At 53.7% G+C, this 1,109,392-nt stretch overlaps 5 protein-coding genes across 51 annotated transcripts; 1 reads left to right on the forward strand and 4 right to left on the reverse strand.

Moving 5' to 3' along the window:
• Window positions 1-5,557: 5,557 nt before the first annotated feature.
• On the reverse strand, window positions 5,558-141,272 carry LOC141732250 (uncharacterized). 7 transcript variants are annotated; one of them, XR_012584021.1, is made up of 12 exons: window positions 140,596-141,272; window positions 112,913-113,085; window positions 101,596-101,688; window positions 99,217-99,437; window positions 98,075-98,165; window positions 29,784-29,943; window positions 23,607-23,665; window positions 14,038-14,133; window positions 13,008-13,176; window positions 10,186-12,169; window positions 7,177-10,043; window positions 5,693-6,648 (listed from the first exon to the last, which is right to left on the reverse strand). XR_012584021.1 is itself a non-coding variant. In XM_074560911.1 (4 exons), the coding sequence occupies exons 1-4, from the start codon at window positions 115,619-115,621 to the stop codon at window positions 107,657-107,659; spliced, it is 321 nt and encodes a 106-aa protein (XP_074417012.1). In that variant the 5' UTR covers window positions 115,622-115,737; the 3' UTR covers window positions 107,365-107,656. The 7 variants fall into 7 exon arrangements, 1 of the variants encoding a protein (XP_074417012.1); XR_012584024.1 differs by lacking the exons at window positions 7,177-10,043; window positions 112,913-113,085 and having other exon boundaries at window positions 5,558-6,648; window positions 12,000-12,169; XR_012584022.1 differs by lacking the exons at window positions 98,075-98,165; window positions 99,217-99,437; window positions 101,596-101,688; window positions 112,913-113,085; window positions 140,596-141,272 and adding an exon at window positions 67,633-67,757.
• On the reverse strand, window positions 113,438-140,648 carry SNX19 (sorting nexin 19). 2 transcript variants are annotated; one of them, XM_074560909.1, is made up of 11 exons: window positions 138,205-140,642; window positions 137,643-137,781; window positions 136,794-136,894; window positions 136,511-136,630; window positions 136,086-136,216; window positions 134,993-135,089; window positions 134,516-134,702; window positions 132,099-132,228; window positions 119,008-119,192; window positions 118,083-118,170; window positions 113,438-117,407 (listed from the first exon to the last, which is right to left on the reverse strand). In XM_074560909.1, exons 1-11 carry the CDS (start codon window positions 139,738-139,740, stop codon window positions 117,272-117,274), a joined length of 2,850 nt encoding a protein of 949 aa, XP_074417010.1. In that variant the 5' UTR covers window positions 139,741-140,642; the 3' UTR covers window positions 113,438-117,271. The 2 variants fall into 2 exon arrangements, with proteins under 2 accessions (XP_074417010.1, XP_074417011.1); XM_074560910.1 differs by lacking the exons at window positions 113,438-117,407; window positions 118,083-118,170; window positions 119,008-119,192 and adding an exon at window positions 119,923-120,800 and having other exon boundaries at window positions 138,205-140,648.
• Window positions 141,273-141,413: 141 nt separating the features above from the next.
• On the forward strand, window positions 141,414-621,075 carry LOC141732448 (protein CEPU-1). Of its 18 annotated transcripts, XM_074561455.1 has the most exons (10): window positions 141,414-141,537; window positions 246,051-246,127; window positions 475,943-476,027; window positions 569,043-569,275; window positions 591,745-591,870; window positions 612,269-612,403; window positions 613,088-613,208; window positions 614,732-614,883; window positions 619,062-619,094; window positions 620,678-621,075. In XM_074561455.1, exons 1-10 carry the CDS (start codon window positions 141,449-141,451, stop codon window positions 620,776-620,778), a joined length of 1,152 nt encoding a protein of 383 aa, XP_074417556.1. In that variant the 5' UTR covers window positions 141,414-141,448; the 3' UTR covers window positions 620,779-621,075. The 18 variants fall into 18 exon arrangements, with proteins under 18 accessions (XP_074417556.1, XP_074417557.1, XP_074417558.1 ...); XM_074561456.1 differs by lacking the exon at window positions 619,062-619,094; XM_074561457.1 differs by lacking the exons at window positions 141,414-141,537; window positions 246,051-246,127 and adding an exon at window positions 255,400-255,975.
• A 4,686-nt stretch (window positions 621,076-625,761) lies between these two features.
• On the reverse strand, window positions 625,762-943,790 carry LOC141732449 (opioid-binding protein/cell adhesion molecule homolog). 5 transcript variants are annotated; one of them, XM_074561476.1, is made up of 9 exons: window positions 943,678-943,790; window positions 942,909-943,100; window positions 744,349-744,433; window positions 659,466-659,698; window positions 648,151-648,276; window positions 647,819-647,953; window positions 647,621-647,741; window positions 647,103-647,254; window positions 625,762-628,829 (listed from the first exon to the last, which is right to left on the reverse strand). In XM_074561476.1, exons 2-9 carry the CDS (start codon window positions 942,967-942,969, stop codon window positions 628,729-628,731), a joined length of 1,014 nt encoding a protein of 337 aa, XP_074417577.1. In that variant the 5' UTR covers window positions 942,970-943,100; window positions 943,678-943,790; the 3' UTR covers window positions 625,762-628,728. The 5 variants fall into 5 exon arrangements, with proteins under 5 accessions (XP_074417577.1, XP_074417578.1, XP_074417576.1 ...); XM_074561477.1 differs by lacking the exon at window positions 943,678-943,790 and adding an exon at window positions 943,248-943,306; XM_074561475.1 differs by lacking the exon at window positions 943,678-943,790 and having other exon boundaries at window positions 942,909-943,223.
• An 86,508-nt stretch (window positions 943,791-1,030,298) lies between these two features.
• IGSF9B (immunoglobulin superfamily member 9B) lies at window positions 1,030,299-1,073,415 on the reverse strand. Of its 19 annotated transcripts, none has more exons than XR_012584041.1 (24): window positions 1,073,160-1,073,415; window positions 1,065,356-1,065,553; window positions 1,064,232-1,064,378; window positions 1,062,612-1,062,763; window positions 1,061,373-1,061,490; window positions 1,060,416-1,060,557; window positions 1,060,157-1,060,302; window positions 1,057,645-1,057,787; window positions 1,056,103-1,056,243; window positions 1,054,699-1,054,815; window positions 1,052,985-1,053,077; window positions 1,052,733-1,052,883; window positions 1,052,284-1,052,407; window positions 1,049,268-1,049,443; window positions 1,048,396-1,048,622; window positions 1,048,149-1,048,233; window positions 1,046,701-1,046,862; window positions 1,045,949-1,045,994; window positions 1,042,964-1,044,589; window positions 1,034,342-1,034,463; window positions 1,033,688-1,033,931; window positions 1,033,241-1,033,344; window positions 1,030,828-1,033,148; window positions 1,030,299-1,030,616 (listed from the first exon to the last, which is right to left on the reverse strand). XR_012584041.1 is itself a non-coding variant. In XM_074560931.1 (22 exons), exons 1-21 carry the CDS (start codon window positions 1,073,221-1,073,223, stop codon window positions 1,033,708-1,033,710), a joined length of 4,404 nt encoding a protein of 1,467 aa, XP_074417032.1. In that variant the 5' UTR covers window positions 1,073,224-1,073,415; the 3' UTR covers window positions 1,030,299-1,033,148; window positions 1,033,688-1,033,707. The 19 variants fall into 19 exon arrangements, 2 of the variants coding, with proteins under 2 accessions (XP_074417032.1, XP_074417031.1); XR_012584039.1 differs by having other exon boundaries at window positions 1,033,619-1,033,931; XR_012584040.1 differs by having other exon boundaries at window positions 1,030,828-1,030,947; window positions 1,031,128-1,033,344; window positions 1,033,619-1,033,931.
• Window positions 1,073,416-1,109,392: the final 35,977 nt, after the last annotated feature.

A 1,109,392-nucleotide genomic window follows, 5' to 3' on the forward strand; every position in this document is an offset into this window, starting at 1 on the left:
ACCACGAGAAGGAGGAGGCAACGTCGGTACGGAGCGACTCTGCTCTCAAATTCCTGCCTCATCCACAGGGTATGATTTTCCCCGGCTTGAATTCCTCATGTCTGTTCAGAACACATCTGACTTCCATCCCCAGCACGTCTGGGTGACTGGTTGGAGAAAACAAAAGTTGGGAGGATGGAGATAAGGTTTCTGATGTTGGAAATCTGTTTATCCCCTCAGTCCTGGGGGGCCACCTGCAGCACGTAAGAAATTCTCTATGAAAAATCACAGGTTTCTCCGAGACTCCCAGGAAACCCCTGCTTTCCTGCCTATCTCACAAGGCATCTGCAAGACGAAATCTCCCTCCGTTGCCCAGCACGGATGATTTTTGTGTGTGTGTGTGTGTCTCGGCCCCACCAAAGGGCCGTGAAACCCCGCCATAAACAATGAGTCAGCTAATCCAAACCATGCGGCAGTAAAACGCCGGAGGTCAACCCAGGGCATGGGCCCGATCTTGAAAAGCAGAAAACTGCATCTCGAGCAAAAGCAATAATAACCAGCCATCGGGGGAGAAACACCCTCCCGCTTCGCGTGGCGGCAGAGCTGAGGCCCCGGGAGCGAGTGGGGACAGTGCCCCGTGTCCCCGAGGACGGGTGCCAGGTCTGGTGGCACCCACCTGGGAGACGGTCCCTGGGGAGGTGTTGGCTTCCCCCATCCCCTGGACTGCCTTGTTTTGTGGACGCGTCCCACTCTGCGGTCTCTGGACCAATTTCTCCACTCCCTTGCGGCCTCATCCCTCTTCCTTTGGGGGTTATTTCCACCCCCCATCTCCCTGGGCTCCCCTTTCTTTTGTTTCCCCCTTTTTCTCTTCCAAAAGCCTGGCTCGGACACGCTTGCACAGATTAAAACCCAACCTCCAGCCAGCTGCCAGCTCTGCCTTTGGCCTATTGCTCCGGTTTCATGTTTGACTCTAATCCCACAATTTATACAGCGAAAAAACTCCGGGCCAAACCGAACGCCTCAGGAACCTGCCAGAAACCTCAGCTTTTCCTAAGCCCTATAAACCATTTCCTGCCTCCATCCCTGCACCTGCTGCCGGGGGATGCTCGTCCATCCCAGGGGGGAGACGGGATGTCCCCAGGGTGCCCCACGCTGCCCTATCCCACCATCTTCCCCGGACACTTTCCTTGCATGGAAACCGGCTTCTCCCCGCGCCGATGGGAATGAGCTAACGATGCTGCTCCCTCGGGACCACGCCGCTGTTCCTGGCAGTCCAGGCACCAGCCCTGTCCAAAAAAAACGTGAGTTTCTACTCTAAGTTGTTTGTACAAATGTTTTCATCACGTGGCGCTTCGCAGGCTGGAGCGTCCTTTGAGGGCTGGGTGTCACACGGCTGGTACCCGGAGCCCAGAGGAGGTTTGGGTCTAAAGGAGGAGGATTTGTTATCACCAGCCTCTTGTGAAATCCCTTGTGAAACGCTCATTCGAAGAAATTCAATGTCACAGGTGGCTTCTGCGTGACACTGGGGCAATCCAGACACGCAATGGGTGGGTTATGGGGGCACACGGAGGGAGCAGGGACAGGGAACCCAGGCAAAGGGACATCCAAGAAAGTGCCAGCAGGTAAGCCATGGAACTGGGAGAAAGAAAAACACTCAACTCCTGCCTCCGAGGCCATTTGCTCCTCCGAACCACTGCGTTTCACACTTTTCCATCTGCACATGGGAAAAACCAAAGCAACGGCTGCACTGGTTTAGCGATGGAAGCGGAACATCCGAGGGAGATAGAGGGAACGATATGATTAGGAGTTTTATCTCCCCGGGGCACCGAGAGATTCTTTTGAAACTGAATTGCAATGTCTTTTTTTTTTTTTTTTTTCCCCATGTTATTTTTCCCCCCCCCGTCTGTTTTCTGAACAAACAAAAGGCCGGGGATGCAAACAAGCAGCGGGACGAGGGGCCAAGGCACTTGTCTTCTTGCGTTCCCGCGCAATAAAAAGGTGTTTTCCTTCTTAATGCCGCGACGCGCTTGAAATGAAGTCAGCGCGATGCAATGAACTGTGCCTCGGCTTCCTCCATTTGCGGCGCTACAGACGCTTTTTAATCCTCTTTCTCAACGGCCTTTTTGGACCACCTCGTCCCAGCCAGGAGGATGCAAATTATTGAGCACCATCTGCTGGCACCTTATTCATTAACTCACTATTTACTCCTAGGCGACACGGGACGTCTTTTTCCTAATGGATGCGGCTCCGCTTCGCCGAAGAACCCAACAGCCCCTCTCTCCGTCTGGTCTCGCGGAGGCATCGCGGAGGCTTTCTGGGGGTGTTATACACGGGCAGTAGCTAAAATAGATATAAAAAAGGCGGGATAGGGAAAAGGGATGGGCAGCCTGCGCTGGGTAAACTGCGGCTCGGCTGAAGACTAAGGCAAAATCCCCCACTGAGACGAGGACTTCGCCCATAAACCTGATCGTAACGGTGAGCGCGGAGCTTAAGTTCATTAAACTGCCGGCGTCCTTCCCGCGCGCGAGATTAAAGGCAGGAGATTTTGCAGGTCTTTATCGGCAGGATTGAGGACCCCAGTCGAAAAGGACATAAAGCCGTTTCCCCCTGTATAAATCACCCGAGTATTTTAGCCGGCTCCAAGGCCTGCACCACTGATTTCAGACCCAAGTTTGCCGCTTGGTAATTCCTGCTGGCAGCTGGCTCCATCAATCTCCGGCGCAGGCACGTAACTCAAGCCTCTGACAAGCGCTGATTTACGGCCTCGGCGAGGAAATCAGCAGAAAAATCATCGCGGTGCTGGCTAATATTTTTCCACGTGTAAGGCGAAAGGTCCTGGGACCCAGCGCGACAGCCCTCGCACTCATTTTGGGTGACAACCTGCTGTTCTCACCCGCGTCCCGGGGCCTTGTAGGACAAGGCAAGGCTCCTGGTGTCACCGCAAAGGGGGTGTCCCCAGCAAATCCCAGCGATACGGGGGACGGAGGCGCCGGGAAATGAATCCAAGGGTGTTTTCTGCTGCGGAGGCAATTTGTGCGTGTGTTAAGCTGGCTCTGGGAATACAGGGTGGACTTAGAGGGAGCCTCAGTGGCCCAGATGCAATATTATTTTAGGGATTTAAGCACGGGGTCTATGGTAATAGCAGTCCCGAGGGCTCCCTCAAAGGCCAGGAGCACGTCCTCCAGTGGAAATCCATGCGAGATCCAACTCTCTCCCCCTTATTGCAGAGGAAGCGGAGGGTAACGATGCCCTTTAGGTGAATTAAATGAGTGTGTAATGTTACACGGGATGACGCCGGAGCAGCGTAAATGAGCCAGGGGCCGTGTTTCCCAGCATGTACGTCTCTCCTGTGCGCTGTTCTGCCGGCAGGACAGGAATGTGAAATTTTCACGACTTCAAAGCCCCTCTTCCAGTCTGGGCTGTGTGATCCAAGCCAAAGTGCAGCCCCAATCCATCATCCAAAACCGGGATGTTTGTATATTTGTGTAAAATGACAGATTGGGGAGACCCGGAGCTGGAAACCAGATGCTTTCCCAAGAAACTAAAAGGGCTAAGGATTTAGAAACGCAGGAATGCAGAAAGAGCCTGTGAAGAAAACATCCTTGCGGCTACTGTCTTTAAAAACGCTGATCCTTGGCTTTCCACGGGGCTGGGAATGGCGGCATCTCCGTGAGCATCACAGGCCATCTTTTATGGAGGAGACAAGGGAGATGAGGCGACATGGCCAAGGTCAGAGAGTAAATCAGTGCTGGAGAGGAACGCAGCAGCCACTGGCCCTCTGGCCTAGAGGGGGTTCTTCTTTTTCAGTTCCCAACTTTTTCACCATAAACGAGTAAGTCCGTAACGGGGCCAGTTAAACCAGCAGAGTTCAAAGAAACTGCAGAAGCCAACATCCGCCACCATCGAGAGCTCGCTCCCTTCCCAAACAAATATCCATCAGGAAGGGCAGATGTGGGACCAAAACGGTTGTTCCTGTAAACACTCTCTTCATCACGGTCCCACTAATTCCCCCCCAGTCGAAAGTAAAAGGCAAAGGACAGAAGAGCCAAAATCCATCCCAAAGCCCTACCAAGCTAGGAAAGCACGTGGTGATTGCATTCCTGGCTTGGATTCCTTTCTTTCCTTCTTTTTTTTTTTATTTTTATTTTTATTTAATTGCTTGGATTTGGTCACAAGCAGGAAAAGCTGAGCTCACGACAGCCGAAAATCCCAAAGGGGGATGTCCACACCGCAAAGGGGGTGTCCACAGCAAATCCCGGTGATAATAGGGGACGGAGACGCTGGGAATGAGATGCCAGGCTCGGGTTGTGCAGGTGGAAAGGAAACCTCCGGCGTGAGCCCAAAAGGGTGGGCATTCCCTGCTGCCCTCCGGCATCTCACGGGCACGAGCCAAAGTCCTCCATACCCTCTGTTAAAAGCTACCCGAAGCGGATTCAAATCCATCCGTGCATTCCCACAGGGACTTACGAGACCTCAAAAAGCCCCTGGGAGGAGAGATGTCTCCCCGCTCCAGTCCCAACTTTATGGGGTACCCGAGGAAAAAGCATTTCCATCACCGATTCGGCAAAGGACGCGGCTCCGGCCACCGCTGGGGACACGTCCCCGCTGGGGTGGCGACCGAGAGCCGGGCAGGGTGTTAATAGTTTGACAAAGCTGCTGAAAATGCGCACGGGAGGCTGGCACGCAAGCCGAGTCCGTAAAAATACAAGATCGGTCCCCAGGCGCTAGCCGGGAATTTGGGGGGAAATTGCTTTTTTCAGGGTGTTTCGGAAGCGTTTCTCAGCCTTGAGGCAGGATCGCTCACCGGCTCCTGGGTCCGGCTGGTCCACGGGGGCTGGAAAACCGGCAGGATTCGTTGCGCTGCGTTGTGCCGCCCGTGTAAAAAGGGGTTCGTGACGTGCCCTGTACAGTCCAGGCTCTGGCTGCTGTTCCCAAAATCCCGTGCAAAGACTCCTGTTTCGTTTCATACGCTGCAATTAGCCACGTGGACGCTGGGGTTGACCACCGGTATGCGTGGCAACGCCAGAAGTAAATGAAACTCCTCCCCGGGGGGAAAAGGGTCAGTGGCTTTTGGCCGCAAAATTTGCGACATTTTTCATTGTTTTTATTCCAAAATGCCTCCTTGGAAAACGCCTCGGCGTTTTGATTCAAAGAAAAATAAGCCCACGCTTTTGATTGTGCAAGGGAGGGGAGGGGGGAAATAAATAAAAAAATCACTTATGTTTTTGAAAGCTGGATAATTTTAGCCAAAGATGGGGAACGGAATTTGAATGGGATCCACGGCCATTGGAAAGGCTTAAGAGAGCTTCGAAGAGTCTGCTGACGAGGGAGTACGAGCCTGCTGACACCTTTCAGATGCAGTGAGTCGAGCTCACGGCTAAAAGAGAAATAAGCGGGAGGGAGGACGACAGAAAAGCCCTCGCAGCGACGGGTGACGCGAAAGCACGGATCCGGAAGACCATCCCCGCATGAAACTGCTCGTGCGTTGGGATCTGGGATGCTTCTGCCTTGTCCAGAGCTTGGAAGAAAGGGATGGTGGGGAAAAAGAGCAGAAAAGATAAAAGGACAGAGAGAAACACCGGTTTTTAGAATTTAATTTCCTTCTTTGAGTGGGAGCTGCTTTAATAATATGCACAAGGAGCGCATAATACTTTAAAATATTCCCAGAGAATGAATAATATGCAATAATATTCACAGAGCATTTATTTGACTAATTTCCCCCAGTGTTTTTGGACCAAGATCTAACAGCCCTGGCTCTTAAAGGGGAGGATCGGCGTTTGACTTCCTTGGGTCTGGATCAGGCCCCAGACACCTAACGAACCCGGGTTCAAGCAACCATCCCCGAAGGGTCCACCAATACACCTCCAGTAAACGGTTGGGTCGCTTTTCCCTGCCGACCCGCAAATAAATTATCTGCCAATAAATGGAAGCAGAAGTGGCTTGGCCAGATGTTCCTCCCGGGCCCCAGGGAGTCGTGGTGCGGAAAGGGGAAAATAGGAGGGGGGCGGCGGGGGGGAAGCGGGGGGGGGAAAGAAAAAAAAAAAAAGCTAATAAAAAATAAAATATTAACATGCCAACCTCGTTTGCCGCCGGGTGCCTGCGCAGTTACAGCTGGGCCCGTGTTACGGAGCGAGGTGCGATGCCCCAGCTGGGAGGACGGGCCAAAAGCGGGATACGGGGGGAAAAAAAAGACTGTTTTCGAACGCGGAGGGATTAAAGCTTTATTCCTTTTTAAATTACGTTTTGATGCGCTGGCTACTCGGGAAATGTCAGCGGGGACGTGCTGGGCTCGGAGAGGTTTAGGGTGAGTGTCCCCAGGGCATTTTGCCAACCCTGTCCAGAGCGACTCGCGTGGCCCTGGTGTCCTCCCGTTATCTCTAAATGCCTTTGGGTGGCCATCGCAGCACCCAGTCCTTGTCCCCAGAGTCACCTCTCACTCCTCCAGGTTCAGCTCCATCCCGATTTCGGTGCTGTGGGGGTCACCAAAGCAGGTCCCCTTCCAGGAGGCCGGGGTTTGTCCATGCTCAGGTCCCGTCTCCCACGGGAGAAGCACGTGGGTTCAACGTCTCTGCACATCCCGCAGAGCCGGGTTTGCTCCTCTTCCAAACCACGGAGCCGCCTCCTGGAGCGTCTGGTGTCCTCAGCAGAGCTTCTTGAAGCGAAGAATCGCTGCGAATTAACCACAAATTAAAAAGCTTGGTTACTCTGACAGCATAAATCAGGGCTAAACGCGTGCGATGCCTGCCCCGAGCCCCCTCCGCCCGGCTGCGGGTACCACTCGGCAGCCCCAGCCCCAGCTGGTGACACCTCGGAGCATGACGCCACCCTGCGAATACAAAGAGACCCCAAACGTGTCTCGCATGAGACGCACGTGCCGCGTGGGTGGAAAGGGGCCTCGGCACATCCCCAGCCTGACACTTCTTGGGTTTTTCGGTGGGTGTTTTGGCCGAGAAGAGGTGATAGAGGGGCCCTTTGGGTCCCTCGGTGGGCATTTATGGAGGGGCGGCAGAGGGACTTTGCCCCCACCTGCAAACCTCGGCGTGTGTCTCGGGGGACAAGGGGTCCCAGTGCTCTGTAACCCACCAGAAAGCGGAGATTTACAGATAAAGCAGAAGGACCTTTTATTTTGTTTGGTTTTTTACCAGCTGGAAAGAGAAAGAAAAGGGAACGTTCCCACAGAGGAAACACCGTATTTACTTTTTTTTGGTTGTTGTTGCTTTTTTCTCGTGGTTGAGCTGAACCGTACCGAGTCACTTCAGCTCTCTCGAACGCAGGGTTTTCTCACTTTCCGGTAAACTGCAGTTACCATGGAGAGGGTTGAGACAGGCCAAATGCAAAACATTGGAAACTACACCCAAACTCACCGCAGCCATATCAAACAGTTAATTAGAAAGACCGTCCATGTGTTTCCCATTCCCTGGAATGGTTTGAATCAATCGCCCCGTGATTTATCACCTGTTTTCTGTGCGAACGGTTCAGCTCTGCCCTCGCGCATGTGTTGGAAAGGGGATTTGTGCTGTACAGTGAAGGAGGGAAGGGAGATATTAAGGACTTTTTTTTAAAAAAAAAAAACCAAAACAAAAAACCCAACCCAACCATCAAATAGCCGATTTTGCCCCTTCCCCCAGTATAAATCTCCCATTGGAACGATACGCTTTGGATCTTGTTGGGATTTCTAGCCCTTGGCAAGCGTGAAAAAGGAGAGACAGCTTTTGCCTTGCTTTGATTTTTGGAGAGTGGAAGATCATAGCATGCCTGGCCATTCCCGGGGCGGTGTTAGACCGTGCCCAGATGGAAACTCAGCCCAGCGTCTTTTCCCGCGGCTGTTTCCTTTTTTCCCCCGCTGCACATGAAGCTGGGCGGGTGGGTGGGAAGCAGGGAGGGGGTGGCTGGAGGGGAGAGGAGAGAGGGAGAAGAAGAAATAATCCCCACTTTCCACAAGATCTCCTCTCGCTGCGTGAGGTTGTCCACCCGCTAAGCAATAACACCTCGTTGCACATCGCGATGAGGCTTTGGTGGCTTCGGTGACACGTCTTGTGGCTGGAAAGTCATTTGGAGATGGTCCTTGCGCTGACAGGTGGGAAGCAGAGTCCATCTGTCCGTCTGTCCAGAGACGTGGCTCTTCTCCAGCCTGCCCATGGCTGCGAATCCTCCTTCCCTGGGTGCCATCTCCTTTTGGTGGCCCTTTTGCCACCCAGGCATCCCACGGCCACCAAGGAAAGCAGGTGGCCGGCCAAGCGGTTGATGGGGAAGCACCCAGAAAGTTTAATTCATAGAACCATAGGATGGTTGGGGTTGGAAGGGACCTTAAAGACCACCCAGTTCAACCCCCCCTGCCCTGGGCAGGGACACCTCCCACCAGCCCAGGTTGCTCCAAGCCCCGTCCAACCTGGCCTTGAACCCCTCCAGGGATGGGGCAGCCACAGCTTCTCTGGGCAACCTGTTCCAGCATCTCATCACCCTGGAGCCATCACCATTCCTGAGCCTGCCGCGTCCTCCCCGCGCGAGCGGGGGCTGCAGCCCTGCCGTCCCTCCGCTCCCCCTTCGCTAGGCAAAGAGGGGGGGAAAAACACACCTCGGTCTCCCCTTGCGTGCAAACGCTTCAAAGCTGGGTTGGTTCCTCCCTCGGGGACAGCCAAAGAAGCAGCAAAAGACGTCTTGGAGGAGATCCCTCTGCTCTTTCCAAAGCAAGCTGACCTGGTTTTATCTCTGCCGTCTCCTCTCGCATCCAAAGCTGCCAAGCGGCACCTTCGCGGTGGATTCGCCAGCCGGGATCACCCGAGACGAATGCGGTGGTATCAAGAGTCAGCCGTTCCCCCGCATCCGTGCTCCGGTGAAGTCTTCTGGCCGGGATGATTGGGAATCCTGCACATTTATCTAACCCATCCCCCAAACCAGCTGTTGGCCTGAAAGGTGGCTGCTCCTCTCGCGATCCACATTCCACCTTTCCTGCCAAGACCGGGGGAGAGAAGGAATAAAAGTTGCTTTCCTATCATTAGCAGATGATGGAAAAACCTTGCGGCTCCCCCAGCCAAGCGTGAGAGATACCAGCCCCTGTAAGCGAGACCCAAAAGGGTTTGACTGGGGGGTTCGGGGGTGACACCTAAGAGGGCTGGAAACGGAGATTTGTGTAGGATTTCCCAGCGGAGGAGGAGACAGAGAAAATTCAGGGGGAAACTGAGGCAGCGACAAGTGGAGCAAAAGCGCGTCAAAACTGTCATTTATCCGCACTCCTCCATTCCCACAGTCAACACATAACGCACGGGCTGGTCTAGTTTGAACTAAATTTGCTCTGTTTGCAGCCAGCCTTCTTTCTGGCCGCGTAAACGCAGCAAAAATCCCCGTCTGCCTCCACCTCTTTGGGTGGCGCAGGGGTCTGGAGAAGTTCTTCAAAAGAAAAGGGCAGGTCTGTGCCTCAGTTTCCCCTCTCCCTGCAGAGGAAACAGCTGGTGGCAGGGGACGCACGGTGCTGCCTTGGGAAGGTGTGAAGCGGGGACCCCCCCTCCTCCCCAGTTTGTTCCTGCTGGTATTGCCTGGGAGCCCGCCATCTGCGAGGAAGGAAACCGGCCTCAAGCGGCGGGGCCGGGGGGAAGATAAATTTCCCAGGAATTTCCAAAGGTTTTTCCCACCCCGGGGAACAAACAGAAATGGTGGATGTGTGCCCCGAGATCGCTGCGATCCTGGCACTCCCCCTAACACACAGAACCCCAGCTCCGGCGTGGCAGCCCCGGACGGGGGTTGAGATGCCGTAGGCAGCCGGGATGCTTGTGGTACAACCCTGCCGTACGGAGCCGGAGGCACTTCTCCGCGCCCCCTCCTAGATTTACCGGAGCTGCCCTGGAAGCTTCCGCGCCGAATTTCATCTCCGCCTTGCAGCGTTGACCCCGCGAAACCGCGAAGAAAGCCCCGACGCCTCATTTGGGGGCCGCGGGATGCTCCCCCCAGCCTCCGGCTGTCAGCAAGAGCCAGCTCCGCTCCTCGCTTCGGGCCCCTCCGATGAAAATGGACCTGTTTTATACGGCCGCCGACGGGCAGAGCTGCTCGTGGGAAGTTTCCCAGCAAAACTGAGGGAAGAACAGGAGGGTTATTTTTCAGGGAAAAGGAGAAGGGCTTTGCTGAAGGGCCCAAAACCTCCCAGCAGGAGGGAAGGAAAGGGCAGAGAGATTTGCAAGGCAAGAGGGAACGGGGCTCGCGAAGGGGAATGACCTCTGCAAAGCGCTCTGAGGAGAAGCAGCTTGGAAAGGCGGATCACAGCTACAGATGTGTGAGCGACGGATCCAAGCTAATTCAGCTGGGATCCCGCTCCGATGGGCGGCTTTTCATCAGCGCACACGCTCCCTTCCACGACAGCCCCCTCCTTCAAACGCTCTGCTCGGACAGATTAAAACCCATTTCTCCCGTCTTTGTTTTCCAAATCCGGAGTCAAGCCACTGTTTGGTCGCCTTCCTTTCGAAAGCGTGGCCGTGAAGCATTTCAGCATTTGGGGGGACTCTTTCCCCAGTGAAGCTTTTGCATCGGGTTGCATTAAATTCCTTCTGCCTTACCCGTTTCGGGGAGCAGGTTCTCTTAGGAGCCTGCCAGCGCCGCACGAATCGCGAGGAAATCAGAGCCGCCAAAACCAGAACGAAACACGGGCCGGAGGCTCACGGGGGTTGGCAACGGGGTGTTTGTCACCCCTGCAACCTGCAAGAAGTCACGAGTGGGGAGGAGCAGAGCCAGAATTTGCTTTGCCTTACACGAGGCGGGGGGAAAAAAAAAAACAAACAAACCCCAATCTGCTTAAAAACACGAAGAGCTAAACCTGCGCGATCTGCAGGCCCCGGTGGGACGCGCGAAGGCTCTGCCCAGGTGGGAGTGATGGTAGCGGGCGTTGTCAGCCAAAATTGCGTGCGCTGTGAGACGCTGGACCCGAGCCTCGCGATCTCGGATGGCGAAATAGCTTCTATTAAGGATAATCGTCCAGGTAAGCGCAGGGCAGGCTCCATCCCTGCTCGGGGTGACGTGGCCCTGGGCGAGGGGCAGGAGGCGACTTTCTGTGTCGGGAGTCTGGTTTACGCTGCCTTTTCATTTATCAGGGAGACGCCGCGGTTTTTTGCCTTTTAATTATATTTAATGGGGTATTTTTTTTTTTTTTTTTGTTTTTTTTCTCCTCGCTGGCTGTTTGTTTGAGAAATTTCTCCCAGGGGAGCTTCTTTTGATGGCTCGCTTGCCAGACAGAATGACATCAGACAGACGCTCGGAGGAATGATAAAAAGGCAGAGCCTTATTTCTTAATAACAGTCTCTGGCAAAACACGGAGCGAAGTTAAACACGCTGGAGAGCACCAGGCCCTGATGCTGCCTGGGGTACAGGCCAGGGGGGAGAGGAGGAGCCTGCTTTCCCCCGCCTCGTGCACCAAGACCCCCACGTCAGCCAGGGGTGCCCCCCCAGACCCCTCGGGTTTAGCCGGGGTATCATATTCCTCCTTAAAGCGAAGGAGAAGGGGCAGCAGGGGATGCTAAGTCAAGTAGGTACCGATGTCTTGCCCCGTCCTAATTATCCCTTATCATTTCACAGGGAAGTCACACGAGTTTCTGCCCTGGTTTAGCCTAGATTTTCCATTTGCTCCTTGCACCCCACTGTAGCGTTGTTACCGATTTCTCCAGCAGCCGCTGGGACCAGTTTAAGAAGATCCGAGCCCTTACTTGCAAAGGGGAAAATCCTCTGCCTTGAGCATCTCTCAGCCTCATCCCTGACCCCCGTTTCTGCTTGACAGAGGTTTAGCCAAGGATGTCCTGCCCCAGGAGCGCCTGACGGCTTGCTTGTGCTGCAGGAGCTCGCTCCAGTTCCTACTGGGTGGGTTTCTGCTTTGCCCTCCTCCTCAAAACCCCCTTGCCCCCGCTGGGAGCAGCGCACCTTTCCTCCCGTAGCTATCTCGACGTTCCCCTCCCTGCCACAGCAAACTTTTCCTTGCGTTTCCAGTTCGGTTCACGCCAGAGCGTGAGTAAGTACTGAAGTACAACACGCGGGGCACGGCTTACCTGTTTATTTCGAATAGATTTATTTTTTTTTTTTCGCTGGAGCCAAGCCCCCAGGATGCACCTTCGAGAGGAGCAGGTCTCTGCGCTGCTTGGGGCGTTTCACAGCTCCCGAGTTCAGGATCTGACAGGATTTCTGCCGGTTCCCACTGCTCTCTTCTTCACACCAGCATCTGAAAGCAAGAGTTTAATGAGATGGTCAGATACTCCCTTTCGGAGACGGGCAGAAGACCAGGAAATAAGTGATATCAAAAGTTCACGGTTGCCTCAATACCCGACTATAGACACTGCAGGAATCCAGAGGTTCCCAGTTTGAGCCCCTGCAAAATTTGAAACTAAACTAAAAGCCATCGAAAGCTGTAGTTGCATCTGGCTTTCGGTTTCTTCTCCCTGCCTTCTCCTTTTAAATTGCTCATAAATTCTTTGGATAAGATTCCTTTTGGGCTAAAGTTTTCTATGTTTGGACATTCCTCAAATGTGCTTTTAAAAAACAAAAAAAGTAGAAAAATTGAGAAAAGGGGTCTGGTAATTCACGTATTTTGTCACGCGAAAATGCTGTCTTTCCGCCACTTTCCCCCCAAACCCCCTCTGCCCCCTGATCCAGACCACACCGGTGTGCAAACTGGAATAACACGGCCAGAGAGGTTTGGGAGACCGCGGAGGGGCCGGGCGGGAGAGGACTCGGATCTCCTTCATCCCAGCCCCTTCCCTCCTGGCACTTCTGCAGAGAAACAGCCCAGATTATTTTCTTTACAGCTCCTCTCCCACGGTTGTTCCCTGCTCTGCGCCACCACGGGAAGCAATGCAGAGGCAGGCAGATACGGGGTTTGCAGGCTGGGCGAGGAGGGGACAGAGTCTACAACAATTTTTGGGATGGCATCAGCTAGGAAAAAAACCTCGTCCTGACCTCCCCTAATCATAGAGAGCCCCCAACACACGTGTATTCCCCAACTAACACCCTGCTTCTTGTCAACATGCGAAAGGTGGCATGTGAAAACGCTAAAAACTCACCGTGTCCTACACATTTAGGGTGCGTTTGTGCCCTCGCCACTCTAAGAGGTGGCCGAGAGGGTTTTCAGGTCTTGGTACGAGCATCCTCCAACGACGTGGGTATACCAGAGGGCTCTCCCTCCTCTCTCTTTCCTTGCTGTGCTCTATAAGCAGGTTTTGCAGAGAACTCCTAAAGAGAAACCAGTAAATAAGGCTGTGAATGAACATTTTCCCTCTCCCCTATTTTTTTTTCGTGTACTGAATGACTTTAGGAGCAGTAAGAAAAAGCAAGGCAGCCAGCAGGAAGATCAAAGTGGGGTTCGTCTGGGGTGGGAGCGTTTCCCTTCGCCCAGGGTCCGAGAACTTGCCCAGGGAACAGAGAGCCGGTTGTCAGCCTAACACAGGAGATCATTTTCCATTCATGCTCCATGACCATTGTCTGGACCACAAAGGCCATCCCCGGCCTCTGGCAAGGCGGTGGTACCACGCTCCGGTGGGTGTCCTGCCCCGGGGAGGATGGACGTGGAGACAAGAGGTGCAGTGTGGTCGCTCCCGGGTTGGGGAGGAAGGGGACGCACGCGTTAATTCAGGCATACAGAGCGGGGTTTGGAGGATTCTTGCATTATCTGCTTTTATTTGCTCTGATGCTTTCCTCCAGGCTGAATTCCCACTTTTCTCCTCAAGTCTGCAGAATGTGGACACCCCAGTTTAACGCGTTACACACAAATACAGAATTTGAATAAGCAAATCCGCCAAAATCTAGTCCTTATAGAGTTATTGGATCAAATTTCTCTTCCAGTTTCTTCAAGGGCGCCTGTAGGATTCAAGACCAGTGCTATGAATCAGGATTTCTCCAACTGAGGGCCTTTGCGTAATTTAGATGGTTTTGCTTCACTTAGATGACTTCGCCTCATCTGCAGGTGTCTTATAGAAGCTTAAAAATCGTTTGCCTCCAAGCTTTTGGAGACAGAGCAGGAATGGCTTTACCCCCTCGAGGATACACTCAGAACTGTCTTGGTAGTTAAATTAAGGTAATTAATACAGCACTTACCTTCCTTGGCCCCTTTCATGCCCTTCAACTTGAATGCAAATGCAGCTTTCCTGCCGCCCATGAGGCTTGACCCTTTTGGGGTTAATAAATCTGGATCTGAGAAGGAAAAAAAAAAAAAACAACTAAAGAGGGGGGAAAAAAAAACCTCAACCAGACCCCAGTCCTAATGCCCAGTATCGCATCCCCTGGCTGCTAAAAACTGCCTGGCTCCAGGCGGGATGGACGCTGGGCTGCAGGCAACCGGCCTCATGTGAAACAGATGATCTTGAGAGGTCTTGGAAGAGCTGGAAGCGTCCCTGGAAGAAGCCCTGCGGGGTGGGGAAGGCCAGCGGGAGGGTGGGACGGCAAAAGGCTTCTTCCAGGAAAGAGCCAGCTGAGATTATTACACGTAGCTCATCGTAATTTCCAACGAAAAGGGGACTGGGAAGGCTGGGGCGAGAGACAGGCTTTCCTGGAAAGTGTGTGTGTGGGGGGGCTGGATGGCTGTAATATGGACAACCCCTTGCCCACGTGAAGCCCCTCTGCTTTCTTCCCCACTACTGATTTTCCAAAAAGGTGGAAAGCTTCTATCTGCGCCTGCGGGCTTATGCTGTCCTCCAGCTCGACACCCCGCGGGAAGGGAGTTGAAATGCCCAAAAAACCTGGAAGAAACCCCAGGTTTCTCACCATCAGCAGGGAGAGCCCCCCGAAAGCAGACCCTTCCCACCCCCAAAAGAGCCGGGCGAGCAAACACGTGCTCCTCAAATCCGCGATTCCTGGATGCAGAAGCGTTGCCCGAGAGTTCGGCTATTAATAACTGCAGCAATAACGCTTAACACGTGGAGCGCGCCTTTTGCCGTCCAACTGCCTTTCCCGCATTAACCACCTAATTAACCGATAAGGGAAGGAAGCGGGGAACGGCTTTTTCCAGCCGGAGCCACAATGCGAGATGAAGGACGCAGGATACATTTTACCCGAGCTTAAATTTGGCCCTTTTTCCTCTTGCCAAGACAAAGCAAACAAACAAATAGCCGAAAGCTCGGCGTGGCTTATTTGCGGGACGCCGGGCGACGGGGACAACGCTGATTTTATAACCCATCTGCAAGATCGCTTTGCTGGCCAGCCGGGAATCTGCGGGGATGGAGACGGGAGAGTTGGCTCGGATGAAGGACCACTCGCCGATCCACGTACAGGGGCTGCCCTCGTCCCGGGGACAAGGCGGGTGACAGGACACAGAACAATGGCCTGGGCCGGAGCCGAAAGGTCTCGACAGGGGCTGAAACGGGGAATCAGCAACGCTCTTTCCCCTGGAGGTTACTGTGGCATGGATTAAAGGAGGACTAAAGTTCACGGAAAAACGCGAGCCAGCATTGCACAATGCTGGCAAAAGGTCTCCTTTCCGTGAAGAACACTTTGAGGATGTGGGGGAGAAGAAATGCAACCCCTTTTCTTAGCTTTTTTTTTTTTTTTTTTTAACCCCCCTACAACCCTGCCACCTGGATGGCCTCCAGCAGGCCCAGATGGATCTGCCGACCTTTCCAACAGCGGCCCTGCCGTTTTTCCCTGCGAAGGGACGAGGGGAGGCGACGGAGGGGTGTCTGTCTTGGACAGCCCTGGCTGACACACGACCTGCCCCGGGGACACGCAGCTCAGGGAAACTGAGGCAAGAGGCTGTCCCCCACATGTCAGACCACTTGGGATGCAGGTATAGTTTGGGGGTTCCTTGGCTTTAGATACTAAAAAGGGGCTCATTTGCAGAGCAATGTAACACTCAGCCAGAAACAGAGGTCCAGTTCTCTTTGCAAATAGAAAAGAGAATATCTACCTGCACCTTTGGGACCTGCCCTGCATCCCTGTCCCCATCTCGTTCCACCTAACTTTCCTTCGGAAACCACGATATGAGTTTTCTGAGCCAAAGCCATCTCAAACCCATCCTGCTGTTGCCAAGGGGGATTTGGCTTTCGGCTGCCAGAGATTCCTGCCCACGCGTCCTCTGAGCTGCGGGTGCTTTACTGGCCCTCGTGGTGGGATGTGAAGCCCATGGCCCCGTTCCTTGAACCTCCTGGTTTGTGCTGGGTCACTTGATCCAGCAAAAGGGTTTGCAGCCCCGAGAGGACAGCGTGTCCTGGGTGGTTTAGGGGAAGAAGGACCCGGATTCACACTAACCTCCCTGCATCCATCACAAGGAAACCTCGCAGGAGAGGGACTTTCTCATGGGGGTTTTACAGTCTCTTCTCCATTCTGCAGGCACGAGGAGATGCCACGGATGAGGCCTCAGGTCTCAGCTCTTCCCTTCTCCCCGCTGCTGGAATCTGCAAGCTCAGCAGCTGCCGCCGCAGAGCTGCTGGCTCCGGGTGAGACGTGGAGCAGCCCCAGCCTGGCTGGACGGATCCGGGGACGCTCACGTCCGGGCACTGCGTGTGATTCCAGCTGCAACGCCGAAGCGCCCCGTCCCATTTCCCTGCAGCAGCGCGGTGGCCCCGACCCAAAGCATGTCCAGCCATCGCAGCAAGGCTCTCCACCCCATGAAAAAAATCATCCCTGGCAAGGCAGGCAAGGAGGGAAGTAACATGCCCAGCGTAGCTGGAATTAAGAAATTCCCTTCTCTCCCTGCAGACAGAGAGACGCGCCTCTTGCGCCTAAGACCGCCCGCTTGTGCCGGCCGTTTCACCACGTCCAGCTGAAATCTAGGAGATAGGCTAGGAAATCAAGCCCAGCTTTGATGTGCAACCACCGCCCGTCTCCTCTCTGTTATTCCTTCTCCCCTGTGCCAAACCGCTATAATAGATGCTTCCCCTCTGCCCCCGCGATTCGGGGGTCCCCGGGCAGATGAATTCATCACTCAGATAACTATCCGGCAGCCGCGAGGCGGGGAAGGCCAAGGTAAACACGCATCCATCCATCAGCAGATACACGACAAAGCTCTCCTCCTCCTCTTTGAGGGATTCACCCCGGGAGTTCAATACCAAAGTGATGGCTGTAGAGAGGCGAGGTGGGAGAGAAGCCAGCGCTCGCCAAGCTGGATCCTCCTGAGCCACAGAGGATGCTGCCAGCGTCCCTGCCAACGTGATTCATGGTGGAGGAGAGCACAGCCTACCTCCAAGGTGGTCCCAGCTTTTGCCGGCCAAACCATCTTCTCCTGCAAAAGCCGCCGAGGGGAAGGTGTTGATGCTGCTTGTGCTGGTGGCTTCGGCAAGGCGGCAGCAAGGACAGGGCAGATGCCATCAGCTCACAGCCACTGACCTTTCTGAACCGTAGCAACCCAAAAACGGCATCCTTGTGGTTTAAAATATCCACCCCAAAAAGGCAAAAAAAAAAAAAAAAAAAAAAGGAAAGGGAAAGCGAGACAAATTCCCATGAAGACAGCAAAGCCCTGAGCGTGCCTTCACCGTGTCTTCCCATCTCGCCTTCCCACGGAGGCCCAGACGGACCCTGGCTGGTCTCCAGACCCCAGCTGGGCGAGCAGCAAAAAATATTCCAACGCGACGAAGTGGCTGATCCGTGCGACACGGGGAGCCGCCTCCTGAGCAGGGGGGCACCGAGCAAGACGCTCTCTCCCTCGCCCACCCCCAGGCGCAAAGGAGCAGGAATTTGTGGCCTGCTGGGCCAAGCGAGATAAAAGATGTACCGGCACCGAGGGGCTTCTCTGGGGGATGCTGGGACTGAAGGGATGGGGGTTTTTTTTGGCTAAGCTGGGAGGATGAGTCAGGCTGGGGGTTCACAGCCAGCCCAGAGACAGGTCGGGGTGGAAGGGGCTGGGCTGCCCCGGACCAGGTGTTAGCAGAGGCTGGTAACCACAACCCCACACACGTCTCGTGGCTCCTGACTGGAGCTATGCGCTCATCAGGACTACTTTTAATCTTGATAAATCCATTCTTTCCATAGGCTGTTAGCACACGATGTGCCTCAGGGAGGACTCCTCCACCTGCCACCTCATACCAGTAAAGGAAACTGGGTGCAAACCCGCCCGAGAGTTGCTCTACCCAGAGCTCTGTTGGTGCTAAGGGTGACCTATGCTGTGTGCTACATGTGTCTTTGCAGGGTTAATCCTACAGGAACACAACTTTGAGACCTCTGTCTCCACGGCATGTGATGGGAGCCGGTCTGAGCTCTGAGGAGGAGGAGGGTTGAGCAGACACGACTCCCCATAGAAGGTGGCCAAAGTCAACAGTGATATCAGGAGAGGAGCTCGGTCACTGGCTGGGAGAACAAGCATCAGACCGTGATGGATCTGAAACCGTACCACGTTTGCCTGGAGCTGTCGAGGAAAAGTAATTTATGTGCTGACAGGGTGGTGGTGAAGAAGAAGAGGAGAAAGAAACAAGAGGGTGTAGCAGGTTCTCTCTGCACTTTGGTCCACCCTTCAGTCCCACCCTTGGGTCTCTTTGGACCGAGGATGGTGCCAGAGTAGAAATTTGGAGCGAAGCCAGGATCAAAGCCTTAAGAAGTTGTTTCCACTGATACAGCGTAAGAAATAGGCGCACACTGCCGCATTTTCCTGCCATCGGTGTGCATCTTCCCCTAACCCTTTGCACATAACTCAGAGCTCTGCCCTGCAATTCTGTTGAGTTGGCTCCGATGATAAACCTAATTTATATCTGGTGGGAGCCCTGACTCTTCCCTCCCACCGACTCCGCCAGATACAAGTGCTCTGCCTGTAAATGCTGATACGAGGGAAACGCGCTGCTCGCAGCGAGCGCTCGATGCTGCTCCTATTGGCATGTGATATGTCCTGATGAACAGTCTCTCCTTCGTGATATTACTGGCCCCAACCCGTGATCTTGGGAAGAATTCAAAGTCTGGCTTATCAGCAAAAAAATAAGCTAGTTAAACTTAAAAACAGCAAGACTCAGCTCGGGCTAGAGGATGATTTATTAAGAATCATGGACTTTGGAGACGGAGGGAGGGAAAGGAAGCCACAAACCCCACATACAGCCTGTAAAAGTTCCAGTTTATAATCTAACACGAGTGACTGTACAGCTCAGGCCGAGAAATCATCTGGGATTCATCACAAGGTAGAGACAAGCAGCTGCAGCGAGTTCACAGACAGGAGCGTCGCTCCCGCGGGCACGACGCAGAGTCCCGCTCCTCCTTTGGAGCCGCTCCTGCGCCCTCCCCGGGTACCCCCATCTCCTGCACTTCCCAGGCATCGGGAGCCGGGGGGGACACTGCAAATCGCTGCCTGATTTGGGCACAGCCTGGGTCTAATGGGACGTCGCAGCATCCTCTGTCTCACTTACAAGCAGCCGCGGTTCCCCGTTTGGGCAGCATCCCGTTGTGCCCTGTTAATTAGGGAGAAATATCTCCTTTTGGTGTCTATTCATTTGTTAAAAATAGGCAACTCCACTATGAATATGTATCTGAATATAAAAATCTCACCTAAAGCCAGGCAAATGACCTGCAAAAATACTTTACGCTGGGCAGGTTTGTTTTTTTTTTTTTTTTTTTACAAGAGCAAAACAAAGCGCTGGAAATAAAGCGAAAAGAAAATATCAGAACCAGGGTGCCATTTTTGCAAAGTCTTTTGATTTGGAGGAAACTCGCTTTTCCCACTAGGAAGCCGTTACATCCCAAACCTTTGGCTCGTCCTTACAGAAAGCACTGCAGGCGTTATTAACGACCACTAAAATCTGAGGATCAAAGCATCCGAGCTGACACCTCCCTTTCTGCAAAGGGATTACATTCATTCATAAAACAAAACAAAACAAAAAAAACAAACAAAAATCCCACCTGATACCATTGGCTGGGATGAAAATCATTCAGGAAACAAAGCAGCGAGGCTGGATTTCTTAGCTTTGGCCATATCATTCTCATTAAGGCCTTACATTTTAACGCAGTCCCTGGAAACAGCCAAAAAGCTGAGGTTCTGGTCAAGGGCAAAAATCACAGCTTGGCTTTCAGACGGGTCCCGATGAGAAGGGGGACAGGTAAAAAGCTATTAATCAAGCCAGAAATTATTATGGGAGCATTGATCAGGGGAAACCTTCCCTTCCCTGCTGCCTGCCCAAAAGGTGTATTTTGCTATAAAGCGGGTTATAGGGATCCGTGAGCGGTTATGTGGGGGGGGAACGCGCTCGGTAGAGCTGTTAAAGGCTGGGCTGTAATTCCTCCCAGGGCCAAAGCCTGGGAGAACAGCTGAGCGCGGCTGCTGGCATTTAATATCCAACATCTGCCTCCTTCCCGCTCTGCCGCACGAGGACCACCGCCGTGGGACGGAGACAGATGCGGGTGGCAGCGGGTCCCATCGAGAAACCCCCCGGGCGCTGCTCTTGGAGGAGGCGGCTGCCCTTTGAAAGGGCTCCTGAGACTCGTTTCACCATTTTTTGGCAGCCAAGTGCCAATCTGCAGGAGGTAACCTGAGAGTCACCTTTGCCGGTGCTTCCTCCCCAAGCTGCGAGAGCAGATTCTGCTCGGCTCATCGGAGACATCCTACCTGTGGGATACCCCAAACCTCAAGTCAACGGGGATGGGGAGCACCTTTGGAAGAGGGGGGAGAGGATAGCTGGGGGGCGGGGGGGGGGGCTGTCCTCCAGGAAGCAAAATCCTTCCTGCTGCTTTTCAAGCTGGAAACACCGGCAGAGGCTTGGTTTGCTATCTGCTTCCCAGGAGAGTGGTGACAGCTCAGCCCTTTGGCTTCCTCCTGTTTGATCTGGAGCTGGCAGCGGGGGAACCAGCCGGGGCTGGGAGATAAGAGTCGAGTCCTGCTCTCCCGAGCCGTCGTCATCTCCGACCAGGAAGGCAGAGCGTCATGGACAAGCAGGAAGGGCTCAGGGACCATTCAGGGCATAGGATAAACTCTTCTCTCCTCCTCCTTAAGGGACAGCGGGGGCATTCCTTCTCTGCCCCACGCCTCCTCTCCCCAGGGAAAGGGCAGGGAGAGGTTTGCTCTCTGCAGCAGAGGCGGCAAAGCCCCCCTGCGAGGGTCACTCCCCCCCCCCGGCCCCCTAACCCGCTCCCTGGGGTTGTGCATTTTTGTTTTATAGGGAGGAAAAAGCCAGCAAATATAAGCGGAGCAGGCAGGGAAGCTAACGAGCTGCTCTCGGGCCTCGCCGCCTGTGAAAATGGAGCTGCAAGAGGCGGGGGATCAGCCTGGGGCGAGGGACCGGTGCCTGCACAGCCCCGGCACCATGAGGCTCTGCTAACCAGGGCTACCAGCTCGCGGGACGCCAGACGCACAGAGCATTTTTACACCTCAAAAAAAGGGTCTACCTGGTCCCAATTTGGGGCTGGTCGGGTGCTTTCAGGCTCGGGGTTTGTACTGTGCCCCCCCCCCCCCTTCCATCCCAACCATCACCTCAGGCAGCACACGCACGTACAAACCAAGCGAGACCTTGCGCTTTGAAGCGTCGCTCGCCGCACCTGTATTTCCCGTCCTCCCCCTCCGGATCAGCCTGTGCAGGACCTTGGAGCAGACAGTTTCCTCCAGGCTTTTCATTTCTACCGCCGGGAATCAGCGGGGCGCCACGGATGCCAGACCCCAGGGAGATCTTCGCTCCCTTGAAGTCGCAGCGCAGCCAGAGGGGTCGAAGCGTCCTGGTCCCTCGCTTTCTGCTGGGGTAACTCCAGTTATTTCCATACGGCGTTTCTACGACGCTGACTGGGGGTCGCGGGTTTGGCTTTTTGAGCCCTGAGCATCAGGGATGGTGTCTCCCAGGACCTGCCCCCAAAAGCAGCAAGGACCGAGCTGGGACATTGAGGCCATTTTCCCCGCAGTGTGTCCCCAGCATCCTCCCCAATTGTCACCTCCAGCCCCAAACACTTCTCCCCCAAGCCAGTCAAATGCTTTTAGCTAACGCACCAAAACCGCACGAAATGGGCTGTCTCACAAAAAATATCAAGCCAGCTGCGCGGAAAGCAGCCTGGCACCGCGGCGACGCGTGTTCTACATACCCGAAATCCTCTCCCTCCCAACGCATTGTGTTGCAACGAGCTACGCTCGTTCTCGGCTTCGCGATTCGGTCTGCCTCTGGTTTTGGGTGCCCTGCGTTCAAACACCAAAGCCCCGCTCTTCCTAGCAGCTGAGCACCGATGACTTTCGTCACATTAATAGGCGCCGACGGCATTTCGCTTCTGAGACAGTCCGGTCCCTAAAAGCAACGGTCCGAGTCGACCCCCGGCCGGCTGCCAGCCCGCCCGACCGTTTCATTTCCAAGTTACCCCCACCGGCCCCCACGGTTTATGCAACTTCACTTCAGGCAAAGTGGATCCACTTCCTTCCCCCCGGAGGAAGAAATAAACAGCGAGGGGGCAGCCGCCGAGCAACGCCTGGCCAAACCCAGCCTGAACCCCAGCTGCACCCCAGGACCCTCTTTGGACATTTGGGCTTTATTCCGAGTCCTCATTTACCTTAAAAAAAACCCCCACACTTGCATCGCTCCGATCCAGCCAGCACTCCAGCGGAGACAAGTAAATAAATGACCAACGCTAAGTAAACCTGCTGAATGGGACTTAAGCAAGTGCAGACTGAAAGACACTCTTTCTTTTTTATTTTTTTTGCTTTCTGTTTTAAAACTGGTCGGAGGATGTCGGCAAACTCTCTCCCCGCGGCCTGAGAGCCGGATGAGGTTTCTCCGGGACTTTCCTAAGAGGAAGCAGAGAACAGGCTTCGCCCCCTGTCACCACGCGCTTTCACTCAAGTGGTCTGCGCGAGAAATCGCTTACGCCTTCGAGAAATGTTCAAACACGATCCTGACGTGACAACCCCGTCTGAGGACGTTCGTCCCCTTCTCTTGGGAAGACCCAGATCTGAAAGAGACCGGCATCGCCATGGGAAACGGGAACCCACTGCATATTAATTCCCATTGATCCCAGCTGACTTTTTTCTCTTCTTGTTCTTATCGGGTCAGGAAACCCAAGCTGAGTCTTGATAAACTTCTGGATAAATTAAAACCAGTTTCCCTGGGTTTAATCCTTATGACCCAGTGGTGAGAGAAATACATTCTCCTCCCTTACAGCCTGGCCTTTTACATCCCAAAACAGTGATTTGGGATCCCTCAATGCCCCTTCAATATTAATTTTTGCTTATTTTTGCGGCTATTAATTCGCATTCATAAAACACCCACCGCCTGGGCTCACGCAGGATTTGCGTTTGGGGGGAGGGATTCAGGTCAGCTGAATCCACTGATGGGAACAAAAAAAAAAAAAAAAAGCCCCCCCAGCCCCCCTCCAAAAAATCTATTTTTTTTTCTCCTGCATTTCCAAATCGGTGCCGGTGGGAAGCATGAGGCCTCGGCACGACCGACCCTAGGGGCTCGGCGCCCGCAGGAGAGGGCAGGGGCATCGGTCCCCGCATCCTGCGTGGAGCTGACATCAGTTCCTCCCGCTTTTATTGACGTGGTCCCAGCTCTGGATGGACAGTTTGTTTTTGTTTTTTTTTTAATTGCCCTGTAATCCCTGCAGCACTTAAGGAGTTTTTATAAGCCTCCTGGCTTCCCCCAAGGTCAAGAATGAGTGCCCCCAGCTCCCCCGTTTTCTTAATCACCAAATAGCGAGTGAGCAGTAAAAGAGGAACGCGGATGCCATTTCCTTGCGGCGATGGGGTGTGCGCGCTGTGCAGGGCGCTGCGGTTTAAAGGAGGAAAAATTACTCACCATTTAAGAAGCTTTGCGGCCGTTCTTGGCCCCCTCCATCTCTTGGTGCCAGGAGGTACCTAGAAAGGTGGAGAAGCTGTTAGAAAATGCGATGTCCTTCATGCCCTGAGCACTCAAGGCTCCCACTTCGGGGAGGTTTTGGAAGGTTTTTTGGTCATACGCTTTGGAAATGTCTTAGGGGAGACGGCAGCAATAGGAGGGGAGTTTAAACCTGCGCAGGTCACCGGGAGAAACTGGTGGGTGGTAGGAAGCAGGTGGGCTTTGGCGTGTTTTACGGCAATTAGGAATAGATTGAAGCTCTAGGAGACTCTCCGCAGCAGGGTGGAAGGGCTGGTTTGAGCCGCAGCCGGGGCGGGAGGCAGTTCCAGGGAAGGTTTCTCATTAAAACAGCCACCATCAAACCAAACCCAAGGGCGGCTGAGCACAGCCAGGACCGACGGAGACAACCCCGTCTCACGCTGGTGACGTTCGCGTCGCACACAAAGGAGTAAAACCCGCCGCCCTGTTATCTGACCGAGAGAGAAGGTTATTTTCCTCCCCAAAAAACCAGGCAGATCCCGCGGGGCCGGAGCCGCCCCCTGCTCAGGGCAGAGAAATTCCTCAGCAGCAGCCCCCCAGCAGGCAGCAGCCCCAGGGCCCGCATTTGCGAGCAGGAGATATAATATAATGTATTGTACGTTACTGGGTGACTCGGGTCCCGTTTAAATTGGCCGGGGGACGCGGAGTCCGCACATCTGCCGCGATCGCCCGGCACGCAGAACGGTCACGCTCTGGGGAAACCCCCGTCCTCCCTGCGCAGGCTGCGGTGGGGGAAACATGGGGGTTTTCTCCTTCCAGTGGCACAAGTTATTTTAGCAGATGATTTTGCAACGCAGCTGCTTAAAGGTGACCCGTACCGTATCGCATCCCCCCCACCCGAGGCTATACAGAATAGGTCCCATAGGCAGGACGTGAGCTGGTTTTCGGCGACACATAAAAAAGGGCCAAAAGTGACAGTGTTTGGAGGTATACGTCAGGGATTATTACCTGGTGTGAGCTCAGCAGGGTGTTGCTGGCTCTGCAAGATACCATCCGTCAGCAGCTCACCGCCGGGACAGCCAGCAGCCAACACGTGAGCCCGCACGGAGACAGACACTGATTAATCTGGTACGAAGCCAACACAGCAAACTGCCGCAAACGGGTCTAAAAGGCAAAGCCTGTGCTGGTTGCGGCATTTTAACTCCTGTGCTTTGAGCTGCGGTTCTCCTATCACCAGAGCAAGTGCAACCACATCTGCAGGGACCTTCCCCGTACCGGAGGCGCGCGGTGGTCCCGGGGCAATGCTGCAGGGTGCCTGCACCCACCCAACCCCATCGCCTGGAGCTGGAGGGAGGACGAGCAACGCAACGTCCCCTGAAAACGTCCCCTAGAGAGAGACAAGTCCTGACCAGCCAGTTACCCGGCCGGGGGAGAACAGCCATGAATCCCCTCTGTTTCCAGCTGAGCTCTCAGCTGGCCTTGGGGGCTGCTGGCTTCCCTGGGCTGCGGATTGAACGCGCATCCCCAGCCTTGAAAGGGCGATGGGAAATCACACAGCCCCCCTTCCCCTTCCTAACAACCCACCTTGGAGTCCTCACACCCCATCACTGCGGTACCCGAGGCCACGGGGATGGACAGCAGGGGCTCGGCCAGGGCCAGCGTTTGCCACGGGGTCAGGGAGATCGCACATGCCCAAACACCCACGGGTGGGGGATAGTTTGGGTGCCTGGGCCTATTTGGAGAGGCCAAGTCCGCTCTTCCCGTGAGAAAGTGAAACTGGAGCTTCCAACGATCCCAGTTCAGTTCAGAAATACCTCTTTATCCCTCGGCAAGCTCTCTGGCAACGCTGGAAAGGGACACGGCTTCTCCTGACCCCTGCTTTCCCTGGATGAACAGAAATAGCACGGGAGACAGGGACTGAAGCAGAAAGGTCCCAAATGACCGTCCCCGTGTCCCGGGACAGGAGGCAGGGAGCCGCTTTCCTCCACAGCCTCTCACACTAGATGGTTTTGGGGTAACACCATCTTCTCGCTCCTGTCCTGTAACCCTAACCACGGACAATCCTATCGCAGTGCCGATAAATTCAAGGATACCTAATAGTTTCTTGATTTCATCTGCTAGGGCCGAATAATTTAATTAGCATCCTAAATTCCAAAGAAAAAAACCCCACGTTTCTTGCTCCGAGACTCACCAAGAAGCTCAGAGACCTCCAAGAGTGAATCAAACTGCGCAAGGGAGAGGAGCAACAAAAATGAAATTAAAAAAGAAAGTCCCTCATGGTTTTTCAGCGAGTCCCTGATGCCGGAGAGGGAAACCGTGATTTGTGGATGTCTCAAGACGGAGAAGTGGAGACCATCTGAAAAGGGAGCGAATAAATAAGACTTTGTATGAGGTCTAGAGAGATAACTCGAAGGGAGAGCGAGCTAGACAGTGTTTTTCCAGCTGAATAGAGTTTTGCCAGACAGCATTTTGCAGGCGTGTTTCAATTTGATGAAAACACCTGAAAAAATTCAGGATTATGAATGTGTTGCATTTCAGGAGGGCTGGTGCCTTGCTTTGTGTCCTTCTTCCTCTCTCCTATTCCCTCTTATTCCTAAAGACAAAAGGAAATACTTCTTCTTGCCAATATTTCTTTTTAGGTGAAATTCCAAATTTAAAGACGATCCCGACAGTCAGAAATTTTTTGACTTGCTGACAGGATGGAAATTCTTGATTTCTTTAAAAGCCTCGGCTTTCTGCCGGCGGGCAGTCCTCGGGGGAGACCGGAGCCTCACGGTGCGCCAGCTCTGGGACCGTCCTGCCTCAGTTTCCCCACACACAAAGCGAGGACCAGGCTACGCCTTGGGAAGGGACAAACTTGTCTGGCACCCGCTTTGCATCGGGGCTGCCATTTCCCCTTCCAGGCGGCCACGGAGACCCAGACGGAGCCTCGGGCTGCTCGCTCCTGGCTGTGCGAATACCTGCGAGAAGCTAGAGCGAGCAGAGAGGGTCGGCGGAGAGCTTCCTCCCTCTTGGCGCTCGCAGACAGGCTCTTCCTCCTCACCAGACGTCTCGGCCGATGTCTCGCCGCTTCGCCGGCGGGGAGAAGCGCCAGCTTCGTCTCCTGGCACACGCCGGCGGCGGTGATGGAGGGCGAGACGCCGGGCAATGGAAGGGAAAAGCCGGGTCGAGCCGGCAGCTCAGCCTTCCCCCCAAGTGCATCCCCAGCACGGCGGCCGCCTGGACCGCGCCGCTGCCTCTGCCGACAGCTTTATTGCTGCTGCGGGCTCAGAAAGGTCCGTGGGGCGACCTGGCCCTGCACCCTCCCTGCTCGACAGCTGCTTGGACGGGGAGAAGAGTTGGGACGAGATGGCGGGGGGGGCGGCGGGGGAAAGTCTCCCAGAAAGCAGCTATGGAAAGTCGGCCACCCTGGAGGAGGTTTCTGCTTGGCCTTCCTGCAGCGCAGAGGAAGGCTGGCAGGAAAAACTCCCCAGATGAGCTTATTCTAACAGGAACGAAGGAAAAAAGTAAAAAAACCTAAAAACCAGAGGTTTGCACATCAGCTGCTTTCGGCCCTTCCTGAACATCGCCTCCCAGCTGTGACCCAAATCCTCCCACAGCCTCACCCTCTCCCCAGCACTAGCCCAACACAGTCTTTGATAGCCCCAGGCGACCGGGGTGGGGGGCATTAAAACATTAACCACCCCCAGCCTGGAGCTACCAGCACAGCTCCGCTCCGCTCCCCGCTTCCCCCAGACTTTGTTCCTTCTGGGATTCTAGCTGCACAAAACGCACATTTTAATTTTTTTAAAAAGTAAAGATAGCATTTCATGGAGGAAAAGATCTGCACGGATGGAGAGGACCACCATCCGTGACTGGGCTTAGCCAAAACCCTGATTTTTTTTCCCCCTCTTTTCTTTCCGCATTGCCCATAGCATCTCTTGGGCATCCTCGCTCGCTCCTGCATCCTCCCGAGGCTGCTGGTACCCAGCTAGCTCCGTGCCGTCACCACTGTGGAGCATTTCAGACGGAGCCCATCATCTCGCAGAAGACGCGTGAAGCAACGTGGGGAAATATCTCCCAGAAAGGGAGAATCAGGGCTGAAAAAAGCCACGTTGGATGGGATCACGGGGAGACGGGATGGGGATGGCAGGTTTCTCTGGCCCTGCAAGCATCCCACCCACACACCAACATCTGCCGCCGCGGGGAGGTCGGGCACGGAAATAGCACCTGGTGATGAAAATATTTGGATATTCGGCCGTGCCGGCAGCCCAGGTAACTGCCGGGTACAGGGAGCTCCGAGGCTGGGAAAGTTTATAAGGTGGGCTGCGGAAAACTGGCCGGCGGCTCCGCAGACAAAGCCTGTCTCCTTCCAAAACAAACAGTACCCGCTTCCAAGCGCCGGCACACGGGGCTGGGGGGCTCCCAGCCGCCACCCAGGCATGGTGAGGTGCGGGGGGGACACGGCAAAGGGAGCTGGGAAGAATCCTGTCCCTTAACCCTCGCTGCTCTGGCTCCTTCTAGGCATCCCGCTGGAGAAGGGTCCCAGCCCAGAGCATCCCTGCCCCGTCCCCCTATAGGAAGGTGCAAACGAACCATTTTTTTGGAAAAAAATGTTAAAAATCCCACATCCGACACTGGCTGCACTCCAGCGTTGAACCCAGGACCCCTCTGCAAACACAGAAAACACCTCCCCGCCGTCCCCGAGCGCTGACCCTGTCTTGCCACCCTCCCTCTGTGCGCAATTCGCTGGTGGTGCCCGACGGCAGCCCTGTCCCGATAAATGCCAGCGCCCAGACGTGACCGAGGTGTGGAGGACGGTGGTGGGCGATGGCCGAGGGCCAACCGCCCCGTTATGAGATCCCCCACTGTTCTCCGCAAAGAATAGCCCCTTGTCCTGCCCCGACGGCTCCCCCTCGGCCAAAGGGGTCGGGGGTAGCGGGGCAGCATGGCATCGGGGACAAAAAGCATTAGTTTGGAGAACCAGAGACAAAAGAGCTGCGAAAGGGGGTCAGACAGGGCTGCCCCAGTCCTTGGCCTGTACCCAGGGGTACCAGAGCGCTGGCTTCACGCCAGGGTGCTGGCACTCCCAAAGGCAAAGGGCTGCCACCCCTTCCCCGTGAAATTTGGTTATTCATCACCGAGGAACACATGGCACGAGTGGCACACGCTGGGGGACGGTGCCGAGGGGATAGCGGGGATATCACACATCTGCTTTTCCTTGGCTCGCCATGGGGCAGCTTGGATGGGAGCAAGTCCTCCCGCTACACAGCGGCGTCTCCCGCTAAGCAGGGGAGGCACCAGCTCCAAGCTGTGGCGAGGGTTTATTTTTCCAGCTACAATAATTTAATTTAGCGGCAATTTTTCCCCTTCTCAACCTGTCTTCTCCCGTAACCAGCCCATCCTTGGGAACGGCCGGTCGGCTGGATGGCACGCCAAATCAGAAGGCGCGTGAAAAGCCAGCCCAGGTTATGTCATTTATTTTCCAACCGAGCATAGCTGAGGAAGGGGGGGGTGCGTGTTTTCTTCTCACCACCAGAAACGTAAGGCCCAAAAAGTCGTCGCTAACGGAATGTACTATTCCTGATGTCAGTACAGATGCACAGGAGGGGGTATGCACCGTGCTATGAGCTATGATACACGCACAGGAGTTTTGTGCCTTTCAAGGCCAGGTTGGACGGGGCTTGGAGCAGCCTGGGCTGGTGGGAGGTGTCCCTGCCCAGGGCAGGGGGGTTGGAACTAGATGATCTTTAAGGTCCCTTCCAACCCGAACCATTCTGTGACTCTGCAAAGCTCCCGGTCTGCAGATGGAAAAATCGCTTTTGTTGCTGCACTGAATGCAAGCACCAGAATAAACCAGAATGGGTTGATTTTAGCAGAGCTCACCCAGCTACTGAAGTCCTAAGCACTGATGTTGCTTTGTACCTGTCATAGACCGTGTTGGGTTGGAAGGGACCTCTCAAGGCCATCTAGTCCAACCCCCCTGCAGTGAGCAGGGACGTCTTCAACTAGATCAGGTCGCTCAGAGCCTCATCCAGCCCGGCCTTGAATGTCTCCAGGGATGGGGCCTCCACCACCTCTCTGGGCAACCTGTTCATCTCACCGCTCTTACAACCTGAATGGCCGAGGCGGAGCAAGATGCAGTGAGGAACGCTAAAAATAAGCAGAAAAGACACTCACCTGGAGGGTCTCAGCAAAGCCCCCTCCTGGGGAAGGTCCTCGTATGGTAAGTGCAAACACCAGCCGGGATCCTCGTGGGATGGGGAAATCTTGGATATCTGAGCTGAGCCGTCCGCTTGTGGGTTTGGTAATATCTCCTGAGCAGCAGAAGTTAATGAGCCTGTAAGAAAAAAAAATAAAATAAAATAGCTTGCGATTCTTTATAACAAGGCTGCCAGCTATACATTACTTTTAATAGGACAGTTATCATATGTTAAATACTGGCATGATTAAAAACATATTTATAAAGGATTAACAGCTCTGTAATGGCTACATGTCTGATCCGAGGCCGTTAAATCTCCCAGAATATGTTTCTAATCATCTATACAATAACCATCTTAATAAATCAGAATTAAAGGCATATTTGGGTGAGCGCGGATTCCAGACTGCACCTGGTGGGTTTTTGTAGAGGGGAAACGGAGCGGGGGGGGAAACCAACCGGATTAAGAGGTTTGAAGAAAAAACAACCGCTGTTTGTGGAAACGCGGCGGTGCGTGAACACGGAGAGCACTCGGATGGAGACACACGGGTTGGATCCGCCCGCGTCACCGCCGACCCCAGGTTTGCGGGACGGAAGCGAGGAGCGGCATCCTGCCTCCGAAAGTTTTCTTGCGCTTTTCTCTTTGGCGCTTATTTCTCCCGGCCTCAGAAGCTGGCGCTGCCGGGCCTGGGTTTGGGGCAGCGCTACCCCGCTGCTTGCAGAACGCCTGGGCCCGGCGAAGGCATTTAGCAAAAATAAACGCCGAGGCAGAGCTTGAAATGTTTATTTTCCAACTCCAGGCCATTCATCCAGTGACACTGCTCTGTTCCAGTGAGTCTCCCTCTGTTTACATCAGAAGATTAATGAGACACAGATTGTCTTCAGCCCTGACGGATGCTGCAGACAGCGGGGGTAAGTACGAATTTGGGCTTGATCTCCCCTTTTCTCCTCCCACCTCCGTCTGCAGCCACCACACCATCCTGATTGGCCTGGAGAGCAGATTTTCTTCCCTTTTCACGCAATCAAAACCATGATTTTATTAACTTTTTTTAATTTTTTTTTTTTAATGGCCTCTTCGCCTGCCCTCTGCAATCAGCCCTCTTTTAGCAGGCGCCTCTGACGACACAGGGTTTGAGCTTAAATTCACCCAGAGAAAGCGAAGGCACAGATCAAACAAGAAATAAAGGAGGGAACCAGCGAGGTAAGGCAGAAGACAACTTGGGTTGTTGTCTCCTTCTGTTCAACCCTGCCCAAAGCACGCTACTTGAATTAGAAGAGAGACACCTGCCAGGACGCGTTCAGCGATGCTCGAGAGCGCAGCAACCACCGGGCGCTATCACCAGTAATAACAAACCAGCCCGAAACCAGTGTGATGCACAGATGCCGTTTCCAGAGGACGCAGGGCCGGTCCCTGCTCCAGAAAATGCTATTTATGACTTCAGCATCACCCAGAAACTTTTTCCTGCTCAACCAACCCTTTTCCTATGCATCATCCATCGGTGCATCTTCCGTTTTCCTACGGATGCATCATCCATCGGTGCATCTTCCGTTTTCCTACGGATGGAAGATTTGCAAAGCAGCTCAGCTTTGTCCCCTTGAAGAAACTACTGTAAACCACTTCCAACAGTTTATTTCTCACGGGGCAACGGAGAGGGACTGGTGAGCTACGGCTGAAACCAGAGGCACAGGGTCTAAAGCACAGGGTTAATTAGCCCCACTAATCAAACATCACTAGGGAATCACGCTGCATAGAGATGGGGAAGCTGTAAGAAAGCACAGAACACATTATTAATGAGCTCAATTAATAACAATAATAGCAAAGACATCTTCACGATGGCTAAATGGGGCTGGATTGAAACCAGCTTGAACATGTCACTGCAACGATGCCTTCGCATCCCCTCAACGCATGGCCCGGGGCAGGAGCAGTTGACACATTTCTCCAGCACTCAAAGCTCAAATTGAAAAGCTGCCATTAACATTAAAAGGAAAAAAATAGCTTTTTAAAAACTCCATACGTTTCTATTTCCCACCCCCCCCGCCTTCCTTTCCTTTCCTTCTTTCTGATTCACCCTTCTGATATTTTGCTTGGACTCCAATCCTAATGCATTCGTCCTTCTTAGCACATTTTTGGGCTGCTTCCACCATTGTTCTTGAAAACCTTTTTTTTTTTTTTTTTAAGGACATATATTTAGATATGCAACCTGGTCTCCCACGTTAAAAAAAAATCCTACCTCAGGCTGGAAAGGGAAGAGCGTATAGAAAAAGGGAATCGGGTCCCAGGCCAAGGTTGTGCCTGAAGCACGTGTCGGGCGTGTGGCAGGAGGCGTGTGCCATCGGTGTGCACCCAGTGGGGCGTCTATTTGTGCCTCCAAAGGCTTTGCTGGCACAAAGGGAGGGCTGCTGGCTGTGGCGGTCCCCACGTCCTCCCCATAGACCCCACCGGGGCTGCATCACAGCACCGCATCTCCTGAGCATGCCTCCGCGCCTCGCTCCATCAGCACACCCTTAAATCCCACGACACGCTCCAATATACTTGCGGAAGGTTTTAGGGGATGGCTAGGGGTTGTGCCGGCCGCAGTCACCCCACACCAGTCCCCAGTAAGAGGAGACTGGGACCACGCAGGCTGCGGCAGCTCTCGCGCTTCGCCAGTGGAGCGGGTGGGTTTGGACAGGCTGGTTTTAATAACCCACGAGCGCTCCCAGCCCGCACCCAAACATCTCATTTTGAGAAGGCAGGTTGGAGTCCAAGAAGCACTCGCAGGCTTTTCATAAACACACTTTAATAATCTTCATCAAGAATTTTAATACAGAGCGAGCTGCCTGCCAGGAAATGCATTTACACTGTCAGCTGCCGAGAGAAATAGCACCGCGGCGCTGCTCAATACCAGAAACACCCTCTCTCCCGCCCTCCGAGCTTTTACTCTCTTCCCCTTTGGATGAAATGTGGTGCTTGGGATATCTCGGAGGGGCTAAAAGCCCTGGCGGGGAGCCAGGCAGCTCCCTGCAGCATCCCTTCAACCGGGAGGCAGGCCCTTCGCCTTGCCCCGCCGTCATCCCGCTCCCATCTCTTGCGGAGCTAGACCTCATGCTCTTTTAAAATTATTTTTAGTTTTTGTTTGTTTGTTTGTTTTTTATATTTTAGGGGGTTTAAAGGCTGCAGCCAGCGTCTCGCCTTCTCTCCCCGTGAACCTGCTGAAGGTGCTGTTGCAGGCTCTGCGCGGAGCCGCGGCTCGAGAACGGCTGGCATTTAGACTATGGGAATAACAGGGGTTTTTGCTAGCCACGGATACAGTTACAAAAGCTTTTCTTTCACAGCAGAGATTAACGGGGTCAGAAAACATTTCCTTGCTGGCTATGGTATTAAACAATTACAGGGATTAGCCCAGGGTTTTACCATCCTCTGGCACATCAGGTTTTGGTTTCTGCCAGCGACAAAATACCCAATTTGATGTACTGCGAACCCAGAGGGCTGCTTATGGTGGGAATCGTGTTTTACAGCCTTTTTCCCAACAGCTGAAAATGCTCCGGCTGTAACCACCCTCCATATGCTGTTCCACACCCTGCTCCCCCCCAGGTAGGGATGGATGTCACCCCTCCGTGTCCCTGCACAACTGTCCCAAAGCCAAGCGCCACCTGCATGGAAGGGCTCAGAGACGGGAGCGGGGACAGGGGGAGGCCGGAGAAATACCCTGGGGTGACTTCAGCATCAGCAGCGCCTTCCACACGCTTCTTATCAAATCTCCTATTACTTGCGGGGAGGATTTTTGCACACCAACTCCCGGCACATCAGACAGTTTGTCTATTTGCAAGTCGGTCCCCAAGTGACCGACAAAAAGAAAGAATAAAAAAACCCCCACGCTCCAGTGGAATAAAATGATGAGATTAGAAATACACGTACCAGATGGCCTCTCTGAACCTCATTTAGCAGAGGTGGGGAACGCCAGCTTTCCAACGGGAACGGCACCATCACCTCCGCCTTCTTCCCCGTCCTTCTGAAGTTCTTGCCTTATTTATTTGCTTGAGATCAGAAAAGCAGGGGGAAGCCGCCTGGGCAGAAACACCAACGTTTTGCCAAGCATTTTGAAGTTGCAGGACAAATTGCCTTTTACAGGCAGGGGAGCGTGTGTGGGGGCGAAAGAGGTAGAGAGAAGGTCATTTCTGCTTGAGGAAACCCCCGAAATGCTTGGCAGAGCTGAAGGGGCTTTTTCATCACGCAGGTAGCGCCAAGGTGCTGGACGGGTTTGGAGAAATGATGGTGGGAAGGCTGGATGGGAGGTGGCTGGATGGTTACGGCATGCACGGGCTCCAGCTCTGTTAGTGCCAGGGCACCACAGGCTGCAAGATACCTTAATAATAAACCTTAAAATAAATAAGAAGTTAAAAGACGCTATCCCCAAAAACCTCTCCAGAGCAGACAGGAATCTCCCACGGACTTTCTGAGCAGCGTGCCTCAACTTGCAGATGCTCCTTACTCTCGTTAATGCCTTTCTTCAGCTCTTTAAGGCATCTACAAAATTGCTTCCAGCTCCCCCAGAGCCCGCTCCCTTCCCCTGCCCGAGGGATGCTGCGGCTTTGGGGGGGTGTCCGTCTGTCTGCGGGCGCTCGCACACCGCTGGGAGCAAACCCAAGGCCACGGCACAGAGGCAGCAAGGTCCCGCAGCAGCTCAGGCTCGTGGGGAATGATAACCCCAGCCCCTAGGAAGAAAAGGAATCTATAGGAATCTATAAGAACCTTCGGACTACCCGTGCAACCAAACTGCAACCGGGATCTGTGCCTACAGGCACGGCATTTGTCCTGGTGCATCCTTGCAGTGGTTTCCCCCTGCACCAGGAGCATCCTGAAAAACCCCGGAGCGACGCACGAGCCACAGTCATGAACTGAGCAGAGAAAATCCAGGTATCCCAGTGCCTCGCGGCAAGCTGGAAGGAGCCGCCGCTCCCCGGGGGCTCAGCTTTCCACCAGCCCGTAGAGCGAGATGTTGTACCTTGTTTGTGTTTCTATGGTATTACCCTGCCTGCTGGCTCCCATCCTGCAGCCCCCACCGGCTAAATCTCCGCGAGGTTAATTTCTAACATGAAAAACGGCCTCCCAAGAGCAACTGCGGTTGATTTAAAATAATAAAAATGGAAATCTCAGATTTGATGACTAATCTCAGGAGACCGGCTTAAATTAGTGCTAACCAATCGGCCGCAAAAGACCAGAGGAAAATTCCTGCTGGACTTCTCTCCTCAGTCCACTCCCTGGCTTCATTTTCCATCCCCAGATCCTTCCAGCCTGCAAACATATACAGTGTTGCCTCGGCAACTCAGAGACGAGATATATGTACACGAAAATAAAAAAATAAAAAATGAGACAATCTCTTTCCTCCGTGATTGCCTGGAGAAGGTGGAAAATGTAAACCTATTCTAGTCTTAAAGCAGCATCAGCTTGTACCAGACGCACTCACGCCCCGACGCGTCCCTCCAGCTCCCACGTGAACATCAGTAACCATCCTCTCAGGGGCATTGGTCCCCAGATGTACCTGCTCTCCCTTCCCCAAGGGAGGATGCTCAAGACATGCAGGCTCACCAAAACGCGCACCTTGCCCAAAGGTGGATTCTATCTTGTGCGCGCAAACCAGCTTATTCTTCTGTCTTCCAGGAGCCCGGGTTCATTTGCAGATCCCAGTTTAGGACTGAGCAACCTTTCAGTCTGCCCCTGGACCAGAGGGACTCTGCTCAGCTGGGCTGTCGCACAGACACCAGCCATCGGTGCCCCATCCGTGCCACGCTTGGTCTTTGAAAAGCTCCTGCACCTCAGGGCTTGTGTGTACGTGAAAAATCAGCAGGCACTCGGAGTACACTCGGAGTTCAGAGCAGAGATCTATGCCATATGGTATCTCATACCATCCTTACATCCTGCTCCGAGTCCCCGCTGCTCTGGGCATCATCACCCTTTGCAGCCCGCGGTCCCCTTGGAAGGGACCAGCCGGGACGAGGGTGTCCCGCACCAACGCAGGAGCACAGGGATGTGCACATAGATCTCTGCTGGGCTGCCGCAGCCACCGCCACCATCCCCATCTCCCTGTGCAGCTCCTCTTTGGAGCAGCATCCGCACTCACCCCAGTTATTCCCCCTTAGCCTTGTGCCAAATGAACGCCGATACTGGAAGTTTCATCTGCATTATCAGCATTTTTTCCTCTCCAATCACGTACCCTAAGGACCTGTCCGACCCGCAAGCAATTAAAACGCTGGGTCTCATGAACTCCCCGCAATGTCTTGGCTGCAAAAGGACACGATGAAAAGCCCCAATTCCCCCAACTCCACCTTGGCACCAGCCTCCGCTTCCCTCCGAGCTTTGTTGTGAACTGCGGCTATCGCAAACTCAGACGTTTCCCATCTGGAGTCAATCGCTTCATCGGTCCCCTCCACCGGCAGGAATCCTGCCGCATGGGCCTGATTGATTAAAGCAGGAACAACTTATTACAAATAACAGGAGGGCTCCAAACCAAGGAAAACAGCTGGGTGAAGAGGGACAGTAAGGTGGATAGAGAACTGGTTGAAAGACAGAGCTCAGAGGGTCGTGGTTAGGGGCACAGAGTCTAGTTGGAGGTCAGTGAGGAGTGGTGTTCCCCAGGGTCAGTACTGGGTCCAGCCCTCTTCAATCTATTCATCAGTGACCTGGATGAGGGGACAGAGGGCACCCGCAGCAAGTTTGCCAATGACACAAAGCTGGGGGGGGCGCGGCTGATGCACTGGAAGGCTGTGCCACCATCCAGAGAGACCTGGACAGGCTGGAAAGTTGGGCAGAGAGGAACCTTATGGAATTCAACAAGGGCAAGTGCGGGGTGCTGCACCTGGGGAGGAATAACCCCTGCACCAGGAGAGGTTGGGGGTGACCTGCTGGAGAGCAGCTCGGTGGGGAGAGACCTGGGAGTCCTGGGGGACAACAGGATGGCCATGAGCCAGCAATGGGACCTTGTGGCCAAAAAGGCCAATGGCATCCCAGGGTGCATCAAGAAGAGTGTGGCCAGCAGGTGGAGGGAGGTCATCCTCCTCAACTACTCTGCCCTGGGGAGGCCACATCTGGAGTGCTGGGTCCAGTTCTGGGCTCCCCCGTCCAAGAAGGACAGGGAACTGCTGGAGAGAGGACAGCAAAGGGCTACCAAGATGCTGAGGGGACTGGAACACCTCTCTCATGAAGAAAGGCTGAGGGATTTGGGTCTCTTCAGTCTGGAAAAAAGACGACTGAGGGGGGACCTCATCAACACTTATAAATACTTCAAGGGTGGGTGTCAGGAGGATGGGGTCAGGCTCTTTCCAGTGGCGCCCAGCGACAGGACAAGGGGTAACAGGCACAAACTTGACCATGGGAAGTTCCACCTAAACATGAGGAGGAACTTCTTCGCTTTGAGGGTGGCAGAGCCCTGGCACAGGCTGCCCAGAGAGGTGGGGGAGTCTCCGTCTCTGGAGACATTCCAACCCCGCCTGGAGGCGTTCCTGTGCCACCTGCTCTGGGTGACCCTGCTCTGGCAGGGGGTTGGACGGGATGATCTCCAGAGGTCCCTTCCAACCCCTATAATTCTGTGATTCTATGACTGGTGTAATTGGGTGGTAGCGGTGTTTTGGGAAAGCCTGGGCAGGCTCCGCTCACTACCTGGTGATGCCCCACCTGCAAAATGGTTCATGAGTTGGTACCCAGGAGATATCCTTCTGCAGGGGTATCAGGAGGATGGGAAACATCTTCATACTGCAAGTGGGAAGTAGGATGGACTGGCCAGGGACACAGACTCAGGGGCTGCTGTCACGGTGGAGCAATAGAGATAAAACCCCCTTCACTACCCTACTACAGCTGAGCACGAGTCGAGCTGGAGGCTCCTGGGGAGCCATTCCTTTTGCTCAGACGCTAATTCCTGTGCCCAGGATGCTGTGGAAAGGTTAAAGTCAAATTCCGGCTTGCACAAAAGCAGCGCAGGCTCAGCAGAACCAAGAAACCACCCCTCGCTTCCAGTCCCACCACCGTCTTTATCCACAAAGTTCCTCTCCTGCCATTTGCCACATCAAAGGATGCGCCTCTTAAAACCCACACCAGGGGCAGAACCAGATCCGTTCCCCGTCTGCTCCATCACCTGATATTAAATAACCTCATCTCACATCCACATTGGCATTTGCCAAACGGGGACGGCAGCGTTACCACCCGCTGACGAGATGTCCGGGAAACTTCCTTCAGGGGTGCCTTTGAAATGCAAAACTGGGATAGCGGAGGACGGCACATCCATTACTCATAAAGACAAGGCGAAACGTGCTTCGCCAAAGTGCGAAAAATATTTGTATCCCAAAGAGAAAGCGCCTCTCAGAATTTGCAGTTCTCTGCACGCTCGGGAACCTGAGCCTTATTTCTGGAAACGGCTGCGAAGGTAAGCTGACGTCTGCCATTAAAATGTGCCGGTGCTGGGGTGCAGAGAAGATGAAGTGGAAAAAAAGAAAAAAAAAAAAAAAAAAAGGGTGGGAAGCTGTGATTCGATCTGCCTTTTCAGCAATAACAGTTTCACTGAAAAGCCTCACAGCCTATAACGTGTAGGGTGGAGCGGGACTGAGATCATAAATAACTCCCAGAGAAGAAAAATGATGCCCTTTCACACGCTGGTAGCGTGTTATCTTTAAAGCCAAAGGAAGATAAAAGAACTGTCTTTAAACATCACCACCTTTCACGCAGAAGGATTGTTTTTAACTGGTTTTACAGGGATCCCTTTTTCTACAGCTGCAGCGCGGCCACCTTTGGGCTGGAATGCAGCAGCGGCTTCGCCACGCAGGAGGGGAGGGATATTTATCCCGTTAAAACGATGAGCTGGCGTTGCGGCCGTTACTGATAACAACCTCTCCGGAAGGGTAAATAAACACCGTATTGAAACCGTGAGGCCAGTCATTAAATAGTAGAGACGAGGGTGAAGGCTGCTCAAGGGGCAGAGCATCTTCTACGTCAGCAACCAGCCTGGGATATGACTGGAATGGGGATGCCGGACCAGGCACATGCTGGATCCACCCCCCAAGCCCTGCTAATCCTTTTTCCCTTCTGTATTTTTGATACCTGAGCATCCTGGGTTTCCACCACAAGACCCATCCCACGCCTGAACAAGCTTTTTCCCTTCAAAGATAAAGGCTTGAGATCCAAACTGTACACCCTACCCCAAAAGCGAGGGTTTTGCTTCCCCCGAAAGGGGATGAACGCCACACTCCCAGCTGAATGATCAGCCCCAAATGCCAGGTTCCCAGCCTGAATTCGCCCCGAATGCCAGGTTTCCGCCTGAAGTCGCCCCATCGCTAAAGCAGAAGCTATTTTCTCACCGGTCGCACTGACGAAGGGCTACTCTTCGGACCTATTGATCCATGGCTGGGAATACAGACCCGGCACCGAGTTAAAATGCAGGTGGAATTTTAGATAGTTGGGACGCATTTCCTTAAACTGGAATTTAGGCTGAAGTCCAAGACTAACACCCCATCCCCCCCCTCCCCTCTTGCAAATAGTACCGAGGGCTCTTTAACGACCACGAGTGGTCTAGGCCTGGGTTAATGTCTTATCCATAAGTTATTCAGTATTTCCTTTTAAAGACAAAATAGTTGGAATACCTCTCTTTCTCTCTTTAAATTGCGGTTGTGGCTGCTACAAAAAAAAAACAAAACCAAACCCACAGCCCCCGCACTATTTCCATATGCGGCATCGGAGTGTCCATTTCATGGGAGTCCCACCTCTTGAATTTTTATGGGAACTCCAGCGTTATCAAGTTTATAGCGGCGCAAATACCCACAGAGATAAAAGCAGCCTCTCCTTGTTACCATCAGAGCTTGGCAGGGCTGGGAAAAGAGGCTCCGTGAAATGCCGGTCACGTCTCAGCACATCCCAGGAAGGTTTTTGGGGTAGGAGGATCTCCTGGTCCTTCCAACCGAGGTGACATCAGGGGGGATGATGGCCAGGGGCCTGAAAATCGACCTCCAGGCAGCTGGATTAATTGGATTTTACACTGAAATTGTCCCATATATGATCAGTGACCTGACTATATCCTGGTCCCAAAGGCCTCGGAAAACTGGGAAAGACTAACCGCAGGTCTGGATGCATCCAACATCTCCAGCCTGCTCAGGAAATCACGTCTTCTTCCCATGGCAAAGTTTGATTAACGTTTTTTCCCCCTCCCCTTCCTTCAAGTTTTTCAGACCTTTGTTGAAAAAAAAAAAGAAAAAAGTACAACCCACAACTGAACAGAGAAAAGCCAAAACCGTTTTGTTTTCTGGCATCAGAACTCCTCCTGGGAGGCTAATTCCCACGTAATGGAGCTCATTGCTGGGGAGATACGGCTTAGATACAGACACATTGACCCGGCAGACCCAGCCCTTCCTGTCACGGAGCAGACGGCATTTGGCCGGGACAATCACGAAGGGAATCCTTTGCTAAGGCTGGAGGACGCAGCCTAAAATCGTGGCTCTTTTTGGCTCCCAAAGGGTGACGCTTTCCCAAGTGCCAAAGAGCCTTTAATCCTAACGGGATTTAGGGCTCAGTTTCTTAAGCAATTTGGAAAAGCGTCCCAGGAATGATTCTCACATATCACTGCAAGGCTTTGTGCGTGGACTGGGGTGGATTTAGGGAACACCACCATCCACCATCTCCTTATCTCTTACGAGAATCATTTCACTTGTATTCTTGCAGGTAAAACAGGGTTTGGGTCTTGGCTTAGATGGTCCCGGGGCTACAGAGCCCCCCCCCTCTTTGATACGAGCTGCTAATGGCTACTGTAATGGTAAAGCCGCTGCTGAAGAGCTGGAAAGGCCATTGACAGGAAAAGCTTTCCATCCATCCAGAGCACAGACATCAACGACATTTTTGGAATAGCTGAAGCAATCGGGATTCCAGAGATCTATCATTAGGAGGGGAAACAAATGACATGGGGTTTGACGTCCTGCGCTGCACTCAAGGCTATAAAACCTATAAATATATATAATCTCCACACGTGTGCATACGTATATCTACGCACACGTAAACCAAACGAGATTCCATACTCCTGGAAAAAGTGCTCAGTAAGCCCAGCTCCCCTTTAAGCACTTGGTAAAAACCAGCAGGAACAAGGTTACGCAAATCATAGCAAATAAGATTTCACACAAATTCCCGACAGCGGCTTTCCCCCCCCTCAAACCGCTAAAAAGGAGACCCATTTTCTGGTCCTTCTAACCTCATTGTGTGAAGAGGAAAAAAAAGAAAAATAACAAGCAGGGGAAAAAAAAAAAAAAAAAGGATACTCTGCAATGTCATTCTCCACGATCTGCAGAGACAACATCTGCCCGATCCCTGCCTGCGCTGCCAGACGCGGCTGGACGTGCAAGAGACACACAGCAAAGGGACTTCGGCAGGAGCTTCCCACCATGGAGCTCAGCTTGGAAGGGGACCAACATGGCCAAGATTGAGCCGTTGCAGAAGACAACCCCTGGTAAGGTAACGGGGATGTTTGAATGCTGATGGTTTCTCTACAGAGGTGCTGAGAGGGGTTTTTTTGCAGGCTGCAGACCTATGAGTGCACACCTTAAGGCGTCCCAAGGAGCACAAACGTAAACCTCAGCCTTCCTCATTTACAGACTAAAACGCGAGGGAGATGCTCGCTGCACTCCCTGGAGGAACCCCCAGTTCTAAATGCCGGGCTTTGTATTTCTGTTGCACCCAGCATCAGCCATAAACCCTCCCAGTTACGGCTTCAGGTGCCGTATAAATAAAATAAATATACAAATATAAACAAAGCCACGTAGTGTGCTTTAAAACTCGTCTCTGCTTATGTACAAATCACTGCATCCCTCCCACAAATGATGGGGGGATCCCACACACAGGCCAAGGGTTAAGAGGAAAAAATTGTCGGAGAGCATACTATTTTCATGAAGTTGATGAAAAAAGAGGAACAAATACTCAACGTTGCTGCCCGTTTCTTTCTCGCCTGCCCTTGCAATACGTGAGGATGGCACGTGGCAGCCTGGGTGGGTCTTCTCCATCTCTCCCCTCCTACGTGTCGTTCCTGCAGACACCCCCGGACAGCTGGGCTGCTGTCACCTCCCCAGGACATATTGGTGTCATTTCACTTGTCCCTCCCCATCCTGCTGTGGTTTTTTGAGACCTGGGAGTCCTGGGGGACAACAGGATGACCATGAGCCAGCAATGGGACCTTGTGGCCAAGAAGGCCAATGGCATCCCAGGGTGCATCAAGAAAAGCGTGGCCAGCAGGTGGAGGGAGGTCATCCTCCCCCTCTACTCTGCCCTGGGGAGGCCACATCTGGAGTGCTGGGTCCAGTTCTGGGCTCCCCCGTCCAAGAAGGACAGGGAACTGCTGGAGAGGGGACAGCAAAGGGCTACCAAGATGCTGAGGGGACTGGAACACCTCTCTCATGAAGAAAGGCTGAGGGATTTGGGTCTCTTCAGTCTGGAAAAAAGACGACTGAGGGGGGACCTCATCAACACTTATAAATACTTCAAGGGTGGGTGTCAGGAGGATGGGGCCAGGCTCTTTCCAGTGGTGCCCGGTGACAGGACAAGGGGTAATGGGCACAAACTTGACCATGGGAAGTTCCACCTAAACACGAGGAGGAACTTCTTCACCCTGAGGGTGGCAGAGCCCTGGCACAGGCTGCCCAGAGAGGTGGGGGAGTCTCTGTCTCTGGAGACATCCCAACCCCACCTGGAGGCGTTCCTGTGCCACCTGCTCTGGGTGACCCTGCTCTGGCAGGGGGTTGGACGGGATGATCTCCAGAGGGCCCTGCCAACCCCTGCCATTCTGTGATTCTGTGCCATGTTTGCCTGTGATGGGGGCAAGGCTGCCAGTGGTACAATGGAAACCTGCCAGGGATCGGCACAATGCAAACGTATTTTCCCCCTTCCGTGACGCTTTCTGGGTGGGGATCAGCAAGGCTTTCACGCACCCCTGTGCTTCCCGCTTATTAGATGGAGGATTATTGAGGACAACGTGGGGAAAAAAGCCTCAAGCCTCAGGGAGGGAAAGGCCTCACCCCAGAAGACGCCTGGGGCAGAGGGCTCCTATGCAAAAGCCACATCCAGTCCATGAAATCCCACTTCTTCCCCAGCTTCATCTCTTCTCAGGTTTTGCCACTGATCGCAGCCACCCCATCCTTCTACGCCACCCTCAAAGAGAATTTTTCAAAGGCGCCTCAAAGAAACAACACTCAAGTCATGGCCAAAAATCTTTGCCATCGCGAGCCCTGCCGTTTCAGCCAGCAAATACCCTCAGGGTGGGGGACGTAGAACAGCTCTTCCAAGGCATTAGGACCAAAAAACACGCACAAGGAGGCGTTTTCCCTACCCTCTTTTCACGTTTTTTGACAGGAATGGCAGCAGCTGCAGTGAAAGTGGAAAGGAAAAGCCTGGCCTCGAGCTCTTTGATATGTTGGTAAACTCTCCTAAATGCCCGCCCGCATTTGGATCGAGGATCTGGGTCACTTCGGAGCCTGTCAAGAAATATATTTGGGTTTGGTGAAAAATGTCAGTGAAAGAAAAAGCGTTTCCTTTGATATTTCTCTTTAAAAGGTTTCAGGCTTCCTTTGAAAAGAATACGCCAGAACCTTGCAAGAGGAGAAACATCCAGTCTGGGCATTTCTAACAGAAAACTTATTTGAAAATAATTTCCCCCCCCCCCAGCCCCCCAGGAACCCTCTCATCTTGTCTTCCCCCTCCCTCTGCTTGAACAGCAAATTGTTTCCATCTCCAGATTAGCACGCACTCACTCCAGATTAGAAACCGGTGGATCTAGAAGAAGATCCCACAGTCCACTGAAGACATTTCACCGCTCTCATTATCAGTGCTGAAACGCACCTGTTGCTTTGCCAAAACAATTCTCTCTTTTCTAGGCTGGTAAAGAGACAGGGAATGATAAACTGGTGATGGCACATCCTAGGGTAGGGTCAGGATCCCTGCTAGGGCGATGCTCTGAGGGAGGGTTAGCGCGGGGCTGGCTGGGATGCTGATCTGATGGCATCTGGCAGGGAAATGCTAATTCACAACCCTCTAAATCCAGCTAAAACGAAGCAGTTGCTCAAGTCAGGAGGTTGGGTGGGAAATACCTGGTCCAGCTACCCCCCTGGTTTGACTCCAGCTGATGTTTTGAGCATTCAGATGGTCTTACCTCGGACATTCGAGGCAGATAACCTGACCTGGAGCCTGTTCTGTGCAGGACCTCTCTCCAGGTGGCTGTTTGAGCTTTTCCACTTTGTGAAACCAATCGTTAAGTATTCCTGAGTCTCTACTGTCCTACGGAGCCCATGTTCAAGTCTTAGCTTTACTATCACACTGCCTGCAGGAGCTTAAAATCCAAGGAGACAGGTCTGGGGGGGTGTAATACCTTCTCTGGTTCACAGAGTCAGTCCAGGTGTGAGCTCACATTGCTTTGCTTCTGGCCCAAGGACTCCTTTGCCCCAACCCCGGGCACCTCACAGACCCCCAGCCACCTGAGGCTCCAAACCCTGCAACCTCAGTGGGCTTTGCTGAGGTTTCTGCAGCCACCATGGCACTAAATCACAGAATGGTTGGGGTTGGAAGGGACCCTAAAGACCATCTCGTTCCATCCCCCTGCCCTGGGCAGGGACACCTCCCACCAGCCCAGGTTGCTCCAAGCCCCGTCCAACCTGGCCTTGAACCCCTCCAGGGATGGGGCAGCCACAGCTTCTCTGGGCACTAAAATACCTAAAAGTCACTGTCCTGCCTTATTTTAGCAATTACAATCAATAATCATTGCTGTTAATGGTATATAACAACAATACAGTGGTGTATAATGGATTTTATAACCATCGTTATGCCTCGGCAGAGCTTGGATACTGTAGACCAAAGCAAGACCTGGCCCAATTTACCCGCAGCCAGGCAGCTCCAGCAGCCGAGCGGAGGGGACAGAGGTAAAGCAGGGGGACAGTGAGAGCAGGGGACAGTGGCTGTGGGCTCCTCCTGGGCCGTGTCACCTCTGCTTCCCGCCGGGGAAACGAGGAGCCCTCCCCTGCAAAGGGCTTTGGGCTCCCAGCTGAATGCCACTATTGAGAAGCCCGTTCCTAAACATATCTCCGAACCGCTATACAAATGATTTTTTTTGGATGCCTCAAGTCACCAGTAAAAGTTTCCCTTGTTTTCATCTTCCCAGCAGCTCCCCGGCCACAGCAGAACCCTCTTCTCCTGCCAGCCTGGCCAGAAAAAAAAAAAAAAAAAAAAAAACAGGAAAGAAAAATAAAATAAAAAAAAAATCACCCCAAAAAATAGGTGGCACGACGCTCACAGCCACCCTCTGCCAGCAGACGCGGGGTTTGCTGCACCCACCGGCTTATCCTGCAGCAAATCCCTGATACCAGGAGACTGAAAAGGAGGAATAAAGGCAGGGGGAAGGCTGGACTCAGCATCTTGGGTACACCTCTACGCCTTTTTTTTTTTTCCCCCCCCAAAAAAACATTGTCAGAGCTCCGCAAATAGCACAACGCACCGCTGGTTTTGCAAATTGTTCCAAAAGGAAGCAATTTTGAGGGAGTAAAAATAGTCCCCTGGGACATTTTCAGGCACAGATCTGGTCTCTCCCACGCCTATGATTTTCTGATTCCAAGTAGATTGCCATTTCTAAATTTTCACCCTTTAAATTTAGTTGAAAGAATCAGCGTGGAAATGGGGGAAAACAAATAATTCCCTACAGACGAAAGCAAGTCTTGATTCGAAAAGAAACCCTTCTTTTTTTTTTTTTTACTGGCTGAGAAAAATCAACAGAATTATTTGGACGGAGCCACAAGCACTTTCTTAATTATTAAGCTTTTAGGAACTGCCCGTAAACCGCAGAAACCATTATTCACACAGGTCAGGCTTTGTATTCCTGACCTGGGAAACCTGGCAGAAGGCAAAATTTAAGATTTCCTGAAAATTCTGTCCAGCCAAGATTTGCAGATGGGTCCTCGCAGTCACCAAGCACTTGGGTGGGGGGGGAAGCTTTAACCTCAACCTAAAGAGCCGGAGATGCCACGAGGGCGTTTGGTTTGGGAGAACCAAACGAGAACGTGATGGTTAACGAGATGATGGTATTAGCTCAAGTTTATAAGGCAGTTTTTAAGCTGTTTTCACGTCAAACGTGGGAAGAACAGATGGTCCGGGAGGTTCGGTCATCCCCGCTGCTACGCGTGATTTGGAAGCCGTCGCTCGCCCTTCGCATCCCAGCCCCGGGGTGTGGGAATTGGCAGAGGAGGAGAGGGGAAATTTGGGTGGAAAAGGTGGACGGGCAGCCACGGCGGGGCTGACATCACCCCCACTTACGTGGGTCGGGGATGATTTAAAGCAGGCGTGGGGCTGGGTGGGCCCGGGCGCTAATTCGGTGGGTTGCTGCCGAGAGGAAAACCCACCCGAAACGACGCCCCGGGGGTTCGGGGCTGAAATACCGCAGCAGCCTCCAAAACAGCCTCGGTAAATAAAGCAGAGGGCTACTTACTGCAGCCATCGATCTCCAGCTATTCCCCAAAATATTGGGGAAAAAATATCCGACACTCCAAGAATTTAAGGTAGCGCCCGCAATCTGGAGTTATTTTTATACATATTAAAAAAATTTTATCTTTTTTTTTTTTAAAAACCATTACTGCCCTCAAAGTGGGTTTGCCCGACCAGCAAAGAAGGTAAAACACGTAGGTGTGAGCAAGCTGACTTCCCCTGGAGAAATAAAAGAGAAAATGTAGAGCTCACACCTATAATTTGACGGTTTTTTCCCCGACCATAATAGGTTTGTGGCCTCGGTGGTTAAAATAGAAGGAAAAACAGAAGAACAGCAGGAGGAACTTGCCGTTTGGGTCAAAAGTAACTGACTCTTTGGAGAGCTTTTAGGAAAAAAAAAAACCAAATATAAACAAAACAACCCACTTTGGGTCAACTTAATATTTTTGCTGATTGAAAACAGCGTTCTGTTTCACTTTGATTCATTCTTTTCATTTGGTAGCTTATTCTTTCAGTTCAGCAGAACATTTTATTCTCTTAGTTTGGTCATTTTTTTGAAAATCCCCTATACAGAAAGAAAGGTCAAAAGGGTTTATTTTGAAAAACGTCAAAGCAAAACATTTCTCCATCAAAAAAAAAAAATATTACTCCTTTCTGGCCAAAACATACTTGCCAAATTAGACTGGTATTTGCGAGTCAGTTCTCCGCCACATTTTTTAGTGAATTTACTATTTGTCAAAATAAAAAAAAAAAGTTAACCTGACTCTAATGAGAGCACATACACGTTGGGGTCACATAAATATACTTTGTGAAGAAAAGGTATTGGAAAGAACTTTTTATTTCGCTTTTGTTTCAGCGTCTGTCCCTGCACAAATTGCATTTAAAATAGAGGCGCCTGGAGAAACACAGACACCCCCCCCCTTCCCTTGCTGCAGTCATTTTTCCAGCGAGAACCGGGGAACCACACGCCAGCCCCACGGAGCGAAGCGATTTGGGGAACGTGTTTCAGCAGATAAAGCTTCGAAGGTTTATTTAAACTTCAAAGCGGGACGTGGTGAAGGGGGTTGCCCAAGAACTTCACTGGTAGGGCTGGATTCTCCCTTCCGAAGGGAAGACAGTCCAGCCGTGAGAAGGACCTTAATGCACATTTTTCCCTCCCTTCCTTCCACTTCAGGGAGACTTTTGCCTCCCGCAGATGATGTGCAAAACACCAATTTAAATAAAACCTTCCGATAGCCTGAATTAGAAGAAGAAATGACGAGTCCTTAGACACGAGCTGCCCCATACCTTAGTCCCTGCCATGGGGTGAAAGTTTTTTTTTTTTTTTTCCCTTCTGCTTCTCCCAAAGGAAAAAAAATAACGGTGACAAGAAGAAGTAGGGTCCACCTAACAGAGCTGAAAATTTAAGCATCTCCAGCCTCTATATTTAATAAACCACTTAGCTCTGAATAACCCCGGGCAGCTGCGGAGGATGAGATCGGCGTGTGGTCCCTCGCACGGGAGAGCTGCAGACCCATGCTCCGGTGTATAAAATGGCCCTTTCTGGATCATTCCCCGTACATCCATCCAACTGAACAGCATTTTTAGGGAGACTCTGCGAGCGTTCACGGCCCAGGAATAGCCCACCTCTTCAAATCAAGCCAGAGGGGATGCGCACGGCAAAGCTTCCGCGTCCCCAGGTTAGGATTTGCCCCGGGGATTTATACGTACCCACCTGAATGGTCCAGCAAACACAACACTGGGACAATTTAACACCCACTGAAGGCGTTAAATTCAAGTTTCTTGCATAAATTACAGTCTCTGATAATGCTCCGCTGTCCTGGAGTCCCCAGGCTCTGCTTTTGCTCTATGTTTTTTCTACTGAGCTTCCTCCCTTCAGGCTAAACGACAAAAATCCCTGCTCGGACAGCTTGAAAAAATGCCCATTCAAATCGTTTTTCCAAGGGAAGATTGTGCTTTCATTTAAATGGAGAAAGTTCACAGAAACACCATCTGATTTCCTTGAAAGTCTCATTGAAAGTTCCTTGAATGCTTGTTTGATTGGAAAACAAAAAGGCCAAGACCTGAACATTGAGAAATTCCATTCTGAGCAGAGAATGATCAAGTTTGGGTCACTAACATCTTTTTTTTTTTTTCCCTTTTCCAGCAAAACTCAATGTGTTCTTTTTTCTGGACGCATCACAAGTGAACATTTTTCCTGGGCACGTGGACGCTGATTTTGCATTCAGGCATCTACAGAAGACCAGAGACACAGAGGACTATGGCTTGGGCAAGGATCCAAAGGCAATGCTTGAGCAGGACTATGTTTCCAAGCCCATTGGAGCACATGACAAGGACAGTTTGTCCCCACAGAGGTGCGACCTGCCCCAGAAGAACATTTGGGCCCAGTTGTGCCATTTGCAGGCAGTAACGAGAGGGACCGCTGCGACCACGTAGGCTGACACCAACGTCTACCCCCAAAACGGGCAGCTGTTGAAAGGTTTCTTGGCTTCATTTCACACCTTCTGCCTGATCAGACAGAAAACAGCCCAGCCCCTTGCAGAGGAGGAAGGACGAGACCTCTGTGAGTACAGAGATGCTGTGGGCACCAAGAGACCCCGTACTGCTCTCCAACTCCCCGGCTTTTGCACGGACTAACCCACCACGTAATATAAACACACGGCCTTTCTCTAAACCCTTCTTCCTAGCGCTCTGTTATTACGGGACAGGAGGCTATCTTCACCAAGATTGATTAAAACCCCCCCCCGTTTGCAGGGTTAATGGCATAAAAAGCTTTAGATTCTGCTGTTCCAAAAACAAATTTCCATCTCCACCACTGCCTGAAGCTCCCCTCAGCTCAAGCAGCGCTTTGGGCTCCCTGAATAATTCATGCCATTTCCCAAGGTTGTTGTTTTTCCTTCTTGCCGTGAAGGCAGCCCATGAATACACCTGTTTGTTCTCGATTTTGTTAATGAATAATCCTGAATTATCCACGAAATGCTAAATGGCACCATGATCTCATCAAGCATTAACCATGCATGAGACAAGCTTAGCAACCGGGCAAAACACAGCAGCCCCGGCTGGAGACCACTTTAGACAAAGATGGACTTTCTGAGCATTTCGCAAGGCAGGAAACAAGAAAAATATCTTTCCTGGCGATAAGGACATCAGCACCAGGAGATATCAAAGAGGCTCGGATGGGGCTGGAGCTGTGTGTGGATTTCACTCCCACCCTGACCAGCTTCAGATTTGGTTAAATCCCATTTTTCTCTTCCATTCTTATTTCCCTTCTCCTTCCTGCTGCTTGTCCCATCTTCCCATTTCTGGGCTTTCTGCTGCATGTGAGGGATGGGACCAGCTTTCAGTCAACACTTTAAGGGCATCATGGGCAGAAACAATCCCAACTTGGGGGATTTTTTTTTTTTTTTTTTTTTTTTTTTTTTTTTTTTTTTTTACTTAATTTAGAGCCAAACAGCAGAAAAATCCTGATCACTGGTTTGGGTATGGAGAAAAAAAATAAGTAATAAAACACTTAAACATCTTTCTTGTCCCTTTTCCTCCCCTATTCCCAGTCTCAGTCTCCCATGTTTTCACTGCAGGTCTGTCCCAGTTCTTTCGGGCAAAGTGGCTGCAGCTTGTTTTTAAGTTTGTCCTTGCAGGGGTGCAGAAGCTCCCAGTTGTGTCCTCAAAGGAGCATCAGCGAGGGTCAGATCTGGCTGGGAACAGCCCCCAGCAAACAACCCGGGTGCTCAGGCACCAGCAAACCCTGCAGTTTATCCCCACTGGAGACAGGATAGAGATATCTGACCTACCCAGGTCTTTCCTTCTCACCGAACTCCCGATCCAAAGGGAAAACAGCACAGGAGAAGTCCGGGGAGGAGCGGGGTGGCAGCACCCGACATCTTTGCCCGAGTAAAGGGGCAGCCGTGCTGGGGAAGGAGGGCTGGAGCAGGGACCTGTGGGCACAGGACCATTGTATTTCACCAGCAAGGAACCCATCAGCTCCTGGTGGCATCCTGGAGAGGTGGGTAGGTGTTTGCAGATGGGGAAACTGAGACACATGGTTATGGAGCGAGTCGGTACCAGAGCCAGGATTAGGGTTTAGGAGGCACCCATGGCCGGGTTCAGCCCACCCGGCCTCCTGCGGCAGCCTTGGCTTTCCTCTCCAAAGGCTCTGGGGTCCAAAAGGGCCACCCCACCTCCAGCCCTCCATGCAAGGAGGTCCAACAACATGCAACATAAACCGCTGCAGCCCTGGGCGCCATCAGCCAAGAGATGGCAGGTTACGAGCTCTCTAAAACCCTTACAGACACCAAATTTAATTGAAATTGTAGGAGTGCTGGAGGTTCCCACTGCCCACTGACCCCGTTCAGAGCAAGGTGCACCCGAGAGGCTCTTCACATTACTCTCTGCACCACAGCTGGGGAAACTGAGGCACTGAGGGAGTCAGAGACTTGCCCAAGACCAGAAGCAAACCCTGCGGCAGGGTTGGGCGCTTCAGCTGCAATAATCCCAGACTTTGTTTAATCACAAAACCGTTTCTCCTCTCCGCCCCAGGAGCCTGGTGTGCTTCATTCCCATTCTGATCAAAGCCAGCACGAGCTGTAAAATAAGGATGGTTTACAGTTATCTAATCATCAGCTTTTCAGTCCCTAGACACGCTGGAGCCAAAGGTTTGAGTCCCACCAGGATTCACAACGTTGTTTTTGCTTTAGGAGGTTCCCTTCTGTTGAGGGCTTTAAACTCCAGCTCTGCACGGGGGAGATGTTTAAGGGACAGGCAGGTAGGTAATTACAGCCCAGCCCCCAATTGTCTCTCCTCCTGCTCTGTTTTGAGGTCCACGATCTCCATCCTCTGCTCAGACATCCTTACACTATGGGTCCAGCTTCTGCAAAGCGCTTCAGCACGTTTACATGGGAAGAAGCTGCTAGTTTCATGTTTAAATACGATATCCCTGATACCCCGTGCCCCGCGGGCTGACCCGATGGCTTGCACAACACTTCTTGCTCTGGAGGGAACGGAGTGATTAGTGCTAAGTGAAACCCTATTGCAAGCTGTCATGAGAAAGCGATTGTGTGAAGGAGAAGGGCTTCTAAAGCTCAGCCTTGCTCAAGTTCACCCCAACTCCAGCATCAAACCCTTAAACACAACCTGCTCTTTCTGGGCTGGGCATTTTACAGCTGCGCTAGCAAAACCCAAGCGAAATCCAGAAGGCTGGAGCAGCTCTTCCTACTTTGAGGATGCCCCTAAAGACACCCCTAAAGCACGTGCATGGATGCGCAAAGAGAGACACCCTCACAAACCAGTTATCCTCCCCTGTTACGTTATTTTGGTGCCTGGCCTTACTGAGATACCTGGAGACAGGCTGCGGGAGCGTTTTCACGCTCCAGGACGTTGCCACTCAGCGTCTCTGCCCAGGGCTGGTGACGCGGAAGCCAGCCCCTGCCCTGGCATCCTTCGAACCAGCAGGCAGCAACTCTTTGCACAGGCTCGGTCACCTCCTACGACTAAAACGGGATTTCCAGGCTTGGGGTGGGATGAGAAAGCGGCTGAAAAACTCCCTTTTTCCTCTTCCCTTTTCCCTCTTCAGTGCAGGGAGAAGGATTTTATGGTATGTGCACAGCACCCAGCACAGGGGGCTTTGATCTCTTTGAAGCCTCCAGCTGATACTTTAGAGCCTCACTAAACTCCCATTGATCAGGAATACAATCCAAAGCGGGGGGGAAACCCCCAGCCATCAGGATGCTTTCACGTAAAAATATTTATTTTGTTATCTCCTTGCTTTTCTAGGTGGCTCAGAAGAGCAGGAGCGAGACCAGTCTAACACCACGTCTACTTAACAAAACCCTTGTGCTCGCTATTTTAGGGATGCCATTCCACAGCTCCGGCTTTTCTGCCCGACCCAAATATTTATCATGTCTGGAGTAAGTAGCCTGTAAAACGCAGAGGTGGGAAGTTTGTTTTGCCTGTTGAATAGGCTTTGAAGAAAAGAGCCTTTTTGCCTGCTTCGTATACAGAAGTCTAAACATCCACAAGACACCAGCGGTGTTGGGGGCTACAGCAGTACCTAAAAACATCCCTATTTTTAGCCGGCACTAAAGTGGTAAACACGGAGACACAGCGCATCTTAGACACAGCAGCAAAACTCAGCCCAGTTTCAAGCCCGGAACTCGCGCAAATAAACTCCACCTCACTCTAACACTAGGAATATCCCCAAAGTCCAGCCCCAAAAAACAATACAAATAGCTTCAGCAAAAAATGGTTTTCTTTTCTGCTGTTTTCACCACCTCAAAAAAAAAAAAAAAAGGAATCACAGCTTGCTTCCCCCCCCCCCCCCCCCCCCATCGAACACTGAAATATTCAGCAGAAACATCTCCCATCGTAAAGCGGAATATTCAGGGAGCCAACTCCGCGGCAAAATCCTTATTTGCTGGATCCTGCTCATCCCTGGCAAGGAGCTGACAAATTCGGGGTGGAATCTGGTTCATTTTGTCCAGTTCTAAGACAGAGACGTCCGAAGGCAGAGCCACAGCCGGCTCCGCAGCCCGGTTCTCATCCCACAGCATCATTTCACTGATTTCAGAGCATCCCTGAAGAAATCAGACCTGTGCTCGTACGTGCTTGTGCGCAACGCGTGCTCTTAAGAGTTATAGTAAGTACAACCTGTATTTAAAACACCCCGAGATGGCCATCCACTTAGAGGGGGAATAGGGAGAACTGGGAATGATGCCAATTCTCAAAAATAAATTGAAAGAGAAAGAGCCAGAGAGTGAATGAAGCAAGGAGAGAGAGGCAGGACAGCCCGGCTGGTAAGGGAAGCGGGAAGAGGGCGGCAAGGGCTGGCTGGGGACGCAGCTGGGGCTCGGAGGATTCCAAGGCAGCGGGAGAGGAGCAGAGGGAGTTCAAGGGGTTCAGGTCAGCGGGACACGTTAAGCCGATTTAAGGGAACAGAGCTGATGCAAGTCCCACGCTTTGGGCTGAGCGGAAGGTCTGATTCACACCGACGCCGAGGCATTTTTCCAGCAATCCTGTCGTGCCTTTCACCGACTGCCCTTCGGTGCAGGGACACCGGGTACGATCCGGCTACAGGCGAGGTCTGAGCTTACCTGCACTGGACCGTCTCCAAAACCAGGTCCATCAAAGCAAACAGAGCGCTCGGAGACGCAACTCATTGCATTTATGAGCTGGATGTTCCCGGGAAGGAGCGGAGCTGGTGGTTACAGGCTTGAAAACCAGTTTGCAAGAGCAAGCTGTGTCAGGAAGATAATGCAAAAGAAAGCCGTTTACCCATTTAAGTAACCCAGTTAAGACAGCAAATTGCAGAGCTCAGCAGTCACCGGGCGGCCAGGAGAATGTAGGGGTGGCAAAACAGCGGTGGGAAAGGCTACGGTAATGGCTTTCCAATGGCTTGGGATTTTGTTGTAGGTTGTCCTGAGATTTTTCCAGCCAAACCCCTGCACTTAATGTAATTCGGATATTTGTGCCCAGGCGTTATTGTTATTTTACCATGGTTTTGTCATCATCTAACAAAGAGTGGGATTCCTTTTTGGCACCCTTCGTCCCTGCCTGCTCCCCACAGCCACAAAGCCATGCACGGGCTTGCTTTCCATCCCCACCGCTTACTAAACGTGAGGACAACCGAGAGGATGCAGGAGGCAAAAAAACTCCTGCAAAGACACACGCACGAGTCACCCCCAGGATTTCGGTAGGCAGGGGTTAAGCAGCAGTAGAAAGTCTTCAGTGCTATGGCCCTTACGGGGCTATTCAAGGAGTCGCGGCCCCCAGAAGGAATTAGAGCGGCGTGGAAAAGGCCGGCTGCGTGCGATGCCCACCCACGGAGCCGCGACTGCGAAGTGGGGACCTGACATGGCATTGCGGCACGCGGCAGCGGGGGGAGACGGAGCCTCCCTCCCTCGGATGCCACAGGGGGAACAGAGGGGAAGAGGCTGTTTCACTCCGTGGGCAGGACAGAGGGGCTAAAGCCGCCTCTCCCTCCTCCCAAATTCCTATCGCAAGCAAGTCTTACACAATATTGCAGCAACCTCGGTCAGTTTTCCTTCTGACCCTCGCCATGAAACAGGGGCTGTTTCCACTGCATCCCTCCTCCAAAGGATGCTCCACTCAAACGTAGGAAGATCCCAGGGTAGGATCAGGATCAGGGAATGCATCTTATTCCCCGCTCCAGCTTGCAAATACTTCCTTGCAAGAAGCCTTAAAAAAAAGAAAAAAAGCCGAATTCCAGTATATTCCATTACACCATATAGTCTCAGATTAAGGTTCCCAAGCATGTCTTTAATTTAAGCTTAATAAAGCTGTTATTGTCCGGTCATTAATGACTGCTTATTAAAAACATATTTATTGCGTAGGGTGCTGAGAGATCTCACAGAGAGAGCCCAAGGCAACGATCCCTACCTCCACCCCGTAGCGTTTAACGAGAGATACATGTGTATGGGGCCGTTAATTCACGGCCAGTGTGTTTCTAATAAGCACTTGTGCCGCAGCTGAGGCAGCGCACACATACCTGCGTGCGCACCGACGCAGGATGCAAATGAAACGCAGATTTAGAAACGGGTTGTTTTTGGGACAGGATGAAAACACGTTACGGCGCGACACCTCGCAAAAAAAAAAAAATTAAAAAAAATCAGGTTTTGCCCTGTATTAACAAGTTTCGAAGATGTTCGGTACAGGTGATGGTCAGGGCAGCAGCCGGGGAGGGTCCAAACCCCACCGCACCCTCCCTGCTTCCCCCCAGTTAGCCACTGGGACAACAGGCCTGAAAGTGAACTTTATCCTAAGAGGCTGACAGGCTCGCCGAGATCCACAGAGAGTATCAATATTAGGGATAAAGTCCTGCGCGAACCCCAGGCCTTTCGCTTCCCATAGCCCGAGGATAGGAAATAGTCTGGTATTAACGCGAGGCAAGCTGGCATCGCTGGATTTTATGAGTAGGGCTTGCAGAAAGCAAAAGCCTTCCGCATCCCAGAAATTGAATTTTCCATTCCACGTCTGTAAAAACCACCGAGAGATTGCCGATTTTGGTACCGTAATCCCTGTTACTCAACTATCAAGATCCTTAGCCACACCACAGATAAGAAAAGTACAGGGAGACGAAGAGGGAGGTGGGGTTAGAAGCAATCCGCCGGGAATGGCATCTTCTTGCCTTGGCACCCACCCTCTGCTCTGTGTGCCCAAAACACCGCCTAAAACCCCTGTCCCGAGGCACCAAAGGCGATGGATGGGTCCACCAGAGGAGAACTGTTGGGGATGGGGATTTACCGTGAATTTTATGGGTGCTCAGTGCTCAGTGCCCAGTTGAACACCTCCGCATCCACCAACCGGCTCATTTTCCGAGGAGGACATTTCTCCCTCTTTGGGACCATTTACCCTACAAAATCATGACGTCTCGGGATGCAGAAGACCCCAAAACCGGCCCCGCTTTGCCCACATCCCAGAGCCCCCCAGCCCACTCGCCCTGGGTTATTTGCTCAGCTCAGTGAGCCTTGCTGCGTCTGTCAGGGAGTTTTAGGAGGGGGCGGATTTTTTTTCTTTTTTGAGGTCTGATTTTTGGAGCATTCAACAATGCTCCCCCCCCCTTTCCCTTCCTCTGTTTTCCCTCAAAACAGCTTAGCCAGAGGTTGGGGGTAGGAGGGGAAAACGCTGCCAGAAAAGCTCCTAACGACCCTCTTTGGAGACAGAGTTTATACGCTCAGCTGTCCCTTGTAAACTAAGCCCTGTGTGAGATTTTTTCCCCAAACCTTTCGATCCCACCCCCCTATCTCCTTCCTTGCCCTCACCCCTCCTTGCTTTGCTCACGCTAGAAATATGCGGAAAAAAATACTTTGGTACAAGAATGTCCTTTTGTGCTGCGGGAAAGAGGGGGCAAGAGGAAAAATAAAACAACCCGAGCTGCAAAAAAGGCAGGGGGGAGAGCATCAACATCGCCTCGGCCGTCCTTTCCCGGAGGGCTCCAGGGGGCTTTGCCAGACAGGGAAAGGTCCCTCTTGCAGACCCACGTCTACCCCAGGTGGCAACATGGCCAAAAACTTGTTGTTCACCATCACAGCAACATCCCCACCGTGATCTGTAAGTGGAAGTGACAGCACAGAGGGTTTCTGCCGGGATCATCTTCCTGCAGCCCAGGCACTGGGGGGCTCAAATAGCGCCCGAGCATGGACAAAATTGGTCAAGGTTTACAGGAGAAGCAGTCCTTGGTGGGCACTCCTGACCCCGAGATGGAGCAGGAAAGGGGAGTCCCATGCTGGGTGGGGAGATATTTCTCCTCCGAGGAAGCAGGGACGCTTCACTGGCGTTAACTGGGTGGGATCTCACTTGTTTTAGCTGGAGAGGGGACCTGTCCCACTTGCATCCCTCTCCAAGGCTCTTGGTGCGCATGGGGAGGACAGAAGACAACGGCCACCATGCCCACAGGATCTGACGTGGCCCAAACTCTTTGGAAGAGGGAAACGCTAAAAGCTTTCTGGCTTGAAGCTGGATTAAAAAAAAAAATAAAAAAATAAAGGCGGCAGAATTTGCTCTGTTGTGGCCAGAGCGGATGTGTCAGCACAGCAAGTCTCCAGGGCGAAGGATTTCTGGCTCCGGTTGGGACGGACTCACAGAGCAGAGAAGAGGGTCCTGGAAACGCGTGTCCCTGCTGGCCAGATGTGCCTTCTCCGCACACCCAAGAGAAGGGGCTCTAGCTAATTCCACCGAGCCGGGGAGCTGCTGCCACCTCCCTGCTGTGCCAGCCCCAGAAGGGGTGGCAGCAGGTGCCCCGCGGTGGCAGGGCCGTGCAGGGAAGCTGGCAGCACTTGGAGCGCCCTTAGCAAAGCCCACATCCCCCTGCCCCACGCTGAGCTCAGGAAAAGCTCAGGCTGATGCCGCCCCACCACACCTTGCGAAGGCATCGCCACTACCAAAGCGGGCGTGAGCCTCCAACGCTGGGGTCTCCCCGTCCTCCCGCTGACATCTGGGTGATAGACAAGCACCGTCACTCCAGCTCCGCCGCCTCTCCAGCACGGCCTGGGCCCCGAGCCCGAGGGTTTCGCTCCCTGAGTTAATGGAAATATTATACACATGGAGCTGGCCCCTTCCCAAAGACACTCCTGCCTCGCAGAGGGAAACGCTCCTCGCAGTGCTCTGCTCCGCAGATGGATGCATTGGAGGGGGTGGAGGGAAGAAGGAGCCAAGAGCCATTCGACAGGCCGCGGGACATGGCAAGGAGCACTTGTCCATCCTCCTCTGTGCAGGCTGTGTCTCCAAGGTAGGGGCAAGAAGATGACTGGCCACCTCCTGCATCCCAGAAAGGTTCTTTCCAAGGTGGTTGGGCAAGGAGGACTCCAGGGCCCACCCATCACTTCAGGCACGAGGTGCAAAAGCAGCAGGACTCCTCCATTCCCCGACTGTCCTGCACTGAGGTGCCAACCAAGAGAGATAAACCCCTTTAACATCCCACGGGTCCAAGCTTCACATGGTGCAACGAGCCAAAATTCAAGACAGAAGAGGTCAGAGAGGGGTTTCTGCCATCCGAGCATCCCTGACAGCTCCACCTTGCCTACGGCTGGTTTTAAGCCATGCGCAAGGCACTGGCCTTCCATCCCAGCTCCAGAGTCCAAACCCGAGGAGGGTCTTGTTTTTATTAAAATGTTTTACATCTTTTATAACCTCTCCGCCAGCTGGACAGCTGCGCTCTCAGGGCAATTATATGCATCATCTAAACATCATCTAAAATGAAAGGACTTCATTTAATTAGGTTATTTAAATGACACGTTTGTTGGAAAAAGCCAAGCAGACTTAACAGGATATTTAACGCTCACGTTAGTTTGCACGCATACAGAACATTATCTGAAAGCCTCGGAAATTAATGGCAAGACTTCTGTTGACTTGGGAGGCTGCGGACCAGATGTCGGCAAAGAAAGGATCAGAGGGATGGATCCAGGGAGCTGCCACCTGGAGAGCGCGGGCACCGTTGCCGCGCGGGAGGTTGCCAAAAGGGAATTTTCACTTTGGTCAAACGTCTGTGGTTTGTTTTTTGTTTTTTTTTTTCTTCCCCTACAGAAATAGTTTCACCAGAATTGGTTTTTCCTCCTACTTTTCTCCCCATTTCCTCCAAGTGGAAAAAAAAACCAAAACCAAACAAACAAAAACCAAAACCACCCCACAAACAAAACGGAAAGACACTTTGAAAAGGGAAAATTCCTTCCCTTCAGCAAAACCAAACCTGAAAGCTCATCTGTTGTCAAAAAAGAAAAAAAAACTGGCATTTCGTACCAAAACAAACAGCGGTGTCATTCCGATTCTTTCAACTCCTTACTCCCAAATTTGCACAGCCTAAACCAAAGCGCAGATTTTAAGCTTATTTTTGAAGTGACACAAAAAATACTTCTGATTTTATTACCCTCTGAAAACCCCCACGTTCTGCAGGTGCACGAGGCAGAAGATGCACAGGTACTATCTCAGGTGTCTCGCCAGAGAGCACAGCGTTAAAAACCTCTTTGCACAGACAAGCTGCATTTAAGCTTTTCAGACGGTATTATTAAGTCCGTTCCGCTGGAATACAGCGAGCGGAAACAGCTTCTCTTTCTGCATACGCAGATGTGATCAGTGGCGAGTGCCGAGAGCCAATTCCTTTATGCCATGTGCAATATTCTCCCTCTGAAACACAGAGCAGCAACAGGGGAACGAAGAGAAAAGGCAGAGTCGTCCTATATGGCATCTTGAGGACTAGATAGGGAAAGACAGGTCCAAAATACCTAAAAGGAAAATTATCGTAAAGTTTGCAGATTTCGTGACCTGCGTCAAGTGTTTTTGAAACATCTTTTTCCTTTTTCCTAGCGGACGCGGCTTCCACCAATTCCCAGTTTCTCATGGAGAACAAGAAATTAAGCTTTCAACCTTTTTCCTAGACGCAACCCGGACTTAGTCCCACCAGTAACGCAGCACCGCGAAGTCCTAATGCTGGACCAAGACCCTTCCCTACCACGCAACTGGCATCCCCCCGTGATGCCCCTTCTCCTGCAGCACCCTTTGCCCAGGGCGCTGAGCTCTACACCGTCGGCAGCTCCTTCGCTCTTCCCTTGGCCCCTTCCAGCCCAGGAGGGCAGCCAAAAAAGAGTCAGCAAGTGAGTCACCAGCAATGGAAAGACTTGTGCCGCTAAGCCCAGCTCCCGGCCCCGGCTCTTCCAAGTGACACAACCATTTTGGCACTTGGCCCTCGCTCTCTCTTTAATCTATAGATCTACAACCCTCGCGGCTTTGCTCCGGAGGTATCTCAATGTCACATATACTCCTTGGTCCCCTTCTCTCCCCCCACCGCTGCGGGACAAAATAGTCTGTGGGGCTGAAGGAAGAAAAACAGAGGTGCCTCTTGAAGCTGCAGGAGCCCGTCTTAAATCCTGACACTTTTGTGACATGAAAAGCTTCGGGGGGTGGGGGGAAGCGGCGAGCTAAGGAAAGCAGCAAGAGCCTCGTGCTTGTCAGGAAGGTAGCGGGGAGTTAACGCCAGCCCCGGCAGCTCCCCGGCCACGGGCAGCCTGCAGCTGTGGGACTGCCCTTTAGAGTAGGTACCAAAGGCAGCGCGTGCTGGGGGCAGCCGAGAGCAAATGAAATGGGAAATGCTACACGCTCATCGTTAGTAGGGAATCACGGAGAGGGAGGGAAGAGGTCGGAGCTGAGACTGGTGGGGGGCAAATGCCCCCAGGAACAGCCTAGAGCAGGGTGCATTTGGCTCCTGATGGCTGACTTTGGACTGGAAGCACAGCTCAACGCCAATGGCCAAGACGTTAAGACTCCCAGAACGCCACCCACTCTGTATGGAGACGTTTCGACCCAGATCCTTACCCTAATCTTATTTATAAAAGACAATTTTCATTATCTTTTAGCACGCAGCCCTGCTTTGATGCACTGCCCCACCTCACGCTGTCGACTCTCCCGCAGTCCATACCCCCCTCCCTGCCCAGACGGCTATTCCCCAATTCCAGTTGCTTTTGCTCCCAGCGCTGGCTCTTCCGAAGTCCATCTGTGAAAGCTCAGCATAATCCGTAAGGCCTGGGAATTTACACGCAGCAGAGGCTTAAGCATGGAGAAAGTGTTCCCAGCAGATTGAGGAGAGTTCAACACGCCATTTCCAAACCCAGCAGAATCCTGGGGAAACCTGTCCGTGGAGCTTCGGGAAGTCTGTGGAGAGGAAAACAGCCCCGGGCAAAAAAAAAAAAAAAGTCTGAGAAATTTACTGAGGTTGGCTTGGTACGTGGTTGTGCAGCAGAGCTGGGTAAATGAAGATCTCAGGAAAAGGTTGGTTTGGTTCAAGCCAAAACAAACTCTTTCCAAAAAATGAATAAAGAAACTGAAAAGCAGATCCACAAATAGCCTCAGCCCCTTCCCTGCTGTTTCCAAAACTGCACTTCTTTTGGTGAGTTAAGTTTTTGGACCTCCTACAATGAAACAGCCACCGCCGAACACGAACAGAGGAACCGAGAGCACGTTCAAATAAACACTCTCCTTGTGTATATTTGAATCTTTCATCATGTACTAAGTTTCTGTGTAGGACTTATTTGTATTTGTAAACTCGGAGATAAAGGTACTCGGAGAGTTTACTTCTTTCTAACATCACACATCCAAGTAACCGTGGAGCACAAATCCCCTACAGACCTGTTTACCTTTTCCCCCCGTATTTCTCTTACTTCAACATCCTCCTGCCCAAAACCAACAATAACAAAGCAAGCGAAGGAAACTGAATACAAACAACCTCGTTAGCGCGGTGCCGGTCTGCAAAAGAGTTCAAGGATCCAGTCTACAAATCCAGCCGTAAGATTCCAGAAATGATTGCGGGACTGGCAGCAGCAAGAGATTAATCATGTTTAATGATACTTTGCTTCCCCCCCCCCGCCCCCAAATTAATTCAGGTCTTCACGAACCGTTTGATTTCAAAAATGGGTGAAGAAAACTGGCAGCGACACAGAAATGGGGCTGCTGGGTTCAGTGTGAGCCCACGGCCGTCGAGCGTTAGACCCCTGCTTCCCCACGTGGTGCCGAACAGACCAGCAGCCTGGTGGGACGCCGCTTCGAGACGGAAGAATTCCCAAGAAACCAGCAAATAAAGAGGACAGAATGCAAAGCGAGTCCATCTATCTTTGCACCATAGAACACAAACTTGGGAAAGACGGGCTGGAGACGTGCATCAGCGTCTCCAAATTTTCCAGCCCGGCCTCCTCCGAAATAAAGACGTTACCAAAAGCATCCCACGAATTCTATCCCGCTATCGTTTTACCTATCGGCAGTGAAATAGGGCATTTGTATTTTTTTTGTCCTGACAAATGCTCGCTGCAGAGGACAAAGTCTGACAACTGGCCCAAAACACAGACCTATTTCAAGCACTTTTCACCATCTACACCCCACCCGGGCACCCACCAGATGGTTTTTAGGGGAAAGCCATGGGGTGCAGGGAATGCACAGCCTGCCTGAGCAAAGGGGATGCCAAAGCTCCTCCTGCGATCGACTCCTTTTCTGCTTAATAATGGGACAAGCAAAAAGAACACAGGGAAAAATAACCACATTCCTTCAAAAAAACGCCTCAAAATGTTCCTTGTGAATTATATGCACAGAAAATCATTTGTGTGGGCTCTCATTTTATCAAAACCATCCCGCTTCCTATGTCAATAAAGGGCCATTACCGGTTACATGATATTTCTGGCTTGTAACTTGATGTCTTGCCCATATTTCTTTGCACTGGAATCAAAAATGTCTTGTCTGTGAAGTGCAGGTCAAATAATCTGGGTTTTACAGTTTTTGGCAGCTCAGGGATTGTTGTTTTTTCTTTCCCTTCACAATTGCTCGCTTTCTTAAAGCGGTCAACATCTCTGCCCTTGGTTATCTCTTCTCTCCCCTCACGAAACCCGTGATATTACACACCACGCATCCAGGACAAGCCTCCGGACAAGGACGAGGGCTGTGCCACCATTCAGCGAGACCTGGACAGGCTGGAGAGTTGGGCAGAGAGGAATCCAATGAAGTTCAACAAGGTCCTACACCCCGGGAGGAATAACCCCATAGACCAGTACAGGTTAGGGGTTGACCTGCTGGAAAGCAGCTCTGCAGAGAGAGTCCTGGTGGACAACAAGTCGCCCATGAGCCAACAACATGCCCTTGTGGCCAAGAAGGCCAATGGTCTCCTGGGGTGCATCAAAAATAAAACAAAAAAATATGGCCAGCAAGTCGAGGGAGGTCATCCTCCCCCTCTGCTCTGCCCTGGTGAGGCCACATCTGGAGCACTGGGTCCAGTGCTGGGCTGCCCAGTTCAAGATGGACAAAGAACTACTGGAAAGAGTCCAGCAGAGGGCTACAAAGATGACCAAGGGCTGAGACCTGGGGCTGTTCAGCCTGGAGAAGAGCAGACTGAGAGGGGATCCCATCAATGCTTATCAATATCTGAAGGGCAGGTGGCAAGAGGATGGGGCCAGACTCTTCTCAGTGGTGCCCAGCGACAGGACAAGGAGCAACGGGCACAAACTGGAACACAGGAAATTCCATCCCAACATGAGGAAAAGCTTCACTTTGAGGGTGCCAAAGCACTGGAAGAGGCTGCCCAGAGAGGCTGTGGAGTCTCCTCTAGAGATTCCAAACCTGTCTGGATGCGTTCCTGTCCAACCCGCCCTGGATGACCCTGCTTTGGCAGGGGCTTGGACCGGGTGATCTCTGAAGGTCCCTTCCAACACCCGCCAGCCTGGGATTCTGTGAAGTCTCCATTATTGCAGCAGGAGCCATGGGTACGGAAACCCACACAGCCCTAGGCAGGTCTTCTGGGGGACTGTCAGCAAGGAATATAACCAGGGACTTAAATCCCCCGAGTGGTTTGCACACACCTTGAGTAAGGCCGAATGCAGGGTCTGATCCTGCCTCAAGAGGCCACTTCCCTCCTCTTGGATACAGAAATCAAGAGTAATTTCCCCCAAACTGATGGGGTTACACAAGCGGAGGACCACATGAGAAGGGGAAGAGACACCCTGCTGCATCCCTGCTCCGGGATTAGTTTCCTGACCGCTTTACCTTCACGATAACTTCAGCTCCTAGATGGCAGCTCCGCGATAGCGGAGTTTTGCCGGCTCGCCTCAACAAATGGGGCTTTATCAGGTTTTATTAATTACACTGTAACTACCTCCGCATTGATGTTCCTCTTTCTAGTGATTTCTTGGTCTCTGGGAGCTGCTGATATCACGTGTCTCCTCTCGGGCTATTTGATATCATGATACATCTGATTCTTTCTGTGCTTTTCCTGCTGATTGCGGTCCCTCCCATCGCCTTTGTAATTCTTTACCTCTGTGCATCAGCAGCGCAGAGGCTTCCCTCCGCCTTTCAACCGAAGCCAAAATTGTCCTTGTCCAGCTGGGTCTGCCATTAGTTTTATTTTAGTTTCACGTCCATCTCGGTCCGGCGGATGGGGAGGAGGCAGATGCTTTGCCGTGGGGCTGCAGTCAGGCTCCCCGCTCCTCTCCTTAGTTTAGGAACACCATAAGCAGGACCAGATTATGAATTTCTCCGGATTGTTTTGAATCTGGAAGGAGGAAATAAAGCGCAGAGTACCTGGGATCCTGGCTTTACCGCCTCAGTTTACAGCTTAAGGGAGAAATAAGGGCCCTTGTGTTTATTTCCCAGCTCTCCAGGGGCTCTTCCAGCGCTACATTAAGTGAAAACAGATGAGCTGAGGAGTACACTAACCTCAATGTCTCCTTGGGACACCGTCTCCAACCCTCTTGGAAGTCAATATCCTTGAAGGAGCATCCAATTCCCTGAAAGGTGAGGTTATTCCTAATGAATCTCTCCCGGGGAGCAAGAGAAGGGAGGTGGAATTTTTGCACATGCAACTGAAAATCCTGGAGATGGCTTTTGGCTGAGCTGCGCTAATAAATAAGGACTAATTTTTGAGAGCATAACTCATGCTGGTGGGAGATAAGAAAGGAATGCAAGTTCCCTCCGAGACCAGCCTAGGAGAGAGTTATCCTCTGAGATCAGAGCAGAAATCATCGAGTCAACAGCAGAGGCCAGTCCCCAATAATAAATCCAAGCTCCGCAGAGCAGACCCCGAATCGGCGGAGCGAGGCACCGACCCACCCGGCAGGCAGCAGGAAAGCAGGAGACATGCCAAACTCTTGTCCCGCAGCAAGAGTTTGGTGTTTGCAACACAAACTCCATTTAAACAGCAGGCCGTTTATCTCGGCTATGAAGCGAACACATTCCTCCAAGGTGAGGCAACGGGCCCCGCGGACGGGAAACGCTGCGAGTCCTTCCAATAATGGTTTCAGTGGCACTCTCCTGTTTGGGGAACTTGTCAGGGAGTCAGGTCCAAGTGGTTTAAAGCTCCCAAGAAGCCCAGCGTTTCTCTGCACCCATGAGAAGAGAAGCGAGCCTCCTGCTTACCCTGCTCTTGCACAACTTCTCCGCCTGCTCCTCATTTACCAAGTGATGGAGGTTCAACCAGCATTTTGAGAAAGCGCCTCACTGCTTAGAGAACCTCATATTTCTCCCTGAACAGCTACATCTTCCTTTGTTCTCTTAGTTAAGCTTTTGGATTTATTCAAGTTATTGTCCACCTTGGAAATATCAGGCAACAACCTTTATCCCACCACCTCCAGGTTTGCCTACCTCATGCTGCTGATGTACAATCTCCATCCCTGATCACTCAGTCATCCTGAAACCATGGAAAGTGTAAATTAACCTTCTTGCCCTGTCCTTCACACTCTGGCTGCCTGTATCTCCCCCTCTCCCGCCAGCGGAAGGTTTTCCACCATTGTCTTAAATGATACTGCACTTCTGGCCTCGACAACGGTGGGAAATCCTCGGTGATTCTCAAATATGCGGCTAAATCACTCCTCAACTCGTACGCATGTCCCCAGTATTCATTTTGTAATGCTGAAATTAACTTTCAGTTGGGAATCCCGACCCAAATTCTACAATCTGAACAGGGGATTCTGTTCAGGAATCTGATTCTGAATCAGAATCCCGGAATCAGAAAGGGATTCTACAATCCCTAAAACCTGGGAAATTCTTAGCACTGGTCCTGACCCTTCCAAACCCAAATCTGGGCTTTAAAGGATTTTAGGTCTTCTGATCCTAGGTACACACTCAAAACCCTGACGAATACAAAACTGCATCCCATCCACGGGTGTAACTAAAAGCCATTCCACAGAATGTTTCCCATTCCCTGTGCTTTTCCACAGAAACCCCGTTCCCAGTCTCCGGGGGCTGTGTACGCGTCTCCCTCTCCTCATCTGTTGCGACATTTTTTTGGCAGCCGAGCCTTCGCCGGAGCAGGACAAATGGGCTGACAAAAACCCCTAGTGCAGCCTGGTCCCTTCCTGCTGCTTCGGGACACTCACTGGTTTCGCTCTTGCTGCTCTGTGCCTCCTCATGTCACTGCAGCCAGGTGACATCATGGCCAGGGATTATGAAATACCCTTCCCTGCTGGCCAGGCGGGGCACGACAGCGAAGAAACACATGTTACATGGACAGAAATAAGTGACAAATACACAACACAGCAGCAATCCTACTGCTGGTACCACCGCAAGTCCCACCAGCTGTGGCAGAGCCTCCTCACTCAACCCATCAATACATCCAGCCTCCAAGAATGCCATTTTGGTACCGTATCGTAGAAAGCAGCTGGTTCTTGTCTTTGCTCTAATGTGTGGCACGGACTGAAGGATGCTGCAGCAAAGCAGAGGCTTGGCAACACTGGGGGGGCCAGGGGCTTGTCTTGCTGGACGCCTCTTTCTTGCTCTACATGGAATATGCTCATCAACTGCTTCTAGGATCCTGCCCAACACCTAATAAGGGCTTGTTGACACAGGACGCTAAAGAATAGTCATCTGAATCCTTCTGGATTGTATTAGCTTAGTGGTATCAGGCTCCTGCGCAGGGTTATGTTCAAATCTTCATTTGCTTTGGGACGCCTGGGGTTTACACAGTCCTCTCGTGCGCTCTGACTGTCCCTCTTGGATTAACACCTTCACTCAACTCAGAAAAACCTTTTTGAAGGTTTTGGCACAGGCAGGCCAAGGTCTTTGCTTCCTTCACATGGTGTCAGAGACAGCAGGACACGCGAGGACGGTGTTAATTGAGCATTAGACCTCGTGCCAGGTCAGACTCCATCCCCAGCAGCCTCTTCTCTCTGATGGGAGCAGGACCGAGCTGCAGCAAGGTCAGAGAGTCGAGAATTCCCAGTTTAAAATTCGACACCTCCTATCAGGGAAGGCGGCAGAAAGACAGCGCTGCTCCAGAGGACTCAAGGATGTGCAGGGAAAGAAGGGAGGGGGGGATGAGTTTTCCTCCTGCTCCCCCCTAACCTGCCTGTACTGGGAGAGGGGGAAAGGGACACCACAGGCCTCTGGATAGGGGGAGCTGAAACCCAGCTCTTCCCCACGGATCAGCCCGTGATGATCCTGGAGCGCTCGCTGCACCTGCTCTGTATTTATAGATCACTCGAGTGGGAAAAAGTCAAGGCAACGGGATCGAGGAGAGAACAGGGTGGGAAAATCAGACCTCAGCTATGCAACACTGCATTTTTCTACAAGCGTATTAAATAAAAATCTTCTATATTAAAACCATAGCCACATTGTTGAAATCCTAAGGGGCTAATCCAGTTTCCTATCTAATCCCGCATCTCCCCAGCGCGTCTTCCAACAGGCTCTCAGAGATGCGCTCTAAGTGAATGGAAAGACGTGAAAAGATTCCACAGCAACCCCTTAGCCCACGCATCTTAAAAATTATAAAGGAAAGCTTCCTTGAAAGTGAGATATCTAGGGCTTTGCTGGAGGTGTTTTTTTTTTGTTTGGTTGGGTTTTTTTGTGTGGTTTTTTTTTTGTTTTTTGTTTCTTACACATCAGAAAACATGCTGTTGTGAGACAGTTACTCAGTGCATTGTCAAATCGGCAGAGACAGGCAATTCTGCCTCAGCGGGCCCTGTGAAATCTGTTTCTGGAATCGGGATGCGTACGTTAATGAAACTCACGGCACCTAAGCAGCTAAACAAGTTGAGTTTCAGCATCAGCTTTCCCATTTATTGGCAACCATACCCTCTGCTCAACACACAGTAATTGCTATGGGCTCAGGAACACGCTTGCAGGAGCGGCTCATTTCAGTAGAAACTCCAGTTTCAGAGCAATGGGCTGTTTCGGGGAGCTCAGCTCCCAGCAGTGACTCTCGGTGGCCAGATGTTGCAAGCCATCCGTCAGCACATCCCGACTGATTGGAAAATCACCTCCGTCTTTTACTGTGAGAGCCACGTCTCTCCATAAGACTGAATAAGAGGAGTAACCTCATTCAAGAAGGGAAGGAGGACTTCTTGGGACACGCGTCACCTCAAGCATACCTTGGGCGCAAGGAACCGTCTTCCCAGTTTCAAACCCACCTTGTTAATTCCAGCGGGACGGTGCCAAGGTGACTGAGGACCCAATTCAGCCCGTTACCTGGACTCCAGTGCCTCCAAAGTCACTTTTTCCAAAGCCCGTTTTCCCCCCTTCACCACCTTGCCATAAAAACCTGCAAACACCCAACATTAAAAACCTGCTGGGAATGCACTGGGATTTGTAGCAGCAAACACCGGCCAACGTGACAGAGACATCACCAAATTGCTATGCAAAGAGCTCTATTTTTAAACCTTCGCCTTGGCTACCTATTAACTCCTTTCCTCCTGGGATGCGGCGCAGAGATGCCTTTCAGTTTGCAGAAAGCAACGGCCCCGATTCCTGCCTTTTAACCTTTACGATTTGTTTTCATCTCCAGGAGGGAGAACTGCACCCCCTGGACTCCATTTCAAGGCCCGGCTGTGTTGGTTTTGGACAGTTTGGAGCCGTTTCATACTTTGCACTGGCACGGACTTGTTATACCAGCTGCTTAACAACAACACACCTGTACGCAAGCTGGGGCTGGGGGCTGCAAAGTAACCGAGCAGCCCTCTTAATTATTGCAGGGTGACGCAGTGATGTCAGCATGACCTCATGGTTTACTTTAGCCCCATGATGTGATGCGATGAAGAGCCCGTGTTTTCTCAGCTGTCCACGGGCCCTCCAGGAGACCCAACTGACCCGTGGGCAAAAGCTCCTACGTACAGGTGTCCACCTCTGGACCAGAACCGGAGCCCTTCACCCATCCCTTAATGAAGTTGCATCTCTTCCCCGTTGACGTATAATCAGTTTTCCCCTCTCGGAAAGATTTATTGGAAGTGGTTTGGGGTTTGGTTTGGCTTTCAGAACTGATGAAAAGACTCTTAATTCTCTCTTTTGGAAATCTGTGCCTTGCTACGGCTGCCTCCAACGGGCCAGGAAGCTACAAACCCAATGGCATCCATATAAAGGCTGGGAAAACATCTCTGCGGCAAGCTGAGGGCTCGTGCAGGAAAATATGAGACACGTTTACGTAATAATTATAACTCACACTCGCACAGAACCTTTCAGCAGGGGATTAAAAAGCACTTTGCGAACATTATCAACCACAACTCTTCGATGAGGTAGGTACGATTCCCCCTGCCTCGGCAGGAGAAGCCAAGGCAGAGAGAGAGGGGCGTTTTTCCAGCCCACACTTTCAGAAGGCAGCCTGCACCTTTGGAGGCCTCGGGGTTTGGATGCCAAAACCAAAAATCGCTAAAAATGAAGTCACAGGAGGCCTGACTTCCCCCCTGGATTTCATAGAGGTGATAGCTCAGGTTGTGATGACCAGTATCCTCCACGAACCAGCCCTGAAGTGTTTTGAGAAAGGCAACTAAGGAGCTCACGCACCAAATAGCGGCGGCCGCTTTTGCAATTAACACATAAGACGCTTTAACATTAGGACTAGAGTTGTAATTACCAAAGCCTGGGTATAAACGCATTATTTCAGCATTATTGTTGTGCTAGCTAGGAGAAAACCAACATGCTTTAGAAACAGTCACATGCACAGTTCACCCCATCTTCATTAATGTTTGAGTTTGTCAGCGAGATAAATACGTTTTCGCTCTTCCCCCAAAACCTAACTACTGCACTGGAAGGTACCAAGCCATGCCGGAGGCAAAAAAGAGTTTGGAATCAACCCACTTACGACGCTCTAGAAAACCGTCTCCTTCCTCTTCCCTTGCAAATAGGATTTAGCCAGGACAACGCAGAAACCCGGCGCTGTGACCGGGCTCCTCAGCCATCTCCTAGAGCCAGGGTCACCTCACGGCACAGGGGTTTTGCGAAGGTCCGATACAGGCCCTGGAGAAGGAGTATTTATTTACAGACCGCTCTTGGAAACCTGGAAAGGCCATGGGAAATCTGACATTTAACCACCTTACTGTCAAGAGGAAAGGCGGCCCAGAGCTTGCCGCAAGGGTTAATTCACTAGCCCTGCTCCTAACAAACATCGACAGACCTCAATTATGCTGCCCACGTTTTAAGAGGGCCATAAAACATATATTGCGTTGGCAAGATAGTCAAAAGCACCCCCGGGACTTGTGCTCTGAACTCCTTAAAGAAGTTTTACTTGATTTGATTTTCATTTTTTGGTTGGGTTTGTTTGGGGTTTTTTTTTTTTTTTTTTTTTTTTTTTTTTTTTTTTTTTACTTATCCCATACATCTGCATTATTGTGAGGTATGTGTATAAACTCTGGGAGATGAAAGAGCTTCTATCTGCAAATACCCTACCGATATAAATAGATCACACTGGACCAGAGGCATCACTTTCAAAATACCTGAGTATTCCTTACCGATCTCCCCCCACTGTTGGCACAGAACACGCTCCCAAGTCCCTAAAGCTGGGCTGAAATTAAAATTAAAGCGTGGGCTCCCAACTCACCGGGTGCTTTCAAAAGCTTTGCTCTGGACCCCTCCAGTCTCAGCTTCCCCCCCCAGCCCCCACTTTCGGCACAACCGCTCCTCAGGCATGCAAAGTAGCCTGAAAATGTGGCTGCTTTCAGAAAAGTAACTGTATAAAAATGACACCTCATTACCACAAACATCTGCCCCGCATGTTTTGGGTGAGTCATACGCGCTCCGTTTACAGAGCAGGAACACAAACACATGTTTTTTACTCCTCTGACCAACGCGGTGCCAGCGCAACTCGGGGAAAAGCCCAAGAGGGTCCCCTGTGCCTCACACGGTCATCCCAAAACCGTCCGCATGGCAACAAAACAGCCACCTCCTTCCCCACACAACACCCTTCGCGCTAACAGCTGCTCTTATTTCTTTTACAGGTAGGGAGGTAGAGGCACCGGGGTCCAAAAGGATTTTAAGATCAAGAACAGGCTGAGGAAAGAGCTTTTTGTAATATTCAAATGCCGATGTCTGCAGCACTAGGGGTTGCAAAGCCTCAGGTGCTCTTGATAGGAACATCCCTTTCATAAATTCACAGCCTCTAGGTATCACCGCTCTAAGCTTAATACCGCATTAGGCTAAGCGTGACTAATATGCAGAGAGGCCTGCTGATTAGCTTTGGGAGCAGCTACTCTTATTGCCATTTGATGAGTGGGGAAACTGAGGCACAAAGCCACGATGAGCAGACGCCCGCTGTAATTCATGACAAGTTCAGAGCTCAATACACGGAAGTATTGAGTGATGTCAAAGTACAGACTTGACCCTACACACGGGCACTTCTGCTTGAGCAGAAGATGCAGCCGTTTCATTTCAGGTGAAATAAGAACGCAAGGAGTCTCAGAACCCAAGCTGCCGTGTTTTCCTGCAACTGAACAAGCTCTACCGCTTCCCCAACCTGGGGAATGAATGATTCACGGTATCAGAGACCAACCCGAGTTCCCCACCCACACCCCCAGCACCTCAGTGACTTCAGAAGGACTCTTGGGATAAAACATAGTAGTAGGACACAGTTTTCCTAACAAAACACCTACTCCGACCTCAACCTACACCACGGAGAGACCAAGGAGAACAGACTCGGCGGCACACGTGGCCTTTGGTGAAGCTGGGAGATCGGCAAGGGAAACGGACGCTCAAATTATGATTAATCCAAGCTATCCCTAAACCTCTGCACAACTCAGACCTGGGGCTGGACCCAGCCCAGCAGCAGTTTAAGTATTACACCTTGCAACCATGTTGGAATTGCTTTCCGACAGCGTTCGCGCTGCAGGGCTGCAGCCAAGCAGACGAGATATCCTCTGCTGGAGCTGAGCAACGTGAGATTATCCATCACTAAAAATGCATCCAAAGCATCTCCTTCACTCCTACGATGGTTTTTATCTTATGGTGCCAGGAGCTACAACATCCTGGAAGCTTTGAGAAATAAGCTTGGTTTCAACAAAATATTTGGGACTTGCAATACAAGCCCCATCCAGCGATTAGTGCATCTTCAAACGCTCTGCTGAAAACAAGCCTTAAAGTCACTTACTAGAGCACCAGCACTGCAGCATCTTCACACCTCAGGTCAGTTATTAGTTATTTAAGAGAAAACACACCCCTGGACCCCCCAGACGCTATGCAAAGGCTCCAGTGCAGTCCTGCCTTCCAGTCGCAACCGGGCACAGCACCGCCAAAGGGCAAGTTCGAGCAGTTTTTCAGGCTGAAAAGGACAATAATTGAAACTCACAGGTTCTTCTGACCTGCACTTCATCACGTCATTTCGACCCTAATTTTGTACCCCCCTCCAGTTGCCATGGAGGGTGGTCACACAACCACTGAGCTTTGATGGTATCCAGAGCCCATCCGAGATCACGCTTTGGCATCTACAAATGGTTTATTCCGGCCAAAAAAGGCACCCGGGGCACAAGCTCTGATTAGGAAAAGCTGTTTCACAACGTGATGCAATTACAGGACAACTGGTGGACTCTGCCAGGAAGAGTTTATTTTGAGTGTTTTGTTTTTTTTTTTCAAAACAAAACTAAAGCAGAAAAATGTGTGATTTTTATTGCTGGTGAAAGGTGCTGGATTTGCACTCAAAGGAAGCACAGAATTGTGAAATGAGCTGGGGAGAACCGATTTCCCTATCTGATGAAGTTTTGCAGTATCCTGAATTTCTTCACATCCACATCACAGCAGCAAGAACTCAGAATTACCTTTTTTTCCCCCCCCTCCTTTAGGGATGTTACATTAGCTTTGATAACCAAGTTATCAGCTCCTGACTGTAAATCAGAATATCCAACTTAGGAATTGTCCAAAATTAAAGCGTCCATATTCTTCCCTTAAGTTTTTCAGTAGAAAAACCTCAAGTTTCCTACAAGAATTCTCATTTAACCAAAACCCCTCTAGAAAAGGCTAGTTACCAGCATGGTAAGCAAACCTCAGAAGGGGCTGGATCCTAATTTTACATCTGTGGATGAGTACCCCACGAAGAACAACTCCCCCTTGGCTTAGATTGTCTTCCCACCTCTGATGGTGTAATGGTTTGTGCTGTTATCCCCATAAGCTCTTAAATGGGTTGAAACACCCACCACCCTACTAGTAAAAGGGCATCAGCTAACACATAATTTTGGAGAAATGGGAAAAAGGAAGCCAATTTCTGCACTGGTAGCAGGAGAGAAGATGATGACAGAGGGAGGTGGGGTAAAGACCACCTCTAAATCCAACTCCCCTTTAGCTAAAGCATCTCTGACTTCAACCTAAAAGTCTGCAGCAGCAGCTTCAGCTGGCAGCTCCAACAAATCATAGAATCATGGAATGGTTTGGGTTGGAAGGGACCTCAAAGATCCTCCGGTGCCACCCCCTGCCCTGGGCAGGGACCCACCAGCCCAGGTCGCTCCAAGCCCCGTCCAACCTGGCCTTGAACCCCTCCAGGGATGGGGCAGCCACAGCTTCTCTGGGCAACCTGGGCCAGGGGCTCACCGCCCTCACAGCCAAGAATTTCTTCCCAATATCCCATCTATATATCCCCTCTTCCAGTTTAAAACCATTACTCCTTGTCCTGTTGCCACTAAATCACAGTATACACTGGCATTTTACTTGCCCTTCCACTGCAGAGGCGAAAGAGCACATAAGGCAAGAAGAATCCCATTCTACGGGAGAGAAAACAAAAATGTTCTGCTGCTTTCAACACGAATTCAGCAAGTCAGGGAAATGTCCCCATCGATGGTCCCTTCTCCAACACCCATTGTGTTAGTCAACACAGAAGCACGGACCAAGCGCAGGGATCTATGGTTTCAAAGCAAACACACAAAGCTGGGGTTGCTTTACACCAGCAGACAATGTTCTCTCCATCATTTATCTTGGCCAGCCAAGAACTCGCACTCTTGATTAACTCTGTGTTTAGGGGAGAGGCAGCGAATTCCAGGCCACAGCGCTCTGGTGGGACATACGGATGGAAACCATCACTGCTGAGCACGCAAGTGCTGCTAGGAAGTCTTCAGAGGAGTCCCCAGAACTGCTGAACCCTTCCCAGGGCACAGCCGGTCACACCAAAGCTTTAGCGTCGCCGGACAAAAGCCGTGCTGCAAAGAATAGGGCCGGGAAAGAGTTTAGGCGGTGCCAGGATGCAATCGTTCCAAAGAACTCAGAAACCACAAAATAACTTCCCCAGTCATGTACAAAAACAATCATTTTGGAAGAGCCTCCTGTGAGTACATATACTCATTTACACTCTGTTGTTATTATTATACATGTTATTCTCCATTGGTGATGAAATCCATATGTCTGCTTTTCCCTTCGTTCTTTCTACATTACTATCTGAGGCTTTGATTTATTCCCTGGCTTTCTAAATTGATTATTCAGAGCCATATAGGAGGGAAAACATGATACTAGAGACCCAGAGACAAAGTCATAAGCAAAAACAAAGGGCAAAAAAAAAAAAGAGATATCACAGTGCCAAGTATCACACATCTGTAGTGTCTCTCGACAGACGTGGGGGAAAATATCGAGCTGTTCTCCGAAATGAAGCAGACAGGGATTTATTGCAAAAACTACGGTAAACTAAACTTATTGGGCAAGGGTTAAGAAACTAAGGACGCGATCTTATAAACACTGAAGCACATACTTAACTTGATTTCAACATCAAAGACTCCTCACGTGAGTAACGTTATTGAGCATGTGTTTGCAGGGCACGAGGGGTTAGCGTTACAGTCATAAAAGTCTGAAAAGGCTGGGACAAAGAGCGCAAATAAGCAAGGATTAAAAATAACCAAAATAGAGAAAGCTGGCAAGGAACTCTTGGCAGCTAAAATAATAATAGTAAAAACCCCACATAAATTAAAACATTGTTAACATTATATATGCGAGGGATCCTCAATCTGCTTGTTTGCCAGACTGAGCAATGAGATGGTCTTGCTGTTGGGACCTTTGTTCTTTATCACCCCTCTCACTGCACGTCTAAAATTGGAGCCCCGTATATGAGAAAACAGCTTTATTTGCTTAAATCTTCTCACCCAAATGTGACAGCCTGCAGAGCAGGATGACCGCAGGATGAGCGCTGCTGGTTAAGTCTTCCCAGTAGGACCTTCTCTTCCTCGATGTGTTGAGTTTCTGCTGCAGCAGAGCCCGATGCCAGCATGCAGATGGAGCACAAGGTTCTTTATAGCTAAGAGGACATATCTACATAGCAAAAGCCAAGCTGCCCACCAGTCCTATTACTTTCACATCACTGGTAGAGCACCTGCAAGTTCCCCATCATAGATGAGGACCACACATCAACCCATCCCTAGTAACCTCAGCCTTGCTGCAATAACAGTGGTACAGAGTAGATCCAACCAAGCGAGCCTTAAACGTCCACACAGGTACCACAACACAACCACCGTAGACCATCTCCCGCTTTGAGGGGCCAGTTGTCATCTTCTGGAAAACCTCAGAAAGAGAATACGTTGCAGGAAGTTTATTACGGTTCAAAAGAGCACTTTGAAACGGTGGACTTCTGCCTACTTCTAGATGGCTCTCTGCAGCAGAGAGGAAAAGCCTCACCTGTTACTGCCCTTGTCCAACTTCTGCCAGCTCAGAGCAAGAGTAACGCTTTGAAACATCAAGCTCAAGCTGGAAAAAGTTAGAGATAGCAAGAAAGTGAGGAAAAACCCACTTACCCACAACTCGCAAGTTTCCTGTGGGAAAATTAGAATATTTTTTTTTTTTGGTGGAAGGCTGTCAAAAAAGGGATTTTTCCCATAACTTACTTTCTTTCAGGGGAAATGCTGGAGTCGCAGCCAGCTCTATTCTAAAGCTCCTAGGTTTCCAGTATTAGGCTGGGAATATAATAAAAATACGCTTATTTGGAAGAGTGCTGGTATTTCTAACTCCTAATAGAGCTGATTTTAGGACCAGCATGAACAGCTATTAGTAGTTTTTAGAAAACTGTCAATAGGAGATACAGCAGCACAGATGAAAAGTGTCAGTAGGAGCTTTAGAGAACAGTTTAGCTCCCGTTCCCTTCTCCAAGCTATTTCTTTTGCCATATTTCTCAGAGACAAATTATTAATTAGTCTCAGAGAGATGAGGAAGCTTTCGTGGCTGTCTCTGCTGTTCAACATCCACTTAAAGCGTGGTCTACCAAAACTTGGCCAAGGAGCTTGACAGCTTTGCTTCTTCAGCTACCCATTCATCAACACCGCTCCCTTTGCTCAGCTATAAACACCCACCCCAAACCACTCGGAGTCCTCTTGGCCAAAAATCGACCCTGATAAACAAGTCCCTTCTTAAGGGAAGTGGTGAGAGCTGCTCACTGGTGACCCCTTGGAAGGGGATTTGCAGAAGAGGCAGCTTCTGCTGGTTATCACACATTGGCATTTGTGGCTTCTGGGCCCTGCTCCTCCACCAACTCCTTAAATACTTCAAGTGAGACTTGCTGCCTTGCTCTGGAGTCCTCAACACGAGAAGGACATGGACCTGTTGGAACGGGTCCAGCAGAAGGCCACGAAGATGATCAGAGGGCTGGAGCCCCTCTGCTGTGAGGACAGGCTGAGAGATTTGGGGTTGTTCAGCCTGGCAAAGAGAAGGCTCCGGGGAGACCTTATAGCAGCCTTCCAGTTCCTCACGGGGGCTACAGGAAGGACGGGGAGGGACTCTGGATCAGGGAGCGTAATGATAGGACACGGGGTAACGGCCTCAAACTGAAAGAGGCTAGATTTAGATTGGATACCAGGAAAAATTTCTTTACTGTAAGGGTGGTGAGATACTGGAACAGGCTGCCCAGGGAAGCTGTGGCTGCCCCATCCCTGGAGGGGTTCAAGGCCAGGCTGGATGAGGCTTTGAGCAGCCTGGTCTAGCGGGAGGTGTCCCTGCCCAGGGCAGGGGGGTTGGAACTAGGTGATCTTTGAGATCCCTTCCGACCCGAACCATTCTGTAATTCTGTTAAGGCAGTTGAGGGTTGAAACCTTCACAGCTCAGGTAGCAGAGGACAGTCCTTTCCATTGCTCCCGCTGAAAATGCAGAGAGGGGGTTGACAAGAGATCCCCATTTCCTATAATTTAAGCAAAGTCACATCACTGCGCTTGGAATTTCATCAAGTAACTCGTTTAGAGCTTCCTCCTCTCACTTGCTCAGTGGAAAGGGCTAACAGAAGTGGAAGAAAGCAAAGCTGGGCACAAAAAGAAATTAGGGGTTTGTTCAAGTCAAACCCGTGCTTTCCTGGAATAGCTGAAGTGACAGCGCCATAGCACTGCGCTCCAGTAAACCCCAAGGCACGTTTGCTAGAGCAGTCCATATCAGACAGTCAATATCTAGGGCCTAGATCAGCACAAACTACATGCAACAAGGAATGCGGTGTATTTTTACCCCCAACTTCTTCCAGCAACCGTTAACTTCCTTCCTCTACTCTTGAGCTGTCTGGTTTTTCAGCATTTGGTACCATATCCCATGCTCGGAATTGGCAGGAAGATTAAAGAAGTCTGTAGCTCTTGTCTTCACGAAGCATTGCAAAGGGATCATGTCATGGCTAATCCCTCCCCCACCACCTATCACTTATTATTACAAGAAAACTAAATCGCCTTGGAACCAGGAAAGTCTTTTTTTTCATCTTAAGATTGTCTCCACTTTCAATCTACAGCGTAACGTTAAACCTCTCTCTCCAGTAACGCTAGCCCCGCTGGGCATCTGATCTCACCAGCCAAGAACCGTCCCACCAGAGCCGCGGAAGCGCCGGCAGACAGAAATACAGGATCCAGACTTCGGCTCCGTGGGACAGGGAGACTACCTCGCGCTCTGATAAGACGCAGCAGAAGGAAGAAAGAGCCTCAGGGATTTTCAAGACCCTGTGAAGCCTTACAGCTGGAGGAGACAGAGCAAACGCAAGGCTCGGTAGTTCCAGCTGAAGAGGTATTGCAAGAGAACACATCTCTTCCCTTGGAGGTACCATCTGGGCCAACAAACAGTAACGCGAGAGGGGCTGTGGTTCCTGAACTATGCTAGATAACACCCTTACACTGTCACCGCGGCCCAGACCCACCCTCCTCCAACCCCTTTCCCAGAAGTCTAACCTTTTTTCCGGGCATTGCTTTATTTTTTGCAGAAGAGTTTGCCTGCCTTTGCCCCGCGGACAGTGTGTTGCGAGACACTTTTGTACCCGCACCCATGATGGCATCCTCTCTGCTGCTTCATTAGTCATGGCCACTTGCAGACACCCCAAAAGAAACCCTGGAGCATCCCTTTATTTTTTTTTAAACCACTATGAGTATAAAGCAGTTGGTACCAGCCGCATTGGAGTTTACCAACACTTAACAAGGGAAGAACCATGACTAGATACAAGCTTGGGATAAGCAGAAGGAACCTCTTCACCCCCCTGTTGCAATGAAGACACCAGGAGACTCCAACTTCCAGCCCTGTGGTCTGTCCAGCCTGGGAGCACCAGGAATTTTGCCTGCTCCATGGCTTCTTGCCACAAATAAAAGCGATCACGCTTCAGGGGCTGCGCTCTCTTCCCATAGACGAGCTGCCTCTGCACATTCCCAAACAAAGCATTACACTATGTGAAAAGAAGGCACGAGCCCTGCAAAGCCCATCCCGCTGGCTAAGACAGGAAATATCTCCCATCATCTCGGCTAATCCTCCACCGATACAATGAGAAATGATGTCCAACGGCCGCCAAAAGATTATTAAGGGGAGAACAAAAATACTGCACCGCCCATTGCAACAGAGCCAAAGGCAATAAAAGGGGAAATACAAAGTGCGGCCAATGGCTGGAAGGAGGAGGGGGTGAGAAGAACAGCCGGCAATGCCTTCAGCAAAGCCCCAGCCTTGGAGTACAGGTGGTTCGAGGACACAACGGCTTAAGCCCAGCTCCCCGGGAGCCAGTATCATCCTTTTTGCTGCACCAATGCATCTGTTTCACTGGAAAACAGGCTTTCATTCCTGACAACTCGACTAATACACAGGAGAGGGCAAGAGGGCCACAGTAAGGCCCATGCACTGACGTTAAAATAGGAGCTGACTTCAGCATACAAAGCTCAAGGGTAACCAAAAGGGTCTTCCCGGCCACTCAACCTCAAGTAACACCGCATTTCACAGCGGTGTGCCAGCTCAACTTCGCATTTTCTGTACGCTCAACAGCTTCTCCCCTTCGGTTTGGCCATAATGAAAGGACGCGCGGGCCATGGCTTGAGTTTACGGTACATCCTGAGACCTGCCTCCAGCTAACACACAGCTTCCAGCAACAGCAGACATCCCTAGCAGGGTCCTACCAGCGCATCCTACCCCAGAAACACTGTTTTTCCTCCTTTTATCAGCACCCTTGACTAACAGATTGGCTTTAGCTGCCAAGATACAACTAGAACAGCCATTTGCAAATATTTTGCTAGCTACATGTTCCGGGATATTAAGGGCTCTGGGTTACCTGGGATAATCATGCATATCCCATCATCGCCAAGCCAGCTGTTTTGGGGAATATGGCATTTGGATGCCATACCAAAAACTCTCGCAGCATCTCCCTACTGCTCCGCTCCCCGCTGCTCGAGAAGGTCTGTGAAATTAAACAAGGCATTTGGACGGACAGCACTGAGGGAAACTTGGCGTCTGCTTCAATACCAGCCTCCAAAAAGCATTTCCCAGGTTGAATAACTTGTTTTTAAAGGCAGCATTCCTTGACATCTTTTTTTTCCCCTGTTGTTTTCTAACAAGTGCATTTAAGGCAAATAGATTTAACTCTTGCAGAAGCAGCACAGATAAGCCCCCTTCCCTTCGCTCCCTTCTTGGGGAAGATCTTCCACTTCTAGTGTTTTTACAGAGTTCACATACACAGTCCCATCGTCCTGCTGCCACGGGAAATATTGCTTTGGGGAAATTATCAGGGAAAAAATTATTCCACCAAGCAGGTTTAGACTGGATTTCTTTTTTTTTTTCTTCCCATGTGACAAGAAAAATGAAAAAAAACCAAAACCCCTCTCATTTTGTGCCCGAATTGACATTTTCGGTTTCATCTTTTATCTCAGGAAAACACAGCCATATTGTAAAGCCCACCCTTACCGTGCAGACCTTCCCTTTGACCTTCTCAACGTACCAAAATGCTGCGCTCGCCCTGCATAGCAAACCTCGTGCCATCCTCCCAGCCAAGGCGACTCCTTAGTGACAGCACAAAGTGATGCCAGATGAGATGCTTTAGCTTTCGATCTCCTGCATAGCAATTAGTGATGGAGAATATGAAAAAAAAAAACCAAACAACTTTGTTTTTCAGCCTACAGCTCGCAGACACCCCCACACACCCTGGCACACCTCACATTTCACCAGCTCTTCTGTATCTACGCTGGTTTACACTCGCCTTCCTTTAGCCAGCAATTTTTCCACTGCCACAGAGCAGGGGGGGCGGTTTGCGGTGACAGAGCAGTGCCGCTTGCCAATCCCCAACAGCTGAAGCCAGACTTAATCCTCTCTACAGACAAAGGCCTGGGAAACAAACATAATAGGTTTTAATTTGATGTTTGCTTACATTTTTGATAACGAACACAGAGATCTTGGCACCCTGCAGAGCACAGTCTCTCCTTGGTGAGCTTTTCATTGCTGTCCCTCATTTTCATGCAGGAATATCCCTCACTTTGGGGAAACATTTCTTTTGTGTGCTGGGGAGACGCTGACTCAGATCCTGCTTCACACCACCAAGGCATTCACCTTCCTCCAAAATATTTGGGAACGCCTATGGAGAAGTTTGGGCTCAGAGATGCAGGGCAAGATAGAGTGGAAAAATTAAGATCAAAGGAGTTTGCATAAATCACAGAATGGTTTGGGTTGGAAGGGACCTTAAAGACCATCCAGTGCCACCCCCTGCCCTGGGCAGGGACACCTCCCACCAGCCCAGGTTGCTCCAAGCCCCGGCCAACCTGGCCTTGAACCCCTCCAGGGATGGGGCAGCCACAGCTTCTCTGGGCAACCTGGGCCAGGGGCTCACCGCCCTCACAGCAAAGAATTTCTTCCCAATATCCCATCTAAATCTCCCCTCTTTCACTGTAAAACCCTTCCCCCTCGTCCCATGGCTCCCCTCCCTGCTCCAGAGTCCCTCCCCAGCTTTCCTGGAGCCCCTTGAGGGACTGGAAGGGACTGGAAGGTCTCCCCGGAGCCTTCTCCTCTCCAGGCTGAACCCCCCCAGCTCTCTCAGCCTGTCCTCCCAGCAGAGGGGCTCCAGCCCTCCCAGCATCTTTGTGGCCCTAAAGATGCCAAACTGGTCTAAATCCCACACACCAGCCCTTGAAGTACTGCCTAAATCTCAGTTTGCTCCCCAGGCAACTTTCACCCGTCCAGATTTGAAGGCAAACAAGCGTATTTCATTTAATTTTGCAGTCACAGAAGCATTTGGGGAGAGCCAGGGACCGATTGTCTTTGAGCACAATAAATGCCCGAGTTGTTTCCAGCGAGGCCGAGCTCCCACGGATTCTGGTTCAAGTTGCACATTAACTGAAAATTGGGCCATTTCATTACAGTTCAGCAAAACACATGAATATGTGATAAAGTCTGTGTCTGGGCCCCCTCAGTGGCACCACAATTATGCTAATAACGATAATAAAAAGAGGATGTTCCCTCCCGGAAAGTTTATAGTCTGAAGAGAGAGCCAGACAAGGAGTTCTTGAACTCCAGAAGGAGTTCAGCATCCCAGTTCCCACACCCGTACCTCCCACGTGCCGTACTTCGGCAGCCCTTCTCCCTACACCTTCCCCGCTGGCGGGACCATCCAGCTTTGGAGACCATATTTTAGAGGGAAGAGTCCTGCTGCTACTCAAGTTATTATCAAATCCTCCGGTTTCATAAATACTTGAGACGCTCGACATCAAAGTCCGGCTTATGACAACTCCCAGCTCAAACATTTTAATTTCTGCGCAGAGGACACTGCAAATTGTTCTACAACACATCAAAATCCCACGGGGGCACTCAAGTGATTATACAAAAACTGAAACACCCAACACCTTCCAGGAAATCCTAAAGGTGTTTTCCTTAAACATACTCAACAAATCCTTTGCAACAGAGTGACCTATTCCAGTGTCTGGGTGTTAGAGTCCCACTGTGGACCTGTTGCCAGATTTTCCACATGAGTAATACTGAGTAGGAGGCACAAAGGGAACGCACATCCTCGCTCCTCGTCAGGCTCCAGATCTGCCACGGGGTCCCAGCTGGCAGAGTGAGGAAGGGAGACCCAATTCCCACCTCCGCCGTGCCACTGGAAGTCATCTGCCCACCAACGAGGTACCCAGCTAACCGGAGCGTGTGCTACTCCTGATGCTTTGGGTGCTACTGGGTAACTGCATTGCTTGGGACTGGTCCGAGTTCAAATCCCACATAACTGCATCCTTACCTAAAAGCTGCCGTTACTGTTAAGCAGAATCATTTTCTCCTGGCGGTCTTATAAAGAGGGTGGTTTCCAGTAGAGGTTGCTCCTATTAAACTGTCAGAGTTGTTCCAGGGCTGGCAGCCGTGAAATCAAATTTGCTACGTGGGGATGGCTTTTATTCAAAAGCCTGACGACTGGACTCCTCATGCAGAAGCTTCCCCAGTTCAAAGCTCCCAGAGGAGTCCATGGAGAGGGGTAAGGTGCCACCAGGCAGCGTAACACCTTCGTTATTCCCCACCTCTCCCTGAAGGCGCTTGTAAGTCTACGGAGAGCCCAAGATGTACGTATGTTCCTGCCCTTGACACCTACGTGTGTATGTACGTGCAGCACGGAGACAAGCCCCCACTGGCAGCTCCTCCGAGTGACAGCTGAGTTTGAAGGCTCGCAAGAGCCCTGTTTATACATCCCAGCACGATACTTGTCTTTTTTTATTTGCAATAGGAAACCACACGCGACCCAGGCCTAGGTCCACTCCAAACCCTCCCAGGCAGAGCTGTTGGCTGGCCCGTCTCTCTTCCTCCTCTATTCATGCACCTGGTGATTTATGCGCAAACCTCCTCCATGACAAATTATATCCAGGGCTTGTTCCCCACCCAGAAGGGAGGGTGTTTCTCCGCTGCGACAGTCGCCTCAAACGCTAATCTCATCCCCCGGCAAGCTCGCAGCGCTGACACACGTATTCCCCCTTCTATCATCCAGAACCTCAGGGATTATGAAACACTTTGGGTTTGAGTGGGTTGCCTTTTTTTTTTTTCAGGCCTGGCAAAAATCTCACTTAATAAAGCTTGCTGTTTTGGCAGCAAACCATTAACAACTGTTCTGTGTCTGGTTTTCTCCTGCTTACATCTACCTTTTAGCAGCAGGCTCCAGACCGTGTTTCCCAAGTTAGAGAAAGGTCCACGACAGAGTGCCAACAACCTTCAAGTTGAAGATATACAAGTTTACTCTTCCCTGTCCTCATATCTGGTTACCCAGCAGAAAAGGCAATTAAATTACCTGGTTGGGAATAAATCACCAGTCATAGCCATTATTCCTTGACATTGACTTGTTTTCTTCTATGTCACAGCACTTAAGTGAGTAAATATCAGGCAAACAACTGCATAAGTCAAACATTCAATTTCAAAATAGTTTCTGGAGCCATCACAAGTAACACAGGTCACAGGGGTAGAGTTTCCTTGCATGGATACCACCACGTGTTTATTTGCAAGATGCTCCCAGGGCAGATTTATGCGAACGGGGCTCTATTTATGTTGCACTTGCCCCAGATTTCTAACTCGGGATCCATTAAACGGGTTAAATCCTGGGGCAGCAGGTATTTTAATTAATGTGGAATCAGAAAAGACAACAAAAGCATCCATGGAAGTTCTGGGTGGTTTTAATTCCCAAACTAAGAGCTCACCCGTTTCACTATAAAGGTTATAATCTCCGCGTACGTCTGCGGGAACATGCAATTGGCGCACAGGCTATTTTTCAGCTGTCTGAAGCAGCGAGAAAAGCATCATTATAGGAACCTGGAAGCCACCTCTCTTTATTGAGCAGTTATTGAGCTCCCATTCTCCACATAATTGCTTTTCACCTACCGAGACTGGCAGAAAAAGGTCTCTCACACACAATACAGAACTCTATTTCAAGAGATTCAGAAAATAACTGCGATAAAGCACAAGAAGCAGCAACAGAAGTGATCCAGCAGATGTGCCTCCATGATACTTTTTCCAAAAAAAGTGATGCTCGTCTTTAAACAACCACCTAACAGACATACGGAGCAGTCACCCCACTCACCAGTTTGGCCAGACAGTATCAGACACCAGTTAATAGCCCACTTCCGATTTCGTGCAGGAATCACCAGGTTTTCCATTACTAGAGACCTAAACACCCACATCGAACCATTTTGCCCGCTCGCTCCCACTCCCTGCCTGTGGCCAATGGTTTTCTCCAAGTCTTCCCAGGATGTTGCAGTAACAATTAGGTCAAGCTCATACTCCGATGTGCAATGCCAGTTCCTCCCCTGCTTAGCCAAGCTCTCCACATCCATGTGGTAGCAATTAAAGGGTGACTTCCATTCTTACCTCTGTTTTGCTCTTGCTTCCCTGGCTTACTCCTAAATCACTGTTCCTTTGCTCCTCTTCTCATCCTTTTATTCCCACCTTATAGCATCTCCCCAAGGAGACTCTCCATGAGATCACCTCTCTGGAGTCCCCAACAGCAGAAGGACACGGAGCTGTTGGAGCGGGGCCAGAGGAGGCCCCGGAGATGCTGGGAGGGCTGGAGCCCCTCTGCTGGGAGGACAGGCTGAGGGAGCTGGGGGGGTTCAGCCTGGAGAAGAGAAGGCTCCGGGGAGACCTTCCAGCCCCTCAAGGGGCTCCAGGAAAGCTGGGGAGGGACTCTGGAGCAGGGAGGGGGGCCATGGGACGAGGGGGAATAGCTTTACACTGAAAGAGGGGAGATTTAGGTTGGATATTGGGAAGAAATTGTTTGGTGTGAGGGTGGTGAGCCCCTGGCCCAGGTTGCCCAGAGAAGCTGTGGCTGCCCCATCCCTGGAGGGGTTCAAGGCCAGGTTGGACGGGGCTTGGAGCAACCTGGGCTGGTGGGAGGTGCCCCTGCCCAGGGCAGGGGGTGGGACAAGATGATCTTTAAGGTCCCTTCCAACCCAAACCATTCTAGGATTCTATACCTAGAATGCTCTGGGTTAGACTGGTCTTCTCTTTGGCTACCCCTCCTATATAGAATCATTTAGGTTGGAAAATACCCTTAAAATCATCAACCTTTCTCTTGGGCCACTAACACACACAGATCTCACCTCAGTGCCATCCCAGCTAGCCTTTTTACACCTGCCTCCACCCGATCATCACCTTGCCACGATCCAAGAGCCCTTTTCCCTGGAGCCTGCATCCCATCCTAACATCTCACAGAGGTTTCCTGAGCCTGGGGATGAAGGTACCCTCCATCCTCCCACTATGCCATATTCTTCACTGAAAAAAGCTTCCTCTTTCTTTTCTTTTTGCCCCTGGACCTCTGTGCTACAGACAACGCTTCACCGCACAACACTGATGATTTTCCTGCCTGGAAACGGGGACAATTTCTGCATCGTTCTCTTTGGGATAGACACCTCGAGTAACTCTAAAGGAACAAACACACACACACCCCCACACCCCCAACAACAGTATTGGCTCAAAGCAATAAGTACAACCGCAATTCGCCAAGTGGAAGAGGGGTATATCCACAGCTCCAAGGCATTGCAACCATACGAGCAGCCATTCTACATTTGAGAGGAAGCCATGGGATTTATTTGTACCATGCGATGATGAAATAGCTTCTAATCCAACAGTAACTAAGAAGGACGTTAAGCCACAGCTAGTAAATGAGGTATTTTGAAATCAGCAAGCTCAGAGAACTTGTATTCGCGATTTAAAAGGGACTTGGCCAAAGAGTGCTAGGGATCATTAATGTTGACTTTTAATAAGTCTTTGGAACACTGAGGGCTGCAAGAAAGCTTATGTTGTGCCAGAGTTTTAAGAGGATAGAAACAGGATGACCCACATAATTATCCACCTGTGACCCTGACTCCTACCCCAGGTGAAATAATGGAACAGCTGTAAAAGAACTTCATTAATAAAGCATTAAAGGAGGGTAACAGCAAATGCCAACAGCTTGGGTTTATAGGAAGCAGATTTGTCACTAAGTTGAGAAATTTTTTTGGAATTGAATATGTTCCTTAAGCTTGCAGGCTGGATGTAAAAAGAGTACAAAGTTTATACAATTTAAAGCCAACTGAGGCCTTACAAAAACCTCAGCCTCCCTATCCCTGTAGAAGGGCTACCAAAGCAGTTACAGAAACCCTGATGCAAGCCAGGAAATTGTGGGGTAAGACCGGCAAGCAATCCTTGAGTCACCGCCTTCTGCGGAAAGGTGCAGTCGCATGAGCAAAGGGAACGGAGCAGCCATCCCGGGAATTTCCCCGGTGTGAAGCGTGGAACATCGGCACTCCCTGCTCTTGATTTCCTTGGCTCAACACTTCCACTACTGAGAAGCCCATTGGCTTCCAATTAGTTTTGTCTTCAGTGCAACACCAACGTGACGTTCATAAAAACTTCATTTAGTTGAAACCAAATCCAACGACTGAAGCGCAGGCACGAATACCAGAGATGCTTCCAGGTACACACCAAAAGATGTGCCTCTGACGCTCAGAAATGGCAGCGAGAGCCAGAACAGAACAATATCCTACTGGTGAGGGACCAGTAAATTCATTACACATCGTGAAGGTTTTGGGCCCTTGCCCAAGGGTAAGAAGAGAGATGTGGGGAAAAAAGTAAAGTTCATGTCATCTTCCGGTATGAAGCAATGAGTGATGAACAGCCAAACTGCCTAATGCTTTTGGGTCTGATATTCCACAAAGGATGCGCTTCATCTCCACCAACATCTCTGCCCTGCCTGAGGCTTAGCAGCATCCCTCCTCCCTCACCCCTTCCTGGGAGGTCAGTTATGGTGCGACCTTTACAAAAAGGCCAGTTTTCCAACCCTGAAGCCAAAAAAAAAAAATAATAAAAAAGTCTTCAGCCACAACCCTGTGATCTTCCCCTTGGTTTATCCCTGCCAGCTCCAGGTGGAGCAGTGGCACATTGGGGAGAAGAGTCATTCTTCACTCTGAAATCATTTGCACACAGCAACGCACATCAGATATCGCTCCCACTCTGCCAAACAGCTGGGCTAACCCTGGGCATCTCAGGGACAGATAGAGGGTCTGTGAACAATTTCAAAATCCCCCTGATGGTCATTGCTGAGCCTATATGACTTCATCTCAGTTACTGTTATGTTTTTGAGAGTCAAGAATAACATTAGCTTTCCGTATCTTGTGGTTTTTGGAGGGTGTGAATAAATTCTCTTGCTGTGAGTTATTTAGGTATCAGTAAACCCAACCCAGCAGCGGTGAAGCCATTGAGCAATACAGAAGGCCCACGGTGGAGATGTGGCAGGCAAAGACTCAGCAGTATGACACATCATGAGGTCCTAAGTGTCCAGTCAGAACCACCAAGAAGAATTGCAGATACTTCTTATGGTCACGATAGGTCTACTCAGAGAAGTTGCCAAAAATCAAAACTTGTGATAAATTAGTTTCCCTTCCTTTTCTACATTTGGTTTCATACCTTACACACGTGCACGGATACAAAATGCCCAAGGACACCAGACTCGTGTCTTTCAGACCACCAGGAATCAAGTAATCGCCCCCCCAATCCTTGTAAAACTAGCCTGTGGGCATTCCAACAAGAAAAGCCATGCCCTGTGAGGTCCCACCACCACGCTGTCTCTTCTTAAGGATGTGTCTCAGCAGAGGCTTTGAACTGAAGGGTCATTCAGTCCAACGGCCACTGAAATTTAAGCCCAGCTCAGGACTTCAGCTAGTCTCTCACAGCCTTGTTTGCTGCCTTGAGCTACAGAGCAGCTAAAAGCTAGTAGTACCATGGCTAGTAGGCCACGTCAATCAGAGGACTACAAAACATAGTCTGGAGAGCCAAAAAATCAAAGTTAGTTTTGGTCTTGGGTTTCATTCAGCTCATCCCCATGTTCGGGACTCCAGTTGCACGTATTTCCACCAACTGTGAATTCCCAGGGTTGGAAGAAGCAGGGAGAGCGCAACGAATGGTGTGGCCCATGAAGGCAAACTTGTACCCATGGTGGTTAGGGCTATTTCCTCCTTCGCCCCCGAGTTTCCCTTCCTTCCTCCAAAAACATCTCTGTGTTGGTTTGTTTTTTTTTTTTTTTAAGTGTGTTCCTCAGCTAAAGCCCACAAAAACACACAGAACGCCTCCATTTTACTCAATGAATTTTTGAATCCAGCTCAAGAGGAACGAGCCTCCTACACGAACAAGTGCAGGAAGAACAAGGGGAGGAGAAGGAGAGACCTCATTTAAGACTATACAAGGGGAAATTGCAAAAAATTACCTAAACCTTTAGGAACATATTTATATTTTGATTTCATGTAATATTACTTCCTGGTTTCCAGCACATATTCCCTGGGCGTCCCCTATCAAATATCAGGCAGTATTAAATCACTGATCCCTGATCCCCGTAGCTCTCAGAAAAACATCTGTACTAATTTGTTGGTTTTCCTTAACACGAGGGCCAGATGAACTCCTCCAGGGCTCAGCCAAGTGAGATCGCTGACAGATGCAGAATAGAAGTGCAAAGATTTTTCCTTTATTAAAAATAAGGTTCCACACTCCAAGCCCTGAGCCTGTCGTTTGCCAGAGTGATGAAATGACACGCGGCAACCTTGATCCAACACTGTTGTGGATACAAAAACAGGGTTCTTACCTAATGCTGCTCCACCAGCAAATGGTTTCTGACAGCGCAGCCAAATTGGCACGGGCCAACAAGGTGAGGGGTCTGGCAACTGGATACAGCCCTTTTTCACTAGGGGTCTCCGAACCGTCTCAAAGGCATGTAGTTATTCGAGTTCACTGACCTGTGAAGGCAGAAAATCTGGCACCCTGCTCAGCACTTTCAGGACTTTCCAGGACTCCGTTTCTGATAAACCTCGCTGCAGCAGCCCAACGTGAAGCTGCCTTCTTAAGAGGGGCAGCAGAGGTGAAGGTAAGCCAGCTCTTTGTCCTTGCTCTTCGCGATAAGGTCCATCGATCCAAACCGCCACCCAGGGCGGCTGCTGGAGCAAACCACAGAGCCCAGAGGGATGAGCCAGCACCACCTTTGGTGGGCGATCCCTGGCGCCTTCCAACTCTTTCTTCCCACACACGTACAGCAAGTTAAACTCAGGCTACATGTCTACAAGACAGTTTGTCTGCAAGCAGGAACTAAAAGCAGCAAGCCTCAGTTTGCTCCTGTCACATTAGCCATCATGTTTTGCCCCACGGGAGGTTTAGACTGGACATTCGGAAAAATTTTTACACTGAAAGGGTTATTAACCATTGGAACAGGCTGCCCAGGGAAGGGGTTGAGGCACCATCCCTGGAGGGATTTAAAAGATGTGTAGACACAGTGCTTAGAGATACGGTTTAGTGATGGTTTTTGTCAGAGTTCGGTTGATGGTTGGACTTGGTGATCTGAAAGGTCCCTTCCAACCTGGGCGATTCTATGCACCCCAGCAAGGTGTTCACGCAGGCATTTATTAACAATCACGCAGATGAACACCTCAGCTACTCCAATTCCCAGCCACCACAATAAGCACATCTAGCCATATTCCTATTTTGCCGATGAAGCTGTAATCCTCTTCTGCTTTTGCCCTGGCTTGGGAAAGGCACCGTACTCCAAAACTTAATGGCAATTCAGTGAAATAACGAGCCTTCCCTTGAAACAAAGAGTCATTTTCATAGGAAAAGCTCCCTTCCAATTTCAGGGGAATCCCAAGGGATGGTGCTGCCTGCACACAAGTACAAGACCTTGTTTTTTCTCCCCGTCTGGTAGGCTTTGCGATATGGATGCTTCTCTTTTGCAGAAGAGCTTGTGCACTTCATACAGGACAACTAAAGGGGGATCCTTGCACTCGTAGGAATATTAATCCAAGTGCTAGGTAGCTGCCAGGGAAAGACCTACACGCACACTGAACCTCAGACACGTGTTTAACCCCAAAAGACTCGTCACAAAACTCATCAGCCCCAGGAATGGCTCACACCCCTTTGCCAGTGCTGGTGGTTGCCGGTGGCATTCCCCCGGCAGGGAATTCTCCCCGGCGATGATGACCCAGTCAAAACGCAGAAAAAAAAAACCCACCACAAAACAAAACACAAAAACAGATCCCTCCACCAGAAGCCTGGGGATACATCCCAGCCAGGGACATTGGTCAGCCCATTGACAGGCTGTATCTGCTTTCAATAAACTTTTATAGCCTGTCAATGCGCTGAGTCCTACGCAATAAAATTTGTGTCATAAAAAAAAAAAAAAGCCTTGCAGTGCCAGTGTCTCTTTCCCGCCCGCCCCCCTTTTTTAATTTGAGGACAGCTGGGAGGGACTGATTCAGGGGCCAAGCTCATCAGATGTTTTTTTGGAGGAGAGAAAAAAAACACAAAACTCCGCACAACAAAACTTTAAATTACAATGGGAATTTTCAGAGCCCCCTTCTGGGGAGAGCAGCCATTTTCAAAAGTGACTTCATTTCCAGAGCTGGCTTACCTCCCGGTATTTGAACAAGGAAGGAAAGAAAAGTTCAGAAAGTAGACAGGTTTTCAAGTTTGGCTTAACTGGTTTCAAGTTTAAGAGAAATAAACCGGCCTTTAAGGTCGCAGGGAAATTCTAGGATGGCAGATTCAGCCCCGCAAGGCTTTTGCGTGGACTTTTACAAAGGGCCAAGGTCTGAAACCCTTGGTTTGCATCCCTTCCCTGGGATGCCAGTCGTTAAGGGCCATGTTTAGCCAAGCTTAAATCCCTTTCCAGTCCCTGCACCTAATGAAATGGAGAGCAAGGGACATTTAAAAGCAATCCGGAGAGCCCAGTACGGCACCAACTGGAGACACAGGGACCAAGGAGGCTTTAGGGCAGCTAACAGGCTCTCTATCCCCTACCTTTAAGATGCAGATAACATTGTTTTCTTAACGAGCATGTTAGGAAGATAAATGCGCTGCCGGTGGTTAGCAGGCTCCGTAGCTCTCGGGACAGGCAGCCCAATTCCCAGTCCCGCTGACGGTTATTTGTAACGCCCCGTTATCAGGCAGAGTTTTCCCTGGGAGGAGCAGGGCTTCGATAAAGCTCCTTGCAAGAAACCTATGAGTAAGCAAGAGGAATTTTCCCTGCTCGCATTGTTTGGGCTGTCAGTCACCCCTGGCTTTGCTGGGAGTAATCCCTGAGCCTAGGAGCGAGCTGTAAATACCACGGCCCAGCGTGTGTCTAAGGGAGGGGGATTCAGGCACGGAGGGTGCAAACAGCTGGATCTATAGACAGCTGTTCTCCACCACAGCACGGTGACTGATGGGGTCTCTCGCCGAGATGTCAGCTTTCGCTAGTGTTTTAGGAAAGATAAGTCGCTAATGACCGCTGTTTAAATGATTCTTGGCAGGGAGAAAAACACAGAGGTCCTTCATGAAGAGTTGCTCTTTATCTGTCAAAATAGCAGCGCCAGTTAAATTTTTTTTTTTTTGTTTCCACGCTGTACGTTGTCTCTGGGGTAGGTTGGGGGATGCACATGGACAGCTTCCCAAATCTTCTAGACTAGAAGTTAATGTCTAAGACATGATGGACTGCCTGCTGGAGTCCCACGGCTCTATCTCCTAATATCACCTCTTCCATTTTTAAGCACTTTTCTTTCTGGTGACAGGTGGGGGATTGACAGCAATCAGTTTGAGCAGCCACGGGAGAGGCGAGGAAAGCTGCTCCGACACAGAGGGACCAGCTCAGACCCCACAACATATCCCAGAAGGGTGAGTCACACTGATGGGTGGCCTCTGGTCAGCCTGGTTTCAAGCAGGATCCCAAAGAGCAGCTCTTTGGAGCGTTCTGCTAGCAGTCTGGCAGGCGGGAGAGCAAATTAAATAACATAACCAATACCTATTCCCCAGGTGGCATCACAAGAAGAAAAAGAAAATACAACAAGCCATATCCTGGTGAGAGAAAGCTTATTCCAAACTTGCATGACCTCAGAAGTCACTCGGTCTTGCTTTCCTATTTACCCGGCGTGTCTCGTACTGCTTTGGACTTCAGCCTCCACAGTGCACAAGCTTTTGCACGGCAGCAAACCCAAGCTGAATGATTCTTGATCCAAAATGAGTACATAGATGTTAGTAGATAGAAGTTACCATTCGCCAGATGCCTTCATAAGGAGCACGGGAGGTTCCTATGAGGCCGTTGGCATAGTCAGAGCAAAAGGACACTGCGTAACTGCAATGGGAAGGGCAGGTTCTGGAGAACCCGGCTCTGATCCCCTCCTGTGTGACCTCAAAAAGGTCACACTTTTCCTCCTCAGCCTCCCCATCTGCAGGGAGATGGATAGCGAGACTGCCCTACCAAGCGGTGAGAATTAACTAGTGCCTGTAAAGCACGCCGAGAGACTGAGATGACAGGTACTATATAACTGCAAACTCTATTATATCATTCCACCATCCCTTTTGCCAAAAATCTGCCTTTGCAGAAGAGATCCAGACACCAAATACATTATTAAGTGAGGATGTCTGACAGTAGTTCAGCTATGGAGAGATGTTAAATAGTAATAATAATGAAACAATACTCAGCATTTGAGGATGCTGGACATCTTCAAAGCACTTCACCAAAACATTAACTGATCCTACACAAAATAAATTGCTCACAGCTGTTAGAGATCCATGAAGTGTTCAAAAGAAATGGATGGAACACCATCCATCCCAGACCATACAGGGGTTGCACGTGCTATAGCGTAATCAAGAGCTCAAAGGAAATAACTTGCAGGGAGTTCAGCTTTTAGTGCTCTCCTGTACACCTCAAAGCATGGTTTATTGTTAAAAAAAGCAGCACAGAGGCCTGAGCTCCCTCCTCCTGACTGCAAAGAAAGTTGTGACAGAGCCAGAGCCTTATCCAAAGTTCAATGTCATACCATTAGAACTCCTATTTCCACTTCATCTCAGCAGAAATAGCTGCGTGCCAGACATCTTAAGGCACCTAGGGTGTTTCTAGCCACAACCAAGAGAACATCAATCTGGCCCTCTCGCAGCAAACACCGCCAGCCCATCCAACAGCCCCTTGTGCACTCACCTGTCTGAACTTAAGCACGGACCCCACTACTGCAATCCCACACTACACCGAAGAACTAAGGCTGCCTCCACCCAGCCAGTTCAGACCCAGGGTTCATAAAAGCGTCACATCCCTCTCCTCTGCCCACATCTCCCACCCCCAAAGCAGGCAGCTGGGAAAAAAAAAAAAGTCATTTCAGGTGCATAGCAAAAAGCTTGTTGCTGTAGCTCCCTGGCAGCACACAAGGCACTCAAAAGAGCACCAGGACACTCGCATCTCAATAAACCCAGGAGTATTATTTCCCCATACAATTATTGGCTAGCTTTCCAACACCGGAGCTAGTTCCTGGCCTGTTCCCTGCCAGAGCACAGCACCTGCCCAGGCAGATGCCTGGAAAGACACGAGTGGGGACCCGGCACCTGCAATAACCATTAAGGTATAAAAGGGTGTTTGTTCACAGAGCCACAGGCTTTGCTCATTTACAGCGCAGGGCTGAGCACTGCCACGGCCCCATGCTTGCCACTGACCCACTTTGTGGTTTGCCTACATTCCCACAAGGTCCCAAAGAGCGGAGCTCAGAGGAAAATAAGCCCCGAGAAGCCCAAAAAACAACCACCAATTTAACACCACTTTGCCACAGCATTAGGCGGGGGCTGTTTAGTCTGTCCCTTCCAAAAGCGAGGCATCCCAGAGCAGCAGGAACACCTGATCTCATCTCAGGGCAGATGTGCTGGAGCACAGCAGTTGGGTGGAGGTCCAACGGGTGGAGCCCGCGGAGAGCATCATCCCCAATAAAACCTGCAGCAACCAGCACAAACCCAAACTGAGAGGTCCAGCAGAACTTCCTTTTGGGGGACGAGGCTGGCAAAGGAGAGGAGTGTCACCGTGGGAAGAGCGGGGAAGAGGCAGGGTCAGGAATAACACACAGTTCCCGGTGCCACACGGGGCCAGGCCAGGAGCTTTCCAGATGCCAATGGTGAAGACGAAGGCAGAGCAGGCAACCTCACATCCGCACAGCATTGCGGCAGGACCTCGTACCAGAAACCAGGGAAGCCAAGGCTTGCTAGGAAAGGGGAACAGCAGAGCCGGAGTGAAGATACATTGACACAACCCACATCTAGAGGAAAGAAAAGTGGCTCCTCATTTTCTTGAGTATTAAAGCTCACGGCACGCAGTCCACCGTCTCCAGTCTCACAGGAGGTTTGGTTTCAGCCTTTCGTACCATTCGCACGCCGTGTACTGGAGATCATCCTGCCACACGTCATCAACAACTCCAAAGAATCCCAAGGTGGCTGCATTTAAAACGAAGCCTCCAGTACCCTCCAGGAAAGCCGACATGCCCTCGGTAACGCAGGCAGCGCCCTGTTTAAAGACGAGCTATTTAAAAGCAGTAGCCTGTGGTACTTCGCCAAATCCTTTGCACTTGAGGAGAACACCGTGACACATTTCTCTGGTGCGCCCCCAGTTCGCAACACAGCTCAGAAGCAGCAGAGGGGGGGGTTTGCTTTGCAAACCACATTCCAGTGGGGGGGCCACTATGTCTACTGAGGGCTTTAGGCTCTACGAGACAGGAATCACACCCTTACATTTTGCTAACTGGGTCTATGTAGATTATTTTAAGGAAACTCTTTAAACACATCCCTTCCGCACACCAGATCAGCTTGAGATATATGCTGGACGACGCGAGCATGGAACAGGGGCTGAAAAGCTCATCCCTGCCTTGCGCATGGTAGAAAATATCCTCACATCACCACACAGCACACCAGCTCGAGATATTAGGTACGGCCTGATATCAAGGAACAGACGGAAGGATGTCGCGGACTCTGTCAAAAGAAACACCTTTAGATGCAGCTCTGTCATTTCGGATCTGCAGCATAACACACAAGGCAGGCTGTCGGCCGGTCACATCGCTGAAGACTGAAAGTACAGCTTAAAAAAAAAATATATATTTCTGTGTGGGGCATCAGAGTGTAAAGAGCCAAGACCTGCTGCAAACCAGCGCTAGAGTATGTTGGCAGAGCTACATGTGAGTTCCCAGGGCAGCGTGAGCCATGCCCGGAGCCAAGTGCTGCAGCAATGGGTCAGATTGCCACCATCCCTCACCCCAAATACTGCACCCGCATGGTCAAGGGAGGAGAAACGTGGAAGAGCAAAGCGCACACAGCACCTGCTCGGGCTGTGCCTGGATCCAGTCAACGCTGTCAGCCTCTCACTTAAAAAAAAAAAAAGAAAAAGCCACCACAAGTACAGTTTCTCTCATCCAAGCCTTTCTCCTTCCCCCTCTGAGCTCATTCATGGCTCGGGCTCCAGGACAGCTGCCGGGTTGCCAAGTCCCCCCCAGCTCACTGAAGCACAGAGCAACACGATCAGGATGATAGCCGGGCCAGCTGTGAGAAATCACTGCAGGACTCAAAACAACTCAAGACCAAGCAAAGAGAGGAAAAAAAAATAAAAATAAACCAGCAGAAAGCCCCTCACTCCTCCTCCTCTGCCTGGACATCGTGGTCTCATTGTTACCACCATCCTTAAATCGCCAAGTGAGCCCTGGCCAAAATGACAGCTCATTAAGAATATTTAAGATACACTGGGTGGGGACTAGGGAGCCCAGGCAACAGGCAGTGGATTTTTTCACACCTAAGTGATCATTTTGAATGCAGCTCAGGTCAACAGAAGGGACCGTGATCCCGACTGGGACCAGTGCCAGCGGACTCCAGCGTGAAGTCCCCCGGCTCCAGGCATCAGCAGAGCCACGCTGAAGGTCAGGGTACCGCAGGAAGGTGAGCTGTGTGCCTGCAGGGCCTGCTGGGACAGGAGGGCTCATCACATTTCTGTATAGGCTCTGCTTGAAAAGAGTCACCCAACTCAGCAACCCACAAGCTGAACTCAAAGGCAGAACCCCCTCCCTACAAAAAAAGCCCTTTCTAACTCCAGGGAGTTCCTGCCTCCTGCAACAGAATCCAAACTCATTTGAAAACACCATTTTGTTTAAATTAGAGCACATTAAAGCAGGCAACAATGCCCCTGTCTGTGTTTATGGGAAGCATGTTGTCTTCTCATGGTGACTTGCACAGTGGGCTCCCAAATGTCCTCAACTGACACTAAACATCGGCAAAGGGACATGGAGAGGACGGAGAAGGGCAGGATGTCCGCTCCCTGAACACGTAGGGTCCAGAAACAACAGAAACTCAACGGCTCAGCAAGGAAGATGGGATTTTTAGATATAAATATCCACAGGACCCCCGCTGACTGCAGTTGGGCTGCAACTCTGGCTTGTTCTCCCCAAGAGAACAAGGGCAGGGTGGCAGCTGACCAAAAATGCTCACGCTGGTACCCAGGTAGCAGGCCATGCTTGGGATACCCCTCGCCAAGGTGGGTGGGCAGAGGTAGGTCCCTGCGCTTCAGGTTGGGATGGGGCTTGGATGCCATAAACACCGGTGAGGGAAGAGCAGCAGCACTCAGGCAGTTAAAAACATCATGTTTTCTCAGCGTATCACCTTGCTGCTGCTCCACAGCCTTCAAGGCAGGTCTTCCCAGGCCCTCTCTTTTCAGCAGGCAGGATGGGGACTTGTGGCTGGCTGATTTCCATGTAGAAGCCATCACTGGGGGATAATGTCATTGTTCCACTGTCTCGGTGGCAGTGCCAGGCCACTCTCCCTCTACACCCTGCTGCTGCCACAGGACCCAAGCCAAGACACAGAAGCCTGGGAATTTCCCCTCAAGATTTTAGATGCCTCTCTGCCTCTGGGGTGGAAAGGGGGCCAGGCTAAAATGCCACCCTGTTGGCACCACCATCACTAGCCCCACAGGTGCCCAGATATATCCCGAGCACCAGGACTCTTAAGAAATGTCTCCAGACCTCCTTCACGCTGTGCTAACTCCACAGAAATAGCAGAGCCCAAATCTGTCAGCTCTATTTAGCCTTGCTACAAGCACATCTGATGAAGCAAAGCCAGAGGTTATGCTCCCCATTACAAAGCTGGAAATAAAGTTGCAAGAGAAAAAAAACACCGCAACCCAAGAGCGAACACAGTTCTAGGCTGTGCCTGTCATCAAGATGCCTCCTGAGCTGTTTCCACCATCATGTCCCTAATGCACAGTAGTGTTTCTGTCCAGAGTGTTTCTCCAGCACTGAACCCTCCCTGTCTTTAGTCCCCTCTTCAGGGCAGCACATTAACCTGGGTGTGTGGCCATCCAAAACACCCAGCCCCTCCCGGCTGTACGTTAAGCACCGTGGCTCGTGGGGGAGAGGAAAGGGACTGGACCTCCGCTGTTCAAGAGGCTCTTGGCTCTTTGGAAGGAGCGATCATTGCACATGCATTTCAGCAAACCCATGGGCTCCCACATCCTCTCAGCACATTAAGAAACAGCTGACTAGTTAGTTATTAGAGAGTCGGGTCCAGATGAACTCCTCCCTTCCTGTCCTCTGCCTTCCAGAAAGCTGGTCTCTCCCTTTGGAGAAGTCTCCCACCTACAGCAAAGGCTCCTGCAAGAGAGCCCAAGGCTTTGTCATTTTTGGTGAGAACAGGAGCCTCTACAGCCTCTCTCCTGCGATTCTTTTTCCTCACCAAGCCCCCAGCAGAAGCATCCTGACAGCTTGCTCCCCTCATTTCAGCCCCAGCTCCCTGCACCGCGTCTTCCCACACCACAAGCTCACCCCCACTGCCTCCAGGTGCATAATACGAGCGTGTTTCTGCCTAAGCACTACTCCCGGGCAACTGGCTTCTTTCTCTTCCATTCCTTTATCCTCAGAGGCTTTGCTGCATGCACAGAAGACAGGACAGATGTACAGGCTGCTGCAGCCCAGGGTGCCCTGTGGGACGGTAATTGCGGGATGAGGTAAGGCAGAAGGAAGTGGGTGCTCGAGGCTGAAGGGAAGGACAGCTGTGGCTGTTCCCAGGGTCTGGAGCAAGTTAATTGATAAATACCAGAGTTGGACCTGAAGGAAAGCCGGGCATTCACAGCCAAGAAAGCCGAATTGCTTTGGAAGAAGCCTTTGGCCCTGGCCTTTGTTGCACAATCTCTACGCGAGGCACTCGCTGTACTCAGAGAGTAAGAGGCAAATGGGGATAAAGCAAATGCACACCCCCTCACTCAGACTCACGCAGCTCAGCACAGGCCTCCAGCTTCCCACCTAGCAAAAATGCCTCCAAAAGCCAGCGCTGCAGCTTATCCTGTGCAGCTGCCTCTAGGGAACACACTGTAAGAAACAGCAAGATTTCAGCCTCCCGCGGGACTCGGAGAAGTCAAAGGCGCGCACCATCCTGTACAGCCAGTTTCTGTAACACTCAGTGCTTGACAGCCTCAGAAGCCTCAGGGGAGAGTCAGCAGCAAGGAGGACCTCAAGCATTCTTTCCAAAACAACATTAAGCGTACAAACAACTGCTAGGTAAATAGAAACTGCAAGCCCTTTAGTTTGAAGCTTCACAACATTCAGCAACACAACCTTGAGCTTCTTCAGCCACTTGCAATTGGCAATTAATTAAAAGAAAATTCCAATTGGTGCCTGCCATCCCATAAGTTCAAGCAAATCCTACCTTATCATGCAAGCAGCAACTCAGATCCAGCCAGGACTTTCTTTGCTGCCATAGAGGTAGCTCAGGACACTCCGACTGTTACAGAAAGGGCCTGGCAACAGGGGGAAAAAAAGAAAGGTATAAGTCTTCAGAATAAGCAGGGTAAAACACGCTCACATCATCCTTGCTGCTTCTCAAGTCTTTAATCTCCTAGGTCACTGCTAGCTTCTTACCGCAAAGAGGACATCAAACGCCCCAAGAGAGCTGCCTCTCTCATCCCTGCCCTGAAAAGCCCAGCCTCACCTGAGCCTGGTTTATAGAAACTCCTGGCCCTCACACCCCTGCCAGGCCGGGTTAATTGGAGCCACAAGGTTGCCCTCCTTCTCTTCTGCAGGTGGGACAGCTTACTTTGTTAGCCCTCTTCCTCCTCCTTGTTTCCCCAACAGTCCCAGACGGCCCAGGGAACTGCCTTTTAGATGCGCTTCAAAGCCTCTATGGCTGACTGATACTGGAAGGCGTGGGCAGCCCTGTATTTTTCCACTTTATCTCAAAAACTTCACAAGGCGTCGAGAACGCACAGGGAATTACTGTGCGAGAGATGTTCTCTGAGTCACAGCCGCGCACCTGGAAGCGCGCGCGCCTAAACCACCTGCGCAACACACACACGTTGGGCTTCCCTTCGTCTGCCCACCAAACTACGCGTTCGTTTCAAACAGAAACCACGGACGCGCACTCCCAGCCGCAGCAGCGGGATATAAACGAAGCCTGCGTGGATACATGCACACACACGCAAAGCACACGTGCGCACCCTTTTGTGTGCAAATTATCTGTCTTCCGTTTGTGTTTGGCTTGGCTGCACGGCCTGCTCTCCCTGGGCTCGGCCAGTAGATATCCAGGCTAAGATAAACACCAGACAGCTGCTGGGAGCCAGAGATATTTTGGTGATTAACAGCTGTGTGGGGCTACACAACCGACCCCCCGCTCCCCGACCCCCACCATCCCTCCAGAACAGGCTGTTTCATTTCAGATTTCTGTTTGTCAGGCGAAGGCTGGAAGCCATCAGAGGAGATGCTCTGTGAAAGGCGCAGGTGGGAAACCGGGCGAGGAGAAGCCGTTGCCCAAAATCCCACCCTTTCCCGGGCACGCCGGCCATGGCAACCTGCCTTGGCTTTGCCCAGCAGGGACACGCGACTGCAAAACTTCAAGGTCTCTTGAATCCATGAAGGAATAGCCAAAAGCCGACAGTGAAGCCCGTTCTCGCAGCATTCATGGTTTAACGTAACCAAATGCTTCAGAGGGTGTTCTTGCAAGCGTTTCACCTTGGGCCCTTTGCAAATGGGCTCTTCTCTTCTAGTTCAGGCATGCACCACGTGCTGGTTTTGTCCTGGAAGAGGAAAAGTTGGGAAATGGAGACAGACCTGGGCTTTGGAATAAGAATGGGGCTGATACACAAGGAAGACAAAGGGAATATTATTACCCCTTCATACAAAGAGGGAATGGTATATGTAACGGGCTTTTCATCCTGGAGAAGGCTCCGCGGAGACCTTCCAGCCCCTTCCAGTCCCTCAAGGGGCTCCAGGAAAGCTGGGGAGGGACTCCGGAGCAGGGAGGGGAGCCATGGGACGAGGGGGAAGGGTTTTACACTGAAAGAGGGGAGATTTAGATGGGATATCGGGAAGAAATTGTTGGCTGTGAGGGCGGTGAGCCCCTGGCCCAGGGTGCCCAGAGAAGCTGTGGCTGCCCCATCCCTGGAGGGGTGCAAGGCCAGGTTGGACGGGGCTTGGAGCAACCTGGGCTGGTGGGAGGTGTCCCTGCCCAGGGCAGGGGGCGGCACTGGATGATCTTTAAGGTCCCTTCCAACCCAAACCAGTCTATGATTCTATGATAATGACTGTAGCTGAACATTTCCAAAGAGCATGAGGAAACTCCCAGTCTGGTGCTCTGAATTTCCCAGTTAGAAAGCGGAGCCGCAGCTGTGGCAGAACTGCTGAATGGAAAGCCAGCCCGCGCAGCAGCAGTCTAGGACGCCTTACACATAACTGCGGAGCCGAAGACGTTTTGACGGAGGAAAGGGGCGAAAAGTGGGAAGTTGCTCACAATGCGACTATAAAAACAAAGTCTAGGGATTAGTTAATAATGTGTGGTCTGAGAAAACAAACACATCTCCCCATAAAGACCCCAGTTCAAATAAACTGGTGCTGTTGTCATTAAAACCCACCATCTGCATGTCTGTTTTCCACTGGGTCTAGTGTGAAATTTAAAGGGACCACTGCGTGGAGAAACAGTCCCCCAACGTCATCCTTTGGGACACTTCAAAATCCAGATGTGGCTGAAAGACACCGTGACTTGGACTCATCCCGGCGCAGCGTTTGTATTGAAACTAAACGTATAGAGCTGCAGGTCCTAAGGCTTTTAAGCAGGAAGCCGAAGTTGGAGGCGCTGAGTTACAGCAACGGCTTCTTGTCTTCCAAACGATGAAGCCTGAAAACCCTAAAAAGCCAGCAAATGTAGGTGTGTGGAAAGATGGCTGGTTGTGCCTAAGGTGATTGCCCCATGGGGCTCTCCTCCTCTTCCTCCTTCCCCATCCTGCTCCCAGCTCCCTCCTTGCAGTGCAATAGGTAAAACCCCGGACCTGAGAAACCAGGTCTAGCACGAAAGCCCCCCGAGCTCGACGGGGGAGTGGAGACCTCCCTGGCTCTGCTCAGGTCGCACTTTCATGCCTGATTGCAGTTCATCAAGGCCCAAAGTCTAATAATGCAACAACCGGGGCCGAGAGCTCCCTCTGACAGCTTAACTGATGGTTGTAATTAGGGACTAGCCCACACAGCTTTTCATTAGCGTGCTGCGCAGCACAAGACTTATTATGACTCTTGCGGAGAGACTGCGCTTCACGTCCAGGAAAAAGGCATCAGGCCCCCAGCCTTCAGGGAAAAGGGGAGCAGAAAGGCTTGGTGCAAGCAGGGAGCTCTCTGTGCTCTTATGGATTCCTAAATGGCCATCAGCGGGCATTTGTCAGGGAGGCTAATGATAGGACAAGGGGTCATGGTTTCAAACGGAAAGAGGGTAGATTTAGATTGGATAAGGAAGAAATTCTTTACTGTAAGGGTGGTGAGGCACTGGAACAGGTTGCCCAGAGAAGCTGTGGCTGCCCCATCCCTGGAGGGGTTCAAGGCCAGGTTGGACGGGGCTTGGAGCAACCTGGGCTGGTGGGAGGTGTCCCTGCCCAGGGCAGGGGGGTTGGAACGAGATGATCTTTAAGGTCCCTGCCAACCCCAACCATCCTATGATTCTATGATTCTATTTTCAGTGCAGAGCAAAGTTTCATTTACATGGAGTTTGCATTCTGGGTACATCCCCGCATGTTTTTATTTCGTTGCATGTGGCATATTCATCCCCCTGATTACTCCCCAGAGGTTGGTGACTGCAGGCAGGTTCCTGAGTCTCCGCTCCTTTCTCTCTAGACAATCTACGTATCCCTAGGTGAGCCTGACCACCTCCTTCCTCAGTCCGTGGGTCACTGCTTTTGGCTATGATTTGCTTACCAGCCTTCTCTGAGTACTGGCGGAGATCTCCCGCCGCAGTTGCGGTGATGCTGGGTAGCTGGGGTGTCTCTATCACTTCCTCTGTTTGGCTTCCTGAAAAATTAAAAATATTTTCTTACATAGCAAAAGACTAACCATGCTAAGAAATAGGCTCATTTTCTAGGTGACAGGTAGAACAGTGTCCTCTGGGGTCCCTACTTTCTTCCTCCCTTCTGTATTTCCAAGCAGAACCTGCTTCTTTCTCCTACGCTGCAAACAAGAGTTTGGTTTCTGTCAGCTTGATTCTGCAGCTCTGAGTTTTCTTACTCCTGGGCAATGTCTGCTCTTCTCATAGCTGTTTTATAGAAGAACTTGTGATTGTAAATGGCAAAGTGAAGGAAAAGGAAGTAAACTGGTTATTGTGCCAGAATCACTCCTGGCACTCCTCCCATTTCTGTTTTCTCTTATGTTATAAAGCTGGAATAAATCAGAAGTCAGCAGTACACCGGTAAAGCGATGAAAGGGGAGCAGAATCGGCACTCTGGTCCCTTGCATTGGTATAAAAAGGTGTTGTCCCACGCAGGCAACAGTTAGCCTGAATTACAAGTGGTGGGGAAGGAGAATGGACTCGGAGTGTTTATTAGCAGTCATAACCTTAATCAAATAACACTCAAGGATATGTAAAGAAATCTGTTCCACTGCAGCCTCCCAAGCCAAATAAAGGAGTAAATGGGACTTCTATCAAAAATCCCTTTTAAAACTTAGGCATGTTGGGTTCTAAAAAAAAATACCCCAATTTCTTGGGGAGCAGCCAAAGCTCCAGAGGAGCCACCCAAGATCAAACCAGTGGCCCGTCGCACCAAGCTTCCAGCCTCCTGCTGTAACCATCTCCAACGTACCGGCGAAAGGTGATGCCCCAGGATGAACCTGGCTGCTTGGGACAGGGTGTCCATGCGTGGGAGGAAGAGGTGTCCGTGTGTGGGAGGAAGAGGTGTCCGCGTGTGGAAGGAAGAGGATGCTCTCACCAAAGCATGGGCCCTAAAGGCATCTCCCAGCTCAGAGATCTCAATCTACCCATTCCACTTCTCACAGCAGGAGCCTCGTTCGCCCCCTCTCCCCCATCTACGGGACTGCTTTCATCAGCCTTTACATATTATGGAGAATTACATGGCGGGGGGAAAAAAAAGAAGAAAAGAAAAGAAACAGACTCTGTGTAATAGAGGTGCATGTAAATAATCACTGGCCTAATCCCCTTTGACAATGAAAGATATCCAACCAGAAAATGTTCTAGTCTGTAACTCAACCTGAAATTTAAGCACAAGGAAGTCGTGTCAAAAGGGGACTTGGGTTCCCATAAAAGCCTCTCTACTTCCAGACCCTGGGCCCCCTCGCCAAAAAAACAGAGCAAACTTCCAGACATAACATCTGAGAAGCGCAGGCCTCACAAAGGGACTTGCTAACCTCCGTCGGAGAGACAACCACCAGGAGAACAAGCGGAGCGAAGGAAGCCTTCAAGCCCAGATGAAGTACCTGCCACGGAAGAGGCACGCTTTCCATCAGAGCTCCAGCAGGCTGTGGTACATTATCCCACCAGGGCTGGTGAAAGCCCTCTCAGGGGAGCCATTCGAAACCAAACTGGACAAAGCCCTGGAGGAGTTTTGTGGCTGGAGTCTGTTCTCCTCTGCTCTTGTCCAGTAACCCCGAAATCGATGCCTGACAGAAGAATCTAGCTTGATGCACGAAGAGGAGCCTCTGGGCAACAAGAGGTGGATTTAATAACCTAATTGTGCTTTCAAGTTTCTTGCTCGATTACTTCCATCCCACTAGGGATAGTGGGTGAGGTCCACCAGCATTGCACGGGCAGGACCGAAAATATTCCTGAAAGCAGCACCCATCGGCTGGGGATGGAGGGCAACTCCAATGGAGGAGTACTCATCCCTGTGGGAGCTTAATGCCTCCTTTGCAGTCAACGATATTAAAGAAGAGAAGCAAGAAGAGCCAAATTTTGAGCTTCTTTTAAGAGTAGAGGGCCAGGTCAGGAGCTGCCCTCTGGTTTTTCACGAAGGAAGAGAACCTCTAAGATGGCATCGTCTTTTCCAGGGCTAGCAGCTAGTTTGCTGTATTCCCTGTCTCCACAAACCCTGCCTTGCTCGTCCACACCTCGGCAGCTCCTCCTGGACTGCCAGAAACCCAGAGCATATTCCTCCAGCCACGAAGCACCGAGGCGGGCACCTGCCAAGCGTTGGTCAGAGTCCACCCGCGCTGCAATGTCCCATGGTCCATCAGAAAGAGCCCTTGGAGGGGCAGGAGCCTGTTACTGCTCTAGAGGAATCCTGAACTTCAAAAAAGAAGAGCTGTCTCCATAGCACACGCAGAAATTTCCTCCAGCCTGGTTAAGCCACGGGACTAGGGACTGGATGGGGATACGCGAACACCATAACTCAACCATCAGGCCTGTTCGAGAGCAGGTAACTTGCTCATCTCGGTTTCTCCCGTTACCTCGAATTGCATTGTCGCCCTTTAGCTCGAGACCCCCACCAAAAGCAGATCGAACCACTGGAGCACCAGCTTGTGCTCCGGTTGCCTCCATGCCCCTAACAGGTCCTGCCTGTGCTGCCGCTGGTCCGTAACGCTTGCACGCTGCACCCTCTGCCTGCACGGAAAGCAGCAACACCCCGATGAGAGAGAAATATTAAGAGGAAAACCTTGGGAAAACGAGCAGCAGGCTGCAGAGAGCGAAGCTGCTCGATTGCAGGACTTCACGGTTTCCCCTCTTGCCGTGAGTGGTGCTGGCTGCATTTCATCTTTCTTTACCCAGAGCCTCCAGACGCAAGACTCCACCGGTATTAAATTCCCACCGCGTGCGACAGTATCCCCCCGCTCCGATACACTGGGGAGTTTCTCTTTGCTGGTTGGGAATTTTCCGATGAGATGGTTTCTCATAGGAAAATGCCGATACACTGAAATCAAAGCCCTTTGTGGGAACGTACCAGTTTCGGGGAATCTTTCATGGGAAAATTTTCTTCAAACCCAGGCTGGAGCTTTCCGTGTGGGAAGGGTGAGCAAGGGCGCTCCGGATCCAGCACCCCCATCACCTGGCAGAGCCGGGATGGGGACACCAACACCCCTCTCTGTATTTTCTTCTCCTCGCCCCTAGGATCTCTCACCGTGAGGTTCGTGCCTCTGCGGAGCAGTCATGAGACTTATTTTACCTCTTATAAATGCTGTAACCCCTCAGGGACACCTGAGGACAGGCCACGAGGAAGGGCAGATCTGGATGTGAAGCCACGCTCGCCGGCACGTGTCTTTTCTAGATCACTTGTCCACCAGCTTTTCCTCAGCAAAACCTTGAGGTCGCCCTGAAGCAGGGCTGGAAATGGGCTCAAATTTGGGAGAAGTTCCCATCCGCCCCTATCCTGCACAGAGCTCTGGCTTGTGGTGTGGTGCGGTGGGGTTCACCACTGTCCCCCTCTCCACGGTGGCTTTCCCTTGTCCCTCGCAGGCTCTGCGATGGCTGGGACAACAGCACCATCTTGTGCCTCAGCTTGGCCTGGGGAAAAAAATTGAAGGGACAGCCCCAAAGCTCCCTCTCGTGGCTCCTGCAGCCAGCAGGTCACACCAGCCAGGAGCAGAGCAAGTCATAGAATCGCCCAGGTTGGAAGGGACCTTTCAGATCACCTGGTCCAACCATCAACATAACTCTGACAAAAACCATCGCTAAACCATATCTCTAAGCACCGCGTCTTCCCGTCTTTTAAATCCCTCCAGGGATGGTGCCTCAACGCCTTCCCTGGGCAGCCTGTTCCAATGGTTAATAACCCTTTCAGCGTAAAAATTTTTCCGAATGTCCAGTCGAAACATCCCCTGGGGCAAGTTGAGGCCGTGTTCTCTTGAGAAGGGATATACAGATGTTTCTCTGTACATCCCTTGATGTGCAGGGTTGAGAGTAGCTGTGAAACCAGACCCTGCAGCTCCCCTGCTTCCCAAACCTAAGCATTTTGGAGAAACCAATCCCGGCCATGGCAGGACATGGCATGCTCGTGCCCCGTCTGCCCCCAACTCCATCCACAGCAGCCTGGGTCCACGTGAGGACATCGTGCAGGTAAAGGTTTATCCTCTGGGCAGGCAAGCCTGGATTTGATAACCCAGACCTGCTGCCACAAAACATGGCGCATTATTTCAGGAGCTACCAGGGTTCACTAAATTTACTCCCCCCAAAACATCTGAAGGGCTGCGGTCCTTCAAAAGAAGTTCAAAGCCAAGGGAGGTGTCTCCACCTGTGACCTGCTGCTGCAGTGCTGGGACCCGTAAGCGTTACCCTTACAGGCAGTTTAACTTAAATCGCCAACTTTGGCATTTTAAGGTTGTATCAGGAGGATGCTCACTGCAAACACGCTGTCGCAACATTGACAGCGGCCGCAAGGCTTTCAACACCTGTGGTTTCAAAGCTTGGCGCAGAGCTGGGGGGGATTTGCTCATATGGGGTTGTCCCTATTCTTTCCCAAGTGATTTCTTCCCCTATTGCAACCGTTTTCTAATTTCACATCCTGATGAAATCGGCTCCTTCTGAAGTTTTCCCCTGGAACGATGCAGAGGGCTGACAGATTGCAAAACCTCTGAGTGCCGTCTTATCTGCCAGTGCTTGTGCCGCACTCCAGGCTAAACACAGCTGCTGCCAAGCAGAAAAGATGAACTTTTTCTTAAGGACAATATGATCTGCAGACCAAGTGTAAGGAGCTTTTTAAAGGGTATTAGTAGCTTTAGATGTAGCTTGAGCTCCGTCTTTGCGACCCGAAAAAGGGAATGACAGCACTCCTCTTCCCTCATGCTCATCTGGATGTTTCAGCGTACCTGATCCATGTTCCTCTCTCTTGCCCATACAATTTTCCTCTTGAGCCACAATAAAGAAGTGCAGTTTTCGGCCCCGTTCCCCTCTTTCTCTCCATGCAGCCTCTCTTTTTCATTCCTAGCCGCTGCGCTGTGCAACCATCCTCAGCCCTTCCACGTCCTCCACCTCCCAGAAGGATGGGGCCCTTGCCTAAACTCTCCAACGTCAAGTTGGAGAGACTTCGCTGCGGCTTCCAGCCACAATCTCATCACGATGGACCAGAGCGAGCTTAGCGTTACAAGTTAAGCCTGCCTTCCCCCATCCCTCAGCCCCACACGCTGAACTTTCCAGGGAATATTGCGCCTGACGGCGTGCCAGCCTTGTTGTTCACTATCAATGAGATAATGTCTCTTAAATCTGGATCCCTGACACCAGGGCGTTCAACCCCCTTTTGCCTGTGGCTGCGTTCCAATTTCAGGACAGAAATGACCAGGAGAAATATGAGAGGTTAGTGACATTCTTGGCTTGGAAATCATCAGCCTGTCGTGGAAAGGAATGTGATCAAAAAGAGACATCGCTGGTGTTTACTTTCAAGCCTTTGATGTGTGATGCACTTTAATACACGCTGTTCTAATGCGGCTTTTGGGCTTCAGGTGAACCTCGCCGAAGGGGGCGGAACAGGTTATTTTTGTTGGTGGAGCATATTGGGTCAAGAACAGCCCTTAAAAAGGATGGCAGCGCACCGTGCCTATTTTTACCCTGGACACTGTTTTCCGGAAGGCAGGAGAGCCAAGGGATGGACAGCCCCTGCATCCTGCTTTTCCAGGCAGGTGGTGACAGGAACGGTGCCAAATGCCTCGGGGACAAGGGGATTTTCAGATGGTCCATAAGGGCTGCTTTAGGGATGCACATCAATCTGGGAAAAGGCTTTCCAAATGTACAAAGGTGTGTTTGTGCTGAAGTGTGTTGAAAAGGACAGCCATAAGCTAGTTTATTAGAATTCGCCTGCACAGACAAAAGCAAAAACTTAATACAGCTTGATGGAGTGTACAGAGCCCACAGCAGGCTCGGTTCAATAAAAGCACATCGCCTTTTGAGATAGTGATGAAGTACGGCGCTGGGAGGGCTCTTTACCAGTCAGTCATGCTGGGAAAGCTCTGGTCACTTTGTCTTCATCCTTTTGTCACAAAAATGAGCAACAAGAAGCAATCTCCATCCCTTCAGAGTTATTGACTTGTTCCAACAGCCCTTCTTCTAGAGGAGCAGCTTCCTCTCCCAGGGCCACGTCCAGAGGGGCACGGGAGGCAATCTGGGTGAGAAATAAAGCGTGCTGGTGTGGGCAGCACGTGCATGCCAGAGACGAGGGAGGAATCCAAGAATTTTTATTGGCCTAATCAGACAAAAATGTTGACGAGAGCCTTACCGGCACAGGAGCATGCTCCCGTCACACAAACGAACTCCTCCAGTGGCCTCGACTGTACGGGCGGCAGATAGCATCAGAGCATCTGTCGAGAAGAGGAGATTACGGAGTGCTAATGCTTTAAAAGGCCACAGTTCCGCCAGCAGCTGCAGAGATGAGCAAACTAGAGAATATGTTGCGGACAGACCATCCAAGAGCGTTTTCGCAATAAACGAGTCACAAGCGCTGTCAGCCATCGGACGGAGGGCGCGAGCTGTCAGGGGGAAGAAATCTCAGCTCGGTTCGTTCTGTGGCAAGCATGGACCCTGTGCCAGCCGGCCACAGAAAGGACGAGCCACCAACCCGACGGCTTCATCTTAAGCAATACAAGCTCAGCCGCACGTGGCTCTTTCTCCCCACCCCATATCGCGATAGGGCCCGAGGTTCCCAGAAATGGCACCGATTCTCCAGGGGACGTGGCTCACAGCTGCCCTTACAGCGTTGTGCATGTCACCGCTGCCTTGCGGCAATCGAGTGAAGCTATTAAATATCAAGTACTTCCCATGAAGCTGACATTTTTAATCCCCGCGCTGCGTTCCCTTTTCACACACCGGTGGCTGGGGCCTTTCTTCCCCCCTCTACCATCATTTCTCCAGCCTTATTGCTCCCTCCCACTCTCAGCTGAGAATTAAAAGACATAATAAAGAGGCCTTGAACTGGAGGGGGGGGGGTCAGGGGGGGAAACCCCCCAGAAAAGCAGGTCCCTTGTTTGAGCCTGGGATTCATCTGCCTCTCCCCGCGGAGATAAAGAGGCCCTTTCACCCCAGCAACCAGAAGGTTGAAGCTGGATATGTGCTTACCAGCGCGGCCGTGGCTGGGAGCTGCCAGCCTGGGGTCTGACGGCGGTGACATTTCTACCTCAGATTAGACGGCACCGGTGCAAAAACGCATTAGAGTTGCTGGGGAGACTGCCCCTTCATAAGGCTGCACGCTTGGGAGCGAGCCGCTGTAGCTATGAAACCGGGCCGCGGCCTGGTTTCAGCTCCTTTTCTGCAGATTAAGGTTAATAAGAGCCTCCCCAGCCCGCCGTGCCCACCGCGCTCTCCCAGCGGAGAGCAGACCGGACGGAGGTGGGAGCCCAGCGCCTCTAATATCCCCACCAGCGAGCGCGCTGTGCCCCCGCTTTTGTTCTCCGCTTCTGCCCAGTGATTTTCATTAGAAATATCCTCTTATAATGCGCGCACGGAGGGGGAGGAAGGGGGGCACCAGGCCCACACAAAGAGAAAGAAAAGGCTGCTTGCTGGAAAGCCAGTAATTACAGGGCTGGGGCTTTCCTTGCGGAGGATTCATACGGATTCGACATGGCAGAGTTTCACACGTACGGCCCCTCCGGGGGCGAGCTCCTGTTTCGATTTCATTATGGGCAAAAGCTGGGCTGCCAGGGGAACTTTTGCCCCGAAGTGAGTTCCCAAAAGGGGACAGTTGCACTTCTATTATTTGCTTTGCAAGCAATTCCGCCGCTGTCCCCAGAAGCCTCCGCGTTGGCTCGGGCATGCGATAGGAGAGCACAAGTGCCATGAGTTGGCTTGTCATCGCAGCGCTGCTGCTGCCCTGAAGTACGGGAAATCTTCTTATATGCGGTCACCACCTATTTTAGAAAAACCTGGAGGCGTTTAATCAACCCTTCAAATGTCTCCCAAGCCCACAGCGTGCTCTCAAGGTGCTTATAAAGATAAGCAAATTCTCTGTTTGTCCGTTTGCAAGGGAGGTAAAACATAACCCACGTCTAAATGGATGCAAGTAAAGCCTGGCAGGACCCAAACTTGACCTTTTGTACTTGCTCGCCGTAGGTATTGCGTGATTTTCTTCACTTCAAGCTGACGGGGGTCACACAGCACCCAGAGCTTTGCAGTTGGGTGAAACACTGGCTCAGAACAACCCGGCCAGGTTCACGCTGGAGGTCCAAAAGAAGAAGAAACCAAACTACCTCCTCCCTGCTCAAAGAGCGTGTCAGCGGCAGACACCCCTCCTATTCACCAACGCATCCTCGTATGTTGTACACGAACCTGAAATGGGGCCTGAATGGGGTAATTTTACACCATTCCTCTGGGGAATTCATCTTGGGGCTTTTCACCTTCCTTGGTGCCTCGCCAAGAACTCTGGGACATTTGCAGGACACCTCGCAGTGGCAGGACTGGTGACGAGAGCCAGAAAACTCTGTAGGCAAGATGTTTCTGCCATTAGTGCACGCGCTTTTAGGCAAGCTACCCCCGTCCTTTGCGCTTTTATGATGTGTACAAGACAAGGACCAGCACATCGATCCGCCCTGCAATCTCAGAGGTGAGGTACCGTCATTTGATGACAAATACTGAGAAATCCGCTGTCGTGGACTCAGTCCCATAGTACGAGCAGTCCCCCCTGTCCCTGAAAGCTCACAAAGTCAATGTCTACCTGTGTACTACAGGTGCCTGGATCCATTGCTTTTTGGGTCAAATACGAAGCGGGGAGTTGGACTGTAGCCTAGGTTTCAGGTAACCCTGATCTGCTACTAAAAATGAGTCCCGAGTTTACAGTTTGGCTCCTCGTAAAGACAGAACCGTTTGCAAAACTCAGCCCCAAACCCTGCATTTGGTTTCCAAGCAGGCTGAATTTTGCTCGGGTTCCGTCTCTTAATTCCCACATCGTCTTTTCTTTCTCCCCTTATTTACTTGTTAATTTCCATGGGTCTTAATTTCCTGCACACCGAGCCCCGCTGAGACCAGCCTCTGCTGACATGGGATTGCTCGCCACAGCCCTTCCCTCTTCAGGGAAAGGTCAGGAACGGAGGTTTAGTGTGGCGAGAAGAAAGGCAGCAGCAGACAGACAGAGAGCACTCATAAAGATCTGGCTGTGAGCCTCTCTGAGAAAACGTCAGGTTGGGGAGGCTATAATAGCTTTAATCTGCAGTACAAGGGGATTAAAAGACTCGTTCTCACAGGACAAAAAAGAAAGGAGCAGAGCGGAAGGAGCGGAACAAGGGGAGAATGAAGCCTGCAAGGGGAGGAATGGAGAAAGTTAAAGAGCTCAACTATAAAGAGCATCGGGATTTAAAGAGCTCCGTCTTTCCCGTGTAATAAATGTGAAGTGGCCTGCATGGAAAAAGGGGCTTTAGCCAATGGCTTTGCTTTTGCTTTTTCACACTAAGCACACACACTTCAGCCTTCTTCAATCAGGGCAACTTGTTATGTTTGGCTTTGTTGATTTTCAGGGGCAAAGGAGTAGGAGGGGGAAACAGAAGGTTAATGAGGCTCTGCCAGATGCGACACTCGAGAGAAGCGGTGGGCATTATATTTTTTTAAACAGTGGTTTACGGTCTTTGATCCTCACCCCTGCTGTCCCCTCCTCCAGCACGTCCCTCAAACTCTCCTTGTCCTCGAGGGCCGTGGAAGAGCGAAGGGGCCTGGGAACAGGAAGGAAGTACGCGGAATTACGGGACGCTCTCCTCAAGTACCTCTCCTCAAGCAGCCTTTTCAGCCGCGCAGCGAGGCCAGGAGATGAAGAGAGCGTAATTGAAAGGGTAAGGAAAGAAGGCGACTTTAAATACTTTTCAAAAGGTAAAAAAAAAACAAACCCAAAAACCAACCAACTAAACCAATGCATCAATCGCAGGAGACGTAAAGGCCAGCGAGCCACCAACGTGGACAAGAAAGGGAAAGGTCCAAAAGGGAAAGCGGGTACTCGAAGCCAGCTTTAAGCATTAGCACTGCAGGAAACAGGCTTTTTAGGGCTGGATGGTAACCTCGAATCAAGGCAGGGCCGCTCCACTAGATTAATCAGGGACATTGGGACATATTTACATTAGGACACACTCGATATTCTCCTCGAAGACAAGAGGACTCCTCCCTCGCCTGGAAGTAAGGACATACTTCAGCCTTCAAAAATCTTTGAAGAAATGGCAACACAGGAAGGTAAGACAACCAGCCAGGAGGCCTGGGCTTCCTCCCATTAACACGCTGGCCAGCCTAAGGCATTCGGAGAAGAGAGAAGCGCGTTTCTAACAGTCCACTGGGTTAAACAGGACCGCAACTCTTGCTCTGATCTTTTATGTTATCCACCTTCCCAACTCAGCAGGCTTACAAGTCAGGAAAGATGCTCCAGGACATCGCCAGGCAAAAATCAAACGTCTGAGGCAGGTTCTCTCGACTATTTTAGCAGCTCAGCATAGCGCCGGGGGCCGGCTAACGCTCTGTGCGCCAGTTGTACTCAGAGGGGGAAAAAAATACAAAGACTTTGTAACATAAGCAAGTTCCAGACAGGAATTAGAATATAGCATATCCAGTGGAGACAGGGGGCTGGAGTGGCATTAAGGTAGGAAGAATATAATTACCTGAACTGGACTGCGGCCAGGATAATGGTATTAATTTATTTCAAGAAAGCCAGAATTGCCAAAACCTGGATTTTACATTTAAATCCAGAAGATGGCAGATCACGGCATCCTGATTCCATTCTTCCAGCGTTCGGCTGGAAGGAAAGGTCTGCTGATGGGTTTACACCCCTAATGCCTGTGGCCATGACTGGAAAGCCCAATGTCGTCCCAGCTCAAAGCCCTGCAGCTCCTGATGCTCTGCTACAAGGCACATATCACAGAGGCAATGTCCGCCCCGTGTGCTACAGAGAAAACCTCAACCCACTCCCCACAACTCGCCCGCAGGCAATAAAGCCACACTCGGTCACAAATCTAGTCACAAGCAAGCTCTCATGAGCGTAGTCCCTAGTTCGATCTGGTATTAATTATCCACTGTTCTGCAGAGATAAATGCTTAATCCTCTGGCTGTTGACACTGGAAATGGACCAACCTACCCTGGGGTGGATATTATACAGGGGAACTTGGCTTCAGCTCTGATCCCCACATCATGTGCTCTACAAATGTTCACTGGCTTGTAGGTAATGGATTTCATAGGGTGTACGGGATCTTTCCGTGGCAGAGCTAATCCAGAATAATACATGACTCAAGCATTCATTGTATCAGGTTTTTCTTCCCTCCCTCTATTTTTTTTTTTCTGTGACATAATATTTCAAATTTCACGTGGAATTTCTCATTTTCAGACATTCTCTATTTCCTTACAGCTTACCAGCTTTCCTCCTCCAGGACCGATATCGAGGAGAACTTCCTAAGCAGCAGTGCCCAAGGGATGTGGAGATGGGTCTGCACAGCCCCTGCTTCTCAGGGTGTCTTTCACTTTCTTCCAGGAGAAAGGCCAAAGATCTCCACATGGCTTCTCTGGTTTCACACTCCCTGGAAAGCCTAAATCAAGAAGTTCGCTTGTCAGGGAGAAAGAAGCAACGCTGATGCCACCAGGGATGGGAAAACCGTTCTTATTTCTGACCAAGATTCTAAGGACTTTGGTCTTTCCCATGCCTGAGTGGTCCCACTACGGCCACTGTGTGCCAAGGTGGCAAGCCACTGCCCCAGACCCGTTGCCACCAGCCCTGCTGCCCCAACCATGTGTTTTGGGACACCTGAGGAGATGCCTGTCCCCCACCTTCCCACTCCCACCTGGGCTTTCTTGCCTCTCCCCTCCTTGCTCTTCTCTTCCCAAGGGCTGTCTTACAAGCAGTTTCTTGGCAAAGGCGAATTTTAAACCCAAACGCAGAAACAAGTTTGAAATAGGAGTATTATTGTACACAGAGCCAGAACAAAAGTCACAAGTACTTGGGAGCACCAGTTTGCTCCCCATTTAACAAGAAAGCAGGTCTTCAGGAGAGCGCTCTTCTACACAGACTTGAACAACAGTGCCCACAAAGAGCGATACAAGGGTTTGAATACACAAAATACAACACGGAGTCAGTGCCCCGGTGGCACTTTTTCCCCCCCTGAAAACACAATCAAAAAACAAGCTCTGGCTCAACACAGCTACTACTTAGCTTACGGTGAGGCCTCGAAGCTCTGTGAGCTTGCAATCTAACTAGCCAGCGCTGGGGGAAACTAAGGCAGGGGGAAACGCAATGCTTTCCTCAACGCCACGTAATCAGCAAACAGGGGGCTGGAAGCAGATCACGTACATCCAGTAGGACCTAGCGAGCTGAGCACCCGCCTGAAGCGTGCGCTGCTCTACTCCTAACATGACAGAAGCCCACAACTTCTTCTTGAGATCAAATCTGGCTGCTCTCACCACCCACCCTTTAACAAGAGGTGGCTGGAGCCTTCTGCACAAATTCCTGAAAAAAAAAAAAAAAGGAGCTTGCTGGGAGTATTGACACACACAGAGCAAGTTAAAGGTGTTTTTTTTTTTTGTTGGCCTTGTTTGTTTTACCAAAGCAGTATTTCTAGTCTTAGTCCAATGGAAATAAACTTTCAGCCCACCTGAACGCAGAAGTTTGCCTTTGCCACCGTCGTGCTCAATTTAATCCGAAAATTACAGTGAGGCAATAAACTGGCATTAGAAAAAAGCTGAACTTTTTACTGGATTTTGTCCTCCTTAACAACAAGATACAGAGAGGGGCTACTGGTTCCTACGCTGTTCCTGGGCAGCTTCACCTCCGCTGGGAGAATGGACTAAGATCTACGAAGCAGAGAATGGGAGCTTGAAGCCTTGCCAGTAAGAGCATGAGAAAGGGCTCCGGCAACCCTGGTTTCTGTTTTCCTTGCTCTAAGAAAAGAAAGGGGGTTCTGGAGATTAAAACAAAGATCTTGTAATCCAAACTCTTGGGGTCTGTTTCCGACTCTGATTTCTGAGCAAGTAAACCAACTTCAGCTCTCTCTGCCCCAGCTCCTGCCACGTGAACACGGAGGTGTTGCTACTTTGCCGCATGAGGGATTCTGCAAAGTGCAGGCTTCAAGGCATGAAAGGTGCAGAGGATGCACGCCCCAGGCAGTTGTTTGGTGCACCCACAAATCACTGTCACACATCCCAGTGAAGCGCCAGCTCCCAACCTATGCTCCCTCAGAGCCCACCAACAGAAACGGCAAATCATTTCCTTCAAGAGAAATGAATATTGAGTCATTCACACAATGTCAGAGGGATGTTAAAGGCAGGGATGCTAGGGCTTCCCAGCAAAGGAGAGATGTGAGCTCAGCCTTCCGACGCCACATCCAGCGTCCGTAAGGACTGTGCTAGACCTTTGCACTCACATGGAGCTGACACTGCATAGTTTGCAGTCCATCTCTGAATGATCCTTTTCAGCAAACAGTCTCTTAATCATATCCCTAATCAATGACAGACTACAAGCTTGGCGCTCCAAACCCACAAAATTAATAAGGAAGCAACAGCAAGCAACTACACCAAGAGCATCTGGGAAGCCACCAAGCACAACAGGGCTACGCTACACCATCCCGGGCTGATGGCTCCTTCTCCTACTGCTTTCTCCCACTCCTCAAGACAAGGTGATGTAGTAAATGGAAGCAGTGGGAAATAGAAGGGAAACAGAAGTGTGGCAGTGAAGGAGAGGGTGAAGCGGCTGCTCCAATCAGATATTGTGCTTAAGGATATATGCGAGTCCTCCTTCCCAACCCGCTGCTTGGCCACGTGGGATTATCCCAGATGGAGCGTGCTCCAACGCTTTGCCTAATCTACTCTTAAGCTACTTAACACACATGCTCCCTCCTTTTCCAAGCAGCTGGCAAATCTACCATCTCAAAAGTGTTGCTCCTGAGAAATGGCTCTGATAGGCAATGAAAAACTGCTTTGCTTCATTACATTGGATTCTGGCTAGTTTTGGGATGTCCTTAGAGCTCCCTCAAAATAAACTTGCTGGCAGCAAGCTAATACTTCCCTGTGTTGTCACACAACACACACACACACAACAGAAACACAAAGAAGCACACATCACCATGTGTCCATTATTAAGCAGCTGCCTCTGGAAAGGGCAGAATACGCTCCCAGTGGTACATATGTTGGAGTTCCAACACCTTCCCTCCAAACATGCCACAGAGCATCCAGCTCCAAGAAACAGCAGGCTCTATGAAATGCACCCTTTGGTCCCGTAATATGGAAGCCAGCTGTGATCCTGCACGCCTCCCTCGTGAGGTTTCCTCTTCTAAGCACTTGAATCCATAGACAACACCAGGAGCGGTGTCCCCTTGATCAGCAGAGTCCAGCACCGGTCAGTTCATATTTCTCCCAGGATATACACCAAAAAGGTCACTGAACTGGTCTGTTGGTGCATATTCTCCGTGTCCATAGTCTCTGTGTCCATTTTCCCTGTCACAAACCTGACAGCTGGGCAGCACAAGCCTGCAAAACCACTCAAGTCTTGGATGACCCGGAAAAGCAGCTGCCAAATTGACATGCCATTCTGTGCTGGGTGGCACAGGACATCGTGACCTGACAAGCTTTCTAGAGCCCTCTGCACACAGCTGTTCTCATAGCAGGCATAGTAAACCAAAGCACGGTGAAATAGCAATCATCAACAGAGCTACGGTGGTGCTCGCAAGCCTGTTGTTGTGGTCTAACACATTGGCTGCCCATGACACGCGTCTGGTATTCCTCCCGGGCTCAGAGATGCTCACTCCTCTTCCAGAGGAGTCTTACTGTGACAAGCACTCTTGCGCCGGAGCTGATTTACTTGCTGTGCATCACGCTCCAGTGCCTTTTCTCCTGTGCCTTCCAGGTGACAGCCTCTGGGACTAAGATGTGACTCAGCAGGCAAAGTACAAGGTAATCCTAAAGGCCAGCTCAGCTACCATTCCTCTTTAGCCTGGTGACAGTTCTCTTTTCCAGGAACACAGTCTACCCTACTTGCCTCCCACTGTTCAGGCAGCAGGAGATGCCAGAACAAGAGTCTGAGCAGTGGCAGTCAGCTTATCTTTGTCCCTAAGGACTAACAGCTTGGTCCCTAAGGATTTCTGCATTGTTTTTGACCTCCCCGTTGTTTGGGCAGTGGGGATGGGTCCCTGCTGCTGATTTCAGGGCTGCCACCACATCTCCATGCTCCATTCTTTCCCCATCTTCCTTCCGGTAAAATGGATGGGGCGGCGTAGGCACAGGGCAGGCTGCTTCGAGAGCAGGGACAGCATTTGGTCCTCCCTTCACCTGTCCTGGAGAGATGTCTGTCAGCAAGATACTGTGACATCAAGTCTGTGTGCCAGTGCCAGCTGGAGCCTGAGCCCACAAAGGCAAATCTTGTGCGCTGTCTGCCTTTAGATGTTAGAGATGTTCAGAAACGTGGGGCAAGACAAGCGGGTTTGTGGGCAGCCTGCTATCCCTCTCAGGCTGTCTGGCTCAGCAGAGGTCAGGCATCTTCATTCCAGGCTCTCCATCAGGTCTGCAGTGGAACAGATGCTGCATGGCAGAAAAGCATCTTCAGCCCCTGACACTGGGTTTAATCCATCACCCAGCCAAAACAGAGAAGCCTGGAAGCAGCCTCATTTAGCACTGGCTGGAAAAATTCTTTACGAGAAGCTCCCAGACATGTCCAGTAAATACTGAAAATCAAATCATCCCATGCCTGTGGCTGTTTCTCTCCTCCATTGCTGGCTACACCAGCCCTGGTTAATGTGCTGAAACGCCTGCTTTGTCCAGGCCACTAGAGGCAGACGGCGCGACAGCTGCGGTCTCGAGCTCATCGCCGGAGCCCTTCAGAACCAAGAACTCCAGCAGAATGTCCAAGAGGCAGAAAACCAGGTGCCTGAAATGGAGAGAAGACAAAGCTTAGGCTGGTCGGGGCACGGCGGAGCTGGGAGATCAGCTCCAGACACGCAGAAGCCAAAGCTCACGCAAGGGAGAAGCATTCTGACTGCCATCAGGGGGGAAAAAAAAAAAAATAAGAGATCTCATGCGCTATAAGAAATATTTCAAGGAATGATTCAGGTTTTTTCCACCCCCCAAACTAGCGGGTGTTTGAAGCTGCTGAGCAGCACAGAAAACACAAATGCAGCTCCCGGAGTGAGGTGGCACGCTCATTTCTCTGCAGTTTATCACAAAAAATGGTGCCTTCCAAATGCACAGGGATGGGTATGCAGAAAAGCACTACCTACACATCTCTGCAGCTCCCTAAGCTCTTCTAAAAACAACACACTAAACCAGGATTCAGTCTCATTTCCTCTGACAGTCCCCTGACATCCACAAACTAAGCAGGCCCAACAACATAATTAACAAGCCTGGCTCAATAATCTCCATCCAGACCTAGGTCTTAGACATGCACCTTCGCAATAAGCAAACCAGATGCCCTTTGATATGAGCCTGGGAAAATTAGCCAGATATGTGCTGTGCCCAGAAGCTGGCAGCGTGAATTTAATGGCGAAGCCCTGAGCGTAGCTTACAGGCCCCATCGCAAAGGGTAGAGAGACTGTAATCCACCTACCTGTTTATCACAGGCTGGCCCAGGGACTCCAGTACCAGGTTCCAGCTCATCCGACATTTACTGGTTCCGAGGATTTCTTGGATCGCATCTGTCAACGTTCGAGACAAAGCTTTAGGAACTGCTCATTTCCACAGTAGTGCCACAGGGTCAGTCTTCTGCTGGTGGGTGCTAAATCCAAGTTTGTGATGGTGTTCTGAGCCTAAGGCATCTCCTGCCCAACATTACCACGACCGAAAACAGCCAGGGATGGGACTGAATGCCAGAAGAGCGTTCCAGCCTGCAAGGGCATATACTGGTAGCACTTCTTCCTCCCCAAAGGACAGCAAGGGCCCCTTACGCAAGGAGTTAAGAGTTCAGACTGCACTCAGGGATTAGGCAGCAGCCGCTTTAATGCCAAAGGTCCCTGTGTCAAACTTCAAGGGAGGGAAATCCAGTGCAGCTGGGCTCATGATTTCAGCTCAGTGGAAAAGCCACTTTCTAGAGCAAGAGGCCAAAGGCTTTGCCTCATGACTCTTCTCAGCCATGGTCCCCTCTGGCAGCAGGTGGGGGCACAGCGTGGCACCGGCTTTCCTGAGCCCTATCTCATCTGAGGTGGCTCAGCGGGAACTGCACCACCAGCACTAAGCACAGAGCATGCGGCCACTCCGCATCTGGAAATCACCAAGACATGAATCCTTCCTCTCTGAGCTATGCTGCTCCCCAAACGCTTATGCAAACTATCCAGAACTGGGAAACTGTGGTTTTTGCTTGCAGGAAACCATTCAAACCTCAAAGGTCACAAACATTTCCCACCGCCTTGGCACGAGCAGGCTCCATCGCTGTTCGTAACCACAATTCCAGAGATGCCAATGCAGTGGAGGGTTCCCCAGCCTCCCCCACTGCTCCTTTCCCAGGGGCAGCTGACGCATCTCTGGGGCACACTTACTAGGCAAGATGCCCATCAGGCTCTGCAGGGCCTGCTCTGCTGCCGCTTTCTTCTGTTCCTCTGTCCTGGCCGGTTTGGGCACTGCTGGTAAAACTCCTCCAGGCCAGATGGATTCCTGCAGCAACTGGAGGTACTGGACCCAACGCTGGGTGCAGGTCAGGTTAACCATTTGGACTTCCAGCCACCTGTGGGCACAGGGGGAGAGAGAGAAAGGTCAGGAAAAGTCAGGCTTGGTACCAACTCATGAGCTTTCCGCCGATACGAAGCCCTGGAGGGAAAAAATCAGCTTGCTGGGTAAGTTAACATGCAGTTTCCAAGTCCATACATTAAACACTTTCACAAGTATTAATTAGCTGAGTTTCCCCCTGCACCACAAGTATGTAAATGTTCCCCATCTTAGAGATAGAAACACTAATGCAAAGTCACAGAGGAAAGGCAAAAGCCATGAAAAGCTCCATCGCCCTGCTGCCCGCAGGAAACCAAATGAGTAACTGGTTCCTAAAGGGAGCACGGCTAAGGGATATGACTGGTCTTGACCTCCAAAGTTAATGTCCATGCCCGAGCAGATGAGAGCGCCGATACAGAGCTGGAAGAATCACCAAAATTGGTGTTTTAACTCTAAAACAACCCCTGCGACTGACTGAAAGGACACGAGCACGGTCTGGCAACCTTATCAGTCCTTCTGCTACCTAAAGAGTCAAGGGTGTCTCGCCTGGAGACCAAAACGCACACTCCCAGGGTGGCAAGGCACAAATACCCTGCTGCTTTGTGCTCCTCTCACCCCCCTGCTTCCCTGCTGTCCAGCCCTGCTCCATCCACCAGCGGCAAGCAACGAGATCCTCGCCGCTCCCATCCAAAACCCCGCGCTGTACATCTATTAAAAGCAAAAGTTAGGTACCTGCCAACAAAACTGCTGGTCGGCCCTCCTGCTGGGCCAAGACTGTGCCCTTTATACGGTAACAACCTGCAAATCCCGAGGCCGCGGGAATGCTGCTCCACATAAGGGCTCCGAGGCGTTAGCAGCCTGCGCAGGGGAGAGGTGTCCACACCACCCAAGCGCTGGCCAGGGAAAGTTCCTAAATCAATCACGCGGACCCTCTTTCCCAGACGTGAAATCACTTCCCTGGGTAACAGGAAAAGCCACAGCCGTCAGTCAAGACGCACCAGTGCCTGAAAATCTTTCCCCCTAGAATAAGGGGAGGCCAGTGGACGAATCCCCGACGCCACCGAGGCCAACAGGAGGGTCCCCATCAATTTAGCAACACCGGGGCTCGGCGGCGCAGCACCGACGGCCCGCTGACGCCCTCCTCATCAGCAGGAGGCTCCGGAGCAAAGAGGGGAGCGTCGGCGCGGGGTTGGGGTAGGGAGAAGGCTTGCGATTTTGCCAGTACTTCAAGAGTCCCAGAGGAGAGGAGTCCGCAAGCAGGGCCAGGAGACCCGTTCCTCTTGGCAGCTAGTGTTCGTGCTTGCAATTCCGTCACCACTACGCCCCGGCAGCTCATAGTACGTCCAAGAGCATGGGCCCTGCCAAGGCAAACTTTATTTAACCTGCGCTCTGCCAGACTGTCTGCATTCTTCTCAGGCGAGGCATTTGGGCCAAGGGCGTCTTTCCCCACGCAACTGGGACAACACAAGCGGAGAGTCTGGAATAGCAACACCTAAAGGTAACCAGGAGCAAAGGAACGGCAGGTAGCCATCATCGGGGCCCGGATGCAACGTGATGCTCCCTTCTTCAGCACGAAATGAGGTGCCTAGCTTCAGGTCTTAAAGGATGCACACCCAGGAAATGCCAGCTGCAAAAGGAAAGACCATTAAAAAAAAAACCTGAAAACAAGCCTTGGTGCAGCTGTAAGGCCTGTTATGTCTCAGGGCAAGGTCTTAGTAGAGTGCAGGCAATCCTCCTGGTGATCCCAGTATAAGCACTGGAAATGGGGGGACATGGTCTTTACACCCAACCTTGCCAGGGACCCTGAGTACTGATGCTGCTACAAGATAGGGCCAGAGACCCAAAGCATAGCATCTGCCTGACTTAAAGGACAAAATGTCACAGCACAGCCTGGCCTGGGAAAAGCCCTTGTTTGAAATACAATTGCTTAAAAGGGTTTTTATCTCCAGCCATCAGTAGAGTTTAACACCCCGGATCAAGTTAAACCCTCCAGCCATCCTCAACCAAATTAAAGTGTTAGAGTATGGCTCCTCTAGGGGCAAGAGCTTTCATTAACATGGTTTTTCATTAACATGTTTTTCTTACGCAACCTGCTTTCCTAATTGAGAAAACGTTTGATGAGCAACAGAAGTTCAGAGACTTGGGGACAGCACTGCAAACGGTACAAGCGTGCACCTAAGGAGATCTGATTGAACGTTGACTTAAAATTCATCTCAGCAATAGTCACTTTGCCATCATTTATAAGGTTCCAGAAAGCAAAGAACAACGTTTCTTTTTCTTAGGAATGTGCCTAAAATAGCAACAAATCAAGCAAATAGTGGGCAGAGTGAAAGCTGATCTTAGAGAAGACAGCACATGTTTCCAGACAGCTCAAGAGCAGACCGAGAGCTGACAAATGCTGGAAGGCCCCGTACCATCAACCCACCATTTCGAGCTCATTTATTTCCGTAAAGTCACCAGAAGTAGGCAACGAGGCCTAGACGTAACACCTATAAATCCGATCACATGTGCATGCACTGCGATCAGGCAAGTGCTTACAGGTCTTAATTCCCACAGTTGCAAAACACCGTTGATGGATTTTTTTTTTTTTTACACTTAGTTTGGCAGATCACTGCTTTCCACTTTGGGAAGCAAAGGGTAGGATCTGAGAACGGCTCCATGGGTTTTGTCCCACCTGTGCTGACGCCTGCTACAGCTCCATGCAAGCTCCCGAGAAGAGGCCAACTTGCTCCATCGCATGGTGCTCAGACAGCAGGATTCTCACTGCTGGGAAAGGGGGAAGAGGCACCAAAAGCCACAGAGAATATAAAAATAAAAAAGAAGAAACTGGACAGGAAAGAGGACAAGAAAGAAGAAAGTGAAACCAAAGCTGGGTGCGAATGGAAGGAAGACTAAAGTCACTGTGCTCTGTGTTCCCTTTTGCCAGTCTACCAGTGTGGGGTCCCATCGCAAAAGCACTGGGAAGCGAGGAACTGTCAAGACTGGCCCATCTGGCTCAGCATCCTGCATGGGAGAGCAGCCAATGCTCTTGGATACTCTGAAGGAAAACACCACAGAGTAACCTGCCTTCTCCTCCCTACTCTCAACCTGCACCTGTTGAAGTCACCACCAACACCCACTTTGGGGGATGCACATTGCATTTGCACAGCACATACAGGGACGTGTCCAAGCAACATTTATTAAACAGGGTGGAGCACAGTAACCCCTCAGCTCTCACAACTCACTGAGGGTCACACCAAACTTCACTGAAAAAAATCTCACTGGAGTAAAACCCCATATTTCTATGGCAAATTGACCTCTCCATCAGGCAGACTGGCTGCACCAGGATCGGGATTAACAGCTCACACGTCTCACGTGGGAACTCCAAATATGTGCTGGTCCAAAGCTGACCTTCGCCAGCAGATCACAGATGATTTTTTTTTTGTACTATTAAAGGACTAAGCATTTGAGATCCATGTGCCACACAAAAGCACGTACACGCCTTCTCCCAGGTAGAAATAAATCCAGTAAGAAACGCAAATAGACCTATCTTTCTTTTTTGGATGGCTGATGAGTTACTATTTCCATTCTGCTATTTCATGAAGAAAGAGCCTTAATAAGAAAGAAAAACAAACCCATCACTGAACCATCTCCCTACACTTCAGCTGAGACCAGAAATAGATAGAAAGTGACCTCCTGGGCTCAGACGTTCAAATGCTTTGATAACGCCCAAGGCAAAGAGACAGACTGCAAAGGCTACAAAGTTTTGGATGTTAGTCTGGAGGTGCATAACTTGCCCATGCTGTAAGGGTCCTCTGTTTGAAATAGCTGCTGATGGAGGAATGAAATGGCTGCTAAAAAAGAGCTGATTTCATGCCATGGCTTAAGCTGGAACTCCAAGGTCAGCTGAAGGGGCCCATTAAGACAGGAACAGCAGAAATGCCCTCAGAATGAGAAACAAGGCCTGGGGGGTACATACCTTGGCCCTCCTCTGGCACCTAGAAGCAACAAGGGCTGCTAAGATGGAGCAGCCTATGGTGAAGACAGGCTAAGAGTCGGGAACAGGCAAAACACAGTGTATGGGCTTGGTTTTACCTGGCTCCCGCGCGCTGGATGCGCTCGCTGAAGTGGACTACCCAGAGGGTTCATCTGCAGATAGAGAGAGCTCAAGTCAGCAGGTAAAGGTCGGACAGGTTGGATTTGCTTAGTCTGGAAAAATAAAGATGGAGCAGGAATGGACAAAAAGATTCAGTACTCTCCAAATTTACAAACAGCTGCTGGAAGCCGGTAAACCTCAGCTTTTCTCATCCAGCAAGGTGAGGATAAGAACTGCTAAGGTCACTGGAGCCAAGGAACGGTTGAGTTAAACACGCTGATTGTAATTAAAATCTGAAGGCACAGCAATTGTGATTCCCCCAAAATTGGGGATTTTAAGGCTTTAGACAAACACGAGTTGGAGGCCACATTAGGAAGACTACAAAAGACAAGAAAGCCGCTACTGGTCTCTTTAGCTGTATAAATACAAATAGCTCTAGAAATACACACGAGCTGTGCATAACAGTAGCAGGTCCAGCTCAACATCATCTATTTTCCACCCCAGAACAAGGCCTCCATTTCCCTGAGGTCAGTTAACACCGCGTGGCTAACCAGAAGCTCAAAAAAGGCCCCTGAGACCAAGGTAGTGAAAAGGATGTAAGAAAAAGGCAACATCTGGAAACGCACAAGGCATTCAAGCATTTGACTCGTGTGAAATCAAGAAAGGCTGGTACTCAAATCATGAGACCATCCCTCCCTTCGCAGTACTTGCCCCCCAAATTCCTCCCCAAATTGTGCCTCAAACCACAAGAATATCTTAAACTCAAGGGTTCAGAAAGAGCAACATTTCAACGGTTTGACCGTAAAACATTTCTGAGCAAAGCCTGTAAAACTGAAGAAACAGCTGCAGCGGGCACAGTTAGAAGAATGGAATAAACACCAACGGAGAGTTTTCGCCGCTGGGCTTGGCTTTTAGCACCTGCTACTTGAGCCCACGTCCACCTTCTCCGCACAGCCGCCAGCAGGAACACGTGCAGCCGACTGCTGGCACGCTCGACTCAAACACCTTCAAAGCAAACCCACACTTGTCCAAGGCCGTCGGTAAACCCTTCGCAGAGGAAGGAAACAAAAAAAGAAAAGAAAAAAAAAGTCCTCCATAAATCAAAGAATACGAAGCATCCCGAGTCCTTTTAAACATCTGGCCAAAGACCCACACGCAAAAAGTAAACTATCCTTCTCGCCTTACTGGAAATGTTCCTCTCCTGCTGCCCTATAAAAAGTTTACAGTTGTATATGCTATGAACAATACGTCCTGTACCCCTGCCCGAGCACATGGTAAATGAAGTGTTTGACCAGCGAGGCAGCGGCCCCGTGGCCGAGTGCCGTCCCCTCGAACAGAGTGTCTTGCCAGCCTCGCACCTCCCAAACTCCGAGGGCAGCTGCACCGAAAGAAGTAATTAAAAAAAAAAAGAAATCAAGTTGCAAAGAGTTTAAGCCAGGAGCGTTTGCATCCGATGTGTTTTGATCAGACTTACCCAGGCCCAAACCTTGCCAGCGTAGGGCTGGGGGATTTTTTGACCTGCTTGACACAGGCAGCGAGATGTGGAGCTGGCAGAAGCCCTGTGAGAAGTGGGTACCCAGGAGTTTTCACGGTGGGGCAGAGAGGAGGAGGAACAGATCCTCTCCTGCTACCTGTAGGCACGAAACCGCACCTCGGTGTTGAGATTTGGGGCACCGCTCTGCGCTGCTCCCTCCAAAACACACCTGCTGCAAGAAGAAATCATGTAAACGCAAAGGGTTCCGACTCCCACATCTCTTCCCCTCTGCGAATTAACCGAGCTGCTCTGCTTTTTGCTTTTCTCGAGTTGGATCTCCCTGCGACGTCGTGGGGCTCAGAAAAGGGGGGAAGAAAGCTACGCGATTAAAAAAAAACCACCACCCCCAAACCCCCTTGATTTTTACCAAAGCATCCCGGCTTTTGATAACATCTTCATCAAGTATTTAGTGAGCCAATTAAGCTCTCAGCAGTGCCCCAGGGAGAGACCAGGCTGTCTCGGCCAGGTCCTGCTCAGAGCAGATTGCTTCATTAGCCCACTTCAGAATCAAAATACATAAAAACACCATTAACCATTCCCAAGCCAGGGAAAACTAAAACCAGCAAGGAGACATTTTCTCTCCATCCTTTTCTACTTTGTCTCTACTTGAAATAGGAAGTTGTTGGGTTTTTTGGTTTGTTTGCCTTTTTTTTTTTTTTCTCAAATCTGGGGAAAAAAAAGCTGGCACGTATCTAATTGCTGAAACGGAGTCAAAAGAAAGAGAGATGCAGTTAAAATAATGTTGCAATTGTTATCAAGGCACAGAGTGCTTGCTTCATTCTAGCGGCTGTTTTTGGAAGAATGCTGCTTCTAGAAGAGGGGAAAAAAAAAATTTTTGTTTGGGACAGAGATTCAAAGCCGGGTCCAAAATTTCCAGGTGCTTGGAGACAACTGAATCGAGGCCTGTTTCCAAGTTGATTTTTATTTACTTTACATACGCACACGAAGACACACACAGTCCTGAAGATCGCTTTTGCTGACATACCACAGGCCCGCGATTTCCCCTGCGCCTTGCAGCTACAATACAAATAGCCAAATCCAGAGACGAGGAGGAAGATGCTGTAGGGTTGGTCCCCCGTATACAACCTCTGGCGCTGGTTTTTAGGCTGGGTTACACGCTTGCACCACCGCAGGAGACACAGGACCTTTGCTGCCACGTACCTGAGCCTGCCAGCACAGCCCCTCGATGCGCAGTTGCAAAGGTCCTTTAGCTAAACGTGCCCCAAATCGATTCCCCCAGGTAAGAAGCCAGAACAGTGAATGGCTTTAGTTGCTCCAGCTGCACTGACACTGCAGCATTGGCAGCTCATTTCTGCCAGCAAAACTCAGCAGCACTGCCCAAGCCCAGAGTGGTAAGGTACCTGCCAGCTACGAAGCCAAAGGAAAAGTAGGAGCAGCCACACTGGGAACAGCTTTAGCATAAACCTTCCCAGCTTCTCCTGGCAGCCGAAGAGCAGGAGCCAACCCTCGGCTTTAATGTCTTTTTCAGAGATAATGCAGGGAGGCAACGGGGAGCCTCCGCACACAACGCTTGCCCACGTCCCACCCCAAGATAACCCCTACGCTGGGTGACACACACACAGCCCAGCTTTGTGCTGACCCCAGGTGCAACCCCGGCACCGAGGTGAGGTCTGGCTCACCACGTCGGCTGGCGGACACGGCCCCTGCGAGGCTCCAGACGGCCAGGGCTGGGCAGAATTGCTTACCCATGGGCAGCGCGTTCCCAGCACACCCGGGGCCGCAGGTGCTTGGCTGCCCAAGCAGGCAGGTTTACTCAGGGACATTGAAGAGGGTCAGGCAACACTACATGCCGGTGGCACTTTCAAGTCAAGAGGATCAAAGAGGCTGCCAAGGGTCTTAGTTTTTGGCAGTCCCGTTGGCACAGAGATCAAGGAAGAAAGAGAAAAACCAGGGAAGAAAAAAACACCCAGCAAGCAGCTCCCTGAAGCTATGAGCTCCTTGACTCACACCAGCAGTTGCACAAGTGCCCACGACACCTGGCCTGACATGGACAGGCTCCGGCACAGAGCCACAAAGCCAAGAGGACAGCAAGAAGGCAAGGCCAGCCTGGGGTTGCACGCAGGAGTAACCCCCAGCTGCAGCCCACCCAAACCCATCTTGTGCGATGGTCAGGCACTGTACCACATCCCTGCCGGAGCAGGGATGGGAGACGTGCCACAAGAGCAAGCTGCTGCACCCTTTGGGCCGGCACAGATGTCTGGGGCCCCAGGCTTGGCTGCAAGGACCCTTTGCTGCCCCGTTAAATTGACAACCCAGGACCTTTGCCAATCACAGGCCATGGATATTGGTCTGAGAAGTTCTCACTGGTGGCGCTGGACGCTGTGTAAGCCCTTGGCAGGAGGGCTAATGAAACCAGCCACACTGCGGAATTGTTACCCCTCAGCACACAGAATGAGGCAGGGATGAGGGGTACACAAAACCTGATGGCTCAGAGAGCCAGCAAAGGACAGAGTGGAGGTCACAGCAATGTGACAGTCACCCTGGAGACCAGAGGCCCCATTGCTGATGGTGGTTTTTACCTCAGCAGGGAGGAACCTCCGTAGCAGCCAGGTCTGAAACAGCTTCAGGGGCCAGGGAGAGACATCCTGCTCCCCCAGCCTTGCATGTCCCACCAAAGGAGCACTGAATGTGCAGGAAAATGCTGAAAAGCACAAATTCTGGAAGAACACACAGCCCCGCAGGCTCTAGCTGCCTGCACAGGCTGCAGCATTGTTACTGCTGACAGGCTGAAGAACATCATGCCTCTGTGGCCTTACCCAGCTCTTGACCCCCAGCAACACTTGGAAAGATCTAACACCTCAAATCAAAGACAACCCCTTGCTGCTACAGCCTTCCTAGGACCACTCCGCCCCATTTTAGTGTACATATTCAAATCCTGTCCTGTGCACGGCCCAAGTGACCCTTCTCTCCTCTGCTCCCACCCCAGGGCTCAGTGTCCCTCACCGCAGCACCCAAAAGCCAGGCTCTCTGCAAGACTACAGCCCAAGACACAGCTCAGGGTTGGATCTGAGCTCAGATGGACTTTCCTTTCCCATGCTAGTTCAGCAGTATCTGAAACCTTGGAAGAACCAGCTCAAGAGAGAAAACCCTACAAGGAAAATAAGCCAAAGCTAGTCGGACCCCTGGGTCTCCTCACAAAGGGAGCCAGAGGTGGAAGAACTTACAAAAAACTGCTCTCATAAAAGCCTGACAGGCATCCGTAATCAGCCTCAAAGCATCTCTGGCTCTCCATCCTTTTGGGGAGAAACATCGTTTCCCTAAATCCACCTGCTTTGCTGAGGAATCACGGAACACAGGACAAAGCCTAGAGGAGCACCAGAGTGACCCAAAGCGAACAGCAAGCCAAGCCCTGCTGAGCTCCCGGGTAAGGCAGGGATGCTTTGCATTTATTTTAACTCGTGCTCGGTGGAACATGACACCATCAAAGCTGCCTGCGTAGGTCCACACACTCCCTTATATACACACAGGCGCTTCCGAGCCCCGGCACGGACTCTGCGCCCCAGCCCCGCTCAGGTTACAGGGCGCAGACAGCTGGGGTGTGCCGAGACACCTTCCCTCCGCTCCGTGGTTGGCACTGCCGCAGCTTTCTCTTGTGAGGCACAGGAAGGAGTTAAGAAAAAAAAAAAAAACAAACACAGACCTGGATCTGCATCTAAAACCCTCCCAGGTCTGTCCCTGGGATCCTGGCACTCTGCTGCAGCTGCCCTCCAGAAGGGGAAGCAGATGTGGCCCTGGGAGAACCTCAGCAGCAGCTGAAGGGCATGTCGAGCTGGTACCCAGCTCCAGGCCTGCCCCAAGCTCATCGTGGCACCGACCAAGTGGCCATCGTGCCATCACGGACAAACCGATGGCAGGGCGTGGGGTCACAGCCACAGCGCTATTTGCATGCTTGCCATGTATTTTTACCACCACTTTGACTCACAGGGCTCTAAAAAGCACACAGATTCTCCAAATGTCTTTTAGCTCTTCTACCAAACCCCCCCCCCGGGAGCCCAGAATAGCCTCATCTGCTCCCCTTTGCAAACAGGTCCCTGTTGCAGCGTCCCCAGGGAAGAGAGGAGATCTGCGCTTCCAGCCTGTGGGAGGGAAGCGAGATCCAGGCAGAGGAGGGGTGCAGAGCTGGAGCTGGGCAGCAGGTTTGTTTACAGGCACGGACCCAGTGTGCCGGGAGGCTGCTGGAAGCAACGCTCGACCCCGGGGTCGTCCCCGCTCCCAGCAAGCCTCCCGGCCCCTCCGCCTCTCCTTTCGGCTCCAAAAAAGGATCACTCCCTCTTACATAATGGGACGAGGGCCGCATGGATGCGGTCTTGCACACACGGCCTCCCCTTTTACTTAACAATACCTTTTTCGGTCATATAGCCTCCCTCTCCCTGGTTGCCATTAAACTGACAGTCAGGGGAGACAGATAGTGCCTGGCTCCAGCTATTTCAGCTACAGAGAGAGGAAAGAGGAGTGTGGTGGGATGCTCCATGCAGAGAACGGCAAACAGAGCAGGGTAAGGAGGTCCCATAATCAGCAACAGTGCAGTCACAGCAATCGCTCGATGTCACCCCAGGGGATTCTGTGGGCACCAAGGGAGAAGGTCACAAAGGAGAGGGGGACTGGCTCTCTGGAGAAGCTGGACCTTGTTCCTGGTGTTTTTCCTGTTTGATCCTTCTGCTCTAGCATGAGGCAAACTCAGTGCAGAGCGGCAGCAATGCCCATAAAGGCAGTTCCAAGAAGGCTGCAGGAGCAGCACGCTCCTCACCAAATACAGGCTGGCAGAGGAGTACGTATCCACGGCAACCTCCTTCCTAACACCCAAAACACCACTAGGACATCTCCTTTCCACCACCTAACCCAGCCAGGAACAGGAACAGAGAAGGACCTCGTGTCATGGAGGGATGATTCCTACTCATACTTTGTGACCAGCAACAGTTAGAGACAGGATGGGTGCCCACCTGCTGCCCCTTGTTTGTCCACCTGTTCTCAGAGGCAGGAGCAATGATCCCCCGAATAGCACATGCTCCCAGAACAGCTTCTGGTATTTTCTCCACCTGTAAGTGGTACCCAGAGGCAGTGCCAGCCAGAATGGCAGTGCCAGGGCTGTGCCAGGTCTGGCTGAGCAGTGATCAAGTTGCAAATACTTAAATGGAAGACAAACGCCACCAAGTCCCTGGATAGGTAGCCGGCAGCAGAGCTAGAGACTTCTTGATCTGCTCAGGACAACAGTGGCCACCTGGGCCAGCTTTAAGTACAAGTCTCAGCCACCCTTTTGCATGGCTTAGGGATAGGGTGCAACGGCAAGCCAGCATGAAGCCCCCCCATTCCCAATTCTCTTCCACTATGGAGGCAACTACATCTTGAATGTCCACCTCAGGCATTGTCTGAACTCTGCTCTCTTGCCAGATCACAGATTTCAGGACAGGCGGACACTGACTGCTCTCAGGGCGGTTCCTGCTCCCACTGCAGTATCCTGCTGAGCCCCAGGCCTCCACATGGGCTTCCAGCATCACTAAAAACCTGCTACCCTTGATTCAAGGTATAAGAACCTCCACCCTAACGCTCCGCCCTTTCAGGAGACCAAAGTGCTGTCCCAGGCTTGACCTTCTGGGTTGGGGTGGGGACTACAGCAGCAGAAATAGGGGAGGAAAATGTTTCCTGCAGCAATCCATGAGCAACACCATCCTCCTGGCAACAGTTCACACTGTGCAACTCCTTCCCTTGTCCCCTTCACACCAGACCCGCCGACCCCTGACTGTCCCAGAACAAGAGAGTGGATTTCAGCACGGACACGTACAGAACGAGGGACGCAGGGTTAGCTCCGAAGGTTGTATTTGCACCCTGTCCTGATCACGACACCAAGGAGTCACAGGAATTCCCAACAGCACCTCCAGCCAAAGGTTTGCCCTCAGCACGCCTTGGTTCACCCAGACTCATTGAAGCGGAGCAGCTACAAACACGTTCACCCTCATGTTGCTCCACTAGCACTACTTGTGGAGCTCCTCCACCTTCCAGAGCAAGGCATGTGCTGTGTGTATGACAGCTTCTCTAGTGGAAAATACCAATGCCACGTGTCGGTGCTGCAGGCTCCCCGGGTGACCGGGACACTGCTTATTAGGAGGTGATGACGTGCCTATACAAGCTCTCATACCTCTGTGCTTACACACAAGGATTGAGTTCCAGCTCATTCCCCAAGAGACCAGAACCCATTTTGGAGAAATGGGAGCAACACCCACCTCCTCCCACCCAAGGAAACAGACTCCAGAGCGATGGCCAGCAGCCCCTGACCTCAAAGCGCTTCAGCAACCTCTGCTGAGGGCAGCTTAAATTACCAGTTGGGTTATAATGTGCTGCCCTGCACATTCTGACACCGTTCTGACACTGGCTTTGAATGCCTGCAGCAGAAGAAAGGGCACAGGAGTGGGAAAAGCGGTGCTCCGAGGCTCCCCCTAGCCAAAGTCATAGGATCATAGAGATGGTTTGTGTTGGAAGGTACCTTAAAGATCATCTCATTCCAACCCCGCTGCCATGGGCAGGGACACCTCCCACTAGACCAGGTTGCTCAAAGTCCCTCCAACCTGGCCTTGAACACTTCAAGGGACGAGGCAAGTCCTTCCAGGACGGCTTGCTTTTTACTCCAAAGGACCACATCCTCATCTAGTGACAGTCACTGACCTATACAAGAAAACAGACATGCTTTCTGTTTGTGTTTCTTGGTCGGGTGCCTTACCACACAGAGGCACTGGCCTCAGAAAAGCTTGGCGAGTACATACCAGCTGGAAAGGAAGTCTTTCCCTAATACATCTGTAGGTCACCGCTGAAGGCACAGGCAGGCCCACCGCAAATCAGCGAGGGGTGCAGCAGTGAGAGCAAAGGCCCTGGGAAGTCGCGCTTCGAGCTATTACTTGACAAGTGGCTGTTCCCTCTGCCTGTTTATTCTCCTTTTGCAGAAAGAAAAAGCTGAGCCCCTGGGCAGCGAGAGACCAGTTTCTCCCCGGAGAGCCAAGGAGCTGGGCACTCTCATCTGTTCGTGAGGCAGGACGCCACCCATTCCCAGGGCTGGATCCTTCCTTTCGCCTGTTGTTAAAGGGCAGAATGCTGCCAGCTAGAGTTACATTGCTGCTCACAGGAAAACAGCTGCTAGTGCAAATCTCTGAGATGTTTACATACATGCGACATCTTCTTTACACAAACTTGTTGTTTGATGCAACAGAAAGCATTTATCTGCAACCAGGTAAGAGCTCCATTTTAGACTGTAACTCCAAAGGCAATGCCACCTCCCAGAGCTGTGAGGTTGGTCACTGAGACCTTACCTTTGAATGAGGGTCCCAAAGAGCAGGTGGAAGACCTTCTGGATGTTCTCTGTGCACAGCCAGCTCCAGTGATCCATCAGCAGCAGACGAAGCACGTCCAGGGCCAGGTCAGCCAAAGCTGTCTCAGAGTCTGGCAGGAGGAAGAGAAAGGTCACATGAAGAAGCCAACTCGGTGCCTAAGCAAACCTGGTGGAAAGCATCACGCGAAACTCACTCAAACAGCTTGCCTGAGGCTCTTCTCCCCAGCCTAGCACCTTGTGCCACGTGCAGATGACCTGCTACGGCAGAGTCAGCCTGGGGAGCCTGCCCTCCCATGCTGCTGCCCCGATCACTCTCTCATTTCCACTTTCATCCAAGCAGCCCCAACATCCCTACCAAGGGGCGCACCAGACCAGAACGTGGCTGCTCCGAGCGCTCAGTTCCTTCTCAGTTAAACCAAGTGATTATCAAACCCCAGTCCACACATGGGGATGGCAGTGTGCACAAAACAAGTGAGAAAGGCGGCAGTGACTGTAACCAGGAGAAAGGTACATTGCTGTGGACCATTTTCCTAGACATCACCAACACTTTCCCCTCTTCCAAGGTGCGGTTTTCCAGATGCAAGGCTCTGGTCGGCGTCTGCAGGCTGCCATCGTGTGGCAGGTCCAAGTCTCAGCAGGAAGATGGATGAACCACATCCGGATAAACCAGACACATCGGTTAAAACAAAAATCCCCACTCATGCCCACATATCCCTGGTGACACAGACCTGGGACAGAAAAACCTCTCTCTGATCCTCTGGAGGATGTCAAAGCCTACAGCATAAACACGTTCTACTTGCTGGAGAATTCCTTGTATTCTGCTCGCCTCCAAACACCATCGTAGGTGTTACACAGAACAAGCTTCTTAATATACCACAAACCTGCCTGAGACAACCACTCCTAGGCCAGCGCAACAACCTGAGGCTACTGCGTTGGCTCTGTTGGCAGAGAGCGCCCCTGTACAGCAGCTTCCCCTACTCTGACCTTCCCCAGTGCCTGGTCTTTCAACCGCTCTCTGCCTACAGAGAGCCAACGAGAGTGTTCACCCACAATTTACTGCTGGAGATGAAGAGGAGAGGGATTCTGGACTTCAGCACGTCTCCTTCCCTCCTCTTCATCTCCCTGCTGCATACAAGCTGGATTAATTAACTCCAGGCCATTTCACTTGGAAAAGACAGGGCATGACTGCATTTGGCGCCTCTTGCTCTGGGCCATGCACAAGTTACTCCTCACTTGCTTTGCCCTTCGAGACTTGACTTCCCTTTGCAAAAAGCTGGAGCAGGCTGTTTAGCTTCACCACAACCCCATACAAGCAGCATCATCGGCAAGCTCTGCTAGTTCCTTAGCATCCAAGTCCCCTTCCTCAGAGAGCTGCTGGCCAACCTCTTCCGAGAAGTCACCCAGTGAGCAGATACAGACACCGATTGCCTTTATAGCCAGCCACTCCCCAGACATTCATTCCCCTTAGCCTGCCAGACCAGCCTGCCCTGTCTCAGCTCTGAAGCATCACAGACCGGCAGGCATTTGACATCATTTACGTAAAGTTTCTTTAGGGGTTCAGCTAACTTGGCCTGCCTGTATCTCTTGTGCTCTATGCAGAGCACTGGCCTCCAATTCCTGTCCTGCTCCCCAGCAGCCCCAAAACAACTGCGGGCGCGTGTTCAAAGATTACAGGCAAAGCTGGTAGCACGGGCTCGGTTTCAGAATACCAGATCCATCCTGTCACAAGCACATGCTTTCACTCAGAGCTTGCCAAACTTGAACCACTGGAGTGAAATCTTTGGAAAGTTCCAGCTGATACTGCTCAACTATTCCAAGAAAAAGATTAGAGAACATATTTTTGCTCACATTCGGGATAATCATGTAACCGCTCTGAGAGGCCGTAGCACCCCTGCGCTTCAGAGGAGGGATCTATGGTCAGAAAGGGAACATCATTCCTTGAACTGGCATCACACATTTGCTATTCCCACCAAATCTATCCAGACTTCACTGAATCTCAGAAGATCCTTTTATAGTGCATGGACATATAAAGGCTAACTTGAGACTACCACAAAACTGTAATTTGGCCACTTTTAGGTTTAAGAGCTTGATCTTATAACATGGGCAGTTTAGGCAGCGTGTCCTTAAGAAACTTATTTCTGCAGTAACTACTGAGCACACCAGGGTGAAGCTCTACAGTGACACAATTGAGCTAAGACCCAATTTGCTTCCAATAGCAATACAGACCAGAGCAATCACCTAACAGAACTGGAAAAACTCAGTCTGCGTTCCCTTTCATCAACAGGCAGGAGACCACGTCCTCATACTGAAGACCTTGCAAGCTAAGCCTGCAGATGTCGGAGCTGTTGCAGTACCAAGGGAGATACGGTGAAGCACTAACAGAGGGGCTGAGCTCACCAGGGTCTGCATCCAGATGTGCCCCCTGCTCCGACGTGCCCAGCCTGTCCATATCCTCCTGCACAGAGCTTTCCTTAGCTTCTCTGCCTCCCTCGCCTTCGGGAGCTTTGCTGGGGACTGCCTCCAACAGCTTCTCCTGCTTCTGGATGAAGGACTCCATAGCAGCCAGCGACAGGGTGCCAGGGACCTACAAAAGCACCAGCGTATTAGTACCACAGCGATGAGCTGCGCACAGCCCAAGTTGAACAGATATATATGAGATGTCCACTACCCACACAGCCTCCCACCACCCAGTTTGCACCTTGCTGTACCCCACAGCACAAGCAGGGCTGCTTATCGCCTTTCTGCAGAGACATGGCACGCAGGAACAAGGCTGCAGCAGCCACAGTCCCTGTGCACCTGGAGTACTCTAAGCCAGCACCCAAACAAGGCAGTGATTAGGATCATGAAAGGACTTCAAGAGGGATCTGAACTTACAGCAGTGCCCTCCCTGACGGAGTACACAATCCTGTCGTGCGCTTCGCTCACACTTAGCACTGGAGCAATTTTACTGGACGAGAACCTCAGCCTGGACCTGAAGAGAAAAGATATGGCACAGTCAGGGTTTTCTCTGCGAGCTGCGAGTGATGAGTTTCCCAGTCTCAGCCATGAACCTGGACCAGCCTCAACCAAGAATCAGGACCAGATACCTTTGTCCAGCATTACGTCCAAGCTAAGCAGTCTTATTACACCTGAAGTGGTTCAAAAAAGCATCTCCCTCCAGGAAAACTGAAAGGTGGCAGTAAAACCATGCAACAAAATCATTAAAGTGCTTGTCCTCAACTATACATGGGCCTAGCCAAGGCTTTCCAACATCCACCACGTATACACATCTTCTTTGGCAGGTATGTCACATATAAGCTTACGTGCAGATGCAAGGATTTCTGTTCAGTGAAGCGGGAGCAGCGTATACAGGAAAGCGTTGAGAAAAGCCTCTGAGATGAAACATACTCAGCAGGATTGTGAAATCCAATTATAAACACGCACACACAGAAAGGAGGGTATGAAAGGGCGTTTGGGATTGTGGGACAAATTGTAAAATAGCCTGTTTATCATTAAGGAATGTCCTTTTCAGCCAAGATGCTTCAAAACTTGTACTTTTTTGGTTTGCCTTTTTGTCCAAAGCAGCTTTTCTAGCAAAACATCGCTTTTCCACAAAAAAAAAAAGCGCCATACTCGTGCAGAAACTTTTATTCTGTAAACGAAGACTCACTGATGACCACAATGGGTCTCATCACTGCCAGCAACACCAAATAAACACTTGGTGAGCAACATACGTGCAATGACCTTAAATACTACTCCTAAATAAATATGCAAACATTTGCTGGGCAAGGTGACATATCACTGTGTTAAAGACCTGGGAGACAGAGTAAACCTTTAGGCAGACAAATCATAGCTGTATTTTGCAGTGACTCACCACATATATGGACCATGCACATGTTTAAGGTTAAAAAGCAATCCTCCAGGAGGATGGGGTCAGCTTAAGTCCATGTTCTGCATAAAGCACAGGGGAAGGAGAAGGAGCCCTTACTTGTTGGCCTTCTTCCCATCTGTCTGAGATTTCCCATCCACTTCAGACTCACTAAGATCCTCCGTGGGGCTCTGGGGCTCCGACCTGGGGAATGCCGTCTTCAAGGTGTCCACAATGGCATTGACAACAATCTGCAAAAGCCAGCAGTGCCATCAATTATTGACTATATTCCTACTCCTTGCATAGGAATTAAGAGTTTTCAGACTTGTGCTCTATTTTCTATTAAAAATTCGCAGGTTCTTTGAGATGCACTCTGACCCTCCCTAGCTTTACGACTTTCTGAGCAAACTAAGCTCATCTACACAGATAGCATTTAAGTTTTTTGGCTACTACTGCAGCAGCCATACACATAGACATTGAAGCCCAAAAGGCACATCTAGATGCAGCTGTAAGTGGTTCAGATAACCAGTTTCCCCCTTGTCTACCTTGTCTATCCTGGAGACAACAAAGGGCTTCTTGACGAACGCGATCCTGGCATCGGTGTTCAGGGCGAGGAACTCCTGCACCTCCTCACTGTTTGCAATCTCAGGGACTGCACACAATTGCTGCATGGAAAGATGTAACGTTAGGTCTTCTTTGAGTCAACTTCGCAGCTTGATCACGTAAAGTGCAGGTGGAAAAGAACCAATACGTTCCATTGTCTGTCAGTATAGAGCTGCCCTAAGCGCCGCTTTCTAGCTCACAGGGGCACACAAGCAAATACCTCACCTTCAAGAAAGATTCCAGCAGACTTTTTCTGGCTTCCACTTTATCGCTGTCCATGTTTCCAAATGGGAGATCCGGGAACAGTTTCTTTGGGCCTTTGATATCTACAAAGGAAACAAACCCATTAGCAAGCTCAAGAAAACTGGAACTGTTCTAAAAATCTTAATGCTCTCGTGGTTTAGACTACCACTACACACTGTCCAGCATCAGCCCAAGATAATGCGCCCCTCAAACCACGGTGGTTGAATCAGATCTTAAACCCACACAGAACTTGCATCCTGCTGATATTGTATCATCTTTAAAGTGTGTCTTTAAAGTTAAAAGCAATAAGAACACCAGTTTAGCACAAGGACTCTACATCACTCAAAGAGCCTAAAAATTCCCAACAAAGCAGCTTTCCAGTCAAACCCACAGACCTGTCAAAAGCAAAGATTCATGTAGGAATGTGCTACATTCAATGAAGTTTTGTAACTAAGTAGCATTAAAAGAAACAATGTTTTCTTTTTAGAAAAAGCTTACATTCAATGCATATCATTCTACTTTCTTATATGCAAACATGACCCTTGCAGACACCAGTGCTTCTATTCATTGCTGAGGTGTGAAACTACAAAAGCAAGTGTTGCGATCTGAATGGCAACAAGGATGTTTTGAAACACTGGAATTTGCTGCAAAAAGAAATAAATGTCTCCTCTAGCCAGCTTTGCACAGAACACGGACATGGGTATCACAAACAGCCCAGCATCCAGAGCTGCACAGGCTCCCTGTGAGGGACAGGATACCCTCAGAGCAGAGGAGCACAGACTGGGGTGAGAAGGAGAAGGATTTTCTTAGGAGTTTAATGCAGGCACTGACTTTTCAGGAACTTGCGGAGCTCCGGTTTCTCCTCCAGTCTGGTCTGGAGGTTGAGGAACTCCCGGTAACGGCGGTTCACAGTGTGGTAAGCCATTTGCTGAAGGCTACCCGCGCTCTCACCCTCCAGGGCTGTCTCATACTGAGGAAGAAGGCAACAATCAATAATCCTTACAGACTCCAAAACAGTCCCGATGTGCCGTGATCCCTGTTGGTCCCACAGTCCCCAGACCCCACGGTGGTCCCATCCAGCAATTCCTCACATTGACCCTTCCCGAGGAACAGGGGCTGTACAGCACGCAAATCCCCCACAATGAAGGGAATGGTGAAAACAGGATACAAAAGACTCAACAACCCAACGCGACCCTTAGCCATGAGCAGGAACCCCTATCCTGTACCCTAATGGCCACTGGAAAAAGCCCCTGTGCCCGATATTCCCCCGCTGCCAGACTAAATTGGTTGTCGAGCCACACACAGCACAAATTGTCATCTCCAAACACCAGCCCATGCTCCCTTGCCAGGGCAAGGATCCTGGAAAAGGGGTGACCCCCGGGGCAGCCTTTACCTTGACGGTGTACAGGGTGTAGGGGTGGAAGCCAGTCCCGCTGTGCTCTCGGGCAGTGATGGTCCCAGTTATCCGCAGGTTCTGGATGACAACTGGCCCGTCGGGGCTGCTGAGCGGCTCAAAGCTGAAGGTGCTGATGGAAGCCGTTGGGGAGGACGAGAGCAGGGGCAGAGTCTGGCCTGGATCTAGGGGGCTTTGCGGTGGGCCCTCTGCTGCTCCCAGATCTTTCCCCAAGCTGGAAGGCCTCTGTGAAGAAGACTTTTTGGGAACGGCTGGGCTTTCCTCCTCCTTCTCAATTGCTGGGTCGATCTGAATGTCAGGGCAGGAGCTCAGAGTAAGAGCAGAGGTGGGAAGCAGGCCAGCATCCGAGCTGGTGGCGACACCCTCCTCCAGGTCCCCTACACCATCCTCCGAAGTGGACGGTCCCTCTAGCACTGTGGAGGTGTCCTGGAGGGGTTCATCAAGGCACTCCCCCACAGGTGATGGTACCAGCAGGTCCGTGTCCTGGCCCACATCATGCATGGGGGACTCCAGCTCCAAACCCTCACAGGGGAAGAGGGAGCCCAGGGCTCGTGGGCAGAGGAAAGGCTCCTCTGTGTGGCACAGCCCGCTCGCTGAGTCCTCTCCCTCCTCACCAGCAGGCCCTGCCTCTCGCCTGGGCACCTCCATGGCCCTCGGGGAAGGAGGCAGCCCAGCAGGGGCAGCATCCGTCTGCACCACAAAGGGCAAGAAGTCAGGCACTGGGGGTGCAGGGGGGGGCTCTTCAGCCCGGGGCTTCTTGGAGAAAGCCCCGATGAGCAGCAGATTGATCCAGTCAGGATCGGCTATCTTCTTGATGGCTGGCAGCAGCACATTACAGGCAACCAGCTCCACCACCACAAAGCGTCCTGTTCGTGTCTCCAGGTGGGGCCAGGGCACCAGCGCCCGCAGCAGCGTCTCCACAGCAGCCCGGGTATAGCCCACCTCAGCTGCTGGGCTCCGGAGGGCAGGATGCGGCCCTGCCAACCGGCTGTACTCCTCCCACAGGGTCCGGCTGCCGCCAGGGTCACCTCTCACGGCCTCACGGGCCTGCAGGTAGCTCTGCAAGTGATGGCCACAAAGGAGGAGGAGGCGACGAGCCAGGGCTTGGCGGTCCACTCGCCCCATCCGCCGCCTCAGCTCAGTGGCCAGGCCTGTCATAGCCTTCTCCACCTCGGCTTCAAAGGCTGGCTCGCTGCTGACAGTGCGGTACCAGGAAGCGACAAAATCCCGCACCACTTTGTGGACAGTGCTGGAGATCTCCCTCTCCAGCCGCTCCTCAGCCACCGGGCAGCTAGGCAGGGGCCGCAGGGAGCTGACAAAGCGCTCCAGCCGCAGACGCCGGCCAGGAGGGCTAAAGGCACGGGGGCCCAGCCAGCCACCCAGTGCCACCAGCACACCACAGAGCAGCCCCAGTGCCCGCAGGTCAAGCAGCAACTGCAGGGCCAGCAGCCAGCCTAGCGTGGCCACCAGCACCACCAACGCTTGATGGCCCTTTGATGGCCCCTGGCCTGGCATGGCGGGGCTGGACAGGGAGAACCACCCTGGGGCTCTACTGGCTGCTGCCTCAACGGCTGCCACAAGACAACGGGGTTTGTCAAGGCGCAACCAGCCAAGCTCTAGAGCAGGCACTGGGGATTGTCAGGGCACAACCAGCCAACACCATTACCAGGCACTGGGGCCCAACCCACCAAGCTCCTCAGTATGCACAAGGGCTCACCAGGGCCAGCTGACCAGGAGCCTTTACCAGGCCCCAGGGCCTGACCAACCAGGCTCCTCACAGGGCCTAGAGCTCGTCAGAGCCCAACCAGCAAGGCCATTTAGCTGGCACTTGGGCAAAACCAACGAAGCTCCTCACTGAGCACCGGGGCTCAGCAGGGCACAACCGACCAGGGGCCTTCACCAGGCCCTAGGGCTCAAGCAACCAGGCCCTTCACCGCACACAGGAACTCACCAGGACCCAACAAACAGGGCTCCTTTACCAGGCACCAGCACTTGTCCAGGCCCCTCATCTAACACTGGGGCTCCCCGGGACCAACAAACTAGGGGCCTTCACCAGACACCAGGCTCCAACTGATCAGGCCCCTCACTGGGCACTAGGGCCCACCAGCGCCCAACCGACCGGGGGCCCTCACCGGGCACCAGGTGGGCTCCTCAGTGGGTCTGAAGACCATCACAGCCCAGCCGACCGGGGCCTTCACCGAGCACTCGGGCCCCGAGACTCTCCAGGGCCCAACCGACCAGGGGACCTTTACCAGGGCCTAACCAACCGTCCGCCCCACCAGAACCGCCCTTCAGTCGCTCCTCCGCCGCGGGACAACAGGCCGTACCCAGCCGGCGCCGACACAGCGAAACCCAAAGGACCAGACTCACCGCCGCGGGGTTGATAACACCCAGCACCGGACGCCACTTCCGCCCCCACTTCCGGTACCGCTCCGGGCCGAGGAGAGCGGCGTCGCGGCCTCCCACCCCCCCGCCTCCCCACAGCGCCCCCTTGCGGCCGGGAGGGCTGGCGGCAAAATTTTGCTGTCCCACGTGGAAAAAAGTTTTCCCCTTCCACCCCACTCCCCCCCTTTTTTTTTTTCTTTTTTTGGCTTTTATTGGAAAAATCGTGCAGTCCCGTGCTGGGTTTGGCTCGCAGGTGGTGAGAGCAGCAAGAGTTTATAGCAATGCACCATTTTTTTAAACTTCTACTATTATTTTTTGCATGCTTTAAAAAAAAAAAGTTCGCTATGCGTGCATTAAAAAGAGAAAAATAGGTTTTTCCGCTGCTTTAAAACGATAAAGAGCCTAACGGGGGGTGCAAGCAAGCTGCATTCGAGGTGCTGAGCGCCCTGGAAAACACCTGAGCTGCGTTAGCCTCATCAAGCACAACAAAAAAAAAAAAAAAGAAAAAGCAAGGGAAAAAAAGGGCATGGGGTCAAATAAGAATGGGGGTGGGTGACCCCAGGCCGTAGGCAGTAATTAACTGGTGATGATGCTCACCTGTGGTGGGGTGTGGGCACAAAACGGGCTGGGGGAGCAGCAGCTCCTCGTTGTTCCTCTGTAAGTGAGGAGGGTCCTGCTCGCAGCTTCGGGGTCGTGCTTGGAGGAGTTTGGACTGAAACGTTTCACGGCTGTAAAAAATACACTTGGACTTTTATATTTTGCAACCGAGGAGGTGCAGACCCCTTGGGGATCCCATCTGTCTACAAGGGGTTCCCCTGAAGCACTCACGGAGCTGCTCATGGAAGTGTCTTATGGAGCATCTCGTGGAGCATCTCCAAGAAGAGGAGGCGCAGGATGGCACGAGGGACGAGGCCTCGCTGCAAAAAGGTGAGAAAAAATTTAAAAATTTTCTGGAAGCTGTGTTCGGAGAAGGGTCCCTGCTTTGCCATCCCTGGCCCGCGTGCATCCCGGTTTATGGCGCTGCGGGAAGGTGCTGCAGGGTTGGTTTGTCCCACGGGACGATGCTTGCGTTGCGGAAGATGGAAGCGCTGTCTGGGACCGCAAACCTCCCTGGCTGCAATTCGCAAAACCAGTCAAGGGTTTGTTTTGGTTTTTCCTGTTTCTCCTTGGCGTGTGGTTGCAGCTTTTGTGTGTGTAAGGGTAAAAAAAAAACAAACCAATAATAAGCAGGAGGAAGGGGCGCTCCTGTGCGTGGGAGCCGGGGCTGGGGGGGATTTGGGTGCTGCGGGTGGCCGAGGTGGGGACCACGGGGCGAAATTCCTCCTTTTGGCTGGAGAGCTTTGTCATATCGTAAAAATTACCCAAAATACGTCAGTTTTGAGAACGTTTCATAGCTGTGTGGGTACTACAGGAAGGCAGAGCAGCAAGAAAAAAATGTGTTTAATCAAAATCTGTCGGGTTAAAAGAAGTATCCTTTTTGGAAAAGGCTTTTAAAGGGTCTTTTTGTAGCCTGGATCCGCTGGGAAGCAGAGGCCTGATGCCAGTCCGTATGTTGCCTTGGTGTATCCCTGTGTGTCCAGGGGTAAATGCGGGTGCCGGAGCCGCTTCCATGCGGGATTGTGCTGTTCCCCTCATTCCTTGGATGCTTTTATCCCCTCTTCCATGTGGTATGGTGTAAATACTCCTGTTAGCCAAGCACCAAGTGTTAGATGAGTATAAATAGATGATGAAACAGGGCTGATTTTTTTTTTCTTTTTTGCACAAAATATGAGTTTTGCAAACCGTTGCATGCTCTAAAATACACGTGTGCAAGGGAGACCTTGAGTTTTTGGGCTTCACAAAGCTTCTTCAGCCTGACTTCTGCCCCAGCGTTGAACCTCCAAGAGGTTTATAACCTTCTCCTCCTCCGTGGGAGCACCCCACGCTCGCCACGTTGCTGTTAAAACCTTGTGCCTCAGTTTCCCCCCTCGCCTTGGTTTCCCCCTTGTCTCCAGCCCCTCCCTATCTGCTCTGGTTCCCCTTCCCTTTTCCAGAGAGGTTTTTTGGGGGGAGAGGAGTTTCTGCAAGCTGTTGGCGTGGGCTGAGCAGCCTTGCCCTTGTATTAGGGTACCGCAACCGGAGGACCCTGAGCCGCCGGAGCGATGCCAATTTTAATTGTGGTGCCGGTGGTGACAACCTGGGTTTTTTACCCAAACTGGGTAAAAAAAAAAACTTTTTCAACCCAAACTGGGTTTTTTATTGCGGGTGGGAGTGGGTGGCGGGGTCTTTCTGCGGGTCCAAACTCTTCGGTGCCGTAGAACCGCATGGCTGTTGTTCCCGAGTCGGGTTGGGGAGCAGGGCCAATTAAAAAAAACATTAGTTTATAATGGGTGTGAACCAGGAAATCTTTTTATTAATGGGTAAATGCAGACCAGAGCGTGTGGTCCGGGATCTGAGGAGGCGGGATGCTGGGTGCAAGCCAGCTCCCGCCTGCCCTCGGGGATGGGCTCCTCCCAAAGGGCTGGTGTTTGGGGTTAAATTCGCCTCCCTGGGACGCTTTGCCTTTCGCAAGCCCCCGGCTTCGCTCTCATCATGAATTGTCCCGCTTGCAAGCATACAGGGGTGGGACGGGGAAGAATTTCTGGGCCACTGAAATATTTTAAGCTTCCTGGAGCACCTTCCAGGAGGAAAAATACCTGCAGTTCCCCGTTTTGACAAGAGTTCCCCACGCGGGAAGTAACTTCAGGTGCGATTCCTCTTCTTGCAATCGGCATGCGAAAAACGTGACGCCGTGGCAAGGGGCCGCCAGAGCAGGCGGCTTCGCCCCAGGGCTGCTATCCAACCTCTTTTCCCTCCCCTCCCCAAAAAAAAAAAGCAGCTTGATGAGATGGATGGGGAAGGCGAGTCGTGTAAATGCCACCCTCGGTCATTCCCCGTAGTGGAATCGGGGCCGTTGCCTGTGTTGCTGTGCTGTTTGGGGGGTGGGTGTCTTACGAGGGCAGCATCGTAAGGCTTCACCAGCCGAATCTGCCTGAATATCTGCAGGTGAATGGACTTGTTCTTTAACGGAGGAACTTGGAGATCAAGTTCGGAAGACTTAGACCCCCGAGTCTTTTTTCTGTGAGCTTGGAAGGGGGGGCAGTAGGAAGCTGTTGGGATGATTTTCACCACCTGAGCTCTGAGATGAGCTGCAGAGCATCCCCAGCACAGCCCCGGCAGGCTGCATATAAGGTTTTTTCAGGTGCCTACACTAAGTACTAGTGTTTTACAAGCTATTTTGCAGAGCCTTCCCCTAGCTGCATCCCTCCTTGCCTAGGTATTAGAGCAGACTGGCTCCTTACATTTGATCTTGTGGGTGTTTTGTTTCCCGCCTCTTTGGGAAGCGGGGTTATTAATATGGAGACAGTCTGTACAGCGTCTGGAACAAAAAGACCATGGTGGGACCCTAGTTGCTATAGAAATGGTGTAAGTCGGAAGGTCCTTTGCCTCCTGCGTGAGCCTTTAAGTGAACAAACAAGCGTGGTGTTGCTTTTCTGCGATGCTCCGCCGGCTTTGAGCTTGGCTTTGCTCTCGCTGTCTTGTGATGCTGTTTTTAAAGGGCTCTCGGGCGCTGGAAGCTGTTCCTCACATAAATATCCTGAAGCTGGGAGTCTTTCTGCTGGGGATGGTAGCTCCGATGTACCGGGTTGATTTAGCGGTGCAGCTCTCCACCTGCCAGGAGATGAAAGAGCTGTTGTCATGCCGAGGTGCTAGAGAGTTGGCCAACCCTTCCCGGTGCCACTTCTGGACTGTACAGGCTGAAGATGTCGCTCCCGCCTCCTGGTAGGAGATGAGTTTGTGGGAGTCCATCAGGGAAAGAGTCTCTCCGTAGCCAGTCCCGACCCTGGGGGGATCTTGAGGTGCGCTCAAGTGGCCTGGGTTTGAGACGACAGCCGTGTTGGAGAGCTGGGATGGAGCAGGACGAGTGGGTCCTGATGCCGTCCAGGTATAAAAGCCCCCCCTTAGAGGGTTTCTGGTGCCCCGTGGTTTGACGAGCACGGATCACCATCGCACCCGAGCTCGTCAGCGGGACGGTGGCTCGGAGACCTTGCAGATACGGGCCGCGCTTTATCATATCTTATAGATATATCCTTATTTAAACCCTCCACCCAGGCTGTGCCCTGCCGGGAGGCAACATCCCGGCTGAATCCCGCGCTCGGGTTGATTAACATACTCCTAGCTCATAAATCTAAGAAAGTGGATTTGGGGAAGAACTTTCCTGCCTCCAGTAAAACTTGCCTTTAAATTATTTAACAAGCTTCTTAAGCAACTCAGCCATTTTGCATGGAATTTGTCAAGGCTCCATCAGCTATCCACAGCGCAATGTGACAGCCATCCTTTTATTGCCAGCCGTGTATTAATCTTGGAATAGCGCTATTTGTTTTCCTCTCTTGCTTTTATGGTGCTTAAAAGCATGTATCTTCTCCTGAAAATCAATAACTAAAGCTATGAATAATAAAAAACACTGCAGCGCAGGGCTCGTAGAGATCCTATGGATGTAAGTTGCGGCAGTAATGACTCTGTTTGCCATCCATTAAGTATGTGAACTCGGAAGAATTATGCAGATTATAATAGCTGTATCAACATAAGTATGTTTTGCTGATAGACTTTCCTGATTGGATCCACGGGATATAAGCCTGCTAATCCCCTGTGCAGAGGACCTGATTATATTAGAGTGCTTTGCAGAGCTGCAGATAGAAAGTTAAGAAACAATTAAAAAAAAAAAAAAAAAGAAATGTTGGCTGGCGTGTGGGGTTTCTCAAAAGCACTCGGGTTGCTGCTGTATTTGGGGTGCTTTTCTTGACGCAAACATGCATTTCTCTCCGGGTCTTCATTGGAAGCCCGGCTCCGAGCCCCGGTAAAAAGGCGGAGGTGGATGGTTTTATGTACAATAAGTGAAATTTGCCCGGCGCTGAGCCTGAAATGGCACGGCGGCTTGGCGCTGCGGCCGCTCAGCCCTGGGGTTTGAGTGACGGTTTTTGGTGCCGGGAGGGGACCTCAATCAGTGCGCGCCTGGCGTCGCCTCGGTAATTGCTCATCTAAGCGGCCAGCTACCCTCACGCGCGCCGCCGGCGTTGGCAGCTGCTGATTCCACAGGGATGCTACCTGCATGCCTACGGACACGCGCTGCTCCCCTCCTCGCCCGCAGCCTCCCAGCGATGAGTTGGCTGATGCCCATCATGGACTGGCAATGGGGGGAACAAAAAACAAAACAAAACCAACAAACAACCCCAACCCACCACCTTGTAATTAAAAAAAAAATAATCACCTTGACACAAGGCTAAACATCGTGCGGTTTTGTGCGTAGGGTTTTGAGCGTAAGATGCACTTATTAATATTATCTCGGTAATATATTGTGTCACCTCAGTAGGTGACAGGATGCTCTACAAAGTCTGTTCTGCTTTATTTTTTTATTTTTTTATTTTTTTATTTTTTTATTTTTTTATTTTTTTATTTTTTTATTTTTTTATTTTTTTATTTTTTTATTTTTTATTTTTTATTTTTTATTTTTTATTTTTTATTTTTTATTTTTTATTTTTTTATTTTTTATTTTTTTATTTTTTTATTTTTTATTTTTTTATTTTTTATTTTTTATTTTTTATTTTTTATTTTTTATTTTTTATTTTTTATTTTTTATTTTTTATTTTTTATTTTTTATTTTTTATTTTTTATTTTTTATTTTTTTATATTATTTTTTATTTTTTTATTTTTTTATATTATTTTTTATTTTTTTATTTTTTTATATTATTTTTTATTTTTTTATTTTTTTATATTATTTTTTATTTTTTTATTTTTTTATATTATTTTTTATTTTTTTATTTTTTTATATTATTTTTTATTTTTTTATTTTTTTATATTATTTTTTATTTTTTATTTTTTATATTATTTTTTATTTTTTATTTTTTATATTATTTTTATTTTTTATTTTTTATATTATTTTTATTTTTTATTTTTTATATTATTTTTTATTTATTTTTTATATTATTTTTTATTTATTTTTTATATTATTTTTTATTTATTTTTTTATATTATTTTTTATTTATTTTTTTATATTATTTTTTATTTATTTTTTTATATTATTTTTTATTTATTTTTTTATATTATTTTTTATTTATTTTTTTATATTATTTTTTATTTTTTTATTTTATTTATATTATTTTTTATTTTTTTATTTTATTTATATTATTTTTTATTTTTTTATTTTATTTATATTATTTTTTATTTTTTTATTTTATTTATATTATTTTTTATTTTTTTTATTTTTACTTTCTTAAAGTTGGGCAAACTGAGGCTGTGCCACCGGGAAGCGATATATCCTGCTCGCACGGCTTGTCTTTCCAAGCTATACTGCTTCCCTGTATAATGACCTAAACCAGCTGAAGCGTTTCCATGGTGTGTAACGCTTCCAGCTGGGTGTAACGTGCCGAAATCCCCCATCCGTGTGTCCGCTAAGTCTCCTCGGTCCCGTATTTCTTGTCCCGCTGTGGGTTATTTGGTCACAGGCTCCTGGTGCCTGACAAACGCCTTGGCTCCCCTCTGCCTTTTCGCATCCATGTCTGGGGAGACTCTGAAACGAGCGGAAAGCAGGTCGTCGCGTGTTAGGACTCAGCAGAAAAATATCCCCCCCAGTCAGCAGAGATGCATACAAAATTTAAAAAGTGCTTATTCTTTTTTTTTTTTTTGGAGGAAAAGATGAAAGCACCTTTCCGCCAGAATATTTTCCAGCGTCGTGCTGAGCGATTGCCTGCGAGGGGAGGGGAGAGCAGCATCGCAGGGCTGAGCTGCACGAGTCCGGGACAACGTTTGCGGCAAAATTCCTTCGGTTCTTGGGAGAAATCAGACCAGGGATGGACGGCTTCAGCCCTCCCTCGGCGTGGCTGAGGCTTGCAGCCAGCACAAGTCGTACCTGGAGTGGGATTTTTGACCTCGTATCTATCTCCTGGCCAACACTCGGCTTGAACTTTTTCCGAAAAAATGGCCAAAAAATAACGTTTAGGGCTTGACGGTGCCCCAGGTTCCGTAGGACGAACATTTATAGCTTGAATCCCATCTGGGATGTGAATGCATTTAATCTTGGTTTCCAGACTGTTGGGGGAACTGTAGTGAAGGGTGCGGCGTCTCTGTTATAACAGCAGCTGTAGGGTTGGCCTCGACTTACCCACGCAGAGAAATGGGAAGAGCAATGGTGTGGTTTGAGTTAGGGCCAGGAATTTATTATCAAGGCTGGATATTCTGCGGCTGGGGAACCCATTCTGCTTTATGCCATCCAGCCCGGGAAGCCATTGCCTGGTGCGGCAGCCCACCCACCACCGGCTAGCGTCTCATTAGCAAATAAAATTGTTATTTTCGGGATAACGCTGCGAGTTAATGTGATGCGCGCATCGCAAAAACCCCAAACGTGCCGCATGCAGAATCGGGCGAGTTGCAGTGATGAATGTCATGCAAAACTCGGAGGCACTAATTGAAGGTGGTTTCAACAGAATATTCAATTAATGCTCTCTGCGTCGCAGACAGTCTGGAAAAGGCGCTGTTTTCTCCCGAGGATCTGTGTTACTGTGCAACAAACAGATGAAAATGAACCGTTTTACGGCCTTCTAATTGAAAGTCGATGCACTGGTTTTATTAAAATTTTCATGGTGGGGGGAACTGGATGCCTCTAGGGCCCAGTAATGGGATGAATAAGCTCCCTCTTCTCTGCTGCCTCGCATCCAGCCCCGGGCAGAAGCCGCTGAAAATAAATGCCTGAGATACCCCTGGTGGCATCCGTGGCCTCGGCGTCTCTTCTTGTGCGCACGGATCCGTTTTATTCATGTCCGCCGCACCTTCGGCGCGCCCTCGAGAGGAGCCAGCATCCCTGGGAAAAACTGCTTTTATGGAACAAAGTAGGGGACTGTTGGGTGAGGAGAGAGGAAATTTTTATTTTTTTTTTTTTCCCCTATCTCTCTTTACGGGCAGGATGCTGAGTTTCTTCTGGCTTTGAGTTTTTTGGCCTCTTTCGTGGTGCCGTTGTGCCACGCGCCGGGGAGCTGAAGCTTATGAGTAGGAGGATGGAGGAGAAGGAGCTTCTCGGCTCTGCCTTCTCATCCCTCCGGGGCAGGCTGTCCCGTAGCGTGGGGAATGAAAGAATTAAATGAACTTTTTATTTTCCTCACCTGGCCTCCTGTTGTCGCGCAGCAAACCCCGTTTCCCAGCCCGTGTTGGCTGCTTGGGTATCTGCGGCTCTTCAGGGCATGGCTGGGCGCGATTTATTCCCTCCCTGCTTCGTTCTAGCAGCTCCTCTCTTGCCCGACCTATCAATTCCTAAAGGTTATTGGCGTAAAGTTGATAATATGTGAAGCAAAATGCCCAGACCAACGTGGCTGTCGTTTGTGGGCGTTGGGAAGCGGCGAGAGGAGGATGCTCTCCATGCGACTCCCAGAAATCTGTGCGTTTGCTGGAGGATGCGTGGAATCTGTTAGCCGGTGCCTTCCCTGGCGTTGGGGATGGGTACTAACTTACGCTCTGGCATCCGATGATGATTTAGCTATTTTAAAGCCTTATTTACGATGAGTTCCTCTACCCGCTTTGCCGTGGTGATAGTGTTGTGATAATGGGAATTTACAGTCCCCTCCGACAAGAGACAGTAAACCAACCGGCTGGATATTTTTTTGTATTCCTACAGGCCTAATTTGTAACATAAAGCACTTAATAATTGTTATTAATGAACCTGCTGCGGTCGGTCTATAGACCCAGCTGGAAATCACATCTGCTATCAGATTTGCCGCAAACTCTTGCGAGTGGAGGGAGGCGCGAGCAGCCGGCGTGGCCGGGAGGAGGTGGCTACAGCTGGCCAAAAGAAGTGCCCGCGGGTCAAGGGGAGACGTACGGTTTTGGGGAGAATCCCGGAAATCTTCAAATCTGAATGGGCGAGGCAGGAGGATCACAATAAAGAGGCGGAGGGCGGGGGGAGGAAAACAAAACTGCCGGTTTCTTAGGGAGAAGGTGTTTGGGGAGATTAAATGCGTGTTGATAAACAATTGCCAGGGACTTTAGTAAACATCCTTCGGGATTTTCATACCCGTTCCTCACTTGAACGGAAAGCAGCCAAGATTTTTACAGCCAGCCAGTGATTTCTGACTGGTTCCAGTTTCGCCTCTCCGGCCTGGGATGGGAAGATAACGGATGCTTCTCATTTTTTCCCCTCCGGGTTGCGTGTGACCTTGAGAAAAGGTGTTTTCATCTTCGTGTGCCTCGGTCCCTGGCTGAAATAAGGCTGCGTTGTAGTCCTCTGGGCTGCGGCCAAAATGGTGTAAAGACAGAGGCAGCGCCAGCTTTATTGGCAATATCTTTTATTAAACCTTACAAATCTAGTCCCTTCTGTTTATTTAGATTTCGGGATATTCACTGACTTGGGATAACGGGCTTGGATCTGGGTGGAGGCATCTTCATTACCGGTGTAGAAAGGACAAATTAGAATTTTATTTTTTTTTTTGGAAGGCGTACAGATGCTTTCAAGCGATGATGTCAGTAAATGAGATGACTTCAGAGGGTTTAATCATCCGAGCATCCCCCAGCTCAGCCCTGATTCACAGCCCCGCGCCTTGTCCAGGGGTGGTTGAAATGAGGTAATGCTTTGAAGTATCACCGGCGGATCTTCGCGAGGAGGATATTTTGCATAATTGGTTTCTGACAAGGCCTAAAACACTATTTAGAGTTACGTGGCGGAGTGTTAATTTATGCCTGTACTCCTAAGCGTAACTTCGTTACATGAAAGTGTTATTTATGACGCGAGCTCGGATTTATTGTGTGTTGGCGATAGCGCCGTGATAATGGAGATATATAGCTCGTTGTGGCAAGAAGCTATAAAAGAAATGGGTAGATGTTTCTCTGTGGTTATGGACTTAATTTTTTAATGTGAGATACGGTAGCGATTGTAAGTGATGTGATCTGATAGTCAATAGGAAGCGGGACGGTAGGGGGAATTTCTTTTTGACATATAACTTTCTTCTGGAAGATGCTTTTTAGCTCCTGCTGAGTCTGATCGCACCCACCAGCATTTTAAGTGACTTGAAACCAAAATAGTGGGTATCAACTTGTCGCTTCTCTTTTGTTTCTCTTAAATATAATTCTCACATTTAATTAAAGCTTAAATCATATAAAAAATTAATCCTGTATATTTAAGATGATAAAACTTAGCCTAGAAGTGAAACAAACTGTGGTTTTGCTGTAGTCGTTTCGATGCGTCTTGAATATTTCAAGCGGTGGTGGAAAGGGCGACTCCTCTATCCTCATCCAAGGCGTGAATTTTGAACCATGTAGATATTTTTATGCCCTTCCACCGGCAAAATTCTGACTTCGGCTGTGAATTTTGGTGATGGGGGGCTTTGTTTTCAATGGGAGCGAAACGTTGGGTTTCCAACCCCCTCCCGAGCATAACAGGCAGAAACACATCTTGTTTGTGCGTGAGCTTATTTATGTCTTACTTGACAAAGCACAACAGGGAAACAATTGAGGGGAAAACAAGGCTGAGGTTAAAGTTGTTTTGAAACAAAGAATGCAAATGCTGGGTTTTGAGGAGTATCAAATCAGGATGAGCCAAACTCATTGGGTGTTATGGTTTGGTTGGTTCCCCCCCCCCCTCTTCTGTGAAATGAAATTCCTGCAGAAAAAGACCTGACTCTGCAGAGCGTTTCACTTCCAACTTCTTCTCTGACGGAAAGCGGTTCCATCCCAGCTTTTTCCAGTCAGACCTGCAACTTACCCTTTTTCCTGGGCCAGATTTATTCCTTCGCTCAACGTGTTTCCCTGTGACCGAGACGGCCCCGAAGCTCTGGGAAAGGAATCAAAACAGCGCCGGGGACTTCAAAGGGTGGGAGTCACTCGAGCATGTCCTGTTAGATGTCCTGCCACAACCAATCCAGCGTGTGATGTGACCCCTTCCCAGGTGTCCCTGTCTCTCTCAAAGCCCTTGAAAAGAGCCCTGGTAGACTGAACTCGACTTCTGCTTAAATCACCCGCCTATGATGGCTTTCCCTGTGAAAATGCAGGGGACTGGGGGATATAAAAGAGGCGCCAGCCGGATGAAATGAGAAACAAGGGGAAAGCAAGCAACGCGCCCGGGCAGGCAAGGTGTTAGCAAGATGGAAAGAGTAAAGGCTTTACTGCAAACAGTAAAAGCCGATATGAAGCTATGATGCTGGATGTAAAGCTAACGCTTTACCGACAGCCCCGCCGCAGTAAATCGTGGTTGAGCCCCATCTGAATATAAGGAGCGCTGATGTGTGGACTGCGCAGGATGGGGGAGAGGAGGTGTTTGTATGAGGAAGATGGAGACGGTGCCAGGAGGGAAAACTGTGGCTAGTTCTCACGCTCCCTGGGAACCCCTTTCCTCGCCCCACGAGCCTTGGGGTGCCGGGCTTTCCTAGCCATGTTAGCCTCAAACCCAACTCCTCCGCTCGCCGCAGCGCCGGGCACGAGAATGGCAAACGTCCGGGCATTGCTCTGTTATGATTTGAGAAAACCCATAATAACTTATTGTCGTTTAGACAATTATTCTATCACCCGATGACCCCTCCCCACCTGGAAAGGGGAATGGGGCAAAGCAAGGAAACAGAAGGGTTGAAATATAAAGAGATTTAATAGGGCAAGGCTAAATAATTAACAACAATACTAAAGAACTTTTACTAATCCTGATACTAATATAAGATATACAATAATTTTACTCAGCCAATTCTACCAGCAGGAAGCCGTGCGCTCACGGCAGTGGACAGTAAATGCTGGACACTGTGAGTGCAATGGCTTTGGGAGGAAGGGAAGCGCTCAGGGCTCCGGCACCGGGGCAAGGAGTTTCTCTGGACCACCGACATCAAGGGAGCGAGACACTACGCAGCAAACTTTCCAGTTTGTATAGAATGTGCCGTTCATGGTATGAAATAATCCTGTTGGCCAGCCTGGGTCAAGTGCCCGGGTCTTGCTCCTCATCCCCGCACTTGGTAAGGCTTGAAAACACTGAGACCTTGAATCCCACATAGCCTAGCTGCCTATAAAGTAAGTATTTTCCCAAATTTGGACACTAGAGTCTTCCAAAAGTGGAGTTTTCCCCAGCATTAGGAGATAAATTAGTCCTGTGTCGCTCAACCCAAGACAGCTCCAGAATCGCAAACGCCCGGGGATTGCTCCCACGGCGTTAGAGTTGGGCGTTTGGGCTAAATTTGTGCGAAACTGAGGTTCATCTCCGTTGGGTGCGTAAAAGGCAAATCATCGACTTCACGGGACAGCCTGGGGAATGCAGGGAAACTGCTTGTTCTTGGCTTCCCCACAGGCTTTCCTGCGTATTCCTCGTTTCCCGGGAGCTACTTGGGGGAGTAAAACTGCACCTCTGCTTCGGTGTGTTGAGGATTAGAGTCGTGCCCGTAAGAAATGGAGGGAAATCTATTGTTTAGTCTCGAAACCTCATCCCTAAGTGATACGGAGGATGCTTGTTAATATTCTCTCTGCAGGCTGTGCGTGATGATTCTTCACTTTTCACATCGCATTTAAAAAATTTTCTTTAAACTGCTATCACTTAAAATCTTCTTAGCAATTATGGTTGTTTAAAAAAAAAAAAAAAACTTAAAGAAAATCCCCAAGGTCAAAGCAGTCTCATCTTTATATGGATTGCAATAAATTACTTCAAGTCTATTCATAGCATAGGGAAGACCTTTTTATGTAGAAAGGATCATTATAGAGTTGCCAGGTCGTTAATTACATTGGGTTCTTCTACTTGCTATGTGAGTCATTTCCACGAAGCAGCTAAGATCATGGTGAGAGATAACGCAGTAAAAAGTGCATTAAAATGCTTCAAATGTCCTTTTGCTCATATCTGTACATCAGTCAGAGCGACAACCGATTCAAAAAGGGCACTGCCAATTTAAATCAATAAATTTTTACTGGTGTGGCTGTGGCCTGTGTCGATATTTCGAGTCAAGGCAGGGGGCCGGTGGCACGCGCGTTGTTGATGCTCAGAAGTATTAAAGTTTAATAGACTCTCCAGCCCCATTCTGGCTGTCTGTCACGTTGGTGCAAATCCAGAGTCGCTCCATCGCCGTCAACGGAGGGATGCAGGTGCGGGAGCAGAATCTGGCCCTCTGTGCCTTATTTACCACTCCAACCACCTGCTTTAGCAGATAAAGCAGCTGCTATCTTTCGAGCTTTAAATGTGACATTCAGCCAGTTATGTGCCTGGTCCCCTCGTCACTTTTAGATGCTTGTTGATTTTTCTTAAATGTCAGAAGAGTTTTTTAAACTTCATTGGAATGCGGCTGCCAAGCGTCGGTGGCAGCGCTGTCACCTCCCGCGCGGCTCTCCCACGAGGTCTGTCTGAGTCCTGGTGGTTGTCTGTTATAAACGCTGAGGTTGGGGGGAAATTAGCCCTCTCCTTTACCTGCAGGGAGAGATTTCTGCTCCGATTTGCCTCCCTTAACGCTACCTCCGCTCTTAGGCGTTGGCGTGTGGCTGGGGACGGGCTGTTTTCACCCTGTTTTCCTTCCATCCCGTGATGGCCGGAGAGGGAACCAGCAGAAAATCTCAGCTTAGTGTTTTTGTTTGGGTTTTTTTGTTGTTTGTTTGTTTGGGTTTTTTAAGGTGCTTGTTCTTAATGTGGTTGCCCACATAATTATTTTGCAAGGGAAAACTCAGCCCCTTCTGTCTACGTTTTTCTCCTCGAGCTCCATCAGAGCAATTAAGTGGTGGGGAACGGCCTTCGCTTCCGAATTGAGGCATGGTGGTTCTCCTCCGCTCACCTCGGTGGTGATGGCATCAGGAGGAAGAGGAGGCTTCATCTTCCAATCCTGCTTTCCAGAGGGATCCCTCACAGTGTGTATGGATCCCTCACGGTGCGTATGGAGGGGAAAGAGTCAAGGGACAGCGCTGTGGAGGTCTTGGCTCGGTCTCTGTCCCCACTCTGTTCAGGGTAGGTGTCTCTTGGGGAGGCTGTGCAGACACACAGGCTGTCAGAAGGACCATAAAGGATTTAATTTTGGCTGGTATGAGAAAGAGATAGTCTTGTCCAAGCAGATCCAAAAGGCAGTGTCGGACCGTGGGTCCCCAAGGCCAATCCATTCTGGATTTGGCTCCCATGGGATGGATGGTGAAGGCAGCTTCAGGTGAGCCCAGGCAGATCTCCTCCTGCTCCCATCAGCCCTGAGCAAGGTGGGTGGTGGCTGGGAAGGCAATCCATCCTCAGCCATGCTCTCCCAAGCTCTCCAAGCTCCAGTGGCTTGCCGAACCCTCATTGATGGGTCTATGAACCTAGAGGAGTCTCCTGGGCACGGAAAAGACAGTTCTCATCCATAACACGGCTATCCAGAAGAGTCGATGTTTAAGATTGAGGTCTTCAAAGCACGTTAAGCATGGAGCTGATGAGTAGCTGCTCTAAGTCAGCATTGCTCTGTAGGCTTAAAGCTTTGTATCAGCTGGAGATCTTCTCGGAGCTGGAAAACTGTGGTTTTTCTAGGGCTGTGAAGACAGAAGTGGGGGTTGTGAGTGTGGGGAGGAGGAAGCAGTGGGGAGCATGGCCGCGGCGTACCGAGCACTGCTCCTGTGCGGGTCGAGCAGCATTTGCAGCAGCACCCAAGCGCCTGACCTGAGCTCCGCTCTTCCCCCTTGAAGGGGGCCGGGTGGCCATGGGGCAGGCACAAAATGTGCTGTGTCTAATCGGGATCTCAAAGCCTTCGCTGTCAAACCTTCAGCTCTTCACAGTCTAATTACAAGTTGCCTGGTGCATTGGTTACGATGAGCAATGAAGATATAATCACTGCTGTTATTTGTCCTTCCCGGCTCCAGCTGTTAAAACAATTCCTCCTTCATAGCCCAGCCAATTTCATGGCTTTAATGTGTCCCCACCGCTCCCAGCCCGCTCCCGAATCCCGCGCGTGAGGCGCGATGCACCAGAATCTCCATGAAAGCAGCCTATTTCCTGCATGAAGCCCGTGAAATTGGGGAAGATAATATTTTCAGAGCCGCTGGTACCCTGATTGCATGTTTGTTTGAAATGACAGTTTATGTTGTCTCTCTCTTTCATTAGGGAGGTTCAGCGATCGCGATGTTATTAACTAACAACAGCACTCACTGCATATAAACATGATTCCGCAGAGACACTCCAAGGAGCACTTGAAGGCAGAGGGGAGGGAGATGGAGAAGGAAGAGAGATGCGATGTTTCTTGCCTTTTTTTTTTCTTTTTCTTTTTTCTTTTTCCAGCGGAGGGAAGGTTTGGAAGAGATTTTAAACTAGATTAGAAGCTCAGAAGAGTTTCATTTTATACTGAATCCCCCTGACAGCGGAGGGCAAGTGTAGCACTGACTCTCCAGTGTAAGATGTCCGGGCTCTGCCAGGGCTTGAGGACTTCAGTGCACAGGGATGTCTCATTCCGCATAGATTTGTGTGTTAGGGATTTATTTCAGACCCATCTTCACCCCTCTGAGCCCTTGCTGCTGGCAGGGCGAGGGTTCGGTTAGCTGCTCGTACCCTCAAGGTGGGGAGATGATGGTCTTGATGTTCCCCTAGCAGATATTTTCCTGTCTAAACCACCCTACAAGGGGGGCTGAGCTGCAGCTAGTGAGATCCAACATGCCTTGCTGCAGCTGTGTCTACTTTCCAGCGTCCGTAGCATCTCCCGAAGCAGGTCCTGGTTCCACCTCATACCCCTCACAGCTCCACCTCCACACCAGGCAAATCCCGTCCCTTCATTAACAGATGGTGACTGGAGCACTGGGTCCAGTTCTGGGCTCCCCGGTTCCAGAAGGACAGGGAACTGCTGGAGAGGGGACAGCAAAGGGCCACCAAGATGCCGAGGGGACTGGAACACCTCTCTCATGAAGAAAGGCTGAGGGATTTGGGTCTCTTCAGTCTGGAAAAAAGACGGCTGAGGGGGGACCTCATCGACACTTATAAATACTTCAAGGGTGGGTGTCAGGAGGATGGGACCAGGCTCTTTTCAGTGGTGCCCAGCGACAGGACAAGGGGTAATGGGCACAAACTTGACCATGGGAAGTTCCATCTCAACACGAGGAGGAACTTCTTTACCCTGAGGGTGGCAGAGCCCTGGCACAGGCTGCCCAGAGAGGTGGGGGAGTCTCTGTCTCTGGAGACATTCAAACCCAGTTGGAGGCGTTCCTGTGCCACCTGCTGTGGGTGACCCTGCTCTGGCCGGCGGTTGGATGGGATGATCTCCAGAGGTCCCTGCCAACCCCTACCATTCTGTGGCTCTGTGACTACATGCCAGGCAGTCCCTAGCTGAAGCCTCATCACCAGCCCTGTGAGATCCCCTGTGACAGGGCTGCTTCGCGTGGCATCCGTGAGGAAAGCCAGGGCTAAAGGTTCGTCTTGTCTTGGTGCAACTTAGAGATGGGAGAATCAGTGTGGACTAATGAAACTATGGCTGGGGAGCCATGGGAAGAGGACGAGAGACCTTTCAGATCTTGTAAGTTAAGGATATTGAGTTTTCATGGACGTAGGCTTCTGCATCTAAAATACCCCACTCAAAACCCCAAGTAAATGTAGAAGCTGTGGCTTCCCAGGGGTGCCTCAAAAGCTCCCCGAGTCTTGCTGTGCAACCCAGGGGCAACTGGGCTGCAAGAAGAGCATCCTCCCCTGGGGTCTGCTGGCACCGTGGGTTCCGTGATCAAAAAATAACCGTGTCTGGGGCCTGGATGCTGTTAGTGAGGATGAAATGAAGGTGTGAGGATGAAACGAAGGTGTTCAACTATGGCAATTGCCTGGAGAAATACCCGAGAGGCAGCCCTAGCCGTGGTGGGGTAGCAGTGGGAGCTGTGGCTTTTGCGTCCCTTGCTGGGGTTGCTGAGAAAACAGAGGAGATGGTTATAGTGCCAGGACTGGGGCTTGTTTGGAGGGTTTTGCCCTTCTATCTCTCTCCTGTCTGTGTGATGGAGGAATAAGATGAATCGGTTTGGCGTGTGCATGGGCACCCAGCCTGCATCGCGGACATGCTGCTGATTTCCCATGCTGCCGGTGCTGCCTCTTATTAAACATAAATAGCTGTGAAACGGACTGCGGGGGAGTTGGGGGTAGTGTTATCTCTCCCGAGGTATGGAGCTTGCTTCAAATGGAGCCAGCAAAGTTGCTTATAGCCGCGGCTGCCCGTTACGAGATCCCGTTTGCAGCGAGTTAACTCTCTGCCAAGCGATAATTGTTCAGGCTAAAAATTTCCATGCTGTAAGCCTGCCTCGGGCTATATGAAATTGGGGGAGAAGGGGATGGATTTTGTCTGTTATTTTTAAAAAAAAAAAAAAAAGAAAAAAAAAAGTTAGTAACTTCGCAAGGGAGCTGAAGAGATCAAGTCTCTCCATGAGATGGAGGCAGAGACTTGGAGTTTGGCAGGGGGATGCGGAGGCTGTGCAGAAGCTGAGATTCAGCGGTGGGGAAGAGCAGGGAGAGGCGTGATGGGTCTGGCGGGAGATAACTGTCTGTTTTCATCACTACCGGCTCATAAACAGGAGACTCTGCTGTGGCTCTAATAGCTGCCGTCTTGTTCATCCCCGTATGGGCCGGTTGGTTAATGCGGTTCTCCTGGCTGCGTGGAGAAAACGTTCACGAGAGATTGTTAAAGGAGCTTGATTAAAGGTGTAGCAATTTAGGAAATAGCAGAAGGCTTCTCATTCAGCCTTAATTTGGCCATTTGCATGGGTTTGTTCCCTGTGATTGTTTTGAAAGATGTAATTGGGTGTTATTTTCTCTATGGGAGCGCTTTATCTATTGCGAGGAAGTGCTAGCTACGGTGCAAACATCCCTCCCCGGGTTCTGGTTTGTCTCCGTCCTGCCTGCAGGAATAACCATCAACAACAAACAGGCAGGAGAAGCTGGAGACATCCTTGGATGCTGGTTTTTCAGCAGCCTGAGGGTTAGGGACTTCCTGAGCTAGATGTGAGATTCAGCCCCTGTTCCAAACCCTTTTTCTCCCTGAATTTGGTGTCTTGGCGACCTTGCCGGCACTTCTGCCTTTCACAGCGCCCTGTGGCAACAGGTTTGAGGAGCTAATTGTGTGTGTGTGTGCACGCGTGTGTGCACGGAGAGGGAAAACTTGCTTGGGTTTTGCTCTGAAGCCTGCAAAAATCGGTGTCCCGCTCGTCAGACCCGCTCGTCCCCCGTGATGGGTGCCAGTGGGAGAGAGCCGGGGAGCTGCACCCTCTGCGCCGGGAGGGATGCCGGGCTGCGGTGGTACCCCAGGCCCCCTCCCCGAAGGCTGGCACTGCCGCGGTGGAGCTGGGCGGTGTGAATGCCTCCCCGCCTGTGCCAGCTGATTAGAAAGCAGAAGAATGGCAAGAGAAAATGAAAATGGGAAGGAGCTTGACAGCCCATGGAGAGGTATTTCAGCTGCAACACAAAACATTTGGTGGTAATTATAGAATAACCTTCATTTAAATGCAAATAAGCCTGTAATTAAGATAAGGGCTCTGTCATTTGCCAGTATTCCTCCTTCCCTCCCTTGCCAGCCATGGGTTTCGAGATGTTCCCCATCTTGCTCTGGTGCTGCCTGTTTGCCTGAGGGCTCCTATGGCGAGGGCCGGTGAGATGAGCGATACAGTGAACAACTTCTGCTGCGCTTCGAGCCCATCCCAGCCAAGCAGCGGAGCCCGAGACGGGACTGCGTGTCCTACTTGGGGCCCTGCAGCTGACAGCTTCAGCTAAAACCCTCGCTCCAAACGCTTCTCAACTCTCTGAGGCTTGAAAGCTGGGTTTGGGCTGTGCTTGGGTATTGCTGAGATGGAGGTCGTCTCCCCGGGTCGTGCTGGGGTTGTGATGCTCGGCGGAGGCCCTGCGTGTCTTGCTGCATCTGGGAAGAGCTTGAGGGATGAGCTTGGAGCCCAGTCCAAATCAAAGCCAGGGCAGTCCACAGTTCCCATTGCAGAGGTGAGGTTGCGAGCAGGGTCGTGGAGAGGACTTCCAGCCTTTCTCGTAGACTTTGAATGGACTGGACTGGTCTTCACTGGGAGAAAAAGATGTTATCGTTGGCTTCAGCACAGAAACTAAAAACTGGATAAAGGCAAGTTGGTAGGTTGAGTTGGAGCGAACTGCACCAACACTCCACCCTGGAAGCGTCGGTGTCACAGCACTTGGGGGAAAAAAAACGTAGGTGCTGACTCGTAATGCTTGGAAATAGCAGTTTATGGGGAGGCAGCATCCTCCCATTGCTTGCTGGGAGCGCTTGCGTGGGCAGCGGCTGGGCTTACACCAGGTCTCCTTGCTGGGGAGGGAAACCGGAGCGCTGGAAACAGCCATTGCTGGAAAGGTTAGCCAGCAACCTTTGCTTAAACTGTCTCAATCTGTATGAAATGTTATCTCTCTGCCTGACTAAAGATATGTGAGCCGAGGGAGCAGAGATGCTCCCAGATTGTATTTATCTAGCCCTTTGAAAGGGCGTTTGAGGAATTAACTCGGCAGCTCAGGAGAACTTTAATGTTTCGATAAGTGGCTGGTGCCGCATCTCCGCCTGCCACAGCGTGACACCCGTGGTGGAGCATCTCCGTAGGAGACGTGGCCCTGTTAAGAAGAGGCAAACTCCTTGTCCCGGTTGTGCAAAAGCTGCCAAACTCACCGGTGCCCTCTCCTTCTCCGCCTCTTCCCCTCCCGTCCCGCTGGGAGCAGGCATTGCTGTCTGGATCCATCCCTCGGAGCCAGGAGCGGGCGATGCTCCGGCTGAACCGGCTTCCCCGAGCCCATCTGCATCGCAGATTCCCATGGAAATGATGCTTGGTGTATTCATGTATTCCCTTTTCCTTCTCCCTCCTTCTCCGGAGGCTTCTGCAGGTGCTGGGGGAGGAAGAAAGGCAGGCGCAGACCCTGTTGGGGTGGAAGCGGAGGTGACTCCAGCCAGCTCCGTGAGCAGGATCTGGGGTGCTTTCTTGGGATGACGGTGGGATTTTGGGAATTACAGAGCTGAGATCTCGCAGCAGCGAAGTCCTGGGGGGCGGCGGCACAAGGGCAACCAGAAGCAGCTGGAATAGGTGATGGTGTAGATGCTTTCCTCTGGACTTCTCCGGTAGGGGAGAGCAGAAGACCTTGTCATCTCTAAGGTGCAGTGCTTAAGAGACCACATTTCCCTTAAATCCTGGCAGCGGGATTTGCTCCTGAGAGCGCTGAGGCTGAGCGAGGGAGGCGGGAGAGGCTGGAGTGCAGGCTCTCCTGGCTGGAGAGGACCAGAAATTTACAGCCTGGATGATTTCTGTGCTCCCAGCGAGGTCCAACCGATCCCCGCCCAGAGACAGAGCGCGGGGGAGTGTAAAAGGTGCAATTAAACAGCAAGACATCATCAGCAGGCCCTCGGGCGGCTGAGGAAACAGCCCAAAGGAGGAAAAAAAAGGAAAGAGCAATTTACTGGTGAAAGTGCTCTTGGATATACAAAGAATATGTCAATATAACTCTGCTTTTAATATTTGATACTGACCTATGAATAATTCACTTAAATGTACAGCCAGCTTGGTGACCTCCGAAGCGATGCTGCCTGCATCAGGGGAGCAGGGAGTGCGTGGATGGGGGGATAAAGGCTTTGTAATGGTAACGGGGACAAAAAAGCCCCTGGGGAAGAGTCCCCATGCTCTCTTCCCTCTGCCCAGGAGATGGCAGACGGTGCCCACGCAGGCACCCGCAGCTCAGCATCCACCGTCCGGGCAGGAGGGAGCCTGGTTGGGTGGTGGTGGCACCTCGCCTTGATCCAAACTTGCCCAAAACTCAGCGCTTGGGCTCTTTGAGCACACCTGAAGTCTGGCGTTGCTTGTTGCATCCCAAAAAAGTCGTGAGGAGCCGAAGCGGCTCAGCGCTTCGGTCCCCTGTAGGTGGGAAGGAGGGTTAGGATTACTTCTGGAAGCTAGACTTGCTGCTTGGGGAGGCCAGGCTCCTCCGAGGTGGCTCCTCAGGTGAAATGCCTGCGCTCGGGATCCTCCCGGAGACAGAAAGGACCCTCCATCGACTTATTTTCCGCAAGACGGAGCTAATGCTCTTTCCCTCTTGTGGGCTGGTGGATGGACCCGCTCACAAACACTGGCAAGGAGCCTTTAACCTGGTGTGATGGACATGGGAGGGGGGCCCGTTCCCCTGGGGACGTTTCCCATCATTAGCTGTCTAATTGCACTCCCAAGGCTGAGCGGAGGTCTCGGTGTTGGGCTCCTGATGCTTTATTGATTACTGCCACTTGTAACACTTCATTTTCTCCATTTCCTCCAAATCCGAGCAGCTGACGGATTTCTTTTCTCCCTCCTCCCGTCCTCCCCCCTGCCACCGCAATCACTTTGAAGGTTTATTTGTGATTTCCTATGCGTTAAATCTGTATTGAAGTTGGAGAAAAAAAAAAAAAGAAAAAAAGAAAGGCGTGAAGGGACTCAACCCAGTAGCTGCCTGCGGAGGGGGATGCGGGGGGTCTGCAGGTATCTGGGATGGAAGGGGGGGTATTTGGGTCTGTAGGGCTTGCAGACGGAGGGGTGGGGGTTAATTCTCCATATTATTGGTGTGTTGGGGGTGCAGCCCCGTCCCCACCACCCTCACCCCTGCCAAAGCTCGCAGAGGAGGCCACGTTCCCCCGCGCTGCCGCAGCACGGCAGAGGGCAGCAAGCCCCCGCTAAGCCATCCTGGTGTCCCCCACCTCTTCCTCGCATTGCCCCCTCTTGCTACAATAGTTCATGTGCTACAAACAGGCCCAATTACAGTATTGATCTCCTACACGCCGGGAGCGGATGGTAGGTCCCTCCCCAGCTGGCTTGGTAAACAGAGCTCTCCATCAGCAGGCACTTCATGAATGTCACAGAGCAACTTTCTCATCGTCCCCCCCACCTCTGCCGCTGCCGTAGCAGGCAGAGTGCTGGAAGGAAAAGGCAAAACCCATCTTGTGAAGGGTAGGAAGAAATGGGGTCACCCCTTCCCCGGCCGCCAGGCGTTTTCTGTGGTGCTAAAACTTGGATTTGTTTGCCATAAAAAATGCATTATGGGGGCTGCAAGCAGCAGGCGGGTGGTAATGTCCCGTTTATGCTACCGGTTGGTGACTTGTTGATGGTACTTTATAGGGCTTCCCCTTTTCCATGGGTTACTTAAATGCGTTGCTAAGAAAAAGGAGAGATGCCTACAAGAGAAACCCCTCCTGGAGAGGTGGGAGAGCTGGTCCTTGCTCTGGTTTAGGAGGAAACGTGCTGGGGTTTTCCTGTAGTGCGTTGCTGGAGGCGCGGAAAGGGGATGTGGTCCGTGGCCCGAGTTGGGGGATCCAGCTTTTTGCCTTCCATTGTGTACCCCAAAATGAAATGACTTGCTCTTGCCTGAAGTAGTTTCACCACCACGAAAACTCATGTTGGCTTTTGTTTTGGTGAGGAAAGGGGGAATGCTGAAAGTCACTTTGGTTTACACCAGCCTTCAATGCTTCCATGGCTGAGCCAAAATAATCCAGGACTTGCGAAGCCCTGGCTGCAGGGCAGGTCCTGGAGGATGGGGGAGCTGAATATCCTTCCTGGAGCGCTTGAAGTTCAGGGTAGATACGACTAGACAAGCGTGATGTCTAGTGATGGGTCACCAGTGGATGACACCTGCGTGTTTTTTTTTCTGGCTGCTCATGCAACGTACTCTATGGAAGGCCTTTAGCGTGCAAAACCCCTGCAGCATATGGGGCATATTAATTTGCCAAGCCTCTAACTGGAAAGTCCCCCATGCGCTTGGGAGCTGGACCACAGCTCAGGAGGGTGCTGCTGTCACTGTAAGCCCAGGACAAGTGATTCTTCTCATTTTACCAATCTGATCGTCCCTGTGCTGCCGGTACAGGTAAAAATTATGTGTGCAGTGTTTGCTTTAAAGCAGTTTCCTTCTCCAGGTAGTCCTGTGGGAAAGCTGCCTCCCTGCTCTGTCCCCATGCAAGGGACACTGTGAAGCTTTCAGAGGTAGTGTCCAAGCTCTGGTGGAGCTCATCGCATGGCATTGACTAGGCATCACAGCCAAGGAAAGCCATGTCCATTAAGAAATAGAGTCCAGAGCGTTGTTTTCACTGACTCTAATTAGAAATATTCTGGAAGGACCTGGAGGTGTCCTCCTCTCCTTGGGGTGAGGTGCTTGAGGAGCAGAGAGCCATGCTGCTGCCATCCCTTGGTGGCAATGGGATGACTCGGCACCTGCTGCTGGAAGCAACCTCATGTCCCTGAGCTCTTTACACCCCTTCTCTGAGTGTTTGCGCACAAATTGATAAGGACAAATGGGGAAAGGGACAGGAAGGCCCTTGGTTTTGGCTTCTGGATGTGTTCTTGCATCAGCTGAGTTAAGTGGTCCCCAGCTGGGCTGTGCAGTCCTGTCTGAACGTGGCATCCCCATCTGCAATAGGTTGAGTTGACCTTGGCTTGGCTCCCGGTACGTCTGGCTGAAGTTTTTACTGAGCAACTGTGGGAAAACTGTCACAGGAGGTGCAAGATGAAGTGGGTGACGCTGTATATTCGTATCTGGTTGGTAACGAGGTCCCGCTCAAGCTCCTTTGAGAGTGCTGGTGGTCTTACTTGGAGCATGTAGTTTCCTACGTACCTTGGGGTGCAGAAGACCCTGCAGATTCCTTGAGTCAAAAGAGTAAGAGCAAGCCAACAAGGCACATGTTTTTTTTGGGGGGAGGATTTACCGTGAAGGCTAGCAAGCAAGAAGGATTTAAAACCCTATTTGTATTCGTCCAGTGTTGCAATTTGCAGCCAAATCGTGAGATTTGGATGCCGAGAGAAATCCATAGTTGCCATAACAACCAACAAACTATAATTAGGCCAAGAGTTGACGAGAGGGGTCCAAAGAACAAATGGAAAAAGGAGCCGCTCTTCGAGGGGTGCTGATAGAGATCAGAAAGCCTGGTCACAAGCGTGTTACGGGAGAACTAATCTCTCCAGAAGCCGCTTGGTCTTTAGGCCCCCAGTGGAGTTGTTTGAAGCCGTATAAACTCTGGATTTTCTGATGTTTTCACTTCTTGAGGACGGAAGGATTAGAAACATCCCATGCATGGAGGCTGTTGCTTTTGAGGCCTGATTGGGTTGCAATGGCGGAGCCATGTAGGCTGATAAAGGGGTTTGCAGAGGTTTTTCTTGACCTAGAGAGGTGGGGGTGTGGGGAAGAGCTTGAGGAACCAGGCTGAGCTGAGGAAAGGTCTCCTTTAGCTTGGCAGACAGATCGAGAGGGGAAGTTTGATGCTGCTGAGTAGCCAAAAAGCATGTTCCCGCACTGTGAGACAGACAAAACTCACCTTAGCGCAAGCAGCGGAGCTTCATCCACATTATTTTGAGCAGTTCCAAGAGGGATGTGGTTGTGTCTCCTTTCTCTTGGCTTCCCCTGGGCACAGTGCTTGTCCGTTGGCTTGCCTGGGGAGGCTGGACGTCTTGTGGTGGTTGGCGCTGGTGTTTGGTGTTACCTGCCCTGAGACTCGGCGCGGTTCTCGTGTGATCAGGGCAATGGGGAACACATCTCGCTGCCTCCTGCAGTTATCCTAGAATGATAGAACCACAGAATGGTTTGGGTTGGAAAAGACCTTGAAGATCATCTCGTTCCACCCCCTGCCCTGGGCAGGGACGCCTCCCACCAGCCCAGGTTGCTCCAAGCCCCGTCCAACCTGGCCTTGGACACCTCCAGGGATGGGGCAGCCACAGCTTCTGCACAAGCCTCTTGCCAAAATCGGTTTTAGTATCGCGGGTTATCTGGAGGGGAGGGGGACTGGGGTCTGGCAGGGCTGGTGGGCTTCCTGGGCTCTGCAAAGTTCTCCCACCTCACGCTCCTGGAGCCTAAAACCAGCTTTTTTTCCTTTTTTTTTTTTTTTTTTTTTCCCTGAAAAAACACTGCTCCTCTTTGGTCTTGCTCAGTTGGGACTTTGCTATTGTTAAAACTGAAAATTGTTCCCAAAATTACAAGAAGAAGGGGGCAGAAATTGCTCTTGGCAGCCAAAAAAAAAAAAAAAAAAGAATCCCCGTGGCAATTTAGGTCAGGATTAGCAGAAAAGTCCTTTCAGGGGCCCTGGGACAGAAATCTCCGGTTGTTTTATGTTTGTTGTTTTTTTTTTTAATTTTTATTTTATTTTTTGCAAGCCTGGCCTGGTACGAGCCGTTCTGCTGTTGGGTGTCCCAGTTCTGCACAGGGAACGCCGTCAATAAAACCCAGGTGTGACGTGGGGAAAGATAATGAGTTCAATCCCAGCTCCCTGCCCTCCTACCCCTTTGCTTCCCCCTTTTCCGAGGAGGCCCTTCGCATGCAGGCGGCATCCATGTGGAAAAAGTCATGTTACCGTGAAAAAAAAAAAAAGAAAGAAAGAAACAAAAAAAAAAACCACCCCATGGAACACCTCGCAGACAATACGGAACACACACAAAAAAGTAAAAAAAATATATATTATAATATGTCGGGAATACAATAGAAGCAAAATCTCCTGGCAGCAAACATTCATGCACTTGACTGCCAAGAAAAAAAGGGCCTTACAGAAGATGAGACATGAAAGGGATCCCTGCACAAAAACTAAAAGTCGGAACACAATAGTATATATTTCAGGCATATGAAAAGGAAGTGCGACAGTAATACTAAGGAGACAAGATACTGTAACAGAACCGGGAGCTTGAGGAGAGAAGAAACTCAATCAGCGGTGACACAGGAGGCTTGGAAAAGACAGCTCTTTGAATGGTTTGGGGTCCTTTTAAAAAAAAAAAAAAAAAAAAGGGGGCAATCCTGCTTATTAATTTATTTATTTTCCCCTGGGAATTAATCTTTCTGCGTTGTTCTCAGCTTGTAAAGAAACAAGGGGGCGCGTGAATAATACGTCGCCAAGAGCAGAAAGATGCGCGGGGAATTTGCAGTATCGGTGAAAATATGACGCCGCACAAGGAGGATGATGACGCCGCTGGTTTTCGGCGGCGGCGAGGGGTATGCGGGGGGGAAACGGGAGCCGGTCCCAGGGGATGCGAAGGAGGAGAAGAGCAGGATGGAGCTCACGCTTCCTTCTCACCTGGGCTGGCGCCTGTCAAAAACCAGGCTTATTCCTGCCGGCAAAGATTTGTGGCAACTCTTAACGGCGGTCGCAAGGATTTTGGCGTGCGCGTTGTGGGGCTTGCGGTGAGGTCTGCAGGAGCCTTTCGGATGCGAAAGGGCTCGGCGTTGCTTATGTAGGTGCTGGGGGTACTGCTGCCGGTGCTGCGGGGGAGGGAGGGAGGGATGCTCGGAGAAATCCCCAGAGCTGCTTCCTCGCTGTCATCCCAGTGACAAGGAGGGAACTCCCAGCCCGGGCGTCTTGCACATCTCTTCCCCTGTCAAACCCCAGCAAGATTTCCTGCCTAGCCTTAGAAATCTTTTTTTTTTTTTTGTGTGCGTGCGTATATTTAACAAAAGAGGTTCTTCTTGTCCCGCTTAGAGTGACTTGAGCTGGTGCTTCAAGGTGGGGGGAAGAAGCTATCGCTGAGCTCAAAGTGCAGGAGTTGGCAGTGCCTCGACTCTCCTGGTCGAATGAGTTGGTGGCGAAGCGGCACAAGAGCGGGTTTTTATTTTTTTTATTTTATTTTTTTTTAAATTAAATATTCAAATTCAATTGAAGGGCCTGAAGCCTGGAGTTTTTCTGTCCTTGAAAGGTACGAGAGCCTGGAGGCAGAGACCAGGGTTTTCCAGCGGTTTGATGGCTCTGTGGAGAGGCTAAATTCCTTTTTAATAGGTTGTTCTCTCTATCCAAGATCAGAGAGCTCGCCTTTCCCCTCGCTCATCCCTGGCAAGGTCCTGCTGACTGCAGTTCAAGCACGTACGTTATTTTTAATGATGTCCTGTAACAAGAAGCCTCCCGCAATTATCCCGTTTAGATCTGGAGCCTCTAAAGGACGGCTCGGAAAAATCTGAAGTGCTGAAAGCACTTTGGGAAGAAACAAAATCCTCTGCCAAGCGTTTCCAGTGCCCGTCCCACGGGTGGGAATTGTAGCCCCGATGCCACACCCGAAGGCTGGAAGGGGGCATGGATTCGATTACCTGCGATTTCCCCAATCCGGCATCATTTTGGAGCCCAGGGGGCGGCAAGGGGGATTTTTGGTCTGGCCCAGCACGCCTCTGCTGACGCGGCTTGCCCTAAAGCAGGCGTTTGGCTGCACTCTTGTACTGATACGCTCAGTTTAGGGTAGCCTTGTAGTAGTATTTTTTGCTTGTTTTGCGAGGAGTGAGTTTGCAAAAAGAAAAGGCCGGTGCCGTTTAAGTTGAATTTACCCCGCGGGGCAGAAAGGGGGGTAGGTAAGGATGAAAGGGTGCCATTCCCAGGGCAGAATTTCCCGATATCTAGGGTAAAATCAGCTTGCGTCTCTGGCGAGGGGCTGGCTGGGGGGGTATAATCTGAGGCAGCTCGCGCTGAAGATGAGTCTGCAGAAACGTGAGAGGCCGGCGGAGGCTTGTACGAGCGCCTCATCCCCGGGGACACGCAGGGAATATCCCATCTGCCAGCTGGTAGCGGGCTCTTCCCATGCTGGAGGGGCCTGGGGAGGACGAGGGGCTCGGGGGGGGGGGGACACCTTGTTGATTCTCCGGGGCTGTTATTTTGTTTACCTGTCTTAATGCTTTTTTTTTTTTTAATGGGGCTGCCATAAAAAACACTCATTAAGACAGTGTTGTTTTTCATTAATGTTGATTCACCAAAAGCTTAATCAATCTTCTGTGACCGACGACCCCGTTCCCGAGGGAGAACAAAGCTGTTGAACAAATTAGCCTTACAGATTGGAGGCAGAGCTCGCAGATGCGACAGCCTTGGGTACCAAAGCGGGCGGCGCGTGGATTTGTGTAACATGCCCGGGAACAATGGCACTCAGCTGCCTTTTTTTTTTTTTTTAATTCTTCTTTCTTTTTTTTTATTTTTTTTCTTTTTCTTCCCAATTTACATCTCGACTGAAGCGTGCTGGCGAGGCGGCTCAGCCCTTCTCTTGTCTCACCTTTTCCCTGCCGTCCCGGGGAGACAGAGCAAGGAAGAGAGTTGTTAATGGGCTCGGCTGAGATTGAGACGCCCTCCCTTGGCTACCTGGTCCTGGTGTGGCCGTCAAGTCCCTTGTCGCCTTGCCCTTGGCGAGGAGTGCAATGCTTTTCCACCTCCTGGGGGTATAACCGCATCGATTGGAGAAGGGCTGGGGTTTTTTTGCAGGAAGAGGTTGTTTAAAAACAGCCGGCATCTAAGTGTGCTCTCCGTCTCCGCTAGACCAAGCTGCTTGCAGCGTGCTCGCTGGGAGAGGAGCGCGAATGCTTTGAGTGTTTTCCGTAAATGGGAGGGGATATCCTCAAGCTGTACCCAAGGGATGCTGCTAAAAACATCCAGGGGGATGGATCCGGACCCCACGCTCTGGGAGCGATGGGCTGCGGCATCCCTCCTGGCGGATGGCGATGGGATTCGGTTGCGGGGAGCTGGGGAGGATGCTCTGTCCCGCTCCCGCTGGCTTTGTGTCACCAAACGGGTGTCGCTCGGAGGCTCTGCAGCCTGTCTCTGGGGCGGCGGGGAGCTGGGGAGGATGCTCTGTCCCGCTCCCGCTGGCTTTGTGTCACCAAACTGGTGTCGCTTGGAAGCTCTGCAGCACCTTCCTCCTCCTCCTCGGGGCTCGCAGACCCACTGACTCCTTTCACACCGGCTGCCGCCTGGCCGGCACATTGGTAATGACTTTTCCTTCTCCCTCCCGGGCTGGATTTGAATGGCTGGTCCGGAGGTGAAAGGCCCCCGTTCCCATTACCGATCCAATTTCCTGGACTTTTACCGGGTAGATAGGAATTGCCAGAGCGGAACAGCCTGATGGGCCATCGAGCCCGGTGTCTTCTCTCTGACAGCAGCTTGTGTTTGGCGTGTAATTAAAAGCCTTTGTACTATTTGACTTGTAATTTAATATCAGGCTGCCACATACATATCTCATTCAAGAAAGAATGGGCCCTGACATTTGCAAAGGCGGAGGCAAACCGCGTTCCGCACGTGCTGCGTCCGCGGGGTTGGCTCTGCGCATCCCTCGGTGTGCGCGGGCAGGGACTCCGTGCCCTGAGCATCCTTGTTTCACACGATGTTCAGGATGAGGGAGGATGCTTCTCTCCGGCACGGGGGAGGCAGGGAAGAATTTGGGGAGAGCGGAGTTTGCCGGGAGCAGCGTTGTGGCTGCCGGCGGGGGAGTTGCTCTGTGATTTATGGGGTCCTGCCGCGAGCGCGGAGATTAAGGAAAATGCCTTAAATGGTCCTTAAAAGCTGGCTTTGGTAGAAGAGATGAGCCGGTGTGATTAAACCCTGTCTGCCTCAGCGCGGGCTGGCTTGAGCCCCTCTTCGGCTGACGTTGCTGCCCGACTTTGCGCTGGAGCAGATAAGGAGGGTGAAGAGCCCCATCCATCAGCTCTGCCCAAGGGCAGGACGGGGCAGCGGGCGGCAGCACCGCATGGAGGGTTGGCTGGCGGACGCGTCCCTGCTCCCGTAGCCTTACGGAGGGGTTGGGTGGCTCTGCCTCACAGCGATAGTGGCGGGGACATGGCAATCTGCTTTCTGTCCCGGGCAGGCATCAGCGCGGGGGGATGCTGCTCCGTATCTATGGGCTCCGTGCGGTGCTTTCCCTATAGCTTGCCACTTGTTTGGCTGCCGGGCTGGTGGCCACCCTCCCCGGAGGGGCTCGTGGTCATAGGCGATGCACATCCGAAAATGCCTGGGGGTTACAGGGCAGAGGAGGGACTGCTTGTCTCAAGGCGGGTGGATAACAAAAGCCTTGCCGGTCTTTCATCCCTCCGCTTTTTGATGAGAAGCAGAGAAGAACCTCTGAAACTCAAATTTTAATGGGATTGAGATGATGCTCAAAACCTGGCGCTGGCCATTTTGCAGGGATAAAGCTCACCTCGGCGGGGGGCAGAGGGGGGTGGCTTGAGGATGGTTTGCATCAGCACCAGGACTTGTGTAGAGCCGAGTCCCTCTCCGTAGGGGGGCTCTACTTAAGGCTGATTAATTTGCCCACCTGAGCGCTCTTCCCTCTAATTGACTGAGCCTTGCAAGAAAACAAACCTGGGCTGATCAATAGAGAAAATAATTTTGCAAATTGTGGGCATAAATCATTCCTGATCGGCGGGTGCTCACGTTTGTTAATGAATAAACCAAACGGGAATCAACTTTCTTGATGAAAGCGCAATTGTTTCACTTATCATTACTTTAGGCAGGCGGCGTGAGGAGGGGGACAGGGGCTGCTCACCTACCGCACGCTTGTGTCATGGGGTGTTAATTAGAGTCGTTAGTGCATTTTTTCTATCTGCAAGGATAGATGGCGATGATAGAGGATAGACGGCGACGATATGGGATAGACGACGATGATACAGGCACCAGGAGCCTGTGTCACTGCTGTTGTCACCCATCGCTCAGGCTGTTGTCATCCATCCCCTGGGATGGGAGCCTAGTGGGATTTTCCAGCCCTAATCTCGAGTGTTGGGAACTTTCCCTCCAGGATATGTCCCTTCTTGGTCTGTGTGTTTTGTTGGTGTCGGAGCTGGAATGGGCCAGCCAGGCAATCGCCGCCTTGCTCTGTCCTTGGGCTTTTCCCATCCACAGTCATGAATTTTTCACCCCCGTAAAGCGCGTTCCGATCCAAAGGGGCTCCGATCTGCATCTGGGCATCCAAAACTGCATCCAAACTGCTGCCTTCCTCGGAGGTGAAAATCAATTTTCCCTCCCCTCAACAGTAGGAGAAGGATCAGGGCTGCTTTGTGGCCTGATTTACAGCCTTTCTGGCCAAGAGGAGAGTTGCTCCGGGTCGTCTGCCTCTCGCTATATGTGATAACTGCCTTGGAGAGCCTTGCGGGTGCCCTAAGTGTCTGTTTAGGGAGCCCCATCTTTTTATTGATTTTTGAATAGTACAAATGAACAAATAACGGCGCAACAATAGAAACAGGGGGATAAATAATCTGGTGCTTGGCACGCTCGGCTGGATGGGGCCGAGTGAAATGCAACGCAGGCGCGTGCCCGGAGAAGGTCAAGTTTTTAAATCTAAGTAAAATATTGGCTAACTAACTGGATTCCAAAGCTCATAAAATGTTGATAGCGCTGGATGTCGGCTGGAATATATCTCCTCATCTTTTAGACAAGGGAGCCTGGTGCTTTCCTTGATCCTCCCTCCCCGGGGAAATGCTTCTCGGGAGCAGAAGGGAGCCTGTCAAGTGGCTTGTTTTCCTCCGTGTTGGCAGGGCAGAGCCGGAAAGGTCGCTCGGGTTAAGAGCAGCAGCAAAAGCTAAGCTACAAGCGGTGCTTCAAGTGGCCGTGCTTTGATTTCTTAAGCTGAGCCGCAGGCTGTGGGATGGTTGCGGAGGGTGGTTGGGTAGAGGAGCTCTCTGCTCAGAGCCTGGCTGAGCATTTCCCTGCTGGTGTTGAGGGTGAGGAGCGAGGGTTTGGGTGCAGGCGGTGGGGAAGGTGTGGGGGTGTCTCCTTAGCTGTGCCCCGGTGTCCTCCTGCCACGCCTGAGACACCGCCCTTGTAGCTCACGTCTTGGATTTTGGCATGGATCTACCGTGAGGATGGATGTTGCTCTAGAAGAGAACTGCCACCTGTAACAGCTAGGTCAATCTGAGGGTTCGGGCTGACGAAGAACTGCCCCTTCGCCACCCCGGCGGAGCCCACCAGCTCCCAGGGAAGGGCGGGTTGGTACCCAGGGGACCCACGGCTCGCTGGGCTGCTGAAGCAGGGTTGGATGCCCCAGCTTCAAACCGCCGAGCCTGCAAAGCTTCGGGCTGGGGCCTGAACCAAGCTGCTCCCACGGCAGAGAAAATAATAGCGCCTACCACAAAGAGGTGTTGGGGAGACGAGTCAGTTAATGTTCGCGCAGTGCTTTGAAACGGGGAGGCTTTTGAAGTCGGGATTCGGTTCTTTGCTTTTCTTTCTTCTTTGTTCCCGTCAATGCTCTGTAAGGAGTGTGGCTCAGTGGTGTGCCGGTATCAAGGTTTGATGGCCTCTTGCTCCCCGGGAGAATTACGTTCTCCCTCGATGGCTTCACTTCAAGGCGGCGTGTTCAATTGGTATTCTCCGTATGGCATTTGCTCTGGTACATAGTGCATTTTTATTCAAATAGCGGTATTGATCGTGGGAAAAGTAATGGAGAAAATAAATGAAAACAAATAAACACAGAAGATTTGCACTAAACTTTTTCAAGGTCTGGTTCTGAAAGTCAAGGAACCGTCTGTGTCCTCCGTAGGAGCAGTGAATGGTGATGCAGCTGGTACCTCCTGTAATTAGCGTGTTAGTCGCAAGACGCCAATGGCAGCAAGAGGGGGGGTGTAAATATGCGAATGGTGGGGCAGGCACCTGCTTGTAAATGCCGATCACAACCATGTGTGGTCCGCCCCAGTTAGGAAGATATCCTGGCGAAATATACCTAGCAAATGGGGTGTTGCACCAGCTCAGCTCATGGGAGAGGAGATGGACCACGGCATCTCCTCGCCAGGGTACTTTGTATGGTCTGCTTGGCGTGGTTTGGCCAGGCTCTTAACTTGCAAAAGCCTTGAAAGATTGTAGGCTTGTGTTTTGGGTCATGGTCCATCTTCTCTCATTTATTGGCTTGAAAGCGGGCCTAACAGCCCTGCTTTTGCATTTGATGCCAGGAATGTCGTCAACAGTTTGAAGCATCGGAAGTGTCGCACCCATCTCGCACCAGCTGGTGGTGGCGGCTTCAGCGTAGAGCAGAACTACAGCTTCAAAAAACGTTCATTCCTCCCTAGAACAGACGTTTCACTGATATTTCTTGCTCCTTTGAGAGTTTTGTGGTGGGGAGAGACTCTCTTTTCTTTTTTTTTTTTGTTAGAAATATTTCCAGGCCTTGTGTTTGATATGAAGGCAAAAGGCATTGTTTGAAACAGTTGGAAGGACTATAATTTTAAACTTGCAGGTTTTTTTTTAAAACTAGTCCATTGTTAGGAGTGTGTTTAAAGGCGAGTTGCTTCAGCAATACTATATTTTTGCACCCAAAGGATAGGAATTCCTTCCCTGTTCATCTTGGACCAAACATTTTTGGGTAAAAGAAACTGAAGTGCAGTCTCTGCTCGAAAACCCCGCCTGGGTTTAAGGCATGCACTTTCCCAACTTGGTGCAGAGATGGGACAGCCCAGCCAGCGAGGAGCAAAAGCCCCAAAATTGCATTCCAACCCTTCTTCCAACCTGTTCCTCAGTCACAGGAACCGTCCTCTCCCAGATCAGTCGTGGCCTTCAGGTGGTCCAGGTGGGCATTTTGCCTGGGTTTTTTGTGCGTGGCTCCCGCAAGGCTTTGCGTGGCAGCCTGCGAGTGATGGAGTGTGATGGGGGAGCCGGCCGGTTCCAGCTGACAAGATAATGAACTGCCAAATAAAGCAGGGGAGAAAGGGAAATCCATGATAAATCCACTTCTCACACGCCGTGGAGGAGATGAATAAACTCCCTCTCTCCTCCTGACAGCGGGATTTTTCTTTCCCGTGCTCGCCGCAAGAGGTGCGTTGAGGATGCTGCTCCCATCGCTGCCCCTCGATGTCCTCCTCGGACACACAGACACACACACGGGGGTGTGGGCATCTTCACACCATGCTGCATCCCGCCCTCCTGGAGCTTTCCCTGGCAGTGCTGTGTCACTTCGTAGGGCTGTGTCTCTCTTCAGTGTTCCCTGGAGGGGTTCGAGGCCAGGTTGGACGGGGCTTGGAGCAACCTGGGCTGGTGGGAGGTGTCCCTGCCCAGGGCGGGGGGTGGCACTGGATGATCTTCAAGGTCCCTTCCAACCCAAACCATTCCGTGATTCTATAAATCGTAGAGTCCATGACTCTATTCTGTTCTGTACATCATAGAATCCCAGGTTGGAAGGGACCTCAAGGATCATCTGGTCCAACCTTTCTGGGCAAAAGCATGGTCTAGACAAGTACTCTGTCCAGCTGAATCCTAAAAGTGTCCAATGATGGGGAATCCACCACTTCCCTGGGGAGATTATTCCAATGGCTGATTGTTCTTACTGTGAAAAACTTTCTTCTTGTGTCCATTGGAGTTTCCCCTGGAATAACGCGTACCCATGACCCCTCATGCTTTCCAATGACTGTTGAGCCCTTGCACTTAACCAGTGACAACTAATTTTGAGGCTGTCTGGTTCTTTTTCCCCTCCTTCGGGGTGGGGGGGTCCTTGCCCCTCTCTTCTTGGTGTGTGGTGGCTGAAGCTGCTTCCCCAGCCAGATGCCACAAGGTGCAAATTTAATCCCAGCTCCCAAATCCAGCCCCTGCTGCTCCCGTTTCTCCCACCGCTCTCTTCATGGGGACGTGATGTGGTCTTAAATTTTCCCTGAAATCAGTGAAACGCACGTGCCGGTGAGATAAATTGGGCTCGGTGGAGCGTTTGGAGGTGGAAAACGGGGGGATTTTGGGGGCTGGTCGCCGGCTGCATGGGCCGTGTGTTAGCGGAGGAGCGGGGCGGGAGATGAGATGCGTCAGAAAAGCCATTTAGCGCGTGGGCTGCGGACTGGAATAACGAGGGTGGCGGCGGGTCGGCGTTGGGGTGCGTCGCTGGAGCCGAGCAGCCCCCGACAGGTGCCATTCGGGGTGTCCTGCGAAGCCGGGCTGGGGTCAGGCTGGCTCTCAGCTTTGCCCAGCGGCTTGGAAGAGGTCGGCCTCTTATTTTCAGTGCGCTCACTCTCCCAACTCTTTTTTGCCACGTCTGATTAATAAATCATGAAGTTTGCCCAAGACTCTCTCCGTCCCCACCCAAATACAAACATTCCCCGTCACCGCCACCTTGCAACTAGCAAAGCTGCTCCCTCTGACAATCAATTACCCTCCGGAGATGAAATTATTGTTTAATGGCTTTTGGAACAGGCTCCTGCTCTGACATTCATCACAATCAATAATGCATCAGCGGGGACAAAAGAAATTACCTGCCTTCTGCTAAGTGAAAGAGTCCATTTGTATTCTGCACGGCCCCTTCACGCCCACTGAGCCGGCAGCCACGGGTGGATCGTGCCGACGGCGCGGAGGGCGGCTGGCACCCGGCTAAACTCCAGCAGTTGGCTAAAACTTCACGGTCGGCGCTTTTATTAGCGGGGCTGGCGGGGAGAGCCAGGATCAGGCGATGGGGGATGCTGAGGGATGGAGGGTGGAGGTGAAGGTGTGGCTTGGGACAGGATTTCCTAAGATTTTAGGCTGTGCCTTGCTGGAAATACAGCTGGGATGGCAAGCCTGGCTAATGAGGGCATCCATGGCGTGGAGTTAGTGTGTTGGGGATGGATGATGGGATGGCAGGGCTGTGGAGGCACTGGGAGGGCTGGAAAGGGATGCCTGGACCATGTCAGGGGAGTCGAGGAGGCAGCAGGTATCCCTGAACAAGCGTGAAGGAATATTAAGCCTGGCCCAGGTTGCCTCGCCGGCATCGTTTCCCTGTGGGAATTGCCGCTCGCCACTGCTCGCCCTTATCTCCGCTAAGGCAAGGAGCTGCTTTGCTCTTTGCTCAAAGCTGAGAGGGCAAAGCGTCCTCCGAGGGTTAGCTCTGATCTCTCTTAACTCATCTCCCGAGATGTGGTATGATATCAGCGTGTCCCCGCGAAGGGATCGGCGTGATCGATGCATCCGCAATGTGAGCAGCGTGTCTCTTAATGGGGCTGCAACGTGGCGTGTCTGCAGCCGGGGCTCTGGGTTATTCAAGGTCCTCGGTGGGGGCGGAGGGGGAGGACCGCCGGGTCCGGCGTGTGTTGCTGCAGCATTCGGGAGCAGCGCTGCATCCCGGCGATCCCAAAGAAACCAGTTGTTACGGCAGGCTGGGCATGTGCGGGGAAAGTTTGGGGTATTTTGCCTTTAAATCTTCAGATAAAAAGCCCAAATGCTCCATAGAACAGAGGATGGTCCTGATGCTGCCTCCCTTAACGTGACTTTGAAGGTTCCAGGTCTCCAGCAGCATCGCTCTCCCAGCGTATGCCGTGGCCCGTGCCTCGCGGGACCTCGGGGCGATTAGGTAGTATTATTTTCTTTGAAGCGGCCGTCCCAATTAGTGATGAAGTGGGGGAGCCTCATCAGCTCGAGAACCGCTTGCGTTAGAGCCACTTGATTGCTCTTGTTTGTTTTTCCCACCTCGGCCGCCGCTTTGCCCCGAGCGTGTCCGCGGGAGCCGGGATGAAGGCGGTGATGGATCAGGCAGGACCAAGCGTGCCGGGCGGGCTGCCGAGGGTCCCCCTGCCCGCAGCGCTCCAAGCGTCCCTGCTGTTGGACACTGCCGGGGGTGGAAAGAAAAAAAAAAACCCCAATCAAATTCCCTAATTGTTTCTTTTATTGCTTGAAAAAGAACATCTTTGACAGGGAGCTTCTTTCCACATAGAGTTCGGGAACTTGGCAGTCTCTAGGGCTTCCCAGGGCGTAAGTTGGCTCCCGCTGGGAGACAGCGTTTGACCAAAAGCACTCAATTTCTCAGTTTTCCTGCTTGCGTCTGCTCATGGTGGGGTTCTTCGCTGCTGGTTTCAGCATGGGGGCAGCTTTTCTTGCATTGGGAGTGTAAGTCCTCTAGAGCATCCCCTGCAGCATCGGTGCTGCGCGGGTCCTGAGTCTCACCACGCTCCTGCAAGGGATGACCGCACAGCAAATTTGGCTTAAAAGAAGCTTTTCTGTGTGTGGGTTTTTTTTTTTTTGGCACCCTGAATTGGCCCTTTGCTGGAGGTGTGTTGAGCGAAGGGGGTTCGCCTACCTATTTGGCTGCGAGTGCATCCGTTTTGGGGGGAATCTAACGGTTTTTGGGGCTTGCTTGGCGGGTGCTAGAGATCAGCCTTTGCTCTGTGATTCCCGAGAGGATGCTGAGCGAGGAGGGAGCAAACACCGGGGCTGGAGAAGGCGGCGGGGGGGTTGGAGAAGGCGATGAGAGAGGCAAACAGTGTTCACACCACCGCCGTGTTTAGCTGTAATCTAACATGACTTTCCCCTCTGTTGGCGAAGGGGCGCCCACGATGTTAACATTCATTATCATGTCATATTCGATCGACTGCCAGAACGCATTACGCTCTCTCCCGTAAGGCGCTGAGCCCTGACAAACCTCATTCGCTCCCTCTGGAGCCTCGCGGCGTGCCGGGGAGGTGGAAGGCCATGGATACAAACCTAACGAGTGTCGTTCCCGGGCGGACGGGTGTCCCCCCCACCGCCTTCCCTCGCAGAGCAGGGGAAATACCCCATAAAGGTTGGGTATTTGTGGTATTGGTTGGGATGCCGCTGCGCAGGACGCAAAAATAAATTATTAATAATAATAATAAAAAATAAGAAGGAAAAAAATAAGCTGGGTGCAGCAGGGGAGAGAACAGCCTGGGTATGAGCGTGCCGCCAGGCTGCGTGATGAGTGTGGAGCGAGGCAAGGAGGTTCCCGAGGCTCCGTCACTGGGGATGTCGGCGGGGAAAACGCCACCTGCAATCCCGGGGGCGATGCTGTGTTTCGGAGCGAGCTCCGCTCGGGGCTTTGCCCCATGTTATTGCCAGCGAGGAAAACAGGGAGCAAAAAAAAAAACCCCGTTTGCTCCCTGTGCCGTAGCCGCTGAGCAGTGAAACTCCTTTTTCTTCCTCAAATTCATGAGCCCCCGCTCAGAGCTTTGCCCCTTGTTATTGATGGAGAGGAAAAAACCCTGTTTGCTCCCTGTGCCATAGCCACTAAGCAGTGAAACTCCTTTTTCTTCCCCAAATTCACGAGCCCCGGCTCAGGGCTTTGCCCCGTGTTATTGCTGGAGAGGAAAACGGGGGGGGGGGGGTGGGAAAACCCATTTAATTCCTGTGCCCTGTAAAATAACCACTCTCTCTTTCTGCAACTCCCCAAACTTTGCCCAAACTCCCTATCGATTGACTCGGTGATGAAGCCGTTGGATCGGCGCTGCCATATGTGTATAGCGTCTAAAAGTCATTTTTTTTTTAAATTTTTTTTTTTCTCCCGAGATCTTAAAAGGATTTTTAACTGTCGGCCATATCCTGCATATTTGCTCCTAATAATCAATATTGATTTTCTCGTAATACCGTCCATCTAGATGCCATGCCTTATTTGTTGTAAGGTTAGAATCTCGATGAGCTGGTAAAATAAGGCGCGTATTTTCCTCGTGCGTCTGCACGCCCGCGTACGCAGAAATAACCCTGTTAAGATAATTAACTTGCTTCTGCTGGGGGCGGGGGGGAAATAAGAATTGAGCTTGTCAGGGATGCAAGTCCTGGCTGCTGTCGTTGGAAGTTTTTCTTGTGTGTGTGATCCTTTACTGGGGAAGATGTTGGCTGTTAGGCTGCGAGTCCAGGGTTTGTAAAGGCTCTTAAAACAAGGTTTTCCTTCCACGAAGTGAATTCTGTGCACAATGATCGTCTCTGACATTGAAGCCTGCTGGAATTTAGTGTTTCTAAGTGGTTTTTTTTCTTTTTTTTTTTTTGCACTGGTATGTTGTTGTTAGGATCCATGGCACTGGGTTTACTGGTCGTCTTTAATCCCCCCTTTAATCCCTTGGGGCTGGCCAAGGATCGAACTGTTCAGCTCAGCAATGAATACGAGAGGGGAACACTATCCCAAATAGGTGGCGAATATGTTCTGCATGCCATTACCTGCCAGAGCAATAAATGGTATTCTTACTCTGGGTGGTGGTTTTTCAGAGATTTTAAAGCTTATTTAGTATTTTTGGTCAGAGTACAGTAGGATCTGACTGGAGACAAGCCCCCGTTTCCTAAGCAGAAAAAGATTTTCTATAAGGAGGCGCAGCAGAGATAACACTAAAACAAAAGGTGACGGAATGTGACGAGAAGTGTGCCGGAGAAAATATAGGGGTTTATCCAAACTGGTGGAAGAAGAAGTCGATTTTCCCATTTTTGACAGAGGACTGCCAGATAAGATGCTTCAAATCGGCTTATTGAATTATAAAACGCCGACATTTCGAAGCAGAACGCTTTTGCTTTGAAGTGAAATGCTGAGATTTTTCATTCTGACATTTCCCAATTGATATTTTTTGGTAACTTTCTGCACACCTGGTAAAAGTGAGATTGGGGGAGAGAGGTGGGGAAAAAAAAAAAAGCAAGGCATTGAAATAACTGACTTGCTGAATCGGTAGAAAATGCCGTTCTCCAGATAATTCTCGTTAAAACCAAGCTGTTCTTTTTCTGCTTCATCTCTCCATCAGTATTCATAATCGTGGCCCAAAGTATCCATCAGCCTGATTTTAATTTTTTTTAACCAAGTGTGGCAAAGGTCCCATTCAGTTTTGCATCTCTGACCCATTGGAGGGGCTTTCTTGAATATGAAGTTTTTCCTCTTTCCGCCCCCCCCCCCCCCCCCCCCCCCCACTCCAAATTTCCTGATTATTGAAATTAACTCCCAAGGAAGGGTGGGAGGGGCAAAGCACTTGGGTTTTACGATGGTTTAATATTTCATTTTTGGTTGGTAGAAAAACATTGTCTCGCTTCAGGTTTGCTGCGAGGGGGATTTCTGGGAGAAAACTTGATAAATATTCTCTACTCCGCATAATTCAATTTGGAGTTACGCAGGATAATGAAGTTGCTGCTCTTGCCAGAAATAGCTGTTGCGGATGAGCCGGAGTTGAATTGCTTTGGCTCATTTTGGGGTTTTTCCAGTTCCTTGATGTTTGTTGTAGGATGGAGGGAGCGGAGGGCAGAATGGGGTAACCGCAGAGCTTGGGAAGTATTTTTGGGAGGGGGGGAACAGATTGGGGAGATACCTGATTGCTCCAAGTAATGTGTTTGTGTGTTGGTTTCCAAGTCTCTCCTGGCAGATTCCTATAGGGAATGTTTGGACTTGGTCTCTCCCTGATGCTCCTCATCACCTGTGGGTTGGGAGCTCCTATGGGCTCTTGGCCATGGGTTGGGATTTGTGTCCCCCCCACACCTTATTCAACAGCAGCAATGCAAAGAGGGGAATGTGCGTGTAGAGAAGGCTGGAGTGTTGGAATATGCGCCAAAAAGTGCCTTGAAAATATATATATATATATATATAAAAGAATCATAGAATCATAGAATAGAATCATAGAATTGTTGAGGTTGGAAGGGACCTTTAAGATCATCGAGTCCAACCTTTAGCCTACCCTGACAAGAGACACTTCTAAACCATGTCCCTCAGTGCCCCATCTACCCTTTTTTTAAACACCTCCAGGGATGGTGAATCCACCACCTCCCGGGGCAGCCTATTCCAATGTTTAATAACCCTTTCAGTGAAAAAATGTCTCCTAATATCTAATCTAAACCTCCCCTGATGTAACTTGAACCCGTTTCCCCTCGTCCTATCACTTGTCACCAGGGAGAAGAGGTCGGCCCCCATCTCTCTACAACCTCCTTTCAGGTAGTTGTAGAGGGTGATGAGGTCTCCCCTCAGCCTCCTCTTCTCCAGGCTAAACAACCCCAGCTCCCTCAGTCGTTCTTCATACGGTTTGTCCTCCAGACCCCTCACCAGCTTTGTAGCCCTTCTCTGGACACGCTCCAACACCTCAATGTCCCTCTTGTAGCGAGGGGCCCAAAACTGAACGCAGTACTCGAGGTGGGGCCTCACCAGTGCCGAGTACAGGGGGATGATCACTTCCCTAGTCCGGCTCACCACACTATTCCTGATACAGGCTAGGATGCTGTTGGCCTTCTTGGCCACCTGGGCACACTGCTGGCTCATATTCAGCCGGCAGTCGACCAACACTCCCAAGTCCTTTTCTGTCGAGCTGCTTTCAAGCCATTCTGCCCCAATCCTGTAGCGCTGCATGGGGTTGTTGTGACCCAAGTGCAGGACCCGGCACTTGGCCTTGTTGAACCTCATACCATTGGTCTCAGCCCATCGGTCCAGCCTGTCCAGATCCCTCTGCAGAGCCAACCTACCCTCAAGCAGATCAACACGCCTGCCCAGTTTAGTGTCATCTGCGAACTTACTGAGGGTGCATTCGATCCCTTCATCCAGATCATTGATAAAGATATTAAAGAGAACCGTCCCCAGCACCGAACCCTGGGGGACACCACTTGTGACTGGACACCAACTGGATTTAACTCCGTTTACCACCACTCTCTGGGCACGGCCATCCAGCCAGTTTTTTACCCAGCGAAGAGTACACCTGTCCGGGCCATGAGCAGCCAGTTTCTCCAGGAGAATGCTGTGGGAAACAGTGTCAAAAGCTTTGCAAAAATCCAAGTAGATAACATCCACAGCCTTTCCCTCATCCACTAAGTGGGTCACCTTATCATAGAAGGATATTAGGTTTGATAGGCATGACCTGCCCTTCACAAACCCATGCTGACTGGGCCTGATCACCCTGTTCTCCTGCATGTGCCGTGTAATGGCACTGAGGAGGATCTGTTCCATGACCTTCCCAGGCACCGAGGTCAGACTGACTGGCCTGTAGTTCCCCGGATCCTCCTTCCGGCCCTTCTTGTGGATGGGTGTCACATTTGCTAACCTCCAGTCAGCTGGGACCTCCCCGGTTGTCCAGGACTGCTCATAAATGATACCAAGTGGAAGAATAAATAAAACTAAGGAAAGAAGGAAAATTAAACATCAAAAGGAACAAAAAGGCAGGGAAAGACAAAGTGAAGTTCCGCTTCTCAAGCGTCTTCTGTGGCGCTCTCTGCGCATCCCGCTTGGATTTCCCGGCGGTTTGGGGGCTGGAGGAGGGGGCAGAAAGCTGCGGCTGAGCAAAGCTGAGCGGAGGATGCTTCGTATGGTAATAACCCCTCCTGAGAGTCCCCGAGCGCCGAGCACATGAAAGCCCTGCCCCTGGCACTGCTGATTATACAGCCTCTAATTGTCTCCCACGTCTGCTTGCAACATAAATACCAGAGAAGAGAGAAACCTAGAAACTGTTTGCTGAGCTGGCCAAGCCGGCCGAGTTCCTAAAATAACTCCTTGTAGCATTTGGGAAGGAAGAGTCGGGTATGAGGGAGCCACGTCCCCTTTCGCCGCGGGGATGGGAGGGGTGGGACGAGCTCAGCTCTGGACCAGGGATGGTGATGCTGAAGGTAGAATAATAGACTGGTTGGGGTTGGAAGAGACTTTGAAGATCATCTCGTTCCACCCCCTGCCCTGGGCAGGGACACCTCCCACCAGCCCAGGTTGCTCCAAGCCCCGTCCAACCTGGCCTTGAACCCCTCCAGGGATGTCCGTCCACAGCTTCTCTGGGCAGCCTGTTCCCAGCCCGGTGCCTGCGGGGAGAGGCGGCGTGTTTGGGTTAGTTTTGGGTAAAGCTCCAGCTCAGCCGCACGTGCTCAATAAAGCTTTTAGTTCGGTAGCTCTTAATGCTAAGCCTCAGTGTATTAACTGGAGACTTCCCCGCCATCGGGGCATAAACATACGCGAGCACTTACTGCTGAGAAAACATCAGGTGCTTCCCTGAATATAAGATAAAACCAGGAGGTACCTTCTCCTTTCCTTCTTCATATTGTTGTATGCTCTGATTCATGTCTGGCACCTTTTTTGGTCCTGAGGGGACCAGCACCATCCCATCCCCGTGGGGTGACGAGGAGAAGGGATATTCCAGTTGCCTCTTCTCTCTCGTGGTCCCTTTTGCAAATGCCTGGCCAGACGCTCAGCTCCGCATGACAAATATTTCAGGCAAGTGTTGCTCTCACGTCGTGCGCATTTGCAAAGGAGCAATTTATCAGAGCGATTTTTATCCTCATTAAGGCAAATTAAGCCCACAAAGCTGGCAAAGGGAAGGGGAGAGAGGAGGAGGGGGGAAAAAAAAAAATTAAAAAAAAAAAAATTGGTGTTCATGAAATATTTATTAAAAACAGCCATTGTAATAAATATTTGAAACCTGGTTATTAACGTTGAATCATATCAATGTCAAGTGCGTGTTTCACATCGTCTGTTCTGTTAATTGGGTGCAGGGGTCGGCAGACCCGTCGCGCTGCCGGTCAGCTGGCACTGGGCGCCCGGTGCCGACGGCGAGGCTTTGCCTTTGCAGGGTGGGGGCGAAACCTTATAAAAAAAAAAAAAAAAAAAAAAAAAAAAAAGGCAGTATAATGATGGAAACGAGCGGAAGGAGAGCAAGCCCGAGGGCTTGCCGCAAGTGGCGTGGCCCTTCTGCCCCCGCGGCGTGCGCCCTGTCGTAACCCAAATGCCTCCCTGTAAAAGCGGAGGATTATTTTGAGGATTATTTTCCAATATGGTCTAAGCAACCGTGGGTTTGCCAATGGGGCAAGGTAATTATCCCGAGGAGGCGTAAAATCAGGGCTGGTGCTATAAACCGCCCAAGGCAAAACAAGGAAATAAATCTCCAGACTGGGATAATAACGCAGGCAGTAAAATCAATATTGATTATTAGAAGAAGGGGGCAGGAGGCAGTAAAACTCGTAAGATGGTTGTGGGTAGCCGCCGTTTAAGCGCTCAGCTGCAATGGTGGGGGGGATGAGGGCTTTTCCCGGGGGGGAAAACGCGTGTGGTTTGGCTCTTTATCAGCACCTTGATGCGGGAGTCCGGGGAGGATGATGGGGTGGAGGAAGGGGCTTGTGGTTGCCGTAACCCTGGGAGGCTTCCGGGGGGTTTGGGGTGTGGGATGTGCCAGTGTCGACCCTCCGTGGGGCCGGGGAGACCTTTCAGAGGGGAAACCCCAAACATTTGGCCGTTTCACGTGGTTTTCCTCAAACTATTGATGTCTTGAGGGCGGGGTGGGGAATACTTAAAAAAAAAAAAAAAGCATAGAAGTGTCAGTTATTAAGAGAAGCAGCCTCTGCTTCAGCTGACCTTTTGTTTGGAACACCCTTTGTATTTAATAGAAAACCAAAAAGCAATAAAAGCTTGAAAAGGAAGCTAAAGACTTGGTTATATCCCGCACCTGCTTTCCCCTTTTTCCCCTCCTCTCTTGCAGTAGCTGCTGGAGATGGAGGTGCCCGTGGGCAGGTTGAGCCATGGGCATCCTTTTTCTTCTCTTACGCCTCCCGCTGCCTTATTGTATGGCCTTTGGCAAGCAATGCCTCCCCGTGCCTCAGTTTCCCTGCCTTGGAGGTGGTGAGTCAGTGCGTAATTATGCAGAGAGTGGTGGTAATTACTCAATGTGTAATTACGCGGAGGCTAGCGGGAGCGTAAAGCGTGATGGGCGCCCAGCCACGAAGCCCCTGGTCCCGCTCATCCCTCCCGGGCACCGGCTTGGGAAAGGGAGGATCCCACCGTGGGTGGACGCGCGGTGGCTCCGCTCCATCCCATCCCGCTTTGTGAAACGCATCTTGGCCATGCCGGCCCTCCAATCTGAGCGGGAGCCGGGTATTCTTCTTTTCTTAAATTATTTGAAGCGAGCAAATAAATAAATGGTAATTTAGTCGGGGACCCAACCCAGCCTCCCATAAAAGCTGATGTAGGCCAGATTTACAGCGCCGTGCTGAGATGCTTTTATGTGAAACAGAGCTTCAGAGGGGAAGCCATCTATCAGGAGAGGAGCTGGAGTGAGTGAGATTTAAAAGGCAGCTTCCTTTTGTTCCCTAATAGGTCGGACACTTCGGCGGCGTGGAATCGGGGGAGGCGGGAAGGGGGAAATCGGAAGGCGTTGGGAACGACCCTTGTAACGGCAACGCTGCGCGCCTATTTTGGAAATAGGCTTTAAACGCTTGAAGGAGGCGAATCCCCTTATTTCCCGTGTTTATTTTCTCCGGCGCTGTAAATTGATCAGCGGGGGGGCGACTCCGCCGCAAGCTGGGAGGGACCCGACGCGCAACCGGAGGCCCCGGGTCCTCGTTAATGCGGGGAAGCTGTAATTTCCCGCGATGCCAATCCCCTGTGTTAATTTGAGTTCGCTTTTTAAACTCGCTGTGTCTGGTGGCCACGGGCAGCTCTTTGCTCCAGCGTCCCTGCTCTCCTCTCCGTACTCGCCCGGGGCTGGGAGGAGGGGTCCCGTGGGTGATGGCACCTTTGCAGGACCACTGATGCTCTCTATCTGGAGGCAGGGGCTGGCCGGTGGCCACCTCCCTCACCTCCTGGGTAGCCAACCTTGGGCTGGCAAGCCAAGGTTGGGCTAGACATCCCCCCCAACCCCCAAATCTACCCGTTAAAGCTCCTTCTCCTGCCTTTAAGCTGGGAATTAGGGAGCTACAGCCTCATTTTTCTAATTTTCCCCTGGGAAAACCAGGCCATTGCCCTGGCTCGTTTTTGGACCGAGGATGGGGCAGCGCTTGTCCCTCCCCCTTCCTGAAGCCGTCGCTCCTCTCCACGCACGCAAAGGTGATTTGCAATGTCGTTTGTACTTGCTATGGGCTTTTTCCTCCGGGGGAGCACAGGCCAGTCATCCCAGTCTGCCAAAAAGAGGGGGGGAGGGGGGGATAAAATAAAATAAAGTCATTAGCTTTAATCTTTGTGAAGGGAAGAGCCAGGTGAGGGAACAAAGAAATGGGGAAAGTGGGGGAAAAAGTGGCGGGGAAGTCATTTTGTGGAGAGATCAGATGGGAGAGACGGCTGTCAAGGATGCGAGGAAGAGGATAAAGGGCTGAAGGCAGGGGGTGATGGTGTGTGGGGAGGCAGAGAATCGAGGGGGAGCCCCCTGGGACCTCTCGTTTTTGGGGGGGGTGGAGCTCAGTGCCACCCACAGGGGTCCAAACCTTTCTCCTTGTCGGCATGCACGGGTCCTCCCCTGGCGGTGGCACGGGGACGAGGATGCTGTCCTCGTCCTCGCTCCGCGCTGCCGCTGGCTCCTTCCCAGCGCCATCAGGATCGCGGGCATCGCTGGTGACTCAGACCCGTTATAAAGCTGTCCCCGGGCTGTAATTCTCAAAAAAGCCTGGGCTCAAGCTGGGGCGATTTATCTCCCATCCCCTGGTACAGCCAGAGGTTGGGGAGGAACAAAAAAAAAAAAACAAAAAAGGAGCGGGCATTGCAGGAAACCAGAATCCTGCAGGGAAACCGGGATTCTGCAGAAATCGGAGGCTGCGGCTGCGGCTGGTGAGGTTTTGCACTTCTCCGACGGCGATACGCTGCCATCGGAGCATCTTCCTTCGCCGTCAGCCCTCGGGATGGTCCTTGCAGAGCTACGTCCCTCCGGTCCCCCCGGGTCCCTCCCTCCACGCACCCTTCAACTTTTCAAGCGAAAGCCAAGTTTCCTCCAGCAGAAGCGGTCCTGCCCGTCCCGCTCTCCCCGGGGAAGGGATGGGGAAAGCAAGGTTTCTGTCGGCTGTCATGTAACATCCCAGGCACGGCTGGAAGGTGCTCGGCGGCTCCGGCGATAAGCACGTTACAAGGGGACTCTATTAAGGGGAAGGTGTTCAAGATCTGCCGGGGAAAATAAAGTTGTCCCTCCAAGGGCGATATGCGAGTGATTCAGATTGACACAAATCGGCCCCCCTGAATGAGAAAAAGGTTTCTAAAAAGACAAAGCGCATTGGCTTTTTAGTTTAGATTCAAAATGACTCAGTGGGTTTTTTTCCACGCCGGCTGATGGATAAAAAAAGAGAAAAGAAAAAGGGGTTGGAAACGCAATGTTGTGGGGTCAGCGGTGGGGAGACCCGGCCGCCCATGGGTTTCTATTTTCTCCCCACTGAAATATAGGTCAGAAAATAGTATTTTTGCTAGAGGAGAGGAAGAGCCATCTGCTTTGGGACGTCTCTGCCCTGGGATGGGGGGCTCTGATGGGGAAGCAATTCCCCATTCAGCTCGGGGGTCCAGGCTGGAGCGACGTCTGGAGCGTTTGTAGGATATGATTTCGACTATTATTGTAGCTATCCTGTACTGCATCGTCTAATAAAGACATCAATTCAAACCCCTTACAAGTGGCAATTACCTAATAAAATGCAGCAAGGATCTTCCAACTTGGCAGTAAAATTAGCATTACCGGGTTTTAATTAATAGCCCAAGCCTGAATGGCTCTTGTATGTCCTGTGCGAGAGGAAGGGCTGCGTGACCGTGCGTGCGGACGGGACAAGATTAGGAAAAAGAAGGCAATTAGCCCCAAAAGGGCTCCATGCCCGGGAGACAGATGGGTGCTGGAGGTGTCGAGCGGCGAAGGGGACATTTGGAGTCCAGCTTGTGGGACTGCCACGGGTCGTTTGCCCCTGGCGCTGTTGGCGTCGCGGCCCCATGCCACGAGAAACCCATCTCGGAGCCCGGCAGCTCCCTGGGGGCTCAGGGCTCTTTGCAAAACGCTTGGTTGAAGAGCCGGGCGGCTTTGCCATCACCCCTTCTCCCCGCTAAGGGTGATATTGTGCCCTTCCAATTATGGATTGCCAGCCGGGTCCCTTCCCCGCGACAATGCCGTCCCTGGGGAGCGGGGCGACATCTTCCCCCCGCCGTCACAGCAGGCGCGGCACCGACAATATTTGATCCCCCTGTAAAAACAGGCTGCTACCAACTCAACCTGTCAAAAAAAAAAAAAAAAAAAAAAAAAAAAAGAAACAAAGCAAACAACCCGCTGAACAAATCTGAAATGGCAGGGTGACTTTATACATACCTCGTACGGCGGAACCGCAGGGTTTTTGCGGCGGTAGAAGACCTAGAGCTGGGCTCTCCCTGCCCTTTTTTTTTTTTCTTTTTTTTTTTTTTTTTTCCCCCTTCCTCGCTCCCCATCCCATTTTTCCTCTTCAAATCGGGAGCCGGTGGCTAGCTGGCAAGCTGCCTGGGGCAAGCAAGTGGCCGGGGGGGGATGCTGCGTTGATGGAGGGAAGGGACCCCCCCCAGCGCGTTTCTCAGGAGGGTGGCTCCATCAAGAAATCGCAACGCTCGGGCAAGATTGCCTTTTTTTTTTTTTTAAAGGGGGAGAGGAGAGAGAGAGAGAGAGGGAGCGCGCAATCTGCCTGCAAATGTGCATGTTGGAGAAGCAGGGGGGGGAACAAAAATAAAGCAAGAAAAATAAAACCGAACTGCTGCATTTAGCAAAGCCAATTTCCTCTCGGACCGGGAGGCGGCGGGGCGAGGGAAAGCGGGAGCTCAGATTGGTGCTTCCCCAGCTAATTGTATTGACAAAATAATGGAAGTATTTGTATGCACTTGTGCTTGTTGTGTATAAACTATAGCAAATAGAAATCCACAGGATTTTTTTTTTTTTTTTTTTCCCTTGGTTATTTGCTATTCTCAGAGCTGGGAAATGACGGGAATTCCACTGCGCCGGTGGGGTCGGGACGGGGATGGGGTTTATTCCCACCGATGGGCCTCCCCCCAAAAAATCATACGCCATCTGTCGTCTTCCCCCGACGCTCCTTAATTTGGAGGGTGGCTTTTGATTAAGGAGCAAGGAGTTGATGGGTTAGTCCTGGGGCTTCCCCAGCCCCCGGGGGGCTGTGGGAGCGCGGGGCTGGTTTCTAACAGAGCCGAACCAAATGCCGTCCCCAAACACATGGCTCCCGTCTCCGTACCAGCTGTCAGAAACCTGGCCGCTCCTGCCGAGTGCCTGCTACAGCGTGGGGGATGTTTTTTTGGGTGGTTTTTCTTTTTTTTTTTTCTCTTTTAAGCAAATCGGCTGCTTTAGCCCGTTTCCAGCGCAGCGCGGGAATCCCTTCCCCTGTGGGAATCCCTTCCCCTGTGTTATGGGGCGGTTGATCACACGCTCATGTGTGCGGGTGGTGATGGAGAATGATGCTGCCCGAAGAGTAATTTTTTGCTTGCTGATCCCAAACCTGGGAGTTTGGAGGCGGGGATGGATCCTGCATCTCTTCGTGGTCACTTCGGGGGCTGAGCGTCGCTTGCAATGTGTTACCGGAGCTGCGGGCGCAGCTCAGTGGGGCAGAGCCTGGCGTCTTCTGGCTCGTTCAGGGTGGTGGAGCCCAAATCCTGAGAGTTCTGGGTGCTGTTGCAGGGTGGGACGAGGGATCTGCTCCGGGAAAGCCGTGCCGCCGCTTAAACAAGGGGGTCACCGTGAATATCTCCACTTTGTGGATAGAAGGATGGGGGAAGAGCAGCTAAATGACCCGCGCTGCTGCTTTCCAGGCGCTTTCACGGTCTTATTTCGCACGTCCTCAGCTCCCCCATCCTCTGCCAGCGCGATGCAGGAGGGAGCCCTGCTGCTGAACGGCCCTTTCGGCATTTCCAGCCGCTTATCCAGGGCAGCGCCGGCAGAGGAGGGACCGCTAACTTTGGAGACAGCCAAGAGAAGCCAGGAGCCCTTCATAAAGTGTCACTGATGTGGAAATACAGGATCAAATGAGTAGCAATTCGTGTGTCACCGCATGACAGAACAAAACCCTCTACCGAGGAATTAAAGCCATAAATATCCTACAGGGCCCCTTCCTGCTAACATGTTCCTGACATCTGGAGTGGCAGCCCACTGGAACCTATCTGCTGTCAAAGAGCTGTTGCAATTAAGCCGTGAATGCAGAGGGGAGAAGGGGGGAAAACAATTTTTTAAATGACTTGGCAGGTGATGGAAAACCAAAATACCCTTTTCCATTAACGTGAGCAAATTTACCTTAAAAGGAACTGGGTTAGAGACTAAGTAAGTTAATTGCCAGAGTCATTCAGTCAGTTTTTGGTCTCCGTGGGGCCGGCGCGGGAGTGATGGAGGGTCTATGGTTGGGTTCCCACCTAGGGCTGCGCTGCTGCAATATTTAACGCTTTGTTGGGCTTCTCCGCTCTGCCCTTGCTCGGCGGGCAGGCAATGGCGTGGGGATGCCACAGTGGGGAGGCAGGTGAGGGTTTTAGCGGGGCAATGATGGGGTTTGCGGCACCAGGCAGGGCTTCTTGGGGGTTTTGTTGGATGCGGGGTTACCGCCTGGTGCTCCCATCGTGGGGCAGAGGTTGGGGGGGGTGGGACGGGGACTAAGAAGACCTGCTGGGTCTGGATGTTGTTAGCTGGGACTGGAGGGAAAGAGGTATCGGGGCGGTGACTTGGGGTGCAATTAGCTTGAGTTGAGCGTTGAAGGAGCATGTCGGGGTCTCCAGGAGGCTGGTGGGTGCCAACAGCAAAGATCCGGGGTGAGCATTACCCTGGTCCGGGGGGGAGCTGGGGCTTGGCGACGGGAAGGGCCACGTGGGGATGTCCGTACTGTGGTCCCTGCTCCGACATCGCCGTTCTCCCCCAAATCAGCAGGGTTTGTTCCCTGCCAGCCTAAGGAGGTGCCACGCAGCCCCTTGTCCCCATCCTCGTGTCCCCTGCCGCATCGCAGGATGTCACACACCTCAACCGGGCATCAGCCGCAGCCTCCCTGCGAGCCTTTCCCACCCTGCAGAGCATCGCGGACGCGGTCCCAGGGCGCGCGGGGCTCTCCGGCCGCGGGCGAAGGCTGCAGCGACGGTGCCTGCAAAAAGCCTCATTGGAATTCCGCCTGGCTGCTGGGTGCCGTCCTCGCTCGCTCGCTCCCCTCTCGGCGCTCCTCGCAGAGGTGGGACTGCGCTCGATGCAATTTGCATTTCTGGAGTTTACAGGAGGTGTCACGAAGCAGATATACTGGCAAGCTGCGAGTCTGGCGGAGAATTTATTTTGTCGGGGTTTCGCTCCCTCCTTTCCAATCTGGCCGGCTTGATTTCGATTAAAAGCGTGTAGCCGCTCCGCGAGATTATAAGGCACCAAACCCAACGGCAGGCTTTGTGTTGGGCTTATTTCCTCCTCTTCTTTGGCCCCCAACGTTTGGCGCCTCTCCAAAGGGCCAGCCGTTGTGAGACTGCCACGTACGTGTCTGCACCGGCAATTTTTTTTTATTTTTTTTTATTTTTTTTCCTCCCCCGCCGTCTGAAAATCAGGAAGCAGAAGAGATGCCGCATGCCTCGGGTGACCAGGCTGAGCTCGGATATAATGAATCGCCGTTAATCGGAGGCTGAGAAGTTCCAAAGTGTTTCGGTGACTTCTCTTCATCTTGTTAAGATATTTTATTTTTTTTTCAGAAGGGGCGCGGCCGGCCCTGGCTGGAGATTGGCCCTTTTACTGTTTTCTGTAATTATTTTCCCCGCCTAATTTGCACGAACCAGGGAGGGGAAACGACATAAGCTGAATGACCTGCGGCAAGCGGTTGGGGCTGCTCTTGTGTTTGCTCCCTTTTGCGTTAAAAGCGAGGCTATTTTCTTCCCAGCCCCGTCGGATTCGGCACGTGCTCTCCAGGGCTGTTGGGGAGGGTGTCGGAAATCAGCCCAAGGGCTGTGGCATCGCCTGGAGAGGAGGGTGCTTCTTGCTGTCCTCCTGGGCTTGGGTCCATCCCAAAGGGTTGGAGGAAGCCCATCCTTCTTCCTTGACTCCTAAGACTCCTCGCCAGTCCTGCCCTGCCAAGGGCTGATGCGCTTTGGGCATTTCCATTCGCTTTAAACGGGCAAAATTGCGGCCTCGGAGAAGTTTCTCGATGGTTTTGGAGGAGGCAAAGGGCTAGAGCGGCTCTGACCACCTCCTGCCGTGGACGCGCATGGCGTGGAGGGGCTGAGCGGGGATGGGGGAGCGGAGAAGCAGCGTGATTTCTTGCCGGCTCTAACGAACGAGGCGGTTGCCGGCTGGCCGCGGCCGTTTCAAGGGCAATGCCTCCGTCACACACCATCCGAGCTGTTCCTCGCCGCGCGGGTCCATCTCTAAGCTCAAAACACCCACCAAAACCGGGCAGGGCTTCGCCTCCTCTTCAAACCTCCCCTCGCGGAGCCGGTGCTGGAGCATCCGCCAGGTTGCCTGGGCTACACGGCCATCCTCTTGTATTTTTTCCGGGTTAGTAATATATAGTTTTTCCACTCGGAGCGAACGGCCTCTGAGGCGGTGCGGTAATTTCCAGGCCAGCTTTGCAGAGTTTAACTCTCCAATTTGGCCTGCAGCGGCGCTGGGCAAATTGCTCGCAGCAACTAGTTTATTCACGCGCCTCCTCCCCGCCAAACGCTGTTTTGTGCTGACCCAAGCGCTCTGCTCAGCACACGGTTTTTTCAGCCAGGAAAACAGAAATTAAAAAAAAAAAAAAAAAAGAGGCAAATTGTTTCCAAATGGCGCGTGTTTTCTATAAAGCCAGCTCTACAGAATTATTATTTTTTTTTTTTTTTAAGGGATGGTGAAAGGGGGGAGAAAAAAAAGCCATCTGAAAGCAGTGTGTTTCGGCTGGTTCAACTGTTTGAAGGTCATGTTTTCAGCCCTAGAAACACAAGTACGTGTTTTTAATCGACCCCTTATGTTGGTGGCTTGTTCTTTTGAGTTTTATCAGGAGGCCAATCATCCTGTATGTCTTCCTTGTATGGGAAAAATGACAGAAAGCGCTAAAATAGGAATTATAAGCAGGAATTATCTTATTTTGCGCATGCTGCCGGAGAACCCTTTAAATGGATTTTGGATGTACACCTGGATGGTGCAGCGTCCCTAGGCATCATCCTGATGCTTTCTTTCAATGGGAAGAACATTAAGGAATAGTTTGACCCTTTTCCTCGGCCCCAAAGATTGAGGACCCATCCCTGCTCCAGCTGTTTTCCGGATGAGAACCCGCCTTGACTCTCTCAAGGTCACGGCAGCAATGATATTGAACGCTTTGCTTGCCCAAGAGCCAGCTTTGGATGGCTGTTTTGCTACGTAAAGCTGAAGGGCATCTCTGTCCCCCCACCAAAGTCCTTCTGGCTCCAATCGCGCACCCGTTAGGCTGCCCGGGAGGTTGGGAACCGGCAGCTCCCTAACGAGAACGGGCCTGGAAATGCGGAGCGTGGGGACCGCGGTGTCTTGGCAGAGTCGCCTGGGCACGTTTATCGCGCGGAGCCCGATTTTTATTTATAGGCAGCTTGGCGAGTCTCTCGCTAAGCGGAGATGATGTTTCCTGCGAGAAGGGATGCTCAGGGATGCTCAGACACGTGCGGGAGCCGGCCCTGCGCCGCTGCCCAGGCCACCTGCCTGCCAAATCCCACCTCTAGGCACGATGCTCTTGGTGCCGGGATGCCACCGCTCCGCCAGCGTGTCGCATCCCACCCTCAGGAAAAGGGGAGGGAGTAAGCGACTCAGATTCATAAATCCCCAACAGGGTGGACTCAAGGTGAGATAAATCTCAAGGTCCGCATACAAACATTTATTAGCTTCCCAAAATGATTAGCCTAGGTCTTAACAAGTCAACAGTGGAGTCACGTCCCACTCGCAGTGAAGGGGCGGGGGGGGGTAGGTGACTTCAGATTCGTAAATTCTCAATGGCACGCACTAAGGTGAGATAAATCTTAAGGTCCCTATAGAAACATCTATTAGCTGCCCAAAATGGTTTGGTAGGTCTTCACAAGTCCACAATAACTGGTTAGGTATATAACAACCTATGGCAAGTGGTGGGGTAGTCGTCCTGTTAGTTAACAACAGGTACAGGACAACTTATGGCAAGCGGTACTTAACGTCGTTACTTAACAATTCTAAGAGAAAAGAGAAACTGAGGGATAGAGAAAGGAAAAGGCAGAGAAGACGACAGAGACAAAGAGCTCACCGGTCCTGGTTCCAGCGTCTTTTTCAGGGAATCTTCCCAGGCATAATCATCTTCTTTCTTGGAAAAATCTTCCCAGGCACGGTCTTCTTTCTTGGGAAGAATCTTCCCAGGCACAGTCGTCTTTTGTTTCTTCTTTGTTCCCCCCTCGGGGCACTTATTTTCCCCTTTAATGTTTTCTGAATTAGCACGGCCCACCCCCCTTGCTGAGGACAGCCTCTGAGGTGTCTCCCTTCTCCCAGGCGACGTGTAGCGTGATTTGGGTGGAGAGACGAGTGCCATAGTCAGACGTCTTCAGCGTAATCTCTCTAATCTTCGTTAGCACATGCAGGGGTGTGTGCTTTCTTATGCCTTTTGCGGATAACGAAGCCAAGGTCACTCATCGGGCACAACGGCCTCGAGAACTGAGAACTAGCGAGCTCACCGCACGAGTGGCAGCAGTTCTTTCAGGCGCCAGAAGCGTTAGCCTTATCAGTTCCTTGAAAGCCAGGCCTGCATTATTTATTTCCATCCGTCTCTAACAGAGGGGCAGCCGACACGTCTGGTCACCCCCTAAAGCCATCCCATGGGCGCCGGCGCTGGGAAAACTGGTGGCCCTTCCCATGGAAAAGCATGACAAACGCGTGCCAAAGGCTGTGACACCCCGCCCCCAGCTCCTAGGCATCGCTCTCCATCCCGGGGGCCACGCTTCGGCATCAAACACCGCTCTGTGGATTTATCCGTGGGAGTCTGAGCTTTGGGGGCCGCACCTTAGCGTGGCGGTTGGGGGGGGGCGGGGGGGAACGTCTGAGCGGCGATGGCGTCTTCTCCCAAAAAGTTTATGGGTGTCCTACAGTCAACGGGCTCCCCGGGGAGATGAGGTGCTTCGTTTGAAGTGGGTGAAACACTGCGATGGTACCGGTGATTAAGAAAGGAGAGCGTGGTCGATGGTTTTGTCTTATTTAAAGCCGACATCCTCAGGTCGAGCCGTTCCTCTCCGAGGAAAGCACGGCAACATCCATCAAACACAGCAATCCCTAGCTTTGTAGTTTCGCTGCGTGATTTATAAGCCACGGGGGTAAAAAGAAGTTTTTCCTCTGAAAATGCCGGGGAATATTTCCATCCTCTAGTTGCCTCGGTGCGTTCCTTTCCTCGCTTCGACGTCAGGTTTTACGGCATCAAAGCGCTGGAGTTCGGCTCTCCTGGTGCCCGTTGGCGGGATTCGGTGTCCTACCACGCCTGGCTCATGGCTCTTGCCATCCGTACGTCACATAGGCACCATCCCGCGCTCCTCTAGGTTTCTTTAAACGAGCGCCTCCTGTCCCAAATCGATGGTAAAATACCAGTAATGTCTATAACGTGTTGCCTCATGGGGCACAGGAGCAAGAAATCCACCTTCGAGCCACTTGGCAATGAGCGGCATGAGCTTTGTCGGTGCTCAGAGCCACAGGGCAGCCGAAATCCAGGTCTCTGCCAGCATCGGGATGGAGAATTACTCTTCCAGCCTCGAGCCCCTCGGTGGTGGTAGGGAAATGTCGGGTCATCCCTCCCCGTGACCGTAAAATGCCTGTTCAAGGGAAATAGGTGGTTATTGCCGCTCTCAATTAGTCCTTGCATTTCGGCTCGGAGACCAAATGGCACGGCGTGAACTGCTGCTGAGGTCAAAAAAGTAAAAACTCCCTTTTAGCGAAGATTTCGAAATGAGGAGGGCTTTGTTTCGTTCTGCATTTGCAACTCTAATGTATTCTTCCCCTGCGCTCCCACCCACTCCTCGCACTCAGCCCCAGACTTTCTGCTCACATGGCTATCAGTGTCACTTCTGAAACATGTCTTTCCTTGAAAATCCAGCTTTTCATCAATTAAACATTTTTGACAGCTTTTCTGAAACAAATCCTCTTTTAAAAAATAATAAAAAAAAAAGTCTCATTACTTTACTGCAAAGTTTTGGAGGCTTGACCTTAAAAGACTCCAGCAGCCCTACTGCATTAGGGGGCTGGGTGATCCAGGCTTGGGCAGCAAGATTTTGGGGCAGTTTTGGGCTGTTCCCATGGGTGCTGTGGCTTGTAACTTGTCGCCGTTGCTGATAATTGGGTGCTGCTTGATGTTTGTGCAAGTCGGTGGCAGGATGGATTGGGAAGGGCTGGGATGGAGGTGCGTGCGCTGGGTGTTCCTTCCGTGCATCGCTGATACATCCTCGGGTCCCCCGCTGGCTCGTTCGCTGGATTTTTTCACAGGACCGTAGAATCGTTTTGGTTTGAAGAGAACTGTAAGATCATAGAATCACAGAATGATTTGGGTTGGAAGGGAATGTAAAGACCATCTCGTACCACCCCCTGCCCTGGGCAGGGACACCTCCCACCAGCCCAGGTTGCTCCAAGCCCCGGCCAACCTGGCCTTGAACCCCTCCAGGGATGGGGCAGCCACAGCTTCTCTGTTCCAGGGGCTCACCCCCCTCACAGCACAGAATTTCCTCCCAATATCCCACCTAAATCCCCCCTCTTTCAGTTCAAAACCCTTCCCCCTCGTCCCATGGCTCCCCTCCCTGCTCCGGAGTCCCTCCCCAGCTTTCCTGGAGCCCCTTGAGGGACTGGAAGGGGCTGGAAGGTCTCCCCGGAGCCTTCTCTTCTCCAGGATCATCAAGTCCAACTGTTAACCCAGCACTGCCAAGTCCACCGCTAACCCGTGTCCCTCAGCACCGCATCTACGCATCTTTTAAATCCCGCCGGGGATGGCGACTCCACCACTTCCCCGGGCAGCCCGTTCCGATGCTCGACACCCCTTTCAGTGAAGAAATTTTTCCTAATATCCATCCAAAACCTCCCCTGGCGCAACTTGAGGCCGTTTTCTCTTGTCCTATCGCCTGTTACTTGGGAGAAGAGACCAAACCCCCTCGCTACACCCTCCTTTCAGGGAGTTGTGGAGAGTTGTTTTCTTGCTCCTCCTCTTTCCTCCCCTAAAAGCCCCCTAGGTAAGAACTCCCCGTACCCAAACCCCTTCTCCCCGTCCCCTGCCAGGCATCTGCACCCCTGGGCTGCCTGGTTTGGGGTCTGGCTCTCTCCCAGTCCAGCCCAGCTTGCTGCTGGCCACTTCTCGCAGCAGCTTCCAAGCCCAGGCAGATAAAGGGTGACAGTGTTCGTTTCTAACGAGTGACACATTTCTGGAGCCCTGCTCCCAAGGCATGAACCTCGTGTGGTGCTGGCTGCAGGCAGGTGTCCCTTGCCGTGGCTCTAATCAGCTTTTGAGCCGTTTTTTCTTGGAAGAGCAGGTAAATCTCATGCTTATTTAATCACCTTTATCCTCTTCTGCTGCCTGGCTTGAGTCCTTTGGCGTGGCAGAAGAGTTTATGATCTGAAATCACTCTCTAGAGTACATTCCCTCCGCGGTTCTTCTTGCTCGGAATTGCAGCAGTCCTCTGTTTAGGGAGCAGGGGTCGAGCGGCACAACCCAAACGGGCCACAACCCCCTTATAAACCACAAATACGACAATCGCATCCTTTTGGTAAAAAGCAGCAAAAGTAGCAATAGATTTGCAAGCTTAACCCCTGCGGCCAACTTCACCCAGACCTTGCCCTTTTGCCTTTTTGCCGTATGTTCTACCTTCTATAAACGCTGTCTACGGCAGTCTGCTCCCTTTCCCTTTACTGAAAATACTTGTCTTTTTCATACGTCCTTCTCCTCCCGTCTGAATCGGATTTAATTTTCTTGCCTAGTGGCACTTTGAAGCCCCTAATGAACAGAAGGTCCCATCCCTTAGTGCCAGTCATACAAAATTGGTTTTGTGGGCGTACAGATGCTTAAATGAGAAGACGGAACTGGCAGGACATGATGGCTTTGCAATGACTTGCAGGCTCCTTTAATTAAGGTGAACATGTTTAGCTGGGGAAAAAAAAAAAAAGGCACAGTCCATGAAAGTATGCTAAGCATGTTGATTTAATTGGCAATTACTGAATTTAAAGTAAGCGTTCGTGTGTGGCCAAACCCCTTGTAAGACAAAGTCTTAGCCCAGAGTCCTCAGAGGCGAGCGCCAAGAAAAATGCAGTAGAGAAAAAATGAAATGCCTTGCCCAAGGTTGAGTGGAAAGATGTGCCGGAGCTGGGAACTGGGCTGGTTTTTGCTGGAGCGGGTGGTCCCGTGGCCGGCTGGCCTCTACAGCGACACAGAATGATAGAGGTTGGAAGGGCCTTCTGGAGACCATCCCGTCCAACCCCCTGCCGGAGCAGGGTCACCCAGAGCAGGTGGCACAGGAACGCCTCCAGGCGGGGTTGGAATGTCTCCAGAGACGGAGACTCCACCACCTCTCTGGGCAGCCTGTGCCGGGGCTCTGCCACCCTCAAAGCGAGGAAGTTCCTCCTTGTGTTGAGATGGAGCTTCCTATGGTCAAGTTTGTGCCCACCACTTCTTGTCCTGGCATCGCTCGTGTCTGTTTTCTCCCCTCTCCCCATCCAACCGTGCTGCTCCGTCAGCATCATAAAGCCCGAGGAGGCTTTTTTAACAGAATCTTGACGTGAATGACTCGGTGTTATTCCCTTCCCCTTCTCCAGTGGCGGTGGGAAAGTTGCCGAGCAGCCGGCGCAAGGCTTGGGGTGGGTCTGAATCTCTCTTTTGTGCCGCCGGCCCAAAATCGTCTCCTGCCATCTCTCCTCCCCTCCGAATGTGTCGGTGTTTTGGAGCCGGGGGGCTGTCTGCGATGGCCACAAACCAGCCCAACAAATCCTCACCCCCTTCACCTTGGAGCAGCTTGGTGGGAGTTTTTTTGGGGTTTTTTTTGTTTGTTTGTTTGTTTTAAAATAACAGTGGGTGCAGGATGATAATTACACTCATTAGGGGGTGTTTACACCCCGCGCAGTTTTCCGACCATCCTTCCGTGTTCGGCATCCCTTGCCCTGCGGGCGGGGAGAGCTGGCAGTCGCTTCCATTCCCTAGGACACGGTAACGTGCCCAGGCGCAGCTGCGATGCCGTGGCACCCAGAGGGACAACGGGTAAAGAGGGGGCCAAGCTGGGACAGCAAGTGCCAGCCAAGGACTGACAGATCTTGGTGGCACTGGCCAGAAAGCGGCATTTGTGCCTTTTAATCAAATATATGCGTTTTTGCTATAGAAAAAGACTGATTGTTGAGTTTTCTTCAGGTTTTGCCACAAGCTCCTCCCTTTGGGGAGGAAACATTGCAGTAGAAGTTTTCGGGGAGCCACCGAGCTGTTGTGCTGAACCCTTTATTTGCTGCAAAAGATGATGATAATTTAAATTATACTTTTCCGGTGGGGAAATGCGCACCTTGCGGCCAAGCATCCGAAACGGCCAGTGCCTCCCCGAGCTGTGCAAAGGAGGAAAACTCCCTCCTGCACCAGGTCCCCTTCGCTCCTGAGGGCAGGGAGGGTTTCTAGGGCTGTCTTAATACTTGCTAAAATAAATATAAAGCTTCGCCAACGTGCCGGGGCTTGGAAGCTTTGTATCCTGCCTCTGGACGGATGGATGGGAGTTGCAGATAGCAGCCAAGCGGTGATTATAGAGACGGACGGGCCTTGTGCGGGGACAAGGGTGATAGAAAAGGCTTCTACAATGTCATTACTGCAATTAGCTACTCGGCACCTACAGGAGCGAGGGATCTCGCAGCCCGGAAAGCCCCCTGGATCCTGGGCTGCACCCCCAGCAGAGCAAGGAGTGGGGGGGATTCTGCCCCTCTGCTCCGCTCTGTGAGACCCCCCCGCAGCGCTGCCTCCAGCTCTGGGGCACCAACAGCAGAAGGACACGGAGCTGTCGGAGCGGGGCCAGAGGAGGCCCCGGAGATGCTGGGAGGGCTGGAGCCCCTCTGCTGGGAGGACAGGCTGAGAGAGCTGGGGGGGTTCAGCCTGGAGAAGAGAAGGCTCCGGGGAGACCTTCCAGCCCCTTCCAGTCCCTAAAGGGGCTCCAGGAAAGCTGGGGAGGGACTCTGGAGCAGGGAGGGGAGCCACGGGACGAGGGGGAAGGGTTTTCCACTGGCAGAGGGGAGATTGAGATGGGATACTGGGAAGAAATCCTTTGCTGTGAGGGCGGTGAGCCCCTGGCCCAGGGTGCCCAGAGAAGCTGTGGCTGCCCCATCCCTGGAGGGGTTCAAGGCCAGGTTGGACGGGGCTTGGAGCAACCTGGGCTGGTGGGAGGTGTCCCTGCCCAGGGCAGGGGGGTGGGATGAGGTGATCTTTAAGGTTCCTTCCAACCCCAACCGTGCCATGATTCCCGTGCCAAGTGCTGACCCGTAGAGGCGATGGTGCCGTGCGAGTGAGCAGTGGCTGGAAGCCAGCCTGGCGCGCGAGGAGGGAGAAGGGGCTTCGGGAGCTCCAGCCCGGCCAGGAGGCGTGCCAGGGAAAGGGGCCAGAAATCCAGGGAACGGGGCCAGGGCAGGGTTATTATAATTCCTTGGAGGATTGATTTGCCAGCCACTAAAGCAAAAGAAAGCAGGGCCCTGAAATGGAGACTAGCTATTTTGCAGCAATTAGCTGCCGCTGCCGCCTGCTGCTTTTGGAGGGGAGCCGAGGGGCGGGGGAGGCGGGTGCCCGCCTTGGGTTGGGGTGGGATGCTCCATGCCCCTGATGTCACCTTGGGGATGTCCGTCAGACCCCCCGTGCCGTGAGACTGGATGCAGCAGCGTTTGGGGGGTTATTGGTGTCCTCTGAAGCGCCTCGTGGCCGGGAGCTGCTGGAGGGATGCTCCTCAAATTAATAAATCAGACCCCTAATAAATCCAAAGCCCCTAAGGAGAGGACCTCCAGCAAGCCAGGAGTTAAACGGACACGTGTGTTGCCCGTGCCAACTGCGTGGTGTATTTATATACGTGCCGCTTATGTTTTGACATGATGACTGTTCATATAGCGTGTGCTTTAGCTTTTCGTACACGCTCTTCAAGGATCCGCTGGGATGCCGGCGCTGCGGGAGAGGGATGCGCGGGACGAGTCGGCGGGCGGGGGCGGGAGGACGATGGCAGGAGTCTCTCCTTTTTACAGAAAGTGAAAAATCAATCCTTGACCTTTAAAGGAGTTTATGAATTCCTGGCTTAGGGATCGATGCGCATTGATTTCTGTGTGTCTGCGTGGGCTTGCCGTGTGCACTGTCAGGTGATGAAAGCCGAGTTTTGCTGAGTCTGGAGCGGGCAGAAGCAGGTGCTGTCTCCGCCGAGCTGCCAGGAGTGAAAACATTATTTTTCTTCTTTCCTCCCTGCCTTTTTTTTTCTTTTTTTTTGTTTTTTTTTTTTTTTTTTTTTTTGTTTCCTATGTTGCAGCCGGGGGTCGAGGTCACTTGGAGATACCGCGCTTGGTATTTCGGTGGCATCGCGCCTCCCTGCCTCCTGCCCCGCGGCGCGGTGGCTCCCCATCACCCTGCACAGCATCCCAGAAAACGCTCCTGCCGCCTCCTGTGCCCCCCAGACCCGCCATGGGACGCCGCAGGGTGTCTCGCCTCGTTATTTAAAGGGTCTGGAAGAGGGGGAAGCTGCTGGCTTGTCTTGGCGGGGGCGGGGGGGGCAGCACCACTGTGGGTAATTCAGGTTTGTTGGTTCGGGGGGTGAGTTTTGGCAGCGTTGTGGGGGGAGGAGAGGACAGAAAGCTGGCCCTGTGGGCACAGTGACGTTGTGGAGGCTCAGTGGCAGTCGGGGTTGTCACTCTTGTGTTAACCCTTGGATGAAGAAGGTGCTGGTGGGACCCCAAATTCTGGTGTCGACTGCCCGGGTAGCAGCAAGAAAAGCTTTCCCATTTCTCCCCCAGTAAAACAGCCGTTTTCTCCAAGACTTGCAGACTCAGCCAGCGCTCGAGTTCACTTAATGAATTAAAACTCCGCCGGGCTTGACCTCGGAGGTGTGACGTTCCTCCTTGTGAATGAGGATTGAAGGGAGGAGATGCGCCGGCAACCCGTTTCCCGACCTGCTCCCACGAGATGTGTGAGCAGAAGCCAGGCCCTCCTGTGCCCGTTTCTATATATATATTTGGTGTACGTTCATGTCCGCCCACTGATCTCCCGAGATGAAGCCGTGCGGGCTGACAGCTGGAGAGGAGCCGAGAGGTGCTGGCGGTGGGGGGTGGGGGGGGTGGGATGGGAACAGAAGGCTCTGAAGCCTGTTCAGCTGCTACGGGCAGGGGAGGGGGGCAAGGGAACAGAAAAGCTGACGCGTCTCAACTCACAAATGGTGAAGAAGGCACGGCACGGAATAGCGGCGGCCCGACAGTCGAGTCTCCGACGTAGCATAAGGATGATGGCTGTTATCTTCAGCGAGCTCCGGTTCCTTATGGGTCAAAAGCACCCGTTGGTGTTTAAGGGGGCTGTACTGGGGTTTGGCATAGAGGGGGTTGAAGGGGTATTTCTCCGTCCTGCGATGTGTGCGAGTATAAGGTGATGAGGCTTGATCTTGTAACGGGGGAAACTGAGGCACAGAGAGACAAGTAACCCAGGCAGTCTGCAGCAGAGCCAGGAAGCAACTCCAGGCCCATGGAATGGTTTGGGTTGGAAGGGACCTCAAACATCACCCAGTGCCACCCCCTGCCCTGGGCAGGGACACCTCCCACCAGCCCAGGTTGCTCCAAGCCCCGTCCAACCTGGCCTTGAACCCCTCCAGGGATGGGGCAGCCACAGCTTCTCTGGGCAACCTGGGCCAGGGGCTCACCACCCTCACAGCAAAGAATTTCTTCCTGATATACAGTCTAAATCTCCCCTCCTTCAGTTTAAAACCTTTCCCCCTTGTTTCAGAAGATCCATGTTTTCCCCTTGCATCATCTCCCCTGGGGGTACTTTCCACATCTTTGATCTACGGTGAAATTTGGTAGGAAGTGTACTCATCTATGCCGTCATAAAATCCACCTTTATTGTAACGGGGTGCCAAAAATGACCTTGAACTGTTGCAGCGTTGCTGGATTTTTAGCCATTTTTGCTAGCTGTGGTGGATCCGCAGTGACCTGCAGAGGCTCCCCAGCCTCGTCTCTCACCTTTTTCCCCTCTCCCATGGTATGTTTAACAAAAGGAAGATGCTTTCCTGTCTCCTGGTGGTTTTCTCACGCGGATCCTGGCTAGTGCACGCCCCAGGATTTGGTTTTGGCGGTGTCACGCCAGATCTTCTCTTGCAAACCGCTCCCCCCTCCACCGCCACCGACTCCCCTGAATCCTGGAGCTGCCGGCCCCGATGCGGTGGGGAAGGGCTGGAAGGAACAAGCGGGTCAGGAGATGGGAGGTGGGTCCCGCTGACGCTTTACTGGGGCTTTATATCCCCACCCCAGGCCCTCGCTGGTCTCTGCCGGGGCAGGGTTTTGGGGGGGCTGCGAGGGAAAACAACCCGCCTGGTGGAGGATTCTGGTGCCGCTTTATTTAAGTCGACAATTTCTCCAGCCTCTCCTACTGTCTCTTCTAATGTATTCGTATTTGTTTGATCTCCTACAAACTTCCCCTCTCTGATCTTCTGATGAAATAATAAATCTGGGGCCCTTGAAGACACTTCGCGGCAGGAGAGTCTAAACGAAAACCCTTTTAAGCATTTAGAGTTTTTTAATGTGACAATCCCCTCCTGCAAGGGTACCGTATATACTGGATTGCTCGTGGCTGCTCCCCGTGAAATCCAGGGCCATAAGACCTTGCTGTTTCCGCGGCTGGATCGGCTTCCCTGTCTCGGAAGCACAAGGATGTGGAATATCCTCTTGGCACATGGTTTAGCAGCTGACGAGCAGATGCGGAGGATGCTCGTACTTGTCGTCGGGAAGATGTGTGCCTGCATCCAGGCTGCGACGGGTATAGGGCAGCTGTGCCGTACGCACGGTGTGATGGGGAGAAAAGGGGAGTTGGAGGGACGGTATTGCTTATTTTCTCTCCTTAAAGATAAACAAACCCAACAAAATGGATAGGAATGGTTTTTTGGGCACTTGGCAGGTGAATGGAAGGAAGAGGGGTAACTATGGGTAGCTCTTCTTGTTGTCAATAGCGATAACAACCTTTGTACAAGCTGTGGTCTGGTCTGCTTGCAGTCCTCGCAGCTCCAGTTGAGGCAGGAATTGATTAAAACCAACAGCCTGGGAACTGCCGACCAGTTGGATCCAGGTCCTGGGTTTTACTGGGTGCTCCTTTAATGGTGTGAAAGCTCTCGGGGAACCCACAGAAGACACCAAAACCTCCTTGTATTCCACTTGAGACATTAGAAAGTGCCTGAGGATAAACCGACCAGGCTGCCACAAGCACGCTGAGTGCTCGGTGTCCTGCTGCGGAGCTCCGTGCCGGAGATAACCTCTGCCCTGCGCCGAAATGGAGTTTAAACGATGCTGGTAGAGATACGGCTCCGTGCTGCTCTGCCCAGGTTGCCGAGATCATTAGATCCGCCGAACAGTGACCCCAGCTGGAGCATTTTCCAGCACTCGGGCATGGGGGGCTCTGCAAAACCTCTCCTGGGCTGAGCCCGCGGAGATTTTGCGGCGTCTTTGCAACTTCCCTGCAAAACCTGAGCTTTTCCTTCCAGCCGGTCCTACAGGCACTGCCCGGGAACGGCTGCCTTTTGGTCGGATATTAATATTTCAGGAGTGTCGTGCCATGCTATCTTTGCGGTTTCCTCCTTCTACCAACCGTGAGAAGCAAAGCAGGCATCCCCCCTTTGCTGCTGCAAAGGTAAATGCTGCATTGTGTCTTGCACGGCCGCGGAAATCAGAGAGCTCTGGAAAACGCAGTGCCATCGTGTGGCTTTGCTCCAGGGATGGAGGCTTGGCGTCCCCACGCAGCTCCGCAGAGCCGGTCCCGGGATGCATTCCGCGGCTCTTATTTCTTTTACAGGGTATAATGGTGTTTTATTTTTCCATTTCGTGGTTTCGGCTGCTGCTGCTGCTCTCGCTTGCATTGGATCCCTCAACCTGCTGCCTCTGATTCCATCAGTGTCCGGCAGCCCCCTAATCGCGTTTGCTGGCGTTGGGGTTTTGCTGAGGAGGTTAGGGCAGGTTTGGGGAGCCCAGCAGCAAAAAAGCATCTAGTACTGGGCAATTAAGCAGCTCTGATCCGGGTTGTGGGTTTTTGCAGGGAAAAGTGGTGTTTAGGGAGGCTCTGGAGTACAAAGCTGCGCGGGATGGCAGCCAGCGGGGGGTCCTGGGTCTGCGATGCCCCAGTACTTTGTGGTTTTGAGCTGCTGGGTGCTGCTGGGTTGACGTTCAGGGCACGTCCGAGCTCCGAAATAGCGAGTTTGCTGTGCGTGGAGCTAGTGCTGCTGGGTAACTGCACCCAGAAGCCATAGTCCCAAATGTCTTAAATGAAATTAAATGATGTGATCGTAGAGTCATAGACTGGTTCAGGTTGGAAGGGACCTTAAAGACCATCTCGTCCCACCCCCTGCCCTGGGCAGGGACACCTCCCACCAGCCCAGGTTGCTCCAAGCCCCGTCCAACCTGGCCTTGAACCCCTCCAGGGATGGGGCAGCCACAGCTTCTCTGGGCAACCTGGGCCAGGGGCTCACCACCCTCACAGCAAAGAATTTCCTCCCAATATCCAACCTAAATCTCCCCTCTTTCAGTGTAAAACCCTTCCCCCTTGTCCCATGGCTCCCCTCCCTGCTCCAGAGTCCCTCCCCAGCTTTCCTGGAGCCCCTCTAGGGACTGGAAGGGGCTGGAAGGTCTCCCCAGAGCCTTCCCTTCTCCAGGCTGAACCCCCCCAGCTCTCTCAGCCTGTCCTCCCAGCAGAGGGGCTCCAGCCCTCCCAGCATCTCCGGGGCCTCCTCTGGACTCGCTGTGTGTTGCCTGGTGGAAGGATAACGTACTGCAAAGGCATCCGCAAAGCCCTCTGAGCTGTAGGGAGATGTCCTGCTGCCCTCTCCGCTCTAAAGCGGGGAGATCAGCTCCGTCAGTCCTGGTGGCATGGTCATACAGGTAGAAATGCCACCAAATGGCTTTAGGAAATCTGTCGTGTGCCAGCTCTAGACCGTGAGCCACACAGGGCTCATGCTAAGCTCAGTGAGTCCCTGCAAGGCGGCGTCCCCTTGCTGGAGGGTGGCAAAGCCCACCAGTGGTCTGTGCGGCAGGTGGGGAACTGGCTGCACCCAGAGGGCGGTGGTTCTCCACCATAGCTCCTTCTCAAACTGGCAACCTGTCACAGGTGGGGTCCCCCAGGGATCAATAGTGGGCTCAACACTACTTAGTATCTTCTTAAGCGATCGGGATGATGGGACCAAGCGTACCGTGATGAAGTTTGCTGCTAACCCCAAACTGAGTGGGGAAGAGGACACTCGGGAAGGGAGAGCCGGCCTGCAGGAAGACCTGGACAGGCTGGAAGAGCGGGCCAACAAGAACCTTATGAAGTTCAGCGAGTTCTTTCCCAGGTCTTTCACCTGGGAAAACAATCCAGGAGTGCAGCGCAGGCTTGGATCTACCCCCCTGGGGAGCTGGGATCAGGTTTGCACCTTGTGGCATGTGGCTGGGGAGGCAGCTCTAGCGCAGAGAAAGGAGAGGGGTGAGGACCCCCTCCCACCCCGAAGGAGGGGAACAAGAGCCCAACAGCCTCAAAATTAGTTGTCACCGTTTGAGCGCAAGGGCTCAATGGTTATTGGAAAGGCTGAGGGGTCATGGGTACGAGTTATTCCAGGGGAGATTCTGGTTGGCCACAAGAGGAAAACTTTTCCCAATGAGAACAATCAGCCATTGGAATAATCTCCCCAGGGAAGTGGTGGATTTCCCCATCATCGGACTTTTAGGATTCAGCTAGACAGGGTGCTGGGCCATCTTGTCTAGACCATGCTGTTGCCCAGAAAGGTTGGACCAGATGATCCTTGAGGTCACTTCCAACTTGGTATTCGATGAAAAGTGCATAAGAAACTTCAAATCCTTCATTTCCAGCCAAGGGGGGGAGGTACCTTCCCCTCCTCCCGCCTTGGGGTGGAGATGATAATTCCCTTTCTCGTGTGCTAATGGATGTCACTAAGTGCTTTAGGAAAGCATGCATGGCTGCAGAAGCGCCAAGCGCTGTCATTATTCGCATCCCAGCGGCTTTGGGAAGCTTCAGTCAAGAGCAAGACCAACACTTTTTGCTGGATTTTGCCCACGGGCTGGCCGCAGCTCTGCATAGAGAAACAGGGGGAGGCAACGGAGATGGAGAAAATGCCTTACTCAAGGTCACTGAAGGAGAGAACAGACCAGTTATTTTATTTCCAGGACCAATAGCCTTTCCTCCTGCTTCCTATCATCATAGTTCATTTTTTCCCTTTTCCAGTGTTGGCACCTTGCTGTTTCGATCCCATCCGTCGCGAGCGTTCAGGCAGTCAAACACCGGGATCGGCTAAACATCCTTAAGTGATTTTAAAACGAGGGCAAAAACACGAGCTAGGAAGAAAATAATGAAGTTTGTGGCTCTGAATCTTAAGCAGTCGCTTGGGTCGGGGCTGCGTGGTGCACAGGGATGAACTCACCCCTTTGCAAAGCTTGCCAGCCAATTGGCGGTTCCCTCAAGCCAAGCTGCTTTATAATTAAGTGATAATTGTTTTTGCTGGGGAGCACACAAGAAAGATAAACAGCTTGAGGAATCAATAAGCATCAAGGTCATAGGCTGAGTTATTTACTGAATCATCCGCAATTTATCTACCGACTTTTCTGTACAAAAGAAAACAGCGACTGTTTCGCAGAGGGTTTAGAAGTACTGGGGTGAGCGTCGTTACTTTAAAACAAAACGCTGCAAATTTGGCGGCTTTGTTTTGAAAAACCTTCGGGATTACCCGAGGAAGATTTTGGGGGGCAAACTGCCAAGGTGCAATAGAGTTATCCCTGCACATGCTCACACACGTCCACGCATGCACTCGCTCCCTTAGATTGGTTTAAGCAAATCGATGTAAAGCCCTGCCTGGACACTTACTTCTCATTAGCTTAAATTTGTCCTTAATTGCCGTAGACCAAACGGGGCTGAACTTGGTTCAAACTGAGCTGTGTGCAGGCCCGTACATCCATGGGTTGGAATTGCTTTGAAGCTGAACTCATGCTCGGGGGAGGCCAGTCGGCGGGGTCGGGCGGTCGATGAGCACGGTGGAGGGAGCAGGAGGATCGACAGCAAGGGGTCCTTTTATTGCTAACGTCGGCTGGAAGCGGCCTCTCTCTGCGATGGCTGTGTGGTGGTCCCAGCATCACCCTTGGCCTGGTCTGATTGGAAATAGGTGGTTATATTCGTGCTACCCTAGACCGAGAGACTTCTCCTGCAGGGTAGCTGATGCAGCGATGCCTGTAGGTGACAGGCTTGTTGTCTCCTCCTTTGTGGTACTTCATGCAGGCTTTGCTGGAGACCCTCTGTATGTTCTCCAATCCCTGAAATAACAACTACGGAGCCCCTTCTGCTGGGGGACCTCATAACTGTTGATTACCACTATTTTACTTAGGAGCAAGCAGAGAGGTCCCACGGGGGGATTTAACTTAGATTTAACTTAGACGCTGGCCCAGGTTGCCCAGAGAGGTGTTGGAGGCCCCATCCCTGGAGACATTCGAGGCCAGGCTGGATGAGGCTCTCAGCAACCTGATCTAGTTGAAGATGTCCCTGCTCACTGCAGGGGGTTGGGACTAGATGGCCCTTGAAGGTCCCTTCCAACCCAACGCGTTCTATGATTCTGTGAACTTGCTCTAGGTTATCTACCAAGCCCGCAGCAGAGCAGGGACCCTGGGTCCCAGCCTGGTTCATTATCCACCGGGCAGCACCATCCCCTTGTACTGTGCTTTAAAGGGTGTGTTCAATTCAGCCAGCCTCAAGCGCAGGAAAAGGCTTCTCCCTGGGTAGCGACGTGTATTATCCTCATTACCTTCCATGAAATCCAAATAACAGTGAGCTGCGGGACTGATAACTGAATTACTAGCCCAGATACAGGACCCTCTGGGTGCCTCGAGTGCTGCGGGTGGGAGAACATCTCTATTTAAAACGCTTCCCCTTTGCCGAGGGGTCGGAGGCAGGCATCGCACGCGGCTTCGCCCGCGGCAGCTGCCGGCTGGCCCCGAAACAGATTAATGAGATCAAAATCAATCTGGCAGCTCGTTTGCCGGCGCGGGAGGGCTTTTGCCAGAGCCGTGGCTGCGAGCGGCTCTCCTGCCGCGGTAATCTCTTCGTGCCGGATTCCGCCTCCCTGCGTCTCGCTGTATCGATTGAGTAATGTCACTGCTAGGCTTGTGGTAGATAAAGCAGCTTTGTGGATGGCGACGGGCCGGGTGGATGCAGGTGCTGTCGCTGTGGCAGGGGGGTTCTGGAAGAGCTTGAGCCCGACCTGCTCCTCTCCGCTCCCCGAGCTTTGGTTTGCTGCAGGGCTGTGCTCCGTGGCTGCTTCTTTGCCCGGGCTCCCTGCAGTGCCCTTGGAGACACTGCTGGACCCTCTAAACCCTACAGCTTTCAGCATCCCTCAGCTCTCGCTGGCTTTCCTAGCTCCTTCCCTCTGTTTTCCGTAAGAGCATCCCTCCCTCTTTTCAGCCTCCTGCTTTGTAATACCCTGATGATCTCCATCGCTTTCCTCCCCCTCCGACCTGCAGCATTCATTAGTCTCCCTTAGGTGGCTGCCAAAGCATCCTCCTGTTTCTCCGTCCTCTTTTTCTCTGAGCAAAAGTGCTGGAGCGGGTACTCAGAGCCTGCCGTGCTCATTTCCCTGCGGCATCGGAGCGGAATTTAAACGAAGGCTGGAGAGGGCCGGAGCTCAGCGAGCTACCGGGTCCCCAGTGCTTGCGGATGGAAGTGGCAGGAGCTGGCGCGTGAGCAGGGATTATACAGCCCGTGGCTGTGTCACTGTGGTCCTCTGCATCCAGCCTGGACAGCAGAGCAGATTTCTGGCATCGGTTTTTTACGTCTCTACTAGCTGCCTTGTCTAGTAGCGTTTCTAGAGCAGCCCCTCTGGACTTAGAGGAATGGTATTTCATTTTTTTCCCTTATTCTACCCAGCCAGTGTTTTCGAGATGCTTCCTGTGCTGTATGGAGTTCACGGGTTCGAGTAGCCATCAGAATGATATCGCGTGGTTATCTCTGATGGGGGCGGGGGGGGGGGGTGGTAAGTAGGGCTGCTTGACCCAAAGGTCCTTCACAGACCCCGCACAGCTCTCCATTGTTCAGCTCTTGACTCCAATGTAAACCCGGCGCGCCATCCGCCGCCCCCTTTCCTGCCCATCTGCGCTGCGTGCCACCAGATGCTTCCCAAGGGCTGCGCCTCTTATCTCGCCTCCCTTTATCTGATGAATTTATCATATCAAGGAAGCAATTCGCACACCTCCTTCGCTCTCGGCGCGGGCTGGAGCGCATTACCCGTCATGCTGGCGTCCCCAGTTGCAACTTGGCATAGATCAATCCCGGCTTTTGAGATCCATTTAAATGGATGTGGCCATCTCCAGCGAGTGAGGCTCGAGAGAAGAGATGCTGTGTTAATCCGTAATGAAACAAGAACTAACCCTGAAGGGAAAGACAAGCGAGGGTGAATGGGGCTCTTGTTCGAAGGAGCATTTCCCGTGATGTTCTCATTCTCTTTCCATTTTTGCTATATACCCTCTATTTTTCTCCATCCTTTCTTTCTGTGCGTCGCCTTTTTCCTTCGGAGATGCTCTATATAATGATCCCGTCACTTGAGTTTTCCCGAACAGAAACGAGCTCTTTCTTTTATTTCGTTTGCTCACGACCCCAAGAAATTTTAAATGGAGACGGTGTTAGTGAAAAGCAAGCTGTAAGCGTGAAGATGACAACCTTATATTATATTTATAAAGTCTGCCTTTAGATGAGTCTGAATATACTTTCTGTACTTCAGGAAAGAAACTTTTGAAATTACTCTCCCACATTACGATTAATTTAATTTCTTAAAGTTGAAGTGTTTGCAAAGTCAAAAAGTGCTTCCATTCGCTGTATCTCTGTGTCATAAACTTCTCTGCTTTACAAAAAAAAATTAAATTGTTTTGAAGCTCGAGACTGAAAGTTTCAAAAACGCCTAAAGCGCTTTGATTAGAGCTGGTTGAAAAAATTTTCTAATGAATCAGTTTTCGAAATGGAAACACGGATTCACCGAAGTTGAATCGTTTCGTGGGGCCATCACCATTTTCTCATTTAGAATTTCATCAGAACGTTTTATTTCAATGCAGCCAAATCCCCTTGGTTCCGTTGATCGTGTTGCGTGTCGGCTTGTCGCAATTTGTAGTGGGAAATGGTATTATAAGAGGAAAACAAAGCCTTTGATGAGACTGGTGTGATGTTCCTGAGGTCAACTTCTTTCTGTTTTTTTTTTTTTTAAATTGTTTTGGGGAGGTGGGAAACTTACTTTTTCTGGTTAATAAAGAAAATTATGCAGGTTGGGATTTCCCAAGGAGAAAAATGTGGGTTTTTGCTCCAGCTGCAGTCTGGATGCCTGTTTCTGTTGAGGTTTCTCTTAGAACTGGCCCCATCCACCCAACGCTTTCCCGCCTCTCCCGTATCAGAGGAGCTCAGCTGTCGCCACAACTCATAAATCAAAATTTTTTCTGCAGTGTAGCTGGGACAAGATTGCTTTGAAGATTAATTCCTTTAAAAGATTAGGCCCGAGGGCAAGATTAGGACCTTTCTCACCCCTTGAAATGGCAACGGCGATATGAAATGTCTCGAGGTCTGAAGGAAACGGCAGGGCTGGGTGGTTGCGGACGTGGTTGTTGGATGCGTCTGGGGAGGGCTCGTCTGGAGCAGTTGGGACAGAGGGTCTCCGAGGAGCAGAGGTTGTGTTGCGTGGTGGGTCACCATAAGCCACGCGTGCATCTCCAGCATCCCGGTCTCCGTCTGCTCTTGGGGAACATGCTTCCGTTGGAAATTTGGGAATTGCATCCTGGAGACGGTGCTCCCCCAAATCCTGTCGCAGTACTGAGCCCTGGGGACCTGCTCTTCTCAATGCGATCATGTCCATCCCTGTGGTTCTTCTCCCCGCCTCTCATGCTTTAGTTGAAGCCTGTAAATGTGGTGCCATCGATTGTGCACCACAGTCTCTCCATACGCAATGGCAATCTCTAATTCTCTTTAAAAATAAACTGTTATCTTTTGGGGTATGGTCTGCATGATAGCACTCCATCTGAGGTCAAACCCTCCTGTGCTAGTTGTTGAAAAAAAATGAAGGAATCACCCATGTCTTGAGGAGTTTCTTGTCTAGGAGGTGACCAAAGCATGGAAGGGAGGAGTGGCAGGTATTACAACCCTAAGTCGTATGCCCAAAACAGTGCTGAGCTGACTCAGACAGAAGCCACCATCCTAATAAAAGACTTTCCCAGTCTGTTTGGGGCTCGGCCTTGCTGCCAAGCTCCTGCTTTTTGCAAAACCAGCTCTGGTACATCCCTCATACCCGTCGTTTTCCCCATTTTTTTTGCGTGCTACGTATAGGCTTGGCAGAATCATAGAATCTTCATGGTTGTAATGGACCTTTGAGATCGTTGAGTCCAACCATACACACAAAACAAAACACAGAAAAACAAACAAAAAAACCCCACACCAACCTACAATCTCTGCCACTAGAGCATGCCCTGAAGTGCCAAATCTAGATGTTTCTTAAACACCTCTAGGGATGGTGACTCAACCACCTCCCTGGGCAGGCTGTTCCGGTGCCTGACCACTCTTTCAGTAAAGTAATTCTTCCTAATATCTAACCTAAACCTCCCCTGCCGAGGGTTGGGGCAGAGTTGGGATGAAAGCCCCACCACCGAGGTCTAACACCGCCTTCGCTGGTGCTGCTTCCAGTGGACCTTGACACCCTCGTGCTGCGAAATCCCGGGGGCTGGCCGGCCAGCAGGCTTTTCAATTTCCCGGTGCTGGCAGGTAAGAGCGCGAGGGTTGGGATTTAGGGCTTGGGCCAGCCATTTCTCCTGCCTGCTCGCCAATTAATCCCCCGCCGAGTAAATACATTCCCCGCGCTTTATCATCCCGCAAAGAGTCTTAAAGACAAACAGAGAAAAGCAAGAAGGAAACAAAACAAGCCACCCGCCAATAAATTAAACGCACCAAGGAAAACACAGAAAAGCCCGAGCAAACCCCAAGCAGCCCCTTCCTCTGAGTTAATTAATTGGAGCCCTGTTTGAGGACAAGCACCCTCTTAAATCCCCCACTGCTGAATGCAATTTTCTCGGTACAATCACTCAGTGTCCCTGACGGACAGGAGCCCAATCACTTCTCGACAGAAGGCGAGTGCTGCTGCAGCGCCGGAGTGAAAATAATAGATTTTTAACACTACTTGCAAGGCTAGTAAATACCCAAGGAGAAACAATCCCCCGCCCCCGCAACCACCTCTCTGTCCCTCCGAGGAGGCCACCGCTGCCAGGAGATGTTGCTGGGCTTCCGCTGGTGTTGTCTACAGAAGGGACAAGGTGGTGGTTGACTTCTCCCAACGGTGTTTGCAACAGATGAGGGAACCTGCCAACGGCTGGGATGCAGTAGAGTATTTTTCACGGAGGCTGAGACCATGCTGCTACCCTCTACCCATCCCTGGGCTGGGAGGACAAACATCTTGGGGTGTGCGACCACCATGAAAAAAAGTTGAGAAGGAGAAAGGCTGGATGGGAGTTGGGTATGAGGGAGCAAATGGCCGGAGCAGAGCTCGGGATGCGTTTCGCCCAGCTCCCAGTGGCTTTTTAGCCGTTAAATTGCCGGCTGCGTCCTTGACTATGAACCAGCCCTGCAGATTTTTGGTGGCTGTACACGCAGCACCGGCCAGCCGGCGTGGGTCGGGGAGGTCAGCGCTATTAAAGGCCTAATTCTCGGGCACAAGGCTAACGACTTAACTATGTTTATAATATCAGCGAGAACCCATGTCAAATCCATTGTTGCATGATGTGACCAAATCCATTACTGCACACATGGAAATCAATTACTGCACATTAGGGAACATTTAACACTTGAGCCTTTTCCGCCGCGTTGTTTGCACGGCGTGGCTGGAGGAATCGTTATCTGCCAGTCTGGAAATGGTTGGTGGTTTTTTTTCCTTATTATTTTTTTTTTTTAAACATCTGTAGCAAATGCACGCAGGTACGGGGCAAAACACGCCTGCGGGAGCCCTTGGTTAATGGTGAGGGGCTGAAGCAGAGCTGGTGCGGGATGGGGAGCGATGGGCGGCGGGGAAGCCGGTGTTATTACCGACAGCGTTTACCCCAAAACGAGTGGGAATAAATGTTTTCCTCTGCCGTCTTCACACATACTCCTCCATCTGACGTTTCTGTCTCTCGGAGCCACCTCTCCCACGCAGGCAGCAGCCGTCCCGGCGCTCGTTGGCCCACGCTTCTGCGTTTCTTTTATCCTTTCTGTGTATTTAACAAAAAAAAAAAACAAAAACAAAAAAAAAACCCCACAACACACCCAAACCCACGAAACCAGGCAACTCTGCGTGTTCATGCTGGCGATGCGGAGGATCACGCAAGGAAAGGGCGCGTTGGGTGGCAGGAGGTGGGGGAGAGCCCATCCCTGGTGGCATCTGGGGAGCTTTGGCTTCACCTTCATCTTCTAACACGCTCGTCTCCTGATGTTCGCACGGGCCGAGGAGGGATTTGAGGACACGGCTAGGTAAAAGCAGGAAAGAAGAATCCCTTTGCGGGGGAAAATGGGATTGATGGAGCTCTTTCCCACCCTGGAGCACCCCTTCCCATCTCATAGGGGGCCCTGGTGCGTCTTGCCTTGTACCTTCTCCCAGATTCCCAGCCCCACATCAGGTTTTTCCCCTCTCTACCTGCTTGCGTGTCCCACCTTTCCCCCGACGCTAATGCGCTCACTTAGCAGGCGCTCGCCACCTTTCTTCTCCCGCGCGCACGCAGGGAGATGAAGGAAATGGATGAAGGTTAATTTTTTTCGGTCCCTCTCATAATGACTCATCCATAACGATTTCTATTGGTTATATTTCCTTGTGTGACAGAAACAATTTACTGCATTCCTGCAAAGCCTATTTTCTCTGCATGATCTGCTTGTGCGGAGGTTTGGGGAAGTAATTTACAGATATTTTGCCTCAAAATAGCTTACAAAGACAAAAGAGTCCTGTTGACACCAAGGTGCGCTCCTCGTGAGCTAGGGAAACGGGGTAAAACAGCTTAAAAATAAAACCATTCTATCGTAGTCGCTCAAAAGTCAAATTCTACATCAGGCACCGCCATCAAAAGCTCCTTTTGCTGGTGGGGACTCGGGGAGGTGCAGAGCATCTCCGAGGGTCGCTTTTGGTTTTGGTGTGGGTTGTAGGAGTGATAATAAATCAGCCGCGGGGTTTTGGGATGCTCCTTATGGATCCGGGTCTGTATATCCTGCTATAGAGGACATCCAGCCCGGGTGCTGTCGTGAGAGTGGTCCCCAGCCTCCATGGGGGAGGATTTCGGTGTGTCTCGCTGTAGGATCGGGGCCAGAAGCCCAGGAAGAAGCAGGGGGTCGTGAAAGGATGCGTTTTTGGCAGAGCCCAGGTTTTCTTTCCGTGTTGGTGCCCACCAGCCCTGCCGTGACCCGGCTCTCTCCCTGCTGCGTGAGCAATAAACTCGGAGATAATGGCTATTGAAGGTAATTTGCTCAGGTAAACGCTTCTGCTAATGTGCTCGACGCTCTGTTGATGGATAGCTCGCTTATTTCTTGGGTGTCCACTACTCCAGGACCTAATCCCCCCCTGCTCCCTGCCTGTTTCCATTGCCCCACCAGCTCAGCATCTCCTGCGCTTGGCAGGGCACGGGAATCACCTGTGGCCGATGCCAATGGAAGCGGTGGGGGGGCATCTCACGTTCGCTTCTCCATCTGCTCGTGCTCTTGCCCTCGAATTTAGTTAGCGGGCGATGGTGGCAGGAAAGGTGAGCCTTGCCGTTGCCTTCTCCTGCAGTCACCAATGTAGGTAACGACCCCCCGGGCCGGGAGCAAAGGCCACTGTCACCGTCACGGCAGGAGCTGGAGAGGGGTTGGAGACAGGTCGATGTGCCAGGCGCTGGGGATAAATTCGAGGGCGAGAGGAGGGGGAAAGGTTTCTCGGCTGAAGAGCTGGGCCGCGCCGAGGGTCACCGCTGGAGTCAAAAGGATGCTGGGCGCGCAGTGCATCCGAAACCCGGGAGCCAGAGTCAGGAACATTTGGTGCGAGCCTGGGCTGGTTTAACTGGAGACGGGGGAAGCAGAAAAAGGCACCGACTGGCCGAAGCTTTGTGCCTTGCACCCAGACCGAATCTAGGCTGGGTACTGCGGTGGTACCTGCCTCCTGATAGCTCGGGATTTACTGGGAACTCTTAGTTTGCCTATTTGCGTTCCCTTATTTCCATGCTCTGTTGCTTTTTGGGGTAAAAAAAAATTGCTAGTTTTGTGGCTTATTTGGTGCTGTGAAACCTGAACTGACCAGAAATTTCTCGGCACAAGCTGCTTTAACGCATGGTGAGGTTGGATGGGGCTTTGAGGTTGGATGGTGAGGTCTAGCGGGAGGTGTCCCTGCCCATGTCAGGGGGGTGGAATGAGAAGGCCTTTAAGGTCCTTTCCAACCCAAACCATTCCATGATGCTCTTACAAGAATTGCAGGCGTCAAGGTCAGGAGAAGCGTTGGCTGTGTCTCTGCATTGTGCCGCTTACGGTGACCCACCACTCTTCATTTTGGAGGCAGAAGGATGAAGGGCCTGAGTGTCAGCAAGGTGGTAGGGGCTGGCACAACCCCTCTCAGTCCCACCACATCCTGTAAGGCTCCCCATCATATACGGTGTCTGGAAACCAGGGGTTCCATCCATTACGAGGAGCTCTTGCTTGGACCCTCCATATTTGAAGCTGTTGGTGTTGTGCTCTAAAGACTGAAGGTATATGGGAGCTGTGAGGTGCTCGTGATGCTCCAGGGCGGTGCTCGTGATGCTGGCACTGCTCTCCCTGCACCCTGGAGAGCCCGAGTCAGGGACTTGACTCCTTCCAGCGTCCGTGTGCCCCTTGCTGTCCCCTCGCAGGGCGGCAGCACGATGCTGGGGTGTCGGAGGGGGTCAGGGCAGTCGTGGATCTGGGCATGGGGAAAGGCAGGCGCTTGTTTGCAGGCATGGGTCAGCCGGTAACGCCGGCGGCAGCAAACACTGGCTCTTTATCCGCCGCCTCCTCTGCCAAACATAAGTCCCCTTGTTGCGAGGAGCGGGTTCGAGTGGTGCTGGAGGCTCGGGCCGAAGGCTATCGTTAACCCAGCTGTCAAGGGGCCCTTTGTGCGGGCAGCGTAGGCAGATGGCTGCGATGTGAAGCTGTGGTGCCCCTCTGCGTGCTGGGGGTGATGAGGCCTCATCGCGTCGGTCCGTTGTGCAGTGTAGGGTCTGGAGCCTTGGTTGTGTTCCATGCTGAGGAAAACCAAGAGCAAGAAGCAGCATCTTCATTCTCCATCTCCCACCAACGTCATGTTTCTCCTCCCTTTGCTCGCTTGCCCGGCTCCCTGGGTGGGCCTGGGGTGGTCCCTCGGAGAAGATTCTTTTGCAGCACCTCCGGATGTTGTCCCTCCTGTCCGAGGGCTGTAGAGCTGGGTTTGACCATCTCCTGGAGATGTGCAAAGGTGGTGCTTCCCCTCCTGAGGGCGACGGAGGAGACCGCGTCGTGCCTTTCACCAAGAAGGGGTTAGAAACCTGTTGATGGACAAGCACCAGTCGGTGTGAGTGGCAACAGGAGGGGAATGGGCTGCTGCAGACAGGGAGGAGGGCAGGTTCCTGCGTTGCTGTGGCTGTGCTGGTGTGCCCGATTCCAGCCCCCAGCGACTGCATGTCCTCATCTGTTCTTGTTGCTGTATCTCTCCTCGGTGCCCCAAGAGCACTGATGGGCACGTCTCTACCAGCGCGTGTAAATAAGCACTATCCCTTTGAAGGCAGGGAGATGTTGGCATTAGGGTACCATCAAGCGTGCACAGCGGTGGCAGCAGTTGCCACCAAGTCATAGAACGGTTAGAGTCGGAAGAGACCTTAAAGATCATCTACTGATGACCTTAAAGATCATCAAGGGTAATGGTTGTAAACCAAAAGAGGGGAGATTTAGGTTAGATATTAGGAAGAAATTCTTTATTCTGAGGTCACCGCCCTGGTTGGTTGCCCAGAGAAGCTGTGGCTGCCCCATCCCTGGAGGGGTTCAAGGCCAGGTTGGACGGGGCTTGGAGCAACCTGGGCTGGTGGGAGGTGTCCCTGCCCATGGCCCAAATATCTAATGCCAAGGTCTGGTAGCTGTGCTACGTTCTTATTTTTTGAGGGAAACTTATTTGAGGAGCTGCACATTGGCCCACCCCGATTAAATCCATTGTAGGCAATTAAGGAGCACAACTGGGTGATTGGATTTAGGAGGTGTTAAGGCCAGAAGTTGCCTTTCTGCTGGTGTACTCTGCATCCGATGGACCTGAGGGCAGGGCTCCTGGAGCAAAGCTACTGATTTGGGATCCGTTCCCAAATTCAAATGAACTGTCTGATGTCTGACTCTGGGCGCCTGATGTAAGCCCCCTCCCCAAAAGAAGTTATAAATTGTGAAAAGTCATTATTGGAGCTATTTGGACCCAACTTTCCTTATGAAATATGGAGGCGTTATTGACCATAATTTTGCTGATTTTTTTTTTTTTTTAATTTTTAGACCATCCATCCAGCATAGATGCAAAAATTCTCACCTGAAATTTTTAACAATTGAAAATTCCCCTCTTGAAAACATAAAATGAGTTCCTTGGCCGCTGAACGTGTTTGTTGCAAAGGTGGTTCGAGCACATTTTTATTCGGGGCCCTTGTAAAACATGGAACGCAAATCTGGAGGATCTCTTCTCCCTCCAACCATCCCGACCCACTGTGAATATTCAGGTCGGTCCCAAACGACACCGGATTTAGAGCCGGTATAAACTTTACCTCTACGCAGAACATCTCCTCTTGTGCTCGTTCCCTTGAAGCCTTCGGGGAAGGATTTCGGGGATGTAGACAGCTTTTATGGGTTTGTGGCCAAAGGCTGAATTTCTCCACAATTTAGGCAGCTGTAATCACGTTCAAGGGTCTGTGTTTAATCTCCTTTTTTTTTTTTTTTTTTGCCCTGTGCCTGTTGCAACAGGACAAACCCCCGAATTGCTGGCGTGCGGAGCAGGTAGCGGGGATTTTGCGTAACCGAGCCCCAAAAGAGCAGCCGCGGCCGGCGAGGCTTCGTTCCGTGCTAATTTGAAATGAGGTGAGCGATGGCAAATTGAGTTTCAAGGGCAGCAGAGACAACTTGTCAATTTAGCCTCGGCTCCTCTCCGTCGGTGCAATCCTTAGGAGCTGGATCTGAAGCTTGTTTACGGCAGTGGATATAATAGCTGCAATCCCCCAGGTAGATTAAGCAATTTCTTCATTTAGGACTCTCAAAACTCTATGACATTTTGAGGGATTTTTCTTGACCTTGCGAAGGGCGTGCGGCACCTTCGCCCGCCGCCCCTGTGGCTTTTTCTAGTGAGTCCAGAGGGGAAAAATAGAGCTTTTCAGGATGGAAATTGCCGCGGGATTGGGTTTGTCGGGGAGGGCTGGGTCTGAGCGGTGCCGGAGCGCGGAGACGTCTTCCCACCACCTTCTCCGTTGGGTTTTAGTGATTGTGGGGATGTGGCTCTTGGAGTGGTGGCTGAGCAGGTCTTATCCTCTTTGTGTGCCTCAGTTTCCCTGTCTTAAACCGCCCTTTCTTTAAAATAAACGAAATGAGGCCATTGAGAGATTTACTAGCGATGTGCGTTGGGCAAAAGGAAGGAAAGATGATTTACTCTCGCGGTAGTGTCCGAAATCAAGCAGGTGCTTTGTGAATAGAGGAGTAGCCCCAGTCTTGGCAGTGGAGCCCGTAAAATAAAACATCAGCTGATGAAGCACTGGGGCAGATGATGGGGAGAAAAAACTGCTTAAAACCATTCCCCCAGCCGCAGTTTCGGAAAGCCCTCAACCTGTGGCTTCAATTGAAAGCCTGAGTTTGTGCTTGTTGAGCAAAAGGGCTTTACCTGACCCCCCCTCCTGGTGTTAAAAGCTTGGTCCGCGGGGGTGGATAAGCAGCTAAAGCTGGCAGCAGATGCTCACGTATTAAATTCTTGCAAGGTCTATGTGCTGTCGAGGGCTGGGGGTGTAGTGTGAGCTCTGGATGGTGGTGTGTTAGCAGGGTGATGGGGGGGGATTCTGCCCCTCTGCTCCGCTCTGTGAGACCCCCCCGCAGTGCTGCCTCCAGCTCTGGGGCACCAACAGCAGAAGGACACGGAGCTGTTGGAGCGGGGCCAGAGGAGGCCCCGGAGATGCTGGGAGGGCTGGAGCCCCTCTGCTGGGAGGACAGGCTGAGAGAGCTGGGGGGGTTCAGCCTGGAGAAGAGAAGGCTCCGGGGAGACCTTCCAGCCCCTTCCAGTCCCTCAAGGGGCTCCAGGAAAGCTGGGGAGGGACTCTGGAGCAGGGAGGGGAGCCATGGGACGAGGGGGAAGGGTTTTCCACTGGCAGAGGGGAGATTTAGATGGGATATTGGGAGGAAATTGTTTGGTGTGAGGGCGGTGAGCCCCTGGCCCAGGTTGCCCAGAGAAGCTGTGGCTGCCCCATCCCTGGAGGGGTTCAAGGCCAGGTTGGACGGGGCTTGGAGCACCCTGGGCTGGTGGGAGGTGTCCCTGCCCAGGGCAGGGGCTGGAACAAGATGATCTTTAAGGTCCCTTCCAACCTGAAGCATTCTGTAATTGCATGAAGAGGCAGCTGAGAAGTGCTGTGGGGGTTTGCAAAGGGGCCAGCAGAGCCAGAGGCGTGCAGAAATCTCAGCTGTGCTGGAGCAGGCGATGCATTAACCTCCCGCGGGGTTCAGTGGGGAATAGGCACCTCTGCCTTGTGCCGTATGAGAATCACACCAGGCAGCGGATCTGCATCTTTAGGTACCTAAGTACCTTTGCAAATCTGTCTCTCAGTAGCTGCCAGATGGGATCAGAGGGATAGTGCATCCCACCCGGGACCTCGTCCCCAGCTGCAGGCACCCCTGGGCGCCCGGGGAGAGATGGAAGGAGAGTTTGCACCGGAGCGGGCAGACGATAAAGTCAGGGCGAGGGGTGAATTGCCATTAATGGGGTAAACACACAATGAGGAGTCTCTGCTTGGATGCAGAAACTCCTCGAGCAAAAAAAAAAAAAAAAAGGCAAATGGAACTTTTTAAATCTTAAAGAGAAAAAAGAAAATAAATAAATAAATAAAAAAAGGGAGACTAGCAACCTGAAAGCTTTCAAAGCAGGGGAGCGGTTGGTGACATCCCCGCTCCGCTTGCGGCTGATACGCCGTCTGATTAATTCTCAGCAGCCTGAATGTTCACAGCTGCATGTAGGACATGGGAAGTGCCTAATGACTGCTCGAGCTGGCGTAATTCCTAAGTAGGTATGGCATGCGGCTGCTCTGTAAAGGATTTCGGGACTGACAGTCTGTGAAAAGTGATAGAGGAGAGAAATGCCAGAGCGGGGAATTAAACACATGCACAGATTAAACGAACTCGGTACCGACAAAGCGGGACTGCTCTGGCGTGGCCGGGGAGCCAGCGAGCGTTTTGGGGTGCGATCACGGAAAACGGGTGAGAACGGTGCGCGGATGGGAGGGGGCGTGCAGGGGACGCCCCATCCTCATCTTCTGGCGATGCTTCCTGGGCTTTCTTGGATGCTCTGGACCGTTTCCACGCGGAGCGGGGACCCGTCGGCAGCAGCTTGCCTGCTAACAGCTTCCTGTGCCTTCTTGAGCCAATGTTTCGGGTGGAAAAGTGCAGGAACCATCCCCCTGGCCTTTGGGCCGGGGGCTGTCTTCCGTACAAACACTTCTTCGGGGGGAATTGTGGCTTTTCAATCCCTTTCCCTGCCCGTTTTCGCCTCTCCTGCTGTCCCACCGGCCCTCCCTCCCCTCCGCGCACGCATCCTCTTCCCCAGCTTTTCATTATGATAATTAGGGAATTAAAATAATTTTCAACATTTTTAAACCGAATGATGAACTCCGCGGGCTGCTTGCGCTCCTGCCATATTGCTAAGTGGCTTAATAGGCCTATTTCCTATTTAAATATACTTCGGGTGTCGTCACTCAGATGGTCAATGTGCAACAAGCCGCTATAACCATTCCTGGGTCTGCAGTGAGAGTAAGCGACCAGTTTGTGGAAGCCTAATAAAAGAAATGATCAGCGTTTTGGCACAGAAATAAATACCTGGCAAGGACGGCATGGCTTAGGAGGGGACGGTATTTGGATGCGGTGATATTGGAGCATCAGGATGCCGGTTGAAATGCAAACGAAAGTGGGGTCTTCCAGGCTGTGCGTGCCCTTTGGGCGGGGGGGACCGGCTGGGTCACTTGGTTTTTTATTCCTTATATCCACGTTGGCAACGCGTGTGCACGGGGAGAACCAGTAGCGTACAGGAGATTAGCAGGGGAGAAGTTTGCGTACTCCAAAAAAAAATGGGCTTTAAATTCGTATTTTGGGGCAGGACGCAGCTCCGGGCTCTTGGGCTTGATGCCCCAAGGTTGGAAAAAAGCTCTCGCTGGCTTCGAGGAGCTGCTGAAAAGCAGGAGGTTGGGTTGCTCCGTGACTTTGGGGGGCGCTCCGAAAGGCGAGCAGGAGCCCAGCCTGGCTCTTCAACCTGCACGGAAGGCGTGTTGGGTAGGTTTGCTGTCAGCTGGAGCAGGTTTTCTTCCATCCCTCCCTCCCTCCCTCCGGGGCTGACAGGGCAACGATGAAGTAAATGAAATCAATAGTCCGGGGGGGGTGGAAAAAAAACAAAAAACAACCCAGACCCCAAAAGAAGTCAAAAGGGTCACTATAACGTGTAAAGCGTTGGAATAAATATTATTAAAGCATCTTCAGCAGCAATAAAAAGATTAATTTGCTATTGCAGGAAAGAAAAAAAAAAAACACAACAAAACAACCTAACAATGTGTTTATGCTAAAAATTGCTGCCAAGAATTGCTTTTCATCTAGTGCATTCTATTTTATTGGGTTTTTTCTTGGCCTTTTCGCCCTCCCCTCCTTCCCCCGCCTCTCCGAGGTATCTGTATTGCTGTAGGTGATTGGGGAGTCCTGATCTATGGGTGGGATATCCCTCAAACATCTCCCCAGGGCTCTGCGACTTGGGATTTTACTTTTTTTTTTTCCTATTTATTTATTTTTATTCCACACCCCCCCACACACAACCCCCCAACCCTGAAGAAACTGATTTGCCACCGGGTGCTCTAAGAGGGTTAGGCACACGAGAGTGGCGACATCTGATGTATGGCCACATTCGCAGCCACAGACTCCACCGAGCCTTTAATAACATTCTTCTTTCCAAAGTGCTCCCTGTTAAATATTTATGAGGTGATGGAAGAACAACCGCTGCCGTCGTCCACGAGCGCGCGAGCATCCCTCCTCCTCCTCCCCGCGGTTTAATGGAAGTGTTTTGGAAGGCGGGTAGGCAGCCACCCCCCTCCTTTATTATTCCTGTACAGGGAGTGCCATGCCTTGACCTGCCCTCACCGACCGCGTTTGAATCTTGGGCATTACGGATTTACTTGGGGCAAGGGACCCTGTGTTGGAATCCGAGGGCGGTGTTTTTTAAGTCCTTTAACTGCTCCAGCCTGGCCGGGGTCCAGGGAAATATGGTTTTGGTTGATGCGTGGAGGATGGAGGCTCGTGGCGACGGAGCAAGGAAGAGTTGGGGTCCTGCTCCGAGATGCTTTTTGCCTCTTTTTTCCTGCCATTTTTTGCGATGTGTTCTCAATTTAGGGTGAAACTCTTGCTCTTACCTTAGCCCCCACCACCCCCTGGGAGGTCTCCGAGGCTTTTTGCACCTCCAGTTTGGCTCTCGTTTCACCCCAAAATCTTTTAAAGTCTCCGAGTGTCAGTTCAGTGCTGCTGAAGGGGACGGAGGTGGCTTTTTTCCCTGCCCACGGGGGAGGATAAAAGCGCTGCTGCCGCCAGCTAACGATGCCTTTCCTTTGGTTTGGGAGGGTTTATTTTGACAGTCGCCGCTCCTGGCTCTGTTCTCCGCGGTGGGAATGTATCACTGCTGGCAATTCTAGCGTTACTTACACGCGGCATCATTAAAGCGTATATTATGTCCCAAGGGGAGCTGGTCTAAACTCAACATTTCCAATTGTTTTAAAGTTATCTGATTTTTATCCGAGCGATAACGATCTACAAATTGCGCTAGTCATCTCCGAAAGCGGGCTTTCCTGTAATGTCCTCTTCGCGTCGGCTGCCGGGGAATTGCTTTAATAAGCATAACTAGCTCTGATTAGCATTTCCACCCGTAAGTTTGGAGCTTTTTTATGGAGAAGGTGGCTTCACCCATCGCCTTGTAGAGAGGGAAGGGAGGAGAAGCCGCTGCCCAGGATGCTGCTGGAGCACCCGGCTGCCTCCAGGCATCTTGGGTCCTGAAAACCTGCAGGAGCATGTGCATCCAGAGGGACCTGGACGGGCTGGAGAGGTGGGCCACCTCATGAAGTTCAACTAGGCCAAGTGCAAGGTCCTGCACCTGGGTCATGGCAGTCCCAGGCACAACTACAGGTTGGGCAGAGAATGGCTGGAGAGCAGCCCTGAGGACAAGGTCGTTGGGCGTGTTGGTGGATGAGAAGCTGAATGTGAGCTGGCAATGTGCATCTGCAGCCCGGAAAGCCAACCACAGCCTGGGCCATGTCAAAAAAAGTATGGCCAGCAGGGTAAGGGAGAAGATTCTGCCCCTCTGCTCCGCTCTGGGGAGATCCCACTTGAAGTACTGCGTCCAGCTTTGGAGTCCTCGGCACAAGAAGGACACGAAGCTGTTGGAGCGGGGCCAGAGGAGGCCCCGGAGATGCTGGGAGGGCTGGAGCCCCTCTGCTGGGAGGACAGGCTGAGAGAGCTGGGGGGGTTCAGCCTGGAGAAGAGAAGGCTCCGGGGAGACCTTCCAGTCCCTCAAGGGGCTCCAGGAAAGCTGGGGAGGGACTCTGGAGCAGGGAGGGGAGCCATGGGAGGAGGGGGAACGGTTTTACACTGAAAGAGGGGAGATATAGATGGGATATTGGGAGGAAATTCTTTGCTGTGAGGGTGGTGAGCCCCTGGCCCAGGTTGCCCAGAGAAGCTGTGGCTGCCCCATCCCTGGAGGGGTTCAAGGCCAGGTTGGACGGGGCTTGGAGCAACCTGGGCTGGTGGGAGGTGTCCCTTCTTGGAACGAGATGATTTTCAAGGTCCCTTCCAACCCAAACCATTCTGTGATTCTATGTGAAAATGCAACGAAGAGCGGCTTTAACTCCTTCAAATACTGCTGGTCTCATTTTTAACCTCAGGAAAGGGGGTTTTGGTTTGGCGCCAGGCTGAGTTTCCACTTGGCGGTCCCTTATTTTTATTTTATTATCTGTACGCTGAGGGGATGGCGAACGCGCTTGTAGCCTCCAATTCAGCATTGAAGTGATAACGCCGCGCGCCTGAAATGCTCTTTACTCCGGTACTTTCCACTTGACGACAGGGAAGGAGCTCTAAACCCGGTCACGGCGGCAGAGCAGTGTTTCTGCCAGCCGAGGCGCCTTTAATAAAGAAATGAGATCACGGCAAGGAGGCTTTTAGGGTAGACAAATTGGGGTGATTCTCTAGCTTGCTGCTTGCTACCTAATTATTTAGGCAATGGGCCGGATCGTAACAATTTATGGGGAACGCGGGGTGTGGGGTATGGCTGCCGCTCCGTTCTCTTTCCCTCATCCCTTAGGATTGCCCCGTGCTCAGGCGGGGGCTCACAAATACCCTCGGGGCTGTGCAGTCCCGGCTCCTGGGCTAGTTAGTGTGAAATCGGGGCTTTAATTTTCCCAGAGGAAGTTTTTAACCCTTAGGAGAAGAGAATAAGGCGACCGCTGTCGAAGGCCAACGAACAAGGGCTGTGTGTTTATGCACGCTCGTGATTTTTATGGTTACCTTGAGGACCTTTGGGGCATGGAAGACTTATTGCATATCTATATTTTTATATATATATATTTTTATATGTATATATATTTTTTTTATATATATATAAAATATTGATGAAGGTGATGCTTACTGCAGGGGTGTTGGACTAGATGACCTTTAAAGGTTGCTTCCAACCCAACACATTGTAAGATATATATATATATATATTTATATATATACATATATAGATATATTTTCTGGGTGTATCTCTATGGACGGTGTGTGATGTTTAGGCAGCTCGGTGCCGCGGGATTGACTGTGCGAGAAGCCGCCTTCGCCTCCCAACACTTCTATTTCTGAGCTGGGGGGCACAGCGAGTGACAACCGGGGGACGTCTGGGTGGGTGAAGAGGGGGAAAGGGATGAAGGACCGAGGCCTGAGATGGAGTTGGCAGGATGCTGGCGCTGGAAATGTCACCTGGGTTGACAGTCGCTGCTGTGGGGTTGAAACCGTCCCAGCCATTAGGTTGCTTGTGGCTGCCGGGTTGAGCCCCCAGGACGTGCGCGTTGAGCTGTAAATGGGACACCTAATATTATTAATAATTTCACAGACAGCTCCCTTCGCTTCTGAAGTGAGAGGAAACACTTGTGCTGTTCCGCCTGGCTCTCTTTATGGTATAATCTCCCATTGAGATTCAAGGCACAGCTCCGCTAATTAAAATGATGAATGCCGGAGGAAGGCTTTGGGTTTGGAATTCTTTTTTTTTTTTTTTTTTTTCTTCATTTTTCCTTCTTCTGGTAGGTCTAGCTGGTATCTGCACACACAGAGACTGCTTCAGGCAGAGGATATTTGCTCGCTGGATGAGTACCCAGCATAGATAGAAACGCTCCCGTACCCACGCACAAGCGCTGGCTGAGAGATACCCCAGCCCCGCCGAAAGCTCCGCGCGAGCCTGGGGTCTTTGTGTCAGCGCACGCAGCCGTCGCGGCGGCTTTGGAGCCAGCCTTGTGGGACACGAGACCCACCATCCTGCAGGAAGGATGGGGCTGAGCTGAGATTCCACGGGGCCGGGCGGCTTCGTGGGTTGAGCATCCTCCCCATGGCGAGATGCAGCTCTTCTTCATCCCACCAGCCTTGGGATACGGTGGGATTTAAAACGCTCCCCCAGGTGTTTTAAAGACCTGCCGTGCTGCTCCCTACCGGCAGCCACTAATGACGTGACATTTTTATTTTTGCAAACGAAGCTAGAGCTATATAAAGTGCCTCGTCCCGGCCCCGGGGGCAGAAAGCGAGGAGCAGGGGCCGCAGTTGCTCGCGCATCGCTTACCTTCCCAAAGCGCCGCCGGGGGCTTGGCTTTCAGTGGCCCACCAACACTTTTCTACTTTAAAACGCCTTGTGTTTTAAATTAATAAAAAGACAGGCTAAATTAAGAGATCTGATGGGCTCTCTTATCCAGTAATTAAAGCCTTTTTTTTTCCTTTTTTTTTTTTTTTTATTCTTTTGGAGTACAGCCTTGAAGTGCAGGCATGGAGGCACTCGAGAACCAGCGTTTCCACGCGGCGGGGGGACGGGGGAGCAGATGTGCGCTCCGGCGGGGGTGTGGAGCGGAGGGAATGAATGAGCAGAACCGCGTCAGGATGCTTCGCGTGGGGGATTGAAATGTCTGTGTCACGCGCCGTCACCGAGGGCAGGGCTTTAAATAGGAGCTCTCTATAAGGCGCTTGCGTGACCGCCGTGCTAACATGAGCTCCTGCGCGGGGCAGGGAGGCTGTGCGGGGAAAACGGGCTAATCGCGAGGAAGCAGGATGGTTTTTCTTGGGTTTGTTTTTTTTTTTTTTTTCCTTTTCTCCTTACGTCCTCCTTGCCCTCCCTGCGCTTGCCAGCCAGAGGATGGGAACGATGGGGGGGTGGGACGTGGCCCTGAGGGTGGTACATGCAAAGGGTGGCGGGGAGGCTGCCGCATCCCCTTGACGCCGGCCGAGCTCGTGAAGACACAGAATTGTAGGGTTGGAAGGGACCTCTGGAGATCACCCAGTCCAACCCCCTGCCAGAGCAGGGTCACCCAGAGCAGGTGGCACAGGAACGCCTCCAGGAGGGGTTGGAATGTCTCCAGAGATGGAGACTCCCCCACCTCTCTGGGCAGCCTGTGCCAGGGCTCTGCCACCCTCAGGGTGAAGAAGTTCCTCCTCGTGTTTAGGTGGAACTTCCTACGCTCAAGTTTGTGCCCGTTACCCCTTGTCCTGTCGCTGGGCACCACTGAAAAGAGCCTGGCCCCATCCTCCTGACACCCCCCCTTGAAGTATTTATAAGCGTTGATGAGATCCCCCTCAAGTCCTCTTTTTTCCAGACTGAAAAGACCCAAATCCCTCAGCCTTTCTTCATGAGAGACCTCCCCTTTGCGTGCGCGGGCAGGGAGCATCGGCTGCTGTTTCTCCTCCCGACGAAGTGGCTCTTGTCCAAGCGCTGGCTCTCAGCTGGAGCATCCCGTATCCCACCTCAGAGGCGCCCCAGGGCTGTGTCACTCTCCCCCCACCCCGGCCCCGAGGGATGGAGAGAGCTGCCTCTGCACCCCTGGCTGGCTTTGCCCTCCCTGGGAGAGGTTCGCGTTCAGCTCCTTGCATCCCCAGGGCGGCGAGGGCTGGAAGTGTTTGCTGATTTAAAAGTAAGGTGGAAAAAAAACACCCTTTACTTGGTGTACAAGAAGACCCCAAGTGACTCGGTGAGCGCCTGCTTACCAGGAAGGGGTGACAGGCATTGTCGTAGGGTCCCAGCCCGGGGAGCAGAGGGGGGGGGGTGAGTGTATTGCCCTGTCAAAGGTGGCTTTTCAGCTCTGGAGCTCCTCCTTTTAATATTCCGAATCCCATCGCAGCAGGTAGCAACCCCGCGTGGGCTTTTCCGCTCTCAGAATTCTGCAAAAACCTTGGAAATGGCGAAACTTGGGTCCTGCGTCCCAAATCTCCCCTTGGGACGCAGCTCGGCGCGGTGAGATCTCAGCCCGACGCTCAAGCAGATCATTCCCAGCTTAAATCTAATTTCCTTCATCAGTCTTTGGCTGGTGATTTTTTTTTTTTTAATATTTTTTTTTTTATTTTTTTGCCGCTATCTCCCCTGCTTCCGCTCCAAACAGCTGTGCTCCTGGGGGCGTGGGAAGGCATGGAAAAATCTTCAGGCAGATGCTCCGACTCGAGCTGCTCTTTAATTTGGGTGATTTAAATGGAAATCATGAGAGCCGACTGCGGGACGGGTCCAGCCGCTCCGCCGGCAGTCGAGCGAGCGCTGTGCGTTTTACGGTCGGAGCTTTCGCGGGCCCGGATTAGTTTGTTTTCGTTTCTCCTCTTGCCTGCTGATCGCCCAACTGTCTTCGGTGTTTGGGCGAGACGCGAAGATGCTTCGAAATACCAATAATAATTAAAAATAACAGGCAGCGGGAACCCAAACGGCAGCTTGGCCGGCGGCCACTGGAAACGGCTCAGTCCTGAGACACGGAGATAGGACCTGCGTGAAAACCCCGTGTCCTGGAGGCTTTGGAGGGGTGGCGGGGGGTTATCATCGATAGCAGCCCCCAACCCCTTCTCCAACTGCCCCTGGAGCGTGTGTTTTTGTTTTGGTGGGTTTTTTTGGTTTTTTTTGTTTTTTCTGTTTTTGTTAAGAGGTGTAAAGTGTATTTTCTATTTTCTATCCACATCGAGTCACTCGGCTCCGGCGTCCCACCCTCCGAATCCATCTGGCTTTCTGCCCGCGAGATGATGTTATATAAACCACCCCTAAATGCGGTGTCTGGGAAAAGCGCCTTTATGTTTTAATTTCCAAATAGGCAGGCAGAATTGAGTGCTCTGATTGGCATCTGCAATCAGAGCCCCATTCAGCGGGAGCTGTGAAGGGAGCTGATTGCGACGAGCGCTGCTCTGACCTTCTGGGGCCGCCGCCGCTGCCTCCGCTTCATTAACAGGATAAATATTTTTCCAGAAACAACATTTCGGAGCTGCCAGAAGTCATGGGCAGGGATGGGGGGGACTATTCTGTGGCACGGTCTGCGTCGAGGCAGCGCGCTCGTGTGCTCTCCGGCTTAAGATTTGGGGGATAACGAGGTATTTTTAGCTGGGGATGCTGCCTGGGACGTGGCGGGGGACACCTGGGCTTCGTTCCCGCAGTGCCACCGAGTGGCACAGTGCGATCCTCCCTCCTTCCACCCTTTGCCTGTGCTCGGCAGCTTTCCTCCCTCTTTTTCCATGGAGCGATGCAGAGCCGGGACCCTGGTTTTGGGATGTTTTGGCTAATGGAGCCTTGATGTGGTCCTAGTGCCTTGGGATAATGTCCCAACACAGAGTGGCGATGCTGGTAATGGGACAGGGAAGAGATCTGTGTCCCGGGAGCACTCCTGGAGCACGTCGGGGACGCGGGCACGGCTGATAACCCTCAGTCCTGTGCTGTCACCGTGCTGCTGTGCCCAGGAGTTGGTACTGAGTCAAATGCCGTGGAGTGCCAGAGCCTGGGACTGGGATAACAGCATCTGCGGCATCAGCTGAGCCCCTCCAGTGAGTTACAGCCTGCTCCCTGCTCCAGGGGCCTCTTAGCATCCTGTAGCCAGTAATAGATGTTTTTAATTCTTAGGGAATTATTGAACAAACATCAGGGAAATATGTTTTACGGTCCAGAGCCGCCTCTGAGCATCGTTAACATTGTTATTGGAGACGCGGCGGATGATTTAAGCAGGGACCTCTGACGAAGACGCACACCTGTCCATGAATAAAAGGCTGCAATTTAATACCCGCGCTGTTAATTAAGAAGAGGATGAGGGTCAAGTGCGGCGCCCGTTCCAAAGGTCTCCCGAGCCTGGCAGGCGAGGTGACAGCGCTAATGTCTCCTTCACCATTCCTTGGCATGCCGAGCGGGCGAGGAGGGGGCGGGGGGACGGTCTGGTAAGGGCACGCGAATGTCGGGCACCCCGTGTCAGCCGTGGTCCGATGCCACGTAATCTCAGCGCTGGGAACGAGCAGATGCTGCCGGTTTGAAGAGCGGGGAGCGCATCCGTCTCCTGTCGGAGCAGAGCAAACCGCCCTTCTGGCCAGGCGCTGACAGCATCCGCGGCTCCGGCTGGAGCGGGGAAAGGCTGGCGCATCCCTGCATCGCACGCCGGCGCCTCGGCGGTGACAGCTTCCCCCCCGCCCGCCCCAGTGGCGAGGTTTTGGGGTTTCATCGCCTTTGTTTTGCGTTGAGCAAAAGGCATCCCATCGCTCTGCAGCGGTGAGCTCCTGAGCTCGCTCCGGCGTGGCCAGGGATGGTTCAGGGCATCTCACCGCTGCCCTGGGGTCGAGTGGATTCAGTTTTGTCCAGGTGAGGGGCAAATGCGGCCAGCTCTGACTCCGGACCCGTGTCTCTGGGCAGAGATTCTAATCCCAAGCGGTTGCATCCGTACGGGGAACACAACACGGTGCTCAGGCTTAGCGGGTACTCTACGGCTCCTGGAAGGAGGTTGGAGCGAGGGGGTTCGGATAGGACAAGAGGAGATGGCCTCAAGTTGCGCCGGGGGAGGTTTTGGATGGACATTAGGAAAAATTTATTCACTGAAAGGGGTGTCGAGCGTCGGAACGGGCTGCCCAGGGAAGTGGTGGAGTCGCCATCCCTGGCGGGATTTAAAAGATGTTTAGATGTGGTGCTGAGGGACACGGGTTAGTGGTGGACTTGGCAGTGCTGGGTTGATGGCTGATGATCTTCAAGGTCCCTTCCAACCTAGACCGTTCTCTGATTCTGCTCTGGCTATTAAGATGACACTAATTGGGTTAAGGGTGGTATTGCACGGTTGTGTGTCACTGCTGCTTGCTCTGGAGCTGCTCAGGGCTTTGCTAGGCGTGATTGCCATGAGATGGTCACATCTCCCAAGTGACAGATCCCAGCTGGTCACGGCTGCTGTGGCAGATGCAGCAGCGCCAGCAGTGTCGCACTCGTATCGGTTTGGCATATTCGGTATAAATTGTCATAACCCACCTCATGCCGGGGCGCTCCACAGTCCCAAAGCCAAGCGATGCCAGAGCAGCATCCCTGGGAGCTGAATTCGGCGGGGGGAAAGGGAAAAACAAGGAATTGCGTCTTCGCGCCGCTGTGGGTTGGGAAGGTAAAGGGAGAATTGGCATGACACGAGTCAGACCGGCTGGGAAAAAGCCCCGTTTCTACCCCCTTTACGTCCTCCCTTGGTCTGCTGAGGTTGCTCCTGTTGTGTTAGGGCTTGCGAAGACTCAGCTGGGCTGCTTGAAGCCACCTCCCGTGGGCACGGCGGGCACACGCCAAGGTATGGCACTGCGTGGTCCCGCTCATCTCTAGGCTTCGCAGGTTCACGTCTTTGCTAGTGGCTGAAAAGGTTGATTAAAAAGCCAGCGCTAGAAACACGATAATCCTAGGAGGGCCTCGGAAGCAGAAATCTTGTATTTTGGCTGTCAGTAAGCTCTAGAAATGCTGGTAAACACTGATTTTTTTTGCTTCATTTGGATGCAGGGATGAGCCTATGGGAGACTTTGGGGAAGCAGAGCTTGTTTGCATGCATGTTTAAGCGCACAGGCGGTGTCGTACACATGTTGGCATACACTTTGGTTCACTTCACTTGCATCCCGCGTAGGCAGCCATGCAAGGAAATTACTTCTGCATGGGTTGTGTTCCTCTATTACAATAAAGGACCAGCAGCTGGTGAGCTCCTACCGCTCCTCGTCTGCCTCCCCTCGGACCAAACAACATCTCTTCTCCGGTGTAACTTATCTCTTCTCCACTCAACACATCTCAAAGTGGTTTTGGTGTCCTACTCTACTGCTTTCCTATTGCCCGTGGCTCCTTAGGAGAGAAGGGGGGGTGATGGAAATGCCGTCTGTGATGGCGAGATGCTGGGTTTTGATGATGATGAGGGCTCTGTCCTGCTGCCTGCGACATCTACGCCTTCTGGCGTGAATAGCTCAGGTGCCCATCTTGCGTGCAGCAGCGTAGGTTGGAAAGTCCCTGGTAAGCTCTTTCCAGCCGGATTTCTGGGGTGGCATCTCCTCTGGGAGGTTCTGCAGGAGTCTGGGATGCTTTTGAGTCTTTTCCACCAACTTGCGCCCAAAAGGGGAGAGGGTTTGGTGTAGGCTGCTTGGTGCGGGGAGGGGAGAAACCACCCAGCGACAGCTGCTGCGGGAGGAGAGGCGGCGGCGTGAGCTCAGCCGTTACCCGGGCCTTGGAGGATCCCCAGATGAGGGTATTGTTGTTAATTCCCCGATGGTGGTGGTGGTGGGGGAAACTTTGATCAGAGCTTGCGCCTCATTAGACATCGGAGAATTGAGCCGTGAGACACCGATCCATAGGCAGCCAGGCTTCATTAGTTCTGCTGCTCGTGGGACTGCTTGTTTAAGGAACACGTAGACGCTAAAAAATTGACTTTTTTTTTTAATTATTTTTATGAGGACTCGATTTCCACACCCCCACACCCCCCATGTATCTTTGCTCGGAGGGCTCTAGTGAGATCTTCGCAGCAGGCTTTGGGCAGCCAAAATGGGGATGTTTTCCTTCATCAAAGCAAGGCAAAAAGTTTTCTTTGAGCTGAATATTAATGTGCGTACCCGTCTGCTGCGCCCAAGGGACCGTATTTTGGCTCCTATCCCCCGGGGGCCAGGTTTCCAGCTCAGGCTCCCGCTCCCCCGCCGCATGTCCGTGTTCCTCCTGATGCCGCATTGCGGGACCTGAATCCCGACCCGGTGGTTTCGATTCAGCCCCCCCAAAAAAACAACCCCCCAAGTTAAACACTACGGTTGAAGAACGCCGGGCAGCAGAAACGTCAAAAAGAAACATTTTGCCATTTCCCAACCGCACCTTTTCAGAACTGTCTGAAAACAAATAGAGGGAAAAGGCAGAGGGACTTGTCAGCCGTGGTTTTTGGGGGCGGGCAAGCAGATTTTGGAGCAGCAGATGGATGGAAACCTGGGCTGGCTTTCACCGTTAAAGCAGAACAGGTTCGGGTCTGGGTTTTGGAGAGCTTGGCGTGATGGGGTTGCGTGAGCTGAGCTGTGGGGGTTTCCGTGCTCAGCTCTGCCCCTGGCTTCGGAGGAGCATCCCTCCCGGCAGCCTTCCCAACGTGGAGGGCACGGCGGCGCCTCGGTAAGCGTTAATTCCTCTTAAAAGGCCTCGCTTGAAAGACGCGGAGGCGGATAAACGGGGCCTCTGAAAAGCCCGATTTGTGCCATTCTCCTTCTCAGCTGCGCTCGGAGAAGAGAAGTGGCGGAAACACAGAAGCCCCACGTGCTACAGACGGACCCCACGGCTGAGGGGAAGGAGTGACAGGCTGGCGGAGCGCGTTCCAGTCGAGATCACAGCCCGGCGAGAAAATAGAAGCAGACAAGGTAGTCCTGCTATTGCCTCCAACCGACTTGATAGAGGAACGGAGAAGAAAAGCCGAGCGCGGAGCAGATGAGAGAGACATTTGCCTCCTTGTGTGCAGGCTGACAAGAACCGGGGATGGAGGAATTCATTGCGGGTTCTCTGTCGAGTGGAGAAGGGGGCGGGGGGTGGGGGGGGAATAGGAAGCCATCCAAGCTGATTAGTGAGAGGTCTCTCAAAGAGACAGGCTGGCTGGATTTAATTCCCTAGTCAGCATTCCCAGTACATTGATCTCCTCCTAAGTAGGAGGGAGGGGGAGCGGAGAGAAGGATGGTGGGGAGCGGGGGGGGGGGGCGGGGAGGAGAGAAAAATAGGTTAGGAGGTGGTGAGAGAATGAAGGCAGAGGGAGAAAAACGAGGAGTGGAGGAAGAGAGGAGGGAAGTGGAGAGGAAAAGGGCAGGGATGGAGAGGGGGCAGGGATGCAGAGGTGGCGGGGATGCAAAAACCAGCTTTAGTGATGTCCCGGCTGTGCCATCAGCCGGCACCAGAGCTGCCACCTGCCAGGGAGGCATTACTGGCGAATAACGAAGGACAACCCAGCTTGGTTGTCCTCTGCGAGGTCCTCCTTGCCCGGGGTAGGGATGGGAGCGGTTGTCCATCGCGCTCCCAGCCGTGACGGAGGAAGGGCGGGGGATGCAGGAGCAGCTGGACGTACCCCTGCCCCGTGCGGGTGAGGAAGGAGGATGGCCAGACGCTGAGAGACGTGCTCCAGAGCACGGGGCAAACGCAGGTAGCTTTAGCATCCCATACCTCCTGCAACACCGGGGCTGGCGATGGGAGAGATTAAGCCTCCGCAAGACAGGATCTCCCACTTGCAACAAGCGTGAGGCTTTAATTTCTAGCCCCAGCTGGTTGTGAGATATCGGGCATTAAAAGCACATTATTCTGATTACCGTCTTACTTCTTTTTCCACTTACATCCCTCACTTGGATTTCAGCTTGGTTTTTAGCGTGTACTCCCTCAAGATCCACCGGTGCCAGAAGTCAGTGCTGTATACCATTCGAAAGCTCAGCCTCCCAAGCTTTCAGATGGTATAATTAAAGCATTAATCTCTTACTCCAGCAGCCTGCAAGACAGCAGCTGCTAAAATAACATGGAAGGACTGCTACACACACACAAAAAAAAAAACAACCAAAAAAAAAAAAACCCAACAAAAAAAAAAGGTGCTTTGCTTCCAAGACAACTGCAACAACTTTTGGGGTCAGCAAACGTCCTCTTGCGCTGGGGAAGGCTGCAGGGGCAAGAACAGTTCTGGCCTTTGAAACTAGAGGCTGCTGTTGAGTCTCAAATCTGCTCCCCCCCCCTTAAAGAGTCGGGACCCGCCGGGAGGGCGAAAGGGGTTTGAATTTGTTCATGCTTTGTTGGGCCTGGGGCGGGCTCCTCGGCGTCCGAACCGGCTTCGTTCCCGTCGAAACACCTTTGGGGGAAACGCAGTCTGGAGCGCGGGCCTCGCTGGGAAGAGACGGCGGCGCCGTGCGAGACGAGGGTCCGTAGCGATGCTGTTGGATGCAGTCTCAAAAATTGTTTGTTTTTTTTCCCTTGACATGGGAACGTTGATTATTTCCTTTTTTTTTTTTTAATTTTATCATCTTTGTGGGAGCCCTGGTTTTTTTTTCTGGTTTGTTTTCTTTTTTTTTTTTTTTTTTTTTTTTTTTAAAAAAAAAGATGCTGTTGCAAGTAGCTGGACTTAATCTCTGTGAAGAATATTAAATTCTGGTGCAATATTGAGCCGTAGGAGACAGAGGGCTGGGATACCCTGTGTGGGAGCTCTGCAATAAGGGACGGCTCCCTGCTGTTTGGCTGCAGCAGGACTGAAGAGTAGGTACCGGAGCGTGACTTTATCGAGATTACCGCTCACCTGTAAGGCTGGGGAGGTCTGTTGCCACTTGACAGAAGGGTGACAACGAGTGTTTAGCCTTGATTAAACACCGAACGTTGGCTTCAGAAGTTCCCCGCCCCTGCAGGAGCCCCAAATCCCTTCTGTCCTGTGCTTTTGGCATCCAGCTTGCACAGGGCAAAACATCTGCAAGGAACAAGGCGGGGAGGTTTGGGATCTTGACTCACCCTTGCGAAGGTCCAGTCTGGGGCTTGCGTAGATATAGAAAGGAGAGTAACCTGGGGAGAAAAATGATACTCTGGAGCTTGTGGAGGTGCCCTGCTCGCTTGCAGGCTGGGATGGCACCATGCCCCGGGTAGCAGGACCCGTGACTCTCCGTAGCAGCCTTTGGAGAGGAGCGAAGCCTTCGTTCACCTCGAAACGCGAGCCATGAGCTCCGGTAGCGGGAGAACAGGCTCCTCCCGAGGCGCTGTGGCCTCTGAGCCCAAGCAGGGCTTCTCTTCCTCGAGGTGTGAGCTGCCAATGATTTTCATAGCTTGATTAACGCTCTTCAGACGGATGTCCACTGGCCGCTGTGGAGGAGCCAGGAGAAGATGGATGTCTTCCATTACTTGATGTAATGACTGTGAGGCAGCCTAATGAAACCTTTAGAACCAAAGTTTACCGAGAGCCCTGCAAACAGTGATCAATAGCCGGAGCTCCAGGGTATGGATTAGTGGGGGCCATGCTGCAGGAGACCGGCGGGGAGAGGGGATGGAGTCAGGAACGCTGGAGCAGGGAAAGGATGGAGGAGGAGGGATGTCTTGGGCGTGAGATGGGATATGCAAGGAGGAGAGGTGGGTTGTGGTGGGTTTTGTTGCTCCCACAACTCGTGCCTGCCTTTGTTCATCTCTCCAGTGCAGCATCACTGGCTTTTCCGTTCCCTCTGGGGGAAAAATCACTGCGTCTCCAGGCTCTAAATTGCCTGCAGAGCTCCCTCGCTGCCTTCCTTTGGCTGCAGTGCCCTCGAGGAAAGAAGGAAGGAGCACAAAATCCTTGGGAATCGGTAAAAATTTCTCCCGGAAGAATCAAGGTGGGTCTAGGCTGGAGGGGAAAGAAAAAAAAAAAAAAAAAAAAAGGGCAAAATAAACCTCTTGGCCACATCCAGGAGCTGCTTGAAGCTCCCCGCTGCCCATGCAACCCAGGGGGACCACGGCCAAAAGCAAGCCCTGACCCAGGCTGCTCTGTGGCTTCTGTGAGCCATTGCATCAGTCTCCCCTGTGTGCTGGTCGTGAAAAATTAGTGCAGCACAGCCGGTTTTAATTGACTGGCCTGTTGGTAGACGGACAACAACCCCGGGAAAGTGATCTAAGCGTACACTTAAGGCCATCTCTGCACGCCTGGCTGCAACGCGACGCTGGCAACCTGCTTTATGGACCTGGACTTTATTACGCTGGGAGCAGGAAAGCGCGTTCCCAGCCGAAGAGAGGTTAGTCTGCAGTTTTCAGCTGAGCGAACAGGTCGGGCAGGGTGTCGGTGTTAAGCAGGAGATGTCCCCTAGCTTTTGCTTGTGGCAGAAGACAACTCCTTCAGGCTCCTGTCCCTTGCAGCTGGCGGGTCCCACCTGCGGGAGCCGTGGTGTTGGGAGGGCAGGGACGTGGTGCTTTTAGCATCGCCAGGCGCCGGCGGTAATGGCATCCACCTGCTAGCACACAATACTGGAGGAATAAAAAATGCTCCATTGTGCCTCTGGAATAGCTGCAATTAACAAAAACTGAGCAGCCAAGGGCTGGATTCATCTCAGGGAGGCTGTGGGTGACGGCTTGAAATGTACCCACAAGCGCTGATTGGGGTCTCGAGCCTAATTAGCCCCCAAGAGGCACCCAGTTAGGATGCAAGACTGACGTGGTGCAGGCTCCGGGCAGGTCTGTCTTGCCCAGGAGTGTGTGAGGAAGGGCCGAACACCGTCCTCGAGATGCTGTCGACCCGCAGCCGTAGCAAAACGGGCACGTAGGCGGTATCGGAGCCTCTGCCGTGCTGGGCAAAGCCATCGCCCTGCTAATGGCCACTGAAACACTGCGAGAAGCCATCTCCAGCCTTGAAGATGGGCTTGAGCTCTCCAGACGAGACGCCTAAGGCGTGTGGAGCGTGGTTGTCTGTGGCAGAGGGGCTCACATCCACACCTCAGGACCAGGGGCCACTTTCGTCCCTCTTGGTTAACGGCAGCCAAGCCCGTGAATCCAGATGTGGCCCAGCTGTATCCAGGCAGGTCTCCAGCCTCCTGGGAAATGGTGCTGATGCCAGGCAGAGCCCTTGGGGTTGTACCGAGGAACGCTGCGGTATATATATATATATATATTTTTCATAGGCCAGAGCCATAGATTATGGCTCGAGACCTGTGTTTTATTCATGACTCAGCCATTTCCCCGTCTACAAAGTGAGGGTGAATGATACATTCTTCCTTTAGAAAGAGCTTGTCGTCTCCAAGTGGGTTAAAAACGCTGGCAACAATGCACGTTAATGGACCATTTTCACTTTTTCGAGTTCCAAGAGAAAGTTTTCAGAGAGGATAATTCTTATTTTATCTGTATTTTACTACTGCGAGGTGCGTGGCAGAGGGACGATAGCCGCATCCCAAGCGGGAAGAGGAGGGAAGGACCCTTTGAGTCCACTCTCTGACGTGGCGTGGGGACTCGGTGTGCTGAGCAAGCACTTGTAAATCAAGGCAGCAAAAATTAAAGGCCCCAGTAATGGCCTGGATTAATCTGCTCTGACTTCCATGGCTAAAAGTTGGATGTCAGCGTCGGGGTTGTTTTGCCTCGGGCTCCCTACTTGTTGGTGGAGAGAAATAGGCATCTCTAGAGGCCATTTATCTCCTCCCAGCCGGGCTGGTTGGATGAATTGCCCTCTGGAGGTGCTGGTCCCTCTCCCCATTGACAAAGGGAGCTCTGGATACTTTTCATACATTTCTATTAAAAACATAGAGGGAGGGGGATGAAGGCGGATCCTGCCTGTGGGATTGAAAGGAGGCAGGTCTGCAGCTGGAGGGGGGCTTTGGGCGCAGAGCTGCAGGGGTGCTCGTGGTAGCTATACCTAAAGTAAGGGGATAACCAGCATTTTCGGACCTACCCTCTCCCCTGTTTCGCACCCCAAGGAGTGTTTTCCCCACTGAGTCTCCCAGTGGAAGCTGGAGTTTCTCTTGCCGTTATAGTCGTGTATCCTTCATGGTTTGGCACGAAAACCAGGCACACGCATTTGCCGTGTGGCTGCGTCTCGCACGTACAGGCACGAGACCCTTAAACTACTGGTTTTCACGAATGCCAGCGGGCAAATAACACAGGTTCAACTAGCAAAGATTTGCATGTAGACGCTAGAGTGATGGGCAACATTATAAAATCATAAACCGGAGGAAATGGAAATGCCGGGCTCCTAACTACCAAACCCCTAAGCTCCGCGTGTTTTGTCTTCCCTAAAAACCATTCCAGAGATGTCAGAAACAAACTACACGCTTCCACAGTCTCTTGTGTCCTCCTTCTGTATTTCAAATGAATAATAGATAAAGGAATCATTTTATTTAAAGAGAATGAGTTGAATGGAGTTTGCTTTATAAAAAAAAAAAAAAAAATCCACACAAAAAGGCGCCGCGGCACTCGTCCCTGATTGCTATTATAAAAGAAAACTTCCTTTTTTTTCATTTATTATTGAAGTAAATTAGGTTGATTGTCAGAAACTTGTGTGTGGGGTAAAAACGTTGCCATTGTGAGCGGCGGTGAGATGAATGCATTTAATTTACCCCTTCGGTACGTTCAGCAGGCGGCCGGTGAGCGGCTCTGGCTCTCGGCTCCCCTGCCTCCTCCCCAAATTTCCCGTGGGATTTTCCATGGTGGGATTTTTATCTCTTCGCAGGGACATCTTTTCCCCTCGCTCTAGGGCTGGGGAGGGAAAAAGAGGACAAGGTGTTGGCTTCTTCCCTCCTGCCTCTTGACGGGGTGCCGTAGCAGCCAAGTCCTTGCCTGGCGGTTGTTTTCAGAGCCAGAAAATTGCCTGAAAGCTGCTCAAAACAGGCAGGAGTCAGGTGTCGCTTCCAGATTGCCTTGGCCTTGTGGTTTCCTCCGTCGGAGCCGCCGGGGAGCAAGGCTGTATCCTCGGGCAAAGGATGAATCGGCAGCCAAGGGGGGATGGCTGGTTTTTGGGAGGCTTGCTGGGGCTTTGCTGGGTACCAATGGATGCGTAGCAGAGTCGTTATCACAGAGACAAAAGTATTTTGGTGCCGCCGTGGGCATCCTGTGACTTTGTTGGAAGTCAAGCTGTGGATAAACAATTTTCGGCTCGGGACAAGGCATGACAGATCTCTTGGTAGCCCTCCAAAAGCACCGTTTCTGATCTTGCTTGGATCAGAGGGATGCTGCTGACTTCAGGCCCGCATCCAGCTCTTCCATGGGTAAACGCAGCCCCCTCCCAGCTTGCGACGGAGAAGACATCGCTCCTGTCTTCCTCCGGTGCTTCCAGGCGCCAGGAACAAGACGAGGGAGCATTTGCCTCTTGGAAATGAGTGGCAACGGTGGGGATCCTAACAAACGTGCTGTAGGGGTGCGGAGGGTGTGGGCAGAGCTCCCGGCCAGGGGCAGCGCGAGCAGGAGGGAAAGGCGTTCGTCAGCTGGGGTTAATTGGGAGCGATGGGGAGGGAAGACGTCGCCCTTGAGATTTCAGCCGTTGAATTCAAGGTTATTGCTCGTTCGCTGCTTGTTGGTAGGCCGGGCAGGCGGAGGCTAAATCTCTGCGTTTCCCCTCGCTGCACACCTTGAGTGCGTGCAAAACCCACGTCTGGGTCAACAGCGGTGGAGGCTGAGGTAAGGTGGAAAATTCCTGGGGGAAGCCCAGCTGGAGAGAAGACGTGGGCTGAGCCGTGCGCTTCGCTGCTAAACGCCGGCGGTGCAGGGAAATCCTTTGCTGGAAGAACAAATGAACCCAGAGCAAATGAAGGGCAACATCTTGAAGGGGAAAGGGGGAAAGGGGGGGGTCGCAACCAGCTCTGCGCTAGAAGTGGTTGCTGATATAAATCAGCAGTGAAGGGAAATCTTAAGAGGAGGGTGATGCTGAGCTGTACTCTCCGTGAGCATTAGCTTAACGTGCAGGTGAGAACGATGTTCCTGCGTATTTGCGTTTCATTTGAGTGTTTGAAACTCACCTTGCACAAGGCTGTGACCGTACAACGTGTCGTAGGCATCGTCCTCCACCCCATAGATGTGTGTTAACGCCGTGGAGGAGCCCTGGGTGTTTTTCGGGAGGCGCACGGCACAATAACCACGAGGTGAGCCACGTAAAGCTCCAGTGACTTCTGGTAATCACTGAGCGTAAGAGCTGAGGGCAAGAGCAAATGAAGGATGTCTTCTTGGAGAGGAAAGGCGGAGAGAAGGAGCCACAGCAGACCTTGGCACTCAAAATGTTTGCCGCTCTAATATTGCTGGCTGGAAGCGTGATTCCTCTCTCTGCCAGTAGGTCTATGCACACAAAACTTCCACCGCGGTTGCAATTAGACAGCTCTAAAGTGTTTTTTTCTGTCATTGCTTGTTCTGCCCAAGGAGCAGGACAACCTGTCGCGGTAACCTGTCCACACCGTATAGCACAGAGCCACTTGTATGCAAACGGAATCGGAATGCTTGGAAAAGCCAGGGCAGGTTCTCGGGTTGAGTTGTTTCTTGTTTGGATTGGCAAAATCAGTGCCAGCAGCAACTTCTTGAGAAGAATCTCTCCAGCCGCCCTTTTTTTTGGGCTTTATTCTCACCAGAAGTCCACTGCAAACGGGCAGGAGGAGAAGGCAAAGAGGGAGCAGGTTTAACTGAAACTTTCCCCCGTTTTTATCGTGGTTTGTTTTAGCTTGAATTTCAGGCGAGGCGCGGGCAGGAGGTGGTGATACTGTGATAGCAGAAACCCAGCGAGCAGTTTGCATGCCAGACTTTTGGGGTTTGACGGCAGGGTTGGCCGTGCAGGATGGCGCTTCCCAAGATCTATTGAGGATCAGCTGTAGCAGCGCAATGAATTTAGGGCCAGAAGGGACTTTTAGATCACATAAACAGGCCCCAGAAAGTCATTAGCTACCTCTTTCCTGAGCCTAGGATTTCGTGTTTGTCGAACATAAATCTTCCAAAAAGGTGTTCAGGGTTGATTTAAGGATCTCGGGAGATGCTGAATCCAGGACTGCCATTGGTAGTGGATTTTAAAGGTTAATCACCCTCGCTGCTAAACATTTGTGCAGTATTTAATTTGTCTGTCTTTAACTTCTGCTTGTTGGTTATTGCTGTGTCTTTCCCTGCCAGGAGAAATCACCTGGCATTTTCTCCTTTGATCAAAGTGGACCTCCCTCTTCTCTCCCCCACGAACTAAAGAGTTTCATAGAATAGTTTCTCCATGTCCTTCAGCTCAGCTGGTTTTTATCACCCGATCCGTCCTCACAGCTCTCTTCCCTTCCAGTTTTCTCCAACTTCCCTTTTTTGAGTTATTTTTTTAATATGAATATTAGAAGGAGGGGAAAAAAAAAAAAACCAACACTTCAGAAGGGCTCTGCAAAACCGAGGGGAGATTTTCAAAGCCGGAGCCGGCAGGATTCCAGGGGGATGGGAGAGGGTATGGTCCGTGTCGTGCTCCTCCTCCGCAGAAATAGCCCAGCTAAGCATAGGGGGGGCCTGGCTACTGCTGGGCTTGGGCCAGAAACAGGGCTGGGGGGGGTGGTGGTGGATAAAAAGCTTTTGTGTTTTTAAAAAGTGTAATAGATTTTAAATTGCGTTTCCTCTAATGAATGAGTCACCCAATTACCACAGCCTGAACACCTGTGCCCGAGATTTGAGGTCTCCAGAGAGGCTTTCACTTCTAACAATATTTATTACAATGAGTGTTACGGCATTAGATGGGCTCGGCGAGGAGGGAGGCGGCGGTCGTGGGCAGCCCTGGGTTATCTTCCCCGCAGATGCTCCAACGCCGCGGTGGTGCCACTGGCGTGCGTGGCATGAATTTCATAGAATCACAGAATGGTTGGGGTTGGAAGGGACCTTAAAGATCATCTCGATCCAACCCCCCTGCCCTGGGCAGGGATACAAGATCAGAAGGGGGATTCCCTACTGATAGGACTTGGAAACACCAATGTCGCTCCCAGCCCATGGTCTCCTCGCAAAACCCTGGCAAAGAGGTAGGTTTGTAGAATCACAGGATGGTGAGAGTTGGAAGGGACCTTTAAGATTTTCCAAGTGTGCATCCCCCGGTGATGTCCCTAAAGCACTTTGTCCCCTTCCATCCTGCTAACCCGTCGCTCTTGAAGGAGGACGTGCATCTGGAGACCAAGTCATACGAGGAGAGGCTGAGGGAACCTCATTGCCCTCTACAACTACCTGAAAGGAGGTTGGAGAGAGGTGGGTGTTGGCCTCTTCTCCCAGGTGAATAATGACAGGACCAGAGGAAAAGGTCTGAAGTTGTGGCAGGGGAGGTTTAGATTAGATATTAGGAAGAATTACTTTACTGAAAGAGTGGTCAGGCACTGGAACAGCCTGCCCAGGGAGGTGGTTGAGTCACCATCCCTAGAGGTGTTTAAGAAACATCTAGATTTGGCACTTCAGGGCATGCTCTAGTGGCACAGATTGTAGGGGTTTTTTGTGTGTGTGTGTGGTTGGACTCAATGATCTCAAAGGTCCTTTCCAACCATGAAGATTCTGTGATGCTGTGTTCATAGAATCACAGAATGGTTTGGGTTGGAAGGGACCTTAAAGACCATCCAGTGCCACCCCCTGCCCTGGGCAGGGACACCTCCCACCAGCCCAGGTTGCTCCAAGCCCCGGCCAACCTGGCCTTGAACCCCTCCAGGGATGGGGCAGCCACAGCTTCTCTGGGCAACCTGGGCCAGGGGCTCACCACCCTCACAGCAAACAATTTCTTCCCAATACCTCATCTAAACTTCCCCTCTTTCAGTTTAAAGCCATTCCCCCTTGTCCTATCGCTGTTGTGGTTGGGCTGATACCCCAGGTGGCCCAGGACCATCCAGATGGGGAGAACTTGCCCTGAGCTACTACCTGGAGACACACCAAGGGCGCTCTCTTGGGGTTGTTTTTTTGGGGGGGGAGTAAGTGAAGGAGCAACTGCCACACAGCTAGGTCTGGTTTAATGCCTGCAAAGTTGTGCAATCACCAGGGAAAGGAGCTGAAGAAACCCGTATCTGCAGCAGAAACTGGGTGAAACCAGGGGCTTGTCTGCTCAGCTGATGGAGCCGTGGCTCCCTCAGTGCTAAAAAAAACTGTGGAATTTATCAATAACCACAAACCACCTGAGCCTGAGCCGGCTCCTTGTGCTGTGAGCTGCGCTGCTGCTCAGAGGAATTGGGTTTTGCCCTGCCTGGGCCTGAGGAATTGCTTCCCGGGTGGTGGGTGTTGGGGGGGCCACCTCCTCCTGGGATAAAAGGCAGCCAGGAGGGAGGTTTGGGCAGCCACGCAGAGGAATGGGAGGAGAAATACCTTTATTTTTGGCGTCATGGGCTGTGCTGAGGAGCTCCATCGTGTTTGCTGCCTGGAGATCATCTTCTTGCAAAACGGGAGAGGGATTTTAGGCATCGATTCCCCCTCCTTCAAAATCCATGTTGCTTTTGGAGCCTTGGTGGTGTCGGCAGCGGGCGCCGCAGCGCTTTGTGGTGGGTTATTATCCGTCTGCTCTGCCTCTTCGGCTCAAGCCAGAGCTTAAAAGGTGTTTTTGAGCCTTGCTTCCGCATGGGATGCCAGATGGGAGATACCGGGATCCCCGGCTCGAGTTATCGGGTGTGTGGCTGCGGGGGGTTTGGGGTTAAGTGAGAAATGATGGGGAAGGTGGATGTGGTAGATGAAATAAGGGGAAAATGCTCTTTTGCTGCCCATCCCCTGCTCGTTTTGAAGGACGTCGGAGGCCGTGCTTTCTCCTGGGGCATCCCTGCAGGACGCCAGTGGCTTGGCCCTGTGTTTGCTGGGAGGAAATACCAGTAAAGCCAGTGCTTGGGGGGGACGACAAAATTGCCCTCCCGGTGTATGTGTGCTGCCAGGCGAGCCTTCCCCGGAGCAAATGAACACTGCGTCCCTTCGGATAGCAGGGAAAGGGCTGCGATGTGCCCCGCCACCCTCCCCTGTGTGACACCCCCCACACCTTGAGCAGCAAAAGAAGGCAAAGACCCATCCCAGCTGCAATATTGGCTGTTTCTTGCTCAGATGTAAAAACTTCTAGGGGGGGAAAAGATGTGTTTTTTCAGCAGCTGGGTGCCCGTCGGGGTGAGAAAACCCACACTTCGGAGGCATGGGGGGGCGGGGGTGGGCCGAGATGGCTCAGTTTTGACACACCCGCCCCAGCAAACCCAGGGGATGGTTGGAGAAGGGAATTAAGATAGCATCTCGCCCGGTAATTTCGCATCCCTCCCACTCCCGCGTGGGCAAGGGTCGGGGCCGCGAAGCCCCGGGTGGCGTTGGGGATGATGGGCGAGCTGTTTCGGCGCATCACCCCGGCAGCGGGCTGGGGCCGCGCCGGCTCCGCGGCGATCAGGGGTATAATTATCCCAGCTCCCGTCCTCTCCGTGCTCCGCCAACGCTTCCGCAGGCCAGAGGGCTGAACTGATGTATTTATGCACCTTCCCCTCTCTGTGTTTAAACAGCACCTTGGAAAACGCAGTAAAAGAAGCCACAACTCTTCTTCTCGGTGTCCTCTAGGGGTTTTAATTTATTTTTATTGGGTTGAATGCCAGCTTCATTGTGTTTTTTTTTAGGTGGTTTGTTGTTTGTTTGGTTTTTTTTTTTCCCCCCAATGCTGGAAGTTGGCTTTACTGCAGAGCTGAGGTGGTGTAAAGAAATAGAGGCCGCTGAATTGCAGGGCGTTAATAGGTACGATGAGTCAGGTTAGCATGGAGGGATGCGGTAGAGCTGTCAATAAGCCGTGGGGTTCCTTTAGCTCCACGTTTAATAGCGAGGCCGTATTTTTTTTCCCCGTGTGGTTTTATGGGTTCAGGCCCCTGTTTTCGCTGGGGCACAGCCTGAATTCCCCGCTGGGTTCCTTGGCGCAGTCAGGTGCTTCTCCCGCATCCCTGTGCGTGGATCCCAGGGCGGGCCGAGGATGCTCAGTGCTTGAGGACAGTCTTCTCCCTCCCCCAAAAACCCGATCCCGCATAATTGCTGTGAAATTTATTACCTTTTCCACCTCAGGTGGGGACTGTGCAATGGAGAAGGTTTCTATGCGTCTCCTTAGGCCATTTTATTATGCTCATTAAAAAAATAATGTTAGAAATTGGTTTGGTGGGGGTTTTTTTGTTTTGTTTTGTTTTTTTTTTCTCAAGAAACAGTTGAATTCTTTGCACTTTGCGTGAACGAGCATCCTCTTCTCCTTGCAGGCAGGGCTTGCAGCCACCTCCACCCTCCTTGGCCACGCTGGACCGTTGCATCTCCTCGAGGAGAAGACATCTCCAAGGTACCGTGCGCTGGTTGGTTTTGTTTTTTTTAATTGATTATAAGCTGACGTGTGCCTGAAGGGCGTAAATCTGTTTTCAAAGCGTTTGACGGTGGTTTATTCTGTGTCTGCGAGGCGCGAGGTTGCCCGTACGGTGAGTTTTCGGGAGCGTGGTTTGATCCGGTTGGCGTTGGGTAACCTTGCTTCATCCACAACGGGAAGCTTTCAGAAGTGATTTTTTGCAAACCTGGAGATGTTTCGAGCTTAGGAGGCTTTTGACCTGTCTCATTTCTGCTCGCCTCTTGCCTTGCTAAGGGAGAGGCTTAGAAACGGGAATTACGTGAAATACGGTGTGAAATCTTTTGAGATACCTTAAGTCGTGTGCATACACGCAGAGGCGCTTCCATCCCCCTCAAAACTCCATCTCTCCTTCCTCAGTCGATCCCAGCAGCAGAACGCGGTATATTGTGGGTGGAAGCAGCTGAAGGACGTGGATTTAACGCTCCCCATCTCCCTCCCCCAGTTGGCACCCTGCCCCTTTTTCCCCTTCCCTCTCCGCGCTCCACCAGCACCCAAAAGCAAATTCCACCTTCAGATCCCGGCTGGGACCTGGGGATGGTGGGAACAACCTCCAGCAGGCTGGGGGCTGTGTGTTTGAGGTTCACGTGGGGTTTTTTTTAATGATTTCCCCCCCCCCCCCCCGCCCTATTTTGCAAAGCTGAGAACCATGTTAGAAAATACCTATTAGGCTGAGAAATTAATATTTCTTCCTAAATATAAGTTTCCAGCATCTACCTGTTGTTCCTACGTGGGTTGTGTGCTCTCCCCGCGGCTTTCCGGTGCTTTGCTGTTGCAAGGCTCAAACCTTGTTGGTCCGTGCTCTGGATTTCTCCTGTGCTTCAGGGTCTTTTTCCACGGCCTTTTGGTCTTGAAGAAATAAGAAAGCTTATAATGGGTGGGGGTGGGCTGTGCGTCATCTTTCCGAGGATGTTGGTAAAAAAAAAAAAAAAAAAAAAAACACCCCGAAACTTCAAAACTCGGGAAAGTTGCAGGTGATAAAGGGGGACCTTCTAGTTGCCGTCCCAGTTGCATCCCACCTGGGAGTCTATAATCCCAGCTGGCTGCTCCGGTCCGGCGCCAGCATCCCGCAGCACCGATGGGATGGGAGGGCAGAGACCATCTTTCTTCCGTCTGTGGCATCAGAGCTGCGTGATATCCCCTTCCCCAGGCTGCTGCCGTTGGAAAGGAAGGGAAAAGAGGAAGGAAACAGCCGGGAAAGGCAGAAAGAGGGGGAGAAATGGAGGGGAAGGAGCAATGCAGCTCGAACAACCTTACTGATCCCAGGCTTTTCCAATCGCTCTGTGTTTGCCACCTGATTTCATCCCAAACATCCTAAACGGAAAACAAAGCGCTGTTTCATAAACAGCAGTCGGCATTTCATTTCCCTGAATGTTCTGGTGGCAACTGCTAATTATTCCAATGATTTTTCCCCCCCACACTGTAATTATTCGGAACCGACTATTCACAGATTCCTCCATTGACTCCTGTCTCTGTACACGCGCCCGCTGAAATCTGTATATATTTCGGTGTCCTATTGAAAATTCAATAGGATCCAATTCCAGTTGCTCTCGCCTCCCCCTGCCCCCCCCGGTGCCTCCCATCTCCAATTTGCCGATGCTACAGCTGCAGGATGCAGAAGAAAGGATGCAGCGTCTCGCGCGGACGTAAACAGCGACGTCCAACTGAAACGGGGAGAGAAAAATTACTTCCTTGTACTACCACGCTCCTGACAAGAGCTGGCTCTTTCTTTTTTCTTTTTTTCTTTTTTTTTTTTTTTCTCCTCCTTCTTTCCCTTCTTTTTCTACCATGTTCAATTTTCTGACTCTGCCGGGCAGGTTACAGAACTAATCTCGAACGTGCTTTGAGCCTCTCCCGGTGTAACACCACACGCCTTTTAAAGACTGGGGCGGGGGGAGAAATTAAAAAGGAGCGTGCGGGGAATGCAATTAGTTCAGGACGAGTGGGAGAAGGTAAAATTGCAAATGCGGGTTGTTGTGGGGGGGGGAGGAATTGATCTTTTTCCAGGGCTGACTTTACCTGGGCTTGGTTTTTGGCAGCGGGAGAACGAATTAGATGGGAAGAAATTCCCTAGACGTGAATTAGATGGGAAGAAGCCTCTAGATGCTCTGCAGGGTCTCAAATGGCACACGTTTATTTTTCCCTCTGTCGTCTTCTCTGACAAAGGCTCTGGTGTTTGAGGCCTGACGGGTAATTGGAGGCTGGATTCGGAGGTGTCACACCAGTTCTCCAAAGGTGCTGGCTGTGTTTGGGCACCCCCAGCAAAGGTGTCACCTCTTCTCTGCCTGGGGTGCCCCTTCCAGAATTGAGAATATTGGTCGATAAATGGTGTCTGGTGGCTTTCCGTGTGTCCCCAGGTGCTGGTGAGTTTGTCCAAGGTGAGATCACCTGGGACATCGAGGTGGCTGCAGGCTCCTTGATTTGCTCGCAAGCCGAACTGGTGTGGTGGGGCTCTGAGCTTTGGCCATCTCGTTGTGTCCTCTACCTTCAGAGGGGCTGGAGAATCATAGAATCTTCATGGTCGGAAAGGACCTTTGAGATCACCGAGTCCAACCATACACACACAAATAAAACCCCTACAATCTCTGCCACTAGAGCGTGCCCTGAAGTGCCAAATCTAGATGTTTCTTAAATACCTCTAGGGGTGGTGACTCAGCCACCTCCCTGGGCCGTGCGAGTGTTTTTCACCCCTTGAAACGAATATCCCGCTGTCGGTTTTGGAAAAGACGGTTGTAAATGTAAAAAAAAAAAAAAAAAAAAAAAAAAAATTAAAAATAAAATCTGAGAGGTTTTGAGGGCAAGGTATTTCAAAACCACTATGTCTTGCAGCATCTTCCAGGCAGCTGGGCTTGAGTCTTTGTCTTCACTCTCCAAGTCCCGGAGAGGGTGGGAGGGAGCTTGAGGAGGCGGGGGGAAAAATAAAATGCCAAGGAAGGTAGGGATGTGCCAGGGCTGTGTCACCCTCAAGCCCAGAGGCACGCACACGGTAGTAAACATCCTCTATCTCCTCCAGCCATCTGTTTGCAGAGTCTTCGCCCGTGCGACAGTGCCTCTTCCCCGGGTGGCGTTGTTGCCTCCTTGTAATCCGTAGGTAAATAGACTTCTAATCAACTTGGAAAGCAAGGAGCGGAGGCGGTGAGCCGCGATAAGAGTCCGGTTGGGACGGGGAGGGGGGGGACTAACGGCAGCACGTGGGATGCTGGAAAACGCCCCCCCAAGATCTTTGGAGTAAGGAGGAATCGGGTTTGGTTTGGGAATGAGGGAATAAATTAAGGGGATAGCGGGACCAAGGAAGCTGTGGCCGTCGAGCACCTCCCCGGAGGCATTTAGCACCTTGGCAGGTCAAACCCCATTGTTTCACTTCTGCGACACGCTTGAAATTTCAATGTCAATGAAAATTTTATTCCCCGGGGAATGCTGATCGCCGCTCCCTCCGATTTTGTGGCTTTGAGGAGGAATTCAAGGAATTTGGGGCTCTCAGAGAGCCCCATACTTGGGCAGGAATTTTTCCTGGCTGAGCCAACCCCTTCTCCATCCACCCTTTTTTTTTTTTTTTGTGTGTGTGTGTGCTTGTTCCGCAACGTTCATCTTATCCCTCGGCACGTAATTTGCCACCGGTTCAATTTTAATGGGAAACAAGGCGTGCTCAGCGCCAGAGCCGCTGGTTGCTGGGGTTTTTATCTCTGAAGGGTTCCTTGTAACGCTCTGGGCTGCTTGGGGAGAGCCTGCTGCCGAGGCTGGCGTGCCTTAGACGTCGCAGACCGGAGCTAAAAACGTGCCCGGCAAGAATTCCCCGTTTTTGTTTTTTTTTTTGGCCGGGGGGGGGAGGTGTTACGGGGCATTGGGAGCTGGGGTGGTGACCCGGTGCCCTTTGGTACATGGCATTACCGTGTTTAATGTACTCGGCGCTAATCTTTCTCCAAACAGAAGCGATCTTGCTGAGTTCAGCACGGGAGGAGCAATAACCGATGAAGGAGATGAGATTAAGAAAACTCACAAGAATCAAACGCGCTAGAAAGGGCTGGGGAAGTGCCAGGGGCGCTGCAGTCAATGACCTCCCTGGGAATTGAGGACAAATAAAATCCATGCCCCGTCTCCCTCCTCCCAGGCGCCTTCTGCTGATGCCGTAGCCCTCCCCTCCCTGCGGTGACCGTAGATGGGGCTTTCAGGGTTATTTTTTTTTTTTTTTTCCACACTCGGAGTACGGCAAATCCTCTGGGCCATGGGGCCGAGGCGAGGATCCGTGTCACTGCATTCGGAAAAACGAACCTCTCCAGCTCAAGGAGAGTGGCTTCAGTTGGCAGTAGCGTTAGGCGCTTTATTCTGTCTGGAACAGCCTGGAGAGGGCAAACAAAACCTCTGTGCTCTTGTTTCCAAAGGCTCTCTGCAAGGCAGGGCTGATGGTGATTTTGGGTTGGGTGTGTGTTTTTGGTGTTTGGTTTTGTTTTTTTTTTGCCCCCCGCAAGCCAAAAACGAAGCCTGAAATTTGCCCGAATGCCATCGGGCTGGGATGAAAATGGCGCGCAGGGAATCAGCGATCCCAATCCGAGCTCTGCTGGGCTTGGTGGTCTTCAAGACCACCTTCAAGGAAGGTCTTCAACACTTGGAGCTGTTTGTAAATGCTAAACGCGGACTGGGGTGCGGGGAGGCTTCCATCCGAAACGGGGTGGAAGAAGGGTTGGGCGATGGGGCTGGAGCAGCGTGGTCTGTCCCTGTCCCCCACCCCCGCCACCCCCCGGCGCCACGGCATGTCCTTCACGGAGCCTGAGCATCCCGAAACATCCCGAGAGCGGCCGCTGCCTCGGCTCCCTACCCCTCGCGCCGCGCAGGCTGCGAGGATGACTTGGCAGTGATATATTTACTACAATTACCATCTCTCTTCCCAGAGGAGGGGAAAAAAAAAAAAAATAGATGAATAATATGTTTTGAAGGTGTCATGGAGTGAAAGCAAGAGAAGGAGCTTGAGCCTGAACTTATGAATAACTTATAGGCTTCCTCCCTTCATGCAGTCACTCCATTTGGGCTTATCTTTCTCACCCGTAGGAGGTGTAATTAAAGGAGCAAAGCCGGGCATCCACGCACACGTCTGTCTGGCTCCGCGTGTCCTGCGCACGCAAGGGCACGGCGGTGCCGGGACCCCTCTGGATGCAGACGGGGGCTGGGATACGCCTGGAGTTAGGCTTTATGAATTCCTCCCCCCTCTCCCAGTCTCTGTTCCTCATGAAGAAAAAAAGGGGTTATTGTCGCACGCCTCTCTGATATTTTTGAGAAGGGTTGCCCGAACTCTCTCCCCTTGCCCTGGGGAAACCCGGGAGCAGAAGTAACCCAGGATGGGGAAAACGCCGCGGGAGGAATCAGGCGATTCCTGCAACCTCCTTTTTAAAATCCGGGAGACTTTTTTGTTCAGTTCTTGACGCGGCTGGAAATCCCGTTCCTGACCCCGTGCGGTGACTCTAGCCTTTCCAAGTCTTATTTTTTTTTTTTTCTAGCCATGAAATGAGAAGTAATTTTGCTCTTGTCTCAACACCTTTCTCTGCTTTCTCTATTTTGACTTGAAGAGCTCAAGGGAGGGACTGGTTTTTTTTTGTTTTTTTTTTTTTACCGGGTGTACATACAGAGTCTAAAAGAACGGAGCCAGGATCTTATCAAAGGCTTGTGAATGCTATTGTAATGCATATAGTAATTATAGGTACGTATACGGAGGGATGATGAAAAAGAAAAAGCCAATGAAACATGGCATTTCCCTCCGGAAAAATGTTAGCGGAATAAAACCACGCCTGGGAGTATGTCAGTTCCAAGCAAAAAATGTCTATTAAAAATTATGCAGTGCTGTTCAGCAAGGTCACAACGCTCCTTTTAAAGCCAGCTAGAGGTTTCGTTTCAAAGCAGCGTGTCGCTGCCTTTTTTTTTTTTTTCTCTCCTTCCCCCCCGCCCCCCCTGCAGAATTTTAGCTGAGGCGTTGTACTTTTGGCCTTCTATTCGGATTTTGAAGCGGGGTGGTGGTGGTTGGAACGTCATCTCAAATTTGGTGGCAATTTCAGCCCAAAGGGGCCTTCTTGCAGCTCGCTCTGCGTATGGTATCGCCGTTTAATGCCATGTATACGCGTGCGATTTCCAGTGAATAACTTTTTTCCCCCCACCCCCCGCCAAGTCCCCCTATCTCGGGAGCGCAGCCCTGCTATCTGGATGTTGGTATCAGCCCGGCGTGTAGATATGTATGAGCGTAATGGATATTAGGCATTTATTGCAAGGCATTCTGTTGAACATCACCTGCTGTTCGACATGAAAAGTTGATGTTCCACAAAAGCCACGAGCCGAAGGCTCCTTAAGAGCCGTTCTGGTGCAGCGGGTAAATAGACGTGCTCGGAACAAGCGCCGCCCGGATTAATAATGCATGGAGCAAATCCGTAGGAAGAGCAGCGACTGCGTAGGGCCTTCTTATAAACTGCGCTCGCTGCTTAGGCAAATAGACAGGGAAGTTGTGGGTTTTTTTGGTTTTCTTTTTTAAAGCGTAATGGGCAGGTAATAAAGGAAACTCACCTAATCAACCGCCTCCAGCTGCTCTAAGTAGGGTAGCTGGCTCGGCGGCCGCCGGGGTCAAATTTGGAAGGGTTTGGGAAAGGTGCTGGAAATTGCTAGGTGGCGTCACAGGTGTGTTGTAGGTGTTGATGGCGGAGTGGGGAAAGCGTGGGGAGGATGAGTTCGGGGGTTGGGACTAGATTGATCTTTAAGGTCCCTTCCGACCCGAACCGTTCTATGATGTGATGGTGGTGGGAATCCTTACCCCTTCCCAAGCGTCTCCCCATCCCAAATATACCAGCTGGGGCAGTAGGGTGGTTTGTGGATTGCTCCGTTGAGGTGGAGGAACGGCTCAAGCTGTAACATCACAGCGGGTAGGAAATACCCCAGAACCCGTGTTTGCTTCCCGAGAAATATCCTACATGAATGCGGCTGGGTCGTTAGTGGTACCGTTGTCGGTATCTCTGCCCATCCTAACGAGCTAGGAGGTTGTGCAGGCCGGAGGCTGCTCCTGGTGGTACCATAAAATGGTGGTGGAGGGCTCTGGGTCGATGGCACCTCCTGGAGGTCCGTGGTTTGAACCAAACCTTGGGAGAAGAAAAGGAAGGAGAGAGCTGAAAGCTCTCGGCAGCAGGCCGCAGCTTTATACCAGCTGCTGTTTTGGCAGAGACCCCCATGAAAACTGGTGGATGACAGCAGCGTGGAGGCCTTGGGGACAACCCAAGGATGGAGAAACACATCTCCACGGTTAGGGACAGCGTGACCCGCTGGCTGGCTGGTGGCGGGGACATGTCGGCACCAAATTAGGGCTGTTGGGGACATCCAACCAGAGCTGCTGATCCCTCCCCGGCTCCCAGCTTTTGACGCGTGGGTCTTTGTTGTCCGTGGGACATAAATAAAGGGGCTGGATCCTGTGGCTTGTCACCTTTCTTCAGCAGAAGGGCTGGCCCCGGTCTGACTCGGGGAGTCTCTCTGGGTGATGGAGAGGAGAGAGAGAAACGCAGCTGGATTTTCCAAGAGTTTGCAGCCAAATCTTCTTCTGAATTGCAAAGTGAACAGCTCAGATTTTGGAAGCCTCTGAGGAGGAATAAATACAAAAAGCCAAGATATCTCTTTTCTTTTCTCTCTTTTTTTTTTTTTTTTTGCTTTGTCATTTTTCTGCCTATAATGTTGTTTTAAGGGGCTGTGAGTCACCTCCAGCAACAAAATGAGAGACATCCTTACCACTAATGAAAATAATGAATATTTAACAAGATATTATTTATTTAGGTTGTGTCAAATAGCAGTCTCGGGGTTCAGGGCCTCTGATATGTTCCATGTTGGACAAAGGCTGAAAAAAAATTTGAGGTTTTGGTCTTGAGGAGCTTGTCTGCGTAGACGTGCTGGTGTCATGCTCTTGACGTTGGTGTGGATGGACAGGGGGGTGGTTTTGGGTATCTTGAGTTGGAGAAAGGTCTATCTTGTTTGCGTTTTTGGGCAATGGGCACCAGAAATTGGCACGTGGCAAGGAGTTTGAGGAGAGCGTGTCCAAACCAAAGCAGGGTGCAGGTGGCCCAGGTGCTGCTCGGAGCAGTTGAAGGTCTTGGTGCAAGGAATCGGATGTTGGTGGCCCCCGGAGCTGGAGGCAGCACTGCAGGGGGGGGTCTCCCCAGAGCGGAGCGGAGGGGCAGAATCCACTCCCCCCCCGGCCCCACCTTGACGCTGCTTTTGATGCAGCCCAGGATGCGGTTGGCCTTGGTCTGGGATGAAAGTAGATTTCCGCTACAAATTGAAGCGTTATTCCCCGTTAAATCTGGTTTTCGAGCAATTTCCATATGGGAGTTAGTCCTGTAGGAGGAAGAGGTTTCTTGGGACAGCGTAGACACCAGCTCCCCCCAAAAGCAGAGGCAGGCGCTGCGGGTGCCCCCCTTCGTTTCGGGCAAGGCACCGGGGGGGTGTGTGTGTGTGTCTCCCTTCCCCCTGCCCTTCCCCTCCTCATTTCTCCTGCCCAGAATTTGTGCTTTATCCTTTTATTTTTATTATTATTATTTTTTTAATGCTTGCGTTTGGCTCCTGTCTTGGCTGCTTCGTGGTTTTATTCCTTGCCTCTGCTTATGTCTCATGGCGTGGCCGGGGGGGAAGGAATGAGGTGTGTGTCTCCCTCCCGTCATCACGCAGGTGGGGAAACTGAGTCACGGCAGGGCTGGTGTCGCCTCGGGGGGGGGGTGTGTGTGTGAATGTCACCCCAGGGGGATATGACCCTTGGGGGGGGGGGGGGGGGATGTCACCCTTGGGGGGGATGTCACCCTTGGGGGGGGGATGTCATGCCAGAGGGGATGTCACCCTTGGGGGATGGCGACGAGGATGTCACCCTTGGAGGGGGAAGCTGTCACCCTTGGGGGAGAGGATGTCACCCCGGGGGGAGGTCACCCTTGGAGGGGGGAAAGGATGTCACCCCAGGGGGGATGTCACCCTTGGAGGGGGGGAAAGGATGTCACCCCAGGGGGGATGTCACCCCAGGGGGGATGTCACCCTTGGGGGAGCAAGAGCATGTCACCCTTGGGGGCAGGAGGATGTCACCCTTGGGGGAGAGGATGTCACCGCAGGGGGGATGTCACCCTTGGAGGGGGGGAAAGGATGTCACCCCAGGGGGATGTCACCCTGGGGGGGGTAAGGGGGGGGAGGATGTCACCCCGAGGCGGGGGGTGGTGGTGGAAACGTCACCCCAGGGGGCAATGTCACGCCGTTTCCCCAGCGGGGCCGGGCAGTGCGGGGCCGGGGGCGGCGGGGGACCCCCCCGGGGGGTGGGGGGGGGGATGCCGGTGCCGGGGAGGGGGGGTGCGGGCAGCCAATGAGCGCGGCGCGGGGGAGGGCGCGCTGCCTGCGCGGCCGGCGGCGGCTGGGAGCCGGGCGGCGTGTGCGGGGCCGGAGCGGCGGGCACGGCAGCGCCTGTCCCTCGTACCTTACAACCCCTTCCGACCCCCCTTTCCCCCCCCCCCCTTTTTTTTTTTTTTCCTTTTTGGGTTTTTTCCCTCCCCCACCCTTGCGGTGCTTTTTTTTTTTTTTTTTAAATTTTTTTTTTTTTTCCCCTCCTTTCATTTTTCTCCCTCTTTCCTGCGCTTTGCTCCGGGAAACGCTGGATTTTAAACCTCTCCCCGCCAGGCAGTGAGTGGGGAAGGAAAGCAAGGAAGGAAAGGAAAAGGGAGGGGGTGAAAACATGGCCCAGGCGAAAATGCACCACCCCGTCTCTTGGGTGATCTTCGCCGGGATGGCCGCTCTCCTCCTCTCCCAAGGTAGGGCCGGGCCGGGGGATGCTGCGGGGGATGCAGCCGAGGCGTGCGGAGGGTGCTCGGCCCCACGGCAGCACCCTAAAGCGGGGGGGTGGGGGGGTGGGGAATGGGATGCCCCCAGAGCGGGGGCAGAGCCTGGGAGAGGGTCCCCGACCCGCCGCTAAGTTGCGGGGGGTGCGGATGCGGGTACGGCATCTCCTAATTGATGCTCCCTCCCCCGGTGCGCTGGGCCGGGGCGGGGGGAACGTCTCCCATGGCGCAGCTTGTGGGTTGTTTGTGGTGTTTTTGTTTTTTTTTTTTTTTTTTTTTTTTTGGGGGGGGTGGGGGAAGCCGGTGCCGAGCGACTCAACTTAGTTTCCCGCAGGAGCAATGCGTCCAACAGGCTGGGGGCAGGGGAAAAAAAGGGGGTCGTGCCCGTTCCCCCCCCCCCACCCCCCCGCGCCGCTTCTCTTTGCAACACCGGACCCGCCTGCAAGGTCGTCCCAAAAACTCGGTGCAGCCCCGGAGGGGGGAGTTGGAAAGTCCTTGTCCAACCTGTCCCGGGCGAGCAGGGATGCTTCCCCCCCCGGGGGATGGTGGAGGGGATACTGTGCAAGGGGGAAAAAAAAAGGGGGGTGGGGGCAAAAAGGAAGGGGAGAAGGGGGGAAAAGGAGGAGGCAGGAGCCAGCCCCATCTGGCCGGGAGGACCGAGCCTGTCAGCTTGCGTTAGTCTCCTCGCAGCCATCTGGAGGGGCTGTGGGAGCGGGGTTACCTCCCTGGGAGGATGGAGGCGGGGGGGGGGGGGGGAACGGGGATGATGGGGCCGCATCCTGCACCGGGCCGCCTGCGGAGCTGGGGATGCGGCGGACCCGGTTGGGAAAAGGCGGGGGGGGGGGGGATGCGCCCGGGGGGCTGCATTGCACCGCGCCCGGGATGGATGCGCCCAGCCCCACGGCGGATGGTACCCGGGGCTGCGCGGGGGGATGCGGGCACTCTCTCGGGGAGGATGGAGGCACCCCCCCCGGGGGGGGGATGCAGCCACTCTGGGGGGACGGATGCCCCCCGCCCCGGGGGGATGGATACATCCTCCTTCTGCACGGGGAAAAGGAGAGCAGGCGGCAGCTGGAGGCAGCAAACCTCTGCCGTGCCCACCGAGGGTTGGGGACAGGGTTTGGGTACCCAAATCCCAAATCCAGCCCTGCCTGGTGTGTGTCCCCCCACACGCACCCCTTCAGGCTCTGCAGCAGGACTCCGGTGGGGTGTGAAACCCCTGTTTGCGTGGGGCAGGGGGCTGCTTGAGGCGGGCTGGGGGGCCGGTGTGCGCCGATGGAGCCGGGGGGAGATGGCCAGCCACCATCTCCGCTCAAAACTTCTCTCTGCTGGGCAGCCCGGGCCCGCTCTTGCGGAGAGCCACCCCTGCCATATCGACCGGCGCGGGCTGCTTAGCATGCACATCACACGCCAAGGCATTTCTCCTCTTCGCCTTCCTCCTTCTCTCCCTCCTCAAGCTCTCGCCTTCTCCCAGCCTTGCTGCTTCCCCACTGGCACCGCTCGGGATGCCAGCATCCCTGCGCCCCCCGGCTCCCCACGGGCTTTCCTGGGGATGGGAGCCCCGTTCCCCGCTTTGGTGCCATCTCTGTGGGGTGCTGGATGGCTGGGGCTCCCCAGGAAGGGGGGGGCAAAGCTGCCTTGCCTTTCTCGTTTCTCCTGCCTAGAATTTGTGCTTGTCTTTCCCCCCCTCCCCCTTTTTTATTTATTTATTTTTTAATGCTTGCATTTGGCTCCTGACTTGGCTTCCTTGCAGTCTCATTCCTTGCCTCTGGTCATCTCTCGCGCTTCCTCTCCCTGCTCCCATCAAAGCTTACGCATCAGAAAGTAGTTGGGGTTTTTTTATTATTATTATTAGTTATTATTATTATTTATTTAATTCATTGTTATTCTCCTTGGCAGCAGAGCGGTGAGGAGGAATGTGCTGCCTCCCCAAGCAAAAAATTCCCCGTGTCCCCTGGCAATTTGGGTGCCTGAAGTCCCTGAGTCGCCGCTGGGGTGGGGGGAAGCAAGGAGCCGTGCACCCTGGTCCTGGGAGGGGGGGGGCGGTAACGGGACCCCCCAGTGCAGAGCTGGGGGGTGCTGGGCAAAAAATCGGCAGCAAAAAGTTTGGGCCCTTTTTTGGGCTGGGAGATGCTGGGTTGGTGGAGGGAAGGAGTCCCCTCCAGGAGGTTTTCTTGCATAAATTGTATTTAAAAAGAGTTCTTAAAAAAAAAAAAAAATCCCCACAAACCAGAATCACCCAGCAAAAATAATTTGGCTTTTTAGCAAAAACTTTCTAAGGGAAAGTTTGAGAAATTGGGGGTTATTCAGCTCTCAAGGTAATATATAGGTACGTGTGCGTTGCCAAATATCGTCAGTACGGTGCTGCTGCTTTATCAGCTCATCCGATATTCAGTATTGTTTGTTTTTTTTTAATTTCTAACTTCTCTCTCTCGCTTGCTGTACAGAAGTGGGGCTGGCTTGTGTTTGAAAACGTGAAAATTATAGTCATGCAGGAAAACTGTGTTTTGCACAAACCTACTCCGAATAGCTCGAGAGATCTGTGCTGCCCTCTGCAGCAGTTTATCAATACTCCAGGTCATTTACCTATTTACAGCCAAACGAACAATAAGAGAAGTGGGTTGTGAGTGTGCTTGAGAGTGAAGTGGAGTGTGAAGTGGGATAACTCCCAAGTGCTTGACCATCTGCATTTGTGCAAACATCCGTAGGTCCTCCAACTTCTGCAGCTTCGCTGTTGTTGTTTTGGGAAAAAACAACCTAGAAAACTTATTTTTCGGGGTTTTTTTGGGGGGGAAAAAAAATGAAACGGGAGCTATTGAGTGTTGTGTCCGTGAGGAAGGGGCCCTCTGAGATGTCCAGTGTGGTTTTGGCCATGGCGATGCTGCCGGTCTCAAGGGAGATGTTGACTACTGAGTGCTTGGCAGTCGGGAACAAGGATGGGGAGCTTCCTTGGGTGCCGTATCTCCATGTAACAGGCGATAAGACGAGAGGAAACGGCCGCAAGTTGCGCCGGAGAGGTTAAGATTGGATATTAGGAAAAAAGTTTACACCGAAAGGGTTATTAAGCATTGGAACAGGCTGCCCGGGGAAGAGGTTGAGGCACCACACCAATTATTTAAAAGCCGGGTAGACGTAGTGCTTAGAGATATGGTTTAGTGATGGTTTTTGTCAGAGTTCAGTTGATGGTTGGACCAGATGATCTGAAAGGTCCCTTCCAACCTGGGCGATTCTGTGATTCCGTGGGGATGAGATGTAGGTGCCCGTCGCATCAGGACGTGGGAAGGGCAGAGCTGGCCAAAGGTCCACCCCTGGGGGCTTGGAGAGGGGAAGGAGTTGGGAAGGAGGAGGACGCAGAAGGCTGGGATAACCCCAGGGCGGTGGGAAATGAGTGGCTAATTCGGCAACACAAGCTCTCGTCGTGTTTGTTCTATTTTTCCCCCCTCCCCGGCGTGATTTTTAAATAGCGCCAATTAATATCTAGAGCCGACTAATATCTAGTATTTATCCCCAGAGGGGTTCAAGGCCAGGTTGGACGGGGCTTGGAGCAACCTGGGCTGGTGGGAGGTGTCTCTGCCCAGGGCAGGGGGGTGGAATGAGATGATCTTCGAGGTCCCTTCCAACTCCAGCCATTCTATGAATATAAGAATATCTTAGGACCCGGCAGCGGCAATTTCTTTTCCCGCTTTCCGTGTTTCAAAGCAGAGAGATGGTCTCACGTGTGCCCGGTGTCCCTGACTCGCACCCACCTGAGTTTCTTGAGGTTTGTGCGAAAATCCCACCCCGGCACGCGGGAGGGGAAGAGAGAAGAAAACTCTTCACTCAACCATGCGTAAAAGGATTAACCGGGCTAAAAGGTCATAGAAGATTTAGCTGGGCCTTTAACATCAGTAAGCCAAGAATTATGGGAATTTGATTTACAAATTAGCATAAAGACCTTATTCTAATAAGTGTACAAGCTGAAATAGGTATGTAAAAATAATAGCATATGTCAACATCAGAGGCGGAGCGTTCCTCATCCGAAAGAATTACTCGCTCCGTCGATGTGGCTGGGTTGCAGATAACTCCCAGAGCGGATGGAAAGGCTGGATTGGGCCCGAAAAAGCATCTCCAAGGAGGAGCATTGGGCTGTTTCCCCTCGGAAAGGGCAGGATTTGGGAGCACGTGTCGGGGCTGCGCGTCCCGGGAGGACTTTTCCTCAGCGGAGGCGGGAGGGAGGGAAACCTTCTGGCAGTTTGCGCAAGAAGGTAATTGCGCTAATGAATGTGTATAAGAAAAATTACGTCTATCGACATCTTTCTGTGAATGCCCGGATTTATTGTTCCCCGGGGAAAATATTAGACGTGGCTTCATGGTGGTTAATAGTTACTGTGCAGGTCAATAAAATGTGATATTCGCCCCAACAGCAGAAAATAGCTATTTAATAGGTAATAACAGTAATAATCAATACCTACATGATTAGATAACGCAGTTATATGTAGTACATAAAAGGAAGGGAATGCGCTCTGGTTACTCAATGGCCTGATTTGGAGCGTTGCTGAAAATCTGTCATTCTTGTTGATTTTAACCGAAGCCGTAAGCAGGTACCCGGCACCTCTGGAAATCAGGCCACTGCATGGGATTAATTGGCACATTTTTTAAGACTCAGCAGAGTAGAGAGGAACCTGAGCAGACCTTTGCCATTGGGAAGATGCTTTTGAAAGCAGGCTGCATTGCGGAAAAACGTGGGATGGCCCCTCAGATGCTGGGATGGCGCTTGGGATCTGGGTTTGGGCGGTGGGTTTGCCGGGGAGCGTTGGACGTGGGGGTTTTTCCCGTGCGTTGGGGTGTCGGCCGCTTCCCTGGGAGCATCCCTCCACTCGTCTGGTTGTGCAGTGGTGGGCTGAGTATAGCAAGGAGTGAACTGGGGGCTGCTCTACGTTGGGGGCTGCTCTACGTTGTGTATCTACATTGAGTCATCGCTTGTAGTGAGGTGCCTTAGAGCGCGGTGCGATGGGGAACACGTGCTGGAGTTGCTTCGTGCTGTATCTACGATAGCTTTAGGAGCCCCAGTGGCGGAATAGAGATGCGCGAGGTCCCACACGTGCTGCCACATGTTTTGGGACACGTGGTTGCTCGCTGTTCTTAAAATGCAGGCATGAAGAAGGTGGCTGTGGTTACCTGCAGCGGGATACACGAGGAGGGAATGGAGCAGACCTGGGCTTTCATGCCCAAGGAGGTATGGGACTGGTCAGCTGTCCTCACATCTGGGATGGGACTCACTGACCGGCCAAGAGGAGATGAATACGAGTTTGACAGGCAGAGAAGACCAGGTGGTAGCTGTGAGCTTGGAAAAAGCATCCTCTGGTAAAACTAAACTTCTGAAGCATCGTAGGGAGCATCCCTGTTCACAAGACTTGGAGGTGCTGGGTGCTCTGGAGGCTGCAACCAGTTTCGGGATGCCCTAGTGCTTAGCAAAAACTACTTTTTCTTTATCCACATGGGTGTTTTGACCATCGTAGTAACCCTGGCTTATGGTTTTCCTGTCTTTCCCTTGTGCGAAGCCTGACTTGTGCCTGAGCCGAGTGCACACAATATTATTGGAAGTGTCTGCTCCGTGTATTTTTCTTGCTTAAAAATATACATATTGTGACACCCCCCCCATTTTATTTTTTTTTTCCCCTATTGGCGGGGGGGGGGTGGAAATTGATCAGTTGACAGATCTAGGTCAAGCAGGGCTCGCTGTTTTGTGTGATGAAGCAGGCTGGAAGTGGAGGGGGAGAGCTCACCAGTTTGCTTCCCAGGCAACTGGCAATCAGAGGGTGGAGGTGGGCTCCAGCCTCCCTCGGCAGCAAAGCACCACGTGGAGAGCATCTTTCTGGCCGTGGGGATCAGGGAAAAAAAAAACAAACCTTCTTGCCTTCTCAAACTTCAAATAGTGGCAGGAAAGGGCAAAATTTTCTTCGCTTGTTCCCCAGTTGAAGGGGTGCCTTGCTGCAGGAAAGCTTTAAAGTGGGTAAATACGATTTTTTTTTTTTTTTGGTGTTACTGGTAGTAGTGCCGCTTTGATGCGCGGTGGCAAATCTCCCGTTAGACTCAGCGGGATCCAAACACGATCCATCTCAGATGTCGATGGCAAAGGCTTGCGGCTGCCTTGGAGCCGTGACTTGGACTTGGGCTTTTGGTTTCAAATAGGGCCCAAAACGAGCAAGGCGCCAGGTTTTTTGGAATCCTGTAGTGGAAGTCCGAGCCGTACTGCTGTCTCCCAGCTTCAGCCAGCACCCCGTACCCTCGGCACGTGGGTCTTTTTGTGCCTTTAGTAGCTTTTATGGGCAAAAAAAACCCCGAAAATTGCAGAGGATGAGCCCTTTGGCACTGCATCTCCTTGGGGGGGATGTCGCTCATCCCAGCTGGGGCACCCAAATTGCTGGGGCCCAGAGCCCTTTTTATTTTGTGGGTGCTGGTGCGTCCTCCAGGCATCACACACCACATTTGGAGCTGTGGCTGCTAGCCCGGAGGAGCTAGCTACCTCCCTCCTCCTTCCCCAGACACGCACCTTGCTCTTGGTTAATAATAAATCAGAGGTGCTGCCTTCGCCGGGCTCTGTTATCTCCCGCCAAGAAGGATATCATGGATTTTTGATGCGCTTACAGTTAATATGTCCAATGCCGAAAGCTGTTGTAAATTAATTGACCCTTTGGCCCCCTTGTCCCGTTGACTGTTCCCACTAAAGGCGCTGCTCGGTTCTTGGCATCTTCCCCCCTCCCTGCTTTCCCTTCCTCTGACTCCTCCACCTCCCGCATGCTTCGCTTACTAATTGGGGGAGCCGAAAAAGGCTCTCTGAGCTGGGCTTCGTGTAGCCCAGGAGCCCAAAACGCTTTGTAGCGGCCGTGCGGGGAAGCCGGCATCGTGGGAAGCCGGCATCCCAGGAAACCAGCATCCCGGGGACCCAACGTACATAAATTACTGGTGCTTGGAGTATTCCCTTGGAAGCAGTGGGGAGGCGGGGATGGAAGCTGGCACGGCATCCACAGGGATGGAGCGATGTGGCCGCTGCCGAGCTAACAAGTGGTGGTGCAGCACTGAGGACCTTCTGGAGGTGGGTGGACCTCAGCATCGGTGGGGTGGAAGGGTGCTCAGCGCCTTGCCGGGAGGGCACCTCTATCCATCTAACGAGCCACGGTCCGTGCCAAGGGCTTAATTTCGGAGCCACGGTGGGTCTGGCTTGCGGGGAGGGGGATGGGAATGGGTGTTCGGTTGGGGTTTGGTGGGAAGGAATGGAAAAAGATGCTGTGAGCATGGAGGTCCTGGGCTGGGACGTGGGTCCTGTGTTCGCATCCTTTGCTTGTCATCCACAATTCAGCCTCGTTGCGTGGTCCTTCCCCTTCCTCACTTGGCCGCACACTCCGTAAGCCACCCTTCCCCTCTTGTCTCGTCCGGCTAACCTGGATTTGCCTTGAAAATGGGATTTTTTTTTTTTGTTTTTTTTTCCCCCCACCCGATGTAATTGTACGTCACTGAGCACAGGGAAACCCTGATTTGGCTTGGGAAGGAGCTTGTAAAGACACCAATGCTCGGCCCCCGCGGCCGCTTCGCATCCTCCCGTGACTCACGATGGGAGACAGCAGTTGCAAAAAAGAAGGGAATGCCGCAGGAAATTGTATAATATTAGAAATAAAGGGTATTTTTTCATTTTATTCCAAAGCGGAATAAAAACAGAACAATCGCAAATTCCCAGTGCAAGTAAATGCTGGGAAATCCAGAGATTGATTCAGAAGTATTTTTTTTTGCGCTGATTCTGAGCTCGCGGAAGATTCACGTACAAAGTTGTGATTTCAAACAAAAAAAAAGGGAGCTCCGAAGGCCGCATTCGAGCGCTGCCAAAAGAGCCTGGAGTCTCGAGCCTTGTTACGTCTATTATTTTTTGCTTTTTATTGTTATTTCTTCCAAACGGATCCTCTGCTAATGTTTTGATTTTTGCTAGAAAACGGCATTCTTGATTTAAAGAACCGGTTTGAAAGCCAAACCTGACCCGCCTCGTTGGAAGCGTGACAAGCACTTGAAGCAAAGCAAAGTTCATTAATGCTGTAATATCATCTCGCCGTTTCAGTGGGTTTTGGTTTTGTTTTTTTTTTTTCTTTTTTAATTTTTTTTCCCCCCGCCTCTTGCAGGAGTTAGCTGGTGAACAACGCAAAGTTGGTTTGTTGGGTGGTTTTCTGGCTTTTATTCCCTTTCTGCAGGACAGATGGTATTTAGAGCTCGGAGGGTGCCTGCGTTAGGTGGAGTTGGGGGAGGGGGGGAGGTTTATTTTGTTGCGAAGTCAATCCCCAAAGCCAGCACCGGGGGTTTTTGATACGGGGCCAAGGAGACGGAGAGCGGCGGGGCTGGCTGGCGAGAGGTGAATTTGGATTTACCGTGATTGACATCTCTCTTAACGAAGCCCTTTCTGGAACAAGGCTGGCCAGGAGCGGGATCCATTAGAGGCCAGGGTAGCGACGAAGCCAAAACCGCCTTGTCATTGAAGACAACGGTTTTTAAAAAAAAAAAAAAAGTAATGTGTATTAGTTAGTGTTTACCTTTTTGTGCCGCTTTTTCGGCACATCAGCGCTTCCCCGTTGTACGTTTGGGGCTTCAAAACCTGACATCACATTAGCAGCTGGCTCCAAAGCCCCCAAATAATGCATAAACTATGATTATTCCTTCTGATCCACTTGTGTTTATGTAAATGGCTGGAAAAGCGGTTTTCAGCTTATTTCAGAAGCTTAAGGGATTCATACCCAAGCCTATTATTGAAAAATCAGAAAGTGAAAAGCAACTTCTGAGAGAGCAAGGAATTAGCGACTCGATGGCAGCGTGTTGGTACCGCTGGCTGTTCGGGATGCGGCTCCGTCGCAGGTGGGAATTTTCGCCCCCCCCTCCGCCCCCGGGGCTTCAGAAATCAAACACGTGGCAACAGGTTGTGGGGCTCCGTGGGGACGGGGACACACGCGCACACACGACTCCGTGGAGGTTTGCAGCTCATCCAGAGGGGCGAGAGGCCGGGGGAAGGAGCCGGGACGTGAACCGCGGTGCTGGCGGTGGGATTTGTGGTGGGCGCGAGGAGCATCGCCCCGGCTGCAAAAGCTGCTTTTTTGGCTGCTACCCCCATCTCCCTGCCACGGGAAAGGGGCTGGCGGTGCTGAGGAGCACCCAGGCGTCCCCAGCATCCCTGTCCCCGCTCCGTCCAAGCCATTTCCCTCCGTCCCAGGAGAGATGGGAACGGACGCCAACCCTCTTAGGGGCACCAGCCCCTTCCAGGCAGCCCCGCAGCGTCCCATCCCTCCTCTCCTGACGCTTTTATATTTTTTTATATTTTATTTTACCCACCTCACCCCCCACTCCCCGCCCCGGGTTCAGTCCCCTTTTTCCCCCCCTCCCTTCCTTATGTTAATTTCCCACCTGAGCACCAAGTACTTTATAAATAGCAAATCTGAAATGAATTTCCTAGCAGCAATCATTATCTCCCTCGACAGCCATTAAACATTCACACAAGCAGAGCAAAATGACAAAGGGGATTGATTTTTACAGTATGTTGGGGTTGGCGGGGGGGGGAGGTAGGAGAAAGGAAATATGTTGACAAGGCTTTTTTTTTTTTCCCCCCCTCCTTTTCCCTTCTCTCTGCTCTCCCCTCCCTTCCAGAATCTCTATCTCGAGGAATTTAAAATCACCCAGCAACTCTTTTTTTTTTTTTTTTTTTTTTTTTTTTTGTGGAGACGGGGTGGGAAAGCGCGAAGTTGGAAATAAATAAAAAATACATTTTAAAGAAAAGAAAAAAGCCCTATTCCCTCCTTCTTCAGCCCTTGGGAAGCCTTTCCCCGATCCGTCGGCTGCGTGCGACCGGCGAACGTGAAGTTCGTTTACGCGGCCCCGGCTGTTGAGATGAATATGTCGGAGTTAATGCCTCCGGAGATGGAGGGGTGGGATGGAGGGGGGGGGAGGGTGTGTGGAGGCCGGGGGGGGGGGTGGCCAATCTCCGCAGCCTTCTCGGCAGAAGAAATGTGTTGATGCAATAGTTGGGAGCCGGCGAGCTGCTGCCGTGCCGAGGCACTGTAGCTGAAAATTTAACTTTGATTTCAATTTTCATATTTGTCAGCAATAATTAGATTCAAGGAATGTTTTCGCCGCTGTTCTAAAATACTAATAAGTAGGAGCCTTTGTAGTATGGCTAATGGAGTCTTTTTTTTCCTAGTGGGCTAGAAAAATTCCATTAAAGGGAAAAGTCATACTATATTACCGTGCCTTCGACATGCATTGACTTGGCTGCCACGGGAATATCTGCGCCGGGAGATGACGGTCCTTGCTTGGAGCCGTGGGGACGATGCTCAGGGACGGGGCTGGTCGTGATCCCATGGGGGTGGGATGGAGGAGCCCCCCCTCCCATGCCTGTCTTGGGTGGGGGGGGGGGGTGCGTGTGTGACGCTTTTTGGGGCTGCCGGAGGCTTTTGAAGCGCTCCTGAGGTGACACTGCAGTGGTAGCCTGGCACTCGTCCAACCTGCTCGCTCTGCCCGTTGGGTTTTTTTGGTATTATCCGGTGGGATTTACAGGCTTAAATGAGTTGAGGGGTCTCTGCCAAAGCCCCTTCTCCCCCTCCCCACCCTGCCGTGGGGATTTCCGGGGCGCCACGGGCCAGGTTTTATCCCAGAGCAACGTCGTTAAAGGAAAGGGCTATTAAATTTGCTGGCGAGATGCACAGCAAATGGGGGAAGCGCAAAGTTGTGTCATTCTCAAGTTACTTCAGCCTATTAAGCAAACAAAAGCACTTGTGGAGTGAGAAATGGAAATGGCCAACGCGGCCCGATTAATCCTGGATGTACAATTCCATTAATAAGCCAGATTTTAATAGGTGGCTCTTTCCAGGAGCTGCTGGGACTAAGAATTGATGTATTCACTGTAATTGTATTGCGACTAATAGGATATGAAGAAAATTGTATGGAGAACCGGTTCCTTCGCCGCCGTTTTCCAATCAGTTGAAATAATGCTTCCCCCTGGAAGAGCCCAGCAAGGTAATGATACTTAAACCTAAATAGAAACAGGAATATTTTTAATTTCGTCGGAGGTGATATTGGCTCGTGCTTTTGCTTCCCCATAGAGTGGGTAGAAGCTGCTGAAATGGTAGGTAGCAAAAATGCCGGAGGAAATGGGGATCCCAGTCCCAATGGAAATGCCCCATGGCTGGATACCGGGGCTGCCGTCCCGCCATGGGATGAGGATGGCGATGCAGAGAGCGGTGCCGGGTCTGGGGAGCCTCCTGAGAGCAACGCGGGGGTATTTCTGGATACCCAAGGGCTGCCCCTCTGGCATCTCACCCCGGAGCCTTTTGTTGCCTTCCTCGGCAGCGAGAGGAGCCTTCACCCTCCGCAGTCCATGCGTTTCGCCGGGAGAGCTCATTAACGAGCCCGAGGTCCTCGCTCCGTTCATCCCCTTCTGTTTATCCAGTCCCAGGGCTCCGACACTTTCCTGACGCTCTCTTGGCGATGCTCTCCTGGTTTTCACACCCCTGGAAAAACTCGCCTCCTGCCTCGTGGCGGGGGTGGGGGGGTGTCAAATCGTACTTTTTGAGGCTGGGGCTCCGGGTCCCTGTGATATTCAGGGAGGGATTTGGGCTTTTTCTCCCCGAGCATCTCTCCAAGAGCATCGCGGCGATGCCGCGGGTGCAGCGCTGCAAATCCCAGGCGGGCTGGGTGGATCCGGCGCATCCGAGGTACCGCAGCGGTGCCCCGGGAGGCAGACCCTCCCTGGCATCTACGCCGTTGTGGAATAAGCCTCGTTAAAGAGAAGGAAACATTAACCGTTAAGAGGTGGTTCAAAACCCGGGCGGCCCCCGATGATGGCAGCCGTGGCTTTGCGAAGGGGCTGGGGAATTTGGAGAAGTTTGCAGGCACTTCCTTGCCCGTTGGTCGGCTGGTTCGGGGTTGTTTGGCTTTTTTTTTCAGTCCTCCTCCCTATTTGTATGCATGCTCTGACCCTTCTTTGGTAGCAGGCTAGAGAGTAAATATAAAGGGGAGGGAAGGAAAAAAAAAAAAAAGGGAGGAGAAAAAAAAAAAAGTGCCAAGGCAGAGTTTAGCTCAAATCCCCGAGGAAACAGATGTGATTGCCTTACAGAAATGGCTCCAATAAGGCCAGAAAGGGAATATTGCTTTTATAGCTTTTGGGATATAAAACATTTAGAAAATGTGATTGACTGGCGGGGCCTAATTTATCATTTGCCCATTTCTGGCTCTCTCGCCATCCTCTTATCCACCCAAACAGAAGCGTGCTCGGATGGAGACTCATTTCCACTGTGGTTTTTTTTTTTTTTTCCTCCTTTGCTTTCTGTCTCTCTCCCGCAGGTGACACAGGTGCAAACCCGTTATTTCCTTGCACGCCGAGCCGTGTGCGTGCACACGCGGGCACGTGTCCGTCCCCCCGCCCCACGCTCCTGACTCCTTGTCCCTCCACCTGTGTCATGGATTTATCATCATTCTGCTAAGCACTCGAACTCCTGTGGCTATTTATAATTAATGCTCAGAAACCTGCCAATCCATTTAATGACACTAGGAGGTCACGGCCTCCCTTATAGCTTCCCATTAATCATCATTAGAACAGTTCTGGGTTTTTTACATTCTTTTTAAATGTTAATTCACCTTTATAATGCTCCTTTCAGCTCTGACTGTAAAGGGAGACTCTGCAGTGACTCCAGACTGTCTTGCAAGTGTGTGCAGGTGAAAAGACGCGGTGGGACAATTGCACTTGATAAAGTCTCTTGGATGTCTCCCGCTGGAATGAATTACACTCACAAACTCTGCGAGATGGGATTTCTTCACTGCCCTCTGCTGCCTGCTCCTCGCAGCGATGCTGGCGCGGCTCCCTCCATCCCTCCCTCCCTCCGGGCTCCATCTCTCGGGTACCACGAAGCCCCTCGCGATCTCTCCCTCCCTGCAGACACCCATGTTCCGCTGGGAACCACGCAGCAGGCAGTTCCCGGAGGGGAATAAACTCATGGATGCTGGCACAGAGCTTTAGAAGGCCACGTGTGCTCTACCAGCTTGTGCTCGGGCATGTCTTTGCTCGGCAAACTTGCTTTGGCGTAAGGTGGGCTTGTGCGTAGCTTGGTTTTACGGGGTTGTGGTTGTTGTGTCCCCTTGGCATCTTTCGTAGAATGGTTGGGGTTGGAAGGGACCTTAAAGCCCATCCAGTGCCACCCCCTGCCCTGGGCAGGGACACCTCCCACCAGCCCAGGTTGCTCCAAGCCCCGTCCAACCTGGCCTTGGACACCTCCAGGGATGGGGCAGCCACAACGCATCTTGGTTTGGCTGGGGTGTCAAACATGCCTTGTAAAGGTCGACAAAAATCCCGGTTCCCGGAGAGCGGGGGCTGCTCACAGAGGTGAGTCCGTCTCCTTTTCTTCCCTGCCACCACCCTGCGCGGAGGAAACCCCCATCCCTTTCCCTGTGTCCCAAGGCACCCGCTGTCATCGTCGCAGCCCCAGGCCCTTTGGAGCCGATGTGACGGCGCAGCAGAGGGGGCTCAGCGGAGATGTCAGGCGGCAGCTTGGGGGGGAAGGAAAGCTCCGGGTGCAATCTGGTAGCCTTTGGCAAGCAACAGCTCTTCTTAAATAGCCCTCTCTTGGCTGGCTGTCGGAAGCAGTCGTCCCCTCTCTGAAGTCAACCTGTGCTCGACGTTAATGGGTCCGTTAATGCCCCATCCGGATTCTGCTTTTGATCCTTTCGGGAGGGCTCCCCGGTGTGGTGGTGCAGGAGTTTGCTGCAAGGCACGGAGCTGGGAGAGCTCCTTCTCTGACGGAGACTTTCCGTAGCCCTGAGGGGAACGAACCTGCAGCGAGCGCGTCCCGTGAGTCCTGCTCCGTCATCGTGCATCGCTCAGCAAGGTGGGGGGAGGCAGCCCCAGCACCCAGTGGGCACCCACGTGGGCTTGGGGTGGGCAAAGGTGCTTTTTGGATGAAACAAGTTCACCCCTGCTCCTTTGGGGAGTTCTGGTCTTGGTGAGAGGCGAGCCCAGCCCCTTTTCTCTGAGTAAATACGCCAGCAGCATTTGGCTTAATGAACTGTGGCTTTTAATAAATGGCTCTTATCTTGCTGAAGTGCTGCTAAATTGTCAGGATTTAAAATTAGCCTAATAGATTTGCGGGCGATGTTTTATTCACTGGTTAGTTGGAAGGAGTCGGAGAGAGAGGGGGAGAGATGGCTCCACCCAGTTCTCCCTGAATTATACAAGAGTTATTTATTTGTTTGGGCCGAAGGGGAAATGTTCTGGATTAATGTGCGATGCCTCAGCACCTGACTTAATGAGAATTTAGAGACCTATCCCAAACTGATAGTCTCCAATTAATCACTCGGTGGCCCCTCTGCTTTGCCATCCCCGGAATGTATTTCTCAAAGTGATGGTTGGGTCGTGGTACCCACCGCGGCTTGCCGGGAGAAGGGGGACAGGGATGGAGCCGGGGAGGTTTTTGGGCGCTGTGGTGGCTTACAGGACCGCTTCTTGCAGCTTCGCTCCATGTCGATGTTGAAGTGGAGCCCGTGTATCTCTGTCTATAGCCTCTGTGTGCCTGGGCAACTCGTATTCTTGAGCCTGGAGTCGAGCTGGTCCTCGCTCAGCTTCTGATACATCCCGTGAACTCGCACGAGCCGCTTTGTGCCTGTATTTCTTTTGGCAACGCGGAGCCAGTGACGATCCTGTTGACAGTTCGGAGACATATGGAGAATCAAGGCAGAAGAGTGTTTTATAATAGAGTAATACGGGATCTGGTTGGGATGAAAGATGCCAGGGAAATGTCAATCACTATCATTATCCTAACAAACTGCCGTACCTGCAGAGATAATAATAATATTTAGCAATTATATAGCACCTAACAGGCTCAAACAGCACAGCTAATTAAATCTCCCAAGACTTCCTTTGGGTGGGGTGTTTTCCTTCTGCCCAGCGTGTTTTGTGTGAAGCTCAATGCACTTCTCCCCCGTTTCATGGGTAGGGAAAGGTAGCGGGTCCTGCTGAAAATCCCGGGTAAGGGCAAGCCTGAGCTCGGGAGCGGGCTAGCAGCGAGGGCAGAGGGCAACCTTGTGCCGTTGGCTCCGTTGGCAAGAGTGTTGTGTGGCCTTGACCAAATGACTGAGAGGGCCGAAAGTGTTGAGAGGCTGAATGCCTCGGTGTGCTGGTTGCTTGTCCTTTCTGAAGTCGAGGAGAGTTTGGGTGCTGGACATCCGATTGAGGACATCACCAGCATTGCTGGGTGAAGCAGAGGTGGTGGTACAGATGATTTGCGGGGCTGGATGGTCAGTGGTGCGTTTTCTTCCGTGTCCTTCTGGCTTGCTGGGATGCTGCTGTTTCCCCCTTGGTTCATCTTTCCCTTCCCAACCCGCATCCCTCTTGAGAAGCCTTTCTGGAAGGTGATACTTCTCCACCAATGTCCCAGGTTTGGCGGGGGCATCCAAGATCACAGCGTTTGAAAGCAAGACTTTCAACTTTACCCGGTTTGTGTTCTTCTCACCTTGTTCTTTCTGGAAAGCAGCAGGTGAAACGATAATGTAGCTGCTGGGATCCAGGTGGGAACCTCGACCCTTGCCCAGCGCCGTGCTGCTCCAGCCCGGTGAGGCAGCGGTCTCCCCGTGACTTTGCGAAGGTCAACCTTCGCGTCTGAAGTGGGGCTGGTAGTAGCAATGCATGATGCACCACAGTGTCAGCCATAAAGGAAATATTGTATATAAAAGATAAGTTGTTTTTTTTTTTTTTTCTTCTTCTTTTCTGGTGGCAGAGGAACAAGGCGCCGGGTTCATTTAGCATTCATAAAGTCTTGCTTTGGAAACGCCTTTAAGTACTGCTGAGGGAGACTTGAAGGAGCGTGTTTGAGAGTCAAATGCACATCTCCTTGGGCTCTCCTTTCATCTGCTTTAAAAAACACAATCTTTTTTTTTTTTAATCTTTTTTTTTTTTTTCCCCCCCTTCTGTAAAAATACTAATCTTCTCCAACAGCAGCAGACACCCAGGGTGCAGGCGCTCAGCAATTAGTTCAGTGAACAGAATAAGCGAGGAGCAGAGGGAAGGGGAGACTCAGCCAAGTGCCGGGAGGACGGCGAAATGCAGCCTGCTAATGAGGAGGCAGCGCAGCGTGGCGCGGGGGGGGACGGCGCCTGGTTAATTCAGGGTGCAAAGCTGCTAAGTCCCGATGTGCGTCGTCTTGCCTGGGTGGCAACACTCTCGCTGGGACGCCAAAGTCCTCCTCGGGGATGCTGGGCTGACCTTCGGCAGAGAGGAGCCACCTACAAGGGAATCCATGTCTTGGTCTAGACCCGAAACCAAGTGGTGGAAGAGCCCTGGGAGGATGAGGCGAGGATGAAGCACGCAGCTTGGCTAGATTTACAACCTAGCAAGCGTATTCCCAACTCCAAGCTGGCCGTGAGTCTCCGTTGGGAGAAACACATGGAGTTTTTTGGCTCGAGTCCTCTCCAGACTCTTGGCCGACGTGGGGAGAGAAGTGGCCATCCTCCTGAGGCTGGGCTTTCCCGGCAAAGAGTCATCGTGTTGGACTCCGCGTCGGCGTGGAAATTCAACGGGCGATTCCTGTAACCAGCGGAGGAGCTGAGGCAGAAGGAGCAAGCGTGGAGAGAGAAGAAAGCAGCGAGCGCTGTCGACGTCCAGCCTTCTTCAGGTTGCGAAGAGCCAGCTTCACGAGGAGTGTCAGACGGGCAGAAGTTCAGCTCGGCCCCTTCTTTTGGCTGAAAGTTTTCTCGTCCTTGACATCCCTCTCCCCCGCTCTTCACTTGAGGGAAGGGAATCTATCGCAATGAAACGTGTTGTCTTGTGGCTTTTTATGAAAACAGCACATGTCACCGCCCCTGTTTCCTGGAGCCAAAGGATGTGGCTGGATTTCAAAAAGAAAAGGCCTGGATGATTTCATTATTGCTCACAACTGTTCCCACCAAGATAAGGACAGTCTAATCGCATTCCCTGTGCAGAAGTACCAAGGGAACCAAAAAGGGAACGTTTCCCATTTGATTTTCCGTGTTGTCTTCTGTGTTACGGTCGTCTTCGGTACCGTGCGGTGCCAGAAGCAGGCTGCGAGGCTCAATGGGCTTGTGGGGGGGGGGCGGGTTGTCAAGGCAGCGATACGTGGGGGGGAGCGTTACGGTTATCGGGGCCCCGGTGTCTCAGAGCGGCGATGCTCTGCCAGCAGCAGCCTTTCTCCAACCTGATGCGTGGATTTATTCCGCTGACTGCTTGCGTGAAGTCTGAACTGATGATGGAGGCTTAGCACTGAGGCAGGGGGGTAGTTTTTCAGCCTTTTTCTCTGGATTTGCGTGTCCCCCAGAAGACAAGTGCCACCCCCTGCATAAAAAAAAAATAAATCAGAGCTTGCTGCCAATAGGTTTGCTTTCATTAATTACGTTTTGCAGACTCCCTCTGCAGATACCCCTGAGAACCGATCCGTAGCTGAAAAATTACCTCCAGGCTCCATCTCGTAGTGCCAAGAGGTGATGCTCACCACGGTGCAACCCGGGTAGAGCCGTTTCGGCTCGTAACTGCCTGCCCAAGAGATGGTGGGGACTTCGGGGGGAGTAGAGCCAAGAGATGGAGGGGGGCAACTTTGGCCTGGACCCTCCAACACGCTCTTCTTCTGCCCGCACGGAGCCGAGTGGCCACGTGTCCCCGCTGAAAAGCTTCGTGTCGCGTGGAAGGAAATCTCTAGGCTTTGATTTGCCTTGTAGCAAGAGATAATAACATTATCGTCTTGTTCTCTAATGATTGGAGGACGGAATATTTTCCACATCGATTTATCTATCTCGGTGGCCTTGATTCTGCTCTGGCGGGTGATGTGAAAGTCGGCGCAAGTGGCGGGGATGAAGTAACTCAGTCTTCCTCTTCACCCTCTCCCTCTTCGCGTGCCCTCGGCACTTAGGAGCTCCGTAAAGGCGCTAATTGATGGGTCCCGTTAGGAGTTGTCATTTGGCGAGCAAAGTGGGGTGCTCTCTCCTGGAGCCGAGGGTCACCGATTCAGGTCCCAGCAGCGACCACCCAAAGAGAAAAGCTGACTTCTAATTACATTCATAATTGAAAGTGATTAATGGTAGCAAAAGAACTTCGAGCGATTTCTTGTAATTAAATACTAATTTTAATTCCTTTGCAGTGCTGAGCACCATATTTGCTTTACTGGTGATATTTATGGCTGCGCCTTAGCGCTGCTAATATCTTAAAAATACACGCTAAGTGATTAACGTGGGTGGTTTTTTTTTTTGTGACTGGGTAAACAAGTAAATATCAATTAATTTGTTTACTTTGTGTCAGTAATTAGCGATTATTATTTCATGTTTTTGAGGATCTGTGTTCTGGTGGATTTGTGGCTTGGAGCGGAAGCGGAGGAACCCTTGATTTGCTCCCAAGTCAAGGGGAGTCCCGGTCACCGCTCCGGGCTGTTGGAGCTGTAAAAAAAAAAAAATAGAGATAGGAGAAGGGATCAGCGATCACATCTGCAATGGTTTAAGCTTGGAGGACATCATGGCCAAGTTTTGAGCTTGCTGGCAGTGAAGCCTCTTGTGAGGGCTTGGAGCAAGGCGAAGGGAGTTGTCTGCGCGCGGCAGATGCTCGCTGGCTGCTGCTTGGTCTTGAAGAACAGAAGTGTCACGAAATCAGCTGCTCCTGCCAGGTTTTTGCTGTCTGGAAGTGGCACCTTTCAAACTCAGCTGCTGCTCGCGATGCTGCGTGTCGGGGGCGGCTCGGGGCTGCCCTCCCTCTCCCCTCGTTCCAGCTGCCAACATCCTCTCCTCCCCGCCGCTCGCTGGAGAAGGCTTTTCTCTGCCCATGCGTGTTGGCCCTTTGGGCATAGATTTGCATAAATTAATATTTCACCCTTGATACTATCATTGTATTGATTTGGGTTTGAATTTTGACATGGCAAACAGGGCGTGCCAATGGGGTTTGGCCATGGACAGGGAGCTGATGGGATGGTGCTTTGGGTGGCTGTACCAACATCATCTCCTCCCCGCCGCTCGTTGGAGAAGGCTTTTCTCCTGCCCATGTATGCTGGACCTTTGGGAATATATTTGCAGAAGTTAACATTTCATCCTTAATATTATCATTGTATTGATTTGGGTTTGAATTTTGATATGGTAAACCGGGCGTGTGCCAGCGGGGCTTGGCCATGGACAGGGAGCTGAAGGTTGGTGTTTTGGGTGGCTGCACCAACGCCCTCTCCTCCCCACTGCTCGTTGGAGAAGGCTTTTCTCTGCTCATGCGTGTTGGACCTTTGGGGATGTATTTGCAGAATTTAATGTTTCATCCTTTTATCATTGTATTGATTTGGGTTTGAATTTTGACATGGCAAACGGGGCGTGCCAGCGGGGTTTGGGGTTCAGCCATGGATGGGGAGCTGGTGGATGGTGTTTTGGGTGGCTGTACCTGGGTCCAAGCGCTGGGAGGGCGCTGAACTGGGCAGGATTCTCGTCCTGGGGAGCGTGGGGTACGGCAGAGACCTGCCAGTGCCTGGGGAGAGCCACAGTGATCTCTTCTAACCCAAAATATCATTAAGCCTGAGCGTGCTCATCGCCCGTACCAGCCGTATGGCTCTTTCTCAAGGACTACAGCATGAGTGTTTTATGCCTAGGTGTGCTCGTGTCCTTCCTGCCTGTTGACAAAGTTGTTTTCGGATGAGCCGGGCTGGGAATCTGTTTCCCGAAAACTTGGTCCTGCTCGCATAGCAACACACTGGGCCAGAAAGCACTTGATGGAAATCATGTCTCTTCCTCACCAGTTCCTTGATTCCTTGCTAATGCTTTTCATTCCCTCTTGCTGCTTGAGAGAGCTGATAGTCTGATTAAATTAAGACAGACACAAAAGCAGCTGGCCTGCCAAAGCCTAGGATTTTATTAAAAATAATATTGTTTACAGAGTTCTCTCCTTTTATGGCGCATATAAAACAGCGTGTTCCACCCGAGCAGCCGGCAGGCTCGCTGCAATTTACCCGGGAAGAGGGAAGAGATGGAAAGACATTAAACCTTGTCTTGATGGGGAGTAGGGAGGGCGTGGAGGAGAGGGAGGTTGGGGATAAGAGACGGAGCGTAGCTGTGACAGCAAATGAGAGGGAAGGAAATGCAGGAGGGGGGGGATAAAAAAAGCAGAGGAAAGGAAGGATGGTGCCCAGTTCCCCACCTCCCCTTCTCCCCTCGCACGCCTGTGCTGAAATAAAGCATTCAAAAAGGAGAAGAATGGTGGAAGAGATGAGATAAACTAGGCCAAAGAGCTTCAGCTGGGGACCCAGCCTGCACCGGAGCGCGGAGGAGAGCTGCTTGCCCTCCTTGCAATATTCAGGAGCCCTTTCCCGGGCTCTCTGTGCGGGTGGAAAGGTTCCTCAGCTCATTTGAGGTCTTGCAGATGCTTTTTCCAACCCTCTGGCAGTGGGGATGAGGCAGTGCTGGAAGGTGCTTGGGAGCACCGGCTCCTGTCCACCCAAGAGCCCATCAAAGAGCCTTCGGGGTTTGTAAATGATTTATTTGGAGTTTATTTGCACTTCAAGGGTCTGCCAGGGGGCAAAGGGAGGGCGTGCAGGGCACAGCACGCAGCAGTGGGTCATGGCAGGAGGGGCTGGCGGTAAAGCAAGGAGAGACGAAGAGGTTTTTCCAAGGTCACGGAAGCGGCTTGGGATAGCACCCAAACTTGAACCAGGGCCCCCACCTCCGACACAGCCTTGTGCTGGCTAAAATGGGTCCGTGGGTTGTGTTGGGAGGCACGGAGGAGCCTTGCTAGTGCCCCGCCGCAGCAGCGCCCTGCCTCGGCTTTGCTTTCTCTCTTCTCTCCGTGTCTCCTGTTTGTTTGTTTGATTTGGTTCCAAATAATTAATTGTAAAAACCCATGGCTAATGGTTTGAATGAAGGATGGATGGGTACTTTAATTAACTTGTGAAAGGATTATACACTTATGTTTTCAGTCTCCCTGACCCCAGCCGAAGTAACAAGGCTCGAACATCCCCGCGTTCCGAGGGAGCCGAACATGAAAGCGCTCTGGGGAGGGGGGGATCAGCTGGAGGCCCCCCTGGGGCAAAGCTGCTCAGGCTGAGCTGGGAAAATGTAGCTGGGATGTGATTTTTAGTTAGCACATGGGGGGCCACTCTTCTTCCCTTTGTGTCTGGGAGCCTGGGAGAAACGCCGTCCACCCCATTTCCTCGGACCACGGAGCCCCGATGTGCTCTGCATGGCGACGACCTTCCCATGGCTGTTCACAGGGTGCAGGGGAGGGAGGTGTCCCATGAGCCGTATAGAGATTTTAGGGATTGAATAGAGGTGAACCATGTTTTAGGCTTATACATGTGAAATTTGGACTGAACGTGAGCCACCTACCCCTTCTTTATACAGTGGTTATCTACCAGCTTCCAAGGGCTAGCATGAGACGAGATGACGTCTTACTTTCTGCCCTAAATCAGGCAAAATTCAGTCATTGAATTGGGTTGGGAATAAGCTCGTCCCGCCAGTTTTGGGGAGCTGAAACTGCCGAGCTCCCCTGCGCAGGAGGATTTCTGCAAAGCCAGGAGGCGAGGGGATTGCTAGACAGAAGAGGGGGATCTTGGCGGAGGTGGCCCCGGCTCACTCCTTGCTAGCCCGTAGGCACGCTGAAGCCTGATGGGCGTCAAAACCTGTCTCCGTCCCTCAGTCTGAAGACAGTGAAAGGTTTGGGGCTATAGCAACGGGCGCTTTAGCCTTTGCAGCTCGACATGCCGCTGCCTCGTTAATTATTTATGTCTCAAGAATCGCTGAGTAAGACACCAAGAAAATCTTTGTAGAGAAGCGCTGAGCTCCCACCGTCCTCCCAGCCCTTCTGCGTGGCATCCCTCCCAGCCCGTCCCCAAAGCCAGCTCCTCCCGATGACTTCCCTGCTTTGTAGGAGAGTGCCGAGAGGTGAAAAGTGTCTCCTGTACCGACGTTTTAATGAGCAAATAAAATCGAGCCCCGATTCCAGCAGGATTGGTGCGGGAGCAGGACTTCCGCAGCTCCTCTGCTGCATGGTTCAGAAAGCTGGGACCAGGCTGGGCGTCAAATAATTATCTGAATGAGTCAAAAGTGCTTTGAAATATCTGTGAGAGGGATGGGGGCCGTAGCTTGCATCATGCTACTGAGTCACCGGGCAATTTCCCATCCCTCCCGGTGCAGAACGCTCCAGGTGGGAGCTTCGGCATCGCTGCTTAAAACAAGGCTGATTGGGCTTGTTCTCTCATGGAAAATGCATGAGAAAAAAAAAAAAAAAAAGAATTTCCGTGCTGTATTTGGTATCAAAAGCCGTTTTTACTCTAAACAAGGCCTTTCTGGCCTTCTTTCAGTTGTGGTGTCTGCCCCTGGATTCCTCCTCACTTATCGGTCCCCCAGCAAGCCGCTCTGTTTGATTGCTAATCTGCCTTATTATGTTTTTAAATGCACTTTAATATTTTAGTTTTAGTGACTTTTATTTTAAGGCCAAATTCCAGCTTCTGAAGTGCGTACCTCTCTCTTACTTCAGTGGCAGCCTTTCACGTTTATCCCGAGGCATAACATGGTCCTTACGCTGTTTGAAATTAGATGCACTGATTAGAGCATCTCTCAGCCGCTGCTGCCGTTCTGCACCTCAAAGGACGGCTCAGAGTAGAGGCTGGAAGTCGGAGCTGGGAGTATTTATGCGCTCAGCGTGGGGTTGTTTGGGACTTCACGCTTGTTGCAGCTCTCTTTCAAGCGACCTGGAAAGAGATGGCTGCTTGTAGGTCATGAAATGCCGTCTTGGTGGTGGTGTGATGTGTTTGGTAGGAGGTCTATGATGTGCATGGGTCATGCACATGGTCGTGGCAGTGGAACAGGTTGCCCAGAGAAGCTGTGGCTGCCCCATCCCTGGAGGTGTTCAAGGCCATGAGGCTTTGAGCAACCTGGGCTGGTGGGAGGTGTCCCTGCCCATGGCAAGGGGTTGGAACGAGATGATCTTTAAGGTCCCTCCCAACCCGAACCATTCCATGATTCTATTCCTTCTATGATGCACATGGGTCACGCCTTCTGTGATGTGCATGGGTCACGCCTGTGAGGATCCGTGTGGTAAACCAGAGAGGAGAGATGAACACCCAAGGTCAGTTGGCGTCCTTCCTTTTGCCCTGTTTATTTCTTTAGCAGGAACGGTGAAATACCGAGGAAGTCACTAGAAATTGTTGCACGTGGTATTTTACGTTCGCAATAGGGTGCGAACTGGCAGAGTGCTGTGGGAGAGGCGACAGCCAGAAATGTGTGCCTGGAGTGCTGTCTGAAGCCTAGTTAGGCTGCTGCTCCGATGGTAATCGCTCCTTGGAGAAACCTCCCTTTGTTTAACAAGAGTTAAGCATTTTGTTAGGGGAATTCATTCGGTTGTTTTGATGTTGGTTTTTTTTTTTCATTCCTTCCAGCTCAGCGTGGTCTTGGGGAAATCATACGTGCCATAGGGAGGAGGGGTGATACATGCCATAGGGGAGAGGACAGATATTGCAGGGATCAAAGGGGTCAGGCTCTTTCTTCGATGGCCGGTGTCTGAGGAGGACTCTGTTCATCTGCCTTTGATCCCAATCTGTACATTATGGATTCCAGTTTGCGCAATCCAGTTCCCATCCATTGCTGAGTTTAGTCTGGGACTTTCCCAGTGACTGCTGGTGATGTGGTCCTCATCCTGGGAGCTTGATATGGGTTTTGTATGTGTTTGTGTGTGTATATAAACATATATATATACACACACACACAAAAAAACCAACCCAGTATTGAGCTCCCAGGGTGATTCCAGGATGTTCATTTAGTTCAGATGTCCTATTCCTCCTCCTTTGCTGACATTTACTGAGAAGGACCTTCTCCCTTACCTGATGTAGAAGGACCCTTTCCCAGATCTGCTTTAGAAGGACCTGGATCTTCACCAGAAGAGGTGTCTCCCGTGCTATCTGGCTTGATCTGGTCTTTGTCATAAGGGGTGAGGGAATAAACTGACCTCTTTTTTGGTTCCCGGTGACTGCGGCGACTTGTACCGGTACTGATGGGGTTGGAGTAGCAATGGTACTTGTCGGAGCAGCTGGAGTGGTGGTGGTGGTCGTTCTGGGAGCTGGAGCAGAGGCAGGGCATGTTGTGTTATTCCAAAGCGTAACATAAAACCACCCCTGCAACACGTGCAGGAGAACCAATTAAAAAAAATAATCATGAGTTTATAGTAACAATAATTTCCGACATCCAAAAAGCATCCATCCCCTACCTCTGGTGGTGTCAGTTTGGCATAAGCGTAGAAGGGTGAAGTAAACTTTCCCACGGTAAAATTGAAAGTGTAATTAGTAATAAAATAGATTATGTGGTGCCCAACGTACGCAGGTAAAGTCGTTACCCAGCTTATCGCAGTACGGATCGGAATTAAACACCGTGGCAGAACAGCACGTTTCACCCCCCGCATGCAAACACAAAGGGCAAGTAAATTATACCACACATACGGCAGGTTAAGCAGCGTTGTATCAACTAAACTTAAACAAAACCCTGTAAAGACGTGCTGCAATATTCTGCTGGAGAATGACATGATGTCAGCTGTCTGTTTTAATTTCCATCCCCTCCAGACTCTGAAAGGAAGAATCTCAACTGGGCAAGCTGGAATGAGAACTATTCGGGCAATCTGTAAGAGCCTCGGTTGAGCCCCATCTTGGGCGCTGTCGTGGTTTGGGCTGGTCTGGCCACCAAAATGAACGATAAATGCTCTTTTACCTCTTTCCCCTTTAGAGTAAGGAAAGCATCTCCCTTCAGATGAGAGGAGAGAAAAATGAGAGAGACCTGGGAGTTAAAGAAACTAAACTGCTTCAATGAAATATTAATAATGAAAAGGTAATAATATTCATAAGAAAATAATGAAATATATGCAAACCCATATCGAGCTCCCAGGATGACGATCGCATCACTGGCAGTAACTGGGAAAATCCCAGACTGGACTCAGATGGCAACTGGGTTCCAGAATTGGATTCCTGAACTCATGGATTGGGATCAAAGGCTGACAAACGGAGTCCTCCTGGACACCGGCCATTGAAGGAAGAGGCTGAGCCTTTGATCCCTCAGCTTTTATACATGACGCAGATGGGATGGAGTGCCCTATTGCTCAGTTTTGGGTCCCTTGTCCTGTCCCCTCCTCCCCACAGGTGCGACCCCTCTACACTCTTCTGCTTCCGACCAACGCACATACCAACGTTTGGTACGCAACAAAATTGGCTGCCCATGTTTTTTATAGCAATAAGTATAGGCAGGGGCCTCTCTGCGTTACCATTCCGTGTTATTCCCTATAAACATTTGGCTTTATCACTGCTAGAAGCGGACAGTTTGAAAAACACGCCCTTAATTTCAGGGCACGCAGTTAGTTAGGAGAGACTTCACTGAAAAGTAAAATTACTGAAAAGAAAATTGGTTCTTTTCCAGAACCAGGACATGGGCTTGGAAATGCTTTTCCTTCTCTAAATGCTTTCTCACAGGGGGTGAAACTTTAACATGCCAGAACTTCACACAGGGAAGCTGACCCCCCCGGGGGAAGGAGGACGTGTTTCATAGAGCTGGTGGCTTCAGGAGGCCCTGGTCCCGTCGAGGTGATGGGGCTTGTCTGGGAGGTAGGGCTGTGCCCGGAGGTCTGAGCCGGGGCCTCACTCGCCTCAGGGCAAATGGTGTGATCCGAGTCAGCTCGGAGACAGGTGCTGACCCCCCACCATAACCTTTCAGCCTTCAAATCTTTGCAAAAGGGATAAAAGTCCATCTGCACTCCCAGGGGCAGCCTTGAAATGCGGGTGATTAACACCCCGTGGTGCTGGGGGGTACGGAGCCGTGCTGGATGTCTCTGTTGAATTCAAGCCAGCAGCCACCCTGCTCTTAATGACCGGCCGTTGCTGTCTCTCCAGCTCGGAGCAATATTTGTCTGACTTGGTTTAGCTGCTTCAGTTTCTAAAGATGGCCAGAAACCCTGGTCCGATTGAGTCGCCTCGGGAAATTTTCAGAGCTGCTGTCAGTCACTGTCTGAGACGCGCTGTCATTTTTGGCTGAGCTTTTTCAATCCTCCCCTTGTCAGAACCCTTGAGTGGTGTGGGAGAAGAGGGGACAAGAGAGTACTGGGATGGTCACCCACGATGGGCTGAGGTGGATGGGATGCCTCTCTAGTCAAAGCCAACGTTGTTAGGTGAACAGTGGTAGGACCATGTCCAAACACCATGTAAAAGGAGACAAGAGCTGGGGGCGAGTAGAGAGGAGAGACTATGATAACTCTATCCAGCGGGTTGTCCCTGGAAATAGAATGTGAATAAGTAATCTGGATAAATAATGGAGCTGTCGGAACTGTAACAATAAAGAAGAAAAGCGCTGAGTGTGGCTTGCCGTGATTTGTGGGGTCACGCTGTCTGGACGGCGGAGCCCTTGATCCCACTGGTGAGCAGGTGCTCGCGGACGGATCTCATTGACGTTGCAGAGATGACTTGGACGGCGGTCGCTTGCCAGTGGGAGGAGATGGTTTTGTGGTCCAGTCCGCCGTTATGCTGCTGCAACACGTTTGTGACGGCAGAAAGCTTGCTGTGTCTTAGCCTGCTGCTGAATAACCTCAGGAGGATTTTGAAACCATAGGGCTAGGTGGGATCCCAGCTGATGTAGCCCTGGGGTGGAGTTGGACACACATGGGACATCCTGCAGGGGCAGCTGGGCTGCTCTTTGGTGATGGAGGTGATGTAGCTCCCCAGAGACCTTCTGCAAGGGTTTCACGAGCCTGAATGAAAGTTATTCCACGTACCCAACCAAAACCTTCTCTGCAGTAAATTAGGCTGTTTTCTTTTTCTGCCTCTTGGAATGGATATGGCAAATAATTATTCACCGCGTCCTTCATATGGTATTTATGTATGGGCAGAGCGCTGTCACGTCTTACTCAATCTTTTCTTTAGCAACGGAGCAAACCCCAGAGTCTTTCATCTTTCTTTAGAGTCGTCTGCCTATCTCCCCGATTTCATTGCTATTCCGTGGGCTCGCCCCGGCTCGTCGGTGGCTTGGCGGTGCGCTCCGTTGCGTCGCGTCGGTTAGAGATGCGTGTCTTGCAAGAGTGGCAAATGCCGTTTAGATTGATCTGAGAAGAAAGGGAACCTCCAGCTGTGGGTTCAGCGGAGCCGGGTGTGCTGCGGAGGAGGGTGACACGCTCAGTGTGGGTCAGCGGGGCGGGTGCTAACGTTTTAAGCCACGGCGACTTTAACCTTCAGCTTTGGGAAAGCGTGATGTCCACGTTGGGATGAAGTTGTGCAGCTGAGGCCTTGAGTGAAACCAAGCGGAGCAAAAGAATTCTCCTTTGTCCTTCTTACGACGCTCGCGTTAACATAAGATTTGCCGTCTTTTGTAGCCCGGTTGATTTCTTTGTAGTTTGTGCTCTGCTGCAACACCCTGGTCCTCTTCTGCGCATGGTTCCATAGCCGGTTTTCCTTGTTCTCGTCCGTGTCTTTGATTTCTCCTCCCAAAGTGTATCGCATCACACTTGTCCATGTCGGATTTCCTAGTCCTCATTCCGGGGGTGATTTGAGATTCTGGTCCTACCCCCAGAGCCCTTCCAGCCCCTCCCCTCCTGGCTTGGCATCATCTGCCAGTGTTAATAAGCGTGCTCCTGGATCCGTAATGCAAGCTGTTAAATGCAAACATCGGAGAGAGCGGGGCTCGGGACAGGCCCCCGAGGAATCCCGCTGTAGGTTGCCCTCCGAGCTTGGGCATAAATAATAGATAAGCGCTTTTTGAGAGCGCTTTGTCAACAGGCTGTTATCCCTCCTCCCCTCTGCCCCCAAGCCTCAGCGATTACATCCAGACCGTGTTGCTTCAACTTTCCTCGGAGGGTGCCGTGCGGGACAGGCATCAGAAGCCTTATTAAAGTCAAGGTATATCATGTCTACAGCTTTCGTCTTATCCACCAAGTCTAGTTATCCTGTCAAGGCGGAAATTAGGTTGGTTTGACATGATCTGTTCTTGACAAACTCATGTTTGGTGGTGGTTGTGGGATTTTTTTTTTTCCTTTTTTTTCTCTCACTTTATTAAATTCCCGGGACTTACAAGCTGTGATAGTTTCATCGTTTGTTTTAGTATCTTCCCGGTGATTGAAGCTGAGCTGATTGCCTGCAGCTCCTGGCTTTTTTTTTTCCTTAAAGATATGAAGATTTCTTGCCCTTTCTGCCGGCCTCCGCGAGTTCCCGAAGAGCAGCGCTGGTGGCTCGGGGATGATTTTTCAGCATTCTCAGGAGAGCTTCCTCAGGCTCCGCCAGCTTATTTATTTTTAACCCTCTTCTTTCCCTCCCTGCTCCGGCGTGAGTGCCCAGCTCCCTGTTAACATGTATTTTGGAGCTGTCTGCTTACTGTATACCTTCCTTTCTACAGATGGAATCAAACGCGGCAGTGAAGGTCTCTGCAGGATGCTTTCCTCTCCTGCTTGGTAATGGGCCTAACCTTCCTTTTCTTCTTCCTTTGAGCACATCCAAGAGCCTTTTTGTTCTCCTCTCGTGTCCCTCACTAATTGAAACTTGTTTTGCATGTCAGTGCTGCTGACTTTATCCCTGTGTGCCTATTGCGACGCTGTTATACCCATCCCTAATTACGAGCCCTTGTTTCCATATTTTATTTTATTTTTTTTTTTCTATGGTTCCTTCTTTATTTCTGGGTCATTAAATGGCTCCTGAATCAGCCATAGCAGGCTCTTGCTATGCTTCCTATCTTCCCTTTGCACGGGGATAGCCTGCTATTGTGCGTGTAATACAGTCTCTTTCAGTAACTGCCAGCTCGCCCCTTCTTTGTACCTTAGATTATTTTCCCAGGAGACCCCATCTCCCAGCTTCCTGAATTGGTTGAAATCTGGCTTTTGAAGTCCGTTATCCTTATTCTGCGGCTTGCTTTCCGGCGGGTTGTGAACTCTAGCGTTTCATCGTCGCTTTCACCCAAATTACTTTCCCCCTTAGAGCCTCCGGTCCATCTTCCCTAGGCGGACCCTGGTCTCAGGCTTTTCCTCGCACCTTCTCCAGAGCTGAGCTCCCTTAAAGAGGCAACAGGGGCTCGATGGACTCTGTCCTGCCGTGTTGTGTTTGTGTGTTGAGTCCCGTGTGTTCTTCTGTCCATCCCTCAATTCTTGGTTTGGCAAGGCATGGAGCACCCATGCCCTTGGTGCTCATCCTCTCTGTGCTCTCCCTGTCTCATGCTCGCACATTTTGGGTTGGGGGCTCTCCTGGTTGTGTCCTGCTCCAGCTTTGCTGTCATCCTGGTCACCTCAGCTGCTTGGACAAACCCTGTGGGATGTGCCTGCTTGTGTCCAGCTTCCTACAAAGGAAGGACTGGCTTACTGTGCTGTGTCAATGCCCCGTGTAAGGCTTTGGTGGCCATGGCAGACCCCGCGGGGCTGTGATGGGACCCCAGGCGTGCTTCTTGTCACCGAGCCGGTGACTGTCATAGCAGCCAAGGAGGGAAAAATAGCTTAGCATAAGGCTTGGGTGAAATGAATCTTGTCCTGTGCGGGGCTAGGTTGGCCAAGACCTTTAAATGTCAATACAGCGATTCTGCACAGCCCACAAATCTTGGTGGGGAGGTGACAAGGGACTGCAGTGCTGGGCAAACTGGCTGACTCCGGAGCAACGGGGATGTCTGGGAGCAGCCTCCGGCAGAGCCGAGACCTGTGAAGCAGACGTGGTTGCAAGCCGAGGGGTCGCAGCTAGAGCAGGTCCGTCTGCTTCGGTGGTTTCTGTGGCAATAGCGGGAGGGAGTCCCCTTTCCCATGGGCTTTGTGGGAGCTTTATTTAAAATTTTTTGGGAGCTTTATTTAAAGCGGGCAATGCCAGGCCTTGGGCAGGTCAAGAGTGGTTTGTGCTGGGCTTGGAGATGGGGCAGAGTGGCTGGACGGTGTCGAGAGACACCCTGCAAACCTCTGAGGTTGCGACAACAGGGCCAGCCTGAAAAATCTTGGGAAAGCAGTCCCGTTGCCTTCAAGTCTAAGAATAAGTCTGAGAATATGGATTCAAACGGGAAGAGGGGAGGTTTAGATTGCGATATTGGGAAGAAATTCTTTGTTGTGAGGGTAGTGAGCCCCTGGAACAGAGAAGCTGTGGCTGCCCCATCCCTGGAGGGGTTCAAGGCCAGGTTGGACGGGGCTTGGAGCAACCTGGGCTGGTGGGAGGTGTCCCTGCCCAGGGCAGGGGGTGGAACGAGATGGTCTTTACATTCCCTTCCAACCCCAACCATTCCATGATTCTAAGTGAGGTCTTCTATTGAGTTTGTTGGGAATCCATTGGGTTTGGTGTCATTTGGTGGCTGGCTCGTGCCTTGGGTTTGGTGTTAAACATGGGGATTTCGGGGCTGAGCCTCCCCCCGGCTGCCCTCTGGCTGGAGGGAGTGTGGGAGGCTAACGCCCTGTTAGCCGCACACAATGGGGTGCAATTTGGCATCTCCTTGGTGGTCGCGGTGCTGTTAGCGGTGTCCCAACCCGCCGACACGGTCGCAGGGATGCAGGCGGGCTCGTTGACAGACGCCTTCCTGAAACAGGCCGTTGTGTCTTCAGCCGGTGCTCAGGGACGTGTCCCCGGTGCCCGGCTGCTGATGGCTGGATGTGCTGCTGTAGGGGAGGCACGAACGCCTGGGCTTGGAGCTACGCCGCGGTGGGAAACACATCCCCTGCGTGCACAAAAACCCACGCGGACGTGCCATGGGGTGGGCTGGTGGTGGTTGGGTCCTGCAGAGCCATCCAGGAGCTCTACCCTCCCTGCCTGGGGTCAGAGAGATGCAGTCCTCAGCAGCCCATGAGGATATTAAATTTAATGTGTTGATGTCCAGAAATTATCATATTTGGGAAACGCTCATTAATCTCTGTCTGCCTCCCTGGGTTTTATTGTCTTCCCTTCTTGTGAGCTCTCCTCTGCCGTGACTCTCGCTCTCAATTCATGTCATCTTCTTTCCACCCAAGTTTTGTCCCCCCACCCTTTCTCCCCTCCTGCCGCATCTCTGCACCCAGGGAAGCTCTTTGCAAAGTCTGCGTCCCAGAGCCCATCAACTGCAAACTGAGAGGCAGGGGGAGAGCTTTTTAGGTATATCTATGTTTTATTGGTGTTTTTTTTTTTTTTACTGCTTTGCGAGGCTGCGGGAGCAGAAGGGGAGATGGTTGATGGCTTTTTGGTTCTGGCTACGGGCAGGGGGCTGGCGAGCATCTCTGTCTCTGCCCCTCGGCCTGACCTCGAGCATTGCCCACTGGTTTTGGCATAGGGATGCTCTTCATCGCTGGTTGTGCTTCAGCAATGGTACCTTGTCCCCAACCTGTGCCACAGGGACGGGTCCCTCCTTAGCTCAGTTGCTAAACCTGCAGCCCTCCACCATAGCTTCAACCCAATCATAGAATCATAGCGTGTGTTGGGTTGGAAGAGACCTTTAAAGGCCATCTAGTCCAAGCCCCCTGCAGTGAGCAGGGACGTCTTTAACTAGATCAGGTCGCTCAGAGCCTCATCCAGCCTGGCCTTGAATGTCTCCAGGGATGGGGCCTCCACCCCCTCTCTGGGCAACCTGGGCCAGTGTCTCACCACCCTTACGGTGAAGAACTTCTTCCTAATGTCTAATCTAACCGTACCCTGCTCTAGTTTAAACCATTGCCCCTCGTCCTATCGCTACATGCCCTTGCAAACAGTCCCTCCCCAGCTTTCCTGGAGCCCCTTTAGGGACTGGAAGGGGCTGGAAGGTCTCCCCGGAGCCTTCTCTTCTCCAGGCTGAACCCCCCCAGCTCTCTCAGCCTGTCCTCCCAGCAGAGGGGCTTCGGCCCTCTGATCTACTGTGAATAGACACCATCTCCTGTCCCTCCCCTATATCCAAGCCCTAAATGAGCCTGGATTTCTTAGTATTCCATGATTTATACAGTGAATTTCCCAGCTCTAACAGGCAGCATGGTGAAGGGGAGAAGGGTTGCACGGCGGTGGCAATAGCTGGGTCTCCAGCTGGCTTACAGCCGCGCCGGTCACATCCCTTCCCTGGAAGTTTCCCGACTGCTAAACGTGCTGAATTGTAGAAGTTGAGCAAAATAGGCTTCTTAACTTAATGAGTAAACTAATTTGTCAGGCGGGCGCTGTTCTGTTTCCCTCCGCAGTGCGGGTCCTCTCTGCCAGCATCGCACATCTTTGACGCGCCGGTTACTGCCCGGGTGGGAATAGCTCGGCCCCATCAGCAGGGCTGCAATTTGGCACCGAGGCTCTTGCCACACAAAGATTTTCTTTTTTTTTTTCCTTTTTTTTTTGTTTGTTTAATAAAGCATAAGACCGAACAGTTTGCTCTCACTCGTAGGTTCTGAAATATGCATTTAATTTAGGCTTAATGAGGAAATTACTGTATATAAAATGAAATGCCTGGCGATGGCTCTCCAGGACGGAGCTTCGGTGGGATGAGGGCCGGTGGGGGCGGGTTAAGCTTGGAAGATCTCGGGGATGCTGAGGGCTAAACCTGGAGCGATGAGGATGGACCTGCAAGGCAGGGAGGGAAGGATGCTTGTGATGAGACCCTAGGATGGGAACGGCTGCAGCAAGGGAGAGCAAAGAGCTGGATAGGGGAATGGCTTGAATATTCCAGGTATTTTTACACGTAGGCAAGTTTTCTCGTGTAAATGAGCCTCCCCAGCGTCCGCAGAACTATTGCAGGAGCGCTGGTGTCCCCAGCGTGTATGGTCTGTGGGTCGCAGCGCCGTGGGGTGCAGAATGCCTGTTTTCAGGTGTGCGTGGGAGGAAAAGCAGGCAAAGAGTTTGGAGACCTCTGGCAAAGAGAGAGTTTGGAGACCTCTGGCAAAGAGAGAGTTTGGAGACCTCTGGCAAAGAGAGAGTTTGGAGACCTCTGGCAAAGAGAGAGTTTGGAGATCTCTGGCAAAGAGAGAGTTTGGAGATCTCTGGCAAAGAGAGAGTTTGGAGATCTCTGGCAAAGAGAGAGTTTGGAGACCTCTGGCAAAGAGAGAGTTTGGAGATCTCTGGCAAAGAGAGAGTTTGGAGATCTCTGGCAAAGAGAGAGTTTGGAGATCTCTGGCAAAGAGAGAGTTTGGAGATCTCTGGCAAAGAGAGAGTTTGGAGACCTCTGGCAAAGAGAGAGTTTGGAGATCTTTGGCAGAAGGTAAGCGCTAATAGCCAGGCGTGCTGTTCCCCCGTATCTTGACTCGGAGCCCGTCGTACCTATGGAAAAGCACAAAAGATCTCAGTGGCTGCTTGTGTTTCTAACCAGGGCTGGTTTATTTCAGGGATTTAAGTATTTATTTTGATATTTCAGCGGATGGGCAGGGTTGCAGTGGTCTGTAAGGAAAGACTCTGGCTAACTTGAGGAATGGCTTTCAACGAGGGGGCCTAAAGATGTGGGCTCCATCCGTCCCCTCCAGTTATATGGTTGGAGCGGTGGGGACGAGTTCAAAGCCACTGCACAAATAAACTCTAATAGCTTTCCTCTTGCATTTATGTTATTAGGGGGTTCGTTTGACTGGCATTATGATGATAAATGAAAAATGCTTTGCACCATTACGTTGGGCGCTAATGCGTAGTGGGAAGAATTTCTACTCGTTTAATAAAAAAAAAAAAAAAAAAGAAAGAAAGAAAAGGCAGCGGCAGAGGGGGATGTGATGGGTTTGTGCGGCGGCACCGAGCTATTTACGTACAGCACGACCCTTGGACCCGTCCTCCCCTCGCCCCTCTGCCCTTGCTGGGTTGGGGCAGGGGGAAAGCGAGCCCCTGGAAGGTTGCCACCACCTTGTAGTGGATAAATCCACGCCCCAGGGCTCCGTGGGACTCCCCTCTGGTAGTTCGCACGCTCCCTTTCGCAGCGCATCCCTCCTGCCCTCATCCCTGCAGGGTTTGGGATGCCACCTCCCTCCCCGGGTAGGAACCAGGAGCCAAATAGCTTTAGGACGAAGCCCCCAAAAGCTGGTGCCGGAGTCTGCAGCCACCCTTGGGAGCCGGAGGAGGAGTTTGACAGTCCAAAGGCTTGCCTTCTTTTTAAAGCTGTGGAGCAAATTGAGTTCAGAGGGTCACTGTTACTCCCAGCTGCTGCGACAGAAATCCCTAATGCGCCGTATGCCGGCTTTCTCCAAAGCTTCGGCTGCTTTTTTATGAGGCACTGTCACTCTATTATCTGCCTCTGAGTTGGTCTTTAGCTCTTTAACCTCATGAGAAGGGAGGGAAAAGGAACCTTGAAAAGGGGTGGGAAAAAAAAAAAAGTAATAAAAGAAAACAGGATGCTGTGGAGAGCAGCGTTTCCTCCTCGGCCACGGAGCCGTAATTGGGCGCTTGGCGAGAGCCTGGCGTGAAAGGGGCGGGTTTGGAGGGTCCCGGGGTTGGGGGGAGCTGGGGGTGGCCATGCCCTTCAGGAGGGGAGATGGACGATGGTGGTTGGAGCCGATCAGAGGCACTGGCATCAAACAGGGACTGGCAACCCTCACCGTGGCTTTGGTCCACTCCCGGTGCGGCCATGGAGGAAGGCGGGGAAGGGACGAGGTGGGGATGAGCCCCAGCCTACAGCAGGAGAGGTCAAGGCTGGGCTGGGGGCTACGGCATGGGGTGGCCAGGATGCCTCACCCATGGGTGCTGGTGATGTTAGGGGTTGTGGGTCTCTGGTGCAAGCTGGCAGGGCCTGAAATGGGGTAGGAGAGGATGGAGCAAAGAGATGATGCTCCTGGAGCAGAGAGATGAGTTGCTCAGTGCTCCTGAAAAGAGGGGTGGGGGGATCCCAGCATCACCCCACTGCTCTGAGCTGTCGCTGCTGCTCTGCAGAGGGAAACTGAGGCAGAGGGGTTAAGCGCCAAACCCAAGCCCTCCCGTGCAACCATGGGCTGAAAGGAAAGAAGAGCGGGGCCAGAGGAGGCCCCGGAGATGCTGGGAGGGCTGGAGCCCCTCTGCTGGGAGGACAGGCTGAGAGAGCTGGGGGGGTTCAGCCTGGAGAAGAGAAGGCTCCGGGGAGACCTTCCAGCCCCTTCCAGTCCCTCAAGGGGCTCCAGGAAAGCTGGGGAGGGACTCTGGAGCAGGGAGTGGAGCCATGGGACGAGGGGGAAGGGTTTTGGACTGAAAGAGGGGAGACTGAGATGGGATATTGGGAAGAAATTCTTTGCTGTGAGGGCGGTGAGCCCCTGGAACAGAGCAGCTGTGGCTGCCCCATCCCTGGAGGGGTTCAAGGCCAGGTTGGACGGGGCTTGGAGCAACCTGGGCTGGTGGGAGGTGTCCCTGCCCAGGGCAGGGGGTGGGACGAGATGATCTTTAAGGTCCCTTCCAACCCAAACCACTCTACGACTCTGTAAGAGGGGGAGCAGCGGGGAGGGCTATGAATTCCCTGGCCACCCTGCTCCTTCCAGCAGGGTTTTGCTGCTCCTGGCCGGCTGCTCGGCGGGCCCTGTGCAGCGTGGCAGGAGACAGGGCTTTTGCTCGGCGCTCTCTCCTGCATGCTAAACACGCCGTCTCCCTGCAGGATCCTGCAGCCTTCTGCACTGCTCTGCTGCAGAGGGGGTGGGGAGGAGACGGCTTTCCTCTTCCAGCCCAGCAGCAGGCGGATGGCGGGGAGGTGGAAAACAGCGGGGATGGAGCCCCTCCTCCCTTGGACACAGTCCTGCAGGGATGCTCTCCCCCAAAACTATCCCGTTCCGTGCTCAGCGAGCGCTCGACCCGACTTGCCGCGTGCCCGTGTGCTGCTGCAGTATTTAAGAGCAGCTGCTACGTTCAACCTGCCGGGATGCGCGACCCCGAGGGATGCGCAACCCCAGGGATGCGCAACCTCGAGCGCCCAGTTGCTACCTGCCCCGGGGTGTTTCTGGCTGCCTTTATTTCTGCTCCCTCCCCACGGTCCGTGGGTGGTGATGTCCTGGATTGGGGTTTGCAGACACCAGTTCCTTGCTGGACGGCATCAGCCGGTGCTGCGGGGATAAGGTGGTGCTGGTGTTGCATCCTGACAGGGTGCTGAGGCCACCAATGGCTTCTTACCATGGGTGCGCTGGGCCTCCTCCACGTGTCCGAGTTGGAGTTGGTTCTGTATCAGCACAGAGACTTTGTAGGACAAGTTTTGAAGGAAACAAAGCAGCTCCTACCTTTCGTAGGGGGTACGTTGTCATTCGCTGGGTTTGTTCATTCCTACGAGGACAGGCTGAGAGAGCTGGGGGGGTTCAGCCTGGAGAAGAGAAGGCGCCAGGGAGACCTTCCAGCCCCTTCCAGTCCCTCAAGGGTCTCCAGGAAAGCTGGGGAGGGACTCTGGAGCAGGGAGGGGAGCCATGGGACGAGGGGGAAGGGTTTTGAACTGAAAGAGGGGAGATTTTGATGAGATATTGGGAAGAAATTGTTTGCTGTGAGGGTGGTGAGCCCCTGGCCCAGGTTGCCCAGAGAAGCTGTGGCTGCCCCATCCCTGGAGGGGTTCAAGGCCAGGTTGGCCGGGGCTTGGAGCAACCTGGGCTGGTGGGAGGTGCCCCTGCCCAGGGCAGAGGGAGGCACTGGATGGTCTTTAAGGTCCCATCCGACTCTAACCATTCTGTGATTGTAAGGGAGGTCTTCTGTTGAGCTTGTTGGGAATCCATTGTGTCATTTCTGGGAGCACATTCCCCTTTTCTTCCCTCGTGCTTGCGTCAATTTCTTTTCAAAATCTGAAAGCAGGCTCTTGGACTGGGCCTCGTTCCTCCGACACCTCCAAGCCAACTTGGATGTGGTTCTCACCAGCACTGGGCGCTGCTCGCTGGGATGGCTGGGACCATGCATGGTCCCGGGCTGAGCTTTGGGGCTGTGCTGCTCCTTGATCTCCAGAGACATGAGGTGGGGGAGGAAAAGCATGAAGGTTTTTATCTTGCAAGAAGACTTCGGGAGAGCAAGCTGTGGTGGGTGTGGGGAGAGCTGGGAGTGATGGGGTGGTGTGTTTGGGAGGAGATGAAGGCTCTTGGCTGGAAGAAATGGGCAGTGCATGAGGAATAGCTGGAGGAAGGTGCCTGGGAGAGGTCTGGAAGCCTGCGGGGACCCTTGAGCGGTGGGAGATGCTGGTGTCTGCTCAGGGTTGGATCTCCGCATCCCCAAATAAACTCCCACGCCACAGCCATTGCCTCTGCTCAGGTTACCAGCAAAGGCAGCATCGCACAGGGGTCTGCGGGGCAAGGGCACACCAGGCGGCTTGTGGTCTTCAGAAGCATGTCCCCCGGTACTCCCAAAACCCTCCATATTTTTTAAGCCAGATCCAGAAAACGTGCAGTTGAGCTTTTTTCCCTCCTTTCTAATAATTCCTTCTTTTCAGAGCTAAAATAAAGCACTGAAAGAGAAGGAGAGCACACCAAAAATGGATTTTTTTTTTTTTTTTTTAAAAAGTTTTCTATTTGTGCCTAACAAAGAAACCACCATGGAAATAGGTCTCTTTCTTTGGGGAAAAGCGACATTTTGAATGGGGTGAGGGTAGAGAAGGAAAGAGAGATCGCATTAAAAACTTCCACCAGCTCCAGTAATGAGATTAAGGGAGCTGCCAGATGAAACCATCTGCCTAATCTTTTACCCAGAGCCGCTCTGTTCCCAGCTCCCATCCAAGGATGGGACCAAAGCCACCTTCTGCCATGGCCTGGCCTGACAGAAGATGCTCCTGTTCCTGCATCCCCGCAGCCGGGGAAGGACCGCGCTCTCCAGCCGCCGAGCTCCTCGCTGCCAGCCAGCCGGAGGGGGAAAGAAAAAGGGGAAAAAAAGATAGAAAAAAGAGAAGAGAGAAGAAAAAAAAAAAAGGCACTCATAAAAAAGACAGTTTGACATTTTCTTGACTGTTTTGAAATTTTCCTAGCACAACAAGCTGTTTATCCGCCACTCCAGCTCTTATTGAATTAAAGTGTGGAGGGGGTGTTAGGAAGAAATCAATTCGTGCTCCATATGCTGCTCTGCCGAGGAACGTGGCGCTCGGCACGCTATGGAATATGTAGGGAAGGGTGGGGGAAGGAGAGATAAATCCATCAGCTAACAAGATAAGTGCCTTGTTCCTCCATCTGTTACTGCTGTGTCCTTATCTGGGATTGCAGCGTGGCAGCAGTGATACATCTTGTGTCAGGTATTATATTCCAAATTCATATGAATGAATTCTCATGCTCGCACCAATCCATGATCCAGCCGTGGGTGCGGGGCTTGCTGCGGAGCCGCCGGCTCGTTCAGGCTCGTCCTCGCCCGGCTCTTCTTTGACTTGTTGGAATTTAATGACTTTGAGAGGCATCAAGGAGGCCGGCTGGGCGAGGGTTTGGTACGGCTGGGAGAGGAGGACCTGGAGGCTGTCCGGCCTCGGGATGCCGGCGGCGCCGACACGTGCTTTAGCGATGGGGAAAATCAGCCTGGGAATTAAGCGCGTGGTTAGAGGTGGCAGGAGGAACGAGAACTTCTCAGGTCTTCACTTTTCTGCTGAGCGTCTTTAGGGGGAGTGTCGTGATCAGCTACGGCAGCTCTGGGGCCAGGGGGCTGCGGTCCAGCCCGTCTTAGGGTGGTTAGCGGGGAGGGAGGCAGAGCCGGAGCACAGTTCCTATCATCCTCAGCTCGGGGATTTTGAGAGGCATCAACCTCCGCTCCTGATGGAGGAGCCAGGTTTCTGCACGGAGCCAGAGAGCCGGGATTTTTGGGAGCAGAAGTTGGATGAGATGAGCAACCTTGGGGAGCTCATTTAGCTGTACATGCCCGAACTCCCGATGCTCTTCTCTGCCCAGCTGCAAACCAACTCCAAATTCATCTGGCTGCGAAAGCGCCGGCGTTTCTAGATGGTGCCTGTGTTTAAAATCAATTTAGCTCTGGACCGGCCTTAAGACCTGAACTGGATTCGGTGGCTCAATACGCGATGAGCCAGGCTCTTCGGAGCTGGGAGCTGCTCTCAAAGTCTAGTTTTAAGGCTAATCCCAAACCGTCCTCTCCGGATGGCTGCCGCGCTCCTAATTGACTGTACAAATGAAGGCTCCCGAGGAATTTTATGGGCGGTCTTCACTACCCTGGTCTCTGTATAACCAGATCGCTGCCTGAAATCTTGGTCGTTACAAGCGTCTAGTCAGCTCAGTGTCTGCAAAGCTTTCTGCAGCTTGAAGGGATAAATCAAAGTCTGGCCGGGATGCAAGGAGGCTTGTAAAAGCCACGGCAGCGGCGCAGAGCGATGCAGCTGGGGCGAACCAGCGGTATTAGTGTTTTGCTGCTTTGTCTTTTTCAAATGTGCTCGTGTTTGCTGTCGTGCCAGCTTTTCCTGGAGAGGACACTGTAGAGGTGCCGCAAGTTTAGACGGGGAATAGGAATGCATCTAAGTCATCTCTAACTGGCCATACTTGACTGCGTCTCTCTTGACCTGCAGCCCCTCGGGTTGCCCTGCAGGACCTGCCGCTGCTGAGCAGATGAATTAAGTCTGCACAGGCTCTCTCTGTCTCTTGGCTTGGGAAATGTTGATTTTTTTTTTTTTATTTTATTTTTATTTTTTCTCCTGGCTGGGCTTTTTACACAACTGGGCGATGGGCAGGGGAGGCTGGGGGTGGGGGAAGCCAAAGCGAGATGGGTGAAGGTCAACGCCAAACGCCGACCATTGCTGGGACCTACAGGAAAGCTGGGGAGGGACTCTGGATCAGGGAGGGGGGCCATGGGACGAGAGGGAAAGGTTTTAAACTGAAAGAGGGGAGATTTAGATGCGATATCGGGAAGAAATTGTTGGCTGTGAGGGCGGTGAGCCCCTGGCCCAGGTTGCCCAGAGAAGCTGTGGCTGCCCCATCCCTGGAGGGGTTCAAGGCCAGGTTGGACGGGGCTTGGAGCAACCTGGGCTGGTGGGAGGTGTCCCTGCCCAGGGCAGGGGGTGGCACTGGATGATCTTTAAGGTCCTTTCCAATCCAAACCATTCTGTGGTTTAATTTTAGGCTTGTTGTTAGTCTGGGTTCACATTCGCTAGCGGGAGGCGCAGGCTGTAGCAGCGTTCCCAAGCCAAGAATTTAGAAACCCGTTTTTAGAAGCAAAGTCTTAATTGGGAATTAAAGCGCAGAAATTGCTAATAGGCACGTGGGGGTGAAGTGTGGCTGGCTCCCACTTTCTGCTTCTCGCGTGTGCTAGACTCCTTTGAGTAACATCCACGGAGAGGGGTCGCTCCGGGTGATGCTGAGGGCTGGGTAAGGGGACTCAGTCCATCACCAAGGCCTTTGGAAAGAGAGAAAGTGAGACGCTGCCGTGAAGTACCTGGCTCCTAAGCATCCCTCTGGCCTGGGACTGGGATTTAGGAGGAATTCAGCCCCCTCAGAATAAGCGGCAGATGTTCAAACGTGCTCAGCTTGGGGGCTGCTTGTTGGGGTGAGTTGTCTTTCTGCTGTTTGGGGCATCAGTCCCAGCGGGATGTGGGATGGAAGCAGCAATAAAAGCAGGAGTCGTGCCGGTTTTCTCATGCTCCCACCTTTCATGCCCACACGCCTCAGCTGCAGAATAAAAGGAATAAAAGCCAGGGCACTTATCTTTGCTGGCACGAGCAGGGTTGAAGAGCAGGTTTCACTTGCGGAGTGGTAAAAAGTTTTGGGAATGGGTAGAGAGCAGGACCCCGAGCTCAGCTCGCCCTGGGTCTCTCCGGAGCGCGGGAGGGGCGGTTTGATCTTGAAATATCCTTTCTGAACCGCCGCTCGGGCGGAAAAGGCAGAGCGTGAGAAGCGGGAGCGCACGGTCCCTGCCCTGCCTGCGGGAATCGGTGGTGGGACAAAACCCAGGCTCGGAAGCGAGGGCTGCGGCGGCCAGGTGTGCCCAAGCCAGAGAGGATCTCTTTTCTTTTCTCATTGCCCACCTTCTTGTTCTCAAATAAAGATGCTATTTTTATTTTCCCTTCTGTTTAGCCCCGATGGGCTTAACCCATCTCTGCAGAGGCGCAGAAATCCCAGCTCTAATTTCAATTAAGAGCGCTCCTTTTGATTGCAGCCCAGGCTGGGGTTTGGGATCTATTCCTAATCCCTATATTAGCACTGATTCATCTCTTCCATGAGTATTATCATCAGCGGCCCTTAGGGAAGGGAGGGGAGGGATCTTTTGGGAGGATAAATACCATTTGTTTGTGTTTGTATTAGCTTCCACGCCGCATCCTGATTACATCCCGCGTTTTGACACAACAATTATTATTAATTTCCCGGCGTCTGCATTTGGATTCTCGCCGACACAAAGGGAAGATGACGGATAATGTCAGGCTCGGTAATTGGGTGGGGGAGGGATGGAGAAGGGGATGGAGGGAGTTGTGTGTGGGGGGGCAGATGGGATATTATTAGATTGCAGTTCTCCGTGTGGAGCAGGGAAGGTATTTCTCAGCAGATGTCGGCACGGGCTATTTATCCGCACGTTAGCGCCGGCGGAGCGATTGTCTGGGCTCCCCTCACCCCTGCCCCTCTCTGCCCCCTTCCAAGGAGAAATCCCATCAGCTCTTTATCGTGGGAATTGGCTTTTACAGAGAGCCCCTTCCTCTCGGGCGCTGCCGGCTTTGCAATTAACTTTGCAAAGGTGAGCCCCGGACGGCGAAGGAGCGAGCCGCGGTGATGCGGGAAGGCTTTTCCCCGCAGATGAGGGGTTTTGGAGAAGTTCCAGTGGGTCCAAGTCCCTTCGGGGATGGGTTGTAAAGAGTTGGTGGCCGTTGCGGGGAGCGCCTGTGGCCTGTCCGACATCATTATGGGCAGAGCCGAGGTGGGAACCTGCCGGTCCTGCCTCCTCGTTTCAAAGACGTGGTCCTTGACCCAAAGCGTCGGATGCTCGGCCGGGGCAAAGGCGGGCGCTAATGCGCGGCGAGGTTGGTGGAGAGACGTTGCCGGTGGAGAAATCGGAGCAGGACGCGTGCCCCGGTGCTCCTCCGTCCTTGCTGCTGGGGAGTTTTGCAAACTGCCTGCTTTTTTTCCTTTAACCGGTCATCATCGGAGAATTGCAGCAGGGCCAGTGCAGCGAGCACGGCCCGGGTGATGCAAAATCTGGAAAAATACTCAGGAAATCCCTTGTTCTCCCAGGTCTTGCGTCCATCACCTGACTCAGGCTGTGTTGTACCTTTTGGCACCCAAAGCAATGCGCTGGAAGGGAAGGTCTCCTGCCTTTCCCCGTCTTAGTGTTGTCTCACCCCTTCCCCGCAGTGTTTGTGCTTGCGAAGCGCCGGATGGTTCTTCCCCGCCTCTCCCCGGACGGAAGGAGGTTTGAGTTCAAGCTGGGAAAATAATAAATAAACCAAAGGAACTAACTGTGCTTCAGCGAGCATCGATTTCTGGCGTTGCTCGCGAAACACGGAGCGATGCTTGCAATAGATGAGGGGCTAGAGGAGAGGAGGAACATGTGGGTCTTTGAACCTTTGGGGAACCTTCCACCTCTTCATTATAAATCCGTGCAGGGCAAGTGATCTGCTGGAATATCTTTTCGTCCTCATCAAGGACACCGAAGGTGGGGATGGAGTTGGTCCAGTGGCTCGTGGGAGGGGAGGAGGAGGCCCGAAGTTGTGGGGCTTGAGATTTGAGATCCGCTGGCTCCAGGTGGAGCACGGCAGGGATTTGGGAGACGAGCAGAAACGCGGCGGGTGCCTTGACCCTTGCTGGGGTTGGAAAGTGCCTTCGCAGCCACGCTTAGAGCAGCAGCACAAGGTCAAGCTGTGTCTCTGCCCGAGAGAGGACCAGGCGCATTGACCTTGTAAACTCGTAAAATCATCCAGAAGAGGCGTGGGGGGTGTTTTTTGTTCTTTAACGCTGGAGCTTTGTCTGTGCCATGGTGTGAGTGTCCACCCTCAGCGCTGGGTCCCGTGGCACAAAGAAACTGTCCCCTTGTGCTGGCCCCTCGCGTCAGCATCTTGCAGTGATGGGGCAGGAGTGATGCTTTATTTCTTGGATTTGTGCCTCTTTTGCTAGCCATGCCCTCCTCTTAACGTAGCCAAATCCCTCTCCTTGTGCTCGCCCCCTTCTGCGTAGGGTCCTGCCCATCCCAAACCCTTCAGCGTGTCCCGGAGCTGAGCCCCAGCTCCCCTTCATGGAATCATAGGATGTGTTGGGTTGGAAGGGAGCTTTAAAGGCCATCTAGTCCCACCCCGCTGCAGTGAGCAGGGACATCTTTAACTAGATCAGGTTGCTCAGAGCCTCATCCAGCCTGGCCTTGAATGTCTCCATCCCGTCTCCATTCAAGCCAAGCCTTCAGTGTCTTCATCTCTCCCACCAGGCCGGCAGCCGTGCGGGTTTTCCCTATAGGGCAGGATGACAGGATCATGGCGTACCTCCAAGTGGGTCAGGATTTCTCATGCTGATGAGCTGGGCCGTCCCAGTCGTCATCCTGCCAAGTGTTTAACCCCTGAGGGCCCCGCTCCCTGGGCTGGCAGCTCCCACCGAGGGGCGGCTGGTCCATCCCAGCGGTGTCAAGGCAGTCGGATGCCGAGAGCTGTGTTGCTTGGAGCTTGCCCGTGACCACTGGAAGGGGTTGTACGTTTATGTCTATACGTCGAGGTGTCACGTTGCGAGTAGTGGCTCACACACAAGGCTCCTGGTCTTGGTGGGGACCGAGCTGGGATGGCAGGAGTTTGTGGTCCTGGCTCTGAGCTGGAGTCCTGCCCACGGACAGAAGCGGAGGGCGCTTTTGAAAGCTTTTTGTTGAAATAGAGCTGCTTTCCCCGCTGCGTGGCGGCTGCTCTGGCCGATGGACAAAGCTGGGCTTGCCGGAGCAGCCGGCTTTGTCTCCACCACCGATGCAGAAGGTGCTTTGCCATGAGCCAAGCAGCTGGGCTTGGCTTGCGGAGGCCAGTGCCGGGGAGGGGAGCCTGGTCTGGAGCAACTGGAAGAAGAATTGGGAGATTTTTGTCAGGTTTTGCCCCTTCTGGCAGCTTGTTGTGTGAGTAAGGGAGAGCGAACTGGGCTGGAAGCATCTCCTGGGGGTAGATCGTGAAGCATTTCCCCATGGATTGGAACGGGCACGGCTTGGTGCTGCCAGAGAAGGTGATCGATTTGATGCTTTGCTCTGAAATTGGGATAAATCGCGATCTCTGGAACTAGCTGTCGAAATTAAAGAACGTGTGTGCATCGTGATACGTAGCTTTTTTTGGAAGCGGGATAAGCTGGAAGGGCAAGAAAGGCTGAGTTTGGGCAGGGGTGATGGATGCGGCATGACCTGGGGAGGAGGAGCGGCTCGGTCCCTGCTGCAGAGCAGCCGGGTGATCCTGGCCAAAGCCCTTCTCCTTGTTTTCCTCCTCAAACTTTGATCTTTTCAGCCTTTAAGCACTTCCAGCCGTGGGTTTGTATGTTCAATATCCAGCGCGACTCCTGTGGTGTTGCTAGGGGTTAGCATAATGGCGATAGTAATGCGGGGAATTATCAGAGGCGTTATCAGCACAATCAAACCCAAACTTTGCCGCTTTTCCTATTCACCCCGAAAGCAGGACCGGCTTTCTGTGTGGCGTGACCTGTAGGTGCTGGAGCCAGGCCGTGGGGTCATCTCACCTAATAGGAAATCCTTTGTCCTTAGAACAATAAATCCGGCGCTTCGTTCCCTCTCTTGCATCTTTTTATGTCCATTTGCACATTGAAATCTCTTCAGCTGACTCCTGCCAGTCTGTACAAAAAGCTTTTGCTGCTTCAGATGTTTCAAAGATGGAAGGGTTGCCCATCAACCGGAGAGCTTTCCTTGTAAGCAGCAGAAGGCAGTGGGAGGGAGGTGAGCGTATGTGGAAGAAATGGGGAAGGGAGGCAAAAAGAGAAGGGGTTTTGTACCCTGTTCTCCTGGGGGAAGCATTTTTTTGTTTTGTTTTTATCTCTAAATCTGTGTAATTGATGCCCAGATACTCTGGTGATGAGTGTCTTAGAAATGCATCTGCAGTAATAATCTAATATCCGTTTGTTAGGGCTCCAAGGAAATCTAATAATACTGATGCTTTGCCTAATAGAGCTCCTTTCATCCCAGGATAAAATGCAAGGAGTTTGAGATGGAAAAGACCGATTTCAGGTCGTGTAGTTCGTCTTCCCTTCCAACGCGAAGTCTCGAGGTGTTTTGCAAACATTAAGGAATTAAAGAGCAGTTACGGTCAGGGAGGTGAAGAAAGCAGCAGCGGGCAAACGCGCAGCCCAGCTCCCCGGGTCACTCGGGATTGTGCCGCGATCCCCAGTGGGATGTGAGCCAGGAGCACTGAGTTTTACTGGGAACCTCGTCGGTTGTGTGCTGGTCTGGACTCCCGTGCTGGGAGGGGAGGTGATGCTCGGTTCATCCGATCCTGCCCCAGCCCAGCTTGGCCCCGCTGGTTGATGATGACGATGATGGTTCTGGGACATCATCCTGGCTAGATGGGGATTTATCAGTGGCAGCGGGATTGGAGTGGCAGCTTGGTGGCCGCAGGAGTGACCTCACCTCTTCCCTGACCCTCCACGTGAGCGGTGGAGGATGGTGGCCGTTGATGGAGCTCGCCCGAGCTGGAAGATGAGGTGTCCCTTCTGCAGGAGCAGCTCCGAAGGGGAGCCGTGACCAGAGTTCCCGGTTCACTGGCTGCCGGTGGCAGTTGTAGCAGAAGAACCTCCTTCACTTTCTGGTGGTTGCAATCGTGTCGGTTGGTTATTTTTTTGAAAGAAAGCGCGTAAAAGTCTGGGTTTGCTTCTCTAAGTGCTGCTCTTTGGCTCTGCTCCGCACGGGAGTGGGACCAGCCCCAGATTTGGGTCCCTCCATTGCCGGACCCAAAGCAGGGGTTGACCCCAGCTCAATGCCATGGAGGACCTTACTCCCTCCTCATGCAGCGCTTGCCCTAATTGCCCATGGATGGGGCAGGATCGGGCCCCAGGGCTCTCCTTGCCCAGGGCTTGTGGGGAGAGTGGCTCCTGCTCTGGCTGGAGGAGGCAGGGGGGGCGGTTGCGCCTCCCGTCAGTTTTAGCCCATTTATCTCCATCTTCCCCAGGACGAGGGGTGGCAGGAGAGTGGGATTTGGGGATTTGCAGAATTGATGGTATCTGCAGTGAGGTATGTGGCCCCTGCGGCTCCGCGCGGAGCCGAGCCGGTGGCGAGGGGAAATCACCTGTGACCGGTTCCTCGGATCTGCCCTCCTGTAAATAACCATAGATGAAAATGTCAAGCCCAGAGCTCCTAATGCCAGGCAAAAAGAGGGGATAAGCGGAGGGAAATGTGTTGCGTTGGCGTGAGAGATGGAGAGAGCGGTGGAGGGAGACGGTCAGCGTGTGATGGAGATGCAAACCCTGGGCAGGGAGGGCTGGAGCCGACCTTCTCTGCAGGCACCGGGCTGGGGGAGATTCCGGGAAGATGCTTGTGATCCAGCATGGGACTCATGGGGACAGGACGGCGTGTGCTGCGGGGTGGCCGGGTTGTGTGGTGCCTCCTCCTTTAGGATGCTCACCTCCTTCAGGTGGTCCCGGCTTCCCAGAGTTGGATTTTCGTAGTCAAAAGTGCAGATTTGGCCTCTCACCGGCGGGCAGAAACACACGGTGTAGAGGGATGGCTGCTCCTCTTCCCCCGGCCAAGGCTCTGCCGCCTCCTCTGAAAAGACAGCCTCCTCCCCGTCCTTCGCTTCTCTGCTGAGAGCGCTAATTAGAGGGCCAATTAGTGCTCAAGGTCAATTCGATTTGCACACTGGCTCGGCTAGGGATCGCAGGGAGCCCCTCTCCTCGTTCCGCACAGCGCCGGGGGTCAGGGCATGAATAGCCGGGCTGCGTCGGAGCAGGAGGCGAGAGGTCTGCTCCCTCCCCAGCGCACATCTGGGCAGCTGCTGCGCACATCTGGGCGGCTGCTGTGCACATCTGGGCGGCGCTGGCCGGGCTGACGGGAAGCAGCAGGTCCCGGCGTGCTGCGAGGGGCGCAAACCTCTGCCACCATCCATCAAGGGCTTGCTGGGGGGGAGCGGAGCTCAGAAGCACTCAAATAGTGGTGGGGGGGGGGGAAAAGGAAAGATTTGGGCAGCTCCAAGTGGTGATAGTGAAGTGAAAAGAGGAGTGGAGAAATTGAAGGGTTTGGAATTGTTTAACATGTATTTTTAAGCCCCGGAGCTGGTGGGTTTGCTGCAGAGGACGGCCGTAGGTCGAGGAGCGGGTAGACGCCGAACAGCCCAGTCTCAGCCGGGGTCATTATCCCTGTCCTCGGTTCCCTGTGCCCAATCCTGCTCCAGCCCCGCCAGCTCTCCGGGTGGGAGCACATCGCCTTGTCCGGGAGCTGGGACGGCGCTCAGGGGATGGAATATCCTCTCCAGGGATTTGGGTTGGGGGGGATAAGCCTGCTGCAGCTTGCACCGTCCCAGCTGGCCCGCGAATTCGGCTTATTTTGGGGTATGGGGCAGGTAGCAGAACCCGCTTTTTGCGGCTGCCACAGGTGCAAGGGCGCAGGAAAACACCTTTATGTGGTTCTCCGCCAGGTTCTGTGTGGGTTTGGTGGGGGGGGTGGGGGGTGAGGCGCACGGATTGCCCTGCGCTACCGATGCCAGTGCGTGGAAAAGATTGGTAGCCCCCCACCCTGGTCCCGCCATCGGGGTTTCTGGGCATAAAACAAGGAGAAGGAGGAGCGGGAACCTATTACTCACCCACCCATGGGGTGTGAGCACCCTGCTCGCCTGGCTTGCCCCATCAGGGCATTTCCCACCCCCCAAAAAACCTGGTTTTTGGGGCAGAAATGCCCATACGGCATGCAGGCACGTCCACCGTCTCCTCCGCCAGCGCCCGCAGCCTGAGCTGGCTGCGTGAAATCGGCGCTGGGGGCATCCGCCTGATACCAGCTCCAGTCCAAAGGCGAGGAGGAACGCGGAGACCGGCAGTGCCGGACTGCATACTAATGGCTCCGGAGCTCGCAGGGAGCAGGGAAGAGAAAGGGAAGGAGCCAGACTGCAGCTCCTGGCTACCCGCGATTGATTTATTACCGGGTTTGGCTGATGAATGTGTGAGAAAACGCTATTGGTGATAAAGCAGAGAGCCCGTAATTAAAGTCGCGGCTTTCGGTTTTTAAGCACCGCTTGCGTGTTTTCTTCTCTTCTGGCAGATTTTTGCGTCTCGGGGCCGCTCGGCAGCGTCCCCTCCTGCCAGCCCGTGCTGGGGTCGCGGGGTGGGAAGGGTCCCCAGCGGCTTTAAGGGTCCCAGTGGCTGCTTTGGAGAGGGAATATGGGATTTTTTTTTTTTTTTTTTTTTTTTTTTTTGAGAAATGGGTTCCTTGCTCTGCCACGGCAGCGAACACATCTGCGCTGTGCAGCGGGGAAATTCCCCCCCACATCCCTTGCACTTGGCAGAGCAGCGCAAAGGGATGGGCAGGATCCCGGGCGGGATCTGGGGCACTGATGCTCTTCCCCGGCACGGGGATGAGGGATTTACTTCAAACCCTTGCTGCACGCTGGCAGAGGGTGCTCAGCACCTTCGTTAGAAGCGGTTGCCTGTGTTTTACGTGCTGCTGAGGTTTGCTTCTGCCCAGACCAGGGGTTTGCTCCTTTCTCCTGCCTGTGTATCCGTGTGGCACGGCATGAGCGGGTCCAGCGCAGCCCGGTGGGCTCGGCAAGGGGAGCATTCCTCATCCCTCCTGCGATGAGGCTCTGTGGCTGTGGCTCAGAGCACCTTTCCCGGCGCCCTTCCCACTGGATCCCTTCTCCGTGGCCGCCAGGGCGTGGGAAAAGGGGACCCGCCGCTTGCTAGGCTACGGATCCGCTGATCCACAGCAAAATACCGGGTGCCCTGGGGTAGTAAATTGAGCAGAGAAGCATCCCGGCCCCTGGGAGCGAGCGGCCGTGATGGATGGGCCGGCGGATAGAAGGATACGTGCGGTGAGGGATGGGGAGGGGGGAGAGGTGGCGAGCACTCTGCCGATGAGGGATGGACAGCCGGGGAGGTGTGCGTGTAGGTGTGTATGGGTATAGAAGTGAAGGCAGGTAGGGAAAGGGTCCCTCCGATGCGAGATAGATTGGGAGAGATGGATGGATGGGATATTTATAGTGATGGCCGGGTAGATAGAGCTGGATGTGTGTTGATGAATAGGTGGATGATGGATAGAGGGCAAGGATTGTGAGAGCTGGTGAGCTAAAGGGTATATACGGCGCTAGATAGATTAGATAGAAGGATACATGTGATGATAGAGAGATAGTGTATGCGGCAGCCTCCGAGTCCCCAGCAGTGTTGATGCTTTTTAGCTACCCTGAGCTCCGGTGTAATCTCGTTTTGCCCTGGTAAATTCCTTATCAAGGCAGCTTTGTCTTAAATGAAATCCCCTTAAAAGAAATGGAAAAAAAAACAAAAACCCAACCCAAAAAAATCCAAACGGATCGCAACTGGCGGCTCCTCCGCCGACAACCGCTGACCCAGGCTGGCTGTTTCCGTGATTACAAATTAACTGATGCTCTGCAGCGGTTTTTCCCAAGTTTTTCCCAGCAGCTGCGGCACTGGTGGGGAGATGCCGTCCCTTGGCTGCCACCTCCCTCTTTGCTTTGGGGAAGCCTTTCCATCCTCGGGCAACCTCGCCGTGTCCCCAGGGTGTGACAGGCATCGGCGTGCGTGATGTCTCCGGTGCCGGCTCGCGGGGAATGTGGGCATCTCTCCGGGCTGGGCTCCGGCTCTCGCAAGTTTTGGCAAGCCCCGGCGCGATTCCCGGCGTTCACCAAGAGAAAAGGAGGGCTGGGAGACGAGCCTTGGCTCCTTTCCCTCTCCCTGCCGCCTCCTGCAAACAGCTGAGGAGCCCCAGGGACAGATTGTGCATGGAGGAGACCGAACTTCCAGCCTGCAGGATTTTCGGGGCTGCGTGCTGGTGGTTTTTCCTTATCCCCAAGCAGGCAGACAGACTCGGCAGACGGGCGAAAGTCTGTCGTTCCTCCGTGCCGATGGCAATTAAGATGTGCTAATGGGTTCAGACGAGCCCCTAAAAAAAAAAAAAAAAAAAAAAAAAAAGTGGATGTTTGGCTGAGCCTTCTGGAAGCTTTCGCTCATCTGCAAACATTTGCTGCTGGTGGGAAACGAAAGCTTTTCCGCGGCGAGTCCTAGCACAAATACGCCTTCTGGGGTAGCATCTGGAGCTGACCTTCTTCATCCCAGGCGTGGTACGGGAGGTCAGGGAGCCCTGGAGGTGTTTCCTGAGCATCCCCAGGGAGGTTTGACCTTGGCTTGCCCTTTGGCAGCTGCGGGATGGTATTTTACCCCTCACTCTGTGTCTGTGCTGGGTTTTCTGCCGGGCAAGGACACGGCAGAGAGACAGGAGACCTGGACCCGCCGCAGGCTTTTCCTCTGCTCTGCTGCAGTGAAGTGATTCCCACCGCAGCTGGGCACTATTTTAAAGGATTTGGTGGAAAATACGGCCCAGACCCGGTTGGCTTCTCTGTCTCGGGTTGCCAATGAAGGCAGAAAGCAATTAGGCTCTCCCTGGCTCTTAGCATCACCCAAGAGCTGGTTGAAGGGGTGGTTTTGTTGGGTGATGCTCAACGTTGTGGCCGGGGAGTTCTGGGCTGGTACTGCAGAACCTGGAGCCACAGGCGACCTGATGCTACGCAGGGAAAGGCTGTAGCTGATGTTTTCTGGCTTGGCGGCCACCGATGGTGGATGCAGGGTGTGTTTTTTCCTCTGTTTTCAGCCTGGGATGTGCTAGCAAAAGGACGTCTGCAATTTGTGCTTGGTTATCCCAGCGAGCGGCGTGGTTGGCTTCCCAAATTGGGAGCCGGCAAGGCGCCTCTGCTGCAAGTGGATCGTGTCCCGGCCTTTCTGGTGAACACCCCGCACCAAAAATAATGATAATAATAAGCTAGTGCACTGCTGCTTGTTTTATTTTACGTGGTGGAGGGGTGGGGGAAATGCTAAAGTGTTCCCCCTGGGATTTCCTCTGCTCTTCCTCCGCCTTGCGAGCTAAACCCGCGTGGCCCAGCGCCCGTGAACTGGAGCGTGAAGTCTTTGTGTAGCGTCGGCACCAACCCTCAGCCAGAAACTTGTGTTTTATTTCAGCGGAGGGGCTCGGCTCTGCAGCACCCAGAGCCGCACGTCTCTTTGTGGGGAACGCCCTGAGCCCCGGCCGGCCTCCCCTGCATCCCTCGGCATCACCGGGATGAGCCGAGCGAGCATCTCCAGTCCTTCCGGGAGCTCCCGCGGTCGATGCTGTGTGCGCGCATGACTTGACTGAGCAGCGGGACTGGACGTACTGGGGGGAGAAGGAGGAGAAACGAGACCTTGGTGTCACTGCTGGGTGCTGAGCTGCGGCGATGCTGCTCTATACGGGGGGCGTAGCGTCACCCGCAGCCCCTTGCCGGGCTGTTAAGTGGTTCTGGGGTGCCCCACGGGGGGGTTTGGGGCTGGCAGGGAGGTTTCTGCACGAGGACTTGCTGGTAGCCAAGGAAATGAATCAAAACTTGTGGGAGCGAGTGAGTGAGGTTAGCTCCGGTGGGGGGTGCGCGGGGCTCCTGGGACCCCCGTCCCGCGCGGGCTGTGCCCGGGGGTGTTAGCCCGAACGCGCAGGAATGATGCTCAAATAGGGGACGCCAGGAAGGTGGTATTGGGTGGGAAAGTGGATCCATCCAGCCCAGAGCCTTCCTTTGATGAATTCCATCAATTGGGAACATCAGGGGACACTTGAGGAACTCGATGGGAGGCAAATATCAGGTGGAAACGGAGGCAGGATTGTTTAGGAAGGGAGACTTTCCGTGCCGGCGAGCAGGTGGTATGACATCCTTTGTACTAAGTTTTCAGCCCTTGATGGTAAACACTTATTATTTTTATACGCCTATAGTTCGCTTCAATGATCTGAAACAAAGCCGTGCTTTTCAGCTACGCTTAATGGGAACTATTTGAATTTCTTGGAATTTTTCCCTTCCGCTTTGCAAAAAGTTCGTCTTCCTTTACGGAGGCGCGGGCTCTGGTCCAGGTAGCCCCCTCGGCAGAGTGCTGCATCCCTGCCTGCATCCCTGCCTGCATCCCTGCCCGCTGTGACATGTCCCCTTCCAGCCAGCTCCTCGCTGCCTTTTGATTGATTGATCGGCGTGGCAGTCTAATAAGCGATAACAGCACATATGACAAACTAAACAACCGTCTAATGAATTGATTGACATCCGAAGGATTTGACTTGATGCACAACCCCAGTCACAGATAAGGTTAATGAGGGAGAAATTAAAATGTAGCTCAATGGGTAATGAATACAGCATGTGCCTTGTTGTAACACATGCCAGATCCATCACTCTGCATCAAGTGATGGTAGCAATTTCTAAATTATTTATTGCGCCCCTCATCCTCCTGTCTCAAGGGAAGAGGCACTCGGACTGGCTTTTGTATTTTTTTTTGTGTGTGCGTATATATATATACATATATATAACTGTATCTGTCTGTGCATTGTGAGGTTTTAGAGCCAAAGAAAATTGCTTTGAATTTTGCAATTTTCATGTTGGGTTTTTTCTTTTTTTTTTTTTCCCCTGTAAACTCAATAGCAAAAAATACAACAATCCAGAACCTGTCATGCCATTTGAATCATAATAGCTACAAATTCACTCCCCTGAATAAATGGAGAGGCTTATTTATCAAATATATACAAGATGTCTGTCTAGTTGTTAACACACAGAGGTATGAGTAGGCAGAGGAAATCGAGAAAGTTTACATATTCACTGCTATCTCCAGGGACCTTTCCTTTCCTCCTACTTCTTATTCCCTCTCCCTTCCCCCAATCGCATCTCCAACTTGCTTTGACTTGCTCTGGTTTGCTTGCCTTTTTTTTTTTTTTTCTCCTTTTCTTTTCTTAAAAATGCGTCTGGCTGACAAAACTTGGGCTGTCAGAAATGATCAAGAGATGGAGTTGCCGAGGAAGGAAGAAGGGGGAGAGAGATTTTGGCACGGAGCTTGCGTCTCCCCGTGTCTTGCTGCCTACATGGAGAGGGTTTCTCCTCCGCTAGCCAGGAGGAGCTCCGGGGACTGTCAGGCTGCTTGAGATACTTACGTGCTCCTCCTCATCACACGCATTTATTTCCAGTTTTGGAAAGGGGAAGCCAGATTGAGTAGAAGTTGGTCTACATTGGTTTTCAAAGGTCATCCTTAAGGCTAGATGCGGAAGGAAGCAGCCAACAGGCGTCATGTGGGCTCCCGATATTACTTATTCCTGAGCTGGGAGGTTTGGAGCCAGGAGTTAGGTGATGTGTGGCCCCGAAGTGGGGTGAGGAGTGGATGGGGCAAATGTTTCTTTGGGTTTGTGCCTTCTTGTGAAGCTGCTGTGGGTAAGAAGGGGGTTTGCTGCCCGCGTTGGGACATCCCCGCCTGGGAAACCATCCCCGCCGTGCCTGTGAAGTCGAGCTCTTCCCACCCACGCCTGCCCCGCTCCGGGAGGCGGGAGGGGAAAAAAAACCAACCCACTTCTCATCCCGTTTTGTGTCCCGGTGACGGCTAATGAGTTCATTTTCGACCTTGGCATCCGTTCCTTAATAGCGAGGCAGGGACAGAAAGGACTCAGGTAGAGTGACTTCATCGCAGATGGAGCGAGTCTGGACGGCGAGAGGAGGCGAGGGGGGGGTGTGAAATATTCATCTCTTTGCTTATAAAGTGCAGCTGGGGCCGAAGCCATTCAGAGGAAACGGCTGTGGATCCCCCCCCTCCCGTGCCATTCTTCAAAAATAGAGCCATTCTCCTCCAAGCACTCTTCCAGCCTTCGTTTGAAACCCCCCATTGTACCTCGGCGGCTGTCGGGTTTGGAGCACAGGGGCCGGCGGCTAGTAAGAGGTCGGCTCCTGCCACGGGTGGCCTTTGCCGGGGCCGAGGGGGGGGAACGACACAGTGCCCATCTATGACGGGGGCAGCAGGTAGATGCCACCACCCGGCGTCGGGGAGGCCGGGAGAAGCAATCTTAGCAAGGCGCCGGCGTTTCAATTAACCGGCAAGACAGCCGACGTTTTCTGCACCTGTACATCTCTCTCTCCCCTAGCAGCCGGGATGTATTGTATTATAAATAACAATAAGCAGGCCTAGTCAAAGGCTGTAATTGAATCTCTTCGTTTTGCTGACTCGGGTGAAAAAGCCCCTTTGAGTGAATTACAACCTGTGTATATATAATTTGGGCGATGCGTAAAGGCAACACGCCGGGCGTAATTAAAGCCCGCGTCCCTCCTGGTCGGTGTCGCTGCCCTCGGGGCGCCCAGGAGCTGCTTTGATGGTCTCCCCGTCCCGCTGCCGGCGCCGGGAGCATCGCTCAGCTCTCCAAAACCTTCCCTTCTCCTCAAAGAGAGAAGTTCTTCAAAACTTGCCCTTCTCCTCCTCCGTGCTCGCCCCGTGGCAAGAGGCTGAGCGCTGGCTTTGACAGCACAGAGCGAGCGGGGACTCGCCGCTCCTCCGTCCCCGTACGGCTTTTCCTTGTAGTGTGAGTGCATCCTCCTTCCTGCGTCGCCCGGTTGTTCCCCAGTCTCCAAAAATCCTCGTTTTTGTGGTGACAGAGACCTGTCCGCTCCCGAGCTCCTGGGAGGTGCCCGTCACGTGCGCCCCAGCTGCGAGCCCGGCGTTGGGGAGGTTTTATGGATTTAGGCGAATACTGGACTCCTTTTTGCTCCTGAAATCGAGTCGTGCAGACGACGTTGCCGTACAGGAATGAGCAGCTCAGTCGTCCTGTGCTTTGAGTAGTAGCCAAGGGACAGTTTTTATTTTTTTTGGCTCGCGGAGAAGAGCCAAAAGCCTGATGCCTTCCAGATTCTCCGCTCCCTTCCGTTTCTTGAGCCCAGCTGCGATGCTTTCGCTCGGCACGCACCCTCCTCCTCCTCTGGCCCCTCCGCTCCAATCCAGACAGCTCCCGAAGGCCGGCGCGGTTTTTCAGCCCAAATTTTGCACTTGACAGATTATATTATATCTGCCTCGAGGCGGAATATTAAGTGAAGGGGAGCGTGGGGGGGGGACGGCGACGGGTAGTGCAGGGAAATGAGGTTTGCTCTGCTGCAGGAGCACAGGGTTAAATCGGCGGCTGCAGCCGGTGCTTCTCAGTCCCTGCTCGCTCCCCTTGTGCTTCTCCTGCTCTTCATGACCATGTCCTGTTGCAATTTGGGGTTTTCTTGGGGGTTGGGGTTGAGAACATGCTCCACTTTTTGCTGTTTTCCCCTCTCTCGGACCCGCTTTGTGTGTCGGGGTTTTTTTTTTATATTATTATTATCTTAAGCATCCATTATTTAGAAACTGCTGGAGCCTGGAAACCAATTTCCGTGCTTATTTCAAAGAGTTTGCAGCGTTTAGGCGGTTATGTACAGGCTATTACGTGAACTGACCATGGGAAAACAGAGCCTGGCAGGGTTGGACGCCCTGCGGGCGGGCATCAGGGAAAATACGGGATAACTCCTGCCTGGTGGACGGCTGTACCTCGGAATGACCGGGGGATGAAAATCAGTATTGCTTTTAGCACAGGGGGGAGGGATGGGACCCCAGAGCGCCCACTGAAAATGGAGTTTGCGGCGGGCAGCGATGGCTCCTGGGCATCCTGGCTCCTGGGATGCTGCGGTCCTGCCCCGGCGGGGACGTGGCTGCAGCGAGTGTCCTTTGTTGTTCTTGGCTTTGCAGGGCTCAGCATGTAAAGCAGCGGATCCCTGAGGATACTTTAAGCTCCTCAAGGGATTAGGCAGGGTTACGAGCAATCCCAGGACGCAGGAAATGTCGAGGCAGCTTGCAGCCCTCCTCCTCCTCCTCTTCCTCTCCTCCGGCCAAGGAAAGGAGCGGAGGGACCTTTTCATTTTGGTTTTACCGCTTGCGGGTGGGTGGATGGGATGGTTGAGGAAGCCCCAGGCGCAGAAGGAGTCCCTCTTCCCAACAAACCGTGCCGTGATCACATTTAAGGCCAGGGAGAGGTGGTGGGAGGGAAATCCAGGATTGAGGGATTGAGTTCATCCCTCTTGTAAGCCCGTCAAAGTCAGCGGAGTTGCGGCAAGAGCGGGGCTGGCCCCGGGGTGCGTTCGCGGACCAAGAGCAATCCCTCAATGCTATTGACTTGGCGTAACCCCCTGCTGAGCTCCTGTGTGGGAGTCCGAGTCACAAGGATCCCTCGGCGAATGCCACCGCAGCCGGGGGGGACCCCTGGGCCACTTGGGTGCCCTGGTTCAGAGGTCTCCGCAGGGGTCTCCGTCAGGAGGGCGTGCAGACAAAGGGAAGAGCTGCCCCAGTGGGACACGCTCCTTTTTCCCCCGGTGTTAAGCCCCGAGTCTTTCATCCTGAGACTTCAAAAGGGCTGAAAAAGATCAGTCAGTGGCATTACCGCTGCTTTTTGCACAAAGGGAAACCGAGGTAGCAGAGCAGAGCTGGGGGGAAACAGCCCCAGCCCTCCCTGGGTGCTCCCCACCCCCCTCACAACTTCTCCGGCACTTGCAACCCAAGGTGTGCAAGGGGAAGCTCTCCCGGTGTCCACCACGGTGGAATGATTGGCTTGGTGGGCAAATCTGGGTGGCGTCAATTCCTCCTCGTTGCCCAGGCTGGCATTCCTCCCCGCGGGATGCCAGTTGAGCATCCCTGCCCTAAATTTGAGGAGCAGCTTGAGCAGCCAGCTCCACCTCTGCTCTGCTCCAGTGAGACCCCACCAGGAGCACTGTGTCCAGCTTTGGAGTCCTCACAAGAGCACAAGAAGAATGTGGACCAGTTGGAGCGGGGCCAGAGGAGGCCCCGGAGATGCTGGGAGGGCTGGAGCCCCTCTGCTGGGAGGACAGGCTGAGAGAGCTGGGGGGGTTCAGCCTGGAGAAGAGAAGGCTCCGGGGAGACCTTCCAGCCCCTTCCAGTCCCTCAAGGGGCTCCAGGAAAGCTGGGGAGGGACTCTGGAGCAGGGAGTAGAGGGATAGAATGAGGGGTGATGGCTTCAAACTGGAAGAGGGGAGATTGAGATGGGATATCGGGAAGAAATCGTTTGGTGTGAGGGTGGTGAGCCCCTGGCCCAGGTTGCCCAGAGAAGCTGTGGCTGCCCCATCCCTGGAGGTGTCCAAGGCCAGGTTGCACAGGACTTGGAGCAATCTGGGCTGGTGGGAGGTGTCCCCTCTTGGAACGAGATGAGCTTTAAGGTCCCTTCCAACCCAAACCATTCTATGCGTGCGTTGGGTCAGCTTGGTTTTGCAGGGCTTGTGCTGCAGCCCAAACCCAGAGACTTTCCAAGCAGCAAATCCATCCACGGCGGAGCTCCCAGAGCCACGTCCTCTTTTACAGGCAGCAAGCCTGAGCCTTAGTAAGGCCCTTCTCCAACTTGCTGCCATCCTTATCCTCACAAAGCAAAGTTAAGGCTCAAATCCAAGCCGCGCTATCGATGGCGGGAGGCAGGCGGCAGTGGTGTTGGAATTTTCTCCGCGTCGCTGCGAGTTAATTCATTCCAGTAAATCATCCAAAATAATTTGCGGCGAATATCAATTTTCTGTGTGAACTTCTCGCTGGCTGCACAGAAGTATCTTCTGCCGACACGGCTCCCTAATTCTGCTGATCTGAGACAACAAAGCAGCTGGGGAATAAACAGGAGGCGAGCTGGAGTCCCCAGGGCTGCCGGCGCGAGGGAGGTGCCGGGGCTGAAATGCGCTCGCAGATAAAACCCAGCGAACGCGGGCGATGATTAAAGGCTAATTTGCTGTCTGTGTAGTGTTAAGTGCCCCCCTTTCCTAACGAGCACTGCCAACCACGCTCTCCTTCGCCACCTTTCTCTTATTTACCTTTTCAATTATTCTAATGTTTTTCCGGTCTTCGATAACGAATGCGTCTCCTGGGCTGGGACTGCCCAGCCCACCCCTGCACCGGGCCGGTGGCAGAGGATGTTTTTGAGGCTTGGAAAGATTTTTATGGGTAGGGAATGTCTCAAAAAATGCCCAGCTTGCTCCACCTGTCTCGCGATGGATTTCAGCCCGTAAGAGCCAGCGCTGGCTGTCACTTGGTTGACCTTTCCTCCCCACCAGCTGGTGGAGCAGAGCTGTCCCGCAGCCAAAGGCAGGGCTGTACGGGAGCCGCGTCGCCCCAGGATGATGGCAGCAGGGTGGGGGGAGACTACCCCTCAGCATCTGAACCACCGTCTGCCCCCCAAAAAAAATCTCAAGGAAGGGTTTTGAGTTCGCTTTGGTTGCTTTTAAGGATGGTTTGTCATGGTCCGTCCTTCCGAGGAGAAACGCGAGTGGTGTGGGATCACAGAGGGATGCTCTGAAGGAGTCACCCAAGGGACACGTGTTCTGCTGCTGCACCCTAATGCCAGCTTTTTGGAAGCACGGTTGGTTCTGCAGCTTCCCCATGCCTGGGTGCTACTGTCACTGGAGTAAGCTGGTGTTGGTGTCCAGGAATCGAGGGGACCCCAAAGGACCCCGTAATGCCGTGTCGCTGGTTTACCTCCAGTGGTGCACAGAGGTTTGCTGGAGCACGGCAGCGCTCGCGAGGCTGTGATGGATTAGTCCCTGGCTACACCATGGCTGAATCACACCAGGGGGGTGTGTGGAAAACCCATTTGGGTATTTTGGCTTTTGTTTCCATTGAGATGGGAGCTGGTTTGGGGGGAGTTGGGATGAAGGGAGCCCCTACTCCCACTCGTTATCATGGAGAGGATTTGCCAGGTAGGGTTTTGCCGAGAGGAGCTGTAAAAGGGAGAAAGGAGGAGTTGTTTCCCCAGTAGCAGGGTCTGATGCAACTTATCTCCATGGTACGTATTGCAAGTGTCTTCCGCATCGCTTCTCAGCAGCGCCGTGGCCCGGGTTTATCTGCTGAGGGTACGAGTGCCTTCGTCTCCAGCAGCATCGCAGTTTCCATCCCGGTGGGGGAAGGAAAACTGCTCCTCGTTACGCTCCCTGCGGATCAGGCAGCTCGAGCACCCTCTCCCACCCCAACCACAGCCCCCACAACCCATGGGCACCGAGGGTGGGGGCTTGTCGGAGGCGCAGCATCCCCCCCCCACCCCCAACCCCGGGGTCGGTGAGGGGGGAGCTCAGCCCAAAATAGATCTGGGGCACCCATTTGCAACCGGTGCTAGGATTGCGCATGGGCTCCCGGTGGGGGAAGCGGCTCTGATTAAAAGAACTATTTATAAAAGAGCCTGGATGCGGGAGAGGAAGAGAGGTGATAATTAGCTGGCGGCGGCTGCGCTGCAAGCCGGGGCTCGGGATGCGTACCTGCGCAAGCGGGCAGATCCCTATTCCCGGGCCAAACGCAGCCGGGATGGGGAAAGGAATAACTCCCTTCTCCTTTGCCTCTCGCCAAAGGGTCCTCCTGATTAATGCTATTTTATTATCGCCGCCTTATTTTCCTAGTTGTCGCATCCGCTCTTCCTTCCCGGCGGTGGGAGCAATAAGGGTGTCCGAGGGCTGGTTGGAAATTGTGTCTGTGTGCTGAAGAGGATTCATCAGCGATGGTTTGGGTGATGGTTTGGGTTTTTTTTGGTTTTTTTTTTTTTTTTTTTACACCAAGAAGGGTTTATTTGTTTGTTTGCTTATTTGCTTTTTAGACGGCCATGAGACGGGATGAATTTTTCATGCAGAAAAAAAAATTCAACGGGTGTTTTATTGTTTGAAAAATTGGCTTTAAGTACATGTGTGTATATGTGCATGTAGGAAAAAAAAAAACAAACAACAAACAAACCAAAAAATGGAGCTCTTCAGCCTTCTCCACTTATTTATTTGTTTGCTTGATGTATTGTGCGGATGTATTTAATTGGTGGCGGCACCTAGAGTGCGTTAGGCGCTTCCGAAGCTCTCCCAAAGGCTGGCGTTTGGGTTTGCTTCGGCGGCACGCAGCCTGAGGACAGACGGACGCGGCGGTAGAGGTCGGCAGAAGGGGAAGAGCCGTAGACAATTTATGTACGAGCTAAATCTCTTCCCTCTGAGCTGCCGAGAGCCAATACCTGCAGCCTCGCGGGGGGCTGGATTAGCTCCCTGTCACCTCCCCAGAGCGGATTCCGTTTATATATATATATATGTGTGTGTGTGTGTGTATTTCTCTCTCATTTGGCCGGTATAAAAATCGCTGAGTCAAAGATTCATTTTCTTCGCGAGCCCCTTGGAAGGCAGATAAAGGGGATGGCGGCGCTCGGCAGGGCTATAAATAATGCATAGAGCACAGGAGCAGCCCGAGCAGCCCTCTGCTTACAAATAGAAGGTTTCTCCGTAACATATCACCCTGTCTACCGTCCCCAATGCCGGCACTTCTTCGCTCACCTTAGGCTAACGCCTAATGCTCGCGGAAATAAATAAATAAAGGCGCCTAAAAAAGCCTCTCGTTGTCACCAGTCCCGCTTGATCCTATCGTCGCAGTCCTCGTAACGCCCCGCTCGGCGTAGTGTCCTGGGTTTAATGCTTCTGAAAGTCACCGCGCTCAAGGTGATGTGAGGACGGGGGTTGTTGGCGGGGGTGGGGGGGAAATGTGCCTGGCTATCCTTCTGCTGGTCCCCCCAACGCTTGAAACGCTGCCTTCCCACCATCTCCCTTCGTCTTTGGGATAAGCGGCTTGTCCACCTGAACACCAAACATCCCCCTGTGCGTGTGGCTGTGCCGAGCTGGAACGCCAAATCCAAGGCAGCCGAGGATGCGGAGGAGGAGGTTCAGATGTAGCTGAAGTTGGGTCTTCACCCGCAAGGGTGCTGTGATGCTCAGAAACGCGTCTTAAGATTCGCGCTCGCTTCGTTATCATTCATCAAATTGCTTCCGACCACTCGTTTCAGGGTCCAACCGCTGGTGGCCTGAGCTGCTGTGGTGTTGAAGATGACTTAGAAGGGCTCGTTGGTGGGGAGGGTTGAAAGCCCAAGGCTTGCCGGTGCCTTGGAAGCCGGGATGAAGCTGTAGTTCAGTCTTGGCTGCTCTGCAGGAGTCTGCTCGGGGTTGTAACTGGCTCCGGCAACCCTGTGGAGCACCGAGGACTTGTGCGGGCTCAGTCCTGAGCTCTCGGAGATGCTCTGCCGAGGCACAAGTGAGCCCCGGCACAAAGGGAACGAGGGTGTTCCCGAGCTGGCGAGGGCTCACGGAGCGGGGGGGTGCTTTTTCATGCAGTCCCAAGCCGCGGGGGGCTTCAAAGGCCCTTTCGCTTCCCTTTGAGCTGCTGGTTCAAAGGAGCCTCAGCCCTCAAAGCGAAACGCCGAGCAAAACCGTCGCATTTCATCCAGTTCCCATCGAGTCTCGATGCGGAGCTGTAAATCGGTCCCAGGTTGGCACGGGGGCTCCAGGCGAATAAACGGAGCCGCTGCCCCCCCGCTAAGTCTCGTGGTGTACGGACAGGAGATTCCTGCTGAGCGAAGCCAAAAAAAGCAGCAAATGTCAAACAGATTTTTTTTCTTACAAAACGCACTGCTAGTCCTGAAGTTTCTCACCCTTTTTCCCCTCCCCTTCCTTGGTCTCCAGCCTCAAATTCCTTGTCATGAGCCACCTTTGAAACCAAAAGCGTAACCGTGGGAGGGCGGGAGGGGAAGGACGGCGTTTCCCATCCAACCTGGACAACCTTGGAGAGTTTGGAGGAGCTCTGAATCATCCCGCTTCAGGGCACTGGGCAAAAACCTCTCCTTAGGGAGGGTCAGGAAGGGAGGGTTGGCTTGGGAAGGGTGGCCCATGAGTGCCATCTTCAGGATTGTCGATACCTTTTTTTTTTTTCTCCCCCCCGCCCCCTGCGAAGTTCTACGGAGCAGGTTGGGTGCCGCCGCCGCAGTTGGCTGCTGATTTGAAAATCCAGGCTGGCCAAGTTTTCTGTGTTGTTTGTTTTTTTGGTTTTTTTTGTTTTTTTTTTTTTTTTTTTTACCCCAGCCACCCTCCCCGGCTCTCCCCACGGCCACGGCGATGCCTCTTCGGCCAACGCTTCTTTGGGTACCGTCGCGCTGCACCGCGCTTAATTGCCTGATTCAACATTTTCAAGGGTATTTGGAGGAAATGTGGATGGTTCATTGACTGGTATTTGAAGGAAGCGGCGAATTTAATTAAAAAACATGAGGGAAAATTAGTAGTAAAGGAGACTGATTGCATGGCTTGATGCAGGGAGGATTTAGGTACGGCAGCCCTGCCAGGGACCGGGAAGCGCTGGCTCCCTGCTCCATCCCAGTCCTCTGCCCTTGGGGAAAATAATAACAAGGGGAAGCAGAGGGGGGAAAAAATATAGCTGGTTTTTATTGTTGTTTGTGATTTTTACATAAATTTTGCAGATTGCACAGCCTGGTGGTGGGTTTTTTTGGGGTTTTTTGGGTTTGTTTTTTTTTTTTTTTTCCTTCCTCCTGTCTGCTCTGTTTAATGCAAACGGCACCTTCCTGCTGATTGCAATCACAGGCTGATTGAGAGAGGATGGCTCTGCCTGGGCTGGGGAGGGAAGGAGGGGAGCCTTAACCCTTTCTCTCGCCTCCCCTCATCCCCTCCTCCTGTCTCACTCCTTCCTCGCTTCCTACCCCTTCCTCGGCGCCTCGAAACCCCGCTCCCAAAAAGCCTTCTGCTTATATATGCGCAAGACGGTCCACGGCTCTAATAGTGAATTTATTTTAATAAGCGAAGGCTTTGAAATAGATACAAACCTGCCCGCTTCAGGGCACGGGCCCAGCTCAAGCTTAATGTGATTAGGAAGAAACTTTTCGAGCTGAGGAACCATCGCCTATCTGCCTGCTGCAGACGGGTGCCCCGGGAGGCAGGGAGCAGAGGTGGGTGCCTCTGCTCAGCATGTCGTTGTCTCTTCCATCCCGGTTCTTGTATCCTCCTCATCCTTCTTGTGTCCTCCTCGTCAGCTCACATGGATGGGTGCCCTGGGAAGCCGCCTTGCAGCTGATGCTCGTGCTTTGTGTCGGCCGGTGGCTCTGCGCTCCCAGGGGAGCAGGGATGGATCCAGGAGCTGGGGTTATGCGTATCAAGAGCATCGTGGAGAGCCGTGGTTTCGGTGTTGGCTTTCCATAATGGGTGCTGGAGCCATGTGGGCTTTTGGCAAAGTCCCATACTGTAAAGGCTCTTAAACTTCCGTAATCCTTAAATGCAGAATTTAACGCAGGACACAGAGGCTGTGGGCGTGGGATACCCCCTGCAGTGCTGCCTCCAGCTCTGGGGCCACCAACAGCAGAAGGACACGGAGCTGTTGGAGCGGGGCCAGAGGAGGCCCCGGAGATGCTGGGAGGGCTGGAGCCCCTCTGCTGGGAGGACAGGCTGAGAGAGCTGGGGGGGTTCAGCCTGGAGAAGAGAAGGCTCCGGGGAGACCTTCCAGCCCCTTCCAGTCCCTAAAGGGGCTCCAGGAAAGCTGGGGAGGGACTCTGGAGCAGGGAGGGGAGCCATGGGACGAGGGGGAAGGGTTTTACACTGAAAGAGGGGAGATTTAGATGGGATATTGGGAAGAAATTCTTTGCTGTGAGGGTGGTGAGCCCCTGGCCCAGGTTGCCCAGAGAAGCTGTGGCTGCCCCATCCCTGGAGGGGTTCAAGGCCAGGTTGGACGGGGCTTGGAGCAACCTGGGCTGGTGGGAGGTGTCCCTGCCCAGGGCGGGGGGTGGAACGAGATGGTCTTTAAGTTCCCTTCCAACCCAAACCATTCCGTGATGATGATTCCATTGGGGAGTTCGATGAGTGCTGTTGCTGCTTGCTCGGGTTTAAGCCCGTCACTTGTGTGATCTCGGCTCTCGATCCCACGTGTTGCCCCAAGGCGACATGCTTCGATGTTGCCGTGCTTTCATGGCAGCATTCCGAGCTCTGGCCAGGCACCTGGTGTCATGCATCTCCTCCAAAAAAAACCCCTCCCTCCCCTGGCGAATGGGCGTGCGGTGATTGCTCCTGTTTTGCTGCAGATTGCCGGTGCTTCGGGTGGGGGAGCTGGGTAGCTGCGAGGACACGCTGCACCATGCTGATAACCGCACTTCTCAAGGGTTAACACCTTCATGCCAAGCCACATCACTTGGGTTTTGTGCATCACACAGAAATATGAGTGAAGGTGGTCCTCGTCCCCTCTTACAGGTGTCTGGGGCTGCGATGCTGCTCGGTGGGACCTCAGCAAGGCCAGGGATGTGCATCCCAAAATTCGGCTCTGCCGGTCCCCCCCCATTCCCTTGCTCTGTGGTAAAGGCGCCGTAAGAGAGAGGGAGCCGAGCGCTTTGCAGGCGCAGCGATGCCTGCGCCGAGGTCGGGAGCAAATGTGGTCCACGGGCTGATAAGTTACCTGTGAAGGCAATGACTTCGGGGATTGGATTGCGTTGCCCAACTCGGTTTGCGTCTAGATAACATCGTGCTTTAAGGCATCGATCATTTCAAAGGAACCTGCCGAGGGATTTTAATGCCTCGCAAATTGCTTTTCCTTCTATTCAATTTACATTCGCGATTGCACGGAGCATATTTAGGAGCTTTCCAAACCGCCACAAACAATGACAAATCTCCCCTGAAATGTTCTCCTGTTGCAGTAAATTGGACCTGACAAAAGAAGGGGAGAAACTTCAGTCCTCCTCCTTGCACCGTAAGGGCCTCTTAACCCCGGGGCTAGCGCTCGCCAGCTCCCTACCTGCCGCCCTCCGTAGCGAGCGCAGGGAAAGGCTTTGCCGCGATGCTACAGCATCCAAAGGGCTGTGTCGGGATGCGCTGCCGAGAGGCGCGCGTGAGACAAGCCGCCGATCCTGGAATCGCATCCCTGTGGAATGCCTTATTTGATGGAGCTGGAGCCTCTCAAATTAAAAGGCTGCTGGCTGGGATGCGTAGCAGAGGGGCTCTTCCATGTGGCATCGCGAGTTTTTAGGTGGGTTTTTCTGGGAATGTTGGCTACGGCGTGGGGCACGAAGAGGTGCCTCTGGAGTGAAATGTGGGGGTTTTTGAGCTGTTAAGCAGGCTCGATAGCGCTGCCAACCCTGTCGCTGCCGCTCCGGTCCTGCCCGGCCCACCGCCCGGATGGGATTCTCACTAATTGAAATGTAATCAATACGGCGGTGATTGGTTTGCTGGCGAGAGAGGAGCCCTTCCTGCCGCCGGGGGGACAGGTTGCCCTGATATCTGGGGAAACACAGGAGCCTATGGCCTCACCTGGACATCTCGGCCATGCCGCTTTGGGATTCCCAAGCTGTCCCAGCACGGATGGGTCAGATCCTCGTGGTTTAGGAGATACAGTGCACTTTAAATCTTTGGTCCTTATGTGTGTCCAGTGGCCTCTTTGCTCCCATACCCATGGGTTTAGTGTAGGTGTCTTTCCCGGGGCTCCTGATGGGATCGGTGATGGGTAGAGGGCTGGAAGAGGAGTGGAAAAGCCAGGAGGAGGAAAGGATGGTTTTGCCATGCAGTTTCCATGACTCGCTTCACCCCGGCAGGGCTTTTCCCCATGCTTCCCCAGCCATCAAGCTGTGGTTGGGCAAACAAGTCTCTCGGCTGTGTTATTATTTTATTTTCCTGCCCTGCCTCTGCATATTCATGAGCCCGTGGTCTCCTCCTGCTGCTGTGGACAGCCGGCATGGTCCCATGAACGGGAGCGTGCCGTGCTCGGATCTGCCTGATTCCCCTCCAGCTCTTATCTGTTGCTTACTGGGAGCTTTGGGAGCCGGCGCAGAGATGCAATGGGTTTGCTCCGAAACTCTTGTGGGGTTTCTCCAGGAGCATTTGTTGCTCCAAAGGACGTCCTGCAAGCCGACGTGGCTCCAGCTTGCCCAGATGCACCTGGGTGACCCCGCAGAGCGCCCCGAAGCTTCTGCAATTAGTTTCCCAAATGGAAATCTAAAGATCGCAAAGAGGCCAGCTGAGCTCCTTGTTTGTCACGGCCAAGACGCCCGGGTGAAGCCTCTCGCTGTGTCAAGGTCCTCCGATTTGCTATCTGGCGCCTGCCAGAGCATCGCTCTGATAGAGCCGGAGATTTCAGCTGGAAAATGTCAACTGGCCTTGGATGGATTAAGCCCAGGAGTTTTGGCGTTGTTCCTGGCACCTTTTTATCTCGTTCCTCCATGAGGCTATGATCCCAGGAATGACCGTGCTCGAGGGGAAAGCAGCAATCAAATGTGGCGAGGAGTAAAGCTCCTACAACGGAGCAAAACCTATTGCCAAGGCCCCGAGTGGGGACAGGCTTCCCATGTCCTTTCATTTAGCTGGGGCTTCTGTTTGGGGATGGTGTGCTCGGCTCTTTCTCTGATTTTCCTGTGCTTCGGGGGTCTGAGATGAAGCTTTTCGGTGTTACCCATCTGTCCCAGGAGTCTGGGAAGGGCTCTGAGGCAGTGGTGGGGTTTCTGCTTTCCAGCTAGAGGTGGATGTGGTGCTGCAGACAATCTACATGGGGCTTCCAAGCTGGGATCTAGCCTTGCTTTGTGTATCTGTGTCCCAGCTCTCCAGCTCATTTCCCCCTTTTTGGAGCCATGCAATAGCTGGGCACAAAGCTGGTCTGTCCCATGGGCCTTCTTGCCCTAAGACAGCTCCATAAGGGCCCCGGAGATGCTGGGAGGGCTGGAGCCCCTCTGCTGGGAGGACAGGCTGAGAGAGCTGGGGGGGTTCAGCCTGGAGAAGAGAAGGCTCCGGGGAGACCTTCCAGCCCCTTCCAGTCCCTCAGGGGTCTCCAGGAAAGCTGGGGAGGGACTCTGGAGCAGGGAGGGGAGCCACGGGACGAGGGGGAAGGGTTTTACACTGGAAGAGGGGAGATTGAGATGGGATATTGGGAAGAAATTCTTTGCTGTGAGGGTGGTGAGCCCCTGGAACAGAGAAGCTGTGGCTGCCCCATCCCTGGAGGGGTTCAAGGGCAGGTTGGACGGGGCTTGGAGCACCCTGGGCTGGTGGGAGGTGTCCCTGCCCAGGGCAGGGGGGTGGAACAAGGTGATCTTTAAGGTCCCTTCCAACCTAAACCAGTCGATGATTCTATAAGGCTGCCAGCCCCATGACTGTTCTTGTTTTAATCCTGGCTTTTGCGTCACAGTCTGAAAAATCCTCATGGCCATTAGGGGACATCACGTTAGGGATCTGGAGACGTGTGTTCAAGCCTTGCTCCAGGGCTCATGCTGAAATACTGCCATGGCTGTCACAACCACGGAGGTGTGCCGGGATGCTCAGGCAGCGGGAGAGGACTTGCTGCATCGCTTCCTCCTGCGCCACCAGCTGCAGAAGCTGATGTGCCTCCAGGGCTTTGACTGAGGAGCGAGAAGACGTGGCTTGGGGTGGCTGGGAGAGTTGCTGCTGTCAGCTGTATGTCCGCTGAGCCGCCCGGTGGGATGCTCTTGAAGGAGCCGCTGAAGTGCCTGAAGTCAGAGAGCTACACGTGAAAGGGAACACCAGTGAGCATCAGGTCGGGTGCGGGGCTTCAGGTTGTGGTGTTTCGGAAGCTGCTGCACGAGCAGCTCAGCAGTTTCCCAAAGCAGGAGCGTTGGGATGTCTGGGATGGAGGTGCAAAGGCAAGAACCAGCAGAAGTAGGGAGGTGATTGTCCCCTTGTACTCAGCACTGGTGAGGCCACACCTTGAGAATCATGTCCAGTTCTGGGCACCTCAATACAAGAGAGATATCGAGGTGCCGGAGCGAGCGCAGAGGAGGGCAACGAAGCCGGTGAAGGGCCTGGAGAATAAATCTTATGAGGAGCGGGTGAAGGAGCTGGGACTGTTTAGTTTGAGGAAGAGGGGGCTGCAGGGAGACCTCATCGCTCTCTACAACTACTTGAAAGGCCATTGTAGAGAGGTTGGTGCTGGTCTCTTCTCACAGGTAATCAGCGATAGAACAAGAGGGAATGGCTTCAAGCTGCAGCAGGGGAGGTTTAGACCGGACATTAGGAAAAAATTCTTCCCAGAAAGAGTGGTCAGACACTGGAATAGGCTGCCCGGGGAGGTGGTGGAGTCAGCATCCCTGAATGTGTTTGAGTCGTTTAGATGTGGTGTTGGAGGATGTGGTGTAGGGGAGAACTTTGTAGAGCGGGGTTGATGGTTGGACTCGATGATCCCAAGGGTCTTTTCCAACCTGAATGATTCTGTGATTCTATGAACCCACCTCCAGCAGCGCAATGTGCGTCTGCTTGTGTGTCGTGCTCCACCAGAATGACCTCTGAAGCTCATCTTTCCCCCATGGTTGGGATCCCCAGAGAAAATGAAATGGTTTCATGCTGGCGTCTTCTATCGGTTAGACTGGGAGGTAAATTTGAGGCTCTTTAGTCTGGAGGAACATGACCCATGGGCACGGGAGCACCAGGGCCTTCTCCTGGCCGGGTAGGCTGCTGCCACCGGCGCGTCTTTGATCTGCTTCTAGTGCTGTCAGCTTTTAGGGGCTCAACCCTTTGGGTGTAGCCCTAAAAGGCGCAGAGGAATTCTGATTTTTTTTTTTCTTCTTTTTTTTTTTTTTTTAATCTCTGCTGCCTTATTTCGATGCCTTGTCCCTCTGAATCCAAGTCGGCACCGTGGAAAATATCACTGTTGTATTGCCCTTCCCCTGCCTTGCCCCTTCGGAGCCAGCCCTCTCATGGAATGAGTGGATGCGGCACGGCCGATCGTTCATCTTCCGTGGCTCTCGAGCGCCGCTGATAAAAATCCTGCCGGGGTGAGGCTGCGGCGTCATCTCTGCAGAGGGCTCGAGAGGGTCCCCAAGGTGTCACCCAGCCAGGTGGTGGCAGTGACACGGTGTGGCTGTGCTGGCCGGCGGGGAGAGCGAGCGCCGGGCTCTCTCCGTCTCTCTTCTCCTCCTGCTTGGAGCTTGCCAGTTCGCATCGCAGAGGAGGCAATGGGAAAGTCATAAATCAATCTCGAGTGTTTCTCTTCTCTTTAGGGGAAAAATAATAACCCCAAACAAAACAAGCTTGCAGTCGGGAGAAAGGAATTCCTAATGACAAACTTACTTCAGCTAGGACACCAGGGGCTTCAGCAATATGAGATTAAACCTGCTGTGCTGAGACTCTATTACTCCATATATTACTGTGTGCTGCTGGACTGATGGTTCTCACAGGCGGAAATATAACCCTTTGAAATGTCAAGGCACATAATAAAGAGACCTAGCAGGGGAGGCTGCATGGCTCCGGGGATTGATAAAGCCTTTCCAGCGCCGGCTCTGCTGCGAGGAGGGGTTGGGTGCCCGCTGGAGCCTCGCAGGCTTTGCTGGCCCTTTTCTTAAATGGCTGGAAGGGAGAGGTGGCACTGGGAGAAATTCTCCTGGTAACCAACCCCGGCTGCCCAAGTTCGCTTCGGAAAATAAAGCAGGGGCCCTCAAGATGAAGGCCGGCATGAACAGGCGGCGACTCCTGCAGTCCCCTGTGTTTGTCCCCCGGGGTGGCTGTCGCGCTGATACCTCTTAATTAACTCTTAGTACCTCGCGCGTTGCAAATCTCCTGCAGACGGACGGTTTCCCTGGGAGCCCGGCCGGGTCTCCTGGGTTTGTGTAAGACCAGGCAGTAAATCTCTCGAGGAGGGTCTTTCCTCGTGGCGGGTGGATGCAGCCATTTCCAAATGAAGGCGGGCAGCAAGTGGGGCCGTCGTCAAGAACCTCTTAGCAAATCCTTAAGGGTTAGGAAAAACATTTCCTCGCCGCCTGGTGGGTCCGTAATTCCTATTTCTTGGTGGATGAGCCGATGCCGGCGGGTCTGTGCCTGCCGTTCCCGTGAATCCCGCCGCAGCACAGGGCTCCCGGTTCCCCCTGAAAAATGCCGGTTGGCGGCTGTAAACTCTGAACCTTCCCATCTCTCCATGGCTGCTGTGGGCTCGTTAAGGCGAGAAGAGGGGGAATAAATCTCCTGGAACTCATGAACTATTTACAGCTGTGCTGAGCAAGCAGTCCGCAATTATTTATTTATTCTCCCCAGCCGGGCTGCGCTTGCGAGCCCAGGGAGCGGGGAAGGCTGCCAGGGCTGCCCACATCCAGCCCCACGCCGTCTCCTCTGCCCTGGGATGCCATGGGGCTCCCCGGAGACCCTGAAAGGCAGCGCACGTGTCCTGGTAGCATCCGTGCCGCGTTAGCTCCTGTTCGTGGCTTGGGAAAGGCATAAAAGCCAACCCTTCCTTGTGCTGAGCATACATTCAGCCCGGCTCTGGCTGGGCGTCCTTGTGCCCCAAGGCCAGAAAAAGGAGGAAAATGGCATTGCAGAATTTTTCATGGGACGAGGAGATGTGTTGGAGGAGCCTGTTGCACGTGAAAGGGATCTGGCTGGTTTGGGGTGTAAGGGAGGGTGTTTTATGGAGCACATGTGAGCACACACAAGTAATTCTGCTCAGGCACATGGGTAAGGGCTGGAAGACAAATTATTTTGGCTTTCCTGAAAGTTGCTTCCCCTCTTTGGGCCTCCACTTGCCTGTCTGTAGAATGGGCGCGTGGGCTTTCGGCTCAGGAGAGTGCGCGGTGAGGGAAGGTGACGAAGGCTTGCCGCGTGTCCTCTCCATGAGCTTGCTCATGCAGACACTGGTGACTTGCAGCGTCTCTAGGGACGGGAGCCACTTCTTTAGCTCGAAAATCAAAGCCTGTCCTTGAGGGGCTGAAAGTTCGATGTTCGACCCCTGCTCTGAGCCTTTTGGGTGGGGATTTGCCCATTGGTGCTGCTCCGTCTCCTTACTTTCATTAAACAGACGTATTTCCCTGCAGCATCCCCAGACAATCAATAGGTATTTATGAGTGATCATTACAGTAATTATGTTGCTGCCCATGTTTGGGGTTTGTTTTGTTTTAGTTTGTTTGTTTGGGGTTTTTTTGTTTTTTTTTATTTTTGAAAACCAGTCTTTCAAGCAGCCGGGAGGCGAGACGGGGTTCGTTAGGTCGTACCCGCGGCACCCTTGCGTTGCACGTGGGTGGGTGGTGGGAGGCAGCCCCAGCTGAAGGACACCCTGTTTGTCCTTCCTGCCGTGTCTCTGCACCAGCCCTGCATCTTCCCCCACCCCACCCCCCCAAAAAAATAATTTGGGCTGGAGGAAAGGATGCTGCAAAGAAGCAGAAATGGCCCCATTTCACTCCCCGGGCAACGCTGGCGCCTGCTTACCGGCACTTGTGTTGCTTCAAAGACGGTGTTTTTTCTTTTTCCCATCGTGGGACTTATGGGCCAAGGACACTTCTCGCCTGCAGCTTTATATCTGTCAGTTTGATCAGCAAATGGGGGAGAGGGCCATAAAACTGCGGAGGCTGAGTCCTAGTCCCTTTAATCCCGCCAGGAGGGCCGGCGTTATTTCTCCGCCGGGAGCGCTAATAGGATTCTAATACGCTGGCAAATGGGATTTTTTACAACTGCCATTCTGCAGTTACTGAGACGGTGTGTCACCGGGACAGCCCTATAAATTCTCCCGGAGATGGAAGGGGAACGGTGCCCGCCGCCACCCGCGGCATCCCTCGCCAGGGATGCTGTGTGGGCATCTGCCGCGTCCCCCATTGCTGTTTTCCCTGTGCTCGGGGCACGGCCACGGCTCGGCCAGGTGGTATCGCCGGGCAATACCCGCTGGTGGCTGGGCTGATGGGGCAGGATTGGTTTGGCTAGTTCTTGTAGGGTTGATATCTGTCACCACGGACTTACTCCCTCTGTGTCCTCCTTGGACGTGTGTGTGCTGGGACTGAGCATCTCAAGCAAGCAACGCAATGAGTTGGGTGCCCGGTGGCCTCCATATGGCCTTGGAGCAATTAATAAGCTCTAATAAATCTGGGGAGGCTCTGGCAGGACCCGTTTGTTGGTGCCCTTCATTGCTATCCCTTGGATGGTTCTCCTGTGTCACCGTGGCTCTGCCTCGCTGCCGTCACCCTTGGCTGGGGCGGCTGGATGGGCTCCAGCGGGGAGGTCGCGTCCAGCTCCTGGCTGCCTTTCCCACCCAGCTCTGGGTCTGGGACCATCAAGTCTGTGGCATCTGGGGACTTCTTGGCAGTTGCCAGCACCTTGCGTGGTGGCCGCAGGGTGGCCATGGGGACAGCAGGGCTCGTCTTCAGGGCCCTGTTCCTTCCCTTGCTTTCCTGCCTATGGAAATGTTGATGAAGTTATAGGACTCCTTGGACGGGAGGGTGACGCGTTTACGGCCTTGCTATAAATCCCTCGGCTAGGCGCAGGGCCGGCGGAGCGGGCAGTGCCCAAATGAATCCGGCTCCACTTGAGCATCACTTAGGCACCCACGGGACACGCCAGCAACTGCACTTCATCCCCTCCTCAGCTCCTGACTCGAGTGCCAAAGCCATAAATATTGTATTACCGTATCCAATCACAGCTCCAGATTGATTTTTTTTTTTTTTTTTCCCTTTTTTCTTCTTCTCCACCCCCGATCACGGAAAGCCAGGACGATGGGATTATTTTCCAGGGCAATCAAAGGTTGATGGGTCCTTGCAGCTGCTTCCGCACTTTTTTGACATCAGTAAATAAGCAGCTCCCCACGTTCTTCTCCGAGTAGCACCTATTTTCCCGGGATGTCTGCTGGGGTTCTGTCGTGCATAGCTGCAAATTGGTACAGGAGACTGGCCCGAACCTTCTTGTTTTACAGCAGTACAGGCATGTAGGTTTTATCTTATCTATTATCACCTCTGCCCGATAGCTAACAAGGTCCCATCCACTTCTCTTGCAAATCCAATTTGTCATCACATTTCGGCAGCTGCCCGAAAGTCCCAACCCTGACGTCAGGCATCCCGAGCAGATAGCAAGAGACAGGCCTGCCCCGCCGATAATAAACCAGCTATCGTTATTCCCATTTTACAGACAAGGGGGGAAATGCAGGGTTCCCAGTTAATAAAAACTCGCGGAATAATCCCCCCGCGATTTATTCCAGGTCATAAAGGAAGGCTGAGGTTGGAAAAAGGGAGGTCTCAAGAGCGCTAAACAGAAATTTGCCTGTCTGTATCAACAGCTCGCTCTGGGTTCTTAAATTGCAGCTTTAGGGATGCAACCGAAGTAGCAGAGTTTCTTCCCCAGTTAAAAAAAAAAAAAAAAAAAAAAAGAAAAGAAAAAAAAAAAAGGAAGAAAAAAGTTCTGCATGTAAATCGCCAGCAGAGAATGAGCTCATGTTGTGCAATAAACAGGTGAAGGCAGGAAAATGTCACATTTTATTGAGGCAAAATTTGTGATGAGCGGGAATATCTTCTCTTAGGCTAACTGATACGGTTGGGAGGGAAAAAAATAGCATAACAGCAAAATTGGTACCATCTGCGGCACTTTGAGGATTTGCTTCCCCGCCCTGTTGGGTCCTGCCCGCGCACATCTGTGCGAGGCGGGGGCTGCTGGGGACACCAACCCTCGCGCTTACCAAGGCGCTGTTTTAGCTCAGGCTGCTCCGAATTCTCCCAAGTTCTGGATATCCCAAGCTTTTCTCTGCTCAGGGTGGCCGTGGCTCTCCGTGCTCCCAAAGCGTTGGAGCTGGGCTCAAATCGATGCAAAGTCTCGTAGGCTTTGATGGTGGGATGTCCTCTCCTGGACCAAGGGGCTCTTCAAAGCTACTTTCTGGGCTGCATCCCCCCCCGCTCCCTTCTTCCCAGCAAAGCCAGTGGAGATATGTCACTTGGACAAATTCATCCCATCCCGTCACCGTCTTATTTTAGCCTTCAGAGTGCGTCTTTCTAGGAAATCATCCGGTATCGTGGCTCTTGGCTTCCTGATTCTAACCACCACCCTTTCCCAAGGCACTGAATTGAAGCAAAAATAAAAAAAAATAAATAAAAAATTAATATAAATCAACACCTGAGCTGTGCCGGCAGCTCGGTGTAAACAACCCGGCGCCTGCTGCGTTAATAGCGTGGAGGAGAAGTGACGTTGGGGGCTTCAGGGGCTGCCGAGCCGTGGTTTGGAGAGCTTCGGCTGTGGGGTGTTGATGGAGGGCTCCCCAAGATGGTTCAAGCGTGATTCCCCCCCCTCCGAACCCCCCCCGCTGCGTCTTAGACCACGCCGACGTGGTGGGCGCAAGGCGTTGGGCTGCTCACGTTGAATTTTGGGCTCTTGGGGGTAATTCTGTCTGAGCCCGTTGCAAGCCTTGAAAGGATGCGCGTCTCTGGGGTGGCTATGTTTTGGTAGGTCCTACTCTCTGTGAGCTTTCAGGAGGAATATGCCACTCGGTGCTTTGGGGCCACAGGGTGGGCACAAGTCACTCTGTCTCCATGTGCTTTGGCTTCTCTCTCGGTAAAGCAGAAATACCAATATAAGGGTATTTGCCACTTCTCCGTGTCCGGCATCCTTTCCTAGTAGCCGGCTGGTTGTGTCTTGGACCAGCACCCAGCGTTGCCGGGTCCTGCCTGGGGAGAAAGATGGGGTTTCTGCCGTCTTGGAAAAGAAATAATAATATTGGTATCCCAGAAGCTGTTCCGTTGACTGAACTGATTTCTCTTCTCCTGCTTGTGACCAAGCGGAAGGTCTCCTGATGACAGATCTGGAGAAGGGGAGTTTTCTCTCTCATGGCCAAGACAAGACTGTGCCTCCCTGTTGGGGAGCCTGAATTTGTAAAGAGTACAGAATTTATCCTTAATATCTCATCTAAATCTCCCCTCTTTCAGTTTAAAACCATTACCCCTCGTCCTATCGCTACACGCCCTTGTAAGAAGTCCCTCCCCATCTTTCCTTTGGGCCCCCTTCAGATACTGGAAGGGGCCCTCATAACAACAACTAGCTCAGCGGTGGGGGCGAGCAAGGCAGAGAAAGATGACTATTGGCTTGGAGAGGACTATTTCATTCCTGTCCGTACCAAGACAGGATGTTCCTTTCCCCTCCAGAAGGAAAATTAAGTTGCAGCGATGATCTTTGGGTTTTACTTGTCGAAGAGTTCGTATGGGAGGAGGAGAAGCAAGGAGGAAAGGGGAAATATAGACCTGCCTGTTCTCTCTTTGAACCCTAACGTGATTTTTCATTAGGTAATTTGATATTAAATATTTCTTTATTGACAATTTTCGTGAATTATTTTGTGCATGCTGGATAGTTGAGCTTGGAAGAGCCTGAAGCTTTGTACCCCGTGCCGAGGGTACGGTGGGCAGGAACGTCGTGCATGGCCAAGCCTTGTTAGGAGCTGAAAACCGTCCGCTTGACGGGAAATGGAGAATAAGACAAATAGATCAATTTTCATTGCAGCAAAAGCTTAACAGTAGAGGGCCTCAAATTTCCTCTGGGGTCTCATGTTGTTTAACTTATTTCTTAATGGTCTGAAACACGGGGTGGCCGTGGCCGTGGCCTTTGACTACAAGAGAAATATAAAGTTGCCCTAATAATGGAGCGTTGGGAGTTATGAAAAGGAACTGGATAAATTAGTTTGCGGTCTTGTGTGTGGCCATGGACGGGTCCTCCTGGAGAGGCAAATATTATTATTAAATAAGGGGAAGGGGAAAAAACAGGGCGAAGTTGCTGTATGTGGAGGAGGATTTATTCTAAGGGAGAGAAATGCTGGGATGGGTGATGGTCTCTCCGTGTGTCCTTGCTGGAGCTGGTGGGATTTCACGGTGGGCTCGCAGAGGGGAACGCGCTGCCGGCAAAAGACGGGCAAAATTTCTGGGCTCAGCAGAGAGGCGAGGAGATTTAAAAAGCCGAGGAAGATGGGTTCTGCGTGCGATTTTTATGGGCGAGGCAAAGCTCTCGCTCAGGAGCTGGCAGGAAATAGCGGATATCTGCTAACAAATGGTGCTGATGTCCTTAGTCACGCTGGGTGGAAGTGACCCGATGCAAAATAGAGTTATGGATTTCTTGTGCTGCTGGACATATGGCTAGACGGGTGTTTAAGCGCTGCTTTTGCAGCCGGTGGGCTGCGGCCAGAAAAAATGGAAGGAAATGCTGATACAAAGCTGTTTCTGGAGGCTCCCGGCCACTTCCAAGAAAATAAAAAATTAAAAAAACAAAAAAAAAAAAAAACCAAACAAACAAACGAAAGAAAGAGTTTTGCAATGCAACAGAATTAAAAAAGAACCCTAAACCGAATTTAAGTATGTAACAATAATACTTTTTTTTTTTTTTTTTTGAGTTAAAGGTGCCTTTTTTTCTCCCTCCAACCATTTAATGGAGCCAGCAGAGGCTCAACCAGCCCCATTCGGGGCATTTCTTGGTGCCCCGAGGCTTGGCCAAAGCTGGTGCTGCTGTGGTTCAGGTCCCATCTGCTGTCCCCGAGGCTGGCACGAGTCCTTGGCACGTCACACGGGGCTCACTGGCCCTTTGGGAAGCAACAGCATCCCCGAACCTTGCAAAACCGCCTGTGTTGCTGCTTTACATTCTTCTTGCTCCGTGGAAAGAAAGGGAAATCACATAGGGAAAAGTGATTTATGTTCCCTGCAGGAAGTCTGGGTGATTTGTGACACTTCACCTGCCGTTTAAACTTCTGAAGTTGTTGCGCTTGGGCAGAGCAAACTTCACTCAGCGGTGAAGGGGAAAAAAAAAAAAAAAGTATATGTAAAAAAAAAATTAAATCCACTAGGTTGATGTTTTTCTTTGCCTGTCTGCAGCTTGTTGAATATTCTCCTTCCTCGTTGGGAAGCGGGAATAAAGTTCACGGCGTCGGGAGCATAATCGAGCAAATGGCCTTTGCGCTTATCAAGTGCCTCTGTTCTGCTTGGGCATTTAATCACCCGCAAAAGCCATTTATTGCCTCGTATACTCCTCTTCTATGAACATTAGCCCTTAAATACCTGGCATAATTAAAGGTGAAGCCGCGGCGCCGCGCTCCGTCTCCTGCCCGTGGAAGGGTAACAGATGAGGTGGGAGTTCTGGCGGAGTTCAAGGTGAGAGCCGTAAAGCCCATTTTCTGCATGTGTCAGGGACATTATTTTAGGAATGTCTAATTCTGCTGGCGAAAATTGAGGCTGGCTCAAATAATAATTCACGCTTAATGAACTTAGAGTTATAGCCCCGGCTCTGCGATTCCCTCTGTGCCTGGCGCGGTCGATTGGCCTTGTCAGATGTTTAAAGGATGGCGAAGAAATGACAAAAAGGATTTGATGGAATTAGGCGGAATTCCCCCCAAAACCTATTTCTTTGTGTTGAGATCCCTGTCTGGGAAGAAAGAGAGAAATTCGCCGCAGCTTTGGCTGTAATCCAGTCGGCTCCTTGATCGGGACTTTCCAGGGCTTTAACCTTGCGCGTTCTTCTTGCGGCTCAGCTCTTCAAAAGGCTTGTGCCCTTCCTTTATGGGAGGGAAAATAAACATAAAGTATCGATGAAGCATTAAGACCCGGCGCTGTGTGTAGGTAGCAGATTGAAGTACCTGTCTGTCACGTTTTCCTGACACGTCCTCGGCTGCCCAACAATCAGATGTTCAGAGACTTGATCATTAATGCAGTTATCCTTGTAACACCCCTTTGATAGTAAATTAATGGGCTGTGCTATGTAGAACATCAGACTGTTGCTACTGCCGGGTTTATACGCTAGCAAGCTCTATCGCAGGGAAATATTCGCGTTCTGATGAGGTCGGGGAATGGAGACAATCGACTCAAAGCCACGCGTCAAATTGTTGCAAGGAGGGAGCTAAATGTGAGTCTACCTCGTACTCAAACTCTCTGTTCTGGCTGCTGGTTGAGTTCCGAAAGGTGGCTTCATGCTCTGAGGGCGATGAGCCCCTGGCGCAGGTTGCCCAGAGAAGCTGTGGCTGCCCTGTCCCTGGAGGGGTTCAAGGCCAGGTTGGACGGGGCTTGGAGCAACCTGGGCTGGTGGGAGGTGTCCCTGCCCAAGGCAGGGGGTGGAATGAGATGGTCTTTAAGGTCCCTTCCAACCCCAACCATTCTGTGATTCTGTGCGGAAGGGGTTGAGTCATCACCTGCTGGTGGCAGAGGTGTGTGTCCATATGTGTTGTCCCATGATGGGTGAAACCTTGATGCTAAGATTTAAGATACCTGCAGATCTCCTTGCCAAGGTGCTGGAGCAGCTGGTGTGGCACTTCACATGAAGCAAAGAGCATACACTTATTTGGTTTTTTGGTGGTGCGTTGGGAGCTGAACCTCTGGTTGTTTGCTCAATGCTCATTCCTGCCCCTGAAAGCCCTCCCGTGGAGCCTAGTGACCTGCCGAGGAGAAATGGCTGGCGCTTCTCGGGCAGGCAGGTAGACCCGCCGCAGATTGCCCGTCGGGCTTGGCCAGCGATGCGGGCAAGCGTGGCTTGGGTGCGTCTGGCGGGAGGCGCTTCCCAAGGTCACTGCAGACCTTGGGTGAAGGAGGGGGTTCGCATTGGGCTGGGGTCATCAAGACACGGCCCCGCGCCCCCCCCCTCCCCAAGCTCATCTCTAGCGCAGGATTGCCGAGCCCTGCGTCGCTTCCTAGAAAGAGGGGGCTTTGTGTGGCTGTTGGAAACACGAGGCATCTGGATAAACAGTTGTATTAAGCCGCTGTTGTAGTAATTGTGTTTGTACAGTGAAGCAAAAAGGCTCAGTTTACCCCTCTGCTGTCTGGAAATGATTCCTCCAGGTTATGCGCGAAGCATTTTTTTTTTTTTTTTTTTCAGCGTACTGATTTCATTCAGGGAGGAGAAAAAGAAAAAAAAAAAGAAAAGATACTATTACAATGACATATTCTTCCCCAATGGTAACTTTATCCCTGCTTCTGGCTCAGTGCAGAATCATAATTCATTTTGTCACAAGGATAGCAAATAAATAATAAGAATAAATTGAGCAGATTATCTCATCTTTAAGCCATGCCCAGCATTCATCAAATCCGTGCCAAGAAGCAAGACTTATCTGCAGTCAAATTGATCCTACAAGAACACCTACCTTAAGCTCCATTAGTGTACCTGGGAGCTGCTCACCCATCTCCCCGGTCCTCGGTCGCTTAAAACGACGAGTCATTAAAGTGACACACATTCCCGAAGTGTCTTTTCTTATAAAAGGCCTAGTGAAAACGCATGTGTTGCTATTTCTCGCCATTGATTTTCACTGAAAGGACCAAACCGTATACAAAGGCTAAATTCGCCTCGGTAGAAGTTTGCTGCTCGCGCTGCAGATGCAAAAACATCCATTTCTTCTCTCACTTCAATGGAAGTTTTAGTAACGGATGCTGCAGGGAGTTTCTACAGGACTAAGGTCTCATTACTCTTAGAGCAGATGCTACTGTACATTTACCAGTGTACCGCAAAGCCTTATAAATAATTAACGTGGAACTACACCGAATAAACTTCCTGCAGTCCTCCTAATTGGTAAACAGACATGTATTTCGCTTGGAGTATAGGAGAAGTCGTACCGCTTTCAGGGGGATGATTCGCTCGTATAAATTTAAGCTTATGAATAATGGTTTAAAGGGTTGAGGCTTGCTTTTGTTCATTTGACAGCGCTCAAAAATTGGTAGGTGCGTCCAATGAATAAAGGTGAGGTTCGTTGCCCCGGGAAATATTGACTCTAAAGCCTCATCTAAACTAAAACTGGAAGTGAAGGAGCTAACTTGGTTAGCGAGTAACAATTATTTCACTGGAAGCCTTGCACGCGTTCAATTGAAATGATGTTCCCCGAACCTACTCTCGGCCCCCTCCCAAGTTACGGCGAAATAGCAAATAGGGAGTGCAACATAAGGTTGTTAATTTGCAGTTGTGCTCTTAAGGTGTGTCTAACGAAGGTCTTGCCGACAGCTTGAGACTTGTCTCCCCGTGCGGTTCAATACGAATTTAACCTCATATATTGAAGCTGGAGAACCTGCAGGGTGAGTTGCTCCACTTGGGCTCAACTTGAGCGGGAACATATTTGGAACATATCTAAGATTAAGCAGGAACAAGCCCATTTTAAGCCGAAATAGGTTCGTGCTCACAAGTGTTTGGGTGTGTTGGTTTAATAACTGGCTCAGGCTCTCGCTGCACTACGCACCCTCTAGGAGCAATGCCGGGAGGAATTTTCTGCCGCAGGTTTGAGCTGCCCTTGTGCAAAGGGAGCGGAAACTGGACGGGAAACCAACACCAGGTCAGGGGAGCAAGGGTTTCGTGCGGCAGAAGGGAGAAGGGAGGTGAAAGCCAACGTGGCGGCGGTGGCAAAGTGGGAAGCGATAGAAAGACTTGCGAAATACTCAGGTTTGCAGCAGGTACGGCAAAAAACGACGCTGTGACTCAAAAAGGCAAGCTGCCAGCATGGTGGCACGCAACATTTCAAGACTATATATAAATATCTGACCTATTTCTTATGGATAGCACAATAAGGACTCGATCAAAACCCCATTGAATTCTGCAGGAGCCTTTCCATTGACTTCAATGGCTTTTGGATTGGCCCCTATAAATGGCTCTTGAGGAGAAGATAGTGGTGCATTTGCCTGACTATTTTTATAATGTGTTTGATCACTCACTCGGTGATTTTTCAAACTTCAGCCATTCGCCATGGGGAGCTAGTGCAAATTACAATGCTCAATGTCCAAAGAAATGTCTCTTGAAATTGAACTGAGACTCATAAAACAGATAAATGTGTTGGCGTCCCATGGCCGCCGAAATGAAAGGAGAGCATTAACACTCATTAAAAGGGACAAGCCAGTGCCACGCTTCCAGTGACCCTGGCACAGAAATCACGAGGGTTTTGTCATTTTGTTCTTCCGTTCTCCCAGCTTTCGGACTAGCGTGGGGCTTGTAGGATCAATGGGCCACCTGGTCCCTTGTCCTCTTCCTGAAAAATGGGAGTCTGGGGAAGGTTCAAGAAGCTTCCCAGAGCGTGGCTGCAGGGTAACGTCCCGCTTGGAGAAGTTCCTTCCCGATCCTGAAGCCCAAGGGCTTGTTTTACTCTTGCCGTGGATCTATGCAAGTTCTCATCGCTCATATAAGTCCTCCATCCTTTTGGTTCCCTTTTAAGCTCTTCTTTTTAATGATAGCCGTTGTCAGGGAGGTTAATTATGCCTCACAGAAAGAGGGGTCTCATCTCGCACCTTTGCACGGTGTCGCCTGTGGGATTTGGTGGAGGGGCTCCTCTCTTTCTCCTCTTTGAGGACTCTCAAAGTCTCTACGAGGCAGCAGGTTGGTGGAAGTTTTTTCCATCACCAGTTACGGTGACATCAAAATACCTGGGAAGGTGACTTCTACTGGAGCTTTTGCAGAGTGTCACCAATAGGTAACGTTTTCATAGGCTGGAATATGATGTTCCAGCCTTATCTTTTTGTCTTACTTTATATAACAAAAAAGCCCAACCTTGGAATCAAAATGAGAGTGTTCTGCGAGGTCAAAAGACTGTTCCTGGGAATATTCTGTGATGTGAAGGAAATTCTCAGTTTCAGAGTTTTGCCCCGGGTTTCGCCCTAGATTTCGAAGTCTTAGAAATTCTTGTAAAAGAAAATTTACATGTTTTTTTGGTTTTTTTTGTTTTTTTTCCCCCAGGGGAATAAAGCCGTCTGCTTTTACTCCTGTTGTATCATGCTCATCTAGACAGTAATATTCAATCTTTGTCAAACCTAGAAATTTTCGACTGAAGGCACAGAGCGTTTGAGAAATATTATGTGCATAGATTGCTTTATGTGATAATAACGGAGTTGTTTTATTTTTTTTTATTTTTTTTTTTTCTAAAAGCCTTTTGTGGATGCCTTAGAAGCAGGCAGTGGATTAGGTATAGAAAACCGTCTGGAGGGTTACTCATCGTGTCTCAGCCAAATTGCTGGGTTTTGCAAGGACGCCTGTCATCCTTGCTTTTTTTTGGATAGATACGGCGTTGGCTGTTGGTCTCGGCGTTGGCTCCAGCACTTGGCTTCAGGGAAGAAATGATAAGGTTTTGTTGGAATGCGGGGATGTGAGTCTCCTCCCCAACCTGCGGCTGGAGGTCACCTTCTCAGTGTCATCACCCGTCCCAGGGCTTGTCGTTTAATTCTTTGCCTTCCCGCTCTGATCCTGCCAAGGATAATCCCCTTTCAATATGCAGGAGGAGAAAGTCTGGGACAGCCGTCTCCCCCGTGCCCGCTGTGGTGAAGATGACCAAGGCATATATTTAATTTCTCCTCCATGTCCTTACGTTCTAATTGCTCCCCGGCAGACCAGCTTCGTCGGAAAGCTTCCCGCTGGCGATACTCAGGGATTCAGCTCAGGAGCTGGGTCGTGGAGGTTGTGGGTTGGATGGGGAGATCCCAGGTTGTTCTCTCTGGTCTGACCTTGCTCAACCACCCAACAGGGAGACCTCCTGGAGACGGGAGCAGTCCTTGTCCTTGACCCCCCCATTTCCCTTCCAAATGCACTATTTTTCTTGAGTCGCGGTGTACTTTTCTGCTACGTACTGAGCTTTAAAGCCTTATTTTTTCTCATCAAACCCGGCCTTTTTGTTGCTTAAGACAAACAGGGGACACTTCTCCGTTAGACCTACATGAGTTTGGGTCTATCTTTGTCATCTTGTCAACACTGATGGACCCACAAAGCAGCCCCTGACCCAAAGAGCAGGTCTGGTTGAAGCCTCCCCCCCCCAGTTTTTAGGGTGCTTTAGGTTAAAAGCATTCAAATGCTGTTTCTGGATCTCGGGAGGGGCCAGGATTTGGTTTGACCATGAAGAATTCCAGTGAGCGTGCTTGTGTATTTTATGCGGCGGTTGGTTGCCCAGATGCTCTTTGGAGGGAGTTTTTTCCTTTTCAGTATTTGATATTGATGCGTTTTGCTACTCGGGGCTTTTAGAATGGACTTGACCATACTTTGGGTTTAAAAAAAAAAAAAAATAAAAATTTAAGGAATTAAGAAAGATATACTTAACTCAGTTTGGTGGATGGACAGCAATTTGTCAAAGATGGGGTCTGTAGAGCTGAATGGGGAATTATATTTTTATAATATAATTTTATATTATGTTGTTTTTATACCCTTTTTAAAGTGGATGGGGGAGTTATGTCCTACGCTTAACTTTTAAGTCCCTCTGACCTCCTCAAGCGCAGGATCTCGTATTTCTGCGTGATGGACTTGGCTGCCGCCGCTGTCCTGCAGGGCCATAAAGTGCTGCCGAGCCCGGTCCTTTGCGTGTCCTCAGGGAAGGTCCCCGTCTGTCCCCCGCTCCCTCCTGCTCGGGGCCCGCTCTGATGCGCCATCTCCTCCATTAACCACAGCAGGACTTTCTCACCATCAAAATGCGCCTTTTTTTTTTTTTTTTTTTTTTTTTTGCCTAAAGGAGAACTGAAAATTAAGCCGACTGATCTGTTTAAACCTTTTATAAATACGTGTTTAATATCTGCTTAATGCGAGATGGAATTTATGAGCCGTTAAGTGATGCGAGATGGTTTTTATAGGAATAGAGAAGTCTAGTGGGAAAACTTCCTCCTGGGACATAATCTCATATTATTATTTTTTTAAGAGAGAGATTTAGTATGTTATAGTTGACGTTTTTCAGTGACATTGGAATATTTCCTACGCGGGAGCTTTCACCAAGTGCTTTATAAATCTTTAACGATTTAAGTTAATGAAATCCTTATGCCAGTGGTGAGGATTATTCCTCCGCTGCAGATAAGTAAACTGAGGCACGGAGAAGCGCAGAGCCACAACGGGGACTTGCAGGTCCAGCTCTTGGTTTTGGTAGCCCAGCCACTTCATGGCTTTCCCCCAAACCGTGAGACAACGCCGTGCTTCGCGTCTCCCCAGGTTTTTTTGCTTTTAGCGTGGTTTTGCAGGCGTTGTTGTGAGCAGAGCACGTGCTGCATCTCCTTGGCAGCCGCCGGCTCCCTGTCCTCTGCCTTCACTTTCCTCCTATCAGTTTTTTCCTTTTATTTTCCCCCCTTTTTTCACTTTTTTCTTTTTTTGTTCTTTTTTTTTTCTATTTCCCCCCATCTCCCCCTTTTTTTTATTTCTCCTTTTTTTTAATTTCCCCCCCTTTTTTTCGTCGGTTTCCCCCCTTCTTTTTTTCGTCGGTTTCCCCCCTTCTTTTTTTCGTCGGTTTCCCCCCTTTTCATTTTCCATTTTATTTTTTGTCCTTTTCATTTTCCGTTTCCCTCCCTCTCCCCCCCTTTTTTTCATTTTTTTTTTTTTTTTCATTTTTCCCCCCCTTTTTCCCCTCCCCTTTTTTTGTCCACACCTAAAAGGAGCCATTGATCCGTCCGCTCCCATTTCCCCCTCTGTTTTTCTGGGGAGGTTCAGGGTTCGGACGCTCCTGTGCCCTTTCGGCTCTGCGGTACGGGATTGCCGTGGAGCTGTACATCGAGCCCCGCTGCTGCAAGGGCAGCGACTCGCCGTGTCACGGGGCTCAGGGGGTACACGAGGGGCGGTGGGGGACACCGGGGGAACGACTCAGATGGTGTATGTGACACAGAGATTTCAGTCTTGGCAACTTGGGGAATAGAGAGCTTTCTGCTTCCTGCAGCTGGTGCTAAAATGAGATTTTTATTTATTTATTTATTTATTTTTCTGCGTGAAAAACATTGGTGAAATCCCTCTGTTGCTGTTGCAGTTTGCTTCTGACATTTTTGGGTATTTCCGAAAGACCCTCGATCGTTGTTTTTTTTTTTTTTTTTTTTTTATATGAAACTTTCATATTTTCTCTTCTTTCCTAAACCTGCGTTTTGAGGAGAATACGGATTGATGGGTGGGGGATGGATGGATGGACGGACAGGGGAGATGCCCCAGTTCTCCTCTCACCGGGTACCTCCTTCCCACCAGAAGAGCGAACTGGATGCTGAGTTACTTTTTCCCAGTTCAGTCCCATTTTCTCCCATTCCGGGAATGCCTCGGAGACTGTTAGCTGGGTGACGCAGGGAGGTGAATCCTGGAGCAGGCGCAGCGTCCCCATCCCCAGCTGTATTTATCATTCAGACCCTGTTCTGGGTTCGTATCTGGTCCCTGGCCTGCAGCGGACGCGGGGCACGGAGCTTTGCATCCCAGCTCCCTCCTGCCTGCAGCTAATTAGGTCCAGTAGAGCCTCATTAGGATCTGCTCCAGTCCCCAGGGGGTTTGACCCTTTCCCTGGGGAAGGCGGGATGTGCCCCACGTGGATTGAGTTTTGCAGTTGTGAGGTCTCTTTTCCGCTTGCCCCCTGGTTTTGGGGGTGCCGGGGGATCCCAGCATCCCGCAGGATACTCACACCAGCGCCCGGCCGGGGTGGAACCGAGAATTCCTAATAATCCCGTGGCGGAGCAGGGCTATCTCGGACTATCGGCAACCGGTTGTCGGGTTTCTTATGAATAATTAAAAAAAAAAAAAAGAGGAAAAAAAAAGAAGGGAGAGAGGCAGAGAGAGCTGAAGAAATAATCTTTTTACATTTTAATCTGAGCGGTTTTCAAGCGGTTTGATAAGGCGGGTTGTAGAAATGTCAGCTTCCCCTTATCTCTAATTGACTTAAAGTAGAAGCAGGCTTTAATCCTTGCATGCAGAGGAGCTTCTGATGGGGAGATGAGGGCAATTGATTTCTGCCTTTTTAATTAACAGTCTGGCTGCTTTTAAAAACAATAGGGAGGAAGGGAAAGGGAAAAGGGAAGGGAAAAGGGAAGGGAAGGGGGGAAAAGCGCGTGGTGAGGTTGGGGCCGGGTGACGGGCTGTCGGGGATGCTGGAGGTGCTGCCCGGTTTCCAGAAGACTGGTCCCGGTTGAAGAGGGGAATTGGTTGCCGGTGTCTGGGTGAAGAGGAGGGGGGCTCTAGGCATTCCCGCGGGGCTGGTGGCATTAAGGAAACTGAGGATTTAGGGCTGTCGGCCCGGCTGTACCGCGCTTCCCGGAGCCGGGGGGCTGGGATCGGGATGCGGGAAACGCTCGATGGTGGCGCATCCTTCACCCACCACGTCGGGGCGAACCCAGAGGGGTCTCCTCTGTCCCCTCCACGCAAAGAAACTCCCCTCTGGGCAAAACCTACATCCTGGCGCTGCGGAGATGAGCAGGAGCCTGTTTTGGGGGGCAAAATGGACCTATTGGGTGCCGTTCCCCTCGGCTCCCGACCTTGCTGTAGCTCCGCTCACCTCCACAGAGCGCACACACACACGTGTGGGACACGCTTAATTACGGCATAGGGACATATGGAAAATACTTTCCCCGTGGGCAGGCGAGGAAATAGAGGTTTGCCTGGCGTCCTCGCACCTGCCGCGTTCCCCAGCATCCCACGGGGTCATCACCCTGCTGGAAAAACCCCCCGAATTTTGCTCGACCCCACCGGGCCGGGACATCAGGAGTGCGGAGGCGGGGGAGTTTTTCCCGCCGATTTGGCTTTTCCAGCCGATTTCTGGGTGGGCGAACGGCACAGATAATGGCTTTCGCGGCGGGGGGAGCTGGCTGCTGTGACTGTTATGGCTCCGTTTGCTGTCCTGCTGCAAGACGCTTACACTTGGCCGCTTAAGTGGCAGCCACGCAGCGGAGAGGGTTGTTTATGCGGCACTTAGGAACATCTACAGGGTAATGGGCTGTGCAGAAGACCCCGGGATAATTGGTAAAATGTCTGGAAGTGGGTTGGCTGCGGGGCTGGCTGGCGGATATTCGGAAAGATACACATACATTCGATCTTTAAATACATATTGGGCTGAACTCCTGGTTCTCCCAGGGATTGCGGGAGGTGGGGTTAATGTTGTGTGAATGCAGTGGGTTGAAAATCTTGTATTTTCAACAGTAGAGCTGGGAAACGAAGCGCTGGACCCGGGGGGGGCTGCGTGCCGATGGTGTGTCCCTGCGCGGTGGGATGGTGGGGCCAGGGTGGACCGGCCTCCTGCGGGATGTCCCTTCCTGTGCCACCCTGGCTAAAGAGCTGCTGAGAGAAGGTGATTTGGGGATTGTGGCCGCAAGAGAGCAGGGAGATGCGGGGAGCATCCCGGGAACAGGCAGCTCCGCGATGCCTCCAGCTTCTTTACGCCTCGCTCAGGCTCTCGGTGCAGAAGATCAGGCTGTTATCGGTCTGTAGCGCCCCGGCTCCCCTGGGCTTCATCCTCTTGCATTCCTCAGCCTTCTTTTTATCATGGCTTTCTTCCAACCAACCTGCTCTCTACCAGCAGGAGGGAGAGGAATAAGTGAACTTGCCCACCCAGGGATGCGAGCCGCTCCGTACCGCTGGGAGCAGGAGGTGGCCACTTCCAGTGGTGGGTTTTTGGGATGAGCATCCCAAGCTCTCCGCAGCCCCCTGGGATGCACGGCCCCGTCCGCCTGCTGGCTTCTCTCCACCAAACCCTCCTGCGGCTCATTATATTCCCGGCGCCTTCAATGAATTGTTTAACGAGCTTCCTGCGAGGCTGAGCAGATGAGAGGAGCGCGGAGTTTGGAGAGGAGATGGAGAAATGGCGGGGGGGGAAATGCCTTTGGTTTGCCAAGAGCCATCGTGAGCAGGAGGGGAATCGGAGCTGGAGCATCCCTCGTATGCCAGGGATAATCTGAGTGTAGTGATAGGACGAGGGGGAAGGGTTTTAAACTGAAAGAGGGGAGATTTAGAGATATTGGGAAGAAATTGTTTGCTGTGAGGGCGGTGAGGCCCTGGCCCAGGTTGCCCAGAGAAGCTGTGGCTGCCCCATCCCTGGAGGGGTTCAAGGCCAGGTTGGCCGGGGCTTGGAGCACCCTGGGCTGGTGGGAGGTGTCCCTTCTTGGAATGAGATGGTCTTTAAGGTTCCTTCCAACCCAAACCATTCTATGACTCTATGAGTCTTGCCGGTTTGGAGCGGAAGCAGGGCTTAAAAATGGAGACTCGTCCCATTCTTGCTGGTTTTTTAGCCCAGGACGCAGCATTGCGGGACCCGTGTTGTACCACGGTGCAAAGGCATCGCAGATCCCAAAGGGTCTGACGTCTAGTCCTGGCGATGTGTTTTCCCCGTGGTTTAGAGGTATCAATTTTTCCACTTCTTAAAGCGGCCTAATAATTCATAATTTCTTAATACCGTGTGCCGTCTCTCTCCTCCTGACAAATCCATTTGTTACGGGTTGTCTCTGCTGCTGAACCGTGATGGAGAGGAGAAGGAAGAGCAGCGTTTTCTGTCCCGCTTTTCGCGTTCCCTTTCATATCCTAAGGGTTATCAAGTCAGCCACCAAAATGCCACAACCTACCGTGACGGGTATTTAAAGAAAAAAAAAAAAAGGCAAGCCCTCAACAACAAAGTCATTTGGTAGCAGAAACTCTAAAACACATCAGAAGTGATGAAGCGAGGTGCAAGTCCTGCTTCCCCGTGTACAGATGTAATAGAAAAGCATTATCCTCGTGCGAGCCGCTAACGTGTCCTGATGGAAGGAGCCCGCAATTCAATTTATAGCGTGCGCTTCCAAATAAATGTGAAAATAGTGCCAAATCCGCCTGGATAAATCTTCGCTGACTCCAGCATATTCATCAGATGAATGGGAGGGGAACAAGCGTTGAGGGCAAAAGGTGTAGACACCCAGGGTACAGCCGGAGGATGGATGGGTTGGAGGCTTCACTCCAAATTTCCGAAGGGATTTGGCAGACCGCAGGGTTTTATTAAAAGTTAGTGGCGCTTAGACTCGGAATCGTAGGGAAAAATGGGAATTAGACCTCTAAAATCGTCCTAGGTCCTTTGGGAAACGTTGTCCCCGTGGTGCTGGAGATAGACACGTGGTTCCCCGAGCTCGGCGTGGGTGTCAAGGGATTTCCATTTACTCCATGGGTTTCATTGATTTCACGTCAGGATCCGGCCGGAGGGCTTTTTTTTTTTTTTTTTCTTCAGCCAGCCGGAGATTTTTGCAGCTCTGTGGTTCGCTATAATTAACATCTGGGAGGAATTCCAGGGGTCTTGGGGGAGAAAAGCGAGATCGGAAGTTTAAATAACAATTGCGTTTCGACACAATTAAAAATAAGCTGCTTGGTGATTACCGGGGCGGCTGCTTACGTGGAGAGGAGGAGGGAAAAGGTGGCTTGGGGTGCGTTTTCCTGGTGTAAACGGGAGATAAAGGTAGGGATGAGCAAGGAAAAGGGCAGGAGGCTGAGTAAGGACCAAACCCCATCCTTGAGCTCAAGAAATAAATCCCAAGCCTGAATTAAGGGGTGCATGAATAGGAAAATAGTTTCACGTAGAACTCAGCGATGCAAGTGCTTGCTCCTTCCGAGGATCTCTGGAGCATCCTTGTCGTCCTTTGTATGCAAATTGGGACAGATCCAGGCTCCAACTCCTTATAAAAGAAAAAAACCCCGCAAACCGACCTCAGAACCCACTCTAGAAAATCAAATATTGTGCAGGTTGGGTGCTGAGACCCTCTTGAAACTGATTGGTATCAATGGCCACCCGTGAATCCCATGCGATTTCTTTAATTGCTTTATTTTCGCTCCCTTGATTGCAGCTCGCCGTATAGAGTTTGAAGGCAGGGAAAACTTTGAAGCAAACAGAAATTGTTTCGCGCAAACGAAATGCTCCGGTTGCCCCCGCAGCGAAGCGTTCGGGGAGAACTTCGAACCACTTCGGGCCTGATTTGAAATAGAGCCAAAATTTTACAAACGTGCAGTAAATGAAAGGTTTTACTCCGTCTTCAGGCTTTGCTGCTATATATGCGCTAAGGAACAGCCCTGAAATAGCTTTAAATAATAAATTTGGGGGGGGGTTTGGCCGTCTCCACGCGGGCGGGAAGGAATGATGGAGTTCGTGGAGAAACGGCAAAGTGAGAAATGCGTGAGCCATTTTGATCGGAAACACCATTTTAACCAGGGTTTCACTGGCCTGGGGAAGCTATTGGCGGAAAACATCCCAACAGATGAACTGGGAGAGTGGAGTGAAGCTTGAGACCCACAAACTCGTGACAGGGGTGGGTTTGCGGAGGGTGAGGATGCTCCGCCGCATCCCCCAGTGCATCTCCTTCCTCCCTGCGTCAACGTCAGTGATGGGCCGGCAATAACACGAAACCCTTACGGGAATTCATCAAAGCACGGCGAAGGACTAAACCTCCTCATTTCCTTACCAAGCCGCGCTGGACTTTGTTGACGGGAGCCAGCGAAGTCCCTGTTTTCGCTGGCTTTACGGATTTCCGTATTTATTACTCGTTTTGTAACTGCCTGGGACGGGGAGGGGAAGAATGTTTCGCGCTCGGCAATTTCATCGGCGGGGGATGCGAGGGGTCGGGAGGTGCCTGTGCTGCTCCTGCGCCTTCCGGATGGCCGCGGCGTGTGGCGCTGGATGATGAAATAGAACCCGTTAAGGTGGTGTTTTGGGGTTGGGTTTTTATTTTTGGGGGTTGTCTGTGGTTTTATGTGATGGCTTTATTTCCTTGCTTGGGCATAAACCCCTGAAGCGCAAATGCAGCCTCCGCGTTGTTTTTGCACGTGGGAATGGGGTGGTTTGGAAATCTTCAGGTTCCGCGCATTTGAAGGGTGGGTGGTAAAGAGCCCTGGATGGAAAAGGCGTTACGGAGGAGAAGCAAAACTGACCCTAGACTTTCTTAGCTTAAATTCCCGAGAGTTTTCGTAAATCTGCCTAAATGCTTTTAGCCCCGTGCAGAAGGTCCGTGGCACACTCCCTGCCGCTGCTGGTCTGGTTCCTGCCTTGTTGGGGAACTTTGGCATGGTATAAATGTGCTGGATTTATGGGAAGCTTGGAAATTTAAGTTTTCAAGACCAGAAGGCGAGTGGCGAATGAGGCCGTTAGACATCACCAGGCCAGAGCTTCTCCAAACAAATATGAAAACTAGAAATCTGATTTTTATTTTTTTTTTTTTGTAAGGGGCAGTGTGCATTAACCACCACTCTGTCACATATATAATTATAATTATTTTTTATTTAGCAAGACATTGAGACTTGCTATAATTTCCCTGCTATCTTCTGCTGTTTTTTGACTGCGAGACGTAAATAAACAAAGAGCAGAGAGCAAACGGAGCCCCTGGAACTGCTTCAGGTAGAAATTACAAAGGATTTGATAATCCCTTTCTCTTCTAGATTTTTTTTGCTTCTTTTTTTTTTTAAGGATAATTTGATCCAAATAATCTCCGCAGAAGTAGTTATTTTGTACAGAAACCCCATTTGCGTTTCGAAAGTACACTCAGAAGAAATGTCACCAGCTTTTACCCGTTATCGCCGACTTGTATTTCATATGGGAACGAGTGTCTCATTTGTCTTTTAATTTCTCAGAGCTCACGTGGTGGTTAGTTTTGGACCCGAATTTATCGCGGTGATCCTTTCTACAGCGGTTTGTACCCGTTTCTACACAATATAGTTGGTTTTCTGTTATTGGGCAACGGTGGTAGTTCCGTTCCTTGCACAAAGCTTTGCATCTGAAGCTGAGTTTTCTGGGCATTGCACTTGCCCAAATAATAAATAATATTAGCAAAAACCGAGAGTGCTGGCTAATTGGTCAGTGACATACTTGGCGTTGGAAATTCTTGGACCGCTGCAATAGACTTGTTCCTTTCCTTTATTGACCCTTGATTAAATTTTTGTTAACAATTACCGACGAATAATAGGCAGCTATTGATTTCCGTGGAGGGCGAGTATCAAGATTTACCGAGGTGAGAGTGGAAGGTATCGACTCGGAGGAGAATAATAGCCGGTATTGAGTAGGGGGGGTTGCTGGTCGAGACAGGCTTATTTACATGCCTGATGGGGCTGGTTTAATGTCTCCGGATTAATAGACTACAGAAATACAGCGCCTTGGTGTGCGTCCCTGCCCGGTGACAGCAATTTCCTCCTGGAGTTGTCATCAAATATGTTTTGAGACCGGAAAACGAACGTGTATCTACACTAGAACCACTGTTGTAAGAATTGACCCTTTTATTGGCAAAATCCAGTTTTGATGAGTTCCCAAACTGACGGAGAAGTTGGGACCTGCCAAAAAAAAAAAATCCTTGAAATGATTCCTTTCAACTCCTCCGTTGAATTCAGCTCTTCTGTTTCGGGAAGTGGTTTATGCTTTTCTTCAAGATCTTTCGCTTTCCGTTGCGTTTGGGAGGGAAAAGTGCTTGTGAGCTCGCTTTTCATCTCAAAAACTCTCGTAAGATCCCACTCTTGTGCTTATCACCGTCTCAAATGGAGGCTGCGCGTGTCATCCCGGGCACTTGAAATTAAAAAGCTACTTTGAAATAGTGCCTTTAAACAGCCTCGTAAGGATAATAGGCAACTTGAAATCTTCTCCAAAATGACAAGAACCTGCCGATCTGGATCTGCAGGTGATGTTATCTCCCCCATCGCCCATGGACATGCCAATAGGTGGCAATCTCTCCATGGACGTGGCGTGTGGCACCTCTCCTCGCCCGTATAATCCCTGATTGGCAGGACCCGATGCGGGAATTGTATGTACGTTGATGCGATGGGTCTCAAGTAGAGGAAAAAAAGGGATTTCATCCTTTTTTATGTCCTTTTTTAGGACTCCCTGTAAAGTTTGGCGGCTTTGCCGGGAGGGTGGGATGGAGTAGAGGGGGACCAACCAACTTCCCTGTCCCTTTAAGAGCCTTCGTTGGCGTAATGGGATCCTTGATCTTGCAACTGCATAAATCACAGGCAGCCAGTTGAAGTCAATTCATATTTTTGCAGTTCGTTAGCAGCTCGGGAGGAAATTGCATTTATTATAATTGTCTCTAATTGCACCAGATTAGTGATTACAATTATTGATGGTGGCTGATTATTCATTAGGCTTCGAATCAATTCCCCTGCTTCGTCATTACCCAAAACGGTAACTCTGATGAAGGGAGAGAGAGGGGTCTGGGTGAGTCCGCGTCCAGGCTCCTGCCGGGGAGCCCGCTTGCCTCCAGAAGTCGTGTGAAATCAGCCCTCGGAGCTGATTAGTGCCTTGATGCCATGGGAGAGGTCGTTAGCCGGGGCTCGGGATGCTTTCGGTGGCCGGGACCTGAATTAAGTCAGATCCTCTCTGCGTGGCCGGTGCTTGTCCTCTCTTGGGTGGCTTCCTCTTTTGCACTGGGATTGATGTTCATGGGGAAAAAAGAGAGTCGCGATAAGTCGTGTGGGCTCTCAAAGCGGTTTGCTGTCCCCACGCCACCCTCGGGGGCAGGAGGGCGGTTGGAAAAAGTCAGGCATCCTCCGGTTTGCCGGGGCACGGTGTGCAGCCCCAGGTGCCGGCAGCAGCCACCTGCGCCACCTCCAAGAGATGCTTTAATTGTCACCGAAGCTGCCTGACTGGCATAACAACTCATCCCCGAGCAGCCCTGTGCCTGCTGGGATATTAGGCGAAGGTGCTGCGGGATGCAGAAAGTCTGGGTTGGCAATCCTCGCCGCGCTGTCCCCTTCCCACTGCCCACTCTTCAAGCATGTCCCCAGGCTCCAGATGGGGTGGCTGCTTATCTCGGGGGTGGTGGGGGTTATGCGGCCTTCCCACCCGGATAGACGGGTGGCTCGGAGAAGCTGAAGCCACTCAGGATAGGTCCAAGGAGCTCATTCTAGGTTGTGCTTGTGTGCGGTGTTGGCTCTGGCTGGAGAAGCTGCTGCTCGCAGGTCTTGGCCCATCAGACTCTACTCTCCATCCCGTCCCTCATCTGCAGCTGAAGGTCGCTTCAAAACCCCAAGCTCTCCTGGTTTGGGGGACTTATATTGTACTGAGTGGGTGGTTTCTAATACTGGGTAGGATATTGAAGAGCTTGAACGTGTTCCCGGAAGTGATGGATGGGTTGGGAGCCTTCCATGTTCTTGGGGGTCAGCTGCCAACCATCCCTCCTGCTGCCCGTGAAGAGATCTCGGATCCTTTCCTGATGATGGGGACCAAGGGATGGACTCAGTCCTTGAAGCAACGCTATTTGTTGGCCTCTCTCCAGTGACGGAGCTGCTTTGAGGGAGTCAAAGGGACTGTGTGCCAAAATTATGCCCGTCGGGCAGGATTGGAGTCTTAGTTGAGCAGGACACGCAGGTCCCGGGTGTCTTCTTAAAGGGCAGTTATTATCTGCGTCTTCCACCTATTGATCCTGGTTCTGCCGCTGTGCTCAAACACCGCTAGGAAAAAAGAATCATAAAAAAAAAAAAAGGGGGGGGGGAAGGAAGAAAAAGGTTGATTCTGTTCATTAATCTCCGAGGAGCGGGGCCTGAAGGCTCAATTAGCCTCGGCGGCTGCGGCTCGGTGACACATGACAGCTTCCATCGCTTTCGTCCCGGAGACTTTCCCTCCTCAACTCCGTCTCCAGCTGTTTCGTCCCCCACAACCGGGCACCTGTCAAGGCTTTGTGTGGGGAGAGGAGGTGGGGGCCACTGGGGCAACATGGCCATTGCCTCCTGCTCCCAGACGGGTGAGGAGGGGGACGTGGTGGGCAGGAGCTGGCTCTGCTGGGATAGATGTGGTCAAGTGGTGCCTCTCCTCTTCAAATGCAGGATTTGGGGCTGCTGCGAGGTCCGTAGGGATGTTTCTTTTCTGAAACCTGGGGGGGTTTGTCTGAAACTGGAAGGGTTGAGGACCCCTGGGACCTCATCCTGCCTTTGCAATGCGAGTGCTGTCACCGTCTGAAGCGCGTCTGTCACCCACCAAAGGCAGGGAACATTTTACACGGGGCGAGATGGACATCTCACCTCTCGCTGTAAACGTCCCGGTTGGAGAGCTGTAAATCTGGGTCCCCTGGACCTCCTGCGGCGCTAGCGATTGCCTTTATCTCCTGGGGGAGATGAAATTCAGATTGCAGCGCTAATGCAGCTAATATCTCCTGCTGGGCTTCAGGCGGAGCTTGCTATGTTTTATGCATGTCCCGGTAGCGTGGCGAAAATGTGCAGGCGTGCCAGAAATAATAGGAATTGGTTGTGCCGGTGCCTCCACCACAATCTCCCCTGCCACCCGCTGGTGGGACAGAGAGGGGCTGGATGTCCACCAGGAGCTTGTCATGGCTCGTGACTGCTTCCAAATGCCCCTTGATATTCCCACCTTCTTGGTTACCTTCTCCTGGGCTCAGTAGGGCCGAGCAGCATCTCTTCGTTTTGGAAGTTTCCACTTCTTCCGTTGTGTCTTAACACGGCTGGTCTTTTGGAGCATCTCTCTGGTTTCCCTTCTGATTTGCCTGAGCGCACGCTCGGGAACGATTTGGTTTTTTTGGTGATTGTTCGCAGCAAAGAGTTATTCTTTCCTCCTGCTATTTCAAATAGCTGTGAGCGCCTCGGGTCCCCAGTTATTGTGCAGTTTACATTCAGCAGGTATCGCCACAGCAAAGTTCAGACGCTCAAATTCCTCTCCCGGCGTCTCTAAGCGTCCAGCCCGTGCAGTGCCCTTCCGTAGTACTTTGTCATCGTCTGTAGGATTTTGGTAATGCCGTGGAGAGATCTCTACCACCAAAATAAGAAATAACTCAAAAGCACAGACCCAAAGCAGTTTTTACGGTTAGAAAGGTGTTCGCAAAGGGAAAAGTCACCCCGATGTTTTCAAATCTCCTGATTTTTGAGGGCTAGACTCCTGCAGAAGGTTTGGGATCAACCATCATAGAATTATAGAATCATAGAATGGTTCGGGTTAGAAGGGCCCTTGAAGATCATCTAGTTCCAACCACTCGTGAGCATCTTCCACAGGTTTGCACGGAATCGGCTGCCATTAATACGGATTTACAGAAAGCGAGTTTTGGGCACGTTTCTGAAAACTTTTGACTTGCAAAATCAAAAATAAGGTACCAGTAGGGAATAAAACTGGCATCATCAGAGCCTTTTGGTAGAGCAACCCAGCTTGAACTTGACTAATGAGCCTGAGAGTTTAAAAATAGATATAGAGATACAGAAAGATATATATCTATATATATCCTTTGTAACTTTGAAGTATTGGCAGTTGGATCTCTTTGGGTTTCGGATGGTCTGCAAACACAGCCGATTTGGCAGGATGTTTGATGTCCACTATTTAGTCCCGATTTTCTCCGTTTTGCTGCTTATAGCTTCGCTGCTAGAAGCTCCTCTCCGTCTTGTGGCACCGTCCAGTGCTCAGAAGTGACTTTAAGCAGGTGCCAAGTTTGTCCCCGGGGGTGTCTTGCGACCGCAGCGATGGGAGAGAGATTTCCCCCTCCTCGTAACGCAGTCAGTGCTATTTAGGAAGTTGAATGAGGAGATCTTCAGGCTTTTAGGGAAGGGGGATTCTCATTTTGGGGTGGAAAGATCTTTCCTGGCAGATAAAAGAAATTAGAAAGTGAACTAATAAGCTGAGATGGTTATATCCGAGAAGTGTGCCGGGTAATTAGCGTGCAGCGTCCTTGCAGGAGGCGAAGCCTCAGAGCGGAGCGCCGTTCCCTGCCTCCTTCCTCTCTCGCCTAAACGCGCCGAGGGAGTTTTCAGGCGATTTACAGCCGACTCGGGAGATCAATCTCTCCCGGCAGATGGGAGGGAACTCATTTTGGGGTTTTGAAGCAAACACAGTTAAATCTTCTTTTCCCCGGCTGAGCCGCTTGTCTTGGGAATTGACAAGAGGGCTCATGGCCGGGAGCTCTTCCCTGCTTCCGCCAAGGATCCCATGGGGTCACCTTTGGAGGTCTCCAAACTGTGTGTGGCTTCGCTGAGGAGGGCAGGGGGGGACAGGCTTTGTCGGGACTAGGTATGGAAACGGGGGCTCCTGCAGCCCTGTTGCCACGTGCATTTTTTTGGGGCAAAAGCACAAAATTAAGTGACTTATCTGGGCACAGCAGAGCCCAGAGGGGACTTGCTTATGGAGGTCCAAACCCAGTGGCTTGCTGGCTAAGCTGTTGCTTCTCCGTCTCTTTGGGACAGCTTTCCATCCCGTTTCTTTGATGGCTTGGGGTGAAGTTACCTGCAATTGTCATGGAAATGAGCTCCGATGCCTGGCCGGGTTGTAGCACAACAGGGCAGACCCATCTGACCCTCGCTTGTCCCTGATTTCCCCGGTTTCCCCCAGTATCCTCAGTCCAAAACCACCCCGGTGCCGCTGTTGGGCTCTCGCACGCCGGCTCTCCGAGGAAGGATGCTCAGCGTGGGGTGGAAGCGGTGGGTTGCTCGTAACCGCTGTGGGAGGGTCCGGCTTTCTGATGGCCTCCGTGCTGCCTGAATTCATAGGAGGCGATTCCCCCGCCCCAAATTCCCTCTCTCCCAGGCCCGTGAGAAATTCCTGAATAAGAAGAGGTTGCCGGAAGAATATCCGAAATCAGGAAGTATCCATATCAAATTGTAGAAATGCTCTGCTTTCACTAATGTTGCCGGTGGGAAATTGAAAGGAAACACTCGGAGTCTATTTGACGGGATGAGAATTGACAAGTTCGCCTTTTTATTTTCGGTGCGGTCCCTGGGGTTTTTGGCGAGCGCTGCCAGTTAACAGCACGAGCATTTTCCACGCGTCCTCGTGCCTTGAGTTTTGGGGCTGCGCTTTACGGTTTGGGGGCAATGAAGGGGGTCTTGGGGCTGCTTCTGCCTGGCAAAGGCAGGTTTCAAGTGAGCTGTGGGATCCTGGCCGTGCTGGGAGATGGTTATTGAAGCAGTGCTGGCTGCCCTTGGGATAAAATGGCAGGATATGTGGATATTTATTTAGTCCGAGCTCTGACAGCGACACAGTAAGACCTCATGGGAGTCAGAAAGATGCTCCGTGCCTCAGTTTCCCCTTTCAACATCACTTCTCCTTAGCATTAACACTGAGCCAGGCAGGATGTTGCTGCAGCGCAGCCCGAGAAGGAGAGGGGAGGGAAGGAAGAGTTCGGAAATGACTTTTGCTCGGTGCCCAAATCCCCGATAGAACCGAAAGCACTTCGGAAAGGTCCCAGATGCTCGCGGGGAAGCGGGGGCTGCTCAGCCAAGCGGGACGGAGAGGCGCATGATACAGCGCTGCGGTGCCGGAGAACGACAGCCCTTGTCAGGCTGACTTATGATGGATGAGGAAAAAACCTATTTCTCATCGGCGGCGGGAAGATGTGAAGTGTAAAGAAGGATGCGCCAGGAGTCTCTGGGCGATTCATCTTGTGTCGGGGCGGGCTCCTGGAGTCGGCGGAGTTGAGAGAGAGTGTGCGCCGGCAAAGCCAAAAGGCACTTAAAAAAAAAAAAAAAAAAAAAGGAGGGGCTGGGGAGAAAATTCATTATGTGAAGGATAATCTCACTGGGAAATATCAAAATGTCAGCAGCACCCCCCACCCCCCCAGATAAGGGTAGGGGAGGAAAATGAACCAGGGGCATTTGTCAGCTGTGAAAGCAGGCGTGGATGCCGAGGCGATGGCTGCCGGAGCGGTGTAGGATGGGAGGTGTTATGGAGGGCAGAGTGGGGCAAAAGGGGATTTTTTTTTTTTTTAATTTATTTTATTTTTTTTTCCCCCCCAGAACTGGGGGAATTTTAGCATCGGGGCCGGGCTCTGCCTTGCGGGGCGGTATCTGCCCTGTGCCGAGGGGTGCCGCTTTCAGCTTGGGTGTTTTGGGGAGAGAAAAAAAAAAAAAAATAAATAAAACGCCATTCCCCTGTGCCCCAAGAGCTACTTTTCACCCCTGGGGAATTATTCTGAGTTTCTTTTTTTTTTTTTTTATAATTTTTTTTTTATTCACAAAAGAGGGTGGCTCTACCTCGCAGAGCAAGGGCCGGCCGCCTCCGGCTCGGCCGCTGGTTCTGACCCCATTAAAGGCGGCGTGGAGCCCCGTTAGCCACGGGGGAGGGCCGAGGGGGGAGAGCGGGGCTGCCGGATCCCTGCCGTTATTTCCACAACTGGAACAAACCCGACCGCAGCCTGCCCAAGGGCCTTATGTCATCCCTGGCACAGAGGGTACCGATTTCCAGCGAAGGGGCTGGATCGCAATAGCTGTTTGAAAGAAAGTCCGAGATTGAGCCCTGCCAGAAGAGGGAAAACCTTTATATTCTTGCTAGCTGGGATATTTAGGAGGTTTTTAGCGTTTTGTCTCATTGCAGATTGAATTAGCGCGCTGCATGGCCGGGGAGCATCACCGAGCTGCCCTCGGCATCCCCGCGGGAGCCGGGGAAGCGTTCTGCGCTTAGGGAAGGCTCCCGGCGCCTCGTTTTCCATTTTGTAAATCTAAAAAAAAGAAAAGGGAGGAGAGGGGGGAAGGAAAAAAAAAAAAAAAAGGGAAAAAAAGCAGTTTTGCTTCGAGAAATCTCCTGGGTCAGGTGGCAGCAGTAAATAGCCGGGGCGTTTAGAAATGATTGAGCCATTATTTCAGAGTGTCAGCCAGCCTGCCTGCCCCAGCAGCGCGTCTGGCAGCGCTTTCTGCTCCGTATGCGCCGGGCACGGCGAGAAAAGTTTAATAGCCGGAGTCCCAGGGCACGGTATTTGGTGTAACAGTTGGGGGCTTGACACCAAATAAAAATCCCCTATTAAAGAAACCAGGTTAATTTACTGCGCGAAATGAACCGACTTTAAACGGCTCCCAAATAGATAATATATTGTACTTTTTCGGAGGGAGCGGAAAAAAATCACGGGAAGCCTCTGTGGCAGCCTGGGGGGTCTCCTGGCGGGGCTGTGGGGGGCTCCTCTCTGCCTTCGTGTGCCTCCCTGCCCGGCCACGGGGTAAAACCTTTCCTGGCGCAGGGGTGGGCGATGCAGAAACCCCTCTCGCGGGAGCACTCGGCAGCTCAGAGCGGCTCTGGAACGGGATCTGCGGCATCCAGGGACCTGCCGAGTCCTTCCCGGGAGCTTTTAGAGAGGAGCGTGTCTGTGCCTGAACCCAAATCCACGCTGAGGGTGGGGGAGAGGTCGCAGACCTCAATGTTGTTGTTGTATGTGTTATTTTTTGTGGTGCTCAGGAATATGCAAAGCTCGACCCTGGGAGGGGACACCCGAGCTGTTTGCCAGCTGTGCAGGGACGCGGGATGAAGCTGGGAGAGGTGCGGAAAGCTCCGGGTGGGAGGCATCGGCTGCCGTGCTCTAAAAACACCCGGGTACCACTTTAGGGCCCCCTTCAGCTCTCAAAAATGGACTTGCAATGGTGGTTGGGCTTCATCAGGGGAAGAGCTGCAGCTCCGAGAAAGCTGGAGGACCAGGGCCACTTGCCGTGACGGCTGAGGGACCCCTGGGGTGGCAGCTCTGGTGCCCTTTGTGGGGGCTGCATCCCTGAATATCCATCCACACCATGAGTGATGCGGGGAGCCGGCAGTGCGAGTGCCACCCTCTCCTCCGGTGCTCTGTTAAGTGAGACTTTTCGTACCAAATCCCAAAGAAGCCGGTCTCCTCCGCAACCAGAGACCCCCTTCTCCTTCCCGCCCCAGGAAACCCTGGTACAACTCGAAAGCGATTAATAATACACAAAGGGATGATGTGGTTGGGCAAAGTGCGGCGGTTTCCTGGGCTCGCTTGTGTTACGCTTTTATTAAGCCGCGATCTAAAGCGAAGGAGAGGGAGTGATTTTTATAGCCTGCAGCGTCTTGTTTGCAGATTATTTTCCAAAGATGCTCGGTAGAATATCAATTGCCTGCGATGAGAAATCCCGGCAGGTGCTTGCCTGGAACAGAGGAGGCTGCACAAGTCGGCGCGGTCCCTCCTGGCATCGCTGCCTAGGGCGCAGGCGGGACCGGAGATGCTGGTCCAGCCTGGGTGTAACGTGGGATGGAGGTGGACCCTGGGGCTGGGGAGGGGCTGTCAGGGTGGGCAAAGGGCTGGAAAAGCAAGGGACAGTGAGGCACTGCGACAAAGCCCGCCCCTCTGTGCTCTTCCCGTGCCTGCAGACCCTTAAATCCAGAGGTTTGAGTGGAAAGGACAGATGTTCAGCCCTGCAGGTCCAGGTTTCAATGGCACCGCTCATTAGCGCTTGCAGGGAGCGAGGCAGCAGCTGGGGTTTGGACGGGGGACAAGGCAACAGCCCGCGTGTCAGATGGCGGAGAAGGGCAAAAGGAAAGGGAAAAAAAAAAAACAAAAATCAAACAAACAGAAAGGGGAGACGGAGAAGCGGCGGTGGCTTGCCCAAAGTCACGCCGCAGAGCGTGGGGACGGAGCCAGGCGCCTGGCTGCTCCCTCAGCCCGGTGACCTGTCTGCTGGAGCGTGCTGCTGGAAGTCAAAAAGCATCTTTTCCCTCCCTCGCTGGGGATGTATTGAGGAGAAGTCGTGGTTTTTGGCGCGCTTCCGAGCCGCTGTGGCGAAGGCAGCTTGAATTCCTGAGTGTACGTCAGGAAAAAAGGGGTAAAAAAGAAGTTGGGCAGGGGCTGTGCTTTAAGAAAATGATACTCCCTGGTTCTTTGCGGTGCTCTGAATCCTCCGCCATCCCTTCGAGCCCCCTTGGAGCACGACGGAGGGTGCAGGCAGGCTCCTGCCATCAAGCAGAAGCTCTCGGAGAGCCACAAAGCCCAATCAGCAGGAGAGGAACAATCGAGGCGCCGACGGTCTCGCAGCTCTTCTGCTGATGAAGAAGAGCAGGGTCCGGACAAATTTGGAATAAGAAATCAGCCGCTGAGGAGGAACACCTAGTGACCTAGCTTGGTGGGGGCGGGGGGGGAAAGGGGGCGAAAAGTTCTCCTCTATTACTTCTGTGTCTTCTCAGAGCATCTTTAATCATCATCTTCATCAGAGTGAAGGTGGTAATCAAGGCAGCTGGCTGGGGATGATGCTGTTTCTCTGTGCCGCCGAGGCTCTTCTTTTTGGGGTAGTCATGAGAGGAGCTCTGGAGTGCGGGGAATGCATTTGGGATGTATTTGCCACCTTTTCCACCCCACCCCCCCCCGCCCTTATTCCTGTAGCCACATAGGAGTTGGCTCATATTGTGCTAAGGACGGGGATTGAGATGTTCTTGCAGGGGGAGCTAACGAAAGACAAATACAATGTAGTCTCTTATTTATTTTATTTTTTTTTTTTTCCTCCTGCCTTCTTTCTTTATAGCGGTAAAATGATAGAATTTCATGCAGTCAATTGAGGCTATTGAGTTGTTTTGCCACTAAAGTGCTGGAGCATTGACTGTATAGATTCCCAGCGTCCCCACGGAATAACCTCCCTTTTAACAGTGTGCCATCAAGGGAGAGCTGCGCCGGCTTTAAAAGGTTTTCCAGGGTTGTATTTCTGGCTCTCTCCCTCTTTCCCCTCTGTGCACTGAAATCAGACCTGAAGCGAGTTTCAAGGGAAGCGGGAGGCCCCGAGCCGCGGCCGGGAGGGAATAGGTTGTGCCTGTGCCCTGTTTTATGGCAAAACCCCAAATCCCAGATTTGCTTGGGACTGGGGCCGTGTGGGATGCTCGTCTCTTCCCTGTTGGGTCCGTCACACCAGCTCCTCCAGGAGTTACTGGGCGACAGCTGATGCTTGGTGCTTAGGATAAAATTAAGGGATAAAAGGAATGCAAACCTAAGGTTTGGAGGGAAAGTACGCAGCTGAAGAAACCTCATTTTCTCTGAATTCCCGTGATTTTTCCTGCCCCCTGTGTGTGCTTGCCCTCATTTTCTGTTAGCTCTTGTCTCTTGCCCCTCTAGAAGAAACTTTTGCTGGAGTTGGAGGCCTGTAACCAGTGGTGTCCCCCACGGGTCGATACTTGGACCGGTATTGTTTAACGTACTCATCAATGACCTGGACGAGGGGACAGAGTGTGTGCTCAGCAAGTTCACTGATGACACCAAACTGGGTGAGTGGCTGACACCCCAGAGGGCCGTGCTGCCATCCAGCATGACCTAGACAGGCTGGAGAGCCGGGCAGAGAAGAACCTCACGAGGTTCAACAAGGACAAGTGGAGGGTCCTGCACCTGGGGAGGAAGAATGTCAGGCACCAGGACAGGTTAGGGGCAGACCTGCTGGAAAGCAGCTCTGAAGAAGAGGATCTGGGGCTCTTGGTAGACAGTAAATTATCCATGAGCCAGCGACGTGCCCTTGTCGCCAAGAAGGCCAACGGAATTCTGGGCCTCACAGGGAAGAGAGTGGCCAGCAGGTCAAGGGAGGTCATTCTCCCCCTCTGCTCTGCCCTGCTGAGGCCACAACTGGAACACCATGTCCGGTTCTGGTTCAAGAGAGACAGGGAACTACTGGAGAGAGTCCAGCGTAGGGTAACAAAGATGACTGAGGGATTGGAGCATCTCCCTTATGAGGAAAGGCTGAGAGAGCTGGGACTCTTCACGAGTATCTAAAGGGTGGGTTTAAGGAGGATGGAGCCAGACTCTTTTCGGTGGTTCCCAGTAACAGGACAAGGGGTAACGGACACAAGCTGGAACATAGGAAGTTCCGCACAAATACGAGAAAAAACCTCTTTACGGCGAGGGTGCCTGAGCGCAGGAACAGGCTGCCCAGGGAGGTTGTGGAGTCCCCTTCTCTGGAGACTTTCAAGACCCGCCTGGATGCAGTCCTGAGTCATGTGCTGTAGGCAGTCCTGCTTTAGCAGGGGAGTTGGACTAGATGATCTCTAGAGGTCCCTTCCGACTCTGAAATTCCGTGATTCCGTCAATTGAGAAGCGAAGGGACGTGCCAGGCCCTCGGTTCATGGGCTGAAATCTCCTCGCAGTCTGTATCTGCTGTGGTTCAGCGGTGTGGCGTTGGTCTTTGCTCTCCGTAGGTGAATAAGATGAGATTTCCCCCAAAAGAGAAGAGTAGCACCGCTCTGGGTTGCAGGTGGGGCTGGTTTAACTGGGCAGAGCCCCGTTGGGTTCAATGCCGTGGTGTGCAATGAGTGCCCTTGTGGGAGATGAGTTGCAGCCCAAAACGGGCTCAGGCGGTGTCACCCAGGGTGAGCATCAACCTCCTGGGTTGGCTGCGTTATTCGATGGGGCAGGTCTCTGGGGAAGGCGCCGTGCCCATCGCTCCGCGCGTGTTACGGAAGCATCTCCCCGCGGCGCTTGCCTGCAGCCCATCCGTAATGCGGATCTCTCCCCGTGTCCTTGCCACATTAGATCAGGCTGCGGCGGCGATATTTATGAAACTCGGCTTTCCAAATTTCAGCTTGTTTTAACCTTCAGTCCTCGGTTTCCTGGCTCTTCGGTGTGTGCTCTTTTAATAACTGTAACCCATCTGATAATGTTGTTATAAATTAATGATCTGTTTACAACCTTAACTCTGTTTTAATGAAGACTTTTTTTGTTGAGGAAAATAAAAGCTGCTGTAATTATACCTTGTAACGGCAGGGTTTTATAGCCGGTGAACTCATCCAACAAGCAATTTCGATTAGTTTATCCAGGCAAATATTCTGGTGTTGATTTCATATATATAAAAAACACACAGCTACTTCCGTGAGCAGCAGAAATAATTATTCCTGGATCCCTGTGCGTCTGTGTCTGGAGAGCAAACTCGTGCTAGATTTTCTGATGTCTAAGAAAAGTTGAATTCACAGTCCTGCCTTTCTCTCGGTAAGAGCATTAATGGTATCTTTCATCTGACTAGCTTCCTATTTTCCCCAAACTTGTATCTTGGAGATAAATGTGTCCTTCTATCAGATTTTATTGAAATGGGTTATAAGGTTTAGAAATCGCTAGAGATGGGGAAAGGAAACAGCCGGGCAGGCACTGCCGGCGTGTAAGCCTCATTTCCTCAGGAAACCAGGCTGAAAATACTTTGGGTGCCATTAAAAAAGTTGGAGCCGCGGGTGACTGTCGTTTAAGGGTAAAGCTTCGGAGATACTTGCAAGCTGTTTTCCAAGTGCTTAGTTCAGTCTGCGTTTTCCAAAGCACTCGGCTTTTATAGTTGGACAAATCACTGCATTTTTGAGGCACTCAACAGCCAACTCGTTGAGCGCATTGGAAAATTTAGCTACTTGTTTTGGTACCTACATGGAGCTGGAGGCAGCAGATCCTTCTGAAGACGTTGGCCATCACCGACCTTGGTACCTTCGTTTTGTGTTGCCGGGGACTCCCAGTTGTCCTGAGGTTCACCAGTGCTTGCCACGAGCTGAGGTTGAACCCGATTGCTGGAACACGTGTGGCAAGGACAAAGATGGAGAGTGGGTTGGGATTTGGGAGACCTCAATTTTGAGTGGCCCTCGATGCTGTGCTTTTGGCAGAGTTGCAGGTGGGCTGCGGTTGAGTGCATGCGCTCGGGAGCATCTGGTGGTAGGGGTGCAGAAATACCTATGGGGCTGGGAAAATCAGGTTACTCTTCCATGCTGATGCTGCTACAGAGGGGTGCACAGGGATGGTGATCCCACCGTCTGAGGAGGCTTCCTTCTTCCATCTCTTGAGCCATTCCAGCTGCTTGGAAATCCTTCTCTAAGCAATCACTCCCTTCTCCCGACCCTGTGGAGGGTGGATGATGGGAGGCTGGAAGGTTCCTGGCTGCTTTGGGCAGCTCTGCCCATGAATTGGTACCAGGGCTTGAACTTGCCCTTGTTTACTGTCCTGCCCCAGCCCTCCCCGTGCCCCTGTCTCCTGTTGCTTGGAGATGCTGTTGACCGTGGACCTTGCTTTCTTCCCGCCCTGGCTGGAGCCGCTCGTTTTCTCAGCTTTCTGCTCATGTTAGATTTGTGAGTTTAAAAATAACCAGTGCTGGGCATGAAATAGGAGTTCTGCCTAATGAGGGCGTTGGGGAATGGGGGTCACTCTGCACCCACGGTCGCTCCATTCCATCAAATATGCCAGGTTTCTGCCTCAGCAGCAGCCTTTGCGGTCCCGTTGGTGGCATGTACCCGGGGTTTCTTTGTGGACCTTCCCCTCATCTGCAACGTATAGAAAGAAATGAGGTTCCCGGAGATTTTGCTTATTTTAGTTGGGTTTTTTTCCGCGGTAGGACCCTGGCTCTGCCTTGTGGGTTCTCTGTGTTACCATAATATCAGTACCAATAGTAGGAGAGTGATTTTTTTTTTTTTTTTTTTTTTTTCTTCCTGGGAGGCCCTCTAGCGAGGACCCTGGAGCGGGGACGGTCTCTCCCGCCTGCCGCGCTGGCCCGTGCACGTCGAGCCGCTTCCTTGTCCTGCAACCAATTCCTCCCATTCCAGCCCCCTGTTGCCACAACAAAAAGTTGTACAAAAGCACTTCCTGCCCCTGAAAATCCATTACTGTCCTTGTCACTGCCCTTTTCTCCCCGTCGCTTTTTTTTATACATATATTTTATTTGATCTTTTTGGCTGGTTTCGGTTGTGGCTGTTTTCCCGTACCGATCACAAGCTGTTATCGGAGAAATCCTTTGCCAAGTGTCAGCCCGTGGCCACCTGAAGCAGCAGGACTCAGAGTTATCAGTATTTGAACAGGTATGAAACAGGCTCCTGGCCACGACTGGGGCAATGTCCTTCCTTGTGTCCTTGCGACGGGCGGGAGAGATCATGGAATTAAAGATACGGAGCGTGGATGGAGGAATGGGGGGGTCGGATCTGAGTTTGGCCAGCCCGTAGTGGCTCACCCTGTGACCTTGACTTCTCTGTGCGTGGGGTATGGTCCCCCGATGCGGAACCGGGGCCACCCCTAGGAACGCTCTCGCTGCCGTCACCCGCTTTGAGCCGCGCTGCCAAAGCTGCTCTTAGATCCGTCATCACGTTTTAAAATTCCTTCTCCTTCTTTCTAAGTGCAGAGCTTCAGGCGCTGTTTTTTTCCCTGTCGTTTTATTTTCCTTATTTATTTATTTGTTTCGCTCCCAGGCGGTGCTGGTGGCTGAACCTTGGGGACGGGAGCGGGAACATCATGGGAAATCTATGCCTTAATTTTCCCATCTCTTTTTGTCTTTCTATCTCCGCCAAGAATCTGCATAAAGCGGCTCCTCCATGTATCATTTATTCATACGTATTTTAGCGCGAGAGACTCGGCCTTGTGATGGAGATGTCATTTGCAAAATAATAAGGTCCCGGTTGCTGTGAAAAGAGCACCCCCGCTCTTCCCCCAAGAGGTCATTCCCTCTAAATTATAAATCTTTTTAACCGTTTACCTTGTGGGTATACATGAGCACAGCACTTAGATTAATTCCAGGTCTTCTTCCTTGTCGTCTCCTTTGCTTTTTTTTTTTTTTTAATAACGTACACATAAACCATTCAGCTCTCTTGAATGTCGGATCTGTATTCCTAATTGGTTCGCATCAAAGGATCTCTTTGCCTTCAGCTGCCGAGGTCTCTGCATTGTGAGGAGACGTAAGTCACAGATATCATCAGATAATTAAGCCGGTATTAGGTGTCGGGAAGCGGTGCTTCCCTTTTTGATCCCCTCCTGTGCCGTACACGGCGTCGCCAACACCCGGCAAAGCCCCACCACACGATGGTGGAGGGAGGGAGGATGGAGATGGAGGCATCGATGCTACCTAGGAGGCAAGAAGAGGGCATAAATCATCTTTACGGGGTTTTTCCTCCAGTAAGTTGTGGCGCAAACACTGGGGGAGAGCTGGCACTGGTGTTTGGGTGTGCAAAAGGCTATTTTTTGCGCCACCCTACCCAACGGAACATGGTGCAGACCCTTGTGGAGGGCACCTGTGGGAAGCAGGGATGCAAAGCCGGCTTTACATCCCTCCTCCCAAATGCCAGACCGCAGATCCAACCCTTTAGCCCTTAATTTGGTTCATCCCTGCCAGAAACAGTGGAGCTGTGCTGGGATATATAAATATAGGGACTCTCCTCCCAGTATTTGCGGCGCATCAGGGAAGGATGCTTTGATAGGACATCTCCCTTGAGCCCACCCCATTACCCTCTTCCTACTCCTTAAACTTTGGACTTTTTGCCCCCCTTGCATCTGCCCCAAAAACCACCTGAGGCTGAGCCAGCTGCATCCCAGGAGCTGCTCACGTGGCCCCTCTCACAGAGGGGAAATTATTAATAACCCAAGGTGTAATTATATATGTCTTAAGCCTCGCTCAGGCACTGCCAACATCTTTCCAGGGGGAGGGAGGAGGGGTTTCAGGGAGACACCTTGCTGTTTAATAAATAAAAGAAGAGATTCATAAAGTGTCTGGCAAGCACATTCCTCACATAGAAATGTTACGGAATAACACAGGATGAATAATAGAAAAGGTTATTGAAAAATTCATAATTTCCAAGCGCCAGTGAAGGCCAGGCTTCCATGCCGTTTATTTGCCTGTAGAAAAGTGATTAAAATATATATTATTGTCCTGTCTATAGGAAAATGTATTATTAAGTGGATACTAGCATGACATTTGAAAAATCCATTTCATTCCATTTAGTGGCGGGCGGTGGGAGGGGAAGAGGGGGGTCCTTCTCCGGCTTTTGTGGAGGAAGGTTTTACAGGCGTTTTAGTCAGGCCTTCAGAAAAACAGTAAAAAAAAAAAATAAGAAGGGGGAGGGTTTAATTATGGCCCCTTGCCTCTCAGCGGTGCCATTCGTTCTCCATTTTCATGCCTTTTTGCATTAAAAGTGAAATGAGATTCCCCCCGTCTTTATTTATTACTTTAATTGCCAAGAAGGGGAAGCGAGGATGGATGGGAGGGGTTTGCTCTGGGTGGGGGGACGAGGACCTGGACCACATGAGGGACAGGTGGCTTTAAGTTTATGGGTGCTTTTTAGAGGTTGTTGTCATCAAACTGGACATCAGGTCAACCTCGGAGGCCGATGGGACATTCAGGTTGTCACACTGGGCTTGTCCCTCTTGTTTTTGGGTACTTTGCGATAGCTTTTGGAAAGAGAGGCCAGGCTCGCATAGCTGTCCTGAGCGTTGGCTTGGGAATTTGGAGGATTTAGGGTTTTTTGGGGGGTGGTGGGTGTGTTGTTTGGTCTCGGTTCTTCTCCCAACCCATCTAGACAGCCCAGTTGTGCAAGGCTTGGTGGGAAATCGCGCTTGACAGAAAAAGCACCTTTCCATAGATGAAAGGTACAGGTCATCCGGCAGATCCATTTTGGGATATTTGGGGTTTTTTTCCTCCAAGAGCATCCCCATGAGATGGGTGCTTTGGGCAGGAAGGTTGTGCCATGCATAGGCAGAAGACCCCCCAGGGCGTGCATTTTATATACTGCCTGCGTACATTGAATTTATCTGGGGATTAAAAGGGAAGAACCAGACCCTCTGCTCTGTTAATATCGGTGACGATGCGTCATTTCGCATCAGCCTGCATCCGTCCCTGAGAAGAGAGGTGGAAGCTTTTCTTCCCCCCCGCTCCTTGCCTTAGATCTTGAGCAGAGTCTATATTTGCTGCGTTAATGACTCGGAGCCTATCTCCAGCTCCTCTTTAGTTTTATTCATAGATCCCATCTGGGACTGTCGGAAATAGAAAGGCAAAACCTGCAAAGAAGCCATGTGGCAGGAGAGGACACGAGGCAAATAGCTGCTTCTAAAAAGAAAACGAGGGCTGGGATTGACTTAAACTATTCATCAATCTGGAAGGATTTGCTACGTATCTTCAATTAAAACAATTTAAAAGCCAGGACCCCCCCCTCCCCCTTTTTTTTTTTTTGGTGGTTTTTAATGAAGTGTTTTGATTTTGAAGGGAGTGTCCGACATTTAGGAAGGGCATCTCCAAAAAGCGGCTCACGAAGCGCTGACGTTGATGGGCTCTGGAAGCGCCTCCATCCCTCCTTCCCTGGCGTGGGGAAAAGACCCTGCCCCTCAAATGAAATACCCGAATCTACGTAAAAAAAACCCAGCCTGTGTCACGGCAGCGGTGTGTCTGAAACGTAGCGGCGTTCCTTGCGGTAGAGCTCTTTAAATCTGCATGGCAAATGAGGTTGGGAGGCCAGGAGTAGAGAGATCTCGCTGCGAAGGAGAACTTAATGTACCCAGAAGCCGTTGATAGACTGCCTGATACCCGGCAGTCGCAGCCGGATGGGCAACATCTTCCTCTCCTGCCTAGAAAATATATCTCGGAGCAGGAGAAGAGGCTGTGCCCGACAGAAAAATGGCAGTATTTGTTGGCTGGGGGGTGTGTGTGTGTGTGTGCTGCGGTTCGGCGTTCGCCCTGGAATTGTGAAGGATGTTGCGGGGGGGGATGAGGTGGGGAAGGAGGTGCGGGAAGGCAGGGGGGGACGACGGTGTGTGCCAGGCTCCGTGGTCAGCATGGCAAATTGCTGGACGCAACTTTTGCCATCAGCTATCTCCTTTTTTATTTATTTTCCCTTTCTTCGCACCCCCCCCCCCCCCTTCCCTCCTTCTTCTCACGATCTGGAGCTAAGCTAGCCTCTTTCTCTAGCTCTCCCTCCCCAGTACCCATCTCGGACGATCTAAATTAAAATCTGTTATCATTTCCCGGATAATCCCCTTTGATGCCCTGAATGCAGCAGAATCTGTCCTGCTTCAACCTTGCATGTAAGTGCTGATAGCTTTTGAACAGCTAAATGGCTTTGTATATCTCATACAAATGTCTGTCTCATCCAGGAGCTGGCAAGCACGGCGCAGTCGGCTGGGGAAGCTTTATGAGTTACAAGTGGAATCACTTCGGAGAGATGCTAAGGAGGCCAAACCTTTCAGTACACGTTCCCTTGGCATCTTCTGTCTGGCAGGGACGGGGCTTTGCGTTGTCTTAACCTCTCGGAGCAGCTAATTGGCGTCGCGGCGCTGATGCGGTTTTATCATCGGGGCGGGGGCGGGTTTTTCCCGCCGCGTGCCAGCCCAAATCTACAGCCCTGGGGCGGGGGGGGGGGGTACCAGTTTGCCCCAAACCGAGCCTGCTGGTGAGCTTTGCGTGGAGGAGAGCTGGCGGATGGGCTTTGTTCGTGGGCTTTGCGCGGAGATGGGGCTGAAAGGAGGGTCTGTGGAGCGTTTGTGCGTCTCTGCCCTACGTGGTGCAGTCGACGTCCCCGGCTCGGGCACCGGTGCTTGTTCTCCCGGTTCTCCCAGCAGAGCTGATGTTTGGTGCCGGGGCTCCTGAATTGCATCCCCGGTGCCGCTTCTCCCTTTCCGTGCTGGTTTTTCCCGTTTGAAATGGGGCTGTGGCCCCTCTGCCAGACCCTCGCTCCGTTCCCCAGCAGGGAGCTGGTTTGTGCTGAGGGACGAGGTGAGGGATGCCTTTAGCGGCAAACCTGCCCGTCTCCCCACACCTCTCGGGCTGGAGGAGATGGAGCCTTGCAGAGGGGAGCTTTTCCCAGTGGGGAGGGCATTGCTAATGGGAGGCGAGCGGGCTTACCGGCACATCCCGGGTCTGCGAGCATCCCTGTCGCCTGCTGCAAAATGCAAAGTGCAGCACAAGAGCTAATTACCTGTCTAAAATACACCCCTCTCCATCTAAGAGAGAGGTCGGAGGAGCAGCTGTAGCCGGTGATGCCTCCAGGCCCCCTCCGAGGACCCGGCGGGATCTGTCAGCATCTGGGGAAAGCCGGGGCCGGGGGGAGGGCGGGCGGAAAAATCTGTGAGAAGCTGGTAATAGTTTAGTAATGGCGCGGTGACTTGAGCTGATGTGGCAGGGTACAGCTGCGACCGAGAAGCATCTTTACAGCTCTTAGCCCCAGGTGAGGGGCTACGGAAATGCAGCCCCCCTGCTTGGGGAGCTGCGCGTGGCAGAAAGGCCAGAGGAGAGGTCATTAAGGGGGGAAGGAGCCAAAGGAAAAGCGGCAGGGCTTTATTTTTAAAAGGAAAAAACAAACAAACAAAAAACCAACACCAACCCCCCCCCTTTTTAGTTGCAGTCTCTTTTCTCCCTTCTCCGCCTTGCCTCCCCTCCTGTGACAGAGCTGGGCTGGGTAGCAAACGGGTCCGGTTAAACCGGGGGGAGCATCCGCGCGTTGGGGGGCAGCTGTGGGGAATGGGGATGGGGAAGCTGCGTTCGTGCGGATGGAGAGCCTTGTGTTTGGCTCGGGGAGGGGACGCCGGGGGGGCCCGCGAGCGCAGCCAGCGCCGGCCGCATTCATTTCTCAAAGCCGCCCGCTGCGCGGGAACTCATCTGCCGCCGCGGCCGGAGAGCCCGCCGAGAGCAGCGAAGTGGACTTAACCTTCCACCTCTGCTTGTGCTTCCTCAACACACACAAAAAAAACCCCACAACAACCCACCAAACAAAGTGATTTTGCTGAGCCCAGGGGCTTTGTCTGAAGTAAGGGCTAGGAGAAAGCAGGCAGCTGGGCTGCGGAGCGCTTCTGGCTCAGCGCAGGCAGCCCTGGCTCCTCCAAGCACCCCTGGAAAGGGGGATTCAGCCCTGGAAAGGGGGATTCACCCCTGCTTGCTCCTTCTTTCTCCCCAAAGGCTGTGAAATCTCCCAGCGGGAGCTTCCCCTGGGAGGGGAAACACGGAGCTGGGGGGTAGGAGAGGTGCCGGGGCCGGTGGGGAGCTCCCAAACCTGGGGCAGGAGCTGACCTTGCAGCGTCAGAGCGGAGCTATTCCCCGAGCCCGGATGGATCGTGGCGGGGGGCTGCCGCGGGATTTGGCTCGGGATGGCACCGCTCGGCATCCCTTCTAAGGGAAGATGGTTTTTTCCCCTTCGGACAGATGCTCACAGCTGGGGACAGCGGCTGCGGGAAGAGCGGGGCTGGATGCAGCCCAGCCCGCAGCATCCCTCTGCAGGGCAAGGCAACCCGGCCCTGCCACCGTGTCCTTGCGGCCGGGGACTCTGGCCCAACGGCGGCTTCTGCCGGTGATGCTCCGGCTGCCCCCTGGGCAAGGTCGGCGTTTCCCGGGGCTCTGCCTGGCTTCCTCCCCGCGGCGGAGCTGGGGTCTTGCTGGCAAACACCACGGCTGGTTGTTTTTCAGGCTGTAGGGACGAAAAGCCGGTCAGGGTGGTGGTGCTGAGCGGGATGAAGGAGGGGGCAGTTCCTTGCTCGGGGTGCAAGGTTGCTGGGGGCAGAGATTTGAAGCTTGAACCCCCAAACGGGCAGCATGCCGGTGCGGCTGCGTTTCAGGGACTGACGCCGTCGGGTTGGACACTGGTGTGCTGAGCTGCTCCTGTCCTCTGCATCCTCAGGGGTGGCAGCTCCTTCCCACCGATGGAGCAGATTTGCTCCCCGCCTTCACCCCCCACCCCCCCCCCCCGCCCCCTTTCCCTGTGCTGAAGCCAGATGAGAAGAAAAAGCACTCACCCCCCCCCCCCCCCCCCCTCCACTTAATGAACTCAGCATTAATCGCTTGTGTCAAATCCTTGTGCTAACAAGCTAACGAAATCAAACAGGCCTCCCCGGGGAGAGCCAAGGAGTCAACACTCATCCATTAAAATGGTAATTTTGCATTTTTCACCGAGGCAGTTGTCGCCTCTTGCCCTTGTGCACTCGTTAGTGCTTTGGCCTTTAAATTATAGGTTGTTTTTTTTAAAAAAAAAACAAACAAAAAACTAAAACCAAAAAAAAACCCCACCAAACCACAAAACCAACCCTCTTCAGCCTTTTTCCTCCTCCCTTGGGGAGATGCTGAGCGGCTGCAGGGGAGCGCGGCCGCTTGGGGGCCGTTATTTTGGCTTCAGTAATAGAAAGAAAGCGCCTGTTGCTTCACAGACGGCCGCTTTTCCCTTTTGGAGGCGGGGGGGGAGGGAGGGAGGGAGGGAGGGTGGGAAAACTGCTCTCACCCCCTCCAAAAAAAATAAAAATAAGCGACTCATGAGTGTTTTGCTCGAATCCAAGCGGTAATTTCGGGTCACCCGTTATTCATGGGCTTGTAATAGCTTCTTGCTCGCGAGGTTTCTGCGGGCCGCTGGGAGATCACGGAAATATTTGCCCATCCCAGGGGGTTTTTTTGGTGGTGTTTTGTGTTTTTTGTTTTGTTTTTTTTTTTCCCCCCCCCGCGGTGTGCGGAATGCAGGAGGACGGGGGTAACCGCTCTCTGCGGCCCCCCCTCTTTTCAAAAGTTACTTAGCGAAGTGCGCTGAAGGAGCGAGTTTTTCTTAGGCAGCCGGAGAAGGTGGACACATGCAGCATCCCTTTATCAGGGCTCAATCAGATCCATCACTTCGGCGTAAAATCTGGGTGGTTTTTGTTTTTTTTGTTTTGTTTTGTTTCCAACTGCCTCAGCTGCGCTAATCAAAGAAACCACCTTTCCCCGCAAACCTTTGCTGCTTCGTCACCGCGACGGGGCGGGAAGGCTGTTAAAATTACCACGCGTGCAGCCAAAAAAAACCCGTGGAATTATTGACACGCAGCATCTCCGGGAGAGGACGCGCTGCCCCAAGCGCCGCATTGGGGTGAGGGAAAAACCAGTTTGCTGCCCACGTTTGCCTCAGTTTCCCCATCCGTAAAATAAGAATATGGAAAAATTCTTCCCGGTGAGGTCTGCGTATGGGAGATGCCACGGGAGGGCTGCAGGCGGCTGTTGTGTCGGCGACGCTGAAAAGAGACGTGGTTTTAAAGCAAGTGTTCGCTGTCGAATAGGCAGGAGCACGAGGTGGGGTTTGCCACGGCGGGTGGATCTCGGTCGCCTTTTCCATCCTTGGATACCTCTTCCCGTGAAGTGACTGCTTCCCCGCGGCTGGAGTCGCTCGGTGCCCGGCCTCTGCCGGAGCGGGGAGGGTTTTGTGTGGAACTTGCAGCTCTTGGAGTGGGGGGGGTGTCTCTCTCTCCTCTCTCCATCCCGAGCCCAATTAAGCACGCCCTAACGAGGTGGCAGGCGGCGCGGGGCTGCGAGCGCCACGGCAGCGTCTCCCCGCGGAGCCCGCCGTGTAGAATACAATGAATAATCATGCCCGTCCTCCTCCTCTCCCCCGTATGGAAATATTCTGATAAATAAATAAAATCAACGGCGTTTTTTTCATTTCATTAAATTTTTTCCTCCTTTTTTTTTTTTTTTTTTCCCCCCCACCCCCTCCCCTTTCTATTTTTCATCAAAGCTCTCCCTCTGGTGAGCAATTTCCAGGCTTAGCGGCTCAGAGGAGAGGGATCTGCCGTAGCTGATGCGTTTCTCATCTTCTCGTTGTCCCATTTTTGGGGATGAAGGGGGACTGGTAGCTCCCAGACCGGTTTCTGCTTCCCATGGTACCCTCCCGGAGCTGGTACCACAGCATCCCTGGCTATTAGGGAGGGGAGGAAACCACACGTGGTGAGGAGGGCCTTGGTTTTACTCATTTGGCATTAAAATCGGCGCCGGGCAGTGGGTCTGGGTGCAGGGATGGCTGGAAAGGGCAGGAGCCAAGGAGGGTGGTGCGTGCGCCCAGCAGCGGGCTGCGGAATCAGGATTAATGGCTCCAGCATCCTCCAAGCAAACTGTATCTCAGGGCGCTTTCTAGAGTTAAATGACACAAGACGGTGGGTAATATATGGTGTAAATTGCAAGAAAACAGCAGCACAAAGATATGGCAGGGGGAATAAATTAAAGCCTTCCGTCACAAAGCCAATAACGGGGAAAAGGGGGAGTGGAGAGGTGGAAACAAGGGAGAGGATATTTATTTTCAGATGAGGTATGAAAGCAGCGGAGAATCAATGACTAGAACGTATAGCATCTCATGCGTATCACCAATATATACACAGCCCTTGCAGCCAACCCCGGCCAGATGCTGACGGGGGGGGAGCTGAGGGTGCCCGGTGCCTTCAGCCACCGTTAAAAGTGATGCAGCATCTGCCAGGCTCATGGCACCAGTCTGGATTGAGGTTTCCCCCCTATAAGGTTGGGTTTTTTTTCCCCCAGAGGTGCTGAGAGCTTTTGAAAATAGGTCTCCTTCAAGTGCTTCAAGCAGGGTCCATCTCCCCACCTCGTTGTTATTAAGCCCTTGTCGTGCTAAAGATGCTTTGAAGCCACACCTGGACCCGCTCGTGATCTAAGCCTGGACCACCAGAGAAGAGAGGGCAGGGCAGTGCCCAGGGATGGAGAATGAAAAAAGAAAAGCTTTTTTTTTTTTTTGGTGTATTGACCCTCTTTTGGTTGCTTGGGAAAAGCAGGTTGGACTCTCTTCTGTTCTGCCCGGAAAACTTTGGGCAACGCTCTGCCTCCTTTTGGAAGAGTCCTGTGACTTTTATCGGGGATAATAATGTCTGTTTAATGCCCGTAGTTGGTCCTTCCACCTCGTAGGTGGAAGGAGAAGGACCACCTCGTAGTCGGTCCTTCAAAGCCAGTCTTGCCCGGTCTTAGACCGTAGATGCTGTGAAGCTCATGCGGAAAACAGGATTTAGCTTCCCACCTTCCCCAAACCTCCCCAGAAAGGAAAGTATCACGCAGCAGGCTGGTAATAGGAGGCTAAAGGTGAATTTTTACCGCGTAGATCAGGTAGCGGCATAGTTGCGTCGCCTCTTTGGAGCCTAAATCGCTTGGGGAAAGCGAGGCGTGAGCACCCCACTCGCTCCCTGCAAGGATGTCGCCGCTTTTAATTTCTGTGATTTATTCAAGGTCCTACAGTAGCGGGACGAGTTCCCGGCGAGGCAGCAGCATCTTCTTCCAAACCTGCTTTTATCCGGGGAGGGAGCGAGAGGGAGAGGAAGGGGGAGGAGGGATAGGATCCCTCGTGTGCCTTGTTCGACAAGTTTGCAAACCCAGGGAAGGGGTTTGCCGGCGTCCTCACGTCCCTGGTTGTGGCGGGGAACGTGTCGGCTGCTCCCCGGGTCCCCGCTCGCCCCCTCCGATAAGGTAATGAGATGCAAGGCTTTGGTGTGTTTGACAAGCTGCTGTCCTACAGCGCGAGAGCCGAGAGCGCTCCGAGGCTGGGAGAGGAGATTAATTAATGCTAAAAGACACAGTTTGATGTGGCAATGAAATTTCGATTATAATAATCTCTAATTATCTTGTAGCACAAGTGCCTCGGCTCTCCCAGGTGTCTTCCCCCAGTTTGAAATTGTTGTTTGTCGGCATCAAAGGGAGAGAGAGGAGCCAGTACGGGGGGGGGTGCATGCGTGGCCCCTCGGGATGGAGAGCCCGTCTTCTGCCGGGGCTGTCCTTTAGTTGGGACATCTGTGTGTTTCCACGGCCCCTGTCCCCTGCCCGCTGTCCCAAACCAGGGCAGAACAGGGGAATTTGAGGTCTTCAGCGCACTTTCCGTAGGGTGTAATTTTCGGAGCGCGGGGAGCTGACGTGAGGTCTGTGCAGCTGTTCTGTGGCGCTTCCACTTTGCCTTTCCAAAGCGTGTCATTCAGACACCTGGGCCCTCGTGCTTTTTTTTTTTTTTCTTTTTTTCCTTTCTGACGGTTTTTACTCAAAACCAACTCGTTCTCAGGGAGAAGTTCGGTCTTGACAAAATGAGACTTCGCCCAGGAAAGCCATTTCCTTCAGCAGGCTTCTGGGGGCTTTATTGCCTATCCTCCAGGCTCAGGGAGCTTTAAAGTCCTCCTCCTTCTCCTCTCCCATCAGCCTGAGCCCTTCAAACCCAACGTCTTCACCGTGAAATTGTGACCTGGCCCTTCCCGGAGGGACCTGGTGGCCTTTTGCAGAGGGCCCCACGAGCAGGGCTGGGTGGTCGTGTGCTGAATAGCAGATGGGCATCTCTAGGAGCAGGAATAATTGGCTGCTCTGCTCCGTGAGGGTTGTAAGGGAGGGGGGTGGTGGTGTCTGTGCTGCTCCGAATCCTATTTATCCACTTAAAGCGGTCCCAGGGGAGGGAGCATCTTGGTTTTGAAGTCGCTGCCCCTGTGGCGTGCTCGCCGTACGGAGGTTGAATTCACCCGGTGCTTCTTGGGGCTGCGGAGGGAGGAGGCATCCTTTAGCCCCCATCCTCCTCCGGCCCCCCAAAGCCTTGGGGTGGGTTCCCCTTCTCCTCGGGGGGCCGCAGCAGGCCGGGGGAAGGCAGGGCGCATCGCCGAGCCGACGGCGGGGAAAAGGGGTACAGCGTGTTGCCGGCTGTTGGGTATCGTTGGTCGGAGCATCGTTGAGCTTGTCGAGGTCCAAAAGGGTGGTGGAGGGGAAGCAGCCGGCTTTCCCAAAGCCCTCCCCCTGCCATCACCCATGAGGGTGATGGAAAGTTCTCCCTCTTGTCCCCCGCCACCCTCCGATGCTTCTCTGCTGCGAGGGGGCACCTCCAAACCTCCCAGCGCCGCAGACATCAAACCCGCTGCATCCCACCCTCGCCCTTCTGCATCTGAGAGGGAAGAAAAGCAGCACAAACCACCAAAAAAAACCCCAAACCCCTGTGTGGGTTGTTTTGAGTCGCAGATCGGTTTGCAAATGAGCTCGGGGGCTCGCCGGGTAAAAAGGGGATGCTTGGTAAATCCTATTTCACTTCACCAATGAGCTGAGAAACTCTTGGATAATGGGTTATGAGTTGTAGATCTGTTTGATTGCATTGTTGCAAAGTGGGAATTGTTTTGCAACATAGATTCTTAATCACTGAGGCATCTATGATTGAATGCGTCGAAAATTGGTTGAAATTGAAAGTTAACTATACTGCAGACGGCTTATTCTTGTGTATAATTGAAAATAAATTCTAATAACTCTTCCTGAAAAGGGCTGCCAGGAGGAAATTTCACAACCTTGTCCTCTCCTCAGCCCCCTCCTCCGAACCCACAAATCCTCTCCCCTCCTTTTCTTCTCCTTCCTGGAGAGCTGGGGAAATAAAATCCAATCTCCGCACGTCACTCCCTGCGTCGTCAGCTGTGAAATGCAGAACTTGCAGATATTTCCTGTCGTGGGGGAAAAAAAAAAAAACCCAACAAACAAACTGGAGGAGGTGGTTGGTTGTGCCATGTGTAATTGCACTGTGGGGGAAGGTGTAAGAATAAAACATCAGCAAAGGGAGAATCAAACCTTCTGCTGTCTCTCGCATGGGCAGCCGCGAATTTTCAGGAGCTGAGGGCATGGCCACTCGTAGCCAAAAATGATTTCCTTTGGTCTGCAGGCATGCGCGGAGGTGCCCGGCCATTGCCGAGGCGTCTGCTCTGGGTGCAAATGAATTACTCCTCCGTTTGCCCACGGAGACGATGGAGAGGTCAGGGTCTTGTTTGCCAAATATTTCGGTTCCTCTCCGGAGCGTTTCGCAGCGTTCCTGGGATGGTTAATGACGCAGAGGAGGTCAGCTGCAACTCCTGCTCGCTCTCTCGTAATTCAAGATCCAAGGGGTGTCCTATGGAATTGAAAATTAACAAAATTAAGCCTGATACAGGGTTGTCTTTTTTTATATCCGTAATAAAATTTTAGCAGGGATGCCATCGCCCTGCGAGACCTCCTGCCCCAGGTCGTTATGGAGGCTGAGAGTTTAGCAGACCTCAGGAAGAATTGACTGCTGGGGAGAATAACGTCATCTGGCGCGGTACGGTGTGGGGCAGAAACCTTTGACGACGTGGTTCCTGCGATACTCGAGGGATGGCGATGAGTAGTTCAGGTCTCGGCGCCCTATATGGTCTTTTGGGATGTCTTTCTGCATTGACCAGACCTCTACTTGCCCCAATTCTAGGTGACTCCTCCATCCTCATCCCACCTGCCTTCGCCCTACTCCTCAGGACTGTAACGCAACCCTTTGGCTTGCCATTTCCACCCATGGAGGTGGCTGGGCTCCTCGTGCTCTGGGAATTTGGGGGTTTGAGAGAAGATGAGGCGCACAAAAGGTCCTGCCTCACCGTTTTATGCAGACCACAGAGAGGGGAAAATCAAATGGTACCCTGCTTTTTGCAAGCTTGCAGCAGTCTGCTGGGGGGTTATTCTTCGTGGGACGAGAGGTCAATTTTGCTTGACAAAGAGAAGGGGCTTTCTTTTTTATTTTCCTTGCGGTGCTCTGCGGTGTGCTGGAGCTATTTTTATTCCTTTCTCCACCCTCGTGATGGGATGAGGCAGTCAATGGGGTGCTTTCATGGCCTGGTTTCAGAAGAGGGCTTTGCAGAAGTTGAAGAGATGGGTTATTATTAAGCCCTTGTCGTGCTAAAGATGCTTTGAGGCCACACCTGGACCCGCTCATGATCTGAGCCTGGACCACCAGAGAAGAGAGGGCAGGGCAGTACCCAGGGGTGGAGAACAAAAAAAAAGAAAAGCTTTTTTTTTGGTGTATTGACTCTCTTTTGGTTGCTTGGGAAAAGCAGGTTGGACTTTCTTCTGTTCTGCCCAGAAAACTTCGGGTAATGCTACCTCCTTTCGGTAGAGTCCTGAGACTTTTATAGGGGATAATATCTGTTTAAAGCCGGGTTAACTATGGGGTCTTTCATCATTACTTAAAAGTTATCGTCCAAATTTGGCATTTGACATACTCTGGGACGGCGCCGGCAAGGAAATAGAGCAAGCAGTGGACCAAATCTCAACCTGGGCTTGGCGGCGTCTTTGCTTGTAATAGAAAAGTTGCTTAAAATCAAGTAAATTGATTTTAAATCAATTTATTTAAAATGCCGCAAACTCCTAATACAGACAGAACTGGTATAACCTTTGCTTAAATTGATTTTGCTTGCGACAGTAAATTACCGAGTGAGACTGAACTGATTTAATGGAGGGTTAAGCCTGTTTAACTGTGTCCATTTTCGGGGTTTTCATTGGTTTGGAGTGTGAGGATGGCCCAGGCAGTGATTTTTGACCTGATTTTTGTTTCTTGCTCTGCCCCAGATGTTGTTGAATTCCCTTCTCCGGGCATCAGTTTCCTAAGTGTGATGGGGGATTATAAAATTCTCCTGTTTTGTGGGAGCCTTGTTGCCTTGGTGGTGAGAAGTGGACACCTTCGGGGTTGTATGTCCTGAAAAAAAACATGGAATGGTTTGGGTTGGAAGGGACCTTAAAGGTCATCTTGTTCCACCCCCCTGCCCTGGGCAGGGACATCTCCCACTAGACCAGGTTGCCCAAAGCCCCATCCAGCTTGACCTTGAACACCTCCAGGGATGGGGCATCAAGTACCAAAATAGCTACTTTTTTATTAATTCAAGTTAAAATAATAGCAAAGCAGCTGCTAACAGTTTTAATTTGAGTTTGTCAAACTGAGACAGGGACATGTTTTGGGTTGCAGGATGGAAAACCACGTGTTTTTCTAACACGAGGTCTAAAACCCAACCCTTCCCACTGCCAGCATCCCTCCTCCAGCCGTCAAAAGTGCTAGTGGAGGACGCGTTGGAGCATCTCCTCCAGGACAGGGAGGGCCGCAGGCTCCGCAGTCGTACAAGCCTTTTGTTTTGACATTTGTCTTTCGGGGTTTGTTCGGAGCGATGGATGGAGGCTGCTGGGGATGCGCCAGCTTCGGCTGGCTCCTCCAAGGCTCACCAGTGCTGAGCCTTTAAGGCTAAGGTGGTTTTCCCGGTACTCCGGAGCAGCTCAGACCTGGATCTTTGGGAGCGGAGGAGCCTCCGTCCACAAGAACAAGTGTTTTTTCAGTGGATAGTAAATTCGCCGTGTTGCTCGTCTGGGAGTGACGTGATTTGAATTAATCAAAATGCTCAACTGCAGGAGGGAAAAAAAATAATAATAAATTAAATAGGGTCTAGATTGATGGAAGAAATGGAGTGGTGATAACCGTGTTTTAATCCAGTAGCTGAGGGCTTAGAGCAGCCTCCTGGGAATCAATCCTCCTTTTTTTTTGCCTGGGGAATTGGAACCCGCGGCTCGCCGGGAGGCGCTGAAGGACGTTGGCGGATGGGAGGTGCTGGGCTGCCCTCCTGCTTGGAGCCCTCCGCTTTGTATACCAATAGGTATTTATTAATTAGGAATCCGAGTGGCTCCCTCGTTCAGAGGTTAGGCTACTCGCTAGGGAAGCTCCGGTCCCTATTCTCATTAAGCTTTAATTATACAAAGTAAAATATCATCAACAGGAAGGGAGCGAGCCCCCCTGAATGCTACATGAGGGGGGTGGCTGGCCGTGTGCCGGCAAGCGGGAGATGGATGCGGCTCCGGGTCCCTATGGATGGGGGAAGCTCCCCTCTGGGATGGGGAGTCTTGGGCAAAGGTGGAAATTTGGGGGGCAGGAGAACCTCTGGTGCTGCCGAGCAGAACCAGGTATCGCTGTGGAATGGATGGCAGAGGATCCGAGGCTGTCGTTAACTTAAATACCCATCTGCCTGCGTCCCGGGAGCCTATAAATTTCAAGGGATAATTAGTAGCTGCCATACAGAAAGCAGCGGGGCACTAACCATTTTCACTTGAGTTTTCCGAGCGTCTTCTGCCCAGCGTTGTCCCTCCTCCTTGGACCTACCGGCGGGTCCGACACCAGCGTAGCCCCTTGCACGGGGGGCTCGTCCCGTGGCGGGTAGGGATTTAGAGGATGGGAGGATTCGGGGAATGGCGTGTGCCAAGGGTGGCTTCGTTTTGAATCGGGAGAAATGGTGCTCGGTGAATGAAAGCATCCCACCTCCCTCGCCGCGGTCACCCCAAGCTCTTCCTGCCCCACGGCCCTTCTCTCCCTGGGATCTCCAGGTCTTTTACCACGGCAAGGCATCTCGATCTGGGTTTTTGCGAGGTGGAAACCGAGGCGAGGAGCCAGACAGCGGTTTTCCTGCCGAGATAAAGACAAGTTTCTTAATTTTCCCGCTGCTCAGGGTCACCAGACGGCAGGTTTCGTGCCGGGGGTGGCTGGGGACAGAGCAGAGTCAGAGGGGCATCGCGGGCTCGGCCTCGCCGGAGGACGGGAGGTTTTAATGAGTTCACGTTTTGGAACTCTTCAGGTGAAAAGTTGCTCTCCAGGAGAAGTGCAAAGAGCGCTGATTTGCATTCTTATTGCCGGCAATATCCATAGGGAGAGAATGTCAGAACAGCTGTTATGTCAAATTACCTTCCTCCAGTAACAGGGGATTTTATCTGTCATCTCGTGGAGGGCAGAGGCACTTGCACCCCCTTGGGGGAAGCCTGGTTTTGCATATTTTTTGCGTCTAGCGCTTTGTGAAATGACTTAGCCTAGCCCGGCACGGCGCAGGGAGAGGCGCAGGGTGATGAGCCGAGCGAGATGGAGCAGGGCAAAGGGGACAGGACGAGGGCTGGGGACGGCCCCGATGCTGCTCTTCCCCCATCGCTCACCCGGGACGATGCCCAGGTCCTTCCCCATCCTGGGCTCTCATCGTGTGTCCCGCGTCATGAAGCCTTTATTACAGGCTTTTGATATAATCGCTCCTTAATTAACTCAAGCGATGGCTTTATTTCTTGGAGACCATTTCCAAGGGCTTAATTTTATTTCTACACAAAATTAATATTTTACGGGTTTTTTTGGTGGGTTTTTTTGGTGTTTTTTTTTTTTTTTTTCCTGCTGGGAAGAAGCGTCCACGTGAAAAAGGGGGGGAGAGGAGGAGGCCGAGCCGAAACGTTTCTGCTGCCGTCTGTGTTTTTCCCAAGCAGACATCAAGTTCCCGAGTGATCATTTGCAGGGAGGAAACAAATGAAAATAAACGCAAGCCTGGATCAAGATCATTAAAAGGCTCCATCTGGACCGAATTAAGGATGGGGGATGGCAGCGGGACTTGGCCCTGCCTGGCCTCTGCTGTGCCCGTGGCAGCCAGGGGACGCCCACCCAGGCTGTTGTTATATTGAGGGGAAGATTTGGGGGCTCGAAAGAGCCTGCAAATGGGGTTATTTTTTGTGCCTTTTGGCTATTTGGGCAGTAAAGCCCTGCAGCGGCGGGGAGATGCTGGGCATGGATTTGGTGTCTGGACTCTGTGCAGGCTTGGCTTTGGGGCAGGGATTGCCCTTGGAGAGGGCTGCTGAATAGCAAAATGCGCTGGCGACGCGCTCTCCCCGCTCCTTACCCTCCCATGAGCACTCCCCCCCCGGGATCTCAGGCTCTTTTTGTGCATGGGGACCCCATGGCGAAGCTCGGGGCTGGGAGCGGAGGTTCGGTCCCAACAGCGATGCGTTGCGCCTCAGTTTCCCCTGCCGCAAAGGCGTGCCGTTGCCTGTTCTTCGGGTGCTTCGAAACGTATCGGGAGAGCAAGGGGCGTCTGCTGTTGTCCACGTGAACGGCTCCAGCTCGTCCATGCCTTCTGCTCAGGCGGCAGCTCGGGGCAGGTCTAAGCCAAGTCGCATCCGAGGGGAACCTCTCCCTTCCCCTGCCGCTAATCCCGTGCGCAGGGTCCAGCCCTAAGCTGCTCAGCGGCATTAGGTTTCTAAATAAGCTTCAGATGGGACAGGCCACCCCAGGGAGGGTGCCACGAATAGAGCTGGGTGTCCCCAGCCAGGTGAGCCCCCAAAATAGCCACATGCCGGGTCAGACGGGCTGGATGTCCACCGCCTCCGTTTCGAGCATTTAGGGATTAAATCGCCTCCCCCAGGGTCCCCTCCTGTGGCCGAGCCTGGGAGCTGGGACTCGGCCCTGCAAGGGTCAGGTGGTACCCAGGGATGTGACTGCGTCCCCCCCCCCGGTCAGGCGGTGTTAAATGTTGTGCGTTATTAATTGTGACGGCTGGATCCCACTCGCAAGCTTTGACGCAGAGTTCCTTCGCGGTGCTATCGTTCCTGTCCTCCAAACATAAAGAGTCTGGAGCGAGTTAAGGGCTGGAAGGGAGGCAGAGGGACGCTGGGAGATATTAAATCTCTGTAGTCTTTCACAGGCTCCATAATTCATAATCCTGAAACGCACAGGCTGATAATTGCCCTAATCACTGGAGAAACATGGCCAAAATGTACTGAAATAAGCCATAAAACTCATTACAAGATAACAAGATTCTATCTATTCTCGGAGGTCGCGTTAAAGCTCGGCAGGTCAGGGAGTTAATCACCTCCTCCAGCAGAAGCAGCGCCGATAAGCGGCGGCGCGGGGGGCCTGCCCCTCGCCCCGTGGTACCCACCCTGCTTTGGAGAGGGATGCCGAAAGGATGCAAGGGGGAGGGCTGGCGTGTGGCTCGCCAGGGAAGAAGAACATTCCCCGGGGAGACCAGGGGCACGATAGTGGGGGCTGAATTATCCCATCCGGAGAACCAACACGCCTTTTCAGGGCGGCGATGCTTCCCTCGCCATCTGCCGCAGCCCCACGCTCCTCTGGGACCCGCCTTGTGTTTAGCGGTCCTTTGGGACCGCTTTGCGCAACCAACCCAGCCTCGGTAAAACCCAGTTTCGGGGAGGGATCCCTCTGCTACGTCATTTTTTGTAGGGTGTGATGCTGCGCGCCCTGTTTTTCAGGGGATTGGTAGCGAGGATGCTTTCCTCTCCTCCATCTCTCCTGGTGCCCAACAGCTTTGCTCCAGGCCAGGTCCGTGCTGCGTTATATTTTGGGGGGACACATTAAGCGTCTCGGTTTAGCGCTGCCGAAACATTCCTTGGGGGGGACCCATTTCAGCTCCTGTTTGGGAAGTATCCGTGTTGGGGATCTCTCTGAGCCAGGGGATGGACTCATGGCCCTCGGAAGCTCCCCATGCCGTGGGATGATGCTGGTACCGCCGGCAGCCGCCTCCCCGCTGGATTTGTGGTGATGGATACCGGGCACGCGGCTAATCCATAATCCTCGGTAAATGCTGCTGATGAGTCAGTGCTCATTTAACATGAAATAGCCCTCCTGTGAAATCCATCTCCTTGGATTTAGCAGAGCTGCTTGTTGACTAAATATTAATTGGTTATTAAAAGTATTGGTGAGGGGGAGGAAATTCTAAGTTTCCCCAGGGCTGTGGCTCGTTCTGCCTCCCCTGCACTTGCCCTTTCATGCCTCCTGTTACGGGGACCCCTATTCCTTCAACCCTCCTTGCTCAGATTTGTTATCCTCCTTTTATTTACTGCCCTCAACCTTGAAAAAACTGCAGGGAAGAGATCCAAGGGCCCCTGGTACTGACACGCAACACCTCCGCACATCCCTCCTTCCCTGCCCTAATCCTCCTTCCTGTTTCCTTCTTTTTCTCATGTACTTCTAAAAAATTATTAGTTTTTCCCTCTCCTCTGCCTTGGAGGAGATGAACGCAACAAGGGCCAAGGGTTGGTGCACGTGGTGTTGGGGAGCCGGAGGGGCTGGGAGGAGGGAAGAGAAGGTGAGGAGAACAGCAAAGTGTCTTCTCGTGTCTTCCAAATCCCAGCAAATCCTGCTTGTAGCTGCGGGCTGGGGCTGTGGGATCGATGGGAAGGTGCGAGCGTGGAGCTGAGGACACCTGTGATGCCTTCTCCATCGCGTTGGAACTGCAGGGCTGTGGGAGATTGCCAAGGCGAGAAGGGGCTGAGGACCAAAGCATCTCCTCTCCTGACGCAGAGTTGGGGGGTTGAAGTGAAGGAGACCCTGGGGTTTGTCTATAGATGTTGGGGAGGAGCGTTGCTGCTTGAATATTAACAATAATGCGCCCTAAGGGATGCAGCGTCCCTCGGCGTTGCTGCCTGGGGGGAGGATCCGTTGGCTTTGCCGTGGCTGGAATTGAGCATTTTAAGCAGAGAAATGGGTGCACCCCCCATGGATTTCAGTTGTTCATAGGGAGGGTGGTCAGTGGCAGTCCGGTTTTGCGCTTGGTGCCCGTCTGAGCCAGACCCACCGCAGCATCCCGGAGTGATTTGCAGTGATTTTTCTCATGGACAAGCTGTAGGGCAGGATTTTAAACAGGATAATCATTTCGGTTGGAAAAAGGCATCCTTTTCTATTTTTTTTTTTTTTTTTTTTCCAGTAAGAAACGAATAAAAGGGATGCTTTTTGTGTGCTCGCAGGGACCTGTGTCCTGCTGGGTGACAGGAGCAGCAGTTTAAAGCTGTCATGCATTTTTCTGTCCCCTAATCCTCCCTCCCCGTTTCAGGAGGGATGGCGGGGAGCCCCGTGGGTCCTGCAAATGAAGATCCCCACAGGTGCAGAACATGTTGCTCTGCCCAGTGTGAAAAATCAATAAATATGCTTGCTGCAAAGAAAAAAAAAAAAAAAAAAACAGCCAACACCACAATACACGGGAAAACTTGCTACAAAACGGGGAGGAGGGAGAGCAAGAGCTCCTCTCAAAGGAATAGCTGCTTGAGAGGGAGACCTTAGAAAACCCATAATAAAGCAAAGCACTTTGCTGGGGAAGTGGAATAGCGTCAGGCTGGGGATGCTGCGGGCAAGTGCCTGGTGAAGAGGTTTTAAACTCTCGCCCTGGCTTTTCCAGGAGGGTTTTTTTCTCGCATTCCCACTGGAGTTTTGCAGGCGGGAGTGGGAGCCGCTCGATGAGAAAAGGGGCGGTGGGTCCCTCTCTGAGCATCCCTGCGGGGATGCTGGGCACCTTCCCCGGCTGTGGCGGGGCTTTGTCCCCATCTAGCGATGGCTTCGCTGTGGCTGGCACTGCCGCAGCCTGGGCTAGCACAGGAGGGCTTCATGGTTTGGGGTTTTTTTTTCTGCTTGATTGCTCCCACGCAATGGGAAGAAGCTGAACTTGACCCCTGCCTGCGCAGGGATGCCTTCGCCTCCCTGGAGGAGAGTTAAACCCACCGCAGCGACTTTGAAAGCTAAAAGCGAGAAGAAACACCATGAGTTGAGGGCGATGAGGAGCAGCCGGGCTGTCACCCCTCCTGGTTTTATGGTGGAGTGAGAGGGAGCAAGCGGTAATTCATTAGAGTGGGTTTTGTTTGCCTTGCTCCGGGCTGGGGCTGCGGAGCAGCATCCTCCGAGCAGGTATCAACCTCAGATCGTCACAGGAAAGGAAAGGAGAGGGGTTTATGTCTCATTTACCCTCAAAAGAGAGGTGTGGGGGCAGCAGGCAGGGTTGGCTGTTGGGTGTCTGTGGGTCCGGTGCGGGGAGGAGGAGGAGGAAGGTGAGGATGGAGCGCCGGCGTCCGCCCGCCCGCAGGGGATGGAGGTGATGGAGCGCTCGGAGCTCCAGCCTCCCGTTACGAATGGGGACCGTCGCAGGCTGGCATTTGGCAATAAAACCCTCCTGCCCATCACAAGCCTGATGAATCGAGCCAGGAGGACTTTTTTTTGGGGGGGGGGGGGGGGGTGGGCATTGTGCTACCCTCGGTAGCGATGGGTAACTCTGCCCTGGACCAGGCAGGGACCAGGGATGCTGTGATCGCTGTCACCGCCGGCAGCCCGAGCCCCTGCCCCTTTGCAAAGGGACAAGGAGGGACGGGACCCAAATTTCTCCCCCTTCCTCGCTGGAAGAAGTGAGGCTGTACCTCGCGTTTCGACACGTTTTGAGCTTTCCAAGACGTAGCTCGTACGCCAGCAAGGAGCGCGTCGTAAAGGTGGGCAGGTAGATGGATGGAGGCGATAAAACTTCTCTTTAATAACAAAGATCTCTTTGGGTACGAAGCATTAGGGCCTGTTAGGCTGCAGACGGCGTTTAAAAGATGGGGTAGGAGCCTTTTGCCTAAATCTTATAGGAACAAGCCGGAGGAAGCCCTGCGTGGGTCGGTCCGGAGGAGCGGGAAGGTTTCCCGGGCTCCCTGCGTGCTTCCGTTTCCCATCCCTTAAATCTGGGCAAATTAATTGGGAAGTGCTGAGGCCTGCAAAGACGAGGCCGCTGAAATGCGCTGCTGAGGCGCATGGAGAACTCCTCCGTCTCCTCTTCCCGCCGTCGTTTCTTCCCCCCTCCCTTTTTTTTTTTTTTTTGTTTTATTTTGCTTTTCTCCAGCTCTTTTTTGCCCCCTTAGAGGGGCAGCAGCCATGTGTGTGGACACTGGCGCAGCCTGGAGCCAAAAAAAAAAAAAAAAGCCGTAACGGAGAGAAAACTGGACTCAAGGAAGACACTTTGAAAGTAGAGAGTCCTTTAAAAGAGTGGGGGGGAGAAAAAGAAAGAGGAAGGGAAGTGGGAGGAAAATATCTTTCAATTTTTGTCGTTTCAAAGCTTTAAGCTGACCTGATTTCAAAGAATGCGTGTGTAATACTTTCCCTCTTTCTTCTCTCTCTCTTTTTTTTTTTTTCCCCTAATAGGTAAGTGACATTTTATTCTGCTCATCCTGAAGGCAAAGTTGGATTTTTTTTTTATTTTTTTTTTTTTTTAAAGCTGGGGAGGTGGATAAGATGTGCGGTGAAAAGAGCTATAGAGGCACAGCGGCCGGTGGCACCGGGAGAGGGGGACCAGAAAGCTGTGCAGGTAGGTGGCCCCGAGGGGGACTGCCGCCGAGCCAGGGAATGGGAAAGGTTGGGCACGTTGGGAAGAGCCTCAGGGAGGGGCTTTTCCAGCAGCCCCGGGGAAGCAGAGGGAGACGCTGGGGGGTTTCCGCGTGGGTTTCGGTGGGCTGGATGCGCCGACGTGGTGGCTCGCTGGCATTTTGGCAACCTGATGCTTGTTCGGACCTTTTATTAACGACGTGGGGCGTAGCAGTGCTTTCGGTGCTGTGGTGTAAGGCGGGAAAATAGGATAGATATGGCAACGGATCCAGTTAGCACATGGAAATACTGCCTTAGCTCCTGGAGCGCGTGTTGCAATGACGTTGGACGTCTCCTGAGCATCCCTCTCGTCCCCCAGAGCTCCTAGGGCAGGGCTCGAGGGGGCAAACCTCCCTCTGGCGTTTCCCAGCTGCGGCGCAGCGGAGAAACCCCGTCGCGTGAACATCTGGGACGCTCTAACGGGAGCTGGGTTTTGCTTGGTGGGTTGGCGGTAGGAATGAGGTAAATTCTCGGGGTTGGGTTGGCGGCAGAGCGGGGCGGGGGGGAGCCCTTTCCAGAGCCATCATCTTGCGAGTCTGCTGACTTCTTCCCCAAATCGGGCAAGGCCAACCTAAATTACGGCAGCCAACGCCCTGGGCAGCGTCGGGGAACGGGCGGGCGAGAATTATTGTTTCCTGCCCTTTTTTGCTCTGCGGCAAGACGTCTTTATAACAGCACGTGTGCCAGCGGGACGGGGTATTGCCGGGCAGGTGCGCGGCTGCAGGGGCTTATCTGGAAGTCTAGCAAGAAGGAAGGAGAAAAAAAAAAAAAGGGCAGAAAAAAATAGCTGTAAAGAACAGCAAAAAAAAAAAAACCAAACCCTACCTAAGCAAACAGCAGCGCATCCTTTCTGTCCTGGCATCCCCGCGGAGCCCAGGCGCGCGCGGAGCAGCGTGCTGTAAGGCTTTGCTTGGGTGTTTTTTTCATCTCCTTTTTCCGCTCCTCGTCAGCCCCCGTTGACCGCGGCGTCGCAATCCCTCCCTGCGTCCGTGCGGATGCTCCGAGCAACCGGCTCCGCGGTGGGTTATTCCAGAGCCCGGCTCCGGCTGAGCTGCTGGTAGGGAAAACGTGGGGAAACCTGCATTTTTTTTTTGGCTTGAAATCGGAGGAAAAGAGGCCGGTAGAGAAAAAATACAGGCCGTGGAGACCTCGGGTCTATATGAAGGCGTTTTGTTGTCCATGCGATCCCACCCCTGGTCCGCATGGACGCGCGGCTCCCCGCATTTCTCTTCGTTAGCAGCTTGATGTGGGGGGGAAATGTTTTGTTTTGTTTATTTATTATTTTTTTAAGCCACATCCTTGTTTCCTCAGTTGTTTTCTTCACCAAAAAGTGGTGTCAAACCCTTCCTCGTCTGCGTTGTGCTGCTCCGGCGTGGGGTGTTGGGAGGAGCAGGGGTGGAGGCACGAGGAGACAAGGTGTGTACGTTGGGGGTGAAGCACGTTCCTGCAAAGAGATAATTAATTTGCATTAAAAAGCACAAATGGGACTTTCTTTTGGGGGCTGGGAGGAAAAGAAAGATGGGGAAAAAACTCTGCATTTGGATTTCCATTTTGAACTTCGGTGTTTTCTTTTTTTCCCTCGCCCGGATTTACGGAATAAAAGGGGAAAACAGCAAGTAAATGACTTAAAAACCCGTTTTGCTCCAAGAAGATAATTTTCCCTTGGCTTTGATGTTTTGTTGCGGGGAGGGGGAAGGAGCCGATGCGTAGGCTGGAGGTTCTCTTTATCGGGTGGTACTTGAGATCTCATCCCTGCATCCCCTCATCCTTGAGCATCACCGACAACAGCGGTACCCGGGCTGCGGCGGTGGCCTGGGGGGGACCCGAGATAGATGGAAAAATCGGAGCGAAACATTCCCCCCCCACCTCCTGAGGGGAGCCAAGCTGAGAGGCAAAACGCAAAGTGTGTTTGAGGCAAATATTTGGACAATCTCGAGGCTTTGTTTAAACGAAGCGTCAACTGTTAATAGCCGATCCCGCAGGGAAAAGCGGATCCTCCTGCCGTGCGCAGATTAGAGGGGGAGAGCATCGCCTATGGGGCTGGGGGGGGGGACACACACGCGCAAAGTCAAAGCCATCCCAAGCTCTTGAGTTTCGGCTCGTATCCTGCTTGGAAAAACGACAGACTGAGCAATTTCTTGCCCAAAAAGGGTGAGATTGTGCATCTTCTGGAAGTGGGTTGGCGTCGGGAACGTAAGCCCGGGGCCTGGGTTTGGGGCGGTGCTGGATGGAGCTTTTCTTGTAGGGTTTAACAAGCGAGATTAATGAGAGCTGGGGGGGGTATACGGGCTGGGAGAGAAAGGCAGCGCTGAGGCTGTTCCCTCGCCCCTCCAGCCCCCCTCCCCTCCCCTTATCAGGCTTCACGGGAATTAGGAAGCAGCACTATATAGATTTTAATAATTTTTTGGTTTTGCCTTTGATCTTGCTTGTCCTCCTGCCTCTCCCGTTCACACCCCCGGTTTTGATCTCGCCTGTAAAGTGTTTACATCCCACAATTATTGTAATTACCTGTAGGAAGCCCAGCAATGTGCTGCCAAAACCCGGGTAAATCGAAAGGCTTTTTAACCCTTTCAGTGCTGAGCAGGGCTGACAGCAGATGCTCCCCGTCACGTTGCCCTGCTGGTCCGGGCTTTGCTGTATTGAATGTGTCAAATTCTGCAGGTGTTAAACTCCTTGCTTGGGTTTTAGCGCACGTGTGGAGGTCTAAAATCGCTTTTTCTCCCTCTTTTCCCCTAATTCCCCCTGCCTGTCCCTGCACATCACCGCATCCACCCCAAGCGAAGGGTGAAAGCAGTTTCTCCTTGGCCGGGTGCTTGGGGCTGTAAAAATGTAAGGGGGGGAAAAAAAAAGCTGTGGGGCCTGCAGCTGGTAAAAGAAGGGCCTTGATCAAGAGGCAAGAGGAGAAAATAAATGGACCTGCTGCTTTTAAAACCTGCCCGTTCCACACACTGGTGCCGCCGAGTGTTTGCGGGTCTCGGCGGGTCGATGGGGGCAGCTCGGCCATGGTGGGACAGGGGGGTCCAGGCGCTGTTTATCGATCCCGTCGGTTTCCGTCAGCCCCAGTTGGCAACTGGGGCTCCGGTTTGATGCTTTCTCATTGGGGATCGATTTCCCCTCTTCCTTGACCATGTATTTATTTAGTTCTCTGCTGCTCCGGGCCAGCTCCTTGTGGCTTTTTGGGGCTGCCCGGCTGGAGATGCCACTGGGAGCGAAGACAGCGAGTGATAGCAGAAAGAGATAACCAAGAAACAGGGAGCTGTAACTCCATCACGCCGAGGTGGGTACAGCCCTCGGAGGGAAGTGTGTCGTTAGAGGTATTGGTGGAAAAGGGGATGGGGCTCCGCGGGACCCGGTGGAGGTTTGTTTTGCTCCAGCCCCATCAGGGGTAGCCGCTTCCCTGCCCCCCGCGTGAGCCCACCCAGTGCGAGAAAATCCCACTGCGACCCGCTGCAGGGAGCCTTGGGCTCACAAGCCAGCCTTGCCCGGGCTGGGAAAAAGCTTTAAGGCTACAAGCCCAAGCAGCTGAGCCATCCCTGATGCGTCTGTCGCTGCGATGGGCTCAGCGGTGCGCGATGCTTCCCCCTCCCCGAGCGAGACGGAAAGCGACAGGTCGCGTTTCCTCCCTCTCCTTCTAATCCCTGATTTCGGACAAACACCGACCCGGGAAGGGAGAGAAGAGGAATTAAATTAACCAACACAATTTCTCCCTGTCATTGAACTCTGACTAATGAGTCTATTTCTGGGTAATAAGAAGGAGCAGGAAGTGACAAGGCACTGTAATGAATTAGTGGCCCAGAACCTCGTTAGTCAGAATAATCTTTCCATGAAAGATAAACGATGCAAACATTAATTATGGAGCCGTGGCGGAAATGCATTTTGTTATTTGGCATCCCGAGACATCTCTCCCAAGTTATTACTGGAGCGAGGTGTTAGAGGTGGGGGGGAAAGAAGATAAATATGTAAAAAGAAGCGGTTGGTCTCCGAGCAGGTGATGAGGTGACGCGTAAGCTGAGCAGGAGGGTGGTTTCCAGGGGATAGCAGAGATTTTCCAGGGGGGTCCCTCCCTGCTTGTATTAATCATCAGTCGATGCCCGCGGGTACCAGCCCAGAGCCCACTGTGCAAACCCCTGGGCACCAGGACGTGCCGATCCTGGGAGGGTTTAAAAAAAAGGTAATATCGATACCAGAAAAGAGTTGAGAGGAGGATCTGGATTATTCGTCCGTGTCGTGGGGGTTGCAGAGTTTTGGCTGCGGGGCTTTTGGCCGTAGCTGGGTTTTTGCCGCTTTTTGAAAAAAGCGGATTAAAACTGGGGCAGGTGCGTCCCTGTGAGCCGCAGTCGTGCTTCGGATTGCCCGGGAGGTACTGGCACGGCAGCAGCTGAAACCAGGCTGGATTTTAAGTGGGGGGGAAAAAGAAGCAGGAACATCTTTAAAAAAAAAAAATAAAAAAAATTAAAAGAAATAATTATATAGATATATATATATACACGCCTCTATATCTCATGAGGGAATAAGGAAAATCATTCCACCCCCGCTCTCCTTTCCAGCGCCTGGCTGCTCCCACCTCTGCTGTATTAGCGCGGCTTGTCCCAATTTTCTTCTTTGTTGTTTGTATTCCCCACGTATCCCGGCGCTTGGTGCAAATTTCAAAGAGGCGGCGCCCGGTGTTTGGTCGCGGTGGCGGCTCTGCCTTCCAGGTGCAATTACTTTGCAACACAACTTTATTTTGCGCCGTGCCTTTGATATCCAGCGGCTGGGGAAAAAAACCCTTTGTGGGGTCCGGCGGGGTTGGGGAGAAGTCAAAGGAGCCGGTACCCGGGGGAGGAGGGATGGAAGACGTCTGCGCTATCAGTGTCTGCGTCGCCTTTCAATTCGGCAGCCCTAGCGCCGCCACCAGATGCCAGGGCCGGGTGGGATGGATGTGGTGGACACGGTGTTCTTCTGGGGCTCTGCTTCCCTCCGATGCTCTCCTTGGAGCTCCTTAAGACCTAAGGTTTAGTTTTAATGCCCCGGGCGGGTTTTAGCCAAGTAAGAAAAGAAGTCAGCTACTTTCGCAAATCCTGCGGAGCGTTTCGAGGATTATGCAAGTGTTATTTCGCAAACCCTTCTCTTCGCCTCCCTGGCCGGGCAATCGCTGCCTGTTAATGTTAGTGGCGCATTGCCTTGGCGGCGGGTTGCGAGGATACAGGCATCTGTAATTACAAGGTGCTCGGGAAGTGCTGTAATGGGGCCAGCTATGTATTGTGGCGACGCAAATACTTCATAATAATATCTGTGCTGCTGCTAAGTGTCTGTCTCCGAACGCATTCGTGCCGCTCTGAGATGGGTCTGGTTAAAGCAATACGGATCTAATCGCCCGTGCGTAGCTGTGCCGCCGAGAGGGTGTTTCTGGGTCTGGGTGAGAGTCAGTTCATAGAATCACAGGATGCGTTGGGTTGGAAGGGACCTTTAAAGGTCATCTGGTCTTTGTGCCGGTCCCCGTCCAACCTCGCGGGGGCTGGGCACGCAGTGGGGACGGAGGGGTGAAAGCCCTCGTGGGTTAACGAGCTCGCCGTCAGTCCTGCAGCAAATCCAAAAGCCGAGGAAGGGCGTTAATGCGCCCGTCTTTGCCCAGAGGCATAAGCAAACGCGCTCGGTTGCAGATTGTGAACGGTTAAGAGCAGTCGGTTATTACGACTCTGCCTTGTCCACGGGGACCCCCTGTCCGAGCCCTTAAGTCTCTTCTGAATCCCAACCTGGGATCCATCTTCTTCTCAAGGTGTTGTAGCAGCAGGCTTCCGCTGATGGCAGTGGGCGGTGGTTGCCCAAATGCTTCGAAAAGGCTTCTTTGGTGGGGTTTTTCCCTTGCCCATGAGGGCGTGAGAGGGGCCGGAGGGATGGGGATGCTGTGACATCAGCCCCCATGCTGAGCTGGGACCTGCTGGGTGCCCATATGGGGAGGGATATTTTATTCCCTTGGTCTCTGGGAGAGATGCTATCCCTGCCGGCTGACGCTGGCTCTCTGTTTCTACCCTGCTCTGGCGCCTCCTTGCCCCCAAGAGACCAAGGGAAAGGGGGGAAAAAGGATCAAGGAGTGATCCCGGCTCATAGTGAGCTCTCAATCACAGCGTGAAATTACCTTAGGCTCCCGGTAATCATCCCCGTCATCATCGCTATTGTCTCAAGAAGGGGAGAGAGAAAACAGAAATCACCCCGACCTTGTCTTTTAAAAATGTTATTATTGTTTTCCATCAATTGTGAGCTAGTGGTGCCAGTACTTGAGTTAAGGGAAGAGAGAAACAAGGTAGAAATAGGCTGAGAAATAGTGCTAAACCACTTCTAGCCGGAGCTAAAGGACTCTGCTTGGGTAATTAAGGAGCCCAGCAAGCCCCCTGCGCACCGGGTTATTGTGCTCCTGCCTCAGGTGCTCGTCTGCATTTTTCAAAGTGCGCCGGGATGGATCAAACAGGATTTACTCCTTTTCCGCAAGGGCTGGCTGACAAGCCGGGATTACGCTCGGTGAAAGCATCTGATGAGGAACGAAATGAGACATTGTAAAAAAGCAGGCTTTAGAAAATAGAGCGAAGGGAGGTGGGAGGGGAAGGGGAGCAGCAAACGGGGATGTCGACCCCGGCTCTGTGGCTCCTTGGGTGGCACAGGGGTGGGAATGGTGACCCCTGCTCCCACCCGTTAGGGCTGGCTGGGATCCTGCACGAAGGAACGTCGCGATTTTGGTCGTGCTCGGTTTTTGAGAAGGGGGGCTTGAATGTGAATTTTGCGGAAGGGGGGGGGGCCCTGTAATATTCCTGCCGTGACTTTCTGCTGCTTTGAGACCTTCTCCAAAGCCTGTTGAGTCAAAGAAAATAAGCAGCCCATGGAAAAAGGGGAGGCCTTATCCCAATAAAGTACGTCCCCATGGGGGATGCCACAACTGGAAGGGGCGTTTCTGCAAGGAGCATCGTTAGGGCCAAACGGTGTTGTCCTCGTCTAATGAAAAAGCATAAGCACAACACCCTGGGGTAAGCTGGCATCCCATTTCCCCTCCTACTGCCTACCGAAGGGTGACAGTTTAATCTCTGGATGGGGCTGGAGATGAGCTCCTTGCCCTGGGGGGGAGACCTGGAATGGAGCTGCGTCCCTCCCCACGGCTTTCCACGCCAGCGCAGGCTCTCGATGCACTCGTGTGTCTTTTGCAAGCGCTTGTCGTGTCGCAGGCTTGGCATTCCCATCAGGGGATTGCATTTTTCCCCCCACTCTCCCTTCTCTCCTTCATCCCCCACCCCTGTTTCTGGCCCCCGGCGCGGCGATGTCTGACGGCTGATGTGCCGCAAGGCAGAGCTGAGCGGGGAGCGCAGCCTCCGGGAGATAATTGACTTCAGAAGCGCTTCCTGTGAGATCTGGGAAGAAAACAAGTGAAAATATGTTATTTTACAACCTTGATACTCCTGACCTCATTGGAAATAAATATACACATAACAGCCCGGGAGAAATCAGATGCTGGGTTTAATGGGGAGGCAGGGATGGGAGCGCGGGGCTGTGGTGGCCTCGCACGGCTCCGACGAGTACTACAAGGCTCCGTTCCCGAGCGGAGATGCTGGGAGGATGCTGGGTTATCCCATGGCAGACGGGGAACAGCCCTGTTCTCCCCATCTTCCTCCCCAGCTGTTGCTGGGGGGACTCCGGGGCGATGCTGGTGGTACTGGTGCGGAGGTGGATGCGGTCCGCCGTGCTCAGGGATGGAGCTCAGCCCTGGGTGGGCTGCAGGACCTTAGAGAATAGAATCATAGTATCGTTCAGGTTGGAAAAGACCTTTAGGATGATGGAGTCCAACCATACGTCATTGGGTCCAACCTGAAGCAAAGCCCCCCCTCCCCGCCCCCGTTATGCCATGGTCCAGCCGCAGCTGCATCCCAGAACGCGAAGCTTTGGCGTTGACACCCTGGGGCACCCAAATCCCCTGGGTGCTGGGGGAGCAATTCTGTGCCCCCCACCATGAGCACAGCCTCCCGGGGGGGCCGGGGCACCTTGGCTGCCCCTGCCTTCCCGGGGTCCCTCTCCGCCATCTGTGCCAGGGTCGTTAAAGGTGTGAGTTAGTGCTTGTCGTGCGGCGCTACTTAAAGGTAATGAAGTTTACTTGGCTGGGTAAATTACCAGCTCTCTTTAAATGGCCTTTTTTTCCCTTCATTGCTATGCAGATGTATGCTAATGCGATGGTCTCCAAACACAACTTTGATGACCTTCTAATTTTTATTTATTTATTTACTTGACGAAGCAGTTTCGGCTGGCAGCGTAATTTAATTAGCATCTCCGATTCGGAGCAGGAGAGAGGACTGCGGAGGGGCTACGGCAAAGGAGATGGAGGGGGGGGGGAGTTGCTCCCCAAGCTGAGGGAGGGGGTCTGGCAGGTCTGGACCCCAGCTGGGGGTGTATTTGGGGATAAGCTGCGCACGGGTGGGGTTTATGGCATTGAGCTTCAGGAGGGCGCTGAAAATAGGCTTAATATATAGGGAAATCTTGGCATCTGGGCTGAAGGAGGGTGCTGGAGGGAGCATCTCCTGCTGTCCCCTGCCCGGGTGGCTGCTGCCAATTTGTCATCAGGGTGTGGGGAGCAGCTCGGGGCGGGGGGGAGGACAGGCCAGCCCCGGCCCTCGGGACAGGGACGGCGAATGAAGTGGCATCGCCCCCCGCCCGGCCCTTGTAAAGCGCCTGCCGTGCTGTAACGCATCGCAGCCCAGGAGGAGCGCGCTCCGACGTCTCCGGTGATATATCTGGGATTTCTGGCCTGCAAGGGAACGTGTGGCACAGCCCTAATCAGGGGCTGTCTTGGGAAATGAGGTGCTTGGACATGCAGGCAGCGCCCGAAGCGCCCGTCGATAGGCTTGAGAAGGAGCAGCTCGCACCCCCCAATTCCTCCCCTCCCACCGGACACCCCCCTCCTTTTCCCCCATCAGTCCTTTGCTCTTGCGATGCTTTGCCCCTTCCCATTCCCAACCCCCCCGCAGCCCTCTCCCGGCCGCAGAGCATCCCTCCTCCATCCCCGCGCCGGCGTTGTATCGGCAGCAGGCAGCGTGCCGCCGGTGCCCTGGGGTGCCCAGACACGCCAGCTCCAGCTGCTGCTGTTTAGGTATAAGTGTTTACATTTGTTTATCGCAAAGACGCCCTGGAGATTTCCCGGCTCATCCGCAAGCGGGGCCGGAGAGCCGAGCCAGGAAAACCGTGAAAGGCGTTTGTCTGCAAAACACCCCCCCGAAACCGGTACCCGTCCGCGTCCTCTGCTCCGTAGGTGCAGGGCTGGGTGCCTCGGTGGGGGCTGTGGGAGATGCTGGGGCCGGGGTGGGACCCGTCCCCTGTCTCCGCTTTTCGGGTGCCTTCGCTTTTTGGGGCGCTGCTGGCCATCCTCTCCCCCGCCCCAGCCCCGTACTTCGCTCGAGGTGCTCCTCATCGCACAACTATCGCTCCCTGGAGCATGGCGCGGGGAAAATAATGATAATAACAATACTAATAACCCTCGCTTGGGTGCAAAGCGCGATGGCCGTGGAGCATAGAGCCGCAGGGGTGAGGCTGGGGTCCGTCGATGGTCCCTATGAACCTCCTGAAGCCCTCCAGCTCCGAAGAGGATGAGCTACCCAAGCCCCTCTCGCTAGATGCTGTTGAAGCCCTCCATCCCCTGCCCAGTAAAGGCAAGCAGCCCTGTGCCAGGCGGGCAGAGGGGAGGCCGCACGCCTCTCCTCGGCCTCGCATCTCCCCGTTTTGTCCTCGGCCAGGAGCTGAGCAGCACAAAGCCATTTTGGTGACCGTCTGGTCCCCCTCCAGCCCTGGGCTGGGCCGGAGCCGGGATGCTGGCAGCAAGGAGGTAGTTCAAACTTTTATTGGCGTATTCATGTCCTCCGATTGACTGATAAACTGGCTCCTCATTATGTTTTTGTGTTCTACTCGTCTTTTTAATTAGCCTAAGGGCCTCATTAGCAGCAGCAGCAATGACTCTGTGATCAGCCTTGCCTGGCATCCAACCTGCATAATGTCGCACAGGCTCCGCGCAGAAGGGGTTACCTGCGAAGGGGGCAAGAGCCGCTGCCCAAAGTCATCCTGTACCCCTGTCCCCAAGGTGTGGGGGGCATGGGGGGCAGTCCTGGAGGTGGATGAGGAGGAGTGGTGTCGGCTTCATGGCAGGAAAAAGAAGAGGGTGCAAGCATTGAAAAGCTTTGCTTTGCTCTTCTCCCAGTTCGTATGGGGTGGGTGGTTCATTGCCTCAGTTTCCCTGCCCTTCCCCTCCTCCTGCCCTCGGGTGAGGGTCCCTCTGGCAGGATGGTGAAAGGCTGCAAACTTTCCCCGTCCCAGGGAATGGGGACCTCGACTTCTGCACCCGTCTTTGCTGGAGGAAGCCAAAGGCCCCGGTAGCAGGCAGGCAAGGCGCTGCTCCGGCAGCCAGCTGGTGCCCCCTTGCTCTGCCGGTGCCATCAGGCAGCCAATTAGCGAGAAATTAATATTGTGATTAGCAAATATTATGATTTTCTATCTGAATCTGTAATAAGCTGATTATTCACTCCGTAAGTAGCAGCCGCTGCCGGTAGATGCCGCTGCCTTTTCTTTCCCGCGCCATGCCGATACGGGGCAGCATCCCGGACCAGGGGCATCATCCTGCCCGGGATGCGGGAAACCGCTCCGTAGCTTGCTGGGCTCCATGGAGAGCCTTGGAAAGCAGGGTGCAGCCGTGCTCTCCATCCCTATCCAGGGAAGCAGGCAGCATTGCAGGCAGGGCTTTGCTGCAGCAGGATGCAGGGCCGCGGCTTGTCAGCAGATGGCAATCCCCTCCTTCAAAGCAAGCTGGTGGCACTTTGGGGGACTGTGGAGACCCCAAAGTGTCTGCCGGACACCACCCTCTCCACTTAGCAAATGTCCCAGCTGATGTGGGGCACGCTGGATCTCAGACTCTTTTTTTTTTTTTTTTTTTTTTTTTTTTTTTTCCCCACGCAAAGTCTGTCGGGGAGCTGGAATTTATGGGAGAGCATTATGCATTCAGGCATTTCATCCTTCACGAAGGCGCCTTGGCAAACTTTCCTCCCCTAAGATTCCCAGCATACTGATGAGCTTATGAAAATAGATCATTTTCGCTGCATTGTTGAAAGAGAGAAGTTTTCCTCCCTCCTGCCCGTTTCTGCTTGGGGGGGAAACGAGGCGCTGGCAGTGATTTCTCAAAGCCAAGGGAAAAAGGGGCAGCACCGCGGGCGTGGGAAGAGCAGGAGCAGAAAGCGAGGTTTCAGGTACCAAAACCAGCACGTTCTCCCTGTGCCCATCTGGGACCAGTCCTGTTTTCTGCATCCATGTGCAAAAAATTCTCCTTAAAAATGACTCAAACGTGTGAGCATTTATGACCATCCCCAGCTCTGGGGCTTCAGGGGCACAGGGCTCTGAGCCACCTCAGGGTCTGGTTTCCATCCTGGCAGTTCTGTACATGTGAAATAATCCGTATTTTTGCCTGTATCCCGGTGGAAGAGGGTGCGGGATGGCTTTAGCTGGCTTCTCGGTGGCGAGCTGAGCGCTAGATGGCGAAAACGAGCCGTGGAAAAGCCCCGTGGTCCTCACCCTGCCATCCTCACCCCCATCCACCTCTGCTGAAGTCTTGGGGAAAAAAAAAAAAAAGAAAAAAAAAAAAAAAAGAGATTAAGTTGGGGGAGCAAAATTTCTCTGGCTGCGACGTGGAGCTGCAGCGCTTCCCTGACCTTGAGCATCCTCAGTCCGGGATGCGATGCCCATGCAGGTGGTACAGCTTGGTCCTTCTGCTCTTCTCCTTCTTCCTTTGCTCTGTGATACCACCAGCCCGGTGGCTTGCAACAAAGCCACCCTGTGTGCTCCCCCCCCCCCCGTGCACAGCTTGCAGCGGATGGGTGCTGGCGTGGCATGGTGCAGGGCTCTGAGGCCGGACAGAACTCATTGCAGCAGTGGGGAGTGCTAAGGGAGGTGGGAATGGGGAGCAGTGAAGGGCTGGTTGGAGGAGGTGCGTGGGGGATGTTCTCCAGTGCTCAGAAGATGCAGGGCTCAAACTCTGTGAGAGAGGCAGAGGGGGGGACAGGGGGTGGTTGTGGAGCTGAGCACAGGCTTGGCCTGGGCTCCTGGGAGGACAGGCTGAGAGAGCTGGGGGGGTTCAGCCTGGAGAAGAGAAGGCTCCAGGGAGACCTTGGAGCTGCTTCCCATCCCAAAAGGGGCTCCAGCAAAGCTGGGGAGGGACTCTGGAGCAGGGAGGGGAGCCATGGGACGAGGGGGAAGGGTTTTACACTGGAAGAGGGGAGATTTAGAGGAGATATCAAGAAGAAATTTTTCACTCTGAGGGTGGTGAGCCCCTGGCCCAGGGTGCCCAGAGAAGCTGTGGCTGCCCCATCCCTGGAGGGGTTCAAGGCCAGGTTGGACGGGGCTTGGAGCAACCTGGGCTGGTGGGAGGTGTCCCTGCCCAGGGCAGGGGGTGGCACTGGATGGTCTCCAAGGTCCCTTCCAACCCAAACCAGTCTATCATTTCCCCTCTGGGTGTGGGTCACTTCTGCCAGCTCCGCATCCTCTCTGCCCCTGAGCATCCTTGTAGAAGAAGCAAGGCAGCATCCTCTCCTTCCCTCCCTCCTCCTCCTCTCCCACCCAGTGCTTGATTCGCAGCGTTTTGGGGCTCCTGAGCCCAGGCGGGTCCTTCGTTGCCCCTCTATTTTGGCTACCCAAGCTGGGCAGGGCCCTTCCTGGCTCCCGCTGGCCAGCCGTTTGTTTGCTTTCCCGTGCCGAGCTGAAACGAGTTCTCATCCGAGCAGCTCCGCCGCGCGCGTGCTTACGACCTGTGCCTAAGGCATGTTCCCTCCCGCCGAGAGTTGGCCGGGGCTCTTGCAGCTGCTTTTCCTCCCGGTGCCAAGCCTGTAAGGAGTTTGTTGCACGTTAAACCGCGGCAATCCATCCCAGCAGGGAGCAGAGGCAGAAGCGTCGGCTCGGGGAGGGCTGTGTGGCCGTCTGTTTGTCCGTCCGCACACGTAGCCGTCCTTCTCCGCAGTCTTTTCCTAATGCTGGTATTCCCGATGTTCCCATCTACCTGGGGGAGAGAAAGGGGTGAAGTCTTTGCACGCCCAGGAGCTAGAGGCATCTATGGCTTTTCTAGGTGGGCTCAGGAGAATCAACATCATCTCCAGAGCAAGGAATGGGGCAGTCGCATGAGTTTTGGGGGGGGGGGGGAAATGCGTGGGTGCAGGTTTGAGGGGTGCCGGGGTACCTGCAAGCGGGATGGGAGAGGCGCTGCAGAGCAAATGCGTCCTCTCTTTGAAGGATGCCCTTCTCCAGGGAATTTATTTTCTGCCGTGGATTTGCCATAATCTGGAGTTCAGAAGAATTTCAGCTTTCTTCCCCTATTTATTTTTTTTTTTTTTAATAAACTAAAATTTTCTTACCTGGAGGTTTGCGTGGAAAAAAAAATAATCTTGAAAGTAAGGATCTAAACTACGCCGAAGGCTCTGCAGTTTGTCAACGCGTTATACCCCCATCCCGGCCCGTAGCACGGCTGTGGGGTTGGGGATGCTGCGGGAACGCCATCGAGCGAACAAAAGGCCAACCCGGTGGGGACGTGGGCCTCTCGTCCGGGCTGAGTTAGAGACACCGGCTCTGTAATCACTGGCAAAAAAAGAGGAGATTAAGAAGGGGCTTCGTTGAGGGCTTACATGTTTCTGAAGGGAATTGAGTGGATTGATGCCACGCGGCTTTTTGAGCTGGTGTCAGATTAGAGGAACAAGTGGGCATCAATTTAAGCCAAGACGCCGCAAAGCAGGACGCTAAAGGAATTTAGGTGAATATACATATGTTTAAAATATCTTCCTATGCGCTGGGATTAGTTAATCTAAGTCATTGACTACCCAAGGCGGCAGTCGGAGTAATCAGCGCAAATGGCTTTAAAATGAAGCCAAGCTGGTAATTAGGGATAACAAATGTCATGGCAGGAAAGCGGTGACTTGGCTCAATGGCGCTGGAGCTTCGTAAAGGGTGTCCGGACCCTGTGTCCACCCGGTGAGCGGGGAGGAAGAGGAGGAGATAACGGCAGCCTGTTGCATGGCTGTAGGGAGCTGGTGACGGAAAGGACGTTGGGCCACGCTAATAATGTGCTACCCACCTCTCCGTGGCCGCTGCCTCAGGGTTGATGCTCTCTGACCACCCTTTTTTAGGCTGGTTTATGGGTGCTAAGGGACCTTTACTTGGAGAGGAAGGAGAAGGGTGAGGAAGGCTGCGCACGCAGCCAAAGAGGAGCTGAGCAAGTCGACCGAAACGCTAAGGTGACTTTTAACTCGTCATCAGTATGCTTCAGAGTTAACATCTGCTGGTGTGAATTGCGCGATAAGACATCCGCCACGGCTGCAATGCTTAGCGCCAGATCTCCGCTGTCTGTACGATAATTCAGAGCGAGCGCAGCCCTTTGCCGGAGGGAGGGACTTTTTTTTTGCATGTTTGTGAAGTGCACAGCGGGGCCCCAATTTCAGCTGTTATCTCTGGGGCTCGCTGGAACAATGACAATATCTGAAAGCGTGGGGTTTTGTAATGACTATTTTTACAAAGTCTCTTCTAGTTGCGTTTGAATTTTTTATTTTTTATTTTTTTTTTTCATTTTTTGAAGTTGCTCTGCGAATAAATTTAACGCAGAGGGCGGGGGGGGGGGGGGGGAAAACCACCAAACAAAAAAAACCCGCAGCCGGCCCCCCTGGAAAGTGTCACCTTCACAGTGACGCCGACCGTGGCACTGACAAAATCGCCTGTCGGGGTGAGGCGCTGGCAGATGGCAACCTCCGCTGGGACGGAGCAAACGAGCATCCAGAAATCCTGCAAAGAAAACAGGCGAAATAACGTGCCCCCCCCCCCACCCCCAGTCCACCCAGTAATGAGTGCGAGGGCTGTGTCTGCTGGGAGAAACGGGCAAGGGACCGCTGCTACAGGAGGGGTCTGGGCGTCACAGGCTGCCCTAAACCCTCCCAGCTCTTCCCAACCACTTTCCCAGCAAAGAGAAAGCTGGAAGTAGCCTGGGAATGTTTGTTTTTTTTTTTTTTTCTCCTTCCTTTTCTTCCCCTCCTTGTTCTTGTCCCCCCCACCCCTGCTCTTTCCTTGCCCGTGACTCCAGCAGACATCCGTCTAATGAATTTGAAGGCATTTATACCGGCCAAAGTGAAATGTATGAGGCTGATCGCCTTCATCTTATTACCGCTAATGGGAGCCCGCGTAGATAAATCCTCATGGATCCTGATGGAAACTTACCTTTAAATATCTGGCGTTCAGCGTGAAATATGGGAATGCCGAGGGTGGAGGAAGGGGGCGGGGGGCGGGAGACACACGTGTCACCTGCTGTAACCACGGGGCTTAATTTGGTCCTGGGGGGATTTTAAGAACCTTTTTTTTTTTTTTTTTTTTAAGATGCGATCGTGGGGAGAGGAGGCGGCAGCTTGGGGCTTGGTTTTTGAGAGATTGGGGGGGGTGTGGGGGGGTGTTTGGTGGCTTGGGCACCCCTTGGCCACGGTGTCCCCGGGGGTGGTGGCACGGGGCTCTCCCGCAGGCTCTGCAGCCCCCGGGACATCCTGCTGTCCTGGATCCAGGTGGGACAGCGGGGGCAAGTGATGGGACCGTCTCCTCCTCCCCCACATCTCCGATCCCTCCTCCAGCGAGTCCGTGCCCTCCGGTGACGGCAAAGTGGGGAAGGAGGTGCCGTTTCCCAGGGCTGTCAGAGCTACATCCCTGTTGGCATTTATTTTATTTTTTTTTTTCCCCACGAAGCCCTGAACTCGCTGGCTAATTAAATACCAAGTGACTATTAAGCGCGTGCTTAGGACTAAGGTTTAATAAGGCAGTAATAGGTACTGTGTGTTTTCACATGTGTACCCAGCCTTAGGTGGTAAACCTCAACCCAGGTGCTCTTTTAAATAATCAATAGTTATTTATTAGGCACGGAGCAGCTATCCAGCCAAACTGAAATTAAAGTCCTAGCTGGGAGATGAGCTTGGATTTAAAGAATTAAAGAGCGAGCGGTGGAGCGCAGCGTGCGCTGGAATCCTAAAACCTGCTTATCTTCACCCGACCCCCCCCTGTTCCCCGGAGGTGTCACGGGGCTGGAGGTGGCTGGGCGGACTGGGGCGCCCATCCCCGTGGCCTTGGGGCAGCTCTGGACCTGGGTCTCTGAGGCACCGAGCAGCTGCCGGGTGGGGGGGATAAGCAGAGGGAAGCAAAACATTGCCATTTAATTCGAGCGAGCTCCCTGTTTGCTGTGTAAATAGCATGGAAGGTTAATGTTTTTAGAAGTTTCGGGCTGGCTCCTTGCCCTCTGCCGGCAATTTGGGCGCGTAAAAGCCCAAATGAGAGCTCTCCCGGTGCTGCCGCTTCGCGCCAGGGTCCTCGTCTCCTCGGTTGCGGGGCTTGGGGGCGTGATGGGATGCGTGAGCCCTCTTATCTCTTTGGGCTTTGCCGAAAGGGGGATGCCCAACGACCCGCAGGAGCGGTGGGGCAAAATACCCCAATTAGGGCAATCCGTGGGGTTTTGTCATTTATTGACATCCGATAAATGTCAATCGTAAAGTTAACGCAACTCTCAGCATCGCCTTCCCGTGCTTTGCCTTCACTTCCCAGCCTTAGAGGTGTTCGCTGCTTTTTTTTTTTTTTTAAATTATATATTTATTTTTTTCCCCCTGAAGGGGGACGGGATGGCTCTGTCCTGCTGGCGCATGAACCAGACGCTTTCCGACATTTGGGGATTTGCAAATCTCCGCCGGGTTTTGTCTCGGCGAGCTGGTTCCCAGCAAGTTGCCTGCTCCTGGAAGCAGCTCCCTGGGTGTCAATAACTTTTCTGCAATTGGTTCAGCGTTCCTCTGGGGAGCGGGGGGGAAACAAAAAAAAAAGGAAAGGGGGAAAAAAAACAATAAAATAAGGGGCCTTAACTGCTTGCTGTTTATCCCTCTTATTTTTGGTTCATTTTATGCAGCTTCAAACGCAGCCGACGCTCACCCAGGTCCGTTAATGGAAAATAAAGGTCAGGGCTGGCGGCAGCGAGTGCTGCGGTCCCCGGCTGCCGCGCGGTGTGCGGGCGAGGAACCGCAATCTTTTCAATCTTCTCGCTCATACGGTGGAAGCAATCGGGGCTGAACCGGCCCCCGGTGCCGGCGTTCCCTCCCACCGCCGGCCCAGCCCGGGGATGGGGACGGGACCGGGCTCCCTGTCACTCCCCGGTGACGCCGATTGCGTTGCAGCCTTGTCTCCTGGGATGAATAGCGTGGCTAAATTTAAGAGGCGGTTCCAGGTTATGGCTCTGTTTCAGGGTTTTTTGGATGATTTGGGGCAAAGCTGCTGCCCCGAAGAACCTCACGTGTCCCGAAATGCTGCTGTTAACCTCCTGCTTAAGGGAGATTTGCTGACGTTAAGGGCTAAAACAAGCTGAAGGTTGTTTGCTGGTGGTCCCAAGGTGGGTCTCTCCGCTTCTCCAAAGCCCGCCAGGAGCCGAAATATTTGTTGGCCGAAATATTGCCGCTGAGCGGTGTGAGTTGCTGTACGACAAGGGCGTAGGGTCTGGGAGGCTCCGTCCCCTCCGTCTCGGTGGGAAACGCGGGTGCTTCTCTTTTGGGTGGCGGGCTCCGTGTCCCCGTTGGGTGTTTCCGAAGGAGTCTGAGAGGACGGAGGCGCTCATCCTTCAGGAATTAGCCCATAGCGACGAGTTTATTACGCAAGGACGGACTCGCGTCCTTGCACACTTTGCTTGGCGCTCTGGCGCGCGGATCCCATCTCTTCACCCGGAATTAGGGATTTGCCGTAGAGCTGTTAGTTCTACCGCCTCATTTCATTCTGGTTTTCCCCTCAAATGTGCTGCCGGGCGGGAGATGCATCCGAAATGGCTTCGTTTTCCTACCGGGTGGCTCAGGGCTGTGTGCGACCCCTCCACCGCCGCTCCTACACCTCCCTGCCCCTCTCCCACCTCACGGTAGCTCTTTGCTTTAGTGCCTTTGACGTATAAACCTGACCGAAGAGCTCAAAAAAAGTCAATAGCTAAAAACAGACTTAAAAAGTCTATAGCGACAGGTTGGCGGGACCCTTAGAGACCTGGGGGTTTTCCCTTCCAGCCCGCCACCGGGTAACTTAAAGCAGCCAAAAGCTGGTGGTTTTTTTTTTTTAAATATTGCTTTTGTTTGTGGCTTTTTCTCCTGATTTTAGCAATGTGCGAAGGCAGCTCTTTCCTCTCATGCGTGGTCGCCGGGTGATGTCTCTATCAGGTAGTGGCTTGCACCGAGCATCCGTCTCCAGCGTGGCAGCGTGTCCCTGACCACCGCTCCCCCCCTATTTCCCGGCTCTCTCAGCCGCTCCGCGATGTGGCTACGTGACAAAGTCCTCCTTGCCACTGGCCTTACAGCTGGAACAGAGGGATGGGGGACATGGAAGCTTCGTTTCGGGGCGGGATACAACCTCCATCGCGCTTTACGCCTTCCAAGGCACCCACCCATCAAGGCTTCCCTGCGGGCAGGTCTTGCATCTCCCCGTCTCCTGATGTCCCAGCCGCTCCTTGCCACGAGCTGGGGTGACCATCCCAGCTCCAAGGAGCATCTCCAGGACCTCCCCGCAGGCAGCGAGCCTCGGGGCGGTGGGAAACGTGCTTCTGGACCAAACCCTTGTTTGTATTTCAAAGCACCGGCGGAGCGGGACTGGGATTTTTGCCAGAGCCTTGCTAGAGGGAAGGTTTTCTCTGGCTCAGTTCACACAACGAAGGATTCTTTTTTTTTTTTTTTTTTTTATTTTTTATTTCTCCCCCCCACCCCCCGCTTTATTCTGATACCTTTTTAACAGGATCAGCCAAATAAGCAGATAGAATATACCAGTTCGCAGGCCCCTAGAGGTGAAAAGCCACCGCGGATTAAAGTATTTTTTTGTGATCTCCAAAGCAGCTGCGTTTTACGTGCTGGCCCTGTTTTGCTGATCCTATTAAGGGGTATCGTGAAGCACAGCACCTCATGGCTATATGGGTTTTTTGCCTTTCTGTGGGCAGGGTTTGGTTTTTTTCCCCCCCCGGTTGTGTTTCGTTGCGGTGGGTGTCGTGCCTTGCCTCAGTCCCGCACTAACCAGCCGCCCCCCGCCCTCCGCCGTAAGGTCTCTCCTTGGGCCGGGAGGGGATTTCCATTAACCCGGGATGGAATTCACGTAAGGTCCTTCGAGAAACATCGTCCCCCCACATCTCGGAGGTCACCCCTCTGTTCTTCTGGGGTGGCTGGTGGTCTGCGTGGCTGGGGGGAGCTGGGACAGCTCGGGGGCCAGGCTGTCGGCTTCTTAGTTCTGTTAATCCCTGGATGGGATGTAGATGCTGTTTCCAAGGGTAAGGGGATGTCACCTCCCTCCTTTACCCAACTCTCCCATTTCTGGGGAGGGTGTAGCTTCGTTACGCCCTCCCAGTGACCCCCCCGTGTGTTACTGCTCCTCCCAGCGCGTCTCCATCCCTCCCCAGTTTCCATTGCATCCCAGGGACTACGCAGTGATTTTTGGGAGTCGCCACGACCCGGCGATGAGAGTCCGTGGACTTCCCTCCTCCTTCCCTTTCTTGCGGTGCTGCAAAACCCGGCCGCCGAGCTGAATATTTAAAACCAGCCCCTCCCGCAAAGCCCTGGACCCCAGCGCCCCCCCCCGAGCTACCTGTCAGAGCCTGCCCAGGGACCCCCTCTCACCGCTAATGAATAAGGACAGTAATTAATGATCATCATTATTTGCGTGGAGGGCTGTGAGTGCTGTCACCGCTGACCGCGCTGGCAATTACAAAGGCTGCTCCTGCTTTGCGCTGGGCAGAGGAGGAGGAGGAAGAAGAGGAGGAGGAGGAGGAGTGACCACGATGCTCGGGGCTGATCAGCCCCAAAGTGCCCCTTGGCATCACCGTGCCGGGCACGGGAGCGAGCGGCAGCGGGTCCCCGAGGTGCTCCAGCCACCTCACCTTCTTCTTCCTCCTCCTCCTCCTCCTCCTCCTCCTGGTATCAGTCAGCCCGGCAGAGCCTGCTTCCCCAGATGGGTCTCGCTTTTCTGTTCCATCTCATTTGACACTTCATCAGCTGTAGACGGCAGAGAGACGTGTCAGCTCCCGAGATCCATCCCCTACCTGCCAAAAGCCTTGTGCTCCTTGGCAAGAAATGTGATTAGGCTGCTTCGCGGCGGCGATTTCTCTCGGCGTTATCACGGGGTGGGGGGAGGCAATCGCAGCCCCCCCCTCCCGTTTCCTTCTCCTTCCCCAGCCCAGGGAAGGCTCGTGGCTTATTCTGGCCCGATGTAGAGGTGACGCAGAGCTTCCCGTGCTTGCCACCGAGCCAATTTGTGCGTACGCGTCGGGACGCTGGTGCCGTTGCCATGCGAAGAGGCCGTGTGCCCGGTGCGGGATGCAGAGGCGGAGGGCTGCGCTCCTTATTCCCTGGGTTAAAGCGCAAGCTGCTACTCGCTGTGCGAAAATACCCGTGAGCTCACGGCCCAAAGAGGGGGGAAAAAACCTTTTTCTTCCTTGATGAAAGCGCCCCGAGCGTGGAGATCCCTCCTGGAAGCTTTGACACTCTGCGTGCGTGTCGGTGTCCCATAAAGGGTAACGATGGGCATTATGTTTTGAGGCCATTTGAAGGGAGAACGTAAAACCTAATAGGTAAAAAAAAAAAAAAAAATAATGCGCTTTTCCATCCCAGTTCCTTAAGAAATTAAACGCGGGGTTTTGCGAGTCCCCATTCCATGGGGCTGGTGGTGGCGGGGGCTCGGCTCTCCCCCACGGAGCTGGGCTGCGATTCCTGAGCCCTGTTGGATCCAGTTTAAACCAGGGGGGAAAGACGTTGCCTCTGGAGTCGTTGGCAGGTGGAGAAGCTAAAGGAGGTGAGGATTTAAGAGCCTGGATTCCTCCCGTTGCGCGCTGGGGCTGTGACTTGCGATAATGCCCCTCGGCACCGACTGTAATGCACGTAATAAATTAAAACCAAAAATGTGATTACTTTGTCGCTTGGAAGACAAATGCGTGTGCCTGGGGAGTAACAAAGCATGTTTGATTTGTTGTTGTTTTTACTATGTTTACTATTATTATAACTTATTCCAAATTATTCCGGTCTGAAAGGGAGAGGAGGCTGTAGCTTGCGGGAACTCGGAGAAGTGGGTTTGGGGAAGGGACTTGGAGGGGGCGAATCCTATAAAGTGTCGTGGCATGGAAGGGTCTTGATTATCTGGATGCCGGTGGGGGAACCGGGAAGGTCTGGCTGGCGACGGGTGTTGAATGGCGCTGGTAGACACGAGCTGGGTTATTTACGGGGCTGGGGCGGCGATCCGGACCTCGTAGCGCTGGGTGCGGGCGTGATAGGGGCGAATTTTTGGCGATCAAAATTGATCGGAGAGAGTTGTCACACACACACACACACACCCCCCACACACACTTTTTTGGGACAGAAAGCTGAGGTGTGGAGCCTTTCTGGAGGCTTGCTCACCTTCAGCTCGGAGAGGAGTCCTTGACTTTGGGTCCAGCTTGTTTCTCCATCCCTCCCAGCAAGCGGCATCGCCCGGGGAGCACCCGCGCGGCCGAGATCCGGCGAGGCACCCGCGGGGATGCCTAAAGGAGGATCCGCTGCTCTTTTCTGCTCCGTAGGAGCAGAAATCTCCAAAGAAAGCTCCCATCTCCCATCATTCCTGACTAGGGGAAAAAAGAAATGGAGCTTCTAATACCCGTCTCTGCAGGAGTCTCTAACGCTAAAGAGCTTAGAGGGAGCACTCATGACTTTGAGAAGAGTAAAAGCCTCCCTTGTCCCCTAAGCGGTGTCCGGCTCAGTGAGCCAATACGCTCTGATAACATGGCAGATGGGTATTTCTAGCATTTGTTTTGATGATGAAAGTGTACATTGTGCTCAAAGATGCCCCCAGGACACATTGTTCTCTCGATAAAGTGATGAAAATTAAAACTAAGTTTCCTAGGTCAAAAGGACGCTCATTAAACCGTTCAGGGGAAAAAAAAAAAGGGGTGTGTGTGTGTGGATAAAAAATCCCAGCTAACAAAACCCAGCCACTTAAAGGAAAGTGGCTCCGGAGGAGGCTTGTGGGGTGTGTTTGTTGTTTGCCTGCGATGAAAATGTGGGTTTGGATGATGGTACTGTGCATGCGGTCCTCTGTTAGGGAGCAAGGTTGGGGCTGGGGAGGGGGTGACAGAAAACTGGGGTAACTCTTGTTTGAGGGTTGCATCCAGCACACCCGTGCCAGGCAGGAAAATGCCAAGCCGTGGGGTTTAATCTAGGGAGAGTCGGTGGGGAACGCATCACCAGGCAGCGGGAAGTTGGGGATGCGCAGGTCGGTGGACCACGCTCCCCAGGAGGAATACGGACGTTACCAGGCTCAACCAGGGCGACGTGGCCCCAAGCCTGTGGTGCCACCCTAGAGCTAGCCCAGAGCAGACCGAGAACAATAATGGGCTCAATATACCTCCAACACTGTGTCCGGATTTGGGGCCATGGCTACAAGAAAGACCTTGAGGGGCTGGAGCGTGTCCAGAGAAGGGCAACGGAGCTGGTGAGGGGTCTGGAGCATGAGTCTGGTGAGGAGCGGCTGAGGGAGCTGGGGGTGTTCAGCCTGGAGAAAGGGGGGCTGAGGGGAGACCTTCTCGCTCTCTGCAGCTCCCTGAAAGGAGGGGGTAGCCAGGGGGGGTCGGTCTCTTCTCCCAAGGAACAGGCGACAGGACAAGGGGAAACGGCCTCAAGTTGCCCCAGGGGAGGTTTAGGATGGATATTGGGAAAAATTTCTTCACCAAAAGGGTTGTCAAGCATCGGAACAGGCTGCCCAGGGGAGTGGTGGAGTCGCCATCCCTGGAGGGATTTAAAAGACGGGTAGATGCAGTGCTGAGGGACACGGGTTAGTGGTGGGTTGGGCAGTGTCAGGTTAACGGTTGGACTCGATGATCGTAAAGGTCCCTTCCAACCTAGATGGTGCTGTGACTCTAAGTAAACTGGAAGAGGGGAGATTGAGATGAGATATTGGGAAGAAATTCTTCGCTGTGAGGGCGGTGAGCCCCTGGCCCAGGTTGCCCAGGGAAGCTGTGGCTGCCCCATCCCTGGAGGGGTCAAGGCCAGGTTGGCAGTTAGAGGGGGGAAAAAGTGGTCTTGGATTCCTTTTGATAACCACGTTATTGAGCCAGCACGGGCAAATTGTTTCCCGTCTCTGTTGCCCCGGTTTCTGCGGTGGTTTGGGAGCGGGGCTGCGTTTTACCTGCCGGCTGACGGAGGTGTGAGCGAAGGTTTGGTCTTGGGCACCCCCAGAGAAGCGACGCCGCGGAAAGGCAGGGCACTTTTTGGACTCGATAGCCGTGTACCAGACGCTTCAGCTATTGCATTTAGGCTCTACGCTGTTGTTAGACTATTTAAGAATATGCAAAAACCAGCCAGGCCACCCACCAAATAACCATATCTTGTTATTCGCAATTTTTAAGAGATCAATTAAGAAAAATCCGGTTTTTGAAGCCACCTTTCCCCTTCCTCCCTCCCAGAAACACCCCCAAACCAACGATCCCCGGTGCTTATTTTTTCTGTGTGTCTGTTTTTACGCGGTGTAAAGCGCGCTGGATCTCTCCGACTGCTTTTCCCCTTATTTGTTGTTTGATTTGCCCTCCAGAGATCAGCAAAGAGCATCAAACGTCATTTTAGCTCTACCCTCTAGATCAAGGGAGAAGATTGATAGACGAGGGCTTTTATTGTGTGGGTACACGCGTGTGCGTGCCGGGGTGCAGAGTTCTTTCTTCTCCTTCAACGTTTTTCCATCTGGAATCAAATTTGGGACGCTCTGCCCCGGGGTTGAACCCCAAATTCCTCCTCTTTCCGCCTCAAAACCCATCAGAAATAAGAAACGCCCTGGAGCCGCGGGGTTTTTCATCCTTTTCCCCGTCCTCCACCGACCCCTGTTTATTTCCTGTCATTAAAGGGTCTCTTTTTTTTTTTTTTTGATCTGGAAATTAATTTCCAGAGAAACGCGGACAGGAGGAAGCGCGCGTTGGCGTTTTTGGTGGCGCCGCCTGCAATTACGCCGCGGGTCCGGCCGACTTCCGCTGCATCCCCGCGCCACAGCGGGCACCGAATGCTACAGGTGTTTGTAGGATTGAGCAGTTCTGTGGAAAAATACATAAATACATACTTTATTTATATATATAATATATTTATATACTATAATATATAAATATATTATAATATATATTTTATTCCTATGTAAAAGTATATATAATAATGAATGCGTGCGTGTGTATATATATTTTTTTATTTTATTCCCCCCCCACCACCACCATTTTTTTACAAGCTTTTTCCTTTAGGGGGTGGGCAGGGCTTTCGTTCGGGAGCTGCGCGCTTTTCTCCGCCAGCAATATTTGCCCGCAGCTTGCCTCCTCCCCCCAGCTGCCGGGGTGTCCCGCTGGAAATCCCGACTTGCCTTTCCGCTTTGAAGGAAGGCTCTGTGCAGGGTGGTTGAGAGCAAAAGCTCCAAAAAGCAGACGCGGAGGGCTTAAAAACCAGGAGAAAAGCCGGGGGGGGGAATTAGGAAAAAGGCTGCGAGTGCGTCTTTTTTAATCCCTTCGTATTTTAAGGGCTGTGTCCACCTCATGAGAAATGCCTGCGGACCGGGCTGCCTTTTTTGTGGGACGCGCGTGATGGGAAGAGGTGGGAGCTGGAGTTTATTAACGGTTTTCCTGAATTTCGGTCGTGCCTCAGTTTCCCTTTCCCTGCTGTCACCTGAACTGGGGAAGGGTCCAGGGACGAAGCGCAGCCCTGGGTGATGCTGGGGGCACAAAGAAGCATCGGGATGGGGGGATGCAACCGGTTGTTTAAAAAAAAAAAAAAAAAAAAAAAAAAAAATCCTCTCCCTACTTGGGTTTATTCATAATTCGTTCTCCATGTATGTACTACCAAGAATTTGGGCTCCCAGATTATTATTTTTTTCTTAAGACATATTATTGTTATTTTTTCTAAAGGGAGCACATGGGGGGCGGGGAAGCAGCAAAGTTCACCTTTAAGGATTTATTATCGTTTCTCTAGGGCAGGTATTTACTGGGGGGTATTTCTCTGAGGAAATGACTGTCGATTATAAAAAATAAAATAATAAAAAAAAACCCAACCCAACCAAGCAAACCTCTCTCCTGAAGCCAGTAACCTTGTAGAGTGATGGATTGTCTCGCTGAAAGCGGAGTTAGGGAGAAACGGAGGAGGGAAGGAAGAAATGTAGATACCGGAGTATACTCTAGGGGGTCAGGAAAAGGGATATGAATTATTAAGTAAAATTAATAATTGAAATAATTAACAGCTGCGAGCGATTTTTGTCCATCCTCCGCATAATAGGGTAGCAATGTTTAGTATCAAGCTGGAGTAACCGCTAGTAATTTGATGTTAATTAATTCGTTGGCTCAGCATTCCAAGCGTTTATGGGTGTTTTCTTTCCTTATAAATATATTAATAAGTTTAAGTACTTCTACAAAGTAATTTCGAAAAAAAAAAAAAGTCCTAGTAAATGGCAAGTCATTTATTTTTGATCAGTAATTAAAATGGCTTCCCCCCCCCCCCCCCCCCCCGCCACAACCCCCCATGAATGTACATCAGAGGAAAATGGCTTTGTTCCGAGGAGCTTCTAATTTTTATTCTTCTTCCTGCGATATGAATCGATACCGTTTGCTGTTCAGGGGCCAGACGCCTTCGCCCTCGGCGTTGTGATTATTATTTTTTTTTTTTTTTCATGGTGGGCTTTCAGAGGTTGTTGCTGGGTCTCCTAAAGGCCAGAGGTTTTCCCTTCCCTCGGTCCCGTAGCTCTGACCCCCTCGGATAATTTAGGAGGGGCTGGAGAGCAGGCTCCAAAAGACGTTGCTCATTGATGGTGGCTTGTATTTGGGGCAGAGAAATTTGGGGGTGCTGGAGAGATGAGTGATGGCTCTGAAAGCCCTGCCAGGAGGAAGATCCATCTAGAGGTAGATCCATCTAGAAGTAGATCCAGAGGCAGATAAGTGGGGTGCAGCGTGGGGGTTTTTTGCAAACCCAAGTACTCCGCAACGGGGTCGGAGGTGCAGGATGCGCGTGGATGCAGGGATGCTTAAAGCATTGCGTGTACCTGGGAGGGTCCGCCACTGCTCCGCTGGCCTTCAGCTCCCTCTTCGGTGGGGAGAGGACCTCAGATGTCCCCGTTTTGAACAGGGAAGGCATCAGACACCTCTCCCTGGTTTCTGGTACCTTCTGGTCATGTGTATCTCGCAGCAAAACAAGCACCATGCGGCTGGTTTGGTGCGGTGGCGGTGTTCTGTCTCAAGAAAGGGTTGGTCTGGATGAAGTCTCCCTGGGTTCTTGCAGCTCAACGGCTTCTCAGGAGGACCAGGGAGCCCCTCCTGGGAGTAAAAGCAACCCCAGCAATGCTAAGCCCATGGTCCAAGTGATGGCAAGCGCTGGAGCTGGTTATCCCCGTGGGTGCGGCTCTGCTAGATCCGGGTTTTTGCAGGTTTTAAGGACCTTCCCATGGGAGCAAATCCTGACGTGCCTCACTGAGTGGAGAGGAAAAATTGGGGTGTGTGAGGGAAGGGGGGGAACAGGGAGAGCTTGGTAACAGGAGGTAGAAAAAGAGAAGTGATGTGAGGATTCTTCCCTGGGCTGGGATCAGAGGCATTGTTGCTTTTCCGAGTTTGTATGGGGCTATGGACTACAAAAGGCATTTCCCACATGACAGCAGAGAAGGGTTTTTTCGTGGGCTGACAGCCCCAAATTCAGCCCCAGGCCACGCTGCTGGAAGCAGATTCCCTTTCAGAGCCAAGGCAGCAGCGACGATGCCCTCTGTGCCGTGTTTGCTTTCCACCTGGGGAAACTGAGGCCACTCTGACACACGGGAAAACAAGGCTCGGGTCTCCGGGCAGTGTTATTTTGGCGACGGATTGGGATCTGGGACCCCAGTAAGATGGGATTGTTCGGCGGTTGGGGATGGCTCGGCAGTTGGGGATGCTCAGCATCGGGGATGTGTGGTGGTTGGGGACAGATCAGCATTTGGGGATGGCTTGGTGTTGGGTTGCCAGCGTTTGGGGACAGCTCGGTGTTTGGGGATGGCTCGGTGTTGGGTTGCCCGGCGTTTGGGGATGGCTTGGGGTTGGGTTGCTCAGCGTGTGGGGATGCTCAGCGTTTGGGGACGGCTTGGTGTTGGGTTGCCCCGTGTTTGGGGATGGCTTGGGGTTGGGTTGCCCGGCATTTGGGGACAGCTCGGCGTTTGGGGATGGCTTGGTGTTGGGTTGCCCAGCGTTTGGGGACAGCTCAGCGTTTGGGGATGGCTTGGTGTTGGGTTGCCCAGCGTTTGGGGACAGCTCGGCATTTGGGGATGGCTTGGTGTTGGGTGCTCAGCGTTTGGGGACAGCTCGGCATTTGGGGATGGCTTGGTGTTGGGTTGCTCAGCATTTGGGGACAGCTCGGCGTTTGGGGATGGCTTGGTGTTGGGATGCTCAGCGTTTGGGGACAGCTCGGCGTTTGGGGATGGCTTGGGGTTGGGATGCTCAGCGTTTGGGGACAGCTCGGCGTTTGGGGATGGCTTGGTGTTGGGATGCTCAGCGTTTGGGGACAGCTCGGCGTTTGGGGATGGCTTGGTGTTGGGATGCTCAGCAGTTAGGGACGGCTTGGCATTTGGGGACGCTCGCCATTGGGGATGCTTGGCGGTTGAGGATCTTCGGCGGTTAGGGACGACTCAGCATTGGGGACATCTTGGTGTTTGGGATGCTCTGCATTGGGGGTGGCTCGGCATCGTGGGGTGCTCAGCGTTTGGGGATGCTCAGCGTTTGGGGGTGGCTCGGCAGTGTGGGATGCTCGGCAGCTGGGGACGGCTCAGCGTTTGGGGATGCTCGCTGGGTGCAGCAGTAGACGGGGGCTTTCGGATAGGAAATGGCATCACTCTCCTCGGGGAGATCAGCGTCTCCTCTGCCGGCAGAGGCGGCAGTGCCTCCCTTTGCAACTCAGCACAAAATCACGGAGCAGGGAAGGGCCCGATTCCCATCCTCATCCGCAGGTGGGGGTGAGATGTATTCCTGGCCTGGCGGGTGGGAAACGACATTACAGGGCATTACAGATACCCAGGCTGCTTTTGCGTTGGGTAGCAGGGGCAATTTCGGTGCTGAGCTGGAGGGACGGAGGAGGGAGCCTCAGAAGACGGAGCAAAAAGTGGGAAAATACTGTTGGGTTTTTTTTCCCCTGGCTCCAAATGCTGTGGGAGCTGCGAGGTGCCCGGCAGCAGGGACGGACTCTGCTCCTGCCCCAGGCAGTGAAGGAGCCTTAAAAGTTTGAAGTTAAACTAATGGGGCTCCGTTTTAGAAGCAGAATTTTGCACATTTCTCCTGCTCGGGGATTTGCCTTATATTTAATTTTTTTCCTGACTGCTTTAGTGACTCTGTAAACGTTGCAGAGTTTTTGTGTATCTTTTTTTTTTTTTTTTTTCCCCTTTCCTGCTAGATGAAGTGGGTTTAGTTTTTATTGAATCAGTTTCCTCCGAGGATAGAGGTTGCGAGTGGATAAAACCTCTTTCAATCCCATAAAAATGCCGTCAGGGGATTCACTTAAATTTATTTAATCCTGTGCACTTTATCACGGTCACTTCATCATGGCAGGTAAGTGGATGCTAATGGATCCCCTTTTTTTTTTTTTTTTTTTAATGGCCCGTAGCCTCCTGGAATTAGATCCCCCAGCTGCAAATCTCTGGTTTGTGGTTGGCATTTTATCTTCTTTCTTTTATTTGATTATGGGGGCGGGGGTGGGGAGCGAGAAGCAGGGCGCTGGTTTCAGGGTATGAAGGCCAGGAGAGCGTGTGTGACCTTCTGGGTAGCCAAATTTCACCCGGAGGAGACGCTCCGCGATTGCCAGGACGTGAAATCCTCCCTCCGTCCCTCCCATCCCAGCCCGGCGAGCCGGGATTTCTCCATCTGAGGTCGTATTGCCCAAATAGAAGGGAAGCTTTTGCTCTCCTCCGCCTGGGCGATGAGTCAGGGTTGATGTGAATGTGCCTCTTCTGCCGGCCTGATTCACTGTCCTCCGAACCCGACAGGCCCTTTTCACTGAAACGTTGAACTTCATTGTCGCTAAACCATTTTCTTTTATAAAGTCGAAGTGTTTGGATGCTTTCAGGTGAAGGTTGTTGAATTGCCTGCTCCGCTAATGCTTTTAGAACTCAGAGATTATTTTTTTTTTTCCTTTGGTGTCACAATTCTGCTTCTTTTTCTTTTTTTTTTTTTTTTTCCCCCCCACCCGTGACCTGCCTCAGTATCTAGTTTCGGCTGCTAAATCTGAAGCATTTGTTCTGTCTGAGCTTCAGCCCGCGTTTGCCTGCTGGGGCTCAAGGCTGTGGGATGCTTCCCGCCGTAACCCTGTGGTCCAGGAGCTCCAGCCCCTTGGCTTAGAGAGGGAGAGCTGCGCGAGCTGCTCCTCCTGATGCTCCCCAATCCTTTCCCGTCAATAGATTCCCTCTTGAATCTATTTTTCGGGGGGGGGGGGGGGGCAGGGAAAAAACAAAGAGCTATCTGGGTTTTAGCCTAGTGCCAGCGATGACACGCGGAGCTGGGATGGAAATTCAGGCTTTGGGCCACCAAAGGGCTGCAGGTTTTGTGCGTTGGGCCACCCCCGTGTTGTCCCCAAGGGCAGCAGAAGGGACAAATCTGTCCCAGAGGGCTGAAAGGCAACGTCGGGCGGTAGCTGAGTGTGTTGCGACATCTTATCTCTAGCAAAGCTTTAGCTGGGGGCTATAAGGGAGAGTTCCCTGAGAGCAAAATGTCCTTTTAGAGTACCAGGCACCAAAATCCTAACTCCAGAATGGTCTGCAAGGGAAAAAGCAAAGGCCGGTGTGGGGAAAATGAATCTCGCAGGATGCTGGTCGTCGGTAAGGTGGGAGGAGCGGTGTGCGCCCGTTCCCGCGGGGATTTACTGCCTCTGGGAAGGGATCCCCCGCACGCCGGAGCATCCCTCGGCACACGCTGCCCTCCCTGCATCTCCCCGGGCGGGGGAAGGCTGGTGGCAGGGCGGTAATGAAAAAACTAAATGACTCTCGAAATGCAAAACCATCGCTTGGAAAAAAAAAAACAAAACAAAAAACACAGAGGCTGATTTTTTTTTTTTTGAATTATTAAGGAGCCCTATCGCCACTTGCTGCGGCGGGAGGGGGATATTGGTGTTTGGGAAGTCCAATTATTTCTGAACTGCAGACAGCCTTATTAACTTGGGCAGAAAATTAATTAGTCTAATTAGAAAACCTCATTGGATTTTTGGCGAGGAGTTACTGGGGGAGGTGATAGTGGTGGTGGTGGTGGGGGGAACTGGGGAGTGAGAAGAGCCGTGGGAGGGAGGGGACAGAGGGAAACGCGAGCGATGGGGGAGCTGGTCCGATTAATGGGAGCGAAGGAAGCCTGGGAAGAGGTGGGAGAAAGGCAGGAAGATTTTCTTTTTTAGCCATAACGGTCTAAATTTGGCATTTTTATTTATTTTTTAACACATGAGTATTCCTATATGCGCACACTCATATATATATATATATATACACACGTGTATGTGCGTATATATATATATGAATGTACGCATTCATATATATATATATAAAATATATACAGAATGTAATGCGGAGGAGATTTATCGGAAGGTTTCTGTGGGTGGTTGAATTTATTTCTGATACACCAGTCCATCAGCATGGGGTTTTGTTAGAAAGTGCTGGGTGGGTGGTTTTTTGGGTGGTTTTTTTTTTTTTTTTTTCTTTTCACGGATTTATGAAGTCCTTTAAAACATCTGTTCCGTCCTGATTCCGCAGTCCTTGAGCGGCTCAGGGAGAGAGAGAGAGAGAGAGAGAGAGAGAGATGTTCCTCGGTGGAAACGGCTGGCTGCGCAGGGTTTGGATGGAGATGCGTTTGATGAGCGTTAATAGCAGGGGTGGAGGAATGGGGAAGGGAGCAGAATCCCTTCTCGGAAAGGATGGGGAGAAGAAAATTCATCCCAGTGGTCCAGGCTTGATGCTGGTGGGGCACGAGATGCCGGCTTGAGAGACGCTGAAGCGCGGGAATGGAAGATCGGGATTTGGGATTGGGCTTTTTGAAGGATATCTCTAGGAGGTCAGGAAGAAATCAGCTTTTTACGCCTTTTCCTCCTATGAGCTGTTGGTTACAAAAGCGAGTGGGCTTTCAGCGTGCGCTGCGTAGGCTGGAGATAAACACTTTGATTCTTGACCTTTTTGACTCAAGAGTATTGAGGCCAGAGGTGGGCAAAGACCAGGATCTGGTATAGAGCCTCCCCAAGCCATCCCAAAAACCGGCGGCCAGCTTTCTAGTATTAAAAGAGCTCCAAAAAATAAGATAAAACACAGATTTGGACGAACCTGAGCACTACGGCGTTGGGGATCTTGGTCTGATTTTTGAGCCCTTGCTTTTCCGAGCTGAAGCGATGCGTAGGCGTAACTTCCATCCTATCAATAGGAGGGGCTGTGCCCATAAAAAATACGATAAAACACAGATTTGGAGGAACCTGAGCACTGCAGCGTTGGGGATCTTGGGCTGATTTTTCGAGTCCTTGCTTTTCCCAGCTGAAGCGATGCGTAGGCGTAACCCCCATCCTATCGATAGCGCCTGTATTAGCAGCTCGACTGCTTGCAAACGTACCCCTGCGCGGGCCACACGACACCGCCGTGGCACAAAGCAGGTGCCCGGAGGTGACATTGTGGGGGTTTCGCAGCGGCGGAGCCGCTTCTCCAACCTGACGCGGCCCCCGGGTTTTCCCCGGTGCCCCTGCTCTGATGGCTTTTCTGCCTGTTACTGAAATAACCTGTCAAGCTCAAGCTCATAATGAGCCATAAGTCAGATTCTCTCTGGTAGGTTGCCCTGGGTGTCTGTCACAATCTTTAGGGGTGACCCAATTATGATAATTGGCCAATCTTGCTAGTGGCGTTCGACAAGAATCGCCAAACAAAGGAGGAGGAATAAAAGCTCCTTGGAAATTCACAGAAAACCCAAATACAGTGCTTTTTTTAAGAAAAAAAAAAAAAAATCAGGGCCCCTCTTGGTATGAGGTGCCTTTAATATTAACCTTTCCAGTCTCCCTGCTCCGGTACCCGCAGAAAACAGCGAAATAAAACCCCAAATGCAGAGGATCACGTAGGTGGAGCATCAGTTACGCCGTCCCCTGGATCTCTAGCGACCCAGAGGTACAGCCGTTTGCTCAGCTTCATGCCCAAGACTGCGTTGAGAGCAATAGTTTCCCTCCCATCCAGTCAAAAGACCTTGATTTTGCAAGAATATCTCCGCTTATTCAGAGACGGACCCAAGCGGGGAGGGAAGAGGAGTGATTTCTTTTCCACCCAGCTGTGTACGACGTGTACCTTCGGTTAGTCAGGGCAAGATAAAGGGAATAAAGCCAATTTTAGCCCCGTCCTTGCTCCTTTCCGTCCCCCCACCACCCACCTCCTCTTTCCCCACGCACCGGCCTTGTGTAGTGCACTGGTATTATTTCTGCATCAGAATAATAATAATCCGGGGAGAACATACTGTTAGGGCTGCTGTGACCTCCTGCTCTGCTGGAACGCTGCTGGAATTGCAACTTGGCACCGATCTTTTTTAGTGAAGGATCGCTTCCGGCTAATCTATTATTTACAAAACACACTCAGATTCATTTTTTATGGGCTGTTTTGATAGGCTGCCATTTAAAAATTGGAAAGAAACGATGCACCTTTGGAAAGGTTGCTCTTGTTTCCTCTTGCTCTTTTTTTTTTTTTTTTTGAGGGGAGGGCATGTTTTGTTTTTTTTTTTTTCTCACCATTGCCATCCGACCAGTGAAAGGGAATTTCTTCGTATCGCAGATTGCCGGATTTTCCCCCGCGGTGCCGGGGACGGGGCCTCCTGTCGCGCCTCCGCCTTCCACGTCCCAACTGCCGGTGCTCGCTCCAACCCTCCGCGTATTCCTCTTGGCTTTTCCCCCCCTTGTGCTACACGGTTAGAAGCAGGAAAGTGGTGCATTTATTTTGCCTTTTGCACAGGAAGGCTGGGGAGGGAAGGGAGAGGAGGACCCCCCTGTTTCATACCCCCTGCCAAGTGATGCTCGGACTCTCCAGCTGTATCATCACCTGGTACCCGCTGCAGCCTCTTGGTTCCGGAGCGCTGGAAAGTCCTCACCGAGCAGGGGACACAAAACTCCCAAATATATCCAAGAATAAGAGAGTTTCTGCTGGCGGTGGGGTGGCGTGGGGGGGGCAGAGCCTTTTTGGGGGGGCCCGAGGCTTTTTTCTTGGGTGGCAGTGCTTCTCCCAGGTGTTTTATTGCCTTCACACTCCTCTACTCTTCCGTACGCCGTTTTATGGGGCCCCTTTCTGCCTAATGCGCATCCCATCCGGCATATATTAGCAGGAAGGGCATCGTTAGCAGGAAGAGCAGCGCCGAAAGAAACCAACCATGAATCTTCTCGGGCTCGGCGAATAGCACAGGAGGGATTAAATATGTTCGTCTTTACGGTCCGAAGGGAAGGGAAGAGGTTTCTCATCAGAGCCCGGCTGCCGCGTGTCCGCCGTGTGATGATGTAGCTATAATTAACCTCCTCCCCGACGGAGACTGAGCTGCTTTTCAATCACCCCGTGAGTTGCCCGGCGTGGGAAGGCAGCGTCTTGAGCAGGAAAAGCTTCATATCTGTTGATAAATAGAGGCCGTGATCTTCGGCAACCGGGTACTTGAATGCAGGGAGCGTCGGCAGACCTTGTGCTCATTTACATGAGCTGAAGTAGGTAGTGTTTTATGCCTGCCTTCATCCATGCGAATGGCAAGGAGATCCGTGTTTTTCCAGAGATAGATGGGAAATCGCTTAACTTTTCTGACATTTCCGAGCCGTCCCGAAGAGCTTTAGCTGTTGTTTTATTAAAAAACGGAGGATAGAGGTGGACAAACCACTTTCTGCCCACACCCATCCCCCCCACACCCCCCAAAAAAAGATCTGTTCATGCGGCTGTGTCGGGCTTTGGGTGGTGGATGATCTTCCATCAGGTGGGTTGGAGGGAGATGCGTGACGGGGAGCTGAGCAAGGCTTTGCAGCTCGGCGGAGGGTTCACGTGTAAAGCTGATCGATGACAGCTGGGTCCCCTGTGGGTGGGATAGGTGGATGCGGCGGGGTGTTGGTGCTGAAAAATGGGGTGAGGTGCCCCAAACCCCCTTGAGGAAGGTGGATTCTGTCCTCTGTTTTTTGGTTGAGGGAGGTGATTCTGCCCCTCTGCTCCGCTCTGGGGAGACCCCACCTGGAGTATTGTGTCCAGCTTTGGAGTCCCCAACAGCAGAAGGACACGGAGCTGTTGGAGCGGGGCCAGAGGAGGCCCCGGAGATGCTGGGAGGGCTGGAGCCCCTCTGCTGTGGGGACAGGCTGAGAGAGCTGGGGGGGTTCAGCCTGGAGAAGAGAAGGCTCCGGGGAGACCTTCCAGCCCCTTCCAGTCCCTCAAGGGGCTCCAGGAAAGCTGGGGAGGGACTCTGGAGCAGGGAGGGGAGCCATGGGACGAGGGGGAATGGCTTCAAACTGGAAGAGGGGAGATTTAGACTGTATATCAGGAAGAAATCCTTTGCTGTGAGGGTGGTGAGCCCCTGGCTCAGGTTGCCCAGAGAAGCTGTGGCTGCCCCATCCCTGGAGGGGTTCAAGGCCAGGTTGGATGGGGCTTGAGCAACCTGGGCTGGTGGGAGAAGTCCCTTCTTGGAACGAGATGATCTTTAAGGTCCCTTTAACCCCCAACCATTCCGTGATTCTATGGTTGTGGAGCGAGAAGGTGGTCGGGAAGGCAAGACGGAGTGACGTGCTGGTTGATGGGGGCTGGCAGGTCGGGCTGTTGGGCTCTATGTCCTTGGGGATGCTGCGATCCCAATTACCGGGTTAAGAGGCATCAAACTGAGCACGGTGGCTGAGGAGGAGTAAACCAGGCTCTGGGGAGGAGCACGTGAGTGAGGAGCATTAAACAGAACAAAACTGATAATGAATGCTGCTGTTATAGCACCTGTCACAACTGCTCAGGAGTTTAATACCGTGCAATTTCAGAAGAGAGAAACATCTTTCTGTGATGATTTCTTTCCTTTTTTTTTTTTTTTTTAAGAGGGAAAATATTTCGCGCCATCTTCTTCCATCTTTGCCTTTTTTTTTTATCCCTGTTGTAAAGGTGGGGAAGCTGAGGCAGCGTATTGCCCAGGCGGATGTGGGGGCGAGGGCTGGCCTAGGTCACTGCAGCTTCGCTCTGCGTCCTGCCCCGCACCTGTAAATCCTCGGGAAGGAGCTGTGCCATCGTATTTTGAGAAGTCCACGTTAGCCGCGACTTGCCGCGCAGTTAATATTTAGGTCAGCGGAATCTTAATTCCTTTTAAAATCATAATATTATCACTGTAATTGCGAATGTTTTCATTAAGCTCTCGCACTTGGGAGCCTGAAAGGGGTTTTGCTTCTCGCTCGGGTGTCCCGGCTGCTGAGCAATAGCAAGAAATATTTTGTCCCCCTTTGGGTCACCTCCAAAACCCGACCGTCCCTGTAGGAACCAGCTGTGCATCATCCTCCGGAGAGTCCTACAGCCCCGTACGGTGCCCAGGTGCCTTGGTAAATGCCTCCACAGCACTCAATCCCAATGCAATATGGATTATTTTCTTTTCCTTTAGCATCCGAACAGGGGCGAGGAGAGACGGGAGAGGTGTTGCCAGGCTGTCACTTCGCTGTCGCCTTTCTGCCGCGCTTTAAATTCACCGGCAGAGCGAATTAGCTTTCCTTAAGTGAGTTATTGTGTCTCAAAGTCAGGGCTCTGCTTCCCGAGAATAAAACAAAACTCTCCGGAGATCCGGTCTTAATACCACCCGCCTGGAAGTCCTGATAGGGGACTTAATGCCGAAATGAATATTCATCCTTTGCGGTGGGAATTGCGATCCCGCTCCCCATCCCTGGGGGGGAATTGCAGCCTTTTCCCGGAGGGGTGGCACGGTGACAGCTCGCTTTGGGCTGGGGAGCAGAGGAAGGGCCGTCTGTCCCCAGATATCCGTGTCCCAGGGCTGTTCATGCCAGCGGGATGTAGTCCTGATTTTCAGGCAGGGCTGGTGAGACGCCGATTTAGGTTGGGAGAGGGCAGACAAAGCGATGCCACCATCCCCGTAGACATCTTTAAAGTCTTAAAGAGCCAAGGCCGAAAGATAATGCCACGCTGCTGCTTCCATCCATCCATCCATCCATCCATCCATCCGTCCGTCCGTCCGTCTGCGGTACCTCTGTGAGCATCCTGGATGCGTCGCACCTTCGCACCAGGAGCGACCACCCCCCAAATCCCCGTGCTGCGCAGGAATTCGATCCTCCAACTGGAAAGACTTAAGGAGAGAACCGCGGGAACGAGAATCCCGGCTAGCAGAGCTCCTCGCAGCTTAGCTGTGTCCCTAGCTGGGGCTGGAGGAAGCTCTGCCAAGCCCCGCCGCAGCCCGCGGGAGATAGCTGGGCTTCGTTCTGCCTTATTTAAATAACATTTTTGTTTTCACAGCGGCTAATCTCTCCGATTCCCCTAACGTGTCGCCGCTCGGCGATATCCGCCGGGGATAATTGGGACGGTGCTGGGATGCGGGGGCATCTCCCACCCCTCGCCGGCGCCGGAGGATTTCAAGTGCAATTTTTTGGTGGGTTTTTTTTTTTGTTGTTGTTGTTGTCCTCGCCGCATCAACCCAGCAGTTTTTCCTCTCCAAAATCACAACCTGTGCATACTCTGCCCTAATCAAATGTATCAAGCCCCAATTTAGGAGCCTAGCTGCTGTCTGTTTATCGGGGAAATGGACTCAAAATTGGCCCCTTTAGTGGAAACCCGGCTCTCGCACAAGTGTTTGAATTAATGGCAGTGCCTGCTGCGAGCCGGCAAGTTGGGCATTTGATTCCAGTTACAGGAAATTGCCATAATTTCTGCTCCGCGCTCCTCTCAAGTGACACTAAGCATCTATCTTTTTTTTTTTTTTCCTCCTTTTTTTTTTTTCCCCCCCTCCCCTCCTTATTTATTTATTTTGGGAGAGGAGGACAGCATTGTACGTGGGGTACGCGAAGCAGCTGAGGAGTTGTCTTGTTAGCATGGCAACCCCCGCTTAGCAGCAGACCTTTTTTTGTGTGCTGCTGAAAAAAGGGGGAGAGAAGGGAGGTCTGGAGGAAGGAAAGGATGGTTCGGAGGAAGAAAAAAAGCCTGCAAAAATAAGATATTAAGGGCCGGTTTCGGAAACGGCACGGTTGGTGCGTGGCCGTTGGGTGCTGCCGTGCTTCTCAAGCTAGGAGAGCGAAGGGATAGGTAGCCCAGGAGGTGTCTGGTTGCTGGGGCTGGACCACTGAGGAGCAGCCGGGGTCCCTCGGGGGGCCATCCCCGCCGAGCATCCCCCCCCCGCTTCCCGGTCCCTCGGGAGCCCTCCTGCAAAGCAGCAAAGGGTGGCTTGAGCTCCTCGTCCCGCAGCCTTCTCCTTGGGTGACCTCCTGGAGAAGCAGCTCGCTGACGAGCATCTTTGCCGAGGGAGACCGGCTTCTTAATTTAGATGCCTGAATATGTAAATACCCCATAACACCCCCCGCCCCCCCCCGCGCTTCACGTGCTGTGGGTCTGAACTGTTTACTTCATCCATTCCTGAAGGTCATCATCCCCCTGGATGTTCAGTTGAGTTTTGGTGTTCTTTAATTATTTATTTTTTTTCCTCCTCCCCTTCCTCCTTTCCTGCTGGCAAAGTTTATTCGGGGAAACCGAGCAACCGGGGGCCCGGGGCTCCGCTCCTGCCTGTAAAACCGGGATAATACTGAAACCGAGGGATGCGAAGATGAATGCGGGGATGTTGGCGAAGCATTTGACGCTGTCAGGAGAAGCACCAGAGAAAGGCTGAGGGAGGAGGGTGAATAATTTTGTCTTTGGAGCAGGTTGCAACGGTGTAAAATAAATAAGGGCCGGAGCCAGCCGAGCGTTGCGGACCCGCGCGGAAGCGTTGGGAGGGGGATGCGCCAAGAGCTGTAATTAACGCCTGCCCTAACGGTCAAGCATCCGACCCCTCGTGCTTGGTCGCTCAGCGTGTCCTGGGGGTTTCCCCGTAATGCAGAGCGAAAGGATGAGCTGACATTTCTGGGCGCGGGATGGCTTTTTCGGGGTTGGACGAAAAGACGGAAGGGGGATCCCGCATCCCCCAGCGCGGTGGCAAAGGGGCTGCTGGCTTTGTCCTTTCTGGACGCCTCTCTCCGCAGGCCGGCTGCTCCCTCGAAGACCCAAACAAGAGAAGGGAGTTGCTTTCTCCATCCTTTTGCTGGAGAAAGCCGTGGTGCAGGATGGCTTACACCTGCTCAAGTTCGGATCCCTTTTATTTTTAAGCGGACCAGTCGTGCGTCGCTCCTTGGCAGAGCCGTAAATTTTCAGAGGCAGCCCGGCATGCGGCGGGCGGGAGGCGGATACGGGGAGAAGTGAGTGGTTTGGGTGTACAGAGGGGGACCAAGAGCTGTTGGCATCCTCTTCCAGGGAGAGAAGGGATGCAGGCGAGGTGGCCCGAAGCCCCCAGAGCGCTTTCTTGGGCCATTTGCGTAGGAAAATTGGACGAGGTGCTCCTCATTTCTCGCTGGAGGAATATTGTTTTAAGAAATGAGGGCGGTGTAGGACAAGCAAGTAAAACGCGGAGGAGTAGCGCCCACAGGTGCGTGCGGTGAAATCTGTAAATAAGGCTTCAAAAAAAAAAAAAAAAAAAAAGAAAGAAAGAAAAAGGCAGGATATGCAGCTGCAAAGACCCCGAATGGTACGTCGGTGTTAGTGTCTGCCAGCAGCATCGCGTCCCAGCGGCAGCGGCTCAGACCTGCCGAGGTGGCTCAGGAAGGAGGAAAGCGGGACCTGATCCTCTTTTCCCCACGGGAAAACAGGGAAAAAGCCAGCACTGTGGTGAATGAAGAGTTTGGCGGCTGTGGGGGAAGAGCTGGTTTGTGGGTTTTGGGGGGGTCTGCTTGGTTTTCCAGCTGGTACGCAAGTACCGGTTGAGCCCTTTTGAGACATGCGGACGCCCCTTTCTGCTGGGATGACGTGCCCCCTCTTTGCTCCGGGGTGGGGGGGTCTGCCACCCATTCCGCACCCTTGCGTGGGTGCGTGCGTCTGTACAGGTGTGCTGCCAGCGGTTTCGCACCGCTAAACCCCGCGTTTACGCAGCCAGCGGTGCCGGGGCTAAATGCTGCCGTGCTCTTGGGAGGAGAAACCCAAGGGTATCGTTAACGCCTCGGCATCCATCGCCGGCAGGATGCCTAATTCGGGCCGTGCCCCCCCCCCCCAGGAGGAAGGTCACAGCTATCTCTTTCTGCCCCCCGCCTCGGCCAGCCAGCACCGTCCTATGATCCCGTCTGACCTTCTTAAAAGGGATCAACTGGGGAAAATGAAGAGATGAAGAGTAAAGGGAGGAGCTGGCAAGAGGGGAGGGGGGGGAGAGGAGGGAATGAAATTAGGAGCAGATATTAATAACCATGTTAAATATTTATCTGACCTCCTTTCACATGATCCTTTTTAATGGTGACCCAAAAAGCTGAGGCGCTAATATTCTCTCCGGCTCGCCTTTCTCTGTCAAAGGCTTCAGGTTTTGAGCAGGGGGGGAAAAAAAAAAAACAAAACCAACTTGTTTCTCACCCACCCTGGGAGGAGATTTTGGGCTTTGGGAGAGAATCGAGGGCTGGAAGGAGCCTCTATTAAGAAGTGATGATAGAGCTTGTGAGGGGGGAAAATGTCCTTTGGGGAAAGACAAGTGAAATAAATAATAATAATAATAAAAAAAAAAAAAAAGGGTGATGGGTCAAAGGGGTGGGGGCAAAAAGTGCCGGTATCTGTGGGCATGGCAGTGGATTTGCCTGGAAGCCACCAGCACCGTCGCACATCTCCCCACGGAGACGATTCTGGCTTCAGAGGGGGACCCCTGAGCCAAACCAGCCGATATCCCAACGCTTCCGTGGGTCTGGGGCTTCTCCATCTCTCCGGCCGATGCTGCTGGGGCACTTTTGCGCTCCCAACCCTATCCTGCAGTTGGGAATTCCTCAGGTCTCTGCTATCCCACTTAAAAAGGCAAAACCAGCCAAATTTCTTTGGAAAGGCAGCCTCTAATGAGGCATTTGCTGCAGAAACGGGCTCGAATCCTGTCGCTCTGCCTTGCCTCCATCCTTAACATCGCCCATTCTGACTGAAGGATTTGGTTGGTTTTTTTTTTTAATTTAATCTATTTATATATATTTTTTTAAGCACTGTTCTGGATGGCTCCGGGCATTTTGAGCTATTGCTCGGGGAAACATCACCGCCTTTAAAAGCCGGGCTTGGACCTCAAGGGCCGGGAAGCATCATCGGCTGGGTGAATTACGGGTGATGTACAAGTCACGAGTGAAGGTTTGGGAATTCCTGACCGGTTTTCCTTCCCCGTACCCGAAAGCCGGACTGTGGCGGAGGGCAGAAATGCGTGCTGTGGTCTGAGCAGTGCCGCCGGAGACGGGCGCGGAGCGCCGGGGCTTCCCTGGTGCCTGTGGTTAAGTTCTCCAAGGCAGGTCTGGGCTGGGGTGCAGGGGAAAACCAGCAGCGAGTGAGCGTAATGTTAACGCAGGGAGCTTTTTCCTGTTTTTCTGATGGCGTTTTTGCCGCTTTTCCGATGCCGATGCAGGAGCATCGTCCGCGCATCCGGACTGGTCCGTGTTTTCCATCCACTCGTCAGCTTGCCTTTTGCTGCTGAAGTGCCTGCTGTGCTTTGTCTCTTCTTTTGGTGGCTCAAAGCCCGTAAAAAGCCCTTGAGAGGCGACGTGAAAAATATCCTCGCGTGTTATCGTATTTGTCCTTTTAAAGGAGACTGAATTTGTTAGAAGCGGGACTGAATACAGCGGCGGGATTAGGAAAAAAATCCCACCACCACCAGCCCCCTGGGATGACGCCCTTTCAGGTGGCTTGACTGGATCCTCTGAGATGTAATTTGTGTTTTTCAATTTAAGCATCAATTAAGCAGCAGCATCGCCTCCCTGGGCCTCAGTTTCCCCTGTGCTGACGGCACTTACCCAGCTCTGTAAAAGACATCTGAGATTTAAACCTGCTGAGTCTTTCTCTCGCTCCAACAGCCTGCCGCCTGGGGAAGCGACAAGCATTTTTAGTAGGACACCACTTTTTTTTTTTTGGGGGGGGGGGGTGTTAAATGAATGGATTTAGGGATAAAAAGTGGCATTGGAGTCCAGCGTAGCGCAGGACTGTATTTTTTCCAGCAGGATGGCTGTTTCCAGGAGCAGCAGTGTACCTTTTACAATTAATTGCATTTATTTTCAAGGGGGGGGGGGGTTGGGGGGTGGGGGGGTGGAAAAACCACCATGGTTTTTGCCTTCCTGAGCGTGTCCTGGATGGGGAGCGCTGCTGAGTGTCTTTTGCGAAGTCCCTATCGCCGCCGCCAGCAAAACAGAAACGCGTTTAATCTTACTAAATGTAATCTTGTTGTAGAACAGGAAATTCTCCGCTGGTCAGAGAGGATATTAAGATGTCTGCTCTGAAAAGTGCTTGAAATTATCATCATTAATCTGGAAATGATTATTGCTCTAGTTCAAGCTGAGTAACGTGAAAAATAAAGTTAACCTGAAGTGTATATGGTGAAAAGTAAATTGGATTTTTAAAAAGCCCTTGTTTTCCTAATGGAAGATAAGATTAATAGCATGGCTCAGGAATTTAAAAAAAAAAAAAAAAAAAACAAAAAACCCAACCAAAAAACAAGCGCAGATTTCCCAAATTTAAAAGCAACTGGTGTTTAAGATGTGCGGAAACCTCTCAGTCGGGGAGATGTGTGTCTGCTCCTCTCCCAGCACCCACTCTGGGAAGATCACGTCTCCGTAAATTGCCTTGAGAGCACCCCAAATCACTGATCACCCCGAAAATAACCGTGGTCACCCAGATACAACAGTTCTTGCCTTTCCTTAAAGTGGGTTTATTTTAGTGCGGGTAATAAGCCCGTTCTCCGGCTCAGGTAAATGTCGTGATGTTTTAACCCACGGGACCAGGGGAAGGGGCTGTTGCAAGGGGACGTGGGCAGTTACCCGCCGTCTTTTTTGCAACCCCCGAGCTCGTCGCGATGTGGAAGCATCAACGTTAAGAGTCTCTCCTCTTTTGCGTCTCGGGTTCGGCGTGTTGCAAGGCTGGACAGGAGGTGGCAGCTGGCGGTTGGGCTCAGGCCGAGGGGGTGGTGGGTGCAGATGTGTCAGAAATGGCCTGCAGGCGCTTGATTTTTATGTTAAATTAGCGTAAGAGGGGACCCGAGCCTCTCTGACCGGCAAAGCCACGTTGTCCAGGTCTGACCTCCAACAGAGGGGTGCAAATGCTGGGAATTCCCGTCTGTGGAGCTGGGGCTTCCCCCACAACCTCTCTCGGAAGGTTTCTGGCATTAATATAGCCTTCCTCGCTATGGTCTGTGACCGGTTTTGGGTTATGGATGTGTCCTCACGTTTGAGCTAGAGCTGCAGTGTTGTCCATGCAATGGGAGCCTTAGTTGACTCCTATTTCGGAGCTGAGCCAGCGCCGAGCAGATGGAGAAAGCCACATGCTGAAAAGGAGGGCTTTGGGAGGAAGGTTGGGGTTTTTTTGCCTTGTGTTTCGAACAGAGAGATTTGAGATAATCTCTGATGTTCCCCGCTCGCTGTCACTCCTGTCTCGAGTTTGTTGCTGTGAACTCTCCCTGGTTTATTTTTTCCCAGCTTTTGCTCCGATTTGGATCTGAGAGAGCCGTCTCCCTTACTGACACCCGCTGATCTCTGATAGCACCACAGTAATAAATCCTGGCTTTCTTTTGCCTCCTTGATCCCCGTTGATGCTCCTGTCTTGCATGGCCCTGATTCCCAGGTCCATGGGGCCGGCAGACTCTTGTCCCCACGCGTGCCCCAAAGCCTTTGTTTGCATTGACGGAAGGTTAATGCCGATGGGGTTTCACAACTTTTTGATTTATTGTCTTTCGGCATTCATCACTCTTTTCTTTAAATTAAAACTCCCTCCAGATGGGGTCTCTGACACAGATTTATTGATCTGCAATAAAACCTCCCTCATAACCTGTACGGCTGCCCATTCATCTTGCGGTGAAGGAGGGGTCGTTTCTCTGTGGATGTCCCAAGAATGAAAGCGAGCTGCTAACTTCTTCCCCCCGTCTTCTGCTTGTCTGTTTTCCCCCACCGTTTCCATGCCTCATCTCAGGTCGTTTACAAGGCACTAGATGGGAACAACATCATCTCTGAGCTAACCCTCGTGCCCCGTCTATCTTCAGGTGCCCAGAAGGTGACGTAGTGGCAGGAAGACCAGCTGGAAGGTCCCAAGTGATGGTACAAGCCATAGGCAGTCTATTTTAGATACTGCAAGTCCTAATGAGGCTTCTGTCTCCAACTGTCACGGGGATATGCAGAGGGGAGGGCGTAATGGCAATAAATTGTGGCTTCTCTGGTGCAAGAAACAGCAATAATAAGACGCTGCAAGAAATTCTAGCGACTTATCGTTGGCTGGAAGCTGTAACGATCTCTTTTTTTGTGACTTCGTGGATTGGCTTGTGGTTTTTTTCACGAACAGCTCAATTTCCGAACCTAGGAGGAACCCCTCTGAACGTGTTGTCTTTGGTGGTGATGTGATTTTCCCCAAGTTTGGTTTTTTTTTTTTTTTCAGTGATGTGATCACATCTTCCAGAACGGTTTCAATTTTGGGCCAGGGTTAGTAGCAAGATCAGTTGTTCTGTGAGAAGCGTCATTTTCCGATGACAAAAATCCAAGTGTGTGTACGTGATACAAAACGTGATGTGGAAATATTGAGTTTCTGCAGTTTGAGGCAGATTGATGAAAAATAAGTCCCCAGAACAGACACTAACGTCTAGACTTGCCCAACTAAATTCTTCTTCCTGGGTTTCACATCGTAGAAAGATGAAAATTAAGCAAGCCAAAATTTCAGCAGCCGGAAGCCAACGCCTCTAACTTGCATTTGTGGTTTGAAGCCTGGTCCCTGGCTTGATAGACCTGATATTTAACATCATCAGGAATCGCGCAGTGTCACTCGCTCTTCGGGAAGCAAATGGGATTAAGGAAGGATCAGTCGTTCTGACAATTGAGACAGGGGTTTTTTTTTTTAGGTGCCTCAAAGCACAATGCTGCGTGAAGCGGGATTATGGTATGTCTGACCAAAGTCACTTTGACACATTGAATGTACGTAAAGATGACTACTACATGTGTAAGTCTGTCAGACGTTGGCTGTTGTTACGCTTTGGGCTGGGCTGGCCACTAAAATGAACCAGGGCAACAGCTGTGCATGCAAAGGTTGACTTTGGGTAACCACGTTGATCCACCTACATCCATCCAGGTCACAGTCGTTCCCAAGAATGTCTCTTTCGATGCTTTACCTAAACTCCAGAGATGGTCCAAGCTGTGCCAACGGCTATTTTGAAGGACGTAGGGGCAGGTGGAGCTGCAGGAGGTACGCACATGCCGGCAGAGGTGTGAATGGATGGATGAGGTGGCCCAGAAATGGTAGATGAGAAAGACCCAAGAGCTGCATGGGGGGGTGAGAGCTGCCCATGGAGAACTCAGGAAGAGTTTGCCGGCCTGGGTGGGGGGGATCAGGGGAGAGTGGGCGAGTGTTGAGTCAGAAGGGGGGAAGGTATCCTCATTTATCACCATAATCAGGAAGCCAGGCTGAGAAGGTTTTAATCACCGTGCACGGAGCTGGAATGCAGAGCAAGTTTATGGTTTACAGTGAGCGGACTGACACAGCTGATTGATGTCAAATATGTCATGATGTATATTGTAAAGCCAGGAGATTTAATGGTGTAACTCCATGGTAGTCTTGGAAGTGAGGCGCTGCAGAGCAGGGAGTGATGGATGGGCTCATTTACATGTAAAATTGCCGATGGCATTGACAGCGCTGGTATGCGGAGGGAAGATAAGAGGCAGACAGTGAGATTCACTCTGACCCTGGTATTGAAATATTAAAATACAGCTGTAGGATCATCTGGACTTTGCAAACGGAATGTATGTCCGTGTGCATCTGAGCGTCTACATACGCTTGTGCTCATGGTTATAATTAAGTGCACGGTATGCGAAGTCGGCGGCTCCGTGGAGTATTATCAACTCTTGGCTCGAGCAAAACTAGTTTGCGTTGCTCCTCCATCCTCGGGGAGACGAGCTCCCAGTGAATCCAGTTATTCCTGAGCTTTGCTGCCCATGCTTTTTTGGGGGAGGGGGGGTGGCGTTGCAGAGCAGAGGCAGCTGGGTTCCTGCTGGCCACCAGGCTCGCAAGAGCTTGCTCCAGGAAAGCACAGGCTGGTAGCCTGGGGCCGGTAGCATGTCCCACGGCACAAGGCTGAGTTTCCAGCACCATTAACCCAGATTTCAGCATATTCCCAGAGCCGCCGCTACGTGTCGGGAGCAGGGCTGGCCTAGAAGCAGCTCAGGATCTCCCTTCTCCTTTTTGGTAGATTTAAAGGGAGGGCAGGGGAGGAAAAAAAAAAAAAAAAAAAGAGAGAGAAAAAAAGGAAAATTTTGGCTGCTGAGGTGATACAAACTGAATGTGGCAGAGCAGAGAGCCTGGCCTAAATAAACTGTCAAAGGATGTTTTGTTTTCATTATGCCTGCTTGCAAGCCCTTAAAATTCCCGGTTGCGCTCTGTAACGTGCTCCTTGACTTCTTCCTTACGGATAATGTCGCTAAGATTCGGCGAGCTGCTTGTAAGGAGCCCAGGGAGGGTCATTAGGAGAAGCTTCTGGGTGCGAATGCGTCGCTGCCGGAAAGCCTGGGAGGGGTTGCAGGAATCCGAGAGGTTGAAGACATGTGTTTAGGATGGTTTTAATAAGGATTTAACTCTCCTTCGAACCTCTCCGGCTAAAAGCCTATCTGCTGGCCCCCAGCTTGGGCAGCAGACCTGTCTCTGCAAATGACTCCACTGAAGCTGACGGACTCGCCCCTGGGATAAGTCATCCCGGTTATCTCCCGCAGAAATGTTGAGGGTTTAGAAGGGAAGAGGAAATCTTCCTCTGCGGCTGCTCAGGCTGGCTTGGGGAAGGAGCCGGGAGCAGCCCGGCCAGGGGACGGGTGGGAAAGAGGAGGTTATAAAAGGTCCTCGCTCCCTAATGAGGGTTACTTACACGGCATTTACCTTCATCCGCTCGGTCCCTGCTGCCTTTGATCCCCTCCCTCATCTCAGCCTGCTTGACAGTCAGCGGAAGGGCCTAAATTGGGATGTTTTTTCAGAGGCAGGTTGACTAAGCACCAACTGAGCTGACCCTGATATAAACGCTTAAGAGGCTTTGCAGGGGATTAAGTGACTGTATTTTAATCTTGCCGCCTTCGTCGGGGATGTGTCGCGGGTCCCAGCACGCTGCCCGGGGCTGCGGGTTCACTCTCCATCCCTGTCCCTGACCGCTGATGCTCCCGGGACAGATGGACCGAGCATTTCCAGGAATTAACTTGAATTGCTCTTTTCTTTAATGAAAAGCCTTATATTAAAACCATCCTTGCAAAGGACTTTTTTTTTTTTTTTTTTTTTTTTTAAATTTTCTTAAATTTATGAGCTGCTCTGTCGTCTTCGGAGACAATGTATAAATTATAGAATAGCCGTATATCTGAGCCAGAGTTGGAGGCGCAGGGTGCTCTGTCAGGGAGAGCAGTCGTGGGGGTGAGGGGAAAAAGGATTTAGAGACTTTTTGACTTCCTGAGCTCATTTTGGTTCTGATCCCAAATCCTTGGAAGATGGTGCGAAACCCATTTTCCCATTAACTCTCGCAGGCTCCGGCGGAGAGAGACCTTTTCTGAGCAGAAATAGGGATTGTAATGCCAGATCAGCGCAGTGTCCTATCTCTAAAAGCTGCCAGTGGCAGATGCTCCGGGGAAAAAAAGTAATAGAGAGTTACGCCGGAGTAATAAATTTTATCTGGGAAGCTGTGATGGGGGCTGTGGAAACAATTACGCCAAACCAGTCCTTGCCCAGATGGGCTCCTGAGATAAAACGGAGGGTCACCGGTGTTTGAAATGCTGTCGCCTGCGGGAGAACCGAAAGGGTCGTCTCTGTCCCCGTGTTAGCCCCAAGCATTAAGAAATGACAAGGGAATAGAGAAGCGTTGATGCTGGTTTGTTATTTTCTGGCAATTCCCCTGCGTGGCTCCTTGAGTCTGTCTCCAGGGAAGGAGCTTTGGTAAAATCGCTGGAAGTGATTCGTATACAGCATCAGGCCTGAAAAATAGAGATTTTTTGAGAATTTTAGGGTCTGCAGGGGGGGTGTCTCAAGCACGGTTGCTTGCAGGAGCTCTGTAGCATCTCCTCGCTCTCTCCTGTACGTTCCTCCAGGGTTTCGTGTGGTACAAAATACTGGGATGCACTCGGGGCTGCCCCAATCCCCATGGATGCGCTGGCATCGCGGCTGCAATTTGCTCGGTTTTAGAGAGTCTAATTGCGTCAAAGCCACTTTGGAGAGCCCCGTGTCCCCTCTCTGCAGCCGGCATCCCAGCTCATGGCTGGTAGAGGTCTTCCCAGCTGGCTCAGCCATTCTGCAACGCTCTCCTGGTGCCCACCAGGAATGGTTGTGTTTCTCTGTCTTGACCTCGGCTCGTGGCACGTTAGCTGCCAGAGCAGCCCTTGTTAGAAAAAGAGACTGATGGGTTTTTAATTGTCTTTTGGTGGAAGCCAGTAAGCCTGTCTCGATTTATCCCCATAGAAAATGGTGAGAGATGGAGTTTCTGAAGTTTTTCAGTGAATCAACCCAGCAGAGGTATTTAGGGGAGACCTGGTACCGCTGCTTGATGGCTATGTGTTTGCGAGGCTACCAGTCCAGCATCTCTGCTCCTGCAGGGCAAGGAGGATGCCCGGGGGCTGGAGCATTTCTGCCCCTCTGCTCTGGTCTGGTGAGACCCTACCAGGAGCACTGTGTCCAGATCTGGGGCCACCAACAGCAGAAGGACACAGAGCTGTTGGAGCGGGGCCAGAGGAGGCCCCGGAGATGCTGGGAGGGCTGGAGCCCCTCTGCTGGGAGGACAGGCTGAGAGAGCTGGGGGGGTTCAGCCTGGAGAAGAGAAGGCTCCGGGGAGACCTTCCAGCCCCTTCCAGTCCCTCAAGGGGCTCCAGGAAAGCTGGGGAGGGACTCTGGAGCAGGGAGGGGAGCCATGGGATGAGGGGGAATAGCTTTACACTGCAAGAGGGGGGATTTAGACTGTGTATCAGGAAGAAATTTTTCACTCTGAGCGTGGTGAGCCCCTGGCCCAGGTTGCCCAGAGAAGCTGTGGCTGCCCCATCCCTGGAGGGGTTCAAGGCCAGGTTGGACGGGGCTTGGAGTAACCTGGGCTGGTGGGAGGTGTCCCTGCTCATTGCAGGGTAGGTTGGACTAGAGGACCTTTAAAAGTCCTTTCCAACCCAAACTATTCTATGATCCTATGCTCACCCCTCGTTGGGGTTTGCTCCAGCCTTGTGCCATTGCGTTTCGGTAGGTTGCATTAAAGATGTCACCATTTAACCATCCTTTGGGTGCTGGTGCCCTTCGGCAGCATCTGGTGAGAGGGAAGGGTGGGTATCCCAAGCGTGCAGCAACCCCTCCACCTCTCCCCTAGGAAATCTCCCCCCAACAAGGGTCTCAGTCCCCGCCCAAGCTTCATCTCAGCTCCCCTTTTTCCCTTCGCCACGTCCTGGTGGCAGCCAGCGGCCCCGCCATCCCTTACCCGTGAAGTTAAGGCTACTTTTTGTTTGTTTATTTTAATTATCATCTTTCTCCCTGGCTCGGCGCTCCCGCAAGGGAGACGGCGTCTGTGTTAATGGGATTATGCGTGCTGTTTGCTGATGTGTACGTGTTTGCCACTTCCTCTCCCTTTGAATTTCACCCAGATAATTGATTTCTGTCTCTTCCTTGGCACTTGCTTTTGCGGCGCGGGGTGTTATTAGTCCCCTTTTGTTTCATTGCTGAGCGACAAAGCCTTTACAAGGCAGCCCGAGCAAAAACAATTGTTGAATCTCTCGTTTTCCTTATTAAATAACAGGGGATTGCGGGCGGCTTGAAGCCCACGGAGAGGTGTAATAACATCAGCGATGGCTTGGGAGCAAAGTGGCTCCTTCCCACAGCAAGAGGTTGGGTGGGTTATCCAGGTCTCCGTTGCTGGTCATCCACCCAGGTTGACTCTGGTCGTCTCCTGCCCATCCGTTTATCCCAAGATGCTGGGAGCTGAGGGACCAAATCCTTCCCCGTTTCGCACGTGGGGAGCCAAGGGTGGGCTGAAATTTGTGACATGGACCCTTTGGTGGCGTGGACCCCCTTTCTGCCATGGCTGGTTGGAGGTGATGATGGAAGGTGGTTGGTTCTTCTTAAGCTGGGACGTGCTGATTTAGGGAGACCAGCCTTTTCAGGAGAAAAGAGTGCTTGAGCAGAACTAACAAATACAGGGAAAATAAATGCATTTTGCAAAATATAGATTTTTTTTTTTTTTTTTTTTTTTTTAAGGAAAAAAGTGATTTATCTGGCTCAAAATAAAAAATTGAGGCGTAGCGGAATTTTTCGTTTAGTTAATAGACAAAAATGGTTGAAATGTAAAGATCGTGTTGACTTTGGTCTGATTTTCTCTTGAGTTTAAATCATTTGAGAACTTTGGCTTGTGAATTTTTAGGGCTTCTCCCCCTCCCCCCCCCCCCCGCCGCTTCCCTTCGCAGCAAAGGGCAAAATTTTTATAGAGCAGGAACAGTTATTTTCTGCCCGGCTTTTTTCAGACTGCGGAGATTTCCAGAAGAACATCCTGTCTAATGTCACACAAGCACTCTGCGCATCGGGGAGAAATTCAGTTGTTGAGCTAAAGAGTAGCTCGATTCCATGGAAAATCAATACAAATGAGTCTTAACTAGCTAGATTCCCCCTTGCTCCAGCGTCCGGGCAGGAGTAGGACGTGCTCCCCCAAACCACAGCAAACTGCCTCTGCCCTTCTGGCTCTTGGCTTTGTTTTCTTCTATTTGCATAGTTTCGCGGCTTATTTTCTCTTCCCGTTGTCTTTTCTCTTTTCCCTACTTTTCATTTAATTTCTCTTCTCTCGCTGCCTGTTTTCTGTTTGGTTTCTGCTTTTTGCTTCCCTCCCTCGCTAGCCTAGAATGTGGCATGAATGAGTGATTTCTAGAAGGAATAAAATTGTTTAAGGAGGAAAAAAATGCAACAACATTTTCTGTGCATCACTGTGTAAAATGTACAATAATAAAGCAGAACCACACTAAATGAATTACGGTAAAAAACCCAAATTACCAACATGTCAAATACTATTAGCGCTCAGATTTGTAGAAAGAATGTATGCACAGGGGAAGCTTTTCTTACTTTATTTTATTTTCCCTGCTCCCTTTGTAAAGCAAATGCCAGCCACTCATAACAGCTGGTTTTGGTGCCTTGAATGAATAACTGATAAAAAGAAGAAAAGCAAGACACGTTCCCCAGAACCATTTTTCATGATGTCAGGGTATCAAGGTAATGTGTTACTTTTTGCAGGAACTTCAGATGTGTTCCTATATGTGAGCGAAAGTCTCATTTCCGTTGACGGGATTAATGATCGCTTATTCCAGTGGAGAAGGGAGATGGAAGAGAATCAAAACTAAGAGGGCCGAGAAAGAGAAATTTTGTCTAGGCGTTGATTTGCTGGTGTGGGCTAGCAAATCAAAAAAAGGACTGCTTTAATAAGATGGCTTTCCAAGGGACCGGGTGTCTTGTAGCATCCTCAAGGACTGTGCTTGTTGCTGGTGGAGTTTGCAATTAGTTGGGTGGCCTTGGCTATCATTGGAGGAGGCCACCGTGGCCCGTTCACGTTTGATAGTCCCAACAGCTGAGTTAAGAGCACCTTAGATAAGGTGGCTATTGTCCTCGTCCAAAGCATTTTTTATTTTATTAAGACTATTACTGCTCTTGGAATTATTACCGTTATTTCTACTTGTATGGTTGAGTTTGGAAGGATGACAAGTTCAGCTGAGAGATGAGATTCGTTTGGGTTTGGCCAACGAAACCGCATGGCCGCGTTGTCAATGTTTGTGCCTGGGTGAGCTCTCTGAAGAACAAAAGGATGGAGCATGACTCGGTCCCTCTTTCGTCGAAGCTGCTCCCTTTTGCATGAATAAATATTTGTTGGGCCAGCAGAGATTTTATAGCCCATCAGCTAGGGCACTCAGCCGGGATGGAGGAGATGTGTGCTCAGGTCCCTGTTCCAATGCGTATTTAATTATTTATCCGCAGCAGAATGGCTCAGAGAAGAGATGGAGAGAAAGAGCCAGAGGCCAAGTCTGTAGCCTGATAGCTGAGATATTTAGTTGCCAAGAGAGGCTGTGATTTTTTTATTACTGCGGATAACTGGCTTTTTGAGGGTTCAAGTGGGTTTTCTGCTCTAGCTCTGAGCAGGAAGATTATAGTGGATTTTAGAGATTGCTCCTGATAAATTGGGCCGGTTTGGGGTGGGGTGGCAGGGGGTTGTTCGTATTTCTCTATATGGAAATTTTCCAAGGTCTAGGGAAGGTGGTAGTTCTTTGAAATGTCCAGCTTTTTCTAGGGTTATCCCAAGGGTTATCCCAACTCTTTCCCTTCACGTATTACCATTGAATCTCCATGCTCTCTTGCTCCTCAGATATCTTCCACCGGTTTTCCTTCTCAAAGGACAACTTGTCCAACCCATATTATGTCTGTCCAGGCTAACGTACACCCTGTCTCCCAACCAGCACTGCAGAAGAGGGCATGCTCGGTGCAGGGATACCGGGGCATTTCTTTGAAGACCTCTTCTCTTAGCTCAGCAGCTACAGCTGCCACAAAGTTCTGCTGAGGTAGCTGCCAAGCCATGTGTGTCCTGGACCAAAGGTCTGGGAAGAGGTCACTTTATTCTAGAGAGAGGCATTGAGTTTAAAGTGAGTTAATTAGCAGCTGAATTAAAATGAAAGGAGAAATTCTAGTCTAATAAACGCATGACTTGTAGAGGTTTCTTCCATCCGTGCTTTTCCAGAAGGGCTTCGGAGATGTTGTGTAGCTTATAATGAAGACACACTCTGAAGTCCGCGGGCGTCCAGCAGTCAGGCTCTCATCCTTTGCTATTAAGTGGGGAAAAAAAAAGGTCACCCTTTCTGACCTTCCACGGGGCAGAACTTGCACCAAAGGAAAGCTGAAGCTCCTTGACAGAAAGGCTGTGAAGCAAATTAAACAATACAAAGTATTTGCCGTTCCTTTGAGGCTCGTTCATTACCGATTTGCAAAATTACGCTGCTCCCCCTCCAAAAAAAAAAAAAAAAAAATCTGGGATACTTTTAAATAATTACCCAAATCAAAACAATTGACTGGACTAGAAAATGCTTTAGCAAACACATTAGTTAGGCATCTTCCTATTAGTCAGTGGTTAATAAGAAATAATGCATTAATTGTGCAGGTAGTAATGGTGGGTTCCAGCCTTCCCAAGTCTGTGAGTGGATTCAGTAAGGGAATGAAAATAGCTTTAAGGTGCAGGCTTTATCTAAATGTGGAGGAAGTTTAGGCTCAACTTTGGAACCTGCCCCTGCTTTGTGTGGGGGACTAAACCAGGTGATCTCCAGAGAGCTCTTCTGACCTAAATGATGCCCCTGTGGGAGACGTTCTTCGTGCCCTCGTCATGTTGCTTGGGGTTTTTTTCCTTCAGAGGCAGTGGAAGGAAGCCTGAGCAGCCGTGCAAAGTTCATCTTTATTATTAACGCACTGTGATTTCCTCTCTTTAAGTGCTGGACTCCTGAGGAGTGCCAGAATGAAAGCATTGAGATGGTCAATGAGAGCCAGAGCAGCGTCCTAGCCAAGGCATGGGCACCGCTTCCCAAGGACAATGTCCTTGATGGCTGGGCAGCCCAAGAGGTGACGGTGACTTTATCCAGTCACCTTTGTCTTGTTGTATCAGACGGCCCCAGTGTACGAACGCGTGTTCCTGCCGGGGTGCTCACAATGGAGGAAGCTTGAGGGAAGGCCATGTGTACAGTGCCGCATTTTATATTAAACAAAAATAAATTCCCTCTAACGTGAGTTTTTCAGACAGGTTGTCCTAATATATTAACTTCTGTCTGTGTTTTGAATAGTCAATTTCACGGTGAAATGAGTTCTTAATAATATATTTACCACCTGGGAGAAATCTCCCAGCCATCTGGAAAGGAGTGGGGATTTAGTGCCTCCAAATGGAGATTGGTTTTTTATTTATTTATTTCGCCCATGTTTCCCCCCGGCTCCCCGCCAGGCGGGACCCAGAGGATGCTTTGGGTCCTAGCTGACCGTTGCAGGAGGTTTGGGAGGTCTTTTGCCCCATCTCTTACTGATGTGGAGGTGTCAAGAAGCACATGGAGGTTCCCAGGGTGAGACTGGTGACGAGGACACGGGGACGTGTCTCCTTCATCAACCCCAGGCTAAGGACAGCTTCTGTCCTGGGCTCTGAGGGGGCTGCTTGGGAGGAAGAGAAGTTTTGCTTGTAGACGCTGGCAAAGCCTTACTCTTTCGATGGAGATGTCAGTGATACATGAGCTAAACCCAGGCTGGTTTGTGTAATACATCTTTGGAACTCCAGTAGAATGGAAGCCAGATGCAAACCAAGCTATCCCTTGATTACGTGGGGGAAATGGTAAATTCATCATCACTTGAAGTCTTTTAAGCAAGACTGATTGTCCGGCTAAAAGCTATCCGTTGCATCAGCAAGAAGTTATCAGGTTTGATAGTGTTTGCCTGAGCGCAAGGGACTAATCCTTCTGTTTGCTACAGGGTGAAATTGGGTGGCCTGGCATCTTCAGGCTGTCAGGTTTGATTGTCTCTTCTGGGCCTTTGGCATTGTGGATTGATGGAAACTCATCATGGCCTTTCTCTTTTGTCCTTACGTAGCTTCCCTATGTGCTAAAACCTCATCTTTTATATCGCTGGAGTATGAAATTCCCACATGCCTCCGTGTCCACCCGACGCGAGTTCCCTGCGGGGAAGGAGGAGTGTGGTGGCTCCAGGGCTTGAGAAGCGTTCGTTTTGTTTGCCAAAGGGACAGCATTAGCATATCCTCATCCTCTGCTTTAATACTCCGCACAGGTCGCTCGTGTGACATTAAAGGAGACTCCTTGCTGGGGGGGTTTTGCACATCCCACGCGTGGTGCTATCAGAATTTCTCAGGACGCGTTTGCTCGTGTCGTTGCCGGGGGTGGGGGGGAAAGCGTAGCAGCCCTCCTGTCTAAATAATCTCTTTGCTGTTTTAATAATCTGTGCCGCGGAAATGTGTGTAATCTGGTGAATTTGAACTGCCCAAAGTCCCGTTGGGAACGGTGGGAAAGCCCAGGATATAAGGGTCTAAAGGGGTGGGGGGCAGGAGGGTTAGCACAAACCCATCTCCCCATCGTACCTGCTCGCACGGTCTCTAACGCCGTTGTATATGCAAGCTAATGTCATGTGGGTTGCCCTCCCCAAATTTCGTACATCTCCTTTGCGTTTTTCCCTGGGCTAAATGAGGAAAGCAGGTCTCAACCTACCATTTTCCGCTGCTTCGCTCGCCCCTTTGCCGGCTGTAAAAGGCTGGGGGGGGGCGGGGGGAGAAGGGTTGAAGGTCCCCTTTGAGTGAGGTTGAAAGCAAGAAGGTTGTGTTTGTCCGAACCATTTATCCCATTTATTTCAGCCGTACGTGGCAGGGCGTCCACCCCTTTGAACTCCGCGGTCTCTAATTCGGTGCAGACACCTGGCTGCTCCCGAAACGATATATGGGAGGGAGTCGGGGGGGGGCAAAAAAAAAAAAAAAAAGAAGGGAGCCCTGTTAGGAGCTGCGTCGCACAACAGGTTGTGCCAAACCCCTTGGATTTAGCTCTCCTTGAACTTGAAGTTGGCAATAATTGAAGACCAGATTTTGCAGCTGCTGTTCTGACATGATATTGCTGCCGGGTGTTATGAAAACCACTAGAGCTGGAAACCAGCGCTATAGACTCTTCTTGGGGTTTTAGCTTTCAAACACGTGAAGCATCAATCTCTCGCTAGCGGCTCATGAGCTATCAGCTCCCACAATCAAGTGGAAAAGAGTATTTCAAAAGTGCTTAGTTACTGGAACAGTACAAATGCTTTCTGGACCAGTAAATGCTTCCGTGTAGCGGTGCCGGACCATGATTAGGAAGATAAAAATCTGGTCCCTGAGAGAGCACGCTGCCTGGCCGCTGCTATTGCGGAAATGTCAACACAAACAGGAGGATGAGGGAGGATGCAGGGCCTCCGGGGTCAGTTAACTCGCCCTGGGGGGCTGCTTCCAGCTGTGTCGGGGCATGTCTTGATTTTTATTCTCCCTAGGGGCAAAATTACTCTTTTTTTTTTTTTTTTTTCTGGATCTTTTAATACAGAATATTTGTTCTTGAATCTATGAATGGGCTGATTCCACGGCCGTCATCGTAAGGATTTATTGTCGAGGCTTGGGGTCCTTCAGGCTATACCTGACACTTCTAGGAGACGTTGATGATCTTTGGAGGCCTCGCCTCGAGACATACTCTTGCGTCTAGCTAGAAAGCGTGGAAACTTTAGTACTCCCTATTCGATGTTGCCATCATCGTCATCGCTGGGCTATGTTAATTGATAGAGTGAGCGTGAGCCACATACTTGAGCGTGAAGACGGCGTCGGTGTGGCTTGAGCTATGGCCCAGCTCTACCTGCCCGGCTTCCCAAAATCCGCTATACATCCCGACATTGAGTAAGCGTTGCTGCAAGCGTTGCCTTCCTATACTTCAGCGCGTCTCAGACGCTTGGCGGGCGATGTTGCCGTTGAAACGCCCAGTTCCGCCATGCAGCCGCCGTGATTTTTAGCCGTTAGAATGAGAATCGTGGGCTTGAACCCCCCAGGGTGATGTTTTGGGGAGTGAGGGTTGCTGCTGCTGCCATCTGTTTTGACGGGAGCTGGGTAGCGCCGGGGCCTTTTGAACGTCGCCTTCGGTACGTATGGGGAAGACCCACGATTTATTCCGTTGCTGGCTCTTTGGGGTCTGGGCTATTACCTTGCATACCTGCAGTGTTCAAATCAACTTGTAGCCTTTTGCTTTTAGAAGTTTGGGGGCTGCAGCTCGGGCAAAGAGAGCCTTTGCCGGCAGGCGAGCGATGGTGTAGGGCTGGATTCAGTGGAAGGAGCGAGCGAAACTCCTCTGGGGACCCATTTCCTCCCAGCAGTTTGGAATCCACGGCAAGATTGTCTCAACCTTGTCCCTAAAATGACACCACCCCCACCCCCCTGCCCCCGATCGCTGGGTTGAATTTCCACGTGTGACGTCACTGCGCGTTGACTTGATTTATCTTGAAACGATGTAAAAGGTCGGGATGCTTTAAATTGAAACCATCTCCATTCACAGTCCATTTTCCATAAGCTGTTTTACTGGTGATGTGACACGATATCAATAACAATGAGGTTTCTCGCTGCCTGCTATAGTTGTTTATGGAAAGGAGTTTCAGAAAACATATTATTATGGAGAATAATGGATGGGCTGTAGGGAGACAAGGAAATAATTGCATTGAGGGGGCTTGAAAACATCATAAAGCCAAGAATGGAGTTTGGTTGGACTCTCCTGTCACAAGGTCCCTAGGACTAAACTAATTCTCCATAAATCTGTGCAGCCCTTTTAGGCTTAACGCGTTTTGTTTTCTTCTCTTCTCGACTAGATTTTTTTTTTTTTTCTCCTTTTCCTCCCTCTTTTCTTTTGCAGAAACACCACAGAGGAGATTGAAATGAATAAGAGCCACCCAATCCACAATTATGGTGATTAATTATCCATTTGTATTTTGTTAGCACCTCTGGATTCTCTGTCAGGGGGCCAAGAATCGTCCAAGCACCGAATAGAAAAGCACAGGTCCTTTTTCTAAGGATCCTGAAGCTTTGCTCAAAAAGGAGAATAAATAAATACTTTGAAAAAAATAAAAACAACTATAGAATTTAAAAAAAAAAAAAAAAAGAAAGAAAGAACAGGAGCTGCTACAGAGTTGACATCCAGATCAGAAACGTTGCCAGCACTCTGGCTGCTAAAACCACCTGCCTTTTGCTCCGATTTGGATTTTTGCCGCTGTTGGGAAGAGCCGAGGCTGTTAAAGCAGTTAATTTATAAGCAGAGCCCGTTTGAAGCAGGTTGTAAGGAATAAGTGTCGTCTTCGCAGGTGCAGGAGGGTGATGAGGGGGAGGGAAGCGATCCTCGGCACTACCTTGGTTGGGGCGGGGGTTGGAGATCCAACCACGCGTGGAGTTGGAAGGAGTTTTGGGCATCTCGGTCCTTCCCCGGTGCCTGTTGATGCTGCCCGCGGGAGGGGGGCGGGGAACCACATTCCCATCCCCGAGAAACCCAGGGGAGGGCAAACATCTTCCCGAAGTTGGGCTGAATATTTCCCCTCCGGTGATTTCCACCCCTCCCTCGTTGGAAATTTCAGATTGTTGTATCACAAAAGACCCATTGACTGGCTGTTTCGCAGAGAAATTTTCCCCTCTATTTTCCAGTCAATCATTCCCTCCCAGCCCTGTAATTTTTATTCGCATTACATCAGCGCCGGGGTGGGAAATGGAGAGAAATCGGGACTTTGGACCAGTTCTTTCAGAGGCTGGATGAAAGGACCTTTTCTGCCTCGGGGAGGGGGGGTTGTTTGTTGAGATTTCCAGGGTCTGGGGAGATAAAAAAAAAAACAAACCACCTAACAATCCAGCCTGGAAGCGTGGTGTTAGAATTATCGTAGGATTAAATGTTGGCTACACTTCCGTGGGGCTTCCCAGGATCCGGGGTCAAAGTCAGGAGGGATGGGACAATTTATATCGGTGGTTGCGTCGTATTTTGTCGTGTTCGTGGGGTTTAGCATCCCCCATTAGTGCCATAAGGACTCACTCCTGCTGGTTTTGGTCCATTATAGCTGCTAAAACCTGCGATGACTTTTTTTTTTTTTTTTTTTTGGGGGGGGGGGGGGGGGCGGGTCTACATACCTCCGCCGCTCCAAAAGATTCCCTCCGGTGGGAATCTCTCCACGTGCTCACCTACTCCCAGCGGGTGCTCGGCGCTAATGCTGGCTGAATAATGGCATTTTTAATTATTTTTCGCAGCTTGGTTGGTGGCCAGAGCAAAGAAATAACGTTGGCTTGGTGTCACCTCGGAGAAAAGTTAGGGAGGGTTGTGTTGTTTGGTTTGGGGTTTTTTTTTTTTTTTTTTTAATGGCATAAAATCGCTGTTTCTGTCAAATCATAATGAAACAGTTTATGCAAACCTGAAAATAAACCCATATGCTTCACTTACATAGCCTTTTTTTTTTTAACCTTTATATAAATGTCAATTTTTTGGAATGACAATGACATTTCAAGTGAGAGATTGAAATGTAACACACAAGAAACATCACCGTGAGATGTTTTGACTTCTCCTTCAGCTCCCTCCTCTCCCCGTTCTATTTATTTTCTGCGAAAACTGTTCGCTAAACCTGACTGGAATCCACAGATAGTTTCAGGTTCCTGAATATGCCATTTTCTAGCAAACGCGGCTGAAAACAAACAAACAAAAAATATAAAAAATCGAAACCCTCCAGGCCTTGGTGCCCTGGGGTTTTCAGCACGTCTCGTTGCTCAAAAGCATTCGGGCTGGGGAAAATCCTGTCCGAGGGACGTGAGGGTCTTTCGACCCCTCTCTGGCCCGCCGACTCTTTGCTTTTCCCTCTTTCCAGCCCATAAATTTTGTATTTCTGAGCGAATCCCGCGCCTCGGTGACGCTCTAGAAGGTCGGAGGAGAGGATTTCGGGGCTCGGCGGCCGTCCTGGTTGATGCGATGCATCGCCCGGGCTCCGAAAGCGAGGTGCGAGGGCAGAGAGCGGAGCGTGTTGATGGCATCTGGACGGCGGCGAAGAGCCGTGCGTGCGCGAGCATCCTTCTGGCCGCTCTCCCCGCGGATGGAGGGAGGCGCGGGTCAGCCGAGCGACATCCCCAGCCTTGCCCGGGAGGTGAGTCGGCAGCAGGAGGAAGAGGCGGGCGGTGACTCGGGAGAGCGATGAAGTGCGAACCTCGACTACTTCATCCGTCAGGCTCTTGCTTCACCGCTGCCTTCCTCATCGGGCCGTGCCCACGTGTTTTTCTGAGTCACGGTCTAGGAGGGGGGGGAGAAGAAATGCTGCTCCGCAGCGTCTCCATCCAAAGTGTCCTCCTTCACCCCGCTTTTTTTTTTTCCCCTGCTGTGTTGTGAAATAAAAGCTTCACTCCGCTCTCAGTCGCTGGAAGGAGGAGGGGATAAATCAAGTCTTTGCAGTGCCACTTTTCTTCCGTTTCACCCCAAATAGTGCTTGCTTTTTTTTTTTTTTCTTTTCTTCCTATTTGTCTGGGGAACTCACTGCTGTGGGAATCCCCGCTGCCGCGCGGGATGGGGACACGGAGCGGGGGGAAACTCACCGTGGCCGGCGCGAGCGCTCAACCTTATTTACAGCGGGGGAAAATTAGTGGGAGTCAGCTTTCGAAGGTTAGGTTATTTCATTACCGTCGTAATTGGTACTTATAATTAGTTGTTACTCTGCCGTGTGATGTGCCCCGAGCACCGTGGCCGCAAAGTGCGGGAGGAAAAAGGAAAGGCCATTTATTTATTTATTTTATTTTATTAATTGTGACCGCTGTCGGATATTTATGCGCTCGCTATTTCAATCAGGTAACCTCTGCTCGTTTGGCTTTGTGGCAGGCAGAGGCCCTTCGGTCGCTCGTGCCTCCCGTCGCCCACGAGCGAATCGGGAATGCTCTTGCCTGCCTTGCTCCGTGCATCGCAGGGGAAAAAAACAAAAACTCATTCCTGTTGCTTTTTAAACTGCTGACAAGCCTTAGGTGGGGATTTGAGGATGCACCGCTGCTTTTCCCAGCAAGGATAGGTGCGGGGTGGGGGGGACGCTGGCACCGCCGTGAGCCCGGGCATCTCGCTTGGAGGACAGAAGCCTCTTGTCCAAGCCAAATGATCCTGGAAAACCCCCAGATATTTGCAGGCTGCCTGCTCCGAGTCAGGCAAAGGGCCTTCTTTGTGGTGCGTCAGCCTTTTCCACCACGCTTGAAACAATAAATGGCCTTATCCTCGTTAGCTGACGCAGCCTAACAAAGCGCCATTGATTTCGGGTAGGTGCTTCATCAGCGACCGGGAGGCGAGGGACGGGGTTTATGACCCCACCGGCTTTTCCCGGCGCCCGCGTACATGCGGTTGGGTTTTAATGAGCGCTTTGGGGCCGCGAAGTGGGTCAGCGCTTTCATCTGCTTCTCGGCTTGGCCCCCCCCTTTATCCACCACCACCCACCCCCCACCCCCCCCCGCAAGCCCCTGCAGCTGAGACCTGAGGAACTCGCCGCACGGTGGCACGAGCCGCCGCATCCCCGGGCTGGTCCTGGATGGAGGGGAGGTGGTGGGGGGGGGGGTGTCCTGCTGGGACACGGGGCTGGAACCTGCTGATGCGGCTCCCCACGGATCCCTGAGCTTTGTGCAAATGGCAGTCGCCGTGCGCTTTGAAGCCTGGAACCTTGAGCACTTCAAACAGGCAGAGGACAGGCAGATGATGTACGGGAAATTAATATCTAACAGGGCTAAAAATTGTTCTCAATGTCGCCCTAACTCCCCTGCCCAGCTGAGCTCTATTTACTTTCATCCCATCCAGAGCATTTAGCACAAAGAGACCCCTTACACCCTTAATTTTCTAAAACACAAAGCCTTCCGTTTCGCTGCATCCAGCTGAAACGTTCTCATTTTCCGGCTCTCTTTTGAAACCCTTCTCTCCCTCGCTGCAGCCTCTCAGGGGAGGGAGGGAAAAGCAGCAAAGTTTGGAAAGGAGAGCAGGTCGGTAACCCTTTTCTGGCCGGTTTTGGTGCAGGGAGAGGGCAGCAAGAGGCATCCTGCACCCCAGCTTGTGCATCAGCGTGTGCCTGAGCAAAGCCCTGCCAGCGCAACGGGCACGTTTAGCACCGGTCAGTGCACGGCAGAAGGATTTCTAACTGGAAATCGGGATGCTTGAAATCTCATTTCTGTCACAGCAAGGGGGAAAGCAAGCGAGAGATGTCTCTCTGCCATGGCACGAGAGCGGAGCATCCCGGCGGAGCATCCTCCGGAAGGCCGGGGAGGGAGGATGGTTTCAACATGAGTGCTCTCCCAAGCCCAGGGGTGGTGGGGGTTCAGCCCTGCCTTGCCCCATGGCACGTTGCTCGCCCCTCTCTGGGGTTCGCAGCCCCGTCGCCTCGCCCGTCTCTGGGGTTTGCGCCCTGTCTCCCCATCGGCGGGCAGGGGACGAGCTCGGGGAGGATTGCGGCAGGCCGGGTGGGAACGGTGTGGGCTGGAGCCAGGCTGGCATTCCATACCCCACCCCGGGGTGTGCCGGAGATTATCGGGGATGGGTAGGGGGGTGAAAACACTGAAGAGAAAACAAGTGGTGTTTCAAAACACCGCCAAGCAGATTTTCCCAGGCTGATTTGCCAGCCTTCGTTTCTGGGCTGGTGTAAAAACACCGAAGGAGAAATACTTCTTCAGCGCTGGGTGTTTCTGGCTGGTCTCCCGGGGGGAAGCCCTGTGCTGAGCGATGAGCAGGGCTGCGATAAACGGGCCGCGATAAACGGGCCGCCTTTGGCAGGGCTTCGAGAGGTGGCCGCGAAGTGGGGTGATGCCAGGAGGCAGAGCCCTTGCCGGGGCATCATGTCCCCGTATTTTGGTGTGATCCCTGGGAGAGCTGGGTCCCGTCAGGCACCTCCTCTGTAAACACACAAAACGCTCCGGGGGTTGGCGTGCCGGGCTTGCGAAACGGGGAAAGGGGTTGGGATGGTCTGTGCTTCACACGTGGCCTTTGATTGCTCCAACTTTATTCATGTAAATCTAAGAGGGACCTCCTCTCCGCAGCGCTGAGGAGCCAGGAGCTGGACCTGGGTCCTGCAAGGAGGGCTGCGTCCTGCACCCAGAGGATGGAAAGCGGTTCTAGACACCTCTTGGGTTTCCACGTGGGGCTGTTGGGTTGTTGGAGCCTCCGTGTGCCATATGGGGTAAAACCATATGGGTTTGGCTCCAAAGCATGCCCCGAGAGCGCAAGAGCAGAGTCGCAGGGGTGTGCAGGACATGGTTTTTGTCGGGTGGTGCCTACTTGCGGTGCTCTTCCTCTGCCCTGGAGTGAAATTCAGAGTCTTTCGCCTCTTGCTGCTTTTCAGCAGCCCCTATTAGCGATGCTGGAGGTCTGATGTCCTGCTGGGTACGAGCTGGGGTGTGTTGCTGACCATCCTCCCCCCCATGACTTGTGGTGGTGTTCCTCTGCTGCTTCTCACTCTGAACAGCCCCTGGGAGCGATGCCGGAGGTCTGATGTCCTCCTGGATAGGAGCCGGGATGTCTTGCTGACCTGCCTCCCCCAGCCTCCACAGGGACAGTTTATATCTGACCCCAAAGGGCGTCTTCGAGCCCAGGTGCAGATAGTGGGCTCGTGTCCCTGGCCCTGGCACCCGGAGCAAGGCAGTGCCGAGCCCGACATCTGTCAGCCGTTGCAGTATCCGTATTTCCTTAGGAGACAGCAGGAATCGGCGGCTCGCGAAGCCGTTTCCCTGCAAAGCTGGGATGTCTTCCATCACCGGAGGGCCTGATCCTCAGCTGGTGTAAGCTGGCACCGTGTCACCGAGCAAATGGGCCAGCTGCTCGGCTGGGGGATGTTGATGCTCGTCCCCGAGCAGCCAAGCCCGTACCGCCGCTCGGCAGCCGAGGGCCAGTTTGAACGGCTCTCCTCTCCCTCCCTCCTACTCTTTTCCTCCCTCCTCCCTTTTAATTCTCTTCCCGTCTGTTCGTCCCTCTCCCCTTCTGTTCATCCCTCTCTATTCTCGAGCCGTCCTCCTTTTTTTTCCTCCGTGAAGAAAGCTAAGGGGAGAAAGGAGGAGAGCGGGCCCAACTCGATAGGTTTTTCCAATAACCTTCCCTAAAATCTCACCAGGTTGTATCATGCTCTAATGGACTTTAAGCCAATCTGCCTAATGCCACTGCAAAGGTCAATTAAATTCACCCTAAAAAATTTACTCCTGGCTCATTATACGTTTGGAAAATGAATTAGAAGCACAAGCTGCCCCAGAGGTTTCTGATATTTTGCTAATGAACATGCCTCCTAATGTAAGAAAAAGAAAGAAAACCACCACCGCCGCAAAAAAAACCCCAACACCAAACCCCTTTAAAGGAATGTTTTGCGGGTCCCTTGGAGAGAGTAGCGTAGAGCTGAGCATCTCCTGACGGAGAAGAGGAGGAGGAAGGGTGGGTGACGCGAGGGCATTTACACCCAGCAGAGGAATGTGAGTCTGACTCTTGCCCAAGAATTTGGGCAAGATGTTCGACCTTGCATCCATGCCCGGCCCTGTTGGCAGGGCGCCGTGGGTGCTTTGGCTTCACGCTCCCGTTGAGGCGCCCGTTGACACTGATAACTCGCTCGGTGACTTCCCAGGACGGTGCCCGGCACCGGCAGCAAAAGGAGACAAAGTTAATCCAGTGAACGATAAACTGGGAATTGTCACCCAGGTTGCTCAAAGTGGCACGTTTTGGGGAATTTTCAAGCTGGAGATGCTCAATGTGAAACGCCTTTGCGGACCCCGAGGGGTTTCTAGTTTGGGTTTTTCTTGAGATGGCTCTTTAAAGCCTGGTCCCTTTGAGCACGCGGAGTCACCTACTGCTCATCAGATTTTCCTCCTCTTTTCTAATGCGTAGATCCAGCCGGGTGTGGGCCAGAAATAAATGCAAACCAGTCCTTTGAGCACCCAGCTGTGGTGACGTGAGAAACTGCTGTCAATAGCGCCCAGGATTGCGCCGATTTTGAATCCCTGTCGGTATTGCCTAGGGTTGCGTTGCTTTTGAACTGGGTTTCGGATTTTGAACTGGGTTTTGAATTTTGAATTCGGTTTCCTGCCCTGGAAATGAAGTTTCGCGGTGGGGAGAAGGAGGGGGGTCAACTTGGTCCCCTTTGCAGCGCGCCTCTGCGAAAGGCTTGCTAGATGAGAATATAAACCACTAAGAACCAGCAAAGGTGCCTGGAAATGAAAAAGAAGGGAATCACAGTCAGTAAAAGCACAAGTGTGATTTTGTCAGAATGGACATATTCCCACGGGAAGTTTAAATTTTGAGAAAACAGCATTTCTGACCAAATGTCCCACATCCCTTCCCTTCGCGCAGGGGTTAAGTGACCTGGGATGGTTAGCTGACCATCGCTTAGGTCTGAAGGTGTAACGTCCACTAGTGTAAAGATGCCATGACTGATAAATACATAGGCTGGGGTTCACCACACCCAGGCTCAGTCGCTTAAATTGTAGGTGTCAGGTCTAATCGAGTCATCCATGCTCCTCCCAAAGAGGACATTTCATAGAATCATGGAGTGGTTTGCGTTGGAAGGGAACTTAAAGATCATCTCGACCCACCTCCCCTGCCCTGGGCAGGGACACCTCCCACCAGCCCAGGTTGCTCCAAGCCCCGTCCAACCTGGCCTTGAACCCCTCCAGGGATGGGGCAGCCACAGCTGCTCTGTTCCAGGGGCTCACCACCCTCACACCAAAGAATTTCTTCTGCACATCTCATCTCAATCTCCCCTCTTCCAGTGTAAAACCCTTCCCCCTCATCCCATGGCTCCCCTCCCTGCTCCAGAGTCCCTCCCCAGCTTTCCTGGAGCCCCTTGAGGGACTGGAAGGGGTTGGAAGGTCTCCCCGGAGCCTTCTCTTCTCCAGGCTGAACCCCCCCAGCTCTCTCAGCCTGTCCTCCCAGCAGAGGGGCTCCAGCCCTCCCAGCATCTCCGGGGCCTCCTCTGGCCCCACTCCAACAGCTCCATGTCCTTCCTTCCTGAAGGATGTGGGATACCTGGACACCGTCTCTCTCCTCTTGGCTGGACGGGAAGCCTGGTCTAACCACCATAATCCAAAACAGGTTGCAACTCCAGTCTGAGCTGCTGCCTTTTTTTTTTTTTCTTTTTTTTTTTCTCCAAGAAGCTACTGGGAGTTTTCTCGCAGAGAGGTTTTTTTGGCACGGGGAAAAGCTTCAGGGAAAACTAAGAGACTGGGCATAACTCCCTTCAGTTTGTCTTTAATTACAGCTGGGGAAGAGGTGGGTAATTACAACACACCCTTCCCTCGCGAAGATCCTCAGGTGAAATCAGCGCTCGGAAATATGCATCCTAATCAGGAGGGGTTTGGGGTGGGTTTTTTGTGCCAGGGTTGCTGTTGTGTTGGTTGGGATTGAGCGGAGCGAGGCCGCCCAGATGGCAAACAGGATCGTGTCTGGCAGAGAAAAGGCTTTGCGGAGCGGCTGGGACAGGGAAAGCTGTTCTCTCCCTCTTGCTACGGGTATTAGGCGGGAGCTGGGGACAGCGGGATGGTGCTTGCAATGTCAATTATTAGCGTGTTTAGTAAATTACCTAGTAAATTGGCCCTTAAAATTTCCAACTGCGTGTCCTCTCTTGCACTCCAAGCCTGCAGCTGAGTTGTTTACGCTCTTTCAGCAGGGAAGATGGATCAGCTCTGTCTCAGCTTCTGGACGTCTTGCAGAGAGGAGCCTGAGCTGATCCCGCGCGCCGCTGCCGGGCTGGGAGATGGCGGGAGGGTCACGCCGGGAACGCAGGAGCCCCTCGCCTTGGCCCAAGTTAAAGGCGAAAGAGCCGTGACGGGGAAAGCTGGACCCCGGGAGCCCGTGTGTCCTTGCCGTACGTGCGTGGCCACGGGTCCCCAGCAGGTTCGCTGCTGTTTGTGTGCGCGCGAGAGCATCTCCCGCCGTTCTCCTGATTGCCTCCCCTCTGCGTGCTTCGCCTGCTGCGGCGAGGAACCACGGGCGTGTGTGCGTGGCGGGGGGATTTGCGCTTGTCCTCCTTTTCTCACAACAGCGGGCTGGTGAAATGACTGGTAAACCAGGAAGGCGGGCGTCCGTGTGATGGGGAGGGAGAAGGACGCTCTGCCCGCTGCGCGAGTGCTAGGGGAGACTTGGCCATGGTCTACTGGCCACCCTCTGCTCCATGAGCCAACCTGGGGGATTTACCTCCCTCAATACCTCTACCTGTGGCTGATTAAATCGCTGAGAGGTTGTGGCAAAAGGGAATTATGGCTGGGCCCCAGCAAGGGAAACCCGTCTGATGGGGCTTGGTGCTTTGCCCCTTGCTCCGCTCGCTTCAAAGCTCTGGGGGCGTGCGGTGAGGGTGATAGCAGCAGGTCTGCTCAGCAGAAAAGCTGGTCCCGTGGGCTTTTGGGGCAAAGCCACTCAGGGTCTGCCCTCGGGACTTAACCTTTGGGGTCAGGAGAGCATTGAGATGAAGATTTTGGTAGGGGGTGATCCTAGGCCGGAGACCCTTCCTCCCCCATCTGCCCCGCTCCGCGTGCTGGGATGCGCACGGTCTGTTTTCCATTGCAAGGCGTATTTTCCCTTCTGTGCCTTTCCAGCTCTCCTTTTGCCTTTTCATGTGTCCTCTAAAGGTCAGCCCATATCTGGAACATGCTTTAAATTTGCAGAGAGGGCAGGGGGAGAGGGGAGGGTAGCGCTGCGGCACCTCCAGCCCTTGCAGAGGGGGGAGGTTTGCTGCCTTTTTCGCGGCTTCTGTGGATGGATGGGGATACAGGACCACACGAAGGCCCCCAGACACACCCGGCACCTCAGGGAAATAGCTTTTTCTTAGCAGAAATCCCCTAAAGCGCGGAGTGATGGTGTTGTAACCCCGCCGGCTGTCGCGAGCCGCTGTCCCTTGGCCGGTCTCAGCTGTTGGGGCTACAGCGGCCTCGTCCTTCCCCTCTCCCCGGGGAAGGATGCTCACCTCCGCCAGCCCCCTGCTGTCAACCCAACCGTGTGCCCTCTCCTCCTCCGTACCCCGCTGCGCCGGGGCAGCACGGATCCGACCCGCTCCCCCTTCCCTCCCGCAGCATCCTGCATCCCTTGCACTTTTCCCGGCGGCGCGGTGGGGAGCGGGGGGTGACGGTGACGCCTGGGCGGGCGCAGGTTGGCAGTGCCCCCTCTTGTCTCCGCGTCAGGCCCTTACCTTGCCTGTCAGCCGCCGCCGCCGCCTCCTCTCGCCGGGGACCTAATGCTGCTTCGTTTCTGGTTTAATTTTGCTGCGGTTTCGCGACAGCCACCGCGGGGTCAGGAGTTAGAGAAAGGTTACTGGTGAGTGATGGGTATTGACAGCCTTAACAGTGCCCTGACCCCATCAGTCTCGCTCTGTTCTTCTTTTTCCTTACACTTGCCCTGTTTGTGTTTTTTTTTTTTTGGGGGGGGGAGGGTGTTGGTGTGGTGGTTTTTGGGGTTTTTTTGTTTTTTTTGTTTAAATTGGCCTTTTTCATGCATAAAGCTTGCTTCGTCAGATTTTTACCTAAAGCCAGCGAAGCACTGCTTTGCCCTGGCTGAGTATAGGCATTGAAGGAGTTATTTTGGTTATTTTGCTATCCCAGAAATCTCATGTGCTCCCTTTTTTCTCCCCTCGTTTCCCTGATCTGCCACTCCGTCTTTCCTAAATGGGATTGTCTTCCCCATGCCTGGGGCTGCCGTAGCGCTGGGGGCTCTCACGAACAACCGGCTCCCCTCGTGCAGGGACCAGGCTGGAGGCTCAGCATCAGGAATGAGCTCATCCCTGCTCCCATTCCGCCTTGCCTGCTGGGTCCCATCCGCAAACGCTTGCCCAGCTCGCCCGGTAACGTGCACTGGGCTGTAAAGCCCCAGCGCAGCGGTTCAGGTGCAGCCTGCGAGGCTCGGGAGGAGAGTTTGGGAGTCGGGGAGGCAGCATTTCTACCCGGTAATTAAATAATAATAATAATAAAAAATCCTTATTTAATAGGTGTTGATGATAAATCCCAGTGTCTTCCCCCAGTTGAGGCATGGTGCAGAGCCCACTTTGGGGGGGATCCCTTCCGTGGTACCTCCTTGTGAACCCCAAGCACGGCTGGGGCTGGGGTGAACAGCCGCTCCCCGACGGGCAGGTAAATCCAGGCCGGCGGCTCCCAGGCCTGGCAGCCCATCATTGCTTCATCTGGAAAGGATATAAACCTTCGCGCAGGCTATTTGGAAATACGGCGAAGCTCATTTTGAGCGTGTCTTATCTCTCCCCGTTGAGAAGCTTCCGCGGCTCAGCAAGGCTGGGTTCGCCTCCCTCCTGCAGCGTCTCCGCTCCCCATCCCAGCGCTCCCCATCCTTCCCTCGATCCTGCGATAAGCTTGGCGTGACGTTATCAGATGCTTCAAGCAGTAAAACTCTCGGCACGCAAACTTTTTTTTTTTTTTTTTTCCGGGGTGGGGGGGAGCTTTATTGTTGCATCCATAAAACCGGCTGGGAAAAACTGCTGAAGCAGTAACCCTGCTCGGTTTTAAAGGCAGCTGCAAATCAGCCCCACTCTCTGGTGCCGGTACCAAGCCGTTTTTACGAGCCCTAATTAAACAGGATCTGCCCTGTGGTCTGCCTTCCACCCAGCCTATCTGAGGGATGGGATTTAACTGCCGGGGTTATGGTTCTGCGTCCGTGGGCTTTGCTCCCCCTGGAAATGAATTGCAGGAGGACGGAGAACGGATTCAGGTGAAGGGAAACAGCCCATTGCAAAGCCGTGCGTCACACGCGCGCCGTTTTCTCGGCAAGGGTCTTAGCTGAAAAACGCAGGTTGGAGGGCGAGGCGACCAGCTCGGGGGCTGGAAGGGGAATGTCTGCCGCCGTTTCATGTTGCTGAAAAATAAGAACGGCCATTAAACGCAGGAAATAGTCATTTGGGAGCGAGCGCCTCTAGGATGTGGCTGGGCTATCGAGGCTCCTGGGTTCTGCTGCCTGTAACGTAGCAGGGCAGAGTGGGTTTTTTGGTAGCTTCAGGTTGCTTTGAGCCGAGGTACCGTTCAGGTATGGACACGGGCTGTCCTTTTCCTTGTTTTCCCAAGGGAGACTTTCCAAGGTCTGCTTCTCCTGACGTTCCTTCGTGGTGGCTGGAGGTGCAGCTCGGTCCCTCCGTGCATCCCTGTTCCCTGAGGCGGGGAAATACCGGCTACGAGAGAACCATCGCTGGCGACTGACACTTGAGGATTTATTCGAACCCTTGAGTCTTTCCAAGAAAGCAATTTCTTTGCTATTCCTCTTGGCATTTGGAGGGGCCGGGGGAGGGGGGGGGAAGGTAGTATTTCCCATGTGCGCTCACCGTTTTCGTCCTTCCCTTCCCCGAAGTCCCGTTGATTTCTCGCTCTGCAGAAGTCGGCTGCGTCTTGCGACCCATAAATAGGGGTGTGGAGGGAGGTGGGGAGGAGAAGTGGTGCTTGGGAGGGTGTAAATATCTGGTGTACGTGGGGACCCCGTCATCGTGTTTGCACGGGCAGGAGCATCTGTAGGATGTCCGTAAGGATGCTGAGGAGTTTGATGGCTACCTGGCGAGAGGCTCCTTCCACCCAACACTGGCTCCCACAGGCGTGACATCCACAAGCAACGGTGAAATATCAGCAGCATCATGGCTGGGCTTAAATCTTTACCGAGTCTCCATTTTTCTTTCTTTTAAACGCTTACAGAATAAATGGAATTTATAATCAGAAACCATAAAATCCCTGATTTATGGTTCATCTTGATGACAATATTTAATAACTCGTGTATATTTTATTACATCTTTTTAATGCCCTGTTGTGGAATTTTACTTAGGCATTTCGCCCTCTATATCAACCTGTCGCAGCACAGATGGGCTGACTTTTTTTTTTTTTTTGCTTTGGGCTGAGGACGGAGCCAAGCGCGCTCGGGGCTGGGCTCTGCCCAGGGCTGCCGTCAGCCTGTCCAAGCGGGCTCTGAAAGCGGGGCTGGACGTCCATCCGTGATCCGGCTTCTTCCAAGAGCGGCTCCCCAGATTGCGAATCCGATGCTTTTCCCTGCCCAGGCAGCTCCTTTCCAACATCCCCGGCCAAGTTTCGGTGCAGGTGCGGGAGAGGAATTTAACTGCAGGGCCTCTCTTCCCTCCTCGAGGACTTTTCGCTTGGAAACGCGTAGCTATTTAGGTTATTACTCAAGTGCGTTCTCCTCTGGAGAGCACTCCCCGCCTTTCTGGGACCATTAGTGCAAATTAGCTGATGCATCCCATCAGCCCCCAGCCCGCTGCACCCGGGGTACCAATCCTCTTCTCAGTGCTCGCGTGGGGAGGGGAAGCTCGTAAGCACCGTAGCCGCGTTCTGGCTCTGTCGAAAAGCAGCAGCTCCCTCCCTCCTTCCCTCCCAGCTGGCTTTTGTGACCAGCTGCTTCCCAGCCCTGTGCTGCTGGGTACGGAGAAAGGAGAGTGGGGCTGGAGGGGACAGGCAGCGGTTTGTGGTGGATGTGTTGTGAGAGTTCGGACGTGGTGGATGTGTTGTGAGAGTTCGGACGTGAGGACGCGCGCTGCTTTGGGCATCTGCAGCCTGGTTTGCGCATATAGTCCGTGTCGGCATGGGGACGGATCCCACAGAATCATAGAATGGTCTCTGTTGGAAGGGAACTTTCCGATCGTTGAGTCCAGCCATCAACCCTACGCTGCCAAAACCACCACTAGACCGTGTCCTTAAGCGCCATGTCTTTTAAATTCCTCCAGGGATGGCGACTCCACCACTCCCCTGGGCAGCCTGTTCCAATGTTCGATAACCCTTTCAGTGAAGAAATTTTTCCTAATATCCATCCTAAACTGCCCCTGGGGCAACTTGAGGCTGTTTCCTCTTGTCCCGTTGCCTGTTCCTTGGGAGAAGAGCCCGACCCCCACCGGCTACCCCCTCCTTTCAGGGAGCTGCAGAGAGCGAGAAGGTCTCCCCTCGGCCTCCTTTTCTCCAGGCTGAACACCCCCAGCTCCCTCAGCCACTCCTCACCAGACTCATGCTCCAGACCCCTCACCAGCTCCGTTGCCCTTCTCTGGACACGCTCCAGCCCCTCAAGGTCTTTCTTGTAGCCATGGCCCCAAATCCGAACACAGTGTTGGAGGTATATTGAGCCCATTATTGTTCTCGGTCTGCTCTGGGCTAGCTCTAGGGTGGCACCACAGGCTTTTGGGACCACGTCGCCCTGGTTGAGCCTGGTAAAGTCCGTATTCCTCCTGGGGAGCGTGGTCCAGCGGTTGGATTTTTCTCGCTCCTTGAGAAGAAGGGAAGGTTCCCCAGCCGTAGCACGCTGCCCAAGCCGGGTGAGGGGATGGGGTGGGGAGAACTAGCTGGGAGCACACCAGGTCAGGAGCTGGCAGACACCCCGAGGAACTTGTTCGGCGCGTCTGTGCGAGACCAGCTCTGCTGACAGTTGCTGCCCATCCATCCGGCGCTCCCCCCCGCATCTCCCCTCGCCTGGCTGCTCTTGGCAGGAGCCGGGGCTGGCGGAGCAGACAGGTGGAGAGGAGGAAACGGGGCGAGACGGCTCGGCCGTGCACGGGGAAGGGCTGCAGGGGCAGCCGGCGAAGCCTCCCCCGGGCTCTCGGCAGCCATCTGCGCTGCTGGGCCACGGCTGCGGGGCTCGGGCTGGCTGGGAGGGCTTGCCGGGGGTCAGGGGGACCTGGGGACAGCAGGGGAGGCTGCTGTCGTGAGCGTGGAGGGACAGGAGAGAGGATGGAAAGCAGCCAGGCAGGGAGGAGAAAGCAGGGTGGCATCACGCTCGTCGTAGTTGGGTTCAACAGGGTTCAGCTTTTTTTTGGCGTGCAATGGCATCAGGTGCTTTTTGGGTGCTGTGGGGTCAGGTGGTTCATGTTGGGGCTGTGGGTGAGGACAGGGGCTGTCCCCCCATTGAGTGCTGTCAGTCTCCCCTTGAGTGCCGTCGGTCCCCCCTTGAGTGCCATCATCCACCCTTGAATGCCATCCTTCCCCCTTGAGTGCCGTCATCCCCCCCTTGAGTGCCGTCATCCCCCCTTGAGTGCCATCCCTCCCCTTGAGGGCCGTTGTCCCCCATTGAGGGCCATCATCACCCCTTGAATGCCATCCTCCTTTCTGGAGCAATCTTAGGACAAGCCAAACCCAGGTGAGGGTAATTTCTTCCCGAGTCCCCAAGAAATGAATGACCGGAGAGAAGCTGACCATTAACCGAGTGATGCCGGCTGGACCGGACTGAGTTCCACCCGGCGCGACAGCGATGGGCTCGGTAGGGCTGGGACCACGGACCAAGTGAAGGTGTCCTTGCAGAGCGATGCCGCTGCTGGGGATGTTGTTCCCTACCCAAGACAGGTGACCATGCTGTCCCTTGAGCCAGCTGGGCAGCAGCAACCCCTTGGCTCTTGTGTGGAGAAGGCAGAAACACCAACTGCCTCATTTACCTGCACTTTTTTGCTATCCACCAGTCTGCTGGGCAAGCGGGTGCCGATGGCTTCTTTTTTCAACAACCAGAAAATTTCAACCTCTTTCCCCTATGTTTTGACAGTTTTTTGGGGTTTCTTTTTGATTTTTTTTTTCCTTTGTGGGGCTCAAACAGTTTTGCAGGGAACTCGCAGGGCTAGATGAAACGTTTGCGCTGGGAAATCAGCCACCTTCAAAAAGGGCTCCGGTTGCCTCGCAAAACATTTGCAGAGTTTTCATCTGCGCGTTTTGGCTCTTCTGATACGCGGCAGGAATCGTCCTGGGAATTGTCTTCCCGTTGGTTATTCTGCTGTCTCTGCGCCTGCTTTGCCTCTGCTAGGAAATAGGAAAAAAAAAAAAAAAGGCAGAAAGGAGAATAACTCTAACCGCCACCAAGAAAATATCGTTGGTTCTGCAGGTCTTGCTTGGCTTAGTTGGTTCTTGTCTTAAACGAGGTCATTGATCCCAATCAAAAACCTGCCTGATCCTAGTTGAATGGCTGAGCTCTCAGATCACAGGCGTTTGGGGGAATTTTTGCCATCCCTGACTGCCCCAAATTTCCCTTTCTGTGTGTGAAAAAAGAAAAAAACCTAATTTGCAGGATAAAACTCCTTCCTTGGTGGGTAAGAGAGAAGCCGGGGAGGTGGCTTTCCTGGGCATGCGTAGCGCAAGGCTGGGCTGCCCGGCTCCGATCCTAAATTATAGTCTAGCAAAGGAGAAGCCTCCTGAGGAGGTGGGAAGTGATCACAGCCTATAAATACCTTCCAGGTGACATTGGAAATGAAGGAAAGGGAATTATTCGTGGTCTCCGAAGATGGTAGGACAAGGAGCGGTGGCTTGGAGTTTTTCTCCTGGCCATTAAGAAAGTGCCCGGCAAATGGGCAGCGGGGGAAGAGTTCCCCAGGGAGGGAGCGCAGGCGCCGGCCGGCAGCGCTGGAGACGGGATGTTAATGGGGAGGATGAAGGGAATGGGTTGTTAATGGGGATGATGAAGGGAAGGATCTTTAGACAAAGTGGAAGGTCAGCCCGTTGACTCGAGCCGGCTCTCTCCTGGCCCTACGGTCTATCTGGTGCCATGATAAATTCCACTTACCCTACTTTGCTGCGGGCACTTGAGAGCTTGCCTCAATGGCTAAGAAATCTCTTCACTTGGCCGCCCCCCTTCAGGTGAGAAGATCCTCGGGTTTAAGCAACAAATCACCGTCTGCGAAGGGATGATGCCTTTTTATTAGCGCCCCTCTCAGAGCCTGGACCCTTGAGGTCTTACCTCCTCTTTGACACTGATTTTTTTTTTGTATTGTTTTTTTCCCCCCCCCCTTTCCTTTCTGACTTTTCTCCGGCCTCGCTGCCTTGTAAAATTGCCCAAAAGCGGGGTTGTGACCCCTTTTGATACCAGGCCGGAGGGCAGGAATCGTCCGCCGAAGGTGCAAGGATGTTGCTGGCAGCAGATGGGCGCAGTGCTGCCAGCCCTCCCGTTTTTACCATGGGTCTTGTAGGTCTCATCAGAGTTGATGGTGTTTTGTTTTGCTTTGGTTTGTTGGTTGGTTGGTTTTTTTTCCTTAACGTTGCGGTTGCGCGGGAAGCTGGGCTTTCGTTTAGCAGCAGCTTTGAGATGCTAGGGTGGCAGGAAAAAAGCACGGAAATACGACTGGAACCTGGAGGCTAATAAAACCAGCCCCTCTTCGTTTTCATTATAGATGTCCAAATGAAGGTTTTGGGGAGGGGGGGGTTAAGGTGGAGGTGCTCCGAGGGTGGGATTTTAAAGGGTTTGGGTTGCCGTGATGGAGGGATGACCCTGTTCTGCAGGGCTGGGAAGGTGCGAGGCGTGGGGAGCTTCACCCTGCTCATGCCTGGCGGGGAGCCGGCCATGCTGGTCGCTTTTAATTAAGAAAACCGGTGATAAGCAAGAGAGGGGATGGTATTTGAAGCGGTGTCGAGGCTGGCTGGCTGTGTCCGGGGGTGATGCCGCAGGGTGGGGGCGAGGGGGTGCTGGCAGCATCCTTCCAGCTTGCCTCCAGGCTGCGCTCCCCGCGGAGCCTCCACCTTTCCCCGGACCACGCAGTGCATAAACGCCAAAGGAACGCGCGTCCCCTTTCAGAGGCTGTTACAGTAAATTGTTAGCAGGCGGCGGCGCAGCAGAAGAACTGTCGCCGTCGGCGGCTTTTTGTTAATCTGATCTGAAGGGTCCCCTCGTGAATGCATCTGGAGCGGTCCCCGCGCTCCCAGCGAATGCAAATTGCAGCCGGCGAGCTCCTGGGGCTTTTGTCAGGTCGGAGGGAGGCGAGGGAGGCTGATGCAGCAGAGATTTTTTTTTTTTTCTAAATTTTTTTTGTTTTTTTTTTTTTTGTGCGTCTCCAACTGGGCGGCGCGCTCTCCGCTTTCGCAGCCGCATCTCTTCGCTTTGTCCCCGTTTTCCCCTTCCCAAATGCACGGCGAGTAAGGACGGAGAAAGCCACCTTTGAAAGTGGCCGGGGATCTTCCACCAAAGCACGTTTCCCCCCAGAAAGTGCCTTTACTGTACGCTTTTTTGGGACAATGTCCATTTTTCCAGATAAATTGATTTTCCATTGGGAAAATTGAAATCTCGGTGATGGCTGGTTGCTTGGAAGGAGCTCAGCAGGTTGGCTATCTGATGGCTAAGCCAGGAGGAGTTGTCCTTGCTGGCCAAGGAGACCTGCTGGGAGGCAGGGGGGAGCCCCCCACCGAGCCCAAGCCCCCCCTTTGAAGGCAACTTGCCATGTTGTGTCCCACCTAAAGGGAGTTTGTGCAACCCGTGTGAGGCTTCCAGGAGCGGGGAGCTAGCTGGAGCGCCCTTCTTGCGTTAGCTGAAATGGTATTTCCGGGGGGGGGGGGAGAAAAAGACATCTGTTCCATGGAAATTTAACTTTTTGGGAATTTCTGCTGAGATGGGGAAGCTGAGAGGTGGGGTTTTTTCATTAAAAAAAAATAATATATTTGAGTTTCAGTGGATTTCCATTTTCTAGCCAGCTCTCTGTGAGATACCATTTCTGCAGGCAGCGTATGACTTTTTTTTCCCCTCAGGAAATTTTGTAATATCAATTTAATTTTGACTCTCACAACTGCATCTATTCCGCGGGGAGCCTACTCTACGGCCTCGCCAAGAAAAGTGTTTCCTCTTAGCGGCGAGTTCATTTTCCAGTTTAAAAACATCATTCAGTCATTCCTAATGAAAGATATAATCAACTTTCAGGCTTCGTGGCTTAGCTGAGCCCCTAATGGGGATGGGGAAGCCATTCCTGCAATAGCTCAGCCCTTATTTCCCGCGGCTGGCGTTCGCGCCTCGCAAAGGACGGGTTTCACTGGGTGAAAACGGCACCCGGAGGGATTAGAGCAGGTCCACGCGGATGCAACTCCGGGAGTTGCTCCCCAGGGATGTGGTCTCGCATCCCGCCAGGATTCGCCCTCCTCCGTAATTGCGGTGATGCCGCGCTCTGCAAATTCTGCGGAAGCAGACGATAAAGAATTTGGCCCAGCTAGACTTAAAACCAAGAAAAAGAAAGGAGGGGGGTGGGAAAAAAAACCCCAACCAAACCCACAAAGCAGCAAAAGCGGAGTTTGTCTCCCAACTGATTGTATTTTCATGCCCACGCGTCTGCTCTGCATAAACGTTTTTGGTGCGCCGGGGGGAATAGTCTCTTGTTGCAGGGACGTGCTGTGCGACAGAAAGGGTTGGGGTTATTCGGAGACAGGAATTTACGCCGGGGACACGGCACCAGGCGTCCCCTCCTGTGCCCGCATCTTCCCCTCCGCCACCAAAATAGCAAATACAAATGCAAACAGCAGCGGGCAAATAAAATCAGGTGGGGATAAGGAAGAACAAGCAGGAGACCTGGAAGTCGCGCCAGGGTCTGCGTGGCCATCTGGGACCGGGCTGCGTTGGGTAGTTTGAAATAAGTTTGTGCAGGTCCAGATGGGACCTGATGGAGCCGGGTGGAAGTTAATCAGCTGAAAATTTACCCAGCCTTGTGGTGGAGGAGCTCCCTTGCTGGTGTGGGTGTAGGCAAGCCCTGGAAATGTCCCGGTTGGGCAAAAATCTCATCGACTTGAAAGGCAGAAAGCTCTGTCAGCATCCAGAAAATACTGATGGTTTCTGGAAAGGGTTGGGATGTTGGGGGGCTGCTCCTCCCGAGCATGTCCCCTGTTCGGGGTGGCCTTGTGTGCTTGGCAGATGGCTTGTCCCTCCATCAGGGTGTCGGAGGAGACCAGCTCGGTGCTCTTGAAGGACCGCGATGTGCCCAGATGTGCCAGGGGGAAGGGGCTGTAGGGGTGAACTCACCCCTTTGGCCAGGGCGGGAGGCTCTCTCTCTGCAATGGGCTTTTAGGTTTCCTTCCCCCACCCGCCCGACCCGAAGAATGAAAATTTGAGAAATTGAGAAATGAACAGGAGCTCCAAACCTTCTTCCCTTCCCCGCCCCCCCCAAAAAAAGATGAGCCAACGGAAAAATTTAATTTAAATGTTTGGGTGCAAATTACCTGACAATCCAAACGGAGAGGCCTTTTGAACCAGCTTTTCATTCCGAAAATGTTGAAGCGTCTCGACCTGACAGTTCCAGGACTCACCCATAAAGCTTCTGAAGTGAAAAATTAATCCGAAGTAACCTCTTTTTCTGCTTTTCAAAAGCAGATTGGCTTTTGATGAATGCTTCTGCCTCCTCAATAGATCCCAGCCAACCGAGCCCGGCTCTTCCCATTTGCCTGGTCTGAATCCTCTGGGGCCAATCCGGGCGTCAGCGATGTCTCCGGACGCCTGGAGCTTTTCCGTCCATTCCTACCTCCTCTCCTTTTGCTGCCCCCGTCGGTCCATCCGTCCTTCTTGCAACACTCAAGTGTCTTTTCCCGCTGCCTTTTTATCCCTCTGAATCTACCTTATGGGATTAGGCGTGAAATGGAGGGTTGCAGTATATAATAGCGGGGCTGTAATTACCTTACGAGCACAGTGTAATTATACCGTGGTAAGACTTTTGAATAACCTCCTCACCACCCACTAGTCCCTATAACTGGAATTCCTCTACGTTTCGGCTGTAAGGCTACCTGCGTCTCCACAATTGTGGCTTTGGCTTCCTGGTCACCGTGGCTGTGTGTTGTTGGCGCTCGGCGGCACCACTGATTTTTGCGCTTACGCTCTAATTAATTTGCAGCTATGGAGGGAGCGGTGGAGCTGTAGGAGCGTGGTGGAAATTACAGGTGTGCAAAGCGTAGCGACGGCGTAGTCAGCCCGCGGTTGCTGGGTAATTGCACCCCTCGTGCTGTGAGCATCTAACCACGTTCGAGTCGCCGTGGGACCTCCCCTGGGTCCGTTGGCACGGGTTCGGGTGGGCAGACGGAGCCAAGGCATAGCAGGTCCTAGAATCATAGAATGGTTTAGGGTTGGAAGGGAATGTAAAGACCATCTCGTTCCACCCCCTGCCCTGGGCAGGGACACCTCCCACCAGCCCAGGTTGCTCCAAGCCCCGTCCAACCTGGCCTTGAACCCCTCCAGGGATGGGGCAGCCACAGCTTCTCTGTTCCAGGGGCTCACCGCCCTCACAGCAAACAATTTCTTCCCGATATCCCATCTCAATCTCTCGTCTTGCAGTTTAAAACCCTTCCCCCTCGTCCCATGGCTCCCCTCCCTGCTCCAGAGTCCCTCCCCAGCTTTCCTGGAGCCCCTTGAGGGACTGGAAGGGGCTGGAAGGTCTCCCCGGAGCCTTCTCTTCTCCAGGCTGAACCCCCCCAGCTCTCTCAGCCTGTCCTCCCAGCAGAGGGGCTCCAGCCCTCCCAGCATCTCCGGGGCCTCCTCTGGCCCCGCTCCAACAGCTCCGTGTCCTTCTGCTGTTGGTGCCCCAGAGCTGGAGGCAGCACTGCAGGGGGGTCTCACAGAGCGGAGCAGAGGGCCAGAATCCCCCCCCTCGCCCTGCTGGGGATGCAGCCCAGGCTGCGGGGGGTTTCTGGGCTGCCAGTGCACGTTGCTGGCTTGTGTTGAGCTTCTCGTCCACCAACACCCCCAAGTCCTTCTCCTCAGGGCTGTTCTCAGTCCATTCTCCACTTGGGATTGCCATGACCCAGGTGCAGGACCTTGCCCTTGGCCTGGTTGAACTTCATGAGTTCGGCACGAGCCCACCTCTCCGGCCTGTCCGCGTCCCTCCGACCAGGCACAGAGGCTGCCACACACCAGCTTGCTCAATCCATCTTTGGGCCCATCAGCCCAGTCTGGGCACGGCTTGGTGGCACCACTCAGCAAACTTCAAGTCTGGCTTGATGAGCGACCTTGAAGCTAATTGCTGACCCCCCTCGTGCATCTCCGTCCCCGCCTCCTCTACTCCATTAAAATGAGCAGAGCCATTTCCCTGCCTTTTTGCAGCTAGTGGAGATACACAGATGACGAGCGCTGTAACATAATGGATTTTTATTATTATTAAGCTCCCAGTGACTCTTTCCCTGTCAGTGTAATAGGGCTAATGAAATGTCCCCACCGCTCATGGGACATGGGAGGACAATTTGGTCCGGTTTTCTGTAGCGTTTTGGAAGAGGCGAAAACGCTGGTTGTTGTTATTTATGGCGGATCTGGTTTTACTTAGTGCCGTGTTTATTGAGCCCGTCTCCCACTCGCAAATGCCGAATACAGTTCCCAGCGCCGTTCCCGGTGCCAGGGATCCCTCCTGCCGCCGCTGAGCCGCCTGTCAGTTGCCAGCTGGAATAGTGGTGGACTCCGGCTCAGGACAGTGGGCCAGGTTCCTCCCTGGTGTAACATCATTGACTTTAATTAAGCTACGCCAGGGAGAAATTTGGCCCGCTTCGTTTGCGAGCTGTGCGGCGATGCCAGTCAAAAGGCACGGCGGGTGCCAGCGAGGGCTTTGACAGCCCAATTTCAGCGTGGGACAAAAGTCCTTGGGTCTTTGTCTGGTGTGGGGCACCGGTGTCCGCTGATGGGGAGAGGAGGGAGAGTCCAACAACGTGCTCGTTGTAGGGCTTGGCATCCGTGGTTTTGTCTCCCTGTCCTCTTCCCAGACTGCCTGGAGGTGGACAGAAAAAGAACAAGAGGGGGGGGAAAAATGGGCGGTGGATCCTTAAATAATACGAGGGCTGTCTCTGGATTAAACCCAGTCTGCTTATTCTTGCAACTGGCATCAGAGATGTGTGCTTAGAAGCAAAGCCCGGTGGCAAAATTTACTCGGCGACAACACCGGGTTCGCCGCCGCATCCCCGTGCAGGGCGATTTCGGCAGAGCCCCCCTCTCTCCTTAACCCGTCCCTTGCATGGTCCGGAGTACGGCAGCCCCAGCATCCCCCCGGCTCGGTGGCAGTCACTCCCGCGGCATCACCTGGGCCACCACCCGCCGGGCAGGCGCTGGTCCCCTCCATCGTCCCCACCAGCGAGGGCCGGGCTGCGCATCCCCATCGCCTCCCCATCGCTGCCCGGCGGCGGCCGCTTCCCGGGGAGATAATTCGGTTGCCTGGTTCAAAGCGGAGTTAAATTTTCTGTGCTGGCAGATCTGGGGCAGAGTTTAAGAGTGTCTCTGTCTTCTCCCGCGCCATCTGAAGCGTAGGCACATCCAAGGCTTTGCAGCCCTTGGCTTTTATCCGCCTCACCGCAGGCGTTTGTGAACCGCTCTCCTCTGAATCGGCTCTCCCGTTTTAATATTTCCTGGGGTGGCTCTCGCTCTCTAAATGCAGGCTCGTTTTTTTTTTTTTCTTTAAAATACATATAAATAAGTCTAAATGCAACGAAGTTGAGGGTTTTAGCGCATACCCACCTTGGTCTGCTGGGAAGGGTGGTGCTGGGGTGGGATGGGGTTTGTGTCTGGATGGGATGGGGTTTGGTCCAGGCTGGGATGGGGCTTTGGTCCAGGGTGGGATGGGGTTTGTGCTGCAATGGGATGGGATTTGCTCTGGTTTGGGATGGGGTTTGCACTGAAGGGGGATGGGGTTTGTGCCAGGGTGGGATGGGGTTTGCTCCGGGCTGGGATTGGGGTTTGTGCTGAGGTGAGATGGGGTTTGTGCCAGAGTGGGATGCGGTTTATGCCACGGTGGGATGGGGTTTGCTCCGGGGTGGGATTGGGGTTTGCGCTGGGGTGGGATGGGGTTTGCGCCAGGGTGGGACGCAGTTTGTTCCAGGGGGTGACAGGGTTTGCTCCAGGCTGGGACTGGGGTTTGCGCTGGGGTGGGATGTGGTTTGCGCTGGGGTGGGATGGGGTTTGCTCCAGGGTGGGATTGGCGTTTGCACTGAGGTGGGACGCGGTTTGTTCCAGGGCGGGATGAGGTTTGTGCCAGGGTGGGATGGAGTTTGTTGCAGGGGGATTGGGGTTTGTGCCGGGGTGGGATGGGGTTGGTACTGTTGGGTGCAGAGGGATGTGTCGGAGGCTCAGACGCGACACAGGGAGGTCTGCGTCTCCCACCACCTCCTCTGCAGGGCTCAAAGAGCTGCCTGGGGTCTCCTCCCCGGAGGCTGTGAGGTCCTTTTGTGCCCGCGTCCGCACGTCTCGGGTTATCTGAGGACATGGGGCGCAGAGAGCGGCAGGTTTGGTGACAGCAGGGACGCGCATGGAAAAGCTGTGGTGCAAACAGTTGGAAACTGATAACTCGCGGTGCCAGTTTTGCCAGGAGGGAAAGAAAAGAAGGTTAAAAAAAAAAAAAAAAAAAAAGACCCAACCACAAAAAACCCCTGTAAATTCACTTTGGTTTGATATTCAAATAGTCCTTTCCGTGTGGCACGTGTGCTAATGTGTACGATGGTGTTATGGCATTATCAGAACAAAATATTCTGATGATTCCTAACAGAATTCTGTGTTTCACAAGCTACTTGGAAGTGTCGGCTTGGAAACAGAAGTGTGGCGTTAGGAGTCTGTTTCTCCCGGAGGGGAATAGCTGGCCCCGGGCTGGGTTTTGGAGATCTGGGTGACTTCTCCCAGCAGGCAGGGACTGGGATCGAAAAATCCCTACTGGAACAGGCCACAGTGCGAATCCCCCTCCCCAGGGCGGAAGGAGCTCCCTAAATAAGGATGAGGAGGAGCCCCCAGCTCCTTGGACCCCTTGGTCCCTCTTCCATATGCGCTGGGCGGCTGTGGAAAAGACGGAGAGGGATGTGCGAGGCTGTTTTGAGATGGCAGCTCTGCTTCTGCTCTGCCGATGGCACAGCTGGACCCGTGTCAGCATCCCAGGTTCCCAGCCCATCTCTCCCCTCCGCACCACCGGCTCCGTGCCTGGATTCCTCGGCTCAGACCCGGTTGAGGCTTCTTAGGCCTTCATTCCCACCAAAATGAGCAGCAAATCAATGCCGGGCCTAATAAAAGATGATTGGTAATTGCTAATAGGAGCGTGGGAGGGCAGCCCTGCCTCCCAGAGCCAAGATGAGTATGGATTTTCTCATGCCAGGGACTGTAAACTCTTCTGAATTCCCCAGGGAGCCCCGGATGCTTGTCCTCTCCCTTCACCCTCGTCGTTCTGCTCCAAAAAAGAGCCTGGTAAAGGTGATTAGTGAGATTAATTAGCTGGCAGTGGCAGGGAGGGGCGTGAAGGAGTGAGCCGGGGGCAGGCTGCGTGGTGGGGGCAAAAAGCCCGCAAGATCATCTCCTCTGCCCCTGCCCTGGCCGGAGTTTGGTCCCCGACATGTGGAGGGGATAAATTAGGTCGGAGAGTTGGGGGAGCACAGCCTGGAAAAGCTCTCCCTGCCTCGGTGCTGGGCTTCAATTTCGGCTCCCGATAGCTGGAACGCCTTATTTATGGACTCGCACCTCCCCCAGCCCCGGTCCCATCGCCCCGCAGCCCCCCGCTGGCGAATACGTCAGCGCCGATAAACGCCCTCCTCCGCTCGGCATTCGGCCGCCGAACCCCCCGCCTGCCCGTCGTCTTCGGCGGCGCTGGGGGGGATGATGTATGAAATCCGAGGTGGTTTGATTCATACCAGTTGCGTTCACCTTGCTAAGGACCAGCCCGTCACGGAAAAATCATAAACCTCCTTGTTCTGATGCCCGGCGAGGCTCTTGGACGGCTTTAGATCCTCTTCCAAGGAAAGCGGCGCTTTTGGGAGAGACTGGTTGCCAGCCCCGGCGTGGTAAATAACAATGAGAGCCGTGTCTGGAGGCTCCGAGGGTCCCGTCACGCTACGCGTGGCACTGATGCTCGGGAAGGGACAATCCCTGACCCGCGGTCCGTGAGGAGCAGGGGGTTGGCAGCCAGCGACCTGTCCCTTGTCACCCAGGAGAGGTGGCGCGGTCCTAGACGCCGCGGCTTGCCAGCTGCAGGGATGCTGAGCGGGATGGGCCGCCGTTTTATCATCGTTTATGTTCAAGGAGGCTTTACCAGGAGAGGCAAAAACCTGCTGGGCTGCTGCTCGCCCCTCCACGTCTGGAGTCCATCGCTTGGACTTTTGAATTTTTGTCGTGCCACAGCAGCATATCCTTGGGCCCAAGCCAGCTTTCAGGAGGTGTTTTCCTTGGAGTAAATGCATCCAGCATCAGTATCCAGGGATCAGTTTCTTGCCGGAGCCTTTTTGGGCAGCAGCTCAGGTGATGGCACCCGGCTCTGCTTGGCATCGCGCCTGCCCGGTGCCCCTCTCGCCCCCTTTGCCCCCCCTCCCTCGGGATGCTCTGCTTCCTCCCGCTCCGGGATGCTCTTCCCAAAGCCCCCTCCTCCTCCCCGCCATGCAGCAGCCCCCCCCACACAGCGCCCAGGCAAAAAGTCTTAAGGTGTGGGTGGTGGTGGTGGGGGAGTTAACCACATTTATTGAACTGCGAAAAAGGTTGTTTTTATATCCCTTTATTGGAATATAAAGACGGCTTTTATAACCTTTTAAAGGGGCATAAAAGCAGCTCGGAGACTAGGTAAGCTCGCTCCGGTTGAAGGCAGGCAAGAAGAGAGAAGGGAAGGGAGGGGAGCAAATATTTGCTGTGCTCCGAGGTCGGAAGTAACCGGGGCCGGGGGGGGGGGTGCGGTGGTGGATGGGACCCCCAGGTCCAAGCTGGTTGTGGTGTCGCCTGTCTGGGGAAGGTTTTGGAGCCCTCGCTGCCGGTAGCAGCCTTGGCTCTGGGCTGTGACACGTGTTCCTCCTCAAAGCCGGTTCCTCAGCCCTCTCTCGGGAGGGGTAGGTGTCGTGCTTAATGAGCTAACCTCTTTTATTTCATTTTTCTCCCCGGTCCTCTGTGAATAAATACTGCTTCGGCTTCGTTCCTCCCGCAACGAGGGAGGAGGGAGTCTGTAAAGGTCTGGCTTTGGGGCTGGAGGCAAAGTTTGCTCTGTAGAGTGCTCCAGCCTCTCCCGTGGCACCCAGCCTCTCCGCTGGGACTACGGGGCTCCGAGGTGGCCCGGCTCGCACACTCGGTGGCCCCGGCAGCGTCGGTTAATTTGGGATGCCTTAGCATCTGGGTTTGGCACACCGATGGACGGCACGTCCTCTCGTCCCCCCCTCCTCCCTGCGGCGTTTTGGGGCACGTACAGGGGTGTGCTGCAATCCCCCTCCTCCGTGGCACGGTGTTCCCTGCCTCCCTGCCCATCCCAGCGGGATGCGGTTGAAAAGCAGCATCTTCAAAGCCAGGAAGATGCTCCCTCCGCCTCTTCCAGGGCTCCCGGACGGTGGTCCAGAAGCATTTGGCGTTGCAGGTGGTTACACCTCGTGCCGGCACGCTCCTCCCAAGACGGAGATGGGTTTTCTCCATCTGGGGGGGGTGATGTGCCTTTTCCCTTTCCTCGTTCCCGCAGCGGTCGGTCTGACGCGACATTAAAAGAGGAAAGTGACCTTTACACCGGGCTGCAGCTCAGGGGAGGGCAGAGCTGAGCCCCCGTCTGCAGCAAGGCACACTTTGAATACGGATAGGTCACGAGCCTCCGTTATCCCCACGCCGTCTCCCAAATAATAAGCTTCCCAAGATAATGCGGTCGGGCCGTAAAAAAAGGATGGGAACTGGGAGCAGCTGCTTCTAATTTCGCTTCATGGGGAGGGAGGCGATGCTGAGAGCACCCCGCATCCTCTGCACATATTTTTCATCATTACAGGCAGAAATGCCAGAGTGGTGACAGATATTAATGCAGTTCACACCGGGAGAAAATCTTCTTTCCATCAGGCTCGATGTGCAGCAAGAGGGCAGTGCCATTTGCAACCCTAGGGAGGATATTGTTTGAAAGGTGATACGTTTGGTTTTGTTTTTTTTTTTGACCCAGGAAGTTTTATTCCGAGACAAAAGTTGGGTTTGGGAAAGGGCACCTGAAACCGTTCTGCTGGGGGGGGGTGTGTGCAGGATCGCTCCGTGCCGCGGACCTGGGTGTATTTGCAGCCGCGCTGGGAATTAATTGGGATTTTGGCGTAACTCCGGTTACCCGCCACCGGCTCTGCGGTGGCTGCGTGTCACCGCGGGGGTGTCGTCATCCTGGGTGGCAGGTTTCGAGACCTGGGGTCCGTCGGCGATGCTGCGAGGTTTGCAGAGTTACTCTGCAGAGGGCCGCGCTTCCTTGCGCCCCTCGGCCTCCTTTTATTTGCTTATCCCACTAAATATTCATCAGTAACATTTAAGACAAAGGAAAGAGATAATTACAAGGGGAGAGTTTTTTTGCAGTATTAAAGGTTAACAGAATTCTTGGCATTTGTGCCTTGTCGATCTCCATGTAATTATGCTCATTTCCCAGAATTCAGAGGCGACTGTGCCTGTTAACGCTCAAAGATGGTACCCCGGGAATTAAATTTATGAGATCATTTCTCAAAATCTTCAGATTCAGACCCAGCATCTCGCTTAATGGCAGGGCTATTATTAATATTATTCTTGGACGCGTAGCGCCGCGAGGGTCAGAGGACCAGTGGCAAAACTCAAATTGATCCAGGCAGACAGCAGCGCGCCCGGCTTTTCTTCCCGAGGAGCCATTTGGCGACCTCGGCACCTTGGGAAAATGAGCCTCAAAGTTGGCCAAAAAATGGGTCCAGCAAAGGTGTTTGTTTTTTTGAGGTACTTCTTGAAGAAAAGCCCCTTTTTTTTTGGCTGGGGTTGCTGGTGGGGGGTGGGAAAGCAAAGCTTTGCGTCTCCCCCCCGGCTCCACTCTGTGGTTTTGAAGGTGTGTGATCCAGGTCCAAAGGCAGCTGCGGGGAAAAGGCAAATCAGTGCCTCCAGGAGAGTGTGATTGTCAAAGATGCCGAACACCTGGCAGTGGGCTGGGGTTTCACCGAGAGCTGCTGAGCGTTGCTCGGTGGTTTCCAAAGAGGTGTTTTGCAGGGCCTCTGCTCCTCGATATCTGCTTTTTGTGTGAACGTCGTGGTCTAAATCAAGATATCTGCTCCTCTCCCGGCGCTTGCGCCGCCTGGTCTGCGTGGACCCAAGAGGCTTTCTGGTAGGAAAGGGCTTGGCTGGGGAAAATGAGGTGGAAGGGGGTGAATGTGGCGATGGGCCAGCATCAAGCAGGGACGTTTACCTTCTCCGTGGGGTTTGGGATGTGCGCGTTGGTATCCAGACGGGCCGGGGAAGGCTTGGCGCGTCCAATTTGGGGCCGTCCCAGGAGAAGGCAACTCTTGGAGCGGCTCCTCCAAAGGTTTGTCCAGCGCAGAGCTTGGCAGTTCCCCCAAACTGCGGGCAGAAGTTGTGGGGGGAGAAGCTCGTGTTTCCACATTTAATTTATCCGTTCTGGGGCCCCCAAATATTGGCGGTGGGGCCCGAGGCGTGGCTGCCTTCGTTTTTCAGCCTATTCAGCTTTTTCGCTCTTCCCGTGCGCACTTACTCCCGTTAAAAGGCAGAGCGGATTGAGTTGTGGAGCGCTGGGTTAATGTCATATGCTTATAAAACGCTATTAGATGGCTAATGGCACGGTTTTATCCGATGTCGTCAGCCGTCCCTGGCACCTGACTCAGGCTGATCAAACTCCGCTGTGCATGCGGAGCCCAGCGTATGGGATTGTCTTTTTTGTGGCGTTAATATAGCGGCGTGACCGCACAACAATGCAACGAGAACCGGATTCGTGTTGAAACCAATATTAATTTGTACCAAGAATCAATCCCAGTTCATAACTTTCCCTGTGCCAGCGTGGCTTGGTGTCTCCTCGGTAGGTTTTGTTTTGTTTTTTTAACTGCCTGTGTAGATGATTAATGTTAAGGCTGGACATAGGGAGGTGTCGCTTCATAAATAGGCATGTTGTGTTGGCTGGGGTGTTGGAAAAGGCTCAGACACTGAGAAGCGTGGGAGAAAGGAGTAATCCCAAAGGAGAAGACGGGCCTTGGGGACTACTCTGCATCCCTCCAAGCTCCAGTGCTGCCGGGACCCATGTTTTGGAGAAAAGAAGGCTCCGAGGAGACCTTATAGTGGCCTACCGGTATCTCAAGGGGGCCTGCAAGAAAGCTGGGGAGGGACTTTTTAGGATGGCGGGTAATGGTAGGACTAGAGGGAATGGATCAAAACTAGAGATGGGACAATTCAGACTGGACGTTAGGAAGAAGTTCTTCACCATGAGGGTGGTGAGACACTGGAACAGGTTGCCTAGAGAGGCGGTGGAAGCCCCATCCCTGGAAGTTTTTAAGGCCAGGCTGGACAGGGCTCTGAGCAACCTGGTCTAGTGGGAGATGTCCCTGTCCGGGGCAGGGGGGTTGGAACTAGATGATCTTTAAGGTCCCTTCCAACCCAAACCATTCTATGATTCTGTGATCTGCAAGGTACATCAGAGCATCCTCAAGGATGCTGGCGTGTATCTCTGCGTATATAAGGGATGGCAGCGCTATGTGGGGTATTTTGGCAGCTTGCGACGAGCCTTTCCTCTTCCTCAAGCGGTACCTTCTGGGTTACCTCTTGAGATGTTGCAGGGCGGTCAGTCCTTTGCTGGCTTTGGCTTGGGATAAGCTTTTGCAACCTCTTGCAACCTCCGGCCCCGGAGCTGCAGGAAGGACCAGGCAACTCCACCAGGGCTGCCCTGGTAGGAGTCAACTCGTGCTGGAAAATCCTCAGCCCAGAGTGACAAACCCAAACCCAGCAGTTTTTTTTAAAGGCCAAAGAAAATGTTCTTCCTTTTTTTTTTTTTATGGTGAAGCACCCGGTGCAAAGAGGAGGCAGCAGGGCAGCGGCTCCCGGCGTGGCTTTAGGGGAAGGCTCCCGAAAGGACACTTCATGTGAATTTAATAGGACGGTTACTGTAAGTTTTATATAAATGCCGGTTAAATATTAACGGCATCTTTAGCGGTGGGGATTAATGGGGTCTCCGGCGTTGTTTTTAAACACCATGAAGAAGGTGCCGGTGGTCGCTGCCTGCCTTCAGTATAAGGGCCGCGTGCCCACGAGGATGCTTCTCGCATTCAGAAAAGTGGCCTAGAAAAGTCCCCGATCGGGCAATTTCTCCAGCTCGGCCCAGGAATGCCTTTTGGGGCGAGAAGGGCTCAAAACAGCTCCAGCCAAGTAAGGCTCTCAATCATTGTTTTTTAATTGGGGCCACCATTAACGAGGGGATGAATGAGTCAGCGCCCGCGTCCTTTGTGTGCGCGGTGAATGGTTGTAGGCATTGAGGGCTCAGTAGTTAAAAAAGCTCCCCCGGCCTGGTGTGTCATTCACCTGACTAATGCCAAGAAAATTAAGCACTGGGGTTTTTTTTTGCAGCTCTGGGCTTATTGGAGAATAATGTGGCATGCGATAGCAGGAATGGGCTTACGAAACCGTGTTTTCGTTGGCAAGGAAGGAAAACGGCTCGAGCATAAATGATGTTTCTGATCATATTTGGCAATTTCAGATTAGAAAATTCAGATTTGCCGTCCATCAGCTTCGTGAAAAGGAAAAGAAAAGGAATTAAAAGAAAAAAATCTGTTTGTGCAAATTGCCTTGCTATGACCTACTTATTGAAAGTCGTGGGGGGTTTTTTGGGTTGTTTTGGTTTTGTTTTTTTTTTCCTCCAGAAGTGAAATCTTTCAGTGCGGGGAGGCGTAGTGTTGTATGTCTATAGGTTTGCAGGCAGGTACATAGGCACGGGTTGTATGGGAGGATCTGTCAACCGTCCCTGCAAGCAGCTACGAGCAAAGTAGATGCTAGAATAGTGCTAGGTATTTCTGAGAAAGGCAAAAAAAAAAAAAAAAAGCAGCAATCACGTTGTTTTACTTGATAAGAGGGACCTTAAGTGCAATTTTGCATCTGGTTATCAGCCAGTGGGACCACTCAAATCTGCCGATGAGGTGCTCGGGCTTGGGTTTGTTCAAAAAGCCTGAGTTTTGGGGCAGCGTTTGCTGGAAGGTTCCCAGGTGCCGCAGAAGGAGCCAGGGTCCCTCGCAGCAGGCGGTGGGAAACGCTGGCGTGGTTCCTCCCTGGGGCTATTTTTTGGGGACTGATTTGCTTAAAATCTTAAAATGAAAGCCCCAGCTGGCCGCGGGGATGGTTGATGGTGAAGGGTAGGAAGACGTTTAACGGGAGTTGCTGTGAACTGGGGCGGACGCCTTTCTCCCCGTCCGATCACTTTCTCGAAAATTGAGTAAATATCTGCTGAAAAGGGTTTTCCCTGGCCGACGAAGATTGCAGTCGCTGCCCCCAGCTCCGCCTGCAAGCCTCCCCCTCCCCAGCCATCGTCTCTCCCGTGGAGATGCTCCTCTGCAAAAGCAAAGCTGCGGCATCTTGCTCCTCCTCACCCTTTCCCCGTCCCTGGTTTTTCGGCATCCTCCAAACCAGTCGCCATCTCCCCAGGGGGAAATCCGTCCCCTTCCCAGTCCAGAGCGATGCCAGCTTGTGGATTCCCCTGCTTTTGCTGCCCTGTTTGTGGTCTCTGCCAGGAGAGGGGAGCCTTTAGCCTTGCTGGGAAGAAGGAGGTTGAGGAGATAGATGCAGAGATAAATATACACTTAAAAGTGTGGCTGGGCTTTGCTCGTTCTGTTTGTCTCCTGCCTGTTGCTCGCAACAGAAAAAAGAAAAAAAAAATATAAAAAATAATACTTTTATCTAAGTAGGAAGAAAGGGGAGAAGCTGAAAGCAAGAGGCTGCGTTGCATGCTGGGGTAGGTGCTGCTTCGCGAGCGGCGTAGCCCGTGTGCGGCAGGCTCTGCTGCTGCCGTGGTCAAAAAACCACCGAAGGAAAAAAGGACTCTCTCATCCCCAGAGGAGGCTACAAAGCTCTCTTTCTCTTGCTGCTGAACCTCCACAGCTGGACTCGGTTGCTGGCTCCTCCGCTGCTTGGAGCAACTGAATTATTTAAAGGAATCTTGATTTCGTTCTCTCTTTGCTGTTTTCACGCGCTGTGTTTATTGTCTGTGGATATTTTTATAGTGTGAGGCAATTACAGCTGTCAGAAGAGAGACGAGCTGTGACAGGCTGATTTATATGTACGTTGTATGGATACGAGAGAGGGAGAGATGGGGAGATAGACCCGGGGTTCTGCGGGGCTTTGGTATGCAGGAGCTGGCGATACCGGATTGAAATTCCTTGGGATTTTCCAACAAGGCTGATGGTCTCTTTAACAGTGGGCCAAATTCAGCCCTTGCAAGGGCTGAAGGTGCTCTGCGGGTCACGTTCTGCCCCAACCTCGCGTGCTTTGATGGTAGGCAGGTGCATTCTCTCGTGATTTAAGATGCTCCTGGCAATCTGGGCTGTGTTAAAAGGTTAACTGGCTGTGGTTATTGGAATCCCTTTGGTTTTGCTGACACAGGAGATGGTCTCTGCCCGTCCGAAGGAGCGGCCTCGCAAGAGAGAGGCAGCTCTTGCGTGATGAGCCTGGCGATGGCGTGTAGGTCCTGCACGGGAGGCTGTTCCTCGGCAGTGAATGGGTCGCACAGCGGGGTCCCCATCTCGCTGTGGGGGGGCGGGTTTGGATGCCACAGCGCTCAGCAAAAGCAGCCTCTTATATTCTTCGCTCATCGTGCACCCCGGCGCGATGCCGCGACTCTATACAAGGAGTTTCACCCTACCGCCGATGGGCTGGCTGGTTGCATTTAGGTTTCAGAGACCCCTCCCATGTAATTAGTGGGCCCAAAGAGTCTCTCGGAGGCAGGGGTTTACCCCTCCCCTGCCAGACGGGCCGGGAGCAGAGTGAGCTGCAGTGATTCAAGTCCTCCTGCCAAGAGCTGGGGAAAGCTGCCGTCTCCTCGGGGGAAAAGTAGGACTCGAGGCAGCACGTCCCACCAGCGCTAAATTCAAGGAGCAAGAGAGCCTTCAGAAGAGGAAGAAGCAGAGAGACTTGCAAAGCAATCCCCTTCTCATATGACCTATCAGCACGCACAATAATAATAAAGCTTTATTTGATTGAGTGTTTCCTCTGCCCGGCACAGCTCATAATGTTTTAGAGATTAAATAGCACAGTTAGTGAATTAAGCAGTAGTTTACAGGGGATTCGGAGACTCCAGGGATTAGTAACGGGCTATGGATCCTTTCACATCTAGGTCACCAGTTTGAATCCAGCTCAGGTTGGCAGCGATTTCGAGAAACAGAAAAAAAAAAAAAAAAAAAAAATTGGTGCCGTGTAATAGCTACAGAGCAGGCGGTGGGGAATGGAGGGAGGGAGGACTTTTGGATAAGGTCCCATGTCGCGGAGAAGTCATTGGGGACAGCAGGTGGGGGAGGCCTGGTTTCCCCTAATTCTGGGCTGCCACAGCTCTGGGGGGGCTGCCAGGGGCGCAGCCCCCTGCCCGAAAGCTGTGGTTTGGCTGCTCGCTCCGCACTTGTTCAGTGGCTCCAGGACTTTGTGCTCCAAGGATGGCTCCCCGGCACCTTTTACCAGCATGAAGCTGTGCCTGGAAATATTAATGTGTTTAGCCGCTAGCGGAGGGAAGGAGGAATTACTAGGCATAAGCAAATGCGATATTTGTTAAATTATGAGCTGATAAAAAGTACGCGGGGACTGTGCTTGTGGCTGGGGAGGAATTCGCCACTTAAGCTCATGCTGCGCGTCTGTGAGGTGCAGAGGATGCTGCTGCCTCTTCTTGTCACCTGTGTGTGTGTGGGGAGAATTGTCCCGTGCCTCAGTTTCCCCTCCGGCGTAGCGGCTTCACAGGATGGTGCGGGGGTAGAGGAGGGAAAATGTTAGAGGTAGTGCGGTGCTGGGCTCAGGTAAGCACGCCGGGGAAGCGAGGGGAAAGGCAGGGAGGGGCGGGGGGGGGTCCTGCCGTGCCGTCCCCCGAGGAGCGTGGTGCGGCGGGGGTTAAAGTGGGTGTCCTTCGCCCGGGCTGGCGTGTGAAGTGTGCGCCGCCGCCCCGCTCCCCGCCTGCTTCTCTCTCTCTCTGTCTCTGCGTGTGTGTGTGTGTTGCGGGTTGCTGGGGCAGGGAGAGGGGGGGTGTGGGGTGTTGTATGTGCGGGAAGGCGAAGTGCCGGTCAGTGATGGAGCCGCTGCCATGACAACCCCGGGAAGTCAGCCTGCGCGCCGCCCGGGGATGCTGCCGGCCAGCCGCGCCGGCGGGGCTGGGATGCTGCCGCCGCCTCCCCCGCTCCCCCGACACCCCTCCGCCCGCCGCTGAGGGCTGCTGGGGGGGCTCCGGCACCCCTCCATCCCGCCAACGGTCCTGCCTTCGGACAATCCCCCCCCATCCTGCATCCCGGCATCCTGGACCAGCCCGCCTTTGGGACCCGGCAGCGGGGCTGGCGGAGAGGAACTGCTGGGCACCTGGGAGGCCTTCGCCCGCCGTGCCTTTTTTGCTTCTAGCTCGCCTCGGGGGTGTTGTTGTTTTTTGTTTTTTTTGGTTTTTTTTTTTTGGGGGGGGGGTGTTTCACTGTTTTGGTGTTGTTTTTTGTTTTTTTTTTTTTTATTTTTTTTTTTGGACTGCCCCCGCTCCGCGCTGCGAACTCGGGCCAAGTGTGGGGGAGCGGGGCGCAGCCGGGCGGCTCCCCCCGGCGCCTCCTCGCCCAAGTGAGCCTCGGACTACTTCCCGGGAAGAGCCGGCTCGCCCAGCGTCCAGCACCTTTGCCACTTCTCCTCCTCCTCTTCCTCCTCCCCCCCGGCCCTCCCGTCCTCCTCCCTCACCCAAGGATACTGGGGACTCCCTCCGGATGCCGCTCGGCAGGCTCAGCGCTCGCAGGCTGCCTTGCCGGGGGCTCTCCTGATCTCCGTGGAGCTCCGCATCGCTCGCCCCGGTGGTTTTGCTCCCCACCATCCCCGCACACACGCACCCCTTCCCTCCTCTTCCCCCCCACCCCCACCCCCCTTTTCGCTCCTGGTGGCCTTGTCGGGTGTGTTTTTTGCCTGTTGGAAAAGTCCCTGCTGGCCAGGATGGGGGTCGGTGGGTGCTTAGCCCTGCCCTGGAGGTGCCTAGTCGTCCTCTGTCTCAGGCTGCTCTTCCTTGTGCCCGCAGGAGTGCCCGTGCGCAGCGGAGATGCCACCTTCCCCAAAGCTATGGACAACGTGACTGTGCGGCAAGGGGAGAGTGCCACGCTCAGGTAGGAACAGCTGGATTTCTGCTTTGCGGGGGGCACTGGGGGGGTCCCGCTGCACGGAGAGGGCGGCCGGTGTCTTTGGAGCCGTGACTCAGTTTCCCCGCGGGGGGATGCGATGGCGGTGCAGCAAGCCGAGAGGGAGATGCGGGTGCCAGGGGGACCGCGCTTTGGCTCAGCTCCCCCCCTAGTTGTCTCGGGGAAAGTTGCTGGGGGATGAAAAAGGGGGAGTGCGATTCCCTCTTGGCCCCCTGCCCTTACACCCCTGCGTGGGGTGGGGCGTCTCAGCTCCTGCTGTCAGTAGTCGTGGCTCGGGCACTTTGGCTGCGTTCGGTGGGGGTAAAAAACGCTCTGCTCCCTGGGGTGTAGCACCGGGGATGCCTTCATGTGTGTCAAACCTGGGGAGAGGGGGAGTTGTTGACCCCCCAGGTGGGGTTTTGTGCCTTTTTCCCATGTCCGGACCTGCTGGGATGAAAGGGGGTGCAGGATGGAGCTGGCTCCTGGCAGGGGGATGCTGCACTCTTTAAAAATCCTCTTTCTCCTTAAAAATTCCCTTGCTCTGGAGGTTGCTGCTCTCCGCCAGCGTTAACTCTTTTGGGTTGGGGGCGAGGGAGGGGGGAAATGTGGGGCTGGGCGTTGCATTGGGGTGCTGCCGCCTGCAGCAGCAGCAATCTGAGGGGTGCCGAGGAAACGGTAATTTTTTCGTCGGCGTAACTTCTGGGGCATCTTACGCCCAGATAGCCGTCCCTGTCCTCGCGGCAGATGGGCGCAGTCATCCCAGGGGATGTTTGATAGGGACGCGAAAAATTAGAAAAAGGCAGGTTTTTAATTGCAGCGCTGGGAAGCGGCGCTCGCAACTCCGACGTGCTCGGGAGTGACTTTCCTTGCGTAGGTGACACTTAACATCTGCGGGGGCCAGCTGGGCGTGTGCGCTGCGAGCCGCACTCCTGATTTACGCCAGCGAGTGGAGCAGGGCCAAGCCAGGGCCAAAAAAAAAAAACCACCTAAGGAGGAATTTTCAGCCAGGTTTCTTTTCAAACGGTGGGAGGATTTAACCCACGGGCTGGGTTTGGCCCCTGGAAATGTGAATCCCTTCCCTTATGTATTTCCTGCAACTCAGCTGATGGCTTCTTGTCGTCCCCCGCCACCAGCCCTTGCGTGTCCCCAGGAGCTGCGTTGTGGCCATTCCTTGGGATTTTCCTTGGAAATGGATGGCCGTGGGTGGAGGACGGGGTGTCTGGCTTAGGGATTTGCCCCGCTGAGTTGGCTAAAAAAATTATAAAAGTATCTCCTTTCCTCTCCTGAATCATTGCGCTCTCCCAAGCGCCCCGAGTCCTACAGATCTTGCCATGGGGGTATCAAAAAGGGAGGGATTTGGGTTACCGGAGGTCTGGGCAGTAAAATGCGTAGGAGGGTGGCAGCAGCAGGGTGGTACAGGCACGGGTGCTCTGCAAACTTACTGGAAGGAGGTGAATCGCTCACTGCCGTAGCGGGGGCCCGCAAAGGGTTTTTGGCACGGGGGTTTCTGGCAGGGATTGTGCCCGTGAACCAGCCCGGGTGTCGGTGGAGAACAAAGGAAGGCTGGGGTGAGTCAGCAGGAGGGATGCTTGTGACGCCTGGTGGGGAAGGGGGGGACAGATCCTCCCTGGGGAGGGAGGGCAGCGGCTCGTCATCACATCCCAGTTCAGCTGGGGAGCTGCTCTGGTGGCAAGGGGTGTCCTTGTCCCTTGGCAGGCACCTCGTCGATAGAAGGGTGTCCTGGGAGAGAAGCATGTGGGCTTTGGGGCGTGCGAACTGTGCGGATGATATTCCCGCTGTGCAGATGATATTCCCGCTGTGCGGATGATATTCCCGCTGTCCTGCCCCTAGAGTGGGCATTGCTCTTGGAAATCACGGCTTGTTGCTGCTGCCAGCTTGGCGCACTGGTTCGGTAGCCGGAGAGGTGGAGGATTGTGTTTTGCACTGGGATTTTGGGGCGTTTTCCTTCCGGTTTGGGGTGGGAGCGGTTAGTCCGGCAGGCAGCGGTGTACAATTACTGCGTCCCCCAGTAGGTCCCAGTCCCTGCAGCCATAAGGTCTTCCCTTTTCCCGCTTACTTCCATGCGAGGTGGGAGGACGGGGAGTTGCAGCTGAGGATTTGGAAGGGAGGAGATGTTTCTAGAGGTTCCCTCCTTGGTTTTTCACAGACGATGGAAGCTAAACGGGAGTTTAGCAGCAGAAGTTGCCGCTTCTCTGAAGCGCTCGGAAAGTCCTGTCTGCCCCCGAGGGATGGGGGCTTGGCTGGTGGAAATAGGTTATTTCGGTTGGAGTGATGGGGTGCTGAGGACCCCGAGCTGCTGTCGAGCCAAGGAGGCTCTTTTCAGCTCCGTCCCCGCGCAGATAATTCCGCGGCGGTTAAAGGAGCTGGATTGATGGCCATGAGGAGGCTCCCCCATTGTAAAATGGGGCTTTGCTCCGTGTAAACCTGGCTACCGTAAACGTACCATTAGGACCAGAGTCACCAGAGATGTTCAGGTATTTCCTTCGGTTTCCTGATGTCTGCTGGAGGGTCCAGTCACGTGTCTTGCTTCCGTACCAGCACTTCAGGTCACTGTATTAAATTTAAATCTAGGTTTAGAGCTTGGGATAGAGCTACCGTGTGGGACGGGAGGGGCAGGATTTACTCCTGGCAGCAGCAAAACCTGCAGGAATAGGAAAAGGGTTGGTGGGTGTTGGGTCCTGCAGCTTGGCGTTTTTATTGATGGTCCCCGAGCTGGGGCTGCTCCTGCTCTTGGGGCAGGGCTCGTGCGAAGGTCAGAGCTGGCTGTCTTTCTGGATCTCATAAGGCCACATGGTGAGGATGATGCTGGTTTCCATCCCCTCCCACCACGTCCTCACCAGAAGCAAGTGGTTCACCCTGGAGAAGACCCGTCCTGAGCTTCCATCCGGCCCTTGAACCCAGCCCAGGCGCTGCTGAGACCTTTGGAGCAGTTCTCTCAGCACCAAAACAAACGCCTTGATTATGATTTCGCTTTAATTGGCAGCAGTCAGCGCTTTCCGCGGCAAGGCTCTGCCGATCCCATCAGCGATACGCAGGCTCTTGCGTGGTACCCCCACCCCCCCCCACCCCCCGCCCCGAATTCCCGGGGGGCCCCGGGCAGATGGGGGGAGCAGGATCTGGCTGTGGGGTGAGGACCGTTTCTTCACGGGCTCCTCTGTACATCTCTGGTTTCCTTGTCAGGGTGATGCAATCCCTTAATTTTTTTCCCCTTTTGATTATAGCGCTAAAAGTCAAATCTGAGTTAAACATGAGTCAAAGCTTTTTTTGCTTTTTAACCCCGACGTTTCCCGCTGTTTCCACCCGGGCTTTGAGAAGGGCTGCGCACTTTGCCGCTGAGGTGGCAAAAGCCTGTTTGGCAAATTGATTTTTTTGGTTTTTTTTTTTTTTTTTTTTTTTTTTGCCCCTGTTGTGCTCTCGAAATAATTTTTGGAGAAGTGATAACTTGGCCGCGAAACAAAACAAAATCAAGCGTGTTTGTTTGGCGGATGCAAACAGAAAGCGCTTGTTTGCTAAGCAGAAGAGGGTGTTTCTCAGGAATGGGTTGGTTTTCTGTGACTCTTTGCTTCCCTGTCTTTCTCCCCTTTATCCGCGGGAATTTGCCTTTTTGCGTTCTTAGCGTGTAATATGAAAAATAGGGCCGGTCTCTGATGGTGGTGCGTTCCAGCCTGCTGTTTTCGCTCGGGTCCTGGGGGAGGCTGTGTGTGTCCCCCCTCCCTGTGCTGAGGCAGGGCTGCTCCTGCCGGGGCTTGAGTGATGACCGTTCTCCGCTGAGGTTTTGGGCGGCTGCCGTTGTGGTTTGCAGTCGATGAGCGCAGAGAGCCTGCCAAGGGGGCAGGGGAACCCGCTTCGGGCTCTCTGTCCCCAGAAAAGTGGCTTTCACCATCCCCGTGGCCTCAGGGCTGAGCGATGTGGGGCCCAGCGTGGGGCTCAGCTGCTGGTGCAACTAGGAAAGCAAGACAGGGCAGAGCTTGTTTGCGAAAGGGTCCAGCCGTGATTGCTACATCTCCTTTTGTAGCTGCGCAGTGTTTAGGAGCTGCCGTAACCCCAACCGGCTCGTCCAGCCCTTTCCCGCACGCCGGCAGCCCCGAGGACGCGCTGGGCGATGCGCCGCTCATCCCAGCGCTCCCATCTCCTGCCCAACTGCCCCCGTCCTTGCACAACCACCCAACTCCTCCTTACACCTCCTCTCCCTCCCCGGGGCCCGGCCCTGTGGCGCCCTGCTCCCGTGACATATTATAGAATCATAAAATATTTCGGGTTGGGAGGGACCTTAAAGACCATCTCGTTCCACCCCCTGCCCTGGGCAGGGACACCTCCCACCAGCCCAGGTTGCTCCAAGCCCCGGCCAACCTGGCCTTGAACCCCTCCAGGGATGGGGCAGCCACAGCTTCTCTGGGCACCCTGGGCCGGGGGCTCCCCACCCTCACACCAAACAATTTCTTCCCAATATCCCATCTCAATCTCCCCCCTTTCAGTTTGAAACCATTCACCCTCCTCCTATCATGACACTCTCCAAGCCCAGCACCCAGCGTTTTTCATCCTGCTATAATTATTTATTTCGGAGTCTCACCTGGCAGCGACTGAAGCTCCTGGTTGCTTCCCTGCCCGCTTCCCAAGCCTAAACCAGGGGGATATACCTTGGGTTTGCAGGACGGGGAGGCCAAGGTGTAATTATTTTCCTTTCCTTTGTTACTGTGCGGTGATGGACATCTGAGGGCTTGGGCTCGGGTGGGACGAGCCCTCAGTGGTCCTGTGGGCGAGGTTGGAGCTGAGCTGCCGACTCATATATTAACAACCCAAGTTTATTCTCTGGACTCCTTTCAGTATCCAGCACGCTCACCTTCCCCTTCAAACCTCTCTTTTTGTTCCGGAGGGTTAGGGAATAACTTCAGGGCTGTGGTGACCCCTCTTCTATTAAGGTGAAGAAGGGGGAGAGCATCTTCTCCTGCATCCGTGCCCTTACTCGGGAAATTGGTGCGAATGTGAGCCGTACTGAGGGTTAGGACTTGAGTTTCTATTCCCATCAGTGCACAGTTTCACTTCACCCCTGCCTCTCTCCTCCTCCCATCGTTGTTGGGTCTTCCTTTCTGGCCAGGGTTTTCTTTCCACATTCTCGGAGATGCTCCTCCATCAGAGGGGCTGCAGAAGCCCCGAGCGGTGCCCACGTGCGATGCTCGCGGCTGTTTGTAGCTTTGCGAGTCGATTGCTTTGCTTGCGACGGCATGTTTTTGAAAAGAGGAGTTTATTGCCGAAGTGACATGTCAGCAAATCTTCGCCACCTCTCTCCCATCTCGGAGATGGAATCAGCTTAAAGTGGGGAAAAAAATTGTCGTATGCATGGATTATTTTTTTTTTATATTTTTTTTTTTTTTCCCTGAGTGCAATTTCCATCTGAGATGAGACAAGCTCCTGATTGCTCTGCCAGAGGAGGGTTTCCCTTTATAGCTCTCCTGCTAGAGCTGCTGCTGCCTCTGGTTCACTGGAGCTGTCTGGGTTGGGGTCTCCTGGGGGGCAAACGTGCTTTTCTGGAGCTGTCACCTCCGTCGCAGGGTTAAGCATCTCCGGTCTAGCAGCTCTGGAAGGATTTAAGTCAAACAGACTTGTACTCAGCTCCTCTGGGCTGGGAAGGGCTGATGGGGAGGAAGAAAGGTGAAGAGGAAGGCAGGTGATAGAGCTGGCCAGTGGAGGGTGGCATTTCTAACAGTTAAGCCAGGGTTATGAAATGTTCTTAGCCCTGTTATCGATGACTCATGTGACGTTCGGCCCCCTCCTAGGTCCTATAAATGTGTACATTCGTCCGTGGCAATTGCGACGCTTCCTTTCTCTGGCTCCGTGAGTCATCTGCTTGCGTTGCAGTCTTTTTGTGGCAGGATGCATCCCTCTGTAAGGAAAACACTAAGAGCGTCCTACTGGCGGGCACCACAGATGTCCACCCGTGTCCTGCCCTTGCTTGGCGTCTGAGGAGGCTACTGCGAGCATTTTTCAGTTGGAGGTGGCAGGGAATTGTTGTCCCACGGGAATATGGTCCATGGTTGCGGTGCTGTAGAGCTGCTTGGTGGGTGGATGACCATTAAGTAGGAGCTGAAGCAAAATCAGGGATTGGGGCCAGCGACAGCAGTGCCCCCCCCTGCCAAACTGTGGGACCACCCATAGCCCTAAACTCTGCTGAGAATTTGTTTTCATCGTGACCATGAGCTAACCTAAGCCTCGGACCTAAGCCTGTGTGGGTGACAGTCCGAGGGATGGCAACTGGCTTCATCTTTAATTCTTGGCCATCTTGATGCACCATCCCCACGCTGCCCATCTCTGCCTTGGCAAAGTCCTTCGGGCAACCAGCACGCCGCTGCTTGGCGTTGCACCTTGTCAACTGGCAGTTCCATGCCTGTGTTGACGAGAGGTGGGTTGGGGACATGGGTCTTCTTCAGCTTGCCTAAAACCATTGTCTCTTCTGCTGGCTTCACTGGAGTTACTCCAATTTATGTGGTTGGAAAAATCCTCCTCTTGATCTAGCAGAGTTGCGTTTTCCTCCTCCCAGGCCCGCCTAAACCTGCCAGTTTGAGCTCAGACACCCATATGTTCCGTCAGGAGGAAAGGGGAACATCAGGAAGGAACTAATCTACGACCGCACCAGTGGGAGAAGGGGCTAATAGAAATTGTAATGAGAATACAGAGCCAAACAAACAAGCAAATGAGAAAATGCAATCCCACCAATGCGGTAGAGGGATTTATGGCGACAACGGGGCTGATCCAGTGCTCATTAATGTCACCACAAGTCTTTATCCTAACTGTAATGGACTGTGGATGGGGTTGGAAGACGGCGTTTTAGTCTTGCTACAATACGCGAAGTGTTTATGGGTTGTGCGTGGAATAGCAATGCAGAGAGCCCTCTCCCGACAGAGTTTGCTGGTCGTTGCGTGCGGCGCCTTTGCAAAGCGAGTGGAAATCCCTCCTGCTCTCCTGAGGTTTAGTTTTCCGAGGTGCGAGGCTGTGAAGGAGCCAAGTCTCGGAGACTTGGGCTTTCGCTGTCCGGATGCTGCAGCATCTGCTGAAATGCCAAACGCGTCTTAATCATTAGTGTATTAAAAATCTTACCTTAAATAAGGATGCTTCGGCTGGCGGTGAGCGGTGTTGGCTCTCACCACCGGCAGTCATGCTGGGAAGCCGTCGTTAGTTTATATGTGGAAGAGCAGATGGGCGGGTAGGGGAAGGCTGAAGGCAAACTTGACTTTGCAGCTGGATTCTCCTCCCCTGGAAAAAGCGGTGAGATGGAGACAAGAGCTGGAGAGCTGAGCCTGGTCTGGAGGTGGGGACACCTCTGGGAAGAGTGCTGGATGGGAAAGGACACCAAGGGTCAAACAGGAGACGTGCGAGCCCGGCTCTGCATGTCAATGAGGACAGAGTAAATAAGGAATAAAACCACCTTCCAACATGAGCAGCTGGTGAAATATCACAGTTTTTTTTTGTTTTGTTTTGTTTTTTACCCAGAGATGGGAGATTTTGACCGGCTCTGCGCCTGCAACCATAAATGGCTCTGACACCTGCGTCTGTTTTATCAGACACATGCAGAGCCCCGGACATGATCCAAACATTCATTACTTCAGATTTTTGAGTCTGTATTTTTTTTTTTTTGGGCTTTTTTTTTTTTTTTTCATGGTGGGATCATTACTTTCCCGGCTTCACGTCCTCCGTACAGCAAAACCGGGGTGTTTTTCAGGCTTAACGTTTCTTACACATCTCTAATAAGGAGCGTGACAGAAAGCTGTCGAGAAAAGCAAATTCTCAAAGGTACTAGCGCAGGGCAGGGCAGCTCGGGGTCCAGAGCCACTTCCAAGATGGTTTGGACCTACGGATAGGCACAGCGCGAATATTTGAAGCCATATTGGGGTTCTTACTCTTAAATCCTCCACATTCAGTAAATAAAAGGTGTGGGGCTTTATCCCAGGATAATCTTTATTATCTTGCGTCCCTCTTCCTCTCTTATAGTCCAGCACAAACACGAGTTCAAAGGAAGAAGTGACCTAAGTGAAAACTTCCGCAAGTATTTTCCAAGTCTCTAAAGGTTTGATGCTTATCTTGCACTGCAATTCAGTGGGAGCTAGGCAAGCATCTGCCTCTCATATTTAAAAAAATCCGATTTGTACAGTTCATTATGTAAGGAAACACAATTTTTTTTTTATTTCTGAAACAGATCTTTTTTTTTCTAAAAAAAAATCCATTTCTTTCTTGCGTACCTTGACTGGAAAATACTTAGTTTAGAATTGCCTTTTTGGGAAAAGGGCAGGTTTGGTTGGAAAAAGTGTATTTCTTCCTTTTAATCTCAGTTTATGAGTTCATTGAAGCATCTTGTCAAGTTTTACAGGAAACACTCCGATTAAGCTGAAGCGAGATTTTTGGGGTTTAAAGCGTCTTATAAGAAATAGTGCGATTTTGATGTCATTCGGTCTCAGAAGGGAAGGATTTCTGGATACACAGAGTTTCCCTTTAGCTGAAAAAAGTCCTTCCCTTCTCACCTCTGGACTCCTTTACGTTTTGGAGTCATTTTTTCCGTCAGACTTCATCCTTCTTGTTGCTTTCTTCTAGTTAGGAGGAGCTGTTTTGCTTTGAATTAGGCAAAGTCGATGGTGAATCTATGTTTTCCAAGGACGAATTTCAGGTTGGCCACTGCATGCCGTGCCCCTTTTTGCTGTGAGAGGCAGGGCAAAACGCGGGAAGCGTTGGGAAGGAGCAGTTTGGAAGTGCTCTGATTGGGGGGGCGTGTGTTAAGTGATGTGATTTAGTCCTCTACAAACACAAGGAGAAGAAGGTATCCATTAGCCTTGACTTCTGTAGTCATGAAATTCAAGGTTTCTCCCCTCGCTAGATGCTCGTGTTGTGTGGCAGGGTAGGACGCGGTCAGAAGGTCAAAATCCCATTTTGGGTTGTTATTGCTTTGTCATGGACGTGGTTGGTTGATGGAAATGCCTTCCAGGGTGCACGTCAGCTGGGTCTCCTAAATTTCTCTGGCTGTCCTTGGCTCGTGGAGGACAGGAGCTACAATTTCCTTGCTGGTTTAAAGCCAGCAGCGTGCAGACTGTTGACATTGTGTAGCGAGACATGGGGCCCTTCACCTCAGACACCTCTACAAGTCTAAAACCAGCCTGCTAGACATTTTTGGCCATTCGGAGGTCCAGTTGCTGACCTCCATCCATTCGAGGGGCACTGCCCTGCGTAGACTCAACAGACAGCCAAGGTCTGTCAACAGACAGCCAAGGTCTGAAGAGATCACAGGATGATAAATGTCGTCTTGGTCCTTACTTGATAGGACAAGGGGTAATGGCTTCAAACTGAAAGAGGGGAGATTTAGATATCAGGAAGAAATTTTATACTATGAGGGTGGTGAGATGCTGGAAAATGTCCAGAGAAGCTGTGGATGGACATCCCTGGAGGTGTTCAAGGCCAGGTTGGACAGGGCTTGGAGCAACCTGGTCTAGTGGGAGGTGTCCCTTTAAGGTCTTTAAGGTCCCTTCCAGCCCAAACCATCCCATGAGTCTAGAAGAGACCGAAGGCTCGATGGTTGGTGGGAGTCACAGCATGAACCCCTTGCGGAGAGGCGCCGCGGGGCTGCCGTATCAGTGCGATGGGGAGATGTCAGCTCTTCCTCTCAGCTTCCCTTTGCAGCACCAACTGTCAGTAATTTAACTAACGTTTTGTAAATAAATGTGGCATTCGGACAGCTGTCACCGCGCCTGTTATAAACACTCCTTTTGTCACTAAAAGCTGGCAGTACCGCTCCGTTTCCCCTGCAAATGCAGCTCCCACTGCCAGTTAGCTCCTGAAGCCAGGGCTGTCAAGGAATGGCATGCCGGCCGGTGGCCGGGAGACCGTGGCTTCGCACAGGGAGCCCAGCGAGGCATTGCCAGGGCCTGGTGCGAAGGCAGCTTTTGCATCTCGAAACTAAATAAATGGCCCAATCGGCGAGCGAGAAAACCCATCTGAATGCGGCTGTAGGGCTGGTAGGTTCCCAGCCAGCATCCCGGGCTGTCCAGCTGCGGCGCCGGCAGTGACACCGGTTCCTCTGCCATCTCCTCCCAGCCCCGCGGGAAGCCCAGGTAGGATGAGATGGGGAGCCCAGCCCGCCCTGGGCTTCCACGCGCCCAGTGAGCAATTTGGCATGGGCGCCGCCGATTCTTTCTGCTTTGGAGCATGGGCTCCTCGTGCATCAGGCTTCGGTTTCAGTAAATTCGGTCTCTCCGGGACGTGGTTGGCTTGGAGCAGAGAGATCCGTCCTTCGAGCCCATCAGTCTTGCTCAGCACGCTTGTCCTATTAGGAGCATGTTCAAAACCTTCCGGCAGTCTGGATGCTTCTCCTCCTAACGAACCTGACGGGAGAAGGGATGCTGTTGTCTTTCTCCTTGCTGGGGTGTCTCGATCCTCTGCTGCTTTTCTCCTCTCACCTCTCAGGGACCCTTGCGGCTCCAAACAACCCTCCCCTGGCCCACGGCATTTCTCTCCCTGGTCTCGGGTGGCGTAACTTCTCTGCAGTCAGCACCTACAGCCTCGCCGTGCTGCACTGATGTGTGATACAGGCACTATAGACATCAGCACATGACATCTCTCTCTCTAAGCCACTGTAAAATTAGCTTCATCTCAAGTGGCAGAAAATGATCATATCCTCGCTTGAGGGCGATGAAGAATATTCCTGAGTCACTGCTAGTGATGAAACAGGCAGAAAATCCAGAGTGATACACAACTGCCCACTCAGTTTTAATCGCCGAGGCCATTTGCTGCTGCAGAGCCCTGAGACGCAGCGTTCTCCTCCTCTCCCTCCCTTTCATCCATCACTGCCCTTAGTGGTCCGGGCTGCGCATCCCAGCAGGGGCAGGACAACGTCCCGTCCCACCGGCGAGGCTGTGAGCATCTCCTGCTGCTTCACCGTCCCCCTGGGAGGGCAGGAGGGGGCCAAAGCTTCCTTTACTTCCAGCAAGAGGAGGAAAAAGATGGAGCTTGTTCTCCTCCTTCCAGGGAAAAAATCTCTCCTCGGAGCTCACAAATTTTCCCGGCTGCCTCCGAAGCAGCTGCTGTGCCCACGAGGACGTTTCCTTTCGCGTTTCTTCCCGTCCCAGCCCCTTCCCTCCCCAGCAGCTTCAGTTCAAAGCCATCTCCCCGGATTTTTATGTCTTGGATAAGTGCTTGGGAAGCCTCTTGCCAAATTTGCCGGCGACCCAGGCCAAGAAAACCCTTCACAACACCGGTGATCAGAAGCAGAGCGCTGTAATGCTTCCCTGCCTTGCATATGCTCCCTGGCAGCCTGTTAGCGCTAAAGGACAACCTCGAAGGAGGCTTCTTGCAAGTCCTGCCCTGCCAGCTTTCCCCCCAAAATTCCCGTGGGAAGCCACCCCCCACTCTCCGGGTGCAGGTTGAAGGGTCTGTAAAACCCTGGCAAGGATCCTTCAGCTGGAGAATCGCCTCCTTCTTCTGGTCTTCCGTGTGGCTCAATTGCCCCCGACCTGGTAGAGCATCATTTTGGGGGGAAAAACCCGTAGCAATCCATCCGTGCGGGCGTTTGAATGAACGCTCTTCTTTTCTCCCGCCGGGGCTTGGCAGTATTTATCCCTTAACCTGATTTTTTTTTTTTTTTTTTTTAAGATGTTCTCTATCCTGCAGCTTTGCCGGGATATGCTATTCACACAAAACTCTCCTGGTGTCAGACTTCTGCTAGGATAGCTTAATAGCTCCCACCAGCCTGCCAGGGGAATAAGCAGGACTGGCAACAGCACAGGCATAAATGTGTCAAAGCAGGGATTTTGCCAGCGTTTAAAAAAAAAAAAAAAAAAGAAAATATCGCACAACCTCACTCCCTCCCGGCACCGATGGAGATTGCTGTAGCAGCGAAAGTTTTCCGCACCGGTCGGCCAAATCCGGGCAAGTTTCCCCGAATCCCGCTCTCCTCGCTGTAATCCCCCGGCGGCTTTGCACGCCGCCCGTTTATTCGGCAGCGCGAGCAGGTGCAGAGCTGCAGGACACGGGGCTGCGCGTCCTCGCTTTGCTGGCTACGCCGCTTTCTTCTCGCATCAGGCAGCGCACTCGGCGCTCCTCCTCGGCTTCGTTTCCTTCCCCCCCCCCATCTCTTCCCCCCCAAAAATGGGTGGTAATTTGGGGGGTTTTGAGCGTTATAACTAAACCCCCTCCTCACTGCCCCCAGCACACTTGTGTTCCGCACACACCAGCCGTCGTGGTGCGCAGAGAGAGTATATTTGTGTATTTGTGTATATATATATATTTATATAACTTGTGCGTGGCTAATGAATAACGATACGGCACGGGGGGGGAGAGCAATCCTTGCAGGTCCCTGTCGAGAGAGGCAGGAGACGGGGATGAAGCCGGCGCAGACGGCAAGCGCGGATACCACAGCTGTACCGGGGAAAAGTGGTCCCTTTCCCCCAAAAGGGGGACGTTTTGGGGTGATTTGTGGGGGGGCGGAACGAGCCCGTTAGTAAATGCTCTAATCTTTTCTCCGGGTGGTGCCAACTGCTGGTTGTTTCTCCTGCTGGGAGTCTGGAACAGCCCCGCTAACCTCTGGCAAAATCAGGCGGATAACAAGGGAGGAGGAAAGGCTGACTTTGTTTGCGGCAGGGTTTGTTTGGTTTTTGTTTGGGTTTTTTTTGTTTTTTTTTTCTCCCCCTGGCTCGAGAAGGAAGAAATAAAGTTGGATTTCAAGTGGGGTTGTTGCAGTAATGGAGGGAAATGAGAAATGCTCTTCAGCTGCCTTCTCCTTCCTCGCGTCCCCATAAATAACCCTGCTCGCTCGGAGACGGCTCGGCTCTTACTTAGCGGAGAGAGCTGGCTTTTGGCTGTTGGTTGGTTGTTTTTGTTTTTTTTTTTTTTTGCTGCAGCTGAAGGGCCCCTTCCCTTCCCTGCAGAGCATCTCCTCAGAGACTGTTCCCCCCAGGGTCGCTCTCTGGGAAAGCGGTTTCTCTTCTGAGGTGGGCTCCAGTTTGCGGGAAGCCCCTGCGGCGGGCAGGGCTGCTCCCCAGGAGCTGCGGCTCTTGGGCATGGGTATCGTTGCTGGCACTTTCCTGTCTCTACTGTCGTGTTGCCGATTAAAGACTATCTCGTCCCACCCCCTGCCCTGGGCAGGGACACCTCCCACCAGCCCAGGTTGCTCCAAGCCCCGTCCAACCTGGCCTTGAACCCCTCCAGGGATGGGGCAGCCACAGCTTCTCTGGGCAACCTGGGCCAGGGGCTCACCGCCCTCACAGCAAAGAATTTCTTCCCGATATCCCATCTCAATCTCCCCTCTTTCAGTTCAAAACCCTTCCCCCTTGTCCCATGGCTCCCCTCCCTGCTCCAGGGTCCCTCCCCAGCTTTCCTGGAGCCCCTTGAGGGACTGGAAGGGGCTGGAAGGTCTCCCCGGAGCCTTCTCTTCTCCAGGCTGAACCCCCCCAGCTCTCTCAGCCTGTCCTCCCAGCAGAGGGGCTCCAGCCCTCCCAGCATCTCCGGGGCCTCCTCTGGCCCCACTCCAACAGCTCCATGTCCTTCTGCTGTTGGTGCCCCAGAGCTGGAGGCAGCACTGCGGGGGGGTCTCACAGAGCAGAGCAGAGGGGCAGAATCCCACCCCTCGCCCTGCTGGGGGTGCAGCCCAGGCTGCGGGGGGTTTCTGGGCTGCCGGCCACATTGCTGGCTTGTGTTGAGCTTCTCATCCACCAACACCCCCAAGTCCTTCTCCTCAGGGCTGTTCTCAGTCCATTCTCCACTTGGGATTGCCATGACCCAGGTGCAGGACCTTGCCCTTGGCCTGGTTGAACTTCATGAGGTTGGCATGGGCCCACCTCTCCGGCCTGTCCAGGTCCCTCTGGATGGCATCCCTTCCCTCTGGCATGTCAACCGCGCTACACAGCGTGGCGTCGTCGGCAAACTTGCCGAGGGTGCACTCAATCCCACTGCCCGTGTCACCGGCAAAGATGCTAAACAGCACCAGTCCCAAAACGCCAATGAATGAAGTGTGAGCCTTTAGGGGGAGAGGGGGGGATGGACAGCAGCGATCCCAGGTGCCCGCTCCAGGGAAGACAGCCAAAAACTGCTGACGAAGCCCATGACAATCCACAATCCTTCCATGTCCACTCTCTTTTAATGAAACCAGGCCCAGCCATGAGATAGCTTTACCCAGCAGTGACGCGTCGTCCTTCTGTGGGTGAGGCACAGCTTGCAAACTGCGTCTGGGGACTGAGGGGCAGAAAGTGTCACTGTAGAGATGATTTTTTGATTTCTATGGGATTTTCTAAGGATTTTTGGCCAGGTTTTGCCTGCGGTTTAACCACGTTCTGTCTGGGTCACTTGCCTAGAAGTTGTTCCAAGCTTCTTTGTGAATTCATGGAAGCAAGGCGCAGGCGATCTCTCCTCCTCTACATGTGCCTTTTCCCCTTCACCGTTTCTGCTGACTTTTGTGAATCGGATGGCTGATTTTGGTCAGGTTTTACAGAGGATTGGGCGTTACATCTCTACTACTTCCGTGAAAATAGGCAGGTAGATGTCAGGAGACCTCAAAATAATGACAGAATGAGCTCAACTCTCATACGAGACACCCGAGAATCCGCATGGGCATTGGCCGTAGGCAAGACTCAAGGGAAGAGGGAGCTCCAGCCTGAGCTTGCGTCATTTTAAGCCTAAAACGTGTAGGAAACCACACATCCTCTGTGGTGTGTGTGGAGCTGCTCATTAAACGCAGTGAGGACTCCGGGGGGGGGGGAGGAGGGCTTGAGCGCTCCAGATTGCGTGTAAGGCAAACCGTGAAGACGATGTTGTGTCGATGGAAGACGGGCTGCCAATCCTGGTGTCAAGGAGAAGAGACGCAAGCTGAGGGTTGCCTTCCTAAGGCAGCTGATAGCGGATGAGGGAACGCTGCGCTTTGCTTGCCTGAATGGGGAGACTGCAACAGCTGGTCGCGGTGGCATTGCTGAAACCGGCTGGCTCGCCCTTCCCTTGGGTTAAAAAAAATAAAATAAATAAAGCAAAGAAAAAAAAAAAAAGGCAAAACAGCAATAACAAATTAAAAAAAAAAAAAAAAAGCCAGTAACTCGCTCTCCAGAAGTTCCTAATGCTGCAACAGGCAAAGCACTGGAGATAAAAGAAATAAAAAAGCGGGGGAAAGAGGGAGAAAATGCGTTTATGAGCTCTCAAACTAACAGCATGCAACTCTCATATTATTTTTCCTCCTTAGCCTTTGAAACAGAACAACGGCCCGGAGCCTTCTCGGCAGATGGACAATGTGCGTGCCTTAACCACTTAACAGCCATTAGCCTAATTTCACGTACTGGAGCCAAATTAAATAATAAGTAAGAGGCTATGAAAAGCTGGTTTGGAGGCTGCGTTACTGCCTTTCACTTGATAACCTTCTCATAAACAGATGCTCTCTCTCTACCCTATTAACCTTGTCGGGGAGCGAGGAAGGGGGGCTTTGGTGCAGCAAAGAAGCCAAACCGTGGTGGCGGGGAGGGACCAGATGTGGGGCTCCTCCGTATTTCGGAGCTTCCTCTCGTTCCTCTCCCCCGATGCCCCGGCCGTGGAGGAGTTCGTTGAGCAAAAAAAAAAAAAAGAAAAAAAAAAAAGCCCGTTCTGCGGTTGCGCCCGGGTCATTTTAACGTGCCAAATGATTCATCTTGATCAGCGAGCCCATCTGTACCTGCTGGGCGAGGCTGCGCCACCCGGAGCTGATTTTGTGGACAAATCTGTTTTACTTGGAGGAAAGGGGAGATGGTGCTGGTAGACACGAAAGGGGAGGTGGCTCCGTGGCTCGGTGCCTAAATCCTTCCCTGTTTTTTTGGCTCAGGCAGGGCATGGGGGGCTGCTGCATCCCTCCAGTCCTGGCTGGGCCACTCAGATGAAGTCATTTTCCTGCTTTTGGCCTCTTTTTCCCCCCCACGTTGACATAGGAACAATAGTACTTACCTAAGCTTTGGGAATTTGTGATATTAATTAGTTTGCAAAACGGCTTTGACGTTATTTTTGGTGCAGAAGGCGTTATGCGTATGTTTTTTTCTTAAAAGATTTGGGGCTGGCTGCCTTATTTCGGCACCAACCCCCTCCCCCGCCGCTAACTATTGCTCCGTGCTTTGCGTCTTGACTTCGGGCCTTTTTAAGTTTTCAGGGGATTATAGATGACCGGGCAGCTATTTTTAGTGAAAGGTTTTATTTATTAAAAAGCCATTTTCCTTCATTAAAAAGATACATTGATGGGAAATTGATGAGCTGCTCTATTACTGGCGTGTAGCGTGCCCTGCGAGCCCGGTGCCGCCGAGATGATGTGCTACGTGTCCTCCTTTGATGCAAGGAGTCTTTTTTCCATGGAGCTACTCAAAATTTGGTCCGTGAGCATCCCCTCTCCCCGGCTGCAGGCTCCAAGGCCCTGGGGTAGATGTGAGAAGGTTTGGGTTTGGTGCAAGGTTTCCAGTAGTTCCTTGGTGCCGGCAGCAACTCAACTTTCCTTCCTTCTTGGTTTTCCTCCTTCGCTCTTTAAATTCTCATGCAGGCTCTGCTTTCATATGCAAAATCCGTCCTCTGACTGGCACAGAAACCGATAAAGCCGGGTTTCTTACAAGTCTGCTTCATTTTGGTCCAAGTAGGAGTAAATGACTTGCCGCCTGCGGTGGGGACGTTTGGAAAGGCTTAATGCTGTGTGGATTCTCTGAGGTTCGGATGAGGATGAATCTCATTTTTATGTGGCCTTTCCCTCCACGGGGCACTCGCGGAGTCCCTCTCCTGTACCTGGCTGCCTATCTGTACTAGACTTGCAGGTACTTAATGTCTTTGAGCCATCTGTTCCTCTGTCAAATTTAGTTAAAATTGGCCAAAGGCTTCACAAATTATTGGGGGAGATTGCTAGACAGAGGCACACAGGCAAAGAGCTGTGGACTGCATGAGCTCATTCCAGTAGGAGTCAGGGCTAAAAATACAGCGGGGTGTGTTATTCAGAAACAAGGCAGCTGGGGAGATGGGATCCACGTCCAACCTTTCCCTAGCATGGGAGATATTAGACTTGGGTCGGTTTTTTGGTTCTGTAGAAAGCTCCTCCGCGGGGATGGACTTTGCTTTGGGTAGGATGTGCGGCCTTATTTTTTTCTTTCTTGTATCATGTGTCTCTCTGGCCAAAATGAGCCCCGTTCGCCCTTTTCCGAGGCACTGACCCTTATGCGGAGATGCTGCGGGTGTATTTCAGGCAACTATTTGCTGAAGACCTCCTGCGACAAAGGGTTGGGTTACGGTCTTTGCTTGGAGGTGGCATGTGGCAGCAGTGGCTGCAGAAGCAAGCATGAAGCTTGGCCAGTTAATAGCGAGCTTCCCTTGCTGGAGGAGAGGAAAGGAGAGGTTTGTACGTGGGTAAGAAGGTCAGGCAAGCAGGAGTTGTCCCAGGTCACCATCTCAATGGGCTTGAGCCTCTCTGCTTGATGAGCAGCGAAGTGCCTCCTGCAGACCTTCTCAAATGCTTGTCTCTGGTTTTGTGTCTCAGCGTGGTATTTCTTAGCCCAAGTAAGATGTTAGCTGGTGCTTTCCTCTGAGAGGTCCCCTCCCATCCTTGGGAAGATGCGGTTCTCCCAAGTGCAGAATCCTGGGCGGGCACCGGATGGGGTTGCCCATGTGAATTGGCCAAGGAGATCTCAGGCCCCATCCCTGGAGACATTCAAGGTCAGGCTTGATGAGGCTCTCAGCAACTTGATCTAGTTAAAGATGTCCCTGCTCGCTGCAGAGTGTTTGGACTAGCTGGCCTTTAAAGGTCTCTTCCAACCCAACACGTTCTATGATTCTATGACACTGTGATCTCCCTGGGGACCGTGAGTAGCAAGAAGCATGGGGAGAGGCTTCGCGCCGTGCCGTTGGGATGGATGGAGTCGTAACCAGCTCCTCTTGCGTACACCATGGGTTCCCACTGTGGGTGCTGGTCAATGCCTGTGAGTACGTTTTAAAACCAGGCTGTTCCCAGTCAGATCACTCTGAGCTTTGAGCATCCAGAAATTAGGTGCTTGATCTAAGCAGGTCTTGAAAAGAGGGAGGAACCAGTCCATCTGCCAGAGTCCTGCCTCTTCTTGTGGGCTACAGGGGTACATAGATGACCAGCACGGGCTGAGGCGAGATAAAACCTGTTAGAAGAGAGGAAAAAGCAAAGGGATGGGAGAAAACCCCCCTCAAAGGCTGGGTCGCTCTCGATCCATTAGCGTTTCGGTAAGAGCCCAGAAAAGCACAAGCAATCTGGGATACTTGCTCATGGAACTGCAGGTGTCGGAGATGATGGATGTCTACATCTGAGCCTGTTGTCTAGTCCCCCTTTGTAGTCGCTGGAGAGCAATGGGCCTTTTTTAGGGTGCAATTCATCCCAGTCTAAGGCAGATGTCTAAAATAGGTCGGACAGATTGTGTCCTAGCAGTGCCTTTTTCTCTCCATTTGCTATAAAACGGGGTCCAAATGGCTAGCTTGCATGTCGAGGTGATAAATCCCAACCCAAGCGTTTAGAGGAAGCCATAGGATCAAAATCAGACATATCTAGCATTGATCAGGGCATGGATTAGAGCCAGCCATGGGTGTTAAGCAGCAGGGATAACTTCACCAAGCAGAAATGGGGGAAGAAACAGGGGTTTTCGGTGATTTTTTTTTTTTTTTTTTTTTTTGGATCCTGAGTCCGTTTGCCTGCCATCCCTCTGGCTTCCAGGAGGCTCAGCTAAGCGATTCCGCGTGTGGCTTGCCATTAGGTACCTCGCCCAGCAACCTTGCGAGTTCATTAGTATTCTTTTTAGCGCGAACGAAATGTCCGAGCTGCATCTTTTCTGCATGAGAGGCTGCAACGCCTTAGCAGTAAGGAAAAAATCAGACTCCGGGGGCTACAGAGACCACCCGGAGCGAGCCCCTTCTGCCAGCGAAGCGCAGTTTGTGTCAGTGTGGCAAAACCACAGGAGCAAAAAAAAACAAACCCAAAAACCAAAAAAAAACCCACAAAACAAAAAAAAAAAAAACCCACACCCCAAAATAAATCCAAAAGCGGGGGGGAAAGAGAATTTTATCTTGATAACTGCAGCTGCAGCGGGGTCTCTGACGACGTGGCAGTTTGAGCTTGAGGATCTCCCCACCCCAGGCGCCGCAGAAATCCGTAGGAGCGAACGTCTGCGGGCAAAGAGGTGGCGCTGGGGGTTCGGATGGGGATGCTCCGCTTTCTTCTGCCTCTGTGGGGATCTACAGGGCTGCTTGGCTCTGCTTCGTGTGGGTAACGCCGGGTGCGAACTCCTTTTTTTTTTTTTTTTTTTTTTTTTTTGGCAATGAGTGCCAAAAAGGCAAGGCAGCGCGAGAGCCGCGGCTGTGCCCTGCCTGCCTGAGAGGCTTTCATTGATTTTTATTTTCTTCAATGGAAACAGAACTGACATCCATTAACCAGCCTCCCGGCCTCTCCAGAGCAAGGGGTGGAGGCAGCAAAGGCTTTAATTCTAATTTTTTTTTTTTTTTTTCCTCTTAGGCTTGTGCATTATTTTTTTTTTTTCTCCCCCTGCTCTTTGCTGATGCTCAGCAGCTCCGGCTGCAGCCTGGGAGATGTAGAGGGGTTTGAGAGCGGAGCAGAAGGAATGTGGGGTGGAAACGAAGCTCCTTCTAATCTGACATCCCCAGAGTTTATCTGTGTTTTGGGAGGCCCCCTATTTATTTAGCCAGCTTAGACGTCCGCAGATAGCTCTGTGAAGTAGCGGTGGGGGAAGGCGGAGGGGAGAAACTGTCTCTTTTGGTTTTCTTTGGCGGTTCTGATGCTTTCACGGGTGGTCTGCGAAGCTCTGCCTTAGGGATGGAGCTGTGGATACTGGAGCGAGCTCTTGGGTGTCGGCGCTGGGAAACGGGGTGCTGCTCTGCTAAAGGGGCTCCCGTCCGAGGGGTTTCTTTCTTCTCTCTCTTGGTTTTGTTGAAGAGATGCTGGAGGGGAGAGATGAGATGCTGGGGGGCAGCGAGAGGCAGGATCTCGCTGCCGTGGTCCCCGAGATGCTGGTGGCTTCGTCACCAGCTTTGCCTGCATCCTCCCTTTCCCTCCGGGAATTATCCCAAAATCTCTGCACGGTCCTTCAGGAGGAAAAAAAAACCAAACCACTTCTGTGGCAGGTAGAATAGAGCAAAAACCATTTAGGGTTGAAAACACACTTTTTAAATTAAAGTTTTGCAAAATAAATAATATGTAGTTAACACCGTATACCTGTATATGATGTGGATTTATGAAGCTTATGTATATTTTATACATATACATTTGATGTTAGATTTTTTTTCAGGCCTCCTGAATTCTCAGCAGAATACTTTGCTCGCTGTTTTTGTTTATTTCCTCTTTCCCCCCCGCCCCCTTACTTTTGGTGGTTTTTGCTTCTCATCACTAGCTGTCACTGCGCAGCTCTTCAATAACTGTGTTCTGTATTCAGCTGCCGAGTTTTCTTTGGGGGGTTGGCTTTTAATATACTGTTCATGAAGGAGCCTGATTTTGGGGAAGGGGGCGCGTCCGCGGCGGCAGGTTTCTGCAGCGAAAGGCAAGGTCTCAGAAAAACAAAGGAACGCACAAACAAGGAGCAGCGGGGGGAAACAGATTATTGGGCCTTTTTGGACAGTGAATACTGTAGAAATACCTTTGACATTTTCCCAGACTTATTAGATGGGTCTCGAGCTGGGTTGGGTACCCAGTTTCCCAAATGTGTCTGCCTCGACTAGACCTCGGCTGCCGATTCAATGTTAAAGCTCTTGTTGCCCTGCCGTGCTGCACCATTCCCTGCTGGAAAAGCAGCCTAGGCTCCGGTGTTTAATGAAGGAGTTGTGAATGCGGGTGGGTTTAAAGGCTCGTGCCGTTATTAGGGAAGGGCAGGAGCTTCCTCGCTCCATCACCCATCCCCGTGCGCTTGAAAGACGCTCGCAGCCCGTGCATCCATCCCGCTCCGGTTCTGGGTGCTGGTGCAGTAAAGTTAATTAACTCACTCAAAGCATCTCTCCTGTAGACCGGGATCCTTGTCAGGGTGCTGCGGCCTCGGCTTTCTCTGTGGTGGGGTTTTGGTGTTCATGTGGCCCTCGCAGCCTCTCCGGCAACGTGGTGGGACGCGCTGTTGTAGCTGTTGTGGGAGCACTGGGATTTTGCATGTCCTGAGCTGGGAAAAAAAATCAGGTGCTGGAAATGGAGGCACTGGGAGCTGTGGGCTTCGTGCTTGATTGCTTTCCTGATTGGTACTGTAGAAAAAAAGAAAAGAAAAGAATGCATTAGAGAAAGAATGTTTGATTTTAAAGAGTGCCGGCATGCCGACACCGTCTCTGTTTGTTTTCCTTCCTTTAGCAGAAACCTTGTAAAATTTTTATGAAGCATTAATGGATTGAAGATTTATTTTTTTTCTCAAGCAAATCTTATGCGGTGAAGGTAACCCCTCGCCCAAGTCCGACCCGGTTTAGCATCCTTTGGAAAGGTAGGACCTGGAGTGCTTTGGGATAATCCGCTGAGCCATGGCTTGAGGGAAGGGCTCATTCCCATCCCAGTGCCTGCGGTGGTTGGCCCTGGAAGGGGAGAAGCTGCTGGGAAGGATGGGCAGGAGGTGAGGGATGTGTTGGAGAAGCTGGAGGGATGCAAACGTGGATGTTAGCTCGGTGAACTAGTCCTGAAGCCCAGAACACTTGCGATTCGCCTCTCGGTTTGTTGTGAAGGTTTGCAAATGCCGGGGGGAGAGAGGGTGGAGCGTGGCATCCCGGCCATCGTCACCCGGCTGCCAGCTTCAGCACGGTGGCAACGCGCTTGCATGCAAGGCTTTGGTCAGACGTGATGGATAAGAGGTTTCCTCTTGTCTTTTTAATCTTCTTTAAACCTTCTGCGCTCAATGCTGTCATCCTCCTTTGGAGGAGGAAGGCTGACCTGGCATCAGAGCAAAAACTCGGAGGTTTTGTGGTTTCTCTGCCCGGCGCTGCCAAGGATTTCCAGGCAGGGCTGGTGGTAGACAGCTTATTTTAGAGCAGCGCCTCGAGCCATATCCCTTCAAGAGTTAGCCGGGTAAGGGGGGCAAACAAGCCCTGGCAGCAGCTCTGCAGAAAACCATGGAAAACATCCAGCTCCGAGGAGCTTAATGGGAAGTTATTAGCCTGAATATCCTCCTTATTGTGGAGGCCGGGCTGCCTTATCATCCTGACAGCCCCGAGTAATTGATGTCCCTTCGGAAGGAAGCCCAGCTGAGATCTTGTGGTTGGGTGGGAGCCTTTGCTCTGCTGGGCTGGACCTTCCCCCTTGAGGAGCGACTGGGCATTGCGATGCCATCGGTGCAGCTCCGGGAGCTGGGCACGGGGCACTGGCCGGGAGCCAGGAGACGTGGGCAGGGAGGGATGGACAGAGGGCAACTGAGGACACCGGTGGCTCGTGGTGGCCTTCAGAGCTGGGGTTGCATCAAAGCCTGCGCTCAAGTCCCATGGCAGAGCAGGGGGAAGCGTTTTGGCATCACTGGTGGTTGCTCAGGCTGGGGGGCAGCCCGTGGGACTTGCTCGCTTCACTAAATCAATAGTCTGATGGAGCTCACCGCCCCGGGAAGTTTAGAGCCTGGCCAAGGATGAGTCAATTCCGGGTTAAAGAATATCTGGAGTTACCGTAGAAATGGGATGTAAACCTGCTGCTACTACTGTGATGCCAAGAACATCCATAGGGGGTTGTTTCTGCTGCTGCTTAGAACATTTTTTTTTTCCCCAAAGAAAGTTTCACGGGCTGCTACAGAAACGGTCAAGCTTTGTATCTGCGATTCTGGTAGAACTTCCGCATGCTCAGGGCTTACTTTGGTGGCAGGAATGAAAAATAAATCAAACCCCTCAAATATTAACTCTTTCTGCGCCGGTCCCCATACGGCTCCTCGTTAGACTATCCCGTCTCATGCGTTTTTTTTCTGAACTTTCTTGAAATATGCAGTAGCAATCAAGGCAATTAACTATAATTGCAGAGAGACTACCTTGCGAAGGCGGGATGCAGAAATAGGCAGGTAATTACAATGAGTTATAAATGGATGGTTATTTACATCAGGAGTGATGCACAGGGATTTAGTTATTGGAAGCGTGAACTGGTGGTTGCAGCAAAGGACACTTTTCTGGGGTCATTCCTCCGAGACCCTTGTGTGCCTAGGCACCTCTGTGGTGCTCACCTTCTTCCTCGGTAACACAGGGGATACGTACTCGCCATCTTGGGATCATTAGCAAGCTGTTAGGGTCTTCAAGAGCGCTCTGCTATCTTCAAATAATAAAATAGTCGATCTATGCTGCTGTTCCAACTGGTGACTTTCTTCTGGTCGCGATGTTCTGACCCCTCATAATTGTAGAGGAGTTGCCCACCTTATCATGGAATCATAGACTGGTTTGGGTTGGAAGGGAACTTAAAGCTCATCTCGTTCCACCCCCTGCCCTGGGCAGGGACACCTCCCACCAGCCCAGGTCTCTCCAAGCCCCGTCCAACTTGGCCTTGAACCCCTCCAGGGATGGGGCAGCCACAGCTGCTCTGGGCAACCTGGCCCAGGGGCTCACCGCCCTCACAGCAAAGAATTTCTTCCCAATATCCCATCTAAATCTCCCCTCTTTCAGTGTAAAACCCTTCCCCCTCGTCCCATGGCTCCTCTCCCTGCTCCAGAGTCCCTCCCCAGCTTTCCTGGAGCCCCTTGAGGGACTGGAAGGGGCTGGAAGGTCTCCCCGGAGCCTTCTCTTCTCCAGGCTGAACCCTCCCAGCTCTCTCAGCCTGTCCTCCCAGCAGAGGGGCTCCAGCCCTTGCTGATATATGAGGAGAAAAAACACCTTTTAGGTCTTCTCTCCTGTTGTGGAATTCATGGGGTGGAAAGATGTAAACTACCTCTCCATTGCTACATCTGCTCTAGGCAGGGTAATGCAAGTGTTCGAGGGCCAGCCGTGTACAGCGATGCGCTGTGCTTGCCTAGGGTTGACGAGCTCCTCCAGGAACCTCGAGTTACCCCGCTGCCACTTCTCTCTGGAGGAGCGCTTTGTAGACATCCCGCTCTACTCTGAAATGATTTTTTTTTTTTTTTAAAAAGACTAGATTTGAAAACGCTGTTAGGAATAAAGGAGGACGCCTTTCCCGTAGTAGCGACAAGCACCCTGAGAGAGCAGCCCTTAAGGCGAGCAGCTCGGAGGAGCGTGGCGTAGCTGGTCTCGTTTCAGGAGAAAGGTACTTTGGTGGCAGGACATCTTGTGTAGATTTCCTGGCCCTGGTCTCCCCAGAGAGGCTTAAAACTTTTAGTGCCCTCTTGCTCGCATGTACTTAGCAACAAAGAGATTTCAATTATTTAAAGATCCAGGAAGACATGAAAGCCATTAGGAAAGGACCTGATGCCCCCCGGAGATATTGCAGTCGTCTTCATGCTTCCCCTAGACAGCTTGCAGGGCTGTCTGCAACCACCAGCACTGGCAGGGAGGAGAGGAGGCTTCTGGGATGAAACGAAGCACAGATGATGCCCACCTTGGCCAAAAGTCAGAGTTGGATTTCAAGTGGCCTCAAAGTTTTGGGTTGGAAGCGGTTGGTTGGGTGCAATGAGGGGCCGTTTGTAGCATGGCATGGATCCCAAAAAAAGAATAGAAAAGCCCGTGCATGACAGGGTGATACCAGAAGAGGAGACAGGGTCAAAACATGGTGTCACTTGTGTTCATTGCTCCTTGACTGGAGATAGGTCTTGATTCCCAGGGACAGTTAGTCCCAGCGCCTTTAGGGATGTGATGAGGGTGAGGGTCTTCCTTTCATCTTCTCCTTGACTAGAGACAGGACTTGATTCCCGAGGACAGTCAGTCCAGCCCCTTTAGGGATGTGATCGGGGTGAAGGTCTTCCTTTGAGCTTCTCCTTGACTATGGACAGGACTTGATTCCCGAGGACAGCCAGTCTAGCACCTTTAGGGATGTGATGAGGGTGAGGGTCTTCCTTTGAGCTTCTCCTTGAAGGAGGATTGAGCCTGTGCGGTACGCACACACGCACCAGAAGGAGATAGTCTCCACTGAACACGTTTCTTGTCTTTTCTTGACACGTCATCCCTAGTAAGAGCCTGGATTTTTATAGGCAAATGCGGAGCTGTGATGTGCTGGGAAATGACTCGTACGCAGTCTTACACGTTGAAATCCATTTTAGCAAGACAGACAGCAGGGCAGGACAACATTAGCCTTTCCTGTTGCTTCTCTGGGTCTCGGGGAGTTCGTTTCTATGCCTGCAGCTCCTAGTTATGATCGGAAAGGACCACAGCCTAGGCTTGGTATGCCTTCTCCTCTCATTGCCTGGTGATTCACCCTGGGGAAACAAGATCTAAACCCAGCACCCTCTGGGTTACCCCATCCTGCTGACAGAAAGGGCTTCGCTGCCTGTGGCACAGCTCCATCTGTGGTACTTGTCACCATTTTGCATTTTACTGTGATTAGAACCAGCCGGGAAGATTTCCACTAAATGGCTCCTCTTTTTTTTTTCTTTTTTTTTCTTTTTTTTTTTTTTCTTTTCTTGCAAGGGAGGGCTGGCTTTAAAGGAAGGTCTTTGAGGAAGCTGTTTCCTGCACAGAGGGGAATTTCTGATCGGAGAGAGATCTCGGTGGTTTACGATGAGGTTAATCTCACCTACTTCAGCCCTATAAAACTTAGTCATGTCATCCGCCTCTGCAGGGATTGCAGAGGAGCAAGCAGCTCATCTTTTAAAGGGTATTGATGGTGGTTTAGAGATGCCCTTTTTGGATAGTGGAGGAAAAGCGGGCTGCTAGCTCGGGTACGGATGAGTAGGCACCTAGGGCTCAGGGAGATGGAGTTCTTCCCAGCCCCTCTGTGTCACCTGGGTTTAAGGGTGACCTGAGCCCAAGGCAATGCAAGCTCGGAGGGCCAGGGGAGTTTTGGGCAGGCTGCCTTCCAGCCCGACCGCAGAGGAAAAGCCTGGCTGTTGCGGCAGAGCTTGCTGAACATTGCGCCGAAGCGGTCATAAGCTCAATCACCAAGCTGTCGGCCGTGATTTAGACCTGTACGGTGGTGCACGTTCTCCGTGGAGCCCGTTGGGTTTTTTGTTCTCGTGGTGGAGCGTGGTGGTAGGTCACACTGCTGCCGTGAGCCCTACCAAGAGTAAACCCAAAATTTTCGACTGCTTACCGCGTTTCAGATAGTTGGGTTTTATTCCCTTTAGTGTCTTCCAGATTTTCTTTTCTAAATTCTTCCTTCGTGTCTCTTTGTTGGCTGCCCTAAATTGCTGCGCAGGTGGCATCGGGTTGTTAAATACAAGGACTTTCACCCCAAAGCTGGCTGCGTCTCACCGATTGGGAAAGCAGCTCGCTTTTGTCTATCAGCTCATGTTGTTGGGTTGGTCATGATGGAAGGTGATGCACAAAACGGATTTAATTACAATTTTAACTGAAATTAAGGTAAGGAACTCCCTGGCTGGGCTGAGGACATGTGAAATAGGTACAGTGGGTGACCAGCTGGTCTTCTCCACTTGCAGAATCTCTTCTTCACGCAGAGCAAGTACGCTTGATTTATTACAACTGCGATCGAAAATAGTACTGGAGCAGTAGGAGAATTAAAAACATGCGTGGCATGTATATGATACAGAATAACTAATCTTTCCTGACATTTGCTGTCAATCATGGGTAAGGAGAAGATAACTAACTCTGCCTCTCATGTTCTGTGGTCTACAGTCTTCAGTCATGAAGATAAATGTCAGGCATCAGCTGTCCTTTCCTACAACCATATTCTGGCAGGCAGCAACATTTCAACAAATTCTTGTGCTGGAAGGTGAATGTTTGTGGAGCCCAGATAATGCATCCAAAATCCTGGGGTGGGGTGTGTGTGTGTGTGTGCAGAGGTTTTGGTTCCAAAAGAGAGGGACCCAAAGTGTCACCAGGAGCTGCCATGGTGGCCACGGTCCGTTCCCCGTGAGCCCGGGTGGAGTTTGGAGGAAGCCCTTGTGCTGCTCTAGTTTTCCTGAAGTGTTTAGGTCCTACATAAATCAGCCTTTGTCATCGGTCAGGCATGGGATCTCTCTCCTCGTGGCAGCCAGAACAAATTCCACATGTATTTTTACTGCAGAAGTAATAATGGATTTTTAGGCCACCTGAAATCACTTCCCCCCTTCATACCAGAGCTCTCATGTTATTTGGGGGAAAGGGAAAGCACGGGAAATTGAGGCAAAAAATGGCTTTTTATTCTTGAGCGTGTCATTGGAAATGAGGGGGGACAAATGCTCGGTTCTTGTCGGTTTAAATTGAACGGCTTCACTTGGAGTTATTTGTGAAGGAGCGTTAAGGGAAGGAGGTCACCAACGTGGGGAAAAAAATATTTTGGGGCTATTCTGAAGAGATTGGTCTTGTCAACACAAGAAACTGGGGGGGGGTGTGGTGTGGTTTGAAAGAAGCATCTACCCAGCTATATTATCCATGCAGAAAAAAAATCCAGAGAAAGGACGTGAGGACCAGAGGGGAGAGAAAAAGGGATGTGCCCCCCTCTAATGGGGCAGGGAAGGAGTTTGAGACGCCCGGGCGTTTTGGGAAACTGCTTATTGACATTTCCAAACACTATTTCCCTCACAGAGGTGCCTACAAGGGCAGAGTTAGCATTACTGTTATTAATAATAAATAACAGTGGTACGATAAAATGTGTACTTATGTATTCGGTGGCATTCGGTGCATCTCCCCGTGCTTTACAGAGGGAAAATTGTAAGTGCATGTGAGAAGGGTAAATACGAGAGGGAAGGGAGGCAGGGGCTCGTAGGGAGATGAGATGAAGATCAGGCGGTTGATCTTTTTCCTCTTCGTGTCCTTTTCCTTCTTGACTTCTCTATTATAATTACATAATTCCCACTTTACCGGCATCTGGGCGCTATTTAGGGCCATTTCCGCATGCAGAGTAAGTCCAAGGTGGGTGAAAAAGTGGAATAAAAGGTCGTGTAACGTTCCTGTCATACCAAATCTGCCGGCAAGGCGGGGAGAGAGCGGGGCTATCGCATCGCGAGCTACAAATAGAGCCGTTAGCGTGCCATCAGATAGCTGCCGGGCTTCGATAGCGCTTTATCAATGGGATAAAGATAAATGTGAAGATAAGAGAGTCGGGTTTTGCCTTGAAAATCCACTTGCCGTTACCAAAAGGGTTTGTCTGCGCGTTGATTTCTTCATTCCGTTCCTCTGGCAAATGCCAAGTCTTGAAATCTTATTTATGGTGAGGCTAATGAAAAAATGTCCAGCAGAGCCAGTGCTTCACCCAAAGGATATGAAGATCCGCTGCGCTGTCTTAATTAAGTGAGGGAACAGGGAGACTTCTGAAGCCACCTGATGGTGTTTGGACGGCTGATTCTCTCCAGCATTGAATTAAAAATTAGGAGCATTTAATAAGCAGGGTGAGGCGGCCCCTGAGTTACGGTTTGGGCAAGTTGCACTTGAGCTCAGCGTTTCTGCCTGGTTTTGAAAGTCTGACTCGTATTTCCCAGCGCTTCTCGGCAGCTGGGAGGGCACGAAACTTTTTTAGGTGGTGGATAAGATCCTTGTGAGCACGTGATGCGGGGAGCTTTAAGGGCATGCGTGCTAAAAATAAGCAGAATTGGTGACAAGATAGTAGCAAAGTTGGCGTTTTGGACCGTGAAGGGCTGGTTGCCAGCCCCGTGGAAAGGAGCCAAGGGCTTCATTCTGCAGCCTGGCTCCGAAACGGCATTATCCCCCTGACAAGTTTGGGGTTCAAAAGATAAAAAAAAAAAAAAAAAAAAAAAGAAGAGGGAGAAGGATAGGGAGGAGAAAAGATGGAATGAAAGCGAGAGACAACGGCGAGAAGAATGGGAAAGGGTAAATATTGCAAAATATATAAAAAAAAAAAAAAAAAAGGGCGAGGGAAGCAGGGCACAGCAGGTCTTGGAATAGTGCTGCCTGGGCGAGGATGGAGTTAGAGGAAGACAAAAGGAGCGAGACAGAGGGAGAAGCACAATGACTTTAATTTGTAGGCAGAGACTGTTGAGAGAGAGGAGGGGGGAAAAAAAAAGGTGATTTGGGTTCTTTTATTCATTACTAACCGTAAAAGGCCCAGACTGTGTTGCCAGTGGCTTTAAAATCCAGGACCCTATTAAACCTTCCTTGATAGTAACTCAGCGCTCGGAAGCGGAGTTAAAGAAGGCGCGAGTGTGTGCGGGCGAGAGGGAGGAGGGATGGGGGGGAACCGTCCGAACCGAGGGGAGATTTAGGGCAAAAAAATCTCTCTTTCCTTCTGGCAAGGCTTTGGGGGGGATCAAGGGGATCAGGCTGCCTTTTTGCTTGGAGGAGCCCAATGGGACCGGCAGCATCCCGCTGCCCTTAGGAAAAGGAATCGCCCCAGAAAAGGGCGATTTACACCACCCCCCACCACCCCCCATTCCCAGGTATTAAATCAGGATTTTATGCCTGCTGCTCGCCAACCAGCTGCAGCTCAGGGGAGGCCGCGCTGAATGCAAGATGAGATGGGGAGAGATCAGCAGATAAACGCCACGGATAACGCCAGCAGCAAAAGGTTCTTCGGATTAAGTCCATTTGTGATAAAGAGCAGGCGCGTTGCTGCCTGGGGTGAGGTTCGCGCCGGGGTAAGGAGAGGCACTGGCCGGCCGCTTTGCGGCCAAGAGAGCTCAGATCTGGGCCCTCCCCGGGTGACACTGGGGAGAGGACTGGGGGAAATGGGTAGTTTCCCTCCCTTCTGCCTCCAGCGTCACCCGTACATCCCCAGGGACTTTCCCCGGGTGCCACTGCGGGCGTCTCGCTGCCAACCCGCAGACCTCGCGTCCAGCTCGGGGGAGGGCTGTAATTAAAAGAGCTGTTTCCCCGAGACCCGCCGACTTATCGATTTCTTTGGTGTGCGTGTGTCTGTGCGGGTGTGTGCTCCTTTCTCCTTCGCGGGGCCGGGGGGGAAGTAGAAGAAACCATTCGTTTTGAAGCAAGACTCGGACGTGACGCGCGGGTCTGTGCTGTGCCACGTCCTTTGGCTCCCTGTTGACACGGAGCGGTGCAGCGGGGCGAGGAAATACTGGGAGATGCTCACCAGGCACCCGGTGGGGGTGGATCTCAACCCCCCGAGATTTCCCTCCCCTGCTGGGGTTTTATTTTGGAAAAGCGGTGGTTGAAATAGATGCTTGACATGTTGGACCTAGGATCTCCGGGTAGCGAGCCACGGGTTTGGGGAACCTCTGCAGCCTTTTTGGAGATGTTGCTTAGTTGGGAAAAGGGGGAGAAGGAAACAGGAGGGTTCTGTCCTTGTTGGAGCATCCCTCCTCCGAGCCCAGCCGGGGAAAACGGAGAGGCGCAGGCAGCGGCTGCGGTCGGTGAGGTGGGTAATCAGCCCTTTTTATGAAGTCCAACTCCAACCTCTTTGAATTTCACCCCGTGTTCTCCCCGTTGCAGAGCGGAAGCAGCTGATAAAGGTTCTTATCTGGTGGCCGTGCCGCAGGAGCGGGGCTGTGACCAAAGCCGCGCTGGGGACGCGGCGTGCAGGGGACGGAGGGCAGAGCAGGGGCAGAACACGAGGGGACAACCAGAGAGCCATTGCTGAAGGAGCCAAGAGGGAAATGGTGTGAGGAAAACACTTTTTAGGGTGAGCGGCTTTCCCTCTGGAGTTTGGGAATTGCCTCCTCCATCCCCTTTCCCAGAAGGACGCGGTGCGTTCGCAGTTTGGTTTCATTCTTTGTTTTAAAAGAAAGGTGGCAAAATGCGAGATTAGTTGGAAGAAATATGTGCTTCTCCCCTCGCTTTCCCTTCCTAATGGAAATACGGAGGACCCTGTACGGTAGCTAATCGGTCAGTGGCAGAGTTACGACGGTTAACGGGGCACAAATGCTCATCTCAGCGACTTGTCTGGGAAAGACTAGACAGCTTCATGCTTAGTTATCGGTATGAGAAGTGGAAGGAGATACTCACTTTGCCATTTCTGTGGTGAGGAGAACATCAGGGAGGGCAGATTTGGGCATTTGGATCCCTGGAAAAAAGCCCTGTAGCGGATCAAAGAGATCCTCGGGACCTTTCCCTCCTTGTAATCGTAAGGAGAACCAAAAAGAAAAAATGCTGCGGTCTACAAGGTCTCACCCTGAATCGGGCATTTCTGAAGGGGGCTGAAAGGAGAGGAAGGAATCTCATTAGCCACCCTTTAAAAGCTTCATTTCGGCCGAGCCTGCCAAAGCGCCGGTTGCCCCTCGGATGGGAAGCGTTAGCAAGCTCCGACGGCAGCTTTCCGAGCTCAGAGCCCAACAGCCGCGGAGAATATCTTGAAGTATTTATTACTTGAGGATTTGGCCTGCTGGAACCGGGGCGAGCTACGAAATCCAGATATTGTTGTACTTGGCAAGGGCGGCGCGCTCCTTGCGGAGGGTGAAGGCTTCGTCCTTTGCTAAAGCTTGAACAAACTTCCATTAGGAATGAAGCGTTGTCCTCTGTGTTTCGGCAGTCCCTCGCCGGTGATTTCGGGCGGCTTCCTTCGCGATTGCCCTGCGTCGCTCGCGGACATCTGCAGAGCATCCCATTTTCCTCGAAAGCTTTGCATCCATCTGGCTCTATCGACTTTGGTAATGGAGTTAAGACCCCCCCGCCTTTGCTTCCTGCGCCAGGGTGCGGAGATTATCCCTCTAATATAATTCAAGGAAACCCCTCAGATCCCAGCTGGCGCAGGCAGTTGCTGGGTGATAGAATTCGCTCCAGAAACAAACAAACAAAAAAAAAAACTTGGTCAGTCTGGCTCGAAATGTAGGGCCTATGGTTTGAGATGAATCTGGAACAGCGGTTTAAACGACTCCACCAAAGTTTTTCTCATTTTTCTCTCGATTCTTGAGGCTGAGTGAGCTTTTTTCGCTGCGGATGCTGGTGTTTTGCAGGGAGGTTTGGGGAGGTGACGTGTCTTTTTCCAGTTCTTGGAGTTGGTCCTTCAACTGGACCAACGTATAGGGGCTCTCTGTGATTCACTTGAGGCACAAAACCTTCTCTGCTTTTCCATCCCCTCTCTTGTAGTTCCAGACGTTGTGTTGTGGGGATAGGACTCGGGAAAACCCTGGCCATTGAGCGTTGAGCAGGGGAGGGGACACAAGTGGTGGCATCCCCTTTCCAAAGCCTGTCCTGCAGCTCCGAGCGATGCTGCCTGAAAGCTTCTCCTTGTGTGTTTGCCATGGAAAATTTTCCACAGGAGCGTCTTTTTTCTTTTTTTTTTTAAGGGCAGATTTTACTCTGTAAAAAAAATGCCTTCAAAAAAAACCCCAAAAAACGAAATACGAAACCGTGGAGACAAAAGAAAAAGATATTGATTTTTAGTTTGGATCCTTCCAGAGAGGAGACTATGCAATCACGCAGTCCCTGTCTGTCTGCCGTACCCGCTCCTTCCCCTTCTGTAGTTTTTGAGCCCGTTGGCCAATTTCTACCCAATTTGACAGAAGGAAGAGAGGTCTCAGAGATATTAAATTTCTATAAATTTCATTAAAATAGGTGGCTGGGTAGAAGGGACGGGCTATTACAGCAGCCCCATGAGACTGGGGCTCCGGCATATGCAGAGCCTTTGTTAAACATCAGACAGTGTCTGAGGAGAAAGACTTTTCGCTATAAGCAATTTCAGGAAAAAATATAAAATAATAAAAAAAAAAAAAAAATCTTTGACCGGCCCTTGCACCTTGACAGCCGCCGAGGAACCTGGCTGTAGAGCCCTTGAAGGCCGTGTTACATTTGTTCCACTGCCTGTGGATGGCTTGTTCATTCAGAAATAAACTTGTAAGTCCTGGAAATAGGTCACGAGCGGGATGGAAGGAAGCGTTAGGGGCCTCGTTCGCTCGTCTTCTGCACCGGAATAAATTCCGACAGTCGAGATCTGGCCGATTTCTCCCTTCCTCGCCTTAAAACTGCTGAGCTCCAAATTGGGAATTGGTTCCGAGCAGGGCCCCGAGCGCCCGGCGGGGAGAGGGATGGGAGGAGGCAACCGGCAAGGCCAACCGAAAGCTGTGGATTATTAAGATTTTTTAGATATACAGTTTTGATAAAAGCTTGCAAGTAGCAAATTTGCTATCAAGCCTAATGTAGCATGGCAGATTTTTGTCTGAGCTAGCAAAGGATCGCATTTGCGGCTCCTCTGAGGCGGGGAAGTGGGCTCAATAGGCTATTTTCCACATCCATGCTTTGTTCCTAAAAAAAAAAAAAAAGGAAAAAAAAGGGCAGGAGAGAGAGGGGAGAAGGAAAGGAAAAATAAAGACAATTTCTCTTTTTCCACTTTACCCCAATTTTGCGTCTGTTGGCCATGAATGTGAATAGCCGGTAACTCGCATGCTAAATGCAGGCTTTGCCGTGGGATTCGGGTTTTTGCTGGGAGTGCAGAGTTGCTGAGGAACATTTACGGGCGGATTTGCAGCGTTTTGGCGAGTCGGGCAGCTTGCCGATCCATTGGTGTTTTTATTTCGACCCTTGCTCAGTGGAATTAATGCCTCTCGGCATCTTTCTGCCCCGTGCCGAAGCTGCAAGCGGTGGAGGAAGGCAGAAAAGAGCGTGTCCTGAAAATACCCGTCAGAAGTTGGGTTTGTTCTTCATTAGGGATGTTGATCCGCCACTGATTTCTGCCGTCTGAGCCGGGGTTAAAAACTATTCCTTCAACAAGCAGAGTTTGGGGAGAGAGAGGGTGGGTTTGGCGGTCATACTGGGAAAGCTGGTGTAGATACTGTCACTGGGGTCCTAAAAAAACTCCTCCTGGATGACAAATCCACCCAGTTCCAGCTCTGTGAGTTTGGGCGGGTTGCTTGCACTTTGCCCCGTAGTTTTCCCAAATTTTCCCAATTTCTACTCAGCTGTTTTCGCCAGCTGGTCATTTCTGGTTTGCAATTCACTGTGAAATGCTGCAAAACCCCCGCCCGGGGCCGTGCGTTGTTGGTCGGGGATGGGTTTCCTCACTTGCCTTCTCGGAGCAATAAAACAGATATTTAGACGTGGCGTGTGGGAGACTGGGAGTTTTCCTGTGCTGATATACTAGCTTTTTTTCTCATGCATGAAGCGACTCTTCTTATTTTAGGAGACGGTGGCGTGTTTTCTTGCTCGGGAGAGCACGGGGAGATGGCTTATTTTTTGATGGGATCAGGCGTGTGTTTTGTTAATGCCCTCTGCGATGTGCTACCGGTTTTATTTTTGCACCATTTGCTGCAATTCCGTGGCTTAGTGACCCAACGTGCTTCTGCCCCGGCTCACAGCGCCGAACCTGAGCATCCTGCAACCTCTGGCTGTCTCCCCACATCTTACATTATCCTTTTTTGCTCTTCATTCCTTTTCCCCATTTTTTTTTTTTTTTTCCCTGGCGTTTTGTACCTTGTACAGTTTATTAATGCTCCTTCGTCACCGCCTGCCTGGTGGGTTTTCTTTCTGCTCTCCTGCAGCATCCCTAATCTTACAGTCTGGGCTTCGTTTAAGGAGCGGGGAGGGGGGACGGGGAACAAAACCCTGCTGCTTCGGCTAAATCAAGTGGTGTTTGTGTTGGGAAATGAGAGAGTGATGCCATCAAACTCACTTATTCTGGAGATTGCCTGGGTTCGCAGCCCGGCTGCCTGCAAATGGCATTTTGCGGAGCCGGGGGAGCTCATTGCTCGGCAGCAAATCTCCCGTGGCCCCCACGCTCTGCCCCTGGCAGGAGGGCAGCTGCTTATTTATCCCTCCCAGTATTTTAGGAAAACTGTGGGGGTTTTTTGGCTTTTCAAGGGAAGGCGATGAGCCTCTGCGGTGCTGCCCCTCGTCCCGCACCCTCCTCGGCGTCACCCAGCACCAGCTGGGGCGACGTCCCCCAGGGCTTCCCTGCGTCGTACCAACAGGTCTTGTAAATGTACAGGACCATTTAGGCTTTTAAGACATCCGAGGCCACTTTTCATCGCGGGCTAGGATGCTGCACGGTTTTACAGGGTCATAAAAGCCCTGACAGGAGTCATAAAAGCCTCCAATTGCACTGCACAAACCCGCGGAGTATATTTTAAGGGCCCCTGAGTTTTCATTTTGCTGCTTTTATGGGAACTCATAAAAGCCTCGATGAGCACAGCCCCTGATTGGCTCCTCAGCGCGGAGGTAGTTAAAATTACGGCCACCGACAAATTGTTCCAGTCTAAATAAATCAGGGCTTTGCATGTAGCATGGGAGAGGCGCCCCGCTCCTCGCAAGCCAGCCGTGCGGGTGGGGACGCGCGTGCGCTCCCCGTGCCTTCGTCCCCGGGGACCCGTGTCCCCCGTCACCGGCGTTGCCCTGCCCTCCTTGGGGACGGGTCTCGCTTGTCCTGCTGCAGGACGCGATGCATGTGGCAGGGCTGTCGGTACTGCTTCCCTTGGGCACGGTGTTCTGCTGCATCACTCACCTCGCGCTACACCGTCCGTGCTCCCACCAGAGGTACCCGGTGCCTGCAGCCCTGTAGCCCTTTGGCATCACTCATGTCCCCCAGGATGAAATCCCGGTGGCATTCTGGGGCTGTCTGGGCTTTTTTTTCTGGACGGGACTGTCACCGCGGCAGGGACAGACCCCAGCACAGGGTAGCGGTTGCAGTGAGAGCTGTTGGGGTTTGGCAGGGTTTTTTCTGGCTAAATCGTATTTCCGTTGAGCAACGCCGGTTTGTCAAAAGGGAAATATTTCATAGAAATACCTTGTTGTGGCTTTTTTTTTTTTTAATATTTTATTTTTTTCATGTTACCTAGTTAGACTTAAATAAATACCAGTGCTTGAAATTCACATGTGATGTTTGGAAACTACAGAATCGGACTTCTTGGTGGGGTGCGACCTGGAAATAGGAATGTTTTTTTGGGGGGTCCTGCCTTCCCTCGCTACCCCGGGGCAGGGAAAGGTTTCTCTGTGATGAAGCAGTTGCAGGTGAGAGGGATGTGATGAAGGGTGGTGTAGCAGGAGGAAGGAGGCGGAGCACGTGTAGTTGGAGCTGTGGAGGGCCTGGGTTTGGCATGGAGGCTTCCTCTAGGCTGTTGTCCTCCACACCATGCAAGGTGAAGGTCGGTGTAGCAGGAGGAAGGAGGTGGAGCACGTGTAGTTGGAGCCATGGAGGCTCTGGATTTGGCATGGAAGCTTCCTCTAGGCTGTTGTCTTGCATGTCGCCGCACCATGCAAGGTGGTGGCGAGGTCAAGTCTTGGTTGTGCACGGTGCTGCTCACCCCAAGCCCTTCCTTCCCTGTCTCTCATTTCCATGAGCATCCTGCTTCTCAGCAGCCAAAGTTCTCAGCTGGGATGTCTTTACCCCTCCTCGGAGGGAGGAAAACTCAATGCCAGAGGCTTCCTCCACTGCTAGGACCACCTCCTTTCCCTCCGGCGTGGCCCATCGTGCCAGCCCGTTGCTTGGCGTGGTCCGCAGGAGCCGTGGTGGCCAAGGAAAGCCAAATCCAAGGGGACAGGCTCGGGTCCCACGTCCCTACGGAGAGGGACCAGCAAAATCTCAGCTGTGTGACCTCCCAGCCTGGAGCCTGTCACAGCTTGGGGAAGAAAGGAAACGATCAGGAAGGTTCTCTTTGCTCTGCAAAGATAAATGTATCTTATTTCTGTCTCGCTGTAGCTTTATATAGTAATTATATCAACTACAGCTGATCAAAGCATTTGTTAAAGAGAAAACTATCTCTCCTTTGCTTTTGTTACTGTTTGCAGCCAATTTGACAGGCTTTATATCTCCGACTACATTTTCTTTTATTTTCCACGCTTGATTTCTCTTTTTCTCTTCCTTCCCCCTTGTTGGCACCTGGCACGTTAGACGTTATCTCCCTCCCCCCCCTCCTCCTCTTCCCCTTCCCCCTCTCTCCATCTGGCTTAATAAAAATGTTTTTTAAGCCATCCCAGGGACTCGGGAGCAAATTCAGCAGTCGCGTGAGCGATGGGTCTGCCCGTGCCTCCCTCTCCGGCCGGGTGCGAGCGGGGCAGCTCAGCCAAGCTCATTATTCCATTTTTCCGCTGTTGTTGGTTCCTCAGGTGTTTCTAAGGGCTTAACCTCTCCCCTCCGAGCGCTTTCCATGCGGCTGGCGCAAATGGGCTGCCCTTTTGTTCCAGCCATATCCACAAATCCCAGAAAGCACATCTAGTATTATTATTTTTTTTAAGGATTTGCCCCCCCCCCCGCCCCGTTGACTTTTCCATCTTTCTTTAATCTCATTTGAAAACCTCTCGCTCCTCCAATGTCTGCGCTTCTTTCTCTCTGTCTCTCTGTTATTGGCTTTATGGCCAAATGCTTTAATTTATTTGCCATACGATATCTCTTTACCACCATTCTGGGGATACAAATCGTTGGAAAGACGTTACAATAATATCGATGCCTGGCACATCTGTTTGTCAGTGCGCAGCGGTTCCAGCGCAGGGGCGGGTGGGAGGAAGGTGTCTTCCTCGGCTTGAGCATCTGGAGAGATTGACTGTGATTATCTGAGCTAAAACTTAGCTGGCGTTTGGGGTTCCTAAGGCAAAACGTATCGGGCAGACCCTCCTTTCCCAGTATTAGCGCCGTGGGTATTTGCATCAGCCAAACTGAATTGCACCGTGGTGCCGGTTAGTAATTAATTCGCTCCTTGCACAGGAAAAGGTTGGAACCGGCATGTGGAGGAAGAGTTCTGGAGTCAAGTTTTGGGTCAAATGCGGGGGATTTGGGTCTGAAGTGTTGGGGATGACTGGGAGTGAGTTTGTCGCGGTGGTGCTTTGGCTCTAGTCGATGAGGGTGCTGCTTTTCTAGGTGGATGCAGCGTCGTCGGCAGTGGTGGGAAGCCCTTGCTTTGCCCAGGGAGCAGTGGGGAGGGGGAGGCTATCCTTGGACCCATTTCACAGCTGGGAACAGAGCTGCAGAGGGGTGAAGTCTCACGGCCGGGGTTGCGGAGGGTCTGCGGCAGTCTTGAAGCAGATTTATTTCTGGAAATGCCTTTTAGCAGGAGAGAAACCGGCTGCCTTGGGCTAGGCTGGGGGTGCGACACCAGCTCGCCTTGGGCTAGGCTGGGTCTAGCGCTGTTAAAAATCACCTCTGCGGTTCTGCCAGCCAGCGATTGCCTCCCCCCTGGTGTTTTTAGCTTTCCTTATCAATGCACTTCATAACTTCTAATGTACATTGATTGCTGTCTATTTCTCCTTTTATTTTTGCGTTATGCTTGATTGCTGCTTTAGCAATAAGAATAGGGCTTTTAGCCAAAATTGTCTTTTTCGGATTGTGGAGTCCTGACTTTTTGGCTCCCTAATAAGTTTTGTGTTACGAGCCCACATTTCTCTGTTGACATTTTTCCTTCCAGCCAATTTCTCCCATAATTTTCCCCAGCGTTGGAAATGAGTCCTTTTGAAGCACTGAGTATATATATTACTGATTGGGGCAAGCCTTTATTATCCGTTGTGAATGTAATCAGGTCCTCATCACTAGTTTCTTGATAATCACCGAGCACCAGTTCAGTCATTAATTTCGTCTTTATCCATCATGTCTTCTTTCCACGTTATTTGCTAAATAGCTTGGACGTGATTGCGACACTCAGCATCTGAGCTTGTAACTCTTTGCTTTCTTAATGTGTTTACGTTGTCGGTGTAACGCCGTCCCCGGTACTCAGGTCTGCGGTATTTTACTATGAAGGATGCTCAGCCAAGCCCAGTGAGCCTGCACGGAGGAGATGAATACTCCTTTGTTAGACCATCACCATTGGCAGTCTTTAGACCCTGATGTTTCAATGCTGCCTGCCTGCGAGCTCTAATTTATTATCGCCCCAAATCAAGCTCCTCAGGACCGAGCTGTTTATCTTTCCCCTCGTTTCTCCTGTAGAAATTCATCCCGGTCTGTAGTTTCCCTTCACGGTCTGTGCCTTCTTGGGCCGGCACCGCTCGTGTCGGCAGCAATCCATAGGTATCCAATGGGTCTAAGAGGCTAACAACTCTAAAAGTAGGAAACTAAATGGATTATAGCAACGACTCTGACAGGCCAGTCATTCCCATCACTCGGTAATGCCAATAATATCACCTTTCTTCTTGTCAAAGAGATTTTCCAGCTCTTGCTGCCTCTTAGGGAGTCCTGCGGCACGGACGGATGGAGAAGGAGCGGGTAAATGGCTCCTTTGGGCGGTATTTGCCAAGAAGGGCTGCGTTTGCTCACCGAGCAGCCTTCGAGTTTGTGCCCTGCTTGCATTTTTTTAAAGCCTTCCCCTTGCACCGGGAGCATAACACCACCCCGGGCTGCTCAGATCTGTGATATTTTATTATGAAAGGTGCTGCTGATCCTCGCACCGGTCTGGAATGAGCCAAGGGATGATAGGAGCCTCAAGAGGGGGAAGACACGGTGACTTGCAGGATTGAGCTACGTCCTGGAGACACTTCTGTTGTCCTCCTCCTCCCCTGGTGATGTGCTGCTGCTGCTGCCATGACTCGGTCTGGTGGGGGGGGGAATTAGGTACTTAAAATTTTTAAAAAAAACAAATGCAAAAGGGCTGTGAAATGTGTTTCAAGCCACAAGTTGGTTTGCCGGTGATGGGGGTTTGGAACAATCTTCCCCAAAAATTGTTATTTGCTACTTCTTGCTGTGTCCTGCCCAGCTGGTAGTGGCTGTCCATGGGCAGAGGCAGGCGCTGTGATAATGACCCTGTTTTGGGCCACTTTTGTGTATCCCCACTCTTGTTTGGTGCGTTGGGTTTTGGTCTCAGGGGAGGGAGCTGAGGGTGTCGTCACGGTGCAGGTGATAATGGCACACAAGGTGAAGCACCAGCTCTGGTGCTGCTTTTATCAGCCGGGCTGTTGACGGAGACCACGAAGGTTGCGCTGTAAATCTTGGGCGACGTTGTTCCTGTGTGCTCAGAACAAAGTTCATTCGAACAAAATGCAGAGCTGTAAGTGTGGGTTGTTGGTGGGTAAGGAGGTCCTTGGAGCCCCGTCAGGGATCATCAGAGAGCATCTCCGGGAGGAGCTCATCCCAGCCTGTGTCAGATGTTCAAGAGAATCAGAATCATAGAAACATAGACTGGTTGGGGTTGGAATGGATCTTAGAGATCATCTCATTCCACCCCCTGCCCTGGGCAGGGACACCTCCCACCAGCCCAGGGTGCTCCAAGCCCCGTCCAACCTGGCCTTGAACCCCTCCAGGGATGGGGCAGCCACAGCTTCTCTGGGCACCCTGGGCCAGGGGCTCACCGCCCTCACAGCAAACAATTTCTTCCCAATATCCCATCTCAATCTCCCCTCTTTCAGTGTAAAACCCTTCCCCCTCGTCCCACGGCTCCCCTCCCTAATCCAGAGTCCCTCCCCAGCTTTCCTGGAGCCCCTTGAGGGACTGGAAGGGGCTGGAAGGTCTCCCCGGAGCCTTCTCTTCTCCAGGCTGAACCCCCCCAGCTCTCTCAGCCTGTCCTCCCAGCAGAGGGGCTCCAGCCCTCCCAGCATCTCCGGGGCCTCCTCTGGCCCCGCTCCAACAGATCCACGTCCTTCTTGCGCTGAGGACGATTAGTCGGACTTGTGCTACGGGAGGACTTTAGCCTGCCGCCAGCAGTATAAATCTCAGTTGGAAAAGCAAATCCCACCTTTTAGGAGGAAAAAAGGACGGTGGTTGTAGGAGAGATAAAAAGCCCAATGCCCTGCCTGCTAAAGCAACGGGTTGGCGTGTTGGCAGTCTATCCAAACCCAAAGCAACAGATCTCCAAATGGATTTTAAAATTCTTCATCGTGTCCTTCTCTCTTTTAATGCACATCTCGTTCGGCGGTCATCGCTCCTCGTTCTCCCTCATAGTTTCAACTTTCCTTTCTCCAGAGGCGTCAGCCCCTCTGGATAATGTGCCCTGACAGCTCTTTTCAGCAGAGCTTTCAGCATCGGTGTGCAGGGATCTGTGGAAATGGAAGAAAATCCACCTTGTAAGTGCTTTTATGGGCTGAAAACAAACTGCATCGAACAACCAGCGCTAGCACCTTCTGCTATCCCCGAAGCCGAGCAAAAACCTCGGGAGGCTGAAAAACGTATGGCGGCTGAGCTTTGGGATTTTTCTTCTCTTTTTCCCTCTTTTTCTCTTTTCCTCCGGACTTGTGAAAAATGAAGGGTGTGGGAGATAGTTTACCGAGAGAAAATTGGGTAGTCTCCCGCAGCAGCGGTGAGAAGCGGGGAAGCGTGATAGCATCCGCTTTGTCTCATTTCTCAACCCACCCCCAAGTCCCACATCCCTCCCGGAGCAGGGAAATGGGCCGGGGAGAGCTGGGAGAGCCCTTGGCACGGGCACGGATCCCCTGTTAAAAGCAGGCTCTGCCTCCAGGATGCCTGGCGGCATCTCAGCTTTGCCAAATCCCCAGCATTTCTGAAAAGCTTAAAGCCGCGCTCTCGAAAATCCCCAGGTTTTCTGCTGGTTTCTTTTCTTTTTTATCCCCCCTTTTTCCTCCCGCTTTTCTCCTCTCCATCTCCCCACGCATCCGACGCTCCTCGCTGTTGTCCATCTCCTTGCTGTGCGCACATGGTGAGGGTCCTTTCTGTTGTCCAAGCCTCGGGAGAGTCATTAGGTTTTAATTAAGAGTGAGCGAAGGCAACAAAGCGTTTTGGAAGGGGCAGCATCCAGCGGCGGGATGCTGGGGCAGGGGTGCAGAGCTGGGTCGTGCTTGCGCCGCCGGGGATGGAGCTGGGTATGTTCCATTTCTTTTTATGCCTGATAATTTCATCTGTTGTTTTAGGATAATAGAATTTACTTTGTTTTTAATACAAGGGCTGCGTAAGCCACCATCTGTAATATTTTGTGGACCTTGACATAAATTTCCATTACGGCGCTTATTAAAAACTCTGTTTATTGCCTTGAACGTTCCCTGTGCTCTGCAAATTTGGGTTGTGGGTTTTTTTTTTTGTTTTTTTTTTTTTCCCCCCCTGCTGCCTTGTGAATCGACTAGACTTACACCTGCCCAGGAGTCTTTTGGAGGGTGATGCTCGGAGGCAGGGAGCATCTTTTTGATCTCGGAGCTCATGTCCCTCGCAGGGACTCCCAGGCCACCTCGGCGTGAGTAAGCAGAAGAGAGCGGCAAGTCCTGCTGGGACTGTGCAGCCAGGAAACACGCCAGGATTAAAAGCTGGAAAAGCTTTTATGAAACGCGTGTCTGTCTCTGTCCTTACCTTGCCCCCAAAACCAGAATATTTCCTGTTGTTTTATCAGAGCGGGGCTTTTCCTAGAAGGGACCTTTTTTTTTTAATTCTGCTCAGTGTTTGTGCAGTGTCTCGCCCCGCAAGATCCCTTTCTCCATGCGTTCGGAGCCATCCTTCTAATAACCATGATTAATAATGAATGACAACCATTAAATCACTTTAAATATCTACGGGCAGCGCCATGGAGACCCTTTGCTTCCCGGCAGTGGTGATGCCATCCATGTCGCGCTCTCATGTGCCATGGCCACAAAAGGGGAGGGGACCCTGTAAAGGACCGGGGTAATTTGTCTGGTTGTTATTTTATTTAGCAGTAATGCCTGGAAAACGCGGGGCGTGAATCGGGAGAGGGATTCCAGCGTCGGCTCTGTGGGTTGGAGGGGTGTTGTTGGTTCATCGCGGCGCTGCCGGGGATTATGTGAGGCAGCAGATGTTCTGCCTTTGCAGGCTTCAACCGTAATCCGTGGCAGCTTTACGCCTGGAGAGCGGGTTTCCTGCAGGCAGAAATAATCCAGATTATAGGGACCTGCTGTGCCTTGTGTAAGATGGTGAACCTCCGTCCGGGAAAGTCTCTGTGCCCCTGAACTTTGTATCTGATTAGGGGCTGTGCTAGAGTGGGGCTGGAATATGTCCCTTGCCATAGTCCCCGTCTCCTGCTCTGGTGACGGACCGTCTGTCTATGGCAGGATCCAAGTGATGCTTTAGCCTTGTCCGCTGGAGCCTGTATCAGGGATTCATAAAATAGTTTGGGTTGGAAAGGACATTTAAAGGTTATATAGTCCAACCTACCCTGCAGTGAGCAGGGACGTCTTCAACTCGATCAGGTTGCTCAGAGCCCCATCCAGCCTGGCCTTGAATGTTTCCAGGGATGGGGCATCCACAACCTCCCTGGGCAACCTGGGCCAGGGTCTCACCACCCTTGTTGTACAAAAAAAAAAATAAATCTTCCTTCCGTCTAGTTTAAATCTAACATCTTTTAGTTTAAAGCCATTACCCCTCGTCTTATGGCAACAGGCCCTGCTAAAATATCTGTCCCCATCTTTCCTGTAGGCCCTCTTCAAGTACTGACAGGCTGAAAATGGACAGTTTTCTGGCTTTCTCCCATGAATCTGCCCATATCGATGCGTAGAGCAGCTGGGGGGAACGCATGTCCCCTTTCTTCTCCCCCAGGTTGGTGGGGCTGCCGTCCCCCTGAGGTGGGACGAGGTGCCTCCTGACCCTCTCCAACCTCCCCACACCCGCCGTAAAAGCCCGTGCAAAATTAAGCAAAGTCTCCCCGATTGTCCCCACGCCAACCCTGCATTAGGGAAGCACAAACAAGAGGAGAATGTGTTCCTCTCGGCTGCTGGGAAGCTGCACGTTCACGTGGCTGAAGGCAACGGCCGGGATTTTCCACTGCCCTGCACCTTGTCTTTCTCACTCCTGTCATCACGCTCCTTTGGTCTTAGCATCCTCGTGAAGTTCAAAGGAGGCTTTCAAAGCTGAGGCACGAAATGGTACCCAGATGTTTAACTCGCGGTGGCTTTCGGAGGTGCCTCGGTGCCGCGTGCGCCCGCCCGGGGGAATGGCAGAATAGGACTGCGGGGCGGGAGACGGTAAAAAATAAGCTGTTTGTAGACGCTCAGTGGAGTAGAAGGAAATGAAAAGCCTGTCCCGCTGTGATGAATTCCCCTGGTCATCGTTTCTGACCACAAGCGGTAGCTGAAGTGGGGCAGAAGGAGAAATGCTGAAGCATCCTTAGGTAATGGGGAGCGAAGGGCGGGAGTGTAGGAGAGGAGCGGATAAATTATTTAAGGGACAATCATTAGAGCAACGGGGGGCGGGGAAAGGGGGGAAAGCAAATTTTTATGCTTTTTGCTTTGCTTGCAATATCGAAAATGGGAAAAAAAATCACTTTGGATCAAGCCGGAATGAAACCTTAATAACTGACGGCTGAAGGAAAAGAAAAAAAAAAAAAAAAAAGGGAATTGATGCTGGGGTGACTGTTCCTCATTCCGTGAGAGCTGAGAAAAGCTTTGCTTGAGTGTTTTCATTGCGAGACAGGCCAGAAGGCCAAGAGAGCAGCAAAGTCCTTTGAGATCGTGCCTGGAGCAGGCTGTTCCAGGCAGCGCTCTCGGTCTGGAAAACCAAGGAGGAGAGCAAACTCCTGATGCTTCTCCTTTGGGTGGCACCTCGTGCTTTGCACGGGCAAATCCCCAATTTTTGGCAGCACCCGGAGGCTGGGGACACGCCTGGGAGGTGGTTTGGCCGGGAGAGCATCACTTGCGTCCCTGCTCCGGTGGTGGTGGGCTTCCCTTCCTCGTGCCGCGTAGCCGGGCTGTCTGCATCTGGCTTTCTCCTTCCTTCTCCCCTGCCATGCCGGGAGACTTCCTAGTGACAACTGTCCCCTTTGGGCTTCTTTTTTAAGGGATGAAGCTGCTACAGTCTCCTGAAAAGCACGTGATGCTTCTTCCCATGCCCTGGCAAAGGCGATACTGCAAGCTCTGGACAAGTGCTTTTATAGTCTTTTAAGGTTTCCAGAGCCACTCTTGGAGGGCCGTTAAGACCTTCGGCTGGTGATAATTGGATTTGTAAGACAGTGCAACATGTGATAAAGTGCTCTTGTTGGACAGGATCCCGGTTTTCTTCTATCATTCCTATTAATGTGATAAATGTCGCTGTCTCAGCTGATAGGGCCGTGTTGGATAATAAGATTGGAATCAGCTTTGATTTCTCCAGCTCGGTTCTGCATCATGGCTCAGCAAGAGCAGGCAGGGAGAGACCCGGCAGAGGTGCCCATCGGTGGGGAGGGGGTATCTGCGCCTTCAGCCCTGCCGTTTCCTAGCTGGCAGGGCAGGAGATGAGGAGATGGGTCCAAGGCAGCCGCTTTCGAGCCGCTCAGCACAGAGCGGATGAGGAAGGTGGCCTTGGAGGAGCTGGAGCAGAGGGTTGGACGTGTCAGGCAGTGAAACCTCTCTTAATTAAAGCTGATAGCAAACAAATGCGGGAGCCTGAGTCCAGCTGGGAAGTGGGAGTCCAATTTGGAACTGAGCAGGTGTGAAATTGGACCCACGGACCGCAGCTGGGGCTGGAAGAGGAGGAACGGGGAGTACAGCTGGGTGAGGGGGGAAATTGGGGCCGGGAGGAAGCTGTTTTGGCTCCCTGTATCTTGACCTACCACAGGCTATAGGAGCTCCTACTTATTCCGCTCCTTGGGAGTTGCGTAGCTAACCAGGCCCTGGACTATGGGTGATTAGAGGGACAGGTGGCACTTTGGTAGCCCGAAGTTCTCCGTCTCCTCTGCAATGGCGGTGGCAGCCAAAAGGGGCTTTTGTGGCACGTAGGCTGTGCTCCACGGCATCGTGCTGAGGCAGAAAAAGGGGGACAGGGTGGGGTTGGTTTTTTTTTGCCATGTCAAACCTCCGGTCTGTCTGAGAAGTTATGGTTACTCGTGTTCTTTGTGTGAATATATGAGAGATTTCTTTTTAAACCGAAGAGTCTTCTTGTCGGAGGTGCTTTTTCCCCCCGTCCTTCTCTCTGCGTCTCTCCCCTTCGCTCCCCTGAAGATGTGTTGTGCTTCACTGTGGCTGTTCCTTGGGGATGGGATGTGTGTACCGAGGAGGATGCTTAATAATCCTGCAGTAGCGAACCAGTGGGCATCGTGCTGTGGGTGAGCAGTAAATAGTTTACGACATTTTGCTCATGGCTTTTTTTTGTAGGACCCATGCTTTCCTGGCTAAATGGATGCCAAATTAAGCCTCCTTCCTCCACAAGGCTGGTTTGAAGAGGCAGCTGGAGGCACCAGCCTTTGAAATTAGGTGGCAAACCCAGTCACTGTTCCATTTCTGCTTAATATTTTGTGCAAAATGAGGGCAGCGGGAGGAGAGTGCAACGAGGGTGCTGTATCCAGCGTCCTGCCGGCCCCTTTGCAGCGCCGTTAGTCCTCCCGCAAGCCACATCTGGGGACGGAGTGCTGCTCCGGGTCCCTAAAACATTGCTGGGGTTTGGCTAGCAGACAGCGGCGAATCTTTAAATGCCCTTCGGGTGCAAAATCAGCCGCGCGGACTTAGCTAGCCATGCAAGCAGAAACGCCAGTCGGAGCGCGGGGAGGCTGCCGCAGCGATCATCGCCGGCTTTATTATCCTCAGGTACCCTTACTTAGAGACCAGCTGTTTGCTGCACTCAAAGGGAGCGAAGAGCACACACTGTTCAAACAGCCAGGCAAAGTACCCTGGGCCTGCTGAGTCCCAGTTTTGTAAATGTTATTTCCAATCTTCATTGACTTCCCGGCGTGTCCTTTCCACTAGCGCTGATTGCCTGCCTCTCCCGCTTCGGGAAGCCGGGGTTTTGTCCTCGTTGTTGATTGCTCTGATCTACGCCAAAAAAAAAAAAAAAAACAAAACCAGAAAAAAAAAAAAAACAAAAAAAAAAATAGGGAAGCCCAGCAGGCAGCAACAAAGGAAATCAAAAAATTAATAATAATAAAAAATGAAAAAAAAAAAATATCCCAAGCCCTAAATGATCTGCCCTGTTTGTACCATCCCCAGCTTGGGAGCGATTGCTTGAGCACTCGAACTGAAGCTGAGCAGGCTTGGGCAGGGGCTGCGGAGAGCGAGAATTGCAGCAAATTGCTCCTTCTCTGGGGTTTCGGAGGCGAATGCCGGCTTGCGGCTTTGTTTTAGCACTGGGCGAGAGTCTTGCGAAAAGGGCCACGAGAGCTGCTGGGGAGAACTGAGATGTTTTTGGGGGGTTTGAGGGTGGCAGGAGATAAAAAGACTGGAGAGGACGAAGCTTTGCCTCTTCCTCCTTATCTTGGGAAGGTGTATCCCGTAGATGGACACCTACTCACGGCTTGAGGTGTCCCACAGCTGTCCTGCGCCGTCACCACAGGGCAACCAGGCGGCTTTGGAGATGGGTTGGGTGTTGGGTTTTGCTTGGTTGGACCCGTCTGCGAGCGAGCAGGGCAGCAGCGTCAGCCCCCCCGGGGTCTTCCTCGTGCAGAACCGACCCCGGGTCTCTTATCTCGGCCGTGCCCGCTCCGCTCATTCCTCACTGTCAGCCCCGGCGCGGTTTTCGCTTGGGGGAAGGAGTGTTAGGCGTCGCCCAGCAACGTGCTCGGCGAGGACGAGAGATCCCGGAGCGGAATGGAAAAGCAGCTGCTTCCTTATTACACCTGGCCTTGTACCCTCCCAGTCCATCATCACGTTGTCGGGACTCTGAGAAATCCCGCTGGGCACGATCGGAGGTAGACGAGCTGCCCTGCTTCACCTAAAGAGCTGGTATCAGCAGCAAATGCGGCAGGGTAAGGATTTCCAGCTGCCAGGGAAAGGAGATGCTCGGGGAACCGCGAGCACCCACCTTGGTGGCCCGGCCGTTAAACACCCACCCTCGGTCATTCTCTATTTTAAGTTTTCTGGGCTCTCGTGGGTTTTATTGCAGCCCTGGAGCGAAGGAGTACTCCTTCACGTAGCACTTTGTGCCACAGTGCAGTCTTTTTTTTTAATTATTATTATTATTATTAAACGTAGGGGTTTTTATTCTTGAGAGAACGGATATTTATAATTTACCACCTAGGGCTCGGTAATTAATATTTGTGTAGAGCTCTCAGCGTTGTCTTGGATGCGGAAAGTGTTATATAAATAAAGACCGTCTTGCAAGCAGCAGGGGAAGAGGGGAATTAAAAAAAAAAAAAAAAAATTTTTAAAAAAAGGTTTCTGCGACATTTGTGGGAATCTGAAGTTGTGAAGTGTTGCAACATCCCCGGCACCCAAAGGGGATGTGGGGAAAAGCTGTCCGGGATGCTGCGTGCGTAGGTCAGAGGCTCCCAGTGCTCCGAGCCGGCAGGTTTTTCAATCTGGAGGCTGTTCACCGCACGTGAAATGAATTTGTGTTCTCACACCGCTTCCTAGCAGACCATAAAATATGATGCACTCGGCGGGGTCTTCGCCTGCTTGTACGGAAAAGTCGGGGGATTCAATGGGCCGTGGAGGCTGAGCTGCGGTGGAGGTGCCGTGGCGAGGGTACCGTCACCGCTGCCGGGATCCTCCCGTGGCCAAACGGGTCCCTTGTCCCCATCCCCTGGTCCCTTTGATCTGCTGATGGCCAAAACCTGCTCTGCCAAATCCGTAGGTGGAGACGGGGTACCGCGGGAGAGCATCCCTCAGACACGGTCCCTGCACCTTCCTCTGGGAAAACAGGGATGCGAAACCTGCTATCCCTACCAAATTCCCATGTTTTTCAGGTCAAATTGTCCTGGTGGCACAGGAAAGAGAATGAATGAGGAAGGCCAGTTGCCCCCTTGCGAGGCCGCCAGCACCAGGCGGCTTTTGGGAGGGACGTTAGGGATGCTCAATGTCTAGACGTGGTTAAAATACTTTCCAGCAGAAAAATGTGCCTGTGCAGAGTTTGACTTGAAAAAAACCAACCCAAAACCATGAAAAAAAGTGAGAAACGGTTGCAGACCTCACCCCTGCGTGTCTTTGCGTGCAGGAGCCGCTCACGGTGGTGTTTGAAACCTTCCATCCAGTAGATCCCATTATGGGCTTTCATGATAATATTAATTTTGCCAGAAAAGGGAGGTCTGGGTCGACTGGGAGTATTTACTGACCTAGGCTCAGGCCAGCAATTTTGGGTGAGGGAAAGGAAAAAACAATCTAGAAAAACCTGGTGTGTTTTCCAGAAAAAAATTTGGATTTTTGTGTTTCAATCACCTCTTTATTTTTGCTTAAAAAAAAGAAATGTAACAAACCGTTGTTATTAAGGCTAAACAAAGCAGCGAACTAAAAAAGAGAGAACCTGACAATGAAACAAAACCTTTATTTTCTGGTTGAACAAAATATTTAATTTGACCCAAACAATTTTTCACCTGGTTTTTCACTTCTGTCACAAAATCAATTGCCTGCATAGCTCTCTTCTCCCATGCTGCCGGCGTGATGGGGTTGGGGAATCCTTTTTGCCTTTGTGTTATTTTTTCCTTCCCATCCCTTTTATTCATTTCTTTTTTTTTCTTATTCTTTTTCTGCTTTTCCACCCTCTTTTCTTTTTTTTTCTGCTTTTCCACCCTCTTTTCTTTTTTTTTCTGCTTTTCCACCCTTTCTTTTTTCCACTTTTCCACCCTTTTTCCTTTTTCCGCTTTTCCACCTTTTTTCTTCTTTTTTCTGCTTTTCGTCCCTGTTTTCTTTTCTTTCTGCTTTTCGTCCCTGTTTTCTTTTCTTTTTGCTTTTCCGCCATTTTTTCCTTTCTTTTTGCTTTTCCGCCCTTTTTTCCTTTCTTTTTGCTTTTCCGCCCTTTTTTCCTTTCTTTTTGTTTTTCCGCCCCTTTTTCGTTTCTTTTTGGTTTCCCGCCCCTTTTTTGTTTCTTTTTGCTTTTCCGCACTTTTTTCTTCCTTTTTTTTTGCTCTTCCGCCCTTTTTTCTTCCTTTTTTTTTGCTCTTCCGCCCTTTTTTCTTCTTTTTTTTTTGCTTTTCCACCCTTTTTTCTTCTTTTTTTTTGCTTTTCCACCCTTTTTCTTCGGTTTTTTGCTTTTCCACATTTTTTCTTTTTTCACTTTTCCACCCTTTTTTTGCCTTTCCACCCTTTTTTCTTCCTTTTTTTTTGCTTTTCCACCCTTTTTTCTTTTTTTTGCTTTTCCACCCTTTGTTCTTTTTTCTGCTTTTCCACCCTTTTTTTGGCTTTTCCACCCTTTTTTTTTGGCTTTTCCACCCTTTTTTTTTGGCTTTTCCACCCTTTTTTTTTGGCTTTTCCACCCTTTTTTCTTTTTTTTTTTGCTTTTCCTTTTCTACTTTTCCCTTTTGTCTTCCCCCCCTGGCCCCCCCGGCCCTTTTCCTTTCCTTTTGTCTTTGAACCTCTTTGAACCGCGCTAATTATAAGGCAGCTCTTATGTAACTAATATGTGCAGGTAATATTGTGATTATATATAGAGAGCCATATGGTCCTGCGCAGTCACTTTCAGTGTTGTTAAACCGCTGAAGCGGATAAACTCCATGTCCGTGCACAAAGTAATTGCACAAAACTAATTTGTGTTTGCAAACAGAACTGAAATTAAGTATGTAAATAAGCAGAGCTTGCAGACTAAATATTATAGGAGGGGCGGGGGGGGGAGATGAGGAGAAAGTGGAAACAACTTCATAACTGCAAAGTACAATCAGTGCATGAGATGGAAATGGTAAGTGTTTATAATGTGCAGAGAGCTGATGCTGTGAACAACTGTTAGAGGCTTTGAGGCTGTAAATCCCGCGTGTCTCTCCTTCCCGAGCCCTGCCTCCAGCTGCAGCGCCGGCTCCGTCGTTCAGGGGGGAATATCTATCTATGTTATAATTTAATTTTTTTTTTTTTTTTTTTTTTGCTGGGAAATAGACATGGTTTAACCCCGTGGCATTCGTTTAGAGACTCTGTTTTCCTTAAAAACTTTTAAAAAGGAACGTTTTATAGCCCCGGGGCGAGCGGCGTGAATAATGGCTGCGGGCATGCCCTTCTGCGACACCTAAATTTGGGGTTGAGGCGGCAGCTCCCCCCTCCTCGCTGGGCAGAGACACACACACCCCCCAGCCCGCGGGGCTGTGAGCTCTACGTTTTTCCTTGGGCAAAAGCCTGGTTTTTATTCTGGGGGGGCTGCTGGGGGGAGACTTGGGGGTACCGGTTTCTATGCGGAGCAGTAGGTAGCGTGGACTGTTGCAGGGATGTGTCCCAGGGGGATGCAAATGGCTTTTCGCAACCGGGGGCTGCGTTCATCCCCAGCAAGTGAAGTATTTGCAGCGGGTAGGCACTTTGCGCCCACTCGAGGTGATGGTTGGACTCGATGATCTTAAAGGTCCCTTCCAACCTAGACGATTCTATGGTTCTATGAAATACATCGGGGTGCCCAAGCCATCCTTGTGCGTTCCACGGCCCCAAAGCTGGGGCAGAAGCGATGCTGGCGGCTGCAGAAAAGCTCTGAAGGGTCCCTCGGTCTCCCAGCCGGCAATGGGAAGGTTCCCTCTGCTGGCAAACGCCGGGCTCCGGCCCCTGAAAAGCTCTCGGTAATTATACCGAGCCGGTGCAAAGCCAGAGAAAAGGTTTAATTGCAGAAGCGCTTGGGAAAATGTCACCGAGTGTGATATCCTGTATTTACCAGGAGAAAAAAAGGCGCTGGCAGTCCTGGCTCCTATTTATAAGCCTGTTAAAGACTTGTCGTGGGACTGGGGGGAGAGCTCGGCTCCCCTCTACAAGTTTTTGCTTCTTCTAAACTCAGCGTCGTGTTTGGCTCCCTCGGATGGGTGTTTGCAGGTGACGGTAAAATGGGTTGGCCCGCTGCGCAAGGGCAATGTCATTATTACCGCTATCGTCATTAATGGCGATGTCCTTGTCGCGAAATTGGGGGGTTTCAGCTCCGTTAGAAACCAGAGAGCTTAAAACAAAACAAAAAACCTACCAAGGAAATAAAGCGGAATGGCTGTTTACCAGATGGAGAAGGGGCAGAATTGCTTGAGGGATATTATGACTCCTTGTTTTCAAGATGGTGCAAAAGCACAAGGTAAAATAGACGCATTAATTGATAAATAAATAAATACTCCTCGAAAACAGATGGGTCCCCTTGAGCCCAAAGCCATCTCTCTTTGTTTCTTTTCCAAGCTCGTACTTCAGACCGGCGTACGAGTTGTGCGTGCTCCTCTGCCGCAGTGTGTTGTCGGTACCGGCTGGTTTTGCCAGGGTAATACATCTAAACTGGCTACAAGATGCCAAATTTCTCTTCTTTGTATGGGGAAAAGCCCCCCGCAGCAGCCTACGTGTCTTCTTCTACTTGGCTTTCCTCGCCCTGCAGCGAAACTCTTGTCTTCTCCGCAAATAGGATGCGATTCTGTGGCTTTGGCGGGGGGTGGGGGTGGGATACCACGCTGCTGGTCCCCAAAGCTGCGTCCGCGTAAGGGGTTTTTGAGGAACTTCTGCCCTGTGGTGTGTTGGTGGGAACAGCCCGTTGGATATTTCATTTCTAGGAGGATGTAGGGCTTGGACGGTCTGGGGCATCTCTCAAGCTCCCGTCTCCTCATGGTGGATCACGCGGGAGGGCTGGGATGGCAGGAGCTTTTTGGAGCTCTCCCACTGGCTATTTCCCAGCAGCAAATATGAGGGATAAACACAACCCTACGCACTCTTTGGCTCGGGAAAGTTTATCTTTCAGCTGGCATGAGGTCGCGTGGCGCTCTGGCGCGGTTGCTCTGGTAGAGACCAAGGCTGGGTCTTGTTGAAACTTGTGGAGCATCCTCAGGTTTAGCTGCTGAACATGAACCGTAGAATCGACTTGGTTGGAGCTCAACAAATTTGCCGCGACGAACTCGTTGCGGATTTTCTATGGATGGAGGATGGAGATTTATGGGATTGAGATGGACTCGGATAGAGGGTGGAGATTGGGCTCCTTGCCTCCACCTAAGCGGAACCCCGGCCGGCAGTAGGCAAGGCTTTGGGCTGGGGAAATGGGAAGGTGAAATTTCCCGAGCTGCTGGGAGAGGCTGCTGCGAGGCTGATTTCTACCCTCCGCCGTCATCATTTTGTTCTGTTGTTGTGCAAATGTTTTAAAAATAACTAGGGAGAAAGAAAAAAAAAAAAAAAATGCAAGTGCAGGGGGAAAGCACTGATAAACACAGCCTGAAATGCTGTTACAGGCAGACTTTCAGAGCCTGAAATCACCTCAAATGTATTCTGAATTACCTTGAGCATATTTAGACAGATCTATTTTTCATTGCAGGACATTAATGTACTGACTTGGGGGATTTTTTTTATTTTTTTTTTTTTCTGTGCACAAACATTTTAGTCGCATGCTGGGAGGAAGGAGTAATAACCCTTCTTAGCACCAGGAGAAGAAGACAGACTTTTGCGAGGGAATGGCTGGGGAGATAGTTGGGGGCACGGCTGCGAGTCCGGACTCTGGGGGGGTCATTTTCTGCGATGCAAACCAAGGCGAGCTGGAGCTTCGGAGCCGACTTGGGCTCTGGAGCCTTCTCCGATGAGGCTGAGAGGCGATTTGCTTACCTATCTCGTGCAGTTTGCGAGGCTGTCGTGTTCTGCGCCATGTTTCTATCCCGAAAGGTTTGTGAATTCCCGCGGGCTCCTTTCCAGGGGTTAGGATTCGAGGCGCAGATTGTAGGAATTAATATAAATAGTGGCAAATCAGCTTTTTCTCCCCGGCTCTGTGCTATTGGGGCGCCCTCCCCCTGCCAGGCCAAGGGTTCTATGCAGATTTCTGGATGAATTAAATAAGAGTTTGAGCATCGTGTCTCCCAGATCCTGGGTTTTGCAGCTGAATAAGCGGGTTGAGGTTGCAGCCCCTCCGGCTCCCGCTGTGTCCGGCGGCGGGAGGACGTGGGAACGGAGATGCTCTGCAGGTTGGGATGGAGGAGGAGGAGGTTGCTGGAAAAAAACCACCGGTGCAGCTGGAGACCCGGAGCCGGGTGGGAAGGTCTGTCTGAACAGCAGGTGAGGGGCAAGAGGAGCAGCACGGCAGATGTTGAGGGGCTTGGGCCAGGCAGGTTTGAGGAGAGGAGGAAGCAAAGGCACGTGAGACAGGCTTCTCCCTGCGCTGGCTCTGCCATGCCGGGAAGAAGAGAGGAAGAAGATTTCTCCCCCTTCGTTTGGTAGCCGCAGCTCCTGGGCTTTGCTGGAGCAGCTCCAGGGAGCCAAAAACTTCTCCCAGCGTTCCCAGAAGTAGCCCTGAAGGAGGGAAGGCGAAAGGGGTATCTCCCTCCTCCTCTCTGACTGGCTCGCCGCCCGCTTGGAGCAACTGTAAACCTTTCCTGTGTCCTTATGATTAATGACTAAGGCAAAGAAACACCGCGGGCGCTGCTCGGCTCCTCTGGTCGGCAGCCTCCCACCCATGCTGTGCCCGACCCCGGGGAGAGCAGCCTTTCTGGATATAATATCCTTGGAAACCTGGCGGCGTACCTCAGGACGAATACCCCTCTGGATAGCTGGGAATTAGATAGATGTTGCCCTTTCTGGCAAGGATTTAGATGTGAAATCAGAGCGGCTCTGGGCATGGGAAATGGCTTGATGCATCCTCGCTGTCCCCAGCGCCGGGCAGGTGTCCAAGCAGGTGACTCGATAGCAGCGATGGGCTGGCACCTAGAAGAAACTGGGTGGAAGAAACATGAAAATCTCTCCTACTTTTTCCTCTTCCACTGTTGCTGCTCCCCCTCCTGTTCCCGAGGTCGTACTGCATTTCTCTGCTCCCTCGCCCATGGCACGGCTGGTGTCCTGTGGTCCTTCTGAAAATGCTTGGTTTCTGGTTTTTGGACAGTTGAAGAACAGTATCGATGGTCAAACTGAGGGGTTTCCCCCTCATCTAAGTACTTTCCCATTTAGAAAGGAAGATGGAGATGTAGAGCAATAGGTAGGTTTAGTGTTCTGCTAAAAGAAAAACTCCAAAATATAGAATCTTCCTGCAAGTATAGTTTAAAGAACAAATGGCATGTAAGAGATTTTCCCCATCTTTTAATCAGTCGTGCTGTTCGTTTGCCAAAAGTTGGGTTGCTGGTTGGTTCCAGTCCAAACCAAGGTTTGCCGGTCTTGTGTTGTCCTTCGCTCTGGCATTGCCACGCTTGAACCTCCAAGATTGCAGCCGTTGAGCTCTGTTCCGATCTCATCTCCTCCGTGGAGCCACATCCATGGCAGGGCTGACAGGGTCCTCCGAGCACGGTAGCAATTACCTAGAGAGGCTGTTGGATGGGGATCCACCTTCCTGACTTCAGGACCCCCTGGTTTGAAGCAGGTCTGCAAAGAAGTTTGCGGATGAATTCAAAAAAATAAAAAAAAAATAGAGATTTCTTTTCCTTTTTTTTTTTTTTTAAGTCAATAAAGCCTCGGTTGTCAGAGAGGAGCATGCCCTTAAGCTGGTGACCTTGGCGGTTATCAGTGCTGTCGGAGATCTTTATTGCTTCCATCACACTTGCCGGGGATGAAGTTTTACTTGTGTTGGTGGCGTGACTGCTCACGACGTGACTCGTCTGGGCGCTGGAGGGGGACGGGACAAGCCACCGAGCGCGGCTTTGGGAGCAGGGCAGTGGTTTTACAGGTATTTCACACACCCTAGAGCTGCAGCAGCATCCCTCCTGCATCCCCAGCCCCTTGGTCCTCCATGCCACCTTGGCCATGGGTCCATGCCTCATTGACCCTCTTCTCTTCATCCGTGGTAGGATGGGACAACATGAGGTCGACTGGATGAGAAGAGTGTGTGGACCACTCTCTCCTTTAAGTATTGAGAGGTCCAGCTTGCCTGGGGCAGAAGGATGGAGGTGTTGAAGGCGTAGGGTGGAAGGAGGTGGATAGTGAAGGAATTTGTCTTGACCACGGGTTGTCCCCATCCGTTGACCCCAGCCCCCCTGGTTTCCCTTGTGGGAACCGGCCGCTGGTTGTTCCTGCCTAAAGCAGGCAACGATTTGCCAAGTAAAAGGCAAAGAAAGTGGCAGTGTCAGGAAGACAAAAGGGAACATTAAAAACCAACCAGCTCCTCCAGAAGAAAGCAGTGTGGTCTAAAGAAGGATCCTTGAAAAATATAAGGCACCAGTCCGAAGGAAGGAAAGAGGGACCATGCCAAATTCCCCTCTAATCCCCTCGACAACAGCCAGATATAATGAGTTGCCAGACTTTTCCCTGAGCTTGTTTTGCTTTGGTCCGGAGATTTTTGCAAACTCTGGCATGCTGGGAATTTTAATCAGGGCTAGGGCCTTGTTCATGGTGGTGTTTATAAGTCTGAGTGGAGGAGAAGGTCCAGATTTTGCCCTTAAAAAAAGTAAAATAAATAAAATAAAACCAACCAAAAAAAAAGGCAAACCGGGAAAAAAAAAAAAAAAAAAAGAGCAAGGGCTGCTCCAGAGGGGAAGCTTACAAGCTGTTCCCATCCTCATTCTGTCCCGGCTGATGGAAAATCACCAGCGCTTGCCTCATGTAAATGGCACTTTATCCACTGGAAATGTGAATGCTGTCACCAGTGCCCAGGTCTGTCAAGCTTATCAGCTGAGCTAGTGAGACGGAGAGATGCACCCAGTCCTGTTCACGCCAGGAGAGTGATAGATAATAACATTTCGAGGGGAGAAAAAGGCAGCGAGGCTGACGGACGGGAATTAAGGCGCCCTGTGGAAGTCCACCGCTTATTCACTCCTAGTTTCATATTCAGGGGAAATGGCGTTTGCTTTCCGGTTAGTTTTCTTTCTTCTTTTCACGCTTTTTAAAAGTCAACCCGGCAGAATTAATTCCCTTCTCCTCTCGCTCCCGTCTCTGCGTGTGTCACTCCTCATTTGCACTTGTAATAGGGTCTGGCGGATTTACATGTGGGGCTTTGGAGAAAAAGAGGGTAGACGGGAGGAAAAGGAGCCTGGAGATGGCTCGTTGCAAAAAAAGGTGGCTGGGTAATGGAGCCTAGGAAAAGAGAGGTGCAAAAGTTGGCTTTTATGGGGACTGATCGCTAACTTGGTGTCAATGCGTGGATGAAAAGGAGATTTCCCGTCTGCTGGGGAAAGGGCCACCAGGAGGAAGGGTCTTGCAGGAATTAATCGCTAACGTGGCGTCAATACATGGATAAAAAGGAGATTTCCCGCCTGCTGGGGCAAGGACCACCAGGAGGAAGGGTCTGGTAGGGAGAGCCGTGGGACCTCTCCTTAACTAGCGCCGTGCCCCAGCCCTCTGAGGGGTTATTGATGCGGATCAGAGCCGTTTTCCATATGTATGATCCTGAAATATCTTCTTCCAGAGTGAACCTCGAGCACGAGCGCTATAATGTAATGAGTTAAACTGCTTGTTCGCAGTTCCACTAAAAGCAAATGGACTGGGAATTTGTTTTAAAAACTGGACAGAGCTTTATCGGCCAATTAATCAGAATGTATAATGGATAAATTAAAGGGCAGAGTCAAGCACGGCTGCCAAATAAAAACCAATAAAGTGCAATCTGCAAATGGGCATGACATTATGGGATGCCGCACAATAGAAGCAGGGAGGGGGAGAAGAGCGCGTGGCCTCGGGCCTGATGGGTATGTCGTGCTCCCCAGGTCCCCGAGGCTTCCCAGCCCAAACCTCGGAGGGCAGCCCATCTTGCGCGGGTTCAAGGCGTGAGAAGCATCACTGCTTGAGGGGGTGTCACCATTCCCCTTGTAAACCGGACCGAGCCACCAGCTGGGTCCGTGACTGCTGGAGATTTATAGAATCATAGGATGGTTTGGGTTGGAAGGGACCTTAAAGACCATCTCTGGATGGTGGAGACCATGTCCACCCCCCTGCCCTGGGCAGGGACACCTCCCACCAGCCCAGGGTGCTCCAAGCCCCGTCCAACCTGGCCTTGAACCCCTCCAGGGATGGGGCAGCCACAGCTTCTCTGGGCAACCTGAGACCCTTTGGGAACCTTTGTAGAAATTCAGGTTAATTTAAGACCAGACGCCTTCGGTGGCAGCTCCGTGGGCCCAAGGGGTGAATTTTGCAGTGCCCACGGGACCAGCTTTTTGGGGTTTTTTTATTGGCAGTGCTTGAAATAGCAGCGTTTGGGGTTCCTGGACGTGACAATAACTGCTCCACTGCTTTTATGGGCAAAGCCGGTTCTTCCCAGGAGCTCAGGCAGGGGGCTAAAAGGAAGAGCTGGCAATCGCAGAAATGAGTTGGAAGAGCTAATTTCCTCCCAAGCTGTGCAAACTCTCCACAGTTGATCAGACACTCGAACGCCGGCACGGGGCTGCGTGCGGCTCCCTCGGCAGCGCGGCCCCCCTCCGGCAGATTGACGATCCTCCTTCCTTCCACGGATGGGGAGTTTTTGCCTCCCCAACAAATAAACCCACGCAGTAAATTGACTTTGCAGGTAGGGTTGAGGGGGCTGGGCTGCGGGATGGGGGCGGGGGGGGATCCTTCCTTCCCGGCTGAGCTCCCCGCCTGTGCTTGCACAGCCAAGTTGTATTTGTCCTTTACTTTAAAAAAAAAAAAAAAAAAAAAAAAGACGTTGCTTGCTAGCAGCCATGCGGTACTTCTTGAGAGCATAAAAATCGTCCTGCTTCCTCAGGCTTTGCATTGTGGTGGTCATAAAATTGAGCTGGTAGCGCTCGCTGGGAGCCCCCCTCTTCCCAATTCCGTTGGGAGGATGGATGCAGTTCCATTGGAATTCCTGGGGCAATGAGGCTGCAGCTGCTTCTCCGGCTGCAGGCATCGTCTCGCAGCACAAGCTTGGGGCCGCTTCCAGGTCACTTGGCGCATCTCAAGTATTTGATGCTGCCTCTGAAGGGACAACAAAGGTGTGAACCTGTCAGGAGGCAAAAACACAAATAACCAGAAATAGATTTTTAGTCTTTTTTTTACTTTTTATTTTTTTTTGGTAAGTGAAATTGTAAAAAAAAAACATCAAAGCGCTGCTTTTTGGGCCCTGGCTAGCTCAATACCGGCAGGGGAATGGCAGCATTGGGGTACTGCGGGCAAGGAAGGAAAAAATATTTAAATGATTTGAAGCAATATTTAGTTTACTAAGAGACAGATCCAACGGAGAGGAGGTCACTAGGGCGCCGGCCGTGCCTTTTCTTCGGGAGCTTGGGATGCCAGACTGATCCCGCCGTGCGTGTTCGGTGGCGTCGCTCCCCGCCGAGAAACTTCCATAAGGAAATCTTCTAGTTGAGAGACGAGGCCAAATCGTGACGAACATATTGTTTGTGAGCAAACACCAACAGCTAGCTTCTCAGCTGCTGCGAATGACACAGCCATGTGGCGACTTCCACCCAGCTCTATCAAACCCTCGCTTCTCTTTATATGTATCGGCTATTAACATGTTGCTCCTGACGATGCCGGTACCGGTTGAGCCAGTGCTGTATTTGTGTGGTACTGATGGAGCTTGAGGGATCAGTAGAGACTTTCCCTAGTCTCCGAACTCTCATGTCGTCTTTTGAAAATCCTCCTGGATGCCTATCTGCTTCTCCAGGGTCTTTAAATACTTGCGCCAACCCTCCTTTCTCCCTCTTGCCCCCAAAGCCGCAGGGAATCCAAGCTAAGTGGAGATTTCAGCATCTATTTGTAGGATCCAGACTTCCCATCCCAGACACAGAGAAACGCTCCTCATTTCCCTGGTTGGAGATGAGGGACTGAGCGTTATCTCCATAAGGAGATCAGGGTTGGATCTGGTGGGTGTTTTGTCCATCAGAGGTGGAAGACAAGTCGCGGTCTCTCTGCCACCCCGGTGCCAACCATCCCCGTCGTCCATTTTGCTACCCAAGCCGGGAGGTCGTGGCAGCGTGGTTTTGGGGGGGAGGCTGGAATGCGAGGGGGGAGCTGGGCTGCTTTTGGGATTGCGGCATCGTTGGGGGTAAGAGGAGCTGGTGGCATCCCTGTCTTGCACAAGTGCTGGTCTCCTCCTGCCCGCATGTGGGCAGAGAGGCAGCACTTTCTGCTCTCCTCTCCTCCCGTGGGCTGCAAAGAGGTTCTTAAGTGGCATTAAAAAGCATCTCCCAGCTCTCCTGGAGGTGCTCAGAGAGCATGGCAAGCTTGTGAGCTACGTCCTGATGGGTGCTGAGCACCCGCATCTCCCCGAGCATCAACCCCCACCACCACCTCGGTGCTGAGCTTGCCTGAATAGGGGCTCTCGGGATTAGTCTCCTCGACTGGTTCCGCTTCCAGAGGCTCAGAATCAAAGAGGATTTGCCCAGCGATAGAGCAAATCTTAAACAGCACATTTGTTTACTTGTGAATCACGACCGTCTCTGTGTGCCCAGGCCAAGCTTTGCGTCGCGCTTGCAGGCAGCAGAGACCAAGGGAATTTGCTCGGTGAGGAAGCAGCCCTGTTGGGTGCAAATATCCTTCCTCATTAAGCACAGGGAGAAGCAAAGTGCAGAAAGGCGTTGGGTGCTGTTGCGTCTTCCACCGCTCATGGCAGGAGATGGTCTTTGCGGGAGGAGGATGGTCTTTGCGGGAGGAGGATGGTCTTTGCCCGCCTGCATCCCTCTGCTGATGAAGGAATAGCTCCCCGCCTGCTCCAGAGGAGCTTTCCTCCATACAGTTCTCTTGCTGGCGCCTCTGCCGAGGGCTGCGGTGGCAGGGAGAGCAGCGTGGGAGAGAAGGTTGGAGCCTAGCAAATCTGGGCATGTTTCCTTCTTTTGGACAAATAGCTTATTCTCTGCGAATTCAGTTGTGGGGCGGCCAGCGCCATCTGTGAAGCCCTGCCAAATCTGGCGAGGAGTTTCAGCCAAGAAAGAAAGAAAGAAAAGGGAAAAATTAAAAAGCCTGGAAAACATCCATTTTCAAAAATCACTTTTCAAAACAAACATTTCAGGTCTTTCTTTCCAAATTACGTTTTCTGTTGACATTTGCCTGTTTAATAGGATATATTTTTAAAGGGTTTGGAGAAGGTGACCTCAAGTACTTAGGTTATTTGACTTGTTGCTTCCGTGTGGGAAATGTTTTTGCTTGCCAGACACAAAGCTACGGGAAAAGCAGCCCTCGTCTGCTCCGGGACCTGTTTGGTGCTTGCACAGTGACTATTAGAACCTGGCTTCCTCCATGGCAGGGTCTACAAGTCCATGTTGGTGGGAGGGCTTAAGGACCAACTTCTCTGAGGAAGGGAGACAGTCTCGGGGTGTAAACGGTCCAAGGTTTGCTCTGGCTCTTGAGCTGAAAATTGAAATTGGGAGCCACGGGTTGCAAAAGTGACTGGGTTTGGTATTTCGAAAGCAGTTGGCTTTTCTGGAAGAGCTGTGCTACACCCGGTTGTGTTTCCAGTCCCCCTTTCAGTACTGCTCTTCCCTGGTGTCTGAGGCTGGGAACGGTGCCGCTAATCCTTTCTCACCGTCAGATTTTTAATGGCGGAGAGTAACTGGGAGCGGTCGCCAACAGCTGGGGCCCCGTTCTCATGACCATAAGTGGGCAGAAAAAATGTAATAATTTAAGTTGGGTGAGACTTCTTGGATGTCATCTGGTTGAACTTCCTGCTGATGTGGAAGTCGGGTCCACAGTGCTGGCGTTAGTTTGCCTCCTGCTTCTAAAACTGCTTTACCTGCAAACCACAGGGTATTCCAGCAAAATATGCCTCCCGACCAGCGAACGCAAGGAGGCCTTGGAGTCATCAGTTTGCTAGAGCACTTTATTTGGCTAAATATGCCATTGATTTGTTTGGGCTGCATTCCGACTGTGTGGGCTTTGTAAGTCAATACAACTCCAGTCCTACTCTCTACACTCGGTAATTGCTAGGTAGTAGATTATACTTAGAAAGTGCAGTGCTCTGTGTGTGTGTTTGAATAGCAGGCGATGGGAGGGTCGTCACCAGGAGGTGAAGGCTTGTTGGGGTGTTGCACGGGTTGGAGAGCAGAGGGAGAAGGATGCAAGAGGAGGGTACCACGTTTCCAAGTTGCTCGCGGAAGGTGAAGGAGAGATGGAGTTGTGTTGGCTTTGCTCCTGCTGGTCATGTCTGTGAGTCTGTGCTTTCTGGATATTGCAAGTCTCCATCAGCTGTGGGTCTTGTGCCCATGGGGGCATCACCTACCCCTCTGGTAGTTTTAGATGCTGTTTGGAGGGGCAGCAGTGTCTGGTGGAGGAGACCCTGCCTGGAAACGAAGAGCTTTGGGCTCCATCTCCACTTGCTTTCCCTTCCCTCTGTCATGTCGTGCCGTGCCGAGCGTGGTGGGGTTTAGTCCCCCAATCCGGGTGTTGTCCTGCACCCCAGTGCAAATCCATTCCCAGCATCGCACTTAACGGTGCTATAGTTGATGCAATATATGACTTAAACATTTACAAGTGACTATATTCACCCCCGGTAAAACATTCTGGGTGACAAAGGGGTTAAATAGCAGCCTGCTGGAGCCAAGGGCACGGTCAAGTGGGATTTGTTTTTCTTTTCCCTTTCTCTTAGGAAAATGTCTCTGAAAGCAGACAATGGTAAATACTACTTAAACTTTTCCCATAGAAATGCAGGGCTTTCATCAGACACCTGCAGGTCCTCCCGGCCAGCGCGATGTAGAGCTCCCCAAACCTCTTCTAAACTGAGGCAGAAGTATTGAAGAGGTCCGTTTCTCAGTGAGAAGTCAAATACTGCGTTGAAAATACTCCTTTACATAACTTCACTGAACAACAGGCACGCAGGCAGGTTATATACGCGCTCCCCCTGTTTTCCGTAGCTTAATCCTGAGAGTAACCTTGGTGTCCCTGATTGTGGGCAGGGTCCGCACTGATTTCACGGGGAGCTTCGAACGGACCTTCATCCCCGTCAGTGGAGCTTTATCCCCAGCCTGCGTGTTCCTCGCCAGCCCCCCGCCAAAGCCAAAGCCGTCTTTCCCTCCCCAAACACGCCGCAGGCTTCTTAACGACACAGCCAAGCCTTCCACGCCAATCAAGGTGCATTCATTCGGCCATGTGCGTGGTGGTGCAGGGGCTCCTCGCTCTCTCCGGCAACCTGCAATTAGGATATATTCAGAATAACAAACTCCCGTCTTGCAGGAGGGATGTATTCCAGGTTAATTCTGCTGCTTGTAGGAAGGAGGGCTTTTTTTTTGGGGGGGGGAAAGGAGCATCTTGGAACAGGCTGCTCTTGGAAGTGGTTGAGGCACCATCCCTGGAGGGATTTAAAAGACGGGAAGACGTAGTGCTTAGAGATATGGTTTAGTGATGGCTTTTGTCGGAGTTAGGGTGATGGTTGGACCAGATGATCTGAAAGGTCCCTTCCAACCTGGGCGATTCTGTGATTCTACGACCTGAGCAGGCAGGTTGTTCCTTTCGTGCTTGTTGCCCACTATATTCAAGTGGATTTAAAGTACTTACGGAGGTTCTACAGGAAAGCTGGGGAGGGACTCTTGATCTTGAGTGGAGCAATAGGACGAGGGAGAAGGGTTTTAAACTGAAAGAGGGAAGATTGAGATGAGATATTGGGAAGAAATTCTTTGCTGTGAGGGTGGTGAGACCCTGGCCCAGGTTGCCCAGAGAAGCTGTGGCTGCCCCATCCCTGGAGGGGTTCAAGGCCAGGTTGGACGGGGCTTGGAGAGACCTGGGCTGGTGGGAGGTGTCCCTGCCCAGGGCAGAGGGTGACACTGGATGATCTTTAAGGTCCCTTCCAACCCAAACCAGTCTATGATTTGCAAGTCCGGCTGCTGGTCTGGGAGCTTTACCGCTGCCCTCAACGTGCAGAGATGCCTCATCTTTGCTTTTTAAATGCCTTCCCCACTCCATTAATGCTGTGCAGCGAGAGCTTCGCGATGGGACGTTGGCAGACGGGGCTCTTGTCCTGCACAGACGCTGGTTTACAGCACGTAGGGGTGGTTTTTTTTTTAATGGCGGTACTTATTAGCTGCCTTCCATCTAGTGTCACTGTCACTTCCACATCCGCCGCCAAGCAATAAATACAATTAAAAAATGAAATGAATCAGCATCTCCCTAGGATGGAGGGAAAGAAAAAGCAGCTCGTGTGCTGCTTCTCCCCGCCCCGCTGGGCCTGCTGCGTCCCTTCGCCATCCGAATCTATTCCCCCAGCAGCTTTTAGTCTATCTTGGCTGGTGCTGGAGCACAAATAAAGTACGTAACAAGAGTCTTTCAGGTCCATTAGAAACACAGAGGGAAGTAGTCAATGTTAGCCAAAGGAAGGCAGCAAAGGATGAAACCGTCAGGGTTGAAGAAAAGCCATTTCCAGGCGGGAAGGAGGTGCTAATTAAATTAAATCTGAGGTTTCTGCCACTCATTCCTGAGCAAATCTGGAGGGAAAAAAAAAAACTTTAAAAACTCAAATAATTAAAAAAAAAACCAAAAACAAAACAAACAAACAAAAAAATCCAAAAAAGCAGGTTGGGGGGGATGTTGCTGACTACATGATTTGCTGTAGTTATCCACCCGGCACCTCTATCCGAGCGCCTGCGTTTCTGCATCCGCCGGAGCCCTTTGGAGATGCCTTCCCTTTGATGCTGTGATTGATTCCCCCGAGGGACAGGCAAACACTACCTGGGGAAGCAATTTATGCTTATTTTTAGCTTTTTGAGCACTGAGGGGGGATTCCACGGGCAGGGCTTGAGCCTTAAGGCTGCCTTAACCCCTCACAGCCCACCCCGTCGCCGCGGGTTGGGTGGAAGGATGTCAAAGCTAGGAAAAAAAGGGGATAATTTTTATAAAGTTCGGGATCCTTCTAGCTCATCCTCCTTGTGCTAAGCAGCTGTGATCCGGGAGGAATTGCAGTGTATTTACGCAGAGTTGCTGCCTCAAGAGAGCACTTAGAGCCATCGATGCAAAGCAGGTAGGATGGGGGATGGAGGAAATATGCTCTTGTTGAGGGCAAAATGTTTAGAAAAACCAGGAGTTTGAGGTTGGAAGTGGTGTTTGCATTAATGGCAGTGTCCAAAAAAAACCAAAAAACACCAATCGTTAGCGACTTGCAAACAAAACATTTCAAAATGTCACCGGATTTAAAAATCCGGGAAAATATTCTGACTGGATTTCACTCTTTTGCCTCGACAAAAATCAAAGTACTCTTCTGTTTGCTTTTGAGCTTTCAGATTTACGGCTGATATAAAGCAAATGTAAAGGAAAGGTTGCGGCGAAAGACTGTTTTAAATGTAGACTTTTGAATAGTAGGCCAGAACTAAAAGGTGGGCGTTGGTGGATGTACATTGGTGCTTCTCCATTTGCAAAACCGGGACTGAATAACACAAAAAAACCGCTTTCTGCAGAGCATCTCATCCATCCCTAATGATGAGACGGAGAGAGAGAGGGAGCCAGAGCTCCCGGGTGCTTTTCCAAACTCTGGGAAAAGCTTATAGGCTTGGACCGGAGATTTTGGATGGGCTTTTGAGCTCTCGGCAGCCAGTGGATAGGATTCCCCATCTCCTGCTGGATGCAGGGGCGTGGGGAGGAGGGATGCGGGTGCATGGACCAGGCTGGCAGGGGAGATGCTCAGCTCTGGCTCCCCAGTACCTCTTCGCTGCCCCTTCCCAAAGCATCGCCACCGCTCCGTCTCTCGTCTGGATGGATTTTCCCCATCCTCCGGGGTTGGCCTTTGTCGCGGCGAGCCCGTTTACGGTGCGAGCCAGTGCTTTAATTGGCAGGGAATTGGTCCTGAAATGTCACGGGAAGATTTATATCGCAGCGCAGCTTTAATTGTGTGATAGGCCCTTGGATAATGGCTCCTGGAGAAAATAATCCCAGGCTCTCCTACGCTCTCTTCCCTCCCTCCTCTGCCTTTTTTCCCCCTTTTTTTTATTCTGCAAATTCTCGGTGGATCCTGGAGGGCTGAGAGGCTTTAAGGAGGGTTGAAGTCCAATGATGCCCGCTGCCTGCTGTGTAGGGAAAGGTAATTCTGTCTGCAGCAAAAAGCTGGAGTGGGTTTTGTAGGAGTAAAGAGTAATAGAAAATATCATTGTGGCTGTTACTTAGGGATGGGATGCGGTTTTTCCTTGTTGCTGGCAAAGGAAAAGTTTTGGATGGATTAGAAATGTGGCTGCGGGGAGACTTCCCAGCAACACCCCGCCATGGGGCACGGAGCTTCGCAGCCCTGGCAAGGGGAGAAACCCCCAGATTTCCTCCCCTCAAGAAAGAAAAAACCTCCATTAGCCCTCGGAGTGGCAGTGGGTTACGGGAACGAGCCACCCCTGGTGGTCTCGCTCTAGCCAGCCTAATTCTGGTAGCCCTGAGCGAGGTAGCCCTGATGGAGGTCGCTGTGTGTAATCGATGATATGTTTTTGTCAAACAGGACAAGTTTTTTCCTTCCCCAACCGAAACAACAATATTGATCTTCTTGGTCAGTTACATAGAGACCATCTGCATTAATCTGATTTAATGGGGATTTAGCTGGCACGGGAGTGAACCTGTTACTGTTCTAATCTCATTTCAGCAACACACCGCTGCTTTTTTTAATACTGTTTTCCTTTCCCCCCATCTCTGCTGTCCCACTCTATTTGGATCAGACTTTCCGTGGCCGGTTCTTTACTTGGTTTTGCAGCTTTTCCGTGCTTGGGAGCGCTCCCCAGCAGCTCGGCCATCCCAACCACCTGCAGTGCTCCCAGCAGCCCCCAAAACCTTCTGGTTTTAGGTTTGCACCCCAAATTCAGACCACGTCCAGTTATTTACACAAGGCCTGGTGGTGCTGCTGCCCAAAGGGGAGATGCCGGCAACTCCTGTGGCCATGTAAGCCCCACGCTGGTGACATCTCCTGCCCCCCCAGCCCTTTCCCAGAAGCTGCTGGACCCCACGTTGAGGTCCACAAATTCAACCTCTGCTTCTGCATCCCCGGAGGCAAAGGCGAGCTCGGGAGAGCTTGCGTGGTGGCTGCAGCACCAGATTGCCTGCTTATCGGTGCTGCGGCGGAGCCGGGAGGGACCCGACGGGTTTTCTCACCTCCAGATGGTGAATACTATGAAAAGTACATGAGTATCAGGGGAGGGAAGATCAAACACCATATTTTTGGCGCTTCTGCCGGAGGCTGGGGAATTGCTAGGACCGAGCAGCGAGAGGCAAATTAAAACCTTGCATTAATTCCATTAAGTATGATCATCATCTCACCAGGGATGAATTGAACCGCTCGCCATTAGTATTATTATAGACAGAAAGTTGCATCAAGATGCCCATGCAACATTAACTCGACCCCGTAGCGGCGATGCCTTGTGCGCGCACTCCCTCTCGCGTCTTCCCCATCTTGCTTTGGCGGCGTGATGAACCCACAGACCCTCCATCCCTTCTCCCGCTGCCTCCCCCCGAGCGAAGGAAGGTGTTAAAAGGCAACGCGGTTTAATTTGCCAAGCGACTGGCTTGGCCATCACTGCTGTGCTGGTGGCGGGCAGGGCTGCTCTCCATGACCTTGCCATTGAACCAAGCCTGAATACGTCAAAACCCCAGGGTTGCCATTTGTAGCTCCACTTTTCTGTTTCAGGGTTGGTGTTGGGGGGGAGTTTTGGGGTTTTGGGGGGCTTTGCTGAGCTCGCTTTGTGTGCTAGGGGAGGCTGGTATGTTGAATTTGTGCTGACGCCTGCTTTCTGCTGTGGTCTTAGCTCTTCGTTGCGTCCTCTTCCTCTAGCGGGACTACTGCTTATTTCAAAGTTCTTCTGGAAGGTAGAGCCAGGCTTTTCCCGCCTTGCCAAGACACCAAGGAGGCAACCCAGAGGGTGCATCCACCCCAGGGCTGTGGAAGTCCCCAGACGTGCTTTGGGAACCGTGGAGCATGAGACCTTCTTGGAGCCAAGAGGTACCAGGGCTGATCCATGCTCAAAACATCGGGCAATGCCCATGCCTGGTGCTCACTTGCCCCTCGGCATTTGGCTGAGCTCCCGTGGCAGGTCTTTGGACGGAGCATCTTCTCCTTCTTGGGTTCAGTGTTTTGTTTTCATCCTTGTTTTCCCCGTTGCCCTGGAAACACGGCAGAGGAGAGTGACGGGAGGAGGGAGAACCTGCCGGTTCCCGTGCACAGGGCGGCTGTGGGAGCATCTTGAGCACGGGAGGGTTGTCCACAGCACTGGTTATGGGGCTGGGACACCCAAGCAGGAGGTTATTTGTGACTCTTAGCAATTAGGGAGCCTCTGTAATGACAGCTTCAGCCAATGGCTAGAGGAGGTGACAGAGAGGTGCCAGCGAAGGAGAAGTGGCTCAGAAGGAGCTTCCTCCTGGTTTTACTGCGAGGAAGCTGTTTCTCTCATTGAACCAGTAGAAACTGCTGCCTTTTATTTTTCCCCTCACCATCTCTGACACTCCCCTTGTCCGTCCCCATTGCCCACATTCTTTGTGCGCAGCAGGGACTTGTTTCAGGTTCCCGTTTCTTGTTGGTGGGGGGGAGGTGGGGCTGGTGGAGCAGGTTTCTGGTCCATGCCACCCCAGGTTGGCCGTAAACCTCCTCGGATCCACCTGGGGTCTTTTCTGTTCCCTCTGGGGTGTCTCGGAGCCGTTGCCGCTTGATGCACAGCCCTGTATGGGTGGGCTCGTCATCATTGCAAGGTCAAAAGCTTTGGGGACACGTCTTGTCACAAGCCAGGTCCCCTTCTTTGGCTTGATGGCCATCCTTTGTGCCCTGTATCTGCGTCTCAGGGTTTGCAGGCACTGTTTGAAGGCGATCTCCTGGACAAAGCCCCAAGCTCTGAGATGGGACGGGCAACAGGAGAGGAGTGGGATGGGGCTGGCAGAAGGATCAGGAGCATTTTTTGCTCTGTGCCCCGTGGCTTTGGGGACAGAGGGAGCGTGTCACCGCTGGGCGAGGTGGCCCTTTGCAGCAGGGTGCGTTACTTTTGTCGGGGAGCACCGGCGCGTTACAAGTCTGCAGCAGTTAATTTTTTTTTTTTCCCGTCTCTTTTTGCATGGATTACACTCGTTCTCTGCTTGGCCTTTTCAGCGGGGAGAGCAGTTTGGATACACATTACCTACACGGCAAAGTGTGCTCTAATTGGCCAAGAATTGGTCCCAAAATGTCAGGGAAAGATTTATTTCCCAGCGCAGCCTCTCCAGGTACTAATTTTTCTATGGGCCGCCAGATAATGGTTCCAGTGCACAATAGCTCAGAGTCCCTAATCAGGATACAGAGCTGTAATTGGGTTGAAGGGATTTGAAATCATTAAAGCCGCATTCAAGGGGAATAAAAAAGGAACCCCCACCTTTCTTTTCTCCCCCCCACTACCCCCCAAAACAGAGTGACTGTGTTTAATGAGCAGCTCCTGGCATATCACTTATGATATTCTGGTAATTGTGTCGGCAGCGGAGCAGCCCAAGAGGAGGTTACTGAACATCCAGAAGTGAGAAAGTCTCAAATCCTGCCATTTTGGTGATTTTTTTTTTTTTTTTTTTTTTTTCTTCCCCCTGGTCCGGCACCCAGCCCTGCGTGGCTGGTGGGTGCAAGGAGTCCATCTCTGTGCATCTCCAGCTCCCTCGATACTGCTGGGTCGGAGCATCCCCCAGCCTTGGGTGCAGAGTGAGGTTTTGCTTATTTTCCCCATTTTATGGGTGGTTCTGGGTCCGCGCTGGCGTTTTGGTGTCGTCTTATTGGTGAGAACTGGTAAAAATCGGTGGTTCTGCAGAGGGTGAAGAACAGCAGGTAGGAAGCTGTGCAAAGGTCTCTCGCACTGGGCAGAGCAAAATTGTTTGGTTTTGCTGTAATGTGCTTTGATTTTTCCCTGCTTCGTGCTTTCACTTGTTGAATTTCCTCCTTTTCACATCCCACCGTTTTTCCAGTCTTTTGAGACCTTTTGAATTCCCGATCTGTCCCTGCAAAGCCTTTGCTCGGTGTCACCCGGCCCTTGTAAAACGTGCGGCGTCTCTGATGGTTGGTGGGGACGGGGACAGGCTGGTGGCACCTGGCAGAGCCCAGCCTGACGTGTCCCGCTCTGACAGCCCACTGTCGAGAGCTGCCTTGGCTCACGGCTGGGATCAGCGTCAGAATATAAATGCAAAACCGACAAGTTTTGTTGGGGTCAAATGAAACATTTTGCTTGACCCTGCAGGATTTTATTTTTTTTTTTATTTTATCCCTGGGATTTTTATTTTTTTTTTCCCTTCCATTTTATTCATCCTCCAAACGCACGTTATTGACACAACTCTACTGTGTCCAGTTCTGGGCTCCCTGGCTCAAGAAGGACAGGGAACTGCTGGAGAGGGTACAAAGGGCTGTGAAGATGCCGAGGGGGCTGGAACACCTCTCTCGTGAAGAAAGGCTGAGGGATTTGGGTCTTTTCAGTCTGGAAAAAAAGAGGACTGAGGGGGGATCTTATCAACGCTTATAAATACTTCAAGGGTGGGTGTCAGGAGGATGGGGCCAGGCTCTTTTCAGTGGTGCCCAGGGGCAGGACAAGGAGTAACGGGCACAAACTTGACCATAGGAAGTTCCACCTAAACATGAGGAGGGACTTCTTCACCCTGAGGGTGGCAGAGCCCTGGCACAGGCTGCCCAGAGAGGTGGGGGAGTCTCCGTCTCTGGAGATGTCCCAAACCCGCCTGGACGCGTTCCTGTGCCACCTGCTGTGGGTCACCCTGCTCTGGCAGGGGGTTGGACGGGTTGATCTCCAGAGGGCCCTTCCGACCCTGTCCATTCTGTGATTCTGTGAAGTGCGGTGGCTTTTGTCTCTTAAGCAGCGCTGCCGTTGAGTTAACGCCGTTAATCTGGTATGCTACAACTTCAGGTATTAAATTTCCCCGAAGCCACGCGGTACGCTGCTCTGTCTCCTCTGGAAAGGATCATGGGGAAGGTGACGTCAAGAACCTCACCGATGGTGGTGGTGGTGGGGAAATATGTTGTCCAGGTTTAATTGGCAATGATTGTTTTGTCTTTTGTACAAAAGCAGCAAATCCCCAGAAGCTGGTCAGGAGCACAGCTGTTTATGGCGAACAGAAGCCTCTGCTTATCTCCTTGTAGCAACCTGTCTCCAGGAGATCACGGCTTAATTAACTCGCGTGTTATCGAGAGCGAAATTGTACAGACATTGTTAAAAAAAATATATATATATATAAAAAAAATTAAAAAAAAAAATAAGACGAGATAAAGTGGGAAGGAAGGAGGTGACCTGGGAGCCAAGTGGAGTCAACTCTAGAGAAAGCAAAGGCACGTGGCCGATGGTGGCAGTGGGTGATTTTGCATGTGACGGATGAGCCGGGATGCCTGGGAAGGGGAGAGCGATTCCCCGGCCCCAGGCGTGATGCAGAGCAGCGATGGGCTTGCCCAAAACCGCACGTGCAGGGTTTCCGCCGGAGGGGGTTTGCATCTGAGCTCTGCTGGGAGCCAGAGCACGGGGGCTGTCGCACCTCATCCAGGTTGTTCCAAGGACAACCATGCTGTGCTGCTGGTCCTAGCTTCTTCACCCCATTAATTTGGAGGTGGGCAACACCCCTCAGCCTCTGATTTCCTAGAATATAGATGAGTTATTTTCTGTCTGACGGGTACGCGTAGCCCGAGCGGCCGCTTGCAGTCAGCGGGAGGGGACACCGAGTCCTTCCCGAAGATGCTTTGCACCGGGCAAAAGCCTTGTAGATCTAAAGTGTGTTTAAAAAGCTGGGTCAGCCAAGCCTTATCCCTGGCTATCAGTCCCCTGCTCTTTTTCCCAGGCGATTCACCCCAAAACACCTTGTGGCAGGGCAGGAGAGGAGCTTGGTCCCAGGGCTGCTTGCCCGCAGCAGATGATGCCGGTGCCATGGAGCCAGCAGCATCCCCCGGGCGAGGGCTGGGGACCAAAACCCGCTCCTCTCCAGCGCCATGGGGCACGGCTGCGGCGGGGCAGGCCTTCCCGGGGCTGTAATAGAGGTATCGCCGAAGGAAATGGCAAAGTGGCATCTCGGCGAGGGATGCGGAGTCACTTAGAGCGTGGGCGGAGGGGAATTTGACAACCTTTCTCAAAGTGCTCGGCAGATCAAAGCCAGAGAGACAATAATACATTTTGAATTAAGAACATTAATTTGTATCCAGAGCATTTTAATAAATAATTTTTTTTAAAAAACCCAGTTCAGCCCTGTCATCTCAAGCCAATTCCATTTAATATCCATCCCTTCGACTGACGGATTTTTAACACCGTAATTAGCATGGATGGCTCTTAAAAGCCTTCGCCGGCGTCTCAGGCCTTCTCTGCATTATGGTGTCTTCTCTCCCCTCCTCCCTGCCCCCTTTTTCCGATATTGTTATTCCATTTGTAGTTGTTTATTGTGCCCGCCGAGACAGATTAAAGACGGGAAGGAGCCTGAGAGTTGTTCGTCGGGGCTCCCGGTGCGGTGCGGAGGGAGAATCCAAACCCGGTGCTTCGCTTTTCAAACCCTGCATCTGAAGAGTGGAGGTGGTTTCTGAAGCGCTTCATTATTGCTTTGTTGGGTCTTTTTTTGTTTGATTTGGGGTTTTTTTTGGTTGGGTTTTTTCTTTCTTTTTTTTTTTTTTTTTTTTTTTTTGGAAGGGGAAGAGGGAGGAGAGCGCAGGGTTTCTTTTTCCCTTAATGAAAGCCGAGGTTCTTGTATAACCACGTACGGCTGAGAGCTGGGGCTTAAAAGGAAAATAAGAGAGGTTATGAAATACTTGGTCATATTGTAAGGTTTGGCAGCGCCCAGAAATGTGTTATTGCACAGAACAAAGCTTCGCGTGCTCCAGCCGAGGATGAAAGCGGGTCCAGCAGAAGGCAAACACAGCCCGGTCCCCTTATTTCCTCTTCTGAGTCTTTAAGTGGGATGTAAATTGCGTGTACCACAGGTGTGCTTAGATCCGAGGACTCCTTCCTCCAGCAGCAATTGCGGAGATGTTTGCCAGTTCCCATTTGCGTGCGTGATCTGATACACAGAAGGAGCGCGGTGTTGTTTTCCCAAGGCACCCGAGCACGGAGCGGGGACCGGACCTTGTCCAGAGAAAGGGAGAAACCAAATGCTTTCTCCTCGTGATTCCCTTTCCCACTTCACTCTCGGCAGAGGAGGGGCCCAAAGTAAAACCCCAGCTCTGAACAAAAGCTCCGAAAGCTGAACCCGCTCCCAGGCTGCGGTTGCTGCTTATCTCAGCCGCGATAGGCATCAAGCCTGGAAACCTGCGGCTCTTTTCTGTCGCGGCACTTGGCTTTCGGAGCGTAATTGCCCTGTCCTGCAGAGGTGTAAGCCTCGGGCGCGTTCGTCCGTCTCTCAAATCTGTGTTGGAAGACTAACGCTTAATGCTTTGCAGCAAGCACGGTGTAGCTGACAATCTTCCCGGGTACCGGGGAGCTGGGCAGGCGTTATCCTTCCCGTGCAGCCACGGGATGCAAATCAAAGAGCGGAGAGCCAGCGCTTGGTTTTCAGGCAGGGCAACGCCAAGCCCCGTTTTCACAGAATCATAGAATTGCCCAGGTTGGAAGGGACCTTTCAGATCACCTGGTCCAACCATCAACCTAACTCTGACAAAAGCCATCGCTAAACCATATCTCTAAGCACCGCATCTACCCGTCTTTTAAATCTCTCCAGGGATGGTGCCTCAACCCCTTCCCTGGGCAGCATGTTCCAATGTTTGATAACCCTTTCAGTATAAAAATTTTTCCTAATATCCAACCTAAACCTCCCCTGATGCAACTTGAGGCCGTTTCCTCTTGTCCCATTGCCTGTTCGTTGGGAGAAGAGCCCGACCCCCCCTGGCTACACCCTCCTTTCAGGGAGCTGCAGAGAGCGAGAAGGTCTCCCCTCAGCCCCCTTTTCTCCAGGCTGAACACCCCCAGCTCCCTCAGCCGCTCCTCACGGGTCTTGTTTTGTCATTCAAGACGTGCTCATGCAGACCCACGTTGTGCAAGTAGTGGTGGAGATTAACTTTGAGCTTCGGGATGCTCACCTGGCCCCCGCAGGCATCCCTCCTGCCGCCCAGCAGCGAGGATGCAGTGGGATGGGGGTGCTCAAGCTCCCCGAACCCTCTGGTAGACCCCCAGCCCCTCCAGCGGTTCCGGGAGCTCCCGAGTCCATGCGTTAAAGCCCAGCAGAGCCAATTTGGACGGCGAAAACCCATCGCTCTGCTCGGCTCTGGGGTTGCCCATAGCTGACGAGATGCAAATTTACAGAAGACTGGAGCAAAAGGTTTACTCCAACTCGTTATTTCTACCTCGGTGGCAGATGCTTTGTGCGGGGGGGACGACGACGCTGCCCGTCCCAGCTTTGACAAGATGATGGGCTTTGGCACCTTCCCTTCGCCAGCTTGGAACTGGTCCACGGGGGAGCTTGCAATAAAGTTTAGGGCTTGTGCCTGGCTTATTGTTGGCACGTGATGCTTCTTCTTGTGGCATTTCTTGTCTCCGGCTCGTGGCTCACAGCTGCGGCGTGCTGACCTTCACCCTGATGGGGGTAATTATTCTGCCAGCCCCAGAAGTTGGTGAAAGCTAACGCCGGGCTGCAATTTGCTTGCAGAGGGAGGTTGAAATCCTTCCCCCCCCCCCCGCTCTCTGTTTTTCATGTTAGATTGCATTTAGTTGCCGGGTTCGGTGCCTGATTTGCAGGAGGCAGCTGCGGTTCCGTGTCGTCTTTTGTTTGCAGATTGCCTTTTTGGAGATAAACGCGAACATCCACCGAGGAAGGCTGGGCGAGCTCTTCTTCGTAAAGCTTCGCTTGCCTTTCTTTCTGGAGTCCCTGCAAAATGTCAAGCGCTCTTTTCCTGCGTCCTAAGTGCTCCCACTTACCCAGGTTCCTAGTATTTTGGGGGTAAATCCATTTACTCGCAGTTAGGCTGAGTATAGGAGGCTGGATGCCCATTTCTTCCTGTGTGCTCGTCTGGCGCCCTTGGAAAACTGGACTCTTAGCCCAAGCAAGAGTTATTTGCAATCGCAGATTGCAAAAAAATGGGCCGTTTTTGGTGCGGTAACCCAACAACCGGGTATGAAAGTTGCGCAGGACGAGGAAACTTCAGGCTGCTCTGTAATGTCAAGGTGAGCAAGGCGATGGCATTTACGTTGGAGATATCCGGGACTCAGGATCTGGGATTAGTGTCAGCTCTCATGTGGCAAGCTAAATTAGGAATGCAGAGGCTGTCTCTGTTTGTGATACGGGGTTGTTAGGCGCTTCAGGTACTGTCATTCTTATTTAAGGATATATTTAAGGATTAACAGTAAGAAGTCCAGCATTAGCAGGAGAGAAATGAATGTTAGCGAGCTTAGGCTTGGAGGGCTTATTTTTGATCATCATCATGTGAGCTGCTTTAGGAGAGATGAGCTCCAAGATGGGGCCGGGGGGTGGGGGGGGGGTGGGGAGATTCTTGTATTTTTGCAAGAAAAGAAAACCTTTTGCAAGTTTAAATGGAGATCAGAACTTAGCAACAATGACAGCTGCATGGGTAAAGCCGCGTAACTCCCCGAAGCCGGTGTCTTTGCCAGGCTGAGGATCTGGCTCACAGCATCCAGCCTATTTTTAGCCTTTTTCTTTTTTTTTTTTTTATTTTTTTTTATTTTTTTTCCCCCCCCTCTTGCAGAATATGCGCGGTGAAACAATGTCCGCAGATTTCTTTGTTCTTTGATATCGTTCCGGGTTTTTAATTGGCAACCTTTCTGCTGCGCCTTGATCGCGGTTGACTGCAAGTAGGTTACGTTTGCTTTGCCTGCTTGTCTCAGGCGCTTGGGCTGGCTGGGGGAAGTTCTTCTCCTGGTGCTGCTCCTTTCGACTGGGTGCAGGTGCCAAGATTTTTCTCGCTGCAAAACGTTTTCTTAGGTGTAAACTCCCCGTTTCGCTTTCCCCGGCTTTGGCTTTGATATCTGTTTGCCCACCAGCACTGGCGCCGGTGAAGAGCTGTTGAAGATTCGCAGCTCTTCGCATCCCAAGATTAGAAAGGCTCCTCGGAAAACAGAAACGGGCGCAAAGAGTGGGTTGGGTTGGGTTTTTTTGTGCGATGAGTTTAGTCGGTTCTGATGGCTGAGGGGCAGAAAGGGGGAGGTCTCACCGTGCTTTCACCTCTGTTTTAAGGAGTAGCTTAAAATGTGCATCCCCGGCTCCTGTCTGAGGTCTCCACAATTCTTGGATTATGCCCGTGGCGGGGGGGGGTGGAGGGGTTGGAAGGAGATGATCTTTAAGGTCCCTTCCAACCCAAACCATTCTAGGATTCCATGATTTTTATTATTTCTAAGTAATAGAATTGTCAGGTCCGGCTTGACTTTGGGGTGAGTTTGGGTGTGCTGTGGGGTGGGCTTCAACCCTCGGTGTCCGAGCCCTGTGCAAAACCCTTGCTGGCTGCTGGGGTGGGGACCACACAGGTCCAGAGCTCCTCGGGTGCAAGAGGGAGAGGGTGGCCGGGCTGGAGACAGGGGACAGAAGTCGAAAGGGTGCCCAGTTTTGTGCTAAGAGCCGATGTCGGACCTCACAGTCCACCGGGTGGATGTGTCCGCTGCTTAAACAAGCCGGACAACAAGTGAGTCTCCATTACTGATGCGCTTCCTGAAGCTGAAACAATTGCTATTATCCCACATAATATCGCGTGACCTACATTTTTTTAACTTGAAAGCCTCCAGCGCTAATAATTAGCTTGAATTTCGATTTATAAATAAACACATTCATATTCTAGGGGAAGAAAGCAATCCCCTCGATAGATGAAATCCCCACCTCTCCCTGCCGGTCTCTGCTTTTCCCCTCTTCCTCTGAATTTCGGGAGGGGAGGAAGGAGTGGATTTGCTGGTCTGGGTGAAGGAGGAGGGTTTTGGTGTAAAGAGTCCACTGGGTGTTTTCCTGGAAAACGGCAGGAGCCTCAGCGCTTGGGAGATGGGGGCCATCTGGATGAATAGGGTCAAGCTCCACGTTGGCAGCAGGGCAGCTTGGCCTCGCCAAAGGAGCCGAGGAGAGCAGCAGATCGGTGCACAAAAGTGCCTAGCAGAAGGCATGCCCTTCTCATCCCTGGCTCTCCCGGCACGCTCGGAATTGCCTCTACTTCTCCTCCTCCTCGCCATCCATCTGTCCTGCCCGGCTGTATCCGAAGGCGCGGGAGGCAGCGTTGGCTTTGGGTCAACGCCTGGGACTTGGCATGCCTGCCCGGGCAGGGGATCGTTAGGCACCAAACGGGTCGTGTGGTAATTAGGTGTCATTGGGGAAGAGAGGACCGTGGCTTGGGGAGACGTGAGCCCAGCTGGGCTGCATCCGGCTCTCAGCTCTGGGAGGTGGATGCGTGTTGCTGGTGGAGAGCTCGGAACCCATCCATGGTGGGTGGACACCATGAAGGCGACGGCCACTTTCCCTGTGGTTGTTGCACTGGAAACACCTCATGATCTGCCTTTCTCCACACACCTCAGGGCTTTCTGTGCTGGAGGTGGAAAATTCTGAAAGTTGTCATGGTCATAATCCTTATAGAAAATCCCGGTGTCCTCATTCAGTCGTTCCTTGTTGAAGCTTTCCCCTGTATTTTGACTTGGCCTCCGGTCTCCGTTTTTCATGGGCACGATGTCGTGTGTGAAGGTCTGATGGTCTTTTTGGTGGGTTTGGGTTTGTTTTTTTTTTTAACTTTGAAGAGAAATAGTGAATGGTAACACTGGCAGAGCTCCATCTCTGGGAGGTGCATCCGTAACCTGGACCAGGTGGTCCCTTCCTACCCGGTACCTACCCGCACCCATCCCTCTCGCTCTTCCATTCACCAGCGGTAGCCCGGTGCGGGGTTGGATCATTGGAGTGTGTTTTTATGGGCAGATCTCGCAACACAAGTGGCTGCACCTGGGATTTGATCCAAAGCTGATGGGGTAGAAATAAAGAAAGCCTGCCCTTCTTGTTACAAAAATCCCCCAAAAGACCTAGCTGTGGCACCGCGTGGGTAATTCTCATTCCGCTCCCAGCTGATGGCGCGCGTGTGCCTCGAAGCAAGACAATTGCTAGCCTTTGTCATTTCCTTTATGGCAAAAAAAAAAAAAAATAAATACCCAATCGAACTTAATAGGGATGACACCAATAGAGTTCTGTGGAAATTAGCGTGAAATCCTGTAGAAGAGGGTTAGACGATGAGGCGGCCCCGGTGGGATCCCACGGGCGAGTTTTGCCGTGCCGTGGGAAGGTTTTCATTCTCTGGTTGCTTTGGTAGCGCTTGCCCATAAGGTGTTATCCTGAGCGATGCCACTTCAGGTGCTATTTTTATTCGGGAAAATGTCAAATCCTTTCTCGGAACTTAGTGACTTGTTGTCTTGGTAATTTCTTGCAGAAACAAGATCTATAAAAATCCCCCTGTTTTCTTGGCAGTAGGCTTTTCTTGTCTATTTTGGATGTAAATATTTTTTAGAATTAGGGAAAAAATAAATGGGAGCTGCTTTAACAGGACACGAGGGGTGTAATTTCTCCCCCAGAATGACTCTTGTAGGGCTTCTTGAGGCACAGATGTAAGCGGGGATGTAACTGTGTGCACTTATATTTATGATACCGGCCCAGCGTCCTTTGAATAGGAGTCCTTGTATGCCAAGATCATATCTGGCTCCGTTCTTTCTTCATGCACTGTTTCCTAATCTGAAGCTCAGCTCTCTGAGAGCTGGAAATCCAGCGATGAGCAGGGTTATATTCATTTTGCATTGAGGGTGGTAGAGGGGGGGACACCTATAACCTCCGCTTTTTTTTTCTTTTTTTTTTTTTTCCCCCTTGAAATTTCCGGCAAAGTTGACATTTCCAACAACAAATAATCGCTTCGGGGAATAACTCATTTCCAAACCTGAGCCATTGCAAGTCGTTTGCAAATGAAAAAGCAGAAATCATATGGTGCCTCTGATAACACTGAGATACTCCAGTCCTGCTTCTGCGCTTGGGGAGGTTGGGATTGGTTCGTGCAATACCTCAGCTGGCTCCGGAGAGGAGATTTCTCCTCCTGCCTGGTGGGTTCCTGCCGATCTTCCCTGTCCTAGAAGGGTTGGAAGCGCCAGGGGGTTGTGGTGGCCGCTTTGGTGGTGGTGGAGGAGGAAGAGCAGATGATGGCCGTGATCAGTGTTGACCTCTGCGTCCATGCGTTGGGTCTCCCCGCAAGGTGCAAGAGGAGCAGGGGAAGTCTTGAGGAAGGTGGGGACTGGTTTTGGGGTGCTCGTACCATCGTTCAGGCAACTGGGCTTTAATGTGTTTTAAGTGCAATGCAAGGGAAAAGCAAGGCAGGAGCTGCACGGCCCTTCTTGGGAGAGAGTGAGATGATGAGCGGTGTCTCTCCAATCACAACAAGATCCCCGGAGTCTGAAGGAGCAAGGCTTGGGCACGAAAGCCAGAGCTGCCCTAATAAAACATTTACCGGGGTTTGGAGACCTGTTCGCTCCGACACGGCACATACATATTAAATGATCAAAGTTTCCATGCCTTCGGAGGAGCCGGCTGCTAATCTAATGCAACCCTTGGGCTTTGCTCACCACTGAGTCTGCATGAAAGCAAACGGCAGCTCTGTTTTCCTATTTAAAAGATTTCCGAGCTAAGCCGGGTGGGTCACAGTTCAGGAAGCAATAGGATCTGGCCTCTCCAACACAAACCATTCCGTGATTCCATGATTCTCTTAAAGGCTTTGGCAAGGAGGGGCTTGGGAAGGCGGGTTAGGGGTTTAGGATGGGTTGGTCTCCATCTCTCAAGTCCTGTCCACCTCTGACTCTCCTGCAGGCTATCTCGGGGCTGCCGTGGTCTTTCCCCCTCCTCCTCCTCTTATTCTTGCGCATCCCCTCCCGAAATCGCTCTGTCCCGTATCCCATTGCCTGACCCGCCAAGGGCTCCGCTGGCTTTTCAGATCCCAGCTTGAGTCGCAAAGTGCTGCCGGGGGATTAAAACCAAAGCAAAGGAGAAACAAACAAACAAAAAAAAAAAAACCCCAAAAAACCAAAAAAAACCAAACCAAAAATACGCCCCAAACAATCCCACCCTCTTCAGATTTATAAACTGAGCACACACTCGAGCTGGAAGGTGCCGAGGAGGAAAAGAAAAACACAAAGCCCCCCGGGGTGCCGTTTTTCAAAGCAACGCAACGCAGCCCTTTATTTGGCTGTCGACACTTGTTGTAGCTAGGCAGGGAAGCCAGCAGGTAAAAAGCTTGCCGGGGCCGCTCTTGCAGAGGCACTGGGCTCCCTCGGGCAGCACCTCCGCGAACCACCAGCTTACCCCACCGTCTGCCGTTTTTTTCAGGGCAAATACCTTCGCTACCAATCCTCACCGCTCCAGTGGTTTGGGACTGATGGGTTCGGCTTTCCGCTTGGTCACAGCATCTTTTCTGCTTCTCGAGCATCTCCCACGTCTTTCATGTAATTCCTTAACTCGTTTCCATTTACTGACGGTCCTTTTCTTTTAAGGTGCTCAACTCTGTTTGATCATCAACAAATTTCTCTGTCCGTTCCTCTGATAAAAATTTAAATCTGGGCACTTCTTGAAGGCTTCCTCCCCCCCCTCCACTTTATCTTTCTCCTTCCGTGCTCGGTGGGGAGTCAGCCCTTCTCTGGGAAAACAAAATAAATAAATAAAAATTAGAGTTCAAAGTGTGACATCTCCTCTTAAAAAGAAGAGGGGGGTGAGGAGAAGGGGGGAAAAAAAAAAACCCAACCAACCAACTACCACCATATATTCTTACAGATGTGACATCAAAATGGAAAACTATAAAGGATGCGTTTTTCAAAGACTTGTACGGGGACTTGGTTCAGTGGGAAACTGGCAACCAAAGTCTCTCCCGGCGCTTTGAAAGGGTGTCCTTGAGCCACCACAAGCCTGTTGTTGTAGCCAAACACGTACCACAGGCGGCTGTGTGGGGAGCGCAGGGTGCTGTGGTCCCCAAGGAGGACCAAGATGGGTCGCTGGTGAAAGGCGGGTGATGGGGATGGTCTTGGGAGATAAGGATGAAACAGCAGAAGAGGTTGGCGCTGCAGGAGCCTACTCAGTGACAGCTGTTCACCAGAACCTGCTGTGTCCTTGCGTCACCTTGGCATCTGCATCCATGTCTCCCAGCATAGAGGCATCTCCTTCCTTGCTCGTTTTTGGGAAGGAATCGTGATAGGAGATAGAGTAGGAAAACAACCGTTAGGAAGGGATGCTGCCCAGGGCAGGACCGCAGAGCCGTGGGATGTCAGCTCCTTCTGCGTCTTGGTGATGGCCACCGGCGTTCGGGGTGTGGGGATGGTCAGCAAGAGTTGCTGGCCCTGCCAAAACCTGTTTGGGTGGCCTCTGGTTTCCCACCCAGCCTGGAAGTGCACTGGGGAAAACAGGCATGGGTTGGTCCTCGTGATGCTGTGGAGCTGCCGGAGCAGCAGTCTGGTCTGGGGGTCTGCCCGCGCAGCTGAGCAGCATCTGGGAAGTCCTGCGGGGTGGCAGATGTGTAAGCGGCACGCTGTTACCCAGGTAACTGCCTTTTCCTCCCCTGAATCCTGATTATTTGGTATCTTGCCATAACCCCATGGGGCCCCGTGACTTATTTCATCCCATCCAAACCCACCGGTGCCTTTGGCTCCCCTTTGGCAAGCGCTGCCTCCCAGCCCGGGGAGGGTGGTGGGTCAGGACCTAGGCACAGTTGAAGCTGAGACATTGTGGGGAGGTGGACATATCCCCCACCATGCTGAGACCCGTCAAACAAGCTACTATAGAGCTTTGAGCAGCCGTGATTTCTCCAGGGGGCTCATCCAGCCCAGCGACTGTGCATAAAAGGTCCAATGTGTCGGTGGTAGTGCTGTAGCTTCAGGTGGACATCTGCTTGGCGTTTCAGCTGGCTTCCTGGAGGCAAAGGCTGTTGGACTCGAGCAGCAGCAGATGTATGTCATTAATTGAAATAAAGGGATTTCCCAGATGCCTGTGAAACCTCTTGGCTGGCCCTGGTACAAAGGGAGCAGCGTCACGGTGAGGCGGTCGTGTACAAAGCGAGCTCATCTCTGGGTTTGCGTGTGTTCAAGGTCAGCAGAGCGTCTCTGCTGCAGGCAAAATACCCGTGGGCGCAGAGACCGGCCCCGTATTTTGTGTCCCTGTGTTCTAGGAGAACTCATAACAGTCAGGAAAAAAGGGACCAGCGCCGAGTCCCACAGCTCCCAGCAAGCAGAAGCCTTCCCCCAGCTCCAGGCAGGTGACTGGCAGGGGCGCCGAAGGCTTTAGGAGGTTGAATGATGTCTCAGACAATAGTTTCTCCTCTATCACTTCATCAGCTTCTGCACCTTTCCTGAGTTATCCTCAGCGCAAACGCCTTCCCCAAGAATTTTTTCCTTAAAAACCATCTCAGCACCACTTCCGTCAGTGCTCATGGAGCATCCTGGCTGTCCGATGCGGGACGCGAATGTCTGGGGACACCCTTCTGCAGCCCATAGCTGTGACAGCCGCGTGCTTTCAGCAATGGCAGAGACAACGGCCTGATGCAATCGATGACTTCTTTGGGGGTGGAGGAGCTGCAATTAATCTCTGCTTGTTTTTATGGCTTTTTGTCGTCTTCCTGCCTGCTAAACTGCTTGTGTGGAGGGAAACGTGTCCACTTTAATGGTGGGGACCCTTGCCTGGTGAGGAGGCACCGGGAAACCTTTTGTTTCCAAGATGCTCCTCCAAATACTTGCTGTCCAACGTGTCTCTGGTGGTTGTCCGGCACTCAGTGGGTGGCACGAACAGGGAGCTTTCTTGGTTTGCAGCTGATGGAGCGCGGGGTGGGCTTGTGCCCAGCGAGGTGCTGAAGTCTTGGGGAACGGTTGTCTCGCCGTGAATCGGTCCCTTGCTCCTGCTCCGGCTGCCTCACCTTGGATTAATTACAGTACAATGCAATATACATTTATATGGTGTCTGCACAAGTGTCTCAGGGCCCTTTGCAATCTGAAAAATCTAATTAAGGCGCAGCCTCCAACATGAATGCTTATCACCGAAATGTGTACAGCGAGACAGAGGCGGCATGCCTCCGCGGCTCAACCAGGAGCTGAATCCACACTCTCCTGGCATTATTAATTACTCAACGCTTGGTGTCTGAGACACCGATCGATAGCGTGGGCCTGGTTAGATAGTGAGCTTGAAGTGAGCGTGAGGGAGCAGAAGATAACCATCATCTAGAAACCCAGCGGAGGCTGTTCTTGGCCTGGGAGGAGGAGGAGTCGCTTTGCAGAGACATGGGCGCTGGCAGCACATGTTTACCAGCGACTTTGACGCTGGAAGGTTATTTATTCAATGCAGAAAGACGTCGGCGATATTGAATTTTGGCCTGGAGAAGGTCCCGCCTTGGGGACCAGGTTGGTGATGGGCGCAGCATCGTTCTGCAGGGTTTGCTGCAAAACTTCTTTGGCCTTTTAAGTTGGTCTCATGAGTGGCACCAGCTGTTGGGAACGCCACAAGTGAGACGAAAGCGTAAATAACCAAGGGAAAAGGGAAAGGAAATGTGAAGTGGCCCTTTAAATACGAGCCTCCAGAGCCCGGAGCCCAACTAGCATTCCCTCAAGTATTCAAATGAGATTGCAGCATCAGATTGGTATGCATTAGGCTGGTCTCAATGAAAATTAACATGTAATTGCTTCAAATGAAGTAAGTGAGGAGGTAATCTGTTCTTAAATTGGATTCGCAGGATTTTGTGGTACCATAATGCAGCTGTGAAATGAAATATATTTTAAGGATGATGTCCTCAAGGGGAGAGGGGAGGAAAAGGGGGGGTCTGTACTGGGAAGGGTCCTTCCCCTCCCTCCCTCTCTTGTTTTTGGTCTCATTAGTGCCGTTTTATAAATGGGGAGAAGGGTATTGGTGCGAGTGGTATGGCTGGAGAAGGTCCCATTGCTTTTGGCTCCGTCATGTTTCCTTCCTTATCATCCTTCCTGTCCATCCTCTCCTCCTATTTGGTTCTCCAGCTTCCTTGTGGCACCAGTGTCCCCTCCGGGACCTTCTCTCATGGACATATCCCTGTTCTGTGGTGATGGGAGGTCATGAGATGAGTGCTTGGACTTGGTTCATGTGGCAAACAACCTTCTGGTTATGCGATGGGGGAAGATCTGGCTATGTGGTGGCTTTTAAGTATCTGTAAGAAGCTGTGTAGGGTCTTGCTAGGGAGCTGGTTTCTATCAGGAGATAGATGTCAGAGCAAGAGGCGCAGGTTACCTTCTTGTCTTGGCCACTTGTGACCTTGGATGGGGAAGCCTCTTCTTCTTCCGAAGGGGAAGGTCCACTCCCCGTCACCCTGGAACCTGCTGCGGCACTGCAAGGCTTGGGGATTCATCTCCAAAGGCTTGGGATGCCCTGTTCCTCCCATGCAGCGTTGTGTTGCCTGGACCACCGCTCTATCTTAATTCCAAGGGTTTGCTCGTTGTCTTCTTTCTGTCCATCTCTGCCCATCTGCCCGGAGAAGTATGAGCTTCGGTGTTGCCATGAAATTGCAATTTGGAGGGTGAGGGAGATCTGGTGTAGGAAGGTGACGTGGTAACCTGCAGTTATTCTCAGACTACAAGTATACAGTGTGTAGAGAAATAGACTTGCTACAGGTAGACCTGGGTGGTCAACCACAGCCAGTGCCAGCGCAAGCTCCCCCTGTCTCCCCGTCGCAGCTCTGCGTTGCAGTGTCTTGCGCTACTGGAGAGCTCTGCCAGTGCCTTGAAAACCTGATGCTTGATCTTCTGCTCTTCCCTGGGTTGATTTCCCTGTGTTTTCCCTGCCAGTGCTCCTCATCCCTCTGTTAGGAGCTCCTCCTTGCCCCCTGCTCCTCCTGTCCCACTGTCTCCTGACCCACAGCATCCTTTAGTAGCCTTCGTTCCTCTCTGCAGTCCTGGCAGAGAGCGCTCACCCCTCGCCGTTACTGTTTAATACCTCAACTTCTAAGGAAAAGCCACTTTAGTGATAATTTCCCACTTGTAATAAGTTAAGTGCATCGCTTCCTTTAGAATACATTTTCAGTGCAGTTAAGCTCAGCAGTCCCTTGCCTGTGTGCTTAGTTAAACGCGCTCCTTTGCAGACCGTTGGGGTGGATGGCATCGCTTTATTCCTGGGCCATTAGTGTCAATTGCGCAAAGCAGAACCGGGATTTATTCAGGGGGCACAGCTCGTAATTGAGCGAGTTCAGCGCCGGGGATCGGCGCTAACTGCTGGGAGTGCAGCCTGGAGGAACTTCCCTGCGGGGCTGGAGGAGGAGAGCGGGAGCTGCGGGGGGGGCCAGAAGGATGGGGAGTTCATAGAATCACAGAATGGTTAGAGTTTGAAGGGAACTTAAAGACCACCTCGTCCCACCCCCTGCCCTGGGCAGGGACACCTCCCACCAGCCCAGGGTGCTCCAAGCCCCGTCCAACCTGGCCTTGAACCCCTCCAGGGATGGGGCAGCCACAGCTCCTCTGGGCAACCTGGGCCAGGGGCTCACCACCCTCACAGCAAAGGATTTCTTCCCAATATCCCATCTAAGTCTCCCCTCTTGCAGTGTAAAACCATCCCCCCTCATCCCATGGCTCCCCTCCCTGCTCCAGAGTCCCTCCCCAGCTTTCCTGGAGCCCCTTGAGGGCCTGGAAGGGGCTGGAAGGTCTCCGCGGAGCCTTCTCTTCTCCAGGCTGAACCCCCCCAGCTCTCTCAGCCTGTCCTCCCAGCAGAGGGGCTCCAGCCCTCCCAGCATCTCCGGGGCCTCCTCTGGCCCCGCTCCACCAGCTCCGTGTCCTTCTGCTGTTGGTGGCCCCAGCGCTGGAGGCAGCACTGCAGCGGGGAGACCCTGCAGAATCCCCCCCTCGCCCTGCTGCCCACGCTGCTGGGGATGCAGCTCAGGCTGCGGGGGGCTTTCTGGGCTGTGAGCATTGGGGTGTCTTGAGTGGCTCAGCCTGGGGTTTGCAGGTGGTGAAGAAGCATTTTTCTAGGGAGAAGCGCATAGCAAGGAGAGATCTCACCAGGTTTTTGGAGGCAGAGAGAGGAGACTTCTCCACTCCTCCTTAGATGAGGAAACTTTATTTTACAAGGTTTAAACCGCTCTGTAACACTTGGGGGATGAGGATTGGGGTCATTACGGAGTTATTCTCTTCTTGTGGCGTTTCCGCACCTCCTTTTGAAAGCCTCTTCCAGACAAGCTGGTCTGGGGTGATGCCTTGCAGGAGGGAGCACCCTTGCGTGGGTAACTCTGGAAGATGGCTGGGGAAGGGGTGACTTTTGCAGGGGGTTGTTTGCCTGCTGGCATCCAGAAGCCCCCCAAGCAATTACCTGGGCTGTGGGAACACATAAAAAAGGAGAAAATCAGGAGAAACACTGTGTCTCTGGAGCTCAGCGCAGCATCCCGGCACTGCAGGAGCTCCCTGGCGGGGTGACATTTCATTAGTAAACCGGCCGTGTCCCCGCACAGCTGCCTACAGGCGGTCGGGTGCTGGCGTCACCCCCCCCCCCCTTCCCCCTTCCCCGGTGTCATTAGCACTTTTGGAGGGCACCCAAAGCAGATGTGGGGCAGGAGCATGCTGGGGTGCCGCTCCGGGGTCAGCCGCGGGGGTCGGGAGCCCAGGTTAGGGACCCGTTTCCTCGACGCGCGGTCCCGGAGCGGCTGCTCTCATTGATGTGGTGTGGCACGCTCCGAGAGGGAAGACGCTATAGAGGCGCGGAGCCCTGTTGTTAGCAGAGACAATGGGAGGATAAATAGAAAGGCTGGATGAGGCGAGCACGGGAGCAGGGGACTTGGAAAGGTGCTAGTGCGCTTGCTGCATTGCAGAGAGATAAAGACTTTTCCAGACGAGCCATCCCCGCCTGCTGCATCACGACCTGCCCGCTTCGCACCGGTGCCGGCCTGGGGGTCTCTGGGGACCGGTGGGATGTTGGGTGGATGTAGAGATGCTCGTGGGACTCCTGGCTGCTCCCTGCCCTGCCCCGCGCTCGGTCAGCAGGCTGTAAAGTGGGATCTCGGGCTCTTTTTGCAGCTCTCCTTTCCTCCCCGGTCCGGTTTCCTCCTGTTTTCTTGGCGTTTGCCAAGAAGCTCGGCTCGGGCGGCGTACTGGGAGTTGTTTGCAGCTCTGCGAATCCCGGGCAATGAACCAAGGCGGATCTTTTCGAGCCCGGTATATTATTATTAATGTAATTAGTGTGAATCATTTGCATATATAAACTTTCACTTGAGGAGGTCAGGTGCTTTGCAAACACGCGTTAACTCGCCCTCCCGGGCCGGGAGGTGCCAAATATCTTTAAAGCCTTGCAGAGGGCAGAAATGAAGGGCAGGGACTTGCAGGGAACTTGCTGCAGGTCGCAGCGTGAGCCGGTGGGAAAAGCAGGACCTCCCGGTCCAGAGCCCCGACTGCAACCACCGGGATAAAACTCTGGGCAGGTAAGAGAGGGGGAAGCACAAAGGGTTTTTATTTTCCACTCCCGAGCGCTGCTTTTGACCAGCTCAGCGTGATTTTTGCAGAGGCACCGGGGCGGCGGCTGATCTGAGGGCACCTCCTCACCCCCGCAGCCTTTGGAGATGCTGAGGCTGCTGTGGGGGGAGCTGGAGGTGGACACCAGCCCCAGCAGGGTCTCCCCCTTTTCCTGCCGGATCCCGCTGCCGAGTTAATTGTTCTGTCAGCTCCTGCCTGGCCGGCGGCAAGCTCCCCGTGCAGGGAAGGGGTTTCTCAGCCCTGACAGCCATGCTGTGCTGTGAAGAAGTCCTCGAGCTGCATCTTCACTTGGTGTCCCATCAGGGTGAGCTCAAGGGATGCCCTCCAGCTGAGTTTGCAGTTGAGGGTGAGGATGGTTGGGGTGGTCCTGGGGTGGAGGTGAGGACGGACATGCCAAGAACCCCACCACCATCAACCAGGCAGGCAAGCAGACCCCAGTGGGGATGAGCCTTGAGCCCCTGTTAGAGCCGCTTGGGTGAGCAGCTGGGGCTTTCAGCAGGCCAGGACCAAACCTATGGACCTTCTTAATCCCATAGTCCGTCTTCCACCGTGTGGAACCTGCATCCTGCACGGGTTTGTACATCCAGCCAAGTCATCCAAGCTTGAGGTGGGTGTCATAGAATCATAGAATGGTTTGGGGTTGGAAGGGACCTTAAAGATCGTCTGGTTCCAACCCCCTGCCGTGCGCACTTGTAGCATCTGGAGGGGTCAGCAGATGGGGTTACTGCAGGAGGTGCACATGCCGCGCGCCAATGAGCACACGTGCTCTTCGTACGTGCTGCATGTGTCGCATGCGCACAACACCCGCCGAAAATGGGTGTTTTCGTCGGGCTGGTGCTTGGCGTGTAGGGTAGTGTTGCGTGTGGGTGCGGATGTGAGCAGACGGTGCTGCAGTGAGTGTGTGCGAGCGTACGCAGTCTGTATCTGCGCGGAAGGGGAGCAGATGCTGTAAATCCTGCTGAAGAAGGGCTGGACTGGGAGGAATTGCTAGTGCGTGACTTAACCCAAAACAGCGAAGCGTATTGAGAGGGAAACCAGACTGGGTTGTGCCAACGAGGGTTTTGGCTTAATATTTATTAGTAAAAAAGCTTCCAGACCAGTTTTTCCATGATAGCCCCACCTCAGGATGTCCATGGTGTGTGCATCCCAGCCTTACGGGGTTATGGGCAGCACGTGTCCCACGGAGCGTGGGTCAATCTGATCCCTTTGCTTAGGAACTGATGGCCAAACTTCTGTTGCCACCGGCGCATAAACATCATAGGAGAGCCTATGAGAGCTGTGGGACTGAGCCTGAGTAGGATTGAGTTGTTCACAGCCCAGCCTTTAATTAATCCTAATAAATAACAATAAAATGTGATAATCACAGAAATAAATCTGAGATGTGAAGCTCCTGCCTCCGGCGGCGGTCTAGTTGAGTCGATCATTTATAGCGCGGCTGATGGCGCGGAGGCTGGAAGATGCTGCCTGGGACATGAGATGCTGGGGACGAGGCAGGGCCAGAGCAGCTTGTCCCCTTGCCCAGCCTCAATGGGCGGCTTTTGCGCCCAGTTTTCAAGTAAACCCCAAGCTAGTTCCTCCAAACTGATTTCCAAAACACTGCCAGTGTGGAAGGGATTGCTTCAAAATCCAGAGGTTGTCTGGGAATTGTTGAGTTAAACTGGGAAGAAAAGGAAGAGACATCTAGGGATGCTTGATGGTGGGTCGGTGCTGTGGTGCCAACGCGTGTGAAAATCCCTTGGGTGTCCTGGATTTGGGAAGGGGGTTTCTCTAGGGCTGGCATGCAGTGAAAATTAGGTGACGGTGGAAGGAGAAGCGAACCCAGGGGGGCGTCGAGTGCCGGGGGGGGTCAGCTTGGTCGGGGCCCCAAGCTGGGCCACCAAGTTTGCTGGGACGAGCCAGGTTTCGCACCGTCCCTGCCTCCCCGCCATGGAGCTTGTACCCTGATAATTGCAATGAAAGCGGCAACCAGGTTGGTAATTTTGCTGAGCGCTTTTCAGTTCTAATTAACATTATTCATTTCTTGTGTGTCCTGCTGGGTTGAGACAATCTGTGCTCTCCAGCCCAGCCCTCTGGAACACCAGCGATCTGCATAAGAGGCAACAAAGAAGTGTTGTGCCAATTACTACACTTCAGTAATTAAAAACCTCCTTCCCCCCACTGCTGGGCCACCTCCTCTCCCGTCATCTTCTGTGTGCAAACTCGCGAAAGCGAAGAGAGAGATTCAGGAGGGCATGTCACTGCCGGCTTGTGCCATCTGTGTCTGTGCCCAAGGTGCGGGGAGGTGCCGGGGGCCGCGTGAAGCACGGGTGGGATCAGTGGTCAGGGCGCTCGGCTTTGGCACCCCGTTGTGTGTTTATTTGTTCCTGATCCCCGATTGCAGCGGCAGTTTGGCCGTGGGCTCTTCGGGAGCGGGTCTGTGTCTGCAAACAGCCCGCTCCCCGCTGTTTTGTCCCCGCCCAGGGCTTTGTTGGCGTTTTCAGCCTTGTTCATCTTGGTGCTTGCGTTACCTAAGGTGGCAGAGACCTGATGGCGATGCTTTCCCTCTCCCCATTTCCACCTTCAGCTGCTGGGTGGGCTGTCGGCTGCACCCATGGGTCCCTTGTGTGGGGTGCAGGCATGAGGACTTTGGCTGGACAAGGTCAACCCCTCTGGCCATGGGGATGCTGGCTGGTTTGGGGGAGGGCGGCCAGTCCTAATGGACCAGTTTGCTTGTAGAGGATGCTTGTAGAGCAAAGCCAAGAAGCTTTGGCCGCAGAGATGCTAACGGGGGTGGAAAGGGCACTCCCAGGCTGCGTCTGTATCCCCTTTGCACCCGCCGTGCATCATTCCCCATGGAGCGCAGGACAAGGGCAGGAGCAGGCCAGGTGGGAGAGGTGGGGAAGATGTATTCACGCAGCTCTCAGCTTTGGGCCGTGCATGCCATTGTCTTAGAATGCCCAAACTCCATCGCTCGTGGTCATTTTGAGGTGCCCTCAGTGGCAGCAGGGGGTCTGGTGCGGTGTGAAGAGCTACCAAACCGTCGCTGCCTACCCCCAGGATGATGCAGCAGTGGTGTGTTAGCAGCGTTTCCACCTCCCGGAGGAAAAACCCTGGGGCTTGGGACTCTGGCTTTAGAGGGAAAGCAGCAGCAGAGAGAGGGGGCAGTATCATCTCCTCCTTGTGCTGACAGTCGGCAGTTTTTCATCTTCCTGCAGTGGAAGGCCTTGCCTTCTGAGCAGGAACATAACAAGGATTAAGGATCTTGAGAGAGAAAATTACCTCATCTCTGCTTAATTATTTTTACATCTTCTTTTTGGAGGCAAGCGCCGTTTTCCGGCACCCCCGGGACTTCTCTCTCCCCTCCCTCCCTGGCACATCGTGGGGTGCGAGGGAGGGCGAGAACCTCCAGCGAGGCGGAGGAGGCATCTCGGGGCTTTGCACTTCGCCAGGAGTGGGGTGGGAAGCGGGGAGGCTGTAGGCTCGGCGGTGGCTTTGCTCTTCTCCACCTGTGCTTTGGAGCCTGGCATCCCGGCCAAAGCCAAAGGCTTTCTGCTTGGCTGCCCATGTGCCAGAGAGGAGGGCTTCCCATCCCTGCGTCGGGAGAGAGGAGCTGCTGGGGGAGGGGAAGGGGAGCAGATGGAGGGGCTGGAAGAGCATCGGGTCGCCGCGGTGAGCCTCGGCCGCGGGGACCCCGACTGGCGGTTGTGCGAGGAGGAACGCGGTGGTTGGAAGGAGCTCGGGTAGGAGCGTGACCCGCCATCCCCTAAATAGCACACCATATCCAAAGGTCAAAGTTTGCCTTTCCCAGGAGCTGTTTCTGCACTTTTATTACATATATATAAATTTTGGCTCGGGAGCTTTAAGAGGCAGGGAAGAAAATAAAATAACAACTTGAAGCCTGCCGATCCCAGGGACAGAGAAGCGTGTCTAGGTGATAAGAAGAGATTGTGACCGGGTGCTGTGAAGGGCGAAAGCACTTATTTCACTGTTGCCTCATGCGTTACCTGAGCCCCGTTGCTTTTCAAAAGCACTTAAATGCCCATATGATAGAGGGAATGCTTGGATTACACACTGTCTGGCTCCATTATTATCCAGGGATCTCCAAGCTGATGCATTTCACAAAAAAACTGGCGTGGAGGAGGAGAGAGGAAATATATATTTTTAGTTCAGCCTGCTTACGGGTCCTCAGGGATAATCCCCGGAGAAGGGACCGGTCCAAGAAATTCAAGCCATGTCTGGCTTCTTATCACCCGGTCCTTCTCCGTGATACGGCTTTGGCAGCGAGGGTGGACACCCCTGTGTTTGTGCAGAAGTGCTGCTCGCCGCAACCGCCGGAGCCTATTTCATGGCACGGCGATGGGCAGGCCAGGGCCAAGCGCCAAATACCCCACCCGCATTTTCTTCAAACCCCATAGGTCTAAGCTACCGGCAGAGTCGAGGTCCAGAGTAAAAACTAAAACCATCCTCTGGGAAGAAATCTCAAGTTTTGTTCAACTTGAGCAACTCAACTTTTAGGTTTTTGCTCAAGTTGTAATGCAGCTGAGAGCAAGAGCCGAGTTCTTGGTGTTCAGCCCAGGCTGAATCTATTGCCTTTTTTTATGTGGATAATAAAAATCTGCTCACATTTAATTTATTATTATCGTAATATCATTATGGAACAGCAGTAAAATTGTTTTAATTTATCGGATGTTTTTCACACCAGAGAAGGGAGGATGCCGCAGTAGCTTGGGTACTTGCCTAGCAAATCAACAGGGGTGCCCTGGGCTGCGAGACTACCCGTCTCGCCTTGGGCACATCGTCTCATGGGGATCCCTCATCCCTAAACCTCCAAATGTTGTGTCTTGAGGCTGAGTGGGTTATTTAGGGTTCTTTTCTAATGAACTGGGGCCAAAGGCATACCTCCAAAAAGAGGTTAGATGGGACGAGAGAGCGTGTCCCCAGGTGGGTACCTGTGTCTTCGCTGGCATCAGTAGTGGACATGGGAAGGGCAGGAGCGCACCAGCGAGGAGACAGACGGACAGAGAGAGGCGGTAGATGGCTGCATCAATCTCAGCGAGGACCTGAGCTGTCTTGCTTTTATTATTACTACTTACTCGGTGGCTCTGCCCAAGAAAAAAAATCCCTAAAGCGTCAGGATAAGTCCCTGACAGAAGGCATGCTGCAGAAACATTCATCCTTGCCGTTAATTCCCCTGCTGCCGCGGTCCGGCATGTATAGCCCATTAAGCCCCTTGCATTCATTGAGGTTACCCTGTGCGAGACCTCCCAGGGGCTGCCGCGCTTCTTTTTTGGTGCCTCCAAAGTTAATTTGCATCCCGGCCACTGCACAAGTAATGAAGTAGATTGGGGAGAATATAAACAGTGGATCTGAGGCTGAGTGGTTTTATGTAGGGACATTATCCTCTGTCACCGGCATCCAGCAAAGCGTGGCAAAGTCCTAACGGCTCCGTAATCCCAAACTTGCTCGGAGAGAAGCGGGGTTTTAGCTGGTTTGGGGGGCTGTGGGTTTTCTGCAAGCTAGGGAAGGGCTTGGGCAGCAGGCCCTGTGGTCCTTCACCTGTCTAGAGACAATTCATGGAAATGGAGGGTTCAAACCTGGCTTGGGGACCTGGGGACGGAGGGTGACAGGGCTGGCAGGGACCTTCGGGAGGAGCAAGACTGGCCCCTGCTAACGTGGACGGGAAAATGATCTCCTTCGGGAGCAAAGTCTTTTCTAGATTTGCACCGTGTTGTCTGATGGGGGCTAGGTGTCTTCATGAGGCTGGATATAGAAGTTTTCTACCTCCAAAACGTTGCTCAAGAAGTGAGATGGGGTGAGGGGCAGTAAGTGAGGGAGACGCAGCGATGCAGATGATGGGTAGAGAAGGAAGAGCTGACGGAGGGGACAAATGGTAGGAAGCTCAAGGTTTCTCTTTAGAGGTGTGTCAGAGCCGGCTTTCTCCGGCGATAAATTTCCCCCGCTCCTTTGTGAAGTAGCGTGAGCTGCTTTCCCTGCTCCGCTTTGCATTTCTTTGCCTGGCTGCAGGGATATGAAGGTCTGCGGAGAGAATGACAAGTGATGGGTTTGGGCAGGAGGTAGCAACCTGCATCCTCCCCCCAAAAAAACAAGTGTGGTTTGGACTCGGGATGGAGGTTTTGGCTCGGTTCTGGTTCTCTCTGTGTTTGCAAAGGAGCAACTGGGAATGGAGGGGTGAAAGGACTGGTGCTGGGGTGGCTCTCACCTCTCTACATCTGAAATCGTTGTGAAGCTCTTGGGCAAATCCCTGGAGCCACCGCTTTAGATGGATGTCGGTGCCCTGAGTGCCATGCGTAAAGTGCTGACGTTGTCCTCTTTTGGACACTGAAAGCACTTGGTCTCTGAAACTGCTGCTGGCAGCAAAGCTAAAAATAGTGCCAGGAGGACCAGGAGGGGCTGGGGAAGGGGGGACAGGGAGTCCAAGAGCAGTGCGCTGATGGGTCACCTCTCTGCTTCTCCCCAGGTGCTCCGTGGATAACCGAGTCACCCGAGTGGCCTGGCTGAACCGCAGCAGCATCCTCTATGCCGGCAATGACAAGTGGTGCTTGGACCCTCGGGTGGTGCTCCTGGCCAACACCAAAACCCAGTACAGTATCCAGATCCAAGACGTGGACGTGTACGATGAGGGCCCCTACACCTGCTCTGTGCAGACAGACAATCACCCCAAGACATCGCGTGTCCATCTCATCGTGCAAGGTAAGAAGAAGGGAATTCGTAGAGGGGGTTGGGCTTGGTGCTTTGATTTCTGTTCATCGCTCTTGCCCTGGTGTCTTCTCCTCCTACTGCCGCTACGTTGAGCGTCTAAGACAACTGGGTGCAAACGTTGGGGCTGATCCATGAGCTTGGAGAATCCCAGTGAAGCTGGGCAATGCATTTATCCAACTTTCCTGGAGTAGTCGTGGGGCTGTGATACGGGCAGCGCTGCCTCCCGCAGTAGTCACTAGCAAACCTGTGTTTGTTGTTGTTGTATTTTGAGGGCTTTTCTTGTTTTCCATGCTGGAGGCAACGCTTGAAGTAAAACTTGCGTTGGGGGAGAAGAGAGAGCTGGCAGATTTGTGTACTTTGCGGGGGTGTGTGTATGCCTAGCAACAATATGTGTTTGTGTGTTGAAACTCCGTACTTCTGTGAAGAGGAGGAGGAGGAAGGCCGGCATGGGGTGCTAGAGCGCTTGCGGTGGCCAAGCGCGCCTCACCAAGGCTGTGCCATCCATGGGGTGCGTGCGTGCGCTCTTCAGCAAGCATGCAAGCACACACGGGCCCTCAGAGGGGATGTACAAGCGTGGCCACGCGTGATGGTCAAGCAGATGGACGTTCATGCAAGATATCTCCTGCATCCCTCCTGCAGGACGTGCGCTGGGCACGGGGGAGCCTGCATGGTGTGACATACGGCGCCCACTGCGCTCTTAGGGAAGCAGCCTCGGGGAAGATTAATGGAAAATTTCTAATCCCTTCCTAGCAACCTTTTTTTTCCTCCTTCTTCTTCTGTGATTTGGCCAGGAGCCCTCTTAGCATGACATACCAGCTCGAGTATTGGAATCTCGTCTCGGGCTAATTTTCGAATGCTGATGGGGGTATTGATTTGGAAACAAGCTGGGTTAAAAAGGCATTGGTCTTGTACACACAGTCGGGTTGAGCTAATCCGCCGTCGATATGCCAGGCCTGAGCATTATCGACAGCCTAATGAATAGAAGGAGGGGGAAAAACCCAAACCCAGGGCCTTTATTTTCCCCCCCTCCCCCCTTTTCCGTTTTCTTTTTCCTCTTCAAGCAATCAAGCAAACTAAACAGAGCCGGACTTTCTCCATCTCCATTAACCGCGGAGAAAAAGCGGATGCGTTGCCAGCCCGGGTCCTCGCTGTTTATCTTGCCATCTGTTATTACCTGCCTGAGTTTCTTAAGCCAAAGTCGATCCACCCGCAAGTTCTCGAAGTCGCTATCGGGCGCTGGGGGGGATGCAGGACAATTTCTAGCTGTTCTCTTCTGATTCCCGTTTCCTGACCTAAATTTCCCGTATCACCAGACATCTGTCTCTATCCCTTCCGTGTGTTGCTGTATCATTAGGAGGAGATGTTTGGGTGCTGGAGGGAAAAGGCGGCATCTTAACTCCTTGCAGAGGAACAGTTAGGTACTGGAGGATTCAGTGATGTGCTCGGTCCTATAACGAGGTGAATATCCTCATGGCTGCCAATGGAAATACCGGCTTTCAGGAGCTGGGTCCCTAATTTCAAGGGTTCACCCTGCCCTTTTTTCGAGTGAGAGGTGACGAGAGCCTAATGCGCAACAACGCGCCGGAGCAGGACATGAAAGTGAATATCGTGTCCAATTAGAGGGAGGCCTGCCTTAATGACCCCCATTAAAATTTGGCTGGGGTGCTGCCAGGATTAACTCTCCTGCCTTGGAAAATGAGCCCCATAAATATGCAAGATGGTATAATCTTGTCCTAAAAGGCGTCCAGCTTGCGGGAAGCGGCGCTTACCCTTCCCTCGCAGGAAAGCAGGGTATCCGAGCGCCAGATTTCAGGGATATGCCAAGAACTGCACGTGGCTGTGGGGTCTCTTGCCCCTTCCCGCAGCCTGATAAGAAGGGAGAAGTGGTGAGAAGAGATGGAAAAGGGGGGAAAACCCCTTTTAAACAGGGTTAGTCCAGGTGCAGCCAGAAAGAGGGTTGCTCTAAGCAGGTCCTGACTTTCCCCAGGAAAAAGGGCCTGGGGGCACAGCTCCGGAGGCAGGAGCACTCCAGCCTCTCCGGATGTAATTAAATCGTACCCCGGGGCAGGATGCGCTCTCCAAAGGGACTCCAAAGTGGGAGCAAGGAGCTCTTCCCCTTCCAGCCGAGATTTCAGCAGCCTGCTGCTCCCCGCCCCGGCAGGCGAGGCGGGTGCCTATCGGCCAAGGGTCCAAACGCCTTCAGCCCACACCGTGCGTCCCTCCCTCCTCCTCCTCCCCGAGTTTAGGGGATATCGCTGGGAAAACGCCATGGATGGAGGGAGTGAGGAGCTCGGTGTCTGCCGAGGGCGTCTGGAGCAAGCGGTGCCGTGGGGGGAAAAGAGCAAAAAATAGAAGAGGGGTAGGGATGGGAGAAGGAGCTGCCTTTAGGGCATGAGGGTTGGGGATGGTCCCCCCGCAAGGGAGCGGGAGAGAATGAGCTAGAAAGCAGCAGGAACCAAGGATGTCCAGGCTGCAGCGGGGGAAGTGCTGCACATTTATTTCTAGGTTGACTGTATTGATGGCTGAGATCCCAAAATAGGTGGGTAGAAGGCACCTCAAGAGCTAATTTAGCCCGTCCCCCTGCAACGAGGCAGGGAGATCGCTGGCAAACACATGTGAAAGCTATTCTTGAAAATCTTTAACAAAGCAGGTTCTTCGGTCTCCCTAGACGCTCTATTCTATTGCCTCACTACCTTTATAATTAGAAAATGTATAGCTAATATCTAACTTAAACCTTCTTTGTTGCAAATGGAGTGGAGTTTTTCTCAGCCTATCCCCAGCGGACGCGGGGAACAATTGATCAGCGTCCTCTTTGTGACAACCTTTAGCTTTCGGGAAGGTTGTTATCGCGTTGCCCCTTCGCCACCTTCTTTCTGAAACGATGCGAGCCCCCTTTCTCCCAGCTCTCCTCGTCGGTCAGGCTTTTCAGAAAGGCTTGTCAGTCTTGAAATCCCGCCACAAAAGGCAAAAGGTGATTGCTGCCACTCCAGGAATAGCAGGTCGGTGGAATGTCTCCTTCCTTCTGTGCTAATACGGGACAAATGAGCCCGGGAACGAGACAACAGCCCCTTGGCATTGAATGCGTCGAAGTTCAGACCTTCTATTTCGGGCACTGCTCTAAACGGGGTCAGGGCTCAGCGTTGGCGATGCCAAGTGGATGTGAGCCAACACCATGGCTGCAGACGGTCCGAGGAGGTTCTTTGCACTTGGATCTCCCCGGGAAGGAAGCTCCCAGACCAAAAATGAGCAGCTCGGGGAGCACCCATGTCTCTGGAAGGTGGTCCCTGCCTGTCCCGCTCCCTCAGCCCTCGTTTCTTCTTAGGAGGAGGTGTCCTTAGACCAGTACAGGGAAGCGGCGCTTCCCATGTTTGCAGGAATTTGGGAAGAGCGAGGTGTTTCGGGGGTGAAGATCCCAAAAGGGAAGCCCCACTTGCAGTAGGCGAGCTCTAAACTTGGAGGGAGGCAGAAACCCGGAGCGAGAAAGAGGACTTTGGCTCCATCGACCTCCGAGGAGCGATGCTTTCCCTTCCTCTCCTCTTTTCTCCTGTATCCCGCTCTGCTTTCCTTAGCAAGTCCCGCTTCTTCCCCCTGCGGCAGCATCTCGGGCTCAGCCTCCCCCTTCTCCCCGCTCCCGGCAGGACACTTCAGCTATTTAAGCTCTTCTCCGGGTTCCTGGCTTTAAAAAGAGAGAGGGGAAGGGAGGAGGACGGGGGTCTGGAAAGCTCTTATTTGTATTGATAATAAGCCGTCTCCAATGCGCGCCTGCAAAACACTCCCACCGCCTTGTAAGATGCATTAAGGAGAGTTGGCCTTATCTCGGCGCGGGGAAATGGACTTGGGGAAGGAGGCAGGGAGCCTGCCGGAGTTTAATCTCACTTAGGCACACAAATTTGCATGATAGAAAATGGGGGAGTTTTAGCGCTTTAGAAAGAAAGAAAGAAAGAAGTTTAAAAAAAAGAAAATTTTTTTTTTTTTTTGAAAAAGGCAGGCAACTGGGGGGATATTAGCGCTTTCCCGCTTCTTTATCAGTTTCCCTGGCCCTATCTGGCTTTTTCTGTTGTCACTGGAGCAACTAATCACCCCTCCCCTTTTGTTTGGTGTAAATGAGTTTTCCCACTCTTTCCCCGGCCCGGGTTAATCTGAAAATCCCTGCCTTTGTTTGGGAGTTAATTACCTGCTCACAGGAGTCGGGGGGCTGCGGGCGCAGGTGACAGGGGGCTGTCCCGGTGGCAGGGTAAGGGGGGGGACAGACGTGACGTGTTGGTGGCACCGGGGCCGCCCCGGGAACATCGCTGCCAAGGTGTGCACCGGCGAGATAAAGCCGCCGGTGGGGGCTGCGGCACCTGAGCCGGCTTTGTTTCAAGCGCCCAACTCTGCCCAATTAATTTCCCTTTGATGCCATTAAGCCCCTTGGACTCGTGGGAGAATAAGGATAACTTTTTCGCAGCCGCTTTTCTGCCTTGCGCCGGGGAAACGCCTGCCCTGATGAGGAAGGATCAGTCCCCGCCGTCATCACCACTCTCATCCAAGGGCCTCAAAGTGTTTTGCTGGGAAATCGGAGTAGATGGGAATTCATGGCTTGGGTTTTTTTGTGGTTTTTTTTTTTTACCGGAGATGCTCAGAGCCTTCCTGCCCAGCAGCTTTGGCGCCGCTGCCAGAGCCGGGAGGGCTGAGATTGTCCTCTCCATCACCAAAGCCACCGGTGCTGGGGGTGAGGAGGTCCCAGAGGGACCCCAGAGGGATGTGCCCAGGGCTGTTGGTAACTCAGTGAGGGTGCGTAGACGTTGGCCATGGGCTGGAGTTTCACACTAGGTAGGATGCTTCCCAGCAGAAACTACAGGAGCTGATCCTGGCACGGGTTTTTCTGGTGTGTCCACACCTTTTTCCCCCAAAAGAGCCACTATCCCTTCTGGAAGGAAAAGCAGGTTTAGGTAATGCCTCCTAAAAGGCATGTGGAGAGATGGGAGAGCCTCCCCAAAGCGTCGCGGGGGGAGGAAACCAACAGCACGAAATCGAAATCCTCCCTCGCTTTCCCTGCGCTCTCGGCTCCTTTGACTGATGCGTTCCTTCCCCGTCTCTCTTTTGTTTGCTAATCGCCGTCCGTCCATCAAAGCGTCTTTTCCTTTTGTATCGGGGCTGGTGGGGAGGACTGAAGGTCTCCCACGCGCTCTCGCACGATGCCCTAGTTGTTGGCTTTGCATCCCCCTTCTGCTCTGCCCGCCGGGAGCATCCCCTCCTCTCTGCTACTCCCGCGTCCGTCGCTGCCCGTGTATCTCTCAGTCTCCTTCGCAAGGTTATACCAGCCCTCGCTTCCCCGTGGGGGGGCTTCAGTGGGGTGGGTTTAACCCCCAGACGTGCCCATCCAGGCTCCCTCACCACGTTGGCCGCGTACCCGGTGTGCAGCTGGGCAGGTTCCCTCCGGCCTTCCTCCCCCACCACCCCCCGGCCCCAACTCACTTGACCTCTTTGCAAATCAATTTAACATCTGTGAGGCAGAGATAATAATTGTCACCTCCTTCACAGGGGGGGTTTGATGAGGATTAATTCATTAATGTCGACAGAGGTCTTTGAAGATGGAGCGCGCTATCTGAGAGCTAAACGTTATTATTAATTAGCAATTATATCGTGGGGAGGGAGGGGGCAGGGGGGAAAAGGAGAGAATCCGGAGCCAGTACTGGAGGTGCTTGCTCCGGGAAGCTTCAGGCTGCCCCAGTTTCGTGCCCGCTTTGCTGCTGGAGGGAGCCAGGGGTGCTGTGTCCCCTTCGGGGACGTGTCCCGCTCGTGCTGAGGCTCGTCCCCCTTCCCGGAGGAGGGGGGTAAAGAGCGGGAGGGATGGGGAGGCGAACAGTGCTGGAGCGTGCTAACCGCCGTCCTCGTTAGATGCGGTGGGGAGGGGAAGGCGTCCTCCCGGCTCGCCTGGCACCCCGGCGATGCCAGACCCAGGGGAGGATGCATCCTGTTCCCGGGGAGCAAGAATTGGCAGGAGAAGGGAGCGAGGGGAAGGAAGAGCCGGTGATTCATAGGACACACAGACCGTTTTCGCTTCCGTCGTGTTTTTCTTTTCTGTGTACGCCGAGGCGGCGGCAAATTTCTCTGGTTTCCCACACGCTAATGCTGTAATCTGGTGTGTTGTGGGGTTCCCCTAAGAATCATAGAATCACAGAATGGTTCGGGATGGAAGGGACCTTAAAGATCATCTAATTTCAACCCTCCTGCCATGGGCAGGGACACCTCCCACTAGGACAACACGTAGAACAACACGTAGAACAACAACACGAGCCCCTTGCGGTCCCCACCGGCTGCCCCGTCCCCTGCTGCTGGGACAGCACAGCGATGCCAGCACAGCTGGGGCCATTTCCACCTCCGACGCCCCCGTGGCTCAGCTATTTCCCTCCTCCCCGTCCGCTTTTGTGGGCTTTTGTGCATGGCGAGCTCGGTGTTAACTCTCTTTGCTGCTCCCTCGGAGATGCTCAGAGCGGCGGAGGTCGCCCTCTGATCATCGCCCCTCTTGTGGAAAACGAGAGCCTGCTCCTTTTTGAGCCTTTCTGAGCCTGCGAGCTCCCGGCGGCCCCCTTCACCCCTTCATCTCCAAAGGTTGCCCGCCTCACCCGGAGCCATTCAACAGCGGCTCCATTAATCCCTTCTGCAGAGCCTCAGCAGCTCTCCAAGCTGGAGAGAGGACTCGAGAGGTCTCAAACCCCGCACAGCGGTTCCCCCCCACCTTCCCCCAGGGCTCAGCCAGCCGGAGGGGTGGCACAGCAGCATCCCTGTGCCACCGGGATGCACGCCGAGCATCTCCCCGCCTCCCCGTAGGGTTCCCGAAGTCCCCCGCGTTCGGCGTGATAAAGCCGGTGGTGGTTTAATGAGGTCACTGCAGCTTAATGTTACTGCAGTCATCTCTTTTGTTTTACTACATTAAAATATTTGTGGTGGAACGTTTGGACCGCTGTAATGCGATAGCGCTACCTTAATGTTACTGTTACCATGGTGACGCTAATGGCGGCTCAATAACATTATTGCAATTTAATCTTACGACAATAAAATTAAGGGTAGAACCGCGAGACCTCAACAATGTAATGTTACTACAGTAACAGCATTGTTATCGTAATCGCAGGAGCAGAGTCAACTCGTTGTAGGGTAATATTGGTACCGGCGCTTTGTTGTTACTATAGTAACGCGGAGCATCCGCCGAACGTCGCGGCAGGGGATGGACGGGAGGCGATGTCGGTGGTGCGCCGGTACTACAGCTACCCTGGGGGTTGTCAGCACGGGAAGGTCACGCCCGGTATAAAGTCACCTTATTTGCCTAATTCCACAATTGCGGTGTTTATATCGGGGGCCTTTCCTCTTCTCCTTCCGTTCCCGGAGCTCTTCGGAGCGGGTCTGTTGTTTTAGCGGCAGTAACTCTGCAGGGAAGGATTTAAAGCGCTGCCTCCATCTAGTTCCAGATCCTTCTGCCGGGGCGTTTTATAGCATGTGGCTGTTATGGAGCGATAACGTTTTATATTTCTATGTCATCTTTCATCGTGAAGGATCCCAGCACAAGCTACAAATTATTGCCGTGCTGCAGGGCCAGGCAGGGAACCCGGCTGCGTGCGAGAGGAGGGGGTTGCATCCAAGGGCACCGGAGCTCGCTTTGCCCCCCCCCGGAGAGATACCTACCTGTGCAAACGAGAGCCTCCTTTGCTTTGGGGATGTATCTCGAGTCCCCAAACTTTGCGAGATGGGGTCTTGGTGCATCTTGACCATGCAGCATCTGCCTGGATGGGCACGGGGAAGCCCTCCCCCTGCCCCTGTCCTAGCTGGGATCGCAGCTTGTATCAGGGCTGGAAAGGCTGGTGGGGTAGGGAGACAAGGAGGACTGCTGCTGCAGAAGGCATTTTATATTGCAATGCAGGGGATTTATTATTGCAATGCAGGGAATTATTGTTGTTGTTATTATTATTGTTGTTGTTGTGGCGTTGCAGGGGATGCTCTGCATCTCAGCATCGGGCATCAGCGTTCCGTGCGTGGGAGGGATGGTGTCGGGTATGGCTCAAGGAAGCGGCGTCCTGGCTGAGGGATTGAGCATCTCGGAGCATCTCTTCCTCGCTCCTTCATCCTGGTTTCATGGCCCCCCCACCCCCCAGTATGCCACATGCTGCGAGGCCCCGCGTTCGCCTTGGCACGGAGCAGCAGGTGACATCTGGGTGCCGTGGGCTCGCTGCAGTTTTCTCCGGCCTCCAGGGGAGGGAGGCAGAGCTGCCGAGCTGTCCCCAGCATCCTGCCCGCATCCTTGCCGCATCCCTTGTCCAGCCTGGTCCCAGCACGCCCAGGGCTGCGCTCTTGCCATGCCGCCGCGCCTGCCAGCCCCGTTTGATGCCCCGCTTGCTCTCTTGCACCCTTAATCTACCTACACCATCATCTTTTCCTTGGCAGGCAGGGGTTTTTCCTCCGCTTTGAGCCCCCGTGCTCCCTCCCGGCTTGTCAGGAGATCTCCATCCCTTGACAGCTCGTCTCGCTGCCTTTGAAACTGGAATTCGGGTGCGCTGCTGCCCGTTTCGCAAGCCCAGCCTCCAGCCCTAGCGCAAATCTGGGCCTGTTCAGCGAGGCAGCTGCTGGGCTCCCCTCCTGCGTCAGCATTTGATCTCTCTCCATGGGTATTTGGACTCTGACCACCGTAATTCCTTGTTTGTCCTTCAATAAAAAGACCCGCGAGCCCCCTTGACACCGGAGCTGGAATGGGTGGGACCTGGGGCGCCCTGCGTTGCCAGCTCGCCGTGGCAATCTGGTGCCGCATCCCTCCTGCCAAACCGGCTCCTCCGGGAGTTACATGTTTGAAAACACGAGCAGCGGCTCATCTCCCATTCAGTGTTTTTTCTCCATCATTTGCTTTATTAAATATTGATTTTTTTTTCCTGTTGCATTATTAAACCTTAAGTCCCGAGCATAAATTCAGAGTTGATACTTTAATCTGGCTCTTCTTTTTTTGGCCTTTGGAGCTGATTTTTTCCGGAGGCGAGTCCAGAAGCGAAAGCCTGTTGCAGAGGCTCGGGGTGTCCGGAGAGCGGGGGGGCTCTGCCCAAGGGACTTTGGTCGTTTGATGCAGCCTTTGCCATCGAAGGTGGCATCCAGGGGGATCCTGGCTGGCAGTTCTGCACAGGTGAAAGGAGGTTGGGGAGGCATCAGCCAAATTTTTCAGGGTAATTTGTGTGTTGTTGGCTGGGGGAAGGATGTAGCTCTGTCTTTTTGGTTTTTTGATAGCAGTCTGAAAGGGGAGGTGAGTCCGGAGCCAGTGCGTGGGCAGAGCGGCAACGGAGCATCCCTCCCCGTGCCCCGCTCCGTTTGCTCCCCGGGGTTTTTGCTGCTCTGTTCTGCCAAAATTTCCATGCTCGGGAGCCTTGCTCTCTGCCGGGGAAGGAAGGCGCAGATGGCGATGGCTTGTCCTAAAAGCATCTCCTAAAACGCAGCTCCTGGGCGATGCTGTACAAAGCTGTGCGTTTCTCCCTTCCAAATCCCCGGCGAAACCAGGAACTGGCCTCGGCCAAAACCCCAGGCAAAGCCAGAGGGATGCGGGTGGCGGCATTGCCAACAGCGCCAGGCTCGAGAAAGCCACCGGTCGGCTGGGACCGGTGAGAGCGGCCACCGGCACGTCCTCGATGGCCAAGGTGGGTCGCGCTGACCCACACCGGCTGGTCCCCACTTGCCTTCCCTTCCCTATCGGAGAGCTGCATGCGGCCGGCCGCTGCCAAAGCCCCGCGCTGCCAGCAACCAGGTGTCGGAACATGTTTCCGGAGCCAAGATAACTCGGCGGCCAAAAGGGAGGAGGGGAAAGCAGTGTGGCAAGCGCTGGCAGGTTTAGGAGGATTTTAAAAAAAAAAAAAAAAAAAAAAAGGGGGGGGGGGAGGAAAAAAAAATTAAAAAAAAAAAAGCAGAGGGAGGCTTGCAAACGGTTTTTGGATCCAAACGGGGCATGCTGGGAGGCATGAAACCGGTGCCTGGCAGCCGGCGCGCTGAGCAGTGATTTAAAACCAGGCTCCCAGCGGCAGGGAAAGAGGCAGAGGGGGAAGCAGATGTGAACACAATGCTGGAGATAAAGGAGAGGCCAAGGGAACAGCTGCCGAAGAGCCAGCCCGGCCTTGCCGCCTCCCGCGGCAGGCACCGAGTGTGGGAAAAAGTCCAGCAAATGTCCCCAAGCTTAAGGACGGGGGTCGCTGACCAATGAAGGGGAGGACCAGGTGGAAAATGTGACGTTTTCTGCGCTGGTTTTTCTCGGGTTTTGAAGGAGAGGTCGAGGCTTGGAGAAAGGGGAGCTGCGTTGAAACGTGGGGAGAGTTGCGATCTGGTTTTGCCCTTCTTCTCCTGCCTGTTCTGGCGCTGCAGTGGAGGAGAGAGAGATTTAGCAAAGGAGGAAGAAAAGGAGGGAAGCGGAGAACAAAAAGGCAAGGACCTTTGGAAAAGAGGTGGATATGTGGTCCTTCAGAAAAGAAATGCGGTCTTGAAAGATTTCTGGTTCGGGTTTTCTGGGTCTGGCTGGTTGTCTGTTTGAGAAGCTGGTGGTGTGGGACAGCACTGAGTCCCCTCTGTCCTGTCCCTTGGAGACGAGGTGGCTTTGTTCATTAGTCCAGGGCCACATCCATGGAAGAGCCCGGCCCCCCGGGGCGCAGGCAGGAGGACAGGGAGCTCTCATTGCTCTAGGTGGACCCGCACGCTCATTTTTCGTGTCTGGGTTGGTGGTCCCATCTAGCCAGCGGTCGAGATGCCCAGACGGTTTCAGCTCTGGGTTCCTCCTCTTTCCTCCAGTGGCGTCTGGTGTGAGACTGGGGCAAGGCGGTGAAGGGCACGGACCCCGTCCTGGCTTGCTGTCCTACATGAGATGAGACCGATAGGTCTCAATCCACCCCCCGGCATTGCCAAAACCTCCCCATCCCCGAGGCCTCGCAGCGGAGGGGCTCCCTGATTCGTACCCTGGACCAGCCTCCAGCCGAGGGGTCGACAGAGATGTCTCCTCCACCGTTTGCCCTCCTTGTAATCCCTCCTTCTCGCAGCCAGCCCGAGAGCTTCAGCCTTTGATCCTCCTCCTCTTTTGCAAACACTTCTCCCCGCTCGTCGAATTAAATCTCTCTCGCCCTGTTTTCCTTCCCTATCTTTTCTTTTTGGCCGAGTCTATCTGAAATTTTTTTTTTTTCTCTCCTCTTTTTTTTTTTTTTTTTTTTTTTCGCTCCTTCAGCAGCAGGGCTATATAATTGATGGCCTCGGCAAGCTTTGCGAGCTGAACGTTAAACCCTTCCTGCCTTGGCTCCGACCGGAGTTCATTACTTTTTGAAAAGCTTTGTTGTCTGTTTGTGCTCAGATGATTGTTGTTGTGGAGGGGAGGATATTGTCAGCAGAGAGAGAGAGAGGAGGAGGGGCTGGATTTGGCCGGGACTGCTTTGTAATCAAATCCCACTCTCTTTAGCAAATTTTTCCAGTGGAGAAAGGCCTCTTTTTAGCAAAATTGAAATACCCTCCCGTAGGCAGGAGCGCGAAACGCAGGGCCCTAATTAACGTGCGGCAAAAGGTTGTCTCGCTCTTGGGGGCGGTAGGGAAACGCAACTTGCCTGCGAGAGCGGTGCTCAGCCCCGGGCTTCGTGCTCGGGGCTCTTGGTGAACCTCTCGTGGTCATCCCTCCCAAACTTCTGTATCCCGGGAGCTGCCCCGGGAAGGGTGAGCCCCGCTCAGCACTGGCAGGGTCCCTCCGCTGCCGTCGATTCCTTATTCTGGTGCTGGGGGTCAGCGGGTGGACCTTTTTTTTGCACGATGCAGATGGCGTTTCTGCGTCTTTCGGTCTGTGCTGGCAAGACGAAGCGGAAGGGCTTTCTCTGGTTTGCCCTGCCGCCGATGCTTCTCCTGGCTCCCCCGGCTACCACCGTGGTTTTTCAGCACTTAAAACACAGCAAGGCTGAGGTTGATTACAAGGATTGGAGATGCAGTGACACTTCCCTGCCAACAAGTAATTGATTTATTAAAGACATTACAATACATTCATGGTTGAGCGTAAGAGTTTCCTTTGAACTCGCTCAAAAATCCGAAGGGATTGTGCCTGTTTGCAAGTACCGCCGGCAGAATAAATCTGCGCTCCCCCATCGCCTTCCCTCCCCCCCCGCCCTCCCCGTCCCTGCGCCGCCGCAATTTCATTTCCCTTTGACTGGCGCGAGTAAATATCACAGCTCGACAACTCCCGTCCAGTGACCGGTGTGATCCAATTTAATAGCATTTAAAAATTCAAAGTGATTGTTAGCCAAATGGAAATGTAAGATTTCATACCCAGCCTGCCTTGGGGAGGAAAGGAAGAATGAGGGGAGGGTGCGGGGGATGTAGACAAATGGACTAGATAAAAAATAATGGAAAGTAACTTAATTAAAGAGGCTCGAGCCAAGTTAAAAACAGTAATGATTTTGAATCGGGGAACCGCAGGTTTTAAAAATGAAAGGGAAAGAGGAAAGAAAGGAAAGGAAAATGGGGATAAAGAGCCTCCAAAATGATTAAATGGGAGGAGAGGGAGGCATAGGAAGGAAGGGGTAAAAATAGTCCTTCCGTGAAAAGCAGGAGCACATGGGGAATAGACGGCGCTGTTGATGAGGCCGGGCATTAGAAAGACAAATAGGGATATTAAAGGATGCTCTGGGGGGAGAGAATTCCCTGCAGCTTTCCTGGAGGCGGGAGGGTGGCTGAGAAGAAGGCTCGAGGGCTTCGTTTAGGAGAAACGGGAAATGTAGGAGCAGTCCTGATGGAAAAGGAGAACAGCCCCCGCGTACTCCCGGCACGCCGATATCCCTGCCTCCTGGTAGTGTCGCTCCCTTCTTTTCCTTTCCCTTTCCTTTTAACCCCGTCGAACACAGCCTGTTTGGGTTGAGATTTGGTAATGAAATTTTGATTGCCCCTCTGCGCACGCGGATGTCCTGCTGTGCTCTCTTACAGCCTGGTGGCTAATTTTTAACCGCGGTACTCTCGGATCGTGCGTTCCCTTGGAAATACCTTGGCCTGGCAGCCTTTTCCGTGGCTTCACGAAAAGCCAGGTGCTGATGGAGCATCCATCCGAATGGCCGCTTTTGGGCCGTGTGCTCTTCAGGCCTCATTTTTCCACCCGTAAAGCGGGGATAATAACGCTCCCTTATCTCAGGAGGTGTTTGGACGATGGGGTTATTGATGCCCGCCCTGCTGGCAGAACCCGAGGGAGCGGAGGCGGCGATGTACACGGGTACGGAGAGATGCCAGGCACCTGCGGGAAAGCCTGGTCCTCGGGGACCATGAGCCAGGGAGGTGGATTAAGGCAGCAGAGACCAACCCTACCCTCCATCCTTGCTGAACTTGGCGAGCTGAACCTTGCAGAATGCTCTTTTAAGGGTGTTTTAAGGCGGTGGAAAGTTGATGTGCATCGTCACATGGATTCTGGCTTGTTGGTGTTTGCTCTCCTGCTTGTTTCTGGCCAAGCCATGGCTTGATCCCTTGGGTTTGGGGCAGTTGGCGTGTTGGGTCAAGGTGGATGCTAACGAAGTGCCTTGGGCAGGGGCCAGAAGAAGGATGAGCGAGGATGGAGCTTGGAAAGGAGAACCTGCAAGAGCAGGACTATGCAAAGAAATGACTAAGGGAAGGAAGGAGTAGACTGGGGCAGCTTTGGGAAGGTGGGTCTTCCTCTGCTGGAGCGATGGATGGGTTCGCAAGTGTTCCCATGGGGACAGGAGGAGCAGCAGCAGCATCTGGAGGCATAAATCACCTAAATCACCTCACCTTTGGTTCATCTGCCATCACCATGGCAGGGGGGTTGGAACTAGGTGATCTTTAAGGTCCAACCTGAATGGTCCAACCTGAACCATTCTATGATTCATTCTATGATTCTGTTTTGAACTGCTGGGCCTTGCCGACCTCCCGCTTTATAAGCAGACGAACAAAGGGTCTGGTCATAAGGAGCAGCCTCCAGACCACCTAATCAGAGAATGATAGGGCCGTGCTCTCTGCTTGATCCGTTAATTTTTCACCAGAGTCAAAGGCGATCACGGGAAGAAGCCCAAGCAGAAGCAAAGGCTCTGGCTGGAGTATTGGGAGGCACCTGCAAGGGCTGGAGCTCGGGGAAAAATGGGAGAAAAGGGGTTGTTTGGGGACAAGAGGTGATGGCAACAGCATGCGTGGTGTTAAGGATTTTATTTTTTCATCCCACCTTGCTCCCTGTGCCAGTAAGGCACATCCACCCCTCGCTCCCCATCGCATCCCTCCCCTAAGCTGGCTGCCGGCGCGGTGCCCGGAGGGAGTTTGCAGGCAGGGATATCCCGGAGGGCTGCGGATGCAGCTTGCATCCATCTGCTCTCTCCTTTTTCACGTGTTCATGGAGAGCCCCGTGGGGCAAAGGCTGTATTTTTGTGTCTCGGTGGTACAGCACCGAGCGCAGTGGGGTCCGAGGATGTAAAACATGGAATCATGGAATGGTTTAGGTTGGAGTCGGGGAGCTTGGGAGGAGGTGAGGGATGTAAGTAGCTGGATAAATAGAGGCAGAAAGGACAGAGATAGAAGATACAAATAGACTTCAGTTGCAATTCAGTCAAAACTTGGGGCTCTCACTCAGTTCCACATTAATGCCAGGAATCTTGATGGTTTTTGAAGTAAAACCATCAAGGCGCCCGGCATCCAACGCAGCGTTTCAGGAAGTGCCGCTCATCCTCCCGCTTTCCCTGGGCACGGGCTGCGCGGCTCCTCGAATTAGATTAGTGTCAGTGTGGAAAGTGTAATCATAAACACTTACTTTGTGCTCGAGTCGGGGGAGAGAGGGAGCACGAGTGCCAGAGCGCGGAGATAAGAACAAATATGCAAGAGCATAGTGTGTTTTTAATGGAAGGGAGATTTATTTCTCTCTGTGTCTTTTTAAGCCTCTAGATAGATCATAAAAAAACCCAACCCAACCCACACGCAACCTGTCTGCCTGAAATAGCCGAAATGTAATTTAAAGAGCATCATTTTAACTAATACTTCACTTCAGAGACACCTGCCCTATATTCATTGGAGATGCGGGCTGCATTAGAGCATCTGATTTATCTCCGGAAGGGTCGTTGGAGCTCCTTTGTTCCCGCAGGTCCCTTTTGTTGAGCGAAGTGGCTCGGGCCGGTTTGTCATGCCCGGCCCTCCGCAGGATGCTCGCTCCTCGTGGGCAGGGAGCTGGGGGTGGGGGGTGGGACACGGGGAGAGCCCCCTACTCTCCGGGAGCGGGACCTGTGTGGCAGACGTAGGGCACGGCCTCTTGCCCCTTGGCTGGTTTTGGGGGAGAGGAGCTGAGGTTTCATGCCGAGTTTAGCAGGACAAAGTGCGATGGTGGACCGGAGGAGGAATATTGTGTAAACTTGCTGCTAGTTGGTACGGGAGACTCCAGGTTGACTGGGATGTGATATTTGGCAGGCACATCCACTCGGGATGCACACCCTAAACTAGATCCGTGCATCTCGGCGTACGTGAGCCCTATAGACACATAGGACACAGGACCGTCCCTATGCAGAAATGTCCCCACCTACAGTTCCTGTGACCATAGGCTCAGGTTATCTTATCACTTTAAATGCCTTGTCTTTTTAATAAGCCTGCAAAGAGAGAAATACTTGTCATTTTGTTGATAAAGAGAAATGACACCCAAAGAGACCAAGTGTTTTGCCCAGGATCGCTCTGGCGGAGCAGGGAGAGGTGCAGGCATCACGCCATCCTTCTCTGCAGCTTCATGACGTGCAGCAAGGAGGCTTTTCCGACATTAAAAAAAATTCCGCAAATCGTGATTTTTCTCCCAGGACATGACCTGGTGGAGGAGGGGATCCAGTAGTGTCATGCATCCCTTAGGAGATGGCGGTGTAGGGGCTGGTTTCAGAAAGCTCCGAGATCCGGGGTGGCTTTCTTCTGCTGGGGAACAGCTATCGAGGGCGCGGGAGTGTGGGGACGAGCAGGAGGAGAGACGGGGAGAGGAGAGCTATTGTCAAATCCCTAGCTCGCCCTTTCTGATCTGAAGTTCACTTGTAATATTTTTCTCGACTCGGGTTGCTAATGCGTTTTGTTCTCCAGAGTGCGCGTGGCCCGACTTCCCGCGCAGCCTTTAATTAGTTTCTGGATGATGACATCTCCGCTGAGAATCATCTCGTCGTGTCCCTCCGATCTCGGGGGGAGATAAAGGAATCTAATAAAGACATTCAGCATTTCTAGGTGATGGGTTTGACAAGCTTTGTATTAACAAGAAGTCGTGTTCAAACTTTGTCGGGCGCCCTCGGCACGCTGGGGCTCGTCCCCACGCGGGTCTTTTCCCAGCGGGTCTGGTGCAGCCTCCAGCGGTGCCTTGGTGGGATGAGAAGAGGCAGAGATGGGGACCCTGCGTCCGCGAGCAGGGTGAGACAGAGTCACCATCGGTTTGATGGTCACCGTGGAGGCAGCTGTGGGAGAGGTGCCTTGAGGAGAGGTGTCAATAATGCTGGAAAGATGATGCAGGCATCTTAAGATTTCGAGATCCTTCAATTTTCTGCTTTTTTGGAGGCGTTGCTTGACTTGCAGGGGGAATCCCAGGTGGCTCGGGGTGCCAAAACTGGAAACTAGATCCTTTCTCCGCACGGCATGCCTGGAGCTGAAAATGAGATCAGCCTAGACAGGGAGCCGAACCGCCCGACAGTCCTTGTTTGTCTGCGTTTCTTCACAGTTAGCAATGCAAAGCCTTTACTTTTTTGTCTTCCTTATTTTCCTTTTTTTCATTCAGTAGAGTCATTTTAGAGAAGGCAACGCTGTCCAAAGCAGTGCCACGACTTCCTCGGGGCATCGTAACGTGAAAGTAGAACTGGGGTCTCCCAAACCTGAATGATGGATTCTGCCCGCTCTATAAAGCTGATTATTAGTAGCCATGCTAAGCAAACTCTGAGCATTCCCCCACAGGTGTGGGGCTTGGTGTCGGGTGTTTCTTCCTTTTTACGGTAGGAAAGAAGATGTAGATCCCTACAGAGCCTTGAAAGCAGGGGATCAAATCCAGGCAGGCAGCGACAGTCTGGATCCAGGTTGATGACCTGGACCCATCCAAAAGTCAGGAAGAAGTCCTTGCGCTGGAGGCCCGACTCTCCTTTTGTGCCGTGTTTATTCCGGCGTATCCCTTGTTGCCTGCAGTAGGAGCATGGCTGATTTATGCTGTCGTAAGTGGAATCAGATTGAGCTCCCTTTTGGCACTTGGCTATAAAGTTTGTCTGCAGAAACCCCGCTGCTTATGCGGTGAGTTATACCCACGTTCACAAATACTTTACTAATGAATGATTGGAAACGTCTTGTTTCCCCCCCTCCTCTTCTGAATTATTGTGATGCCGTGCCGTATAACCTGCTGCAGAGACGGGCATAAAAAATTTCGTGTCCTCCAAGCTCGGGAGAGCTTTGCTGCAACCGGAGCCGTTACCTACTTGGGAAATCATTTAGACACATCTCGGTGCCGTATGACACATCTCATTACGCCTTGCTTTAAAACGAGCAATTGCCATTAGTTATTTATTAATAGCTTATTAAGGTCGTTACGTATGTCCTCTTCGTTTCCAGGCTGCTTTCTTCACGTCTTTGGCTGCTGCCAGGTTGGCGCAGAGGGGGCTCGGTCCCGAACACGTCACACCGGTGGGGAAGGGGGCAGAAATTGGGCGAACCCAGGGCAGGATCGGCACCTGTAATTGCGCGGTTTTTGTATACAAGCCTGTATGACCGAGCAGTGTAGCTGGGAGAAGGCACTAAGGCTGTGTTTGCCCTTCCTCGCACCCCGCGGGCTTCTTCAATACAGCTCCTGAGCTGTGTTGGTATGATGGAAGGATGCTCTCTGCTTTTCTCTTAATTATGATTGTGTTACAGCAGCACAACCTGATTTAGAAGCCCATTATAACACACCTGTAGTTGAAGGCGCGGGCGTCTCCATCTGCTCTCTGCCTTCCTTTAAAAGGCAGGAAGGTTTTGAACACAAAAGAGGGAGAAGGCAGAATGGAGACGCCTGGCTCTGCGGAGCACCATACCTTCTCCCGACCCGGTGGTTGCTGCCGGAGGAGAGGAAAATGCTCTGGTTACAGCGTGGAGGAGTGGGATGGGAGCCCGATGTGGGGGTCTCTGCCTTGTGCCCGGTCCTGGCTGGCTTTTTGGGACACCTCATTGCTGGCAGGGGAGCGTGGGCTCGCTCTGACTCGTAGCATCGCCATGAGCAGCACTGGGGCACCCGGGGCTCCCTTTCCCGAGTCCCGGAGGCAGGATCCGTGGCAGCAGCGCTCTGTAGAACACGGGGACGTCTGTGGGTGACAGCGGTAAGAGGCTGTTATGAAAAGCAGGAGCAGCGGCAGCCTGATGTTCAGGAAGCTGCCACTGCGCATCACAGATCGCCTGCAGAACGCGAGTCTGAATCTCCCTCTTTTTCTTTCTCCGAGACGCTTTTATAGTTGTTCTTTGTTGTTTCCTTTGATCTGGAGCAGATGTTGCTCGTGCTGGAAGATGGAGGTTTGCATGTTTTATGAGGAGGGGGAAGCGAGGTGCTCGCTAGGCTCACCGGGAGAGCCCGCTCGCTCGCGGGCTGCTGCGCGACGCTGGGCACTTTGCTTGGGCTCCCGCTCCAGAAGGGATTTGCAGGGCTGGAAAAGTCACACGTGTATTTCTAAGCTACTTGCTTGGCTCCCAAAACCGGGTAGACAGGAGGTAGTTAAGCCAAAACAAAAAAAAAAAAATATAGAAAATGCCATTTCTCCTTGCAGGCACCCAATGCAGTGAGGCTCATCTGAGGTCTTCTTCCCCGTCTCTGGTGGAGAGGTTGCTCCAGATCCACATTCCCCTAATACTCAGGGGTCTCCCTGCCTCTCGCCTGATACGTGGCTGAAATTCGGTGTGCCCGGGGAGCCCGGACAAGGGGTACATCAGGAGACAACGGTGGGGACGCGGTGTCAGGGAGAAATAAGCACAGGCAGCAGCATGGTCATGGCAGGCAAGGAAGATGCCTGGGGAAGGAATGATGATAGGAGATGGGCCAGGCTGGACGGGGCTTGGAGCAACCTGGTCTAGTGGGAGGTGTCCCTGCCCAGGGCAGGGGGTTTGGAAAGAGATGGTCTTTGAGGTCCCTTCCAACCCAAACCATTCTATGATTCGTTCTGTGGCATGGCCAAGGGGTAGGTGCATGGGACGCGTGAGCTTTTGCACCTGCGTTGGCTGAAAACGTAGCGGGCAGGTAGTCTCTGCCAGCGGCAGGAGGGTGTCTGTGCGCCAGGGAATATATCTGTGTAGGCAAGTGCATATGCTTGGATCCGTAAAGGCATATATCACCTGACTGAACACCCTCGAACGTGTAACGCGCCATATGGTTTGGTTAAATATTTAAGCAAGCTGCTGCTTTATGTCCTGGGGACTCGGTGTGTGCGAGCGGGCGCCGAGTCCGGGCAAACCGGGGGCATGCCCTGGGCACCTGCGGAGGGCTGCAGCGTCTGGGAGCAGCGCCGAGACCTTTCCCATCATCGTGGCAAGGATAGCGGGGGGGGAAAAAAGAAGTTGGATCGATAGAACACCAGCCCGTCTCTGGGGAAATCTGCGCTGTGTCACTGGAGCAGCTTGGCCAACACTGCCATGTTTAATCACTTCTGAGCAAGAGCGATGCTGAACACAAAAGGACTGCCCGCAAGGAGAGGGATCCCGCCTGGGAAGCCTGCATTTATTTAGCTTTATTTATTTATTCATTCCCATAGGGGCACAGCTCCATCTGTGTCCCGCGTTCAGCATAAGAAATTTCTCCTCTGCCCCACTGCCGCAGCGATGCCAACTGATGGAGAATGTGTTTTGACGCAGGGGGAACGGGAGCACCGGTGACCGTTAAATGATATTTAAGATATACTGGCCATCGCTTATTTATTCAGGTTTCGCTCCCTGGTGTGGTAAAAGCCTCGCAACATACCTGTTCAGTCTCCAGAAAGGCATTTTAAGTAGTTCATGTGGTTAATTATTCAAACGTTTAATTAGCATACAATAACTGTCGTGTTAAATTCTACCACTGCGCATTTAATTTAAGGGTTAGCTAACGACTTCGCTGCCGTTGTCGCTCCGGTTTACTTCCCAGCCGTTCCTGCCTCCTCTCGTCCCAGGTGGGCTGCAGTAAATCGCCTATTCCCGAGCACGTCCCGAGCTCGCCGGGGCAGGGTGGGCTTTTTCCCCAGCGCACGGGCGGCTCGAGATGATTGTCCTCTTGTTGGAGAGAGTCGCAAAGTCTCCCATTGCTCGGCTAAGCAGCAACGCGACCACTTCTCCTCCTCTGCCTGCTCTGAGCAGAACTGAAATCTCCCGCTGTACGGCCGAGGAGGAGGATGTCGGGCTCGTCTTTTGGGAAATCCAAGTTTAATTTGTTTTAATTATGTTTTCGACTCCGGTCAGGGGATCGGGTTGCAGGTTTTTGTCTCTCGCCTGGGCGGGTGCAGATCCGTGCGTGTGTGGTACCCAAGTCGTGGTGCGAAGTCTGCCTTGGTTTTTGCGTTAAGCCTCAGTGAGCAAAACAAGCTGAACTGGGCTGATGTGGATTCCAGTAGTTAAAAAAACATCAGAAAGGCTCCTCTGTGATGTAGCGAGCGCCGCAATGAAGGTGATAGATACCCCTCTAGTTTTGTCGGGATGTACAGCTGGAAGCTATTGCTTCTTCGCAGGCGGTGGGGGGCAATTCCCTGCGCCTCCGCTTGCCTCTTTCCACCTCTCCGAAATGGTAATGGCGAGACCTCCTTGGCCTATTTTCCGTGGCTGGATATTTTTAAAGCTCACGTGGATTTCCCGGCTAGCGGTCCCAGCCTCGCCGGGAACACGGCAGGGCAATCAGAGCCCCGTTGTAATTAGTTGCAGCTCCTCAATGGACTACCTGGCTATTGGCAGAGCGTCTCCCAGCTCCGTGTGGGCGGTCAGTCCCAGGAGGCATGTCCTGCCTGTCCCCTTACGCTGGGCTTAATGACACTGATGCATATTAATATTTCTTGCGGTGTCGTCTTCGTGCCCTCCGCTGTCCTGCCCCAGAGCTCCCACTGTTCTGGGAGCGTCTGATCCGTACTTGTCCTCCGGTGCATGATTAGCAGATTAGCCGTCGTGCCCAAAGCAGCAAAAAAATGAACTCCCAGAAGCCCTTCAAAACAGAGAATAATTCATTACCCACCTTGATTTCCACTTAAAATGTACTTTAACTACACTTCCAACTACAAACCCTAAATCACCCTCATGTTCAGAAAAAATCCATCATTTTTTATTTTATTGCACGGCACTGGCATGACATAATCCCTTCCAGAGCGTCTTGGAGTGCTTTACTGATCAATAAATTACTTACCTGCACAGCAGAGGCAATGCGTGCAAGGCCATTGCAGTCATTCCGGCTCGGAGCAGCCCCGGGAAGGTGTGGGAGAGGCAGGGAAGGGATGCTCGGAAGCAGGGTCCAGGTCAGGAATAGGGGTGTTGCAATGGTCCGGGATGCGGATTCCAGTGAGTCGATGAGCGGGGCTCGCCCGGGGAGGGTGGAAGGAGCAGGATGCTTTGCAAGTGATTTGTGACTCTCCTGCAAAGCACCGCGGCGGGGTGCCAATCCGCTGCTAGGCTCTGGAGAATGGCCTGGAAAAAAAAAAATAAAAACAAACCGAGGAAGATGATGGTCTTTATTATGTTCTGCAGGTGCAGGCTGATAACAGCAGCCGATCGTTTTTCTCGTAGAGCTCGTAGGAACCCCAGCCCTCCCCACCGGCTGCATCGCGTCCTCCGCTCACGCAGCAGCGGGGCCAAGCGCTCCCTGCTTGCTCCTCATCCCTTCCCCTTCTCCTCAGGCCCTGTCCTGTATGCGCGTCCCCTCTTCGGGTCTTGGCCCCTTGTATCTGACCTGGACGTTCACGATGGCGGTGCTTTCCATCCCAGTTGAATTGCCCTTCCTTTGCAGGGTGATAGACCTTGGAGGCTCCTCGGTAGACTTGTCATCTTCATGCCCAGCTCCTCTTGGTGCTTTTCTGGTTGCAAGGGCGTGATGGAGAGCCTGCACGGCTGCAGGAAGAGCTGCAAGCCTTGCGCGTGCTTTGGGCGCCCTTGTTGAGCCGGGAGCGATCGCTGCCTTTAGGGGAGTGTGGAGGGGGTGAACGCTGGTTTCCCAGTCGGACGCAGCTCTGCTGGAAAGGATTCATCATGGCTGGAGGACAGGATGATAACTGGAAGCAGGATGGGGAAAGGAGGACCACCTCGCAGACTGTGGAGGTGCTGCGAGGTGCTGTCTCGAGCCTCCCTAAAATGACTGAATCCCCTCTGGCTGCGGTTTCTTCCCACTTCAACCCGATCTTCTCTGCCCACCCCTTTCCCCTGTGTGTTCCTGTCAAGTCAGATGAGAGTGATGGGCTACCGCATAGCCTGTCGAGGTGGAGGGAGGAAGGAGACCCAGCCTCCTTCACCCACAGTTTGAGATTTGAGTCAGTTGGATATTCATTTCCTTCTTTGTGTCACCACAGTGTCTCCGAAAATCACCGAGATCTCTTCTGACATCTCCATCAACGAGGGCGGCAACGTCAGCCTCACCTGCATAGCCACGGGCAGGCCAGATCCGACAATCACCTGGAGACACATCTCGCCCAAAGGTAGGAGACAAAACACTACCTAAAATATTCTGGGGAGGGCACGGTGCCATTCGCGAGCGGCTGGGGAGGTGTCGTTGACTGGTTTGCCTCGTGGCTGCAAAAAACCAAGGTGACGTGCACCAAAAAGACGTGACTTAACGCAGGAGTTGATGGCTCCGGTGGAGAACCGTCCATCTTGATGGTCTGGGAGAGGAGTTTACGGTTTTGGTGGTGTGGAGGACTGGCAGCGGGTGCCGGGTCGGGGTTGTCGTGCATAGGGATTGAATGTGCTCGTCCGACCCTATTTTGAAAAGTTTTCGGGTAATTCTCGCACGTTGCTTCAAAGGACTGTAAATAGCGCAAATGAGCAGGAAAACACACAGAGCATTAATTGGTGGCCTTGTTAATTGGTAAGCAGAACCTGAGCAGAACGGCGTGGGTGTGACTGCTGGGAAGCAAATTCCCATACGTGCCTATTCGGGAGCGTATTATTTCAAAACCCATTCCCAGCTGTTTTTTGGCATTTGTTTTGCATTTCGCTGACCCGTTATTCCCAATGGCTGTGAGGTTCTCACTGGTGAGAGCTGGGGGTGAGGTCTGGGGGCTTTGGGTGGGCTGAGCCATCCGGCCGAGGGGCAGCGTCCGGCTCTGATCCCGTCTAAGAACTTCATCTCACTCATTTTCCCTGTGGTTTTACCAATGTGGGCTGTTGTCCCAGAGGCAACCGTCTCAAGTTCTCCTCGGGGACGCCCCGGCCGGGCTGTCCGGCGGCCGAAGGAGACGTCGCAGCGGCGGCAGTGATGGATGGCGCCGTGTCTGCTCTCTCTGTTCAGCTGCCTTGACGATGGCTGCGGCGTCTCAGTGCAGCTCCATTGATTTTTTGCTATTTGTCTGTGCCGTAGCAAGCTGCTGGGCCAGATCCATCACTCTCCGTAGCCCGGGCCAAGCGGGAGCTGAGTCGGCGGCATCTCAGCCCGTTCCCTTGACAGGAGTCTCTGTAAAAAACGTTCCCCCTCCCAGTGCACGTGTTGGCTTGTCCGCTTTAGGTGGTCGTGCCTCCGAAACGGTGGCCTTCGGTCGGGGTCTGTGCGCGGATGGATGATGAAAGGCAGGGCTCAGATCCGTGTGCTCCTCTCCGGCCCCGAGCATCTATCCGTGGCATCTGCTGTCACTATATCTGTCACCATCAGGTGGCATTGGCGGTTGAGGCAGTCCGTGAGCTCCCACCTTGAAGCCTTTTCTTCTTTCTCCTCTTCCCCTTGTCTACCCTGACAATGTGGTTTTGCCTCACTCACTGCCTGTTTTTCAGACACGTCTCATTTTCCCCACAGACCTTCTCTCCTTTCTGCGTCCCCAGGACCTTCCTCTCCTGCTCCCGTGCCTTCTCGCGTGTGCCATCCATCCTCTCCTAACCGGGCTCCCGGCTTATGACACCTCTGTCTTTCGCGAGGGCTATTTTCTGTGTTTGCTGCCATCCAGCAGGTTTCTTTCCCCAGGGAATCTTTACCTGCGCTTGAACCAGATGTTTCCATTTTACTTAGGACTTAGCTGCTATGGAAACTGAGGATGCACCAGGAGAGGAAGAGTGAGCTAATCAGAAATTACCTGTGGCGCTGTGTAATTTGCAGCAGCAGCTCTTACCTGATTTCGGGGCATGATTAGGCATTCTGCTTTCAAAACTCAAAGGGAACAAACGAGCACGGAGATTTACTTGAGTCTGGCCTCCCGCTGGTGGAGGGTGCTGAGCCCAGAGGTGGCCCGAGACAACTTTGGTGGCTGCCTGTCTCCGTAGTCACCCCCTCTGTTTCTCTTTCTGGGTCTGCCAAGCCACCGAAGGGGACCTCTACATCTCCGTTTTGCATTCTGCACACATAGGAGAGAGGAGGATTGGAAGCCTGGGGACTGAAACAAGAGCCAGGGCAGGTGCAGAGAGGTGCTATAGCAGATGCCGAGGTGGTAGCCCATTCCTAGTAGGATATACTCTAATTTGGAGAGGTAGGAGCGAGCGGGGGACCCAAAGCGAGCTGCCGGCCCCTCTCTCGGTTGTAGGTCCGCCTCGCCGCTCATCCCCGGGGAAGTCTCGAGCGAGCCGCCTCCTGTTCCTTCATTCCTTCTCGCCGGCTTTCTCCGTCTCGCTCGGAGTGGTGGAGAAAAAGGGGCCGGGGAGAATTGGTTGAGGCAAAGCCGGTGCATAATTTAAGGGTTTACATAGCGGATGGGTAAGCGTCTCTCGCCGATGTCGCTGGGGAGAGGCTTTGATAGCGCCGTCGGTGCCAGGCGCGGGCAGAGCGGTAGCTGAAGGAGCCGGTCCCCATGCCTACGCCGTCGAGCGCTCCTCTCTGCAAAGGCACTTCACAGGCTCTATTATTTTCTTGGCAGCCGTAAGCCTCCTGCGCGGCTCTTGGTGGGAAATGGAGCAAATAAGAGTGTTTGCTCACCAGGGGAGCGTGCGGTCGGGTCCTTCAGAGGATTTACGCCGCGAGCAGCCTGGCTCCCCAGGGACTGGTCTCACTCGAGACCCTTTTCCAGCCTCTCCCAGCTCCCTTACTGCTCGGATGTTTTCTCGCCTTTGCATTCTTCTGGTCTGGTGTAATATGCGTTTAGCGGCTTGTTCTGGTAAGCTCTGCTGAATTTTCGCGTCTGTAGTTGTTGCCACCTTATGGAAGCCGCTAAGCCTGTTTTTCAGTCTCTGTTTGGTTTGGGGGCTTGGAAGAGTTCCCCGCGGCCAGCAGGAGGAGAACATTTTTGCTGTAGAGCTCGGGAGATGAGTGATCCTGAGCAAGAGTCTCCTGCCGGTGAATCGCGGGAGCGATGGCCTTGCGGGTGCCTCCATCAGAGCCTTGCGTGGTGGCTGGCCCTGCCTGTGCCCATCCTCATCCTCCTGCTGTGAGCAAAAAAGCAGGAGGCTGGTTCTGGAGAAGGGTTTTGTGATGCCGTGGCCAGTCCAAACGTGATGTGCTATAGCCTATCTTCTCTCCCTTTTCTGTTTCTTCTCCCAGTAATCACAGAATCATAGAATTGCCCAGGTTGGAAGGGACTTTTAAGATCATCGAGTCCAACCATCAGCCTAACTCTGACAAAAACCATCTCTTAACCACGTCGCTAAACACCACGTCTACCCGTAATGCTGTACTGGCCCTCGGCAACGCCTGTTAATGCAGCTGAACGGGTTGAGGTGGAACAAGAGGGGGGAGCTGGTGTAGTCACGGCTGCTTCTGCCTCGGTGGAGGAGGCTTGACCGCTCTGGGGCTCTGCCCCTCCAGCTGGCACCCATAGGCGCCGAGCATCTCTTTGTTTCCAAGGCTTCGGATGTATTATGGTCCCCAGCCTCACGGTGCCGATGCCATCTGTAAACTGCAGAAAGGTCTTGTAGTTAATAGTCTGGTTTGGGTCACTCAGGTGTTTCCATAGTTACTGGGCTTGTTATTTATTTTGGGGGGGTAACTCTGATGTTGTCATGGCGATTGCCATGTTGTCAGCCCTGTTTTCATCTCTCGGCGGACAAAGGCTGGGATTTCTTGGCTCGGGGGGAGTGTAGTGTCCCGAGCTGCTGGGCACGGGGTGACGCCGAAGCGCGCGGAGCTGCTCGCTAGCAGAGCTAACCGGGGGATATTTATCCGTGCTGCAGACACCAGGCTCGTCATGCCTCCCCTTAAGCTGGGGAAATGTGCTGAGGAATCAAAGTGTGGGCTCTCCCAGGAGGGACGAGCGCTCGGCAGCCTCTGCCCCAGGAGGAGGAGGGGGCATGGCTTCGCAGTAACGATAACGAGAGCTCTGTGGTCCAACGGCACGCGTGGTTATCCTGCCCTGATGGGGCCAGGGACACAAGGAAAGGGTGTAAAAAACATGATGCACGCACATCTGCCTGCCCAGCACCCGTCTGCCATGCGCGGACATCCTGAGCCAGAGGCTGCATCCAAGTCATCATCCTTAACAACCCTTGATGGAGTTTTCTGCCATGGATTTGTCTAATTTCTTTTTGATTATTGCTGTAGTATGATGGATTCTGGTGTGAGGCTTCAGACAGCGGCTGCCAGGGTAGGGAAACATTGCGGTTTGGCTTGCTCGTGTATTTACTCGTAAGAGGTCTGATGGAGAGGTCTGTACTGCGGGAATCCCTCATTAATCTCAGGATTAGGTTGGGTGCTGACGGCCGGATCCTGTGCGGAGCCGGAGCCCTGAGCTGAGCCCGAGCTGTGATTTGCGGGGTAGGTGCCACCGGGATGCTTTGCCAGGCAGAGGCCCGAGACAGGAGAGATGCTCGGAGGATCCCGAGGTGGCCACGGCCCGGATATCCTCCGTGATCACTCCGTTTAACCTCCGTGGTCCTACACGTCCCCCCTGGAAGAGGTACAATAGCGGTCCCTTGTCTCGCAGGACCGATGGGAGGATAAATATATTCAAGACGTGAGGCACTCAGATGCAGTAGTAATCACAGCTTGTATATGCACTTAAGATAGATGAGACACGATGGCCTAATGTGACAGAGGTCTCACGAGATCATCTGTCTATACATCAGCAGCAAACCAGCAAAGGGACTCTGGGAGAAGTCCGGTATATTTGGATATATTGATTCTCTCTGGCTCTTGGCAGGGCTTAAAACAAGAGGACAGGCAACTGCAAAAAAAATCCACCTTGAAGAGTTGCTTATCCCTGGGAAAGGGGCACATCCTCCCTCCTCAGAGGTTTGTCCATTAAGCTTGCTGCCTTCAGCTTTCCAGAGTCCTCCCTGGACAGGAGGCAGGGGGATATTGGTAGGTGGGACATCAGATCTGGAGGCACGAAGAGAAGGGGTATCCGTTTGGGTGGGAAATTCTCCGCCCGCTTCTGTGCCGCCTTGTCCCTCGCAGCGATCAGCCCAGCATCCCACGAGGTGGCTCCTTGTAACCCTACCTCAAGTCATCTAATTAACTTAAGACCGGAGAGCCGTGCTCTCTGCTGGTCCTTTTTACAGGGAAATATCTCTGGGAGAGCGCAGATGGTTTGTGTAAGGCTGCTTCCGGGGTCATCCTGGGTCTCCTGCTTCCGCGTGGTCTTCTGTCTCCTTTTGAGATGTTGCGTCAGCCAACACAAGTGGTGTCCCAAAAAAGGGTCAGGAGTTGTCCTACCTTGTCCGTATGATGGAGCACAGAGCCAGCCCTGAGCTGCGGCATTGGGTTGGCCACCGTGCCAACGTGACATCCCACCTCACCTCTTTGCGTGCGTCCCCTCGTCTCGTGGTGGCCGTGTGTCTCGCGGAGGCTCAGCACACTCATTCGGTGGCCGAGCACCTTGTCCTCCTTCCAAGAGGCAGTCGCGGGCCCGGGCTCTAGCTAAATTAACTGAAGCATTTCAACCGGCTCCAATCCTGTCGGCAGCTCAACCGTCCCCTTGTTTACTGTTGAAATAATTACTGCTTTGCCATAATATTAGCTCTGAGCCGTGACTCCATTACCATTATCGCCGGAATATTACCCATTTATTATCTCCCAGCAACCCTGGAAGATGAACACTAGGCTTCAGAGACCAATTGTTTTACAACAGACAGGATCTTGGTGTGCATTGTTTAATGAGGTAAACTACATTATAGCCGGCATTAATTTGGCTGCGGTGCACTCCACTAAATCATTGTTAACCTGTAAATCTGCCACCGGGTTTGATGCGCGCTTAATCAGCGCGCGCCGGACAGATCGACCAGGAAAAGGGTCACGGGTGGCTTTGGGTTGCTTTGGGCGCAAACAAACAGGTTGCGGTGCTCTTGGAGAAGGAGAACTTTGAGATGGACCTTGGTTTTGTGCATGGTCAGAGTGAAGGAGAAGCTGGTGGCTGCCGTTGGTACACGCTGTGACCGGCAACAGGATCCTGCCCCTTGAGCACCAGCAGCTTCTCCATCGGCTCCCATGGGAGCAGGATTTGGCCCGGTAGGAGCCAGGATGTGGCTGCATCACATCATAGAATCATAGAATCATAGAATCATAGGGTTGGAAGGGACCTCTGGAGATCATCTAGTCCAACCCCCCTGCCAGAGCAGGGTCACCCAGAGCAGGTGGCACAGGAACACGTCCAGGTGGGTTTTGAATGTCTCCAGAGTTGGAGACTCCCCCACCTCTCTGGGCAGCCTGTGCCAGGGCTCTGCCACCCTCAGGGTAAAGTAGTTCCTCCTTGTGTTTAGGTGGAACTTCCTATGTTCAAGTTTGTGCCCATTGCCTCTTGTCCTGTCCCCGGGCACCACTGAAAAGAGCCTGGCCCCATCCTCCTGACACCCACCCTTTAAGTATTTATAAGTGTTGATAAGGTCACCCCTCAGCCGTCTTTTTTCCAGACTGAAGAGACCCAAATCCCTCAGCCTTTCCTCATAAGAGAGATGTTCCAGTCCCCTAATCATCTTTGTAGCTCTCTGCTGCACCCTTTCCAGCAGTTCCCTGTCCCTCTTGAACTGGGGAGCCCAGAACTGGACCCAGCACTCCGGGTGCGGCCTCACCAAGGCAGAGTAGAGGGGGAGGATGACCTCCCTTGACCTGCTGGCCACGCTCTTCTTGATGCACCCCAGGATGCCATTGGCCTTCTTGGCCACAAGGGCACATTGCTGACTCATGGTCATCCTGTTGTCCACCAGGACTCCCAGGGCTCCAGGGTTTGCTTTCCTCCAGGAGCGACTTAAACACGGTTATGTGCTTGGCTTTGGGCAGCTCCTTTTAGCAATTCCCCTCCGCTGATGCGCCCTGGTTCCTCCTGCTCTTTCTAAGGAACGGGAGATTATGTACTTGTATATGTGTGTGTGTCTGTGTATATATAAAAGTAATATTTTTGATTCCCCGCATGGCGGAAATGAACTCTTCGAGCTGATTTGTTAGCATATTTGGCGTAGCCACCTTGAAAACACGCATCTTGGTCCAAAAATAACAAGACCCCTACCAGCTACAAATGAGGCAATGCCTTCCCCTTAAGAAAAGGAAGGGGGGGGGGAAAAACCAAACCAAACAAAAAACCCTCTCAGCTTGAGCATATTCCCTAAACATAGCTTTGCAATGTCACGCTTTCCCTCCTTGCCGGAGGCAGAGCGCGCTCGGCTCCTTATCTCAGCTGGGGGATGCGGGTGGGCTGGTGGCTCTCGCGGAGCGGCGATGCCACAGGTCGCTGCCTTACCGGGGCGCAAAAGCAGGCAGCTCTGCCTGCACCCCCGTGTTTTACCCTTCGGCTCATCCCGTCAGGCATCGGCGACCTTTCCTGCAAGGGCGAGACCCGCGGCGGTGTGGCAAAACACCCCGATCTCCGCTGCCGCCGTACCCAGCGCGAGGGAGCCGGCACCCCGTATGAAGCCATATTATTAAGAATATTGGAGATTTATTTTTCTCGCTCCCGAGCTCACCCGTCTTCATGATAATTTGGTCAGCCCTGCAGGACCAGGTTGGGGAAGCAGGGAAGTTCCGATGCGCTCTCATTGCCCGGCATAACGCCGTCGCCACCCTGAGCGTCCCACCCTCCGGCATCCTTTGTCCATCCCCAGCGGTGCCTCGGCTGACCATGGGAAGAAGGGGATACTTTAGTTATTTCTTCGGGGCGGTGGGACAAGGTGGACAAAATCCAACATGCCGCCGGTGTTGCTGTTCCAGATTTTCTGTCCCTTCTTTAGCAAGGAGCGCGGATCCCTCCTTCCCGAGGAAATGCGTGGCTTTGTGTTGGCGTCTCGCTCCCTGCCTGGGACTCGCCTTTCATTCGGCTGGCGTGGGGAAGAGCAAGGGACGGGAGTGTCTGAGATTCGAGAGATCTCCACACAAATTAAAACCTTTTATCAGCCCCTAATAGCTGTGCAAACTAATTATATTTGGGCCAAACTTCGCCAGCGACTCCCCCGAGGTATTATTATAAAAATCTGAGCTGTGGAAACGCGTCCCCATTCTGTCAACACCGGGTCGCTTCAGCTATAGAAAACTCGGCTCGGGCTCGTTTTAGCTCCCGTGATGTGTTTTGCATAAGCCGCCGCACTTGTTTTCGGGGAGGAGGGAGCCCGGCCGGGCTGCTTCACATGTGGTCCAGGTCTGCCCAGCCAAGGGCACAAGGAATAGCACCGAAATATTGATTTGCCCAAGCCCTGCTAGCCCGGCTCCGTCTGCCGCCGCTCCCCCGCGGCCATCAGCGTGGCCTCGGGGCTGCGGGGTACCTCCATCCTTGGAGGGCCGGGATGTCGCGATGAGGGGTGGGAAGGATGCTCGGGGAGGTGGGGAAGATGCTCCGACCCCTGGCAGGAGGGCGATGGGAATGAGCAGGGGGAGGAAGCGCAGCTCTGCCGTAAAGCTGCACATGGATGGTTTTCCTGGCACCGGCGCCTTTCTGGGGGGCTTCTGGAGCCGATTTTCCCCTGAATTCGTGCTCTGCTTCTTCCCGACATCGCGTTCTGCTCCCTTCCTTCCCTTGGAATGTCTCCTCTGCTCACCGAGCTCGCACGGGGCAGAACACCCAGGCCAAAGGCATCTCCTGTGCCCACCTGCCTGCACCGTCCATCGGCAGAGGCGGCACAAGGAAACACTTTGAGCCAAACTCCTGCCCTTGTGAAGCTCATCCCAGTGGGACGGAGATTTTTTTTGTCCCGCGTAGCCGTCCACCTGCCGTCCCCTGCGCTCTTCCCCTGCGCAGATTGCCGGCTAATGGGGTGGAGCTAGCGTGAGCGCTCTCTATTAATGGAGCAGAATATAAACAGAATAAAGCCTTCATTTCCCGGGCTGTGATTTCATTATTAATATACTTTACAGTTCACAGGTTGTTCATTTGCTTCCATGTTTTCTCAGCTGGTGTAATCTGCGGCGCAGAGTGAGAAGAGTCATAAAATTTCCATTTCCAGTTGAATGTGCGTCCAATTCGCCGTGAAATGTTTCTCTCTGTCGTGAATATTAAGTGCGCGAGGAGTCGGTAGCCGCAGGATTAGGCAGGGCAGGCTGCCAGCCCCTCTCCGTGTCCCGGGGGTTGGGGGGAGGTAGGATGCCAAGAAGGGAAAGGTGACAAGGCGAGGCGTGGGGACTTGAGGGAAGGACCACGTGGCGGAGAGAGGAAGAGGGAAAGAGGGAAGGAGAGAAAGAAACTGGGCGAAATATGCTGGAGGGAAAGGGAAAAAAACTGGGGAGCGAGGGCAAGGAGGGATGTGGTGCGTAAGGGGTGCTCCGACATCTGCTTTCCCTCTCCTTGATGCTTGGCAGGGAAGATGTTGCGCCCGTGTCTGCTCCGGTTTGTAAATCGGTTGTTGGTGTTTGTGCTTGGCTAGTGCCATGGGCGCTGGGGCTGTGCCCTTCGCCTTGCCTGAACGCGGGTAGAAAAAGAGTTTTCTTGTCTCTGGCGAGGCTGAGAAACGCTGCTGCGCTCGGATGGGCAAGGAGCTGCAAGGTGCTCGCGAGCCGGAGCTGCTCGGCTGCCCCGTAGCAAGCTAAAGAACAGCAGGGAATAGCCCCGGAGGTGCGGGCGCCGTTGCACGCGCAGAAAAAAGGGCTTGTCGCGTGAATTGGGAGGGGAAAAAATATCGCGTTCTGCTCGCGGTGACGTGGCCAGCCGGAGAAGCGGGGAGATTTGTCACGTGTTTAGTGTATCCTTGCACGGTTTGTAGAAAATAAGACACCCTGGAGGTATTTCAAAGACGTGCAGCCGTGGCGCTGTGGGACGTGGTTACCCGGTGGATTCGGCAATTTGGCAGTGCTGGGTTAACGGTTGGGACTCGATGATTTGAAGGGTCTTTTCTGACATAAATGACTCCACGATTCTAAATTGGATGCTCTGGGGCAGGGCAGCAGGAGGCCGGGCGGTTGGGGCGGGCGGTCCTGCCCTGACGCCAGGCGGGCAGCCGGTGACGGCACGGGGGACCAGAAAGCCGGCGGTGCCACGGAGGGATGCCCCCAGCTGCAGTGCCACCGGCAGCGGGCACATCTGGCGGCACAGCTGGCCCGTTGCCGCAGCTGGAGGCGGTGAGGGACGTGCGCCCCGGTCACCCCCTCCCCTGCCCATCGCCCCCGGTGCGTGATGCGGTGTCACTGCCAGGGGAAGGGGACAAAAAGCCAAATCCCAGCGGTGTGCCCAGGCCGTGGGGATAACTCGGGCGCTGGCCGGAGCCCACGGCACCGTTTCCTTCCGATTCTTTGCTGAAATGTCTTCTGCCACGGCGCTACTCACTGCAGAGGAAAAAAATGCCTCTTCCTTTCCCATCTTCTCTCGGTCGAGTCAAGATAATAATAGTCTTTTTCTGATCCCCTGAACTTTCCCATCTGCTTGGTAAAACAATGGCAATTCTTTTTCCTGCCGCTCTCTCTCTCTCTGTCTTCCTCTCTTTTTATTTTTGTCCTCCTACAGTATAATTTAAAGCCAGAGCAATGCCGTAGCCCGTGGGTTTTTCCCCTTCCTGTGATACACTGCTCTTATTTAAAATGGCTTTTCCCCGGCAGAGCGATGCCTCTCGCTGCCCTCCAGCACCCACAGCAGGGCCCGTACCTTCACAGGAGGCCTGGAGAGGGGATGATGGGCTCGAGCGATGCCCGTTCTCCCGTCCCAGTGTTCCCAGTCCCTCCCAGTGCCCCGAGACCATCCATCTCCGCAATTCCCCGCTCCCCATCTCCCTTCCCCGGGGTCAAGGCTCCCTCGCCAGTCCCCTGGCCGTGCCGAGGCGGTCCATCTCGCCGCCCCGCGCGTTTCCCCCGGCTTCTCCCCACAAGCCGCAAATATTGCGAGCGATCCTCCAGAAATGGAGACATCAGTGCCATAAAACACGAGGGACAGAGCAAGGCCACTGGGCTGGAAAATAGCATTGTCTGAAAAAATAAAGACGGGCTAAAGATGATGGAGAGGAGACGGCGAGCTTCACCCTGCTGCCGCTGGGGGGGTGAAGAGGGGTCGGGGGGTCCCGGGGGAAGAGGAGGGAAGGAAAATATCCCCCGTCTATAGAAAACCGAGGGGTTTCTATACGGTCCAGGCTTTCCGTGTGCAGGGATACGCAGGGAGAAGGGAAAGTTTCCCAGATCCCCGTGACTCCTTGCCAGCGCTCGGGATGGATTTAGCTGGCACTTGATGCTGCTTTTTTTCACTCTAATGCCATTATGCCACTTGCTTCCCATCTTAGGGATATTTTCTTAATGCGGCTGAAATACAGCTTAACTGGGGTTACAGCCGTTTAACGCTTTGGATTGCAATTGCTTCTTAAGAGCTTGTCCTGGGGAGAAAGCCTTTGGGTTTAAATTTGCAGCCAGAGGGACCCTCCGGTCCTGGCCGTCAGCAGCTGGTGTTCAGACAAATCCGGAGGAAAAGGGGGTGCCTGGAGTTTGGCAGGGGACAAGGGATGCCGTCACCTCCGGAGCAACGCCGGTGGCACGCAGGGACGCGTGGTTGGGAGGAGATGTGGTGGATCTCGATGGATTTCTCCAGCAGGGAATGGTGGGGGTTTTCTGGGGGCGCTGTGCAAAAGTCCCGGCAGGAACACATCATTTCTCGGTGTCATCTCTCCCCGCCGAGCCTTGTGCGCCACGGCTTCTCCTGGAGACAGGGAGAAAGCTGCCAGAAATGGGACAGGCTGCAGGAAAGCCAAGTCGCGGCAGGATTTAATCCGGGAGCAAGCGCTCCCGCAACCAGGATGTGCGGGTGTTTTGTCTGAGCGATTTGGGTTTTTTTGGTTTGGTTTTTTTTTCCTCCGGCAGCATCTGTCACTCTCCAACATCTCGGTATCATCGCAGCAAATTATTTAAACACTACCCCACCGTACCCCATCTGTCAGGCAGCCCCCTCCCCGCCGATGGGGCTCTACCTTGCCGCCTCTCCAAAGGAACTCACCGGCAAAGGCTGAGCGCCAAACAACAGGACAAATTAAATCAAAAGCACAGCTCCGACACCCAGGGGGAAAATGCACATCAGCTTTGACTTATGGCATGGCGCACGCTTACAAGAGAGAAGCAGCGGCTTTTGTCACTGCAAGGGGCCATGAAAAATGAATTAGGGCCGCTGCTGGGAGAGGGCACGCAGGAGAATCTTTCATTCTGGCGACGCTGTCCTCTCTCACCTTGCGAGCAGCAACGGGGAAAAAAATCGCGGGGAGGAAGAAAGAGGGAGGGAAGGAAGGAGAGAGGACTCGTTAGGGTCTGGCTTAGGCTGCGGGAGAGAGCGCGGGAGGAGGAGAGGTGCCCGGAGAGCATCCTCGACGCTCGAGCGGGAGCACGGAGCTGCCGGGAGTTGCCATTTCATCCGGAACTCTGGAGAGGGCTTGGCTCCGCGGGAGCCTCGATCCTCGGTTTTCATGTGCCTCGTTGCCGGCGTTGCTGCAAGGAGGCAGAAAAGCTCCGTGGGAAGCGGCTCGGTGCCGGTCGCAGCCGAACCTTTTCTCTGGGAGCATCCGTCCCTCCCGGTGCCGCCGCGAGGGCCACCACCTCACCCTCCGAGCTGGTGGACCCCGAGGGCCAAGGAGGAGGATGTCCGGCTCTGTGTTTCCAGATAATGCATGAGTATCGTTAAGAAAAGCAGCCCTCTTATGAGCCCCACGCCCGTCTTTGCTATAGACGTGACACCACTTAGGCGCTTTGTGAACTGCAACCGTTGCTAATTTGCTCTAACGGGGCGGCACGTGCCGTCTGGACCTTTTCCGAGGGCTCGATGTCCTTACCGGTATCCCGGGAGAGGCCGAGGACGGTGGCTGCGTTTTGCCGAGCCCTGGGCCGCCTCCGAGCTCGCCCGGCTCTCCCTTGCGCCGAAATAAAAGGGCTCATTCTTTATTCGCCTCGTTTGCTCCTGAGTTAGAGCCTCGTTCAAGGGTGGTTGGTCCCCGAGTTGTTTTGTTTTGTTCCTTTAAATATTAATTTCCATAATCCTTTTATTTCCCAAGGAACTACTTCTTGCAAACAAAAGGTTTAATGCTCCTCTTTTATTCCCGGTAACAAATAAGTTGTCTGAGGCGCGCAAACATCCCGGCAGCAGCGAGGCGTTGCGTGTGCAGTCGCGGTGCTCAGGGGATGCGGGAGAAGCATCCCCGAGGGATCCCGGGTACCGCGGCAGCATCCCCCTAGAGACGCTCGCCCCGGGGGAGGGAGGGCAACGAGCCCGTCCGGCACCGGGAAGCCCCCGCACAACGCGGGATCCCGATCTTTTGTGTTGGAGGCGTCTCTGACGTGCCTATTTGAGATGGGAGATTTGAGAGCCGAAGGCCGGGAAGCACAATAGAGGATAGACTGCTTGTACCTCATTGTCTGGAGAATAGATGGGCTGCGGGCTCCCGGAGAATAGGAGCTGCCACTCAGGCGGCTTTAATAGAACAGGCGGCAGATAGATTTCAATAAAAGAAATGAGTATAAATATTGTTAGCGGAGAAGAGAGGAAAAGTGAAAAAGATCTTGTTTGACGAGTCACAGTGGGAAACTTTCAAGGACTTTTAAGCTAAAAACTCTTCACAATGGTGCTATAATGGAGCGACTCGGCGGCGTTAGGCAGCGCTGGCGATGCGAGCGGACCGGGCAGGCGTCCCCAGCGGGGGAGGTCCAGCCCTGGACGCGGATCACGACTGTATGCGGGGGGAACCCAGTCAATTTTCGGCTCCCCGTGCCTTGCTTTTGCAGTCTGTGGTGGAAATAGGCTCTAGGCTGTGAATATAGGCTGAGCGACCGGTTGCAGGCAATGGGGTGGTCTCTGGAGGGTCTCTGCAAGTTGTGTGTCCCAGTGACTAGTGAGCTGTGTTGCGTGCGCCCGCTTAACAGCTAAATATTTGAGTTATCTTACGACATACTGCGTCCAGCTTTGGAGTCCTGAGCACAAGAAGGATGTGGACTTGGTGGAGCGGGGCCGGAGGAGGCCCTGGAGATGCTGGGAGGGCTGGAGCCCCTCTGCTGGGAGGACAGGCTGAGAGAGCTGGGGGGGTTCAGCCTGGAGAAGAGAAGGCTCCGCGGAGACCTTCCAGCCCCTTCCGGGCCCTCAAGGGGCTCCAGGAAAGCTGGGGAGGGACTGTGGAGCAGGGAGGGGAGCCGTGGGACGAGGGGGAAGGGTTTTAAACTGAAAGAGGGGAGATTGAGATGGGATATTGGGAAGAAATTCTTTGCTGTGGGGGCGGTGAGCCCCTGGCCCAGGTTGCCCAGAGAAGCTGTGGCTGCCCCATCCCTGGAGGGGTTCAAGGCCAGGTTGGACGGGGCTTGGAGCAACCTGGGCTGGTGGGAGGTGTCCCTGCCCAGGGCAGGGGGTGGAACGAGATGGTCTTTAAGGACCCTTCCACTCTAACCATTCTATGAATCCATGACAAGTAAGTCCCAAACGTGGTCTTGTGGCTGACTGTAGCTGCTGCACGAGGAGAGACTCCTGCAGCCCAGGGGAGGCGGGGACATGGATACCGTGCAGGAGAAGGACTTCATAGCAAGCACGGAACTCTTGGTCAGCTTGCGTTGGGAGCCTTTGGCACAGCAGTTGGCACTGGCCATCCCTCTCCCTCCCAGCCCACGCTGCCGGTACAAGGGCACGATGCAAAATTGACTCTGAAAGGTCTACCGAATCCCTTTAAATGAAGGGTATAAGCAAGGAAAACAGGCTGTTTCCACTCTTTTTAGTGGTACAATTGGCGACGGTCACCCCGCCTTGGGCATGAGGATGAGGAGGGACCCCATGCTGCTCTTGTAAAACTCAGGCAGCCCTGAGCGCCGCGCAAAAGCCCAGCAGCGAGAGCATCATCCCCTGGGGCCTCACACAACATCAGGCCACAGAAACATGCTAATTAACACGGAAAAACATGTCAGAGGAGAGACTTCTTTCCTTGTTGTCGGGAAACCTCAAAAAGAGGGAGAGACTTGGCCCCATGTAAGCACGATGCAGTCTTTGATACACCGTGTGCCTGTTTTGGGGGTTATTGTCCTTTTTCTGAAGGCTTGTGAAATATGAAGAGGAGGAGGTTCATACCCCAAAAGTGCCGTATTCTGGTCGTGTGGGCGGGATCACCCCTCTAAGGGAGGGAAATGGGCTGGAGCCTGCGATTCGGGGATGTAATATTTGCGAGAGGAGGAGAGGAGGACGCCGCGCTTGCCTGGGTCGATAGGGTAATCTTAAAAAAAAAAAAAAAAATTAAAAAAAATCATTTTTTTAATGATCGCTCTGGATGGTTTCCAGCAGGTTAATTACCCCCAGTCTTTCTCTGCCGGAGCGTGGCGGCGTTCAGCCGGCACCGGGGAGCGGGAAAGCGTGGGGAGCGCGGAGGGGAAGCCGCCCTCACCGGTGTCGTTTGCCTGATCAAACAAAAAGGGGAAAGGGAACGTGCGAACTGCCTGAACTTTGTTCCTCGTGTGTTAATTGAGCAGTCAGGAGTGGGTAATACTGATTAATAAGAGCTGAAGTAGGTGATTCCCGGTCTTCGGCCAGGGCCTGTGCAGCCTTAGTCCTTTTTTTTTGCCCTCGTACCCGGGGCTGCGTCGTTCCTGCTTTGAGCAATTCACATTTGGGGCGATTCCGTCCCCCACCTCCTTCCCCGCGTGCCAGGAGCCGAGCTGCCCGAGCGATGCTACTAAATCACCCAACCTGCTCTTTTCCGCTCATTGCCACGGCGCAGGGGAGTTGAAGCGGGTCTCGGGCGCCGACAATTCGCTCTTATTACCTTTATGTGTTATACTTATTTACTATAAACTGTTATAGGGCAGCCATCACTACCGCATGGGAGTGACGTTTGAAATATATGGCTCTCATGTTCAGCGCGTCACCCGCAGCCGGGAGTCTGCGCGATGTTAATTTTTATTGCCAGAAGTAGCCATAAATTGATAGTTCAGGATCACTGTAGGGACTGTAATTAACTAGTTACTGTTTCACCTCCAAAAGGAGCAATGTTTCACGCTCTTACTTTTACTTACCTGGAATCAGCCGCTGCCAACATCCGCTGAAGCCCGTATAAAGATTTATAGACCTTGGAGGTAAATATTGACTAATGGGCAAGCTTGGCTTAATGTTCACCTTGAAGGACAATAAATTGCGCTATCGATTGAAGCGAGATGTCGATATCTGCATTGTTGTAAACATTTTAATAAAATTATCTCCATAAAATATTCTCTTCCTCCGGCCGATCCCGGCTAGGAGGATCGGTGCCGGGCCAAGGCAGCGGCACGGCGTTGCGAGTAGGGTTGTGGTCCCCGGGAGCTCGCAATGACGGTGGCGGTGTCACTTGTCTCTCTCGGGACCCTCCGGATCGCTGGCAGGGCAGGACAAGGGTGGCAGGGGGCAATTCCTCACTCCCAGTTCAGTTTTTTTAGTGTTTTTTTTAATGGCCTCGCGGTCAGCGTTCAGCCAGGGAAAGCGGTACGCGATGTGTCCTAGAGACCTGAACATGGCCGCGATGGCGAGCCGGGGGACAGCGGCACGTAATTAATTTGGGAACATGTGTTCGCTTTCCGGTGAGTTATTATCTTGTCAGAGGTTCAATGGAAGCGAACGGGGAGGAGGAGGCAGGAGGGAGACGAGTCGGGCTGGGAAAAGGAGGAGAAGCAAGGGAAGGAGAAAGGCAAGGAGGGAGGGCTATGGATGCACGAGGCATCTGCCCGCACCTCATCGCATCTGCACCAGGTGGGACCCCACGGTGTCACCCCTTGGGTCTGCCCAGCTCTGCTCATGACGTTGATTATTGATTATTCACCGGGTCCATCTCGGCTATTTTGCGGCTCCGGGCTGAGTTTCCCCCCTTGCCCCTTGGTGCTTCAGCTTCCCCTCGCTTGAGGTTGGTTTTTTTTTGCGGAGAGCCGCAGAGTCGCAGGTCGGGCAGAGCAAGACCTAAATAAGTAGATAGCGCTCCGTGCGCCGGCCGCCGCTCGCCGAGCAGGCGGATTCGAGCTCCGGTTTTCCATCTCCCCAGCTGGCACCGGGGTTAGTTCATCATCCTCGGCTGATGAGCAAGGATTAGGTTTTTGCCTAGTCCATGGCTCATCCATTTCTGGCCTGTATTATATTATTAGTATTAATAATAATAATGATGGGTGCTGGCTGTGATGGTTTTCTAGCTCCCGAGGAGATGAGAGAGCTCTCCCATTAATTCCCGCAATATTTCAGCTCCTAATTGTGCTCGAGCAGAGACAGCCTCGAGAAGTTCCCGCCATCAATTCAGGCAGAGCAGGAGCTTATTCTGGCCCCGGGGGAGCCCCCCAGGGCCGTGGGGCCACGGGGCAGCCCTGCCCCGAGCATCCCCGGGTGCTTTTGGAGGCGGGGACCGTGGCGGTTGGGTGCCCATCGCGTTTCTCTAGGCGCAGCCTTGGGCGAGCAGTAGGAGTAATCCCAAAGGACCTGATATATGTGAGAGCGGGTGGAGAAATAACCCCCATCCAAAAGCTGGGCTGGTGCTTTTCTTTCTCCGTCGCCTACAGCATCATTTGTGTCCCCGTGCAACCCGGCGAGCAGATAAATGTCCCTCCCGCGCCCCGCCAGCCCCGAGGGACCCCAGCAGCCACGGTGACACGGGCACCCTGTTGCTTTCTATAAAGCGAGGTCTGCACTTACAGATTGTGTTTGCTTAACCCCGGCCCCGCTCCCCGGGTCCCGTCTATTTGTTTTTTCCATTCCCGGCAGTCACTAATGAATGAGATTTGTCCAACCATCGACGAGAGTTCCCATTATAAATAGGCAAAAACGCAGAGGCCAGGGAGCCGAGCGCTTGGGCAATTACTCTCGATCCGCGCCTTCGCCCCTCGGTTGACACGGGCGCCGGAAAAATCTGGCGGTGAAGCGGCTTTACAGACCCAGTTTTCCTGCAAAGCCCTTGGAATGGGGGTTGTGGTGGGGTGTCCCTGTCACTTGGTGTCACGCTTTGCCGGTGTGAAGCGGTGCCCTTGGGGCAGGGATCCCTCGTGTCACCTTATTCCTTGTGGCTGGCGCCAACGAGGATGGTCTTCCTAATGCTGTCGTCATCGTCGTCGTCTGAGCATGAGTAACACCAGATCGTGATCAGGGCAAGAGCAGACGTCAGCTCTGCAAAGCATCCCGTTTCGGTCCGGGGTGGGCTCTGCACGTCGGCATCGACGGGCTGTATCCGAAATCCCGTGGATGCCGATACAAAGCGTGCCAGACCCTCAAACCCTGAACTCGTCGCTCTCTGCCTCTCGGTCGGCCGATTACCGTGCGCGTATCTCAGACTTCAGCACTACACGGGCACAGAAGGACGCCTTCATCTCTCAATTTCCCCAGCTTTTGCAGGTGGAAAGCTGACCCTCGCAGTTACTTAATGAAGTCTTTTGCCGGGTAACGAAATGCGCTCGAGCCGCTTTGCTCCCAGATCAAACCGGGGACTCGCACTACGGCTCGGCTACGGCGAGAGCTAATTCTTGCAGCGTGCGAGCCGGCTCCGGGAAAGGCCTTCGGTTAGTTGGGAAGCAGAGCGTTATCTGAGCCTTTGCACAAACCCGAGTCAGATTTGCGCGCGGAGCATCCCAAGGCCACCGGCTGTGTCGTTATTTTATCAGCAGGCAGCGCTGTGCTACAGAGAAGCCGATTCTAGGTCAGCCATGAAAGGGATTTTTTTTTTTTTTCTCCTCTCTCCTTTTTTATTTTTTTTTCTTTCTTTTTTTTTTTGTTGCGGCGCGCAGTGCTGGACGTAACGCTGCAGTTTGTGCGTCTCCAAAGGATATCGATTTGGGGGGTAACGCCTTCATATCCAGCCCGTCGGTCGTGCAAAGTACCGATGAGCGCAGCGGTTTTGGCCGCGCGGGTGGGAATTTCGGCGCGGGGCCGGGGGCGCGGGTGGATGTGGGCAATCCATCACGGGGAAAACTCGCTTCACCCCTTTCCGAAGCTCACGGGGAGGCGTAGGGCTGTTTTCCCAGTTAGATCCGCCCACGATAGCGGGATGCGGGGGGTCCCTGGTTGGGCTGACCTGCAAAGTCCCGTGGCCGCCGTGAGGGGAGAGCCCGGGCAGGATTTCATGAATTTTGAGCGTATTTGCAGCAGTTCGAGCTGCCGACAGCCGCACCGGGGACGGCAGCAGGATGCCAGCGGGTGCCCGGGGTGCTGGTTGTGTCGAGCCGTGCGGGGGTGATACAGAAATGGGGCAACCCCCCCCCTCCATACGTGTGCTTTCCAGACGGCGGGCGGTGGCGTGTGGCCACGCTCGCTATTTATGTACCGCGGGAAGGGATGCTATAAAAGTATCAGCCGGGGGGACGCAGAAGGTGGCGCGTGCCCTGAAGGGAGCATCCCGCCTGTATATTTTGCTGATATTTGTCTGCAGCGAGATGCCTACGGTTGACCGGTCGAGCGTGGCGAGCCACAGCCCCGGCGGGTCACGGTAGCGTGGGGACGGTGGGAGACGGGTGGGAAGCGAGGGCTCCGCCGACCGAGCTCCTCACGTTCCCTGGGGACCGGGGACCCGCACTCGGCCTCTCTGCCATTGGCACTCACTCCCAGAAACAGCTGTCCAGAGCTAATTTATTTCCTAATGCTGCAGCAATGTTAATTTATAAATTACACTGGTAATTCGAGCTATTATTAATTTCAGATGGTGTAGGGCAAGCCTAATTAAAATATGACACCAATTGCCACACATATGTACCAAGGACTACCGTTTAAAATTTATAGGAATATTAAGTGTGACACTGGGCTCGGAGACGCTCGGCACAGTAATTACGGCATCTCGGCGGCGGGAGATCCGACGGGGAGATGTAAAGGGAAGGAAGGGAGAAGTTGTCCCGGTTCGGGGGCTGACAAAATCCCGCTCGTGCTGTTCATTTCGGGGGCGAGCGGCGTTTTTTTTCCGGGACGTTTGACAGACGCGTCCTAATTGCCGAGTTTCTTTATTTAACTCTGCGTTTGTTGTACCGCCGCGATCTCCGGCAACCTGGAGACTATCACGGCTCAACACCTGCGTTGCGCCAGCTGAGCGCCGTGGGTTTCCAGGAGCGCTTCAAAGCGAAGCGGGCTCTTGGAAGGAAGGGGGGGATGTAAAATGCCAGACAAAAGGAAAAAGCCACCGATCGCGTCTTTGAGAAAAACCAGGAGCCGTGGTACAGCCCGAGCGCGGGAGAGGGGGGCCAACGCAGCCCCCCATGAGTATCACGAAAATGAGCTTGGAGAGGCACAGGGATGAAGAGAAGGAGCTAAAGGGAGATGTTGGCACCACAACTAATGGGAATAAAGCGGCCGCGAAATAATCGAAGGTGAAAAATAAGAGAAGGGGTGTCTGTGTAGAGCTGGGTGAGCCCGGCGGTGCCATCCCGGCGGGAGGGCGGGATGCGGAGACGCCAAGGAGAGGTGATTTCAGGCGATTCCAGCACGGTGCAGGTTTGCCGAGGACCACTTTGCCCACCCTGCGCATCTCCAGCAAGCGACGCTCCAGCGCGGCCGGGGCCACCGTGGTCCAGCGCTAGCAGGCACCTTTCTGGCAGGGTTTTTCTGGGGGTGCCGTGGCTGGGACAAGGCGGGTGTCCTAGGGCAGCGTGACACAGGTTTGCCGTGCCTCCCCGTCGCTCACAGCCCTCTCCCTCTGCCCCCGCAGCCGTGGGCTTCATCAGCGAGGACGAGTACCTGGAGATCACGGGCATCACGCGGGAGCAGTCGGGCGAGTACGAGTGCAGCGCTTCCAACGACGTGGCGGCGCCCGTCGTCCAGCGAGTCAAAGTCACCGTCAACTGTGAGTAGCCGAGGAGCTCAGAGGGGCCGGGGACGGAGCGAGGATGGGATTTTAGCCGTGGGAAGCGGGGCGAACCCAGCCTTCGCCCCCAGAGCCGAGACAGGCGGCGGCAGTTGTCTGAGCAGGTGGTGTTTTGCCCTTTTTTTTCCCCTTCTTTTCGAGTCGAGCTCCATTTTTTTTCCACCACCTCCTCCTCAGCTGTCTCCCTCAACCTGGGTTTTCCGCCCATGGTGAGATGCTGTGCCGATAACCTCCGGGGAGAGGAAAGAAGTGAGCAGTAAATAGGAGTGTTTTTCCATCAGGAAAAAAAAAAAAAAAAGAGAGAAAGAGCGTGAGGAAGAAAGCAGCACCATTGGTGCTCAGGCACAGAGGTGAAGATGTCCCAAATCTCCTCTCTGGCCACCCCCCTTCCGCCGTTCGGGGCCCGCACAGGGTCACACGTGGTTCCTGAGACCCGTGGGGCTCCGGTCCTCGGGAAAGCCCTCGCTGGGCTGCGGCGTGGGGTCCTCCATCTCCCCCCAACCCTCTGGACAGCAGTTCTGGAGCGGCAGGAGCCGGGCACGGCCTCTGAGGTGGTTTGGGCTGCTTCCTAAGCGCAGGGAAAGAAAAGGGAATTGGAGGAGCAAGGGGAGGGGGCGGGATGCTCCGAGGCAGCCGAGCCCAGGTTTCCCGTTTTCCCCGCAGACCCGCCGTACATCTCGGACGCCAAGAGCACCGGGGTGCCGGTGGGGCAGAAGGGCATCCTGCTGTGCGAAGCCTCCGCCGTCCCCTCCGCCGACTTCCAGTGGTACAAAGACGACAAGCGGTAAGAGCCCGGGGCGGGGGCAAAACGGGAGGGCACGCGCCCAACGCCGGCAGCTTCGGCATTTGCGAGCCGGGCATTTGAGGCGGGGGGACCCTCTTTTTTTTTTTTTTGCAGGAGCCTCCGTCAGACATGTTTTGGGTAGGCAGCATCGCTGCTGCCCATGCCTCCGGTTTACGGTCTCACGGTAAATCCCTGCTTGGGTGAGGCATACCGGCCGGGAGCGATCCCGGCAGCCCAAATCCAAGCACTTAGGAGGGGATGAAACCCCTGTCATCTCTTTAAACGCTTTGGCCAGAAGGCAGCGTCAGCCCCTTGGTCTCGGGAAAGGCAAAATAGACGCAGTGTTGGTCGAGGGACAGGGTTTGCTACGCCACAGGACGGCCTGCCCAGCGTTGGGGTGAAAGTTGCCCTTTCAGGCCAACCAGCATCTCCCACGTCCCACCAAAGCGGCGGCCATGGCTGGGGACCGAGGAGGGGAGCAGCGCAGCCCACCCTTGCGCTAATGTCTCTCTCTGACCCCAGGCAAAGGGGGTTTTTTTAACCCATTTTTGCCTTGCTTCTCCCTGAGAAGCCCAGAGAGGCTGCGGAGCATCCCAACGTGCGGTGAGCCACTCAGGTTGCTAATTAGGAGGCATGTTTTGGGTGGAAAAGGTGCTCCAGAAGGTAGAGGGGAGGCTGAGGGCGCTTGCTCGGGCTGCGTCGGGAGGAGAGGAGCGGGTGGAGGGTACAAAGCAGCGGAGGTTCGCGTGGGGGACGAAAGGCTCCGCTCAGAGGTAGGTCAGATCATGAGGGCCCGCAGAGCGGCGGGAGGAGGGGACTCGGCCCGGCTGGGTCAGCTGTCGGAGCCCCGCGGGGGCGATAATGGGGATCCGGCACCTCCTGGGAGGGATCAGCAAGTGACAGAGCCACAGGACACCGGTTCAGGGAAGTCAATGCACTTGGTTAACGCTTCAGCATTCGTGGCGGCCGAGAAGCACCACGGCGCCGGCGTTAGGGTCCACCAAAGGGGTTTGCTGCAGCGTCTGTTGCCTGTGGACGCTGCCGGCCCCGTCTCCTCCTCTCTGCGAGGTCCAGGGGCGTGCGGGGGTCAGGGCAGGGGAACGCACAAGAAGGCGTCTGTAGAACTGGGAGGAATGAGGAGCCCCGGAGGCTGACCCGAGAGGGAAGTCAGCTCTTCTCCTGGGTGAGAAGGAGCCTTTCCCCGGTACCCTCCCTGGGCGTGTGAGCATCCCTCCCTCCGCATGGCGTTTGGCCAGCCCCAAAGCCTTCAGCAGTGACTCCGCGTCCGTGAGGATGCCTGTAGACATCATGGGGACGACGCGGGCTGGCATCTAAGGGTCAAAACCCGGCAGAGCCGCATCCATCTCCCATATGTCTCCCAATACCTTCCCTTCTCCCTCTTCACGCCTGTTTTTCCCCCCACCCTCAATGTCCCCTCTCTTGGGCAGGACCGGGGGATAGCGGGTCACAGAAAATAGCGGGCGGCATCCCCGTGACCCTCTCTCCTTCTGCCTTTCTCCCAGGCTGGCTGAAGGACAGAAAGGCCTGAAAGTGGAGAACAAAGCCTTCTTCTCCAGGCTGACTTTCTTCAACGTCTCCGAGCAGGACTATGGCAACTACACCTGCGTCGCCTCCAACCAGCTAGGGAACACCAACGCCAGCATGATCCTCTACGGTGAGTAGGGCCGAGCGAGCCGGTCGGGGCGGGGACGTGGCTTAATGGCGAGTCCAACGATGCGCAAGACAGGGGATGGGTTTTTTTTTGTCTTCTGGGGAAAGGTGCATTTGCTACTGTGATCCTTTTTGCCCCGGCCCGCGGATCGGAGGTCACAGCAAGACCAGGGGAAGCGCGAAAGCCTCCAAACGCGCCTCCCAGCTCAGGCACCGCGTCTGCCGCTGCTCAGAGGTGTTTGGGGCCCACCGTCGATCCAAAGTTAGGACTTGGCTGCGGGTTTCCATCGTCTCGCTCTGATGAATTCCTAGGAGAGAATGTGTTTGAAGGCATCTTCTTGCGTTGACCGGTGGAAGAAAAGACTGTGCTTAGGGTTGTCACGGCAAACCCGTGGGGGCACACTGTGGGCTGTGGCGCCACGCACCCCATGCCTGTCTGAAAATAAACGGCCCCTGTGGCTCTGCCGCCTTCCAGGTCGTGTTTTCCTCTCCTGCCAAGCAGATGTATTCTTAGCGATGGTGCCAGAGGGAGACGGGAAGGTCAGAAGGCGGGGAGGGGGAGGAGCTTTGTACCCTCATCCGGGGGCTCTTTTCTTGGTGTGCCGGAGCTGGGATGAGAGCACTGCATCCACGTGAGACGGCTCACGGCCGGGAAGGGCTGTAATAGCTTGATAGATTTGTCAAACCTAGTCCCCGGCCACCCCAGCGGGGATATTTCCCTGGCCAGGGTACGAGGCGGGCCGTCCTCATTGCTGAACCCTACGGGAGAAGCGGGGCTTGGGGACCTCCATCCCCTCCCGACATCACCTTGATGTTGTCCTCCTCCTCGCAACCCATCCTCCCCCTGGCCATCCCACCCGGCGGCGAGCGGTGACCGTGGGCGACGTTAATACCAGCCCACGGTAAGCAAAGCGCGGAGCGGGGTGGGAGGCTGGCATTAGTCACCGCTAAGGGCATTTGACGGAAAGCTCTGGTTTCCTAGGGCCTGGAGCCCTCGCGGTGTTGCGGACCCTTCCCTAGCGTGTAGAGCGGACTTAATGAAACCCACAAGGACTTTGTAGGAGACCCTGTTTTCCCTAGGAGAGATGGGGCTGGAGCGCAGAAGAGTCCCGGCGGGTCCAAATGCGGGGACCCGGCCGGCTTGTAGGCGCGTGGCGTTTGCAAGAAGTGGAAGGAAAACCTGGTTAAAAGAAGGAAGGAAGCATCACGGGCTAGGAGGAAGGGTGCCTCTGGGAATCTGGTCTCCCTTTGCCGCTGTCCTCCCGCGTGTCTTCGCAGAGAGCGATGCCTATCTCGTGTCTCCCTTCCTTTGGTGTGTATGGGATGCTTTACTGGTTTAGCGTGAGCGGGCGCGCTGCCCGGCGTAGCAGGGGCTCGGTAGACGCTTCTGTGGTATTTGTCACTGTTTTGAGATGGTCGTGCCGTGTGTTGTGTCACTCCAGACCCCCGAAGCCAACCCATCCTTTCTTCCTCCCGGATAGTTTTGTTCTCCCTGGCCGGGAGACGCCGCGTTGGCAACGAGCTGCCATCATCCCGGGCATCTCCCGTGCAGGTGTCTTTGCAAGGTTGTAAATAATCCGTCGTCACGTAATTTATCTCTTCCGTTGTTTTCTCCCTGAGCGCACGAGCTCGAGCAGCGTGAGCCGAGCAAGTCACGAGACTCTCTGCTTCGAAGCGTCGTGTCCCTGGCTGTTCTGCCTTGTGTTGTCCTCATGTGTTGTTATTGTGTGTCTGGAGGGGAGCAGAGGGGGAGTCGAGCCTTCCTCACCCCCAGACCCCTCAGCGGGGCGTCTCGGGGCCAGCGGGCCGGGCATTTAGCCGTGCAAAGGCCACCGAGATAGCGGGCAGTCTTGAAGTACGTGTTGGCTTGTTTAGCGGTTTGTCGTCGCGGGGTGGTGAGGCAGGTGGGTCGAGCACCTGGGAGGCAGTTTGGGGAGAGCCGAGGATGCCAGACGGCCTGGCAAGAAGAGGTTGTCCTCACCCCCTGTCGGTATCGGCAGTTGCGTCGGGTTCCCCTGAGCCACGGCAGAGGAGTCGGTCCCGCCTCAGTTGCTCGGCTCCATGCCCGCAGCTTCAGTGTAGAGCTAACCTTGGGTGTTAATGACCCTAATAACCGTTTGTTCCCCCAAAAAGCGTGTACTGTAAGTTAGGAACGTGAGCCTCTTTGCCTGCCCGTTAAGCCGTCATTAGCGTCGCCTAGGAACAGTAGCTCAGCTCTCTTCCTGGTCATCGGTGTCTCCCATAACCCCATTTTTCAGGGAGATGAACGCCTCTCGCACAGCCGAGCTGTCCCAGCCCGGGTCCGTCCTTAGGGTGGCCGCGCCAAGCACCCGGCGTATCCCAGGCTACGCGTATGACCTCGGCCTGGGCGTTGTAGGCACCCTAGGGGTTTACGGGCTTAAAATCTTAATTAGCGTAGGACCTCGGTCTGGCATCCGCAGGTGCGGGCTTGACGAACAGCCCACAAAAGTAATGAGGACTTCTATCTGCTGATGGCTTTATGGGAGCTGTCGTGTAATCGGTTTCTAACCCATGGGTGATGTTTCTTGTCCATGATGGCTGTGTTGGGTGGGATACCGTGAAACCTTCTACAAAAATCTAAGCCCCCGAGGCTGGAGGGCAACTTTTTACAAGGGCGCGTAGTGCTAGGATGAGAGGCGATGGCTTCAAACCGGAAGAGGGGAGATTGAGATGGGATATTGGGAAGAAATTCTCCGCTGGGAGGGCGGCGAGCCCCTGGCCCAGGTCGCCCAGAGAAGCTGTGGCTGCCCCATCCCTGGAGGGGTTCGAGGCCAGGTCGGACGGGGCTCGGAGCGACCCGGTCTGGCGGGAGGCGTCCCTGCCCGGGGCAGGGGGTGGCACTGGACGATCTTTAAGGTCCCTTCCAATCCATATCATTCTCTGATTCTGCGATTCCCCTTAGCTTTGTCAGTCTGACTGCGAATCCCATCGGGGAATGAAATCAGAGTCCTTTGACCGCCCATAATTTCCATAAAGCCACATTGATTTAATGATCCTTTCAGTCTTTATTAAGTGAGGCCCCTCAGGGAGGGAAGGCTCCCCAGGCCCCCAGCACCCACTGCGGACCCGAGGGGACCGTGACACGTGGGGTTGCCCCGTCTCCCGGCACGGGGCTCCCTGACGCCACCGGGAACAGCCCCCCCCCCCCCCCCCCCCCCCCATAATTAGCAGCAAGGCGGGTGGCTCCACTTGCGACTATTGAGCATCCAGGGGCCGAGCTCGCCGGTCCCTAAGCAACCGGCCGGCGCCTTTAGTCTGGCGATTAATGTGTCTTTATTTATCATAATGAAACATAAGAGGGAAGTTGCGTGCCATGGCTGCACCACCTGCGGCGTGAGAAAGGTCTCAAGCGTGAGGTCTGGGGGGACGATTTTGTGACTACCCCCTTTTCCCTCAAGTTGAGCCTGTGTTTTAGAGTTTCTCCCCGCCCCTTCCCCCTCCCAAACGGAGCTTTAATCCCCGCAGGTACCGTGACGTGAGCCTTTCCGGGGCCGTGCGACAGAGGCTAATGTAGTGTACATCTTTTAATCCTTTTTTTAATCTAATTTTTCGGGGAGGTCAACCGGTGCTTTATTTAACGTGTAGCACTTGCTATTATAGGCCTGCCGCCTCATTCAGCGGCTCATTTGGTGCTGTCTGTAACGTGATGGAGCGCTCGGTGGAACCACATCATTTTGTGGAGTTGGGGAAAAGAGAAGCCTTCCCATCTGTCCTTTGCCGTGTGGTCCGTGTCGCTTTCCAGAGGCTGGCGTTGGGTGCTAAACCCATTCGGGATGTTGCAGGGGATGAACCCCTTGGGCTGTCACGAGAGGGATGGGCGCGGAACCCGTGCCAGAGGGGAACAGGAGGAGAGCCGAACCCCCCGAATCCCCCAAATCGCAGCCCCCGAGCTTTGCTTTTCGCTCGGGAGGCTACGGCAGACTTTGCAGACCCCTTCCCGGGCTCCGGGGTCCCCCAGGAGGCTCGTCTCGGCTCGTGCGGCACCAGAGGGGACCACGGCCCCAGAGGAGTGGGGCGCGATTCGGGCAGCAGCATCGCATTTGCTCCCCCGTCCGCCCGTTTTCCCCGGTCCCAGGTCGAGGGCGGCCTGAGCGAAGCATCTCGAGCCTGCGCTTTGCATTGCCCTTTTGCCTTAACTTTCGCTTGTTTTTTAATTTTTAGAAGAGACAACTACCGCTCTGACACCCTGGAAAGGTCAGTAATTCGGGGACCCCCGCAACGCCAGCGCTCTCCCCGCTCCTTTTCCCCGCGGGTCCCTCGGGCTCCCGCCCCAAGTCGTCCCCACGGGAGCCGCGGCACTGGCCGCCTCGACCTCCCGCCCCGCAACCCACTGCTTCCGCCAGCATAGCGATGATTTAGGGCTTTTTTGCTATTTTCTAGCTGCCCTCCCATCCTGCCTCCTCCCGCGCCCGTCCGGTGGTGGTCCGTGCCCTCTGCATGTCCCATCCCCCCACGCTCCCTCCCTGTCACCGCCGCGCTCTCCTCCCTGTCACCGGGGCGCAAGCAGGGATGTCTTTGCGGTCTGTGTTCCCCGTGTTGTTGTGTACACGGTCTTTAGGGTCCTTCCTCCCCCGGGATGCTCCTAGTGCCTTTTTTCTGGGATGTGGTAGGGGCGGAGAGGCTGACGGTCCTCTTCCCAGCATTCTTTGTGGCCAGGACGGACCGTACTCTGCCACGCCATCTTTATCGGCCGGCCAGTTGGCCTGGTGTCGTCTTGATGTTTGGGCTCCATAGCTTCATTAGCGATGCGTCGAGCTCTCGGGACGACTTGTGGATGTTGCGAGGGTTATGGATCTAGCATGGAGACAATTGCATCACCAGATCCGCCCTTCCGCATGGCTTCCCAACCACGCCGGGATTCGGGGCTAAGCGGGAAGCGTTGCGAGGCGTCTGCGAGCGTGTTGGAAGAGCGTTACTGGCAGGAGACTAAACGGTTCTGAGCGTGCCGGTCAGGCTTTGGAGCGAGGGGACGTGTCCCGGGGTCAATCGGATCTCGAGGGCAGCCCCGCCGCGGCGGGGCACCAGCCTGGACGCCTTCCCGAGATCTTTTCCCGGTTTAGCGTTCCCCGGGGCGAACAATTTGTGGTGTTTCGGGGGAAGCCGCCAGGTCAGACACCCTCGACAGCCTTTCTCTTCGTGATATATGAGCTCCTTGCCCCCTGTGCTCCCTATAGGCGTGGATGGGTTTGGCTGTTCTTGACCCATCTTATTCTTTTTGAGGTGTTCTGGGTCTGCGGGCAGAGAGCGTGACCGTTGGCGAGCCCCACACGGGCCCTCCGAAACACGGAGCCTTGAGCGTAGGGCTGCTGGCGGTGTCTCTTCTGGGCGGGCAGGTGGTTATCGTGCCTCTCCCAAGGGAGACAAGAGGGGAAGCGTGGGACGGTCGCCCCTACGCAGGCTCTGCGGGGCCGGCAGAGCGTGGGCAGCGTTGGGCAAAAGCTATCATCCGCCCGACAAGCGTGGCCGGAAACTCGGACAAATTTGGAAGGATGGAGAAAAAGGGGGTTGGAGGAGGTCGGTTGGCGGCGATGAGCCGGGAACGGGCTCGGGATGGGGATTCGGGGCCAAAGCGGGACCGTGGGGCATCGCGTCCCAAAGACTGGCGTGGTAGGATGGGAGTGCCCGGGGTGGTCTACGATGGGCTAATACCACCACGTCCCATAGCACCGGGGGGCCCAAATGGCGCGGTCGGGTTGGGTTCTTCCAGTGCGTGCGCGTTGTATGGGTTTTGGTGGTTTTGTGACTAACCCGGCGGGCGTTTGTCACCCTTCCCGCAGGCCCCGGAGCAGTGCACGACGGGAACAACGGTGCCTGGCGGCGAGGCGGCTGCGCGTGGCTGCTGGCCCTCCCGCTCGCCCAGCTCGCCCGCCAGTTTTGACCCAAGAGCCGGCCCGCAGAGTAGCGGCGGCGATGACTACAGCCAGCGAGCGCAAGCAGAAAGGAGAGAAAGAAGAAGTGTTCACCGTTTCCGAAAATAATCATAAGAATTGAGAGAGTATCCGGCCAGGCCACCTGGGGGAGGGGGAGAGTGGAAAATCACGCAAAAAAAAAAAAAAAAAAAAAAAAAAAAAAAAACCAAAACAAAAAAAACAAAACCAACAAAAAACAACAACCAACCAAAACAAAACACAACGGGAATTTGGAAAGGAGAGAAAAGAGAAAAAAAAAATAATAATCCAAGGCTTCCTGCAGAAGATGCAACGCGACTGAGTCTTTTTCTTTTCCCCCCTGTTTGGTTTTGGTCTCCCACCCCCTTTTTCCCCCCCGTTTTTGCCGTTCGCCGCCGCGGGCTATCGCAGAGGACGGGCAGGGCCACGGGGGCACGGAAATACTCCCCCGCCCCGGTCCCCTCCGCCGCCCTCGTCCGCCCGCTCCCTCCCCCGGGGACCCCTCCGTCCGGACGCACCGTTTTTCTTCTTTGCCGAGATTTCCCCGCCTTTTCACGGACCGTGCCGCCATTTGTGTTCCAGGACATATATATATATATTTCTCCACGTATACATATATATATATATATATGTATAGATATATAGATCTTCAACAGTATCCGTGCCACCACGAAGGGAAAGGGAGGAAGGAGACCGGCGTCGAGCCACACGTTCATCGTACCACCCGCGGACATCGTGAACGATAAGGGATTCTGAGTCATGGTTAATTTTATTAATTATATTTTCTGATACGAGCCTAGAACTCTTAGTTCCTAAAAAAAAACAAAAACAGAAACGCAAAAAAGAAGGGAGGGAAAAAAAAAAAAAAATAGAGAAAAAAAGAAATCCGGAAAGGAGAGGGGGAGCGAGCGGAGAGAAGAAGTCGGTTTGCCGAGCGCCACGCAGCCCAGGAGGCGACCGGCTGAGGAGGTCGGCGAGCCCGGCGAGTCGGCGCGGAGGAGGATTCCTGTGCCGAATTCCCCCCTCTGAAACCGGCCCAAAAAGCGGTCGTCCGAACAGTTCCCCCCCCCGAGGGCACGGGCGACCCTCGCCGCGCGTCGAGGCGGAGGGAGATGCTGAATCTTTTTATGGGATATATATATACAGTATATATAAATATACATATATATATATAATTTTTTTTTTTTTGTTAGCGTTCTAGCCACGGTTCCCAGCAGGGTCCTTCCGCTGCCATTACTGCATGCTGTATATGGAGTTAGGTGTGTATCGGTCCTCGACGAGACGAGCGTCTCGGTCCGCGCGTCCCCGAATCCCCCGGCCTTTCCCGCCCTCGGGTCGCCGGCGCGCCGGGGACAAAGGGGAGCGGGACCCTTTTTCCATCGCCTTTCGCCTTCGCGGCGGGATCAAGCGAACCGAGGGACAGAGGGAGATCTATATAGCTCCGTTTTATATTTTTTTATATATATATATATGTATGTATGTATATGTGTGCGTGCGTGTGTGTGTGTGTATATATATATATATATATATAAAAAAACCCACAATAATGAGGGAAAGAAGGCGAAGGGATCGGCCGAAACGTGGTCTCGGCCCCAGTGGGTTTTCCTCCTTCGGGTTCCTTTCCTTCCCCGCGGCCAACGGCGGGGGGCGCGCGGGGGGCGCGGGCAGGCGGGCGGCGAGGGGGCTCTCTCTGCCTATCCATTAAAACGATTGTTCCATGTGGCCGCTCCGTCTGGTTGTGGTGCTCATTGCCGCGGGGGACGGGGCTCCCCGAAACGCCGCTGGGGAGGGACACCGGGGGAGGGACGTGGGGCGGGAGCACCGAATCGCGGCGCCGGGCCGGGAGAACGTCGGAGAGAGGTCACCCGGACCTCGGCGGCGAGTCCAGAGGGGATGCCATCGCAGGTAAGGCCGCGGTGAGTAGATGGGGAGGGCGTGGGGGGCAGCTCTGCCCTATTCGCCACACACAGCATCCCACCCGGCCGCTCGGCGCCCCAAAAGCGCTCCGCGCAGCCCTCGTCCCCGGCGGCACGACATTGCAGGGGATGCTCACGGAGCGGCAGATGCGAGTCCCGTGGGACGGAGCGATGGAGCGATGCCAGGTGCGTGTAGGAAACCGGGTGCCCCTGGGCAAAGCTGCACACGGACGAAGGTGCAACTCGCCGTCCGTGCCAGCGGAGGACACGTCAAGATTTTCTGGGCTATTGTCTTGCTTTTTTGCTGACGCGCAGAACGTTTTTCGGTGGATTTGGTCCTCAGCCTCGACCGCAGGCTCTGGGGCGCCGGCTTCTTCAAGCCGGCCGGCACGGTTTTGTCGGATCGCAAGCCGATTGTGAGCCGTGCGTTAGCGACACTGGGAACGTTTTGGGGTTGGTTGGTTGGTTTTTTTTCACGTGCACCCTACCGTGAGGTGGCGTAACCCAAGATGAGCTTGGAGAACAGGGAGAGGGACAAAGGGCTGGTCAGGAGTAGCCTGGCGGCGTGACACACAGAGACCGAGCGATACCGGCGCGGGGCGAGGGAACAGCCGCCCGCACTCCAAGGTTTTCGGCGTGTCCCAGGTAAGGGACATGGTGGCGAGGATGCAGGGGCAGGACCGCCGGGCGCGGGCAGTTTTGAGCATCCCGAGGTCGGGACGGCGCAGAAGGAGGCGCGTGGCCGGAGCCAGCCCTCCCAGTGCCCACAGTTTATAGGAGAAAGCGTCGCAGACGGTTTTGTCTTTTGCGGCCCACGTACCTCCGCCTCTCCCAGGGGAAAAGACGGCGGAGGGCTCTGCGCAGGTCTTTGGCCTCCGGGTAGAGCCAGCCCGGCGGGAGAGGCGGCGCCCAGAGCCCGGCAGGACGCGGGGAGGGATCCCGCCGGCACCCAAGGAAGGGTACGGAGGCGACCGGGCTGTCGCCCTCACCTCCTCTCTGCAATTGTAAATTTTTAAGCGGTCTAGGTGAGCGATCGAGAAGAGTCCCACGCCAGAGTTTGCGGGACAAAGAGCAAGCTAAAGAGAGAGAGGCTGCTCGGACGGCTACGTATCTGTAGTATTTACAGAGGTACCGGTGTCTCTGGTTGCTGGGGAGGGACGGAGGTCACGGCCCGAGACGCGCCCTCCATCCCTCTGGACGTAGCAGGCGAGGTCCTCGTCCTTAGGCACGGGTCGGGCATTGCTGAGGGTCACAGAGGAAGCCCACCGTGGCCAGGCTCGAGGCGGAACGGGGCCGCGTCGCCTTCTCGGTGCTCGGCCACGGTACAAAAGAGGAGGAGGATGCGGGCGAGGCAGCGGGACGTGCCATCAGCCAGGGCGTTCAGGCATCTGCACGCGCTCGTCTGCAGCAGAGGCAGGTCCATTGCCGGATACCCAGCAGAACCGGCACGGTAAAACAGAAAGCGTTAGCGAGGGGGAGCACGCGCAAGAGGTGAGCGAGGCTTCGCTTCGACCTGTGGTTATATTCTATCAGTCCTGGCTCCCTTACGGGTTTGGTTTTTTTTTGGTTTTTTTTTTGGAAGAGGCTCAGAGCAGAGAGGGTTTTTCGCGGCGCCCAGCCACGCCGCTCGACTCGCCGCCCGTATCTCGGAGGAAAGCTTCTCGTCCCCAGTGCAGATGGGAAAGAGAGCGTCGAGGCGGGGATGTAGCTCATCCCACGCCCAAGGTCGGGAGGCCGTATTCTGGGCTCAGGCAGCCCACAAAGACGCAGGGAAGCCACCACCCGGCTCAGCCCTCCTGGTCCCCTTTACTGGGGACGCTGCCGGGCTTTGGGAAGGACCTACCTTTGCGCAGGGCTCGCTCCCGGGGGACAGCCGAGCCGTCCCTGACGTGCGAGGTGGCAGTAGCCCGTAGCAGCGCCGGAACGGGGCCGTTTGCTAAGCCGCGGGCCGCACACGCGCCATCAGCGGCACGGCGGTTCGTTGCAGAGTTCAGGGATAAAGTTGGGACCGGGCTTTTCACGTACTCGTCGGGTTACGCAAAGGGAGGTCCGGTCCCACCAAGGGGATCGTTCGAAGCGAGCGACGCTTCCGATGGGTCTGCAGTAGTCCCGCAGCCCCCGGTCCCCCCAGGTCAACCCAGGTGCCACCAGCGGCATTTCCATCCTGGGATGTACGGTCAAGAGACGTCCGCTTTGGGATTTCTCTAGGGAAACCCGGTCTTTGATCCGCCCGGTGGCCACACTAGCCGCGTAGGTAGCACGCGGCAACGAGGGGATCGGGCGGCCAGGGCAAGGGGGCAACGGAGCCACCCACCAGCTCGCGCTCGAGTCGGTCGGCGAGGCACGGATCGCAAAGCGTCCCGGCATCCAGTCCCACAGGAGGGGAGCTTGTGGAATGTTTTCTCCTGGTTGATGGAGCAGAGAAGCGCGGCACCTCCAGGAGAGCGGGAGTCGCGTTTTCAGGGGGCGGTTGTAGCCGCGCCTGGGAGCCGACGAGGGCCACGGCGCCTTCTCCTCCCAGTCTCGGCCGTCTTTGTCGTTCGACGAAGACATTTTGTGTTACGTGCTGTCGGGTCACGACAGGAGCACACCGTCTTTAGGCGCACGTTGTCTGCGGAGGCGTTCCTCGCACGGGGGTAGGTTTAGTTGTCGTAGCGGGCGTTGTAACGAGACGACAGAGAAGACGCCGGGAACGTCTCAGTCGCCCGAAGGAGGCCCCCCTCGACCACGCCGCTTCTGCTGAACATAGGTGAGCGGCGAGAGCGAAGGTGGTCCTTACCCCTCCGGGGCTCCATCAGCAGGTACGTGCTCATCGCGCTCATCGGCGGCCGGGGAAGGAGGCAGGAGGGATCGGGGACCCTTCGGAGAGACGCGACGCCGCTTCCTGGGGCGGGGGGGGACACGAGGGACGAGGCGAGGGACGGGCCGAACGGCACCAGGGCCCGGGTCGCGGGGGCTCCGAGCGCCGCCGTCGGAGGGGGCGATCGAAAGAGGCTCCAACCGAAGCAACGGAGCCATCCCTGGGTGCGCGGGGTCCGCGAAGCAAAGCCCCGAAGGTACAAAGTTCGTCAAACTTTATTGGTACACTGCACAATCACAACCATCTCTTATTCTTGCCGAATTAGAAAAGGTTACAACTACAATGTAACATGCACAAATCTCAGGTAGTATAGCCACCCTTGGAATACAATGATCGACGGAAACTCAAGACCGGCCGTCGGCAGGAGAGACTTCCCCCCCTCCCCGGGAGCCGCGCTCCCTCCGCCCCGGGCGCCCGGGGCGTCCACCCCACCCCAGCCCCGAGCATCCGAATGCGGCGGCGACGGGGTCCGTCGCCCGGCCGAGCCGCGGCGGGGCCGGTCTCGGACGGCCAACGCGTTCCACACAATGGCACGTTACACGGCACAAGAAAGTCTGACGCCGTCCCGGCAGACGAGGACAGGGGAGCCGACCCAGGGAGGAGAAGGACGGGGCGGGGGCCTCCTCAGCGCCGGGTCCGCCAGCCTCGGGGCGCGCCACGGTGTCTCGTCATCACCTCCGCTCTCTGCGACGCCTCCGGCCCCGCGTGACCGGGGCCAGTTTAGCATTTCTGCCGCGGGGACAGAGAAATCTGGGGCCGACCCGGCGAGGTCCGGGGGTGGCAGAGGAGGGGCGGCGAGGCGGGCCGACGGCGTCGGGGCGAGGCGTCTCCCATGCCCAAGGGTACTTCCGGAGCTGGCACACGGGGTAGGACGCAGGCGGTGCCGTGCCAGCCGAAGACGGCGGCATCCCGGCTCTGCAAAGGTGCCCGTGGCCACGGGGTCGGACGGGGATCGCGGCCGGTACCGCCTTTCTGGGATGCCGGCGGCGAAGAGGAGCAGCACCACAGGGACCGCGCGACGCGGACTCGCCCGGTCAGCGCCACGGCCAGCCCAGCAGGTAAGCCAGCGCGTCGGGCCGGCGCCGGCAAGGCCCCCGTCTCGGGGCCACGTGTTCGTTGCCGGTCAGTTGCGGTACACGTTGAACATCCAGGGTGCCGGGGGGCGGGAGCGTTGACGGAGATTGCGGAGCTGTTGATTGTTTTTGGCGACAGCCTTGCGCCACGCGCCAGTCAGCGCAGGACCCGGGCAGCCCGTCAAGAGCAGGGACACGGCGGAACAGAGGACGGGGCGGCGGCACGTCACGGCCTCGGGGTTGGGAATTGGTTTAGATCTCGCACGCCGCGGGCCATCGGCCCGGCTTCCTCACAGCCAGGGAAAGCGGGACGGCAGGGCGAGGAGCTCCGGGCAGCGGCAGAGTTTGCAAGGGAAAGACGGCACGTGCGCGGCCGAGGTTCTTCAGCCACCTCGTTTACGGAGGGAGAAGGAAAGGTCCCGGCAGGGGTAGGCGTTAGGTCGGGATCGAGGATCGTTTCTGTGTGCTCGCTCAGCGTGTCGCCGCGGAGTCGCGTCCCTGTTGCGGGTAGAGGGTCTGGCATCGTGCGTGACTTTTCAGGAGCGGGACGGGAGGGTCTGTCCCCGGACCCGCGGCCCCAGAGCCTTCCCGGGCGCCCACGCAGCGGCGGGAGGGCTTGGGGCCACCGCCACGTACCCGCCGAGGGAGGCAGGGCGGTCGCCGCGGCGGGCAGCGGGGAAGGGGGGTAGGAGCGTTCCAGGGTGGCCGGAGGAAGCAGAGGGTAGAGGAGGGGCTCATCCACCGCTGTGTTGAAGGTCTGTTGCGGCAGGGAGGATCGGCCGGCAGCGAGCTCGGGGAGAGGAGCCATCCTCGGCCCTGCCGCGACGCGGCAGCGAACGGGCGGAGCCGGAGCCTCCTCCGCCGGCTCAAACACATCGGACTCTCCTCAGGCAGGGGCACGCGGCGGGCGTGAGGAAAGGCAGAGCGGGGACGTTGCAGCTCGGGGCCGGCTCTCGCATTTGTGCTGTCCTTGGGGAGGCAGAGACGCTTGGCTCAATGATACGGGGAGGCCAGGCCGAGAGAGGGACCGGGGACGTACGCCGCGGCCGAGGCAGGGCCCTCGAGGCGGGAAGCACGCCATCGCGTCCCCTCCGGGCGCGTGCAGGGGGACGGGAGCGCTGGAGCGGTAGGAAAGGGGGTTTGTCGCGTGGCGTTCGGCCGTGTAGTTCAGCGTCTCTGCCTCGTGTAGGTTGTGCTGTGCTTTTGATGTGCCGGGTGGAAAGCACTTTAGAAACGAGTCGGGGGGAACCCGCCCCATCGGCGCAGACAGCGCATCGGGGCGGGAGCCGCGGGGCGGGTCCCGGCGTTCGGGGGGCAGCAGCAGAGCGGGCCGGGGTCCGGAGCGAGGAGGGGGCGATGGTTCGGCAACCAGGACAGCCGTCGTCCCCGTGAGGGCTGCCGGCGGCCTCCAGGGCTCACGTTCCTGGGAGAGCAGCCTCGCACCCTCAGGAAGGCGAGGTGGTTTTGGGGAGGCGGGGCGTGACGGCAGCGGGGAGAAGGCGTAGCGGGAGGTGCCTGGACCTTGAGGGATAACGATGAGCTGCATTGGGCAATCTGCTCAGACAGGGCCGGGAGGGTCACAGTCGGGCCGCCCCACGGGGCCAGGCAACAGGTCGGGGCGATGTCAGGGGCACTTAGGGATGAGCTTTGGTGGCGACGACGGACATTCAGGACCAAGCGGGCTCAAGGCCGAGCCCAGGGGCTTCAGCCCAGGGGTCTTTTTGGGCATAGGCGGCTTAGCGAGACGACGAGACGGACATCCCCGGTGACGGCTCCACTCCCCGCGTGCGGCAGATGAGGCGGCCGGGGCAGGCGGCCGCGGGAAGCCCCGTCCGCGCCGGTCCGCATCCCCAGGGAGACGGTGGCGGGCGGCAGTCTGGTGGCACGTGGCGGGGTCTGTACAGCGCGTAACCGGCGGCGAGAACGATCCTGGCACGCGGGAGGCGGGGCCATCCTCGGACGCCGGGCGCCGCCGCCCATCCTCCGGCGCATCGCCCGTCCGACGGAGAGGAGTCCCCGGGCGGCGCGGCGGGCCGAGCCCGCGGCGGGGGAGAGGGGCGGCGGGGCCTCCCGGGACCCTCCGCTCCCTTATCAAAAGTCGAGGAGGAGGCGAGCGAGGAGGGCGGCCCAGAGGCAGAGGCCGGCGGCCGCCCGGGACGCCGCGTTGCCGCCGTCGTGCACGGCTCCGGGCCCTGTGCGGGGGAGAGAAGAGGAGGAAGAGAGAGGACAGCGTTAAGCGCAAGCGCGCTGGAGTAAAGGGCACCCCCTCATCCCCACCCTCCCCGCGGTTCCCCGGCCCCTTCCCCGTTGCGCTCCGGGAGCCAGACGTCTCCCGGCACCGACGTGTGGAGTCGCCTCCCTCCCGCCCCGTCCAGGGGGGCGGTGGGTTTGTTTGGCCTTTGGAGAGCGGTGTCGAGGGGGTTTTGTAGCGGAGACGTGGTTCTCGTCGGAGGAGAAGGACGCTCAGGGCAGGCGCGGCCGGGACCGGAGCAGCTCGCCCAGGCGCCGCGACCCTGCTGGGAAAGAAGGGTCCCCGAGACGGCGGCAGCCGAGCAGGGCGAAGAGCCGGGGACACGGTTTACGCCGGAGCGGAGCGTTGCGGTGCGGGCGGGCGGGCGGGCGGCAGCGGGGAGGGCCGGGAGCAGGGCATGTCTCTTTGTGGTCGACGGGGCCCTTCTGCTCCTAAAGCAAAGGAGCAGACGGGCGGGTAGCGACAGCCGAGGAGGGCCGGCAGGGCAACGGGCAGCGCGGCAGGTTCGCGCCTCCGGGAAAGCACGCGGCGCCCCGCGCCTTGAAGTTTTTTGGTCCCGGGCAGCGGGAGTCAGTCGGCAGGGCGGTCAACTCGCGTGCCATTTGTTGCAGGTCACCCCTCGGGACGGGAAGGTCCGGCCACGGAGAGAGTTCCGCCGAGGGCCGCCGCCGGCTGGGCCAGGGGTGAGGCAGCGCCAGCCCTGCGGGCATACTCGTAAGTCAGGGGGAGCGGGGAGTCGGTGCCGCGCACGCAGAACACGGAACGGGACGCCAGGAGATCGGACGTTCAGGGGGAGGGCCCGCAGGGCCATCTCGACGGGCTCCCGGGAAGCTGGGAGGGGCGTCCGGCCGGCGCGGGCACAAGGCGCTGCTCCGTGCCTATTTTTGTCTGGCAGGCAGTCAGGCATGGAATCATTACGAAAGCGGCCAAAAAAATACAGCATCGTTCACGCATTAAGGCAAGGTGTAAAATCACCAGGCTTCTAAGGTAGAATACAGCCGCAGCTGGCATGCGAAGAATCGACCGTCTGCGATTGCCCGTACCGTATCGCTCGCGAAGCGACACGGGGGACGGAACGCGGCCTTCCGCGGCCTCACCCCGCGACGCATAGCAGATACGGGAACGAGACGGCACTCTGGAACCGACGAGCTGCCGATTCGCCACCCCGAGCCACCGTTCCGTCACATTTTGACAAAACACCGTCCTTTGCGCGAACTTTGCTCGTCGTAGCGTCATCGTAATACCAAAACACGCCTCCATGAGAAGTCTCTCTAGAGAGTCTCTTTCTTACCTTTATAGCCAGGCTGTATCGCGTATCACTTTGTCGCGCATATCGTATATTTAACGATACTTTTATTTGCACGTGTTTTGCAGACAGCGTATTTAGCACCGGCGTTCGTAAGAAGCTATGTATCCGTCGCTCGAATAAACCGCACCGTTTAAGCAGCTCGCCGTTTCCGTTTCTCCTGGAACGCTCCCAAAGGCTCGAGCGCGGCCGTGCCAGTTCACGAGCACGACTGGACCGAAGGTGCAGTCCGCTATCAGCGTATCCAAAGCGCAATGGTTTAAAATCGCTTAAACGCGACCGGACCGATAGGGGCGAATTGGGCATCGCTCAGAACGTAAACCCAGCCGCACCTAGCCTCCCACTGCGGTGAGGAGCGTTAGAACGCAAGGGGGTTTATTTTCTGCCAAAACAGTTCGGCCGCTAGCGCATCAGGCATCGCTCGGAATTTAAACCCAGCCGCACCTAGCCTCCCACCGCGGTGAGGAGCGTTAGAACGCAAGGGGGTTTATTTTCTGCCAAAACAGTTCGGCCGCTAGCGCATCGGGCATCGCTCGGAATTTAAACCCAGCCGCACCTAGCCTCCCACCGTGGTGAGTAGCGTTGGAACGCAAGGGGGTTTATTTTCTGCCAAAACAGCTCGCTCCCTTCACGCGACATCAGGCCAGCCAGGGGAGCGTCAGGAAAGCGGAGCGACGAGCACGACAGGCGAGGGACGCTGCGGGAACGCCCGGCGCACGGAGGAAAGACGTTGCAGCGAGGAGGCCTCGTGTTTTCGGCCAATATTTCTAGGGCGACGGAGATCCGTGACGGAGATAGGCGACGGAGACACGCCATCGAGCTACCGAGAAATATCACGGAGCGACACAGACACGCAACACAAACACGCCACTGGGAGAGGGCGGGTGCGCATGCCGGCGGCGGGTCACGGTGTTGGGATGCGGGTCACAACGGATCGGAAAGATCCCAACCGAGAGCCGCGCCGGACGGTCGGAGCCGGAGACCTCAGCGCTCAGGAGTGGCGGGACGGACGGGCGGCGAGAACGGCTCTCCAACGCGTCGGCGGGACATGCGGAATCTCAGGTGGGCGTTTGCGGCACGGGGGTGACAGCCGTCGGCAGGCAGGTCGGCAAAGGCGTTGGAGGAGGATGGCAGCGCGCGGCCGTCAGGGTACGCGTCTCGAGCGGAGCTTTGTCAAGCGGGGTCGCGCACCGCGGGCGCTTACCGCCGACGGTGCGGTCGCGACGCACGTGCTGACGAGCGACTCTCTATTGCGAAACCTGTAGCGTGTCGAGGATCATTTCACAACACAGCCCGGGAGGCAGCCGACTCGGGGAGGGCGTCCCGCCGGACCCGTCGTTTGCGCACGGAGGGCTCGCCGGCGACGAGGGGGCGGGGGCCGTCCGGGGCTTAGCGATCGAGAAACGACAGAGGGTTCGACGCTCGTGGAAGCGAGGAGGCGGGTCGGCAGAACCCCCCCTCGGAGTCGCGGAGGGCGGACGTCGGCCTATTTAGCAGCCCGGCGGAGAGAGTTTCTCGGGAGGCAGTCCGGAAGGGACTCGGACCTGTCGGAGGGGGTCCCGAGGGAGGGCCACAAAGACGATCAAAGGGCCGGAGCACCGTTCCTACAAAGACAGGCCCGAGGGAGTCGGGGTCGTTCGGCCCGGAGAAGAGAAGGCTCGGGGGAGAGCTCAGAGCAGCCTTCTGGCACCCGAAGGGGGGCCTACGAGAAAGCGGGGGAAGGGCCGTTTTCAAGGGCACGCGGCGACAGGACGAGGGGCAACGGTTTTAAACCGGAGCAGGGCACGGCCCGATGAGGCGTCGGGAAGAAGCTCTTTACATCGAGGGCGGCGAGACACCGGCGCGGGTTCCCCAGAGGGCCGGCGGAGGTCCCTTCCCCGGAGCCGTTCGAAGCCGGGATCGTCGAGGCTCCGAGCGAGTTAAAGACGTCCGTGCTTACCGCGGGGTGGGGGTTGGACTAGGCGGCCTTTAAAGGTCCCTGCCGAGCCAACACGGTCTACGATTCTAAGGCCACGCGTCGTTCGGGAAAGAAATCAAGAGGCGCAGGAGCGGGCCGTCCCCGCACGCCGAAAGGGGAGCCGCGGGAGAAAAAGAGCGGCCCGACCGAGCGAAGAGCTCCGGTCTGACTTGGGGAAAAATGGGGAGTTTACGGCGTTCAGAAGAAAGGGCGGACCGCTCAGGGGGACCGCAGAGAGGTCGCGAGGCTAGGCGGGGAGAAACAGAGAAGGGCGAAAGCCCGAGGAGAACCTGATTTGGCTCGGGCCGTCGAGGATCGCCGTCCGCGGGGGAGCGCTGGAGCCTTCCGCCGACGACGGGAGGCAGCTATTAGAACCGTCGCCTACGTAGCGAGCAGGTAAAGGATCCGCTCGGCCTGGCGGCGGAGCCGAGAGAGGAAGCGGAAAGGTTAAGAAGCACCGGGGAGGCTGAGGAAGCAACGGACCGGGCGGAGCCGGGCTCCGCCCTCCTCGAAACAGAAACGGGAGCACCTGGCGGAGAGCGGCCGGGAACCGGAGGCCCCCGCGGCCCGCTCCCGCCACGCAGAAGGCGGGAGCCTAAACGAAGGGAGAGAACAGAGGCGAGTTCGCGGTCGGGGCGGCGGGCAAACCCTCGCCTCGCTCCCCCCCCCCCGCCCCCCCGTCGCCCCCGGTACCTCTGAACAACAGATACGAGGTACCAAACGAGGAAGGCCCGCCGAACGAGGACGCGGACAACGGGAAATCGCTGCCGGAGACGCCTCCACGGTCTGAAAGGCGTACCGCCTGTATTATCACCACGGCCCCGAGGAAGAAAAGAGGGGCCGCAGGCACGGGGGCCGCGGAATCCGGGGCCAGGCAAACGAGGACGGAGAGGACCGTCCGCCTGGCGAGTCACGCGGGGCTCATCGCTCGCCCCCACGACTCGGGACGTCCTCAACCCGGCAAAAAAGGAAGGCGATCGTAGGAGGCGACTCCCTCGCGAGGGCGGCGGAGGGCCCTACCCGTCGACGGGACGCGTCCCACGGAGGAGCTGGCCGCCTCCCCGGGGCCGGGATCGGGGACGCACGGAGGAGGCGACTCCTTACCCCGGTGCGGCCCTCAGACGATTACACGCCGCTGCTATTTCAAGCAGGGAACGACGAGATAGCTACCGGAAGTCTAAGGGCGACGAAGAGAGACTTTGGAGCCCCGGGAGGGCCGGTTAAGGGATCGGGAGCGCGAGCGGCATCCTCCTCCGTGCCACCAGTTGCGGGGATCGACGAGGGGATCAACAGGCAGAGCGAGGAGATTAACTCCCGGCTCGGAGACGGGCGCGACCGTCCGAACTTCGGTTACTTTGATCGCGGATCGCTATACGGGACGCCAGGTATGCCGGCAAAAGGCGGGCAAAGCCTAACCAAAAGGGGAGGAAGGATTCCGGGACGGGAGTCAGCAGGCCTCGTCGCAAGGGCTTTAAAGTAGGTTCGAAGGGGGACGGGGACAGAAGCGGAGCGACCCGAAGCGGCGCCCGGGAGCAGCACGCCGGCGCCGGCGAGGTCTCGCAGCCCGTCGTCGCAACGGAGGCGGGAGACGACGACGCACGCGCTAGCAAAGACACGCGAGGAGCGGGGACGGGCCGGCAACCGCGGGAACGTCTGAGCGCGGGCGGGCGGGAAGAAGGGCTCGTCCCCGCAGCGAAGCGGCAAGGCAATTAGCCCAGCTGAAGCGCATCCGCACGAACAACGAACGGGGAGAGTCGGAGGCCGTCGCGCGGCGGGGCAACTACGATACGGCCGCCGTCGGAAACGCGGCGGGAAGACACGCGCAACCGGAGCGCGGCGATCGACGGCTACCGACCATTCCGAAGGGACGGGCGAGGAAGGAGGGGCGGCGGGGTGGCCCTCTGCGGCGGGGGCGGTTTCGAACGCCAAGAACTCAACAACGCGCGCGCCGATGCGGTCGAGCGTTTACGGAGAAGAATCGAGGGGAAAGACAAGAAGCTGGACGTTGCGGCGGGAGTTTGTCACGGACCCCCGCCCACACCAACCGGGACGCAGAGGCCGATGAAATGTTCTACGAGCAGCCGGCAGAGGTCTCGGGATCGCTCGCCCTCGTTCGCGCAGGGGACTTCACCTTCCCCGACGTCCGCGGCGACATAACGCGGCGGGGGGGAACGGTCCCGGAGGTCGCCGGAGCGCGCGGAAGATGGCTTCCCGACGCAGCCGGCGCGGGAGCCGACCAGGGAAAGCGCCCTCCTGGACCGGCCGCTCGTTAACAGAGAAGGTCTCGTAGGGGACGGAAAGATTGGAGGCCGTCCCGGGCCGAGCGATCGCGAGAGGAGAGAACTTTCGATTCTCGGCGAAGCGAGGCGGGGAGCCCCTCCTCAGACCTGACCGCCGCCTCAGATTTCCGAAGGGCGAACTTCGGCCCGCTCGGGGACACGGTCGAGAGCGTCCCTCGGGGGACGGTACCGAAGGGCTAAGGCACCCGGGAAGGCCGGTCTTACGTCAAGGAGGACCTCTTAAAAGCTCGGGAGAAGGCCGTCCCCGAGTCCCGAGATCCGAGCGGACGGGGAAGCCGACCGGCCCGGCTAAACGGAGAGCTGCGGCCGGGCCTCGGGGGGAAAAAAGGACAGTTTACGATCTGTGGAAAAGGGGTCGGCCCCTTTTGAAAGACACCGAGCCGTAGCGAAGCTCCGCAGGGCGAAAATTAGAAGGGCCGAAGCCCGAGCGGAACTCACGTCGGCCGCCGCGGCACAAGATAACGAGAAGAGGTTCTTTTGGAATACCGATAGAAAAAGGAAGGCCAGGGAGAACGTATAGGCCCGCTGACGAAGGAGACGGGCGCCCCGGCGGCGGAAGACGCGGAGAAGGCGGAGCTACCCGACGCTGCCTCCGCTTCGGTCTTCGCCGCTAAAGCCGTCCCTCGCGTGCCCCGGGCCCCGGAGGCAAGGGGCGAGGTCCGGAGAGAGGAGGAGTTTCGGCCAGCCGAGGACGACGAGGTCGGGGACTGCTCGGCCGAAGCGGCGTCGAGTCTGCGGGCCCCGACGAGACGCACCCGCGAGCGCCGAGAGAGCCGGCGGACGCGGTCGCTCGGCCGCTCTCCGTCGTCTTCGAAAGGTCACGGAGGACGGGAGAGGTGCCGCGCCCGCGGACCGGCAGAAGGCCAACATCTCTCCAGCCTTCCGAAAGGGCGGGAAGGAGGACCCGGGGAAGCACGGACCAGTCAGTCTCACCTCCGTCCCCGGGAAGGTAACGGAGCGACTCGTTCCGGACGTCGCCTCCGACACGCAGAGGAACGGGAAGTTATCATCGGAAGCGGTCAGCACGGCTTTTCGAGGGCAAACGACGCCCGGCCAATCGGAGAGCTTTCTACGACGTTTCAACGGGTCGGCCGGATGAGGGGAGAGCCGTAGACGCCGTCTCCCTCGACCTCCGCAAGGCTTTTGACACCGTCTCCCACAACGTCCTCATTAGGAAGCCGAGGAAGCACGGGCCAGACGAGGCGACAGCGAGGCGGATCGCGAGCCGGACGAGCGACGGGACTCGGAGGGTCGCGATCGGCGGCACGGGGTCCGGCCGGAGGCCCACCACCGGCGGCATCCCTCGGGGGTCGATGCTCGGTGCGATGTCGTTCGAGATATTCATTGAGGACCTAGACGAGGGGACAGAGGGTATCCTCGGCAAGTTCGCCGACACCACCGAGCCAGGAGGGGCGGCCGACGCCCCGGAGGGCCGCGCCGCCGGCCGGCGCGACCCGGACGGGCCGGAGAGCCGGGCGGAGAAGACCCAAAGGAGGTTCAACGAAAGCAAGCGTAGGGTCCCGCTCCCGGGAAGGAAGAACGCCAAGCCACCAGTACAGGTTAGGGGCGGACACGCCGGGAAGCAGCTCCGAGGAGAAGGACCCGGGGGTCCTAGCAGACAGCAAATTATCCACGAGCCGGCAGCGCGCCCTCGTCGCCGAGAAGGCCGACGGCGTCCCAGGGCGCACAGGGAAGGCCGCGGCCAACGGGTCGAGGGAGGTCATCCTCCCCCTCCGCTCCGCCCCGGCGAGGCCACGACCGGAGCCCCGCATCCGGTTTCGGGCCCCCCGGTCCGAGAGGGACGGGGAGCCGACGGAGCGAGCCCGGCGAAGGGCGACCGAGACTGCCGAGGGACAGGAGCGCCTCCCTTAGGAGGAAAGGCCAAGAGAGCCGGGACTCTTTAGCCCGGAGGAGAGAAGGTCGAGGGGGGAACCCGATTAACGTTTACAAGTACCCGAAGGGCGGGTTTAAGGAGGATGGAGCCGGGCTCTTTTCAGCCATTCCCGGCGACGGGACGAGGGGCGATGGGTGCAAGCTAGCACTTAGGAAGTTCCGTTCGAAGACACGGAAAAACTTCTTTCCGGCGAGGGCGACGGAGCACGGGAACGGGCCGCCCGGGGAGGTCGTGGGGTCCCCGTCTCCGGAGACTTTCAAGACCCGACCGGACGCGGCCCCGAGGGACGCGCCGTAGGCAATCCCGCTCTAGTGGGGGAGTCGGCCTAGACAAGCTCCGGAGGTCCCTTCCGACTCTGAAAAATTCCGCGATTCCGCGATCGTCCCCCCGCGCTCCGCACGGGGGAGGCCATCCCTCAAGCACGGCGTCCGGCCGGGGGCGCCTCGACACGAGAGCGCTCCCGAGGCGCCAGAGCGAGCGGGGAGGAGGGCCGCGAAGCCGGCGACGGGCCCGGAGCATAAATCCGACGAGGAGCGGCCGAAGGAGCCGGGACCGTTCAGTTTGAGGGCGAGGAGGGTGAGGGGAGACCTCGTCGCTCTCCGCGACGACTCGAAAGGCCGCCGTCGGGCGGTCGGCGCCGGTCTCTTCTCACGGGTCATTAGGGATCGAACAAGAGGGAATGGCTTCGGGCCGCAGCAGGGGAGGTTTAGGCGGGACGCGAGGAAAAAATCCTCCCCGGAAAGAGCGGTCGGACACGGGAGCGGGCCGCCCGGGGCGGCGGCGGAGTCGCCGTCCCCAGACGCGTTTAAGACCCGTGTGGATGCGGCATTAAGGGATAAGGTGCGTAAGGGAGCACCTCATAGAGCGGAGCCGACGCTCGGACTCCACGATCCCGAGGGTCTTTTCCGACCCGAGCGATTCCGTGATTCCCCGCGAGCTCGACGGGAGGGAGGTCGCGGTCCGCAGAGGGCTCGGCAGAGGCTGGGTCGAGAGGCTGAGGCCGGCCGTGGCCGCGTCGACGAGGGCGAGCGCCGTCGGCCGCGCCGGGGAAACCGTTTTCCCCAGGCGGCGCGGGGGACTCGGGCGGGAGCGTCCGGAAAGGCGTCTCGCAGAAAAGGACCGGCTGACCGGAGGTTAGCAAACACGACATCCATCGGCGAGAAGGGCCGGAAGGAGGATCCGGGGAACGACGGGCCAGTCAGTCCGACCTCGGCGCCTGGGAAGGTCACGGAACAGATCCTCCTCAGTGCCATTACACGGCACACGCAGGAGAACAGGGTGAGCAGGCCCGGTCAGCACGGGTTTGTGAAGGGCAGGTCGTGCCTATCAAACCTAATATCCTTCTACGATGAGGTGATCCACTTAGCGGACGTTATCTGCTTGGATCGTTGCAAAGCCTTTGACACCGTTTCCCACAGCATCCTCCTGGAGAAACCGTCCGCTCACGGCCCGGACGGGCGTACCCTTCGCCGGGTAAAAAACCGGCCGGACGGCCGCGCCCAGAGAGCGGCGGCGAACGGAGTTAAGTCCGGTAGGCGTCCGGTCACAAGCGGCGTCCCCCGGGGCTCGGTGCCGGGGCCACTTCTCTTTAATATCTTTATCCGCGATCCGGATGAAGGGATCGAACGCACTCTCAGTAAGTTCGCAGATGACGCTAAACCGGGCGGGTGCGTCGATCCGCTCGAGGGCAGGTCGGCTCCGCCGAGGGATACGGACAGGCCGGACCCGCGGGCCGAGACCAACGGCACGAGGTTCGACGAGGCCAAATGCCGGGTCCCGCACTTGGGTCACAACAACCCCACGCGGCGCTACAGGATCGGGGCGGAGCGGCTCGAAAGCGGCCCGACAGAAAAGGACTTGGGCGCGTCGATCGACAGCCAGCCGAATACGAGCCAGCGGCGTGCCCGGGCGGCCGAGAAGGCCAACGGCATCCTGGCCCGTATCGGGAACAGCGCGGTGAGCCCGACTAGGGAAGCGAACATCCCCCCGTACTCGGCGCCGGCGAGGCCCCGCCTCGAGCACCGCGTTCGGTTTTGGGCCCCTCGCTGCAAGAGGGACATTGAGGCGTCGGAGCGTGTCCAGAGAAGGGCTACAAAGCCGGCGAGGGGTCCGGAGGACGAACCTTACGAAGGACGACCGAGGGAGCCGGGGTCGGTCAGCCTGGAGAAGAGGAGGCCGAGGGGAGACCTTATCGCCCTCTACAACTACCTGCAAGGAGGTTGTAGAGAGATGGGGGCCGACCTCTTCTCCCTGGCGACAAGTGATAGGACGAGGGGAAACGGGTTCAAGTTACATCAGGGGAGGTTTAGGTTGGATATTAGGAAACATTTTTTCACTGAAAGGGTTATTAAACATTGGAATAGGCCGCCCAGGGAAGCGGCGGGTCGGCCATCCCCGGAGGCGTTTAAAAAAAGGGTAGACGGGGCACTGAGGGACACGGTTTAGAAGCGGCTCTCGTCAGGGTAGGCTAAAGGTTGGACTCGATGATCTTAAAGGTCCCTTCCAACCTCAACGATTCTACGATTCTAGGATTCTACGACCGGGGTGGCCGGGCGGCCGCGCAGCCGGATCCCATCAAGGCCTTCGTCGGGCACGGGGTGGCGAGCGGGCCTAGGGAAAGGGTCGGGGCGCCGGCGAGGCGGTACCCAACGTAAGGTGTTCGGCGTCGAGACGCGACGGGGGCGCGTAGCAAGGCGGGGATCGGCGTCTTCTGCTGAGCGGGGAGGCCCGCGATAGCGGCCGCCGGCGGGACACGGGGTCCGGGCAGGTCTGGCGTGCATATTTTGCCCGTCGTCTTCAGCAGCGGGGTTTCGGAGCGTCGGACCGGGCCGCCCGGGGCCAGAGTCGAGCCGTCCCCTTAGAAGGGATTTAAAAGGCAGGGCGAGGCGGGGCCCGGGGACGGGGCGCGGCGGCGGCGGTTTCGGCCGCAGCCGGCAGACGGCAGAGGCCGTCGCAGGCAAGGTCCCTCGCCAGCTAGACGAAGGTCCGTTTCTAGGAAGTGACGGATGTCCAGGGCCCCGGCGGAGGGCCCCTCGAGGTCACGGGAAGGTTGCGGCACCAGGACGAGCGGGGCCTCGCCACATTTAGCCGTTTGTAGGACGGCGGTCGCGGTCGGGCGGCCTTGGAGAGATAAGCAGGGGAGACGGTCTCACCGGACCGACCGTTCGCGAGCAGACACCGTGCGGCCGAGGCAGCTGGCGGGAGCGGGGAAGGGATCGCGGCGCCGGCGAGGCCTCGCCTCAAGCGCCGCGTTCGGTCGGGGGACCCGGAGGCGAGCGGCCGGGCGGGCGAGGGGTCTGGAGACCGGCCGGCGCGAGGAGAGGCCGAGGGAGCCGGGCGTGTTTAGCGGGGCGACGAGGAGGCCGAGGGGAGGCCTCGTCGCCCTCCACGACTCCCCGCGAGGAGGTCGGAGACAGGCGGGCGCCGGCCTCTTCCCCGAGGCAAACGACGCCGGGAGCGGAGGAAGCGGTCCGAAGCTGAGGCCGGGGAGGTTTCGGTTAGATCTCGGGAGGAAGTAGCGTGCTGAAGGAGCGGCCAGGCGCCGGGAGGGCGCTTGAGAAACGTCTAGAGTGGGCACTCGGGGGCACGCCTGAGCGGCAGAGGCCGCCGGTCTTTCGCTCGGCCTCGACGATGTCAGGGGTCCTTTCCGACCGTACGGATGGCGCGATGGCGTTCCGGCGCGCGCCCCCATCCTCTTCCCGGCCCCCCGGGCATCCCGCGCGAGCGCCTCGCGGCCGTCATTGTAAAGTAGTTTTGCACCGTCTAAGGCAAAGCCGCCCCGCTCCGGTAGACGGCCGTCGCCCCTCGTCCTCTTGGGACGTGCCGTCGCTGATGGCCCCTCCGCCGCTTTCCGGCGGGCGCGCCGGACGGCGCAAGGCCTCCCCGGCGCCTCCGGAGATGTTGGAGATTCAGCATCTCCAGGACGTCCCGCGGCCGCGGCCCTCCGGGAGAGCGGAGCCGAGGGGGAGAACGCCCCATCCGGACCCGCCGGGCGTCGCGGGCCCGCACGGCGGGCTCCGCAAATCTAGCTGCCAAGCAGTCCCCCTGCGAGGTCCGCGTCTCTCCCGCTCGGGCTGTAGGATGTCGTGGGGAAGCGTCAAGGGCCTCGCAGGCGTCCGGCCGGATCCTAGGCTTAGCTCTGCCCTCGTCTGCTGACGCGGCCGCTCCCTCCTAGAAAGGCACGACGCGGGTCAGGCAGGAGCGGGCGTTGCCGAATCCCCTCCATGTCCCAAGCGAGTCGGCCGGCTGGCGTCTGCGTTTTGTGTAGAGGAGAGGTCTTCCCGTCTGTGGAATTCCCTCTACGCCTAAGGTCGGGCGCCCGTGCAGGAGTTTGCATCGTCGCCTCGGTTGGCGTTTGTCTCCGGGGGCGCCTCTGCCTCCCGGGGTCCACGCCGTCAGGCGCGCTCTCGGCACGAGGCCGTCGGCGTCTCCGCTCGGGTCCTACGGCGTCGCGGGGCCGCGCGATTTCCGGCGCCTGACTTTTCTTTTCCTGTAGTCTTGTGCGGCCGTGCCCCTCCCTCACCTTCGCGCCCGCCGGTGTCCGTACCCCGGTTCCACCCGTGCGTAGGGCCGCAGCGTCGTACGGAGGGAGGAGCGTGCGTCTTTAGGGGCGCACCCGTGGCCTTTTTCGGGGCACCGTAGGGGAGGGATCCTCGGGAACGGGCAGTCCCGGGGCCGGGCGGCGGCCCGTCCGTGAGTCCCGGAGCGCTCCCCGCCCTCGTTTCTGTGCCCTCGCCCCCGTCACGGCACATGGCCAATCTAGGCCTCGGTCTCTGCATGCGTCCGGTGCGGATGCGCCCTTTGTCTGTCTCCCGTCCCTCCGTGTCTGTCTATCTGTGGCTCAGGGCGGGGGGGGGGCCACACACACGTCTCTTGTTTTGTCGGGAGGCACTTTTTCCCGCGGGCCTCCGGGCGGGCGTCCTCCCCCTGGCTTTTACTTTGTCACGGTCGGGGGGGGGCGCATAGGGGTTCCCTTTGCGCGTCGTCTTCCCTGCCCTCGTTCCTCCCGCTACGGAGGCTCGGCCTCCACAGACCGGTCTCGCGCGTCGCCTCGGTCTCGACAGCCGCTCTGTGGGAGTCCTCGGGCAGGGCCTCCCGTAGAGGTTGGTGCCTGTCTCTTCTTGCTGCTGGCCGGCCGGCTGTAGAGCGGGCCTCGGGACAGAAGCGTGCCGGGAGGGAGCGGTCCGAGACAGGCACTGGGCGGGATGACCTCGAGGGTGTTTTCTGACCCGTGTATTGTCAGGTCGTCCTCGATGGGGCTCTTGCCGCCTTGCTGGGTGAGGCGCAGCGACTCGTCTCTGACCATGCCGGGTTCCCTCTAGTCTCTGGCGAGCCCAAAGCACCTCGTCAGCCCCCTTCAGGTACCGGCGGGCCCCTCGAAGGGCGCCTGTCCTCGCGAGAGAGGGCCCCCGGGCGGCGTCTCACGTGGGACTCGGGTCAGGCAGGTCCTCCATCTGCGCCTCGCTCCTTGCCGCCCGCCTCTCGCCTCGGAAGCACCTCGCCCGACCTAGTCCCTTGCCTGCCAGAGTGCCCTGCTTAAGGAAGCGAGTGCCTGATATCTACCTGCCTCTCGCCTGCCTCCCCGACTGACTGCCCTGACCGACTGCCCTGACCAAGTTCCTCGCCTCCTGACTAAGTAAGTAAGTAAGTAAAGTTCCTTGGCCTGCCTCCTCCCTCCCTCCCAGCCAATGACCCTCATCTTCCTCAGCTGATGGACATACCCGACAGGCCTGCTAACGCCCGTCTCAGGTGCGGCCCGTCCCCCCACCCCGGCCCGAAAGAGCACACACGGGGGGGGTATCGACTTTATTGGTGCAGGGCGCCGGTCCATGCGAGGAAGGGGCCCTCCGCAGACAGGCCTGGGAACCGAGGCAGCCCTGCTTCCCCCCCAGCTCCCTCCTGGCTTCCCCCGGCTCTCTGCGGGGCCTGGGGTTTGCCCCTGGGGCTGCGCAGGGGCAGAGAGGGGCTCCCGGGGCTGGGGCCTGCCGGCCAGGGCCCCTGCTCGTCGCCCTGCGAAGTGCCATGAAAAGTGCCGTCGCTCTTTGCTCCGTCCCTCTGCGCTACGCTCCCGAGGTCGCTCAGGCCTGCCGGGGTAAGGGCGGCAGGACCCGCCCCGCCACTTCCTGCCGCCTCCCAGGCCCTGCCCCCGCAGCGGCAGGCACCGTCGCCCCATTGGGCCCCCCCCATTGGGCCGCCCCCCTCCCGGCCGACCAGAGAACCACACCGCCTCGGAAAACACTGCCCCTAACCCAGACGACGCGCCGGACGCCCCATCGCCCACCGTCCCATTTTCCCAGACCCTCCCGAATGGCGGCCGGTCCCCCAGAAGCGTCCCGGGCCGCCACACCACGAGCGTGACACCTTACGACCCACCCAGACGCAGCACAGCATCTCAGAACGGATTCTGCCACCACTAGATATGGCCCCAGCACCCTGTCCCTCCTCTCCTCGCCCAGAAAATGACCCCTCGGGCCGGGAACACTTTCCTCCCGTACAATATCCCCCGCTCCACCATTCTCACCGCAGCCCCGGCCTCCAAACACGACACCTACTGCCCCACGACACCTGTTCCGCTCAATGCACCAACCCAGGGCCTGGGCCCTCTCCCCCTGCTGCCCGCATGCCCCTCCTACGCCTCCGGGGACCACCGGGTCCGATCCCCGTTCGCACGTGACCGCCCGATGGCCCATTGGAGCACCACATGGCCGGCACACAACATCAACAACACGCAGTCCCCCAAGCCGGGCTATGGGGACACCCTAGGCGACCGGCCCCCACCACGCAGCGACAACAACGCCACTACGCAGCCAGCACCCCATCCCAGAGCGCACGCTCCGGGAGGAAGCCCGCCAGAGGATCGGGGCGCTCCCCGACCTTCCTGGATAGGCGGCAACAACCATCCCTCCACAAAGGCGCCGTGCCCACCAGCAAGACAAGACGCCCCCTGACGCCACGCCAGCCAAAGGCCAGGTGACCCCATACCCCTTCCCACAATAGTGCCCCTCTCCCCGGACGTGCCCTCCCCACAAGAGGGGGCCAGGCACAATTTCCACCAACACGACGCCACTACCGTAGCCCTGTCTACCCCAGACAGACCCCCAGGAATGCACCCCGACCCCTGCTCCGACGACACCTTCCTCCAGGTGTCCCCCCAACTCGCCGATAGCCCGCTCCCAGTCAACCCGCAGAATGAGACACGCCCCCCCCTGCCGCCGCACGGATGCGCCCGGTGCCCCTGGCCGTCCAACACCACCATCCCACCTACGACCTTTTGGACAGGCGCCGGGAGGGCCCGCCCGGGGAGGCAGCCACGTCACCGTCCCGAGAGGTGCTCGGGAAACGTCTAGACGGGGCGCGGGAGAGGCCGTCGTTCGTTTGCTCAGCCTCAACAATGTCGGGGGTCCTTTCCAACCACAAACATCCTACGATTCTATGAGCTGGCCCACGCCCGGCAACTGGCCCCTCCCCAAGGCCTGCTGACAAGGCCGTTGCCGGGACGCCCCTCACGAGCCCCTGACGACAGCCCCAACACTCCCCAGACGAGCTCCGTGAATAAAGGCAAAAAACAACAACCGGGCCCCGCCTCCCCCATTCCTCCATCTCGGGGGCTCCGGTGGCCATCGGAGACACCCGCCGCCCCCCCCGCGTGCCCGCAACCCTCCCCCCGCATCGCCCCCTCTCCTCTCCGCCTCGACCCCAGCCCCGTTTCCACACGCATGTCCCTCTGCCCGCTCACGACGCCCCTACGCCACCTGCCCCCAAAACCCCGCCTCTCCGCCGCGCAGATGACGCACCACTGGCAAAGGCCCACGACGAGCGTCGACCAGGTGCTCCGGGGCCGCCACCCCCTGCCACCCAGACAGGGTTCCCCTCGCCTCCCTCAAGACCCCGCCAATACACCCTACCCTGCCCCAAAATGACAGCGACGGATGACCTGCCGCGTCGCCACCCTCCTTTCCTCCCTCACCCGGCCTTTCCAATCTCCGCCCACAAACGCGCGCCTCCTCTCCCGCATCCCGACGACGAGGCCACGACGGGCGAGAAAGGAGACCGAGACCCGCCGGCGACGCAGAGCTTCCCCCCCCGCGGCATCCCAGCAGGGCGCACCATCACAGAACACGCCCACCCAGAAGGCACCTCTAGAGATCGTCCAGTCCAATTGCACTAGACAATCTCCCGATCGCTCCTTCCCAGAGCACAACAGAAGGGCACCCGAGACCGTGCGATGCTACGGGGAACGTGCCCAGACCAACTGCTCCGACTAACCCACCACGCTTACAGCATCGCGCTACGCTACTCGCCCCGGCACGCTGGCCGCGGACGAGCCCCCGCCTGACAAGGGCTACCTCTCCAAACTCTCCCCTGCCACACAGATGCGCCGCCTGCTCCCAGCCTACGAGGCGCCCCCACCCTCTTCCCGAGCCCATCGCTCAGGGGACCGGACTGGTCTCCCACCCCCAGAGCACCCCCTCGCACGGGTCCCCTCTGACACACCAGCCCCTTTGCATCGCCGGCCACGCAGACACCCCCCACAACTCCCACGCCCCACCGCGCTGCCCTGCCACGCTCACACCTCCCCTCCGCCGCCTGCCCCCCAAAAAATGACACAGGGCACCTCTCGACCGCACCCCCGCCCCAGGACGAGCGACCTCGCCGCCCTCCGCTGCTCTGCCGCCCAGCGCCCTCTCCCTTGCCGAGACGCCCCCTCCGTGCAGCCCCATACCCTCGGCGCCAGCCTCGCCCATAGCACCCCAAGCATCCCCCTTGCGTCGGCCCGCATCGCCCCGTGCTCTTCATAGGGCTGAGACACCCCGCGACGCTGGGGCTCACAAACCCCGTAACCCGGATGCCTCACAGGCACAACAGCCCCCAGTGAGGGGCCCCGGCACCCGCCGCCCTCGTGCGACGGCCGCCCCCCTCCTGAGCGCCTTCGCGCCCTGGCAGCCCGTCACCCCACCTCACATGTAACTCCTCCCAGGGCCCTGGACGGCGGCACCTGCCTGCAGCTACGTCGCCCAGGCTTCGGGGGCCCCGCCCGACGCGGCCGAGGGCCGACCCGAGCGACGCGCGCCCCGGGGCCGACCGGCCCCCGTCGCCGCTCCTCGTACGCCTCACGCCCTCGACGGCCATCGAGCTCGCCCGCGCTCCCAGGCTCTCGCCTCCGGTCGTGACGCCTCTCTGGCACACTTCTCCCTGTGGAAAGAGTCCTTGCCCAGACATAGCCGCAAAGACTGCCTCGGAGCGTGCTACCCCTCCGAATCTCAGCTACGTGACAGAAAGGACCGCTTGCGCGCCAAGACTCCTCGACGCGTACACCCCGGACGCCCTCTGACACTACAACCCGATGGGGTCGCGCCCCGACTCCTCGCCCTAAAGGACGTCGGGGAGCGGAGGGGCTCCCCCCTCGACCGCGCAGCAACCGCCCGACCATCTCCCTGTCTCTTCCGCACCTCCCTGTCCTCTGGGCGCGACACCGCCCGGCATCCAGGGCCGTCGCCTCTTGTGGCGACGCCTTCCCAGGGAGAATCCAACCTCATCGCTGTCGCGTTTTGGACCGAGACCCGCGTCACGGCTTCTCACAACTACCATAGTCCACGCCGCCCTCCCCGACCGCACCAACAACGACGCCTGCGATCGCCTGAGGCCACAGTCCCCAGCGGCCATGGGATGAACCCTGCACAGCCTGCCTCCCGGACGCCTTTGCCCGCCTCGGGCCCCGCCCTCCGCTCCCGCCCCGCGCCCCCTACGGCCGCGATGCTGCCGGGGGAGGACCCGCCGCCGGTCCTCCTCCCCGTCCCGTGACGACCCATCACGTGAAAGCAGCTAGGTGGTGTTGGCACACGATAAACCCCCTTGCGTTCCAATGCCGCTCACCGAGGCGGAAGGCTAGGCACGGCGGGGTTTACCTCGTGAGCGATACCCGATGCATTAGTAGGCAAACTAGTTTTGGCAGACCGTAAACCCCCTTGCGTTCTAACGCTCCTCGCCGAGGCGGGAGGCCAGGCACGGCTGGGTTTAAATTCCAAGCGATGCCCGATGCGTTAGTAGGCAAACTAGTTTTGGCAGACCGTAAACCCCCTTGCGTTCTAACACTCCTCACCACAGTGGGAGGCTAGGTGCGGCTGGGTTTATGTTCCAAGCGATGCCCAATTCACCCCTATCGGTCCAGTCACGTTTACAGTACATTAGGCCGTCACCGTTGGGACAGGCCAACGGCGTATACAAAGGCCGGCTTGCAGTGACTCCACGACCTGCGGCGCCGGACCTGCCCCAACCGGTACGACACCCGGACGAACGCCGCGCCGGGCGGCCGAAGCGCACGCTCACCTGGCCGGGCCCCCTCCTCGGCCCCGTGCTCCAGCGACGCGCGAGGCTCTGCCGGGAGCCTCTTCTCCGCCGGGGGCGCCGTCTCCTCGGGCGCCGATGGGCGCCTCCGCCGCCTGCCCCTAAACACCCATGAGCCCACGAGCGCCATGCCCTCCACCGACCGCCACCCTTTTCGTAGGCCCCTTCCGGGCAAGGCCGCTCTCGCCGTCCGACGCATCCTCGCCGCTCCGCTCTCCTCCTCTCCTCGTCCTCCTCCACAAACAGCCCACCGCCTTTATCGCGGCGAGCTCCGCGCCACCGCTCGGCCGGCCGCTCGCCTCGCCGCTGCCTCCTCCTGCCGCCCTTTATCCTCCTCCTCCTCCTCATGCTCTTCCTCTTGCTCCGGCTCCGCCGCCTCACCAAACCTTGCTGCAATAAAAAGGGGCACCTACCGTACAGGATGATGCTGGCGTTGGTGTTGCCCAGCTTGTTTGTCGCCACGCACGTGTAGTTGCCGTAGTCCTTCTCCGAGACGTTGAAGAAGGTCAGTGTCGACAGGCGGCCCTTGCTCTCGATCCGCACGCCCTCCAGGCCGTTCGCTAACCTGCGAGGAAAGGCGGGGGCCCTCCGCGACAGTGCCGGGGCCCTGCCCGGAGAGCCCCCTTCGCGTGGGCCGCCGTCGGCCCCCCATCCCCCCGACGCCGAGGCTCCGCCTCGCCGGGCGAAAGCGCCCGCTGCTCTCCGTGCCGCGGCCGCCCTCGCCGGGAGAAACCCCACGGCGCCGCCAGGCCCCTTCCGCCCTCGGCCCCGTGCTCAGACACGACCGCAGCGGAGCAGCTCCGGGTTGCCGCCGCCGGACCCGCCGCCGCCACCTCCCCTCGCCGCCCTCCCGCCCCTAGGCTTGCCGCCGTCCCCCCCCCCCCCCGGCCCCGCCCCGTCTCGACGGGGAGCCCGTCTCACCGCCCCTCACCTGGTGTCCTCCTTGAACCACTGAAACTCCGCCACAGGGACGGCCGAGGCCTCGCACTGCAGGATGCCCTTCTGGCCCACCGAGGCGCCCGTGTTCTTGGCGTTCGAGATGTACGGCGGGTCTGCGGAGACGCCCAGCCCTGTCGCCTCCGGCCCCGTGCGCCCGCCCCGCCGCTCCTCCCCCATCCCCCTCACTCACAGTTGACGGTGACTTTGACTTTCCGCACGTCCGGGACGGCCACGTCGTTCACGGCGCTGCACTCGTACTCCCCGGACTGCTCCCGCGTGATGCCCGTGATCTCCAGGTACTCGTCCTCGCTCGCGAACCCGGGCCCTGGGACACAGCCGCCGACACGGAGCGCCGTCACCATTCCGCCGCCACACGTGCGGGACCCCGGCATCCTCGCCCTCCGACCGGGCCGCTCCCTGCGGCCCGCCGCCTCGCCCTCGCCTGGGCCGCCTCGACAGAGACGTCCCTCCGTGCCCCACGGGCCGGGCGGCTCGTCCGCCGAGCCCCCAGCGAGCTCTCACCTTTCCCGGACAGGTGCCGCCACGTGACGGTGGGCTCCGGTCGGCCGAAGGCCAGGCACATGAGGGTCACGCTGCTGCCCTCGTTGACAGTGATGTCCGACGAGATGTTGACGATCTGCGGGGGAACTGCCAAAGACAAAAAAAAAAACCCCAGCCGCTGTCAACGCACCTGCCGGCACGGACGCCTTGGCGCGCCGCTGGGAAGCGCCGGCCCCAAGACCCGCCCCGACGACGGCCGCCGCCCTCCTCCCTGTCGCCCTCTCCTCCCACCGACCCTGTCCCTCAAAGCTGGCGTCGCCCGGCAGGGACGGGAGGCGGACGCGCCTGCCGCCCGCCCGCCCGCGTCCCGATAACCCACTCTCCGACCCGGCTCGTATTGTAGCATATTTATTAAAGCTCTTTCAATTACTGAGCGCCTGCTCCGTTCAATACCAGCCGCGGTGATTTATATGGCTCCGCGCCCAGATACTCCCTCGCATAAATAACCCGGCAATCTCCACTCTCATAAATATCCCCGGCCCCAGCAAAAAGCAATTAAAGCCCGCACACCGATGCCCCGCCCCGGGGCTCCGAGCCGCCGGGCCGGCAGACGCCGCCCCCAAAAGGGACCCGCCCCAAAAAGAGAGAACAAGCGAAACTAGGCGCACACGACCACACACCGCCCCGACGGGACCCCAAAGGATGCCCTGTGCCACCCCCCCTGCCCCCCCCCCTCCCCCCGCCAAAGGCTGGACGGGCCACGGGCCCCGCTTCCCATGCCGCCGCACACCCAACCCTCGCGCCAAGGGTTTTCCCCCGACGCCGCAAGGATGCAATGCTCCCTCAAAAACCCCACGGCCAGCGCCGCCTGGAATCGAAGCCCGGGGCCAGGCCTCGTGCCCGCGGCGACCGTCCCTGCCCTGCTGGGGCTGCCGTGCCGCTCCCCAAGCGGACCAGACAAAGGGACGTCCGGCGGCGCGCCTGGGGGCCGCGTGCCCCGAGCGGCTCGGCCAAAACCGCCCGGAACCGCCGGGCTCCTCGCTGACATACGCCACAAAACCTGCCCCCGGCGAGCCCGTCCCTCTCGCGCGGCCTCCCCGGCACGGGGGGAGACGATGGCCTTTTCCGCGCCACCTCCGCCGACCGCCTCCTTCCCCGGCGCGCCGGAGGCGACGCTCAAGGACGCGCCGTGGCGCACGCCCGGCGCGGTCTCCACGGCCCCGTGGGCCCCACGAGGCGGTCAACGTCCCCGCACCTCGACACGTTACTGCAGAAGTATAGTCTCCTACGAGCGCAGCGAGCTTGTCCGAGTCCTTCAGGGGAAAGCAGCGACCCGAAAAACCGAGAATGTGCCGGCGAGCCCCAGAACGCAGACTCGGCCTTCAGGCCGCCCCGACGAGCTCTGCCACCGGCAGGCTGCAGAAACCCCTTGCTCCCTCAAAGGTCTCACCTCCTCCCCGACGGCCGGCGCCCCTCGGCCTCTCCCCTCCGCTCGCGGCACCTCAAATGACTACCGGGACCACCGAGCAAACAACGTCGACCTCCACCACGAGGCGTCGCACGATCCGCACTCGGCCGCCCATGTGTGAGCTGGCCGGCCGGCTTTCTCGCGGCTCCGCTTCCATCCGAGGGGACAACAGGGCCGGCAACGGAGACACCACGAAGCCTACCCCTGCACACGTTATCTGCCGCTCACAGCCCTGCGCCCCATACGCACCGCTGCTGGCGGGCTGGCGCACCGCCGGGGCGGAGCGGGCGCCTCCCACACGTCGCAAACCCCCAGGCCCCGACTCCGAACGCTGGGGACGGCCACGCGCAGCTCACACGACAAAACCAGAGAATACCGTATGTCCGAGGAAGCCCGGGCGCTCCGCGGCCCCCGACAGATACGTCGTCGGCGTCGCCATCGTCGTTACGCCCCTGCCTATCAAGCCCGAACGCCACTTCCTATTCGCATCTGCTATCCTGCGCTCCGTCCCCAGCAAACCGGGAGGCGCGCTGGCCCTAGCGGCTCCCCTGCGTGTCCCGTCACTAAGCCCCCTGCGCCACAAATCCACCCGACATGCAAGAACCTCCTGCCCCCTGTCGCGGCTCCTGCGCTGAGCCCGGGCCGCCGACCTCTTCGTCCTAACGTGAGCGGGCAGCCGGGCCGCGGAACGCCCGTTCCGCGACACTGGACGACTCGCCGCCCTCGCCGGCTTCACCCTCCTACTGCTCCTGTTGCCCATCGCCAGGACCCGCGAAAACACAATGCGCAACTACCGAAAACACTCTCATAGCTTAGAAGAAACGTCAGTCTCGTAAACCACGGACCGGCGACTACATCTCCGCTTAGAGTTTTTCCCCCGCCGCCCCAGAACAAGAGGACTGAAACCTCTGTCTCCACCTCCCGAAGCCGGTATTTCATACTAAACGGTTCTCGGACACGCAACACACACACGCTCCCTCCTCCGCCCAAACCGCTCCGATAGCGCCACGAGACAACGCGTGCGCCGGCTCCGACGCGACAAACAAGGCCGACGACAACTCCCGAGCCGCCGCCGAAACCGGTCCAAGGCCGCGAGAGTAAAACATTGCCACCCCGCTAAAATCCGACCGGAGAGAAAACACGCCCTCGCTATCGACAGTAACCACGCCAACGCTTCAACGCTCGGCAAGCCCGCCAAGAACCCTCCCGTCTCCTCCGCGCAGCCCTGCTCCCGTCAGACCCTGCGCAGAAGCGCCCGGTCTCATCGCGGGCGGGTGGGCGGACGGACCCCACAGCGCCCGGCCGAGGGACGCCGACGCGCCCTCGGCCCGGCTCCCTCCGGATTCGCCCCCGGCACGATTGCCGTCCCGCTCGCCTCTGGCGAGTCGCCCCTGGGACGCGGTCACGCTCTCCGGACCCAACAGGCGGGGGCAGGACGTCAGCCGGAGCTGGATGCGCATCCGCGCCCTCCCGGCTCGGGACCAGCGTCCCCCTCCCGTCACCTGGGTCGCAGACCGCACCCACAAAGGACCCCCACAAAACCTGCCACGCCGAACATGGGCGGGAGCCCGTCCCCCTCCTCGACACGTCGACACTTTCCCTCCTGGCCAAAAAAGGCCCCTAAAAGCCCTAACGCTTCCCAAGAAACCCTACAGCTCCTACGAGGCCTAAAAGGTCCTGAAAAACCATACGGTTCCTTAGAGCCCCCGAAGTTCCTAAACTCCCTGAAAGCTCCCACAGCCCTATGAGACGCGAAGAGCATCCGCAAGCCCAAAGAGCTCCTGCAGCCCTCAAGGATCCTAAAAAAAAAAAAACCCCTTACGGTTCCTCCAGGCCCCAAAAGTGCCAAACCACGCCGAAAGCTCCTACAGATACGGAAAGCATCCCGAAGCCCCAAAAGCTCGCGCAGCCCTAAAAGATCCCGAATGCGATCCCTGCGGCCCCGGCGCACCCGTTCCTCGCGCGGCAAGGCACACGAATACACGCGTTGCTGCTACAACCCGGGCCCAGAGCAGAGGACGCGGATGCAGCACGCGGACGGTCTGGCACGGGTCGCCGAACGAGGGCGCCTCCCAAATCCCTCCGCCGCGAGCCGGAAGCCCGAGGAGCCGGGGAAATGCCGCCGTCCTGCCGCGCCGCCGGCCCCGATCGGACAGGAAACGCCCCCGAGAGGCGGCGGGGACGTGCGGCGGGGCTCGGGATCCCGTCCCGCCACCCCGTAGCCCGCCGCCGCAGCCCTCGTCGCCTACAACGTCACCAAGGCTCGGAGAAGGACGTCTCAGGCCCCCAATGACGTTGCCATCGATCCCGCCGGCCAGGCCGACAAGGACGGCATCTCGAGGGCGCGCCGCCTTCCCCTTGGCGCGGGGAATGCTGTGGGAGAGGCGGCGGGCGGCCGGGTCCGCGCGCGGACGCGTCTGGCACCAGGCCGGACCCGAGCGCCGCCGGGCAGGAGGAATCCGGTGACACGCGCGACCGGGGAGGTAAAACGGCGCTCCGGCCATACCCTGTGAGCGCTAGGAGGCCGGTACGGCCGAGGCGCGCGCACGGCTCCTCTGACCATCGCGTCCGGCCGGAGCCGTCCTGTCTCGCGAAGGATTGAGCTGGGCGCGCGGTCCGTCCTCCTTCCCGTCCCCGCGCGGAGCCCTCCACGTCCCCAAAGGGACGGGTTGCGCCGCCCTCCTACGTACTGTGCCGACTCGTGTCCCGCTCCCCAGCACCCTTTCCCCCGTTTATCCCTGGAACCTTACAGTTGCCTCCCCCTGCCCTACCGAGAGCCGGTAGGGACGCCAGCCTCTCCTCGCCACGCCTACAGGATCAACACAAATACGACCCGGGCAGAGAACACGCGGAGATCGAGCGGGAGGAGAAGGGCCTGGGGGGAGGTGGCGGCTGAGAAGCTCAACCCGACGCCGAAAATGGCATCGCCTGCCCAGAAAGCCCCCCGCGGCCTGGCCTTCCTCCCCGGCTGTGCGGCCGGCAGGGCGAGCGAGGGGGCGTTCTGCCCCGCCGCTCCGCTCGGGAGAGACCCCTACTCGGAGTCCTGCGTCCGGCTGTGGGCGCGCCGGGACGCGGACCTGCTGGACAGGGTCCAGAGGAGGCCCCGGAGAGGGCCGGGGAGGGACTCTGGGTCGGGGAGGGGAGCCGCGGGACGAGGGGGAACAGCTTTCAACTGGAAGAGGGGAGACGGAGACGGGACACCGGGAAGAAATTGTTTGCCATGAGGGCGGTGAGCCCCCGGCCCACGTTGCCTGGGGAAGCTGTGGCCGCCCCGTCCCTGGAGGGGTTCGAGGCCGGGCTGGACGGGGCTTGGGGCAACCTGGTCTGCTGGGAGGCGTCTCCCTGCCCGGCGCAGAGGGGCGGCGCTGGACGTCCCTTCCGACCCAACCCGTTCCCTGATTCTGTGATTCTAGAACAGCCACAGCAACGCGCCCCCAGCTAGAAGAACGGAGACGGCGGGGCTGTCGCTCGTCCGGGAAGAGGCGGGGCCGTCACCCGCTCCGTCTATTGACGTGCTAACATGTCCTCGTGCGCACAAGAGACTGCATAACACCTGGCTCCGCCGGCCGGCTCCCCCCGCTCCGCTCCCACGCCACGCAACAGCTGAGGAAAAAAGGGCGAGAGGCTCCCCTGTCGCTCACGCGCAGTAACCCCGCGACAGGCACGGGCCCCCACGTGCGGGATGCCCGCCGCCGTTGACCTGTCCTCACCCGCCGTCCGGAACGGCACCTGCGTTCCCGGGGGGGTGCCAGGACGCGCCGTGGACAAACGTGGCCGCGACCCCTCCCGGAGGCCCTCCCCGGCCCCGAGGAATCTCCTGGCACGGGGGCGAGATGCTCGCCTTCGGGAGCTCGGGGGAGAACGCCCGGTGGGGGTGCGCGGTCCCCGTCCCCCGCCTCGTTCATCGTCCTCCCTTCCTTGTACGAGACTGCAACTACGAGCCCGCGCAATGGCGATGACATGCTGAGGAAGCCGGCAGCGGCACGGTCTCGCCCGAACGGCGCGCGGCCCGCACGGGATTGCATCGACCCCACGTAATATTAATCACGGCTAAGCTAATGCGTAATGTTCCGTCGGCCACAAAAGGCATTGGCACTGTAATTTCTTGTTTGTCCGCAAAGCCGGCGAGAGAAATCGAATGTGAAAGCGATGCCACTAAATTCAATAACAATAAGCCTGTGATTTATCTCCTTCCTTTACTGCTCGAGAGCCGCGCCGCCCCACGTGCCGACGAGTGCGCCCCGTCTGGCCCCGGCGCGTGCCGCTCTGGGAGACGTGCCGTCCATCCCTTGCTCCGCAACCGAGAAAACCGCCCCGGGGGGCTGGCCGCGGGCGCGCGCCTCCCTCACGCTGCCCTGCCTCCTGACGCTACGTGCCACACCGGCAACGTCCCTCGCCGGCAGAGCCGGGCGATCCGGGGGACCCTCCCGAGCGCTAGAGGTCCCGGCCCCTCCTCCGGTCACCGGGGCCGCCCGAGCCCCTGCCGCCCCTGCTTCCACTCCGCGGCCCGCGGGCCGACGCGACCGGATCTCACGAGCCGCCACCCGACGCGCCGAGGCGACGACGGACGGCCTCGGCCTCTCCCGCGACCGCACGGGTCCGGTGCCCACCGGCGGGGACGCCTCTGCCACGCTCGACCGTGCGGGATGAGACAGCATGCCGGTCCTCGTGGCATGACCGTCGACGACACGTGACGCTGATGCGCGCCACGGCACGCACGCTGACTCACCTCCCCGCTGCCCCTTACCGCCGGGGCCCGCCCGAGTCGCTCGCCGCCGCGCCGCTGCCTTGCGCCCGCTGCGGGTTCCCCATTTCGGCGACTATCTCCCCTCTCCCTTCTCTGGGTCGTAAACGCTCCTCAACGATGGTCTCCGAGCCCGGGAGCGTCCCGCGGCGCGTCCCCCGTCTCCACGTGCGGCGGGAGCCCTGCCACGGGGCCGGACCGTGATGCTCTGACGCCCGTTAGGGTGGAAACCCCGCAAGAAAACCTCACCGGATCCCAAAAAGGGACGGCCGAGCCGGCCCGGGCCCCTCCGCGGGACCAAATGCGAAACCCGACGGGGACAGACCGGTCGCGAGCCGTCGCGCCGACTCGACGCCGGCGTCCGGTGCCCTGTGCCAGGCGGAGCCTCCCGACCGCTTGCCGCACGCCCTTTCTCTCCGGGTTTTCGCGTTGAGACGGGGGAAGCCGTAAAAGCAAAACTCGGCGCGTTATACCTACTGTGTAAACCACCTGTCGGTAAATTTATGAACAATTAGCAAGCGAGAGTGCTTCCCAGGGAGCTATTTGTGTGCGCGCGCTAAAACCTTCTTTCGGATCGGAAATATAATGGGGAAACGACTTCTCCGGTGCTCCCCCCTCTCCCTCATCCTCGCTTTCTGCTGTAATTAATCGCCTGCTGCCGAGCTTCCGTCGCGTCGGCTCCCGGTCCCTGCGGCTCCGATCCCGCCGGGGCCTTTCCCGCGCGCCAAGGCTCCCGGAGAAGGGGAGCCCCGGGACGTCCTCTGGGGGCTCCCCGCCCTGCCCCTCCTCCGCGCTCCCCTCCACACTTCGGACCTGGCTGTTACTAGCACGTCGTGATGAACGCTTTAGGGAAGGTGGCCGCTCCCGCCGCGGCGGCGGGTGCCGCCTCCCTCCTGCCCGTCGTCCCCTCGCTCGTCGCAGGCCTTCCCTCTCTCCGGGCTCCTTGCAACATCTTTTCTTTTCTCCCCGTTGCCGCTTCCCGCTCTTTTGACGCCCGCTGCTCCGCTGGGCGCGCGCCTCTCCTCCGCTCTGCCCCTTCCTCTACGAGTCCCCTGGCATTTCTTCTTGTCCCTCTGGCTGCGTTTGGGTTCCCCCTACGCTCGCCGCTTCCCTTCTGTTCCTTCTTTCTGCATATTCTTCCGTAGGCACACAAAAACCCCAAGCCATCGCCAATTGGGACGGGGTCCCGAGGGGCAGAAGAAGCTCCCGAGGAGGACGCGAGCCGGCTGCGCGGGTCGCCGCTTGCCAGGCGCTACTTTCTACCGCCCTTTCCCTTCTCTGGAGTCCTTCCGCGTGCCACACGTGCGCCCCTCGCGTCAAAATACTGCAGCGTCCGAACGCTTACAACATGAGCGCTTTCTACCTTTAGTGCCAACGATGGACTCTTCCCCGCGATGAGCCGGCAAGGCCGCGCCGCTCCCCGCGCCTCCTCGGTCGGCCCTCCGCCGTACGGCCCCCCCCGCCCCGGGTAAGGTTTCAATAGCTATCGCTGTCTCGGCTCCCGCCCGGACGTCAAAGCCGGCGCGATAAACGATCGCGAAATTAACTGCGGCCGTCGCGAAACCTGCGGTGCCGGGCGAGCCTGGAGCGCGGCCCGCGTCCGGGAAGAAGAGCGGAACAAGGGACGGCCCTCGTCGAGACTCCAGGAGCCGGCGGTTATCCTTACGAAGGACGAAATCGGCTCACCTGGCTTTCCGGAAGCTGGCGGGATAGCTACGCCTGCATCGCCACCGCTTGGAGAGGTGGCGCCTGCGCCGAGGGACACAGGATCGGAGCCGGGAGCGCTTCCTTCCTCGGACTCGGGAGGACCGACCGCACGACCGGGACCTCGCCACCGGAAACGAAGGCCGCGGTCCTTCCGAACCCTGCCCGGCCCCCAGGGCGAGGAACGCAGCACGACGCCGAGACGGGAAAACGGATCGCGCCAAGGCGAACCGAACGGTAACGACGCCGACCGCCGGGAGAGGTTTCAATGACAAAAATCCGTGGCGAGCAGGATTAAGGCAGTACAGGGGCAGGGTCTCGAACTACGTCAGAAACCGAGGACATCTGAGGAATACCGCAGACCATGCCGAGGTAGGGACGGCCGGTATCGACGGGCAACACCGAGATCTCGGGTGTCGCGGACGGGGTGTCGCGCCACGCGTGGGCCCCGAAACGGTGCCGCGCTACGCTACGCCCCTTCGATGCGTACTCCTTCCTCCCTACAGCTGCCTGAACGAGGAGGACGCCGGGACGCTGACCTCAAAAACCACCGTCTAAACCGAAACATGCACCCCGAGCTCCGCGTTTCACACGGAAACGACGATCCGCAATTAAGACGATCCGAAAGGTGCCTGCCCACCCAGGCAGCTCTACGATTCCCTGACGCTATGAACTATACCCCACGTCCTGAAACTCCCCGTGCCGAGGAGGCGCGGCCGAGCCCTGGCTACCGTCCGCCGCGCCCCTCGCGCCGAAACCCTCTCGCGGCACGATGCCGCGGGGTCTCCCGGCTCGTCCGCGACGCTTCCCGCCTCCCGAGAGGCGACGTGGGCTTCGCGGGGGGGTGTCATGCCTCCGAGGTATCCCCGGCCCCGCGGCGTCCTCCGCGCCAGCTGTCTAGGCCGCAAAGGCAACGAGGTGCCTCCTGGTCTGCTCATACGAGATTACACGCCGAGCCTCCCCGCGCTCCTCGCTCCCTCTGAAACACCCCGGCACGGCCCTGAAAGCGTCCGTCCCGTCATCGCGAGGGAGCCCCCGGAAACCGGAGGAAAAGGGAGACAAAAGAACCCCTCTGGCCCGCTGCCATCTACGCTCTTACGGGCCCTCTTTGGCGGCTGCTGCGATACACTGATCTGAGAAACGTATTAACGCTGCCACCGACGGACACGTTTACCGTGGACGGCGACTCCCCGGCAGATTTATCGCCGGGCTGCCGGGAGGGAAGGCCGGGCCCCGCCGTAGCGCAATTAAAACCCCACTGAACGCGGGGACGAAGAATCGATGCTCTCTCCGGTCAACTTTTACCTTTGCAAAGGGCCAGTATAAATTAATGGACCTGACGGCACTCGCTAACCAGTGGCCGCTGCCCGCCGGCTGCTCCGCCGGCACGTGCCGGGCCCTGCCTGGCCGTCCCCCGTGCTCCTCCCGCCCTGGCCGCCTCCTTGACGGAGGAGGACGCCGAACCTCTTGTTGAAGCCGACATTTAGGGCCGGGAGAGCTACCGCCGAAAGAGGGCTTCGCTCTTGCCCTGCGAAGCGCGTCCTCGGCTCGCCTGCCTCCTCGGAACGCCGCTCCCTTCCTCCCGGCACGGACCGCGGAGCTAATTCTTACCCGCCCCCGTAGAAAACCACCTCCTCCCCAGCACGCGGGCGCGGGGGCTAACGGCTCCGAGCTCCGAGCCGCTGGCAAGCGTGTCTGACGCACCGGACTGCGCTGCAGAGGAAGCGAGAACGCAGCAACGAAGGATCTCCTTCTCCGGACGTGACCGTCGCTGCAAGAGCACGTCTATCTACACGTGCATTTTCTTGGCGCCACGACTTGGGCGAACCGCCTGGCTTGAGCTTAGCGCCAGAATAAACAAACGCAAAATCTTCCCGGCGCGGTCTGCGTCGCCTCGGCCTCCGTAACCGCCCGTCCCTGCCTCCTCTCAGGCTTCCCCGCGGCCGCGCGGATCGTTGCGGCGGGACCCGTTCGACACGGCTCGCGCCCGCCGGGGGAAAGCTCTTCCCGCCACATCTCGGAACGCCTCGCCGCCGGACCCTCACTCGGGATGCGAGCTGTCCCTCGCCGCGGGCCGCCCGAGCCCAGCAAGCGTCTACGTTGCCGACCCCGCTCCGAAAAAGGGGCGACGGGAGCAAATACGGACCAACTCTGCCCGCTCGCCTAATATCATTAGGTGCAAAGCACTTGGGTGCTTCACCCATGTTGACCGGACGGATTAGCACCATCGGAGAGAAGATGGGATAAACGGATTAAAACTTCGCGGACGGACGGACAGACGGCTCGCACGCCACTCCGACGGGGGGCGCGGGAGAGACCCTGCCGCCAGGGATGGAGGGGACGCTCCCGGCAGTCCGCCGCTCCCCTCTTCCCGAGCCGAGGGGCCCCCCCGAGGCGCTCCCGCCGGGAGCGGCCCCGAAAAGCCCACGGAAGGGTGGCCCGGATCGAACCCCGCCTCCTCCACGCGGGAAGGATACGTAAATCGACGGGTATCGGTGCCGAGGGCTTCTCGGAGACCTGTCGAGGCCGAGAAATTTCTCAGCTTTGCTCATTGCAAAATCGATACCCATCAGCTGTTTGAAATTAAAGGAAAGATTAGGTCCCAGTTTTATACACGCTTTATTGTATTCCGAGAGCTTTCTACTCGGCCAGATAAATCTTCTTTAAGAGGATTGAGAAACTTTCATTATCTTTATCTAACCTGAACTAACGCTACCTCTGAAAAATTAATCTACAGACTGGACACAAGCCGGCAGCCGGTGCAAAGCCGCCGGGATCCGGAGGCGGCGCCCGCCGGAGTGCTACGGGCACCTCCGATCTGCTGACGCACGGATAGCCCCCGTCGCAGCGGCCTCAGCAACGCCGCTTCCCGACCCGACGGCGTCTGCTACACCGACATCCTCGCCTACAAAGCCCTGCGCCGACAGCCCGTCGCCATCCCGCCACGTCTTCCGCACGTTCCTGCCCTCTCTCCCGAAACCCGGGGGCCTCGTGCCCTCGGACTCGGCTCCTCCGCTGCGTCCGGCAGCGCTTGGCTTTTGGCTGCGCCGAAGCGTCTTCTGAGGCGTGCCCGAGCGCCTTACAGCCACCTCCCTGAAAGCGCGAACCGAGCAACGTGGGTCCCGAGCAGCAGGGACGGGTCCGATTCGCAGACGGGACCGGCAAGGGAGCGGCGGGAGGAGGACGCCGGCCTGGCGTCCCCTGCGCCGCGCGATGACCGGACGACGCGGCGAGGCTGAGATGACGTGAGTCCGCCTCCCCCCCGTGGCCGACGCCCCTGTCCCCGCGAGGTCCCGCCCGCAAAGCGACACCCGTTGGTCTCGTCCCTACGTCTCCGTCGCCGAGAGGGCCTCCGAACTCGTCGCGACTCCACGCGTCCTTCCGTATCAAACAGTTTGGCAACCGTACGTCGAGACCTACCTTGCACGATGAGATGGACGCGTGAAGTCTTGGGGTGATTGTCTGTCTGCACGGAGCAAGTGTAGGGGCCCTCATCGTAGATATCCACGTTGTGTATCTTGATGCTGTACTGGGTCTTGGTGTTGGAGAGGATGACCACCCGGTTGTCTATAGACCACTTGTCGTTGCCGGCGTACAGGATGGTGCTGCGGTTCAACCACGCCACCCGCGTGACCCTGTCATCCACGGTACACCTGCAAGGGAAGAGACAGAGGGTCACCGACGCGAGGGGCACGACCGACGGCGAGTATCCCGGACGCTAAAAGGAGACGCCAGCCCGCTGGCGCGGGCTCCCCGTCGCGCTCGTCCTAAAAGGAGACGCCAGCGGGACGGGAGCTGCGGCTTGGGCTCCCCGTCGCACTCGGCCGGATCGCCGGCAGGGAGATGGCGCGCGCCACATCCCGCGCCCCCTGAGATTTCACAGGAACGGCACATTCACCACAAACCCAGCCCTGCCTTTTCCATTCACGCAGAGACGAGGAGCCGCAGACGAAATTCCCGCTACGTTTGACCGCTGCGAGCCACGCCAACGCTGCACCACCCGCCCCGCACATGGAGAATTTCAGATGAAGCTCTAAAATTCACTGACGGTTCGGTTTGCCGGCGCCGCCCTCGAGCCATCCCCGGGGCGATATACGCGCACGCTGCTGGGGAGAGGGGCCGGGCGCGCGCGGGGGGAGCGGGGAGGAAGAGAAACAGCCGGAGACGGCGTGCGGGGACGAGAAGGGAACATTTGGATAAGCGGCCGTAAATCCGACGAGCGCCTCTGACACGCGACGCGGCCGTTGCCGTTATTTATTTCCTGCCTGGCTCCCGCCCTCCCCGCTCCGAGACGGTTCGGCAGCTCCGGCCCGCGACGCTGCCGGACCCTTGGCAAAGAACAGAGCCGGGGCGGGGGAGCGGGGAATAAAAGGGAATGAAAATGCGCCCGGAGAATGTGGCTTTTTTCCTTCCCTTCGATAGATTTTTGCCATTCTATTTACTGCCGGCCTTTGCCGCCGGCGCCCCCGCAGCAAAAATGCCGAGCGTTTGGCTACATTGAGAGCCCGGCGTTTCTCGGGAGCTCCGCTTTCCCTGCTCGAGGACTGCGGCGAAGGAGCTTTTCGTCGGCTTCCGAGCAAACCGGGAAAACCCAACTAGGCGCAAGCTTGTGCCGCCGACGCTGCCGCAGCTTTGTGCAGCCGAGATCTTAGGGAAAAGGGAAAACGGTCCGTCGAGAAACGCGTGCGAGTCCCTCTCCGCACGCCTGTAAATTCGGAGAGGGGCCGTCGGGCCGTCCCCGTCCTCGCCGCACGGGCTTCGGGGGTGTTATACGCCTCCCTTGCCGGGATCGCGGCGCGTCACCTCCATCGAGATTATTAATCGGGCGGAGGGAAGGGGCCACGCTTGGCGTGCTTGAGGGTGCCCCCGGGCGCTCGGTTCGCGGGAACGAGCCGTATATCCTCCCCGCCAACGAGTAATTTTCCCCTCGCAGGAGCTGTACGTCTCCGCCGGCCGCGTCGCGGGGGGATGCCGGGAAAGACGGATGGCTCTCCGCGCCCGCCGTGGAGCGGACGGCGTGCCGGGAGCCCGCCCGGCCTCGTGCCGGGGCCGTCGTTGTCGGGAAGCCGAGCCCTCCCTTCGTCCAAATTAACTGGGGGAGAGCTAAGCGCGGCCGAGTTAAGTTCGGCCCTGGGGGATTCCAGTCTAGTGGACTATTACTGCTGTCTCACTTCATTATAATGAATAATAAAGAGATACTTACACACGGCTTCGGTAAATTATTCATTGCGCGCGCTGCAAAATCAGGGCAGCGATATGTAAAACAGACAACGTGCGTGTCTGCGCTCGTATAAATATCCAGACTACGGCCCCGCGAGGTACTCTCGGGTCGCCTCGTTAGGGGCGAAGCGCAAGGACTAGGGTTGGAAGCGACGGGGACGAGGAGGCCCTGCCGACGCCGCGTACGCTCGGCCGGCCCTGCCCGCCTTCGGCCGGTGCGCACCCGGTTGGCTCCCTGGGGAAGTCCGGGGCTGCTTTGGGACCCCCGAGAAATGGGGTCGCTCGTTCTGTCTTTGCCGCTCGCGCTGACGGCCCGGGGCCGCACCTGCAGAAGTCGTGCCCCTAACACGGGCAGACACGCTCCCGCAAGGAAGGGCGAGGACGGCGTCGCCGTCCCTTGCCGCCGGCGCCTGGCGACCGGTACCGCCCTCCGAACCACTCGGAACAAACGCGCGGGAGCAACTCGGAGACTCCTCCTTCGAACAAACTCATGCCAAGAGCAAGGGGGCAAAGGCACCTCCTCCCCGTCCTTCCCCCTCGCTCTTCGGTTGAGCGTCCGCTCAACGGCTCATCTGGAACCGAGTCCCAGCGGCTCTGCGTGCCTCCCACGGTGCCCGTCTTCCCCTGGAGTCCGGCCCGTTCCCTACACACGCGGAGGGACCGGACAAACCGCCCTCCTTCCAAACACCATCCCTCCTGCGCCTCCTGACGATGTGTCGGAGGAACCGACCGGCAGAAAAGCCGCCGCTCAGCAGCCGCCACGGCAACCACGGCGATTCCGGAGGTGCCTTTCATGCCCCGCCTCGCCTTCCTGCTGCAAGACTGCCCGCGCCCTGGGAATTGCCGTTCCGCAGGCAAACGCCGTGCCACGTCCCGACGCGAGGAGCCCCCCGCCAGCTTCGTTAGCCGGCTCGGAAAGCGAGCTCCGCGAGCCTCGACGCCGCCGGCTCCCCCTCGTCCGCCCAGCCGTCTTTGCTACCTATTTCCAATTGACCAGGATTATGATAATGTCTCCAGTAAGCAAACAGGGAAAGCGACTTCTGCAAAGTGTTTAGATAAAGCAGACGAGCTCTGACAAAGCCGGATAATAAAGCGGGCCGGGAGGTTTTCCCTTGAAGGGATCTAATTAAGAACAAAGACAAGCCCCCATTAACGGTCTCCTGAAGGCGCCGTATCCATCGCCGGGAGAAACCCTGCCTTACGAGGCCGGGAGGGACAAAAGACAATAAAGCGCCTGTCAGACAGGAGGGAAATAAACCCATCCCGCATCTCACCTGGGGAAAACCCATCGGCAAGGCGGGGGGAATATCTGGGGACCTAAAAGCATCCCAAACGCAAGAGCCCGGCAGCCGCCTCGTCCCTTCTTCGTGCAGCGTGACCCGTCCCCTCCTCTCCTCTGCATCCGCGTCCCGCTCTCACCCTCACTGCCTTCGAGTAGACACTTTTTGACACCGTCGGGTGCCTCCCGCAACGCTGCTTCCGCCAGACCCGTCACCGAGGAGCCTCGGACGCCGGGCTTCGCCCGAGCTCCGGCCCCCCCCGATACGCGTGGCCTCTCGGGCCGTGAACCCGAACGCGGCTGCGGGAGAAGATGCACGAGGCGGGGAGCCGGCGGCGGCGCCGCCGCGCCGCTTCCCCTCGAATTGCCCCTATTCCTCATCCTTAAATGCTAATTTTGACGTTTGCCGAGGAGTCATTTCACCTGGTGTCAACAAGACGCGTAACTCTGCCGACGCGCTCTTTCTGTTCGGTGGCACACGGTGACCGGCTCCCTCCTCCCGGAGCTATTAGGAGAGACGCCCGCATCCCTCTCGCCGCCGGCTCCCGCCTGGGTCCATCGATGACCCTGACGGCGCTTCTCCTACTCGCGGGACGTTACAGTGACGTTGCACCGCTCCCTTCATTCCCCACCTTTCCCAGTCGGCATCGCGGACCTTTTCTGCGCTCCCGACTCCGCCGAGCCGAGCCGTGTGGCGCCGGGGCCGCCCTCGGCGTCCGCCCCGCGCCAAGGGAAATATCGTGCCCGGCGTTGGCACACGCTCCTGGCAACAGTTTGGCAGGATAAACGGCACACGCGGAGTAGGAGGCATAACGGAAGTCTGGCAAACCCCTCTCTGTGGGTGCCAAATCTCCCAAAGGATGGGATGCTTGGGACCCTGACAGCTCGGCGCGCGTCCCCAGCAATCCGGGAGACCGCTTCCCGGCCAGGCTCAAGGGAAGATGCTCCTCTTTGGATTAAGTTAGAACTCTTCTTGACGCAAGCCGACGACGCTCTGCTTCTAAATACTTCTACGGCCCTTCGAGCCCAAACCTTCAACTTCTCTCCTGTAGGCAATGCGTCTCGTCAAAATGACAAATGGAGGTGCCCAAACCGGTCGCAAACGCGCCGCCTGACCCACTTTGCGGCGGCTAAAATAGCTCGCCCGGATCGGGAGCGCGGCCCCTCGGCAGCGCCGGGGGGATGCTTCGCCCCGGGAGGTTTCCAAGCGACGGCACCTGTCACGGGGGCGGCGCGCGCGCCCCGGCCCCCTCCTCCTTGAGAACAAATCGCTAATTACGCTCGCAGGGGACGCCTAATGGGATTTCTCCTTCCCTTCCGGCGCTCGCCCCGGCTACGCAGCTAACGGGCTCCCGACGCCTTTTATCGCGGGCGGCTGGAGCAAAGGCAGAGGAGATTTATTTGTAATCATCGGAAATAAACACGCTTCCTCAGAAGTAAACACAAAAGAACACAACCTGGCTGGGCTCCCGCTTCGTTCAAGATGCAAATGAGAAGCGGGCCGTCGAAACCCAGCGGCTCCTCTAATCCTCTCCCAACAATGCAAAGCGTCAAATGAGCCGTGGCTACGATGGCATCTGCGGCATGTGACGGCGGATCTTGCGCGATGGCTCCCCAAGGGCGGGCCTGCACCGCCGGCCCCCCATCACTGTCAGCCCCGCTATTTATTCTTAGCGCGGAGGGCGGGAGGCGCTTCGTCTTCGTTCCCCGTCCCTTCCGCTGGCGCCCTGGGCCCTCTCTGAGCCACCCACGGTATCCCTGCTCCCATCTCGCCCATCCCTCCCAGCACCTGGATGCGGGGTGCGCGGACCCACGCTATCCGGGCACCCCGAGGACGGAGGGGAACCGCGATGTGCCGCTCGGCATCGCCCACCTCCGCCACCTCTCGTCGAGCCCTTGCCACCCGCTCACCGAGTCATAGAATCATAGAATCGCAGAATCATACGGGTTGCAAAAGACCCTCGGGATCGTCGAGTCCAACCGTCAACCCCGCTCTACAGAGTTCTCCCCTACACCGTATCCCCCAACACCACATCTAAACGACTCGTAAACGCATTCAGGGACTAGGGATGGGACGATTCAGACCGGGCGTTAGGAAAAAGTCCTTCACCACGAGGGTGGTGAGACACTGGAACAGGTTGCCCGGAGAGGCAACGCCATCCCTGGAAGTTTTTAAGGCCAGGCTGGACGGGGGTCTGAGCAAGCTGGGCTGGCGGGAGGCGTCCCTGCCCGTGGCGGGGGGTTGGAACTAGGTGATCTTTAAGGTCCCTTCCAATCCTAACAATCCTCTGATTCTACGATTCTACAGTCACTCCGCCACCTCCCCGGGCAGCCTGTTCCAGTGTCTGACCGCTCTTTCCGGGAAGACTTTTTTCCTAAGGTCTGGCCTAAACCTCCCCTGTTGTTGCGGCCCGAAGCCGTTCCCTCTTGTTCTATCCCTAATGACCTGTGAGAAGAGACCGGCACCGACCTCTCTACGATGTCCTTTCGAGTCGTCGTAGAGAGCGAGGAGGTCTCCCCTCAGCCTCCTCTTCCTCAAACTAAACGGTCCCGGCTCCTTCCATTGCTCCTCGTCAGATTTATTCTCCGGGCCCTTCGCCGGCTTCATTGCCCTCCTCTGCACTCGCTCCAGCGCCTCGATCTCTCTCTCGTATTGAGGTGCCCCCAACTGGACACGATACTCAAGGCACGTGGCCTCACAGTACAGGGGGACAATCGCCGCCCTCCTAGGATGCCGTTGGCTTTCTTGGCCGCCCGGGCACGCTGCTGGCTCGTACTCAGCCGCTTGTCAATTAGAACCCCCGGGTCCTTTTCTGCCGGACACGCTTCCCCGAGCCTGTGGCGATGCGTGGGGTTGTTGTGGCCCGAGTGCGGGACCCAGCGCTCGGCTTTGTTGAAGCTCATCCCATTAGCGTTGGCCCGTCGGTCCGATCCATCCGAGTCTCTCCGTAGAGCCTCCCCTGTGCTCATGCGGATCAACACTCACGCTTAGCTTCGTGTCATCTGCAAACTTGCTGATGATACGCTCTATGTCCTTATCAAGATCATCAATAAAGACGTTAAACAGAAACGGTCCCGACACCGAGCCCTGAGGGACGCCACTTGCGACCGGCCGCCAGCTGCGTTTAACTCCGTTGACCGCCGCTCTTTGGGACCACCCGTCCAGCCGGTGCTCGATCCAGCGGGTCGTTTGCTCATCCAGGCCGCGAGCGGCCAGTTTCTCCCGACCCATCGCCGCGCCTCCGTGGGAAAAGACGTGGGATGCAAAGGGAGCTCGGCCAGCCTTAAACGGTTCCCCTTTTCCCCATAACCTCCCTCCCTCCGTGCCGTAAACCGCTCGGCTCGTTACCTCCCGCAAAGCCATGTGCCACCGGCTCTCATTCTCTCCAAACTGCATTAATTGCCTGGCCCCATCGCTACCGCGCCGCTCCCGTTCCCCGAGCGCTCCCAATGCCATTCCGACAAGCTCCGGACCACCGGCAAATCGTTCCCCTTCCCTCTGAGGGCTACGGGACCCTCCTGCCCCCCCTTAAAGGCTCGGGGCTTGTCGGGGTGTGTTTCTCCCTGCCGGTTCCCCGGCGCTGGCTCTTTGCGTCCTCACTACCGAGCGCGGGAGTAGAAGCTGCTCCCCGTGAAAAATCCCTGCCCCGAATGGATACATTAGAGGTTGCTAAATATAAAACATCCATCTGCAAAGATAATAAGCCCGCGAGGGCAGGGGCTGACGAGTTGCTCCGTTTCAGATAGTTTAATGGTGTTTTGGTCCACGACTGCCGCTGCCGGGCATTAGACTGATAGCAAGATGATGAGGAGGGCGGGAGCTGCCCGCACCAGGCATCAGCCAGTCCAGACTTAACGTGCGGTCCCTGAGGGCACCACGCCGCGCAGAACGCCACCGGCTGCTTGGCTCCCAGCATCCGCGGGCCTTTGGGCGGCCCCTGCGACACGCCGGGGGCTCCGAAGCTCTAGCCGTGTCAGCATCCGTCTTTGGCTTTCAAGGGGCTTGCCCTGCGCCCGCATCCCAGCCTGGGAACCACGGACCTGGGCACCGCTGCGATGCTAAGGCCGATGCAGGCAGAGCTGCGCTGCACGTGGCTCAGAAACGGACCGTTCTCTGCACGGGGAAGGGACGAGCGGCGAGACGAGCGGCTGCACGTGGCTGCCGCCGCCGCGACCTGACCGCGTCTTCTCCCCAAAGCCCTTCTCGGGATTTTCTGAATTAACGCTCCACATCGCGCAAAGCCAGAAACCGCAGTTGGCTCTGTTAAAGCCAGCAAGCCTTTCCCTTTCGTTCCTAAAGCCCTTCTTTCGCTCCTTGCTGCTTTTACTTCCAGCTGGCGGGGACACACGCTGCCCTGACAACATCACGGGCAACGCGAAGGGTAGTCGGATGGCGACAGACACTCGGGCGCCCTCCGCTCCTGGGTCCCACCGGATTTTCCCGCCATGAGTCCCTCGTTTCTGACATGACAACGCATCCGTATCCCGGTGACTGAGGCTCTGCGGCCCCCCGAAAGGTCACCACTGCCTTCGGCACGCTCCAGATCTGGGCTCTACCCGAACCCTTTCCCACAGGGAAATCGCATCCCTCCCCGTCGCAAAGCTCCCGGTTGCCCTCCCTGCCTCACGCGAGTCACGGCGATTGCAATCTGCTCCCAAACGCATCGCCGATTGGAGAATAACAGCAACGCTCTCTGCCCTCAGGACGGCGCCAGGTTCCCGAACTGCCTCTGGCTACGGCCTCGCAGCTCCCGATTCCCCACGCAGCCGCCTTCCGGCCGCCTCCACGCGTCGGGATGCGCCCCCGGGAGGCGGCGGGGAAGGTTGGCGGGCATGGGCCTCGGCCCCAAGGGCTCACGGCTGTTATTAGCTTAGGAGAAACCTTCAGAAGGAAATATGAGACGGCAGCAGAAGAAATAAAGCGGGAGGCCTTTGAATAGAGCAGATCAATGGGGATGTTTATAGAGCAGGTGGCACTTCAATGCTAACAGCGGAGTCAGTCGATGCTGGCGTCCACGCCTGGTCTCCCAGAGAGAGACGGAAAACGATGGCGCCGAGTCGGGGCGGCCAGTCCAGGAACACCCTGGCCGTGGCAAGAAGTGCAGCGAGAGGCATCATTCCTTGCTCAAAACCGTACCGAAGCGATTGCGCTCTCTGCCCAAAGCCGGGTCCCTGACGTGGTCGGGCACCGATTCCCAACTTGCTCGGGGCCACCGGGCCATCCTCCGGGCCGAAGAAGGCTGGGACCTCCTCCCAGCTCCTCTCCAAGGACGCCACCGACATCCATCACCATTTACCACCGATTCATCGCTACCTGTCCCAGGAAACATCGACCCACTGGTGGCCACCGGGCCGTCCTGCGGGTTGAGGATCGCAGCTCCTCTCCAAAGGGATGATTGACGACCACCACCATTTCCCATCAAGGCATCGCCACCCATCCTAGGAAACATCGGCGGAGAGCTGTCTGCTCGCCAGGGAAGCCAAATTCCCCTCAACCCTACGCCGGAGCTCTGCCCTACGTCCCGACGGGGAAGAAAAGACCCGACAGCGTCGCGGTGCCGGTGGAGGGGCGCGATCCGGCAAACCCCCCTGCTCGGCAGAGCCCCGCGCCTCAATCAGCGCCCGTGTACGAATTCAATCAGCGCTAATCTAACACAATGCAGCACCTGCGCCCCGGCTGATTTCTAGTGTTCTTCAATCAAAAGGAGAAGAAGAAACGCGGAGTTTCTTGCCGGCGCGGCTAGCGGACCCGTACAGGCGAGAACCTGCAGCCCCCTACGCCTGCGGTGGGCTTTGGGGGCTGGGTTTCTCCCTTGCTATTCCTTTTGTCTCTATATTTTATTTTTTTTTCATCCGCCTTCCCAGGGTGGGGAGAGCCAGAAATAACTGTTTCGCTGTCGCAGTTAGCCATGTAGTTAAGCACCGGTAATGAACGCGTGGCAGTACGAGGCTCCGACCGCTATGATTCAGCCGTCCTGATGGGACTGGCGACCGTCTCCGTCTCAGACGGGCGAGGGGGCCGCTTTCAACCCGGGGGAGAGCGGCCGCGGCAGCATCCCGCAGACGCTACAGAAGAAAGGATGTTGGCAGCTTGATTAAAACACGGGCCGGGGTGTGTTGGCGACAGAAGGAGCTGCTGTACAGCCCCAGCAAAGCGATCGTACATCCGTCCCTGGCTTCTAGGAGGGAAAATCGCTCCGAAGCCGCCCTGGCGCAGGACGAGGTGCCCATGCGGCGAGGGGGATGGCAGAAAGGCGCGTAGGTGACAACCGCCGCATGGTTTCCTGGGTGAAACCACGGTGCGTAGGGTTTGGCTTTGGATGGAAACCCATCCAGGTCTCCATCACCCACGGTCCTCACGCTATCGGTCGGTCCGTGCCCGATAGAAGCCGGGGGGAGGAAGGCAAACCTCTTCTCCCAACCCCCCCGTTAATTACCACCGAAAATATATTTGTCATGAGACGCCCGCTCCTATCTCGGCGGCTCTTAAGGGTAATGGAGAGGTTTCAGTCTTCGGAGGATAAGTCTCCGGCTCTTGGCTGCTTGCCCGGGAGGATTATTTTACATCAGGTTGAGTTCTGTAGTAATTATCTTCAAAACAGCTGGACTGCTGGATAAACTCGCTGTATCTTAATGCACGATACAAGAGCAAATACGGAGAATTAAACTGCAATTTCAGACAGGCCTGACAGATAGTCGGGAAAAAGCGCTCGCCGGTGTTTCGGAGGCCGAGGCTCGGGGCTCCTCGCGCGTCAGGGGTGGGGAGGCTTTTTCTCATTTGAAATCAATTCCATCTTCCCCGGAGACCCGGCGGAAGGGGAAAGGAGGGTCCTGATGAAGATGTTTCACCCCCAAGCGCACGGCGGAGAAAAAAAACCAAACCCACCATTTTCCTCACCCCCACGGCTGAAAAACGAAGCGGTATTTGATACCGGCTGGAAAGCTTGGCATTTCGCGCAGCCCCGAGCCTTCGATAAAAGCCCGATTTTTCCCGGCACTCAGCTCTGTGCTGCGGTACCCTCCAGGGATGGGCGAGGGGAAAATCCACGCCCTCTGCCTGCGTCCCTGGCGCCGGGACATCGCTCCCAGCGCCTCCCGCCTCCCGTCCCAGCGGAACAGAGGGGCGGAGGGACGGACAAACCGACTCCCAGGCTACGCCGGCACCCTCGCCTCAAGCACCGGGGTGAAATAAAAGGCAAAAAATGAGCTGCTTTCAGGATGATCCCTCTCCAAGCGTGAAATCCGCACGGGGAGAATTAATAACCTCTAAAAAGAGGGAAATTCTGCCGATGGAGGGTGAAGCCCTATTTCACGGCGACCACCGCGAAGCGCTCCTGCCAAACGCGCCACCTGTAAACGGCCTGGGTAAGCCGTCAGCCCAAGAACCTAATTGCCCATTTGCAGAGATTTCACCGGCAATTAGGCAAAAAAACACAGCCCACCAGAGGAAATCCTCCGCTCGCCGCTCCCGCGCCTCCGCCGACCCCCGGGCTTTCCACCCGCCGTCTGGCCGCCGGGATAAGGGATGGATGCTACGCGTGATGGGCGCCCGGGAGCCGGACGACGGCTCCGTGGCCCCGCCGGATGAAGAAGTCACAACCCACGCGAGGTGAACAGCCACCGCCCCTAGGCGGGAGCCAGCCGAGGAGATCTCCGTCTCCCGCTGGTAGCCCGTCTCCGAGCGTCGCCGAGGGCCGGGTCCCCGATGCCGGCAACCCCGCGCCGCCCAACGACTTCGTGCAATTAGGGGGTTTATTTGTTTGAGTTGTACGTGAATATACCAAATTACATTATCAGATCACCGTCCCGCTTCTGATTTATTCCTTCTTTGTTCTTCAAGTCTTCGTACATCTAAGCAATTAACCTCTCAAAGAGCTGGAGAACACATAATTATCCTCATTTGTCTAAACGTCACCAAGATGGCTGCCTTTCAATTAACCTTCTGGGAATGGAGGGAAGTTGGAGTGATACAGTGATCGTTTCCAACTTCGGCGACGGCTCTTCCCCCCCGCCGCCCCCCCCCCCAAAGTAATTTAATTGAAATATTCAGATGATAAAATATAGCCAGATAACTGTTACCGCAGGTAACGGGATCAAGAGGGGGCTTGCGATCGAGAAGGAAGTCAAATGAGGTACAGTAATATTATATCAATACGTGGCACTTCCATCTAAAAATATCAAAGCGCCTTGTGCTTATTAACGAAGGGAGCATTTCGCGTTCCCCCGCGGGCTAAGACGTACGTCACTTCTCTATGTCACTGCTACCGATGGGGAAACTGAGGCAGGGGACCAGCTCCGGCGCCCGGGGCGGGCACGAGCTGGCAGGGATGGTCCCTGCGTGGCTGGGAGCATCCCGCGAGCATCACCTCTGCGGCCGGTCCTCCCTCCTGCTCCAAGAAAAGGTGGCTCCGCACCCAAGTTAGGAGTGACGCGGTCACGGCCGAGCCGCTTTTGCTTTGCTTTGCTTTTCGTACTGGCCCCCGTTTTGCTGAGATAGCGTCTGCCACGCCGAGCGAGCGAGGGATGCGCCAATAAATATGCGTCGCTTCCGCTGGAAAGCGCCGGGTCAAACCTTGCCCCCGTGTTAAGCGAGACACCGGCGTCGTGCGGCGCACGCGAGGAGGATTTCCCCACACCCCCGCGCGCCAAGCTACGCAGCGAACCAACGAATGAACGAGCCGACCCCAAAGTTCGGCGCGTCTCCTCCCCGACAGGCCTGCCTTCTCCCTTCCTGGCGGCGCCAGGCGTGAAATCCCGCCCTCCAAAAAGCTCTTTCAGCTCCGGCACCTCTGCCTCCCACCCCGGCACAGCGGAGGTGGCCGCCGAGGGCAAGCGCTTGCCCACCCTGCAGCCTCGCCGCACTGGGAGAGGGTGAGACGGAGCTCCTCCATCAAGGGAGACTGAGGCACCGAGAGGATGCTCGGGACTCCTTCCCCGCCTCCTTCCCTCCCATCCTCATGGTATTTCGGCTGCCAATCCGTACGGACGATCCAAGAGGAAAAGACGTGGGAAAAACCCTCTTAGAGACTCCATAATCCCGCACCTCTCCCGGTGCCTTCATCCGGGGAGATGAAGCGAGGATAACGTGATAGCCACCGAGTTTATTCTCGGCACAGGCTGAGGGCGACACAATTAAAATGCAAGCCGGAGTCAAGGTACCTATCGATAAATCTTTGCTTTTGGCTCTTCGGCTTGACAGGAAGCCTATACCTGGCGCGGGGAGTCCAGACCGAGGGGGAGGCGCGGATAAAGGCGCTGCTTTATGGACGGCCATTTTAATGTTGCGTTTGAGTAATGGGCCTTGCAAATTAGCAGCCCGGCGGCCCGAAATACATATTTTTCCAAGGACGTGCCGGCTCCCGATCCGACAGGTGATGCGGGCAAACAGTCCCTGAGGGGAGCTGCCATCGCGGTGCTGCGCGGCTCCAGTCATATTTCATCCCAGCCGGGATGACGAAGAAGAAAGCCGAGAGCTCGGGAACGGGTCGGGGGGGCAGGGGGAATAATCCAAGGCTCGGGGGGGGGGGCGAAATGAAGCAGAAAACGACCCCATGCGAGACCAGCGAGGGGCTGGTGAGCGGCGGCGGGGGTGACAGGGAGCAGCCTCCGGAGGGGACCGACGCCGTGCCGGCATGGCAGCGTTGGGGTGGACACACCGGGGCACGTCTGCGACACACGCCTCCCCTCAAACCACCAAAACTACGGGTTTCTGGCTCTCGCCGGAGCTCGTCCGAGCATCCGTCTCCAGCCTGAATATTCGGGAAGGCGAGGGGTGGCTCCGACGCTGGAACTTCCCTGGGGAGCAGGGGGGATGCCTCGGTCGCAGGAAAACGCGAGCCCGCTGCCCGATGGGGGACCGGCTCCTCCGATGGGGGACCGGCTCCTCTGGCACAAACGTGGCAGGAAAGATCGTACATCCCTGCGTTCGCTCGGAGGAGACAGATCATCGGGACAACGCTGGAGAAATATGTGCGGCTGAACACGAGGGGGAGCTCGGGCCAGAGCGTGCGGGGGAGCGAAAAGCGGAGCCGACCTGCACGTCCCCTCGCCCCATCCCTCCCTTTCTGCCTCCATCCCTCTCCCTCCTCTCCTTCCTTCCCCCCTGCCCTCCTGCACATAATCCCACTGGCCACCACGGCCTGTGCTGCACCTCGGTACAACCACACCGAGGGAGAGGATGCTCCAGCACCAGGAGGACGCGGTTCCAGCTGCCCCCAGACCCACGTAACCCCACACGGCATCTTCCCTCCTCGCACCCGTGCCGCTCCACGGAGCTGCATGAAGAGCTGAACGCGGTTCACAGAGTTGAACGTGTCCTGGCAATCCTCTGAACACCTAACGATGAGCCAGATGCCTAGAATTCTCCACCTGGTTGTCCCCCCCTGCGTCCTGCAAGAGGCACGGGGTGACACCTCCCTGATGGCACCCAGCCCCTCCTTGCCACCGAAGTAGTTAAGACACGGGGAATTACGTGCCTTCTGTTCGGCGCGGCCTCTGCGGAGCCAAAACCCAGCGCGCTTGGGGCGCAAGAGCCCGCAGGATGCCCAGGAACCTGCTGCCGCTTCCCCATCCCCGACCGACCACCTTAGGGACGTTACCTAGATTTCACAACAAGGACCGTAAGGGATGGATGACTGGCTCAAAGGCAAGGTCGGAGCCTGGATTGGGACTTTCCATCCTCACTGCTGGCTCTCAGGGCCGTTAGCTCACCTCCACAGCGTCCAAACGGGGCTTGGGAACGGGCTGAGCCGGTGGGACCTCACCAAGACCCCATCTCTGCCAAAGCTCCCCCCAAGAGCACCATGCTGTGGCCGCAGGGCCAGGAGAACGACTCCTGCTCTCGCTGGGGCGCGAACTCCAGCCCCGAATGACCCCACGGCCGCGGCACGACTTGCTGCACCTCCCGGATGGCTTCACCGCGGGGAAAAGTCGGACTTTGGGAGCGGGCGGCTCCGTCTGCGGCTCCCGCTCGCCCTGCCAAGCTTCAACCATGCAGGACGTGATGCGGAGAGACAGCTATGAACTCGCCGGGAGAGGCCGGAGTTTGGGAGCGGTACGTATAGCGCTCCCGAGGCACGGCGGAAAGCCTGCGCGCCAAGCCACCGCTGCGTGCTCTGCTGGCCGGCGAGACGCTTCGGGGCAAAGGGGAAGGAGCAGCCTTTCAGAGATAACACGTGCGCATCTCCATCCGCGCCAAGATGCTGCCATTTCATACCCGGGCATCTCTCTCTGGCTCCGAAAGGTTTCATCGCAGCTCACCGGGGCGAACGCAACGATTTCCACCTTTCCCTGGAGGCACAGGGCTGGGCTCTCGGCAATCTCAGCCACCCACGGGCATTACGTTTCATTTATAGCTACCTAAAAGCTACAAAGCCACCCCAGACGGTTAATCCGCGGGCCTGCCGGCAGCCTAAGGACCCGAGTAAAGGGAAGCCGAGAGCCGTTCTGGGAAATTCCTGCGGCTTTTCTACCCGTAATTGCCAAAAAAAAAAAAGTGGGGGGGGATGGCGATACCGCGCGCACCTACGGAGCGGGGAGACGGAGGACCGAGCCCGGGCGCGCAGATATCATTTTCTCCTGGCAAAGCTGCCGACTCAAGGAGAAACATAAAACCCTCCATGAAGGGCTTGTCTAGTTTATTATAACATCGGCTTTAATTTATGCGCCTGCCTTTTATGATTGTTCTCTATCACTGTTGCTGGGGCTTATTTATAGAGGGCCATTAGCACGGAGAGCAAGCCCTGATGAGTGAGCATTTGCAGCGACTGCCAGGGGAGCGGGGATATAAAGCCAGACGAGGAGGAGGAGGAGGAGGAGGCGGCGAGCTCTCGCGTGGGGCTGCGGCGAGGCCTCTCCCCGAAAGCCGAGAAGGATAATTTGCTCTCGGAGCGCGATACAACTTCGTTTCAGGCGGCTCTCGTCAGGCGGACCGCGGCCTCCTTCACATGCACTTTGCTGAATTCCCCAGCCCCAGACAGCCGCTGCTGCTTGAACGGTGGGGGAGGCAGAGAGCTTTGGCAGAAACCGTCCATACCAAGCACAAAAAGGCTAGGGATGCAGAGAACAGCCCCTGGATGGGGCAAGAGGAGAGCTGCCGGGGCAAGGAGGGGGAAGGCAACCTTGGACTGCACACCGTCCGAGCATCCTGCATCCCTGCCTGCATCCCTGCCTGGGCATCCCTACAGGCATCCCTGCCTGGGCATCCCTACACGCATCCCTGCTCGGGTATCCCTGCCCGCATCCCTGCCCGGGCATCCCTGCCTGCATCCCTGCCTGGGCATCCCTGCCCAGGCATCCCTGCTCGGATATCCCTGCCCGCATCCCTGCCCGGGCATCCCTGCCTGGGCATCCCTGCCCGGGCATCCCTGCCCGCAGGTATCCCTGCCTGCATCCCTGCCCGGGCATCCCTTCCTGCATCCCTGCTCGGGCATCCCTGCCAGCACCCCATCCTGGGCATCCCTTACAGCATCCCATCCTGGGCATCCCTGCCTTCATCCCTGCCCATCTTCTCCCCTTCCACCTAAAAGCAAGACGCTCCGAGGGCTGCGCAGACATCCCGTGACACGCAGGGGACGGTGGGTACCAAAGTCTTCACGCCATGAAATTATTCCCACTTACACCAGTGCAAGCCGGATCCTGTGGCAGTAATTACAACTGCACCCACCAAAATGACAGGCTAATTACAGGAGCGAGCAGGGTCCAGCCCACCCCCAAAAACACACCGATGGGCACGGAAAAAATCCATCGGTTAAAACCCCGGCGAAGCGGGGAGGTGGGTCTGTTGGCAGATAGAGACGATGTAAAATGAATTTGTACGATCAAAGCCTTCCCATGCAGTTCGCAGGTAATTTGCGAGGAGAACAAAAGCTTTAAATTCAGCCACTAAATTATTCACTACAAATCGTCCTCTTGGCTCCCGCACTTGTGTCCTTCAAGCCGTTCTCGGTGGCGATTACGTCCCCGCGGCGCACAGGGAGGCCGCGGGGAAGCGGCCGCGGGAAAGACGGAGCCGCCGATCCGACACACGGCGGTTTGATTTACAGAGAGAACCGGAGAGAGGAGACAGCCGCCCTCAGGAAAAACAGAAACTTCAAGCTCTAACCGTCCCATCAAGGGGGTTTCTCAGTTCTTTATGTGGCGTATTTTTTATTTTTTTTCCCTTTCTGTCTTTTTCCGCAACAAGCTCCCACTGCAGGCGGAATAGATGATGCTAAATTACTTTGGAATATGCTGAGAATGCCCTGCCTGGCCAACCGATGCCTCACAACTCATTCCTCGTCCCCCAACCCCTTTCCCGTTCTTGATCTCTCTTTCAAGCAGGATGACGCCAGCTCGACGGGGAGCCCGTTGCCCACCGCGAGGCACGTTTCGGGTGGGCGCTGCCGGGACACGCCGCCGGAGCCAGACCTGCCGCCGAGGGGACGGGACCACGCGACTGGGAGAGACAGACGGCACCGAGAAGGAGCCACTTGGGCTGCTAACGGGGTCGCTCCCGCCCAGCGACCGCTTTCTGAGCTCATCTCGGTGCGAGGCAGCCCTGCAGCGGCTGCCGTGCCACCGCTGAAGCCGTTGCTCCGTCTTGCCACCCCATACCTCCTGAATTAAGGTTCATGAATGGTTTCGGGAAGAGCCGGGCTCGCATCAGGCATAGGATAACCTATTTTTTCCAGCTCCGGGGTCACGTGCGGCACGACTCACTCAACAGCCTTTCGCTGGAGAAAGCAACTCCACGCACAACCGGGAAGGGATGGGAGACGCGGCTGCATCCGGGTGCCGGATGCTCCAACGTCGCTCCTGACGGAGCCGGTGACAAGGACCGAGTTCCTCGCTTCTCGCGAGCACGGGCTCCCTCCAAAGCAGGGGGAGATGCTCACAAAGGACCTGGCAGGGCTGACCGTGCCCGGGGCTGTCAGCGTCGCTCCACGCACCACCGCTCAAATCACGCTTTTCCCTAAAAACCCCGAAGCGTCGATACCGCGTTCAAAGGCAGAGTCCCTTCCAGTCGGGCCTGCCGGGGAGGAAGAGCGCTTCGGATCACGAGCCAGAGCATGGCAGAGGCACAGTCATTTTCTAATACCTGAAGTGACATTTCACGAGTCCCTCACACTCAGCTGTGACACCGACAATGTCATAATAGGGATCTGAGCGCCGCGCATCTCCTCGCTGGCCCGGTACCCATCGCTCAAGCGTGATGGATAGGCGGCGGGCTTGGGAAGCCGCTGACAAGAAGGATCAGCGAGCAGCTCTATTTGTGGCTCTGGGCAAAGACTAAACCTGTTCCCTCCCCGGCTCGCTACAGCTCAGAAAAAGGTGGGTTGAGGTCTCAGCGAGGCGTTTCGGTGGCAGGATGAGGGCAGAGTCCCCCGAAGTCACCCTGGAAAGCCCCGGGTGGGAGGACGCCCCGCATCCGTCAGTGCTGGAAGGTGATGGAGGCGCGTGGGGCTCTGGGTACCAGGGGCAGAGCCTCAGCATCACGCCGTCGCTCCTCTCCGCCATCACACCCCCAAACACCACTGGGGTTTTGCTTGGATTTTTTTTTTAACCGATAACCTTCTGCCCTCCCCAGGAAAACACGAAACAAAACCCAAAAAGCAATAAAAGCCTCACTTGCCACCCTTGCCTCTCCAGAGCCTGCGCTTTATGACACCGTAGCTATTTATCGCGGGCTGTGTTTTGCAAATACCAGATGTGACGCTCATCCTGAACAGCCTAGTTTAAGCCCCTTGGTTATTCCGGAGATGGAGCTGCTATTTTAGACAAGACAGGCGCGAAACAAAAACAAAACCTAAAGTGGATGGGGGCGGGCGGGGAGGGAGGAAAAAGCCCTCCGAGCGCTGCAACGGCGACAGAAATCCATAGCGAGTCATTCCTCTCTGTTTTTAAACCCGGAGGAAGGTGAAAAAGCCAAGGGGGGCTGCTAGCGCCCGGGGACCGCGGGTCCCACCAGCCCTGTGGAGCTGCTGGTGGGCAGGGAGCCGCCGGGAGCTCTGCCACCGCCGGGCACGGGGTTGGGGATGCGTCCCAGGGGATGAGGGGATGTACGAACCGGATTTTCCCATCACCATCGCTCTCACGCCAGTCTCCTCGCTGGGAGAAGCGGCCGGTGATGTGCAAACACGGCTCCCTCTGGCACTTCTCATCCCGCATTTGGGCCGCCCAGCTGCAATTCCCACGTTTTCCATCAGGATCTCCGCCGGCGTCAAGCTCCCATCAAGCCAGACGGCCCGTTCCAGCCGGGCCCAACGTACCCCAGTGTCCCGGAAGGGCTAAGGAACATGCGGACGCGCTCCATAAACCCACCATTAGGGATCCCCTGATGGAGATGGATTATAATTGGCCAATGATTAAAACACAATTAATGGCGGTAGGGAGGTACTCGAGGCTCGGCAAAGGAGCCGTGCAAATGAGGAGTTATCAGGACCTTCGGTGTCCTAAGCACCTGTCAATTCTTGGTTGAAACAAGTGCATTAGCCTCGTCCAATATCCATCTAACCTTTCCACTCTCCCTTGCTCTGTTTCCCTGGCAACCATTTAAAAGTGCTGGAAAAAGGCTTTCAGAAAAAAAGAAAAGGAAGGGGAGGGCGGGGAGGAAGAGGCAATATGTTCTTTTAAGGCACGCGTGTGCTCATTCGCTCTTTTCCCCCCTCCGCTTCTCTCCGTCTCTCCGTTAGGTGCCCGCGTTTTCCCTGCCAGGCTCCGACTCCGAGCGCTCGGCGTGAGTTGCCGCGCGTGGAGGGCAACGAGCGCGGTGGGGACGGTGGCCGTGCCACCCTGCTGACCCTGAATGCGCCGTGACCTGCGGAAAAATGCTCAGGACTCCAGAGAGAGGAAGAAGAGCAAACCCCAGGAGCCGGCTCAAGCACAGGATGCTGCTGAAAGGGGAGATGGTGCCCCAAAACTGCCAGTTCTTACAGCGTTCGAGCCCTCGCTGGCACGTCGTAGCAGAGCCCTGCACGACCTGCACAGCTCTCCGGAGCCGTACAAGCACAAAACTCGGTATTTCGCGGCGCTCCCTGTCACTCTCTGAGCAAAACAGCAGTTAACAAAGGTCAAAACTTGAGGCTGTCACTAAACCCGCCGCCGTCGACTGCTAAAGAGGGTTATTTTTCCCCCCCGTGCCTTTTCTCCCCGCTCCCGCCTGCCTGCCTGGGCATCGTCTCCCAGCACATCGGCGCCGATGAGAGTGGCATTTGTCCTGACACCTTCGGGAGCTCAGCTCCAAAGGGTAGAAGGAAAATGGCAACGGGAGCAGCCGTCATACGGGCCGGCGGGGGGAGGACGCGTCCCAAAGCCTGTCACCGCTTGCGCTCTACCGTCTCTGCAAGGAAATGCCAGAGAGGGGCTGGAAACGCATCCTCGTCCCCCGGGGCCACCCAGCACCCGGAGCGGCCCGCTTTGGGCAAAGAGGATAGAATCACGGAATGGTTTGGGTTGGAAGGGACCTTAAAGATGGTGTCGTTGATGGGCATGACGCCCCTGGGCAGGGACACCTCCCACCAGCCCAGGTTGCTCCAAGCCCCGTCCAACCTGGCCTCGAACCCCTCCAGGGACGAGGCAGCCGCAGCTTCTCTGGGCAACCGGGGCCGGTGCCTCCCACAAACCTTCCTCCGCACTGGCGAGGCGCTGGGAGACGGCTCCGAAGGCAATCGAGCCTCATTAACTCCCCTCCTCATCAAGCAACTCGGTCGACACACCGATTTGCCGCCCCGCGTACCGGCCCGGCTACTGGCGAGCACAAGAATTGCTAATAACCCTGTTATTAGCTTCGCGGCGTGTCCCTCCCCAGCATCACGCACGCGTGGCCACCCGGATCACCAGCAGATAGGACCGAAAGCGGCACCGAAAGCGGCGGCGGGGGCTGAGGACCACCCCGCGGCGAGGTGGAAGGCAGCAGCATCCCTCTTACGTGGGGGGCGAGGAGCAGAAAGGGGTCGCAGCGGTGCGGGGAAGAGCTCGGTCGCATTAATTAATTGATGTTTGAAGCGCGCCACTGCCGCTTGGCGCTCGGCGGCGTCAACAGAGGGAGGGGGGGAAGAAACAATTCATTAAACGACACACACCAGGGGCGAAAAAAAAAAAAACCCAAAACAACGGAAAAAAGCACCCTAATCTAATGTTCCACAAACACTGGGCACCCAAACAGCCGATCTTTGTCAGGAACCTTCGTTCCAAGAACCACTTACAGGCTTTCATCAACACATTATAATATTAATCAAGACTCATAATGCCGAGTGATTTGCATGCCAACAAATATATTTACACTGTAAATTGTTTGTTGAGAAGCCTCAGAGAAATATGCAATTCACTGCTATTGAACTTGGGTAGCGGGGAAAAAAAAAAAAATAAAGAGTACAAACTCCCTGTAGAGTTGGTTCCTTCTGGTTTTGGCAACACAGCTCATTAGCATGCATTCTCATTTCCACGCGGGCTTTTGCTCGCAGCCATTTAGCTGGATCACAGCAGTCGGAGATGGAAAGGCTTATTAAGGTCCTCGTAGCTAAATCCAGGCCACCGTCTTCTCAACAGAGAAGACGCAGCCTCTGATAAACCTGTCTAGCACTAGCCGACGAGCCAAAGCACGACGACTGTCACCCACGGGGGACTCTGTCCAAACCCCAGAGTGACGCCGGGCAAAAGGGAGGACAGCCATAGGAGGATGGTCGGGAGCCGAGCGGCTGGGGAGGCGACGGAAGGGCAGAGCTCCTAACGCCCATGGCCCATGGCTGAAGGCACCCAAAAAGCCTAAGGATGGGTGGTATCACAAGGACCGTGGCGGCATGTGGAAGGTGACTGCACGCTCCCGTGTCCTCCCTCATCTCCCTGTCGATGGGGACGACCACTCGGAGAGACAGCTCGTTGCAGACCGCATGATTCGGGGGTTTGACGCACACCGAAAAGCCCTTCCAGTCTCCGGCACTGCGCGGAGTGGCCAAGAGGAGCGTTTGCTGCCTGTGATGTTACCGGCACAGTTTCACAACACAATCTGTATCCCCGGCCACTGAGGGAGAGGACAAGATGGGAGGCAACGCGACCGGGAAGCAACAAGAGCATTGAGAGACAGGACTTTCACCCTTCTCGCGTGCTTTGCACGCCCACGCCACGTAACTCATCCCGAGGGACCACCTTCTCCTTTCTCTCCCGCTGCTTCGCCCCCTCCCAGCCCTGCTCCTCCCACCGCAGCGTGCAGGTCCTGCCGGATCTCCGAGATGGGTGTCAATGGGCGTCTGCCTGGGGCTCCGGGGCCGGAAAGGATGATGAGCAAAGGTGCTGGAGGAGAGTTAAACAGAGTATTCCGTGGTGCCTCTCTAAGCTGCTGAAGAGCCGATTAGCGGGAGGCATTGATCTCCTGGTTCAGAGATCTTCTAAAGAGTGAGGTGGGAAAATATGGGAAGGAGGAGGGAGAAAGCTAATTAACACTTCCAGGGTAGCAGGCTCTCCATGCGGAGATGATTTTAATAGACACGATAGAAGGTGCCCTAGTCAGCAGAGCAAGCGGTGTTTGTTCACGCGGTGGGGGTCCCCGTGTGGCAAGCGGGAAGGCGCCGGGGGACAGGACCAGCCCGGCGGGAGGACGGCTAGCAGCAGGGCTAGCATCCCGTCTCAGGTCACCATCCCCACCGGGCCAGGACCGCATCGCACCGCGGCATCTCGCACCGGTGCCTCTGGCCACGGCTGCTGCTCCGGCTTCGTAAGATGGAAACACGAAGGGAAGCAAGGAGCTGAAGACGCGCTCCCCGCACCCCAGCTACTTATCCTGCCCCCCGGCTAGCCGCCGTTTCAGGATGACACTGATATTACGTTGGCTCACACGCACGCAGCGCTCCTCCCAGCCCGCGGCCAAGGGCTTCTTCATCCCCGTGAAAACCAGGGAGACGACCCGAGAGCAGGGGAAGGGTTTCGGCGGAGCGGTGAAAATCACAGGAATAAACTCGCCGGGTCCATCAGGTAGTTTGATCTGTTTACATTTAATACTCCATTTCTCGACGTGCGCGAAGTGCAAGTCCCTAATCCCCGCTCGGTAATTACCAACATTAGAGGGCCAGAGCACAGTCTTACCCATTCGCGCTACCTAACGCATACACAATTTCCCTAACCCTCTCCGCGCCACAACATTAAGGACGGGCAGATGCCTTCGAGCCCTCTGTTCGCGCTGATTGCCCTACAAAACATCAGGGAAGAAGAAAGAGGTTGGTGGGAGGCGAAGGGGCATTTTATTTGATAAAATCATAAAGAGCGGCGCATCCTGCAGTGGAAGAATCTCCGAGACATAAATGTCAGGTTTATGAACAATTGAGCTGCTCTGTGCTTGCCCGAAATTGCTCTTTAAGGTCAGCGCTGTAAGTGTTCCCTTGGGCAAATGGACTGCGGGACGAGTGCCGAGCGGAGAACGGTGGCTCTCCTGGCACCAAAGCGGGACCCAGACACGGCGCTGGGGTGAGGAGCCGCGGCCCCGAGGTGTGGCTGCCCACACCATCCCAGACATCCACGCGTACAGGCTTTTGGGGAAAAAGCCTTGGGAATAGGATGGAGCATCGCTGCCGCCGGCACTCTGGGAAAGCATCAACTCCGCCCTCGGAAATACGGGTTTATCTGTGTGGCCACAGCACGCGGATAGGTCGTGCCGAGGTGCCTCACTTCACCTTGGTCCCCAAGCACATGGGGTGCAGACGTACCCGTCTCCCGACCGAGGGCTGGGGTCCCCCGCTGCCCTGAGAGCGCAACCTCCACGGGAATGAGTTGTCGTTTGGCAGCTAATATCCACATCAAAATTTGGTAAAGGAAGGCTGGGAGCCCGCGGGGGAGCCCCAGACTATTCGGAGAAGACAACGCACTCCAGGGGCTCATAAATCTTGAGGAACGACCAGCCAGATTCGGCTTACCCAGCTTAGCGAATGGGCTGGCTGAGGGCGGAGGGGCTGGAGGCAGGGGAGGGGTGAGCCACCAGTAACACTGAGAGACCACTTCGGATCGATTTGAACATGGGAAATCCTGGCAGAGGCCGTAAATCCTCCGGCGCACCCTTGGGTGCCGACAGGGCTCCCACCCAACTTCGCAGCGACACGCGTAGGGTCAACCGGCTTGCCCTAAAGCCAAACACAGTGACACGAGGACTGAGCCCTCGGATGGAGACCCTGTGACGCCTCTGCTCCCCCTTCCAGCAAGGACACCCCACGAGGGGACCCAGAGGGCACTGGAAAGCAGCTCAGGGCAGGAATCGGAGCAAGAAGGAGCCAGGGAACTGAACTTGCAAAGGTTACAGCAAACGGCCTTGACAGGAGGCAGGAAGGATGATGGCCAACGCAAGTTGTTTTATACTCCTCCGGGTTGTTACGACGGGGCCTTCATGGGCCATATGGTCTTGTCTTGACCCTTAAATCATCTTCTGCCCTTCTAACAGCAGCGATCGCTGTTGCTGGCTTCCATTCCTTGTTATTCTTGGCACTGGGAGGCCGGGATTGCGAGGCGGCTCAACCCCGTAATGAGATGCATCAGATGGAGACCATCTGGAAGGAGCATCCAACTTTAACCTTGAGGGCTACTTGGAAAAGGACCTTCAGCCAGCAAAAGCCGCCTTCCCACCGACAAACAGCCCTCACTCGAGCGCTCCCTGCAACATGCCGGGGTCTTGGGAGCCGTCAACCTCCGAAGAGCTCAGCACTAAGCCTCCCGCGCTCGATGTCTACAGGACGGGTTGTCCATCTGCTCCCTGCCAAGCCACCGTGTCCTCGCGTGGTGGGAAAGCGGTCGAGCGGGGCCAGAAAAGCGACTGAAGGCACTCGGGGGAAGCGGGGCAGCAGACAGCCAGGCCAGAATAAATCAATTATCCAGCGTTTCTCATCCGGAAAGGTGGGAGGGAGCTTGGAGGAAGATCCAGCTCCGATCGGGGAGCTGCAGGAGATGGCTCTGTCCACGGGCATTTTGGACATTCCTTGCCTTTCCCCTCACCTCTTGCTCCCAATTTCCACTCCCTAACCCTCCGCGTTTCCACATTCCCATCTAGTTAAGGGCTCTCTGCGCGTCTGACACGTATCGATGACAGATCTTCCCTGGCCACCCTGAAGGTGATAAACTTTGCCACTACCTGAAAACTCCTTTTCCGAACAACTCCGAGGCTTCTGTCTTTGTTTCCATCCCAAGTAGAAAAGAGACCCATAAAAACCGGACACAAATCTTCACCCCACAAGTTTCTGAGACGAGAACCTGCTCGGGGTGGACCACAACATTTCCCACCAACGCGGTGGCGCTTCCGGGGGAGAAAAAGCAGGAGGGATTTGCGCCACTAGCCTTAGGACCCCAATTTCACGGAGCAAAGCCCCGAAGCGCCTCTAAGCCCACTCCGAAAGCCTAAGAAAATCTGTTACTTCAACCGTTTCCTTAAGTGCTTTTCTCAGTTGTGCCTTTGTTCTTTCCATTTTTTAATTAAGACCGAAAGGCCGAGGCTGTGAAAAGAGGCATTGGGAAGCTGCATGCGCAGGAAGAGGGAAAGTTCATTTGAATGGAAATCGAGAAGCCAAATCCTCGGAAAGGCTTTCAAAAGCCCACCTAATTCGGTTTCCTTTGTTGTCCCGCGGGTTAAACACCTCCTCGGAGCCAGGGTATCTGTCTCAAAATGCCTCCACGTACCTCCCCAAAGCCTGTTCCCGATAGCGCGGCCGCACACGGGCAGGTTTTTTTTAAGAAAGGAGCTTGTGGCAGGGCGGAACAGGAGTGGGACCCGAGAGGAGAGATGTACTCGCCGCCGACGCATCCCCGACGCCTTCTCTGCCTCTCAAAAAACCGGGGCTTCGCCGACAAAGAAATCCCAACCAGCCTAACCACATCCCCGCGGCCTGACCCCAGACGCTGCTTCAAATTATTCGAGAAGGATCACATAAAACATCCCCCTGAGACACGCCAAGATTCATTAAAAAAGAAAAAAAAAAAAAGAAAAAAAAAGAAAAGAAAAGAGCAGCACTTAGGCACAGAGAGGCTGCGATGGAAATAGCAACCCGCAAGACGGGCTTGGGGAGGGCGAGCTTTTCTTCCTCTCGAGGATGACCGGAGGGCACAGCCCGAGCTCCGCCGATGACAAATGTCACCGTCTCCAGGTGGAAGGATCTATTGCCAGCCGCAGACCTCTGCTGTCCAGCCGGGCTGGCCAACATGAATCATCCACGCACCCGATCTTAATTTAACATCTGTCCGTCCATCTCGACGAAGCGGATGGCGACGGATACCGAGGCCCCAGGCTCTACGCCTGCGCAAGATCTCTAAGAGAAACGCAGCAGGCTCAGAGAGGCGACATTTACCTGATCCTTCTCAACACATCTCCAATTTCTAAACTTCTCCAGACAGCAAAGGAGATGAGGGTGCTGTCAGATGACTTTGCTCCTGCCCCCGGGGCTCCCAGAAATATAATTTCCTATTTTGCCCTATATAAATCTATCAGACGCCGGCCCCGACAACCCAAGTCGGCTTCCTGGGGAAGAAAAAGCCTTTCCCTGTACAGCCGGCCACCTCATAATCGTCCACTAAAGAAGATTTAAAGCTTTCTCCAAAGCGCCTGGCGCTGTTCAAGACCTCAGAAGAGGACACCGCACCCTCCGCCACGGACACGCGGAGGGAAGCTATTTCGGTGCCAAGGGCCAGCACCGCTTGCTAAGAGAAGGGCAAACGATGAGACAGGACAAAAGCTGCAGCTTCGGAGCAAGCTCCCAACTCCTGACCCAGATTCTCCGCTGGGAGAAAGTCAACAAAGTCAACTCTTGACGCTCTTCGGGCCAAAAACAGGTCAAGAACGGTCGCAAAGCTCTTCACACCCGCTCTCTGGCCCTAAGAAAGCTCATGGGGCAGTCCAAAGGGGCTGGGACTTGCCAACCTTTGTCACTTGTGTCTCCCTCCCCGCTGGCAGCATCCCCGTCCCCACGAGCCCCGCGCGGGATGGATGAAGGCGCCTTCGATGCACGCGGGATGCAGCGCTGATAACACCGAGCCACGCGGGGAGCGTGCGAGCCACCCCGCTGCGTTATTAATACATGAACTTTCCCACCGCCCTCCCACGCTGCCTGCTGATTTTTATACCATATTGCATAATTAATCTGTCAACATTCGGTGACGAGGTATAAATATTAATAATACGATCACACAGTTGGCTGTTCCTTTTAAAATTCCAACTCTGCGAAGATAAATCGCGCACTTAATCTTCGCAAGCTTTGAAGAGTGTATTAAAAAGGGAGAAAAAAAAAAATAAAAAAAAAAGAGGATACATTTGATTTTGAAACAGGATTGCCTGCTTTTACCCGGATTTGCCCTCCCTTTCTCTCTCTCTCCCCCCCGTAGATGCGAGTGCGATAGCAGCGTTTGCTCAAATCTTTGGCTGAGCTGGTGTTGTGGGAGCGATAGCGGGGAGAGGCGGTGGGTGAAACGCAACCGGCGTGGCAAGGTCTCCCTCCCCAACCAAGGACAGGACCGAAGCGTGGGGCTGTGTGGTGGGACACCAGCTGCGCCCAGGAAAAAAGGGTCCTTTGCCGGGGTAGGTCCTCCCAACAGCCCTGCATGGACTCAGATGGGAAAAACGCCAGAAAGGGCTTTCAAAATCCCATCAAACAATATCCAAAGGGTAAAGATCTGGGGATGAGCGCATCCCTCACAGATGCTTCCACCCCAAAGACCAGAGCTGGACGTTAAGGTTGAGGTTACAACCCAAGCCGACAGGAATGGGAAGCTCCAAGCACCACCAACTTCACGCGTGCCTTTCAAAACACACCTCGAGAGGCCCCAATAGAGCTCGGGGCTTTGGAAAGCACCAGTCTCGAAACACACAACTGGTCCGAGGCAGCACGCACAGTTCCCGAGCTCTTTGCCACGCATACATCCACCCGGAGCCTTCCTTAGAGGGAAGGATGCTACGTCTCCTGCCTGAAGAAACCCTGTGCTACAGTTTGCAACCAAGGTCTCCGAGATGACACGCTGAATGAGCGCCTACCGGTGCCTCCCCAGCCCTGACCGGTCAGCTCTGTACGCAGAAAACTCCCCTAAGCTTTCACAGGAGCAACATCTCTCCCGGTTCTGGGCTGCAAGACCTCAGTAACGCTCGCTGCCCACCCTGCCCCGGCCTCACCGCCCCAAGACTTCTGCTCAATGCAACTTTCCACGTATTATTCATCTCCGGTTGAGACGTTGCCTCTTCCTGAGCTTTTTCTGCTCCCCGAGACCAAAAAACTGCTCTCGGCCCACCTCGTGAGCCACGGGGGCTCCTTTCTTCTCCGTGCCCATTTTGTCCCAGTTCAGGCGCTCTATCTAACCAAGCTTTTCCTTCTGAAAGAGGACAGGGAGGAACAAATCATAGTCCCCGCAACGTACTCCGCGATACAAATAAGGCAAAGCGATGGCAAACTCTTCCCTCAACACTCCAGTCACTTTGTTTTACGGAGTACTGAAATGAAAGGGATACTTTAGATTAAAAGATTTGTTTAATGGTCTGATTAATTCATTCCAAACAGACAGAGACTGTTCTGAGGATCTCTGTTAGCTCTTAACCTTTCCAGCTTGGGCTTTTTTTGTGTATAAGCGAGGATGTGTTTTAATTTAATATTCAGCGCCTGCTGCGCTCTCTCTGGGTTGGATCACATGGCTTTTCTTCTTCGCACGGCGAGGGGACCAAATGCTTCTTAAAATAAACACAGAAGAGCTCGTAAACAAGGAGGGCGAAAGCAGGAGGGCTCACCTGACGGCCCGCACACGCCACGGGCAATTACCCCATTCACCCCGGTTCAGTTCACAAAATTAATTAGCACTGAACGCTGCTAGTCCATATTATTTATGAGCTAACGAGCAGGAGAAGCTGCACCTCCAAAGACAAGGGCACCAGGTGGCCAGAGGAAAGTTTCCAGCCCCCGGGAGGGAGAGGACCCCGACCCTGTGATCCCAGGGAGATGCCGCACCGAGCCAGAAACGGGGCTGGGACTTCGAGCGTGGAGATTTCGGGGAGGAGAGCTCGCCTGCGGGGATGGCGGGATACAAGAAGCAGCTGTGATATTGCTCCTAGGATTTGGGAGACCTGGATGAGTGCCCCGTGCCTGGTCTTCACGGGTTCTGAAGAGCAGCTACGCCTGCACCCTGTAGGACACGCGGTCCTGGCGTCGCCCTGGTGCCCACGCGCCCACGGGGGCATGCAGGGGACCATGGCCAGGATGCTATCATCCCTACAAGCAATAGGGCCCTGCTGCCCTCAGCTACGCTAACGCCCCTGGGGGCCTTCTGCTCCTCCAAGGAGACCTGAGGAGTGACCGACATCAGGTGTGGGCACACACCACGACAAGACGGATGGCTTCCAGCATCAGCACGCAGACTAGACGTGATGGAGGTTCAGCTACCGCTTGGCAAAGGCCGTCGCTGTCAAGCTGAAATTCAGGGGGGCCTATCGCATCATACCCGTCCTCCTGCAGGCTTTGAGCTGTTTCTCTTTGCCTCTCCTCTCTCAAGCTACGAAGACAGATTCCCCTCTTGGATTGAAACATACGGCCGCTTTGTCAGGAGGAGCAGGGACAGTGACAAACAGGTGCATTAGCACGGCGGGCGAGCGTGAAGTGCTCGCACCAAGCCCCGGATCAGACAAACGCAACGTTTTGCCCTCGTTGCTCCTGCTCCAGCTCCTGTCCCCGGTCGGCCAACCACCCCGCAAGCCCCCGTCTCGGGTACCCGCAGCGTGGCATCCCCCCAGGGACAAGCCAGCTCAGCAGAGCTGGGGAGATGCTCCCCAGGCACCGCTTGAGAGGCAGGCTGGGAGAAGACGAACAGGCGTTTAATTTCTGTCCTATCCCTTTCCCTCTTCCCCCTCCCTCTAGGACTGCGGAGAAAAATCACCGCTGGCTTCAAGTGAGGCAGAAAGTTCAGCCACAGCATCTGTTAAGAGCTCTCCACGTCTAGTGCTCATCTCCTACGCCAGCCCCTCACCACGGGATGCTCGTGCCCCGCCATCTCCCCATCTCTCCGCTCCACTACAACGGGATGGTAATGAATTCACCCCCGGGAATGGCGAGCCAAAGGTAATTAGAGGCTCCGTTAACGCAAAGGGGGTTGATTTCGGGTTGCATGGACAACCTTCAACCCGGCAGGTCGGGAGTGCTCGGCTTGGCGATGCTCAGAGCCCCCTTCAACACGGTGTTATTTCCACCTCCAGCCTACTGCGTGCGCCGCAATTAATTTCCTCTAATTGGTCTATCTTTGCCCGTTTTACTGACAGTCCACCAGTCCAGACGCTACGTTATTCCCCCCCACACCAATTCTGACATCAAATGAAACAAAAGCCAAAAAAATCAGCTGCCCAGCCAGAAAATCATTTCACTTTATTCATCTGTTTATTATTTTTCGCCCCATACGCTCACAATTATTTTCTTTTTTTTTTTTTCCATTTTGCTGGTTAACAAGCAAGGGGGAGGGGGAAATCACATTCTAGAGTTTTTGCTTCTATCCGCCTTTTTTCCCTTTTTTTAGCACAGAACAGATGTTTCACACGTCAGTGTCTCTCTTGACAGAGGCGGCCTTTTTTCTGTTGGGGAAAAGATGCTCCGAAGGAAATTTTCCTCCGAGCTCTAGTCCGAAATTTCTTCAGCTTTCCCGTGGCTCTTCCTGTGCCTCCAGCTAGAGCACAAGAGAGAGCGTGTCCTCCGGGTTATCCCAGCTCACCGGTCTGTCTCGAGCAGTCACCCAGCCTTGCACATCGCCTTCAGGGCGGTCTCTACAAAAATGGCACAATAATGGAAATTGCCATTAAAGGGGAGTAAATCACTTGCATTAACTTCCAACTCTAAGCGTCCCAATAAGGTAAAAGGAGTCCACAACTAAGGACATAACGCGGCGTTAGACCATATAGCGGCTATAACTCCACTAAAACCCTACGGACAAAACCGCCTTGAAGGTCCAACTGAGGGCCAGTAGATGGCCAGTATTGCCTTGACACAGGGCAAGGACAAAGGACGTCCCTTCAGCCGTCACTTCAAGGAGCATCGCGCTTAAAAAAGCGCAAGCCCAGGACACCTGGTTGTTTTTTCCCTCGCCGTATCTACCGTGCTTGTTTTCTCCCCGTGCCTCAATTGACTCGTGTGAAAAATGGGGAAGATAATAGCCAACTAACGGTGGCAATCTTTGAAATATTAGCTCTGCTAAAACAGGTGAGCTGTCTCAGCTTTCAGAAGCGACCCTGCTAGCGTTGCCAGAGCCTGATTTTACTTTTTTTTCTGGCCTTAACAATAAATCACCAGCTCATCTCCGCTCCGCGATAGTCAGGGAATCGGGGTAGCGGTCAACTAGCCGTGCTTCGGCACGTGGCCCGCAAGCATGGATTACTGAGTATTGCAGCACTGGGAGAGGGAGGAGAGGACTGGGGCTCGCTCTGCCTCGCCCTCCGGCTTCCCAACAAGAGGAGGACCATACGCTTGAAGGGAAAAGCAAATAAACCTCTCGCTACAGGTAAAGACCAAAGGAGCACTCCACACGTCTGTGAGGGGGCTTCAAAACTCCAGAGTCTGCTCTCGCTCGAGCCGTGGGACACAAACTGGTTTCACGAGTATGAAAGAATGGCCGGGACCGCATGTTTGGCCAAGAGTCCCGGGCACAAAACCCCAGGGGCATGTTCACACCATTGCCTCCAACGGAGCAATCCCCACTACCCAGCACATCCCCGCCTCGCTCCGTGCCCGAAACCCAACGCTTCGGAGCCCCATCTCCTCCGGAGCTGCCGCCATCGGCGCTGACACCAACCCCTTCCCGCAGGACGAGATAATGTGCATTATTTGCTAAAAGAAGTTTGACATTAATTAGCAGGAATCGCGCTGGCAACGACTCACGCGGCGCAGCAGATGTGATGCGGGCTCACAGCTCCTTCCCTCCCCGCCGGGTGGATGGAGGAGGAGGAGGAGGAGGAGAGGGAGGGAGGGAGGGGGAAAAAGAGCTGGAGTCACGGAGTTTGTGTAACGCGTCCAGGAAGACTGCGTCAAGAGGGATTGTCACCGCCGGTGCCAAGCCGAGACGTCCTCCCAGCAGTAGGCTGGATGTGTTTTTAAAAGAGAAAAGCTGGCAAAGAGACAGATGTCACCTGTGATAGACAAGGCAAAGGCGGCAGGGAGGCGGCTGGCACCCCGTCTCTCCGCTCCCCCCTCCCCGGGAAATGCCGGGACGGGACACGGTCATTCGCCTTCCTCCCGAAAGTGGGCAGTGAGTGATCGAAGCACTCGTCTGAAAGAGCTTGTTCTCTCCAGAACATCAGCTTCAGATTCAAGCCAGGCAGCTCAATTCTTCATCCTCTGTGCTCGATAAACCCCGGTCCATAAAATTTATTGCATGCTTCTAGATGACAACTGCGGGGGGAAAAAAAAAAAAAAACAACCCAATGCTGGAGTCGCGTCTCGTGTAGACACAGCCTTTACAGATGGCATCGCCACGGCTGATTTACATGAGACAAGAGGCAGGCCAAACCTGAGCGCCCTGAAAAATCCCGGCCCTGGCCGTGAAGAAACCCCTTCCTCTCCATGGCCCCATCTTGTTTTGCACGCTCCTTTGGGACAAGGGCCCTACTCCACAGGTCACCTACAGCTTCCCGGGGAATGCTACAGCATGTCCAGGGGCTTTGGAGACCTGGGACTTTGTACACCCGCACCAGGCTGTACATCACTACGTAACCCACGTCCATCCACCCATACGTGTGAATTGTACATAACAGACATGGCACAGGGCAGCCAGAGGACAACGATGCCAAAAAACCCCTCTCTCTGAGCCCAGGAACGCTGCTGTAGGACCTGCTGCTACCTTTCCTATATCGACCGTGAAAAGGAATTCGGTCCTCCTGCGTTACGCACCCAGCAAAGGCAAAAAAAAAAAAAGATGGTCAGCCCCAGGGAAAGTCTATGGTCTCTCCATGTCCAAGGAAGGGGAGGTCAGAGAGATGCTACTGATGGTAGGAGACGGAATAAAACCGAGCATCCACCGACCCTGAGAAAAGGGCAAGGGCTCGAGATGACCGGGATGTCTGCAGCGCGAGACGAGGCAGGGACGGGTCTCCAGCACCCCGGGGAGCAGGGAGCACTTCTGTGAGGGTTGTGGAAGGTCAGCACTGAAGGATGCGGGACCGATGTACGGGGAGACGCGGTCCCTTCCCTCTTCTCTGCACCAAACTCACCACGGCCAAAAAAAATGAGAGCCGTGCGAGCAGAGAGACAGCTCTGCCACGCTCCGTCCTATTCAAAAAGCTTATTAGCCAACAACAGGGGAGAAACTCCGCAACATCTTCAAAGTAGATAAGGACCCAAATCACGCGGCATCCCGATATGAGATGAGCCGACCACAAAGCGGACTCCAGCAGGGCTGGTGGTGGCCTCCCGAGTCCATCCTCACCCTTTCCTTCTCCGTGGCAGAGGGGCTCAGGGGCTGGGAGAGCGGGTAAGCAGGAGGAGGAGGTGGGGGGTGGGGGAACAAAAAAAAAAGGAAAAAAAAAACCAGAACAAGCCACGTCATGGTGAATGGAGTGGAAAGATTTCCGAAGGAGCCATGTTTGTCACATTAAATTGAGTGAAAGGCAGGCGCGGGCGCTTCCCTGCCTGTCAAGTGCGTTTGTCTCTGGTCCCGGGAATTTTCATTATTCATTATTCGCCCGGCGTGGATGGCAACAGGAGCGCGAGGCTCTGTCTAATCCCCACCTGATAATGTATTTCTGATAAGCATGACGGAGCTGATGCTACCGGCCGGATTCACATTTCCAGCGGATAAAGTGCCATTTACAGGAGGCAAGCGCCGCGCATTTAGATTGGGGAGATAAGGGGAGGTGCGGGCCGGCGGGTCCCAAGGGCGTGAGGGAAGAGCAGCGACGTGGGTCTGGGGACAGAGGTGACATCCACGCTTCGCCACCCCGCGGCAAGGATGCACGCGTGTAATTAATATTACACGTGACCCAACTGTGAGGACAAGTCGGCGGCTAAGACATGGGAAGAGCCTTGGGTTGACTCTTGTCTCGTCCAATGTGGGTCTTCCCTCTATGATACAGAGTCCAACGCAGCAGACGCCAAAAAAAAACACCCGAAAAACCCCATAAGACGCAATTCAGAGCTCCAGAAGTTCATCGCGCTTGGAGAGAGCGTTAATTCGGCGGCTGCCTAGGGTCCGTGTCCACTAGCAATTATCGCGCCTCGGATCAACCTCATTGACTCCGACACGACGGCGGTACAAAGCTCCAGCAATGGGCCATTAATATTTATCAGGCTTCATACGAGGAAAAATGGCTTGTATGATATGTTCTGTGTAATTTATGTCATGGGTTTTAACAGTGGGTCACGGCAGAAGCCAGATAACAATAACCTTGTCAACTAGCAGGATTTATAGCCTGGTTAAGACACATATAAAAGTCGGATATTATTGCAACCCATAAGTATTTCGAAGTGTGAAAACTCCAAAGAAGGGGTATAAGTGCCAGAGGGCTAAAACTATGGCTATTTGAGAGAGAGAGAGAGAGAGAGAGAATTTAGGTCAAGTATAAATATGGAAAAAAGTTCTTGATGCCAAGATCTACAGGGCTGTGCAACCGTCTCCCGGGAGGAAGGAAGAGATGCTCCATTGTTTTCGACATTTCAAACTAGACGGGATGAAGGACTAAATATTACATATGGTAGAGAGGAGCTTAGACGCTAGACTAAAATACAACCCCGCTACGAAAAGCGGCAACGGGAAGACAAAACAGCCTTTCCCTCCTATTCCCCATACGGATTCGGAGCCGGATCTGCTGATTTTGGGTGACACAGACGAGTTTGTAATGCTTTCTGCTCCTGTCAGCCCCGATGCAGCCGGGAAGGAGGGAGCCGGAGCCTCCCCCGCCTGACGCATGATGAACGGCGTTATTGCCACCCGGAATACCGGCTCTGCAACCCCACGAGAGACACGGAGCCTGCGTGGGTACGGACGAGGACAGTATTTCAGCTGGAAGAGACCCAGCTCGACTTTCAGATCCCAGCCCGCGCTGGGAGAAAAATCTGCTTTTCCTCATAAAGAGATGAAAAGCCAACTTGCTAAGTCTCCGGGAATATTGGATGCGCTCTCCCTGGCAGATGGAAAACATGCCTAAAGAGCCCAAGATTCGGTCACTAACGACGTCACGACAGCAAGACACGTCAGTACATCGGGCCTCAGCCTGGAACCAAGAGATGCTCAAGGATTTACCCCTCGCCTTTCTGCGCCTGTCGCCTAACGACCTTTTCGGATCCGGGTCCGAAATGCCACGGACCAGCTCCTCCAGGAACAGGGGAGGTGCAGAGCAGCCGGTCCCAGAAGGCACGAGCATCCCCGCCGTCTCGCCCAGCTCACGGCAGCTGGAGGAGCCCAACGTCATTCCCTCCGCACGGCCATCGTCACTTGGCCACAGCAGCTCTTTAACAGCCTCCCTCGCTAACAAGCTGCTCTTGTTTTCATGTTTTGGAACGGCTTAATCCCGTATATGATAACATCCCCAACAAGCGAGTGCATTAAACTGTGACAGCTTTTCACTGACCTAAGCAATTGCATTGCGAAAACGCCATTAGCGTCTCTCTCTTCTTCATCTAATCCCCTCCCTCCGCCTCTTCCCCGGCCAGTAAGAGCTATGCTCAATACCACTATTAAATTACCCTTAGAAATACGCTCCTCAAAGAAAATCAATGCACATGTGTTTTAACACTTGTCACAAATAGATCAACTGGGCAATCAAACATATATTATTTCCACCCGAGGTTTAAATAAATAAAAGGGCCACGTGCTGATGGCAGGCTCCCGCGGCGAGCGCCTCTCCTGGGCTGCTGCGTGCCCAAGGCTGCTCTTTGCTCCATCTAAATCTGTCCGAACAGCAATGCTGTGGGTAACAGCACCGCTATTAAAAAAGGCTCAAGAGGGAAAGGTCAAGTCCCAGCGCGCCAATGCTGGTCGCACGGGGTTTTGCGGCGATGCTAAACGTACACCCCGGGAAGTTTGGGAGCGTGCAACCGACGGGCACCGGCAGCGCTCCCCGGCTGCAGCACAGGGTTCACTTGGCTTCTTCCACAAACCTTTCTCCCTGTCCCCTTCCTGACGCTGTGATTTACTGCTCTGGGTGCCAGCGGGATCATTCTCCCCCGGGAGCACATCTCGGCTTCTCGAAAGAGCTGATGGTTTGCATGGGGAACGTGCGCACAGGTCTAAAGTCCCCGATAAATGCATCGTGAGCCTTGAAATCTATTCCTACTGTGAAGACGTTTGCTGCGACTATTTTTACTTCAACATCATTTTCTCTCCTTTTTTTTTTTTTTTTTTTTTTTTAACCTCCCTCTTTTTTTCCTTGGTCAAATCAGGACAGAGAGGGATTTCTCACCGACTAATTAAAGCCCCACATGTTAATGAACTCCCAACACTTTACTGCCTCAGAGTGTCTGCAGCCCCACAGGAAATTAATAAGAGCTTTAATCACGGAGAGACTTGAAAGGTCAGTGCCTGCTATGGGTCTCCAAACACAGAAGGCAACAGATTCATACCATATTTTTAAACACACCCCGCTGAGAAGCCGTGGGGCTGACGCCAGAGACAAAAAAACAGGCAGAAAATGAGAGGTGCGGCTGCCCTCACAGGGCGAGGCAAAAGCGGGACAGGGGCGGCTGTAATCACACGCTCTGCCTTTGTCTTCTATTTAATCTCTCCTACCTTTGTTATTTCTTCCCCCCCCCCCCCCCCCCCCCCCACTGCAAGGCCAGATTACACGTGATTGATCTGCCTGCAAGTAACCCTTTACCAACCTACCTGACGGCTCATCTCCTGACCTTCCTCTCCACCTCCTTGCTAAACGAGCTCTCCCCTGTTTTCCTTTCCCAGCTATTTGCCTGCATCTTCCTAAAGCTCCTTTCAAGATATTAGGAGGCACGGAGATAAATTGATATTGTACGTAGACGCTCCAGATGGACCAATTACTGAATTAATCCATAATACCTACCTGGCTGCAGTAGCTAGTTATTTACAGCAGCCACCAAAGCACACACATAATCTATTCGCTCCTCCGCGCGGTATCGAAGCGCCGCATCGCAACCACCAGCTCTGCGATGTATTTTTAACCCAGCCCGGGTTAAACTCCGGTGCTTGAAGGGCTTCAGCTTGAGAAGCATCTCCAAGAAGAGGGGCAAACACAGAAGGACAACTTGGAGTGAGTTCTCTGGGGTCGGACAACACGGCCCCAGTTACCAAATGGACTCGGGTGACGTCTCCACATGGCTGTTCCCGGCACAACCCTCAGCCCATCACAGGTTTTACTATCCACTCCAAGAGGAGCACCTAGGGAAACTATCTCTAGGTCACAGCTATGAATGTGGACCTGGTCTGGACACCAAAAGTTGTCCACAGTGCAGAAGACAACGGACTAATGTTCGACGCAGAGGTCAGGAAAGCCTCAACCTTCCCAACTCAACCACCCAACCCAACGACCCAAACCGAGCTAAAGCCCCTTAGTCGTACATTTGAGGACTCTCAAAGCCAACACGCATGATAAAAATATTATACCATGCCCAAACTTTGCATCCATGTGGCTCCTCCTCATCTTTCCAGAGCTCTCCGAGATGCTCCGGCAGCTCTTCCCTCTCCTCCCCGCTCTCCCCAGGTTCTCTGACCTCTGAACCTCCCAATGATGTGATTTCCTACCTGATTGATCGTAAAAGCTTCAGCTACTCTAATCACAGATCAATGGCCCGCTCTGCGGAGAGAAAATCCTCCTGGGTGGCGTTTATCATCCCTGCAAACACTTCTGCCGTCCTCCTCTCGCTCCTCTACCTCTTTAACCCCTTGCCGCCCACAGTCTCCAGCGTCCCTCGCATTGGGCGCTCCTTGGGACGGGCTGAGGAGGAAGCAATTCCCCCAGGATGTAGAAACGACTCTCTCGCCATCCTCACCGGCACATTTTCTCCATAAACCTCTGCTCCTGCCTTGAACAGATGCCTTTGACCCCTTGTATCGCCTGACCTCCACATGCTTGGTATTGATATTGGGTTGCAATCCCAATACCAAGAGGGAAGGGGATGAGAAATGAGTCCAAGCAGAAACCAAACTTCCCTGCAAGTTGGAAGGAGGCCCCGGAGGAGCAGGGCCACCCAAAGCCAGCCTTCAGCCCCGAGAGCTGAGTCTGGCTCAGCCGTGGGCCAAAGCGAGCTCCTGCAAGGCTCGGACCCACAAGCGAGGGATCACACCTGACACACCGCTGCTCCAGCCCATCTCCAGACCGCGTTCAAAGAGCTTTACGCCCCAGAGACCTTTCCATCTGGAGGTTCACAAGCTAAATCCCGAGAGGGAAGAGGCCCCCAGCACCACCGATGAGGCTCAAAGACAGCCTTGGCAATGCACGGCATCATGCAAGCCGGCATCAGATACACACTTCACACACCCTCCCCACACGCAGGCAACACGGCGAGCGCTTCTTCCCTCCAGTTCAAAGACTCTTCCCTTCGGGCAGGTTATAATTGAGCACTGTGACGCTTCCCGCGCCGGCCGCGCTCGGGGACGCGGCGCCGGACGAGCCCCGTCATCGTTCCCCGTTTCTCTCCGGCAATTCCTCGGCTTCATTTTGACTCATCCCCTCTCTCTTGGGATTTGGCCCCATCTACAGAGATAATTGGAAACATACCCTCTGCGTCCTCCCCCTGTCAGGAGCCAGCTGTCTGATGCTTTAAAGGCAATCTCCCTCTTTTCCTCCCCTCCCCGCAAAAGCCTCTGCAGAGATCCCGGCGAGACGGGAGCCGTGGGGAGCGGGAGGAGAACAGCCCCAAATAACTCGTCCTCAGCTTCCCCTTTAATTTCCAGCCAGATTTCATCTGACAGCGCTTTAGAAAGCATCACGAGAAATCACCGTCGGAGCAATAACACGATTACAGTCCCTTAGCGGCCATAGCCAAGGAGGCAATAGCTGCATCCGCCTCTCACCTCTGGCTTCGGCATGGCCACAACCCATCCTCCTCCCAAGCGACCCTCATCCCCACTTCTTGCCATCTTTTTATTACATTTTACAACACACCGGGCTGCGCCAGGAGAGGGAAGGAGCGCCCGAACCCATGGCGGATGTGGAGAGCAAACCTCCCCGTCGAGAGCATCCCTCCCTCCCTCCCTGCGACAGGGATGTCTTCCCTCTGCCACCGGCAGCATTGGCCTCCCGAACAACTGGGATACATATACACACACACAGATACATATATATATAAAAAGGAGAACGACCCGCTTAATGAGCTCTGATACCCTCCTTGTAAAGAGTGGGAAATTATCCGCGAGTCTAGGAATATCTTCATTAAAAATGCATTTAGCTGTGGAGCGCTCCGAAAGAGAGACCTGTAATACATGAAAGATTAGCCCCAGATTGCTGATTGGGCTCTTTCACATCGTTATGGTAATTAGGCTCGCACAGGCTGTTGTGCTGACTCCGACACTTTGCCGGGGCTCGCCTTTGTCTGGGATTTAAGGTGGATTTCCCCCCCCAATTTCCCCCTCTCTCCTTGTCTCGGCCCCCCGCCGAGGAGCGGGCACTGCCTCGGCTCATCAACATGCAAAACGCCGCCATCCGATTCACCCACGCTCCCCGGCCCTGCCTCGCATGGAGGGAAGAGAGAAGAAATTAATGGTAATTACGAGGGGTGAGTGGGTATTGCCGCTCTCAATCTGATTGCCGCTGAAACCAAATAGAAATGCAACTTAATCAGACAATTATTAAAGCGGGGAATAAACACGCAGCGATGGGCCCTCGTCATTCCTGCCTCGGACCGGGGTCATGCCTCCGGCAGACAAACCTTGGTTGGGGTTGGAAAGGTTTGGTTTTTTTTACCCTCCCAGAAAGGGAACCGCTGCTCAGCTCATCCAGCCCGCGGAGCTGGAGGGGAAAGGAAAATGCCCAGAAGGTTTCCAAGGAGGACCCCGCATCGAGCGACTGGGGTTTTCAACAAGTCTCGCCCCTTGTTGTGAAGCACCGCTTCAGCTTTCCTGAGCTGCTGAACCCCCTCCGTGGAGCACACACCGCCTCTGAACCGCAGCCGCAACGCTACGGTTGCCTGCGAGCCACTTGTTCAACCTCCACAAGGAGAAAAGGCCATTTCGTGGCACGTAACCTGCCAGGCAGCAGTGCCAGGAGCGTGCCATATCGCTGCTCGGGCATCGCTGCTTCTTACTCCCCTGAGCTACAGCGAACAGCAAAATAACCCCTCCCTTTGGTCTTAATTCGGGGTCCACACGCGACAAGGTCCTTCAACACTCCCCAGCTCCTGAGAGTCAACCAAGACCGTGATTATAACAGGTCCAAAGGAGGGCAGCTCCTGGGCAGCAGAGGTTTCCGAAATCATAGAATATTCTAAGTTGGAAGGGACCTTTAAGATCGTTGAGTCTGACCGTTAACACTGCCAAGTCCACCACTAACCCATGTCCCTCAGCGCTACGTCTGCCCGTCTCTTAAATCCCTCCAGGGACGGTGAATCCACCACTCCCCTGGGCAGCCTGTTCCGATGCTTGATAACCCTTTCGGTGAAGAAATTTTTCCCAATATCCATCCTAAACCTCCCCTGGCGCAACTTGAGGCCGTTTCCTCTTGTCCCGTTGCCTGTTCCTTGGGAGAAGAGCCCGACCCCCCCAGCTGCCCCCTCCTTTCAGGGAGCTGCAGAGAGCGAGAAGGTCTCCCCTCGGCCTCCTCTTCTCCAGGCTGAACACCCCCAGCTCCCTCACAAGACTCGTGCTCCAGACCCCTCACCAGCTCCGTTGCCCTTCTCCGGACACGCTCCACAATCTCAGTGTCTTTCTTGCCCAAAACCCTACTTGCCACCAACTGCTGAAGCACCTCTGGGGCAGGGAGGCATTTGAGACGCAGCGTCCAAATCCAGCAAACAGAGAGAGCAGCAGGGGCCACAACCAACTAAAAGCCCACCCCATCCAGGCACACAAATAGCAACATGCTGCCTCCTCCACTCCAAAAACAGGTCCAGGCTTCTCCGCTGCAGCCAGCCTGGATGATAATGCTTCTCTGATGATCCCAAGCCAGTGCCAGTCCGTATCATCGCTCGCTACTCCCAGTCACGAAGCCCTCTAACCCCGCAGCTCACCCTCTTATCTCTCGCTCCCCTATCTGCCCACCTTAGATTTCAGCCGGTGTTTGCCTAATCCGGCTCCGAGCCCGGGGGATCTCGGAGGAGCCACTGGCCTTCTATTAACCTTACGGCACCGGGGCAGGTTTGGAGACGTTCCAGATGTGATCTGAGCCTCTGACTCAGAATAAGAATAGACAGGAACGATCATAAATTAATCTTCGCGTCCATCTCTCCCTTCCTCATATGTGTATCGATGTGTTTCTATAGCCCCTCCGCATCCTCCCTCCGCTCTAGCCATCCATCTATCCCCTGGCAGGTTCTTTAATTACCTACCCATTAGGTTTCCTCTTTCCTGCCTCCACATTTTATCCCCTCTCTGGTTGCAGCGGGGAATATACTTTAACCCTGCAGTGGGCCACAGGGGGAAGAGTTCAGACAAGTGTCCATGCGTTGCAGGGTGCTGAGCTCCATGCATCGCGGGGAGGACTCAAGAGATTCCCTCTTGTTGGCAAAAAAAGCTTCTGATTAAGCGGAGAAGCTGCTGTCGCAGCTGTAAGCTGGACACCTACCCGAGGGGACACCGTTGGGTTGCCGATCTGCTCCAAACCACCACCGGGCACGGGAGAAAGCCAAGCCACAGCTACCATGAGAAGGACCGCGGCTTCGGAAACCCACCCTGGCCCCTTCAAATCCTTCTACGAAACCCCCCAGTCTTCTCCAAGGCCTTGCAGATAAGGTACAGAGAGCAAGGAGGACGCAACGGAGGTTGCTGCTTTTGCTTGCAGAGAAGGGGCCGGGGCTGCATGATTTTGGGGAAACTATGGTGGGTGCTGACACGGCACCTGCCAACGGAGCAGATGAAACTTTTGTCAGATCCCAGCCCCCAGAGCCAGCGTTCGTGTCCAAAAAGCACAGCAGAGGCTCTCTGTGAACACCACCACCGCCACAAATAAACCCAAGCACCAGCAGGATGACAGCTGTAATGAACCAGTGCATACGTCCCCACTTGGAGGTTTCGGAGAGGCTGTTCAGCTGCTGATGACTGATGACATTTGGATTTCAGCGAGACAGTTTTCACAGGAAATCTGCCGAGCAGCCAGTTTGAAGACACCCCCTCCGCTTCCCCTAGTAATTGCTTAATAAGCATTGTATCGCAGCAGCCTCGTTTGCTGCGCCCGCGTCTAGCGGTGAGGCACAACACCGCGCCGGGAAGCCGACGCTTGCAGACTCATGAAAGGCCTTCATGAAACCCCCCGTCCCGGACTCCGCCGTCGAGGCGGCACCAGCTCTACCCATCCCATCCCCGCTACGTTTTTGCTGACGTTGCTCTTCCAAGCCCCCAGCAGCGAGACACACCGATCGCTCTCGCTGTCCTCTCCCAACGCCTTCTGATGCTTGCTACCGGAAAGATTGCAATTCCCAAATATCTAACCTTGATCTTCCCTACTGCAAATTAATCCGATTCCTTCCTGTTCTGTCTCGCAGCAGACACAGAGAGCCATTGATCGGTCTCTTTGCTATAACAACTTCTGACATATTGGGGAAAAAAAAACCAAGATCGCATCTCCCTCTTTCGCCTTCGGGTCCCATGGATGGCACTCGGGAGTTTGCCAGGAGCTCTGTTGGCCTCACACAAAACGCCCAAGTCGTGCTCATCAGGGAGAGGAGCTGGTCTGTAGATTCGCTCCCTCCTTCTCCTGCTGCTCCGAGAGTTCTATCGGGGGCTGAAGTCCCCGAGCCCCAAGGATACCTGCCCCCGGTCAGGGGGGTTGGGTCTAGATGACTTTTAAGGTCCCTTCCAACCCAAACCATTCTATGATATGGGGTGGGGAAGGATATAGGAACTGATACCTGATGGTCATTTCTAGCTCAGGGAACAGAAAGACTTCAAAAAGCAGCATTCCAGCCCTACTCCCCATATGCATCCGGCTGCATCCCCTTCCACCCTTGCATTTCTCCCACCCAACGCCCCACGAGTGGGTGCCCCAGTCCCGGGCTGCTGCCTCCTCCCAGGAGGCTCCGAGCTGGTTCCCGGGGTTGTGTGCCAGGCCGGTGTCCGTGCCACCGCGGCCACGGGGATGTCAAAACACGAGCGAGCGGCTCCGTCGGGAGCACTGCTATTTATACCCCCGGGGACTGATGAGCACCAGCAGCAAGGGAGAAGAGCACAATGGCGAGCGGCAGGAGCTTGATTACCGAGGGGTATTTTTAGAGCGTGACGGGGAAAATGTGAATCCTTTACCCCCCCAACAGAGGGTTTTCATCCCCCCCTTCCCTCCCGAAACCCTGATGGCAGGGGAGCAGCCGGCATTAGACCCCTGCCTGAAAACTCCCTTGTGCTCCCAACAGCAAATGGGTAAATGGCTGCAATTACCCTCAAAAAGCCACGTTCCCCCCACCACCACCCCAGTCCTTCCTCCCCGCCCCTCCACACACGTGCCCGCGTCCTGCCAAACAGAGTCACGGGTGGCAATTGCGATGCTTACACGGTTAATGGTACCTTGTGCTCCCAGCTGGCAGAGCTGGAGCCAACCTACTGCTGCTCCTTTGGCCGGCAGCGGGAGCCGGAGCTGGGTGCGTGCGTGGGAACCCGGTTAGAAACCATCTCCAGTCAAAGGGGAGGCATCAGCTTTTATAAACCCCGCAGGTGACAGGCCGGCCTTCCATCGCGGCTTAATCACAGGCAGACAGGAGCTGCTATTTGCAGGCACATTAACACAGCTGTGTCAACTTCTAGGTGAATCAGCTTTGCTTCATCAGACACATCAACAGACTCAGCACTGCCATCTCCTCTCCTGCTCAGATTTATTTTAATTGCAAGCTGCAAATAGCATTCTCTCTCATTTTCCTACCCACATCCATCTGGAAATATCTCTCACATCTTCTACTCCTGCGTTCCTGGCTTTTTTAGCACTCCCCTCTCCTCTTTCTCACCTCGCCCCGTTCCAGATCCAGGCTCAGGTTTGCAGAAGGGACCAGCAAGTTAGAAACGAGAAGGGTCTGGGGTCGCCGCAGCCACTTTCTCCAAGAGCAGAGCATCTAAAAGCTGGGCCCTTTCTGACCGAGACCTCAAAAATCGCTCCTCTAGACACATGAGCATCCAAGCCTTCTCCTGCCCGTCGCCCATGCTGGACCCAAGGGGTGGGTGCCAGCATCCCTGGAGTTTCAGAGCCCACCTTAATCCCCCTCCCGAACATCTCAGCCCTGCACTAAAGACGCTGGACACCCAAGAGTTTCTCCCTATATGGAAATAGAGAGTTTCCATCTGTAGGGAAAAACACTAGCCCAGCATTTCTGAAAGCCAGGCTGTGTCTCCACGGACCTAAGGTGGGTACAGGGCACAGAGAAGCTAAAGCGAGAACTCCTCCACAGCTACCCAGGTATAACCAGCCACGTCAAAACCTTCCCAAAGGGGTTTGTGTATCTCAGCCGCCCTAGGAAAGGAGTCTGCCGGCACTCGGCTCCCCTTGAATCCATCAGCTCTTCCCGACTCCCCTTGGACGCGCAGAAGCCATTTCACACTTGTCCTTGGACACCTCTTACACGCAGCAAATTAATACCGGCAATCAATCATGAATCCGAGCTCTCCTCCAGCTACCAGGGGAAGGGGGCTGGAGCGGGCCAGGCTCTGCTCCCACTTATGTCAGACAAATGCAAGCCCGTGGAGCGACTCCAGATCTACACGGCGCAACAGACAGCAAAGCAGGGCTCGGCACTCAATCACGCCGCACCCGAAGCCAAGCGCGGCGGGCAGCGGCCCAGCATCTGGGCTATATTTGACTGGCTCCGGCGAGAACGCTATTAGCCAAGAGAAAAAGGGAAGAAAAAGTACGCCAGCGGTTTGCAACCCGCCCGGCCTCGCTAAGAGTATGTAATCGTTAGATACGGCTTTTCCCATTATAGTTCGTTAATGACTTGCCATTGTCCTCCGAGGGCGTGAGGAGGGGAGCATGGAGGACAGAAGCTCTCTGGTTGATTGCAGAGGTGTCCCGGACTCGCCACACAAAACCCTCAACCGTAATTAAAACCTGCTATTTCCCGTTTCTTACAAAAGGCAGGTCGGCAATTAAATCTGCTCTGTCAAGAATTGCGTTTCCCCTTATATATCTATGCATACGTATACAGATGTAGGGAGATTTTAAATGTAATTATTTGTAAAACAAGAAATGGCCTCACTCTGCAGGCATTTAAAAAAGGACTCCCATCATTCCAGACTACACAAATATTTTTAATGTCTTTAACGTGGCCATCCAGCCTGGTCCAACCGTGGCAGGGTTATTTCTCCCGTGCTTGAAGCCACAGCTGGACTGACACCCGTGGCCCACCCTGAATTACGGGAGCTGTAACCCGCGCGCCCAACCGAGGCTACTAACCCGCTTATTTTAATTATTTGTGACACCAGCTATAGATATCTACTGTGAAACTCATGATCTTGTGATTTCTAGCAGCTCTCTTCGGGGACCACGCAACACATTACTGCCACCGACAACAGACCTGCTCATAAACTGCATGTGCTGAGAGGCGAGCGTTGGCTTTTATGGGCTCTGCCGCCTCCCAACTATTTGTAGCTACTGTAAAAACCATGCGGCAGCGCCTGGAAATGGGCAGAAGAGCAATTTGGGGCAGATTTGAGAGCCAATATCTCTGATCTCCTAGAATTACAGAATGGTTTGGGTTGGAAGGGACCTTACAGATCATCTAGTTCCAACCCCCCTGCCCTGGGCAGAGACACCTCCCACCAGCCCAGGTTGCTCCAAGCCCCGTCCAACCTGGCCTTGAACACCTCCAGGGATGGGGCAGACACAGCTTCTCTGGGCAACCTGAGCCAGGGGCTCACCGCCCTCACAGCAAAGAATTTCTTCCCAATATCTACTCTAAATCTCCCCTCTTTCAGTGTAAAACTGCTACCCTTCGTCCTACCACTCCACTGCCTGATGAAGGTCCCTCTCCACCTTTTCTGAAGGATGTGACCTGGGGGACACAGGACTCATGGCCACCAAGGCTCTTCTCCAGCCACGAGGGCGGGCGATGCCCACATCAGGCAATCCCTGAGCCCACCCTTGCCCATCTCCAGCAAGCCGGTGGGGTTTTGCCGGTTTGCCCCTGCCGTAGAGAGCTCCAGCAGCACCGACCCACCACCTCTCGTCCCCGCGCCTTCGTGCGCCCAGTTCCCTGCAGGCTCCCAGAAGCAGCCTGCCATGGCTGCCTTTAATAACTTTGCAATCAGGTTTAAATTGCCACTGCAAAAGGTTTATAAAAGTTTGTGTTGCCTGCTAATTAAATCCATACAAATGCCTGCTCGGCATTAATTTACTGTAAAATTAGTGCGAGGCTACAGTGGGTTATTTGCAAGAAACTTGCCCACGCTGAACTACCGGCGAGGAGCAGCTGACCTTGGGAATTATCTCCCCAAACCCTCCCCGCCACGGACGAGACGCAGCTATTCTTCGAGGCGCCACATGCAAATATTGTTGCTTTTCAATTATTTGGCGACTGATCCGACGGTTCGGAGACAGCGGCTAATTAAAATCTAATTGAAATAAAATCATTTCCAATTCCTGCCGCCTTTCATCGCCTCTCGGAGCAAAGGTTCCTCGTCTCGCGGACTGCCCGTCCCCGGTCCCGTTTGTTCCTTAGCTCTGCAAACAGCCCGCGTGCCACCGTCCCCCTCTGCTGGGGAGGTTGCAATGGGGCCAGGATACGTCCCCATGGGGTGAAGGAGGGGAGGTGATGGGGGAGACGACAAGGAAAGTCAAAAGCAAAGCCAAAGGGCAAGGAGCGAGTTGGCTGCACAGTCCCCCCGCTCTGTTCCGCCCTTAAAAGCGCGGAAAAAAAAAAAAAATAAAAAAAAAAAATCATCTGCATAATTCAAGCAGAGGTGGCAGAAATGGCTTCCCGATATAGCTGCGCCTCAGCCACCGAATATAGAACCGGACACACTGTATAAAACCCAATTACTACTGTGAAAACCTCTCTCAGACATACACACTTGAGACTGTATTAACTCCAGCAACACAGTATATCTTGTCATGCCAATAAAGTTCTTGACACTGAAATTGAGAGGAGGGAGAGCATCTATATGTACACGGGGACCAGGGACAGAGAGCCACGGAAAGCAAAGGCTACAGGAGAAGCAGCTGATTATAACAAGCCAGTTTAATTCGCCTGACACACTTGCCCTAATATATTTTTTTTTCCTTCTTTCTTTCCTCAACGACTTTACAGCTCAGCAGGAGTCACCATAATAATAATAATACAAAAAAAATCCAACTAGGGTTATAAATAAAATGAGAGACAAAGAAAGAAGCGCACGCAGGGTTTAGAGGCAGCTAAGCCTCCAGGAGAGGAGTCCTCCCGTGCGCCCTCTCACCTCTCCTGCATTTGTCCCTTTGTGGCCAGATCGGATGCTCTACCTTGAGCCGGGCACTCGGTACCACGTGCGACCAGCGGCACGAGAGCAGCCCACGCCAATGCCCGAAAGCGTGGGGACTGGAAGGCTTTGCAGCCAACCTCCCCTCTTTTTGGGGTGCAGAGGGGCTCCGGTTGTAACCTTCCTGCTTCCCTTCCCTCCCGTCCCCGCATTTGCTGCACCTCAGGGGCAGAGTTTTCCCGGAGATGCCCATCGCTCATCCCCTTTCCCCGGCGGGACTGCGGGCGGCCGGCTCCCACCTGAAGCGCTCGGCTAACAAAGTCGGCTGCCCCTCGCTTCCCGCTCGAGCGAAGCGTTTGTCATTTGTTAATCCTCGCAAGAGGTTGCGGAGGAGCGCATTGATCAAGTGATATCTGCATTAGCGGCACCACAGCAGAGCTGTCACTACGTTACGCAGCTCTTTCTCCCCTCTCAGTGCTCACGGTAGCTTAAGGGCTAAACAAACTTGGTGCGAGGAAGGAAGGGCGAGTGGAAAACCTTTCGCCTCCACCATGCGGGCTGTGAAAAACGGCAAAAATTTCTGGCAACCCGAGGCTGGGGAAGCCGCGCGGGTTTGGGATCCAGGGATGCAGAGGCTCAGCCCCAGCCCCAGCCTGGAGGATGCTGCCCAGCATCAATGATGGACCTTCTCCTGGTCTACACAAATCTACAGCAGCAACTGGCCCCCTTTCCTACTGCAGAGACCAGACGTGACTCCCGGAAAAGAAATTTCCCCCTCTGAGCTCAGGGAAGTCCCCAGTGGTCAGGGGAGAGATGCTACGGGAGGGGATGGAGAGCACCCAGAGGTACCCGCAAGGGATGCGCAGCGCACCAGGGGGAAAAGTTCGCAGCCGCCTCCAGATGTGGCGAGACTCAAATTGCTAAATATATGGGGGGGGGAATAATCTCAGCTTTGGTCTCAGTCATTCCCACACAGTCTTTTTTTCTAGCATCCATCAGCCGCACGTCGATGTGCCACAACCTGGGGGCAGCTGGACAGAAGGTCGCCTCGCACTGCCGAGGCGGCCTGGCATGTGGGACAGAGATCTGCATGGCTTTAATTGAAAAAACAACAACAACAACAAAAAAATCGAAACAAACCATGGAGGGGGGGACGGGACATAAGAATTTGCACCGAGACAAGAAGAGGACCTGCCCTGTCCCTCGCAGCACTGGCAAAATCCTTCCCAGCCCCTCGTGCTCTTGGGGGAAGGAAGATGATGGTTCTTCATATTAATGGTAAGTGTCAGCGTATCAATTTCAGACTCTCCCAGAGTTGAAATGAAACATGTGCCAAGGTCAGGGCTGGAAGGCTTAAGTGTATCTATTGTCATCCGCATAATAGCATACAGATTCATTTCTATCATTTTTATCTCTCTTCTTTTTTAATAATCCTATAGCGAGGATATAATTCTCTATTAATACATTATAGAAGAAGCTTAATGGAAAAAGCGGGGTGCTGCCTTTTTTTTTCCTGACTTACAAGCGGTGCATACAGAAAGGTGGGGTTTGAGGTTGCCTGTTCTCTTTATTTTTTTTTACCTGAAACAATGTTTTCGATAGTTGACTCGCCTCGTCTTTTTTCACATTACCTCAGACAAAATCGGAATACAGAGCTCTGTCTCCTGGGGAGCCTCATTACAGGTCCCCCAAAATTGGAGGTTTTCTGAGCCATTATTTCACAGTGCAGGGTTTAACGAGGATATCTCTCTCATGAGTTTTTCTCCAAAAGAATCATTAAAAAAGGAGGTGACAACCAAATCCACCCCCAAAAGTGGGGTTTCAAACAGCCATCTATCCCTCGTCCTCCAAAGAAATCATGCCTCAAACAACATAATCCTAACAAGTTCTCCAGATGTCCTCTGAGCCTTCCACAAAACAGAAGACAGACATATCTTGAATTTTTAATGCAAAAAAACAGTCAGAAAAGTAAGAAAGCAAACAAACAGGAACAAAACCAAACAAAAATGAAGCTTTTCTGTCCTTCTATATATGTAAATCTCATCTCCCATAGATTCCAGCATCTGTTTTTTTCCTGCTCTTTTCAATCTCAGCGTAGCTAGCCTGAGAGAAACTACGGCAAACAACTCTGGAGCCGGCGTTACGAGGTCTGCTTTGGGAGCAGACGAGCTTGCTCCCCATCCACGCCATCCCCGCCACCACACACACCTACCGGCACACACAGAAACGCAGGGGGTTTGGACTAGATGATCTCCAAAGGTCCCTTCCAACCCCTACCATTCTGTGATTGTGTCTCCAGTCCTTGGGAGGGGGAGCCTGGGCTTTGCCTGGACAAGCCAACTGGTGTCATGGCCAATGCTGGCTTCCTGGTGTCAACTCAACTGGTTGAGTGTGGTCAAAAAGGAGCCTCCAACCATCACCTAGCCAAAGATTGGTCTTATCCTGAGATGCAAGTGTAGCAACATGGAAGAGAAAGCAAGGGGTGCAACTACCGGACAACTCAAAAGCACTGACCAAGACTGTTTGCTCCTCCCGGCATGGCTAAGGAGCAGCCCACGCACACGGCGTGGTGTCGGCTGGACCGGTCAGCTCTAATTTTGGTTCAGTGGTGGTTTTGGCAGCGTTAGGTTGGTGGTTTTGGCAGCGTTAGGTTGATGGTTGGACTCGATGATGTTAAAGGTCCCTTCCAACCTAGACAATTCTATGATTTTATGATTCTAAATCGGGAGCTCGGCTTCTCGCCGGTCCCTGCCACCAAGCAGGCTGTCACCTGCCAGTCACATTGCATGCCGCCCTGAAATACCGCATTGTTTTAACCCAGAGCTGGCAGCTAGAAATGACGCCTGGAGGAGAGGAGGTGGGAAAGGGATGACATGGCAATGAGGGATGGAGACAGCAACGGTAGCGTCCTAGCACTGATGCCAAGCCTGACATCGGGGAGTGCTGTCCCCCATTGCCACCACCACGCCGCAAGGCATTTCTTATACACTTGTATGGAGGCAGCAGCGATATCCACGTCTCCTCCATGAAGATCCCCTTCCACGAGGGCTTCTCCTATGACTTGCAGCTACTCCTTGCGGCTATATTCCCACCAACACAGCCCTTACTCCTCTTGTTTAAAAGATATGGGTAAACGGCTTCCCATTCACTGACATCCAAAGCTCAGAGCAAGGAGATCGACATTAACACTTCCAGAAAGCTGTAGTGCCAGAGATATTACGGCCAGCTCCTCTGTGGCTCCAAAGACCTGGCTGAATTCCTTCTGGGGCCTCCCACTCTTCCCAGCAGAGCACAACGCAAGAGCTGGACGAGGTCCACGCTCTCACCCCCGTTGACTAAGAAGCCAAGTATATCCAGAAACCCAATATTTTTAGCATAGTTTTTAAAAAAAAAAAAAATTACAGGAAAAAAAAGAAAAGCCACCCTCCTATTCACAGCACGGCTCAAGAGGATACAAGTTGTAATGCTGAGTGAAAGCATCCTTGGACGACAGCCCCTGGATCCCTGCTGTGCACAGCAGGGCTGAGGCTCAGAGAAGCCGCTGCAGAGAATCAGGATCCAACCTCTGCCCAAGCCACACGCTGAATCCAAATGCCAAAACATCCCGGGGTTCGCAAGCAGGGGTATGGCAAACACAGGCTCATCTAAAATGCTTTTAATCTTTGCTCCCGAAAGAGCAGCCTCCTCCCGTGGGATTTCTACGGGGAAAGAAAGAGCTGCAGGTACGCATGGGGTGGGGGGAGAAGAGGAGGATGAAAAAAAACATATTTTCCCATCCTCAGAAACAAAGTTTTTGGCAAAAATGGCTGCTCCGCCGACACTTGCTGCCCCAGAGCATGGCTCCCTTGGAAGGGACATTGATCTCATCGTCGCATTAAACGTCGTACCCACGCTCACCGTGTTGAATTAGTGCCGGTAGATTTCCCTGCCTAGAACGTGTTAGAAATCACAGTTGGGTTACAAGAATCAATTAGGGCCAGATGGGGGTGCAAAGAAGTTAAACAATTTGCCTTATTGTAGGATTTGGCGCTACGGCAAAGGGTTCTTTACATTTTCATTTAGATTTAAAAATCACTCGAGTGCACCCTCTGTATAATTCAATCGAGGAACAGAAAGGAAACTACCAAGTGGGTAAGAGATATATTGTTCTTTAGAAGATAAAAGTGGGGGGGGGGGGGCGGGAAGAGAGGATTAGAGCACAGATCCTCAGCAGGGGGAAATCTGCGTAGGGGCACCAAAGTCAACGCGGCATCATCAGTTTGCAGCAGCATCACCAAAATCCAGAGAAGCCAAGAGCATGTCCTGTGCCATCACTTTGGCCATCGATGGCAATTCCAACCAGACATTTTGCAGGACAAGGTTTACGGGGACTGACGTTGAGTCGCCACATCATCCAGTGCCTTTCCCATTGAGAGGACAAGGACCCAACGCAGACCCAGCAGAGCCGGGAACTGGTAATGAGACCTAGCCAAGGTTAGTCAGGGGAACAAAAAAAAATACTCGCTAATATGCAGCACACCTCCACCGCCGCAATAAAGACGAGATTGAATTGCAGAACGTGGCTGCGGGTCCTGTTTCTATACGTTTCAATGTTGTGCTCCAACAGGTCGGAATATTGTTAGCAATTCCGTCTGCAGAGGAGACATTGCTGAGCTGGGTAAAACATGTGGCAAATTTCTTACTGCGCTCATCTTGGATCAGGTGAAGGCATTTGATTATATAGGCTCGGGGGTTATTTGCATTATGGGATTCCCAACACTCCTCCCGAAATGGTTAGGAGCATTATGTAAATCAGCCAGAGGGGAAGCTTTCGACAAACGTCTCAGCTGACGGAACAACTTTAATCTCAAACCTGGCTACTTTTCCAATTACCTTGTACGCCTTTTGCCACCAACTGCTTCGTAAGGGAAATCCAGCCTTTACAGGGGGGATCCCTGAGTCGTTACGTTCGAAGAAGGAAAAGGGCAAAGATCCTCTTCAATTTTCCATCTGCGTGCATGGGCTAATGTGATGTGCTTTCTTCAGGCAAGAAGAAAGGTTAAACGGAGCCCTCCGTTGGAGAGGGAAGCCGGAGGGCTTAAAGCCGACATCTGCAAAGGAATCCGAGAGCTGGACACCCAAAGCCCACCGAAAGTTAAAGGACGATGAACATCTAAGCCCACAAGGCTGTTCTGAATCATCTAAATGGAAATAAGCCCAGGCGCTTTCGTGCCTGGGTGTGTCTGTTCCAAAAGACTATCAAACGCAGAGGGAGAAGAGACCGGGATCCATCCCGCTTCCCTCCCCACTTCCCCCTGGGCATGACGTGAAGGCAATACGAGGCTGGCAGGGACCAGCAGAAGAATCGGCAGCGTTGGAGGGCAGGAAAGGGATGAAAAAGGGAGGCAGGGAAAGGCATCTCCGTGCCTTGACGGCTCCCCTTTTCCAAAGCCCAGCTTGAATTTGCACCTGCGCGGCATCACTCAAGATGATCAACCCCGTTACATTTTTATTTCTATCTTTGCTCGCTTTTTCCGCACACCAGACAAGGCTGGGACTGTGAAATGCCACGACTTCTCCAAGAGAAGTCCCCCTTCTTGGTCGTGGGAAGCAGTGGATCATTTAACACGAAATCTCTGAACAAATGATGCTGTTTAAAGGAAGAGGAACAACATCTAGAGACTCCTCTCCAGCTGCATTTTAGGAACAACTTCATTTCTGCTGCGTGTTGACAGCTGCCGAGCTGCTCCCGAGCTCCCTGCGTTGGAACGTCCGCGTCTCCCTTCCGCTACACCTTGACTAATTTTGCATCATTTATTATTTAAGCCCGGTACCTTCGTGTAAAATATTGAAGACCTGACTCATTCTTTATTATTAAGCCCTGCCATGCACCCTAGGAGGCTCTGCGATCTCCGTAGCCTTCGATCCGCTAGAAGAGAACAAACTCATCTCAATCCCTCGGTAAATATGAGGGATTGCTGGAGGGATGCTGTCAGCATCACGCTCCCTCTTACCTCGCCTGCCGTACCGCCTCGCCACGGAAAACGCTCTTAAAGGCTAATTCACTTTCCAACATCTACACGGCTCATTTGCTGCTCTCCCCTCTCCCCCTCCGTTTCTCCGCAGCTGGCATTGAAGTCGGTCGGCTCCCAGTAATCCCCGTTTGCGGATATAAATGGAGCGAGCCGGGAGCTGCGACTACGGCCAATTAGCCACCGGCCGAGGGCGGCTTTGCCGGCGAGGCCACGTGGAAATCCCGCTCGCCCACAGGGGCTGAGCCCAAAGACTACGGACTGGGGACGAAGTCTCTCCTTTTGGGTGCTTTCAGGGTGGTGATGGGGCATCCCATGGCGGTTTTCCCCCCCACCAGAGTCCCAGCTGGCTCCCATCATTTTCAGCCTCACCTCGCATCTCTCTTACGTCATTGACTCGTTTCAGAGGTGATAGAAACGGCCTTCAAAAACAGAGAAAAGGCTGAAACAGCCTTTTGAAGCCTAGCCTTGGGATGCCGAATATGGGAAGACTGCAGCTTCACACCAGTCCCACTCCCAGCTCGTTTCCTGGATGCGGAGGGACCGCAGTCAGTGGTCACTCCTATCTCTAAGGAAAGCATCCCTGAGCTTCCCTTCCCGGGTGTTGGTGCTCGGCAGCTAAAAAGGCGGGCGATCAAACCGTGCCTAGGCTTAGGAGGAATTTTGCATCTGAATTTCACAGCTTGGGTCCAACTCTGTAACACGCTGAAAGGAAACAGAAAATGTAGTGAATGCTTCCCTCCTTTGAGCGTGGATCTACACCCCGAGATGAAACTCTGTGGCTAAAATTCATCCCTACTTCAAAGGCACCAGCACAACTCAAAGGCAATAAACCCAGGAAAGGGAAAAGAATGAAAATATTTCAATGGCAAAAGACAAGGCCTTGCGTTTCTACGGCTCTCAGAGTACTTTGAAACATAACGGAGCCCATAGTCAAGTACAGGTTGCAAGAGAAGTCAAGTTCATGTACTGAAATCAATCCCAGCTGACGGGAAGGGAATTTCGGAGCGATAAAACACTACTACTTGCAGCCGCTCTTATGAAGAACCCCAGGCGAGCACCTCGCCTTGGACACTCGGGGTAGCGCTGAGCTCAGACAACTACAGCCCTTTCCAAGCCAGATACCTCGGTGCAGGTTCACCTTCAAAGCTCCCACCATGTCTGACGAAGAGCAATGGCCAACCCTAGCCATGGAATGGGTTGGGTTGGAAGGGCAAGGTCCCTTCCAGCACCCTTTAAATGAGCTTTAGACAACTTTTTAGGGTGCAATGAATCACCCTCTCGAGAGACACAGTGATCACCAAAGACATCCAACAGCTCCCACGAGATTTTCAGCCGACAAATATCAGCCAACGAGTGGTTTGGGGAGGGGAGTTTCACCGCCGGAGCCCGGTCCCGCTGACGACAAGTTCACACCAAAGCCGACAAGGAGCAAATTAGACATTTGCAAATATCAAAGGCAGGTTGTTTTGCGAGAAGTTCAACACCTTGGGTTTGGGTTTTCTTTTTTCTTCCCCCCTTCCTCTCCCCCTGTTTTTAAGCTTTGTCAATACCAACTGTGCTTTTCTTCCTGGAAACTGTATAATGATGAGAGAAACTGTTTATTTTTCTCTTTAAAGGGATGAAGTATTTTCCACCGGTATTTTACATGTCCGTAAAAACGATTTACAGGATTGAGTGGACGGGTCACGCGATGCCCTTTGCCTGCTCAAGGGAAGGGGGAAAAAAGGTCATTCCAGGGTGAGATTTCAAGAGCTTCTTTGCTTCTCAAAGGCTTTTATGTGAAATACCATTCCCCTGCGTTTTTGGCAGGGGAAAAGAGAATGGGACTGTAAGCACTAGTCAGCATGGGCTCATCTCGAGAAAAAAAGATGGTGCAAGACAAATATAATTGCGTTTGTTCCGGCACTAAGGCAGGCAGGCAGAAGGAAGGCAGCGGATGTGGTTTGCTTTGGTGTCAGCTAATCCTCGGGAAGGCGAGGCGGCACCAGCATGGAGAGCAGGGACCCGTAACAGATACACCCGTCGTGCCTCTAACGTGCTGTTACAACTAAAAACCGACGGAGATAAGACGACAGACCCAACCCCAGTAAAAGTCAGATCCCACCTCGCAACAAGTATCAAGCACAGTGTTTTTTCCACCCCGCCATAGGAAGGCAGCCAGGCTCTAGAGAGCACCCAAAGGAAGCAAAGGAACACTGTGATGGAGGAAGGATGGAAGATATGACGCGAGGGTCCACAGCTGACCCCCGCGATGGAAAAGCATCTATATACCTCTCTTCCTCCACCACCTTCGCTTCACCTCCTGCCTCCTCCAAAAGAAACCACTGCATCTGATCAGCCACATTAAGCCAGAGACGGATGGAAGGAATAGATTTCCTCCCCTTCTTTCTCTCTCCTTTTTTTTTTTTCTTTCTTTTTTTTTTTTTTTTTTTTGGATTTATGACAGAGAGCTGCAAACCAAGAGCCTCTAATTCCTGGAAGAGCGGTGCTGGCTGGGAAGCCCTGCGGCTGGCAGATGCAGGAGGGAATTAACCCCCGTGCAGGCAGAATGGGGAAGGAGCGGGATTGCCTGGAAAACGCACAGCAAAGGGAAGGTCCCCCCCCCATACCCTACCACGGGGCACAGCCGGCCAGGGGACCGGGGATGTCACCTCCTCAGGAGACAACACCAGGGGCTGCTGTATAAACTGGGGCCTGGATCATCCAAAGCATTTAGGCAGGCAAATATCTTGCAGGTCCCGAGCCCTTCGGAGCCTTCTCATGCCCGTAGCACCATGCGAACCGAAGCCCCACAGCACCTAGCAAGATCAGCCGCTAATTAAACCATTCCCTCGACAGCTTGCAAGTTAGTTATGGCTCATTATCCTCACTTAACCGACTGGAGAAACTGAGGAAGGAGAGAGATTAAAGGATTTGCTAAATCTCCGGCTGCACTCAGTGGCAGAGGCAAACCCGGAGCTCATAAACATTATAAATCCCCCACCTCGGAGCTCCCAACCCCGCGCATCCCTCCGCTTGCCGTTTTTACGACTAACTCTTGCTTATTAAGTGCTGAGCGCGTGCAAGAAGCCAAGCCTGGAGAGCACCTTGCTCCGGAGCTCATGTCTGGAGGGCAGGCATAAAAAGGGAGAGGACGCCGAACACCAAAAGACCATAAAACCAAAACAAACCCACTGCCCCCCCCCCCCAGGAGAGGTTACCCAGCCCAAACGACGGCACTTGACCGCGATGCTTAAAAATGAACCAGCTGCCCTTTTATAGTGCTCCCATCCCCAGCCGCCGGCAGCATCTTGGAGGAGCCGAAAAAGGTCCCGATTTTCTCCAAGCGAGCCAATAAATCAGCCGCGGGAAGGGCTGGAGAAGCAGAGGGCCCCAGGGAGAGGATGCAGAGCCCGGCGAGGGAGAGGATGCTGAGAGAGGAGGAGGAGGAGGGCTCGGGAGAGAGAAGCAGCGAGGAATTTAAAGGGAATAACAGAGATGAGAGAGCAGAGGAAGGAAAGGGAGCTTTAGAAAAGAGGAAGAGATTGACAGAGCGAAACAAAGATGGAGGAGAGGCACAGAGAGGAGAAAGAGGGAGACTGAAATAAAGGAGAAAAGTAGAAGGAGGAGGGAGCGGGGAGAGAGAGAGGAGGTGGCGAGCCGGGGAGAATTAAAACAATGACAGCAATTTAGCAGCAGAGTTTTATCTTCGAGTTTAATGGGGAAAAACCAACCCCCTGCTTAAGGCAGGTGGGTTTCTCTCTCCAGCTCTCTCTGCAGCGTGGCCACCGAGGAAGGAAATCGCGGAATCGGGCCCATCCCCTCCTACCAGCAGCGTTACTGTTCATTAAAGACGGGATATTGCCTGCTCCCCCCCTCCCTGTTCCTCTGCCGCACTGGATTATATCCTCATTACCCCCTCATCGACAGTTTGCCAGTCATCATTTGCTTGTTATTATTATTCTTGATGACAAACTCCAGCAGCTCCCGCTCCCTCGACAGAAAATCCCTGCCTCCTGTATCCTGCCCCACCACGGGGAAGGATCTTTTATCCCAAGGAGGAAAAAAAGAAAACAGAAAGACCATTTCAAGTGCAGCTTTTTTGTGTTGTGGTTTTTGGTTTTTTTTTAACTCTGCTTATCTATTTCCTTGGGTTCTGTTTGTTATTTCGCCGCAGATGGGCTCGGTTTAGAAACAAACAGGATTTGCTGCGACGGCAGTAACTTCCACCTCCCAAGGAGAAACCCAGGCAGTTCCTCGCCTCCATCCACCCCATCCCTCCGCACACCACGCCCAGAAGTCGGCAAGCTGGGCAAACAAAGCGGGCAAGTGGAAAGAATGGGTTAGACCTTAAGTTTGAGACTCCCTTTGCCCCACCGTGTTTTTATCCGGGAGGAGAAACCACGCCTCTGCCTGCCGTGGAGAGCCCATCTGCTGAAAAACAAGGGGTTCCTGTAAAACCCAGTTTATGGACCCCGCAAAGTAAAAGCTTACGGAGATGCCATGAAAAGGATGGAAGGAAACGTTTGTTTCCAGCTCTGCTGGGCTCCCTGGTAACATCTCTAGGGCTTCGGACAACACGATGTGCTGCCCGGGGTGAAGAACATTGTGCCAGCAGGCACGGCTGCCCAAGGACACATGGCTTTGGGGCTCGTGGTGGGATGCTGACCCACACAGAGACCTAACAGACAGGTTTTGGGGGGTTCTCAGCCCCGGATACGGCAGTACAGAGCTGTGAGCCCTGCCCAAGCTGAAACCAAGAGGGTATTGACGGGTGCAGAAGGATGGCAGCCAGCCCAACCGCAAGAGAGCTCGCCTCGGACATACGGAGCCACAGAAAGACACGCTAGCACCCAGAAAAAAAAAAACCCAAGCAACAACCAAACAGGAACGATATCTCCCAATAAGGGCTTCCTTCCTACAAGCCTTAAACCCCACGGCCCGGCCTAAGGCAGCATCTCGCGGCGGAGCTGAAGCAGCGATTTGATGGCAGACGGAACGTCTTTCACCGCTGGACCTCCCCGCTATCTCGGCACGGCTGCCGAGCAAAACGACAGAGCGAAAAAGATCCCTCCGGAGATGGGAAATCGGGGGCATCCAGTTTGTCTCCGTAACGGTATCGGGCAGGGCTGGAAGCGCCGCTCCTCAGAGCTTCGCCTTGCAAATAAATAGTTCTGAATCGCAGCCAGAAGCAACGGGATCTTTCAAAGACATTATCTGCAAGCAGTCAGTAGAAGGCACCTAAAGTCTCATTAATCATCCCGCCGCTTACAGTACTTCTTAATGGCTTTTATGGTTTATCCTTTGAACGCCAACAAAGAGTGCGATTTCTCCTGGCTTATTCTATTAAACAGAAATCAATACCTAATACAAATGTGCCGACGGTGGGATATTTGGAAAGGCCGAGGAGGCACCTGTCGGGCCTTTTCTCCTCTCCTCTCTGATGTGGGCAGCGCGAGGCTCAGGCTCTCTAAGGCGCGGGGACCAGCTCATCGCGGCCAGCCCTCACCAGGAGGGATGCTGCGGGCTGTGATGCCCCCAGCGGGGACCGAGGTCTCGACCAGAGGGTTTAAAACCACTTTAACGGTGCCCACATCTTCCCCCCCGTGCTCAAGAATCAAGGAGGCAAGTGCTGTGAGCGCGCCGGAGAGGGGAAATGAGAAAAGAGGGGCAGGAGCAGGGTAGGGCGGTTTTCGTCTCTCCTTTCTAGAAGGGCTCTTGTGAATTTGAGCGATGGTGGCAAGGCAGCTGAATCAACACTAAGCACAGGTATAAATAAGCTTCTAGGAGGACGGTCTCGGGAGTCGAGGCTTGTTATTAATGTCTGCAGCTCGAGAGGCAGGGAGGTAGAGGAGGCTTCAGGTCTTTTGCTCCCTCTTGGTCCCCTGGAAATGGGACTAGAGGGGGAGGAAGAATGGGGCAAGAGGGGGTTTGCTTTGCTGCATTAGCAGCTTGGGGATGGGAATGATCCTTTACCAGCGACGCTTTTCAGCCCAGCTCATGCCCAACGGGGGCTCCAACCCACCCCCCCCAAAGGTATGACCACAGGAGCCAGGAGATGAAGAGCAACCATGCAACGCAATCAGCTTTGGCTTTTAGCCCGCATTACACGGGGCCGGCCCCTACGCTTGCAAGAACAGGACCCAAAACGGCTACAAAGAGCGGCATTAACCACCTTAGAAACCAAGTCCAAGATCCTAATGGAAAACGAAATTTGTATTTGTTAAAAAACACTTATAAAAGGTTTGGAGCCTGCTTTTTGTACCTCGCTCGGAAACACGCTGTTAAGTCATTTGCAATTTACCAGGTTCAAATGGTTAAGAAAATCCTTCCTGAAAACACCGGAGGCAAATCGCGTCACCCCAGAACGGAGGTCCTTCACCCAGGGTCTTCAGGGTGAAGGGACGAGGCTCAACCCACCCCAGCACCAATATAATAGCTGCCTGATATCCCAGAGCACGCGGGAATAACGGAGAGAGGGAATAACGGATGTACATCTCTTTGGTGCCAACTGCCCTCTGAAGCTGACACCCAGAGCACTCCACCCTTGAACATCCCAACCCCGACCCATCTGTGTGCCGGCGTGACCGGGAGCGAGTGGACTCGGAGCCACCAAAGTCCCCTTCTTCCACAGGGTCCGCCAAGACCCAGCTCCAAACGCCTTCCTGCTGGGAAAAACGCTGGCAAAAGGAGCCAGAGGAGATCAGAGATGGATCTGGAGGGAAAGACTTCAGGCAAAGGTTCACAGAGGCATCACTCAGGCCAAGGGAGGGGGTGAAAGATGGGGAACACATCAGCCCCCCCCCATGCCAGCACTGGTGGCACCCTTCTGCAGCACCCTACGGTATTATAGAACCCGGCTGATTGCACTCGCTTCCCTTCTTCCCCTTCTGAAAGTTTCTCTTCGGGGAGAGAAAATAAAAAAAAAAAAAATTTAAAAAAAAAAAAAAGAAAAAAGGGAGTTGAATAGTTACGGATGCTCGAGGCACTTAACTACACTTAGCAACCCCGAGCCTGCCAGAAACATCCTCGCACAAGTGACGCTTCCAGAATTAACTCCCAGCTCTCGACATGCTTGAAAAGAAAAAGAAGAAGAAGGAAAAAAAAAAAAAAAAAAAAAAAGGAGAGAAACAGGCTAAGCCCCTTAAATGGCAGCACTTGGTTCTGCTTCAGCACCGGTTCACACCAAAAGGAGACGGCAACCCAACGCAGAGCGGCCGGAGCACAGCTTCCCACCCGCCGTGCATCACCTTCACTGCGAAAAGTGGGAATCTGGGGGTTCGGTGAGCGTCCTGGCTCAAGGCGGGAGCTGCCGGCTGGGCTTGTGTCTAGCTCCTGGTGCCTAATCCAAGGGGAAATCCCGCAGCAGAGCAAAGATGGGTGGCAAAAGAGCATCAGTGGCAAAAACAGGGGGTGGGAGCGAGCGTGGGAGCATCCCTGGCTGTGGATGCCGGTGGGTAGAGCCCTCCTGGCATCAGCTGCCCTGGCACCGACCAGAATAAGGGGGGTTTGCATGGAATTGCCCTGCACGCATCCCTAGGTCTGGCCGGGCAGGGGCTGCCCCACGCTTGCTCCGGGAGAGGAGAGGGGAACGGCCGGCGCATCTGCCTCCCACCCAACAAAAGGCTGGCCATGAAAGAAAATGTCATTTCTCTGGCAATGCAACAAAAGGACCTTTATTTTTTTATTTTTTTTTTTATTTTTTGCCTCTTTGCCGGAGAAGGGCGTCTCCGGTTTAAATAATGAAAGCTGTCGGGGTTGTTCTTGCACCTATCTGGACCTTTTTATTTATTTATTTATTTATTTATTTATTGCGGCGGCTTCCCGCTCTGCCAGCCCATACATCACCCCAAGCCCGAGTCACTCCTGCTCCCGTCACCCCAACGCCGAGGCAGAGCCAAAGCAAACACCTCCGACAACATCTTTCTCCCCTGGAACGGCAACCGATTTTCATCGTTTGATGGGCCCTTTTTTGGTCGCGCGGGGAATTATTCGCGGATTTCACGACACCTCCCACCTGCACGCGCGCCGGCGCGCCTCCAGAAAGAGGGATGCTCTTTCCAACTCCCGAGATGCTAAACCACGGGGCGAAGAGAAGGGGATGAAAAGACAGGGAGGGAGGGAGGGACGCCAGCCTCAAAAAAAAAAAAAAAAAAAAAAAAAAAACCACATCCTCCGCGATTTCTCCTGAAGAGAGAAACGCTCCGGGAGAGTTTCGCAGGGAATATGATGATAGGAGATGGGTTTTTTTTGTGGTACACAGGTGTGAAAAAGGGAGACAGGAGGGAGAATAAAACCTGATGACACTTCACTCGGGCAGCGACAGCAAAAGCAGGTGCTTTTTTCCCGCCCCCCGGAGCCGAGAGGAGCAGAAGGGAACTGCCGAGCAGGCTCGGATCCCACCCAGGATCACACCCCGCAATGTGAGAAAGCCTCCAGCAGCGAGTCGGCTCTCCTCTTCCCCCCAGACGGGTATTACCCCCCCTTCCCCATGAGCCCATCGCTCGGGTTTTCAAAACTCGGGCGCGCGACGCCTGCCTTCTGCTGACAGCCTGCGACGGGCTTCACTGTAAGCAGCCAGACTCATTCGCGCCAGCAAAAAAATGTATTTTATTCTTTTTTTTTTTTATCAGGGAAACTGAAAGCAGGAGAGGGTCGGCGCAGCTAAGAAACATGTTTTCTTTGCTGTCGGAAACGCGGAGAAAAAAGACCATCTCCTAAAGAAGGTGCTGTCTGATAAGCTGAGGGTAAGACCTGCCCCATTGAGCCCCGGCAGCACAGCACACAGGGGAGCGACGCCAAATGACACGAAAATTAGAGGCGTTATTATTATTCTTAAGTCCAAAATCAGGAGTTATGACTTTGTGGCTTATCTGGGAACCACCTCTGCACGCGTACGCACGCAGACGGATGCGTATTTGTAGGAACCGCCTCCAGCTCTCGCACCCAGACACGTGCACCCTCTTTTCGTATCACACCCTTCATTTTCATAGCATTGCCCAGGTTGGAAGGGACCTTTCAGATCATCGAGTCCAACCATCAACCTAAAAGTGACAAAAACCACCACTAACCCATGTCCCTCAGCACCACGTCTGCCCATCTCTTAAATCCCTCCAGGGATGGTGAATCCACCACTCCCCTGGGCAGCATGTTCCAACGCTTGACAACCCTTTCAGCGAAGAATTTTTTCCCAATATCCATCCTAAACCTCCCCTCATGCAACTTGAGGCTGTTTCCTCTTGTCCCATTGCCTGTTCCTTGGGAGAAGAGACCAACCCTCCCTGGCTACCCCCTCCTTTCAGGGAGCTGCAGAGAGCGAGAAAGTCTCCCCTCAGCCTCCTTCTCTCCAGGCTGAACACCCCCAGATCCCTCATCGCTCCTCAGAAGTTCTCCAGCCCCTTCTCCTTGTGCTCCAGACCCCTCACCACCTCCGTTGCCCTTCTCCAGACCCGCTCCAGCACCTCAATTTTCTTCTCGCCAAAGCCCTGCCCCACAGCCAGCAGCTCCCGCCGTGACTTGGAACCCCTCAAGGTCTGGGGCTGCTCTGAACAGCGTCTGCTGAGAAGGTGTTTCATAAACAAAATTGGACAAATACTAATCCACTGATAATTTTTTTTTTCCTGCCTTGCCTGATGCTGGTGAGGATTTATTGAAAGCTTGCCAAGGAGCTCGTAGACACCTTCTCCAGCATTTCATTCCGTCTGAGCTCTACCACTTCATCTCCTGGAGCCTGTCTACAGGAGGACCTCTCCACTGACCTGCTAAGAGGGAGTCTGGGGGCTTATTTTGCTGGTCACATCCCACCAGGAGATCCTTGGGATGCCCTGGGAAGGGGAATGGCGATGACAGCTCAACACCGGGGCCCTGTAGGGCTTTTCAGACATCCCTGGGGCACAGTGTTCATGCTCAGCATTGTCCCCCCTCCCCACACTCCCAAGAAAACATCCTCCAGCTTTGCCGTGAGGACAGCCGGGATGAGACGATGCTCACGGGCGAGGTGACGACAAGTGGGATTTATCACCTGACACTTTGGGAAGAAAAGCCGGTCCAAACTCAGCTGAGCACAGAGGTTTTGCCTCTGCCCGGGCTTGCGAGGGACATGACCTTTCTGAAAACCCTGGTTATTTATTTTGATAATCCTTTTGTTGGGATAAACGCTTTGCTCTCGCCACGGCCCCAAGGTCATCAGAGTTAATGAGGAGAGGAGAAAGGCCAAGTGAACGGGATTTGTCCTTTGCAACCAAATACATTAGTGGAGGAGAGGTGAAATGAAGGGGCCAGACTCTTTTTCCTCTGCTTTTTACTTGAAAAAAGCCCACAACAGCAACACAAACCCTCTTCCTACCTTCTCCTTATCCTTGTCTCTTATTCCCATGACTCTCCTTCAGTCTTCCCTAGCTAACGTCACCTCCATGCTCCAACCCGTTATTCCCAACCCACACCCTGATGGGAAGAGTAAAGGAGGATCACGATCCTCCTGCAAAACACCCCCAAAGTAGCACCATCCTGCCCCGTCCGAGGACCCCACACCCCTTTACAGACCCTAACACAGCGCACAGCTGCCCTTTGAGCAGAGGAAAGGGGTGGAAGGGAATCCGCCTCCACCCCCCTGCTCAGATCCAGCCATTTTGGTGCAGAGATCTGCAAGAAGAATATTAAGCTTGGTCTGAATGCAGCAGCCTCGCTCAAGATTTATGAAGGATGAAGGAAGGAAGATTCTGAGGCAAAGCATCATCTCAAAAATAACTGCCGAGTCCTAGCGGGTAGAAAAGATTTGTCCATAAACCAGTTTGTCATCACCAGTCAATAAAAACACAAGCAAAGAGAGGAGGCGGCGGCGGTCACTGGTGTCCCAGGAGGAGGTGACGGCTGGTGTCCCTTGCCCTCCACGCCAGACCGCCTGCATGCAAAGCTATATAAAGGCATTTTCAGCCCTGCTATGGATACACATCCCCAAAGTCTCAAGGCAAGCACAGTTACGCTCATTTTAATGCATGGAGCAGCGCTCTAGGAGCTACATAGCAGATTGATGGCCAGGCAGCACCAGGGCATTTAGGGAAGGATGGAGTCAACCAGAGCACGCAGGGGAGAAGGATGGAGTCAACCAGGGCACGCAGGGGAGAAAGATGGAGTCAACCAGGGCATGCAGGGGAGAAGGATGGAGTCAACCACAGGGGAGAAGGATGGAGTCAACCATGGCACGCAGGGGAGACGGATGGAGTCAACCACGGCACGCAGGGGAGAAGGATGGAGTCAACCACGGCACGCAGGGGAGAAGGATGGAGTCAACCAGGGCACGCAGGGGAGACGGATGGAGTCAACCAGGGCACGCAGGGGAGAAGGATGGAGTCACACCCACAAAAACCAGACAAGGCACAGCATCAGCACTGGACCAGTGTGCTGGTACCCACCAGATGTCCAGGAGGACTTTGTTTTCCCCCTGCCATCAAACACTAATGCTTCAGCCGCCTTCTGAGACATGGAGGAGATGAGAACCCAGGGCCACGTTGGGTGAACCCCCCGGTCCGACTCCCTGGGACCCTCCCAGCGCTGGCAGCAGCCAACGCTGTGGGAAGAGCATCTTTGATGAGTTGCACCAAGCTGAAGGCAGTGGGAAAGCAGATCAGTACGTTGCTGTGATAAAGTCTGTCTTTAAAGGAGATTGGTAGGTTTTCTTTCTTTTCTGCCTTTTTTTTTTTTTTTTAAGGCTGCCCAATACAAAGAAAAATACCCCAGTTGGTAAAAGATGAAGGAAACTTCTCTCATCACCTTTCCCATCACAGGCAGCCCAGACACTCCTAGCAACTTCTACCTGACAGCCCTGGGAAACCTTCACATTTGATTTCCCTGTACCGTACGTTCAAAGAGGGGGCATCCCTGGGAGAGCGGGGAGGCGACGCCAGTGCAGCCGCCAAGGGCTGACAGCAGCAGAGAGGGAAGCGCCAGAGCTGGAAAGGATCTGTCAGAGTTATCCCGGCTCTCATCCAGCTGGGGCAGGCCTGTTTCTTTGCTGTATTCTCCAGCGCTCTATCAAGTCAAGTTTTAAATAGCTCAGATGATGGAGTGGACTGTGTAGGCTTCAAGATCTCGCCAACAGGAGGATTCCTTCCCCTGCAAAAATCATTTATTCCCTGAGGGTACATCTCATCTCGGCTTCTGCCCACTTCAGCCTCTCCTCGCCTTCCAACCCGACGGACAAATGGACCTGTCCTCCTGTAGAACCCTTCAGAAACACCTTCACCCATCAAGGCGTGGAGACCACCCCCGGCACTACCAAGCCAGAAGACCCAGGAAACAGCAGCGACGTGGGGAGACAAAACCCTTTCCTCCCAACCCCCAGCCACAAGGTAAATTATTTGGGTGCCTTCTCCGCTACCACCCACCAACAAAGGAGAAGGCGCCAAGATATTACTCAGCTTGATTTAGAGGCACCAAGAAACGCATCTGACCAAGCACACCGGCCGCCCGCTTGCTTGCTTGTTCTCCCGCTCTCGGTTTTGTTTTTTTTTCCTCTCCCCTTAACCTTCTGCCTGGAAAAAGCCTCGCCATCCCTTCTCATTACTAATCATTCGTATCAACCTCCCAGGAAGCACTCCGGGGCCACTTGACTATTAACAGGGCACTAAATGCAAGGCGGAGGAGGATGTATTAATATCTAATAAGAGTGATAGATGATGTGAACCTCTCAGGCACTCCAACTCAGGTACTCGTGTCAGGTACTGGAGTTAATTTAAAATAATAATAATAACAACAATAACAACAACAACAGCAGCAGCTGCCTTCATTTTCCAAGTCAATTGATTCCTCAGCAGGAATGCCATCTTGACAGATTTATTTTGATCGAATTGTCTAATTGAATACAGTTCTTGTTTTCCTTCACTTTGTGACCTTTCACGCCTGTGAAATAAATGCAATTTGGAGAATTATTCCCTCGGCAGCAAACTCAGCTCCTCCGGGGCTGGGGTGGTTGCTTTGTCTCTCTAACTCGCCAACACCACACTACCAGAACAGGCACCCAGCCCTGGGTGCCGTGCCAGTATTTCTTTTCCACTTCCACGTTAAAAAAAAAAAAAACGCTTAAAAAAATAAATAAATAAATAAATATATAAAAATAGGGGAGGTTTGTAAGAAGCACAGCCAAATGTTCGTGCTGTTGGGCGGGTTTTACCTTCTGTCTATTCCGGTCCTCAGCGTTTGCTGCGCTGAGGCTTCTCCTAGCGGAAGAAGTTTTGCTCCCAGTTCTGAGAATAAGCCGGAGCATCCCCTTTTTCCTTCGTCCACCAGAGAACGGGGGCTCCAACCATCACCGGCCCTTCATCCAGCATCACCTCCTCCCCAAGCTCCCCCCGCCTCAAGGACGCTCCGGCGTGCCAGACAGCCGGCGACGCTTCCCATAAATTTCACACGAACGAGCCTCAAAGATTAAAAATAACCAAGCCGTGTCCCTTCGCAGACAACCGCGCTGTCTGCGCGCCAAGAGAGGTCCTGGTGAGAAGAGTTGCAGCTGAATCTTTTATGGTAATATCAATCAATATTAAAAATGCATGGCCTGCTCAAATTTTAAAGCATCTTAAATTAATCTTTAAACACAACTATTTTGCTTAAACCAAAGGCTTTCGGTAGCCTGAGAATGGTATTTCCATCTGTTCCCCCGGGTTCATGCCAGGTATCTAGAAGAGGTCTAATAAGTAAGTAAATAATATACATCCAGCACAATTCCCTAGAACCACAAAAGGAGGTGGGGGGGGGGAAGCAGAATTTACTATCAACGTCGTTATTGACTTAGCAGCAAAAACGTCTTGATCTGTGCCGTTTGATAGGCCCTATCGACAGTATGAAAATAGCTAAATCCGCTGGGTTGAGGCTGGATAACGAATACGGGGCTACCCCTCGCGAGCAGGGCGGTAGAGAAGAGAGGGATGGGGGGCAAAGGGAAGCTACGGGGCGGCAGCGACGTTGGACCGAACCCGTCTGATCCTCCCCGATGCATGATTTAAACCGACGCGGCAAAATTCAGGCGACGCCCGCCACGCTCCGTGGGGTGCCGGCAGCATCCCGAGGGCATCCCGGGGGTGGGAAACGCCGCCCAGCCGAGTGGCGAGCTTCCCGGGCACAGTGTCTCTAATATATTCCGGGGAACGTGGCATTTCTGACGGCAAGACTTCTGCCTCACTTGCCATTTAGTGTTAAGAGGCTTGTACAGTCAGCAGCGTTTAAAGAGTAATGACTGTTTTCATGGTAAATGCTCTGTTAAATAACCCAGGATTATTGTGTTGTGTTATTGCATATATAAAATGGCATTTCAAAAAAATAATAATTGTTTTAGAGCTAATTGATGTTTTTAACCGGCTCCGTGCATGGAATTTTTAGCGGGCAGAGGGACGGGCTGCTGTCAGGAAGACAGCGGGAGAGGGAGGGAGGCTTGGACCGGGCAGATTCACTTGCAGGGTCTGCCCGGGTTTCGTCTGGTTCAGGCGCTACTTCGAGGGGCGCAACAGGGAAAGTTCAAGCCACCTGCTCTCAAATGTAAAAAAGAGGGAGCCAGGCCAAGGCAAAACCCCACCGCAGCCGCTGGTAGCGATCTCTGTGCCCCAAACCTGAGCGTCCACCCACCGCCGCCCAGCGCTGGAGCATCCCTGGACCACGCGCGGTCCCCGAGATGCCGCGGAGTCAGGTGCCAGCAGCGCTCCCACCTCCGCCCTTGGCACCTGCTCTGCAAATTTCCTCCTCTCTGTCCCCCGGCTATCCCGTTATCCACGCGGTGGCACTTCGGAGCCACCGAACACTCCCCAGGGGGATGACAGGTCCCCCTCCCCTGTCCCCAGGTGTTATTTCTGCAGACAGCAAAGGAGAACCGCCCCAGCACCAGCAGCAGAGCGCGATGAATCACCGGTGAGCAATCCTGCCGGGGCAGTTTAACCCTGACCATTCCCGAAGGGATTCGGAGGGCTCAGCTCCTTCCCCCCATCCCCAGGGACACAGCCTTGGGGCTGGACACAGCCACCACCATCCCCCTCCGGGAACCTCCCGCTCATCCCACGGTTATTTTGGCATCTCCCTTGACGAGCTCTGCCCGGAGGCAACTCGAGAACACCAATTTAGCGACGGCAAGGCTGCTCAAACTCCCTGTTTACGCCCCTCGCAGTCTCCGCGAGCGTTCCAGTCTGCCATCAAAGAGCGGAGAAAGTACTCTCGGCTTTCAAACCCGGAGCCTTTGAGCTCCTCTGACAGCGGCAGCCGCGCTGACCCTTGTCTGGAGGCTTGCAGGGCACTCAAGCAGTCAAGAAGCACTTGGCGGAGTCCCGAAGCTTTACAGAGGCAGTGACTTTTGGGATGTGAAGTTAATCACACAAGCGAGCGTCTCGCCAGTCGCCGGAAGGGAGAGCCGGAGCCACCACAGACGGCAGTTAAAAGTCTCAACCATCTCCTAAGATCTCCAACACGCCAGTCCGGTGCCAGATCACAGGGCGAGAGGCGGGGAGGGGCGGGGGCTGCCACGCAGCTCCCAGAGGGGACCCACCGGGTCACCGGGTCTCATCCCTCGCAGCCAGGCAGCCCATTAATCCAAAAGGATCCACAGCATCTCTCCCCCAGGTACCAGCGCACCACAAACCGCCTTCGCGACAGCTGATAACAAACCGGAGACCCGTGGTGCAGAGGCCAAAAGCCACCAGCTCTTGAATCATCACAAGAAAGGAGAGGAGATGAAAGCTTTCGTCGTGCCCCGGACCCTCGCAGCAGCAGGGAACGGGTAAAAGGGAAACGTTTGAGAGAAGCGTGCGAGGAGGTTTTCGCAGATGGGCAGGGAGGAAAGCTCCCCGGCTCCTCCAGCGCAGGAAGGACAGCACGGAAATAATTGGGCTGAGAGATCTAAGGGAAGACGGCCAGACCAGGAGAGTTCAAGACCACACGGCGGCTGGTTTGAAGTTGCTCCTCACCCTTAAAAGTCGCTCCCCCTGCCTGTCTTTGCCGAGACGACAGCCGCGTGTCATCACTTGGGCTGGACCCCGAGGTCTGTCCCAGACCCGGCCAAACTCCCCGACTGCTGCCCTGCAATAAGATTTGCCACCTCCTGCTGCAGCCTTTCCCAAAGCCAAGTTTGACGCGACGGTCGAGGAGAGGGCACCCCGCTTGAGGATTCGGGGAGAGGCGACAAGAGGAATCTCCTTTCTTAGCATCATCCCATGCGCCGTACGTGTGCCGTGATGCTGCAGCAGCCGCACAGCCCACGAGACGATGGATAAATCCAGCTTTCTGCCCTCTAACCGTACGAGCAATATTCCCTGGCTGCACACAGAGACTCTATAAAACAAGATACAGCGAGATACTGGGGTCAAAACCTTCTTGCTTTCCTTTCCTCCCAACCCCACCCTCTGCAAAAGCCACAGCAACCTGTCCCCAGCTCCTCTCAAGGACAGGGCAACTCTCCAGCTCGCTCTTTTCCTCTTCAGACGGAGCCTTTTCCGTGTCCTGAGGCTCTGTCTCAACCCTTTCCCTTCCTCGGAGGCGTCTGGACCCCAGGGGGATGCTGCCCTAACGGGTTACAATTCCATTACCACGACCGCAATGTCAAACCCCATCTCCCTCTCCGTCCCTTCAGCATCTGTCTCCGCAGTATCCAAGTGCCTCAGATGAGGAGAAAAGTCCCTCTGTGTGTTTTCCCAGCCCTTGGCTGTACAAGTGCCATTTAATCAAGCTCAGTAACGAAGCCAGAAAGGAGCCAGAACAGAGGCTGCGCAGCCACAGGCAGGATAGAGAATGAGAGGGGGGGACCGATCCTTCGGCCCGCTGGTGACGAAGGGGACAGGAGCAGCAGCGGGGCCGGGCACCTCTGCGACGCTCCAAGCAGCCTCAAAGCTCCCAAATAGCCCATGGATACCTCAGCTATAACACAAGCATACGTGGGACATGCCAAAGCTCTCCCCTATACATGAATGCGTATTTATGCGGGTATTTATATTTCCGAGGTTCCCAGGCTCCAGCAAAAGCAGCACGCTCCACCTCAGGACCCCCAAAAACACATTTAGGGCAGTTTTGAGCGCACACCTGCTTGGCACTACAAGCCCAAACACTGCTGCCAAGCTCCCAAGCTCACTTCCGAACTCATCGCCTGGCTCTCCAGGCTGGGGTTTCTCCCTCTCGCCAGGATCTTCATGGATGCTCTCACCACGTGCTTTAATTAGCACTTCCCTCCAGTCTGGCTAGCTTCTTGCTTAGAGCATTTTTAAGGCGACTACCGCATTTTTTTTAAATCACACATCAGGAGACATCTCCCCCTCACACGCCATCCCTCCCAGGGGTCCTGCCCCCTCCCAGGCATCCCTTGGATGCTTCAAGAGGAGTCGCAGACCCACCGGCACATCCCAACGGAAGGCGTTTGGGACACGCAGCCAAACTAAAAATCTGCTCTTCTGCTCAGAGCTCTTCTCTCCACGTCTGCTGTCAAACCACCAGCTCCCACCCACAGCATTAAACCAGGGGCAGCTTGTCCCTCTCCCCCCAAATCTGCAAGTCCTGGGAATGGGATTATAGGAAGATCCCGTCTCGTAGAGCGCTCACACATAGGAGCGCCGCTAAAGGTTTGCAACCGCCATCCGAGATCATCTTCAAAGAAAACCCCTAAGCAAATAAAAGGCACCTCAAACCCAAAACGTTAAGTAAACTAATCGAAAGACGTGACTTTTTTGTTCACCACCGCACAGGTCCGGGGCTTCACCCTCCTTCTTTGGAGCGATTAACCATCGCTGTTACTAGTAGGGAATTACTATCTCCCACTAATTGAGAGGAAGGAGAAACGCGGTTGCAGCCAAGCCACTGCTTGCAGCCCATCCTGCGCTGATGCAAACCTTTATTCCTTTATTTCTTGGGAAACGCACTCAGGAGCCTGCTGCGGAGACCCGAGACATAAAAAAAAAATCACTGCAAACCATTCCGGGCACTGACTGTCTCTTTGCTATACGCCTGCACAGTGCCTGTCCCAGCCTCCAGGCCCTACTACAGTATAAATAATGACAATCCCTCGCTCAGCAATACAATGAAACGCTTCCTCGGTACTAAAAATTATTTAAAATTCATACCTACGTTGGGAAATTATTCAGTAAACTCTAATTACTTATCAAAAAGCAACGCCGATATTTTTAAGGAGAGGGAGTGCCCATAAATACAGAGCCATAAATAAGCTGCTACTCAGTAGCACGAATTAATTTGTATTTAATTGCTAGAAATTGCTATCAATTACGAAACATTCCTTGCAGAATAGGCAAATTCTTTTAAGAACAATTTCAATTGCTAATTGGAAGTCTTTTTCCCCCCTCCCCTTCCTTCTTTCTCATCCCAGCTCCTGCCAAGAGCGGACATCCATCCCACCCTCCAGGGATCTGCATTTTGTGGGATCTGGGCATCTTGGGGGGCAGATCAAGACCCGTAAGGAGCTTCTCAGGCTTCAAGAGGCAGGAAAATTGGTGGCCAGAAGCCTCCCCTGACGCAGCAAGGATGGCGATTCCTTGCAAAGGATTGAAAGGAGGGAGGCTAGGAGCTGGAAGTTATATATCCATATATATCCATCCATGCACCCAGGGAGAGAAACACCTCCCAGGGACCATTCTTCTCCTCTGCAGGGTACACCAAAGCCATGCCAGACCCCGCAGGGAGCCTCTCCGGAGCATCGACCCTGCCCTCCACCAGATGCAGGCAAAGCTGCAGCGATGCTCCGTGCCGAACAGCCCCGGCATGGCTTCTGACTCATTTTCTGCTGTTTTCTGCTTGGCTGTTGGCGTAACATCCTATCAGCACAGTTAATTACACCCACGCCGAGTGTGAAGGACAGGCTGGTTCTTGCAAAGAGCCCCGGAGGCCGTGCAATCCATCCCGCCGCTCTCGCCGAAACAGCTTCCACCCTTGCCGACAAACCGCAGCAAGACGCTGCCCCGAGGGGGCTTTCCCACACCCCGCGGGGCTCTGGGGGCTCCTCTCACCCCCAAATCCCCCCCACAGCTTCACCCGGCATCCCTTGAGGCGAGGTCAGACCGATGGCCGCAAACATCTCCCCCATCCTCATTGCCCAAACAGAGATTTCCCCCCAAAACATTAGCCAGTAGCACGAAACGCAGGAGAAATGTTCACTCGCAACGGTCGGGCGAATCTCTGCTTGCGCCAAAAGCACAAGGCGCGGAAAACACCCTGTTTCCCCCCCAGAAAGCCCATCCTCCCAGGGTGAAGGCCCATCCCTGGCTGAACGGGGATGGGAAGGGTGTTGGGAAGAGCTGTTTGTGTCTACGGCTTGAGCAAAAAGAGACCCGGGGTGGCCGGGGCTGTCAATCCATCACTGAGGCATCACTCCATCACCGGTCCCCCCCCGCAGGACCGGGCTGACAGTCGGAGGGAGGCACGTCCCAGCCATGACAAGCAAAGCAAATGACACGCACATCTCCTGCTTACAATAACAGCCCTTCCGTGTCTAATCCATCATATTTGATGCAGATCTCTTACCCTGAAGTGTTGTCAATGAGGATTTAATTTAGTGCTAATTAGACAAATATTGCATGTTAAACACCCATTGATTATTAAGAGACAGTAAGCGCGGTTCAGCTCTGCAGCGCGCGCGGACACGCTGTATTATATCTGGGATGACGCTGGTAAATGTCTCGCTGTTCCTAATCATCAGTTAGTAATTAACGTCCAATAACTTGTAACTTGGTTTATCATTATAGATTTAGGACGGCAGTAATAGTACTGTATGCTAATTAAATATCAATTGATTATTTAAGGCATATAAAGATTTAGCAGCTAGGTAACAGATATACACAGTTGTTAAACTTTAATAACCATCACACAGTGTTCTCTTCTACTATTAAGTTAGTTTTTAATGAAAAAGTGTGCTTGCTGTTCCTGAAAGCAACTTTTGGATGGGATTTGGAAGCGCTCGGCAGCCTGCAGGACCCTACTTGAGGATGAGAGTCCTCCAACTATGACCAACAGGAACAAAAGTCAGGAAATTCGGAGCCCCTGCTTTTTAATCGAGGCAATCAAACCCCAAGGTGAGGTGCCCAAGGCCATAGCGAGAGGCAGTGGCAGAGCCCCAAAGCGCTCCTGAACTTCCCGCCTGACATTCTGCGTCTCAACTTCTCTCTCGCTCCACGCAAACCTGGGAGAAACGGAGACAAATTGCCAATTCCTCGCCAGAAAAAAAAAATAGATTAAAAACAAACCCAAAGCTTTCAAACCCAAGCCCGGTGCCTGCTGGCACCCCACCAGATACAGAGCGGAGCAGCCTCATCCAAAACCCTGAAGAGAAAAGCCACGCGGCAAGAAGCTCAAGTTCGGAGCGATCTCCCTCTAAATAACAACCGGAAAGGAATCGATAGATGTCAAGCAGCACCGAAGAAGCCCACCGAACCCTGGTACCCCCCTCATCGCTGCTGCCCGCTCCTCGTAGCTGCCTCTCCTCCCCTGGATGTCCCCGTGCTCCTCAGATGGGGTCTGACCCCATGCCCAGCCCCAGCAGTTTGGGAGGGTTGGGAGGAGCGGGCTCCATCCCGCGTGGGAGGAGAAGAAAGATGAGAGGCAGAAGCTGCGCATCTGAAAGGGGAAAGATGAATGGCTTCTGAAGGGAAATAACCTGCTGGACTCCATGGGTTTGGCAGCACCCTGCCAAGTGCAGCATCGCTCGTGAGAACCAGCTGCAAGCTCAGCAGTTGCAGGACAAAGCAAGGGTTTCGGAGAGCGAGGCCGAGCAGATGGCAGAGCTGCTTCCCAGAGGGAGCCCACGGCCAGGACCACGCCGTCTCGGCCACCCTCGATGGCTCCTGCCTTGGGGCAGTGGGCTAGGAGAGGGACGGCGAAGGGATTCAGCCGGAGAACCAGCACCTTTTCCATAGGGGAGCTGCTTCCCGCAGACGGGCTGGCCCCATCACTGATTTACGGGGCAATAAAAGGAAAAAAAAAATCAAGGAAAATGCTCCAAGTACACCTCTGAGAGTCTACAGCCTCCGTTAGAGAGTCTGGGCAGGCCCCAGCTGCCTCTTAAAACCTTCTCTTGTGCGTAACGGGCCTGCAGGGGTCGGTGGGCTCTGCCGGGGGCTGGATGGCTCCGGAGCACCAAACCCTCCGCGAGAAGGGGAGGAGGAGTACTGCTGCACAGGACCACGTAAAAAGATGGCAGAAGGCAGCAGGATGAGGCCAGCAGCCATCCTACAACAGGCTGGCAAGCCCCATCACCTGGAAGGAAAACCAACCCAACCGCATAGACCAGCGAACACTGTCCACTCCGGACCTTCTCGCGTGGGGCACCATTGGATGGAGTATATAATGAGACATCAGCGACTGCACACTGCCGCTCCACATGCATTCAAAGTCCTCGATGGCATCCCAAAATGCCAGCCCAGCGATACAAAGAGACGCACCCGCACGCCGGGAATCCTGCGCAAGGGGATCTGGGACATAAAGATGGTCCCCAAGCCCTCTATGTAAATCCAGCAGGACATCATCGACCAGCCGCAGCCCGAAACGACTGCAAAGGCAGCTTTTCCTATCGGCTAGGCAAAGAGTTCATATTGGGCTGGGTGTCAAAAGCAGGGAAGGACCACAGAGCAGCCGGTTTCCTTACGGACTGCTCCGGACAGCGGTTCCCACCTTGGGTGTCCCATCATCTCCGAGGGCAGCAGCTACAGCCATGCCTGGGACACCGTCTGAGGCACCTCCTGCTTCCCCCTGCCCCATCCCCGAGGCTTGTTACACCGTGGTACAGAGGATATTAGATTCATCTGACACATTTTCTCCTTGACAAATCTCCGCTGGCTGTGGCACAGCTCCTCCTCCTTTCCTAGCCGCTCACAAAAATTTTGACTGACTCTTTGCCCCGGAGCATCCTCAGGATGGAAGGCGAGCCATTTCCTAGGACCGTTTCTCCTCCCTTTTCCACCCCAGAAACTATATTTGCCCTTCCCAGCAGTCTGGAGCATCCCCTGCCCTCTCGGGATGAGCAGCAGTGGTCCTGACGTTGCTCCAGCCAGTTCCCTACAGAGCCAAGGAGAAACGGCATCGGCCCAGGCAATTTATTCAGGAACCCCAGCAAGAGAGTAGAGCAGAGCAGAGAGTGAGAAAAACCCCTCTTAAACAGTTTTGCGGCGGAGTTTACCCGTGCTGCAGCAGGCAACAAAGAGAAACGTCAAGAGCAATGAGACAAGGCAGGGGAGGCGTCGCAGCAGATAAAGGACTCTTCAGGTATGAGACAAAACCAGCTTTGGAAACCTCGCAGAAGTGAGTTTAAAGTCTCCAGAGGATATCAATTGAGAGTCTGTCACTTGGTGTCAGGATAACTTTCCGGACATCTCTCGGAGCTTGTTAAGCTCTTGCTTGGGCTGCATTTGAGCTCTGGTGGCAGCGCTGGCTGCTAGGACGAGCAACGAAAACCCGAGATGGAAAAAGACCCGCCGAGTCCACGCAGCTCCTCCGTTATCCCTCCAACGTCCCCCACCACCACGACCTGCAAAGCCCACCCCCAGCGGCAATGGGCACGGGGAGCTCGGCTGGTGTCACCCAAAGAGACGCTCCTTCAACGGGAGATATCTCCAAGCAGCGGCGACACACCAAAATTGGGCTCCTCTCACCCCAAAATAGGGGCCGTGGCACCCGAGAGGAGTTTGCGGGCGCAGGATGGGAAACGCGGGATGAGGTGCAGTGGCCTGTGACAAACCAGACGGTCCTAATGCGTCTCAGCATCGCGATCTACAGCTCCGGGAGGGAAGTAGCCGCTTCCCCCACAGCAATCATTTCATCAAAAGCCCTGCAAGACTCCCGCTGTTCCCGCTAGCCCTGGATCCCTAACTTTAATTAAGTCCAAGCAGCCTTCTCACAAGAACAAGGGAGGAGAGGGTGACTCAGACAGCCATGGGACCAGCCGGCGTAATTATCATACAGTTAAGAATATTAATTAAAAAACAGCCCTCCCCCCAGTTAAAGAGGGGAAAAAAAAAAAAAAGCCAAACTAATCAATTCCACTTAAAGGAATATATGGGGAGAAGGAGCAAGAGCAGGGAGGGCGACGGGGAGAGAGAGATGGGATGCGAGGTGAATGCTAACAGCTTCCCACCGTAGCCGCTGCCGCAGTGAAGCCCCGGGCCTGGCTGCTTCCAACAGTGACTTGGGAGTCTCCTTGGAAATGGGCTCAGTCTTTTCCTCTACCTGCTGCTGCATCAGAGCAACTCCTGCGACGGCACAAAGGACGTTAAATCTGGGCTTTAACTGCCTTGATTGAATTAAACGCAACAACACGGTAAAGCAGCCTCTTCATTTAAGGCATGAGCATGGAGGCTTTCTCCTCCGCTAACGGCGCTCTCCCTCTTTCCGAAATGATGAGTTGCTCATGGGTGATGCTCTTTAAGAAAGGCGAAGAAGGAAAAGGGAAAAAAAAAAAAAAAAAGTCATCTGATAAAGTGGGTTATAAAACTGGTGGTGGTAATAAACGGAGAGCAAGGAGTCTGATGCAAAGCCGGCAGAGAAGGCAGAAAAGCGCCGTAGGGATGCAATACGTGAACCGTGATTAATCCCTGACCGCGGGCGATGGTGCAGGATGCCACGGGATGCGCTGAACCCGTGCCACGGGGACACAGAGAGCAGCGCTGTGCCCAAGAGGGGACCTCACCCGGGCGGCGGAGGGGAGGGTATCGATGAAGGATGATGAGCGGCTGGGCTCCAGAGCATCAGCGCCGAGGGAGGAGAGGTGCCTGGCCGCACGACACCCTCTCAACCGCGTTCCCCACGTGGACAGACCGTGGGCTGCCACTGGGGAGGAGATGGGGACGAAGGCAATCACCGACACGATGTGGTGGGTACAGCTTTGCAGTGGCTGCTTATCATAGATTCATCAACTGGTTTAGGTTGGAAGGGATCTTAAAGATCATCCAGTTCCAACCCCCCTGCCCTGGGCAGGGACACCTCCCACCAGACCAGGTTGCTCCAAGCCCCGGCCAACCTGGCCTTGAACCCCTCCAGGGATGGGGCAGCCACAGCTTCTCTGGGCAACCTGGGCCAGGGGCTCACCACCCTCACAGCAAAGGATTTCTTCCCAATATCCCATCTCAATCTCCCCTCTTCCAGTGTAAAACCCTTCCCCCTCGTCCCATGGCTCCCCTCCCTGCTCCAGAGTCCCTCCCCAGCTTTCCTGGAGCCCCTTTAGGGACTGGAAGGGGCTGCAAGGTCTCCCCGGAGCCTTCTCTTCTCCAGGCTGAACCCCCCCAGCTCTCTCAGCCTGTCCTCCCAGCAGAGGGACTCCAGCCCTCCCAGCATCTCCGGGGCCTCCTCCGGCCCCGCTCCAACAGCTCCGTGTCCTTCTGCTGTTGGTGCCCCAGCGCTGGAGGCAGCACTGCGGGGGGGTCTCACAGAGCAGAGCAGAGGGGCAGAATCCCACCCCTCGCCCTGCTGGGGGTGCAGCCCAGGCTGCGGGGGGTTTCTGGGCTGCCAGCGCACGTTGCGGCTCGTGTTGAGCTTCTCGTCCACCAACACCCCCAAGCCCTTCTCCTCAGGGCTGCTCTCCAGCCATCCTCCTCCATTATCCTCCGACAAGCCTACTGTCCCCTGACCGAGGGCTGCAGGGAAAAGGCATCTCGCGTGCGCGGGTTCATGCTGGGGAAAGGAAAGACTTGGGGTAAACTCAGCATGCAGAGACACTGCAGAAAAGGGCTTGGAGCGGAGGCAAAAAATTTCGAGAGATGTTGTTCTCCAACAGAGCACAACTCTGGTACTCCCGACTCCTACCAAAGCCGTAACTGCCCAAAAAACCCTGGGCTGTGTCACTCCAAGCCAGATCTGCAAGGACCAACGCAACCACAGACTCACCACGAAAGGTGGAGCTGAGCTACCATCTCTCTTTCCCAAAACCCCACACGCTCCTTTCTCGGGACGTTCCTGCCTCGCTGCAAAATGGGGCTAACAGCAACACGCTCCTGTGGCTCTTAGGAGCCACAGCGCAGAGCGGGATGCCTTATGAGAAGGTGCCCTGGCAGCACAAACCCTTTCTTTTTATCAACCTCCATTATTAACCCATTAACGTCATCTCCGCTCACAGGATGAACGCTCAGGTGCCCAGGAAGAAACTCCCGGCTCTTCCCTGCCCCTCGGCGGGAGCAGGACGGCCTGCCGGCAAATGCCCAGGAGAATTACGGCCGGGTTCCCGGGCACAGACACGGCTATCGGTTCCTTTTTATGAGCCTTCATTGTTATTACCACCTATTCCTTTTTACATTCCTGCCAAAATACCAAACATTAATCTTCCTCGCTCCCTGCAGGCAAAACATGGGTAATTGGATTTATATGGGTTAGAAATTTGCTAGATTTTTATATATATATATATAAAAATATATATATATATATACACACACATACACACACAAACAGAGAAAATATAAACAAATAGGAGGAGGGGGGGGACACACTTTTCCCAGGTTTTGGGTACCACGTCCCCCCAGCATCTCAGCTCCCAGCAGCCGGCACATCCCCGTGGTCCAGCTGGCCCTGCCGACTGCTGGGCTGTGATTTGGGAACTCATCCCACAGCCCTCAAACTTCGTGCCAGGGGAGTTACCGCCTTTTCCTTCAAGTTCACCCTTTCCACCACTCTTGTTTTTCCCCTTTACTCATTCCCTTCTCGCACCCGCCGCTTTCTTTGCCCCCCCCCCCCCCAACTTTTCCCCTCTCTCCTTCCTCTTTCCCCCTCCTGGCGTCCCATTCCTCTTCTTCCGCCAAGGGAAGAAAAAGCCAAACGCCCTGTGCGACAGCTCCTCGGCTCTCCCCGCTCTGAACCCCACACCTGCACAAAGCACCTTATGGGAGTCAGCACAATTTCCCAGGGACTCGTCTGATCCCACGCCACCCACAGTTGTTGTTCTCATTATCCTCCCCCTCAGCGGAGACGCAGACTTCGAGACCCATTTGCATCCCCAGGAACAAGTCCGTCAGGCGAGCACCGTCATGGAAACAACCCATTTTGAGCAAACCTTGGGAAATATTCATAGGAAAACAGAAGTACAGTCTGTGAGTATTTTGCACTAAAGATCCAACCTTCAAGGGTTCTGTCTGCCAGGGAAGACAAGACCGAGGCATCAAATCAAACCTGCAGTAAACAACCCATTACAGTCTATGACTTGTTGGAAGGGGGGGAATTATTTTTCTCATTAAAAAAAAAAAAAAGAAGCAAAACCAGAACATCCTAACCCTCAAAAGCCTGCTCGCAAGGACGGAAAAAGAAGTGATAGTCACCGAATCAGATATTCCTTATGAACTGTCTGCTCGGCCGCGGTATCTAAAGATTATCGCTTAAAACAATATGTCCAGCTGTTGTAAAAAGCATCCATGGCTTTAGGGCTGAGAAGCGCAAGGAGGAGGCAAACTGCGAGAGCAGTCGAGGGAACAGAGAAAACTCCTCGGAAAGCGGGAATGTGAAAGATAGCCGCCGTGCCCCCGTTTTCATTTTGCAGCGTTAACACCTAATCCTTTTCCAGAAACAAAGACCCGAGCTCCTGGAGCAGCGCGCGTGATCCAGTGGAAGGACGGCTATTACTGCCTGCAATCCCACCGCGTCTATTATGCTTGCAAAAATAAAGATGGTGTGTACCCTAGAGCAAAAGGATTACTAACAGTTCTGTCTCATCCCCCCCGAGCTGAACATCACCGCTTGTGACTCCTCCTGGCCAGCGGAGCTCAAAAACTTAGCGTGGGGGGTGGCTTTTTGCTAGGCATGAGGACCTCGCAAGCCTGTCCCTGGAAAGGGTGACGAGGAGCAGCTCCTCGTCCTGCTGCGGAGCTGGACCAGCTCACCACGCTCTCAAAAACAGGCTTTTCTGAAGTAAAAACCGCACTGCTGCGGTTACGATCTCTGCGTCGGCAGGGCTCTAGCTCTCCGCCGCTCGAGTCTGGTCCTACACCCGCGGCAAAGCCCCTCTTGCCTTGCCAGCTCGGCGGGGGAGGTGTTGGGGCGAGGAAGCCCTGACAGCCAGAGGTGAACTCCCCAAAGCCAGCCCCAAACGTCCCCCTGGCACAGCAGGACAGTGCTCCCGAGCAAGGGACAACCAACCTCTCCCCCTGCGACCCCAAAGGCATCCCACGCAAAGCAGCAAGCCCTACCCTGACCCGAGACGGAGACCGAGCAAGGACACCAGGACTTCAGACTCCCTCCAGCATCTCAAGGCCAGGTTGGACGGGGCTTGGAGCAAGCCGGTCTGGTGGAAATTGTCCCTGCCATGGTGGTACGAGACGATCTTTGAGGTCCCTTCCAACCCAAACCATTCCACGACCTCCTCCCCTGATGCCAACGAGGGCAATGGCACGGTGAGGGCGCTGCGAGGCTGCTCCAGCCCCACCAAGGTGGGAAGGGGACACGACCGGGGAGGTCACCAGCTACTTCTGCCTTCGTGCAACTGGGGTGAAGGGAGCCCTCCTGCAACCCCCTCGCCCTTTCTCCAACCACCCTCCCGAGGGCTGCAATATGCCAGGGGAAATTAGCGGGCACTGTAATTATAACTATCAGGAGCAGATAAGACAAGTTAAATACCAGCTACCTAGGGAGAAATTATGATGCCAGCCAGGAGGATCCAAATGCCAGAATCCGTGGCTGTAATTTCACTGAGTCGCCAATTACAGCTCCGCCAGGCAGCCAGCTCTACCTTGGAAACGGCAGGTATATATTTAGCTGCTCCAGAAAACTTTTTGGGTAGGAGAAGGGAAGGAGGGAGGGGGCAGTGATGGAGCATGTCCCCGCTAATCTGCTCGTCGCTAATCCCCACGCTTTTAGCGTTTGCACGCACACACACACACACAAAAAAAAAGCGGCAACTCTTTTCCCACTTCTCAGCAAGGATTTAACAGCGGAGACGCATTAACGTTTCTTCGCTCTGCCAGCTACCGCGGTTGCACGGCGGCGGGGGGGTGTCACAACCCCCATTAACAGGTAGGTAAACTGGGGGCCGGCATTTTGACCAAGAAAAAAGGCCCGAAAATCATCTGATTTCCCGACTTCCCAGACCTATGCCCCAAAACTGGGGTCCTGCCGCCCGCCCCCGCTGGCTCTATTTTATTCAGGCCTTGTCGCGCGCTGGGAAATGGACTGCGGTAGATTATTACACCCAAAAAAAAAAAAAAGAAAGCAGCATTGTCAGAAATAATTAAAACTATAATTGCAAAAATAAATGGAAGAACGGCATCTCGTGATGTTTGATTCTGGCTTTTTATTTTTAATTGGAATTGTTCTCATACTCGCTAATTGACAGAACGCAGCCTGGCGCAGAGTCTTGGATGCCAACGAGCAAAGCTACCCTGGGTTTTTTTGGTCCCCTTTATGGACAAGCCGTAGGGGAGGCCACACCAGAAGAGAACAGAAAGGCAGAGGGGGATGTGACTTGAAAATCTGCCCTTAAATACAGGGGAAAAGCATCTCTGTATTATTTAGTTTAGAGAAAAGCCTAGTTATACATGCCTTAATGTTTTTTATACAACCTTAGCACCACCTATGAACGCTCATTTCTTCTAATCACCACTGGCAAACAACTGCCCGTGGCTCCATTTTACAGATGGGGAAACTGAGGCCTCGAGCCCAGGTGTGGCGACAGCCAAGGAGAAAAGCCGTCACGCTCTGTCTCCCAGCTACTGAAACACACTCTCGTTGCCTTATGGAAAAAAAAAAGATAAATAAAAAGCCAATATTTCTTAAATACAGATAAAACTATAAAGTCTTGAAATTTTGAGCAGCTGTTGTTTTACGTCTTTATGAACTGTTCTGATGCCTGTTATAAAAGGTCGGTTGGCGGCGCAAGCAATACGATGCCGTTTACTGCACGGCCCCGTTTTAACACACTCCTCGAATATTCGGTTCAGCCGCCGCCCGCATCGCCCTGGCCGCCCCCTGCCGTGGGGAAGACGCTTCCGCCACCGCGCTGCCCTTGAGATAAAACGCAACCCAAGGTTTCTTAGCCGGGGTCAGCCCACCGGGATGGGCTAACGGCGCTGGGGACCTGCTCAGCGATGTCCCCAAAGCAACCTGGGGGCCAGAGGGACGCCCCGCGGCTCGCAGGGCACGCGCATCCAAGAACCATCGTGCGTAGAAAGCTGAGAGTCGGTGGCCCTCTTCCCAAAAGCAGAGGCTTAATCTGCATTTCCACACCAAATCCCAGCTAGGAAATTAAAAAGCCACCTTCCTTCAACCTCCCCGTCCATTACCAGTGGGCTCCTTGTTCCGTTTCGCATCCCAAACCGGTGCGTAGCGCGGGTTATCGCTGCCACCTCAACACCTGCCCCGCTTCACAGCCGAAGGCTTTGTATTTCAGCGTCAGGTAAGAGGCAGCTTGATTTTAATAATACACGGAGAATTTGCAAACTGCCTTGGGCTCCCCAGAGAGGAAAGGTGCATGACTATTATGGGAATTGCTCCTTCTTACAGTAAAAAGTAGCAAATTATCAAGAATCTCTGCTTAAAACAAGGGAATCGTTTTGCCGCTGATCTAAGACGACCTAGAAGTTGCCTGTAGATGGAGCCTCAGTTTCTGCAAGGATTACGCGGAGCCTCCCTCGGAAAAAGAGTGGGGAGCTGGAAATGGAAGCGCCCCAAATCCAATACAGGAAAACCACAACCAGCCTGAAAAGCCTCCGAGGTTTCCTCCACCGCTAGGCGTGCGGTTCTCCTCTCTCCCTTCCTTTCTGCAAAGCAACGTGGGGTTGAAGCGCTGGTCTTGGAAAGCAAAGAGCTTCCCATCAGCCCTGCCGAAGCCGGGGAGATGCTCAGGCTCGGCCCAACTCACGACCAGGCAGCAGCAGGATGGGAAAGGACTTCTCCCCTCCAGACCTAGCAAGGTTGTGGCTAATTCTACAAGTGCAACGAGCTGGAATTACGGCTCTCATTTTTTCAAGGCCGTACCCCTCGGTTTGAGCGCCCCAAAAAATGCCGTTTTGCAGGGAGGACGGCAGAGGACACCGCATCTGCTCCTCCGATGGGTGCACGGACTATTTGCCGGGAGAAAAACCCATCAGGGGCTCCACATCTACCACCAGCACCACCCATATGGAAAGACTTCCCAGGGCAGTTTCCCCTCCCTGGCTCTCCGTAGGGTATGGCAGCCTGCAAATAAATCCTCGGAATTCTCCATCTTTGGGCTCTTGTGTGCAACCCCCCCCCCCCGCCCCCGGTTGATGCCACCCCTTTGGGTTGCTGCATTCAATGCCTTGCCCATCTCCAGCCCCCAAGGGAGGACAGAAAACTGTGGGGTGGGAGAGAAGGGGGGGGAGGTGGGGGGCATTGGGGAACAGTAATTCAAGAAGAGATGGGGAGAACCGAGGGCAAACGGGAGCCGGAGGCCAGAGACCCGACTGCAGCCAGGGAAAGCTAAACTTGAAAAGACAAAAGGAAGGGGTGAGAGGATGGAAAAGATGCACTGGAGAACCTGGGCAGGAGGAGATGCTGAGGGGGTAAAAACGGGTGGAGAACAAGTGCTTTTGGGGCAAGGCGTTCCTCTAAGCGCCGGGGGATGCAGAGTTTCTTACAGTAAAGCTAAAACACCCCATCGCTCCGGGGCTGGCTGCTTCACAAACATCCCCTCTCGCAAACAGCAGAGAAAAGAGGCCAGAAGCTTTAAAAAAAAAAAACCAAAACAACAAAATAAAAGGAGATCCAAGTCAGCCCTCTGCTGGCAGCAGCCTTGGACGGTGCCGGAGCCGCGGGGCTCCCCGGGGAAGGGGCTCAGCACCCATCCTGCTCTGCCCTCCACGGACATTGCCTGTGAGAGCCCCAAACCCTGCGCTATAACGGGAAGGAAAATGCAGACGGCGAGGAAAAGAGCACCAAGGCCACAGGCATGTCCCCGGGGGGAAGGTTGTCTACTCTTCTTTAAACTGCCTTGCTCGCTCCAGCTCAGGTTAATCACCATCCGTGTGGTTCAATTACGAAAAGCACAAGGAAAAGTGCCCTCTGCTCTCCTGCTGCGCCACGGCCCCCCCCCCAGTTACATGGGGTGATGGCAAAGAGGTCCCAGCAAGTCCCTGGCTGAGACCGAGGAATAGGGATGCGCCCGGCACAGGCAACATCCCGAAATCCACGAGCAGCCGAGCGACCAGCACCTCTCTCGGCAGCACCCACCTCCAGCCGGAGCCGGTTTCCCACCGCCACGTTACGCATCCAACATCTCCTCTCTACAGAGACCATGGAAAACATGCCGGATCCGCCCGTGCATCCGCCTGACCCCCCCGTATGGGTGAGCGGAGCATCCTCTGCCCAAACCGGCACACGCTCCTCCATCCCCGTGCCGGCTAAGGGAGAGGAGGACCCGCTGGGCTGGCTGATGCCAACCCTCCCGCCTGGCTGTGGGAAGAGCATCTCCTCTCTGCTGCAGCCCTGTTCCTCCCAGTTTGAGCGAGGGAGCAGCCAGCCCCACGCGGGGGGCAGACGCGCTGCTGGCTATTGCGGAGAAAACGGCAGACTAACTCCTCCAGACTCACGTCCCACCATCCCCCTGCATCGCCCCTCAACTCCCAGGGTTGCTCGTCCAGCTGGATTGAGCAGCTCAAGTCCTCCCTGGGCTGCCTGAAGCACGCACAGCACGACCCAAAGCCCCAGACGCGAGCTGACACGCTCCAAAAAAATAAGCCGGGCTGCTATCTGTTCATCTAGCCACGTCCCAATAGACGCTGCGATGTCTACTCAGAGCCGCTATCCTACACGGGTAATGCACCATGTACACCTGTAACTCATTCAGGGAACAGAAAAGGGGATGCTCTGCCGTATTGTGCAGCGTAGAAGGGGCCCATCTGCATATAAGCCGCCCGCCTTTCTCCTACGGCAAACCGCGTAAGGTAAAGCATCCATCAGAATTCATAAGATGCACCCCAGGAGTAAAAGATTGATTTGATATTAACAGATCCGTGCCGAGACTATAAAGTGATCAAGGCGAAGCGCTGACACCTCGGAGGCATCGCAGCCCTGGAAATCCACTGGCAATGCAGGCTGGCATCGGCACAGGCAGTGCGGACCCCCCCCACCCCACCCTCCCCTCCCACACAGCCACCACGCACGGAGACAACTTTGGGAGCGACAAGGCAGCGCTAACTCACTGTCTGCCACCTAAGCCCCTTCGTCACCTCCTCGTCTGGCACCCGCAGCCCCCCGCCAGCACCGACGGGAGGTTGCCAGCCCCACGCTGCAGCACAAGCACATCGCTGTGTCCCCCCCGGGCTTCAACCGCTCTGCCGGGGTGTCCCCTGCCGCGATGGGGACGAGCCCCTGGGATGCAGGCAAAGTCTCCACCTGGTCCCAGGACCCTCCGGCAGCCCCGCTCGGCGCACAGACAGCATCCCCCGAGAACCGCAGCCAGGACCGCCCCCCCCCAAAGCAGAAATCCAGCTGTTCCTACCTGAGCGTGGCACTCTCCCCTTGCCGCACAGTCACGTTGTCCATAGCTTTGGGGAAGGTGGCATCTCCGCTGCGCACGGGCACTCCTGCGGGCACAAGGAAGAGCAGCCTGAGACAGAGGACGACTAGGCACCTCCAGGGCAGGGCTAAGCACCCACCGACCCCCATCCTGGCCAGCAGGGACTTTTCCAACAGGCAAAAAACACACCCGACAAGGCCACCAGGAGCGAAAAGGGGGGTGGGGGTGGGGGGGAAGAGGAGGGAAGGGGTGCGTGTGTGCGGGGATGGTGGGGAGCAAAACCACCGGGGCGAGCGATGCGGAGCTCCACGGAGATCAGGAGAGCCCCCGGCAAGGCAGCCTGCGAGCGCTGAGCCTGCCGAGCGGCATCCGGAGGGAGTCCCCAGTATCCTTGGGTGAGGGAGGAGGACGGGAGGGCCGGGGGGGAGGAGGAAGAGGAGGAGAGGAGGTGCAGAGCAAGAGATGAAGGTCACAGATGTGTGGCTGCTCCGAGACGCTACTTTAAGATTCAGTTGTGCACGCGCTGCGGAGATCTGGCATCAAAAGTTTATAACCCAAGGAGGAAACGTAAGTGCCTCTGGCAGGGAAGGGAGGGCGGCCATAAAAATACAGGCTGGGGGGAGCAAAACCGGGCTCGGAGTTGGGCTGTTTGCCGGCTGTTGCTCTTTCGTTTAAATCATAGAGGGAAACGGCAAAACGAAGATGAAGGAAAAAAGGAAAAAAAAAAAAAAAAAAAAAAAAAAGAAAAAAAACCAAAACCCAGAAGCTCCCCAAAAATGTCGCAAGATCGAAACTTCCCCGCGGAGCTGCAGGCGACGTCCCCCCGGCGGCGGGGCGAGAGGCTCGGCAAAGCGGGTGTGGGGAAGGGGATGGGGCGAGAGGGGTGGGGGGCTCCGGTTCAGGCGCAAATCGCGGCGGAGGGGTGTCGGGGGAGCGGGGGAGGCGGCGGCAGCATCCCAGCCCCGCCGGCGCGGCTGGCCGGCAGCATCCCCGGGCGGCGCGCAGGCTGACTTCCCGGGGTTGTCATGGCAGCGGCTCCATCACTGACCGGCACTTTGCCTTCCCGCACATACAACACCCCACACCCCCCCACTGCACACACACACCCCCCCCCCCCGAACAGCACAGGCAGGCGGGGACGCACGCTTCGACACTTTAACCCCCTCCGCACCACGCTCAGGAACCGAGACACACACACACAAACACACACACACACCCCTTTAACCTTTTCAAGCCCGGCTCAAGATGAGGGTGTCGTTCCTCACGCTCGCCATGCAGCCCCCGAAAAGCCGAAGGATGCTCGCTCCCCTTCTCTGCGTCCACCTGTTGATGCGTCTCCCACCCCGCGGCGTGCGCCGCTTTCTCCCCTGTTCCTAAGGAGCTGGGAGCCTGCCCGCAGGCAGGGCGGTGACAAAACGGCGTCCTGCCACCCTGCACTCGCCCCTCAGGATCGTGTAAGGCTGGAAGGGGGCTCCGAAGGATCTCCCCACCACATCCCTGCTGTCCCCACTGAGACCACTGCGAGGGCTTTCCACCCAGGGCAGAACCCAACATCAGCAACAAACCTCCTTGTTTGGAGGCACCCGGAGGCCACCATTTGCTTCCCCAAAGAGCCACCGAGGGCACCAAGACCTCGGTGACCATCCGGACACATCTGTCTTTGTGCCTACAAAAGCCAACCAACGTCACGCCGCCATCTCCCCGCAGCATGCTGCACAGCTCCTCGCGCCCCAGCCAAGACAGGCTGGACCACGGCTGGGTGCCTTCCTCCAAGGGGCATCTTCCTCCTCTACTGAATACATCATGGAGAACCTGCCCCCTCTTCCAGGGGCTAGAAGAGGAGCACAATGACCAGTGAAAGTGTTTTAGCTATTTCGGGACCCCAACCTCATCCCGAGAGCCAAACGCAGCTGCTAAAACCGATAAAGCGGCTTTGAAAGGGTTTTTCAGTGCTCCCAAGCCCTGCTGTCCGCACAGCGGGTCCTTTGTATATGGCAGTGGGACACAGCGACCCTAAATACACCGCTAGCCACGGGCTAGCACTGCAGAGACGCGTGCTGGCTCCCGGCACCAGCTATGGCTGCAGGCACCAGAGGGATGCTCGCTGCAGCTTGGATAAATAGGACAGCCGAGGAGCCGAGGGAAGCGCAGAGAAAAGCAGGGCTGAGTTTTCCATCAGAAAGCTCTTCAAGCTGCCGAAAAGTTGGCTTAACCCCTGAACATGCGGGTTGGCTGCCTCAGTGCCCAAGCATCCTTCAAGGAGGAGGAGGGTGGGGGGAGAAGGGATGGGGAGGAAGGACAACCCCATCTCCTTCCCGATCTGCTCCCGCCCTGGCACAGAGGAACCGGGGCTGCCGGCAGGGAAGGAGCAGCAGCAGAACGGAGTCAGCACGAACCCCCTGCGGCTCCCCACCAGGGAGGCAGCCCGACCCCGGGCGCTGCTGAGCCTCGTCCGGCAGCAGGACAAGCTCCGGAGGAAGGATGCTGCAGGGACCAGAAGCTCCGCCGGGTAAAACGGTGTTTACCCCTTGGGATAGGAAGCTGTAGACATAGAGTGCGTGTCGCAGAAAGCCTGCCAGAGCCGGTGCAATTCAGGAAAGGGGAGATTTAAAGGGGGGGAAAAAAAGCCTGTCTGCCTCAGAAGGAGCCTCTGAGGAGGCTGGAGAGACATGGCTACATGAACAGATGTAAAGGCAGGGCACAAATGGATAGACACACCGCTGAACTGGTTGATACAGGCAGGTAAGCATATATGGGGCACCAGGGAGGGGAAAGGGAGCACTGGAAAGGGAACGCTATACATATTTACGTAACAAGAAACCTGCCTAACCGGGCAGGCACCCAACAGCCTGGAACAGCCACGCAGGAGACTTCAGGCGCTACGTCTCAACTGGGCACTTCGGGCATCCGACAGCGGGTGCAGGGGGCCAGAGCAGCCTCTCCTGCCCCGGTTTTCTGATCCACCCCATCACAAATATCTCCCGGCGCCACCGCTGCGGTTAACGCTCCCCGCTGCATGACAGCGCGGGCGTCAAACGGAGGGTGCAAGTGGGGGCACGGGGGAGGAAAGGGCATGGGAGAAAGAACTCGAAATCCAGGGGGCTACAAAATCTGGATGCAGGCACAAAGACGGCAAGACACAAAAAGCAGAGCCGCTTTCTGTAGCTAGACAGTTTGCAGACCCGAGGTCGTATGGGGCACTCGTGCAGGTGGCTTCAGCTCAGGTCCACGTCTAAAAATATCCCCCTCGCTGAGAGGGACTCAGAGGCTGGCACGGGCCCTGGGGGCACCAGGCATATGGCAGTGGCGGATCCTGCTCCTCACGGTGACGTTAACAAGCCCTGACCTTCTCTCATCATCCCAGAGGCTCAGAAAGAAACCGAGACTGCAAGGACGAAGTCCCTCCACCTCCCCGTCTCTCGCCTCCCAGCCGATTGTCAATCTCGGCTTTTATTAGCGGTGCAGTTTGGCCTCCGTCTCCCTCGGAGATTTCTCCCTCGTTGCTCTAATCAGGAGCTTGCAAATGTCAAGAGTACAGGCCTGGAAGTAATTAGTGAGGGACCGGAGCCCGGGGGCCGCGGAACAGCTCAATGGCAGCAGCCACCAGGACCTACAGACGGTCGCCCTGGATTTTATCCTTCGGCCTCACTGCTGCCGCCGGATTATTTTCCCCTTCTTCGCGCAGCTCGAGGCATGCCGAGATGCTCTCCGTGCAAGTCCAGCTCCCTTGAGACGAGCTGCCGCAAGGAGGGATGGGGAGACACCAGTGACACCAAAACCCCACGCACTTGGCCACCAAGTGTCACCTCCCCGCTCACAAGCGCCCTTTCAAGGACACTGCCTCTTCAAAAAGAGCTCCAAAGAGTATTTCTAACTCCTTTTAAAGATGGCACAGATATTCACAGCCCATGGCTTTCCCACGAGCACCCTGTCTGGGTAGGGGAACCCTAGGAAGCACGGACACAGCGAGGTGCACCTCACCCCGGGACGGCAGCTTCTCCCGTGGGGGACACAGCAAACCACCATGTCCCCGCCGAAAGGTAAAACAGCCCTCACCGGGCAGAGAAAACTGCAAATCTTAGGGCAAAGACCACAGGGAATAGCTTTTTTCCCTTCCTCTGAGATGCACTTTGGTGTCTCTGAGCCATTCTGCCTTGTTGGCCACCGAAGGAGTTAACGCTGCACCCAGGACAGCAAAAAAAACCCAGCCGAGCTGCAGGGGAGAGCAGTCCTTGGAGAAGGTGGGCTTCTTTAATCAAAGAGCTAATCCTTGCTCACAGGGCTTCGCCCCCCAGCGCTGGTGGAAGTGGAAGTTCTCCAGATCTCCCTCTGGAAAAAACCCGGACAAGCTTTTTCACAGAGACGCCGGCTCCTCTCCGGTCCCCCAGCTTGCAGACAGCTGCTTCCCAAAACCGGGGCTCCTCTAAAGGCATTTTCTCTCCCGGGGCACGCAAAATATCTCATCCTGAACATCTCGGCCTCACTACCCGGCCAAGATATACGTAACACCTCCACGGCGCGGAGAAAGCGAGAGCTGCGTCTTGTTGGTACCCTGCTATGTACAGATGGCGCCTGGGCTCGGGGCTATAAGATTTTTAACTAATATCTTTCCGCACTATTATCCCCTCCTCCCTTTTCTCCCACGTCCTCTTTCTCTCCCTCCTTCTCTCCATCTGTCCCTACCCCCTTTTTTTTTTTTTTTTTTCTCCCTCTTCTCCACCTTTTCTTCTGCACACTTGCAGCTGCTAATTTTTCCCCAGCCTATTTGGCAACCCCATCCCGACACCTCTTCCCCCACACCCCGCCGCCCTGCTGCTTTGCTTTTCCCGTTGGCTGCCGAATATTCTCATTTCTTCACCCAAAAAGAGAGAGGACCGGGCAGGAGGAGCAGAGCGTGCACACCCCACTGCAGAGCCGCACGGCAGAGAGCATCGCATCTCCCCACCCCGGGATAAAGCTGAGCCGCTGGGAACGGGGAGGGACAGCAAAGCATCACCTCTTTTCCCAGGAAAAAAAAAAACCTTGGAAAAGCCATTTACAGCTGGATCAACCGCTGCCCGGCCGACGGCACACACGCAGCTCTCCCCCTCTGTCTCTCTTCGGCAGAATTTATTTATCCCACTTAATTTTTCCAGTTGTTTTATCTCGTTTTATCTTCACACTAAATCAGGCTTTCTCCACAAACTGAACTTTTATTTTCCGTGCTGTTACATTTAATGCATTTTATCGCATGAATTTAGCCCTCCAAAAAAAAAAAAAAAAAAGAAGAAGAAGAAAAAAAAAAGCTGAGGTAATTGTGGAAAAAACAAACAAACAAACAAACCAAAACCCAAAACCCCAAAACCAAAACCGCAGCCTATTCTTCAAACTGATCGCAGATGCCTGAGCTTGCCTGGGTGGAAAACGCAAACTGGAGCCTCCTGCTCCTCGCTAACACCCCGCTGCTGGGCTGGTTTAGCTGTCGATACCCAGGTAGCCCCTCCGACACCATCCTCATGCCCTAAATATACGCCTAAATCCTCCCAGCTTCCATAAAAATCCTTCCAAGGAGGTGCAAACCCAGCCTGGGGTAAGGCTGACAGCATGGCGAGCCCAGCCACTGCTGGGCTGGTTTAGCTGTCGATGCCCAGGTAGCCCCTCCGACACCACCCTCGTGCCCTAAATATATGCGTAAATCCTCCCAGCTTCCATAAAATCCACCCAAAGAGGTACAAACCCAGGCTGGGGTCGCGCCGACAGCGTGGCGAGGCAGGTTGGGGTTCAGGAGGACCCATAAGACCCTCTCCACTGCAGGGCGATGGTTGGGGATCTCAAGGGGATTAATTTACACTTAATGTTCAGCGTGCGGCTAAAATCCCCGGCCGAACCACGGACACACGGCACGCTTAAACCCCACTCAAATTCAAAAAAAAAAAAAAAAAAAAAAAAAAAAGGCGGGCTCTGAAAACACCCGCCCTTGCGGAGCGAAAAGCGGCTCCCCCTCGTTACGCCAAATATTATTAAAGGCAAAAAATAATTAAAAAAAAACCCCAGCTCTGAAAAAAGCCCTGCGCTGCTCAAACAAACCTCGTCGTGGCTGAGACACCCGGCGCCGGCAGAACCGTGCGGAGCCGTCACAACATCGCCCGAAAAGCTTGAAAGGCGAGGCTTTCGTTCTCCAGCAGTATTTCAGACAACGATCCAGGATTATTTTTTTTAATTTTTCCTTTTTTTTTTTTTTTTTGTTGTTCACCCCCTCTCTAAGCAAAGCAAAATGTTAAGATTTCCTTGGCGAAGCCAAGATCTTGTTGGTTGCCATTCCTGTTGGTATTTAGTGCGTTCGGGCAAGTTTTCAACTCCCACGCGGTCTTTTCCCTTAAAAACCCGACTCTCGAGGGAAGGGGCCATTACAGACGCGCGACATTTTGCTTCCTTGCCAAAACATTTCCATATCAAAACATGCCAAAGTTCAGCCTGCTTCATGGAGGACGTTGTCTCGCAAACAAAAATAAAATATAATTGGCCAGCGGAATTGCCAAACAGCACACAAAAAACCCCAAAACCTACTGCATTGCAAAGTGTTTGCCGGCATCCTGCTTCCAAGGAGCCCGTTCCCAAAATTCCCAAAAAAATGGAAAAAATCAGATTAGGGCCAGAAAGGAGGGAATTGGGGCCAAAAAGGAGGGAATTGGAGCATTAGAGAAGAAAAAGAAAGTGCAAGGTGGGGGAAATACCTTCATCCGGGCTTCCTCGGGGTGGATGGAGGTCCAAGGATGGGGGTCTACGGTCACCCTGCTGCAGGTAGGGGGGATGCTGGGGGGGACTGGAGGGGACCCACAGCCTGTGCTGCTTGTTTGGGGGGAAGTCTCAAAGGCTACACATCTGCAAGGGCACAGCCGTTAAGGCGAATTTATTTGGGGGCGGGGAGAGCCCACAGATAGTCCCTGCCTCCCCCTTAATGAGAGGGTGCCGACAATTCCCTGCACATGGGATGCTCCAGCCCCACAGCACCTGCGGGAAGGGAGAGGGAGATCGGCCTGGCCCCACGAAGCCAACTCCCTTTTTTGGACAGTGAGCAGCAAAGAAAAGCCTACCTGCTTCCACAACACCCCAAAAGACACGGGTTTTCCATAGCGGGGTGGCTCAGGGGAACCTGAATGTGGTACAGGTACCCACGTGTGCACTACGGGCTCCTGGGGACAGCCACCGTGCATGGGGACAGGGCTGTAAGGGTGGGCTGCTGTTGGGGACAGAGCCCATGTTCCCCCAGACAAGGGCAGGGTGGGCAAGTTTGAGGTTGCAAAATGCCCCTTTTTTGCTCAGAACCCCCTGAGCTGCAGGGGACAGGGGGAAGGGGGACAGGGGGAGGAACTGCTCCATCCACCCGCGGCCCAAAAGCCCTATTTAGAGCGAAAGGAGGGAAAGTAGGTTACAAAGAGCGGAGGCAGACAAGCTGCTGTAAACAGGGCAGCGGTGCTGCACGCTCCCACAGGCTCTCGTCTGCTCAGAGCACGGGGCAGCGCCATGGCCTCGTTTCCCCCCACTGTCACCTTGAAGGGGCTCCCATAGCCCCAGAGTGAGCACAGGGGATGGGAGCCCACGGGGGGTGCAAAATCGTCTGCCAGCCTAGAGAAAGCCATACGTGCACTTGGGTCCCCACCATGCGTGAGCATCTCCAGTTCACCCCAAACCCTATGAATGAGCCCAACTCAGAGCCAGGTTCACCCCAAACCCTACGAATGAGCCCAACTCGGAGCCAGGTTCACCTCAAACCCTACGAATGAGCCCAACTCGGAGCCAGGTTCACCCCAAACCCTACGAATGAGCCCAACTCAACGCCAGGTTCACCTCAAACCCTACGAATGAGCCCAACTCGGTGCCAGGAGGTGTAAGTCTGAGTTTGGCAAAAGCCACAGCAAATGTTCAAGGGCCACAAGCCGGACCTGAACCACAAAGCGAGAGGGAAGAGGGGGAGCAACCAGGAGGTGACCATGCACGGGATGGTGGTTGCCTACTGAGGGCACTGGCCACCCCGAGGCCCAAGGGGCCAGGAGCACGGACAGGCCTGAAGGCAGCTCTGAGATGGAGGAGTTAAAGGAAGATGTGCAGATGGGGATGCGCTCTGACAGCACAGGAGCCAGGCTGGGTTTGACGTGGTTTCTCCATCATTAATCCCACATTCATGTGCCACCTAATGACTCCTCGCTGGCACAAGGCATGGAGGCACCATCCCATTCCCAAATTAGTCCGTGAGGCAGGAGAAACACCAGAAAAGAGGACCTTGATCACAGATGGCTGGGCATTGCTGAGCCTGGACATTTGAGTCTTTGCAGCCATTACAGACTAGAAATGGAAAATGGGACCCGGGATTTACTCATGCGTTTACCATGGTCTTGCCCTGACCGTGGGCAAGACAGAGAACTTCTCTGAGCCCCTCAGCCTGCCAAGTGGAGCAGGAACATTTCTTCCCTCTCCTGGAAGCATTACGAGGCTCATTTCATAGACGCTTGCAAAGTGTTTTGCGAGCTCTTAACTGAATGAATAAAAGAACAAATAAATAGATAGCACATAGCCCTGTTTATCCTCTTTCTAAATATGAAGCCATCGCATAGCCTCTGGGCTTATTTACAAAATACGGAGACGTAGCAATGATCAGAACGCCGTTGTGCCACCTACGCTAGATGCTGGAAGAGGGAAACCCCACGCTCTTGGCTGTCCTGGGAGGCTCTGAAATGTGCCCCCAGCACATATTCAGAAGGTGAAAGAAAAGGGAAATCATCTCTCCTCAGCGTGCACTGGTGTTTTTCACACCCGGATGACACGAGAGCCACCCACCTCGGGGCTGGCAGGGCCAACACAACCTACTCCCACACTGGGAGGCAGGAGGACCAGGCGTCCCCCAGCGCTGGGATGAGCAGCAAACCCATCCGCAACTGGCTCCAAGCCCTGGTGCCCTGCACAGCCCCGCTCCGACACAGGGCAGTAGGGTTTGCCAGCCCGCATCAAACCTCAGACCTGCCCCGGATTCGGCAGAGTGGCCAAAACAGCAAGATTTAAAGATAAAGAGAGAGGGAAGAAGAAAAAAAAAAAAAATACGCCTGACTAATTACACAGAGATGAATGGGAGCTTGAAAAGCTGTCTCTCCCTTGCGAGCGATGGCTTGTGCCCTGCAGCACAAGAGCTGAAGCACCGCACTTTGGGCTCCACCTGCCCACCACGCACCCCTCATCCCTTCCAAAAAAAGTCCTCTCCTCTCAGGCAGGATGGTCCCCCATGGATCTCACCACGGAGCAATGTGCCCATTGCCCTGTCCTCCACCACCCCCCCGGGCGAGCCCAGCAGCCTGCCTCTGCCTCGACACGCTCATTTTTGCACCTACACAGCCCCCCGCTCTCCCCAAAGCAACCAAACGATGTGCACAAGCCTTCGAAATGTCTTGTTGATGGGGTAGCTCCTGCCTGCTGGAAGGGGCAGGAGGGCTGGGAGCAGAGGGGACCTATGTGAGGGCCCTGCAGAACTGGGGAGGAAAACGCCCCCGTTCCGCATCCTTGCCCCTGCACACTTGCCATGGCAGAACCTTCCCCATCCTTGTCCCTCCACACTCCCCATGGCAGCATGCTCTCCATCCTTGCCCCTTCATCGTCACCGTGGCAGCACGTTCCCCATCCTTGCCCCTTCATGGTCACGGTGGCAGCACCTTCCCCATCCTTTCCCCTCCATGGTCCCCATAGCAGCACCTTCCCCATCCTTGTCCCTGCACACTCCCCGTGGCAGCACCTTCCCCATCCTTGTCCCTCAGTGCTCCCCATGGCAGCACCTTCCCCATCCTTGTCCCTCCATGCTCCCCATGGCAGCACCTTCCCCATCCTTGTCCCTGCACGCTCCCCATGGCAGCACCTTCCCCATCCTCGTCCCTCCATGCTTCCCATGGCAAGACATTCTCTATCCTTGTCCCTCCATGCTCCCCATGGCAGCACGTTCTCCATCCTTGCCCCTTCATCGTCACCATGGCAGCATGGTCTCCATCCTTGCCCCTTCATTGTCACCATGGCAGCACATTCCCCATCCTTGTCCCTGCATGCTCCCCATGGCAGCACGTTCTCCATCCTTGTCCCTCCACGCTTCTCTATCCTTGCCCCTTCATGGTCACCATGGCAGCACCTTCTCCATCCTTGTCCCTCCACGCTCCCCATGGCAGCACCTTCCCCATCCTTGTCCCTCCACGCTCCCCATGGCAGCACCTTCCCCATCCTTGTCCCTGCATGTTCCCCATGGCAGCTTTGGCCATCGTGTTAAGCAGGTGAAGGTCTAGACGCTTATTCTCAGCCTATCTGAACTACCCGGGCTTCGCGGGCTGCAAGTCCCAGAAGAAATAAAAATTCTCAGCATTTTCAGTCTTTCCCCTCCGTGGCCAGTGCAGATGATGGTTGTTTGGGTTTTTTTTACCTTTGAAATTCTCGCTTCTAAGGGCTGAAGCAAAGGGGGTTAAAAAACAAAACAAAACAAAACAAAAAAACACCAACATTAGGTGAGGGAAGGAGCTCAGTTTCTGCAAGCTTTGGAAAACTTCCCTGGGAGCGTGATTTTTGAACTGCAGGTAAATGCCAGTGCAGGTCCCCCCGCCACCGGAGCCAGTCTATCTGCTCCGCGCGTGTCTCGCTGCTGATTTATTCCCAGCGGTATCGGGCATAAATATGCAAGTTGCAAAGCCGGGGTGTGGATGTGAGCATCTCCATCTTCCCGGGTCAGTTTTAATCCATCTTTCACAGCCAGCCTGGTTGGAGCCATTCACTTCTGACTCCAACCCAATTCTCTTCAAAGCCCGGGTCCACCTGGATTCCGGGATTAAAATCTAGGTTTGCAGCAAACGAAACGAAGCATGCTTTATGAGTGAGAGGAACCCTGGGGGGAGGGTTTGACTGCAGTTTCAAAGGCTGAGCGAGGTTTCTGTACACAGCACTGCCTTGGTTCTGCTCACTGTCAGCAATCCCGGCGATCTCCAGGTTGCTGACAACCCAACAATCTCCCGTACCGCAGGCAGGGAACAACCCGCAAAGCCCGTTATCCCGTTTTGCAGAGAGAATAACGAGGCAGGAAGAGACCAAGGAACCCAAATAGAAAAATAAGGAATAAGAGACCTGCCCAAGGCCACCTTGGAAGCCCAGGGTCCCTCCAATGCGCACCGTTCCCCATGGACACACGGCCTTGGAGCAACCAAGGTTGCCACCAGGAGCTGGTTCCTCCCCCAACAAATAGCCCTGAGGCTGCTTCTACCACCGATTCCAAGGAGGACGCATCGCTGCAAACCCACCACTGTTCCCAAAGCGGCGGGCACCAGTTCCAAAACGCTGTTTCCAGGCTCGACGGGGGATGAGACACCACGGCCACCCTGCCCGGGGCCCGTCATCCCCAGGGACGTGTGGCCGATGGCACGAGGAGCTCGAGAGCTCCATTGCTCGCCGGCATCTCCTCATGTACCTTGTTACTAAAGCCGGCATTTTTCACGCTAAGCAGCTGTTCTAACATAAAGCAAAACCAACACGAGCGGTGCGGATCGTTTTCTTCCTAACCGCTTTATTTTTATTTATTTGTGGGGGGGTTTCCCCCCCCCACCCCCTTCCTATCTCCTTCACCCTTTAAAACTAGCCCTGCTATTGCGGCTGGCTCTGCAAGGCACCGTCCTGATAAGCAGCCGCTTGCTCACTTCTTCTGGACCTCGCAGGCTCTCCCATCCATTGTTGTTTTCTCTGTCGCTACAAATTGGCACTTCTAAAAGAGATTTCCAGGCCAAGTATTAACCCCCTCCGGAGCCCAGCCACATAAACACACACGTTATTTGTCAACCCGGCGAGGAAGGCGAGTCAAGCTGTAGGGAAATTTAAGCGACTTGTCTGAAACAGCAGCGCGGAGCGAAGGCGGAGGAGCCGAGACAGACATCCCTAAATGCCACAGGACCTTCCCTCCTCCTTCCAGCCCTGCAGCCGAAACCCCAAAATCCTCCCTTTCCTCCGTAAATCAGCCATAAATCTGGCTCCCTCCTCCAGCCAGAAAGAGGACCCAGGAGCCCTGACATCACCCGGCCGTATTTAAACCCAAAAACAAGGTTTCTCCTCTCGTTGCAAATTCCAGTCCCAACTCCTTTTAGAAAAAGGTTTATAGAGGTTTTATTTATCGGCAACTCCAGGATGATAAAATGAGGCCGCCGCGAGCCCTATTTATTTCCCACCCTCGGCAGGCATCGGAGGGGGCTGAGATGGGAAAGGAATGAAGGGCTCCAGCGCTGACCCCGGGCTCCTGCTGGTTTGCAGACCGCTGGGTGATTATTTTATAATAGCCGATAGCATCTGTGATTTAATGCAGCTGTTAGAAATTAGCAAGGACTCCATCGAAAGCGTCCCAGTCACTCACGATAACAGGCTAATAAATCACTCCCCCCCCCCGCTCCCTGGCATTTATGGTTCTATTTTAGAGATGCAAAGCATAGATCCGGCTGCTCTCCTGGATTTATTTTTATTTATACTTTTAATAATGCAATTAAATAAATAAATTTAGGATGTTGTGACTCTGTTGCCAAAAACAGCGCTGATGAGAACTTCCCCTGCATGACTTCCCTTCGTTGTTTTCTCCCCACCAGCCAATTAAACGGAAAACAAATGGCTTCAAGGCTCCTCCAAGATATTGTTTCCTAGGCACGGGGTGAAGATCTCACACCACCGAAATCCAGGGGAGGCAGGAAGGGAGACAGGGAAACCTGGGGTGGCTTTCACTCTTCTCTCCGTCCCAGTTTCCAATATTCAGGATTCACAATCCTGAATACCTCGATGCTACGTTTCACGGAGGGCTACGCGAACGCACCCACAGTTGCCCCGTCTTCAATCAGCCCCATCGTTTTCTTATGGGGGGCATTGCCTACCTCCCTGAAAAGATAAGGAAAAGGAGAGATTTCCCTCGGGGGTCCAACCTGGGCGCTTAAAAACCTGCCCTGAAATAGGATGGCTGATGCCGGAGCAGAAGGAGGGTCCCACGAGGCTGCCTGCCACGTCTCTCTCCACCCTGCCCTCTCCGTGCCCCTCTGAAGCCAACCAAGGGAATTACGTTTGCTGCTCGGGATGATGCGCCTGGTCCGGACGTCGCGCTTCGGAGGGAGCTGATCATGCAGAGAGGGCCGTGAGCTCCAAACCCTTCCTTCTGCCTGGCAGCACGAGGGAAGGACCGCGCTTTGCGGGGTCCCGAACGGCTCCACAAACCTCACAAGAGATGCGCCGAGGAGTGACGGCGCCCCTCGCTCCATCCACCACCACCCCGGTGAGCCCAGCAGCCTGCCTCTGCCTCGACACACTCATCTTGGGCTACGTTTTGTGAAGTTGCCCACTCTTTCTTTTTTTTTTTTTAAAAAAAAAAAAAAGTCTCCTTAAAACAAGCCTTATCCTGCAGTCTCTCACACAGCTAGTCTGCGTTCTTGCAGGGAGCCTGACAAACATCTAGGCAGCCTTGGATGCCTTTCAAGGTCAGGTTCATCTCTGGGGGGGGGTGTTTCCATCACTTGGAGACCTGACCCATGCCCAGTTTTGCCCTGACCCCCCCCCACCCTGCACCCTGGCGGAGCAAACACCCCGGGTGCCTCACCTCAACATCACCAACCTCCTCGCTCTCCCGCACTGCAACCCACCAAAACTAAAAAAAAAAAAAAAAAAGAAAAAAACTCAACCCACTATTGCTTCTCCATCTAAGAATATTTTCAGTTAATAAGGAGAAGGAAGCAATTTATTTCTCTGCCACGCACTAAAATCTGGTGTTAGCAAGTTTAGAGTAAGCCAACACCCAATAACGTCTGTACAGACTTCGCTGGAGCTGAATCAGATCTCTGCTGGGTCCATTTAAAATGCTCTAAGCATTTTCATCATATCCTTACTTTTAAGCAGAGTTACAGTCAGAAAAATTACTCTGCATACACGACCCCAGAGGTTTCATATTTCTTCTCCTGCGGTGACAGCTCCTGACCAGATCTGCTTAATTTACAAGTTGGGAGATAGGGTTGCTTCCCCGCCCCCCCTCTCCCCTTCCTCCCTTAAAACTGCCAGCCCTGCAAATTCCTCTGGAATGGAAATACTCGCCGGCTCTGCCACCTCAGCGCGCGATATACAGCCCTAGGCACGGCTCCCGAGACACCAGGGGATGGGAGAGGGAAACCCATCCCGCTCCCCATCCCGGAGCTGGATGCTCTCCCCAACCGCGAGCGACCCAGCAGCGGGGAGGACGAGAGCATCCTCTGCAAGAAGATGGAGATCACGCAGAAAGCCACCATGTCTAGCCGTGAGGGGCCCCTTTTTAATTATAGAAGCCGCTTTTTTGCAATTATCATTTAACATAATGGAATCTATCGTTGAAGTAATGGGTACAACCGCTCTGATCTTTTCCCATTTAAATAAAGCTGGACGGAGAAGCGCTGGGGACGGAGAACCTCTAACTCGGCAGCGCAAATGCAACCGGGCCAGCCAGGAGAAGGCTGTTCCCGGCATACTCACAGCTCCCCACGGAGCGAAAATACACCGAGCTGCTCCCACTGCCCCAAGCAGGGAGATTCTAGGTGTGCCGAGGAGGAACGGGCACAGGACCATGCAGCTTGGGACCCCAGAGATCCTCTCCTTTGCCCCCCCAGTAAGTTTTGTCAGCGCACGTATCTCCCACGGATGGAGAAGGGGACGCAAGTCCAACAACCCATCCAGGGTCTTTCCTGCCCTTCCCAGCGATGCCAGCAGCCTGCTGCCAGCCTCCGAATAAAGCACAGCCCCCATCCTGACCCCAAACCTCTCCAGATGTCCCTCCTAGCCAGCAAAAAAGTGCTTGCGTGACTGCAAAACCCCATTAATGCCTTCCTAAAAGAATCAAGTCCAGCCAGGTATTCCCATGGGTACAGCCAAGCCTAATCCTGCATCCAAGATCCAAGGCAAAACATCCCAGCGCTCTCTGCAGAAGCCACTTGGTACCAATTATTCCTTTCCTCACCCCAAATCCTCCTCTTAGCATGCAAGGAACTGAAAAAGCCTTGATCTCAAAAGAAAGCAGAGGGCTTCAGAAAGCACTTTTAGCCATATTTTAATAATAAAAATTCTAATTAAATTTTTACATGTTTAAATACATTTGTCGTGTATTTTCATTAATAACATTCTGTGCCGTCTTTAATTTGATAATCTCCTCGCCGTCTGCAAATAAACTTCCCCCAAATTCTCCGGCATATCTGGCACGCCAGCGGCACGGAGAGCTGGACCAGCTCCCAAGGCCACGCTGCGCATCGGTGGCCGTGGTCCACAGTCCCCGTGTTACCGATACGAGAGGGGACGGGAAACGCCACCGAGAGGACAACCTGGAAACGGGTCTTCATGGCAGACCCCGGAACCCACCCACCAAGCCTCTGGTGGAATATTACGGGAATATTTTCCTTGCTAAGGCAACAAAAGACAAAGCAGGTGAAGAAGCAGGAGGACAACAGGCAGTTCTGAGAAAACATCCTATTTTCGAGACCACTGGCACCCTAAAGACAAGCCACTCAACTTTCCAACGTCTCATGGATCTGCTGAGCTTCAGCTCCTCTTGCTAATGGGGAAGACACAAGTGCAGAACGAGAAATGAGCCCAGATATGCCTCAATCTGTTCTGACTTCTGTGATACCCTCTTTAGAGAGGGCAAAAAACCTGTCTCTGAAGACTAATTCAAGCTACTGGTTAATCACTGCCTGGAGCAGACTGGTATTTAGTAGCCAGGCAGAGCTCTTCTGCAGTTTTGTATTTATTTTATTAATATTATTATTATTATTTTTAACCGTGGAATCATTTTATTAATATTAATAAACCCGCAGAAAGTGCTAATTTCCTCCATCATTCTCCTAATTACCTCTATTGAATTGTGAGGATCATCTGCATGAATAATGACTCCCCGTGCATTCGCTTCGCTGTTCCGCCTCTGTTCAGCAAAGAAATCGCCAAGAGCTGGATCCTGCACCCGCAGATGGGAGGGAAGGATCTTTCCAACCCCCACCAGATGCCTCCTACATTGGCAGCGGCAACTACTGAACTCTCCCCCAGCCTCAAAAGCCTGGCAGGGGTCACCGGATCCGTTCTGGATGAATACAAGGGATGGGACAGGGCTGGCAAGGTACTTCTCTGTGCACAAAGCCTCTCTCTGCTCCTCTGGAGCTCCAACGCCCTCATAAGCACTTTCAAACAAAGACTCCATGGGCAACCTCTTGCACGGTGTCCAGACCTCCCGGCCACCCCAGTTTGGCTACAGGTTTTGACCAAGGCAGAATCTCACCCTGGATTTTAGTCCCAAGAGCAAGGAGCTAGCAGCATCACCAAGGGATACCTCCCTTCACCACACACGGACTGGGACAAGAAGGTCCCAGAAGGTCATGCCACAGTGACAGCTACTCCCAAAGAAAGATGTGCAAGACAGTCTTCCCAGGAAAGACTGAGAGCAGAGATGCCTTTTATTTATTTCCTATTTTGTTGTTGCTGATGCCAAGATGTTTCTCCTTCTTAAGTCACCTCTAAGGTCCTGAAACCACATGTTTTCCAGCTCTGGAAACACCCCAAGAGCTGGTGCTTAGCACGAAACCTAGGAAGACCCATCAATGTCACCTCCGCGACTCCTTCACGTGGGAGCCCCCGCTGCGCTGGCTGTGCAAGGGAGGAGGAAAAGGGAAAGCAACACATCTCTACAGCAAAAAGGGACACCAGCACATCTCTACAGCGTATGACTCCAGCACGGCCTGGCAGTAACAGCTGCACAACACCCTCTGGCTTGTTAGGGGACCATAAGTCTTTAAAAGATGTATGATGTTCTTGGATGGGATCCATCCCCCTGCAGCTACCGCCAGGCTTGCAAGAATGCCGAGGTCTGCCAGCGCATCGCAGAGATTTCAGCATCGCGCTGCCATGGACCCCGTGCAGGACCTGGCATCCTCTGCTCCCAGCGCTGACCACTGCAGGACATCTGGCCAGGGAGAAAATTCGGAACACCACGGAGATCTCCATCGCTGCTCTTCTCTTGGAACAAAGCAGCTCCGACACTCCGCTTGGCTCAGGCAGAGAGAAAAGGTGGGACATTTCTGACTCCCCCACCCCATTTGACTCACTGCGAGCGCACTGAATTTACGTGACACCCAGCCTTGCTGCCCTCCAACCACAACCCTGAGCTGCAAGGTGGCCACAGGCTGCCTTTCTGCCTCCAGAACGTCCTCTTCTGGCAAGGGGAGAGGACGCACACCGACGTTTTCCTTCGTTGGCAGCAGCGTGGCGGGGAGAGGGAGGGCAGGTTAGCAAAGCTCTTGCTTCACAGGAGCGGCTGCCTGCATCGTATTTGTATTCATTTTCATGAACTCCCCATAAAAGTCACTAATAGAACACAATCTGCTAATTAAATTTCACTCAGGAAGGCATTTTCACCTTAGATTAGCAGTGTCCTTGCACATTTTTTGCTACTAATGTACTAATAACATCTTATTTATCTTATAAATGAATTCCGTTAGACTTATCATTACATTTGAGATATTAACGCGCCCAAATGAACCCAACGTGAAAGGGGGGCGAATAGTTCCAAAGGGACGGAAACCATGAGTCCATTCTCCTTCCTTTTTACTGCTTGGAAAGAACGGCAGCGGGCTGACGGCTCAGGGGAGCGATGTCCTGCCTTTAACTGCCGCAGAGGTGCGAGAGAGGGCAAGGGGCCCCCAGCCAGCCCCCAGGTCTCGCTGCCAAGGATGCACTACCCAAGCAAAGGGCATGCAAGCCCAGATCTTCTTTGTGGGGAGGTCAGTATAGAATCATAGAATTGTCTAGGTTGGAAGGGACCTTGCAGATCATGGAGTCCAACCATTAACATAACATTGAGAAAAGCCATCACAGAACCATCAAACCATAGAATGGTTTGGGTTGGAAGGGACCTTAAAGACCATCTCATTCCACCCTCCTGCCCTGGGCAGGGACACCACCCACCAGCCCAGGTTGCTCCAAGCCCCGTCCAACCTGGCCTTGAACCCCTCCAGGGATGGGGCAATGTCGCTAAACACCGCATCTACCCATTTTAAATACCTCCAGGGATGGTGATGCCACCAATTCCCTGGGCAGCCTGTTCCAATGCTTGACAACCCTTTCAGTAGAATTTTTCAGTAGAAATCTTTCCTAATATCTATCCTAAACCTCCCCTGGCGCAACTCGAGGCTGTTTCCTCTTGTCCTAAAATATATGTGGTTTCATGCCGTAGAGCACACAGGAGAGGACCAAGACGCATCTCACCCCATCCTTGCTCATCCCATCGGGGCTATACCGATAGACCTGCACCAAAACTCAGGGGTCCCAAGGACTTGGTCTCCCTGCAGAGATGCCCCATCTGGGCCCGCAAACAGGCTGGAGAGACCAGCTGCTGCACCTGCTTCCCAACCCGGGGCATGGATTTAAAATATTTGTGGAAGGAAGGGAGGAGGTGGGGGAGAGGCGGTCTTGATCATGAATCTTGGCAGGATGCAGCTGCTGTCTGCGCTTCCCCGCCACCGGCTTGAAGATGGATAACAGACAGGAGGGCCAAGCTGCAACGTTTAAATCCAGATCTGCTTTCACACGCTGCTGAGAACCCTCCCCTTCTAGAGCTGTATTTTCTGACTACGCGTCCTCAAACCTTCCTTGCACGCAGCTCCACAGGAGATGCATCACCGTCCTCCTGAACATCACACGCGGGCCCGATGCCAACCAACAACAACTCAGCACGCACCGAGCCGTGCCTGGAAGAAGAGGAGACGCTTTTGTATCTGGCTTTTTCATTCTGCTGAGGCTTTTTGTCCCACATCAGCGTTTAGTTTTTACGCAAACCGCATCAAATCCCTCCCTGGCTGAGCAAAACAAGAGCAATGACTGGTTGCTTCTCGGTACCTTCGTACATGGCCCTATGGTGCTTAATAGCCAACTTCGCAGAAGAAAACAACATCCAACCTCCGCTATTCTGACAGCGGCATTTTCTCCCCCTTTTTCTGAAGATCCAGTACTTTCCCACTCGTAATTGGATGAGGCAACATTGACATCCAGTGGCCGATTAGATTAATCGCAGCAGAGCTGGAGCGTTTTCTCTGGGGACGAAGCAAGGGCTGGCGGCGCAGTCTGAGCTGCAACGGGCAGAAGAGATGCCACGTCCCACTGCTGTCCCTCCTCTGCATCTCCCTGCCAGGGCCGCCGCCACCAACCAGGGGAAACTGCATTTCAGAGCTTTATTATTCCCAAATCCTTCTCCATGCTGGAAAACACTATGGCCCCACCGGCATAAATCAGCATCTCTGCTCCAACTGGAGATGCAGGAATTTACACCAGTTGGCTCCCTTATTTTGTCTCCGAGTCTTCTGGGAAGACCAAACACTCCGCAGGGTGCAAGCTGGCATGCACGGGCTGCCAGAGCTGCCCTAGAACCATAGAATCATTTTGGTTGGAAGAAACCTTTGAGATCATCAAGTCCAACTGTTAACCCAGCACTGACAAGTTACCACTAACCCGTGTCCCTCAGCACCACACCTACACGTCTTTTAAATACCTCCAGGGATGGCATCTCCACCACTTCCCTGGGCAGCCTGTTCCCATGCTCAACAACCCTTTCAGTGTAAAAACTTTTCCTAATATCCATCCTAAACCTCCCCTGGGGCAACTTGAGGCCGTTTACCTCTTGTCCCATCGCCTGTTCCTTGGGAGAAGAGACCGACCCCCCCTGGCTACCCCCTCCTTTCAGGGAGCTGTAGAGAGCGAGAAGGTCTCCCCTCAGCCTCCTTTTCTCCAGGCTGAACACCCCCAGCTCCCTCAGCCGCACCTCACAAGACTCCAGACCCCTCACCAGCTCCGTTGCTCTGCTGTATTTTACCCCTGGACACAGGCTTTGGGTCCATTACAAACCCGATGGGCACCAGCCACGGCTAATTTTCCATTACTCCTTCCTTACACGCACATTTCTTGCGGGACACCCACTGCCCCAGCACCACTCCCTGGGCAGGACAGCCCCTAGACGCCTTTACACGCTGGATTGTTCCCAACGCCTTGCCAGCGCGTGGTGTGACACTCCAGAGAGATGGGGACACACTGTCGTACTAAACACGGGTCCATCCTGCAAGGGACCAGCCCCTCCTCGGGCATTGACACCATTGCCCACTCTCGAACGCAACCAAATCCTCCCAGTTCAGCATCAGGACCTGCCCAAGAGCTTCTCTCTCTCAAGCTTGATCTGGATCTACCTGCCCATCTGTTCGTAGCACACACCTTGTGCCCACCGCCCAGTCCCACCAGCGCCCCCGTTGTCTTTTAGCATGCGACACCAGGGCATGGGGGTGGTTATGGATGACCAGACTTCTTCTCGCTCTCAAAATGCTCTCCAGGTGCAAACCCTAGCTGGACATCCATGAGGTCCAGGGGAATTTCTGTATTCCCCACTTACAGACAACAAAACTGAGGCACCGGGGGAGGAGGAAGACCACGGTGGATGGGGAAGGCTGTAAATCCATGCCATCAAAGCCCGCGTTCCGACCACTTTGCCAACTACAGAACAATTTGCATGCCCGCGGGGGCAGTTAGATGTTGTTCCCTCCCCGGACAGCTGTAAAAAAAGAAAAAAGAGGCTCCCCCTCCTCAAATCTGCTTTAAAGGTTCTCCGGTTTCTGCGGGGCCTTAATTTTATTTTAAAAAATACTAAGGCAGATTACATGCCACGCAATTAAATATTGATTGGGAATTCTCCCCAAGTATGTTTCCCCTCCATCTCTCCACCTCCGCTGGGAGATGTCAAGTTCTGTTTCCTAAGCTGTCCCCATCCAGTGATTACGTTCATTAGGACACCAGCCTTGTGGTTAAAAGTACTTGCTTTGCCGCTGTACGTTTAATTAGACAACTCTTTTCCTAGAAATTATTTATAGCCAAGCTGGGGAGCTATTGTTAGTCCGAATGTAAATAAGATTCAAAAGGGAAATCCCAGGGCACCCCTGTGGCTGGTGAGCCGCTCGCTTCAATCCATTAGCACTGGTCCCAGCGCCCCTGCTTAGCACAGGCTTCCAGGGGCTTTTATGGCTGCAACTTGTGCTATTTAACAAAATAATAAAGCAAGCCAGGCTAGGCACGGGTTTCCAATTCAACTTTTGATGCACAAGGCGTAATTCTCCCTCCCCTCGGCACAGGGAGCCAGGAAAACCCTCCCCTCCCCAGCTCGCAGAAAGAAAGGGATGCGGCTGGAGGAGGGCAGCAGGCAGCCTTGCGTGTTCGCTGAGAAAAACAGCAACTTTTATTAGGGCAGCGTACGTCTTTGCAAAAGCAGAGAACACCTGAGCAGGGTTAAGTATTTGTTTGAAAAGGCCGGGTTTGCAAAAGCGCCCAGGAAGGACACAGAGTGAGCCCAGCGGCCTCAAAACCCTTTCCAGGGGTTTCCAGAGTCCAGGACAAGCTACAGCACTGGAGCTTCTGGAGGAAAACCAAGGACATCAGTCTCATCCTCACCAAAACAACCAGACCAACTCAAAAACACAACCACCACCTCCAGGTGAGATGTTCCTCCAAGCCCCAATCCTCCTCCTGAGCCCCTTCTGCAAGCAGCATGTCCGAAAGACCAAATATCTCTGTTTTCAACCCAAATTAAGTACCGGGATGGATGGAAATGCCCTGCAAGAGCTTTGCCGGGAGGGTTTGCCAACCACCGCATCCCAACGGGGCCGGTCAAGTCGGGATGATTCCCCCTCCTGCTGGCCCAGCACTCACAAACCAACCATGCGTGGTCGGAGGGATGATTCCCGGGGTTAATCTCGCACTTTCACACCTTGGGCTCTCCTCCTGGCGCACGAGGGAGGGGGGAAAAAACCACACTCCAGCGGCGTCATTTAACAGAACAGCACTCAGCGGCTCGCTAATAGCTGTTCCACGCAGGGAGCAGCAGCAAGGCCACGCGTGGGAAGTGGCCAATAATGCAAGAAAAAAAAAATCTCTTAAATCTCTTAAAATCTACAAATCCCGACGATTGGGGCGGGGGGCGGCGGACAGGAGGCGGCTGCACCAGGCGTTCCCCGCTGCGGGCACCGCGCCAGCCGGTTGCATGCGGGCGGCTCTGCTGGGACCGGCGGGAAAAACGCAAAATTGAAAAAAACTGAACGCCAAAAAGCTCGCCTGCCAGTTTGGATTTCGGCCGCTGCCGTGCCGAGCTCCCCGGCGCCCCAAAGCCGCCTGGCATGAGGTGTCCCCCAGCCCCACCGGTGACGGCAGCAGCCAGCCTGCCAACCCCGCCGCCAAGCCCAGGCAGAAGCCGTCACCGTTCTGGAGGGGAACACCATGGGGAGGTCTATTATTTTAAACATATAATTGATTCTAATTCATCACTTATCGCAGGGTGACAGATTTTTATATAGTTTATTATCTCCGGCGCAGCACGGGGGCCCGGGGGGGCTGGCTCCTATTGTTCGGCGGTTCCTGCTCCTGCCTCATCTCTAGCTGCTCCCGTTATCTGTCTGATTAAGTTAGGGATTCTGGTATCTCAGGGTCCCCAGGTAACTGTCACCGCTCGTATCCTCCCCTGGCAGCGTTAAAGCAGCCTTTATGCACCTCTCCTCCTTGACCCGGCTGTCACAGGCGGTCTCTGTGCTTAGCTGAGGATTTGGGGACCGTAGAGATGGCCATTGTCATCCCCCCCTCGCTCCCAGACGCTCGGCAGCAGCACCGGAGACATCCCGGAGGACTCGCGTACCACGGCGCCAAGGCCTTTGGACATCACGGGATGCAAACCCCAACCCTGTTGCCTCCATCCCTGCCCTCCCAGCGCCTTCCACGGGAAACTGCAGAAGAATGAAGGTACCCAAAAGTGCCTGCCCGGTTTAGTGCAAACACCCCATCATTCCCCCATCCCATCCCATCCCATCCCACAAGAACTCATCCTGCATCTGCAAAGCCCAGGTGGTGACGCAGCCCAGAGAACCCCACTCCTCCTCGCCGGCGTTTCACCGGGGACGATACAGGATCGGAGCTAAAACGGGTCGATTTGGAGCATTTCCATTTCACAAGGCGCTTTTCAACTTTCTCCGCGCTTTGTTTTCGTTTGATTTCGGAAGGAAAAAAAAAAAAAGAAAAAAAACACAAAACCCCCCACAAAAGCGCCTGCACACTTTCTGCCGACGAGCTCAGCAACTCCAAAAACTGCCAGAAACTAGAATTTTTCTTTCAACGCTTTAAAAGAGTCACTTTGCCATTTCGGCGTTTCATTTCAGCATTTTAGATGATTTTGAATTATTTCTACAACATTTCACGATGCTAAATGCGAGGCTGAGCATCACACAGCACAGCTCCGAGGGCGTCATTATGTGACATAACAAAATGATTGAAACATTTTACAATTTGATCCTATTTTAAAATCATTAAGGGTTGGCTGCTTCTTCCTTCTGATTGAAACATCTTGGGGTTGTTTTGTTGGTTTTTTTTTCCCTAGATCAAAGCGTGTCTTGTTCAAAATGTAAGCGAACAGTTTGACATTGTTCAAAAATGGCGTCAAAACCAGTTTTTACAACACAAACAGCAGCGACTTTCATCTCCGTGTCAAACTGCTTCATTACAACAACAAACACAAGGCACTTTTATCTAAAAACTAGGATGTTTCCGTTGACTTTAAGTAGCAGCTGCCCTTAATTATTTTAAAAACAAAAAGGAAATATTGTAGGGATTAATCTGCTCCAGTGCCGGTGACGCCTCATAGAAATGCATGAATAACAAAAACAACCCTCCGAACGCAGACACAGTCAAACAAAACTTTTAAAACGGCGGAATTCTGTGTGATTTTTCTGCCGAGGAGACGGGCGCGAGGGAGGTCTACGCTGCCAGGACGTGCAGAGGAGATGCTGGCAGCGATGCCTCCCACCGCAAACCCTTTATCCCCCATCGCCACCCCAGTAAGTAATTCCAGACCACGTCTGGCATAAAAACCAACGGCCCAAAAACCTGAAAAGTCTGTTTCCCCGCCCCCCGCCCCCAGGAGGGCTTTTTGCCAGGGGAGGAAATGAAAAGTCCACTTCCACGCAATGCCATCCCTGATGTCCTCCGTTTCACGGTGGCGAGGGATGCTCCGCACAGCCAGGAGCGACTAACGTCACCTAGATAAACCTTCACAGGCTTATATCTGATAAGAAATACTGGCAAAATCTGATTTAAACCCAGCTCGGCACGCTGTGGTTAGGACAACGCTGCTCTCTGGACTAGGCACCCTACCGCTCACCTGGTTTGAGGGCAAAAGAGCCACGAGAGGTATTTTCTCCTGCCCGGCTTTCTGTCCGGAGGGGACACTGTTTTTGCAGGTTTGGGACCATCACGCTTTTTATCACACACTACCTAGCGCCAAGGGAGGCGAACTGGTCGACGCCTTGAAACTATAGTAAGCAAACAAAGAGCGACAATAGCTAAATATACGACTTAGACTAAACAAAAAGCTATTTTGCAAACGCACGTGGAGAGCGGATGCTGCGGTCTGCATCAGCGTCGGTCCAGAGAGACCCGGAGAGGATCGCTACAAAAAGCGGCAAGTAAAAAGCGCTGCTCGACCAAATTAATCCCCATTAGCGGCGCCGGCTTGGGGAAACACGACTTTTTTTCCCCATCCTTTGGGTGCCCAGCTCGAGCTCGCCGCAGCGCCCGCCACCATGCTGGCGTTCCCCCCAGCCCTGCATCCCCCTTCGCATCCTTGGAAACCAAAACCCTCCGCGCTCTTACAAACACGGAAGAGGCCCTTCAGGTGCTGTCGGCCGCTCTCCCAGCGGCTGAATATTCCCGAGGCGGGCTCTCGGTGGCAAAAAGGAGAGCGCTCCTTTCCCCGCCAGCTATTGCCTTTGCGGCTGACATTTTGCTCGGTGCGTGATGAGCTTCCTCCCCCACTTCCCCTAGGAATGACACCGCCGTTATCTCCGCTGCATCTAAAGCACACACAGACTCAGTTTAGGGACAGTTAATTTCCAATTCTTTCCAGATGGGTTGGAATAATATCCCCAGGTGGTAAATACATTATTAAGAAGGCAGTTTGGTGTGAAATTGGCTATTAAAATATAGATAAAGTTTAATATATTGAGCTCCTTGTCAGAAAAATCACTTTAGAGGGAGCTTATTATTTGTTTGATATTAAAAGAGTCACAGCTCCGCTCCAAGTGACAAATGGGGAGGGAGAGGAAATGCCACCAGTAATGAACAAAAGCTTTTTAACATTTAAATTTAGGTTTCCGCTCAACACCCCGTGCTGTTTCTGGGCATGCCCACCCAGCAGACCCATCCGCTGCTCCACAAATGCCAGCGGCTGGGAATACCGGCATCCCGCATCCATCCTGCATCCTGGCCACGGGAATGCCGGCAGCCTGCATCCATCCCGCATCCTGGCCACAGGAATGCCAACGTCCCCCATCCCGGCCATGGGAATGATGGTATTCCACATCCATCCCGCACCCTGGCCACGGGAATACCGGCATCCCGCATCCATCCTGCATCCTGGCCACACGAATGCCAGCATCCCATATCCCGGCCATGGGAATGCTGGTATTCCACATTCATCCCGCAACCCTGGCCACAGGAATGCTGGCAGCCTGCATCCATCCTGCATCCTGGCCACAGGAATGCCAGCATCCTGCATCCTGGCCACGGGAATGCCGACATTCCCCATCCATCCTGCACCCTGTCCACGGGAATGCTGACATCCCGCATCCTGGCTATGGGATAGCTGGCATGCCACATCCATCCCGCACCCTGGCCCCGATGCCAGCGGAGAAACCCACTTTTCCATCTCATTTGGGGAGGTTCAAAGCAAACAGCCATCCCTCCTCACCCCGCGTTTCCTTACCATCTGGGGCATTTAGGGGCAGGAATCGGAAAGGAATAATTTAGAGGGAAAAACCAACTTCATAATTTCCCCAAGGAGTATCACAAACTCCAAGGGACGGCACGGGATGCTCTAACTACATGCAGAGCGTAAACCTCCCTCTCACTGGAGCTCTGTCCCATCGCTACGGCTCAAAAAAGTAAAAAGTTTTATTGCAAACCAAGACTAAAGCTTTGGGATGCGCTTCCCACACGACGGGAACACGTGGAGCAGCAGCATCCACCCCTGGGCGGGATCCACAAAGGATCGGGATGCAAAACCGGACCCATACGGACTAGCCCGAAGGCGAGAGACAAGCCGCGTCTTTCCGTCGCTGCGCGCGGGGCTGGAGTTAGGTCTCCTATTACTAAGACTTCATTAGTTTTACAAAATATACTACAGAACATTTACTAGCGGGCTATGAAGAATCATAAATAATTAAAATTAAATTACACTTGTCAAGGAAATGAACGAACCGCTCCTCCGCGATGCGTTATCCCCCCTCCCCAGCACTTATTTATTTATTTTTAAGCTCCTTGCTCATGAACTTCGCATGTTTTTATAGACAGGGCTTGGAACAATATGCTTTTTGGGTTTAAAAATAAAAAAATACCACCGACCTGATTTTTACCCCACTTAGCTACAAAGCAGAAGAAATTACAATTTAAATCAATGGTGCCGCAACGCCGTGTACCCACAGTCGAAATCAACAGTGGTGTTAAAAGCATTATTAATCAGCATCATTATTATTATTATTATTATTATTATTATCCGGCAATTAGCAAACTTCAATAATTGGCACTTATTAGATCTATTAGATCTTCCACTTGATGAGAATTTATTGTCAGAAGCCTTTGAGGGGAGGCACGATAACAGCGGCAAACATCTTAACTAATTAATGAAGCCTCCCTACAGCCCCAGAACCCTTATGAAAATAAAACACAATAAAATATATTAAAAAAAAGGCAGTTTGGTACTTTCAGAGTTTGTGTTAAGGCTCCTTACCCCCCAGTTAAGAATTGCTTTGGGCTAGCAGAGCACCACAGTCCCCTTGCAGAAGCTGGGCTCCACACCTACATCCTTTTATTTGTACCTATTTATTAATTTTTTTCCCTAAAAGTCCCTTCCACAAGTGAACACCGCCCCCGCCCCGGGGTGCAAGCATCTCTCTGGGGACGCAGGGAGCCGAGGCACGGGATCGCCTTTCATCTCCCGTTTCGGTTCGCTCTTTCGATTCTAACAGGTTTGATGTTTTATTAAGGGTCCTGCCCTGTTCGAGGCAGCTGGAGGCCTCCTGTCATGTGGGACTGACAGCAGAGGAGCGGGCAGCGAGGAAGACGAGTGAGGAAGAGGAGTGGGCAAGGGCTCGGCGAGCCCAGCTCTGCCGTTGAGCTTGGACCGGTGCCTCAGTTTACCCCTTTGCCACCCAAATCCCCCTGCTTGCAAGCTTCGTTAAGATCTGTAATGGGATTGGAGGTTTCTGGGATGAAAGGGGGGATAGGAGTGCACGGCACGAATTAGTGAATCCCTTCAATAACTACAAAAACAAACAAACAAAAAAAGCCTGAAAACCACCATGGTTTACCCAGGAAGGTTGCCACACGCAGATTTACATTCCCAGGGCTGCACGCGCTGGCCCTGGCACTTCATCGCACAGGAAGTTGCTTTTATTTGTGTGTCTTTTTTTGGCCTTTCCCCTATAAAAACAAGGAAACGGCCCAGCAAAGGACGCAAGAATAATAACCTCAACACCTTAAATAACCCCGCTCTTCACCCCAGAGTTGGAGAAGACAGCAAACGCGCGGCAGGTGGCCTACTGCAGATATTCAAGGGGAAAGCCAACCGTAGCACGTGCTGTCCCTCGTCAAGGAGAAAGATGATGTATGAGCAACAGCAATTAAATCTAATTGACTCACACACTGGCAGGGAGACATCAAAACCCCTCCGCGACAGCCAGAGCCTGACACCAGGGCTGGGACAAGCTGGTGGCGATGGCATACTGGGGTTCGCCATCCTCTTGAGCCAGCCATGTGCCCGAGAAGGCCAATGGCATCCTGGGGTGCATCAAGAAAAGCGTGGCCAGCAGGTGGAGGGAGGTCATCCTCCCTCTCCGCTCTGCCCTGGGGAGGCCACACCTGGAGCACTGGGTCCAGTTCTGGGCTCCCCAGTTCAAGAAAGACAAGGAACTACTGGAAAGAGTCCAGCAAAGGGCTGCAAAGATGATCAAGGGAATAGAGCACCTCTCTGCTGAAGAAAGGCTGAGAGCCCTGGTTCTGTTCAGCCTGGAGAAGACTGGGAGGGGATCTCATCAACGCTTATCAATATCTAAAGGGCAGGTGGCAAGAGGATGGGGACAGACTCTTTCCAGTGGTGCCCGGGGACAGGACAAGGAGCACAAACTGGAACGTGGGAAATTCCATCTGAACAGGAGAAAAAACTTCTTTCCTGTGAGGGTGCCAGAGCCCTGTCACAGGCTGCCCAGAGAGGTGGTGGAGCCTCCTCTGGAGATGTTCCAAACCTGCGTGGACGCGTTCCTGTGCAACCTGCTCTGGGTGACCCTGCTTGGGCAGGGCGTTGGACTAGATGATCTCCAACGGTCCCTTCCAACCCTGACCATTCTGCGATCCTTTTCCATCCAAAGGATGTGGGAAGAGAGGAGACCCCAGACTGCAAGTCCACCCCCTGACCACCAGCCCACAAGCCCTCGGTCGCAGAAGAGCCAGGTCTCATCTGCAGTCTCCTCCACGCCACCATGATTACCCAAGCGCCAGCCTCGATCTGCATCTACTCCTCCAAAGAAAACTCCCACCCCTCCGTGCCGTCTCCTCCTCGTTTCTCTTCCCTGTTTCTTCGGCAATTATCCGCCGAGCCCACCCACTCTGCCCGGCGCCTCCACCCCTGGCTCCCCACGCCGGAGAAGTTTGCAGCGAGAGTCTCAGCTAGTGGAGGAGGAGGAGGAGGAGGATCAAGGTTGCTGATGCTCTTTTCAAAGGAGACCTGGAGAGGTTTGGAGGAGAGGCGGGGCTGCCTGCAGGCTTCCCCAGAACATCTTATTAGAGTCACTTTCACACATCACTTGAAAGCTGCCTGACAATGTCCTTTCTTTAACAAAGCAAATATTGTATAAATTAATAGCCCTTCAGGGAAAGACAGAGGCAAGCGCTTCCCATCGTGGCCCCAAAGGCCAACTTTCCAGAACCCGCTCTTCCAGCCTACCAAGAACAAACTGTTGGCAGGATAGGGAGGTGACGCGAGGACAAACCCTCCACCTTCGGCACGACACAGAAGCAGAGGTCCCTGGACACCAGATGCACCCCAAAACCTCCACGGAGGAGGCTGCATAAGGCAAAACAAGCGCTGAATCCTGACTGCTCTCCGCCACCGCATTCCCGAGCCAAGCCCAAGGATCTCTCTTACATCGCCATCAATATTTCAGCGCGCACGTTCGTAATTTATGAAGGGAAAACAACACTTCTGCAAAAGCCATCACGTACGCGGCTCTCCTGCTTGCAAATTTGAGGGCTGCTCCCAGCTGCAGGTGCAGAAGGCCTGCGGAGAGGAGATAGGCTGCGGTCTTTGTTCTAAAAGACCATGAGACACCTGGGTTTGAAAGGGATGGGAAGCACCTCCCAACCTGGCCGCCTCCGCCTGCCACTCATCCCCCTTGAGTTCGGCCCCCGGGATGTAGCAGTGGGGATGCCTGGCGTGCCAGCTGCTAAGCCCAGTTGGTTGATTTCTACCCTTTCCAGTCCCATTTGTGACAAGAAGGGGTTCAAAATCCTCATAAAGAGGCTCACGCCTGGCTCTGCGTGGACTTTTGGTGGTGGGGCCATTGACCATGCAGTGCCTTGGCTTTGCTACACCAGCCTGGGAACGCCACATAGCCCAGCTCCCTCCTCCTGGACCGCTAAGAAACACCCCCCCGGCTGTTTATCGCCAAGAGAAGAGGCTCGCAACCACTTTCTTCTTGGTCCAAACCACCACGGAAAGGTCTGAGAGCAGACAGAGCTCCCTCCAGCCACTTTTTAACTGCATGAACCTCCCAGAGGTGCAGCCCTTGGGGGCTTCGCACAGCGCTCCTAAAAATATTCACGGAACTCGTGCTGCTTTCTCTCCTTTCCCTTACATTGCTGCATATTCCCTTTTATTGCGTTTAAAAGTCCTGAGCTCCCTCCTCCATCCATCCATCCATCCATCCATCCATCCATCCATCCATCCATCCATCCATCCATCCCTGCGAAGCAGCTCCCTCTGTGAGTACCCTCACCAGAGCCCTGCAGTTGATTTAACCTCCCTTATCTCCGTGATTAGCCCCGCCACTGAGCAGATAGTTGGTTCTTATCAGCCCCATTAAAGAGCCAAAGAATGCTGTTACCAGTTTTTTATCTGCAAAACACACACAAAGCCCCGCTGATTATTCTATTAATTTGTTAATGAACCTGTCTTGCCAGACAGACTCGCAGCGCTTGTGCAAAGTAGGGGTAGGGAATTTTAATCTTCCTAGGGGTTCAGGCCCTGGGCTCACAAGGTTTTTCAGCTCCAAAAACTTCTGTAGGATCTGAAACAAAAGGTTCACCCCCATTAGCAGCTGCCAAACACATCTGCGAGCCTTTCGGAAACTGCTCCAGCACGGTGCAGCTGCTAAATACAGATAGAGAGCAGTCCTGGAAACCTGGACGAGGGCACGGCTGTCCCCATGGGTCCCCGGCACAAGCAGCAGCAGGTCCATAGCTCTGCAGCCACCCACTGCAGTGTCGAGTTGATCAATGAACGGTTTGAGGTGTTGGTGGGTACCAGCACCTCCAGCCCCATGGGGCAGGGCTTCCAGGAGGGCCAAGCACCCAGACTAACTCAAAACCCTAAATTACTCAGTTAAGACTGCCAGAGAGTGCCCACACTTCCAGCATCATGGGTACTGGATCCACGTTGGGCTGGAGAACCTCCTACAGGTCCTGCTCCTAATGAAAGAGAGCCGGGACCCAACGGCACAGAGAGTGAACTCAAAGCGGCTGCCTTGGACCTCACAAGACAAGTCTCTCTCCCTGCCAAGGTCGGCTAAAAAAAATCCTCCGATTGACTCAGAAATAATGAGATATTAAAAATAATAAATTTGAGGTTGTGTTCGCCGACCCTCTGAGCTGCTGAGATTTGCAAGTGCACGCTCCCTTGCTATGCAGGAGCCTTTCCACAGCGCCTTAATGCCTCCCAATCTTTAATATATTTACTCTGGCAACACCCCTGTGCAGAAGCGATATTATTATGACTGCAGAGAGGCGCAGAGAGCCCGGGATGACACAGAAAGACAGGAGCAAAATGAGCGATTCAGCCCAAATCTTCTAAATCCCGAGCTGGTGCTCTAACCAGCCTACTCTTCCTCTCCCTCCCCTTATATTCGCCCACGGCCAGAGCTGCTTCTAACTGGGGAAGGGATGGAAAAGAGACCAAAATAGCCAGAAAAGCATGGCGGACCTGTCAGGATTGTGTACCGCATTCCTGGCTTGCAGAATTTCCCTCCTTGGCCCACCTCTCTTCCCCTCATCCTGGGGGAAAAAAAACAAACAAACCACTTTTCGGTTATTTTTAGGCAAGGATAGCTGGATGCTTAAGTACTTCTAAAGCTGCCAATTGCACAACAAATTAAATGCATAACCCTGGAGCACTCAGAGGATGAATACATTACGGACAAAAGAAACATGTCATCACACCCACACACAGCTTTGTTTACTTTGCATTCATACATGACTCTGTTGTCACCTCAATCCCTGACTCCTAATGATAAAAGACAAAAGGCAGAGAATTCCTGCTCAAACCCCCAAAGTCTCCATCTGATATGCACAAATGCAATTTGTCTCCAAGCCTCCGGAGGCCCCCCCCCCAGTCCCGATGGCAGGGAGATGCATACAGAAAGAGACGCAGGTAGGACAGAGCAGGAGCTGAGCCCAGGCATCGCTCCACCTCATCGCAAGAAGAAATCCTTTCCTGTGAGGGTGGTGAGCCCCTGGCCCAGGTTGCCCAGAGAAGCTGTGGCTGCCCCATCCCTGGAGGGGTTCAAGGCCAGGTTGGACGGGGCTTGGAGCAACCTGGGCCGCTGGGAGGTGTCCCTGCCCAGGGCAGGGGGTGGCACTGGATGATCTTTGAGGTCTCTTCTAACACAAACCATTCTATGATTCTATGAAAAAATTGGGACCGGGCTTCCTTGATGCTCAAGCATCACATCTGGAAGCAAACAATTTCCCATGGACATTCCAGAGCTGCCACTGTTCCTATAGGAACCCTCCTATTTATCGTGCCCAGCAATGCAAGGTGTTGTGTTCACGCTTCTGGGTTTCAGCCCTACTCTCCAAATCTGCCATCCTGTTTTCACGCCGAACCAGGGTCTGATCTGCAAACCACAACTGATAGTATTCGCAACAGTTTCAAAGCCACATCACCTTCATTAGATCAACCACTCGGAGCCTCCTCATCGTTCATCCTTGTCTCCTCTGAAATGAGTAACCTCGTTGATAGTCCACATTTGTATGCCTCGCCCCAAGTTTCCTCTGACACATCCCCAATTTCAGGGCGGCCTCAAAGTTCCTTTAAACCAAAGCATTTAAAACCAAAGCAACCACAGCACCTGGCAGGGCATGGACCAGCTGGCCTGCAGGTCTACTCCATCTGCTGCTGGCAACGGCTTTGCAGGTCAAAGCACGTTTTCATTGCACAGAGCGGAGACAACTCATGCTGTAAGGAGGCCAGAGGATCCCTGCATTAATGATCACAAGCACAAAAGCACAGGGGCCGCGGCTGAAAGGAAAAGGTGACATGTGGGAGACAGGCAGGTCTTCAAAGGGACAAAAATACTCATTTTGCACCAAAGCAGGCTCTCCCACAGATCCTCAGGGGAAAGTCTGCCTTTCCCCTGCCCTTGCCCTTGGGAAGACCAAGCCCCACACAGCCCAACGTCAAGACATTTATTCTTGACTCTCTCAGATTCTCATACCCAACAGTGTATGTTGAACGCTTCCCTAAGGGAAAGGCCACAGTAATTCCTGCTCATCACACATTCTTGGTTCAATCCTGGAGACCGATTTAACGGGAGAAAAACCGGGATACTGCCGATGGTCAACGATAATCACCCCGAGCAGGGCAATCCTGCGAGCACCTTAGCCATTAGATTCGGTGCTGACCTCTCTGAGCCTCACACACCACTGGAAAAACAAGTACCCTTCAAATAACAGCTTTTTACTACCAGCGAGTCCGCTTATAGCACTCCTTGCCAGACATTTTGTCTTTTCCCCCCCCCCCCCCCCCCCAGCACTACAAGGTAACGCTCATAGCACGAAGACAAACCCACCAGTGCATAGTTTGTCAGCTCGATGGCTTCCTACGGCACTGAGCACAACTTGGCATCAGCTCCTGACTACCGTCCTAGGCACGACGACAGCAATAAATATCCGTAACAGCACGCAAAATGGAGCCGAGCTGGAACACACTGCGGGGGGAAAAAGGCCCGGAAAGGGGTTATTCTGCTTTCTATAGTCTGGCAAAGGGAAATAAACCACCGGCTTTGTGTTATTAGGTAGCCTGCTCTTCCCTAGAGCATCCCAGTGTCATCCAGGCATCTTCATCCCAAAGGACTTCTTACAGCCCAGGATCCTCCCAACAGGGACTGTCTTCTTCTTGCCTGCCTACACCTTTCTGTCTAACCAGTGCTTGGTATTTGAGTCTAAAGGTTAATTAAGTGTGGCTGCAAGAATGAAAGGCCACAATCAATTACCGCGCCCGCTTGTCCATTTGAGTCAATTTTTAATCATGGTGATTTGGTATTTTGGGAGGCATGGGGTGAGGAGAAGGGCGAAATTCTCTTTCTTTCTCTCTTTTTTGAAAGATATTTATTCAAGCTGGGTAATTCCCCTGTCTCCAGGCAGACAGCATGCCTTCCCCTGGCACGCACCACCTTCTCTCGCTTTCCCTTTGTTTCCGTGCAGTGCTCCAGAAGAAGGAAGCCAGCAGAGATGGGAAACGCAAGAAAAACTGGCTTCAATATATTCCCACCGCAGCTTTCCAGACCTTCTGCCTGCCCTGAGTCCTCTGGGTTTTATCTGACCTGAGGCTGGAGGGAATGGAAACGGACCCCGCATGCTCAGGTGGAGCAGTACATGTCCCCAGACCATCGTCTCCAGCAGCTCTTTGAACGCCTGCCCCAAAACTTGTTCCCCCCAAGAGATATACCTCCAAATCCCCCCAAAAGGCACGGGGCTGCCCACCTACCTCCTCACCCAGATAAAAGCCCTCCCCAGCGCTCTCCAGGCAGCATCCCCAGCGCACACAAGCCCTCCGAACACGACCCGTCCACATCCTCCCCCCCGCCAAAACACACCTTGCAACCACGCCAACTCTCATCCCCCAACGCATGCCCGCCACCCCGAAGGCACCACGCTCGCCCACCCCCCAAGCAAGCTCCCTTTGCCTGTTGTAATAATTAACTATTTAAAATTCAACCAGTGCTAATCGCAGCAGTCCGGGCTGTGTTCTCATTACCCAGGATCAATTCCTGTTTAATATTCACCTCCAGGGGCGGATGTGGCTGGAATGAGTTGCTGATTTCTCTCTCGCTACGCCAAAGCTAATGAGTGGCTCCTGCTATTGTAGTACAGTCACTCTCCTGTAATCAGTCAAAATAACAAGCAACAGCACCTTCCAGGGACGCAAAGTCTTCTACATAAATATACATAGACAGTCAGCCACGCCAATGGGCTCCACATCTCAATGAGCTATGGCCAAGGCGCAGCCCTTCCCCAGCTGTGGGCGTGGGGACAAGTCCATGGCACGTAAATTAGCTCTCATCTTTATGGGGCGTCACAGCCATTTATAAGGGCTCCTCCTAATCTGGAAGCTCCTCTGGATTCAGCGCGTGGACATTCACACACACACCCCTAGGGCAAAGATGCTCCTTGTCCCTTGCCAGCTTCAACAGACGCATTGGCCCACCATGAGAACGATCTGCAAAGTCATTCCCGAAGAACTCCACGTGTGCAGTACATGCCATGTAGTAACTCACAGCCCTGAGAGTCAATCTTCCCTTCAAACCTCTCTCCACGGAAGAACACAGAGCTCTTGCAAAATAACAACAGGGAAAAACCATCCTGCCTGCTCCCTCCGAGGCATTTGCTAATGCATCTTACATGGGATGTGATTCTTTTCCACCTCCCTCCTCTCCCACCCAAGCAAAAAATGGAGCTGTCTGCTATTCCCTTGGTTTTTTTAAGCACTGGGAGAGAGTTAAAACCCATTTCTCATGGGAAAGCAACCTTCCACATTGAGCTGGTGGGACCACCATCAAATAACAGCATGCGCAGAGTAACTGGCCTCACTCGTGGGGATGTGCAACGGAATTAGCATGCAAAAAAGTCATAGAATGGTTTAGGTTGGAAAGGACCTTAAAGATCATCCAGTGCCACCCCCTGCCCTGGGCAGGGACACCTCCCAGCAGCCCAGGTTGCTCCAAGCCCCGTCCAACCTGGCCTTGAACCCCTCCAGGGATGGGGCAGCCACACCTTCTCTGGGCAACCTGGGCCAAAGGGCTCACCGCCCTCAGAGTGAAAAATTTCATCCTAAATTCCTCCTAAGACTAGCCCTGATTAAAGGGATGAATTGGTGAGACACAGAGAGCACGGAGGAAGAAGAGTGGGTCTTCTTAGCAGGGCTATACACATGTCCTTGCACATTGTCTGGCTTCTCCACGTGGAGATGCCAGTGGTACATCATCCAGGGACACGCGGGGAGAAGCGAGCATCATTTCTCATCAGCCTTCGTGTGGACAGGCCACAGGAGAGCAGGAAAATGGGAGCTGGCAGGAATCTTCATCAAATGACCAAACCAGCCTATTTTTGTTCCTTAGCAGCAATTAAGGGCAGAAAATTAAACTAGCATCTTCGCAGCAGGCGGTTTGTCACCTCAGTGGGTGGCAGCACGCTCCTCGCTCAGCTGCACCGGGGTGGATAATGGCAAGGAGAAGGCCGGGAGATACCTGTCCCCTGCCAGCACCGTGGGGACGGGAGTGACCTTGAACTTGGGGGAATCTCCGATGGGAGATGGAGAAATGCCCACTAGCTCTGCCCATCGATGGCGCTATCGATGGAGCAAAGGGAAATCGTCTACCTGGTGCGTGTCTATCACCTCCCACCAGCTCACAGGGGAGGAGAAAAACCACAGACGCCTGATGGCAGTTTGCTTGCCCGAAAAATCAATAACTAGTATTAAAAAATGGATCCAGCTCCCATTGGAACAGACTGCTCAGGGCTCTGCCATAATTCTGCAGAACAGTCAATATTTACTGTAAGTGTCTCAAATAAAGATTGAGCTTCGATTTAGTAAGATCGTTATTGTGCGTTAATAATATGCCAATTGATTATTAAACATATTTACCGAGGGTATGAAAAATAGGCGAGGAGATGAAAGGGCATCTGACGCAGGAACACGATGTTAACTAGGGAACCTAATTGCGCAGAGCTGCATTAGCCAAATTATCGTTCTGTCGTTAGGAAACATTTTATAAAGGCATTAAAATGCTACAGATAGAGGAGCGATACATGAACGTTCAAAGGAGTTGGGCAAGGGGACAAATTGCATCCTGACGACGCACTGCCTGTGTCTGCTTCTCCCTCTGCACGCCGGCGGCACTGGAGGACCCACCGCTTGGTGCCAAGGGCTTTCCCTGCCCCAAAAACTAGAAGGGAAAGGCTGGGAGGAGATCAAAAAAGCGCCTGACCTTTATGGAGAACCTCAACGCCATCTACTCCCAAGCCCCTCCATCCCGCCAGAGATTCCACCTGCCACCACAGCGCTGGCGGGGCTCCAAGTGACATTCGGCCGGGTGCTGAACAAGGCTGGCTGCTGTCTGCCGATTTTCACAACACGGCCACAAATGTCACCTCCAGTAACACTCGCTGCTCAGCAGACAATTTTCACTTTGAAAACACAGGGAAACGTCAATTTGTGCGTGTTTTCCTCCTAGTCTAAATCGTCCTCCTCTTGCTGAAAACCCAGCATAACCGACGGATGTTGGGTTTTTTTCCTTGTCCTTTTCCCACAAGTTTTTGATGAAATGTAAATGATTTTCGACTTTGATCTTTATGCTTCCTGGCTCTTTCTGACTATATGTTTCTTCCCTAACGATTTGACTCAAGCTTTCTCCCGAAATAAGGCTCTGTCCTCCCATCTGCACCACGCGAATCACCGAGCAGCCCAGTGCAATAGCTCAGAACAGGCCACTTGCTTCCCTAGCAATAGAAATTATTTCCATTTGGAGTAATATATCCTCCTGCTCGATGGATTGCGGCTCACCAGGCATTCAAATTTCGCTCGTCGTATGCCGCAGGGCAATTTTGAATGCACCAAAGCCCAGACCACTTCGGCCACGGGATGCTGATCAGGTTTGTGTTAGAAACAGGGGCCTCCCGAGCAAAAAGGAGGACTGGGATATACGGTTCCCCATCTTCCCTGAAGCCTGCGGAGGTTTAGGTGGAAGGACTTTGTTCGGAGCTACCCAAGAAGTGTGGTGCAAACCGGCGGCACTGGGAACCTGCAGAGCTGGGCTTTGCACTCTCTGCCGCTACTTTGGCTCCATACTGAGTCAACTCATTATGTTTGGGCTACTGGGCACATTTTACATACAGCTGATAGAAAAAAAAAAAAAAAAAGACTACAGAGATCTAAAGCATGACTATTTTCAAAAAAAAAAATTTTTTTTAAGAAAAGGAGGGATTAAAATTAAATTCAGACCCAAAGCACGGGATGGTCTCCAAGAGGGAGCGCTGGGTTTCATGCCTGCCTGCCTGCCCCGTTCCGTGCCCGCTGGTAGCGCATCCCCTGTCAGCCCAGTCTGCAAAGCCAGCTCTCCAGGGCTGGGTTTGATCCTAGTCTCCGGGCAGCCAAGGCTGGATAATTCATGCCTTGCTCAGAGGCAGCGAGAGAAGAAAGGTATAACTTGCCTTCAGGCTTCCCACCCCTCCTCCTGAGACGCTCCCCGCCTCGCTCCTGCCTTTCTGCTCTAAAAAAAATGGGTTTCTCCACGTCCTTTGTCCTCAAATCTTGCCGGGACCCCGCTGCCAGTGGTCCTCCCCAGCACCCCAAGCCCTGACGGAGCAGGATGCGGTGCGGCGGCACGGCTGATAAAACCACTTCCTCAGCCCCCAGTGCTTGCCCATCAATTGCCCGCCTATCTATTTATCTAAATCCAGGAATCCTGGAAATCCTCGGTGCTCCGTCAGCACCTTTCATGGGAGGATTTCGGAGCATTTTCCAGACATGAAGAGAACAAGCCGCCCCGCTCCCCTAGGGTAAGCAAGATTAAGATTAATCCTGAACGGAAACTAAAGCCTGAGAGGTGAGGAGAGGGGCGGGAGAAATAAAAGCAATGCAAGAAATCACACTGGGTCCCCCAGCGCCTTCAATTCACCTTCCCTCTGGCTGAACTACCTGAAAGACAGCCGCGAGTGCCAGCACGGCCCTGGGTTGAATGGAGACCTCAACCCTGACTCCTGCTGCCCCCCAGACCACGGTTATCGGCTCCTCTCCAGCATCTTCCCCATCCAGGCAGGCTGGGGAGAGACGCAGCCACGACAAGCTCTCCCGAGACGCATGGACCCATTTACAGAATATGACTTTTTTTTTTTTTGCAGTCTTTGATGGAGAGGGAAAGTTCCCCTCGGAAGAGACGGCTCTGCGGCAGCCACCGCCACTGCTGGAGGGAAGGTGACGGATAGGGTGGCGGATAGCTCTCCGTTTACCTCTCCTGTCTGCCTGACTGCTGCTGGAATGAAGATAATCTATGAGCAGTAGTGTGCATCAGCACCGCTCTCTCCCCCGTATAAATCAGGAGGGCGAAGCCGTATTGAAGGCAGCGCTCCCCGAGCCTTCCTCCCGCCTGCCCGCAGCACTATCCATCTGGTGCTGAAGGTCAAAGAAGCCTCCGAGGACAGGATAATCACTACAGAGAAGAGGGTTGTGCTCCATCACTTGCAGGGTGGAGACAACACGAGCCATGGAAAGGGTGCAGACACCCCTTCTTCCCATCCCTTCCCTGCTTCTACCTGGGCTGAGCTTGGCTGTCAACCATCCTGGTGGCACTGGGCACCAGGAGGTTCTTGGCAGTGTTGCTCGCAAGGGTTGGGTGGGCTTCTCTGCTGTCCTGCTCCCCACCGGGCCACTGTCTTGATGTGCAGCCCTTGACCCGGGGCAGGAGAAAGGGTTTCGTGCCTCTTTTCAAGAGAAAGGAGCCTCCTGGAGCTAAACTACCCATCAGCGAATACAGGCAGCTGACCACCTGGGAAACAAAGCTACAGCTGCCCAGGTAAGAGGAGAGAAGCCATAAGGCATGAGGAGAAACACTTCTGAGGCCCTAAGGAAGACCTGTGGTAGCATGAAGCACCATTACTGATGTCTCTCTAGGACCACTGCCTCCACACCTATGGAGAGCTGAATAAAACTCAACCCAAAAGAGAAAGGATGAAACCCACCTCAAGTGGAACAAGGATATCCTGTGATGCCAGGATCGGAGACCATGATTTATCAGCCCTGTTGACACTGTCTATAACTTCATCCCTCTTTTTGACACGGCCATGATGGAAGAGGAGGTCAGAGGGTGTTTAACAGGCCCTGGGGTGTGAACAACGGACGAAGTGGGGGAGAAGAGCCCACCAGCCCATCTTCAGCCCCTGACTTCCCACCCCATCGGCAGCCTGGCCCTCATCCACCCTAAACCTCCTTCCCACATCCCTCCTAGGAAACTGGCAACGGCCTTAATTTATCTGCTGCACAACTTAATTAAAGTCAGCGCCAGAAATGAGCTGATCGAATCATCGAATCCGCCCTGGATCCTTCTCTCCTCAACTCCAGCACAGCCACTGCCTGAAGCACCCTGGTTCCTTCGCCAGGAACCTAGACAAGAGCGACTTATTCCTTACTGGTTTTCCCACACGGCATTTTGCGAGTCACGGAGCAGAGCTGCTCCTGCAGAACTGGCAGAGGAATGCATGCCAAAAGCTGCCCCGTCCCCTTTCTCGGGACATCATTTCTTTCTACCAGGCAATAAAAGGGATGCTCGTTTTAGCACAATGGGTTTGAAAGCCCACCGTAAGGAGAAGCAGGACAGCCCTAGGAAACCCAGGCTTGGTGCTTCTGGCATTTGTCTCTGCCAGTCAAAAGCCATAATTGGTCCCCGCTTTAGGGAGGAAAAAGAAATAACCTACCTCCAAAAACACCTCTCCAATCAATAAGCTTTTGTCCTTTGCATCTGTGGCACGGTGGCTGTGGGCTCCCTGGGGCTGCTGCCAGCCTATTTTTCTTCTCCTTTCTCTGGCCCATCGCTTAAGCTAGGTGCTGAGCTTCACCTCTGGACCCTCTCTCTCCCCCCAGCCGATCAATAACTAACCCTCTGCTAACGACCTTTCCATCCCTCTGGAGGAGCAGATCCGTCAGAGAGCAGGGATGAGCCAGGAGCTTGCTCATCCCTTCTCGGACAGTGACTAATTGCTGCCATTAGATGCCGAATTACAGACAAAGAACGAAGGCAGGGAAATGACTGACCCTATGTTTAATGCAACCGATGTCCGAGTGTCCATCGCTGCTGCAATGCCGGGGGAATTATAATGCAGCAGGGAGGAGGAAAGTGCTCTCGTGGCTATCGCTGGGCCAGCTGGGCTTCCCAACTGCACGCCTGAGCCGGGCGAGCTATTCCTTACCGGAGAGAAAGATGCTGCTGGTAGCAGCAAAGTCTTCCTCTCGCAAAACATGACCTCTCTTACTCGGACTGAATATCTAAGAGTAGTTTAAAATCTCCTGCAGAGCAACAGCATGCGCTCCTCTCCTCCTCGGATTCATTTTGAAGAATCTCCAGCACAATCCAGAGCGTGACCAACACCCTCCCCCTGCAGCCAAACTGCTCCTTTAATGGCCAAGAGGCACACGTTGCACGGAATGAGGAGAAATGCATGAAATCACCATTCCGCATCCAAAAAAAAAAAAAAGAAACACCCATAACTGCTTCAGCCAGCCCTCTTCCACAACGCGGCCGCCCTCCGGGCACCTCCGAGCCCAAACGCATCCCCAGCCCGACTGGACACAGGTTCACTGCCCCCGGTGACGTTGGTGGCAGACACCCTCCCCGACGGGCTGCGGGAGCTTGTGACATGCCAAGGGCAAGCGGGCAGATGCTTTCGACTTGTAAATGGAGAAAGCTGGCTCAGAAAAGTCACTGGAAGAGAATAAACAAGCAATTCCCACCAGTGTGGAAAGCAGGGGGAGCTTTTTGTTGCTGCTATCGTCATCACTGTTGTTTTCCTCCCTGCAAACCCCAGGCCAGACTATCCCTTTTTGTAAAGCATCTCTCTGATATGGAAAATTTCGGCAGCTTTCTGCGCGCAGCTGAAGCAACGTATTCCCATCTCAGCTTTGCCTGCCCGTCTTTATGCATCTGATTGAGCCTGAAGATCTGCACTTCTGCCAGTTGCAAGCTTTGCTTTGGACTCCGAGTCAAGTTTCTATATGCAGGTCTCTTTTGTGGGGGATTTCGAAGCCCTGAACTGTCAGGCACAGAGTGAAACAGTCAACGCAATTATTCTGCGCTGGCTCAAGCCCAGCTGAAAAGCAGCAGGCACCTCTCCACCCGCTTCTCTTGGCTTTAGAGCATGAGTTTACCGAGGAATCAGCGCGAATTGTATAGCTGAGCGTCAGGATCCTGTTTAGCTCAAAGGGGTTTGGTACCATACTGACGGCAGCATCCCTACCTTCAGCATCCCTGCCTTCCTTTAGCATCCCTGCGTGCCTTCACCATCCCTGCCTTGCCTTTCCATACCCTGGTCATCCCAGGCAGAAGGAACAGAGGTGTCCGGACCGATGCCTCGTACAACCCCTCGGGGTTTGTCAGGCTCAGCCCGCCACGGGATGGTGACCCCCAGATGGCCACCACTATGTCCCCACACCGACAATGCCTTGGGGCTGGCAGGCGCAAGGCAGTTTGGGTCCACGACGGAGCAAGAAGAGGAGCTCCCTTCGGGATTTGCTTTGCGATCAGGACCGGATGGCTATCATGTCTTTGTTAGGATAAGAAATGACTAGTCATTGGAGTCAAAGCAATTAACAAGAGCAATTACCATAACACACCACATCCTTCTTCCCTGTCCGCTGTCTCGCTTCATTTCCCGACTCCACGGAAAAGCTTTTTGGGGAAAGCTCGCATGGAGCTTCTTGCACGGAGCTTTTAACCCCGTCAAGTTTTTTGCCCCATTTCATCAGGAGGGGATGCAGCCGCCTCCCGCACGCCTCCGGCAGCGGCACTTGAACGCCACCAGGAGATGTTTTGCCGAATTAAATAGAAAAAAGTCCTTAGCACTGAATCTTTTCTCCAGGTTTGGTAAATATTCACCAGCTCATCACCTCCTCCACTGCCAGCCCCGCCAGCGCTCTGTGGCGTCACTCCTGCCTAGGGCTCTGTTCTAATAAGGCAGAAGCAAGAGAAGTGAAGGGCCATATTTTTGGTCTTTTTTTTTTTTTTTCCCAAAGCCATTTCAAGCGTCCCTTGTGGGAGAGGAATGCAGGAAACGTTTTCTAAATATACACACCCGTATCTTTCTCAGGAGCGATATCATCGGCTGCAGACAGAGACAGGAGGTACAATTGCCAAGACAAAGAGAGATTAGACAGACAGACAGACCAAGAGCAGGAGAAAAACGCGGTTTCAAAGTGTAATTCATCTAGAAAGACTTCCAAGTGCCTTGCGAATAGAACAAAACTTTGCAGAATCATGCTCTGAAGTGCACCCACTCCACGCTCACGTTTCTCAGCGCGCCCAGCAGAATACTAAACCCGACTGAAAAGCCAAGCTGAAATTATCGCGGGCAGAGGGGAAGCAAAGCGCCAGACCTCCTCGCAACCACTTGTCTTGCACCGGCAGCTAAACAGCCACAAAGAGCTGGACCCACTCCCTGCACCCAACACAAACCTACATCCTACCCGCAGTGGGAGCGGGATGAGCATCACCGTCCCGCATCCTCCGTGATGGACCATCTGTCCCAGGAGCTGTTCTCCCAGCGAGAGATCAAATATGCCCAGCAAACCCAGTTCCCGGGGGCTTTTTGCTCCCGGCCTGAGCTGTAGTCGCAGCTTCATGGGTATAAACCAGCAATTTAACCTCAAAAGCAGACAGAGCCTTGCCTGGGGGCTACTTTGGCAAGACAAAGCCAAGCGACATCGGTGGATGGAAGCGCACCCATCAGTAGCTCGGGTCTCTGCCCTGGATCTCCTTCTACCAGGAGCCAACCCTGGTGGTGACCGATCTGAAGATACAGGAGCCAGTGAAGGATGCTGAAGCGGAACGGTTGCTGTCTATCCCGGGAAGCCCAAGCCGCTTCCCTCCCACCGCCCTATTGCTATTCACCGACGGAGCGCACAGAGTGAGGTTTATTCTCTGCTTGATTGGCACGCACTTAATTAATGTTAATGGAGCACTCGCATCACGATCAAGGAGAGACTCTGAACCCCAAAGTATACTAAATCTAAAGAATTACAGCAGAATTCATGGTCTAATTACAGTGCATTGTTGAAATACCACTTAAATATAGTGATTATTAAAAGCATATTATTGATTGGGGTTTAACTGCTATGTAAATAAATCTAGTCAAGGCAAACTGAGCTACAAATTCATTACCCGGCCATAAATCCTCAATAAATATTTTTTCATGAATCAGTTGTTGTTTATTATGCAATAAATGTCTTATTAAGTCAAAATTGATTGTGTATTTGGGGAGACTTCCATCGAAGGCTCCCTCCCTCCGCCGCCACATAGACGCTTTGCCATGTGTCCTTTTAATATCCCCCCTTCCCGGCTACCTGTGCCCACCTGGGACAAAGCAAGTCCAATCGGCACAGAATTGGACAAGACGTGGTCCTGCTACCTCCGCCTGGGTCTTGGCTGCCTGCAAACCATGGTAATTAGCAAAGCTCATCAACTGCCTCCTCCTCCTCCCCCAGATCTCCAAGAGCTCCCTCCAAGAGCCCGTACAAAGTGGCCGGCCCTGTCAAACCAAAGCCCACTGGGTCTTTGGGAGCCAGAAGACATCCCCCCCAGCAGAGCCGGTCAAATAAAATAAACACTTTAAGCCAGAAACGATGAAATTTTAATGAATTTCCCTTTTTTTTCCACAGCTACAAGCATTCAGGCTCCATAGCTGGGTGATTTTCATAGGTCCCAGCAGCTAAGAAAGAAAGAATATGATTTCCTCTTTGGGCATGAACTATCATGATGAATAATAAATAAAATAAAAAGCAGCAATATTTTGCATCTACCAAGAGCTTTTCATCTGTAGAGCTCAAAATGATTTACAACAAAAAGTAAGTGTTAGAGGTGTTAGGAAAGCAGAATTTCCTTCCTCTGGGAAATCTCAGTAGTTCAACATTTGTTTTCATCTCGAGATAGGGTGAGAAGTTGAAAGGTTTTTCCGGAATCATCAGTTCCACAATGCTGAAATTCAGAAACGGGGACTTTTTTTTTTTTTTTTGGCTTTGTTTCATCAAACCGGTGCGTCGTACCAAACCGCATTTGCAAAGTTTTGATGTGCCAATTTCAAACAAAATGTCTCAGCTTGGATTTTCCCCCAGAAAGAAAAAAAAAAAGTGGGGCATACTAGATCCTCCCTATTTCCAGTCCTTTCCTACCGTCACAAATGTAAATCTCAGTGAAACGCAGATGACTTTCGGAAAAATACTTTTTTTCAGCAAAATCCACGCAGCAGCAGGATCCCTAAAGTCCATTTTACAGATGAGGAAAGCGGAGGGTCCCGGAGGCAGGACCAAACGCCCGTGGAGGAGGAATACATGAAATATAATTGCTCCCATCCTCTTCTGGCCTGTCCATCACGGAAGGCAAGAGGAGGAATTCCTGCCCGTGTTGCGTTCTGTCCTGAGCAACAAAGGCAGACAGAAAATTGAGTTTGGTTTACACACAACAACGCCAGGACAGGAAAGGCTGAATCCATCTACCGGAGAAAAACTAATGCTCTCATTAGAAAGCTTAATTATTAACGTCAGCCTCCAGTTATTTTCCCTGCAATACATTTCATTTCTGACTACAGAGCAATCGCTCTTTGCAGACCCACGGCGCGCTCGGTGCGCGTTCCCCATCTCTGCAGCCTCGCAGGTGACCGGCGGCTTCGCCAGGGAACTTTGTTGCATGGATTTCCTCCCCATCATCCCTCCCATCCCCGGAGAATCGATATCCCCTCGTTCCTAATGCCCTGGATAAACAAGTCCCCGTTCCTGCCCCCTGGAGACGTTCGCAAAAGGCGGGTGCGGCGCAGAAGGAAACAAGATAGGGACAGGATCATACATATTTTTTCCTCGACGTTACCATTTATCGGAAACACATCAGTGGCCATTCCCGAGCTCCTGATGGAGAATTGATCGCTGGGTCATAAAACTAAATCGTGGTGCTCGTACCAAGAGTAAACACGGGAGGCCGGTGGAGGGAGACGGCAGGCGCGGGGCTGCGGAACCGGCTGACTCCATATCCACTGACGGCCTCCGGGGATTTGGGAGTCAACGGGATAATGAGATCCCATCAATGCCGAGCTCCCCCTGAGATCCCATCAATCCCTAAATAAGCAAGCCCATAGCCCTTTTTTTGATGCCAACAAAATGGAAACGACCAAGACTTCCACCAAAGGCGCCCACCGCAGGAGGACCCTGGCCGGGTGGACCCATCACCCTCCTCAGCAGCGGCCACAGACGGAGCTGAAAACATGAAAGCCGAGGAGGAAACTGCTTTTGCCTCCACTGTGCTGGTTGCCCGAGGGGTTGCACACATTTTGCCCTATCCTCTGCCAGACACGCGGCCCAATTACACAGCAATCAATTTTGGGAGCACTGAGGAGATAATGGAGTGATAAGAAACAGCCACCGCGGACTTGTCAATAGCAAATCATGTCAAACCAACTTAATTTCCTTTTTTGACGGTGTAATTGGCCTCATGGATCGGAGCGGGGGAGGCAACAGATGCGATATACCTTGACTTCATTAAAGCGCCTGACATCGTCCCACGTGACATCCCCTACGAGTGAGAAGTTGGGGGGAAAAAGCTCGGGCAGCACCGGGGGTGGAAACATCATCGGCTGAACCAACACAGGGAATAACGGCCGAGCATTTCCCCGTCACTGGGAAGGGCATTTCAAATGGGTTCCCTTTGTGTGCCCTGGGCCGGAGTCTATTCGCTTTGTACTTCAGCAGGGATGGGGAAAATAAAGCAGAAAAAGCAGCTGAGATCTTGCAAAGAGGAGCTTGGACTGGAAGGAGCGGGGCACGCTCGGAATTCAAAATACTCGCAATAAATTAGACAAACAGCTGGGGAAAAAATAAAAAAAAAAAAAACCAACAACAAAAAAAGTGAGATGAAATTCAATAAAGACAACTGGAAAGTAATACACGTAAGGACGAAGAAATCAAACGCTGGATAGACAGCGGGACTGCAGCGCGGGGTGTGCAAATAGGGAGTCCATCAGCAGGTAAATATAAATTGACCATCAGACGGATGGTCCAGGGGGGCAGGAGCAGCAGGAGGGATCCACTTTGGGATGCCACGTCCCAAGGAAGACCATATCGCTAACGGGAATGAGTTACCTGGGAAGAACACTGATTATTCTCTTCTTGGAGGTTTTTAGAATAAATTAAAGATACTCTTAACCCTGTATTAATGGCCGATCATCGGACAGAACAAGAGGCGTTCTCTCTGCTGCCCCGCAGCAGGTCTGAAACCACAAAAATGCTGCGTTCTCCCTTTAACAAGGTCTCTATCAATCCATGCCGGCAGCCGGTCAGGAAGCACCCGGGTGTTTAAAAGCTACTTTTTATTGCTAAACGCCCTCAAAGCATTGTTAAAAGATAGCGACAGGCGGAGAAAGAACCCAGGGTTAGACAAAGTTTGGGCTGGTATTTTCAAAGTCAGCGATGAGACAGATGTCCCGTTCTTATTAAAATTAATGGGAACCGAGCATCCCGATCTCCCGGGTGACTTTGAAAACCTCATCCTTGCTGCCCGGCGCCTACACCACCGCCTCCCTCCTTCCACCCTGCAGCCGCCGAGAGGAACAGGGTTATGAAAAACAACATTTGCAGTGGAATAAATTAATATTTTTATGGGTTTTTTGTTGTGTTTTTTTTTTTTTTTTTAATTCTCACACTCATCTCCCGCTCCCTCTGTAATTTACATGCATATGACTAATTGCACATTAGGAAACGAAGGAGAAATGAGAGCCCCAGGTAGGATGGGGGTCTCCCATTGGTTTCCCAGTTTCCCACTGGTTTCCCTGCCCCGTGCAGGGCAGCCATCGGCAGAACTAATAACTCTGCTAACGGCATTCATCCTCCGCCTGCGAAGCAAATCACGCTCGCCGGCCCTGACAGCCCCAGCCCTGGGGAATCCCATCCACCGCCAGCCCAGGAAACGCGCACGGATTACAGTCAATGTTATTCAAGAGCAAGCGAGGTGCCCACCATCCAGGACCGGCTAATATACTGGTGAAAAATGCACTAGGCGGGAGGGATTTCTGACACGGCTCTTCATAACTGGGAGGGAAAGCGCGTTGAGGAAAAGAAAAAAAAAAAAGAAGAATAAACAAAATGATACACTTCTGCTGCACCACATGCCCCGAGGTACTAAAATATTCTCCGCCTTGGCTAAAAACTGGACTCTAAGAGACTCCCAAGCCCTGATGTGCTGCTGGGGATGCTCAGGGTTCCTCGTCCAGCTGTGGGGCGATGCCAGGCACCCCGCCAGCTGCCCCACGGCACCCAACCTGTGATGGGTCCCCAAACGGTCTGGAGGAAATATTCAGGCAAGCCCTCTAGGATCCGCCGCCTTCCCGAAGCTACCCGCCACTGCGTGCCTCGCCGTTCAACGCCACGTTGTGCACCCACTGCAAATAAAAGTGTCTTAAAAGCAGCCAGCAAGGCTGCAGACCTCCGCACCTGCTGCATCTGGAGCAGAAGAGGCGGGTCTCTATGGGTCACCTGTCTGAAAGTATTGCCCTCCCTGTCCCCATGGCATCAGGGCTCCTGGAGGATGCCGAGTCCACGCACCTTCCTTCTCCCCAGCCCTCCCCTTCACGTGGTGCAATATCCGTCTACCTGGAGACGTAGCAAACGTAGCCCACTGGTGATCTGCTTGAGTCCAGGCTCAGCAAAGAGGTGCGAAGCAGGAGTAACCCTCCTCCATCCATTAATCACAGCGATACCGGGCACTGGCTTGGTTTTGAAAGGGGGCAGGACAGAGGGGAGGGACTGATGGCCTGAAAACCAGCTCTCCGCTTCACCAGGGGTTTCTTCCCTCTGCATCCTCTCATCTCCCAATGCATCCCTCCCAACCTGGGGTCAACCCCAACCGACACCAGCCCCGGGCCTCTAAGAAACAGAAAATCTGCCAAAAACTCAGTGATTTCCTCCTTTTCCCTTACCAACCGTCCCGAGATTGCAGCGAGACGGAGAGCGTGCATCAGCCAGGTGCGGCGACGGGGAGAAGGTGGGGAGCGAGCCTGCGGTGTCACCCGCGCAAGAAACATCCTCCTGGGACTAAATTGCATTCAATATAATAAACTATCATCTTGAAACGAGTGCTCCAATTGAGTTTTGATGTAAACACTAATATTTTCTCCACTCCGCCATTCTCTTCCAGGGAGATCTCATGTATATTTCACTATGTGTCCTACCTACTATTGCTCTCATACATCAAAGGGTTCGAGGACAAGGAGCCTGATTTTGAAAACATTATTCTTTTAAAGATTTATTCGCTCGTCTTGACCACCTCCTCTGCTGAAAGGGAGAAGCTCTCCATAAATTATTTTAGCGCCCTATGTAAAACACGCACGTGCGTGCTGGCCTCAGCTTAGGAAACTTGGCAAGGAGAGAGACCCTCCAGCCCTTCTCCCTCCTGGCTCAGGTTCTTCTGAGACGCTTCGTGCCCTCTCCATGCCAGATTACTCCAGTTACCATGCCAATACCACCCCAACACGACCCCAAACAGCGAGAAGCTGAGGGACGGGTATCCTAAGTGACTTGGCCAAGGCAACACATGGCAGAGAAGGGGTCTCCAAACACTTTGATGTCCCCCCACCTTGCGCTTCTGCCCAGGTAAAACCAGTCCTGGGGGCTCAGCAGGGCTCAAACACCTCAGAGGGCTGGAGCCCCTCTGCTGGGAGGACAGGCTGAGAGAGCTGGGGGGGTTCAGCCTGGAGAAGAGAAGGCTCCGGGGAGACCTTCCAGCCCCTTCCAGTCCCTCAAGGGGCTCCAGGAAAGCTGGGGAGGGACTCTGGAGCAGGGAGGGGAGCCGTGGGACGAGGGGGAAGGGTTTTAAACTGAAAGAGGGGAGATTGAGATGGGATATTGGGAAGAAATTCTTTGCTGTGAGGGTGGTGAGCCCCTGGCCCAGGGTGCCCAGAGAAGCTGTGGCTGCCCCATCCCTGGAGGGGTTCAAGGGCAGGTTGGACGGGGCTTGGAGCACCCTGGGCTGGTGGGAGGTGTCCCTGCCCAGGGCAGGTGGGTGGAATGAGATGATCTTTAAGGTCCCTTCCAACCCAAACCATTCTGTGATTCTAAAACCCAGAGCTCTGCAGCCTGCACCGGAGCCCATGCGCCCGCCCTGAAAAGCGTCGGCTCTAACCAGTCCAGACAGACATATGTCGGGAGAGATGAAGTATTCATACCCTCGTTTTGTAGCCACGGAGCCTGACTTGCGCAGGGTCGCAAAGGACAGCTGCAAGAAACATTAAAAACTTTCAGCAGGCCGAATAATACATGGAGGATACATGTGCTTGAAGGAACAGCACATGCAAAATTAACCGCGCGTTCCCTCTGCCCCCTTCCGCAGCAGATGCTGGGAGGCACTCAAAGGAAGCTACGTTTCTTTAAAATTAAATAAAAGCAGCTAATTTTAGCATGCAAGAGCTAATGCACCTGGGGGACTCCTTGCTTTGGGGCACTGCCAGCAGAAGAAGTATAACAAAGTTAAGAAAGCAATTAAGAAGCCGCGGCAGACACTCGGTGGGAGGCTGGCTCTTGGGTGAAGCCACAGCGTAGACAGTTGCGAGAGATTTCCCCCCTGCTTCTGCCACCCCACGAACTCGGGAAATGACTGTCTCCAACCCCCCCACAAGGTCGCACCACATAGGGAGTCCTCAGAGTGCGGACATGCCCTTTCAGACTCATCTTTCGACTTGAAAATGAGAAGAAACACCCTCTGCCTTGTGCACCCTGACTCCGTGGCTTGGAGAGCAGCTGGTGAACAAGAGGAGGGCACCACCCCGGGTCTCCAGACCCCACAGCAATCCAGGAGCTGAGACCTACAGCCTAAACATCCAAACAAGCAGCTCCTTCCCTTTGCTGCATCCCTGGGGTCAAGTTTAACGCTGCCCTGGTCGCAGGGTAGGCACTGCCAACCTTTCCCCGCGTATGGGATGGGGGAAACTACAGCAGCACGCAGGCTGGCGGGGAGAACATGGACCTGCGGAAAGGAGTGATGATGATCTAGAGGCTTCTCCGCCTGCCGTGGAGTTTTGTCAGCACCGTGTGGAAGAGCTGCAGCACTGCATGCCGCTCCCGGCTCCTCATAACCCCCAATGCATCCCCACACTCCACGGGCCCGCTGCCTCGCGACGAGACACCCTTCAGGCCCTGCTTAGTGCAAAGCAACGCTTGGCATCCCCGCCACGAGCACGCCAGGGTGTCGGGGCGCACGAGGATGCAGGAGGACGCACGTGGATGCATATGGATGCAAGAGGATGCAGGAGGATACGCAAGGATGCAGGAGGACGCCCATGATGCACAAGGATGCACAAGAATACATGATGCACAAGAGTGCACGAAAACACCCACGACAGACAAGGATGCATAGGAACGTTTATGATGCACAAGGATGCACAAGAACACACATGATGCACAAGGATGCACGAGATGCACCAGGATGCATGTGATGATGCACAAGGATGCACAGCTGCCTGCAAGATGCAGACATGAAGCCAGGGCACATCAGAGGGTCCGCGTGGGGACCACACAAGCAAATTAGGGGGTGGGAATAACACACAGCCCTCACGGCTACTCTCCCTCTCTTAAATCACACACACACCCCCGCCCCGAGGCTGCACGCAGTATTCTGGCTCCGCACCCCTTTGCTCTGCAGTGACTCCTGGATATTTTGAGGCTGGAAGGGATGATTTCTGGCAGTTTTAGTGCGGCCTTGGGAAAAATCAGAAAACACTGATTCAGAGCAAACCCGGGGTATCTGGTGACCGTCCCTCTGGTCCCCAAAGGGACACCACAGGGAGGAAGAGGAGGAGCCGGGCTGCAGAGCATCTCCTGATCCCTTTCAGAAGTCTCTCCCTCTCTCTTCATCCCGACTGGTTTCTTGCAATGCAGAAGCCAGAATGTAAATGGAAGCAAAGTTAAAAAATAATGTTCAAAGGCTTCAAAAACCTCTGGCGTTTGATTCGGGCTGGCCTGGAGGCACTCCTGGTTCTGTCCCCACTCTCACCCTTGCTCAAGGTCTCCCCGGTCCCTCGTGCTCCGACCCCAGACTGGAGCAAACCCAGGGAAGGAAACGTGCGGTCCATGAGGGATGCACAACCCACAAACGACAGCTCGGAGAGCTCGAGCTGAGCTGGAGCTCACCATTCCCTCCCCAGATAATCGCCCCAAGAGCCAAAAGCAGAGATTATTCCCTGCCCAGGGCAGGGGGGTTGGAACTAGATGATCTTTAAGGTCCTTTCCAACCCCAACCATTCTGTGATTCCCCCAAAAAAGCCAATTTTCAAGGCATACCGATGAAAAGGATTTGGAGAGCCATGAATATTCCCAAGATTTGGAGCTGTCTCTTCTTCAACAAGGTAAAAAAGAAAATGAAAACACACCTCAGAGTAAACAGAAAGCCGGGACCAACAAGATCCCACTTAAAGCTGAAACCCACCAGGATGTAACTCTGTCCCTTACCATTCCCTCTGCTCAGCGAGAGAAGGACAATCCGCTGAAACAGCCCCAGCTCCTCCGGCAGGGTTTTCCCCTAAGGAAAACTACAAAAGCTGTAAAGCCAGAAAACTCAAACCCACAAAAATCTGAAGTAATACAAACCGGTTTTTCCTTTCGGCACTGCTCCCCCATTGCTCCCAAATGGAAGCCGAACACCAGCAAGGAGCAGGATCTCTCCTTTCCCCCCCACAAAAAAAGGGCGAGGGTGGCAGTTGTCCGCCTGCAGTGCGATGGGAGGTGGGTTTGCTTTTCAGTCCCCTCTCCGATGGCCTCAGATCAGGATTTTCTGATCCCTGATTCGCGGCTCCAGAAAGAAACCTGCGCTTACATTCTTTTCGCGACACGGGACGCTGAGTAACAGAAGGGTATTTCTGGCTCAGAAGCGGCCCAACGGTGGCGGAAACGTCAAGCGCAGCTGACTTGCATGATTTTCCATTGATTAAGATGACAAAGTTGGGCCAAAATCTTACAGAGAGAGATTACAGAGGGCTGATGCCATCTAATCTAAGCCTCAGTTCACTAGCTTTAAGGCCTAAATCCTAGCTCAGGCTGGAAATGATCCGTGCTTCCTTGGTTATCTCTACCAACTCAGGGAATAAGCAGTCATGTAAAACCACGCGCTGAAAGATGCTAAGGAATTAATGAATAAAAAAAACACCAAAAAAAAAAAAACCAAACCCAAAAACATATGCTCTCCTCACTCCAGAGCTGTTCCTTGGGGGGAGGAAAAGAAAGGCGATGGAGGGGGAGATGCCGAGGATGCTGTTTGTCCCTCCTGGGGCTGCCCACCCCCATGGCAAACACCACCTGGGTTTTGCCTCCAGCAAATCACTGCTGCGAAAAAGAAATAAGCAGCGAGGCAGGATGGCCAGCACGGAGGAGAACGAAGCTCTTTGAAACCAGAGTCACAAAACTCCCCTTTCCGAACCCGCTGCCAGAGCTGGGGAAGGCTGGAGGGATGCAGAGCATCCCCCGAGCATCGCCGCAGCATGCGGCGGCTGGCGCCAGCCAGGTAAAAACCCCACCGCGAGTGCCGGAGGGAGCTGTTTAGCTGAGGGTCTCACCCCTGTATCAACAATAAATACATCTGCAATAAATATGCAAAGTTGTAACTGATTTGCATTGACATTTGGACTGGGGGGGGCCGGGAGGGGGAGAAGCTGAGGGGAGAAAGAAATAAAGTCCATTATAGCACAGAGTAATTTAGGATATTACCACCGGCATCTGAATTACAAATCTACCTCTCATTACTGGTATGTTAACCGGGAAAGGCAGCTTCTCAACAACACGCAAGGCAGAGTTTATTAGCATGAATTTGCATAATAATTAGCTCTGCAGCAAGCAAAGGCTGTTGTGCCTTTCAAAAAGCCAACTTTCAATGTCAATATCCAGCCCCGATTTGGCTCCCGCCCCAGGGCCCTCCAGCAGCGAAACGCTGCCGGCTGCCATCACCCTGATGCTTGCACCTGGGTTGGGGACCTGCCGAAGTCCCATCTCAGCCTTCCAGCAGGTCTCGGGCACTGGGAGGAACAGGAGAGCTACTGGGAAGGGTCTTTGGCAAGAAAACTTCATTGTACGGAGAGTTTGAGCGTCACGCAAAGAGAGAGCTGGAGCGTCACGCAAAGAGAGAGTTGGAGCATCACACAAAGAAAGTTTGAGCATCACACAAAGAGAGTTTGAGCGGCACGCAAAGAGTTTGAGCGGCACGCAAAGAGAGAGTTGGAGCGTGACACAAAGAAAGTTTGAGCATGATGCAAAGAGAGTTTGAGCATCACGCAAAGAGAGTTTGAGCATCATGCAAAGAGTTTGACGATGACACAAAGAGAGTTTGAGCATCATGTAAAGAGAGTTTGAGCATCACGCAAAGAGAGTTTGAGCATCACGCAAAGAGAGTTTGAGCATCACGCAAAGAGAGTTTGACCATCACGCAAAGAGAGTCTGAGCGGCACGCAAAGAAAGAGTTTGAGCATCTTGCAAAGAGTTTCTTTCCCCAGTGTGTCTGCAAAGTTGGCTCTAAAAACCCCCAGAAGTCCCCGTTTCAAGGCAGCCCCATGCCATTCTGAGCCGCTCTCCCGTCCCACCCCATAATGTGAAATCCGCCCTCGGCTACAAACTCATCACTCCCCTTCCCAATAAAGCCTTTAGACAACACGATTCACATAACGCGAGTTAGAGAAGACGCAGGGGAAAGGTATCTGCTACCTAACAACGCCGCGATGAAGAGAAGAGCATGGTAATAGAGGGAATTATATTTATTATCCATCTACCCAAGCTGGCCCCCACACACACGAAACTGGACTGTACTGGTGGACGCTCTCCAGCCTGGTAGCCTTGTGCCAATAGCAGCCTCTTTACTAGCCAGAATGGAAAAATAAAGGCAAAAACACGAAGCTATTTCAGTCTTTTTGCTGAAACTACAAGTTTCATCTTCTAGGGCTCTATCTGCATATATATATATATATATATTTGCAGGTGCATTTCAAATGCAAATATCTCAATTCAAACAAGACAAACAAAACACTCGCTGGTGGGAAGGAGGCTGTAGTATGTTGTTTCTCCAGATGTTTTCTTTGTTTTGTTTCACGCCCCCCCCCCCAGCTTTTAAGCAAAATAAGTCTTGCCTGGAAAACCTCACCGTCTCCAATCCCCTGTGCTGCAGGCACCTTGCACGCTCCAAGAACTTTTTGGGGCATCCCAAACATACCGCTGGGTTAGAGGAGGTGTTTAAGAGGAATTCTGCCCCGGGAGAGGTTAGAGGAGATGTTTAATAGGATTTCTGCCCTGGGAAAGTCACACATCTGTTTGCAAGGCAGCAAAGGTGCCTGTGCCCGGGCGGCAAGTGACAACTGGCGTGTGCCAGCGAGAGATGCTCGAGAGGAACCGGAGCCTCTCAGTGTTAATTGCTACGGGCTTCCCCTCTGCATCCTTGCACGTGAGTGTGGGATGCTCCTGCTCAACCCCTCGCCACAACCCACAGGGCTCCCAGAGACGTGGCACAAGGTTTCCTAACAGAAACCCACCCGAGCTGGCACGCACGGTGCCTGGAGCTGCCTTGCAAAAGATACAGCCGCTGTTTCATAGACAACGTGCCTCAGTTTCCCCTAAGAGGATATTATTCCCAAGCTGGGACCGAGCTGATCGTTTCCAGACAGCAGCGTCTCAGTGTCGGCTCGAACTCGGCTGTTTCCAACGGAGGAAAAGCCGTCCGCATCTCTAAAAAGAAATGCATTACCCAGCGAAGTCTCAGCCCCGCCATCTCCAGGCCTTCGGCTGCAAGTCCTGCTCCGTGCAGCCTCTCCCCACCACGACACACGCAACGCCTGGCCCAGCAAGGGCTGCCACGCGCTGGCTTTTCCTTTCAGCATCTCACGGCACTAGAAATACTCCTCTCCAAGAAGCCGACCCAAACAAGCTTCTTCAGACCCCACGCTGTCCCCACTCCTGGTTTCATCACAAACCCTCGTAACCCACCATCCCCGGCAGTCGTGGTCTCCAGGGGCAGCAGGATAAAACTCCCTTTGGGGATGTGGTAACTCCCTAGGTCCTACATACCCTTAAAAACCATACTTTAAAAAGAACAGGCCTCCTAGTTACATTATACGCAGTTATTATTTCAGACAGGTATAAAATAGGCTGGTATAGCAGGAGTCTGAGCAACAGCAAATAAACCTCAGCACCTTTCCATGTCCTGCACCCGATCCATCCATACCTTCCCGGGGAATAAGAGGCACTTTTGAACCATTCAACATCATCTCAGGTAGAAGAAGAGTTCAGAGGTCCCTGCCCTTGAAAAACAGGAGAGGAAAAGAAAGACCAAAGTGTGGTCCAGGTCCTGAGAGGGCAGAACAAGGCAGCTGGGAAAGGGCTGGTGTTGGGGACTGACTTTTCCTCGGGTTCCCTGGGAAGTGAGAAGCGCGCAGGTACCGGCTGTGCCAGCTCCGGAGCGACGCGAGATGGTGCTGCTTCCCCAGGCACGGGCTGGGATGCTGCGGGGATGGGATGCAGCCGGGCAGGGATGCTGCCGGGCAGGGATGCTGCTGGGAAAGGATGCTCCCCAGACAGGATGCAGCTGGGAAAGGATGCTCCCCAGTCAGGATGCAGCAGGGATGGGGTGCAGCCAGGCAGGAATGCTGCCAGGCAGGGATGCAGCAGGGATGGGATGCTGCCGGGCAGAGATGCATCTGGGAAGGGATGCTGCCGGGCCGGGATGCAGCGGGGATGGGATGCTGCCAGGTCGGAATGCCGCCGGGAAGGGATGCTCCAAGACCACCCTCCTTGCTGTCCCTCATACTCTTGCACCGCACAAAGCAAGGGGCAGATGTGGGAAATGCAGAGGGCCAGGAAGGGATGGGCAAAGAGCCGGCAGGAGCCAGGACAAATGCAGCTCCTGGTTTTCAGCTCGTTTAAAGTCTGTTCCTCGAAATAATGATGGGTAAATAACTCTATTCCAAAGCACTCTCCACCTCAAGTGAGAGATTTGTAGTCGAAGAAGGAAATGCTTAGGTTCAGAGAAAAAAACAACTCTACTTAAAAGTTGAACAAGTGAAAAGGTATCATAAACCAGCGAAACACTATCTTTTGTGCAAGTCAGACATTTGTTCCCAATTTGGGCTTTCTAAAGAAAAGTTGGAGAAGCTTTTCCCAATTTTCTGATGAAATTCTATTAGAAAACACAAGACATTTCCACGCGCTTCCCATGAACGTTTTTCATTTTGGAAAAAACCACGGAGCTGAGGATCCTGCAGAGCTCGACAGCAATCTGGCACCCGTGTGTGCCACCCCATGATAACAAACCCAGGCAGGGGCACGGGGGAAAAGGAGGGAATAAGCATTTGGAAGAAGATGATTCTGCAGTGAATTTAAAAGGAGTTATCAGCCGCTGCTGGGTAAATCAGCTTGGCTAAGATAAGAACCAGAACAAATATTTATTCCAAATTTACACTGACCTAAACCTGAGCGCTCGAGGGTTGAATAATTTCGGTGAACTGTATATTTTCGTCAAATCATTTCCTGGGCTTCTTGCATGGGTTGAAAGAGATTTAGCTGGAAAAGGGATAAATGCCGGCTGCTCATATACTGTTGTCAAAAGGACGGGATGGAAACACAGATAGAAACACCGATAGATGGCAATAAAAATGATCTTTACAGTGGTTCAGCCTGTGCCGTTTCACGATGGCGAAACCAGACCAAGATTCCCCCCAGCGATTTTGAATTCCGCCTCGTTCAAAGGGTTCATCCAGCAGAAAAGGGTCCCAAATCTTCAGAAAGCTCTTTGTGACTGCTCCTACGCGGGCCACTGCTCGGACAAGCGCCCCAAATCACCACCCCTTACCAGAAGTCTCAGCTCAACTCCCCAACACCAGGTCACCCAGGAAATTTGGCTGAGATTTCTACCACACTAGGCTAATTTGGAGATGCTTAAAGACATCCCTTGGATCTTTCCTGGCTTTGCCTGCCCTGCCTAAAGAGAGAATCAGGCTTGTCGCCTGCACATCTGGCCAAGCGGGGTCCACATCTGCTCTCGGCTCCTGCCCTCCTAGTGTTGCCGTTTTCCCTTCGCCATCCACCTGGGAGACCCGTTTTTACCCACTCTATCTACAGCCCCATCCTCACGGGAATAAGGCATGACAGGAACAAGCAGAAGCCAAGTTTACGCGAACAGCTGGGAGGACAACGTAAAGGTTATTCGTGCCTGCGGGCTGCCTTGGGATCCTGGGAAATACAGAGGTCTCGGGCTGACCCGCACTAGAAAGCTCCTGCAGCACTAAGGATTGCAGCTTTTTTGAGTCCCTAAAAGCAGCGCCGGGGCTCAAGGTGCTACCGAAAACAAGCACGAGGAGCTAGAGCTATTGGCAACATTATGCAGCGTCTCCCATCCCTTCCCTGTGCCGCACAACGGCCCAATGGCAACCTCCGCTCAACGCAAACATCTGAGATTTCGCTCTGCTGAGAGACCCCTTGTCGCCGTAAACACCAGGCAAAAGTGGGTAAAGACACGAAAACCGGCACGAGCATCATGTTTCGCGCTCAAAAGTCCTTTACAAGCACTAATTCAAACAACACCGAAAGAGTTATCCGCATTTTGTCGCTAGGGAAAACGGAGCCACGGACGTTAGGTGACTTATTCAGGGTTAGACGGAGCACATCAGAAAGCCAGGATTAGAGCTAAAGAAGCAGCAGAGATGTCCTCCTCCCACCCCCACGGATAGCAGCAGGAAACCCGCTGGTCCCGACACCACAAAGCAAAAATAACCCAGAAACAGGCAAACTGCGCAGGGGGGGAAGTAGCGGGACAGGAGAACAAGCGGAAAACGCGGGATCAGGATCCGTGAGGAGCATCTTCAGCTCGGCTCCATCTCCTCCAGGTGACCTTGGGCAAAGCCACCTTCATCCCTCTGCAACTGGGGACCAGAGGGATGGGGAGAAACATCTCCCCTTCCCTAATTTTCTTCACTCTCACCTCTCTCATGGGCAGAAACCGCCTCTTATCACTTGCTCATGGAAGACCCAGATTAATTAGGCGATCCTGGAAGCTACCAGAACACAACTCCAACAAAGAGCACCAAAGCACTGCGATTTCTTTACGCTTCCAAGCCACCTTTACATTTCGGGGCGGCACTAACAACGTTCCTTTCATAGCAGAAGGTCTCGCTGAAGGGAAGGCAACTGAGGGGGAGGCAACGCGTTACAGTCGGGCTCACAGAGCAGCAGCCGGAGCCTGCGTTCGCATCCCTATAAATACATCTCTTCGTGCGTCTATACACGCGGAGGGACTTCGCGTGAGTGGGGATGGAGCGCACAAACTTGGGGAGAGATAAAAATCAAATAACCCCCTCCCCCCCCCCCCCCCCAAAAAAAATTAACAAGGGGGGAAAACTTTTTACTTAAAACAAAGAAAATTTTGCAGCCACTAATATATTTCCCACACACACACCGCCCCTTCTTTGTTTAATTTTTTTTTTTTCCCCCTCATTGTGTGGCGCCGCGTTCCTTTTCAAGGTTTCGGATGTTGTCGTGGGTCAAACGAATCCCATTTTGTCCCAGTCCGTGCCTCTCCCCGCTCGCTATTCCGCCCTCCGAGCCCCCGGCAGCCCATCCCACACCCCCCCCCACCAAAACGCACCCAGCGGAGAACGTCACCTACACCTGGGTAATTTTTAATTTCCTTTCTTTTCCCTATAGCGCTAAATTACCTCCAGCTTATTTGTCTGGCTAGAGGTTAATGAAACACTAATGACATTAATGAGCCTTTCATGCTGCAAGTTTTTTGTTTTTTTTTTTTTTCTTCAAGAAAGAGATAGAATAGCTGTTTTCCTTCCCTTTTAATCTTTTTTCAGCACTGGGGAGTTGCAGGGCCAAAGCAATTAGTGGCTCGGGTGGCTTTGTGTCCCCTCCCGGTCACAGCCCAGTGGGGCAAAGAGAAGAAACCTATTAAAGCCCCTTCTCATGCCCACAGGTGAGGAGCTCGCGGGCTGCTGCCACACGCTGCTTTAGCCAGAAGGCAAACCCGCTCTTTCAGGGGAAAACAAGGGGAATTAACAATCTGGAATTAACAATCTGGAGCCGTCGGGAATGGCGAAGTGCGGCCACTAGCCGTGTGCCGTTTGTTAGAGACGGCGACAGGAGCCTCGAAAGGGCTCGAGGAGATTTGAGGAGGGCTCCAGCAGCCAAGGGGTTGTGGGACGCCTTCCCCCACGAAAAAGGAGAGAAAACCCACCCCGTTTCGGTTTCCATCCGGCTTTCGGCGGCGCGACGTCCCTCTGGACCGCGGCCAGCCAAAAATCGGCACTTCCTTCCCAGCTCAGTTCGTTGAAATACAAAATGCGGGGGTGAAGGAGAGGAAAAGAAAAAAAAAAAAAACAAGGCGGGGGGGGAAAAAACCAAAAGATTCCAAGAAATGGCTGCTCAGGGAACCGCGCTACCCCCTGCTCATCTCCACCTGCCTCAGACACCAGAAAGGATTTCTTTATCACTCCCTAAGCGCCTCCACGGTACCAAAACCCAGCGGCCTCAGCCCATTTTACAGACTTCTCGTCCCGCGCCCAGCCGGGAGGCCGCGAGCCATCGGTCCCCCCCTCGCTCCTCGGCGTGCCGGGAGGTGACGCCGCCTCCGCTTTCCTTGATGGATGCGCGGGTGCCAAAGGGCACACAACTAAATTATGAGCTGGCACTTACAAGGAGTGAGGGCTCTGGCTTGTGCTTCCATTAGAGGGTATCTATCTGCATTTAAAGCTGTGGCGCTCTGATAAGGGGAAGGGAGGAAGCTAGAGAGACCTCAAAAAATTGCCTGGACGAACTCCCGAGATAAGACTTTTCAGACAGACAAAAAAAGCCTGTCCTGATTTATAGAGCTTCGCCCGTCCTTGACAGTACCTCTGGAGCTCCTGATCTCGGCTGTTAAAAAAAGGAAAGTTCCATCAGAAATGTATGTTCTGCCCCCAAACTATTTATCCAGACAACCTGTCAACCTACCACAGCCAGATCCTCTCTTGACACAGACAAGGCGGCGACACAATCGGCCGCCTTTTATTTTTACCCTCTCCTCTCCCCTGCTCCTACTAATCACAGCTGCTTTGTCCGCTCGACAATAGAGACCCTGGGCTGCCTCAGTTTCCTTTTTTCTTTTTCTTTTTTTTTTTTTTGGCCATTTTTCAGCCGGCACGTTTCTTTACGACCGCCACCCCAAAGCGCTTCCAGGGAAAGATGCCGTCAGGCTGGAATGATGCTCCCTTGGCATCGAGATCAGAATCTGCCCAGCCGCCACGCAACAACTCATCTTTCTGTTTGCCTACTTGCCTTAATTCCTTTCCTTTTATTACTATTATCATTATTATTACTTCCGTGGCGAGGGCTGCCAGGGAAGGGGGGGGCAGAGGGGCACTGGCTGCACAAAGGCATGAAGCGGCTCCGGCGGCGGCCACAGATGGCGCGGGCTGGCTTGGCTAATTCTGCCCTTTTTCAGGGCAGCTGTTGGCACGCGGGCTCTTAACAAGCCCATTAAGAGAATGGGACCCCAGACCAACAAGGGCGCGATAATGGATTTATTCTCGCTCATGACGCGGAGACGCCTCTCCCGCTTCTGTGGCAGGGATGGAGACTTGGGGAAAAGCTGATTTTTTATTTTTTTTTTTTTGGGAGGGTAAGGTGTACGGTGGTGCCCATTAGCCCCCCGTCGAGCCCGGTGAGGGCACAATAGCTGCGGGTGAAACCCTCAAACCCAGCAAAACCCCCATGGATTTTGCTCAGCCTGACCTCAACCAGGTCTCTCCGCTTCCAAAGCTTGATTTGTCACCGAAAAAGAGGAGCAGCCACTCATTGCGATATCATGAGGGTGACAGCCCCGTGACGGTGACTTTAAACAGGCTCTCCAGAGCCCCTACGGCCCCCTTGCTCCTTCTCCCATCCCCTGGAAACTTCTCGCAGACCTCCTGCATGAGCACAGGACACGGCATAGCTCTCCAAAGGCATGCGAATGCCAGTGAGGTCTTCTCAATCTGCTCAGCAGATGAGAAGAGGGGGGGAAAAACCGACCCTGCCGCTCAGCAGATGAGAAGAGGGGGGGAAAAACCAACCCTGCTGCACAGGAGCCAGCTGGCCCCTCCGCTTCCCAGCCCTCGTCCACGCTGGAAGGTGGGCCCCGGGACACGGGACATGCTCCCTTTTCCAGTGCCATCCCCCAAACGGCGGCTCAGGCGAGACGCTGGGGCAGACAAAGGGAGGTTTTTGTATGATCTGGCATCTCTTTCAGCCGTTAGCCAAGGCGCGTCCTTCCCGGGCATCGGCTCTCTAATTAGTTCTATTGGTTTCAACAGTTCGGCGGGCTCGGCGAATGTAATATTTAACACCCTAGAGGGAAGCCTTTCACGCCGATGCCTCTTTCATCATCTCTGCCCATCTGGTGCTCACTTTAAGCTCGCAAAGCACCACCTGCTTGGAAAACAATGAACTCGTGCCGTTCCCCGGCTCCTCCGGACCAGCCGGACCCTCCGGGAAAGGTGCGCGGGAGCAAGTCCCCCCCCCCCGCCACGGCCCCACCAAGCCCTGACACCCGTCGCGGGTCTTGTGCGTCCATTCAAAAAGCAAGCGTTACTGCGCGTTTAACCCCGCTGCCCACCACGGATGCGGATTCAAAGGGAGCAATGCAATTTTTTTCCCTTTATGACCGGTTCCGGAAGAGCTCCTGGAATGCACACCACGTCCACAGGGCGTGATTTCATGCTCTCCTCCCTCCTCAACGGCTACAGCCTCTCCCCACCACCACCTTCCTCAGATTAATCCAGGATGGATAACTGGGTGAGGGCGGTTAGCAGAGCAAGGGGTGAAAGCATCGGTGGTCCAACTCCACCGCGGCAGCAGGTAGCGGGTGTCCTACGGGTGTTACGGTGACACCCGGGAGCAGGGGGCAATGCGGTGTGGCCACGGGCATCCGCACCGTTCCAGCTCCTCTCACAGTTCTGAGCAAAAATGGGAACCCAGCCCATAAAACCCATTTGCTTTCTGCAGCCGCAGCCCCACGGCTGATGTTCGGAGACATCGCTGCGGCTGGAAATGATTAGATTCCTTCCACTGACTGACACCTGCTAATAACCTGGAAGATGGGTAGAGGATACTCACATTGCCATCTCCAGCTATCTACAACTTCATTTTCCATCATCTTTGTCACTCAAGGACGGCAGCAAAGGATATTATTGCTACTGGTATTGTTATTGTTATTATTTAAGCCATGCAGCCGCAAACCTGCAGGTATCTGGGCTGGGCGGACGCATTACGCCGGTAGATTCTCCTTCAGATCGGATGGGAATTTATTGCGAGGATTATGTATAATGTATTTTTCTATTAAATTAAAATAAGCTCCCCTTTACGAAGTTCAGCGTGTTAACCGGCAGCTGGAAGGACGGTGGTTTTAACCTCACCCTCAGCCAGAGAGGCTGCCGCGCAGGGAAGACAGATGGATGGATGGATGGATGGATGGATGGATGGATGGATGGATGGATGGATGGATGGATGGATGGATGCTCACTCCCAAGGAAATACAATGAACCCCCCTGTTTGCATTCCCGGCCCTCCTGCCTCTCCGCATAAAGCCTATTAGCCACTCATCAGTGCTAAAAAAAAAAATAAATAAATAAGCCAGTGCGCAACAGTGCCAAGGGCAGGGAAGTTAAAGGACATTATAACTCTTTAATTACATCAGTCTTGGAAAGAAAAGAGCTGTCACTCCCTCCTTCTTCCCTCCAGGGAACACTTGGTATCTACCTTGGCCAGAACCCCCTTCGGAAAGTTGTCACAACATATGTCTTCCCTGTGATTCGTGCCAGGGATGGGTTTAGCCCTGTATTAATATTCCCCACCCACTATTTACCGTGCTTGCATACACACAGATACACGCAAACATGCCTTTCATCTCCCGCTTTGAAAGGAAGACAGGGGAGGGGGCGAAAAACACCTTAGTTAAGCTTTCAAGATAAGAAAAGTCACGCGCAAGTCACTGCCTTTAGCCCGCAGGGAGGATTTGCTTCTGAGAGCGCCTTAAGGAGGGCTGCGATGTGTGATTGCAACAAAAAAAACAAACAAACAAAACAAAAAAAAAACCAAAAAAAAAAAACCACCAAGCCGTCGAGGGGCTGAGGACCCTGCCCTGGGCACAGCCACCGAGATCGACAGCGGTGAAATACCAGCAGTCGTCACACCACGCACAACCCATCCTGTTCCCCCCGCCGCAAGACGCCAAGGATGCAGGGAGCCATCAAAGAGCATCCCCAGAGCTCAGAGTGTTCTTCCAAACAAGCATGTTTTTAAATATATTTCTCCCCGACAAAAAAAAAAAAAATCCTTTGTAGAGAACGGCTGTCAAAAGCCCATCGCCCACCTCCTAAAATATCCCATTACACTCCCCTATTGAACTACTTTTTTTTTTGTCAAGAAAGTTATTGAAATAGCGACGGAAACAGCCAATAGCGCTTTCGATTAAAAATGTATCACAGCGTTTTGTGATTTAAAAGCAAACAAACAAGAAAGGCAGTATGAAACGTTAACGGGCACGTGAGCGGGTTTGATTTCTGTTGGCTGTTTGTTTGTCAAACATTTCCGCCTATCAATTAATTATCAAAAACCAGGCCGGAAAGCTGGAGCCCGATCCGCACGCCCCGCCACTCAAGCGAGCATCACCGTTCCCGCGAGGAGGACGCACAATTCGGGTGGCAGAAGGTGGCTGCTGCCGGCAATCCCCATTTCCCCACCCAGCACCAGTTCTACACGGTCTACGCTTCTATATGGTTTCTACAAGGTCTAATCTAATCCCCCCCCCGACTTTGAAGCAACCCCAAAGACTGATGGGGCTGCAGCCCGTCAACAGCTCCCTGGTCACCTTGGCAGCAAGGCCATCGCTCTTGGCTTGTCAGAGCCACCTCACGGAGCCCGAGGCATCTTTTGCAGGGGTTTCCGACCCCAGAAGGACACGCCACTACGATATAGGGCAGTTCTCAAAAGGGCTCTGCAAAGGGAAGGTGCCTGGCTCAGCCCTTCGCTCCTGCTGCGTTTTCCAAAGCCCTCGCAAGCACCAACATTTACTCCAAAAGAAGGGGAGGGGTGGGGAAAGGAAATAAAGAAACCGTAGGAGCTGAGGCGGGTGAGTAAGGAGGTATGGCAGAGTCAGGAGGCAGTGGCCCAAGGGACCCATTAACAAGATTCCTCCCACACAACCTCCAGGAGCCCAGACCATCAATAAAACCTGCTCTCCCCCCCAGCCAGCCTTGCGTGGCTCTGAACTTTCCGGCTACAGGCTGCAGATTGGATTCTTCCGTCATCACCATAAAAACAGATGAATTGTCCACGGCTGAGGGACCTGTGATAAGACAGGACCCTTCAGGCAAGAAGGCACACTTCATAAAACCCCCGCTGCCTTTCAACAAGGGCTGGCCCCGCGCTGCTGGGCTGGGTGTTTGGTCCCCCCCGCCATGCTCTCCATACCGAAAAAAAGAGGGGCTGGAGATCACCTGCCCTCTTGCAACACAGCAACGTGGTTATCTACTGACACAGCACACCGTGTTCTGCCTCCATCCCTCCCTCGCCAAGGTGTGCGAGGAGCCTCCTCACCCCAAATTTCTTGGGAATGGCTATGGACCTCGCTCTGCTCTTCGCTGCAGGAAGCCAAAGCCGTTTCACCGCTGGCTCTTCCAGCAACTAGTCCTGCATGGGATGGGAAGGGTGCACGACTCATCCCGGTCACGGATAACCTCACACCTCTTCTAGTGTGAGCTCAAATCCCACCAGACAACAACGAAGCATCGCCCTGCTTGCACCCACACGACGACAGTGAACCTGGGCTGGGGCCAGCGAGGCTCCAAATAGGACCACTTCTCCTTTCCCGCAACTCTGGAACAAATGGGGGACCCCCAGAAGCATTGCTGGAAAGCACAACCCCCGGCAGGACAGCCATGGAGAAAGTCTCTGAAGGCCAGCGAGAAGCTGGAGCAGACCAAGCCCAGGCTCTGCAAGGAAAGCCGCTTCTCCCCGGTTTGTTTTGCTTTGCATTCTCATTGCCAGGTTCATTACCGGGGCCCTTATTCCTGCACACGCTTCCCATTTTTCTCCCTCCTATCTCCCCGCGTCCGACGCGGCAGCCTGTATTAGTTTATGTTAACAAGCTGTGGCACGGTAATCCTGGCCTCTCCTTTTGCTGACCAGGCACATTGTTTGCCTCAAAGCTCCCACCGAGGTGCCGTCCCTGGTCCCCCGCCCCACCTCAAACCCAAGCATCCCTGCCGGAATTCCACTGGGATACCGCCCTGTGCCAAAACGCTGCGACCACACTGCCGCTGCTGGGTGACAGGAGCATGAGTTGGGGGGGGAAAAAAAACCAAAAAACCAAAAAAAAACCCATTCATTTGGCGCTCCACTGAGCACCAAATGAACGGCAAAGCTTTGTTTTTGCCCCAAAATAAGACTTTTCTCCTCTGCTGCAGAAAGCAGCATCGCCCGCCCTCCCACCCCGTGGCCCCAGCGTGACGGGCAGGAGTCGCCGCTGCCCTCTCCCTTCCCACCCCACCCCTGCAATCTGACAGCCTGCATTTGTCTTTTCAAGCTTTGACTTCCTCCGCGGCCCAGGTTGACAGCAAACAACGCTTGGAAAAAGAAGGAGAGGGGGGGGAAAAAAAAAAAAAAAATTAAAAATAAAAGGCAGGCTGCCGTGGTGGAGGGAGTGGGGCGAGGAATAAAGAGAGATTTCAATCATTTCTCTGCTCCAAGGCACCACCATCGAGCTGCCCGATGTGTCCGGGAGGGAACAGGAGGGTGGAAAGGTTTTGGCCACCGAAAACAGGGTGCCCGTGGCACCAGTTTGCCCTCCATCACATCAAAGACCGTCTTCCCACGCAAGCCCAGCTCGCAGGGGCCGGGTGCTGGACCCTCCACGCTCCCCGAGCGGGAGCCATCCGACAGCTCCTGGCGATAAAATTAAATAAAACAAAATAAATAAAACACCGGGCTCCAGCACAAAGCCTCGTGCCGCCGCACCGCCACGCTGCATGGGGGGAGCCCCGCTGTGCTAATGGTGGCTCTGGTTTCGGCGCAAGCGTTTCAACGCGCCGCTGATTAACAGTGTGGCTCTCCCAGGCCAAAGCAGCAAAGAAACTCAGCGTTAAGACTGCAAACAATTACTCCTTCCAGATAATCACTGTTTTACAGTCCAGACGCACGCATAAATATTGCATAATGCCAGGGCTCAGCACGTAATTGTCAGATATTATTCCAACCCAGTCACTACTTTATTGGCAAGAGCTGCGAGCTTGTCACATCGTGGGGTCAGCGGATGGATGGATGGATGGAGGGAGGGAGGGTTTTCCAGGAAAGCTCAGGTACCGCAAGCAGCAGAGCACCCTCAGCACCCACCTTGGCAAACCCACCCCCACATCCCCCAGCCCGTGCGGGGCAGCCTGTGCACACAGGGATGGGGAAGCGCGGCAGCGGGGACAAAGACCTCTCCGGGGGAGTTATTTCCCACCCAAGCCCTGGCAGTGCCATCGTGAAGGGTTTTTGCAGGGGCACAAACACTCGTAACACCCGGCCCCCACCCCCCTGCAGCGCTGCCTCCAGCCCTGGGGCACCAACAGCAGAAGGACACGGAGCTGTTGGAGCGGGGCCAGAGGAGGCCCCGGAGATGCTGGGAGGGCTGGAGCCCCTCTGCTGGGAGGACAGGCTGAGAGAGCTGGGGGGGGTCAGCCTGGAGAAGAGAAGGCTCCGGGGAGACCTGCCAGCCCCTTCCAGTCCCTAAAGGGGCTCCAGGAAAGCTGGGGAGGGACTCTGGAGCAGGGAGGGGAGCCACGCGATGAGGGGGAAGGGTTTTACACTGAAAGAGGGGAGATTTAGATGGGATATTGGGAAGAAATTCTTTGCTGTGAGGGTGGTGAGCCCCTGGCCCAGGTTGCCCAGAGAAGCTGTGGCTGCCCCATCCCTGGAGGAGTTCAAGGCCAGGTTGGCCGGGGCTTGGAGCAACCTGGGCTGGTGGGAGGTGTCCCTGCCCAGGGCAGGGGGTGGAACGAGATGGTCTTTAAGTTTCCTTCCAACCCAAACCATCCTATGATGCTATAACAAGGTGCAGAGCCTGCTGCAAGGAAGACGCTGCTGCGAGAGCTCAGTGCTCGCGGCGCCGGGGGCTGAGCTGAGGCCACACGCCGCTTTGGCCAGGTCTCCATCCCTTCCTCGGCCCAAATCTGTTTTGTTTGCAAAACCATCTGCTCGGCGCCCTGCCGGGCCGGCAGCGGCGAAGGGCGGGGGGGGGCCCAGATGGACGGGTTCTTTGATAATTCTTTAAACCGAAGCGCCCAAGCACAACGGCACCATATGCCGAAGGGCCGTCCAGCTCGGAGAGCTGTCGTGCAACCATCCCTCCTTGGCATGGCCGTGCCGGCAGCGTCCTGTCCGGACCCCTGCGCGCTTCCCTCACCTGCCGAGAGCTTGCAAGCCATTTCCAGGAGCTGCTTTTGTCTCTGCCAAAGGCAAAGAAGCCAGATGCAAGCTCCTGGGCAGCCTCCAGCCTGCACATTTTGCACACCTCGTCCTGATCACCCATGGGCTTGGGAGGGACAAGGTATCGCACTGCCCTTCAGCTTCCCAAGGCAGAATACGGGGTAAAAAGAGGAGGATGGAGAGGTGAGGCTGCTTCCTTTGCATCCTCGCTTCCCCCTTAGTTTAAATGCAGACTCCTACGCAAGTACTCTACACAACAACCAGGGCAGGGCTTGGCTCAGAGCATCTCACCGAGAAGCTCGGTGGCACAGGAGAAAGGCAGCTGCTCACAGGCATCAAACCCCTGCCTGGGAACACACCTTTTCCCCCCGGGAAAGCTCGGCTTCACCTCCAAAGGCCCACCTCTCCCAGATTTGCTCTGGCACTCCGAGAAACTTTCTCATCAGAAGGAAAAAAAAAAAAAAAAGCAGCCCGAGATTCCCACACCACCACAGGAACTGGGGCTTTAAGGAAAAAAAAAAAAACCACAAAAAAACAAACAACAAAACCACCTTGCGAAACCCACGCCACGATCAGATGAATTTTGATACAAGCTGCGGTGAAGGATGGAAGGATGGCTCTGTGGGATTTCAGATAAATAAAGGCGCAAAGGCGGGTGCGACTGGACTGACACCTTTCAGGCTATGCTTTCTTGCCCCCAACACCTTGAATATCAAATCCTGCCCGTCTCCAGCAGCCCTGAACCCCAAGCCCTGGCCAGATGGGTGGAAAGGACCGATTCCCGGGGAGAGATAACAGGAGCTCCCCAAAACCTCTGCTGTTTATAAAGCGGGGATGCCAGAGCAAGGGAAACCCCTCACCGAGCAATTAGCATTATCAAGCATCCCTGCTGCGGTCCCACATCGCCGTCCTCGCACAGGACACCGCTCTCGCCCAGCTCGTGAGCCGGCAGCAACGGCAACAGCAAATAACGGGGCTTCCGTCACCCGACAGCCCAGCTCCCGAGCTGCCAGCATCGCCCCTGGACGCTATTCTCAATAAAGAGTGTCAATAAGGGAAAAGATTACTTCGGCTTCCAGGGAGAGAGCGCGGAAGGAACGAGTCGGAGCAAAGAAAAAGCTGCTTTAGAGTATGAACAACCACCAGGCACCTGCCTGCAGCTAAGCAGGGTCTGCAGGTATCCCGGGCTGGCTGCTGCTTCCCTGGGCATCGCCCCATATGGAGGACACCATGGGACGAGCATGAGATTCGGGGGGTTCAGGGCATCCTTCCTCTGCCTTTAGCCCCCTGCTTGGCTGGCCTGAAAGGGGCCAGAGATGGAGCACGGGGTGATGGAGAGAGGACCTTCCACCGCCACCGCCTCCCAAAGAATCACAGAATGGCAGGGGTTGGAAGGGACCTCTGGAGATCATCTAAGTCCAACCCCGCTGCCAAAGTAGGTTCACCTAGGGGAAAACTCTTCTTCTCCAGCCATCAGGCTCGCATGTCATCTGGAGCGCGGCAGATGAGCGCTTTTGTCAATGCAAATCACACCGACAAAGCCTGAAGCGGGGCCCACAACTGAAGAAAAAAGTGGCTGGGAATGTTGATAACTTCATCACCCGACAAGGCGCAGGCGAGATGCTCCTCTTTTGCTAACGATACGCTGGAGAGGGGCTGAGCCGAGGCGGGACAAAGTGCCCGGCCGGCTGGTAACGAAGAACAATTAATAGTGCACAAAACCAGCCCCGAGCTCCCTTCAGCAGCCCTCGATCAAGCGGCGCCCCGCCAAATAATGAAAATCTCGCTCTGTTGTATCCATGCAAATCACACGCGCCGCTTGAAAGCGCCTGCATTAATAACTTATCTGTTGGGCCAATAAGAGGGGAAAAAAAAAAATAAAAAAAAGGAAAGTATCGCATTATCTTGTCCACTTAAGCATTAGAGCAGCCCTGAAGTGCATTCATTCGCCTCCTACGACGCTCGCGGCTCCCAGCTCCGCTCCCAAGTACCACGTTTGCCACCATCCCTGATGGATGCCCTCCTGGACCCATCCCGGAGCCAAGCGAGGAAGTGAATGGGCACGGGATCGGATTTGAAGCCTTTAGGGATAATTACAACTGCCCTGGGGGAGCTCCGAGCATCAAGAAACCCACATTTACACCCCGAAAGGCAGAGGGGTCGGGTAGCCCTTCCTGACGCCCGTTGCTTCTTTAGGGCCGGGCAGCGAAGGATAAACGTTATCCAGGCGGAATGACACCGGGGAATTCAGGTAAGCAGACTGTAATTAAGCGGGCTGGCACATCGCCACGTCCGACAGATGTGGAAACGCACCTTGGGAGGAGGAAAAAAAGAGGCGGGAGGGCAGAGCAGAAGAGGAGCGATGGATGGCTACCCCGGGGCACTCGGCTGCTCCCTGCCCACGCGTGCCCCCCGGGGGGGATGCGGGGAGATGGAGTGGGTGCGAAGGACCGTGCCTTCCACCTTCCTCCTCCTCCACCCAGCTGGCAGGCAGGAGGAAAATCCCTTCGGAAATGCAAGCAGAGGGTTTCAAAAGCACTGATAACGGGTAGGAGCTGGAGGTTGGTTGTCCAGCATCCTCGGGCAGAGATGGCCAACAGCTCAGGCACGTGGAGTGGGAAACGGGGAAATTCATGCTCCTTAGGTTCAGGAGGCTCAAGCCACAGCTTTGCCGTCAGGCGCATGGCGTCCAGCTTTCCATAAGCAACCAGAAAGCAGGATTTGTACGGCTGACCTGGAGCCAAGCAGCAGTAATCTCCTTCCAGCCCAACTAACTCCCATGTCAGCCCCGCTCCTCCAGAAAGAGCTTATGAGAAATTCGCCCAGGCAAATGCCCACCAGTGCACGTCCTTGATTTGTTCTGCTTTGGGCTGTCTCACGCCGGCACCCACACCTCCAAATCCCGCAGAGATGAACCCTCTCCATCCCACCAAGCCCAACGTGATGGACCTTCAAACCTGAGCCCGGACAACATCCTTTATGCAAGGGCGTAAGAGCAGCACCGCGACCCGACCTCGAATGGCAAGGCTCGACTTTTTCCCCTTTCTCTTTTGGCTTTGTTTGATAATTTGACTTTTCGCTGCTCTGCCTTGTAATCAGATTGGCAAGGACTTGCAGCCAGGGTGGCTCCGCTCGTTTCAGATGTCAGAGCCTGCAGTAATTGCGGCACCCACTTAAATTTATGTCAACGGGAGGAAGCCTTTGCATGGAAGGGAGCTCACCCTGCCAGCGCTGAGCCTGGGAGAGCCTTCACTCATCATCTCCGGGGTCTTGCTCCTGCCTTCCCACCAGGAATACAGGCAGAAAAACTCCATGTTGAAGGGGAACAGGTTTCCCAGCTCGGGAAAGCTTTGGGAGCCCATCCCAGAAGTACAGCAGCCCCGGCCACCCTTGTCCTGCTGCCTCCAGAGGTTCTCCCCACCTTAACAGTGCCTTACACGGGTGGGTGCCCCATGAACACAGGCAGGACGGGGCTCACCAGCACCCTGGCATGGTGGCACGTGGGCAGGGGTGGTCCCTTGCAGGTGCCTTGCCTCCTCTCGCACGTGGGAAGGATGCAACCACCTAACTCCAGCTGGAATGGGAGGGTGGAGGAGGACGGGGAGAAGCAGCAGGAACCTCACAGGTCAGGGAGAGTTTCCAGCCACCCAAATGTCACATTTGCTACCGTACTGCCTTCCCCCGGCCTCTCCAGAGAGCTCCCATCCACGCTGCAAACGGGAAGCTGTTTCTCTGAGAAGCAGGGTAAGTTTAAAAAAAAAAAAAAAAAAAAAGGAAAAAAAAAAGAAGCCAAAACCCACAATGCCAAAAACAAACATTGCAAAAGACAGAACACATCAAATATTAAAGGAATCAAACTCCTCCTGTCAGCGAGGAGGACACAGGAACTGCTCCCAGATGTGGCAGGGCTGTCACCTTCTCTGATCAACTCGGCTTCAAACAGCTTGTCAGAGGAATGTTCGCGCTTTCGGGGTCCCTAACCCCCGGCGCCTCTCCCACCCTCGCCTCTCTTGGAGGACCAAATCCTTCCCTGGTGTAAACCAGCCTGGAGCTGCTGCAGAGAGCGCTCTCCTGACGGCTCCGGCAGCCTCACGGCGGGTTCCAGCGGCAGCAGCAGCAAGTGCTGGTCAACTAAAAGGGAACAGGGTGACAGATTCCCAGAGGGGACAATCCCCAAAACGCCTGGTTCAGCCAAGACAGCTCACGGGGCGGGTGGGCCACAGCATCCTCCACACCCCAGACAAGGGAGAGGATCTCCTGGAAGGAGATGCTCGTACCCACAGCGTGCATCCAAGGGACTACAGCCCACGGGCAACCCACGCCGGGGCACGGACACGACACCGAGGGACGGCAGACACAAACCATTTTGCTCATGACCTTAATCTCCTGCACTGGAAGAACGGGGACGGACTGAAAACAAGGGACAAGGGGATTAGGAAATATGGGAGGAAAGGCGTTTGGCTGAAGAAGCCCCTTCTTCTGCTAGTTCCCCACGGGTGCAGGGGATGTGGGTATTTTGCTCGCTCTAGGGGCACGGCAGTCCTCCGAGGACCGGGATTTAGGCTCTTACTGGAGAAGCAGGAGATGTGGCAGCTGGATCTCACTCGAAAAGCAGCCCCTTTCCCAGCATATCCATCCCACCTCCCCAGCCTGCGCGGCTCCGAGCACAGCAGCGGCTCAGAGGCCGGATGGCGCCCACCATCGCCCTGGCACGGGCAGACGGGGAGCCAGAGAGCAGCCCTGGGCTCTCCCTCCCCTCCCACGCTGTCCCTGGCACTCTGTGCCACAGCTGCAACGTCCTTGATAAGAGGTGGCACAGCCCGGCCATAAAGCAAACCTCCGTCTGCAAGGGGGGGCGGAAAATGAGCTGTCTGGGAGCGGTTCCAGTAGTTGGACTGTTTCTCCAAGCACCTGATCCCACCTTCCCAGGCCAAATATTAAATATCCCTGTCTCAGCTGCCTGGAAACAGGCACTCTCACATAGGGCACTCTTCTCTCTGACACAAAACAGCCACGCAGAGCCCTGCAGACACGCTGCCCTTCACTCCCGGGGATGCTGAACTCTGCATCTCAAGGGCATCTCCAGCCACACGTAATTACATTCACAGTCCGGCTTCGGCACCTTGGTATTTTGCATCGCTGCCTGCGATTCGACCTCCGAATGTGGGCTTCCCGAGCCTATGAACTTCATCTTCGCTCACGGCTGATGCCAGGAATATTACGAAAAAAAAACCCACATCGGGCTTTGCAAGGTGGCCGCACGCCAGGCTCATCTCTTCCCAAACTTGCTCAAAGTCTCAGAAATCCCTCCCTCCTCCTCCCTGCAGCACAGTATCTGTCTCCCCTCCCTCCCAGAGCCCACCAAAGGCTTCTCCGACCTTCCCCCTCCATGGCACAAAGCTGCCCGAGGCTCAGAAACCAAGTGGTATTGGATTGAACCATCCTCAGCAGGGCACCGGCTGTGCCTTGCCTTGCCCCGTGGCCTCTGCCCGTGCCGCAAAACCGTTAATTGCGGCAGCAAATTGCTAACGGCCCAGCAGTCAGGCAGGGAGATGATATCGGCTTTCCCATCAAAACGCAGCGCTGCATCTCCCCAGGTCTCTGCCGAGCGGGTCCCGTTGAGCAGCCCCGTGAGCCGACACCGGGGGAACCACGGCCCGGGAGCTCCTTCCAGCGCTAATTTAGGCACATTAAGTGTTCAATAACCCCCCAGAATGAACACGCAGAAGGCCATCGGGGACTGCCTGGTTCAAAGCAGGGATCTCCTCAGCCCAGGGATGCAGCGCCAGGATGGGGGTGAGAGGAGCCAACCAGGCCAAGGAGAACCAGCTTTTCCCTGCCCCCGCGTTGGCAATATTCCAGACCACGGGCTCTATCAAGGTCTAACGAAGGATTTTCAGAGCGTCCAATGTCCTCATGCCCTAAAACAGGTCTTCTGAGGGCAACACCAACCCCGAGTGGCTGCTTTCACGGGGGTGCCCGCTCACAGAGCCCGCCCCAGGACCAACCCCCCCCTCCTTCTACACCCTCTACTTTAACTTTTTCCAGAGCACAGAGTGATCCGCTCTCTAATCAAGGGAGCTCTAATGTGGTAATGCCAGTAAATTGTAATTAATTTTCCCCCTAATTGATGCGTGGGAATATCCGGGACCCTCGTTCTCCTGCCTTCAATTCCTTTATAAATATATGATTTGACAGGTTAATTTGAAAGTAAAAGTTCGGTTCTTTACAGCAATCCAAGCAGAAGCCCCAGAACACAGCCTGCTGTCTCGCTACGTGAGGCGGAATGAAAAGGGTTGAAGTTAGGTTACAGTCGTCGTCGTCATCATCATCTTTTTAATTTCACTAATTTAATTTCTGCGTGTGTGTGTCGTGTCCCCCCCCCCTCCCTTCTTGGAAGATAATAAAAGCTTCATTTCACAGTCCAGGAAATTTGGCAGCAAAAGGTGACAGACAGCCAAGGAAAGATGGGAAAGACGTAGAAGAAGGGTGAGCTTCCTTCAAAGTGAAAACATGGTGCTCAGCAGCCCGGAGAAGGGCAGAGGAGGGCACGCAGGACACGGCGGCATTAAGAACCATCTTTCCCAAGGTGGCAAAGCGAAATCAGCCAACGCTAATGACGGGGCTCGTTGCCAGAGGGTGCAAAATCACCCCGCACCGGCAGGAAAACACACCCCCAGCTCACTTCGCTGCTGCAGAAGGGCCAGGTCACGTTCCAGGAGCTGTAATGAGCTTGAGAGATGTCTTGCCGTCGTTAAGCTTTTATTGGGTTGGAACTCATCAAGTCCAAGGCTATTTTTTCTACCGGCCACAGCACCAAGCTCCCAGCAAGCACTGGCCCTTGCAGAGCCCCAGCATCCCAGCACTCCCAGGAAACACAGAATCATAGAACACTCTAGGTTGGAAGGGACCTTTAAGATCATCGAGTCCAACCATCAACCCAACGCTGCCAAAACCACCACGTTCCTCAGCACCACGTCTGCCCGTCTTCTAAATACCTCCAGGGATGGCGATCTAAACGCGATCAACATGAAAGATTTCCAAATCTTTCTCGACTTGTTCCTAATTAGGAAGGAAGCATCAAACCTGACCCTTTTAATACGAAGAAACAACCCGTTTTGATGTATTTAATCTTTCTAATGAGACGTTGCGTTGAAACATCCCCTTTCCCACTTCTGGCATGAGTTTCAGCCCTGTTTCCCATTTCACAGCCCGCTCCCCGCAATCTCCACGGGGCTCCAACCTGCAGCTTCAGGTCTGGATTCGAGTCCGTCTGGGAACGCCATCCCCATCATCCCTCAGAGCCACAGGACAGGGGCTCCTCACCCCACCGTTCCCTTAAGGGTTATGATAAAAGCTCAAGAAGCTGGGGAAAGGAAGGACTAAAGTCATCCCGGATATACACCAGGGGAATTGCAAAGGATAAATAAATGCGAGTTTTAGATGAGGATGACTGGCAGAGAGTCGAACTTCAATACCGGCAGCCGAGGATATTTACTGGAACCAGGTCTGGACTAAGCAAAGCATATGGGAATACTCTTCCTCCAGAACCAACACCAGAGCTGACTCTCGCCAAGCTGCGTTTTAGAGGACTTTTTTTGGTTGGAAATCTGTAGGAAAATGTGAAAAACATGCCTGGATTTATGTCCCTACCCTGCCAAAAGGATGTTCAAGCAGTACATTTTGCAAAATCCCCACTCCCGTTTGCTGTTTTCTAACCACATCTCTCCCTCTTGGCCACAAACTGCCCTTTTCATCCACATAGCCAACTGCAGTGGCAAAACACCAACAAAATCACCCAAGAACAAAGGCGGGCAGAGAGAAAAAGAGGCTTTTCTTGTCCTTTTTTGGAATAATTCAGCGATTTGGTGGAGTTCCAGGAAACGAGACAAAACTATCAATTCTCAGTTCCAAGGGCGGCTGATCTGATCCCTGTCTGTGCCTACTCCCCCCAAAAAATACTTCTATAAATCAGTGTTGATTGCCTAAATTCAGGGTGGACGAATCTCTCAGCGCCGGCGAGGAGCTGGGAAGTTTTCTGAGCCCTGGCGAGATGCAGCAGGGACCAGGTTTTCCTATCGCATGCATCTCCCTTCTCCCTCCTGCCGTCTCTCATAAAAAGGAGAGATGTCAACTGACAATTTCTCAGCGAGGAAAAAAAAAAAAAAAAAGAAGAAAAAAGAGAGTTTGTATCTACTTTAGGTTATATTTTTATTGCCAGCCGTTACTGTAACATTTGCTCCGATTACCAGATTAATCACCAGATTGCAAAGCCCATTAAATAAAATCAAGTTGGACAGTCGAGATGTTCCAAGAGCCATGTCTCCCAATGCATGTCCCAGCCTGCTTTTCCCTCCTCCTTTCTCTTCCCTGTCACTCAGCTCAAGAGAAAGACCTTTCCCCAGCCAGGACAGGAGAGGAAACACAACATTTCCCTTTTTCCTGGGAACATGATCCATCGGGAAATACCAGCGCAGCTGTATCCCAGGTTCCCGGCATCACCCCGCCTCCTGTCCAAGCTCTATTTCCCAACCCCGCACATCATCAATTAGGGTAATGGACAGCACAAACAGGTGAAGAAATGTCTCACAACCCTTGGCTCAGGTCTCTGCAAATGAACGCTGTAGATCTCCCCTTCCTCTAATGTCACCTGTCAAAGCCACCACTCTTCCTGGGAACAGGATCCCGCATCAAAGCACAGTTAAATGGGGTGTAAATGCCTCTTTCACGCACAGAAAATGGTCTGGTTGGCAGTAATAGGGGGAACTGTAAACGCTGTCAGTGGCTACATTTTGTTTATTGATTTACACCGTGTAATGGGATGACTCGATTTGAGTCATATACGCAGGTGTCACGTCCCATTCATCGCCATCGGATTTAATAAGAGGCACATTGCAGCGCTGAGCTCGGATGTGCGGTGGGGCACAGCAACTCCCGAGGGCTCACGTGGATCCAAAACCCCTCGAGTTTGTGAGCCCGTCAGCAAAACAGGAGTCGGGAGGCTGGTAGCCTGGGGCTGGAACCATCCATCCCATACGTACAGTCCTTGGGATGCTCACTTTGGCACAGGGGCAGTTTCTGTCCTTGCTTTAATTCTGGGCTATGTAATTTCTTCCTAGAAAAAAAAGACCTTCTAAAATTCCCCGTCTCTGCTGGTACAACTCAAACACACCAACTGCATGGCTTCTCCAGCCCTCCGCCTTTGCATGAAGCTCCCTCAGGTTTTGGATGAAGCTCCCTTGTGCCTGCACCACCCAAATCCCAGGCTGAGTTCATCCTAACATGGAAAACCCAAGGGATTTCTTGTTTCTGCACTGCCCATCTCTCAAACGACGCAGAGGAAGTAAATTCCATTGCTTAATTTCTGCGGCATCTGCCAGGCTTCCCCCCCGCACACCACCACCCCCAAAAAGAAGGAATCCAATCAAGAACCTCTGAGCGTATCACCCCAGTGGCTACAATGCCAATTAGGAGAGAGTCAACCATTCAAATGGCCAAGCAAAACAAGGCAAATGACAAGTAATTTAAACCCTGCTGGGCACTCTCCGACCGAAGGCAGGCTGCCACATTGCAGCGAGCTGCGGCAGTTGCTAATTGGTAACCACTCAAAAGCCTGCAAATAGCCTTAAAATCACACTCCTAGGTACAGCAGTGCCGGACATACAGCAACAGGGCATCAGGTCTACCCCACCTCCCATCACCTGAGGGTCCCCAAGCCACCTTCATTTCTCAGATGCGTCCCATGCAAACGTGTGTCAGGGACAAGAATAGCAGATCCCACATCCTGGGACTGCATTCCCATGCCCTTCCCACTCTCAAACCTCCAAAGCAAACCAGAGTTGCCCTGCAGAGGGAGCAGGGTCTCTCCTGAGCATGGCAGCAACACGACTCGGCACCCCAGCCCCAAGCCCCCTTCCATTCACTGCTCCCTTCCTTGCCAAGCGAGCAGAGGGAGGCCAGGACGGCATCATCTCCCTGTTTTTTCAGGTCACGCTTCCCCTCGAAATACCATCACTCGGAGCAATGAAGCTGTCACTTTTTGTATTTTTAGTTTTTCAAACCTTATATTTCATTCCACTACCAGCTGCTGAAAAGGACGAGCAAAAGGCCGGAGCAGGGAGCAAAAAATCAATACGCTGCAGGAAGACAAAAGATCTGTTTCTATTCTTCATCTCTGATGCCAGGCACCCAGGGAACATGGCTGCAAACAAGGCTGCGGGCTACTGCCCTCCCGCTGAAGCCGAGTCCTCCCGTTCCCCACCCCAGCCACCGCACAGAGGGACACTCACTGCCAGAGAAGGGGCTGGCCCTGTGGAAAATGCTTTTCCTACATGGAATTAAAGAAGCTGAACGTATCCTACACGGACGGTAAGCAAACAAGACAGCCCTCAGGTAGGTAGTACCTTGCTCATTTCTCTCCAAAGCCCTGACCTCACTTGCTCCATGGACCCTCTACATTTCTCATGAGGCTCCTCCTCCTCTAACTCATCCCACACAAACTACACATTTCTATTTTCCACGCCGTCCACGGCCCTTCCCTTCCCCGCTCATCAGTAACCACACCCCAACTTTCTGCTCTGAGCTTGTCCATTGCCAAAGCGCTCCATTTTCACCTAATCCCTTTATCTTCTCTCGCTCCCTCTGCGTGGGGAGCGAGGTCCCCGTAAATATCTCCAAAGCCACCTTGGCGTCACGCTCCTCCAAGCTACACTGGCTCCTCTGCGAATGCAAGGGATGAGAAGACGGTCGTGCTCAAGCCCACTTCATGCTCTGATGACCTGCTGCCTTGTACAGCGTATTGGACACGTCCAGACAAATCACGCTCTCCTCTCCAGGCACGATAAGGAAACCAGTAGCTACAGGAGCTCTCAGAGTGAAATAGAAATGAAGGGATTTGGATCCCGGAGAGTAGAAATATCTCTTGGAAGAGAAACCAGACTCTCTCACAAACCAGCCCAACCTGAAGGGGTTGGAAAGACCTTTCTGCAGCAGCCTGGGGGAAGCTGGTCACAGGAAAGTTTCTTGGTGGCACTGAAGAGCCAGAAGATGAGCAAGATGCAGGAGTAAAGGTGCTCTCCTGTTCTAGGCATCAGACTCTCAAGAGCTACACAACGCACCTAAAAAGCCTAGAAATTGAGCTTATACAGCAGTTGAATAGATGAAGTCCTGAGGAACAACATGATGTGATGGCTGGTATTAGCCCAGCTGGGAACACCATCCATCCATCCATCCGCTCTTTCCGTAGGGTCCCCTTCTCCGCGGTAGCCTCCCCATAAATCAGGGGGTGAGGAATAAGCGCGGAGCATAGGAACTGCAGAAGCAGCAGCACTGCAGTCATAAATCAGGATCTAATTCAATCTTGCGAGATGCCTCGTTTGATTAATTTATGTCAGCATTTTCCGTTCCATCAAGCGGCTGCTGTCCCTCCCCCGCATCGCCTCTGCCTCCCACTCTCCTCCACAGCCCCAGACCGGACAAGCCGTCAGGCTCCGGGTGGGATGGTTGGCCACGCAGGGATGCAGCCAGGCTCCACTGTCCTCCCTGCCCAGACAGAGCAGGTCCCCGTGGGACATGATCAAGGCTGAAGCCCACGGACCATGGTGGCTGCATCCATCTGCCACCCCCAGACCAGTGGGATGGCAGGGCCACCAGCTTCCTCCAGGGAGACCTTAGAGCCCCTTCCACTACCTGAAGGGGGCCTACAAGAAAGCTGGGGAAAGCTGTTTGCAAGGGCATGTAGCGATGGATTGAGGGGCAATGGTTTAAACTAGAGCAGGGTACGGTTAGATTAGACATCAGGAAGAAGTTCTTTACACTGAGGGTGGTGAGACACTGGCCCAGGTTGCCCAGAGAGGGGGTGGAGGCCCCATCCCTGGAGACATTTGAGGCCAGGCTGGATGAGGCTCTGAGCGACCTGATCTAGTTGAAGATGTCCCTGCTCACTGCAGGGGGTTGGACTAGATGGCCTTTAAAGGTCCCTTCCAACCCAACACGTTCCATGATTCCATGAGATGGACCTGGCTGATAGAAGAAACTTTTTCTAATACCCTCCCAACATGGCAGAGATTGCCTCTCGGATCTTAGCCTTTTCCCATGTATCGCTCTCACTGACAGCACCCAGCACCACTATACAAAGAAAACCTGTCCTTTAAAACATGTGTATGGGGAGGGGAGGTGGTTGTTTTTTCACAGCTGGAAAACCAAACGCCTGTTGCAACCGTAAAATAAAGATGGACCTCATTGAAAACCCAGATGCTGAGCCTGAGTTTCCTGAGGGAAAGAAATTACCGAAGTAAATGAACATGGAGCAGGGCAAAAAAAAATAAGATAAATAAATAAACCCCACGCTTGCTGTCCCTGCTGAATCTCCCAATAACGAGAGTCTGATCAAGAGCTGCATATATTAACTGGTATCTCAAGACGAGAGGGTATAAGAGTAACATCCACACTGACGCCAGCATCCTCGGACAGCCCAGCCTTGCCCGGAAAGCACACGTCCTGAGAGCGTGTTACACATCCCGAATTTCTCTCTGCACCGCTCATTTATTTAGTAAGGAGGTAAGAGACCGCGAGATTGGTACTCGGGCCATCTGTTTGAGCTCTCCCTCCTCCCTTCCTGCGCAATATCAGCAAGAGCCTGCAAGAAGCAACAGCACATGTTTAATTCAGCCCTGCCGACCGCTGGAGCCATCTTTTGGGCTTGGTTTCTGGTGGGGTGGAATCCGTAACGAGGGTTTAAATAAACCACAGGGTCAGAGGTGCAGACAGCCCAGGCGCACCACATCCTTTTCGGGCAAGCGATGGACACGGCTCTTGCTCTCCGTGAAGTTTCCCCGCTGCCAAAACCCGGGGCCAAGAGTTAACACAGGCACTCAGAGAGCTTAACCCGGTACGGCTTGGTTAGCATCAAAGGGAGCTCAGATAAAGCTGCTCGCGAGATGCAACGCCTTCTTTCAGAGCAGCCAAAACCTGGCAAAGATCAGTGCCAGGTCCTAGGTTGGAGGGCTGAGGCTTAGCACCCCCCTCCCGGGGCTGGCAGGAGTTTGCTGGGGAGCTGAAGGATCAAGGTGCCCTGACACCACGGTGGCAGAAAGCAGACTGTTAAAAACACGCCCGATGAACCCTGAGGAGCTCTGGGCATCTCTGCCCAAGCACCAGAAGGCTGGAAACAGCGGGGGCTGCGGATTGACACGCTGCCCAAGCAGCTCCTTGCTGGCACCTTGCAGCTCGTGTGACGGAGAAGGTGGCAAGATGGCTTGGTGGCCCAGGGACAGCTGTGCCTGCTGGGTCTTTGTGTTTCACCCACATGCTCCATCCCTCAACACAGCAACGGAGAGGCCCAGCTAGGGACACTGCGCCAGGCTGCCGCGCTCTGCTGCCAGTCCGAAAGCCAAAACACGCTCACGGACCTTCACTAAAGAGGCACCAACATGATGGAGATGTTTTTACATCTCTCCTCCTCCGCCCCCAGAGAGCCGATGCTGCGCGATGCCTGGCTGAACACTGGTTCTGTAGAATCATAGAATTGTCATGGTTGGAAAGGACCTTTGAGATCATCGAGTCCAACCATATGCAGAAAAAAACCCAACCCCTATATTCAACTACAACAGGGGACAAGGCTGCCTGAGCATGTAGCTAACAAAGACGCAGCTAACAAATACCGTCCCACCTCTGCCTTCCTCAGCCCTCACCCCGCTCCAGAAGATGGCAATCCATGGGGGAAATCTCGGCTCTTCTCTTTTCGCCCCCAGCTCAAGGCAAAGAACAGCCTCGCGCTTTTGCCGCTCCGGTCCCATGTTCATTCCACTTCGCTTCTGCTCCCACCAGCTTTATCCTTCTCCTGCCGGCACATCACCCCAGGAGTGGATGCCCACCTCCCTTACCCTTCGCCCGGCCGCGGGGAAGGCTCCCCACCGGCTCCTCTTCAGGTGAAACTCCACTCAACTGATTTGTATTCGTAGCAGCAGCAACTTACAAGGTTTGGAGCGATTTCAGAACATCTTCACCGGCAATTTTCTCAAAGGCCGGCCTTCAAACGGCGACAAACCTGCCTTGATCTTCGCCGCCGAGCAGCAGGAGACGGGCTGAGCCTGTCCTCTTAATTAGTGTTACTCTCCCATTATTTCCAGGCTGGTAGAAATCCCGCAGACTCCCTTTCTGGCTGGTGGGCAGAACGGGATTTCCTTGGGAGTTAGCGGAGAGCAGTACTCCGAGTCAGTGATATCTCAGTACATACCTCTCCGGGGAAGGAACCCGCAAGCCAAAGGCTTACGGGCACTGTCATTTCACGCCTGCCTTGAAGTGCAGCAGAGATGCTCTCCACCGCTCTGCCGCGAGCCAAAGGACACAGCCGTCTTCATCAGCCCCCATCGCACAGATTGGGAATGCCACCCGACAGTCAAGATGGAGACGGGTCTATTGCTCCCATACAGGGTCAGGGCACGCTCTCAGACTGCGGTAATTTCTCAGAAACCCAACTGGCTTTCCTGTATATTATTCAAATGTCAGTCTCGGCTAAAAGCCGTTCTGAGTTCCCAAGGCAGATAACTCCATGCATGCTGCGGATCGCCGCAATCATGTCCCCGTTGTGTCCCGGGGCTTGCACACAATATCAGCACCTAACAGCCACTATCAATAACTGCGAATGGGCACCGGCACAACTGGTCACCGCGTGCTGGCGCTGATTTTTCCAGAGACGAGGGAAACTGCTGCTATAAGCCGGCATCAGTAAGCCAGCTGTGGTAGCCAGGAGCCCAAGGCACGGGTCTGCTTGCCTCCCAGTCCAACCCACTGGAAAGGAAAAGCCTCCAGGTTTGGGCAAAACTGTGGGCAAGGAAAATCCCCTCCACCAGCGTTAAGACAGAGTTCTGCCCACACGGGCAGCAAGGACAAAATGGAAGCTGGCTTCCAAAGGTTGCGCTATTTATACCCAAAGCTCGGCCAAGTTTGAGACAGACCTCTTCATTTTAAATCAACGTAATGTTTACGATCAATCACAAAAGATTATGGGCCAGAACCTCAGCCAGTGTAAATCAGCGCAGCTCTCTGCACTTGCGCTTGATCCAGCTGAGGACCCAGTTCTGGCTGCCAGCTTTTAAAAGTCCGTTTTTTTTCAGCCATGGGAAACGTTTCATTGCTTTTGCCGGCCGAATCCAGGCAAGAAAAACCCAGACACGGGGGGAGACACAGAGACCTGGTCAAGGCTGTGTGACGCTCTCCATAAGTGAGGAGGAGGAATATTTGAGAGGTCCTGGCCTGGAAGGGTCTGGGAGCACGCAAACTAGCAAAAAACTAGGTAAATTTAAAGAGTAATTGATGCATCAGACCAAAGAAATCTTCCCCTTGCGCACTCTGCCATCCCCAGGGAGTTCAATGACGGGGGGGTGGGAGTGCAGCTCCACTTGACTCTCCCTTCCTTCCTGCTGGAGCCCGAGCGCAAAAACACTCCATTTAAAGCAGCCTTGATTCCATAACTACCTGTCAAGCATGTGCAGATACTACCTACAGGCACCAGGAAAAACACTGCACCTGGTTTTTATGGGGTTTTTTTTAGGGATGCCAAGTGCTGGAGGATCCAGCAGCCCTCTGCCCATCACCCCTGAGCTGCCTCCCTCTAGATTTAGGAGGCTAAACGCAAGGCAGAGCTTAAGTATCTTGGTTTCAATACCCTCTAGAGTTGTTTATGTTGTTCCCGTGTCCCCTGTTTCCTCCGTGCCCTTGAAACGAGGAATTTTGACGCGGTCCGCCCAATCACCCTCAGGTAGCCCCAAGTACCGCTAATCAAATATGAAGTGAAGTGCAATTAGAGCAGGACGCTTCACTTCAACAGGCCCGTTACCGCGCATTACCCAACGGCTCACTACGATGAGACAACGTGATGGGTATCAACTACATATTACTTATTAAACACCTAACACAGCTTTAACGCTTCTGTTTACTGAAGAGTGTTAATCTTAATGAAAACAATATTTGAGGCAGACTGACAGGATAATTCCCTACCCTTTTATCCAGGGATCTCAGAATACAGAAACAGTAATTGATCCTCACGGCATCTCTGCGGGTATTACACCTTTTTAAAAGGGTAAACAGAGGCACAGAGAGGTTAAACGGCTTGTACAAAGTGCATTTGCTTCTCTGAGAGCGTTGGTAGCGCAGTCCCCGAGCCCTCAGCAAACCCACAGAAGCATGTCTCGAACAAGAGAGGTCTGTGGCTTTTCATCCCACGTGCCTCCGACAAGCCTGGTTTGAGCTCTGCGATGACGGAGGAGCAGAAACAGCGCTTCGCAGAAACTAAGACAGGGAGAAGACCCATAAGGAAGCTCATCCTTATATTAGAAGGGATAAAAACGTGTTGGGGATCTAAACCCTTATGCTTTGGCACAGAAGTCCATCACTAACGGACTGAGATGTGCAGAGAAAATCCTTCCCAGGCAAATGATGCTATCAGGTTCTGTGCACCTTTGTCTGAGGTGTGTGGTACTGGGAGCCATCGGGCACACCCCAGTGGACCAGTATCCCTGATGCTCAGGGGCTGACAGAGCACCTAAAGCACTCAGATACCCCAGAGCATCAGCATCACTCAGTGCTGCCCGGACCAAAGACCCTGAGCATCGGCAGAGCTGACCGGGAAGGGAGGATGGGGGGCTGGAGCTCCCTTAGCCCACAAAAATCATTTTGCTCTCCTTTACAGACAGCCTTTTCAGCCCTGCCTAGCCAGGAGAGGGTCTAAAAGAGTCTAGGGAACACTACCTAGTAATTCTCCATCACCAAGACTTCACAGGCTTGCCTCCAGACTGGGAGAGATGTCAAGGTTCATAGTATTTTCCTATTCTTCGAGAGAAATACCTTTTACCGTCCCAGAGCCTTCATTATCGCTACTTGGGTCCATCTCAGAAAATTCATAAATCTTGCCCAAAATATGCCCCCAGCCAGAAAAGCACAGGTTAGTCTAAATTCTAAGCGATGCACAGACCCGTAATGGCAAGCTCCCGACAACAAAGGCGCTCGGGTGTCAATCTATCAATCCAGGGACAGGCGAAAAAACACCTTAAGAAAAGGCGAGGAGACACACAAGAGTCAGAGCTGAATCACCAATTTCATCAGGATAATCACGGTCCGGACCCATTTGCGTTTGTGTAAGATTATTTGATTTCCCCCAGCACTAAAAGTGTCTTTTCTTACACATCACCAGCACCATAATAGCAGCCCTGGAAGAGGAAGGAAAACCATCTAAATTAATACTTTTCCATGTGAGTGGGGGCCCTCAGAGAGCCCCTTCGCACCACGCCGCCAAGATGACACCTGTATACCTATGCCGAGATTTCTATATGCCAGCATATACGCATACATACATTTATGCATGTACATATATACGCCCAGTTCTTCAGCAGGGGTTTAATTTCACCCAGGTATTCTCCCGGCCTCAGAAGGATTTATTCTTTTTAATCACACCGTAATGCCTTAGCAGAGCGAAGCTGCATATTTAAAAGCCCTTTATCTGCTTTAGTGGAACTCTTGTCCCCAAGGCCATAAGTACGTCCGTGCAAAACAGGGAAAAAAAAAAAAATAAAAATAATAAAAATAAATCAAACCAGCATTTAGAAAAGGGTGCGTGCACAGAGAGCAGGTCTGGCAAAATCTGGACGTTTCTAACATCGGTATCTCGGGAGATGGAGACTGAAACAAATTGTTCTTACCCCCAAGTAATTTCCCAAGATTTTATCCATGCCGCAAAGTCACTTCCCACCGCTGACAATGATTTTCTGCCATGCCTGCAGATATTGCCAGCGCACTCTCCCAGCTACTGCAAGTCTTGCAAGTGGAAGAGGGGAGCTGCGGACATGCGAGTCACGTCCGTCCGGATTTAGCCTGGGAAATGCATCCTCTTACAGCCAGAGAGCTGACAACCTGTTAGCATCACCTCCTCGCCCGATCCCGAGCGGGCTGCCGTCTAACCTGCCGCAGCTCAAGGGTCTATCAGGTGGGAGAGACGAGGGGAGAGCAGGGACGGCATCCCGGGGACTGACACACAGCAGGTACACCGAAGGCAAACAAGCAGCTGAGTATTTACACGTGCCTTGTTAACGGCCTCGCAGCTTGCACTCATCTGCGCCAGGTCCTGGGGATATATTCCACCATCAGCGCTGGCTCGGCTCCCCTCACCGAGAAATGAATTCCCATCCCTTCGTTAATGCGGTGGGAAGTCTAAATAAGTGCTTTCCACGCACTTTGGACTTGTTTCCAGGCAGTTCCTGCACTAGCTGTTACTGGCTCAGCAAGAAACAGCCCAGCCCAGTCCAGTGGATATAGCTAATTCCGTACAGTAAAGGCGCTGTGTCAGGGATAGCTTGTTTGCACATGCATAGAGAAACACGCCAGGCAGCCCTGCCTGCCTGCGGGCGGCACCGAGGGCTATCCATCATTAGGAAACCTGGGAATAAACCTGGACAGGCTCCAGTGGGTGGGGGGGGGGAAAGCAGGTACCCATCACCGAGGTTTGCAGCCCCAGGGGATGCCCGCAAGAAGCCGCGGTCCCAGGGAGAAACCACACTTTTCCTCCCCCCTCACCACAACGCAAAGCTCCCCGCGCCTTCCCAGAGGGATGCTGGCACCCGTATCCCTCTCCCGGCATGCACGATGCTCCCAGCGAAGGCTGCATCCCCCCATCACTCAGCCTGCCGCGGAGAGGCAGGCGGCAGCATCCCTCCCGGTGTATGTCTTTTGCTGGGGAACTTGTAGGGCTTGTCTGGCTAATGAAAAGCTGCTTTGGATCCCCCGCTTTGGGCTTTTCAGGAAGGATTAGCAAGGTTTCTCCAAAGCAGACACGGCAAGACAGTGTGTTTCTCTAAATACATCAGGGACTTCGCCGGCGCTTGGCTTTGGCAGGGGCTAAGCGCGGCTGTCTCGCGAGTTGTCTCCTTGCTCGGGTATACAAATAGGAAGGTGCTGTCAAGGCATCGACGCGGGGCTGCGAGGGCTGTGCCTCTCTGGGGTGCCTGCAGAAATCCAGCCCGGGCTAATGGCAAGCGAAAGCTGCTACCTGCTGACAGCTCTGCCGAGAAGCTTCCCTGCGGAGGATGCTGAGCCCCCGGCAGGGAATCAGGGAACCTCCGGCAAACACCCAGGGAACCTCCGGCAAACACGCAGGCCGGCAGCCCCCCCCGAGAGGTGGGCATGGCCCAAATAATCCCCTCACGCTCCAAATAATCCCTCGCACTCCACAGAGCCACCGTCTTGTCCTCCTCCATGCCCCCGTGCTGCAATACTTGGGGAAGGGCCACCGGCCGCTGATAGCTACAGAGCAGAAACTCTGGCTTTAACTTGCCATCTTCTCAACCCGCTAGCCAGCATCCGCGGCCTTGGGCTCACACCCTGCCACAAAACATAGCCACTTGCCCGTGATCAAGCAGCAAAGCCGTGGCAGAGGCTGATATCCAGCTCCATGACCTTCTCGAGACACCAGGTCTTTAGGGGACCACTGGAGAGTCCTAAAATTGGTACTGGTCCCACTGGTCCTCCCAGTCCTAGCCAGGTCTGCATTTGACTTGTATTTCTCATTTGGAGTAACTGGGGCAAGTGATTAGCTGTCTCAACAGCCCTTACGGGAAGCCGCCGTTGGCAGGGGTAATTGAATGTTATCCCAGTAAAACAAGGGGAACAAGATGTGATAGCCATATCATCTCCAAATAGGCTACACACAGGCCATTCATCCTTCCCTCTGGGGGCCCGGCTTTGTTTGAGCAAGATTATGAACTCCCCCCTTCAGAAGAGCTTCATCATTTCCACATATTTCCCCTTGGCCATGGGCAGACAGGATCAATAAAGATATAATCCGAGAGACAGCTGCAAACACAAAAGTTCCTAATGAATTCCCGACCAGCCAGCCAGCCCAAACATGCATCCCCATCAGCTGGGAATTTCTGCAAAGCCATCACTCTGACACGCTTAAAATTTCCCCATGGAGGGCAGGACCAGAGGCAAGATAGCGTCTGGATGGCTCCCAGTCCATCTCGGAGTCCGGCGTTATCCCCGGAGCAATTACTCCAACCAGACATCACCATCTCCGACCGAGGGAGAAGTAGGAGGCAGAGGAAAGTATATTTGAAGAAAAAGTATGGAAACGACCTGGAAACGTGACCCTGGGGGCCCAGCGGGAAAGGAAAGTGTATAATAAGGACGAGTCTGTAGCCCAGATTGTTTCCTCCAGCAAAGCTAATCCACAGGCTGTACCGCTGGTACCACCTTGGCTTTCCCTTTTTTCCTTTTCTTTTCCTAATTCCTCCTTCTACGCGTGGTTTTGTTTCGCTAAAAGTACACATTGTCCCACCACGTAAACAGTTTTACTAGGCAGATGTAGCACACATGTGGATTTACGCGTTCTTAAATTGCACCGGGCAAACTGACATCTCCATTGTAGGTAAAAGCCGCACGGAAGGGGAGAGCTAGAGTTTTATTTCACGATGGCATCCTCTGTTAAGCCACAACCTCCCATAGCTGCTAAGAAGTTACAAGCCACCCAGCCGAAATTCACTGTTATTCGGCAGTGGCCGAATGGCAAAGCACATTTACCGCTGGTTTTCCCGTGTTTTGTTTTGGTTTTGTTTTTTTTTGTAAAATGTTCTTTTGGAAAACACGTAACACAACTTCCTAAGCCATCCGGGGGGACTCGGGTATTAAAATCCCACTCAAATGAAGCACGCTCCCACGACCCCTGGGTGGCTTTGCAAATCCCACTTAAACTGTCCTGACTTTGCATTAAGCCCGTTGCTCCCCCAGAGCACCCAGTGGATCCACTGCCACCATCTACCCGAGAAACTCCTCCAGACGAGAGAGATCTGTCCCTTTCAAAAGCTGAAGGAACTGCTGCCCTCCCAGCTGCCCTGAAGTCGGTTTTGTCCACGTGCAGAACTGCAGACATTTGCATCCAAGCACTCACGTCCCTCATCTACCTCCACAGAGGAGAAACTCTTCCCTGATGGGCCAGCGGTGCCGCATCTGGGCAACGAAACGTGCTTAGTGGACTACCAAGGAGCAGCTTCATTCAAGAAAGTGGTCCACTTGGTAGCAGGTTGATATACAATACCAGGGAGTGAAGCAATAGGACAAGGGGGAAGGGTTTTACACTGAAAGAGGGGAGATTGAGATGGGATATTGGGAAGAAATTCTTTGCTGTGAGGGTGGTGAGCCCCTGGCCCAGGTTGCCCAGAGAAGCTGTGGCTGCCCCATCCCTGGAGGGGTTCAAGGGCAGGTTGGACGGGGCTTGGAGCAACCTGGGCTGCTGGGAGGTGTCCCTGCCCAGGGCAGGGGGTGGAACGAGATGATCTTTAAGGCCCCTTCCAACCCGAACCATTCTGTGATTCTACTACAGTACAATTACAGAAGTCTGCCAGGAGGAAGAATAAGTATGAGGGACTTTGAGCAAAGCCCTGCAGCTAAGGGTCCAAAGATCTTTAATTTTTACTTATCGCGAGCACAACAAAGCATCTCCAGACAGCACTAGTTCAAGGCCGGGCAGGTAGAAATGGAAAAGATGTCGCGTTTTCCCCTGTAACGCAGAGGTTAAGCAGTACATGCACGGCCACCAGCCCGACGGCAAACCCACACGGCTGGGGGGCTGCGGGCAACAACTGGGTTTGAAGCTCTTTCTGGCCACTCGCTGCTCACCAGGCCATTCCCAACCCCCCAGCAGAGCCTGGAGTCAAGTCTTAGAGAGCAAATACTCCACTTGCTAAAGGTAATTTGAACACGCAAGCGACTCGGATCGTACAGCAGGCTTTGCCACCCCTCCCCGCTTCCCCAAAAGTTTACAAATGATGTTAGTGATGGCAATGGATCACTGGAATCGATAAGCGCTCTGCTGCAGTTTGTATTGAGCTAATAAAAACGCTCAGCGCAAGGCGCCGGCCCCGCTTGCAAACACCTCGCCCTGATTGACTCCGGCGGCTCCTCGGTTAAACGGCGCGAGGATTAAGAGAGCGGGAGGTCGTCTTCGCGTGGACACTGAGGTCCTGCGGCTGGCGCGCTTCAAACCCAAGAGCCCGAGAGCAGATCGATTCTAAAATAGCACAAATTACCTGCCGTTTCCGAGTACCATGCCTCCCGGGCTCCCTGCGAACTTCGTTAACGCTTATTTGCCAAGGTAGGTGATGGATTTCCCAGCTCTGGCCAGTGGGCATCACTCCTCCCCGCAGTACGGAAGCGGAGCTGTTAGAAACCTGCCGCAGGCCCTTTGTAGGTACGTGATGGGAAGGATTCAAGTGGCAGGACAGGACGCTTTGAAATCAAACACCTTCTCTTCTATTATAGGTGTTGCTGTGATTTTTTTGAATGGCCGCGGTGCGCCTGCCGTGAGAGCTCGTGTACCTAGCAGTCCTCAATTTAGCTATATGAATAGGATTAATTACCCAGCGATTAAATGACTTGCTCAAAGTCAAAACGAATCAGTGGTAGTGCCAGAAAAATAGCCCGGCAGTCCTGGCTCCCAATCCTTCACACCCGACAGCAGATCACACCACTCCGGTCGCCCGCCCGGTTGATATTTATTGACTTAATTGCATACGCCCATCAGTCTCCCTGCCCTGGGTCACAAGGCTCAAGCAAAGCGGATCATCCAAAGGAAAAGGGGGCTCACTCGGTTGAAAAAAAAGCTGCTTTGTCATCTGCTCCTCTCCAAAGTTAGCTGTCAAGAGCATCTGGGCATTTGGCTGGATCGTTCCCTGATATATGAGGAGCATGTTGAACATGTGCTGCCTGCAGTTGCTACAAGGTTCTTTGTCAACCCAAGCATTGCCTAAGTGCCCATAATAGGGAACAGGTTGCCCAACGGTTCCTCCTCCCTGATATTGATTACGGGGCTATAATACTCCATAGAGCAGCAGCAGCTGTCTTTCACCGGCTGGATATTACGCATAATAAAGCACTGCAAGTTCCTTCTCTCGTGCAGTTATGACTCGATGCACCACGACAACTCCTGCAAACAAGCTGCGTTGGCTCAGACTCACCACAGCGTCCCTAACTTCACACAAGGACACAGCAGGGACCGGGTATGTGCCGCAGGGACTCGTAGGGTGACAGCCCATCAAGTCCAGTGTCCTGGGTAATCCCTATGGAGTTGGAGGAACATTCAGGAAGCTCTATAGACTCATAGAATCATACAATTGTTTTGGTTGGAAAAGACCTTTCAGGTCATCAAGTCCAACCGTTAACCTTGCACTGCTGAATCCACCACTAAACCACGTCCCTCAGCACCACATCTACACGTCCTTTAAATACCTCCAGGGATGGTGAATCCACCACTCCCCTGGGCAGCCTGTTCGGATGTTTGATAACCCTTTCAGTACAGAATTTTTTCCCAATATCCATCCTAAACCTTCTCTGATGCAACTTGAGGCCGTTTCCTCTTGTCCTATCACCTGTTCCTTGGGAGAAGAGACGGACCCCCCCGGCTACCCCCTCCTTTCAGGGAGCTGTAGAGAACAAGAAGGTCTCCCCTCAGCCTCCTCTTCTCCAGGCTGAACACCCCCAGCTCCCTCAGCCGCTCCTCACCAGACTCATGCTCCAGACCCCTCACCAGCTCTGTTGTCCTTCTCTGGACACAAATAAAACACATATAAAAAAGTCTATACATCCAAAAAGGCTAAGGGAACAGGTAAGATCCTTCACTCATCTGCATCGTCTTTATGGCAACCACATGTACAATCAACTCTGCAGTCACCAGCAACCAACAATCACAGCAACCGAACTGACTCCCGTGTTACACAAGACTGGCACCCCATCCCCTCCCCTGCGATTCTGAAACCGATCAAACTCCTAATGCTCGTGTACACACACAGAAACACAGAATGTCTTGGGTTGGAAGGGACCTGAAAGATCATCTAGTTCCAATCCCCCTGGGCAGGGACACCTCCCACTAGACCAGGCTGCTCAAAGCCTCATCCAGCCTGGCCTTGAACCCCTCCAGGGATGGGGCATTGACAACTTCCCTGGGCAACCTGTTCCAGTGCCTCACCACCCTTACAGTAAAGAATTTCTTCCTGACTTCCAATCTAAATCTACCCTCTTCCAGTTTGAAGCCATTATCCCGCACGCCTCCACCTGACTGAAGCAAGCTCTTGGTGTTAGTCTTACAAACAGAATGGAAAACAAGCCGAGGGTTTCAGCGTGGGCTCCCTCCCGCCTTATTCCAGTACGCTCCTTTTCCTTACAAAGCACACTAGGCGCATTACGGCAACAGCCGGAACAAGAGGCTTTTGTGCAAAGTTCAATACACACGCAGAGGAACAAAATCTTTTACCAAACCTGCCTGCAAGGAGAGAAGAAGAGCGAGCAATGTGACGCACGGCTGGGGAGGAGAGAAGCAGGCTGTCAAACCGTTTGCTGAAGGTCACGCAGTCAGGGCTGCGACAGAGCGGGGATGAGTCCTGCGTCCCAGGTCAATTCCTGGGCCAAACCGCCTTCTAGCCCCCATATACACTCATTTTTACATCTTTTGATGTGCCTTCTCATAGGCTGTAAGGCAGTGCTCCTCACCCAGAGTGGTCCTCCCAAGCCTCCCTCCTCGCAGGGGGTGGCTCCGCCTGCACACCACCAGCCTGGAAGCCAAGGCCTTCAACCAAATGAATCCAGGAGAGTCCGAAGGGAAACCCTCGGGCACCTTTAACCACCTCTGCTGCTCCGATTTTTATGAACAAATTGTTTCCGTAATAAAAATGACCTCTCTCAGGGAACCAGCCTGGGCTGGCCAAGGAGGCAACGCGTGCTGCCGCGAGCTGGAGCTCCCCACGGGAAGACCCTGCATCTCCATCCACATGGACATAACCCTTCCTAACTCCTCCCCATCCCACGTTTGCCCCTGGCTGAACGCAGCTCTGAGCCACGGCTCGTTCTGCCAGGCTGTCACTCACCGCGTTGTTCATTACAGGGAAATGAACTCCGTTCCCAAGCGTCCGCGGGACAGAGAGTAATTGGGTTCCGTGCAGCCTTTTCACTTAATTTACTCAAGTTGTATTTATTTCTTACAGAATTAGGTTTTAGCGGCTGATGGACAAGACATCAGAAAAAGACGGAAGCAAATGGATGGGATAATAAACTTGGATAGAGAAAAATGATGTCTCTCCATCTATCCTCTTTTCTTTTCCTCACTGTCTCAGTCATCACCACTCTCTCATCCTTTTACTAAGGAACATGGAAGGCTGTTGCTAAAAAGCTCTACTTCATCACCATGTGGCTTTGTAAAAGGTAACCTTATTATCTAAGTTCATCCCAATACGGAAAAAAAGGATATTTAGTGTGGGTTAAAACATGCCAGCAGAACAATCTGCTGAATTTAATGAAATCAAAACATTTGCAAGAACCTATTGATTGTGTTGACATTTGCAGTGCAAAATTATCAAAATGTTACTTTTGATAAGGTTGAAGTACTTCATTTCAACATATTATAATTACATCTGATACCCTTATGGAGAGAAATTCTGAATCTAATATAAAAGCCAGAAGAAATTGCCTCAACTTGCCAAAATGAACCATGCTAGCTAACATCAGGACTGCAGAACACTTTCTCAGGGTGACACGCAGGGCAAAGCAAGACCCCAAAACTGAGAAGTCCACCCCTGCTCACCTGATTTTTAAAACCTCTTCCAACAGCACAATCCTACTCCCGAAAGGCAGAAGGACGGGGACATCACGGACTAATTAAACCCCATTATCTCTGCCCCAGCAGGCAGGGACCACCTTTGATGGGCCAAACATCAGCATCTCGCATCCCTGATGGTCGCGACACCCCTGTGTGCATAATCCCGCGATGTTAAATCCCTTCTCGGACTTAATATGGGATCTAAAGAGGTTTTGCAGCAAACCTGGTGTCACTACCTCCTTGGTTGGATCGGAGAAAGGGCCCGGGATGACACAGGGGACAAGAAGTGGAGGAAGAGCACACACGGCTTCTCCTCACCCTGTGGCACCATAAATTATGCAGCTGCCTTCATCCATTATTCAGCATAATTTATTTTGAACATTTAGATCAGCAGTTTGTGTGAGGGAAATAAAAAAAAAAAATAGAAGTGGAGGGGAAAGGGGAAAAAAAAAAAAAAGGGAATTAAGCGAAGGAGAGAGGGAAGTGCTGGAACGGACGGTCTGGTCATTAATCAAAGACGGGCAGCGAGATGACAGGATGAGAAGGAGCAGCTGGAAAGCCACTTAAATAATAACAGGAGCTCCAATTCCCCTGCTCTTTGAGGAGCGGAGGGTGAATGAAAAGCCCTGCGCACAGGCTGTTTTAAGGCTATAAACAGCATCAGCCCCTCTTCCTCCCGAAGCCACGCTCCGCAGAGAGCAGGGCTGCAAAAGCTGGGTTGACCAGCAAATGGCTTCTCCCAGTTGACCAGCAAATGGCTTCTCCCCCATTGGCAACACCTCCTGCAAACCCCTGGGTAAATAAAGCCTGCAGACGGCCAGGCTTTCCCCCAAAAACTCAGTCTTACTGGGCGGGGGTAGGACACCAGCGCACATCTGCCATCCCGAGCTGGCCAACCAGCCCAGCTTTCTGAATTATAAATGCTTTCCAATATCTAAGTTTCAACGTATTTCAGCGTTATGACTCCACGACTAATAAATTGAACGAAACGGCAACGTGCCCAGCAGACATACCCCAAGCTTGAGACTGATGAATTCAAGGAATAAATTGCTTATACGAATTATTCGCTCCAATCCACCACGAGGAGCCCTGCTCAAGAGCAGCTGCCCTAAAGCCGCAGCGTTATCAGCAGCTCCGAGGGGCCAAGAGGGAAAATCGTGACCAAGATAAGCCAGGCCAAGTTATCGCCATGAAATATCGGTTCCAAAGAGGAGGTGCCCTTGGTTCGGCAAAAATCTCCCTCTGCCGAGGGATGGCAGGTCGTCCCCTTGCAGGCACCTTCGTCTGCATCTCAAGGGGCTTCTCAGACACTCAATCCCCGCCTTTCCGAGAGCAAGGACCCTCACGCTGCAAGATCCTCGTGCGGGAGCAAGTGGTGGACAGGGGTTAGGGGTGTTTGAAAAAAAAATAAATAATAACAATAACCACAGAGGGTTGCAGGAGCATTTACAGAGGAAATGCAAGCTATTCTCTGGAAGAAATCAATAAAAGTTTTGTTTTGTGCCTTTCAAATCCACAGGGGACCGTCGGATCCAGCTAGGAAGAGCAAGTTTTGTTTGCAGCTGAAAGAAAAACGTTTCTGTTGTCGAATTACCACGACACCTGAGGTGCTCGCTAAAAAATAAAATACCCACAAACTCCTTTGCCACCACCACAGGTGCTGGGAACACACTGAAAAGCAGGCGATTCGCACAGTAACCACTGGCATCCCAAGTCGGCACAGCGGGATCGTGTCCCAGCCAAACACAGCGGCACCGGGATGGCCACCGAAGCTCAGTGTGAGCCAGGCCAGCTCCGGGAAAGCCACCAGAACCATCAAGCAGAAGGCAATTTAGTCCACTCACATCCCTCCGCTCCCATTTTTCCAGGCCATAGCGCTGGAAAAGCAACGTGTGGGATGGGGATGGGCCTGGAAGGCTCCAAGAGCCTTGCCCAAGCAAGCAAACACCAAAACAAGGAGGGGAAAGCTCCAAGTTTCCGTAACTCGGCAGCTGCTGTCAGGGCTGGCATCACCAGAGGACAAGAAGGACAACCCGAGCAGCGAGTCTGCCCACGCTAGGGCTGCAGCTCCTCTCCTGATGGCTTTGCAAAAGCAAGGTGGGAATGAGGCAGCTGGACCACTTCGTGCATCCCACCAGTCTGGGGCCATCGATGGGACCCGGCTGGAGTTAATGTCCCGGAGCAACTCATCACAGCGCCTGCCTGGGAAGGGCACTCGCCTTCTGGTTTAGCCATTTTTTAAGTTGTCACCATTGGTTTCACAAAGAATTACCGAGGTCTCCTTCTCCCTGAGGAACCCCACAGGAGAAGACGTTGACGGTCTTTCGCTGGAGAGGAACATCACAGCTAGAAAACCAGCTACCTTCAGGGGAGACCAGCACGGAGCCCCGTTACCACTCAGGATGTAAATGCTGCCCTCAAAATCTCTATTATTCCTCTCCCTCTGATGTTCTGTCAGGTTTATCAGTGCTCCGTTTGCAATGAGGCGTGCTTCGTCCCCACACCTCACCCACTCCTGCTCCTCCTCTTCTCAGCTCCTGGGAAACTCAATACAACCCAAGCTGACTTTCAGAGCTTTAATGGGACCAGATGGTTCCATAAAATATAAATGCAGCGATAAAAATACCTCCTAGCGATTAACTTTGGATCTACCCTGACTAGGAAGGATTCAACTGAGCTTCGTTGAACCGGCAAGCTTGCCGCCCTTCCTCCTGCGGATGGGGCCATAAACCCTCCCTGTGCCTTTCATCCACCTCAAGAGCGATGCCAGAGGTCTCGCCACCTCTTTACGGTCCTCCAGCCCTTTCTGAAGGTCCGCTCTGCCAAGCAGCTAACGTGCCATCCAGTTCCTCCTCCAAGAGGTGTTACGAAGAGAAAAAAAAAAAAAAGCTATAACAGGTCCCTCATAAACGCCCCGTTACCAAATGCTTTCATTTGCCGCAGTAGAGGACTTTGGGCAACGCAGAACAGAGTAGATCCTTTCATGTCACTTCCAAATACCACAAAACTTTCATAGATTGAAAACTAAATTAAGACTAAAATTACCACACAATTTTACTCGGTAATTTTTGCTGGCATGGAAATGATCGCTCCTTGCTTTGGTAGTGAGCAGATAATTCCAGACTTCAAAGGCTTATTTCAGTATTACGTAAACTTGTTAAATTAGCGGTTTGAAAGTTGTAATAAACTACCTAGATGAACATGACATGGCAAACAGCATGGCTTTCAGAAAATAAAGTCCCACCTCTCTAATCTATTCGAGTTCTTTGAGAAAGGCAACAATACCTTCAAGAAAAGCAGCTATAATTTATTGGACCTTCAAAAATGTCTTAATTAATAATAACCAGTACCCCTGAAGAAGCAGCAGGCTACGAAGATGAAAACCATCTTCCTGCAGCTGCCTTGCGAAGGGATGTCATTTGAACGAGGGAATTTGGAGCGGAAAGTAACACAAACCAGCCAGCAGCTGGAGAAGAGCAGCAGCTTGTCAAAAGCCATACAAAGCGGAGACGTGGGAGAAGGAGAAATAAAAGCCAGCTCTCCTGAGTCACGGCTCTCCCACCCCTGCATCGAGCGGATCCCAAGCACGACATCGCCACGGCAAGGAGGACACAAGGCGACATGCACGTTAGCTAGATTCAAGCCACCACGGCTGAGAAAAAACATAGTTTAACAACCCAAATTCACGTCCCAGAGCTCCTGCAGGGTTGGCACCGCCTGTGCTACATCTTCACCCTTGCACCCGCAGGGAACTGGAGGATTCCTCACCCATCCTGGCGAAATCCAAGGTGCACAACACCTCCTACCACGGCAAAAATACCCTTCCCGAGGCCAGTGGGCAGCAACGAGAGCAGAGCAGCAAACAGACAGAGAGACGGAAAGGAAAGAAGGCGATGGATGCCTAAAAAGATGAGAAGTTGATAGCAGCTTAAATCAGCCAAGCCGGGGTGAAGTTTTAAATGGCAGGGGGGAAAAAAAAGGTGTCAAGTTTGAAGCATTTGTGATACAAACGCTATTCATTTTCGTCAGGAAGAGAGGACTGTGGGAAATTCAACGTTATCTAACACAGGCAATTAAGAAAACAATGACAGCTGAAATTTAATACAGACAAGTACAAGGTAATGCCTATCAAAAGCAACATTTCCAACAACTCATACACATTGATGGATTCGAACTTAATTGTAACCACTCAGGGAAAGGAAAAAAAAAACAAAAAACAAAAACCTACACATCACTCTGGACAACTTAACAAAAACATCTGATCAACAGACAACGGTGGCCAAGAAAGCAAGACACAGTGAGAAAGGGAGAGAGAACAATAACTGAAAATATTGTGATGCTATAATGGAAGAAAACAACGTTCTCAACTTGCGATATCTTCTTCAGCATTGGATAGACAGACACATGTAAAAGGCATAGGAAGAAACAACAACAAAAAAAAGTCTGATCCTAAACACATTTCCATGCCAAATGAAAAAACTGGGGGTGTATCACTTGAGAGGAGGATAAGAAAGGAGAAGAGCAGATTGCAGAACAAAAAAACCACACGGTTAAGCGGTGCCTTTTATTCATCCTCCCGTAATGAAAAGCGCAGATTCACTGACACTGAAAGCCAACAAATTTGGAAGCGATGGGCAACGTCTCAGCAAAAACGCCCAAGCCACGTGTGCCGCCAGCTACTGGCGACGCACAGAGATCGCCAGGTCACGCAGCAGCGTCAGACGCGAGCGCCGATCTCGAGGCCCAAAGATAAAAATCTACTGGGATCCGAATGGAGGCCAAAGCCGAACCCCTAAGAGCCTTTGCATTTGTGGCTCCAGGCAGCCTGGTGCCCATTTAACGCTAGCTCCTCATAGAGGTCCAAGGCCAATTCTCGACTGCGTTAGGAATGGAAATTTTCCCTTCGTTGTCTCTCGGGAGGACTTTTTCCCCCTTAAGCTCACGAGGAAGCGTCAGCGGCATCCCCGCAAGGACTGCTGGTGGGGGCAAACCGAGCGATGCTGACGCCGACAGAGGTGCTTCGCGGGGCTGGATTTCCTTGGGAAAGGGCGGAAATGGGAGCGAACAACGCGGCCTTTGGCAGGGAAGCACGTTCCACGCCACGGTGGCGGCAATAGCAGGGCTCGGCAGCGTGAGGCACCATTGATTCAGCTTTAACTGACGGCAAAAAAAAAAAGAAACAAAAAAAAGAGAAAAAAAAAAAAAGCCCCACGGCCTGATCTGACCCGGAGGGAGACATGACACAGCTTAAAAGGGACTGGGTTATCCAGTGCCATTTACCGGGCGGCTGCACGGGCGGATTAATAAGGTCAGCATCTCAGCCGCGGGAGGATGAGGAGGGAGGAAGGCATTACAGCAACCCTCCCATCCATACCAGGCGGGGGCAAGAAGTCCCTTTTCCAGCAGGACGCCTGATTAATTCCTAAAGTGTTGGCAACCTCGGCGGGGAGGCGGGGAGAAGGGGAGGCAGCCCGGCACGCGGTTACGGGGACCCGTGATGCGCAGCCATGGGCTGCCACCGCTCGCAACCAGGGGAGGCGGGGGGGGATGTGAAGGGCAATCCGAGCACATTTGCAAACAGATTTAATAATAAGGGGCTGTCTGCCTCGATGTGTCAAGCTATCCGCAAGTGCTGCAAAAGAATATCATCGAGTGTGACATAATGCAAAGCAGGATAAGGTCATTTGCTTTGCTTCCCTCTGTTTTAAAGCATCAGAAAAATTCTTTTCAAAATACAGCTTTCACAGAAACATGACCGGCTGCCTGAGGAACGGCTCGAGATCAAGCGTTTGATATTCAAAATTAATCCCAGGAGGACGAGGCGCGATACGTTCCCTTTCCCTTCATCCATTTCCAGGCTGGAGATATCTCTCTTCCATTAACTCAGCTCTCCCCCTCCTCCCTTATCCCCCAACCAGGTTTTCTTCACGGGCTCAGAGTTCGCCTTTTCTTCCCTGAACCGCTGATCTAAATGAGGGGTCTGATCCCACCCTCCTCATTCAACCGGGGTTTTCAGCCGAGGGAAACCTTCACGCATGAAACCTTAGATTTTTATTCACCCCGGCAAAGACAAACGCCCCAAGTTTGCAGCCGAAAACGCTCAAGGCGAAATTAAGATAACTTGGGACTCCCGCAGCTTTCACCTTTGGGAAGAAACAGAAACAAACCCGAGAAGGAGGACTCCAAAAAGTTATTTACCTCAGATATATTTAGGATTTACACTGGGATCACCGCAACACAGGCAAGCAGAAACCTTGCACATGGGGAATGTTTCGAAAACCAACATCTTGCCTTTTAATTTCGCACCCTCAACATGGGGACAAGCCACCGGAGGGGACGTCGGCCCCATAACATCCCTCCCTCTGACACTTTTTGGTGCTAAACCACCAGGCTGGTGCCAAAAACCGAGTTGCCGAGCGTGGTTGGATGCTCCTGGCGCATCCCCGTGCCCCACCGCGGGAATACACGAGTACACAGCACAGCGAGGCCCCGGGGAGGAGCCGAATTTAGGGAAGAAGTTAATTTTGCAAAACACAAATGCTCCTTACGAAATGAGGCCTGAGAAACGGAGCCCTGGCGACGGCACCTCAAGACGCGTAAACATCTGGTAAGGGTTATCGCTAGGGACAGCCAGGAACGCGCCCCAGGGATGCTCGGGGAAGTGTCGAGGAGGGGGTAAGGCATAGCTAAGAGGCAAGGCTGACTGTCTACCGGCGGCAGAAGCGGGCGTGGGAAGTCACGACACATGAATCGAAGCTTTCTCCAAGCACCACCGCAGCGGGGAAGGTCCTGCTGGGAAGACGGCGGGGTCTCTCGCAGGCTGGATGCAAGGCATGGTGGACAAGCACAGCTGCGCACATCTGGGCTGCAGCAGCAGAGCCACGAAGGGAAAGGGCAAACTGGTCCCAGGCGAAGACTCCCCAAGTCTCCCTTTCCTATCTAACCCTTGGCTAACGTTATCAATAACGGCTGTGCAAAGCTGCACTAAAAAGAAAGTAAAGAAAAACCCCAAGCAAGCTGGTGTTCCAGGAAAAAAAAACCCCAGTCCCTTCCTCCTCCCAAGACATCAGTGATGCTGCCGAGCTTTCAGCTGACATTTGCCCACGGTGAGTGATTTTAAGAGCTTCCAGCTAAGGAAAGGCCCCATGGCACTGGCACCGGCGCCGTGCTTGGCCCAGCAGCATCCAAGCAGGATACTCGCACCCTCCTCAGACCCAGCAGCTCTTGGGTTTGAACCCACAGGGCCAGTGAGCTCACAACAGGCACCTGGATGGGCTGTAGCCCGACCCACCACCAGCAAAACCCCTCGGGAGGCTTTGGGAAGCAAATGCCGCCAGCGTGGTCAGGGCAAGCCAAGCGTTCCTGGCAGCTGGCACCATGGCCACCAAAGCGAGTGGTTTAAATCCGTCTGGGTAGAGGAACACAAAACCCCACGCCCAGGCTGATTTAAATCGTTTAACGATACGGGCAGGTTTGCTACGCACGTGGCCCGATGGCTGAGGATAACCAGAAGCGGAGAGCCAGGACATCCAGCATCCACCAGCTCCTCCGTGGGAGATGGCACGGGGGCAAAGGCATACCCACGTGCTGTCTGGCCACCGCTCACTCCCAAAGCAAAGGGCCCTGACCTTCCCCTCCTTCTTCTCCTTCAACATCACTGGCAAATACCTGCACTCCCTCCCGCACGCCCGAATCCACCCCACGTGCTTCCCAAAGGTCCTCCGACGCTACAGCCGTCCCAGCCGGTGTCTGGGGTCTGTTTAGCTCTGCCGAGGAGACCTATCTTTTTTTAACAAGCGTGTTAACATAACATACAAAACCCTCCAGCTCGCAAATTTCTCAGGAGCCCCAGAGGAGTACGGGAAATTCTTCTTAATTACAACGTGCGTGTTAAACGAGGACACCAGGAAGCGGTGTTTCGCAATACCTGGGAAAGGTTGCGAGGAGACATCACCGCTGCTCCTGTTGGGGTTTTCAAGGGTGGCCGCCGCACCTAAGGGCTGTGTAATCCCCAGGCTGACGTTACAGCAAGGCCACCGCGACTCCCATCCGAGGGGGCTTCCAACACCGCGGGGAAATGGGAAGCTGCGGCTGGGAAAAGACGTGCGACGCTGCAGAAGCAGCAGCCCCCGACACTGAGCTTTACCTACATCCTTACGAGCAAGTCCCTCTTTCCTTAACAACAGACCAAGCCCTTGAAAAACCCGTCGCAATGCCACCGCAGCCTCGGCCCATTTGTCAGCGGGCGAGCAATCGCTCACCGTCACAGGAGCTTAACCCTGTCACGGGAGACGGGGGCTCTGGCATTCCCGGCAGTGACATGGTACCAAGCGGGACAGGCCACACAGGGATGCGTCTGGGCAGATCCACCCCAAATTCCTGAAAAAGTGGCTTTTTCCAAAAGATGCAGGTGTGCGCATGTCCCTCTGGGCACCTTACACACAGCCGGTGGGACGCTCACCGTGACCCGGACAGGTCCAGCCCTGCTCCTCCCTGGAGCGCCGCCACTTAGAATTTGCTAATTAAGAGCCCTTAATGAATTCCCTCCGACACTGATTCACGGCACGTTTGTGCTCCCCCCTCTGCCGGCACTCTCGCCAATCACTTGGCTGTTGGGAACTTGTCTGAAATTCGGTGGGGAGCGGCGGGGGCGGGGGGATGGTGCCAAGAAAGCCCATTTCGGCTTCACGGTCACGAAGGCTCCCCGCCAGGAGCACAGCTTAACGTCGCGTTCATCCCAGGAGGGTGCAATCCCAGCCTGCCTGGCACCCCGTCTGTGGCAGCAGCGGAAGAATGTGACACATCATCATCCATTTTTTATCAGGTCATTCGATGGCTACAAGAAGCCCCTACTCCCAAGCAGCTACCTACAAACAAGCCACGCATCAAGCCCCGCTAGCAAAAAAAATTATCCAGCTACAGCAACCGGCGCTGAAGAAACCATCCACCAGGGGAAGAAAAACAAGTAGAAAAGGTGAATTATTTGTACAGACGGCCACCCAGCCCTTCTCATGTTCTCCATCAGCGATACCCAGACACAGCTAACACGCGAGCAAACAAGGGTAACTCAGATATACGCTCAGTCGACGCTAAAGATGCTTGTTCCTCAGACACCACTTCTCATCCCCAGGATGTCTCAGCATCTGAGCACGGTAATTCCCTAGTGATTAACTTCTTTATTTATTTAAAAAGAGTCGAGAGGGTTTTTCAGAAGCGCGCCTGTCACTCGGCACCTCTCGCCGACAGGGAGACGGGGATGATGTGTGACAAACGCTCGGTGCCGATGGTGGGCGTCTCCTCCGAAGGGGGGGGGATCCCCTGACCCCGGAGGGGGGAATCTCGCAACCACTGAGTGCAGAAACACCTCCCAGTTCAACCATACTCAGTGTCTGGGCTCTTCCCCTCCCTCCAAATACATGCCGAAAACCGCAAGAGCGTGCGACAAAGTGCATCAGACGCAGCCCATGTGCCTGCGGGAAGGATGGGGACACAACCCCGTGATGGTGGTACCCACAGAGCATCCCTCCGAGACAACCCTCCCCGGGAAAGCACCCGCTGGCAGCCGGCGAGAGAGGCAGCTCAGCGCAGAAGAGGGGAAAAAAAACCTCTTTAAACTCCACAGAGGCAATGGTAAAGCTTGCAGGCGGTTTCCCTGCCTTCCCAGAGGGTGGGCCAGGGCTTCTCCTCCGGAGAAAGAGGAGAAACGAGAAACGCTCCTGCTCAAAATGAATAAAATATGTCACTCCTGATCTTGTAGCTATTAAATCACTGGCTATACAATTACTTAATTATGTAGCAGCAAAAGAAGGGGGGGAGAGGGGGGGAGATGGTATTTTTCCTCCTGAAAACTTCAATTTGCAACCTCAGGAAAATAATTACTCGATTCAAACATTAAATAATTGAGACATTCATTAGCAGTCCTATTGTATGATTAGCACGGGGAAGGTACCATTTGAAGACTGAGAAATTGATTCACCAGGGAAAAGGGAAAACCAGCCTTAATGGGCTAAACGAGAACGTGGCTCGGAGGGCCGGAGGGCTGAGCGGAGGGACAGACACGAACGCACAGGAACCCCCGCAAACTGCTGCCCCGGACGCACTGGTGCCCTCCAGAACACCCCGACCTCCCCCTCGGACCCGTCACTTGGCACCTTTATTCCCTGCCCGGAGATACAAAAAGCCGCCGGTGCCAGGCAAATCGCACCCTCCACGTGAACCTCGCGCGAATTCAGCGCCGCCGCAATAACCCGCTGCCAAATAATTTGAGGCGGGAGACGGGAAGGCAAGGGACCCTTTATCCCTCTAGGTGCGATCGAGCGGTTTACAACGCCTGCAAAAAAAAAAAAAAACAAAAAAACCCAAAAAAACCCAAAAAAACAAAACCGAAGCATCCTGTTGCAAACATTCCCCGGCTCTGCACAAGGTGGGGAGAAAACCAAGCCGGGGTGGGGGGGGACAGGGGACAGTCACTCCCGTAAAAGAGAGAGGGCAAAGGCAGCACCGAAGGGAAAGCAACTACAAGCAATTACTGGCCATGTGGACACGCTCTCGTTGTTTCAAGTCTGACCCACCGCGAGTATCTTTCTTAAAACAGTTACGGCCTTTATCCTCCTGGATGGAAATAGCGCTGGCCACACCGGGCTGCTCTAGGGAAGGCAGAGCAGCTCTGAGCCAACGCAGAGGGGTTTGAGTCAGTCGCTCCCCCCCCCACAAGGCGAACTGGGGGCACATCACCGCCTGAAACCCGGGCAAAACATGCCGGCTCCATCCCTCGGCGGGTTCACGTCCCCAGCACGCAGCCCAGCAACGCTGTCGGGGAAAAGGCGACGGGAAAAAGCATCCCTCGGCTCTTCCTAGGGAGGAGACATGTGGGAAGGGGAGAGTGTGGAGCAAGCCGAGCCGCTGCACAAGCCGCCTGGCAGTCGGCCGCGATCCTTCAGCCCTCTTTATTCCCCTTTAACAAGCGGGGAAACTGGGGAGTTTGAAGTCCTAGACAAATTATTTTATCCCCAATTTAAGTCTGGAGTTGAAAACCGCAGAGAGAACAGCTTTAGAACTGAGCGTTTTTATAACTTCGATCAGGCGACTGCTTCTTTTATGAGCTGACACCTTGCAAATACCTTATTTATTTTTTTTTTTTCTTGGAGAATACCTTTACGTCCCACAAAGATGGGCTTTCCTAGCGAGGGAAGAGAGAGACTCGCCTTCGTCTCACTTGGAGCAATTCGAAACCTCAGCTTTCGCCAAAGATTTGGGTTCTTCCCAACAGCGCCTGAGGCAGCTCAGAGACTCCTGAGGAGGCGCAGGAGCTGTGGCTGCCTTAGCAACCCTCCCCAAAGCTCCATCCGTGTCACCTCCAAGCGATGCCACCGGCACGAGAGCAGCGAGGTCTCGGCGCACTCAGGCGCCGTACTGAACCCAAACGGTGGCGGAACAAAAGCGGCCACGCTCATCTCGGCCCCGTTAAAAAAAGAGTAACGGATCAAAGTTTGCCAAATAGAAAAGGACAAAATCAGCCGAGAATTACTTTAATTATTACCTTCAAGCTCGCAAAAAAAAAAAAAAAAAAAGGGTATTACAACCAAGAGCACACACGAAAGAAAAACTATAAAGGAAGCACTTGACAGTGCCCCTTTAATTAAACTGCTCTGAATATCATTAGCGACGGACCTTTGGAATTTAAAGCCAATTACAGCCTAAATACAAAAGTTAACTTGCTCACCAAGAAGCTTACACAGTATCTTTCAGATGTGGGTTTGGTGCGCAGGGAAGAGCTTTTTCCTCGGCGAAGCACTTTTACACAAACCGGGCACCTCAGCACAGAGAGGTTAACAAAAAAAAAAAAAAGAAAAATAAACAAAAAAAAAAAAAGGAGCGAGCGGATTCCTCATTAAGCTGCAATTAGGGGTCGGAATGTGCCCAACGTACCCTGCGATCCACACAGGGCTCATCGGCCAACAGATAAAGGACCTTTAAGCCAAGCTGGCGGAGCTTTTGCCTTGTCCCACGGGGCTGTTGAAGAGCTAAATATTTGGATTAAAGAAGGCAAAGCCTTGGATAGCATCTCGCACAGACTCGTGCTGCAGCACTTGGAGCTCTCGGGGCCCAAGGAGAAACTCAAGCCTCCGGAATAAGCTTCCCATCGCACGGTTTCCGAACGAGACTCTCCACTGCTCACCAGCCCAAAAAGCTACAAGAAATCCTTCCCTTTGCGACCGCAGCATGAGCTGCCGAGCTCTGGCATCTCCGGGGATGCGGCTCTGCCTGCGGCAAACCCTGGGATAGCGCAAAAGAGTGGGATGGGCCCCGGCTCCCGCGCATCCCTCCCAACAGGCAGAAGCACATCGTTACCAACAGGATTAACGGAGAAAAAGAAGGAGCCCTCCACCCCGGGGTCCAAGGCAGGCCACCCCCCCTGCCGTCACCGCTTCTCGCCTTCCAAGGATCTCTGGGTTTCCGTAAGGTTTAGATCAGCTGATTACGGGGCAGCAAAACTCTGGGGTTTATCTTCTGGATGAAAGAATACGACTGCGATGACAGGGGACGGCACAGAAACAGCCCTCCCCGTGCCGCGCCAGAACAACAGGGCAAATCCCACCCCGCCGGGGTCTCTGCTCTTGGAGGGAAAAGAGTAAAACAGACGGCACGTGGCACCATTCACCCCAAAAAGTCAGACCACAACAGGGCCAAAACCATACCTCGGATAATCTGTGATTTGCGCGGGGCTCTGGGCATCCCTGACAATGAGCGAAAGGACCCCAAGTTCGTGCGTTAGGGGGCAGGGAGGGGAGCAGAAGGCAAAAACTTGGTTCTTTGGTGCCCCAGGCTTCTTGTCATTAAAGCAAAACAACCATTAAGGATCAACAATCTTCCCCCCCCCCGCCCCCTTTCTCTCACACCTTTCATCTTTCTGGAGAAAATCCTACAGACACATTACGGACCACGCCGAGCGTTTGGCTTTCAAAGCGAAACGGGGAAAACATCTCCCTGTCGCAGCATTCGGTGGGACAGCCGCGACGCGCCCAACAGAAATATTCATTGCCATATGTTCCAGGAACGATTCCCACAGACGTTCATTAGCAGCATCGCCATGGAACTCTACAGGACTTTCCTGCGAGGGAAGCTGCTAATTAAACTGCAGACGTCAGCCCGAGCGAGGAAGGTGGCTGGGGCTCGATACCTCCGGTTGAAAGACCCAGAAAAGGGAGAGCGATGTCCCTCGTTGTATCCCCAGCTCTTCCCACCCATTTGAAAAACAGGCTTTCCAAAGGAGAATAATGATTTCTACAAGTCTTTGTGATTTTCGGTAAACAAACCAGAGCACCGAGACACTCTCTCGCACAGCTTTGCTCATGCAAAGTTACTCAAAACTCAAAGACGGAAAAAAAACTCAAAAACCCAACCCAAAACCCAAACCAAAGCAGCAACCCTATAATTAAAATGGGAAAACCAGGCTGGTACTTTCCTCCTGATATTTAATATTTACATTTCCAGTTGATTTATGAGATAATTGCGGGGCAACTGAATGTCTTGAGGGGCTTGTGTGTGGACACCTCCCACTAGACCAGGTTTCTCCAAGCCTCATCCAGCCTGGCCTTGAACACTTTATGCTTCACATCAGCTCTGGGCTCCGTCAGACAAAGCTGCTGCCGGCCGGGAGCTGCACCGGGAAGCGATGGGAACGCAGAGACAGCCAGCGGTGGGCAACCCCAGGTCCCAACGCTTGGAAAAAGCTTCTCCAGACAACCCGAATGAGAAACCTCGCCCAAACCTGGGAGACGGCTGGACCCTAGGGGCCTCTACAGCTAGAAGAACCAACTCATGACGGAAAACAGAATTGTTATTCCAAAGTTGCAGGTTTAATACAAACTCTCAGAGCCTGAAACAGCAACTCAGGAGGGAATTAGAAGTGGGCTGATGGCTTTTCCAGGCAATTTCCTCCATCCTTAGCCGGACTCCCAGAGGGGCAGCACAAACAAGAGAAATGCAGCAGGAGGAGTAGGATGGAGCCAACATCACTGCTTCGGCATGATGACTGGCTTTGTCATCGTGAAGCTTCCAGCCTCCCTCCAGGGTCCACCACACGCCTCTTCAACCTACTCTGAAGCACATTTTGTTCTTCTCAGCCCTGGAAAAGAGCACAGCTCCCTGGGTGGGAGAACCGTTGGGCTCCATCTCCAAACTGCTCCTGACTTGCCGCACAATTTCGGGCTCTGCTTTGCTTTCCCCATATGCGAAGGAGACCTCGGCAAATTGCTCCGAGACCCTCCAGAGGAAAGAGCGTCACAAACGCCGCTTTTAATAATGCAATCCTTGCAGTCCCGCAGCTATCCCGCCCTCAAGGATCTCCCCGCGGAGCCAGCCGAACACGTGCGTGCGAGGACGGCGGGACACGGGTATTTTGAGAAGATGGATAGACAGGCAGAAAGACAGGGCTTGACAGCAAGCAGAACATTTCAAAGAATCTCAGCTGTTCAGCAGTCATCCATCATCCGCTGAAAACACCAGCGAGCCAGGGCGGCGGAATCACAAGAAAGTATTTAACATCTGTGTTCACCCACACAGAGTCCTGAATCGCACCTCTCGGGCCGGCACCCCAAATCTGGCTCGTCGCCACAGAAATGTCGCCAGCGACGTCACCTTGAGTTTAACAGGCAGGGAGCGAAACGATGCTATTCTCTTAACACACATAGATGTACCTATTACGCGTTTCAGGTGCATTTCTACATACGTATTCATCCCCACTGCACACACAAAAAAGGTTAAGTGCTGGAATGAACACGTCAGGCCTTATGGATGGGGAAACTGAGGCAGGCTGAGAGCAAAGTGACCCAGTGTCCTGAGACTGGAAAGCATGTCTTATATCCACAATCTGGCCACGTAGGCAATAGATCACGTTGTGTTTTTTCCCTTCTGACCCCAGCCAGGAAAGCAATTTATATTTTTTTATAAACACCGGCTGAGCTGACGCTCTTTTTGGTGGACCCCAGTGGCGGTGGGGATTAAGTGCTCATCCCTCCCCGCGCTGCGGGCAGCACGGAGCAAAGCCCCCCGATGCTGATGAGCAGATGCTGGGGTTTGTTCTCTCCCTCCCCCTAAGGAAGTACGGGATCGCTCCGGGGACGTTTGCTGGTTTTAAACAATACAGAAAGAAAATGGTCACGTCCCTTCCCTTCCAAGAGAAGAGAGGACAACATCCCCTTTCTGCTACGTCAAAGGAGCGAGATGGAGAGTGAGCTCCTCAAGGGAAGGAGCACGTTTCCAAATTCCTGAGTCTACCAGCAAAATAAAGGGGAAAGTAATGAAAAATCATCTTTTTTTTTTTTTTCCTTTTTCTGTCATTGCAGCAGCACTTAAGAGTCTCCCAACCTGCAATTCCCCAAGTTACATCCAGGAGAAATCACTGGTGGGGTCATCCTCACCCCAACTCCTGATGAGACCCCCCATGTGCTGGGGGGGACGGGACACGGTCCAGACAGCTTCTGCTCAGGACAGACAGGGGGACATAAAGTGACTTCGGGACCCCTCCGAAAGCAACTAGGGGCATGGAAGGAGGAAGGGAGAAGAAGTAATGAATAAAATAAAAAAGGAGCACAAACCTGCCTGCGTCTGTTTTCCCTGCAACACTCCAACAGACCTGCGAGGTTCCCTAGGGACTAGGGAATATTCCCTAGGGATAGTTAGGCTATTTGGGTAATTATATCCAAGGGCACAACCTACCCCTGGGAAATCCTGCTTCCGTGCTCTCTGTCGGGGCAGGATTCTGCAGAGCCGTGGCTCCAGGAGTGACCAACCCCAACTGACCTGCGATCCCCCAGCTCCTACACACCCCAAAAAACCCCAATTACAGCCCTCCCTCACCGGCCAAGGACGAAGGGAGGGGAAGGGAATGGGGACGTCTGGAAGGAGAGAGGGACAGCAAGGAGATGCAGCGGGAGCCCTGCTAACAGATCCTCATTTAAAGAGGATGGATCTGCGGCGCAGGCATGGCATGAAAATAGAGAAAAAGCACATCAGCGCAAGAAATCTCTAACAGATGGGGCTGGGAGCCTACAAGGGAAGACAGGGATGGAAGTTCGGTAAATGCACGTATAGCAAAACCTCGGCTTTTGCTCTTCTTCCCGGTATGAGAAGCTTAGAACAAATATTAGATGCATTGCTTTTCTAAACACCTTTCCCAGGAGTTAAACACCGTGGAGGCGGGAGGAATCCAGGGCAATGTCCCGCAGACGTGCCGCTGCCGAGGCTCCACACGGCGCGCTTAAAACAGACACCGCGGCTGGAATCCGCTGCCTGCGGAGACAGTGCAATTGCCCGTCTTTGCCTTGCCCCTCTGCGGCAGAGAGGAGGAGGAAGGAGAAGACGAAGCAGCCAGCTCCTCGGCATGCCTGAGGTGGCACGTCCCTGAGATGCCAAAGGCAAAGCCAGGGAAAAGGATGCTTTAGCCAAGTCTTGAAAAACAGGGGCCAACCAAGTTGTCTGGATACACGAGCCCGACGGGAAAGCTCTCCATCAATGCAAACCCCATATTTTTTAGGGGCGTTATTAAATTAACAAGAGCCCTTGCCTCCCCGCGTGCCTTCAAACGCACAGATGCTCCGACTTCAGGATGAAGAGCCTGGCGCTGTTTCAAAGCCCAAGGGAAGGTTGGCAGAGGGCTCCCGGACTCACAGATCTACTCGAGTGCCAGTTAGTTTTTCGTTCTCTCCCTTTCCCACCCACACAGCGGCACGGCAAACCCCTGTCTGGCTGTCCTAAAACCACGGCAAAAGCTGTTAAACCACACCCATCCAAAATTAGGGCTCTGAGGAGCACTTGGTGTCCACCCCAACCGGTATCACCCATCCAACCCAAGCCGAAGGACGGGCTCTGCGCTCCTGGGGGGTTGCTGCTATTAAAAAAAAAAAAAAAAAAAAAAAAAAAAAAAAAAAAGAGGCGATGCCCTGAAACATTGTGATGGCAATAACTCAGCCGAGGCTTAAAAGCAAGTCTGGTGGAAGAACCGGGGCCGCAAAGGCAGAGTTTCTCCCCCAGTTCGCAAGGCGCGCCGTGCTCCCTTTGTACTTTTAGAGGAGGCGGCGATAGCAACACCGCGACTTAAAGAGGGGAAAGCCCTGCCGTGCGATCCGGCGTTTAAAGCGCGATAATTAAGTGAGCATCTTTTGAAGCTGCCCGCTGAGGGGTGCTTCCCGACACACCGAGGTCGGGGAGCTATTAGAAGTGGGCTTGTTTTCCCTGCGAGATGGGCCCATGAAACCTTTGGCATCTCCTCTACGGAAAAGATAACTCATCTCCTCAGATCACGCTAGCAGTCAAGTTCACAATTAATTTAGATAACTCCAGACAAGCTGGGTTATGGGGGGGGGGGGGGGGGGGGGGGGGAGGAAAGAAAAAAAAATTCAGAGAAATCTGGAGATTAAGACTTATAAATCTGCAGGCATTAGGGAGAATTGAATTCTTTCTTATACAGATGTAAAATCAAGTCCTTTTTTATATGATTCAATTATAGATTGATGGGAAGGCTCAGAAACACGGATTAATGATCTTTTCTTAAAGGAAAAATTATATAAGAAAAAAATAGAGAGAGAGTCATATAACAGAAAGAATTACTGCTCCCCAAACCATGATTAAGGTTTAGTAAGTTACGTTCAGAAGAGGGTAAAAGGGAATTTGTGGATTCCCAACCACATTAAGCGAATATAAGCGGAGATAAAGGAAGCAGCACGGTACAGTACATTATCGGCCCTGCAACGTGGCAAAGGTCTCCAGGTGCATGGGACCAACAAACGAGCCCACATCAGGGAAGAGGATGGGGTTTAAGGGACCCTGGATCCTGCCGAAACATCTCGGAGAGTTTTATGGGCACGGGGTGACGGCACCAATGGGGACGGAGCTGGGCTCCATCCGTTTACGCCAGCCGGGGAGGGGGACGTCAGCTTTTCCAAGCAAAGGGAAAATTGTTTGGACGGGGCGTGAATGGTGGGGGACGCAGCACAAACCTGTCCTGACATTCGCACCCCCAACGGCACCTCACTCAGCCCGCGCTTCATCCCGGTATAACCCCTGGGAAAGAAACACGACCCTCGAAAAAGCCACTCCTGCACCCAGAGCTTTTCTTGCACTCCTGCAGCGATGGGACGAGGGGCAACGGTTTTAAACCACAGCAGGGCAGGGTTAGATGAGACATTAGGAAGAAGTTCTTCACACTGAGGGTGGTGAGACGCTGGCCCAGCTTGCCCAGAGAGGTGGTGGAGGCCCCGTCCCTGGAGACATTCAAGGCCAGGCTGGATGAGGCTCTGAGCGACCTGATCTAGTTGAAGACGTCCCTGCTCACTGCAGGGGGCTTGGACTAGATGGCCTTTAGAGGTCCCTTCCAACACAACACGGTCTACGATTCTATGATACTTCAGCCTTTAAAAGTAATAATAATAAAAAAAAAGGATAACACCGCAGGGTTAACACAAAAATAAGTATCTTCAAAAGGCGCCCGGCGCTCTGACACTATGGTAATAGGGGGCATCGGAGTACCTCAGATAACCTGGCTCCAAGTGACAATTTCTCCGATGCTCCGTCCGAACCCTAACTCAGCGTGAATCAGCGGCCAAGCACATTGTTAGCCGAGCTACTGTTCATCACTTTGTCCGAAAAGAAAGCGCTATCTAGGTCACTCATCACAGGGGAGAGCTGCGCGTAGGAGGACGCAGCCCGGGTGCTGCTCCCGCTACGGAAACCAAGGCAAGAAACGGGGCGATGAAGAGCGGCGAAGGAGGCGAGAGATGCGCCAGCGAGCGGCTGGGGATGGATTGCGTGGAAGGGGGAAGGCTCCGTCGCCGCCACACCGCAATCTAATTCACGCCTCTTTGCTGACTGCCCTTTCGGTTCACAAGCGTAGGGAGGTGGGGGGAAAGCAGCCCAGAGGACATCGGGTCTTATTTTTGAAGGGTGAACAAAAAAAATCATCCTCAGGCGGGAAATGGGGATTTGCGATAAAATAAATAAATGTATAGCTAAATGAGTAAAAGGCCCGCAGCAGATTTTCATGTTTGGCATGGGGCTGGGGCTTTGCGCAAAGCAATTAAAAGGAAAACGGATTCCAGCGGGGGAAAAAGAACAACTTCCCCATCTTCGGAAAGGCGTCTTTCTGATGAGGCAAAACCTTGGCTTCACCCACTATGGAGCAGAGTCAAAGGGCAAGGAAGTATTTAAGCTAGCAATTAATTCCCAGTCATTTCGTAAGGCTGGGATCTGGGAACACTTCGGGGGCAGTGATTTAACACCACGTGCGCCATAGGGACCAGGCGGGGATGGAGGTGCTGCCGGGGCACCCGGGAACACGGAATTCAGTCCAGACCTCCGCAAAGGCGGAGGAGAGCTACGAAACCCGGGTCAATGGGGCTGGGAGGAACTTCAGCAGCATTTTCTATTTTGGGGTGGGTTTTTTGGTTTTTTTTTCCCTTCCCATACTGTTACCCACAGACATTGCTAATGGCAACTCTTTTGTCTTTAATCCCAGGGAGTTTGCTCCAGCACTTTTCCCCCACACACACAAAACGCCCATGCAGCCTACTGCTCGCCACCCCTGCTTCCATTAATTGATCTGTACAGATCCTCCTGTCAAAGAAAATTGCCTGAGAAGTCCAAACCCTGAAGACAGTCACAAAATTTTAGAAGCCGAAGATTTTGTGAGAGGGTAACAGCCAGTGGGAGCCAGGAAACGTTTATTGCTTCGCCTCCTTGTTTGAAAATTAAGGGTCTTGGGTTAAATCAAAGTTTCTCTCTCCCTCTAATAAGATGACAGCCCGGACCATTCGACTGACTGCTGAGACACCGACTCCTCGCTGGCTTTAGATTACTCAAGTGCTCAGAATTTAATCTCAAATGGCTGTTATTGGATTTTTTGCTTGGACTCGCTGGCTGACGGGAGGGAGAAGCCAGCCCCTGTGCGCCCACGCAGCCTCCCAGCTTCGGGAGTTTGAAAACCTGCTGCTACGCGATGGTTTTGCAGGAGCTTTCGCTCCAGCGCCTTTCCAGGAGGGAACAAGCACGGCTCAGGAGGAAAAGAAAACACAGGTTATAATTTGTTCAAGACAGGGCTGCTTCTCCCTGCACCGCTTCTTCTGCACAAAGGTATTAATTGTAAGCAACAAGCAAGGAACCGTGCAAGAAGAGATCCCTCCAGATGTGTTTAAGCTCACGGCAAGGCAAAGCAATTCTCCAATGTACACACGTATCTCGGAAGGGTAAATGTTTCCCAGCTTCTACCGGTGTCTTCATGTCATTTACACAGCGCCGTCAATCATTGCTCTCCCAAGAAGGGGAGCAGTGTAAACTCATGTTTAATGCCAGATTTACACACATTTCTATTCGCCAAGTAAATGAGACCATTACATATGTTGTGTCAATTGATTTTTTATAGTCTGCGCTCTGCGCACGTTTGCGCAGGGGGACGTGCAAAGGAATGCAGGCACTTAGAATTGGACCCGGCTCCCAGTCTCTCTGCATCACCCCCATCCACGAGGCACATCCTGACCTTTACCTTGTGGCATTAAATTTCTCCTGGCCACCGACCTTCTCAACTTTACCAGCTCATCCCATCTCTGCTACGCAAACCTTTCTCCCTGACCCGTCCCCCACCGCAGAGGGGGATACGTCTATGTCCTGCCTTTCACGTACAGACCAAAACCCAAATGCACGTTGGCCACCACAACCACGGTGCAGGATGCTGTGTCCCCCCACCCCACAGCGTAGCTGACAAGATGATTTGCCACCCTCTTAAGAAAGCTGCTCTCCTTGTGTCTTGCCAAAATAAAGTAACCTTCCTCGCTGAAATTATCCTTTGTAAATACCCCCCAAGGAGTGAGCAATTCCTTTCTCCAAGATGACTCATCCTCCTACACAACGGACCATGAAAAGAGCAATCACGCCGGCATGTCAGTCTGCTGCGGAGACGGCGCTCCCCTCTCTGAATCAGCCCCCGCGAGCGGTTATGGGCTCTACCTGCTCCCCGCAGCATCATCCACCCACCATGCCCGTGCCCACACTGCTCGTGTCCCCACCGTGGAGCAATCTCCCTCGTGAGGCTGGTTCTTGGTACGGCGCGGGGCTCAAGAGGTGCCCCAAGATGCCGCCGGGACACAGCAGATGATCCTCAGGAAGCATTTTGCTGAAGACTTAGGTGCTTTGCCTTCATCGAAATGCAGAGCAGCACCTCCCAAGGCTGGAGAAAAGGAAGATGGATCCTTTCAGGGATGGGTTTTCACGCTCCCCCCCAAGCCGAGCAGAGCCTTCTCTCCATAATTAACTGCTCCGGCCGGCATGTTGGCTGAGTTCCACCAGGAACGTGGCAGAGCGATGACCTCCAGGAGCAAAGCCCTGGGATTTCAGCTCTGTGCCCCCCAGGCCACCCCGCCGAAAGAGAGACCGCGGACGGATGAGGCAGCAGAGCCATTCAAACCAGCCACCGGCTGGTTTAAGAGACCGAGAGCTCCCAGCCAACCTTAATTTGCAGCATCCCGGGCTGAACGATTTAGATAAGCAGCGCCAGAGTCCAAGAGATGACGGAGAAAAGCTTGCGTCGGTGGCACATCCCTGCACGCATGCAACACCCTGCCCGTGGTCTGCTGCTCGCCTGCTGACAACCCCTATAACATAACAGCAGCGCCCCGAGGTGTCTTCGCAGACAGGCCCCTTCACCAAATCCCCAGCAACATTTTATCATTATTATTCCCCCCCCCCCGCCCTCACCCTGCTCCAGTTACTCTGAAAAGGAATTTAGTGCCTCGCCATAAATTATAGCAGCATTGGACACGAGCATCATTTATGCACAAATCACTGTTCCCTAGAACAAAGCAAGTATCAGCCTCCTGACAAAACACTTTTTAGGAGGATTGGCAAACGAATAAAACCTCCCGATGAATACCGACGTGCCGCTGAAAAAGTCCCACTGATTTTAATAGAAAACGATCATTTTCCTATAGGATTTTTGGAGCCATCTCGTTGAATTTAATGGAGATTTTCTATTCTGGTCCACAATTATGCAAGAGTTAAAATACCTCCAGAGACAAGGAGATTATCTATTACGTTCTATAGGATTGCAGAGTAATTTCCATAGAATCCTGTTAGTTTCTATAGAGCCTGACAAATTTAATCCCTATTGAACTTTACAGGGACTTTTCCATAAGGGACAAATAGACACTGACATCTGTTAGCTGCAAAATGAGTAATACTCAGAAAATAGAGGCCTTACACACCACTGCTGTACTCAAAATGGTCGAAAGATGCCTTGAACAAGCAGCTTAATGGGGAAAATGCATTAAATTGGTGTCACATGGCTGCATTAGTATGGTTGTGTTGCAACATTTCTTTTATACACAATGTCATTTATACAACCCAACGCTTTACAAATTGCATTTGCCACCGACGTGCACTTGATCTCATCATCCCATGCTGGGACTTTCCCTGTATCAGCACAGAAAGAGCGAGAGCAATCTAAATTGGGGGGGGGGGGGGCGGAAAAACGCCAGTTTAAAGCCTGGAGCTGGGGATGTATCTGTGCACATTCTTCTGCCCTGATGTTACTAATAAATGCATCGACTCCAAATCTCTCTCTCATTGAACTCTACGGCGGAGCTGGAAGAAGGGCTGCACTTCTCTTTCATGCACAGTACTACAGAAGAAAACATTCAGCCGAGCTATCTGGAGACTCAAGTCTTTTAAATTTAACCATAAGGTAGTTATAACAAGGAACAAAACAAGCGGGGACAGCCTAAGGTTTCCTCCGCCAACACGCCAATTTGTCCTAGACTGGTTCAGGGAACAAATTAAAAGACAAGAACAGCCCCCACGGGTCTTTTCCCACCTTTTCTTATGCAAGCTGGCGTCAAACACGATATATGCTTCCAATACGGCTGTATCAGCGTCACCCACCCAGCCCTTATAGCCAGTTATTCCTCAAGAGCCCAGGACGCGCTTCAAGAGGTCCTTCAGGAGGTCCCAGTTTGGGATACATCACCTCTGTGGAGATGCTCCCGTTCTTGCCTAGCCATTCCCACGCAGCCATAATCCCTTTTTTGAGAGGTTGTGGGTGCTCTAGGCTCACCCTGGATGAAACAGAGCTTGAGTGCCCCTAAACCAGGCTGAAACCCTCCCTTTGGGGCAGTGATGTCCCAGTTTGGGATACATGACCTCTATGGGGATGCTCCCGTTCTTGCCTAGCCGTTCCCACGCAGCCATAATCTCTTTTTTGAGAGGTTGTGGGTGCTCTAGGCTCACCTTGGATGAAACAGGGCTTGAGTGCCCCTAAGCCAGGCTGAAACCCTCCCTTTGTGGCAATGATGTACCTAAAGAAGTACCAATCACTGCAGTGGCTATAATAAGCCCTCGTAATAACGTCATGGCAAAAGCAATAATGTAGTAACAGCCAAATTAACCTTCAAATTACGCAGCTCACAGGGAAAAATATCCTAAAGCAGTAAAAGGGGCTTCTTGGAGAGGGAGGGCACAAGCAATACGGAACTAACACCCCTGGCTGGCGTGCGGCAGCGGTGGAGCTGAGGGGACCAAGCCAAAACCAGGCACCCAGAGCCACGTGTTGAGGACGCTGCAGGCAATACCCATGGCAACCAGAAGAACAAGCACCTCCATATGTCTCCCCAACTGCGTTTCCCCTCCAAAGAAAAGGACAATGTGCTAACTGAGCACAGTGTTAAAAAAAATAGGGCTTTAATATTTTCTCATTTGCCAAACGCTAGCGGGGCGTGGACAGTGGGTGCAGGGAAGGCTGTGGGATGGGTTGGCTTTTTTCATTCTTCTGAGCTATTTGCAAAGGAATGAAGTCCTTAGTGATGACAGGGCAAGCCTTTCTGCTGGTTAATGCCCAGACACCCCTTCAAAGCCAGCACAGACCCTGTAGGGGATGCACGGCATTTCTGGCGTGGCAAAAATCAATATATATATATATATGTCTGGGTACATCTCACACCCACGCCGCTGCCCCTGCCTTCTCACACAAGTACTTAAATCAGCCCCTGTGTTTCTAGAAACCAAACCCAGCTTCAACACATGCAGACTAATAAAGATGCCTCACGTCCCTTTTAAGATCACATTACAGAGTATGCCACCATCCACAAAGAGAAAGCCTCATTGACTCTTCAATCCAAAGTGTCGTAAGATTGAAAAGTGGGAGAAATGAGGGAGGCTCGTATTTCTAATACCTGAAAGGAAGCAACGTGATCCAGCCTTTGATCCAAGCAGGCAGCCGTGGGTTTTCGCACACACACAGCTCACGGGGAGAAGGAAAAAGACAGCTATGGAGAACGAAGAACAAGCCAGGCAGACACCAGACCTCGGCACTTATCATAGAATCTTCATGGTTGGAAGGCACCTTTGAGATCATCGAGTCCGACCATACACACAACAAAGAACCCCCTACAATCCTCTGTCACTAGAGCATGCAAAAAAGGCAACTCTCTAAATAAGCCTTTAGGGGTAAAACAACAGGGTGGGATCTTCCAAAGTGCTCCACTTGGGTCTGAGCTGGCTCCCATCAACCCCATGGGTACAACCCCCACGGACACCATGGTCACAGACAGGCCATCGAGGAGCCCTTCAGCAGATCCCATCAGGTCACGCAGCCCGTAAACTCAAATCTGCGCACAAACACTCCCTGCCTCAAACACGGGCAGCTAAGATGCTTTCAAGGCTGGATGCTAGATACACTCATGGGCCAGAGAGAGGATGTGTCCAGAGATGGACTCTAGAAAAGGCTGGGAACCATGTCCATCTGGTCAGGCTGGACCAAGCCTTATCGGACACCCTGTCACCAAGTGGTCACATCTTTCCTAAAGAAGAGAGATAATCTACCTGCCAACAGCTTTCCATGCAAAAGCATGGAAGAAGCGCTCATGTCTCTGAAAGGTGGGGAGTAGGTCCTGGGACACGAGCCACCCAAGATTAATAGAAACGGATGGTTACACAGAAGGACGTGCTTATATGGCATCCCCACAGCGCCCGCGGGCAGGGCTGAGAGCAGACGTTCTCCTCGTGTGACCGGGGCAGCCTGCTCCAACCCAACACCAAACTGGCCACTCCATGATCCACTAATGGGACAAAACATCACCGTAAGGGCAAGTTCGGCACAAGCTTCATCAAGAGAAAGCTTGGCTTTGCTTTCATTCCTCCCACCCCATGGGTCTGCCCAGGACCACGGTGGCACGGAGGCTCGGCATCACCGGGACGGTGATTTGCAGTCTGCTCAGACGCAGCTGTAGATCACTTGGGAGAATGAACCTACAGTTTTATAAACTATTTATTAGCCCTGTCCTGTAGCGCTACATCAATATGGCTATCGGTGAAGCAAGGCAGGAGCTATAAAAATACCATCTATCCAAAATAAGCTTCATAAAATCAAACAGAGGCCAGCGCAGCCTAGGATGGGATTGTGGCTTGACATATAAAGGGCCTCTCAATCTTTGCGATAGACCATTAAAATCCTCAAGCCCTTTTGGTTCACAGAAGTCTAAAACAAAAGGGGAAAAATAATGACACCTTTTCTGGCGGAGCAGGAGAAGGCAGCACCGCAGCCACGCGGTATCATTTGTTTCCGCAGAAGCCAGATGACTCCCTTCTCCCGGCAAGACAACCACCAGCTCCAAAAAAAAAAAAAAAAAAAAAAACAATTAAGAAAAAATAGTAAAATAAAAATTCAATAAAATAAAAGGTGCTTTTCCACAGGTAAAAAGTTTCGCCCTCCCTCTGCCGGCGGTGATGGATGCTGCTCGGCACGGGAGCGGCAGCGCAGAGGGTGATGGGGGGCGGGGGGGGGGGAAGGCAGGGCTGAAGCACACCGATATCCCACCCGCGCTCCCCTCCAGCTCCCCGAGGCAGCGGGGTAAGGCAGAAGGCAGGTCAATACATTGTCGAAGATGCTGATTAACATTTCCAGCCAGCGCTCCCTCAAACCGCCTCCTAAAACACGTCTTAATAAACTGCATTGCAAATAGCCTTGTATTTCTACCTCGCTGCATCTGCCAGGGCGAGATAATACCGCCGACCTGAGAAAAAGTGACATGCTTGGGAATGAGCTGCTGAGAGTTATACGACACGGCGAAACCTTGCTCGGCACGGCGCTCCCGGCCCCGGGATGCGGACATCTCGCCCAGGTTGTTTGGGGCTGGGTAGGAAACAAGGGGGGGCGCTTCCAGCAAAGACAATATCAGCTCGCCTGGGGTTTGGGGGCTAAAAGGGCTTGAGGGAGAAAACGGCTCTGAACTGCTATCGACTGCGAAAATCACCGTACAATGGAAATATTTGAACGCTATGCACGTGGTAGTTGTTTTTGCAGAGGCAGGCACCGTGCTTTAAAAGGTCAAAGGGAGGTGAGAGCGAGTTTAAGCATCATTTTCCTGGAAACGTAGCTCTGAAGCTCTACAAAACTTCAACTCAATGCCTTCGCCGGGGAACCCGCCCTGCCCAGCGCAATCGCACCCACCCCGGCTTTGGCACGGACAAACCCCTTTGCATTAATACAATAGCAACAGGCTCTGGGATGGTTTGCAGTGTCGTTGAAAAAACTTGGCCGCATCAAGCACCGCCGTGTCCCAGCATCACCTTCCTGGGGGATTTTGAACCTCCGGCTTTCTCGCATCGCAACGCTCAACCCCGTGCAGACGACGGACCGCGCTGCCAATCCAAATCGCAACTCAATTCCTCAAAGCAATGAACGGGAAATGAAGCTCGCACACCTTCACGCCCTTCCCCAGCAGCGTCAGACACATCAGAAAAGAAAGAAAACAGCTTGGGTTGGAGACGAGGGGGTGGAAAAATGCAATAAAAAGATCTGGGTTTACCTGCCGAGGAACCTCCAACCAGGCGAGGATGTTTTACATCCCCCACTCTGGACCTTCAAGTAGTTCAACATTAAGCAAATGCCACTTACCTATGAGGAAAAAGAAGAAAGAAAAGCAAAGGTTAGAGTTCACCAAGTATTATAACACTACGCATTTTAAAAGCAATGGAATTTGTAATTCACTTGTAGACTGGAGGAAACGCAAAGGGGAAAAACTCAAGTTTTAAATACACTTTGGTAAAGGTCAGTTTGAATGGCACATGGTCACAGAGGCCACCCTGCAGGCTGTTTGGTTTCTTATTTATTTCTCACAGTCTCGCTTAGCTTTTTTTTTTTCCACCTTCCCTATTCAGACCCACAGAAAAGGAGGATGCAGCTTCAGAGGCAAGAACTGCCTCTTCCATCCCAAAACTGAAATCAACAGAGAGTGTCGCATCCTGCTTTCTCCTACATAGCTTCCCCCCCCACCCCCAACAGCAATATTGCACATCCCAGGCCAAGGTCTGACACGCTTTCCATCTCTACAGTCCCAAAGAGGCGGCTCCATCAAGCACTTCCAACACCAGCCCTGGTGCCCCGCTCCCTGGGACTCAACTGCTCGACCCACCCCACCGCCCGCGGAGGAGCACTTGCACTCACAGCGGCGAGCAGGATCCATCTTTCCCAAGCTCTACCTGCAGCAATTCATCCCTCCATATGGGGATGTCCTACCCAAGCTCCAGCCCAGCGGCCAAGACCACAGCCATGGGACAAACACAAGCTATTCACCCTTTGCTTTCAGCAAGACCAGTTTGACCTTCTCTAGGACAACGAGAAATTCCACCCTTGCCAAGCCCCATCAAAAAATCTGCCTTGTAGATATGATAAATATTAAGATATCTCTTCCAGATACATGGGACGCCCTTCCATTTTTGACCCAGGCATCTGGGAACGTGGAAAACGGAGCGAGACGGCGGCTGTACCCATCCGGCTGTAGCTCCGTAGGCTGTTGTAGGAATTGAGGATGACGTGACGGGGCATGTCTAGCTAATGCACGACTGTGTGTACTCTAAATTACTTAAAGGGTGCCTGGGGCTACGGACAGATGCTGCTAAAACATACAATTGAATAAATAAATGGAAGGTAACGGAGAGGGGAGGGGAGGGATGCAATGGGAGAGCGATTGGCAGAGTTGTGTGCCAAGGTGTTAAAAAAACTCCCACAGAGCTGCCTAAACCTCTTCTGAGACTCCGCTGCTACGTGTTTCAGATGCTGAGAAGATTGAACTAATAAAAAAGAAATGAGAGAACTGTCACTGCAGATTACATGGTATTTATTCCAAAATCTGCTCATTATAGAAATTTGCAAGACAAATGGGTTTTTAGCAGGAAATGGCAGCTTTTCCTTAAGTGCGTAACGAGGAGCAGAACTGGTCGGGAGCTGAATCTTTCTCTCCCTTTTGAGCTACTCCGGCTCCAAGTCTTACCAACCACCCGAGAAACACTCGCGAGGCTGACAAAAAAAAAGAAACCCACTTTTTTTTTTTTTTTTTTTTTTTTAACATTCTCCACCAGCCTCTTCATAATCCTATAAGAAACTACGATTAAGAAATATTTGAAGCAAGAAAAGCTCATTTGGCCTAGAGAGTTTCTAGGCAGCGAGAGCGTCTCTTGCTCCTCAAACGGCATGCAAGCGGGATTGCTAACTCTCCGGATCCTTCCTTCCTCGCAGGGAAAGCCCTTCACCAAGAAGAGTATTTGTGGTCAGGCTTTAATCCCCCCTGCCTTGATAAATGTTTAATTCCTGGGCCTGCCTTCATATCTGAATATAGACTGGAGGTGGTTTGCATTCTGCCGTATCCGAGTGCTTCTAATGACATTTTGGCTTCTTTCCCAGCTAATTCCAAGTGCCTGAAACCCAAGCATCTCCCCCTCCCCATCATGGATGCACATGCGGATATTCGACTGATAACACACAAAGCCATAATATGCGGTTTTAAAACAAGTCTCTGCAGTGGAGTCTCAAGAAGGAAGAAGAAGAAGAAGAAGAAGGGGGAAAATATGCCTTGAAATACTACAGAGTAGGAGCTGTCAACTTGAAAAAGCTTCTGCAAGGTTTTCAATGCCATAACTCTGTTATTTAGCTGGGGATGAGAATTTTCAGACACACGTCAACAGGCAAAAAGGGGTTTGGGGAGGGGAAAGAAAAAAAAAAAAGAGAGAGAGAGAGAGAGAGGCGGCCTGTCTTATTTGCAGCTCTCCTTTGTTGGAAAGCAATTACAGCCTTACTCAATTTATGACCCAGAATGCACCCTAATCTACTTGTAAATGCGTCTTATTCACCACACAGCACTTTCAGATACAGCCAGGGTAAATAAACGGGAGATTGTTCCTACCTACGTTGCGGCACAACTGTTAATTGTAACGCCCCATGAAACTTAATTATGCAAAGCAGAGTGGCGACACTGCAGCCATTAATGAGATGTTTGATTCAAGAATAATTTGTTGTTTGGAGCCTCGGACTTGTTTTGCCTGTCCCTTCCACTGTGCTGCACTAATTCTCAATTCGTGCTTATTTTAATAGGGTGGCAGCGGGGCACAAAACGGCTCGACTGAGGAGGCAATGGGAGAGCTCCCGCTTGGGATCCCACTTTACAAACGTCCAGCAAGGTCCCACCACATGGGCTGCCTGCACGGTCCCAAGTGCAGCCTGCCTTCCCCAGAATGGTTGGCAGGGACCTCTGGAGATCACCCAGTCCAACCCCCTGCCAGAGCAGGGTCACCCAGAGCAGGTGGCACAGGAACGCCTCCAGGCAGGTTTGGAATGTCTCCAGAGACGGAGACTCCACCACCTCTCTGGGCAGCCTGTGCCAGGGCTCTGCCACCCTCAAAGGAAAGAAGTTCCTCCTCATGTTTAGGTGGAACTTCCTATGCTCAAGTTTGTGCCCGTTGCCTCTTGTCCTGTCACTGGGCACCACTGAAAAGAGCCTGCCCCATCCTCCTGACACCCACCCTTTATAAGCGTTGAGAAGATCCCCTCTCAGTCTTCTCTTCTCCAGGCTAAAAAGACACAAATCCCTCAGCCTTTCTTCCTAAGAGAGGTGTTCCAGTCCCCTAATCATCTTGGTAGCCCTTGCTGTCCCCTCTCCAGCAGTTCCCTGTCCTTCTTGAACTGGGGAGCCCAGAACTGGACACAGCACTACAGATGTGGCCTCACCAAGGCAGAGTACATGGGGAGGATGACCTCCCTCCACCTGCTGGCCAAGCTCTTCTTGATGCACCCCAGGATGCCATTGGCCTTCTCGGCCACAAGGGCACATTGCTGGCTCATGGTCATCCTGTTGTCCCCCAGGACTCCCAAGTCTTTTCCAAAGAGCTGCTCTCCAGCAGGTCAGCCCCCAACCTGTACTGATGAAGAGCAGGGGAAAGCCAACATTCAGCCAGGTAAAATGCTGGTGATGCTCCCAAGTACAGGAGTGTCCTAAAAAGAGAAGGACTTGGCTCTTTCTAGACACCAAAAACTCCTATAGCCATGCTGGGATGTGCACAGGCATGGATCCCCTTCATTCCCTACATGCTTTGCTTCCAGCTCCTTTCCACCAGCTGAATCTGAGCAATGGTTGCGCTGAGCCATCATGTTGCCTGCCTGTAAGTAGCATTATAGAACCACAAATTAATGTACAGAAGAGGATGAAGAGACAAAGGAAAAGATGATGACTTGGTACAAGAACTTGTAGTACACCCACCGATAAGGTGCTTGATAGATAGAGCTACAAGCTGTCGCGTGGAGATTTTCCCCCCTGCTCTAAGATACTTCTCCCTAAATGGGGAAAGGAGATTGGTAGCCAGACCAAAGTCTATTATCTAAGCCTCTGGTTATTGATAGAAACACGCTATCTTTTTAAATTTACAAGCAAGCAAGCAATTCAATTTCACCCATTTACAACAGCACAAGATGTTTGTTCATATCTGCCGTGGAGATACCAGAGCTTTCCTCCTCTCAGCTCTCTCCCAGCCTCTGACTGCAGAAATCCCCCCCTCCAACATCATCTCTGAGCTTTCCACTCATTTTTCTTTCCAGTGACACCCGCTCCTTCTAACTCGGGCCGAGCCCCGACCCACTTCTCCAGTTGGCTCCATTAATACCTGTGATTAGTAGGCTTTGGAGACAACGGCCAACCCCAGCCCATGAATCAACAGGATTTGCTCCCTCGCCTGGCACCAGCAAAAGGAAGGAGAAAGGGTACTTTATCTCTGATATATCTGCTGTTGATAGGAAAGACATTGTTGGTCTACTGCGGCTGTCTATTTTGGTTTTTTTTTTCTTATAAATGCAACTCTTAAAATAGCAAGTCACGAAGAGGGTTTAAGAAATATTCAAGGCCCTTGGGAACAAGCCCATCATGACTACACGACTGCAGCGTGCGATATTGATGGCAACCGAGATACAGAGAGTAACTCGCAACTCGACACACCGAATGCCACCGACGCCACTAATAAGATGAGGACAGATGACAAGGCACTCAACTGTGCCCCAGCAAGGTCATTACACAGCATTAACCATGGAGTCGTCCTACGAACATATCACTCAGCAATATTGCATTCCCCACCTTTGCCGATAATAAACGAGGAAAGCGGCGCATCCCAGACCTGCAGGTTTTGGGGTTTGCTGCCCCTGCCACCCTCGGGAAATAGGGCCAAGGGAATCATGCTGCCCCTGGCAAAACCCCGGAGGCAAGCCGGCCTTCCTAAGAAATACTCATCTTACTTCAGTCATGACCATCTACCTGCATATCATGCAGGTACAGCAACTCAAACCAGCTTCTAATCTTCTCCTTCCCCTTGCCTTGTCCTTACAGCCCAAACTGGTTTTTCCTCTGAAGACACCGCTCCCCCACCAGCCCTGCTCTCCTCTTCCACAGCGTCCAGCAGCTCTGCTCCCTCTCTTGTCATCTGACACGCAGAAGGAGGTTTAGGTTCATTTGAACCTCCATGCGCCACCCTTTTTTCCAATCTATTTCGGAGGCCGAGCCAATGAGAACTGGCTCCACCAGAAATTCGGACCTTGCTCCGCTGAAACTCTGAGGGAACTCACGCTGATCCCACTGAATGTATCTTTGCTTCCAGAAAAATAAAAACCATGCCTGGAGAAGGGCGTGATTTTTTTCAAAACATTTTGGTGTTTGTTTTTTTTTCCCCACTGTCTGGTATTTCATTTCAGGTGTTACTTTGATTTTATAGGAAAAATCAAAAACAATCTGACCTCAATTGTTCAGAAGTGCTATGAAAAAAAACCCACCTGATATTCACAGAGCTCTGGTCCTGTTGCCCTAATTCTCACCTTCTCTTATTCTGTAATTTCCTTCTTTGTAACACGGTGACTGGAGCTGTGTACAGTGTCTCAGACGTGCACTCAGCAAGGGCTGAGATATTATTGTTGATTTATACGGGCTGGCTCTGCTTAGGGAGCAGTGATTTACTTTGCTGTGTTTTCACAATGCTGCTATCTCTTTGGAGACAGATATCACCCTCATCTTCCCCATAGCCAAGAGCCTGGCACTAAGCACTCAGTCACAGATTGCTAAAATGCTTCCACGTCTTCCCTCTTCTCTCAAGCTTTGTTTCAAGGAAGGTCATTACCACGTTTTTGCTCCCTAACGCTTTAACAGGCCAATTAGGGACCCAGCAGCACTTCAGTCCGTGCTGGCCAGAGCATGCCCTCATCCTTGGAAAGCAATTCTCCCTCAGACTTAAATACGGACCCAATTTTATACCTCACTTATCTCCGCGATAGAACAGGTCAGGAATTTTTCTTCCCAGCCCTATCTCATACTGCAACTCTCTCTTTTCTCAGTCCCCTTCTCTTGATACTGCAAAACACGCAGAACTTGCACATCGGGTCTACAGGCCTCCAAAGGATGTCTTCTTCTCCCACTCAAGCAGACAAGCCCTAGTCTCAGGCACACCCATCGTGAGCAATCCTGCACGGTCACGGCATTTACAACCCTGCACCAGCAGCTTCCCCAAAGTCCAGCCAAGTGACCACGCCAAGATGAACCAAGCTGCTGCCGGGCTGTTTTTACAAGGACAGCTTGCTTGGAGAACCATGTCTCCAAAATGTTCCTCGGAGACAGAAAGAGGAATGCCAATACAGCAGAACCTGACCATAAACACCTACTAAAGGGACCCGTTACAGCTTTGCCTTCTGCAGTGGTTTTATATATACATATATCAGTAAATATAATAGAATGAGTTCTCCATACAATGCCTTTTGCCCACGATTTTGCAAGCACAGATACATCAGTGCAATATCTGTCTTTTTAAAACGCTCAGAAAAAGTGGCTTGCCGGTCAAAGGCTGGTTTCCAGCAGCTGGAGAACAACAGAGCAAGTTACACGTGCCACTTCGCCACCATCAAAAAAGCCGTCTCCACCCAGCTCCCACCACAGCGCCCACACACCCTAACGCACAGGCACTTATCAGACTGTAATTTCTGCAGCAATTCTCCAAAAGAGGGGAATCGAGATGCTTTCCACGCCAGAGAGATGGTCTGCGTCTCCTGTGGACCACTTCCTCCCACGCCCCGCTCGGATGCAGAATTTGAAAAATCTCCCCTTTGTTTTGTGCCTGCCTCCCTTTTCATCCTCCCTTTGCCTCCGTTTCCCCCGCTGTGGGAAATCTTGAACGCCAGCTCCCTAACAGAGATATTGAGAAGCTTAACAGCTGAGCAGCGTTTTGAGAGCCTTTGAAGGAGCGGTGTTATGTCGGCACAATGGTTCACGCCAAACAATAACGCGCTCTCCCTCTTGGTGCCGGCTCCCGCGACGACTGTCCTCAGCACAACTGTCAACTCGACTCCCATTGAAGGATCTTTATTATTAGTGATGAGCTAAGAAGCAGGGTGAATGCAGCTTGATTTTGCAGCCCCAGCAGCAAGGGAAAAAGAATAAATCTTGTAAACCCATCATCGGTGTTGAAACCATGCCATAACAATAAACGGGGAATCCCATCAGGTGAAATCTTGCTTTCAAGCCTGCGTTTTCCCTTGCTGCTCCCTACATTTCTCCAGGGTAGACACCACCTTGTCTCCTTCTCCTCTCCCACAGCCCTCACTCTATAATTTGTACCATTTATATCCCCGAGGAACTATCTACACACTTTGTATAAACTCTAATACACTCTCTTAAGGAGTTTTACTCAGTTCCTTTCTCATGCTCCTAAGTATAAAATCTTCCAGTGACGGTCACAAAAGGCGAGATCAAATGACAGGTTGATATAGTCTCGCTCTTCCTAACAGCTTGCAGAAATTAGAAGTAAATAGGAGGTCAAACAGCTCGCCAGCAATTTGACATTGGCAAACGCGGCTTCGTTAGGCTCCTCCAGTAATAAAGAACAACGGCGTCTTTTCTTCACCTGAGTGCTCGGCAGAAGGAGAAAGGTCATTACCAGCTAAAGATACTCCCAGAGAATAACACTTTAAGCCTTTCTTATTTTTAACAAGACACAGGTAGTTTAAACAGCGCCTGTGCAATAAACGGGTGGCACGCTACAGTGACTGGAAATGGCTCAAAATACTAAAAAAAAACCCAAAAAACCAAGTGAAATTGGAAACACAATATGTAACCAGGCATGGTTCTTAAACCTATGTCAGTCAGTTAAGCAAAAACTATGCCGGAGCATAAGTGAGCATGAAATTCAATATAAACATCCCTGCTCATTGCAGACACCAGTGGTGGAGAAAGAGATGAAAGATATACAAAATGCTCAAGTACAATATACAACGAGCTTTGTATAAAGAAACAATAAAGCAACGAGTAGATTTAAAAAAGAAAAAGCTGCCCTGGTGATACACAGTAGTGCTGAGAATGAACCCGTTCTGCAATTCTCTGACTTCAGATATTTTGGGGATGTTGATTACGCCTTAATTCTCTTTCATCAAAAATAGAGGTAATTAAGGACAAAACAATTCCCGTAACCATCAACTGCTTAAGACTCGGGAAAACTCAAAAGAGGCAAAGTCACACATGAGTGTTTTGAAGTGAATAATAGACGAATTATGGCCTCCAGACAATTATTTTTTAAAGTATCCCGAATGTAAACTAACCAGATGCCCTGGGTGAAGAGGGTGAGAAATTGCCTTGAGAGGCCACTAATTCCCTAGCTGCACATCCCTTCTGCGAAGGGAGGATTATCAAAATAAATAAATAAACAAACAAATGAAAACAAACGCAAGAGGCACAACACGGCTCAAAAAGCCATTGTGCTTATTACAAACGAGTGCAACCGTAAAAATATTTCCAAAATAGTTCCTATTCAAACGTATTTCAGATGGGAAAAGCGTGTCCCCGGGTTTTTAGCACCCAGCTCTCCCAAGCGCCTCCTTCAGAGCTGCGGTTTCCACCTGGGGGGTCAGTGTTCCCAAAATAGCGAGAATATCACCAAGCCCAAGTCGGTTCCCGAAGTTCTCCACACCTCAAGTTTCCCATCTGTCTAATGGGAATAATAACCGCGACCCATTTCACCGAGACATTAGCGTTGCAGAAGCACTTAGATGCTATGGTAACAGGCGACATTACACCCACCCACGCTCCCCCATGCTGGCTCCGTTATTCAGCAGAAACGCAGAGAGACCAGCAGCCGGGCCAGAGGAAACCTCATCTCACGCTGCATGAAGGACGGGCAACAGCACTTGGCAAACTCCCGACTCTCATTTACCAGCGCCAGGGTGTCCAGCAAGCGCTGCCCAGGCTTTTCTCCCCAGGGAAAAGTCATGCCACCCCACCAGGACACATCACCAAACACCACGTACGAGCTCTCCTCCAGGTCTTCTCCTCTGTTGGGACCCAAAAGTCCTGCAGGCAGGGGCAAAGTGCAGGGGAGCACACCTAAAAACATAAAAGTCTAAAAACCCCTAGCAAGATTTCCAAAATCATAGACCGTGTTGTGTTGGAAGGGACCTCTAAAGGCCATCTAGTCCAAGCCCCCTGCAGTGAGCAGGGACGTCTTCAACTAGATCAGGTTGCTCAGAGCCTCATCCAGCCTGGCCTTGAATGTCTCCAGGGACGGGGCCTCCACCACCTCTCTGGGCAACCTGGGCCAGTGTCTCACCACCCTCAGTGGAAAGAACTTCTTTAAGATGGCTGTAAAATGATGATGTTCCTCATCTGGAAGCTGAGTGCAAGCCCAACACGGCTTCTCCATGCACCACCTTCTCTGCCACCCTCCTCTACCTCCATGAGGTGGGATGGAGACAAGCCAACCTGTAACTCATCACACTCTCCCTAAGCCGCAAGCAACTCATCATCATGCCAACCTAGTCATTTCCCAAATGCATCCCAACCAGCCACACCACAGGTGATGAGAGCCCCCAGCCATCAGCGAGCCACAGTGCCGGCTCCAGACAAGCCCTGGGAAGTTATGGGACCACGTGGGTCACGTCACCTCATCTCCAGATGAGGCTTAAATCAATGGTAATTCTAAAATAAAGCAGAAATTTTAGCTGGAGACGAGGCCACGCAGGATGGCTTGGCAGGTGATAATGGAAATCAGAAATGTCAGTGCAAGGTCCAGACGTTCACGAGCCACCCGGGTAATAATTTTACATCAGTTTTTCCCTGGCTTCCCAACCTGTTGCAAACCTCAAAACAAAGGTACACCAAGGTGTTCAAATGCTTAAAGACCCTTCCACAACGCAGAATTAAAACAGTGAGGGGCATCCCCACGCCGACCTCCAGCTAGGGTGGAGGATGATGGCCACCGAAGAGCTGACGGCAACCAGAGAAAGGCAGAAATACCTCCCTGGCTGAGCGAAGGACGCGGTCCCCACGTACGCCACGGACCAGGAGCTGGCTCCACGCCACTTTTGTCATCTTTCCCCGCTTGGCACCAGCAGACGAGCTCCTTGGTCACAGCAGAAGACCGGGGCCGTGGAGAGCAATTCCAAGCCATCTCTGGCAGCAACCCGTGTTTGTTGCTCCCTTGAGTGGCTGCCTCAGACAGGCTTTGCCATATTTTAGACCTGACATTACCCAGCAGGCAGTGAAAACTGGCTACTCATTAACTTCGCCGAGATAGGAGCAGCTCCCATAAAAGGTACTGAAACCGTTCTAGCATTCGGTGCGTGTCATTTAGCAAGATGCAAAGCTGTGATGTGTCCCTCTCGCTGTTTGGCTTTTCCCTTTCCCTCCAGTTTTATTTTTACGCGGTGACATTTGGAAGAGAAAGCCGTTGAAAGGCGGCAATATTGGACACTCGATTCATTCCCGCTCCCTCGCTGTCACTTAGCGGAAAACATTCAGAAATTGAATATTTGATCTCGCTCCCTCCTCCTCCTTCCCTTTGATCACCTCCTTTTTGCGCCTCTCTCACAGAGATGCTTAATAAACGGCAGAGACGGGCTGAGGAGGGAGCTCCGAGCGGGTTCCAAGGCAAAGGCACGAATCAGATTTACAAATTACTCGCTACCCAAGATTTTGGCAGAGGCACCGAGAGATTTTTGGACTTCGTGTCATGTCAGGCCAAACTTCCCGGAGAGGGACTCTCAGTTGGTTAACAGGGAGTTAAACAAGGTGTAACAGAGGCAAATAGTTACCGGTTAATGGATTGCCGAATACTCGGCCAATGAGTCAGTGCTCAGCTTATAACCATGGCGCGTAGCCACCAGCAGCAGCATCTACTGATGGATTTATACCAATCTACTACTAATATCTGCAATATGTTTCTAACAACTGCTAACCACTTATTAACTCTATACACACTCCTGAAGAGCTATCGATAAATGGAACTTCAATGAGAAGGGTGACCCCGGTGCCTTGCATCAAGGCAGAAGCAGGAATCTCACTGAATTAACTTTTCTGGCCGGGCTGCTTCTCTCTGCCAGAAATCTCAGGGGAGCATCGGGCAGGATCGGAGCAGCACCTTCAAGGCGAGGGAGTCCCCAGCCGTGTCCCTTGGAGCAGCACCTGTGTAAGAGATGGACTGCAAATTCCCTGCCGAGGGGCAGGAGGCCCTCCAAGCCTTCAATGGAACGCCTCAAACACTCGCAAGGACATAAATAATGCAGGCCTGGCCTTCAAAGAACTGATGAGGCTCACACTTCTGGCGCCTGAAAGTGTGGGAGAACTGTCTCGTGAAGACAGGATCGTTCTGCCACTTGCGTGGTGAGCTCGCTAGTTCTCAGTTCTCGAGGCCATTGTGCCCGATGAGTGACCTTGGCTTCATTCTCCGCAAAATGCATATGAAAGCGCACACCCCTGCACGTGCTAACGAAGATTATAGAGATCACGCTGAACATGTGTGACTGTGGCACTCGTCTCTCCACCCAAATCACGCTACACGTCGCCTGGGAGAAGGGAGACACCTCAGACGAGGCTGTCCTCGGCAAGGGGGGTGGGCCGTGCTAATTCAGCAAACATTAAAGGGGAAAATAAGTGCCCCGAGGGGGGAACAAAGAAGAAACAAAAGACGACTGTGCGTGGGAAGATTCTTCCCAAGAAAGAAAACCGTGCCTGGGAAGATTTTTCCAAGAAAGATGATGATTATGCCTGGGAAGATTCCCTGAAAAAGACACTGGAACCAGGACCAGTGAGCTCTTTGTCTCTGTCGTCTTCTCTGCCTTTTCCTTTCTCTATCCCTCAGTTTCTCTTTTCTCTTAGAATTGTTAAGTAACGGTTAGAGTTGTTAAGTAATGACCTTAAGTACCGCTTGCTGTAACTTGTCCTATCCCTGTTGTTCAGTAACACAGTGCAGACCCCACCACTTGCCATCAGTTGTTATATACCTAACCAATTATCGTGGACTTACTAAGACCTACACTAACCATTTTGGGGAGCTAATAAATGTTTCTATAGGGACCTTGAGATTTATCTCACCTTAGTCCGCGCCGTCAGGAATTTACGAAACTGAAGTCACTTACCCTCCCCCTTTCCCAAGAGTGGGACGTGACAACCTTCAAGGTCAGAGAGTCCCCAACCTTGTCCCTTGGAGCAGCACCTTCAAGGCCAGAGAGTCCCCAACCTTGTCCCTTGGAGCAGCACCTTCAAGGTCAGAGAGTCCCCAGCCTTGTCCCTTGGAGCAGCACCTTCAAGGTCAGAGAGTCCCCAGCCTTGTCCCTTGGAGCAGCACCTTCAAGGTCAGAGAGTCCCCAGCCAAAGCCCCTGCCCCAAACTTCAAGGCAGCAAAGTGCATGAGGCTGTATATTCCTCTTATCTCCTCCGTGCCCACTACACAGTTGATATTCAACTTTCAACCGTAAAGAAAAAAAAAAAGAAGTTCATAATGAGATCAAGTGCAGCGACCTCATTCTGCACGCAGCAGCTTCATGCGTTACAGCAGATATTTTACTCTTTCTATACGAGAGGTGAAAAGCGCGTATTTAGGGAAGGCACCACAGGGAGGGCCGTCGGGAAGGACGGCACAGGAGTCAGACTTCTTTTCCCCCCCTCGAAGGAAGAAATCCTCCTTCTCCACTGCCCGCTCACCTGCGCGTCCTGCTGCCGCTCCACCCGAGGGGGCACACAGGGCTGCCTTCTCCTTGCCCTTGGAGACGGTCCCTCCCCGTCACCCAGGGTATTGGCACGTCACAATGCCCTAGCATCATGAGTCACGATGTGCTAGCATCACACGTGGCTCCCCTTGCACGCCTGAAGGACACTCTCCACTGCAGGGATGGGGGAAACTGAGGCAGGCTGGCTCACAGCAGCCAGGTTCACGCTGCCTTTGGTAGCCGCGCTCCGTTTCCAGCTCAGCTCTCAAGGTCAGAGCGTGTGCGTCAGCAGCGTTCCCACATCCTGCAGGGACGGAGCCAAAGCGCAAGCCAAAGCCCAACTCCTCCACCCTCTGCAGCTCCTGCTGCACCGGCTTCAGAGTCACACGCCATCTGTAAGGCAATGGATTTGGGTTCAAGCAGAAGTTTGAGACCCAAATTAACACAACCGTGCCCCAACATCATGTCCAGAAGGGACCCTACGCCAGCTTACCAAGAGAGGACACCCCATTTGCCCATCGCTACGCCTTCCAAAATGATTAGGTTTATCATCACGCAGTTGTTCAATCCGTCCAAGACCAGCTACTCTCATGGAAAAAACCCAACCTGCACCGTGGCCAGTGCCACCATCCCACGCTCCACCGTGGGTCTGTCGCCGTTCCCAGAGTCACTTTTTGCATCCCAGCCGTTCAACGCGACTCTGCCAACCTCTACCACCTGCTCTGCTTTCCCTGCGTTGGCCTCTGCCGGCACGGCTCTCGGTAGGTGAAAAAAAAAAAAATATGCCCTGGCATGGCATGGATCCTTCCAGCGAGCAACAGGGTTTACAGCCTCCCACCGTCAGGCTCGGCTGGCTGCGATGCTAATGCATCGCCGTACCGCCGTGCGGAGTAATGGACATTGCGGCAGAAAATTAACGGTGCATCTGCTCCTCGCTGCAGACGCCGGAGAGAGTGGGCTGTAATTTCGTCTCCGATCCCCCAAATAATGTTTGTTGTCGTGCTGTAATCTTGGCAATCAATGTAACAGCTGAACAGATCGTTTCGGCTGAAATATTTGCTAAACACACTAAGACCTTGAAACCACACCTCAGCGTGTGCGTATTGTGTATGGAATTACACACTGAACTAAATAAGGACTGGATGGGGGGAGAAATGGTGAGAGTTGCCAGCCAATTAAAACGCAAAAAACAACAACAAGGAGGGGGGAAAAGAAAAAAAAAAAACAACCACAAAACCCTGCCGTGTTTATCCCCAGCACCTTTCACCGGCAACATCTTATTGCCTCTAAACCAGAAAAAAACAAAGCTTCGAGCGCTGTTTTGAGCACACCGCCATCCAAGCTGTATCAACTGAAATGTGTGCGCAAGGCTTTTAGAAGTGGAATTTAATGGTCACAAAAATCAATTGGCCAAACCAGCTGTACACATATTAACCTCCCAACATCCCTCTGCCTGAGTGCTGCCTTCACTCATCTAGCTATAAATAGGCTGCGCCACAAAATGGTTTTATTTGGGGAATTTAGGGAGAGTTGCTTTTTTTATTTCTGTTATTAACCTGCTTGAAATGCCAGCTTGGGAAACGAAAGCAGCAGATAGAGCGAAGACAAAGCCACAGGAGACCAGGTTATATTCACAGCCACGCTAGCAACCAGCTGCATACCCTTCTGCAAGCCATGGCGCGCTAGTATTTCTCTTCTTGCCCTCCAAGAGTTGTGTTAATTTTGAAATAAGCTTTCTGAAAGGAAGACTGTGTCCTCCTACGCATGCATAGAACAGCTGCGCTGCAGGACCCGGCTTTTGGCTGGGGTCTCTAGGCATTAACGTAACATCTACCAGCCTACAAGGTTCAACCTCACTGACTGGTTCAAAGCCGCACTGCATTTCACAACCAGCCAACACCATGGCCATTGCAGTGTCCAAGACCATCACTAAAATAACACAAGGTCTCTGGGGACAAGAGAGAAAAGTTGGGTCCTTTTTGGTCAAACTCTTGTGCTTCCAAGGTTTTGATTTCTTTGAGCGCCGCGAAGCGTTTGTATAAATTAGTGCAGACATCTGATATACATCAAATTTGACAGGCCCAGGGTAAGTTCAAACTTCTGATCACAGCATCCATCACAAGCACTGAGCTATTTATCAACAATTGATCGAAACAAAGAGGGAGAACAAAACCTTTCACTTCAGTAATTGATACCTAAGGACTTACAAGATCAGGCCCACCACCACCATCCCCCCCGCCTAAAGACTGCAGGTTGCTCAGTTGACGCTCAGGACTTTACCCCGTTAAAGCGCCTTGCCAAACGTGGGTCTTCAGGAGACCTGGCACCACGGAAAGAGTAAAACCATCTCATGGACCTGCTCAAGGAATGACCCCTTCTCCCCTAGCCCAGCCGTAACCCCGTAATTCTCTCACGCAAAACCCTTCATCGCCGCAGTATAAGAGGTAAGTGGGTGAAGTTGGAAGATCAGAGATGCTACTGGTGGAAATGGGGTCCGGGACTCTGGATAAGAGGGATCACTCTCCTGCCCTGTTGCAGCCTCCCAGCGAAACCCTGAGCACATCACACATTCTCCTTGGCCTCAGCTCCCAGCGGGGTCTGGATCTCCTTCAGGGGTGGCTGTGGAGAAAGCACCATTTGCAAGTCTGGGGCGCCAAGATATGACAGCAAAAGGGGCAAAATCCTTTCAGCAAGCCCCAAGCAGCCTTTTAATCCTCCCAGCCCTGCCAGATCACAGCTGCTGAATCGCAGGCTCTTGACTTGGACTCAAAAGAGAGAGTTTGGGGTCACCGGGTGCCTCCACAGCGACCTGTCAGGCTTGATTCCTTGGCTGTGACATCCCGTCCATTTCCAAACATCTCATTCAATGGGGTTTCAACCATCTGCGCTGCACAGGGATTAAGTATCTTGCCTGGGCTGCAAATTTGGCTTGGATAAAACCGGCAGTAGCCAACGAGTGAAGCCAAGGGGGCAACGGCTTGACGCCAGGAGAGCCACACCAGCACCAACACCACCTCCACCAGTGCAGTTATCCCGGCACCCGTGAGACCGCCAGCTTCCCTCAGAAAGGGAGATGAGGGAACCACTTTGCACGTCTTTATCACGCCGCAGACTCTAATCCGGCGGCAAGAGCCAACCTGGCTCGCCTGGATCCCTCGTGAAGATGCCAAGCCTGCCAACCTGCTGAGAAGCGAGCGGCTGCCAGCGCTCCCAGCCCTTGGCAGCTCTCCCAAGGTGGAGAAGCAACGGGCTTTCCCTGGAGGCACGAGGCAGACAAAAGGAAGCACCGCGCTTCCTACAAGACGTGCCTGGCCCTTGCCAGGGGACACGTGTCCCCAACAATTCCCCATCTCGACACACGACGCCGGTACGCAACCTCGTTGCATACCGGGCCCCCCATGGAAGCCACGTGTCCCAAACATAGAAAGAAAAAAAACCCACATTGTCTTCCTTTAGAGAAAAAAAAAAAAAAATTAATTTAGTTATTTCCCGCACATCCCCTAATTACTCATCAGTTTTTTTCTAATGAAGGTGCTGCGCTGGGCATGGGGAGACCAAGGGGCTTCCTGCTAAAATCAAATGCGGAGTAAGTGCTGCGTTTACCAAGGGATCGGCAGCTTCAAAGCTTTCCCTTCCACTTAGATTTTAAGCACTTCGACAAAAGAACATTGATTTTGGGTTAAATTGACTGATTTTATTCATAGCTGGTTCATACGGTGTATTCAAAAGACAAATTGTACGAGACTGCAAGCTACGGATCAGCTCTGATAATTCAGAGTCCTCTTCCCTCGTTTTTGGTTTGGTTTGTTGTTTTTTTTTTTTCTGTTCTAAATATTTTCCATGCTTATAATTCGCTATTATTTGGCCCCCACCTGGACAGCAAAGGCATTTTCACAGTATGGGAGCCTCTCTTTTGAAAGGAGAGTATTATATTTTAATGCCAATTACAAACAGAAGTAAGAATCAAACAGCCCTGAAAACACTTCCCAGCTCCCGCGTAGGAAATGGCCTGTTTGGGGAGGGGATGTGTGTTTTGCTCATATACGTTATATTTATGCAGATAGCTTATTGACTCTAATTTAGTTGGAATATATAATAAACATGTGCACCAAGCACTGAACGCTCGTGACAAAGATCAGCTCCGATCCCTCAGGTGCGCTGCTGTAGCCGTTGAGGGAAGCGCTGTGAACTCTTGAAATACATAACACGCCAGGAATGTTTAAGGCTCTCGGACGTCAGGCTCAAGGCAGCGAGCCCGGCAGAGGACACGGAGGAGGGAGGACCAGCTTGTGCCACCCCAGCACAGGTCACCGCACAGGTCCCCAGGCTGAGTTCAGCACATCCCCTTCCCCCTGGCCACAGCTGGATGCAAACCGAAGCACGGACACGACACCTTCCCCCAAGCAAACCCCGGCAGCCCGACCACCGTGACTCAGTTTCCCCACCCCAAAGGGCAGGATGCTGAAAGCCGGCGGCCAGAGGAATTCAAGGGGGAATTGCCTGCAAAACGCATCTGAGGTTATAAGATATTGGCTGGTAAATTAACATCTGCATCATCGCTTATAACCCCATTAACTCTGGCTACATCGCACATTTCCTTGGCAAACTAAAACGGCAGCGTCCCTCCATCCCCACATCACGAAAGGCTGCAAAACCCATTTTCTTTTTTTTTAACTAGGAGGAAAACTTGAACCATCCAATTCCTTTCTCTAAAAAAAAAAAAACAAAAAAAAAAACAAAACCCAAAGGCTTGGGTGACCCCCAAACATTTCCCGCGTTGAACCTGCTGGATCGTTTTTCGAGGAAGGGGAGGAAACGAACAACTTCAAAAGACGCTGAAGCCCGAAAACATGCAGAGCATTCGGTTCAAAGGCCCGTCACAGAGTTTCCTTCTGTTTTATTTAAACCCCTCAAGAATATATTTAAATAGATGAAATCAAAACAAAGCAGTGGGGGTTGCAGGGGGAAGGTCTGAGCTTTTTTTCCCCCCCCTCCTCTTCCTTTTTTTTTTTATTTTAAAGGAATTTTGCCAGCCAGCAAACGAGCAGAAAAATGCGCTATTCACCGAGCTCTGCTCAATGCCCCGAATAATAATCGTGATAAATAAATAAAAGGAGAAAGAGCGTACGGATCTGCAGGCATAATGAGAGCCTGGTGGTGACGAAGCGAGGGGGGATGCAGGACAAGCCCCCGCTGAGAAGGGGTGCGGGGAGCAGGGGACCCGGCGCCGTGCCAGCACCCGCGCTCCCCGACGGGCGTTGGGAAGAGCGGCGGGCGATTCGCATCAGCGTTTCCAAGGAACCCGATTCACGTCACCCCCCCACCCCGGCAAAAGGCTCGGAAAGAGGAAGGGAATAAGGGCACGGTGGGCTGCAGAGCGCGAGGTCAGGACTGCCGCTCCTCTAGCCGAGTTGCGCACCGATCTGATATTACAGAAGTAGGTGGCTTCAAAAACAGTAAAAATAAAGCATCAGCACCCCAAGTTTAATCAGATGCTCAGCAGACAACCACACTAACTAGCTAAATTACACACAAGCTACAACACTTGAACGGAAGACGGGGTTTGGACCAACCTAGGAAGCATCTACATTACTTTTTTTCCTATCAAGTCGAACACTCCAGCATCTTTTCTCCCCCAAAAGACCAAACCCCACAACTTTCCGACACATCCCGGCACCCGCTGCCGCAGCGTGTGCAGGCAGAGCACGCACAGATGCCAGGCGCGTCTCAAAAGCCGTCTCCGGGCATCCGATCCTACTAATTGATACACCATAATACTCTCATTTACTCAGCAGCGTTGATAATTGATGGATTGGTTTGCCTTTGATGATCTGCAAAATTAAAAGCCCCAACCCTGCAAGATCCTGAGTGCCCCACATGGGAGCCCGCAAACCCCGCGGTCAAGCGGGAAAGGCCAGGACCGCGCAGCATCGGACCTTAATTCAACAGCCCCCGTGACTGTGTGTGACCGCATCTATTAATACGGATTTAATTGCGGGTTTATATTTTATTATTGTCAAATGAAATGAAATTAGGAGGAAGGAGTTGCCCGGACCTCCAGGGAGCACCTACATTTCCAGCCCCTGAGGGCTTTTACTTCTGGGAGAGGGCAAATAGGCAACAACTATTTCAATAAGGCGTCTCTCTCTCTCTCTCTGCTCCTTTTTGATAAAAAGGTTTGCCGCAAAAAGAAAAAAAAAACCACAAAGCCGAGAGGACTGTACTACACCAGCCTTTGCAATGCCTACCTCTCCTACCCAGTCTGACTACACTTTTCTGAGAGGAGATGCTTTATTCCAGCCCAGCCTTCCTAGGAGAACATCAAGTGAAGCGCGCACACAGCTGCCTCGCCAGCCAGTCGCCGAGGATTTTTCTCCCAGCAAGCTTGAACGGTTAGTTACGGAGAAAGAGAGACTATCTGGCCACGCTGACATTAATCAAGACAGGATTTCTCATACGATTTTTACAGATTTCTGACCCAATGTTGCCGCCCCCCCCCGTCAGCAACATTAGATTCACGAGGTCAAGGAGACGTATGCTTGAAGGATGACAGTTGTATGGCTCCTCTCAGACTTGCACCGTCAGTCAATCCATACTTTCCCTCGATGTATTATTGCTTCCCGAGAAACGACTCCCCCATTTGCAAGTGATGATTAGCGCTCTAGTCTTGGCATAATTACTCCTGCCTCTCAATTTACAAAGGAAAAAAAAAAGAAAAAAAGAAAGAAAGAGAAAGGGAAGAGCAATAAGGAGTCGATATCCCACCGTCACACCACCGCTTGGGAGCCAGCTGCCTACGAGAGAAGTACGACGGCAATCCTGTCCAACTGCTTGTGAACAATGTCACAAGGAACTGAAGAGGACACTGCCATCTGCATACAACCACCTCATTACTGTCTCACCAGCTCAAGTCACCCTGGCTTATCGGGTTTGAAGAAGGTCATTGCTACCAAGGTTCTCCGCATCCCAGCATTTGTTCTAGCTTATTTCTATCTAGACTCTTGTATTATTGCCATTAAATTATGATAATTTAAGCATCCTGCATTCTGAGCAAAGCAGACAGAGATACCCGGTCAGGATGCCTGCCAGAAACATGGGCTGGCTGCACCTTCTGAGTATCTCTTAATTATCTCTTTCTCTTCCTAATGGGGAAAGGTCTGAGCTCAGGTGAGTGCTCCCTGCTCTCTTCTATTTGATTCAATTCTACGGCTCATGAAATATGCTCCCGCTTCCTTCGAAGGACAAATGAAATGAAACAGCCTCTTGGAAGGAGACAAATGACGGAGGATACGGGTGAAGACATAATTCAAGAGACTTTGGGAAAGTCAGATGGTGATTTTGAAAGGTACCCAAGGAATTAATCCAGGAATGGAAGTAAGAGGGAGATAAGTCAATTAATTCCCTGAAGCACTGCGTGGGCCTGCGCCTGGAAGTCTGCTGCAAGGAGTGTCCAGGGGAGGCTGAAAGGCACCATGGAGCAGAGGGACACCACATTTTCAAGATGGGGCTGAAAGGTGGATTTGCCATGCATGCAGCGGGGATGTGGAACTGGAACAGCACCGAGATGATGGACACAAGCCACCAGCATTCACCCCTTCTTCTCCTGTTGGTGAGCCTCCACCTTGGGTCTGAAGGGAGATGCCTTGGATGGTGGTAGCTGGTAGCACTACGTCCCCTTGCCTAACGGCAACTGCAAAAGACTGACACGTCTTCCAGGCCCTCCAGGTAGCTGATGCAGGGAAAAGAAGATCTCTATGGGGTAGGAAAAGACAGCTGGGCACTCGGCAGCATGGCTGCTGCAAGGCAGATGGGAGAAGTCAAAAGAAATCCGGCAAGGCGGCGGGCGGACAGGTGGAGTGTCTTCAGGGCAGCTGCTGCGAGCAACCGTCACCCATGGAAAAGTCCTCCACAAGCATTAACCATCACTGAGGGGAGGGAAAAGCAACACTTGGAGTCAACGTTGGCCAACTCTTGTCCCTAAAGACCTGGAGATACTGGACTCTCCCTGGGGGCAGAAATGGGCCATCTCCACCAGTACAGAGCAACAGCCCTTGCCAAACGTTTCAGTGGAGACCGCTTTAACTACCCTTTGTTTGTTCTTTGAGGTTATCCACAGCCCCAGCAGGGATCGCAGAGGACGTCTATCTAAAGCACCGACTGAAGCCGGAGGTAATTAAATATGAGGGGCCTCCCATTGTCAGCGTTGCGACTCTGTTTTGGCAGTCGGCTCCAGCAGAGCAGAAGAGGGAAGATTTGATTTTAATCACACAGATTTCAGGTTTTATTTTGCTCATTAAAATTTCTGATAAGGATTTAGTCTGACATTATGCCGTATTTTGGAAGAGGATGTGTGGCGGTAGGGGGGATGGAGAGGACTGCGTTTCCTCGTGATGAGAAGATCCTTCTGCCTCCCCACGACAGACACAAGGATATGAGCAGGTGTTATTTCAAAGGGAAAGGATTTGGGGGGGGAAGAAGGGAGCAGGAGGGAATCATCCACACCAAATCAAGGATCTAAGCCTCGGATTACGGAGAAAAAAAAAAGGTCCACAGCCTGAGATTACGTACCCCATTTCAGAGCCACCTCCCAGAAGTCAGAGATCAGAAGGAAGTCAGCATTTTACCTGGCAGAACAAAACCAGAGGTTTCCAGAGCCTCCCGACTTCCCTTAAGAAATTGCTCCAGAAAAGGGCTGGCTGCCTCCTGGCAAGGGGGAAAAATGAAATCATCACGATTTCACTCCCTTATGGAGCATCCTCAGATCCTTTGGTGAAGAGGAAGGGTAAGAGCTTGGACAGGGGAGGGAGTTGGTTAGGAACCAGCAATCGCAGGCAATTTGCCTCCTGTTTCTTCAGCTAGCTTTACACAAATACTACTTTAACACCTACTAAGCGTTATTCATCAAGAACAAGAAGTCTGCATGTACCCAAAATCACCTTAGCAAGAGAATAAATCAGCAAACAGGGAGCTTCACCTGGGCTTGCTATTTGAATTTGTACCCATAAACACGGAAGCATTTTGAAACAAGATGGATCTCTCTGTCCCTAGAGGATGTGTTTGTCTTTTAAAAAGCCTTAAACCCACCCAGTCCTGCGGTGGGAATTGCACAGAAGATGAGCTGAGCTTTTAACTGCGGTTCCCCGTGTGCTCTCAGTCTCCGTACCCACCATCTACAAAGTCAGGCAGGAGATTTGGGGAAGGAGCAGAAATCTGTGAAACAGATTGAAACAAAACAAAAAAAAAAAAAAAAAATCTATGAAATACCCGCTAATTCTCATCAAGCCAAGGGCAGACAGAACAACAACAGAAACAGGTACTCAGCCAAACGTTTCAAGCGTATCTGAAGAGTTTGTGCCAGCAAAGGATCACGAAGGCTCCTGGTGTATTTCCACCAGCACCCAGAGCAATAAAATACCATTGGAAAATGGTCCACCCCACAGAAGCATCGTTTCGCAGCCGGTCCCTGCCTGGACCTCCCCTCTATCGCGACTCTGCAACAGTTGTGCGCAAGGCGCCGCGATTACCGTGCTCAGAAGACAAAGAAAATAACGCAAAGGAAACCATTCATGTATTTTTAACCACTAATGGAAATCAGTAGCTGGGAACGAGCGTGCATCCTGAGCGCGGTTGAGTCCTGGGCGGGGGGAAGGGGGGGCGCTGCGCAGAAAATTCATCTTGGGCATCGGTATGGGAACGGCTTCATTTAATGTGCCGGCTACAACTCACGACCGCCCAGCGCTGGATCCATCCTTCCCACGGCGCACCGTGATCCTGGCAGTCCCCAAATCCTACCCCAACAGTCACCCTAACACCCCGAGCAAGGGCCACCGCCTCATCATTCTTCATGGCCCCATCCATCAGGTGGCCCCCGGGATGCTTCCAGCCCTCCCCCCCCCCATTACGTTCCAAAATCAATAAGAAGGCTCGAACCAAGACCCAAAGTGCCCCGCGCATCACGGGGGGGGGCACAGATATAGGAAAAAATAAAGCAATTTGTATTCCACCCATGCAGTCCCGAGCAGGACCCCGGAGTCACCACGGGGCCACCTCCTCTCAGGTGTTACAACTCATTTATTAGATCTCTCCTCTCTTTTCTCCCCCACCTTCCGCTAGGCTTTATTATCTTTTTTTTTTTTTTTCTCCCCCAACCAAAGGGAATAGAAAGAAAAGGAAATCTCTCCACCACAATAGCGTGTCAGGCTCCTATCATTTTCAAACCCTCCTCTCCCCTCCCTTTCAACTCTCCTTACTTAGCGGGGAATTTTCCTTCATTAAAATTAAGCCTCATTTCAGGCTCATCTTCTTTTCTCTCTCTCTCTCCTTTTCTCCAAATTGAATGGAACGTGATCTCCATCAACCTGGCCTCCCCTCCCTCTCCTCTCCCTTTCATAACCAAACCTTCCTCACCATGGAAAAAAAAAAAAATTACCCTACCAGCCACCCTCTCCATCCTCTCCTCTCGCCACTCCGCTGCCGGCAAACCAGCCCCACCAAAGGCAACAGTCTTTCTCGCAGGAGCCTGCACGATTCCCCCTTCCTCTCCCCCACACGTACCACTTTCAGCTCATTCTCTTTAATCGGGAGGTATTTTCTCCTGCATAATGGAATGAGACCTTCTTCCCCTCCCTCATTTTCTCGCCACCTTTTTTTTACCTGCTTTAATACGCCTGTTTTCCCTCCTGGAAAGCAGCAGGAGTGGACCTGGGGGGACCCCTTCCATTAACCCGTACCCTGCGAGACTTGCTAAGATGCTCGGCGCGCACGAGCCTTGGCGTCCCGTTGTAGGAAAAGCAACCAGGCAACGTTAACAGGGCTTGCTTCTCCCCTCCGCATTCCCAAAAAAACAGCCTGGCACCACTGGATGGTTCACAATTGCTTGCCTTCAAAGATGTCTTGGAGAGGATGCCCAAGGCCATCCGCACGTCCAGGCAGTGCTCAGCAGGGACAACCCCATCCCACTCACCCATTTCTCCTGCCTTCACCCTTCTCCCCTCCCACCCTCTTCCCAATGCCGCTTTCCCCTCCCTCGCTGGAGCTTTTTCTCCACCGAAAATGTATTAAACATCCTCTGATGCTCAAGGCCAGCCGGCTCGTTAGCTCTGCTACACCTGGATCAGGATCTGGAGACAAATTGCTGCTTCATTATAGGAGCTGAGGCTCTAATCCATTTTTTTTCAGGCTGTTTAACTTGTAAGGACAACAGATGGATACAGGGCTGCATAATGCAGGCTCCTTAAGATCCATCACACAGTCCTGGAAGTGCAAAAACGCAAGGCTGAGGAATGTGAAGCTAGAGCAGATCTTACAGCGGTCACCTGAAATTAGGAACAAGGAGAAAATGTGCCAAGACTAGAGCCGGACCGAAACTGCCACCTTGTTTTGCTGAAGATTAGAGGAAAAAACAAACTTTTTTCCTCCACATCCCACAAAGTCATTGAAGTTTTTTGCTTCTATCTCTACAGTGAAAAAAGAACAAGCAGAACGTCCAGTAAAAAATTAGCTAAGAAATTAACATAATTCCACTTTATTTTAGTTACAGAGGGACGATGTGCAAAAGCCACAGCCTGGAAAACATCAGGTTTTGCTTTCTGATTTTCACGAAGACAAGCGAAAGCCACGCGCTATCCAAAAACTTTGGGCATTGTGGCCATGAAAAGACTTTCTGGTGGTGGAAAAAGAAAATTAAAGACCCGTTCTAGCTTAGAAAACACCCAGCGCAACCCTCCTTCTTCGGACCAGAGCTGAACTCGGGTGCAGAGCTCTCACGCAGCGGCGGAGGCTCTCTGCTCCCTGTCCCCCTGCAAGATGTGCAGAGCAGCACATCTGCTTTCTCTTGTAAACAGCCCCAGAGACCTGGAGGTGACTGTCCTGGTGCTTTGATGCACCAGAAGCCCACGTAGATACCTACAGGGTGAGTCTGGTACCTACAGGGAGCGATGTCCTCCACCCATGCCTACACCCCCAGCATCCTCTAAGCCAGAACCCAGCGGCAGCACACGCTGCAAACACCCTCTCCTTACAAGATTGGGGGAAGGTGCCACGTAGGTTGACCAAATTTCTGAATCATCAGCCGTCGAGAGGCGTTTTCACTCCTCCGCCAGTTTAAGTGCTACCTACCAGCAGCAGAAGGTGGCTACCAAGGACCTGGGAGCGCTCCTCTCCCCACACCGAACACAACTGCACAGACGACAAGGCTGCGAATGCTGCAGTTTCTCAGGTCTCCAAACACTTAATTCAGGCATCAGGAAGAAATTTTTCACTCTGGGGGTGGTGAGCCCCTGGCCCAGGCTGCCCAGAGAGGCTGTAGCTGCCCCATCCCTGGAGAGGTTCAAGGCCAGGTTGGACGGGGCTTGGAGCAACCTGGGCTGGTGGGAGGTGTCCCTGCCCAGGGCAGGGGGTGGCACTGGATGGGCTTTAAGGTCCCTTCTAACCCAAAGCATTCCATGATTCTGTCTCGGAGGTGATACTGCAACGGTGAGGCTGGCATTCCCCCTGGGTACCATCAGCTCCTCCTGAAGGAGCCTTTGCTCCAAGCAAGCCCAAAGCAAATCCGTGCCCTGCCTCCTCTCGCTGGAGTACATATGGGGGACACTTGCACCCTCAGTTGCTCCAGCAAGCCTCAGAAGGAACACTGCTCACTCAGAGATGGGCAACCACCCTCCCATAAACCAGCAAAGCCCCCAGGACCACCCCACCTTTGCAGAGGAAACCTTGGATGCCCTCTCCAAGGCTCCCTGGTTGAGGGATTTGCCCGGACAATGGCAGGACAGCAGCTCCTACGCGGGGGCAGGCAGATGAACAGGCGCAGGGCTCGCTATTTAACACACACAATAAAGCATCCCGGCTGCCGGCGTGTAGGTTCACTCGGCATTTGTTCACGTTTTTTCCCTTCTTGGACTCTCTCCTGGTCCCCCTCTCAGCTTGGAGGCAATAACTTGCCTTCTTATCTGACCCAGAAGGACAGCCAGCTGTCAGCACACAAACATGGCCTTTGTTTATCCTTAAATGAAAGCTCAGTTAATTAAAACCAGAAATCGCTTTCCCTTATCTGCTGCCTCTGGCCGATGTGCGGTGGGCAGGAGGCTCCCCGACCAGGCTCGCCCCCCCGGGCTGCAGACAACAGCCCCGACACATGCTGTCCCGATAACCCTGCCGGCGCCTGTTGCATCCTCCTCTGGGATGCGTTCCTGGGAGACGGGAATTTGCAGGGCAGCCAAGAGCATCTCTGCGCTCCCGGGCAGGTTAACGCCGCTCGACGCTTTCCCATTCCCTGCCTGCAGAGCTGCAGAGCCTTTGGGCTTGGGTGCGACGAGTTTCACGGTCTCAGAGCTCTGGGGTCGCAATCCTGGGGTGACAAAGCTGACACCAGGAGACGGTGCTGCCATAACTACCCCCTTCGCAGCCTGCCACAGTGTTTTTTCCCAACCCCACGCAAAGATCTCACCCTCTTTTTCCCAAAAACCTGCCCCTCACGGCCACCGGAGCTGGGTGTCACCCTTGCCAGGCAGCAAACAGGCAAAAGCCCCCTTCCCCGAGGCGGGGGGGTTGCTGCTGGCATCCAGTCCCCCCCCCTGCCGCCACCACGGCTCCGGGCGTGCTGGAAGCCCTCGCCAGCAGCAATCATGGTTATGCAAGGCAACAGCTTGATGGAGTGCGGGTTCTGCATGTTGAAAATTGAAAGTGATCGACTTCCACCTTGCGCGCGAGGCAGAGAAAATCACATTCAACTCATTGAGAGGCTTCAACAGCAGAAAGATTGATCAACTTGATGAGAAGTGACTCTCTCTCTCTGCCATCCTCCTTCCCCCCCCCGCCTTCCTCTCCTGTTGATACCAGTTTCGGTGCAAACAAGGCAGGCGAGGGCTGGGAAAGGAGCCCACTTGATGCCACCTGGGGAGCGTGGGGGGCTGAGATGCTGCCGGTCCCCTGGCTGGGGACAGCATTTCTCCCAATGCTCCGCTGGGAGCATCTTCCAGAGCCTACCCAAGGAGTCTTGGCAAAGCCTCTCTGATGGGTTTGGGCAACACACAGAATGGTGGGGGTTGGAAGGGACCTCTGGAGATCACCTCGTCCAACTCCCCTGCCAGAGCTGGGTCACCCAGAGCAGGTGGCACAGGAACACCTCCAGGCGGGGTTGGGATATCTCCGGAGAAGGAGACTCCAAACCTCTCTGAGCAGCCCGTTCCAGCGCTCTGCCACCCTCACAGGAAAGAAGTTCCTCCTCATGGAATTTCCCACGTTCCGGTTTGTGCCCATTGCCCCTTGGCACCACTGGAAAGAGTCTGGCCCCATCCCTTTGCCACCCACCCCACAGATATTGATAATCGTTCGCCTCAGCGGCACAAATAAGCCAGCGAAGCAGCACTCCCAGTGGGTCACCACGGGAGAGCGGGGCACCCCACTGCGGGCGCAGACGGTACCAAAGCAACCATGCCTCAAACCAGTAGAGTTATTCCCGCCTCTAACGCACAGCCACCCCCACGCCATCGCACACCAGCCCCGCCAATCTCACCACGAGGATTCAGTTAAAAGCCGCGGAAAAGGGGTATTATCCACCCCAGGGTCAATTCTCTGCCAGACGAAGGAGGGTTCGACGGCAAACGGACACTGATGGAGCTGGGTATCACGGGAGATGGAGCTCGGGGCTGCATCTCGCTCGGGGGAGAGGAGGATGCCCAGGGTGGGGGGACCAGCATCGTGCCCCCACCTCCCGCAGGCAGGCTGGCTCCCTCCCTTCCCTCGCCCCGGCACTCCTCACTTCGCCATTTACACGTGTCACACCAAAAATCTTTCTCATTAAGCGGAAATTGAATTTCGTTAATTAAAGCAAAAGAAATCAATTAACCTTATCAGCAAACAGGAGTCATTTGAAACGGAAGAAGGAAAAGGCTCCTCTCCCTCTCACCCCCACGCCTCCCCCCGACGGGCAGCCAACAAGCGAGATGGGGGACTACGGAAGCGGGGGGGAACCGCCGACGAGAGGAACCAAAGGGATTTCGAAGCAATTCACACCCCCAAGATTTACCACCAGGCTGAGAAGCTCCCAGAGTAGCCATCACTCAAACCTAAGGATTCAATTAATTTTTTTTATATATACATTATTTTTTTTTCCCCTCCCTTTCTCCCCCCAACTCCCTTGGGTAGCTTTGCACCACGCAGCAGAATGACTCCGGCGAGGACGGAAGATTTAAAATCAGAGCAGAGTTATTTTAAAGGAGATAAAAGCACAGTTTCTGTGTGTCCCCCAACCGCCAACGTTTGTTTTTCCCTCCTTTGCTGTACGCCTCATCGGCACAGCTCAGAAACAGCCATTTTCTCGCTAGCCCTGGGTATTTGTATGTCCTTGTTTTCTTTTACATCGTGCAGAACCTTAATCCCGGACTGGAATCTCGTAGGGAAAGGCCTGCTGGTCTGTGGTGCTTAGTCCACGCTAATTGACGGGGCCGGGGGGGGACCCAGCAAAGGAGCTGGCGTTGACTCTGCCAGAAGACCTGTCCCTAGAAGATGTGGTGGTGGTGACGTGAGACATGGGATGCCGGGACAACCTGGCTTGACCATGCTTTTAATGTGATTAAGACCATTGCTCAACACATTGCATGGAGGTTTTTTCCCCCCAAGCTGTGCAGGACAGGCTTTATTTACAGCTTTCCCACCAGTGAGGGGAGTATGTGGGACCTCGTGCTTTACGACACAACCCTCTGCAAAGGGCCGGGTGGGGCGGAGGGAAGCTCAGCGCTCCTTCTCCTGGGCAAGGATGCTCCAGAGAAGAGCTGGCATTCAGGCTGCTGGTGGAAACCTGCAGTTTTGAGCATGCGTTTCTCTTCCAACCCAGGCTCTGCTCATGATCTCAGCTCTTCACTGCTCCAGGTTGTCTCTTGGGGGTGGATGTTTCCACCCATATCTGTTCTGGCCCATCTTCTCTACCTCTAAAAGCCTAAGCTGAAGGAGTCCTTTAATATCTCAGTCTCTCTATGCAATAAAAACATCACAATAATAACAGCTCCTCCTGAGCACCCTTAATCTGTAGGGATCCAGGCACTTTAGAATGGAGCAAAGCAATTATATTGAGGGGACAGAGGAGAAAAGAACAGGGATAGGGGAAAATACAGGGGATTTGCACAAGGAAATCAGCACACACCCCCAGTCTCTCAAACCTCCCCCGAAACTGAGCTTACAGCCCGGAAAGCAAAGGTCCAGCACCCAAAATACAGAGCCGAGCGAGTCGGAGCAGTGCCCACGGAGGGCAGACGCTGAGAGTGGGGCTAGGGAACGGGGCAGAGGGGGTGTCAGTAAACAGGCAAAACGCTCCCCACTTTTTCCTGCCCCCCTGAGAACACTGCTCTCCTCTCTCAGGTAGGAAAAGGAGGTGGAGGTGAGCCTCCCCCCAATTTCACAGCCCACAGGAGAGCGTGGAGTCATCCCCCTCCACCACCTCCCGGAGCCCCTGGTGTTCCCCAAACCCACCACCCCTCGCACGCACCCTAAATCCACGGCCGGCCAGGGACACCCAGCTCAGAGAAGCCTTTTCTCAGAGACCCTCAGATATGCCGGGAGAGGGTTAGAAAGACCTACCATGGAGGCAAGCAGCCAGAAAACCCCTGCACTGTTCCCCAAACTGCCTCACTGCAGGCTCCAAACCCTGCTCTGACCCACACCAGTTAAATACCCAGCCACCATCTCGCAAACCACTCCCCCCACCCACCCCCTATAATTAACTAACGAGACACAGCTTGGTAAATTAGCACTACCCCCGGGGAACACGTGCTCAAGGAAGTCAATCATTTCAGAGTAAACACCCACTTTCTCCCAGGTGGTGGTAAAATCCCCCCCACCTTGTGCTCCCTATCAGCCAGGCAAAGACCAAACCCATTCCCTGCAGCCATCGGTTTTGACAGCAAACTCCAGAAAAACCTCTCCTGTACGGGTCAGGTGGGTCCTCCATGCAAACCCTGAGCCCAAGGATGAAAGGACAAATTCAGATCTTCCCGGGCGATTCGGTTTTCTCCATGCACCAGGATGCTCAGATCTACCAGGCGAGGTGCCCCTCCTAGGACCAGGAAAGCCCGGGAATTACCAAAAAGGCATCTCATCAGTATGAGGAACACCACTTTGGGTGTGGGGCCAAAACCAGCGCCTGTTTTCAGCGGCGCAGACAAAAATCGGGAAGAAAAAGATGCAAGTATCTCCGGAACGTGCCCGGCAGCCTTTTGTGCGAGCACATTAGAATACAATACAAATGTGACTAAAAAAGACTCAACAGAATAAATACTGCACTTATAATAGGCCTCAGAGAGAGAAAGAGATTTAATGGCAACATATTAAATGTAAATCAACACAAAAGGTAACTGGGAAAGGAAGAGATATACCAGCTTAGGGATTATAGCACAAAGCTGTAATATTTACTCACGAGATTAAGGCACTTATAGGAAATGAAATATTGTCCTTTTGTAATAATTCAATCCCTCGCCTTTATCCAGGAGGATTGGACATATCACGCTATTTTAGAGATGCAGACATAAATTCGCACCTATTATTAGCGGAGGGATGCGGCCCCGCCACCCGCACCTCTGGCGGCTGCTCTACAAGAACTCCACGTTTGCCAGGGGAAACTCATCTTAGAGCAACCAAAGAGTTCAGAGCTGCCAGGAGCCGCTGCCTACACATCCATACGGCACCAGAGCTGCCATGAAAAGAGATTTTGGACTGCTTGGGCAAGCCAGAAGGTGACTGCTGACCGTTTCAGGAGGATCTTTCCTCCCAACGACTCTCACCCCCCTAACACATCCTGGGGTCTGTGGACGCGATGGGCAGTTGGGTCCAGAGGATGCTAAGGGCTAAGAGCAAGACTGATCTCGCATCTTTGTAGGGTAGATGAACACCACCATGCCCTACAGAGACGCGACCACCATCACCTCAATTCCCAGTGCCTCAGTTTCCCCATCTGCGGCTCGGGCGTGTTTCCCTGTTGCGTAAGCAGCTTTGGGGCTCTTAGCCGAAACATGCTCGAGGAATGCAATATACATCATCGCCGCACACACGTTATCTCCCAGTTTACTGTATTATTATTTTTTTTCAGGCAAAAAATAAATTTTAACAACTCCATTTGATTTCCAGGTGCCAGGCCGAGCTGGCAGGCAATAAAAAAAAGACAATCTTCTGATTTCGCAGCCGCAAACCTTCTCCTAAACTAGACACCTCAAGCTACTTGTATGGCCCCAATCAGTAAAGCATCTTTAGCACCTCACAATCTTTAATAGACTTGTCCTCCGCAAACCCCTCGTGAGGCAGGGAAGTGTTATTATCTCCTTCATACAGGCAGGGAACAACGGCTAGAAATGGTCTGCCCACGGCGTTGTCTCGCTGCGCTGGAGACCTGCCCACGAAAAAACCTTCATTTAAGCGGGGCGCTGCCAGGCAGGTAGCCCAAGGGCAAGCTGAGCCGCTCCTCGCCTGGCTTTTCCAGCCTGCGGAGAACTCGGTGCTGCCAAAGCTAACGACCTCCTGATGGCTGAAATGGCCAGCGTAAAGTAACAATTTTAAAAAATAATAATAATAATAAAAAAAACCAACAAACAAGCAAGCAAAAAATAAAAACCCACCAAAGGAAAAAAAAAAAATCAGGAAAAAGGAAAAAAACGGGGAAAAAATAAAAAGAAAAAAGGAGGAAGGAAAGGAGGAAGGAAAGGGAAAGGGGAAAAGGGAAAGGGAAAGGGAAAGGGGAAGGGAAAGGGAAAAGGGAAAGGGAAAACAGGAAATGGGAAAGGGGAAAGGTAAAGGGAATGGGAAAAGGGGAAAGGGAAAAGGGAAAACGGGAAAGGGGAAGGGAAAGGGGGAAGAGAAAGGGGAAAGGGAAAATGGGAATGGGGAAGGGGGAAGGGAAAGGGAAAGGGGGAAGGGAAAGGGGAAAGGGAAAATGGGAAAGGGGGAAAGGGAAAGGCGGAAAGGGAAAGGGGAAAGGGGAAGGGAAAGAGGAAAGGGAAAATGGGAAAGGGAAAACGGGAAAGGGGGAAGGAGAAAGGGAAAGGGGAAGGGCAAGGGGAAAGGGAAAACAGGAAAGGGAACACAGGAAAGGGGGAAGGGGAAAAGGGGAAGGGGAAAGAGAAAAGGAAAGGGAGGAAGGAAAGGGAACAGGGAAAAGAGAAAAAGGAAAGGGAAAGGGAAAGACTGCCTCTGAAGTCAAACAAAAAGTCTCCACCAAAGCCAGACCCCCCTGCAGTGCTGTCTCCCAGACGTGCTGGAGAGCCTGGTCAGCTCAGCCCAGCTCACGGCTTGGAGAAATGTCCCTTTTCCCGCATCTTTTTTTTTTTTTTTTTTTTTCCAATAACCAGCTTCCTGGTAGAGAAAAGTCTACCGGCATGGAAGCGCTGCTGCCGCACACCCCGGGGGAGCGAGCCCAGCCGGGGTAATGGGAGCACTGGGAGAGCTGCTGGCGCAGCGACGCCGTGCGCACTGCGATCAGCCTCCGGTTAAAAGCTCCCCGCTTAATTCTGGCTGGCGATCAAAACGCCACCGCGACGGCCTCTTCCGACGCCACGTCTGTGCACGTGTGTCCCCCACCCACCCACAGCCAACCCAGAGCACCCCACAGCGCTGAAGGGGTTAATGCCATTTCGAGCGCACGGCGAAGCGGATCCCACTCTGCTCTTTATTTAATAATAATTACCCGGATAGTAAACGCGACCCTGCTGTTTTGCTCACTTACATTTTTTTGTTTCCCCAGCTATGGCAGTGTCACTTCTCCCGAGGCAGCCTCCCCCACTTGGCAGAGTTAAATTGCATTCTGATTCTATTAAATGGTACTAAATGTCTTCGAAATCAAAGAGCAAATATAATTTAAGTGCCATTTGGGTCTTCCCACAGGTTCTCAGCTGTTCACTCAGCAACCAACCTGTAGAAAGCTGCCTGGTGACAGGGGTATAGTTTAAAAGGAAGCACGCAGCCAGTATATACAATACAATTCCCTTCCACAACACGTCCTTTATGCAAACTCACAATGCACCGCGCTTACCGCTTAAAACAATGCGACCGCGATAATAAGGAGAGAGGAGGAGGGGAGAGCTAAGACAAACCAGTGCAGCCAGGGCAGGAGAGCTGGAAACAGCATCGTGGCGTGGGGAAAAGGAGGCTGAAGAAAAGCAGAAACCCTGCAAATCCCACCTGGATCCACATCTCGGCACGACGCCTGCACGAGAACTTCCATTGCAACACGAGGAAAAACTTCTTTCTTTTGAGGGTGCTGGCACAGGCTGCCCAGAGAGGTTTGGAGTCTCCTTCCCTGGAGATATCCCAAACCCCACCCGGATGCGTTCCTGTCCCACCTGCTCTGGGTGACCCTGCTCTGGCAGGGGGTTGGACTGGATCATCTCCGGAGGTCCCTTCCAACCCCTACCATCCTGTGATGCTGTGAAATGGGTCCTCGCTCCCCCTTCCTCACTCCTGCCGTATCAATCATGGACCCCGTTGGCTCCATCAATGCCCATCCGCTGCCTCCACCACCTCACCCGACACCCAGGGCACGACTGCAAACATCAGGGTGCTAAAAAGGAGGACGCAAAACATGGAGAACAAGTCAAGCATCTGCAAGAAAAGCTTCCGGGAGACAAAGCTCATCCGGAGTTGTCCAGACCAGGGGCAGACGTGCAGGACTCGCTCTTCAGCACAAAGCCACAAATAGTTCAAGCCCCTCGCGCTGGTGGAAGTGACTAATTGTACTTTGTGAGAGAAGCAAATCGTCGCCCCAATCGCCCGTACCAACTCCAGTAACGGCTGATCTTCCTGCCAGGAGCTGCCAGACAGCGCTAAACCCCAGCTTCATTCGGCAGCAAGCCTCGTGCAAAGGCACTGGAAGGTCAGAGGCCAAGGTTGTGCCCTGCCAGGCCACAGCTCCCTCCCCGAGCCACCTCAGCATCCCCCGAAACCCCTCCCAGCCACCAGCAAACGGCACCGATTTGCAGCCAGAAAAGCATCACACAAAGGTCTGGGCAGCCCGAATTCCAGGCGGTGCAGGCAGATAACAGCTCTCCCAAAAGTACTCCTCGCTGCTGAAGACGCAGCTCCGACGTGCGGCTTTGGAGGCTAGAAATGGAAGGTCTTTTTGCAGCAGCTCTAAGGATGTGGCCGCAGATGCCAGACTCTTCCCACCAAGAGCTTTCAGGTTCGGGCAGAGCCAAGGGGGCTGCCTCTCCCCGCAAGCCCCAGCAACACAACCAGCGCCCGACCAGCATCGCCAGTGCCAAAACCCATCCTTGGCGGGTTTTCCAAGCCTTTATCCCCACCCTTGGAGACACTCAGGTGCCACCCTCAGCTTGAGGACCAGGCAGGGGTCTCGTAAGGGGTCAGCAGGGATGGATGCCCAACGTCCCATCGCGGCAGAGCAGCCCCAAGCCCCCGGGATGCTGCTCTAGCCTGAGGAACAACAACTAGACTGCAAACTGGTACCCAAGGCGTTCGGCAGGTGCCATCATCCCCCACACGCACACTTCAACCCAGCCACGGGAGGAACCACAGACCCGTTTTTAAGCCTGCGTCGCTCCCCCGGTAGCGAGAGCAGCCGAGGGGTTTTTAAACATTCAACACCGCCCGGCCAGCCTGGGCCGCACTACAGAGCTGCTCACATCAAAAGAGCTTCGGCTCAGAAGATTAAAAGGCTCCGCGGATGGGTAATAGGATGCAGAGCTTTTCACCTCTAGGTGGCTGGCCCCGTTTCTAGGTCAGGAACTAAGCCAAAACCCCCGTTTTTCTGCCGCAGCAGAGGAAGCAGCCAGCTCTCCCCTTCTGGGGGAGAAACAGCAGAACGCCGGCTAGGCTGGGACCGCCTCGTCACATCAACCACGTTAATGGGACCCGAGATGGGCTGAGGCCGTGCTCCCACCCCGCTTCACAGCCACCAAGGAGAGGGGATTTGCAGAAGAGAGGGCATTTCGGAAGGGAAGGCTGCCTGGGACACACAGGGATGGCCCATCGAGGGATGCTCCAAGCCCCTCCATGCAGCCAGGACATCCCCGCGCGCACGCCTCGTGGGGAAAAAAAAGCACATTGGGCCGAATTCCCGCCCCGGCGATTCGCAAGGCCCACATTCTTGGCTGGGTTGGCAACCTGGCACTTTCTGCCGGTGCCGACTGCACGTTCCTGGGGATTGGGGGGGGGGGGGGAGGGTGGGAGCGGCGTTAAAAATAATCTCGCATGCCCGCACCCTTGCCGTCAAGCCTCCCACGGGCGCGCTTTCAGCTGTGCCCCCTTCGCTCTGCCCGCCGCGGGGATGGGTGCCGCAATGCAGGCAGCCGCTGAGCCGCCTTCCCAGCCGATTTGCAAAGGAGAGGTGGGCAACAGATGGGAAGAGCTCTTCGTCTCTTGTCTCCATTTTTAACCCCGCTGCACGCGGCTGGGAAGGCGTTGTTGAGGAAGAAGGCGGCGCTCGCGAGGAACCCACCTTCAAACCACCGTTGCGCCGCTCAGGGATGTCTTTAACTCACAGAAGAGAGGGGGAAGAGCAGCAGGACTGTGTCAGTAGACTGGATTCAACAGCCTGGGCTCAATGGTGTGGATGAGAAGGGACTTCTAAGTCTCTCGTCCTCTTGTGGACGATCCATCTGTTGTCATAAGTACGATATCATATTTACTATACCCTGTACCAAACGTTTCTGCCGTACTGAGGTTAAGCTATCACCTCCGTCCCCTGGAGCACACCAAGGATGGGACAGTTCGCCAGAAGCTGGTTCAAGCCAACTTCAATGTTTAAGGGTAGGAGGCCAAAGAGAGCTCCCAGTCGGTCCCTCCATTCAGATACTGCTCAAATAGGAAGAAAATCCCCTACAAAAACCCCACCAAGTATCACCTCATCCAGCTTTTGCCTTTTAAATGCTAGGTGCCCAGTCGAGCAAATCCTCCGGGTTTCCTCTACCGCCAACAGAGAGATGCAAAAAGCGAGCAGTAACTCTTGGGTCACCCATGGCTCTCCAGTGACTACGGAGGAACCTTCCAAAGACTGGACTTTTAGGGAACTAAATCCAGGTGCCATGAAGCTAACCCCAAGTCTCAAGAGAAACCATGTTTGCAAAGAGGTACTCCAAAACGATGCATTTATAACCGCTATGATTACACCTGCCTGAATTTGCAAACAACGATTTACGGGGTCGGGGGAGGAACCAGTTTGACTGGGCTAAAGCCTGCTGAGCTGCAGCAGATGGCTTGCTGCAAGAGTGGGGAAGGAGGAGAGAGATGTCTACGCAGTTAGGAAAGGTTGCCTCCTCTTCTTAGTCTGCTCCTTCCCCACCGCCTTCCCCACACTCCTCCTCTCCGAGACGGAGAGAAACACGCGGAAAATATGCCGGCGGAATCCCACACAAGGCGCTACTTGACTGACTCCTCTAAGTTAACTTCGTTCCCATCCAATTTCTCCTAACTTTGCAAGCAAAACCGTGGCCCGCTGAGAGCAAAACTTGGCCGGCTCGTCGGCGTTCAAACCACGTAAGCCGTGCCCTGCTGGCACCTCGGCAAGCGCTCACCGAGCTCTTTGCGGAGACCTCACGCAGCTCGGCAGCGCCAGGTGAAACCAAGTGGCTAGGAAGCAGCGTGGATCCAACCCAACAGAAACATTTCTACCCAGCTCCGCGAAGTGCAACCGCCAAGCGTCTCGCAGCTTTAATTACGGCTGGCAACCTTCCACGGCATTAATAAAACTCGTGTTTCTACGGCACCTTTCATCCCGCGGGTCCCTGAAGTCAAAGTCCTTCGCAGACGTGGCGGGAGGGCGCCGGGGACGCAGCCACCTGCGGAGCATGATTCTCCAACTTCCAAGGCAGCCAGCAAGGCTGGCCAGGCTCCATCCTCCTCCTGCATCACAGCGGGGGACACAACGGGGCCATCTCCGCTATCTCCAGGCTGACACACGCCGCATCCAGCCTGTTTTATGGAGCTCCAGGCAGAAGGGAAGGCCTGAAACTGGAAGAATAAGCAGCACACAGCCAAATCTGGCCTCCTGACTCAGGTCTTCCCACTGGCTTGTTTCTCATGCGGTTTATCTTCCCGTTTAAACACATTCTGCTTTGCAATTTTTTTTCTGTTTTAACGTCCCCGAGTGTTCAACCTTTTGGGGAGAAACTGCTCCCCCTGCCCTGGCTTGTTCTCTCTATGTGTATGGAGGGCAGCCCCTGCCCTCGCAGGGACGGCAACAACCTTGGGGGTTCGATAACCCACCTCTACCACCTTCCCCCCTGCACCGAAGCTCTTCCCAGCCACAAAAAGCTGCAGAAAGGGGACCGTAAAAAAATATAAGGAAGCCATCCCCTCCACGCACCCATCCCATGCCTTTTCTCAAGGTCACCTGCAGCCGTCTGACATATTTTCTCCAGTCAACTCGCTGGCAGCTTAAAGCTTCGTTCACGCGCCAGAGCAGCCTTTCCAGGAAGGAAACAATTTCCTCGATGGTGAAGGAACAGAATTATCCATTTGGAAAAACGGCGCCTCGTCAAGCTTGACACGTACAACAAAGGCAGCCGTCCTCCGAGACTGACGGAGGCACAGCAGGCGAGACGTGCGGAATCCCACAAAGCATCGTTTGGAGGTATAAAATATTCACCATAAATTGCGACGCCGCTCGGGACGGGGGATTCAAAGAGCGGAGAAGAAAGCGGAGCCTCGGCAACGACACTCAGCTCCCAAGCTCAACTTTCTCCCGAGGCCCCAAGGAGGGATGGGAGGCTGGACGCAACACTCCCATCCACCTGCCATCCAGTGCTTTTCATCAGCATCTCCCCCAGTATTTCACCAGGAATATTAATATCTTTAACCCCTTTTTACTAGGCAGAGAGGAAGAGAAATAATAGATGTTTTAGGGAACGGCTGCCTCTCAGACAGCCGAGGCCAGATCTCTACCCACTTCCAAGAGATAAGGATAAAGCATTAATGAGGAGGCAGAAGGCTTCCAAACAGTCCCGAAGGGAAGAAGCAAGGAAACACCCTCCTGCAGGTGGGGAAATTGCTGTGTATTTAAGATTAAGTTGCTTGAATGGGGAGATCGGACCGGTGTTTAGTACCAGGGACGGAGCCAGCCACCTCCATCCCCTGAGCTGAAGGTCAGACGTGCTGCTCCTCAGCACGTCGAGTGACCAACCACCCGGTGACCCACGAGTTACCCTTCCAGCCTGTATTTGCCCAGCACCAGGGACTTCATCCACCACTCAGCCTACAAATTCCTCAGCTGCTTTCTGCCTTCTTTTTCCGCTTTTTTACTTCTTCCTTTGTCTCCTACCAGACGCCCAAATTTCCCGCAGAAGGTGAACGCTTCCCATGGAAATTTCACTTTTGATAAAAACGCAAGTTCCTGTCAAAAAAAAAAAAAAACAAAAAAAAAAAACTCTTCCCCTGTAAAATTTTCCAGCAACTCTAATAAGTAACAATAACACTTGGATCTGAACCGCCCCTGGCTCGGTTCTGTTGTTTGCAAACCCTGCTGGAGGCTTTGCCCACCTGTAGTTATTATTTCATTGCTTTGTTCCTGGCTGTCAAACTTCATCTCTCTTTTTTTTTTTTTTTTTTTTAACCTTAACGCCATATGTTTCCTAATGAAAAACGTCTCCATATTCACACCTGAAATTAGAGTCTTGTGTGAGTGCTCTTTCACAGAGCCCTTTCGGCATTTCGCTCCAAGGCTCAAGGAAAAAGAAAAGGAGAGAGAGAGGGGCCTTAAAGAAGAGAGAAGACCCTTTTCTTCTCATCTCTCTCACCAGCAGAAGCTGCCCTTCACCGGAGGTCTGGGATTCGCTGTATGGAAAATATAAATTTTAAAAAGGGGAAAAGAAAAGGGCTTGGGCACCACTCATCGCAGCCACGAGTGCTGCCTGGGCTCTTCCTCTCTGAGCGCGGGGCGGGGAAGGTCGGCAAAGCTGCCTTTCCTAAGCCGAGGAACTCTTTAGCTCTAAAAGGCTGCCCAAGAGCCGCTTCATCTCACCTATTTTCGGAGGTGACCTTGTTCTTTGAGAAGATTCCCCTCCGCTATTTGATTTACTGGCTCCCCGCGTCTTTCTGAAGGGCCGAAAAGCAGGTTATCGTCCCGCAGCCTTGGCAGAGCCCCGCGCCCAGGTAAAGCCCTTGCCATGGGGACGATGCCCCGGCAGCAGCTGGCCCTGGAGACTCCTCGGTGGCGGGTACCACACACCCAGCATCTCTGACAACAGCCCCCCTCCAGCAACACCACCGCGCGCCGGCACGCCGCGTCCTCAACACCGCTGAGGATTCACGCCAAGCACGGGCAATTCCAGAAGTTTCCAAGGAAATCTGACACACTTGTGCAGGAGAACTTTGGAAAACAGATGGCGTATTGCTTGCCATGAGGGTTTAAAGATACAGGTGTCAAACGGACATCTCCTCGGCCCCTGCTCCTGCTGGTGACGCTTCGGAGACCAGGCTGATGGGGCTGTCAGCCAGGCTTTCTCTTTCCTCCCAGCAACCCCTTAATGAGCCAGCGCACTGCGTGTTTAATTAAACCGTGCTTTGCATATTTGCCTTTCTTGAGTCTCGGGAAACTGAGCAGAGCTGGAAGGGGCTGGCGTGACACCTGCGGGCAAGCCAGGGCTCCAGTTATTACCCCCCCCCGCGCCCAGCCCAAGCGCCCAAATAGTTTGGGGCACTTCAGCGTGGCCCCAAAAATACTTCGCAAAGGATAAGGGGGTCCAGAGCCTCCCCTGTCCTATGGCAATAGCAGGCCAGCACCTATTCTTCCCTGCTGGGAACACGCAATTCCAGGGCTTGATGGAAAAGACCACCAGCGCAACCGGGATCGCATCCTCCCTTTTCCTCCGAGCCAGTAATGAAAAAAGAGATGCCGAGAAGGCAGAAAAGCAGCCTTGGCAGCAGAGCTTCTGGGTGTAAAACAGAAAAGCGAGTCGCTGCAGAGGAATTTCTGGAGGCGTCGGCGCCCTGGATGAGGTCCCTGCAAGAAGCGTTTGTGTTTTGACAAGGAGGATGTGCCAGGTGGGAAACGATTATGTTTTTCTCGCCGGGATTTCAAAGCCCCCAGCGGAGGTCGGCGAGCGGCGCCCGGAGCCATTCCCGCAGCCCCCGCGGGGCACGGGGACCCTTCGCCTCCCACTGCCGCGTTCGCGCCGACAGCCCACGAGGACTTCTCGCAGAAACCGCCACCGCCACGCCAAGGATAGAGAAAGAACAGGTTGAAAATGCATTTTGTTTACGTGTGGGCAGCAAGAGGAGGGAAAGGATTTATTTAAGACGTCAGGAGACGTTTTGAGCCCCCTTTCCCCTCCTCCATCCATTTAGCGGCAATCAGGCCTTTTCCTTCCCAGCTCGTGCTTTGACAAGAAGTCAGATTGCTTTTTTTTTATTGCCTCCCCCCAAAACTTGAAACGCGGGGGGAGACCCAGGAGAAAGGCCAGGGCCACCCCCAGTTTGGGTGCAGGGCTCTCCAGCCCTGCTGAGCCTGTCACACTGGAAAAGGACAGAGCAAGAAAAAAAAAAAATATTTAAAAAAATATATATATTAAAAAAAAATAAAAGACAGACTGAAAATTGGATCCATTTATTTTACTTCAACCTTCACCAATAGCTGCTGCTTATTTACCATTATCTCTCCTTGCAGTGTTGGTGTTGAGCCGGAATACCCTCCGCAGGCTGCTAACAGCCCGTGATTACCAAGTAGCGCCAGCACTTGCCGCGAAAGCCCGAGAAAAGATCTCCTCGGTGCCGGAGACAGTCAAAACAGCCTCCCCCTGACGGGGAAAAGGGCAGCCGAGAGAGATTTCCATGCGCTGAGACAACGCTGGGCGCACCGAGGGATGGATTCTCCTCCCCGGCACCCAGCGAGGATACCCCGAGCACCCGCCACAATAAATTTGGAGATGCCACGCATAAATATTTCCCCCTCGGAAGGACTTTTGCCGAGGCAGAGCTGCTTCTCTGCTGCACACCAGGCGTCGTAAAGGGCACTGCTGCGTACGTCACCTTGCTCCTATGTTTTATTTGCCCCAGGTAGTATTGCTTTGGCCAGGGCAGGAGGGGCACGCGCAGCATCTTCTGTTTTATAAGAATATATCGCCCCTCGGGAAGAGCTTTAACTAGCTTGTACCACCAACCGTGGATGAAGGAGCGCTGGAAGCGACCCGCCGCGCTGCATTTCACAATTAATCTACGATTTCCTCGTTAGCTTTCAAGAGCAGGGCAACGCACGCCGCTATTAACCCCAAGTTCCCAACGACAGGGAGGAGGTTTCCAGACCCGTTCCCATGAAAACGCCCTTCCTGCCGAGAAGCGGAGCGAAAAGAGAGAAAGCTGGGATGCGTCCCCAACCCTACAGGAATGTGCCCATCCCTTCCGCCCGGCTACGCCAAAGGCAGGCGAGGCTACTCAGCACAAATAAATTAGACTGGGAGCAACGCGGGCCCCCAAAGCTGCAAGCTCAGGCGCCGCGAGAGCAAATCCAACCAAGATGAGTTCTGGGGGGGAGCGAAGACAAGGGGCTGCTGTTCAGGTCTGCCTTGGCTTGGTCTTTTTTTCCAAGCAATGCCTGGCCTCTGCCTCCAAATTAGCGTAACGCTCCTAAAGCCAAGCTTTTCCCCTGGGGAGGAGCCAGCTGGGGCTGTCCTGTATCTTAAACCAGACGCAAAACGTACGTGCTGGGCTCCTGCACGGGTGCAAACCCCTCCTCCAGCCCCGTTTGCTGCAGCCTTGGGGGGGACCCATCACCCTCCCACCCGCCTCGGGCAGGTCAATGCACTCCCACCCCATCCTACCCATCCCCGCAAAGCAGCGGGCTCCGGAGGGAGCTGCGGGTGTCTGCCTAGATTTATGGCCTCTTTAATTATTTATATTGATTTTTACTTTTTAAAAGGGGGGAAAAAAACAAAAGAAGAAAAAAAAGGCACAATGATTCTCCTGATCCCTGGAGGCCTGGCAGGGATTAGCACTTAATGCATCCCCTATTGCTCCATGCACCTGGGGACCCCCGAGCTCCGCTGCAGACATCCAAAGGGGGTGAACCCCCAACCGGAGCAACCCCTGGCTTTCTGGAGGCGAGCAGCCAGCCTGGGACCACACCGCCCCCATCGCCGTGGACGCCAGCATCCTGCAGCCAGCGGGTCCTGCCCAAGCCCCACGCTTTTACCGTGGCTCCCCAAAAGCCCCTCGAAACCCTCTTCCTTAAGCTTAAAGCTCACGGGTTACGGCAGCCCTGCTGCGGTGCAGAGTAAGGCGTTGCAATGATTAATTACCCTCTCTTCAAAAACTGGACGCCGCTTCTATTGTAAATGAGTCCAGCTTCACCTTCCAACACTGGATCTCGATACCCCCTTCACTGCTAGATTAAAGACCTGTCTATTTTCAAGAACTTCTCCCCCGCAGAGAAATATGTAGACCACAATCAAATCACCTCTTAACCTCCCATTGATAAACTCACCAAGCACAGACACTTCCCTCGCACTCCAAGGCCAGACTTACATGCCTCAATTTACCCGCACATTGTCTTTTTAAACTTTCTGTGGGTTTGTTTGTGGTTTTTTTTTCCTCCCAACCTCCTTTGAAAAATGTTCCCTGGAGCTGCACGCAGTCGCTCTATAAAAGCCTACATAACACCACCTCCAAACACTCGCTATTCTTCACGTGTTCCCAGAGACGCTTCTTGCCCAAAGGAGCTCATATTTGTATCGAAAGAGTGACACAGGCTGCGAGAAAATAAGAGTTATTATTCCTGTTCTCTAGATGAAGGAACCGAAGCACAGAGATGAAGTGATTTGCCTAAGGTCATGCGGAGTTTGAGGAGCTGCCTCTGCCTTTCCATGCCCGTGGTTCTCTAGCAATAAAAGTATCGATAGATGCCAATGAAGGACACGGTTCAGCTCCTGGATCTTGCTGCTCCGATGACATTCCAGGCAGCTCTCCAGCCTTTAATTGCCCCGAGAGCAGGATTCCACCGCGTGGGTATACAGCTCCCTGGGATGGGAGGCTGCTCATGGGCTTCCCCTTCCCAGGGAAGAAAGGAAAAGCCTTGCTGAGCGCCCAGACCAAGGCAAAAGGCAGGTTTCCCACTGCCCCTGGACCCGGTTGCCAGCTGGAAACCCTCCAACCGAGGTCGGCACGCCGAAAGCAGGGGTACTTTTGGACACCAGGAGCCTTTGAGAAGCAGGTCCTGATTCCTCCTGCAGCCCTAATTCCCTCCCTGGGTTTGCAGAGCTCATTACGTGACTTCGGATGGAAGGTCCCCTGCCCACCCTGTCTCCAACAGAAACGCCCATGGTTTGCTTTGCCATCTTCCTGAAAAGGGTTGGTTTGGGGTTTGTTTTTTTTTCATTCCTACCCAACATCTGGCTCTCCCCCCGTCCCCACCCCACCCCCCCCCCCGCAAAACTTCCAGTGGCCAAACGTGACGGAGCGGCGTCACGAGAGCCAGCGGAGATGGCAGCCTCCTCCAGCTGGGCGCTGAATTAGCAGAACTACATCCATCTCCTGTCAGGAGACTTCCGATAGCCTCGGAGATTAACGCAGCCATCGTCAGCGATTTTAATTATTTTTTTTTCATGCTGCCAAGCACCCATGGCCAGTATGGTTCTCCTCACTTCTTCTGACACAGTCCCACTTCATTCTCCTAAGCCACCGTCTTCACCAAAGGAGATGAAGAGAGATCCCGAGAAGCGGCACGGCTTTGCTTACTCCTCTCTGGCAAGGCGACATGAAGAGATCCCACTTGCTGAACAGTTAAAAAGAAAACGGTCCAGCGCAGCACATCAAAACTGCACTTTAATTAACTTCAGGTTGTTTTTTCTCTCCCCCTCTTGCCTTTTTTATTTTTTTTTTCCTTCTCCTTTTTTCTCTCCAGAACCAAATTGAGACGCAGGTGAATTCATTTTCATAAACTATCAGTTTCCATCAAATCTATCTAATCCATCTCTCTCTACAAAATCCCTTAAGCAGAAGATCTCGCTCCCACTCTGCCTGCCACAGCTGTGTGAGCCTCGCAGAGCTAGCAGAAATACCAAGCGTGGGTGGCACGACAAGTTCCCAGCTCTCTCTAGATGTGAATATCACTGAGCTTACACGTCCTCGCCGTTCCATCTAAAACATATGGCTTTAATGTATCACCACTCACTTCCCATCAAGATCAAAGTTTAAATATATCTGCGGACTACGACGGGAACAGCAGGTGCTGCTCAGGGGTCCGGACCGAGGGACCCGGCTCAGCAGCGTGAAGGGGCTGAGCTGGGATGGAGAGATGCTCCACAGCTGGAGCACAGCTGGAGGGAGAAGCCAGGGATGGACGGAGGGACCGGTGTTGGGGAAAGGGGTTGAGCCAGCTGCTGCCCCAGGAATAACCACCCCCCCGTCCCCATCCCTCCACACATCGCAACCCCCCAAAGATGCCTATGACTGGGAGCATCCCAAGCATCACGCCAAGCTGGCGCAGGCAACATCCCCCAGCTCCGCACCCGAGCTGAAAACGCGCAACCCGCGCTGCTGAGCTGAGCAAAACGCCAACCAGCCCCGCCTCCAATTTCCCACTGGCTTTTCCACAAACTCCAGTCCGCTCCAGCCCAGCCTCTGCCACCAAAGGGCTCATCCTGCCAGGCAAGGTGGAGGCAGGATTAGGGCTGGGGAGGGAGGGGAGGAAGGAGAGTCAAGAGAAGGAAGGATGTCTGTTATTAAAGCATCACCCAAATTTATATATCAGGCCCACACACAAAGGCATTTGGCTGCAGACGCGATGCATTTCGTGGCAAGTGTTTCCCAAAGCCGCTGGGAGCTGGAGGGCTCATCAGAGAATCTTAATTAGTTTCCTCTTAAAAAACCCCAAATGCATAAATTACAGCAAAATAATAAACTCCTGCCTGATTTTCATTATTAACAACATTAACACAGCAAGACAACACTGCAAGGCAACTTTCTGCAAATCCTCTCCCCCAGGATGGAGCAGCCAGGGGTGGGGGAAGACAGGGAAGACAGGGACCTCCTGCGTCCCGGGGCTGGGGGGCAAAGAGGGACCCGGAGGAAGGCGGGGAGCCTGACTGCAAGGAGGACGTACGGGGGGATAAAATTGGGTCTCTACAACCTCCATGTTGTTGGTGTTCACAGCTTGCTCCTCCCAGACAGGCCTCCTCACATCTTTCATCTTCCCCCATCTCTTTTTATTATCTCCTTTCCAGGACAGGCACACGCTTGCTCTCGGTAACTTGGTTTTTCTCCACTTTATAGACGGCTCTGCCCTTTGATCACAGCCTCCGGAGGCTCCAGCAAACATCAGAGGCTTGCCCTGGCAATGCCGGCAAGGGAAAAATCCGAGCAAGGAGACGATGCCGAGGCTGGGGTTCTGAAGCCCATCTCAAACCACAGCCTGACATCTCTCCCAGGGAGCCCCCGGTGGGCGATGAACCTCGGCGGGATCAACCACACTGAACGTGGGCAATGGGCTTCTCGGGCTCAGCGTTCGACCAGCAGCCAAAACTACACCGGCAAGTCCAGTTTCCCCGCTTGAAATGAACTTTCCCCTGCTCCTCAACGTATTGAAGTTTCAGCTCTACAATCTTACCCAAGTCTCCAGTGAATTAATTCTCCGTTTTAAGAGCTCAGTGATACCATTTTCTAAGTTACACGGCAAGGATCGGATGGGTGAACTGAGAATAACAGCTAGTCCCAGTCTCTGCCCGTATAGCAAGATTTAATAAAGAAAACACAAAGCAAAACAGACTTTGCTCCTTTTACTCTCGCCTTTTTTCTCTCCCCCAAACTAGATTATTTATATTTTAATTAAAGTGAGCACAGTGTAACTGTGGAAGCGAGTTTGGCCATGGTGCGTTGTCTCAGCTTGGGCTGGAAGATAAACAAGCTCAAATACTCTCCGCGTGGCCCCTCTCCGAGAAACACAAGGATCACGCTCACAATTCATCTTAAACCATCGCAAGACGATGCCCATTAGAAGGGAGAGAACGGGTGTTAATGAGATGAAGTGCGAGAATGGGGGGAAAATGAATAAAAGCAACAGCATGAATAGCACATGAGAGGCAAATGAAATAATTACTCCGCTCACCATTGTTACAACAACGCAATAAATTTAATGTAATTCCTAAAGGCCAACCCGTTTTCTTTCTTACTTGCTGCTTCTTTCTTTCTTTTTTTTTTTTAAGTTCCTTTCTACAGTTTCAGAATTATGCTTTAATTAGCATAACATTTAAATTAGCGAATGGAATCTTAATTAGCTGAGGAAATAGACTTTTGTTGGAGTGGTTGCTAAAACAAATAAATCCTCTTCCTCTTTCAAGAGCCATTTGCTTATGGCACATTTAATAGCCTAGTGTACCATAAACAATTTGAGACAAGGATAAGTAATTAAATTAGAAAACATGCCGACAGAAGTACCCTAGCCCGGCCTTCTCAGTGCTACAAGAGGATAACGCAAACCTTCCTTCAGCAGGGGAAAGTGTCCGCTCCGGGTCTGTTCAATTATTGTTTGCAGGACCAATGTCGCAGTTTCAATATTGGAGCCCCAGGGGTGGTTGACCCCTGACCCAACACGCAAGGAGCGCTCTCGCAGGACTCCAAGGAAAGGGCAGCAGAAAGTTCAGCCAAAAAGAAAAAATCCAGAAATGGCATTTTCTCTTGTAGAAGTGCCTTGATGGAGAGGAAGCCCATGGTGGTGAAGGTGTGGGTGCAGTGGGGAAGAGTGGGACAGGAGCCACAGGTTGCAACGCCAAGACAAATTCACAGAATCACAGAATCGTCCAGGTTGGAAGGGACCTTTCAGATCATCGAGTCCAACCATCAACATAATTCTGACAAAAGTCATCACTAAACCGTATCTCTAAGCACTACGTCTACCCATCTTTTAAATCCCTCCAGGGATGGTGCCTCAACCCCTTCCCTGGGCAGCCTGTTCCAATGCTTGATAACCCTTTCGGTGTAAAAATTTTTCCCAATATCCATCCTAAACCTCCCCTAGCGCAGCTTGAGGCTGTTTCCTCTTGTCCCGTTGCCTGTTCCTTGGGAGAAGAGCCCAACCCCCCCTGGCTACTCCTTCCTTTCAGGGAGCTGCAGAGAGCGAGAAGGTCTCCCCTCAGCCCCCTTCTCTCCAGGCTGAACACCCCCAGCTCCCTCAGCCGCTCCTCACCAGACTCATGCTCCAGACCCCTCACCAGCTCCGTTGCCCTTCTCTGGACACGCTCCAGCACCTCCATGTCTTTTTTGTGGTGAGGGGCCCAAAACTGAACACAGCCCTCGAGGTGGGGCCTCACCAGTGCCCAGTACAGGGGAAAGTCACTTCCCTAGTCCTCCTCACCACACTGAAACAGAAACTCCTACCAGAAATTCCTACCAGCACTTTTTCAGCTGCGGCGTTTGAGGGATGGCAGCTAAGACACAAGAGACCCAGGTCAGGGACCAGCTTCTCAGTTTAATCTAGCTCTGCCCCTTGCTTGGTCCCTCTCTCCTGAGTAGGAAACATCTCCCCCAGCTTTAGCCACCTAAAACCTGGCCTCTAGCCTCAGCACTGCTGGAGAGGGACCAGCACCTGAACAAGGCACTCATCTCACCCACCCTGACACCCTATTCCATAATGAAGAAAAATGCCCTCGCCGGGAGGGTCTTCTCTCTCCCTGTGCCCAAAGAGCCTCAAGTCAGGTGGCTCTGGCTACAGCATCCATGTTTTGCCTTCCCCACACTATAAAACGCAATAAAATTTTCCCAGCCCTAAAAAGGTAGGCTCCTTTGGTTAACATTTAGGTACGAGGCTTGTGGATGAAACAGGCAAGACATGCAATACCCCCACACGAACCCCCAGCAGCAGTTCTGGGCATCCTTTGGAGGACGCGCTTCGAGGTCCTCACCAGCACAGGCATGGCATGAGTCAGTCATAAACTCGCCAGTACTTCATAAACTCGATAGTCCAAGGATGCAACAAGAGTGTTAAATCTCCTGCATTCCCAGCTTGTAAAGACGAGCTGCGATATTCTCAGTCAACAGAGGTGGGAAATAGCAAGACCTAAGGGGGGACGTATTCCTATGTCTTCCTCTGCCTTGCAGAGGACTGGAAAACCATCGCACCCGAAGCATCTCACACCTAACCAGCAAAGCCCCGGGTGGCCCTGCACACGGCAATGCCTCTTCCCAGCATCCCTCTCCTCCAACACAACCCCAGCAGCCGAAGATGGAGTGTTTCCAGCAGCAAGGCCGCTCTATCCCGCTCCGGCCAGGCAACTGCAGAGAGCAATAAAAGTTTAATGGCTCCCAGCGGGTCGATTCAGAAAGAATGAAAACGCTATAAATCCAGCACAGTGCTTATGTGGAGCTTAAAAACAAACTGCTCCAATCACACTTAGCGAAGTCGTCCAGTCTTCACAGAAGACGGGGATGAAAAGGAAAGATTTAACCTTAGCCATGCCTTGGGCAGCATGCAGTTTGGGCAGAAAAAATAGCGCTTGGGCTCACCGGGAAGATTTTCTTGGCTTTGCTTTTATTTAGTGCGATGTAAACCCGTGTATGTGCATCCCTCATGCTCAAAGGCATCACCAGGACTCACCAAGCAGGTACGCTGCGGGAAAGACGGAACATCGCCAGGGATCGGGCAAAACACGCCTCCTCGCTTTCCAGGCAAATTAGCCACGCTATTTAAAAGCAGCCCCTATTAAAAGCCTAGGGGCTATTTTTACAGCCCCTATTAAAAGCTTTACTACATTAAAGTTTCCCCATGCAAACCTATGCCAATACCCACTGCCTCATTTCTCCTCTCGGAGCATTATAATAGCCAGGGATTTTCAGTAACAGCCTCTTTCAAGGAAGATGCTCTATTACAGGTCTAACTCATTCCCGGACACTGCGCTCTCTCCATCTTATCTCTCTTTCTTCCCCGCTTCACTACACAGCTGTGGACTATGGTGCCAGCTGCTTGGGAGGAAGGAAAAAGCAAAACTCCTTCTGTAATCGCCATCTCTCACAGCAAAAACGCCTTCAGAGCCGTGCCTCGCCAAGCGAGGCAAAGGTGCACCACAGACCTATCCATCTTGTGTCCGCTTGCTCTTTTGTGCTAATAAGGCAAGGGATGTAGATGGTTACAAATAACAATTAGCCCCTGCCCTCTGATTGGAAGGGGGGAGGCGGGGGGGGGAAGTCAATCGGCAGAGAAGAGCCGAAAATAAGCTTTTTTCCACCCACATTCTCCTTCCCCGGCAGCAGTGGCGGTGCCGTCCTCTGGGTTCACAAGTTATTTCTCACTCCTTAGCAAGCTGCTCCGTCCTCAGCAGAAAGGGGTTGGCAAAGGGAGGCCAAGAAGAGCAGCGTTTCACAAGTACATCAACACGTTTCCTCAGCCGACCTCAATGGCCGGGTGGCTGCACGTCCTCCAGCAGGCTTGGAAAACCCCTGCCCTGGGCTGCACAACCCATCCCGAGCCAATCAAAACCTTTACTGCGAATGAATGATCCAGGGAATTCAGATTCTTTCCCATGTGGTCATCACCCCAACCTCCGTTCTCCCTTTCCTATGCATCCATCGTCAGTATTCCCAGCAGAGTCTGGCCAAACCATCCCACACTGCCAGCTCCGTGAAATATTTGCTCTACCTGCAGTGGAGGGTCAATGAGATAATTCAAGTGATGTTTGTTTTTAATCTCTAAGAGGGTATCTTAAATATGAACTAGGTGTTTTGGTACCACCAGGACAAGAACATCCAGACCAAGGGCAGGTTATCCTCCAGCATCTCCCATCCACGGCTTATCTCTGGGGACCCTCGCGCCCACAGACCAATAACGCTTCATTTTTAATAGAAAACCCTGTTTAATATTTTGACCCGCAACTTGGTGACCGTTTGGTGGTCAGTATTTGACCACTCAAGGCCAGAAAGCTCTCGAGATACCACGCACATCACTGCAGCACTGCACCGCGTGAACATCCCTCTGCCAGACAGCAGCACTCTTGCCCCGGACTAATGGTTCCTATGGCATTGATTACCAAAACTGTGTTTGCATTGCAGCCACAGAAGCTGAGCCGGCTTAAACCAAGACACGTCCTCATCCCAAATAACACTTTTCATAGATATACACACACAAAAAACCCAAGAAAACCAAACAAGCAACCACAAAAAGATACTTCCTTCTGGTAAGATACCAAATGGTAGCCAAATTACGTACTGCGACCACTAAACATTTCTCCTTAGGATACTCCCAGCCCTCTCCTGTGTTGCTGGGGGCAAGGGATGCTGAGGACACAACACGATGGGACGCAGGAACCAGCCGGGATGCTGCCATGAAGCAAAACCCTGCCCAACACCTTCACTCCTTTCACAACATCTAACCAGCTTGGTTATTTATTTAATTTTTTTAATTAGGTTTCAGACCCCCGGAACCCAGACACCCCCCCCCAAAAAAAAAGCCCAGCTTCGTCCTCCAAGCCATTACTTCAGCAATATTTATGGCTTTCCAAGAACAAAACAAACCCATCATGCCGAAGCCTGTGCATTAACGGCACAGCCTCGGGATAGATGACTTTGGGGAAATCACTGCGGCAAGCGCTGAATGATGATGGATGGCGGAGGAAAGGGGGGAAAAGGAAAAGGGAAAAAAAAAAAAACACAGCCGTCTGCAGAAACAGGGGGACAATTTGCCAGCTCGAGTGGAGTCACACCTCCTTGCTCCAGTGACAAATTTGCTCCATTAGGCCTATAAACCACGCTTTGCCATCACATCAGCAAAGTATGGTCTCGCACTCAGTAATGGGCCTCTCAAGGCAAACGCCTGCCCAAAACACTTTCCAAAACGCCTAAGAATTTATTTTTCTTTCTCCCTCCACTTCACGTGAAAAGCGCCCAACTATAGTCAAACCTGAACTCGCACCTTTGTGTTTCTTCCAGGAATAAAAAGCCCCATAAAAAAACACCTCCCGCCGCCTTGTCCCCGGGCTGCACCAATGCTTCTGCCGCTCAGCGCAGCCCTTCAATGCTCAGCACGGGGTGTTTTCCTTAATATGCTGCATTTATTTAACGAATAGCAAAGGGCTGGCATGGAGAGGACAGGAGCTGGGACTCCTCTCCTTCTCAGACAAGTGATTTCTCCCCTTGTGCCTAATTTCCCCCAGCCGCAGCCCGAGGATGCTGCTGCCGCTGAGCCTTGTGGCGAGGATTAACGTGACTTGAGACCCACTGATGGAAAGGGTACGGGGAAAAAGGCGATTCCCTCGGACACAAACTCTGACGTCCTATCTTAATCCCCGGCCGCAACGGGAGCGTTACCTTGGGATCTCACCCTGCGTTATTAAAGCACTCCAGATGGTTTTGATGGGGGAGAGACATTCATTGCGATACCCCAGAGGCCGAGCTGGCATCTCAGCGGCTGTGGGAACATCACAGAGAAAATCAGTTCCCCACCAGAGTGTTTGTGCAGCAAGGGGGAACTCGTGAACTGAAGCAGAAAATCCTCCACGACTGCTCTAGACTAATAATTGCCCAAACGCCGGGTGGTAGCCAAAAAAAAAAACAAAAAAAACCCCACAAAGTGATGCCCGGCTTTGAAACCCTCCCTGCTCCGAGCCGCGGGATGCGATGTCCAGCAAGAAATTAAACGCCAACAGAGCCGTCTCGCTCAGCCCGGGCACCCTGCGGGCAAGCGAGATGAGTTTGCTCTGGCTCTCCGGTGCTTTCTCCTCTCCGGTCCCCTCCCCTGCATCCATCCGCATCGCCTCTCCTCCCCTCCCTACCACCTTTTCCTTCCTCCTGGCTCGTGAATCTTCCCTCCTCCCACCGGCTCTGCCTCTCTTTCCTCCCCCTGCACAGCAGGATGGAGCCCGTGTGCGCAGCGGGGTTATTTACAGCCTTCTCCCTCTCCCTGCATTGCACAACGGAGGGAGCGAAGCCAGCCGGAGCCTTCCTGGGACTAGAAAGCCAGGCAGGTTGCTCAGCTGGGCAAAAAAAAAGCCCAACTTGCAGCCTCTGAGGAGGTGCTGCAGCATGGTCCATGCCCCGAGCCAAGGCAGGATGCCGGGAAGCATCCCGCATCCCAGCGCGCAGCCGGATTTGAGGCGATGCAGGCTGCCCTCGGGGCGGGGAGCGGGCGGTCACAGCCGCCTAACCTTCAATCACCGCAAGGCAGCGGTGCTTGGCCGCCAGCAAAATCAAAGAGATCACTGCGGCCTTTTAAAGAGCAATATCATCTCCTGTTATTACCATACCGAGCGGCGCACGGAGAGGCTCGGCACAGCGGGGGAGTTATGAGGAGTTTGGCTGCTCCGGAAAACGCAGGCTTTTTGAACCGTGCCGGCGGAGCATCCCTCCGGGGTACTGCCACCCGTGCCCTCGCCCATCGCCCACCCCTCACCCGGCACAGGCAGCCCCCGCGAGCCAGGGAAGGGTTTTCCATAGGTGAAGCTAACGAGGCAGATGAGCCGCTGATGTTCCTTGGCAAAAGGCTGCGGAGCTTTCGCTAATTTCTACCACCAGAGAGTCTTACCCCAGATGTTAATTATCATTCTGGGTTTTGGGCACGCTTGATGACTTTGGTTTCCCCTCCTCCGCACGCTGGACCGTCTCCCCGTCCGCATCAGCGAGGCTGGAGCTGGTCCCTCCTGCCAGCTCCTGCCAGCACAGATGATGGCATAAACTCCACAAAAGGGAGAAAAATAATTACCGGGACCAAACAACTTGGCAGAACGGCGCCGGAGCCACGTTCTCTCTCTCTCTTTCACGTGGGAGATGAACAAGGACTTTTTCTGTGGGAGAGAGAGATGCTTCCCTAGCTAAGAAACCCTGGTTGGAGGGCCGCAGATGGAGGGGGGAGGCAAGAACACCACTTGGAAAGGCATCTGAGAGTTAGAAGGCGCTATTTGGGTTAAATGCAGCTCATCTCCAGCCAAGAACTTCTGTCTGAGCCAAGCTCTCCCAAGATGTCCGCCTGCTGTGAAACCTTCTCAGCCACTTGGTTGTTGCCGTACCGAAGGCCACCAGAAAGCACGTTAACTCATGATGCTATCCCAACTACAACAACACAAGTCATGATACTTCTGGAAAATTTTCCCCCTTGTTCCCACGGGACACTTCCCCCTTTGAGACGACCTGGGGCTGGGTGGACTCGAAGGTACAGCTCTGAACACTACAGTCCCCTTGGGAGAGGGACCATCCCACCACCTGGCAGCAGGAATCCAGCACCAAGGAGGCCAAACCCTCATTTTTTGGGGTCCTCTACCTTCCACGGCAGCCCGAATGAAGACTAATGATGATGGTCCCACCCCTCCACAGCATGCAAGGGCATCTTCTCCTTCGAAGGGCGACGATATGACGATGCCGACATGAAAGGGCAACACCATTTAAAACTCGGCTTCCTCTGCAAGTCAAGCCCACGTCTGACCCGGTGGCGAGAAAACAGCTCAACTGATGATAAGGAAAACAGCAGACCAGGCAAATTTAGTTAGACTGGATTATGGGAGACCAGCGCTCCCCAGGTTCTCCATCGAAGAAGTATAGTCAGGAGTCTGTTGTGAGCTGTTCCAATGAGAGGCAATAATTGAATTTGTTTTCATTTAATTTGAAGGGCCTTTAATTAAAAGCCAAGCCTGTGTGTGCAGAGAGATAAAGCTGAGCACGTGGAGACCGGGGGTAATTTGGGTGCTGAATGCAATAATTAATTGTAAACGTGGAGGTCAGGAGACGGGCTCTATCTCCCTGCAATCAGCACGCCGCGCTGGCCAGCCGAACGGAATGGGCTCGCGAGCGCCGGAAACGCTTAAGTGATTTTTGAAGCCTTAATAGCAATTATAGAGCAGCGTGGAGGTTAATTTGCAGAGTTCATTAATCAGAGAAATAAACACGTCAGCGATCGCCACGGAGAGGGGAAGCGGAGGCGCCTGCCTCTGAGATGGAGAAGGCCGACCTCGGCACCGATGCTAACCAGGGAACTGGCGACAGCGGTTCACATCCTCAACTCAGGGTGAACCCTGGCTTCTCACACCAGCTGTAAAACCCTCGGCTGCTCACCCTGGGGCTGCTGCTAGCCAGAGCTACATATGCCCCAGCTCCACGAGGTGGTAACTGGATAACAAGACGGCTTCGCTCTCCAGCTGGTAACCCTGGTCCTCTCGGTCCTCCTATTCCCCTGCAATCTCAGCTTCTCACTGATTATTATTTTTTTATTGTTGAGAAGCTTCTCAGCTTGAGAAGCTTGGGCACGGAGACAAAAGCATGCAAACCACCCAGTACCATGGCATCACTCTCTGGGTTCTCATTTCTCCAAAAGATTCAGACCTCACACCCTTGGAAAGACCCTCAAGAACCTGGTTTTCCCACCCCTAGAAACCTCTGTTAGCATCAGGGCTGGTGGTACACACCAAGCCCACCTTGCACCACCTCCATCCATCCTCCTTTTTCCTCCACACCCCTTTTCCCGCAGCAGGCTTGGGTGGCAGCAGCAGAAAGTGTCTGTAAGGAAGCAGATCTTGACCTGCGTCTGAGCAGCAAAACCAGAGCAGAGCCAGAGCCTGGCATAGACACAAAACCCAGACCCCTGAAAGCTTGGACATGGAGAGGAGAGGGTGCAAACCACCCAGTCCCGTAGCATCACTCCCTGGATCTCATTTCTTCAAAGGATTCAGACCTCACACCCTTGGAAAGACCTTCAAGAACCTGCTTTCCCACCCCTAGCAACCTCTGTTAGCATCAGGGCTGGTGGTACACACCAAGCCCACCTTGCACCAGCTCCATCCATCCTCCTTTTTCCTCCACACCCCTTTTCCCCGCAGCAGGCTTGGGTGGCAGCAGCAGAAAGTGTCTGTAAGGAAGCAGGCCCTGACCTGCACCCGAGCAGCCAAAACCAGAGGAGAGCCAGAAGCTTCTCAGCTTCTCCATAATCCTGGCCACCAGCCCTGAAGTTACAACTATCACCCTCAAATTGAGAACTCACCCCACAGCCGGTAACACGAGAGTCATAATGTCCAACCCTCCCCAGAGCATCCCCTCCCCGAAGCTCAAAATAGAGATGGAGCTTTAACACAGCACCTTCAACGAGAAGATACGCGAGGACTTAGAGTGTCTCTTAAGGGACAACGCTTAGAGATAAAGAAAATGGCTTGGTGATAATGAAGTTAACAGACATGGGGCTTGCTGGCCATGGATCGTGACAAAGAGCGGTGCTTCGTGGTGGAAATATCTTGGGAATGAAGTGAGGATAGCCCCAGGACAGAAAGGGGCCAGGAGCAAGGGGTTTCGCTGCTGCTTCCTACAGCTCAGACAAAATGCAGTTTTGCAGTGGGTGGAAAAACACTACAAGGAGCCAAGGGGGCTGGCATCACCCCGTGCTGAGCAGCGAGAGACAGCGGGCAGCAGGAGAAGCCTGTTACAGAAGGAGAGCGCTCGGAAGACAGGGATGGAGACCTCCAGAAGCTCCCTGCGTTATCTGGGCTCTGCTGACTTGCCCACCCCCTTTCAGCCCAAGGAGAGGTGACAGAACGGGGTGAGGCTTTAGGGAGGCGGCAGCGATGCTCCCGGCTCTCGGGGGAGGTTTCTGGAGGAGCAGGGTGGCCCCTGCCCAGGCTGATGGCTCCTCCCGTACCTGCTGCTTGGGGGGACCAGCGGGAAGGGAGCTGCCGAGGATGCTCACACATGGAAAGGCGTTGAAGGGAGCAGAGCACTAATAGCTTTTTCTCGGGCTGGTAATTGCTCCCTGGAGAAAGGCTGTGCATTGCACTGATTTTTTTTTTCTCTCCCCCCCCCGCCAGCCTCCTTCCTTCCCCACAGTCTATTTCAGGAACTGGTTTCTGACGCTTTTTTTAAAGCCATGGATGTACTTGCATGGCAGACTCGTGCTTCCAAGGCAATGGGCAAAAAGAGTCCAAACCCAGCACAGACAGGTCTTGCCTTGCTCATCTTCTTTTTGTCCTAGTTCAATTAACAGGAGCCAATTAGTCCAGCCATTGCCTTGGCTCTTCTGCCACTTCAGGCGCTGTTATCCCTGGGACCTCCACATGGGAAATGAGTTTTGCAAACCCCAAGGGACTTCGGGGATTTGTTTTTACGGGAGCAGCTGCGTTCTTCAAAACATCGAAGAGCGTCTCTGACATTAAGCAAGGAACAGTGCCAAGCTCAGCACCTGGGGCAGAATAATCCCAACACACCGGTGCAGACTGGGAAGGAAACAGCTGAGCAGGAGAGCTGCTGAGCAGGACCAGCGCGCCTCAGGTTGAAGAAGATGAGCCACCGCAACGAAAAAGGCAAAGAACCAGCCTAAAGGGGCAGGAGATCCACGGAAGCCACCATTCCCCTCTAACTGGCCCCAGAGGGAAATCAATAACCAGCGCGCACACACGTGCCACCGTGACCGCAGACGTCTCCTGCCCTTCCCGCACGCTCTCAACAGGAGTCCTATAGCAATACCGACGGGCAGCTGAACTCATCTCCCCCGCGCCGATCCCCTCCTCTCCCCCGCCTCCGCTAACTCCAAGTCTGGGGACTCGGCCAGGCTCAGCGTTAACTTCTCTGCCTGCTAGAACTGTGCTTAATTAAACATTTTAATTAAAATCTACAAGAGTGATTGCCCCTGTCATCCTCTGAAGGGAAGGCTAATAAAGTCCCTTTTATGCAGTCCAACGAGCGGCCCAAGGACGTGCTGCTGGGCAGCAGTTGTGGGTGGCAGCCAGAGAAAGCGCCTGTAAGGAACCAGGTCCTTACCTGCACCCGAGCAGCAAAACCCAGAGCAGAGCCAGAGCCTGGCATAGACACAAAACCCAGACCCCTGAAAGACTGGGCACGGAGAGGAGAGGGTGCAAACCACCCAGTCCCATGGCATCACTCTCTGGGTTCTCATTTCTCCAAAGGATTCAGACCTCACACCCTTGGAAAGACCTTCAAGCACCCGCTTTCCCACACCAAGCAACCTCTGTTAGCATCAGGGCTGGTGGTACACACCAAGCCCACCTTGCACCAGCTCCATCCATCCTCCCTTTTCCTCCACACCCCTTTTTCCCCACTGTCTCCTCCCACTCCCCACCCAAGTGCCGGGGGGGCTGCGGCAGCACAGAGCATCCTCTTTAGCGCCCACCCTGATTGCCAGTGACGTGTTTGAGCAGGGTTTTCAAAAGTTTTCTCCCTCGGCGCCCGTCAAGAACAAACAAAGTATTTGTTGTCGGCGGAGTAAAAAATTCATCAAAATAAAATAAAATCAAATCAGGAGCAGTAAATGCACACGTCTACGTTTGAGTAAGCGGGGGGAGAACACACTCGGAAACTTTTTGATCAGAGCGCAGACTCTCAAACCCTGACAGAGAAAATGTATTCATAATTTATTAAAAAAAATAATTTATAATTTATTTTTAAATTCACCAGACTCCTCTCCTTTTTTTTTTTTTTTTTGCCTCCCGTCTGACAAACAAGATTTTCTGTAATTCCCAAGAGGGGCAACCGACGGAACAATATTGCTGAAGGCTTCTCTCTGCTTTCAGAGGTTGGGGACGTGAAAAGACGCAGCGCCGGTGCCGGCGATGTGTCCCCAACACTGCATCCCTGCTGCCAAAACCCCTCCCAGAGATGCTTCTGCATCCCGGAGCCCCCCTCCCCTCCGCAGGGGCTTTACCGGACCCAGAGCATCGCCCCCCAGCATCACCCGGCTGGACTCCCAGTGGGTACCAGCATCAAACCCTGGCTCTGACGGGTGACAAAATAAAGCAGCCGGGGCAGAAAACTGCAGCTCTGAACCCTCCTGCTGCACTCTTTATCCGGGAAGATTATGAGGTTTACTGCTGCTTCTCCATTATCCTAAATAAAGCAGCCTTTCAAGATTGCTTCAGACATATTAGATCATGTACTTTTTACACTTCCAGAGATGCTGGTTATAATATCTTTTTAACAACACCGGGCAGAATCTATTTTCTTCTTCCACTGAGCTGAAAAATACTGTTTTCTCAAGGAAGAAGAAAAAGGAGGAGGGAAAAAAAAGCTATTGATTTTGTTTAGGGTCAGAATAAAATATCATTGGAGTGGGTGTTGAAATCCTCAGCCACGAATTATTTCCAAAGTGACAGTTTGGGCTGTGAAGATTTTTCTTGTGAAATAAAACAAAACAAATGAAACATTGCGTTCTCCTTCCACAGGTATACGTTCAAGGTTTCCACCGGCTCCAGCTGGTCCCTGCTGGGTATATTTCGCGTTTCAGTCTATTCCCTTCCCATTTCCCATCCCTGCTGGAGATGATGCACGGCCAGGACCAAACCCCGCCGCCCATCCAGAGTCACGCCATGCCATGCGGCAAAGAGAAATGCTACGGGGGTCGGGGGGGCGGATCCGGAGGCAGAAATCTCAAAAACACGAGTATACCAGAAGTCGCCCCCTCTGAAGCCTGAGGATGCTCTCGGTTCGACCCTGCCCCTCTGCCGCGCAGAAGAGAGGGTGGTACCCGGCACGCCACGATGCAGCATCCCTCCGGCCAGGACGGGCACCTCTCACGCTGCTTTTGAAGGCAAAATACCAACCCCACTGCTCTCATCTAGGTTTCACTCCTCCGAAGAGTCAGAAAATTAACTCCCATTTATATGCACAATCCACTTCCCTCTAATCTAGCCACCTATCTCTGTTCTTGTGCTGGTACAAGAGACGAGTATTGGCTTTAAATACAATAATTTCTTTATAAATAAAGAACAGGCAACACTTTTGAAAGGGAAACCAGATGTCTACCTCCGTCTTCTGTGCTTTCCGCTCCCCAGCATTGTGTGCGGGAGATAGAAGCACGCCACTAGAATGAGGAGAGCCGCGGGTCCCTGCCTTCCTCTCTCAATTTGATTTTATTTATTTAGATTTATGCAAATGCCAAAAGAGGTCACCCATCCATACGCTCTCAATGCCCTTGACGTAACTTTAAAATGCATCATAAAAACGTCCTGGGCACCGCAGTGTAATTCAGTATCACACACCACCAGGAAGACAGGCAACAGAGAAGCCAAAATCCTCCCCGACTGCCAGCAGCCACGTCCTCACCTGCGCGTCCATTTTAGCTTCCCGCAGCTCCTTCCCTTCCCCATCACCTTCTGTTCAAGAGAGCTGCAGCCTTTTTCCCCCCACACATCTGCTGCTCTGCTCAACATCTGTCCCCCACCAGTCACTCCATGGTCGCCATCTGCGGCTTTGGGGAGGAGCTGCTCCTGCCACAACCTGACCTCAACAGCTGCCAGAGGGACCATCCAAACCCTGCCATTGGATTGGGACCCCTTGCTCTTCTCCATGCTTCTGAGCATGGTGGGCTTAGAAACCTCTTGGTTTCATCAGGTAGCAACAACAGAAGGGCTGGAAAAGCATCCAAAAAACCACCCCAAAGCCTGACCCCATGGGACTGCCAAACTGGTTTCATGGTGCTACCAATGTTCGAAGAAGGTCAAGGGATCTCCAAGCTGGTCTGGTCCATGCTTGGTCCATGATGGTCTGGTCCACGATGGTCTGGACCATGCTCCTGCTCGGGACACTGCACCCACCAACACGGCCACACCAGCCAACCCAACAACCCACGGCATTTTGAGCAGGAAAAGACCTGCCCACGATTCAAGCTACCATGAGGATGTGAATGTTTAACTCCTGAACCTCCTGGAGCTCAACTTTCAACCAGGAGCAGAGCTCCCCGCCGCCGGTGCCTGCCTTCAAGGTGCCACAGGATCTCTCCGCAGCAACTCTTCACGGTTCCCGGCCATCGCTCCCTCAGGAACGAGCGCGAAGAGTGAACTAATGAGTCTATTAGACTTAATTAAGCTAATGTGAAATTATTTACTTAATCTGGGAAGATCTTATGATGGCGAGAAATCCCCACGGATAAAAGCATCCAGCTGCCTCGCACGGTCTAAGGGAAAAGCTCACGAGAAATCGGCTGCCAAGATGCTCGACTGCACGGCGTGGACCGGGGCGGGTTTGGACCACATCACCGGCTCAAGGCTGCTCCAACGCATGCCCACATCGCCAGGAAAACCAGCCAGGAAGCCCCGGCTGTGTTTCGCCTTCATTTTCCAAAGGGACATCTACCCCTGGCCCTGTTTCGCCTTCATTTTCCAAATGTACATCATCCAAGTCCGGCACCTGGGTAGGAAAAGTTTTCGTAAGGGGTTGGCCCCTCTCTTTCTCCCAGGGATGGCGAGCATCCCTCCTTCCCCGGCACTGCATCCAGGCAGCAGGAGCGGAGCGGGGAACGCACGGAGCAACGGCTGCAGAGAGGAAAGGGGATTTTGCCTCGCGCATCTTGCTCGCTTTTTTTTCCTTTCCTTAATGTAAAAAAAAAAAAAAAGCCTAATGCTCGCTTTGAATGCTTAATACAACCGAGTTCTTTTTGCCACTTATTTTGTTTTGTCATGCACTACATACAATTACACATCTCTAATCCGCAAATCCTCCCCCGACACCAGAACACGTGCCAAGCCTTTACTTTCTGCAGCCGCCGCATTAAAGGCCTTTCGAGATTAGCTCACATCACGGAGCGGCGGGATGCCCTTCCATCACCCGCAACCGCCATGGACCTGGAAACCGCCCCCATCCCCAAGGACCAGCACTCGGGATGGCGATGCCCCATCTTTTGCCTGGTGTAGAGGAGGGGGCTCCAGCCCCAGCATCGCTGGGATTAATTCCTGGAGAAGGAGCATCCTTCCATCCCGGCTGCTCAGCTCAGCATCCCTCCAAAGAAAACCACATTTCGCAAATCTCCCACAGTGAATCAACTCACCACTCAGGTATTAGCTCAGCAAAAAAACCTGGCAGGCAAATGATCTAATTAATAAGCAGCATGATGGGTAGTTGCCGCTTTTCTCGGGCAACCAAACAAGGCGAGAGCTTCTATGCAAACAGGAGGCACAGCTACGTGGGGACACGATGTCCAACCCCAAGGTCGGACGGTGGCAGCGGCAGTGCCGGCAATCGGCGCCCCGCTCACGAGTCACCTCTTCGGGCCACCAAAACCTTGGTGGCCATTTGTGACGCCCAGGCAGGCCGTGGCTCCCCAGGGACAGCAGAGCTGGCCCAGACCCTTGGTTTCCCATCCACAAGGTGTTTCCACCAAAAGCAGGAGCTAAAGGCTACCCCAGCGCGCAAACCATCCCACTGGGGTCTCACCTCCAAGCACCAACCCTTCATCCAAGCCCTGGAGAGGACCAAGGACGCCTTTGAGCGCGGCTGCCATCCCTGCTGCAACACCCAGGGAAAAAGGGATGGCAAGAGCATTTTATACAGAATATAAGCGGCCAGGGAAGGTGCAAGCAAGGGAGAGAGTTTCCCTCCATGCCAAAAAGCTTCGCCGCAGCCTCGGAGCCTCTCCCGACCCCACTCAGGAAAATAAGAAGGAAATAAGAGAGACATCAATTCCCAGAGCTCAGCGCCAAAATCCGGCCTTCGCCTTTGAAAGCGTAATTTATTCAAGCTGCTTTATTATTGTCGAGCCCAGCGTAGACGGGGGATTACGGAGAGGTCACCGCTGGAGCAGGAACAATAATAATAAAAAATAGTTAAGCCGGGAGAATATCTTGTGCGAGTTGCCTGTGCATCGGGGAGACACCTTTTTTCCAGCCAAAGTGTTGGCAAAATAAATAAAAAATAAATAAATAAAGCAAACGAAGACGAGCATCCCGCCCTGCCACCAACTTAGAGCAAAAGTGGCATCAAAGGAACCTTTTTGGGAGCGACGGGGATGGGGCTTTCACACCCCCTCCGTTTGTGAACCCAATTAGGCATATGTTGAGGAAAGGGTGTATGTATATTAGATTTTAATTAAGCAGTGTTAATTATAATCTATGAGATGTGCTTACTGCTTATCTGATAATTATGAGAAAGCCAATTTGGCTGCTGGCTTGTGACTAATTAAGTGGAATTAGTAATGATAATTATAGATTTAATTTTTGTTTGCCTTTATTGGCAATGGGGGGAAAGCGGCTTCGAGGGCTGGGTGGGACAAGCGAGGAAAGGATGGGAAAAGCCACGGGAGAAGGTCACCACGCCAGGCATTTGGCCCAAAGAACGAGGACTCGCCTAGGATTTCCCAGCAAAAGTGGATTTTCAGTGGAAAAAACCCCACAATTTGGAGTTAAGAAAAAGTTTTGTGGAAACCGCTCCCTGCAAACAAACTTCTGCTCCAAGGCAGGAGTTTCCTGGAGAGATTGGGCTGGGTTTTTGCCAGCCCATTGTGCGGGCTGCCCGCGTCTTTGAGAAAAAGCGGGAAAATTTGGGCAATTCCAGGAGTTTTGGCTTTTCCAGCCCAGAATGGGAAATTCCCCGGGGATCTCTCCATTCCTCCCACACCCGACACAACCCCGACTCCTTCTCACAACCTACCAGCAAACAAAAAAGGCGATTTTTCAATGCCTCTGACTTATTTTTTCCCCAGTGTAATTGACGGGCTGTCAAACAAACACCAAATACTGCCAGAACTGCCCAAACCCAGGGAATGGGACTTGAATATTTTGTAACGTGCCCACAGGTTGCTACCACTGCCTTGGACTTCACATCTTCCTCCCCCTTCGAATAGGCACCGTGGTCACCGGCTGCCAAAATGTTATAGGGTTTGCAAAGCTTTCGTAAGAAGCAAAGAATAAAAACACAAGGGAAAAGGGGAGGAGTAAAAAAAAAAAAGAAATAAATATATTACAGCTGGATTTTTAAAAGGCCCAGATAAACTCGCAGCTGCACGACACCACGTGGAGCTGTGCAAGCTAAGCTAATGATAATTAAATCTCCTGCTGCAGGGGCGAAGAGCAATTTCTCGCTAGGCTTGATGCCCGGGATGAGAGTTATCCTGGGAAAAAGCCACGGCAGCGACGGCGATGTGGGGCCGGAGGGTCCCAGGCGAAAACCCTGGTGATGCTCTGCCGCGAAACCACGTTTCTGAGCTCCCAGCTAAATAATATGTGGTGACCTCGGGTCTAAATTACCGGCAGCGGAGGCGGGGGGGCTGGATGCAGGAAGGCAAGAGCCCCCTTGCAGCCAGACTCATCTACAAGACCCCCATAGCACAGGGGGGGTTCCCGCCACAGGACCCCAGGGTCAGTGCAGGGCTCAGCTCTAGGGAAAATGCCCAACCTGGCTGCAAAGTCGCTTTTGGCATCCAAATCCTCCCAAGAAACAGCCTCGGGAAGTGCTGGGGGACGGGGGGGCAAAGCGCTCCTCTTCACATGCCGCAGGAGTCCCCATCGCTGAGCAAAAGGGACACACTTCACCCAGTTAAATTTGGTCCCCAAATCCCCCGGGGTAAAGGAACGCAGCACAAAGCCATTAGCCAGAGCTCTGGTGTCACATCCGAAAACCCTCACGGCAGGAGCGCGTCCCTCCCGAGGAAGAGGAGGGTACGGAGGTGATGCCGCTGCTTTCTGCCGGAGGACGGACGCACACGTGAGACAAAACAGGTTCTGGGCACTGGTGAGCGTTAAGGGTTATTTGCCAGACAGGCTGTTGCCCCCAGCTCTGTGGAGCAGCACGAGAGATTAAATGGCAGCAAACTCACGATTCCTTTTTTTTCTTTTTGTTTCATTTCAGCAGCGAGGCGAAACTAGGCCCGATTATGAAAGGAAAAATTCACCACGAGTCACGCGGTTTTCAGACAAGCCAAAAAAAAAAAAAAATAGCCAGCACCAGCCTGAAGTGTCCAAAAACACATACTCAGATGGGCAAAATGTGACTTCATTCCTAAGGATGCTCGGGGGGTTGCGTGGCCAGACGCCCCCCCTACAAACTCCCCCCCCGCAATCCAGCAACGAGCGCATGGGATCCATCGTCACAGAGCATCACGTTCAAGCGCGTTTGCTGAATCATTCGTTCAGGCTCCTGTACTTAATTTCTCCGCGATACGTTTCATACTTTTGCCTCCTGTCCTAAAGAGCTGGGGGATTCCCCGGGAGGAGAGCGCGGCCGGCTTCGGCTCTGACCTCACGCTCGGCTCTTCCAGGAAATCGTCCGTTTGGATTTCCCTGATGAGCACCGAGGTAAGAGAGGTCAGCATCCGGCCCTAGAGAGATAAATGAATGGTTTAGAGACAACCCAGCTCCACGCCGGCATCTCTTGTTGAACGCTTCTACCTGGGGCTGGCAAAGGATGAATTGCTGGGTGCTCACCTACCCCTCTGGAAAAAAAAAGGAGAAATGGGGTTTTAAGAGAATAATGCTTCATAATACCAGACATGCTGCCGGAGAAGAAAAAGACAAGGCGGAAGCCAGGAGCTGGTAAAAGCTACAGCTTGTAATTTCATTGCACCTTCTCTACTCAATAAATGGGTTTCAGCCAGAGCATCTCTCCCATCCAGCCCAAAAAGGACCTGAAGGGTAAGTTGATTGCATTGATCGCGCATGCATTTTCCCGGCAGGGAAAGTGGCCCAGTCCCTCGCTGCTCCCGTCCAAAGTACTCCGCTTAGTTATTACGGGAATATCGCCAGAGACTCCAGGGGCAGGGAGCGGGAGGCTACGGGGAATTCGTTGCTGAGTGCTAGGAACATTAAGAGAGAAGGCAGAGCAAGGCGGGGAATGGCAGAGCTCAGCCTTTTCCCCATCAGGGCCACCGGCGGCCTACCACTCCTGCTACGAGTTTGGGCAGCCTCGCGGGACCATTCTCGCCGGGCTGTCCTTAACCCTTCGGAGAACAGCACGTAGGAGCTTGCCTGCAGGGAGGGCGGCATGCATCTGCTGGGACAAACTGCCCTCAGGCTCAGCCCTGCCACCCCTCACACCGCACATGTCCATCCTCCTCTTCCTCCCCAGGCAAGAAACTCCCTCTCCATCCTACCTAGATGCCTACAGCCAGCTGTGACAACGCTCAGGCATCCCGCCCCCGAGCCAAACCATCTCTCCTTTGCTGCTCCCAGGCTCCTCGAGAGTGCCGAGTCTCCTGGTGTACTCATCCCCATCCCTAAAGCCCTCCCTGTGAGTCAGGGAAGAGTGTAAATCCCTGTGGGAAGCACTGCTGGACTTGGTACGAAACACAAACCTGTCTCGGTAGGATGAGCACTGCCATAGGGATGTGCTGGCTGGACGGCACTGCTGCCATCGCCTCGCCAAGACCAGCCACAGCACAGGGCTGGCTGCAAAAATGACGGCTCCGAGCCCAAAATCGACATCAAACCCCAAAACGGGAGCAAGAGGTGAAGGTCTGTGCCCTTCACAGAATCACAGAATGGCCGGGGTTGGAAGGGACCTCTGGAGACCGTCTAGTCCAACCCCCGGCCACAGCAGGGTCACCCAGAGCAGGTGGCACAGGAACACCTCCAGGCAGGGTTGGGATGTCTCCAGAGACGGAGACTCCACCACCTCTCTGGGCAGCCTGTGCCAGGGCTCTGCCACCCTCAGGGTAAAGAAGTTCCTCCTCGTGTTCAGGTGGAACTTCCCATGGTCAAGTTTGTGCCCGTTGCCTCTTGTCCTGTCACCGGGCACCACTGAAAAGAGCCTGCCCCATCCTCCTGACAGCCACCCCTGAAGCCTTTTTTCCAGACTAAAAAGACCCAAATCCCTCAGCCTTTCCTCATAAGAGAGATGTTCTAGTCCCCTAAATCCTCTTCATATCCCTAATCATCTTCATAGCCCTTCCTTCACCTTCAGCCATCTGGTCATCCCCTGGAGATGGCACCCGTGGCCGGCAGGTGGGAAGGGAAGGGGACATCCCAGAGCTGCCTCCGGAGAGGCAGGAGACGGGGCGGGTTGGCAGCCCCACAGCAGCACTGCCCCTGCCCGGGGAGACGGGGTCGGGGTACCTGGCTTTGCTAATTAACCCCCGTGGAAATCACCTGCCGGCACAGCAGCGTGCTCCTTTAAGCGAGCCGCCTCCGCCTCTCCCTGCAAGAGGCTGAGCCGGAGTGTCTTCGAAGGAGAAGGCTATCAGCTCAAAACAGCCGAGACCTTTAGCTCAAATCCATTAATCCTCTTTATTAAACCCAGGTCACCTCTGAGTCCTGGCAAATTAACCAGCATCTCCCCACTGCAAGTACATCAAGAGGAAACGCGCTGTAGAGCGCCTGTAATTTTCATGGACCAGGGCTCCGGGGTCAGAGGGCTTCCCGGGCTCCATTCTCTGCCTTTGTCAATTTAAAAGGGAACATCGCCTTGCTCTTGTATAAATTACGAGCGAGGCAGAGCCGGGGGGCCGGGGCGGTCGCAGGGCGCTCTGCCGGCTGCAGCCGTGCCGGCGGCTCCTCTCCTGCCCAAGGATGGAGCAGGGGATGGCGAGGCCACAAGGGTCCCCCGGAGGGGAAAAAATGGGGCTGGGGACATGGGTTGGGGACATCCTGCCAGCACACCCTCCTAACAGCTGGGCAGCCGCGCTTGGCACCCTCCAAGGCTACCTTGGCCACGTGCCTTCTCGCCGCTTCTAATAAATGGCACGTACCCGGTGCCAGCCCAGCTGGGGAGCGAGAGAAAGAGAGGCTGGGAGGGCTCCGCTCCAGCTCAGAAGTGGGTGGAAAATTGGGCCCTTGTTGCCTGAAATTTCACCGGTTGAAACGCCTCCCCCATTCCGCGCGATCCTGTTGGAGCCACTCTACTCTGAATGCTCCCCAAGCCAGCGCCAAAGCGAGCGCGGCTCTATTTCTGAAGAGCCAAGGGCATTTAGCTGGGCTGGGGAAGACCTGGGGCCAAATCCCTTATAAACACTAATTATACACCCGGTAGAAGAGCTCCGAAAGAGAAAACCAGCCCCGCCTGGGGAAAAGAGACTCTGCGGGCTGAGGGCTAAGGGCAGAGCACTCCCTCCCTGGGATGGGTCTCCTCCTGCTCCTAGAAACAGCGTCCCCGAGACAAACAAAACTTTGCAGAGCCAAGCAAAGAGTGCTCGTACACTCCGTGAGCGAAGAAACAGATATTTTTCAAGGCTTAAAAAAAAAAAAAAAAAGAAGTGGGAAAATTTCCAAGAGCTCTAAGCGTCACATCTGTTCCCCTAAGGCAACTCCACACCATGGCACTTCCCAGCACGCTCTCCAGCCACAGCTCTCCCACAGGGCTATAAATCCGCCGGCTCCGGATGAAACTGCTCCGGTTTTACACCAACCGGAGCCAGCGGAGACTGAGCTGGGGAACCGTGATCCCAACGCCAGGACGCTCACCCTTAACTCAGCCCGACAGCACTGGGGTTTTTCCACCTGGCTTTGAGTTACAGGTGGGATTAGCGCACCGGCATCTTAAATCTCCTAGCCATCAGCTTGTATCGTAGCTTTAGGGTTTTTTTTATTAAAAACACCGTTTCTTGCTGCATTTAATCACCGCAAGGTCATTCCAGTGCCAGTTGTCAGCATCGGAGCCAAGGAGCCAGAGGAGCGGAGCCCTGTCCCGCTGACCAGATAAAAGGAGGAGATGCTGGGTTTCATTTCCTTGTTTTCAATTGAGAGGTGCCCACCTCGGTGAGCAGATTAAGGTGTGGGTGGGCCGATGTCAGCCCCCCGCGGGCTGAGATGGGAAGCTGCCGCTCGCTCTGCTCATCAGGAGCCTCGAGGAGAGAAATTGCATAGTTCTCCCCGCGGCCCTCTGCCCACCTCGAACCAATTTCTGCTCCTTTTAATTCAATTCAGCTCCTCCTGACCTTGGCTGGCTGGAGTCGCAGAGTTTCTCTCAACAGATAGCACCAATTACAGAGGTGTGAAAATGGAAGGCTTTCAATTCGGAGAACAAACCCAAGAAACTGGGACTTTATTGAACTGAGAAACAGGGGGTGGGGAAAGGGGGAGCAGACGGGGGGCACAGGCTCGGAAATCTCGCTCTAGAAACCAAACGCTTTGGCTGTTCCCTCGGCGGGGGAAAGGGGAAGGCTTGGCCGGGGAGCGGGGCTGGGACGGTGACCACCGCACGGATGCCGATGGCACCCCGGGGGACCAGGGATGCAAAACGCATCCCCTGCATCCCTGGCATCACGCCTCGCTCGTTCGCGGCTGCACGCCGGCGCTTTCACCCGCGCTCCCCAACGGGCTGCTTTCAAGCCCCCGAAATCAGTTCCGACAGGTCTGATGCAAACCGAGTTTCCTTCCCCGCAGCGGATCCCGGCTGGATTGAACCCGCAGCATCTGCAGTACCGCTCGGCCCGGCGGCACCTCCACCCGCACCACCTCCTTAGAGGGACGGCGCTTTTTGTCCACCCACAAAGCTATTGCCAGCCAAGGACCGCCTGGCCAAGCCTCTGGAAACCAGCGTGAGCCCAGGCAGACCCGGGTAGGAGAGCTCTGGCAGTATGGCTTAGCCGACTGCCTCGGCAGAGAGATCGACACGCCGACAGGCTTCACAAAAACTGCTTTCCTCCTGCACAGCGCAACCTGCCATGATCAGAGAGTCCCCAGACAAAAGCCGGGGATGTTCAGTTCATGGGAGGAAGGCAGAGACGAGCGTCTCCCCGGGCTGAGCTCGCTGTAGCTCTTTGCCCACTGCTAAGAAAAAAATAATTCAAACTAAAACAAGAAGTCCCGGACGCCTGGGATAGAAAACGGGGTTACTCTCACGCAAAGCAGCACCACCGAGGATGGTCCCCCATCAGCTCTGGATACTTCCAGGTATTTCACGGGGTGGAAGGATGCAGAAATGCCTCCCCAAGACCTGAAAACTCCCCCGCCTGGCCAGGCCACCTCCATCAGCTCAGCACCCACGTACCAACCAAGCCCAGGGTCCCACTTTGATCCAGACACGACCCTTCCCCAATGAGGACAACCTCGCACCACAAATCCACCTTCCAGGCCAACGCACAAAGAGCAAAAATGGGTCCTCCCCACCTGAATTTTGGGCAATCACCCAACCGGCTGGCGCATCCGAGCCGGCTCAGCATCCCCTTTCGGAGGCATCCTCCCAAGCCTTGGAGCTGGGGGGGGGGGGGGTGGCCACCAAAATGAAGCAGTGGCACGTTTGGGCCCCTCTCTCAAGAGTTTTCATGATTCGGCAGGACTCTCCACAGCTCAGAGACGCGCGGGTTTAAAGCCAGTGCACGGCACCTCCCGTATCTCCAGCCAAGCTCCCCCCAACGCCTGCCCATAAATCCTCCGAGCCAGTAAACAGCCGAATTACGGCTCCCCGCCATTGCTTAGCTGCTTTTTGACACTAATTGCTCCGCGGAGCGCGTGCAACTGGCAACACCTTATTAAAAGTGAAATATATTATACTGTCCACTTATTGCTACTTTATAAAGATAAAGTATCCCGAGGATACGGAGAGGCTGGCAAAGGCACCGGCTCTCGGCCTCGGAGCCAAAGCAGAGGCAGACGCCGGGACAACCGTGTGCTCGCCATTAAATCGCAAAGAGTGTCTCCATTTGGAGCCCAGGCATGAAGACCGTGCTTGAGACCTTCTTCTCTCTTCCTCTCCTGGTTTCCCCTCCGAGATCCTCGCTCTCAGACCTCGGGGGAAGGCAGGCAGAGATGAGCAGCGCGAGGGCAGGGGGGTTCAAGCACGCTTCGAGAGCCCCTCGACTCACAAAGCCAGACTAAATCTCTTGCTAACCATCAATTCGCACTTGCCTACCTCCAGACATCGCTCCCCGAAGCGTGGCACAGCCTCTCCTGCCGGTGACACTAACCGGGGCACCCGCTGCTCCGACGGTCACTTAAGTACAAGCCCAAGAGCTCCCTGATGCTCCAGCTGCGCAGCAGCCCAGCACAGGGATTGTAGGACCCAGAGTATTGATCCCACACTCTTTCTCCTGCGTTCCTCCGAGGAGGAGCGCTGAAACTCACTGTTTCACAAGGGAAAACGTGCGGAAACCTCCACTTCGGGTTTGGAGCTACAGCGAGGACACGTCTCTTAACACGTGTCTCTGCACACGCCTCTGGCAAGCCGTTTTCCCCCTTTGTTCCTTGCCTTCCCAGTCTGCAAAACCAGGGACAACGGAATTTCTCCTCTCCGTGAAGTGTTTTAAAATCTACTGGAAACAACCACTAGGCAAGAGCGAGGCCTGATACCGCCACGGTTCAGTAATAAATGTTTTGATCCGGTCCCTCGGGCCTCTTCTCACCACGTAATTTTGGGAGGATTTTTGTTTTTCTTTTGAATTGATAGGCTATTTCTGGTGGGGAAGGCAACAGGCAGCAGGAAGGCAGGACGAAGGCAGACACAGGGGATGCCATCACTGGCACAGAAAACCACCCGCGCGGGGGGAGAAATCGGCTTCGCGGGACTCATTTTCAGTAAAATGGAGATATTCCTCATGCACATCACAAAAGTCATTACACCTGCACCCCTCCTGTACTGTGGAGGGTACAAATGCTATTATTTATCACTCACGGGTCATTTCCCATGTGGCTGAGACAACAGACCCACCTCCCCTCAGCTCCGAGGACCACGGGGCACGGAAACACAGCCTGCATCGCGCTTTGATTCCTGAAGGAAATGGCACGTCCTAAGCAATGAATCTGAAATATCCAAGAGTCTTTGGTTCGACAAGTTCAAATCCAAGCAGGATCAATACCTTCTCACTCCCGAGGTATCAGCAGGTAATTGGGTATCATGCGGTGACGAGCAACCTAGTTTGCTCAGAAGCTGCAAACTTTAATCTTCGTCCATTCCTGGTACACAGAATGGAGGGGGAAGAACAGATCAAAGGAGAACAGATCAAATCCAGCTGCATTTGGACCCAGATTGCAGAAAAAAAGGACTCATTCTTAAGCAAAACGGCTCAGGCTTCTGAGGTTCAACATCTTGAGAGGACTCAAGTACAAGAAATTGCCATCTCTCCCGTGCGGCCACCTGCAAACCCCAGCACCACCTCCCTTGGGTTTTCGGCTGCTCCCGACCCCCCGAATTTGCACCAGAGCCCTCTCCAGTTTCATGCTGCAGCACTGGGCCACCTCGACCTCTGCACATCCTCTTTCAGCTCATGGAGCCCCTACCCCGGTCCTTTCCTCGCTGTCCCGTTTCCAACCCCATGGCATTTCGGCAAAGGGGCTCACGAGCTCCTGCACCGCTCTGCACCCACGGCACCAGCCCCGCCATCAGCTCCAGCGAGGACGAGGAGATGCTGGTCCACGCTTTGCCACCTGGAAGGTCCCACCTCCCTATAGGAGATGGCTACCCCAGCCATGGAAAGGAGAGGTGGCAAGGTGGTCGGATGGGCAGAGAGAGAGAGGGAAAAGCCCCACGGGCAGGAGAACAACCTATTTGACAGCTTTCCCCGCCGATCAAAGCTAACTTTGCTTAGAAGTTCTGACACCTGATTAATTATGTCGCGCTGGCTCGCCTCTAAAGGCCGCGTTTCCGGCAGCCCTCGCCTTTCCTCCTCACAGCGTTCGGCGGCCGAGGTGCCAGCAGAGGAGGGGACGGCGCGAGCGCGGCTTTGCCAAACATCCTGACCCGTCCCTGGGAGGCAGGAGATAAGGAGGGCGAGGGACGGCCGGGGACAGGGCCCCTTTGTCTGCGGTGCCTTTTGCGGCGGGCAGATAGGAGGCGGCTGCCTCGCGCTGACATTTCGGTGACCGAATTAAAATGCGCCGCCACGGAGACTAAATGTCATTAGCCTCATTAGAAGTGATCGCACTAAAATAAACAACAACAAGAAAAAATCTAAAGTGGAAATCAGCCAACGCCGTTAAATAAAATAAATCAACGGGGCGGTCCGGTGGGGTCCGTGCAGCCGATGCCAACGGGTAGGGCCAAGGTCTCCATGGGTTCTGCTGCCACCCAGGACCGTGCTGAGACAGGTCCAGCCGTGATGTGGCCCCAAATGCAGCCACCTGCTTGGGATAAGTCTACGGGGTCTTTCGGGCTTCATTCCCAGAGGGTTTTGGGATGCTCTGCACAGTCCCCTGGGGGTGGCCCTGCAGGTAGCACTCCCCAGGGCCTCTTCCAGCAGCTGCACCACGAAGCACGCGCCTCGTGTGAGCTGCTCTAACAGGGATGGGGTTGGGTTTGGTTTTTTTTAGCGGGTTTCTCTCCATGCTTCCCATTCAATTACTGGCCAACACCAACCGTATTTCGCTTATGCGCTGTGTCAGGAGCACCGCGCAAGGTGGAAAGGCTGGCGAAAGAAACGCCGGTTTGCCCTTGTGAAGAGGGGAATTTTCCCTCTAACCCCTCTTGCTATGCAAACGCCATTTCCTTTGGGGCGGGAGAAGTCATCACAAGGCCCTCGCAAGATCCTGCTTATGACAGAGCAGATTTGAAAGCCCAGAGATCTCCTTCCCCCTCCCTTCCCTTCTGTCAAAAATTATAATCATCATTTTCCAGCTTGCTGAACAATCAAAGTGTGGCCTATATTCACTGGAGCTCCTTCCACACGCCGCGTGCATAGCAACAAGTCCAGGAAACAAAAGCCCGAAGTAAACAGTTGGTTGAGAGGAGGCGATGGGCTGGCAGGTGGACAGCAGAGGAATGCTGTGTGGAGAACCATGGGGTGCAGGCAGCCTGTGAAGCCACGTGAAGACCTCTTCTTCCATGCTCTGCAAGGAGCATGGGGAAGAAACGCGCCTGGGCAACTGGGTTAGTGGAAATGGCAATGGTCCTGCTGTACCAGAAGGAAGCCCAAGCCCTCCTGCTGTACCAAAAGGAAGCCCAAGCCCTCCTACTGCAGGTTCTGCTGGTCCTCATGTGGCTGAGGAGCCGTGAGGAGCTCACCATGGGGTGAGCCACAAAGGACAAAGCCACATCAAGCATAAGTAACCCCGGGTTGTCCTCCAGAAACCTCCTATCCTCTGCCTAAAACTACACCGGTGCAGCAGCTCTGGTCCAAACAACAGACTCCCCCCCGCCGCCCCTCCGTGATTTTGTTGTCCGGACGGTCTGAGTTGACGAGGTCCGGTCCCAGCATCCCACCCTGAAGCCGGGAGCCGGCAGGGAGGTTTGCTGGGCCACCCCTTCCCTGCGCTCTGCAGCCCACTTCAGTCTCCAGAGCTGTCAATCCAGCACTTTTCACTAGCGCTGAATTCACAGAAAAGTAAACCTAAAAATAACTCTTCTTTTTCCCCCCTTTCCTTGCCTCATCTCACACGTGTTAGGCGCGCACATGACTCTGCCGCACAGGCAACAGGTCCATCTTCCCCAAAACGGCTCCTCCCGAGAAGGCTGCTCCCAACACTGATGCGCCAATGGGTCTCCGCAGCTCCCTGAGCCTCGGTGCCCGTGGCTGATGTGTCCTCCTGGGAACCCCAGCCCCATGGAGACAGAGCCAGGACATGGGATCTGTGAGAAGCACCAACTCTCCTTGCCAGAAAGCCCCTGAAACCAGTGTCTCTGCTTTCTGTGACCACGCAACCGCTCCCTGCTGCAGGTGATCTTGAAGAGACACCTCCTCTGCCCCATCCCTGGAGGGGTTCAAGGCCAGGTTGGACAGGGCTTGGAGCAACCTGGGCTGGTGGGAGGTGTCCCTGCCCAGGGCAGGGGGTGGCACTGGATGGGCTTTAAGGTCCCTTCCAACCCGAAATATTCTGTCATTCTATGATGAAACACTTTTTCCTGGCCCTGCCAGAAGCAGCCCACCACCTCCACGCAACTCAGACCAACGCTCCAAACCGCTGCCCTCCACCACCTCACGCTCTCTGACCCTACACCAGGACCAGAGGGAGAGTCCACCAGCTCCAAGGTCCTGCTCACGACACCTGGGCTGCTGCTACCACCAGTTCGCGAGGGCGACGCATCCCCTGCCATGCCCACCGCTCCAGACCTAGCAAGCCACCTTGCTTGGTCACCCTTCCAGGGGGACAACGCTGTCCCAACTCTTCTGAGAAGCAGGCAGGGAAGTGTTTCTTTCCTCTAAGCATGAAACGAAGAGGAGTTCCCTGGAAAAACCCACCCACCGAGCAGCAAGTGTCAAAGCCACCTCTGTATGTGCTGTTGCCGCATTGGTAATTACAAGTACCATGCCTTCATTAGGGAAAGGGAGAGATGACTGGGAGGCAAGGAGATTTGCGGCAGAGCTGTTATTATTTTTATGTTTAAACAAAAAGGAGAAGCGCGACAGCTGAGATCACTCCCCGTCCTGCGCTCGCCAGCAGCCGAGAGCATCCCAGGGGATGCTCAGGCCAGGAGGTAAGAAGGGATGGGGACCAGTGTCCGGCTTTACCTAACTGGGGCTGGGAAAAGGACCGGGCTGCAAAGCCCAAGCTGACCACAGGGTGATGGAGGATGTGACAGGAAAAAAAAAAAAAAAAACAAAAAAACAAAAAACCCACAAGTTTTCCTCTATCCCCACCTGATTGCAGCAACGGGACCCTCCCAGGTAGTCTGCTCCCCCCGCCAACGTCGCAGCCCCCTTCCCTGCTCCTCGCCCAGCAGCTTCAGCTTCCAACCGAAGCAGAGCGCAAACTTCAAATTGCATATTCAAGTGTACGGAAAAAAAAAAGAAAAATGAACACAGCTGTTTATGCAGCTTGAAAATCGCCATAACCGAATATTCAAGCCTTTGGGGAAGATTTTCAAAGGCACCGGTTAAGGTACCCGGCTCCCAGCCGGCGCCTTTGAAACATTTCTCCTTTTCCCGTTTTTCACAGGGATTCGCACCAGCAAAAGCTCCTCCACCCGGCCGTCTGCAAGTAGCGAATGCACAAAGGAGACGCTGTCAAAGAGAAGCTGCTGGAAAACGCAAAGCAAGCTTCGCCACTTTGGGGCATCCTGGAAGGCAGGCGCCGGAGCCACCGGCCCCGAAACCCACAACCCCCAGGGCAAATTGTTCCGAAAACTTGTGCCACGGGGATTTGCGCGGAGCAGAAGCCGCCTTTGCTGCCTGTGCCCTGCTCTGCCCTCGCGCTCCCTCCCCACAGCACCCGGCAAACGAGAGCGAGCGCCGCTCCCCCCCCGCAGCAGAAACAAAACATCCTCCCAAAAGGCCGACGCCAGTTTTTTCCCTGCCCCGGGGAGCCAGGGGACGAAGGAATCGACTCCCAACAGGGAAAACACAGCCCCAAGCCTCAAGCAGAAGAAAACCAGGCAGCGTTTTTGGGAGTCCGCTGCTGGGACCTCCTTCTTCCCCAGCATCTCCCACTGGATGGAGGATTGATGGCTGCGGTGCCTTATCCCTACTATCCCCCAGCTTTTGGGAGAGCACAGAAAATCCCTTTAAGTCCCACTCGCTCACATTGAAATGACACTAAAGCGGAACTAATGTGCTCCAGGTACTTATTCTTGGGCTTAGTGGCAGGGATCAGCAGCCCTCCCCCAGCCCGGCATCCCCCGCCGGGGAGAGGTGACAGCCACGTCACAGGTGATGGTGGCAGTGGGAAGAGGATGCTCCCACGGCTGGGGCCCCGTACCAGGAAGGGATGGAGAAGCATTTTTAACGCTTAACGTTTTAACACCCCTGCAATGTGTTTCTTAACTTTAGACCGGATTTGCAACCACCGCCAACGCCATGCACCCAAGCAAAGATGAGGCAGGGCAGGTTAAGGGTCTCTGGGGGGACACAGAAATCGAGTCCTGGGTGCAAGAGGTGACGGCAAGAGCACTGGGGGACTCTCCAAGCTCTGCAGGCTTTGCCTTGACCCCGATGCCCAGGACCAGAGAGAAACGGGGCTGTTCATCTCACCCTGCCCTGCCAGATTTCTGACCTCTGAAAGGAGCCACTGCCGCGACAAGTCGTTTGGCCAAGGCAGCGAGAGAGACGTCTGAAGAGGCATTGATGCGCATTGATTTTTGTCACCTGTAAGGCCGCCATGTCACACCGTAACCGCAGATTAGCCCAATACCCTCCCCCCTCCGCCCGCCCCAAATTCGTTCTCCAATGCAGCACAGCCCACCCTGGTATATCTCAAAACGGCAGCACCCAAAATGCCCAGCAGTTCAAAGCATTTGCCAAAGGCTTGACAATTAAATTACCCACTCCACCTCCCCATCCTGCAGCGCCGGGCTCATTAAAAATCCTCAGCATCCTTCCCATCAGAGAGAGCCCACCTCCGAGAGCAACCCATGTCTGGGAACCCGCCTCCCCCAAGGCACCAGACGACAACAGCATTAAGCCTTGGAAATTATTTTTTGGATGGAAACTTGTCTTACAAAGAAATAAAAAGCTGCAGAGTAAGACGCTATCCGTGACCAGAGGGGTCAGGGTTTCATTATTGCATTAACCTTTCGTGTCTTTAGATTCCGCAAGAGTAAATTGGTAACGAGACGACACGAGCCCCGATGGGAAAAACGCATCTTTTCTCACAAAAGTAAGATGGGGGGGGGGGGGGGGAGGAGAACAGAGGTGGGAGCGAGAGAAAGAGGAAAAAAACTGGCAAATAAGCTATTACAGCTAATAATAACTTTGCAACGCTATTTTCTGCAGGAGCCTTCAAGTTGTGATGTTTCCCTTCAGTCTAATTACACCTTCTAAAAGCAGGTTCCCTTCTCACTTTAACCACCCCGTGCGAAACTCCCGCAGGATTCGGAGAAAAACGGAGAGGGAAAGAGCTCGCACTTCACCGACAGCCTCTGCATATCCCAGGGGAGCGTCAACCTGCATAAACCACGTGGGACTACGCTTGCAAATAATAAACAGCACCAAAAAAAAAAAAAAACCCAAAAAAAAACCCCACTCTGGGAAGGTGCAGGCTCTGAGGGTCGGCAGCAACCATTCGACTTCCCAGTTGCCATCCAAGAAGACGCTTCCAAGATGACTTCCCAGTTGCCATCCAAGAAGGCAACGTGACTTGCGTTCCAGCCCATGGCCGTGAAACCACGGCTGAAAGCAGTGCTGCGGCCAGGTTGGGCAGGGAAACATCCAACCTCTGCAAGCCACGGGGAAATAAAAAGGAGAGGAGATGTTCCAAGGCAGAAAACGGTGGGTGTGGGGGCAGGAAGGCAAAGCAGCCTTCCTGCACTGGAATATTTCCCTTCCCCTAATGCAGGCAGCAGGTTTCGGCTCCAGGGATTAACGGCTGAGCCCAGCTGGGCAAAGTCCTGGCCTGGTTTGGCTCAGGGGACATTCAAAGCCAAAGCAGATATTGCTGCTTAATAGCAATAAGAAGGGAAAGCTACAACCCCATAAGCGCGGATCAAGAAACCTCTTCCAAGTTCCTGGGGGCTTAAGTGCACGGGCATTTTCCTTCCCTGGCACACAGAGATGTCAGAGCCAGCACAGGCCTTGGGCCAAACAGCCACGTCCCGAGGAAACTGCAGCAGGACACCAGCAAAAACGCTCCGTGCCAGGTCTCTGCCAGCTCCTGCAGCTTAGGGACACCTTGCTGACAGCCCACCGAGTGTCACACGTCCTCCCACTTGACCCACACGGCTGCCTTGCAGCCAGTTCTTTGCCAGTTCCACCCAGAGGAACCACGTCTAGCAAGAGGGTGAAGGAGCCAACGCTCTGCTCAGCACAGCCTTGGCGAGGCAAGCTGCCCCCGCGCCAGGCACGCCTGCCTTATCTTGTTCAAGACAATAATATTTTCAATAACACACGCTCCCCCCCTGCATTCAGCAAAGACACATGCAGCTCACGCAGCCACGTCATCCTCCTCGCGCTCACGTGCTAAACCCTAGGTGCACCATTTTGGTTTGAGGCGTTGCTGACGAGCTGGAGGCGCTGCCATCGGAGGTCCTCCATGGGTGCTCCTCAGCGCGCCATCGCACGCCCCAAGGGACGGCGCTGGCCCTCCAGGGTGACGCACGTCACCTCCCACTGCATCCCACGGAGCATCAGTGGTACCCAACCCCGTGCCAAGGGCTCTCGGACCTGCCGACCGCCCCGGGCTGCAGCTCTGCCGCAGGACGCCGGGATGTGGATGGTGCCATGGCACGAGCCTCCGCAAGCAAGTTTGAACCCGAGTCCCCTCGCCTTTGTCACAGCTGTGGCAAGAGCTGTTTTCCAGCTGTGACACAGCTAACCTCTCCCCCGCCAGCCTCATCCTCTTCCCACACACGCCAGCCCCGCACAGCAAAGCGCTGTAACTAAACCACGGAAAGCTGCTGAAATTATAGCCGTGCCTCTTCCCTGCCCTCCCGAGTCCAACATAATTCTCGCTGACAGTCATGAAAAACACATGTTGGGTTAAGATGGAATCTGAGCCTCGACACCCAGGTCCCCAGCTGCTTGCGCAGGGACCGCAATCTTTTCAGCTGCTAAAAGTGCACATCATCGTCAAAAAAAAAAAAAAAAAAAAATGCCAGAGACTTCTTCCCCTCGGCATGCAGCTCTGCCGGCCGCCCCCGTCGCTCCCTCCCCCCGGATGCGGTGCCGCGACCCACCCGCTGAGCATCAGCACGGAGCCAGCGTTGGATCCAAACCCCAGCGTCCTCCCCCCTCATCCTTCCCTGGCAAGTTGGGGGGACGAGGCCGACCCACATTTGGGGAGCCACCTGCTCGGCTCCTGGGGGTTGCAGCCCCTCTGCTGCAGCCCCCGTGGGCACCTGGATTGGGGGGGTTCCTTATCACTTTGCAGAAGGGAGCAAGGGGCAAGCACCCTGTTTGAGCCCCTGAGCATCCCTCACAGACCCTCTGAGCATCCCTCCTGGACCCCCTGAGTATCCCTCCCGGACCCCCTGAGCATCCCTCACAGACCCCCTGAGCATCCCTGCCGGACCCCCTGAGCATCCCTGCCGGAGCCCCTGAGCATCCCTCCCAGCACTGGCTGGCAGGGAAGCAGGGATGAGGGGAAGCAGAGGGAATAACGTGACAGCTGGGGAGAGAGGGAGGGCACAGGAGGTGCCCAACTTTGAAGGGGGGGAAAAAAGCTCCGTCACCCCATCATTTGCAGCCGGAGGTCGCCCGAGGGGACGGGCTCTGCCGAACCCCGCTCGCTGGGAGCGCTCGGCAATTCCCTGCTGCAGAGCAACTCGCCGCCTGCCTGCATGTGTGCGTTCGTGCGCAATGGGCATGAAGTCCAGGTCCCCCGCGCGCGCACGCCACTCGGCTTTCCCACCCTGCCCGCCGATGCCATCCCATTCCCCTGCAGGAAAAAAAAAAAAAAAAAGCTTTTTTGCTCTACCTGGGATGAAGAGCAGGGCAGTTGTGGCCGTGAAGACGATCCAGCAGGCAGGATGGTACATCTTGGGAGCTGCGGTAGACTAGCGGCTGATTTGCTTGCTGCTTGCTGCTGCCGCCGCTGCTTTCGTCTGCGCTGAATTCTGAGCAGGTTTAAATCCAATGTTTGCAGAGGGAGGGAGACTGAGTTAGTGAGCTAGAGAGAGAGAGAGAGAGAGAGAAAGAGAGACGGGAGCAGGCAGTCAGTGTCTCTGATTTTTTCCTTGCACACGCACGCACACACACACGCACACAACTAGCAGAAGGAGCACCAGGCTCAGTGCGTGCACCGGGGAAAGCAGACCTCCTACCAGGCACCCATTGGTTCGAGATGCTGACTGACACACGCACACTCGCTCTTCTGCAGGTCTCGCTCTGCAACCAGGGAGTTAAATGCGGGCATCAACCCCCTGAGCATCCCTCAGGGACCTCCTGAGCATCACTCACAGAGCCCTGAGCACCTCTCACAGAGCCCAAGCACCCCTCAGGGACCCCCTGAGCGTCCCTCACAGACCCTCTAAGCATCCCTGACGGAACCCCTGAGCATCCCTCACGAACCCCCTTAGCATCCCTCCTGGATCCCCAGAGCATCCCTCACGGACTCTCTGAGCATCCCTCCTGGCCCCCTGACCATCCCTACCGGACCCCCTGAGCGTCCCTGTTTGAGCCCCAGAGCATCCCTCCTGGACCCCCAGAGCATCCCTCCTGGCCCCCCCGAGCATCCCTCCCAGCACCGTCTGGCAGCGGTGTCCAGGATGGAGGGAGCATCGCGGCATGGGGACAGGCACTGTCTCGCCAACTCCTCCAGCCGCCTGCAAAGGGGTTTGGAAATTTTTTACCCCCAGGCTGGAGCCAGCCAGTGGGTTAGCCCTGGGCTTTAGCCCCTTGGCTCTCCCTTGCCCCTCTGTGGGCTCTGCTCCCCTCTCCAGGAAGCCGCCGGCAGCTCTGCCTCCTGCTGAGGGAGGCAAACCAGCAAGCAATCCAAGCTTTTTAGCATGAGTGGGTGTTTTTCGCACAAAATCTGAAACCCAGAAGCAATCTTCTCCGTGCATCCCAACCAGAGCTGTATTTTTTCCCCTTCAGTGGGCTCACAGAGCCCCAAAGGGATGCTGAGCCCAGGGTACCCGCTCCAGCAGCCCCCCGACACAACGCCATCCCATTCCCACTGAGGCCAAGGAGCGTTTCCTCGTGCTCTCTAACACAACCCTCTCCTTCCAGACTGCCACAGGGTCACCCTGACCCCTGCTTTCCCCCAGACCCCCCCTTGGCACACTCCCATGCCCTCGCCAAGCCCCGAGCATCCCCAGCCCAGGCCACCGGACACCGTGCATTCCGCCCCTCTGCCGGCTGCATCCCCCCGCGTCCCCTCTCCCACAGCCACCCCCAGAACAAAGCGTTTGCCAGCTAGGGCTTGAGTTTGCTGCATCGCCCCCAAAAAAAAAAAAAAACAAACCCACAACGTTGCAAAGGTAAGTTTCCAAAAGAAACAGCACTTATTTTTGACATTTTTCTAATCAAAAAAATTGTTTCTTCTTTCGCATTCACCGCAGCTTTGTTAAAAAGAAATGGTAAGCAATTTTTAATGCTTAAAGCCAAACTAAAATGTTTAATTGGGCTCAAAACAGACTCTTTCCCCACTAACGCGGGGCTAAAGGTCTCTTGTTGTGTTCCAAGTATTTTTAGGGCAGTACTTTGGACTTCCAGCTATCAACCCACAAATTCCCACCTCCCATCCCAGGGTTTCATCCTGCTCCTCGCCTTAGTCCCTGTGCTCCTTGGCCTGGGCATCCCTGCTCCCCCAGGGACACATGGGTTCCCTGGACGCATCTCCCTCGAGATTGCGTTTTGGGTTGGTTTTTTTTGCATTAAACTCATCGTTTCAGGGAATTTCTGGAAAAGAGATGCTCCACAAGGGGGGTGTGGAAGGACGATGCCTCCACAAACACCCGGCTGCAAACATTAACCCCCCCAAACTGCTACAGATCCGGGGCCGGAGCCCTCTCTGCCACCAAACACCGAAACCCAGCCACAAAATCCCAACGATTTCCTCCCCTGCGCTCCTTCTTCCCCAGGTTTTTTCCACCCACTTGTTGCAGCTCGACGCAGGCTAATCACGGAGACGGCAACCGCATCCCCCTCCGCGCACACACCCCTCATCTCGCACTATTTTCGTACAAAGCAGCCCCAAAAAGCACAGGAATGATGCTTTCAGCCAGCAAAGCCATATCCATCGCGCTCTCGAGGGGCTAGCCTCGCCCGGCGAGGGATGGGAGCCGAGCACGCACCGCCGGGACAAACTTTCTCTGCTTTTAGCCATTAATTTCGACTTGTTTTCTACTCTGCGTGAATAAACCACAAGTTTTTAAAAGCTTTTAACTCAAGCACATTCCCACGTTATCTGCTGCAGGCATCCCATCTCCCGCATCTTTAGGAAGATGATGAAGAAAACGTGCCCGGGGACTTTTTTGTTTTAAGAGGAGCGAAGTTATGTTGTTCGCAATAAGCCTTGACCCCCGAAAGAGCTAAATCCTCGCACCGGGTAAAAAATCCCAATGAGCTCGGTGTCTCACGCAGCTTGAGACGAACGCCTTTAATTGACGTCCAAACAGCCGAGGTCGAGGAAATTTATCTTTTCCTTCGCCAGACGACTGCAAAGAGGCATTTGGGATTTCCCAGGGCTGCGAGGCACGTGCCCGTGTCCTCCGAGGACAGCCCGGCACAGGGACATCTGTCCCCAGAGGGGACCGTGCTGCTCCGGGGCTGAGCCGAACGGCGTCTCGCTCCCCAAAACCCACACCGCGAGCTCCGCATCCGCCCCAGGCGAAAAGAAACAGCGTTATCCTCCAGGAACTAAAGGAAACGAACAAAGAAATCCTTTCTAATTACCACAAATGTTTGATGGGCTCAGAACAAACATGTTGCTCCGCTTTCAAAACCTGACTTGAAAAGCTATATTTGGGCAAATTTCAAAACAACACACTTTTTTTTTTTTTCCTTTTTTTCCCTCCCACCACATTTCTCCCGTATGCTTTTTTTTTTTTTTCTTTTCCCACCTGGCAATGACTATTACCCACATTTAGCTGCTCTCCTTGTGTCTATTTTGGCCAATTAGGCCGGCACCCAAATTGCCCAGCGCAGCTGTAAGGATGACCTCGGACCAGACCTTTGGGACACAGACGCCTTTGCTTTCCCATCTGCAAAATGGGAACAAATGTGCTTTGGTCAGGCAAACAAATCCACCTCCATAGCTCTCCGGGACCCACCACAGCACTGGCCTGTTTAATCTGATTTCCAAGCCACACACACCAAAAAAGATGTATAAATATGTATTTAGCTGGTGGAGCTTTTCTGGGATATTCAGGGTTGTTTGTTTTTTGATATCAAGCAGAGAATCTAAAATGCATATTTAAATTTGACAGGCAGCACCCGATCTGTGAGGAGACATTATGGTCTGCTGGGCACATTTAAACACGATTTTTGTGCGTATTTTCAGGGTTTTTTTTTCCCCAAGCTGTCTCAATGCATATTCACATCTGGGACCACTCTGATCTCCGAAGCAAATAACACTGAAGTTTCCAATAACGGAGAGATTCCCTCCCCGTCTCCTTGCAGGGCTGGGGAAGAGGGGACCTTGCAGGCTGGGAGGGGCTGGGGCCGCAGGTAACTCAGCGGGATCGGGACCTTTCCGTGTCCCATGTCCCAGCCCCAGGACTGTGGTGTGACCTCCCACGCGGCACCACCGGCCATTGCTTCAAAGCCATTCCCTGCACACACAGGAGGGAGGATGAGGAGGAGCCCAGCTCTGTTCACCGCTGCTCCACCATGGCATCCAGCCACGCATCCCCAGGGACCAGCCATACATCCCCAGGGTCCAGCCACGCATCCCCAGGGACCAGCCACACATCCCCAGGGTCCAGCCACGCATCCCCAGGGTCCAGCCACGCATCCCCAGAGACCAACCATGCATCCCCACACACCAGCCACACATCCCAGGGATCAGCCATGCATCCCCAAGGACCAGCCATGCATCCCAGGAAGCAGCCACGCATCCCAGGGACCAGCCATGCATCCCCAAGGACCAGCCACGCATCCCCAAGGACCAGACACACATCCCAGGAAGCAGCCACGCATCCCAGGGACCAGCCATGCATCCCCAAGGACCAGACACACATCCCCAGGGACCAGCCACGCATCCCCAAGGACCAGACACACATCCCAGGAAGCAGCCATGCATCCCAGGGACCAGCCATGCATCCCCAAGGACCAGACACACATCCCCAGGGACCAGCCATGCATCCACCACGTCCAGGCATCAAAGCGGCCCCCACCAGGCTGATCCCAGCCCCAGAACCTGACCCAAACCCCACGATGGAGCAAGCCAAGGCATGACCGCAGGACCACATGGTGCAGAGCATCATCTCCCTGCTGACCACCAGGTCCCATGGCCACTGTCCTCCCCACAGTGTTTGCATCCCACTTCACGGATCCACCCTCCCAGCCCAGCTCAAGGTCATTTCCAGCTCCTCCAAGCCCCCCCGCAGGGTTTCTTCTTTGCAAAGACCCCAAGCCCGCCCGTACTGGGGTTCTGCTCTCCTTGGAGACAGGGTGAGATGCTGGGGGAGCCGCAGGAGCGTTGGGGCAGGGAGGAAGGGATGCAGAAAGCTCTGGGGAAATAGAAAGTATCCAAAAACCGGCGTGCCTGCAGGCTTTACCTCTCCTGCTCCCTCCTGCCCTGCCAGCACGGCAGCTCCGCAGCCCCCTCCATCCCTCCTCCGCCTCCCTCCCTCCTTCCTGTCCTCTCCCTGTGTGTGTTTGTGTCTCTGCCTGAATGAAAGGCTACCCTTTTCTCCTTGACATCTTGTTAGAATGTGAATACAACATCTATTGATTTGCATTTCATGCAAGGAAAGAAAAAAAAAAAAAAGTAGATTTTATTTTTTTTTTTTTTTGTAAAAAAAAAAAAAAAGCCTCTCTGAACTCAGAGCTACTACAGGAATAAACAGAAGATTCAGGTGCAGGCAGGCTGGGCTGGCTGCCTCCAGCACCCCAGCAGGACTCAGAGCTGTTATTCGAGCATCAGCCACCCCGATGCCTAGTAGATGGGGACCAGGAGAACCTGTAGCCCATGGGAACTTCACCAATCGCCCCCGGGTACCTGTACATCGGGCAGATGTATCACCCCTGACAAGTCCTTCCTCATCCCAGGGGCAAACACAGCCAGTCACCCCGTGGGGAAGGCAAACCCAGAGCAATTAAGCTGGGCAAAGTGACTAAATTAGCAGCAAAGGGAGGAGGAGGCTGGTGCTTGGGGAGGGGGTGAGGCAGCGCTGCTCACCCCTTGATGCTCCTTGGGGTTTGGATTAACCTGCAGGCAACGTCCCCAGCCACGATGCTCCTTTCCCACGGGTCCCCGGCCACGATGCTCCTTTCCCACGGGTCCCTGGCCACGATGCTCCTTTCCCCAGCCACGATGCTCCTTTCCCCAGCCACAATGCTCCTTTCCCCAGCCACAGTGACACAGACACCAACTATCCTGCCCTGGGGGAGAGCATCCCGGCTCCTCCAAAGCAAACCCTGCAAGCAGGGATGCGCTGGGGGCGGTGGGGCGAAATCCAGTGGCAGAGAGGGTGTACCAGCACGAGGGAGTACCAGAAAGTGGGTGAAGGCGAGCAGCTCTCCCTCACCTACCGCAGCAGGGGGCTGGCAGGATCAATTAGTGTTTGTAAAGCACTTTGAAGATAAAGGTGACGGCGGGAGAGCTCATAATCATGAGCGAGATGGAGCTGGGGACTGGGGGGAAACCCAGTTGCGGCGGGGTTTCTTATCTGGCGGGCAAGCTGCAGCCCTGGCTGGGACAACGCCGGGCGGGTTCAAGATGAAAGGTAGAACGGGAAAATTTCTGCAGCATGAAAGAAAGAAAAATCAAGCGCAGGCTGCTTGGGAAAAAACAAGTGCGAGAGAGAGATGAAAAGATGGGATCTAAGTCTCTAAAAGCTGGAGAGACCTGCTATCGATTCTGGCTTGGGAAGAAGGGGCCTGAACAAGAGCTGGTGTGTTGTTAAGTGCACTTATCTCCTCTTGTTAGATGGCAGAACGGGGCCAGATGGACAGGGCACTAATTCCCGTCAAGAATCATTACCAGCCGCGTGCTGGATGAGGTACCTCCAAAGATGCATTAGGAGCACCGGCAAATGCGGCGGCACCATGAGGCCAGGAACCCCACAACGTCCCTTTTCCGACGCTTGACGACTCTCACCATAAAAACGCTCTTTCTTCTGTTACAAGAGAATTTCTTGTACTTGAATTTGTGCCTCTTGCCCTCTCTGGGCACCCCTGAGAAGAGCCTGGCCCCCGTGCTCTCGCCCACCACGACCCCTGCAAAAACACCCAGCCTCCAGAGCATCCCGTCTCCTGGGAGAAATCCCAGTGGGATGGTGGGAAAAGCCAGCGATGGAGTTTCCTCCCCTCCTCAGCTCTCCGGAGGGTGGGCTCGCTCCAGGGAGCGACGAGAAGCGAGATACCCTCACGCAAATTCTTTGATCATAGTAATTATCCGTTGTCGTCGTGTACAAAACATTATCTCCACGCAGACATCAAGCTCCTTCTGTACCACCCCCCCGCTTTCTCCACAGCCCCCGCCGCTCCGGGCTCTCCCATCCCATCAGCTCCCAACGCACGTTTGCCAGCCCCAGGGCAAGGATTCCCTTCTCCCATCCCCAGGTCGAGAAAGGAGAATTTTGTTTGCCAAGCTTTGATGGAAACGGTGGAACGTCAGGGAAAAGAGCGTGGTGAGGGGGGAAAAGAAAAGAAAACAGGGCAGAAACGATGCATCCTGATCCACGAGCTGGAGCCGGTTCAAGGATAATTCAGGCATCGCTCACTGGCTGTGTGCTCCTGGGGGTTGGGTTTTCTCTTTTTCTTTTTCTTTTTTTTTTTTTTTTTTAAAGAATGAGAGAGAAAGAAAACATTTTTTTAAGCTTTGCTCCCTTTCATTTTTCTCCGAGTTCAGTGGCTTTTCTCGTCAAGCCTCTGTAGCTCAGGTAAGAACAGAGGGCTCCAGATTAAAGAGAAACACGGCAGCAAGCAGAAAGCCGTCAAGATAACAGAAAGGACAAAGTCGGGAAAGACAAAGGAGGGAAGTCTGCTTTCTGCAAGATTCCCACTTTGGGCTTTTATGCAGATTACTCCAGAAATGGGGGACCAAGCTGCCCATTTCAGACTCCCATCCCAACTCCATCGGCTTGGACGCGGGGAGGCAGGAAAACGAAATACATCAGGAGCCCTCAGCTCCGCGTGTCCAGGGCTCTCACAGACTTTTAATATACCCTGCATTTTTATAGATATCTAGGTGGGTGGACAGACAGACAGCACGCTAGACTGACAGTTCTAAATACCTCTCTGCACGAGCGTGGGTAGAAATCGAGCGTAGTCTCTCCTGCCAGAGCATCTCACGTGCTGAGAAAAAACCCAGCCACGCAGCTCACCCCAGCCCTCGCTCCTCCACCGAGGCACCCAGTGAGCTACAGTCCTTGGTTTCATCACTCTTGATCCCAACAAGGGCCCACCAGCTGCTTCCCGCAGCATCACCCACCATGGCAAGGCTCCTGCAGCCATCATAGAATGGTTTGGGTTAGAAGGGACCTTAAAGACCATCCAGTGCCACCCCCTGCCCTGGGCAGGGACACCTCCCACCAGCCCAGGTTGCTCCAAGCCCCATCCAACCTGGCCTTGAACCCCTCCAGGGATGGGGCAGCCTTGGCAGCCTGTTCCAGCGCCTCACCACCCTCACAGTCAAGAATTTCTTCCTAATGGCTCATCTAAATCTAACCTAAATCACGAGCCGCAGAGCTCCCTCTCCTCGCTGGGCTGTGAGCCGCCCAACCCCAACGCTTCTCCTTACAACCACAACCAGCCTGCTAAGTTAGGAAGAGGATTTGCCCAGGGCCACCCCCCCCATTTCAAAGCCCGGCACCCTGCAGAGCGAGAGCTCGGCAGGGTCCACGTCTCCTCTGCAGAAGACTCCGGCAATGACATACTCCCGGGGTCCCGTCAGGCTCTGCTAGGAAACCTTCCCTGCTGTCTTGTTTATAGATCTATTCTTAGCCCAACTTTGACTCATTCCAGAAACAGCAAGGAGCCTTTCATCCCCTGACCCCGAAGCACCTTAAAAGAATATGAGCTGAGCCTCACGGAGAGGAAATATTGTCCTCTCTGTTAGACAGAGGGGTCAACCGACGGATGAGGCCAGGAAGACAGGCAGCTGGCCAGCAAACGGAGCAGGGAACAGCAAATACGCAGGAGAGGCTTTAGATGTGCACAAGGCAAAAGGCAGCCCACGGACGGCACAGGCAAGACAACTGCAAGAGGTGCATCGGAAATCGGATGAATCGGGGGGCTCGAAGGGCTGAAAGCAGCGGCACAAAGTCCGGCGGGAGATCCACCACTTGTGCTGCAGCCCAGGGGATGAAGGAACTGATCCTTCCCCTCAACCAGGAACCTCCTCTGGGACCATTCTGGTGGTCTGTGTGCTCCAGGTAGCACCCATGAACCCACTGCCCTCTGCCTATAGGTGCTAGGAGGTGGGAAATAGGTGGCCAAGCAACCATTTTCAACCAGGAGCAGCAGAGGGGAGGTTGGCTGGTCCCTAACTCTGTGCAAATAGCCCCATCCTTGGGCTGCTCCCAGGGGAAGGGACCTCCCGGAGGTTGCGAAGAAGCCACCAAACCACCATGTTCTCCCTCTGCTCCTGGATGAAAGCCATCTTGTTTCCTTTTGGGGCTTTTTTTTTTTGGTAAAAATCATACTGAAATGGTGATCGCCCAGCTTCAGGGACAGCCCTGCCCCAGAAGCACGACAAGGACACCTCCATTAAAGACGGGAGATGTTCATCGCCACATCGCACCCAACTCAGGGAGGGAGGAGCAGGTGCCGGGAGAGGGGGCACCGCACCCTCGCGCAGCACAGAAAGTATTTTCCATATGCTGCCTGATCAGTTATACGTTTCTTAAAATGCTATTGCACAGATATTTCAGAGGCATCATGTAGTACCATCTGTTATGTTATATATTGCACCGAGCCCAGCCAATTTTGAGATACTGTAATTTTATCTCCTCCATTTCATATGCGGCACAGGCATTTTGCAAGGCGAGTTGACGGGGAATGGGAATTTGCAGAGGGATGGAGTGCAAGTAAATCAAAAGGCAAGGCCCAAAAATGAGCGGCAATGGCAGCTCCCACCCAATCCAGACACCCAAGAGGAGTTTTGGGGCCACACCTGGACGTTTTGGGTCAACCACCTCGCAGCACTGCCCGCATCACCCATGGCAGAGCGCGCCTCTCTCCATCTCTCCCGCTGCGTCCCTGCCTCCAACAGCAACGCCGTGGGGTGGAGAGACGCCTCCGGCATTGCACAGATGTCCTTTTCCCTGCCTCCCCCAGCTTTTTCCAGGCGGCACCGCCGTCCCCCCCCGCCATTCCCCATTGCACCGATGAGCCATGGCACATCTTGCCAGGAAAACCCAACGTCCTCTCGGCAAGGGATGCTGCCGGAGGGCAGCTCCACGCCGGGGTTATCCCCTCCGTTATTAGCTTTTTTCCAGGCAGCAAGAGGAGCAATTATTCCGCACCTTGGCCCCGTTCGAGAGCCCGTTAGCAAAAACCATCTCTGCCTCGCTGGGTGAGCGGCGAAAGGCCCCGACAAGCATCATTAAGGTGAAACTCTCCACCTGAGTTATCCACGTGGATAACTCCGTGCTGTACGAGCAGGGGAAAGACCTGAGGCTAAGAAAAAAAACCCTGAGGTTATTGCAAAAAATTAATTGAAGCAGGTGGGCAGAGGAGAGGGTGGGGAAGCCCCGTCCTCTAAGATAAGAAAGTTGCAAACTTTTGATTTTTAACGTGAATGCTCCCAACTCGTGCGTCAGACACCAACACCACTTTGATCAACTCTTTCACAAATGCCAGCAACGTTTGGTGCCGCTCCGCTGAATTTGTTCTGATTTCATTAGCAAAAGGGACATTAAAAAAGCCGAAACCTTCCGATTTCCTGTGTTTTGCTGGCTCCCTCCTCTGGCACTTGGAAATATTTTTATTTTGTAATGGGTTTTGCCACGAAGTAAACGGAAATTACGGCCGGCATCCTCCTTGGACCTGCTCCTCAAGACAAGTCAGTCTTGCACTGACTCATCAGAGAATCTGTTTGTTAAAGCTTCTTTTTCTTCCCGTGCTACGATAATTAAAAGGAAAAGGAGAACTCACCAGAAATATTACCCTTGCTGCTGTCTAATATTAAAAAAGTAGTCAAACAGGCTTTAAGGAAAGCAATGGCAAGGGGAATCAGCAGCACCTGAGCACATCCACGGCGCGTGGCTTGCGACAACCCAAGAGGAAGATGTGAGAACCCTACAGCCGACTCCGCGGGTGTTTCCTACCCAGGGAGAATTCATCCCTGACCATCATTAATAAGCCATCACTTGAGCTCTGCGAGTCCCAGAGCTCATCTTTCCCAAAGGCAGAGGTGCCTGGCCGGGGCCGTGGCAAGCGCAGGCGGATACAGTGCCGCTTCCCATCCCTCCTGCGCAGCCCACGGCCAGGCAGCAAACTGAAGAGTTTGCAGCGGGATTAGATTCTGTGACGTGTTTTTTTGTTTTTAAATAAAGATACGACCCTTTCCTACGGTGGCCTGGCACCGTCTTCGCAAAGGTTTCGGTGCCAGGCACAGATTTCTGCTTTGAGTTGCATTTCATTTTTTTCTTAGCTCATTATTAAGCATTAAAACCTCGAGTTTGCGTGCATTTAATATTCTCCCCAGCACTTCAGTTTTTCGTTTGAAAGGGACACTTCAAGGGCTTTTTAAACATTATTTCGTTATTGTTCACGAAACACTTCTGATGGAAAACAGCATTTCCATTCTGTTTTAAAACTTGTAAACAACCTTTCCCCTTTACAAAGAAATAAAATATGTTTATCCATCTACCAAATCCTAGCAAGCAGAGAGCTACAGGGAGCCTGTTAACTCCGGGAGCTCGGGGTGGTAGGTGTTCAAAAATAATAAATAGTAATGCTTGCTTCTCCATCTTTCCTCTAAAGTTTCAAGGACTCTTGACGCCACCGCCCAACTCAAGCATGCGAAAACAGCCAGCCAGCTTCAAAACGCCGTGCTGACAAGCCTGCTGGGTTTTCTTTGCAGTCGGAGAAGACAAAAGATCTGGGATGTGGCTCGTTTCACCCCCGGCTTTCCTGCTCCCACCAGAAAAAGCCGCTCGGGTCAACCAGCGCCAGTTGGGAGGACTGGGAGGGACCCCATTTCCATGCAACGCCAAGGGAAAGATCCATGCTTTGGAGCTGGGAAATTTGCGCTGCAGTTGGGGGACCCGTATAAAACCAGGTACTTTATTAAAGCACGAGACAGTTTAGGGAGATGCATCCCTCATGGGTGCACGCTGCACCCAAATAACCTAATTGAGGGCTCTCTGCTATGGGGCACGTAATCTAAGCAGATCCCATACCAACAGCAGACGTTCCCCAAAGGAATTGGGGGGGGGTCTCATAGCAAGCAGGACGTTATCTTCTGGCCATGGCCCTCTCCCTTCCCCAGAGGAAGATCTGAGGCAGCTCCCCGGCGTGGGGGTGGATAGGGAAAAGGAGAAGCTCAAAGCAAGAGGAGGGAAGCTGTGACCGGCGCGGGGAGGAAAGCTGCCACTCCAAGGCACTGCAAAATCACTAGACCCCCCTCAAGTGCTGCTCCCTCCTTCCCCAGGCACCCGGCACTTCACATCTGGAGAGTTACTTCTGCACATCAGTCATCACCCACGCTCATCTGGAACAGCCAGCCAGCACCAAGCTACATAAATATTGACAGGGCACGTTATTAAATAAATAGATCTGCTCAAGCATTCAATATTGACCACTCTGAGAAGGCAAAACAACAAGGCCTGGGGGACAAGGGGTTTCAGCCAGTCCCGAATTGGATAAGGACGGATGCAACCGATGCACTGGGTATGGCCCTTTGCTCACATCCTGAACACCAGCTGGGAGATGAGGAAGGAAAGGAAAGGAAATCCCTGGAGAGACAAGGAGGCAAAATCCTTGCATGGAAACAAAGCCTTGACAAGACGTTTGTTTTTCTGGTTCTGTTCCCTTCTGGTCAAGTAACTTGAAAATTCAATAGCGTGCCTGGAGAACTGGGGCAAGGGAGGAGCGGAAAGCCAACGTGTTCCTCTGGGGACGATCAATCACAGAAGGAAGGCTGCCAAATCACCCTCGAGCTGCCCAAGTGCGTTAATGGATGGGATTAGAGAGCTCCTTCTGGGGATCAAAGCAAAGCTCTCCCCCAGGAGCACGCTGCCTTCAACTCCCAAACTCCCAGAGGACTCCTTTTGCAGCAGCTCCCGCAAATATTTTCTTTGGGGGTCACAATCCCTTGAGTCTCATTAAGGATCTTGAAAGAAAACACAACTTAATTTAAGGGAACCACGCTTCATCCCCTTTCGAGTCAAAATTACTCGTAGATGCTAACGTTGCGTTATGTGCATGCAAGCCTTGGGTCTCAATTTCTAAAAACCCCCTCCCCAGAAGGTATGCACCGGTGCATCACCACCACCCTTGCAGTGTAATTAAATTGGAAATTATCATGCAGAGCTTCAGCTCTTCAGCGGCCAACGGCATTCATCTCTCCAATATCAACCCATAAAAAAAAAAATAACGACAACCGGAGCTTGCTGGAGAAAATGGGCTTTCCAAGTCGTCTGGTTTGGATCGCAAGAGATCAAACCCAAGAGTGGCAGTAGCCTGGCAGCTCATGGCCCCCGGTGATAGGAACTCACCTATTTCATGAACTCAGAAAGCAATCCAAAGGAGAATCATTCTTTATAATTGTTTTTCAACTTCTCCTCCAGCTGGAGGAATAATGACTGCACAATTCTCCTAACAACATGATCATAATCTATCAGTTCTATGAACTATAGAATGAACCCAAAGAGATAATTGGTGCAGGCACTGAATGATAAACATGTCAAGATTATGATTTCTTTGCTTAAAAATGAAACGAAGATATGATTGGAAATGCCATGCTTGGGGAGTATGAGCAATATTCCCATGCTCCATCATCTAAATTAGTTTATAATTTGCATACCCTTGTATTTTTAGGCATTGTTCGAAGGCAGGGGAGCTGTAAAACATTAAGACCCAAACATCAGCAGACTTTGTCCTTCAACAGCACCTTCCCAGCCAAGATATCTCGACTTGCGCCACCAAGTCCCGTCAGCCCCACGAGCGGACGCGGCTCTGCCGGGGAGCCTCAGGAGGGTTTATCACCTCCTTCCCGCGGGGCTTTGCAACCCCAGAGATTAACGTAGGTGCAAGGTTTGTACAGGCACCCGTGGCAAGCCCAGCAGCCGTGAATTGTAGCATTGCACCTTTCTGATGCTCCCAGAAGGATGAAAAACCCAGCCTGACGTTCATCTCCTAACGAAGCCTAAAAGACAGCAAAATCCCCCTAATTTCCCTTTTTGTTGCGAGCGCTGCCTTCACGGCCCTCCAAGCTTAGCAGACCGTGGTGCCTCATTGGCTTAAGCGTGAGACAAAAATACCAACAAACCCAAACCGTATTCACATGCCGAAGCGGTCTCTGCCTCCGCTTCTTCATTTTTCCCCTCCTTCATTTTTCAGCAGCAATACAAATGAAAAAGGGAGAGGAGGTGGGGGGAAAAGGCAGAAAAAAAAAACCACCAGCCAAAAGCTGCTGCAAAAAATCAGAGTGTTTCTTTTCTTTCGGTATCCAGGGAGGGGATATTGGGAAGAGATGGGGGTTCCAGGTTCTGATGCACACTCTCGTGCCATGCAAAGACACCCCGCATCTCATGGAGGACCCTGTCTCCTCCTGCAGCCCGTGGGGGCTCCCCGGAGAGCACCAGGTGGAAACGGAGACTGCTCAACCATGAAAAAGCGACTAACAGGTCCCTCTGCCCGCGACTGACTGTCACTGCTCGGAAGCCCCCCGGGGCTCCCTGCGGGCGCTGGGGGCAGGAGAGGCAGCCAGCCTCGTCGCTCGCTCCATATGGCACCCATTAGCCTGTTGCTCGGACAGCATTGACAGCGCGGCGAAAGCCAGCTGCCGGCGAGCCATACTTGGAGGCAACACTTCACCCAGGCGGATCTTAGAATCATAGAATTGTTTTGATTGGAAGAAACATTTAAGACCCTGGCCCAGGTTGCCCAGAGAAGCTGTGGCTGCCCCATCCCTGGAGGGGTTCAAGGCCAGGTTGGACGGGGCTTGGAGCACCCTGGGCTGGTGGGAGGTGTCCCTGCCCAGGGCAGGGGGTGGCACTGGATGGGCTTTAAGGTCCCTTCCAACCCCAACCATTCAGTGATTCTGTGATCATCGAGTGCAACCATCAACCCCACACTGCCAAGTCCACCACTAAACCACGTCCCTCAGCACCACACCTACACGTCCTTTAAATCCCTCCAGGGATGGTGATTTTACCCCTTCCCTGGGCAGCCTGTTCCAATGCTCGATAACCCCTTCAGTGAAGAAATTTTTCCTAATATCCATCCTAAACCTCCCCTGGCGCAACTTGAGGCCGTTTCCTCTTGTCCCATCGCCTGTTCCTTGGGAGAAGAGACTGACCCCCCCGGCTACCCCCTCCTTTCAGGGAGCTGCAGAGAGCGAGGAAGTCTCCCCTCAGCCTCCTTTTCTCTTGCTACAGGCAGGACAAAGAGGATGGGGAGGAAGGAGAAAGGACTGAGGTCCTGCACCCTCTGCCAGCCCCAAAAGCGTGGGGGGGCTTTGCTGCAGCCCCTCCAACGGGTCCTCCCCAAGAGCTTTGCAAACCGCGGCACAGGGACCAGAGCCTTGCCCAAAAACCTGGGTGCAGCATCACGCATGGGGACAAGGGACGGGGATGGGAAACGCGGAAAGGGAGATTTTTGCTCTCAGACGGACTCTGCAGCGGCCAGGAGCGAAGGGGGAAAGCCAGGAAAGGAAGCTAGAAAGATGAAAGCACCGATCCCCCATCCTTTCTCTGCTAAAATAGAAAGTCCCTTAAAGCAAGTCTACTGAATTAAAGAGGAAACCCTTGAGAGCCTCCACGCTCACGAACAAATTCAATTTGCCATCTCATTTTGAACTTATAAAAGCCAAAGCTCTCTAAACAAGAGGCAGAGCCTCGCCGCCTGCCTCCAGCCACCCGGAGACGAGCCCTCGGACAGGGCATGGGGCTTTTTGGGACAAGCCCCACCTCACAACCCCCGTGACCAAACTCACGGGAGTCGGTCACCGAACACAGAGCCGGGACAGGGAGGGAACTGGCATTACGTCTTCCTACAACGTTATTTTTTATCGCCTGTTTTTACACACACACACACACCCCCATCTCCTTGCTTCGTGCTGCCTAATCCAGCAACGCAGCGACACAGCCCCTGCGGGGCGCGCACTGCTCCCTCACCCCTCCGCCTCCCCACGGAACAAATCCCCCTTTGAAATGAAAGCAAATTAAAACCCAGACCCTGAGCACACCCCCTCGGCTGAAGCTACCCAGCACCTGGGCTTTCTACATGAGACACAAACTGCCACCAGCGTCATTTTCTATGGGACAGGAGCAGACACAACAAAGCAGAAGAGACAACTCTTGGGCAGACCAGACCAAACCGATCTGATTGCATCCCTCCCTCCCCAAAACATCGTCACTCAAGCCCTAGGAGCGGTATTAAAGGCTCTGTGATTTTTTTTCCTGCATTTTAATGCCTGCTGTGTCGGGCACACAGACAGCACAGTGCTCGGGAACCGGCACCGGAGCGCACTAGAAACTCAAGCCAATTGAATTATGTGCTGCAAGTAATTTGTTCAAGAAACACTGACATTCTTGTCAAACTATTCACAATTCCTTTTTTTTTTTTTTTTTCTTATTTAAAAAAAAAATTCTGACTGCAGATCATTGGATAACATTCAGGAAAACGATGGGGATGATTTTCTCTTCTTTCCCCATCATCGCCATCAAATGAAGTTATTTGTGAATACATCTGCTGGAAACCAAACCAAACCAAACCAAACCTGACAAGTCTATTTTCACCGTCGGCGAGGCGAAGTCGCGGGCGCCGAGCTATGCACAGCCCCGTGCGTCCTGCCGGCAAGGAGCACGGGGAGCCGGGTGGCCATAGGGTTTTCACACTGGTTGCCCAGTTAATAGTCTTAAGGAGAGAAGGCTGAGCCTCCCCACTGCAGGCAAAGCTGTAATACGCAGGGAAAAGGCGTCCGCGTTGATAAGATATAAGGGGTTTTGGAGCTGCGTTATCCCCGTGCAACCTATTACTAAGTCATTAGCAGCAAAGTAATATTCTAGTAGTTCCCCATTTGACTAATAAGCCTCTGTGGCAAAGGGAAAAGCTAAGACAAAAGGCACTGTGCAAACCAGCAATTTGTCCTGATGATAAGTTTATTGTTGCTGGGGGAAGCATCTCCTTCCCGGGGGCCACAGGAGGTCCTGCCATCTCCCTGCTCCCTGGCAGCAACCATTTAAATCCGCACCAAAACCTCCAGAGGGTACCAAAGATGAAATTCCTCATTAAGCACATCCACAGAACCCATACAAAGCCTCTTCCACCTTCTCCCAGCCAAGATGCAAAAGTCCTTCCCCCTCCCAGCCGTGGCTGCAGCTCCTTCATGGGGAGAACCGGTCCAAGAGCTGGCAGAGGCTCCTGGACTCCAAACTTCAGACCCTGAGGTTTTGTAGGGGTGGGATGCAGCGAACGGGAACCGGGAGCCAAACACGCAGCCACCCCGCTCATCACGGCCCTCTCCGATTTTTCAAGATTTAAAATCTTCGTGCTTATGAAATCTCTTCCCAAGAGGACGCCTGGAATAAATTGTCATCTGATAATAGCTACCAGGTGGCGAGGGAAGAAAAAAAAGCAGACATGCACAGAATGTTTTGACTTCAAACTCATGTGGATTGTCAGAGAGGGAGCGTATTTTGTGTCCCTTCCTCTTCCCTGCCTCCCCCTCACCATTTTCAACCCTTCATGGATTTTTTCTTTATTATTTTTTTTTCTTCCTTCAAGTGGAAGGCAAAGTCCCGGGGGCAGCAGCCGAGGGCCAGACGCAGAGCCCAGAGCAAATCCCCACCACCCTTCAAAAGACCAGGGCTGGCCGAGTCGGGGTCACCACGCCAGCTCCTCATCTCCTCTCTAATTAAGCGAGCAGACGAAGAAAGCCTCCAGAGACATCGCCGCTCCTCCCGCCTTCTCCCACCGCCCCTACCCCCTGGCTTACCCCTCTGCCCCTCCTCGCTCCCCATCACACCCGTAACCTTTCCCATTAACACCAGCCCAGGTCGGGAAAACCCTTCCTGAGCTCAAAGCAGCTGCTTTTAATCAATTCGCCACGGATCCTGCCTCGGCCTCGGGCGAGGAGCAGGCACACAACTCCCCCCGCTCCCCGTCCAGGATGACATTTCCAGGGCAGGGTAGCAAAGGGCATCCTTCTCATGAGCTTCAGAGGACGGTAAAAGGCAACACCACCCCTCCCTGCCCGCATTTGGGGAATGCGCATCCCTTTCTTCCTATTCCAAGAACGTGATGCTTGCTCTTGCTCTGTGCAAGCCAGTGAACACACACACACACACACAGATTACATCTTGTTCTTTGCAGGAAGGGATATTGACTTGGAAAATACCAAAACCGCCTCTGAGCCCACAGCACCTCTTCTCACAAAACAAACGAAAAAAAAAAAGAAAAAGACGGAGGTTGAATCAAAGAAGAAAAGACATTTTACTACGCAGATCACCCAAGGAAATTAGCTCCTGTAATAAGGAGGTCAGCACGGAGAGCAAGAAGGAACTTTTAAATGGCATCCTGGACTTTTAGAGGTCTTTGCCGCAATGCACATGACCCAGGAGGGTCAGCCGGAGCTGGTGGGGCTGCTCGGCCGCACCGTGTGAGAGGGGACGTCCCGCTGAAGGTACCCAGAAGTAACAGCTGGGACAGCATCAGACGGTCACCGGCACAAGTGGCCAGACCCACTCGGGTCCCGAAACCACGCTGCACGCACCGACCTCCCCAGCATTTCTGGTGGGTGCTGCTGCACCAGGTCAGGACGGCTTTTCTAGGTGCCCAAAGGCAGGTGTCGCATCCCCACCTGCACTCCCCGGCTGCTCCCACTGCCCTGGGCAAGTGCAGCATCCCAGAGCCTGCCCTGCATCCCAGAGCCAGCCCTGCATCCCAGGGCCAGCCCTGCATCCCAGAAACCAGCCCAACATCCCAGAGCCGGCCCAGCATCCCAGAGCCAGCCCAGCATCCCAGAAACCAGCCCAGCATCCCAGAGCCAGCCCAGCATCCCAGAATCAGCTCAGCAACCCACAGCCAGCCCAGCATCCCAGAGCCAGCCCTGCGTTCCAGAAACCAGCCCAACATCCCAGAGCCGGACCTGTATCCCAGAAACCAGCCCAACATCCCAGAGCCAGCCCAGCATCCCAGAGCCGGCCCAGCATCCCAGAGCCAGCCCTGCATCCCAGAGCCGGCCCTGCATCCCAGAAACCAGCCCAGCATCCCAGAGCCAGCCCAGCATCCCAGAAACCAGCCCAACACCCCAGAGCCAGCCCAGCATCCCAGAACCAGCTCAGCATCCCAGAGCCAGCCCAGCATCCCAGAGCCAGCCCTGCGTTCCAGAAACCAGCCCAACACCCCAGAGCCGGACCTGCATCCCAGAAACCAGCTCAGCATCCCAGAAACCAGCTCAGCATCCCAGAGCTGGCCCAGCATCCCAGAACCAGCTCAGCATCCCAGAGCCAGCCCAGCATCCCAGAAACCAGCCCAACATCCCAGAGCCGGCCCTGCATCCCAGAAACCAGCTTAGCATCCCAGAAACCAGCTCAGCATCCCACAGCCAGCCCAGCACCCCAGCGCCAACCCTGTGTCCCAGAAACCAGCCCGACATCCCAGAGCCGGCCCTGCATCCCAGAAACCAGCTCAGCATCCCAGAACCAGCCCTGCCTCTGCCAATTCACCTCGACAGTTCAATTCCAACTCCAAGACATGACTCGAGGAAAAAGAAACTGGCCACAGGCAAGCGCTAATGATGACTGCCAATATAATGACACACATAATACAGTCAGCTCCATTGCAAATGTAATTGCAATCATAATGCAATCAATACCGATGGAAACACCATATTTATACAGGGCCTTTCATCACTCACATGTAATGCAGTCAGTGCCAGTGCAAATATGCCAGCATCTGAAATAAAATATTTGCCATACATCTCATGTATGTGCAGACCAAACACTGCATTCGGGAGAGCCGTGCGATGCTGAAGGCTCTGGGAGGTTTCTGGGCATCCTGCAAAGTCATTTAAAAAAAAAAAAACAAAAAAAAAAACGCCCAAGCCCAGTTATGCTTTGGAAAAGAGTAAAACCGACATTCACATTGAAGTCTCCTCTGTGTAAGTCACAGTTTCCACATTGCTCTCCCTGTCAGTTCTCCACCCCAGGCATATGGCCGTGGTCAGGGAGTCATTAACCTCCAGACGGGGAGAAAATGGGGAGAAACACGGCAGACTCCGAATTCGCCACCCAAGCCCTGCACCAGAGACGTGCAGTCCTGTTTCTTCCAGCCTCCCCATTAGCTGCCAGTATCCCCGCAGATACCAGCGTGACTGGTCCCCGTTAAGGTGGCAATGCCCAGGTGGCCGTGGACCCCGGCGCTGAAGGACTTTGCCCTTAGATTTTGGAAAGCACAGCTCTCCCGAGGCTCGTACGACCGAACAGCCCGGCAGCGCTGGGAGAGCAGAGAAAGCCTTCCTGCCCTCGCTCGCCATCCCATCTGCCCTCTGAATCTGATCCAGACAGTCCATCACGGGTCCTGACACATTTAATGTCTCAGTAAAGAAAAACACGATGTGTTGATGCTCCCGTAAAGCTCTGACAACTGACAGCCTAATGGCTCCTTATTTTTTCCCAGCTGCAGTTTAGAAAATGAAATAAATTTAGCTCCTTAAGCAGGCTGGCTGCTCCGTGAGTAACGTGTTCGCTGCGCTCCTGGGCACCGGCCCGGAGATGCGGGACCAGGGAGCAAAGATGGCCAAGGGAAAGGACAGCACGAGGGGTGGAAGTGGCCCAAAGAGTTGTTCCCTGCAAATTTACCCACCAAATCCACCCGGTGAGCCCACTCCCTCTTTGCTGGACCTGAGAGCCGGGACCCAAAACTCCAGCTACAGGGGATGCTGCTGTGGACGGAGCAACAGGACCCCCTGGTGACATCCACACCAGGAGGACCTGGTGCTCCTCAGCACGTCAGACCTCTCCGGTGGGCAGTTAAAAGCCGGGAGACACGGTCGAAGCTTAGAAGTTCCCTTCTGCTGGTGGCTGCAGTGTATTAAGCAGCTGTAATTAGGCTAAAGCTCTGTGTGGCCACAGGGCCGGGAAAGCGTGATTGAAAGCCTTTCATGGGGAAACGGCCAGGTCCTTGTGGAGCACACACCAGCCATTACTCACCAGTCAGCCTCAAGCCAGCAGACTGGAAACGCTTTCTCCAAGCTATTTCTAAGGCCGTGAATGATGGAGGACGGACAGGGCTGGAGATGAAGCTCTCATCTCACCACAAAGCCTCTGGAGGGCAGGAAAGGAAGCTGGGGAGTGGCGACAGCACGTGGGGTCCAGCACCCGCTTCTCCAGCCGCCTGTGCCGATGGAGGAGCCCACCCATTTCCCAGCAGCTGGGATGGAATCCTATACCCGATGTGGAAAAGGAGGGACGAGGGCGGTGGGAGCCTGCTGCCTCTCCCCCGACCCGTGACAATCAGCGCGGGACACGACGTCATCTCCAGAACATCACACAGCTGGCAACCCCAGGCAGGGAGCCGGATCCCAGCCACCCGGCTTTTGGGGCTCCTCTGCAGCGCCTGGCATCACTTAGAGGGCTCTGCAGAGGTAAGAGCCTCCCCGATCATGCTAAAAGCCTCTTCTCTTTCTTGTTGCCCTCACTAATGAACTCCTCTTTGGCAATTTTCCCCAGTGCCCGTGAAGTCTCACCACCCACTATAAAGCATTGCTGCTGGGTGGTGGTGGTGGGCGCTGCTAGATCCCACCAGCCACCATCAGTGAGCAATAAGCACCAGCGAACGCCCCGTAGCTTGCAGGATCACCACCAGCCCCCCCAGCCTGGAGGCTCAGGAGGCTCTTTCTTAAAATCACAGCTCCTTGCAAAGGGACAGGATGGTTGAAAAGCCAGCGGAGATGTATGGGAGGGTACAGGGAGAAAAGTAACCACCGGCAGTGTCAGCTCCTGGCTCACCGGCTCATAAACTCACCTGTACCAGCCTGCTACAGATATACACATACACCAGCCCCTGCAAACACAGCCCCTGCGTCGGCACCGGCCACCAGCCCATCTCCCACCATCACCCGAGCTCTGCTGCATCCCCGCGCAGCCCAACCGGAGCACGGGGCGGGGGCTGCAGCCTCCCCCCCACCACCCCGCACTCCCACGACATCCTCGCACACCCACAAAATCCTGGCGGCGAGAGGGAAAACGCTCAGACAGCCGCTCCGAGCTGCCCCCCCGTACTCACACCCCAGCTGGAGCCCGGGGGGCTCGGCCCACCCGCACACACACCCCCCCGCCCCGGCACAGCGTGGCGCACAGACTGTTCCTTTCAACACTTTTCTCGCCCCAAATTCCCCGCTCTCCCCCTCCCTCGCTGCCAGAGGCTATTTTTCTCCTGATCCAGGCCAGCTTCAAAACCAGGGCTACCGCAGCACCTCTTTGCAGGTGGCATCTCCCTCTCTCCAGAGGAGCTAAACGCATTCCCATCCCTATTCGGGATAACCCTGTTTCTTTTTGGAAGCAGCCAGGAGTCAGAAAAGGGATGAGAAGGGAAAACAACGTGCAGGCCACGCTATGGCAAAAGATTTAGGGATTTTCGAAGAGCACGTTGAAGGTAGAAGAACCCACACTATCTGCTCCACAGCCAAAGGGAGCGAAGGGATGGGAAGCAGCAGAGGAGAAATGAGGGGAGCTCCAATGCATCAGGGCAAGGAAAGGACACAAGCCACCTCGTTTCCCTGGCTCTGCTCCAGGGGAGTTCATCTCAGCTTGAGAAAGTTGTTTCACTTCACTGCACCTCCCCTCTCCCCCCAAAAATACCCATCGCTGCAAAAAAGGCACGTCCAGGAAAGCAAGAGGAGACGGGGAGATGGAAGAGAGGAGGAGGAGAAGAGCGGCAAAGTGATGCTCGATAGCTGCCAAGAGCCAGCGAAGGGGCTAGTCTCCCTCGGAGCACGGCAAGACACATGGAGTGATGAAGCCGCCAAGAAGTTGTAATCAGGACTAATAGTTTGAGGTTCTTAATATTCCTGCAATCCAATAAATCAATGGTGCTAAATATGAGCGCGGGAAGGCAAGCACCGGATTGACAGGACAAATTAGGCTTGGCGGCGGGGAGAGATTTCTCAAGCAGTTTGTTCCGTCTGAGCTCACAGCAAGCCTGTAAACAGGGCGTACGGTGAGGGTGCTGCGAGAGACATCCCGTGCCTCCTGGCCTGACACCCCTCCTGGCATCCAGGCCACCGGCACGCTCCCAGGGTCCTTGCCGTGCTCTGGGATGCAATAGCAGCGCCCCCCCCCCCCCCAAATCCTAGAAACTCCAAATATTGCACACACATTAACTATTTGTTCACCTTGCTGCTCCCAGGGTACCAGGAGGATTAGCTTGGTGTTTACCCTACTGCTTTACGGATGCGCGTCAACCACCAGGAATTATTATGAGAGATATCCAAGCGCTGGGATATACAATAGGATTAGTCCCCTAAAACAGAGCTGCTGCTACCAAGAGTGAAGACAGTGACTCCTCCTCTGATCCTCCTGAGTATCACGAGAAAGACTTACTGGATTCTAAGGGAAAATGGGGATGCATCACCTTCAAATTAGAAGGAAAGGAATAAGGCAGCCTAGCTCTTCCAAATCCTCAAGAAGACACTTTGCAATTACAGGAGATCCAGATCAGATCTTAAACAAATGTCACAGATACAACCTCAGTCAAGTTATAAATCTTGCCCCTGGAATAAATGACTCAAACACGTTCACAGCACCCACTTCTGGGTTCGGGACCCAAGACGCCATGCTGACAGTTCCCATCAAATTTATCTTATTCCACGCTCAAGTCAAACTTAACGCAGCCCAGAAATGTGTTAGAAGCAAAAAAAATTGGGTGGACGTATGTGTATCCACACGCTCGTCCCTGTGTTATCCAGTGGGACACCTGCAGAGAAACTGGCTTATTCAGTCCAGGCATCTCCATCTCCTGTTCCATCCTTCAGGAAATGAGATGACCAGACTAAATATACCAGTCTCTGTATCCCTTGTCATATGGAACTTTTCCAGGTCCTTAAATCATTCTTGTCTCCATATGACAAGGGATTGGAAGGGCTGAGATTATTTGTCTTAAAAAGGAGACAAATAGGAAGCCTTATGATAAATGTACACGAATTAATGAATGAGAGAGACAAAGTACATCTGGTATTTCTATCCTCCCTGCCTTGCAACACGAGAAGTCCCCTTTGATTCCACTGAAATAGTGACAAATTCCAAACTGATGAAAAGAAACACTTTCCCCAACCAGCCTATGAAACCCGCTGAAGCCAAGAGCTCAGAAGGTTTCAAAGACATTTATATCAATAACACGGCTATCCAGAGTTAATGGTTAATGCTAATGAAAAGGAGATAATGAGTTTAAGCCCCTCTCTAATGACTGCATTGGGCTGAATATGAGTCGTGGAGTTTAGCCAGCAATTCCAACCTGAAAAAGCTCTAACTCACAGGATATTTGCCAGTTAGGCTCGGCATGGATTTACTGGGGGAGGTGGAGATCTCCCCAATTCCTCTGCCCCTGGCTGTGATTCGGGGCCCATCTCACAACCCACCCCACCCCAAGCCAAGGCTGAGCTCTGCTGTAGGCACCGTCCCTACGAATTCACGTAGACCTTCCTAGGAAATGGTTGCGTTTCCCTTCCTCCCATCCCACCCCCGCAAAAAAAAGCGCAGGGAGGTCTGGAAAGCTTGTTTCATCATATAACTGCTATTAGTCCACACTAGGACTGCGCTCCAAAGCTCTCTAGTTCTTACTATTCCTTGTTAAAACTCATCTATGTTCCTTACCCCTGAAATACCAATACAGGAGAGTACCACTGCTCTATTTTTCCTGGGAATCATTCCTTTGTCGTTGGTCTCTCGCTATCATGATTATTCTTGGTATCAAAAGCAGTGCCCAGAAACACCAAATGAGAAGCAAACCTCAATTAAGTAGACGTTTTAAGAGACACTCCCTGCCCTAGAAAGCACAGTCTAAGCAGACTGCACAGATACAGGAGGCAAAGAAAGATCTGAAAACATCCCCAAGGTCACAGAAGGAGCCTGCAGTGCAATGGGTGAAAAAATACAGTGCTGAGACATGCCCGTCCATCAGCCCCGCCTGAAAGCCACCCCTCCTCTTCCTACTTTCATGCCACCCGCGGCTGAAAATTTAGTGTGCTGGTTCTGCATGTACTGTGATGGCAACCAAGCCTGGCCCACGACATCTCCTTTCTTAAAACTCAGGGTCTGGACGTGCGTGTTGCAAGGACCTCAGCTCCTACGTTCCTGCACCACCACATCCTCCTCCTTTTATTCCCCACCACGTTCTTCATGCCTGGCAAGGACCTTTGCATGTGACAGCATCTCTGTCTGACCACAACATTAAGCCCATGATATTAAGGTCTGGTACTTAAGGTTAGATCTCCAGTGGGTCCTCATTATAGATCAATCTGGTCAACAGATTGATCTATAATCAAGTCTGGTCAACAGACCAAGTCAACAGAGGGGCAGACTCCTCCCAAAGGTAGTTCACAGCACCGAAGGCAGGAGCCTCCCCTTCTCCACGGACACAACTTGGGACTTTTTTAGACAATTGAACTCAGATGGTGTGAAAATCCTCCAGCACCTCTAAGCTCTCAAACACAAACCGAAAACTACTTGAGCAGAATGGCATTTCCCTACACAAATACGTTGCAAAACACTCAGCACATCTGTCCCGGACACCAACAGTTGCAATGATCACCGTAAAAGGCTTGAACACAGCAGAATGTTCTTTACTCCGGAGTGCAACCTGCTCGTTACTAAGTGCTATATAATGCCAAGCTCCCGCTGTAAAAGGCTCTTGAGAAATGACAACATAAAGAATAATGGTCTCCAACGCAGGACTCAGCTGAAACTTGACAGTTAAAGCCAGGAGAATTTTATATCAAAATCCTGCAAGTTTCACAGGAACATAACACAAAGCCATAAATCACACTGGCTTTGCTTACAAGGTTGGTGGAACTCAGGAAATATAAAACCCCAAAACTTTGGACGAACATCCCAAGTCCTGAGCTTGTTACCCGGTTCTGCACAACTGTTTTTTAAACCCCGTCTACCAACACATCCTCAAATACTTCACTGACTTCTGCAGAGTGAGAGGTAAATATTACTCAAAATAATAAAGATACACCCAAAGAACATGCAACATTTTGTTGGCACGAAGAAGATATGTCTCACGATGCCAAAGGAATGAGTCAGAGGAGTCACTGTAGGAGTTGTAGGAGCCCAACATTGCAGTGTCTGAGCTCAGGTGAGACAACTCCCACCCTCAGCACCAAATCCCTCTGCCCAAAGCACGGGACAGATCCGTTCCTCACAACCGCCCTATGGGCTTCAGCACAGAAATGATGAGCAAGTACTCAAATACTAAATAACAACACCCAAAAAAAGAGCAACGTCACTGCAAGCACTCAGAGAAGACTACTGTCCAACAAACCACCAGCACTTTCCACCATGTTCTCCAGTTCATGTCTCCTACCTGGCCCTGAAGAACGCAACTGTCTAGTCCAACCCTTGCTAGATGTGTTAGGGGGACACATATATTAGCAAACAAAGTCTAAAGGAAAAATAAAGTTGGAGAAGAGTTTTAGTGATTTCATTTAGGCTGTGTTGCTTCCGCTCGCCATGGGCTATCGATCTCTCTGGAGAAGAGTCAGCAGCCATAGCTGACGTGCCGTCCCTCAGCCAGGGGTAATATACGACCCTGTTGGGAAGCGCAGTTAACTGATGAACCCATCTGGCAGGGGAGCCCGAGCAGTGATTGATTCACTCTCCATCCTGGTACTTAGACTTTTCACCCTCAACAGGCCACGAAGCCTCGTTCATCATCTTCATCAATCAAATGGGTAAATATCATTAAATCCGCAGCCCACAGGCAGCATCATTTATATTTTTTGCTTTTTTTTTTTTGTTTGTTTGTTTCGAAAGTTTGCCACCTCCTCTCCCCACTTTCCTTACTGAAGAACAGCGCTTCTACCTGTCAGGGATTGAGTGAGGTGAAATGGCAAAGCTGAACCCTGATAAGATGGGAAGGTGCCAGGCTTTGGGTTCCTCATCTCTCCCAGGTCACTGGGGATGCTCAGGGGAACAGCGTATTCCCAAAAATTCCAGAGATGCCAGACCCCAACAGCACCAGAGCTGTCTGGTTTGGTTCAGCTCATGATAGCTGCATGCTATGGAACACATCAAGGGAGTTTTGCTCCAAGGTTGACCCAGGGCACGGCATTTAAACACACCAAAGCACCACCATGCATGATTTGGACACAAATTGGCATAATTCCTCAGAATTCAACGGAGCAGCAATGATCTACCTCTGCTGTTCATCTGGCCCACAACTTCCCAAGGACAACGCTCTGCCGTACAGGAACTTCCAGTTTATCACAACTGTTTATTTAAACTTTGATTTGTCCCTTAATGCACTTACTCCAAGTCTTTTTTTCAAAGCATGGAGCCTCTTTAACACCACGCATTGACGCCGTACAGCAGAAAGGGGACACGAAACCCATTAAAAAGCAGGGCCAGGTTTGAGGCCATCCTCAACGGTTGGAGGGATGGATGGATGGAGGATGGATGGATGGACGGACGGACAGACAACAACTGCCAAGAAGTTCACTGCCTTCTCTCCCAGCAAGATGCTCCATTAGAAAAGGTTTTAAAAAAAAAAAAGAAAAAAGGCAAACAGTGAAAGAAGCTACACAAAATAATCTGACTCAGGGAAATTTCAGGTGAGTTCAGAAAAGCCTGGAGTGAAAATCCCTCTCTAACATGACTGGAAGAGCCACATGAAGGAACAGATGCAGCAGCCAGCCCATAAATTAAATCACCGAAGAAAGGTTGGAAGAGCCAAATGAAATCTCCACCTGCCATTACTTCCGAGGCGGAGAAAGGGCCGGGCATGCCAAAGGAGGGCCAGCACCGCCGCGACGGATAGGCAGACGAATCGTTTTATTAGCCTTAATTGCCATTTCAATACCGTACCCATGTCTCCACATAAGCCTTCATTTTGTGCAAAGTCGTCAGTTCATGTCCTGAATGGGCCAGGCTTGTTATCAGCAAGCCGTTTACAGCCCCTGGGCTGTGCATTAATTAAAAAGGCTTTGTGCTGAGGCTCATTCATTAGCACACTGCTCCTTTAATCACTGCCTCTTCAGCCACCAGGACAATCTATAAATCTCCTCAAATATGAAATAATGAAGTGGAATGGTTCAATTTATTACAATGTAATAAGTCAGGATAATGCGGGGGTGGACAGGGTGGCACTGGAGCTGTCTCCTTGCCCAGTCTTCCCATCTCATTACTGACAGCAGCCATGAATGGCCAGGAAGGGATGCCGGCGAGGATGGTGAATGTGCGGGACGGGGATCTTCCCATCTCCTGCTGTCCCACCCACCCAAAACCCCAGCTTGCCACGGGGGATTGAGGATGATGCTGAAAGCCAGACATGGTTCCTTGGCCTCAGGGGCGGAGAAGGAGGTTTTGCCCTGAAGAGGCTCCAAAGATTTTGCTCCGTGATGTAGACACCATCTGCCGGAGCAGCGACGAGCATCCACTCAGTACTGCAGTGAAAGTCCACCTTGTTTCCCTATTTGCATCCCCATTTTCCCACTTCTCCTTCCTTAGACCTTTTTCCATCATTCCTGGAAAGATCCAGGTTGAGATGTCCAGGCAAGCGCCAAGGAGCAGATGCTCCAGGGGACATCAACACGCTACAAAATCCACGTATTAACTCAACACACAGCTCCTGCTTCTCCTCTCATGGCCCACCTCCCAGCAGCTGGGCTCTCAAGTCAAGCTGCCAAGTAAAATATGACTGTACATACTGGGTTAATTAACAACGGGAGAAGAGCGAACACCAGCCTGGCTTCGCATTTCCTAAATAAAAGCATCAAGGGCGCCTAACTAGCGAGGGGAGGCCAAACACGAATTTTTCCCTTTGCAAAAATTTGGGACTGAAGACGCCGAGGGAAGAAACAAAACTTCCAGCTACTTTACAGAAAAGCAGCCGTGGTTTCCACAGAAAGCGCAAACTGAAAACTGCCCATACAAAACTCAACAAAAGCTAATTACGCTCTTGCATAAAAGGGAAGCATTTAGAGAAAAACAAGATTTGTAAAGAACATTGTAGTGTCTTCTGAAAAATTACTTCTTTCCTGTCAAAAGATACCTAGTAAGAAATAGCCAGTCCACACTATAACAGCTCTACGATTTGCGACTTTATTTTCAATGCTCTCCCTATTCAGTCTTAGAAAGTCCTGAATTCTTACACACTAACAGTTATATAATTAATGTGTCTATTAATATAGTTAATACTACATGTTGATTTATCCAAGTCAAAATTTCTTCACAGGGAAGTCAGTTGTGATAAATTGACTGGAAGGAAAAAAATTAAATATACTCAAAATACCCCATTTCAACATTGTCTTTAAAATTGAAATCTGTCTTAAAGCCTTTCTTCCTTTCCAAATCTAGATTAGCATCGTGCAGGGAGGGTTCAGATGGAATATGCAGGCTGTAAATGTGTACCATTTTAGCTGACCCAGGCTAACTTTGGCGGGAGGGGGTGCCCTGGCTTATGAAAACACTCAAGGTTTGGATTTTTTTTGTTCCCATTCGTTATCACAAGTGCATTCAAAACGGTGCTACAGGACGGGAAAATTAATTCTTCCCCCGTGTTGGAAAGGACCGAATGTACACACTGTGCAAAGCCACAGATCTTTAATACTAGCAATCTGCGAAGTGCTAATTTGTCAACATGATACCTTTCATCGCCAAGGTTCCCCAAACACTTCGTTTGCTGGAGAGTCACTTGTCCCACCACAATAAGATTTCAGATCATCCTCAAACAGGAGGTTTGGGTTCCTCTTCCCCTCCAAGAAGGGCTCCTCCAGCAGATGGGCGACTAATTACTACTCAGATCAACAAACTAACCCTCTCCCCAGCTAATCCATGAGTTTCGAGATGCTTTTTAGAGGGAACAGCGCGCCGGGGTCCTTACCATCAGAAAACTCTATTATACGGATCTTCAAAAAAGCTCATTACTACAAAGCTATGAGCATTCGATCCCATTAATAAAACACATCAGTATATAATTATAATATTAGGCACTTAAATTACAGTTTTCATCTGCAGCTCTCAAAGTGTTTTACCATAGTAAATTAAGTCCCCCCTAATTTGGGACGGTCAGAGTTTTGCATTTGAAGCTTTTTCCTCAAGGAGAATTCGATTTTGTGTTCGAAAAGAGAATCGCAAAAAGGATCTGTTCTTCCTCAAAACATTTGTTTCCTTCTGGGGAGGGATATACAGGGGGGGAAACTAATCCGTAAAAATGCTGTGGAGACGAAGAGTCAAAATGCTGCCAAGAGAGGAGCTGCCACGGATCTATAAACATTTTTGGTGGCAGCGAACTTGTTTTTACTAGAGGTGTTTGCACATCACCCTTTGCCGCACCGGGGATAAATACCGTAAATTTATACTGATAAACACGGCATAAAAAATACCGTATTACATGAACAAAAACCACCCCGAGAGCCATTCTCCTTCTCCGAAGGACTCCCCGACCTTCCTATCATGAGCTTTTTTTTGGGGGGGGTGGGAGGTGTCAAGTTGGCATCTCCTTCTTAAGATCTGCACCCTGGTTTTGGAGCAACAGGGGACAAAGCCACGCTTATTGCAAGCTGCAGTGACACCGGGGCACGGCTGCCCTTGACTAGATGGAGGATGACAGCCGCTCCTCCGGAGTCACATCTTGGCCCACGCTGGAACAAATATGCTTCCAGCAGGCAACGAAGCTGAGTAAATCAGAGATGACAATAAAAGTATCGAGGAAATTCTCCGTCGGGGAGACGGAGCGCGCCCGCCACACACGAGGTTCAACTTTAATTTGCGAGGAGACCTGCGCGCTCGAGAGGTTATCGCATGAATACCAGTGAAAATGATATCACCATGGGCACCAAACCAGGCAGCTCGCTCGCAAACCTATCAACTGCTAAACACCAATCTTCAGTAATTCCCGCTATTAAAAACAACTTAAAGAGAAATCAGATCTCGTCTCGCAGAGAGTGCAGGGGTCTCGATGACTATCTTTAAAGTTTTCCCGCATTCGAGTTAACAGTCTATGACTTTCATACGTTCAGCTGCTGTGCGGCTTGCAGGTTTATTAAATTTACAACCAGAGAGGCAAGACGGCTCGTTATTTTTCCCAAAGACCCCCCAGAAGCAAGGCAAAGTTTCTCGGGCAAAGCTCCGAGCAGCAAGCTAGGAAACCGTGGGGGTCCAGAAGATCTGTTCCCCGAGACCACACGACAAACCGTACAGACATTGCTCCGTGCACGTATTTATTCAAATTTCAAGAAATTTATTACATACGTGGTACCCCAGCAAACATGCGCATCTTTAGACCCACACGTCTCTCCAGGCGCATTGACAACAGCAAACAGAATAAATAAATAAATAAATGCAATATCCTCAGCGCAGTGGGGAGGGGTTAACCTACCAGCAAGGGATAAACACCACAGCAGCATCACTAGCAAATATCTTTGGCATTTGCAGCCCAATTCCTCCTGCTGCCCTCTTATTCCCCAACTATTTATTCCCACAGCTCCCCTCTGAAGAAGGGGTTTGGGTTTGACATCTCAGAGGCGCAGGCTGGAAGGATTGCTGAAAACACAACGGAAAATACATATATTTTCCCCCGTTGATGACCAAAAGCTGTCTGAAACTGCTTTTCAATCAGCTCTCGTTAAAATTAAACCTTTTTTGTGTGATCTGGAGAGTTTTTATGGCCCGTTTATACACATTTAATGACCAGTTGGCTCGTGGGATGACAGCATCTCTGGGTTTCGCTCCGTGCTTATATGTTATACGTGAAGGGAGAGTCTCCCCTGTCACAGGTAAGAGGATTTAATGGTGTTCATCACAGACCAGTACGGACCTTCACCATTAAATCCGTCCCGGTTTTTACCAGGCATGAGAAAGGAGAATAAAGGACACGGCCAGGCGCAAACCACCGACATCCATTGTGCATCGCAATGGGAGAAGAGGCAAGGCTACAGGGACGTTTTTTCTTTTGGCACTTATTGTCTTCTAAACTCCGCAATCTATACAATATCTATGTTTGTAATCACTCGAAAATTTTCAATTAAATGTAAAAAACCAGAAACAAGTAAATCTATTCTCTCTTTTGACTGTTTTATTGATTAAAATGGATGCCTGCGCTGCGGCCACTGAACCATGAAAAGCAATCTGTCTTGGATGGGTAAGAGATCGTTAGGAAATCATTGTGCTGAGGCAAGAATAACTGTGCATGTACACACGCGCACACACACGTGGCACATGGGCACGGACGCACGCACAGGCTACCGTGGAATAAGCCATCTGCAATGACAAAATAAAACTGTGTGCGTATATATATTTTTTAATATCAAGTTCGAAGCAATCTGAGGTGTTAGCCTGTCACAAGACCTCTTCTGGTTTTCTAAGTTTCATCATTTTGCTCGGCAGTAAAACTTTGTCATCTCCATTGCTGCGGAGCAAAAAAAAAAAAAAACCACGAGGTGGAAGAAGACAAACCTCGAGGTCTTTCATTTGTTAGAAGCTCCAAGAGCTTCCTGGATCCTCACTTCTTGGGTCCCCAGGAGATTTTCAAATTGAAGACAAGGAGATTCTCCGAATGTTTCACCTTCTCCTTTCGCCCTGTCCTTTCAGGGAGAAGCGGAGGACGTTAAAAGGAGTACTAGATATCCCCAGGAACACTTAGTTTTGCAAAGCCCGGCTGGTTTGGGCACAAGCTAAACTCCGGCAAGGCAAAGGAGAGGACAAACTTCCCACATGAAGCTTTTGCCATGAGCATTCACTTAAGGATTCCCAGACTGCACTGAAGATATCTAATATTGGCTCCTAACAGCTACACGAACAGATGGAGAACGCTTTGGTCTGCACTGACAATACCCTTCTTTTTAAGTGAGACTATCCTGATATCAACCCTATTCTATCTGAGCACCTCAACTTGAAGCTTAAATTAACTGAACATTGTTTTTTTTGTCGTAACCCACCACCATCCCACATGCTAAAAGCCGAGTTCAGCTCTGCAAATTCTCAGCCTTTGCAAGAAAAAGATCTTTTTTGCTGAAGCCAGCCCGTAGCCTGCTCATCTCTAGGTATCCTGGATCCATACATCCAGCCCAGGGAAGAGCCCTAGAGAGAGGGTGGGTTTGGAAAACCCTGCTGCAAAGAGCAGCGTTGAGAGAACCTCAGCTAATAACCGCGACGCTCACCCTACCCAACAAGAGCGTGCTGAATCCCTTCCCACAAATCCACTTTCTAATTGGTTTTCTTTCTCCAGCTTTCTCCCACCAACGTGGGTCCAGCAGAGCAGCATCCTCATCTTAGCAGTGGGAAGACCAAGAGCAGCCACCCCGGAATCTCCAGGAGAGACCAGGATGCCGGGCAGGAGCGCTCGGCATTGACTGAGCGAGACTGGAAGGCTGGGAGTGCTCGTCAGAGCGGCGTTACTAATGGATTTAGCACCGAAATAAGCTGTCATTTAGGAATGGGGGGATACCCACCTCCCCACACACTCATCCGCGGTATTTATTGATGGGGAAGAACCAGGCACAACAGCAGGTTCAGCCTGACTCACGCGGTCTGCACTTTACCGGGTGCCTTTTTTCCACGCCCCGCCTTCTACTTCCAAGTGCAAACACCACATATGAAGGGAGCCGAATGGGAAGGGACGTTTGGGAAATTCCATTTCTATTCATTTCTATTCCATTTATTTGGGTGCGGTGCAAACCAGGACCCCATGAGTACATCTCCTGCTCCGGGCAGCCGCTGCCAGGGGGTCAGGATAGGGATGCTCAGTCACTGGGTGCTTTAGGAAGAGCCCCCCAATAACAAAAAATTTATTATTGCTTTGATTTAAACAAAAGAAACCCTAAATTTTTGGAATAGAATAAACTTTCAAGTCCCCAAACTGGCCAAACCAAGACAGGCGTTACCAGGTTTTCCAGGGCAGACTGGTCCTGCCGCCACCACAGCCGCCTTCACCAGGCGGTATTAGATAATTAGATATTATTATTAGATATTATTATTACACAATAATTAGATATTATTAGGTTTGCAGCAGCAAACACAAGCAAATTGGAGGCGATCCATGGTATAGGGCGGAAGACCATGCAGACAGGTACCCGAGAGGAGGCACCGAACGGGTTAGCATCTCTCAGATCCTTTAATATACTTCCCCTAATTAAGCTGTTCAATCCACCAGCTTAAATAGCTGCCGATAGCTGCTACAAATTGATTTATCTTTTGATGAAGGTAAAATTTGCTGGAAAAAATGAGAGGCAAACAACGTATGGGTTTGGGGGGGATTAAATTACTTTGTCTTGTGTTAAGATTCAAACATATTCTGGAGGCAGGATGAGTCTTTTACAAGTAAATTGTTTTTATACTATACATTCATTTCTATGTAAACAGACATATATTAATTTACACATCCACCTACAATACCTGCTAGATAACAGAAGTATACGCTTAAAAGCCAGATGAGATCCCGAGCTCTCCGTGGGCATGCAAACACACACACAAATAAAAAGCAATCATCCTGCAACCCGCCCGGGGCGGGGAATAAAAAAGCCTTCTGGAAACAGAGGCGATCCATCCATAATAGATATGGCCTAAAGCAGTCTCTACGTGAAGGGTCACGAACGACTAACGCGCTGGAGGTCAAGCCTCGAAACCAGCATTTCAATTCCCAACCCATCACCGCCTACGAGCCGCAGTCCCCTGGCTTGATATGAGCTTAAGAGTTTACCACCTCCGCTTCATTATTTTGCAGGGTTGGTTTGGTGTTTTAGTTTTTTTTTAACTCATCGGTAAGAAATATAAGGCGAAGCGGGATAAATATGAAGAGTAAATCACAGCCAGCCTGAGAAGAGCGAGAAACAGTAGCAGCCAGCCCAGGATAATTCGCTTGATCTCAAATGAGAAGTTTCCCCGGTGGGACGGGACATTACAACCCCGCTAAGTAAGAGAGGTGAGACAAGGAGTTGGCCTCCGCGGCTCCAATATCGCTATGAGGACCGATGTCCCCGCCAATACAGATCCTCCTCCTCTTCCCAGCGAAAGCCATTGCTCCCCTCACCCCGACAGCAGAAATGAAATTTGTCTGCGTGCCGGCTCGCTCAAAACCAGCTTCAGATCATCTCCGGCACAGGTTTCTCCAAAGAGGGAGTTAAAGAGAGTTCAGAGCGATGTGGCAATAGCCATGGGGGGGAGGCTGCATTTATTAACCATTATTCTCTGCATCCACTTTATCAGCTATTTTGGACATAGGCATTTTCTACACAAGCACATGCCAGACATCGGAGAGTGGATAATTTGCCCAGACAGGCAGTAAATACATCCCATCTCATGCTTCCTCCTAGAATAATGCGCTTTCCAGTGTCACCTGCCATGTAAATCATCACCTTGCAATTTATCCTAAGCTACATTTCAACCTGTTCTGGACCAACCAGAAGAAAAAGAAACCAGCAGAAGGTCCAGTAACCCCTTCTGGCCCCGCTGAACACGGCCAACATTTTGAATTTATTGAAAAGACATCTACTGAATTTATTGAAAAGACATCTACTGAATTTATGGCTTCCCAGCCGAATTACCAATTCTTAAATTTAGAGGAGTCCTAGATTTTCTTCAAGCTATACAAAAAGCATTTACATAATTTTTTTGTGCAACATCAGACACTCGTTCCTTCAGTCTCTTTCTCTCTCACCATATGAGTATCCAACTACCCACCACATGGTTACTGCAACTCAACAACTTAGAGGTGGACTAGAAAAAAACTCACGAATCACATGAGAAATCCCATGCCTGCGGTTTTTTTGCCCACCCTGGCGTTTTTTTTTAATCTAAATCTTCCCACCAAAGTGGAGTCAAGTCAAGAATTAGGGTTGATGGCGCTGCCTGGGCTGCAGCCTTCCAAAGGAACAAGAGAAAAATCAATGTTTTCTTTCCAAAAAGTGAGTCTAGAAACAAACAGAAAACCTGGATATTTTCCCCAGACCCCCTTTTAAATTTTTTTATTTCCAACAGATACCCCTCAAACCAGCTGGGCTTGTCAAAAAGGTTGGATTTTGGCAAGATTTTGGCATTTAGGTCCTCTCTAATCTGTGTCCTCTCTGGCTGCAGAGAGGAAAAGCTGCCTGTGCATCTCTGTCTTCTCGATTTTGTGTGCAAAACACTCGAGAATCTCTCTTTTGTTCCTTGACTGTCTCCCTTAAGCCTTTCCTCAGTCATTATTCAATATTTGGTTTTGCGACTACATTATTTAACTTGGCGGAGCGTTTTGGGGACGCCGCTTGCATAAAAGGCTCTATTTTTACAAATCGGAGGGGACCGTCACGCGAGCCGGGAGGAGACAGAGATGACAACAAAGAGGAGACCAAAGCTTCACCCATCAAAAAAAAAACTCTCCGGGGAAAGTAGGCTGGCAGTCACAAAATCGTCATTGCGGGGAATAAATCACCAAAGCAAACTCCAATGCCGGTAATTTTGTGACGCAGAAAATTGATTCGTACTTTACAATCAAGGAGCGCCTTCCTCGATAATGTATGCTCGGCATTTTAACATAATTATTTGCGCAACAGTTTTAACATTTGCAGCCTTCTCTCCGGCTGTCAACCTGGAACTCGCAGAAGAAAAAAAAAAATTTAAAATACTGTTCGTCAGAGACAGGATTAAAGAAAAAAATAAAAAAATCAATCTCCGAGCAACCTCCTTTGTATTTTGTTGTGAAAAGCCTGAATTTAAACAGCCTGTGAAGTCAAAACAACAGGAGAAATATCAATACACATTAATTTAATCAAGAAACACAATTCTGCCATGCCAGGCCAAACTTGGCTTTATTTCCGCCGTGGTTTCTGCTCACACCCCGCCGCCTTCCCAAGCCCCCCGCGGTGGCCAAGGGTCTTCTCAAAGCCTCTCTCTTTCAATGCCTTCCCGCGCACAAATCAAAATTCCTGGTGCTGCAGAACCCCGCTATCGCAGCTCCATCTCTCCTCCCGAAAAAGGCTCATTTCGGCAGCAAACACGCCCCGTCCCGCCGCATCCTTATTGTCTACCGTGGGGCTCTCAAAGGACAGGCAGATAAAAGGGTAAACATGTTAACAAAAACTATCGCCGCCGCACTTGACTTCATCAAACCCTGGGCGCGCAGCGCGACACTTTGAAACAAGAATCTCATTAAGAAAGGGAGAGTTGAAAGGATAAGCCCCGGCATACCAAATGCAGAAATCAGATGTACTTGACCTTTCAAATGAATGTACATTTTCTGACTGACTGTTCATGTCAGAGTAATTCAAACAGACACCTGATAATCCTCTTAAAAGACTAAAATTTGGATACCGGATTGAGCACAATGCAGCGTGATCTGCGGGTGGTCTCAGCACTTCGCTCGGTCCTGCCCTTGCCCCCAGTTGCCAGAGGAACCTTGAAGTCTTCTCCCCTCCCTGGGCTTTCATGTCCTCCCGCACACACACAAGACATTTCAAGTCCAGGATTCATTAACAAGGTAGTGTCTTCTATGCTGACACAGCTGGAAGCCAAAAGCTGACGCTCCTTAACACAAATTGGGTGATCAAACACTTTGGATGGAAAATACGTGCCCCAACAGCACGGTATGAGAGTGAGACCCCACCAGCTCCATCCAGATAGGTTCCAGCCATGTTGACCCCACTACAATTCAAAAGACCATGAACCCCACTTGGGTCCTGAGTCTTGTATTATCAACATGCATCACGTACACTGGCTTACTGAGAAAGAGAAACCCTACGATCAAGCCATGAGGATCTCCAGAAAGCCCTGTGGCTTCACAGGGAAACATTCACATGGTGAATGGCTGCAAATGGAGAGGTTCACCGAGCCCAGGGGGTTCTAATTACTGCCCAAAAGCAATGGTAAACCAACACAGAGAGCAACTACAGGATTTCTCCGTGGACAATATTGCTGGAGAGGTCACCACAACGAGATCAATGCCCTGGTTGTCTGCCTGGACCACCCCCCCTTTACAGGTTTGCACCATCTCAGAGATCCTGGTGAGATCTAGCTGCCCGCCTTCCTCCACAGTTCAGTTTCTGCTAACAACTTCTGGGCTTTGTTTACCACATCCATAAAAAAGCGGCACGGACGCTGCCGAGCCTTTGAGATCACACACCCCGGGGAGTCCTCATCCCTGTGAACACTGGAGGAAAAGAGAGTTTTGGTGTCTGTTTATGGCCTGCATCTACGAACAACTGCACAGAGTGACAGGCCATGCAGTGACTAAGAATGAGTTTCTTTTGAGGAACAATGAAAATCAACAGCTTAGCATTTCCAATGGAGTCCAGTGGTGTCCTTTGACTGGTAAGGAAGCTGGAAATACATCAGGCTCTTCCTAACTTCGCAGAAATGTCAGCCCCAGCCATGCACGGTGCACGCACTCACATCTGCACACAGGCTGCTGGCTCCTGCTCGAGCCACATGGGGCTCCTGGCCATTGCCATGCAGGACGGGAACCGCTTGGTTTTGCGTCCCCTTCCTCCTCCCTCTGGGCTCCCCGGCTTGTAATATTAATTGGCTAATATTTGTTTAGATCATTCCTGACACTTCGCTTTTCGATTCCGCTGCAGCGCATCAGCAGCCCCGCCGCGGGTTTTTCACTCTGGGGGTGGTGAGCCCCTGGCCCAGAGAGCCCGGAGAAGCTGTGGCTGCCCCATCCCTGGAGGGGTTCAAGGCCAGGTTGGACGGGGCTTGGAGCAACCTGGGCTGGTGGGAGGTGTCCCTGCCCAGGGCAGGGGGTGGCACTGGATGGGCTTTAAGGTCCCTTCTAACCTAAATCATTCTATGATTCTATGGGCTTCATCCCTGATGGCTCTCTAAAGGCCACCCAGGAGGAGCTGAGGGCCTGCAGACCTTCCAGCCCCATGAGCAGGTCAAGACACAGTTGGTGTCACCAGGGGAAGCTCCTCCGGTGGGGATCTGTCCCTCTGCCCCCCTGCATGGGGCTCTGGCATGCCCAAGACACCTCTGAGCCCCACACCGTCCCCAAACCGGGCAGCCCCATGGGGGTGTGCAGACCTGCACCAGCACGTGCCGGCAGCATCCCCGCTGCCTGCTGACTCACAGGCGTGTTTTTCTCACTCGCCGTCCCTCCTCCCAACACCTCCTAACAGCTCATGAATTTTATAAACTAAACTCATTGTAACCAAACCATGAAATTGCAAATTTAACTCTGTCAACAAACAAAGCCTTGGCAGGGAGCTGGCGCTGCCTGAGGCAGGGCTGCCGCGCTGCCTGGTCCACCCGGCGAGGAGGGGGACCTCCTCTGAGGGCCACTGTGCCCCACGGGGTCCCCACCTTGGCCATGGGGCAACGGCACAGACTGGGATGGGAAGGATGCCGGAGCATCGCAACCCGGGCAGCGTCGCAGCCTACACAACATCACAACCTACACTCAGCGCTCTCAGCAGTGCCCGCCATTCCCGTCACCCCTCCCCTTCGTGGCCATCCCCGTCACGGACCCGAGAGGCCTCAGCGCCCCCAAAACCCCTGGGTGAAGCCCTCCATGCCCAGCTGCGAGGGCTCTGCTGCAGCCCCCGGGTCCAGCCAAGCCTGGCTCCTTGACTGGCAGCACCGCACACTATGTCCACGTCCAGGGCAGCTGGGAGAGCCCTCATTAAGTTAATGGAGCGCTAATTCACCGGCAGATCGAGGGGAGGGATCGGAGGCGCTGCCTCATTTACTCGGTGGAAGTGGGCCATTAAAAGGAAGGGTGGGGGGTCTCAGGATGGGGTGGGCAGCAGAGGCTGCCACGCTGCTGGAGGGATGGAGACATGTCCCCCCAGGGACAGCTGGGGCTACACAAAACATTTTAACAGCATGAAGTAGCCTTCAAACTAGAAAGAGTGGGAACAAACCGCCTCATCGCTGCCTGCACCAAGGAGAACGACAGAGCACCACCAAAAGTGACCTTCTCCCCATCGCCTTCACCATCTTCAGTGTTCAGCCATTTCAGCCCTACCAGTAGAGTGGCCCAAGCCAACCCTTTCATCCCGCACACACAACGCCAAGCGTCCAAAACTACTTGCACCAGGTCAGAAAAGCTCAGCAGAACCTGCTGACACGCGACGTGTCCACACCAGGCTCCTGGCAACGCACAAATGCCACCTCCCTCCAAATAAACGCATTGCCACCGAGCGTTTCTATGGCAACAAGCATCTCCGATATAGCCAGCACCGAGACCCCAGCACCGTTCTGCTGACACGGGAGGCCATGGTCCCACCAGCTCTCCATGCTCCACAGCTCCAGGCAGGACCCCCAGGGCTGAGTTCAGCCGTCAAGAGGCTTCGACACCAACTTACCACTCCTCGCCTGGGATTGTCACAGCATTCCGACCCGCATGGGTATCCCTTGGTCTCCAGACAAGATCATGCATGAGAAGGACGCAGCATCCCTCCTTAGATGTCACCCGTCCCGTGGCACCGAGCTCCCGACTTGCAGCCCTGAGAGCTTCCACCCCCAAGAGCAGCAGCAGAGCTGGGGTCATCAGTCACAGAGCCATGCTATAGGCAGCCTTAAATCCCAAGCCTACCTTCCCATCGATCTCCTCAGCTCCGTGAAATTAAGAAAAATGCAAGACAAACACAAGCAAACGTCCCCAAGCGGGCTGTCTAAGAGGCAACCAAACGGGACCAACTCCCCCAAGCAAAGCTCGGGAAGTCGTCAGGCAGCGCCTAGCTGGGAAAAAACAAACCCCAATTCCACAAAGAACACAAATCTTGGCTTAAACATCACCCCTGGACACCCAAATTAGAGGTCTTGCAGCACCCAGCATTGCCGGCATTCACAACCACCTCCAGCTGCTACGTTGGAGGCTGCAGCCGGAGAGGGGATGGGGCTAGCAAAGACCTACGCCATTTCTACACGGAGTAAATTTGTCCTCAAAGGCAGCGAGAAACAACACAGAAGGTCTGAAAGGTCTCCCTCCCCCACAAAAAAAAATCACTTCCCAGAGCAGACCCGCGCATTAAGGATTAAATGTGGCTGGACAACTCAACACAACATTATTAATGTCTATTTTTGACAAGTGTCTCCATTCCACCCATCCTTCTTTCTCCCTGTTTTTTTTTTAACTGTCACTTTAAAGTCTTGCCTGTCCAACCGTGCATAGTGAAAAAAACCTCTTTCAAGAAAAAAAAAAAAAAAAGAAGAAAAAAAAAGAAATTTAAAAGCTTTAAACCCAGTTCTCCGTTTTCCGACCCCCTGAAGATTCCTGCACAGCAAATAAAGTGCTTAGCCGCCCTCTTTAAAAAGATTTAATCTACCATATTTCCAGAGCTTGTATGATTAAACCCGACCTCTAATTCTGTTTTCAGAGCCACAGCTGAATCTCTGCTTATGGGAAAGCCAGGCGGGTGCCTCTCCTCCCATCTCCCTTATGCACCAGGGAATGGAGCTGCATCCACGAGGACCTGGGGGAAGAGCTGGAGGGAGCTCTGAGCATCCCTGGCTCCTAGTGCTTCCTTACCAGAGGAATACCCATTCTATTGTAGCCTTCAAGCACGATTGAGCCTCCTTAGAAGCCGCTCTGAAGGAATAAAGAGGGGAGGTAGCGTGGACACGCAGGGTATGTGCCGGACTGCCTTGCCAGCTCAGAAGCTCACGCTCCCAAATATCACCAGCTCTATCACACCCATGGCAGTGGGGAGAGAAAGAGCCTCAAACTAGCAAGGAGAGAAGTCCCAGACTTCAGCTGGGAGAGTCAGGGCAGGACAGAGCCAGCACCAGCCTGGAAACCTGGTACGAGAGCACCCAAGCAAGAGGCTTGGGGGTCACACCACCCGTCTCCAAGATGAGATGCTGCCCATCACCATAGATGTAGGGGACGTGCTGGAAGGCAGAAGTTGCTACTGGACCCTGGTGAATTCATTACATGCGAATCACTCGTTTACCTTCAGCTATGCATAATCGACCATTTACACCAGGCAGCGTCCTACAGGAGACAGCGACAACACTCCCTGCCCCGAGGACCTTCGTCCCAGGCCAAGAGGAGACGGAGCATTAGAAGTGGGACTGCAAAATAAATACCTTGCCGTTGGAAACAAAACCGGCTGCAGACAAGCACGGGCAGTGCCCCCGCGTTTCTCTGCTGTACCACATGCACACAGTTCGTTAAGAACCTGCATTAATAAGGTGGCGCATTTATTGAAAGTTGAGGAGAAATCGACTTTCCAATGAGACGCAGCGCGACGACCTTCACCTGCTGATAATCTGGAGGGGGTTCAGGGCCAAGCCCTTCAACGTGCCCAGCAAGCAGCGAACATGTCCCAGGGTGAGGTGGAGATAAATCTCCAAGGAGTGAAGCACCGCAACAGCCAAGGAAAAGATCATTAACGGAAGAGCGCTGCAGCTCCCACCAGCATCGGGAGATTGGGGCTCGGGTTTGATGGGAAAACATCCCCTGACACTTGCGCTGGGGAACTTTTGCTGAAATTCCATGGGCAAACTATGCCAAATCAAGTTTCAAACCTTCCCCATCCCCTTGTTCGACAGAGACTTTCATGCTGCCAAAACCTATTTATTTCTTGCAAATCTCTATGAGCTACAGCTCATGAATAGAAATGCTTTTATCAAAAACCGCTCGCGTTTTCCACTGAAAATTTTAAAACAAGTATTTTCAGGGGGAGGCAGGTTGTCTTGTGTAAGAAAACCACATATAATAACCCTTCGGAGTATTTCTGCTTCAAAAACCAGAAGAAAATGTATTTTAGGAATGTCAGCCTACAAGATGGGAACAAAAAGCCAATACCGATGTTTCCAAGCTTGGTTTCAAACGACTTTACCGCAGACATCCCCCTCGGAGCAGCCATCTCTCCCAGGGGACCAGGCGTGGGGCAGCAGTGGGACCCCCATCACCCACCCCATGCCGGGGGCTGCGGAGCGTTCGCTGCCTGGCCAACAAAACGCCATCGGGAGGAGCGAGCGTGCCCGGGAGCACGCAAAGCCGGCTGCTGGGGAGCCCTCGGGTCATTTATCTTGATTTCTCTTAGCAACGCCAGCCAAGGCTAGAAAACCTCGGCTTCGTTTGCTGGGTTTGGATTTAGCACGAGGCCAAAGCGAGGGGGCAACGCGAGGGGATGCAGCAGCCTGGCATTTTCCCAGCGACCATCCTGCATCCCAGTCCCAGAGGACATCGCTGCTATAAATTTCCCAAACCAGTCGGCAATGAAAAGGGGTTTGGGGGTGAATCTCAGCCCCAAAGCCTTTTGCAGTTGCCATAATCATTGGGGAAATCTGCGGCATTCGCATGGGTGTCTGGGGGGCTGCTGTGCGTCTGTCCCATTTGGATGGTTAATCACTGCCATCTCCTCTTGGGGTTAAACGCAAGCCCAGAATTAGAGGCAAGCCCACTGTCCTTTCTGAAAGCCTTAATGTACATGTCATCTTGCTTTGGAAATCGCCGCATCTGTTACATTTGGATTGCTCTAGAAAAAAAGAAAAAAAAAAATACAACAACTCCCTAATGCCAATCAATTTATTGTCTTCTCACCCCTGGTAAACATTTCCATGCAGAAGAGAAAAAGCATCTCCGGTCCCTACCACCAGAGATCCAAAGGGCAATGATATGTCTGGCTAAATGAACAGGTAGATGTACTTTCATTAAAATCACCACATTTAAATTACTCACAGATGAGATTGAAGACATGAGGTTAAAAACTTAATTGACTAAATCAACTGAGACGCCGAGGGCTGATTATATCATTTAAAATAAATGTAATATTGGCCATCAAAAACTGCACAATATATTATTACATATCAAAAGCCATTATTCAAGAAGCACAAACAATATCCTCCCAAAGCCCCAGCGGATTTAAGAGCGTCGCCCTCCCTGGTTTTCTTTGATTGTTTTTCTTCTTCCGCAGATGGGGATGGAAGAGAAAAGCACGAATCCCCAAATTCCCGCATGGGACTAAAACTCTCCCTGGCTGCTTTCTCATCTCAGACCATACCCCCCCACCACGGGCAGGCACCAGGTTTTAAGGTTAAAAGGGGACACCAGCACTCAGAGCGGTGGAAAGCCTTCTCTGCTCGTCATAAAGGTTGCCCAGAGAGGTGGTGGAGGCCCCATCCCTGGAGACATTCGAGGCCAGGCTGGATGAGGCTCTGAGCAACCTGATCTAGTTGAAGATGTTCCTGCTCGTTGCAGGGGGGTGGGACTAGATGGCCTTTAAAGGTCCTTTCCAACCCAACACGGTCTATGATTCCATAAATCATGGGGCTTTGAGCAGCTTGGTCTAGTGGGAGATGTCCCTGCCCATGGCAGGGGGTTGGAACTAGATGATCCTCAAGGTCCCTTCCAACCCAAACCATTCTATGATTCTATTCAGGCTCTCTCTGCTTCCGGCTTCAGGCCTGAGCTTCGTTTCTGCAAGCCACCAGCAGCCCCAGGGCGGGAGGTGGTGGCTGCCGCCAGCCCCAAGGGACCCGGCAAGGGACGGGAGCTCGCTCCCCGCTTCAGCATCTCGGGGAGGAGATACCCTGGCACGTGGTGCCCACTCTCCGCTCGCTAAAACTCATCGCCACCATCCACCCAGAGGCATCAACATCACCTTCTGCCTTACTCGCGCTCTGAATGAGTATGAGCTGGAAGCCTGAAAACACCCCTCCGAGAACAAGCCCCGTTCCATGGAAATCCACACCAGCTTGCAAATGCTTTCCTCGCCCGGACTGGGAGCTCATTACAGCCTGGGTGTTATCAATTATGGATGGCTCCGGTGGACCTCAAACCTGGGCTGCGGTGCCACATGTGCTCCATGCCTGCAAACCTCGCCCCCCCTCATCTCCTCCCATCCATGGGCAGGAGGATGGACCCGACCCCAGCTGGCAACATCACCAAACCCCACACAGACCCAGCCAGGGGAAGGTTGGGGGGGAGCAGGGATAAACCCCCCGAGCCTCCATATACTGTTCAGAACATGCAAATCAGCCCCTGGGCTCTCAATTACCCCCATTACATTATAATTACAAGCAGTGCCATCGAGGGTTTCTCAAAATCCACGGCTGCTCTTAGAGGATCCGTCAGGGAAAGGCTCCTCTACCGCAGGAAGAGCACATTAGTATGCAAGCGCCATGCCCACGGAGCAGCGTGCCGGCTGGGAAGCAGCCTGGCAAAAAGCCGGGCTCCCCGGGGCTGGCAGGGAGCGGGGCCATCCCTCGCCCCACCTTCCCGCATCCCTCTGCCCACCGAGGAGCCAGGGATGCAACTCAATCACTCATTCCCCAAGGTCCCGGGTGGACGGGTCGCATCCATCAGGCTCTTGCCCAAAGATCCCGAAGGATCCTTTATGCCAATGGATGCCCACAACGGCTGCCAGGACGGGTTTTTCCCAGGGATCTGCGGCGTGGAGGGCGGACAACAAGGCGCAGGGTGGGGATGTGTCCTTTCAGGAAAGCTCCTCGTTGCACATGCTCCCCAAAAGCACGGTGTATTAATCGAAGAGAGGATGTGGTCCCCCCTTTTCCAGGGCATCGGGAGCCCTGGCATGATGCTGGGAGCTCCGGCGCAGCTGCAGCCCCCCAAACGGCTCCCACACATCCAGCAGAACATCCGACTGACCGGCTTTTAGGACATAAAAAGCACGTTGCCTGCCCCACGGAGTGTGCCCCGCAGGGGGGCTGCATTACAAAGCCATTTACTGCAAATAAAAAGCCAGAAGACCCAACCAAATGCACCGTAATTGCAGGGTTTTCAAGCGCCAGGCTCTCTGACATGCGCTGCGATGAACTGGGCTTCAGGAGCCCTCGCCAAAACCAGTCCTGTGCGCTGCCTGGAACACCTCCCGAACACAAACAGAGCTGCTTAAATCCTACCTGCTCCTCTCCCGCTCCGCAGGAGGGAGGCTGGTTGGAAGAGGCAGCGGGAGGGAAGCCATCCCGGCCGGGATGCTGCACATCTGGCGGATGCCGAGCTCAGCCCACCAGCATCACTCCTCTCCCCGCGCTCCAGGGTAAAAGAGGCAGGAGAGCATCCTGCAAGCAAGGGGGCTGCATCCTTACCCGCTCCCCCCTCTCTCACCGGGGTTTTTAAGCTGCTGGGTGCTTTAGGAAGAGCACAGGAGAGGTGTTGAGATTCCCGGCACGGCCCGGGAGGAGACATCCCCAGCACCCCGCTGCAGAGCGAGCTAATCCTGCCAGGTTAATTCTCTTCCTCGGTTCATTCCAGCTTATTAAAGCCAGCAGGCGCCCTGCGGAGGATTCATTACCTGTGTCACCTGAAGGCAAGGCTGAGCCTTAATGAGACGAAGAAACGGGGGAGCGATGCTCCCAAAGCCCCCCCCCAAAGATGGCTGGGTCCGTCCTGTATGTGGGGAAACCCGCAGGCCCGTTCCCATATGATAATAATAAACCGCTATAATAAACAAGAGGAACACGCCGGACTTTTGCAAGGTCCCAAGCTCCATCCAGACAAAATCTCACTCCTGTCTCCTCACATCCGCCCGCTCTCCCCATCCCCAGCCCACGCCGTACCCCAGTCTTGGAGCTCCGCTTTGCTTTTATTTGCTGGGAATTACTGGCAGAGGGCAAAAGGAGATGAATTTTCAACTAGGTGAGTGAGCACATTACCAGCCAGAGAGATGGCAGCTGCTGCAGTACATCTTCATCCCTTTAAATAGTTCCCAGCCTTCCCCCCGCAGAGCCAGGCTGGCTGCGTAAAAAGAGATCTCTCCTAATTAATCTAGTCCTCTCCATCGCCGGGTGAAACAGAGCCCGAGCTGGCAGATAAAATATTGCGGGAGCTAACGGAGGATGGCAGGCTTGGGTTAGCGAGGCAGAAAGCAAGTGGTGGACTTCAGCTGAAGGGGCACAATTATTTTACCACCATGCTATGCCTCTATTCCCAGGCCTGTCTGGCACCTCCCAGCGCCAAGCCTGCCTTTTTCATCTGGGTTTTATCCCCCCCCCCCCTCCATTTTTCACTTCAATCCCTTTTTTCTCACCGGGTGGCTATTTAATTTGTTGTATTCCGTGCTTTCCCTTTCATGAGCAAAAAAAAAAAAACCTTGCATCTGGGCTTCCTTTTTTTCTCCCGCTCTTTCACTTCATTTCCAAAAATTTGGCTTTTTATGGAAAAAAAGAAAAAAAAAAGAAAAAAAAAGAAAGAATGGGAGGGAGAATGCAAAAGGAGCCAGGAGATGAAAGTGGCTTTTACGTCCAGTCACGAGAGGAAGGACGCAGAGAGGAGCGGAGAGAGCATCGGATGCCACTCGCACCATGATTTCGGCCATAGAAGGGGGTGAGACAACTCGGGCAGCAGCTTCCAGGGGCTGCAGCAGAGCAAAAACCTGCCCGAAAGCGCAGTGCCGTTCAAAAGAGCCGGGAGAAAACCATGGGACAGGATGCTTGGGAATCACTCGCCACCTGCTCACCCCCCACACACCATCCCTGTGAAGCCCCTTTGGGTCCCAGGAGCAGCGTTTTGGGTCCCCCACACCTTCGCCATGGAGCAGCTCGGCAAACTCTACCCCACCACCTTGCCTATTTAAACCCCAAACAGGACGGCTCAGGGAGGAGTATTATCTGCTAGAAACAGGACGCCTAAAAAAAAAAAAAATTCATCTTTGCTGGCGATCAGAGAAATTGAGACAACAAACAGAGCGCAGGAGGGATGCAATCCCTCAATTTAAACCTGAGCGAGGCATCTGGCTGCCAGATCTGGGCTCCACTGATGAGACTATTTAAAAAGCAGTGGGGAGGGTTTGCAATGCCCACAGGGCCAAATTCCAACCCGTCGGGGCAAGTTCCCCACCTCCTGGGGGGGGTCACACCTCGTTTGGCTGGAACAGAGGAGGGGACGCAGAGAACAGGACCAGGGGATGCAGGGATAAAACCCAACCGTACATGACCAAAGCATGCCCATGACCACGCAGACGTCCTCACCGGCGCTGCCAGCAGGGCTGGCTGGCTTTCCCGGCCTCCGAAAGGATAAGATGCCATCAGGAAAACGAAAGTGGAGGACACCTGGGTGTCAGCATCCTCCCACCTAGGAGGACCCGGAGGCTTCATGCCTGCCGGGGTGCCCAAGGCAAAGCTGTCGGAATGCTATTTTAACCTGGCTGGCTGGCCTTCATCCCCGCGCTCTGCCACCCTCCCTCCTCTCCATCAGGCTTTACAGAGCATCCTGCAGCTCCGGCCACACTTCTGGCTCCCTGCAGCCGCAGGAGACATTTGCTTTTAATAAGAGGGATGGATATCGCAGCTCTGCCCGGCTGGGACCACCGCAGAGCCCCTCTGCTCCTGCACATCTCCTGGATGGCTTGGGCACCTTTTCCTGCTCATTCTCCTTCCTTTCTAGCCTGGGGCTCCCTCTGCCTGTCACTGCGCTGTGCGTGCTGTCCCCAGGGCGGCTTGTTGGGCCGCCTCGGGCTCTATTTGCCATTTCAGCCACGCATCCTTCATGCCGTGGCAGAATGATGGACCTTCTGCAAAGCTGAGGTCTCTCCCTGCCCATCCATCAGCGCCGGATGGAGACGGAGCAGGACAAGGCGAGCTCTCGCGCATGGGTGGGGGGACATTTGGGGCTGTCGATGAGGACCGGTGGCCACACCATACCTCCAAGCATCACCGGTATCTCCCCCTGGCTCTATCAGACTCTACGCCATGGAAGAAAAAATGATTACAGCTCGCTCACTGCCCTCAAGGCAGCTTCTGCTCCTATCCACAATTCCCAAATCCATCACCTGTACCCAGAGCGCAGTGACAGGCGTATTATAAAGGGACTGGGAGAAGGTTTTCCCCCAGCTCACGTCCAGCCAACCTCGGGTACCTCCTCCTGCCTTCTCCTTGCCCACACTGAGTATCTGCAGCCACCGCGAGCCTCTGCTGAGAGCGTCAGCAGGGACCGGGCACACACCTCCTACTCCAGAGGCTCCCTGCACCGCGGGAACTTGTTGCCAGCTCAAGTTTTAAAAATACCGATGGCTGTGTTATACACACCATATGAAAAAACCAACTCAGTAGTAACTATCCGGGCTTAAGTACAAGCTAATTGCAACCACCGCGATCTTCCAGCAGGAGCGCGGGCCCCGTGCAGATGACACACGGAGACATGTCAGCGCTGCCGAGCGCGGGGAAATGACAGCATCCGCGTTACCATGGCTCTGGAGATTCTACAGGCTTTCCCACAGCAATGCTGGAAACCAAACCCCCCTCCAAAACCTTTCTGAGCTCAGATTTGCCTTCCCGCTCAGCATGGAGTTTGTATCGCCAAACCGGGATACGCGTTTCCAAACTGGGACGTGCTCTTTAAGAGCATCTCTTCCCAGGGAGACCAGGCACATCCCAGCACTAGGGGCCAACCGGGCTTCAAGGTGCAAAGACGAGAGCCCTGGCATTGCAGTGCATATGTTCTCCTGGACGCACGCTGCCAGAGCCAGGCAGAGATGGGGGGACCTGGGAAACCTCATCCTCTGCCCTAGGAAGGGCTGCTGTACCCTCGGCTAGGAACGGCTACGCAGGGTGACAGACCCTCTGCCCGCTTAGGGGTGCGATGGCCGTAGCATCACTGGTTACGCGGGGCAAAGCGGGACGCAGCTGTACAGCTGCACAGCACAAAAACGGCACAAAAGTGCCGAAAGCCTTTTGCAAAGCTTTAGCAATGCCAGGGGAGCCCTGCCACCCCACAACTCCTCCCTGAACCCTCCGTCTCCTCCAGAGCAAGGCAGCAGCCCTATAGGAAGCCATGGGAAAGGCGCATTTCACCTTCACGCACGTCCTGTGCTTCCCAGGTGTGCAACTCAGCTGCAGCCAGGTCCTCCTGCATCCACCTCCACGTTCGCAGAGGGGCAAAACGGGTCCCCAGCAGGGAGCGATGAGCTCCGCCGGGATGCATCGGCCCCTCGCGCCCCAACCCCGTGCCGGCGGGTGGGTGGAGAGAGCCCCAGAGCTGGGGGAAGCCGGGGGCTGCCTGGCCCATCTGCTCCCTGTCGGAGCGGGGCAGGAGCCAGCCCTGCCATCTGCAACCCTGCTCGGCTCCGTGTCCTGCTGCCCAGGCCGACACCGAGCTCCCCGTGGCAGGCAGAGCAGCCCGGGCAGCACAGGGAGGATGCTGCCATGTCTCCCACCTGGTCTCCCACCAGCACCAGGCTGGGAAGGGGGAGCCCTGGCAGGGCTGAAGACCCCGTAATTAGTTTGCAAATGCTGTTTTCGTCTAGTGCCATCATTTCCCCATGCGTTATCTCCACCGCCACCACGCTGGCAGCTGCCCCTGCTCCGCGTGATGCTCCTGGGGAGGCAGTTTGGAGGATTTCATACCCACCGCCGCAGACCCAGGGCCACCGCGGGCCAGCAAACCCCGAGGCACCATGTCCCGGTGAGTGGCCAGCCCAGCCCAAACCACAACACACCGCGTTTCAGGGTCCTCCCTCTTCCCATTTGGAGCCGGAGCACTCCCAGCCCGGCCGGTACCCAGCCCAGCTCCCCGTCACACCTCGGAGAGAGAAAGATGGGATGGGAATTTTAAGCTGCCGCCAATCGGCGGGATCCGAAGCCCATCCGAAAGGGAGAAGCGTGATAAATTCACCCAGAGAATCACAGGCGCAGGGCGACGACTTATCCTTCACCATACCTACAGATTTATTAAAAATTTAAAATTGCTACATAGATCTAAAGGGCCGGCTTATTTATTTTTGCAAGGGCTGATCAATCACACGTGTCCCCAAAGGATGCCAGACCTTTAGCTACTCATCTGATTATGCCTGCTGTACCCGCACTGCTCCAGCCCCGGTACTTAATATTTTATCCTCACGGCTCCCAGGCAAAGCCGGAGTGGAGTCAGATCTCCTGGCAGAGCAGAGACCTGCCTTTGGCTTTTTATCAGCTCCTACGCAAGGGCAGAGGTGGAAGACAAGAAAGAGCTTTTTTTCTTTTGCCCTCTGCCCCTCCTTTCAAAGCAACAGATTAACTTTTCAGTCAGCGCCATCCTCAAAATACAGGGGTTTGCATCAAGAACGGCAAAGCTGCCGTTCAGCTGCCCGGGGAACGGATGGCCGGAGAAGATGCTCCGTTTGTGTCCCGGGACCGGCACGTGTGCTCAGCACCGGGCACCTGCAAACCACGTTTTAACAGCAGAATCGAGGTTTTTCGGCAGCAAAGAGGGGGAAAAGTGTTGGAAAAGGCGGGTTTCTTTAGGCTATAAACTGCAAGGAAAATCTCACGCCGCCTCCCCACGCTGGCTCCAGCCATGTGTTTAATCTCACCCCCGTCTCAAGCAGCCCAAATGCCGCAAAGGCAGGAGGAAGATGCAGCTATGGGCTGGGGGGGGAGAGGGGGGCGAGTCTTTGAGAGGGCTCAGGGCCCTTCCCAAACCTCAGCATCCCCCAGGGCACATCAAAGAGCTGAGGATGATGCAGCGTGTGCCAGGGCTTCTCCATCCCGGACGCGTGGGGGACCACTGCCGCAGAGGGGCTGCTTCGTCCCCTGGGAGGATGAAGATGCTCAAAACAGCTGCATCCACCCTGGATTTTACAGAACCAGCGAAACCGAAGCGCCCGATTGGAAACCAGCAGCACTAAAACACCTAAATCCCCGCCTGCCGCATCTCCCGACGTGCTCGAGCTGGACCCCAGCTCCTGGCGCCGGTCCCCATCGCTATCCCCATGGATGCGGGCAGAGGACGAGCGTCGAGGAGAAGCAGCACATGCCGCAGGGCTGGGAAAGCGCCGGCATTCCCCACGGAGCGCTCCATGCAGGATGGAGTGGCGTTTTTTTTTTTTTTTTTTTCTTTTTTTCAGCTAAAGGCCGTATTATTCCGGCCCGTCTCTTTTGTGCGGCGGGGCTAATTGAATGGTGATGGTGGTACTATGCAGCCCTCGCCATCCCAGACCAGAGTGAGCCGAATCACTGAAATCGTGTAATTTTTTGCATGGATGAGTGTGCAGATGTAATAAAAAAAATAAAAAGAAAGAAAAAAACGTAGAAGGGGGCGGGGGGCAGAATCAGACCCTTAAATGAATCCGCGCCTGACAGCGATGAATGGTCAGAGGGAGCTGAGTTACAAAGCGGCCGGCGGGGAATTGTCCCCCTGCGACCACGCAGGGGACAAGCAGCATCCCCCGATCAAAGCTGTGCCCCCCTCCGAGCAGAGCTCCTCAGTTGGTCCCGCTTTGCCAAGGAGCAATAGGCTCATTAGCAGGCCCGGAGCTCATTAGGGAAATGAAGAGATGGCAATTACCCCTCCAGCCATGCTATGCCAAGCGTGGACACGGTCTGGCCGGGGAGGAAATGATGGGAAAGCAACCGGGAGCAAGGAAAGCTGAACCCGGCCGGCTGAGACCCTCCTCCACCCGTGCCATGGGGAAAATCCCTGTTACAGACCAAGACACCTCCTCTAAGGGATGGAGGAGCACACACCAGCCCTGCTCCCTCCTTCCCTCGCCGGCCGATGTTTCTCCACGCGACTCCTTCCCAGGGCTCCCAGGACAGCCACGGCCACCGCTCTCAGCCCCGAGATGCCCAGGGATGCGTCCTGCGCTCTTCCGCATCTCACGTGCCAAGCGGAGGTGGCAGCTCGGATGACTTCTGCCATCCCACCCTCTCTTTCCACACCTGAACAAATACCACGGGCAGAAATTCAGCCCCCTCTCCCCCCGTGGCTCAGGTCGCCCAGCCAAAACTCAGCATTTAAACCTCTTGCTGAGCCTTTCTAGGGCTGCGGGTGCAAAGCAAGCACGCAGGCACCGCCAGGGCACGTCCAGATAAGATTAATAAAGCCCGCGTAGGATTGACAAGGAAGAGGGCGAAGGGGAATAGCTGGCTATTATTATTATTATTCCAGGCACACCAGGTGCCCACATCGCCCGCATCAGGAAGGAACAAAAAAGAGTTTTCGGAAGAATCGCAGCCGGTTAGCTCAAGATTTATGAATTTTACTCTTGTTGTGCTTTAATTGCACCTATAAATTAAAAATGAACTCAGTCCGCCCTGCGCAAAGTGACTGCGTTCACCTCAGAAAAAAAAAAAAAAAATTAAAAAAAAAAAAAAGAGGCACTTCAACTTTTAATTCCCCTTCAATCGCGCACAGGCACCAAGGCAGCGCCGCGTGGCCACCGCCGAGCAGGCGCAATGGAAATTGCCGTCGCACACACATTTTTTCCTAAAGTTACTGCTGTGCTGTACGAAGCGGCATTAATTGAGTGTTAACGAGCTGTCTGATCAGCTTCCCACTGTCCTTATTACTGGACGTCAGAGTCTCCGCAATGTCCCAATTAAACAGAATCAAAGAATACTTAATACACGGTAAACTGGTTCCCAGCCACTTGAACTGATTAACCAGCTGTTCCCTTTATCTGGCTTCCCCGTTAAGTGACGCTGCGCAGTCTTATATTGCCCAAGCAGCTCCTATATCGGGGCAAGGAGCGGGATTTAAATGGAGATTTCTGGGAGAGGCTCAGGGAAGCGCATCTGTTCAGGACGGCACACTCGGAGCTTCGTGTTTCATCCCAAAATAGGATGGTACAGAGAGAAAGAATTGGGTATTTTAGGTGTAATTCAAACCCGGCACACGGAGTCGCTAGTTATTTTGCAGTCCTGTTTTATTTAACCAGTGATAAAGGGAGGAAATAATGTGGATCACTGAGGAAGAAATCCCCCCATCTTAATACCAACACCCTAATGCCTTCCATCTAACACCAAAATACCTCCCATCTTAATACCAACACCTTAATGCCTTCCATCTTAATACCAACACCAAAATACCTCCCATCTTAATAGCAACGCCTTAATGCCTTCCATCATAATACCAGCACCAAAATACCTCCCATCTCAATACCGACAGAAATAAAGGACCTGCAAAACCCCACCGGCAATATAAGATCAGCTCAAAACGTAAGGGAGGATGGGCAAAACCTCCTTGCGTATCTACTCAGGGCAGGCAGGCTGCTTGGTCGTAAAATAATGTGCTTTCTGGTTTTGCATTCACCTTAGCCTGGTTGGAAATTACAAGTGCAAGAAATCCCTTGAGGAAAAGCACCCCAGGACCTAGCCACACGCTTTCTGCCCCAGGTATGGCAACACCCAGGGATGCATCGGGTCTCCTAGCTTCAACAGCTCTTCGTCTTTCCTCCTCCCAGGTGGAGTCATTGCCAGAAATGGGGAGGGGGAAAAGGAAACAGCTTCATGTAGCACCCAGCTCCCCCGTCACATTGGGTTTTTTGACACCAGGCTCTTGCCCTGCCACCCCTGCAGGCTGCCAGCATCCTTCCCACCAAGAGCATCCCTCCCATCAGGAGCACCACTCCCAACGAGAGCACCACTCCCAATGAGAGCACCCCTCCCACTGGGAGCATCCTTCGCACTGGGAGCATCCCTCCCAACGAGAGCGCCACTCCCACGGGAGCATCCTTCCCACCAAGAGCATCCCTCCCAATAAGAACATCACTTTCAACGAGAGCATCCCTCCCAACGAGAGCGTCCTTCCCACCAGGATCATCCTTCCCACCGAGAGCATCCCTCCCAATGAGAGCATCACTTCCAACGAGAGCATCCCTCCCAATGAGAGCATCACTCCCACGGGAGCATCCTTCCCACCAAGAGCATCCCTCCCAACGAGAACATCACTTCCAATGAGAGCATCCCTCCCACTGGGAGCATCCTTCCCACCAGGATCATCCTTCCCACCGAGAGCATCCCTCCAACAAGAGCATCCCTCGCATCAGGATCATCCTTCCCACCAGGATCATCTTTCCCACTGAGAGCATCCCTCCCACCAAGAGCATCCCTCCCAACGAGATCATCCTTCCCACCGAGAGCATCCCTCCCAACGAGAGCATCCTTCCCACCAGGATCATCCTTCCCACCGAGAGCATCCCTCCCAACGAGAGCATCCTTCCCACTAGGATCATCCTTCCCACCGAGAGCATCCCTCCCAATGAGAGCATCACTTCCAACGAGAGCATCCCTCCCACTGGGAGCATCCTTCCCACCAGGAGCATCCTTCCCAACAAGAGCATCCCTCCTACCAGGAGCATCCTTCCCACCAAGAGCATCCCTCCCGCCGGGATCACGCGTGGCCACGAGTACAGCTACAGAGCAGAGGACCATCACTTCCTCCTTAAAGCTAGTCCAGCCAGGCTCTACATCATCCCCTGCAAAAGCCAGGGATGGGGACAGAGCAGGGGGTCCCCGCATACATTTTCCAGCTGCAAGAGGAAAGACGCTACAGCTGTCTGCAGGCTCGGCGGTGACACCAGTAGAGATAAAAGAGAATTTAAGGTGCAGGGGAGAACTAAGCAGATCCTTGTAGATTGCAGCCGAACAAGATAAGGGAGCATGATGAATATAGACGCATTACACTAGGACAATTCAAAGCACATGCAATTTTGGCGGATGGGAAAAAGCGATAGCGCAATGTACTTACAGTCCCCGAGCGACTCGCAAAGCCGGCGGCCAAGGTTTCCCCGTGTCAGCCTCAGCCAGGCTCGGGCAGCCACGCTCTAGGGGGCAAAGAAAACAGACTTTGAAAAATCATCAGCATCTAACCTCGGGGGAGAGAGCCTAGGCTTTACCCACCAAGGCATTCCTCAAAGCCCGGGCAATAACATTTTTAACTCGCTGCTTATTTTACAAGACGTCGGCGGAGCGAACAGCCCAGTTATCAAAGCCTTCAGCTCCCCCCACTCCTAAATGGAACAGTCAAGGAAAATAGTCTAATTTGACAATTTTCAGCCGGTTGAAATGATACGTGGAAGGAGACAGGCAAGAAGGAAACCATATTATTCACTATTTGATAAATTATCCCCATTATCCGGAAAGCAAATCTGAGCCCGGGAGATGTGCGGGGCTGCCGGGATCAGCACGCATGTTTTTGGAGGCCACCGAAGGGCATCACCGCGACGGCGGGTGGAGAAACCCTCCTTCCTCACTCAACCCTCACCCGCGAAGCCGCCAGAGAAAAGCAAAGATGAGGGCAAAGTGTTGGCAGAGTCAGGTCCGAAATTTGTCAGCCCTCCTGCCACCTCTGGGTACCCCACAGTTCCTGGGAACGGCCTTATCTTTTCTCCGTTTTCCTCCTATTTCCCCCCTCGCCCACCCAATTCTCATCCCAGCATGTTGCAACAGCCCCACGCACGCAGCGGTCAGGGACAGATGCCCTGCTCCTGCCAGCCCCAAAGGATGCTGCAGAGGAGCAGGGGATGCCACGCACCCCCTTGCCACCGTCCCCCCAGAGAAGGGGTCTAGGACCCCCCCCGCCGCCATCCTGCACCCCGATCCGCCATCCCCATCGCTCCCCATCCACCCAAATGTATTCATAAATTCGTTCCGAAAGTTCTCCCTGTGCTCGAGCGGGTGCTGCTTGTAATTGCTGGCGGCCAAAATCTGTTCTGTTTTTTCTGGCTGAGGTACCAGGCAATCATCAGCTGTAATTATTTCGAGTCTTGTTACAGATGGATCTCCGAGCTTTCAGTCTTAAACGGAATTCATTATTCAAATGCCGGCTCCAGCCTTCTGCGACGGGGTGGGCACGGGCGCTGCCGGGCTCCCCGCAGCCCCCGCCAGCAACAAATGGTTGCGGGGAAGGCGAGGACGGTGGTGGGATTCTGCTTGTCAAAGCCACCCCGCTCCAGTTTTCCTCGCCGTTCCCACCCGGCACGTGTTTTGGCGTGAGTTCAACCCCGGGGGGAAAGGTGGGAGACGCTGGGGAGCCGGGGCTGGGCGTCCCGCTGCTGGCTGGGGGATACGGTCAGCATCATCCATGCCCCATCCCGAAAAACCTCCAAACACCGTCTCTGCCCATTTCCAAGCTCATTTTGGATAAATAACAGCAGGAGAGAGGAGCCCTGGGGGCTCAGGAGTGACTCCAAGCACCAGGACAAGGCGTTACCGGACCAAATGGCAAAAGCAAAGTTGAAAAGCAAAACCATCTGAGCTTTTTCTTAGCCAAACCATCCATTTCAGCATTGTTTTCCATGGGAAAAACAAAAACAAAACAAAAAAAAAAAGAACAAATTCCAGTTTTGCTTACTGGACCATAACTTTCCACTTTCATATTTTAAAATGCGATAAAACGCTTCTCAAACTTCAACAGCCGAACATGTAGAGATCCTAAAAATACACCAGGCAGAAAGCATTCCCCTAACCAAAGGGATGCGCCCGCAGGGAGGGCGCTGGGCTGGGGACACGGCTCAGGCACCAGCTGCCTGGGGACCCGGCGCCGAAAACCTGGTGACACTCCAGGAATCACAACTTACAGCCCGGCTGGGCGCGATTTCGGCTTGGCACAGCCCATCCCCATGAGAATCGCTGAGCTCAGGGGATGCCACGCATCACCGGGAGCCCAAAAACCACCCCCTAGGGAGCATCACTGCCATTTTTCCTGATCGAATCCACCCCTCTCGCCCCATATATCTAATTTTTGGCACCGTGTATTGATGTCGCAGAAACCCACCCCCCCCCGCCAACTCATCAGACTAAACCGGGGGTTTGCAGCTCCTGTAATCCCTGCGGTCCCCCCCCGGCACAGCACCCGGAGCTGGCAGCATCCGTGCTCCCCATCCTTCCCCTTCTGCACATACGGTACATTTGTCGCCTCATGGACAAGCAAACGCGTCGCTCCTGGTCTTGGCCTCCGCTCTTTGCGCACTCGCTGCCTAAAAACACCCCTGAAATATCCACTGCAGACACACCCCAAGGGGTTTAAGCGCTTTGGGGTTCGGATCCTGAGCAAGGCACAAAGAAAAAGAGGATTTTTTGAGGCTCGGGTGCCGCTGTGGAAGTTGGCGGCGAAAGGCAATTCCTGGCTCCTGCGGCATTAAAGCAAAGCTTTCCCTCCCCTGCCCCCAAAGCGCCTCGTCCCTGCTTTTTAGGGTAAAATTGGGATAAAACCACAGCACATCCCTTGGTTATGGCAGCGAGCGGAGCAGAGCCCTGACTCGGGGCTATGGTCAGGAGCAGAAATCCACCTGGAAATGTACAGGTCTGTGAATATCTTACGTTGCAGATATAAGCTATCCGCAAATATCGCCTGCCCAGGCGAGCAAACCGTGCTCCCGCTGGGTTTATTTGCACCAGCAGAGCCCGGGATGCAGAAGCAAAATTTTCCCGAGAAAAAGCAAAGCTTTGCAGGGCAGAAGAAGGAATCCCAACACATGGTCACGCAAGGAAAAGCCACGGGTCTGCGGTCCCCCCCCCATCCCAGCGATCCCGCATCCCTGATCCGTAGGGGAAGACACGAAGCGGGGCCGTACCAGGCTCCGTCCAGCTCCTCGGGCTCATAATTCGCTTCCACGGAGCCAGGACATCCCTCTCCTCCCTCTGTCGGCCGGATGGATATTGGGTTTATGACACGGTGGAGATTTGCAGGGAGAGTATCTAATTTCCTTTCAAATTTTCAATTTTTTGTGAGGGGAAAAAGTGAAAGCCGGTGGTTTCCTGGCTGCTTTCCAGGCCGGAGCGGGGGCAGTTTCCAATTTAAAAAGTCAGTATTTTCTGCGGGAAATTTTGATCATTTATTTTAAACTTTATTCCCCAAAAAGATCGGGTTTTTTTGTCCAAGTTTTCCAGGGGGAGGGGGAGAAGGCCCCTCGCAGCAGGCAGCAAAGTGTTGCTAATCTTATGCACATACAAAATGGCAACGCCGCGTCCTGCTGGGATTTCGGGTGTTTTGTTTTACTAAAAATTTTAATCTCTGTATCCCTCCTGCTACTGTTTGTATTTCGCGTGTGCCTATTTGAAAGGCAAACAATATCGCCTTGCTCCCGCGGCGCTGGGGTGGGAGGGGGGGTGGGGTTTGCTTTTTGCTTTCCACTTATTTATTTTGCTCGGCAGTTTAAATTATTAGTCCCTGACCCTGCAAATACCTTATTGCGAGCAACACGTGCCGCAGGTTTGTTTGCAGGTGCGAGGACAACCCTCGACCCAGGTGTAGCTCAATTTTTAATACCCAAAAAATTGACCCTGTTGATCCCCCCCCGGCACAAAGACCAATTTCAGCTTTATTTGCACCAGCCCCAAAGGTACCGGCTCCCCTCCAGTTTGGTGGAGAGGCTGGAAATGGGATGGTGATGGGTCGGGAGAGGCTTCGACGCCTTTGGGTGAAGGCGGGGGCTGTTTCTGTGTGTGGGGAGCGCGGGGAAGGGACCCACGGGGGATGCCGATACCAGGGAAAGAGAAGGAACAACCCCCTCCTGCTCCATCCCCCCCACCCCCGCCTCATCGCTGGCTCAGGGACCAGACAGAGAGAAAATGGGAAAAAAAGAGCTGTTTTGTATCGAGCTGAAACACTAATAAAATAAAATAATAATTTTTATATGAAAAAAAAAAAAAAGAGTCTCATTTTCTTCCCTGAAATGAAAACCTAAATAAAACAAGTCATTCCGGGAGCGCCGGAGCTAATGATTCCCACTAGGTTTATGCCCGGTTGATGAACGCCCCAGGTACAAGGGAGCGGAGCCCGTGGGGAGGGGGGGCAGCTTCCCTTGGGGGGGTCACCGGCTGCGCTTTTGGGATGCCCCGAGGTGGTTAACACCGGGGTGGGCTCACAAGCAGTACGCAGCAGCAGGTTCCTTCCCACATCCCCCAAAACCCACTGGGACACCCCCCCCGCCCACGCATCCCGCAGCCCTGCTCCCCCCGGGAGAAGCTGCCATCCCTGCCCGCCCTGGGACCAGCAGCACCCCTTCATCTGATGCTTCCCAGCCGAACCACCCTCACCGGGACCCCTGCCCAGGAACCCAGCCCCCACTTTGCAACCGACAAACAGCTCCGTATCAACCAAATCAGCCAAAATTAAGGAGAAACACACACACCCCCACCCCAATCCTGGGCAGTAAACGGCAAACCCAGAACCATTTTTCCCCCAGAGCAATGAGATTTCACACTCAATGCCCCCCAAAAAAATGAGGGCAGGGCAGCCCAGGCTCACCTAGCCCTGCTCCCTCCTTCACCCCACAGTTTGGGGGTACAGGGGCGATGGGGGGGACCCCCAGGAGACGGCTCTGCGGCCTCCATCCAAGCTGCCCCACAGCAAAGGACCCAAGGGATGGGGCCAGGCTCTTTCCAGAGCCCCCCGCCCAAACCCTGCTTCCACCAAACCGGAAAAACTTTTATTACGCGGGGAAATTTGGTATTAACTTGTTATTCCTCCAGCCCTGGGGTGACGGGGCGGGGTGGGGGGGTGCAGAGAAGCTGTGGGTGCCCCGTCCATCCCTGGAGATGTTCGAGGCCAGGTGGGACGGGGCATTTGGGCAACCTGGTCTGGCATTGGCGGGGCGGGGGGGAGGGGGGGGGTAATGAGATCAGTTTTAGGGTCTTTTCCAACCCAAACCATTCCATGAGTCCACGTAGTGCCACGAAACGCAACCCTTGCAGTGTGTGTGTGTGTGGGGGGGTGATTTGGGGGAACACTTCTGGGTGACCCTATGCCAGCTTGGTTTTTGAGGGGTCGAGGCGCAGGGGGGGGGGTTATTTCACAGGGTTTGAGGGGGAGTAGGGGGGTGTGATGTGCACAACACGTTCCCCTCTAAGAGGAGAAAAACACCAAACCACCAAAACCCCCTTTACTGAAGCGGGGCCGAGAGAAGGCGGCAGCGACGCTTACATTCCGCTCTTAATAAAAAACAAACTTTCTATTGCAGCTAAGAAATGAAAAACCCTTAAAAAAAAAAGAAAAGAAGAAAAACACTACTCACCCCCAGCCTCCTCCACACCCTCCTCCGGCTCCCCTACTCTGCAGGGAAAACTGCCCACCCCCTCCCCCGGCCCCACAGGCTGCTGGGACCCCCCCAACACCCCCCAGCTGGGAGTGATGAGCTGGGATGAGCTGGGGGGGGGAACATCCCAAAGTGCCCGCAGCTGGGCGGCCCCGGGCAGAGCCCTGCCGGGCAGGGAAAATGGCAATTTCAGCCCCCAAAAAAGCAAGTTAGGGCTGAAAAGGCAAAGAGATTTCTGCGAGTTCATCATCCTCCTGTTGGTGAGAGGGTCAGTGCTTCACAAGGAAAGTCACAGGGCTGGGGGGGGGCGGGGGGGGCACACAGGGGTTGCAACTGAACCCGAAAATGGATTGCCCCCCCTCCCGCTAGCAAGTGAAAAAATTATTGTGGAAAAAAAAAGCATGGAAATATCAACTCACAGTCCATGTTGGGGCTGAAAACGCAAAGAGTTCTCTCCGAATTTACCATCCATTTATTCGCGAGAGGCTCAGATCCTCACAAGCAAAGGGATAGGGCTGGGGAGGGGGGGGGGGTTGCATTCGTCCCAGAACATGGGCTGCCCCCCCTGCCGGTAAGTAAAAAATCTATTGTGGAAGAAAAGCATGGAAATATCAACTCAAAATCCCTGTTAAGACTGAAAATGCAAAGAGTTCTCTGCAAGTTTATCATTCATTTATTAGTGAGAGGCCCGGATCTTCACAAGCAAAGTAGTAGAACGGGGGAGGGGGGGGCCACACAGGAGTTGCAAATGTCGCTGAAAATGGGCTGCCCCCCCTGCCAGTAAGTAAAAAATCTATTGTAGAAGAAAAGCATGGAAATATCAACTCAAAATCCCTGTTTGGGCTGAAAATGCACAGAGCTCTCTCTGAGTTTCTCATCCATTTATTAGTGAGAGGCTCACTTTTCCACAAGCAAACTAACAGGCCTGGGGGGGCACACCGGGGTTGCATTTGTCCCTGATTGGATTTGTCCCGAAATTAGGTTTCCCCCCTGCTAGCAAGTAAAAAATGTATTGTGGAAACAAAGCATGGAAATATCAACTCAAAATCCCTGTTAGGGCTGAAAATGCAAAGAGTTCTCAGCAAGTTTCTCATCCTTTTGTTAGTGAGAGGCTCAGGTTTTCACAAGCAAAGGGACAGGGCTGGGGCGGGGGGGGTTGCATTTGTCCCTGAAAATAGGTTCCCCCCCGCCAGCAAGGAAAAAAGGTTTTGTAGAAAAAAGTATGGAAAAAGCCCCCCCAAACCCCTGTTAGGACACAAAATGCACAGAGCTCTCTCTGAGTTTCTCATCCATTCATTAGTGAGAGGCTCAGCTTTTCACAAGCAAAGGGATAATGCTGGGGTGGGGGGGCACACAAGGGATGTATTTTCCTAAAAATTGGTTTCCCCCCCCTCCATCCTCTGCTCAGCAAGAAAAAGTTGCATTACAGTAAAAAGCATGAGCATATCCCCCCAAAGGAACCCCCAAAACCCAGGTAGGGCTGCAAATGCAGAGAGCTCACCCTCCAGCTCACCAGCCATTCAGTAGCAAGAGGCTCAGGTTTTCACAAGCAAAGGGATAATCTGGGGAGGAGGGGGGCACACAGGGGTTGCAGCTGTCCCTGAAAAGGGGTTCCCCCCACTGCCAGCAAGTAAAAAATATATTGTGGAAAAAAGCATGGAAATATCAACTCAAAATCCCTCTTAGGGCTGAAAATGCAAAGAGTTCTCTGCAAGTTTCTCATCCTTTTATTAGTGAGAGGGTCAGGGTTTCACAAGCAGAGTAACAGGGCTGGGGAGGGGGGGTTGCATTTGTCCCTGAAAATGGGCTGCCCCCCCTGCCAGCAAGGAAAAAATATAGTGTGGAAAAAAGCATGGAAATATCTCCCCAAAACCCCTCTTAGGACACAAAATGCACAGAGCTCACTGAGTTTCTCATCCATTTATTAGTGAGAGGCTCAGATTTTCACAAGCAAAGGGATAATGCTGGGCGGGACACACAGGGGTTGCATTTTTTCCTGAAAATGGGCTGCCCCCCCCCATCCCCTGCTAGCAAGTACAAAATCTGTTGTGGAAAAACAGCATGGGAATATCCCTGCAAACAAACCCAAAAAACCCAGGTAGGGCTGCAAATGCAGAGAGCTCACCCTCCAGCTCACCAGCCATTCAGTAGCAAGAGGCTCAGGTTTTCACAAGCAAAGGGATAATTTGGGAGGGGGGGGGCACACAGGGGTTGCAGCTGTCCCTGAAAATCCGTTCCCCCTCCTGCCAGCAAATAAAAAATATATTGTGGAAAAAAGCATGGAAATATCAACTCAAAATCCCTGTTAGGGCTGAAAACGCAAAATGTTCTCTCTGACTTTATCATCCTTTTGTAAGTGAGAGACTGAGGTTTTCACAAGCAAAGGGAGAGGGCTGGGGGGGGGGGGTTGCATCTGTGCCTGAAAACGGGCTGCCCCCCTGCACCCCCTGGTAGCAAGAAAAATATCATTAAATAGCATGGGGGTGTCAACCCAAAAGATCCCCAAAAAGCAGTTAGGGATCAAAATGCAAAGTTCTTTCCGAGTTTCTCATCCATTTTGTTAGTCAGAGGCTCAGGTTCTCACAAGCAAAGGGATAGGTCTGGGGAGGGGGGGTTGCATTTGTCCCTCAGAATGGGCTACCCCCCCTGCCGGCAAGGAAAAAATGTGTTGTGGAAAAAAAAGCATGGAAATATCCCCCCAAACCCCCGTTAGGACAGAAAATGCACAGAGCGCTCTCTGAGTTTCTCATCCATTTATTGTGAGAGGCTCAGATTTTCACAAGCAAAGGGATAATGCTGGGGGGTGAGGCACACAAGGGTGTCATTTTCCTAAAAATCGGCTTCCCCCCCCTCCATCCCCTGCTCTGCAAGAAAAAGTTGCATTACAGTAAAAAGCATGAGAATATCCCCCCAAAGGAACCCCCAAAACCCAGGTAGGGCTGCAAATGCAGAGAGCTCACCCTCCAGCTCACCATCCTTCTCTTAGTGAGAGGGTCAGTGTTTCACAAGCAAAGTCACAGGGCTGGGGGGGCACACAGGGGTTGCAATTATCCCTGAAAAAGGGGTTCCCCCCCTGCCAGCAAGTAAAAAAATTATTGTTGAAAAAAAGCATGGAAATATCACTCCCAAAACCTTCGTTAGGACAGAAAATGCGAAGGGCTTACCCTCGAGTTTACCATCCTTTTGTTAGTGAGGGGTTCAGGTTCTCCCAGGAGAAGTGATAGGGCTTTGGGGATGGGGGGGAATGGGGTTACACTGGGCCCTGAAAAGGGGTTGCCCCCCTGCCAGCAGGAAAAAATCGCATTACAGTAAAAAGTATGGCAATATCACCGCAAAGGAACCCAAAAAACACTGCTAGGGCTGGCAATGCAGAGAGCTCACCCTCCAGTTTCTCTGTTTGTGAGTGAGAGACTGTTTTTCTCAAGCAAAGTGGTGGAAGGGGGGGGACACATACAGGGGTTGCATTTGTCCCTGAAAAGGTGCTGCCCCCCCTGCACAAGCAAAGGTTGCATTACAGTAAAAAGCATGGGGGGGGGTGTCACCCCAAAGGGACCCCAAAAGCTGCAAATGGAGAGAGCTCACCCTCCAGTTTATCATCCAGAGGCTCAGTTTTTCACAAGAAAACAGGGGTGGGGGGGGTGGGGGGGCTTCACTTTTTCCTGCAGCGACTCCCTACCAGGGAGCCGACATGGGGTGCGAGCCCCCCGTCCTGCCCAAACCTGGGGGTTTGGGGTGCTGGGGGGTTCCCAAGGCCTCCAGCTCAACTATTGTAAAGATGCTGTAAAATCACAACAAGAGGAGCACAGGGAAAGGGGGGGGGACCCCAGCAACCTGAAGCCCTTTGGGATGGAGAAGGGCTGGGGAGCAAAATTCACCCCCTCTCCCCCCCCTTCCTCCATGCATACAGTCGGTGCCAGGCTTGGGGGGGTCCCCATCCCACAGGACCCCCACAGCCCCCCCCTCCCCCCTCGAAAGCTCACCCAAAACCACACCGGCAGGGATTCGATTTACTTTATTTTATTTTTTTGCCAGCCTGCAACCCGGCCTTTGTGTCTCGCAGAAAAAAAAACAAAAGCCCCGAAGAAACGCAATTAAAATATTATAATTATTGGTGGTGGAGTATTTGCTTTTATCGGCTCCTATTTAAAAAGATGCAAATAGAGGTGATTTTAGCATTCCAGTCAGCCTCGGCTCCCTCCTACAGGGCTGGAAATATTTGGTTTAGTCAACTTTGTTGTGTTGATTTTCTAGTTTTCCTCTCCTTTATTCCTTTTTTTTTTTTCCTATCAATATGCTCCTTCCCTGGCAGCCAAACCCCCCTCCTCTGCTGCAGCTTCTCCCTGCACTGGCCCCATATTGGGGGGGGGGGGGGGTTGGGGGGGGGGGGTTGGGGGGGTCCCCAACGCCTTGGAAGGGGAATTTTGGGGGGTCCCCAGCGCCCCGGTTTGAGGCTGAGCCGCCCTGGAGCTGGGGGGAGGGGGGGGGGGGGGGGTGTTGTACACCGAGGTGAACCCCCCCCTCCCAAAATACCCGAAACGCCCAGACTGGAGGGAAAGTGGGATCCAACTGGGGGGGTGCACGGCTCAAACGGGGGACCGGGTGCTGGGCTGGGGGAGCCTTCCCTGGGCTTTTTTTGGGGGGGCGTATTGGGGGGGGGGGGGGGGTTGCAGTTGAAGCAAGGCAAGGGCTCGGTTGGGGCAATTGTAATCCAAGAGCACCCCCCGCTGGCCAAAACTCGGTCCTGCTGGCCCAGGAGAGAGGGATGCTCTGGGTCCCGGCCGCCCTCCCCCGTGCAGAGCCCGGCACCCCACAGCACGCAGGATCGGACCCCCCCACACCCCGCCCGGTGCTGAGCATAGCGTCCAGCGTGTTGTGTGTGTTGTGTACAGTGTGTTGTGTGTGTTGTGTACAGCGTGTTGTGTGTTGTGTACAGTGTGCTGTGTACAGTGTGCATTATGCATTGTACGGTGCACATTGCTGGGCTGCCACCCCCCCACCCCCCCGGGCATCCTCCCCCTTTCTTGGCTTTTCATCAGTGTCAGAGATGACGTCAGCAGGTGACCAAAGCAGCCCCATGTCACACACACACAACCCCCAGCTCCCCGATATTTGGTGACAGCTGGCACTGAGTCACTCTGCCAGGCTGGTGATGCCCAGACACACACACCACCCCCCCCTCCGTCAAAGAGAGGTGGCTTTGGGCTGGGAGCCATCCCTGGGGACAGGATCGGTGACACAATACGGGGGGGGGGGACGGGACGACACAGGATTCCTCAGCCACCAGCTGAGATCCAGCCGTCCTGGGGGTCCGGTGTCACTGCGCGGCGGGCGAGCGTGATTAAACTGGATTATTTGGGCTGTGGGAAGGCAGGGAGCGATGGCACGGGTGCTGGGAGCTGGTGGAATGTGTGTGTGTGTGGGGGGGGGGTTCATTGCTGTTATTGCAATAACATTCAATAATTAAAATGATGGTGCTTTGTGGAGGCACTGTTGTGGTAGGGGACACACGGGCTCAACGGGAATGAGTGTTTGTGCTGGTTTTCTCACTCTTAGGGCTTGCTGGAGAGTCCAAAACTTCTGCTGCAAGTCATGGGGATTGCCTGGGTGTTTTTCTCTTGCCTTCGCAGGGTGCTCTCCCCTCCCTGCGCCTCCTCACCCAGCTGGGACCAGTCGCCCCCCCACCCCTGCAGGAATGCAGACCCACCCTGCCCACCCTTCCCCACCCAGCCCCAGGGGAAAGGCCCTCAGCTGGGCTTTCACGACCCCCCCCCCCGTCCGTGTAAACAAAGCAAATTCCTGCAAGATTCTGGGGTCTGGAGCTCAAGAAGAAGAAGTAAAAATAATAATAAAGACCAGCATCAGCAAAAAAAGAAAGGTCTTTGTCCTTTATTACGCTCCCAAAGCAGCTTCACCCCATGTCCCACCACCCCCTCACAATGCAGTACACAGCCACTGAGGCTAATTAACTCCCTAATTAAAGATTAGAGCACTGTCAGGGTGGGTTTTCCCCATTTTCAATGCTATCATGGTGTGATATGAAGTTGTAGTGGGGGCTTTGGCCGCGGCGTTTGGGTTTGGGAAGGGCAGAGAGCTGGGGCAGGACATGCTGCTTCTGGCCTTTTTTTGGGGGAAAGAGGCAAAGAAAGCAAGGCAAAAGGCAGGGAAAATAGTTGTGGGGCTGGGGCCCCCACCCCGGGTGCAGCATTGCCACCCTCTAGCTCTGGGTGATGATGCTAAGGCAGGGCAGCTGGGTGAGGAGCAGATACCCCGGGGGGGTGGGGGGTGGTGATGGTGGTGTGTGATCAGGAATAACGTGTGAAACCACATTTTTTATTTCCTCCCTACACTTCTCCTCTCTCCAAGACCAAAAAAAAAAAAAAAAGGGAAAAAGAAATAGCGTTTACTGAAATTTCAGACCATCAGGGGGGTCGGTACGGATAAAACCCTGCAGAAGAGCGAGGCGGGGGGGTGAAAGAAGCCCAGCCAAGCTCCTGGGGGTCCCAGCAGCACCCCCCTGTGGCCCCCCCAGCCCCTTTCTCCTGGCTCTCGCGCCCTGTACGACCTCAGGGCAGTGCTGAGTAAGGCTCTTGTCCCGCCTTATTAAGTTTACCTTGACCATAAAACCCACAAGATTATAAAAATGCAAAAAAGGCCGTTTGCTCTTCACCTCCTTCGTCCTTTATTTTGCACTTTCGATCAGGCTCCGGAACAGCTGATTCATTTCCCTGCTTCCAACCCATTTTGCTGCAGGGCTCTCATCCAGAGGGGCTCCCCCAGGAGGGGGATCTCTGCAGGGAGCCCACCCAAACCCTGCTTTTCTCCCCAAAATAACACCTATATTGGGGCAGAACTACTGGGTTGAGGATGCTTTCCCAGCAGAAGCGGCTCAGCTCGAGCCCCAAACAGTCACCCTGAGCCTCAAAGCAACAGGCTGATATAAATGAATCATATCGGGTCTTTCTTCTTTTTATTTCTCTATTGTCTGCCCTTGTTGTGGAGAAATCTATATTTTAACCCTAATTGTCTCCCGGCGGTAATGATTAAGGCATGGCTGGGTGATTTGCATTACAAATGCCGTCGAGCTTTTGGTCCGGCCCTGATGAATCGCAGGCTGGCTGTCCAAAGGCCATTAACGGGGGCTTATTTTTGCCGTGGTTTATGAATATCCTGCCAGAGAAGAAAGCTTCTGGCTCCTCCAGTGGTCCCCCAGTTCACCTCCCCATCAGAGCAGCAGTGAAGAGGGGCAAGGCAGAGCCCCGCAGGGTTTTATTCTTCCCGTGGGGCGAGGGAACGGGCCTGGGGCTGCTCCCCTGTCTCCCCCTCTGGTTGCTGCGGCGCAAATCGAGAGCGGTGGGAAAGGTGATGGCTCACACCACCCTCCCGTGGCTTCCGTCGTGGTTTCGAGCATTTCCTGCAGGCTGGAATGAGCTGGAGTAATTCGGGAGGTAAATCTGTGCTTGGGAAACAAATACAGCTAACCCCGGGGCGAGGCCATGTGCTTTTAAGTCATCCCTGGCACGTCTGAGGGGATGCTCTGCCTGACCCGTGCGTGGAGCCGCGTCTGTCTTACACATCTCCTTCCCCATCTCCTTCCCCAGCAGCTGCCAGCACCTCGCTCCAGCATCCCCCCGTTCTCCCCACTCACTACAGGAAGGGGGCAAACAGCAGGCAACAGCCCCCGGGGTCTAACACAGCCTCTCCTCACACATCGGGGACAGCTTTTACCCTGCAAATCTTCCCCCCGCCTCTAAACCCCCGCAGAAAAAGGTGTTTTCTACACCAGGCTGGAGCTGGAATGACTCTTCATCTTCCCCCATCCTCCCCGTGAAACCTGGCGTTTGTGGGCACAAGGGCTGGGTTTATCGGCCTTGCAGGGGGAGGTTGGGATGCTTTTCCCCACCAACTGGTCCCCAAAGCTATTATTTTATCCTAAGAAGAATAAAAAGAAGGGAGCAGAGCAATACCAGCCAGCTAAAAGCCCTCCTAGCACCGCTTGCAAGACATCATCAGTTCTCACCTCCAGCATCCTGGGGGGGGCTGTAAGCACCACAACACCCACACACACACACTCCTGTGATCAATACAACCTCCCCAGGAGGGGAAAACCCAAAATAGAGTCTTCCTTTGGGGAATTTAAAAAGTTATATTTGGATTTTAACACAGTAGAACCAGGTCACTGCACAGCCAAAATACCTATATCTGAAATATTTTATCTGAAATCCACGTATTAAAAGGGGCTCCCCCGAGAAATCGCACAAAGCAGCAAGAATCTGAGTGGAAACAAGTTTGTAAGTAATGAACATGGATTAGAAAAAAGTGAAATATATTCACTTAGAAAGTGGAGTAGTTGCTAGGCTGGTAAATATCAGTCTATAAAGAGCAAATTGCAGTGGAAGCTTAGTTTATTTAGTCTGATGTGAGGTTTTGTGAAGGCTCAGTCCAACCCACTCATAAATGGAGTTTTCCATTATTGTTTCGCAGATTAAAAAACACAGGCTGCTAGTCGAGGAAGGACATTAACCTTCTTTTTTTTATTACTTCTTATAAAATGGCATAACTGGGGTTTATTATGTTTTCAAATCTCAATGAAATGAGCAGTTTTACTGGGATTTACCCATTCCCCTGCCACCTGAGGAACTTAGCAGTGTTGTTACAGGTTATGAGACCCCAGCACCCAAAAAACAAAAAACAAAAACCAAGAGTCAAAGCAAGCATAGTTCGTAACTTTATTCACATTTGTCAAAAAAAAAAACAGGCACACGAAGAGGTTGGAAAACCAGCAGAGAAAACACATCTAGGGAGTTGGAATACATTTAAGAGGGTGATGCAAATCCTGCTAGAAATCACCATTTGGGAAAGCAAAGAAGAAGAAAAAAAAAAAAAAAAAGATGTCTCTCGACACTCAGAGCTGAAAACACATCCCCACCTCGGATTAATTTTGGCTCCCCTGCCTTCCCAACAGGCAGGGCTGTTTAAAGCCTGCACCCTGCAGGGAGACGAGGGGGCAAACCCCAGCTTTCACCAGAAAACACCTCATCCCACCCCATTCCCAGGGTGAAATATCTCCCGCACGCAACCCAAGCGAGCCTCAAGGTTTGCTAAAAACAAGGAGAAAAACTGAATACATACATATATTTTAAATTACATGAGTTTGGGGCTGTTTTATCGCACCGAACCAGAGCCGGCATGGAACACAGCGCATCCCTCCCACCTCCCAGTTGAGCCCAGCAAAGAAACTCTTCCCAAAAGCCCTTTCCTTGCCCAACATGAGCCGAATCACCGCAGCAGCAAGAATCAGGGTGCCCACGCTCACAGCCAGACCTGAGGGGGACCCTCTGAACACGCCTCATAAAGGCGAGGAGGAATTTCCCCCCACCTGTTCCCCATCAAAGCTGATTAGTGTGAGCCACTAACGAGCCCCTGCCAGCAGCTGGACGGGGGCTCTGCCTTTTGCTGCAACGGGGAGGTCCCTGATTCAGGTTCCCCCCCCCCAAATCCTAACTGGGGAGAGAACAGTAAAAAAGCCGAGCCTCACCCCAAAAGCTGGCAGGGTGCAGAATTTGGGGAGATTTGCCCCCCTCCACTGGCTCGCAGCACCTCCCACACTGTAAAGTTTGCCCGAGCCCTAATCCCACTCTCTTTTACCCCAAAACAGGGAGCCTTTGGGGCCACTGAGAATAAAGGGACGTGGCCTGGGGCATCGCCACAGTTCAAGGGTTTCGCAAGGGGAGGGAGAATCTGTATTTATTTCCCCAGGAGGTGAACGCTCATGAGTGCCACCAGCCAGAAGCGATCCCGGTGCAGCCCCAGCTCTTGGGTCCGAGCGTTCGGACTGGGCTGCCGGCCCCGCGGGGACCCTGCGTGCATCCCACCAGGTCACCCCGGCTGCAGGGACGGCACCGCATCTGCCCTGGGAGTGGGGGGGGAGAGATTTGGGGCTGCAAGCCGCTGCCGAAAGATTTTTCTGATTCCAGGGCTTCAAAACAGTCGGGAGTTTGGTTTAATCAAAGCAAAGAGGTCTGAGCATCCAGAGCCCTGAAACAGAGAGAGGAGGAGGCTGGCATGAATTTATCGATAGCGTTTGAAACAAAATATTATAGTTAGTATGGAAATGAACTTCAGTCCTATCTGAGCCCGGGGAGGGGGGGGAACGGTTCCCCCTGCTGCGGGCAGCGGCGTGCAGGAGGAGTGAGAGCTCTGCGTCCGAGCAGCCGCGCGTACACGGGCACATCTGGCCCCGGAGCCTGGCTGGGGAGAGCTGGGGGCCGAGCCCAGCCCCTCTCACCCCGCAGCCACCGGGAACGGCCCGTCCTCGCTGCCGCCGCTGCCTGTTTGCTGGTGGCGAACGTAAGGGCAGGTCTGATATCCATAAATCAACATATTACTCATTTTCGAGCGTTGCGGCCTGACAGCTGTTACATGAGCACATTGTTAGGAGCTGTCAGGCGGTGATACATAGTGCCTTTTACAACATATGTTGACTTTTATCTAATGTTGTTCCATAATTAGCCCCAGGGAGCAGGAATCTGGGCAGCCGGCTGGCTGTGTGATCTCAGCTAACCTTTCCTGCCGGGGGGAGAAGGGCAGAGCCGGGGATGGTTCGAGGGATGCAGGCGGAGCACGGATGGGAGTGGTACCCGCAGCCCATCACCCAGGGACGGAGCGGGTCCCCATCCCTTCCTACGTCCCTGAGCTTTTTGGAGCCATCCTAAGAGGTAAAATAAAGCCTCAGGAGACTTGGGAGCTTCCCTCTGGATGGAGCCCACAATTTCAAGCTCAGAATGGGGTCATGGCCCTGGGGGGGCCTGGGCTGAGGTGGGGACCCGGGGGTACTTCTCCCATGCGTGGAGGGAGGGGGAAAGCACGGGCAAGGGATGATTTACTGCTGGGGACAGTAGATAAATGATGGAGCAGATGGTGGAGTTAATGAATGGAAAGGGTAGACGGATGGACAAAGAGACAATGGAGAAAATGTAATAATGGATGTCAGCACTTCTACCCAGATGAGGACAAACATGCTGACGTCTCCCCACAGCCTGGCTCCTGTTCAGGAGCCGGCAATGCTGCCCACGGAGGACCGGCTCCCACAGCAAGCTGCCAGGAAAGAGGGGAGCGGGATCCCCTCCAGCCCGGCAGGAGAGGGCTCCGGTCCCTCTGGGGTGGCACGGCCATGCCGGGCACCTCCCCGTGGTCCAAAGGTGGTGACCCTGCCTGAGGCTGACAAACCAGGGCAGACCCCGGCTCCCCAAACTGGCTGCCAATGGCTCTCCTGCATCCCAGGACCGCGTTGCTGTCACACACAAGAAGACCCAGAGGCCCGCAGCCATCACCCCGCTCACCCCACCACGGTCCAGGACACCCTTCCCGAGCATTCTTGCTGTCACCCAAAATTATTAACCCCCCTCTCCTTGAAATATTCCCAGCCTCCTGCTCCACCAAAACAAGCGTCAGAGTGCTCAGAAGACGTTGGTCGCTATAAAGCAGCGCTCGGCTTTGTGGTTTCATCCTACAAGTGTGGAGAGACCTGAAGGGACCTCTCGGTTGGTGGCCGGGGAGGGGGGACACACTGTCCGACTACAGCAGCCTCCCGTCTGCCTGGGCTGGTTTCCCTCTCTGCTGCTGCCAGAGCTTAAAAAAAAAAAAAAAAAAAAAAAAACAGGAGAGGAAAATAAATCAATAAGACACGAAGATAAATATGCTTTTCAGCCCTTGCATGTTGCAGCCGATTCCTCTGGACGTGCCGTGGTGGCTGCATTATTCATAACCTCTCTGGCGATATGCAGATGGGGCAGCTCCCGCCACGTCGGGCGCAGGCGAACGAAACGGTGCCGAAACGGTGAAGGTGCTGAGCCCCCCCTTGTGTGCGGTGCTGGGGCAGAGAGCCGTCACTCGGGATGGTTCGCAGGTTCTGCTCCAGTGGCTGCAATCCATCCCTTCGTGCTGAGCCGCAACCCTCATCGTTTTGGGGAGAGAATATTCCCTCCCGATGTGTCACGCTCGGGGGGCACATCCAGCAGGATGCCCGCTCCCAGGCGGGCGGCCCCGGCTGTGAAAATCCTCCTTTTGGGGTGTGAAGCACCCACAGACCTCACCGGAGAGTGACCCGGGAGCAGCGCGAGGTCTGGAGGAGGCTGGAGACCCAGGCACGGCGCACCCCACAAGCGCCCATGAAAATTGCTCTCGGGGGAAGCAAAATCCTGCCAGCCCCACAGCCGAGCACAGATCGCTCCTGCTCAGCCACCACCCGCTTCCAAATCTCCAAGGCAGTGCTTTATCTCCGCCCCACAGAAGCCATTTCCATTGACAGCCCTGAGAATACAGCCCAAATTTGGGAAGCTCTTAACGCAGCGCTTGATAAAACCCTATACACGCGCCTGATGCCACGCCGCCCGTCACCCCACGTCCCCGCCGCACGGCGCTGGGCACACAGCAGAGATGAGCTGCGCATCCCACCAGCCCCTCTCCTTGCTGGGTTACTGCTATTTTTCCAGAGAAATACATTTTTCCCCCCAGTTTTCACACTGGAAGAACGGTCCAGCAAAAGAGCGCTGGGGGTGCTGCAGTCTTGTGAGACTGGGGTGATTTTTGCACACACACCCCCCTCCCCCCATCAAGGGTGACATCCCCAATTAGACACCGTACTCATCCGGGGGAGCCCATCTCCTCCCCCAGCCACCACCAATAGGCTTGATCTGAGGATCCGGGTTTTTAAAAAAAAAGGAGGATTTGAGAGGCATTTCCTTCCAATCTTGGAGACAAACACAACAGCGCAGGAAAGTGCCGGGCTAAGACCTTGCTGCAGCAGAAGGGCAAGCAAAACCCACACGCTTTTATGAGAGATTAGGGCAAACTTAGTTGCATCTTAAGTTACTAAAAGCTTATTAAAGCCCCGAAGAATAGACCGCACGCCTCGGAAAAACCTCCCAGGGCTTCGCTAAGAAAAGTCAATTTAAAGTTTGAGCGCAGCCTGCTTAGCTGAAGAGCTCATGCTCTGCAAACAACAAATCTGGCCTGCACGGAGGTTTTTTTGGGGGAACGGGGAGGAGAAGGGGGTCTGGGTCCCCTGCACAGGGCAGCACCGAGCCACGGTCCGGCTCTGCTCACCCGGGAGTAAACGCCATTCTTCGTTACGGCCGGGAGCAGTGGGTGTTAATATAAAATGACACCAACTTCTCAAATGGAAAGGTGTTTTATTAGTCATCTGAGCATCATAGCGTCACCAAGGGCTTGTTTCAGGCAGCACGTGGAAGGCAGGGAGCCTGCCTGGGGGTCGGCAGCGGCCGCCCTGGGGATGCTGCAGGTGGTACCCACCTGACTCTGCCCCCGGGCTGCTCCCAGATCAGCTTTTCCCCCATCCCAGGGGCTGCCAACAGCATTCCCTCACCCCTGCCTTTCCCCGTTCACCTCTGCGCCCCTTCCTCCTTCATCCTGACAGCGGTGCTTACCCGGAGTGGCTGCTTTTCCCAGATAAATAGCTTAATTAGCTTTCTATTGACTCAGGCAAACACACTCCTCAGGCAGCCGGGGAGAGGAGAGGCAGTAAAGCCCCCGGGAGCGGATCCTGCACCCCTGCGGCACAAGGGGCTGTGCAGTGCAAGCTGCCAGATCCAGGGGGGGTTATAAAGGTCTTTGCCCCATCTTGCCCCGTGGAATCGCAGCTTGGCCAAGAAGGGCAGGTCCAGCCCCAGGAGGGGCTTCTGGCCCCCACACGAGCATCCATGGGAGCATCCCTTGTGCAAATTCCATCCTGTGTTCCCTGGGAGAAACACACAGAGGGGGAGAACATCGCAGGAGGGCAAATCCAGGGTGGGGGAAATAAAATAGTAATAATAATAAAAAAAAATAATCAAGCATCTACTGGACAGTGAGGCTGGAAATCAAAGCGCGAACACCAACCATGTCTGCGAGACGCAGGGAAAATTTTTAATCTTGGAAATTGGCAAAAGATTTGAGATAGCTGGAGAACAATCAGCGCTTCCCTTCATGCCTGGAGGAGCCGACAAACTTTGCATAAACAATTTTCCTTCCCTCTGATCTGGAAAGCCTGCCACCCCAGCCGCGGGAGAGGCCAGCGCTGGTCACCAGCGCCTTGCCCAGACTTGGGGGAGGCCAAACCCTGAAGGACCCCTGGAGAAATGGCATTTATGGCCCAAAAGCGACAGGAGAGGGCTCAGCAGCATCTGCCCCGAGCTCAACTCATTTCTGGTCCAGGACCCTGGGCTGCTTCCTAATCAGCATCCAGCAGCCCTCAACCCGGCCACCCCAAACCCCGCGGGCAACCCTATTTCCCCGCCAGGTTAAATGCCATCCACACGGAACAGCGTTTGGGGATTAAAAATAATAACCTCCCACGGGCGAGCCCCCCGCAGACTGCGCCGCCCCGCCACGTGCGCCGGCATATTAATGTGATGGAGGAGGCTGTCCGCCTCGGCCGGGCACCGGCTCCAGCATGGGAGAGAGATACCGGGAGCTCAATTTGTGTTTGCCTGAGCCAAGGAGAAAAATCTAATTAAACATGGCGTTGGGGCTTGGAGGAGCCGGGGATGGGGCTGGAATACAGAGCGCGGCTGCCTTCCCGCAGATCAGAGGGCAATATTAATAAACCCGTGGAAGGGGGACCGGAGGATCAGCTGGTAATATTGATAAAAGTAAAGCAAAGACAAAGCAGCCAGGGAATATTGGATGGTAACGCTGATAAAAACGCAACGGGGACCTCCTCGACAGCAGGCTGCAGACAGCCCTGCCGGGGCAAGGACCGCAGACGCCCCCCTGTTTCCCAGGCGTGGGGTGCCCCAAAAAGCCCCGTAGCTTGGCACGGGGTGAATTTTGGCCTGACGGGCTGCTACCCCCATACCTGCAGCCCCAGAGCATCAGCGGGTGCCCTGCACGTCCCAGAGCCAGGTCATGGCGGGGAGGAGCCATGGAGGCACATCATCTGGCATCAAGGCTGGGCTAGGAGGAGCTGGGGACGCTCAGGGGACAGGGACAGCAGCGGCCAGGGGCTGGGGACACGTAGCAGGGGAGATGCTCACCGCTCGCCCCATCAGCTGCGGGGCTGGAGCTGAGGATGGAGCAGAAGGAGGAGCGGTGCAGAGGGGACGGCACAGCCTCTGCGGCTCTTTGCCCCCCTTCCCCCCCAGCTTACCTGCAGTCTTTCACCTCATCGCAAGCGTGGAAGTTTGTTTTCTCCTACCTTCGTCGATGCTGCTGCATTCCGGAGGGACGGGAGTCAGGCGGAGGAGGGAAAGGCGATCCCAGCTGACGTCTTGCACGACCTCTCTTGGAGCAAGGGAGCCGGCAGCAAAGGCACAGCCAACACCTGATGCAGAAATCCAATGTAAAACTGTCTCTCCAGGCTGCAAGGGACCTCCCTCACTCCCTGCCTCATCCCATGCTGTCCCAGGCACCACGCAATTCCCATTTCCCAGCAAGGGGAAGCGAGGCACGGGGAGACAGCCCCAGCCCCTGGTGCAGACCACCCATCCCTATGAGCTCAGGCAAGGAAAGCTGGGGCGGGGGGGGATGGGGGGGAAACTGGACAGGGAGCCCTGGGAGCCTGCCCGGGGGCTCGGCTCAGAGCCGCCCCCTCCCAAACACGATATGAGTCCCCAGAACAGAGGCCACCAGTGCCCTTGAGCACCCCTGAACCCCACCTTGCAGGGACCGAGCTCCCACGGCCGTGCACCCACCGCTCCCTCCCCGGCAGCGCACACAGGGGATCAGGGAGAGCCACTGGGTGCATTTTAAATAAAAAGATCGCATCTTCCAGAGCTATTGGAGTGATGATTTAAACATGAAGTCAAAGCCAGTAATGGTGTTGTCAGAGCTGTAGCGGTAACTCCAATCAATAATTCACTGACAGGCAGTAACTGTGCCTCCAGCCAGACCTACCCGCGGTGGGCACGGCGCTTCCCCCCCGGGCTGGGACATCCATGCCCTCGCCTTGCTGCGACCCCCTTTCTCCCTGCCAGCATCACCCCACCTGGCAGCAGAGGTTTGGCCCCCACCAGGGCTGGGAAAGAGCCAGGGGCCAGACCCAAAGCCCTGCAGGAGGAGGAGGAAGAGGAGGAGGATGCCTGGCTCCAGGGACGGAGGTGAAACAAATTCGTTACCTGGGGGCATTCAAAGTGCTGGGAACGCTGTTGGTGATCCCAGCCCAGGTCTTCCTCTTGGTTCCTGTACCCTCAGAGAGGCCCCAAACCAGCTCCAGGAAGTCCCAGTTTCCCCTGTGGGGCTTAAAAACCCTGCTGAGGGACACCTGTGTGACCCCCACCCCAGGCCCATCAGCACAGCTGAGCCCCCCACCTGCACCGGGGGTACTGGGGGTCCATGGCTGCCGTGCACGCCAGCACACTTCTCCCCCACCCAGCGAGCATCCCTCACCCCCGCGACACCCTGCCCCTCCAGCCCGTGACCTGCACACCCCTTGATGAGCTCCCGCAGCATCATTGAGCTACACAAATGCCTTGGTCACAGCCCAGCGACCTCCTGTTTGTCACTCACTTCCCTCTAACGCAGCATGAATCCGCTCCATCCCCTAACACAGGATCCAGGCGGGGGGGCTGGCTCCCAGTCTCACCCCTCCACCTTCTCACAGGGCTTCATCAAGCAGGGAGCAAAGCTGGGCAGGCTGGTGGGGGGCAGCAGACGGTCTCTGCCCACCCTTGCTGGGGCACAGGGTGTTGTGGCACCCACGGCAGGGAGGTCCCCAGCCCCCTCACTGGTGGAGTACCCAGGGCAAACTGGGAAAGGCAAGGGGCTGTCCTCCACAGCCGGTTTTGGGGAGCGGTGCGTGGAGAAAGGTGTCTGGGCAAGGGATGTGGCCTTCCTCAGCATCCCTGCCGACAGAGGGGGTTTGTCTGGGGAGCCCTGGAGCTGGTACCCAAAGATGCTGCACCCCCCAGATGCAGCCAAAGATGCTGCATCCCCGACACACTGAGGGGTGCGAGGGCAGCACATCATCCCGCGGAGCAGCCAGCCCCCAAAAGCCATGGTTGCAGGAAGGCTGGGGGGGATGCGACGGGGATCCCGGCACTGGGGGGGTCAGCAGGGATGGCTCAAGGGAAAAATGGACAGGGGCAGCCCCTCCATCCCAGCCCCACAGGGGGATACGTGGAGGGCAGGGATGCTGGATGTGGTCGAGCGGCCTCTTCTCCCTGTCTCCTGGGACTTGGCCTCCGACAGCGCCAGGAGCTGCCGAGCTGGCAACGCCACCTCGTGGCACGGCCACCGGCGAGGCTGGGGACAGTGCGGCACCGCACGCCGCACATCACACACCGCACACCGCACACCATGCAGTCCTGGAGGAGGCACACGCTCCGATGGTGCACACAGACTTTATTAGCCAGGGAGCTGCCTCCGGATGAATCAGCGCCGAAAAGGAGGAAAAAAGGCAGCTGGTAAAGGGGAGCGGAGAGCGGGTCAGCCTGGATAAAAGAGGGGGGCGAGAAAGGGACGATGCAGCAGCAGATGGGGATGGATCCCTGGTCTCAGGGGACCCTGTGAGGAACCCGGCTCCCTGCCCAGCCTTCAGACGGGGTCGGGGGCTCTCTTACTTCCTAGTTCTCTCTCGGCAGCAAGACCTGGGTATCCGTGTCCATCTCGGTGTCCAGCTCGGCTTGGCCCTCCAGCCGGGATGTGCTGCAGCAAGCCAAGATTAGGGGGTTGCGCGGGAACCCCTGCCCCGGGCAGGCGGCGAAAGGGCTGGCTGTCCCCCAGCATCCCCCAGCCCTTTCTCCTTGCAGGGGAATGGGGGGTTTGAAGCCCGTGGGCTTTAATTCCCAGGAGCAGGGCAAATGGGAACCGAGGGCTGGCCAGCCAGATCGCACAGGGTGTCTGGGCGAGGGGAGCCCCGGGGAACGTGGCAGCCCCCCGGAGGCTGTGCTGTAGGGGGGGGATGCTCACGAGTTCTGCATTTGCTCCAGTGCTTCCTGCGCCGCCTTGTCCCCCAGCACGCTCAGCGCGGCCGACCCGGGTTTGGCTGCGAGAACCCCGCCAGCCCCCTCAGGACCTGCAGCCCCCGCCACCGAGCTCACCAGGAGGTGGCACGTCCCACCCCGTCCCCAGCCGGTCCCGGTGGGCACCATGGGCCTTTACCTCTGCCTCAAGGTCTGGACCGTGGTGGTGTCCTCCAGGGCGCAGTGGCTGAGGGAGCGCTCCGGCGGCTGCTCAGCGAGAGCCGCGTTATCCTGCCCAAAGCGGAGGGGGACGAGGTGTTCAGGGCACGAGGGTGGACAGACCCTGAGGCAGGGTGGCTGAAGCTGCGTACCTCCGAGGGAAGGTTTCTCACCCCCCAGGACCCCCTCCAGCCCCATCACCTCCCCGCTCCACCTTGCTGAGCTCCCAGACAGTGCCGTGGGGCACGGCCACCCTCTGCCCACGCATCCCAACCTGGGGGTCCGGCTCGCTCGCCGCCAGGCACGCCGGAGGAGCCGAGGTGGACTCTGCCCGCTGCGGCAGCATCCACCTGAACAACCTGGAGGTCCCGTCTTCGATCTGCAAAGCCAGCAAAGCCACCATCAACTGCAGGCACCCCGGCGGGAGGCCCACACGTTGCATCCCGACCCCCAGGCCCGCCTCGGTGTGAAATCCTGGGAAAAACTCCCTGGATTTAAATCCTGGGCTCCCCTGGGTTGGCACCGGCTCACCCTGTGCCGCCACTGCTCCATCAGCGAGACCGTTCCCACCTTCACCCCAGCGGTATCCTGGAAGAGAGGTGGCTGCTGAGACGCCCTGTCCCAGCCGGCGTTTAGAGGGGGGGGAACCTGCCACAAAGCCCCCAGTGCCACCAGCAAAGCCCCTTCCCTGCCCCACCGCTTACTGGGGCACCAGCAGAGGGGAAGGGAGCACCGATGCCTTTCCGTGCCAGGATGTACACCAGCCACGTGGAAATGATCATCCTGGGTGCCCGGATGGTCCCACCGGGCACCACCAATGCCCCAAGCATTATTGGGTGGGAGATGGAACCGGCGCTGCGGCAGCCGTGTCCCCAAGCAACGGGGACAAGGGAGGGCTGCAGAGAGCAAAGCCCACCTTGGGGTACCCACGGGAGCACCCAGCTACAGGGCTGGGGGATGTAGGGTGCAGGTTGCAGGGTTTTTTTTGTGACCCCTCCTATGAGTGTGGCCGAATGGGACAGCAGAGGGCAAGAGGCGTTTTGCTGAAAGCTGGAGAAACCCAGCAAGAAGCCCCATGTGGCTCCGTAGCTCATGGAGAGCCACCAGGCGAACCCACCCTGGGGCACCCCAAGGCACAGGAGGGCACCCCATGGGATGCTCAGGGCAAAGAAAAGCCCAGCATCCTCCCGCATCCCCAGGGAGAAGCATCCTCTCCGCAAACATCCCTGGGGCAGCCCACCTCCTCCCCATAGCCCCCACCCCAGTGACATCGCCAAGTCCTTTTTCGTTTTTTTTTTTAGCAAATGTTTATTTATATCAAAATACAAAACATTTCTGAAGCAGGGTGATGTTACATGAGGAGCAAGTTAATCGATTCCAAAACCCATCATTCTCCTACAGCATGGCTAGTTGTACGTAACATTGCAACACTGCCAGAATTTCTTATAGTGGGTACATTAAAATTAAAAAAAAAAAACAAAAAACAAAAAACAAAAAAACCCCAAAACCAAAACCAAACAACCAAAAAGTCAATCTATGAACATGCAATGTTACCGGCGATAAATTGTTAAGTACTCAGCAGGCCTTAAAATCCCAACAGGCAGAGACCGAGGGCCCGGCTACTCCCAGTAAGGCAGGGCTTCAAACTCTCGTTTCTTCCAATTTTTGTTGGCTTATTAGCATTTACTCATTAGCTGACAACAGTCCAAGAGCCAAAGGGACCCAGCTTTCTTGGCAGAGCGGGATTATTGCTCAGAGCTACCAAAGCAGACCCAGCCCCCGGGGAAGGGCAGGGACAGCAGGGCGAGAGCCAGGAGAGGTCTGCCTTGGCCAAGCGCTGCGGAGATCGGGCTGAGCTGGAAGATGCAAACCCCCCTCCCGTGGCTAAGGCGGGGGGCTGAGTGGGCTCGTTATCCCCTTAGAGATGAGCTCCGAGTTTGCCCGACCGCTGCCTGCAGTGGGGGGGCCAGGAGGTCTCGGTTACCTGCCCGGGGCAGGCTAGCACCCAGTCGGAAAGAGAGTTTGGGGTGAGGGACCCCCAAATCGTGCCCCTGGGGAGCGATGCTGAAATTTGGCTTTCCCTTCCCCGCGGTCCCGGATCAGGTCCGGCCGTTCCCGGGGATGCCAACACCGAGCACGCCGCCTCCGGTCCCTCCTGCTGGCATTTTACCGGCCTTCGCCAGCACAGAGGCCAAGAGCAACAATACAGAGATACAAGAGAGATTATAGAGAGCGCGGAATAAGTTTCATATAAGGCTTTGGTACAGCACCATCATGTCAGATTTATTTGTAAATCGTTTACAGAAAAAAAAAGCTTACTGAAAAAATAGTGTTTTGTTTCTTTTATTATTTTTTTTTTTAATTTTTTTTTTTTATTATTTTCTTCTTTTGAGGAACATACCTGAAGTTCAAAAATTAACCCTCTAGTTGCCATCTGGGCTCCCATCAGATGCTATTTTTGCTGTGTGCAATTGGAAAAACGAAGTGATTGGAACCCAAGTCCCACTAACCTGTTACACAGCCCCCCCCCGGCCCGGGGCTCGCAGCCGCCCAGCCCAGGCAGCGGCCATCGGTTCGCAGTGCACAAGTCAGTAAAATCAACACCATAGAGATTCGGCTACTCACTTTTTAGTAAAAATTAAAAAAAAAAAAAAAAAAACACAGAAAGAGAAAAAAAATCACAACAAACATTATGGAACCAGCGGTACTAAAGTTTCCTTTATTGTTATTGTTATTAAAAAAAGTCAGGTCCACTGGTTTCCATTGAAACAGCACCAAAGAGCACCCTAACGTGTGTTATACATTGTAATACTCGACATTCAAGAAATGGAAACGAGGTTGGATGGTCTAGTCTTTAATATCCATAGGCAAGAAATTCTTCTTAAAAAGAGGAAAAAGTTGTCCCACGCAACCAGAGACCTGTTGGGTCCGGAAGAAAATCCTGCCTTATGGGAAAACACTATGGAGTTAGGAAGGAATTAAATCAAGAGCTACCTATGGAGGTCTACGAGGGTTCAGAGGCTCTACAAACCTACCGAAGAGGATTAAAAAGTCTGGGCTCCCCTGGGAGAGCTGGAGATGCTCCCGAGGGATCCAGGGATGCTCCCCTGGGAGAGCTGGAGATGCTCCCGAGGGATCCAGGGATGCTCCCCTGGGAGAGCTGGAGATGCTCCCGAGGGATCCAGGGATGCTCCGCTGGGAGAGCTGGAGATGCTCCCCCGAGGGATCCAGGGATGCTCCCCGGGAGCTGGCGCACAGGTGCGATCTCCGAATGCCCTAAGGATGGCTCGAGAAACCTATGGCAATGTAGGTGTTTCCAGGAGGATTTCTATAGGGCTTTCCCACGAGGAAAACGCAAAGGGACCCGAGTCCACGCAGCCGTATGGAAGGTCCTGCATACCCCCGGGGCTGCGGAAGCATCCCTTGCCTGCTCTCTGCTGGCCCCGTGGAGGAAAAAAGAGAGAAGTTTGGCCTTAAAGTGCACGTGGGAGGGCAGGGAGTGGGTGTAGGCATCTCCCACCCAGCCAAAACCTCCCCAAGCGGAGACAGGCGCCTTCCCGCACGGCTCTTCCCACCGTTCCCAACAGCCCAGCGGGAAGAGCCTGGGAGGGGGCAGGAAGCAAATATCCCCCCCCCGAAAAGCAAGCTCGCGCCAGATGTGCACGCAGCTGCGGCGGATGGAGCAAGTGGGGTGGCGTGTACGAACTAAAAATGACTAAACCCAAGGGAAGCAGGACGATGCTGTCGGCGCGGCCGCCCCCTCGTCCCCCAGCGCCCGGGGAGGAGCAGCTCTTTATGTGTCTGTTTGGCATCCAGAGGGTTAACGGTACTGTGGAAAGTGTGCTTTGTAAACATTTATAGGTGTTTTTTTTCTGTAAGTGATTCCGGGGGAGATGGGGAAAGGAGAAAGCTGCCCGCCCCCCAGCCCACCCCCAGCAATACCCCAAAGCCCCACCGGCTGGGGCTGGGGGGCAACGCAGCCCCCCAAAAGCCCAGACACGCACCGGCGAGAAATCTCATCCCTTCTCTTTCTCCTCACATCCTTTTTCTTTCCTTTTTTTTTTGTTTTTTTTTGTTTTTTTAAACATATAAAATACTCACTTATGTATTTACCGCTAATAAATGCAAGTTAGTCCCATCAAACATGCTTTGCTTCGATAGCAAGAACTGGTGCTGAACAAATCTTGGCTGGATATTAAAAACATCCCCCCCCCCCCAACCCTCCACCCCCCTCCCCTCAACGAAGAAGACAGAAATATCATGGAAAATACAGGTGACACCTACGGAGGACACGGTGCCGCTGCGAGGGGGGCATTACATTCGTGCCTCAGCCTGTCGGGGACATCTTGGGGATGTGACAGTGGCGGGGGGGGGTCCTCTGCCCAGCACCGCAGGGATGGGAGCACCCGGGGTCCGCGCTGCCATCCCCTGCCTCACTGCAGGGACATCTGAGCCCCAAAACCAGCATTTGGGTCCCCCGCGGGGCCAAGGGCCGTGGGACACAGCCCCGGGGGAGCAGGAGCCCCCCCTCACCGCTGCCCGAAGGCGATCCCCAAATCCTGCCCCAAGGCAGGCGGAGGGGATGGCTCACCCGGCATCACTCCCTCCCAAAACTGGCTCCTCTTCCCCTCACCGCCCGCGTGTACGTTGGGAAAAGAGGGGCCGGGGGGGGTTGGCACGGCGGGTCCGTATTGCTTTGCAGAAAAAGCCCCGAGCATCCCCGGCACTTTTCCCCACCGTGCCGGGGTCGGTGCCGTTTCACCCACCGGGGATGGGGGGGGACAGGAAGAATCCCGCATCCCACCCCGGCACCCAGCTGGGTACCAGCTGCCTCCATCGCACCAAGAAAAACCCTGATGGACGGAGATCTTGTATTTGTCGTAGAGGTATTGACATGCCTACGGAGACGGTGCCCTGCTCCGGGGGGGGGTTGGGGGGACCCCACCACAGCCACCCAGGCATCTCTGCAGGGTCCATAAACCACGCGAGGGTTTCATAAACCCTAAGGATTTATGAACGCGGTGAGGACGGGTGGCCGACAGCACCCGGCGAGGTAGCGGCGTGGGGAGCCTGTCCCCGCAGCGTGTCCCCCCCCCAGGTCCTGTGCCACCCCCGCTGGGTTACAACCTTCCCCGCTGAGAATAGCGCCCTTGGAGCTGAAATTTGTCTTATTTCTCTGGAAAAATGGAAAACCAACCAAGCAAGACACAGCCCTCGGGTGGAAACACCACCGACCTCGCCACAGCACCGGGCAAGCTGTCAGCAAACGGGACGCCCGGGCTCCCCCCTCCCCGTCCCTGGGGTTTTTTTCCCCCCTTTTAAATGTTTTCCCTATGGAAACAGCAACGCAACAGCAAACAGCGGCGACAGGATGGCAGCCGGAGCCAGCGGAACCCCCCTTGGAGCCCCCACAAACCCCCCAGCATTGCCCAGCCCTCCCTCTCTCCCTCGCCACCGTATTGCTCAAACAGCACTAGGCATGGATACAAAAATAAAACAGCTATGTGACTTAGATATATATAATTAATTTTTTTTTGTATATATATATATATTTGTATATATATTTTTGTCTATTTATAGGTGGATGGAGAAGCAGCGAAGCCGAAGCGCAATATAATGTAAAAATACTCGCTCTGCTCCCGCTGTCCGGACTCTCCCCACCTCTGACAGCCTCTCTCATGCTGCACAGAAGTTTCTGACACCTATGACTAAGGAATTATTTTAAATATTTATTCTCCCCCCCTTCTAAAATAGAAAGTAAATATATATTTGTTTAATTTTATATACAATGCAGTTTCACTACACCAATATCATTTCTTTAGATAGAGATACTGGGGCTCATTTCTCAAGTTCGTTTTGTTTTGTTTTGTTTTTTAAATATAAGTGCTAGGGGGGGAGTGGGTGGAAATCAGAGGAGCTTTCAGACCACAGGACTGCCTTGTCCCGGGAAGATGGGCACCCCCCTTTGCAGCCCTCTTGGGTCCCCTCATAACCTCAGAAGAACAAGAATAAAAGCTCCCCCTGGGAGAGGAATTGTCATTTCGATGGCAAAGCGAAAAATCTGGGCAAACTCTCCTCCTCAGGGGATGCCAGCCCCTCCCTACCGTGTGTCCCGCCCCGCTGCAACCAGTATAAAAATCCTTAGCTACCTTTATAACGCATGCTTTTGACATCCGAACCCCTTCGGCCTGGACCAGCCCCTCTGCCCCCCATTTTTCTCGCCCACCCCCTCCCCAGGTACGGTCCTTTGTCCATCCATGCACGTATCAAAAGACAGCCAGAGCCCTGGGGACGCTCATCGGCGCGTGTCCTGAGGTCACCCAGCATCGCTGGACAAGACGCCTACTGCCACACAAATGATGAGGAACAAACGGCTTAGACAGCACAAACCTGCTGGCCAAAACACATAAATGGGGGAAAAAGAAAAAAAAAAAGGAGAAACATGGCACCCGGGGAGGGAGACAGGCTCCCACCTCCAACCGCTTCCCAGAAACCAGCAGCTCCGCAGCGGTCCCCACCACGGGGGGACGTACAGACTGACGGAGATGAAGTTCAACGCTAAATTTCTTCTTTTGCTGGCACAGGCGGTGCCACATCAGAGCTGCCACCGCCGCCTCCCCAGCCTCCAGTACTTGGCTCACCTCCTTCCCCGACAGATTTCGGCAGCCACCTCTAATGGGAACAAATTGTGCTTCCCAGCCTCTCCTCCCCGGCAAACACAGGCAGAGAGGAGTAACGATATCCATCCAGCAAAAGGAAAAAAAAAAACCAACCCAAACCCTAAGCTGAAGGGGGAAAATGGGAGTAAACAGCCTGTTTTCTTTAAGCGTTACCTCGTGCCCAGATGGCACGCGGATGGGCTCCTGGAGAGCGGTGGGCATCCTGCCTGAATTTGGCCACCCCTGTGCCTGGAGCTGTCGGACATTTTGCCAGTACCGGCTCCAGCACCGTTGGTGAATGAATCCCCTTTATGCTTCAGATCCTAAAAGTGCTGCTAATGAGGTTTGAAAAAAAAGAAAAAAAAAAAGCCACTGTGAAGAACATCTCGTCCCGCCGAGGAGCCACCGCTGGGACCGGCTGGCACGGCCAGCGCCGTGTTCCTCAGCCCCAGAGACAAATTTAGCCACTTCCCTCTCTCATCCCTTCTGACTCATGCTTCTCCGGGAAGAACAGATGCAAAGCCAAACACTTTCACATGAGTAACCGGAGAGCAGCATCTAGAGGGACTTCAGGGAAGGGTTTCTGCGTGGTGGTGCTTTGTCTTTAAACGGCTGCACCAGAGATGAGGCAAGGTGACGTCTCCTGCCCATGTCATGCCCCACGCGCGCTGGACACGCAGAGGAGAGGACCCGTCACTCCTGCTTCCCAACACCACGGCCCAGGGATGAGTCACATACAATGAACAAAGCGGAAAAAATAAATGGGGGGAATAATAAACAAAAAAAAAAACCAAGCGATCTGGTTGTGTGCAGCAGGGACGCCGCTCTGCCTGTCCATTCCCAAGTCGTCGCCCCCCTGGGCTCCGGCTGCTCCCAGCCCAGCTTTGCCCATCCCAATCCCCCCCCCGCCCTCCACCGCGGCTCTAAACACTCTCCCCTAGAGACAAACATACCCCCGACATGCAAATCTACTGGACTTCTGCATACCTAGCTATCGTTACCCTACGCTTCTCTATGTATTTATATCTCATATATACAGTGCATTTTACTCCGGTTCCTTGAAAAGGTTTCCTTCCACAAAAAAGCATCGACTCCGCCAGCCCGGGGCCGCAGCGAGCCCGCGCGGGACATGGGGAAATCCCTGAATGCAGCCCAAAAATACCCCCAAAACCAACCCAAAACTCGGAGAAATCCCAAATCTACATCACTGCCTGGAGCAGGAGGAGGAGAAACCGAAAGGCCGGGCAGATTGTGCCCTAATGCGAACCGCAAGGTACGAGCAGCAATAAGTCGCAAAGGCGTGTGTCGTGCCCGGATGCCACGAGACATGACTAAGCCCTGCCGGGACTGTGCTGAGCACAAACCCTGAGCCCTCAACACCCCTGGAGGTAGGTACAGCAAAGCTGTTATTCCCTTTACATTCCCTTTATAGTGCTATATCCAACCACCATCACGCCTCCAGCCTTCCCCCAAAGCGGGGGGCGCTGACCCGGCTGACAAGGGAGCCCACCAGCGACCCAAAACAGCCTCCCAAAGTCACGAGTGACCGACACACGGCCAAGACAATGAGCGTCCTACCCTGGACAAACCATCACCTGCTCAAACAGACCCTCCCCACCACCCTGCCGGCTCAACGGGGACCACTCTGAACCAGGGGGGGACCTACGCACGCACCCGGCAAGACCCCAAACCACGCCGGTGGTCCGGGGATGCCGGTGCCTCCCACCGAGGGCTCCAGCCCAGCTTCATGCTCTAGGTCTGTGGCAGAGCTGGGAAAAAACCCTGGGACCCTCCAGGTCCCCCCAGTCCCACAAATCCACCATTCCATGTGCCTGCGGACACAGTTAACAGCAGGCAGAGGAATGGAGCCCCACAAGCGAGCCCTGACCGCTCCCTCTCTCCCCTCTTACTAACTTCCATTTTCATTCACGCCAACATCACAAAACCAAAACCTCGGTGGCTTTGCACAGCAAAGTCACCTTCAAAACGGGCGGCTCCGATTGCAGCTCCTGCGGGAAAAACCAGGCAAAGCCCCACCATCTGCCCGCAACGGGACGGGTCTGATGGAGAGGGCACGAGGGACGGCCCCCCACGAGCACCCCCTCTTTCCGAGGGCTCTCAGTGACACCCCCGTACCTACCTCTCCGCGTTACCTCCCCCTGCTTGGGGTGGCTGAAGCCTGCAACCCCCCCAGCGGCACAAAAACGGCGTCGGAGCATCCTCACCACAGCCATCTCGCAAGGACCAGCCAAAGCCTGGCTGATGCCCGCCACGGTGATGCCTCAGCGGAGCCCAGGGATAAACATTCTTGCGATTTGGAGGCATTTTTTTTCCACCGTGGCCCAGGATTTTTCCAAGGGACCCAACGAAACACAACGCGCTTGCACCGTGCAAGGAGGAATCGTACGCTTACTGATAAAGCAAGAGCCATCTACCTCAGACAAGCTTACAAAATAAGAGAGTTTGGCCCAGGAAGATAAAAATCAAGATATATTTTGCAGCATGAAAGGAAAAAAGAAAAAAAAAAAGAAAAAGAAATAATGAAGCAGCAGCAGCTGTGTTTGCAAACCACCAAAGCGAAACGGAGTTCAAACAGGGATGAAATGGGGGAAGCGTTTGGCATCGTCTGACACGGCTTCGGTGTCCCAGGTCCGCGGGAGGAGAGAGGAGCGACCCCCTGCAGGGCATGGAAACCAGAGGGCTGGGAGAAGCGAGGAGGTGGCCAAAGCAAGAGGCGAAGCCCGTCTGCCAAAGCGCGGCCTGAGTCTATCGGAAGGTAACACGGTCTAGCGGGGAAAGGAGTTAAGGATGGTTTTAGGGAAGAGCCGCTTCCACGAGGCGCCCGGGCGGGATTTCCCACTCCAGCAGCGTGGCAGGTACACGGCTGAAAGAGAGAGGGCTGCAGGCTCCAGCCTCTAAAGGTCGAAGACCATGAAAAGCAGGGGGCCCAGCGGCTCAAAACACCTGCAAAAGGAAAACAACTCTCAAAAGACTGACCCAGCAAGCCGGCGCGCTCCATCAACCTTCCCTGCACTCCAAGTCCTCTAGAGCTCCTTAAGACGGGATGGGGGCACGTCCCGAGGTAGCGACCTCAAGAGCCTGAAGACACCGCCGTGCCTGTACGAACGGGTGTCATAAATAGTTTGGAAAGCACTCAAATGAGGAAAAAAAACCAACCTTCTGTTAGAGAGGTTGAGGCAACGAGAGCGAAAGGAAGAGCAAGTCGGCCGCGGCAAGGCCGGCACAAAGCCTCCATGCCCCCCCTCCCCCCGAAGCGGGATGTCCCCCGATTGTCACCTGTGCGTCGGGAGGAGCCCGGCTGAAGTTACCGGTGAGCTGAAGTTAGCCAAGGCAGAGTTTCCCCCGCTGCCGAGCGGGTGAATGGCATTAAATCAATTCAGATCCGAGCGGATTCTAGGGGAATCCCTAAAAACACACTCAAATAAAAGAAATCCGCAGTCATACTGTTAGCGAAGTTGAATTCTCGCTCTGAGAGTCGAGGGTCTTACGTCAGGTCACTCGTCACGTACTCAATGAAAAGCCCTGGTGCAGGCTGGAAAGAGAGGGGCATTTCTAGGAAGACCCCCCCCTCCTTCCTGAGACAAACCCGCTCACGGTTTGAAGACTGCCTACACAAAGTTGTTAAAGCTCAGAAATATCTCGTTATCGATTTAGAGGACTCGTCGTCAAGCGGTTCAAACCTAAGTCAGGGCTTGGAGACTGGAAAAGACGCGGGGCTCTGCTTTTTGTGGCGGCAGGTTTCCAAGCATCCCGCTGGAAATAGGAAGCACAGCCTCTAAAATCAGATTATTTCTAGGCAGAGCGATAAACAGGCTCCGACCTTAAAAGTTCCCGGGGAGCGTGGCGTGGTCGGAGAGCCGTATCCCCGACCGCCCGGCTTGAGAGCTCACGTCTTTCTCCAAACGTCTAAGCCCTTCGAGGTTCAACCAGCAGCAACAGCAATAACCAAGGCAAAGCAGAATTAAAGGCGAGATTGGAGAATCTCTTGGCAATTCTACCTGGGAATAAACAAAAGTTTCACATGCAAATGGAGAGCCTGGGGCAAAAAACATGCCTACAGGCTCTTCGATTCTCCTGTGACGCTTCTCCTACAGCCTGAATCCACTCAAAGCAAGAATATCCACATGAAACACTCGGTGTTTTATTCCCAGGCAGGCTGGAGGGTTTAGCACTTTACTGCAGAGGAAGAAGTGTGCAAACCTGGATGCAGCGGTTGATTTTACCACTTCAAAAAAAAAAAAAAAACAAAAACAAACCTCTAAATATTTTAAAGGTAGGGATCACTTGGTATTAGCGCTCAGCATTTACGTAGGTAGCACTTGCAGTCTGTCAGCGACCAAGCGCTCGTCCAAAGTGCTCAAATATGACTTATCCCCATTTTACAGATGGGAGAACTGAGGCACAGAGAGGTTGAGTGACTTGCCCAAGGCCACGCAGTCAGAGAGTGGAGGCAGAGCAGGAAAGTGAGCCCGGCTGTTCTCGGAGCGGGCTACACCTTTCCTGCTTAATAAATAAATAAATAAAAAGGCCTATGCAATCCAGAAAACCACCGGCCGCCAAACCTACCCTAAGTATTTTGAAGAGGAAATACATTCTGGTGAAGAGTTAGAACAGCGTTACCGAGAGGGGAACAGCGGGTCTCCTCGGATGGGGCAAAGGGAGGGACGCAACCCCGGCAGGCTGGAGCAGGAAAAAAAGAAGGGGAAAACAGTGAAACCATCCGCAACGCATGTTCTAAGCAGACGCGAAACGCTGGGCTTAGCTTTGCGCGGTCGCTCCGAGGAGCCATCCGTCTCTCCATCCGCAGAGCTGGGGGTTTTCCAGCCGCTCTCGCCCGGGCTCAGCGTCTGCCAATGGAGGCTTTTGGGACCAGGCAGCCAAACCCCCTCCTCTCACACACCTGCGGCAGCGTCTCCCCGCTTGGCGGTTACGAATAGAGGTTACAAACGTTACCGTAGTACGAAATCACATTACCACACAGCACTGAACAACATTTGCCGCAGCGATACACGGAGTGTCGGGAAGAATTAAACGAAACCACCCTCATCAAAGCGGACACGCACCGGACTTGGGGGGGGAAACACCCTTGGGTGAAAACAGTCCCAACACCTGCATGCTCGCGCAGTGCCGAGTACGCGTTTAACAAGGTTCAAATGCATTTGTACAGATAAAGAGTGATTTCTCACATCTCAGACCGATTCCAAGGCTCGGGGTCTTTCTGGTTTTCTCTTTCAGAGATAGGTAAGGAAAGATGTCACGGTTGGTTTTGTTGCTGTTATCTTCACATAAAAGGAACGCTGGGAAGGGGGAGGCAGGGAGATTTTCACAATTAGAGCTTTCCTGGGATTATTTGGTTGTGGTTTTATCATAATCAGATTCATGGGATTACCAGTTCCCGTCTGGGTTGTTAGTTTCTTGTCAATTAATTACACCCTGTGTCATTTAATTTCTTCCGGCGATTGAGGGCCAGCTGCTCAATTCCACATTTTCTCCCTAAACGCGTGCCGCAGGAGCAGATATCAAAAGCTCCGTCTACGCCTTTTTAAGCCTAGAGACCTCTTCCGAAACCGAGGTGCAACACCCCATCCCCCCCCACCCCCCGCTTCCCACCCCACCGAAGCCATCCAGGGGTGGGGCAAGAAGCGGATCCGAGGAGCGCCCAAGCCCCAGGCATCCTCCCCGTCCCCCCAGCCCTGCCCCAGCGTCCCCCCAAGCTCGTCCCCACCACGAGCCACCGAACCCCCCTGGTGGTGTAGGGGCGTCCCACCCTCTCCCGTCGCCTCCGTCCCCTGGTGGGTGGCGCGATGTCGGCTCCCTCCACCCCCTCCTGTTTAACCTTCTCGGGCCGGCGCTAGGCTAAAGCAACGTGGCGTGGCCGCCGGTGTCGTCGTGGTCCACGCTGTTGAGAATGGCTGTCTGGTCTTCGGGGAGCTGCCGGTGGCAGAGGTCGTCCTTCAGCGCCGAGAGGCGGGCGAAGGGGTCCTGACGAGGGTGTCTCTTCTTCTTGCGGAGGCAGACAGCTTCGTCAGGCGACAGTACCTGAGAGCTGGGAAGGTGCTGAACCTGGGAGGCAGAGCCGTCTGGGGGGGAAGAGAAAGCAGATGGGAGCGGAGCCGGCAGAGCACTCTGTGTGCCCGAAAAGGGAGGTGATGGCCAGCCTGGCCCCCAGCCCGGCCGCTTGGCGAGAAGGGAGCGCGTTGGGCATCAGGGAAAGTTAAATTAACGCGCATTTAAAAAAAAAAAATAGCAAATCCAAAAAAAATCACTAGAGATGGGAGATGGATGGAAGGGGAACTCAGTTTGGAGGCGGGGGGAAGCAGGGGAAGGACAGCCTGTGGGTGAGCCATCCCTTTGGGGGGCAGGGGTGAGGGCAGGATCCAGGAAAGGGCTTGGAGACACCTCCTGCCGGAGCCAGCAGAGACCTGCACAAGCTCTGCCCCCGGGGTGACAGAGGGGATGTCGTTGGGGACCGCGGGGTCCTCGCACTCACTGGGTTGTTTTCTGGATTTCGAGGAGCCCTTGGATGACTTTTTGGGCTTCTTTATCCGCTGGTATTTCAGAGCTTCAAGCCTCTCAGGTGCAGCAGCGTCCCCGGACGGTGACGGACGTTTTCTAGGAAGGAAAAGCAGACAGGTGCCGTCAGCGGCTCTCGGCTACACTTGGGCCTCTGGACATCCCCGGCGGGGGATCGCTCGACCCCAGCCAGCTCTGCCATGGAAAAGGAAAAGGTGAGAAACCCGGGGCTGAGGGAGCGGGACCAGCCAGGCGTGCCGGAGCAGGAGGCAACAAGGTGGCCTGTGGCGAGGTCCCCGCTGTCCCCCTGCATCTCCTCCAAGTTGCTGAGCGGCGCCGCAAACCCGGCCGGTCCCACCGGCAACCTCCAACGCCAGCCCCGCAAGAGAGCTGCCGGCACCCCAGCTCACCTGCCTGCCATGCCAGCACCGCTAAACAAAAAAGGACGGGGCAGATCCTATGTCCGATAAGGCATTTCTGGGAAGTGGTGGGAAACCCCTTGGGATGGAGAGAGAGAGAGAAAGAGAGGAAGAGACAGGCAGAAGCGGCACGGCAGCGTCGAGACGGGCACCATGAGCCACTCTGGGCGGACAACACCGGCGCCACAAACAGCAGGGAGGCAGGATCCTGCCCGGCCCCGCTCCCACGGCCAAAAAAACCAGGAGCCACATGACAGACAGGGACACAAAGGGCACACGCCGACATGGCTGGGAGAGGTATCTCGCTCCCAGGTCCCTGCTGTAAGCGACAACAGAAACGCGACAGCACAGGAGCATCTACTCCTGAACACCGGGAGGCTGGGAGCTGGGTTTTCTTGCCCCGCGGGACAGGACATCGGAATGAAAACACTGACAAGGTCTTATTGCGAGGGACGAGGACGGGATTTGCAAAGGGGTGTTTCCCGCAGGAGGGCCAGCAGTTGTAAGTGACAGTTTCCCAGCCTTAGTCCCTGAGAAACCCTTCTACAGGAACCAGCTCGAGGCTAAGTGGTCTCCCCTTTGCAAAGGGTTTTTTTGGCTCTATTTTCTTCACTGTACCTGTTTTTCCCATCCAAGGATTGGAGAGTACGACTGCTGCAGAGAGCAGGGCAGCGGAGGAAAACCTTCTCCTTAAGAGAGCGGTCGGTCCAGCTCTCATCTCTAACACATCACGGCATCCCTCCCTCTTGCTGCTTTCCCATTGCCTTCCCCCTCTCCATTTTACTTTCATGTCCCCCCAGGTTGCACCAAGACCTAATGTCGCAGAAGGAGAAGTCTGACTCGAGGCAGCAGAGGCCACAGGTGATGACCTGGGATCAACCTGAGTCACAACAGAGCAACCTGCACACAGGGTGGCCAGAGATGACAGGGGAAGCGTCCACAAAGCGCTTTTCATTGCAATAAAGCCAATGCTCGAAGCCAGGCTCTGGAGATAAAAGCCCGGAGGTTTACACCAGCGTGCCTCTAACAAGCCTGTCCTACCCTTCAAAGGAGGAGATGACACTCTTCTGCTCTCACAGCTCGGTCACCGGAGGTCAGCGACTGAACTTTTTCAAACCAGCCACGCAGAGGACAGCGCTGATGGCAACTCCTGCATCTTCAGGCATCCGTGGCTGGGGCAGGGATCAGCAAACCCCGCAAGCCGCAGGCTCTTCACAAGGCAGCAGGACAGGCGGGTAGAAGAGTCGCCTCGACGGACTGCAAGGAGGCAGCATCAGTGCATTCAGACTCCTGCTTTGGCACCAAAAAGCCGTGGCCGAACTCATCCACCTCATTCCCGGTCTGTCAGTGAGGCGCGACCCATCCGGCGTTGCAAAAACGCTGCCGGTGGGAGCAGCGAGGAATAAGTGAGGACAAGGGCTCAGCACAGAGCCCCAGCGCACCCGGGCTGCGGCACAAGAGCACGTCCACCTACGGTGAGTTCGGAGCTTCTCGTCTCCCTTGGGTTTCACACGGAGCCTATCCGCCACTGAAGACACCCTACAGCCTTTCCTCTGCGAGTCCCCATGCGTGCCACCGCTGTGGAGAGCATGGCGTGACAGCAACGCTTTGCATCTGAGATCCCAAGTGGCTGCCGCAGCGGTGATACTTCAGCTGGAGTGGCACAGGGGAAGAGCTCCCAAGGGATTTTTCCCCCTCCTTGGGGAGCAGGAGGAGTTGTTTTTGAAGACGTGTGCGATTGCAAAGGTTCTCAGTTCTGCTAGCAGCATTGGAGAGCACCAAGAAAAGTGCAGTGTGAACTGATGAAGCAGCTAGGGCACAGCAGATGCAACAGAAGCCCAGACACTGGGTATAGAAAAGCTCCTTTTCATGTTTCCCATTGCAACAGAGACATCAAGGCGTTGATGCTCCTGGAGAGCCTCTGATCCTGCTCCCAGCAGAGCAGCACATCAGCCGAAGATGAAGCAACTCATTAGACAAGCTGGTAGTTCTGCTGGCTGGATCCAAGCGAGAGCTCTCCCTCATAGGAAAGATGACGTTTACAAGCCCGTATAGCTTCAGTGCTTAAACGCCTTCTTTCCAAATGCAACCAGTCTCTTGTGAGAGATGCTGCGAGCGGTGGCTCCGAGCTCTGTTGGGACACTACCCGCTGAGCTGCACCAACGCCAACAGCCGCTGGGCTGCGTAAGACCAGAGTGACCTAAAGGGCCAACGACAGCATGGCACTTCCCTGCAGTAATTCCTGCTTGAATGGTCAATAGCAGGCTTTTCCCATTTATAGCCACCATTCTATGATTCGCACAAAGCTATATTCATGCACGTACTTGGCTCAACTGTTCCAGCCCCAAGTCCATCTCCCATGGAGCCGACGTGTGCCAAGCCCTGGACGCTGGCAAGCTTGGCCATCCTGTCACCGTCCTGCCTTCTACCTCCTGTTCCCGCCACCCAGACAACTCTGCTAATATTATGAAAGCTCAACTTGTAGGAGGCTCTTGCTCTTTCCATTTTTTTTTTTCCTTCTAAGAAGATGCTACTGTGGCATGTTGACAAAATCAGACAGATTTACGCAAGGGATTATGAGGAAATTGCCTGAAGCTCATTTCCACTAGTTCTCCATAATTGGACTCGTATTTATACACACAAGCATAAACAGCCAGCGCACTGAACCCATGTGTCACCATAAATACTGTCTGACCTCTGGCAAGGAAGGGATACAGAGGAGGACGAAGCGATGCTACTCACCAGCCAAATTTTATCTGCTCTACCCACCCTTCATTTCTTCAAAGGACTCCAATTCTTTCAAATTAATTTTCATTTTAAGCTCAGCCAAAAGCTTCTTCCTGCCCCCAGACTTAGCATTTTGGGCAGCTGCCCATGCACAAGAGATATCTTGAACACCAACAGACGAGAGGTTCAGGGAGGCAGATGAACAATTTCTAGAGACTTCTGTGCAGAGCCAAGCAAAGAAGCACACGTGAATTCCTGAAGCAAGCCTTCCGCGAGGGGCCAAAACACCCGGAGCAGCAGTTTTCCTCAAGTCTTCAAAGGACCATCCTTCTGAACGAGCAAGGGTCTGAACTGCGTGGACAGAGAGGTTCTGGAGAGGCTGCAAAAGTACTGAGGGACCTCAGCGAGTGCCAGGACAGGAGGCGGTAGCTAGGGGAGAAGAGCTATCCAACCCAACACACATCTCAGCTGCTCTTCTTCAAACGTCCTTCCACATACGAAGCGAAGATGCAAGGGAAAAGGCCCGTGAAAGGATTACCAACCTCTTTCCACCCAAAAGTGGAAACCCATATAGAGGAAGCGTCCAGGAGATTCAAGGGCACAATACATGTATTTCACCTCATGGAGGTCTCAACACATGTTCCCTGCCTCTTCCTCTCCTTGAGTCAAGACAGTGACACCCAGGAATAGTTTAGACATGTTAGAGCATCCACTTGGACCAGTTAGAGCATCCGCTTGGACCAGAGCCCACCACGTCTCAGCCACCACGTTCTTCAACCCTTCCCTCCTCCTCAGACGAAGAGCTCAATTCGCCTACGCAAGGCTCCATCTCAAGCTCAAGTCCTGTGCGATCCCATGAGACGCCCTGCAAGTTGGAATTCCCCCTCTGCTCCGAGGCAGCGCTGGCTGCTGCCTCCATCCTGGGATGCCATCGTGCATCGCTTGAGATCCTTCAGTGCCAGAGGTGCTAGAGAAACACAGCGGTGACGGCCCCTTGCCCCGGAGCTGCTGCTGCTGCTGCCAAGGCACCGCAATGAGGGAGGAAGGGGGTTGGTCACAGCGGGGGTCACACCGGAGAAGGGGGTCCCTTCTACAGGTCTGCAGACACCACAACTCACCTACACAACGGACTTCACCATGCTGACGGGGGAGGAAAGAGGGTGAGGGAAAAGGGGCCGGACTGGAGAGGAAGAGGGGAGATACAGTCATGGGGAAGGGGGGGGAAGAGAGGAAGATAAATGAAAAACAGGAGTGAGAAAAATATATAAGTAAATTAAAGAGACTGAAAAGAAAAAAATAATAATAATTAAGAAAGAAAAGAAAAACGCACTCAGACAAGCGGACTCACAACTTCTCCAAGCGGGAGGAGGCATGAAACACATGCAGAGGATCAGCACATGGACAGTCTTTAAAGGGGAACCTGTTTTCTTTCAAGCGGGGAGCGAGGGGTGCTCCTCCTCCCGCACGCCTGGCGCCGACGTCCCTTCATCACTCAACGCTACGCTGCGGCCAAGCCCCCGAGCCCCCGGCATCGCCAGCCCTGTCCCAGCAAAGCGTGGGGGCCATGGGGGGCCACCTGGGACAGGTTGTGGTGCCGAGGGGCGTGGGGGCTCGGTGCCTTGTCTGTGGTTTTTGGGTTTCCCTCTGCAGGGAGACGACAGCCCCCTCTTCCCCATGAGGAGATGCATCACTGTGTGCTGCATCCAAAGAGAAGACGATGGGAAAACTGCTCGTGCCGACTCAGTTCCGGCATTATTTAACCCTGCCCATTGGTAAAAACCACCTCATCTTCACCCAGAGAAAGCCACCGTGCTGCAGCCGCCACCGAGCTGGCAAACTGCCTCTCCCTCTTCTCTTCTCGGCTTTTATTACTGCAGTACAGAAATCTGGCTGGTCTGGTATCAAATCCCAGCGCTCCACACGCACTGACAATTTTATGACCCCAAATCATCAAGAAATTACTTGGCCGGGCCCTTTACAGGATTCCTCGCTTATTAAAGTGAGATTTATTCTTCTGGCTTCCCTTTTTTGGGGATAATGACTCTGGAGTCGCTCACGCGACATCTCGGAGTTGGATGCATGGCTGTTCCCTGCTGGGAACCGTGATCCTGCTCCTGAATCCCTATCAGCCCGCAGCACCCAACACCAGAGACAGCCTGTATCTGTGCAAGAGCCCCATGGAACTCCAACATGAGCCTGGACCCACCTCTGCTGTGCTAAAGCCAGGTTCACTCGTGTCCCTAACACTCCTGAAACAGGGAAGCACCAGGGAAAATGAATAGAGCAAACAGCCACGTCCTCGCTGAGGGGTTCCCCATTTCCTGAGGCATCTGGCGCAGCCCAGATCTCACCAAAGCTTGGTGCCAGCTTTGCTGCTCATGGGACACCCTACTCTGGGATCAACAGGGGAAAAGAGAAGAAGGTGGCCAAGCACTTAAGAGCTTTGGAGGCTGCAAGGCTTGAACTGGAGGGGTTTTGCCATGCCAAGAGGATGGCTCCTCTGTGGAGCACAGATCCTGTACCTGCTCCCATTGCCAACACTCAACACTCCTTCCTCCCCTCTCCTGCTCTCCCCACCCCAGGACAACCCTTCAAATCAGCTAGAGGAATTCCCCTCTCCTGGAAACATCTACCTGATTTCTCTAGGCATCTCATCTCCCTCTCGTGAGGCTCTTTTCCAGTCCAACAAGACTCCTCAGGCTGTTAGGAGAGAGTTGACCAGGACCTTGACTCTTCTCATCCAAGGCAGCAAAGCTTAAATTTTTTTAAGACTTGTTCTAAGGAAGCTTGGACATGGCCCATATCCCACCTCTCCTTTCATAACCAGCCTGGTCACGTGTTCCCAATCCTTGGGGTCAGGAATGACTATTATCCCATCTGACTTTAGCAGTCTTAGTGACATTCTCTGCCTCTAAGGTCTAAGGGACATCCCCCGATTACTCCATCCCAGTTCCAGGGATGCCCACGGCCATCTAGGAAACCGACCCCATGAAGGCAGCTCAAGAAGTATTTTCTTGGGAGAGTCTTTCAAGATCTGCTTAGGGCTGTTTAATTACAGCTGGGTCAGAAGTCATAAAGATTCTCCAAGGAGCATTTCAGAGAGGGAGGGCTTTTAGTATGACTACGCTTGTGACAGGAACAATAAAACACCTCACTGGCAGCCTGAAACCCTAGTTACGCTGCGGCCAACCATAGAGTCCATCTTGAAAGAAAGACTTCTCCCATTTTCCATGATTGAGGAGACTTGGAAAAAGAAAACAGGTCCAGGTACTGATGGGAACAAAATTCTCCATGTCCTGGACTGCATCCAGAGAATGATTTTTGGAGCCCCACTCCAAGAACACTGCCTGCAGCTGGTTGCTCCAGATGTAGCTCTTTTACCTGACTCCAGGGGATGACCATGAGTTCCTCCTGGTTTGGATCATCCTGGACAACCCCACCTCAACACGCACCTCCCTAACACTGCACAACCCTCACGCCAACGCAAGCCCTGCCAGAGCCAAGGGTGCCATGTATCGCCATCCTCCAAGAAAGGCTGGCCACAGGGAGACAGCAGTTTGGCTCATCCCAAACCCCAACACGAAGACACGGTTGCCACCACCATGCTCTCCAGCCCCACCGCCTCCCCAAAGGCAGGGGAGCAGCGACGTGCTGCTGGGAGGGGAAACCCAAAAGCCACAGAGCCTGTGCGTCCAGAGGTGTTTCCTAGTGTTTTCGGATTCCTTATTCCCCTTTAAAGGAAGAGATGGTATTGGAAAAGCCCCTTCCGTGTCCCCTCTCATGCCCCGCTCCCGGCCACCCTCCACAGCACCCACACCATCCTTTCGGACATGGATCACCCTTACCTATTGAGCTGAGGAGAAGCTTGTCTCGACAACACTGCCCAGATAGCTGAGATTAATCAAAAACAAAGCAGTTATCAACACCCGCAAGGAGCCGAGCTCCGCAACACATCAGCACGTCAACAACTCCAAAGGAAAAGGAGGGAAAGAAACCAAACCGAAACACAAACGAAACGAGGCTGGAGAAGAAAGGGGGAAAGAAACAGAAGAGAAAGGAAAAGAAGAAACGAAAACAATAATCAACAAAGCGAATGGATACACTGCGTAAAAGCACGGACAACAGTGCTGCTCTAACACGGATCTGTCCTGGAGCTGGGTCTCCTTGGGGTGCCCTGGCTAGGAGACGTGGACCTACGTCTACATGCTTAAACTGCATCGCTCCGTAGCTGTGTTTTCCAGAGGCACACGGAAGTCGTTTGAGGCTCGTTCAGCTCCTCTCCCTCCCCATCCTCTCCCCTGAGCCCTCCTTCCATCCCCCCTTCCACACCCCAGCCGTGCCAGAGGGGTTTTCTAAGGCCATAACGCTTCCAGGTACCAGAGGGCGGGAGTGAAATGCGGAGGGCGCTGCGGGGTAAAACGCTGCCTCCCCCCTCCCCAAAACGCACACCTCTTCTCCGTACGCCTCCGACCGCGCCGGCTCCGTGGGGCTGGGCACATCCGGCCCCCCAACTCCTCTCTGCCGCAAGCCGGAGGGTAGGGGGTGATGTGGTTCAACCCCGCCAGACAACAAGCCAAAAATGAAGCGAGACGAAAGGATGGGACGAAAGCACGGCTACGGGGTCTAAGGTGCTGTGAAAGACGGAGGGAAAGAGGAGAAATACAGAGAGAAAGATAGAGAAAGAGAGAGACGCTTTTTGCCTGGAGCAACCCTGGTACCTGGAAAACCAGCCGCTACTGTCTAGTGCAGCCACATCCCTCTTTAGGGCAGGATCTGAGCGTGCCGGCAGCCTCCCGATCTCCGCTGGGGTTAGTTTATTTTTATTTTTCCTCCTCTCCTGACATGCTGCTGGTGTGGCTAAGTCCTTGATCTCTCCCTGCCCGCGTCCTGGGGCTGCAGCATCCCTTTTGCAGGTGGGGTGGTGACCGTGATAGCTGTTTCTGTCATGCATTAAAGCTCTCTAGACTCCGCGGGAAGGAAGAGGAGGAAGACAGAGGCGCGGCGGCGGCGGCCCTAACGTTCGAAGAAAGCCAAGAGCCAGCAGCTAGAAGAGGAAACAACCGCCAGTGACACCAGGACAACTTACCTACGTGAGCCGGGAGCCAGGTTCTTTGCCTGGTAGATGGCCCGTAGCCCCCAAGTCACGGCGCTCCCAAATTCGCGAGGGAGCAGCCGGGGAGGAGGCAAGCACGCCGCCGGCACCGGGAAGGTTGCCTGCCTAAAAACCCAGCTCTCTCTCGGGCAGCGGCCATGCAACCCGCGGCACCAGCCTCTTCCTAGCAAAGCCCGCGGGACGCTGTCTCCAAAAGGGATGCTGCAGCGCGCCCAGAGAGACCCTACGAGTTGGGATGGCGATGGCGGGGAGGGAGTCAGAGGGAGCGGGTGAGGCAGGGTGGGGGAAGCCGGGAAGGGGCCGGGGGCTGGGGGGGTCACCACGGGGCTCAAGCACTTACCCCGTGGCAGCTACCGTGGTGGATGTCGGTTCCGGTTGGAGAATCTCCTCGCCAGCCCTCCTCGGAGAAGGGATGTCTCCGAAAACATCCATGGTGTCCACGGGCAGGGAGGAGCCCTGGGAGCCGGAGTAGCCGGTGGCCACGGAGGCGAAGGCGGTGGTCGGTCGGTAGCTGGGGCTGCCTCCCCGGCTGCTCGGCGCCGGGGATCCTGTGGACGGTGTGGACTTGCGGGAGAAGCTGACCGCTGCCGGGGGCTGCAGGGTGATTTCCGACACCTCCGCTTGCTGGATGAGGCCCGGCCGGGGCCGGGCGCGGGCGGTCAGCTCCGGAGAGCTGTTGCGGGAGCTGAGGGGGCTTTGGGTCAGAGGAGAAAGCCTCGAAGGTTGTAGCACCACCTGATGTAAACTGGGCTCAGCCCTCCTGACCTGCCGAGGGCTGGGCCGAGGTCGGGGTTGGGGCTCGTACCACCTGGTGTCCAGGCTGAATGTGCTTGTGCCGCTGGGGCCGACGGGCTCGGACGGTTCGTGGTAAGGCAACACGGGTATGCCCATACCTTGGCTGGTATGTCTTAGCTGCCCTTGACATCCCATGGGTTGCATAGGTTTGTCCTGCCACTTGGTGGTGGTGGGCACAGAGGGTTGGCCCCTGCCGGGTGACTTGCCGGTCCAGCTCTTTGGTGCCTCCAGGGGCAGGATGCCCGGGTAGGACGCGGGGACCACCTGGAGGGAGGAGGGAGGTGGCCCCCGAGGAAGGCAGCCGGTGGGCTGGGAGCCATCGGCCGCCTCGCAGGACTGGAGCTGGTGGGGGAACGGCGCGGGGGCCGGCTCCAGGCCGCCGAAGGGGAACTCGGCCCTGCCCCAGGACTCGGGGGACCGGCCCCCCGTGGGGGTCTGGGCCAGGGGCAACGTGCTGTTGGAGGCGTTCTCCCCGTTCTCCTCGGGGATGGTGGGGTGTCCGAAGGGCCCCTCGGGGGGCAGCGGCGGGGAGGACATGACTGAGCTCAGCGGGCTGACTTCTGGCATGTAGAAGGGCGGCGGGTCCACCTCCCCGGGGCTGCTGCTGCTGAGGTAACCGTAAAACTGGTGGTGGAAAGCCCGGGGGGCCGGCGGGCGGGCCTGGCCGGTGGCCTGCAGGGCGCCGGGACCCTCCAGCGCCCGGTGGAACCGGGGGCTGTATGCTGGTGGCTGAAGGTAGGACTCCTGGCTGGAGGAGAGAGGGGTGAGCTGGGCTTTCAGGGCGGTGACGGAAGCGGGGACGACGGGGTCATCGTTCTCCTCGTCCGACTGCCTGAACTCGGGGTACATGTCCGTCTCCTCCACGAAGGGGAAGCCCTCGATCCGCCGCGTCTTCAGGGAGGGCTCCATCTCCGCCGGGTCCATGACGAAGCGGCCGTCCGGCCCGCGGCTGATGAGCTCGATGGGGGTGGTGGCCTCGGCTTCGGCCTCTGCCTTGGAGACGCTGTACTTCTTGCTGCTGATGGCTCGCTTGGTCTTCTTGTAAAGGGAGAGCTCCTTCTCCTTGGTGGGACTCAGCATCCGCTTGGCCTGTGGGCCCTGGTCATCAGAGGACTCCGAGGGGGGACGGAGCGTGCGGATGCTCTCGGGACTCACCTTGCCGGAAGACAACCTGGACCACAGGGGAGAAAAACCGAGAGAGGGGACGGTCACCCGGAGGGGAAAGAAGGTCTTCTCGCCCTGAAGAACAGCCAGCGAGATCCAGCAAACAAAATCCTACAAGCTCTCAAAAGAGGAACTGCTGGGAGAGATTTACGGGTGCTAACCAGGATGGCAGAGTCTTGCCCAGCCACGGCACAAGCCAGAGGACCACCAGCAGCGTACATCATCCCAGCTCCTGAGGAGCAGAGCTCAGCACTCTCAGCATCCCCTACAGGGCAGGCAGCTCACGCCAAGCCCTTGCAACAAATTCCACCAACGCCTCGCAACAAGCTCCGCAGCCCCAGCAGAACCAAAGACAGATCCAGAGCTCACTTCCAACTCCTTCAAAGGTTTCCTCATTCACTTGAGCTATCCATGCCCGGGAAAGCACCCAAGAGGAGGGACATCAGGCAAACGTCCCCTCCCGCAGAACTCAGCATCTCACTTGGAGATGCTGATGGATCGCTTCAACTTTTTCCCCAAATTCTCAACACTCAAACTTAAGGCTGAGAGCCTCAAAAGGCAGACCGCATCAGAACAGGTCACTCATCCCTATCCAGAAAGCCTCGGACAAACAGGATTGAAAGGCAAAAGGTAGCAGATCCAACAGAGACAGTGGAGGCATGGTTACTTCAGCGCAGTGGATGAAACAAAAAAAAGCAAGATTAAGACCCAACAGCACTGGGACATTTTGCAACGGTCCAGGAGCCAAAGCATGAGGCGTCCACATCTCAGACTCTCGCACTCATATTGGGAAGATGCTCCCACTGCTAATCAGCAGCTATACACGCTTTTGATGGGCTCTGCAAGGAGCTGTGGCTACTGCAGCACCATGATCCACCACCTTTGGGCACGTGTGGAAAGAGGCTTCAGCGGGCCACTCTTCATGGGAAAAGAAAAGATACAGGTGTAAGATTCTCTGAATTTCCCAAGAAAAACGAGAGCCAGCAGAGAATGGCTCAAAAACTACACCAAGCTTGCACGAAGGACTCCGTACGCAGCAGGCTAGCCCTTCTCCTAAGGAGCCCCTTCAAGCTGGGTGTGTCATTGAGTTCCACCAGTCAACTCCAGCTTCGGTCAATGTCCATAGATCCAACGGGGTCCTTTCTTAGCTTAAAGTTTGCTGCGTTTGTCCCTGCTGCTTTCTGCTCCAAAACCTGTTTCTCCCTTCTGAACCGTCGTGTTCCCACAAGTTCAGGGAACACCCGAAACAACTCGTCAGAAGCAACCAAACAAGGTCAGACATTTCCATTTGAGCCTTGCAACAACTGTAGGAAGGAGGCACCTTGAAGGCCCACAGCCTGGTACCGCATCCAAGACAGATACTTACGGGGACTCCAAACTCTTCCTGCAGTGTGTTATCGAGAGAGGAGGGTCTGGAAGAGAATAAAAAGGGGAAAGAAGAGAGAACGCTAAGGAGGCGCAACACGACAGAGACAAGACAAACTCAACATCAAGACAACAAAAGACACTCAACAAGAGGCCGAGGTTTCATTGCTCCAGTGCTTTAATGGTTGCTGACAACAAACAGCTCCCGTCACAGGGTCCTGCTGCCGCAGTCTCACAGGCTAGAGGAGAAGGAGACGATTCCCCTGCCCTCTGCAGCTCCCCAGCCACAGCCCCAGCTTTCGGGAAGCAGAGCGGCAGGGTCTCCTTTGCGGAGGTCTTCTCTAGCCTAGCGTGGCCATGGGGCACTGCCCACTCCGGGCTGGGAGGAAGCTGCTGGAGAGCCCAGCTCCGGGGGGACCTCGAGGAGGTGAGCAGTGTGTCCCCCCCCCATCTCTGGCCCAGAGGACACCCCAGCCCTAAACCCCCAGCTCTAGGAGTTATCACCACGCGAGAGCGCTCCCTCGGAAATCCCAGGCTAGTTTCTCTGTCGCCTCTTCACCCACCCTGCCTCTCCCGCTCCCGACCACGGGCGCTTTCAGGCACAGCCGAGGGATGAAGTCAGGGTTTCACCTGAGGACGCGCACGGACGGAAGAAGAGACAGACAGGGAAGACGGTTACCACCACAACACAACCAGGGAGGAGAAATGAGGAGACAGGAGGGAGGAAGGAAGCAACACCAGGGAGGGGCTCACCTTTCTTGCGCTTGAGCTTGCGTTTGCGTTGCTTGTTGACGAAGCAGGCGGCGAGTGTGCTGAAGAGGATGGCAGCAGCCAGGAAGCAGATGGTGGCAACGATGCCAGCCAGCACCGGGCGGGCTAGACCCTCGTCCGTCAGGTCAGGCTGAGGGAATACGTCTGGGCAAAAAAAAAAACCACAACAATTCGGTGTTATGCACACACCCCTGCCCACTGCCTCCCCCGGGGACCCACCACAGCGTGAAGGCAACTGGTACCAGCAACAATAATCTCTAAGTAAAGACCCTGCTTCCCACCCAGCCCACCCAGGGAGAGCAGTCAGCACCACCGCAGGCACTGCCAAGGGATTTAGTGACCTTGCACCGGATAAACCTTTTTGCCTTGGCTGATGGACACCCAGGGAAGAAGCCTCTATGCCCCTCAAATCCACATTTATGTACAAGCGCACGCAACTGCACCAAACCTACAGTTGTCTCCTGGCCAAATCACCTGCTGCAGCATCTCAAGGTATTTTACCCTGTTTGTCAGTGCTTCATTTCAGCTTTTCAATGAAAACTGGGCTCCGAACCCTCATGGCACCCCTTTGCTAACTGCGAGGCGCATCCCAACAAGCAGCAGACCTCAGCTGCGGCCATCTGGGGCTGCAAACCCTGCACGCACCAGCAGGTCCTGCCGGGAGCAGCAGCTTTCGGCCTGGGAGTGCAGCCGCCGGGGGCCAGGGCGCACGCGAGCGCTGCCAAAGCGCATCAGAAAAATCCTGCGAGAGGAGGATGGGCAGGCGAGCAGGCAGGCTGCAGCAGGCAGGCTCTCTGCACAGCACCGGCACCACTTGGGGGCAGAGAGAGACCACGGCATTCCTGCGCGCAGCAGAGCTGGGTGGCTCCTTGGTTTTTCCACGAGAGCCATAAAAGCAGGGTTTGCTGCATCCCCTTCTGCTGCCCTTGCCTTCCCCGTCGCAATCATGTGCCCTCAGCTATCCCTTGCTCAAGGAGCATCCTCCGAGCTGGACCGGGATGCAGGGTACATGCAGAAGCTGCAGCGTGTTGCAGTCTCCTGTTGCAAAGCTTTCCCCCCCCACATCCTCGGACTCCGCACTGCAGTGCTACATTTCCCTCTCTGCACCTTTCATTCCCATTTCCAGGCTCTGCAGTGCCTGGTCGGAGCTTTGTTCCCTGGGCACCCCGCAGAGCCGAGATGTGCTGCCACTCTGCACCAGCGGATGCCCGACAACACCGCGCTCCACGGGAAGGACTAAACGGGGGCGGTTTGTCCTCACCACTGCTCCGTTTGCATTCAGGATGTGGCACGGGGCCAGCAGCGTGCCCGGGACACTGATCCTAACCATCAACCCAGCTCACAGCCTGAGCAGCTCAGGCAGAAGCCCAAAACCAGCCTGTCCAGAGATGCTCCCACAGCTAGGGGCAGAAGAAGGAGCCACCCCTTACCTGTACTGGACACGCCAGCAACGTTGCTGGGTTCACTGATGAGATCCTGCATGACCGCCAGGACCCGGAACTCGTACCAGGTGTCCTGAAATACCAAGCGCATCCGTCAGGTCCCCCACCGCAGCCTCCAACCTTGCCCAGCTCCTTGAAGACCCCAGCACGGGGACTGAGCCACCCCAAAAGCTTCCCCAGAGCTGCAACACCACGCTGCAACACCAGAGGTACAATGTGGGCAGCCTCTGCTTACCTGGGACAAGTCCTTGGCAAAAAACTCGCTCTCGGTCCCCGGGATGCCATCGTCCAAGATCTCCCACCTCTCCGCGACGCGGAACTCCATGATGTAGCGGTCGATGGGGAAGCTGTGGTTAGCGGGAGGAAGCCACGACAAGAGGACGCCTTGCTGTGTCCGGTTGGCTGTTAGGCACCTCGGTGGGGTAACCAACACCAGAGGCTCTGGAGTTGTTACAGGGAATGCTGGAGACAGAGCAGACGGCACAGGGACACCTTTGAGACGGGGCAAGGGGAAGCGCAGAGGATGCTTTCTCCACTGTGGTTGATGGACCACCATGGCAGTGGCAGGTCCCACCTTCCAGGAGTTTAGGGCACATCTTGGGGGTGAGCTCTCTTATCTCAGAGATACAAAAGTGGCTTCCCAAAAAGCAGAGGACTAACAATGTAGTGACTCCAAGAAAAGAGGCGCAGCGACAGAAAAGCTCCTGCTTCCGCCCACTTCTGTCTGAGACAGCCCCAAGGCAGGTACGAGCAAGAGGCGCTCTGTGATAGCTCCCGCTCTGAGCCGCACGCAAGTGATTTTGTGCTCCATTAATACCTCCCTGCCCCCAGCTGAACTTAAGGAAGGTCTGAGAGGTGACTGGTACAGTACAGCTCTCCCACGCTGTCTCTTAGGGACAACCTTTCAGGAGCCTCATGCATCCAGAAAAATCTACAAGCTTCATCCAGGACCCTCCGCAAACCCTCTACGCAGCTGGGAACTAGTGCTGCTGCTCACCGTCTCCATCCCCAGCAGATAGGATACATGGACTAAGGAAAGGGCCACTTCTCCCCAGGGACCTCCTGAATCCCTTCCCTCTCCTCCCCTTGTGCCTGTGGAGGACCTACCTAGAGTGTTCACAGTGACCACCTCACTGAAGGAGCTGGTACCCAGCTTGTTTTGAGCCAAGACACTGAACTGGTATGCAGTCTCCGGTTCCAAGGTATCCACCAGTAGCCAACTGGAACCAGCTGGCACGGGGAGAGACAGCCAGTCGTGGGGGCCAAACTGGGCTCTCTTCATCCTGCCGAGAGAGAAGGGAGCATCCTCAGGAAAGGTGCCTTCGACCGGGGGGACAAAGAGGCAGCATTAACTTCTCGAGCAAAAATGGAGCTTTCCCGAGCGATGGTTTGGCTTGACAGCAGTGATATGTATGGACATGGGGCGGCCACTCATGTCCCACGAGATGGCTCGGAGACATGAGGACTGCCAGGCATGGGACACTGTCCCGCTGTGCCACGCCAGTACCCCCCAGCTCATATGGACATGGCCACCAGCCCTCCCCTCTGCTGTGCACCACCTGCACCCTCTGAGCAGGGTCAGGGACAAAAGCAGAACCAAGAGCCCTGCTCTGAGATTATCTCCATCAGATTCCCATGGCCAAAAGTAGAAGCTGGTGTGTTTTTAGTCCGGTGAGTGCTGCAAAGGGGACGGCTGGAGCAGAAGATGGGCCCTGTTCCCATTTACACCTCGACAGCTCCCGAGCCAGAGCCAAGTTCTCCCTCAGCTGTAGCCCTGTACATGCAATCCCACAAGAGACATTTAACTAAATCACCATTTTTGCCATATTTGCACAAGTCGGGGGCTGCCAGCACCACCCAGGGCGTAACTCGGGGTTCGCAGTGCGGCGGAGGCGCTTGCAAGGAGCGCGGGACACAGCCTTTCCTCAGGGGTCTGCAACCCACAAACCCAGGGCAAAAAAAGCTCCCAGAGCCATCCCAGTGTGACCCCAGCACACATGAGCCTGCAGCCGCCTCCACAAGCCATAACCCTGCTGGGAAGCACCACGGTGAAAGAGCCCTACGTCCCAAAGCAGCATCACCGTGCTGCAACGATACTGCCAGTATCGGTGCTCCTGTCAGAGATGCTCCCGGGAGTCCCGGTCCTCAGCTGCAGGTTTCGGTGGTGTCCGCAGAGGATTTGGCCGGGATTACTGCAGAAGGTCTATTCTGCACAGATAAGTGGCCATATCTACAGCCACCGGCATACAGCCGGGTAAAACCACCGAGTAGAAAGTAAGAGAAAAGACCAAGGGAGCAGAAGGTGAGGTGGGAGAAGCAGCAGCAAGCTATGGAAACAAGCGCGTCGGTGGAGAGCCATGCAGGTGCAGCATGCCTCCACCAAACTGCGCGGCTGCCTGGAAAGCCTCCAGATCACGGCGGCTCCGGCTGGGACTACAGCTCCCAGGGTCCCCCGCCACTACAGCGCAGGCATGGAGGGCATCATCGCCCCGAGCGGGTTTCCCTGCAGCATTTAACCCCACCACCGTCGCATCCCTTCTCCCCAGTGCTCCTGTAGGCAGAAGTGCAATGGTAAGGGGCTGAGGATGGAGAGAGGAGAGGGTAAATGCAGCACTAATCGCTGCCGGGCACGGCAGACCGCCTTTGCCGAGGGAGAGCATGTACGCAGGCAGGATGCTGCGGTGGCCTCGGCCGTCCCTGGGGAGCGGGGTTTGCATTTCCAGCATCAACAACCGCAGAAGCAGGAGGAGAGCGCGGACTCCGCAGGAGGCGAAGCCATGTTTGGCTCGAGCATCCCATAGCCACAGCGGGGAGGAAAATGCACGCCCTCTGGCTGGCCAGCATTCCGGTCGGCAATGGATGATCCAGCACCGTCCACCTCTCCCGGCCTCCCCATCCCAGGGAGCAGCACAGCCCCCAGGACTCACACCCACAGCCAGGGCAAGACAGGTCGCTGCCTCCCTATCCCAGGTCCCCCCAGCACCCTGTGAGCTCCCTTGGCGCAAACACCCTTCCCTGTCGCTGGCTGTTCTCCCCCAGCACAGGGTCTGGAAGGGCCTCAAGGAGGCAGGAACCCAGCACAGCAGCTGCCACCTCCCTTCAAGGTGAGCCACGTCTCCAGAGCAGAGAGGTTTAACCACTCCTTCCCAAGGACATTTTCATCACAGCAAAGTCTGCACTGCTCTGCTCACTCCCTTATTTTTCTCCTCTGCTCGCTTCATTTCTTCTTCTTCTTTCCATCTCCCGACAGACTGCCCAGCCCCACCCCAAGTGCCCAGCCTCGGGCTGGAGAGCAGAAATCATTACAGGCAGCATCTACCCATCTCCGCTCTACCAGCAGCCTCCATCGGAGGAAATTAAGGCAAGGAAGGAAAGACAGAGCACGAAAAAAGGCTGAAGAACGCCAGCCCCAGAATTGGGAAGGGAAGGCACCATCCCCTCTACGTTTCCAGAAGAAAAGAGCAAGCGCAGAGCCCATATAAAGCCCCGACCTCGCTGCAGCTACATTTCACCCTCCCCTGTCCCGGGGGAAAGCCGGCAGGGCTGAGCCCCCGTGCGGGAAGGCAGGATGCACCTGCTGGCTTTGGGTACCGGCTAGGACACAGGAGCGATGGGAGCAAAGCCCCACGAGGCTCAGACCCGGCCGGCATCTCACGCTGGCTGGTCACAAACTCAGATGGGATTTAACCACCTCCAGGGAGCCGCAGAGCAAGGAGAGATCATTTCTGCTTAGTCACAGCTCTTCCAGGACACACTCTATAAAGGTTGCATTTCCCATCCTCTCCCTGGCTGTTAAGCTTCATAAACAGTTTATCTTGAAATTAGATGCCAGAGGCAAAGTTACATGAATGCAGAACGTCTCCCTTGCACCATAAGCAGAATAAAACCTGCTGGGGAAGACGGAGGTACCGGCTAGCACAGAAGGGAGATGAAACACAGGACCTACATGATCCCACCACCACCCATCTCTCCGAAGCACCGCACGGGAGCTCAGCCCTGTAATGCCCACGGGGCACCGAGCCGGGCACGCTGCCCTCACCACCCTCCTCCCCCCGGCTGCTCGAAGCTCGGGCCGGCTAGGAAGGAAAAGAAGCAGAGAGCAAAGCATGCCAGGATGACTCACAGAGGGCCGTACCAAACTGAGAAAGTCTGCTCGTATCCACCATCGTAGCCGGGCTCCCAGGAGACGTTGGCTGAGGTCATGGCGACCACAACGTGAACGCTGGTCGGGGCGTGAGGGCTTGTGCCTGCAGGGAGAGAGGGAGGGGATGAAGGGGAGCGAGACCCTGCGTTGGCCGGCAAAGGCAAGGGGGCTGGAAGGGGTCTGCTCCCAGCTGCAGTTGGAGAGGACTCCTCTGCAACCTGCTAGAAAGAGCAGCAGGACAGCTGTGTCCACAGGTGGCCAGAATAACAGAGCAGAAGGCGGCTGCACCACCAGTAAATAAGATTTAAAGGAGACACTGCTCTTCACAGGAAGCATCCCCACCTCCTGTCTCGCCAACACGCTGCCTGGGGGACCCTACCCAGGGCCCCGCCACCAGCCGTCCCCAAGGACCCGTCCCCTGCCCGTACCTACGACGGTAAGGTGGGTGCTGGCAGTAATGCTTGCGACGACGTTGGTGGCGATGCACTCCCACTCGCCGTGGTCGTCCTTGCCGAGGGAGCGGATCTGCAGGGTGCCGCCGGGCAGCGTGTTGTGCTTGCTCCTGCTGGGCTTCCCTACCTTGGGCAAGGAGCAGGGGGAGCCAGGCAAAGACAGAAAAAACACGACTCAGAAAGCAGGTTGCGGGGCAGGGCGAGGCGGCAGCAGGGTCACTAAGCTACCTGTGTGGCCCAGGGGACACCGCCGGCCACCACCAAGGGCTCTGGTCTCTCCGGTCGCGGCAAGGCAGCCGGTTCCCCCGTTTTCGAGAGGACCTGGCGGGGCAACGCGAGAGGCACGTGTCAGGGCGGCTGATGCTCAGCTCTCACACACAAGCGGAAAACCCCACGGCGCTCACACGGACCCCGAGCCCTGCGCCAGAGCTCAACGTCCAGCATCCAAAGCTGAAACCGCTGCGTAGGATGGTGCACCGGCCACCCCCGGCAAACACCCGCCCAGGCCGGGGAAGGTACCGCCTGCCCCAAGAGACGCCCAAACTGCCCCTCAGCCAGCGGCAGAGGACAGGTAGGACCCTTCATGTCAGAGGTTTAGGGATGCAGGAGGATGGCGTGCATGGAGATGCCCGGGAGCGATCAAGCTGAGCGGAAAAATGGATCTTGTAACAACTCGTGTCTACGCCCGTGCAAATCCCACGTTGTCCTGAGTCCTCTTCAGCTGCTCCTTCAGGCAGGGGTCTCTGCTGATGTGACACCGGGACCCACGGTTCAATGTCATGCAGGATGAGGGGAGGAGCAGACGGGCACACAGGGCTACCAGTGCCAAGCCCAAGTCTTCAGGAGCCCTTCAAGACACCGGCCAGTGCTGGGGGGCTGACGGGGAGCGAGGGAGCTTGTCTCTGCCACCGGGAAACTGAGCCCACCCCAAGCCAGCCCCAGCTGGAGTCGGGGGGGAAAAGCCCTGAGGAGGACCACCAGAAGGCACAAGAGGGGCTGAAAATAAACCCGAGTAAGAACGCTGAGGGGGGCTGGGAGGGTAAAAGAAAAATAAGATACAGAAAAAGACTAAACGGCCAACAAGTCTTAGGTAGGTGACCTGCAACCTGTGCAAGTCATGGTCCTCCTCATGCTGGTGAAAGGAACTCAAAGAGATCCATCCAGCATCTCACACCGCAAGGACTGAGGATGGTGCCCACGCAGGGACCCCACTTGCTCTTGGGAGCTCTAAGAAGGGGACGGGAGGCTTGGAGAGAAGATCCTGAGAGGGGGACAAAGAGCCCAGGAGCTCGGTGGCTTTCCTACAGGAGCAGGGAAGGTGGGAAGCGAAGGGAAGGCTGGAGGACTGGAAAGCCCTGGTTGCTCCCAGGCTGTGCCACCACACTGCATCCTACCCTGCTCTAGAGAAAGGGACATCCCAAAATCATTATGTCCAGTCCAGCATCATTAAAACAGCTTCTTCCCAGGGTCTTCAAAGTCACGGGACAGCAAAGCAGCCGCTGACCAGTCCAGCCTCTTGCCAAAACACAGCCAAGAGACCCTGGGACACGCTCCAGTGGCACGTCCCCTCCTGCCATGGGAGGTCCACGCCGCGACAACGGTATCGCCGGGGCTGCCATGTCCTGCTGGTGGCCACCTCGCAGGCAGGCACGGAGGAGGGTGTCCCAGAGGCAGCACCGGCGAGGAAGAGGAGGGGGGCCGGGGAGGGGGCAGCGCTCAGCTTTGCAGATGCTGCCGTGACGGTTTCACGGGGTTAAAACACTCGGTGGCCACAAGCCGGGGCTTCCCCCACCCACCTGCGGGGACAGGACGGCAGTGGCTCAGCCCAAAACGAAGCAGCTGTACCTGCAGTTTGTTCTTACCGGGACAGAGTGTGGCTTCTCTGTCTGCAATATTCACCAAAAGCCAAAGGCACTGCAGATTTGTCTGGCAGGCCGGGTACCTTTCTCCAGGCGATGATGGGAAAGGGGTCTCCGGCAGCAGCGCAAGGAATCAACAGCTCCCTCCCTGCCTCCTGTCTGTACTCCCAGCCTGGTAGCACCGTGAAATAGGGGGGGTCCTGCAGCCAAGGGAAAAGGCAAGGAACATCAACCCGCGCCAACTCCGACCGCACGCCAGCGGCTCCCCACCACTGAAACCAGCCCTTTTCCAAAACAAATGAATCACCGGGTTTGGGTAAGGTTGAGGCACTGCAAGGAAAGCCGCGGCAGAGAGCGTGTGCTAAGGAAGCTCCGTGGTACGCCAAATTACACACCCCGAGGGAAGTTTTCTCTGAAAAGCTGCTGCACTAGGGCACCTTGTTTAAGTTTTGAGGAGGTAAACAGGAAAAAAAACAAAACCCACCCACGTCGCATCAGACATCAACCCGATTTCATTGATTCTGCAGCCGCCTTAGCGGATGTGTGTGTCGATGATACACAAAGCGTTATCACGTGAACCTCAGCGAGACACCATGAATCACCATCAAGCACGGGGACTTTTTGTTCAGGGAAGGAAGAGGCAGCAGCTCCCACCCCAGACACACCGGGAGCCCAGCACGCCTCGGGCTCCGCACGCGGAGTGTCCCTAGAGCTCAAATCATCCAGTTATTCAAATCCTGCCTGAACCCAAGCCCAGGTCAGCAGGGCTAAGTGTTTTATTGGCAAAAAGGCCATCCCAGGGACATGTTTTCTCAAACTATGCTGGTCCAGCACTACCAAAGCCTTCTACTCATCTTACACTGGCTGTGGTCCAGCCTGTGCCGAAACCCGTGCCACCGCTCCAGCAGGGTATTTCCAGCTGCCACCAAGCAGGATTTGCCTGTCCCCGTGGGAAGCACACCTCGGACTGCAGCACAAAAGCATCTTCATGCTCAAGCCTCTGCTGTTCCCCTTCAAGGATGCTCGCGAGGGCCTGCATATGCCTTTCTGAGCACAGAGCAAAAGGCGATAGGTTTTTGCTAAGCCGAGCAACGCAGGTGGAAAAGTGGGCAAGTTGGGGGGCACAGAGCCCTTCTTGAGCTCTCTTCACAGAGAAGCGCTCAGGAAAGCAAAGCAAAACCTGAATTTCTGCACAGAATTAACAACCAAATAAGCAGCACGGAAAAAAAACCAACCAAACCACCTCATCCACCCCTGCAGCACTGTGCTGAACAGGAAGGCAGAAGGAGCGACATGCGCATTGCAAAATCCACGTCAAACAGCCTAGCTACAGCCTAAGACGCTTCAGCAAAGCACGCACGCGTTCATGCTGCCTGGCCTGGGACTCCGGCACCCCGCACAGCCCCGGGAGCTCCTCACGGCACGGAAGAACACAACCCGTGGCAAATCTGCCAGCTGCAGAGCGAGGATTTTAGCAGGCGAGTTACCTTCAGTACCAGTCGGGCAGGGGGAGACTGGCCCATCGTACCCAGGGCGTTATAAGGCACACAGGTGTAAGTGCCGAGAGCATCTTCGGTTGCCTCCTCTATCCGGATCGACCCATCTTCCAGCAGGTTCCAGCCAGAATACTGCAGCGGTGAGAAAGAGGGAGAGTATCAAGCAACAAACAGATATACCAGGTCTGCAGTAATTAATAATTGCAAAATTGCCGCTAGCCGCCAAGTTTGCTGTATGTTGGCTTTCTGGTGAAACTTAAATCATGGTTTCCAGTAAAACCACAAAAACTAGAAGAAGTTATTCTGGCTCACTCTGAGTCTTTCTGTTCCTCAGCAACATTACCAATAGTTTAATCTCATTTCCTTAGAAATAATCACCACGCTATTTAAATATTAAATAGAGGAAAATAGACACTGTTGGGGGAACGAGACGAAGCTGATCCCACACCCAGTAATGCCCACCATTCAACTCTGAAGACTTGCATCCAACTTTTAACTTGAGTTGCCACTTAAAATGAATGTTTTGAGCTGTCTGTGGACCACTGAAGACTTCTGTTAACAACCGCAACACGGCTTGTCTCTTCTCTAGCCAGGACAAGAGTCTGAGTAGCAACAGGGTCAGTGCAGAGGTACTAGTAAGAGTAAAGCTGGAGAGCACTCCTCTTGCTCTGATCCCTGGGCAAAGTCCCTGCTTTTGGGAGTTATAATCCACGGCGGATTATCTTCCCTTCAGCCAAGCCCCCCACCCAAGCCCAGGGCAGCTGCCGCATCCCCAGGGAGATGCCCCATTCAATTCCCAGCATCCAAGCCATCTCCTCAACAGGGGGCAAGATCAGCCCTCGTCTAAACACAGCCCTCTAAAAAGGGCTTCCCTGCTCCGTACGCACCCAACAACACGCGGGTTTATCTTGCTGCTGCTCAAGCCCTGCGCACAGCCAGGCTTCTGCAAGCACCCCAAAAGATTTAACGCGAGGATCTATCACACCCTAAATAAAAGGTGGCACCAAGGAGACAACCCCACCCGAGGGGCCGAGGGCGCCAAGGGCCAGGAACCCTCAGCAGCAACAGGTTTAAATGGAATTAAAACGTGGGATTGTTAATATTTAAGGAAAAAAATTTAAAATACTGAGCGTTTTCTTTAAATATTTAATGGCTAATATCCTCGCTCAGACTATCAAACCGTGATTATAGGAAGACAGAGACTTGTTAAAAGGGTCTTTTAACCACCAGTTGCCATAGGGGGAAAAAAAAAAGCAGGGCCATCAGGAGGTCACTTTGGAGGGAAGCAGGCATCAGGTCTCGGAGATGCAGACAGCGCGTCTGCAGGCGCCCTGGGCTCCACGCAAGAACCCGAATTAACTCTGCCCACAGCCGATAAGGACAAGCAGCGTCATCCCACCCACAGGGCTGCTTCTCTCCTGAGGGCGGGCTGGACCCACAGGACGCCCGGTGACGCTCACCAGCGTTTGCAGAGGACACGAGGGTCCGAAGCCCTCCGTGTCCCCACACGTCCCTCCCCGGGGGCTTCGTTACCTTCTCGATTCGCAGGGGACGTCCGTCTTTGTTCCACTTGACCAGCGTGACCGGGGGCTCTGCCTCGACCGGGCAGCGGATGTATCCGTGTATCCCAATGGGAACGTAGATGACGGGGGGCATGTTCACCACACGGGCAGGATCTGGGAGAGCAGCACCACCACATTAGCGGGGGGAAGGAGCCCGTCTCTCCCCCACCGCCTGGCTTCAGAGCATCAACATGGCTTTTATAATGAATTCCGAACCCAAACACCACCTTGGCTCCCCCACAGGCTGTTATCTCTGGGCTTGCTACACACAAATCCGCTGTAATACCTGGCATTTCTGGGAGGCTTTACTCATGCCCAGGGTGTTCCTACCTGGGGCTCATTAAAAGTTGAAGCTAAGAAGAAACGTTAATTACACCTGCTCTCACATCCACGCCGACTTGCGTCCTGCTGAAGCCCGAGCTGCTCCACCACGCTCAGCCGGGAGGACACGTGCATGGTGCGGTGCACACCCAGCAAGCCACCTCTGGTTCCGCACACCAGCCACGCCAAATATTTCAACTCCCGAGCCTTAAAACACGCCAACCGTGGTGGGAGAAGGGATCCGCGGCCCGGGCTGCCGCGAGCCCTTTACCTCCTGTCTGTTTGTACTCGCAGCCCGTGCCTCATTGAGGCTGGGTCGCGTTGAGCATCAGCCACCTCCGCCCTTTCCAACAGGATGCAAAAGCTTAAAATACATACCTAACCCCCCCCCATTCCCCGCGCTGCACCACCCACGCAGCGAGGCGTCTCGCAATCCTCCAGTCTAGAATGTGTCATTAACAGTGCTTCTAAGAGCTTTTTAATTAAGTGCGAGTGGGTTGGAGAGAATCTAGACTTTCTTTAATAAGAAGCTTTTTTTTTTTAAAAAAAAAAAAAAAAGTTACTTTTAATAAAGAAGAGCGAGTATTTCCACAATCTTGTCTAGACACTGGCAGCACGAGGTTATGGGAAAATCCTGCCGGGGCTTACGCTGCATTACGGGATGAATGCATATTTTTTTTTTTGGGGGGGGGGGGGGGGGAGAGGGGGGCAGGGGGTGGTGCAGCATCCCTGCACTAGGGATGCTGAAAACCCGAAGCTGGTGGGTAAAGGTAAGGCCTTTCGGAGGAAGGGATGGAAGGAGAAGTTTGGGAGCTGTGCCGAAACACGTAACCCCAACCGGCTCCCTGGAACCGCGCGCCCCCGGCAATGGCACCGTAACCCAGATTGCCAAACGCCGCATATGGAGCGGGCTTTAACCTCCTCCGCCCGGCTCCACCTCTTCGGAAATGTAATCAAGGGCTCCGGCGGCGCCGGAGAGGGTAATGGGATCGAGCCTTTCACTACTAGGTCACTGGCCGGGGGCCAGGCTGGCTCGCTAATGACCTGCAGCCGTGTCCCCATCCGATGGCTGCTCTGGAGGGTGGGAAGCCGCCTCTCCCCAAGGAATCAGCCCAGGAGGAGATGACCAGGTTTGCCCCGCGGAAAAGGGGGTTTGCGGCGCAAAGCCAAGCGCAGCTCCTCGCGCCGAAGCCTCGCAGGGCCGTCTGAACGGCAGATTGTCCAAATGTCGTTTTCCCTGCCGTTAGAGCTATTTTTAACAGCTATCAGCCTTGACGAGTGGGCCTGGATTAGCGGCAGGGCAGATTTAATGGCCTGAAGCCACATGCTTTCCCAAGAGCCGGGCACATCCAAGCCCCGAATCACGCCTCTGCCCGGGCACGGGCACCAGTCCCACCGTCCCCTGCCCCTTCATCCATCCCCATAGGGAACGATGGGACTTCCCAGCCCTTCCCATAGCGGCTCCCCTCCGGCGTGGGACTTCCCGCTAACCAGTGGTGGATGTACTGGCAGCCCTCAAAGTCGCCAGCCTGCTTTCCTAAAGCCTGCTTTTCATTATAAAATAAAACCGCTGCAGTCTTTCAGAGCAGAGCAATACTGCAATTGCGAGCGGCGGCAATCGAGGCCATTACTGTCGAATGCCACAGGACGCCGGTGGCACACTACCCATTACCGCCCGGGGAGCCCCAGAGAACAAGCGTGGGAAGCAACACTCCTGCTACAGCCCCTTCTCCTCCGCTTGTTTAGATCAGTTACCGCCTGAAAAACATGACACGCAAAGCTAGCGAGCTCACAGGAAAACCACAGGAACGCCGCAGGAACAAGCCCCCGTAACAATAAATACCGCAGAATACAAGAGGGTAGGTGAGGCTGGGAGCCCCGATCCGGTGTTTCCCTAAGGTGGACGCTGGTCCCAGCTGAGCAGTGCTGTTCAGGATGCTCGGGCTCTTTACTATCTCGTTGCCCAGACCCTACAAGCCCACGTGGGATGCTCTCAGCCTTTTGCCGAGGATAACTGCACGCTCGTCCAAAGGCTGCTGTCACATCAACCCAAGCCTCCCAGCATCATAGCGGGACAACAGAGCCTCTGGGGCTGCCTCGGAGATGGATATTATCAATCCCAGTCCCACCCCTCAGGATGAGCCCCCGCTGCCCGCACTCACACTGCACTGTCAGGTAGGCAGAGGCTGATGGCGAGCGGCCCAGGCTGTTGCTGGGGATACAGGTGTATTTTCCAGCATCCTCTGGCTTGACCCGGAAAATGATCAGCGTCCCGTCGATCAGGATCCGCACTCTCAACTTCAGGTCGCTGCAAGAGAAGGAGGAGAGGAGGATCGCAGGGAGACCCGGGGCAGTGCCTGCCCCAGCACAACCCAGGAGGAAGATGAGGAGGACAGGCCGCCCTGCCAGGTACAAACTCACTTCTTGAAGTAGACGTTCTCCTCCTCCCAGTACCACAGGTAGGTGAGGTTCCCGGGGTACGCCTCGGCCTGGCAGGTGAAGAGCGCATCCTGGGATATGTTGACCGTGATGTTCTCCGGAGGGGAAACGATGAAGGGAGGTCCTGGAGGAAGGGAGAGGAAAGTGTCACCCCCACCAGTACAGGTGTCCCCACAAAGCTCAGCTCCGTCACAGAGCTGGGAGCTGCTGGTGGGCTCCCGGGCAGAGCTGGCCCCGATGCCCCGGGATCACGGGGTGCCCTCAAGGATCATGGTGACCCTGTTATTCCCAACCCTTTCCCTTGATCTCTGCGGCTTTTGGGAGGGGGCCCCGCACCCATTGTGCATGGCTCTGCTTCTCCCAGGGCACACAAGCTCACGCCTCCCTTCACCCCAAGCATTTTCCCAGGATCGCATCACCCATGGGAAAAACCCAAGGGGAAAACAGCAAATTGCCGGGAGCTGGCAGCGAGCGTCCACAGCTTGCCACCACGGCAAAGGTGGAGCAGAGGACACCCCATGCTCCTCTCTCCGCCGGTAGCTGCTGACCTAATTAAAGATTTATTTAATAAAAGAGGGAGCGAGGAGCGGGAGGTCTGCCATGCATCACCGCTATCTGACAAGGCGCTTTGTGACAGCCTCAATCTTTTCCCCGCTTCCCGAACAAAACCGAGCTGCCATGGGGGCCCAGCTGCTCATTGGCACGGCCGCTTCGGCACGGCCACCGCAGTGCCCCAATTAAGTGGATTCCTCCATCCTACAAACGGGACGCCAAGCCACGGGGTCAGCCGGCACGATGCTTGTGGGTCACTTCGGGGTGGCACCGCGGCCCTGCAACCCATGGAATTTCCCCACAGGGAGCCCCCGGCACAGATTCCATCCCCCCTGGGAATGCTGGTGGCCGAGGACAAGCCGGAGGGGCTCGGGTGGAAGATCTCACCTTGAACGAGCAGGCGCGTGGTGTGCACGGCTTCCCCCTGGATGCTGTACGCCCGGCAGGTATAGGCACCCCTGTCCTCCCGGGTGATGGAGAGCACCGTCAGGCTCCCGTCACTCACCTGAGGACGACAAGGGAAGACCCTGGAGCACGGGCAGAGACCCCCTCCCCCGGGGGGTGCACCCCAGCCCCAGCTCGGCACCCTCCCTCCTTCCCCGCTTCCCACGGCAGAGAGCTGCCAGCGCTTTTTAAGGCCGGATGAGAAACGGGTTTCCCCGCTCTGCAAGACTTCGGATATTAATAAACCAACACACGCGTCTCTGCTTGACGCCAAGGGGAAGAAAAAAAAAAAAAGAGGAAAAAAAAAAAAGAAATCAAGAACCCTCACAACGTATTCATCTCCTGCAGAAGTGACTGGCAGGCGGCAGACTCCAAACCGCTGCTGCCGAGCCTCCCAGCACCATCGGTGTTTCCCAAGGAGCAGGATGCCTCGCCGGAACATCCCGGCTGCTCCCGAGGGACCTGCTCCACCCCTCAGGGTGGGGGACGAGGGGGAGACCCTGGCTTGGCCACCATCCTCCCCCCGGGGCCACCTCGCAGACGAAATCCTCCCTGGGGACACAGCAGAGAAAGGACGGGCGAGGGACCGTCCCCCCTGGGGTAGCAGCACCCCCACGCACAGGGAGCCCAGCTCCCAGCCAGGCTTCCCCCCCTCCATCCTGCCTCATCCTTCTATTTCAATTAGTAACAAATGATTCCTAATTACTCTCATTAGTGCCTGCGCTGATTCCAATGCCTGATTTACCAATTACAGCTCAGGGGGGAATCTCTACCCAGGAGCCTCCAGGATGCAAAAAGGATCCTGGGAGGGGGGCAAAGCCCTCCCTGCCCAAAATCCCCACCCTGGCCCCAGCCTCGCTGCATCCATCCCTGCCTGCGGACACCGCGTCCCCAGCCTCCAGCCCTTCTCCAGGCCCTGGCACAGCAACCGGCCCCCGGGGAGCAGCAGGGAATGGGGCTGCCCTAAACGCCCCGGGGGGGGGGTCTCTAGCCTGCACCCAAGGGCAGGCAGTGTCAGAGATGGCGGAATGGGGGGAGAAATGGGCATCTCAGCAAGAAGTGCTGAGAAAGCACGGCCGGCTCCAAGACGGCAGAGCTGCCGCCACCGTGGTCCCATCGATACCGTCCCCGCCAGCCGGGAGCACCCCCAGCAGCCCCTGCCAGCCCCCGCCACCCACCTACCTGGTACTTGCCGTTGGCACCCAAAAGGTCTCCCTCTCTCAGCCAGGTGACGATGGGCTTGGGGTTCCCAAACGCCATGCAGGTCAAGGTGACGCTGCTGCCTTCCTTCGCCTCTACGTACTGCGGCGGCGTCTCGGTGAACGTGGGGGGAGCTGTGGGGCAGGGGGAGACCGCCGTGACCCCCCGTCGTTTCACCTGTGGCCACTGTAGGTCCGGGTGGGCACAGGGACAGAGGGGAGGCTGCTGCCAGCAAAGGGGGGACGCGCCGCACATCCCCACGGCGGGGCTGGGATCACCCCAAAGGCGAGGGGGACGACACCATCGAGGGCACCCCCTCCACGCCACGCCGCACCCCAGCCCTGTCCCCTCTCCGCCCCCCCCAGCCAGCGCCAGGGCGCGGCACCACGTCCCACCATCCCCCCCCAACATTGCACATTAACTTGCTATTGTCAAAACATGGGAAAACACCGCAGTGCAGATCGAAAGGCTCCTTCCTGATTAAAGAGGCTGGCAGGATTAGAGCCCGCCCCTAATTACCGGCGGTTTTTAAAGCCCACTTTCGAGGAAGACAGGTTGGCAATTTAATCTGCTCGGGGGGGGGGGGAGGGGGGGAAATTATATCTTGTTTCTCCCCAAATGATTTTTATTTTCCCCTAAGAAAATTAAGCGTTGCAATGCGCTGGGGGAAAGCCACAGCCTTTCCCCTAAAAGCAATTCCTCGGGCCTGGAGGATTATGGTTATTATTTTCCTATTAAGCCCGTGCCCAAAAAACACCCCATTTTGCAAAGGGGGTCGAGCCTGGGGTGGGGGACAGGGCATACGGGGCGACGATGGCACTTCCAGCCCCTCAGGCTGGCGGTGGAGCTGAATCAGGCACCATCCTCCTCCTCTCACCCTCCTTCCCAAGCCGGCAAACGCGGCAGCATCTCACCCCTTTTTGCAGGCTTGGGGGGGGAAGGAGGCAGCGATAAGGCAGGGATGGGGCCGCTGCAAAGCTCCTGCTCACTAATTGGGCTCAATTAGGTGGCTCTGCTCCCTGCCGCAGCCCAGCCGTCGTCCGTCCCCACCTTCCCAAAAGGTTAAATTAATTGCTGAAGGTCAGTAAGACCAGCCAGGAGCTGCCGGTGCCCGCGGTCCCTCTCCAGCCACCTCACCGCAGCGGGAGAGGCACGGCCCCGCTGCCGGGCTAAAAATAAAGACCTCTCCCGATGCGGACACCGACGGTCCGCTAATTAGTTTAATACGCAGCCTTAATAAAACGAAAAAGTAATTTAGGTAAATCTGAATTTCAAGAAAGCAAAGATTGGATTTTCTGATCTGTTTGTGAAGAGGAGCTGCGTTCCCAGACCCATTTCCTGATGTCTCTCCTTTAAACCAGCTCCGCGTAATTAAACGGCGGGATCCCTAATAAAAGTTTGTCCCTTTTTAAGTCACGCCCCGGCTGGAGCAGCCAGCCTGGATGGCCTCAGGCTCGCTTGGCTGCCAGGCAGAGATACCATCGAGGTCCAGCGTCCATCAGAAATCAAAGGGAAACCTGTCCCAGCACCGGCGCCACACGCAACCCTCTGGGGATGCCGCAGCCCCTCCCTGCGATGCCACAGCCACCCCCCCCGGCTCACCATTGACCGTGAGGTGGACCCAGCTGCCGTTGTGGAAGGTGTCGTACTGCTGGTCCAGCATGAGGACTTTGCACTCGTACCAGCCCTGGTCCTCGGAGCGGACCTGATCAATGCGCAGCGAGGCTTTGTCGTGCAGGCTGGCCCGGCCTGCGGGGAGAGCACAGCCATCAGCTCGGTAGCCATCAGCTCGGTGGCCACCAGCCCCGCGCGATGGCCCCCCCAGCACCGGAGCAGCCCCCCCGGAGCGTCGCTGCAGGGGACAGTGGCATCTGCCCGCAGCGACATCAGCCTTCTGCTCCCAGCCGGGGGCTGGTGTCCCCAACGAGGTGTCCCCAACGAGGTGTCCCCAGAGCTTGTCCCTGGCCTGGGAGTCTCCCAAAAAAGCAGGGCAGCCCCAGGCTGACCTTTTGCACAGCCTGGGAAACCGGACCAGTAGCAAAGCAGCCCACCCTCCGCCCGGCTCTGGCATCGCTCATTCATGAGCTGATTTTTGGCAGGGTTCAGCCCAGGCTCGGGCACTGGCATCCTCCCCGCCACAGCATTTCCCAGGGGAGCGATTTGGGTGGAGGAAGCCCCGCAGAGCTTTGGAAGCAGGGTAAGACCCAAAGGAAGCTCCCCAGGACGGCATTCCCCAGGGAATGGGATACTGAAATGTATCTGTCCCACCACATCAACCCCCTTAGGGGCTGGTCCCCAGCCCAGACACCCCACCAGAGGCCACCGGCCACGTGGCGCAGGTGGCACGTTGGCAAGCGGCCACATGGGCTCTGCAGCTCCAACCTGCCACCTCCGTCTGGCACGTGGCCCCGGCTCCATCCCCACCGTCCCCCCAGCATCCCAGAACCACCCCCCCAGGCTCACAGCTGCTCCGGGGCACAACGGCAGCAGCAGCAGCCGCCGCCGCCACCACCACGCGTCACCCCGGGTTTCTCTGCCTCGCTTGCTCCTGTCCCACGCAGCCCAGCTGGCTTCCTAGCGCTGCTGCTTAATTAAAACCAACTGGGTGGAAAGCGAGCAACGAGAGGCAGAGCCCGCGCGGTTTCTGATGGAGGAGCGCATGGAGCGGAGCCGTACACGATGCAGCCAGGACCTGGCATGTCCCCCTCACACCCCCCAGGACTCACCGGCATACTCCGGGTCGACATGGGGAGGGTAAAACCCAAACTTGATGAAGATGGGGATGGGGACGCCAAACTTGAACCACTCCACGACATAGGGAGGGGGCTGCCCCGTGAGCGGGTGGATCACGTCGCATCCCAGGATCACGCTCTCGCCAGCGCGAGCGGTCACGAACTCGGGCTCCTCCCTCGAGCCGAGGGCACCTGCGAGGGAGCGAAGGAAGAAACCGTGGTTGATCCCACTGCCGGACCCCAGCATAAGTGACAGCCGGAGGACCCGGACCCCCAGGAAAGCCACAGCAAAGACTATTCCCATCCCCAGCCGCCTAGCTCTGCCAAGGACATCACCCTGCGGATGGGTCTCCCTCACCCCGAAACCAAGGGGTTGGTGGCCACCAGTGCCTGCTGCTCCAGGATGGCTTCCCACTCTCTGCGCCGTGGCAAGGGTGGTGCCCAGTGCCCCGCAAGGGTTTTGGGGACGCACCGCTCTCAGCAGAGGGGGTGCACGGAGCATACCTAGTGATGTTCCTCACCTAGAAGCACCATCAGGGCTGCCCCACGTCCCCACAATGGGGAAAAGGCAGCTTTTGCAGCCCTGCCTGTGCCTTCACATCCATGGGACCAAGCGTGCAGGGACCACCAACCTGCAGCTCTGGTTTGCCAGCCCAGGGATCCGGCTTTCCCGCAGGAGCCATCCCAGGGCAGGTTGAGCCCCAGGAGCGGCGACGCTCCAGCCAAGCCCGCCCATCCTCAGATGTCCCCCAAGAGCCCCAGGCCTGAAACCCGGCTTGCGACCTGCGCATCGAGTCTGGCACCCTGCTCCTCCCGCCCGGCCCCCCGGCGGGGGTAATTAAGCAGGGCTTTGGTCTCAGCCTCAAACGAAGGCACCGCTCCACCCCGGCCGTGCCTCCCCGCTCAGCTGCAGCCTGGCGTCATCCTGCTCTCCCCATCAGCAGCAAAGCTGCATCCTCAGCACAGCTTCCAGAAAGGCAGAGGGAAAACCCAAGCCTGGCGGGGGGTGGGGGGGGAGCCGAGGCGGGGAGGTCCCCAAAACTGCTAGGGTCAAGGTTCAGCCCCACATCTCCCTTCCCGTCAAGGAAAGGGCCCCCCGTTTTCCCGGCACACGCTGACGCCGCCTGCTCCGGGGGGATGCTCGGGGAGGGATGCTCGGGGAAGCACGTTCCCACTCCTCCGCGCTGCTCTTCGGGGCTGCCGGTGATTGGCGGCGAGTGACATCACCGCTTCCCCGCCGCGGGAGACGAGCATCACCGGCTATTTTTGGCTCCGGCACAAGCGGCGAGAGGCCCGCACCGTGCCACCCCATGGGCTCACCGGACCAGCGTCCCCATGGGAAGGGGAAGCGGGGTAGATGGTGGGCAGAGCCGTCCCTACCGGCAGCCGAAATCCCCTCCTCGCTGCAAGGCGCAAGCCGGGTACCGGGGCTGGATGGCGGCTGTTTAACCGGCAGGGCTGGCGGGTGGCAGCGGGGAGGGTGACGCCGGGGTGCAAAGCTGTGAACCATCTGCAAAGGAGCAGACGCTGCATTGCACGCCCGCCGCAGGCACCCGGCCCTGCTACGGGGGTCCCGCATGGCCACCCACCGGTCCAGTCCCCATCCGGGCTGGGGGATCGCCGTGCACACGCTAAGCACGCACCCCGCTCCTGCCCCCCCACACCTTGCACCCCTCTGACGACACTCTTGCACCTCTCCATCCCTCGTTATCACTGCATCGCCAATGAGCTCAGGCGTTTGCACCCTGTCAGCCCTCCCCTGCCACCCCGGCGAAGAGCCGCAAGAACCCATCCTGACCCCCGCTGCGGGGGGCTGGGAACACCCCCCTCCCTGCGCCGATCGGGGACAGCAGCTGTCACGTGCTGCTCAAGAGCATCCAAGGACGCACGCTTCCCCGGCCGCCTCGCTCGAGCGAGCGGGTCCCCAGCACCTCGCCACCTTGAAAGGGACAGTCCCCGCTCACCACCGGCAGCGCGGGATGGAGGGGGCAGCCCCCAGCCCCTCCCCGAGCCCCCCGGTACCAAGGGGGGATCTTGGTTTTCAGCTCCTCAACGCCACACGGAGCCCGGGATGCCGATGCTTGCCCAGCTAGAGAAGCGCGCTGCCCAACAGGCCACCCATTGCCCCACACCAGGACACCACCGGGATGTCACACTCGCAGCCTGACACCGGGACCCCCAAACCGGCTCCCCAGCAAACCGGTGGGTGACATCCCCAAGGAGAGGACGAGCCAGCAGCTCTGCCAGACCCATGCCTGGCCAGGGATGCCTGGGCAGAGGAAAATAGGTCAGGCCCGGCAGCTCGCAGCGCCGGTGTCTGATCGCAAGGCCGGTGGGGAATTGCACGCACGGCTGAGCATCGCCTCCCCACGCGCGTGGCCGACTGGCAGCCACGCCGGCTAGCCGGCCCCCAGCTCGCCCCAGCTGCTACCCGCTCTGCCACCATCCCCCGTGCCCCCCTGTCCCCACTTCCCCAGACAGCAGGAAAGCAGTGGGGAAGATGTTCTACACGCCTCGCCTTGGCTCTCCCCAACTTCCTAACCCTGCGGTCCCAGCCCCAACCAGGTTTTCCTCCCAAATCCCGGCCGCGGAAGGCAAGCGAGTGATGGAGACCGCAGCTCTCCATTCAAAGAAGCGTTTCTCACCCCCACATTTGTGGGGAAACGCTTGAAAACAACCCGCAGACGCCAGAAGAAACAGAGCGCAAACAGACGAGGTATTTTTAAACCCACTTGATTTTCTCAGCCAAGTTCAGGGCGGGGGTTTCAAGGCTCAGGCTGTGGCTTGGAAATAGGGTCAACATCAGGGAGCCGCAGCGGGGATGCGCACCCCAAATCCCTCCTCGGTGCGGGAGCCCCGGCGAAGCTGGGGGGATGCCTCGTAAAGAAAAACAAGTAATCAACAGGCTTCGTCATCCAAGCAGATCCAGGAAAAATAAAAGCACGCCGCGTGCCAGGAGGCAAGAATACAAGATGTGGAGGTGGAGTTGAATAGCATCCCAAAGGGAGAGGAGGGAATGCTGCTGCCGTGTAAAGACGGTGCCACCGCGGGGGCTCCCCAGGATGGTGATGCCAAGGCCGGGAAGACCCTCTCCCGGCTCTGGGCATCCAGTTCCTGCCATCCCGAGAGCGGAGACATAAGGCGACACGGTGAAGCTGGTGGTACCCAGCATCTCAGGTGCACTCGCTGAAGCGGGACCCTTCCTACAGATGCTTCCTGAGGATGCAGCCATGGCAGAGAGGGTTTCCAAAATGAAATAATGCTGCACCTGGGCTCGCAGACGGGATAAACACCGATCCCGCAGCCAAGGGATGATGGCAAAAAGCCCGGGAAGGCTGCCCTGCCCAGGGGTCAGAGAGGAGATCCCATCCTGTCCCACCATCCCGGGCGCTCGTCCCCATCCCTGTCCCCCCGCGGGGATGGAGCAGGCGCGGGGACCTCTCCTCCCTGCCGAGCGGAGACGAGATCTGCTCTGACACATCCCGCTCACATCGGTGGAGGCGGGATATGGTGGGGATCTCTGAGGACAAGGCCACCGGCGTGGCATATGGAGGCCAGCAGGGAACGAGAACGGGCAGCCAGTGCCACGAAACATGCAGGGCAGCAACTGCAGCCCGGGGAGGGGGGGGAAAAATGGGAACCACCCACTGCAGGGATCTGGGCTTCCAAAACGGTGCATGGCACAGGGGGAGAGCCCCCTCCCCAATAGCTCAGTGGGGGCTGCACCCCCCACTGCAAGCTCGGTGCCCCCCTGCCCACCCGGGGGTACCCGCAGCCCCCACCCAAGAGCATCCGCCTGGTGGGGGGGCAATGCTGGGGGGGGGTGCGTGGAGCGCAGCCCTCGCCCCCTCCCCCAGCTGGAAAGCAGCATCTGGGCTTTGCAGCACGATTCCTGCGCTTTAAACCGGATTTTCCAGATGGATGGAAGGCGACGCGCAGGTCAAGTGACATGCCTCAAGGTCATGCGGGGCCGGCGGAGGAGCGGCATTAGCTGCACCCCATTCACGGCGAGAGGGTGACTTCCAATCCAGCCCCCGGGGGAAGTGGCATGTCCTGCGGAGCCACCGACACCATCCCCACGCTGGCAGGCATCTGCCCTGGCACCCCCAGGGGAGCGCGCATGCCTGGGGTACTGCCCCACGGCAGCCCCCCACCTGCCACGGTGGGTCCCCGCTCCCCGGGTGACACAGGTGGGACTGTGCCCGGCTGGGTGGCAGCTCAGCAAGCACGTGTGTTAGCACAGAGATGGAGCGTGCAAGAAAACGTCTTCCCCATGGTCACCCTGGTGTCCCCACTCCCACCCGGGGGTCCCCGGCATCCCCTCCCTCTAAACATCACTGGCCCGGTGTAGAGCATCCCCAGGTGCTGCACAGCAGCCGCCTCACGGGAGCCATCATCTCCCAGCAACGACCAGCAGCTCCCCGCAAGCTCCATCCACGTGCCGTGGGGCCGAGCAAGCAGCTGCGGGGCGGGGGGAAGGGAGGGCTGGAGCCAAAACCGCTCCCGGGGGAGACCTCCTGCATCCCAGGGGGGCTGTGCCCCCCAGCCCAGTGCATCCAGACCCACACGGCACCGGTACCCAGGGGCAGGCTGCCCGCATCGCCCTCCCCACGGAGCGGGGTGTACCACCCCGATGCCTTCCCATCCTTCCGACCGCTAAGCGGGATGCAGGCAGCACTCCGAGCTGCCCGCCAGCAGCTCCTGAATCACGCTGTTCCTGGCTCAGGCAGCCCTCCCACCAACGCCAGCCTCTCCATCGGGAAGTGGGAGGAAGGGAGTTGTTTCTCCAGAGGCCAGCTGGTCGGTCGCTCAGGGCTCCCAGCTCGGGAGATGCCTACCGCAGGTGACGGGAGATGCAAGGACTCCTCCATCGGCACGGCACGGGGCTGGACCCGCTGCTCGCCCATCTGCAGGGCTTCTCTTCCAGCCTGAAGCCACGACCTCCAAGACGGAGGACTGGAGGTGAATGGGAGCTAACCCATCCTGCCGCAGCTCCGGAGAGGAACTTGCAGGGTCTACCCATCACCAGCAAAGCTGCATCTTCCAAGTCAAAAGGCAACCGAGCCGGGAAAGCATCGCCGCAAATACCCTCCGGCAAGCCAAGTCATCGACCGAGACGCACGCATCCCTCCCTGCCCCACGCGCCTCCATCCAACAGGTCCAGAGGAGCAGGAATCCTCCGGGAAAGGATGGAAACGGGAGCTGGGCCAACCCCCTTGGCTAATCCCGGTGCCAAACCATGCCTTTGCCAGAGGAGAACGGGGCCAAAGCCGCATGTGCCAAAGCCGGTGGCTGCTGGTCCAAACCCCTCCATGGCCGAAGAGGCACCAGCTCTGCGCTGGAGTGAGTAGGGGATGCACCGCCACAGCAAGCCAAGGTCATTGCCATGAGCAACACCTGCCGCGGTGTCCGGGGGGGACACACACCTCTTCGACGGGAGCCCTCACCCGGCGAAGCCAAATCCTCCGTCTGCAAACCGCACCTGCCGGATCCACGAGCATCCCCGCTCGCTGCACAGCACCGCATCACGCTCGTGGGAGAGGGAGGAAAAGCCCCTCGGCGTCACCGGGAATGCCAGGAGGCCGGATCCCTCCTCCGACACCCACTCCCTGTGCGGTCACGTCCCGGCTCTCCTCCCCCCATGCCATAAGAGGGGATAACGCGCCCTCCTTCCCTCTCTGAGCCGATTAACGCCTGGAAAGCCCTCGGAGAGCTGGGCCAGGCAAAAGGGCTGCCCGGGGCCGGCACCGCTGCATCTCAACCTGGCTCTACGAGGAGGAGGAGGAGGAGGAGGAGGCAGTGTGGGGAGGAAGGCCGCAGCCAGGGGCAAAGCTGCAGAGAGCCCCAGCCCTACTCCGAAGCCCTGTCCCCAAGCGATGCAGGGTGACAGCCCCCTACCAGGACTCCCAGGAGGAGGGGAGGGCGCTGGGGTGAGTCCCACCAGCTCCCCATCCCCACACAGCCCTCCCACGGGGGCTGCGCCGGCCGGCAGCGCCCCCTCGCCCGCCGCCCACCCACGCATTACTCACAGCGCGCTCATTCATCACGTACGCACTGCTCCGTACGCACGGCACCCCCGCACCCGGGGTCCCCGCCACCCACCCACCCACCCCGCCACCCACCCACCCACCCCGCCACCACCTTGGGAGCCCCATCCCAGGGTATTCCCAAGTTCCCAGGCGCAGAACACGCCGCTCTCCGCTCCTCTCCCAGGCAGAGCATCCCTTCTCCACACCGCTGCTGCAAACTGCCGCCTCACCACGCCGCAGGATGCATTTCAGGCAGGCAGCAGCCAGCCGCGGCTCAGCAGCAAGAGGGGCTCCATCCCGACACCCCCTTCCCCTTCCCTCCGCCTCCAGTGGGATGACAAGGGACGGCGGCGGGATGCAGAGGAGCGCCGTGATGTGGCAGGGGCTGTGGTGCCCCACTGCATGCCGAGGTGCCCCCTCCCAGCCCACCGAGGTGGCGTTCCCCCGCATTGCTTGCCACCAGCGGTCACCACATCCCCACCGGCAGGGCTCGGTGACACCCAGGGGCACAGCCCCCCAGTAGGGACCACTGGGGTGCAGGGAGCACCCCGTGCCCTGCGAGGTACCGGGATGGGAGATGGTGCCACACCAGCAGCAGGCAGCTGCTCTTCTACCTGCAGGGCTGGCTGGCGGGGAGGGAGGGGGGGCGGCGCTGGCAGCTGACGGAAAAGAAGCCGGAGCAGGAAAATCAGGGTTATTCTCCGCCGCTGTCTCCCTCCTGACCTTGGACAACCCTGTGCCTCAGTTTACCCCAGTGCAGCAGCCAGCCTGCAGTGGGGGGGAGGGCGGGGGGAAGGAGGGCAGCCTCCCCCAGGCAGTGGCGGGGGGGACGACAAAGTCACCCCCAATCCTGCAGCCAGGAGCCCACGGGCACGGCCGGGGCGCTGCGGGGGAAGGCAACGAATCCCTTTTGCATTTCTCCTTGCCCAGCCGGGCTACCCTTGCAGGGAAGGGCAAACGCTGCCTGCGCCCCTGGGAGCTGCTGGGGGGAGAAATGTGGCGGCGGGGGGGGAGCAAAGAAACGCTTGCCCGTCCCCTGCCTACGCTCTGGCCCTGGCCACGCTGCCCACCTCTCCCCCGCCACCCCACCATCCAGCCAGGCATGCCCCCTGCAAGGACTCGCACCCCCTCGCCTTCTCCCAAGGGGAATTTCCAAGCAGCCCCCCCTCCGAGGGGAGAATCCAGGCAGGACCTGCCGCCCACCAGCTCCTGCCTCCCAAACTTCCCGACCCGCAGCCACTGCCCTCGGGGAGGTCACCGCCAAAAAAAAAAAAAAAAAAAAAAAAAAAAAAAAATCCCGGATCGCCCGGTAAGATGCTCCCCCCCTTCCCCGGGAAGGGGGACAGCAGGGGAACAAAGCAATAACCAGCCCCTCGCTGCAGCCCCGGGGGCACGGCCAGCCCCCCCTGCACCGGAGGGGAGGCAAACCCCCCCCGGGAGCCGCAGAACGCCGCATCCCCGGGGCGTGATCCCCCCTGCCCTGCTCCCGGGGGGAGCTTCGGGACGTGTGTCGTCGTCTCCCCCCCGCAGTGCATGCATCCCAACCTGGCGCATGCATCCCAGCTCGGTACAGGCTCCCGGTACCCGCATCCCAGCCCGCTGCCTGCATCCCAGCCCGGTACCCGCATCCCAGCCCGGTGCATCCACATCCCCCCCGCCCCCCGCAGCCGGTACGGCGGGGGGGGATGCAAAGCAGGGGGGATGCTCTCCGCCCCAGGGAGCCGGCGGACCCCCCCGCAACCCCAGGGCATCCCGGCGGCCCCGCTCACCTTGTACGGGCAGCCCGCGGGCGCCGAGCACACTTGCTACCAAAGCGGCCACATACCAAATCATAGTACTACCGGCCCCCGGTGCGCAGCATCTTCCGCCCGCCGGGCGGCCCGGCCGGGGCGGGGCAGGGCTGGCCGGGCCGGGGGCAGGGCTCCCCGGGGCTGGCCGGGCCGGAGGGGCGGCTCAGGGCCGGCCGCCGGCCGCCGCCGCTGCGCCCATGCCCGCGCCCATGCCGCCGCCGCGCCGCACCTGCCCTCCGCCGCACGGCGCGGGGCGCAGCCTAGCCTGCGCCCTTTAGCGGCTCGGTGCCGCCCCCGCCCGCCGCCCATTGGCCGCGCCCCGGCGGAGTGGGCGGTGATTGGCCCGGCGGAGCGGCCCGGGCCCGTTTCAAGGTGGGTTGGCGCGCACGGGGGCCCCTGCGCCGCAGTATCATGCGCAATGCCGGGAGCGGCGGGCGGTGCGCTGGGGCGGCCGGCAGCGGCTCGGCACGGCACGGCTCGGCTCGGGGTCACCTCCGGCGGGCGGTCACCTCCCCGACGGCTCTGACACCCGCCCCCCGGCCGCGTCCCCGCACGGTCCCCAGATGTGCCCGCTGCACCGGCTCGGCGTCACCTCCCTGTCCCCAGATGTGTCACCTGCGTCAGCTCAGTGTCACCTCCCTGTCCCCAGATGTGCCCGCTGCACCGGTTCGGCATCACCCCCTGTCCCCAGATGTGTCACCTCCCTGTCCCCAGATGTGCCCACTACACTGGCTAGGTGTCACCTCCCTGTCCCCAGATGTGCCCACTACACTGGCTAGGTGTCACCTCCCTGTTCCCAGATGTGCCCGCTGCACCGGCTCGGCGTCACCTCCCTGTCCCCAGATGTGTCACCTGCGTCAGCTCAGTGTCACCTCCCTGTCCCCAGATGTGCCCGCTGCACCGGTTCGGCATCACCTCCCTGTCCCCAGATGTGTCACCTCCCTGTCCCCAGATGTGTCACCTCCCTGTCCCCAGATGTGCCCACTGCACTGGCTAGGTGTCACCTCCCTGTTCCCAGATGTGCCCGCTGCACCGGCTCGGTGTCACCTCCCTGTCTCCAGATGTGTTCCCGGCACTAGCTCAGTGTCACCTCCCTGTCTACAGATCTGGCCAGGCACTGGCTCAGTGTCACCTTCCTGCCCCCAGATGTGCCCCTGCACCGGCTTAGCATCACTTCCATGTCCCCTGCACTGGCTCCATGTCACCTGCCTGCCCCCAGATGTGTCCCCTGCACCAGTTTGGCATCACCTTCCTGCCCTGGCACATATGTGCCCCCCTGCACTGGCACAGCGTCACCTCCCTGTCTCCAGATGTGCCCCCCCGCCCTGGAGCAGTGCCACCTCCCTGTCCCCAGATGTGTCACCTCCCTGCCCACAGAAGTGTCCCCTGCACCGGCTCAGCATCACCTTCCTGCTACCAGATGTCCCCCCCTGCCCTGGCTCGGTGCCACCTCCCTGTCCCCAGCTCTGCCACCTGCCCCTGCTGCCATACACCAACTCTCTGACACGCCAGTGCCACTTTGCGCCCGCCACTGAGCCACTTTCCCCCCCGGCACCAGCTCCGCATCACCCCGACCAACATCAGCTGTGCCATCTGTCCCTGCCACCCTGCGCCAGCTTGGGGTCACGTCCCTGCCACCTGCCTGGTCCCACCGCACCCTCGTACCCCACATCAGCTCAGGGTAACGTATCTGCCACCATCTGTGCCCCTGGCAGAAGTTCAGGGTCATCACCCTCCATCAGCTGTGCCACCTGCCCCCTGCACCAGCTCGCTGTCACCTCTGCCAGGACCCTGCACGGCTCAGCCACCACCTCGCCACCTGCCACAGCCTGATGTCACATTCACCTGCCCCTTGCACCAGCTGTACCACCTTCTCCTGCCACCCTGCACCACCTGTGTCACCTCCTCCTGCTCTGCGCCACTTGCCTCCATCCCTAAGCCCCTGTACCCTGCCACAGCTCCGTGTCAGCCTGTCCCCTCCAACACATCCCTGGCACAGCTTTGTGCCCTGCTGCACAACCCCCTCCATTTGAAAAGACAGAATTGAGGTCTAATTCAATGGAAAATAGGTAGAAAAATAGAAAGTCCCCCTTGCTCTGCCACCCCAGCCCACCTCTCCTCCCTGCAAAGACCTCTGGTGATGCCAGATGGGCAAACAGCCGGGCTCGCTCCCCGAGGAGCATGCCAGCGAGACAAACGGGCCACCGAACTTCCCCTGAGACGACAGGCAACCGGGGAGGGGACAGGCTGGCATGGAGAGGGGGGGCACGCCGGTTTTGACCCCAACACTCACCGTCTTCCCTTTGCCCACACCATTGGGAGAGTGTCTGGGGAGAGGTTTGAGCGGCTGCTGGTTTTCCTGCGGCTCCTTCCCATGTGTGTCCTGGAAAGAGGCAAAAAAAACCAACCCTTGTAGAGGATGCAGGCGTGTGAGGAGCATCCCACACCTGCCCGCAACCACACTAACGGAGGTTTGGGCAGCAGCGTGGCCCTGGGGCCAGAGAGCGTCCCCCCGCCCAGCCCCAGCTCACGCGAGCTGCCGGGCTCTTTGCTTCCTTAGCAGAATCCAAGACCTCATAAAAGTCTGACTCAGCTCTCCGTCCTGAGGCCCGAACTGAAAGCTTGCAAATCGGCAAGGTGGGATGGCAGAGCCGAGCATGACCCTCGCCTTGGCGGGGTTTGTTTTTTTTTTTGCTCTTTACCCATCTCCGCATCGGCACAAAGTCAGGTTTGCAGCAGTCCCTTGACCAGCACCCTCCCCGCTCTGGTCCTGCCAGCTTCAAAGCACCCCAAAAATCCCAGCCATCACCCCCATGGCCTGTGAGAGAGCAAGCCCAAGGCTGGTGGAGCTCCATCCGCCCTCGCCCAGCTGCACAGAGTCGATACGTTCTGGTCCGGCTGGAGCCCGTGTTACCAGCCAGACCATCTTCATGCCTTCAGCTGGGTTTTGCCACGATTTCAAAGAGAAATAAAAATAACGAAGGGCACTGGTGACACCTATGCTAACACAGCCCAACCCGGGAGGCACCGGGAGCCGAGGGTAGACAGGGAGGACCCAGCCCCGCTCCCGAACCCCTCCGAGCCGAGCACGGCACCGGGGCCCCACCAGCATCCCTCAAAGAAACTGGAAATATGGGCTTGGGTTGGAGCACGGCTGACGGTTCACACCCTTGTTTCTCCAGACTAATTTGCTGGTTTTATGAAATCCATTCCCCGCTGTTTTCACACTTCTCTCCCTCTCTATTTATAGCTGGGTTTATTTACATGAGCAGGGCACTCCGTGTACTTTCCCGTCAGTCTGCGGTGGCAGAGTGGGGAGCGGGCGAAGGCAGCAGGCAACGAGGCGAGGGAAGGAGCACCCGGGTCCTCGGCCACCTCCTGCCCGCCACGTGGGAGCCAGGCAGGTAGCCCTCCCTGCCCAGACAGGAGCCACCGGGGAATGAGACGGAGCCGAACGAGCCACGCACCCCTCGGACCCACGCACTCCCCGTCCCCGCGGGACACAGCGATGCAGCTCCCATGGGATGCAGATGGCTCTAGAGCCGGCACCTTCCCACCCCGCAGGTGAATCCCTTCTCTTTCCAAGGGGGAGAAGCTCTGGCGGCAGCGTTTTGCTGCCCTAAGCCGTATCCATCTTTCGTGCCACTGACCTGGGGATGCCCGTAGCTTCCCTGGCTCAAAAAGTGATCGAAAGGACAAAAAAAAAGTCATTTTGGAGCAGGACCCAGTAAGACTGCCCTTGCCCTGTGCCCCATCGCGCAGCCACGGAGCGCACAGCCTGCCACACACGGCTGAGTCACTCGCCAACTGCCCAGCCATAAATTTACCACTTTGCCTGAGAAGAGAGATAAAAAGGCATTGCTTTTTGGGTTGTTTGGGAAAACTCTTGACTAGTTGAGGCAGGAGCCCTGGGGCTAGCGCAAGGGCAAGAGACTCGAGGGATGCAGCTCCCCCCATCGCACCCAGGATCATCGGGGGGTCATTCAGCCGCGGTCGAGACAGCTCTCTGGGATGAGACTCGGCTCTCGGGATCAGGGACGGAGGTTTAGGTTTTGGGTATCAGCACAAGAAAAGCAGGAATGAGCCACAAGTCCAGGCTGGAAAACCCTCGGAGACACGAGGTTCTGGTTCGGCCTTCGCAAGGGACAGCAAAAATCCTTGCGGCTGGAGAGGGGGCTGACCTAAAAACGAGGATTCCCGGGATGCGGGTGGCTGCAAATCTCCTCCTGGTCCCTCAGTGCCGGTGACCCGGCCGGGAGAGCAGGAGATGCGGGCTCGGCCGCCTCCCGCCTGGCCGCGGGATGCTCCATCCCACGCGGGGCTGAGTCTCCCTGCACAAGTACATGATTATTCACAGCCTCCAGCATTTGCATGGTGGAGTCACGAGTCTCACAACACCTGATCTCCCGGGAGAGCTGCCTCCCTGCACTTGGAGAGGCAACGGCCCACATTCGGAAAGTGGGACTCGGTGTCTCACGGCATCCCACATCACCCAGCTGTCAGCTCCTCCCTGCTCCGCGCGTGGGGACCGGGAGAAGGGAGCTCACCCCATCCCAGGGCAGCGACACTTCAGGAACCCTGAAAATGCGGGAGCTGAGCATGGAAATGCTGAGCCAGCCTGCAGCGTCGCTGCGTGCACAGCGAGCCTGCGCCAGGAAAGAGCAAAAAAAGCCCCTCGACGGAGTCACTGAAGGAGGAGCAGGCAGATGGGCTCTGCTCACGCCGAGCCGGGGTTAGGCTCGCTCCCTTCCCGTCCCTTCTCCCGTCGCCGGTGGCTCATCGCCGGCGCGTGACTCCAGCTGGCAAGCAAGGAGGAATATCCTGCCATGCCTTCCCGGCTCCACATCCAAGTCGTGGAATAATCCACCTGTGGTATTTGAGAAAAGGCACACTAACTTTTGCGGAGAGGGGTCAGTTGAGTCACATTAACAACTTTTCCCTCCCGTTAGCAGGTCTCCAACGTAGCTGATTACTCATCAGCCCACTAATAGACTCACTCACACAGCACTGCCTGGATCAAGCAGCAGCCATTGTCTGTCTTGTCTTACTAACCTCAAAGAAGGATCCGACGCCGGTAACGCGATACCCCATCCTTATCTCATCACCTACTTCTCCAGCCAAAATACTTCCCTCTGCGGCGCAGGGCATCCCCGTCCCAGTGCCGAAAGTCAGCGTCATTGGGCTCAGCCTCGTGACGCTACTCCCCAGGACCTCGGCTGGGGCAGGTAGAGCCCAGGAGGGGTGGGAGACCCCAGACCCACCTCCAGGCACCCAAGCAAGGGGTGGCAAGGCACCTCCAACCTCCCCGGGAACCTTTCTCACCCTTGGCACGGGGCGGACTGTCCCCATGCTCGTGCCATACCCCCCCCCATCCTACTGCCCCACGGTGGGACATGTCCCCCACAGCGCTCCCAGGGCCGGCAGTGGTGTGTCCCCCCTTCCCCAGTTCTAAGAGGATGCTGGAGCATGCTCTGCTCAGTGCCACCGACTGCAGCTCCCACCCCCCCACAGCACCCCAGCACTGCCGCCCACCCCATTACTCACTGGGCCTCTCTGGCACTGGGAACACACCTCCCCGCGCGGGGAACATGGGCACAGCACGTGCTCCTGGGGGCTGGGGGACTTGTCATCGGCGCTGTCATCGCCGTGAGTAACGACACTTTGTCTTGGCTTCCCCTAGCGTGTCCCCAAAAAAGCTGGGAGTATGCATCTCTCCTCGCAGGGGGGCGGGGGGGGGGCGCAGCCCCACGGCAGCTGCTCAGCTCTCGCCTCCCCTGCGCCGCGGGGAAACTGAGGCACGGGGCTTGGGCAGCACGGCTGCGCTGCCGGAGAGCTGAGCCCCGGGAGGGAGAGGGACAGGCTGGGACACTTCGGACGGGCAGTGGCAGGCTGGGGAGGGAGAAGTGACTCACTGAAGGTCGGGCGGCGAGGCGGGCTCGGCGCTGCCAGGCAGACGCCGCTGTCCCGGCGCTCCAACCTCTCGCCCTGGCATCTTCACCAGCCCCTGCACATGCGGCGTGTCATCAGCTGTGACACACTCTGCTGACGTCCCTGAATCATGTGGCATCAACCTCGCCGGTAATTACCGGTGGCGGGAGCTCTTCCCCCTGCTCCGTTCCCTGCCGCAGCCCGGCGCGCCGGGGTCCCCCGTCCCCACGGCCGGAGCCCACCCCAGCCCTTAATGCTGCCGGGGGGCAGCTGCTGCTGCCGCATCCCCCGTGCTCCGGCATGCAAGGTGCAGCCCGCCCCGCTCCTCAGCACACCCTGAGCTGGGGGGGGGCAGTGGGCATCCCTAACTGGGGGGGCTGGCTAAAACCCCCATGCACACAGCGCTTTCCCAATCCCTGCTCCCCCAGGACCCCTGCCCGTGCCAGGCAGGGAGCACAGGACCGTCTTGCAAGCATTGCCCCCCCCCCCCCAAAATCCCAGCGGCGAGGGCACGTGCTGGCCCAGCTGCAGGAGGGGACAAGCCAGCCGGGGTCCCCCCCACAGCTGGGGGGGGGGGACAGGCTTGGAAAAGGCTTTTGCAGCCCGAGAGAAGGGCTCTCTTGTAACGTGCCAAGAGGCAGGGGAGGCTCAGAGCCGCCTTTGTTCCGAGGGGAGCAGACGGCGGCTGCGGGGGGACGGAGCCACGCACCTCCCTGCCTGAGCTGCACCAGCCACCGCACTTCTCCCCCCAGCCGAGCATCCCTGGGGGGGCTCAGGGGGGGCTCAGGGTGGCCCCCGAGGACTGAGCAGCCGGACTGACCCATCCCCTGCAGGATCCCTTCCCCCATGGCCATGCCAAGTAGCCCCCAGAAACTGAGCCGTGGGGAGCAAACCGGGGGGGCTGCCGCCAGAGCCCAACCTGCTGGGGAGACCAGCCGTTGTGCCCCTCCAGCCCCCTCCCACGGTGGGTGGGCAAATCCTCGCCTCCTGCCTATAACACCTGGTGAGAAAAGAGCTAGCCGTAACGGGATTACTGGAGGTCACAGCCCTCCAAGCTGTCTGCTCCTGGCACACGCACGTGAGCCCAGACCATGGCACTTCCATGGGTCCCCTCCAGCCACAGCCCAGGAGCCACGATGAAGGGCTCAAGGGAACACAGCATGCCCGTTCCCCGCGCTGCTCCACCGCGCACAGCCCAGGACTGGCAACTTGGTCCCGCGGGAGGCTCCCGGCTCAGCACCCTGCACCCCCACGCTCAGGGCATCACAACAACAGCCCAAAACCGTCCCTGGGTCAGGAGGGACCTGGGGGCTCAGGGGTGCGATGACCAGGTGACACTGCAGCCATGGTGGAGGGGAAGCCCCAGCCAGAAATCACAAATACAGTGGCACCAGCCTGCGGGTCCAGGGATGCCCCAGGTCATCCCTGTACACCTGCCAGGGCACCCTCTCAGGGGACAACGTGGCTGTCAGCCATCACCAGAGAGGTGGCAGCCCCCAGGGCTCTGCTGGGGACATGGGGGTCCTGCACTAGTAGGACACACAGCTCCCAAGACGGTCGCTTGAACCGAGATGGGCACAAACGAGACGAGTTGGATAGTCCTCAGCTCACCGCCAAAACCACCCCAGCGAGCCAGCCCAGCGGCTGCCAGCATCGCTTCCCCGCAGCTGGGCTTGGCCCCGAGTCGGCTTCAACCCCCCCTCTGCGCTCCCTCCCTGCCAGGCTGCAATCAGCCCTGCATTCAGAGGGGAAGATGATTAGGCAGCGAGTCAGACCACTTCTGGGACAAATGTGCAATCAGCCCCGGGGAAGGGCGGTGCAGCCCCAGGGGATGCCCCGAAGCGGGATGCGAGCGTGGTACTGACTGTCTCCCAGCCCCAAAAGCAAACCCCCCCCCGCCGCCGGGATGCTCACCCAGCCCTGCATCCTCTTCCTGACCCACGAGATCCCAGCTCAGGCAGGAGAACCATGGAAAGGCCCCCCCATCTACCCAACCTCACTGATGAAAGGGCTGAGGATGGTCCTGGGAGCAGAGCAGCTGGAAATCCTCATCTCCAGCCTGTTTTCCACCCCCATCAGACAGCGGCAGGACGGCTTTTGGGGCCCCGAGAGCCTGGACCACGGGGCAGCTTGTGACTGATGTGTGCCCAAACCACGCTCGGCTGCAACAACGCCCTCAATAACAACCCAAGCAACACAACAGCCACGCTCCAACCCACCAGTTTGAAGGAGAGCCCCCTCTGCTGCTGCCCTGGCCTTGATTCCATGGATTTGATCCCCCAGATCACAACCATGCGCACCCTTTCCCTCCCCATCTCGGGCGCTGGTGTGTCGCTACTGCCGCACACTGACATTTCTTTCCCCGGATGCCACTTATTTATAGCACGCCTGACCTTTTCCCTGAGTTTACATCCTCCTTTCCCTTCCCTTCCACCCACCCAGCGCCAAAAAACACCCCTGGCACTCTCCCAAGCCCGACTCCATGCAGACATCCCCCGAGGTCCACCCGGGATACGGTTCTCCAGCATCCCCACAGACAGCACGGGAGGACAAAGCTGGGGGTGTCTGCCAGGAACAAGCCCCCTCCTTCCTTCTGCAAGGAACAGCTTCCAATTAAGCCAGCTGCCCGGCTGCTCTTTGAAATCCAGATGGCCCCGTAATTCTTGCTGGGGAAGAGCAGAAAGGCCATTTCTCCGCAGCCCCCTGCGAAGGCAGAGCTGGGGAAAGCAGCAGGCTGGCTCTGTGTGGGTGGGATTTACTGGAAGGGCAAGGAAAAGCCAGGAACATCTTCGGCACACGAGCCTTGCAGCCCAGCTTGGGGATTTTTGGTGCCATTTCCTTGGGCTGGGAGGAAATTCTTCCCTTTTTCCGCCACCAGCAGCAAGACGTGACTCCCGCCGGGATCCCCCCATCGCTCGCTCCTTGGGGAGTGCAGTGGGGTTCCTGAGGTCCCCCCTGCCTGATTTGGGGAAAATCGCTTCCTAGGGCTGGAGATGCTGCTCCAGGGGCGAGAGGGAGGGGAAGCATGCTAGGAAAATGCCTAGCTCCAGGGAGCCAGCCCTTAGCAGCCCTTGCTCCTTCCAGCCTGGGGGGGCTTTACGTGCCGAAGGGCATCCTGGCTGCTGGGGGAGCCAGAGTCGACCCCTTGCCCTCCCCACCATCCATCCATCCATCCATCCGTCCATCCGTCCCCAGGCAATGGGCTCCGGCAGCTGCCCCAGCATCCCGACCTCGCAGCAGCCAGCCCCTCGCCGCCTCTGCTGCTCTAATTACTCCTCTCGCACCCGGCGCCGGGGCCCTCCGACCAAATTACCATCGATCCTTCGCTCTAGCCCAATCGATGCCATTGACTGAGGCATCAGAAAGACAAATCCGGGCTCCCGCTCCCCCCCGGGAAGGTGGCGGCGGCCTCAGGGGGGATAACACCACGCGTGGTAAGACATGGGATGCACAGGGCTGCCTTCGTTTGATGCTCTCCATCCCTAGAGCCACATGCATAAGGGAAAACGCCGTCGAGGACCTGAAAGCACCAGCTCATTTTTTCTCTGACCGATAGATACAAGACAACCAGCAGCAGGGACCAAATTCCTGGACCACACAGCCCCAGCCAGCCTGAAATCCCCAGCATCGAAGGACTTCCCTCCCAAAACCTCCTTCCCCTCTGCCCAGCTCCTGCTCCCATCCCTACGGGAAAGGATTTTCTCTCAACCTGCTGAATCAGCAAATCGAGCCCATAACCAGGGCTGCATCCCAGCCACCTGAATTAAGCAGCGATGATATTTAATAGCGCGGGCAGGTGATGAACCAGCTAAGCTGGGAAGGGTGGGAGAGCTCTCCCGCGCAGCCCTGCGTGGGGTGGGGAGGCTGTGGTCCTCCCCTGCCCTGGCACGGGGATGAGATGTCCTTCTCCATCACATCATGCAAGGAACAAAACCCTAGCCCGGGGCCGCGCTCCCCAGTAGCCACGGGCAAGGCTGCAGCGGGGAATAATTAAATCAGAGCCCTGAGAGGGGATCGCTGTCTAAACCCCCCCTCCCCGGTCCAGCATTACACAGATGGGAAACAGGGGGGGCTGCCCCGGAGCCCCCTCCTCCCAGGAGCAGATAATAGACCCCGCATGAGGAAATTACACGGAATTTGCAGCCATCCCATCTAATCCACAGGGGAGACATCTGAATCCTACAAGGAGCATTTGGCTTCTGGGTACAGAGGAGCTTAGAGACATGCAGAGGCATTAAAAAACACACATGGGGATTAAGCTGGGAACTGGGAAGGGAGAGCACAGCTGGAGACCATGGGTGGCCCTGGGAGAAGATGCTTTGGGGCTGCCCAAGGGCTGGAGGTTAACAGACTTCAGGCAATGTCCCAATGTTCCCAGTGTCCTGATCCAGCCCCAGAGCCCACGTGGTGGGGATGGAGATGGGAACCCATGGGATGCCTCAGCACAGGTGGGGTTTGACCATGGCATGCAGAAGTGAGGTGCCACGGGGTTTCGGGGTCCGACACCCCAGCAGCATCGAGCGCAGCAGCCTCTGCCCAAACCCTCAGCCAGGTACCAGCATCCCGACCACGGGACAAGGCAGAGCGAGCCCCGAGCATCCCCCACGGCCGGATCCCTGCCGGTGGGGTCTTCCAAGGATAGACTTTGGCAATGTCCCTCATCATTTGGGATTTATTCCGATCATCTCTAATCCTCCGCCTTGATTGCTGAGGCTCCCAATCTCATTAGCTGGGCTACGCTGGGTTGTTATTTATGTTTTGGGGGGAGGTGGTGTTTAAAATTGATATTAATCCCATCTTGATAATCTGGCATTTATTGATTTTTATTTTTAACTTTCCATTTTATTAAGACGAGCCGAGGCAGCTCCCTACCCGCGGGCATGGCCCGAGCCCTGCGCCCCGAGAAAACCCTTTTAGGTGCGATGCGCGATGCCCTGGCGACACCAACCGCTCCCAAAAAGCTGATAGACCCCAACCCACAGAGACGATGCTACCTCTGGCCTTTGCAAGCTGTGAGCATCACCGGGGGTAGGCAAGCTGCCGACATACCCAGTGGCACCAACCCCCGGCCGCTCTCCTTTAAACCCGTTATTATCGTTTTTCTTAATTAGCGCAGAAAGCAGCAGCTTCCGCTCGGCGCGTTTTGGGGCCATCCGCGCTCGCAATTGCCTGATGAGGAAAGGAGCCATTAGCACCCCGTCAAAACAGCTTCTCAAAAACCAGCTTTGACAAAATTGTCACAGGAGAGGCAGGGGAAACGAGGGAGCCCGGCGCAATTGTACATCATTTTGACAGCTCGCATTAAGGCAACTTCAGGCACCTCTGGGAAATTACCTCCCCGTTAAACAGAGCTCACAGCAAACACAGCGCCTGGGAGGGGGGAAAGCTCGGCAGTCCGGCTCCTCGGGCAGGATTTGGCCTTGCTGGAGCAAAGCGGGGTGGGAGGATGCTCGACGCACGGAAAATGAGGCCCCGTGCCTCAGTTTCCCCAAACACAAGGTCCTCTCGTCTCCGAGGGGAAACGCAGCAGCAACGGCTGCTGATGGTGCTGCAACCTGGATGCTCGGGGGGGGTGGGGGGTGTGAAATTCCTCCAGCCCAAGCTCCCTCCTCCTAATCCACCTGCTCCTGCGATGTGGGAGCAAGTCACCTCTTTGCCGCAGCTCCGAGCTAATGGCTGTTTACCCGCCTCCTCTCTACACCCTTGGCAAAAAGCGAAATGCCAACAACTTGAGGAACAGCTCATGTTTAGCTTGGCAGGGCGGCTATTGTTCCTATATTGCAAATGCATGTATCACACAGAAATGTTTTGAGCGAAAGCACACCGTTCCCCCCAGTCCCGCTACCGTGGCGGCGAGCGCTGTTTTACAGCCAGAGGTACATCAAGATCGGTTTTGCAGGGTGAAGCCACCTTCGAAGGCTCCCCAAGTTATGGGGCGGGAGAAAACCAGCTGCCGCATCCCAGCCCTATGGCAAACCCATCCCAATCGAGCTGCTTCGGCCACATTTAAGCCCGAAGCTGGGAATTTTTTTGCATGGGTAGGAGAAAGCTTGACAGAGCAAAGCCAGGGAGTCAAGCGCCAGGATTGCTCTGGCTCCATCAGGTGCCTCGAGATGCTCATGGGGAGAAAACCAACGCAGAGACGACAGTCCAAGGGAGAAGTGCGGGGACAGGGAGAGCAGCTCGGTGGCCTTGCTGTATTTTTATAGCTCCCTGTTTTATTTAAGAGCCGGCGGTTTAATAAGGAGGTTGTTTTAATTGGAACTCAAGTCACTAAGGAAAACACAAGCAAGGGTAGTAAATATATAAAAATAGTCATATTTCTAAAGGTTCTATGGTACCTGCCTAATTAAATGGAGTGTTTTAATTACAAATCAAAGTTAGTGCCATTTAAAAAAAAATAAAAAATAAATAGCCCACGGGCATTTTCCTTTGTTTGAAGAGCAGCAGACGCCGACTTGGGAGAACAAGTTTTGGACCCACTCATTTGCAATGGCAGCAAAGCAGGTTCGGAGAGACCCTGGGACGGGCCACAAGCGCAGCGGGCACCGGGAGAGACGGGCACCCACTGGCATGGAGAGGTGACACGGAAAAGCAGCTCCGTAAAGAAAATGAAGAGCCGAAGGGCAGAAGCGATGCCAACCTCCCCTCTTAACCCCCGGTGCCGAGGACGCAGGGAGGAGATGCACCACTTGGAAAATAGATGGATGTTTTATGGCAGCGCCTGGTTATCCTGGTGGGATGTCTTTCCATCAAGTGGCGATACTGCCTGTGCCAGCACTGAAATAGGGCGGGTGGAATATGGTAACGCCCAAAATGTTGGGTGAATAGCTGCTTCATTCCCCCACCAGCCCTCCTTATCCGGTGGATGTTTAGAGGAGCTGATGGAGACCGAGAGGTTTGGGGTCAAAACCCGCCTGCAGCTCCTTGGGGTCCCTCTCACATTGGTCCTACCAGGGAAACCCATGGCTGGAGGTCCTGATTGTCATCTGGGCAGGAGGTTGCCGTCCCTCTGTTGAGGGCTAAAGGAAGCTGGTGGTACCCAGAAGATGCTCCTCAAAGTCCAGGATCTGGCAAGAGCTAAGCAGCAGTCAGTAAAATACTAGACATCAGGACATGTGCATCAAGATGTCAACCATCTCGGCACATATGAGCAAAAAGCCACATTCCTGTGTTGTCCCAGACATCCCAATCCAACATTGCCAGTGTCGGGCATCACCTCTCCGGGCACAGGGTCCCCAGAGCTGGATCCTTTTTGGGGTTAGAGACACTGAAGGGCTTTTCATCGTTCCTTTTCCCCCCACCCCGTACCGGAGTGATGCAGAGCCGTCAGCGGCGGCTGTGTGACTGACAGCTCCCTGCCTAGCGCTTTGAAACGTCTCCCCAGCAATTACCTCCACAAAAAGTTATTAAGAAACGTCTTTGTCTGGAAGGGATTAGAATGGCACTCATTAAAAAAAAAAAAAAAATAAAATTGGCATGCAGAACTATGTATATTGCAAAACAAAATGTGTTGCTTTTTAATATGTTTTTATAACCCAAACAAATTTGTTTCTCACACTCCCAGGCTGGAAAAAGGAGCCGTCCGACAGTTTAGGATTGCAGTTTGCAGTCAGCTCCGCCAAGGAATCTGTTGCAAAGCTGTCGCAGCAAATAAATGCCGTTTCCCTGCTGCGCTGCAGCTCCGCCGGCACTCTGGTCACCCTGCCGTGGCTCGTACGGCGGCCACGGCTCCCGGCACCGCTGCAGGGGGAGGTGAGCGGGAGCTCCCAGCCACCGGGAAAACAGGCAGGGAGCAGCAGCCGCACGTACCTGCGTCACCCCCGGCTGACAAGGACACGGTGGCCTTGCAGGCGGCTTTGTGCAGGCAGCGCAAAGCTCTGCAGGGGCATCGCTGCGTCCCACCCCCCGGTCCTGCCTGCACCGAGCTCAACGTGCCACGGCCTCGCCGAGGTGAGCGGGTGCTGCCCCTGCCACGTCCCAGAGGACAGAGACACCCCCCCCACCGCTGATCTCCCCATCCCCTCGCTCCTCCACCAGCATTTCACCTCTCGCCATCTGGGCCTGACTCCTGGTCAGCAAAACAGGAGGAAAGAATCACAGCAGATGATTTTTATTTTTTTTTTAATTTTTTTTTTTTTTTTAATGGGAACGAATGTACAGACCCAGCTCCTTGAACCCTTGCAGGGATTCGAATATACAAACGTCTCCCTGTCGAGAGGCAGACTGGGCACCAGGCACGGCCGGAGCAGCCCTGCAACTGAAAATCAAAGCAGGCTGGGCTGCAGGAAAATCCCCATGGAGACCCACCAGCACCTCGCTGATCCCCAGGGCCAGTCCCACCACAGCAAACCCTGGCAGGGAAATAACCCCCTCCCAGTATCCTTGGCCAGCTGGGAAAGCCCCCCAGAGCCGAGCATCCTTTGGGAACAGGGGATGGCAGAGCCAACCCCTCCCCGCAGCAGCACCTTTCCTCCCCAAAAACTCCGCGCCTGCTACCTTCATTTTATCATCTGAGCAGCGAGACAGGGCATGAGATGCTGCTCCCAAAGGCATCCCAACCGGAGGACCAGGAGGCTCCTGGCTGGTTGCCCTGAGGGGCTCCAAAGAAATTAGCCCCCCACTGAAAAGCTGCCTGCGCCAGGCAGGGAGCCAGCCCAGCCAGCCCCCGGCGGGGGGGGAACGCCGGCAGCTCGCTCCGCTTTGTGCTCGGAGAATGGCTGATTCACGCTTTTCCCAGGCATCCTTTGCAAAACCTTGGATGAGGACAAGACTCAAAGCTGAGCGGGTGTCTTCCACGCTGGGCTGCCCTTCGGGAGGGATGCTGCGAGCCAAAACCATGTATTTTTAATTTTTTTTTTTTTTTTTTTTGAAAAAACACAAGAGAAGGCCTTACAACTTAATTAAGGAGAACCCAGCACCCCTGTGACAAATCAGCCCAGCCCCAGCCACCTGCTGCTCCTACCCTCAGAGCCTGCTTATTTTTAGGCAGCACCAAAAAAAGCCAAGTCTATTCTAACAATATCTTTTTGCACTTAAAATTAAGTCCCTTAAACAATGCAAAGGGCTGGATCAGGAGCGGTGCAGGCTCAGAAAAGGACCAGGAATTCCCCAGCGTGAGCTGGGTTAGATGCTTGGGGACAGGGAAAGCAGAGTAAAGGCACTAAAAAAAAAACTGTCCTGAAGAGGGGACAAAGTCAGGCCAGTTTTCAGACCACTTTTTGCCTTAATGGGAGACGCTGGGCGAGGAGCAGGCAGAGCAGCCGGGCACCCATGAGCCATCCTTGGGGACTGCACGAACACATGGAGGATGACAAAATGAGAGGGAGGGGACAAGGCTCAGGCAGGAGGGGATGTCCCCAAGGGACTGGCAGGGCAGGACCGACCAAACCGGGGCAACCAGCACCTTGTCCTGCCTCCCACCGCAGCCGGGTCTGGGAAAACCACCCTCCCCGTGGTGCCTGTCCTCTGGGCAGGGACAGGAGATGGGGACCTCGGCTGGCATCACACCCTGACGGGGAACCCCTGGGGCTGGGACGACGAGCCACTTTTATATTTAATAGCAACTATTAGCTATTAATGTGTGCCAGCACCTTGCTTCCTAAGCGTGGAGGGCTGCGCTCTCAGCACAGCCACCCTCCGAAAAAGCAACCCACCAGAAACCCCCTGCATGCTGCAGACCCCCCCGTGTGCCCAGATCAGCTCCGTGCTCTTTGCTCCGAGACCCTCATTTCACATTGGGGTGGGATAACCCCCTCCCCAGCCCCCCTCCCCATCATCCCACACCCCTTCCCATCCCTCAGGCCTCCTCAAATATTCCTAGGCTGACACCTGAAGCCGTGCAGGCACGCGCGGAGTTAAACAATAGCACCAGCGCTTTATTAATTTGCGAGGAGAGAGGCAATTAGCAATACTCCGCTGCGAAAAATCCTAATTGGTTTTCTGCTGGACCTCCCGCAGACCACGGGTCTCTGCTCGGGTAACTTCTCACACGGGCAGCACGGCGAGGGGATCAGAGCCGTGGGACACGCCGATGCCAGCGGGTGTCTATGAACCGCTGCGAGATAAATAGCGAGGTGACGTGGGTGACACTTATCCCCCCACCAGCAGCGCTCCGTCGCCACAGCCTCGCTGTACTCAAGGCGGGATAACGGCTCCGACACGTTCACCCTGATGGATGCTGCGCCAGAGGGACAGTTGCTGGGGCAACTGGCTGCAGATGTACCTGGTCCTCCCCTCCCATGGGCTCCGAAACAGACCGGGGGTCCAAACGGACAGGGGACCCCCCTACCCCAGGCCAGGTGGGGACAAGTGCATCACTGGGAGAGCAGCATCACACAGTGCGATGATTTTTTTATGGGTAGCTGCAGTTTTAATTGCTCTGTAGGGGCCTGCAGGTGCGTTAACAGGAGGAGTATTAGCCATGTGCTAAGGGCAGCAAGGAAGGACCCCCCCCCCAGGGCTGCAGCAGGGTTTTGGGACCCAGGTCACCTAAATTCACTGCTTATATCTCAGCAAAATCACCTCCCCAGCCACCGCTGTCACCCCGGGCACCGCAGCCAGGCGTACAGACCTAGTGCCTGGCTCTGCCATGGGGCATCTGGGAACGCACCACCACATCTCTCTGGATAACGAGGTTTCCCCCCCAGGAGGGGGGAGCACAGCACAGGTACCTTCGTTAGCACCTACAAAGCCACACAGAGAGGCACGGCAGCAAGGGCACCCCATGGACCCTGCGGAGAGGGACCAGCAGGAACCGCAATGCCAAATCAGCCCAAAAATACCCTTCGATGTCGCACACCGAGCAACACAAGCACGTTTTTCTGCCCATAACCAAAGCCATGAACAAACAGGGCCCCCCTAACAGATCTGAGTGGCCACTCCATGCCCAGAGCCCCCCAAAGGCCCCACAAGCCCCATCCCCTGGGGCCCAGGGCAGACACCCCCCCCTCCACCCCAACCACTTTGCACCATCTCAGACACCGTGGGAAACCGGGTGCTGCTGGGGGAAGGACCGGCTCTGCCGACTCTCCCTCCCCCAAAGCACACACAAAAGCCTCTTCCCAGGGGAGGGGACACCCCCTTGCAGCCAGCACCCCACAAACACCCCCCAGCCGTGCTGCCGGTACCTGGCCAGGAGAGCAGCAGGGTCTGAGGCGGGCAGGAGCCGGAGCAGAGCAGCAAACAGCCTTGTAGGGACCCTGCTCCCCTATTTAAAGCTTCACGCGCCACAGCTGCAGCCCCTCCAGGGCTTGGGGGGCTCCAGGTGGTCCCCATCAGAGCTGTTGTCCCTCCTGCATCCTTCCCCACCCCTGTTCACTGGTGTCCCCTCCGGAACGCTGTCCCCCTTCATCCCCCCTCATCAGTCCAGGGCAGTGACATGGTCCCCCACTTAAAAGCCCCTTCCCCACTTGAACCCACAGTGATTGTTTTGCTCCATTAAGAAGCAGCATCCGTGGCTGCAAAGCCGCCAGCAGCTCACCCCTCCTCGCCCCGGCCTCCCCTTCCATTAGTGTCCTCATCCATCCCGGCATCAGCCTCGCCGAGAGCTCCTTAAAAGACCTCTAAGCCAGGAGCAAACCTCGGTGGTGGGGGTGACACATGCACCCGAAATTCCTGCACCAGTGTGATGCCGGTGCCTGCACGGAGGCATGCCCGTGTCTGCCGGACTCCAACAAAACCCACGGCCCCGGTTGTGCTCTAACCACTGCCCTGGGCACACCGTGGGGCTTGGGGACATCCTTTGGGGAACCATCTGGAGATGCGTGGGGCGGGGGAGAGGTTACAGGAGGCTGCACACCCATCCCCGCGTGTCAGTGTCCGGCCGTGGGTGCTCGCCCCGCAGATCGTCTTCCCAGGGACTCGGCAAAGCTCATCAGCATCCCTGAAATCCCTCCTTGCTGGCTGGGGCTTGCCGGGAAAGCACACGCCGGCAGCCCTGGGAGCTGGCAGGGGTGAAAGCCGGGGCCTGGCACTTGCTGTCCCCCCCGACACCACCTGCCGCCCCCCAGGGACAGTGCTGCAGAGCCAGGGGCCACAACCCACGGCCACGTGAGCCCCCCCACTGCAATCTGGCCCTCATGCATCTCCTCCTCGGATTAATCACCTCCAATTAGCCCCGGTGAAGCAGCACCGGGGGGAACCGGAGGCATCAGCATCCTCCCACCGGCACGGGCACAGCCGCCTGCCCTAACACCCCCCCCCAGGCCAGTGTCCCTCCAGGGTGGCAGTGATGCAGGGGGGAGGAGGAGGGAGCCATCACCCCTCGATGGGAAAAACGAGCCCCGCCGTCCCCCTGCCCTCCTCCTCTTCCTCCTCCTCCTCCTCGGTCCCCCAGGTTGATGCGCGAAGAATAGACCCGTTTGCTGACAGGGCTGAGTAATGCTCTGAGCCGCTCCTCCCCGGCAGTGAGTAATCGCGCTTTTGTCCCTCGCCTGCACGGTGTCAGCCAGGGACATGGCCCTCCCGACACAGCCCCCTGCTCCACATGGCACCCAGGGCGACGTCCCGGAGGTGACACCTCGGGGGTGACACGCCACGTGGTGCCACCTCTCTGCCCGTGGCGTCAAGCCATGCGCATCTGGGCACATCTGGGTGACATCTGGGCAGCATCCTCCATCCAGGCTCCCTCTGGGATGGCGTGCCCATGGTGGAGGGGCACCCGGGGGTCCCCTCGCCCCGCTGCTGGACCCCACGAAGCGGCAGGTCGGTGGAGAAGCACCTCCCCGCTGGGTGCCATGGAAACGGGGCTCCTGCAGGGGGGTAAAAAAAAGAAAAGTCTCCTCTTCCACCTGGTTCTTCCTCCCTCCCTGGGGAAACACCGGAGGTGTGAAGGGTTTGACCCCAGCACCGATGGGTTGCCCGCAGCTCCTGCCTGCAGCTGCCCCCAGCAGGGGGGTTTCTCCCCTGTTGGTTCCTCCCGGGGCACATCTCGGGGTACATGGGGCCGAGCACCGAGGGATCCCAGAGCATCCCCCCCTCCCCAGTGCTGAGTCACTTGGCGCCGGCGGTACCCAGCAGTGCAGGGCTGGCGGGCGGCTCCTGCTCCAGCACCCACGCGGCAGATGGCAAGCCTCTCGCCTTGTGATTTTGGGCTTTTTTAAAAAAAAAAATAAATAAATTTTTGGCTGTTATTTCAGTTCGCAGCCCCCACTCCCTTCGCCCCTGCCGTGTCCCCTCGCCACCTCCTCCCGGGAGGAGAGGAGAGGGTGGCCGTGCTGAGCACCAGGTTTTGCACGAGGGAGAGGAGCTTTCAGTGCCTCCCTGCAAGCTCTTGGTGGCTTCTCTGTGGGACGTCGCAGCCTGGCAGATGCCACTGGATGGTGCACCAGGGTCCGGCCAGCCCTGGAGCTTCCCAAGGCACCGACACCACTGCCAGCCAGGGTGGGTGATGCCACCGTCCCCTGGCTGCGACCTATGTGCTCCTCCTCACATCAGATGGTGGCCCTGCGCACGGGGACATCCTGCAGTGCCCCAGTGAGGGGACAGGCCTTGGGAGCACTGGTGAAGAGATAAACCCCCGCCCCATCACTGCCCGGCACCTCCCTGAAGGGCCATCAGGGGCACGAGTTTGCTGGGTCTCAGTCGGGTTCCCAGCAGGTGAATGACTGGTGCCACCAAACTGATGTGAGAGCCAGAGGGACACCCCTCGTCAGGGCCCTTCGCAGCATCCCCAAGACCCCGGTGCCACAATGAGGACCAATGCTCCTCATCCTGAGAGCACCTAGCGAGGTCCCGAATGTGGGTCACGGCTGCGAGCAGCGACCTGATGCACAAACCCCCCCCGGCCGCCGGCGGGAGGTGATTAGCGCTAACGAAGGGCCCGGTGACGAGGCTCTGGGCAGCTCCTGCGGGCATCCGATTTCTCCTCCACTCCCTTCGCCATGGCCGCGCGCAGCCGAGCTGCGGGAGAAGCCTCTCCGCGGCGTTACGAGTTCGGCAGCTCAGCTGTGCCTTTTCTTGGGAGAGAAAAAGAAAGCAAAACACCCAGCGCGAGCAAGACAGCCTATAAATAAAAGCTGGAGAAGTGGGAGGCAGCAGCCACAAGGGCTTTCTGAAGCAGCAAGAAAAGCAGGTGCACGTTGGCTCCGGCACTCGATGCCTTTGTGTTTCCCGAAGAAGCCCGGGTATCCCTAATAGCCGGGCTCCGGGTGGGAGAGCGACGCTGAAAGGGAGCGGGGCCGGGCTTCCCTCCTGTGTGCTGGGAAGACGCAGCCGTCTGAAGAGCAAACACGGAACAGAATGGATGGGAGCATCGCCGACCCCCGGGAGCACAGGGAGACAGGGAAGAGGGAGGAATGAAGGGGAATCGAAGGCTGCGAGGGGGCTGCCAGCACCAACGCGGCCCCAGCGGCTCCAGCTTTAATGGGAGAGGGAGGGATCCTCTGGCCAAAATTTCCCACAGGAGTTAACGGTGGATGGAGGGAAGTGCCGAGGCTCAAGGCATCTCAGACTCGGGTGCATCCAAATCAGGGTAGCCCCCAAAAAACAGTCCCCTGGGAAGCATCCAGCCATGTGGGAGCGGCAGAGGGAGGTGAGATGCCTGCCACCCCCCCGGGGGTCACCTGGAGCTGCTGGGGATGGGGACCCCACGCTCCGCCAGCGCCTGCCAGCGCGGAACGAGGGGAGGGAAGAGAGGAAGAGAAGGAGACAGATGGGCAGCGATGGAAACATAAGTTAACTCGAAGGAAGCGGATAAACAGCAGGCAGGGAGCAGATCCCGGCACATATGCTGCGCCGCAGCCAGCCAGGCGCAGGGAGGTTCCTCGCCATCCCCGGTCCCCGTCCCCACGCAGGGGACCGAGCCACATGGGGAGGTCGGTGGCAGGAGACGGTTGAAGGCTCAAGGCTCGGGGCAAAAATGCCGGGGGGGTTTGAAGCCAGGGTTTGCGGCAGGAGAGGGGGACGGCAGCCCGGAGCGGCTGGGACGGAAGCTCGGGTGCAGCTCGTGGCCGTGGGGCGTTGTGGAAGCCAAAAGCTGGCCAAAGCCACATTGGGGTGCCCAAACCTCCATGAGATGGAGAGGACTCCCAGCTTGGGAATCACGGACCAATTCCCTATGGCAGCTGGGGGGCCTTTGGCCAGGGAGAGCCGGTTCCTGCCTTGCTGGCAGCGGCAGGGCAGGCACGCAGCTGGACTGGGGCCAGGCGGGGTCTCCTGCCTCAGTTTCCCCAGCCCGGAGAGGGGAGCAGAGCAGCGTCAGCTCACAAGAACGCCTGGCAGGTCCCCGGCTACACGGATCGAACGTCATTCCCGGTGCCGGCTCAGCTGCAGGTCACTGCTGAGGACTCGAGTGGCTGATGGGAAAGGGAATAAAGTCAAACCGAAGCTGAAGCCGGGAGGCTGAGACCCTCAAGAGTCCTTGAGCCCTGCAGCGCAGCGCTGCCTGCTCATTACCGGGTATCCCGGGGCCAACCTGGCATCACTGACTGCTCCGGCCGCGCTGCGGAGGCAGGAGGGGGACCCCGGCGACCCCCATTGCCCCCGCTGCCCACAGCGGTGCCGTGGGGGTCCCCACCGGGGGGACTCTCCCGCTGCCGCAGCCCCCGACTCGCCCGGAATGACAAGCAGGCAGAGGCACGGAGCAGCCCAGAGCATCTCCTCAGCGACGTTCAGCCGGGTGCTAATGAGCCCCGGGCTCTCCGATCTGCTCGGCGAATGTCATGACCCAGATTAATTGCTCAAAAAGACACCCAAAGGCTGCTAACAAAAGAAAAAAAAGGAGGAAAAAGAAACAACCAAAAAACCCAAATCCACAACAAGCCCCCCCGCAGCAGCCAGCACACCCCCCCGCGCAGCCCGGAAAGCCCTGCCCGTGGCAGGAATGCGTGTCGGGGCGCCGGGCCAGCGAGCGCCGTGGGCGCACACAGCCGCCCTTGTTCCCCGCTCCCCGGCGCAGGGTCAGAGCTGCCGTCCGGTCTCCCCGCACAAGGGGAAGCCTGTTCGGAGGCAGCCGCCCTCCCCAGCGGGATGCTAACGCCTGCCCAGCGGTTGCCAGCACGACCGGAGGCTGCTGCGGGACCTCGCGCTGCACCTTCCAGGGGCAGCGTTATCCCCTTGCCAGGGGGGGGAAACTGAGGCACGTGTGCTTCAAGGGGCACGGCGTCTTCACCGAGAGCTTTTTCAGTGTCACCCAGAGTCCCCGCTGGAGCGGGGCATTGCAAGCAGGCGGCTTTTGCATCTCCGTCCCAGACCTTCCTGCCGAGAGCAGCGTTTCTGCTGCGAGCCTGCAGACCTAAGCATCTTCCAAGCCTTTGGTTTCCAGGCCCTCCAGCAGCGCACGGCTAGCCCCTGGGCGCTCTGGTAGCCGTCACTCAGCCACTAGCCACTTTCATGCCCATTCAGTGTCCCCCACATGGCTCCCGGCACTCTGTTCGCAGCATCCGATGTCCTCCGCAGGCTGTTGCCACCACCGTCTGCACGCCCGGCGGTGTCCCGACGGGTCCCCCCAGTTCCACATCGGTGCTGGGGTTGGGGAACCTCCACCGCATCCAAGGGATGCTCGTGCTCCCCGCATCCGCCGGCTCAACCAGGCACCGTGGCTCCAGCCTCCCTACACCGATGGCCACCATAATCCATTTATTGCGTGAAAAATACCTCCCTGTGCAGAAAACAGGTCTTCCCGGAGGAAGAGGCGGGGGGGCAGAGGGTCTCCCTGCCCTGCCAGCCAAAAAGGCAGGGGGAAAAGGAGCAAAGGGAGCGCAAGCGGATGGGAGACGGCTGCCCGCAGGGCTGCTGCTCTCCGGTCTTCAGGACTCCTGACCTAGTTATCGGCCAGGGAGGCAAAGCACAAAGCAGAGACAGGTGGGGGAAGAGTCCAGGCCCAGGGATGTAGAAATAAACGGGTGATGGACAAGTTAACCCAGGGCGAGGGAGCTTCCAAAACGGTCCAGGAGACGGACCCCGGCTTGGAACTGCCGCGTCTCATCCTGCCATGTGTCACGCCAAGACGGCAAAGAGCCACAGCGACATTTCAAGAGCCAGGAGAAAAGACCTTCTGACAAGAGCCTTAAAGCGCTGCCCCCCACGCAGCCGAGCAGAGATGTGGGGGCTGCGGTACCCCCGGGAGCAGCGCTGCCCGCCGCGGGCGCTTCAGTCTGCCAGGGAAAGGCAGCTCCCGGAGCGACGGCCGGGAGAGAAAACCAGGCAAGCTCAAAGTGGAATTAATAAGGCAGGAATCGTTAGCGGCGAGAGGGATTAGCGCTGGGAAGAGGCTGCCAAGGGGCACGGGGAGGGGCAGGCACCTTGGCTCAGCTCAGAGCCACGTCTCCCATCCCAGCAGCAAAATGGGAGCCAGCCCTGGCCCTGGTTTACCCAGGGACTTTCAGAGGAGAAACCTCTGCAGCCCCCCTGGAGGGGAAAGCCATGCCCTGGACCCGCCGCTGCCCGCACATGCAAAACCCGGGATGCGCACCACGCCAAGGCGTGTTTAGCGACGCCAGCAGCCGGATCCCGACCTATTCCGGGAGTAGCTCATTTGCAGCAAGCCCTGTCCCCAGCTCCAGCCCCGTGCACAGGGCTTGGAAAGTGGCTTGCAGCCTCGCCTGGCACGCTGGAGCCTGATTTCCCAGCCCGAGAGCATCCCTGCAAGGCAATCCCAGCCCGAGAGCATCCCTGCAAAGGCGACCCCAGCCCGAGAGCATCCCTGCAAAGGCAACCCCAGCCCGAGAGCATCCCTGCAAAGACAATCCCAGCCCGAGAGCATCACTGCAAGACGAGGTCCTGCTCCCAGGGACCTCTCCCTGCCGAGCAGGAGCAGCCGCAATCCCGTGTGTCCATCTGGAGCATCCAGCGGCACGTGTCAGGAAGATGCTCTGCAGCGCTGCCCGCCCGAGATGCATCCCCCCCACCCTGCCCCAAATCCCCCGGCTGCCTTTGGAGACCGAGAGGCCGCAGGCAGCAGCGCTCCCCCCCGACTCCCCTGTCTCCCCTCGCCTTTTCGGCAGGCCCCAGCCCCGGCGCGGTGCGGGCTGCGGGTGGCTGTGGCTGCGGAGGAGGTGGGAGCGATGACTCAGGAGATAATGAGGCAGATCAGAAGGAGGAGAGGGAACGGCGAGCGGACGTGGCGGGGAGGCAGCTGCGTCCTTTGGGCCTACACCCGCTCCCCCCCCCCCCCAAACCTTACTCAGCACCGCAGCTGGGGTGCGGGTACACACACCCCCGGCCGCTCTGACTCACCGTGGGGTCACAGCATCACCGGGGCGGGTGTGTGGGGGGGATAATTTTAGCCCCCCACGGGTACATCCATCCCTCCTCCTGACGGGGATGGGGGTGTCAGATGCTCCCAGCCGCAGAAAGCGGGGCTGCATTTTGGGGGGTGATGCCCCTGGGGCCCATCCAGCCCCCCACCCATTGCCCACCGCCCGGGCTCTGGCTGCTGTGCCACCCCACAGGGAGCCCACGGACCCGCCGCCCTGGCTTGGAGCGGTGCCTTTCATCCAAACCTGCCGGTTCCCCGGCTCCTGACGGGTAAACAGCCTCCCCTGCCTGGGGAAACTGAGGCAGGGAGACACCAGGCTTGCCCAAGGCTGCTGTTTGCGACGGAGCAGGAGCGGGAAGCCAGGAGTCCCGGCTCCGGTGTTTCATCTTCATCCCAAGCTCATTTATAAAGTTGTTTTTCCCTGCAGAACAAGGCCAGTCACCTGTGGGGTGGCCAATGCCACTGCGTCGCCCTTTGCTGGCCCAGCCTGTTGGTGGCTTCACCCCAGCTTCTGTGGCTGGGAGCCACCCCGCCTCGCCGCATTGTCCCCTGCCTCAGTTTCCCTTCTTGTCCAAGGGCACCCACCCACTGCACGGGCAGACCCGGCACTGTTGGGTGCCTCAGTTTCCCCCACTTTGGAGTTTGGCAGTGGGCTGTCCCATCCCCGGCAGTGCTGGGACCACCAGGGACCCTCCCCAGCCCAGCAGGGCTGAGCCCCCCCGGCTCACAGTGCCTTACTTCCCCGGGAGCTGAGCCTTGGCAAAGGGAAGGAGCTGCTTATGCAGAACAAATGGAATCAATCAAAACAAAACGCAGCGGGCCTGCTTCTATTTATTACCCATCCAAGGGTTTAAAATGCATCTACAAACATCCACAGCCATATGGAGAAGGGGAACCCACCGGGGCCACCCTGGCGGGCAGGGAAAGGCAGGGCCAGCTGGGCCCACGGTGCTCGGACAGGGGCCACCCACCACCGGCCGCCCATTCACCCAGCTGTGCCCCTGGGCTGCTCCGCCGAGCCCTCTCCCAGGGTCTTGGGGTCACCTCCCCATCTCTCGCAGCTTTTCACCCCTCCGCATCCCACCCCCAGCCTGTTCCTCGGGACCACGCCGGTCCCCAGCCACCCGCCGGTTCGGGACGATGCCACCCAGCAGCCCCGTGGGGTCCCTGGAGCAGAGGGAGGATGAGGAGCGGGGTGCCGGCGCCTGCCCAAAATAGCCGGCGTTGGGTACAGCGTGGCCCCTGCAGCACCACCTCCACGGACACTTTAGGAGCTCGGGACCCACGCTGGAGGATCCAGCAGCAGGATCCAGCCCACGCTGCCGAGTGAATTGAATCCCTGCCTGCTTTCTCAGGGCTGCCGCTCCTGCTAACAGACTCCCTGAGCTGCCGGCAGCTTCTCGCCTTCCCCCTCGGCCTTATCAGCTCGTGGAAGAGGTGGTGCTGGTGGCGCCTCGCCGCTCCCTTCCCAGCTGGGGCAGCGCTGTCGCTCTGGCACCGAAACAGAAGTCGGCAGCAGAGAGGAAGGCCAGTGAGAGACGGTTTATTAATGCACTGATGAGGCAGCGGCGTGTCAGGGTCTGCACGCCGGAGGGACAAGCTGGCTCCCGGCAGATATGGCCACGAGGACCTGCTGGGGGAAGGGGCCTTTGTGGCTGGGGGCTGCTGTGGAACGCTGTGGACTCTCGTCTTGCTTGACTGACATGGCACTGAGACTGGCCCGTGGCTAACAGCAGACCTGGGCACAGTTGCCTCAAGGTCCTGCTCCTCAGACAAGCCATGCTGGGGTGCAACCAGCTCTTCCTCCCTGTGCATACCCAGCAGACGTGCTGGGATGTGCCTCAGTTTCCCCTTGCTGTCAGTCAGTGCCTACCCTCCTCCGGGAGCCGGCCCTGGCGCAGCAGCAGGACACTGAGCCTGACCCACCTCCAAACCCTGGGACCTGCTTGTTGCAGAGGCGTCGGAGGGATGGATCCTGTGGTCTCGGCTCCAGCTCGCAGCCCCCCGTGAGGGAGCTGTGCCCCATCCCGGCGTTGGGCCCGACTGCGCATCCATCGAGAGTGAAATGACTCCGCGCTGCTGCTCGCTGCCAGCACGTGGGGTGCAGCCATGTGCTTGCGCAGCCATTACCCAGGCAATTAGCAGATGCCAGCTGGGCTTTGTGGCTGTCGGAGAACAAACCAGGCCACGCAGCTCCCCTCGGGCTCTCGGGCTCCTCCTTGGCTGAAGCTCAGCCCTTCCCACCTACCTGGGCTCCCCGTTCCATCCCTCTGGGGCCCCGCTGCAGGAACTGCCGTGTTTCTGGGCTGATGTGGGGTCCCGGGAAGTCGGGATGGGGGGGTCTGGGGCAGGGTGGGACGTGCTGAGGACACCGAGGGCTCTGCCGGAGCCCACAGCCGAGCATCCCCAGGGGAGCCCAGCAGCTCCGGGCAGGGACAACCCGCTGCTCTGCTCTGAGCCCGTGTCCCAGCCCGGGGGGTGGCGGGGAGATACTCGGTGGGGGACGATGCTGGTGTTCGGGGAGGATGCTGATGCTCGGAGAGGGATGCTGCTGCTCAGGGAGGGATGCTGCTGCTCGGGGAGGATGTTGATGCTCGGGGAGGATGCTGATGCTCAGGGAGGATGCTGCTGCTCAGGAGGGTGCTGCTGCTCGGCGAGGGATGCTGATGCTGGCGAGGGATGCTGATGCTCGGGAGGATGCTGATGCTCGGCGAGGGATGCTGCTCCCTCGTGAGGACAGTCCCCTCCGTTGCAGCACGGCGACCGATGCAAAGGTGCAGCCTTTTTATAGCCCTCGACTTGCCCTCCACCCCCTGCAGAGACGAGCCCCCCTCGAGACGCCCCCAGCACCCAGCCTGCAAAGATTTTTGCCTCCAGAAGGCTGAACCCGACAGGAATCAGCGGGGGGACAGGAGGGGAGGGAGAAGAGTTACTATTTTCTTTTTCCGATTTGAGCTTATTAAAACTTCATTCAAAGAAATAGACTTTTCATCTCGAATCTCATGCAAGTTTCATGGCACTGCAGACGGCAGAGCGGGAAAACGCCCGTCGGAGAGTTTAATAACAGCACCCAGCCCTTAAATGGGTTCCCTCAGCGGGGAGGGCTGTGCTGGCTGGCACCCAGAGCACCCCCCACACACTGCCCAGCACTTTAAGTGCCGCCCCCCCGACTCCCACCCTCTAATCGCTTCGCTCACGTTCTTCCTAGTTAAATCTGCAGCACTCTCGCATTAATAAATCCCCCCCGATGCGCCAGATGCAGGCAGCAAGCACAGCCGGCCGCGTCCCCAGCCATTAGGAGATCAGTGCGGCCGGGCCGTGTCCTGCTGTCACCCCCTCACTCCACGCCGTGCCTCAGTTTCCCCCACCTCTCCAGCGGAGATGGCCCTGTCGCTCTGCTGGGAGGGGAGGCAGCGAGCGAGGTGCCAGCCGGTGTGGGCAGCACCGGGAGGAAGCGGTGGCATCGCCGAGGCCTCTCCCGGGACACGCTCATAAGCGCGCTAAGCGGTGCCTGGGTGCCTCAGAAGTCTCCCGAGGACAGCGGAGCAGCTTCCCACCCCCCGGCAGGAGGGGAGGCTCCGTGGGAGTGGTGACTAAACAGCATCCCCAATCCCGTCATTAATATACATCCATGCCGCCCGGGCGCTGCTCGCCTCCGCGCCGTGCGGAGCCCGGCTCAGCGTTGCGGCGAGGTGCTGACTCACCACGGCTCGCAGGGAACCGGCTCCCCTCGGCTCCAGCCTCTCTCTCCGCCAAGCCCAGCGGGGACGGGGCGCAGAGAGGATGCGCAGCCCTCCGGCATGACACGGGGCAGCCCATCGAGGCCTCCTCTTCGTGCCTGGCAGCTGCAGCAGCCAAAGCCACCATTAACATCTGGTTTCCTATGGAAGAGGGAAGCCCAGGCTGTTCCCCAGCTCATCCACCCAGAGACGGGTATGGAGGATCCGGGGTCTCGGGAGGGCGGCCCGCTCTCAGGCCCTGGCTGTGCCCTGCTGCAGACCCCTCCTGGCCGTGGATGTCGGGGTTACCCACCATCAACCATTTCCCCATAGCTGCCGGGCAGGTCTGTGCCACGGCGTCCCCGCAGGGACAGACGATGGGGGACGTGGGGGCGTTCAGACAGAGCCTGCCAGCAGGGATGGGGCGCAGAGGTGCCGGGCACCCCGAAGGTGGCTCCTCACCCGCTGGGAGGGATGCTGGGGGGGGATGCAGAGCTCTGCCGAGTCCAGCCAGACATCCCTGCGGCCACAGGAGAGCTGAAGACCCCCCCGGACCCTGTGCCCCGACACCCAGGGGTGCTGCTCTTTAGAAATCCTGGGGGAAAACGGGGGGCTCAGCCCCGCCCGAGCACCCCCCACCCCGCTCGGTGGGGCCGGGGGACCCGCTCCCCGCCCGGCTGCCAGCAGCAGCATCTCTCCCGAGCCAGGAGCATCTTGCCACAAGAGGGAACCCCTGGGCTGGAGAAATTCGTCCTGGAGATGCTTCACGGCTTTGCACCCACAGTCCCTATTTCCAGAGAGGGTTTTTTTGGCCAGGAAAGGATGCTCGCCTCTCGCTCGGCTGGCAAGGGGCTTTGGACCCCTTCTCTTGCCCCAAACCACCTGCAAGCACCTCCCATCACCCTGCCTTGGGGGTGGTGCGGTCCCACCTGGATGGATACGTGTCCTGACCTGGTTTTTCGCTCACGAGATTCCTGTCTCTGACCTCCTTTCCCCAGCTGATCCGATCCCAGGGATGAGGGTCAGGCAGGACGCGCGACTGACACCCGGGATGCGGGGGAGCGCTCAGCCGAACGAGGGAGCACAGCAGGGCAGGGCTTCTTAGGCATCTGATAGCACCACAAGAAAGAAACACACATATTCTGCGTGGGTGGATCAGTCAAGCAAGGACAGCTGGGACACTCGTATCATCACGGTGAAGGAAAGCCAGCAGGATTTCCAGGAAAAATGTAGCTGGCCTGGCTCCGGTTGCCATCCCGCAGCACCCACACAGGCATATCGGGAGCAGGCTTTGCATCCCGGCAGGATTCGCAGCACCCAGGAGGGAGCCTGGGGCTCCTTCGGTGGGGCAGAGATAAGAGCCGACAGAGCTGAGCACTGGTCCTCATTCCTACCATTCAGCTTTATATCCCCAACGCCGCAAGCCAGGGCAAGCTCTGTGGCCACTGCTCTCACGCATGGACGTGCATCTTCCCCTCCACCTCCCCGAAGGCTCCAACCCGTCCCCCCTTCAGAAGAACACGGTATTTAGGTTGGCTGCGCGGCTCTCCAAACAACGGGGCGGCTCCAGGAGAAAGCTCCCCCTGGGGCTGTTATCAAGAAGCCAATGGGAGTGTGTGTTTAGGTAAAAATGTCGAATAAACTCCAGGCTGGGCAGGCTGCAGCGCTGAGCACAGCTGGCCAGAAGCCCCTTGGGGTGACCCGGGCTCCCCAACAGTGACAGGGCACCGAGCGTGCCTGGAAGGGACCTGGACAATTCATCATTCCATGGAGCAGCAGCACCAAGGGGACCAGAGAGGCAGGCAGAGGCTCTGCTAGGTCCGTGTTGAGAGCTGCAGTGGGGTTGGGAAGGTTTCTATCCGAAACCCTGGGATGACAATGTTTCCCCGTACCTTTAATCTGCACAGGGAGACTTCCAGGAGAAGGAAAAACATTCACTGGAAAACAAACTGATGTATCGGGGGATGCCGGAGAATTTGTCCGCCCCCCGCAGGGCCAGAGATGCCAGCACCAGGAGTGAGGGAGAGAAAGGCAAGGCAGGGAAAGGGGAAGGTGCCAGGAGAACGGAGAGCGGAGGCATGGACCAGCAGGATTAGCAATGATAAACTCGCAGCTAAACTGGGCTTATGTCAGCATGTATTACCCAAGAGTGACAGGAACGATGGCCTTGCTCGTCTGCCATTTATAAGTGGCAAATTCTCCCTCCATCCTGTTTACTATGAATTAGCTGGCATATGTCTAATCGTCTTTGCAAGCGCAGCTACACTGGCAGAGATTAAGGCCCGGCTCCTCCTCCACACCGAGCACTGCGCTTCACGGCCAGGAGGAGGAGAGCGCTTTTACCTGGCTGCTCCAGGACAGGGAGGGAGGGTACGAAGGATGGCACCCCGCTACACGAAGCAAGGCCTCCAGAAACCCTAAGCCCTAACACAGCCAGGCCCCAGAGCACGAAATCCCTGTTCCCACAATCCGCCAAGGGAGCCCGGGCAGCTCACAGTGCGAGCCAAGCCCTCCTCTCCGACTGCTTTGTATCCCAAGGCGTGGGATGCCCGTCGCCTGGATAACTCGTCGGGTAGATGGGGATAAAGGAATAGCCCTGACAGGTACTTGAGAGACCAAGAAGAACCAAATCCCTGTCTCCTTTCCAAGCAAACCACTGTACTTAGAACCATAGCATTGCCCAGGTTGGAAGGGACCTTTCAAATCATCGAGTCCAACCATCAACCTAAAAGTGACAAAAAACATCACTAAACCATATCTCTAAGCACCGCGTCTACCCATTTTTTAAATCCCTCCAGGGATGGTGCCTCAACCCCTTCCCTGGGCAGCCTGTTCCAATGCTCGATAACCCTTTCGGTGCAAAAGTTTTTCCCAATATCCATCCTAAACCTCCCCTCACGCAACTTGAGGCCGTTTCCTCTTGTCCCGTTGCCTGTTCCTTGGGAGAAGAGACCGACCCCCCCTGGCTACCCCCTCCTTTCAGGGAGCTGCAGAGAGCGAGAAGGTCTCCCCTCAGCCCCCTTCTCTCCAGACTGAACACCCCCAGCTCCTTCGAACAGGGTTACCAACCCAGAGCCCGATGCAGTACTGGTTTCCAATCATCTCCTTTAGAGGAGAGCCGGGATGGCGAACCCCGAGGCACTAATTAAACAATAAAGCCGTGGAATAGGCGTGTGTGTGCGTGGGGGGGTGTCTGCACGGCTGACGGCTCGCCCCAGGGCAGGCGGTGTTTGGCTTGGGCAGTGGGAGGCCCTTGGCTGACACGGCGACTGCTAGTCAGGCACGTCGAAACAATCCTGCAGAAGTTCGGGAAGTTCGGCTGGCGGAAAAAGACGGCTCCAGCACATCAGCGTGAGCCCTCGGAGCCAGAATAAACAGCCAGTCAGGAAGAGAAGGAGCAAAGGTGGTTACAGGGGGGGATAGGTCTGCTGGGAGGCAGCGAGAGCAGGCTGTTCTTACCTCCACAGGAAGGATTTGAAGACCTCCCTGCCCTCTCGCTGTGATGCTGAGGAACCAGAGCAGCTCCTTCAGCCCCAGGGTATCAGCAGCCCGAGCGGAAGATCAGGGCTGTGGGAACTCCAAGCTTTGCAGGGCATCCTCCTTCTCCTCAAGCAAATATTTTTCCCCTCTTTATCCCTTGTCTTCTTCCGAAAACAGAGATAAATTCAATAGAGTTATTGAATGTTATTATTAGTATGTCTGTGAACCAGTGGGATGAGGAGAGAGAGGAAGCACCCCCTTCCCACTGACAGTCAAACCTTGCTTCCACACCCCAGGCAGAGGAAAAGGGAGTATGGAATCACAGAATGGTTTGGGTTGGAAAGGACCTTAAAGACCATCTCGTTCCACACCCTGCCCTGGGCAGGGACACCTCCCACCAGCCCAGGTTGCTCCAAGCCCCGTCCAACCTGGCCTTGAACCCCTCCAGGGATGGGGCAGCCACAGCTCCTCTGGGCAACCTGGGCCAGGGGCTCACCGCCCTCACAGCAAAGAATTTCTTCACAATATCTCATCTCAGTCTCCCCTCTTTCAGTTTAAAACCCTTCCCCCTCGTCCCATGGCTCCCCTCCCTGATAAAGAGTCCCTCCCCATCTCTCCTATAATCCCCCTTTAGGGACTGGAAGGCTGCTATAATGCCTCCCTGGAGCCTTCTCTTCTCCATCTCCTCCTCACAGCCCTGGTCTGGGGGAAGCGATGGCTGTTATCGCCAATGCCTGTCCAGTAGCGTTAAGACCTGAGCTGGGTCACCAACCTGCCGCTCTGCGAGTGGGTGCCATCTCCCGGGCTCGCCCTGGCTAAGGGGAGAGCGAGCAGTGGAACGTGCTAATGACCAGCTGGGCCGGGAATCTGCGGCTCCAGTTTGCTGGGGGATGGAGCAGGAGGGAGAAGACTTGGCTGTGAACAGGGCGAGAGGAGATCTGCAGCACGGTGCCGGCAGCCCGAGGGGTGCTTGCTGCCTGCCGGGCTGGCCAGATGCTCTTTGTTCGTGGAGGAGAGAAAAGGGCCTCACGCACCCAAGCACATCCTCGCTCCGCTGTGCCGCGCCGGGGCTGCTGGCGGGACCGCGGCTTCCCTCCCAGCTGCGGCTTGGGAGGATGCTGGGAGCCAGGTAGGCGGCGATGCTCGGGCAGGGCGACCAGGCTCCTGGTTGGGGAACCTGCTTTAAGGCCATCTCTAATTAATTAGCATCGCTCTCTTCTCCATCCCTGGACCAGCACAGGGTAAGCGAGCTCGACTGGGGATCCCTGGAGACTGCTCCGGGCCACGAGCTCGGCTCATGGAGGCTGTGTGGCGTGGAGACAGCTGCAGGGAGCCCCCAGCAGCCACTGGCAGCAGGCTGCAGGAGGAGAAGGCAGCTGTGTCCATCTCTTGGGGGGCTTAGCTGGCTCCTCTATATAGCTGCTATCCCACCGCGCTGCCGCAGACAGACCCCTGAGGAATGCGAGCCTTCCCCCCGGCTCCATCCCGGTGTCCTGGAAATGTGGAGGTGAGGAGCAGGGTATTTATTTAGCAGGAAGATTTCTAAGCAGGGCCGGTCCCCTGCATTTACAGCCGGCCCTGCTGGCCCCAGACGTGAGAGCCCTTGTGCGCAAACTAGCCAGAGAAAACTACCTCTAATTAGAGGGTGGAGTTAAAAATATCCATAGTCCGTAAACAGAGGGAGGCAGACAGGGAAAAGGCACATGCCAGCGTGACTGACGCCCCGGGAGGGAGACAAGATTAGGAGCGACTCAGCCTCACACATACAAATGATTCAAAATAGCCCAGCATATGCTGGAGCGATGAACTGGGGAGAAACGCTGGGCCTGGCGTAGGAGTGGGGGTCGTGGTCTGGGGCACCGGGGAATCAACAGCTTGTCTCGACTGCAGCAGACAAAAAAAGAGATGCCGTCTGAAGCGAGGAGCGAGAGGCACTGCTGCGCCAGCGCATCCGCAGAAAGCTGCCCCGGCAGCAGACGCAGCGCAGAAGAAGGAGGGACGCAGGCCAGGGACCTGCACCTATTCCCAGAGCTGCTGCGGATGGTCTCGGGTGAACGGCATCTCTGCAAAGTGCTTCGAGGTCCTCAGGTCAAAAGTGACGTGAATAAATACGAGTGTCTCTATTCACAGAGCCTAAAGTCACTATAGAAACTCTCCAAGACAAGGCAGGAATTCGCTTCCAAATGTCCTGTCCAGCCCCTGCCAAGGGAAACAGCCTCCTTCGGCCAGGGCTGGGATATGAGCTTGAATGCGGCGGCATCCTGCTCCTGGGGAGACTCTGCCTCTCTGATGGCACCTAATATCCACGTCACCTACAACCTTCGCTCTGTCACACGCAAAGGTGGCTCTGGAGACACTTCAGATGGTCTAACAAAACCCTGTCTGCTGGCATTTGTCCCCCCGAGGAAACGCAGCGGCCCACTCTGAGGTGTAACGAAGTGTTTCTGAAGAAAGCGGTGTCTGACAGAGCCTCCTGCTGCCCAGGCCAGCGGATCCGCCTGCCACAATCCCAGCTCCGAAGCTAAAGAGGTCTGGAGCGAACCTCATGGCTGGGGAAGGTCCAGATGGACAGCCCAGGCTGCTCCTCCCCACGCAAGGTATGTCACAGCTCGTTGGCAGAGTCCTTGGAGCCCCAGTGCCTCGGATAATAGCATTCCTGCCTGCCATGTGTCCTGCTATTGAAAACTCATCGTGACAGGCACAGCCTGTTATTACAGGTTGGAGCAGCTTCTTCCCAGCAGGGCTTGAACCTCAGTTTGGGCCTCCAGGCACTACGAGCATCAAAAGGATATCCATTTTCCCTGAGTCGCCTTCACAGCCCAAGCACCTGGTGTACAACACGCTCCGTACAACCTTTAGAAATCCCCAGGGTGGTTTTTTTCCCCAGTTTATTCCTTGGGTCACCTTCCCTCCCTTCTTAAAAGTGCCAGGAGCGAGGTGCCGCTACCTTATCCTGCACCTCTCCACTGCCACCACCGCTTGTCCCTGGGCCAGCGCTTTCTTCTCCATCCCCCCTGGGGCTCGGGAGGGCTCCTTGGCAGGACACGTGCTCCCTCCCTCTCATCCTGCAGATTCCTCTTCTTGTTTCCAGCACGGATGGGAAGCTCTTCAGAGAACAAAGAAATCATAGGAAGAGGCAGGTTTATGCTTCCCCTCATCATGCCTGAATACATCCCCGTGCTACACAGGGCGGCTCTTAGCACATATTTCATTCTAGCTACTTGTTTCAACATTAAATAATGAAACGGGAGCTCCATTTGTGTGTGAAAATCAATGTTTTACACTGCAGAGCTTTGCCGTCCCGGTTTGATGGGCGCTACGGTTCTTGTATAATATTTATTGTGACTCCTTTTGCTCATTGAGTTTCACATTTCAAATGGCTCCTCTGTGGCGATGGCAGATTGAAAGGCAGAACTTTGCTGTAATAAAACCACAGAGGCAGCAAAGAGAAAAGAGCCGGCGCGAGTGGTGTCTGCCCGAGAGAGGCAACTGGCACTTCTGTCCCGCGTGAGGATGCAGAAACAAGGTGATGTTCAAGGTTTCATGCCCTGGTGTCATCCGCTAAGGTCGTATCCCTGCCGGTTGACTTCAAGCCCGGCCTCTGCCTGCATTGATTATTCACGAACATCCTCTCAACGCGCGCCCAGGCTGAGCTCCCGCAGCCCGGAGAAGGAAATCAAGGCTTAGAGGAGAACGTTAGCGCTGGCCCAGCTCCTCCTCCAGTGGCCCAGATGGCCTGGAGACGCCAGCACACCGCAGCACCCTCCACCCGCGGCTCTCCCAGCACAGATCTTCCCCAACACAGCTCTTCCCCAGTCCGGCGTGGGGACGCGGAGTCCAGTTTCCAGCCAGGTCCATGCCCAGCGGTGGATGGAAAGCCCTCAGCGCAAGGTGCCGCAGACCCTTTGTGGGCCCACATTTCACCTGGCCACCTAAACATAACTTAAAAAGGCCCGAAGGAGCTAGAAACCCTCCTGACCTCTCTCATTTCCCCTTTCTGAGTCCCAGCGTTCCCTCATCAAGCTCCCGCAGGAAGTTAAAGAGGAGCCTGACACCTCAGCGATTACATTTTATTGCTGGTTATACTCTATGTCATCATATTTTACATCTCCTGTCATTTCAGTCCAAATGGACTGTGTTAAAATGACTCCTCACTCAACAGGGACCCAGCCCAATGACTGCTGGAGTCAGGTTTTAAGCCATACAGTCTTATTAGGCGATTCCTTCCCCTTCATCCCCAGTGGAATGTCCCATCTGGCCATTAGAATTGATGAGAACCTCTGTATTAATTTCACCAGGCTCAGATCAGCCCTTTAAATCTACTCATTAGCATCTTGAGATAGATCTACTACATTATCAAGTTAAATACGTTTTTACATCCCTTAATTTCTCCCAGCTCCGCCGAGCTGGTTTACGGACCAGAGAAGAGCTCGGCTTTCATTCCAGCTGCTTGATCTTCAACAGCATCTTAATTACATCCCCATCACACGCTGCTGACAGTTAGTGACGCATGAACCGGCATTAACCCAGCCTGACTCGACGAATTCGGGGCGAGAGTCCGGCGCTGACAATTTTTGTTTCTTTCTGTTAATCAGAGGAAAAAGGCTCTGGGACACTTTCGAGGACCACACCACAGCTGGGGATGCTCTCTGTGCAAAGCCACTTTTCGGGGCAGAATCACTAAGTCGAGCCCGCGGCCGTGTCAGAAACAATTTGGCACAGCAGGACTTGGGGAAGCTCCTCCGGAGACACGCTCTCTCCCCAGCTGCTTGCCTGCGTTTCTTACTTCCTTTAAGTTGCCCAAAAGTTATAGCTAAATGCACAGTTCAACGTGAGAGAGCTTTCTAGGGAAAATTCTCCCGCTTTTTAGTGGTTCTTATTAAATA

This window comes from Larus michahellis, chromosome 17, assembly GCF_964199755.1.
Source record: "Larus michahellis chromosome 17, bLarMic1.1, whole genome shotgun sequence".
In the NCBI taxonomy this organism is placed as follows: Eukaryota; Metazoa; Chordata; class Aves; order Charadriiformes; family Laridae; genus Larus; species Larus michahellis.

Coding starts and splice junctions, on each gene's coding strand:
- LOC141732449 (XM_074561474.1), bottom strand. CDS start 744,515: ATGGGGGTCGGTGGGTGCTTAGCCCTGCCCTGGAGGTGCCTAGTCGTC. Junction 647,954..648,150: donor GCGGCACCTGTCCGGGAAAG/GTGAGAGCTCGC, acceptor GCTGTGTCCCAG/GGCCCGGGTTCGCGAGCGAG. Junction 647,742..647,818: donor AGTCAAAGTCACCGTCAACT/GTGAGTGAGGGG, acceptor GCGTCTCCGCAG/ACCCGCCGTACATCTCGAAC.
- LOC141732448 (XM_074561455.1), top strand. CDS start 141,449: ATGGAAGTGTCTTATGGAGCATCTCGTGGAGCATCTCCAAGAAGAGGA. Junction 476,028..569,042: donor GGGGAGAGTGCCACGCTCAG/GTAGGAACAGCT, acceptor GCTTCTCCCCAG/GTGCTCCGTGGATAACCGAG. Junction 569,276..591,744: donor TGTCCATCTCATCGTGCAAG/GTAAGAAGAAGG, acceptor GTGTCACCACAG/TGTCTCCGAAAATCACCGAG.
- LOC141732250 (XM_074560911.1), bottom strand. Junction 107,908..112,912: donor GTCCTGGAGGAGGAAAGCTG/GTAAGCTGTAAG, acceptor TCTTCTCGACAG/ATGCTCTGATGCTATCTGCC. Junction 107,712..107,825: donor GGGAGCATGCTCCTGTGCCG/GTAAGGCTCTCG, acceptor TTTCTCACCCAG/ATTGCCTCCCGTGCCCCTCT.
- IGSF9B (XM_074560931.1), bottom strand. CDS start 1,073,223: ATGATTTGGTATGTGGCCGCTTTGGTAGCAAGTGTGCTCGGCGCCCGC. Junction 1,060,303..1,060,415: donor GAGAACGTCTACTTCAAGAA/GTGAGTTTGTAC, acceptor CTTCTCTTGCAG/CGACCTGAAGTTGAGAGTGC. Junction 1,052,408..1,052,732: donor CACCCACCTTACCGTCGTAG/GTACGGGCAGGG, acceptor CTCTCCCTGCAG/GCACAAGCCCTCACGCCCCG.
- SNX19 (XM_074560909.1), bottom strand. CDS start 139,740: ATGCCAGGCCAGGGGCCATCAAAGGGCCATCAAGCGTTGGTGGTGCTG. Junction 136,895..137,642: donor GCTCCGCAAGTTCCTGAAAA/GTCAGTGCCTGC, acceptor TTTCCTTTGTAG/ATATCAAAGGCCCAAAGAAA. Junction 117,408..118,082: donor GGCCAGCCTGTGATAAACAG/GTAGGTGGATTA, acceptor TCTCCATTTCAG/GCACCTGGTTTTCTGCCTCT.